We start from the raw sequence: 1,049,439 nt of genomic DNA on the forward strand, positions 1-1,049,439 counted from the left end.
TGGCGAGACCCCAGAGGGCTGAGGAAGCTCTGCGGCGGGATGGACGGGGTCGGGAAGAGCGATCCCCACCGGGGAGGATGAGGGAGAGCGGCGGGACTTCACACCCCGCGCAGCTCCCACCCGGAGCTGAGCCCGGGGCAGGGCTGGGGATGCTCAGCGGTGCCGAGCGGGCAGGGCTGAGCGGGGCAGGGCTGGGGATGCCGAGCGGGACAGGGTCGGGGCTGCCGAGCGGGACAGGGTCGGGGATGCCGAGCGGGACAGGGTCGGGGATGCCGAGCGGGACAGGGTCGGGGATGCCGAGCGGGACAGGGTCGGGGATGCCGAGCGGGACAGGGTCGGGGATGCCGAGCGGGCAGGGCTGAGCGCGGGGCAGGGCCGGGCGCTGACGCGCGGTGCCGAGCGGGCGCGCTAATTGCCGGGCGCGCTAATTGCCGGTCCCGCGGGGGCGGGCGCTGGGGCGGGGCGGGGGGTCCGGTCCCGCCGCCGGGGCCGCTCTGTATAACCCGTCTCCCGGCAACGGGCGCGTCATTTCCTGGGGAGCCGCCGGAGAGCGCACGGACAGGTGGAGGAGCGGCGGGGCCGGGCGGCATCGCTCCTGCCCGGGGGGGTCCGCTCCGCTCCCGCGCTGCCCCGCCGCTCCCGGCCCCGCCGCTCCCGGCCCCGCCGGCGGCGCCGCCGCGATGAGCGCGGAGCTGGACGGCGTGTCCGTGCACTCCTCGTCCTCCTCGTCGGGCTCGCTGGGCTCGGCTCCCGGTCCGGCCCCGCGGCCGCTCTCGGCGAACGTGCGGCGGCTGCACCAGGCGCTCACGGCGCTGCTGAGCGAGGCGGAGCGGGAGCGCTTCATCCTCTGCCTCAACGCCTACCACGGCCGCCGCAACGTCTGCGACCTGGTGCGCTCCCTGCGCGCCCTCCTCGACGGGCCCCGCCGCCGCCAGCTCCTGCCGCTGCTGCGCCTCGTCCTGCCGCGCTCCGACCAGCTCCTCTTCGACCAGTACACGGCCGAGGGGCCCTACCTGCCGCCGCCCGGCCGCCCCCCGCCGCCCCCGGCCCCGCCGCCGGTGGTCCCCGGCGAGCTGCGGCAGGTGACGCTGCGCCGGAGCAAAGCCCACGAGGGTCTGGGCTTCAGCATCCGCGGAGGCGCCGAGCACGGCGTCGGGATCTACGTGTCGCTGGTGGAGCCGGGCTCGCTGGCCGAGCGGGAGGGGCTGCGAGTCGGAGACCAGATCCTGGGGGTCAACGGCAAGTCCCTGGACAGGGTGACCCACGCCGAGGCGGTCAAGGTAAGGCGGGTCCCTACCGGGCTCCCAGGGTTGTTCTCCCCCGTCCCGCCTTGCCCCGGTCCCTCTCTGCCTCCCCGGTGTCCATGTCGCTCCCTCCCTCCCTGCTCGGGTCTCTCCCTCCCTCCTCGGGTGTTGTCGCCGTGCGCCCCGTCCATCCTCATCCCCCCGGCTCCATCCGCTGCTCCATCCCGCGTACGCCGGTGGGACCGGAGCCCCCCGCTCCCCCTTATCCGGAGGGAACCCGCAGCCCTTCGCGGAGCCGCTCCGGGTTTGCATCGTGTCGGAGACGGAGAGATCGGGCTCGTCCCGCCCAGCCGTGCGCTCAGCCCGGCTGGAAAGTTTGCGCTGGGAATAGCGGTGCCCGCTGATGGCCAGGGCGGTACCGAGCTGCCGGCGCGGCTCTGGGCTCGGCAGGCTCGTCCTGCGCTTTTATCACGTCTCTGAAACGCAGCGATGCTGTCCCTGGCTCCCTGTCAGCCTGGGAGGCTCGTGGAAGCTGGAGATCTGCGTAAGCCGGGCTTTAAGCCGTGTACTCCAGCGGCTGTAGCGTGTTTGTCCTCCCAGAGATGGGGAAACTGAGGCACGGAGAGGCAGAACAGCCCCCTCGGGACTGCATCGTGCCCAGAGCAGGAGCAGATCCCCGATCCCCCTCTGACTGTGGCGGGGGGAGAAGGAGAACGGTTACACAACGGGAGGGCTCCCGCTCTCCCAGCACGGCTCCACATGCCCTGGAGACCTGTTGTAGTACAGAACAGGAGGGCGGCTATCGATAAAAGCTTTTATGGGGGTGGGGAAGTCCATAAACTGTGAGATTTTCACCCGAAACTCGGTGTCCTGTGGCAAATCCGCATTTGAGTGACCCGAACCGTTCACGGAGATGATCTTGTGGCGGGTGGGCTCAGCTCGGAGCGTTCCCGAGGCACAAACCTATCGAGCTGGAGAATCGACTTTTTAGAGTAGCAATTTGTAGGCAGCGTATGGAGAGCTGTTTTCCAGCTGTTTGTGCTTAAATTTTTCCATAATAAGCTCAAGTGGTTCTGCTGGGAGCCTGTTTCGTGTGGAGTGTTCTCCGACAGCACATTAATCACCCACAGCTTTGAACAGAGTCTTCCCAGCCAACCTACATGGTCCCTGCCCCAGCTTTAAATCAGTGCCTCGGGCAAGGGCACGTCTTCCAGGCTGGAAATGAGTCCCTGGTAATCTTGAGACCGGGGGAAATATTTGTAGGAATTTTTTTTTTCTCTGGTTCCTGATGATAGGACAACACCAGTGTAAGTAAGTGAACCTGCAATTTTGTGCCCTGGAGATTGCAACCCCCCCCATATTTTGATTATGCCGTTGGGATGGGTAGGAACCAGGTGTTAGAAATGGTCTCTTTCGTGACTTCATCTCCAATTCATCCCCCTCTGCTGGGTAATTCACATCACTTTCTGTTTGTTCTCTGATATAATGTACATGATGTCTCTCAGACATTATTAATTTTGAGTGAAACTAAGTGCTTCCTGCACAGAAATAATTCCTGTAGGATGTGGTTTGCCAAGAGCTATATTTTGTTAATATGATCCTGATAGGAAAGAGCAGCTCAGAATCTGTCTGCTCACAAGCTGAACTTTCAACAACAGATTCATCACTTGCCCAGTCCTGGCACCTTCTTGAGGTCCTGGGCTCTTTTTACACCTGGGAAGGGTTTTTATGACCCATGTGATGGTGGTGATAGAAACACTTTGCTAGAGAAGAGTCATGGAGTGATTTATTGCAGCTCTAATGGTTCCTTTGCAGGTTCTAAAATGAAGCAGGTGCTAATTTGCCCTCACATCCTGCATTTGGGAGCGGGGCTGAAGAGTAGATTGAGTTCAGTGATGCTCAAGGGCAGCTTTTGGAGGATTTCCCTGGAGTTAAGATGCAAACACCTCAGCCTGATGTTTTGGGTGTCACACAGGCTGCCAGAGCTGCAGGGACAAGAGGTGGTGATGTACAGGGTGGCTTGATCCCATATTCTCTGCTTCCCCTTGAAACCCGGGAGCTGGGGCTCAGAGTGGGTGCATTAACAGCTCTGCAAAGGCCTCTCTGGCTGTGGTCTGGTCTCCCTGAACAGAGCAAACCTCTGTGACCTGCCCTCCTCCCTGCTGGCTGTTGGTCGGCTCCGTGTGGATCAATGGAGAGAGAAATGTTGGATAAACAGGCTGGGCTTGGTCCTGGAATTCACGTGTGCGCTGTACTTGGGATTAAATGGAGAGAGGGAAAGGTGAGAAGAGAGAGCCTTTCTTTATATACCCCCCTGGCTGTGTAGCTGATCTCCCAGACGCTGCCTGCCTGCTTTTAGAGAGGGGGCTGTGCTGAGCTCTCTTAGTCAGAGTCTGTCTGATCAGAGCTCAGCTCCCGATCCCGCCCGTGGAGCGATGCTCCGGCTCCGTGTCCGTCTGGGAGCGGGCACAGCCCTGCTGCACTTCCATCCCTCCTGTCCTGCAGCAAGGAGCTGTCTGTCTGGGCCAGCGTTGTTATTCATCATGTGCCGAGTGTGTTGCTGTGAGAGGAGCTGTCAGAGCTCATCGTTTGGGGCGGGAGGCGATGGCAGGGCTCGGCGAGGCTCCTCGCCTGCTCCCGGGCTCGTCCTGCTCCGGGCGGGAGTGTGACAAACTTACTGAACCAGAAACCAACTCTGTGCCTGCTGGGGTGCTCAGAGGTGCTGGGCAGCGAGTGTGGCAGCTGTTCAGGCAGAGCAGTGAGTGAATACATTGCCTTGATTTGTTTGTGCAGCCTCGTGTGAGCGCTCGGCAGCCGCTGCGTTGGTTTTACAAGTCGTGGTGGCTCAGTTGCCTTTTCGTGCCTATCTGGCCATCCAGGAGTAGCCCAGCCACTTCCAGCCCTCCTCTCTAGGAGGAGAGAGGCACTGACTGTTGTGTAGCAGCAATTTCTGTCTACTCCTCGTATTTTCAGGCATCGTTCAGAACTGTATGTGCCAAAAATGAAATCATGGCACCAGGTGAAAACTGCCACAACCCTGGGCAGAGAGGAAACATTGACCTGCACGTTGTCCCAACTCAAAACTGCCTGGTGACCTGTGACAGGCACAGTGGTGATTGCAGATGTTGTAGTGTAAATTACATCAAAAGTGCAATTCTGCCTTAAACTGCAAGGTTACCTCAGCACTCCAAATCAATTCACTTAAGGACCAGCTTCTTAACCTTTATGGAAGCGGTGGAGAGTTTTTTATGCCTTGTCTGCTTTGTGCTCGCTGTTTCATCCAAATCCAAATTAAATGACTCCATTACAATTACAGCTCTATCATTGCAGCATTCAAGAGTGCACTTTAGCAAAAGATCACTGTCGTGTGAGTTATGGTGTCAGGGAAGAAGTTTGTGTTGTCTGCCGGATTTTTAGAGCTTGCTTGGCTTTCCTCAGCCTTGCTCTGTAGGACATAACACTGTGCCTATAAACTACGTGTATTTTATATATATAGTGTATATACTGCTGTATTTCAGCAGTTGTGCTGAAAGTTTATATTGATAACCTGTCATATTTCGTGCAGAGCAGTTAAAATTGAGGTGTTTGTGGGTTTAGACCATCAAAATGTTACCCAGGGAGTTATTTCTCCAATAATCTGGAGTCGGCATTAAATTTGCAACCCCTTTCTCCCCCACCCCTTACTTTTGTTGCTCTGCAGTAGGTTTTTATGCCCTTTGAATCACTCGGGGAGGAAGGGGATGGGAGAAAGTTTGCACGACTCAGGTGGATCATTCCTGGTTTAGGATTTGGCTTAAGGAGCTGCACCAGCCTCAAAAGAGCTGCACTGATTCCATCACTGACCCTGCTGTTCGTGCTGACAGTTGGGCAAACCCGGATAAGCTTGATGAAAATCCCCAAAACTGCACTAATTTGTGTCCATCAGGCTCGAGGGGTGTGATTCCGTCCTCTTGCTGTAAATCCAGGGTGGCTTTGCCAAAGTCACTGGATTTGCATCGAGTTTATTCTGAAGGAACTGGGGGGGTTCAAGCCCCTTGTCTTGGGTTGACATCTGAGAGGGATCACATCTCCTCCCTGGCCTGGGGTGGAGGGGGATCAAATCACATCCCCAGCCTGGGACAGGGGGGGATCACATCACATCTCCTCCCTTTCCTGGGACAGAGGGGGATCACATCACCTGCCAGCACCGTCTCTCTGTTCAAGCACAGGTTTTCACTCCTTCCAAACCAGCCTTTCCATCCCCTGCTCTGATAGTGCCAAGTGGGCATTTAAAAAATAATTAAAAGGAGATTAAAACTCCTTTTATGTTCTATTAATTTGGGTTTTCCTGGTGGCAAACAAGGAGAGAGTCTTCAGAGACTGCAATATTTCACAGGAGGTAGAAAGGGCCCCAGGTGCTTGTGGTATTGCTAAAAGACCTCTGAGAAATGAAACGTGCAGCCCTGAGCCTTGGGAACATATTTAGAGCAATTTTCCTTTGCAGGCAGCTTACAAAAGAGCAAATCTCATTTCACTGTTTCTTGTGATGCCGAATTAATTGATTATTGTGAGCTGATGCTGCTGCTTTGCTGTGGGCAGCACTCACCCCTGCACTGGGGCCGGGGAGGGATGAATGCAGCTTGATTTGGTTGGGGTTTGACCCTTCCAAGTGCTTGGAGCTGTGGGTTGTCACCCCCAGCCAGGGCTGGGATGACTGAGGAGGGAAGGGAATGCATTGATCCCCGATTGTGTAAAGATATCAGCAGTGTTCCTTTAACTGCCTGTGTGCTTATCACTGGGTGTCTGTATTTTTAGAAGGCACTAAAGAAAGAGGCTGGAAAGTTCTCCCCTTCCCAGGGGATCTCGGGGAGCTGGAGCATGGCACAGGAGGATGTGACTAGCATCTACCCCAATAGTCAGACCAGTAATCTGTGCCTTGGTCTCTGAATCTGCTTAGAAACAACAAAAAAAAACAACTAAGAACTGCACTAAAAAAAGAGCTTAAAACACAGGTTCTGTGCAGTGCCACGGGTTTCTGCTCTGCCCTTCTGTCCTGCAAACAGCTTCTTTTTCAATTTCTGTAGCCAGGTGAGTTTGGAGGGAGAGGGTGGAAAGTGGAAAGTCAGCAGGATCTCCCTCTAGGTAAAAGGGGGGGCTTGAACTTGAAGCCACCTGCATTAAAAATGAGTTTTAACGCTCCTAAAAGGGAAGAGCTCGTGGCAGTGGATCTGTCAAGGGCTGCTCCTGGTTTCACAGGCAGATGTGAGGATGTGGTGGAGCAGATTTAACGCCGGACCTCGCTTGGAGCTGACCAGGGTGCTGAGATGATGCTCTGCTGTCACTGTGAGCTCACTGAGCTCCTAAATTAACACCTCATCTGACTCGGAGCGGGATAAACTTGCCCACACAGACGGCATCTGCGGGAATGCGGGTTTAGCTGTGGCACCAGAGGTAGGAGCAGGTTATATTTGCTGCTGTACCACTGATTTCCCTCAGTGGGCAAGTTACTTAGTCATCTGTTTCCCTTCATTACACCAGCAAATCACAGTCAGCCCTAATGAAATCAAATGACATTATACTGATGCAAAAGATTAGAATGAGGTCCTTAATCTCTCCTCTCCTCATAATGCAGGGATGATAGCACTTGGCACCAGTATTGGCTTGTTCATCAGGTTAGTATTGTTAGGGCATCCTTGACTTCTTGGAGCATTAATGTCATTTAGTGGGCTCCTTGTAAATAAATAGTAGAGAAGTTGATAAGATAACCTGAAGGAGAAAAGCTTCTTTCCTTCCAGTGCCTGTTGGAAGAAAAAACAAAAGCATCAGTGTGCAGCAGAACTGGGGAATTAAAATATCCTTTACTCAGTCCCTGTGTCCTCGGGGGAAGACGATGGATTTTCCTGACACTTTTTCCTCAGTGTCTGCTCAGAGAATTATTCAGCTCTAAATCCCCTCAGTTAAACTGCCAAAGCATCTGCTGACACGACTTGCCTTAGTTTCTTTTGGCTGGGTGCTCTGTGAATTCTCCCTGTCAGGACTGCTGAGTGCTTGGTAAATCCAGGGGGAGCAGGGAGCTGGGCAGGCTGGGGGAACCCTGCTCCTGCCAGCTTCTTCTTGGGGGGCTCAGAAGCTGCCCCTGAGCCTCTCGGGGTGGGATGTGCTGGCGGGGGAGGCTGGAGGGGCCTCTGCTCTGTGCAGGCTCTGACTGGATGTCCTTGGTGCTTAGTCCAGTGTCCTGCTCGCTTCCCCACGTTGATTCTTTAAAAGTTAGTTTCCCCCCCAAGTAACTTGTGTTACCTAAACAATATGGGCTTGCTGGTGGTTTGTGTGACCTCTTTCAGCATTGCTTGGTGTGGAGTGGAAAGAGAAGACAAGAGGAAGCAGGAGGGAGTGCTCTGATCTGGATTGCCCTTATTCCCTTATCCCCCTTGCCCCCCATCCCTTGGCTTGCACCAATAAAGTTATGTGGAGTTTTCTGCTCTATTTATAATTGTCCTGGGCTTCCTGAGGGATGCACTGGCCAGTGACCAGCTTGGAGGGGTGGGAGGTTACAGAGCAGGGCTGGGGAGTGTCAGCCCTTGGAGGGGTTGGGAAGAAGGACCTGGGGCTAAGATTTCATTTGACCTTTCCAGGTGAGAGGGACGTGGGCTCCCTGCTGCCCTGGGGCTAAATGTGTGCAATCACCATAATTATGCATCTATTTGCATTTGTTTGCATAAATGCTGCTACTTGAAAGCCCAACTGCTGTCACCTTTGCCTTGGGAGAGGGGGAGAGGTTGGACTGTGCCTCCTGCAATTCCCATTTGTCTTCCTGATGGGAGGCCGTGTCACACCCTCCACCCCCTGTGCTGTGGAACCCGCTGCTCTCGCTCCATCTGGAGTGCCTGTGCTTCCCTCTTCCCTCCTTCTGTCTCCTGCTCTCCCCACCTGCCTCTGTGTCACCTTTTCTTTGTTCCAGTTCTCTTTGTTCCCGTGCAGGGATGAGCTGTTTGGACACCTCAGTGCAGCCCAGACTCCCAGTTCCTCTGCCCAGAATGAGTTCCCTGCTCTTTGTCAGGCAAGATGGGGATGGGATACACTCAGAATCACAGAACCCTGGAATGGTTTGGGTTGGAAGGGACCTTAAAGCTCATCTTGTTCCACCCCCTGCCATGGGCAGGGGCACCTTCCACTAGCCCAGGTTGCTCCAAGCCCTGTCCAATTTGGCCTTAAACATTCCAGGGATGGGGCAACCACAGCTTCTCTGGGCAACACTTGATCCAAAACATCTTATTTACAATTCCAGGCTGCAGCCTGGGACAGGGGACAGTCTCTCCCTGTGTGTTTGTACTGTACCTCTGAACTCGGCCTTACCCAAGGTGTGCAGTGTAATGGCCTTATATCCATCCTGCCTGCAGAGGATCCCCGGAGCCAGCCTTTGAGGGCAGGGAATGCCTCTGCCTGCCGTGCTCTGCTCTGGGCAGAGGAACCATTCAGCTGATCTGGCTCAAAAGCTCCTTTGGTCCTGCCCCTGCAGCCCCTTCCCCTCCACAGCACACACAGGGAGCTGCTTCATTCCCGCTGGCACCGAGATGGTTTTTCTCAGTCTGGCTAAGCCCACAAGCTTAAAACTACCTGGTCCAGCAGGGACACCCCGGAGAGAGCAGGAAACAATGGTTAAACAAACTCCTGCAAACCGTTCCCTCCTTGGGGCCGGAATGTGCTGTAAAAGCTCCCTCTGCCTCCCTCCTGTGGTACCTCACTTCTTTCTCCTTCCCAGTTTTCTTTTCCCAAGCCCGTGCCTTACTTACTTTTTTGGGGGGGACTTGGTGCCAGATTGGGTGGTGCTCCACTGATTGATAACCTCCAGGGTGCCCACGATCCCGTGCCCACTATCCCGTGCCCACTATCCCGTGCCCTGATCCCGTGCCCATGATCCCGCAGCCAAACGGCTCCGGCCAGGCTGTTGCTGCCGGAAGGAAACAGCTTGAGCCTGTGGAGAGGGGGAGGATGGCTCATAGTTAATGCTCCTTGTATCCAACTGTGCTCTTCCCCGCGAAGGGATGGAGTGGGATAGATTGCTCCTTTCATTAGCAGAGAAGGTAAGTGAGGGGGCTGTATCCAAATGCAGATCCAGTCAGGCTGCCAGAAGGATCCTGGTGATTAATTGCCATCGATTTCTGACATCTGTGTTCCTACTGGGGGAATTTTTGGAGGCCTGGAAGATGCTTTTAAGCAGCCTTCAGCCTTTTCAGGGCCGTGGAGAAGTGGAAAATGATGAAGATGGGAGAGGAGAGCCTTCAGTGGAGTGAGATGTGCTGGGCAGGACTGGCACAGCTGGGTTTCAGTCTGGGTTGTAGGAGAGAACATCATGTACTCTGTCTTGTTTTGGGGTTTGTGTTGGTTTGTTGTGGTTTTTTTTTTTTTAATATATTTGCGGGCACATGAGATGTGTGTTTGCTTTTTTTTTGACTGTTTTAAACCATCTACTTCACTCTCAGAGGACTCGATAGATAATTAACTAGTGTGTTGTCAGGGGCTCAGCAGCCTTATGGAATCACTCTGCCCCCCCCTCTCTGGCACTTACTGCTTCTAATAATGTTTCCAGGCAATTGGTGACTGTTTCTCTGCTAAAGGTTCTGGCACTAATTCCCAGATCCAAATAACTGATTTCTTTCAGCTTGGCTCCTGGCAGAGGTGTGCTTGCACGCTGTGGTGCCAGAGTTAAACCTTCCACCCCACGGCCTTCAAACACCTCAGGGGTGGGGCAAAGCCAAATCTTATCTGAGGCTGGAGCAAAACACAGCAGCCCTGAACAACATGTGGCAAATCCCTGGAATGGCTTGAGGAAGGAGATAGAGATGCAGCCTTGCACTGTCTGATTCTGCAGAGGGGATTAAGGAGGTGGAATTTGTTATTTCATGGTAAAATGGGTTGGGTTCAGGGTGCCCATCAGATAACAGGCTTTCCCAAAAACACTCAGGGGGAGTTCTGCTGTCTCTTTGTGGTGGTATCTCTGCAGCTGCTGCACACAAGACTTGTGTGTTTGGAAGGGAGAAGTTTTTCCTTGTAGAAATCCCATCCAGAGCCTGCCTTTGTGAAAGTTCCCCTGTGCTGGCACTGCTGAGGCCACACCTCGAGTCCTGTGTCCAGGTCTGGGCCTCTCATGGCAAAAAGACATTGAGGGGCTGGAATATCCAGGGAAGGGAAGGGAGCTGGGAAGGGGCTGGAGCAGCAGGAGCAGCTGAGGGAGCTGGGGGGGCTCAGCCTGGAGAAAAGGAGGCTCAGGGGGGACCTTCTGGCTCTGCAACCCCCTGACAGGAGGGGGGAGCTGGGGGGGGTCGGGCTCTGCTCCCAGGGAACAAGGGACAGGAGGAGAGGGAACAGCCTCAGGCTGTGCCAGGGGAGGGTCAGGTTGGACATCAGGAGGAATTTCCTCATGGAAAGCGTGGTCAGGCCTTGGAAGTGCTGCCCAGGGAGGTTTGGAGTCCCCATCCCTGGAGGTGTCCCAGGAAGGCCTGGCTGTGGCACTCAGTGCTCTGGGCTGGGGGACAAGGTGGGCATCGGGCACAGGGGGGACTCGATGATCTTGGAGGTCTTTTCCAGCCCTGATGATTCTGTGGCAAGAACTCTGTCCTGAAAAGCTTCTCCTTTAGTCCCAGGGAGCTGGGCTGACCCTTGTGGGAAGTGCATCATTCATGTGGTGCTGCCCCTCTCTTTGCTGTGGGGGCCTCACAAGCAGGGCTGGCAGCAAAGTCGAGGCCAGAGGGCTTGTGCCAGCCTGGTGGCACCTCTCTGGGAGCAGCAAGGGCAAAGTGCTCCATGCTTGAGCAGTTGCTGGGCATGGGGACCAGCAGCCTGGAGGCTTCCAAGGGAGTGGTAATCTGTTATAAACCAAAACCTGCCAAAATCCCGTGCTCAGGTGAGTGTGGAGACACTCTGCAAACATCTCCCAGGAGGCCAGGGTGGATGCACAGTGTGGGAGAAGCCAGTGTGACAGGGCTGGAAAAGAATTCCTGCTGACTGCTTGATGTTCAGGGAGACCAGCTGGAAAATGGGGCCTGTCCTGTGCTGTGGTTATGGTCCCTGCTGGCCAAAACGGCAGGGAAGGATATGTTGAAGAAGCTGTGGGGTCCCTGATCTGTCAGGAATTGGCATCTCTAAACCCCAGATGGTCAGTTGGCCCCTTCTCACCAGCCCTGAGTGGGGTGGGCTGACCCTGGTGCCCACCAAAGCCGTTCCATCACCCCTCAGCTGGACAGGAGTGAGAAAATTTAACTAAAGGTGGGTCAAGATAAGGACGGGAGGGGAAAAAAAGAACAGAGGGGTTCTTCCTGGGCAGGGAGATGGGTGGTGGCTCTCTTGGAGCTCACCGTGGCAGCTGATGGTGGCTTCTGGCTCTGTTTGGATGCAGGTGGAAGCTTCTCCCACTTGGCTCACCTGATGCCTCATCCCTTTGCAGCTCCTCATGCCAAGCAGTTTGTTAAGGTCTGGTTCAGGGTGTGGATGCACAAAGGTTCTGCAGGTCTGGGCCAGATTGTGTTCCACGCCTGCTGTGCTTCAGTGTGGATTTATCCAAGGGAAAACACTGCTTCCCTTCTCCTCCCCTCTCCCAGCCATGGCAGCTGCAGTTCAAAGAGCTGGTGGCTGCCTGGAGAACAGAAATCTCCCTGGAAGCTCCAATGCTTGAACAGAACTGACTTTAGTGGTTATTGGGTGGGGAGGAGGTTTGTGCTGAGCACCCTGTGGTTTTTGGGAAGGCTGTGGTGACCAGAGGGAGGACACCTGGGAGTGTCCAAGGCCCGTTCTTCCGTGTAGAGCGGAAAAGGATGGGAATGCAAGCACCAGTCAGGATGATGAGGCATTTCTGTGGCAGAGGGAGGACTGGAATCTTGTGTTACTGCCTGCCCTCATCGTTTCCCTGTGCTGGATGAGGAGCTGCAGCCCCACTCAGAGGTGAGACCTTGCTCAGGGGTCTGTCAGTGCTGTTGCTGCCTCGGTACCTGGGTAAGGCAGTGGTGTTGTGGAGACTGAAAAGGGGTTTTCACAGAGCTGTCTGCAGTTTGAATGGATGGAGAAGGGTTTGGGGAGGGCCTGTACCCCATAGAATCACAAACTTATAGAATCAGGACCTGCTGAGCTGGAAGGGACCCATCAGGGTTATCGAGTCCAACTCCTGGCCCTGCACAGAATGCCACCATCTCACAGGGGTCACTGGCAGCTCTGAGGGAGGTGAGAAGGCTCCCTGCCACCCCCAGTCCTGGAGTTCAGCCCATCCTCAGCCTGGTTGTGTGGCTCAGGAAGCTGTGCTGTGCCCTGGAGCATGGCTGGGCTGCAGTGCCCCTTGGAGAGCGGGCAGTGGGCTCAGAGCTGGCTCCCAGTGAGGGCTGGGCTGATGCCAGCAGGGCTGGAGTGTGGGGAGCACCTCTGCCTGCAGGAGATGCCCACAGGGGGTGTGTTTGGGGGATCAGGGCTTGGGGCAGGGGAGCAGCCCGGGGGGATGAAGTGCTTTGCAGGCGTTGGGATGGAGCTGTTGGTTTCCAGTCCTTGTTTTAAGCTCTCCAGGCACATGGTGACCTTGGGAGCATGTGACAAGTTTGCAGCCAAATTGCTCTGTGTGATGGAGATGCTGAACTGGATTCTCTTTAGCTTTGGCAGGGAGGGACAGGAGTGTTGCCAGGTCAGGGCTGGGATCCAGCCAGCCCAGTATTCCTGACAATATTACCCTTTTCAAGGAGCTGCTGCTCTTAGTTCTTCCTGGTCACAAGCTTTGCTCAGCAGCTTCTCTGCTCAGCGGGGACAGGAGACCTTGTGGGAGCAGCTCATCAAAATGATGTATATATGGGAAAAAAAACCCCAAAGCACCTCCCTTCTGAGAGCAGGTCTGGAGTGTTGATGTTCCTGAGGCCTCAGAAGGGATCAGCACTTCCAGCTGTCCCCAGGGACAACTCCTATATGTTTATTTAAGTTTACTGTAAAGCTTCTGTCAGCTCCTCACAGTGGAAGCTGGGAGAGCAGAGGAGCGATTGCAAATCACCTTCTCTGGGCCTCAAGGTCACCTCTGTGCCTGTTGGCTCAAATATATGGGTATATTTAGTAATTATTGTACTCATTAATTGACTGCTTGTGCTGGGGGAGGCAGCTGGTCACTAAATGGCTGAATTTCAATATTCCCTGAAGGCATCAGGAGCTTTTCCAGTGGCAGAGTTTGGGGCTGAGGTGTGGGATGAGAGGAGTTTGGGGCTGAGGTGTGGGATGAGAGGAGTTTGGGGCTGAGGTGTGGGATGAGAGGAGTTTGGGGCTGAGGTGTGGGATGAGAGGAGTTTGGGGCTGAGCTGTGGGATGAGAGGAGTTTGGGGCTGAGCTGTGGGATGAGAGGAGTTTGGGGCTGAGCTGTGGGATGAGAGGAGTTTGGGGCTGAGCTGTGGGGACAGAGTTAGGGCTGAGCTCAGGCTTTTCCCAAACAGGTTGTTGTTTGACTGGAGCCTGCTGCCAGCATGGTCATGAACAGGATGACATCCATGTCCAGCCTGCAGAGGAGAAGGTTGTGGAGAGACCTTGGAGCACCTTCCAGTGCCTAAAGGGGCTCCAAGAGAGCTGGAGAGGGACTCTGGACAAGGATCTGTGCTGCTCTCCTCCAGCACTGATCCCTGTCCTGCTCCAGCTCCTCTCCAGAGCTGCAGAAGCTGCTCAGTCTTGGGTTCAGCTCATCCTGAGGCTCCTCCTGGGCATGGCACTGCCCAGCTCACCTCCCATACTCTGCCTCACTCTGCTCTTTCCGTGGCTGATGGGGGAAAAAAAATCCCACTGCATTTTCTCTGTCAGCAGCTTTACCTTAACACTGTTTCAGAGAGGAGAGAGTAGAAAAATGCAAAATCCCAGCTTTTTATGTCTCTCCATCACTCAGCTGGTGGTCATAGAGCAGCTTGAGATCTTCCAGCCTCGTGGAAGAGCAAAGCTGTGTCTCCCCCCCTAAGACAGGTGGTCCTGGCATTGACTCCCCCTTCTCCTTGGCTTGTCTTGCAGGTGCTGAAGGGCTGCAAGAAGCTGAACCTGTCGGTGCACTCGGTGGGGCGCATCCCGGGCGGGTACGTCACCAACCACATCTACACCTGGGTGGACCCCCAGGGCCGCAGCGTGTCCCCCCCCACGGGGCTGCCCCACCACCAGAACAGCTCCCTGCGCAGGGACAGCGAGAAGAGGAGCCACCTCCAGCTCCTGCAGGAGGGGGATGAGAAGAAGGTGAGCAAACGGGGACCGGCCCCAGCCCCGGGGGCCTCTCTGCGGTCACATCCCACCATGGAGGTGCCAACCTCCTTCCTTCATAGAATCACAGAATCAGCTGGGTTGGAAGGGACCTCTGAGATCATCAAGTGCAACCCTTGATCCAACCCCTCTGTGGTTTCCACTGATGCCACATCCAGTCTCTTCTTAAAAACCTCCAGGGACGGAGAATCCACCACTTCCCTGGGCAGCCCATTCCAATGGCTGAGCACCCTCTCTGGAAAGAAATTCTTTCTAATATCCAACCTAAACCTCCCCTGGCACAGCTGAAGACCCAGCCCTCTTGTCTTGCTGAGAGTTGCCTGGGAAAAGAGACCAACCCCCCCCTGGCTCCCCCCTCCTGTCAGGGAGTTGTAGAGAGTGAGGAGGTCTCCCCTGAGCCTCCTCTTCTCCAGGCTGAACAGCCCCAGCTCCTGTGCTTGGCAGCTCTGTGATCCTGGCTCTCCTTTAGGATCCTGGGTTTCCTCCCTTGGGCTGTAGATTTCCCTCTGTGTCCCTCCTGTAGGGTGGGATGGATTGGCTTTGTTCCCACTGGACACAGGTAGAACCTGAGCTGGAGAGCAGGAATTGTCCAGGTGCAGCCTGGTCTGGCAGGGAGGGTCCTGCCAGGAACAGCCATCAAACCAGAAGCTGATTTTAAGGCCTTTCCCAAAAAGGTGGGTGGTTGGATGGAGCCCTCTGACAACATGGACATCAAGGGACTGACACCCATGTCCAGCCTGGAGGCTCTGGGGAGACCTTAGAGCTCCTTCCAGTGCCTAAAGGGGCTCCAGGAGAGCTGGAGAGAGACTTGGGACAAGGACATGGAGTGATTGGACAAGAGGGAATGGCTTTAAGCTGAAGGAGGGTAGAATTAGATGGGATATTGGGAAGAAATTGGCTGTGAGGGTGGGGAGGCCCTGGCACAGGTTGCCCAGAGAAGCTGTGGCTGCCCCTGGATCCCTGGAAGTGTCCAAGGCCAGGTTGGATGGGGCTTGGAGCAACCTGGGTTGGTGGAAGGTGTCCCTGCCCATGGCACGGGGAAGAACTGGGAGATCTTTAATGTTCCTTCCCATCCAAACCATTCTGTGGTTCTCTGTTATGTTCAGGAGGGCTTGTGGATTTGTAGGGCTGGACCTCAGAGTGCATTCCTGCCCCTCTTCCTGCATTTCAGATCTTTCCTCAGGTGTTTCTGTGAGGCCTTTTTGGGTCTCTTGGCAGTTTTCTTGAAGTAAAAAAAAAAAAAAAAAAAAAAAAATTCCCAATTTTTTCTCTTCTGTAAATGCAGTAAAATAAACCAGATGATTTTCCTTTTCCGTTTGTGGAGAGTCAGGCTGAGCCAGGAGGGGCCTGTGTGGAAACCCTGGTGAGAGAAAAAGGCACAGGGAAGGGAATGGTTTCCATAATGGTACCAGGGGAGTGTGGTCAGTGCTGGTCTGGACCTCAGGCCTCTGACAGAAAGGGAAGTGCATCAGCACCTCTAATTCCCAGCCCTGTTCTTTGCTGGGAGCCTGCCCTCCTTTAAACAGCTCCTGCTGTAAGGGAAGCCAGCAGAGGATACGTTCAGGCTGCAGTATCTGATCTCAGGGATTTAATGTCTCTTCTCCCTCTCACTTCCCATCCCAAGCAGACCCTGAGAGGTGTCAGTGCAGAGGCACAGAGCTCAGATGCCCTTGCAGTGAGGCTCAGGCTGGAGGGGCAGCCCCTGCTCCCTTCTCAGTGGTGATGGATGTGGAACACGTTCATCCTGTACCAGCAGGACGTGGTGTTGCCTCAGTGCCATCCATGGAATATCAAAATACTGGCCCAAGACTAAGCAGGGCACTGGCTTCCCAAACACACAGAGTTGCTTGGGACCTTGATATATTCCCATCCTCTTATCCTGGTGTCAGTCTGACTGACTGCACACCCAAAATGTCCTCAGTTCTGCCTGGAAACGCTGTGGAAGGGTCTGTGAGCTGGAGCTTCCCATCTCAGCCAGAGAGGGGAAAAAAACCTAATACAGGATGAGGCAGTTTGCTGATGAAATATTCATGTGGGCCACAAGGGAGAAGGGCCTATTATTTTTACTTTAAGCAGAAGAAAGAAGCAGGCACTGCTGGCTGGTGTCCCCCACCCGCTGCCACCAGTGTCACCTTGACAGAGCAGCAGCAGCTCTGGGAGGCTGTGGGGAGGAGGTTTTGCCTCTGTTCCTTCAGTCCTTGCTGTGTGTGGACATAAAATGCTCAGAAACCTGCAGATGTGCATCCCCTGAGCCTCACGTGGCCCCAGGCAGCCCCTTCCCCTCAGTCCCCCAGGGAGATGTGATTCCAGGTGATTCCAGGTGCCAGGCTGGCTCAGGGGCTGCAGGGACCACTGCCCAGCCCCAAGCACCCTCCTCTGTGCTGCTCCTGGGCCTGAACTCCTCAGGAGCCTTGAGCTGCCCCAGGGCAGGTTTAGGTTGGCCATTGGGCAGAAGTTGTTTGCAGAGAGAGGGCTCAGCCCTTGGAATGGGCTGCCCAGGGAGGGGGTGGAGTCCCCGTCCCTGGAGGGGTTTGAGCAGAGCCTGGATGTGGCATCAGTGCCATGGGCTGGGGGACAAGGTGGGGTTGGGTCAAGGGTTGGTCTCCATGGTCTCAGAGGTCTTTTCCAACCCGTTTGATTCTGTGATTCTGTGAAAATGAACCCACCTGAACTTGGCAAGTGTTAATTACTGTTGCCTTATCTGCTCTGGGAGGGAATGAAGCCGAGTTGAACGAAGGCCACGTTGAACTTCAAAGAGCACCCACGCTGGGCTTGGCTGCTCCTGGGCACCCTCTGGGTACCCTCACTGCAACAGTGGGAGGGGTCCCAGCTCCAGGTCCCCCCAGTGGCACCTTGCCAGGTGAGCCAGGCTGCAGGACCTTGGCTCACAGCTTGTTCTGAGCTGTGCTGCCCTGGTGCCATTGCTGTGATGCCCCTGCACTCACAGAGCCCTGGGCAGGTCTGCCAGCCTTGGCTGTGCTACCCACTTGCTGTGGTGCACCCAGCTCGTGGCCTGCTGGCTTCAGCATCCTTTGCCCAGGTGTGAGGAAAGGCTCTTCCAAAATCCCAGCTTGTCTTTCTATTCCTTAGTGCTGCTTCACACAGTCAGAAGGGCTTTGGCTTTCTCCACAGAATCCCAGAATGGTTTGGGTTGGAAAGGACCTTAAAGCTCATCTCATCCCACCCTCTGCCATGGGCAGGGACACCTCCCACTAGCCCAGGTTGCTCCAAGCCCTGTCCAACCTGGCCTTGGACACTTCCAGGGATGGGGCAGCCACAGCTTCTCTGGGCAACCTGTGCCAGGGCCTCCCCACCCTCACAGGGAAGAATTTCTGCTCAATATCTAATCTAATCCTACTCTCTTGGAATTTGAAGCCATTTCCTCTTGTCCTGTCACTCCAGGCCCTTGCAAACAGTCTCTCTCCATCTTTCTTGTTGGCTTCTTCATGTCCTGGAAGGCCACAATTAGGTCCCCCCAGAGCCTTCTCTCCTCCAGGCTGAACAATCCCAGTTCCCTCAGCTGCTCTGTCCCTCTGATCAGCTCCTTCCCTTCTGGCTGTTCAGGGGATCTGGGGAGCTGCTGGTGGGCTGTCAGCTGTTGGATGGCTTGGCTTTCACCACCCTCTTCCAGGCAGTGGATCTGGGCCAGAATCCAGCTGGAACCAGGCTGGGCTCTGAGCTGTTCTCTGGGGGTGAGCACGAGGGGTGTGCTGAGACCTGGGCCAGGTATTCACTGTAGCCCTGACCTAACGTGGATGATGCCATGAGAAGGCACAAGAAGGGATGTGAGAGGGGACTGGAGAGCTGAGGGAGGTGCTGGCAGGGACAACCTGCAGCCCTGCAAGTGGTTATGGATCTTTCTGCTGCCATGTCTGTGCTGTGTGTGGCACATGACCACATTTCCCAAGCTGTTCCTGCACTACAGCAACAGAAGAGCAACAAGGCTGGGGAAGGGACTGGAGCACAAGTGCTGTGAGGAGAGGCTGAGGGAGCTGGGGGGGCTCAGCCTGGAGAAGAGGAGGCTCAGGGGAGACCTCCTCACTCTCTGCAACTCCCTGACAGGAGGGGGGAGCCAGGGGGGGTTGGTCTCTTTTCCCAGGCAACCATCAGCAAGACAAGAGGGCTGGGTCTGCAGCTGGGCCAGGGGAGGGGGAGGTTGGAGATTAGGAAGAATTTCTTTGCAGAGAGAGTGCTCAGCCATTGGAATGGGCTGCCCAGGGCAGTGGTGGATTCTCCATCCCTGGAGGTGTTTAAGGACAGACTGGATGTGGCATCAGTGCCATGGGCTGGGAACCACAGCGGGGTTGGATCAAGGGTTGCACTTGATGATCTCGGAGGTCCCTTCCAACCCAGCTGATTCTGTGATTCTATGATACAGAGCAGCCTTCCCTGTAGTCCTAACTGGTGGATCCAGTGTTTTACCAGAGCCCTGTGCCCATCCTCCCCACAGGTGAAGTAACCAGTGGTGGTGGTCAGTGGTAAGTGTGAAGTGGAGGGCTGGGAGCAGGACAGAGCTCTGGAGCCACGTGTCTCCAGGCCAGGCACGGCAGCAGGGCAGTCTCCAGCACCATCCCAACACAGGATGGCACCTGCCTGCTGGAAAACTGGGACCTGCTTCCCGTGGTCACCTTCTGCCTCACAGCACTTGGATCTTTGTCGTCTGTCCAGGCTTGAAGCTGTTTGGATTTGTCACAGCAGCAAAGGGCCGTTTGTGCTGTGAATTGTCATTGATGGACTTCTGGAATCAACAGCTTATTTCGTTAAAAGCACTTTGGAAACCCTCAGACAGCAAAAAAACCCTCGTAGGTGCTGCTGAGCTGGGAGGAAGATGAAGTGTGCAAAATGCTCTGCCAGTGTTGGACTGTGAATTCTCTGAGAAGCACCATTCCATCAGCTGAATTGCTGCTCTAATGTGCTTATTGCCAGGGGAGCTGCTTGTTCCTTCAAGCTTTTGGTGCAGCAGAAGAAAGAAAATATATATAAAGAAGAGAGTGTGAACATCTCCTTGCCTTCAGGCACTTCTGTACCCAGAAGTAGCTGTAATTATTATTTAAAAAAAAAAAAAATCTGTGATAATACTGTGTGCTTTGAATGTTTGAGGCACTAATGGTGACTACTTGAGCATGAAGGATAAGAGAGGCAGGAGAGAGGAGGAAGGATTTCTGTCTATTAGTTTGTAATGGCATTTTCAGTGTGAAGTGTGAAGCTCCCCACGTCTCTCACTGTTTGCTTGCTCTGACCTTGCTGGGGTTTGATTTTGTTTACAGCTTTGAGTGCATCCAGTGTGTGGGGGGGTGGATAGTTCCCTGTGTTATTGGAATATGTGATGTGAGCCACTGGTCCCCCCAGTGCCCAGGCCTGGAATCCCAGAATGATTTGGGTTGGAGGGACCTTTAAAGCCCCTCTAAACCCCCTGCAGCGAGCAGGGGCACCTTCAGCTCCACCAGGTTGCTCAGAGCCCCATCCAACCTGAGCTTGGATGTTTCCAGGGATGGGATATCCTGCCTTGAGGGGTCTGTAGCACTGTCCCAGCAGACTTACCCCAAAATACCCCTTGGGTCAGAGCTCAGCCCACCTCACCCCGTGCTGATGGGCAGCAGTGCCATCTCCTTGTTCCTTTGGGTGAAAAAGCACCCAAAAGTGGTAACTGTTGCATGAGCCAAGCCCTGCCTGGCAGGGAGGCAGCATTGGGCTCGACATCAGCCTGGCCAGGAGCTGGGCTGAGGCTTGGGGTGGGGAAAGGACTTGGTTTGGGGACTGTCCCTGTGCTCTGAGTGTCCCCTCTCTGCCCTGGGAGGTGCTCACTGTCCCCACTTGTGCTGTGGCTGTGCTGATCTTACACGTATTAAACCCCTTGGAGGTGGTGCCCAAGCCCTGGCATGGCTTTACCAAGCCTGCCCTGGGCAGGGGGGTGATGCTGGGCCAGCTCTGATGGATTTGGCACCCCCAGAGCTGCGGCTGCTGCTCCCAGCACTCAGTTAATGGCTCGGGAGCTGGCTCTGCCTTCCCTCACTCCTGTGTTTGCAGCATGTCTAGACACAAACCTGTGGGGTTTCCTTGGGAAGCAGGAGGAGGATGAGCCCTGGGAGCCTGCTGAAATGTTGTTTTTGTTTGTGTGGTGGCAGTAATGGCATGGAAATAGCTGCCAGCATGGGTGAAACCTTCTCAGCCACACTCGTGGGCCGAGTCCTGCTGGTGCTGAGTAATTCGTGTCTGAAAGAGCTTTTTTTCTAATGATAAAATCGAGTCTGTCAACAGGTAATTTCATAAACCCAGAGAGAAGGAATCCTGGGCAAGAATCAGCTCGGAGCAAATGCTTTATTAATGGTGGTGGTTTTTTCCCTTCATTTCCTGCTCCGGGAGGCAGCAGATGTTTCAGCATTGAAATTGAAATTAAAATTGTGACCTTGATCTTCCAAATGCTTCTGTGTGGCACGTGCAGGAGTAGCCTGGGGCTGGGCACAGCCTTGGAATGGCACAGGGGAGGAGGTGGGCACTGCACAGTGTCAGTGCTGCCTGGGAATACCCAGCAAGGGGTGGGGGGTGACCTTGCCTGGATGGTAATTTGCCTCCAGTGCCTAAAGGGCCTCCAAGAGAGCAGGAGAGAGACTTTTTACAAGGACATGGAGTGTTTGGACAAGAGGGAATGGCTTTAAGCTGAAGGAGGGTAGAATTAGATGGGATATTGGGAAGGAATTGTTCCCTGTGAGGGTGGGGAGGCCCTGGCACAGGTTGCCCAGAGAAGCTGTGGCTGCCCCATCCCTGGAAGTGTCCAAGGCCAGGTTGGACAGGGCTTGGAGCAACCTGGGCTGGTAGAAGCTGTCCCTGCCCATGGCAGGGGGTGGAATGAGATGATCTTTAAGATCCCTTCCAACCCAAACCAGTTTTGGATTATGATGTCCTCAGTTTCCCCCATGGAATAGCTGCCCTTGCTTGCTGCCTGGTTTAGGATGGGGTCAGGACAGCTGTGGATTTGCAGCTCAGATTGATCCCAGCTTTCCCTGATTTTAGCCCTCGAGGGATGTCACAGCTCCTCACCCTGAGTGAGCTGCAGCCTGGCTGTGGAACAGGGAGGAGGGAGGAAGCATGAAGTGGAAATGGAACCTCAGTGCTTTCTTCTGGGGCAGGACTTGGCACAGAAGTGTTAATCATACACCTACAAACCTGAGTGGAAAAGCCCAAGCAGCAGGGCTTGATCCAGGGAATGCCATGCCGAGGGTCTGTTCCCGGTGGGGCCCTGGGTCAGCACCTTCCACCAGGGCAGGATCGATGGTGGGAACCACTGGGAACATCAGTCTGGTCCCAGGGCACAGGTTTAACTCTGTGCTTGGACAGCTCAACTGGGCTTGTGCTTCACCCAGCCGGGTGTGGGGTGGGCTCATGGCACAGGGAGGTGCCCTCGGTGGTGGGTGAGGATGATGCTGTGCTTGGGGCACTCTCCTGGCACCACCTCTGTGTGTGCTGGACCCATCCCTGGAGACAGAGTCCCTTGGGAAGAAGCAGTGTGCAAAACAGTCCCCGCTGATCCCTAAGCCCTTAACATGGGCTGGCTCAGCCTTCCCTTCATCCCTTCATCCCGGCAATCAGCTTATCCCTCCTCCTCCTCCTCCTGACCCAGCCGAGCCCCCTGCCTGCCAGCACTCCCTGTATTTCCCAGCCATTCCCGAATCCCGGCGTTTATCCCCGAGCTGGACGCTCCAAGCGCCGATTCCCTGTCCCCTGCTGCTGCCTCGCTTTTCCCGGCAGTTCCCACCGCGCTGCCCCGGGGCTTGCCCGGGGAGCCACGGCCATTAAGCTGATTAAGAAAGGCAATTAAGCCCTGAACAGCCCAACTCGCTGGGGCTGCCAGCAGCGAGGTGTTTTTCAGCAGTGCTTTAGGTTTCTCCACACGGCTCCGAAGAGGCTTTCAGCCCTTCATGGCTTGGGGTTGTATCCCTTGCTTTCCGCTCCTGGAAGCCCAAGTTTTCCCTGGAAGTTCAGGTTTTCCCTGGAATAGGGGTAAACAAACCAGCTCACGTGGCAGCACCTCGGGTGGAGAGGGAGAGGGAGTATCTCTTACTCCATCTGATGATACCCATGTGGGAGAGCAGCTTCTCAGCTTACCAGCTCGTTGGGATAGTGTTAAAGGGAGATGGAAATGTCTGGATACCCCTCCTGTTGCCAATTCTGGTTGTATGTGCTGTTCAGGGACCTGCAGAGAGGGTTTTGGCACTCCCAGTCTATTTTGACCTGATCTGTGACTCCATGCACTCTGCTACTTCCATTTTTTCCCCAGTATTTGGGATTTTTGAGAAGTTTGGCCCACGGTGAGATGAAGAAGTTAGAGAAGGGAAACCCTAAATGTCATTAGACAGACTGGGAGAAAACAGGACTTCAGAAAAGTTGAATGTTTTTCTGGCTTTAAAGAAACACTGAGTGGAGTGTTCTGTGGTGCAGAGCAATGTTTCCACGTGAAGAGAGAGCTGAACTGCCCTTGGTTTCAACAGATCTGTTGGGTGGGTTCAGTACCCAGCAGCCTCTCCAGCCTGGCATGAAGGGTCTCTGTATAATTCCTTTAGAATTCTTCAAGCCTCAAATAGTTTCCAGCGCTTTCTGCACTTTAAATGAGGGGAAGGACTAACCCAGGGGGTTTGTGCAGCCCTAGAGAAGGGTGCTGGTGTGAGGAGTTAATGTCTTTACAGTTCTCATCTCCAGCTGTTCCTGGAGTGTGGATCTACACGAGGAGCTGCTTTGCATCCATCTCATTAAGTAGAAAATTTGGAGCCTCAGGTACATTTGTGTCCTGCTGCTGATTTCTGATTTTCACCAAGGTGGAAAATGGGTTTTCAATACCAGCCACTCCAAGGCTGGGCTGAATTCCCCGTGTGATGCCGTGTCCTCTGGAAAGGTGGATTAATTAGTGACTCAGAGCTGGAAATTACTTTTCCATCCAGGTAAATGTGCAAGATTTCGGTTTGACTGCAGCGAAGGGTTTTAAATATAAAAGCCCTTCACAAGCAGCCTGTTTCTGGTTGTTTCTATCAGTGTGAAACACATTTTGGCCTTTCTCATTTGTTTTTATTCCCGCTGTCTGCTTTTCTCCAGGAGTGACTTAAAACTTGGGGACCAAAGCAAAAGAAAAAACCCCTGGAGTTATTAATTTAGGAGGTGTCATGCAGTGAGTGAACAAAGACCATTTTAAATTGGGAGTCCTCCAGGGAGCTGAACACAGATTTGCTCATGCACTCGAAATTCTCACCTGAACATCCCTATATTTTCAGAGCAGGAGAAGGTGGAGGGAGGCAGATGGAAGCTGGCTGATGGCTCGGGTGTGCTGTGCAGATCAGCATCTGGTGGGGAGAACATCTGTCCAGGTGCTGTGGGGTTGTGGAAAATCAGCCTGTCAGGTTGTGGGAAACGTTAAATATCTTCTGCAAAATGTGCTGGCTGGTTGGAAAACTTGTCCTTGTGTTATTAATTAGAGATAATCAGGCACAGGAGCCCCTGGGCCTCTTTGGGGCTTGTTCTCCATATCCTTTCCCAAGGGGAGAGTGCCTGGAGTGGCCCCTCACAGCCAAAGAAGTGCCAAGGGCTGATTCCCAGTGTGGATGGAGTGGGCTCATTGCTCTGTAATCACATGTTTGCACAGGGCATGGGATTCCAGAGAGGGATTCACAGCCAGTGCTGGCTGGCACCTCTCCTTTGGTGCCCGTGGGGCTCTGGGGGCTGCTCTCAGCTCAGTCTCTACCCTGGAGATGCCCCTGTGAAAGGAGAGAGTGGAAAAGTGCCATGGATCAGCTCTGCCCCTGGTTCATGGCTGAAATCCAGCCAGGCCACATGTGCTGAACCCTCCCAGTGCTCCAGAGCTGGATTTTCCTCTGGTGTTCCCCAGTGCCTCCTCAATCCCTCACGAGCTGCCCTGTCCCACCCAGGGACACGCTGGGGGTGCAGCTCCCTGTTCCACCTGTGTGTCCCACCTGTCAGACACAGACACCACACCAATGACTGTTCCCATTCCTCTGCAGGTGAACCTGGTCCTGAACGAAGGGAAGTCCCTGGGCCTCATGATCCGAGGAGGGGCTGAGTATTCCCTGGGCATCTACATCACCGGGGTGGATAAAGGCTCCGAGGCAGAGAGCACTGGCCTGAAGGTGAGAGTGACCCCAGAGTGGGCTGGGGGGAGGTGGAGCTGCACATTTGGTGGCTGCAGGGCCAGGTCAGCACGTCCCTGCTGCTCTTCCTGCCTCTTTCCCCCAGCCAAGCTTGGCTCTTAATGGGCAGGTGAGTGTTGCATTTCTGAGGTGGCTTTTCAGGGCAGGTTCTTGGGGTGTTTTGGACCTGAGCCTGGAGGTGGTGCAGGGGGAAATGCAGCCTTACCACTCCTGGGGTGGGTTGTACTTGCCTTCTGCCTTACATCTGATTTCTCCCCTTTGACACAGCCCAGGGATGTTTTTGGTGTGCAGCAAAAACCTGGCAGGTGAATCACAGACTAGCTGGGGTTGGAAGGGACCTCTGGAGATCATCCAGGCAGGGTCACCCAGAGCAGGTGACACAGGAACACATCCAGGTGGGTTTGGGATGTCTCCAGAGAGGGAGACTCCAGAGGGAGACTGGGCAGCTGTTCCAGTGCTCTGACACCTCCATGGAAAGAAGTCCTTCCTCATGTTGAGGTGGAACTTGTATTTTAGTTTATGGCCATTGCTCCTTGTCCTGTCACTGGGCACTACTGAAAAGGGACTGGCACCTCTTGGAGATATTTATATGCTTTGATGAGATCCCTTCTCAGTCTTCTCCAGACTAACCAGGCCCAGCTACCACAGTCTCTGCTCACAGGAAAGTCACTCTCACCTCCCTCAGGTGGCAGGGCAGAGTTTTCTATTAAAGATCCTGATCCTGTGCCCTTTTCTTGCATCTTCCATCCAAAGCCATTATGTTTGGAGCCAGTGCTGGGCACAAGGTGCTCTTAACCTGCCTGAGGGCACGTGTTTGGGGGCCAGTTCACTGTGGTGGGAGCAGGTGTGTGCAGGTTTCCTCCTGGCATCCACAGGGATCATGTCTTAACAAGCAGAACCAGCGGGATCACCCTCGGGATGGAGCTGATCCAGCAGCAGCCTAACTTGGTGTGACCTCCAGCTGCATCAGGCTCCTTCCACTGTCAAACAGGTTCCTAAGGGATGCTCTGGGGTTTGGCTGGGCCCTGGTCCAGGGTTGGCTGCAGGTTTGCTGCAGATCTCTGGTAAAAGGAGGTCCTGCACTTCATTCATCCCACCACGAACACACCCAGCACCTCTGAGCTCCTCCAGCCTTCCCGCTGTGCCAGAACAGGATGGGACATCCTGGGATCACAGCTGTTCCTGGAAGGGACATTTGGGGTTAAAGTTGCATATTTCCTAGGGCATGCACCAGTTAAATGAGTTGAAAGGGAGCCACTGGTGTATCTCTGTGCTGCTCGGGAATGGGGCACGTTTGAAACTCAAGCTCCTCAGGCTGTAAAATTTTACTTCACTCAGGCTTTCTTTTCCAGTGTGTTTTTTTCTCTCTAAATGACCCAGTTCCCTGCAATCACATCATGCCCTTTTGGCTTCCTCCAGTGCAATCCCGTGGGCCCTGAGAGTCAGTTCTTTCCCTGCTCCTTGTGTCAGTCAAAACCTGCTGGATGTTAAACTCTGAAATGTTCTCTCAATCCCCTGAAATGGTGCTGGTCTGCTGAGGATCGAGGGGTAATCCACGCTGATCCCCTCCCTGCATTGTGAAGGGACACATTTTTGGACTCAGTGACCTTAAAGGTCTTTTCCAACCTAAATGATTCCACAATTCTGTGATGCCTCCATTGATCAGCCCTGGGCAGTTTAGGGGTAAACCTTCAGTGGCCCCATAAAGTCACTTAAATTTGTCAAAGCACCAGCTGGAGACAGTCTGGTGGAGAGGGCTGTGATTTGGGCTGGGACAGACATGATCCTGTCCCTCATATTGCTGTGGCACGAGAAGTTGCATCTAACTGGGCACTGAGGTCACCAGAATTGCCTTTGCAGCCAAGGAGATGTTTTTGGGGGTAATGCAGCCACTGCTGAACTTAACTGTGCTCTGCAGGCTCCTGTTTCTCTTTTTGACACAGAATGAAAATGCTGCACTTGGAGGTTTGGATCAATCCAAGTTTTAATCTCTCTCCCAGGTCCTTAGCAGGGAAATGAGGTTTTGACCCCTGTGACCTGAGGGGTCACTAGGATGGGGAGCTGTGGGAGCATCCTGGCGAGAGAATGGAGTGTTTCTTAGGCAGCAAGAAGCGAGAGCTGCTGCTGGAAACTCCTTGCAGAGCCTTGGTCTCTCCCAAAGTGTAGGACACTCCTCTGGGTGGCACCTCCCAGCAGCTGTGCCCACACAGCCAACTGGGGTACCCGGCTGGATCCCAGGGGTGTCAGTGCAAGGTCATGGCCAGAGGCAGCAGGGCCAGTGCTCTGGGACACCAGGATTTCAAGACAGATGATAAGAGGCACAGGATAACTTGTTTCTGCTTGGTAGAGCTGGAAAGAGAGGGACTGGCTGGAGCTGCCTCGGGCGTTGTGTGGTGACCTTGGTGACACCAGTGTGTGTCCCCAGTGCCTGCTGCCCCTGTGCCAGAGTCAAGCTCCATGTCCTAAAAGAAGCCTGAAAGGCAGGAAAAGAGAAGTTGTGTTGTCTTCCTCGGGTTCTTTCAGTTTGATTCGTGTTTAACACTTCGGTACTGCTCCAAATCCCTCTTTTTGCTGCGCGGGGAAAATTTGCTGCTTTGCTTCCCTTTCCGTCCACCCACGGTGAGCTCAGCAGGGCTGATGTCACTGCACACTCACAGGGACACCTGGCTCTATCCCCCCAGCTCAGCCCATGCCTGCTCAGAAGGCTGGGGATGACCCACACTCCCACTCCGTGGAGGCACCCGGAGCTGTCCCTGCTGTCCCCTGTCCCTGCTGTCCCCTGTCCCTGCCGTCCCCTGTCCCTGCTGTCCCCTGTCCCTGCCACCCCCGCTCCCGCCACCGGGGCTGTTGTTTGCACCCCAAAGCCTCTGCTTGTTGATTCTGCACATCTCCCTCCTCGCTGCTCTGTTCCCTGGCAGCTGATTTGTGCGTTCCTGCTCTGAATGTCAGGCTTTATGTGATTTCAGATCAGCACAGGCGCTCCCCGCCCTGATTTGTGTTTGCTGCAGGCTGTAAATTCAGAGCTGCTCGGGGCTTTGGAGATAAAGAAAGGCCTTTTCTGTCCTGCTGTTAGACATGGTTGGGTGTAGGTCGTGTCCCCCCGCGCTCCCTGCGCTGCTCCAGGTGCTGGTGGAAGGGATGTGATACCACAAGGAAGGAAGAACTGGGGGGTAAATGTGATTTCCAGGGAATTTGTTGCTCTGTGAAGTAGAAAAACGGTGGGTTTGTTCAATGTGGGTTCGACCCAACCTTCCTGGGTCAATGGGAAGGTTCCTGCTGACTTCCCAGGAGTGGATCCCTCTCTGGGGTTTGCTGCTGTCAATGAATTTGTTACCAGAGTTGTTTGAGTTGGTTCTGATGTGATGTTCAGGTTGGATATAAGGGAGAAATTCTTCCTTGTGAGGGGGGTGAGACCCTGGCACAGGTTGCCCAGAGAAGCTGTGGCTGTACCATCCCTGAGAGTGTCCAAGGCCAGGTTGGAGCAACCTGGGCTAGTGGAAGGTGTCCCTGCCTATGGCAGGGGTGGAACTGGATGGGCTTTAAGGTCCCTTCCAACCCAAACCAATCTGTGATTCTGCCAGACATTTAATTTATACCTTCTTGTATCTATGGCACCAACTCAGAGAATTTTGAAATGTTCTAATAATAAATAAACCCAACAATTAATGTTTTACATTTCCCTTAAATTTTGATCAAAGAGCAAACAACGTGGTACTGAAAACCAGGACAAAACAAGGAGGTTTTTCCAAGTCCCTGGAGCTAAACTGGCTTTTTTTCTACTCCAGAAGTGGTGCCTTGGCCCTGAGCTGTGGGTCCCAGAGGAGCTGATGCTGGTTCAGGTGCTGCTGCTCTGTGCTCCGTGGCCATGAAAGGCAGAGCAGCAAACAGGCTGGATCGCTGCAGTCAGTCAATAATTAAATATTCATACTCCTGGCCTTGGCCTTCTTTATGTTTATTCATTCATGGAACTCCTGACAATGTGTTCTTTGGGCATGTTTTAAAATATGCTGCCTGGGAGTCGGTTCTCAGACTGAAGAAGTGAGTGTTAGCAGAGGCTGCAGAGCAGGGATGTGAGTCAGCCGTGTTTTGCTTTCAGCTTCTGTCCTTCCTGCCTCCTTGGTGACATTCCCAGCGATGCCACGGCCTTGTTCTGGTGGCATCCGTGGCTCTTCTCATCCTGATTTCTTCCCTGCTCGTTTTTTTTCCTGGTGGTGTATTTTGTCAGGATTTTTTTCTTTTTTAAGCCATTTTTGTTTTCTCTCCGTGACCTCTCCATCAGAAAGAGCAGATTTCAGGCGCTCGCTTCGAACACACAACTCAATATTGAGTTCCCAGCCCAGGGGCTGGGGTGGAGAGAGGCTACAATGATCCATATCTACCCATACATGAGAGGAGAGGGAAAAAGAGGCTGTAAACAGGAAGAGGTGAATGATTTTACATCCTCAGTGGCTGTCACAGAACAGAGTCATTTAGGGTGGAGAAGATCTCCAAGATCATCAGGTCCAACTGTTCCCTGAGCACTGCTGAGGCCACCTCTGCCCCATGTCCCCAAGTGCCACATCCACATGACTTTTAAATCCCTCCGGGGATGGGGATTCCATCACTCCCTGGGCAACTGTGCCAGGGCTGGACAGCCTTTTCCATGAAGAAATGTTCCCAATATCCAACCTGAACCTCCCCTGGCACAGCCTGAGGCCGTTCCCTCTCCTCCTGTCCCTTGTTCCCTGGCAGCAGAGCCCGACCCCCCCCGGCTTCCCCCTCCTGTCAGGGGGTTGCAGAGCCAGAAGGTCCCCCCTGAGCCTCCTTTTCTCCAGGCTGAGCCCCCCCAGCTCCCTCAGCTGCTCCTGCTGCTCCAGCCCCTTCCCCAGCTCCGTTCCCTTCCCTGGACACAACTTGGTGTCACCTGAGAACTGACTGAGGGTGCACTCGGTCCTCTCGTCCCAGAGCTGCCCTTGGAAAGCTGGTTTGTGTTTTGAGGTCTGCACGTGGACAGAGATACTGAAAAAAAGAAGAGAAGATAAAATAAAAGCCTTGTGGCTCCCTCTGAGCCTGGGGAAGGAGCTGCAGAGTGAGGGATCAGTGAGGAGGTGTGTGGTTGTGGTACCCGAGATGCAATGTTTCTCCTGGAGTGATCCTTCCAATGGTGCCACCTTGCTGGGAACAGATGTTGTTTAAATGACTCCTGTCCTGGAAGGCCACCAGAACCCTCCCCACAGCAGTGCCACAACCTCTGCCAGCCCCCAGAGAGCATTTCCTCTCCTTGTGCTTTCATTCCCGTCTGTGTCTGCTTTGTTCCTCCTATTTGTGTGGTGAAGTGGTCAGGAAAAGAACACGTTTTCAGGCAGCACTTGGCTCCAATCATTCCCTACCCTGCTCCCAGATCTCTGTGATCCTTCCAACGGGCTGTGTTGGCCTCACTGGCCATGGATCACCTGCCCTGCTCTGTTTCCCTCCTGGAGAAGCTGAGCACCTCCCTAGTTTTCTTATTTAACTTGGTCGATTCCCAATCGATTCATACGTATTTTTAATTTCTTAAGGTCTGCTTTTGGTAATTATTTGTGCTGGAGGGAGGCTCCTTCTACTTTAGTGGTATCTCCAGTGTAATTTAGCCCCTCTCCAGGCACATTAGTGGCATTAAACAGGACTGGTGCTAATGCCAACCCATTTGGCACCCTATTAGCCCTGCTACTCCCAGCTCAATTTGGTGTCATTTAACGTGAACTCATGTTTAAAATCTCTCACCTATTTCTCTGTCTGTGTGACTGAATTTCTCCCAGAGCCTGTTTTGATTATTTTTAAGAGCCTTTAGCTCCTCAGAACCCTTGTCTGAAGGCCATTAAGTTTCTCTTGGCTGCACCTCCCTTTCCCCCGTCATTCCCTCTGTCTCCACAAGGAGCAGGAGCCAAGCCTGTCACCGAGGTGTGTTATTTCCGAGCTCTGCTTCTCGTCATGCTCTGTCACCTTTTGCATGTCATGTTCAGCCCCTGCATTTCAGGGTACATTTATCCCTAGGAAATGGGAATAATTCCATTTTCAGAAGTGCTCAAGCACTCAGCACGTCCTGTGTGTCCACCCACCATTAGCTCAGCACAACTGAAAACTTGTTCCTGAAATATCCAGGGCAGTAATTTTCCTGTATTTTATTTTTGTGTGTGTGTGTGTGTCTTATTATTATTACTTCTTTTATTCTGTGCCAGTTTGGAGCTGTGCATACAGCAAATCACTTTTGCCAGGGTCAGCTTTTGTTTTACTGGATGGTTCCTTTTGCATCTCTGCAGTTTTTTGTCACCTTCCCAGTTGTCCTTGACTTTGGGGAGAAAATATCATTATTATCCATGTTAATTAGGAACAAATCCTTTCCAGCTCTAATAGGAGTCTGTGATCAAGATAGGCTGATTTGCAGACATTTGGGCTGTCCAGTGATTCCTTTTATCTGCCCTTCACCAGCAATCATTTTTGCAAGGTCTTTTTATTTTTTTGTCCCTGCACGTGCTCAAACTTATCCAAGTATTTTGTGGGTGGTTTTTCCCACCTGGTGTTAATGTTCTGGGAGCACCTGGGAGAGGTGGTCATGTGCTGGGCACAGGAGACCAGAGGGATGTGAAAGACATGGAATAAATGTGGAGGAAGTGATGAAGGACAGACACAGAGGGATGAAGTAGCTGGTCCAGGGCCCTTCTGGTCTCCCTGGTGCAACAAGGACTTGCCAGGCTCCTGTTGGGTTCTCTCTTAAAAGGAGAAATTAAGGAAAGCTTATTAAATCTGTGTAACTTTCTTGAAACAAAATAATCATGAAAGTTTAATGCCTGATACAGAAAACTATTAAAGATTCATAATTGCAACAGAACTGTCTAATCAAATTTGGGGGTTTATTGGTCCTTCTTTTAGCAGGAAAATCCACCCCAGTGGGTTGGCTGATAAATCAGAGAGATTTATCATAAATCACCTGAGAGATGATATTCATTCCACTTGAACGTGTGTTTCTCCTCACAGTTCAGGCACTTGTATAATTTCCCTCCCCTGTTTTGTTGTTCATCAGCAGTTTTCTGATGGTGGGTTTAAAGCTGGCAGAGCTTGAAGGGAGTCTGAGATATTTTGTCAAGTCTGTTTGTTGGGAATGGGGGTTTGTGTTATTCACCCTCCCCTGGGCTCCCTCCCTTCCCATTTCCCAGTGCCCTTGTGATCCACCATCCACAGAGGAAGGAGCTGTCCCCAGAAATTTGGGATGTTCCATATTACTGAGCTCCCAGCAGAGGAAGGACGTGGAGCTGCTGGAGAGAGTCGAGAGGAGGCACTAAGATGATCAGAGGGCTGGAGCAGCTCTGCTGGGAGGAAAGGCTGGGAGAGCTGGGATTGTTCAGCCTGGAGAAGAGAAGCTTTGGGGTGACCTGATTGTGGCCTTCCAGGACCTGAAGGGAGCCCATGGATGGAGAGAGACTGTTTACAAGGGCCTGGAGTGACAGGACAAGGGGCAATGGCTTCACACTGTGAAGAGAGTATGTTTAGATTAGATTTTAGGAAGAAATCCTTCCCTGTGAGGGTGGGGAGGCCCTGGCACAGGTTGCCCAGAGAAGCTGTGGCTGCCCCTGGATCTCTGGAAGTGTCCCAGTCCAGGTTGGAGGGGTCTTGGAGCAACCTGGGCTAGTGGAAGGTGTCCCTGCCCATGGCAGGGGGTGGAACAAGATGATCCTTAAAGTCCCTTTCAACACAAGCTGTTCTGTGATTCTATGAAGAATGAGGCAAATCTGCTCAGGTCCCTGGATGGAGCTGAACATGGAGCTGAGCTCTGCTGTGTCTGGACTTGGTGATCTTAAAGGTCTTTTCCAACCTAAATGACTCCATAGTTCTGTGGTGCTCTTGCTCCAGGTCCTTTTTTCCTATCAGAGCCTCCTTCCAGCCTCCTCTGAACGCTCCTTCTGAGCTCCCTCTGTCCTTTCAGCAGAGGGAAGGGTAAACAGGAGCCCTTCTCTGGCTTCTCATTATTGCCAGCATTATTTTGTACAGCTCCATCGAGCTCCCCACACATTATCTCCTCTCTAAATTTAACAGGCCTAATCTGTTCAATCTGTCCTTTCACAGGCACCTTCATCTGCCACTAATCATTTTTGTTTCGCTTCCTTATAACTTTTCTCTCCCTTGCTGGGCAGGCAGAGATGTGGCCAGGGAATGAACTTGCAGCATTCATCTGGATATAGACATTACACTCATTTTAGAGCTATTCTCCATTTGTTTCTTACCACAGTTTCCCGTCACGAGTTTTTGTTGCAGATGTACCTGAGCATTCTCACAGCTGCACCCCGAGCAAAGTGGTCCATGAGTTGTTGGTTATGTGTCCTCTCTGCCGTTCCCAGGATCATGGAATGGTTTGGGAATCTTAAAGCCCATTCAGTGCCACTCCCTGCCATGGGCAGGGACACTTCCCACTAGCCCAGGTTGCTCCAAGCCCCGTCCAACCTGGCCTTGGCCACTTGCAGGGATGGGGCTGCCACAGCTTCTCTGGGCAACCTGTGCCAGGGCCTCCCCACCCTCACAGGGAAAATTGGAATTTCTTCCCAGTATTCAGTCTAAACCTTTCCTTCAGTTTGAAGCCATTCCTCCTCATCCTGTCCCTCCATCCCTTGTCCAAAGTCCCTCTCCAGCTCTCCTGGAGCCCCTTTAGGCCCTGGAAGGGGCTCTCAGCTCTCCCTGGTGCCTTCCTTTCTCCAGGTGAACCCCCCCAGCTCTCCCAGCCTGGCTCCAGAGCAGAGATACTCCATCACTCTGAGCATCTTTGTGGCCCATTTTTCTCTGACTTTTCCCTATTCTTGTGCCTTCTCTGCTGGGAATGTCCCCCTGGGGATGCCTGGAGACACCACAGTCAGGCTGTATCAGCACCGTGTCTGGCACTGTGGTGTGGTCACTGTGCTCTTCACTGGATTCATTAGTGGAAGGGGAAACATCCCAGGAAGACAGGGAGAGGAATGGATGCTTTGACAGGTTTGTGGTGCTCCTGGTGTCCACTTTCACCCCAGCAAAGTTCTGGGCAGGACTGGAGTAAACTCTGGTGACGGCAGTCACAGCCCACCACAGGGACTTGGCAGTGCTTAATCCAGTGCTTCCCACTGGAGGAAGAGTCTGGAGAATGAATCCCAGACTGCACTGTGCCATAAAGAAAGTCAGACTGCATTTTGGCAGAGCTGTGGTTAAGGAAAGATGGGAAAGAACAGTTTCAAAGAGGTTTTTTTGTCAGAAACAGGGTGAATTGGAATTGTGCCCTGGAAGCACAGAGGAAGAGGGCCTGGGATGAAGGGGGAAATACCACATGGCTCCTGTGTCTTGAGCATGGCCAGGCTGTCAGGGAAATTCCTGGTTCCTGCAACAGCCCTGCCCACAAAATAAAAGCTCTTAGGAGCTGCTGGGGAGGAAATGGGAGGAGAGGAGGGATGGAATCCAGCTGTCTCAGATCCTACAGTTTACAGGGGGTTGGAGGCTGTGGTGAGACACTCCAGTTGAACCTCCCTGCTGCACACAGAGATCTGAGGTTTGAGGCTTCCACAGATGGTTCTTGGCCCCCCCAGATCAGCAGGAGGGGTTGGGGCTGGAGGCCTTGATGTTCTTTGGAGGTCTGCAGTTGGTCTGCAGGTCTGGTTGATGGAGGAGACTGGGCACATTGATCTGACCTGGAATCCTAAACAGGCTCCTCCAGGCTTTGCAGACTGATCCTTCAGTGGCTCCCAGCCTGAGTGCTTGGTTCTTCAGCCAGCAGCATTTTTCCCAGTCCCTCCAATTGCTGTATCCCGATTTTGATGGTGGGAGAGGAGGGCGTGTTCCTAACAGGAAAGCTCCCAGGACTCTCCAGGAGCTCACCCCATCCCAACTCCGCAGGTGGGGGACCAGATCCTGGAGGTGAACGGCAGGAGCTTCCTGAGCATCCCCCACGACGAGGCCGTGAAGCTGCTCAAGTCCTCGCGACACCTCATCATGACGGTGAAGGACATCGGGCGCCTGCCCCACGCCCGCACCACCGTGGACGAGACCCGCTGGATCACCAGCTCCCAGCTCGGGGAGACCCTCGTCAGCTCGGCGGGGTACGTGCCTGGGACAGCCCCTGGGGGCTTCCTGAGGGAGGGGGGGTGAGCTCAGAGCTCCTGGGGGGGGCACAGAGTCACCCCGGGCTGGGGGAACACCCAGCGTGCGACCTGCTCTGTCCAGGGGAGCACCCAGTGCTGGGGTGTGTGGTCCTCGTGCCAAGTGAAGCATCTCTGACCTGGTCTGGACAACGTGCTGCTGCCCCTTCCCCTTCTCTCAGGCCAGAAGCTTTTAGCTTGCAGGCACAGGGAGGGGAGAAGGAGCCAGGTCCTGTGCCACATCCTGTGCCAGGTCCTGTGCCACATCCTGTGCCAGGTCCTGTGCCAGGTCCTGTGCCACATCCTGTGCCAGGTCCTGTGCCAGGCCCCAGGTGACGAGGGATCAGCACTAACTGATCTTCTCCCTCCTCGCAGGGCAGTGGGCAACCACGCTGTGGAGATGGCAGCCAGGGTAAGACAACTCTTATGCCTGATGCCTTAGGAAAGACAAAAAAAAAATCACTGTTATTATCTTCTGTTTTCCACGGGAGGGAGGGCTCTGTGCTCCTGATTATGGAAGGGATGCTGGTTTGGTGAGGGTTTTAATGGGCCTTTCTCCTCCCCACCTCGTGTTGGCAGCTGACAAGTGAACTGTGCCACTGGTGAGTCACTTCTGCAGCACATCTGGTGCCTCCCAGCCTGGCAATGAGCACCTTAATGGGCAAGGGGCAGTGATTAGGCAAGGACACCCTTCACCCTGCAGATGGGACTGTGGTGCTTTCCACATGGTGGCTGTCTCTGGGCCCTGCCAGCTCCTGGGATCTTTCCCAGCTGGAAGCAGAGCAGAGCCAGGCCTCTCCAGCACAGCAGGCAGTGGCAGGGACTCACCCATGCTGTGCCTGCAGCTCTGTGCCAGTGTCTGCTCCCCACACCTCTCTGCAAAGCACTTTTCTTTTAAATGGAAATAAGGCAGGGAGGTTTCACAGGTGGCTCTCACTGATAACAGCTTTGTACTCTTTGCTGGCAAAACATGTTCCTCAGCCCCAACTCCTCTCTTGCTCTGGGATAGTCAGGGTCTTGTCTGGCTCCATATCCCCGTGCCAGTGCTGCCTGGGAGGGAACAGCAAGGACCTCCTCTTAGAAATCCCTCTCAAAGGAAAAAAAGCCTTTCATCTGCAGCCAGACTTGTCTCTCCCTGGGGCTCCTTTGGTTGCCAGTGGCTCTTTCTTCACCAGGGTCTGCTTCAAGCTGGCACTGGGGGCAAATGTGCCTTTTACAGAGGGTGGGAAGCTGGCCTGTCTCTCGTGGCCCCAGTTCCCCCAGCTCTGCCAGGGAGGAATACAGCCTGTGATTAAATCACTGGTCCAGGGGCAGTGTCCCTGCTTGCTGAACAGGGCTGGGAGGCTGTTTTGGTTTTCAACTTGTGCTGCATAAACTCATAGAATCCATAGTTTCATAAGATATCCTGAGCTGGGACCCACAAGGACCATCCAGTCCAACCCCTGACCCTGCACAGACACCCCAGCAATCCCACCCTGTCCCTCAGAGCATTGTCCAAACCCTCCTGGAGCTCTGGCAGCTTTGGGGCTGTGCCCACTGCCCTGGGGAGCCTGGTCAGTGCCAACTACCCTCTGGGGGAAGAACCTTTTCCTGAGATACAACCTGACCCTGCCCTGACACAGCTCCAGCCATTCCCTGGGTGCTGTCCCTGGTCCCCCCAGAGCAGAGCTCAGGGCCTCTGATCACAGCTCTGGAGTCACCCAGCCAGGTGGTGACACTGGACAGCCCTGCTGTTGAACCCTTGGGGGGTCACCTGCCTCAAGTCACCTCAACATCCCCCTTCCACTCCCATTTCCAGCTCCCTCTCAGGCAGCTGGGTGAGATCAGTGCTCTGGGACGCAGGCAGGGGGTATCCTCAGTGCAGCCTGTGCTGCTTGGCTGTCTCAGGAGAGGGAGAACAGCCAGTTCCTTGTCATCCCAGCCCAAATCCCGTCTCCTGTCCCCCCCAGCCCGTGTTTTACCGGGGGCTGGCGGGCTCCCAGGTGACCCTGAGCAGCATGGTGAACCAGACCCGAGTGATGCTGGAGGAGCAGGCCCGGCACCTGCTCAACGAGCAGGAGAGGGCCACCATGGGCTACTACCTGGACGAGTATAAGGAGGGCAACATCTCCGTGGATGCCCTGGTCATGGCCCTCTTCGAGCTGCTCAACACACACGCCAAGGTGAGGCTGGGAAGTGGGAGAACACACAGGTACCCCCCTGCCAGGTTTGTAGGAACCTGCCAGGGTTGTAGGAAAAGTTATTTCCAAAGTTGAGAACGCTGGACTTAAAAGAACATTAATCCTAATGGTGCTTCAAACACCGGGCCAGAGAACGACACAACCCCTGCTCTCCTCAGGGCTTTTATAATTTCTGCTTCCCACCCCCTGTGGGGCCTTGGACAAGCCTGCAGGATTTATCTTTTTCTCATAGCAGGGAGTGTTTCTCTGGGTTGCAGGAGGAGAAAACATTTAAAACTATCTCTGGGGAAAGATGCCTCTTGTAGGCAGGAGAGCTTCCCTAAGTGAAACAAGCTCTGATCTCCTCACCATAATTCTTTGGGAAGGTCTTCTACCCTGACAGCAGCCCATGGCAGGGTTAGGGCAGCTTCTGGTACCCAGTGGGCTGGGCAGAGCTGTTGTCACGGTGTAGACATTGTCACACTGTGGGCACTGTCACGGCCTGGACATTGTCACAGTGTGGGCACTGTCACAGCCTGGACATTGTCACAGTGTGGGCACTGTCACAGCCTGGACATTGTCACACTGTGGGCACTGTCACAGTCTGGACATTGTCACACTGTGGGCACTGTCACAGCCTGGACATTGTCACACTGTGGGCACTGTCACAGCCTGGACATTGTCACACTGTGGGCACTGTCACAGTCTGGACATTGTCACACTGTGGGCACTGTCACAGCCTGGACATTGTCACAGTGTGGGCACTGTCACAGTGTGGACGTTGTCACAGTGTGGACGTTGTCACAGTATGGCCCAGTGCCTCCCAGGTGATCTGCTCAGGGCAAGGGTGAGGGTATGGAAGCCAAATCCAGGTGTAGCTGATTATCACAGAGTCATCCCAGCATCACAGAATGGTTTGGGTGGGAAGGGACCTTAAAGCCCATCTCCTTCCAACCCCTGCCATGGGGAGAGACACCTTCCACTAGCCCAGGTTGCTCTGAGCCCTGTCCAACCTGGCCTTGGACACTTGCAGGGATGGGGCAGCACAGCCTCACACTCTGGGGGATACAGGCTGGTGTTGAGTGGCAGAGGAGCTTCTGGTGATGTTTAGGACCAAAGCTCCTGCTGTGTCACCTGCTGGTACATCCCATGGCCGGTGCTGAGCAGGGAGGGAGGGCGGGTCTGTGGTGCTGCCCCAACCTGTCTCTGGCTGTGTCTGCCTGGCCCAGTTCTCCCTGCTGTCCGAGGTGCGGGGGGTCATCTCCCCTCAAGACCTCGACCGCTTCGACAACCTGGTGCTGAAGAGGGAGATCGAGTCCATGAAGGCCCGTCAGCCCTCGGGGCCCGGCACCGCCACCGACTCCTACTCCATGATGTCCTACAGCGACACCGTGTCCTCCTCCAGCAGCCACTTCACTGCCACCACCGTCAGCTCGGCCCGGGTGAGTCCCCCGGGGTGATCCCTTCCCTCAGCACCTGCTCCTGAACCTGAGCCTCACCACAAACTCCCCTCCTGGAGCGCTGTGAAGGCCTTTTACCCCACCTTTCACCCCACCCCGTTCAATCCCCCCTGGATTCCCCCAAAGCTTTTATTTTTGGGGGGATTTTTGGGTGGAATAAAGTGATGCCACGATGTGTGCTGGGTGTCTCTGTGCTCCTGTGCCCCCCGTGAGGGCTGTGGTGCTGCATGTCACTTTGTCCCCAGTGAGGACCAAGCCAGTCTCCCTTCCAGGACCTCTGGCAGAGCCGTGCATTTGAAGGACAAACATGGGTTTAAGTGTATGGACAAATGGCTCATTTAAATGAAAAAAAAAAAAAAAACCACCCTGAAAAAAAGCTCTTCTAGACTCCTCTAGGCAGTTAAAGCAAGTCTCTTAGCCACACTTGTAACTCAGCTTTGGAATTCAGTGTTTACTGCCTTTTAGTTATTTATATTTTTAAAAAGCACGGCACTAAATGTATTTTCAATAAAAACTATCACAGCACACGCACAAATATGTAGGATAAAATATTATGTGGAGCAGCAGAATGCAGGTTTCACAATGCATAAAAATCACAGATAAGTTGAACTTCCCGACCCTCATCTAAGTAATTCCAAAATTTCATCCCCAGACAAAGCAGAAAGGCCATTTTGGGTTTTAAGCCCAACGAACTAAAAAAAAAAAGATGCTTTGTCTTTAAAACGTTATTTTGTAGACAGAGAGCTGCATCCACACAGAAATCCCAGCAATGTGCTGCTGCCACACTGTGCCTGCTGCTGTTCACCAGCTTTTAAATCAGCTCCTTAAAGACCCTGGCTGCCTGTTCCCACTGCCAGTGGCTGCCTCCCATGCCAGCCCCTGCCCGCTCTCCAGCGCTCCCTCCCACGGCTCTCCCAGGCTGTCGTGGCACGCACCGTCTAATTAAGTTGGTGTAATCACCTCAGAGTGTGCAGGCACACAGCCCCCAAATTAATTTCCTTAGCCATAAAATGCCTTTCATCAGAAATGCATTAGTAACCTTGGAAATTAAGCCCTTCCTGAGCAGAGCAGGGGACAATGGGATGTGTGCTGGCCCCGCAGCAAGGGAAGTGTCACAGCTGGAGTGCTGGGACCGGGATGTGGAGGGTCCAGGCACCACAGCTGGGGGGGAGAGAGAGGAGGGGGCTTTCCTGGGGCTCTGCCTGCCTACATGGGGTGGTGCAGCATCCCAGGAGAGCGTCAGAGCAGCAGAGCTGTGCTTTTGCCCCGTTAACTCCACAAATGCCCGTAGGGAAGCCACCTGCTCTGGTCAGGGTGGATCCCACTGAGATCCTTTCTGGATCGGGAGAAACAAAGCCAGTTTTGCTCTGCTTTCCCGAGGACCTGCTGGGAAAATTCTTCTGAAGTCTCTGGGGGCTGGCACGGGTCTGCCAGGGCCGTGTGCTGGGTGTGACACCCTGCTCTCGTGCTGTCCCCGTGCCTGGGGCTGTACCGTGGGCTTCAGGTGTGCCATGCTCTGCCTCCACAGCATGTGCCCAGCGTGGCTGCTCGGGCTGCTGTGTGAGCAGTGGCACATGAGCCCAGAGCTCAGGGAGGGAGACCAGGGTGCTGTTCTGGCATAGAAGGAGTGGGCTGTGCCTTAAAAGCACTGTTTGAAGAGCTTCCTCCAAGAACACACGTCCCTCGATGACATTACAGGTCTTCCCTGGCCCTGTGGCACCCCTTTCCATGGGTGTGAGAACACACCTGCCTCCGAGCTCTGCCTGGGTGTTGGGAGTGCTGGCGCTGGAGATGGTTGTCCCCACTGTTTGCTAAAGCAGCTGCCAAGCTAAAAGCACCAGCTCGTGGTGGATTGGGGCTTGTCTCAGCTAACAGGAGAGAGAGAAGAGGGGCAGAGCTCCTAAACTGTTCCCTCTGCCCTGTTCTGCCCTCAATCCCGATGCCGTTCCCCTCCCCAGCCCCTCTCGCAGGAGGGACTCACCTCAGCCGTCACATCCAGCCCTGGATGCAGCTGGATGTGGATTTGGGGTGTGTTTGGGGGAGGAGGGAGGCGCTGTGCCGGGGTTTGCTCGTCTCGCTCCTTTGCTCCGCATTCTCCCTGATGTCACGTTCTCGCTTTTGTGCTTGTTTTCCTCTGCTCTCCCCCCGGCACGTCCCCAGGAGCGGCTCCTGTGGCTCATAGACCTGATGGAGGTAGGGGAGGAGGGCGAGTGCTGCTGTTGCCATAGTGGATGGGCTGGGGGGGGTGAGTTGTGCCGGGGGAAGGCGGGGACGGGCTGTCCAGGGACTGACATGCGGCTCCTCCACGTGCTCAGCCGCCTCCTTTCACCCATCCCTGCCTGTCCTCTCTGCTGAGGAGAGCCCCTTTCCCCAGCCTGCAGTGCACACGAGGCTCAGCCTTGAGCCAGACCCAGCTGGTGCCAGTTCCTGCCTGCACTGAGTGCCACAGACCCCTCGGGGGTGGGGTTTTGGAAGGACCAGCAGCGTTGGTGGACCCCAAAGTGCTCTTCCTGCTCTCTGTGCTGCTGTGCTGACTTGCTGGGTGGGCATGATGGCTAAATACTTGTAGACTCATAGAATCACAGAATGGTTTGTGCTGAAGGGACTTTTAAAGCCCATCTAGTCCAACCCCCCTGCCATGGGCAGGGACACCTCCCACCAGCCCAGGTTGCTCCAAGCCCTGTCCAACCTGGCCTTGAACGTTTCCAGGGCTGGGGCAGTCACAGCTTCTCTGGGCAACCTGTGCCAGGGCCTCCCCCACTGTTGTTATAAAAAACTTCTTCCTTCTGTCTAATCTAAATTGACCCTGTTTTAGTTTATAACCATCACCCCATGTCCTGTCACAGTGAGCCCCATTAAACAAGCCTGTCCCCATCTTTCTTCAAGTAGTGAAATGCCACAACAAGGTCTCCTCAGATCCTTCTTTTCTCCAGGCTGAGCAAGCTCAGCTCTCTCAGCCTCTGAGCAGGCTGGGCACCCCCTATCATACATCCTTAGGATGGGGGAAAATTTTCCCTACAGGCCTTGGATCTGCAAAAATCCACACTGCAGTGCAGGAGGGTCAGTGTGCATGTGTTGTGTGTGTCCAGCCTTGGAGAAATCCTCACTGAGGATTTCAAGAGGATGGACATGGATGTGGGAAGAGCCTGAGGAGCCCCTCTGTCATGTCAGAGCTCTTGGCTGGGATGAGGCTGAGGAAAGCTGCAGGTTCCATGGTGTGGAGCACATTCCCTGCTCCTCGGCTGGGAGGAAATCACAGGGTCAGCGGGTCGGGCAAGTGGTGGAGCAGGGACTGCTCAGGAGACAGGACCTCTGGCAGCTGTGAACCTGACCCAAAAACCATATCCCTCTGGGAATGGCTGTTATCCAGCAGAGAACAGCTGTACCATTCCCAGATGGAGTTTGTCACAGGCACCTTGAACCGTGGGACCCAGATTTCTTTGGCCCCTGTCCCACCAGGGGCTTGACCAAAAATAACCAGGCTGAGCAGGCCCTGCCTTGGGAAAATGATTCCATTACAGGATGTTTCCTTCAGGATACCTGGAATGAGACAAGGCCACGTTGTGCAGTGCCACCCCTGGGTGCTCTGTGTCTGCTGCCTGACTGTCACCAGCACCTCCTGTAAGTCCTGGGTCTCAGGATGTCCTGCAGGGCAGAGCTTGGTTGGAGACTGCAATAATCAGGTCTGACCAGAGCAGTGGGAATTCCTGATCGCTTCCAAGCACAACAGTCTGGCATTCCCTTTGTCCCTGCTCAGCCCCCAGTGGTGGGATGAAGGAATTGAAATCTCTGTTGGTTTTGGTTTGGTTCTCCATCACCTCCTGGCAAAGCTGCTGCCATCCAAAGGTGCCTTCTCCTCCCAGGGCCTGGCTTCCTCCCACCTCCCTGGGATATCCCACAAGGAGGGTTCCCATGGGAGCAATCCTCTCAGAGGATGAGGATGGAGACAGTGAAGCCACTACATGTGGGTCATTGTCACCCTTAGAGCCCCTGAAGTCTGGACCAGGGACTTGGGGCTCCTCCAGCCCTGCAGCTGCATTCCAGAGTGGGACAGGGAGGAGAAGAGAGAGGGGAAGAGAGAAGGAAAACTGGGCTTGTTCTCAGGCTGGTGCAGTTGTTGAAAATCGAGACCCTGTGGGACTCAGGCTGAGTGGCTCTGCACAGCTCTCGTTAGCAGTAACTGGAAATTAAGGGACTGATTTGGAGCTGGGAGGTTAATTAAAGGTTGAGTTGTGTTCCCCGGGGAGATAGCAGTTTCTCCACCCTTTAATCTGCAAATGAAAGCTGTCTGCCTGCCTGACAGATGCTCTCCAGCTCCATCACTCCTGCCATTCTCTCTGAGCAGGATAGAAGGACAGACATTTCCCAGCTCCTCTGTGAAGGAAGGACCTCACCTGGCCCCCAGTTTCTACAGGGAACTGGAAAACAGATGGGGTAAAGGAGCAGGGAGTGGGCAGGAGGGAGCAGCCTCCTCAATAAAGACTCATTTCTCAGGGCAGTGGCAGGTGGTGAGTCTTTCAAGGGAAATCCAGGGAAGCACAGCCCTAAAAACAGCCAGTTCCTGAAAGTAAATGTGCTGGGCTTAAAAGCCATCGAGTTTTACAGCCCAGAGCAATCCCTGTTTAATTGCTTTTGCTCCCAAAGAACTAAGCTGGGGAGAAATAAATCTCCTGCTCACACACCCCACCAGGAAAAGGTGCCCTGAGGAGGATGAGCAGCATCAGTGTCCCTGGCTGGGGGGGAGCAGAGCTGGCAGTGGGATCAGGGGGTGGAGGGCAACGTCTGTGCCCACCCAGTGTGTGCCACAGGAGTCACATCTCAGTGCACAGACTGTCCTTTCTACAAGGCCAGGGCTGGGACATGGCATGGGATGGGCTTGATGGGCACAGGGTTCAGTGGCAGGACTGGGAGAGGTGGCCCTGGCAGGTTTTGGGGGGGCATCAGACAGACTCTTCTTGTTTTAGTGGCGACATAACTGTGACTGTTTGACAACAGGCTGCTCCCAGTCACACTGCCCAGAGAAGCTGGGGCTGCCCCAGCCCTGGGAGTGTCCAAGGCCATGTTGGAGCAACCTGGGCTAGTGGAAGGTGTCCCTGCCCATGGCCAGGGGGTGGAATGAGATGATCTTTAAGGTCCTTTATAACTCAAACCAGTCTGGGATTCTCTGCTTCTCTCTCAAAAGCCACATGCCCTTATGCTGGATTAATTGATGATGAAACCAACCTTTGCCAGAGGCAGGAGTAATTTCCCAAGTGAAGATTTACCTGTCACTCCCTGAATGAGCCGTTTCTCTTTGTTCCCATTCTCCAGGGCTCTTTCAGAAGCCACGGAGATAAAAGCACTTTGCATCAATGTTTTTGCCTCTTCTCTAATGCTCTTAATTGTCTCCCGTGTCTATTTTGGGACTCCAGCATCTTACAGGCACAGCAGCAGCCTCCAGCAGCTGGGGGAAATGCAGATGCACCAGCATTTCAACTAATCAGCTGTTTACCCTGCAATAAATAACAGGCACTTAAACACAAACTGTGCCCTGCCCAATCCAACAGGAGAGAACAAACATCCCTGTGAACGTGACAGGAGCCAAGTTCTCCCTTCCTGAGCAGCAGCAGCTCCTCTCCAGAGCAGGAGTTGCTGTGGGAGGGGGGATGAGTCTGGGTTTGCCCTTCCAGGGCCTTGCAGGAGCAGCAGGATGTTCCCCCCTGGCAGAGCATCCCCGGAGCCTGGGCAGAGCTCACCAGGGAAAAGCTGCACCCCCTCTGTGCCCCCTGTTCTGCCAGCCCTGGGACTTGGCCAGGTGCCTGTCTGTTCTGCTTGGCTGTATCCATGTCCTTGAGTCCCTCCTGACCCACAGCTGCCCCTGCACAGACAGACTGACAGATTCCCAGTGTCCTTCCGGATATCTGGAGCTGGGATGTGTTCAAAACTGGGGTGTGACATTTCCTGATGACATTTTGACTCGTAGAGGGAAAGCAGCTTTGGTTTGCATGAGACCCACTGTTCTGGCTTGCAAAGGGAAGGGAGTTTTGAACTTTTCTATTGCCCTTCTCCTGGGAAGGATCCAGATATTGAGCCTGAGCTCCTTCCAAATGAAGGAGGAGGAGCTGATTTGGGTCCAGAGGAGCTTATTCCTCCTCTGCAGGAGGTCAGGTCCACAGCAGGCTTTGAGAACACCTTAGCTTGGGAGAGCCTGTGTCCCACAAAACTACTTTGATAGGACATGTGAGTCTCCAGGGAACCTCCAAGGAGACAAAAACCTTTGGGTGACAGACTGGCCTTGCAGGGGGAGGGGGTTTGGGGGATCACTCCATGTCCTCTGTCACACTGGCACTGTGGTGGTTGCTCTTGCTGCTCTGACATGGTTTTCTCTGCCTTCTTTGCCCTCTCAGAACACGTCAGAACTGGAGGGAGCTGGGGACTGCCACCAAAGCAGCATCAACACCCTGCCAGATGTGTCCCTGGTAAGGCCCTGCAGGAGCTGCTGCACCTCGGATGGGAGCTGGAGGAAAACTGGGGGTACTGAGTTTTGCCTCAGCTTCAGTAGCTCTGCTACATCAACACCCCAGGGATGTCAGAGAAGCCAGTTAATCCAGTTGGTTAGGAGAAGGATCCTGGCTGGCTGAGCAGGAGCAGCATTGTGGGAGCCAAAGCAGAGACTGAGTGATTTGTCCTCTAATCATCCTCATTTGTGAATCATATTCTTATTGTCAGAAGATCAGAAAGGTGCTTCTGTGACAACCAGCCAGGGTCACTGGGAAAAGATAAAGACACGGGTGACACTGAGCCTGAGGAAGCCCTGGAGAAGTTCTCACAGCTGAGCACGGTGTCCTAAAACCTCCTGTTCTTGGTTTGGCAGGATGACATCTCCTCCTTCCCAGACGAACCACCCAACTTCAAGCCTCCTCCTCCTCCTGCAGCCCCTCAGCTGCTGGACCCCTCAGCTGCCCAGCACAGGAACCCAGGGAAGGACAAGCCCAAGCGTCCCTCCTCTGAGTCCTCCCAGTCAGGCCTTTTCTTCGTGGCCCCCCGGAACCCCACCCCCCCTCCCAGTGCCCCCGAGAAGGACACGCTCAGCGTCAGCTCCACTGCCACCACCTCCACCGAGGATTCCTCCCCCAGCGCCATCTACGCCACCATCTCCCCGTCCCTGCACGGCTCCCGCAGGCAGATGGATGCCCAGCTCTCCCTGGTCACCCAGCACCCCATCGGGCCCTTCCCCAGGGTCCAGTCCCCCACCAGGTTGAAGAGCCCGTCCCCGGAGGCTGGAGGGGTCCAGAGCCCCCCGTCCCCGTCCCCTCCTCCTCCTCCCGCCCACCCAGCGCCCCCTCCCCCGGACAAGGGCAGCCCCCAGGCCGTGGCCAACCAGCACTTCATCATGGTGGAGGTGCACCAGCCCAACAGCGAGCCCGACGTCAACGAAGTGAGGCCCCTGCCCCAGGCCAGAGGTGGGTGGCACCTGCCCCTCGAGAGAGAGAGAAACGGGAGAGGAGGCAGATCTGCCCCCGAGCTGGAGCCCCTCTGCTCTGGAGCCAGGCTGGGAGAGCTGGGGGGGTTCACCTGGAGAAGAGAAGGCTCCGGGGAGAGCTGAGAGCCCCTTCCAGTGCCGTGGGGTCCCTTGGGGATGGAGAGGGAAGGGGGGTCCCGGGGCGTCCCTCGCAGATGGAGAGGAAGCGGGGTCCTGGGAGCCCCTCGGAGATGGAGAAGGAAGGGGGTACAGGAGGATCCCTCGGAAATGGAGAGGGAAGGGGGTGCAGGGGGATCCCTCGGAGATGGATAGGGAAGGGGGTACAGGGGGATCCCTCGGCAATGGAGAGGAAAGGGGGTACAGGGGGACCCCTCGGCAATGGAGAGGGAAGGGGGTACAGAGGGATCCCAGGGGATCCCTTGGAGGTGGAGAGAGAAAGGGGTACGGGACGGATGTCCCTCGCAGATGGAGAGGGAAGGGGGGTCCGGGGGAATCCCTCGAAGGTGGAGAGGAGGGAGTGTGGTCTCGGAAAGTCCCCCGGAGATGGAAAGGGGTCCCGTGGGGTCTCTCGGAGGTGGAGAGGGAAGGGTGTCCCGGGGGATCACTCGCAGATGAAGAAGGAAGGGGGGTCCCGGGGGTGCCCGGAGGGTCCTGGGGGTATCCCCGGCCCCCCTTACCCTGTGGGACCGACACGAGTGGCAATGTCGCCCTCCTGTGGCCCCGTCCCGTCCCTGCAATGGGTTCATTAACCGCGGTTAATGAGGGTTCGTTAATGAGGGCGAGGGGCTGCCGGGGTCAGGTCCTGCCCGAGGGGTGTCCGCAGTGGGACCTCGACTCCCCCGAGTGCCAGAGCCGCTGTCCCGGACACCCCGCGCTCCCCGCGGGTGCGGCTGTGCCGCTGTTCCCGGCATTCCCGGAGTCTCCATCTGCGCTTGGAGTCTTTATTCTCCAAGATGAGAAAGCTCCTTTATGGCAGCACCTCTTTGTTCGGGTCCGTCCCAGTCTCCTCCCACGTGGAGCATGGTCTGGATAAACGGGCAGGAACCCAGGACTCATCATTCTCTCCCTCCATCCCTGTTTGGGATCAGGGTTGGATCCTGGACCTGAGTATGAGGCCACTTGTCCCCTGACAAGTGCACAGCTCTGTCCTTCTGCCAGGAGGGTGCAGCCAGGTGGGGGTCAGGCTCTTCTCCCAGGTAACAAGGTACAGGACAAGACAAAATCGCCTCAAGTTGTGGAGGTTCAGGTTGGATATTAGTGAAAATTTCGCCAGTGAAAGGGTGGTCAGGCATTGGGACAGGCTGGGGAGGAGTCTCCATCCCTGGAGGGGTTTGAAAGCCTTGTAGATGTGGCACTTGGGGACATGGGCTAGTGGTGGGCTCGGCAGTGCTCAGGGAACAGCTGAACTCGATCATAGAATCATAGAATCGATTGGGTTGGAAAAGACCTCCGAGATCATCGAGTCCAACCCTTGGTCCAAATCCAGTCCATTTACTAGATCATGGCACTCAGTGCCACGTCCAATCTGCGTTTAAAAATCTCCAGGGATGGTGAATCCACCACCTCTCTGGGCAGCCCAATCCAATGCCTGATTACTCTCTCTGTAAAGAATTTTCTCCTGATATCCAACTTAAATTTCCCCTGGCAGAGCTTAAGCCCGTGCCCCCTTGTCCTATTGCTGAGTGCCTGAGAGAAGAGACCTTCTCCAACTCAAATGACTCTCTGTTCTATGTCACCCACTGATGTCAAATCATTCACCTCCCCCTATTTACAGTCCCGTGGGCTAGTGGTGGGCTCGGCAGTGCTGGGGAATGGTTGAGCTTGCTTAGAAGTCTTTTCCAACCTAAGCAGTTCCGTGATTCGGAAGCTTGGGAGCCTGGCTCCGAAGGCCGGGTGTCATTCCCGGGGGATCTGCCCGGCCCTGGGATCTGCCCTCGCCCCGTGCGTGCCCGGCCGGCCCCGGGGCCGCGCTGCCCGCCCTCTAACCCGCGTGTCTCCCCAGCCTCCACGCTCTCCCAGCTGTCGGACAGCGGGCAGACCCTCAGCGAGGACAGCGGGGTGGACATCGGGGAGCTGGAGACCAGCGGCAAGGACAAGAGCCGGCAGCCGGGCCCTGGGAAAAGCCGGAGCCTCAAGGAGGCCGCGAGGAGCGAGGGGGCGGCTGAAGGGGCCTCCAAGCCGGTGAGGGCCCGGGGGGGGCTGCTGGCTGTGGGAAGGGGCACCTGGGGCTGTCCCCCACTGCCTCATCCAGCCAGTTCTGCTTCCCCTTCCCCACCAGGCAACTGCTCTGCTGTGCTTTAGTGGGTTATTTATCCTCTGTAGTGAGCTGAGTGAGCTCTCTGGGGGGCTGAGCTGTGGGAAAGGGATCAGGAGTGGCTGAAAGGGGCTCTGTAGAGCTGATTCACTCCATGCTGGGTAAATCCAGTCCCTCCCAGCTACAGGAGGCATGGCAGAATCCCTGGCTCTGAGGGAACATCCCCAGGGCGCAGTGAAGTCACCTGTAGCCTGGAAGGGAAGGTGGCAGCAGGTATCAGGGGGGTTCTGATGGTGGTATAGGTAGGCAGGCAGACAGCTGCTCTGCTCTTTCTGAAGTTCTTCCAGCCCTGCCCGTGGTTGGGATCTTGGATGTCAAGAGTTAGGGAGCAAATGTGTCTGTCCCTCTGCGGTGACAGCCAACCATGGGCGTCCCTGCCTGCCCTGGGACACCCCAGGGAGTGTGGCAGGCACATGATGTCCAGCCTCCCTTAGCTGTGCCCTCTCTCCCCACAGCCAGGGCTCCTGGAGCCCACGTCGTGTCTGATCCGGGTGTCCAAGAGCGCTCCCACCTTGGGCATCGCCATCGAGGGCGGAGCGAACACGCGGCAGCCGCTGCCCCGCATCGTCACCATCCAGGTAGGGCGGGCTGGGAACGGGAATAACTCCATGGACATCCCATCCCTCTGCTCTCTGAGCAGGCTGGGAAAGCCTTTGAGCCATAGCCAGAGCAGAGGGGGGATTTTAGAGGTGCCTCCCCCTGCTACAGCCCTGCACGTCCCCAGCCATCATCCTGCTGTGGGGGTTTGCATCCGTGTCCCGTGGATGATCCCGCACCTTAACAGACATCCTGGGAGCCAAGGATTTGCTGCAGACATTTCAGAGGGAGTCAGGGCAGCCCTGAAAGCTTGGCTGGTGTCTCCAGATGTCTGGAAACTCCCAGACAGAGGACTGGGGAGGGGGAGTGGTGGATGAGAGCCAGACAACTGAGCCCTCCAGAGCTGTCTCCCTGTTTGCTGTTTACTTGGGGCAAAATTCAAGCTATTTACAGCAAAAGAAAAGCAGAGCTGACTGTGCCTTGGTTATTCTTGGCCACCCCAGCTGGCGCCACGCTCCAGGAGCAATCAGGAGGGGAGCCAAATTCACCCCCTCTCTCCAAAAAGCGAAATATCTCATATCCATCACGTTCCTTCGCCGGTTCAGGGTGAACATGAGGGATATGAAATATGTCCCATTTGTTTTCCCCCCAAAAACCAGCTGGGTTGAGCCAAGGGAGGGATGGTGGGAAGGTGAGCTGACCACCTCTCTCCTGCAGCGTGGGGGGTCGGCACACAACTGTGGGAAGCTGAAGGTGGGCCACGTCATTTTGGAGGTGAACGGCACGGGCCTGCGAGGCAAAGAGCACCGGGAGGCCGCCCGCATCATCGCCGAGGCCTTCAAGCTGAAGGACAAGGACTACATTGACTTCTTGGTCACAGAATTCAACGTGGCCCTTTAGGGATGGCTTTTGGGAGCGCGGAGTGGGACGGGGATGAAGGGCAGCGCCGAGGTGTGAACGAGGTCCCGCCACGCAGAGCCCGCGCACGCAGACACCCCCAGCTTGTCCCCAGATGTCCCCTCGCCCGCTGTGGACTCGCTGCCTGGGTAGGGCAGGCTGAGAATGGGCAGAAATCACTGCACGTCCCTCAAAAGTCTCCACCCTGTCCTATCTGGGGTAGGGAAAACGCCCTCTCCCCCTCGGCCGGGCGGGAGGACAGCAGAGGTCTGGGTGTCCCCCTTGTCATTTGAGTGCCACACACACAGCAAGGCGGGCCCGTGGCTCAGGCTGCAGGGGTTTTGGGTGGTGGCCACTCCCTTGGGTGCTCACCCCCCCCCCGTGCCCAGGGGAGTGGCACAGGCCACGGGTGGGGAGGCAGAGAGAGCAACTGGAGGCCTTGTAAATCGCTGGCAACGTCGTCATATTTATATATACAGAGCTTGTGCTTTTAATTTTTCAATAAATCTATCAGGGTAGAAAAGGACTGTGGTTAGGGGGGTTCTTGGGGGCTGGGATGGGGGGGAGGAAGGGGCAGGGGTGACTGTGGGGCTCCCCATGGCCAGCAGGGCAGGAGGGAGTGTGGTGGTGGTGGGCTGGGAGGGAATGCTCCATGTTAGCCCCATCCCATCCCATCCCATCCCATCCCATCCCATCCCATCCCATCCCATCCCATCCCATCCCATCCCATCCCAGTCCTATCCCTGTCTCATTCCCATCCCATCTCATCCTCTCCCCATCTCCATCCCCTCCCTGTCCTCATCCCAATCCCTGCCAGGGATCCCTGGAGGATAGGAAGGGGCAGTGGTGCCTCTGGGGCTCCCCAGCACGGGCAGAGCATGTGGGAGTGCGGTGCTGGTGGGCTGGGAGGGGATGCCCATCCCCAAACTCATCCCCATTCCCATTCCCCTGCCATCGCAATCTCCATCCCATCCCCACCCCAATTTAGACCTTCCTCATCCCCATCCTGTGCCCATTCCATGCCCATCCCATCGCTGTCCCGGCCCCATTCCCATCCCATCCCATCCCATCCCATCCCATCCCATCCCATCCCATCCCATCAATCCCATCCCATCCCATCCCATCCCATCCCATCCCATCCCATTCCCAGCGATCCCGGAGGATGCACAGGCGCAGCGCTCCGCCAGGGGGCGCCCGCGCTTCTTAAATTATTCAAATGAGGCCCGTCTTCCGTGGCTCTGATTGGCCGCGCGCCGCGAGCTATGCAAATACAGGGGGAGGCGGGGTTTATGCTAACGACGTCCCGCTCCCTGCCCGGCGGCGGGCGCGGATTGGTCGGGAGCGGCGGGTATGCTAATGAGCGGAGGACACGCCCCCCGCCGCGGGCCGCGCTATTGTCCGGCGGGACCGGGATTGGGATCGGGATCGGGACCGGATCGGGATCAGAATCGGGATCGGGACAGGGACCCCCAGCGCCGCCCGGGCTCTCCCTGCAGGTGGGCTGCGCGGGGCGCTCGCGGTTGGAGTGGGAGGGGGGGAAGGTTGCCCCTCCAGCGGTGCCCCAGGGCCAGATGTGCCCCAGCTGTGCCCGGGGGGGCCGGGAATGGCTCGGCTGCTCCCTGCTGCGGGGAAGAGGAGGAGGGGGCCCCCGCGGCGCCGCTGGAGGCACAGCTGGAGGCACAGCCCGGGGACCCGCGGGGCTGGCTCCATCCCCGGGGCCGCATCCAGCGCTCCCCGGGCGCATCCAGCGCTCTAAGCCCGGCTTAGGCAGCTGGGAGCCGGCTGGGGTCTCGAGGCGGAGCGGGGGCAACTCGTAGGCCCGCGGGGGTCCCTGCGGCCGAGGAGACGGGGCGCGCCGGGAGGATGCGGGAGGCAGCAGGAGGATGCGGGACACGCCGCCGCTCGCCGAGGCGTGTCCTCCCCACGCCATCCGAGCCTTCGTGGCCCCGGGGAAACTTGTCATAACTTTCCTCCTCGCGGTGCCTCCTCCCCGCCGGGCCCGGAAGGTTCCGGGCGGGTCCGTCGGGGGCTGCGGGGGCGGTTCGGAGCCGCTGCCGGGGCTCGGCGGGGGCTGCGGGACACGGGGCCGAGCCGCTGCCGGAGGCTCCTCCGAGGAAGTCGCAAGGGCAGCTTTCAGCTTCAGTTCCGTGTTTTATTTAAAGGGCAGCCGTGTTTCTGGTAGGCGGTGGGTGCCGGTTCTGCGGCACCCTTTCAGTGCCTCCCGGGCGGGGATGTTTTAAGGACTCGCGGAGAGGGAGGGACTCCAGCACTGTGGCTGGGAGAGCTGGGGGTGTTCAGCGTGGAGAAGAGAAGGCTCCGGGGAGACCTTAAAGCCCTTTCCAGTGCCTAAAGGGGCTCCAAGAGAGCTGGAGAGGAACTTTGGGCAAGGGATGGAGTGACAGGACAAGAGGGAATGGCTAAACTGAGAGGTTAAGACTGGATTTTGGGAAGAAATTCTTCCCCAAGAGGGTAGGGAGGCCCTGGCACAAGTTGCCCAGAGAAGCTGTGGCTGCCCCATCCCTGGAAGTGTTCAAGGCCGAGTTGGACAGAGCTTGGAGCGAGCCGGGATAGTGGAAGGTGTCCCTGCCGTGTCCCCGCCACCTTTCCCTGCCCTGTGCTAATTAGGGCTCCCAGTGCCACCGGCTGTGCCGCGGTGACAGCGGCAGCTCTCTCCAGACAGGGATTAAGTCTGTCCTTCACCGGCATTAGGGCACATCCACCCCCGGCTGCTGCAGGTATGTTTGGGTTCAGCCCCGGGGGGGACACCTGGGCTGTCCCCAGGAGGAACAGGAGGATCCCCGTGCCTGGGAGGAGGCAGGAAAACGGCCACAGGACCTCCCTGTCCTGCCGTGGGGCTTCACTTTGGGACAAGTGATGGAGAGATGCCGTTTCCCGAGGTTTTGGTACCTCTCCATGGGGATGTGCCAGCGTGGGGGAGCTGGGGGAAGGTTTGGCCCCTCCAGGCAGTGGAATTTAGGTGACACGTGGGCTTTAGAGCCCTGGTGTGGTGACAGACGTGTGTTCTTTGAGAGGACAAGGGGGTTTGTGAGGCTCTTCCTCACTGTGACGGTCCCTCCCTTGTTCTGGTAGGAAATAATGGAAACCAAGAACGCGGCGTTTCCGCTCCTCTGCCCTCTTTCATGCTCAGAAAAACGGGACTCTGTGGGCTTTAAAAAAGGGTTTATACACCAGGAATTCCTCCCTCCTGGAGTGCAGACACCCCTTGCCAAGTTCCAGCCTGAGGCCATTCTGGCCTCTTCCAAACCTCCCCAGATGAGATGCAAAATATCCATCCCTTGCCCAGGATGGGGGTTAAAGGGGGTCTGGGGACCCCCTGTGTCCCAAACAGGCACAGATGTGCAAGGAGGGCTTTAATCCCCTTCCCAGGCAAGTGATTTTTGGGGCACAGGGAGGGAGGGCTGTCCCCCATCGCTCAGGGGCCATGGGGATGGAGGTGTGGGGTTTAGAGCCCCCCCAACCCACCTGCTCTGCCCAGGGTTGACAGGGCAGTGAAGGCAGAGTGACAGCAGCCCTGTCCCCCCCTCCCTGTCACCCAGCCAGCCCTGGGGCGGAGGATGCTCTGTCTCCTCTGCTGTCACCACTGATAAACCCAGGAGCGAGGATGGATCTGTGCTGGCCTTGATTGTGCCGCTGTTTCTCAGCCTCACACGTGTAATGAGTTGGGCGGTCTCAGCCTCACACCTCCGTCTATCCCCCAGGGAGCAGGACAGGGATGGGATCACTGCCTGCAGGCAGGATCAGGGATCAGGAGCTGAGGGCAGGGACAGGCAGACACAACCCCTCCTGCCTGCAGGCCAAGCAGAGACCTGGCAGCACTCATCACTGCTGTGAGCATCCCCACCCTGAGCCACAATTTGGGACAGCCCTGACTGAGATCTGGAGGGCAGGAGGGGGGCTGAGGGCAGAGCAGAGTTCAGGGGTGCAAGACTGTTTCTTGTTGAGGCTTTTCGATTTCGTTTTTAGCTCCTTTTCCAATTACGTTGTTGCAAAATCCCAGCTTTCAAAGAGCAAAACTTTTAAAAAATAATAAATATTGGGGTTGTTTGTATTTGCTTTGTGGCTCCTGTTTATGGAACCACATTATTTTTCAAGCTTTTCTGTGTTCCCATAACAGTGAGAAACTCACTTAAAGGGGGAAGAAAAAAAAAACAAAACAAAAGCCAAGATTTTTCTCTCTCACCACCATGACCATCAGTGGAGGGACTTTCTGGGAAAGCAGCAAATGTGGCTGGATTTGGAAGTGGCTCCTGCAGACTGTGGCTGCTGTGGGCAGTGCAGCCTCGGCACCACTGCTCAGAAATGGGGTGACAGCCAATGGTGTGTGGGTTGGGCATGGCCTCCTTCAACCCCCCCCAAAAAAGACCCAAAATATCCAGTATGGGGTTAAAAAACCACCAGAACCAGGTGGGAAATGTTTTAATCCTCTTTGGTGCAAGAAAACGGGACCCACAATCTCTTTTTTCCCCCCACCAGCCCTCTGGGACCCCCAGGGGTGGTGTTTGGGCTCCTCATCACTCTGGGATGCTGAGGGGCTTGAGGTGGGATGGGAGGCACTTCGGTGGGGATCTCCAGGCCCCATCTCCAGATTGGGATGTGATTCAGGGTTTAGGACTAGAAACATCCCAGCTCAGAGAGGGGCTAAAGCCAAAATCACTTTTTAGCTGTGTTAGTGCAGGGCCTGAGGCCTCCCATGGGCAGCCCTGGTGGCAGGAGAAGCTGTGGAGCATCTCCAGGTGTGGAGAATGGAGTTATCCAGTCGGTATGTGGGGAAAAACCTCATGCAAACAGCCCAGGAGGTTTGCAAAACCCTAAGGGATGATTTGGGGTTTGCTCCCCGCCTGGAACACCCCAAAGATGCAGGAGCTTGGAGCTCCTTGGAGCTTGGGCTTGGAGTGAGTTGCAAGGATGATGCCCAAGGACCTTGAACCAGGTGGCACTGGAAAATAACCCCCAAAGCCCCACTAATACCCCAAAAAATTGCAGATCTGAGGCTTGGGAGTGGATTAGGGGACTTATCCCGCAGCATGCAGGTGGCATGGGTAGGTTTGCTGCTCATCATCAGCACCCCTGAGCCAGCAGCACCCCAAAATCACCCTCTGGCTAAAGGCAGCCACCCCAGGGACTGTGCTGTGGTTTCATTAGCTCGTCAAGCTCTCCCCCGCGTGCCACTAATTACACAGTAACGAGCTGATTAATTGGCTGCCTGCAAATGTGCCAGGACGTGCCACGGTGCCTGGGTATGGCTGCAGCGTGTGAGCAGCACCTCGGGGTGGGGGGGCCAGGTGGACACCCCCCCCCTTGGAAATCCGGAGAGGGTTGGAAATTCCAAGGGGAGGGTCCAGCTGGCTGAATTTTGGGGCTTTAAGGCTTAATTTTGTGTCTCCTGGCAGACCCTCATCCTGATGTCCTCTGGAGGCTGATGGCCCCAGGGGTCCCCCTCCCCTATTTTCCTGCAGCGTTTTGCTCTGAATTGGATTAAAAACTGAAGGGTTTGGATGGAAAATGGCTGTGGGAGGAGGGTTCAGCCCCCACTGCGCAGGGCCGGATGGGGTTCAAAAGTTGGTGGCCGCCTGCAAACGTGCAGGAAGAACCATTTCCTACTTCTGCAAAAGCTCAGCTGCCCCACAGGCACAGGAAGGTTTGGGGTGCTCTGAGTGATGCCGCTTTGGGGACTCCAGGTGGGCTCACGGTGATGGGGTGTCCTGGGGGGCTAGCACAGGGTGAGTGTCCCCTGCATGGGGCTGGTGTTGCACCTGGTTTTTGGCCAAAATTGGGGGGGTGGGGTTCTGATCTACCCGAGGGGATGCTGATGGGAGAAGCCCGTGGCCTCTCTTGCTACACACCCCACGCTGGGGTTTGGACATCAGGCATTTCTCGAGCTGCTGCTGTGGCTCTGGGAACCCCAGGAGGGGGAGAGGGGGAGCTCGTGCTCTTGGGTTATCTGTGGAATGAGTGTGCCAGGTCTCTGCTGCGATCCCTCTCACTGTCAGCCCCCCAGATCCAGAGGGGTTTTGGGATGCTCCTGCCTCCCCCAGCACCATCCTGCACGGTGATGGCACCACTGATGGTCCCCAGGCTGTGGCCACCCGGCTGGGGTGACATCCACAGGGTGCCAGCACGGGCTGGGTGTTTCCTGGGAGGGGACAAGCTTTTTGGGGTGGCCCTGGGGGGGCTCCTTCCCCGCGGGGACCTCAGGGCACCATGAGCTGCGAGTTATGTGGCAGCTCCCGCTTCATGGTGGGATGCAGAGCTGGGGGGCTGATCTGAGGGTGTCCCCCCATCACGGGAGGCTGCTCTTCCCCTGGGTTCGGGGGGCAGGGGAAGCCCTGGCAGTGGGGGAACACACCTCAAACAGAGCCCACCATGTCCTGCTGACATCCCTCCCTCTCCCTCGCCCCCTTCCCTCCCCCTCCCAGGACGCGGTGGCGATGTTGTGACCTACATTCGCGACGAGGAGGTCCCCAGCCCGCCGCCACCATCGGGCCATGAAGCGGCACAAGTGACAGGCCCGCCGTGCCCGCGGCCATGGCCAGCCCGGCACCATGGCTGCACTGCACACAAACAGAGCTGACGCCCTGGGAGGGAGAGGACGAGGAGGAGGAGGAGGAAGAAGACGACTTTGAGAGGCGGATGGACGAGGACGGGGTCATCGGCCTGGGGGAGGGTGCCAGGAGCCCACCGTGGGGTGAGTCGTCCCCTCCCTCCTGCCCAAAGCCCCTCGTGGGGGTGGTCGCAGATGCGCTGGAGCCAAGGGGGGCTGCGGGAGGGGTGGGGGCACCGTCTGGGTCCGGCTGGCAGCAGCCCCGCGCCGCTGGTGTTTTGCAGGTGCGGGGGAGGACCCGGAGGAGGGGTCCCCGCTGGAGGAGGGTCGCTGGCACCCGCAGCAGGACCTGGCGGAGGAGGACGAGGAGCGGGGCAGCTCCGGGGGGGACGAGGGGCCCTGGGGGGCAGAGAGTGACGGGGAGCCCTACCCCGAGCTCTCCTGCGAGGGCCGGTGGGGCTCGGGGTCCAGCGGCAGCCCCGAGGCTCTGCGGGAGCACCGGGCTCTCTGCCAGCCCCGCGGCTGCAGCACGGATGGTGGGGACACCTCGGCGCTGTCGGACACCAGCCCTGGCCCTGCCACCCCATCCCGCCGGCCCCGGGGCTGGGGCACAGCCGGGGACACCTCTGGAGGGCACGGGCAGGGGTGGACCCCGAGGCGGAGCCTTCCACTGCCTCTCTCCACCGACGACCCCCGCGATGCCACCAGCCCCGAGCCTGTCCCCAAGCCCCAAACAGCCCCTGGCACCACTGGCTTGGCACCCCCGGAGGAGCCCCAGGGCGCTGGGAACCCCCCAGCACCCCAACTGCACGACAGGTCCCGGGTGCCCAAAAAAAACGGCGCCCACGGTGGTGCCCCCCAAGCCCTCCCGGCAGTCGCGGTCCCTGAGCCCCCGGCGGGGAACAGGAGGCAAGGGGCACAGGGATCCCTCGGGAACGGGCACGGATGGCACCCAGTACGGCCGCGGGCGCCTCAACCACCCCCTGCCCGACCTGTCCAAGGTGGAGGCGCGGGTGAAGTTCGACCAGAGCTACCGCCCCCCCCGGGGCCGGGTCCTGCCCGCCCGCCCCAGGGTGCCCGGGGGTCCCGTTGGCTTCAAGTCCCCGGCCGAAATCGTGCGGGAGGTGCTGCTGAGCAGCGGGGAGGGGGTCCCCCCGCAGCCCCCCAGCACCGCCGGGCTGCCACAGGAGTTCAGGTCCCCCAAACAAGCCACTGCGCTGGTGCAGCAGCTCCAGGTAACGCCCAGCTCCTCCCAGTTCGGCCAGAGAGGTCGTACTGGGAGGGTCACCACGGTGGGGGGGGGAGCCAAGGGGTGGTGGTGAAATGGGGATGTCACCGGCTTCGTGAGCTGGTGCTGTGTCACCCACGGGATTTGGTGCTGTGTCACCCACGGGATTTGGTGCTGTGTCACCCATGGGAGGTCGGTGCTGGGCACCCCTTCCCAGTCCTACACGGGGAGGAGGGAAGGAGCAGGGATGTGGGCAATGCTCAGGCTAGAGGCAGGGATGCTTGTGTTCCCCCAGGATGTCCCCTGGGGTGCTCTCCTGTCCCCTGGGGTGCCCTCCTGTCCCCTGGGAGTAGAGGGGGCTCTCCCCACACAGCCAAACAAGGGCCACATCTGCCCCAGATGGGCCGGCTGCTTTGGGGGGTGGGTTTCTGCACTCCAGAGTGTCACCCACCCATAGGAGCCCCCCCAGGCCTGTTGTCTTCACACAGGGCTGCCTCCCCCTTTGCCACCCCCTCTGTACCGGGTGCTGACCCCCACTGGTGTCCCCTCCCTGCAGGACGACTACCACAAGCTGCTGACCAAGTACGCCGAGGCTGAGAACACCATCGACCAGCTGCGCCTGGGGGCCAGGGTGGGTGTGGGGTCGGGGTGGCTGTGAGGTCGGGGTGGCTGGGGGGGGTCCCCCACTCTTCTCCTCCCTCCCTGAGGTTATTCAGCGTGTCTTCCTCCCCCGGCCCCCTCCTCTTCCTCCTCTCGGGGAGCTGCGGTTGAGCAAGCCCGGCCCAGGGAGGGAGGGGTGAGGTCACCGCAGAGCCCACAGCAAACCGGGGGCCACCGTGCCCCCCTCGTGGTGGGGTCCCCTCCGTGCCAGGGGGGCGGCTGAGCCAGAGTGTCCCTAAAATGGCGAGGCACGTCGCTGAGATGGCAGGGCCACCGGCGGAAGCGTGTCCCCGTGTCACCTCTGCCACCTCCTGCCCTGCGTGGGTGGGGAAGCTGAGGCAGGGCCGTGCCCCCCCTACACCCGAGGTGCTTCAGGGTGCCCCGGGGGCACGGTGGGTGGGCGGTGCCGGGGTCGAGGTGCAGGGTGGGTGCCTGAACCCGCCGTCCCTGCCCAGGTGAGCCTGTTCTCGGACCCGCCCCAGCCCAGCCGCAGCCTGGCCGTGGGCACCGTGGGCACCGGCTGCCGTGTGATGACCCTCAGCATCCCACAAGCCCGGACGGCAGCTCTTGGCACGGCCACGGCCACAGCCTCCACCTCGCCAGCTGGAGGTGGGTTGATCCACCTTTCCCGTCCATCTCATCCCCCTCCTGCTCCGTTTTTTTGCGGGATGCTCACCCAACACCCCCGGGCTCCTCACAGTGCGAGGGGTCCCCGGAGTCACTTGTCCTTGTGTTTCCTCGCAGCTCCAGCGCCGGGACCATCAGATCGGGGGGGTTCACCCCACCCCCGATCCCCCCCTCCGCCCGGGGGGGGCTGCCCCAGCTGCCCCGGGCCGTGCTGCTGCCCCGGCCCCCGGCTCACCCGGGCACTGGCGGGGCAGAGCCGCAGGCTGCAGGCACAGGCAAGAACCGGGGGGGCTGCAGGGTGGGCTGGGGGGGCCTTGGGGGTTCTACGTGGGGCTGCATGGAGGGGGGCAGTGGGGAAAGTGCTGGGGGGCTGCTGGGAGGGGGGGCTGTGGAGGTGGCTGTAGAGGGCTGAGTGGGTGGGGGCTGCTGGGGGGCTGTAGAGGGGCGACTGAGGGCAGTTTTGAGCAGGCTGCGGGGAGGGGGGTTACTGGGGGGCTACTGGAGCCCCCCGGCTGTGGGGAGAAGGGCAGCTGGGGAGAGAGCTGGTGGGGGCTAGGGGGAGGAGGGCTGTGGAGGTGTGGGCTAGGGGGAGGCTATTGGGGGGGACTGAGGGGGAGCTGTAGGGAGAGGGTGTGTTGGGGGGTGTCACAGGGAGGGGTTTTGGGGGAGTGCAGGGGAGTCTGCAGGGGTGGGGGCTGCTGTGAGTTGGGGGGGTGAATTGGGGACGGCTATGGTGCTGTGGGAAGGGGGACTGTTAAGAGGGTGCTGGGGGGGCTGTGGGGAGGAGGACTATGGGGGCAAACGGGGGTACTGCAGGGGTGGGGGCTATTGGGGGGATGTGGGGAGGGGGTGTGTTGGGGGGCGACTGGAGGGGGATATGGGGGGTGCTGCGAGGAGGGGTTTTGGGGGGAGTGCTGGGGGTCCTGGGGGAGGAGGGTCGAGGGGTCTGCAGGGGTGGGGGCTGCTGGAGGGATATGGGGCATGAGTGTGTTGAGGGGCGACTTGGGGTGGCTGTGAAAGGTGCTTCGGCAGGGTGGGCTGTTGAGGGGACTGCTGGGGGGCTGTGGGGAGGAGGGCTATGGGGGACTGCAGGAGTGGAGGCTTTTGGGGGGATGTGGGGAGGGGGTGTGTTCATGGGGTTACGGGAGGGGTCTGGGGGGTCGCAGGGGGGCTGTGGGGAGAAGGGCTACGGGGGACTGCAGGGGTGGGGGCTGCTGGAGGGCTGTGGGGAGGGGGGGTGTGTTGGGGGGATACTGGAGGGGGATATGGAAGGGGCTGCAGGAAAGGAGGCTGTTGGGGGGGCTGGGGACGGGGGTGTTGCCGGGGGTGCAGCTGGGGGGAGGCTTTGGATGGGGGGCAATGGGGAGGGGGTGCAGAGGGGTGCTGAGGGGACCTGCAGAAGGGGGGCTGCTGCAGGGCCGGGCTCAGCCCGTGCTCTCCCGCCAGGTGGAGTCCTTCGAAAGGTGGATCCGTGCGGGGAGCCCCTCACCCTCGGAGCAGCTCCAGGTGTGTCAGCCCCTTCCCGGACCCCCAGCCCGGGGCGGGTGGCGGGACCAGGGTGGGTTTTGGGGCCCGGTGCCGAGCGGGCAGGGTCGGACCCCGCATTCCTTGTACTGCAGAGGATGAGGCTGCTGAAGGACGCGCAGGATGCGCTGGAGCGGGAATACCTGCGGGGCCGGCAGCAGCTCCCGGGGGCTGCGGGGGGGTTTGATCCTGACCGGTACGTGCTCGACCCCCACAGTCTCCTCTTCCAGAACCCGCGGAGTCTCGAGGCTTATTGTACCCCCCCACCCGACACTGATGGCCGATGTCTTTCAGGGCGGTAGAAGAGGAGATTTACCGCCTGGGGCTGCGCCTGGAGGGGCTGAAGGAGCGGCTGGAGCCGGGGGACAGGCGGCAGCCCCCACTACAGTCCCCTCTGCAGCCCCTCCCGCAGCCCCGCTGCCCCCCAGCCCCGTCCCCACCGCCGGCCCCCCACTCCCCATGCCCCGAGGTGAGCTGGGGGTGCAAAGGTGCTGGGATGGGGGCACCCTGCTGCGGCTGGGGGGGGTCATGCCTCTCGACCCCCCCCTTTTGCTGTGCCCTGCAGAGCCCCGCGCTGGTGGACGGTGCCCTGGGGACAGCGGGGGACAACGAGGGAGTGAGGGGGGGGCTGCCCTGGCCCCTCTGGCACAAGCAGCTCCGAGTGGAGGAGGATTTCGCGGACCTGCTGGAGCAGTGAGTGCCCTCGGGGCAGCGTGGGAGGGGCTCGGGTGGGGAGCATCTCCCCCAAACCACCCTGTGATCCCCCCCAGGTACAAGCACTTCAAGTCCCTGCCGCAATCACTGAGTCTGGAGCAGCTGAGCCTGGCGGGGAGCGGGTCCCAGGAGGAGGTGGATGGACCTGCAGCAGGGGATGGTGGCCCCGGCAAGATCCCCTGCAGGACACGGCCACTGGAGGAGGGGGCCGACCTGGAGACCTTCCCCTTGTAAGTGCTGAGGGAGGACGAATCCCCAGGCAGGGTGAGCAGGAATTTGCCATCCGGGCTCCTGTTTTGCCTCGCTGGCTTCAGAGTTCGTGACCTCCGCGGGAGAGCTGCTGCCCCAGGGATTTCCCCACATTTGGGGTTGCTCTGCCTCATCCTCATTCTCCATCCATTCCCCCACAGGCATCCCTCGGAGAGAAAAGCTGCACTGCTGCCCTCCAAGGGACCCCCAAAAGCAGAGGGGCCGCGGGGCCACCCATCCCCTGCCACCTCTGAGGAGCCACCAGCCACTGCCAAGCCCCACCTGGTGGCCCCGGGACCACCACGGGCGCCGCTGTCCCGCCGCAGCAGCGGGACGGGCAGCGCTGCCCTCCAGCACGGGCCCCGCAAGGTGAATCCCCTGGGTGCCCCCCTGCCAGCACCCTCAGACCCCGCCGGGGGTCCTGGGGTGCTCAGCACCGATCCTGCTGTCCCCGCGTCCCTGCGGGAGCAGCGCATCGTGTCACCGGAGACGGACAGCGGCTTCGTGGGCTCGGAGGCCAGCAGGGTGTCACCCCCCGTGCACACCCCCGAGCACCGCCCCCCTGGCACCGGGTACGGCCCCCGCACCTGCCTTCGGGAATCCAGGGGCACGGGCTGTCGGCTCTGTCTGCGGGGGATCGAAGAGGAGCAGCGATGGGGGGAGAGGCTTCACGGCCGTGGGGCACAGGGAGGGGGTACAGGGGGGGTTGGAGATGTGTAGGGTGAGCCATGAGGGCTCCCTGCATGACCTCTCTGATCCCCAGGACCCCCGGCTCGCTGGGACCCTCCATCCCCATCCCCACAACCCTCCGTGCCCCAAGGAAGAGAGAGACGACCCCGCTTCCCTCCGAGACAGCACTGATGGGCATCTACCCCGCGGGCGGGCAGGGGGGCACGGGGGGGCCCTACCTGCCCCCCAGCACCCCCTCGCAGAGCAGTTCCCCTCCTCGCTGGGCCGAGAGCGCGGGCAGCGAGGCGGGGCCCGACCCCGGCGGCGACGGAGGTGAGTAGGCAACGTTTGGGGAGAGACGTATCCACAGGAGAGAGATTTGGGGGGGCCCTGGCCCTGGGGAGGGGGAGAAGCTCTGGTTTATGGTGTTCCCAAATCCCTTTGGGTGCAGGACTGGGGGTGTCTCCTGAGATTCTCTCTCCTGGGGCAGGGGAAACACCCCCATTTCTCACGCTGCCAACCTTGACTCACTGTGCTCCCTTTCCTCCGCAGCTCACACGGACTCGGAGGTGGGAGACAGGAGCTGTGCCAGCACCAGTGGACACCCCCCAGCCAGGGCCAGGAGGGTCCCTCCATCCCCAGCCCCAACCAGCCCCCCACCATCCCCTGAAATGCCGTCCCCCACCCTCCTGTCCCCCGACCTGCCATCCCTCACCCCGGCTCACTGTGACCTGCTGGGCTCCCGCCTGGAGCGCGAGTGAGTGTCCATGGAACCCCAAACCGGGCCAAACCCCCCCGGGTGGCACAGGGACCCCCCCATAAAGGCACCCCCACGTTCTGCTGGGCAGCAGCAGGTTCCCCTTCTTGGAAAGCCGGGACCTCGCTGGGGCTGAGCCCTCCAAACTCATGACACGTGTGGTGGCTTAGACTGGACTCCCAGCCCAGACAGTCCAGGCTTGGTTTTGGGGGAGCCTCACAGCTACTGGGTGCTGGTGGTGGGGATGGGGCTGATCCTCCCCCAGGGCCCCCAGCCCTGTTGGGGTCGTTGCTGGCTGCAGACGCCCCTCAGCGTGGCCTCTGTCCCGCACAGCCAGGCCATCCGGGAGCTGCGGGAGGAGGTGTGGCGGCTGCGGCGGCGGCTGGAGGAGACCCTGCACCGCTCCCGCAGCTATCCCGAGGGAAAAGCCACTCCCCGCGTCGCCCCGGCCAGGAGGCAGCCCGTGGGCAGCGCACCATCGTCCCCCCAGGACGCAGCACCCTCGGGGTAGGTGGCAGGAGGGACCTGGGGGGCGGCACTGTGTCCCTGTCCCGTGGGCGCGGGGACACCCCCAGCCTGTCCCGCCTCTGCTGTGACAGGCAGAGGTTGGGCTTGGGGGGACCGGCAGCTGGGTGGGTGGGGACACCGAGGGGTCTGGGTGGTGACAGCATCTCTGTCCCCTCCGCAGGGAGCTGAGCCCCCCGGCGCGGGGCAGGGTGGCCCCCGGGGTCGCACCCACGCGGAGGGGCAGGTCGGCATCGCTGCCACGGGACAGGCCGGAGCTGGACCTCAGTAAGTGGGACCCCAGCGGGGTGGGGACAGAGGGGACAAACCCCTCCCTGCACGGAACAGGGTGTTGGTGGGGCTGTGGGACTGCGGACACCAGGCAGGTCCTGGTGGTCCCGTAAGACCCCACAGTGGGTCCTGCAGATCTGGGGCTCAGACCCACCGGATCCCACCCCACTTCTCTCTCCTCTGCCACAGCCTCCGAGTCGGACCCCTCTCCCGCCGGGCCCCGGGCACGCCCCTCCCTGCGGAAGCACCCTGGGAGCCCCCCGGGAGCGGTGACATTCCGGGGACAGTACACAGGTGGGTGCTGGTGGCGGTCAGTGCTGGGGGAGGGGGTGGCCACCCCCACTTTGGGGTCCCCGGCCGTGCTGACGCTGGGTTTTGGCAGGGACACGGTACCAGGGGGGGACACCACGTGCTGCCCCAGCACCCCGAGAGGAGCCGGGCACCCCGGGGTGCCCTCGATGTCACAGGAGCGGGACATCATCGGGTGAGTGGGGAGCAGCCCCCAGCCCCTTCTTGGCCTTCTCTGCCACCTGCTAACGGAGCTGCTAATGACTTACTCGTTAATTAGAGAGGCTCGGGGAGGGGGGAGCCCATTCCTCATGACCTGAGGCTCTAACTCGCCCCTCGGCCAGACCCCTCTGCCCCGGGGCTGCAGCCCAGTGTCACTGGGAGCAGTGGGAACCTGTCCTGGATACCTGCCTTTGCAGGCCCCCTTTGCAGCAGCCTCCACCCCACCTCCCAGCCCATCCCAGCCACCCCCCAAAAACACTTTGCTCTTCCCAAACATCCCTCGCTTGTTCTGCACGGGACATTCCCGATTTCCTCTCTGCTCCCTCCATAGGTGGATTCTGGGCGGGTGATGCCACCCAGCAGCCCCAGCACAGCACCCCAAGGAGGACACGCTGCCCCACTTGCCGGGCGCCCCTGGGCCCCCCCGTGCCAGGCAGCAGGGACAGAGCCACGCACGGTGGGTGACGAGGGTGACACGTGCTTGGTACAGCCCATCCCTGTGTGAGAGGTGGGCAGGGAACAGCCCTCAGCTCCCTGACACTGCCTGGGGACAGAAGTGACAGCCAGCAGTGCCACCTGCGGGTATGGGTGTTCCCACTCAGCAGTGCCTGCCCAGGGGGTGATGTCACCTGGGGCTGTCACTCCATGCACAGCCCTGGGGACATCCAGCACCCCTGGGGACATCCTGCATCCCTTGGGGACATCCTGCACCCCTGGGGACATCTCACCCCCCAACCACCTTCCTCTCTCCCCACAGCAGAGCATGGCCCCGGTGCCACATCCTCCCCGGGCTCCCACGTTGGTCCCCAAGCTGAGAAGCCGGATGAGCCTGGATTTTGGTACCTGGCAGCCGGTCCTGCTGCCACCGCTGCCACCATCTGCCTCGCCCCCGTCCCCCTCGTGCCTTACGTGCCCTCCGTGCTGTAAGGATGCTCTGTGGGCAGGTGGGGAGGGGGCCCGGGTGGGTCAGCATCCCCCGGGGGTGCAGGGTGAACCCAGGCAGGGCTGTGCCCGCTCCAAGGACCTACTGGTTTACCCACAGATCCCATCCAGGTGGGAATGGGGTGACACAGCCACAGCTCCTTTGGGGAGAGGTCTGGGTGGAGCGGGAAGGTGCTGGAGGGTGGGGGGGTGGATGAGGTGGGGGAGAGGGATGAAAACAAGGCGGGGGGGGGGCACAGAGCCTGGAGGGGGGGCTCAGAAGCAACACTGAGCCCATATCCCCTTCTTTTTCCTCCCAGCTACTGCTCCCCAGCCGTACCTACCTCAGCCCCTGCCACGGCCGCGGCCACCCCACAACTCACCGGGGGAAACCGGCGGGCACAGAGACCCCCCCGGGCACAACCCCGCCACCGCTGCCTCAGCCTGGACCTGGAGGAGCTGGACGAGCTCAACTGGTCCCTGAGCCGGGCCGTGGAGGCTGCCCAGAGCGTCAGGGTGACCACCACCCGCATGAGCCGGGCACTGGCCGCTGAGCTGGGCCGGGCACGGGATCTGCGAAGCTCCTGCCTCTTCTGAGCGTCCCACGGGACCTGCGGGGCTCCTGCCTCTTCTGAGGGACCTGCGGGGCTCCTGCCTCTTCTGAGGGTCCCACTGGCACCTTCCAAACCATCCCTGCCCTCGCAGCAGGCAGGGATGAGGAGGAGGAGGAGGATGGTCCCCCCACCATCAACATCCCAGCACTGGGTGCTCCCAGTGCCAGATCCGGGGGCACCGGGGCTGGAGGCATCTCCAGGGGGTCCTGCCCTGACTCCCACCCCCCCTTCCTGCTTGCCTTAGAGTTCCTGCATCGCTTGTCTGTCTGTCTGTCTGTTTTCAGGACCACTCAAGCTGCAGGAGGGGGGAGGTGTGGGCAGGGGTCCCCTGGGACCTGCAGCACCCTGGGGAATGAGCACCATCCCCTGGGACCAAGGGGGTGGCCCCGTGTCCCCCCCTAAGGCAGTGGCCACCCCAACCTAAGCACTTCTGGGGCTGCTGTGACCTGCTGTAGGTCCTGCACAGGTCGAGCCCCCCTTGGCAGCTGTGTTTACCTCTGTGCCTGCATGGGCAGAAATACCTGTGGTTCCCTATTCCACCCCTTTCCCAGATTTTAGGCCTCCTCAGGGGGCTTAACCCATGTGTCCCCCTCCTGCTCTGCCCTTGGACTTGAACCCAGTGGGATCCTTTCTGGGGAAACCCTTCTTTGTGTGGGATTTTTGTGATTTATTTTTTCCCCAAGACAGCCAGTAAGCAGCTAAACCACTCTTTGAGGGTTGATTGATGATATATAATGTGTGTCTATATATATGTATCTATATATGGATATATCTAGACAGAGATAAATCCATGTCTATCTATATTTAGATATATATCTCTAGAAAGACAGAGATATCTCTCTATATAAATCTGTATATACACAGATCTGTATCTATAGATACATCTTTACATAGATACATATGTATATATATATATATATTTTGGTTTTCATTTCCAGCACAACCTTTAGGGCATTTGTGGGGCTTTTTTTGCCCACATCCCTGGATGTGGCCACCCACAGCATCATCCAGGACGAAAATGAAATGAAGGATTTGGGGTTTTCCCCTGGGATTCCCAGGGAATGCAGTCTGGTAGAGGGAAAAAATCACCCTGCAAGACTGAGTTGGTGCTGAGGGGTCTGCAGAGCCCCTGTCCCTCCCAGCGGGGTTTGTAATGAGTTAATGCCTATTTTTTTTTAAGGAATTTCATGTGGACAGAGCAGCTTTTCCTGGGATGGGTCCAGTCAAACCCCTCCAGCACCTCCTGTGGCACCCCAGCTCCGTTTATCTGTAGGACCTACCTGAAGTGCCAGTGTCAAACGTATTTATTTTTGCTTTTATTTGTGGTACAAAGCCCCCCATTTGGGGGGGTTGGGATCAGTGCCAACCCCAGAGAGTTCCTCAATCCCTGAGCCTGATCCTGCACCCCCCAGGGAGGGGCTGGGAATGGGACTGTTGTGTCCCCCCCCTTTTTGGGGGGACAGGGGTGGGTTGGGGGGATTTTAAAGAGGATTTCTGTGTCTCTGGTTGCCTCTGCTCGTGCCTGTGTCCCAAACTGGAAGCTGTGACCCCCCCCAGCCCAGCCAGGGTACGATGGGAAGCACGTTTAACTCTCCCAAATGCAGCAGCCAGGAGAAAAATAATGGGTTTTTCCTCATCCCCTATTTTTTAACGCCCAGCAGAGCCACTGGGCTGGTATTTTGTACTAAGAAATCACCTATTTTTGAAGGAAATAAATGTGGTTGGATGACCTTGTGTGCTTATTTTCCTTCCCAAAGCCGTTTCTCGGGGGAGTTTTGGCATCACCACGCCAGGATCCCTCTCTTGGAGGCGTGTGGGGCTGGGGGGGGTATTTCCCTACATCTTTTCCCTGTTTTCCTGGCCCCCAACGAGTGGCACAGCACAGCCCCAGTTGCACTAGGGATGGAGATCGCTTTTATTTAGTCACTCGAGTGCTTTAGTACAGAAGAACAGATATACAGAGATGATACATGTTTGTGCTTCAACACTTTCAAACATTTAGATTCCAGTAATTTCAAGGTAAACAAGTTCCAAGACAGACTAGATTATTTTTTTTTTAAAGTTTTCCTTTTTGATAAATTATTTTTTATATAAATAACTGTAACAGAAAAAAAAATAATAATAATAATTATAATAATGTCCAACATACAAGATCCTGAAGCATTTGCATTGCTAAACCAAGAAGGAACAAAAACGGGCTGGGAGGACCGAGGGGGGAACCAACAAATATCAGTGCAATGATACAGCCTTTGCCCTAAAAATATATATTTAACTTTATGGGCAAGGAGCAGACAGGGAGGGAAGGGGGGGCTAACCACCAACGAGGCAAGAAAGAGCAATTTGGGGGAAGGAAAAGGGGGGGTCACAGCCTTCGGGGGGAGAGAGAACAAAACCATAGACCCCAAAATATTGCAGTGCATCTAATGGCAGGGGAAGGGGGGGCAATCCAGGGGGTGGAAAATAAAAAAAGCCCAACTAAAATCAAGAGGTTTGGGGAAATCACTATACACCAAGCTTGTAAGAACGTCACGAGACACAGTCATTAATATACACAGAGTCCAGAGGGTTTTGGGGTGGGCCCAGAGGGTTTGGGGTGGGCCCAGAGGGTTTGGGGTGGGCCCAGAGGGTTCGGGGTGGGCTCAGAGGGTTGGAGAGGCCTGGAGGGTTTAGGGGAGTCCAGAGGGTTCGGGGTGGGCTCAGAGGGGTGGGGAGGCCCCAAAGGGTTTGGGAAGGGGGCCCAGGAGGTTTTTGGGGGGGCTCAGAAACGCTTCACCACGGGACGACACGAGTGGGGCCGGGCACGGGGCACTGAGCTTCCTTTGGGATGGATGGAGAGGTATCCAGGGGGAGATATTCTATATATATATATATATAAAAATAATTTTTATATATATATATATTTGAAGGAGTCCCAGAGAGGAGGAGGTCAGGCTGAGCAGGGCAGAGCAGTGGCCGTGCAAGCGAACGAGCCCCATCTCCAAGTTTTGACCGTTTTGGTCCCTTTTCACATGGGAATTGCCACAGTGTGAAGTGTCCCGGCTGCACCTCCCTCACACCCCCACCCACCCCTGGGCACAGCTGGCAGGGGCTCCCACCACCCCAAAAAGCCATGGGACAGCAGGTGGTGGTGGGGACCCCCCATCCTGCGCCAGCTGGAGTGATGTGGGGTGTCCGTCCATCCGTCCTTCCACCCCCACAGGACCCCAGTGAGGAGCAACTTCCCCAAAAAAACGGTGTTTTCCCACTATTTTCCCACCATATTCACTAGCAATGGGCAGATGGTTACTCAGCAACGAGCTCCTGGGCGCTTCCCACGGCTGCAGCTACAAATATATAGATTTTTTTTTTTTTCCTTTTTCTCTTAAACACAATGCATCCATTTTCTTAATATATATATATATATATTATTTTTTTTTTTTTGGCTGTTGTCCCCTCCCTGTGGATAAAATGAGATGGGGGGTGGGGAGGAGGCAGAGGGAGGGGAGGGGAGGGGTCAACACAAGAACAAGAGAGAGAAGCTGTGCCCGCTGGGTGCAGGGTGGCACCCGGGGCCGGGCGCCCGGCGGGGACGTGGGTGGGCATCGAGTGGTGACGGCGTTTCCTTTTAACTGCTGCTCTCTTCCTCTGTTTTATTGAGTTTCTTCAGCGTGTCCAGCAGTTTCTGTGGGGTGAGGATGTGCGTGGACCCTGTGGGAGCAGAGGAAAAGGGGTGGGGGGTGAGGAATCAGTGCTGGGTTTGGGACACCTCCCCGTTCCCGCTGTCCCGGGCCCCCCTTACCTGGCGGCGCCGGCCCCGCGCCGCTGGAAATGCTTGCGGGGAAATGCACGTGGGGAAGGGAAAGGGGCGTGTGGGGGCGTGGATAACGGGAAAGGGGGGCAGAGGGAGGGATGAAGGCGATGGATGGAGCTGGCGGGACGAGGAAGGGGCCGGGAGGTGCCTGTGCAGGGGGGTCACTACTGGAACCTTCGGGGATGCAGGAGGGCGAGGTGGGGGATGTGGGCGGGCAGCGGGGAGCAGCTGGCATGGAGCGACATTCCATAGGTCTCCAGGGAGCAGCAGGCATGGAGGGGCATTCCACAGGTCCCCCAGGGGAGCAGGGAGCATCCTGGGATCAGAGGGGTGGCTGGGAAGGGGACGGGTGAGAGGGGAGGAGGAAAAGGGCTCTCCCCTTCTGCTGCACCCACCACACTGCCCACGCCAGCCCAGCACACAGGGGATGCCATGGGGAGTCTCACCAGGAAAACCACCAGCAGCTAAACCCCAGCAGAAGGTCTGGGGGTCTACAACCTCAGGGGGCTCCTGCCCATCCAAGGGGTTCAACTGCCACAAGAGTAAACCTGAGCTGCCTGGGGATTCCAGCCCTGCAGCCTGTGCTGGGGTCTCCACCCTGTGCCCACTGCTGCCTGCTCTTCCCCGGGCACTGAACCCCAGCCCTGCTCCAGCAGCAGCATCCCGGGGTGTTCCATCCCCCTGCCCGGCCCTGGGACACCTCCCTGGGCAGGCAGGACCCCAACCTGCCGCCCCCAGCCCTGGCAAGGGGGGCACTCATGGCATGAAGGAGCCAGCCAGGCCCGGCCAAGAGACATAGCAGAGGGGGCATGGAGAGACACTGGATGCTTTTCCACCTGGGAGGAGGAACCGCAAGCATTTTCTTATCGGAGAACCCCCCAGGGCCCAACACGACAACCAGAGAGAGGAGGACCGGAAGAATCAAAGAAAACCCTTCAGGGAGGAAGAGTTTCTTTTTTCATTAATAAGCTGCCTTTACTTGGTTTTCTTTGGCTCACTCCATTGCTGGAGCCTGATCCTCAAATGATACCCTAGTGGAGTCCCTGAAGTCGGGGTGCCTCAGGTCCATGAGAAATTTGGTGGGAGTGAGAATGTGAGTAGAACCTGCAGGAGAACAGAGCGGGGCTGACGGCCGTGCCCAGGCTCTCCCCCACCACCACCACCTGCCTTTGGGGTGAGGAAGGACCCGGGTGGACCCAGAGCATCGGAGGCACATGCAGGGGACGGTCCCCGGAGAGAGGCGGGATGGGATGGGATGGGATGGAGCTGGGATGGGTGTCCAGTGACAGGGGGACACATCCATGGGCAGCAGGAGGTCATGGAGATGGGATGCTGCTCCCAAGGAGCAGATGAGATGCCAACAACAGGCTCCACCAGCCATCCTGGGCAAGAATCCAGGGAACAGGAATCTGGATGAGACGCTGAGGGGAACCTGCCCCTGCCCTACAAGGTGTGTACCCAAGCTGTGCTTCCCTGAGGAATTTTAGGGCACCTAAAAGCTCCTTACTAACACCTGGTAGAGCTTCCACTGTGTCCTCTCTGCCCGACCCACGGCTCCTCTGGGATGCTGAGACTGAGCACACAAATGTCCTGTTGCCCAGAGCCCCTCAGGAAGGCTGTGCCCAGGATTCCCCTCCTGGGAAGCTCAGGGGCATGAGCTGAGCTGGAGGTTTCACCCCTCTGATCCCTGCCTGGGGTGAGGGACCCGCTGCTGGGGTAAATGCCACCCGTGAGACCTTGTCCTGCCCAACAGGAAAACACATCTCCCCTTTGCACAACTCGTGGTTTGCTTTTTCCTTCCTCTAATGACCCCAAGAACGAACAACACAGGTGCAACAGGAGCTGCCAAAACCTCCTTCCCTCTCACCCAGCCCTGCTCAGGCCAAACCAACCAGGGAGACAAAAAAACCAGGGAGCCCAGATGAGGATGGGTGGAGTGGCGCAACCCGGATGGGAGCGACGAGGAGAAAACCCTTCCGGCGAGTCCCCGCTCCCGCAGACGCCTGGAGCCGGGAACCGGCGGGATGGAGCGTGGGATGAGCACAGGCAGCACCCAGGGCTGGGCCCGGGGGGTCCCCACTCACCTATTAGCACCTCCCACTTGCCGCTGGCTTGTGTCACCTCGTAGGCGCAGCGCATCTCGTTCATGCTCACCCCGCCCAGGATGAAGATGATGAGGCGGGGCCCGCTGCGGTACTCGCCTGGAGCCTTGTTCTTGTGCCAGTGGCCGTAGCGGGCACTGAGGGAGGAAGAGGAGGGTGAAGGAGGGCACGAGGCAGCACCTCTCGGCTAAAGAACGCGCCGGTTTGCTCCCAGGTGGGGCAGGAGGAGTGTGGTTTTCCAGCGGGGTTACAGGATGGGAAATTGAGGAATGGGATGGCTGGAGGGAAAACAAGGAATGGGATGGCTGGAGGGAAATTGAGGAATGGGATGTCTGGAGGGAAACAGAGAGACAGGATGACTGAAGGGAAAATCAGACATGGGATGTCTGGAGGGAAAACAAGGAATGGGATGGCTGCAAGGAAATTGAGGAATGGGATGGCTGCAAGGAAATTGAGGAATGGGATGTCTGCAGGGAAACTGAGGAACAGGATGGCTGGAGGGAAATGGAGGAATGGGATGGCTGGAGGGAAATGGAGGAATGGGATGGCTGGAGGGAAATGGAGGAATGGGATGGCTGGAGGGAAAACAAGGAATGGGATGGCTGCAGGGAAACTGAGGAATGGGATGGCTGCAGCGAAATTGAGGAATGGGATGTCTGGAGGGAAAGGGAGGAATGGGATGGCTGCAGGGAAATTGAGGAATAGGATGTCTGGAGGGAAACAGAGATACAGGATGACTGAAGGGAAAATCAGACATGGGATGTCTGGAGGGAAAACAAGCAATGGGATGTCTGGAGGGAAGCTGAGGAATGGGATGGCTGGAGAGAAGCTGAGGAATGGGATGGCTGGAGAGAAGCTGAGGAATGGGATGTCTAGAGGGAAAGTGAGATACAGGATGCCTGAAGGGAAAATCAGGCATGGGGTGGCTGGAGGGAAAACAAGGAATGGGATGTCTGAAGGGAAGTTGAGAAATGGGATGTCTGAAGGGAAGTTGAGGAAGGGAAGTTGAGTTTCTGGGGGGAAACTGAGGAATGGGATGCCTGGGGGAAATGGAAGTATGGGATTCCTGTAGGGAAATGGAAACACGGGATGTCTGGAGGGAAGCTGAGGAATGGGATGTCTGGAGGGAAATAGAGATACAGGATGACTGAAGGGAAAATCAGACATGGGATGTCTGGAGGGAAAACAAGGAATGGGATGTCTGGAGGGAAACTGAGGAATAGGATGACTGAGGGCAAACTGAGCTACTGGATGCCCGAATGAGCAGAGCAGCTCACAGACCTGCTGCTGGATCCAGCCCCTGGGGCCAGGAGGGATGGATGCTGATGGTGATCCTGGTGAGGATGCACTGGGGGAGGACAGGGGGACCCTGATCCAGGTGAGGATGCCAAGGGGAGGATGGGGAGAGCCTGATCCAGGTGAGGATGCCCAGGGGAGGATGGGGAGAGCCTGATCCAGGTGAGGATGCCCAGGGGAGGATGGGGAGAGCCTGATCCAGGTGAGGATGCCCAGGGGAGGATGGGGAGAGCCTGATCCAGGTGAGGATGCCCAGGGGAGGATGGGGGGACCCACCTGACGGCAGTGGTGCTGAAGGAGGCGGAGGAGCGGGTGGAGATGTACGGGTAGTGCTTGGTGTCCAGCTTGTCATCGATGGCATCCTGTGGGCAGACAGCCATGGACTCAGGGTCAGTGAGGAGCCAGGCACAGCCTCTGGCCCCAGAGCCCCTCAGGAGGGCTGTGCCCTGGATTCCCCTCCTGGGAAGCTCAGGGGCATGAGCTGAGCTGGAGGTTTCTCCCCTGTGATCCCCTCCCTGCTGCTTCACCAGTGCTGGGGGGTTAATGCCACCCATGAGACCTTGGTGAGGTGCTGCTGCCCTGGGCAGGCCCCTCTGGCCCTGGGGATGAGGTTTAGGGGTGTCCTGGGTATGAAGCCACCCCCAGGGAGTTTGAGACAAAGGAAAGCATGAGCTCTGTGGTTTTGGGAATCAAAGGAGCTGAGGCTCTGCTTGTCTCAGTGCCTGGGAGCAGAGGCAGCACTGATATCCCCCTCCCCAAAATGTGGCTCCAGGGTCTGTCTGTCTGTCTGAGTGGGTGAAATGTCTGTGTTGGGGACTGGTTTTGGTGCCTGAGATCCCCCAGCTCTGCACAGAACCAAAGAGGACACCCTGATCTGAGGGGTGGGAGGGAGGGAGCAGGTCAGGAAAAAGGCAATGTCTGGAAAAACTCACTTTTTGGCTTTGCTCAGGGCTACCCGAGCACAGAGCTCCTGGGATAGCTCCTGTGGGTACAGGCCCAGCTGTGCAGAGCCATCCCTGTCCCCTGGGTCAGCTGGGACATGGGCAAGGCTGTGATGAGGCCACCCAGCCATGCCCACGGTGGCACACACAGGTGGCACACACACACAGCCAACCAGTCTGTTACTGCATTTTGTGCTGCAGGGATGCCATACAAGCCATACATCCTACCTGGGGCCAGCATGCTCATGGAGGCCAGGAAAGCCCCCCAAAATATTCCAATCCCAGCCTGGAGGGCCCGTATCGGGGAGAAGTGTCAGGGTTTGGCTAAGAGCAGCCAGCTCTCTGCAGGTCCCTTCCTGGGTGGATCTGGGGTCCCTGCCCTGCCCCCTCAGCCCTGCCCCTGCTGGCTCACCTCCATGATGTCCTTGATCACCGGGGTCCATCGGGAGAGCTGGTAGGTCTGCTCGCTGATCCGCTCCTTCCGCTCGGGCTTGCTCCGGCGGCGCAGGGTGGACTGGGCACAGGGAGCACAGGGACACCCTGAGACACGGGGGCTGCGGCAGGGGCACCACCCAGAGGGGTGCCAGGGGCATCCCGGGGGGGGTTGTGGCTCCCAGAACAGAGCCAGGGTCCTCCCTCCCTCCCAGAGGGCAGCGGGAGCACCCAGAGGGCACACTCACGTCTGTGATGATGGGCACCCCGAGGTGGGCCATGTTGGTGATGATCTCGCTGTCCTCTGCTGGGATCTGGGCGTGCTGGATCAGCTTGTTCAGGTTCTCCTCGGTGATACCTGCAAGTGCAACGGGGACATGGTGTCCTGAGGAATGCCTTCCACAGGGATACAGCCCCTCCATGGGGTACAGCCCCTCCATGGGGTACAGCCCTTCCATGGGGATACAGCCCCTCCATGGGGTACAGCCCCTCCATGAGGATACAGCCCCTCCATGGGGATACAGCCCCTCCACGGGGTACAGCCCTTCCATGGGGTACAGCCCTTCCATGGGGATACAGCCTCTCCATGGGGTACAGCCCTTCCATGGGGATACAGCCCTTCCATGGGGTACAGCCCTTCCATGGGGATACAGCCTCTCCATGGGGTACAGCCCTTCCATGGGATACAGCCCTTCCATGGGGTACAGCCCCTCCATGGGGTACAGCCCCTCCCTGAGGATACAGCCCCTCCATGGGGATACAGCCCCTCCACAGGGATACAGCCCCTCCACAGGGATACAGCCCCTCCATGGGGGTACAGCCCTTCCATGGGAATACAGCCCCTCCATGGGGATACAGCCCTTCCACAGAGATACAGCCCTTCCACGGGGATAAAGCCCCTCCACGGGGATACAGCCCTTCCATGGGGATACAGCCCCTCCACGGGGATACAGCCCTTCCATGGGGTACAGCCCTTCCATGGGGATACAGCCCCTCCATGGGATACAGCCCCTCCACAGGGATACAGCCCTTCCATGGGGTACAGCCCTTCCATGGGATACAGCCCCTCCACAGGGATACAGCCCCTCCACAGGGATACAGCCCCTCCATGGGGATACAGCCCCTCTATGGGGTACAGCCCCTCCATGGGGATACAGCCCTTCCAGGGGGTACAGCCCTTCCATGGGGATACAGCCCCTCCACTGCTGCCTTAGGACACCCAGCCTGGTGCTGCTCAGGGAGGCAGGGCTGGGCTTTTCCACCTGGCTTATCCTGGCCAAACCTGGGAGCTGCCAGCACCCAGCCCTGCCCAGGTGTCCTCACCGTTCTTCAGGAAGATGTAGAGCAGGATGATGCGGATCTTGTCATAGGTGCTGACATTCCCATCCAGCAGGATGGGCACGATGGCCCTCATGGGGTCCTTGATCTTCTCACCCTCGGCATCAGTGCCCATGGCCAGGTCCTGCAGAGAACACACGTGCTCATCCCCCCTCCACCCTGCCAGGACGGTGCTGCCAGGGGGGATGTGGGGCTGGTTTGGTACCTGCTCGACTCTGCAGAGCTTGTCCACAGTGCCCTGGTAGTGCTTCATGCAGTCCTCAGCCAGGTGCAGGTGGGTGGAGTACTGGGGAGACACGAGGGGCCACCCTTGCAGTGCTGGCAGCAGCCAAAGGTCCCTGTGCCACCACCCACGGCCAGGGACACTCCAGGGAGTGCTGCCACCTCCTGCTCCCCGGGTGGGCCCAGTCACCAAACACAATCCCCCCTCCTCATACCTTGCTGAGCTCCTTCTGGTACTGTGGCATCTTCTTCAGCATCTGGGACAGGTCTCTCATGGTGGTCTGTGAGGGAAGGGGACGTGGTCACTCTCCCTCGGGGACTCGGGGGCCGTGGGCAGAGAGGGGATGACCCCACCCAGGACTTCTGTGCCCATGTGACCCCCTCACGGGGGTTTGGTGACACCTGATGTGTCACTGCCAGGTGTCCTCAGCTGCAGCTGAGGGGCAGGGGGGTCCTGCAGCTCTGTGAACTGGAGTGTCAGGGGGACAAATCCCCCAAGGACCTTCCCCTGGGCCCACCCTGTGCCTGGCTGGGGCTGAGATGGTCCTTTCAGCTCCTGGTCACTTCTACATCCTATTTCCACCAGGGTCCCCTCACTGCCACCAGCTCAGGGGCTCTGCAAGGGAACAGGCTGGGGACACAGGCAGCTGCTGTGGGGGTACATGGACCTTGTCCTGGGGCAAACTGATCCCTGTGGTGTAGTGCCCTCCCAAGGAACCCCACTTCCCCAGCCCTGGGTGTAGGGCTGAGACCCCACAGCCATCTCCCCCCATCAGGGACCTGAGCACCCTTGTCCCTTTGCAGAGATGCCCACTGGGTGCCCCCAGGAGACTCCACCACATGCCAGCCCATGGCTGAGGCCCCTGGATGCCCATCCCTGGCTTGGCAGATGCAGCCAGGTCACCTTATCACCCGTGTTCATCCTCTTGCTTGAAGAAAACTCCTTCAGGGACCGGGTCACCTCCCTGGGGAGAGAAGGAGGGCAGAGCTGTGAGCAGGGAGGGGACCCTAACAGAGGGGTGGGTGGCAATGCCAAGCCAATGTCCCACCCAGATGGCAAACAGCCCAAGGGGACACTCACTGGGACACCTCAGCGATGTGTTTGTGGCGCAGGGTGACCCACAGGTCGTCATCCTCATCCAGGAGAACCTCCTTAATCCGGGCCTCTCCAATGCCACTTGTCTCATACCTGGGAAAAGGGAGGGAGTGTCATGGTGGGAATGGGGCTGAGGGGGCACACAGCCCCCTCACTGCCTGGGCTTAGGGAAAGGGGGGGACATGGGGGGACCTGGGGCTCTTCCTGGCTCTGCCAGCAGCAAGGTGAAGTTATTTCAACTCTCACCTTCTTGTACCCCTTCACCTACTAAATATTGGGAAGGGGTCAAGGGCTGACGGCTGGAAAAGCCCCTTTTGCCCCAGTCCTGCCCATCCCCTGTGCCAGACTGCAGGCAGGACCGGTGGCTCCCAACGGATGACTCGTGATGGACGGAGGGATGCCGAGCTTCCAACCCCTGCTGGAGGGCTGGACTGGAGGGGGCCCACGGGGGTGGAGGGGATGGCAGTGCTGCACTCACTTGTAGACATCGTTCTCGATGGGCAGCAGGTCGTAGCTCATGGCCTGGAAGGTCAGCTCGTGCAGCACCGGGGAAGCGGGGTCGAAGCCACGGTCCAGGATGAGGAGCTGGGAGCGAGCCTTGTCTGGACCCTGTGGAGCCAGGGGAGCCGTCAACACTGAGCCTGAGGGATCCTCCAGCCCCACAGGTCTTCAGGAGAAGCTGTTCTGGGGTCCCTGCTCGGGGTCTGTGAGTGCCCTGGGGCAGAGCTCGAGCGGGACTTCAGGAGCGAAGCATCACCCCCACACCCTCTCCCGGGGCACCATCCCCACTCACCTCGCCCATGGTGGGGTCATCAGCCTTGTAGGCATCCAGCTTGTCCTGGATGAGCTGTGCCAGCATGGCATTGTCCTTGTAATCCCTGGGGAAGGCAGGGGCACAGGTCAGCTCCCCAGGGCATGGCATGGGGAGGCGACGTCGCCTTCCCTTGGCTCGTGGGAGAGGGACCTGAGCGGGTTTGGTTGCCCATTCCCACCTCTCCCTGCTGAGCTCCACTTTACCGTGGCACCACTTAAGTCCCAACACCCCCAGCTCTGCAGAGCATCAACCCTGAGCCTGTTCACCCCGAGCACAGATGTCTGTCTGTCCGTCCCACCACCCCCACGCCCGGAGCAGCACCGGGCACAGCACGGCCTCACCCCTGCCCCGTGCTGGGCACACCCCCGGCTCCCTGGTGCTGCTGGGGCAGTGGGGCAGGTCCCAGGGGTGCCCCCACGCCGCCCTTACCCCCGGTACCGCACGGCTGGGTACTCCTTGAGCGTGGCACAGAGCGTGGCGATCTGCTCCGCCAGCCGCTCCAGGATCGGGTTCTTCATCTGCGCCTTGTGGGGGCTGTAAAAGCTCTGGAAGGAGTCAGCTGAATCCAGGGAGTAAACCTGGGGGGGTGGGAGGGAGGTCAGAGGGGGTGTCTGGAGGAGAGCAGCCCTGGGTGGGTTTGGGAACCAGATTCATGCCCAGATAAAGGTCCCAGCTGAGCCTGAGACAGGGCAGCCAGAGCTCAGTGTTGCTCAGGGCATCCCTCAGGCTTTCAGCTGCCAGATCTGGGCCCTGATGCCTTCCCCAGCTCCAGCTCCATGGCACAGTCCCTACCCTGATGGGCTCCCTGGACCCCAGCTCCAGCTCCATGGCACAGTCCCTACCCTGATGGGCTCCCTGGACCCCAGCTCCAGCTCCATGTAAGCAGAGCAGGGCAGGAGACCCCCTACCCACAGCAGTCACCTGCTCCCAGGCAGGGAATCAGAGACCCAGGGGTGGCAGGGACACACTGCTCCCCAGCTGTGCCCCCAGTAAGGACCAGAAGCCAATTTGGCCGCACATGGAGATGCCACTGCCCAGAAATGCTGAGGATTGAAGGGCTGATGGCACCGAGTGGGTCTGGCACCACTGTCCCCCTGAACCCCCGTGTGCCCAGCTGGGGCACATGGCACGGGGCCAGCTCCCTGGTGCCCTTGGCTGGTGGGGAGGCAGAGCTGGCCAACAGCAGCTGCTGGCACAGTGCCAAGGCAGGGCACCAGCCAAATCCCCCCGGGGGGGATCAGCCCAGGAAGTAATCCCAGGAGACAGGGAGGAAGGGTCGAGCGGGGCCGGGGAGCCAGCCCGGGATGCAGAGCTGTTACACAAACCCCCACGGGCTGGGGAAGGACCCAGAGCATCCCCTGGCAGTGCCATCCCCTGCAGCACCCCAGTGGGGACAGTGGCCAGCCCGGCCTCACCTGGGACTCGGAGGGGAGGAAGGCAATGTTGATCTCTGTCAGGGTTTTGATGACCTTGGCGGCGCGGGACTTCACCAGCTCGTTGAACAGGGCGTCGGGACAGGCTGGGAGGGGAGGAGGAGGGTAGAGCTCAGCATCCCTCCATCCTCCCTCCTCCCTCCTCCATTCCTCTATCCCTCTGTCCTCCTTCCCTCCATCCTCCCTCCTCCATCCTCCCTTCCTCCCTCCATCTTCCTTCCCTTCATCCTCTATCCCTCCATCCTCCCTCCCTCCATTCTCCCTCCCTTCATCCTCCATCCCTCCATCCTCCCTCCCTCCCTCCCTCCATCCTCCTCTCCTCCAACCTCCCTCCCTCCCTCCCTCCATCCTTTCTCCTCCCTCCCTCCATTCTCCCTCCCTTCATCCCCCTATCCTCCCTTCCTCTATCCTCCTTCCCTCCCTCCATCCTCTATCCCTCCCTCCTCCCTCCCTCCCTCCCTCCCTGCTTGCTTGCACCCCATTAATGACTTTCCCCCTGCTCTGGGTACTCACAGTCAGTGAAGAAGACGTGGGCAGCTCTGTACTTGGAGGTGGGGGGATCCTTGAAGTCGTTGATGAGGGAGTGAATGGACTGGAAGAGAGAGGGATCAGCTGGGCTGGGCAGGGTGGCACTCTGGGCATCTCAGCAGCATCACCCAGCGTCCTCCTTCCTGGCACAGGGGGAGCTCTGCACCTCCATCCCACTGTCCCAGAGGCACCACCGGCCTCACTGGAGCCAGGATGCTTCCTGTGGGCACAGCTGCCCATCCCAGTATGGACATCCACCACCTCATCCTTGCCAAAATCCCTGCACCCCCCCCGTGTCCTCACCTTCTCCGAGGGGGTGATGAGATAAACGGCCTCCAGGCTGGGCAGCGGCTCCCGGCGCTTGTTGATGTCTTCCACAACTGGGGGAAAAACAGGGATGGTGGCAGGGATCAGTGTGGGCAGGGGCACTTGGATACCCCATGGTTGCTGGATATCCCATGGCAGCCCAGGGGATGTGGGAGTTGTTGGATAGCCCCCAGCAGCACAGGGGATATTGGGGTTGTTGGATATCCCATGGCAGCACAGGGGATATTGGGGTTGTTGGATATCCCATGGCAGCACAGGGGATATCGGGGTTGTTGGATATCCCATGGCAGCACAGGGGATGTGGGGGTTGTTGGATATCCTATGGCAGCACAGGGGATATCAGGGTTGTTGGATATCCCATGGCAGCACAGGGGATGTGGGGGTTGTTGGATATCCTATGGCAGCACAGGGGATGTGGGAGTTGTTGGATATCCTATGGCAGCACAGGGGATATCGGGGTTGTTGGATATCCCATGGCAGCACAGGGGATATCAAGGTTGTTGGATATCCCATGGCAGCACAGGGGATGTGGGAGTTGTTGGATATCCCATGGCAGCACAGGGGATGTGGAGGTTGTTGGATATCCCATAGCAGCACAGGGGATATTGGGGTTGTTGGATATCCCATGGCATCACAGGGGATATTGGGGTTGTTGGATATCCCATGGCAGCACAGGGGATGTGGGGTTGTTGGATATCCCATGGCAGCACAGGGCCAGCCCTGCCAACCCCTCCATGTCCAAAACACGCCCTGGCACTCACCCCTGCCCACTCAGGAGATGCACCCACCCCATCCCAGCTCCATGGTCCCTGCTGTGTGTGTGGGCACCTGGCCAGGTCCCAGGGGCCACTGATCTGTCTGTGCTCCCATGCTGCTGTTCCCTTGGTTTATCCTCACATTCCCTGCCAGGGGAAACCACCTGGAGGTGATGCTGTGGCTCTACCCAAGCTGGGCCCCCAACACCTCTCAGTGCCCAGCCTGGGGTTTCCTTCTCCTTTCTGAGCATTGCAGGGAGCTATTTATTTACAGGGCTGACATAAAACACCACCTGGTCTCCTCCTTGGATTGAGGCCCTGCCAGGAGACAGGGTGTTCTGGCTGCTCCAGCCCCAGCAGGCAAGGAGGGACCTGTGGAACACCAGCCTGGCACCAAGAGCTGCCCACGAGCCATGGGAGGTGTGGTGGCTCCATCCCAAGCGGGGTAGGGCTGGGTGGGGGCTGTGCCCTCTTGCCTTGTGCCAGCCTGGAAATGCCTCTGGTGCAGAAGGAGGTTCTGCCCTTGCCACAGGGAGGTTGGTGGGCTGCAGGGAGCTGGTACTCACTGGTTATGCCCTCTGTCATGATGTCTGTCATCTTGCAGCAGGAGGAGAGCATCCGCATGCTGAGCTGGTCCACCACCAGCACCTGGGGAGAGGGGCTGTGAGTGGGGGGCATGGCAAGGGCTGCCCTTCCCCACCCCTTCCCCACCCTGGGGAACTCCCTGCCTGCACCTGCTCCCTCCCTCCCACCCTCCTCCTCCTCTCCTGCCCCCCCCCCAAGGTTTGGTGCTCACCTTCCATTCCCCCTTCTTCTTCACCTTCCGGATCACATCGTGCATAATCTCTGGAAGAAAAGGGAATATGGGGAAGGGTGAGCACCCCAGCTTCCACCCTGGGGCACCCCAGGGGCCGTCAGCAGCAGGGGGGGCTGTGCCAGAGGCACCAAAACCCCCCACCCATGAGCCCCAGTGCCTTAACTGGGGATGTGGAGAGTGAGCCTTAGTCGCCCAGTGCCTTAACTGGGAACATGGGGAGAGAGCCCCAGTCCCCCAGTGCCTTAACTGGGGATGTAGGGAGTGAGCCCCAGTGCCCCAGTGCCTTAACTGGGGATGTAGGGAGTGAGCCCCAGTGCCCCAGTGCCTTAACTGGGGATGTGGGGAGTGAGCCTTAGTCCCCCAGTGCCTTAACTGGGGCTGTGGGGAGGGGATGGGGGTAGTTTTGAGGTACCCAGGGAGGGGCATTCTCCCCCCAGCCCTGTTTTCCTCTCGTGCTTGGCACGAACAGATGGAGCCCAGGCTGGTGGGTCTGGGGGTCCCTCTGGGGAGCCTGGGGGCCACCCCACATGTCTCAGCCCTAATCCAAAGTGCCAGGAAAACAACAGCAGCTTAAGAGCTCCTTTTAGAAACAAGAATCAAGCAGCCTGAGCCTGTTCCTTGTAATCCCTCACAATCCCATTTCACCTCCCGTGGCTGCCGGGCTTATGCAACCAGCTGGGACAGCAGGGACCCCTCAGGGACCCCTCGGGGCTGCTCCCCATGGGGTGGGGGTTCAGGCAACACAAGGGGGCCCTGGCAGAGGGATGGGGATGCCACCTTTGGGGCTGAGTTGCAGGAAGGGGGTTTTAAGCTTTGCCCTCCTGCCAAGACACACGTGCTGCCTAAACATCTGTTTTGGGGGATGTGAGGTGCCCCCCAAACCCTGAATGCCCCCTTTGACCCTGGTGTGGGAACCATCACCCCTCACAGAGCAGGGATGTGCCAGGGAATGCCCAGCTGAGCCTGAGGAACAGAGTCTGTGCCATGTCCCTGTGCAAAGCTTCTCCTGGATTCCATCCCCGGAGGGTTTTGCTCTGACCCCACCCCTGGTCCTGGAGACAGGGATGGAAATGCCCAATTAAAACCCAATTAAAAATGTTTCTAAATTGGAAAACAGAGGCATGGGCATCCCACTGCTGAAGGTGCCACCCTGCCAGCCTTGGGACCCTTCCTGTGGGAGTCACCCCCAGGGTAAAGCCCAGCACTGGTGCCAGCAGGGATAAAACAGGAGCCTGTGAGCATCTCTGTCTGTCTGTCCTGCTGGAAAACCTGGGAGCAGCCATTCCTCCCACTGCACATCCACCTCCTTCCCAGCACCATCTGCCTCAGGGGAGCCCTAGAAGGGCCTTGAATTTGGGGTCCTGCCTGCCCTTGGTCACTCTCCAGGGGCAAAGGGGGAGCAGGGCAGCTCCAGGCTGGGAAAGGGGGGATGGAGAGTAACTGGGTACCTGAGCTGGGCAAAGCCCACCTAGATTCAGTCACCCACACAGCAAACAAGTGAACCAGGAATTGTCCTTGCCACGGGCAGGAGCTGGCAGTGAGGGCTGCCTGTGCATCCCAGTCCTGCTCCCTGGTGCCTGGCTGGCACAGCAGCGTGGCTGGGAAGGAGGGATGTGCTGGCATCCCTCCCCTCCCTCCATTACTCACGTTTGGCTCCTTCCCCAGAGCAAGGATCCAGCAATAACAGTGCTGTTTACAAGGCCCCATCCCACCCCACAGCCCCAATCCCAGCAAAGCACGGGGAGGGGGGGGGGCCAGGGTGGGGCACCACGTGCCAGGCAGAGATCCCAGCTGGGAAAGGGGTGGGAAGAAGCAGCAGGCAGGAAGAAAATCCCTTTTCAGGAAGAGATCCTGCCCCTGTGATGAGAGTGCTGCCCTGATCCAGGGCTGGGAGGAAGGAAGGGAGGAAGGAAGGAGGTAACGAGTGTCCTGGGGCCCAGGGGAAGGTGCTGGTGGAGCAAAGGCTCCCAAGGGTTAGTCCTGTGGTGCTCTCAGCATCCTCCACTTGCTGTGGAGAGGGAGGGATGGGGGGCCCAGGGTAGGGAAGCCCAAAAAGGGCTCCCAAATTGCTGCCTCAGCCACTCCTGAGCTTGTCCTCACTGCAGGGGACATTTTGTCCCCAGTGCCCGGCTTTGTGGGAATGCTGTGTCCCCTCTGCCCGTGGATGGGCTGAGCTGGATGGAGGATGCTCGGGGGGAGCACCTGCCTGGCTGCAAAAAGTGCTGTCCTGTCCCCCAGCCCCACCCTGGCACCAAGATGGGCCTCCCAGAGCAGGAACTGGGTGCCTCAGAGGGTGACTGCTCTGAGCTTTGTGGTTTCAGGGTGTTCACACCCTGGTCAGAGATGGGCCCTCAGGCACAGCTGTTCCCTACACTGATGTCCTCTCCTGCCTCCACCTTGGGTCAGATTTGGCTGCCAGAGGCAGCTCAGAGCCCAGGCAGAGCTGGGAAAGGGGAAGATCCACAGAGCATCCTCCAAAGAGGCTCCAGGGTCCTGCCCAAGGGCACAGACTGGAGATGAGTGTCACACCTGGAGGACACAGAGCCACGAGCTTCCCCTCCTGGGTGTCCGTGCAGCAGCCATCAAACCCCCAGCTTAGGGAAGAGTGGTCTGGATTCCCAGGGGACTTGGCAGCTCCTCCATTCCCTGAGGTCCCCAAGTCACTCCAGGCCACCTCCCAGCAAGTGGTGCCCTCACATTCCTCACCAGTGGGTCAGATGCTGCCACCCATGTCCCCAGATGGTCCCCAAAGAGTTGTTGGGCTCCAGCATCAGTTGGTGATGTTCACAGTCAAGCTTTTCACAGTCAAGTTTTTCATCTTGGAGATGAAACCATGTTTTAGGAATAAAAAATACTACGAGCAACTCAGGCAGCGCCTCCAACACTTGGCTTGTCTGGACCTACCATGTCACATCTATTCCTTCAGGCTGGAAGAACTTTAATTCCAATTTCTACCAAGAACAGACCACACAGACAGCTCTGCACCCCTCCTCCAACAGCAGAGCCTACGGATAGGGCAGGACAATTCCCCTGTGGGATGGAGAACCCCTGGAGCAACACGGCCCTAAAAGTTTCGCTCTGACCATGCAGGTGACACGTTTGAGCCCCATCACATCTTCATGGGACCCACCCCCTGCAGGGAGACCTGTCCTTGGGGTGACACGTGCCATGGAAATGACCCACTGCATCGTGTCCAAGCAGGGCCACAAGCTGGTGACACGGTGGCCTAGTAGGACCTGAGCCCATCCCTCCCTCCGAGAGGCTTAGCCCAGGTTATTTACACTGAGCTGCCTGGGCAGCCTTTCTCCAGCCCCACCTCGTCCTGCTCGGGCATGGAAACAGCAACTGGACCTGGGGGAAGAGGGAGCATCCCCTCCATGGCTGGTGCCCACACCAACTAAGCTGTGCCCAAGCACGGCCTGTGCTGAGATGGACCCATTTTGGGATGCCCCGAGTCCATTATCCCGCTTCAGAACGAGCCTGGAAGCTGATGAGCAGCCCTGGGGGAAGCAGTAAAGCCTTGTCCTGGCCTCCACCCCACCCTGGGACACCAGGCCAGTGGGGGATGCTGCAGCCAGGGACATTCCAGCTTTAGTGCTGGCCCCAGCCTGTCCCACACCAGCAGTGATGGCCAAGCCCTTCCCTCCTGGAGCAGCGAGACCAAACTCCTGCTGCTCAGAAATGCTCCTTTGCTGCCACACCCTCAGACCTCACCAGGGCCTGATGTGGGACAGGGAGATGGAGCTGCTCTGTGGGCATGGATTGCCCAAGGTCCTACAGGAGATGAGTGCTCCCAGTCATGGGCCTTTCCCTCTCCACACGTTTTGGGATCCCAAATCCCTGAGCAGCTCCGGAGAGCCGGATCACAGAAATCCACAGTGAGGTTTGCTCAAGACCCACTTCTCCTAAAAAGCTGTCAGGCTGCATCTCCCAGACGAACACGTTTGGCTTTGGGTTGGCCTGGCAACTGCTTTTGTGCTGGTTCATTAACTCATTGCTCAAGACAGTGTGAATGTTACACTGATACAACCATGCCTGGATGTAGTGGAGCACGTCCCTACCTCTGAACATCCTCAGCCAGGGCTCTCCAAGCACCAACCCCAAGCTGTCCCAAATAAAACAGGCATCACGGACCACAGGATGACAGGAATGGCCCTCAGTGACCATTCTGACAGGAGATAACTTCACTGGTAGGAGGCCAAGCCCACCTGATGTCCTTCAGCACAGCTAAGAACCACCCAGGGATGGTTTGAGCCTGGAGATTGCTGTGCCCATAACCCAAGCAAGTCTCAAACATCTCCCCTCCAGCAGCCCACGATCACCCACTTATCTCACTGCACTGTGCCCACCTGGACCCCTCAGCCTTCCTGGGGGACACATCCCTCACGTGGGAACCTGCTGCTCCAGCTGCAGGGAGTCCTGCATGGGCAGGACTGCCCAGGCTGAGCTTCATCCTCCTCTCCCCAGCCCTGGACGAGGTGAACTTCAGTATTCCCACCCCCAGAGCAGCACCACGCTCTCCCTCCCGCCTGCTGGTGCGAGTGCCACGTGCTGAAGCCATGCTGAGCAGTGTTTGTGCTGCTCTGGGGACCTGTGTGGCTCTGCTGGGGCTCCAGAGTCACGGATTAGTCACGCTAATCGTAGTAACCTGTGATTAGTTCCTCCTTTCCCTATTTGAACTGCTCTCCTGGAGGATCTGTGTATTTATACCTGCTGGCCACAGCCTCAGGAAACCTGCACAGCCTGGAGAGGAGGAGAACAGAGACCTGGAGGTCTTGAACTCTAGAGGTTGAGTAACACACCCAGGAGTAAAAGAAGGGAAATGAAATGCCTGATGATACCCATGAATCACTGTGACTGCCCTGGAGAAACAGGGTAAAAATCACAAGGGTTTTCACTGCAGGATTGGGCACGTGGTGGCATTGTTGGGGTGTCCTGGGCAGGGCCAGGAGCTGGACTTTGATGGTCCTTGTGGGTCCTTTCCAGCTCAGGATATTCTGTGACCACTCCTGGCAGTTTCCTTGGGTCTGCACAAGGACCTGGGAGTTCAGCAGGGTCTCTCTGTTCAGGTAGAACCAGTGACCCACAGACCTTCAGGTCCCTGCTGAAGGCATCACCTTGTGCTTGTCCTCTCCCTGCAGGTGTTTCCATCCCCAGCAGACACTGTCTGTCCCTGGCTGTCAGTGGCTGTAAGTGCTGGTGGTGTGGCCAGTGTTGGTGGTGTTTCAGTGCCAAGAGGAGCCCAGAGCAGCAGGAGAGCACACATGGGGTGTCACAGCGACCTGGAGGGGAGGTCACCTTCTCCCAGGGGTGGGTCACTCTCTCCTACAAGTGTGGCTGTGACTTTTTGAGCCGGTTCTGCTCCGTCTTGAACCACAGCACAGAAAAACCCCAACACACTGGGGCTCTTCAGGCTGGGCTGTGCCCACAGACACCAGGCACGGGCTGATGGGCAGCTGAGCTGCTCCAGCTCTGAGTGGTCTTCACTGTTCCTTTAATGGCCCAGGGTCAAACCACCTGGTGGGCTCCAGAAAAGACCCTCCAGCACACGTGTCTGTGCACATCCATATGTCTGTGTGTGCACAGGGTGATGTGGGAGCCCACAAATCACTGCACCTTCAGCCTGATCTATTTTTGGACTCTCCAGAGCCAAGTTCCTTCCCTGAGCTGTGAGTTGGTGGACACAGCATCTGCTCCTCAGCATGCAACCAAGAGCCATGTGACGATGATTCTCCTTTTAAATGTGTTGATTTGGTGGCAGGAAGGAGGGAATCTCTCCTGGGACGTCCTCCCTGAGAGGTGCAGGGGATTTAGACCCAGACTACACTTTTCAAGAGGGAAATAAGTCCTCTGTGGCAGAGGCTTTTTCAACCTTGCAGACACTGGTGGGTGGATGCAGAGCTGCCAAACTGAGGGTTGTCACTCTTGGTCCCCTTCCATGGTCACATATGGGCAAGAGTTTCTCAGCTCCTGGTACAGAGCGTGGTGTGGAGACTGAAAATCCTCTGCAATGCCTGTGAAGGTGAGTCCTGAATTTTGTATGTTTTTTCAAGCTTTCCCAACGTAGAGCTGGCACTGGAGGTGAGACAGATCCTGGTGACAGATCTACAGGCCCCAGCAGAGGCTTTGCCAAGCTTCCTGTACCGTTCCTGTCAGGTTGGTGGGCTCCCAGGAGCTGGGCACTGGGAGGGTGGGCTGCCCAGGAAGCGACTGGTTTCAGGGTCTGCTCCCATCCATGGTGAACACAGAGCACAGAGACCTCTCCTCCTCACCCATCCACCTATCCATCAGGCTGGGATCATGCCCATGCAGGCAGGAGGATCCATGTGCATCCCTGCAATGGTCCCAGTGGCGCAGCAGCCCTGAGCCCTTCGCTGCCTCCTCTTCCTCTGCTTGGCAGAGGCCTTGCCAGACCTGGGGCAGCACCCAAACTGTATCCTGGGCACTGAGCTGGGCCCAGAGCACCCTCCACGAGTGGCATCTGGGCTGGAAGCTCCCTGTGCCCACAGCACGGGGTGCTGGGAGCTGTGAGGTGCCCAAGCAGCCGGGGTGAGTCACATAGCAGCCGCCCTGCAGCGGGTCCCCAGGGCTGTGCCCCGAGGCTGGCAGTGCCCCAGCCCTGCCTGTGCCTCCTCCCTGTCCCTGGAAGTGCAGCACAGCATGAACCTGGCACCCTGAGTCATCACGTCCCAGCACACCCAGGCAGGGGTGGGCCCTGGAGAGGCACAGAGGGGGCCACGGGTGACATGATGGGGACAAGAGCGACAGGGCAGGCAGTGGGTGCTGTCCCTGGGTGCTGGGGCCTCGTCCAGGTGGGATTTAGCCGTGGGGCTCCTTGGCATGGCCCTGGCAGGAGGCCCCTGGCACAGGTCGGCTCCGTGGGAGGCTGCCCAGGTGAGGATGCTCCGTGGGAGGATCAGCTGGTGTCCTGGGGGAAAGGTGTTTTCTTGCTGTCTCTGCAAGGCAGTGGGGCACTTCCTTATCCCAGGGCTCCTCTGCTTCTCCCAGCTGTCCCTGACAGCAACAGGAGCAGGAGAAGCCTTTGGGGAGGTTGAAGGGGTCCAGGGTTTTGGGATCCAGAGCCTCCATACACTCCAGCCACGTGTCCTGCAGCAGCCCCCTGTGGGTGCAGGCACTGCCTGGGTGTCACCCCTGCAGCACAGCCCGTCTCACCTCACTGCTGATGGGTCAGGGAAGTAAAACCAGCCGCCTCCTCCTCCTCCTCCTCCTGCTCTCCACTGCAGGCTGCTGCAGGAGAGCCAGGACCAGGCTGGGCAGGGGAAGCTCGGGGCTGATTGCCCTGAGAAGATCCAAGGAGCTCTGGGGCACAAGAGGATAGGAGGGATATCCACCTGGGGGGGGTCAGATGAAGATTTGGAGATGGGTGCCCTCACTCACGCTTGGAGGAGATCTTTCCAGCCAGCACCAGGACACAGTGTTTGGTTGTCCAGTGGGGCTCGCTGGGAGGTGGCACAGAGGGAATACAAGGCACAGCAGAAGGAACCTGGTCCTCAGGCATCACCTCTGGGGGCAAGTGCACTCAGCTCCAGCCCCAGCCAGTCCTGGAGGGATGCAGCCACCACTGCTGGACACTGCAGGAAGGTGCAGGGACAACCCCCCCAGCAGACACCCCACAGCTCTGGGGGGGTCACAGCCCAGCTCTGCCCTTCTCCAGCAACACTCACCCACCTCACCCCCCTGCCCACTGCCTGCCACCTCCTCAGAGGCCTCCAAAACCCGTCTTGTCATGGCACCAGCTGGTCAGAGGAATAATCCGGGTCTGGAGGGGAGCCAGGGCAGAATGCAGCTCCGGAGGGGGGGCTGGCGGAGCGAGCCATGGCAACGCGGCAGCATCCTTCCCATCCTTCCCATCCTTCCCATCCTCCCCATCCTTCCCATCCTTCCCTTCCTTAAGAGGAGGGAACCCAGCAGAGATGCCCTGCCTCAGGGTCAGCCCCAGGCTCGGACCTCCTGCTCCTTAGGAGCAAACATCTCCTGCAGGAAAACCTCCAGGGAGTCCCAGCCCGAGGGCAGGCTGGCGCAGCGGGAGCCAGGGAATCTCGTGCCAGCCGCACCGGTGCCCAGGGATGGGGGCAGTCTGGAGAGCAGGCTCACCCTAACTCAGGGGGAGCAGCTCCCCCTGAAAACAGCCCCCCCAGGCGGGCACTGACCCACCAAGCCCAGGAGCTTCCCGTGGCAGCACCCTGACCCCCGTGGGAGGGCAGGGCTGGCCCCCAGGGTGCCCCTCCAGGGTCCCATCCCTCGCTCCTCTGCAGCATTTTCCCTGCACAAACCCCGCTCCCTCCTTCCACCCACCCACGCTCCCCTGCCAGCCCCGCTACGGCAACTGATGCCCGGCTCTGAATTATCATTTTTTCAGTCTGGAATGATTTTTTCTTTTTTTTTTTGTTTTTGTTTTTCCCAGGGAAAGAAGGGAGCAGTTTGTCACCAAAGCCTGGAGGGAAGGATTGAGCCAGATTTCCGTGATGCCGCCTCGAACCTCTGCGTGTCTGTGTGTGTGTCTGTGCTCCCCCCCAGCCTGCTCCAGCGCAGAGACAATGAATGAAAATCAGGGACACGCAGTGGCGCTGGGCTCTGTCCCCTCTCCGCCGAGGGCACCGGAGGTGGCCCTGCCAGAGGGTGCGTGGGCGGCGGGTCCATCCCCCCCTCGCCGCATCCAACCGGGCTGGGGGCAGCCCCTCTCCCCACTTCAGATGCGAGGGGACCACCCCCCTCCCCAAAATAAATCACCCGATCCAACCTCCCCCCTCCCCAAAGCCCATCCTGCAGCACAGACACACCGGGACACTTCCCTGCCTTTCCCCTTCCATTTTGGGCTCTTATCCCCATTGCAGCACCGGGGGGGGGGATGTCGCAGCCCCCCATCCCCGGGGGGGGGGGAGGTGATGGTGGGGGGAGCGCGGCAGGGCCATCAACCCACGGGAATCCCCGCGTTGTCCCCCCCCCCGTAATCGTAATCTCCCCCCTCCCTCCCAAAAAACCACCACCCACCCGATCACACCACCAGCCCCGGCCGCGCCATCTGCAGCGGGCGCGGGAGGGCGGGGGGGGAATCACCCACGGGCACGGACTGCACGCCAAAAATAAAAAACAAACCACCCCAAACCAATAAAATAATAATAAAATAATAATAATAAAAAAAAAACCCGGCCGCGTCTGGCCACGCTGCCACGGAAATAAACCCTGCGAGAGGCGGGGAGGAGGAGGAGGAGGAGGAAGGCTCATGGCTGCGGGGGGAAGTTCCCACCGGTTCCTGCCCTTTCGGCTTTTCCATTTTCTCATTTGTTTTTGGTTTTTTTTTTGGCGATGCGGAGTTTTTCCGCCGTAATTTTGCCCCGGGGGAAAGGGTCGCCCCCCTTCCCTCCTCCGGCCTCGGGTGTTTCGGAGAACAAACCCCCCCTCCCGCCGCGCTTCCCCCCGGGAGAATATCGCCTTGCAACAGCCGGGAAGGAGGAAGCGCAGCCGGGCAACGATCGTGCCGTGCCCCCGCCCGCGGCTCCCGGGAATATTCCCGGCCGGGAATAGACCCCCGCGGGATGCCCGAGGCCGGAGGGGCGGGTTTGGCCTTGGGGAGGGATAAGAAGGAGGGAGGAAGGGCCACGGCGGCCCCCCGGATGGGGGGAGCAAAGTCACGTCCGGGCAAATAATGATAATAATAATAATAATCATGGAAATAATACCAAAAATAATAAAAAATCGCCGTTTCAGCGGGATTCGCTGCAGAACAAAGCGGGAGGGCCCGGCCTGGCACTGCGCTGGAGGGTGGGGGGGATTTAGGGGGGTGGTCTGCACAGCCCTGTGCCCCCCCTCCCGGGGCTCAGCCCCCCCTCCCCGTGGGGCTGTTGTTTCGGGGGCACGGGGGGATAGGGGGGCACAGCGGGGGGGCTCCAGCGCCTCTCGCTTCCCTCTCCCCCACCCCTTCTTTCTCCCCCCCCCACCCCAGCACTGCAGAAAAAAACCCCCAAGAGCCGCAAAAATCCCACAAATAAACCCCGGAAGGTGACAGCACCCACGACCCCAACCCCCCCAAACCCATCGGCGCGTCCCCCGTGGGGGTGTCCCACGTCCCCCCCCACGCCCCGAGGGTCCGTATTGCGCATCCGCAGCATCCCCCCCACCCCGGCAAGGGCAGCCCCCCCAGTCCGACCCCCCCCTCCTCCCGCCACCCCCGCGCAGTTTAACCGCGTTTCCCACCCCCCCAACACCCCACGGGGGACGCGGATCTTACTCTCTCCCACCACAGCCTTGAGTCCGATGGGGGCCATGTCTCGGTGCCGGGGCGGGGGGGGCGCAGCGCCCTGGGGAGGGTGGGTTTTGGGGAGGGGGGGGTCACCCACAGGCACACACGGCCGGGCGAGGCTGCGGGTGGCGGCGCAGGGATGCGGAGGGAGGAGGGAAGAGGGAGGAGGACCTGGGGGGATCGGCAGGGGGGGCTGCGGGGGGGGCGGATCGAGGTTGGGAGGGGGTTGCGGGGGGGGCGGTGCGGAGGGCTCAGCTGACCGGGGCGGGGCTTGATGTGACGTCACAGGCCACGCCCAGGCCACGCCCCGTTGGATGCCACGCCTCCCGCGCCGCAGCGCCCGCGGCGGAGCGCCCTCTGTGACCGGGAGCCGGTACTGCAACGGGGAGAGACCACAGACACACCCCCGGCATCGCCCCGCACACGGAATCACACACAGACACACCCCCGGCATCGCCCCGCACACGGAATCACACACAGACACACCCCCGGCATCGCCCCGCACACGGAATCACACACAGACACACCCCCGGCATCGCCCCGCACACGGAATCACACACAGACACACCCCCGGCATCGCCCCGCACACGGAATCACACACAGACCCACACACGGCATCGCCCCGCACACGGAATCACACACAGACACACCCCCGGCATCGCCCCGCACATGGAATCACACACAGACACACCCCAACCACCCCACGGTGCAGGGAATCACGCACAGACACACAGACACACAGACACACACACAAACACACACACACACACACACACACACAGCATCACTCCGCACACGGCGTCACCCACAGACACGCACCCGGCATGGCCCCGCACGGAGCATCACACCCCGACACACAGCCGGCACCTCCCCGCACACGGCGGCACCCACAGACGCACACCCGGAACCCTTCTGCACTCGCAATCCCCCCGCACACGGCATCGCCCCGCGCCCGGCATCCTCCCCGCTCTCAGCATCCACACGCACACAGAAAACATCCCCCCTTGCCCGCACCCGGCATCCCCCTCCCCTGCACTCAGCACCCACACACACACCCGGCGTCCCCCCCGCTCCCGCATCCAGCATCACACACAGACACACAGAGCACTCCCCTGCACCCGGTATCCCCCCGAACACACCCGGCATCTCCCCGAACACACCCGGCATCCCCCCGAACACACCCGGCATCCCCCCGAACACACCCGCCATCCCCCCAAACACACCCGGCATCCCCCCAAACACACCCGGCATCCCCCCGAACACACCCGGCATCCCCCCCAAACACACCCGGCTTTCCCCCACACCCAGCATCACCCCCGGACCCAACATCACCCTTCCTCCAACCAGCAGCCCCCCCCTCACCCAGGACTTCCCCAGCCCCGCACCCCCCAGGACTCAGCTCTGCCCCCCCCTCGGGTTTATTTTGGCAGTGCCAAAGCAAAGCACTGCCCCTCCTCACCCCCAGGGCTGCAGCCAGGGCAGGGGGGAGAGGTCTTTAGGGTGAATCAGGCTTATTTCCCACTAAAATATCTTCCCACAAACAGGGGCTCGGTCGCCTTGTGCCCTCCCACCCACAACGGGCACGGCTGGCGCTGTAAATCTGGGGGCAAAAGGGACGTGTTCCCCCTGTGCCCAGCACGGCACCCACCGAGCTTCCCCTCCAGGCTGGGTGTGGGTACATGCCAGGGCCACCAGCCACCGTGGCTGGCCCTGAGCTGGCTCCCAGGGCCGTGCCCAGGGGATTTGGATGCTCCTGTGCTCCCCCTTCCAGACTTGGGCAGCGTGTGATGGGGTGAGGCGGGAGGGCATGGGAAAGGAGGGGGGGAAATGGGAAAGGAGAGGGGAAAATGGGAAAGGAGGGGGAAAAACGGGAAAGGAGGTGGGAAACAGCACAGTGCCAGTACAGAGCCAGAGCAAATGGCAGCGATCCAGAGGCAGGCTGTGCCTGCAGGTATGTGCATATATAGACATATATATGTATGGCTGGATAGGTGTTCACCCCATTGCTTAGGGCAGGACATGGGGTGCCTGAGGACACAGGACAGCAAAGGAGTGCCCAGAGGGCCAGCAGGGTGACGACAGCTCCATCCCATCAGCGTGGGCTCCGCCAGCCCCGGGTCAGGCAGCCGTGCATCCCAATCCTGTGCTCTAAAACCTGCTCCCTCTGCTGCTTCCTTAAAAATAATCCGGAGCTGGGTTTGTCAGAGCCGCTGGACTCCGTGCCAGGCACAGGCTATAAATACCAGCAGACTATTTAAGAGGGAGGTATTTATATTGCTCCTCCAGCTCCCTGTCAATCTTCCCGGGGAGGCCGAGCGTCGCTTGTCTGTGGCAAACCCACAGCGGGTTTGGAGCTGCAGGAAAGCCAGACCCGGCTGCTGGGGGTCCCCGAGCTGTCCCCCCCTGCCCCTGGGGACACTCAGCTCCCTGGCAGCCGTGTGGTTCCCCTGCATCCGTCATACCTGGCAGAGAATATAAATAAGGAAAGAGTGACACTCATTTCGTTGGAAAAATCAGGAAGCAAGCTGTCCCGCTCCACAGACTGTGTGGGCAGTGCCAGGGTGCCAGGCTGGGGATGGAGGCTTTGGAGGGGAGTGCTGGGAGGGCAGGGATTGGAACATCCTCCCAGTGGTGGGATGGAGAGAGGGCTGCTTGTGGGAATGATGCTTTGGGTTGCCTTCCTGACAGCACAGCTCGGCACAACAAATATGGGCAGCCCACATCCCGATATCCAGGAGCCTCCTGACCTTGGGGCTGGATGGGACATGGAGGCTGCTTCCCAACTGGAGGCATTTGCTGGAGTGCAAAATGCCTCAGGGTGGTGGGTCCTCCAAGCAGGAACTGTGGAGGACAGTTCCTCCTTTTGCCACAGGCTTTAGATCCTTGGAGACCCCCAGGAGCCTTTCCCTGCTCAACAAAGGGCTCTGGGATCCACAGCCTGGATGCCCCAGAATGGACCACGTGGAACACCAGGAACAGGGAAGGGAACAGCCTTTCCCCACCCCCCAGGGCTGGGAGGGAACATCAGGGTGGATGGGGAGAGGTGGTGGCTGCTCCCCTCACTCCATCCTGTCCTGTTCTGGTCCAAGTCATGGAAGTTGGGATGGCCAAGTCTGGCAGCTGGGACCTCACTAAATAATGGAGGGAGACGAGAGGCTGGATGAGGGACTGGTCTGGGGGTCAAGGAATCAGATGGATCTGGCTGAAACTGGTTTTCCTGAAAGACAAATTTAAGGATGTCTGTGGCACTGAGGGGAAGCTGGTGTAGGAGATGCTTTCCTGAGCAGTCCTGAAGCCACATCCTTCTCCCTCCTTGCTGGTCCTCTGGAGTCTGGGCTGGAAGGCCTCGATCTGAGCTTTTTTAACCCCAAAAATTGAGTTAATAATTGTTGAGCTGTTGGAAATGTGTTTAACTGGGGGAAATGGGGGTGTCCCACAAACTCCTGAGTCCTGGAGCTGGGGTGAAACGCCAACAGCTCCTGCTGACCTGCTGCCCACCTTCCCTGGGGACTCTCCAGGAGCATTTTGGATACTAGGCCACCTATGGGGCAGCCATGGGAGGGGGTGAGAATATCCAGGGAATGCATCCATTGTCGGGGGATGTGGAATGGGGAGGCCACTTCCATGTCACCCTGAGAGCAGGCAGAGGCAAACTGCTGGCTACTAAATGACTCAACCCAGGAATGTGTCCCAAGGGAAGGTGGCTCAGGGACAGGGAGGGCACAGTGTCACCCGCTGCATTTGTCCCCACAAGCTGCCTGGGGCAAAGCTGCTCGGGGTTAATCATCTCCCAGTGCCTGGTTTTCACTGGAGCCACCAAGGGGTGGTGGTTGAGCAGACACTTGCTCTGGGTGACTGGGGTTTTCCCACCGTTTCCAGCTGTTCCTCATTGCTCACACATGAGGTTTTTCCTTTCCCTGGTGCAAATGCCAGAGCTGTGCCTGCAGTGACCCAGCACCAGCCCTTGCACGATGTGTGCCCCGTTCCTGCCCAGGGTTTGGAAGCAGGGAAGAACCCACAGCCCTGAAAACCACTCTTCCCAGCATCCCACAGCAAGGAGCAGAGCCAGGGCCACATCCTAGACTGATCCGTGCTGGGAGTAGCCACCAGAGCCAAAGGGGCTGAGACCATCATTCCCAGTGTCCAGTGCCCATCAGCGTGGGCTCCAGGGGAGAGCTGGGTAGCTGGCAGAGCCCCCAGCCCCTCCTGGGTCCCCACAGCAGCTGGAGGGGCTTGGGAGGCACTGCCCATGCCCCATGCCTATCCCATGCCCCATGCCCATCCCTGTGCCCTGTGTCCCATGCTGTGCTCATGCCTTGTATCTACAAACATTCCACGTGCCCGTGCCTGTTCCCATGTTCCGTGCCATGCCGGTGCCCCTGCCCATACCCTGTTCTCATCCCGGTGCCCATGGTGGTGCCTGCACCCCACGCCCCGTGCCGTGCCCGTGCCTGTTCCCATATCCCCTGTCTCATACCCCATATCCCCTATCTCATATCCCATGCCACGCCGGTGCCGGTGTCGCCAGTCTGTCGCACCCTCCGCAGGCTGCACCGAGCCGATCCCGGCTCCCTGCCAAGGCCTGGCTGGCGGCCACCAGTTATCCCAGTGCCGACCAGCAGAGGGGAATGACGGTCCGCACGAGCCTCCCTCCTCCTCCTCCCGTGCCCTCCGCACCGGCGGCTGCGCTCCCCCGGCCCCGCCGTCCCCTCCCTGCCCCGGGGCGCTGGCGGGCGGGTGGGTGCTCACCCCCGGGGGGGTGAGGGTGGAGTGACACCCCTCGACCTCTGCTCTGCCTGCCACAGCCCCATGGCACCGGCTGGTGGCGTTCTGCGGGTCCCCAGCGGCCCCCAGCCAAGGTCCCCCATCCCTCGGGGCGGAGCTCCATGTCCGGGCTGAAGCAGGGGACGGAGCTGATGGATCCTGTGTGGAGGTTCTGTACCCAGTCTGGAGCTGATGTATCCTGCACAGAGCTCCATGTCCGGGCCGGAGCTGGGGCTGATGGATCCTGTATGGAGGCTCCATGCCCGGGATGGAGCTGGTGGATCCTGCACAGAGCTCCATGTCCGGGCTGGAGGTGGGGCTGGAGCCGATGGATTCTGAGCTGATGGATCCTGCACAGAGCTCCATGCCCAGGCTGGAGCTGGGGCTGGAGCCGATGGATTCTGAGCTGATGGATCCTGCACAGAGCTCCATGCCCGGGCTGGAGCTGGGGTTGGAGCAGATGGACCCCATGCACAAAACTCTGTGCCTGAGCTGGAGCTGGGGCTGGAGCTGATGGATCCTGTGTGGAGGCTCCATATCCAGGATGGAGCTGATGGATCCTGCCCAGAGCTCCTGCCTGAGCTGGAGCTGGAGTTGGAACTGATGGATCCTGCACAGAGCTCCGTGCCCGGGCTGGAGCTGGAGCTGGAGCCGGTGGATCCTGCCCCTGATTCAGCAGAAGCCGGTCGAGGCAGGCCTGATTCAGCACCGCTTAATCACGCTGTTATCTGGGAGCGAGCGCTGCAGTCAGCGGGACGGAGGGTGCAGCAGCCCGCGGGCACGGCACCGCCGCTCGCGGGGCTGGGCAGAGCTGCCCTCGCCTTTATCAGCGGCAGGGAGTTTTATTGCTGCAATTATGCAGCTGTTAATTGCACCAAGACCAATTCTAGTGACGGCGAGCAGCCCCCGGCGCAGGAGGACACCTTCACCCCCTTGTTTGCCGGGAGCTTCTCCCTTCTTCCCAACCCCGGCTGCCTCGGACCCCACCCCAGCAGGTCCCTTAACACATCTCAGACACCTCCGAGGCCTCAGAGGTGAGCCCGGGTGGGTTTGTACTTGGCTGTCCCGCTGTGGGTGGGACTTGAGCCCCGCTGCAAGGGACATCCCGAGCCGGCCCCTCCCGAGCACCCACAGCGATCGGCTTTCCCGGTGAGCCGGCTGAGATGGAAACAGATCCTTGCCCAGGGTCATTGGCAGTGAAAGGAAAACTCCACTGACTGCTCCTCGTGTCGGTGAGAGAGAAATAAACACTTCCCGGGCTGGAAGCTTTATCCTGCAATGTGCTCCCGTGTTCAGGGGTTGCAGGAATTCGGCAGGTCCTGGAGGCGGTGAGGGATTGGGAACAGCCTGTCCTGGGTGCTCTGCAGGTGCAGCAACCGCCTCTGCTGCTGAGAGGTCAGATTTTACACTGTGGAAAAGCCAAGGGGATCCTCCCCACAGGCACCAAATCCAGGGGGATCAGTCGAGGGGGCAGGAGGGCAGAGAGCTGAGCACAAAGAGCCTGGCAGGCTTGGTTGGACTGCAGTGAGCATAAAAAATATCCCAAATAATCAACTTTTTTTATTAAAAATACTTCCTCATGGCCATGGATTGGGGCATCAGGATCATTCAGGAGATGTTCTGGGTCCCTGGGAAGGTGAAGGACAGATGTGGAGCACTTTGCTCACCGTGATGGGTTAGTGTACCATCCCCAGGCATTGAGGGCTTTACCAATTTGGGAACTGTCTCAGCTCACTGCTGCCATCACCGCCGTCCCAGGAGCTGCCTGAAACCACGAGAGTCTTTATTCTCCTTGGCTCTATTCAGAGGGAAATCCTGCATTTGGAAGCTGGGATAACTCGGGCAGCTCCAGGCAGATAAGCATGATTTCCATATGTTCAGTGAGATGTAATGAGATGGGATGATTAGACTTTATCACGCTGCAGTTCTGTACAGCTCTGATGCTGCACAGCCTCTGACAGGAGGGATGACTGTGCTGGTCCCTCACAGCCCTGGCACGTGGGGCAGGGGATGATAAACCCATTTGAGCACCACTTGTGGTGCAGGAGCTGCTGGTTTGTCTTCCCTCTGCTCAGGGCTCCTGAACCGGGTGGCACTGCCTGGAACCTTTGCAGAGGGATGCAGGGAAGGGGAGCAGGGATCTGCCTGAGTCGGTGGGCAAGTGCTGCTGCCTGTCCCTGAGCCAAAAGATTGAGCCTGCTAAGGGGGGTGGATTTAAAAGCATCCTCAGGGAGGATGGAGCCAGGAGAGCAGCAGGGGGATGTGTCTGCACCCCTTGTCCCGCCACAGCAGAGGGGCTCAGTGCTTGAGCAGGGCCAGGCTGGGCTTTGCTCCCAAAAACTGGCAGCAGGAGAGGAAGGACGAAGCATTCCCATCCACATCACCTCCACTGGGACAGCAGGGATGAGGGAAACACACACCAGGACCGTGTCAGGGACAATCCCCTCTGCATGTGACCACATGGGAATACACGAAAATGTGCTCAGCCTCTGAGCTTTGAGCCTCCAAATCATGACAAAACCCTTCAGACAACTGCTTTATTCCCCCTTCCCAAGCTTTATGACACCAAGCTGGGGAGAGTGTTGATCTACTGGAAGGCAGGAGGGCTCTTCAGAGGGACCTGGACAAGCTGGAGAGTTGGGCTGATTCCAGTGGGATGAGGTTCAACCAGGCCAGGTCCTGCACTGTGGCCACAACAACCCCCTGCAGCCCCACAGGCTGGGACAGAGGGGCTGGAGAGCAGCAGGCAGGAAGGGACCTGGGGGTTTGGATGGACAGGAAGCTGAACATGAGCCAGAGTGTGCCCAGGTGGCCAAGAGGGCCAATGGATCCTGGCCTGGCTCAGAATCAGGGTGGCAGCAGGAGCAGGGAGGGGATTCTGCCCCTGTGAGGCCACCCCTGGAGTGCTGTGCCCAGCTCTGGCCCCTCAGCTCAGGAAGGACATGGAGGGGCTGGAGCAGGTCCAGAGAAGGGCAACGAGGCTGGGGAAGGGTGTGGAGCACAAGTGCTGTGAGGAGAGGCTGAGGGAGCTGGGGGGGCTCAGCCTGGACAGGAGGAGGCTCAGGGGAGACCTTCTCACTCTCTGCAACTCCCTGCCAGGAGGGGGGAGCCGGGGGGGGTCGGGCTCTGCTGCCAGGAACCAGCAGCAGGACAAGAGGGCACAGCCTGGAGCTGCCCCAGGGCAGGTTTAGGTTGGCCATTGGGCAGAAGTTGTTTGCAGAGAGAGGGATCAGCCCTTGGAATGGGCTGCCCAGGGAGGGGGTGGAGTCCCCATCCCTGGAGGGGTTTGAGCAGAGCCTGGATGTGGCATCAGTGCCATGGGCTGGGTGACAAGGTGGGGTTGGGTCAAGGGTTGGACTCCATGATCTCGGAGGTCTTTTCCAACCCAGTTAATTCTAGGATTCTATGATTTAGCAGCTGAGCCTGTCTCTGCCACCAGCCAGTGTGTGCCAAAAATTCAGCTCTGTGTCACCACTTGGCACCGACTGACAGTGCCAGGACATCGAGCTCATCTTCAGGTGGTTTTGGGAGCCCCCAAAACAGCCTCTGTGTCTGTGGCACAGCCTCCAGTCTCTGTTGACACGCTATTTCTGCCCGCCACAAACAAACCCTTCCTGTTTGCAAATCAACAATATCAATGCTGGCTATTTTTTACCTTTTAATTAAGGTTTTATTTTGTTATTTATTTAACAAACACATCAGTGGGTAAAAGAGGCAGGTAATGACTCAGTGTGTAGTGCTCCAGTGCTTACGTGGATTGATTTTTCAAAAATAAGGCTTTTATACCACTTACTTGGTCTATTTAGCAGGACTGTGTGTGCACTGCCTAAATAATACTCCATATATTGCTTTTTTTAAAGGGATGGAGCTTGCTTTCTAATAATGAAGTCATTTGCACGGGTAGATGTTCACATTTATTTTCAATTTGAAGGGGGTGGATGCATTTTCACCACCTTTCAAATACCATCACCCCACTAAGGCAGACTTTCAAATGAATTCAGAGCCAGACTCCTCGGGGACCAGTGTGGGGGAAAGTGTTTAAAAGCCTCCAGTGGAACAATTTTCTATTGGAAATGAGATTTCACTGTAGATAAATTTCCCAGGAGAATCCCTTGATTTCAACACCATTTTGGCCAGAGAAACAAACTGCAAACGAGCCCTCTGCCAAGGGGAAAACCTTCTTATGGGGCATCACGGAGAGGAAAAGGGAAATATTTCAGCTTTGGAGTTATTTTCCCTTTGAAATGACTTGCAGGGGTGCTAAGATGGGAAAGGCTGATGCACTGAGGGCATTCCTGGAGGGAGAGCCCAGCCCAGGGGGGATCCCAGCCCCATCCACCCTGGCTGCTGTGGGTGCTGGGACAGAGGCAGGTGTGGCACCTGGATGCCAGTTGATGTTCTTCGGCCTCGTGTGGAGTGTTTGTCTTCAGCAGAGCTTGGTTTGGCACGGCAGCACCCACGCCCCTGCCCCATCAGGAGGATGCTGGGCCCCTAAGCCAGGGGGGCAGGACCCCCCGGTGTCCCCCCCGGGTGTGCCAGGCTGGGGGTGGCCCCGTTTCAGGGTGGCAGCAGGCAGGGAGAGGCATTTCCAGCCTCCTGCCCCCTCCCCATCGCCAGCCGGCCAAGCAGAGCTATTTCAGGAGGATAAACAGGATGCCTCGCTCCGGGCTGGCCACCTCCATTCCTCCCTCCCACAGCCCTCCAGTAAACAGGCCAGCCCAGGAAAAGCCTCCCGGCACAACCCCAGAGCCCAGAGCGAGCCAAGCAACCTGGCCACAGCTCAGCCGAGCTTTGCCCAGCCCAGCCCGAGCTTCCAGTGGTCTGGAAGCATCCAGGGAAAGCAGAGCGATCCCAAAGCACGGATCCACCTCGGCAGCGACTCCCTGGAGCCGCCCCGCAGCTGGGAACCGCTTGAACTTTCTGGTCACACCACCACGTCCTCCTCCTTCCTCCTCCTCCTCTTCCTCCCTCGGTCACACCCCGGCTGCTCGCTGTGCCCGGGGTCTGGGAATGACACCGGCCAGGCCTTTCCTTCAGCGGGATCGTGCCCAGGCAGCGCCGGAGAATCCTGCGAGGGCTGTTTCCGCCTGTTGCTCTTGGGAAAGGAGCTGCAGCAACAGCGGGAGGAAGGTGGAGCTTTTCCACCGCTTCCTCCAGCTCCACAGCTCCGGCTGCTTCCTGCCTCGGCTCGGTGTGTCCAAGGAGACTTTGCCGGATCGGTGATCCTGGGGAGATGCCAGCCCCCATCCCGGCCCAGCGGAGCCAAACAGCTCTCGGTCCTAAATCTGTGGCCGGGGAGGGTTTTAAGTCAACTTGAGTTCTTCCATCCCATTTTCCCACAGGCTGGGGAGGGAGAGGGGCCCCGCGCCGGCTCCCACGGCTGCTTTTCCACCTTGGCACTGCAGGAGCAAGGTCAGGGCAGGAGGCCCGGGGTGTGGGCACAGGTAGGACAGAGCCCGGGTGTTGCAATGCCGGGAGTGGAGGATCCCGGTGCCAACACGGAGCCGGTTTTCCCGGCGGCAGCGCCCGCCGTGGGACCCGCCGTGGGACCCGCGGGTGTGCGGGGGGACACGCAGGGCTGTGCGGGTCCGGGGGAGAGGACACGACACATCTCCCCGCTCCAGCCTCCCCATCCCCCAGCGAGCAATTAGAGCGGCTAATTACCCGGCGGGGGGACCCCCGCGCCCCCCCAGCGCCGGTGCCGGGGGCGGCGGGCGGGACGCGGGGCGGTGCGGGGGGAGTGGCCGGGGGGGCCGTGGGGCGCCGCGCTGCCGGGCCGCCCCGGGCGCTGCCTTCCTCCTCCTCCTCCTCCTCCTCCTCCTCCCCCCTCTTCCCTCTTCCCTCCTCCTCCTGCCGCTCCTCCCGCCGCCCGGCCCGGCCCGGCTCCGCTCGCCATGGGAGATGTGGTCTCCACGCACCTGGACGAGGGTCGCCGCCAGCACATCGCGGGTGAGCCCCGGCCGCGCCCCCGCTCCCCTTTTATCCCCGCCGCGCTCTCCCCATCCCTCCTTCAATCCCTTTGGGAACCCCCCCAACAATATTCCCGGGACCCCCCTTACTGCTCGTCCCCTCTCTCTCTCTTCAAACTTCTTTATTTTCCCCGTTTCCGCGTGGTTTTGCCCGGGCACAGCCCGGGGGGCTCAGCGACGGTGCCCGAGGTACCCGCCGGGCTCCCAAGTGAAGGGCTGGGCTGTGCCGGGGGTGTTTGTGTTCGCTCTGGGGGCCGTGTCTGTGCGCGAAGCCCCCTCGGGATGCGGGGAGGGAAGAGGGGAGCTCTTCGGGGGATGCTGGAAGCCGAATCCGGTCGGGAACATTGCTGTCAGCACGGCGACTGCTGGGGCTGGCTGGCAACTGAGTCTTCTCCGCCTTTACAGTGCTGGGAGCTCCTTAGGGAAGCCCCCCCGCCAAAGGTTCTGGGGTGGAGGGAAGGACTGGTTGCCCTCAGCCTTCCCGGCACAGGCAGGACACAGCAGTGCCCCCGCCACGGCCGTGGGACGGGGCAGGGTGACAATGTGGTTATTGAGAGCCCGTCTGTCCCGGGGCGGCAGCGCCTCGCCCCTGGCACGGGATGTCTGGCCAGAGCCGCCTGGGAACCGCGGGACGTGGGATTGTGGCTCTGCACAGGCAGGGGTTGTTCGAAGCAACGGCTGGGGAGGGGGGTCAGAGATGCTAATTGGGGCCTGCGGGGACTCGCTTGACCCCTGTAAGTGGGGTCACCCCTCTGTCGCGGTGCTGGGCTCCCCCGAGCCATCTCGCGTCACTGGCGGTGCGGGCGCTCGGCTCCCCGGAGCTCCCGAGCGGGCAGGACGTGACCTCCGAGCCCTTTCATGCTCCGGCTTTGCTTTCAGCTCCCCGGGCTAGAAACCCCCCTCATGTGCAGCGGGTGAAGCCACCCGCCCACCCCGCGGAGCCACACCTGAGGCGGGTGCCAGCACCGAGTGCGGCTCCGTGCTGGACCTTGTGCGTCTCGCCGGGAGCTCAAAGCCTCGGGAGCGCCGGTGTTTTGGAGGTGGCTCCACCGTATCATTGCTCTGTCTCGGCCATAAAGCCGCGGGAGTGGCTCTGGAGTCCTTTTGTCCCCAAGGGCTGTGGGGGAAAAGCTGCTGCTGCTGCTGGATCAGAGTGGCGGAGCTGCCGCGGGACTGGCACAGTGTCTCTCGGAGGAGCCCCTCGGCCCTGCCAGCCCCCGCCGTTCCTGGCAGGAATGCTTACGTGGTATGCGGCTCAGCAGGACGCCAGCAGGTTTTTGAGCTTTGAAGGAGAGCTTGGAACTCGCTCTGGGGTTTTCTCCTTGCATTAGTTAAAGCTCAAAACACGGCTTGTCCGTGAGGCTGCACCGGGCCAGGGCTGCCCACGGCAGCAACGTGTTTGGATCCAAAGCACATCCTGAATTTCCCTTTAACTTGCCGGTTCTCTGTGCAGAGATAGCTCCCTGTGCGAGCCCTGCGATCCTAATCCTGAAGAATAACAAGGAAAAGCCCCGTCTGGGTTTTCTGTGCAGGAATCTGACTCTGCTGGGTCAGGAATTGGGTGTTTGCAAGGCCAGGCTGGATGGTTGAACCCTGGCGGGGACTGAGCTGTTACCTCAGGGGGGAGTTTCAGCCCATGGGCAGGGGGGCTGAACAGTGGAAAAAGTGGGAAAAAGGTTTAATGGGAAAAAGATTTAATGGGAGAAAGATTGCTGTGGAATAGGATGATGGAGATTGGGCTGGGACGTGTCCTGGGCCACGCTGCAGCCCTGAAGGTTTGGAGTGAGCAAGGGGGACACGCACCTGCACTGGGACACCTCCCTGGGAGAGACTGGAGCAAACTGGGTTCCTGGAGCACCTCTCAGCTCTCTGGGTGAGGAGCCCCTGGAGCTGGGAGGGGCCGTAACCCAACAGGCAAGGCACGACTTGCTGTCAGGCATGCAAAGCAACGTGGCGGGGAAAACTCCGGGTTTTCCTGCCTAGATCAGCCTGTTCTCCACTGCTGCAGCTCCAGCTGGCGCCCAGGGAGCGATCCAACCCCTCTCCAAGCAACTTTTCCCAGTTGCCCTCCCAACTTTGGGGAGTTTGGATGTGCTGCCTGGGCTGCTGTGGCCCCTGATTGCTGGAGGGAGCTCTCTGGGGTTGGTGGTGCTTCCCGAGGTTGGAGCCCCCGGAATTTCTGGGGAGAACCTGGGCCAGACCTTTCTCCCTCCTGGGAATGGAGCTCTGAGCACTGCAGCTGGATTAAAGGCAGGAGGGAGATGAGAAAAGCCCTCCCATCAGATCCAAGCTGGGAAGGTGCCATGCCCTGTCCCAGCCCCTGTGCTGGTGGCTGATGCCAATGTCACCCAGAAGCCGTGGGCCACACGTGTCACTGGTGTGTTGGTGGCTCAGGACCAGGGTCTTTCCTCCCACTGCTGGGACTGGATCTCTCCAAGCAGGCGTGGAGGCAGCAGGGATGCTGCTCTGTGCCGGGGCTGTTGGGGCAGCTGGGTGTGATCTCCACCTGGATGGTTCTGGCAGAGCTGCCTGCAGCTCCTGCTTCCCGTTCTCCAAGGTCTCTCTGTGACCAGTGTTTCCTTCTGCCTCCCTGCTTTGGATATCTTCCCAGCCTGAGTCGTCCAGTCTGTTTGTCAACACCCTTCAGCTGCCCTCCTCCTCCTCCTCCTCTTCCTCCCAAATGGGGGCTGGGAGTCGCTTCCAACCTGCTTTGTGGGCTGGAGCAGGGAATGGCTCTGCATCTGGGGACATCACCTGGCATGCACAGGGTGTCCTGCCAGGGTTCCTGGGAAAGCTGAGATGTCACGAGGTGACCTGGATTCTTGCACAGTGTCCCCTCCTGTCCAGGGAAGAGACAGTGCTCCCTCCTCCCAGTACTCTCAGTGTGGAACTGGATGAAGCTGGAATAACTCCATCCCTAGGGTATCCCAGCCCCACGGACCCCTTCTCCGGGGGGATGAGGTGAAGCAGGACCCGGGTGGCTCCGTCCTGGGCACCTGGTGGGTGTGAGAGCCCAGGGATGCAGCAGGAGCTGCCGGATGTCTCCGTGGCCAGAGGGATGTGGGGGTGGGTGGCAGCACAGGGAGGGTCCCTGGGAGCTCACACCTTGTTCTGGCATCTCCGGGGAGTCGCCAGCCCGTTAATTACAGAGTAAAGCAGCTGTTAATTTTGGGGTGGGACTTCCAGAGCCAGCAGCCCACGCGGTGGTGGCAGAGGTGACACTGAGCCTCATCCCCGGGGCCGGACCTGCGGCATTTCCGCTCCAACGAGCCTTGTCAGGCATCGGTGGCTGCACATCCCTGATCCCACCCAGGAGCACCCTCCTGCTGCCTGGGTGCTGCTGGGATGGGCCGCGGGATCAGATCCGGAGGTGCCCGGCAAATGCCAGGAGGTGCCGAGCTGTGGTGTGCCACAGGGATGGAGGCTGCTGGCAGCGGGGAGAGGTTTGCTGTGGCTTCCCCTGAGCGTGCCACTCATTTCCCGGCCTTGGCCACAGCTCCAGCCGGCGTGGGAGGCGGAGGCTGCCGGCGCTGGGCTCTGGGGTGGGTCTGGAGGCTGAAACCTCACCCTGCCCCCGGGGAGGCGGTGCAGGGAGGCTCCGAGGGATCGCGCCGGAGACCTGGAGTGGTTTCTCTTAACGAAATGTGTGTCTTCTTTCATGGTGAAATAAAGAACTCCCCTGGCATGTCAGGGCTCCCTGCCAGCGGGAGGGGCTGGTTCTGGCAAGCCGAGGCTTTACCTGCAGCCGTCGTGTCGGGGCACGGGGCTCTCTCAGAGCCAGCGTGTTGGGGCAAGGGGACATTGTTCTGGTGGCCTCCCCACGTGTGCAGGCAATAGGAGCCCTCCCTGCCCTGCCCGTGCTCAGCCCCGGGGGCAGAGCCTGCCTTCCCTCTGGGAGGGCTTTCCCTGCCTCCCCCAGCGAGGGTTTATCCAGAGGCCTTGCCTCGGGCAAGCTGGGGCAGGCACGGAGGGTATCCCTGCTCTGCCTGGGACAGGAGGAGCAGAGCTGGCACTGCAGCTGAGAGCTCTTTTTGGGCTCCTGGCTCAGCCCAGGGAGGGAGAAGCACCCATAGAGCAGAAGAGCCCCACGGCAGTGTCAGACACTCCTAAACCCACTGCAGGGACCCAGCGAGGGAAGCACAGCCAGGAGCTGGGATTTCCCAAGCCTTTGCCTTCCTGCTTCCCTCAAATCACTGCAGAGGCTGGCTCAGCTCAGAGGGGCTCGGTGCCTCTTGGCACAGCCCTTGCCAGCTCTGTCCCACCCTCCTTGGATGGACAGGCTCCTGTGTCTCCAAGCTTTCCAGCAGGAAGAACAACTGGAGGGATCCAAGGATGCTGATCCACAGGCAGTTGCTGTGATGTGAAGAGGTGAGGACCAGCTCTCCACGACAAGGCTGAGCACCCTCTCTGCCCCTGCAGCACCCAGGTCTGTCCCCACCACCCAGTTTGTAGGAGGTGTCACCTCACCCTGGGGCTGCAGCTCCTGGAACCCAGCTGGTGCCTGGCAGTGAGGTCCCCAAGCAGGAGCTGTGTCCCCTCCCCAGCCCCTGGCTGGCTCTGGAGCCTTGTCCAGTGCCTGGATGTGCTGCACTGGCTCCATGGAGAGCCCAGTGCTGGGGGCCAGGAGGGGAGGAAGGGGCAGAGCAGAGCTTCCTCCCAGTCTCTTGGACTGGAGAGGGAGGAAGGAGCAAAACTCCACCTTTTCCCCTTTTTCAAAGGGAAAGGGCAGCGACATTTGACACAGGTCCCAGCTCTGGCTAGTAGAGCACAGTGCCTTTCTCTGTGCCCTCCTACCCTTCTCTGTGCCCTCCTGCCCTTCCCTGGCAGGGATCTGTCCCTGCCTGCAGCCTGGCTCCCAGCTCTGCTCTGGGGAACTCAGACCCTTCACTACAGGAGTCCTGGAATGGGACATTCCCACACAGTAGGATGGATGGGATGCTCTGCCCTGGAGCTGGCAGGGGACCTATGGCAGGATTTTCCCCCTCTCCTGCTATGCTGGTGTCTCCTGGGGCACAGGAGGCTTGTCCTGTCTTCCCCTCTTCCTCTCCCAGCTCTGCTCAGCCCCGTGGGGGGTTTCCCTGGATGAAGGGATGTGCCCAAAGCTGGGGTGACCTCGATGCCACTATGTGGGGCAGGAGAGCGAGGCTGCCAGCAACAGGTACCCAGAGTGGTGGTGGCTGAGCCATGGGAAGCATCCTGAGCCCCTTCCTCTCATCCCAGCACATGCAAGGCATCACCTGAGACCGGGACAGAGCCTTGCCTTGGACACATCCCTGCCTTGGGATCATCCCTGCCTTGCCTGGGAGCCTCTTTGCCAGCTGCTGCCCACCCTCCTGCAGCAAGGACAGGCTCTGTGCTGCCGGGCTCTGGCTGCCAGCCCCACAGCACAGGTGCCCACCATGCCAGAATGTCCATGGTTTACCAGGCTCTGCAGTGCCTCTGGAGCATCCTTGGCCCTGGGAGACACTGATCCCTTGGCCACCCTCAGCTGGAGCATCACCCTCCATGGGGAGGAGGGAGCAGGGATTGGGGGGTGTGGGGCAGAGGAACCAGGCACAGGACCCTCTCCAGGGTCAAGGGCTGCAGCAGAGCCCAGGACAGGCTGTTTTGTTCAAATGCCTCTTGATGGCCTTTTTTTTTTGGATTGTACATAAAAGTCTTTGTTTGGGTCCCCTCCCGTGGGGCTGGATTGGGTTTCCCGCTGGCACTGTCCAGCTGGGCAGAGGGAGAGCGTGCCAGGTTCAGCTCCTCTCCCTGGGGCTGGGCCCGGGGGGACATGAGGGGACTGGCTTTTGCCCTCTGCCGAGCCAGAACCATTTGCTGGGACATCTTGGAGCAAGAATCACCCACCCCCAGCTGCCCCCAGCACGCGAGAGACCTGGAGATGTCCGAGTTTGCTCTGGCCCCTTTGCCGTGGGGACTCCCCCGCTGCCACAGCTCCCGGGGGCCGGGGGTGCCCGGAGGCTGCCGGGGCTGGTGCACACCCTGCCCGGTGTGGAGGGATTGCGCCATTGCAATGCTGCCCGGCCGGTGCCGGTGGATGAGCCGGACCTTATCTGGGGAGGGGTGATGCTGGTCCCACCCTGCTGCGGGGAGAACCCGCTCCGGGGTGAGCACCCAACGCTTGGAAGCTCTTCCCCAGCCTGGTGGGACCTCAGGGGACAAGGGATATGTGGGGTGAGGTGGCTGCAGCCAGGATGAGGGTTTGGGGGGTGGTGTCCAGCTTGAGCCGAGCTGCTCCACGGGGATGCTTCATCTCCCCACAGATTCCCCCAGCCCGTGGGACATATCCTGACAGTCCTGTGAGTGCAGTCACCTCTGGGACATATCCTGACAGTCCTGTGAGTGCAGTCACCTCTGCTGGTGCTCTGGAACCCAATCCCTGTGCCCACCGGGCAGGTGGCACTCTGGGCTGGGCTGGGTTTTCCCTGTCACCTGCTCCCCAGAGCTTTGGAGCATTGCCCCCAAAGGCAAGGCTGCTCCAAGAGGAAGGGACAGGAGAGGGGGTCCTGTCTGGAGCAGGCAGGTGGGATGGGCAGCAGGGGATCTCCTCCTGCCCCCATCCCTCGGCGGCTGTTTGGGCAGGGAGGTTCAGGGCAGGCATCTGGCGCTGGGCTCAGTCCAGCCCTGACCAGCTTCTCGAGGCGTTCAAAGGCCCCGAACGCTGTTTGTTATTCACATGCACATTCCTCGCACGCAGCTCCGCAGCAGCCTTGTTCCCAGGAAGCAGCGGGACACCGGCATCCACGCCACGGGAAAACACCCGCCGGCACGTAGCCGGCCACTAATCCCGCTCCTGCCGGGCTGGATGTGACCCTGAGCCGCGGGAGGGGCTGGAGCAGGGGGCTGAGTGCGGCTCGTGGGGGACGGGGGAGCAGGAGCTGTGGGTGAAGGTGTCTGGCGAGAGCACCGTCAGGGTTTTTTGGCTGTTCTGAGGCTGCGGAGCTGCTGCTGAATGCGCTGCTCCGTTCTCAGCCCCGTGGATGCCGCGGTTGGCCCCAGACCCTCGCAGGTCCGTTTCGGCAGGATGGATTGTCCCGGCTGGGAGAGGAGTGTGGTTGTGCGACCACCGCTCCTGGGCGAGGTGCTGGGAGGTGGGGTGGGCGCTCCACGGTGGGCACAGACCCCTGGGAGCATCCCTGGGATACTCCCGGGGACACACGGGATGGGGGAATGCCACAGGGCGCCGGCGAAGGGTGCACCTTGCAGGGAGCCGTGTCCCCGACGGGTGCCCCAGCCCTGAGCTGGCACTGAGGGCACTTCTGACTCATCCGGGGGCAGAGCCGTGTGTGGCAAAGGCAGGGCGAGAGAGGATGAACCGGTTCAGGCCTGGCCCCATCTGGTTTCTCCTCCGAGGCTCCGCTGCCTCATCCCTTCCTGCCGCTGAGCCCCGTCCTGCCCACCCTTCCCCACCGCGGCTGAGTCAGAGGGCGGGTGAGGGGCCGCTCCAGCCCGGGGGAGGCAGGATGTGCTCCCTTTCCACCCAGGCCGTGCTTCTGAGCTGATTTCTGGCTGAAAATCTTCCCGCTGGATTTTGGAGTGCCTCTGGATCCCTGGTGCTGAGCTGTGCCCGGGTGCAGGCATCAGAGCAGCCTCCACTCCCGGCTTGTCCCAGACAAGCTCAGTCTAAATCCTGACAGCAGCCTGGAGCAGGAACACCCCGGGGTGGTTTTGGGGGGGTTTGTGTGAAAGGTGCGTTTTGGTGCAGAGGGGAAACTGTCCCCACCTTTTGCTCTCCCTCTCCAGTTTGTTTTTTCCCTGTTCCAGCCTCTCCTGGTCTGTGTGAGAGGGGGAAATACAAAGCACTGCTGGGTCAGCCCCTGGGTTTTGCTGCCACCAGGTACAAACCCTCCTGCAGCCCCTTTTTTGCCCCGTGTCCCCCGGGTGTGGAGCTCGTGCTTGACTCCCCACAGCCTTGGCATCTCCTCTGGAGCCAATGCTGGAAACCCCCTCCCCGGGGGATGCTCAGCTGGGCTGAGTCAGGACCACGAAGGAGTTTGTGTTTCTGGGTGGAAATGAGCTCACACTCAAATTCCCGAAACCCTGAACTGCCAGCTGGGGTTTAACCCTTTGTGTGCCCCCCTTGGCTCTGCACGGTGCTTGTGCCCCGCCCACAGTGGCATCTCTGTCACTGTCCCCTGTGCTGGCTGTCACTGCACCGCTGGTGCTCTGCCTGCCCAGAGCCATCTCCTGTCACTGCCATTCCCAAACTCCTGCTGGCATGAGCCTGTGCTGCAGTGGGGTGAGGTGGGACCTGTGTGCACGGGGCCTCATGTCCAGGTGCTGCTGAGGGCTCGTGGGGTGCTGCTGGTTTGAGGTCTGGCTCAGCACCCCATCCCTGGTGTGCTGGGCACCCCATCCACAGCATCCTGTGCACCCCATCCATGGCATCCTGTGCACCCCATCCATGGCATCCTGTGCACCCCATCCATGGCATCCTGTGCACCCCATCCATGCTGTGTGCCTGCAGGAGAATGCCCAGACACACTGTCTGCATAATGCCAGGATTTGGGGCACAGGAGGGTGGCCAAGGGACAATGGGCACACCCCTGAGTGTGCTTGGAGCAGGCAGCAGGGAGGGCTGGCTGGAGCAGCCCTGCTCAGAGGGATGACCTGGGACAACTGGTGGCATCAGCCTCCCTTGCAGTGGCCTTGTCCTTGGTGTACCTTGATGGCAGAGCCACCTGGGCCACCACTGTCCCCCGTCAGTGTCACTGTGTGCCAGCCCATGGGTGTCCCTGTCAGTGCCAGCCCCGTGGTGGGTGTCCCTCTCAATGCCACCGTGGTGGTTGTCCCTGTCAGTGTCCCAGGTTCTGGGAGCCTGCAGTGCCCTCAGTAACCCACCCCTGCTCACTAATCATTTACTGGCCAAATCAGTGATTAACTCCTTCCCCTTGGCAAGCCTGGCCAGGCCAGCACATGCTGCCCACGGGTCCCCTGCCACAGGGATGTCCCACCATGCCCGGGGGTTGTGCTTCAATGAGCTGTTTTGTCCTTCTTTGTTTTTCTTATTTTTTTCTGGACCAGAAGGAAAATTCCCTGCCTGGGGTGAGGCATCCCTGTGGCATCCACGGGGGCTTGGGCACCCTTCTCCCAGCTCCTGCTCCCACTTCACTCTGCTGGTGGAAGGTGTCCCTGCCCATGGCAGGGGGGTGGAAGGAGGTGAGCTTTAAGCTCCCTTCCAACCCAAACCATCTTGTGATTCCATGATTTCATGATTCTACATCATCCCAGGGGGTTCTGGGGAGGGCTGGGATTCCAAAGGCACCTCACCCCCTGGGCAGATGTAAAGGGCAGTGGCCACGAGAGGGCTGTGGGTGCCAAAGGGGATGTGGGCTGGAGGGAGGATGGGATGAGTGTTCCTGCTGGGATTTGTCAGCTGCTTGCCTCCAGCCTGCCCTGGGTGTGAGCACACGTGTGTGGGTGTGCAGGGGGATGTGTGTGTTTGTTCATGTGTGTTCATGGGGGGGGTGCATGTTGGAGAAGAGAAGGTTGTGTGGAGACCTCACAGCCTCTGAAGGGGCTACAAGGAAGCCAGAGAGGGACTGTTCATCAGGAGCTGGAGTGACAGGACAAGGGGGAGTGGCTTCAAAATGACAGAGGGAAAATTTAGGTTAGATATACGGAAGAAATTCTTGGCTGTGAGGGTGGGGAGGCCCTGGCACAGGTTGCCCAGAGAAGCTGTGGCTGCCCCATCCCTGGAGGTGTCCAAGACCAGCTTGGACAGGGCTTGGAGCAACCTGGGCTAGTGGAAGGTGTCCCTGCCCATGGCAGGGGGGTGGAAGAAGATGAGCTTTAAGGTCCCTTCCAACCCAAACCATCCTGTGGTTCTATGTGTGGGGCTGCTGATGGTGCTGGGGATGCTCCCAAGGGCAGGACACAGCCAGTCCAGGCTGCTGGACCAGTTTCCTGTGGCCTCTGGAATCCTGAGGGCGAGATCCACCTCCTGCCCTGGCTCAGAGGGACAAACATTGGGCCAGGGCTGCTCTGGCTGGGCCGTGACCTCTCAGCACCCAGGGCTGCCCATGCCCTTGGGCTTCCAGCTGCCCCAGGGCTGTGTCATGGCCATGGCACTGCCCTGGGCTCGGTGACAGCGGTGGTGGCACAACCGGTTGGGGGGGGTGGCAGGAGCAGAGCCTCCTCTCCAGGCTGGTTTCACCCAGACAAGCCTCAGGGACTCACCTGGGACAAGGACAAACCTGTGCTGCTGCCCTGTCCCTGTGTGGGGTGTCCTACAGGGCTGCCTGCCCTGCTGTGCCCCCTGGATGATGCCAGGAGGGTGTGGGGGTCCCTGGGGATCCGGCAGGGAGCTGGTGTGGCATGGCTCTACTCTATCCTTGGTGTCAGCCTCCTGCCCAGCCCTGCACCCAGCCTGCCTCGGGGTTTGCCTCTCTCTGCCCTCCCCAGCTCTGGAGCCCCTTTATCTCCGCCTGCAGCCACCACGTGCAGCTTAGTCATGGGGATGCTGTGGAGGCAGGAGGGGCTGGGGACAGAGGAACTCTGTGACCAGAGGTGCTGGCACAGGGGATCCTGCTGAGCCAGGCCTCAGTGCTGTTGGCACCCCACAAAGCCCTGTTTTCTCCCTGCCTTTGCCAGGAGCCAGAGGGATGTGCTGGAGCCTGTGCCAGCCCAGCCTGTGCCAGCCCAGCCTGTGCCAGCCCAACCACCCCGGCTGCTCGGGGACCGGTGCCTCTGCACGGCTGGGTGTGACAGGGACGGAGGGGTGGCACTGGGAGGGGGGGTGTGGTGGAGCACAGCAGTCCCAGAGCAAACACCAGGATTGGGAAAGCACCAGCAGTGGGTGGCTGGGGACACCCGTCCCTGGAGGTCCCTGTGTGTGCTCCCACTTGCCAAAGGGCTTTGCTGTGGGTGTCTGAGCCTGCACCCAGGATGGGGGGTGGCTGGGTGGGAGGCAGCCAAGCCAAGCCAAGCCCCTTCTCTCCATAGCCATGGTGGTGAGGGGACAGGGGACATGGTTGCCTGGACTGTCACCTGTCCCCAAACCCCTCCAGCTCTTGGTGCAAAGGGACAGCGCTCATGGGTGGCTGTGGCTGTGGATCCTGGGGGGAAATGCTCTCTATAGCCCCCAGTGCTCACTGTATGGCCAGAGGATGCTCCCCAGAGACCCCAGTACTGCTGGGAGGAAGGAGCCAGTGGGTGACTGAGCTGGTTCCCACATGGAACACGTCAGCCCCACACAGGGTGCTGTGGATTTTGGGGGTCAGGGCACCCACTGGCATCATCAGTGTGGGCTCCCCATCCCCTGCTCAAGCAAAGCCTGGCTGTACCACCACTAGCAGCCCACACCTTGCCAAGTCTGGTGTCACCTTGTCACATGGGTGTCTGTCCCTCTTGCTTCCCCTGGGGTGGCCACCAGGGCTACTGGTCAGAGGCCATCAGTGGCCCAAATCACCCTCTCCACACCCTGCAGGGGTTTGCTGAGCCTGGGGGGCGGTTTAGTCACCTCAAGTATTTCACTGCAAGTCTTGTTTCAACCTCTGCAAATAATTGACTTTTGCTTTTCCGTTGACTCCGAACCTCCTAATTGGCCCCGCCGTTAATCAGGGAGGAATGAGTGACTAAGCCCGTCTCGCCTGCCCGGGGACCGGGGGCTTACTTTTTCCCATGAACTGAAAGGAAACGAAACCTCAAAATGTCCTTTTCAATCTCAGCTGCCTGCATGGCTGCCCCGCTCCCCGGCCAAAATCACACAGCTCGGGAGCCGGGAATTCCAGCAGAGGTGCTGCAGGGACGCCAGCGCGGCCCGGCTGCGCCTTCCCGGGGGGAAAGGCCAAAAATCCGGGCTGAGGAATTCCTCTGGCGGGATGAGCCACCCTCTCATCCTTTGCTGTGAAGAACTGTGTTAAATTGAAAGCGATTTAAAGTGATTTTCAGCCCTGGCACAACGATGCCGCGCCGTAGTCGCTCCCATTGCCGGCAGCGCCGGCGTCTCCTCGGGGATGGGTTTACCTCCCCCCCGCCGCTGTCCTCGGGCAGCGTTTTCCTCTGGAGCTGCTCATCCCAGAGGGATTTGCAGCACCCTGCAGCAAGCTGCTCCTTGTGCTGCCTTGGCTGCCAGCACGGCTCGGGGGCGGCTGCTGGCTGGAGATTTTGGCTGCTGCCAAGCTGTGCCGAGCCGGCTCGGGGGGCTGTTTTGTCTGGGTTCATGCCCCCAGCATCGTGCTGGCTCCGGCACTGGGATGCAGAGCCAGCATCCTTCCTCCCGTTGCCAGTGCTCTGGCAGGGCCTGAGCTGTCAGAAATACTTGGAGGAGACTCAAATTCTTCCTTTTTCGCAGGCTCTGGGGCAAAGTTGAGAGGGAAATTCAAAGTCGAGGCGCCCCGTGCCAAAGGCGGCTCTGGGGGAGGTTTTCCCGCAGCTCTGGGGGAGGTTTTCCCACAGCTCTGGGTTGCCTCGTTCCAGGATTTTGGTGTGGGAGCCCCATGTGGGGTCTGGAGCTGGGGTGGGGAGGGTGCTGGGTGGGTCAGGGTGCCCGTGGGACAGGGGTGCTGGTAAAGGTTGGGGGGACAGCCCCACTCCTCTGCTGTGGCTGATGGCCCAGGAGGAACAAGGGGTTCCTGTGACTGCCCCCCTGGGGCTGGGAAGGCCCTGTCCCTGCTGCTGGGGGTGGGTTTGCAGCATCTCCTACTCTGTGCATTGAGGGGTAGGAGGCTGCTGGGGAAGGGATGGAGGGGATCTCCTCCAGTGTGGGGTGCAGGGGAGCACCTGGCAGCTCAGGCTCTCCCAGCACCTTGGTCTCATCCCAGTTTGGGGTCCTGGTGGGGTGCCTGTCTCACCTGGGGGTGCCATGGAGAGTGTGGGGGGTGCCAGGCTGTCCTTTCCCCTCTGAGTCTTTGCAGTGCATCACCAGCTGCAGGGCCTGGATCCCAGCCTGGGATGGCCCTTCTGGGGGCACAGCAGGGTCGGGGGGGTGTGAGGGACGTTTGGGGATGGGGAATGGAGGGTTGCCCCAATCTCAGCAGGCTGAGCTGGTGGGAGCAGGGCCAGGAGCTGCACAAGGCACGGGAAGCCAGAATCAGCTTAATGTCAGGAATTTCCTGCCGGGGAGAGGAATCCATGAAATAATGTGAAAGGCCAAAAAAAGAGATCATCCTGACCCCAAATCAGTGCCTGGGCTGGAAGGGGAGGGCAGAAAGCAGCAGGTTCCTCTGTGCTCCCTGCACCAGAGTGTGCCCTGGCAGCAGGAGGGCGATGGGAGGTGGGTGGGGAGGGCACCTGAGGTGACCCAGGCGGGTTTGCAGCAAGGAGCCCCCCAAACCCAGCCCTTTGCCTGACATGTCTCTGCTCTCCCTTTGCAGAGAAGACAGGGAAGGTGCTGGGGGAGTTCTGCAGGTGCTACAAGGAGCAGTACGGGGTAGCTCTGTTCAACAGCGTCCGCTATGAGATCGAGGGCAACGGGGGCCCGCAGGCACAACTGCTGCACCGCAAGGTAAGACGGGCTTTGATGTCCCCCCAAAGCCCAGGCATGGCCCTGCTCCACCCTGCCAGGTGGAATGTAGCCCGTGCCACTGGTCCAGCCCATCCCTGGGGAGCTGTGCAGCACGTGGGGTGGTTTCCTTTCCCGCTCCGCGGAAGGAGCACAGGCAGCAAGCGAGGACAAGGCTGGCTCTGGGATGCAGCCCCGTCGATGTCTGTGTGCCTGGCAGGAGCTCAGGGACCCCCTGGTGCCCCGTGAGGCCCTCAGGAGATGTGCCAGGCTGTTTGTCTCCTGCTCCTGAGTGCGAGTGATGCTCCAGCCCAGGCAAATTCCCAGGGAGGAGTAGGAAACACCTGGCAGGTGTCCCTGACCCTGTGGGGGAAGCGGAGCTGGCTCCAAGTCTCATCTCCAGCAGCCACGTGTCTCCTGCCTGGGCTAAAGGTCTCCCTTGGAGATGGAGCTTGTGGCTCTGGCACCCAGGGGGGGATCCTGCCCTTTCCTCCCACCTCCAAAGGCAGATGCAAACGGGCAGGGGGTGCTCATCAGACAGGGCTTGGGATCCTCCGTGGAGCCACTGTCCCGTGGGTGCTCCTTGAAAGCAGGAGGAGATGTGATTGCACATGGAGAGAGGCTTCTGCTCTTGTCTGGGGCTTAAAGGGGGTGCTTTTGTTAGAAATCTCGAAAATACCTCGGTGAGATCACACTCAAGCCCTGGGTGCTCACAGAAATTGTGTCCCTGACCCACCTCCTCTGGGAGCTGCCCTGGGTGCTGGGTTTGTTAGGAAAAATAAAGGAGGGGAGGTTCCTGTGGAGGAGCCAGGCACCCAGTGTCCTCAGCACCGTGTCCCTTGGCTTCCTTGGAATTCAGCAGATGCCTTTGGCTCCTACTCCCCTGGAGGTACCTCCATCCCCAGGTTTGTTGTTTCAAGCAGCCCAGGAATGTCTGAGCAACAGCAGCAAGGTCGGGAGGTCAGGGACACCGTGCAAGGCTTGGAAAACACCCGTGTATAAATAGGACATTCCTCTTGCTCAGTGTCCTGTCTGCTGCCCCTCCCAGGATCCCAGCAGTGCCACTGGAATATGTCCCACCTGCTGCCCATCCCCTCCCAGGATCCCAGCAGTGCCACTGGGATGTCCCAGTGCTCCAGACACTGTAGGGACCAGTCTGTGGGGTGGCTCTGCGAGGAGCTGGGTGATCATCTCCTCCAGATGGACTCTGCTCCCCAGATGTGCCCAGAAACTTGTGGATGTCTAGAGATGGAGGGTGGCATCCTGCCTGTCCTCAGGCAGGTCCAGCTGGGATGTGGCACTTGGGATTTTTAAATGTTAGTTATTTATTGGCCTTTTTTCGTGGTCTCTGTGGGGATGCAGTGCAGTGAGACCAGAGGCTGGTGGCCCTGCTGGGCAGAGGGGGACAGCAGGGCTGGGGTCATCTGAAACACCAGCAAGACTCAAGAGCAATGAGAATATGGAATAAATATCTCTGCCTCTGGTCTCTCCAACAACCCATGTGTCCCCATCCAGAGCCTCTGGAAAACCATCCCTGACACCCTCTGCTCCCATGGCAGCCTCAAAGCTGCCATTCCCCAGCCCCATGACAGGGATGTGGGCAGCCCAGGGGCTCCCTCCTTGCCCATCCCCACAATTTGGCACATACCTGCCTGTCCCAAATACCTGCTGGAGCTGGGAGGTGCCACCTCGGTGCCTCCCTGGGGCGAGGAGGGTGTGTCAGGAGGGGATGGCTGTGCTGGGGCTCCCAGGGTGCTGCTGGCCCTGAGCTGAGGGTCCCCTGGAGCCATGGCAGGGCTCAGCCTGGGTTTTAGTCCACCAGCAGCTGCTCTGCCTGGCTCAGTGTGCCCTGGGCAGTGGTTTCAGAGCCAGTTTGGGGGAGCTCATTCTCCTTGGATGTGCCACCCTGGGGAGACACTGATGGGGGCTCCCAGAGCTGGCAGCTCCTTTCTGTCCCCATCCTGCTGGTGGCCTTGGGGCTCAGATTCTCCTGCCTCCTGCAGTCCCTCAGCCCTGCAGGGCTTAGTTTGGGCTTCTTCTCCCTCTTCCAAGGGCTTTGGAAAGCCCTAAGGAGCAGTGAGGTGCTGTCAGCCAAGCTGCTGTCAGACCTCCCCCAACCCAAGGTGGGTGTGTGGTCGGGGGGGAGTGCAGGGCTTGGGGAAGGCAGTGAGTGAGGTTCCTGGGAACCAGGAGATGGGAAGCAGAGAGAAGAGTGGGAAAAGTTCCTCCAGGAGGGTCCAGGTTCTGTGTCATGGTCCCTCCTGCTGGCCACCGTGGTGGATGGTGGGTGGCCACGGCAGAGGCGGCCGCCAGACACTCGAGCCCTCACGAGAGCTCTCGGCTCTTGTTTATGTTCCTGGGATCATAAAAATTCCTGGGACAGATTCTTGGCTCCCCCAGGCAGGCTGTGTTTGGGATGGTGTCAACGCTGCAGGGTGGGGGCCAAGAGGGGCTGGAGACACAGGGAGGGGCTGCTCTGGGGGGGGGAGAGGGGAGGGGGGATGTCCTTGGCCTGTTCCTGTCATAGAATCGTACTGTGGAATGATGGAATGGTTTGGGTTGGAAGGGACCTCGAAGCTCATCCGGTTCCACCCCCTGCCATGGGCAGGGACACCTCCCATGAGACTTTCCACCATCCAACCTGGCCTTGGACACTTCCACGGATCCAGGGGCAGCCACAGCTTCTCTGGGCAACCTGTGCCAGGGCCTCCCCACCCTCCCAAGGAGGAATTCCTTCCCAATATCCCATCTAAATCTCTCCTCATTTAGAGCTGTTGCTGGTCCTCCATGAAGTCCAGAACATCTAAACACCAGCTGATGCTGAGCCCTATGGGGTGGCTTCTTGCTTTTCCTCTTTTCTGTCCCATCTGGAGACCCAGCAGAGCAGGGCTGGGTTCCTGCCATCTGCAGATGCCTCTGGCAGCACCTTCCTGCTGATGCCCACTCGCCAGCAGTGCCACAGACGGTCCCCACTGCCCCAAGCCATGGAAACTGCAGGAGCTGGGGCTGGGAATTGCTGCTGGAGGGCCCTTCTCCAACCTGCCACTCAGGCAGGGGAGCTCAGGTGGCTCAGCTGAGCTCGGTGTGTCCCCCAGGATGGAGATGGAGGGGCAGGGCTGTGACCAGAGCGTGGTGAACACCACCACGTGTGACTCCAGTGGTGACATGAGCAGCCTCTCTGGGGTTTTCTGGTGACTCAAAGGTGTCACCCAGGCACACCTATTCAGGCACTCAGATTTTCAGTGCTGCAGGACATGATCCAGTGGTGAACTTGGAGACCCTCAGCACAGCCCTAGTGCAGCAACACCCACCCAACCACCACAAACGGACCTGGCTGAGCTCCCCGAGCCAGAGCTGCCCCTCACTGACCCCCCCGTGCCTCCCACCTCTCTGTCTGCTCCCCCAGGTCCCTCTGGAGGACCATGTCATCTACTCAGGCAACATCTTCCAGTACATCGAGGAGAACAAGAAGTGGCGGAACCGGTTCTGCGTCGTCCCGCACAACTACGGCCTGGTCCTCTACGAGAACAAACTGGTGAGGAGAACCCCCCCTTCTGCCCATCTCCAGTGGGGACAGCTCCCAAGGGGACCCCCAGACGTGGTGGGGTGGCCGTGGATGCTCCCCCTCATCCGTGACCACCTCCTCCTCCCGCCCAGGCCTACGAGCGGGAGCTGCCGCCCCGCGTGCTGGTCAACAGCGCCGGCTACAAGGTGCTCACCTCCGTGGAGCAGTACCTGGAGCTGGTGAACAACAGCCTGCCTGGTGAGCCCCCTGCACCCCCTGACGCTGCCGGGCACCCCCCGGGCACCTGTGGGAAGGGGGGGGTTTGGGGTGTGTGATGCCTTCTGGAAAGGGTGGTGTTGGGATGTGGGCATCCCTGAGGACCTTCAGGAAAGGGTGGTTGTGGGGTGTAGGATCCTGGAAGACCTTCAGGAAGGGGTGGTTTTGGGGTGTAGCATCCCTGAGGACCTTCAGGAAGGGGTTGTTTTAGGGTGTAGCATCCCTGAGGACCTTTTGGAAGGGGTGGTTTTGGGGTGTAGAATCCCTGAGGACTTTTTGGAAAGGGTAGTTTTGGGGTGTAGCATCCCTGGAAGATCTTCAGGGAGGGGTTGTTTTAGGGTTTAGAATCCCCGAGGACCCTTTGGAAGGGGTGGTTTTGGGGTGTAGCATCCCTGAGGACCATCAGGAAAGGGTGTTTTTGGGGTGTATCATCTCTGGGGACCTTCAGGAAAGGGTGGTTTTGGTGTGTAGGATCCTGGAAGACCTGCAGGAAGGTGTAGTTTTGGGGTGTAGCATCCCTGGGAACCTTCTGGAAGGGGTCATTTTAGGGTGTAGAATCCCTGAGGGCCTCCTGGAAAAGGTGAGTTTGGGGTGTAACATCCCTTGGGACCTTTGAAAAGGGAGGTTTTGGGGTGTAGCATCCCTGAGGATGTTTGGGGAGGGGTGAGGTAGTTTTTTGGGGTGTAGCATCCCTGTAAACCTTCTAGAAGGGGTTGGTTTAGGGTGTAGAATCCCTTGGGACCTTTTGGAAAGGGTGGTTTTGGTGTGTAGGATCCTGGAAGACCTTCAGGAAGGTGCAGTTTTGGGACGTAGAACCCCTGAGGACTTTCAGGAAGGGGTCATTTTAGGATGTAGAATCCCTGAGGGTCTTCTGGAAAAGGTGGGTTTGGGATGTAGCATCCTTGAGGACTTTCAGAAAAGGGTGATTGGGTGATTTTGGGGTGTAGCATCCGTGGGGACCTTTTGGAAAGGTTTGTTTTGGGGTGTAGCATCCCTGGAAGACCTTCAGGAAGGGGTTGTTTTAGGGTGTAGAATCCCTGAGGACCCTTTGGAAGGGGTGGTTTTGAGGTGTAGCATCCCTTAGGACTTTTTGGAAAGAGTAGTTTTGGGGTGTAGCATCCCTGAATACCTTCAGGGAGGGGTTGTTTTAGGGTGTAGAATCCCTGAGGACCCTTTGGAAGGGGTGGTTTTGGGGTGTAGCATCCTTGAAGACCTTCAGGGAGAGGTTGTTTTAAGGTGTAGAATCCCTGAGGACCCTTTGGAAGGGGTGGTTTTGGGGTGTAGCATCCTTGATGGCCTTCAGGAAGGAGTAATTTTGGGGTGTAGCATCCATGGGGATCTTTGGAAAGGGTGGTTTTGGGGTGTAGCATCCTTGAAGACCCTCAGGAAGGTGTAGTTTTGGGGTGTGGAATCCCAGAGGACCTTCAGAAAGGGGTGGTTTTGGGGTGCAGTATCCTTGAAGACCTTCAGGAAGGGGTCATTTTAGGGTGTAGAATCCCCGAGGGTCTTCTGGAAAAGGTGGTTTTGAGGTGTAGCATCCATAAGGACCTTCTGTAAAGGGCGGTTTTAGGGTGGAGCATCCTTGGGGACCTTTGGGAAGGAGTAATTTTGGGATGTGGGGGTGCAGGGAAGGAGAACAGCCCCATTCCCCCTGGTGGGATGTGAACACTGCCCCTCAGCTCCTGCCACAGCCACCAGGGAAAGAAGGAAAACACGTCCGTGGCTCCATGAAAACCACGGAGATCTTAATGACTTTTAATTCCATTTCTCACTTTTCACTCCTCATTTCCTTTTTGGAAGAGCAAGGCTCTTTTTTCCACTTTTTTTTTCTTTCTGTCACAACTCCCAGCAACGACACTGTGGGAAGGAGATGGGCATCCCCACCCCTATCCCGCCCTGCCTCCTCCTCAGAGCATCGTCCCCTCTCTGCAGGTGTGACACCCAAATCAGGGCACTCCCCCATCCTGAAGTGCCCCACGGATTTCCCCCTCATCCTCTGGCACCCCTATGCCAGGCACTACTATTTCTGTGTGATGACGGGCAAGGAGCAGGACAAGTGGCGGGCGGTGTTCCAGGACTGCGTCCGGCACTGCAACAACGGTGAGCGGGGCTGGGGGGGGCACAGGCTGGGCACAGCATTGGCCCCCTGCTCTGGGCAGGGTGGTTGGCTGGTTGGGGTTGGGTTTTGGGGCCAAAGATGATGATTTAGAGGTCAAAAGGAGGAGTCAGGTGGGAGCTGCTGGATAAGGAAATGCTCCGGGGGGGTCTTAGAGCATCTCACAGTGACTGAAGGGGCTCCGGGAGAGATGGAAAGGGCTGGGGGGAAAGGACAAGGGGATTGGCTTCCCACTGCCAGAGGGCAGGATTGGAAGGGATATTGGGAAGGAATTCTTCCCTGTGAGGGTGGGCAGGCCCTGGCACAGGTTGCCCAGAGAAGCTGTGGCTGCCCCTGGATCCCTGGAAGTGTCCAAGGCCAGGTTGGACGGGGCTTGGAGCAACCTGGGCTGGTGGAAGGTGTCCCTGCCCATGGCAGAGGGGTTGGAACAAGATGATCTTTAATGTTCTTTCCAACCCAAACCATTCCATGATTCTGTGGCTGAGCCCTTTATCTGGCCCTTGGAGCGTGGGCAGAGCAGGAACATCCAGCTGCTGGAGCATCCCTGTGCCCAGCTCCGTCCCCCTGCCCGCAGGGATACAGGGCAGCAAGCATTTGCAGAGCCAGCACAGAGGCTGACTCAAGAGCTGCCCTCATGCCTATTTTCCACCCTGAGGTAGAAAATACTTGGTAAGACAGTCATCAAACCCCAAATCCCAAACCCCACCGAGGGCAGCCAGGGCTGTGGGCAGAGGGGCGGGGGCTGCGTGGCCGGGGAGGAGGCAGGACCTGCCTCCCACGTCAGCAATACTCTGGCAGGAAAACACGATTTTCCTGCTTGGCTGTGGCCTGGGAGCTCCTGGGCTGAGCCCCAGGTCCTGGCCCTGCCTGGGATGGGGAGAAGTTTCCTGGGGAGGGCGGTGCCAGAGCTGAAACCTGCTCAAAATCGGGTCTTTTAGTGGGCAAAGAGCAAAGCTGCCTATTTTGTAAGTGCTTCTTGCAGTCCTGGGAGCTCTGTATAGCCTGAATTTTGCCTTGATTTTGCCAGAGCTACTGTTTAGGGAGCAGAGTAAAGGGGTGGGATCCGGTGCCTGGGTTTCAGTGGGAGTTTCCATCCTCCCATGATAGATTAAATCTCCTGAAATCTGCTATTTTGCTTTTTTATTTTCTTGTGCTGGGGGTGTCCAGTCTCGTTGGGCTGAGTGTGCCCCCTCAGCCCACCCAGGGCCTGGCTCCTTTGGGGGGGTGGGTGCAGTGACCCCTCCATCCCTCTTGGGATTGTGCCTGAGCATCATTTCTGGATGCAACTCAGCACCCCAGGACCCACAACACCAGGGCACTGTGAGCCAAACCAGCTCTGGGTAAAAGAGGAATTAATCTCCTGCTAACAAAACCCCAATTTATGATCTTTAACTCCCTCCCAGCACCCCAGGTGCTGCTGTGAGAGACAGGAGAGGTGTGAACTCCTCCACCACCCCTGCTCCTTGCCAGAGCTGTGCCAATAAATCCTCTCCTCCCTCTCCTTCTCCTCACTATGTGATGGAAAAACCTTCCCGGGGTGGGCAGTGGGCAGGGAGGGCTCAGTGCTGGGGAACTTCTGCATTCCTACAGCCCAGATTTCTCTGTGAGATTGTTCTTCCTGCCCCTCACTGCTCCTGAGCTCTGGGATACTGTTTCATATTCCATGAAAGCTCTTTTGTTGTTGTTGTTGAGCACTTTTCATTTTTTTCATCCCTAAATTAGAGGCTCTGTTTCTGCCTCTGGTTGTGAGCCTTGTGGGAATTTTCACCTCCCCTTCTCAGGCTGTATTTCTGTAACACCAGCTCTGCTGGAAGGACTGGGGATGTGCAACACTGTTCCTCACACACACAGTGCCCAGCCTCGTGTCCCTGGAGCCCTTGGCTGCTCCAAAAGTGTCCCTTGCCCTGTTTGGTGTCACATGGGGTTGGGGCAGTGCCTACCCTGAGGGTCTTGCCCCTTGTTAAGGATGGTTTGAGTGGGAAGGGACCTTAAAGACCATCTTGTTTCCACCCCCTGCCATGGGCAGGGACACCTTCCACTAGCCCAGGTTACTCCAACCTGTCCTTGGACACTTCCAGGGATGGGGCAGCCACAGCTTCTCTGGGCAACCTGTGCCAGGGCCTCCCCACCCTCACAGGGAACAATTTCATCCCAATATCCCACCTAACCTGTCCTCTGGCAGTGGGAAGCCAATCCCCCTTGTCCTGTCACTCCATGCCCTAAACCACATGTTAATGAAGCAAACTCATTAAATTTGCCCCATGAAGTGGCACAGGGGCTTCTCTCAGCCCTGCTTGTCCCTGGACAGGGCACAGGGCTCGGGACAGACTCAGGGACGTCCCCAGGCTTGGCCTGGGGTGAGCAGCTCTGAGGGGGGGCAGATCCAGGAGGCTTTTTGTGGGGTGAATCCTGCCCCACTCTCTGCAGGATTTGGAGGATGATCTGTAGCAGCTCTGGCTGGGGACTGAAGCTCGTGCCAAGCTGTGCCAGCTGGGAGGGGATGCTGAGCTGCTGGGATCCATGGATGGAGGAGCTCAGCCTGGCTCTGGCTCCCCCTGAGCCCTGAGAAGGGACAGATTTGACTTTCTCAGTGTTTTTCCCCCCTGTATATTAAGCTGCCCCTTAGGAAAAGCTGCTTAGGCTTGGAGTTAATTGTAATCATCTTACAAAAGTCTGTGTGCAGTGGGAAAGATCCGCTCCCTGCCCCGGGCTGGCCCTCCTGGGAAGGGAAAGCCCACCCCTGGGTGTCCTGGGTGGTGCAGGGACGTGCTGTGACCCTCTGCTCTCATCACTGCAGGGATGCTCTCCCAGAGCCTCTGCTGGGGGACAGGTCACCCTGACAGGGCTCACATCCATCCTGCTTCCCTCCTGCCAGGGGTCTGGGCATGGGGCAGTTGGGTGCTGGGGGTTCATCCCAGGGGTGTTTCTCTGGCTGTGAGGCACCTCCACAGCCTGGGTAGGCTGGGACAAGGCAGGGACGTGTGTGGGACATGTGGGACAGCTCTTGGGCTGTCCTGCCTGCACACTGTCCCCATCTCCTCCTCCTCCTCCACTTGGGATGTGGCCACGGGCTCCCAGCACCCTGCCCCTCCTCCTGATGGGTGCTGGGGGAGGGTGGGGGTGACGTCTGAGCCCCCTCGTGCTGGTGACCCCGTGAGCTGTGCTGCAGTGACTCACCTCGGGGTCAGCCCAGCTGCCTGGGGACGGGGCCCTGACTCATTCCTGATGCCTCTTGGCCACTTTCCTCTTCCTCCTGAGCTGTTCTGCTCCCTTCAGGGCCCCCCCTTTACTCCAGTCCCCCCAGCTGCCCTGTCCCGTGGTGCTGGGGGACTCACTGGTCCCCAAGCAGTGTGAGGGGTCACTCAGCCCCCCATCCTGCTGAGCCCCTGCTCCTGCTGTGCCTTTAGAGCTCACTGAGCCCCCAGGTCTCCATGTACTGTTGGGGGTCACTGAGCCCTCCAATCCTGCCGAGCCCCTGCTCCTGCTGTGCCTTCAGGGCTCGCCAAGCCCTCGGGTCCTCATATCATTGGGGGTCCCTGTACCCCAAGGTCCCCGGGCACCATTGGGGGTCACTGAGCCCCCATCCTGCCAAGCCCCTGCTCCTGGGTGCCTCCCTGCCCTCAATCTGGCTCTGGAGAGGTTAATCTGGACAGAATAGGAGACCCCCAACCACTGCTGCCCCCCCCAGTCAGAGACAGTGTCCTGGGACCCCCCAGTCCTGGTGACATCCCCGAGCTCCTCGCACAGCGCCGAGGGTGTGGGGGACTGCAGGGACCCCCTGCCAAGGGGGGCTGGGGTGCTGCAAACTCCCTAGCGGTGCCAGGCTGCCCACTCATGCCCCCCCCTGCCCTCTGCAGGGATCTCTGAGGACTCCAGGGTGGAGGCTCCAGCCTTCACGGACGCTGTGCGCATGTACCGCCAGGCCAAGGAGCAGTTCGGCACCTGGGACATGCTGTGTGGGAATGAGACCCAGGTGAGCTCCTCTGTCCCACCCCGGGCTCTGGGGGCACGTGGGGGCCGAGCAGGGCCCCCAAAACCTCCTGCCTTGCAGGTCCTGAGCAACCTGGTGATGGAGGAGCTGCTGCCCGAGCTCAGGAGCACCATCGGCCCCCGGCTGAAGGGGAAGGCTCCGGAGCGCCAGCGGACCTGGATCCAGGTGTGGGGCTGGGATTGCTGGGGGAGGGTGTCACCACTGCTGTCCCTGCCCCTGCCTGCAGTCCCAGCTTTGGGGGCTGCAGTGCTTCCTTCCTCCCCTCCCTGCTGGGCTCGCTGCCCACCAGCTTTCCTGCCCCTTCTCCCGGCCCCCTCCAAAGAATCCGTCCTTTCTCCACAGTGGCTTTTTAAAGCTGTGCCCCTGCCCAGCCCTGCCCAGCCCTGCCTGCTCTGCCTCGTCCCCGGGGCCAGGGAAGCAAACAGGAGGAAGCCCAGCCCCGGAGCAAAGCCTGTCCTGGCTATTTTTAGTGAGCCATTTTTAGAGCAGCGCAGGCTAAATCCAGCCCAGACCCTTGCGAAACACTGAGGGCTCTTCAAAACTGCCTGGTAAAACCTTAAAACCCGGCACATAATTACCACCAGGCTGGTAATGGGCCACTGGAGCAGCCTGAAAACACATAAACACTGCCTTCTCAGTAGCTGTGGTCTTAGCTGCAAAGCTGGGAAGCCCGAGGGAGGGAGAAGGGGATGGCTCTGCTTCCTGCCAGCCCCAAAATCCTGGCATTTGGCTGCAAAGTGAGTGTGAGACTTCAGCGAGTGGCTCCATCCTGCACGTGGGGTTGGCTCCTGAGAGCCCAGGCAGGCTGAGCAAGCAGTGCACAGCTTTCCAATGGGGTCAGGGGCTCTCCTGCCTGGACCTCCAGTATCCCTGGACCAGCAGCATCTCCAGCCCTGCAGCATCCCTGGACCACCATCATCCCCATCCCTGCAGCCCCCCAGACATGCAGCATCCCCAAATCTGCAGCATCCCTGGACATGCAGCCTCCCCAGACCTGCCTGGGGCAGGTTTTCTGCTCGAGGCTCAACTCTGTGCCCCTCCAGCACCACTTTGAAGCAGCTTCTGCACCACAGGAGCTTCATCTCACCCATCCTGGGGGGGTCCATGCATGGCAACCTACTGCCAGGCTGCGAGGCAGAGTCCTGTCAGGGCAGGGGGAGAGGCTGGGCTGGTCCTGCAGGGGATGGCTAGGGGGGCAGCTGGAGGTGGAGGGGGCAGGCAGGTGACCAGCCCAGCTGTCCCTGTCCCCCCAGATCTCAGATGCCGTGTACAGGATGGTCTATGAGCAGACCCAGGCCCAGTACGACGCTGCCAGGGCGCGGTGTGAGCAGGAGCGGCCCCGGCTGGAGAGCACCATCCGCACCGACATGGACCAGATCATCACCTCCAAGGAGCACCTGGCCAGCAAGATCCGAGGTGCAGCCCCACAGGGATGTGTCCACAGCCAGCCCCTGGGGTGGCATTCTCCCTGTTCCACCAGGGTGTGGCTGTTCCCGGGTGCAGCTCTTGGAACCCTTGGGGAGGTGCCACCAGGTGCAGTTTTGGGGTGCATGTCCTTCACTGGCGTTGTCCCAGGAGGTGGGGACAAGGTGGGAAGTCACCCCTTCAAGCATGGTAGGAATGGGTTCAGTACAGACCAGGGGCCCTCTCCAAGAAGGGTTGTCCTGCAAATGGGAGCCTTTTGGGTCCTTCTCCATGGGGTGGGTTTAGGAGCTGATGTGAGGAGCTGGCAGGGCAGAGAGGAGCCTCACCATGCTTCTCCCTGCTCTCTCCAGCCTTCGTGCTGCCCAAAGCAGAGGTCTGTGTGAGAAACCACGTCCAGCCCTACATCTCCTCCATCCTGGAGGCCCTGATGACCCCCACGAGCCAGGGCTTTGCCGAGGTGAGGGAGGTGTTCTTCAAGGAGGTGACGGACATGAACATGAATGTCGTCAACGAGGGTGGCCTGGAGAAGCTGGTGGAGGTGAGACCCGGCAGTGCTCCTTGCTGGCTGGTGGGCTCAGGGGTGACAGGGCCACTCCTGCTGCCCTCCCCAGTGTGGGTAGCGCTGGGGGACCCCAGGCTGGGAAAATACGGGGGAATTTTTTCCCATGAGCACGTGGAGGCTGTCCCACCCTGCTGAGCCTGGCTTTGTCCCCAGTACATGGAGAAGCTGTCCCACCTGGCCTTCCACCCCGTGAAGATGCAGTCCTGCTATGAGAAGATGGACCAGCTGAAGCTGGAGGGTCTCCAGCAGCGATTCGATGTCTCCAGCACGTCTGTCTTCAAGCAGAGGGCCCAGATCCACATGAGACAGGTGGGATGGGGACTGGGCTCCTCCTGTGCCCCCCTGGGCTGGGCACAGAGGGCCAGGGAGCCCAGGCAGGGTTTGGCTGGGATGTCTGTCCTGTCTCAGGCACACAGCTAAGGGTGGATCAATCCTGAGGGTGGGCAGCTCCCAGGCTTGGGCATCACACCACAGCTGCCCCTCTGCCACTGAGCCCACCGGCACCAACGAGGCCAGGAGCCCAGTTCTGGGATCTGATCCAGCCAAACCTGGAGTGGGGTGTAGGAGGATGAGCTTTGAGCACCCTCTTCCTCCAACACCCTTGGTCCTTGTGATGGAGGCTGTGGATGCCACGCTGGGCTGTCAGGGACCCTCCCAGAGTGAAGGATATTTGCCTGTGGGATATTAAAAATAAATTCTTCCCTGTGAGGGTGGTGAGGCCCTGGCACAGGTTGCCCAGAGAATCTGTGGCTGCCCCATCCCTGGAAGCATCCAAGGCCAGGTTGGACAGGGCTTGGAGCAACCTGGGATAGTAGAGGGTGGTACAAGATAATCTTTAAGGTCCTTCCAACCCAAACCAGTCTGGGATTCTGTGATAAGGCTCATTTTGGGGTGTCACTGCCCCCAGAGCCCCCTGCCCACCCCTGTGGCTGGTCCCTGTGGTTCCCCCTCCACATTGACCCCATTCCTCTGCTCCCAGCAAATGGATGATGCCGTGCACACCTTCGAGACGCTGCTGCACCAGGAGCTGGGGAAGCTGCAGGGCAAGGACGACCTGTGCAAGTCCATCCAGCGCATCCTCGAGAGGGTGCTCAAGGTGAGGCCTTTGGTGGCCTGCAGTGGCCTTGTCCCAGGGCCAGGGAAGATGCCAGGAGTGATGGTGTCCACTTCAACAAAAGTCTTCTGGGGAAATACTTCTCTATATTGAGGTTTTCATGGAGAGGGGGAAATCCCCTGGAGGAGCCAGGTCCCTGTCACTGTAAAAGCCACCCAGGGTTCGGATTGGCCCCCAAACCTTCCTTCAGGCAGCCATGGAGGAGTTGGCTTCTCCCCAGGCTCAGGCATCCCGGGAAGCAGCTGGAAAGAGGGATGTGAGGGCAGAGGAATCTGTTCACTCCTCTACAAATGGGGGGCGGGGAGGAGGCAAAACTTGGGGGTTTGTCCCCGAGGTCAGGTGGCTGCCAGTCCTCAGTCCTCTGTGCCCTGGGGCACCCTCTCACTCACCCTGCAGAAATTCGACTACGACAGCAGCACGGTGAGGAAGAAGTTCTTCAGAGAGGCCCTGCTGCAGATCACCATCCCCTTCCTGCTGAAGAAGCTGGCACCCACCTGCAAGGGGGTAAGAGGGCAAAGTCTGGGGTGTGGGGAGGGACCACCTCTCCCTGCAGAGGGGCTGGAGTGTCCCTCCTACCCGGGCTGAGCCGCCCGTTCTCCCGGCAGGAACTGGCCAAGTTTCAGGAGCTGATCTTTGAGGACTTTGCCAGCTTCATCCTGGTGGAGAACACCTACGAGGAGGTGGTGCTGCAGTCAGTCATGAAGGACATCATGCAAGGTAGGGTCCCTGGCACCTGTGTGAGGAGGGGTGACCCCGTGCTGGGGGCTGTGTGAGGAGGGTTGACCCCCTCTGCAGGGTGCTGTACAAGAAGGGGGAGACCCCAAACAGGGTGCTGGAGGTTGGATGAAGAGGGGGTGACCCCTGTGCAGGGTGCTGGGTTCTGTACAAGGGGAGGTGACCTAGTGAAGGGTGCTGGGGGCTCTGTGAGGAGGGGGTGACCCTGTGCAGGGTGCTGGGAGCTGCACAAGGAGGGGTGACTCTGTACAGGGTCCTGGGGGCTGCACAAGGAGGGGTGACCCTGTGCAGGGTGCTGGGGGCTGCACAAGGAGGGGTGACCCTGTTCAGGGTCCCGGGGGCTGCACAAGGAGGGGTGACCCTGTTCAGGGTGCTGGGGGCTGCACAAGAAGGGGTGACCCTGTACAGGGTGCTGGGGCTGCCCCAGCATCAGCTTTCCCACAGGTTGAGCAGTGGGTGGGACGCTGAACCCCCTTGCCCAGCTCCAGACCCCACTCCCTGTCCCCACGGGGAGGACTGGCAGAGGTGCCCCAGGCTGGCGGGTGCCCGCAGCCCCCCTGACCCCGCTCTGCTCCCCCCCCAGCCGTGAAGGAGGCGGCGGTGCAGCGCAAGCACAACCTGTACCGGGACAGCATGGTCCTGCACAACAGCGACCCCAACCTGCACCTGCTGGGCGAGGGCATCCCCATCGACTGGGGCGAGGAGTACCCGGGGCAGCCCGAGCCCGAGCCGGCCGGGCAGGGCGACCGGCGCCGCAGGGCCAGGCAGGTGGTGTCGGTGATCCAGGACGACGAGGGGACCCTGCCCTACGAGATGGGCACCGAGCCGCGGGAGCTGCAGGATCCCGGAGTGCCACCCAGCTCCCCGGGTGGGGTGAAGGAGATCCGGGAGGCGCTGGCACAGGAGAGCCCCGGGGACGGCGCCGGGGAAGAGGAGGAGGAGCAGCAGCTGACGAACGGCACCGATGCCACGCGGGAGGGCGGCGCCGGCGAGGAGGGGGTGGCAGGGTCTGTGCCGGGGGGTGTCACCCCCCGAGGTCCTGCCAGTGAAGGGGATGGGCTGCACCGCCCCACACCGGCATCGCCTGGAGCCGAGGCCCCGTCCGGGGCTGGGATGAGACGTGTTGCACCAGCGCCGCCTGTGCCCAGAGCTGAGGGCCCAGCAGGGGCTGGGGGGCAACGTGCCACACCAGCATCTCCTGTCCCTGGAGCTGAGATCCCATCAGGGCCTGGGGAACAATGTCCTGCATCAGCATCTCCTGTGCCCGGAGCAAAACGTCCTGCACCAGCATCCCCTGTCTCTGGAGCTGAGATCCCATCAGGGGCTGGGGAACAACGTCCTGCACCAGCATCCCCTGTCTCTGGAGCTGAGATCCCATCAGGGGCTGGGGAACAACGTCCTGCACCAGCATCCCCTGTCTCTGGAGCTGAGATCCCATCAGGGGCTGGGGAACAACGTCCTGCACCAGCATCTCCTGTGCCCGGAGCTGAGATCCTGTCAGGGGCTGGGGAAAAACGTCCTGCACCAGCATCTCCTGTCCCTGGAGCTGATGTCCCATCAGGGGCTGTTGTGCCACAGGCCACGCCAAGATCATCCTTGCTGGCATCACCTGTGCCCAGAGCCGATGTCCCCTCAGGGGCTGAGGTGCCACACGCCACACCAAGATCATCCGCGCTGGCATCACCTGGAGCCAACGTCCCAGCAGAGCCCAGCCTGCCCCACGCTGCACCAGCATCCCCCAAAGCCGATGTGCCAGCAGAGGTGCCCCACGTCACACCAGCATCGTCCCCTGCCCCCGGAGCCCAGAGCGCCGGGACAGAGCGTCACCGGCCCAGCGACCAGGAGACGGGCGAGGATGTGACCCCTCCGGGCCCCCCGCAGCCCACGGGCACCACAGAGAGCGGGGAGGGGGTGCAGACTGAGTTCTAGCCCAGCCCCCCCTGCTGTGGACTGGCCCCGGGGACGCTGGGGGTTGGGGAGGGGGAATAGGACCCCTGCCGGGGATGGAGAGCAGCGCCGCGGGAGAGGGAGGGGATGGGAACACCGAGACCTTACTGCCTTGCCGGGGGTCCCCGCTGCCGTGAGGGGCTGGCCACAGCCACCGGGTCGGACTAGGGGTGGCCCTAGCCCGGCACAGGGCACCCCCTGCACTCTGCTCTGTCCTTCTTCTGCCTTATTTCCTTTTCTACTGAAGAGATGCTTTACTGAAGAGATGCTTTATCTGCCCCCCAGCACAAGTGCCTGGGGCTGCTGGGGGGGGCTGGCACTCGCCCCACTTGGGCTGGGGGTGTGGGATGCTCTTGGCTGCCCCGGGGTCATCCCCTGCCCCAATCCCAGGGGTTTCCCGGGAGCTTGCTCACCACCACCCCACCCGGCCGGCTCCGGGAGTGCCAGTGGGAGTGGGGGCTGCAGGGGATCGTGGAAAACGCGAGGACAAGCAGGGGCACGGCAGGGATACAGCCATGCTGGGGAGTGCTGCTGAGGGGGTGAGAGCTGGGGCAAGCACGGGCTCGTGGTACCCAAGCTGGGCTCACAGCCTCCAGGCCAGGCTTATGGCACCCAGGCTGGGCTTGTGCTAGCCAGGCTGGGCTTCTGGTACCCGGGCTGGGTTCATGTTGTCCAGGCTGGGCTCACAGCACCCAAGCTGGGCTCACACACCCAGAGTGGGCTTGTGGTACCCAGGCTAGGCTCATGCACACAGGCTTGGCTCATGGCACCCAGGCTGGGCTCACAGGTCACCCTCACCCCGGGGTCTTCTAGCAGCTATTTAAGTTCAGAGTGACACCTCTGGGGGAAGGGACACTCACGCCGTGTCCCCAGCCGTGCCTGGCAGGACTGGGCTGTCTCCAGGCTCAGCTTGCTGTGCAGTGGAGGGATCCCAGCCCTTGCCCTCTGGAGCTGCCCATTTCCATGCTCGGGTAGTTTCTCCAGCTCTCAGGCTTGGCGGGTTTTGGCACCTGCAGTGAGGGTCGAGCAAGGAGCTGTGGTTTGCTGACACCCCCCCAGCAGCCCTGCCCGCTGTGGGGAGAGGGATGGGACGGCTGCAGCCCCCCCACAGGGATGCCACAAACCCTGGGGCTGGGGGGGATCTGCAGGACTCGGGGAGGGGGGTGAGACACGTGCACGTGTGTGCACCCAGCAGGGCCCAGCACCCGACACTCACCTGTGCTTCAGGTGCCAGTTCCTGCCCCACAGGGGGGGTGCCCAGCCTAACCCACTCGGGGAGGCCCCCCCACAAAGTGCCTTGCTTTGGGAAACTTAAAATCTGTCTCTTCCAGGATATTTTATTAAGAAAGATATACAAATGTTTAAAGATATGCTTATAATAATTAATAAAACGGGAAAGCTTTATTTAAAGCCAGAGGAGGCTGTCCTTATTCCTGAACCTCCCTCCTGGGGAGTAGGGCTGGGGACCCCCATTCCTACTGTGACCAGGGGGTGTCACGTCCTGAGAGCACCCAGCAGTGACATGAAGCAGGAGCAGAGTGACTGAGATGATTTTATTAAAAGGGGTGTCCTGAGGAAGCAGCAAGAGGCACCTGGAGCAGCACTGCCCCCCTGGCTCGGGGGCTGCTCCGACCCCATCCCTGAAGCACTGGCAGGAGGGGGGGGGGTGAGGGGCAGCAGGACCCCCCAGCATCCCCTGAAGGCACTGTGTGAAGAGGGGCTTGGTGCAGGGCAGCCCTGGGGCAGGAGGGCAGGGGGCCCTGTCCCCAGCGTGTCCCCTTCCTCAGCAAGTCACCGGGCCATTCCCGTTCCAGCCAGGATGAACCTCCTCGAAAAGTGGGGAGGGGAAGGAAATGCCCAGCACCCCCTCGCTGTCACCTCCCAGCCAGAGGTCCCTGAGAGCCAGGGGACAGCCACCAGCGTGGCAGTGCTGGCCATGGGGCTCCCCGTCCCCAGCACTGCCCCCTCACAGCGGGGCCAGCACCGAGAGCCCCACAGCAAGTCCCTGGGGCTCTGCGTCCCACCCGGCACAGGGGACAGGGACAGAGCCAGCAGAAGTGACAGCAGCTATTCCAGACAGAGCAGCAGGAGGTGGGGGCCCGTGTCCCACCGCCCCAGGGGGGTCTAACCCCGGCCGAGCAGGGGGTACACCACAAAATAGCCCAGCGTGGAGCCCGTGATGGCCCCCAGGAAGATCCAGGCGTTGTAGGACATCACAGCCAGCATCACCAGGTAGCCCAGCACCACCTGCAGCACGTGGAACAGCGTCTGTCCGACGTGGTACCGGAACCACCTGTGGGACAAGATGGGAAACCCCATCACTGAGGGGCCGGGACAGCCCACGGCCCCCTCCTGGCCAGGATCCCAGAGCAGCCAGGGACGGGCCTGGGGAGCAGGGAGAGGGATGGGGGCTGCAAACAGCACCACAGGGGGAAATCCTGCCCCAAAGGGGATTTTATTAAGAAAAATAGGATGTTATAGGGGAGGACATTATTAAGAGGTTGGCAGTTAAGAGCAGCCTCAGGGATTAAACATGAGAGGAAAAACCCAGGGCTCCAAAGGAAGGAATCGCTGGGAATCTGCTGCTTGTGCCCATCCCTGAACCATGAAGACCCTCCTGCACCCACAATGGCTCTTGGGGGAAAAATGAGCTTTTAGACATCTCCCAGAACGCCAGAAGGGACTGGGATGCCCCTGGAGCCACTTCCCCAAGCTGTACAAACAGCCCTTTCCTGGGGGAAAGCAGTTCCCTGGAACACCTCAGCTGCCTCCTTAGAGCCCTTCTCCCCTCCTGCACTGGCCAAGGGGACACAGACCCCTCCCTGAGCCCCCCACTGCCCACCAGAGGGTGCAAAGGGGGGTCTCTGAGGTACCTGCCCTGCGCAGGGTCGGTGTCCCCCTCCTGGGGCTCCGTCAGGGCCTCCTGGCTGAGGCTGCGGGGCAGTGCCAGCAGCGCCCGCCGCAGCAGCACGGCCTTGCCCATCTTCAGGGCCTCGTAGAGCACAGACAGCAGCAGGATCACCAGCACAGACAGCACCATCCCTGCAGCACACGGCTCGTGTTGGCCAGGCTGGGCTCACACATCCAGGCTGGGCTCACACACCCAGGCTGGGCTCACACATCCAGGCTGGGCTCACACACCCAGGCTGGGCTCACAATATCCAGGCTGGGCTCACAATATCCAGGCTGGGCTCACAATATCCAGGCTGTGCTCACACACCCAGGCTGGGCTCACAATATCCAGGCTGGGCTCACAATATCCAGGCTGGGCTCACAACATCCAGGCTGGGCTCACAATATCCAGGCTGGGCTCACACATCCAGGCTGGGCTCACACATCCAGGTTGGGCTCAAGGAACCCAGGCTGGGCTCACACACCCAGGCTGGGTTCACAACACTCAGGCTGGGCTCACACATCCAGGCTGGGTTCACAACACTCAGGCTGGGCTCACACACCCAGGCTGGGCTCACACACTCAGCCTGGGCTCAAGGAACCCAGGCTGGGCTCACACATCCAGGCTGGGCTCACACATCCAGGCTGGACTCACACCCAGGCTGGGCTCACACACCCAGGATGGGCTCACACATCCAGACTGGGCTCACACACCCAGGATGGGCTCGTGGTACCCAGGCTGGGTTTGTGGTACTGCAGGAGAGACACCCCAACACTGCCCATCACCAGGGAGGGGCTGTTGGGGCCGGGGGGGTGTCCCAACATGCTTGGGATCCGTGGGATCCTTCCTTATCCACAGGATAAGGGGGAGGGTTCCTGAGCTGGGCAGCAGGTTTGAGAAGTGGTAGAGGATTTATTTAGCCCAATCCCCCCCCTGAAATTCCTAGGGAGGATTTTTTGGAGGGGGTTGCTCTGAAAAAAATATACAACTTTGCCTCGACTCCACAAAAACGTGGGAGTTACAACACGATGCTGGGAGAATAATTTAATGAGGGAAAAAAACAGTGTAAAAGGAACTGGGAAGCTGAGACATCACTGAGTGACCTGGGAGGGTTGGCAGGCTGAGATGGGGTGCTTCCCACACTTCCCTGTTTCCTGCTCTTGGCATGGGAAGGTGCCCTCCAAGCCCTGGGAGGGAGGGATGGAAGGATGGATGGATGGATGGGTGTCCCAGGGCCTACCTGTGGGGCTGTGGACATTCCAGAAGTCAAAGAGCAGCACTGCTGTGTCCGAGAAATAGAAGGTCATCTGGAAAAGAGACCAAGGAAAGGGCAGCACGAGGAACCCCTCGGGATCCACTCACCCACCAGCCCAGAGGGTTGAGCTGATGCTCATCTGGGGTTTTACCACATGGTGCAATCTTTTTTCCCCAGTTCCTGAAACAGGAAGAGGAACTTGCACTGACAATCCCAGTCACGCTGACTGGATTAAACTCTTCCCTTGACCTCCAGCAGGACAGGTCTCACCTCCAGCAGCAGCTCCTGTGCATGTCTGGGCTGTGAGAAAAAGCCAGTTTAGCCCTGTGGCAAAGAGAGACCAGTTCAGGACTCTCACTTCCCAGAGCTGAGAAGGGAAGGTCTGTGGGGACAGGTGGAGGCTGGTGGACACCACCCACAGCCTGATGAGAAACCTCCCAGGACAGAGAAACCTCTTGCATTGCTGGAACATCCAAAATCTCAATCCCCAGGGCACCCAGAGCCATTGTGACCAGCCAATAATGTGTCTCCCTGGCAGAGGAGCATTGTCTGTCTGTCCAAACTGGGGCTGCCAGGACCTACGAAGGCACCACCCCCCTCCTTCATCAGGCTGAAACAGGAGGAACAAGAACTGCTCTTGTGCAACAAACCCAGCTGCAGAGCTCACACCCAGCTGCCAAGTCATTGAATCACAGAATCAACAGGGTTGGAAAAGACCTCCGAGATCATCGAGTTCAACCCTTGACCCAACCCCACCTTGTCACCCAGCCCATGGCACTGATGCCACATCCAGGCTCTGCTCAAACCCCTCCAGGGACGGGGACTCCACCCCCTCCCTGGGCAGCCCATTCCAAGGGCTGATCCCTCTCTCTGCAAACAACTTCTGCCCAATGGCCAACCTAAACCTGCCCTGGGGCAGCTCCAGGCTGTGCCCTCTTGTCCTGCTGCTGGTTCCTGGCAGCAGAGCCCGACCCCCCCCGGCTCCCCCCTCCTGGCAGGGAGTTGCAGAGAGTGAGAAGGTCTCCCCTGAGCCTCCTCCTGTCCAGGCTGAGCCCCCCCAGCTCCCTCAGCCTCTCCTCACAGCTCTTGTGCTCCAGACCCTTCCCCAGCCTCGTTGCCCTTCTCTGGACCTGCTCCAGCCCCTCCATGTCCTTCCTGAGCTGAGGGGCCACAACTGGACACAGCACTCCAGGGGTGGCCTCACCAGTGCCCAGCACAGGGGCAGAATCCCCTCCCTGCTCCTGCTACACTGTTCCTGAGCCAGGCCAGGATCCATTGGCCTTCTGGGCCACCTGGGCACACACTGGCTCACGTTCAGCTTCCTGTCAATAGGTAAAAGCCTTGCTCGTTTCACCACAAAAAGTGGAATTTTGTTGGGATTTTTATCCTGCCGTTGGTGAATCTCTCTAGGAAGTGTTCCTGGAGCTCCTCTGCCACACTGATACGGCTCTGGCAGAGTATCCCCACCGTTACTGACACCAGCAGATGTGACTGACTGGCCTGGCCTGAGCCAGAAATACCCTCCAATAACCGAGAGTCATTAGAGACTGGCTCTAATTACACCCTTCGGCCTCTCTCTACCCAGAGCACATTAGCACATGTAATTGGCTCACCCTTTTAAGCTTCCTTTTGGCCATGGATTAATGGTAATTAGCCTTTAAATGAAGCTATTTCTCCTTTACAGGTTTCACCCACAGGTCTGCAGAGTGGTGAAAGGAGGAGGTGACTGTTTTAGGGGCAAGGGAACAGAATCATAGAGTCATTAAGGTTGGAAAAGCCCTCCAAAATCATCGAGTCCAAACACCCCTAAACCACGTCCTCAAGTGCCATGTCCATGTATTTTGAACACTTCCAGGGATGGTGAATCCACCACTTCCCTGGGCAGCCTGTACCAAAGACCCAGGAGATCCCCTTGGCTGTGCCAGGTCTCCCAGCCTGGGCTGAAGCCATGTGCCTTTGGGTGCCCAGCATGGGCCAACAGCCCCTCAGCCCAGTGGGATTTCTCCAGAGATGGCACCTGGCTGGGGGAGGTGTGGTGGGCAAAGGTCCAGGGGGCAAGTCCTAAAAATGCCTGCCCTGTTTCCAACAGGGAAGAGTCCTCACTGCCAGGGCGATGGGACAGGCCCAGGGATGGTGGATGGAGGGATGAGCTCCTGCCCTCACCCCCTGCCCACGCAGCAGGCATTGAGCAGTGCCCGGGTGAGGCTGCGCCCGGTCCCTCCTCCGCGCCTCGCAGGAATTTCACAAGGAAACACAGCTGCTGGAAAACACCCTGTGCTGCCTCTGCTCCTGTGCTGCCTCTGCTCCTGTGCATTCAGTGGCTGAATCCACTGCCGTTTTGGGGTTATCCTGAGGAAAACCAGCGGTGCCTGCACGGAGCAGGGTCAGGCATCCCGACCTGCTGCTCCGGTCCGACCGGGACACCTGGTCCTGCCCATCGGGACAAACCTGCCTCCCTGCAGCACCCGACCCCTGCTGAGCAGCACACCATCCCAGGAATGCTGCAGCACCCTGCTGGGGTCTGGGGAGGGGTCCCCAAACTGGGATTCCCCTGGGGGATGGTGTCAGCCACCCTCTGGGCCTCGCAGGGATGCTGCTGCCAGGAAATCGGGGGGATCTGGGAGCCTTAAACACCAAATAGAATCACTAAATAGTTTGGGTTGGAAGGGACTTTAAAGCTCATCCTCATCCAGGATTTCAAGGCCACGGGCAGGGACACCTTCCACTAGCCCAGGTTGCTCCAAGCCCCGTCCAGCCTGGCCTTGGACACTTCCAGGGATGGGGCACCTAAAATCCACATCCAAGCTGGGAGCACAAAGCAAACCTGCTGCAGGGGGAGGCAGTTCAGGGCCTGAGCTGTGCCTGGAGCTCCTGCTGCAAGAGCCTGGTGGTGCTCCCAGCACAGCCCTTCCCTGGGCAGCGGGAGAGCAGGACACGGGGGAGAGGGACACGAGGAGAGGGACACGGGGGAGAGGGACACGGGAGAGAGGGACGGGGGGAGAGGGACGGGGGGAGAGGGACATGGGAGAGAGGGACACGGGGGAGAGGGACACGGGAGAGAGGGACACGGGGGAGAGGGACACGGGAGAGAGGGACACGGAGGAGAGGGACACGGGAGAGAGGGACACGGGGGAGAGGGACACGGGGGAGAGGGATGGGGGGAGCGGGACACGGGGGAGAGGGACGGGGGGAGCAGGACAAGGGAGAGAGGGACACGGGGGAGCCTTCGGGTGAGGATGTGCTGGCACAGGGGTGCGAGGAGCAGACAGACAGACGGACTGACAGACTGACAGACTGAACGACATCCCCCCCGTGCGCAGGCTGGTGCAGGGGCCGAGAGGGGACCGGGGCGAGGGGGGGACCGAGGCAGGCGGCGGTACCCGGGGGGGGGACGACACACCGGCGATGCCTCAGCCCGCAGGAAGGTTCCAGCGGGATTTCAGGCGCCCGCAGGGGGATTCGCGAGGTCCCAGGGGGGATTTACAGGGGGATTCGCGAGGTCTCCGGGGGGGATTTACAGGGGGTTCACGGCACCATCCGCGCCCGGGGCGCGCACCCGCGGGCTCCCCGGTCCCCCTCCCCGGGCTCACCTGCATGGTGGCGGTCGGGCCCCGGCCCGTGCCGTGCCAGCCGGGGCTGTCTCGGGGCTGTCGCCGTCCCGGGGCTGTGTCGGGGTTGTCGCTGTCGCTGTCGCTGTCGCGGTGGGTGACGCGCGCGCGGGGTTCCCCGGGAGCTGTAGTGCCGCGGGAGCGCGCCTGGGGCGGGGCGGGGCCGGTCCCTCCCGCATCCCGGCGGGGCTCGGCATCCCCCGGGAAAGCCGGTCCTCGCCCCTCCGCCATCCCCTCTCGCTTCCCCTTTCCTGCTGGCTCCGTTCCCAGCTCCCGATCCCAGCGCCCACGGGTTTTTCTGCTGGTTTCCCTTCCCCTCCTCCTTCTCCCCCCGTCCTGCTGCCGCCCCGGGTTTGGACAGAAAGGATTTTAGGGCGGTTCACTCTCCCGGAGAGGAGAATTTTCCAGGGAAACCTCAAAGTTTTTAGTGCCTAAAGAGGCTCCAGGAGAGCTGGAGAGGGACTTGGGACAAGGGCGTGGAGGGACAGGACAAGGGGGAATGGCTTCCCACTGCCAGAGGGATGTTGGGATGTTGGGATGTTGGGATGTTGGGAAGGAATTCTGCCCTGAGAGGGTGGGGAGGCCCTGGCACAGGTTGCCCAGAGAAGCTGTGGCTGCCCATCCTCGGGAGTGTCCAAGGCCAGGTTGGACAGGGCTTGGAGCAACCTGGGCTGGTGGGAGGTGTCCCTGCCCATGGCAGGGGGTGGGATGAGAGGGTCTTTAAAGTCCTTTCCAGCCCAAACCACTCTGGGTTTCTATGGCAGGAAAGACCAAAGGGAAGACCAAACTTTCCCTCCAGCTGTGGCTTTCTGGAGGGAACAGGGAGTGCTGAACTACCCCTGCCTCAGTTTCCCCAAGTGCCAGCAGGTGCTGATGCCCACAAAGGTACCCAGTGCCTGCCAGGGGATTTGTGTATCTATCCCAGTCTGGGAAGGAAATAGGAGGTTACAGGCAAAACACTGCTTTGGGTAGTGAGTGAATTTTTCCTTACAGGTGGAACCAGAGTTATTCAAGGTGTGTTTGCTGCTCGAAGTGAGAAAAAACACTGGATAAACCTACAAACATGCTACTTCTCTTTAAAATATTTCAAAAGTTTCCATGGAAAATAAACACATTCTTTGGCAGCCACAGCTCCTGTGGGTTGTGGTCTGCATGGCTGGTGAGATGGGGAGTGTGCATGTGCAAAAACACAGGGGAAAATGCTGCAAAAATGAGCAATTTATGCAAAAAATATAATAATTTTAAAAAAAGTTGTGTTTTTTGGCGTGTTCTGCTGGTTGCCATTCTCTGCCCAGGATCTAATGTGTCCCTGGAGTTGGAATTGAATTTTCCTTTTGCAAAACCAGAGAAGTGCCAGCCCCTTGGCACTGCCTGACCTCTGCCCACACCACAGGCAGTGCCCACCCCCCGGGCACAACCAGCTTCTCTTCCCCTTCCAGCTCCCTGTGGAAAGGGAGTCTCTCCATGGCAGGGAGAGGGGTTTTGGCTGCACCTCTGACTCTGTGTGCCCATGGCTGGCTGCAGGTGAAGGGGCAGTGCCAGGGGGTTCTTTCAGGGGTGGGAGCAGCTCCAGGGGGGAGAAAAGCCCCACGGGCAGGGTTAGAGGGGCTTTACAGGGCAGTGCCCCACACGACACCCAGCATGTTAGAAATGCACCCAGGGAGCAGAAATTCAATGCCAGAGTGGAAAATCACTTTTCAAGGTGCTCAGACCCCTGGAAGTAGCCAGCAAGGTGGTGACACAGCAGGGAGTGCTCCTGCACCCCAAAAAAGATGCTACACCAGGGATGGAGGTAGTAAAGAGCAGCACAGCCACACACACGAGTGGGCATTGCTTAAGTCACTCCCGAGGGACTGTGCCCCCCTAAAAGCTCCCTTTGCTGCTCTCCTTGAGCCCCAGTGCAGAGTCTGGCCTGGCTGCCACCCTGCTCTGCTGGCACTGGCAGCAATGCCCAAGCTCACCTGGGCACAGGTGAGTCAGGGCATCGGAGCCTGGGCACCGATGGGTGCTGAGAAAACCAGGGGTGCAGCACAAAGCCAGCTGAGGGCTGGGGGATCTGGGGGCTGTGTCCACAGAAATAGGGGTGCTGGGAATCCAACCACGGCTCAGGTGCCACTTGCAGAACCCTCTGCCCTCAGGGCTTGGCCTGGGCCACACAGCCCAGTGAGAGTGGGGTTGTTAGAGGGAAAAGGTGCTGGGAATAACAAAAACGAGGTGGTAAGGAGAAATGCTGCAGCACTGGGGGCAAAGGGCTGCAATTCCTGCTCCAGAGACAATGCTGGGCAGCTCAGTGTTGCTCAACACCACTAAAACCCCTCTCTGGCCCTCCTTGGGAGTTCCAGACCCAAAACAGAGGCAAGATTTGGGGGGATGTGCATTTTTCACCCCTTTGCAGCCCCTGCTGTCTGGCTGGGCTGGAGCTGCTGGAGCAGCCACTGGCAGCACCACATGGACCTGGCTGGGCTCTCCCAGGCTGACTGGGCTTCTCAGGCAGGTCCTGGGGAAATGAGGCTCCAACTGTTTGTGCACTTGACCCTGGCAAAGAAAATTCCCTTTCCTGCCCCTCCTCCCAAGCTGGCTGTAGGTCTGCTCCTTGTCTTTCTTTTTTCTTTAGCAGACAGTTCCCAGTGCTTATAATTATATAAACCTCCCCCAAGCAGTCATTAAATCAGCACCTTCTCATATATAATATATACATATATAATACATATATATATAATTTATAGAGAAACGACTTCTGTAAACAGTATTCTTCTACTCCAGAAGGAAGTGTAGTCCGTGGCATAATGCAGCTACAAACACGGATCTCGGAGAGAACCTGCAGCTCCGGGGAGGGGGCGGGAGCCCCGTGCCACCCCCAGCCCCCACAGGATGGCTCTTGGGCGGGGAGGGAACCGGCTGGCTCGGTTTGGGTGGCACCAGTTTCAGCTGAAGCAAACTGGTCCGACTGTGAAACCAAACTGGTGCGAGGCGTCGCCGTTGTGAAACACCGCCAGGTCCCGCAGGGGCAGCAGCGACAGCTCCTCCGTGCTGAACTGGAAGATGGTGTCGGTGACGGAGGACTCGTTGTCCAGCTGAAAGGAGCACAAAGGGGCACCTGAGCGGCACGAAAATCCGCAAGGATCCCCTCAGAGCGCCTGCTGTCCCCTTGCTGGCTCCCGGTGGATGCAAAGTCTCCATCCCCAGCCCTTCCTGGCTTTTCCAGGGAGTGACCTTCCCCGTGTCCTTCTCACCCCCTGCTCGCTCCCAAAAGCCACGGCAGCTCCTTGGCCGCAGGGATGCTCTCCATGCCCATCCCACCGGGTGAAGCCTCACCCACCAGCTCCATCCCAAACTTCGGGGGTGCAAACACACGCCGAGGGGCTCTTGCGGGCAGAGCCAAGGTGTGCCAGGGCCGGGCTTACCAGGCAGCCCTGCAGGCTGGCCGCGTAGCTCTGCTCCCGGGAGTCGGCCAGGAAGCGGATTTCCTTGGCGGGCTGGGGGTGGCCCCGCTCGGGGGCCGGTCTGCAGGAGTAGGACACCTTCTGGGTGGCCAGGCTGCTGTGCAGCCGCAGGAAACGGAGCTGCACCGGGCTGGCCCCCCTGTATTCCAGCTGCAGGGACAACGGGAGAGAAAACCGGGAAGCGGGGGAAGCTTGGAGCGGGCTGTGCTCCTCCCCGGCCCAAACCGGGCTGGATTCAGCTGCCGAGGCACTGCTTTGGAGGTCCTTGCAGGAGGAGCTGTCACATCCCGCCGTGCACAGCCAGGGTGACCTGGGTGCTGCCCAGCACAGCGGGATGGGCATCAGGAGACCCCTGACCCCATGAGAGGGGCTCCGTGTCCCCCGGGCTGTTCCAGCTGGGCACTCACCAGGAAGCCCCCGGGCAGGGTGCTGAACCACTCAAAGGTGTCCTCGGAGGTGTAGGTGCTCAGCCAAGCCTTGATGGGGACCTGTGGGAGGCAGGGACAGTGCCATGCTGTCCCAGCAGGTGCCAGTGGCACTGCCAGGACAAGGAGCCAGCATACAACCCTGTCCCTGCAGCCTGGGCACACGCCGTGACCAGGATCCTCCCTCCAAACTTTTCCACCATGGCAGGGGTCACCATGGCAAGGGACTGGGCACACAGTCTCTCTCCAGCCCCACCAATCCTCACCTTCACCCACCCCAAGGGGTCACAGGGGGCTGAAGCTGCCCCCCCAAAGCCCCCCCATACCTGGTTGTGGATGGGGGCTATGCAGGTCTCCCCCCCTGCTGTGAAGTTGCAGAAGGCCACCAGCGCGTCCTGGGGGCTGCCCTGGTTGGGGTCAATGTAGTACTGCCCTGCAGGGAGGCAGAGGGGAGCTCCTGGCACCTGGGTTTTGGCACAGGGAGGGTGCCACACAATGCCACCCACCCCAGCTGGTGGCACATCCCTGGCTGCCACCTCCATCCAGCCTGGCCACCAGCCCCTTTCTCCAGGGATGCCCATGAAACTCAACTGGCCTCATCCCCCAGATCCTTGTTCCCTCTTAATTGCAAAGAGCTGCCTGTCCCTGCACAGGCTCTGGAGAGCTGGACAGACCCAGAGCCCATGGTGGGCACCCCACATGCCCCCTGGTACCATCGGGCAGGCTGGGGTGTGCCAGCAGCAGCTCCTTGCAGGTGGTTGCTGGGTTGGTTTTGGTGCCATTGGGATGCTCAACGAGGGCTTGGAGCTCCTGGTTCAGGGTGTCCAGCAGAGCCCAGACTGCAGTGTAGTTCAGGTGGTTGGAGGAATAAATGAGGTGCTAAGAGAAAAGGGGGGGGATATATCCAAGGTGATCTTAGCCCCCCTCTCTTATTTTGGCCAGGAGCATCCTCAGGGGCTGAGGGAAGGGATGGGACGTGCAGGGGACAAGGACAAGCATGGTGGGAGAGGGATTAACAACATCTGCTTGGTCCTTGTGCACAGGGGACCTCAGAAGCAGAAGGACATGGGACAGCATCCCTGTCAGCCCCTTCCCTCCCTGGGTGGCACCAACCCAAAGGGGATGGGGAGCCCCTCACCTGCAGCTCCTCCTGGGACAGCACCAGTGAGGGTCCACCGGGACCAGGGGGGCCGGCCAGACCCTGGGGGACAGTGACAGTGCTGTGACATTGGCTGCTCCTCTGACACTCTGACACTGCCAGCAGGATGGCCTGGCATGGCAGGACCTCACTGCCAAATCTGGGGGAGCGAGGGCCCCAAATTTTGGTGCCAGTGGCTCCACTTACCGGCATTCCCGGTGTGCCCTTGGGGCCTGGCAGGCCCGGGAAGCCCCTCAGCCCCTGCCAAAGGACGAGGTGGAAGAGGGAAGGAAAGCAAGGGGTGGAGATGCTGCTGTGCTGAGCTGCACCCCGGGGTCCCCGCGGGCCCCCTGCACCCCAGGAGCAGGAAGGAGGGCAGGGTTCCCTGTGCCAGGGCTGATCCCGGCTCCAGCCACTCCCCACTACTTACTTTGGGTCCACACAAGCCCTGGAAGGAAAGGACAAGGCCCAGCTAAGTGGGAGGGAGGTGGGATCAAAGGTCCATCCCAGTGTAAACCCTGTGGGGCCAGGAGTGAACCCAAAACTGCCCGGAGGGTGAAGGACTCACCGGTGTCCCGGGAATTCCAGGATGTCCCTGTGGGCCAGGGGGGCCAGTGTCACCCTGCAAAGACACCAGAGGTGGTCAGGGCACTGCAAGGGGTATCCTTCTAAAACCTAATCCCTTCCCCACAGATTTTGCATGGAAAAACAAGGAATTCACCCCAAACACTCATGTTAATCCCTGACATCCCTCTCCATCCTTCTCTCACCTGTTTTCCCTTGGGTCCCGGCCTCCCAGGGATGCCATGGGGTCCTGGCTTGCCCTAGGAGACGTGGCAGGATGTCACACAGGGTGACAAGAGACCAAAGGGAGGAAGGAAAAGAGGGAAAACCATCTCCCACCTTGAAGCCATCGTCCCCTTGCTGGCCCAGGTCACCCACACTGCCCTTCTCGCCCTAAAAGAGAGTCAGGGAGAGCTCTGGGGACAAAGAGAAGGGCAAAACCCCCCCCAGGACAGCAGCCTGGGTGGGGGGCTCTGCCCTGCAAGGTGGGTTTTGGGCCCCCTGCTCTGGTTACCCATCAGTGGTGAGCAGTGGAGGATTTGCTGCCTGAACCTTGGCAGGAGGTACCAGCCTGGGGATATTTCCCTAAGCCAAACACCTCCTGGCCTCCAGCAAGTGGCTGGAAATGGGAAGCTCTCAGTTATGGGAATGCAAAATTTCCCAATGCTGGCTGCAAAATTTCTGCCAAAAGAACCCCCCAAACAAACCCCCAAACCCTCATCCTTTGGGTTCAGGATTGGCTGCACCCCCATTGCTGGGGAGGGAAGCAGGGGGACGGATGATGCTCAGCTGCCAAAATGAAAGCATGTTATCCCAGATTAAAATACCTTTCAGAAAAACCTCAGAATTTCCCAGGAAACACCTTCAGGAGATAAAGAAATGTGCTGAAATGTGGTGGAGCAGGGGACAAACCCCAGCCCAGGCTGCCACAGCCTCCCCTCTGCCTGTGCCTCAGGCACTGCCCTTCAGCTCCTGCTGCTGCCACTGAGCTCCCAGGGAATTCCAGCTCTATTGATTCCCAGGGTTTCATTTTCCTGAAGGATGTGAGCAGCTCCCCAGCACCAGGGACTGCTTGTCACTCTTATTTATGGCTGTGGGGCTGAGGGATGGGATGGTGAGGACGTGCTTGGCTTCCCGAGCCAAGGGTGGATCCATCAGTTCCTCGGGAATGGCACAGAGGAGGTTTGTGCTGCATCAGCATCACTGCTGAGAGCAGGGGATTAAAAGACTGATTTAAAAGGCTGTTGCTGCTCTTGCAACTTCAGAAGGATGGAGAGGCTGGAAAAAGGCCTGATTTGGGAGCAAATCTAAAGGTTCCATCTCCCATCACCAGGGGACATGACGGTCAACCCCCAGAGAAGGATGTTGGAGCCGTCAGGATTCCACAAGAGGGGAATAAATAAATGATGCCATCCAGCAAATGAAACACTACCCAGGGTTCCCACTGTGCCCAGGACACGTCACCCACCTTGTGGCCTTTGGGTCCAGGGTCTCCTTTCATGCCCTTCAGCCCTGGGATGCCCTGAGAGAGAAATGTGGGATGAGCTGTGGGACCACATCACCCTGTGGCTGAGCTGCTCCCTGGCAAGGAGGGACCTCACCACATCTTAAGAATTTCAGGCATTTTTAGGAAATTTGAGGCATTTTTCTCATTTTTTAGAAACTTTGAGGCGTTTTTCTCATCCTGTCTTTGATTTTTGCTTGCGGGAGGATCCCCCAGCAAACCCTGTTAAAAATGCAGTTCAGGTGCCTTGGCTTGCTGGGAACACCCCGGATTTCTTTGGTGGAGTTGCCAAAGTTTGGATTTTTTATTTTTAAACGGAGAAAAAAAGGATTTCTAGGAATTAAAAGAAATATTTGAGGGTTTTTTTGTTGTTGTTGTTGGCCAGTGCTGGTCACAGCTGGTCCCTCCAGGCACGGGAAGGTGAGCACAAGTGCTCAGCACTGCTTGGCATCAGAAACTGCCCTGCAAGGGAAGGATTTGGCCTCCAGAGCCACATATTGGGACTGATGGGATTTGCCTGACTGCACACACCCTGCTGGGAGGTTCATTTGGGAGGAGAAGACAAGAGGAGATGGATGAACCACCCAAAAACTCCCCCTGTTTTAAATGGGTCTGTAATTTGGGTGCCCACAGAGGTGGGTCACACAGTGGTGCCCATGGGGGTCAAAGAGGGAGCAGCAGCCCCCCAAAACCCCTGTGCTGATACTCACATAGGGGCCCTGGGGGCCCTGGGGTCCTGGAAGCCCTTTGGCACCTGGAGAGCCCTGAAATGCAAAAGTGAAAGGCCCTGGCTGGTGTGCCCAGAGGTGTGGGGGGATGCTCCAGTGCCCCACGAGGGCTGGGGGTGTGGGAGACCCCCTCCCAGGGCTGGGAGGGATGAGGGACACAGAGCCCTCCAGCTGCATTGGTTTGTCCTCTTCTAATCCAGGGGCTCAGGTGGGAGCACCCCCGGCTTGGCAGCACCCCCAAAGTGCCAGGTTGCCAGGGCAGCTCTCACCCTGGGGGGGCAAAGCCAACCTACCTTGTGCCCCCGGGGACCCCGTGGGGGCTGGTGGCCCATCTTGCCTCGCTTGCCCTGGGAACAACAGATCAAAGACTCGGGAACAATTCCAAAATAATCCGGCCACCCCTGGGCCCCTGGGATCTGAACCCCCAGCAAACCAGGGCCCCTCTGGAAAACCTCCCCAAAAAGATCCCTGACTCCTGCCACCCTCCCCGGGGACAGCAGTGCCACTCACCCTCCTGCCAGCTTCTCCAGGGACCCCTTCCTGCCCTTCCTGCCCCACGTCGCCCTGGGGGAAGAAAAGATGGGAGATGTGAGTCTCCAGGAGCTCGGCCACTTCCCAGCCCAGGGGTGGGGAAGAGGAGCTGTGCCTGCATGGAAGTGGGGATAGAGCTCACCAGGCACTGGGGGAAGGACACCAAGGTCCCCTGTGCCCCCTCAGGGGCACCTGAGCCAGGGGGGAGGCAGCTCCAGGGGCTGAGCTGGGGAGATCTGCCAGCCCCTCACCCAAAAACCAGCCAAGGCAGCCCCAGGGCATCCTGTGTTTGCCAGGCAGGGAGAAACAGGTCCCTGCAGGTTCCCTCTGGGTTCTCTCCATGATCCACAACGGGATTGACCAGCTCAGGCTCAGCCACCCCCTGCCAGCCCCCCCGGAGGATTTTGGGGGTACCTTTTCTCCTTTGCGACCTTTCCATCCTTTAGGACCAGCTTGTCCTGGAGAGCCCTAAAATCCCAAAGGAGAAGGAAAGCCCTCTGTGAGGACGCTGTGCCAGGGATGCCCCTCAGCCTCCCTGCCCACCAGCCAGCCCAGGAGGATGCTCCAAGCTGGAATCTTCCATCTGGCAGTTTTGCAGGAGGAAGGTGGGCAGAATGGGGCTGTGGGGGGAGAGGCCACCCATGTGGGACCTCAGCACAGCCAGGAGATCCCAGCATCCCACTGTGCCAGGGAGCACCAGCACAGCTCCATCCCACTCCTCACCATTTGTCCTGGTTTCCCTGGCTTGCCTGGCTCCCCTTTTGCACCCACCAGGCCCTAAGAAAGAAAAGAAAATCCAACCCGAATCCAAAGAATAAGTTTTAAGATTACTCATGCGAACCCAGGGCAGGTTTGGGCACAGAGCTGGAGGGGTGAGAAAAGCTGGAGCAGGGAATGGGGCAGCAGAGGAGCCCACTCACCTCAGTGCCACTCAGTCCTGTGGCTCCAGCTTCGCCCGGGGGCCCAAGAGAACCCTGAGACCATTTGGGGACAAAACACAAGGCTGGCACCAGGGGAGGGCAGGGGGGACAGGGCACAGCACCTGCCTCGCCCTGGGAGCTGGGCTGGGGTTGTTCTCCCCTCTCTGGTGCTGGAGCTGTGCCAGGGAATGTCCCCCCATGGGAATGTCCCTGTGGCACAGGGAGGAGTTACCTGCCGGCCTGGCTTTCCCTTGGTGCCCGTCACTCCTCTGGTTCCTTCGTGCCCGGTGTATCCCTGGAGCCCGGGGGCACCTGCCAGCCCCTGAGCCCCTGCTGAGCCCTGGGGGGGCACAGAAATGGGGGCACTGCTCACCCAAACCCTCCCGAGCAGGGTCTGAGCAGCTGCTTCTTGAGGAGCTTCAGCTACACCCGGCTTTGCAAACCCCCCTGGAGCTCATTCCACATCCCAGCCTCTCCCAGCACAGGGAGTTCACTTCATTAATGTGTGGTTTAGGGCATGGAGGGACAGGACAAGGGGGAATGGCTTCCCACTGCCAGAGGGCAGGGTTAGATGGGATATTGGGAGGGAATTCCTCCCTGTTAGGGTGGGGAGGCCCTGGCACAGGTTGCCCAGAGAAGCTGTGGCTGCCCCATCCCTGGAAGTGTCCAAGGCCAGGTTGGGGTTTGGAGCAACCTGGGCTAGTGGGAGGTGTCCCTGCCCATGGCAGGGGGTGGGATGAGATGAGCTTTGAGGTCCCTTCCAACCCAAGCCAGTCTGGGATTCAGGGATTCCACAATAAGGGCACGTCTTGCCTGGGCAGAGCAGCGCTGCAAGATGGGGAAAACTGGGATGCAAATGGGATTTATCCTTCAGCTGAGCTCAGGGCACTGATAACACACCTCTGTGTGTGTCACCACCATGACCAGAACACCCATCCTGGGGCAGCACAAGTGTTCCTGGGCACTGGGAGGCTCCTGGAGCCCCCCAACCATATGGACACTGGGAGATCTGCTCCAGGGAAGGGGAAGAAAAGAGCCCTGGACCTGCCCCAGGCAGACTGACAGCCAGGTGTCACCTGCACAATGGCCACAGCACTTTGGCACGGTTTTAACTGCTGTGTTAAAACTCCTTTAGGGAGATTTGGCTCCAGGGAACCCAAGGAAACATTGGCTCAGTTACAAAACCACTGCAGGGCTGGAGTCAGAAACCATGGCTGGCACTTGGGCTGGCAGAGACACGGTCCCAGCCCCAGGCTCTGCTGCTCCATCCCAAAATGCCACCAAACCTCTGTCCCAGGGAAGTTTGGCTGGTTCTCACCGCTGGACCGGGTTTGCCACCATCTCCCTTCACTCCATCATCTCCAGCGAGTCCCTGTGGGAGTGTTGGGGGTTTAGGACAAGCCCATCACCACCATGTCCTTCACCTCTCAGGGCACTTGGAGCATCCTCCCCCCTCACACCACGCTCAGCTGGCCAAGGAAGCAGCAGGCACACGTGCGAGGGAACAGATTCCATAGCAGGAATGGGTCTTCCATGAGGCACCCCTGGGTGACAGACTGAAAGGGTCTTGTGTCTCCACCCCAAACATCAAAGCACCTCCTGGGAGCCCATGCCAAGGCTTAAAAACCCCTCCTGGCCCAGGCAGGGAAGGGGCAATAAATCCTTTGGCTTTGGTTTGTATTGGAAATGGTGGAGCACTGGGAAAGCCTTTGGCAGCTCCCCAACTCTACAGCACCCCAAACATCAGTACCTCTAATCCTGCAGCACCAGCAGGTCCATCCGTGCCTCGTGGTCCTGGATCTCCCTGGGGAAGAAAGGGAAACAGCTCTATCCTTGGAAAACTCCTTCCCTGCCTTGCTGACTTTGGATCTCAGGCAACAAGGCAGGAGTGTCCCCTGGCAGGTCCCCCCAGCCCAGTCACCAGCCTGCCCAGGCCTGACCCAGCTCCTCCAGCCAGTCCCACCACACCCAGCACCAGCAGAGCTTGGGAAAAGGCCAGGAAAGGGCATTTCACCCTGAGATGGAGGTTGGAACCATCAATCCCACTGTACCTTCTCTCCCTCGGGACCGTCGAGTCCAGGAGGACCTCGGAGTCCTGTCCCACCCTGTTCAGGGCACAAAGAAGCCCCATTGATTGAGCCCTGCCCAGTGCTCCCAGTCACACACATCCCCCTCCAGGTCCATGATGGAGGTGGGGGTATTCCCAGTGCCCCCAGTCACATACAGGCCCCTCCAGGTCCATGATGGAGGTGGGGGTATTCCCAGTGCCCCCAGTCACACACATCCCCCAACAGGTCCCTGATGGATTTGGAGCCCTTCCCAGTGCTCCCAGTGACACCCACGTCCCCACACCAGGTCGGTGATGGGTTGAAGGGGAGGAGGGCCATGATCTGACTTACAAACCATCCTCTGGCTCCAGCAGGTCCTGCAGCTCCAGTGACCCCGAGCTGGCCCTGGGACACAGAGAGATGTGCTCAGCAGGGTCCCAGCCCAGCAGGGGCTGGAATTTGGCTGGAGGCAGCACTATCCTGGAATCCTGGGCAGCCCCACAAGCCCAAACCATCCTTTTGTGCCAACATGACTCCATTTTGGGGTCATGCCCATGAGACAAAACTCCCCAATTACGGAGATTTGCCAGTTCCTAGGATTTTCTGTGGCTCCTGGAGCCCAAGGTTTCCCACTGGGGATGAGCCCCCTCCAGGGCACCCAGCACCCCTCCTGTGGGGACACTGGGTGAGGCAGCCCAGCCCAGCCCCCCTCTGTACTTGCCATCAAACCTTCTCGGCCCTTCTCTCCTTTCTGGCCTTTTCCTCCGATTTCCCCCGTGGCAGCTCCTGGACCAGCCACTCCAGGGAGGCCCCTGGGACCAGCATCACCCTGCTCAGGGATGGACACAGAGGAGTCACCACAAAGATGGAAAAGGAACAGCAATGAAATGAGTCATCTCTGCATGGAGATGATGTGTGTCACCCCCTTGGTGGGTGCCACGGGCAGCAGGTCACCCTGGGGTGCTCAGGAAAGGCATTTCCAGGGATCCTCAGCCACAGGGACACCCCTGTCCTGCTCTGTCCCCACTCTGGCACATGGATCAGCAGAGGGTGAGCAGGTTGTGGGTGTTCCCAGGTGCTGGAAGGAGGGACAGAGTTGGGGACACTGCTCACCTTCCGTCCCCGTGGTCCTGGCTCTCCTGGGTCTCCAACGTCACCGGTGTCACCCTGCCCACAGGGAAACACCCACATCAGATGCAGTGGCTGATGTGGTCATGCACATGAGATATGAAACCCTAATTAAGGAGATTTGACAATTCCTAGGGTTTTCTGCAGCTCCCAGAGCCCAAGGTTTCCCACTGGGGGTGAGCCCCTTCCTCAGCACCCAACCTGTGGGGACACTGGGTGCCTGGTGGGTGAGGCAGCAAACCTTCTTGGCCCTTCTCTCCTTTATGGCCCCATCCCAGGGCAGGCTAAAATCTGAGCTCTGACTTCCATGGCCTTCTCCACCCTCCCTGGCCAGGATTTTGGTGCTGGGCAAGGCGTGGCCTCACAGCTTTGCCTGGAGGTCACTCCAGCTGTGACCCACAGGAGCCCAAAAAGTGAGGGCGAAGTGCTGAGCACAACCAGCAGCACTTTGCCAGCACAGGGACCCCAAAGCATCATCCCCCTCCTCCCATGGGAGCTTCCCAGCCTGCCTGTGGTAAAGCCATCCCATGGGGAGTTGTCCAGAGCCAGTGCACTGGGTGGCACCTTTCCTGTCCCCATCAGCCTGGAGAAGAGGACACTGAGAGGAGATCTCATCACAGTTACAACTTCCTCATGAGGAGAAGAGGGGCAGCCACTGATCTCTGCTCTGGTGAGCAGGAACAGCACCCAGGGAATGGCTGGAGCTGTGCCAGGGCAGGATCAGGTTGGATCTCAGGCAAAGGTTCTTCCCCCAGAGGGTGGTTGGCACTGACCAGGCTCCCCAGGGCAGTGGGCACAGCCCCAAGGCTGCCAGAGCTCCAGGAGGGTTTGGATAATGCTCTGAGGGACAGGGTGGGATTGTTGGGGTGTCTGTGCAGGGCCAGGGGTTGGACTGGATGATCCTTGTGGGTCCCTTCCAGCTCAGGATAGCCTGTGGTTCTGTGATTCCCTGGCAGGGGACCCCAGCAGGGATCAGTGACCCCTGTGGGGATGGTCCCACACTTACCTCCTTCCCCTGCTTCCCAGGCCGCCCTGGAGGCCCCTCTGGTCCATCATCCCCTGGCTCCCCAGGGCTCCCTCTGACACCTGGAGCTCCTCGGGTTCCTGCCTCTCCCTGCACAGGATGAAGACAACCAGGATTATTCTTGGCTGCCTTTTCCAGCCAAGCCTGGCCCTGCCCTCCATCATTTTGCACCACACTGGGAAAGCCCCCAGTTTTCCTTGTTCCAGGTACCAAGCTTTGGAGGGGACCCCCCTCCCAGCCATTCCTAGCAACATCAATCCCCAGGCATGAGGAATCTGGGGGGGATTTCAAACAGCCCCCCATGGATTCAGGTGCATCAGCAGGGCCAGGGGAGCTCAGCACCACCCCAGCATCACCCCCAGCACCTTGGGAACCCACCTGCTCGCCCTTGGGCCCAGGCTGACCCTCCATTCCCAGCAGTCCCGGTGGTCCCTGGGGAGGAAAGACACAGCCCAGCCCTGGCACAGCTCATTTACCCCTCACCAACACAGACCCAGCTTTAAACTTTGGGCTTAGCTGAGGATCAGCAGCCTCCTCCCATCACTTCCCACCCTTGGAGTGGGAAGGCAGGGGCTGGAGCAGCCCAGTGAGGGGAGGACACGGTTCTCCAGCTGATGTACCTGCTCACCATCCAGCCCACGGACACCAGCTTCCCCAGGGTCTCCCACATCGCCCTGGAGAGGACACAGACACCAGGAGAGCTGGGGAGGTCTCCACAAGGCTCTTCTCCCACCTTGCACCAGGGATGTAAAGCCCCATCCCACTGGGCAAAGCCAGGGGCCAAACTGGGAGGGGTGCCCTGGGGAGGTCAGCAGGACAAGCCCAAGGCTCTCCTGGGGCCAGCAAAGGGAACCAACCCCCTCCTCTGTCCTCACCTTCTCTCCTCTCATCCCTGAAGGCCCTTCACGTCCATTTGGACCTTCCCGGCCCTGCAAACGAACAACCCACATCAGCAGCAATTTGCCCCAACTCAGGAGGCCTTTCCAGCTCCCGAGCTGGCTCTGGGATGCCCTGGCACACAGCACGTGCCCACGGGAAGAGAAGCCACACACCAGCTCCTCAAGCCCCTTTCACCACCTTCCCTTTTCCTTCCCTTCCTGCGGGTGCTTTAGGGAGCTCCCCAAAAGTGCTGCCCCAGCACAGTCCCTGAACCCCGCTGTGAGCCAGGGGATGTGTTGGGTGTGGATGGGGAGCCCTGGTTGCACTCACCGGGTACCCAGGCAGACCAGCAGCACCAGCTGCTCCAGGAGCCCCGGGTTCTCCAGCCAAGCCAGGCTTCCCGGGAATGCCATCCAGCCCCCGCACGCCAGGAACACCCTGCAAGGCCAAAGGGCCACTCAGGCAGCCTGAAAAGCAGCTCTGGCTGCAGCTCCAGGGAGGACAAAGCCAGCAGGAGCCCCGTGGCTGATGCAGTTGGGCCATCACGGGGTCTGCAAGGTACCACCTGCTCCAGGGGGGTCCTGGTGCCTCTCAGCTTCATGGTCTGGGGTCCAACCAGGCCAAGGGCCAGGTCCTGCACTGTGGCCACAACAACCCCCTGCAGCCCCACGGGCTGGGACAGAGTGGCTGGAGAGCAGCAAGGCAGGAAGGACCTGGGGGCTCTGACTGACAGCAGCTGAACATGAGCCAGGGGGGCCCAGGTGGCCAAGAGGGCCAATGGATCCTGGCCTGGCTCAGGAACAGTGTGGCAGCAGGAGCAGGGAGGGGATTCTGCCCCTGTGCTGGGCACTGGGGAGGCCACCCCTGGAGTGCTGTGCCCAGTTGTGGCCCCTCAGCTCAGGAAGGACATGGAGGGGCTGGAGCAGGTCCAGAGAAGGGCAACGAGGCTGGGGAAGGGTCTGGAGCACAAGTGCTGTGAGGAGAGGCTGAGGGAGCTGGGGGGGCTCAGCCTGGACAGGAGGAGGCTCAGGGGAGACCTTCTCACTCTCTGCAACTCCCTGCCAGGAGGGGGGAGCCGGGGGGGGTCGGGCTCTGCTGCCAGGAACCAGCAGCAGGACAAGAGGGCACAGCCTGGAGCTGCCCCAGGGCAGGTTTAGGTTGGCCATGGGGCAGAAGTTGTTTGCAGAGAGAGGGCTCAGCCCTTGGAATGGGCTGCCCAGGGAGGGGGTGGAGTCCCTGTCCCTGGAGGGGTTTGAGCAGAGCCTGGATGTGGCATCAGTGCCATGGGCTGGGTGACAAGGTGGGGTTGGGTCACAGGTTGGACTCCATGATCTCAGAGGTCTTTTCCAACCCAGTTGATTCTGTGGTTCTGTGATTACTGTAGTTGTAGGAGGGCACTGCTGTCTCTGTGCCCAACTTGTCACCAGCCAGCCACCCACACTGGGTTTGAGTTGTTCTCTGCCCCACAACCAGCCCAGAGATGAAAATTTCCCACAGTGGGCACCCATCTTTCATCCCGTTGGACACCACCCCCTCCCAGGACAGCTCTCCACTTACAGGCAGCCCTGGGAGCCCTCGAGGACCTGGGTCACCAGTTCTGCCCTGAAACAAGAAGGATGCTCAGCAAGGGGGACTCAGATGTGACTCACATGGGACTCCCATGTGCTGGGACCACCCCAATGATTTCCATGCAGCACCAGGACAGGACCCAGCCAGCAAGGAATGGCAGCAGGTCCTGCCTGCTCCCAGAGAGGGGGCTGACACTCCCTCCAGGCAGCACATGGGATATGCTGCAGGGTCACAGGGACCACACAGATGGAGTGGAGCAGCCCCACGGGGAGCATGGGGAGCCCTACCTGGGAGCCAGGAGCACCACGTGGACCAGGGGGACCTGGCAGGGCCTGGGGGACAAGAACATCATCAAAGAACATCTGAGCCCCTCTCCCCAGTTCAGCCCCCTGGTGCTGCGAGACTGGCAAAAATTTCCCACAGCAAAGAGTTCCCATTTTCCCCATTCCCAGCCTGGCACAGGTGACTTGCTGGGTGCTTCTCCAGGGGGCTGGAGTTGCCCAAAAGAGCAGCAAACTCACCTTGGCACCAGCTTTTCCTGGAAATCCTGGGGCACCTCGGGCTCCCCTTTCTCCCTGTTAGGAGGCAAGAAAGATTTCCTTTCCTCTGTGTGTTTTAATGCAATAACCTCTTAAAAAATCCCAACAAAACAAAACAAAACCCCAGCTCTTAGAACAATTCACAGCAGTTTGGGCAGATGGAGAACCCACCCAATGTGGGAGCCACCTCCAGCTGTTCTCCTGCCACAGATGGAGACTGGGGACACCACCCAGGCCCAGCCATTGGGTTCAACAGCCCAAAAATGCTTCCAAAGCCTGGATTCCCACCCCACTGCATCCCCCCAGTGCTGTGCTGGGTGTCCCAGCCCTACCTTGTCTCCCCTGTGCCCTGGCCTTCCACGGTCACCAGCAGGTCCTGGATAGCCCTGGGGAGAGCAGGGTGTTAGGAGGCATCCAGGGCCACCAGGCACCTCCATGGGTTTGGGAGAAGGTGGCTGGATGGTGAATGTCCAGCTGGAGGCTGCTCCAGCCTCCCCCCAGTGCAGCCACCCCCTCCCCAGGCAGGTCTATCCCTTACGTAGGTGCCCACAGGTCCTTGTGGCCCCTCCAAGCCAGGCTTCCCAGGCAGCCCCTGCCAGGCAAAACGAGGGAATTAGTGAACCCCCACTGCCAGGATGCAGTCAGGCATCCTCCCCTCCCTGGTGAGCCCATGGGACCCGGGCAGCCCTTGGTGTGAGCCCGTGGGTTCACCCCAGGTGTCCCCCTGGCAGCCAAGAGCCTCTCAGGGCTGTTCACCCCCATGGCTGCTCCAACCAGCCCCCAACACACTCAGGGTCCCCCCAGAGCCCCAGATCTCACCTTTGGGCCCAGGGAACCCGGGTCTCCATCAGGTCCAGGCTTTCCTGGAGAGCCCTTTGGAATGATTCAGGGAGGAGATGTCAGTCAAAACGCTGAGAGGAGACAAACCCCCCCAGTGCTGCCCCCGTGCTCATGGTCAGGTGTCACCTGGTGCCAACAGGGACACTGGGGACAAACTCAGCCCCTGTGGCCCACCCTGGTGGCTCCTGCACAGCAGCCCCCCCATGGCTGGCAGGGTTGTCACCAGGGAAGGTGCCAATACTCCTCTCAAGGTCACTCCCAAGCCCAGCTGAGCACAAGCTCTCAGGGAGAAGCTCTTCCAGCTGCAGGAGCTGCTCTGGGTCTCCGTCCCAGATCATCAAATCATCATCACAGAATATCCCGAGTTGGAAGGGATCCACAAGCACCATCCAAGTCCAGCTCCTGGCCCTGCACAGACACCCCAACAATCCCACCCTGGCCCTCAGAGCGTTGTCCAAACCCTCCTGGAGCTCTGGCAGCCTTGGGGCTGTGCCCACTGCCCTGGGGAGCCTGGGCAGTGCCAACCACCCTCTCCCTGAACCTGCACCACCCAACTCCACTGGGATCTCCTCCCAGGACCCAGGACCAGATGCTGTTCAGCCACCCAGGGCTGGAGGGTTTCCACGAGCTGCCATCCCCCATGAACACCCTGCCAGCCTTGGGGGAGCTGCACAATCCCTGGAGGAGCCCAATTCCTTGGGGGGGAATGATTCTCCCTTTCCCTGGTCCCAGCTTTCCTGCAACTGAGGCTTTTAAATGTCTTTGAACAGGAAGGTAAGATCAGGTCCTACAGATGCCCTGAGCTGCTGCTGATTCCCAAGGGAAGTCCCATATCTCCTACCAGCAGAAAACACAGAATTCATGCAAGAGGAACACTTTTTTCCCTTACTATGGATCCAGGAGGTCCAAGGTGCCCACGGCCTCCTGGCAAACCAGCAAATCCCTGGAGGAAAGGGTTGCAGGTGAGCAGTGGAGGGAAGGCAGGAGCAGGAGGATGGAGAGACCCTGCCCTGGGTCTGAGCCCAACCCAAAGCACAGAAGGGCTTGGCCTGGTGAAGGCAGCACTGGGGCTTTCCCCTAAAATACAGCTCCTGGATTCCCCCTGGAAGCCCCCCAGCTGTGTGTGGACACACACAACACCCCCACATGCACCTAGACGTGCTGTGTGGTGCTCAGGGGGCCTCTCTGACCCAGGGCAGGCCAGTTTTCATCTTCTGCTTTGAGGCCAGTGCCAGATGTTTAATTTTTTTTTATTATTTTTGAATTTCAGAGCAAAGATAAACAGGTGAAATCCCGCAGGAGGGAAAATTTGCCACCAGCCCAGGTCTTGCTGCTGGATCTGCTCAGGGCAGCAGTGCCAGGGATGGGAAATCACAGTGCCCTGTTCCCAATCCTCCTCCCTTCAGCAGGATTCTCCAAGGAGCACCCCCTGGCTGGTATCACTCCAGTCAGCACCTGCCCCCCATTCCATGGACACGATTTTGAGGGACATTCCCAAGGGGAGAGAGCTGAGCAGGAGGGAGGAAGGACAGAAAGCAGCTCTACTCACCAGGGATCCCCTCCTGCCTGGGCTGCCCACACTCCCAGGGTGACCCTGCAGGACAGGGCAGGTGAGGATGAGGATGGGGAGGCAGGAACAGCCTCTCCCAGTCCCACACCATGGCAAGGTCCAACACGGGGCCGAGGCCACGACCCACGTGGCCATGGGGATTGGGGGGTTGGGAAGCTCCACTTTGTTGGGCTCAGCTCCCCCTCTGGATCCAAGCCACCACCCCAACCCTCTCCCAGAGCCAAGTACAGAGTGTAGGATGGGAACCTGTGTACCAGGCTTTCCTTCTGCTCCTTCTGCTCCCGGGACACCCCGCGAGCCCTGCAAGGAGAGTCTCGTCTCAGGGGAGCAGAGCCTGGTGCCAGGGTGAGCCCACCAAGGGCTCCTCCAGCCCCAGAGCCTCCCTCCAGAGTTAAGAGGTGGAAAACCAGCAGTGCCACAGTCTGGTGTGTGTATTGAGCTCATCCCAAGCAGCTCCTGCAGCTCCTCCCTGCTCCATCCCCACCTTTGGAAATAACGCCAGTGTGGGAGGAAACCTGTTCCCAGCGGGAACACCTCGGCTGTGTTATTTTCCCCCTCCTGCCCCAGCTATTTTTTCCTGGCTCCTTCCCCAAACACGACTCTGACTAACACAGCTTTCTCAAAAAGTTGTTATTTCCTGGAATTTTCTGTGCTCAGCGTTGAGGGAGGTGGCACTGGGGGGCAGGTGGTTTGTTAAAACACTTTGTGCAACGTGCAAAAGCCTGAGCTGCTCATCCCCAACTTATCCTGTGCAAATTCCCAAGCAGAGCCAGACCCTCCAATCTGGTCCCATCCCAGGAAGCTGCTCTCCCTGCCAGCTCAGGAATGTGGGAGATCTCCTACTCACAGGCAGTCCAGGGACTCCGACCAGCCCACGCTGACCCACACGGCCCTGGAAAACATCAGGCATGACAAAAACATCCCTCTGGCAGAAGTAAAGCTGCATTTTCAGAGGCAAATCTGGTGCCTGGTGGTGGCTCAGCCCCAGCACATCTCAAGACAAGCAAAGGGTCTCCAGGGTTGTTCCAACCTCCCACAGCCAAAGGTGCTCCAAGATCCAGCCCCAAGTACCAACACCCCGTTAGTTACCCGGGCTCCCCGTGGTCCTGGGCTTCCCTTGGGGCCATCAGGTCCTTGGCTTCCCTAAAATCCACACAAATGGAAGCACAGGCATTTTAGGCACCTCTGCAGGTCTCCCCCCCCAGCCCCTCCACCCCGAGGGGGCTCATCCAGCCTCTGCCTCGGTGGCAGGTCAGTGGGATGGGGGTCAGGAGGCTGGGGACCCTCCCAGGGGGGCACTGGGACGGTGCTCCAGGTGCTGGATCCCTTGCAGGGCATCCCTGTTCTCCAGGCAAGGCTGGGGGCAGCCTGTGGAAAAGCAGGAGCAAACCCTGGGGCTCACCTTGGGTCCCTCGCTGCTGTTCAGCCCTGCTGGGCCTATCTGGCCTTCCTGCCCCTGCCAGGAGAGACAGGAGAGGAGTCAGCCAGGGCAAAGACAGCCTCTGGCCCTGCTGGCTCCCCCAGCCACCATCCTGCTGCTGGGGCAGGGGGAAAACACGGGCAGTGGGCTCAGAGGTGGCATCAAGGAGTGGCAATGGGAGCTGGGGCACCAGGCAAGCTCCAGGGTGGGAATGGGGACCTCCTCCATTCTCCAGGTTGTAACACTGGGCAGAAGGAAAAAGCCCAATAGTTTGACAGCACAGTGGAATAATTTTGTTTCCTGCTGATCCAATTTAAGGGGATTCAAGGGACTGATTGCCAAGTTCCTGCTCCATCCAAACCCAGCTCCAGACCGACACCATGTGCTGGCAGCGCTGCCTGGGTGGGTGGACAAGGCAGGGGATGAGTCCTGCTGAGTCTGCAGCTCTTGGAGAGGTGGGAGGATTCACTTCTCATCCTGGAGAGCAAATGTGAGAGCAGATCCAGGCAGGCATCATCCCAAAATCCCCCCCTCCCCGAGGGGGAGGGCATCACCTACAGGGGGATGCTGCAGACTGGAAAGGTGGGTGGGAATATATAATCCCCCTTCTCCTCCTCCTGAGAAGCTGGAAACCACTAGAGACAACCTGCCAGCCTGGCCTCACTTCCCAGGTAGGAATACTGATCTGGAGATGGGTTCATCCACCCTGACAGCTCCCTCAGAGCACAGACTGCAGGAAAAAGCATTCCAAAGGCTTTTTGGAGCTGCCAGCACAGGCTCCAGGAGGCAGAGCCTGGCAGGAGTCAAAGAGGAGCATCAAGTGAGCAACCTGTGAGCCTTCTGCTCCCAGAATAGCTGGGAAGGTGCTGACCTGGAGCGGGGACTCGGAGGGATCCCTGCAGAGCTGCTCGGGCAGAGGCAGCCCCAGAGGGTTGGGAACCCCCTGCCTAAAGCTGTCCTCACATCGCTGAACCCACCAGTGAATTTTGGGATGGGGGCCCAGCCAGAGGGGTCTGGAGCAGCCCTGTTTGGGTGCTGGGGGCACTTGCAGCCCCAAGGGCTCTGGGCAAAGCTGCCCGTGGCCGAGCAGGGGCCGGCGGTGCCCGAGCAGTGCCAGGGGGGTGATGCCATTGGAGGGGTCCCTCTGGAGGGACCCTGTAAACCTCCTGTGCCAGCAGCACTGCCACACGTGGCACTGCCTCAGGGCTGCCCCCTGTGTGGCACTGGGCACACACATCTCCCACCCCACAACCCCCCAGCAGCCCTGGCACTCACGTCTGGGCCCCGCGGCCCCGCCGCCCCTCGGGGGCCGGGGAAGCCCTGCAAGCCCCCCTGGCCCCGGGTCCCCGGGGGGCCTTTTGCTCCTTGTGCTCCACGTGGACCCTCGGAAGAACAAAACACAGTGTCACAGCAGCAGGGACAGCCCGTGGCCCAGGGCTCCCAGCAGGAATTCCCCTGGAGAGCCCATCCCTCCCCTGGCTCTCCACACCCCAGCCCTGGGCACGGGGCTGCTCCGGGTGAGCACCCCACGACCCTCCCTCCACGAGCGTTCCCAGGGCACCAACAGCGGGGAAATGCAACGTTTTTAAAGAGCCCAAGTGAGGCAGAGCAGGGCAGGATGGAGCAGAGGCAGCAGCGGGGTGGGATCAAGCACAGGATGAGCTGCCCAGCTCTCATGGCCCCTGTTGGGTCCCCTGGGTCCTCAGACATCCCACCAGCTGGGATACAGCACATCTGAAGAACCAAAGAGGAAGCAACTGGAGGTACCAGAAGCTTGGGAATGTGGTACCTTGTCTCCTTTGGCCCCCAGGTCTCCCTTGGCTCCACCTGGACCTCGGCAGCCCTGCAAGAGCAGCAGCAGTGGAGGGTGCACTGAGAAAACCCTGCTGTGCCCCTCCTTGCAACCAAAGCAAGCTGTGATCTGATTTTGGCAGCAAATAAAGGGAGTTTTGCCCCTTTTTCAACCAGGATTTTCCTCCTGATGGGCTTTTCAGAGCTGGGAGCAGGTACCTGCTCCTTGTGGCAGGGATGCTCCAGGGCTTTTGGGTTCGATCCCCCCCGAAGCAGCCCTTAGTGCACCCAGCAGTCCCCTGGCAGGCAGGACACCTGCAGCAGCTGGTGGTGCCATCCCTGATGCCAGCACAGTGCCTTGTCCTCATTGCTGTGCATTCCCTCTTCCCTTGTGCCTCCCCAGGGCAGGTGATATCTTAGGTGGTGCCTGAAAGCTCCTCTTGTCACAGCAAGGGAGACCCGAGGGCAGCTCTGCCTTCCCAAACAACTGCAGCTGCCACCTGTTTGAGCCCCAAGCTGGTGCTCTGGGCTGCTCTGAGCCAGCTCTGCTGCCTCCCAAGCAGGGATTTCATGGATGCCATCACTCACCCGCTCTCCTTGGGCACCTCTTGGACCTGGCAGGCCAATAAACCCCTTCAGAGCAAGACACAAAATGCAAGTGAAAAAAAAAAACCCAAAACACAAAGGGAGGTATCACTTTACTCATGGAGGAGACCCTCCCACAGCACAGGGATGATGATAAATGGGAGGCACCAGTTTAGCTGCTGATGCTGTGGTGGGATTTGCTCCCCACAGGTTCCAGAGGGTGCACAAACCCTCCTAGTAGGAGGATGAAGCCCTTGTTGGCCTCTAAAACACACCACCCACATCCCATATCCTTTTCACAAGCCCCAGTTTCCAGCTCTGTGAGTTGGGGTCTCAGGACATGAGGAACAGGGACACTGTGGGCCAGGCAGGGGGAGGTCAGGCCACCCCAAAATCCTCATCCTTTGGAAAGGGCAGCTCAGCACCCAAACCCTTGGCAAAGGAGTGCACAAGGGAAGGGCTGGGCAGGGCTGGGCTGTCTCTGCTGATCAATCCATAGGGGAAAAAAATTAAAAATTGAGGTCCCTGCGAGCAGCAGAGGCAGAGGAATGCTGGCAGTGGCAGAGGGATGTGGCTGTCAGCTCCACCAGCCCTGGTGCCACAAACACTGGGGGAAGCTGGGGGAAACAGGGCATTCCCTGCAGAGCTTTGGGGGGCTGTGAGGGGGAGGGTGAGAGCACCCCACATCCATGGACTTACCCCAGGGCCCTCCAGGCCTGGCTGTCCCCTCCCCCCAGGGGCACCATCTGCTCCCTGCAAGAAGAATCCTGGAATCACAGAATATCCTGAGCTGGAGGGACCCCCAAGGACCATCCAGTCCAACCCCTGGCCCTGCACAGACACCCCAACAATCCCACCCTGTCCCTCAGAGAGTTGTCCAAACCCTCCTGGAGCTCTGGCAGCCTTGGTGCTGTGCCCACTGCCCTGGGGAGCCTGGTCAGTGCCAACCACCCTCTGGGGGAAGAACCTTTTCCTGAGATCCAACCTGAGCCTGCCCTGACACAGCTCCAGCCATTCCCTGGCTGCTGTCCCTGCTCACCAGAGAGAAGAAGGCTGACATCACCCTGTGCCTCTGGGCAGGGAGCATCCAGTCCCACCACATCCCCTCCCCAGGGGGAGCAGGGACCTCCAGATGGCACTTGGAAGCTCTGCTGGAAGTGTTGCCCCTCTCCCCTCCAGAAGCAGGGGCAGGGACCCCTCCCTGCATCCCCCAGGTCCCTCTGGGGAAAGCCCTCAAACCTGGGCTTCCCCCCCCCCAAGGTCAAAGGGGGCAGCCAGAAGCTCTTACGGTGTCTCCTTTGGGACCACTGGATCCCTCCATCCCAGCTGGACCCTGGGGAAGAGCAAAGGCAGCGGGATGTTTGGGAGAAGAGGGATGCTGCTCCCTGCCCTGCTCTGGGGACGAGACCCCAGCCCACAGGACCCCTGCCCAGCTCCCCCCAGGAGACCCTTCAGCCCCTCTGCCCACCCACCCTGCCCGTGGCACACAGCCCTTCCCACCCTCCCACCCCCGGGGGGCCGTGAGGACCCCCAGGATCAAGGGTTTCACCTCCATTTGCAAAGGACACGGGGGACAAACCCCAGCAGCTCCTTCATCCCTCAGCAGGAGCACGGGGAGGGGGATCCCCCACGCCAGGATCACCCACTCACTCACCTGGGAGCCCCTGGGGCCAGGGGGGCCACGTCTGCCCTGCAGTCCCTGTGGTCCCTGAAAGGCAGTGAAGGATGGGGTAGAACCACAGCCCTGCAGGCACCAGGGTGGGAAACCTCTCCTGGGAATTCCCAGCTGCTGAGGAGCTCCAGTGCCAGCCAGCACAGCCGTGGCAAGGGGGACAGAAAGGATTCCCACCGCTGCCCCAGCCTCTCTGTGGGGTTTTGGGGGGTTTGGGGTCACAGCCCAGCTGGAGGAGACCGCCCTCAGAGCACCCTCCCACCCTGGGACACCCCATCCCCCCGAGGTGCCCTCACCCCTGGGTGCACCCACCTTGGGGCCCCGCGGGCCGGGCGGGCCAGGAGGGCCCGTGTCCCCCTGTGGAGAGAGCAGGGAAGGGATGGGGTGAGCACAGGGAGCGGGAAATCCCAAATGGCAAAGGGTGGGAGCTGGGGCAGACCCACCTGAGAGCCATTGATGCCTCTGCACCCCACGGATCCCGGCTGGCCCTGCTCCCCCTGCGAGGACAGACCCTGCTCAGCCCCTCACCACGCAGGAGGGGATGGCACAGGGAAACCTGGGCATCTCCCCTGGCAGCAGGGGCAGCCCTGGGCTCATGGGGATACTGGGGGGCTTTACTGGGGTCCTTTTGTAATTCCTCCCCATGCTACCAGGGGGATTTTAATGAAGTTCATCGTTTTGAGATTAAAACTCAGCACAAGGGATGAGCTGGGCAGGACACGGTGGTCCCACCTGCCCATGGTGGTCCTGCCCAGTTCCACCACCTGTGCTTTGGCCACGGTTTGTACCCAAAATCTGTGACTTACCACAGGGCCAGCAGGGCCTGGGGGACCCACTGAGCCACCTTCTCCCTGGAACAGCAGAGAGGAGATGCCATTTTTGCTCTGATTCTCTCCTTCATCCCAAATTCCCCCTTTCCTTCACATCAAGTATCAGCTACCTGATGCCCCCACAACCAGGCCCACTCCCTTCCTGTTGGAAGGTGCTTCCATTCACCACCAAACCACTTCAATTTGCCTTTGAAATCCTCTGCAAGCCCAGTCCTGGCTGGGATGCTCCCAAAGACACGGCTGGGAGCAGCATGGAAAACCCAGGCACTGCCAGCCTGGGATTCACCTCAGCTGAAGGTGGTCACCTCCAGTAAACCACTAAAATAAACCTACAATAAACCACTAAATGAAACCTACAACAAACCACTAAAAGAAACTCTGCAAAGGCTCATTTCACTTCACCTCCAGCCAGGGGAGAGCAGGAGAACAGGCTGGGATTCAAACATCCCGGTGGGAGAGGTCAGTCGGGAGGGGAGGCAAATCTCAAGGTCCTCCCTCCTCAGAGCCATCTTTCCAGTGGTATCACCAGGCTCCTGCACCTCTTTGGGGACAGAGGAAGTAAAACCACTCACCTCTGGCCCTGCAGGGCCCTGGAAGCCCATCACACCCTTCAGACCCGACAGCCCCTGGGAGAGAAGCCGGGAGGGGGTGTCAGGGAAGTGCCCACCCTGAGGTGGCAGCTGCCTCTGTCCCATCCCTTGCAGGAGGGTCAGGAAAACACAGGGAACATGAGGGCTTTGCTTAAAGCCATGGGCTGGAGCCAGGGATGGAGCTTGGGGACATCACAGAGAGGCAAAGGGGGCAAAGCAGGAAAGGGGATGGAGGGCAGGAGGAATCCTGGCACAGCAGGGAGTGAGACACCCTCTGTTCACTCACCTGGAGCCCAGCAGGACCTGGCAGGCCATTTTCTCCCTTCACCCCCTGGAAAAGGCAAGAGCAGCCCGAGCAATGGAGGAGAGCATGACCTGGGGCTGCAGGGAAGGAGGAACCCCCTCCCTGCCCAACCCCAGGGCACAGACAGACCCCCTCACCTTCACTCCCTTCTCTCCTTTCTCCCCAGCAGGCCCAGGGTCACCCAAGAAACCCTGAAAAGGGAAGAACAAGGATGTGTGAGCTCCAGCTGGACCATCAGGAGCTTAAGGCCACAGTTGGTGGGGTTCAGGGGGATGGGGACCCCCCACATGCTATAAAAAGAGTCCCCACAGGAGCAAACCCTGGGTGCTGGTCCCTCATCCTGTGTCCCAAGCTACATCCCCCACAGCAGTGACACAGAGGTGTCCCAGCACCCACAGGGCTCTCCATGGGCAGGAGGGTATAAAGGATGGGCCAGAAAAGATATAGGATAACATATGATAATATATCAAATTATAGAGGTATGATCTCATACATATGATATCACATATGATAAACCACGTGGGGTTGCTGTTTCAAAAAGAAGAAATCAGGTTTCCAAAGCCCTGGCACGACCAGACCTCAGAGGAGCCCAAAAATCTCCCTGGGGCAGCTCTAAAAATTTTAGCTTTAAAAAGACTAAGTGGGAGGGAAAAGGGATTAAAAAAAAAAAAAAGGGTGACAAACCATTAGCATTCCCCTTTTTATGGACATTTTACATCCTGGCTGACAAATCCCCTGGAGAGGAGCTGCAGCAACGTGCACTGGCAGCTCCTGCTGCTGGTGTGGTACCAGTGAAACCAGTGATGAAAGCTCTGAGTGCTTGGCACGTGCTGGGGCTGGGGTTGGCACTGCACCGTGCCCACAGCACCACAAGAGCCCACTTACCTCCTCTCCCTTCTCTCCAGCCACCCCACGGTCACCCTGGAAGCCCTGCAGCCCCTGGGGAGAGGGAGGAAGGAGCAGAGCAGGCACTGAGGGGCTGCCCAGCACCTCCCACCCGTGTCCAACCCCCTCCTCAGTGCCCCAAACCCCTCAGCACGGTCCTCCAAACCCCCCTGAGGAAGCTCCCAGGCCCTGGTGTGCTGTATTCCCCAGGGATTGGTGCTCAGGGTCTGGAAAAGGGCAGGGACCATCCCAGCCCCAAGAAACCAGCTCCCTGAACTGAATGTCATCCAGGCAGCCCACAGCTGCTCTCATTTCTATCTCCACCTCCAAGTTTTGAGCCCTCGAGGCCTCAGACCCACTTGGGACAGTGGAAGGTGTCCCTGCCCATGGCAGGGGGGTGGAGGGAGATGATTTTTAAGGTCCCTTCCAACCCAAACCATTCCATGATTCCAAGTTCCAGCCCTTGTGCCTGCACCCACCCCAATCCAGGAGCTGCAGCACTGCAATTATCCCAGCACCTGAATGCACAGCTGGGATGTTCCACAGCCCTTTTTCCTGGGAAACATGAGCCTCAACCCTGATCCAGGACTGCCTGGATTGTGGGCTTAGGAGGAATATTCTAAAGGAGGTAAGAGAACACAAGGAGCAGCATCAGGAGTTTCTGGGCTCTCTGGCCCTGCCCTGCCCATCCTCACCTGCTCCCCTGGCAGCCCCCACGGCCCAGGTTTGCCATCCAGGCCAGGGGTGCCATCTGAGCCAGGGTAACCCACCCGTCCTGGCAAGCCCTGGAGCCCGGGTTCACCCTGGGGAGAAAAAAAGCCATGCACAGAAAATCAAAATATCCACATTATTGTGATACCAACGAGCGAAACCCTGAGCTCTGCCCGCCTCTGGATTTGGCAGCAATTCCTGGCCAGGACATGGGCAGGGCTGGCAGGGAAAAGCTTCAGGAATCCAGGTGCTGCAAGTGTCTGGCACATGGATCTGCCCAGGTTCTCCACCAAAACAGTGGGATAGTCCCCAGCAGTGACTGTACAACAGGGAAGTAAGAGAAGGTCAAGTGAAAACCTTCTGCATCAGCTTCTTGGCTCCAAGCCATGGCCATTCCTGATGCTTTCCCACGTGCAGGATCCTCTGGACTGGGCATCAGCAGCTAAAGCTTAGGGGGAGCTTTTACTTTAGCCCTTAGCTCCCTGAAAATCCTGAATTCAGGCAAGTTAAAGAGCAGTCTGGACCAAAGAGAGGACATTTCCCTTCAACTTGCTGTGACTGTTTGGTTTTCTCAAAAATTCTGGGACATTTTTGTCAAGTCCAAAATCTGGGCTTGGTTTTAGTGTAAAAAGTCAGAGTTTGAAGGAAGGGCAGAACGATGCAGCTGCCTCAGCTCCTGCTCAAGTGAAGAATCTGGTTGCAAAAACATCCAAGCTGTTTTGGGGAGATTTGCTTTTCCACCTCCCACCCTGAAGGGCCCCATCACCCCCTGTGCTCACGCCTGGCCACACAGCCCAAAACCCAGCACTGTCACCCCATCCCACTTCTAATCCAAACTTTAAGGAGTATTTATTGCTCTTTGAAGTTTTGCAAGAAGCCCAAGCACCTCTGGCTCTGCTGGGCTCCAGATGGGCCAAATGTAAACCAGAGCAGGGACAAACCCAACCCAACCATTCCCAAACTGGCCCCAAACCCGTTATGTTCTCCCTCACCCAGGGCTGATCCACGAGGGGCAGGGTCCCTGAAGATCCCGGGACATTCCCAAGCACACACTGAACCCCTCCAAGCTGGGCTCTCCCCCCAGGAAGCCCCCCCAGCCCTCACCGTGTACCCCCGCTGGCCTTTCTCCCCCGGCTCTCCTGGGGCTCCACAGGGACCCTGTGGACAAACAGGGATGGAATCAAGCACCGTGTCCCTGTGTTCCCACCCTTCCTGCCCCGTGCCAAGGGCTGCCCGAGCCCTCAGAGGCGGGGCAAAGCACAGATTTGGCCTTGGGAAGGGCAGAGAGGGAGGACTCACATCCCCCTGCCCCCCCCGCCCTGCCCACATTCGCTGGGGCTGTGCCCAGGGCAGGGCTGGGGTTGGCACCAGATCCTGCTCCCTGGCTCCTGATGCCTCCCTGGTGCCCGATGGGGGACGAGGACAGAGGGTTTTGCCCTCATTTCCTTTGCCCCGTGGCACTGCCCTGCTCACAGAGGGCCAGGATGTTGGGCATGGATGGGCCTGCAGACCCCCCAGCACAGGGCTGGCCCCACACCAACCCTGCCCCAGCCCTCCTCTGCCTCTGGGAGGGATCCACATGGTCCCTATCCAAAATCAGCAGCAGGAACCTGATGCCCTGGGGCAAGGAAGCCAGCACTGCTCAGCTGGCACAGACAGAGGGGCTGGGGCTGCCAGCAAAACCCAGGGAGCTGGATATCAAATATCCCAGGGAGCTGGATATCAAACATCCCAGGGAGCTGGATATCAAACACCCCAGGGAGCTGGATATCAAACATCCCAGGGAGCTGGATATCAAACATCCCAGGGAGCTGGATATCAAACATCCCAGGGAGCTGGATATCAAACATCCCAGGGAGCTGGATATCAAACATCCCAGGGAGCTGGATATCAAACATCCCAGGGAGCTGGATATCAAACATCCCAGGGAGCTGGATATCAAACATCCCAGGGAGCTGGATATCAAACATTCCAGGGAGCTGGATTTCAAACATTCCAGGGAGCTGGATTTCAAACATCCCAGGGAGCTGGATATCAAACATTCCAGGGAGCTGGATATCAAAAATTCCAGGGAGCTGGATTTCAAACACCCCAGGGAGCTGGATATCAAAAATTCCAGGGAGCTGGATATCAAAAATTCCAGGGAGCTGGATATCAAATATCCCAGGGAGCTGGATTTCAAACACCCCAGGGAGCTGGATATCAAACATCCCAGGGAGTTGGATATCAAACATCCCAGGGAGCTGGATATCAAATATCCCAGGGAGCTGGATATCAAACATCCCAGGGAGCTGGATATCAAATATCCCAGGGAGCTGGATATCAAACACCCCAGGGAGCTGGATATCAAAAATTCCAGGGAGCTGGATATCAAAAATTCCAGGGAGCTGGATATCAAAAATTCCAGGGAGCTGGATATCAAACATCCCAGGGAGCTGGATATCAAATATCCCCAGCATCCAGCAGGAAGCAGACAAGGAAACCATTAGGCTGCTTTGAAACCCAATCCCAAAGCCCTTAATTACAGCCCAGGGCTGTGCAAGTGCTTGGGGACATCGACCCTACAAGTGTCCCCAGCCCAGCCGGGGTGGCAGCGGGGCCAAGCAGCTCCCAGCCACTGAGATTTCCCACTTACAGGTGCTCCTGTTTTCCCTGGATGCCCTGGGGGCCCAGGGGCTCCGGGTTTTCTCTGGATTGAAAAGAAAACAAAAAAACATTGGTAAGACAGATCAAGGAAAACTCAGCAGCCAAGCCAAGGAAAAACCTCACCACAAAAAGTCACCAGTGATACTCACGGGCCAGCCTGCATGCAGAAGTTGGTAAAATGATGATTGCTGAAAGGAAAATGGAGGGAAAAAGGGAATATGGGGGGGAAAAAAGCAAAATGTTAACAAAAAAAAATCCCAAATCCCTTTTTTTTGTTGCCTTTGAAGTCTTTTCCCTTGCCTTGGGAAGACACAGCAATGAACCACTCCTCTAATTCTCTTATTTGTTTCATCCCATGTGCAGCCAAGTCACGGGAGAAGGTTTAATCTGAGGGTACCGTGTAGGAAATAAGGAATTACTGCCTTCATTAGGAAATTCAGACAGAGAGCCCACTTCTTCTGGGGTTTGAGGACATTCAGCTGCCCCGTGGATGCCCTGCATTTGGGGCACCACAAATGTTTGGTAAGTGGGAAGGTCAGAAAGATGTGGGTGAGCACAGGTCATGTTTAGCCCAGGTTGGACTAAACCAGCTGTTCTGACACTGCAGTTTGCCCCAGGTGAGGAATCTCTTCCATCCTCGTGGAAAACCTAGAGGAGGTTTTCCCAGGCAGTTCTGTTGGGCAGGTTTGCCCCTCACTGCTCCCAGCAGCCAAATCTTTCCTGCACCTCCAGTTCCTTAGGAGACCAGATGACCACAAAGAAGAAAAAAAGCCACCCAAGAGCCCCAGGGTGGATTAATCCCATCCCAACCACAGCTGATCCCATCCTGTCTCAAAGGCCCTAAAGCCTCACAGTGCAGCCTCCTCCTCTCTGGACACTTCTGAGCTGGTTTTCCCAAGTTTTGGGGCATGGCCAGGGAATTAAATGTCTCTCTCCAGTTACCAGCCATCCTCCTCCCTCCCAGCAGCACTCAGGAGGCAAAATCCCACCTTTCCTCTTCCTCCTCCTTCCCATGGTGAGCCCAGACCCGTGGTCCAGGCAGCTCCTCCAAATCCTGACTGGCACCAAAGGTTGGGAAAAGCCTCTCCTCGTCCATCACCCCAATCCCAGGCAGCAGGAGGGGCAGGGGCCCTACGTGCTTCCCAGCACCTGGAAACCCCCTCCTGTCCCCTGCTCCAAAGATCTTTCCTCCAACACCAGAGGAGAGAGAAGGGGAAAAGCCAAGAAACTCATTAAGCAAAATAAACACAGACCTTTCAACATATGGAAATATTTCCAAGCAATGAGCAGGGCTCTCAGGGACAGATGATGGATGGATACATTTATCCAGCTCTAACACCACACCAGGCATCCCTGCTCCTTTTAAGTTGATCCCAAATTGATTAGAGTGCAGTCCCTGCCAGGTCTCCATGCTCCTCCTGTCCAGCCACTTCTCATTTCCCTCAAAAGCTGCTCACACAAAAACTTTCTGGAGGAGGAGGAGGAGGAGGTTGGAGCCCAGCCAACGCTTTTGCCTTGTCTCAGGAATCAGTGAACTCAGTTTCACTCAGGACAGGATATTATTTCATTAGGCTTCCAAAAAAAAAAAATAATCCAACCTTTAGAAAGGGAGGGGGAAAAAAAAATCCCACGTGAGACGTGAACTCGGATTTCAGGAACACCAGATGCCAAAGAGAGGGGAGAGAAATTAATTGGCTTCTGGAATGTCAGCAGGAAACAGTGAGTGCTTTGCTTGCTGCAGGATGGGGTAGGGGGAGCGCTGGGAAGGGAGGGGATGGAGGATGGGGATCCACAGATCCATGTGGGATCTGTGCTCCTGGAAAACTCCAGCCTGGGAGCAGGGCCTGCAGCCTTGTAGGGAGCAGCTTTGGATACCCACCTTGTGTCACCCTCCCCAGTCCACCACCCCATGGCCACCCCATCCTGGGACACCCTCTACAGTCACCCCATGACCACCCTGTGATACACCTCACCCCATGTCACCCTCCCCAGCCCACCCCATGACCCCCCACCCTTTGTCACCCACCCCAGCCCCTCCCTGACCCCCCCACCCCATGTCACCCTCCCCAGCCCACCCCATGACCCCCCACCCTGTGTCACCCTCCCCAGCCCACCCCATGACCCCCCACCTTGTGTCACCCTCCCCAGCCCCTCCCTGACCCCCCCACCTTGTGTCACCCTCCCCAGCCCCTCCCTGACCCCCCCACCCTGTGTCACCCTCCCCAGCCCCTCCCTGACCACCCCACCTTGTGTCACCCTCCCCAGCCCACCCCCACCCACCCTGTGTCACCCTCCCCAGCCCCTCCCTGAACCCCCCCCTGTGTCACCCTCCCCACCCCACCCTATGACCCCCCACCCTGTGTCACCCTCCTTAACCTCTCCATGGCCACCCTACCCTATGTCACCCTTCCCACCCCACCCCATGACCCCCCCACCCTGTGTCACCCTCCCCATGGCAGCTGCTGGCCCCACAGAAGCAGCACATCCCTAAAATTCCCCTCCTTTTCACATGGAGCAATATTTTCCTTCACTCTGAGTTCCCCAGCCCCCATTTCCCAGCCTGTCCTCCTGCTGTTAAAGGGATTGGGATGGATAAAAAGAAAGGATTCTGGCACTGCAGATTAGGCTCCCCAGTAACTCTGGAAGCTCCAGTTCTCCTTCCTCCTTCCCTGGGGGCCTTGGGAGCTCCACTCCTACCAAAGTCAATGCTGACAGAACAAAGCAGGAGCAGTTCCTGCCCCTCCAGTTACACCAGGAATTCTTGGCAAACCCGAACTCCATCAGTGCATTGTGAACAAAAACACAGGGCAGGGGTTTGGGCTGGAATCACAGCGGCCTTGAGCCGGTTTTCCTTAATTCCCATGAACAGCAAAGGGGTTTTTTCTACTGAAAAAGAGAAGGAGGGGCTGTTGAGCACCACCACAACCACGAATGCTCTGGGACAGTCCCCATGTCCCTCTCTTTTCCTGCACTATATCCCTGACTCGGAGAGGCAGCTCCTCCGACCTGCATTCCCGGAGCCTGATCCAACAACAGATCCCAGGACATCCCCTCTGGCCCCCAAACCACGACAGCAGCGCTACCCCAAGCCCCCGCATTGTGCAGGGCTGCAGACAGACAGACAGACAGACAGACGGCTCCCCCGCCCCGGCCTTTCCCCCCCGCGCTGTCTGAGCGGGGATTAGCAGAGCCCAGCCCGCGGCTTTGCGCTCCCGTTTCCTGCCGCCGGGCAAAGCGCCGCGGGGTCACTCGGCCACCGACACGATGGCCCTGCGGGGCTTTGCGGTGGCCCGGGTCACCCCCGCCAGACACTGCCTTCCCCTCCAGGTCGGCACCGGGCCAGCAGAGCCGGGAAAACGCCGGGAGAGCCCCCGGGCCGGGACCCGCAGCGCTCCAGCTCCCGCTTCCCGAGCTCCCTCCGGCATCCCCGCGGCCGCAGGAGCTGGGACAGCACCGAAATCACGGCAACAGCCACAGGCACGGAGGGTTCGCCAGCAGAAGAATAAAGCCTGAGGTGTCTTTCCAAATGCAGGCAGGGAAGAAAACAATAACAACAACAACAACAAAGGAATTCTGACTGAGCGGCAGCAGCTCCGCGGAGCGCTGTGAGCGTGCCCTGCCAGCAGGGATGGATGCTGCAGGCGTCCAGCCTGGGAGGGAGGGATCACCCCGGCGGGGAGATGCTCTCCGGCACGGCAGGATTCCTCCAGCCGGCACCTCCGGCCCTCTCCCCCCATCCCTGTTCGTCCCTGCATGTTCTGTGAGCCCGCAGTGGGGTTTGGGAGCGTTGGCACCAGCGCAGCACCTGCTCCGGAGCGGCAGGAGGGCAGGACAACGTGCAGGTTGTCCGGTGTCTCCCAATGATCAGCTCTGCTGTGCTTCCCAGGAGGAATCTCATCTCCTGATCTGATCTCCTCTGCTTTGATCCAACCCAACACAAAACCACAAAAGGGCTTCTGGTGGGTAAATCCCAGCTCAGAGCCAGACCAGCACAGAGCCATCCTCCTCCTGCCTCGGGATGTGCTGGTGGAGCAGAGATCCCCCCCACTGCATCCTCTCCCTGGAATTCCAGGCATTTGCCCTGGAGCAGAGGATGCAATGATAGCTCTTCAGCAATGAATGAGCTGTAGAGAAGGCAAAAGTCCTGCCCAAGGTCACAGAAGAGTTCAGAGAGCTGGAGATGGAGCCTGAGCTCTCACCAGCCCATTGCTCTGCCCCTTGCACTGACCTGCCACTGATACTGTTCTGCCAGGCTGCAGTTCCAGAAGGCCATTACAGGTACACAACACACAGAGCATTCCCACCCCAGGGAGCTCCAGCCCAGGCTGGAAAAGTGCCTGAATCAGTTAGAAACCCAATGCCTTCAGCTCTTGCCCTGCCTGGATCAGGCCAGGCTCCACAGGGAGTTTGAAATGAAGCCTAATCCCAGTGTGCTGTCAGGAGCTGGGGATCCTAAGTGACGCTGCCTGGGTTGTTGCAGTGAGTTTTGGAGTCATCCCATGGAGTTCTGCATCCAGCCATGCAGTGGCTGAGGCACTGCTGCCTCCCCACAGATCCCATCCTGTTCCTGTGCTCCCCACAGGTCCCATCCTGCTCCTGTGCTCTCCACAGATCCCATCCTGTTCCTGTGCTCCCCACAGGTCCCATCCTGCTCCTGTGCTCCCCACAGCAGCAGGGATCAGGTGAGGAAATGTCTCAGCAAGAAGCTTGATGGGCACAAACCCTGGGGAGCAGCAGGACTGGGAGATGGTGGGAAACAGGAGAGGTTGTGATTTGTAACACAGAGCAGGAGAAGGGCTGTTTTCTGCATGGCTTGGGTCTGCCTTGGGCCCTGTCCTGCAGAGAGAGGTAGGGCATGAACCATCCCAGGGAGGGGAGGGATGAGTGTGGACCATGGGGAGCCAAGATTGCCTGGTCAGTCCCAGGGGACAGAGGGACAGCACTGCTGGGAACAGAGGACATGCTGATCCCATGGACAGCTGTCCATGGGGCTGCACCTCCCTCCTTGGCACCTTCCCTCTGCCCTCACCTCCCACCCAACACACAAGGAATCTCAAGCCTTGGGATCCCTTGCTCCCAGCAGAGCAGAGGAAGCTGCTGGGGAGGTGTGAGTGGAGCTCCCTGAGCCCACCACGGCTGTAACTCACCGTGAAGGTCTGCCAGTCCTCCCTGGAGTTCCTCCAGAGGACAATGGTGGGCACACCAGGGATGCCCACAGGGCCTGGGTCACCTGGGGGGCCTGTCCTGCCCACGGCTCCAGGGTATCCCTGGGGAGACAAGGGATACCTTAGAAATACCTTGAAACCAGCCAGAGGTTTAACAGTCAGCACAGGTTCTGACCCGGGTCAGAGTGGGGCACATTCTGGGCTTCAAACCAGCTCTTGGGATCTAAATAACCCTGGAAAGGGGGAAAGCAAAATGACCTTCCCCCACATGTTCCTGTGCCCAGGCCCATCTAAACCCCACCAGTACAGAAGCTGCTGTTGACAGACGTTGTGTGGGGCAACGAGTTTGCCCCTCCACAGCTTGGGGAAGATGGGAAGTGCTGTGCAGAGGTGGGCAGGAGCAGCTGCTGGTGGGGACACTGGGGCACCACCCTCAATGCAGACCATCCCCAAGCATCCCCCAGTGCAGCAGGAGAGCAGGCTGGGCCATGTGGCTGCTGCACAGAGGGTTTCTGGAGGAGGAAGGGCAGTCCTGGGTCTCACCAAGGCAGGGCTGGAGGACAGATGTCCCTCTGAGATGACTCCATGGATATAACAGGGGGCTTTTCATCCTTTCTCCGGGGGATCTGAGCTAAAGCTGCTCCATCTCCTGGCTCTGCTGCCTCTGCAGAGCCATTAAGTGGCTCAGAGGAGAGACAGCAGCTTGTCCTGAGCTCAGTCCTGAGCCTGGGCTTAAAGCACCCACTAAAACCAGTTCCTTCCTCTTCCAAATGCACAGGAAGGGCCACCACCCTGCAGCTTCAGAAGCTGCCACTGCTGTCTTGATGAAAAACACCCAAACCAACCCAAACCATGCATGATATTTGTCCTGGACCCTAAACCCCACACTCCACATTCCCCTAATTTTCTGGATACTCACTTTGTCTCCTTTGGGCCCCACCAGTCCCCGTCTGCCAGGACAGCCCTGAAAGGCAAAGGGGAAGAGCTGTGTCACCCCAAAGGGGGATCCCACAGGGACTGGGTGAGCAGTGCCACAGCTCCAGGGAAGCAGGAACTGAAATGGCTGGTTCAGAGCAAACCAGCAGCACCAAGTCACCAGGAAACACCCCAAAAACCAGGAGGGTTGAAAGTGTCCCCTGGTTTATGCCGCTCCTGCCCTGGCATCAGCAGCCAGCTCTGCTTGGGAGGCTGAGCAGCCCAATCCTGAGGCACCCACTCCAGAAATGCTCTGCACCACATGGCCAGGGAGCTGGAGCACATCTCCTGACCCCTGGTGAGGAAAGGCAGCGTGCTAGGAAAAAAAAAATCCCATAAAGTTGGATCAGGGCCATCACCCAAACAGTAGTTTGGACGAGGACACTGCTGCTGTAACTGGAGCTCTGAGCTGGCCCAGCTTGAGGCAAAAATGCACATTTTGGCCAAGAGGGGACCCCACTTCAGGGCTTATCAAAGCATGTCTGGGTAGAACAGCCAGGTGGGAGATCCTGGCTGTTTTGGAGAACAGGAATCCCCTTGGAAGACTTCGGCAGGGACTGCCAACCCACCGGGCTGTGGCACTGCACCCACCCCTGTGTGCTGCAGAGCTGAGCCTTTGACAGCTTCAGTTACAGAGCCCAGACTTGGTCTGAGCTTGCAGACAGCCTGGGCTGAGCCTGGAGCAAGGCTGGGAATCCACAGGGAATGAGCAACCCCCAGCACAGCCCTGGCTGCAGCCCTTGTGCCCACAGGATGGGCAGGAGCAGCTTTGGCACGAAGAGATGCTTCACCAAAGGGACTCTCATCACCTGAAGTGCCCAAATGTAAAGCCCAGTTCCCCTTCTATGGGCCCCCAGAGCCCACCTGCCCTCAGCCTGGGGAGCAGCAACCCAACATCAGGGAAGGTTGCCAGGCTTGGCTCATATTTTAGCCAAAATTATGGCTCATGCCTGGCATGTGCCACCACAGAGCTTCAGTCCTACACAGAGCCCCACACTGGGGTGGCTGGGAAGGGACATTAAAGATCATTTAGTTCTACTCCTGCCATTGGCAGGGACACCTTCCACTAGCCCAGGTTGCTCCAAGCTCCATCCAACCCGGCCTTGGGCACTTCCAGGGATGGGGCAACCTGTTCCAAAATGGAAGAAATGAAAGAAGCAGGACAGAGGGACACAACAGGACAGAAAGATATGTCAGGACAGAGGGACACAACAGGCCAGAAGGACGTGTCAGGATGGAAGGACACATCAGCCCCTCCCCCTGTGGCCACAAGTGTCTTTGTCTCCTCAGCTTGGCCACGGTGACTGAGCAGAGGCTGCAGTGGCTCCAGGGGAAGGAGAGCCAGGCTTGGCTGGGCTGGGTTGGATTTCTTCTCCCTGATTTCCTCTCCCCTCTTCTCCCTGCCCCTGCTGCCTGGAGGGGGCAGGGACACCTGAGGTGCCAGGATGGCTCTCTGGGTGGCTGCAGGGTGTTGGAACCCGGGGTGCTCAGCAGCCTGACCCCCAGCAAACCAAATCCCAGGACCATGGGATGACCCAGGTTGGGAGGAACCTCAGGAGATCATCTGGTCCAAGCTCTGTGGGGGAGGGAGCCCAGAGGAGATGGTGCAGCACCCTGTCCACTGTGTCCTGAACACCTCCAGCCACGGGGAGGTTCTGAGACTGATTGTTCTCCCCAAAAGAATTCCTTCTTGCATCACTGGCCCAGGTTGCTCCAAGCCCCATCCAGCCTGGCCTTGGACACTTCCAGGGATGGGGCAGCCACAGCTTCTCTGGGCAACCTGTGCCAGGGCCTCACCGCCCTCATAGGGAAGAATTTCTTCCTAATATCCCATCCAAACCCACTCTCTGTCAGTCTGAAGCCATTCCCCCTTGTCCTTTCACTCCATGCCCTTGTAAAAACTCTCTCTCCATCTTCCTCCCTTACTCCTAATGCTGGGATAGAGCTGCTGGTACCTGTGTTTCCACCCAGGATACTCGGGATTGAGGGAAAAAAACCCCTCAACCAGCTTTCTACAGGAGAGAAAAGCAATTCCCCTCCTGGCTGGGTGTCCCCTGCCTGCTGACAGCAGGGCTGTCAAATGTTGTGACGTTCCCTCCGCTCCTGGGATTTTTTTCATCCTTCAGCATCTGTTCCTTTTGCCACTTCCCTCTATTTTTGCAGGCAGTAGCTGCAGCAGCGAGGAGATGGCTTGGGGGGGAAGCTAACAATCCTAAATGGAACTGTTATCCCACGAAGCCTGGCTCATGGATGATGGATTTAGTGCTGGGTCCCTCCAAACACCCATAAACCCAGCCTTGGGTGGAGACCTGCCCTGCAGGACCCCCCTGAACCCCAGGGCAGCCACGAGACTTCCACGGGGGTGTCAGCCCCGGGGGGAGGAGAACATGCCCATGGTCACCCCTGGCAGTGGCACTGGGGAAAGGAAATACAATTTTCTAGAGGAATTATTAAGCAAATGGAACCAAATCACAGAATGATTTTGGCAGAAGGAACAAACATGGGAAAACACGTTAAACACTTCTCAGCTACTTCTCAGTGAAGACCCAGGACTTCTCTAAAGAATTATCTATTCTAAGTTTCTCTTCTTCTTTTTAATTTCCCTTTTTTCATCCTCTACAGTGGATGAATGAAGTGAAAAATAATTGAAACTCGTTTCAACACAAATTCAACGCTCTGCTTTGCACCAGCACCAATTTTGGGGTGTTGCAGTGGTAGAGAAGCAAAGGACAGTGATGCCAGTGGGAACTGGGGCTGGAAGAGATGGTCTGACCCCCCCTGAGACCCTCACCTTGACTTTGGGCAGGACCAGGGTGAAATGAAAACTGACAACGTGGTTAATTTTAATGACTTGAGATCATCTCTAGGGAGAGGGAATAAGGGAATCATCTCCTCTACAGTTCCTTCAGGGCCATCAAAAAACCTTTGCCAGGGCCACAGCCCCACACTGCCTGCACAGAGGGGGTTTCCCATCGTGGAGAAGATTCCTTTGCCCACAGAAGGTGGGCAAAGCTCCTCCCCATGAGCTGATGGCACCGCTGGCACCGCGGCTCAGCAGGCTGTGCCCACCACCCACCGTGCAGGGGGAAATGCTCCCCCACCCCCCCCTCCCCTCCCTCAGCCATCACCACTGCCACTCACCGGCAGCCCTGGGGGTCCTGGCAGCCCTGGGGGTCCTGGTCTCACATGCCCCTGCTGCCCAGGTGCCACCACGGGGACGGAGTGTCCTGCGCGGGCAGCGCCGTCCCCGAGCCCCGGCACAGCGGGTCTGGCTGCTGCCAGAGGAAGCTCTGCTGTCCTCACAGGACCTCTGGGCACGTGTCCTTTGGGAGCAGCTGCCTGACGTGCTGCCAGGACCTTGGGGAAGGTGTGGGGCAGCAGGTTGGGGATGGCATGGCCGGGTTTGCCAGGTGGGAGCTGCTGCCGAGTGCCCGCCAGCTTCTCTGTGGTGATGTTTTCCTCCTGAAGGTCCTTCTTGGCTGCTCTGTGTGTCTTCATGGAGCCTCCTGGGTGGATAAAAGCCACACCATAACATGTAATAATAATAATAATAATAATAATAACAGGTATCCCTAATAAAGGATAAAAGAACCACCAGGTTCCCAGGAATCTCCACGGGGAAAGGGAGCAAACCTTGACCATGGACCCACGTGCTGCTCCTGCCCAGCCCTGGCCTGCCAGGGCCTGTGATTTTATTATAGGTGGAGTTGAGCAGCTCAAAGCCTTCATCCTCAATAGAAAGGCTGCCCTCCTCCTCCTCCTCCTCCTCCTCCTCAGCTGATGGCATCTCGTGAGCAGAGAGTGAAGCCAGGGCGCTCCCATCAGGCTGGAGGTTGAGGGTCTCCTGGGGGTCCTCCCACGTCCAAGGTGGCCCCAGGGTCAAATCTGAACTGGTGAGTCTGGAATCCTGGAAAGGAAGACAGAAAAAAAAAAAAAAGTTTGAAGATTTCACTTGTTTTTCTCCCTTTCCTGCCCAACACATGGAGTCACCATCCCTGGGAGTGTTCAAGAAATCCCTGGAAATGGAATTTAGTGCTATGGTTTAGTTGACATGGTGGTGGTTGGTCAAAGGTTGGACTCAGTGATCCTGGAGGTGCTTTCCAACCTTAATGACTCTGTGATCCTTAATTTCCCATGTGCACAAACACCACTGAGAGGGATAAGACAGGGCATGGCTTGTGAGCCCCAGGCAGGAGCTCTCGAGCTCTGGGGCAGCTCATCCTCCCCAGGCAGGACAGTTCAGCCCCTACAAACCCAAACTCCACAAGGGACATGAGCCAAGTGTCAGCCTGGGCCACCCCAACATGGAGCTCCTTCTGCCAGCCCCCTGCAGGGATCCCCCACCCTGAGTGTCTCTGCAGGAGGGGCACTGAGAGAAGAATCCCAGAACAGTTTGGGTAAAAGGCACCTTGAAGATCACATTGTTCCAACCACCCTGGCCATGGCAGGGGCACCTTCCACTAGCCCAGGTTGCTCCAAGCCCCATCCAACCTGGCCTTGGACACTTCCAGGGATGGGGCAGCCACAGCTTCTCTGGGCAACCTGGGCCAGGGCCTCCCCACCCTCACAGGGGGAATTCCTTCCCAACATCCCATCTAAAACTACTCTTTCAGTTTGATCCCATTCCCCTTGTCCTGTTACTCCATTCCCATATCCAGAGTTCCTCCCCAGCTCTCTTGGAGCCCCTTTAGGCACCACAAGAGGCTCTGAGATCTCCTAATGACAGAAATCCAAGCTCAAGAGCAACTACTAAAACAACTGCAGCAAATCCACAGAGTGACACGAGGGATCGATCTGTCCCTTCAGCCTTTCACTTTGCTGCTTCTGCATTTTCCAAGGCTCCTGGTGGTCTCAGGGGAATGGTGCAGGCAGATGGGAGGGGAGCTCAGAGCTCCCACCACACATCTTCCCAATCCATCAGCTCCCAGGGTCAGGAAGGGGTGACAGACACAAGCCCAAGTGGAGCCTCCCGGAGGCTGGCAGCTAATTAATTTAAGGCAGTGGCTTGCAAGGGGCTCATTCTGTCTTCAGCTGCCACATTAGATGCTCCCTGCAGGTCTCAAGGGGCTCCTTCAGCCCTAAAACCACCAGCAGAGCCCAGGGATGGAGAACTGCAGTGTTGGTAGAAATATCCACACTCAAGACTAAAGAACTGACTGTGAAAAGGGAGATTTGAAAATCCCACCGGTTTTACCCCCAGCCCCGGTGTCTCGGCCGGGGTTTGCACACTCACTGACCATGGCTTGAGGGGTGGGTGGCTGTGAAGGTCCCTCAGCTCTGCTGGAGCAGCTGGCAGCGTTTCCATCAGCCCCACATGCCCACCACCCCCTCCTGGAGCTCGTTCCACGCTCCAGCTGAGCTCCAGAGGGCACTGACATCCCGGGAGGAGCGGGTGGGACCCAGCCCTGGCCGGGGGCTCCTCGGGGCCGGGGCCACGGAGCCGAGGAGGAACAGGCTGAGAGGAGTCACTAGAGGGAGATGCAGGCCCACACTTGCCTTGCAGGGCCGAGAAGGGGAGCAGAGCGGTACAAGGAGATCGTTCCCGTCGTCCTTCCCATCTCCCGTCGGTTGAAGCCATTCCCCGGCTCCGGTCCTGCTCCGCGCCACGGGCACAAGAGCTCGGGAGCACCAGGGTGGGTTTGCACGAAGAGCAAGTAGAAAACCCACCAATTTCACTGCCAGAACTGGTCGTTCTTCAGGTGAGCACCCAGTGGTACTGCTGGGTCAGGGGAGCTGGCTCTGGCCAAGCCCCACTCGGGAGGACCAAAGGCAGCAGGAGCTGCTGGAGCTCTTCCTCTGCTGCCAGGTGCCAAACCATCAGCTTGGAGGTTTCCAAACTCTTCCCCATCCCAAACAGAGAGGAAAAGCGAAAATTTTAATTTTTCCAAGTTCAAAAGTCAAGTTTGAAGAGTTTCCTTCACAAAGAGCTGAAGTGCTTTGCTCTGTTATGAAAGATTCTGGGGGGAGGGTCCTGCCTTTGTTACATTTAATTTGTTGGTGATTTAGAAAAAGAAAAGAACAACCCTAAAGCATCAAAAGCAGTGTGGGCAGCAGGACAGGGGAGATTCTGCCCCTCTGCCCCTCAGGTGAGACCCCCCTGCAGAGCTGCTCCAGCCCTGGGAACAGCACAGGGAGGACATGGAGCTGCTGGAGAGAGTCCAGAGGAGGCACCAAGAGGATCAGAGGGCTGGAGCAGCTCTGCTGGAAGGAAAGGCTGGGAGAGCTGGGATTGTTCAGCCTGGAGAAGAGAAGATTTTGGGGTCACCTAATTGTGGCCTTGCAGTGCCTGAAGAAGCTACAAGAAAGATGGAGAGAGATTGTTTACAAGGGCCTGGAGTGACAGGACAAGGGGGAATGGCTTCCCACTGCCAGAGGGCAGGGTTAGATGGGATATTGGGAAGAAATTCTTCCCTGTGAGGGTGGGGAGGCCCTGGCACAGGTTGCCCAGAGAAGCTGTGGCTGCCCCTGGATCCCTGGAAGTGTCCAAGGCCAGGTTGGACGGGGCTTGGAGCAACCTGGGCTGGTGGAAGGTGTCCCTGCCCATGGCAGGGGGTGGAACTGGGTGATCTTTCAGGTCCCTTCCAACCCAGGCCATTCCATGGTTCTATGATCTCCAGCCAGCTCCCTTCACCCATCAGATGCTCTCAGATACTCCCTTGGACACCCACAGTTCACTCTCCAGGTGGGCTCGTGACCCTCACAGCCCTCAGGAGCAAAGGAAGGTAAAGGTTGTGTTTCCTGGCAGTGTCCAGGTAAAATCCAAGGAGACTGAGGAAAGCAAATGGCAAAAGCTCTGCACAAAGCCATGGGAGCAAAGAGCCTGGAGAGGACACAGGCTGCCATGGAGCTGTTTTCGTCCAGAGAAATGCTGGTGCAGAATGAACAAGCCTGCAGAGCTCAGAACAAATTAGAACATGTTGCCAATTAAATCACAGCGGTTTTGCTGCCTTCGAGGAGGAGGGAAATCAGGCTTCAAGTGGTGAGAGCAGGGAAGAGCCAGGACTGCTCCTCCTGCAGGGGCAGCTGGACATGGAGCATGGAATCCAAGGATCACAGAATTATTAGGTTGGAGAAGACTTCCAAAATCATTGAGTTCAGTCGTTAATCCAGCACTGCCAAGGCCACCAGTGAACCACGTCCCCAAGTGCCACATCTGCACAGCTTTTAAATCCCTCCAGGGGTGGGGACTCCACCCCTGCCCTGGGCAGCTGTGCCAGTGCCTGACCATCCTTTCCAGGAAGAAATTATCCCTGATGTCCAACCTGACCCTCCCCTGGCACAGCTGGAGGCCGTTCCCTCTCCTCCTGTCCCTTGTTCCCTGGGAGCAGAGCCCGACCCCCCCCAGCTCCCCCCTCCTGTCAGGGGGTTGCAAAGCCAGAAGGTCCCCCCTGAGCCTCCTTTTCTCCAGGCTGAGCCCCCCCAGCTCCCTCAGCTGCTCCTGCTGCTCCAGCCCCTTCCCAGCTCCCTTCCCTTCCCTGCACACGCTCCAGCCCCTCAATGTCCTTCTTGTAGAGAAGGGCCCAAAACTGACCCCAGGATTTGTGGTGTGGCCTCAGCAGTGCCCAGCACAGGAGGAATTTGCTGGAACAGGGGTTGATTGAAGCCATGTAGCCTCTTTATGGTTGGGCTCAATGATCTTAGAGGTCTTTTCCAACCTAAATGATTCCACTGTCCACCCAGGTGAGCCCCTGCATGGCCACACATGGCCCAGCCAGGCAGAGAGCAGCAGCACCCCGAATTAAATCACTTCCCAAATACACCAGAATCAGTGGATATTCTATATGTTATATTCTATAACATATCAGCCAGATCTCAAACCCAGTCAGGAGCCACCTTGTCATTAACTTCAGCTGACTTGGTTTGTGCTCCTGGTTCTGTTTAAGCAGGATGGCTGGAGCTGGTGGTGGGCAGTGAAGAGCTGTAACACACAGCCTCTAAAATAACACCTTTAAATTTATATTTTTTTAAACTAATAGAGTTAAAAAACCCTCCCGTAGCTTATTTTATAAAGTCCTTTTGGGCAAGAAATCAAATGGCTGCAGGAAAAGCACTCTGGCTAAAACTCAGCTCCATCATTTGGACCTCTTAAAATGGGTTCAGCTGGTAATGATGAGAACCACATTCTCCACAAGGTCACCTTCCCAAGAGAAGCCAAAGGAGGGACCTGCAGGCAGCTGGGGCTCCCCCTCAGCCCAGCCCAGCACTGGGCTCTGGCCCAAAACCCCTCAACAACTCAACAAAGCTCATGCTCGGCCAGATCCCACAGCTGCTCACCTCCCCAGCACCTGTGCCAGGTCCAGAAGACATTTTTGGGAAGATTGAACCCCCAAATGGGACACACAACCCCAGCTGAGCCAGGTGGGTGCTCACCAACCCCTGGGGTTGAGGGAGACCCACTGGGCTCCCACCTGGAGCTGCCTTCCAACCAAGACCCTGCTAATAATCAACAGCAACACCCACCAGAGCCACAAAAGAGAGGATGTGGGCACTGGATCAGTGCTCTGGGGAAGGGGCAGAGGGCAGGAGCTGCTCAAGGCTATGCTGCTGCAGGGATTCACCAGCTTCATGAAGGACAAGGACAGACAAGTCCAGGGCACAGCTACAGCACGAGGAAAACCTCGCTGGGTGACCCCACACTCCCTCTCACACACACACCCATCCATCTCCAACAGGAGCACCAGGGCACCGTGGCCAGGTGTTCCCTGCCCCAGGGGGGCACAGTGCCCTGCCCTGGACCCCGTGTCCCACCATCCAGGAGGTGCTGGAGGGTTTTCAGGACCTGTTCTCCTCCTCCATGGAGACTGGTGTCCATGGGCTGCCATGGGAATGCCTGGAGCAAGCAAGCTCTTCAAACCAATGGGCTGTTACATGTTTGACTCTTATTTATTATTTTTTTTAATTATTATTTTGCTGTTAAAATGCTAAAAAAGGGATCATTTGTCTCAGGCAAAGGCACCCATTAAATCCATTAAAATACATTGGTGGGGGCATCACTCCACACAGAAAACCAGAGGGGAGGTTTCCAAACACCTTCCCTCCACCCCACCACCCCCCAGCTTCACTCTGTCCCCCCAGAAATGTCAGAACCTGCCTGAAGAGATGATAAACTGGGTCCCTGATGCCACGAAGCCCAGCAGGACATCCCCTGCCATCCCACCCAGCCAGGCCTCCCCCCCAGCCCAGCCCCCCTGAGCTGGAAGGAGGGTTTGGTCCAGGTTTGGAACACGGTCCATGCTTTCTCCACGGTCCTCCCTGGTGTGACCTGCTGCCAAGATCTTCCACAGTGCCCAAGGAGCCCCTCAGGAGAGAACCTGGAAAGCCCCATTCCTCATTTATACCCCCCAGACGAGCTCCTAAGAAGGGCACAAATGCCAGCAGAGATGCAAAGCCACCCAGGTGACTGTCACCACAGGGCAGCAGCTCCCCTGAGGGGAACACAGGGAATATTTGTTCTCTTAGCAGCAGGCCCTGGGGGGGATAAAACCCACAGCCATTTATTTCTGAGTCGAAATAAAGAATTCAGTTTTTCCTTTCAAAAACTGAATTGTGAAGTCGCACGGTTTCGATGACATATATTTGTTGCTTTGGGAGGTTTTCTGAGTAAAAACAGTCTTGAAATACAGCCCTAATGGTGAAAAAAAATAATCAAAGTACTCCAGCTTTCCACCTTGATCTGTATTTCTCCCTCCAACCTATTTTGCCAGTTTTGATCCAAAGTGCTCATTTCCTTCGAAGGGAAGGGAAGGTTTGGGAAGGGAAAGTTTGGGAAGGGAAGGTTTGGGAAGGTTTGGGAAGGGAAGGTTTGGGAAGGTTTGGGAAGGTTTGGGAAGGTTTGGGAAGGTTTGGGAAGGTTTGGGAAGGGAAGGTTTGGGAAGGGAAGGTTTGGGAAGGGAAGGTTTGGGAAGGGAAGGTTTGGGAAGGGAAGGGAAGGGAAGGGAAGGGAAGGGAAGGGAAGGGAAGGGAAGGGAAGGGAAGGGAAGGGAAGGGAAGGGAAGGGAAGGGAAGGGAAGGGAAGGGAAGGGAAGGGAAGGGAAGGGAAGGGAAGGGAAGGGAAGGGAAGGGAAGGGAAGGGAAGGGAAGGGAAGGGAAGGGAAGGGAAGGTTTGGGAAGGGAAGGTTTGGGAAGGGAAGGGAAGGTTTGGGAAGGGAAGGTTTGGGAAGGGAAGGTTTGGGAAGGGAAGGTTTGGGAAGGGAAGGGAAGGGAAGGTTTGGGAAGGGAAGGGAAGGTTTGGGAAGGGAAGGTTTGGGAAGGGAAGGTTTGGGAAGGGAAGGTTTGGGAAGGGAAGGTTTGGGAAGGGAAGGTTTGGGAAGGGAAGGGAAGGGAAGGTTTGGGAAGGGAAGGTTTGGGAAGGGAAGGGAAGGTTTGGGAAGGGAAGGGAAGGGAAGGGAAGGGAAGGTTTGGGAAGGGAAGGGAAGGGAAGGTTTGGGAAGGGAAGGGAAGGGAAGGGAAGGGAAGGGAAGGGAAGGGAAGGGAAGGGAAGGGAAGGGAAGGGAAGGGAAGGGAAGGGAAGGGAAGGGAAGGGAAGGGAAGGGAAGGGAAGGGAAGGGAAGGGAAGGGAAGGTTTGGGAAGGGAAGGTTTGGGAAGGGAAGGTTTGGGAAGGGAAGGGAAGGGAAGGTTTGGGAAGGGAAGGTTTGGGAAGGTTTGGGAAGGTTTGGGAAGGTTTGGGAAGGTTTGGGAAGGGAAGGGAAGGTTTGGGAAGGGAAGGGAAGGTTTGGGAAGGGAAGGGAAGGTTTGGGAAGGGAAGGTTTGGGAAGGGAAGGGAAGGGAAGGGAAGGGAAGGGAAGGGAAGGGAAGGGAAGGGAAGGGAAGGGAAGGGAAGGGAAGGGAAGGGAAGGGAAGGGAAGGGAAGGGAAGGGAAGGGAAGGGAAGGGAAGGGAAGGGAAAGGGAAAGGGAAGGGAAGGGAAGGGAAAGGGAAGGGAAGGGAAAGGGAAGGCTTTGGGGTGACCTAACTGTGGCCTTCCAGTGCCTGAAGGAGCTACAAGAAACATGGAGACTGTTTGCAGTGGCCTGGAGGGACAGGACAAGGGGGAATGGCTTCCCACTGCCAGAGGACAGGTTAGATTGGATATTGGGAAGAAATTCCTCCCTGTGAGGGTGGGGAGGCCCTGGCACAGGTTGCCCAGAGAAGTTGTGGCTGCCTCTGGATCCCTGGAAGTGTCCAAGGCCAGGTTGGATGGGGCTTGGAGCAACCTGGGCTAGTGGAAGGTGTCCCTGCCCATGGCAGGGGGTGGAACTGGGTGACCTTTCAGGTCCCTTCCAACCCAAACCATTCCATGTTTCATGAAGCTGGAGCAGAACATTCCCCCAGGATGTGCCAGCCAGGAGATGCCAGTGGGAAGCTGGATCAAGCCCTGGCAGCTGCCACTAGCACAGCCTGGAATTCCTGCCCACTGCAGCCACGAGTTTTTTAATTCAGCTTCAGTGCCTGACATGGGAAAGGTCTCCCCTGGAAACTCCCATCTGGGGGAGCTCAGGGGAGACGAGTCCCTGAGCTAAAAGTTACTGGTCTCTGAGGCACAAGCTGAATTATATTGGTTCTGTGTAAACAGCACTAACAGCCAAAATCAATACCAGCCAGGCTTGCTCCTTCAAACAGGCCAAATTTAGAGAGGAACCAGCTGAGAGGGACAAATTGGGAACAGCTCTGAAGCTGCCCAAAAGCGTGAGAGTTGAGGCTGAAGGCATGTGGGTTTGAACTCCCAGAAAATTCCAGCTGGGGAGCGGGGAATGAGCCCAAATTGAAAGCAGCCATTAGGGAACGATAAAACAGAATGAAAAAGGGACTGGCACGTGATAAGCAATGCCATGATTTGCAGAAAATCAAGTTAAACAAGGCAAATGAAGGCAGGAGGAGGCTCTGCCCCAGCCAGGCCTTGGTGCATCCCCTCTGGGACCCTCTGCCACGTGGCAGGGACTGAACCAGCGGCAGCAACAGAGCTGGAGAATCCCCCCTTCTGTTCAGAAAGGCCAGATGACACAACCAAATGACAACAAACCACTTTCCATTCCAGAAGTGACAAGGGGGGGGGGGGGTTTCTCAGTCCTGTCCCCACGATCCAATCCAAAAAGCATTCAAATCACAGGCTCTCCCCACCACGAGCTCTGAGTTTTCAGTTTGGCTCAGGAAGCTGGGGAAGCTCCAGGGGACTGGGAAAAGGCTTCATGTTGTGCCAATACGAAAGAGGAAAATAAAAAAAAAGAGGGGGGAAAAAAAAGGCAAATGGGAAGCCTTGAATAGTTACAGAGCTCTTCCCTCAAGCTGAGCCCAAGCAAAATAACAGAACAACCAACATGGGGCTCATTAATGAAGAAACCAGAGATAATGTAATTAATGCCATGGGTTTGCAAAGAGTTGCTGTGTAACTAACTTGGCTTCTTGCCTGAGGAGACCAAGAGTGTTTTATTGGCCAAGAGAACAGTGTTGGGGCAGTGATGCTGGACTTCTGCAGGGCTTTTCAGTTGATGCCACAACCCAAAAACTCAACTAAATAGCAAATGGGTTAAAACCCAGCCTGGAGCATCCCTGTCTCCAGGAGCCCAGACAGCCAGAGTCACATTCTGCCCTGGTTTTCAGGGTAAAACCCAGTTCAGAGCTCAGTGTCTTCTCTGAGGAAGCACATTTTTGTGAGTAGGAGCCTCTTCCATCCACAGCCAAAGGTACAATATGATCCACAAGCTCAGGATCAGAGAAAGACAATTATAAATTATTCCTTCCAGCACGTTGTAGCATCGAGCTCCTGGAAGAGGCTCCACCGCAGGAGGACTGAAAATCAAGGCTGGATTGATTGAAAAAAGGAAAAATTGCCAGGAAATCCTGTGTCCAGCAGCAGATCAGGGCAGGCAGTTATACCTGTGGGTCTGCAGCAGGAGTGTGGGGAGGAGAAACCCCTCCTGGTGCTCAGCAGAGCCTCCCCCTGCTCTGCCCTTGCAGCCCTGAGGTGTCACTTGGCCCTTCTCCTGTTGCTTCAGGCCACAAGGGCAGGAGCCACTTCCTCAGTGCCAGAAATGTTCCCTCACAGGTTCCATATGTGGCGCCCGGGTGCTGGATTGGGGAAGTGAATCCATTGTGAGACTGAAAAAATAGACCAAAGAAATGACTCCCAGTGCCTAAATGGGCTACAAGGAAGATGGAGAGGGGCTTTGGACAAAGGCACGAAGCGAAAGGACAAGGAAGAATGGTTTTTAAAACCAAAAGAAGAGAGATTTAGATTGGATATTAGGAAGGAATTTTTCCCTGGGAGGGTGGGGAGGCCCTGCCACAGGTTGCCCAGAGAAGCTGTGGCTGCCCCTGGATCCCTGGAAGTGTCCAAGGCCAGGTTGGACAGGGCTTGGAGCAACCTGGGCTAGTGGAAGGTAGCAGCATCACAGGGAAGAATTTCTTCCCAACATCCAATCTAAATCTCTGCTCTTTTAGTTTAAAACCCTTATTCCTTGTCCTGTCACTTCATGCCTTTGTCCAAAGTCCCTCTCCAGCTCTCTTGGAGCCCCCTTAGCTACTGGAAAGGTACCTAAAGATCCTGGAAGGTGCCCCTGCCCATGGCAGGGGGTTGGAATGAGATGGTCTTTATTTGGAGGTCCCTATATTTTGCCCTGTGTTTTGGAGGTCCCTGTGAGATGCCTCAGGAATGCCCTATTTCCCCAGGGGGATATTCAGGGTTCCCTGGTGTCCTACCCAGGCACCCAAAATCCTAAACACCCCTGCAAGCTCCACATCCAGGGGCCACATTCAGGCTGCAAAGCCTCCCAAGGGCTCCCTGTGCTCCTGCCCAGCACAAAGGCAGCACAAAGGCCTCACCTCTGCAGAGCAAAAGCAGAGCAAACCCCATTTCTAAGTGGCCCTGAGCAGAGAAGAGCCCTGCTGGGCTTGCACACAGGGGATGGGGGTGCCCTGAGCAGACACAGACCTGCAGCAGGACACGAGGGGCCGGTGGGACCACAATGGCCTGGGAAGATGCTCGAGTAGGAGCAGAGATGATGCTGGCCAAGCCAAGCCAAGCCCTTCCTGCAACACTTCTGGCTTAGGACAACCAACAAAAGCCAACAGGGGCACAAAAGCTGAGCCCAGGCAGAAGTTCAGATGGTCAAAGGTTGAAGAGCAGCTGGAATTGGCACCGGAGGGTGTCCCGTGGTGAGGCTGGAGGGGACAGCACTTCATTCCTTCCACGTGGTTTGGGGATTAAAAACCACTGTGGTGCACAGGAACACACTCCTTCCATTGCATTGATCTCACAGTGGGTTTGAGGGGCAACAAATGATCCACAGATCTTATCCTGCCTGAGAAACTGGTTTCAGAGCTCTGCAGGTGGCTGAGATATCTGAGCTCTCAGGAACAGGAACAACCACCTCAAGATAAGAGAGTGGGGGAGATAGTGCTGGGCTCCAGCTGTCAGTCACTTCCCCACACCCCAACAGGGATATTTGGTGTTAGATCAGCTTATCCAAGGAACCAGCAGCCCCAGAGTTCCAGGGAAACAGAGGGGTGGAGGACTGACAGTTCCCACTTGAGGGCTGGTCTTTATTAGTTGGGATGACCAAGCACGAGCCTTTTGGGTATTTGAAAGATGAGCATCAGCTTCAGGCTGCTCTGATTTTAAAGGAAGGCTGGACCTGTTACTATCCAGCAGTTTTAGGGCTGAATGAGACTGAACAAGTGATTCCAACACTAATTCTGCTCAATAACAAACCTGAAGATGAAAGAACAGGCACACCGTGACCAAACCGAGCGTTTCCACGGAGCCCTCACAGCAGCTTTAAATGGAGAAGAAATTTCCAAAGGAGTTTGAGCTGCCCAGATAATTAAACCTGTGAAGTTTTTTTCCCTCTGGAAATCAGTGGAATTTAAGCTTTATTTGGCTGTTTGCTGAATGGCTTTAGGATCCCAGATTAAACTGCTTTGGAAAAAGCCATTCAGTGTAGCTCAGCCCTCCTGCTCACCCTGAGCACAGACAGTCAAAGAGAAGACAAAAGGCAGGAAAAGTCTCTCAACACCATCCATGTCCCAGAGACTGCTCAGAAATGGCAATTTACCCCTCAGAAAAAAATTCCCAACAGGAATAGGCTGCAATCCAGGCTGTGTCATGGTTTGTGTCATGTCACTATTGCCTTCACCCACGTATATCTTCCTCCACCATCACCCTGAGTCTGCATAATTATTTAGCTCTAATTAGCAATTAAGGAATTCACTAATCTACCAATTTACTTCTAAAAGAACAAAGGCAGGGAGAGCACAACTACAAAGCAGAGCTGTGGCCCAGCCCTGCTCTGCTCTCCATTATTCCAAACTGTAATGCATTAGTAGCACTTTTTTTTTTCCATTTAATAAATCCAAACGCCAAAGATTCCGAGGCATCTCTGGTCCTCATTAAAAGCACAAAAAATAAACTTGTCCCAAATCCAGAATATCATTAGTTTCCCCCTGCAGACCCACGAATTTCACCACTTTTCTCATAATTGGTGACATCTCACCAGGCGCAGGGAGAGCCCGCTGGCAAAGGAGCATTGGATGAAGGGGATCAAATCCCAGTCAGGAGCCACTAGGACTGATTGCTGGGAGGCAGAGCCCACCTTTCTGAGTGGTTTTGCCACCTCAGCTCATGCCAAACCCAAGCATCATCACCCCAAATCTGCAGCACAGTCACCTGTGAGGTGTCAAGATCAAAGCCTGGGGCAGAGGGGATGAACCTGCTCTAAAAGTCACTTTTGCACCACACAAGAGGTTTGCACAAAGGAGTTATCGAGGTGTAACCAGACAGTTAAAGCCAGGAGTGAGAAGAGAAACCCTCCCCAAAGAGTTAATAGCGAGGGTGAGGGGAGTGAAGGACTCTGGGAGGGTGAGGGGAGTGAAGGAACCGAACTGCTCAGTCACACACACACACACACACACACAAATCTCAATTTCCATTTGCTGGCAGGTTTCCCCCTCAGGATGTCTGTTTGCATGAACTTGAACAACAAATCTTGGCTGGAAATCCCAAAGAAAGCAGGAGCATCAGGGACTTGCAGCCAGCCTCTCTCTGCTCACTCCCTCATCCCCCCGGCACACGCGGAGAGCTGGAACACACTCCAAGCTCCAGCTGGGGGAGAGCAGATGGGACAATCAACCCCCAACCCCAGTGCCATGACCACCAGAGCAGCCAAGGAGCCCTGCCCTGGCAGGGGGATGCTTTCTAAACCCCCAGAACCACAGCTGCCTCCTCCCACTGCAGAGCTCCAGCCCTTCCCACCTCCGGCATCGCATCCCACACGTGGGCAGCAGCAGTGGATGTCCAACCTCTGCCTTCTCCTGCCACCCTGCTGACCTTCACTGCCTTCCCTCCAAGCTAATCCCGCTGCACAAGGACTCCCAAACACCTCTGTGCAGGTGGTGACCTGATCCATCTCATCTCCACCTCCATCCCCATCCCTCTGGGGCTCACTGGAGCTCAGGAAGGTCACCTGAACACTCACCTTGGCCTCCACCAGCTCCCAGACACGCCAAGTTACATCCAAATCATTAAAGAGAAATATTGCAGTAAAGAAAATAACAACCAGTAGCCAAGAAAATAATAATTAGTAGCCTTGTTCTGGGAATTTTGGGGTTTACCTTGTTGCTCTTAAGAGAAGCTCATGTCCCCAGGAGATGCTCTGGGGGTGGGACAGCAGAGGGACATGGAGAGGGGAGATGCAGGAGAGTCTTACCTGAGCAGAGGAATCCTGGATTTCATTGGTTTCCTTTGGTACCTGGAGAGATGGAGGGAGAAAGAGGGAAAATATCACTGCTCAAGGACCAGCACTGACTTAACCATGTGCTTATTGTTGGCCCCAGGATGGAACTGCCTCTGAGGGCACAGCAAGAATCCAGGGAATGCACACTGGGAGCCAATCCTTCAGAGGAACAGGAGGGAATAGCTTTGGATTAAACCCCTCAAGTGTTTGGGTGGGTTTTGCAGTTTCTCTTCATTTGGAAGCTCATCAGTCCTTGGGAAGGGCCAGCAGGGGGTGGGAACTGGTGGGATGTGGGGCAGAATTGTCCCACCTGCACTCAACGTACTGATGCTTCAAGTGAAACTTTCCCCTTGCTGGGTGAGACACCAGAGCCATCCAAAGCTCCAGGCCTCCAGAACTCGGGATAACACACATGTTAAAATGAGCCCATCACCTCCCAGGCTCAGAGGACACATCTTGGAGCTTTTAAATGAGAGATCTGTCCTTATCTCTTGGCTCTAGGGAGCGAGTTCAACTTATCCCAGAGCCACAGCCACGCCCACCAAGGGCTGTCAGTGTGAGAAATGCATTTTGGGATGGCCAGGGGTTACCCCACTGTCCCTCAGAGCAGCAGAGAGCCAGTGTGACCTGCCCTGTGTCACACACTCAGCCTCCTCCACATTCACTCCCTGGCAAAGCTGCTCCTACTTAATCCCTCCTGCTCAGGGCTTTCCCTGAAATCCTCCTCTTAAAATAATAAACACACAAACTGCTGCAGCCCATGGTGGGAGTGGAGCAGCCACCAAAGGGCTGTCCTGGGTGGGTGTCACCTGGGTGGGTGTCACCTGGGTGGGTGTCACTTGGGTGGGTGTCACCTGGGTGGGTGTCACCTGGGTGGGTGTCACCTGGGTGGGTGTCACCGCTCCCTCTTTGCTGCCAGGACGTGCTGGCACCAGCACCCCAAAGGAAACCTTGGGCAGGCCCCAGAGAGGGCAGATGCCCCATCCCACACCCAGTTCCCTCCCCTGACACTGCCCTTTCCTGGCAGCTGTCCCAGCTCCTCACCAGACCACCAGCAGTGGGAGGTTTGTGCCAAACCCTGGCCTTCAACACTTGCCTCTCCCCAGCCTTTCCAGGCTCCTTTCTAATACCCCTGGCCTAAGAGATGGGGCATCTCCCTAGCCAACTGCAGCTCCCGAGGAAAGCCTGGGTGTTTCATGTCTTTTTGGGGATTTATTGAGTGATTTGGGCTTTTTGGCACAGAAAAATGTCTTGATGATTTACTTAACACTGTAATAAAAGCAAAATCCCCCGAACTTCCACTTTCCAGTGATGCTGGCAAGAACAGAGGGACAACCTTTGGCAGGATGATGCACCAAAGGGTGTACAATCCTGCTGGGAGTGAGCAAGAATTCCAAAGTGGTGTACAATTCCCCAGGACAGCTGTCACCCCCTCCCAAAAGCCCAGCTCCAGCTGCAGCATTACTCAACAGCTCCTCAAAGCTTCCCTGTGTTCCACACCGAGCACACACAGTCCCACACACCCACCCAGGCTTTCCTTGGCTCAGAAACCCTCCCCTTAACTCATCCTCCTTCACACCAAACCCATCTGTGACTCGCAGGGGGGGTTTGGGTGGTGAAGGAACCACCCACCATCACCTCCTGGCATGGAGAGCTGAGCCAGGCTGCACTAACACCTGGAGTGGGGTTAAACCAAAGAGGAGCCTGGCCCAGCGCTCCCAAAATTTGTCATCTGCCCTCAGCCACACCTCTGGCCAGGCTGTGGAGGGCTCCCAGGAGGAGGGGAGGTGGCTGAGGCTGAAGGAGCCCGTGCAGGTGGAGTTGTAGCTGTGACAGTGCTCGGCGGCGGCTGAGGGGTCTCCCATCACGAAGGTCAGCTGCTGGAGAGCTCCCTGGGGAGGAAGGGACACACAAACCATCGTTTATCCTCGTGCTTCTCCCTCCAGAGGACAGAGAAAGGTCTGGAAGGGGCTGTGGGAGCAGGTTGTCTCCAGCTCCTATAGCCAGGGGATGGTTTGGGCAATCAACATTCCCTTTCCATCTTCAAGGGCTGGATGCAAAGATGCCCTGGGCAGGGACATCTTCTACCAGACCAGGTTGCTCCAAGCCCCATCCAACCTGGCCTAGAACACTTCCAGGGATGGGCAACCTGTGCCAGGGCCTCCCCACCCTCCCAGGGAAGGATTTATTCCCAATATCCCATCTACCCCTGCCCTGTGTGAAGTCACGGGACACGCTCCCAAACCAGATGTTCTGCACACACAGCAACACCTGTACGTGGTACAAGCCATGGCCAACAGGAGAGGATGGAAGTCAAACCCAGGGGTCCCCACTGCTGACCTGACTGCTGGCACTTGTGCTGCCCCGAGCCAAAAACAAGCCCCTGGCACAATTCCAAGCTCCCCCTGCCCAGGTGTGAACACACAGGGTGTGTTTTAGGAAGAGAAGGCAAAGGACCCCTTCGGAGGGAGATGGAGGCCTCCCTTCCTGCAGCTGGAGCAGACCATGCCCTCCCAGCCCTGCCAGACAGCCCTGCCCTCACTCACCTTAAAGGGGATCTCAAAGGACTCGATGAGGCCTCCAATGATGATGAGCCCCTCAGTGTTCACTCCCATCCCGAAATAGTTGGCCCAGCTCACTCTGTCCACCAGCCGACAGTCCACGTGCAGTTCCAGCCTCTCCAGGGAGATGCTGAGGGCAACCTGGTGCCAGTGCCCATCACCAAGAAAGGAAACTGGGAACCTGTGTGTTCCAGGGGGGAAAGGAAGGGACACAGCACAAAACTTTGGTCCCACAGCTTTTGCAGGATGAGGCTTCACCCTCATCAGCTCCGAGGGTCCCTCAGTGCAGACACAAAGGGCAGCACTAGAATTGTCACAAGTAGCACCATCACTTGTCTTCCAGCACAGGAATGCTGTTTCCCAATGGAGCTGGGGATTCCACAACCACATGAGGTCTCTGAGAAATTCTTGGCATCTCTGTCTTTCCCCATTTGATTCATGCCCAGGTATTTCAACCTTTTTGTTCTTTGCTCTGCTTTCCAGATCTGCATCGTTTGGACAGAGTGGAGTTTGGCAGTGACAACCTGCACAGCCACAGCAACTGAGGGACCTTCAGGGGTCATGGGACATGATGGGCACTGCTCAAAGCCCACCAGAGCAGGGAACCTCAACTGTGGCCTTGGGAGGGGAAAAGGAAGCAGGAAAAGGCAGAAAAACAACCCCCGAGCTGGAACTCACTCGTAGTGTCTCCTCCTCGTGGTGGCAAAGACCAGGGCGTAGGGGCTGATCCTGATCTGGAAGAGCACGTGGCTCCTGTGGCTGAGGATGGTCACCAGGCTGGTGTCCTCCTTCAGGGAGTACCTGAGCTTCATCAGCACGCTCAGCTCATCTGCAAACCTGGCAGGGACAGGGGACATGGGGCATCTGCTGTGCCACCAGGGGCTGACCCCTCAGGGCACAACAAACACAGCACAAACCAACCCCAGGGAGAATGAAAGATAAAAACAAGCAAGAGCAAAAAAACCCCATCATTGCAGTTGTAAGGTCAGGCAGTCAAAAAGAAGCAGCCAGGCCAAAATTAGCATTGCCCCTATAACCTCATAACCTTATATAACCATATCACCCATATATATTATATATATAAAACACCCATTCAACCACAGAACCTCAGCACAGCCCTCTCAGGAGCAGTCTCAGCACACACTTATGTGGCTGGGCACGGTTTTCCATGGGAATCCTGCCTTTCCCACTGTGGGGATGGATGGGAACCCTGCTACAAGCAGCTTTTCATGCCTTCTCTCTTCATGTCCCACATCCTCGTCCTCAGCAGCCCTGTACCAAGCATGGCAAAGGTCCCCCCTGGTCTGTGCCCCCCCAGACCTTGGCATCATCAATGCTGAAGGATATGGCTGTGCTGCCTTTCTTGTCCTTTCCACTCAAGTGCTGGAGCAGAGAGGCCTCCCAGATGGGAACACCAAGGAAACACATCCCTGGAAGTGCTCAGCCAAGAGCTGTGCACCCCACCCAGAAAGATCAAAAAATCATGGAATGGTTTGGGTGGGAAGGGACCTTAAGGACCATCTCATTCCACACCTTCCATTAGACCAGGCTGCTCAGAGCTCCATCCAACATGGCCTTGGACACTTCCAGGGATGGGGCAGCCTGTTCCAAAATGTTCATGAGATCACAGAGTGGATGTGTTATCTCCTTGTCATTATGGAATGGGGCCTGAAAGTAACTCCTCGAGCCAACAAGCACACACTGGACGATTTTTGGGCACCACCAGCTCAGCCCCACCCCCTGAAGGCACCTACCTGTCCCCAAAGGCCTCCCTGGTGGGGATGTTGAGGGTGGCATACTGCCCCACCTCCAGGATCCTGCAGTTGGCTTCATCATAGGCAAAGGAAATATTGCTGAGGTCCTGTGCATAGAGAGTGATTTTGTCCAGCAAGTTCACTTCATCTGCTTTGGGGGAGAAGAAAGAGATGCTCAGTGGCTGAGAAACCTCCACCACAGGGCTCTGCTCTGCTCATTCTTCAACAAAAGAATAGATAACTCAAACAGACAAACCCCCCAGGAAGAAGAGTATACATTTGGAAAGATTAAATTAATTCACAAATTCAGTAAACCCAGACCAAAAAGAGAACTTCAGAAGCAGCCAGGAGAGAATTTTGAAGCAGGACATGTTTCGAGGCCAGTGTCCCAAAGACATGAAGGGCCGTTCCTTCCCCAGCAGTGGTGGGACCTTTGCAACCACACAGTTGGGATGCTCAGGGCTGGAAAGCAGAGCCTGGGACACAAATATCCTAAATCACAAGTCCTGGCTCAGCTGGGCACAGAAAATCCTGCTCAGTCCTTTCCCAAGCTCCCTCGTGGGTGTTTGCCCAGTTTCAATAAAGAATTGGACCAAGGAAAGGGATGAAGTTACTGTCCCTCCCCTGTCCTGACCAGAGCACAGGGACACTCCTCTCTGCCCAAATGGGGTTCATCACTGTCAGAAGGTCAGGAGCTCCAGCAGGATCCATCCCTTTCCCAGAAGGGGAAGGGCCCACCTTCAGAACTGTGCTGGGAGCAGCAGGATGGTTTGAACAGGGTGGGAGCTCCAGTCTGGGCTGTTTGGCAGCACCGTCCCTTCAGCCTCAGGAGGAGCTTTTAACTCCCACAGTGAACACAGACTTTCCCTTTCCAAGTTCATCCTTGAACTACAGAATCTTTCAACTACACAAACACCTGAGGAAAACTTTGTTTAAAGCCCTGAGGTTTCTCGTTCCTCTCCATTTGCAGACAGACTCACAGACCTCTGGCTCTACCCAGACATGGTGTTTTACCTCCCAGACATCCACAACCAGGTCGCTCCAGTGTGGCAACAACCCTGTCACCTGCAAGGGGTGGGGACAAGGGACAGACCCAGGGCAGCACTCCCTGGCCCAGCCTTGTAGGATCACTCCAGACCCACAGCCCCTTCACTGGGAGAGTCTGGACAATCCCACCTGATGATTTGTCAGTGGGAATTCTGCCAGAACCATCTGCACCAGCATCTGCTGCAGCTTGGGAGGTGTCCAGCCCCTGCATTCACTCTAATTCCTGCTGTGCTTGAGGTGAGAGATTTATCTGAGGGCAGACAAACAGCCTGGGGCGTGCTGCACCCAGACAGGAGCCATCCACACCCGGAGAGGGAAAATAACCAGTCAATGGAGCAGAAACTGCTTTGATCCACTTCAGACACAAATGTATCAGCCCTGACATCACCTCCGTGGAAGACTCTGCCAGGGAAAGAGCCCTTGTGCTGGGAAGGAGGGGAGGGAACAGGGTCCTGCAGGAGATGCTGCTGTTTGTGAGGACTGGGAAATCACAGAATCATAGAATCAGACAGGTTGGAAAGGACTTCTGAGATCATCGAGTCCAGCCTGTGACCCAACCCCACCTTGTCCCCCAGCCCATGGCACTGATGCCACATCCAGGCTCTGCTCAAACCCCTCCAGGGACGGGGACTCCACCCCCTCCCTGGGCAGCCCATTCCAAGGGCTGATCCCTCTCTCTGCAAACAACTTCTGCCCAATGGCCAACCTAAACCTGCCCTGGGGCAGCTCCAGGCTGTGCCCTCTTGTCCTGCTGCTGGTTCCTGGCAGCAGAGCCCGACCCCCCCCGGCTCCCCCCTCCTGGCAGGGAGTTGCAGAGAGTGAGAAGGTCTCCCCTGAGCCTCCTCCTGTCCAGGCTGAGCCCCCCCAGCTCCCTCAGCCTCTCCTCACAGCACTTGTGCTCCACACCCTTCCCCAGCCTCGTTGCCCTTCTCTGGACCTGCTCCAGCCCCTCCATGTCCTTCCTGAGCTGAGGGGCCAGAGCTGGGCACAGCACTCCAGGGGTGGCCTCCCAGGGGCAGAATCCCCTCCCTGCTCCTGCTGCCACACTGTGCCTGAGCCAGGCCAGGATCCACTGACCTTCTTGCCCATCTGAGCATCCCTGGCTCCTGTTCAGCTTCCTGTCAATCCCTGGTGAAATCCCAGCTCCCCACATGGACACAGCATGGATGTTTCCAGGCCACCCTCAGCTCAGCAACACGAATGTGCAACATGTTTAGGCAGCAAAACCACAGCTAAACTGGTGCCAGGGCAGAGGCTGCAGGGCTGAGCCCCCCCAGGGCCCCCCAGTCTGTCAGCACTGCAAGGGATGTGCAGCACAGTGTGGGGAACGGATGAGACCAAGCCCAGATGACAGAGGGGACAAAATATCAGGAGTGGTTGTCCCTTCTCCATCCCAAGCGTTTCTGGGAGGTGGTTTCCCTTTCCAGGACCTGCATGCTCCTTCTCCAGGGGCTGCAGCCACAACTAGGGATCAGCTTTGCTGGTGCTCAAAGGCAGGAAAATAAGTGTGGGGTCAGTGGCTCCTGTCAGGGAAGAGCAGCTGGGACTCAGCACCAGGAACAACACACTTAGGTGGGAGTTTTCCCAGGCAAGGCCAAACCTTCCCGTGCCCTGTTGAAGCTCTGGTGGCAGGGAACAAGGACAAGGGGGGTGGTTTGAAACTAAAAGGAGATTCAGAGATAAGGAAGAAGTTTTTTGCAGTGAGGCTGCTAAAACATTGGCACAGGTTGCCCAGAGAAGCTGGGGCTGCCCCATCCCTGCAAGTGTCCAAGGCCAGGCTGGAGCAATCTGGGCTAGTGGGAGGTGTCCCTGCCCGTGGCAGGGGGTGGGATGAGATGTTCCCTCTGGAATGGCCCAGCAACTTGAGGCTGCTTCAAAAACTGAATAATCCCTTCCTATTTATGCATACTGTAACACCACAGGTTATAAATCACTAATGTCAGGCACTCTCAGGAGGGCTTTGGAGATATGGTGGTGTGATATGAGAGGCCTTCTTAGCTCCAAATAGGAAGATAAATTCATATTTTTCTGTAAGCTTACAGTGCTGCCTTCATTGTTTTCCTACTCCTTTTCCCTTCAAAGTTTTCCAATACACTGATAGTTCAGGTTGGCAGTGTGGCCACTAAACTGGTGTGTGGGGTTTTAGTGGAGCAGGGACTCAGTTATTTCCAAAAGAACCCACAGAAAACAAGCATTTTGTTAAAGGTTTGGGCTTTTTATATGCTCAATAGTATAAAGGGTGAACAAATATATCTGTTTAGGTAAGAATTTAGTCTCAGTGCAGGCTTATATGGACTTATACATTTGTATTTCAGATGCTATTTAAATAATTTTATATTAAAGATAATCTTTACTTATAAATTTATGGTAGAAGCACAGAATATGCTGAGCTGGAAGGGACCCATCAGGATCCAGTCCTACTCCTGGCTCTACACAGGACACCCCAACCCAACCTATAATAGGATTCCACTTGCTGCAGCTCATTGCCCCAAACTCTCATTTTGGGGCAGAAGCTGCTGCACAATGAGGTTGTTTGACACTGGATTTAGTGTTTAAACAGCCTCAACACCAAAGCTTTTCCTTGCAGCTTCTCCCCAGCACTAACCCAGGGCCAGCCCTCCACCCTGGCACAGCTGAATTTCTGGTTACTACAAGAAGAACTCACGGCTTTGCTTTGAGTTTCAAAGCAGGTTTATTTTATCTCCTTGCCTGGGAGCAGACATGCTGCTCCTCAAGGACAGGGATTACCTGGGGAGTGATTCTCAGGGCAGGGTCTGAGTCCCCAGCAGTGAGAGAGCGGGGTCACAGCCTTCCTGGGAGCAGGTTAATCCCAGGCAGGGGGAAGCTGAGGGTGCTGGGAGGGCAGACCCTGCAGCAGCCAGTCAGGGGAAGGACAGACTGTCCATCTGGTACCATAATTCTGTGTTTCCTTTATAAAAATCACACTTTCTGCTGAGTTTTCAGCTTTCCCAGGGCTCAGGTGCCTTGTTCCACAGCCAGGCTTCCCCATCTCCTTCCAGTGGCCACCGGTGAGCAGCTCTGCTCCCAAACACTCCCTCTGCCACTGCTGAGCCACCAGCACACTTCTGCCTCCCCCCTGGAGGTGCCACTGTCCCAGACCCCCAGGGCAGGGGGTCACACCCCAGCTGGCTTTGCCTTGGGCTCCCCCTTGTCCATCCAACCACCCACAGAGCACTCAGCACACCCAGCTGACACCTTTGCTACCCCAGCTCAGCCCAAAAGCCTGCAGAATGGCTGTTTCCAGCCTGGAAAGGAGATTTCTGGAGTTCAACAGCGCTGCCAAATCCAACTGGCTCCTAAAAGCAGCACAGGAATCTTCCCAAGGCAGTCCAGTGCCAGGGAAACTTGTGCCAGGGCCAACGTCAGCGAGGACAAGCAGTGGCCAGCGGAGCCAGAGCACAGGACATGGCATTCCAAGGTGAAGCTCATCCCAAAGCAAAGCTCCCCCACCCCCATCAGGGTGCCAAGTGTGTCCTGGGAGAAGTGTGTTCCCAAGGCTGGGGAGCAGAGCAGTCAGTGCCAGGGGGGACACCTGGGAGAGACACACATGGAGCTGCAGAACGACCCCTCAGACACCTCCTGAGGTGCTTGGGGTTGGGTCAGGAAGTCTCTGCTCAGAGAGCCCAGAAACCACACCCAGAGAAGAGCCAGGCTGACCTTGGGCTTTAGTGCAGATGCCCCAGCAATCCTAAACTCGGACCAGAGCAGCAAACCAGAGCTCAGCAAGAGAAGATGCACTGTCCCATTATCTCCATCCAAGAGACAGAGATGGGACAAGGCACAAAGGGGCCAGGAGATAAAGGGCTGGGTGGGGGTCCTGGGTGAGGCTGAGCAGGGTCATTAAGGCCCATCAATGCTCTCAGGGATCAGCAGTGGTCCTCCACCATCCCATTCCACCCCGTTCCTGGGGCTGCATTCCAGAGGAAGGTGTTCCTTGGGGGGCACCCCCAGTTGCAGCCCCATAAAAGTGACTATCCCTGCTTTCCTCTGGCTTGTTCACACATGTGAAGCTCATGCTCAGCTTTCCATCCTCCCCAGAGGAGGGAAATGAGGGAAAAGGGAATGACATAAACAACAGAAAACCCAGTTGGAGCCCTGGGAGAGGGTCTGTCAGGCTGAGTCATTTCCCCTGGATGCAGCACCACTGGTTGAGACCTCAAATAACAGGGCTGGACAACCCCAGGGGACAGCCCTGGTGTTTGCTGCCTGGGGCATGGAGCAGATGACCTAATGGGTCTTTCCTCCCTCTAATTCCTGAGTGCCTTGTGCCAGTGTCCTGCCAGGAGTCTGCTCAGGATCACAGCCCGTGCTCTTCAAACTCTGAACTGGAGAGGCTGCTCCGTCCCAGCTGGAATCTCATCACGAAGGCTCTCTGCATTAAGGGATGGAAAAGCAGGGCTTTACCCTGGGGCAGGGCTTTGCTGGCACCTCACACCACTGACACCACCACAGGCATCCAAAACCAGACTGATGCTCCTCCACTCCCCCCCTGGCATCTCCCATTCCACCACCCTTTGCCCCTTAAAGGACATTTTCAGCCCTGGAGGTTGTGCCTGTCCCTCTCTGCACCCAGGGCACCCACGGTGGCAACTCCATCTTTGTTTGGACTCTGCACATTGGCTGGGCAAGGTCGAGGACACCCTCACACAGCACCTTGTGTTTGCAGGACATCAACCCCCCAGCAGCTCTTCCTTCTCCTTCTATCCCACAATATCCAGAATCCCAGGGCAGCCACCCGTGTCCCCTCCTGTGCCACGTTTGCTCCCTGCTGTTCCCATTTCCCTCCTCTCCCCAGTAATTCCTTTTTAAGGGCACCTCCAGAAGCCACACGAGGTGAGGTTTGAGCCAGAGCAGAGCTCCCAGTGCCGATTATGCAACAGGATTTCCACCCTGGCCTCCCTGCTCCGGAGAGCAGAGACAATTTGGGTTGGACCCAGCGAGTGCAAGGGGACAGAGCCAAAGCAGGAAGAAAAAGGCACATTTCTCACACAGAGGACCTTGTACCTATTAGAGGGAGAGAGTGAATGCAACCACCCACCCACAGAGGGGACAGAAAATTCCAGGGAAGCGAGACCTTTTCAGAAGAAAGGGCTTAAGCTGGACACGTCGTTTCCGCAGGAAAAACGGGAGCGCAGGTTTCTCCTGGAGCTCATTAGGCAGAGCTGCAGTTGTGCTGCCACTCCTTTGTGCCTGCCCAGCAGGGTGGGTGAGGCTTTTGGGGACAAAGCCTGGGGAGGAGGAAGGGCTGCTGGAAGGCAAGGATGACCCCGGGTAAGGATACAGGGAAAATAGGGCAAGTGGCAGGAAAAGAGTGTTTGGGAGGGGAGAAATGGGAGCAGGAAAGCAAAGAGTTTAAGGGCTGCTAAACCACAGTGGGGGTGATGAAACCAGAGTGGCCACGGGAGTGGGGAAGGGGCACCTCAGCCTTCAGCTCCACCATCCTCATCTCTGCAAATCCCAACTGCCTGAGCCAGGAGACAGCATAAAAACCTCACCCCATTAACTGGGAGAGAACGTTCACTGAGAGGCTCTTTCCTGCCCTTGTGAGGACACAGGAGGGGGCTGCAAATGTGGAGCAAATCAATATCCTGAAAGCTGAGAAAGGGGAGTCCAAAGACCCTTGTGAAGGAGCACTGGGAAGGGCTGGGAGGGGAGCTCACAAGGGTGGACTGCTCTGTAGGGTTTGGTGGCCTGGCTTGGCTTGGTTTGGGGTTGGGATCTTTCAATAAGAAATCAGAAAAGAAGCCATTTCTAAACTTCCCAAGACGTGTACTGAGAGATCACAGAACCATGAAATAGTTTGGGGTTGGAAGGGACCTTTGAAGGTCACCCAGTCCAACCTCACAGATCCCTCAGAGCTTCTCAACCACCTCCTTCCTGAGCAACCAGGAGAGTTAACCCACACCTCGAGCTCTTGGGCCTTAGGAAATGCTCTGGGGAGCTACAAGTCACTCCAGCCTTGCCCATCCCTCACCCCCAGGCCACACACACACGTGGGTGCATCTCCTATCCCCTCTTCTCCACACATCCCCCCCAGATCCTCCTTCCTCTGCTCTGGGCATTCACCTCCTGTCCCCTCCTGGACCACCTACAGCAAATGCTTTTGGGTTGAGCTCAAACCTTCACTCACTCAAGCCAAACATCGTGGCAGTGATGTTTTCTCTACATTCAGGATTAATGGGTTTAGCTGGAGGGGTATTTTTAACTGGTTTTCATTGAAACCTGTGCAAGTCCCCACAGAGCCACTCCTCAACCTGTTCAAGTCAGTCTTGCAGCAATTAATTACTGAGTTACAGTGAATCAGCACAAACCAGATTTGGATTGCTCTGCAGTGTCTTTCCAGTGGATTCATTTAAAAACAACTCAAAAGCATACCAGTAAAACTTGTGTGAGTCTGAGTGGAGACAAGGCCCATAAACATTGGCCCTCAGTGTCAGTAACAAATAAGCTCCTCTTTGTTGCTCCATTGTCAAAGTAAATTAATAGCAAATTCTGCAAATTATCACACTCCAGGGGCTTGTTTCCAGCACCAGCTTTCCAAGAGCCTCCCCCTCTGTGGTTTTGTTTTATAGAGTTGGAAGACACAAAAATAAACACACACAAAAGCCATGAAGGGCTGATCCTGGAAACCTCCTCTGGGTGGGAGGGACAGCCCACAGCACAGCTGGGCTTTGTGTCCCTGATTTTCCACATCCTCTTGTGCTGATCCCGGGATCATTTGGGTTGGAAAAGATCTCCAAGATCACCGAGTCCAAGCTGTGCCCAATGCCCACCTTGTCCCCCAGCCCAGAGCACTGAGTGCCAGGTCCAGTCCTTCCCTGGACACCTCCAGGGGTGGGGACTCCACCACCTCCCTGGGCAGCCCCTTCCAATGTTTAACAACCCTTTCCATGAGGAAATTCCTCCTGATGTCCAACCTGAACCTCTCCTGGCACAGCTTGAGGTTGTTTCCTCTCCTCCTGGAGAGCACACTCACGTTGGTGTGCACAACCCCCTTCCCCAAAACTTCCAAGAATTGTCTGGATTTGACAGACTCGAAGGTCAGGACCACAGGGAGGTCCCTCCAGCCCCCATCCCTGGCTCCAACAGGGGAGGAGAGGGCAGGAACAGAGGTGCTGTGTCCTCCCAGCTCCCTGCAGCTCAAGGATTTGCTGATCCAAAGGCAGTTCCACACTCACAGGGACTTGACCTCAAGTCTCTCCTGCCTTGGGGAGCACTGGAGGATATTCCTGCCCAGCTGCCCAAGAGATCCCTGGGCACACTGAGCTTTCATTTCTATCCTTTTGAGCTTTCAGGATGTTTTGTGGAGTCTTAAACCCCTCCCAAGGCAGGATGGGATGTGTTGGTAAAGCCTCAGGAACACGGTGAGGAGTAGGACAATGAGCTGTAGCCCCTCTGCAAGGCTCACCCATCACGGGAAGGGCAGGAGTTGGAAGGGTTTGATTTACCTCCAAACTCCCCTTTCTTCACCCAAAGGCAGGAGGATCAGCAAAACAAACACCAGGAGCAGCAAAACTGAAAAAGCAGAGGTGAGAGAGGCAGAAAGATCTCTGACAAGAGGAAATGCAGTCTCAGGGTTCTGGAACAAAGCCAGAGTTTGATGGGAAATAAGTATTTTTTAAGAATACCTTGGTCCCCTTCTTCTCCATTCCAAGTTGATCTTCACAAATGTTTCTCCAGCTTAACCTCCCATTGTCTCAGAGAAGTTATTTTAAAGTCTGGCAGAGGCTCAGTCTGAGCTATTATTTCAGCAATGTTGAAAGTGTCTTGAGTGAGAAGGGAAGCAGTGGGGTCAGTGTTATCTGCTGCTGCAGACACACACATCTGGGACAGATTACAGCCCCAGAAAATCCAAATAAATACATCCAGGGCGCCCGTCCTGGGAATTCCTCTCATTTCAGCAAATGCAGACTCCATGCACCCCAAAACCAAACCATCCCTCCAAACTCCCCCCGCTCCTGCTCCTTCCACCAGTGATGAATTCATTTGGTTTAGTCTGACAGGGATTTTAAACTGCACATGGAACGAGGCTGGAAAACTGAGCCTTAAACCTGATCTCACTGGCAACGTGCAAGGCGAGGCAGCTCGGAGCTGATCCACCCAGATGTTAGTCAGGGCTGAAAGGCAACCAGAGAGGGTCTGATCGTGTGCCAGCAGCCATCTGTCACCCCCAGAACAAGCTCAGGCTGGCTCAGGATCTCTGAGCCTCCTGTTTGCCAAGTTATCATCAAAGTCTCCCAAAACCTGCAGGAAAGAGGCAGCAGGGGAGCAGTGAAAGGTCCTTTGTGCCTTCAGTCCCAGGGGGGCTCGTGCTCAAACACTGGAGCTGCCCCTGAGGGTCAGATATTGCACCTGCAAGGGCAGCCCCACTCTGGGCACAGCTGGAGGGAACCAGAGCAAACCTGGTGTAGAAAGGAGGCTCAGGTGAAGTGCAACCTGTGCTCATGAACATCCCACACATCCCAGTGGGAGCAGGGCCTGTGCTGGCCCAGCTGCACTCACAGATCACAGACTGTGCTGACCTGGAAGGGACCCACAAGGATCATCAGTCCAACCCTCAGCCCTGCACAGGCCCATCCCCAAGGGTCACACCCTGTGCCCCAGGGGATCATCCAAACCCTCCTGGAGCTCTGGCAGCCTTGGGGCTGTGCCCACTGCCCTGGGGAGCCTGGGCAGTGCCCAACCACCCTCTTTTCCTGAGATCCAACCTGACCCTGCCCTGACACAGCTCCAGCCATTCCCTGGGTGCTGTCCCTGGTGCCCCCAGAGCAGAGCTCAGTCCCTGCCCCTCCTCTGCCCCTCCCCAGGAAGCTGGAACTGCCATGAGCTCTCCCCTCAGTCTCCTCTGCTCCAGCTGAACACCCCAAGTGCCCTCAGTGTCCTCCCCCAGCTTCAAATCAAGGCCCTTCCCCACCCTCGTTGCCTCCTTTGGGCACTCTCTAATGGCTCTTATATTGCAGTGCCCCAAACTGCCCCAACATTCCAGGTGAGGCCACCCCAGGGCAGAGCAGAGCAGGACAACCCCCTCCCTCACCCAGTGATGATGGGCTTGATGCCCCCAAGGACAGGGTTGTCCCTCCTGCCAACTGTCCCCAGGGGAAATGACAACTGAACACACTTTATTTCCCTAAGATCCAAACAGATGCTGCCTCCCAGCCTGCTGTGCTCAGTCAGCTCTGCCATGGAGTGGCTCACCTGGGAATTCAGGGGGTTGCCCAGGTTTCCATCTCCATTTCTGCAGGATCTCCACATCTGCAGGGTAAACTAATTGTGCCAAACAGGGATTTATCACACCCAGCTGATGAATCAGTGCTGCAGCTTGTAACTCCAGCAACCCCACGAGCCAGGCTTTGCACTGCCCAAATTTGGGCAATTTGGGCCCCTCACTTCAAGAAAGACATTGAGGGGCTGGAGTGTGTCCATCTGGGGAAGGGGCTGGAGCAGCAGGAGAGGCTGAGGGAGCTGGGGGGGCTCAGCCTGGAGAAAAGGAGGCTCAGGGGGGACCTTCTGGCTCTGCAACCCCCTGACAGGAGGGGGGAGCTGGGGGGGGTCGGGCTCTGCTCCCAGGGAACAAGGGACAGGAGGAGAGGACACAGCCACAAGCTGCACCAAGGGAGGGTCAGGTTGGACATCAGGGAGAATTTCCTCATGGAAAGGGTGGTCAGGCCTTGGCAGGGGCTGCCCAGGGAGGTGGTGGAGTCCCCACCCCTGGAGGTGTCCATGGAATGCCAGGATGTGGCACTCAGTGCTCTGGGCTGGGGGACAAGGTGGGCACCAGGCACAGGTTGAACTCGATGGTCTTGGAGGTCTTTTCCAACCAAACCTCTGTGATTCTAAACTGGTTGCTATTTTGTTCTTTGCAACCACAAAACCAGAGTGTGTTTTCCCTAACCTGGCTGATTTTCCCTCTCAGACTCTGCTGCCAGAGGACCTGACAGGCAGGAACCCTCAGCAGGGCCAGGGAGGCTCAGGGCAACCTCCAGAGGAGCCAGACATCCCAAAAGCATCTTCCCAAAGCTTCCTGTGCTCAGAGCTCTGCCTGCTCTGCTCCTGCCATCCAGCCCTGGCAACCACAACCCTCTCTCCCTCTGCTGGGTCTCAGTGTGTTCATGACAAACATGTTTTATCAACCTCCCTGCAGTGGCCCAGAAGACAAATAGCCTGGGGGAAGGCGAGGGAGTCAGACAGCTTCATTTTCCAAGCTTGATAAGAACCAATGACTTCACCCAGGCAGAAATCACACAGCACACTGGAAAGGTCTGGCTCAGGTCACCCCCACCTCGCTGCCTGAGGAAACACCGTGTTATCACATCCAGGAGAAGCTGGAACATGGAAAAAAATCCTGCCCAGAATTTACTGTGCCCTTGGCCTCGTGCCCTCCAGCCCCAGCACACGCAGAGCTGCCAAATTCCCCCTTTTGACTCGTACAGATCCACATTCAGGGGTGACAAGAGGCTGGAGAAGCAAACTGAAGGGATTTAACAAGGGATTTAACTTCGTGGGAGCTTGTGGCAGACTGCAGGTCCCAACTTTGCAGCGAGCAGGACTCCTGTGTCTGGAATGGTAGATCCTGCTGCAGCCAAAAATCCCTCAGGGGGGTGGGGTGGGAGCTGCTTTCACATTTAAAGTTGTGTTTCTGCAGAGAAAACCTGAAAAACATCACCCTGGAATAACCAGTGGTCCCAAAAGCAGAGGGCAAACATGAGAGCTGCATCCCCAAAGCTGGGTGAACACCAGTGCCCAGCCCTGAGCTGGCACTGAGCCTGAGGGCAAGAGGCAGGGGACACTCAAGGGACACAGGGCTGGATGTGCTCCTGTGCTCTGTGCCAAGCACAGAGGGCACAGAGCCAGTGCCCAGCCACGTCTGGGCTCCCAGGCACGGTCTGCTGCCTGCCAGGCTCCTCCAGCCTCCTGCCTGGCAGGGATGGCACTGGGAATGCTTCATGGGAGCTTGTGGGAGGCTCGAGGTTCTGGCTGCTGGCAGGGAAAGGACACTCCTGCCTGCTTTTCTCAAGAGCAGGGGGTCTGCTGCAGGAGAGTCCCTATGGCACAGCTGTCCCACCTCTGTCCAAACCCATCCTGACCCAGGGAAACCCTTCACTGGGCCATCATCCAGGGAAGCGAATTTTCCCTCTAAAGAATGGTTACATGGTTGACTTTTGCTAACATACAGCCCCTTCTGCTGCAATGAACCACCTTGGAGATCCTGGAATTCCCTGCAGAGCAACAGGGTCCTGTCCTGAGGGAGAGGAGACAGAGCTGCTCCCATGAACCTACATCTGCCCTGGGCTGGGGGAGCTGGACCTGCCCCAGCTGAGCTCTGCCAGCACCTACAAGTGCCCTGAGCAGCCCCTGTATGATTAAAGCCCAACCCAAAATCAGTAGCAGTGAACTCCATCAGAGGGGCAAGTTTTGCCCTGCAGGGGAGCAAAGTGCCCGGTGCCTTGGAGGGATCCCGCTCTGCTTCCTCCTCTTCCAGAGCTGCTGTTCCCAGCTCAGCGCTCGGGCTCTGCCCCGGTGTTAAAATTCTTGTGAGCAGGGTCAATGCCCCGGAGGTTCGATCTGGCTTCCAGGCACCACCTGCCCTGGGGGATGGGCAGGAAAGGAGCAGGAATGAGAGGGAGGGAGAAGCACCAGAGCCTCTTGTGCCGACAGCAGCACAGCCCCGGGGCAGGAGCGGCAGCCCCGACCTTCCCCTCGCGCTCCCTTCAACGCAGCTCCCGAGAATAAAGCAAGAATTAAAAATGAGCGTTTCCCAGACTAACAAGCTGACATTTCACAGCCAAAAAGCGCTGGGATTTTCACCTCAGGCCAAACATGTGCACATTTGTGATTCATTCCGCCCTCGTGGCTGCCAATTCTCTGCACAAACTATTGAGTTGTTGCAGTTTCAACCCTCACCAGACTCCCAAGTGCTCCTCCAAGTTCGTTCTGCAGAGCTCCTCGCCTCCCACCTCTCCCCCTCCGCTGGTGTTTTTACACCCAAATTCTCTCTGGGTGCCTGGGAGCCTTGGAGTTCCACAAAAAGCTGCTCCGTGCCGGGAGCTGCTCCTTTTCCAGGTGTGGGGGCCACCAGCAGGACCATGAGACCCCTCCAGCCAAAAGATCTCTCTTTCTAAAGCCTCATTTCACCATAATGCTGCAACCACAGCTCAGAAGGCTCCAGGTGAATAAACACAAACCAGGGATTTTTTTTTCACGTGGAGAGAAGTTGCCAAACCCCAAACTGTGCTGGAGGCACCACGTTCCCACTCCTCAGGAGGGGCCGATCCTCTCGGAGCTCCCTCAGCACATGTTCATCCCCCACGGCTCCCCCATGGCCCAGGGATGAGCTCTGGCTCGCTGGGACCAGATCCTGGGCTGAGGAGGCTCCACAGGTGGAAATCTTGGATGAGGATGGGCATGGATGCTCCACTGGGGCTGAAGGAGCCACCAGCAACTTCATTTATGGATGAGGATCCGAGGAGGACACGCTCAGCACGTGGGCTTGGGTCAACCTCTGCAACGTTCAGCCTTTATGCAGAAGCTGGATGGGAACATCTCCATCCCTGTCTTCTCCACAGGGTTCAAAATCCTCTTCCTCCTGCTGAAAATCCTCCTGCCCACTCCTGTATCTTCTCCTTCTAAGGCTGCACTGGAGCATCCAACCCTCCCAAAATCGTTTCCCAGCTCAAATCAAGTTTTCCTTTCTCTCCATACCTTTACTAACCCAGAGAATTTCCCGGAGTCTCTTATGCAGAAGAAGCCCAGAGGGAAAATCTCTCTTCTCCCACCAAACCCCAGTTTTTAAGCCTTTATTATTCCTCACAAGTAAAGCTGAGAAGGGCCGAGGTCAGACACGCTCACGGTGCCTCTGCACAGAGAACTGTTGGGTTGGGGAGAGCCCCAGAAACAGAGATGACAAGTCTTGGTTTAACAGCAGGGATGGCTCTTGCAAAAAAAAAAAATAAAAATATGTGTTCTTCCTTCCTCCTTCTGCCTTTGAGTGGGGGAAAACACATTTCAGTACTGCAGCACTTCTCTGAACAGACACGACTGAGAAAACACTGCATTTGGGATGGGGGGAGCTCTCAGGGTTAAAGGGAATTGCTGGGAAGGAATCAGTGCCAAACAGAAAACTTTCCCAATACCTGAATAAAATAGAAAAAAGAAAAAAAAAAAAAAGGAAAATGAGTCATCAACCCAGAAAGGAAGGGTTTCACCTCTGTCTGTGGATGAGTTCCCTCTTTCTTGTTTTCTTGTATTCGGTGCAAGTTAACTTTAATTAACTGAAACACAGACAGCTGTTCAAAAACTCAATTTTATTTTTAACCCCCTCAGACTACAGGACATTTCCTCTCCCTGCAATAAAAGACCTTTTTATGCAAACCCCAGGAAGCCCAACTGTTTTAACTGCTTGGAATCTCACTCCCACTTCCTGATTTGAAATGATTCACCTGAGCAGACCCCGACTCACAAGCTCTGCTCCATCCACCCCCCACACCAAGTCACCAAGGGGAACCTCTCTACTGATAGCTCAGCTTCAGGCTCCACCAAGTCCATCAGAGCAGATTCCTGAGCTCACCCTCCCTCAGCTTCACTGTTCCCACCTTCCCTCAACTTCACTTTTCCTCTGCTGGAAGCAGCCAACCTGAAGAACAGCCCCAGGTCTTCCTCTGTGCAGCCACAGCTGTTTGGGTGCCTCAGCACCACTCTGAGAACCTCTGCAGCAAAGATTTGGCTGTTCCACCTCACTTGCAAACCACATCCAGCACAAGGTGAAGAGGACCACTGGAATTCCCACTTTATGGACACCCCTGCAGTGCCACGGGCTGGGGGCAGAGTGGGGGGACAGGGCCAGGCAGGAAGGGACCTGGGGGCTCTGACTGACAGCAGCTGAACAGGAGCCAGGGATGCTCAGATGGGCAAGAAGGTCAGTGGATCCTGGCCTGGATCAGGAACAGGGTGGCAGCAGGAGCAGGGAGGGGATTCTGCCCCTGTGCTGGGCACTGGGGAGGCCACCCCTGGAGTGCTGTGCCCAGCTCTGGCCCCTCAGCTCAGGAAGGACATGGAGGGGCTGGAGCAGGTCCAGAGAAGGGCAACGAGGCTGGGGAAGGGTGTGGAGCACAAGTGCTGTGAGGAGAGGCTGAGGGAGCTGGGGGGGCTCAGCCTGGACAGGAGGAGGCTCAGGGGAGACCTCCTCACTCTCTGCAACTCCCTGCCAGGAGGGGGGAGCCGGGGGGGGTCGGGCTCTGCTGCCAGGAACCAGCAGCAGGACAAGAGGGCACAGCCTGGAGCTGCCCCAGGGCAGGTTTAGGTTGGCCATTGGGCAGAAGTTGTTTGCAGAGAGAGGGATCAGCCCTTGGAATGGGCTGCCCAGGGAGGGGGTGGAGTCCCCGTCCCTGGAGGTGTTTAAGGTGAGACTGGATGTGGCATCAGTGCCATGGGCTGGGGGACAAGGTGGGGTTGGGTCAAGGGTTGGACTCGATGATCTCAGAGGTCTTTTCCAACCCAGTTGATTCTGTGATCACTTTTAACCCACCTTGGTTCCCTGAAGTCAGCAGGGCATTCCACCACTGCCCCACCACTGGATAATGATTAAAAAGAGGAAGAAAAGCTAAATCCATGAACTAATTATCCAGACTGAGAGAGAAGGATTTCCTAAGCTAAAACAATGTATCACATTGTCCTCCAAAAGCGCCAGGAATGATTTTTTAAGCCGTATCCTGGATCCAGTATCACGGTGGGAGAAATCCTTCTGGGGGAAGGTTTCAAGGTTTCTCTTTCCGAGACATTAAAACATTCCCAGCTTGTGTAAAACAATCCCTGCCACCTGGCTTTGCCTCTCAGTGCCAGTAAGAAGGAGAGTCACAACAAATGGCAGCTTAGGGGGGATTTTAGAGGGATCCTTCAAAGGGTCTGGGATTTTCAAGCTGTTGAGATGCCCATCCCTGGCAGCTGTGGAGGTCAAAGTCTTGGCCAATATGGACCAGCCTCTGAGGGAAAACTGGGAGCAGAGTGAGGAAGGTACTGTAGAAACAGCATATCCTGAGCTGGAAGGATCACAAGGACCATCCACTCCAACTCCTGGCCCTGCACAGACACCCCAACAATCCCACCCTGGCCCTCAGAGCGTTGTCCAAACCCTCCTGAAGCTCTGGTAGCCTTGGGGCTGTGCCCACTGCCCTGGGGAGCCTGGGCAGTGCCAACCACCCTCTGGGGGAAGAACCTTTCCCTGAGATCCAACCTGAGCCTGCCCTGACACAGCTCCAGCCATTCCCTGGGCCCTGTCCCTGCTCACAGAGGTAGGGAGGGAATGGGGATGGTCAGGGCACTCTGCTGCCCCCCTGGACACTGGCACATCCCTCCAGCACTGGGTGGAGGAGCTGGGGTGGAGGACACCTCCAGGCACCCCTGAGGGACCAGCAAACCCCTGTGCCAGGGAGGGTCAGTGTCAACATCCAGCATCCACAGCTGACTTGGGAAAGGACCCCCCTGCTTCCCAACCCTGCTCTCCACCCTTTTCCTTCCCAGGCACGTGCCAGGGAAGCCCAGCTCTGCCCAGCACAGATGTGCAGCACGAGCAGCCAAGGCATCCAAAACGGGGCCTTTGCAGCGAGCACGGCCCCAGGGGAGCAGAGGATTGAAGAATCTGGGAACCCACCAGACCTAAATCCCCAAAAACCCTCTGCACATCCCATGTGGGAGTTCCACAGACACGGACAACCCCCTGCTATGGCACAGCTCTCCCAGAAATACCCCAAATAAGGAGCAACCCTACAGAGCTCCCCCACTCTCCGTGTGCTGCAGACTCTGAGGGATGGCTGCTCCCCACACCTGCATCTCCTGAGGGCACAGAACATTGTTTTCCTGTCTAATTCCAGCAATTCCAGCTAGATTTATTCCTCAGCAGCCTGCAGCCTGCAGAGCTCTCACAGGGCTCCTCCAAACCCACCGGGGTGAGTTTGTTTTCCACTCATCAGATTAAATGTCCCCGCGATTGCTGCACAGCCTCTCCCGCTGGGCTGGAGCAGTGTTTCCAGCCTTTGCAGCACACTCCAGTGCTCCAGGAGCAGCAGGAATACATGAAGAAGTGATTTTCTTTCTTTTTTTTTTTTTTTTCTCCTCTAGTTTGGAAGTGAAGCAAACAAAAAACCAATCAGGTAAAAAGCGGTTTTGGCTGGAAGTGCTGCACCATTCCCATCGAACCTCCAGCAAAATAAATACTCCAAGGAATCAGCTCAACCCTAAACACTTCATTATATTAGTTCACTATAAAATGTTATATTATTTCACTATAAAATCTGAAAAACTAATGGTCAAATCACAGACTTACAAAGCCATGGAGGTGTTCCCTCCCCGCCACAGCCCAGGGACCAGGACTCTGACCTAAGGTCAAACAGCTTTCTCCTTAAAATATTTGATTCCTATAGTTCCAGAGCTTGCCCAAACGTCATGTCATCACTGCCTTGAGGGACTGTGAGACAGAATATTCACCTGCAGCTCCATGGGGGGATGGATTTTGTGCCTACAAGGGCTGGGATGTTACTGGAGAAGGGATTGCCCAGTGCTGGGCAGCTCTGTGGATGCCAATCCCTCCTGGAGAATCATGGAAACATTTAGGTTGGAAAAGACTTCTAAGATGATCAAGTTCAACCATTCCCCAGCACTGCCAAGGCCAGCACTGACCCATGTCCCCAAGTGCCACATCTACATGGCTTTTAAATCCCCCTGGGGATGGTGAGTCCACCACTGCCCTGGGCAGCTGTGCCAGTGCCTAACCACCCCTTCAGTGAGGAAATCTTTCCTAATATCCAACCTGAACCTCCCCTGCTGCAACCTGAGGCCGTTCCCTCTTGTCCTGCTAAGAGGGAGCCACAAGCAGTTCCTTTTCTGCAGGAAATGAGGGGAAGGAGACGGGATTTCCAGTCCTGATGGAGGTCTAGAGAGCCCCATGAGATGGTGTTTGACAGCAAACCCTCAATCATGCTAAAGAGAAACTCCAGCTGGGTCTGAGGAGCTACAGAGGAGCCTTTGCTCTGCTTGGCTGCAGAAGGAGCTACAAAGACAAGAAATTCAGGGCATCCCTTTAAACACAACATCAACCACGAGCCAGAGGTGTCAGTGATCCCCTGATCACTGTGCTTTGAGCCTGCAGCTCTGGGGCTGCCTTTGATATGGCAACTGTTGATGTTCCAGGCCTCAGAAACAAGGCAACTTCTCTCCTACAAGCTTAACCCACTTTTAGGTTTGAGCTAAGCAGGAAAATCTCATTTATGCAGTCAGAGCAACGTGCATCCCTTTATGCTGCTGGAAACATTGATCCCTGTCCCTTCTTCGTGGCAGGCAGCTCTCCTATAGGGGCAGGCCTGGAAACCTGCAGTAAACAGGGAATCATGGAATTATTCAGGTTGGAAAAGCCCTCTGAAGTCACAGGGTCCAACCATTCCCTCAGCACTGCCAAGGCCACCACTAACCCACGTCCCCAAGTCCACTTCCACAGGGCTTTTAAAGCCTTCCAGGGATGGGGGATCCACCACTGCCCTGGGCTGGACAACCCTTTCCATGCAGAAATTTTCCCGAATATCCCATTTACACCTCTCCTGATGTAACTTGAGGCCGTTTCCTCTCCTCCTGTCCCTTGTTCCCTGGGAGCAGAGTCCGAACCACCCCCCCCCGGCTCCTCCCTCCTGTCAGGCAGAGCTCTGAGCACAGGAAGCTTTGGGAAGATGCTTTTGGGATGTCTCTGGCTCCTCTGGAGGTTGCCCTGAGCCTCCCTGGCCCTGCTGAGGGTTCCTGCCTGTCAGGTCCTCTGGCAGCAGAGAGGGAAAATCAGCCAGGTTAGGGAAAACACACTCTGGTTTTGTGGCTGCAAGGAATAAAATAGCAGCCAGTTTAGAATCCCAGAGGTTTGGTTGGAAAAGACCTCCAAGACCATCGAGTCCAACCTGTGCCTGGTGCCCACCTTGTCCCCCAGCCCAGAGCACTGAGTGCCACATCCTGGCATTCCATGGACACCTCCAGGGGTGGGGACTCCACCACCTCCCTGGGCAGCCCCTGCCAAGGCCTGACCACCCTTTCAGGAAGAAATTCCTCCTGATGTCCAACCTGACCCTCCCTTGGTGCAGCTTGTGGCTGTGTCCTCTCCTCCTGTCCCTTGTTCCCTGGGAGCAGAGCCCGACCCCCCCCAGCTCCCCCCTCCTGTCAGAGAGTTGCAGAGCCAGAAGGTCCCCCCTGAGCCTCCTTTTCTCCAGCCTTGGGCTCCCAGCACAGGAAGGACATAGAGCTGCTGGAGAGAGTCCAGAGGAGGCCACGGAGATGCTCCAAGGGCTGGAGCCCCTCTGGAGCCAGGCTGGGAGAGCTGGGGATGTTCAGCCTGGAGAAGAGAAGGCTCCAGGGAGAGCTGAGAGCCCCTGGCAGGGCCTAAAGGGGCTCCAGGAGAGCTGGAGAGGGACTGGGGACAAGGGATGGAGGGACTGGACAAGGGGGAATGGCTTCCCACTGCCAGAGGGCAGGGTTAGATGGGATACTGGGAAGGAATTGTTGGCTGTGAGGGTGGGGAGGCCCTGGCACAGGTTGCCCAGAGAAGCTGTGGCTGCCCCTGGATCCCTGGGAGTGTCCAAGGCCAGGTTGGAGCAACCTGTTCTAGTGGAAGGTGTCTCTGCCCGTGACAGGAGGTGACACTGGATGGGCTTTAAGGTCCCTTCCAACCCAAACCATGAAAAAGTGGCTCCCTTGGGACAACTTAGTCCAGACCCTCCCAAGCTGCAGCAGAGACACAATCACAACACACTCCTGCAAACTCTTTCTGAAGGGGGAAAATAAACACAGCAAATAAAAAACAAACAAACAAACAAACCAAACCCAACACACAAGTGATTTTCTTTAGGCTCAGGAAGTCATTCCAGGGGGAACATCCCAACCATCCCACTCACTGTGCAGTTCTTACTCTGCAGAGCAGTCCTGGGCTGCACAAAAGGGCACCTCTGTTTTGGGGACAAACATTTGATGTCCTCCAACACGGACAGTGTCCTGTGCACTGAACATCCAGGACCAGTCCAAGGGAAAAACCACAGAGCCCATGGAGAGTCTTGGACCTGCTGCTTTCAAGATCTGCTTTTGCAGACAAAGACTTAATGCTCCAGCTGCTGGACTCATTAACAGCCTGAACCTCCCCTTAATTAAACTTCCTGAGCCTCACAGCTACAGAGAAAAGCTTGGGAAACCTGATTGCTCATGGTCCAAGCACAAAAAGCTGAATGCAAAGGCTCAGAGGTGATTTTTAGTCAGCCTTTCAAAACTTCATTATTTTTTTCCCCTTTTTTTTCAAGCCAGGAGTTTATTATCCCATCCTGAAAACCATCCAGCCCATCTCCAGGCTCAGGATTGTCCATCCACCACATCCCAGCCCTGATGGAAGCTTCCATTTAACCAGAACTTTAGGACCAGGTTGGTCTGGACAACCCCCAGCAATGCCTGTCCTGGTTTCCACTCCTGCCCAGCCCTAAACCTGCTCTCTGATGGCAGCACCAACTCATGGTTGGCCCTGGAGATGCAAGATCAGGGCAACCACATCTGCAGTGAACCACCCTAGAGAGAAACACATCTCCTTCCCCCACAGGGACACCTCCAGAGAGAGGTTCTGGTGAGGAACAGCCCCGGGGAGACCCCCCCAGCTGGCAGGAATTGCTGAGGTCCTGATCCAACCTTCCCAAAGCTCCCACCTGCCCCTTGTCCTTGGCCACGGGAAACATCTCAGGGACCTCCCGGCTCTCTGGATGGCTGAAACAACACCAAAACAACCCACAGAAGAGGGGGAACCTCTTTTCCCCTTCCCCCTGAACTGGGAGGAGAGGAGCACACCCTGGCCAGGGAATGAGACATCTGGGTGCCTTCGTGTTGGTCTGAAGCTCATCCCACGTGACATCACGGCTGCTGGAGGCCTCAGGAAGGGATTAACCAGAACGAGATGGTTTCCTCTTCAAATTGGCCCCTAAAAAGTGCTCCTGTTGAGCTCCTGGGCTGGAAGCCAGGAGTGCCCAGGAACCAGGAGGAGATCCTGCCCACTATTCCCAGGTTGGAGTCATCCCCGATCACTCCTTGCCCTGTGACGGCCGAACTTCCAACCCCCAAACCCTTTCCCTGGAGGAAACGTTCCCTGAGCAGTGGGGAAGGAGGAGGGATGCTGGGGTCACCCCTCTGGTTGGGGATCACTGTTAGAGGCAGGGTCTGCCCACCTGCAGCCACCACACGGGGGGCAAACACATCCCACAGGGGCGAGTGTGGGACACTGGAGTCACCCCTGCAGCTCCAGCAGCACGTGCCTGCCAGATGCTCCAGGTTTTGGGAGGAGGGGAGGAGAAGTTCAGAGGTCAAGGTCACCAGTGATGCCTGGCTCTGTGCTTGGAGCAGGGGCCGTGCAGGGGGAGGGGGGGGAGGAAATACCAGCCCGTGAGTGTGAAACCATCCCGGGTGGATTCCCGGTCACGCCCGCACGTGTTTGGCTCAGGAGAGGCAGGAAGCTGCAAGGCACGGGGGTCTTTGGGCTGGAAGGAAGGGCTGGGGGAAAGCAGAGCAGCCCCCCATGCTGGGACAGCCTGGGATTCTCCTTCCTGCATCACTTTAAAGCCTCAGAGAGCTGCAGCTGCCCAGCTCAGGATCAGCGTTCCCCCTTTCCTCCTTCCCTCCTCTGTGAGAACGAAATGCTGGGTGGGGAGTTGCAGTTCCCACACTGACAAGGCTTGGAGCTCCCTCCCTGCCCTGGGACCTCCTGGAGTGTGTCAGCCTTGTCTCCTTTGCCAGTCTGAGTATCAGTTGGCTCCTCTGTCCTTGACAGGGGAAAGCTGCAGCCTCTGACGTAAGCCCAGACACTCCTGCCCAAGGCTCGAGACCAAGTTAAACAAAACCAGACTGCACAAACCAGAAACAAGAGCCCAGACACAAAGGAACAGCTTTGGAAGTGCCCCTCCTGCTTCCACAAACAGTCACCCTGAGCTGCCATCTCCAGGTGGCCCTTTCATAGGCCTGGATCAGGATGGACCTTCTCCAGCGTCTCCAGAAGTCTCTTGCGAGGTGAATTATCCTGTGACAATCTCTCTGACACACCTCCTGCACCTCCTGACACACCTCCTGACACACCTCCTGCACCTCCTGCCAGTGCAGGTGATGTTGAACAGACCTGCAGTATCTCAACAGTCAGAAAATCTGATTTCTCAGCAGCCCAGCTCTTCCAGAGAGCAGTGAGGAACCACACCAGTAACACCAGTTAGTGCTCCTGGAGCACAGCCACGCCCTGCCTGCCAAGAACCACCGACCACCTTGGGTATTTTAGAGAGAAAAAATACAAAATCTAAATCATTAAACCACAAGAACCAAAAATATGGCATCCAAGCCCTGCCTCCTATAAGCAAGTGTGCCTGGGATAAAGAGCGAGGCACAGCATTGCTGCTGCTTTCAGTTAATTTTGGGTCACTTTTGCTCAATCATTATTCAAAAAAAGGTAATAACGGTCACTGGGTGTGGGATCTGCTCCTTTTTATGCATTTTCAAGGCAGAAAAAACCCTCTCTGTGATCTTTCACAGGTTGCCCAGAGAAGCTGTGGCTGCCCCTGGATCCCTGGAAGTGTCCAAGGCCAGGTTGGACAGGGCTTGGAACAACCTGGGCTGGTGGAAGGTGTCCCTGCCTGTGGCAGGGGGTGGAACTGGATGAGTTTTAAGGTCCCTTCCAACCAAACCAGTCTGGATTCTACGATTCTGTGGTCTGGTGTCCTACAGGGAATATGACCAAGGAGATCTCCAGCTTAATCCCTACTTTAAGACCAACAGTTGTGGCTGAATTTGGAAAAACATCTTTCCCTTTAGGGAAAACACCTCATCTGGATTTCGAGTCTTCCCAGCCACTGAAACTCAAAAAATATCCATACAACCAACACCTGGGGGGGGTAGAGCTCATGGGGGAGGCTCCAGGGAAAACCAGCAGAGCTGGGGAAGAAAATGAACAACACTTCCACTGCAGAAGGTGTGGGCTTCCCAAAAGTCCACTCGTTTGGAGGGGAAAAGCAGGAGCCAGGCATTCTAAAATGAGCTGATTATTATGGATTCAGAGAAGTGCCTCCCCTGAGCTCTGCTTCACAAGGAGCCACTAAAGAGGATTGTGCTCAAAGTGAGTTTAGAAGCTTAAAGGGCTTAACCTGTGAGAGGGGGGAGCAGCACAGGGCCTGCATGGGGAGGGGAGGGGAGGGGAGGAGAGGGGAGGGGAGGGAAGGGAAGGTTTGGGAAGGGAAGGTTTGGGAAGGAAAGGCAAAGGCAAGGCAAGGCAAGGCAAGGGAGCAAGCCCAGGAGTTGTTTAACAATCTGCTCACACAAAACTCGCTGCCAGAAAGCGAGCGCTGCCTTCCAAACCCCCGCGCATCGCTAATGACCTTTTAATGGCTCTCATTACAGAACATCTCACTCAGCCCCGCGACATCCCCCCCCTGCCAAAACAAAGCCCAGCATTTCCACAGGCAAAGCCCAGCTGCTTAATTGATCCATTCAAGGACTTCAAAAAACCATTAATAACGCAGCTCTGTCAAAGGAAAGGTTTCACTCCCGGGCACAGATGCCTTTGTTGGATGGCAACTCGTTTAACCTGCCTCTTTAATCAAGCATTTCCCACTCCCAGAGGAAGCTGCCATGGAAAATGTGGGTTAGGAACAAAGGCTCAGCAGCAGGAAAGCAGGAAAAATAATAATAAAATGTATGTCTTTCACTCTGAACAGCCACAACCTGTCACATGTACTCCTAATGCTCAGTATAAACACACTTTATTGATAATAGAGGGATAGAAATCATGGAATGACAGACTGGTTTGGGTTGGAAGGGGCCTTAAAGATCATCCAGCTCCACCCCCTGCCGTGGGCAGGGACACCTTCCACCAGCCCAGGTTGCTCCAAGCCCTGTCCAACCTGGCCTTGGACACTTCCAGGGATCCAGGGGCAGCCACAGCTTCTCTGGGCAACCTGTGCCACTGTTTTATCACCCTCCTAATAAAAAGCTTCTTCCCAGTATCCCATCTAACCCTGCCCTCTGGCAGTGGGAAGCCATTCCACTCGTCCTGTCCTTCCATTCCTTGTCCAAAGTCCCTCTCCAGCTCTCCTGGAGCCCCTTTGGGCACTGGAAGGGGCTCCAAGGTCTCCCCAAAGCCTTCCCTTCTCCAGGTGAACCCCCCCAGCTCTCCCATGCCCCCGGACACATCAGCTCTGAGTCCCACAGAGAGAATATCCCAATAAATTCTCCTTACTCCTCTCCGATTTTCACACCTGAGATTTCTCCCATCTCTTCTGATTTACACCTTCCAGGGACAAGTCCTGTCCCCCTCAGCTCCTGACCTGCAGCCCAGCAGTTTTCCCCAGCTGGTGGGATCTGCTCCAAGCCCTCCACCTCCTGCAGTTCTCCCCTGGAATCCAGAGCTCTCTGCTCAAACTGCAGTGGCACAAACCTGGCAGTGCCAGGGCTGGGAGAGAGGGAATGCTGAAGTGTCAGACAGAGCAAGCTGGCAAAATATCAGCCCTTCTTTCAAACATCATGTCTAGCAGGCTAAAAAATGTAAAAAACCCCCAAAAAAACCAGAAAGAGAGGAGCTGGTGGAACAGAACTGACTGCCTGGCTGTGTTTTGTCTTGCAGAGCTCCCAGCTCAGATCCCAGCTCGGATCCCTGCAGGAGGAGGGAAGGTGTCTGCCTGGCATCCATCCCTGGAAACCACGGGCAGAGAAACAACAAAAAAACCCAGGGCCAAAAATCAGGGAGTCACAGCCCTGCTCTGTGCCACAGCCACCCCATCCCACTGCTGCCCAGCTTGGTCCCAGCTTCAGAGGGACACTTGGAAGGGATGTTCCATGTCCCAGGAATCGCCCACACGAGGTTGGCTGTTGCACTGACATTTATGGAGCCCCTCAAAGGGAAGAGCTCTGCTGGTCCTTGGCTCATCCCCAGCCATGGGATCACAGAATCCCAGGATGGTTTGGGTTGGAAGGAACCCTAAACATGGTTTGGGTTGGAAGGAACCCTAAAGATGGTTTTGATTGGAAGGAACCTTAAAGATCATCCCATTCCAACCCTGTTCCATCCCCTCTCCAAGCCAGGTCTTTGGGTATCCAGCAACCAGACCTTTCCCCATCCCCAAAAAATGAAATAACCAGGGATGCTGGGCTTATCCCATCCAAACTATCCAGTGTGGAAGATCCCAGACCCTTCCCTGCTTTCCCCCCACCCTCTCCAGGTTTTCCCTGCCAGCTCTGGGGAGGAGCATCAGCTGCATCCTCCTCCCTGCAGAGCAGCAGGAGGGATTATCCCTGCACGTGTCATGGATGAGTTTGGGACTGAAGTGCTTTAAGATGCCTCTGCCATATATTACCTCCCTCCTTCTCCTATTTCTCCAAGTGCCCATGGAAATATTTTATGCCTTATCTCAGTGTCTCAACTTTAGGATACATCTGGGAGTGGGGAGGTAGTGCAGTCAGGAGGGCAGGCAGCTTCCAACACATAAAAGTTAATCACCTTCCTACACTTTTTTTTTTTCCCCCCCTTTAAGAAAATAGAAACTGCTATTTGGGTGATTTAAAAAGACCAAAAATAATTTTTAAAAAATGACTTCATTCAGACTGGTGAAAGCAACAAAAATCAAGTGTTTTTCCCTGGGCTAAATCTGTTTGAGCTGTGCCCAGTTTCCCTGCAGCAGGTTCAGAAGGGCATGAAGTGAGGTCCCATCCCTAGTGCTGGGTTCCCACTGCCAAACAGAGCTCTCAAGAGAACATAAATGCAGATTATGGGGCTCCTTAGAGAAGGAAACAAGGCTACACGGACACAGAGATTCCCTGGGAATGGGCTGATCCTCCATGGGAATGGGATTCAGCCTCACCCCATGACTCTGCTCTTGGCAGCAGCAGCTCCTGCCAACCCTTTTTATGGTGGCAGGAATGTTCCTGTGCCATTGAGGGGAAAATGTCCAGGCTCTGGGAAAAGCACCACAGGAACTCCCCAAAGTGGGGCCAGGGAGCTGTGAGAGCTACACGAGCTACAGGAGGTTTGGCCCTTCCCTACAGGGGATGTGTTGCCCACCCTCAGCAAGGGGATGAGTTTAGATGGGATGTAGGGAAGGAATTCCTCCCTGGGAGGGTGGGGAGGCCCTGGCACAGGTTTCCCAGAGAAGCTGTGGCTGCCCCATCCCTGGAAGTGTCCAAGGCCAGGCTGGATGGGGCTTGGAGCAACCTGGGCCAGTGATGCAAGAAGGAATTCTTTTGGGGAGAACAATCAGTCTCAGAACCTCCCCAGGGTGGACCCCCGGTGGCTGGAGGTGTTCAGGACACAGTGGACAGGGTGCTGCACCATCTCCTCTGGGCTCCCTCCCCCACAGAGCTTGGACCAGATGATCTCCTGAGGTTCCTCCCAACCTGGGTCATCCCACGGCCCTGGGATTTGGTTTGCTGGGGGTCAGGCTGCTGAGCACCCCGGGTTCCAACACCCTGCAGCCACCCAGAGAGCCATCCTGGCACCTCAGGTGTCCCTGCCCCCTCCAGGCACCAGGGGCAGGGAGAAGAGGGGAGAGGAAATCAGGGAGAAGAAATCCAACCCAGCCCAGCCAAGCCTGGCTCTCCTTCCCCTGGAGCCACTGCAGCTTCTGCACAGTCACCGTGGCCAAGCTGAGGAGACAAAGACACTTGTGGCCACAGGGGGAGGGGCTGATGTGTCCTTCCATCCTGACACGTCCTTCTGGCCTGTTGTGTCCCTCTGTCCTGACATATCTTTCTGTCCTGTTGTGTCCCTCTGTCCTGACATATCTTTCTGTCCTGTTGTGTCCCTCTGTCCTGACATATCTTTCTGTCCTGTTGTGTCTCTCTGTCCCACTGCATCCCTTTGTCCCACTGCGTCCCTCCATCCTGGCATGTCCTTCCAGCCTCTTGTGTCCTTCCATCCTGACAAGTCCTTCTGGTCTGTTGTGTCCCTCTGTCCTGTTGTGTCCCTCTGTCCTGCTGTGTCCTTCCATCTTGACATGTCCTTCTGTCCTGTTGTGTCCCTCTGCCCTCTTGTGACCCTCTGTCCTGCTGTGTCCTTCCATCTTGACATGTCCCTCTGTCCTGCTGCATCCCTCCATCCCACCCTGTCCCTCCCCCTGCCACCCACTCCCATCACCCCCCCAGCACCCACAGTGGGTCCCAGGGCACCCTGGTCCCCAGCAGCAGCAGGATGAGCTGGCTGTGACCCGAGGTGCCCCTTAACCCCTGCAGGAATTCCCCTGCCGGGAGGGACCCGGGCAGAGGCAAAGCTCCACGTGGGCAATTAGTGCTGCACTAATTACCGTCATCGTGGGCAGAGACCCGCCGTCAAGGTTGACGTGCCCTAAACAGAAGCTGATTTTTGTCACTTTGTTGCTCTCCCGAGTTCTTGGAGCGGGGAAAGGCAGGGGAGGAGGGCGCTTAAGTCTTCAAGAGGTTTTTTTTTCTTAATTGACGACCAGAAGAGAGCAAAGCTTTTCAGCTCACAGGTTGAATGAAGCCCTTGCACAATGAAGGAACAGTGGGACAAGGAATCCCTCTGCCACCAGCTGGCAATCAGGAAGCACTTCCCTCTGCCAGAATCCCTGACTTATCCCAAAGGAAAGCAGAGCCCAGGGTAACACCGGGTCCCACCGTGCTGCTCCACCCCATGGAGCAGCCCCAGGGCCAGGGATGCTCAGCCTCCCCCTGAGCTCTCCCACACTCAGAGTGATGGCAAGGAAGGGGACAGAGCCAGCCTGGCCAGCCTGGTTTGGCTAAAAATAGGGAGAAAAGCACCAAAAAAAAAAAAAAAAAATCTTTCTGTGGGAGGTAGGTTGGGTGAACATCCATCTGCTCTCTTTTCAGGGGAAGGAAATGAATTTTTAGGGGGAGGAATTTCTGTGCTTGCATCTGTCCCCCAACACACTGCCAGGGCCGACAGGCAGGAGCAGGGAGAGCCCCTTTGCCCCTTTGCCCACCTGCCTGGGCAAGAGCTGCAACAGCAGCAAACCCTCCCCGGTGCCAGAGCATCCCTGTGGAGGAGGGATCCTCCCTCCCTCCCTGTGGAGCCGAGCCCTGAGCCTGCACCCAGCCAGGGCCACCAGGGCTGAGCCCAGCACCCAAAATCCATTGATATCCACCAAGGGCTCCCAACCCTTCCTTCCCAGACAAGCCCCAAACCAACCCCCTGAGGAGCAAACGACCCCATACACCACAGTGTCCAGGAATGGGCTCCTCTCCTCGGAGCTGAGCCATTCCCAGCTCCTGCCAGTGCTCCCACAGCCAGCACCCCTTGCCCACACAGGCAGTGCCAGCCTGTGATGGGAAGGAAGGGGACAGAGCCAGCCTGGCCAGCCTGGTTTGGTCAAAAATAGGGAGAAAAGCACCAAAAAAGTATAACAATCTTTGCTCTGGGTGGTAGGTTGGGTGAACATCCGCCTGCTCTCTTTTTAGGGGAAGGAAATGAGGTTTTTCCACTCACATCTGTCCCCCAACACGCTGCCAGGGCCAACAGGCAGGAGCAGGGAGAGCCCCTTTGACCCTCTGCCCACCTGCCTGGGCAAGAGCTGCAACAGCAGCAAACCCTCCCCGGTGCCAGAGCATCCCTGTGGAGGAGGGATCCTCCCTCCCTCCCTGTGGAGCCGAGCCCTGAGCCTGCACCCAGCCAGGGCCACCAGGGCTGAGCCCAGCACCCAAAATCCATTGATATCCACCAAGGGCTCCCAACCCTTCCTTCCCAAACAAGCCCCAAACCAACTCCCTGAGGTGCAAACGACCCCACACACCACAGTGTCCAGGAATGGGCTCCTCTCCTCGGAACTGAGCCATTCCCAGCTCCTGCCAGTGCTCCCACAGCCAGCACCCCTTGCCCACACCTGCAATGCCACCCCCCTGGCCCTGCAGGGCTTGGAGAGCCAAGATTCCTGGCATATATATATATATATATATTTATATATATCTCTCACACTCTGAACATACACAACAAGCTCCAGCTTCCTCAGCCGAGGGTGGAACGACGTTACGTCAGCCCCCACGGCCAGGACCTCAACCAGGAGCAGATGGTGGCTCCTCCTGCAAGAAATTAGGAGCTTTTTGGGAGCCTGCCCAAGGAAGGGGGTGTGGGCAGCCACTCCGAGCTGCTTCTCCCACCAAACCCTCTGTCTGCCCCTGGAATCTTCCCCCTCGCTGGAGGCAAACCTAAAACAAGCCTGGCTTAGCTTGGGCTTGAGTGCTGGGAGCTGGAGGGTCCTGTCAGTGCTCCAGCAAGGGCAGGCTCTGCTTTAGGTCTAACAGCACATGCTCAGGGGGTTCATTTTTCCATGGGAATGATGCTTGTATCCGCTGGCTCAGCTCCTGGTAAGCTGATCTGATCACAAACCTGCAGCATGTGGCTTATCCATTATGCTTCTCCTCGAGAAAATCTCCCCCTAAGGAACAGCACTTACTCACCCTTGAAAACCTTTCCCAGAATTTAAATGGGATGATTCCCACCTACTAACACAGAAAAAAATAGAGTGGAAGCAGCACTAGCATCCTTTTTGTGCTCAGTGGTGGCACAAAAGGGGATACGGGCTGGGAATGCTGGAGCTGCCTCAGGGCAGGATCCACACCTGGATCCAGAGGGAGAGGGAGGTTTTAGGAAATGAGGCCTGTGGAAAAGTTTAGAATTTTATAACTTGCAGGAAAAAAGGCATAAGACTTTATAACTTGGTCTAATCTGGAAGGGTCTTGCTGAAAAAAGTGTAAGATTTTACAACTCGGTCTAATCTGGAAGGGTCTCGTGGGGATGCTGCCAAAGTTCAGCTTCCAGAAATACCAATCCGTGCTGAAGACAAGGATCCTGGCAATGGCTGGGGATCCTGGGAATGGCTGGGGATCCTGGGAATGGCTGGGGATCCTGGCAATGGCTGGGGATCCTGGCAATGGCTGGGGATCCTGGCAATGGCTGGGGATCCTGGCAATGGCTGGCCAGTTTGGGCTGGAAGTTTTCAAATAATTCAGCGTGGGACAGACGTGTAACAGAGAGACTGTTCAAGCCAAACAGCTCGAGTTTGGCAAAGTTAAGCAGCACAGCAGAAGGTAGCTGGACATGGCACCCTGGAGTGGTGCCAGCTCTGGGTATGATCCAGCCCCCCCAGTGTCCCTGTTCCCCAGTGTCCCTGTTCCCCAGTGTCCCCATGTCCCCATCCCTTATGGCTTTCCCATAAGTGTCAGGTGTCTCCCATCACCTTGGGAAGCAAATGCAAATGTCCCCCTCATGCCACTCCTGAAGGCAGTGCCACCTCAGGGGCAGGGCCTTCTCCTCCAGAGGAAATTGGAGCCACTTCCAGGTTGGGTTCCCAAAGCACCCAAGCCAGAGGCACCCCCTGCCCCCAGTTCAGTGCAAGGGGGGAACAACCAAACAACCCCAAATTATCAAGTGTTTTCGTGCCTTTGTCTGAGGGAAAGCAGCAACGATTCCTGGACAAAAGGACTGGAGGATTCTAGGGTGGAAAAGGGCTCTTTTTCATCCAGCAGGTAACCCTGGAAATGGATTCTCAGGAAATTCAGATTTCAGATAAAGGGGTTCTTCAAATGGAGCCCAGGTGGGCTCTTCCCTCCACCCTCTGGTGCACAAATCCTGGGAGAGGAGCCCACAGAGGACCCTGGGGATAAAAGCTGCACTGTCAAAATACCCTTGTGGGGTCTGCCTGGGGTTCTCACAGCTCCTGAGAGCCCCAAAAGTTCAGTCCCTCCTGCTCTGCCCTCCCAGGGCAGGCTCACAGATGCTCTGGGTGATGGGGGGAGAGGCAGCGACCCCTGCATTTGTACCTCTTTAAATGCACAATTTAGGGTCTTGTCAGGGGGAAAAAATTAATAATCCCATATAACTGCCTACTTGAGGACTCCACGACCCTCCAGAGGGGAAGGTCACATGGAGGTGACATGAGGAATCCATTCCTGGTATTTGTGGAGTTTTAAGAACCATGACTTGAAACTGGTTAAGGTTATCATCCTTTTGTGAAGCTTTACACAGGCACAGACACAAACATGATATATAAAAATATATATTTCTCTCTCTATAAAAATACATATTTTTATATTATATATACTGTATACAACATACATATATATATAACATATAATAACCTAATACTATAATAGAATAGAGTATATACAATTCTATAAAATATGTATATATTATGTATATAAAATATTTATATATTATATATTATTTTATATTATATATATACTGCATATTCTATATATAAATAGAATAATAATATATACTATAATATATACTATAATATAAAATAATATATAATATATAAATATATATTTATCTATATATAGTATATAAATATATATTTATATATATTTATATATATATATTTAAGTATATAGTATATGTATATATTTATATTAAGTATATAATTTATATATATAAGTATATATCAAACACATGCAACCAGACACCCACACACAGCACAAACACATCACAATTTACATCTGATTTTCCATGTTTGCAGGAGATTCAGTGTAATTTTACCAGGTCCATGTAAACATCCTCGACACAAGCACATGGATCCCAAACATCCCAGATCTGAGGGGCTTGGTTGCACAGCTCTGGGTCCCACATTTCAGAGCAGCAGGCCTCCAGCAGGATCATTTCCTGAAAGACTATTTTCACCCACCCCCAAGCAAGAAATGCCCATCTGCAGGAGCCCCTTAATTAAGCAGATCCTAATTGGACAGCTCTGAGCTTTAATTAACGGCAAATTGTTCGTGTGCTTTCATTTCTGGGTCCTGTTCCCAGGCAGGATTTTCCTGGGGTGGTTTGGGGAAGTTTTGTGTTTCGCAGGGCAGGGCTGCAATTTTTATTTATGGCACTTCAGGAGGGAAAAGCAGCCCCAGAGCCACCGGGCTGAGGAGTTTTCCCACTTTCTCCTCCTCCCCAAACGCAGCATCTCTGAGTGGGGGGTGAGCTCAGCAAAGCCCTGCACACCCTCACGTTGTGCCCGCTGGTGTTGGCACGTCTGGGCACTGAGGGCTTGGAGGGGGATGCTCAGGGGCAGCCCCAGAACATCCCAAATCCAGCAAAGATCTGCCAGTGCCACCTTTCCCTCCCCATCACGGACCCACAGCACTGCAGGGGCCTCACTCGGGAACTGTTGCAGCTCCCAGAATAAAAAGAACAAGGGGAGACCACAGAGATGCTCCCAGGGCTGGAGCCAGGCTGGGAGAGCTGGGAGTGCTCACCTGGAGAAGGGAAGGATCCAGGGAGAGCTGGGAGCCCCTTCCAGTGCCCAAAGGGGCTCCAGGAGAGCTGGAGAGGGACTGGGGACAAGGGATGGAGGGACAGGACAAGGGGGAATGGCTTCCCACTGCCAGAGGGCAGGGATAGATGGGATATTGGGAAGGAATTGTTGGCTGTGAGGGTGGGGAGGCCCTGGCACAGTTGGGCAGAGAAGCTGTGGCTGCCCCTGGATCCCTGGGAGTGTCCAAGGTCAGGTTGGAGCAACCTGGGCTGGTGGAAGGTGTCCCTGCCCATGGCAGGGGTTGGCACTGGATGGGCTTTATGGTCCCTTCCAACCCAAACCATTCTGGGATTCTAGGAAATCACACAAAAGAGGTGCAAGTTCAAGAATTGCTCCCTTGAAAATCAACCTCTCCACCATCTCCAGGTCCACCTGCTGCTCCAGGTAACGTGGGTTAGAGCTCAAGGGATGGATTTGATCCAGTGCAAGCACTGTTTCCTCAGAGAGCATAGCTGTGCTCCAGGGGAACAGTGCTCCCAGGGGACAGGACACCAGGCATCCCCATTCCCAGCACACTGGAGTCTCTTCCCACCCATTTCTGGCACCCTGAGCCCTCCTGAGCCCCTCAGGGAGTGTCCTTTTGGTGATGGCTACAAACACAACAAATGGCCTCAGCCCAGTTTCTCTCCCAGATGGATTAAACTCCTTCTTTTACAGCCCAAAGCCCCAGCTGGGCTCAGGTACTCAGACACTGACCTCTCCCAAGGACCATCCATGCAAACCACCCTTCCACCTGGACTCCAGGGAGGGGATGGTGCCACCTCCATGGCAGGGATGCTGCAGGGATACCAAGTGCTGGCTGCCCCAACCCAAGCAGAGAACCAAGAGGCATCAAGAAATATCCGTATCCTGCCTGAGCTGGAGTGAGGAAAGACAGGGATCCTTATTTCCTAATGAATCCACCTAAGAAATGGATCCTAATTTTCTCCCAACCCAAAAGTGTCACAGCTGCCACATGCTGTGTCCCCTTTGCGTGGAGCAAAGGGAATGTGGAACCTCAGCAAGGTCTCACCAGCTTTGAACACCAAGTCCCAGCTCCAGTGAGGAGCTGCTCTGCTCTGGCACTCCCTCCACACCTCAGGATTCCCCACTGGACTCGGGATCAGTGCACAAAGCCCCCAGCCAGCCCCGGGAGGGCCACAGGTCCCTGCTCTGGCTCAGGAAGCCAATCCCAGCTCCGAGGTCAGGAAGGCCAGCCAAGCTCTGCAGTGGCTGCCCCTCGCTCCCCATCCTGCTCCTCGAGGATATTTCTGGGATCTGTGCTACACAAGCTTTCCTTGGAGCAGAACTGCTCCATTAGTAGGGATTGGCTGGAGAGCAGGAGCCTCAGCACCAAAGAAGTGTCTTGTTTTAGGCCAAAGCCTGAGAAACCCGAACTTTTGGAGGCCTCTGCCCCATGCACCAGTTGGACCTATGATAAAACCTGAAAACATTCCTGAGCTCAGGATCTTCCCCAGCCTGGGCAGCAGTGACCAAAGGGTAAATCCACACCCCTGGATGATGTTCAGTCAAATGTGAGGGTGGGGAGGCCCTGGCACAGGTTGCCCAGAGAAGCTGTGGCTGCCCCTGGATCCCTGGAAGTGTCCAAGGCCAGGTTGGACAGGGCTTGGAGCAACCTGGGCTGGTGGAAGGTGTCCCTGCCCATGGCAGGGGGTGAGACTGGATGATCTTTAAGATCCCTTCCAATTCAAACCATTCCATGATTCCATGATTTTAGGCATCCAAGAAGCCACACACAAATCCCAGCAATCCCGGCACCCGCAGGGAGAGGGACCCAGCCCTGCTCCAGGGATGGCTGTGCCAGCGGGACCCTCGTGCCACAGTGACACCCCCAAAGACAGTCCTACCCTTCCTGCCCCCCCAGCAGCCCCTCGCACTGGGGGAAGCCTTTCTGCCCCCAGGGCAGATGTGGGGTGGAGACCGGGGAAACTCCCTTTTGGGGTGCCCGTCTGCAAACACCTCCCACCGCGACGGTGGCGAGGCTTGGGGAGGGCGCTGCCACGGTGTGAGGGCTGGGCAGGACCTGGGCTGGGTCACGTTTACCCCCTGGAATCTCAGGAAAGCCGGGAATCCCCGAGCACGGCCGGGATGCACCCCCAGCACCCCCATCCCCGGGAACCGCATCCCTGCAGAGCCGCGGCCACCGCCGAGGGGTCCCGGCCGCTCACCCCCCTCTCCCCGCTCCCGGTGCCCGGGCTCTCGGTGCATCCCAGCGGGGATGGGATGCCCCCCCGGCCCGGGATGCCCCCGCAGCTCCCCGGACCCCCCCCATCCCGTCCCGCCGCCGCTCGTACCTGTGTCCAGCCCGGAGCCCGTCTCGGGGGGCTCCAGCCCCGCCGGGCACAGGGGCAGGGCACAGAGCAGCGCCAGCGCCAGCGCCCCGCCGAGCATCGTGCCCGGCCCCGGCCCCGCCGCATCCCCGCCCGGCTCCGCCGCCGGGGCAGGACGGCCCCGGCCCCCGCCCCCGCCCCCGCCCCGGCCCGCCCGCACCCCCCTCCTGCGGGGGGGACACGGGGGAACCCGGCCCACGACCCCCGGCACTCCGCCCCTGCCCCGCACGCAGCGCGGCACGGGGGGGACAGCCGGTCCTGCGCCCCCGGGAGCTCAGGGGTTAATGCCCCCCATCACCCACCCCCCGGAGTCAGATGGGCTTCCAAGGCCCCCCGGCGCTGCAGGGGTTAATGGCCCCCATCACCAAGCCCTAAAATCAGACGCGGTTCCACCTCCCCTCCCCCGGCGCTGCGGCACTTAATGCCCCCCATCATCTTCCCCCCCAAAATTAGACGCGCTTCCAGGGCCCCCCGGCACTGCAGGGGTTAATGCCCCCCATCATCTTCCCCCCCAAAATCAGACGCGCTTCCAGGGCCCCCCGGTGCTCAGGGGTTAATGTCCAATATCATTCTCCTCACACCCCAAAAACAGACCCGCTTCCAACACCCCCCGGCGCTCAGGGGTTAATGCCCCCCACCATCCCCCCATCATCTCCCCCACCCCAAAATCAGACGTGCTTCCAGCGCCCCCCGGGCGTTCAGAGCCTGGGGATGAGGCTACACGGCGTAGCACACAGACAGACAGACAGACTGACAGACAGACAGACACACCCCCCCCACACACACACCGGACTGTGCGTCCCGCGGGTGCTGCAGGGGTTGGTGACACCCCCCAGTCTGCCCTCTCTAGCTAAAGGGGACATCCTGCACCCCCCCCAGGTACAACTTGCTGTGAATGTTTCTCAGGGGGTCTCACCCCCCCCAAACTGTGCCCCAGCCCTGCTCCTGCAGGGGGACAGGACACAGCAGCTTCCCACTGGGGCATTTTGGGGTGAGTGAGATGACCCCAGTTCTCCAGTGTACTGGGTATAACCCCCCCTTTCTGCAGAGTCTGGGCCAGTTTACCCCCTTCCTGGGATTACTGGGGTACGCCTGACCCAGCCCAGGTCCTGCCCAACCCTCACACCATTGCAGTGTCCCCCCCAGCTGTGCCACCATGGCAGACTGGCACCCCTGAAGTGAGTTTCCCTGCTCTCCACCCCACACCTGCACTGTGCCCTGCAGTGCCCCCGCTCTGTGCCCCACACTCAGCTCTCCAGTGCCACCAGTATCACTCCTGAGGCCACACTGCCTCCCACGTGTGACAAACCCCAGTGTCACAAAGCCACAGATGCCCTGTGGGGGTTTTGGCTCAGGCCCAAAGAAGAGCCAGGCTCACTCCCAACCCTCTCTGCACCGTCACCCAGAGATCCCCAAAATATGGGAACCTTCAGCAGGGGGCAGCTGGACACCCCTGCCTTCGGGTGGGCATCCCTGGCAGAGAGCAGGAGATGCTCAGGTGCCCAGTGTGTCACCTGGGTGTCACTTTGATGACAGGCACTGGGAAATGAGGATTCTGTGAGATCCTCCCCTTAAATCCCGATTGCTGCTTGAGGCAGGAGCCAATTCAGGAGCAAAATGTGCCGCACTCACCCCTCTCTTCCCATTTCCAGGCCCTTCCCCTGTCACACACTGACTCAGCTTGTCAAGGAAATGAAGGTCAGAGACACTCCTGGAGTCTTTTGCTTTGCCATGGACTTTATTTGTCAAGAACATGTGACACGGGTTTGCCTTTCCTTTCTGAATCCCATTGATTCCCAAGCTGTGACCATCTGTCCCAGCAGCACATCCTCCATCCCATCCCTTGGCATCTCTGCTGTGGCACCTGGGGGCTCTGCCCTCAGCTCCGGGCACATCCCACCACCCCACTGCAGGAGGAGGTTGGTTGGGTGGATCACCTGCAGAACCAGGTCTTTTTTAGGATCACGGGTAAAATGCAGTCATTTAAATGCTCTCCAATCCACGAGGAGGAAAAAAACCTTGCAAAATTCACAGAATTATTCTGCCACAGTCCTGTTGCTCAGCTCAGCATCCTTTTTTTGTACACACCATCATTTGCTGTATCCAGAAACACAACCACATCCACTCCCCTCCTCAGCCTTCTGTGAGAAAATTTGGGGTTACATCCCTGTGGGTATGTCAGACTTTTGTGCAGGAGTAGCTGGACAAGGACCTGCCTCCTCCTCCTCCTCCTCCTCCTCCTCTGTTTGTGCCATGCTGGGCAGAGAAAAGGCTGCCACAGAGAGAGAAATAATAAAAACAGACACAGACAAAGCCAGTGCTGGGATATTCTGTTTCAGAGCAATGACAGAAAGTGGAGATGAGGATAAAATGAATAAACTACGGTTATTGATACTGTTTGCTTTGAATTAACACAGCTCTGCTCCATCAGCATGTCCCAGGTGGGTGGAAGGGCTCTGTTCTGGTATTTCCATCCCCTCACTGGGGGTTGGTTTGCTCAGACCTTCCTTTTCAAACACCCTCTGCAGTTCCCTCACCCACCTCAGGACTTCAGCCCCACAAATACTTGAGACCCCTCAGGGTCACCACAGAGCTCCTCACCCCTGTCACCATCACCAGCACTTCTCTCACTGCTCCCTTGAATTGCCCTTCCCTTTGAATTCCACCCAGTCAACCAGCACATCTCCCAGGGAGATGCCCAGTTCCCAGTGACAGCTCACTGGGATCCCACCACAAACCTGTGGATGCAAAAAAATCACGGCCACGCCGGTGATCTGAAACACGGAGGCACAAAGGAGGCAGAGCAACCCCAACCTTGTCCTTGCTGAGCGACCCTGGGCAATCCAGTCCCCTCCAAGTATCTCAGTTTACCCTTTTTTATCACATAAAAATGCAAAACTCGCCTCTTCTGCAAAAATATTTTGGAATGTGCCGAGGGACAGCGTTGAGTTGAGGCTCCTTATTGTGATCAGGCACTTTCTGCAAACGGTGTTTTCACAGCCCGGAAAATATCAGGTGATCTACTCAGAATTGATAAAGAGGGATGAGATACTCTGGGAGAAATAATTCATCACCTTGGAGGGCAGGCAGGAATCTGCAGGCACCGTCTGCAGACGTGGCTGGAATGGGAAATCAGCTCCAGGGAATACAAAAGGCCAAATTACCTGAGCACCTTGGACTCGGTGCCTCACCCTGAGTTTTCTGCATCCTAAGACAAATATTTCAGGGAACGACCCTCAAAGAGTGGCAAGATGAATCAGGCTTTTTCCCTTCATGTTCCTGTTTCCCTAGAAAGTAGGAAAAGCCTGAAAATGCTACCCCCTAATGGCACAACCGGGTGTGGGGTGCTGGCCTGGGAAACGCTGATCCAGGTTTTATCCACAGGGCTGGGAGTGGAGATACAGGGAATGGAAACCCAGGGAATGGAAACACAGCATTCTCTGCTGGCAAGATGTGCCCCTGGGGGGAAGAGAACTTGTGCAAACCCCCTGACAGCAGCTGTGCATGGAGTTATAGCAGGAATGGTGTAAAAACAGAGCCGTTTTGTGGAATTCGGCTGAAATCAAACTGCAGCAAAACAAACCCGAGGGTCTCACATCCAGTGTCTGGGATGTGGGAGATGCTTTGAGTGTGGCAGGGGGGATCCTGCCTGCTCCAGCTCCTTCAGGACTCAGGCAGTCCCTGGAGAAGTTGATGGTGCGTCGATGCCTCAGACCAAAAGGATACAACTGAAATCAGGAGGGGGAAAGAAAAAAAAAAAGAAATAAAAAATACTCTAAAAGCGCAGAAACTCACCAAAAGGCTTTGAGGATTTTAAAACATATATAGGGTTGTAAACTGGTTGTGGAGGTTCTCTGTGACACACATCTGGAGGAGAAAGGGGGTTCATCCAGTCCTCCAGGCAGGTTCCAGCTCCCCAGGTGGGTGTGGTGGAGCAAATGCCGTGGGGGTCCCCTCTGAGGTGGGGGTGCACATTGATCCTGCTCCTCAAATCTTGTGCAAACCTTTGCAAACCTTCCCTTGTACACTGCTCAGAAACCTCCACTTCATCTTTCTTTGGGATATCTCAAAAGTAATGCTCTTAAAAGTAATAAAAATCCTACTCTTCTCCTCTTCTGCTCCACTGTTGTCCTGCCCAGGAGCCCCAAGCCCTGCACAGACCAGATCACAAGTCGAGATCTTCTGCTCCAAACTCCACTAATCACGTCCTGTGTGACCCCTTTTCTTCCAAAGCTACAGCCTGACCTGGTCAGCAGGGATTTCAGGGCCTTTTCCTTTAATTCCTCACCGAATCTCAGGTGGCACCTTGGGTGGTCTCATCACAGAAACGATGCAACAAGAGAGAAGAAGAGTCAAACATTAAAACAGACCTTGTGCTCTGAAAAGTGCAAAAATGCAACGCTCCTGCTGCTATTCATTGCCCTGGAGAATTTTTGGAGAGTCCTTGGCATTGTCAGCAGTGTGACACCAGCAGAGCCTGAGGAAGGAGAAACACAGTGGATTCCTCCCCCGGTAGGGAATGAGGGTGGTTCTCCAGTTATCCAAAGGAATGAGAAGTTCCTTCCCTGTGTACCAAGAGCCCTCGGGTTTTTCTTCTGCTCAGGGCAAGTCTTGGGAGAAGGAACTTCAAGGTGAACTCCACAAGTATTATTATTGTTATTAGTAGTATTATTATTATTAATTCTTTTTTGTACAAGTGCTACAGCACGGCCTGGACACGTGACAGGCTCCTGACACCAATCCATGATTTTATGGCTACCTGAGGTAGCACCAAGAACATCTGCTGGGAGTGGGCTTAGGGTTCAATCAGGGTTAAAGCCAAAGGGAGCCACGTTTTTGCACACAGAACAGTTTGGGGTGGAAGGGATCTTTAAAGGGCATCCAGTCCAACCCTTTTGGGGTGAGCAGGGACATCTTCCCCTAGATCAGGCTGCTCAGAGCCCCGTCCAACCTGACCTGGAATGTCTCCAGGGATGGGCAACCTGTGAGAGTGTTCTACAAGATAAAATCCCTCTGCTGAAACCCTGGGAGGAATCAATCCCTGCTGGGGTGATTAAGCTTAAATCCTACACTTTTGCTGCCTGTTGGACTCCAGGAACCTCCAACTGGATCCACACTGGGAAGGCAAATTTGCAAAGAGCTCCCTACTCAAACCGAGCCTCTGTGAAGCCTCCACGGAAACAAACCCCAAAAGTGGCCAATTCCTTGACAACATCCCAATTTGGGCAGAACTGAGCCCAGTTTCCCACTGGCTGTCCCAGGCTGTCCCTCCACGGCTCTCCCCGCTCACCAGGCACACTGCACACACCAGCTGGGAATTTGTCAGGTTTTTGGTTTTTGGTTTTTTTTTTTTTGCTAAGTTTTTATTTTTAATTCAAGGACTTTGCTTCATACAAAATGTTAATTGTAGAAACAACTGCAGAATTCAAAGTTTGGCTGATAAATATTACTCAGGCAGCAAACTAGGCAATCACAACCTTTTTTTTTTTTTTTTTTTCTCCTTGCATTTGTGGTTTTTGGTTTTTTTTGGTTCCCTCCTTTTTATTTTTTTGGGTAAAGCTCCGCTTGTGTTGCATGGTCGGAACTTCGCTCATTTTTAACACCGTTTTTTTGAAATATAAAGTTTTTGCAACAAACCCCCAATTTATATCAAATATAATTAAAAATTAACAACTGATGAATACATTGTATCAAAAAAGTACGAAGATAAACATTTTTTTTTTCCATGCACATACTTTTTTTTTTTTTTTCTCGTTTCGTTTTATATATATGTATATATGTATATATTTTACATGCAAACATTACTTAATTCAAAGTACAGCCACTACGAGACTGGTTCTGGATGCAGAAAACTGATCGGTGCAATTCAAGTTTGGCAACTCACTATGAGGAATCTCGGAAATATTATGGATGCGTTGGAGAGACAGCAGAGAGGCTGCAAAAAAAGGTCAGGGGAGGGTTATGAACAGCTGTGGTCAGGCTTGGCTGTCACTGCCACCGACCCCTGCGAGGTGGGGGGAGGATTTAGACAACTTAAAATGCTTCTTCATGTTCTGCCTAAGAACTGGGGGTGACCCAAGGCTGTGTTTTAGTGCAGGGATGGAGGTTTTATGGGGTCTAAAACGGGAGAGGAAGGGGGAAAAGGCAGAATTATTCCGTACAGAAAGACATCTCTTTTGCTTCCCATTTTTTTTTCACAACGTTTGCATGCACGGGCAGAGAGATTGTGTTTCCCCTCCCCTTCGACCTCCTGGAGTAAGAGAGGAACGTTTTCTTGAAAACTTTTCGAACAAAGTGTTTGTGCCTTCGTTTAAGGGAGGAAAAAAAAATAAATAAACGTATCAAACATTTGGTCACAATCACGCTGAAGCCTGAAACAGGAAAATCCAGCAGATAAAGCTACGGGATGGATGAAGGTCTCTCTGACTGTGGGTGGTTTGGATGTGTGTCCGAACGTGTCATCTTGTTGCATAGCCCTCCTTTTGGGAATCCCAGCCCGGCCCACGGGGAGCCCCGGCTGCCACGCTGCCGCGATTGGAAGTGCACAGAAAAAATACAGAGACAGGGATACAGACAGGAGTTCTCCTTCAGCAGAATCCAGGGATGAGATCGGCCAGAGGTTGTTCTTAACGGAACGAAAGGAAAAAAAAACACCAACACGGAAGGAAACGGAAAAAAACCCCAACAAACCAAAAATGGGTTGAATTTCCTCAACGGAAGAGCTACAGGAGATGTGAAGAACCACCCCACAGCAAACTGCTCCCTGCCTGAGGCTGAAAGGCTTTTGCTGAGAGCACGAGAGACCTCCTGAGCGTTTTGGTAGCATCCAATACCTTCCAACCTCCCCAGTGCCAAACGGGATCACCGGGATCCAGCGGGATCTCTCCCCGTCCTAAGCAACCACTTCATCTGGAGAAGCTTCACAGTTCTGGGGCTTGGGAGATCCTCTGAAAAAATTCCTCCGTGCAACCCTCTCCTCCTTCCTAACAGGGTTTTTAGGGATGTGCTTGTCTGACACCTCCCACCCTTCGTCCTTCCACCTTTATTCCTGGTGTCCTCTGGCCACCCTGTGCCCCAAAGCAGCCCTACAACAGCTCAGCAGAGCCAGGGATGGGAGGTCCTGCCCAAGCTTTGCTTCCAGCCTCCCTCCCCACCAGCACAGCGCGTTTGCCCCTTTGCCAGGCTCACAGTGCAGAAATCCACAGGGGCACAGAAGAAAGAAATCATCCAACGCAAGAGTCGCTGCAAGAACACAGAAATCTCATCCCTGAGAATCAGAGTTAGAGGTTTTGATTATTATTATTATTATTATTCTTTTGACCTTCTCTTGACAGGCAATAAAACCAAGGCTCACTCCAACTGCCCTCCACAAGGATGATGCCCCCCGGAGCTCTCACAGTCCGGGTGAGATGCTGCTCCTCCTGCAAGAGCATCCCTGCAGATGCTGGACTCTTCCACCTGCATCCCTCCCTCAGAGCTAGTCAATGAGAAAAGGCCGGGTTTGTTTGCTGCAATCACTCCCCTCCCACCCATAAAACCAAACCAAATCAAATCAAATCAAATAACAATAATAAAAAAAAAGGCCAACAAAACCCAAACCAACCCCAAAGCGTGTTTGCCTTCCCCGCTGGAAGCTTCCAACCTGGCACTCGAGGGCACTGTGGGGGCGGTGGGAGCCCCCTGGACCCTCCAGGGCGAGGGGCTCTCCGGGCTCTGCCCTCCCTCCTGCCCCTCCTGCCCTCCCCACGCTCGCCCAAGGTCTGATGCATCGAAGCAAAGAGGTTGCATCGTCACTGTGAAAGATTTCAAAGGTTAGGCACTTAGTAGTGAACAACTGGAGCATTCGGTAGAAACGGTGGGACCTGGAATGACAATTGGACTAATTCTCTACATAAAGAGGAAATTTTTTTTTTTCTCTTTTTTTTTTTCTTTTTTTTTTTTTACTGTACAATTTACAAAAATGCACACAATGAAAAGTTAAAGTTCTATCTAATAGCTTGATATAAAACCAATAACATTTCTTCTTCTCACCCCTACGCTTTTTTTCCTCTTTTTTTTGTTTTTTTTTCCCCTTTTTTTTCCTTCAGGATAATTTTTTTTTTTTTTTAAGTTGTGGGGGTTTTTTGTGGTTTTTTTTTTTTGCTAAATCAAGCTTATATTGTAAACAAGACAAAACAGTGAGGGGCGTGTTGCAGAGAGGGGCGGAATGGAAAGTCTCAGCAGCAAGGAAAACAGTCCTTACAAAGTAGCTCTCCTGTGGCTTTGTGGTGTGTCAGTGTGGAGGACCCGATGTGGTGGGTGGGGTAAGAGGGACCCCCACGGCAGCGCTGTCACAGCAGGGTCCCGGCTGCCGGGGTCACCTCTGGGGTGGGGGTGGCACCAGCTCTGCCAAAAAGGAATTCCTGTGGCTGAACATCAAGTCCCAATGGACTGTCCTTTGTTCCGGGCTGTGTTCCTCCTCTCCCAGTTGCTCGGGTACATCTCTCCCTTCGGAGCGGCCGACGAGGCCGAGCGCGGGCGTGATCCTCGTCCCCGTGTGTCCTTTGCGACCCCCGACTCCCACCCTGACCGGGGAGGGGAAAAAATGATGCTGATAAATTAACTGAGAAATAGCCCAACAAAAACTGCGCCGATCTCGGGAAGGACGGACAGTCTGCTCTTCCACCACCAAAGGTGAGGATCCCTCTTCTCTTGGCTTCTCGCCTCTGTTGCCAATTTGGCAACTGGTGCGTGTCTGTGACTAGACAGGGCAGTGGGGAGCTGGGCCAGGGGGGACAGAGAGATGTGCTGCCTTCCCCCAAAGGAGGGAGCCTTCTTCCTCCGTTTGTCTAGTGCAAAAAAAAAAAAAAAATAAAAAGAAAAAAAAGAAAAAAAAATAAAAATAAATAAAGAACAAAGAGAGGAGAGAGGCTGCAGGAGCGTCTCCGGCCCCGGGGGCACAGAGCAGTTCTCCTGGCAGGGGCTGCCCCGCCGGCCTTCCAGATGATAAAACTCATCATAATTAAACCCGCCCGCCGCGGAGGGCTCTGCCGGGCCGCTAGCACCAGTCGTCCTCGTCGGCTTCGTGGTAGTAGCTACGTCCTCTGGTGCCGGCGCCGGGGCCCGTGTTGAGCCCCAGCGTGTAGTGGTAGCCGTTGGGCACGCGGCGGATTTGGTGCGACTGGGAGGTCAGGGAGGAGACGTAGGAAGTCCTTGAGGAGCGCCCCGAGTTGGTGGCCACGGCCTCCTCGAAGGTGAGCGTGTCCTCGGGCGCGGCGCGTGAGGGGCTGTCGGCGTCGTCGCGGGGCCCCAGGTAGGGGTCGGAGCCGGTGCGGGCCACGGGCGGCGGGGGCGGCTGGTGCTCCCCGCGGAGCAGCGCGTTGTGCTCCGACAGACCGCGGCTCAGGCGTCCCGGGGAGAAGGTGGGGAGGCCGGGCTGGATACTGGTGAAGTGCACGGGCGAGGAGTTAGCGGTCTTGTAAGTGATGCTGGGGCGTGGGGTCAGTGGAGTCTGTGGGAGCTGCCTCCGACCCCGGCATGGGGTACTAGCACCAGATGTCGACAGCAAGGGGCTCCCATTAACTGAACCACTGCCCTACATAAAAATTGGAACAAAGCAAATCAAAAAATAAAAAAGGGGGAAACACCGGACAAACACAAAGGCAGGCAGGTGTAAAACAGAAGGAGAAGCAACAGAAGGGAGAGACAAGTCACAAGAGGGAAGAGAAGCAAAAAAGAGAGAGTTTAGACAAGCACGGTCAGGGGGAGGAGGTTCTCCAGAAATAATTCAACACGAGATGTAAAAGAGCTGGAGAGTTCAAAGTTCTGCGAGCGGTGAGTAAGGACAGGGAGGGGCAGAGCATCGGTGGGACGCAAACCGGGACACGGCTCCGACAGGAGGGGACACTGCCCGGGGGGAAGGACCCACAGCAGACACAGGCTCCACATGCGCCTTACCTGGACCGGGCAGGAGCAGCTCAAAAACCCGCTTCGTTCGGGGCATTTTAGACAAAACCAAATCTGCTCTGGGGTGGATTTGTGCAGAACTGCACCCAAGGGTCGGGCTGCTCTAGCGGGAGGGGTCCCTGCTCGTGGTAGGGGGATGGAACGAGATGAGCTTTAAGCTCCAACCCAAACCGCTTTGGGATTCTGGGATTCTGTTTCTGAGGTCAGAACTGGATGGTGTGGGAGGAGGATCTGGGGGACTGGGTTTTTTTGTACATTGGAAATGACATGTATTTTGATTAAATAGCCATTTTCTGCAAAAATAACAACAAAAAGCTTTTTGGGCAGGCTTGAACTAACAATTTCCTTTAACAGAAATGTGTCACCTTCTCCTCTTTTATATTACACATTTGATTTTTGAGTGGTAGAACAGCCTGGCAGCTTTCCTGGGTTACTAATAACGACACACGAGAGTGACCTAAGCTGCAGTAATTTAAAAAAATGCCACGAGTGAGAGGAACAAGCCCTTGTTTTGGCATTTGAGTTTACATTCTCCCAGGGCAGTACATGACCAGCCCTGTGAGAGTGTTTTAAAAATCCCTCAGCCTTTTGTGACCTAACATTTTGAGAGCAGACCTTTAATTTTTAAAGAGCAGTTTTCCTTCCTATCAAACAATCGGGTTGTTGCTTGTCGGGTTGTCAATCAGGGCTTGTTCTGCTCTGCCTGGGTTTTTTCCCGTGTGGTTTTCCTGGCAAATCCAGCAGTGCTGGAGGCTGCCTGGAGGAAAGGAGGCTCAGGGGGGACCTTCTGGCTCTCTGCAACTCCCTGACAGGAGGGGGGAGTTGGGGGGGGGTTTGGGCTCTGCTCGCAGGGAACAAGGGACAGCAGAAGGAATGCCCTCAAGTCGTGCCAGGGGAGGTTCAGTTTGAACATCAGGGGGAATTTCCTCATGGAAAGGGTTGTTAAGCGCTGGAAGGGGCTGCCCAGGGAGGTGGTGGAGTCCCCACCCCTGGAGGTGTCCAAGGAAGGACTGGATGTGGCATCAGTGCCCTGGGCTGGGGGACAAGGTGGGCATCGGGCACAGCTTGGACTTGATGGTCTGGGAGGGCTTTTCCAACCTTAATGTGATTCCACATTGTTTTGATAAGTACTGAGCTGCCTAAATTTTTTTTAAGGCGTTTTCAAACTTTTTTTAATCCAGGAAATGGTCTCGATAGTAAAAAAATGGCGAGGTCTTTGTTCAAAACGTCCAACAAACCACTTCCTGCTGAAACATTCTGAACTTCCAAGACAAGAGCTGCCAATTGTGGGGTCCCCCAGGCTGCTGTGTTGTGTTAGCAAGGATGCCCTTGGCAGTGGGGCCTTGGGCACACGGTGTGACTCTTGGGGATGGTCCAGTGCAGGGCCAGGAGTAGGACTCGATGATATTTTGGGTCCCTTCCACCTCGGCACATTCTGTGATTCTGTCTCTGAGAAGCCTCGAGTCCCTCACTGTGTGGGTGGCCGCTCAAGTGACACTTCCATGCCTGTTTTAGGTGTGAAGCACCAAGCAGGACCCCAATGGAGACCCCAGTCCACCCCTGCCTGGCCTCCCCTGCACCAAGCAGGACCCCGATGGAGACCCCAGTCCACCCCTGCCTGGCCTTCCCTCCCCGTTCCATCTCCATTGATTTGAGCAAAACACAGAAAAGGTGCACAAACAAACCCCTGGGAGACCTCAGGGCTGCTGTCCCCCCCTGCCTCCCCTCACCTGTCTGTGTGGACCTTGCTCTGGGCCCCCGTTGGGGGAGGTGGGCCTGCTCTGCTCAGCAGACTTGGTCTGGGAGCGCTCCCGGCTGCCGTAGCGGTCGCAGGAGTAGAAGCGCTGCTTCTCGGAGGAGGAGGAGGAGTGCTGCTTCCTCTCCTGGGACCGCCCACGCTCCTTCTTGTCCTTGCCAGAAGACTCACCGGCCTGGGCTGCTGAAAGAAGAACGTTGGTCAGGGGTCACCAGCATGAGGGGCTCCTGGGTGTGTGCAGGGAGGTCCTGGAGTTCAGGCAGGACCCCCAATCCCACTCGCCGGCCGGTGCAGGGAGGAGGATAAGTGGCCCCTCACTGTGTTGGCAGTAAATTACACCGAGGAGCTTCGTGTTAGTAGGGGAGCTGGAAAGTTTGTCAGAGGCACAACGGTGGGGTGGGGGAGCCCAGCACAGCCTTCAGTTTGGAACAGTAAGATCCTGAGCTGGAAGAGATCCATAAAGATCATCCCATCCAACCCTTGGCCCTGCACAGTTCACCCCAACAATCCCCCCCGTCCCTGGGGAGCCTGGGCAGTGCCCAACCACCCTCTGGGGGAAGAACCTTTTCCTGAGATCCAACCTGACCCTGCCCTGACACAGCTGTTCCCTGGGTGCTGTCCCTGCTCAGAGGGAGAAGAGATCAGAGCCGCCCCTCCTGAGGAAGCTGCAGACCCCGGTGAGGTCTGACCTCAGGCACTGGTGCCTCCCTGGGGGCTGCACCAGCTCCATCAACAGGACCCTGTTGTGCTGCTTTTGTCACCTCCTGTGGCCTTCACTGTGTGGGCATTAAACTGAGGAGCTCCATGTGTGTCCTGCTGAGCCCGAAGCTGGAGGAAGGCAGGGAGTTCTGCAGACTGGATGGGCAAAAAAAGTGTCAAGTCCTTCTCACTAAATACACTTCTCCAGACTTCTAAAATCCATATAGGAGCTGCCAGGAGGAAGGTAACAGAAAATGCCCAACAACAAGGCAGCCGAACTGGTGACAAATGAACATTTCTCTTTGGGTTAATTGATGAAAAATGAACATTTCTCTTTATATTAATTGATGAAAAATGAACACTTCTCTTTGGGTTTGATCATCTTTCTGCCTTATTCCAGGGACGGAAGTCCCCACTGACACCACGGGAAGTGGCAAAGCAACCAATCCCCTTTCCATAAATCCTGGCAATGCCCTCCTTAGGGTAACAGGGCACGCACAGGCTCCCAAAAAACCTCGGCAGACTACACTGAGAGTCACTAAGTGCTTCTTCATTACCAAACCCATTGGTTTCACTCCCTAAATTCCCATGGGATCACTCACAAAGCCAGGAGACACTCACCAGCCTGTCCATCGGCCAAGTGATGGGCGGCCCTGTCCAGGGACTTCTGCTTCTTCTCTTTCCTGCGGTGGCAGCGGTGGTGGTGGTGGTGGTGCCCCTGCTCCGGGGGCATCCTCTCCAGGGAGTACTCGTAGAGGTGCATGGCGTGAGGGCGCTGCGGGGTCAGCGTGGACACGGAGCGTTTCATGGGACTCGTGTCCGGGATGGGCTGCAAGGCACAGGGAGGCACACGGAGCAGGGTGAGGGCAGGGCTGCCCCTGCCCCACTGCCTGGCACCCACCGTAGGCAGGGTCAGCGAGAGAAAGGGGCGAGGAGAAAAATGGTTAATTGGATACGACAGGACCAGCAGGCAGGAGGACTCGTTGGGTGGGGGATCGAGCGCTGAATCGAGGGGCAGGTGTGAGCTCAGATGGCTGAGATGGGCTTTACTTCAGCAGAGTGCCAACCCACGGGTACCATGAGCCACAGGCAGCACTTCACAGCACACACAGCGGCACAGGGTCACCAGGAGGGCAGCGGGGACACGGGAGGGCAGCAGGGACACGGGGACAGCGCAGGAGCCAAGCGCCTCACAGAGAGAATCCTCCAAGACCAGTTTCACCCAAAGCTGCTTCAGGGCCTTTGTGGCCACCCCAAACATGAAAGCACTGCTGAGCATCACGTGGAGAGGGAGAAAGATCAGGGATAAGTGGGCAAGGGACAGGCCAAGGCACCGAGAAATTAATTCTGCCTCCCTGCAGGTAAGACAATCCCATCCAACATTTCAAACTCTCTTGTCCCACCGTCACTCCTTGTGGCTGGGACAAGCAGGTTAGCATGCATGTCCTGCAATTCTACCAGGACAACTCCAGAAATGAATACTGGGGTTTGGCATTCCCGTTTTCCAATCATTTGTGGCCAAACATCTGGACACCGAGTGCAGTAACCTGCCTTCCATGGCACTGCTGCACCCCCTCCCTGTGCCAGGGCAGCTCCAGACTCTGCTCCCTTCCCTGGGGGTTCAAAACCTTACGAAGATGCTCTGCAGAACCCAAGACAAGGTGGCAGGACAGGTATTCCCACAGCCTCCCCCACTGCTCAGCCACCAGGTAGAAAGCTCAGAAAAAGAGGAGCATTCCCACGCCTCCTTCTCTGCTGGCTCTGTGTGGAGACAGTGCTTCATCCACCCTCTGGAGGCTTCCCTGGCTCTGAGGAGAGACCCCAGAGCACGGTGGTCCAGTCTGAGAGGGAAGGAGTTCAGGATGTTCTCTGCTCCCTCAGCCTCACACTTGTTTGAATTCACAGTCCAATAAGTGCCTCCAACAACACTCCTCACAGAACATTTACTTTGCTCACTGTAACCTTTTCCAAAGAGCCCTGTATTATTGTTACTGTCTGTTCTGGTTTGTTTGCTTATCCTGAAACTCAGCTCTCTGAATATCCTGTGATATTTACCCAGTGCCAAGCCAGTTGTTTCACAGCTCTGCTCCTTATTTTGAGTGGAAAGAGCCACCCTCCCTCCCATCACAGGCAGATTATCCTGGCTCTGAAGGTGCAATATGGGCAGTCACCCAAATTTTGGTGCTTCCCACTGAAGGGCAGTTGATTTTGTCACCTCTTGTGGCCTTCAGTGTGTGGGCATTAAATTATACTGAGGAGCTTCAGGTTTCCCTGCTGAACCTGAAGCTGGAGGAAGGCAGGGAGTTCTGTAAACTGGATGGTCTGATGGGCAAAAAAAGGGACAAGTGGAAGTCCTTCCCACTAAATACACTTCTCCAGATTTTCAAAATTCAAAATCCAGGCAGGAGCTGCCAAGAGGAAGGTACCAGAAAATTCCCAACAACAAGGCAGCCAAACTGATGACAAATGAACATTTCTCTGTGGGTTTGGTCCTGCTTCTGTGCTTCTGCCAGGGAATCTGGAATTCTGTGCTTATTCCACAGAAGTCCCCACTGACACCAAGAGAAGGGGCAAAGCAATGAATCCCCTTTCCATAAATCCTGGCAATGCCCTCCTTAGGGTAACAGGGCACTCACAGGCTCCCAAAAAACCTCAGGAGGCTACACTGAGAGTCACTAATTGCTTCTTCATTACCAAACCCATTGGTTTCACTCCTTAAATTCCCGTGCAACGAGGCATATGGAATCAAACAAGAAGCAGAACAAACAAATAAAATAAACAAAACAAATAAAATAAATAAAACAACCAAATAAACACCCCCACCCCCCTCAGCTCCCAGAGCGTGCGACGTGCAACCGTGGATCGAGGGAACAGCAAAGTGGGAAGAGGGAGCGGCTGCATTGGGCTCCAGATGAGAAGGGGAGGGGGGAAAAGTAGAGGGTTCAAAGGCAGGTTAATAATTTCTTAGCATGAATTTAAGAGGATATACAACTGAGTGCAAACTACATACTGCCAGGTAACTCCCAGGCGACCGTGCTTTGCTCCTCTGCAAACAATTCGGACAAGATGAGAGACATTATTGGAAGCAGCCCCACAGTACAGCCAGTGTCAGACATCACGGCAGATGGGCAGCAGACACCATGACGACCAGGGAGGGAGGGGATGGGGGTAGGACAGCGGACGGGGAGGTTGAAAACACGGGGAAGGTATATTTTTTAAAAAAAATTGGAACGTAAAAAAGACAGAGGGACGGCGGGCGAACAGAAAGGGAGACAGCCAGAAACAGAAAGCGTCGCAAAGGAGAGTTAGAAAGAACTCAAAAGTTTGGGGAGGGGCAGAGCAGCACGTGAGAGGGAGGGGGGAGGGAGGAGACACACACAGAAAGTCCGTCAGTTCTTCACCCAAAGCCACGACCAGTATTATTTACACGTGTACTGTTAAATGAGGTTAGATCTGCTCGGGGATTCCCGGCCTGATTCACAACCAGATGAGGCACTTCCACGAGGGGCAGCGACGCCCTGGGGGACACAAACCACACACTTCTGCCAGGGACACTCCCTTCTGCAACACCTGAGTGCCACGGAGAGGAGTTTGCCAAGGAAAGGCTCCCGCTGCTGGCCTTGCTGCTGCCAACCGCATCCCCCCGCACGGGAAGATGCTACCGGTGCTGCAGGATAAAGGATAACTTTGCTCTGGGAAGGGGGAAGGCAGGGAGGATGGGTTTGCTTTGGGGTCTGGTGCTTTTATTAAGCATGTTGAGGAGTGCTCCTGATAACGCAGCGAATCCCAGCTCACACAAAGGCTGCACCTTCTGGAGCCAGCTGGGAAATTCGCTGCTGAGGGGCAGCCTGTGCCAGCCCTGGCACGTTGGCACAAAGATTCCACGTGCTGGAGCTGCTGCCGTGTGGGCAGAGCACAAGCTTTGAGTTTTAGGGTGCAGCAGCTCTTTCATGCTGCATTCTTCCATTTCTCTCCACAGAGAGCAATGGAAACAGCCCCCAAACCCAGGCTGCTCCCTCCTGATCATGAATCAGGCCCCTGGAATGAGACAGGAGATGTTCTGACACACAGGAGGCAGGACAGTGGCTGGAGAGTGTTTGGGACAGTCAGCAATGAACATGTGGAATGGCCAGAAATGGTGTCTGACATCCTACACACACAGGCTGCTGTAAAAGCCAACTTCTGATGAGATTTCTTTAGGAAAAGCTACCCAAGGGAAATCCTCAACACCATTTCACTGGCCAAACTCACAGCTTGAGTTGAGTATGAGCTGAGTATGGTGGGAAAAGGGAAAACCAGGAGGATGCTCAGTGTCCCAAAGCAGCATTCCAGGCACAGGCTCCCTGCTGGGAGCACAAAGATTCCATGGGCTGGAGCTGCTGCTGTGTGTGCAGAAGAGCACAGGCTTTGAGTTTTAGGGTGCAGCAGCTCTTTCATGTTCTGCTTCCCATGGAGAGCAATGGGAACAGCCCCCCAAACCCAGGCTGCTCCCTCCTGATCAGGAATCAGGCCCTTGGAATGAGACATGACATGAGTGGGGAGATGTTCTGACACACAGGAAGCAGGACAGTGGCTGGAGAGTGTTTGGGACAAACAGTCAGCAATGAACATGTGGAATGGCCAGAAATGGTCTCTGACATCCTACACACTAAGCAGTGTCCACGAATTGCTGGAGAAGTAACTCTACGATGGGATTTCTTTAGGAAAAGCTCCCCAAGGGATCTCCTGGACTCCATTTCACTGGACAAGAACAGTACAGCACGTGCTGAGTGTGGTGGGAAGAGGAAAAACCAGGAGGATGCTCAGTGTCCCAAAGCAGCATTCCAGGCACAGGCTCCCTACTGTTCTCTCCTACATTCATCTAAGACAGTCCCAGCACATCTCCTGATGTTTTCAAGGCCAAGGCACGTGAGCATGTCCTGCTGGGCTGTCTGATGATGACCCACAGCTGGCAATGGGAAATACATGTCTTTCTCTGGCAAGTGGCATTGCCCCCAGTCAGTGAGGACACCCTTGGGTGGGCAGCCCTCAGCCCCAGCCACAGGGATCCCTCTGGGCTGCTTTTTGCTGCAACCAGGGATGAGTAAAACCGGGGACAGCGCTGTGACTACACACCAATACCTGCTGGAATAAAGGTCTCCTGTCTCCAGATCAGCAAACACCTCCTAAAACAAACATCCACAAGCAACACAAGAAGCAGAGAGAGCAGCCCCTGAGTTCCTGGCCCCCTCCAGCAGTGAGGACTCCCCCGCTCACCTTGGTTTCGGCAGCCAGGCGTGGCATGGAGGCCGCCCGGCCCTGGCTCTCCAGGCCTGGCTGGGGCTCTCCATTGGCAACTGTGGGGCTGATTTCCCTCATTTCTACCACCTGATGGAAACATGACATGTTTTCAGTAGCAAGAACATGAACATCAGCTTTGAAGCCATCACCTGAGCTTTGAAGCCGTCACCTGAGCATGCTTTGCTAGGCTGGATGTCGTCGTGAGGAGATGGTGGGATGGGACAGAGAGTAAATGAAGAGCTGTGGAGAAGGTTACTCTCTGTCTGCTGGGCTTTCTGCAGCAAGGACAGCACTGGGCTGGGCTCTTCCAGCAGCCACGAGCCCCAGGTGTGACCTGTGAAACCCCTCACCTGAGCTGGGACACTGATGGCACTGGGGCTGAGATAATGGGAAGAGATAACCTTAGGTAGCCTATTGCAGCAAGACAGAATTCCATGGAAAGGGTGTCCCCATCACTGCTATCAGGCTGTGGAAGCTGTTGGGATTTGGTCTTCCCTCATAAGCAAATTTGGGGTTGTAAGAGCAACACTTGCCTCACGGGGCAGCTCGACCATTTCCTGCGTGTCACCCTCTCTCCACCTGGTTTCCTGAACGTTTTCTACGATTTCTAAAGTCCTACCACAGCTGTGGAATCTCCTGCCCCTCACCATGCCCTGCCCTCCCCCTGCCCCCCGCGTGCTCACCCGTTCGATGGGGATCTCCTCGGAGTGGCCCCGCTCGAAAGCCGGGGTCCTGGTTTCATAAAACACGTCCTGGGTGCGCTGGGTCCCCCAGGAGCTGGACTCTTTGATCCCCCCCTCTGGGGCTGGGCTGCCAGGAGGAAGAGAGGGAAGGAAAAACAGTCACTCCTTCACAAAGGTGATTTTGCTGAACTCGCAGTGTGGCAAACTTGGGAAACCAGAGCTGCTGGTGAAACTATGAGGTCCCCTGGGTTTTTCCAGGATCACATCCTACAGAGCCTGAAGATCCCACGAGAACGAGGAAATCACAACAGCCATATTTTTATTTTTTTTTTTTTCAGTAACTGAGAAAAGCAATTTCTGTGACTTAATTCCTGATGAAGAAGAGCGAAGAATTTTGGAGCTCAGGCCAATTCTGTGAGCAGGACAAGCTGGACAGTGGTCAAACACCAAAACTAAAGGACATTCACTCAAAGTCCAGTGGCACCCACAGGTTTCACTGCTGAGCCACTGGTGGCTTCCAAAATGCCCCCATCAGGGTTGTTTAGGATGTTTAAACCTCGGATGTCTATCCCTAAAAATCCACAGCAGTTGTGTGACCCACACAAGTCACCTGGAGAGCAGAAAATGGAGAATTCCTTAGGGAATTCTGTTCCTAGAACTGTTTGGAAAGCTCTCTGGGGAGGGATTATTTTGCCCAAAGAGACACATTCTGTCGTGGCAAGTCTAAAGAAGCTCTTGCTGTTCCCAAGTGCCCTGAGCTCCAGGGATGACCTTGTTCCCAAGGACCCCCTGGACTGCCAGGAACTCCTTGGTGGATTGGGCTTTGTTTGGCTGATTTGCAACGATCCCAAATTCCCACGAGGAAACTCCCACTCACAACCACCCACAATGGAAAGCTCTGCCACGAAGATTCAAGGGAGACCACTGAGGAAACACAAAGCTCTGGAGACCCCAGTGTCCCACCCCAGGCAGCAGCGGGAAGCAGAGACAGACGGAGGCATTTTGGAAGCCACCAACGGGAATCGACCCAGCCACGGTTTGACAGGACTGCTGGTCTTGGTGTTCCCACTTCCAGAGCCACTGAACCCAGTGCACACACCCAGTGAGGGTTTGGGGGGGGTCAGGGGATACTCACAGAGCACCCCCGTTGTTGAGGGAGGCCGAGCTCTTCTGGCGCAGGAAGGCCTTGGCGTTGTTGAACGCTGTGGGCTGGGTCTGCTCCAGGGTGGCCTTCAAGGGGTGGAACAGGGACACTGGGCCAGGCTGCCAAGCACAAGGGAAGGGTGTCAGAGACGCAGCTGGCAAGGGCTGAAGGGCTTTCAACAAAAGTCCACTTTGCCACGCTGGGAGATGAGCCCAGCACAAAGCCCAGCCCAGCCCAAAGCCCGGCCCAAAGCCCGGCCCAACCCCGGCTGGGAGAGGCTCTGAAGGACCTGCTGCCCTCAGCTTTGTACAAGTCAAGTCGTTGCACTGCAATCCCCCATCCCTCTAAGTGTTCTCCCAGCCTGGGATTTCCCTCAGGGATGGGATTTCCCTCAGGTTGTGACACAGGCTCTGCTGCAGCCGCCCACGAGCAGGACAGATCTCCGTGCCCTGCTGGAGCTCAGCTGGATGAGCACCCTAAAAACAACAGCTGTTTGTCCTACTGGAAACCACTGGGGTTTCAATCCCAAGCCATTTGTGTGGAAATATCACAGAATATTCAGAGTTGGAAGGGACCCCCAAGGATGATCGAGTCCAACTCTTAAATAAATGGTCCATGATCTTGGCATGATCAGCATCAAGTTTTAACCAACTCAGCTAAACTCAGGGTGGAAATACTTCCAAGAAATACTTCCAAGAAATGGCAAAAAAACTTAAAATCTATTAGAGCCAAAATGTTTTTGAATAATTCCCATTAGAGCCCAAACAATTTTCAATAATTCCCATTTTCAAAAGTAACTCACAACATTTTACAGCCACAAACTACCCTCAGCTTTCACTAATTCTTTGATGCCCCCAAAGAAACCTTCTGGTGTTCCCCAGTCCCTGAGCCACTTCTGAAAATAGGATTTAGACTGTCAAACATCAGCTGCCATTTTTTGGAAAAAGTCTTTCTGGATCTCCCGGAAAAGGTGACTGGAACAATTTTTTTTAAATAGTTTTTCAGAGAGACTTTCAGGAGGGGTTTTGATTTTTGAGACAGCATTTCCCAACCCTGCCTGGAGAAGAATGCAGAGTTTCTGGATGAAACTTGCTGGTGAGAGCTGCTCAATGCTGGAAAAGGGGCTGCCCAAGAGGGAGGATGGAGTAAAACACCTTTTTGGTGGGTACCTGGCAGAGGCCTCCGGGGGGTTGGACTTGTTCCCTGCTGTTCTTATTCTGCTTGTAGAAGTCAAATATCATCAGTGCTGCGTAGACCTTCCCCACAGTCATTTCATCAGCTGCCAGAGGAGGGTGAGACATTGAAACATGAAAACATTCCAAGGATGAGAAGCGCAGGGTGAGTCAAAAAGCACAAAAAATAACAGCAAACGGGTACAAAAAGCAAGGAGAGGGGAGAAGAAACATCAGAATAAGGAGGCAAAACAGACACAGAAAAGTAGGGGAAAGAAAAAAATGATGAGGAAAAGGTTACAACAGACTTCTTCAGCTCTTTGCCTGTTGCTGCCTCTCCCATCTGAGATCAAACACAGAGATCACGCAGCAAAAACCAGGCAGGAAACCTCTGTGGCATTGTAAGCACTGCTGAGAGAACTGCTAAATTCATGCCAGATCCACAGCCAGCTTGTTATCAAGAAAAAAAAGCCTTATTCCTCTTTGTTTGAATTACAGTCAACCTGGGCATAAGGGGCTAAATAAACATTTAAAGAGCATTTCATTTTTCCAGATGTCTTTTTCCACCCTCAGAGAGCCAGAACCAGCCCTTCCCAACACAGCACTGGAGCACTCCCCATGGAGCAGGGAGTTGGGGCAGTGGATACAGAGGGCAGGGAAAGACTAAAGCAGTCACTGCCCACTGATTGGCACCTCCTCAGCAACCTCATTTCTCTTCATTAACAGTGCCCTTATTGCTCTGCACTGCTCCTCATTAATCAGGAACCCAGAAGCCTTGGCTGGGCAAACTTTCCATTTTCTCAGCACGTTCTCCCAGGGCATCAGCAACCCAAGGGCCTTTAGTCCCCAAAAGACCTCACTTCTGATTCTCTGAGTTCTCAGCAAACTGCAGTTTTCTCCTCCTGGTTTTCAGGAGCTCAGATGGGAGAAACTGCTCTCCCATCCTGCAAGGCACAGGCTGGAGGCTGACAAAGCCATGGAAAAGCCCTGGAAAAGGCCACACTCTTGGCCTTCTTGCCACTGTTTTGGGGTTCTTTTCCCCTGTGTACAGAAAATCTCCTGTAGCATCGTGAAGTCCACACCTAGATGTGACCTCAGCTTCCCTGATCCCTGTGTGCCCATGGCATGGCAGCACAGAGGATGCCAAGAAGCTCATTCCACATGACTGTGTGCCCAGATGGGGCTTGGGACAGCTCAGGCAAGGAGGGGGAAACCTTTCCTGGGCTTCTTGAGTGGCTGGGCTGGATCCAGTGCTTGCTGCTGAACCACTTACGTTTGTGAGGAGGCACCAGCAAATCCAGAGTCTTCTGGGACAGGTTGGGCCAAACCAGGGAGATCTCCTTTCTCAGCTCAGCATCACACTGGTGCTGTTTAACTCCACCTGCAGAGAGGGAGGGGAGAGGGAGAGGCACAGGAAGGAGAGTGAAAACCCTTGTCCTGGCAGCACATCCCAGCACTTGCATCCTCATCCTCCCACTCCTTGAGAAGGGGGAGCCAGCAGAGCTGCAGCAGATGTGGAGAAGGGAGCTGGTGGCTCCCTCCATGAAAACAGTGTGTGAATCCAGCAGGACCATCATCACCTCAACCTGCTGACCCTCTGCTCTTACCTGGGGCTTAAACTTAAGCTCAGACTTGCTCCACCTGACTGCAGGTACCTCCTGCTTTAGGGCACTGGGAAGCACCCCCAGGAAGCAGCAGCACCTCCCAGGTGGGATGCAAAGGAGGTGTTGGACATGAATCATGGAATGATTTGGGGCAGAAAGCACCTTAAAGATCCTCCAGTTCCTTGGGCAGGGATCCCTTCCACTGAGCAATGCCATGAGGGGTGATAAACCCCCTCTGCCACCAACTCCACCCAAAATCTTTGGCAGTGAGACACTGCAGGTTGTTCTGTACCAGCAGCTCCATCTCAAGGTAAAACAGAGCTGAGCTGTTCAAAGGGGCACAGCGAGGCCTTAATGCAGCAGTGGGAAGTGATTAAAGGCTGTGAGAGCCAACAGGGCAGCTCCCAGCTGAATGCTCTGCACAGGAGCCAATTAACTAGTTCATCTGAATGACAGAGATTATTTTTCTAAGAGAAAAGTACTGGGAGGAGGCTCTGGGTACTCTGTTACACGGTGGTTTGAACTCCCACACAGCAGCTCATTAGGGAGGCTTTATTAAGGGCCTGTTAGTCCTACTAAAGACTCAATTAAATGTAGCACATGAAACCCATTCAAACGAGCTCATAACAACACAACAGGTCAAAACCTCACACCCCACAGCAGAGAGAAGCAGAGAAAGAATCCAGTGCTATCAGCTGAGCTCTCTTCTCTGGTTCCTTCCAGGGTAGAGCCAGAAAAAAAGGGGGGGGGGAGCCTTTTCCGGTTAAAAAGGCTGTTTGAGTTACCACTGAGTTACCAGGTAACTAGAAGCTGAAAATAACACAAACTCTCAGCATCCTCATCTAGACATTATCCCTGAAATAAAGTGCTGGCCTTTAAAGTCCCAGGAAATCCTAAAGGCATCCTTAGAAACATGTCTGATGCTCAGCATCACTCCCCGAGTTTCACTCCCTTGGGGAGCCCCAGTGACCTCCAGAGTTTGTCTCCTTCCAGCAGTGACAACCCAAAGCATCCGAGTTTCAGCAACACGTGAGGGGGGTGATTAACACAGGGAGGTTGCAGTGCTGGCCTAAAACTGCTTAGGAAAGCACAAAACCCACCCCTGCCTTGCCCTGTGCTCATAGGAGCGTTGTTACCTCCTGTTAACTTTTAAATTAGGCATAAAAGTGCTGGGGCCAGGCATGCCTTGATTGTGACCCCAGCCAGGCTGATTAAATGCTGTAGTGACCCAGAGAAAAGGCCAGTGTGTTTTATTACATTACAAAGTTTAATTGGGAAGTCAAGTAAACGCCTGATTAAACACTTAAATAATTTTATCTCAAGGCAGAATGTGGTTCAGGGCACTTGGAGTCAGTGCCTGGCTGCCAGCAGAGAGCAATTGGGAAGGAAGGGCTGGTTTTCCCCCATGCTGGAATAGTTAAGGGGTGTGGAAATTCTCATTCCTGTTGAACAGCAATAAGCACACACCAGGATTCTTCTCCTTTGAGAGCTCTCCACTGGGATGGCCAAAGATCTCCAGGGATGCAGCCACCCTAAAGGCAGAGGGATGCTCAGGATCCCTCTGTCCCTGCCCCAAAGCTCCCTTGCCCTCGGGTGCTGGCAACAGGAAAAGAGGATTTCCACCTGGAGCAGAATTCCTGTGGTTTTGAGAGGACACCAAGCCAGCAGATGAGCTGGGGGTTGAGCCACGTGTGCTCTCAGCAAACTGGAATTGTCTTCTGGTTTTCCAGAGCTCAGATGATAAAAATTGCTCTCATCCTGAAAGCACAGGCTGGAGGCTGACAAAGCCATGGAAAAGCTCTGGAAGAGGCTACACAGGGCACTGGGTTTGCTTGGTTTTTTCTATGTACAAGAAATCTGCTGTACCATAATGAAGTCCAAGCCCAGATGTGGCTCCAGCTTCCCTGATCCCTGTGTGACCATGGCATGGCACAGAGGGTGCCCTTGTTTCCTTTGCTGTGCCCTCCAGGTGACTGTGCCATCCCCCCCCTCTCACCTGAGGCCAGTTTGATCTCCAGGGCAGTTCTGATCAGGGCCATCAGCGTGGATGTGAAGTGCACGGTCAGGTCCTCGGGGGAGATGGGCATGTTCATCCTCACCAGGCGCTGGGGAGGGAAACACTCGCCGTCAGGGGGGCTCAGGATTCCTCCCCCCACCCCGCCCTCCCCTCTGCCAGCCCTTCAAGCACCCAGACTGAGGCATGGGGGAACTTTTTGTGTGCTGAAATGCAGCTCCTGGATCTCAGCTCCTGTCCAGGAGCAGGGCTGAGACACCACAGTGGCTCTGGTGGTTAAACGAGGGGGTTGCCAGCACTGCACCAAAATCCTACAAGGAGTTCTGCCAAAAGCAGCCAGTTGGGATGCTCCTCTGAACCCATTTCCCAGCCTGCTGCCCTGCTTCTGACAGTCTTCAGTGATGCTGCAGCTCCAGATGTGTGGCTGGTACCCAAAGCAGCGATAAACCACAACTCCACCTCCTCCACCCTCTCCTACACCTAAATGTTGGGTTTACAACAGGAGAAACAGCAACAAATGGGAGCTGGCAGCGCTGAAGGAGGGAAGCTGAAGGAGAGTTTGCATCTGCAGCTCCATCCTGTGCCCCTTCCAGCTGTGCAGGAGGCCTGGCTGGGGAGTGGGACGTGAGGGAGGCACTTCCAGTGACAAGGAGGGCTTTGTCCAGGAGATGTGCAGTCCCTGAGTGGTGGGACCACCTCAGAAACAAGGCTGCTGAGCCCTGTGATGTGGCTCAAGCACCTGGGGCAGCTTGGGACTGGCTGCTGGAAGGTGAAGGTGTCCACATCCTTCCCACTGGAGACCCCTGAGTTCTGGCTCTTCCCTCCTTGCCCTGTGGGCATCCTTGTCTCCTCCTTCCCTCCCAGTCAATGAGCTACACAGCCCCATCCAGACCTTCCCCATGGATTAACACGAGCAGAACTGTGATTGCCACCACGTTCTTTCAATCCAAACATGGAACAGTCCCTCAGGATCAGCATCTTCCAAGATTTTCAGACCTGGAAGCTACTCCTTCCCCATCATCAGTGAGGGCCACCTCTGACAGGGCAAATTCATCATTCTGGTAAGCAAGGAATTGCTTTGGAAAGCTGGGGCTCCCCTGAACCCCTCTGGCAGCAGAACATGGATGTGCTGACAGGGGAAAAGACTCTCCAAGCCTTGCTGATAACCTGAGCCACACATTTAAAGGATAGGTTTCTTCCCCTTCAGCAACCTGATGATTTATCAGCTCCTCAGCTCTCACCAGCTCTTTGGAAACATCCTTGTCCAGAGCCACATCAGCCAAACCTGGAGCCACATCAGCCAAACCTGGAGCCATATCAGCCAAACCTCAGTGTTTCCACTCACCAAAGGAATGTGGAGCCTGAGGAGGTCACTGGGGGTTGAGCTGCCTGAGCTGGAACCCCCAGGGGCAGCTTGGCCAGGGCCCCTTGCTGGGAGGGAACTTCATCCCCATCTGAGAGCTCCTTAAGCTGATTTTTTTTTTGATCTCTGTCTCTGCACAGAACCCCTGTCTGTGTTTCCCAGCTGCCCCAAGTGCTGTCAGAGAGCTGTCAGTGGGCTGCAGCCCCTCCCTTGGCTCTGGGCACAGGGCTGGCAGTGTTTTCCAGAGCTGCAGCTGCTGGTGCAGCCCCACTCACCCTCCTCACTGGCACAGGGAGAACGTGTGGCAGGAGCACCTCTGCTCATGGGCACATTTTGGGTGAAGGGAAACAGGTTGTGGGTGAGAGCAGGGACCTGCTGGAGCCTCAGGTGAGGTGAGAGGCAGAGTGGTCCCTGTGAGCCCTGATTCTTGCTCCTGTGCTTCACTCAACCCAAACCAAGCCTTGCTCACCCTTTCCATCCCTGGTTTAGCCTCCCTGCTTGGAGCAATCTCTGACACAAACCTCCCAGAGGTCTGGCCTGAGCTGCCTCAGAATCACAGCCTGCTCTGGCTTGGAAGGGACCTTTAAGGTCATTTTATTCTCATGTCTGAGATGAGCCTTAAAGCTCATCTTCTTCCACCCCCCTGCCACAGGCAGGGACACCTTCCACTGGCCCAGGTTGCTCCAAGCCCTGTCCAACCTGGCCTCGGACACTTCCATTATTTATCTTTTCACACATCTTGGGCTCTCATTCCATGCTGGAGAGACAAGAGACCGGTGTAACAACCTCTCCCATCTCCTGAACTCTGAGACAAACCACTGGAATCTCCAAGATCTTCCTTCCAGCGTGCCCAAGGTCATTTTCCATGTCTGTCCAGCCTCAGAGACAGGGAAATCAAAGCCCAGACTTCCCTCCCTTTATAATTCATGGACAGTATCAAATGCTGGCAACACCACAGGTTTGGGTTTCTGTTCACTCGTGTCAATGAAACAGGATTTCAATTGAGATTTTTGCCCTCAGCACACAAAAAGTTGCAAAAAATCCATCAGTGAGAGTCCACAGTTACCACTTGGAGAGTCTCACTGAGTCCCACTTCAGTGGGAGAGAATTAAGGGATGGAGAGAGAGAGAGAGAGAGAAGATGCATGGAAGTGAAGAACAAGCAGATGAGAAATAATTCCCCACAGGAGAGCTCTATCCTCACAAAAACCAGCCCCCAAAACTGGCACTGACACATCCCAGGTCCCCTCAGCTGATTTTCCAGCCTGAATTCCCAAAGGACACGGAGGCAGAACACAGGGCACATCACCCCCCTGCTGTACAAAGGTTTTCCTCCTAAATTTTCACCAGGAGCATTTAGGGAAAGGTTTTCCAGGGGGATTTTGTTTTACACCCTGAGCCAAACCCACGGAGAAATTCCAGGCAGAGGTGCCACAAACAGGCACCTGGGAGAGGCTCTTCCCAAAAAGCACCTCCTTTCCCTCCTCTCCCTGCCATTCCCTCCACACACTTCCTGGTCTCCAGCAGCATTTTTTCCATCCCAACTGTGCAAACTGGTCCAACTGGTCCACTCAGAGACCTTCTGGTCGCTGTGATTTCCAACCTGACAACCAGAACTGAGCAGAAAAAGTGGCTTTGTGCTGCTCCCCAGGCATCTCCCAGGCAGGGATGGGATGTCTCCCTCTCTCCATCAGGGTGGAAAACTGGGATCCATATCCCCATCCTTCCCTGACAACCAGTCAAGGAGAACTTGCTCGAGGCCAGCTGCAAGTTGCACCTCCCAGGGCAGAGCATCCACCCATTTTTTACCCAAAAAAAAGCCCATAAAATGAGCTAAAAGCGCCTAAAACCTGCTGCAGCCAAGCCCTCCAGGCCTCAGCCACAAAACCCTTCCCAAAATCAGGGAACTCCGCTTCCTTGGAAGCCTCTGAGTCGAGAAAATAACGTTGCTTAAATAAATATATGGCATTTCTGGGAGAGGAAGCAGTTGGGGGAAAGGAGTTGATTCATCTTGGATTCAAAATAGCTTTGCCACCAGGATGGGTGGGAGGGGAAGGAGGAGGTTGGTGAGACCTGAGCCCAAACCCAAACCCCCCCTGGGCACCCAGGGGTGCCAGGGAATCAGCCAGACACTGGCACAGCCCCCCCTGAGGAGGGACTGGATCCCTGACCATCCCTGACCATTCCCTGGGGTGTTTTCCTAATTCCAGAAACGCAGCTGAAAGGCTGAAACAAGATGATATCTTCATTTTTTTCCTCTATTATTACGAAACAACCCCATACATAAAAATATCTCCTTGTGCAGAGCAGGAAATTCCAATCCTTTCCAAACCACTTGCTAATTTTACCTGTATTTTAATTCCCTACAGAACTGGAATCCAACTGAAAAGAGGGGAAATTTCTCAAATATTTTGCTTGACCCAAAATTTTCTCTTTGGAAAATTCATCAAGAACTTTTGATTTTCATCCTTAACCAGCAGAGAAAAAAATCCCAGTGTTGCTCATCCAGTAGGGACAACAAAAGGGTTAAAAAAACCCTGAACCAGATGTTTAGACTGTACTCAGTTTTTTTTTTTAAAAATTAACTTCTCCCTCAGTTTTTGCTGTTTTTTCTGTTTGAAGTTGTGCTTCCAGGCTGTGTCTCATGTTTTGGAATGGGATATAAAAATGTAATTTAAAAAGAAAAATTAAGAAAAAATTAAAAACAATACTAAAAAAAAACCAAAATAAAACAAAAAAAATCCAAGATGAAACAACAACCAACCAAAAAATCCCAACAACAAAAACAACCAAAGGAAAACAAACCATAAAAAAACCCCAAAAACAAAACTAAAGAAATCCCACCCAAAAAAACCCCAAAACCAAAAAAAAAAAAAAATATGGGGGATCCTAAAGGGGTGGTTTTTGGGGAGCAAAAAGGGGGCACCTTTTGGGGAAGCTGGGTCCTCTGGGGGGGTCCCAGGCTGATTTTGGGGGTCCTGCAGGGCCTGGGGGGGTCCAGCTGATTTTAGGGGTTCTGGCAGAGCAAGGAGGATTTTGGGGGTCCTGCAGAGCAAGGAGGGGTTCGGGGCTGATTTTGGGGGGGTTGGGGGTGTCTCAGGCTGATTAGGGGGTCTGGCAGAGCAAGGAGGATTTTGGGGGTCCCAGCTGATTTTGGGGGGTCAGGGCTGATTTTGGGGGTCCTGCAGAGCAAGGGGTGGTGCCAGGGGGGTCCCAGCCGATTTTGGGGGGTCAGGGCTGGTTTTTGGTGTCTCAGCTGATTTTGGGAGTCCCACAGAGCAATGAGGGGGTTTTGGAGGGGGTCCCACCGATTCTGGGGGTCCTGAAGAGCAACAGGGCTGTTGAAGAGTTCAGGGCTGATTTTGGGGGTCCTGAAGAGCAAGGGGGGGGTGTTCAGGGCTGATTTTGGGGGTCCTGAAGAGCAAGGGGGGGGGTTCAGGGCTGATTTTGGGGGTCCTGCAGGGTCGAAAGGGGTCCAAGAGGGGGGTCCCGGGCTGATTTTTGGGAGTCTGACAGAGCAAGGGGGATTTTGGGGGGTAGGGGGAGTTAGGTCTGATTTTGGGGGTCCCAGCCGATTCTGGGGGTCTTGCAGGTCCCAGCTGATTCTGGGGGTGATGCCGGGGGTGTGTCCCAGCCGATTTGGGGGGTCAGGGCTGATCTGGGGGGGTCCCGGCCGATTCCCTGCCCGGGCCGGGCAGGAGGAGCCGCGGGCAGCAGGTGGAGTCCCCGCTCCGGTTTGGCGGCCGCGCGTGGGGAACCCTCCTCCAGCCCTGGGCTTTAATTAGCAGCATTTGGAATCCTGCCCCTGCCGAGCTCGTTAATTCTGCGGGAGAGGGCCCCAGAGGCGGGAGCGGGGATCTTGTCTCCGGAGCCTCCTAATTAGCTGTGAGCAGATAACGAGGGAAGCGAGGAGCGGAGGCTCCGCTCGGGTTCCCGGCGCGGTCAGGAGGCTCCAGACATCTCCCCCCCGGCCCCGGGAGCGATTTAATTGCCAATAAACAAACACGTCGCTAACGAGGCACCAAAACCTTTGTGTCAACCGATACGATAAATGCCCCCTTTTTTTTTTTTTTTTTGTTTTCTTTTTTGGTTTTTTTTTTTGCGGATCTTCTGCTCAGAAACTTCTCGGGCAACGTCCGAGTAGGAAATGCAGGGGAAATTCATCCCGGTGGCAAAAGCTGGGATAAAAAAATCTCCTGCTGACACAGAAAGCAGCACTGAAGAGAAGTATCTGCACCCTAAATTCTATTCACTGACATATTTCTCCAACACCAGCAGGAAGAAGAGAACACTGAGCTAGGAATGCCTGGAGAAGTGGCTGGCACCCCGACGGATTTGAATTATTAAGAGCACCCCCATCAGCAGCTCCTGAGCAGCCTCTGGGACAAGAACTGCCCTGGGAACGATCCCCAGACGTGAATAAATTCGGGACAGTGAGAGAGCTGCTGTGGGAAATGAGGCTGAGTTTGGTGAATAAATTATTGGCTATGAATAATTCACCCCGACCTAGTTGTAATTATTCTGCTCTCATTTAACTCTTCCCTTGGCTTCAGAGAGGCTGCTCACGGGCTTCTTCCCTCCTGCTGCTTCCTGGGGTGAGGAGCCAGTCCAGCCCTGAGATCTCCCCACAGAATCCCAGAATGGTTTGGGTTGGAAGGGACCTGAAAGGTCATCCAATTCTACTTCCTGCCAGGGACAGGGACACCTTCCACCAGCCCAGGTTGCTCCAAGCCCTGTCCAACCTGGCCTTGGACACTCCCAGGGATCCAGAGGCAGCCACAGCTTCTCTGGGCAACCTGTGCCAGGGCCTCCCCACCCTCACAACCAAAAATTCCTTTCCAATATCCCATCTAACCCTGCCCTCTGGCAGTGGGAAGCCATTCCCCCTTGTCCTGTCCCTCCAACCCTTGTCCCCAGTCCCTCTCCAGCTCTCCTGGAGCCTTCTCTTCTCCAGGCTGAACAATCCCAGCTCTCCCAGCCTTTCCTCCCAGCAGAGCTGCTCCATCCCTCTGATCCTCTTGGTGCCTCCTCTGGACTCCCTCCAGCAGCTCCATGTCCTCCCTGTGCTGTTCCCCAGGGCTGGAGCAGCTCTGCAGGGGGGTCTCAGCTGAGGGGCAGAGGGGCAGAATCCCCCCTGTCCTGCTGCCCACGCTGGGGGATCAGCCCTGGAGCCTTGGCCGTGTCAGGAGGTGCTGAAGGGAAAAGCAGAGCCCTCCTAATCCCTGCAATGAGACACTCCTGAAACAGGGTGTGCAAAGCCACATTTGAGAACACCAAGAGAACCCAAAAACAAAGCCAAGAGCCCTGTTGGGCTGTGCCAGCACTGCCCTGCAGCCCCACCAGGGCTTCACCTGGAGCTGCACTGGGACAGAGGGGGAGATGTGTCTGCTGGCAGTGTCGTCCTCTCCTGGGAAGAAGAGGACCCTGAAGAGCAGAGGGGCAAGGGTGGGTCATTCCCTCTCCTAGCACCACACCATTCCAAAGGCTCTCACCCCAGGCTCTCAAAACACCCATCCTCCAACCCCCCTCCTGGAAATACCTGTGTCTTGGTGGCACTGCAGTGCCAGAGAGATTCTGTGGCCTCGTGGGCTTTTCAGTCTCCCAAAAGAGAAGGAAGAGGCTCTGTGGTGCCAAGGCTGGAGTCATTCCAGGTGACAGCAGAGCTGGCTGCCATCTGCCCTCCCTGCTACTCCTGAGGGCACACAAACCCCTGGAGCCTTCTCTCTGACAAGCTGAGTCTGTCTGAGAGGCCTCAAAGTCTCAGACATGAGTGTAAAAGGGGGGAAAAAAACACCCTCATCTGAAAATGGGCAAACGAGCAAATCCCAAGGCACCAGAGTGAAGTCAGAGTAGGTTTCTTCCCTCTTTCCATCTGACTGGGTAGAAGAGACTTTTAAATTCATAGAATCACAGAATCCTTTAGGATGGAGAGCTCTAAGATCACTGAGTCCAACCCCTGACCCAGCACTGCCAAGCCACCCCTAAGCCATGTCCCCAAGTGCCACATCTACACCTGTAAGGTTTTAAATCCCTCCAGGGGTGGGGACTGACTGGGGCTGCTGTGCCAGTGCTTGACAAGCCTTTTGGTTAAGAAATTTTTCCTGATGTCCAACCTGAACCTCCCCTGGAACAACTTGAGGCTGTTTCCCCTCATCCCAGCCCTTGTTAACTGGAAAAAAGACACCCTCTGTGGCTCCCCCCTCCTGTCAGGGGGTTGCAGAGCCAGAAGGTCCCCCCTGAGCCTCCTCTTCTCCAGGCTGAGCCCCCCCAGCTCCCTCAGCTGCTCCAGCCCCTTCCCTGGACACGCTCCAGCCCCTCAGTGTCCTTCTTGCAGTGAGTGGCCAGGAACAGAACACAGCAAACTGAGTCCCTTCCCCCTTTTTCCCCCACCCCAGTGCAGGATAGAGCTCTCCTGCTGCCCGAGAAGCACATCCAGAGCATCCCAGCCATGCACCTCCAGCAAGCAGCAAGCCAAGCCCACGGAACTGCAGCAGCTGGTCAGGCTGACCAAGGAGAACAGTTGAGAAAGGGGAGCCAGAAAACAGCAGAAAGGAAGGCCAGCAGCCAAGGAGGCTGCCAAGAGGGAAAATCCAACCAAAACCACGGTGTGCACGGACTGAGAAGGCAACACGGACGAAGACAGGGAGGGAAAACACACAAAACCTTCAAAGAGCACTGGGAAAAGTAGATATGGAAGGAAAAAGGGTGGGTACGTGGGGCAGAAGAGCTTTTGCTGGACAGGACAGTGAGGTTTTTATAAAAACCTTTTGGTTCAGAGGGAGAGAGGGAAACCAGGGCAGAGCCAAAGCCCTGGCTGCTGGTGACACTGCTGTCCCTGGGCTGGCTCTGGGTGGAGGGTCTGACCTGCACTGCCCTCCCCAAGCCTCCCTTGAGCTGTGGGAGGACGACAGGGGTGACACTGGGGGGGGCACCTGGCAGGAGCAGGGCAGGGGATGCCACAAGCCATGGTTGTCCCAGGGCTTGATGCTCCAGTGTGGCTCCAGGGATGTGCTGCACGTGGAAGGGGAGCAGGGAAGGAGCAAAAACCAGCTCTGTGTCCCCAGGAGGGTTTGGTTTTATCATCTGCCCAAAGTGCAGCCTTACACCACGGGGAAAACTCTGGTCTGGCCTGAAGTTTGTATTTCTGGAGTTCAGGGCTCTTTGGTAACGTGTAAAAGGAATGTGATCCTCTCCAAGCTCAGAGAAATGTGGTGTTCAGTCTGGGTTTGAGCTGTTTGAGCTGTGGAACCCACAGGCAGAAATTAAGGATGTCTTTAAAAAAGCCTTTTAAGAAGAATCCGTTCCCATGTAGCCAAAGTTCTGTGGATTTGTTCTGTAAATCAGACAAATTAAATGAGATACAGGAAACTCAGAGGCTGGGGAAGGGTCTGTCTGCTCTGGTGCTTTAGAACAGGGACACCACACTGAAAACCAGCCCCAAACCTTATTTAAAATGCCTACTTTAACACATGATCTTTTTAGCCTCTTTTGTTTTTTTAATTGTACAAGATTTGAGGGGGGGGGATAAGGAGAACTTTATGTTTCTGGTACCACTGAGCAGAGCTGGGTGCCCACCTGCAAACACCTCCTGCTGCTTTCAGCTCCATTCTAAGTCAGTGGAAACTCCCAGGGGCTGAATAATTGGATTTCTGTGGATAATTGGTGTCTCCAGACAGATGTTCATGTATCTACTCATCGATCTGAAGTAGCTGGAACCTGATCTAGTTGGGTTCCTTCAGCTGAGTTCAGTGGCCAGAAACAAATCAAAGGAAATACAGAAAAGCCACAGCTGCCTCATTTTAAGGGTATGTTTAATTTTCCTTTCATTTTAAATCCCAGCACGCTGAGGGAGGATCTTTTAGGAAGCTGTGTCTGAATTCTTGCTGCTACATAAAGGCAGAGCCAGATTTGGGTTTAGCTTGAGCCTCTTTAAAAAAAATCCCACTTTTATGTGGTCACAGTTCAAAAACACAGCACAAGAGGAGCTGTTGGGATTTGGATCCATTGAACCAACTACAGTGGGATGCAGGGATTGGATTTGGTGGTGGTGGAATGATGGAAACAGTGAAAAAAACCCCGTTGAGTTGGATGGATTCTCAGTTCCACCGATGTGAGATGGTTATAATCAACCTCCCCCTCTGAAACTGGGAGGGTCAATGCTAAAAGCTTCTAAAGAATCACCCTAAAAATGCAAATTTCCAGCCACCCTGTGAGTTTTTGGGGAGGGCTGCACGGCCTGAACTGGGTCTGCTCCATAACTTTGGCTCCAGGTGTCTCCCCCTTTCCACTGTGTTCCCGCCCAGGCAGTGTCTGACAGGCAGCACTCCGGGGAGAGAAAAGCATTTTTGAGGTCCAATTAAAAAAGTTTCTCCCAAACAGACAATAAGTTGGAGTGATTTCTTCATCTGACTGTCTGAAATGTTTGCTGTTACAGTAATTTCTTCCACGAGGGTGTTTAAGGAGCCCTTCTGGCGTTGTCTCTGTTTAATGGCTTGTTCACTCCTACAGCACTGCCTACTCTAATTACTCCAATCTAATTAAGAGGAGGAACAAACAACATACTACTGAAGGGCCAGAGAGACAAAAGAGCTGCAGGAAGATAAATGGGGATCTATTGGTGGGGTAATTTGCTCGTTAGCACCCTCCTTTCCCAAAATTAACCTAAATGGAAGCAGAATGAGAGAGAAGAAACACTGAGAGAGAGAGAGCAGAGACGTACTTAGAAAGACAAACTGATGTGCCAGAGTTTCGAAGACCAGAAAAAGGTTACAAAAATGATATATATATATATAAAATAATAATAATAAAAAGCAGAAGATCCAAAATCCAGTCTGCTTGGAAAAGCACCAGAAAAGTCCAGAAGAACAACACCAATGGCACAGAAAACCAGCAGCCACTTCAGCCACGGCACGAAAAGCTGGTGGTTTGGCAGGAGTTGGTGGGGAGGTTGGTCTACCTTATAGGCAACACGAGCAGGGCATTTCTTTCCAAGGCCTAGAGGTGGGGACATGTGTCTCAGCATCTCATACATGTCTGTGTAACTGATGCGACCGCTGGGAGCCACGGGGAGGGAGGCGACAGCAGGACACGGGAATCAAAGCAGACCGGGGGGAGGAGGAGGAAAAGGGGAGGAAAAAAAAGGGGGAAGGGGATGGGGGAAAAGGCGACACAGTGGAGCAAATGAAAAGGAGGAGAGAGAGAAGGGAAAGCAGACAAGAGAACAGAGATCTGGTTAATCAGATTTCTCGGGAGAACAGAAGCAAAACGAAGAGGAGGGTGAATAGGAAGGTTTTCTTCCGTTGCTGTTGTTTGAGCGCCCAACATGTGCTCCTGGCGGCAGGGACAGCCCCCGGCAGGGCACGGGGGTCCCTCGGGGGAATGATTGATGGCTCTGCTCTGGGACAGGCGGTGGGGAGGGCTGGGGCTTGGCTGGAGGGCTGGGGGAGGCTCCCCCTTGTCGCCCCCCGCCCCAGGCAATCCAGAGGCTGGAGTTCACCATGCCGGGGAGGCCTGGCAGGCAGAGTTATGGGACAGGGAGAGAGACAGGGCTCCCAACACGCTCAGCTCTGGGATAAAAGGGGCAGCTTGCCTTCTGGGAACGAGGACTTGGGGTTTTTAGGGGAGCCAGTGAGTTAGGAGGGAAGCAAAAAGCCAATCCTGGTGTGTTTGCTCAGGGACAGGCTGGGACAGCCATGCCCAGGGGGTGACTCTGCCAACCCTGAGCCAGCCGGGATTTCTGCTCCAGCCTGAGCTCAGCTTTGGCAAACCCAGAGCCCAGCACTCAATTTTCAGGAGGGGGACCTATTTTTCTCCCTTACATTCGGTGGGGCCCCTCTCTCATCAAGCCAACCTCTCTCATCAAAATCCCTGCTGGCTCCTTCCACCCTCCTCCATCCTCTGCTCTCCATCACTGCAGGAAACTCCCTGTGCTTCTCCTGGGCTCATTTCTTGGCCAGACAACTGGTTGTCTCCACCCCCAAGGGCAGCTGTCCTGTTCCCAGTCCCAGGAGCTGGGAATGGCAGAGATTTGGGAAAAGGCCCTTAGACCCCCTCATTACTGAGGTCATCTACCTTCAGCACACGGTGGTGGTGGAATAGAGCCCTGCCCTGAAAACCAAGGGGTGCAGAAGCAGCAAGGAATTCTCCTCCTTCCCCTTTTTCTAAGTGTTAAAATTGGGAACATGACTCTGACAGTCTCATTTGGTTTTCCCAGCGAGCTGCCTGCTTATCATAATGTGCAAATCTGTGCTGCCTGTCAGCTGAGGAGACCCAAGGATACTGCAGCATGTTATTAATTAAAGTTTAACCCCTGGAAAAGCAGGACTATCATCTCCTCTATCTCAGGAGGGCAACCAAGACCTAAGCACCCCTATAAATCCCCTTTTCCAAGCAGGACAGCTACAGAGGCAGAACCTGCAGACCAGCCCAGTGTCCTGACATGGGTCTCAATTCCTGTATGAGGAGGAGGGGGTGGAAGAGAGAACCTACCCAGCCAAAAACATCTATTCCTGTCCTTGGTAACTGCTGCAGTTAAAATACCACCCAGCTTTTATAGCCCAGAGCTCATTTAAAGGCTGCTGAGAGGCACAAATTGTAATTGGAGCCAATGTCTTCCTCCTGGCTCCTCTCCTGCTCCTGGGCTGGGGCTGGGGGGTCTCCTGCCTCCTCTGCAAAGCTTGGGAGCTCTTCATCCCCAGGCAGGTGTGGAAAACACCTGGGCTGATGTGGAAGAGAAAATCCCTGCTGCCTGCTTCCACCCTCCTTCATCCTCTGCTCTCCATCACTGCAGGAAATCCCCTGTCCTTCTCCTGGGCTCATTTCTTGGCCAGACCTGTCCTTAATTCCCCCTCCTCAGCTCCCAGGCGTGGTACAGCTTCCCTGTGCCAGGAACAGGAGGTTTCCCTGCGTGTCCATCAGAGTCTGGGGACACAATTTAGCCCCCAGGGCAACCCGTGAGAAGCTCATCCCTCACCTCTCCCCAGCCCAGGTAACCACCCTGCTGTGCTGCCCAGGCAACCACTGTCCAGATCCAATGTCTTTTGGGCTCAGGAGAGGGAAGGTTGGTCACTCAGCTGGAGTGACAATGCTACAAAACCCAGACAAAGTGGAATTGCCACTCCTTGGGGTGCCATTTCTCTCCGGGGTGTGAATATATATAAATATATATATATATATATAAAGTGCTGGGATGCTTTTCCCCAACACTTCCCCCCAGAGCCTTCAGGATGGGAGCTGGAGGGTTCACTGTCTCATAAAGCTGCCTGTCTCCAGCCAGCTGGGGTGTGGGAGTAGACAGGGAGGAGATGCACTGAGGACAAAGGAGGCAGTCAATCATTCCTTTTTTCAGGCAAGGGGTTAGTTATGGGACAGTTTCTTTTCTCTACTGCATTTGCACTCGGGGGGGGGATAACAGGAAACAAAACCAGGACTAGAGATGCCTCAGGGAGTCTCTGAAGTTCCAAACCTTGTATGCCACCCTATGAGGGCACTTCTTTCCTAAGCCCAGGGGTGGAGCAATTACACGTAACAAATTGTACATATCCTTATAATGAATCCGGCAACTGGAAGGGAAACGTCACAGGTTAGGACAGCAAAAACCAGCAGCAATCAGCTTCTCCCCGGGAAAACAGGAGGAGCTGGAAGGGCAGAACGTGCTGTAAAGGAAGGTTAGTCCAGCAAAAATTGGGCTTGTGAGGAAGGAGCAACTTTAACACAGAGAGAGAGAGAGAGAGAACTTCCAGCTGCTCATCAAACTTTATATCCTTGGATTTTCTTCTGTGCAAGGCTTTCCAACCACTTGGTGCCCTTTGTCACTAATGTTTTGGTTCCCTTTGTCACTAATGTTTTGGTTCCCTTTGTCACTAATGTTTTGGTTCCCTTTATCACTAATGTTTTGGTTCCCTTTATCACTAGTGTTTTGGTTCCCTTTATTTAAAGTTTTAGTCCCCTGTGCCTGAGCATCTCCCTCCAGCCTCTCCTCACCACCCCCCAGCCAACCCAGAGCCTGCAGCACCCAAAGAACCTCCTTCATGGGTTATTCCCGGGATTCAGAAGAGCTTGGGAAGCTTTCCCTTCCACTGTTCCCTCCCACACAACCCCAGCAGGGCTGTTCTCTGATTCAGGGGCACTGAAGAACTCACTGCAAGCCCAGAAATTCTCCTCTCAAAGGTCGACTTGGCCACTGGCACTGGGAAAATCCCAATATTGTTCCCAGCAGGTGGAATCAGACACCTCACAGTAGCTTTCTGGTCACTCTCATTAACTCCCAACAATATTTCCAGCTAATTTAATGGCAGGATTCGATTTCTTCACCTTTTGCAAGTAACCAAACCACAGGCAAAAAGAGCTGAGCCTCCCAGTTACCTCTGAAGGAAAACTGAGATGATTTGGCTTGGCTGTGTTTATTTTGGCACTTCATATAAAGAAGGCTGGAATATTTTGGAATATCTCCTTCAATATTACAGCTTTTCTGGACGGGGAAAAATTAAGGTCTATTCAAAGCCTTCCCAAGCCACTCAAAACTATTAATTCAGGAACAGAGCAAATGGAACTGTGCAAGTCTTGGCTGGAGGCCTAAATGTGGTTATAAAAAGCATGTTGGCTTAACCGAGGCAAGAAGTTGAGTTGACTTTACCTCCAGTTTTGGAAGGATTTTGTGAAGTCAGGGTGTAGAAATGACGTCTGCCCCGTTCCCTGAGCTCTCTGAGAGCTCCTGCAAGGCTTGAGAACCAGCAGCTGGTTTGCATTGGAAGGCACAAAATGAGGACAATCAGGGATTCTTTCCCAGGTCTGTGGAATCATGGAATGGTTTGGGGTGGAAGGGACCTTAAAGCCCATCTCATTCCACCCCCCCAACCTGCCACTATCCCAGCTTGCTCCAGCCTGGCCTTGGACACTTCCAGGGCTGGGGCAGCCACAGCCTCTTGTTTAAATCTGATTTTGGTTGTTTTCCTCAGCTTCCTTTTATCCCAGGAAGCCAAGAGAAAACTCCTTTGGCAGCTCCTGCACCTCCTCCTCCCCACTGAAGGTGCTTCCAGCAGCATCTCCCTCTTTGGGACAACTCCTGGCAATGGGATGGCCAGACCAGTATTCCCAGTATCTCTAAGGGGTGGGCACTGGGAAAGTATAAGAGAGATAAAGTGCTCACTTTATATACACTGAACAAATTAAAGCTCTTAGAAATCCAATTTTCTTTTGTTTTGTCCAGTTCATCCTTAAATCCTGTGTTTTCACTCCTTTCCTGATTAACTTCCAGCCCCCCCAAACCACCTTGGCTTCCCTTATTTCTCTCTCTCTCTGTTTTTCTTTGAGCCCAAGGCTTTTACCACCCCTAAATCCAACAGTTTCCTCATACTTACCCCTCCAGAGTGTGACACATCTGGAAAAACAGCTGCTAAATGCCTTTTTAAATTCCTTTTGAATGCTTTTCCCCGGAAAAGTTTACAGGAAGTTGGATTTTGTAACAAAACCAAGGGTGATATGAAAAATAGAGCTGTAAATATGCATTAAGTCTATGTTTAAAATATTATCTGTATAACAAAAATATAACAACACTTGTGCTTTTTAACCATGCAGCATCTTTTGTGGAAGGATCTTAATCCGTGGGAAGTGGACAAATACTGTAATTCCCTTTTTTTTTGGGACAATCAAAGAGGAAACATCGAGAGAGGTGATCAGTGAGTGACCAATTCAGCCCAAATCACAGAATCATCAAACCACAGAATGATATAAGTTGGAAAAACACCCCTCTGAGATCAGAAAGATTGGGAAGATCTTAGATCAGAATGATGAAAAGATTAATTCTGGCCTTAAACTGCGAAGGGCTTTTAAATTGTGGGAATTTTAGTCCCACTTCTGCAAATGTCAGTGATTTCAGTGGAACTGTTCACACTCTGCCAGCATCAATAACGTCCCAGCAGAGCATTAAAGGAGGCAAGGTTAGAGAAAAGCAGAAAATTGGATGTTAATAAATGACATATTCTGCATTAACAGCTCGGCAAGTGAAAAGGTTTGGCCTCTGAGTGACTCACAGAATGTGAAGTCTCTGCTCGGAGTTAATAGAGCGAGAAATCTCTCTGTAAACTTCATATTTGTGCCTCTGATGGGTGGAAAGTTCCTGAACGCAGAAACATTAAAAAAAACCCCACATTGATCCTCATTTTTTCCCCCTTGCAGGTGTGTTACTCCTCCCACAGCCCTTCAGCAGAGCCAAGGCTATTTTTTAAGGAGCAAACAGGCACTCCCAAGTTTTCAGTCTCATTAAGAGACAGGATTGGATTTTAAAAAGGAGGGAAAAAAAAAACAACCCTATTTAGTGCCTGCCAAATACCCACAAAGGATTGTCTGTGCTCCAGAGCACGTGCTGGTGAAAACCTGCTTGGAGATGACAAGCTGTGAGTAAATGTGGAGGGTATTCAGGCTGGGAGTAGGGATGGCTTTGAGGTGGTTAAAATCACCCACAGCTCAGAGAAAAGCAGGCATTTTGGGGCAGGTTTACATTTAAAGTTGCCCTAAATCATTTAAACTGAGGTTTTGAAGCAGTTTAATTGCATGCTAGCAGGGAGTTTGAGCTGCTGATTATACAAACACTTCTCTGCATCTGTCTCAGCTGAAGGGGGAAAAAAAAAGAAGAGGGGAAAGATTGGAGGAGCTGGAGGAATTCAAAACACAGAGGAGATTCATTGCAAAGCAGCTCATGGGGAGGCAAATGGAGAAAAATTAGTAGAGGTTTAAATTTAAAAAAAAAAGTCTCCAAACAGGCAAATTCTCCGGGGGCAGAATATCAAGGAAATTCCTGTGACAGAACATCTAGAAATGAGAATACCACAGTCCCCAGGGCTGATGGGCAGCAGCTCCTTGTGGGCAGGGCAGAAAAGCAATATATTAACCCAGTCTCGCTCTAGAAGTGGTCATAGGTCAGGGCCATTCCCTCAAATTTAAAAATTCCTTAAAACCCTTTCTTTGTTAACTCTGGGATCCATCCCAAACCTGTGCCACGGGTGTGAAACTTTCCCTTTGAGTAAGGAAAGCAAAGAGAGAAAACCCCCAAACTAAACCCTCCCCTGTGTGCAGGAACCATCCCCTCCTTGAACACACCCAGACATCAGGAACATTTCCTCAGAGGCTCGTTGGGAACCCAAAATGCTTCCAACCTTTGGCTCGTTTCCTTCTGATTGTTTCACATCTCGCGTTTCAACTGCGAGTCTAAAAGCTGAAATATCATTTAGAAGATCAAAGTTGCCTCGTAAAGTTCGATGTCATTAGAAGGGGGCTTCCAAGAACAAAAACACTGGGATTAATGAGAAAGGGCTGCTTTAAAAAATGCCATGTTTTCAGCAGGAACACCCTGCTGGGGAGTGGGTGGGCAGAGGCAGGTGATGGAGTTGGAGCCTGCAGGACTTGACTCAGATGTGACACATCCTCTGCCGTGGCCTGAGGGATCTGCACAGGGTTTGGGAAACCATTAAGGTGGTTCTCAGCTGGAGAACCCCTGCACAAATGAGGGGTGACAGGGCAGAGCCTCCCCCACCACCTCAGAGCACAGAGATCTGCGTGGTTTTATCTCCAAACTGGGGGGCACAAACCAAAGGCAAGGAATGAACAGCTTTTCTACTTGGTAATTTGGATTTCCCCTGGTCATTTTTGGCTGTGTGGGGAGGGGGGTGGGTTTTGCTCTCGGGCTTGGTTGGGTTGTGTCTGTTTGAAGGAAACTCCCTTTTAACGACATCGGGTTTCTTCATCTCCGCTGCAGTTGGAGCTTTTACCACCAGTGTCACCTCAGAGTTGTTTTCCTTCTGGAGCTGTACTCCTTAAAAGAGGCTCTGTGTGTGCACAGGTACAATATTTCCCCCCCAGTGTGTCCGTCTGTCCCCAGCAGGGTCGGTGTGTACGTACCAGGCAGCGGGGTCGTACTCGGCCCACACCCGGACAAACTCATCCAAGTGGTGAGGGCCCAGGATGGAGGAGTCCCTGGTCAGGTATTCAAAGTTGTCCATGATCACAGCCACAAACAGGTTCAACATCTGCAGAGAGGGAGCAGGGATGCAGTCAGGGAAGGGAGAAGGGAAGGGGGAAGGAAAGGGAAGAAAAAGGAAAGGGAAAGGGTAAGGAGAGAAGAGAAAAGAGAAAAGAGAAAAGAGAAAAGGGAAAGGGGAGAAGGGAGAAAAGAAAAGAGAAGGAGAGAAGGGAAGAAGGAAAAGGGAGAAGGGAAGAAGAAGGGAAGGGGGAAGGAAAGAAGAAGGGAAGGGAGAAGGGAAAAAGAAGGGAAGGGGGAGGGGAAGAAGAAGGGAAGGGAGAAAGGAAGAAGAAGGGAAAGGGGAAGGGAAGGGGAAGGGAAGGGGAAGGGAAGAAGAAGGGAAGAAGAAGGGAAAGGGGAAAGGGAAGAAAATGGAAAGGGGAAAGGGAAGAAAATGGAAAGGGGAAAGGGAAGGAAATGGAAAGGGGAAGAGAAAAGGAAAAGGAAAAGGGGGTAAGGGGAAAAAGGAGAAAAAAGGAAAGGGAAAAGGGAAGAAAAAGGAAAGAGAAGAAAAAGGAAAGGGTAGAAAAAATGAAAGGGGAAAGGGGAGAAAAAAGGAAAGGGGAGAAAAAAGCAAAATGAAAGGGGAAAGGAGAGAAAAAAGGAAAGGGAAGAAAAAAGGAAAAGGAAAAGGAAAAGCTGGAAGGGGAGCAGGTATGATTCCCTTAACTGGATGTGTACTTCCTTCAAGAAGCAGCCTGAGCCCAGAGAATAAACTCTCCAAACAGAGCCCTGGGTCCTTGGGGTGCTGCTGCTGCTGCTCCTCCCCTGCACACACTGCAGGGCCCTGTGCCAAGGACTCTGGCTGTGGGTGCTTTTCCAGGTCCCAGTCCTGGTGCTGCCCTCCAGTGTGACCCACCCCAGAGCCTTGAGGGGTCGGCCCCTCTCCCTGCCCCTCTCCCTGCCCCTCTCCCTGCCCCTCCCTCACCCCACCCCAGCCCAGAGCAGCACAGGGGCTGCAGCAGCTGCTTCTCCAACCAGACATGGGAACTCTTCCAGCACTTCCACATCAGGACCAGAACGGCCTGAAGAAAAGCCATTCTTCAGCCTAAATGTGCTATTTTAGACTCATAACAATTGAAACCTTCCAAGATCCCCAGAAAGCTGAGGAGCAGGACACACAGAGCACTCCTGTCCCTGATGGCCACTAACCCAGAGCCTGGCAAACACCTCTGGCCTAGAAAGGTTGTGCTTTTATTAAAGCCAAGGGAAGAATCACGAGGATTTTTAACGGGAAAAGATCAAGCTGCAGCCAGCAGAGTGGGAGAGCAGGAGGGAAGAGATGCTCCTGGGCCAGATAAAAAGACTTGATGGGCACAAGGCTCCTTTCTGCCTCTCTCCTGTCTTCTGCAGGGAGGTTGAGCTGCTGCTGTCAGTGCCGTGCTGGGCAGGGAGGGCTGTGGCCAAGCAGCCTGTCAGCGCAATTAAACTCAATGTGGGGCACAATTAAACTGAATATGGATGTCATTAAAAGAAAATCAGGCAGTGGAATTTGGGCTCTGTGCAGTTTAAAAGAATTCATATCCCTGTGTGATCTGGAGGGAGGAGGGGTCTTGGCCCTTGCTGGGATGCACCAGCACAAACGAGCTCAGTCTGTAATGAATCAGCACATCAGCACCACAGCTGATCAGACACTCAACAGAGCTTTAGTCCATGGATTTTCACAGTCACAGAATGTGCTCAGTTGGAAGGGACCCACAAGGATCATCCAGTCCAACCCTCAGCCCTGCACAGGCCCATCCCCAAGGTCACACCCTGTGCCCCAGAGGAGCATCCAAACCCTCCTGGAGCTCTGGCAGCCTTGGGGCTGTGCCCACTGCCCTGGGGAGCCTGGGCAGTGCCAACCACCCTCTGGGGAAGAACCTTTTGCTGAGATCCAACCTGAGCCTGCCCTGACACAGCTCCAGCCATTCCCTGGGTGCTGTCCCTGGTCCCCCCAGAGCAGAGCTCAGTCCCTGCCCCTCCTCTGCCCCTCCCCAGGAAGCTGGAACTGCCATGAGCTCTGCCCTCAGTCTCCTCTTCTCCAGCTGAACACCCCAAGTGCCCTCAGTGTCCTCCCACGGCTTCAAATCAAGGCCCTTCCCCATCTCTGTTGCCTCCTTTGGACACTCTCTAATGGCTCAATATCTTCCTTATTTTGTATATTCACCCCAAACTGCCCCAATATTGAGGTGAGGCTGCCCCAGGGCAGAGCAGAGAGGGACAATCCCCTCCCTGGTGCCCCCCAGGACACGTTTGGCCCTCCTGGCTGCCAGGGCACTGCTGACTCAGGGCCAACTGGCCACTGACCATGACCCCCAGGGCCCTTTCCCAGCACTGCTTTCCAGCCTCTCATTCCCAGTCTGTCAGTACATCCAGGGCTGCCCCATCCCAGGGGCAAAATCCAGCACTTGTTGAACTTCCTCTGGTGTTTTGAGACCCCCAGCAAGGCTCCTGCCCCTGCAGTGTGTGAATTCACTCCTGTGTGAGGCCCAGCAGCTCCAACACCATCAAACAGCTCTGGTGGCTTTGGGCAACCACGATGGTCCTTTGTGTCCCCCCTCCCTGGGTGTTTGTGCCCCTGTGCCACGGCCCAGACGAGCCCCAGCATCTTGGAGTCCCCATGCAGGGATGGGGATGCCCAAACCAGCTCTGAATAAGCTGCTCAAAGGCTGCAAGGACTCCAGCTGGATCAGCAGGGCTCACTCCTGTCCTGCAGGTACCTCCCACATGGCCCAGTGTCCCCAGAGCATCCCGAGGCAGCAGAACTTCTCAGAGTTTGCCCCTTGATCCCAAATCCCTTCCCACTGCTCCCAGCTCCAGCCATGGCTCGGTACAGTTCCCCCTTCCCTGCCTGGAGCTGTTTCTAAAGTTCCTGGACATTCTTTACTTCCAATTCATATTTTCACTATAAATTTCAATTGATGTTTTCCTCTGTCCCTTATATTCTTAGCTTTCAATTTATATTTTTCGTAATAGATTTCAATTGATATTTTTCAACGTGGATTTCAATTGATCTTTTTTTCCTCTCCCTCAAATTACAGGGGGGAAATTATGTCAAGCTGCACGTCCACACAGAGCCAGAAACACCATTGGGAACCAAATACATTATCCAATTTCCCCTCAATCTATGGCATAACATTGAGCAAACCATAGAAAAAAGTGCTCCCCTGGCAAGGCTGGGGCTCTGCAAAGCTTGTGGGGAACCACATGGTCAAGTGCTGAATGCATTTTAAGGGATGAGTTACAGCCCAATCCAGCTGCTTGGCTTCCCACTGCCTATTTTTGGAACTTCTGCTGCTCACAAGGGCTCTCCCCTCACCTGGTCCAGTTTCCAGGGGGTTTTCCAGGAGCTCTGACCCAGGGACAGAGCTGCTTTTGCACAGCTCCAGTTCTGCTGCTACATTTTGGCTGAGATGGCTGATCCAGCCAGGGAGGGCTCTGGGGGGATGTGATGTTTGTTGTTGGGGTTTTTTTTTTAAATAAAAAGCTTGAAAATAACACTGAGAACGTCTGATGTCGGGTTAGGGATTTGCACAAGGGAAAAAACCCTGGTTTTAAAACTCAAGAGTGCTGAAGGAATCACTGAGTGGAGCATTAACTTCGTGTAAGCTTTCAGGGCTCCAGGTTTTTTTAAACTCTTCAGAAGAAATAATCCCTGGGGTGTCAAAGGAGCAGCAGCAGTGGGACAGAGGATGCCAGTAGGGGCCACTGAAGTTGGTGTGTCTACACCCAGCACCAAACTGCCCCGTGGAGCTCCTTTTCCTGGTGGAAGGGTTCTGAGGAGAGCAGGATTAGCTGCACAGAGCAGCCAATCTGCTGCTTGAGAGCAAACCTGTGGCAGCTCCAGACGCTGCTTTTGGGTTCATTTCAGAGCCTTCGTCTCTTCCTGCTTGGAGCTTAATTGGGTCCCTGCCCCTGGTTTTCCATTCCCCTGTCCCCAGTGGTGCTGGGGAGGGAACAAACCCCCAGGGGCAGAGGGATGTTTGTGGCTGTGCCAGTGCTCAGGGAGGGCACTGGCACCTCTTAAAGCACCTCTTAAAGCACGGGCACGACCCAAGCGCTGAACGCTTCCATGTCTAAAAGCCTTTCTGGCAGCAGCAAATGATTATTGCATTTCTTTGACCAACAAAACAGAACACAGAGCATCAAATGAGTGTGATGCTCCCAGCAAGAGCTTCTGAACTGGTGTTGTCTCAGCCATTCTCACCCTGCCCTCCCCAGTCCCCTTCTTCAAAGGCCCATGTTACAAATCAAGACAAAACCGATTAGTGCTTAATTCCAGATATTAGACCCCCCCTGTGAGAAGAAAGATAAATCCCTTCCCTTTAAACTAATGACTAAATGATCTCTTTGGGGATTAAAGGGATTTTATCACCAGGATGGTAAATGGGGTTTAGCAAAGCTGTCTGGTGGTGTTGGATAAATTATAATTAGGGAGGAGGAGGAGGTAAAGGGGTGGGGAGTGTTTGGGGGGATCCACCCCAGCACCCCCACTTTGGGAGGGATCAGGACCGACTTACCAGGAAGGAGCAGAGGAAGATGAAGGACACAAAGTAGAAATAGGCAAAATCACTGCCACATTCCTTCTTGGTGAGGCCAGAGAGGGGGTCACAGGCTCTGTTGCTCAAGCAGGACAACATGATCTCGTGCCAGGCTTCCCCCGTGGCACTCCTGGGGATGGGAGGGCAGAAGTGAGTTTATCCACCCCCTTCCCATTACAGACCCCAGGGGCAGCCACCTCACAGTGTTACTGTGCCTAATTAACAAAGTTAATTAGGTGAAGGTTGTGTCCAGGTGGAGAGACTGTATTTACACTGGGAATTTGAATTACCAGCCTGCTGATGTGGAAAGAAAGGAGAATAACATTTCCTTCCATCACAGGGGGGTAAAAGAAGCCAGACAGGCTGAGGTAGGCTAAAAGCTTTATTGCTTTTATGGAGAATAAAACCAGATTGATTTCAACATGTCCAGTGCAAATCTAAGTAAACAGAGTTTAGATTGTTCCCTTTTGAAGCAGCCAAACACTTCTGTCCTAGTGCTGGCTCTAAACCCAGTGGAGATGATGGGAAATGAAATCAGGCTTCTCCACTTGAGTCTCTTATTTTCTTTATCAGGCAGATAAATTCCAGCACAGTCTGGTTGGTCATAGTGCCATGAATCTCTTTTTCATGCCAGTCTCCTGAGTGTTTTCATCATTTCCCTCCTCCCCCTCTAACTTCTGCTGCTGAGAAGAACAGCCAAAAGGAAAAGTTTTGGAGTCCCAAAGGGTTTGTCCTCAAAATAAACCACCCCCTGCAATGGCTTGGATGTCAGGGGATCTCCACATCTCAGAGTAATCTGGTTCCTTCCTCATCCCAGTCCTGCTGCCCCTCAGTCCCACTGTGGCCTGTGAAGGGACCACGAGGTCTGGCCACGAGACTGAGTAATTATCCAATTTTATTAAAATGCAGGGCTTTGAGCTGAGTGATTATTCTGAGCTGGAGAGGGCTAATTTCATTTCCATCTGGCCTCACAGAAACTATGGAAACCAAATCCCAGGCAAGAGATCCAGTTACAAGCTCCACATCATCTGCAGAGCTGGGGTTAACTGGGGGGGGGTCTCCACAGGCCCCCCCAAACTGAGCTGGAGCAGGACCCAAACTTCAGTTTTGATAGGTTCTGAAAATGAAAATCTTTGGTGAATTAAATTAATTGCTTGGGTTTTAATTCGAAAAAGCTTCGTTTCCTTGCAGAATGAACCCAGAGGGAAACACTTGCACTCCGAAGCAGAGGCGGGGGGTTGGTGGATGAAGTGTTAAAATGACCAATTTAAGGGATTCTCACTTAAAAAAAAAGAAAAAGAAAAAAAAACAAGCTTCATGACAGGAAACCCATCAATCAGTTATACAGGGGGAGCTGTCCTATATTCAGCTTCTGCCAGGGGGTGTCACAGCCCTGGGTGACACGCTGTGGAGATGATGATGTGTCGGCTCAGATCCCCCGAGGAGGAGGAAGCAGGAATGGCTGCTTTACTCAAACACCTTTCCCAGAGGATGCCCAAGGCTCAGCAGCCAAACAGAGACTTTTTTCCCTGCTCACATGCAAGTCAGATGGTGTTTTATACCCTCCTCTTACCTGAACAGAAGCATCAGGGCTTGGAGGAAGGTCCGGAAGTTGTTGTGCCGATTAATGGAGGTTTCATCATCTAATGCAATGTTCCCAAATACCTGCCACGGCAAACAGAAGGGATTCAGGCCAAGCACATCCTCCCATGGATGTTGTCAGGAAAGGTGGATCAAGTGGAGTTGAGTAAAAAGGCAGGGAAATAATTATTTCCTTGTGTGAGGGATCTCAAAAGCTAAAATAATTTCTGTGCTGAAGAGGGAGATAAAAAAGTGTTGTGGAGGTCAAATGGGGGAAAACACCAGGTTACTGTGCTTTGTGTTCACACAGGATCTTTCCAACAGTGCAGCTCCATCCCAGGCCAACAAAACTTCAGGATTTCTTCTCAGAAAAGTGCAGTGTCTTGATGTGTCCATAGCCAGGGGAAGGGATGTCTCTTCCCATGGGAGACAGGGATACCCACCCTGCTGCTGGAAAGGCAGTGGTACAGGTTCATCCCCACAGCTGATGTGTCTGCCCATTCTCTTTGTACACCCAGGGCCATGTTCAACTTAAAACATGACAATAAGTGGCCCTTTTTTCCACTTCTAATTTCCCTGACACCAGACAAGAAGAGCCTTTTGCCTCCTCCTAAGCCAGCTGAGGAGGCAATAACCCAGCTGCTCCCTGAACAAACCCAGGCTGAGTGTGGGCAGAAGGAGAGCCAAATGTTTTACCTGCATGCCAATAATGGCATAGATGAAGAAGAGCATTGCAATGAGGAGACACACATAAGGCAAGGCCTGTGGGAAAGGAGAAGGTGGTGTTAATGACAGCAAAGGCACAGCACCCAGGAGTGTTTAATCCCTGTGTTTTGTGGCATTTGTCCTTCAAGTGAAGGAGCTGGGAGGAGAATGTGAACAGCTCTGTCAATGACCCCCCTGGAGCCACGAATTCATCAATCCCAGAACAGCCAGGGCTTTCCAAAGGCTCTCTGTGTATCCTTGCAAGCAGGGAAAACACAACCCAAAGCTTCCCAGCGAGCACTGGAACTACCAGCAGGCCCTGGCACTTTCTATGCATAATTGTATGAATGTTAATTTTTAATGACCTTGCTGTAAATGTAGTCTGAGAAAAAAAACATATCCATCCCAGAAATGAGTTGCTGCTCTGAAACAGGCACAGATTGCAGGCCCAGGAGGACAAAAAGCTTCTGAGTTTTAGCAAGAAATCAGTGGAGGCTGCGATGTAATTATGTCACCCAAGCTGAGAGTGATAGCTGCTTTCCACTTGGGCTAAACAAATGGGTAATTAATGCTTCTTAATTGGTAATGGCTGAAAAAAGGAGAAGTCTTGCCATAGGATTAGCCCATGTGGTGCTGGGGGCAGGAGAGGGGTTATACAGCCATGGGGGGCCCAGTGGGAATCACAGAATTATAAAATATCCTGAGTCGGAAAGGACCCACCAGGACCATCCAGTCCAACTCCTGGCCCTGCACAGACACCCCAACAATCCCACCCTGGCCCTCAGAGCATTGTCCAAACCCTCCTGGAGCTCTGGCAGCCTTGGGGCTGTGCCCACTGCCCTGGGGAGCCTGGGCAGTGCCCAACCACCCTCTGGGGGAAGAACCTTTCCCTGAGATCCAACCTGACCCTGCCCTGGCACAGCTCCAGCCATTCCCTGGGTGCTGTCCCTGGTCCCCCCAGAGCAGAGCTCAGTCCCTGCCCCTCCTCTGCCCCTGCCCAGGAAGGTGGAACTGCCCTGAGCTCTGCCCTCAGTCTCCTCTTCTCCAGCTGAACACCCCAAGTGCCCTCAGCCACTCCTCCTATGGCCCCTCCAGACCCTTCACCATCCTTGTGTCCCTCCTTTGGATGCTTTCCAACAGCTTTAGATCTTTTTTTTACATTGTGTCCTCCCAAAACTGCCCCCAGCACTCGAGGTGAGGCTGCCCCAGCCCAGAGCAGGGCAGGACAATCCCCTCCCTTGCCTGGCCAGTGCTGATGCCCCCCCCCCCCCCGATGCCTTTGATGTCCCCCAGGGGCAAAACCCGAAGGAACTCTGGGGCAAAGGGCTGATGTGGTTTCTGCTGGACACCTTTGCACAAGGATCAAAGACTGAGAACTCAGCTTTGGGGGGACAGACAGACAGACAGAGAGCTCCCCAGGCAGTGCAGGAGTGTCCCGTCTCCGTTTCAGGGCAGCTCTCTGCACACACCCTTGGAAAGGGTCGGGGCTGTGCTGGAAAAGGCCAGGGCTGAGCCCCTCTGCCAAGATCCAGCCAAGGCCACACAGTCCAAGGACACCCTCCTGAGTGGGAACATCTGCCTGGCAGGGACTGGAGCTCTGCCCTTGTGTTGGAGCTTGGGATCAGTCTTGATTTCACGTTATATGTTCTCCTCTCTGCACTCCAGCACCTGAGCAAGCCCCATAACCAGAGTTAAAGCCCCAAACAATGCACAAATGGGCTGCAAAACAAAAATAAGCAGCTTTGGGGCGTGTGGGCTCTTATTTAGGTGTGGAAAAGAGCTGGCTCACAGCTAAGCACGGGCTGAGCAGTGCTCTGCTGTAAGGCAGTTGGTTTAGGGTCACTTGGAGCAGAAGTCACCCCTGGGCCACAACGTGCTGAGTCTTGCTGGAAGGGAAACCAGGCCAAGCAACTGCCTGCACTTCAGAACAACACCTCATCTTTTTAAAATCCTCCACGTCATCAAAGCCCAGCCCTGTGTTCTGCAGCTCCCCAGTTTGTGTCACCAAACCCCAGCGGTTTGGGGTTTGCCTCTGCCACCTTCTACAACACCCAAATCCTGGTGAAAGCAATTTGACCTCCCACTCGCTGCAGGCAAATAACAGTCACCAGGGCACCACTTCCTTATGCCAATGCTTGAGCATCAAGGCTTTGCCACGGGGATTTTGGGGTGGTTTCAAGGGCAGCCTGAGCTCTGTGCACCCGCTGGAATCTGCACCAGCAGCCTTTTGGACTCATCTTCCAAAATGCAGCGTTCAGGGGCTGGTCAGTGCTACCCAGTTCGCTTCCCTGCAGAATTAATATCCCTGTGATGCAATGGTGGTGCAGAGGGAATTCCCTTGGCAAGGGGAGCTGTTTGATCCCCAGCGGAGGACGCTGTGGATGCACCAAGTCCCCACGTCTCTCAAACTCACCTTAAAGGACTGCACGAATGTCCAGAGCAGGATTCGGATGGTGTAGCCCTGGCGGAGGAGTTTGATGAGCCTGGCTGCCCTGAAGAGCCTCAGGAAGCTGAGGTTGATGAAGTTGTCCTGCGGAAAGTAAAGGTTTTGTGTCCTTCAGAAATTAACGCGCTCGGAAACCACAGCCCGCGAAAAAAGAAATTAAAATTACCAGCTTCACGATCTAAGCAGCAAATCGGCCACCAGAAAACCTTCCAAAAGAAACATTCGTCAGTGCAGATCACTCCACATGCAGCAAGAATGAGAAAATCCCTCTCCACAAGAGCCCTCCCCTCTGCTACTGGGTCAGTGACAGAAAAGGCCCTTTCACGCTGTCCATGGAGGTCTGATTTGCTTTGAGAAAGGCAGATTTTTCTCCCCCATAAAGACTCAGGGAGAGGGAATGGTGCCATATTTTCATTTTGTAAGGAATGAGGTTGTTTGGACGTCTTGGTCAGCTCTGAACTGAACTTAAGCCAAGACAGGCGTGTACAGCCTGTAATGTAACAAAGAAAGGCACTGTCCAGTGAAGATTCAAACATCCTTGAAGGAATGAGGATGTTTGCCAACCTGCAGGTTTTAGATCTGTTTATACAGAGAGTAACTGGACAGGTTCATCAAAGAGAAAGGGCACCAGAAAGACTTGTTTGGGAGATGGATCAATGGCAGCGAGTCAGCTGGGGAGGTTGAGCTTTCAACAGCAGGAGGATGCCTTAGGAACCTGCTGGTTTTTCCAATTGCCATTAAATGTGCCTTTGCAGGTGGATCAAAGAACTGCTGGAGACAGATTCAGATTTCCATTTGTTTTGGATGATTCTCCCCACCCCTCACCCCATCTTTTTTTTTTTTTTTCTTTCCTTCAGGGGAAAGAGGTTTCTTGCCCCAATGAGCTAATCTAGAGAGGGTTCTTTCCAAAAGAAAACATGCAAAAGCCAGATCCCTCTTGCCCTCCTATTTGAAGGAGATAAAAAAATATTGCCCCTTTCCATACTGATCCCAATTCACTTATTTGTGAATCTCTGTTCACAGCCACTTATTTTGACTGAGCGAGCTAAAGAGAGAAAGCATCCTACTTTAAACTAGCAAGCAGTGGAGCAGAAAATATAATCATAAGGAGCTCTTGTTGGTAAAGATGAGCAAAAATAGTATTTCCCTTGTATTATTGTTTTACCAGGTGACACCCAGTCACATTGAACTGACCCACAGTTTGGCTACAGAGCTCATGCTGAAATTGGGGGGCTTGTTGGATCTATTCATTTCTTTAAATGCCAGCTCAGTTTTTGGGCCATTAGCATTGCATTCCACCAATCCCATCAAAGAGTCCAAGAAATCAGTCTCAGGCATGCACTCGGTTTCTCTCAGGTTAAAAACACAAGCAGCTCAGAGTTAGGCACAGACCGTCAATCAGACTCAGTCCTCAAATAAAGAGAAAAGAGAAAAGCACAGGTATGTTCCATGAAAGAGCAGGACAACACGGAGCTCATTCCAGTCAGCGACAGAGCCAGCTCTGGCAGGCAAAGCACAGGCAGGATTCCCCTGGGTTGTTGGAGGGCGGGAGAACAGGCACTCGGGATGGAACGCTTGTCTCGGAGCATCAGCTCAGCTTGGTTTCACTCATGGCTTACCTTCCCTTCACCACATTGCAGCTGGACTCACCTTGGCACGTAAGGGCCCGTGGGGCAGAGCTGGCACTCAGCTGGATAAGGAGGTGCCATCACTAAGCTGGTCCCTGTCCCCCCGTTCCCCCTGCGGGGCTGATGAGCTCCACGGGGCAAGGCAGAGCTTTAACCCAGAACCTGTTTGAACCAGGTCTTCCCAACAGTGGGAACTAGACCAGACCTCATGTGGCATTCACAGCACTTTCAGGCCTGGAAGGCTGACAGAGTTTAAACTTCAGAGCAATGCTCAAGCCAGACCTTTCCTGTGCTCCAGCCTTATGCTCTTCCAAGGAGCACTCGGACAGTGTCTGCAGGATCCATCTCTCCCCTGACCCTGCTGTCCCTCCCTCTTCCCACGGTCCTGCAGCTTAACAGCAAGAACATTGTCTTGCTCAGACTTTGCTGTGGCCTCATAATCAGAGCTGACAGGATGCTCAACATCTGCTTTGGGCTGGGCTGCCTGAGAGGTCGTGCTGAGCACAGGCTGGGCTTTGTACATGGAAAACGGGGATAAATGGGAAAGGGGTTCAAAACAGTGTAGTTATGCCTGTAATGCCCCATTCCCTGGGATTTGGAGGGACAAACAGTCTGTACAATTTTTATTCCCCAGCCTCTAAGCCTCCCTCTTTGACTCCTGCAGTCCCTAAGGCGCAGTGGGATCCCTCACAACCCAGGCAAATCCCCCGTCCCCGACGCCGGGACGGTTCGAAGGACAGTTCTCTGCTGTGGGGAGGCCAAATTGCACACGCTGGGGATGGGTGGGAGGGCTCTGCCTGTGCCACCCCCAGCACACCACGGAGAAAACCCGTCCTTCGACACCTCAGCCCTCCAGGCAGGAGTTAAGAGTCACATGCAGCTGAAGGGGAAACTCCACAGTGCGATATTTCTCGGGTACAACAGTGCTTTGCATCAATTCTCCCCCCACTCAGCCACCCCTGGGATGTGTCACATGATTATCCAGGTCATTCTTCCCGGGTTTTTTTGGTTGCTTTCCTGTTGCACAGATGCTCATGGCTGTTTGGTCCTCACAACAGGCACCAGAGCTTTGGGATGGTATGATCCACCTGGCAGCTCCAAAATTATGTTTGGGAAAAGCATTTCCCCCTGCCCTGGCCCTGTTTTCCTGAAAGAGGAAGGTCTGGTACTGAAGGTACCCAGTCACCAGCCAGGGCCTGGGCACTGCCACCACTTCCCACCACAGGAGCTCAGATGAGTGATAAATCCCTGAACAAACTGCAAAGCAGGAGGAAACAGGGAGAACAGATATCATGGATAACAAACTGGCCTTGATTGCTGTCCCACCATGGGCAGCCTTATCTTTTACCCTTGTTTTCATAGAATCACAAATTGGGTTGGGTTGGAAGGGACCTTAAAGCTCCTCTCCTTCCACCCCCTGCCATGGGCAGGGACACCTTCCACTAGAACAGGTTGCTCCAAGACCCTTCCAACCTGGCCTTGGACACTTCCAGGGATCCAGGGTCAGCCACAGCTTCTCTGGGCAACCTGTGCCAGGGCCTCCCCACCCTCACTGTAAAAAACTTCTTCCCAGTATCCCATCTAACCCCACCCTCTGGCAGTGGGAAGCCATTCCCCCTTGTCCAGTCCCTCCATCCCTTGTCCCCAGTCCCTCTCCAGCTCTCCTGGAGCCCCTTTAGGCCCTGGAAGGGGCTCTCAGGTCTCCCTGGAGCCTTCTCTTCTCGAGGTGAACCCCCCCAGCTCTCCCAGCCTGGCTCCAGAGCAGAGGGGCTCCAGCCCTCAGAGCATCTTCTTGGCCTCCTCTGGGCTCCAGCAGCTCCACATCCTTCTTCTGTTGGGAGCCCCAGAGTTTTCCACATGGAAAAGGACAGAAGCCATGAAGAGCAGGGTGTGCAGCCATCGCCTGGGGCTGTTCCTGCAGCACCCTCAGCAGCAGGATGATCTCCTGCCCAGCACAGGAGCTGTGCCCACTGTCCCCAGGGATGCAGAAAGAGCTGCTGGAAGAGGCATCTGACCAAGGCAAAAATGGGATCGCTCAGGAAGCTTTAGCATTTCTCTTCATCTGGCATCGACAAGAATTAACTTATTCTGTTGAGAAACTACTGTTGAGGAAGTGGCCTTGTTCCCATTTAAATGTCCGTGGCGTTGCCAGAACTGTTCCTGAACCTTGCACAGGGTCCTGGCTTCCTCTGAAGCTCAGGGAATCCATTGCTGATTTTAAGAGGATTTTTGAAGATTTTTGCCACACTCATCTATGCCTTAAGGACTCTGTCATTGCAGTTACATCATATCAGTCCTTCCATCTTGAGCCTGGAATGCTGGAAGAATGATTTTCTGTGGGTGATGCCGAGATCTCTCCTTTTTCCCTGCTTCACAGAATATCCTGAGTTGGAAGAACCCACAAGGATCTTCTCCTGGCCAGCTCCTGGCCCTGCACAGACACCCCAACAATCCCACCCTGGTCCTCAGAGCATTGTCCAAACCCTCCTGGAGCTCTGGCAGCCTTGGTGCTGTGCCCACTGCCCTGGGGAGCCTGGGCAGTGCCAACCACCCTCTGGGGGAAGAACCTTTTCCTGGGATCCAACCTGACCCTGCCCTGACACAGCTCCAGCCGTTCCCTGGGTGCTGTCACTGCTCATGGAGAGCAGGGATTGGAGCTGCCCCTCTTGAAGAAGCTGCAGCCCCTGGTGAGCTCTGATTTCAGACTCCTCCAGGCTTCCCTTGAACTTTGGAGCTCCTGCTGCACTCACTGCAGTGTCCCAGCAGCAGCAGTGGAAGGAAGAAAACATCTCAGGAGGACAATGTGGTTCTCCAGAGACCTCACTGGGATGCCAGGTGATGGAAGGAGCCTGGACTCGTCTCTGTGAAATAGCAACTGCGATCCTAACAAACAGCAGGGTGACCTTTGAAATCCTTCACCTGAACGTGGACCAAAATTTGGCCAAATGGAGATAAACTGGTTTTTTTCCAGTATATTTTCACAGCTGATGCCAGGGCACTTTTCTGTGCTGCCTGGGCCAGGGGTGCAGCAGACAACATCTCACTGCTGCCACACATCTGTAGCACTTCCAGCCACCACAGAAATTCCCTTCTTGGCTCGCACAGGGCAAATTTTCTCTCACACATTGTCATTTTCTCCTTTGCTGCTTCCTGGGAAATCCCCCCTGTGACCCTCCATGAACGGTCATGGAGCTTCTGTGCAGCCTGGCATGAAGATTCCCCCTGATTTGTGTCTTAACAGCAACTGTGCAGCAGGAAATGCAGATGTTACAGATCCAAGAGCTGTTGTCAGGTGGCCAAGCAAAGATTTTTGATAAGCTTATGGTCTCCTTTGTGTTATTAACCATAGCCAAGATAATTAAATATCGGGGAAAAAATATATTTAGATTGCATTTTTCTTTATTCATTCTCTTTTGCTTAATTTTCAAAGAAAAAGGCCAGGATTTCCAAAGGCATCTTTGGAATCAGGCACTAAATTCCCAGTGGGATGTGGCTCCTGGTACTTTTCAGCTTTGTTCATACCACAATTTATGCTTTAACTTGAGATGTTTGGTTTTGCATCCCAGGGACTCTGTGTCCAAAATAATTCTACGGGCTGGTATCACAGGGAATTTTCCAAGTGGAGTAAAGATAATTTTTTCTATCATTTTAATAATTTCTCTTTTGATTTGAGGGCAGCAAGTCTGTCATCACTTCAGAATGTTTCTGCCTTATAATACTGGGGGTTTTTTGGCAGAAAACATCTTGTTCAAAAGAAACCAAACCCACTTTCCAAGAGCTGAATTTGGTGCCACCGGTTTTAAAGTGAAGCATTTCCCAGCCAGCCAATCTTCTCCTCTCCAGCCCATCCAGGAGCATCATTCCCTCCTAATCATCCCATCCCGTTTTCCATGGAAATAAGGCAAGTGGGAGTCTCCCCTTTAGCAAAGTGGGGGGGAACAGAGAGCAGAGCTATTGGTAACTGGGTTTGCCTCATGTCACCAATTAGCCCAGGGAAGGAGGTGCAGAAAGAAGCCAGTTTGGGGCAGTGCTGCAGTGAGGCTTTTTCACCAGTGCAATCGGAAATCTCATCAAAAAAAAACTCAGAAAAACCAAACCAAACAACTTATCAAATCAAAAGAAAAACGAGAGAAAATAAAAGCAGAGGCTTGAAAGAATTGTTTAAATTCAATGAAACCAACCGTGTCCTATATGTGATGTTTTCATGGATGGATATTGGCAAGAGTTATTTACAAATTTAGGGTTTTTTTTTTTGTTTTGAGCAGCAGGTGCACAACATACAGACGGAGACATGGTTTTCGCATTGTATGTTGATTGGATGGCGTGATTTCAGCAGGTAGATTAAGGAAAATAAAGAACAAAACAGGGAAACAAAAAGAGAAAATGAGTAATCAGGACAAGCAAAAAAGGAAACTCTGAAAAATTTCATTGAGGGAAAAGAAACTATCAGGTATCGGGGGAGGGGGGTGTTATTTTATGGGAATTATATAAAGAAAAAATGCTTCAAACCAAAAACAGGTTCTGAGATCCTAAAGGTAACACACACAGTGCAGTAGTGATTTGCATTTCAGTTTGTAATGCAAATTGGGAGACAATTCACAAACACTTCTCAGGAGGTGTTTTTTTTTTATATTTCCAGGCATAGAAATAGATGTCAGTTTGCCAAACTCCCACTCTGGATGTGTCCACAAGGACACCTTCTCCTTAAAGCCACCTATTTTCCCTTGATTACTGAGAGGGTCAAAAAACTGACATTCACTTTTTTTTTTTGCCTAAGGAAATAAAAAAAAAAAAAATATATATTCCACTACAATCACAAAGTAAATTACATATGGCATGATTACAAAATTGAAACAAAGCAATTCATCAACACATTTCTTTTCCTTTTGTCTTTACTTTTCCGTGGGTTAAAGGTACCGATGCAGCAAGGCTGGTGGAAGCCAAGTCTCTCAAGAGGAGACAACCCCCCCGCCCCAGGTGAGCGGGTTTATTTACCTTGGAGAACATTTACGGCTGGAAAATACAGTCATGGGAAAAAATAATGGTGCTTTGTGAGCCTGATCTCGGGGTGACACCCAGAAAACCTAGAAAACCCCTGGATCTCCAAGGGAGCTGGAGGGCTCCTGGTGCAGGACAGATGGAGGCTGACAGGGTCACGCTGTGGCTGCCACAGGGACCTCCCAGCTGGAGAACTCCCAGGGGATGGGTGACAAGAGGGCTGGATGCACAAGGAGGGACTGACAGGGGCTGCCACCCAACTCTGCCCGTAGTGCCCATCAGCTGAGGGGGGGCTGGAGCTGAGGAGGTGGGATAGTTTTAGTCTAGGCCTTCCTGGAGACCAGCTTGTAACCAGGCAATTACCCTATATTCCCAGTATTCCATGCTATTCTTTACATAAGCAGAGGCATAAATAAGAAGGATGGATCTGAAGGCACAGGTTCTCTGCTGTCAGTCCTGCTGGTGTGAGGGAGTGAGGCCTAGTGCGGCCTAGTGAGGCCTAGTGAGGCCTAGTGCGGCCTAGTGCGGCCTAGTGAGGCCTAGTGCGGCCTAGTGAGGCCTTGTAGGCCTTGGGAGGCGGAGGGTGCCAGTGGTCGTTTGGCGCAATTCTGCTATCTCAAGGAGAGTAGTAAGATTTTCTTTTACTAGTTTTTATTGATTGTGCATACCTGCTTCGGGTTTCTTCTGTGGTTTTGTCCCTCTTTTGTGGCTTTGTCCCTTTTCCCTTCCCCTTTTAGGGGGATTGTTTGGGGTTCTTTTTTGTGTGTACATAGTATGTGAATGCCTAAATGTGATATATGTAAATATATATATATTTCAATATAGTTCTGCTATTCTGGGTTTTTTCATAGTTTTTTCTCTCTCCTTCTTTGTCGGAGGCTTTTCACTGGATCTCAGGAACTTGGCGGGGAGCCAGTTCCAAACTCTAACAGGAGGGCAGATGGAGAAGAGGGAACACTCTGCTGGGGACACAGCTTCGGGGTGGTGAGGAGTCAAGACCTGTTCTCCTCTCTGGTTATTCTCCACTCCACGATGGAGCTGCTGCACCCCTGGGCACACCCTGAGGAAGGTGAAGAAAGCATCAGCTGTGGCACTTTGTGCAGAGCAGATGCTCATCCCCAGCCTAAGTTACTGCTCTGCCTTACCTGGGAATATAAAGAGGTTGGGAATACAAAGAGAGGGTGGGCAGAGGCCGTGGGATGAAAGGTTGGAGGCCACACACCAGGGCTGTGCTCTGGGAATGAGGCACCCACCGGCCCTCCCTTCAGTCCCTGCTGTCTGCAAAGACCATGTTCTCATCACTGCTTCAGGCTTTTCAGCCCTTTTATACATTTTTAATGTATTGTATTAAACTGTGTTTAGGTACAAACAAATTTAACTAATCGTTTAACAGATATTACAGAGATGGTTTAAAATGTAGCTCTGCCAGAATATACCTTACATATATTTTTGCTGTCACTTTGCAGGCAGCAGAAAAGGGTCCTGGCGTTGCCAGGCAGGTGTGGGACCCCTTGGGTTACCCCTGCTGTGTTTTGGGTCAGAATACCCCTAACTGCAGCCTGTCATGGAGCCAACAACATGGCACAGCAGCAGAGTGCTGGATCCTTCTGCCTGTTTTTCCATCCTCAGGACTGGAAAGGGGAGAAACATAAAATCACAGAAGGGTTTATGTTAAAAGGGACCTTAAAGCTCATCTCGTTCCGCTCCTGCCATGGGAAGGGACAACTCCCACATGGCCCATCCAACCTGGCCTGGAGGCCAGGAAGGCTCGTGGTGGCAGTGGAGACCCTGGTACAGGAGCACCTCCACCCCGTGGCACTGGCTGAAGCAGCACAAACTGCTCCACCAGAGGCCTCCTGACAGCTGCCATTATTTGCTGCCACTGTTAATTCTGTCAGAAATGTGAGTTTTGGGGCCCCACTGGGGTAGCTAAGCAGTGGTGCAGAGACCTGTGCATCAGGGTCACCTTGAAGCAAACTAAGCCTCCTGAGCACGAGGCCTTTGACCCCTCAGCCCGTTGTCCCTGTCTGAGGCTGGGATGGATGTGGAAGGGGGTGCTGGTGGGGATGGCAGTGCTGCTGCACAGACATCAGGGGCTGCAGAAACCTCAGAGAGGAGCTGTGTGAAAGGAGTGTTGAAAAGCAAGTCTAGCAAGAAGGTGGGAGGGGGGAATGACCCCTGGGCACTCTCTGTCTGCAGGGAAAAGCCTGTGGGAAGGAGACAGGATGGCTACACAGAATCAGAGAAGCTTTTAAGTTGGAAAAGATCTCTGAGATCATCAAGTCCCCAGCACTGCCAAGGCCACCTCTAAAACATGTCCCCAAGTGCCACACAGCTTTTAAATCCCTCCAGGGATAAGGACTCCACCACTGCCCTGGGCAGCCTGTGCCAGTGCCTGGCCACTCTTCTCATGAAGAAATCGTTCCTAATATCCAACCTAAACCTCCCCTGGTGCAACTGGAGGCTGTTTCCTCTTGTCCTGCCAGGTAGTACTTGGGAGAAGAGACTGATCCCACCTGGCTGCTGCAGAAGGGGAATATTTAGAGAGAGCAGAGCTCCAACAGGTCTGCAGACACAGACAGAGGACCAAGAGATCAGGGGCTGGAGTGGTACTGGGCTTTTCTAATTAAGAGATGTTTGTGATCAGCCTCACAGTGCCAGGGGAAGGTGTCAACCTGCATAAGAAAGTCCTCTCTAATGTTTGACTTAAAGGATCTGGCTACTCATAAACCAAAAACCTCTTCTTTTCCACATGGGAGGAGAATGGAAAGGCATATAGGTGTTTGGGAGCTTGACCCTATTGGAGTTAGACTGGTTTTAGGGCTAATTCACACTCCAAATTGCTGCTGCCTTCGATGCTGGAAACCAGGGAAAGCCCTGTGGAGGGGAGGGGTGATGCCATCAAATCCAGTGATGCCTCACAGCCCAACCTGATCAGTCCACAGCCAACTTTCCAGATGCCAGACACCCTCCCTGAGGCCATCCCTTGGGAGCTGGAGGGAGAGGCAGTGGCCTGTTAGCTGAGCAGGGAATGGGCAACACCACTGGCTGCAAAACAGCTCCACAATGAGGGTTTTAAGAAGCAGCACATGGGCTTGGTGTTGTGAAGGAGACACCTTGCTGAGGGAGAAGACACCAATCTCAGAGAGAGCAGAGGCTCCTCACCCTGTGTGAGCTGCCTGTGCTGCTTCCTCCCAGGAAAGTGGCCAAAGGAGGGTGGAGGAGAAGTGGCAGTGTCTGTTTTTGGCTCACTCATGAATCTTTGCACAAGTTTTCAAACCACAGCAAAAGTTTGGCAAGAAAACATCCCATGGCAGAGGGAGTGGAAGCATCCAGCACTCAGAGAGGTGGCACCCAGACCTTGGGTTTGTTTTGATTAGTCTAAACCTGGCTGCACTGAAAACAAAAGGTAATTCAAAGCGTAGGAGAGGATTCACCAGCTGGTAAATGAACACTTGTATGGGGAGTAAAACTTGGGGGGTTGTGTGGGTTTTGGTACAAAGGGTAGGTAAAAATGTGTTTTGTTAGGAGCAGTGATACAGTCTCCACCACCATCTGTAAAGAAGCCTGGGGAGCACAGTTCTTAGCACACACAAAACAGGTCTATCAGCAAATCCCAGGAGACTGAGAGAAAAAAAGTTATGGTAAAGTTCAAATTCATCACATACAGATACAACATGCACTGGGAGAGGAGCAGTTTATAAATTGGATAATGTCAAGGTGTCATGGCTGGAGTCAGATATTTGCTGCCCTTCTGGAAAAATCCTTTAGAATTTAATAATTTAATGGCAAGTTGTGTGATCTACTGGGCTCATTAGCAGGGAGACAGCTGTCCCTGTAGGGCTGGCCAGAAATCCTATGGGAAAGTTGTTTGGTTATTAATTTTAATCTGTTTATTTAATTAATTGTTTCTTAATGACCCCCCAGAGATCTGTGCACGTGACAGAAACACTCCCCCAACCCAGCCTGTGTGGGCTCTCCATTCCCATCACTTCTCACCCTCACCCTGCCCACGGCCGGGCAGGAGCCCCAGGGGACACGAGGGGGTGTGTGTGCCCTGCAGAGCACCTCACACCATCACACAGCAGAGCCCTTTTGGGCTTTCCCCTCTATTAAATTCAACAGGATTTTTCCATTAATAGGCAAAAAATGGCCCGGGGACAGATTTGCTGAACGAGAAAGAGCTGCTTCCTGGCAGAGGCAGCGGCACTGTCGTTCTCATCAGAGCCTTTCACAAGAGCCTTTGGGGCAGGCAGCTGTGCTCAGCTCCCTGGAAAGAGCAGAGCTGATGGAAAAACAGGCTGCCAGGTCACCCAAGGACATCCCAAATCCCAGAGGCAGCTCCAGGGAATCAGGCTGGTAGGGAGAAGGTGCAATGTCTTTGACAGGGCCCAGCTTTGTTTACGAACGGAGCGAACGGGACTTACCGCGATCTCGGTTACTAAAATATCAGTAATACTTCCCAACACTGTGACAAAATCAAAGACATTCCAGGCATCTCGGAAATAATTCTGCCAAATGAAAACACAAGGGGAGGGATAGAGGGATCCAGGGGTTATTTTCTTCCCTTTTTTTGTTTTTTTCTTTTTCTTGCTTGTTTTTAAATGCGCGTCACGAAATACGAGCGGAGCGTTCCGTGGAGAGGGGAAGCAGGGGAAGGTGAAGGAGGAAGGCACATACCAGCACACCAAAGGCAATGATCTTCAGCACACATTCCATTGAAAACATGGATGTAAACACAATATTCAGGCATTTCAGCATTTCTTCATATGCTTCTGGAGCATCATAGAACTAAAGCAGGACGGGAGAAAAGCTGTTACCAGAAGATCATGTACAGAATAAATCCTTTCCCAGCTGACTTGCCCGACTGCAAAACTCTTGCTTGTTTTAGTGTTGGATTTTGAGCTCACTTTAAGCAAGATTTGGGGTTACAAAACGTTATTTATGTCCCTCCAGAAGGACACTCCTCCCTACACACTGTCCCAGCTGGAGATATCCCCAACACTGGAGCTGCTGGTGGACATCCCCCTGTAAGCACAACATGGGCCAGGAGGGAGGAAGAGCATTCTCAAAACCAGAGGACAAGTGCAGCACTGTGGGTCATTCCAGAGGACCCTAAGAATAAGGTGAGCCCATGACTGTGAAGATACTCTGAGATAGGCAAGGGAGAGGAGGGACATCATCCACAATGTTTCTCCACCCACACCTCCCTCCTGAGCACTGGGGATCACATCCCAGAGTTCTGGGGATCACATCCCAGAGTTCTGAGGCTGTTGCAAAATTGAGCCATTTCATAGAATAACAATGGTTTGGGTTGGAAGGGACCTTAAAGTCCATCTCAATCCACCCCCTGCCATGGGGGTGGACCAACTAGACCAGGTTGCTCCAAGCCCTGTCCAACCTGGCCTTGGACACTTGCAGGGATGGGGCAGCCACAGCTTCTTGGGGAATTCCATCTCAACCCCTCATCACCTTCAAAGGGAAGAGTTTCTTCTCAATATCCCATCTAAATCTCTTCTCCTTCAGTTTGAATTTCCTTGGCATGACTGGATTTTGAGCAAGACGTGGCCCTGCTCTGCAGCAGGAAGCCCAGGCTGAGCTGGAGCTCAGGACCTGCAGAGCCCAGTTCCCACCCCACTGGAGGGGCTACGAGCCACACCAACACCGTGCAGGGGAACATTCCCAGGATCCCATCCCAGCTGAACCACCTCCCTTGGGAGACCAAAGGAATCCCACCAGGAATCTGAGGAGCGGTGGTTGCTCCTGATGATCCCCCCCAGCTCCCAGGTCAAGAGTCCAAATCCTCTCCCTCCAACACCACAGTCAGCCCCCAAACCCTGCCCAGGCTTCAGTAAGATCCCACTGACCTTCATCATGAGGACGATGGTGTTGAGGGCGATCATGACCATGATAAAATACTCGAAGGGAGGGGACACCACGAATTTCCACATCTTGTACTGGAAGGATTGCTTGTTCTGGGGCATGTACCGGGTCAGGGGCTTGGCACTTATGGCAAAGTCTATGCAGGCCCTCTACAAAACAGAAGTGGGGTGAAAAATGATGGAAAAAGGGCTGGGAGTCTCCATCCCTCGGGATATGGTTGGGAGAGCGAGCAGAGAATTCAGAGGGGGTATTTCTAAGTGACTGTTCCTGTAAAATCCAGCACAGAATCCCCAAATTATGATAAATGTTGCTGGAATATTAAACCCCCAACGCCCCTGCAGGCCTAGGAGACCACCTTCCACCAGAGCCCAGCTCCTGGTAGGTCCCAGTCCCTTCCCTAAGTGGTTTTAAATCCATGGGTTCACTTCAGAAAACACTGAATTCCTCCTGATGGATAATTGTAGAAACAAGGGGATGTTATCTAAAATAAAGATGTTATCTGTGGGTTTAAAAAGTTATTGTGAAACTCAGGTATGTTCTGGCACCTGCACAGCTCAGAACATTTCATGAAATATAGACTGAGCCCAACCAATGAATTAACCACCAAATAGCTCTGGGCGAACTCTCACAAACCCCCTTTGTTGTTTTTTTCTGTTGACATTATTAGGAATATAAAACTGCATTAAAAATTGATTTCTACTGACAACAAGCTTTGATTCTGGAGGATTTTCTCTTAACTTTCCCATTTTCAAAGCTTTATATCACTGCAAAAATACTTTCTGGTCAGTTGAAAAATAACATGGGTGAAGCATCCCTAAATATTCTGCTTTATTTTGGACTTTTTGGTCACGTGGACAAACGAGGAACTAACTAATAATTGAATAAAAAAATCATCTCTTTTCATCAAAAATCAGGGTCCAGTTTCAAAATCCATGAAAAGAGATGGTTCTTTGCACAACAGGTCGTTGAGGCTGTGGGACCCCAGACAAAGGATGTTGCAGATGCTGAAAATCTGCTCGGGTTCAGAAGGAAACCGGATACATCCAAGGAAGATACACAGATGACACTAACTAAATTAAAAACATGTCCAACTCAGGACATTCCTGAGCTGAAAATGATGGGATTTGCTGGAGATTTCAAGAAAAGCCTCACAGGGTCTTGCCTTGGTCTTACACTCTTCTCGAGGCACCTACTTTTGGGGGAAATCATCTCAGCCAGGCCCAAAGCCAGCCTGGGGAGAGGAGCTTTCTCTGGGGAACCAAAACAGTTGTAGTTTGGTTTCTAAAAGGCCACAGATTCGTCTCCTTTCACACCCACATTCTTGAGCAAACATGGAAGGCAGGACTGGGTTGGGTTGGAAGGGACCTTAAAGCTCACCCAGTCCCACCCCCTGCCATGGGCAGGGACACCTCCCACTAGCCCAGGTTGCTCCAAGCCCCATCCAGCCTGGCCTTGGCCACTTCCAAGGATCCAGGGGCAGCCACAGCTTCTCTGGGCAACCTGTGCCAGTGCAGGTCCACGTTCTCTTTGCAGCAGAGGTGTGGCCCAAGGGGACACCTGACAGTGGTCACTCGGGGGCTTTCCCTGGCTTTGTTTCTGTGCAGAAGCTGACAGGCAGTCGTGTGTTTGGTCTCCACAGCACAAACCCTCAGATAACCACTGCTCTCCACCCCCCATGGCACAAGAAGGAGGAAGGAGGGGCTTCCACTGCTGCTCTGAGCCCCCCGGGTGCCAACTGTGCATTCCGAAGACGGGGGTACCTCGTTTTTCTCGAGGCTGCACTCTGACATCACTTTATCTCCTTGCTCTTGGAAGGTGATGATGATTAAAGCCACAAAGATGTTCACAAAGAAAAAAGGGAAGACAACAAAATACACCACGTAAAAGATGGACATTTCCATCCTGTAGCCAGGGCTGGGACCCTGCTCCTCGTAGGTGGCGTCCACCGAGTGCTTCAACACGCTGCAATCAAGGGCAGAGAGAGGAGAAAAGTCACCAAAAATCACTGTGAAGCACCTCAAAGTCACTCACTGGCCTTCACTCAACGTGGAGGGTTGTCCACATATGCTCAGGTCAAACCTCTTCCCAACTATATGGCTGGGAAGGAGTTCTCCTTGAGGATATTTTGATAGGAAACCCTTCCTGGTTTCACCCCGTGAAAACCAAAGCAATCACTGTGAAGCACCTCATGGTCACTCACTGGCCTTCACTCAACGTGGAGGGTTGTCCACATATGCTCAGGTCAAACCCCTTCCCATCTTTATGGCTGGGAAGGTGTTTTCCTTGAGGATATTTTTGTAGGAAACCCTTCCTGGTGTCACCATTCTGCAGAATGATGATTTGCTAAGTACAGATCCACTGATCCCCCCTGGCCAAGGGCAGAGGATCCAGGGGGATCTGCCTTCCCTTCTCTGGTCAACAGGGGGGAAGGAAGAGTGGGCAAAGAGAGGTATTGATGATGTCTGAGGAAGGGAACACAGTGAGGGGACTGGAAAAGGGAGACTGGTGCTGGTTTATTCTTTATTTCCACAGAATATGCTGAGTTAGAAGGGACCCACAGGGATATTTTATGAAATAGTTGAACGTGGAGGACAGGGAACCCCTGATCCCCCCACGTGTCCCAGCAGCAAAGTGTGCCAAAATAAAGTCACGTGCTGAGCAGTAAATATCATTTGAGGACTGTCATACTCTCAGCACAGGTCACAATACTTTTCCCCCCTCATTTTCTTACATTTGCATGAGCAGCTTTACACCTGAGAAAGGTGGGCAAGTCCAAAAGCCTGAAGCAAGCACTGAAAACTGCCTGAGAGTCAGGAGAACAGCGAGAAAAACACGGATTCACCCAATGCTGACTCACCCAGTGACCACACAAAGGAAGGAAAAGCTTAGCTGAGAAAAGCCTCTTCTCATTTCCCATTTCCAAGCCCCTCAGAGCTGTGGGAAGGTGCCTTCACCTCCCCAGTCAGTGCCCCTGCCAGCCCCGGGTACTCACGTGGGCCACCCTTCCCCCGTGGACACAGTGAAGAGCGTGAGCAGAGCCCAGAGCACGTTGTCATAGTGGAACTCGTATTTTTTCCATTCCCTGGGCTGTGCCTCCACCTCATTCTTTTCATAATCGAGGTACTGACCCCTAAGAAAAAGAGAGATTCAGAGCAAATGAGGGAATTAAACCAAACCAGCCGTTTCTTGGGAGTCACTGAGGAGCATCGAGAAGCCCCGGTGGGTGGCACAGGGATTAAAGACAAAGAGGCAGCTCCCCTAGGCTTGGGACAGAAGTCAAGGCCAATTTCTGAGCCATTTTCAGCCACAGGAACTGGATCTGAGGTCACAAAATAAAAGAAATTGTAATCAGGGCGTTCATCCATTCATTAGGCAAAGCCAGTAATTAACAGCTGGTCCCCAAATCGTGTGACCCCACAGAAAACTGGGCTGCTTGATGGGGAAAGGGCTCTGGTTCCTATTTCAGGGTTGGAACTAAACCCTAAAGGGGTCTTCTTTTAGGGGCCAAGGGACGTGGCATCTGGAGAGCTCCCCTCCAACCTACGCTTCTGTGTAATTTCACTTTCTTTCTATAATATATTTACATCATTCCAAATATATTTACATCATTCCGAGGAAGTGACAGCCCCCGTGACTGCCAGCATCCCACCAGGGACATGCCCTGCATGCACAAGGCAGCAGGAGAGGGATGGGCAGAGCTGGATGGTGCTGAGGATGTGCTTTGGGTGCCAAGAAAAAAGGCAAATGAGGAAGATGCACGCTGAGGTAACACACCTTGAGCCTGCTGGAAGGGCAAGACATGACAGGGCTTTTAAGATGTTCAATCCCTTTTCTCACTAATTAGGAGCTCTTTGACTTCCTAAGCTTCTGATTATTTAGTCATTATGTTTTCCCAGTTCCTAGGAGTTCTTAGGATCAAGGCAACAGGCGGAAAGAGGAGTCACACTGTCAAAAACCCTCCAACCCCTCAAACCCCCTTGATTTAAAAACCACCCCTAGACCTCCCTGGGAAGGAAGGTGACTCCCCTGCCTCCTTAAGCATTTGGGGAAGCATTTGCTGGATCAGAGCCAGGAATGACACAGCTATTAAAGAAGGAAAAGGAGAATTCACCTCTAGGGTAACTGTGCTGGTGTTGCCCTCACTTAGAGGAGACTCTTCGTGCTCAGCAGCTGATTCAGCTCCGGGACAACCTGGGGACCTGCTGCTGGAGGAGGAAGGTTGCTGCCCACCCTGGCCCTGCCCCCAGCTGTACCTGCAGTCCTTCTCCAGCTCCTTGGACTCGTCAGTGCAGTAGAAGAATCTGCCCTTGAAGAGCTGCACGGCAATGACGGCAAAAATGAACATGAAGAGCATGTAAACGATGAGGATGTTGAGGACGTTCTTCAGGGAGTTCACCACACAGTCAAAGACAGCCTGGGAGGGAGGAGAACCAGGTCAAGGGCTTGGGAGAGAGGAAAAGTGCATCCAACAGCTTGGCTTCCATCTGAGCACACTTCATACACTCGTGGAATCACTGGCTTGGGTTGGAAGGGACCTTAAAGATCCCCCAGTGCCACCCCCTGCCATGGGCAGGGACACCTTCCACTAGCCCAGGTGACTCCAACCTGGCCTTGAACCCTTCCAGGGATGGGGCAGCCACAGCTTCTCTGGGAATTCTATCACAGGGAAGAATTCCTTCCCAATATCCAACCTAAATCTCATCACCCAACCCACAACCCAGGGGTGGGTTCATGGAACTTGCCCACCAAGGGTTTGCCCAAACAATAACTCCAGCTTCCTTCAGCTCCTGCTTTCTTGGCAAGTTTGGCTGTGCCACTGAATTTTCTGGGCTTGCCCATAAAATTTATAAAGACAATCACAGCTTGTTGAGATCAGTATTTGTCCTAAACAAACATTCCCATGGCCAATTATGAAATGAAAATTGTACTTGTGTTTATTTTACTCATGTACTGGATAAATAAAAACTACCTGAATAACAAGGAAAATATACCAGATACAAACCAAATGCTTTAAATAATATTTTTCTAAAGGACTGCCTCTCGAAATTAAGTGTGACTAACCCAGTCAGCACATGTCACTTCTGAACTCCCTGCAAAGAACTCCTCAAACACATTTATTACTTGGTTATTAGTCCCTGCTGCACTGTTACAAGTAACCTGCAGTTTGATTTTAGTAGGAGAAGTTGGTCCTAATCATAGAAATGGAATGGTCTTAGTGCCCAAGCTCAGGGTTTGTACAATACTGCTCCTGCTTCTAGGAATGGAAGGGAATAATTCCCAAAGTTACACTCCTGAAGCAACTCAGAAACCCTGAATTAAAACACTGGGAATATCTCTGATCAGCCCATTGATCCTGCTGATTGTTTCTCACAAGACCACATCCAGTAAAAAAAAAAAAAAAAAAAGAATTGAAATAATTTGGAAGACTTTTAATCCTAGAATTGTTTAGGTTGGAGAAGGTCTCTTAAGATCATCGAGCTTCAGCCCCTTGATGTCTTCACAGTGAGAGGCCCAAAATGGACCCAAGTTCACTTAAAAAACCAGATAAACACAACTTCTGCTTCACATAAAGATTTATGAGTATTTCTTTTGAAATTAGAAAACCACCCTGTTTGAAAATCAGACAGAAATCAACAAAAATCAAGTGTTCAGTGTCCTGCTGGAGGACTGAGCTACTGCTGACTATTTTGTTTTTCACCTCAGAGCTTTACATTTTAAATTTCTAACCAAATGAAGACCTTTTTCTGCGTTGTCCAACATGAATGTTCCTTATCTTTTCAGAGACATTTAGTATGCATAAAATCAGAGTTATTTCAGCCTGAATAGTGGGCAAGGATAAAAGCAAACCTATAGAACAGCTGACCCTCATTTTGATGTGAAATCAGGAACTGTCAGACAAAAGCACCCACTGCTCTTCCCCCACCTCTCACAGAATATTCAGCAGGTATTCAAGAGTTCCCAAACCTCAGAAATTATTGAATTTTGTTAACTCCTTCCTTTCTCTGCTTCCAGGGAGTGGCTGTACCTCGAAGGGTTGGTGAAATGGCGTTGAATGAGTAACCACGGGTCACTACATTTATTTTAATTTGTAGCTTAGTGTTGTAGAGGTGAAAAGGTACAGCTCTAAAACCCTGCACTATGGATTATTTACCAGAAAGATGAACAGATTAAAACTCCTCACACAGCAATGACATTTCTCTTTTGACAGCCCGTGGAAAATCTTGCAATATTCACGTTAAACTCTCCAGGGAAAGCCAAACATTCCAACCCCCATTTTCTCCTGTATCATTTCTAAGAGCATCCCACTTGTGAGCTGTAAATTAAATTACTTGAGGGTGGGGGTTTTTTTATTTCTTTTCTTTTTTTTAGGAGTTTTATTTTCACGTGGGTCCACAACAATTCCTAACATGGCCCACGATGTTTGCAACAGAAACAAAGTGTTTGACATTTGCTAAACATCTGCACAGCTATTTTTACCCATCTGGCAAAGGGATTGATTGCAACAAAATCAAAGGAGCAGAAATAACTTGGGTTGGGTCCATAGGCTTCTACTCAGATCACTCACAAAGCTCCAGAGAAGGAAAAATTGGGGGTTGTTTTCTAACCTTTAGCTTTGGCAGCCTCTTGATGGTTTTCAGAGGTCTGAGGACCCGCAGGACTCGCAGGGACTTGATGGTGTTGATGTCCTTGCCTTTGGTTCCTCTGCAAGGGAGAAAAGGCACAAGAACAACAATAATTTGGTCCTCAGGTCGCCAACCCGGATGTTTGTAGGTTCCCAGTGTGGTTTTGGTGGTGGAACTGCTTTGCTTTGGGGGGTTTGTTCCAGGTTTGGGGTCCGTCCTCACCGTGGCCGCAGATGAGCCCCACCTGAGCCGTGTCCTGGGCAGGACGTGGGCCTGGCACTGCTCCCCACAGGAGCCTCCTCTCCCTTCCCAGCTACTCACTGAGCATCCCCCAGGATCTGGGGCCCTTCCTGCCCCGACTCCACACCCAGGCAACAGTTCCTGCTCCAGCCCCAGGAGAAGGGACAAAGTCACGCTCGGCTCTCCTTCCTCCCAAGGGAGTGGGGCAGGAGGAGGTTTCTCCGTGCACTTCTCCGGCAGGAACACTGTGCCTGGACAAGCAGTGACCAGAGGGAACAGGAGCCTCCCAGGTGAGGGACAGAGCCTCGTCCTTGAGTGTCTCTTGGAAGACATGCTACCAAACCCATGCAGGAACATGTAATATTGCAGCATATTACATGCCTGGAGCAGCGCCGGGGCAGCTTCCCACTTAGGCATGCAAGGGGCTGTAAGTCACAGCCTGGGTCTGGGTTTGGTTCAAACTGAGTGCAAGGCTTGAGAAGGTTCCCCTTGTTAACATCAAGAGGGTTTTTAAGGGGAAGGACAGAGTTCCTTGCCTCGTGCACTTGCAAAAATAAATAAATAAGAAAAGACACAGTGACACCTTCTTCCAACCCAACAGCAAAACAATGACATTCCCCTTCGGTTCATATGAAGTGAAAAATGGGATGAAAGTCTGTCACAGGGTTTTATTCATGAGTGTGGGTTTGGGTCTGAGACTGTACTGAGGTAACACAGGTGTGAATGAGGAACACGTGGAGCAGATGCTGGAACACCTATTCTATGCTCTCCCAGTTGGCTCCTTCTCCAAGAGGAAGGAAATAAAGGTACAAGTGACCCCAGAGACCCACAGGAGGTTTGTGAGGGCCTGCAGAGCTTCCCCCACCCTCTGGCCCCCAGCCCTCCACACTGTGCTCAGGGAGAAGCACCCAGAGTGCAGGAAACCACCCCATTTCATGGCTGACTGACCTTGCTCAGCCCTGCAAAGTGTCTTTTTGCAATCAATCCACTGCCAGAAGGCTTAGAACTCACTGCTGTCACTGGAACTCAATCCTAAACTGGACTGGAATCTACAACCCATCTCATCTCTCTCTTCTCTTCAATAACCAGGCCCTGCAGTTGTCCTGGAACACAATAACATACAGGAATGTTTGGAGGGCTCTGGGTTGGATCCCAGTGATATCTACACTGAACACAAATTGCCTTTCCAAAGGATTTAATATAGGGGAGAGGGTGAACAGGATGGAGAGGTGCCATCTCTCCCTCTCTCATCTTTCAGGGCTGCTTTAGGGCCATTCTGATCCATCCCAGGTGGATCCTGACTGCTGGCACGGCTGTAAATCCAGGTGATGGAGCTGATACTCAGGACTGATTTAGTGCCACAAAATACCCATTAGATATTTAAAAGAAATAATATTTGATTCTCATTAGAAACCCTTTAATCTGTTCTCTGCCAACAGAGCTTTTCCTGGCTTTCTTGTCAGGTTTTGGCACAGCTGAAGGTCTGGCCCATGCTTGGCTTGGCATATTTGCTTTCAGCTCCCCCAGCTCCCAGCCAGTACCATCCCTGCTGTGCTCACTGTGTCACCACAGCTCACCTGGAGCTCACCTGCTCCAAGGGGGCTTTGTCTGAGCCCTGGCTGCAAAATCATTTGTTCATCCTCTCAAGGAGGGCATTCAGTGGCAGGAGGGAAGTAGAAAGGGAAATGGGTTGTAGGGAAGGAGATCCCAAAGGAGATCCCACCTGGCCTGGCCAGCCTGGTCCCAGGGCTGATGGTCCCCCCATCCCCTTGGCTGCCCCTGCTGCTCCCTCCACCCTCTCCCCTCTGGAAGGCCAAGCAAATCCCTTACACTGCTCCACTTTTCCCAGGATTGCCCTCCCTGAGGGAGGTGGGAGCTGAGGAAAGCAGAGAAGAGTGAGAGTGAGAGAGTTAAAGGCCATGTTGGGGCAGGAGGAGGGAAAAAGAAGAGGTGGGGTGCTCAGCCCAGAACTCTACTCATTCTCCATCATTGGTGGCCACGTTTCTGGTTGACAGATTAACACACAGCCCAAAAAAACAAACCTCAGCACTGCTCTCCTGGGCTCACCCAGAACTCCAGAAGCTCCATGTGCTGTCTGCCAGTGCTCCCAGTTCCAGGAGACCTGGACACCTGCCCCACACTAATTAACAACTGCACTAATTAGGCCTCGTGGAAGGCGAAGTTCCAGACCAGAACAGGCTCTGGTCTCACAGGGTTGGCCCCACTCCTGAAGGAACAACTCCCGTGGACTCAACACTTGGAGGGAGGTCAAAATGTTTGTAGGGAGGTCAGACAGACCTTCTGGGGGCTCGTGGCTCCCTGGGGCAGAGCAAATCCTTGCTCCTGCTTTTCCCTGGCCCAGGGGGGTGTGGATGAGCACCCTGAGAGCTGGGAGGTGAAGGGCAGCCAGCTCCAGTCACACCCAATTCCTTCTGCCTCAGAGGAGGACACTCAGAAGGGCTGATTTCTCTTTCTCCATTCAGGCACTTAAGCAAATAAAGAGCGTGAGCCAATTAAATGTTAATGGGATTTCTGCTCTGAGCCATACAGAGAATCCTGAAAAACATCCTGATTTCTTGTCGCAGGAAGGTTCCTGCTCCAGGACAAAGCTTTTCCAGTGCCCTGGTGCTCTGAACTGGAGGGGTGCAAATTGCTTTTTAAATTAAAGGACACCCTGCAACTCTTTCAGCCTCTCAAATAAAAACCCTCGGGGTTGTTTTTGGTGTTTTTAAGAAGCCCCTCTACCAATATTGGGGGGTTTTTTTCACTGCTTTAATACAAAGCCAGATGTCCAACAAAACAAAAGGTCCAGATGGAAGCAGGATTCAGTCAAAAGGTGTATCCAAGCACACATTTGACCTGAATATTCCTCACAACAAAAATAAATTGCTGTGGAAGGGCAAGATCTCAGCTGACTGCAGAAGAACAACTACAAAATTCAGAAGAGCTGAGTTTGGAAGAGCTGTAGAGGGTCACAGGATAAAGGCAGACAGCAAACAGCAGCCTAGAGACTTAAAAATAATAACAATAAAAGAATTCCATGAATAAAAAAATTACATTAGATCAATTTTAGTTGCATTAGGTCAGTTCTGGGTGTTGTTTTTTGTCCTGTGGCAGTTTGCTGCTCGTTTATTTAAAACATTAAAACCATTTTAAAAGAGCTTCGTGAAGCCTTTTTTTTTTTTCCCCTTCAATAAATCCAAAGAGCCTTTAAAAAATTGACGAGTCCTTTCAAATGGAAGCTCCCTGTTTCTGTTGCTGCTGCCAGCAGCTCTGATTTCACACCACATGGGCTTCTCAGAGTCGTGGCATCAAAAATTCAGGGCAGGGCGGAGCCGCCGCCGCCTGTGAGTGCCCCAAAGCCCCAAGGCAGAGGGTGAATTCCTCCACTGAGGAGGAAAGGAGGTCACACCACTCTGCCACAAACATAAAGCCTCCCTTTTCCTGCCTCTAAACTCTCTGCTTTCCTAGAGGGAAGAAAGAATGGAGCACCTGGTTCCCTGGATCACATCAAGACCTTCCTTTGCATCCTCCGCTGGGGAGGAGCCCACCCAGCTCCTGCCCTGCTGGGATGGGGGTGGGAGATGACACAGCTGTGGCCCCAAAAGCAGACAGCAAAACTGCCACCTCCTTGCAGGGCATTAAATAGGACTTTCTGACCCCCTTCCTTTGGAAGTTGCCCCTTCCAGCCTCTCATAAAACTCTCCACGCTCTGTTCTTTTATCAAAGGCTCTTCGGAGCCGGGTGGTATCACCCAGGCTGCACTGAGTTGGTCCTGCAGCTTCCAGCGCTGCTGTTTGCAGGTGAAACCCTCCAAAAGAGAATAAACCTGCTCCTTTACACCTAATTATTAAGATTTCCAGGAATTGCAGCTCGCCCATCAACGCTGCACCCACCGAGTCACCCCCTCAAACCCTTCTGGCACAGATTTATCTGCCTGTGCTTTGGGCAAGACTCCCTGATCTGCTTGGCTTTCTGCCTCTGCCTAAAGAAAACCGGGATGAATGAGGGTTGTTAAGGGACATTTCACCGGATAATGGGGAAGAAGGGGACGGAGGAGTCGATGCAATGGGTGGAACATGAGTTGTTTCCACAGTGGTGACTGTTGGACAGGCAAAAACAGTGCAGCAAGAGACAGGAATAACATATTACCCCATGAAACTCCTAGAGAGAGATTCCAGCCAGGAGAAGACAAAGAAAGAGCAGAGTCAATGACAAACAGCAACATCAGAGCCCCCCCTGCACACAGAGATCCCCCAGGCCCTGGCCCACACCCCCAAATAAAGGAGCCCCAGCCCTTCCCCTCGGGAGCAAAGAAACCTCCAAAGGTCCTGTCCAAATGGGTGGTTGGGGCATGTTCATGTCCACAAAAAGAAAGCAATTTCTCCTTGAAATGCATTGCTAAATGGCTACATTTAATCAATTTATTACCATCAGCATCAGTGGTGTTGTTTCTAGCATCTCTCTTTCTAAAATTTATTTTAATTATTTTTTTAAAATTTATTTCCTTTAAAATATTTTAATTATTTTTTTAATTTATTTCCTTTAAAATATTTTAATAATTTTTTAAAAAAATTATTTCCTTTAAAATATTTCAGCTTTTTTTAAAAAAATTTATTTCTTTTAAAATATTTGAATTAATCACCCCTTCCACTCACACGAAAATAAACCTCCAGATGTCCCTTCCCCCTCCTCCCCTGCTCCTCAGCAGCTGGTTTTTTTAACCAACCAGGTACATTTTACACCTGGAGCTGAGGGGTTTGGATGACAAATTTTGCTTGTAAATTTGCTTTAAGCTCCTTTACTTCTATTTCCCTCAAGACTCAATCATGTCTGTGTGTTTGTGGCATGTTCATGTCCACAAAAATAAAGGAATGTCTCCTTGAAATGCATTGCTAAATGGCTACATTTAATCAATTTATTATCAGCAGCATCAGTGGTGTTGTTTCTAGCATCTCTCCGGGCACTCTTTCTAAAATTTATTTTAATTTTTGTTTTAAATTTATTTCCTTTAAAATATTTTAATTTTTTTAAATTTATTTCCTTTAAAATATTTTAATTATAAAATATTTTAATTATTTTTTAAAAATTTATTTCCTTTAAAATATTTCAATTTTTTTAAAAAAAAATTTATTTCTTTTAAAATGTTTGAATTAATCAGCCCTTCCACTCACATGAAAATAAACCTCCAAATGTCCCTTCCTCCCCTGGACACTCTGGGAGGTGCAGCCTCCACTCTTTGGCAAATGCTGGTTGATTTTCCAAAGAGCATTAGGACATTCTGTGCATCTCCACCACCTTTGTGCTGCTCCTCAGCAGCTGTTCCTACCCATCAGATACATTTTACACCTGGAGCTGATGGGTTTGGATGACAAATTTTGCTTGTAAATTTGCTTTAAGCTCCTTTACTTCTATTTCCCTGAAGGCTCAAACAAATCTGTGTGTTTGTGACATGTTTCTCTGTAGGAAAAGAAGGGAATTTCTCTTGGAAATGCATTGCTAAATGGATAATTTTAATTAATTTATTATCAGCAACATCAGTGTTGTTGTTTTAAGCATCTCTCTGGGGCCTTTTTTAAAAATTTAATTTTTTTTCTCAATTTTATTTCTTTATTCCGAACTGCTTCTATGAATGTCTTTATTTTTTAACTCCAGTTAAGCACAGGACAGCTTCTAAAGAGGCAGAAAGCAGACCAGCAGCTGGTTGGAGAGGCTGAGCAGGGTCTGTTGAACCTTCCAGCAAGGGCTGATAACCAACCCATGTGCCTAAATAAACACAGGCTGTTGCAATATTCCAGCTGGGAGCTTTCAGGGAGCTCTGTTATTCCCAGGTTTTTGGTGATGTGTCTGTTCAGCAGCTGGTTCAGACACCAGGGAGGTCAAGGACATGAATTAAATCCCACCTTGCACGAGGTGATTGTGTGTTCTGGCCACAATAAAGAGATTTATTACACTGCTGGTGAGTGGCAGGGTTTGCTGGAAAAATCCAACCCAACAACAGAGTTGATTCTCCAAGAGCTCATTTTCAGGATTATCAAAATTCAGGGTGTCCAGTTTAACCAAGCAAAGAGTTGGGGCAAGGACAGGACTCTCAAGTTTGCACCTGATTATTCTGTTATTATTTATAACTGGAACAGAGAGCAAATAATCCCCTGGGAGTGACTGACTTAAACCAGAAATACTTCAAATATTCTCTGAACTGGACATCAACACTCCCCTCCTACTGAAATGTGGATGTGGGGCAGAGGGTACAGAAATCATCAAAAGCACAGAAAAAATTCCAATTTTTCCAGGTCTCCCAATAGCTTTGTCTCCCTTTAATCTGGGAGACAGTAACTAGGCAGGTTTTATGCATTCCCTGCCAAATTCTCACTCAGAAGGTAAAATAGAAGCAGCTTGGGGCACTATTATAAAGCACAGGCAGGGGATGTAAAAGTAATTTATTTAGAGGCTGATGAGGTGCTGTTAGATATTCATGGCCCAACATAGAAAACCTGAGCAGGAAAAGACTCCAAAAGATTAAAAATTATTCATTTTAATCCTTAACTTGACCAAAAGAAAAAAAAAAACCCTTGTTCAAAGGAAAGTCTTGCTCAAAGAGAAGAGATTTTCAAGGCAAACCCTGGTGTTTGTTCTCACAAAATGCTCCTTCTCCCGGTCTGTTTGAATTCCTGATGGGAAAGGGAAATTCTCATTGAACTGCAGACCTGGGGAATATTGTTTTGCAGATTAATACTTGTGACTGTGGTTATTTGCCTTTTCTATGTCTCTTCCATTCCAAGGAGCTCTGTGTTAACTTGCTAAATGCTTTTTTAGGAGGGTTTTGCTTAGTCTGGCCACGTCCAGCTCTAAAAGCTGTTCTATAATATATCCCACATGCAGGGAAAAGAAGCCCCACATGTCTAGTCAAGCTTAAAAAGCAGCTTGGGTTTGGATGTTAAATTTTAGGTAAGACATTCACCAGCCCAGCAATTCCATCTCGAGTTTTGCTTAGGACAGAGCACTCAGCTCCTCGATAAAACTGAATTTTAACGAATGGGGACAAAGTTTTTGAAGAGGGGAGGGCACCATCCCTTTGAAAAACTTCTGCTGGACGTGACTTTCTCAAAAACTTAAATAATTCCTTAATAATATAATTTAAATAATTAACAATTCTGGAGGATCAGGCACAGAAAGCCCAGATCCCAATATCCCCAAGTGTCACCCCTCAAAAATCACACCAACAATGTCAAGCCCATCTCCTTCAGTCCATCCACTTCTTGGAGGTTTGTTTGTTTGTTTGTTTGTTTGTTTGTTTGTTTTTAATCCAGCACTTATGGAAAATAGAAGATCTAACCCACAAATCTGAACGTGAAAGGAATTTTGACGCCTCGGAAAACGCAAAATTCCTGAGAAATATTCCAGGATACCCTTCCCAGAAAGGACCCGGGAAGTTTTTGTCCTGCAAAGGGGACACGTTTCCCACCAGCAGAGCTGACAGGAGGAGCTTGGGGACGAAGCTTAAAAATGACTGGCAGTTTAAAGTGGACAAGACACACTCCCGTGGTTCCCTGACAAAGGGGAACGCTTTTCTCTTCAGCAATTAAACCCTGCTCATTCTCATTAGCAACTTAAACAATTGCTAAATTGTTTAACGTGTTGACAAACAGGTGAGCGGAGCTGTGAAACGCTCCTATAATTGCTCAAGGCTGATTTAGCAGAAGATTAAACTGCCCGAGTCCTGCGGGCTCTTTCCAGGTCATCTCCTGTTGTTTCTCCGGGAAACATTTGCAAACAACTCTTTCCACGGCCCAGAAATACAGGTGGAAAATTTTCCTTTCATTGTCCAGCTCTGAACTCCCTGAGTTCTGAGGAACCTGCCTTTAAAAAGCGCTCAAAGGGAAAGCCAATCTTCATTTTGAAACGGCAATTCCTCTGTGCCCGGGGCTGAAAATCCTCCCTGATAGTAAAGAAGCCCAGGGAATGTTATTTAATGTCATAAATCCCGAGCTGTGTTCGAGGGAGGGAGCAACGAGCCTTAAAAGTGAAACTGTGGAAATGCAAGTTCCCTGAATGAGAGAGGAGAAAAGAGCAGAGAAATGCCGAGGTCTGTGACCCAGAAACACCCACAGCTCCAGAAATAATGTTTTGCAGGGAGTTCACTGACTTATCAGCTGATTTCATTAACTCCTTTCTCACAGGAAGAGCAGTTCCTACAACAATTGCCCCGAGACACTGGACTGCCACAAACTGTTACAATAGATTCTTGAAAAGAACTTGGCCAAACAGTCACAACAGTGTTTGAAGGAGCAGTGAATGGACTCACCCTAAAGCTGGAGGATTTTCAAGAGGTTCAACAGCACCAGTTTAGTTGGGTTTATTTTTTTCTCCCTCCCAGCTACGAGATGAAAAAGGGCAGAAACTGAGCATTTCACTGAGAAATGGGGCCACACGTGTTATGGATCAACTCTCTCTCTCTGCCAGGCCCTGCCTCCTCTGTGGTTATTCCCTAGAAATTGGGGTGTTAAGGGAATGTACTTACGAGAAGGCAAAGGCCACCAAGGCCCCACTGACCACAATGAAGTCCAGGATGTTCCACAGGTCACGGAAGTAGGAGCCAGGGTGGAGTAACAGCCCCAGGTCGATCATCTGGAGAGGAGACACAGGAAAAGGAAGAGTTTTAATAAAACTCTGTACCAAATCCACACTGCCAAGGTGCAGGAGAGTGTTCTTGAGCAAATGACCCTTCCCAAGGTGGAGATACTCGGCCAAGCTGCTCCTCTCCGAGAGGCACGAAGAGCTCTGCCAAAAATGGAGCTCAAGAGGCAAGAAACCAGAACCAAAAGCTCAAGAAAAGAGTCTCCACTGCAACCCAGGGTTCTCTGCACAGACAGCCATTAATCTGGGGGTTATTCTGCATCTCTTTTGCAGCTTGCTCTGACAGTAAAACCTACCCCAGGAATAAATCCGGACTTTATTAGGATTGGGCTTCCTGGGAAGTTGCTGCCCCACAGGCTCAGCAAAACCTGTCGCCCTACTGAGGAAAGTCAAAAGAGAAATCCTCAATTTTCTGAGACGTGACAGAGCAGGAATCAGTGGCTGTTAACATTCCAAAAGGAGAAGGGAAGATTCAGCCACGTCTCAGTGAGGTCTGTCAGCTCCCGTGTCTTTAACCACACACCCCAGGCATTTCTGATCCTCTTACACAGCCACAGCTACCAAAGAGATCTTTACTTTCCTCCATAAATTGTGAGATTAAAGAAACCAGGAGAGCCACTGCAGAAGGACATCTGGCTACTTCTGAGAGCTGTTCTCAAGTTAAAGCTTTCCAGCACTGCCACCTCTCCAGGGAGTTCTGTCCTCCTCCACCCCTTCTCCAGCATCCCAGAAGTAGATGAATGTCAATTGAAAACAGGAGGTGAATCTTTCTGCTTGGAGAAATTCTTACCTTGATCACCATCTCAAAGGTAAAGACACCTGTAAATATATAATCCAAGTATTTCAGAGCCTAAATGGGAGAGAGAAATGTGTGTTAGGAGGGGCCACACACTGAAATAACACATAAAAAGTAAAACATTATTATAGCAATGGTTTATTTGGGTAAATATGATCTGACAGGAGGTTTTCAAATAGTTTAAGCATAAAATTTAAATCTGATTTTAAACAGTTACCTTAAACAGCAGGATTTCTCCCAGTCCTTGCCAGACTCCACCCAAGGGTGGCTTCAGTGCACCTGCATTTATGGCAGGTTTATTAAGGGAAAAAGAGTATTTCAAATGGAAATATTGAAATATCCTTTCCTAGGGAGCTCGTTTACCAGCCCCTTTGTGGTAGCTCGGGTTTCTGTTCTCTAGCTGAGGACAGTATTATCAAAGTGAAATACCACATGAGCAAGTAGCAAAACATTATTCTAGCAATGGTTTATTTGCTTTGATAGGTAAAAATCATCTGACAAGAGGTTTTCAAATCATTTAGGCATAAAATTTAAATCTGATTTTAAACAGCTGACTTAAACAGCAGCATTTCTCCCAGTCCTTGCCAGACTCCACCCAAGGGTGGCTTCAGTGCACCTGCATTTATGGCAGGTTTTTCAAGGGAAAAAGGGTATTTCACATGGAAATATTGGAATATCCTTTCCTAGAGAGCTTGTTCACCAGCCCCTGGGCAGCAGCCTGGGTTTATCTTCTCTGGCTGACGACAATGTTATTAAAGACCTCAGGAGAGTAAGAAAGTGATAAAATCCTTCCTGAAAACCTGATTCTACACTTATTAAGGATGAGGAAGAGAGATTGCTCCTTCAGCTCGTTATTGATGTGGGGATTATGGATCTGTCTCTGGAAGAAGCTGATCCTGACCAGGTTCAGGAGCAGGAGGCCAGGCCAGGCACCTCCTGCCCTGCTGAGCTCTGCTCTGGAGCAGTTCAGCTGCTCAGTCTGTTCAAGGGCTGGGTGAACACAGATTCCTGGGAAAGCAACACCAGTGCCTGTAGGTCTCCTAGATTTGAGCACAATTCCGTGGATGGGATGCACCTCTTTGGAGTATCACAGAACTGAACAGAGTGGATGGGCAGTAAATCAATACAGATACGAAATCATAGAATCATCGAGGTTGGAAAAGAACTCCAAGATCATCAAGTGCAACCTTTGACCAAACCCCCCCATGCCAATAACCCACATTGCAAAGTGCCACATTTCCTTGCTTTTTGACCCTTTCCAGGGCTGGTGACCCCACTGTTTCCCTGGACAGCCTGTCCCAGTGCTTGACCACTCTTTCAGTGATGAATTCTTTTTCCTAATATCCGACCCAAACCTCCCCTGGCACAACTGGAAGCCATAAATATCCCGTGATGTCCACACCCTACAACCATCTACACTGATGAGTCCAAAATTAGGCTTCACCTTGCAGTGTCTATACTTAATTTCAGAGCTCTCAACTCCCACTTGTCCATGTAACCACAGCCAGCTCTGTGCCAATGTCCTCATGGGAATGTGCTTGAAATATGGCACCCAGCTGCACCATGAACTCTCCTGGGCTGCATGTCCTCGTGTCAAAGGTGGCACACTCACATTTGTGACAGCACCATCTCCAGAAATCCAAACAAGTGTGGTTTGACACCCACAGACAAGTAGATTTGCTACGAATTCTTGGAGATTTCTACCAAGATAAAGAAACACCTCTGGTTTGCCTTCCTCAGGCTCTGCTCTAGCAGGAGACCTTAGGACAATGCCCCATCCCTGGAAGTGTCCAAGGCCAGGTTGGATGGGCCTTGGAGCAATCTGGGATAGTGGAAGGTGGCCCTGCCCATGGCAGGGGTGGGAGGGGATGAGTTTTAAGCTTTTCCCAGCCCAAACCACGCTGTGATTCTGTGATTCTGTGTCAGCCCTGGCTGGTGACCAGGGAAGCCTTTCCCACTGCTGAATTGTGTCCCAGCTTTTCAGGCTTCTCCACACAAGTCACATCAGTGATTTCCAAGTGCTGAAACTCAAATATGGTTGAAGCAGCAGAAAGGGACAGGAATTATGAGTATTTTGTCCCAGAATGTGCTGAGCTGGGAGGGACTCACAAGGACCATCAAGTCCAACTCCTGGCCCTGCACAAAACCATCCCCAAGGGTCACACCCTGTGCCCCAGAGGATCATCCAAACCCTCCTGGAGCTCTGGCAGCCTTGGGGCTGTGCCCACTGCCCTGGGGAGCCTGGGCAGTGCCCAACCACCCTCTGGGGGAAGAACCTTTTGCTGAGATCCAACCTGACCCTGCCCTGGCACAGCTCCAGCCATTCCCTGGGTGCTGTCCCTGCTCCCCACAGTGCCCAACCACCCTCTGGGAGAAGAACCTTTTCTTGACCTCCAACCTCTCTGCAGAGTGGCCCAAGCACATCTGAGGATGCCATCAAAGCCAGCTCTAGTTCTGCACCGTGTCACCCTTCGGAGATGGGGACGGTGCTGGGAACGGCCAATCCACGTGCTGGGAGAAGCAGGGCAAGGTTACTCTGGCCACATTGGCTGGGACTCACATCATTCCTGGGTGACTCAGCTTGGACAGGGTCTTCTGCAGCCAGGGCAATGCTGCTGAGGGCGATGACTATCAGGATGACCATCTCGAAGTAGCGCAGGTTGACGATGTAGTGGAAGAGCCGCCGAATCCTGCGGGCAAAACAAGCACAGGGGAGGTTTGGCACGGCGGGATGAGAGGCTGGCACGAGGACAGGGTCCCTCAGGAGCATGATCTTTAGGATTTCTACTACAGTAAGGGTAATAAAATAAAAAACCATGAGCAATGGGTTTAAATTCTACTTTGCAACAGATCTGCGGGGTGAGATTTAAAGTAAGATTTAAACATCCCTGCAGCGCTCTCTGCAAGGCAATGACCATTTATCTCTGTATTTATCTATTTATCTCTCTCCCCATCTGTCAAAAGGGAGCTTCCAAGCCTTCAGACTCGATTCTCCAAATTCCTCAGGAACAGCACCTTTAGGATTCCTGTTACAGCAATGGTAATACAATAAAAAACACGAGCAACGGGTTTAAATTCCAGTTTACAACAGAGCTGTGGTGAGATTTCAAGTCAGATGTAAACATCCCTGCACTGCTCTCTGCAAAGCAATGACATCTATTTATCTCTCTGTTTATCTCCCTATTTATCTCCCTATCTATTTATCTCTGTATTTATCTCTCTATCTATTTATCTATTTATCTCCCTATTTCTCTCTCTCCCCATCTGTCAAAAGGCCATTGAGAGCTTTCAAGCCTTCAGACTTGATTCTACAAATTATGTTTCTCTCCTCCCCCACCCTTCTCCCTCTGAACCCCCAGGTTAACGTCCTGCCAGTTCAAAACAAGGTTTGAAATCCTTTTAATATCAGCTAATCCCTTTAAAATTGAGACACAGGCACTTGGAGACTCAGCTGAAACTGCCTTTGTAGCTGAGTATTATTCCTTCCAATCTCTCCCTTGCCAAGTATCTCTGCCTTCACTTTAAGATACCCTTTCTAATCTGCACAAATACTTTACAGTAATATATTTGATTACTTTACCCTAATCTTTTTATTCACAAATGGTGCCCAAGAAAAGTGACAAATGCTTCAATCTCTGAGCAATCCGAAACTATTCACAAATTGCAGCTAATGGCTCTATCTGACCACAGTTCACAAATCCTTAACTGCACACAGAGCTCTACATTTGCACCATATTTGTCAGCTGAATAAAGGACTTGGGTTCTGCCTGGGAATCAAATCCTATATTTAACTCCCCAACAACTTTATCTGAGAACGTCTTTCAGTTGCTCCATCCCATTTTCTCTAAGCAAATATCTGAAGAGTCAGAATTAAAGTCTTTTTTCTTCACATCTACTTACACATTCCTTCTCTTTGGACTGCTAATGGATTCAGAATGAAAAAAGAGCTACAAATACCGGGGAAACAGATTTGATAGAAAATAACGTGAAGAAAAGTGCTTTTGTGGGTCCCTGAACTCTGGTTATCAACCCAACAGAGGAAGATTATCATCTACATGTAGATTATCATCTACACGAATCCACAGGAGGGAAAGGCACCGTTTTCAATAACATTTGTAGCCGTAATTCTTGCATCAAACCCAATCCATCAAAGAAATAACAAGGCCCTATTCTTAGATCCTCATCATTCACGACCAGCAGCGGGGCGTGGGAGCGTTTGTAAACTGCCAGCGGTGCTCGAGAAATCACTTTGCATCCACGGCTGCTCGGAGAGGCTGGGGCCTCTTGGAAAGTCAGGCAGTTTATTTCTGCTTCCCTGAACTGTTCTGCCCCCTGGCAGCACCCAGGCCATGCAGCCCCAGCAGGGCTTGGATGGGAGATGTCAGAGTGAAGCGTCAGCCCCCGGAAAGCAGAAGGACCTCTCTGGAGAACTTAACACCAGCCAAAACGCCTCAGGGCATCCAGCTGGGGCTGCATCTTGCCCAGGGCAGGAATAACAAGTTGCTGACATTCCTAGAGTTTGGTCTTTGTCTTGTGATTCCCCCTTGGCCCTGTGTTATAACGCGTTTTCTCTCCCGGTGAACTTGGGTTCTTTCAGTGGTCTTTTAGTGCAGCTTTTGGGGGAGAAAACTGCAGGGCAGCTGAAACAACACAGCACACCCTGGACTGGGGGGCTCAGGAGGTCAAAACTGTAGGGTGAGGTGAGAGGAGATCAGCAGATATATGGTACAAAAAATTCTTGCTGCTTCTCTGTCTGCCCAGCCCACACCTCAGACCCTTCTGGGCTCGGGACCATCTCACTTCCCACTCAGCAGCGCTGCCTGAGCAGACATTTTGCAGCTGAAGCTCATTTTTGGTGGTCACTCCACAACAAAAAGGCTTGAGCTACCAAATATTAGGGAAATACTATGTCCTTATCCAGCCAGACAAGCTTCATAATCCTAATTTGGCTCCCCAGGGCAGTGGGCACAGCCCCAAGGCTGCCAGAGCTCCAGGAGGGTTTGGACAACGCTCTGAGGGACAGGGTGGGATTGTTGGGGTGTCTGTGCAGGGCCAGGGGTTGGATTGATGATCCTGGTGGGTCCCTCCAGCTCAGGATATTGTGTGATTCTATGATTTTATTCAGCCTGCCCAGTGTCCAGGGGGCCAGACCATGGCTTCCACCACAGATGCTTCTCTGACGTCACATCTGAGCTCGTTTTGTCCCACTGACGGCACAGACAGCCAGGGTGCCACCATCCTGAGGAGCAGCAGGTGCAGGAGAACTCATTCTTCTCTCAAATCAAGCTGCCAAAAAAAGGCCTGAGTTCTCCTTTGGTATCTGAGCATAAACCTCAGGGAGAAACTCCAGGCTCTACACCGAGTCTACCTGAGCCGGAGGGCAACAACCACCTCTGCTCCCCGGAGATCTCCGGCTTGGCAGGAGCTTCAAACGCCCTAAAAATGACTCACAGCCCTTCATGCTATGATTATTACAACCCCTGCTGCTCCCCCCTGGCCCTGCAGCCCCCCAGAGTGACACAGGCAGTGTTTCCAGGCCCTGAGCACAAAGCTCCCCACGAGGCAGAGCCACCCGGAGCGGAAGGAATGCCAAAATCCCAACAGATCCCACCAGCTGCACCCTCAGCCTGGGCAGAGGAAAAACAGGCATGTTCTCCCACAGGTTCAGAGTTTGCACTGATGTGAAGGTACCAGGATGGAAAGAACAGGAATTCCAGCTGAGGAACCTGCAAGAATTTGCTGTCAAAACCAACCTCCCCAACATGCTACTCCTGATACCTTTTCCCAGTGATAGCCCAAAACTCACCCTTTAGTGATTTAGGTGAACAAAATGCCCACCTGAGGGTCAGCAGGGTGGTTTGGATCTGCCTAAAGCATCCTCTTTTCTCAGTTTATTAATATTTATTTTTTATATTTCTTTTTTATATTTATTTTTATTTCTGTTTCTTTTCCCCTGGCAGTTTATACCCCGGGAAAGCCCAGCTGAGCGGCAGCATCCAGCCCACTTATTTGATATTATTTAATATCCAAATGTGTTTGACCGGCAGAGATGGAGATAAAAGTGATGTGATTGCTCTGAATAACCAGTTCCTGTCAGCCAAAAGCAGAGTTAGAAGGACTTACGGGTTTGTGGGGCTCAGGATGAACATGGAGCTGTAAGGCAGGATTGGTTTAGGCCCATTTTTCGTCAGGTCATCGACGTCTTTCTTCTCCTCTGTTTTGCTTTCAAACTCCACGTTGTTCACTGAGATGGGAATTTGAGGGGAGAGAAAGGAGAGAGTTAAAATTGCATCCCCAGTGTCCCCACAGGAGGCTCTTGCAACAGCTGGATATGCAAACAGCGCAGCTGGGAGAGCAAACAGCCTTTGGATATGTTGATTAAACGTGATGAACAATCATTTGATTATTATCCCCACTGCTTACACACAGTTCTGCCCCACAACTGCTGTGCTGATGAGCAGTGGATCACAAGCAGGCAGGAAATGAAGCTGCTCAGTGCAGACACACAAAGAAACCAGGCACTTATTTATCCAAGAGCTGCCAAAGTGGGGATGGAAAACCCTTTTCAAACAGCACAGATTATTAGGGAGAGAGGATCAGCGAGGGATCCTTGGGAAGAGAACAAAAGGCAGGATGGCTGAGCAGCCTCCTAATCCTGTGTCTTCTGCCCTAGATCAGGAGCAAGGTTGGCTTTGGAGGGGGCAGAAGTGCAAATTCATAGATGAGATCTAATAATTTTGGGGCTAAAATTGCTGAACTTCCCAGCATTAGGAAAAGAGACCTGGAAGGGGCTTCCTGCAGCCCCTGATCTGTGCCTGCCTCGTGCAGCTCAGTTTTGTCAGAGCTGTGTAAAGGTGTCGAGCTCCACCTCCCATCAGACTTTTAACTTCTCCAAGATTGTTCCAAACCTCACTCCCAGAGGTTGGAAACTTTTCAATTTTCATCCTAAGTTGACTTGCAGTGGGTTTGTAGGATAATTTACTGAAGATCATTTCCAATATATGAACTGAAACATGTTTTATTCTGCAAATACTCTTCTTAGGCAGATATTGAGACTCATCCATTAACTGCCAGAACCTGGAGTCCACAACCTCAGCTCCCTTAGAATGTGCCAGGTGCAGGGCTTTTATCACTTTTTATTTTATTCTGCAAGGAAATGACAGTTCCTTGTGTGTGAGTGACATGTTCAATAAACTCCTTATTGTATCTCCAGCCAGATAGTGAGGAAATGGGCAGGACAGATAAACTGTGATTGGCAGGAAGTCAGCATTGCAATATAGTAAAATTATCATTTAAGAGGAAAAAAAAAGGAGAAAGAAGAAGGAAAAAAAAAAGACAAGTCTTGTGGTTGACAACACAGGGAAAAAGCTCACAGAGACCCTGCTTTTGGCTGTGCCTCTTGGAAAGCGGAGTCCTGACAGCCTGAAGGAGTTCAGGACCTCTTGGAGTTCACACTGCAATTTTCCTTGGCATCCCTACCCTCAAGAGTTCTCCAGGTTGTTCCTGCTCTGCCAGGGATCAGCCCCAAGCTGGTGGCTGGGGGGCTTCAGGGCACATCATGGGCACAACAGTCTTGGGACCATCTGGAAAACTAAATCTGCACTGACAGACCCAAGGCAAAGAGCTGTGGAGCAGGACAGGCTCAGTCAGAGGGGAGCTGCTCAGACTGAGGTGCAGAGGGTTGCAGAAAGCTCAGGACTGGCCCAGCCTGCAGGAACCCGGAGCAGTGGGACCACCAAGGGTGCTGTGGTGGCTGTGAGGCCACGAGGACCTGCTGCTCCACAGTGAGCAAGCCAAGAGGTGGGAATCCATCCTGAGGGCCTGAATGCAATGCCACCACCTCCCCTGGCCTTTGCTGAGGGGCCTGTTGCTGCTCAGCCCCCAGGATGCCAAAGGAACCACAGCCCATCCCTGCTGGAGTAGGAGGAAGGGGATAAAGCAGAAGAGCTGCTCCTGTGCTCACCTCAGGCTGGGGCTGCTTTGCTGCACCAGCTGCTGATTTTCCTGCCCAGCCCTCAGTTACTACATTTTTCTGGTTTTCCTGCTCCTTCATCTTTCTCTTTTGCAGAACCAGGATGTGCTCTGGGGGAGCCATCTCCAGGGAACCTCGCGGGGTGTTTTCCAGGAACCCATTTTTGGGTACCCGCAGGCTGCATGAAATGTGGATCCTGTATCAACAGGTTCTCCTGTCTGCCTCTGTGAGGATGCTGGTGGCCAGGAGAGCCACCAGATGATCAGGAACCTATTTTTGGGTACCTGCAGGCTGCATGAATTGTAGAATTGCTAGGGGCCAGGACAGCCACCAGGTGACCCAGGAACCCTTCTTGAGTTCTGCAGGCTGCCTGAATCGTAGATCCTCTATCAACAGGTTCTCCTGTCTGCCTCTGTGAGGATGCTGGTGGCCAGGAGAGCCACCAGGTGATCCAGGAACCCATTTTTGGGTACCTGCAGGCTGCCTGAATCGCAGATCCTGTATCAACAGGTTCTCCTGTCTGCCTTTTGTGAGGATGCTGCTGACCAGGAGAGCCACCAGGTGACCCAGGAACCCTCCTTGAGTTCTGCAGGCTGCCTGATTTGTAGTTCCTGTATCAACAGGTTCTCCTGTCTACATCTGTGAGGATGCTGGTGGCCAGGACAGCCAGCAGCTGACCCAGGAACCCTCCTTGAGTTCTGCAGGCTGCCTGAATCACAGATCCTGTATCAACAGGTTCTCCTGTCTGCCTTTTGTGAGGATGCTGGTGGCCAGGAGAGCCCCCACCTGACCCAGTGTGTGCTGCCCCCTCCCCGACAAGTTGGCTCTTCCCTGGCAATTCCCTGGCAGAAGAAGCCTGGAGAGCAAGGCACTCACTTGGTATGACAGTGGTCTCCCCCGGGGGGGCCGTGATGGTGACGGGGATGTTCACAGTGGTGGTTTTGTCCAGGGGGGGTTGGATCATCCTCGTCACGTTCTTCTGGTTGTCGGCGTCCTCGGGCTGCTCGGGCACCTTCTGCAGGTACGTGCTGGGCAGGGTGTGCACGGGGACACTCACACTGCCACTGGCCTCCAGCTCAACCTGGTTCTCCCTGAGGCAGAGGAGCAGGGTTTGGTAAATGTGGTACAGAAGGATTCAGAGAACACGTGAATGTGACCCTGCACCTCTGTGACACCTCTGGGTTGGGGTTAGGGTTGGGGTTAGGGTTGGGGTTAGGGTTTAACCTCTGAAACCTCTGGGTTGGATTTAGGGTTGGGGTTAGGGTTTCATCTTTCTGAAAACTGTGGGTTGAGGTTAGGGTTGGGGTTAGGATTGGGATTACATTGGGGTTAGGGTTGGGTTTAGGGTTGGGGTTAGGGTTTCACCTCTGAAACCTCTGGGTTAGGGTTAGGGTTGAGGTTAGGGTTTCACCTCTGTGAAACCTCTGGCTTGGGGTTAGGGATGGGTTTAGGGTTTCTCCTCTGTGAAACCTCTGGGTTAGAGTTAGAGTTGGGGTTTCACCTCTGGGTTTCACAGACTCTTCTCTTCATGGAAACCCTTTGCAGGAAAGCCACAGCCTGCAGGACACAACTCACTGATAGCACAGGATGGGCCCTTTCCCTCTGAGACCTCCTGGGCCAACATCCAAGCACAACATTAAACTGGACTGTGCCCTGAGTGTCCCTTTATTCTGTTTAATGAGCCCCATAACTGAGGTTCACAAGGCCCAAGTGGCCCTGGCGTGGAGCAGTGACATTAACTCCCCACATCAGCTGGCTGCTGAATGAGGGCTGACATTCTGCTTCCTAATGCTCTCCTGAGGCCTTATTTAAACGTGGTGATTGTCCCTGGCACTCCTGAACTGCTCTGTAACGTTTCTGTCAGCAGCTAAAGAGCTCCTGCTTTCCTCTGCAGCAGCAGCTCCACTCCAGTGAGCTGGAAGGGGAGCCTGTGCACACGAGCAAACTAAACAGCATGCAAAGTGTTTTGAAATTCATCTGAAAGCAAGATAATATAGACAGGAAAATTATTATCTCAGTGCCACTCACAGCTCTCCACGGTGACATGAACTCTATTCTAAAGAATCCCAGTGCAATTTCTTTTCCATTGGACTAATAGAGCTGAAAAGGCAATCTATCCTTCTTTATTAACTACTCCAAATGCTCCACCAGTGCTATTTTTCTCACTTGACTTACATAAGAATTAAAGCAAATGGGAGACATCGTTGTTCTCGATGGAAGGAGCCACGTGCTGGAACAACTGGTGGTGCAGCTGACAGGGCTCAGCATTAAAAAAGGGGAATTTTAAAAAACGTCCCTCAGAAAGTTCTTTCAGAGGCTGTAAAATTCTCTGCTCTGTGTTATGTCCTAGAGGGTCTGTGGGTATTTGCATCAAGGATGTTTCCTTCCTTAAAACCTGGTTCCTATGGACAGAGATCAGCTTTGGGAGTAAAATAGGACTGCGGGTTATGGTGGAGGGTGGGGTGAGCACAAGGACCACAGGGAATGCCGTGGGAAGGGGAATAAGGAATTTTCTGAAACACATTTGAGGTTTTGTGGCCCCTGAGCCATCCAAGGGGTGAGTCTGTCCTGTCCAACCTGGCCTTGGACACTTCCAGGGATGGAGCAGCCACAGTTTCTCTGGGTAACCTGTGCCAGGGCCTCTCCACCCTCACCGTGAAAAAATACCTTCCCAAAATCCCATCTAGCCCTGCCCTCTGGCAGTGGGAAGCCATTCCCCCTTGTCCTGTCACTCCAGGCCCTTGTCCCAAGTCCCTCTCCAGTTCTCTTGGAGTCCCTTTAGGTCCTGCAAGGGGTTCTCAGGTCTCCCTGGATCCTTCTCTTCTCCAGGTGAACCCCCCCAGCTCTCCCAGCCTGGCTCCAGAGCAGAGGGGCTCCAGCCCTCGGAGCATCTTTGTGGCCTCCTCTGGACTCGCTCCAGCAGGTCCATGCCCTTCCTATGTTGGAGGCCCCAGAGCCGGACACAGGGCTCCAGGTGGGATCAGAGCAGTTCCCAAGGCGTGTATCCAAACGAAATCCACTTACTTGGGCTGGTGGTTCCGGTGCTCCTTCTCTCCAGCCTCCGCCTCCTTCTCCCCGTTCTCCTTCTCCACCGACTCGTACGTGGACAGGGCCCTGTTCCTGAGCCTGTGCCGCCTGTGGGGCTCCTCTCCGTTCTCCCCCTTGGGCTCCCCATCCCTGTTGCCGGAGCGGGACCCTCCACGGTGCCGGGAGCGCCGCTCTCCGCGGGCGCCGTTGGCGGTGCCGTTGCCGTCCTTGCCCTGGCGCTCGGTGGAGTGCCGGTGCGTGCGGTGCCTGCGGTGCTCCTTCTCCCCCGACTCCTCCACCGAGCCCCGCCGGTGGTGCCTCTTCCCCCCTTCCTGCCCCCTGTTCCGCTCGCTCTTCCCTTCCTTGCTCCCGCCTTCCACCTCCTTGCTGCGGCTCCGGTGCTGCCGGTGCCGCTCCTCCTTGTTGGCGGCCGCGGTCTCCGCGCTCTCCTCCTTGGGCGCGTCGCCCTTCTCCTGCTCCACCTGCTTCTCCTTATCCCGGTGCCGGTGGTGCTTCCGCGGAGCTTCTGCCCCGTCGGCAGAGCCGCCCTTGGGGTGCTCCTGCACCTCCTGCACGTCGCCGGGGCTCAGCTTGTTGATGTTGTTCCTGCCTTCGCTCCGGGGCTCCACCACCAGCGGCCGGTCCAGGTGGGTCTTCATGTCCGGCCTGATGTGCAGGGTGGTGGCGTAACGGACCCGCTCCTCGGGGTCCAGCTCGTTGTACAGGGCCTCGCAGCTGGCTCGGAAGTTGTGCATCCGGATCTGGCTGGTCCTCTGCTCCCAGACCGACTTGGATTTGGAGGAGTTCTGCTGCTTGCTGAGGGGAAGGGAGGAAGGGGAAAAGTGAGTGTCCGAATTTACACCGGTTCCCTGAACAACAACCCAAAAAAATTTAAAAAAAAAAAAAGAGAATTTTCAGCTGAGATGGGGAATTAGAGGGTCGAACCAAAGGAATTGTAGGAATGGAGAGAGAATGGCTGGCGGAGAACACGAGCAGGGAAAGCCAGCGGGATCACCGGGGTTAGTTTGCCCACACACACGTAAGGCACCCTGGGACCAGCCCTCTGGAAAGGAGTTCTCCTCATTTCTAAAACGTGGAAGCATCAGGTAGAGTCTGAAGGATTAAAGTGTCAGCACACAAACCACACACCCCAGCCAGAGCTTTGAAACAGCCCACAAAGCTTCCCACAAGTAACAGCACCTTTTCCCCACCTGGAAACATCGGGATGAGCAAATTAGTGATGAGCAAGAGCGGTTAGATTGGCAGCAGGAGTGAGGGGAAGTCATTGAAGTCCAACCCTTGGCCCTGCACAGACACCCCAACAATCCCACCCTGGCCCTCAGAGCCTTGTCCAAACCCTCCTGGAGCTCTGGCAGCCTTGGGGCTGTGCCCACTGCCCTGGGGAGCCTGGGCAGTGCCAACCACCCTCTGGGGGAAGAACCTTTTCCTGAGATCCAACCTGACCCTGCCCTGACACAGCTCCAGCCATTCCCTGGGTGCTGTCCCTGCTCACACAGAGCAGAGATTGGAGCTGCCCCTCGGGAGGAGCTGCAGACCCCGGTGAGGTCTGACCTCAGTCTCCTCTTCTCCAGCTGAACCTCCAAGTCACCTCTTCTGCTCCTCTTATGGCCCCTCCAGACCCTTCACCATCTCTGTAGGCCAAGACTGAGATGAGATGGGAACACCTTTATCCCTGGAGACACCTGTCCTCTCTGTCTCTGTTATGGTGATACCTCCACTGGCATTGGAAAGTGCCCTTCTGCTGAGTGGAGCCTTCAGTTTATCTGCAACCACCCAGTCCTCATGTTCCATCCTCTGCTCCATTTCCATGGGACCACACAGGGGTGGGACACAGAGCCCTCAGTCTCCCTGCAGTGACTCCCCAAAGTAAAACCCACAGGAAATCCTCAGGCAGGTCCCAAGGACACAGCCTGTCCATCAGTGCCCATCCAAGACAAGCCATAAAGAAAATCTCCTAAATCAGACTGGGTGGAAGGAGGAAGGTTGAAGATGCCAGGCAGAGGAGACACTCAGACCCTGCCAGCTCTGACACAAGATGTGTCACTCCAGGGGGGTTTTTTAGTTGTGTTTCAGCTACACCCAGAACATAAATCAGCCTCGAAATTACCTCTGAGGTGCTAAAGCTTCCACTGTACATCACTCCTGGCTGACAGAACCTGCAGAAAGCACATATTAACAAAGCCTATTTGGCTAAAATCCCTTCCTGAAAGCAGCCACTGTCATTACAGGCTGGAATTTCCCAGCATCCAGAAATGAGCTGCATCCTTAACGTTGACACGAGGAGCGGAGGCGATTGCCAAAAAGGCTCCTGCACCCCACCACCCGCTGGCTTTGGCTGCTAACAAGTCAAGAGCAGGAGGTTCAGAAGCAATGGCTGCATCCTTTCCTTATTCTACAGGGAAAGACACTTAAAAAAAAAAACAAACCAAACACAAAATAAACAAGTAGGAAATATATGAAGCACAGCAAAAAATCCAATCAGGACAAAGCGGAGCTGCCAGCGAGCTCGTTATCGTGTCCAACCGCGGAGGAACATCGGTGCCAGGGCACATCAGACCTGCTGGAGGGAAGGGGAGCGAAGCATCCGAGCAGGCAGGTCCCTCTGGGGACAGCCTTTGGGGCTCTCGGAGCCAGAACAGCAGGAGCTGGAGGGAAAGTGTCCATCTGCCCGTCCGGCTGTGTCTCGGTTCTCTCCGAGCTCCCACAGCAGCGATTCCCGGGGGCAGCTCCCCCTCTCCCGGTGCTCTGCTCCGCTCGGCCACACGGAGCTCCGGGGCTCATTTATGGCACAGCAGGAATGACACCTTTAAAACTAAGCACGGGCGTCTCGTTCCGTGTTCCTCATGAGGATGCGGGGCAGATACACCCAAATAAGGGATGGAAAAGCAGCAAACAGGGCAATAATTATTTCCTCTGCTCCCCCCATCACTTAATTCTGCGTGAGCAGGGACAGACACAACCCATCTACAGCACAAACGAGGCATGACTTGTCCAAACTGGTAAAATAATGAGCCTTTGTGATAACAAATATTTATTCCACAAGGAAAAAAAAAACTATTTATGGAGCCAACTCCTTATGTGAAACCTTGTTTTCTTCTTAAAGCCTTCTGATCCATTAAAAGAATTGCCCTGTAAATCACTTCTGACTTGCAGACATGGTACAAACATTGCTGTTAATTCTTTTGCTTTACAATTCCTTCCCATCCATATTTTCTGTCTATAGAATATTCCTAATTCTTTTAAGGGTACTGGCATTCTATTCAGTTTTCAGATCCTCTAGGCTTGAACTGCTGTAGTAGATAATGCTGCTAATTCCAGGTTTTGCTGAGATTAAGAAGCCAACAAACAACTCCTGCCCGTGGCTGGAAAGAAAACCACACAATTCATGTAGAATCAAATAAAATTCATATTAATGAATCAGTGACTCATGTTGGTATAAGGAAAAAAAGGCAGCCAGTCACTGTGTGGATGGTTCAGGAAAGGAAAGCCTATTTTTAGTCATATTCTAATCTTAGGGTGCTCCTGAATGATTAAAGATTTTGTTACCATAACCTTTCCAACCATTGCTTCAGTTCATGGCAATCTTTAAAATTTTGCTTTAGTAAATAATGAATGAAAGCTGACTAGGAGGAACATAATAATTTGATGTTAAAAATACCTCCACATTAGACTGTGGGTACGAGAGAGTGTGTTCTGATTGCACATGAAAGGGAATTTCTTGTTAAAATACAGCTCCAACCAAAAAACCATGCGACAAAACCTTCCCACTAAAATCTCATTTTCTGTTCATAAACTTGGAGTTCATAAACTCTCCACATTTCCATTTTCCACTTGGAAAACACAAGGAAACCTTTCAGTCTGGGGCAGGCAGCACAAAGCAGAGTGTTCTGTCTCTCTTGGATTTGATAAACCGATTTTCTTTCAGGTGAACTCACCCCCAGTGGTTAAATTTGCTTTGCCAGTGACCCCAGGAGTTGCTGCTTGGATGCTCCAGCACCTTTTCTTCCCCCTGAGCTCCCCCAGGAGATGCTCTGAGCTCTCCCACTGAGCTGCTGCCTCACACACACACCTCAGTCCTGCAGAAAACGCTGCCCAGGCCCTTCCAATTTTTATTCTCAGATTTAATTTTGGGTTTATATGAGAGAATTTTTGATATGGCAGTTTCTTGGAAAGAAAACATTTTCTTCCTTAATATTTCTCCCCATATTAGCTAAAAACTCTAAATTATTAATGTGGTCAAAGCCTAGACTGCCTGTAAATCACACCCTTACCTTCAGAAACTCGCTGCTGGAATTTGAGATGCCTTTCAGGCTGTCACAGATGCCAATTTTTTGATCAACAAAGTTCACTAAATGCCACGTTTTGATTTTTTTCCCCCCAACGTTATCATTAGTCTGTTATTTCCACTCACTTTTCCCGTTCTTTCAGACAATTTGGAGAGCTGCAGACACAGGGGGTGCTGAGCCACAGGGAATTGGTCTCAGCAGGAGGAGGAAGCTGAGCTGTCCGAGGGGGATAATGCTGAGCATCTCTGGGGGGCTTTGGGGAGCAGCTGAGCTCCTGTGGCCAATGTGGAGCCTGAAAGTTCCTAAAATCACAGACTGGGTTGGGTTGGAAAGGACCTTAAAATCATCCAGTGCCACCCCCTGCCATGGGCAGGGACACCTCCCACCAGCCCAGGTTGCTCCAAGCCCCATCCAACCTGGCCTTGGACACTTCCAGGGATCCAGGGGCAGCCACAGCTTCTCTGGGCAACCTGTGCCAGGGCCTCACTGCCCTCACAGCCAAGAATTCCTTCCCAGTATCCCATCTAACCCTGCCCTCTGGCAGTGGGAAGCCATTCCCTGTGTCCTGTCCCTCCATCCCTTGTCCCCAGTCCCTCTCCAGCTCTCCTGGAGCCCCTTTAGGTCCTGCAAGGGGCTCTCAGCTCTCCCTGGATCCTTCTCTTCTCCAGGTGACCCCCCCCAGCTCTCCCAGCCTGGCTCCAGAGGGGCTCCAGCCCTCTGACCATCTTGGTGCCTCCTCTGGACTCTCTCCAACAGCTCCACATCCTTCTTACATTGGAGGCCCCAGAGCTGGACCCAGAACTCCAGGTGGGATCTGCCCCAAGCAGTTTCCAACGTATCAACCCAAAATCCAGGAGAGATCCAGCACTTTGCTGCCACTCCCCTGAGGTGTCTGTGGCCCCAGTTCCCCACAAGCATTAAAATAATGACACGATGCTGCTGCTGCTGCTTTGGGGTTTGGCCACAGCCGAGCCCCTGGGTTTTGTGCAGCTCTGAAGGGATGCAAAGCTCAGCCAAGGCGAAGCTTCCCAGTGTTAAAGGAGCCAAAATTTCACTGCTTCCTGCTGGAGTTTTTCACAGCAGAATGATTTCACTCAGCCACAACTCACCACCCTCCACGCTGCTCCCCGTTGCTCTAATAATAAGAATTTCCTAATTGTTTTCAGTAAAAGTACATCCCATAAAAATCTGACTCGGATCCCAAGAAAATGCCAGAAAATATTTCTTCTGTCTCGAGTTATGCTGGTGTCCTCAGACACCAGATCCTTCTTCAGCCCTCGAGGTTTGTCTGGTATTTCAGTTATGATTTGTGATCACATAATTTCAGGCTCGATAATAAATAACGGGGTGAGAGAGTTAAAAGCAAAATCAAAAAAAAAAAAAAAAGCAGAGTTAAAAGCCACATTGCTATGGCTTGATTTAACAAAAAAACACACTGAGGTTAAATATGTGGAGCCATTAAGTTCTCCTAAACCCCAGGAAAATTATATTCACTTTAAATTATTGCTTTCCTCTTAAGTGATGAAGCCCCACTCTCCATTCCGGCCGTGACACTTCAATATCCCAGAGCAAAGTCCCCCCATAAACTCCAGGCTTTTGATAAAAACCAAGACAAAACACACCAGGGAACAGAGTCACAGCCCCTTTTTTTGGCACTAAGAGGATGTGGAAATAAAGCCCAGACAGTGAATATAAAAAAGCAAGAGATAAAGATCAAGAATAATTTGGGTTCTTGGCTGGCAAATGACAAATTTGTCCTGGGAGAGGATATTTAAGGGTTTTCATTTCCCTCTGTGTGAGATCAGCCTGTCCACACTCGGGGTGGTGCAGCAGGGACGTGAGGTGGTGGTTGGGGGGGGAAAGAAGGAACTGGGGTGGGAAAGGAAACTAAGTTTTATTCTGGAAAAAAAAATCGGCACTTTTGGAAAAAAAAATCATCCCCACCTTGTGAAACACTGGCTTTCCCTTTATTTACCATCCTAGAAATTACCTTGAGAACATGGAATTTGTCCTGGCTGACACCTCAGGATCTTGTTAGAAATGAACAATCAACAACAGCAACACAAAGAAAACCTCAGGTGAGTGAATGCACCAGCTGGGATTTCCTCACCCCTTGCAATGTAAGGATTCACAGGAAAATTCAACACCCCACAACTCCTAAATTCCCCACTACTGGAAGAACCCAACCCAGTTATTCCCTTGGCTGTGTGTCATTGCCTATGTACATTTAAATTAGCTGCCAGTATGTATTTTAGATAAATGCTGATCTACTTAAAGAAATAGAGCATATCTCTATTTAATGACCTTCTCTCAGTGAATGAAAAATGCATTTTGTACTTCTTGCCTTGCCTGTATCACGAATTTGTTGCAGCACGAAAGGCTGGAATTAGCACAAGAAAATGACTCACCTTGGTTTTAATTTATTGGTTTTTTAAAACACTAGCTCAGGGATTTTATCTCTAATTTCTCACCAATTTGGAATTATTATTTTTTTTTAAATAATCAAAGAAAGAACATGGAGAAAACCCAGCTCAAAAGGTTTTGGAATAAGCTTTGTTCTCTCAGAGCAGATGAGCGTGGCTTTGTAAATCCTGGTTCTTAGTGATGTTAAAGGCACAGGGTATTTTATACTGTTCAAGCAAAGGAACAGGGAATTTTTTGCAAAGTTTTAAAAGCTCTTTTTGATTAGTAGATTACTGTCCCAGAAATGAGAGCACTTATATCTGTTCAGTGTAATTACAGCAAAGCTCTCACAGTGGGTAGAACCAGAGGGATATAAAAGAACACTGAACCTGTCCCAGCATTCACTCAGGGAATGGGAATCCACAGCACCTGCCTGGCTCTGGGAGGGGTTTCTCCAGTTTATCTATTTGCATTTAAAATCAACCCCCCCCATTTCTAACCAGGTGAGTAAATAAACCTTCAGCTGAGTAAATAAACCTTCAGATGCCTTCACACCTCAGGGGGGCTCTGCTGATGCCCTGTGATCTCTGGGACTTCATACATTGCACACTCTGGTGAGGTGCAGAGATTTATTTCATCCAAACAAGGGGGTTTGCTGGGGAAATGCTCTTTATTTCTCATTTAGAAAAAAAAAAGCGCCCGCTCAGCTCCTCCATCAAAAGCAGCCCTGGTTTGCATCGGAAATTACAAATTATGGCCCAGACGGTGCAGAGATGGGAGAGAGGATGAGAAACCTCAGTGACAGCTCTTTGCAGTACAAATTGATTCTGTTCAGAGAACAGATGTGAGTCATATCAGCAAAAGCAGCCTCTATTATCCTGTCTCTGTGGCTGGTGGGGAGTTGGGAACAGACCCAAACCTCCTTCCAAGGGGGGTTTTAGTACCTGCAGTTCGATTTTGTCACTTTATAAAAGGCAGCTCTGCCTCTGGAAGTTTGGAAAAGGGGCCAAATTCTTTTTTCTTTATTCTTAATTGGGAAAATATTGACTCAGACTGGTTTGGTGCAACTTCTACTGGAGCAAATCCAAGTGTTGGGGAGAGGGCAAGTCGGCAGCACCTCCCCTCCATCACCACCTTCAAACATTCCCCCTCCTCCTGCTGGGGTGGGAGACAAGGGGAAATTTCCTTCCCCTTTCCAAAGGGAAGGACACCTCTCTCTGCACCTTCCTGCCTGTCCAGACTCCCAGCAGCCAGGAAATGCATTGGAAGAAATGAGTCCAAACCTGCCTTGGTCTGGTTTAATCCCCTCATTTTTCACTGTCCCAGCCCTGTGAGACATCAAACCTCAGCACAGACGTATCCAACCTACTTTTGTTAGTCACAAAAGCTCAGTCTTGGTCACACAGAAGCCAAACTCACAAGTATTTTTAATACAAACACCCCCAAGACACCCAGGAAAAAAGGAAGATGTCAGGAAGCTGGTGGAAAAGCTCCTTTGCTTCACCGTACCTTGGTCCCCACTGGGGTACAAACCCCACACGGGTTGGAATTGCACTTACTTGTCTCTCCAAAAGCATTAAAGAAGAAAGACAACATCAGAGGGTAAGAGATAACCCAAAGCAGAGACACTCCCACGGGTCGATGAGGAGCTCACGAGGAGTTTTGTTGGATTAGTCAGATGAGAATAATGATATTTTCTACAAACCTGCAGCGGCGTCAAAGCGCCCCCTGATTGACAGCACAGCCAGCAAGATTGGGTTGTTAGGAAGCACAGGGAGTGAATGGAAGGTTTCCACTGTGTTTGCTCGACCTCAGGTCCATGAGAGTTGCCAAGTGCCTCATTTTTATAAAACAAGCTTTAATTTCCAGCTCGAGAAGGTCAGAGTTCACAACCAGCTTCCCAAGGATGTCTCTACAGAGTTTACCAATTTAGTTTCACTTGGACCCCATTTCCAGGAGTTTCTTTGGAAGTCCTCCTCCAGCTTGCACTCAAAGAGTGCACTTTGGTTCTCCTACTGAGCCTGAGGTGCAAACACTGGTGGAACATCAAAGCCATCAGCCCAGTGCACAGTAAACACAGAGAACAGAAGTACAAGTGAGAACGAGACAAACCATCAAACGAGGGCAGATGGGAAAGGAGGGGGAAAGAGTTAAGGAAGGAATGATGGAAATAATTAAGGAGATGGGAGAAAAATGAAGGAAAGAAGGGGAGGAAGAGTCACAGTCAATGGATGGAACACTACAGAGTTGCTCACGATCAAATCACAAGCATCATATGACAATGTTCCAGTCCTTCCACTGGATGTTGGTCTGGAGGTTTTCCACAATGATGGGAATGATTCTTGGAAAAAAACAAGGAGGGACCGAAGGCACCAGGAGAAAGGGAAAGAGGGTGGTTTATAAATACAGAGGTAGAAATGATAAATAATCCATTTACTGAATATTGTAACAGAGAGCAACTCACGGTGAATTTACGCTGGAGACTGACGAGCTGCGAGATACAGTACCTCGAGTTTGCTTTACAAAACTGCACATGCAAAAACAAAACAAACAAAGAAAACAAAAAGTGAGAAAAGAAAAAAGGGGGGAGGAAAAAAAAACCAAAACCAACCAACGACAGAAAAGAAGAAGAAGAAGAAGAAGAAGAAGAGCAGAGAAACCGTAACAGACATGGGGGAGGAGGCTCGTACAGGCCGTGTCCGACGGGATGCAGACGTGCACCTCGGGAGGAGACCAGGCAAAGCTTCACAAAGTGGGGAAGTCACAGACACACCACCCTCTGGGCGAGGGGAGACAACCAAAGAACCAAAAAACGGAACCAAAGGGGGGGGGGGTAAAGAAATTAAAAGGTGAACCGAAAGCCACAGGATGATGTGGGGCCATGGTGCCTCCGTGTGCCATACTCACGGCGCGGAGTCCTCCGGGGGGTCATCGCCGGGGCCTCGGGGAGAGGCCTTTGTAGGACTTTTACAGCTGTGCTGCAAAGAGTTCTTTCCAAGTGGGAGCAAGATGCTAATTCCTGCCCCAGCCCTGGGGCACCAGGAGGAAGCTTAACACGGAGAACATGGGCTGGGGAGAGGACCCGGGGCCACATCCCAGCTCCAAAATCCACCTGAGCTCCAGCAGGAAGCTTCTCCTCAGTCCCTGCCTCAGATGTGCTCTTCAGAGGCACCTACCTCTGTCCTGTGATGGGGACAGGGATGTGCCTGAGCTCAGACTGGCCAAATTTGGGTCACTGGGTCTAAAAACCTCAGCTCTGCTGCGGCTTCATCAGGGCAGGCCCAGAATGGAAAGGAGCTTCTTTCAGTTCACAAGTTATTTTGTGGATTCTCCTCCATCCAGTGTTTATCTAAACATCATAAATGTGGGGGGTTCTAAACATGGAAATCACTGAATTACACAGAAAAAGAGTTTATTCTGACTGACAGGGAATTTACAGGATAGATCTTGAATGAGGCATTAATTTTTTCCTAGTTATAAAAGACAATTTTTATCAATCTACATCATTCAGAGAACTGTCCCCAAGACTGAAAATGAAATCCCTTCACCTCCTGGGTTTGCCTTTCCAGCTGCAGCATTTTTTCTCCTGCTTCCATGAGAGTTTTAATCTGTTAACAATCAATACCAGCAAACCAGAAGGCCAATTAAAGTCTAATGTCCTTTGGATATCATATAAGCAGAGTTTTTAATATACATTTATTACAATTAATGGATTATTCTAAACAGAAATGTTGGCCTGGGTAATATATATATATAACACAAAATCCAGAAGTTCAGAAACCTGGCATGAATATAAGAGAAATTATGAAAGGCATCATAAAAGTTTGGCTTGAAGCAAAGAATCTGCTGAAACAGGTAAAATATGCTACCTAAGCTTCAGTATTTCTACATTTTTATTGTGCCAAATGAAATAGGAGTCAAAGTGGGGTTGGCATGCCCTGCTTGCTTGCCAAGAAAATGATTGTTTCCAGGTTGCTCAAGCTGGGGATCTTTTTACTCCTTGGCTGGAGGCTGAACCCCCAGGATGTCAGGGAAACCCTGCAGAGAACAAGCACTAATGGCCTTGAGCACAACTAAGACATTTCTCTGGCAAAACAGGTGGAAAAACTCAGGATGGAGGAGAATGGGCTGGGCTGCCCTCATTTGCCTGAAGTCAGCACCAAGTCTGGTGCAACACCTGTGGCAATTTTGGGTTGAACTGCTGAGAGTGGATCTCCACATCCCTCAGCAGGAGGCTGGGATGATCCAGGGGGTTTGTCCCAGCCTTGGTTGGGGCAGTGCAGGGTGGAGGCCACACTCTCCTCCTGCCAAGTCTCCTTGTCACCCAGCCAGCCCCTGTTACACTGCAGCTCTCCAGGTTCACTCCTCTGCTGCCACTGCTGCTTTTTTGTAACCAGAAATTTGAGTGAATTTGTGCTGGGTGAAAAACCACAAAGCAAAGCCACCTCCTTCTCCAAAGCACAGCACTTGAGTTCCACTGGATGCTACTTACCATCCCCGAGGGACAGGGCACAGAGAGGGTCTCTGGGTGGAGCTCAGTCACTGGCACACCACCAGCAAGGACAAAAAGGGTAAATCTAACAGGAGGAATCACAGGACCCCACACACCAACACACTCCAAGGGGGAAAAGAAAAGGGAAGAAATCACGAGCCAGCAAGAGATAAAGAACAACTCTTCTAGTCTACACATCCCCCAGCACAGCAGGGACATGGGCTGGGTGTTCACACACGCTCCTTGCTGGGTCCTTGTTGGGCACCCACAGCCCAACAGAGGTGTGGGAACAGACCACAGTGTTCCTAAGACAGGGGGGAAAATATGGAGCCTCTGAGATGGAAAATGTCCTGGAGGAACAGAGCAATTCCCCCTCCCTCCCCTCCGCCCCCAGACCGGTACAAAAGGGACAGGCAGCTCTGAGAAGTCACAGGGAAGGGTTGGGCCACCTCTCTTTGCTCTTGGAGCTTCTCTCCTGGCTTTTCTAACTTGCTGTGGGGCTGCAATTAAAGTGTCAACTGCTCTGAACAGCTCTGTGAGGGACCAGCAGAAACCAGTCAGAGCCTGGAGATGAAGAGCTCGTTGGAGGCTGGAAGGTTGTCCTGGGAAGCAGAGATAACTCGGGAAAATGGCACCGGGTAATTCCACAGCATTTGGGTTTGGTGCCCACATCCAGGAGGTCTCTCTCACTGTCCACCACATTTCCTCCACCACATCTGGGAAGTTCTCCTCCCATCCAAAACTCACCCCCTCCATACCTGTGATTGAATAATTTCCCTGGGTCTGGCTACAACTGTAACCAGGTTTTTAATTCCATGTGGAATTAAAAAAAAAACAAACCCGAACCAAAGTCACAGAATGCAAAAGGTTTCACTCGGTGTGACTTCACACAACTACCTACAGGCTCCTACAAATTTAGGATTGCTAAAAAAAAAATTGCTATTTTAAGACTTTTCCCAAGAAAAGGTGAAGAGAGGCCACTGGAAAATCCAGTGGCTCTGGGTGCCAGGGAAGCCACAGCTCGTGTCCCTCTGGCTGGTCTGGCTGGGCCAGGGGTGCTCATCTCATCTCAGCCCCTTTTGTACGTGCCATTGGTGCATCTCTGGCTGGCACAGAAAAGGTGGAGGAGGAACCCAAACACAGGGAATTCAGGCATCAGGTTGAGCAAAAACAGGGAATAAAAGATATGTTTGCAGTGGGGGCTCTGCGAGCCTGATGGCTCTTCCTTCCACTTTCCAGTGGCACCACAAAGTTCTTTGCCTTCTAATCATCCCCTTTTCCCCCCTGCTCCATTCTGGCCACCCAGGAGCTGCACCAATGGTTTGCTCTAAAGACCCCTTGGTCTGTACAGTGGCTCAGTTGCAGAGGCTGAGGGGTCTCAATGTTGCAGGACACAGAGGGGCTTCAACACAACGCTGGGCAAACTGAACGACCCCAAAAACTCACCTCCAGAAACAACAAAGCAAGGAAAACGCTAAACAGAAAACAAACACAGACAAAAAAAATCACAAAAATAAGAATGGAACAATGGGCTCAAATTAAACACATATTTTCAAGCAAACATTGCAACAATGACAAAAGCAACGTGTACCACCTAAAGGTTTTAAACCTGGAAAGCCACAAAATTAAAGGGGCCCTTCGGGGTAGAGTTCACCGGGTGAAGAGACAAGCTGTGGTCAGGCAAATCCATCACCCTGTGGTGGAGCAGGAGGCAAACCACAGGAATCCTGGAATGAAGGAGCTACAAACAAGTGCAGGATGTTGTAAGGGAGCCCTGTGAGGCAGATGTGAGACTGATGATGCCTCGACACCACTGCAGTGATGAGCATGTTATTAAAAGAGATCCCCAGGACATCCAGCAGTCACAAAGCAATCCGTGGCTCACACAGCAGTGGGAAGGTGAAGGTGCCTCTTCAGACCCTCCAAGCTGACACACTAAACGAGCAACCAGGTTTTCATACTTAGGAAAGGATGTTTTGCAGCCAACGCAAGAGAGTGAAGATTTTTTGGAGGTCAGTTGTGACAGGAGGCTGGAATGGCAGAGGAGAGAAGAGGGCACAGCCTTGAGCTGCCCCAGGGCAGGTTTAGGTTGGCCATTGGGCAGAAGTTGTTTGCAGAGAGAGGGATCAGCCCTTGGAATGGGCTGCCCAGGGAGGGGGTGGAGTCCCCGTCCCTGGAGGGGTTTGAGCAGAGCCTGGATGTGGCATCAGTGCCATGGGCTGGGGGACAAGGTGGGGTTGGGTCAAGGGTTGGACTCAATGATCTCAGAGGTCTTTCCCAACCTGGTTGATTCTGTGATTCTGTGTAATTGGTGCAGGGAAACTGCAGGCAAGGGAAAACCAGAAGTGGAAGAGCAGACAGAGAATCACAGGATATTGGGAGTCTGAAGGACCCACAGGGATCAGCAGGTCCAGCTCTTCAACCAAACCCACGAGCTCAGTGTAATGATAGCACTGAGCTGATCTCAGGGTCACCACGGAGGGTGGAAAGGCCTGGAAGGAGCTTCTGGGGAGATCCACACCCTCAGTCCTTGCTGCAGGACTGACAAGGGAAAGGAATCAAACAGCCAGCACAGCACCTCAGCAGTGAACCAGCACAACAACCAGGAAGACTCTTCCCCAGGCTCAGCCCAGAGCTTTGTCACCTCTGTGGGAGGTGGACAAGCACACCAGGGACATGAACATCGTGACTGAGGGAATGCAAGTCATGGTGCCCTCTGCTAACAGACACCACTTTGACTCATGCAGGTGGAGAAAATGCTGATTTTTTTTTTCAGAACATCCATCCATGCTACAGATGCCTGCCATGGATGAATTCGTTTTCATCTGAAAAGAAAATGAAATTGTAGAACTAAGAAATGATTCCTCAGGAGAAAATAAAAATACAAACTGATTGGGTGGAGCCACCTTGGCAGGAGGCCTTTGGGAGCTTAATCCCAGTTTTCCCAGTCCTTGCTCACCACTCAGTTCTACAGGTCTTTGTTTCTCACTTCTTTGTGCCCAAGCTCTGCTTTTGTGGTGCTATTTCCATACACCAAAAATCCCATTTTCAAGCAGTTTCTCACTCCTGGCATGTCCAGCTCTGGATCTGATCCCACAAGGCTTGCCATGGACACGAGATCTGCTCCATCTTCAGTTTAAGAGCATAAAAAGTGAAGTGATGGCGTAATTTGTGTCACCACTGGACACAGATATCCAAGGGAAAGGTGCTTCAAACCTGAAAGCTCCCTTTGGAGTCCACAGTGGATGAATTTATGTGTAAAACCAATTGCTTTGACATGGATTCATTAGATGTCCTATGGATCAAGAGCCAGCAGTCCATCCAGGCACTTCTTTCTGTCCCACAAAACTTCTCCCTTGCCTTTTCCTCTACGTCATCGTCCATTTGAGCGTCACCTTATTGACCTTAATGCCATTTTTTTGTCCAAATTAAAGCCCTGTGAGATTTGAGAGAGGCCCTGGGAGCATCTCACTGCTCCTACAGCAGAGCCAAGAGGAAATGCCAGGATGGGGGTCAGGAGGTGTGGGAATGATTGACTTTCAGCTGTGCTCACTGAATGCTCCCACAAATGTGGGGACTGGGCAGATCCAACTTGAGGCAAAATAAGCAGAAATCCATATTTTTGTCTTCACTTTGAATTGCTGTCACAAAACTGGCCCTGTGCTACTGAAAACCAGGTGAAAAAATCATGGAATAAAGTGATTCTAAGCAATTTAAAAGTGTGGTGTAAGACCTTCACTCCATTAAAGTGGGTTGGTTTTTTCTGCTGATTTCTAAGAAATCTTCACATTGATTAAAGAAGAAGAAAATATTCATCATCACCTCGCATTTTAAAATAAGAGGACCAAGAAATTAATCAAAGAACAAGAGCAACTGTCCTCATTTGGCTTCTCTTCAAGACTGGACAGGAAAGCATTGTAAGGAACAGATTATATTTAAAACCAACAAACAGACACAGCATAAAGAGGAGCTGATTAAAGCAGAAATGGCAAATTAAAATGACAAGAAGAATAAAATAGCCAAATTAATAATAATCTTTCCCTTCACATATAACAGACTGGCTCCATTTGGCCCATTGTCTTTGATGAAGTGGATTAAACTCCCAATAACGAGGGTCTCAAGAGCTTTGCACTGAAAGAACAAGGAGAGATCTGGGTGCATTCCAGAGATTTGGCAACAAAATCCAACAGGAAATTTCTATTTTAACTCCTGAGCTTCCCCAGCCCTTGGAGGTCTCCCCTATAAAAAGGGTCTGGAAAACATCAGCAGCTCTCAGTAAAAATGTAAAAGTCAAATATCTTGGTGCTGGTTGCCCTGATGTTAAAATTCCAGAAGAGTTCAGTGAACTTTTCAGAAGAACTTTTATTTTTCAGTAAATCCTTGCGAGGTATCACAGAATGGAATCCCAGGATGGTTTGGGTTGGGAGGGAACTTAAAGCTCATCCAGTTCCACCCCCTGCCCTGGGCAGGGACATCTTCCACTATCCCAAGTTGCTCCAAGCCCTGCCCAACCTGGCCTTGGACACTTCCAGGTGGGCACGTCCCAAGCACAGGCAGAACTGACCTCAGCAACACCTGGACAAGTATTCCCACCTACAGATCATCATATCTTCACTTCAGTTAGATCAGGATCCATGGAAAGGTGGTGCCCAAAGCAATGTTTTCCAGGGATTCTGGAGTCACAGAACTCGTGCAGATGTTCTCATCCATAAAATGCAAATTGTTGTTTCCGTGTACAAACCAGTGGCTGTTCACATACGTGGTTTTATTCACCTCAGAAATCTTTCAAATGGCAAAGAAAAAAGAGCTTTCAAGCATATTTTTCAGGCTGATATTGAAGAGGAGGCTTTTACATTTAAATTCTCAGAGATTGTGAAAGAATAGTTAATACATTCCGTGCTCACATTCCTCTGGTCATTAAAAACCCAAAGTGCCACATTAACACTTCACCTGGTGAAATCTATCCTAGGACAGCTTAAAAAAAAAAAAAAAAAGAGATCCTTCTAAAATACAGTTATGTAGAGCAAGGCAAAAGATGAGGCATTACAAAAGAAACCCCACCAAATGAAAGAAACCCTTAATTAAATTCATGGTTAAGTGATCAGCACTGAATATTCAGCCAACCTAAAGCCCTGCCAGGAACAGAGATGGTCTAGAAGGGCTCACAGAGTACCATGGGATGCTCCAGTGGGACAGACACACAGTGACACTGAAAAACAGCCCCCAGGTGGTCCCAGTTCCCAAAGAAGCAAGGAGTGCTTACGCTGCTATGGAAATGTTGGCTGCAGACATGGGGCTCACTTCGGCCACTTCCTTGGCCTTCTGCAGGGCCAGCTTCTGGTTGGTGGCTTCCTCCATCTCCTCCTCGTCCTGGGGGGGGAAATCAAGAGAAATCAGAGCACACAACAGGCCCCAGAGCTCCCCAGGGCATGGCTGGTGTGGGACTGTCACTGCTCTGCTGGGATGGGGGGGGAACTCACTGACACGGGGCAGGTTTTTGTATCTCCCTGCAAGGACCCCCGGGCAGGGTCTTGGTGGGAGCTGAGAGGAGAAATACGAGGTTTGGTCGAGTTCTCTGTGCGTTTTCACCAGGAGCACGTGTCCCTCACAGAGCTTTGGTGCCTCTCTGGGGTCTCCTCTCACCCCTGAGCACTGGGCAGAGAGAGCAGGGAGAGCCCTGAGCTGACTGGGAGAGAGGGGGATGAGGAGCACGGCCTGAGACACAGGAACGTTTCTCAGACTCCTGAGAGCACAGTCTGGGCTGGATATTGGATGTCAGGAAACACTCTCCAGGCAGAGCTGGGAGCTGGAGCCACTCCTGCAGCTCCACAGAGGGAAAGACAAGCTGGGACAGACAAACTCAGCCACACCAGGGATGTGGATTCTGACCACGAGTGGGACATTTCTGAGGTGCTCTGAGCCCTCTTCACCCCAGCCCTGTGTGTGTAAAACCACCCTGAAGCCACCTCCTGCTGAAAGGCAGGAGAGAGGCTCCTAAATCCTCCCTGACTTCTTGCCAGTGGGTGACTTTTCTGAAAGAATAAAGCCAATAAAACCCAATGGGTTTGACCGGTCCCAGCAGTTTTCCCCCAGTTATTTCCACTCAGATGAATCACTGAGGACTCAGAGGGTGAAAACAAAAAGGCACAGTATTAAATATGGTCTGTAGACTCAGGCATAGAGCAAAAGAGGGTTCTGTCCATGATTTCTGCACACCATGAGGATTTTAAAGCTCTGCTGGCACAGCAGAGTGTAATTGGGATTTATTTCCTCCTGCCCAACACGAGAAGCACCACTCAGATTCAAACCACAGGACCTCAAACAACGAGATGAGGGCAAAAAACAAAGTGCCTGGTTCATCATCAGTGGTCCTGCAGGGAGAACAGCCCTGAGACTTTCCAGCCAGCCAAATTAATATTAAAATCATGTCAGGGTGAGCACAGGAGCTCTGATGGCAACGTCAGCATCACACACAGCCAGGGAATAACCACAAGTCACAGGCTCTTCTGTCAAACTTTATGAAAGGCCACAGGTCTCTCCCTCTCTGCCCTTCAACAGCAATGCTGTGAGGGAGTTAATCTTCAAATAACAAGGGCAGGCAGCAAGACATCCAGCTTTGGAATGGGAAATCAGAGATTTATCCACCCCCAATTCCGTCTGCATCAACAGCCCCCCGCTCTGACTTTGGTGTTGTTTCAACTGAGCTCATTTTGAAACTGTTTTCTCCTTCAGAAGTAAAACAGAAAAGGTGGAAAATTAAGGGGAAAAAAATTGTTAGCATATAGGATTTTTCTTTTTTTTTTTCCTTCTTCAAATGTTAGCAAATACAACAAGGCAATTCTTAGTGCAGTGAGTGAAGGACTTGAGCCAGGCCATGAAAAAAGGACTTGCTGAGCAATTACACAAAGTCAATATTTCTCAGGTGCCAAGTTGCAGTACATTTATCACTGGTTTGGAGCCTGGTTGGAGATCCAGGGGGTTCATGGTTTAACCCTGGCCAGCAGCTGCTCACTCACACCCACCCTGGTGGGATGGGGGAGAAAGTCAGAGGAGTATAAGTCATGAAATTCATGGATTGAGAGAAAGACAATTTAATAGGGAGAGTAAAAGCCATGAAGACAAGCAAAGAAAGGAATTAAATCCCATTTCCCATCACAGGCAGCCCTGTGATCACATCCCTGAGCCCTGCCCAGGACACCAGGGCTCCATCACATGCAACAGTGACTGGGAAGGACAAACTCCAGCCCTCCAAAGATCCCTCCTTTCCTCCTTCTCCCCCAGCTTTATGTGCTGAGCATAAATCCATATATTCTGGAACATCCCATGGGTCAGCTGGATCAGTTTTGTCCTCCCAAATCCTTGTGCACCCCCAACCTCCCCCCCTGGGCTCAGCACTAACAAAACATCCCTGGGTCAGACACCATTTCCAGCCCAAATCCAAATCCCAGCCATCAGCTACTGTGATAAAAAATTAACTCTACCCCATCCTAGCCCATCACAAACCTGCAGAATGTAAGATTTTTTAATGAGGAAAACCCCAATTAAAAGGCTTTTAAGGATTTCCTTTCGCCCCCCAGGTATGTTCCAGTTGTTTCCTCTCTTGAGGAATCTCCGACAGCCTTAAAATCAAAGGCTCTTTTTTTCTTTCTTTCCACCAAGAGCACCAGGTGCAGTTTTTAAGATGGCTTTAAAATGTGTAGCTTCTGCTCTATCCCCCTGGTGCCTCAGGAATTCTGCTGGATTCCACACTGTGAGGAACCAGCAAAAAATACCCATTGTGTTGTTGTAAATTCAGCCATCCCCAACTCAGAATGAGCCCACTCTTCAGCAGATATTTAATGATATTATTTAATAATAATACTATTTAGAGTATTTAAAAGATTAATATTTATTTAGCAGACTATTTAATAATATTTCTGTAGCTCCTCCCATAGAGAAATTGCAGATCACTCCAAAAATTAATTAATTTTTTGCCTGATATTTGACCTGAGAGGTCTCACTGGAGCTCTGATGGCAACGTCCATCCATCCATCCATCCATCCATCCATCCATCCATCCATCCATCCATCCATCCATCCCACCTCCAGCACCAGCCCAGCCTGTCACCCTCATCCCACATAAAGTGCACATAAAGGTCTTCCCTGTAAGGACATCCCTCTTTTATGATTCCTTTCTGTTTTCTAGAGCCCTAAATCTTAATTTAAACCAGTTTACCACATGGCAAACCCCATTTTTGGAGCTAATCACGATGATAGAGATCATTAATAAGTTCACCAATTAAAGCCCTCACTGTTGGGGGGGAGGAGGATCCATGGATGTTCAGCTCTTGGTTTGGCTGCTCCAGGATATTATTTCTGGGAATTTCTCAACACTTTCATACATTTTTATGTCAAATTCACACATCCCTCCTACTCCCCCATTCCATGGTTTTATTCTGGTTTCTCAGGGATCACTGAGATCAAAAATAACCACTTTGTGCTTTGAAGATGTTTAGGAAAATAAAGGGTCAGTTTTGGTGGCTTTACACTCAAGTTTGATGAGGATGAAGGAACTGCTTTACCTCAATCCATGAATTTATCTCAGTCCATAAGTGACAAAATTCATGGACTGAGATAAAGACACTTCAATTGGGAAAGTACAAGCCATGAAGACAAGCAAAGAAAGGAATTAAAGGTGGGATGGTCAGGGGAGAGGGGATTTTAAAAGCAAATTCGGGGGGCAATTGTAGATTCCATCTCAATAAGTGAACAGGGAGAAAAAACTGCCAATATTTGGGAAAAAATAGAGGGTAGAGAACCCAGAGGCATTTAGAAGAGTTCCCAGAAATCACTAGAAATTGGGTTGGCAGAGTTTGAGTCAGTGGGAAGGCAAGAAAAGGGCAGCACAGAAGAGGAGGGGAGAGAGCAGGTTCTTTATAGATTGAAAACAAAGGTGATTCTTTTTTATCCCCTCCTTTTTATGAGTCATTCCTAAGCTCTGGTGAGTTTTGTAACACGCACTGGATGACCAAGCTTAAGTTAAATATAGTTCCAATTCCAAGAATTCCTTTACAGGTCACAAGGCCCAGGTAAGAAATGGTCACAGTGCCACACTAAATAAATCCCCATTATCATCCCAAAGTGGAAATCTCCTGAAATGTTCAGTCCTGAGGCTGGAGAGCTTTGTGGCTTCCCAAAACAGAGGCAGTTGCCAACTGCTCCTGGTTTGCCCACATTCTGTGCAGCACTGATCTCCATTTACAGCATAAATGTCAAAAAAGTCTCCCGAGATCAACAGACTCCTGAGTAACTTAATTGTATCTCTGGGCCATTTTTTGCTTTTGCATGATCATATTTACTTAGCAGGAAATCCCTCATTCTCCAGGTATGTGTATAATTGAATTACTCTTCTCTTTTTCCTCTTCTTTTGCAAGCCCTGGTGATTTTTTTTTTTTTTAGGATCGTAAATAAAATTAAGCAAAAAAAAAAAAAAAAAAAAAAAAAAAAAAGAGAGTTTCTTAAGAAGCTTTCTGCTTTGGCCATGCTGCTGAATCCATCAATATTTAATTATACTTTATAAACATCAACAAAGTCAGGTTTTTAAGTGGCCCTGTCAGCTGCTGAAATATTCACAAGAAAGCACTTAAAGGATTAAGAAAGAAGCAGGATGAGCTTCATTATCCAAGAATTGTGCCAGGCCTGCTCCTCTCTCTTAGCACATGCAAGGGATTCCCATAAATCTGGGAGGATCTGTGCCTCCAGGCTGGAGATTTCTGGGAGTGTTAGAAAGAATAGAAACAGCTGAGCTGCTGAAAAAGGGAAAAAATTCCCAGGAAAAATAAACCAAAGAGCCATTAAATGCAGCCCTGAGCTGATTGGGAGAGAGGGGATGAGGAGCATGGAACGTTTCTCAGAGTCCTGAGAGCACAATCTGGGCTGGATATTGGATGTCAGGAAACACTCTCCAGGCAGAGCTGGGAGCTGGAGCCACTCCTGCAGCTCCACAGAGGGAAAGACAAGCTGGGACAGACAAACTCAGCCACACCAGGGATGTGGATTCTGACTGGGGGGTGGGAAACACTGAGAAATCTGTGTGTGCCTGAGGTGTATCCATAGAACCATGGAGGCTGGAAAATACTCCAGGATCATCAAGTCAACCCAGCAGTGCCAGGTCCACCACTATCCATGTCCAGGGAAGGGCAACGAGGCTGGGGAAGGGACTGGAGCACAAGAGCTGTGAGGAGAGGCTGAGGGAGCTGGGGGGGCTCAGCCTGGACAGGAGGAGGCTCAGGGGAGACCTTCTCACTCTCTGCAACTCCCTGCCAGGAGGGGGGAGCCGGGGGGGGTCGGGCTCTGCTGCCAGGAACCAGCAGCAGGACAAGAGGGCACAGCCTGGAGCTGCCCCAGGGCAGGTTTAGGTTGGCCATTGGGCAGAAGTTGTTTGCAGAGAGAGGGCTCAGCCCTTGGAATGGGCTGCCCAGGGAGGGGGGGGAGTCCCCGTCCCTGGAGGGGTTTGAGCAGAGCCTGGATGTGGCATCAGTGCCATGGGCTGGGTGACAAGGTGGGGTTGGGTCAAGGGTTGGACTCCATGATCTCAGAGGTCTTTTCCAACCTGGTCGATTCTGTGATTGATCCAGCACCACATCCACACCTTTTTGAACACTTCCATTGAATCATAGAATGGTTGGGGTTGGAAAGGACCTTAAAGACCATCTCATTCCACCCCCTGCCCTGGGCAGGGACACCTTCCACTATCCCAGGTTGCTCCAACCTGGCCTTGGACACTTCCAGGGATGGGGAATGAACTCCTGCACCTTCCTACAACTCCAACAAGAGAAAACATCCTTGCCCACTGCAGCAGCACATGGTTAATGACCTTCTTCTACTGCAAAGAACAGAGAAATCCTGTAAAACACAACCCCTGAGGTGCCTGTGGTGCTGCTTTTGCCCCTGGGACTGATGCCAAGGGCAGTGTTACCAAACAAGTTATGATTCTTTAAGAAAGAGTCTCTGCAGCAGTGGGAGATGTTGGGAAATTCCTTTACCAACAGTGTGTGGTCCCTCTCTCTGTGGTTGATGCTTGGGTTTGTGCCACACAGAGCTCAGGACAAATGCCAGAGATCAGGGTGGCCTTGGGGTAGCTCCCTAAATCCATGACTGGTAAGTCTTGTGCCAGCTACTATTTTCATTATTTACTTATATTAGTGATCAATATGTCCTGGGAGGTGTCTTAGTTTTGAGAACATTGCTGGAGTGTTGGAGCAAAGAATGATTAAAGAAGTGCAGCATGACCTGAGCACATATTCGAGATACTCCCATGGAAAGGAGATCCATCAGAAGATCCAGGAGCATAAAAGGGAATTTTGGGGAATGGGATGTACCCAAATGACCACCAAAGCCCCTGGAAAGACTCCTATTGATATCCAAAAAAGTTCACTGAAATAATTAGCATATATTCAGGTATTAATGAAATATAATTAACATGCAATATAAATGGGATGAGTATGTATTACTGCCATGGCTATAACCTGGGCTGGGGGTTGCTGCTTGTGAAAGCTTTGAGGAATAATCCCCATGCATCCAGCACTGCAATAGAGTATTTTTGGCTTTCTAACCCAAAAAAAAGCTGGTTGCAGGGTTTATTTCCCAGGTTTCAGTAGCAGCAGAAGCACAGCAATGGGGGTTCATGGTTTTGTCAGTGAGAACAAACTGGAAATGTGCAAAATGTGCAAAAAAACCCCCTCATGCTGCTCATAAACACGTCTGAGTGTGGTACAATGGCAAACCCAAAGTATGCAATAATACAAATATCAGGGGCAGTGCACTTGAAATGCTTCTTGTGCAATCCTGAGGCTGCCAGTTTTTCTCCACAGGGAATGCTCCAATAGAAACCTTCTCCCCAGGGGATACTCCAATATAAATCTGTATATATATAGATATATATCTATACCCAAAATTCTGCATACACTGAAGTTCCATCAGTGTCATTTCCATCCCTTGCCAGGACCTGGCTCTTTGCCTGTGCTCAGGTTGGTGCCTCAGGTTTCTCTTACCCTGGTGAGGGGCAGGAAGGTTTAACACCTTCACTGGGTGTTCCAAACACCTTCTGCAAGTTCCGGGGGGTTGACTGGAAAATTTTAATTCTTTAATCCACCCCAAAGCTCAGCAAGGGAAGAAACACGAGTGCGAGACCGCAAAGGCAGCGACACAACCCCTGCCTTTGTTGCTCATCCTGAGCTTCAGCTCAGCCCAAACCTGGGAATTGCTTCTCCTCTGCTCTTGGAAACAGCAGAAGTGCCTGAGCACCTCCCCACAGCAGTGAGATGAGCAATGGCCACTGCCCACTCTGTGATAAAACAAAGGAAAAAGCACGAAATATTCACTGCAATGAGCCTGGAATGAAACAAAACCCCGAGAAGAATAAACCTCCTGGTCCTGCTCTGCTGGGAAAGCTGGTGAACAGAGATATGGCACGAGCAGGCTCATTATCAGGTGTAATTTGGGGTCATCAGCTGCTCTCTGAGTTGGAAGAAAGAGGAATCTCATCCCTACCTTGGTCAGCTCCTGGGCGTTCGCCAGGTTGTCCACAGCGATGGCCAGGAAGACGTTCAGGAGGGTGTCTTTTGGGAGGCAGATAAGGAAAAACTCCTCACCCAGCAGGCACAGCCAACCCTCCCCCTTCTGCTGCCACCACCCTTCTTTTCCCACTTATGGATTATGGATTATGGACTGACCCCCTGCACCAGTGCTGTGCCATCATTCCCAATCCACTCCCTCTGCCTGGAGCTCTGCAGCCCAGGAGGTGCTGGACATCCACTTATCTCCTCCCTGGTGGGGACACACACAGGGGCTGAGCAGGGGGGCTTTACAACCCCTACAGACACCACAGCCCCTGGTTTTCCACTCTGGAAACCCCCCCCTCCACTCCTGCCCCCACACCCCTTCATTTCCCCCCATTGTTTAAAAGGACAATCAGTGGAGCTGCAGGAAATCAGTCACTTTAAAGCCAATATTTGCAGAATAAATACCCAGAGCTACACAAAGGCATTGGATAACAGGGAAGATGAAGCTCAGCCACTGCTGGATTACAGTGTTGGAAAAAAAAAAACATCCTGGTTTGTCCTGCTGAAGTCCATCTGACCAGGAGAGCATCCTGGCCATCCTCCACCCTGCCCAGGAGAGCATCCTGGCCATCCTCCCCCCTGATCAGGAGAGCATCCTGGCCATCCTCCCCCCTGACCAGGAGAGCATCCTGGCCATCCTCCCCCCTGACCAGGAGAGCATCCTGGCCATCCTCCCCCCTGACCAGGAGAGCATCCTGGCCATCCTCCCCCCTGACCAGGAGAGCATCCTGGCCATCCTCCACCCTGACCTGGCCACCCTCCACCCTCAGTGCTCCCCCCCAGCTCCAGGAGAGCCTGGGAGCAGCACCCCCAGCCCCAGCTAATGAGCTCTGCAGGGAAACAGCCTGTTAGTCCAGCCCAAATTGCACCCAGCCCAGCTAACCAAGGGCAGTGCCCACGCCTGGCTGGTCCCTCTGCACAGCCCTGCATTAGATCACCGGGACAGAATGTTGGCCTCTGATTATTTATTCATGTTGTATTTTCATTTTTCCACTTTAATGATTTCAGCCAGGGGTTGTTTTATTGTATTCATTCCGGCTCCGTGTCTGCAACACGGCCCCGAAACAACTGTAAATCAGGAAACTCTACCTGGGAAAGGAGGGCAGGCAAAGCAAAACCAAGTTGAAATGACTCTCCCAAGGAGAAAATATATTTTTCTCTTGCACATTACCTGGTGACAGGAGAGTCACTCACTCCAGAGCTGTGGAAAGTTGTGTTTGCTCCTCCTAATGGGAATGGACATGAGGATGGAGTTGATCTCAGGAGGATGGACCCTCTGGAGATCCAAAATGCTTTAGCAGCCAAGTGCTGCCTCTGTGTTTGCACTGCAGGGTCCCCACCAGAGCCCAACGTGGGGCTGGGACCAGCTGCAGGTCCCCCAGGAAAGGACTTCAGGAAACTAATCCAGGTATTTGTAGGGGGCTCCAGGAGAGCTGGAGAAGGACTTTGGACAAGGGATGGAGTGACAGGACAAGGGGGAATGGCTTCTAATTGACAGAGGGCAGGGTTAGATGGGATATTGGGAATAATTTGTTCCCTGTGAGGGGGGGGAGGCCCTGGCACAGGTTGCCCAGAGAAGCTGTGGCTGCCCCTGGATCCCTGGAAGTGTCCAAGGCCAGGTTGGAGGGGGCTTGGAGCAACCTGGGCTGGTGGAAGGTGTCCCTGCCCATGGCAGGGGGTGGGATAAGATGAGCTTTAATCCCAACCCTAAGCAGGGTGGGATTTTCTGTCAGGTTGAAGTGTCCCCTGCTCTGTCCCAGCTCAGGGCAATGCTGAGTGAGGGCAGGACAGGGGGTGAGGATGGTGAGCTGGGGGAGCCACAAATCCCTCCTGTGAGGGGAGGAGAGGCGAGGGATGAGCTCCCAGAGTGCCGTCAACCTGCAAGGAGATTTTGGGAAACCTTGGCCTCAGTGCCCCTCCGTTGCTTCCCACTCCTCAGGAGACCTCCTGGAGGAGGCAGCTGAGGTTTCTCTGCAGGCAGAGGAGCCAGGAGCAGGGAAAGGCTGAGGCACCACCTGCAGTGGTCTCTCCCAAACAAAGCTGTGCCCAGAACCCCTCATGCCCAGAACCCCTCGTGCCCCAGCAGGCTCCACCCTGGCTCGGGCACTGTTGGCTGCAGAGCTCTGGTCCCACATGGCCATGGCACCAGAGGACTTCCCAAGGCAGCCAGGGACCAAAGCTGGCCCAATGATCTCAAAGCCTTTTTGCTTTCCCTCTCAAGAGCTTTTACCGAACCTAATTCAGCCAAGACTCCAGCCCCAGGCATTCCCATCTCTAATTCCCGTTGGGATGAGCGTCTCCAGAGCCTGATGTCCATCAAACCTGGAGCCTGTGCCTGTGACAGTGGGAAGCAGGAGTTGCATTAATCCCTTAGGATGCATCTGCATCCTCCCTGACTGCCAAACCCCCCAGGGGACGGGATGCAGAGCCCTGGGGTTTCTCCAGCCAGGAACCACATCATCCCTCAGTTTTCCTCCATCTCATGGAACATGGGATGGAAGTTTTTACCATTTGGAGATGAATCCTCTGGGACAGAGAGAGGTTTGAAATGTGATGCCCATCAACTGCTCCTTCCCTCATTCCAGGAGGGCAGGGAGTGCTGTGGGTGGGAGCACCTCGATCCCAGAGAGCCCAGGAAAAGATGATCAATATTTCATTAAAAAATATATTACTTTCCCCATTTCCTTTGAACTCAGGGCTGGTTTGCAGGACAGAGGCTGCAGACAGAGGGGTTGAGGCACCCCTGGGGTGCTGGTCTGTGCTGGGTGTTTGGGTTTCTTCCTCTGGGGTGCTTCCAACCTGCTGGAAACACTTCCAACCCTCCTACTCTGGGAATAAATGTCTCAGCAATAAAACTGTCTTCCTACCCCTGCCTCCCACACACACATGCTCAGAGTGTCTCGTGTAACAGAAGCAACCACTGGAAATATAATTAATTTTTTTTTATCAGATCAGGCTGTTTTGATCCGTTTCCAAGCAGACACAGTCTGGCAGACTTGGGTGTTTCTGCCCCCAGGAAAAGGTCCTCCAGTCCTTTCTGCAGAGCTCTGGGATTCCCAAATATCACCCAAACTCCAGGCTGGTGGCTGAGCCTGTGCCAGGATGGATCTCCTGCCCAGCAGTTGAGGGCCAGGGGAAGGGCAGCACCTCCAGGCAGTTCCTGCTTTGCTTCTCAGGCTCCTCTGCAGGTTGGTTTTTTTCTCCCCCTCAACAGATGCCTCCATTTATCAATTAACTGGACAACAGTGAGTACAGGCATGGTGTCATTTCCTAGCAAATGGGCCAAATCCTGCTGTTCCTCCAATCACACCACTTCCATTAAGCTGGTTCCACACAGACTCTCTGGAACTGGAAACATAAAGTGAGACGCTTCGGACTTAGAAAAACAAACTTTCAGGATCTTTTCCTTGCCATGGTCCCTCAAAAAAGTAAATGGAGCCAAAGGAAGAATCCCAAGGTGCAGTGAGAAGCAGCAGAAATCAGCACCAACCCACTTTTCTTCTTCATGGAAAAGAACAATCCTGATGCCCTGAACAGCTCAGGGAGGAGAAAAGAGTCCCTCGTGGTTAAAAAGAGCCCCTCGTGGTTAAAAAGGTTTTGCAAAATGACCCAAAATCACCAGTTCCAGTTCTCTAAGGAGATTTGATCCATTCTGCCCAAACTCTTAAAAATGACAAAGTTCACAAAGTGAAAATAAACCCTCTCCCAGCAGAGGAACCAAAGTGCCTTTTGCTGGTCAGCCCCCAGAAGGGTCTGGGCTGATTTCAGTAGTGATATAAGAAAATAAAACCATAAAGCCCTGCTTAAGAAATTCAGTTGTATGGGGAGGGATGGAAAAGCCACACTTGACATATTGCACTAAAAAAAGGTACATTTTTAAAGCTTTTTGGAGGGAGTTCTGCAAGGCAGAGTGGACAGATCTTTATGAAGCCCTAAGTTAGAGCAATGAAGTCACACTAATCTAATCTAATAATTAATTTAGGGTGAATTAATCATCTCTGATGATCCTTCCAGCTCAGGATATCATATAATTCTGTGTTTCTACCCTAGAATTAAGCTGATCAAGAACTCAGACTGCTCTTTGTAGTGTGTTCTCATGGTGTTCCCTGGGCTGTGGGGTCTCCTTGGGGAGTGACCCCAAGGCTGAGACACTTCCACCCTCTGCACTCCCCTGTCCTTAACTCTGCAGCATCCCTGCCATTAATGACTGTTTTACCTCCTGCAGCCATGCAGGGCTCTCCTTTCCTGGCAAACTGAACTTTATTTTCAGACGTTCCTGGTTGTGTTTGGACAGTTAATGCTGACTTGAGTCCCTGGTAAGTCCCTCAGGGATAAATGAGTGCCTGTTGCTCACTCCCAGCACCACAGACGAAGCTGCTGAACAGCAGGGTTTGACCTGACCTTCCCCAAGTGCTGATGAAACATCAGCACAGGCTTTAATGGAATCATTGCTGCAATCCCCATGGAAAACACCCACGGGAGAGCTTTAACCCCTCAGCCTTCCCCACACACCCCAAGCCCAGTTCTCCCCTCCTGCCCACAGTGCTCAAAGGTCTGTGTGGGGCAGAAAGGCTCTTACAAACTCTCTGGGAAAGCTGCTGATATTCCCAGACTAAGTTTGGGTCTCTAATTCTCCAACAGGGATGTAAATCCCCATGAGAATTAATGAGTTTGTCTGAGGTTTATAGCTCTGATCACCTGAAGTATCACAGAATCCCAGAATGGTTTGGGTTGGAAGGGACCCTAAAGATCATCTCATTCCACCCCCTGCCATGGGCAGAGACACCTTCCACCAGACCAGGTTGCTCCAAGCTGAACTTGGACACTTGCAGGGATGGGGCAGCCACAGCTTCTCTTTAGGGAAGTTGGAAAACTTCAGAAGTTGGTGGAAGAAGCCTTCCAGGAAATTACAGAAGGTTTTCTGGGCATTGTTACTGTTTATCAGCCGGGTTTTCCCTCTTTCTGTGCTCGGAGGAACTCACCTGCAGCAAACTCCTCCCTCCCTGCAGAACTCACGGAGAACTAAAGAATCCAAACTCGATCCACCCTTCTTGCTAAACACCCCAGCAATGCCCCAGGGAGCTGTGCCACCATCCTGGGCCTGTGGGCAAAGGGGGGAGCAGAGGCACTGGAGATATCTCAGGGGAAAAGCCAGGAAAGCCACTGCCTGGATCACCTCAGAAGGGAAAGCCAGGAGGAGATCTGAGGGGAATGTGGACAAGGTTTCACCTCCCCGCTGTCGCAGCAAGCAAAGGCAAATACTGAGCTCGTGGCAGTGGCAGCAGGTGAGCCAGGTCCTTATGGCCTGCCCTTGAACACCCCCTGCTCTCTCCCTTTTAATGAAAACTAAAGGACAAGGGAGAAGCCTGTCTGAATTAAAGGTGAGGAAGGGAATTAATACCCCGTCCCTCCAAAATGCTGGCTCGGAGCTGCTCGCAGGGTAAAGTCTCTCTCTCAGCTGTGCTGTCAAGCCTGATTACGGCTTAATCTCATTTTCAAATGCCAAGCCCGGAGGATTTAGAGCTCTCCCTCCCTGCCAGCTCTCCACTGACCCAGTTTTCCAAGGGCTGTGTTTCTGGAAGGGGCTGGGAGGTGGATGTCTGAGCGTGGCTGCCCAGCCAGGCGGGCACCGCGGCCGCTGCGGCTCCGGCAGCGCCGGATAATGGGATAAATCCCCCAGGGACACTCTGGTGTGACAAGCACAGCTCTGCCTGTCTGCTCTGCTCTTCCCCATCGCTGCTCCTCGTGCTAATGGGGGATCTCAGACAGAGGAAAGGGCTGGAGACACCCTATCTCTTGTCATCTCGCCCTCAGCTGAAGCAGCCCCGGTGACAGCTCCCTGTCTGTATCCCAAGTGTTGCCCCCACGACCCCTCCCTCTCTCCCAGGTACCCAGCCAGCCCAAACAACACCAGGGAAAGATGAGCTCTGGGATTGTAACCAGCAAGAAGGTTCTCCCTGCTGGGCAGGCCCCCAAGCAGAGCAGCAAGGCTCAGTTATCACCCCTGTTTCACAGAACAAACAAACCAGCTGGGTGCTTTGTCTCTGTGACAGTTTCTAAAGTCCCATTTTTGAGGCTGCTCTGTCTGACTCCAGCTTGAGGCTGCAGGCAGCAAACATCACACCAAGGATCCTGAACCTGCTTAATGGCAGCAATTCCACAGAGCAATTCCATCAGCAGGGGCAGAGCCACCACGGCCCCTCTGCTCCGGCTTCTCCTCATCACACCCAGATGTGACATCAGGGAATCGCCTCAGTGCTGTATAAAATAGGTCCTCCCTTCCCAAATCCCATCTCCATGTCACTGTGTTCTTGCCTGCTTAGTCCTGTCAGGACATATCAGACATCACAGTGCTGCTGGTTCCCCACAGACACACTGGGACACTTTGGGGGAGGCACAAGCCCCCAGTTCCTTCTTGCCCTCAAGAGATTTTCATCTTGAAGCAGAAGAAAACAGGCACTTCATGTGCCAAGTCCTGGACCACGACTGAATGCTCCCAGAGCCTGAAACCCAAGATGTAGAATTAAATTTTAAGCACTAAGTGGAGACAGGATAATTTCCAGCCTTTGGAACAGCACAGCTGGTTAAGCTGCCCTGGAGACAAAGGCACCAAGAGAATGGAGCCTCATCTACCCACCAACCCAATTTCAGCTCTTCCTTTCCCTGACCAACCACAAACCATCTGTGAAGATGTCTGAGGTACAGAGGTCCTGCTCTGACCTGACTTCAGTTATTTTTCCCACCTCATAACAGGACATCCTCAAGGAAAACACAAACTAACTCGTAATAGGACATCCTCAAGGTAAAATATAAAGTAACTCACATAGGACATTCTCAAGGAAAACATAAACTGACTCACAGTAGGACACTCTCAAGGTAAAACGTAACAATTAAAATGAAATTTCATGAAATTAAATCAAATCAAAATTTCTTACATTGCCATAAGAAGAGCGACACCAACCTGGATAACTCACCTACACGCCTTAGCCCGGGGGCTGGAAGGAGAAAAAGCAATAATTCCATTTTAAAAAGTGCAAAAGGGTGAGAACTGAAACAAAACCAGGTCTCTCTGGCAGCCCAGGAAGGGCCCCCGTGGAAGGATACAGTTCCCAAAGAGCGTCAGGACGATGAAGTAGATGGAGGAGAACATCCCCGAGCGGACCCCGCCCTGCGACTCGATCCCGTGGTACATCACAGCATTCCAGTCCTCCCCCGTCAGGATCTGCAGGGGTGGGAGACAGGAGAACAGGGGGTGACTTACAGGTCAGGGGGAGCCAGGCAGAGTGATGCCATCTGGGAATGCTCCCCAGGGGAAAGGAGTGAGCACATGGGGGGCATCAGGCCCGGCGAGGGAGGGGATTGCCCTGCTCTGCTCCGGGCTGGGGGCAGTTGGGGCACCACGGCACAAAAAAACATCTAAAGCTGTTCAGAGTGTCCAAAAGAGGGATGCAAAGATGGTGAAGGTGCAACCCTTCTGGGGTCTGCAACTTCCTCCAATCTCTGCTCCCTGCTGCAAAAACCAACCCAGTAGAATAAGGCAAACCTCTCTCTCCCTGGAGAAGAGATGAAGAAAAGAATCAAACCTCAAAGGGTGGAGATCAGTCACCTCTCTCAGTGCAGCACAGGAGGCTCCTGGATGTTGGAGCAGCAAAGTCTCCTGGAATTTCAGTTTTACCATTCCAGGAATGATAAAGACAAGATGGAGCCAAACTTTTCTCCAAGGTGCACATGGACAGGCAAGGGGGGATGGATACAAATAGCAACAAGGGAATTTTCAGCTGGATAATCCTGAATTCCAGGGCTTTGTAAAGTGGGGAAGCAGAGGGGCAGCTCCAATCCCTGTGAGCAGGGACAGGACCCAGGGAACGGCTGGAGCTGTGCCAGGGGAGGTTTAAGCTGGATTTTGGGAAAAGGTTCTTCCCCCAGAGGGTGGTTGGCACTGCCCAGGCTCCCCAGGGCAGTGGGCACAGCCCCAAGGCTGCCAGAGCTCCAGGAGGGTTTGGACAACGCTCTGAGGGCCAGGGTGGGATTGCTGGGGTGTCTGTGCAGGGCCAGGAGCTGGACTGGATGATCCTGCCCTTCTGGGTTCCCTGCCTGCTGCCCAGCTCTGCCCAAGGGCTCTCCCCCAGGCAGAAGCAGCAAAAGCCACATTCCAACACGTCACTCCCGGCACAATTCCTCCCCCCTCTCCATTTTCAAGTCATGCAGAGACACCGGGTTTCAACAGCACCGTTCCTGGCACTTCCCACAATCCTAAGAAAACTCTTGAGCTCCAATGCCCTGAGTGGGAGCTCTGCCAGCTCCAGTTCCACTCATCCCCTTCCTACAGAAGGGTTTGGGTTGCTCAGCTCCCCCCACCCCACACACACTGTACCCAAGGAGCAGGTTTGTCACCTCTCCCACCCCTGCCCTGCTCCTCAGGGGTGTGGAGAGCCCTGCTCAGCTGGGACAGGGATGGGCACCACTCCCACTGCCAGGCACTGGGCACCACCACCACTGCAGGGCTGGCACAATACAGGTTCTTCTCCAGTTTTCCCAAGTTTGACCCAGATGGCCACAAAGCACAAAAAACAACCCCAACCCCTAAGGAGAAGCAACAACCACTGTGTGAGAGAGGAGAGATGAGGGAAGTTGGAGAGACTCTGCTCCTCCTGTGTCCTTGTGCAGGGACAGGAGGAGCCACAGCCCAGCCCTGCAGAGCTGAACATTGACCTGGGACTGACTAACAAATACATGAATAATAGGAAAATTAATCAGAACACATGAAAACACCTCAGTCTCAAGCAAGCCTTGATGCTAATTTTGTACCAGTCTCACTTGCTCATCACTGAGTGTGACATCCCTGCCAGTCCTGCTCAGCACTGACTGAGGCACAGAACATTTTGGGCAGAGCAGCCCTTCCCTTGCCTGCCGGGGCACAGCCAAACAACAGCTACTTTTGGCACATTCAAACAATCCCGTGGGATGTGAAGCTCAGATTCCTAAATAGGAAGTTGTCTTTGTGTTTGGTAGGGGAAAAAAAAGGGAAATGAAAAGGCCAGAGCACGGTGTGTGCTGTGATCCAGTCCCGTGTGCACGTGGAAGGGGAGGTTTCAGAAAGGAATCCAAAGCCCAAACATTGACCCAAAATTTGTAGTTCAGAGGAGGAGGAGCAGGGATTATCAAAATGCCTCTGGGATATTATTATTATTATTATTATTATTATTATTATTATTATTATTATTATTATATTTTAACAAATATATAATAATATTATATTTATTATATGATTACTAATGCTATTGTTATAATAATATATAATTAACATAATAAATATTATTATTATAATATATATAATATGGAATTGTATATTATATAAAAACTATTAATATAGTAATATAATTCTATGTAACCTAATATAATTATCATTATAATAATCAATATAAAAATAACATTATTGTTTTGTTATCATATCATATAACAATATATAATTAATGCAATGGTTATTAATAATATATATTGCACCTGATATATATTATATAATAATTATTAATATATTATGTGTGGTATATAATTATAATAATCAAGTAATGTAAAATTATATTATTGTTACTGCTATTATTATTATTATTATTATTATTATTATTATTATTATTATTATTATTATTATTATTATTATTATTATTATTATTATTATTATTATTATTATTATCATCCAAATGCCTGTGGGAGGCTGCACTCAGTTAATCCAGTGCTGATGGGTTTTACTGGTTTTAATTCACAGCTCTGACATTCTGGACAAATGTCCTAAACCCAACAGCATTTTCCTTCACCCCCCAGGGTATTTATCTCAAGGAAATATTTCAGCTAAATATTCTCATGGACAACCATATTCCCAAAGCAAAATCCCATCGACATTCCCGAGCCTGCCTGGGGCTCAGTTCCTGCTCGCTGGCAATACCTTTTTGGATCTTTAAGCCCTTTCTGGGGTGAGCACTCAAATCCTGGGCAAATATTAATTTGCAGGATCCTGGAGGTCAGGGCAGAACCTGCTCCCAGCTGGGGGAGAAGCAACACCCACAGGAAGAGCTCACAGGGCACGTTTGCTTTTGGATTCTTTGTGTTAATCCCAAAACTGTCATCAATCCCCCCCTTTTTTTGCCCTTTTTGGGCCATGCCACTGAAATACAAAATACCTGAGTTAAACCTCACTGAGCTGTGTGAAAGTTGGGCTCAGGGGTGAAGCCTCAGCTCGAGTCCAGGAATTTGGGTGGGATGAGGGTTCCACAGACCTGGGAGGGTCACCTGCCCACGGAGCAGCAGCCCCGGCTTTTACTGAAACACCCCAAGTGATTGCTTTTAAAAAACAATTGTTGGGGTTTTTTTAAATTGTTTTTTTTTTAAATACAAAAATTGTATTTAAAAAATGTAAAATTAAATACAAAAATTGTATTTAAAAAAGATAGGAAGGAAACAGCTGCAAAATGAAGCTTTTCAATCCCAGCATCTCCCAGAGCTGTGAGTCCCTCCTGCCTTCTCCCAAACCCGCCTGAGGCCGGGGCCTCTCTCGTGGAAGGCAATTCTCACCCAGCATTAACTTCTCTGGAGTTATTACTGGGCCAAATGCTGCATTATTTCCCTGCTGCCTGCAGCTCCCTCAGGCCTCTCTGCTCATTAAATTATGGCAAAAGTGCAGCAGGTCAAGCACTGGCTCATTCCAGGATCCAGAGCTGCCATCCCAGGGCTGGGAGGCAACAGCCTGGGCACACACAGACTTTAAGAACAGCACAGAAATACCTATTTTATCAATTTTTTTTTTCTTCCTAGCAAAAAATCTTTTGTTCTACTTTTCTTTAATTCCACAGCGTCGATTTTTAATTTGATTTTTTTAACGATGTGTCGATCGAGCAGCGAAGCAAAACACGCGAAAAGGAAGGACTTCTTTCCTAAATCCCACAGATTTTTGAGCACCTCTTTGCCTGCCATAAGCAAGAGGAGATGCCCAGGAATTCCTCTTCTAGCCCTGCCCCAGGCCAAGGTGTGGCTTTACCTGGAACACGGTGAGGATGGCGGCGGGGAAGGTGTCGAAATTCGTGGTCGGAGTTTCGTCTTGGAAATTGAACCTGGAGAGAAAGGAGAAATCAAAAGTGGAGCAGTGAGGGCCAAGCAGCTCCCAGGCATCTCCTAATCCCCTGGAATGCTCCAGAAACCCAGTCAGGGAGCAGCATTTGTTCCACCTGGCAATAACAGCCCAGGCAAGCACAGCAGGGAACACGGTGTCTCTGAGAAGGTGCTCAACAGGACCATTAGCAGGAACTCAATCTCATTCCCAGAGAAAATTCGGATGCTTTGAAATTCATTTGCAGCCACAATTAAAATGAACAACCAAATCTCAAATGGTTTTTGCCGAGCAACCCATTCCAAGAAGTTTTCGTCCTCCGGTGCGAAAGCCCAAATTGAAATTACCCTCTTAGTAGATAATTTCTTTTTAATATTTTAAAGATATAATAGCAATTGACTGAGGGGAAAAAAAAAAAAAAGACCAAATAAAACCGTGTTATTTCGTTTCAGAACCGATGCTGGGGTTTAAATGATAATACTGTGATATTTTGTGCTGCAAAATTCCCCACAAGTGGCATTTCTAATGAGAATAATCAGATTCAACAGCACCATGTTTTCCAGCAGAAAAATATTCCAAGTGAATAAATACATTGTCACCCTGGATTTGCCTTTCCCTTAATAAAAAGTGATGCCTTCCCCAGGCCTGTTTCTTTATGGAGGTATGTGGGGACTGTGGGATGACAAAAGGGGCTTTGAATTAGGGTTGTTCTTTCTTAGGGAAGAGTTCAGCTCCAGGTAAAACATTGGAACAGGAACTGTTTTCCTATAAACTTCTCAGCAGCCCAGGAAGACTGAGAGTGCAGCAGGATGTGACCCTTCCAGCCCTGCAGCCCCAGGATGAATAATTGGACTTACTGTCCTCCAAAGAGCTGCATCCCCAGCAGAGCAAAGACCACGATGAACAGGAACAGCAGGAAAAGCAAACTGATGATGGACTTCATGGAGTTCAGCAAGGAGACCACCAGATTCCTCAGGGAATTCCAGTACCTGTGGTGGAGATCAGAGCAGCCAAGAGAGAACGTGAGTGGGGGAAGAGCCTTTGGTGAGAAACTAATATGAATTATCTCCTGAGCGATGGGACGAGAGGAAAAGGCCTCAAGTGGCCCAGGGGAGGTTTAGGTTGTATATTAAGGCAATATTTCTTCCTGGAAAGGGTGGTCAGGCATTGGCACAGCTGCCCAGGGCAGTGGTGGAGTGCCCATCCCTGCAGGGATTTAAAAGCCCTGTGGATGTGGCTCTTGGGGACGTGGGCCAGTGGTGGCCTTGGCAGTGCTGGCCAACAGCTGGGCTTGATGATCTTGAAGGTCTTTTCCAACCTGACTCTATGATTTTCTTATTATAAAACAGGAGAAGAATGACAAGGAATATCAGCCTCTTTAAGCTCCCTTCTGCTGTTGGAAAACACGGCTCATGGAGTGGAAAATCTCTTGGAGCATCCTGAGGGCAGAGGCGGTCACTTGGTGTGTGTGCACCCACACTGAGTTGTGTGCAGTGGATTAGTTCCTCCTCTACCCCCTTTCCTGGGATAGATTTTGACCTCTTGGCATCTTCTCATCCAGCACAGCAGCCAGATGAGAACTAAAATGCCCCGAATCAGCAGGGGTGTCAAAAGTCTATCGACATCATGAAGGTGACACTGAAGGTGGGAACAGTGAATCCAGCTCTCCATAACACACAAATCAGGAATAAACACCTCTTTCCCACCAGGACATCTCTGTGGTGTGTCCTTCCAACCCATCCAACGCCAGTATCAACCAGTGGATTTAAATTCCCACGTGTTTAAACGTTCCTGTAGGAGTTTCACTCCCCCATCAGTGCCCAGCCATGCCTTTGGTGGGGGGAAATTCAGGTGTCCAGGACAGAGCCTTGGAGAGAACAAAGCCAGGATGATAATTCCAACGTGGCAAGAGGGAATTCAGGCTCAGCCTGAATCCTGACTGACACATCCAAGTCACATCTGGCCAGATCCAGAAGATGGGTTGGTTTTGCCTCCCCTGTGCCCGGAGGCAGCTGCTGGCACAGCCACAGGCAGGGATGTGCAGTGATGGCAGTGCTGGGAAGGGTCTCGGAAACAGCTCTTTCCTGGCTTTATTGCCCTGCTGAGAACAGGCAGGGAGGGTTATATTAGGAAAACTAATGAGTCAGGAAATGCAGAAAGAGCTGGGCAGCTCTTTGATGAGCTCCTTTTGGACCCAGATTCTTGTGGAACAACAGGGTCGGAACAGGCAGCGGGAAAGGAGTGATTTGGAGCCATTTCACGTGTCCTCTGCTCAAAGTTGGGAGTCTGAGGCCATGGGGGAGGAATTTTTCCCTCTTTTTCTCCATTGGCTTCTCTCATTTCCACTGCCTGGCACTGGGAGCTGCCCTGCAGAGCTGAATGCCCGCCCTGAGTGTCCTCCTGCTGCAGTTTGGGGATGGCTCCACACCCTGAGCTCATTCCTGCAGTGTGGCTGTGGCTCCCCAGCAGAAGGAAGCCCCTGGATTTGTCAGATCTGCTGATGGGGAGAGAAGCTAAGAGCTGGAGTCACCATCCCCTTTCCTTTGTCTTTGCTTTCCCCCTCTCCCTTCCCCCAGGTGTAGCTGGGAGGAGTGAACCACCCCCTGTTCCTCTGTGCTGGGGGTGATGCAACCACTTCCATCCCAGGAGAAGTAGGATCTTACACTCCCATTCCAAGAAAATCGACTTCCATAATACAGTGACAGAGGTTTCAGGATAAACTCTGGTCTCTCAGGAGAATATCTCCAGTGGAAATGTTGCAACCAAACCTGCCCAGGGTCAGTCCCAAAGCAAAAGGGGTTGGGCTGCTCTCCTTGGAGAGGGAGGGTTTGCTGCTCCCACAGCTCTCCCCTGCTGGACACAACAGTTTCAGACCAAACCTGCCTCATCCAAGGGCTTCACACCTCACAGGGAGCACAACTGGACCCAAAATCCATGGGAGCTGGAGGCTCTGCCTTGTCCTGGAATAGCTTAGCAGCAAACCCTGACCCAGAGCACCAGGATATTCTGAGGAGCTGCATTTCTGCAATGCCAGTCCCTGTTCAGCTCTGCCAGGGCAAAGACAAGCACATGAAGCTGGTTTGCCCTTGTCCTCCCTGCTGAATTTTAGCCCCTCTCAATCTGTATCCCCTCCTGGTGGATCCTGCTGGCACCTTTCAGGCCAGCTAGAATTTCATTTTTTAACTCTTGCTGTCCATGGTCACTGTGATTTAAGACTGGGATTGAAAAGGTCTCATCCCATTGATAATTCAAAGCAGGATCTGCTGTCCATGGTCACACTGATTTGGGATGTGGGAATCAAAAGGTCTCATCCCACTGATTATCCAAAGCAGGATGTGCTGTCCATGGTCACACTGATTTGGGATGTAGGAATCAAAAGGTCTCATCCCACTGATTATCCAAAGCAGGAGGATTGAGTTTAGCTCAGTTGGTTCAAACTTGGTTCTAAGAACACCAAGGTCAGGTTCAATCCCCTGTTTGGGCCATTCACTGAAGAGCTGGACTCAATGATCCTTGGGGGTCCCTTCCAAATGAGAATATTCTGGGATTCTGGGACTGCAATTGGCTTCTGCTGAACACAGAGGGAAAATAAACCAGGGCAGGGAGTTGCAGAGAGAAATTCCTATGGAAGAGATGCAAAAAGGAGACAGGAAACTCCTGAGGGTCAGGGTGTTCTCACAGCAAAGGCTGCAATGAGAGAGTGTGGGCAGAATCTGTGCCTGGTGGCAGCACTTTGGTGGCTCTCATGAGTCATGAGAGGACTGAGCTGTGCAGCTCCAGCCCCGGGATAATGCGGGATCATCCCGTGGGAGCCGCAGGGACGTGGCTGCTGCTCACACAACGAGCACAGTCCTGTCGTGTCAGGTGAAAATTCCACATGATCAGGTCAAGGGAACATCAGGATCAGGGGGGTGACAATGTCACTGGTGTCCTGAGAAAGGGGGAGCCCCGGGCTTGGTTTGTTAACTTAAATCTCTTCTCCCAAGGAACGAGCAGTAGGATAAGAGGGAACAGCCTCAGACTGTGCCAGGGGAGGGTTAGGGTGGATATCAGGGAAAATTTCTTTACTGAAAGGCTTGTCCAGGCCTGGCACAGCTGCCCAGGGCAGTGGGGGAGTCACCATCCCTGCAGGGATTTAAAAGCTGTGTGGCTGTGGCCCTTGGGGACAGGGGTTAGTGGTGGCCTTGGCAGTGCTGGGGGAATGGTTGAATTCGATGCTCTTGAAGGTCTTAAAGGTCTTTTTCAACCTAAACACTTCTTGTGATTCATCCCTTGATCCTGCTGGCTAAAAGGAATAGTCAAAACTCACCAAAAAAAATAAGATTTTACCTTCCAACAATGGCCCGAATTTTGAAAAAGCACAACACACAATCAGACACAGCAAATCTCAGTAGCTGGGGATAAAATTATCTGCTGATGATTCATGGCTCTGAATTTCCTACAAAACCAGGAGCTTCCCATGCATAAGATTAGTGCAAAGGTAAACTACAGTGACACTTTTGGTGCAGGTACCCACCTATTTCACCAGATAATCACAGAACTTGATGTTTCCACCCCCTTTTTCCCGGAGTACAACAGCTGACACTGCATCACACACAAATCTGGGATCTGCACAACCCTTAACAGGTACAAACCAGCAAACCCCCCAGAGCCAACAAAACCTGGGCCCTCAAACAGCTGCCAAAGCACCTGGTGACTTTCAGTGGTTGGTTTGTTCCAATGGGCCTTATTTATTTCAGGCAGTTGTGCAGGAGGGGTGTTTTTGGCAGGAGTTCTTACTCCTCCTCCTGTTACTTCAAGCCAAGGAGAGTTAAGGGAGTGATGGAAAGAAGGGAGAGCCGAGGAGGCAACGGTGGAAAAAAAATCAGGTGGAAAACAACAGCAGGGGCACCTAAATGTGTCATCAGTTTGCACACCAGGGCTTGGAAAGCCTGCAGAAATGGCTCTAGATGGGTTTCTAAATGGCACAGGAGCTGTTTGCTGATGCCAGAGCACATTAATGTGAGGCAGGAGCACAAAAACAAGGGAAAAGCTGTGGCAACACCACTCCAGGGAAAATTCAACCTCCCAGACGTGCCCAGAGCAGACACAGCACAGGCAGCAGCAAAACTCTGCCTGTTTGTGTCAACACAGGGGCTCAGGCACCAGGATTTAGCAGCCAGCAATACCCAGGGTATTTGGTTTTCCAGTTCCCAAATCCTTCAGGAGCAGCAGATAAGGACAGTGAGCAGCTGATGGGACTTAGAGAGTCAATAAGGAATTTGTTTCTTTTACCACAAGAGCATAATGAGGGGTAACATAACGAGGGGTTTGTTTTAAACAAGCTTAGAAACAAAGCAAAAAAAGGATATTTTCCTGCAGCCCATCATTACACTGTGGAACCCTCTGCCCAAGGGCAGAAAAGCCTGTACACGAGGCTGGGGGGGAAAAAAGGGCTGTTAAAAATCTTTCTGGATGCAAATATAGGCTCAGGAACTCCCAAAATTTCCAGCTGCCAGAAACTCCCATTGCCCAGCTGAGGAAAAAGGCAATTCTGCATCTGCAGTTCCCTTCTGCTCCTATCAGGACCATCCTAATGGCATGTCAGGACAGACAGGGCTTTTGTGCCAGCAAAAACAGGGGTTTGGGGCATTTTTGGGGTTTTTTTTCTCTTCAACTTCTGGTTATTTATTTATTTATTTTTATAAATATAAATATATCACAATAAATATATATAACAATAAATAAAAATATCAACCAAACCACTCCTCCTTGCTGTGGGGTTGGTAATCCAGATTTCATGAGGTGCTAGAAGGCTGCTGTGAGAGTGAAAAGGGAGCTGGACTTACTTTGTTACTTTGAAAATCCTCAGCAGTCGAAGTGCCCTCAATACACTGATGCCAAAGGAGGTTCCTGGTTTCACTGCAGCCCAAATAACTTCAAATATACTCCCCACGATGACCTGCAAGAAGAAGGTTGTTTTTTTAACATACATAAGGCAAAACTTCTCCTTATTTCTCCGTTGTGAGGCTGAGGAAAGCCCAGGAATCAGAGCTCAGGCTGTGATGGTTTTCTTAGGAAAACTTCAGGAAAATCATAAATTGGCCAAGGGCACTGGAAATCCCTAATTTTACCACTGGAAATCCTTATCCCAACTTTCTGCAGCCCAGACTGAAAAAGGGCAATACCCAGCAGCAGAACACATTGGGATCTCCTATACAGAGTCAGGAACTTGTTGCTTTTTCTCCAGCAATCAAACTGCCTTAAAATAACCTTTTTGGAATGACACTGTGCTTTATTATTGTATTTTTTTAACACTGGCTCAACTGCAAATGCCAACACTTCGTTTTCCCACCCCACACAGTGGGTCCGTGCAGAGATGCAGGGGGGCACTGCCCTGGATCCTTCCCTGCCCATCGGAAGGACCAAAAACCTCCACCTGCAGCAGAGCAGCGAAGCTCCGGGTGACATCCACCAGAAACTTCTGGCAGCTGAGAGTGTTTAGGAGGGCAATTAAAGCAATTGCTGTTGTGAGACCCGGCAAAGCCTCCAGCACACACATCCAACCAGCTGCCTCGGGGGATTGACAAAGTCGTCCCAAATCGAGGTGGATTTTTTTAAGTCCCGGTTTGTTTTGGCTGGGGGGGTTTAAGGACGCAGGGAATTAACCCGGAGCGATGGAAACAAAACCTTCTGAGATATCCTTCATTACCAAAAGGACAAAGCAGCAACGGGTTAAGCACAGCTGGGAAGGGCAATTATCTCCACGCAGGTTGCTGCACAGTTAATAAGATAAAACAGGCATTTCGCTGCCAATTGCTGTTATTGCTCCCATTAACCGGCCTTTCAGAGCTCCCACTGTCCCCGGGTGGGCAAAACACGCCATAAACACGCTCAGCAGAACCCAGCGAGCAGCTGGTTTGTGCTGGGGGAGGGAATGTTAGCAGGGAGCCAGGGCTGGGGCTGACACCTGCAAGAAACGCTGTGCCCCGAGCTTCAAAAAAATTCAGGTACGCGGCAGTTGCTCGTCCCTTTTGTCCCATCCGAAAAAGAAGGAGCTAAAACTTCTCTCCCACAGTCTCTCACTCTTGGGAATCCCTCGTGAATCAGCAAAACCCTTCCCTTGGACCTTCCACGAGTTACACTGATAATTAATTATCTCGGCATCTCAGCGGGGCTCCTGGGAGCCTGTTTCACAGGAGACCCCTCTGGACTGATGCTCCCAAGGCTGATGTTGCTCTGATTTGTTGTTTCGCTTTTTGCATTTGAATGGTTTCGTCTCGATGGTTTGTCAGACTAAACTGGCTACAGAGCTGGGTGATGTTCGGGGAGGGGGGGGTGAAGCCGCCGAATTAATTCTGGGGGCTGGAAGGTGGGTGAGGAGGAAGAAACAGAGCCAGAAGTAGGATCCCTGTGGGTTCTCCGAAGGAGGAAGAATTAAAAACAGATCAACAGCTTGAACCTCCTGGGAAACACTCACAGAGCTCGTTGCCAGCGCTGCACAAACACAGAGAGACACTGGGGGGGTTATCTTTGGCTGAGTGCAAGCTCCTAAATCACCTGTCCCTGACTGGCAGGTGCAAGGGCTGGATGTGGAGGGAGCATCCCGGACACAGGGATCCAAGGAAACTCGCAGCCAGCTTGGAGCTCACCTAAGCCATTGGTGAAAGACATCAGCCTGTTATCAGGGAATTTAAACAAGGCAGTGATATGAGAAATAAAAATATGGGGTTTATATTATGAGAAATAAAAATACAGTTTTTATATTATGAGAAATAAAAATACTTTTTTATATATATATATAAATATATGTATATTTATATATATATATAAAGTGAGATAAAGTTGTGAGATATCCAAGTTCCACAGACTGAATCTGGGTATCAGGGTCCTTTTCAGCCTGATAAGGGCAATGCAAAAGTTCTTAAAAATTAAAATCTTTTGGGGCCATGTTGTACCCGAGGTTCCTTTTCTCTTTGAGCTAAGAACAAGGGAAGATCCATCATCTTCGACAGGGGATGGCTCGCAGCCAACTGGAATAAAGGGAAAGTCCCTTTTCAGAGAAAAGAAACCTTTTTAGGCAAAAATGAATATATTATCTGAAAAAGGGTGGGATATTGTGAAACTATAAAATGTATGGAATTTAAACCCAAAGGGTCTTTTTCCCTGGAAATTCAATGAGAGGAAGACCCGGCACACTGAATAAATTCTTCCTTGTTTCTTTGTTCCCTGAGTTTGTGCCGTCTTTCTACATTTAAAAGAGGGATTTTTCCCACACAGGTGATCCCTGGGGTGGGGGCTTTCATCTCAAAGTCAGTTCTCTCTGAGCTTTCTAGCCAAGAAGAGAGTGAGTTGGCTCTACTTGTAGCCTTGGACTGAGGAGAGGTCACTAACTGAAGGTGAGAATTCCTCCTCCCTCGTGGGAATTTTGCTCCGTGGGGCAGGAGAGTCACTCCCAGCACTCTGGCAGACAAAGAGTAGAACCAGCAGACTGAATCTTAGAGAGCAGGGCTGGATGACGTGCACAGCGACCTGAACTGTTGTCCCCTTGCCCCTGGCTGTGTCGAGAGCTTCATATCTGCTTTGGTACAGAAACCTCCCAGCCCCAATCCTGCTCTGCCCACGCCAAAGATAAGAGGAGCCAAGTTATCCTCTGTGAGGACAGATTACAGCCTAATAGCTTTTAATGAATAAATTACCATCCACACGCCGTGGTCTTTGTTAGATGGAGCCAAAAGCAGCCCCACTATTCACACTTCAGAGCTGTAGTTTGAGCCTGGACTGTGCCCAGTTGTGGCCCCTCCGTTCAGGAAGGACATGGAGGGGCTGGAGCAGGTCCAGAGAAGGGCAACGAGGCTGGGGAAGGGTCTGGAGCACAAGTGCTGTGAGGAGAGGCTGAGGGAGCTGGGGGGGCTCAGCCTGGAGAAGAGGAGGCTCAGGGGAGACCTTCTCACTCTCTGCAACTCCCTGCCAGGAGGGGGGAGCCGGGGGGGGGTTGGTCTCTTTTCCCAGGCAACCATCAGCAAGACAAGAGGGCAGGGTCTTAAGTTGTGCCAGGGAAGGCTGGATATTAGGAAGAATTTCTTTGCAGAGAGGGTGCTCAGCCATTGGAATGGGCTGCCCAGGGAAGTGGTGGATTCTCCATCCCTGGAGGTGTTTAAGGACAGACTGGATGTGGCACCAGTGCCATGGGCTGGGAACCACAGCGGGGTTGGATCAAGGGTTGGACTGGATGATCTCGGAGGTTCCTTCCAACCCAGCTGATTCTGTGATTCTGTGATTCTGGATGTGAGTTATTGCCTTCCTGTCACAAATCCCAGGTTTACTCTTCTCCTTCTGGGCACTGCAAAGAGCTGCCTGTGCATCTTGAGGGTTCAAGGGCTGACAGAGGAGATGAGCAGGAAGATGTGTGGATTTTTTGCCTTTTTTTTGTCTTTCAATCACCTCATTTAAATGGGAGGGAGAATCTCCCAGCAGTCAGAGCATTGGTACACCCTGGAGTCTGCTGAGGAAATGGAACCCCCAGCTGTCACTTTGCCTCATAAAGGGATGATAAGGAGAGGAAGCTTAATGTGTTTAACTGCAGTTAATTTATGCAACCATTGCTCCCTGCAGAAGAAACACTCCCAGAACCATTTCCCATGGATTGCCACACCCACCCTGGAATGCCCATCCTGCTGGATGACAGGAGAGCCACACAGGGACTTTTTTCAAGGACATGGAGTGCCAGGACAAGAGGGAATGGTTTCATGCTTAGACTAGATGAGGGAAGGAATTCTTCCCTGTGAGGGTGGGGAGGCCCTGGCACAGGTTGCCCAGAGAAGCTGTGGCTGCCCCATCCCTGCAAGTGTCCAAGGCCAGGTTGGATGGGGCTTGGAGCAACCTGGGACAGTGGAAGGGATGATTTTAAGTTCCCTTCCAACCCAAAGTCTTCTGTGATTCATCTTACTCACCCCAAAGTCAAAGCAGTTGAATGAAGAGTGGAAGTAGTTCCTTGGCCCCAGTCCATACATCTTCAAAGACATCTCAGTAAGGAACAGCCCCAGGAAAACAAACTCTGCGAAATCTGGAAACAGGGAACAAGAGATTAAATTAGTCCATGAGACCTCGGTGGGCAGATCCCTTCAGGTGGGGAACAATGGTATTTTTGCACAACCCAGAGTGACTCCTGGCAGAAGAAAATCCCTCTGCAATGGCAAACAAGACCCAGAGGAGAGTTTCCCATCATTATTTCTGTGTGTCCATGAGCTGTGGGCAGCCTTCAGGAGCTGTGCTGTGGGATGGTGGCATGAGCATTAAATAATATGCTCACTGTTTTTATAAAGGAATTTCAAAGGAAACCTCTGGATCTACTCTTTCCAAAGGTCTAATTTAATTGCACAGATAATGTTTTGCAGTGATGTGTTTGGGCCTTCTGTACTCACAAGAGATGGACACTTTTGGGTGTGGGGTGTTGAGTTTCTGTGACATCCTCTGCTGATAAAAATACCTTCCTACCCAACAGAACTGCTGACTCTGAGGGCTCATATTCAGAGGTGTTGTGTCTACTGTTACCACATTTATTTTTATTATGCCTTTATAGCCCTGTAACTGTGGAAGAACAAGTTCTGTTTCCTTTGGCTTCACATATCGCAGGCAAATAAGCTGTGAAGCTTTTGATGGGAAAATTTATCACCCGTGATGAAACAAAGGGCTGGAGACTTCAATTTCTAAAGTTTTCAGGACTTGAAGCTACAGAAAATACCACCTTTGGCATTTTAAGTTTGGATCTGGAGGCCAATTAGCAGCAGCAAGAGTAAAACGTTAAAAACAAACAAAAAAAAAGGCACAAAAAACACCTCCAGTACCAAAACCAACCCAGTAGAATAAGGCAAACCTCTCTCTCTCTGGAAAAGAGATGAAGAAAAGAATCAAACCTCAAAGGGTGGAGATCAGTCACCTCTCTCAGTGCAGCACAGGAGGCTCCTGGATGTTGGAGCAGCAAAGTCTCCTGGAATTTCAGTTTTACGAGTCCAGGAATGATAAAGACAAGATGGAGCCAAACTTTTCTCCAAGGTGCACATGGACAGGCAAGGGGGGATGGATAGAAATAGCAACAAGGGAATTTTCAGCTGGATAATCCTGAATTCCAGGGCTTTGTAAAGTGGGGAAGCAGAGGGGCAGCTCCAATCCCTGTGAGCAGGGACAGCACCCAGGGAATGGCTGGAGCTGTGCCAGGGGAGGTTTAAGCTGGATTTTGGGAAAAGGTTCTTCCCCCAGAGGGTGGTTGGGCACTGCCCAGGCTCCCCAGGGCAGTGGGCACAGCCCCAAGGCTGCCAGAGCTCCAGGAGGGTTTGGACAACGCTCTGAGGGACAGGGTGGGATTGTTGGGGTGTCTGTGCAGGGCCAGGGGCTGGACTGGATGGTCCTTGTGGATCCCACCAAAGGTATTCCATGATTTTGTTATTCCATGATTTTATCATTCCATGACTTCCTGCAACATGTGGCTTCAGCTGATGAGTGTGAGGAGGGAATGAGGGTCCTTCCAAAGTGCCTGGATTTCCCTCCACCCTCACCCTCCACGTTGAAGTGGAGTGAGCACAGTTGGCCCAGGGCCCGTTTTGCACTGCTGGGTGTCTTTGGACATTGCTTGGAAAATACAGCTTCAATTAGCAACCAATAAAAAGGGGGGTTAAGTCTTAAATGACAGACAGTCCTGGAATATCATGGGCATAAAGTGAACTGAAATGCAGGAAGCTTTAGTGACATGAGAAAGGTTTTATTAACACCTCAGTGAGGAGCCTGCAAGGACACTTCTCCCAACCTTTGCACAAGGGGAGGAAATACCAGGAGAGGATTAATTGTACTGTGTCACCTCCTGTCCTTGAAAGCAGGAGCAATGTCATTAAAGGAGAATATAAGGGCAGAGTGTTCACATTGGAGGAATAAGATGACAAAGTAGGAGATCTGCAAAGTTCTCAGCCTTTTTCCTGCCTAGAGGCAGCTCCATCCTCTGGATCTCAGGGTCACATGGAGGAGCAGCACAGCTCCATCTCACTTGGAGCTTGGAACCTGCCAGGGGAAGCCTGGTCACCCCTGCACCAACTTGTCTCTCCTTTCTGGCATCAGCTGCAACAACTCAGTGAGAAAACAGTTGTTTCTAATACAAGGGATCCCAGAGTAGGGAATTATCCATAATTATGCTGGCAATCCATCCAAATGTCCATCTCTCTGCTCAGTGAGACCCCTCCAGCCCTGGGGAACAACATCAGGAGGAGCTGTTGGAGCAAATCCAGAGGGGGCCATGGAGATGCTCCAAGGACTGAAGCCCCTCTGGAGCCAGGCTGGGAGAGCTGGGGGGGTTCACCTGGAGAAGAGAAAGCTCCAGGGAGAGCTGAGAGCCCCTTCCAGGGCCTAAAGGGGCTCCAGGAGAGCTGGAGAGGGACTTTGGTTTCACACTCAGCAGAGCTCAGCAAGCCCAATGGTGTCATTGGAATGACTTCCATGGGAAGTCTCCCAATCCCGAGGATTGGTGTCAAACCAATGCTTTGAAGTCGGTGTTTGATTAGCTGATAAAAAATCACAGGGAGAGGTTGTAGATCCTACAGAAAGCACAGTACAGCCTCCACCTGTGTCATGGCTCAGTCTGGCAGGACATTTTCACCCTCTTTGTCCACCAAACTCACCTTTCAGAGTTACATGTCAGGGCCACCCCATTTTCTTCCACAGAGTAACAAAAATCCTTGTGTTTTTTAAGTGTAATTCTCACCAGCAGGTCCCAGTGCACTTTGCCAATTATCACCATTTCAAAAGGATAAAAGAAACAAGGATTAATGGTCAGTCACCCATCCAGCAGAAGGCTGAATAAAACCAGGTATCAGCAAGTGCAATGTTCCATCATCAGACTGACACACCCTGCAAACACACGTGCAAAACCAGAATATCAGAGGAGAAAAGAGCTGGGAAATGGCCTTTCTAAGCAAAACAGAGCCAAGAAATCTTTGGTTATGTTAAAAAGAAATAAAATAAAGACGAGGGGAAATGTTTAAAACTCAGAGCATCTCAAAAGGCAATTTCCTTCTGCTGCTCTTGAAAGAGCCCCACTCGTCCTTTCACAGCTGATGGATCCCATCAGGATCAGAGCTCAGAACTGGCAGCAGGAGCTGCATCTCAGCAGGTACCAGATGCTACAAATCACAGCCCAGTGAGGACAAGGGATGAAGGCAAGGAAAACACAGAGCCAGAGAACTCCTCGGGCAGAAGGGACTGACTCAGTGAATCAGCTGCTGCAGCAGAAGGATCAGACACACAGTTCCTTCTGAGATGGCCCTGCCTATGTAATTGGAAAAGCAATTTTGTTGTTTGGACCTCCTGGTATTCAGACCCCACATGTAATCCAATCTGCCTTAAGCAGAAGCATTTTGTGATGTGATTTAAGGAGGAAAAGTTTGCTACAAACAGTCTAATTTCATTTCAGATTTGTGCTATTGGCAAAGGCCAACACACATTACATCCCATCACCCCACGTGTTTGAGTTTGACAGTTCCCAGCTCCTTTTTGTCAGTCACCCAGGGATTAATTCCATTTCTGCCCCATCTCCAAGTCCAATGTCTTTAGAAGCAAGTGCTGAGCCTGACACTTTGGTTTCCTCTCCTCATCCTCCTCACACATTAAACCAACCAGGAGAACCTCAAAGCACAGCTTCCTCCTCTTTGACCAAGCAGATGTGAAATGCTCAGCAGACATAAATAAATATGCTCCAGAAAGCCTTTTCCTTGCAAATTCTCTGTTTGGATATCCAGAGGGAGCTGGTCACCTACTTCAAAGGCAACCACAGCACCAAAAAAGGCCCAATTGCCCCAAACACAGAGTTTTGGCAAGGGAAGGTGTTCTCAGGCCATCATGGTTAAAAAGGTGTTTGCAAATACTGTGTTCATCAGAAAAGACACATTCTGGGTTTTGGTTTTAGACAGACATAAATTAAGGAGCCAGTTAAGGATCCCTGCAGTTTTGTTTGGAGAAAAAAGCAGAGTTGCTTCATGAAGGGCATCAAAAAAGGCCTAACTGGCCACAAAGACATGGTTTAGTCTTGCATAGCAAGGGAAGACATTCCCAGGCCATAATGGCTAAAAAACTGGTTTCAAATAGTCTGTTTATCAGAAAAGAGACACTCGTGGTTTTTTTATACAGACATAAATTAGGGAGCCAAGCAGGAATACCTGGAGTTTTAGTTGGAGAAAAAAAGCAGAGTTGCTTCATGAAGAGCATCAAAAAAGACCTAATTGGCCCCAAAAACATGGTTCAGTCTTGTGTAGCAAGGGAAGGCATTCCCAGGCCATAATGGTTAAAAAAATGTTTTCAAATATTGTGTTCATCAGAAAAGACACATTCTGGGTTTTGCTTTTAGACTGACATAAATTAAGGAGCCACTTAAGGATCCCTGCAGCATTATCTGGAGAAGAAAGGAGTTGCTTCATGAAGGGAATCAAAAAAGACCTAATAGGACCTAAACACGTGGTTCAGCCTTACATGGCAAGGGAAGGTGTTCTCAGGCCATAGTGGCTAAAAAAGTGTTTTCAAATATTGTGTTTATCAGAAAAGACACACTCTGGGGTTTTTTTTAGACAGTCACAAATTAGGGAGCCAATCAGGAATATTTGCAGTTTTATTTGGAGAAAAAAGCAGAGTTGCTTCATGAAGAGCATCAAAAAAGGCCTAATTGGCCCAAAAACATGGTTCAGTCTTGTGTAGCAAGGGAAGGCATTCCCAGGCCATAATGGTTAAAAAAGTGTTTGCAAATATTTTGTTTATCAGAAAAGACACATTCTGGGTTTTGCTTTTAGACTGACATAAATTAAGGAGCCAGTTAAGGATCTCTGCAGTTTTATTTGGGGAAAAAAAGCAGAGTTGCTTCATGAAGGGAATCAAAAAAGACCTAATTGGCCCAAAAAACATGGTTCAGTCTTGTGTAGCAAGGGAAGACATTCCCAGGCCATAATGGTTAGAAAAATGTTTTCAAATATTGTGTTCATCACAAAAGACACATTCTGGATTTTACTTTTAGACAGATATAAATTAAGGAGCCACTTAAGGATCCCTGCAGTTTTATTTGGAGAAAAAAGCAGAGTTGCTTCATGAAGGGAATCAAAAAAGACCTAATAGGACCTAAACACGTGGTTCAGCCTTACATGGCAAGGGAAGGTGTTCTCAGGCCATAATGGCTAAAAAAGTGTTTTCAAATATTGTGTTTATCAGAAAAGACACACTCTGGGGTTTTTTTTAGACAGTCACAAATTAGGGAGCCAATCAGGAATATTTGCAGTTTTATTTGGAGAAAAAAGCAGAGTTGCTTCATGAAGGGAATCAAAAAAGGCCTAATTGGCCCAAAAAACATGGTTCAGTCTTGTGTAGCAAGGGAAGACATTCCCAGGCCATAATGGCTAAAAAACTGTTTTCAAATATTGTGTTCATCAGAAAAGAGACACTCTGGATGATAATCATGGGTGGCTGCATGAAAAATATACTTTTATAGGGAGCTGCAGGTTATTCAACCCAAGGCCCCTGTTTCAGTGAGCAGTGTCCATGTGCAGCATGGCAGAATTCCTATTTGGCACTGCAGTCCTTTCCATCCAGAGAAGGAAAATCTCTGATGGAATTTGGGGATAATTACAGGGCATAAAGCCTGTCCTGTTATCCATCACAGCACAAGAATTCAAAGAATTTCTCATCAGCTCTTTCAGGCAGACCAAAGAAATCCCAATCCTCTCTCTGAAGCTCCTACAGCTCTTTTTCCAAAGCAGTTGTAGTGATGTGGAATATCAAGCAGGGAAAGCTAATCAGAACAATTCAAAACAGAAAAGTTAAAAGAAAAGACCAAGGGAAAAATAAATCACTGCAAGACCCGGAGGCTTTTACCAACCGTTCTTTAAGTAAAATTAATTTGTAATGTAATTAAACTTGTCCCCAGAGGGACAGGTATAATTGAATTAGAGGTGCCTGGGTAGAGTTTCAGGATTTAGAGGATCCTCCCAGACTTTACCACGCTCCTCTCCCGCTGCTGCCCTTCACAAAAACCCTCCTCAGTTCATTTCTAAGCACCTTCCACGAAAAACACAATTAGAATTTATTTCTCTCTTGCTCTCCACCAGACCAGCCAAGTCCTGCTCCTCTGCAGTGAAGTTTTCTCCTCATGGATTAACTTTAAAGCCATTTTTAAACTCTGTCACTCTTACAGTTGAAGGATTTTGCCCAGTATTTCCGGGAGCTGTTTAAAATCCCCTGGTTTTGTGCTCCCTTGTTCTGCTGATATCTAATGGTCTGAGCATGAATCTTGGGCACAACAGGGTTTTCAAGAACTCCTCGAGGGCTAAACCCCAGCTGGGCTCCCTCAAAATGTGTGTGTGATGCAGAGTTATCCCAGCAGGAGGGAGAGGAGCCAGCTCCAGCATTGCAGTAACAAAACAACCAGCCCAGTCCCACACATCTGAAGGCCTAAAACATTCCCTGAATTCAATATTGAAGGTGAGATGGACAGGAAAGGTGATGCTGTGAAAACTTTCCCTCAGGAAATGAGATAGAAAGCTGTAGGTCATCACTGACACAAAGACAGGCTTGAATGCAGAACCACAGCTCGTCATCCTGAAATTTGGGAGGGTTTGGAGGCACAGGACACTTGTAATTTAAGAGGTTTGACTTAGAGGCCATTTCAGCAGACAATTCTCAGAAGTTCTTAGGTCTAAAATTACATTACAACAGGTTTCTTCCCCCAGTTTCCATTACATTATGGATAAGACAGACCAGGGACAATCTCCCCCAGAATGAGCCCACAGTGTCTCTGCTTCATCTTGGAGAAAACTTATCTTAAAAAACAAAACAAAACAAAACCCAAACCAAACAAGCAAAAACCAACCAAACAAACAAACAAAAAACCCCACAGCGAACAAAAATGATCTGATGTGTGTTAGAATTTCCAGGAGGGCCATTCATGGGGAGATTTAAATAAGATGTTAAGGAAAGATTGTTTAATCAGAGGGTGGGGAGGCCCTGGCACAGGGTGCCCAGAGAAGCTGGGGCTGCCCCATCCCTGGAAGTGTCCAAGGCCAGGTTGGGGCACCCTGGGCTAGAGGAAGGTGGGAAGGTGTCCCTGCCCATGGCAGGGAGTGGAACTGGATGATCTTTAAGTTCCTTTCCAACCCAAACCATTCTTTGATCTCTGGCCTTTATTCTCTCTGTCACAGACACTAATCCTGTACCACCCTACTTAAAGACCTGTTTAATACTTAAACCTGTACAAGAACATCCACAAACCCTCTGATTCCTTGGATATTGTGGTTTTGTCTGTGACCCCCCTCTGTGCTGCCCCTCCCCAATTCCAGTGCTGGTCCCATCACTGTTTATCTGCAGCCACTGATATTTCTATTGGTGAATTTAAGGGATTGATTTGGGAAACACCTCTCCAGACCTTCCCAGGTCTTACAAGGAAATCATCTCACAGTGGTGCAAAGACAAGCCCCAGGAAGCACCTCTGGCTGGGGGGATGCTGAGAATTGAACTCCCGAGAAATCCCAAGTTTCTTTGGGGATTTTCTGACTCTTCCATTCAATTAAAGGCCATGGGATCCCTCAGCTCAGTGATACTCCAACACCAAGAAATTAAAGTTTGCTGCCCAAGTGTTTCTGCAACTAATTGCCATTGCAGAGCTCCCAAAAAAGGCACACCCCCCAATCCCTGATTCCAGGCACGACATTATTTCAATGTTCCCTATTTTTGTAGCTTGGAAGCCTCATTTGTGGCCTCTGTCCCAGATAAGTTTCCCACCTGGAGGTGCCTTTTTAATTCTAATGGACAGAAAGCTGCTTTCCAGCTCTCCCAGGAACATGGAGTGGAATTTGCTGGCTCATGGATCTCTTTGTGTTCTCTGAGAAAAGTCACTGCATGAGGTGCTCCCAAAACTGAGTCCTGGAAATCTGAAGCCTTCTTTTTTGGAGTTGAAAGACTTCAAGTGTGTGGGGGGTTTTTTCTAGACATTTAGGCCTAATTCAAGAGGAAATCCTAATCCTCAAACTTCTAATTACTCTGCCAATCTGGCTTATTAATTCCTCTGTTAAATTTAGGTAATGAATAAGCAAGACTGACTTCTCTGTATAGTCTGTCTCTCTTTTCAGTCTAAATCTTGCCAAAAAAACCAAAAAGCCAAACCCAGACTTGAAAGAAGTTCCTGTCCTTCTCATGCATCTCTCATTATATCTCCATTTACCTGATGATATTAAATATTTCAACAAATATTAATAAGGACATGTTTGATGTCAGAGCAGTTGGTATTCTTGACCTTTTAGGTCTATTAAAAAAAAACTTCAAAAGTTTGCTTCTTTGTAATAAGGTAAGACCCAAGGATCTGAGGCAGGAAATATTTAAGTCTCTAATTTAGATAGAAATCAAGGAAAATTAGGCAGATAAGTATCTTTAAAGATCTAAGCTGAAATGATTAGACTTTTTGAAATATTTGGGGTTTTTTTCCTGGTCTTCTGTTCTCTCGTTTCAGAAGTTTTACTTCACAAATTCTGCTCTGGTCTTGTCTCAATATCAAGTGTTGAACAAAAGGATTTGTTCCTGGCCATTTTACAGAGGCAGAAGTGGCCAAACAAATGGCTCTGACTTCCAGAAACAAACTCCCATCCCTTCCCTTCAGGAGGGAGAATTCTCAGTGTCCCACTTTCAGGGTCACCACCTTCTCTCCTGAGGAATTTCTACAAGTTTGACAGGAATTTTTAGGTTGTAATTTTAGTGTGTTTAAGTTTTCCAGGAATCCTACCCTACAACTTTCATCAAAATACACAAAAAGGTCCATCCTCCACCTTCCACATTTCTTTAACTCAGGTTTGGTGAGCCAGGCTGTGACCCCAGGGAAGCACTGGGAGGTGTGAAGGCTGGGAAGGCAGAAAGCCTCCATTTATTATTCACCACGAGACAAAGCCAGATGCCATTTTCAACACACAAAAAAATCACCTTTCAGAAGCACTTCTAAACTCTCTGAGCTGAACTGGCAGGTGACCACAGGTGAAAATAAAAGCTGTAGCACAAATACAGTATCATTTTCTCTCTGGTGTCGTTTCCATCAGGCATTTTCACAGAGGGCACCGTGACATCCCTCCCCCTGATCACACCCCATGGGTGAGGAGGCCACACAACAAAAAAGGATCTTCTGTAAAGTTGTAACCTGTTAAAGACCATGCCAGTCATCACTGAACTGTGGGGAGTTAGTGTGGGGTTCTATGAGCACGGACAGAGGTTTTTGTCTCACATGTGGTGCTGTCCCAGGGACACCAGAGCTGGCAGAGCTTTGTGTCCCCAGCAGGAACCACCCCTGGAACAGATAAAAGTGGCAGCAATTTGCAGTTCTCTGGGCAGACACAGGTTGGGCAGAGCAACCTGCCTTTCCCCAGGGGAAAAGAAACCTCCCCCTCCTTTCTGTCTGACACAGAACAAATCCTTCTTCCTGCAAGATTTACATCTGGTTGAATCTGAAGTTTGAAATAACCTTTGGGATATTTTTCCCATCTCAAAGCAACACCCTGCCCTGGGGCATCTCTTCTGAATTGTGTGATTGAATGACTGGAAATATGATTTGAGAGAGAATTGGGATTGTTCAGCCTGGAGAAGAGAAGCTTTGGGGAGACCTATTTGTGGCTTTCCAGGACCTGAAGGGATCCTAAAGAAAGATGGAGAGAGACAATTTGCAAGGGCCTGGAGTGACAGGACAAGGGGGAATGGCTTCCTACTGCCAGAGGGCAGGGTCAGATGGGATATTGGGAAGGAATTCTTCCCAGGGAGGGTGGGGAGGCCCTGGCACAGGTTGCCCAGAGAAGCTGTGGCTGCCCCTGGATTCCTGGAAGTGTCCAAGGCCAGGCTGGACGGGGCTTGGAGCAACCTGGGCTAGTGGAAGGTGTCCCTGCCCATGAGTTGAATGAGATGATCTTTAAGATCCCTTCCAACCCAAATAATTCCATGATTCTGTGACTTATGAATTACTAGAACCACTGACTAAAGCATTTCTGAGCCTGTGCTGAGGTGACCCTCGGGAAGCTGAACCCCAGAGCTCCTGAGTGACCAAAAATGTGGATCTCCTCAGGGGAAAGGTGGAGCTTCCAGTACTCACAGAGGGCAGTGGTGAGCTTCTCCGGCTGGTCATAGTGCACCATGGCCACACAGAGGGTGTTGAGGGCCACCACACACAGGACAATCCAGTAGAAGCTCTGAGCCTTCACCATGCGCCGGATGAAGAACCGGAACATCTTCTCTTTCCTCCTGAAGTAGGACGAGCTCTCGTTCTTCCCGCTCTTCAAACTGGCGCGGGCAAAGGGAGACCCTGGGACAGAGAGAAGAGTCACCACACCCCACCCTGGCAGGCAAAAGGCTGGGGGGCATCTCCTGGGCACACAGAGCCTCTGCCAAGCACCGGGAACGCGGCTGAGCAGAAAGCTGGGCACGCCGGCCACGGGCTGAGCGAGGGCATCTGGCTTGGGATGGCGCCATGAGGGATGAAGGCTGGGGTTTTAAAACCTCATGAGTCAATGAATCAGTGCCCAGCTCCGCCACCTAAAGAAACTGGGCTTCCAAACCTTTGGAACAATCCCGATTGCTCCAGTTAAACTCATCACTCGGGCTGGAAGGACAGGAAGCACCAGGCACAGTGATGGTTCTGCCCGTGGTGTGGAGCACGTCCCCGTGGAGCTGGGACCAGGCAGCAGGAAAGCTGGTCCCTATTTCTCCTACTCCAAGGACCAGCCCTTACTGCTGAATGGAATGAAGTCTCCTTATTTCATTCTCCAGCTGCTTGTATTTCCTGAGCAGAGGCTTCAACCTGCCTCCCTGCATCAGATTTTGGGTGCAGCTACTCATTCGTACCAATTCTGCCTAAACCAGATGTATTTCCACTCCGGTTTGAAACCCTGGAAAGAGCCAAATGTTTGAACAATAGGAAGCTGCTGGAAGAAATTCTTTCTGCTGTTCAAATGAAGGATGAAAGGGCAACCTCTGGCCAGTGCTGAGCAGGAGAAATCAGCACAGGTTAGGAGTAAACACATGGAGCCATTGGGGTTCCTCTGCAACTGCCACAGGTGCTGTTGCAAGCAGGGAAAATCATGATTGTTGCTGTCCACGAGTTGTGTCACGCTCTGCTGGCCCTCAGGACCTTTTTTCAAGCTGATTTGTGGCAGGATAACACACTATTGCCCTTCCCCATCGTGGGATGGAGCATCCCTGCAGGAAGGGCTGAGCAGGACACATGGGCCTGCCTTGGACCAAGCAGATGATTTACATGGAGATGGCTGAGTTACAGGAACAAAGTGTTCTGGCTGCAGCAGCCAAATCTTGGGGTGTGAGCACCTACATTTCAGCACTTGGAAGGGGCGGGAATCTCGCCCTGTTTCGTGCTGCAATAACATCAAACACAACACCCAGAGAAAGGATGAAGCATCCAGATGTGACAGCAGCAGGTTCTCCAAGCCTCACAGCTCCACAGGAGCGTGATGTCTCCCCAGTGGAACGTGAGCTCTCCACTCCATGGCCCATTTCTGGCCACCCACCAACACACAGAGCTGGTCCTTGGCTGGGCTCTGAACAAAGGCCTTGCAGAAAAGCTTGGTGTGCTGTTCTGTTAGTTTGCTAATCCTGCCTTTGGCAGTTTAAAAAATAAATCACAGTGCTCCTCCATTGCTCTAAGACAACAAAAAGAGCTCCAGTTTAGGATTTTGGCTGCACTGTTTAGCAGGTAAAGAGCTCTCAGATATTCATGCCACTCTGTACTCCCAGATTTGCAAGGGAATAGTCTCATCTCCTCCACTGATCTTTCAGAGGAGAAAACCAGTTTGTATTTAAGCTGATCTAACATAGAAAATATCCACTTCTCTGGGCTTTGCTGTCTGGGAATCCAGACAAGTGTCCTGTGTCTGGGACAGCGTGGAGGGTGGGAAGGCAGAGAGAGCAGCTGCACAGTTGTTAGTGTGGAATGAGAGGCTGAGAGTTGGGAGGAGAGAAAAGAACAAATGCTAAGAACAGCTCCAGAGAACACATTGGGAAGTGTTCAGCACTACAGAGCTTTATAATGCAATTATGAGGCTCCTTGAGGTGCTTGTGTTGGAATTCAAGTGCCAACGGGCAGCGAGAGCCCTGTCAAAGCCTCTCCCCCTGGTCTGCACCTTCCCCTGGCACTCAAGAATGATGCTGCTGGTTCTTCCACCCTCCTTCTGCTCCCACCAGAAGACATCACAGAAAACCAGCCAAAAACCCCCTTTGCTCAAAAAACATATTCTTTATGCATAATTGCCCACGTGCTGTGATTGTTTGTGTTCTGCAGAGCCTCAGCCTCTTCGGGAGCCTGCGAAGGAGCTGCTTCATCCATCTCTCCTTCTCTGTCTCCTTCCATGAATCAAAATCAAAAACACTTTTCCCAAGTGGGTGAAGCACTGCTGTTATTTTCCCTGCCATATGCTCCTGAGACAGTTCCCAGCTCTGCAGCAGATTATTCACGAGCCCAGATGCTCCGTCATCCGTTGCCACCTGAAATGCCTGAATTCCAAGATCTGTTGCGTGGCATGGGTGCCCAGAGCCTGGAGGGACTTGGATGGGAATGCAAAGAGCTCGTAATTATTGCAACCACGGACAACTGTTCCAAAAATGACCCTTCCTTGTTATCCATGCAGGGATCCTGGGGGAAAAAAAAAATAACCGAACCAACCCAAAAATGCAAAGGGTGCTGCATTTTTGCCCTCTTTCAGCAACGAGCCTCTCGCAGGAGTGTCAGCAGTTTAGGCACAAAACCTGCAGCCTGGGGGACCGTGGGTGATGGTGACAGGAACATGCCAAGCAACATTCAATTCCTGCAACCAGGTCTTGGTTTAAAGGGGGAAAAAAAAATCCCAGCAGCAGCTCTAATCCCTTAAAACCTTAAGGCCAACTTTCCAAAGGGCAGTTGAGGCACTTGTGCTTTCAGAACTCTGCAGACACAGACTCTGAAATGAACTCTTTGTGCTGCTGCTCTTGTGCTCCCAGGATTTGCTGCTTGGTGGGAACTGGGCTGCCAGGATATTTCTTTGGAAGATAATGAGAACATCTGCTGCTCCAGCAGCAAAACCATGTCCAGACTCAAACAACAGGGCCAGGGAGAAGCAAAATACCCAAGTGCAGAGCAGGCAGGAGATGTGCCCCCGGCTGGGGAGGAGCAGCCCCGGGTTGAGAGGCGTCTCTGCTGCTGTCCAAACAGCTCCCTGAGCTGGGAGCTGTGGGCTCAGAGCCTACCAAGCCCTGCCAGTCCCAGACCTGCCTCCTGCCTCTCCACCTGGCTGTGTCTCAGGAGGGAATCAGCTCTGAGAACTGCAGGACAGGCAGCAGTCTGGTAGTCCTGGTCTGCAGAGCTGAAGCCCCCAAATGCCCCACAGGGCAGGATGCACTGGAGGTGTGGGGGTGATTGGGTGCACACTGGTGTGTATCTCCACATCTGGCTTGAAAAATGTAGAGAATTGCTTCAAGATCTTCTCCTAAGGCAAAAATGAGGGAACTGGGGCCACTGCCCAGCGTTTCCCAGTAATAACTCACACAGCAAGGGCTGCAAACCCACCCCTGTGCGTCGGTGGCAGATGGGACTGTGTCCAGTTCCTCCAACAAAGAGCCTGAGCAGTGTCCTTGGACAGATTTGGGGTTCATTAGCATGAACAAGCGTGCTCCAAGCAGAATCCCGGGATGGGTGGCACAGCAGGGATTCTCCCAGTGCCGGGCAGGGCTCTTGGAAAGGTGCAGCATGCAAGAGCTGAGCCAGGCAGCGCAGGGCAGAGGGTGAAGCCACGGAGCCCTTTGCTTTGGGAAGTCGAGGGGACTTCTCCTTCTTGAAACCGCAGCTTCTGGAGCAAAGGAGCCTCTCAGAGGACAGATGGCATGGACAGGTTTGGGTGGAGATCTGAACCTGGGGCAGAGCGAAGCCGGTACTCACCAACGGAGCAAATGTCTGTGAAATGGTCCTCACCTTCTTCTGCATGAATCAGGTCGTTTTTGCTCTTCTTTATTGCGGCTCTTTTCAACACTGTGTGCAAATTAAAGAGAAAACGCCCCGTGAGGATGCAGAGTGGATTCTCTCTCCCCCTCCCTTCGCTCTCCAGGGCCAGCATTTCCTTCCCAATGCCAGCTTAGAGCTCTCACACAAGGGCAAGCCGGAGCAAACCGGACAAGCTACAACCTTGCAGGGCCCAGTGCTTCGGTGTCGGGGTCCTTTAGCTGTTTGACCTTCCAGATCTTGAAGGTCTGCCAGGAACGGGGCTGGGTGCTCCCGCTGCCCCCAGCAGATGCAGGAGGGTGGGGGAGTCACTGCAGCTGCTGGAGCTTTTAGCACAGCAGAAAGGCTGGCCAGGGTCACTGGATCTTTGTGAGCCCCAGTGGGTGAGGAGATGAGTGCTTCCATCCATTAAAGCCATTAATGCTGTTTACAGTGGGCACCATTAAGGAGTCAGCATTCACGGGCTCCGTTTAAGCACCGAGCAGCGCCTGGAGGAGCAGAAACGCTCCGAGAGAAGCAACTGCCACAAATCAGGGAGCAGCCTCTTAATAGCACCCAGTGTACAATCCCTGCCCTCTGGGGCTGCTGTAATTCTTTGAAGACACTCTTCTCCCAGCAGCATCTTTTGTGGGGAGGGCAGACATCCCTACAGTGTTTTATTCCGACAGGGAAAGAGACCGGCAGCCTAAAAGGCTCGGAGAGCTCTGCACTGTCCAGCCAGTGCACGAGGGGTGAGGCAGGAACAGCGAGGACGCCGGTCCCATGACCACCTACCTGCAGAACCTCGAGAACTGGCAGAAAAAGATACGTTGATACAGTTTGGTAACAGGTTCAAGACATACAGTAACTAAGCACCATTTTCTAGCAGCAGTAAGACACCCCACGGTGTGGTGATACAGACTGGTCAGAAGGCACACACAGCAAACCCACACACTCTGAGCCACTGGAGTCTCCTAGAGAAGATCCCCTCGCTCTTCACACGGATTTCCCTGACACAGAAATGGATGTGCTGCTTCCTGCACGGCCAAGGCAAGGGTTGGTTCTTTGGTTGCTCAAACACCCAGAGCATCACCTGGGTTTGGAGAGGTTCCAGGAGAAGAGGATGCTCTGAGCCTGTGATCTGGATCCAGGGGGTTTTTTTGGCAAATAACCACTTTTGCACCTTTCTTCCCCACCCAGCTCTAGGCTGAATCCTCAGTCCCAGCAATACCAGCTTTTGGGTCCTCCAGGCTCCATCTGTCCCAGTACACTCCAGCATATCCAGGCCATTCCCAGCACTGGAACGTGACCTGCACTGGGAGTAAAATTTTACAACACTCCCTGGCATGAATTGAGTAGCTTCTTTATCTTCTCCCCCAGATAACTCCTACTTGTGTTTAGCAGTGTGCCATCTCTACAGGCACCCTGGATGCAACAGCCCTCTGGTTTGGAGACTGAGAGGATCTACCAGCATAGACATGGGCTGCTCCACACCAGTTGCTTCAAGGCTGGGAATGTTGCCGGGCTCCTTAGTTTAGCAGGATAGAAGGAGCCTTAATATCCCTGGGTCTTGACTTGTCCCCACCTCTAGTTTGCTCACACCACTCAGCTTTCCGGGCTACTCTTCCAGACGCTCAGGGCCAAGAGCTGCACCCACGTGCTGGACGAACTCCCCCAGCGCACACGACCCACACACACACACGAAGACTGGCCAGGCACACCTCGAACCCTGACCTCCTGCAGCCCCAGCTCTTCCATCCATCCCCGAGTCCTCCCCAGGTGCAGGTCACCAGGCTGGCCAAGGCGGACCAGCAGCCGGGCGCCCGCCGCCCCGAAGGAGCCGGAGCACAGGGTGCAAAACCACCCGGGAGACACCCCCGGTGACCTGGGCACGGGGGGCTGTGGGGTGAGGCTGCCCCGCTGTGCCGCCTGAGCCCCTGGTGATTTGCAATCCACTCACTGTTGTAGCTGCTGCCGCTGCTAGTCTCTGCCGGTGCCGTGCCTTGGTGGATCGGCCCTTCCGAGGCGGCCCTCCCTGACAGTGAATGGGAGGAGAAAAAAAAAGAGGAGGGAAGAGGGAGGGGAAGGGAAAGGAGGAGGAGACATGGGAGGACGAAAGATGGTCAGAAAAGGGAGAGGGAAGAATCTTTAACTGAACTTTGACTGGCTGGCGCGTTCCTACGAGCTCATCGCTCTCGGAGGCACAGGGAGGGCAGGTCCTGTGGCCTCGCTCGGCTCGGTCCCTCCAGCCTGGGTCGCACGTTGGAAGGTAGGATCACCACACCCTGTTATGTCTTACTGCTTACAGCTAACAGGGGTCTTAGTCTCTTTGTCAAATCCGTTTGGAAAACCTCAGTTTGGAGCCCTGCCTTCTCCTGGTCAGCGCGTTCCTCCTCTGGCATCCGCTCTGCAGCCTAATCCCCGCCACGGCCTGGGGGTGGGACACGGCCAGCCCCGCTTGGACAGGCTGACGGGTGTCCCTGTGGTCCCACAGGCAGCGTAGGGACCGACCCCAAGGGCAGATCCCCACCCCAGGGCGGTGTCACATGACTGCTCATCATCCACCTGCAACCTCGAAAGCACCCGATACGGGCGAAGGGACTCTGCAGCCCCATCTCTGCCAAGGGCATGCAAGAGTGTGTTCCTCACACCCTCCTGGGCACAGTGGAAGGCCGTGGCACTGTCCAGCAGCTGAACCTCTCATGTATCACAGGAGGAAAATGGCACAGCAAAGGGACCTACCGTCCAGAGGAGATTTCTCTTCTGCGTTCTTGTCTTCCTCCGCCAGCATGACCTCCTCTGGAAAAGATAAAACAGCAAGGTTCAACCTCAGGTTTATCACATCCCTGCTCTAGAACCAGCTGCCACCTGCCTTACCCCCTTGTATCACCCAGTTACACCCAGCCTGGGGAGGAGAGGATGGCTCAGAACACTGTGCCCCTCTTGCTCAGGGGAAGGATGTCAGACAAACCACTGGGAGATGTAGCTCTTCCTGCATGATATTCCTCTTCACAACCACCCACCCAGTCCTGTTTCTCCACCCAACTATCATCCACAAGGGACTTCTGGATGTCAAGAACCTTCCTTCAGACCCAAGAAAGCCACAGGGTGGTCCCTCATGTCCTGTCACATGGGAGACACCGTTTGAGAAGTGAGAGATGCTCCACACCCGTTGCTGCTCTTCTGTCTCCATCAGCAGGACCAGGACTCAGCCCAAGGGTAACAGATCTCTTGTGGCACAGGGTGAGACAAGCAGGGCCAGCTGCTGCACGTCAGCAGTGCCACATCTCAGGAGACACAGTGTCACCAGAAAGCCACCACGTCAAATCTTTGCCCAGTTAAAACCCACGAGGTCCCAGGGGGGAGCTCTGCTCGGCACAGTTCAGGCTGTGCAGTGCAGGAACACCATCCCTGCTTTCCACTCATGTGTGATCTCCAAAACACAACTTTATACTTCCCTAAAGTAAAAAAAAAATCATGAAACACTGTAAAAACCAACCTCCCAAAACTGAATGATTTTTATCTGAGTGAAAGACAGCCGAGTTTCCTGAGGTTTCCCAGTGCAAAGGTCATCACCCAAGGCAGTTTGCGGAACACACCGCGCTGTGCCAGCACTGGAGAAACGCTCAGAACCAACAGATTTTAACTTGCTGCTGGGAAAATTACGTGAGGATTTTCTAAAGGACAACCCAAAGCAAACAAAACATCGAGTTGGAAGCTGGGGAACTGTACACTTCCTTCTATTATTATAAATGACAAAATCCTCCACGTGCTTGGCACGGATATGATTTGACTGAAACATCTGATGCCGTGCTCCCACAAAATTTTGCTTTAAAGTCCATTTAAGTCAGTCTAGATTGAAGGGTAACTAAAAAAAATATAGAGAATAAACACAAACAAACCACAGGCCAAACATCAAAGTGTGTAGCTGAGAGCTGTCTAGAAGAATACTAGAGGGATCAGCCTTATATAAGCCTATATAAGCCACACAAGCCTTATATAATCTCTTTATTAATCATCTGGGAGAGAGAGTGAATGATACATTAATAAGACAGTAAATTGAGAAGCCTGAAAAATAATATCCAAGGACTGAGGGAGGCTGGAAAGGCAAGAAGAAATAAGAAAGTGCAAACTAGAGCATGAGAGACATGGAGGAAAGAAGAGCTGAGAGAGGGTTAAAAATGTCAGGTGAGCCAAAAACTGCACTTTAAAAGGTATAAAATCCTTCCAAAAACCCACAAGACAAATCAGGTGCTTTTTGAGGCTTCTTAGGATGGGTCAGAAAAGTAAAATGGGCTTTTGTAGACAGTTCAAGAGACTTCTGTGTCAAACCAGCACCTCTTCAAAAGTCTGGCCCAGGGAAAAGCTGTACCCATGTTTGGGGCTAAAAATGTTGGAAGGAAATAAAAAACAATTAGCAGTGAGTATGAGTGTCCTAAACCACGAGGAAGGGATGGCTTGGACATGGACACCCCTTCCCAAGGGCTGCTGGTGTCAATGGATCCTCACCCACAAAGGACAGGTTCCTAAGAGATAACTGCAAACCAGCTGGGCCTCTGCCCCAAACTCAGGGCCCCGAGTTGGTGCCCAAACGCATCTCCATCCATGGACACATCTCTATTCATAAACACATCTCCATCCATGGACACATCTCCATCCATGGACACATCATCCACAGATGCATCTCCATCCATGGACACATCTCCATCCATGGACACATCTCCATCCATAAACACATCTCCATCCATGGACACATCTCCATCCATGGACACATCTCCATCCATGGACACATCTCTATTCATAAACACATCTCCATCCATGGACACATCTCTATCCATGGACACATCATCCACAGATGCATCTCCATCCATGGACACATCTCCATCCATGGACACATCTCCATCCATAAACACATCTCCATCCATGGACACATCTCCATCCATGGACACATCTCCATCCATAAACACATCTCCATCCATGGACACATCTCCATCCATGGACACATCTCCATCCATGGACACATCTCCATCCATGGACACATCATCCATGGATGCATCTCCATCCATGGACACATCTCCATCCCAAACTCATCTCCCTACACAGACACATCTCCATCCATGGACACATCTCTATTCATAAACACATCTTCATCCATGGACACATCATCCATGAACACATCTCCATCCATGGACACATCATCCATGGAAACATCATTCATAAACACACCTCCATTCATGGACACATCTCCCATGAACACATCATCCATAGACACATCTCCATCCATGGACACATCTCCATCCATGGACACATCATCCATGGACACATCTCCATCTATAAACACATCTCCATCCATGGACACATCTCCATCCATGGACACATCATCCATGGACACATCATCTATGGGCACATCATCCACGGGCACATCATCCACGAACACATCTCCATCCATGGACACATCTCCATCCATGGACACATCTCCATCCATGGACACATCATCCATGGGCACATCATCCATGGGCACATCATCCATGGACACATCTCCATCCATGGACACAGCTGGGCTCAGTTTTACTGTTTCCTTTACAGCCCCAGGTTCCACCAATGGAATTCCCTCAATCCCAGCTCTCCACCCCCATTGCTCCCCAGTTCTCTCCTTTCACAATCACTCCTGTGTGCCTTGAATCCTCTGGGAATCCCAAGGAACACATCCACCCTGGAAGGGCTTCTCATGGGTTTTGGGGCCTGCTAAAAAGCCAGCTCAGCAGGACACTCAACACTTCCAGGAGGGGGTTTAACCACACAAAGGATCAGAAGCTGATTTGCCTTTAGTCATCACCAAGCCTGGAAGAGGATAATAGGAATGCCCAAAAAACCTCCCAGACCACTGACTCTACATTAGAAGAAATATTCCACAAAGAGATGGTGTCAGATCAGCCACTTGGAGCCTCCAGACAAAGGTTTCACCAGGATATCAGAGCAAGAGGCATCTCAGCAGTGACAGGAATTGCTGGTCATTAAGTACTGGAAGGACTGGAAATAAAGACAAACCTGGCACTGAGGAACTGGAAGGTGAATAATACAGGCAGAGCAGCAGAGAAATGTGGTGCCCCTTTGGCATGGGGAGAGAGGACATTGTGGGCTCAGATAACTCAGTTCAACAGGCAACAGAAGTTGGGGGGAAAAAAGGAAGAAAAACTGACTTTAACTGTCAGACTTGGTAAAGAGAAAAAAAAATGAATAAATATACAGCCCTTAGAAGAAGCTGCCACACTCTCATGGGGAAATCTAATTTGTCTTTCTGACAATTATCCTTCTTTGCCATCTCACACACGTGTCTTGTTGGTGTAGGTGGCTTTTCCCACCTGGATCAAAGGACTTGTTGCTCTGTTTCTTCTCAAGAAACCTGAAAATTCATAAAGCTTTGTCATGTCAAGGGGCAGCACTGAAGTTACAGTGGGCTGGGAGAGAGAGGTGAAACCATTCCCACAGCCTGTTACTCCAGGAGAAGGGAAACCCTCTGAATCAGTGCTGGGGGAAAGAGCTGGAAAGAATTAAAATGCAAAAGACACACGACTTGATTAGCCCTGAACTGAAAGACTTCTGAGCAGAGCGTTTTCAAACTGATGCATGTCCTTGCAAGATAAGAGAAACATCTTCAAAAGAATATTTGGGGGCTTATAAGCTCTTTAGTCTGTGCACAGAACTTGTGGTTGGAAATGCAGCATGACAGCCTAATGGATGTTACAGGTTTGAGGAGTTTATTGGAGAAAGTGGTGGCAAAATCATTTGCATGGATTACATGGCTTGGCTTCACCTCTGTTTAATTCCTCTGAAAGGCACAATTGCCTTTAAACTGAAGGAAGGTAGATTTAGATGAGATATTGGGATGAATTTTCCCTTGTGAGGGTGGGGAGGCCCCAGCACAGGTTGCCCAGAGAAGCTGTGGCTGCCCCTGGATCCCTGGAAGTGTCCAAGGTTGGATGGAGCTTCTGACCCAAACCAGCCTGTGATTCTGTGATAATATAATTCAAATTACAGAGAAGGTTGTGAGAAACATTAAAGACACTTCAGAGTGGTCAATAAATGATAAACATGATGTTAAATTAAAATCCTTGTTGGCCAGCAGGAGGTAGTGTAGAGATGGAGTGATTTTACTCACTCACATACTTGGTCTTAAACCAGTTACCCTTGGGATAAAAACTTGAGCACTACCAAGGCCAAGGAAAATGCCTTTCCAGCTCCAGCAACTGCTCAGAATATGTCAAATATTACAGAGCAGAAACAATCTAAGTATTGAGATGCCATTTGATAAACCACTGGAATGCAGCTTTTCACTCTTCCTACCTTGCATCGAAAATAAATGAGAAAAAACAAGCAACCAAAATGCTCAGGAAGGTTCTTATAAGTATTAGAAGCCTGGTGAACCTTCCATGGGAAGAGAAGGGATGGAGCTGATTGGTTCTGTGTGCTCTGGAGCAGAGAAAATAAGAGGACACAAGGTAGAGGGAAACGAAAGAAAGAAAAGCAATTAAAAGAAGCACAAAGTGCACTCCTGAGCTCCTCCTCTCACTGCAGAAAGGATTTAAACTGAGGGCAGGACACAGTTTGGTGGCTTGGTTTATTTTTTCAAATCAAACCAGCTGTTAACATGTGGAACTCTTTGCTACAGGAGTCAAGGATGGGAAGGATTTAAAACCCATTAGATATTAACACAAATAATAAGAAAACCCTCCAGAGTTCCCTCAGAGCAGAACACCAAGACTTTTGCTCTTTCCTTTATTGCATCTCCCTGCCTGGGGCTGGGCCAGGAGATTTCTGTCCTCCTTCCTCCACCACAGTCCTGGACAAGGAAGAACAACGATCCAGTTTGAAAATTCCCGATCATTTCCCAGCTGAAATCCCGGCCTTCAGAACAGAGCTGGGAAATCCCTGTCAACGGCACAGTCCCAAATTTCAGAGCCTGAATTCTAAACACTCCACTCCCTGTTCTGCTTTGCCTTCACACTGCATTTGGTATTCAAAGATTCTATTAACACTGCTAAGCTGATTTTAATTACTGTTATTATTCAGCTGTACTAGGAAGCTTTTTTATATTCCTATTGTATTTTCAACAATGCCTTTACACAGTATTTTTATTATTCCCTGATTCAGCTCTTTTGCACACACTCCCCTGTTCTACAAAACCTTCTGGATCTTGTGTTATTAAACTAAATCAAAAGATGTGCATTTTACAGCAGTTTTACTCCGTGTTGGTGTGGCATTTATTCAGCCCTGGCAACACAGAAATAGAAGAGCCAGCCATTCCCACGGGGATGCAAAGCTGGAGCAGGGATTGATTGCACATTTTATAACTTTTCCAGCTCAACTTTAACTCAAGTTCAGCTGATGATATCTGCATGATGATCCCTGCATGGCTCTTCTTGGCAAAACAGGCACCTAAATGAAAGCTTTGTCCCTGTAAGGGAGTTGTCCTCTTTATTTTAAAGATGGGAAACCAGAATTCAGAGACCAAAAATCACAGGAGCCTTGAAGTAAGATGGCATTAAACCAAGAACCACAGTGCACTCTGCTCCAGCCACTGCACAGACCACTCATTAATTTGAATTTGAGGTCGCTGAAAACAATGAGAAGACAAATGATAAATGGAAAGTGGATGATTCTTTTTCTGATTCCTGCAGAATCCCAGAATGAGGAGTGGCTGCCTGGCTGGGGGCAGTTGCTGCTGAACAGTCCCAGGGAACAGAAGCCTGACAATAAAACTGGCACTCAATTGTCACTTTGTGCAGGAAATAATGGGCTTGAGCCACCACACAAACAGCGGCTACTTCGTCCTCTTTTACATTTGAAAGCCTCAGTTTTCCCCTCTGGCCGGGTTGTCAGAGCTCATGCCCAGATCTGCAGAGAGACCTCGGCAAACCAGAGGGCTGGGAATCACCAACCCTGGGAAGTTCAACAAGGGAAGTGCTGGATTCTGCCCCTGGGATGGGGCAGCCCTGGATATATGGACAGAGAGGGAATGAGAGGCTGGAAAGCAGTGCTGGGAAAGGGCCCTGGGGGTTGTGGTCAGTGGCCAGTTGGCCCTGAGTCAGCAGTGCCCTGGCAGCCAGGAGGGCCAAACATGTCCTGGGGGCACCAGGGAGGGGATTGTCCCCTCTGCTCTGCCCTGGGGCGGCCTCACCTCAATATTGGGGCAGTTTGGGGTGAATATACAAAATAAGGAAGATATTGAGCCATTGGAGAGTGTCCAAAGGAGGGAACGAGGGTGGGAAGGGCCTTGATTTGAAGCTGTGGGAGGACACTGAGGGCACTCGGGGTGTTCAGCTGGAGGAGACTGAGGGCAGAGCTCATGGCAGTTCCAGCTTCCTGGGGAGGGGCAGAGGAGGGGCAGGGACTGAGCTCTGCTCTGGGGGGACCAGGGACAGCACCCAGGGAATGGCTGGAGCTGTGCCAGGGCAGGCTCAGGTTGGATCTCAGCAAAAGGTTCTTCCCCAGAGGGTGGTTGGCACTGCCCAGGCTCCCCAGGGCAGTGGGCACAGCCCCAAGGCTGCCAGAGCTCCAGGAGGGTTTGGATGATCCTCTGGGGCACAGGGTGTGATCCTTGGGGCTGGGCCTGTGCAGGGACAGGAGTTGGACTGGGTGATCCTTGTGGGTCCCTCCCAGCTCAGCAGATTCTGTGATTCTGTGATCACTGCCCTCAGGAAGGTACCAGGACCCACAGCAGGGCAGAGCCCCATTCCATGGGCACAACGAGCCCCTCAGAGGAGGAAGAAGAAGCAAAGCAGCAGGAGCCAGGTGAAAATGCTCTTCACCCAGGCTGTGCACATAAAACAGAGGCTGTAACTGCAAACAAGGGCCATCTAGAACAGCCCCAGGATGCTCTGGTTTGTCCCTGGCTCATGCAGCTGATGCTGCAGTGAGTTGCTGTGGCCACACAAGCACATTTTAGCCCAGCAGGCCCCTGGCATCAGCAGGATGAGTGATGGCATGGCCAGGAGTGATGGCATGGTTTGAACACGGTGCCAGCCCATGTTTTCTGAGCTCTGCCAGGTCTATCAGCTGATGTCAGGTGAGTCACTGTGCAACTCTGGCCCTCAGCCTCCCAATTTGTAAAGGGCAAGGAAGGAGCTGCTCTGTCCACAAAGGCACCTCACAGACTGTTTGAGAAACCACCACTTCTTTTTCTCTCCATCATTGTTTCAAAAGGGGTTTTTAACTTTACTCAGGTGTTTCAGCTTCTCAGCAAAGCAAGCAAGGAGGAAATTACCCCCCAATTTCCTTGATGCTGCATGAAAGAATTGCACAGTGGTCATATGAGGACTTATATGAGTAGCTTATATGATCAATATAAGCTACTGTATAATGCAGAAAGATTATTGGCAATCAAAGGAAAAGCAAAGCAGCTATTTTTTGTTAAATGGGTGTGTCTGGGTCCTTGTTAAAGTTGCTCAGGGCTTGCAATAAAGTGCAATGTTCAGATATAATGGTTATAAAGCAGTGTTAATATGTGCTGGGGGGAGTTTCATGCAAGTGAGCTCTGTAGCTCATAAAAATGACACTGGGGTGTATTTTACCATCCCAGCAAGAAAGGCTTGTAAAGCAGCTGTGCTGGAAAGTAAATAAAATAGAAATGACTCAGAGAGAGAAACAGTTTCCCCACCGTGGAGACTTTGGGCACTGTATCACTTTTTATATTATGCTGTATTAAGACAATTGCTTTGATCTCAGCAATAAAGGAAGTTGGCTCAGCTCCTTTAGTCTTGCTTAACCAAACCGAGATCTTCTGCAACAACTTCAGTGGGAGTGCTCAGAAATAACTGAAATGATCTTCTGCAATAACTGCAGTGGGAGCGCTCAGAAAGAATCCCCCCAAAAAATCCAGCCTTGTGTTCCCTCCATGGCCAACCACACCCAGCACTGCTTCTGGGGCTTTGTCCTCTCTCACCACCAGACTCTGCTGGCCACAAGAGCGAGGTGAGGAGGTCTCTGGCCTTACCTGCTTTGAAGATCCACTCCAGGTACCCGTTGAGCTCCCGCTCGATCTGCTGCTGCCGGCGGAGCTTCAGGAAAGCTCGGCGGTTCTCCACCCGCTCCCGTTCTTTGGCAAACTCACTGCAGACAGGCAAGAGAGAGGAAAGCACCTGTCACCAGCAGTCATGGAAAACACACAGCCCTCCTTCAGCCTCTCAGGTTGTGTTCATGAAGCTCGTGAAGTCGACAGCAGTGAGTGGAAACCACAGCGAGCGACACCCGACAAAGTACGACTTGACTGGAGCTAAACCGAGTTTGTTTCTCTGCCTCTCTCACCCTGAAAGAACCTGAAAGATTGTTTCTCTGCCTCTCACATCATGAAAGAACCTGAAAGATTGTTTCTCTGCCTCTCACATCATGAAAGAACCTGCAAACTGCCCTGTGCACACGTTTCTTGTGCCCCGTGGCCACACCACAGCCATTGCAAGGAGATCCTGGTGCACAGCCAGTCATACAACACCAATTATTTTCCTCAGCGCTAAAATCCGTCTCTCTCAGCAGCAGAATTTCCCCTGGAAGCACAAGATTAAGTCACAGAGATATCAGCACTCCTGTGAAGAGATCTGCTCTTCCATGACAGCCTTTCATTTTTCCCAGGCTTAAGATGTCTGTGAGAAACAGGAGCTGCAAGTGAGGCTGGGTGCTCTGGGGCTGAGGTGAAGCAGCTCAGATTCTCTATGTTGAGGGTAAAAATGATCCTGCTATTTGCTAAAATCACATGGAAAGCAAGTATCTGGTATCAGATTATTAGCACAGGGCTGTTCAGGGAATTCAGAAAGGAAGGTTCATCCAACCATTGCAATAATCACGTCCAAATACATCCTGCTGCCCAGCTTGAAATGATGCTGAGACAAAAGCACAGCCACCAGCCAAGACAACTCACTCTGGGGCTTTCCCCAAGCTAATTCCTGTCACCTCTGGGAAGTTTCTGATGCCTCAAGTGAAGATGTACCATTTATAGAGCTCTGAGCCAGCCTCTGCAGCCCCTCCCTTGGGGCACACACTGGAGTGACTCTCACAGAGGCTTCACCTCTCTGGGTAAAATGGGATCAGGATTCTGTCCCTCAGGTACTCCAGAACCTCACTCATTCGATGATGATGTCATCAGTTAACTGTTAATTGTTGCAAACTTGTAGTTAGCCACAGATTTTGACTAAAATCTCATGTAATCAACACACAAATGTTCTCAGAAGCCAGCAAGGAGCAGGAGATGGGAGGAAGGACTGGGGGAAAAAGGAGCTCCAAATGCCAGACACAGCTTTACATTCCCAGTCTACACTTTGTCCTCCAGAGGTGACACTTTTGCTTCGTTTGGCAGCACTGTCTGACCTGGGAGAAGGGACTGGGAGGAGAACTTGGCTCACACGGCAGAGCCACCGATGGGAGAGCTGCCATCAGCTGAGCCCTTGTCTCGATGTTGGCAGCACATCCCAGTCTCCTGACTCCCCTTTCCTGTCCCCCACCTGACAGGACAGCCCATGACCCCATCCTTGGAACAGAGGAAGTGAAAACACGGCTCTGAACCGGCAGCTCCTCCTTGGCATTCAGCACATCCCTGCCGGGCCGTTCGGGACCCTGCACGTGTCAGTCTGGGCACTCTTCTCCACCTCCCTTTCTGATGTTCTCATTTCTGCTTCAGTGCCTGCTGGTTGGGGCCATGGACCTTCTCTGAGTGTTGATTTCCCCCTGGAGCAGCAGGAAGGAGATCAGACAGCACGAGGTGACAACATGCATTTGAATTTCCAGGCGTGGAGGGGCCACGTTTAATGTGTTACAGGCTCACGTCACCACAAACTTCCCAGAGGAGGAGGCAACACGTGGTAAGAAGTTTCCTGGAGGACCCCCATGGGCAGGAAGGACAGCAGATGAGCCATGGCACTGCTCCCTCACCCCTCAGGAGCAGGGAAAGAAGAGCTTCCCTTGCAAAGCTTTTCATCCTCTGCCAGCTCCGATCCTGCCTAAGGAAAGTAAAACTCCCCTGGACTCGTCCCTTTAATCACAACTTTATGTTTCAGAATCACAGAATAGCCTGAGTTGGAAGGGACCCACAAGGATCATTGAGTCCAACCCTCAAGTGAATGGCCTGTACCTTAAATGTGTGGGAAGGTGAGGGAGGAACTGGGAGAAGCTGAAAACCTTCAGCAGTTTCTGTACAGACACACACGTCTCACAAGCCACCAGTGGGGAACTGCCCCTCCTGCTCCCTGGAACTGGCAGGTTTGGCAGAATCACAGAACTATTTTGGTTGGAAGGGACCTTAAGGATCATCTTGTTCCACCCCCTGCCATGGACAGGGAGACTTTCCACGATCCCAGGTTTTTTTGAGTCCCGTTCAACCTGGCCTTGGACATTTCCAGGGACACAGGGGCAGCCACAGCTTCTCTGGGCAACCTGTGCCAGGGCCTCACTAACCTCACAGGGAACAATTCCTTCCCAATATCCCATCTAACCTGCCCTCTGGCAGTGGGAAGGCATTCCCTCTTGTTCTGTCACTCCAGCATTTGTAAATAGTCTCTCTCCATCTTTCTTTTAGGCTTCCTTCAGGTCCTGGAAGGCCAGAATTGGGTCACCCCAAATCTTCCCTTCTCCAGGCTGAACAATCCCAGCTCTCCCAGCCTTTCCTCCCAGCAGAGCTGCTCCAGCCCTCTGATCATCTTGGTGCCTCCTCTGGACTCTCTCCAGCAGCTCCATGTCCTCTCTGTGCTGTTTCCAGGGCTGGAGCAGCTCTGCAGGGGGGTCTCACCTGAGGGGCAGAGGGGCAGAATCCCCCCCTGTCCTGCTGCCCACACTGGGGGATCAGCCCAGGGCACGGGGGGTTTCTGGGCTGGGCCATGTCCAGCCTGTCCCCCACCAGCCTCTCCAAGTCCTTCTCCCAGGGCTGCTCCACCTGCTCATCCCCAGCCTGGATTGATCCAGGGGCTGCCCCAACCTGGTGCAGCACCTTGGGCTTGGTCTTGTTAAACCCCATGAGATTCCATGGGCCACTGCTTGAGCTTGTCCAGGTCTTTGTCCTGGCATTGCAGCTTCTCCAGGCATTGCTGTGGAAGCTGGGAAGGTAATTTCCAGGAGAAGACAACACCCTGAGTCCCTGCTCACTGAATTCCTTCTGAGGGTACAGAGCTGTAGCAAAATCATCCAGGTTGAAGACTGGAGGGTCTTGATGTAGGGTCTTCCTGGCAAAAGGATGCACCACTTCTTCCTTCTCCTGTCTCCAGGAGATGGGAGAGGAGTTTGATGAAGCTGGAACTTGTTAAAAAACAGTTTTCTATATGAAATGTATTAATAAAAATGTGTGTCTCTTCCCCTACATTCATCACCATTCAGGAGCTGAAATAGTCTCTCTTTGCTCCCAGATTTTCCATTTGAGAGCTCTTCAACAAAATTCCAGAGCACATTCAAAGGAAGGGGAGAGGAGGGGGAGGGGAATTATATCAAAATGCCATATTTAATCTGAAAATATTTCAACTGAAGTTTTCCTGCCAGCTGAAAATGAAAACACAGAAAGTCCCCTGGGAATGTTTGGGAGCAGTAAATAAGTTCCCTCTTCTACTCAGTATAATTCCTATTTATGTCACTGACTTGCAAAAATCTCCCAAATCACCAGAAAGGAAACCTGAGCGGAAATATGCAGGAATTTCTTTATAGCTGGTCTTCCATCCTCTGGCCAACCCTGGAATGTGTTTATTGTGAGGCTGGGGAGGCCCTGGCACAGGTTGCCCAGAGAAGCTGTGGCTGCCCCATCCCTGCAAGTGTCCAAGGCCAGGTTGGAGCAACCTGGGCTAGTGGAAGGTGTCCCTGCCCATGAACAAGATGAGCTTTAAAGTCCCTTCCAACCCAAACCATTCCATGATTTTATGGTTCACTCACTCTCATCCCTGGCTCTCATCACCCAAAAAGCCCCAAAAGCCCTCGAATTGTTCATCTTCCAGCGTGTCCAGCTGGGCACAAAGAGCTGAAAGGTCAGTGCTCCTGCCCAGCACAGCAGCACGAGGTGCTGGGGGGTGACTGTGCTGCCTTCCAGCTCCTCTGTGACAGTATCTGTCACGGAACAAACAGGATCCAGAGGCAGGACATCCATCCTGGAAACCACAGGGCAGCCAGCGGAGCTCAGTGTGTCACATTTGTCTTCTCGAGGGGGGTCGGTGCTTAATGTCACCGGGAAATGGATGGTTGTTGCCTATCACCGTGGTGGGTGGAGGAGGAAAATAAATCTCAGTGTAAATATGCACTGAAAGAGCCACTTCAGGGCAATTCAAGAGCCCCCCAAGCCACAGAAGAGGCACAGTCAGCTCTCAAGTAACCACCGGGCTCAGTGAACATTGTGAACTAATGAAATTCTTACAAGTCCTTTATCCACGCTGGTCTCAAAACAAAAATATTGTCACAGCAACCAAAGAGGGATTAAAAAAATAAACAAACGCCAATCTTCATCCCCCGAGTCTCTGATAAACCTCCCTCCACGACAGCAGAGAGCTGGGATGGAGCATCTCCTGGTCTTGGCTTTGGTGGCACAGGCGTCAGCAGCTTCCTGCCAGTCTAATCACATCATTAAACCTCTGCCAGTCGGGTTTTCCGCTCCGAAAGCAGACAAACTGCTTCCCGCTGCCGGGGAAGAGGCCGGGAGAGATGATACAGCATCGCTGTCACCGCTCCCGCTAATCGTGCCGGTGATTAGCGACTCGGAATAACGACACAGGTAATTAGCTCCTCGTTCCCAATAATCACACGGTCTTGCGAGCTCATGAAATCTCAGGTCTTAAAAGGGGAGAAGAGTCTCCACCCGCTGAATCTGAAGCGTTCATTGTGAATAGAAAGCTGCACGGATCTTGGAAGGGCTCTGCCAGTGACTCCTGGAAAGCAGCTGTCGAGAAGTTTTAGAATTTTAAGTCTTAAAAATAAATTGAGGGGGGGAAAAAAATCGGGTTTAGATCTCAGGTCTTCGCCAGCAGCTCCTGGAAAGCAGCTGTGCAGAACTTTCCGAATTTTAAGTCTTCAAAATATAAATAAGGCAATCAGTTTTAGGGTTGGCTTCGTCTCCAGTCCAAGCACATCAAAGGAAGGCACGAAGCTGAGCCCGGGCGACATGTGACATCCTGGGACACGGTCCTGCCTGGAGAAATCCAGCCCCGGGGAGTGGAGAGGAGCCGGGACGGGAGCCAGATCCTGCGAGTGGGTGAGCTGCTGGCACGGGGACCAGCCAGCACTGCAGATGTTCCACTGAATCACTCAGGGGCCAAACCCAACTCTCCAGGTGGAGATACAAAATTTGGCCCGGCCGGGAGGCCTGGGGTGGGAGCTTGGCTGTGGGACGTGGAGCGGCGCCCGAGGATGGATCCGAGAGCTGTCAGCAGCCTGCTGAGCAACCCCCCCAGCCTCAGGAACAGGGAGGGACGGGCTGGAGGCAGAGGATGGAAAACAGAGGGTGGAAAACAGCAGCTTCTCCAGCATCGCACACGTGCTGCAAGAGGAGCAGCGGCACAAAATCCTGGCTTGTGCTGCCGGGGCTGGCTGGGTGGGGAGAGGGGAAGGCTTAAGAATTCCTCTCTGCTTCAGTCCACCCCTTTTACAGCAAAGAAAGAACCTCCCGACACACTTAGTGCCCATTATCCCCTATTTTCCGCTAAGCTTTCAGCAGGAGCAACACCGAGGTAGGAATTTCCCTGCGAGGCTGCAGAGGGACTGCGGAGATAAGAAGAGGCACTTGTAGCACCCCAGACACGAACACGCTGGGTGATAAGGGAGGGGAGATGAATGCGGTGCTGTCTGCATCTGCCGCTGAAAGCACATCTCTTGTGCTCCTGGCAGATACAACCACCTGCTCAGGGGCTTAGGATCGCTCAGAAGATCCTGCAGAGCCCCTCAGGGGAAGTGCTCAGCGCGGGGATCACACACTTCCCGATATCCTGAGAGCATCCACAGGCAAGCAGAGACATTTTAAGGGTGGAAGCTCATTTCCTACCATTTATTTTGGTTAATCAGCTGTGAGAAAGAAATAGAGAAAGAGCCTTCAGTTCGTTTTTCCTCTCCCTCCCGGGTTTGTTTTTGATGCTGGAATTTGCCACCTTGTCCTAATCCAGCCGAATTCCAGGTGTTTGGGTGAAGCCAGTTACACTAATGTGGTAGGAAGATTCCTGCTCAGCAAACCCTCCCCGTGCTCCTGCTGTCCTGTAGGTCCTGCAATACCTGTGGGATTGAGTTTTCTACCTCACACAGTCCTGAAAAGCCCCTTGGGGGGCTCGTTCCACCGGGATCTCATCCAGTGAATATTCCTAACATTTCCCTCACTAACACATCAGCATCCAGCAGATTCTTCCTCCAGGAGATGAATTTGCTCTGCAGGTTCAGATCTCTGTGTTTGGTGTTCCTGGAGAACATTAAACCCTTTATAAGGGGAAGCCTCTGCAGGATGCAACAAAAAAACCCAACACCTTTCTGACTGTGACTGTTTCTGCAACCGAGGACACAAAGCCTTGGCTGTGCTAAACGTTTATTTTACCTTCTGCAAAGCTGTTCTTTGAAAGGCAGGGCCAGTGAGGAACTCCAGCAGAAAGAGAGGGAGAGAGCCCATGGAGAGGGTGCAGGAGGGAGATGGGAGTGGGAAGAGAGAAAAGCAGGAGCTCAGTGTCCTGGATGAGGATGCAGGAAGAGCCCGAGGACCTGCTGAGCATCTGCTCCCCTCCTGGGGGTGATGAGGGGGCAAAGCTTGGGGGGCTGAGCAGGGACAGGGAACACCAACTTCCCTCAATTCCTGAAGCATTTTCCTTCAACAAGCTGCACTCCATCATCACCAGGGACTCTCTGGACTCTTTCAGAGGTGAAAGGGCAAAACTCAGCCCACAACACAGCTCTGAGAGCCTGGAGGGCTGGCAGGGGGGCAGCAGCAGGGGAATAAAAACCCTGCAGGGATGATGTCCTGCAGGCCAGCCACCTCAGAGGTACCAACCTTCAGAGTTTCTCACTAAAACTCCTGAAGGAGAGGAGGAAAAACAGCCCCAGCAGGGGCTGGAATATTCACAGCAGCACACAGGAGGTGAGGGACAGGGGGAAGGGGTGGGGAGAGGAGGGAGAGCATCATTCCCTGCACAAACCTGGGAGGATGCTGGGCAGTTAGAAATACACTGTAGAGCTTAGAAACATGGCTTAGGAAAGAAAAATATGAACACATCCAGGAGTAAATAGACAAACAGGGCATTTTCCAGCTGCCTGGACATGAAGCATCATGGCCCAAAGCTGGGATGATGCAAATCCATGAGGACACGACTCAGCTGTGTCCAGAACTGGCACCTGGCACCCAGAAGGGCTGGAAAATAAATGAGAGGAGATCAGCCAGGCCACTGATTTCTTCCCCACAGCATCAAGTGTCTTCACCACAGTAAAGGAGCAGGAGGAGCTCAGGAGGAGCTGAGGTGTGGCTGTTCTCACCCCCAGCCCAAACCCTCAAATGCAGAGAAACCTGCAGACAGAACTCAAAATCATTTGCTGCCTCTGACTTAGTGATCTGAAAACATGAATAGAAATGAAAAAAGGGTATTTTTAAATCACTGGTTTTAAATACCTCTCAAAATCAGGGCCAGGGCACCACTGAACACAGACAAAACACATTGATTTGTGATGGGGTTTCACCCACGTGGGACACAAAGAAAAAGCAGGAAAATGCACCTCATTTGGGCAAGAAAAAATTCTGAGGGAGGTGAAAGGAAGCACATCTCAGGGGCACAGGGAGATCGCCCAAAACTGCTGGAATGAGGTGAAACCAAACAGCTGATTCACCTGGAAGCTGTAATTTCTTCGGGATTTCTTTGTGCTGGTGACATTTGGTGCCTGTAAGATGTTGTTTTCCTGCCCATAAAGGCAGTTTCCTGAGAAGTCAGAGTTTTGAACCTTGCTATTAAACAAGGAAAGCCCAGAGAAAGACTGAGATTTCTTAGTGCTGAGATGACAGAGCTCTGTGGCTCATCATCCACCCCAGGCTGTCTCATCTGCTGCACAAAATCCCAAAGAAATATGTTCTATGTTTCTATCCCACCTGGAATTACAGCCAGCCAAGATCCCACTGGGCATGATCATGTCCAGACTGAGCCCAAACACACAGAGCCAGCTGGCTGAGCTGCTGAACCCATCCTAATATCCTGCTCAGGAGTAAGGACTGGCTCAATCAATCCTGCACAGACAGAGCAGCTTCTGCTTCCTCCTCGTTGCTCTAAAGAGGTGGAACACACAGCTCTCCTCAGCCAGCTGAGGGAGGATGAAAGCATCACCCAGACATTGATCTCAGCACCAAGCCAGGCTTCACAGCCACTTTTATCACTCAGCACAGCAAGAAGATGCTTCAAATGCAAGCCAGATATGGGATATGTCTTGTATTTCTAGAAAGAGAAGAGGAACAGCACAGAGGTGAAGCCTGCAATTCATCTTCCTCCCTTCTTTTGTCTTTAAGTCCTTGTTTGTGCCCATTTTACTTTGATTGCCCCTAATCTGATTTGAAAAGCTGCCAGTGCCACAGCAGCAAGGAGGCAGCAGCAAAGTGAGAAAAAGGAGCTCAAAAGCACCATTTATCTCCCAGCGTCGTCCTGTTACAATTGCTGGCTCTGTTCAGAAAGTTTCCACCCCCGAGTCAAAGCAGAAGCCCCAGGAAATTCAAATTTAGGTCTCCTGTGTACCATTCCTATATTGCAGGCTTTAATTTCCATTGTGGTTTAGCAGAAGGGCAAAAAAAAAAAAAAAAAAAAAAAGTCCAGCACTCCTGTACCAACCAAACCCACAAAAGGAGCACAGGACCCACATTTAACAGGACATTTAACTTGGTGAGACAGAGCTCACGTGGAAAGTCACTGCTCCTGCAGGACAAACACCTCCTTCTCCCACATTTCACGTTTGCAACAATGGCTTTGTTAGGAAGGGTGATGAGCAAGAAAAAAGGAAAAAAATGGAGAGGTTTTTTCTTCTGTCTTTCCCCTTCTTTTAAAGCGTGGCCTTGGAAAAGGCTAAAAGCAAGGAGAAAACAAGCAGGATCTCCTATCTTTCCATGATGCAGCTCTTCTGCTGCAAATAATTAACACCAGGCAAAGTCAGATCGCAGCAGGTAACTGGAACTGGGAACAAATTTGCAGGGAAATGAATGATTGTCCCTGTAATGAGGGGAAGGAGGACAGAAGAACACTTTGCCGTTATGACAAATTAATCAGGCTCGTGCTTCCCCGGCCTCTGCACGGCCTGCAGGCTGGAGCTTTATGATCTCAATCTGGCAAAAATCCTCAGGGTGGGAAAACCTGTCATGGAACTGAGCAAGTCACCGAGGCAGTGAGGGCAGGATGGGGCTGTGCTCCCCCCACAAAAGCCTCAGGGACTCAAGGGACAGCACTGAGAGCCAGGGATCTGGGAGAGGGTTTAATGGGACTGTGCCCAGAGAGCATCCACGCTGCAGATTGCTCCAAACAGGCTGCAGCAGGGGTTAAATTAATTAAAGAATGAAAATCCTTTTTCCCTGCCCCTTGTTCCCCTGCAGGGTGCCAGCACAGCCTGTGGCTCTGGCCCTTGCCAGGCTCCTGCTGTCACAAAGCTGCTGCATCCATTCAACCTCTCTGCCTGCAGTTCTTACCCCAGGTGGGCTCAGAAGACACGAGGCAGGTGTTGCACATCCCAGGACAGAGCAATACCTGAGCAGGGAACCCCCCCCAGGCCCTGTGGTGCCTCTCCACACCGGGTTCTTGCAGCTGAGTAAACCTCAGGAACAATCATTACTCTTCACTGGCTGGGCTGGGAATACCTCAGGCTTCACCATAAATATTTGAGGACATGACAAGCAGCATTTTTCACAGTGCAGAGACACAGACTCTCCGTATCCAAATGCATCATTCCCAGGCTGTGCATTCCCTGTGTCTCCAGCCTGGGTGCTCCCCACTGCTGTGGGAAGCAGTGCCAGGAAGCACTTAGCCTTGAAAGAACTTCAATCATCTTCCTCACAGCATCCCATGATAACGTTTATCCTCTTTGTGTGGTGGAATCCAAAGCATCAAACCAAACAAATGTGAGGTACAGGATCCTCCTATTAATGCCCCGCTCGACACCCAAGCAGCAGAAAAGTCCATAATCCCAGAAGTTTTTGGGAGAAAGGTGCTGGTTGGGCTGAGAGGAGGCTGAGGGCTGGGAGGGGAACAGCAGCAGGATGAGGAAAACAGCACTGGAAGCTGCTGCTGAGGGAGGGAGCAGCAGGAAGGTGTGTGTGGGGTGGGTGCCCATCCCGGGGTGGCAGGAGCTGCCTGAGCAGGAAACCAGGACAGAGCCAGGGAACGACGAGTGTTGGGCAGCACTTCTCAAACACCAGAGGTGTTTTTCCCTCCTCACAGCAAACTGTGCAGAGCTCCATAAAAAATTCATCAGGGTCATCACGGGGCATTTTCTGGTCAGAATCAAAGCCACATCCCCCGACATCCCAAAGGCCAACGAGCCTGGGTTCCAGGAACACAGGGAGGCATCTGGGGTCAGTGGCTCCTGGCATGACTTGCACTCAGAGCATGCCCCTGGTGCCACCTGAGGCAGCCAATCTTTTCCCAGGGAAAGGCTGCATTCCCTGTGATTGCTCTGTTCCCTTTATTGCTACCTGGGTCACAAATAATCTGACAAGAATAAACACGAAAAGATGTTTCGGGGAAAATGTGTTATGGATACAAACCCCTCAAGATTTTCACTGCTGCTGAACTGGGCACCTGACAAAATGTAACCTCAGTTTCTGGGAGTGCCCCAGCTTTCTGGAACAGGGATAGCATGGATTGTCATGGTTAAAACATAGAAATAAAGTTAAGGGCAGCTTTTTAGTGTGACCAAGACCTGGTTCATCCTTTTGGGAGGGTGGGTTGATGGTTAGGCAGAGCTTCAACCAAGTGTCTAATCTCCTAATTTCACCTAGTTTGTAATTATTAATTTTTTATCATTTCTCTTTTCCTTTTTTCCTTTGTGTATCTTGGGTGGGGGAGGTGTCAAGCTCAGGCAGTCACCCCAAGATGCTTCCCAGCACATGGATGGTTCACAAGGAGAAGCAAACAAGCCTTCTGAGTGTTAATAATGTCAAAAGGGAAAAATCTCTGCTCCTGCCTCTGCTCTCCTGGCCCTGCACGGTCCTGAGCTCTCACATCAGCTCTGGCACGCACTGAAAGCTCCCCCAGAAGAAAATAATCTGTATTTTTCTGCTCTATTGGTTCCTGCAGGACTGTTGGGTTTTATCAGCTCACGGAGGAATGAAGCACCAGAGAAGGAAAACAGAAAGTGGGGGGAATATAAAGGAGGAACTGAGAGGAAAATCCCTCTCCAGGGACATAAAGCCACTGCTCCACAGCACATGGGATGCTGTGTCCTGCTGGGAAGCCCCAAATCTCCCCCAAACAATCAACCAAAGGCAGCTGCTGGATTTTAGGAGCTCGATTGCACCTCACTTGTGCCCCTCTGAGCACTGCAGGCCTCCAGGAAAACCCTCAGTTCCTCCAGGAAAGCAGCCCAGCCTGTATTTGCTTGTGATGGGCGACCTGGCAAAGGGGAGCTGCTCCCAGTTTGCCCAGTCAGAGCCCACCTCTGGCACTGGGCTGAGCAGGCACAGCCCAGCAGCCACTGCAGCTTCTGAAAGGACATGGACAGCCCAACCCCCCCCTTGTGCCACCAGAAATGAGGTGTTTGCAACAACCCCCCGTTTCCTTGGATCACGGGGAAGTCTGGATATTCAGGCTGGATATTCCCTCACCCAGGGAGGGGAGAGGAGCAGAAAGCAGAGCCCTTCTGGGAGGGTGTTAATTATTAACCAAGAACAAGAGCACTGGCAGGGTTTGATGAGCTCACACGAGGAGGACACGCTGTACAGCACCAGGGGCCCGTGGAAGCTGAATTATGGACTCAACATGCTTTTAATTACAGCTTTAGCCAGGTACTCAGGGTTCTGGCACAGCAACTGCGGCCTGAGAGTGGGGGTTATTTTTATGATATGTTTTCACCAACACTTCCCCATCTCCCTGTCACTTCCCTGCCTTTGCTTGGATTACAGGACCACAGAATCACGGAATCATTGAGGCTGGAAAAGAGCTTTAAGATCACTGAGTTCAACTGTCAACCAGCACCACCCCCATGGTCACCACTGAACCACGGCCTCAAGTGTCACATCCACAGATTTTTTTTCACCCTCCCAGGGGTGCTGACTCCACCACTTCCATGGGCAGCCTGTTCCAAGACTTTCCAACCTTTTCCATGAAAACATTTTTCCTAATATCTGATCTAAACCTCCCAGGTACAACTTGAGGCCATTTGCTCTCGCCCTGCCCTATAATTCCAGAAGAATCAGCAGAGGAGAGAGGTTGTTTGCTCTTTATTTCAAAACGAGTATCATCTCTTCTTTGACATTTTGTGAGCAGATGACACCGGGGATCTCAAGAGGGTCCATCTCCCTCCACTGCTCAAACAAAGAAAACCAGGAGCTCAGCCCAGTTATTTGAGGTTTCTGTTGGGTGTTGACATGGGCTCACAAACAACCACAGAAAGGCAGAAAATTTCTTTCAGATTTATGGCAAAGCTCTCTACAGCCCAGTGTTAGTAGGAAGCTCGATAACTTCTCATTTAAGATTTAGGCCAGGTTGGACAGGGCTTGGGGCACCCTGGGCTAGTGGAAGGTGTCCTGCCCATGGCAGAGGGTGGAAGGAAATGAGCTTTAAGGTCCCTTCCAAGCCAAACAGTTCTGTGATTCTGGGATTAATTAAATTGCCATAATCTGTGATGGCAACTGCACATCTGCTTCAGAAAGCTGTAGCTTCCTCTTTGCCCACTGAGGAACAAATATACAGGGGAAAACAGCTCAGAAATAACAACAGTGGAAAACAGGAGCTGGACTCAATGGTCCCTGTGAGTCCCTTCCAGCTCAGGGTGTTTTATGATTCCAACAGGGTTTCAGTGCAAGGGGACAGTAATGAAGATCACACAGGATCTTAGGGAAGTGGGGAGCTGACCTCAACTTTGCAGTTGTTTCCTGGGGGTGTCACATCCCCTGGTTCTCCCTGCTGTTCCCTCTCTGGAATGTGTGGAGGAGGAGAGCAGAGTATTCCCCAGGATCCAGCACAGTGACATTAAAGGCTGAGGTGCACAGATCATGAAAATAAGAAGCAGCTGAGTTCACCCTGTTCATGGGCTATTTGTAGAATCCCTAACCCCAAATCAACTTGGGTTTATTGCAACAGGAATGTGGGGCATTGCCAAGAGCCTCTGCTGCTGACACTTCCACTGGGATGTGGATGGTTCCATGGCCTGGAGTGAAACTGGACCCCGTGGAAGTCAACAGGCCAATGACCCTTTCTCTGTGCAGAAATCTCTGTAAAGAAAAACCTCCAGCAGAAATTCATCTTTTATGGTGCTGTCTGGGGCTTTTGGCTACAGAATATGGAGCCACAGGACACACATTAACAGGGGATAATTGGTTAGAGTGGGAAAATATACAAGAAAAAATAGATTAAAAATGAGGATCACTGAAAGATAAAAAGGAAAAGGTGTTGTTTGTCATGCACTAGAACTGTCTCTGCAGTATCAAAGTGGCTGATCTTCTCAGGCACAGGTGTGGCTCTTGGGGATGGTCCCATGCAGGAGGGAGGAGTTGGACTGGATGATCCTTGGGGGTCCCTTCCAGCTGAGCACATTCTGGGATTCTGTCACACAGTGACAACAGTCTCTGTCTTCAGAGGGTCCTTCCATCTTCCTGGTGCCTTTTCATCACTATTTCATTCAGATATAGAATCACAGCACGGTTTGGGTTGGAAGGGACATTAAAGCTCATCTCATTCCACCCCCTGCCAGGGGCAGGGACACCTTCCACTAGCCCAGGTTGCTCCAAGCCCCATCCAACCTGGCCTTGGACACTCCCAGGGATGGGGCAGCCACAGCTTCTCTGGGCAACCTGTGCCAGGGCCTCCCCACCCTCCCAGGGAAGGGTTTTTGGTACCCAGTTTCCTTCCCTGCCCAGTAGCTCCAGGCCTGCTGAGCCCTGTGCTCACACCTGAGCTGGGCTCTTTATTCCCTTCAGCCTCTCCCCAGGAATTATTCCAGGCAAGGCCATCAAACCCTCTGCCAAAAACAGAAATTAAAAGCTTCCTTCCATGAAGAATAAATTCCCCTCATCACCACTAACAAAGGCAGAGCTGGTGCCCAGAGCTGCATTTTTAAGAGAAGATTCCTATTTATCTAATATTCATATTTTGCCCTGAGCAACAAGAGGCTTTCAGGAGAGTCAGACACCAAACCCATTTGAATCCAGCAGGAAGGAACAGGACCCTGCAGGCTCCTGCTTTTGTTTTAAATCCCATGGATCATCCCAGTCACCGTGGGCTGACCCCAGTGTGACAGAGGGAAGAGGAGGTACCTAAAGAACTGCTGTGGGTGCTCCCTTTCAATCATAAATCTCCTTCTCAAAACAAAAGGATGTTCCATGAATGGCTTTGATCAGGACAATTATTCCTGGATGTAGCAACAGCAAAGAGCAGGACACACCCACAGACCTTCAACACAGTTGCAGTGCTGCCTCCCTGCTCCTGCCACAGCTTTGAGGATGAAAATAATTACAAAATAACACAATTTTGCATTAATATGTTCTTTGGAAAAGACTTTTTCTTCTCTGGTAGCTTTAAAAAGGAAGAGCAAAGGTGGAGCACTGAAAGGCTTTTACCACACAGCAGCAACAAGTCTTTTTTCTTCTCCTGCTGCCAAGAGCCAGAAAAAAAATCTACATCTTTATACATCTGTAGAGTTTCAATCACCTGCTTGATCTGAGAAGAAATGCTGTGCAAAATGAGAGCCTGCAAACCACTGAGATGAGCTGGGTTGTTAATTCCAGATCAAATTTCCCCACATGCTGGGGACGTTCCAGCTCAGCTGCAGACTTGGCAGCTCCATTCCTGCAATGGTCCAAACCCAAAACTCAGATGCAACAACATCAAAAGCTTGGCTGACCCCTGGGGTTCGAACATCAGGACACCAGTGGGTCCCCAAAATCCAGACATTGGTTTAAACAGGGAGAGATTTAACAAACAAAACCAAAAAAACCACAAAACATCAACACCAAAAAACCAAATGACCAAAAAACACCCAGCTCTCCCAGTGACATCTTCCCACTAAAGCCAACACATCTTCCCTTTTCACACCCAGGTGGGGACAAACAAGTCATCGGTGTCCTTCTTACCCCGATAAGACGCCCAGCACCAAGTTGAGCATGAAGAAAGAGCCAATGATGATGAGAGGGATGAAGTAAAGCCAATTCCAGGTATTTCCTGCAGCGTCGTTTGTCTGGAAACAAAGAGAGAGACAAAAGCAAATATTAATTCACCTCAGAAACAAAACACCACACAGAACCTGCAGGGCAGAGGGCAGGAAATGGTCCCCTTGGATTTCCTGGGCTCATCCACCGCTGCTGGTTGGTTCTGGTGTGTTCACCAGCTCAAATGCCAGCGAAAGAACTGAGGAACCAAGTGATTGTCCCACCACCCACAACAGGGTTTGTCATCAGCTCCTGGGAGAAGATTCATCTGATGCCTCTGGACGTGACCTGGATGAGGGGATCGAGTTCCCCCTCAGTCAGCTGGCAGATGACACCAGGGTGGGTGGGATGTGGGTGTGCTGGAGGGCAGGAGGGCTCTGCAGGGGGATCTGGACAGGCTGGATCCATGGCTGAGGCCAGGGGGTGAGGGTCAACAGGGCCAAGTGCTGGGTCCTGCCCTGGGGTCACAACAACATGGGATGCTCCAGGCTGGGGCAGAGCGGTTGGAAAGTTGGAAAAGGCCCTGGGGGTGCTGGTGACAGCCACTGAACAGTGTGGGCACAGGGCCAGGGCAGTGCCCATCCCACTGGTGAGGGCACTGCTGGGGCACCTCCAATCCTGGGGTCAGTTTTGAGTCCCTCAGAACAAGAAAGACATTGAGGGGCTCCTTCCAGGGAAGGGAACGGAGCTGGGGAAGGGGCTGGAGCAGCAGGAGCAGCTGAGGGAGCTGGGGGGGCTCAGCCTGGAGAAAAGGAGGCTCAGGGGGGACCTTCTGGCTCTGCAACCCCCTGACAGGAGGGGGGAGCTGGGGGGGGTCGGGCTCTGCTCCCCAGTAACAGACAAAAAACCAAGAGCAAATGGCCTCAAGCTGCCCCAGGGGAGGTTTAGGTTGGACATCAGGAGGAATTTCTTCCTGGACATGCTTGTCCAGCCCTGGCCCAGCTGCCCAGGGCAGCGGTGGAGTCATCATCCCTGAAGGGATTTCAAACATGCCCCAGGTAGCTGTGGCCCTTGGGGACAGGGTTTAGTGGTGGCCTGGGCAGTGCTGGGGGATGGTGGGACCCCAGGACCTTAAAGGCCTTTTCCACCCTAAGTGATTCCATGGTTCTGTGAGTCCCACAGCTCCGGGCTGACCCCACAGCGGGGCCAAGAGGCATTTTTAGGTGACCTGACTCTGGGCAGGCTTCTCCAGCAGCCTCTTCTCTCCCCACCTCAACCCTTCCCATCAGCATCCCGTTCCCAGGTGAACTGAGGAGGCACCGGGAGGGAACCACGGCCCTCCCTTCCTCGGGGCTGCAATTAAGGCCAGGGTGGCACCGTGCCCAGAACGGGCACACACAGACAAGGAGTCTGCAAGAAAACCAGGCGTGTTCCCAGGGACTGCAGCTCCACAGCTGCTCACTCAGCACTTTCCTGTCGCCAAACTCCATCCTCACTCCTGAGTAAGCACCGGGAGGAGGGAGGGGAGGGGAGGGGATTTAGGGTGTGACAAAGTTCCCGCATTCATCGACCACCAGGGAGCTCTTCAGGGAACTGCTGAGAAGGAAAATGCCACGTGGGCATTTAGGGAGCGCTCAGGAAAATGCAAATTCCTCTCTTGTGAGTGAAGAATGCGGAGATTGGAGGATCTGGTGTAAAGGAAGGGAATAAAGGACAAGCAAAAAGGAAAGGAAAGGCCCAAAAAAAGGGAAAAGGGAAGTAAAAACCCAAAAGGGAAAGGAAAAAGGGAAGTAAAGGGGGAAAGGGAAAAAAGGGGGAAAGGGAAAAAAGGGGGAAAGGAGATAAAAAGAAAAAAGGGGGAAAGGACCCAAAGAAAGGAAAAGGAAAAGGAAAAGGAAAAGGAAAAGGAAAAGGAAAAGGAAAAGGAAAAGGAAAAGGAAAAGGAAAAGGAAAAGGAAAAGGAAAAGGAAAAGGAAAAGGAAAAGGAAAAGGAAAAGGAAGAGGAAAAGGAAAAACCCAAAGGAAAAAGTAAAAAGGAAAGTAAAAACCCAAAGGAAAAAGTAAAAAGGAAAGTAAAAACCCAAAAGGAAAAAGAAAAAGGTAAGTAAAGGGGGAAAGGGAAAAAAGGGGAAAAGGGGATAAAAAGAAAAAAGGGAAAAGGAAATAAAGAGGGGGGGAAGGGATAAAAAGGAAAGACCCAAAGAAAGGAAAAGGAAAACCCAAAGGAAAAAGTAAAAGGGAAAGTAAAAACCCAAAAGGAAAAAGAAAAAGGTAAGTAAAGGGGGAAAGGGAAAAAAAGGGGGGGGAAAGGGATAAAAAGGAAAGACCCAAAGAAAGGAAAAGGAAAAGGAAAAAGGAAAATAAAAAGTCAAAGCAAAAGTAAAAAGGAAAGTAAAAACTCAAAAGGAAAAAAGAAAAAGAAAAGGGAAAAAGGGGGGGGAAGGAAAAAGAAGGGAAAAAAAAGAAAGACTGAAAGAAAGTAAAAGGAAAACGAAAGTAAAAACCCAAAAGGAAAAGGAAAAAGAAAAGTAAAGGGGGAAAAGGGGGAAAGAAATTTAAAAAAGGGGGAAAAAAAGAAAAAAAAGGATAAAAAGAGGGAAAAAAAGAAAAACAAGGGGAAAAAAGAGGAAAAAAAGGAAAGAACCAAAGAAAGTAAAAGTAAAAAGGAAAGTAAAAACCCAAAAGGAAGAGGAAAAAGGAAAGGAAAAGGGAAAAAAGGAAAAAGGAAAAAGGAAAAAAGGGGGGGAAAGGAAAGGAAAAGGAAAAAGAAATACGAAAAAAGGGGGGGGAAAGGAAAGACACAAAGAAAGTAAAAGGAGAAGCAAAAATGAAAGTAAAACCCCAAAAGGAAAAGGAAAAAGGAAAGGAAAGGGGGAAAGGGAAAAAAAGGAAAAAAAGGGGAAAAGGAAAAAAAAAGGGAAAAACGGGGGGGGAGGAAAGACACAAAGAAAGGAAAAGGAAAAGGAAAAGGAAAAGGAAAAGGAAAAGGAAAAGGAAAAGGAAAAGGAAAGGAAAAACCAAAAAGGAAAAAGGAAAAAGGAAAGAAAAGGGGGAAAGGGGAAAAAAGGGGAAAAAAGAAAGAAAAAACAAAAAAAGGTGAAGAAAAGAGAAAAAAGGTGAGGAAAAGAAAAAAAGGGGAAAAAAAGGAAAGATACAAAGAAAGTAAAAGTAAAAAGGAAAGTAAAACCCCAAAAGGAAAAAGGAAATAAATGGAGGAAAGGAAAAAAAAGAAAAACAGGGGAAATGGAGAAAATAAAAAAAGGGGGAAAAGCGGGGGGGGAGGAAGAAAAGGAGGAAAAAGGAAAGTAAAGACACAAAGAATGCAGGGGAAATAGGAGTAGAAACACGGGGAAAATGGGAGTAGAAATGCAGGAAAAATGGGAGTAGGAACACGGGGAAAATGGGAGTAGGAACATGGGGAAAATGGGAGTAGGAATACAGGGAAAATGGGAGTAGGAACACAGGGAAAAGGGAGTAGGAACCCAGGGAAAGCTCTGAGCAGCTCGATCTCCCATTATGGTTGTGGAAGCCTTTTCCAATCCCTGTCTTCCTCTGTCTTTTGAGGTGAGTCCCAGAATACCCTGAGTTGGAAGGGACCCCCAAGGATCATCGAGTCCTGCTCTATCCCACCCCAGCAGTGCCAATTCCTCATTCCCTGTTTTGTTTTTCCATTCCTCTCTCTCTGTTTCCAGCTCTTTCCTTTCCCTCTTCTCCTGCCCTGCATCTCCACAGGTGGGTTTGGAGGAAACAAGGACACTCATCCTCACCCTGCTTCCCACAGGAGGGAAGAAAGAGCCAACAATGAGGAGAGGGATAAAGTAAATTCCAGGGATTTCCTGCACAGAGAAAAAGGGGAAGTGGGGAAATGCCTGGGTCTGCTGTCCTGGGATTACCAGAGCAAAGCCAGGTTTTATATTTGGAGGCTGTTCTTCAGTTCCCATCCTGTCAATGGTTGGAGCAAGTGGAACCCACTCAGTGAGGACTCAATGATCCTGGTGGGTCCCTTCCAGGATATTCCATGGTTCTCTGAGGCCTGGAATTGCTGTCAGCCACACAAGGGGGGTGCAGAGCCAGCCCGTGAGGAGGAGCTGGAGGAAGGAACAGATGGGAGAAGGGAAACCACATAAACATGCACAGGGAGTGCAGCAGGTCCATGGCTGCCAAAGGATCCTTTATCATTTATTTATTTATTCATTTGAAGCCCAAACTTGGCGACAGATCCACAATTCCATGCTGCCATCAAAGCCCCTAAAAATGAAATGTGCTGAAATACAGCTAATTAACCAGCCTTCCCTGAGCCTCTGCTGGGTTCCCTCGTGCTCAGGGCAGGGCAGGGACTTGCTGTGCTTGCCCTGCCTCGCTCACAAGGATCCAGGACGAGCCAGACTTTGGAGACCGTGACAAACACCAGGCAAAAGTGTCGCCAAAAACCTCTCCTGAGACAGCAGAGCCTTCATGGATGTGAAACGTCTTTCCCAGTGCTCCCAAACGTGCTTGATCCCAATCACAGTGTAGAGCACATAGTATATGCTACTGTGAGATGCTTTCATGACTCAAACCTGCTTCCTGCCAGGAAAAGCAAACTCTTCTCCCCAGGGAAAGCCCTCAGAGGCCACAGAGCCTGCCCTGAGCCCTCCACCCACAGAGCCAGCAGGGTTTGGGCTGTGGCCCAGCTCCAGGCTGGCTCATTAAGCAGGACAAGCCAAGAGACCAAATCAATTTTTGTGTTCCAGCTCCAACATTTCGCTGGTGGAAGGCCTGGTTGGCTCTCAGGGTCACCTGAGCCTGACCACAGGTCTGAGCAGAGAGGGAGGCAGGAGAAATGAAACACTGGACACGATGTGCCAGAGTTACATCCATGAGGGCTCTTTCACTACTCCTGAGCCATTTGGGTAGAAAGAGCAGCAGGGCCTTCCCCAGCACCCCCTGAGCAGTGCCCACACCAAGCCTGGCTCCAGGAGCACCCCAGGCATGGGGATTGAGAGATCAGTGTCTCTTAAACCTGATAGCACAATTCTCCCAAAGCAAGGTGCTGCAGAGGGAACCTGAGGCATCTGAGGGACACTTTTGGGGTCACAGTGGAGACCCAGAGGTCTGTACTGAGGCATTTAAAGCCCATACAAGCTCTTGGGCCCCTGGTGTGCTCTTCCCAGCAAGCCCAGCTGCCATGGCTCCCTCTGCCCAACCTCTGCTCAGCTCCCAGCTGCTTCCACTCCCTTCCCTGGTGCTTGGATCAAGGTGCACCCACCATGCTAAGCCTGACCTAAATCCCTAAAAACACCCTGCCAGCCTCTTCCATGGCACTCTGCTCCATTACCCACCCTGAAGCCTGCTGCCTGTGCTCAGCAGGAGTGCCCAGGTCACAGCTGGATGCCAAAGGACAACCTGTACCTGTTGGCTTCAAGTACCTGAGGGCTCTGTCCTGCCTCTGCTGCAGCCCCCAGAAGATTGCTGGCACCCCCAGCAGTGCCAGCACAGCCACCCCTCGAGGTGCAGACCCCAGTGGGTGAACAGGGTCATTTATCCCGAGTGGAGAAGCTGAAAGGCTTCTGTCCTGCAGGGAGATGAGTGCCCTGAGCTCCTGACACAGCCAAGGGAACAGGGGGTGCTCCAGCAAAGCACAAGTGCCACCACCAAGCTTTTTGTGACTTCTCCAACACCAGGATTGCTCCTTACTTTCGTCTCTCACCCCCAGAGCTGTGGGGCCACTGCTCCCTGTGCTGATGAGATGGCAGCTGTGTCTAATTATTAATTCATTTCAAGATATGTTTGGAAACAATCCACTTGAAAGCAGCCGAGTGCTGCTTGCACTGTGCTGCAGAGACCAGGGGTGCTCTGCTGGCACTTTCACCTTCCTCTCTGCAGCCCTGCCCCTTGCCCACGTGCCTGGATGCCCCAGGATGAGCATCCCCATCCCTGGAAGTGTCCAAGGCTGGGTTGGACAGGGCTTGGAGCAACCCTGGGCTAGTGGAAGGTGTCCCTGCCCATGGCAAGGGTGGGTTGGGATGAGATTTAAGGCCCCTTCCAACCCAAACCATCCCATGATTCTTGTGTTGCTGGAGCTTCTTGCTGCTGCAGGACCAGAGCTCCTCTGCCAGCACCAAAATGCCTTTGTGGGAGCTTTTCCTTTGACTTTGGAGCTTCCAGTGAGAACTTAAGGGCAGCATTTACAAAAAAGTGAAGTCACAGACCATCCCACCATGAGGCAGCACCAACCTGAGTGACAAATCCCACAGGCAGATCCCCAGCTGGGCTTCCCTGGCTGTGCAAAGATGCTGCTTTGGGCTCTCAGGAACCCTTTGAGACCCAGAGTTACTCCATTTTATTACCAACAGAGCAGCAAAACAACTCCCTGTGCCTCTGAACAGAGAGCCATTCTGCTGCTTTCACCTGCTTTTTCTTTCAGCCACTTTTAACAGGAGTAGATATTTCCCCAGGTCTCCCAATAAGAAATTCTGCCACCACTTTACATTGTCCTTTAATGTGCAAGACTAACAATTAAGGGGCTAAACATAAATGTTTGCAGAGTGGGGATCAATAAAGCAGAGATATAATTTGACAGATACAGCCAAAGCTGAAACACCACAGACCATTATCTCCTTACTCTGTTTTTAATCAAAATGTATGGTACACCTAGAGTTTACTCACTTGAATCTAATCAAAGGCAGAGCCTGACTTATTTGGGGCAATTAAAGGGTAATATTCCTTTAGATAAGTGCTTTTGCATCGAGGAAACTCTCAGCTGCCTTCAAGAGATGAACTCTCTTTACCCTCCCTCTGATTTTTCACAACTCACTCCTCGCTATTTCTGTTAATTAGAGACACTATTTATGGTTGATTTATTTCTATTCTTATGTTGAGGTGAGCACAGAAATTACCAAGAATAAAATCCAAACTATCCAAAGCCTGTACAAGGAGCACAGGGCAAGCCCTGCCTCACCCAGCATATTTTCACTGGGCACTAAATAACCCTTGCTGGGCTCTTCATCAGAGACACACAGACCTTGCACAAGGAGGGTTAAGGGCAGAACACCCAAATGTGCTGAGAAAAGCCACTCCAAGTTCAATCTGTGGAGTCAGGGATGACCTGCTCTGGTCACAAAGTATTCCCACCCTCCAATGACATTGAAAGTAGTCGATTCTCCAGGATGCTGCACAGTCCCCATCACTGTAACATCCCAAAGTGTCACTTCTGGAAAGGGCAAAGTGCTTTCACAGATGGAGAATGAGGCTCCCAGGCTTCATATGAACTTCAGACAGCAGGGTTAGATGGGATTTAGGAAGGAATCCTTCCCTGGCAGGGTGGGAAGGCCCTGGCACAGGTTGTCCAGAGAAGCTGTGGCTGCCCCATCCCTGGAGGTGTCCAAGGCCAGGCTGGATTTGGGGTTGGAGCAACCCCAAAGGTGTCCCTGCCCGTGGCAGGGGGTGGAATTGCATGAACTTTAAGGTCCCTCCCAATTCAAATCAGTCTGGGATTCATGAAATCAACTGAAAACAGGAGAGGAAACCAATTTTTTTAAAAAAATTTTTACATCTTTTAAGTCTTATGTAGCCTTTTTCACCCAGAAGCACCACCAAGGTGGTGAGGTGAGGAGGTTTCTGTTGTTGTCCCCAGCTTTACAGAAGGGGAAATGGGGTCACAGCCTCCATCAGAGCAGCAAGAGAATTCCCATCTCTCAAGTCCTGGCTTGATGTGCTGGTTCACACAAAATATCAGAATCTGCAAAAAAAAAAAGGCCTTTTCTTTTTCTTTCCAGTTCCAGTTTAAACAGAGCCTTGGCCCAGAGTCAGCCCAGTGACTTTGGTCCCTGACTGTGAGAGGTCCCAGTCCGTTTGCAGAGAGCCCCTGGTGCTCAGCTCTGAGGTGACACAGCAGCCACTGACCTTTGGGAGCCAAATGCAGCTGGCAGAGGCCCATTTCCCAGGGATTCCCAGGGGTTGGACCATCCCAGGAGGGAGGTGACAGAGCCCCAGCCTCGTGTGCTCGTGTGTGGGAGGGATAGAACCAAAATGGGCTCGTGACATTGGTGGTCACTCCAAACTGGGTCCAGTGAGATGGGGCTGGATTGAGGTTCAGGTGCCCCCCTGGAGCATCCTTCCCTCTGGGATCAGTGGGATCAGGGGGTTCAGAGCAGGTGCCACTGTGTGGAAAGGGGCTGAGTTACAATGCAAGAGCCCCAACCCAACAATCTGCCTCCACCTCCTGCCCTGGTGCTTGGATCAGGATGCCCCCACCATGCTAAGCCTGACCTAAATCCCTAAAAACACCCTGCCAGCCTCTTCCATGGCACTCTGCTCCATTACCCACCCTGCAGCCTCATGCCTGTGCTCAGCAGGAGTGCCCAGGTCACAGCTGGATGCCAAAGGACAACCTGTACCTGTTGGCTTCAAGCACCTGAGGCCTCTGTCCTGCCTCTGCTGCAGCCCCCAGGAGATTGCTGGCACCCCCAGCAGTGCCAGCACAGCCACAGGGGAATTTAGAGCCAGGTTAAAACACCCTTTCTTGTGGATTTATCTGCTTATGAATCCTCTGAGGAAAACTCCCTAGCTGGAACTTTCCATGTCTGGTCATGGGATGGACAAACCCCCAGGGAGCCTTGAGGTCCATGCAAGGTCCAGGTGACAGTTTGAGATTGGAGATGTCCTGCTCTGCCCCTGGAGCAGGTTCTAACTGTGCCTCCCGTGCCTTTTGGCTGGTCCCAGGTGGGTTTTGGACACCAGCAAAGATCTCATGGCAGAGGAGGGGTTTGCTGGGGGCCCTTTGGGATGGGGTACCGGTTGTCTTGAGGGCCAGCAGTTGTAGGAAGAGCCTGCAGAGAGCCCAGTGGCCTCTGCACATCAAACCCTGGCCTAAGTCCTGGCTTTGCACCTGCTCAGGCTGAACTCTCTGGGAAGAAGGACTCCAAACTCCCAGCACATTTCCACTCCAACCATTATTCCTGAGAAGCTCCTCTCCCCTCCCAGAAGGGCTTTGAGCTGTTCCACTCTTCCCTTCAGCCCACACACACCTGAGATATCCCAGCCCTTTAGGACTCAAATTTCCCCCCTTTTATTTCCAGTGACAGGAGTCAGAAAGTCCCAGAGAGGAGCAGAAAGGAGCTAAAATTCTCTGGAGCACACAAATCCAAAGCTGGGCTTTCAGAGGAAAACATCCAAATGCATAAAAAACCATCCCAAATACCAGAAGACTCGTGGTAAAATCCTTGAAACTGGCAGCATTTGAATTTTGCTACAATGCCACTGGCTGTGTATGAGCAGCTTTAACTACCACCACGACATGCAGTAATAATGTTAATTCAGCCAAGTTTCAATAGAAGCAAATCCTTCCCTTTGTTTCTCCCCTTACAGAGCTGGGGAGAATGAAAAAAGCAAAAGTGCTGATGTTTTATGCCTCCATCCAATAAATCAATAGTAAATATGCTAACAGGGCTTCTTGATAAAAAATTCATTCTCTCCCCAGCCCATGTGGATTCACTCAGCTGCTTTATTCATGAGTGTGCCTGCCTGGCACTGGCAAAGCTCTTTCCCTGGCAAAAATAACAGGCTGGCCAAGGGACTCTACCTGGTTTTTAATGGTTTGGGGCTTTCTTTTGTAGTTTCTCCTCCCCTATCTTTTATTTTTAAACAGCTGTGGACTTGAATAATGAATGTAAACTCGGTGTTGGGAACAGTGTAATGCACGTTCACAGTAAGGAAGGTCAGAACTGGGGTGGAGGTGCCCAAGGGGAAGAATTACCCCAGAAAACACCTGAGCAGCCCCTCTCTGAACCCCACAGTTATGGCACTGGAGCTGCCTGGAAGATAAGGAAGGTTTCAGTCCAAGCTGGAGTTGTCTGGAAGATAAGGAAGGTTTTAAGTCCAGACTGGATGGAGCTCTGAGCAACTTGGTCTAGTGGAAGGTGTCCCTGCCCATCTCAGGGAGCTGGAGTGAGATGATCTTTCAGGTCCCTTTGAACCCAAACCATTCCCTGATTCCATGAAGATGCATTTTACACATTTGAGCCCCTTCTGCAAGGTCACACAGTGTGCTAATGGCACAGTGACCAAGCAAAGCTGCAACTTTGCACCCAACCCGTCCCATGGGTTACCTGCAGCCCCAAAGCCTTTTGTTGGGCTTAAATTCCTTATCTGGGACAACAGACCAAGGCACTGCCTTGCTGATGGGCACAGGTGACCCAGCAGTGCCAGGGGGGCACCCACACCAAGCCAGACTCACTCACCCCAATGTCCTCAAATGTCTAACAAAGGTTAAACCTTCCCTGCCTTTCTTCAACACTCACCACAAACCTAAAAGCCACAGAGGTAGGACCAAGAGATTTCACCTCGGTGTGACTCAAGTCAAGATGCTCCAGGGGCAGCCAATTCATCCCAAAACCCAAGATATTCCCTGATTCACTGGTGCCTCGCAGTCTTCAAGTTTATCTTCTCTGAGCACACAGAGTTTCTCAGTTTCTTTTCTCTGAGACTTGTGTTTTCTGAGAGCAGGGACAAAGCACTGCCAGCTGCCCACACAAGGTGAGCTCAGAGGCTCCTGGGGGTGGGTTGTGCTGTTGGAGGAAGGGTTGCACCTTGAAAAACAGGGTCTGCTGCTAAATTTCCTGTTCTTGGCCAGCAGGAGTGTTTCCCATGTCGTTCCTTGCCTGGGAAAACTCATGTGGAAGTCAAGCTGCACTGAGAATAAATTCAGTGCTCTCCTGATGTGCTTTTCTTATAGCACAAAGCCAACCAACAGGGCTCCAGGGACCTGATGTCCTTCACTGAATCCCAGAATCAACCAGGTTGGAAAAGACCTCTGAGATCATCAAGTCCAACCTGTGACCCAACCCCACCTTGTCCCCCAGCCCATGGCACTGATGCCACATCCAGGCTCTGCTCAAACCCCTCCAGGGACGGGGACTCCACCCCCTCCCTGGGCAGCCCATTCCAAGGGCTGAGCCCTCTCTCTGCAAACAACTTCTGCCCTGGGGCAGCTCCAGGCTGTGCCCTCTTGTCCTGCTGCTGGTTCCTGGCAGCACAGCCCGACCCCCCCCGGCTCCCCCCTCCTGGCAGGGAGTTGCAGAGAGTGAGAAGGTCTCCCCTGAGCCTCCTCCTGTCCAGGCTGAGCCCCCCCAGCTCCCTCAGCCTCTCCTCACAGCACTTGTGCTCCACACCCTTCCCCAGCCTCGTTGCCCTTCTCTGGACCTGCTCCAGCCCCTCCATGTCCTTCCTGAGCTGAGGGGCCAGAGCTGGGCACAGCACTCCAGGGGTGGCCTCACAGGGGCAGAATCCCCTCCCTGCTCCTGCTGCCACACTGTTCCTGAGCCAGGCCAGGATCCATTGGCCCTCTTGGCCACCTGGGCCCCCCTGGCTCATGTTCAGCTGCTGTCAGTCAGAGCCCCCAGGTCCCTTTCTGTCCCCCCACTCTGTCCCAGCCCGTGGGGCTGCAGGGGGTTGTTGTGGCCACAGTGCAGGGCCTGGCACTTGGCCTGGTTGAACCTCATCCCATTGGATTCAGCCCATGGATCCAGCCTGTCCAGGTCCCTCTGCAGAGCCCTCCTCCCTTCCAGCAGATCAACACACCCCCCCAATTCGGTGTCACCTACAAATTTGCTGATGGGACTCAATCCCCTCATCCAGATCCTCCATAAAGACATTAAACAGGCCTGGGCCCAACACTGAGCCCCGGGGACACCACGAGTGACCAGCTGGTGAAGAGCCAAAGGTGTCCCCAAATATTCCCCCTTCTGTACATTTATAACACAGACACACCCATTTAGAGCTCTGCTCACTCTGGTTGCTCGTGGATCATGTGCTTTTCAGACCAAAGCAGAGTTTTGCTGGTCTAGTGAGTAGGTGCAGGATAAACTTTTCCTCCCACTCAGCAGTCGCTGGGGCTGCAGCCCCTCGGTCAGCAGCACAGGGCCAGTCACATGGAGCCATTCCCAGAACACTCCAACAACCCAGGACTCCACTGTTTTCTGACTCTGAACAGAGGGAATTGTGGGCCCATGCCCAAAATCATTACATTTAGTGACAGTCCTAAGAATAATGCACAGGCTTCCTCATCATCTGAAATGCAGATCTGGATCCTGCCTGATTCTTCTTTCTTCTTTTCCCTCAAAACTTCACCAGCAAAAGCTTGCCAAGGAGTATTCAAAGCAGAAAACTGGTTTAATTAATTAAAATCTCAATTCCATCATATAAAATCCTAACAACAGGCTCTTACCCACCTGCATTCTGCAGCAGAGGGTGGGGACTGAGCAGAGTATTGATCTATTTAGGTTTGGCCACCTTCTCATTCTGTCTTCTATTGAAACTATTCCTCCAGCAGTACAGCTTCTCCTCTTAATTGTAAGTTTAATTATAAGCAGAAGTTTTTATAAGTTAATTGTAAGCAGCAAATATCCTTGTAGGTACATCTCCAGCTCACAGAATGAGCTCAGAGCTCAGTCCCACAGGCTCTGGAGCACAGCAAAGCCCCTCTGGTCCAACAGCCCTTTGTCAAAGCAAACCCCACTCAGAACAAGAGTCCAAAGCTGTTTTATCTCCAACCATTTTCCTGCTTCAGACAAAACAGAACAAAAACCAGTTGGTCACGAACCTCTTGGCTCCATCTAAAGAGGTTTCACAAGGTTTTCTGAAGACATTTTAAATGGAAAAGGACTGTCTGTGACAGGAAAGAAAAAAAAGATCAGGAAAAAGACTTTTCCTAATCACAAGCCTTGCCAGGTTGTTCCAAATTTAAATGAAAACTGCTGTGAAATTCCAAATTTAAGTGTGAAAATATTTACTACAGCATAAATTCATCAAGTCTGTAGAAAATAAAGAGACCAGCTCAGAGCTGCTCTGCTCTGTATTCCAAGAGGCTTCGCTGGGAGGGAATAACCTGGGAACTGGTTTGTTGGGATGAATTGCTTTCCACAGTTATGGGGCAATTTTCCTCCTGCAAGGGATTTGCAGAGCATTTGCTGGATTTTAGAATCACAGAATAGTTTAGGTTGAAAGAATTTGAAGGATCATCTCCTTCCCACCCTCCCTGCCATGGGCAGGGACACTTTCCACTAGCCCAGGTTGCTCCAAGCCCTGTCCAACCTGGCCTTGGACACTTCCAGGGGCACACAGGACACGAGAAAGAATAAAAATGTTGCAGGAAAAAAAAACATGGATTAAAAATTTCCTATTTGAAAGTCTCTGTAGTGCCAGGAATTTTATCAGCTGGAGGGAAAACAACTTGAAGGTTGTCTGAGAGGTGGTGGCTGCCCCATCCCTGGAACATTCCAGGTCAGGTTGGACAGAGCTTGGAGCAACCCGGGAGAGTGGAAGGTGTCCCAGGGTGGAATGAGATGATTTTTAAGATTCCTCCCAACCCAAACCAGTGTGTGGTTCCATAAAAAGAAGCAGGAGGGCTGGAATGTCCCCAGTGCTGACCCTGGGGGCTGACAAAGGAGGATGGTGGCACCTTCAACTCACACCTCGTTGTGGCACACACCAGGCTGCCCACGGGTGACCTGCCCCCCAGAGACTGTTCTCTCTCTCCTCTGCTGCTGCCACAGCACAAACCCAGCCCTGACAACGCCCATCTGTAGAGTTCCCTCAGCCCAGCACCCCCAGAGCTGCCCTGAACCCCCCACCCACCCCAGCCCACCCACATCATCCCCCTCCCAGCCTTTGTCCCTCCCCTGTGCCCAGGGCATGTGGGCTGTAGATAAAGAGCAAAAACCTTCTCCCAGAGCCCCCCCAGCACCAGCCCCTTCTGTCAGAGCAGCAAACCACAGGGATTTGGGGCTGCTGCAGGAACTGCAAAGCAAACAAGGCCTCCCTTTTTGGTTTTCTTAGGAAGCCCCTGTCACTGCCTCCCCTCCAGCCCCACGTGCAGCAGCCAGGGAAGGAGCAGGATGGCTTGTTCCTGAAAGCACAGCTGCCTTTTCCATCCTGGGTGGGAAAGCAATTGTGGGGCTTGTGGAGGGCTGCTTGTACCCTCAGTGCTAGGAGGGAATTCCTTCAGCTGGAGTTCTCACTCCCTGACAAGCCCTGGTGATTGTGCTGCTGTTTGGAGAGATTCCAGCCCTTTTCAGGGAGCAATTGCTCTGCTGAAGGGGCTCTTGAAGTTTGTATGATAGATGTCACTCTCCTGCTGTATATCTTAAATGTCTCCTGTTAAACCTGGAGGTGGCCACCCCATGGTCAGTTTGAATATATCTTCCCTGGGACATCAAATAAACCCCAGAAGGTTCAGGGAGGCACTTCAACTCTTTCCACATTTGCTCGAGTGCTTTTCTGAGCAGGGTAATTTGCTCAGCCAGGGCTGAACAGGCTCAGTCCTGTTTGCCTCAGAGAGAATGTCCACGTGGGCACAGGGTCAGACAGTCTGTGTTTGCAGACAGATGGAGGCCCAGGCATGGTCAGAGACCTCCATCACACCCCTCTTGGCATCTAAATATTTCAAAGCCATTTTAGCCTGAGGCACGTTCCACATTTCCTGTTACAATGCCTGTGCACTTCTGCAAAACCTTCCAGCTGAGGAGTTATGCAAAGCCTGCCATGCAGCAGCACTGCATCCCTGAAAGACCTGGGAATTCAGCCCTTTGGCAAACAGGCCCTCCAGCCCTCCAAAATCCAGGAGGAGAGCATGAATAATGGATATCAGCCAAGGCAGAGTTTCCACTGGGGTAGGATTGTTGTCCTGATCAGCTCACACAGGATCCATCAGTTGGACAGATCCCTCCAGTCTCCACGTGCTTTTCCCTCACAGGGGCCAACAGAGCAGCTCAGCTGGGCAGGAGGAGCTTGTGCTGCTTGTTCAGTGTCTACGAGGGATTTTCCAGCTGAACTACAAATCTGTCGATGAAAACACCGATTTTACTGCTGGATTATAAATGTCTGAGTAGCTCTCATTAGCAGCAGGTCTGACACTCCAGAGCCTGGTGTGAGGCTTCTCCCTGGGGAAATGGGAGCTGAGAAATCCAGTCCAGCAGGACAGACTGGACACGGAGCTCCAGGGAGGGTTCTGAGACGTGGAAAGTTTGGATATTTTCACAGCACTGGGTTTCTGCCTGACAGCTCCCCGTGGGTGGTAGGTGAGGCTGTTTATTCAAGAACTTCTGGAACTTGAGAAGGGCTGAGAATTTGATGCCTGTCACACACAAGTGATAACCCAAAGGAATGGACTTTGACCTAAATAGACTCATTTTTCTACGTAATAACAACCCTCCCTTCCACTTCAGGAAAGTTCATGTCCTAACAACATAATGGGAAGGAGGAAACTTCAAACCAGCAGGAAACACGGGTGGAATCCACACCTCTATGACCACCTGGAAAAATGTCTACACACCAACAATTCAGGCCCTAGTGAGTTACATCAAATCTCTACCTAATAATTATTTCTTTTTGCCAGCTTTAATGTAATTGTTTCAATAATTGCTTCAACATAGTGCACTGCCCTATCTTATACTACACTACTAGTAGTTTTAGCTTTTATATTTTGTAGTAAGTAATTCTGATTAAGATCTTTTGTCTGATCATTTGTAAGAATAAATGATTCATTTTGTATAAATATTTTCATTTTGCCAGTCATTACAACATGCAGGACAGTAGTTCAATCACATCTCTGTAATGCCTTAAATTTAAACCATTGACACAATCCAAGGCTAAGGTTGGATTCAGCCACACCTAAGCTCCTGGCTGAGAAGGAGTTTAGGAAGTAAGGGAGTCCTTTTTGCACCTCGTGGCTCAATGGCTTTTAAAATAAATTTTATCTAAACCTTCCACTCTCACCCACAACACCAATCCTGCACTCAAAGCTGCTCCAGGCTCTCAGTGCCTGCTCCTAAGCCTTTCCTGGAGGTGATTGGTGATACTGAAATGCAAGAAATCAACCTTTAACCCCTCAGCAGAAGCAAGAGACTGGGAATTATCCTTCCAGTGCACAGAGAAGATGCCTGGTTCTTATTAACAAATTAAAATCCCCCTGACTCAACAGGGAGTGCCATGAACACCGAACACACCAGGGGATTTTCTCTGCTTTGAGAGGCTGCAGAGAGAGAGAGAAAGCACAGTTCCAGCCCAGGAGCTCAGCTCCCCTCTCCATCCCAGCAGCAGCGGGTGACACGTGCTGGGCTGGCCCTGTCACCCAGCACCTGCTGCCAGGCAGCTCCCGGGGCACCCAGAGCATCTCCAGGAGCAAAGGCACAGTGACAAGAGGAGCTCAGCACTGCTGAGCATCAGGTCCCCAAGGGTAACCTCTCCCTAAATCAGGGCGTGGGGGATGTTCCACTGGCAGCCTGGCCCAGCTGGGCACAGGTGTTGGGGGCTCTTGGCTCTGAGAAGCTGAGAAATCACAACAGGTCCTTTGCTGTGGGCAAGCCCACGGGGGCACGTTTCTCCCCAGCCCTGTGGGCACTGCTGGCTGCAGCTGAACTCCCCCAGAGGGGACAGAGCTCCCAGCTCCATCTTCATAGGAAAGATCTGAAGCTGTTGGAGAGTGTCCAAAGGAGGGACACAGAGATGGGGAAGGGCCTGGAGTGGCTGAAGGCACTTGTGTTGTTCAGCTGGAGAGGAGGAGACTGAGGGGAGACTCATTGGGAGCTGCAAGTTCCTCACAGGGACAGAGGAGGGGCAGCTCTGAGCTCTGCTCCCTGTGAGCAGGGACAGCACCCAGGGAATGGCTGGAGCTGTGTCAGGGCAGGGTCAGGTTGGATCTCAGCAAAAGGTTCTTCCCCCAGAGGGTGGTTGGCACTGCCCAGGCTCCCCAGGGCAGTGGGCACAGCCCCAAGGCTGCCAGAGCTGCAGGAGGGTTTGGACAATGCTCTGAGGGCCAGGGTGGGATTGTTGGGGTGTCTGTGCAGGGCCAGGGGTTGGACTGGGTGACCCTTGGAGGTCCTCCTTTCCTACTCAGGGTATCCTGTGATTCTTTACTACACAACATTTATTAAAAGGAGCAACATTATCAAGGCCTCTCATGGAAAGGACATTTTTAAAGCAATCACAGAAGCAAAACAGCACAGAAAATGTAATTCCTCTCCCATATTTGTGGAGAGTTATAAGTTTCACAGTGACTAGAAGGGAGTATTTTTCTTTCCTTGCTCTTTCTGGGGTTTACTCCATATCTGGGCAGGAGTTGGACTCAATATCCTTGTGGGTCCCTTCCAGCTCAGGGAATTCTGTGATTCTGTGATCTCCAACGGGGAGAAGCAACAGGATCTCCAACAGGAAGAACCTCTTTGAAGACCCAGCTCAACCTTGAGGCCACCAGCTGTGTCCCAGAGAGCATCTCAGCTCAGACAGCACTACCAGAAAGCCCAAGGGAAAGCAGAGCACCCTCGTTCCTGTGCTGCCCTTGCCAAGTGTGGCATCAGCCCCTGGTCTGCTTTGCCAGCACTGATCAGTGCCCTGGCTCCTGACACCCCAAATTCACCTTGGGCACCACAGAGAAGGCAGTGACAAGGAACCACAGCAGGAATGTGTCTCTGTGATTCAGAGTGGCAAAACAAAAGCTTTCCTTGTGCTCATTTTCCCTGTTAAATCAGAACAAGGAGAGCTGATACACACACAGAGACTGAACCCACCCTAAACCCCCTCAGCCACCAAGACTGCTGTGCCAGCCCCAGGGCACACAAAGAAACTGCAAACAAAACATTTATCCCCATCCATCTCACTCTCTAGCAATTATGGGCTTGTGCTTTAGTGGGCTGGCTTCGGGTGGTTTCTAACAGGGGGCAGGAAGCAGCACTTGAGGTGTTTTAGGAGAGAAGAGCCATTTCAATGCCACCCTCAGAGTCCCACAGGCTCTGCTGCTCCGTTTACTGCTGCCCCCAAGCAGGTGTGACAGTCACACGTCAGGAAAGCCAAGTGCACAACCCCTCAGGAAACCACCATCAGGAGCAAAAAGACATTTAAGGCACCTTGAAGCTTTCACTGGCAGGTTTCAGAGGTGCTTGAAAGTGTGGAGGCTCCTAAGCCCAGGAGGAATCCCACAAGCAGTCAAGGAGCAGAGAGGAACCTTAACCCAAGTCTCTGAGGTGAGAGGATGCTGCTTTATGTTATTTATTTCCCTTCTGCTTTCTGTTGCACATCCAACCTGCACCTTTGCACAACCTCCCTGGAGGGTTTGGCTCAAGAAACCACCTCACAGTCCAGGTAACCAGTGCCAGTCACATCCCAACTTCTCCTGAGGAGCAGCACCTTGGATTCCTCAACTCTCAGCTGTGGCTGATGAAAATTGAGTGTCAGTGGTTTGATCTTCATAAATAAATCTTTCACTGGCACAGGTTGCCCAGAGAAGCTGTGGCTGCCCCTGGATCCCTGGAAGTGTCCAAGGCCAGGTTGGATGGGGCTTGGAGCACCCTGGGATAGTTGAAGTTGTCCCTGCCCACGGCAGGGGGTGGCACTGGATGATCTTTAAGGTCCCTTTCCAACCCAAAAAAGTCTGTGATTCTATGGAATGCCCCCAGAAAGACATGTGTGAGCCCTGGCACAAACAGGTCCTCTCCTGCCCCTACAAACCCCAACACAGCCACCACCTCACCCACAAAACCATCTGTGTCTTGGGCTGGAAATGGAACAATCATATCCCAGCCTTTCCTTCCTTTATCTTTATAGGAATAAAGAAATTCAAAGACACAAAGGGGAATGAAAAATACCAAGTGAATCATAAACTGTTATAATTCAGTGAGGGTAAAGTTCTAGCTGGCGTCCAATTTAAGGTAGACTTATATTTTGTTTGAACTGTTCATTCCTACTTACAGACATATTAGGTTAGGTCCAGTCCATGGTCTTGAAATACCCACTGGACACTAATATTTGTCAGTAGAAAACAGAAGAAACATGAAAAATCTCTTGCCATTAATATCAAAAGCCAGTGAGTGCACACACTGACATTTCTCCTTTCCTGCAAGGAGCCCCTACTTTGCAAAGCAAATTCCACCCCGTAGCTTTGAACTGCTGTGGAGAAAAGATAAAAGGTGAAACCCCTGCTCTTTGAGAGTCAGCACCAACATTTCTGCCAAGCTGAGACGAATCAGGTTTGCCCCATGATTTTCTGAGGGAGGACTGGGAGCACAAACACCCTCCTCAGCTCCCTGGGAGCTCATCGAGCACCTCCACGTCAAAGGCACGGCTGCACCTCATGGAGATCAAAAGTAAGGATCAAACTTGTGCAGGGACCACAGCAAGGAGCTCCAACATCTTCCCAAACCACTGAGGAGACCGTGGAAAGCACTCCAAGCTCACCACAGCCACAGGTCTACACCAGGGTCTACCTACTCAGGGCATCCTGTGATTCTTTGCTACACAACATTTATTAAAAGGAGCAAAGTTATCAAGGCATCTCATGGAAAGGACATTTTTAAAGCAACCACAGAAGCAAAACAGCACAGAAAATGTGATTCCTCTCCCATATATGTGGAGAGTTATAAGTTTCACAGTGACTAGGAGGGAGTACCTCAGCAGGGCCACCAGCTGTCCCCTCTCCACTGACAGGCTTTATAATTAATGCATCCACTTAGCATAGTAAAATAATTATCTTAATTGGAGAATCTGTGGTCAGGCACAAAGCTTGTCGGGCTTTTCTCACTTTGCAAAGAGGAGAGTGTTTCACCATGGACAATAGTGGTCTTGCATGGTCCAAACTGAGAGTTACTGCACAGGAAAGGGAGCAAGGAGTTGTACTATTGCCTCTTGAAAAGGTTTCACAGCCCCAGATAGACCATATTAGCAATAGATGAATCACTGTCATTCACAAACACTGGGAGGTAAACAAGATGACCTGAAATCCCACTGTTTCACTTGAAAACCAGATCTGGAGGAAGATGTGGACACAGAGCACAGGGCGTCACGGCTTCTCTTGCCCAGCAGCTACATCATCTCCTCCCACCTCTGTCTTTGTCCCCAGTACTCAGCCTCTGCTTTTTTATACCCAGATTCTACCCCTTAGTTTGCCAAGAGCTTGGAATCCATCACTGGGAACGTCCTCCCTCAGCATCCTGCAGCTCCAGCAGCCACAGGTTACAGAGTGCAGAGAGCTGTGCTCAAAGCATGCTGAGAAACACTTGGCATATTAAAACACTTTGTGGGAAATGAGGAATAAATTTAATAGTCCCAGGAGACAGTCTGATCACCAGGTACCTCTTATTTCACCCTCAAAGTGTCCCCCAGCACCCACACCACACCAGGGTGGGGATGGGGCACCAACCAGGGCAGGGGCTTCTGAGAAATCAAAATACAATTTTTTTATATAGGCACATCGTGAGGTTGTGAGATATCCAAGTTCCAAAAATTGGACTTGAGTATCGAGGTCTTTTTCGGACAGATAAGGGAGATACAAAAGTTCCTAAAAATTAAAATCTTTTGGGGCCTATTTTATACACAGGGGCTCTTTTCTGTTTCTGGGCTAAGAACAAAGGAAGATCCATCATCTTTGACAGGGGACACCTTGCAGGCAATCGGAAGGAAGGGAAAGCCCCTTTTCAGAGAAAAGAAACCTTTTTAGGCAAAAAATGAATATATTAAACTAATCTGGAAAAGGGTGGGATTTTGTGAAACTATAAAATGTATAAGATTTAAACCCAAAAGGTCGTTTTCCCCGGGAAAAAACCCGGTGAGAGAAAGACCCAGAGCGCTGAATAAATTCTTCCTTGTTTCTTTGTTCCTTGAGTTTCTGCCATCTTTCTACATTTAAAAGAGGGATTTTTTTCCCACAGGCTGGTCCACACTGTGGGGAGACACAACTCCTGTCCCTGTACCCGCCTGGGACCAGCCTAATCCCTGCTGCAGAGATCAGGTTTGCCACTCTAGGACGTGTGGTACTCAGGTAGCATTGCAGCCCACAGGTGGCCCCTAAATTTTTCCCTAATTTCATGATCCAGAAGGTGCTCAGCCTGTACTTGAGGGATCTCTGCTCTGTGTGCACTGGATTAGACTGAAGTGCTGCTCAGAACACTGAGCTGTGACACTGAGTCCTCCCACACTGAGGAAAACAGTTTAGTTTCTCTATTTCAGATCACACTGAAGCCCTGAATTGCAGGAGGTAAATGCACTCCACTTGCTGGAGAAAAGGTTCTTCCCCATCACCACTTTTCCTAAATCACCTGTTGCTCCTTGACTGTGAGCACAAACAGGCCACAGCTCCCAGAAATGTCTTGTTTGGAGGAATTGTTCCAGTGCTTTTGTGCTGCTGATGCAGGAAGGCCTTTTCTGAGCTTATTATTAAAGCATTTCCCCCAACTGCTGATTCAGCCTTTTTTGCTTCGAGCATAAATCACCCTCCAGACAAAGTCTTGCTGGAAAGCTTTCATTGGCCCCAATTAAAAGGAAACTCTCTGTAAGAACAAAGAGTGGATCAGCAAGGAGAAAATGGGCTGAGATTTGTCAACTTGCTTTCTGCTTGCCCTCCTAATTCCTCAATTTATCACAGGAGAAGAACATGGATATTTGCAAGGTAGATTGTTCAGTGCAAAGCCTGTGCTAAAGTCTCTCTAGAACTGTAGGAAGGCTGTCTCTGGACCACACAGAAAGTCACCTCAATCCTTTAGAAATTACTAAATAACCCTTCCCAATAAAGTGCTTGCTCTGGACAGACCTGAGCCCAGACCATCCAACCCAAGGCCAAGCTCCCATTTTCCTGAGCATCACTTGACACCAAACTCCTCAGTCTGCCTGATGCCACCACAAACCAGCTTTTTCAGTCCCAAATCTGCTTTCAGGACAGAGCAGGTGAAATAGTTCAATTAATGCTGAATTTAAAAGGCACATTTCACCCTGTGACTGATCCCTGCCATCACCACTAAAAATCCTGACTCTTCTGAACATCCCCCCAATCGATGGAGCAGCAGGAAGAAGGGAGCAATAACAAAGCCCTGGTGATGCAAAGCAATCAATTAAATGGAGTTTTTCAGAAGGAAATGAACGGCCCATTAAGGAGGAAGTTGTAACCTCACCATTCCTGGGCTGGGTCTGAGCCCCAGACTGCCTGGCATCACAGGGGTTCCAGCCCTGAGGAACGGCCCCCAGGCAGGGCTGGCTGCTCTGACAGCAGGAAGGGAGGGGGTTGGCACAAGGAGGGTGACAAATCTGCCCCAACAGAACCCCTGTGGCCGTGGGCACAGCAGGGAAGGGGGGAAGGAAGGGCCCTGCTGAGCCTGAGGAACAGCAGCTCTCACACAGTCATGGAATGGTTTGGGTTGGAAGGAACTTTAAAGCTCACCTTGTTCCACTAGGGACACCTTCCACTAGCCCAGGTTGCTCCGAGCCTCATCCAGCCTGGCCTTGGACACTTCCAGGGATGGGGCAGCCACAGCTTCTCTGGGCAACCTGGGCCAGGGCCTCACCACCCTCTATATCTAACCTATCCCTATATCTAACCTGAACATCCCCTCTTTCAGTCTGTACCCGCTCCCCCTTGTCCTTTCACTCCAGTTCCTGATGAAGATCCTTCTCTGGTTTTCCTGAAGGCCCCTTCACATCCTGGAAGGTGCTGTGAGGTCTCCACACAACCTTCTCCTCTCCAGGCTGAACAGCCCCAACTTTCCCAGCCTGTCTCCATAGGGGAGGTTCTCTCTCCCCTTATCAACATTGTGGCCTCCTCTGGACTTGCTCCAACAGTTCCATGTCCTTCTTATGTTGGGGGCACCAGACCTGCACAATTTTCCCTGCTTTCTACTTAGTTACTGGAAGAAAAAGCACCAGCCTTTTTAACTCCTAAAGCATCATCACAGTTCACACGGACCACATCCTGCCTCTCGTGGTCCCACAGCCTTTTGCAAATCTTAATTAAGCAAAACATGAAAAGTAGGTCCACAGCTCAGCTCTGATGAGTCTCCTGCACCAGGGGAACACTGCCCTCCCCGAGGACCCCAAGGGCTGGGGCTGGCAGGGAAAGGAGCTCCACCACCACTGCAAAACCTTCCTGAGGAAAAAACATTCTCCTCAGCAGTGGAGAACCCAGATGGGGAATCAAAGCTCCCTGAACAAGGGACACTCACCCACTGTCTGCCCCTGAACATGCTGGTTGCTCCCTGTCCTCCCAAACCAAGGAGAAGGACCCTGACACACATTCCCTAACTCCACCATTCGAGCTCTGGATGCAAGAGGCAACACCTTCCAGCTTCTTCCTGTATCAACCAGGATGGGACCAGTAAGGACCAGGCTGATTCAGGCAGCACCAGTGTGCAGGTGCTGAACTGTCTGGTGTTGGATGGATGGATTGAATCCAAAGAGGAGTGGCCAGGTCAGGAGAAGGCCCTTGTAAGCCCCCCCTGCAGAGCTGCCTCCAGCTCTGGGGTCCCCAACACAAGAAAGATGTGGATCTGCTATGGGGGGTCCAGAGGAAGCCACAGAGATGCTCCAAGGGCTTCAGCCAGGCTGGGAGAGCTGGAGGTGCTCACCTGGAGAAGAGAAGGCTCCAGGGAGACCTGAGAGCCCCTTCCAGGGCTTAAAGGGGCTCCAGGAGAGCTGGAGAGGGACTGGGGACAAGGAATAGAGGGACAGGACACAGGGAATGGCTTCCCACTGCCAGAGGGCAGGGATAGATGGGATGTTGGGAGGGAGTTGTTGGCTGTGAGGGCAGTGAGGCCCTGGCCCAGGTTGCCCAGAGAAGCTGTGGCTGCCCCATCCCTGGAAGTGTCCAAGGCCAGGTTGGACAGGGCTTGGAGCAACCTGGGCTAGTGGGAGGTGTCCCTGCCCATGGCAGGGGTGGACCTGGACCCTGCCAGGCATAAAGCTTCAAACTCAAGGCAGTGTGTGATCCTGTGATTCTGTGACCAGCTGCATTTCTGTTACTCCTGCAGTCTGAGAGCTGCACCCACCACGAGCCCCCACAGAGGGTTTTCAGCCACTGCAGCCCATGGTTTGGGCTTTTGTCTCCTTTTTAAATCTGGTGAACTCAGAGCAGGCACAGAAGACACCAAAACAAAAGCCAAGTGGCCAGAAAACTGCCCGTGACTGAGGCTGTGAAGAGGTTGAGGGCTCGGCAGGGTGATCTTCTCCAGCCACAGATTCCCTCAGCAGAAGCACAGGCAGGTCCTCAGCAAGCAGGGCAGCCCAGGGAGGGGGTGACCCAGCACTCAGGGCCAAGGGACAGGGGGCAGAGGTGGCTCCTGGCATCATTTACATGAGCTGAGGGGCCTTGTGGCACAACAACCCTCCACCCAACAAGCAGAACGTCCAGAGACCCTCAGACCTGACAGAGAAGTGAACCCACCACGCATCAAAACCTAACCTGGGGTCTCAGACGTGATGTACAACAAACACTCAACAGCAGCTCCTCCAGGAACCTGTTCCCAGAGAGATTAATGGGTGTCTGGGATGATACTGTAAGAGTTCCAAAGCAAGCCCCAAAATCAATACCCCAATAGTAGGCTCTGGGTTTTGCACATGGTACAAGAGGCAGTTTGGGAGAAGATGATCTAATACACCACATATTGATTAATCAATTCAGGCAGGATGCTAATGGGCTTTTCTTACAACACTTGGCACTGGAAGGAAGGAGCAGGAATGCTGAATGAGAGTGGGGGAAACTGGTGGTGTGATGAAGTTTCAGGGAGAGGGGGGGCATGGAGTGGGGAAATGGGCCCTTCTAGAGATCACTCTAAGTGGTCTGAGACTGGGAATAAATGGAGCAGCTGAGCAAGGAGTGGAGAAGGTAATAAATCAGGTGTATTGGCTTCAAACCCAGCAGAATTGTACCTTGCAATTTACTGTGGTTGATGAAAATCCTTTCCTTTTGCTACAAAAACCCTCCCAGGAAGGGCTGTGAAAGAGCCCAGCGTGGGTCTGGAGGCTGGAATGAAGCAGAGTGAACACACTGCCATCCTCCTGCCACTGGAATGGGTGGAGGGCAATAGCAGTGCCCACTTTAGTTATTTTCCTACATAAAATACCAGCTCAAACAAGAGCATTGCACTGCCTGAAAGCCAGCAAAGTCAGTCAGTCGTTGCTAACTGGGTGAGATTGTCCTGCTCTGGGAAACTGGAAAGAGGAAAACTTGAGCAACCAAAAGGTTTTGACAAAAGCTGTCCAAGGAGGCACAGCCAGCAAAGACCCCTGTGAGGAAATTCAGCCTGGTCTTCACAGCCAACAGGGTCATGCCAGGTGAGAAGGTGGGTGGTAGGGTTTCATGAAATTGTGTTGGAGTTGCCCAAACTAGTCCTGGCCCTCAGTGCTGAGGTCCAGCTGATGCTGCTCACTGATGGAAATTAAAAGTTTGATCACAAAAACTACACCCAAGAGAGGAAGAGATTTTCTCAAGAGAGCAAAGCCCCAGGTACAAAATATTAAGGAGTGACTGGTTTTGCCACCCAATGTTGTGCAATTTGGTAACTGATTTACTACAGGACATTGTGAGAACTTGCTCCTGCTCACCCACCCCTCCCACAGCAGCACCTTGGAGTGCTACAGCAATTCCTGCACTTGGCAACACCCCACTGACACAAGACACGTTGCAGGAAAGCAAATCACAGAATCACAGAATAAACCAGGTTGGAAAAGACCTCTGAGATCATGGAGTCCAACCTGTGACCCAACCCCACCTTGTCCCCCAGCCCATGGCACTGATGCCACATCCAGGCTCTGCTCAAACCCCTCCAGGGACGGGGACTCCACCCCCTCCCTGGGCAGCCCATTCCAAGGGCTGAGCCCTCTCTCTGCAAACAACTTCTGCCCAATGGCCAACCTAAACCTGCCCGGGGGCAGCTCCAGGCTGTGCCCTCTTGTCCTGCTGCTGGTTCCTGGCAGCAGAGCCCGACCTCCCCCGGCTCCCCCCTCCTGGCAGGGAGTTGCAGAGAGTGAGAAGGTCTCCCCTGAGCCTCCTCCTGTCCAGGCTGAGCCCCCCCAGCTCCCTCAGCCTCTCCTCACAGCACTTGTGCTCCACACCCTTCCCCAGCCTCACTGCCCTTCTTTGGACATGACCTCAAAGCCCCACAGGCCGTGGTGGTGGTTCAAAGGCTCTCACAGCACCTGCAGAGCAACCCCCAGGAAAACAGGAACAATCCTCTTAAAACGCAGGGTGAGGTGCTACGAGAAAATACACAAATTAAATCCCTTTTTCCTTCCAGAACAACCTTTCCCAGACTGCCCCAAGGCAGAGCAGCATCCCAGGAGCCCTCCAGCCCCCGCAGCAGACTCACATTGTAGAGGATGTCTGTCCATCCCTCCATGGTGATGCACTGGAAGACGGTGAGCACAGCGAAGAGGATGTTGTCGAAGTTGGTGATGCCGTAGTTGGGCCCCTGCCAGTACTCCCTGCAGGTGGTCCCACTCTCACACTGCCTGGCAGGGGGCTCCTCTCCACAGGGGAAATCTCCCACCTCATCACCTGCAGAGAGGGGAGAAAAGTTACCACCTGAAGCCACGGAAGCAGCTGGACCCTCCCTGCGGCACTGCAGGGACATCAGGCACATCTCGGGTTTCCACTATAAAGTCATCATGCCCATGTAATCATTTCTCTGCTGCTGTGGTATAAGAGAGGGTTTAGGGTGCAGCAGAGTGCCCATAATTTATAGTTTGCCCCACCTCATGTCATGGAATCATGGAAATGACCTCTGTGATCCTCATGTCCAACTGTCACCACAGCACCAGCACCATGTTCACCACAAACCACGTCCCCAGGTGCCACATCCACAGGATTTTGAACATTTCCAGGGATAATCACTCCAACACTTCCCTGTTCCAATGCCTGACCATCCTTCCAGTGAAGAAATTTTCCCTAATCTCCACATGGTGCAACTTGAGGCCGTTTCCTCTCATCCTGGCACTTGTCACCTGGCAGAAAAGGCTCCCAAACTGCTAAGAATTCCCAGCTTATGACAGCTGACCACATTTAAGAGGCCTGCAAACAGTGTAAGAGCAGCTGTATATGAGAAACACCACAAAAAACCCCGAAAGTGTGGTAAAAAAACAAGGGCTTGGGGAGAGCACATAATTCAAATGCCCTCCTACAGCACAGCCAGGGGTTAATATTGACACTACAACATTAAAGCTAAAGGGGAGGTTCTGCATCAAGAAAGATCTGGTTGTGGAGAGCCCCAGAACTGTCCAGGTACAGATGTTAGACCACAGCTGCATGAGGAGCCCTTTTTCTCAGAAGAGAGTTCCACCACAGCAGCCTGAAGGGTGGACTGAGGGCTCCAGCCCCTCTGTAAGCTCCCCATTTTTGCTCCATGTGGCAGGGAAAGCATCCAGCTGATGGTGCTTCTCTGCTGGGTTTCATTTCACACCCAGAGAAGGCAAAGGTGGGTGAATCTGTCAGTGAAGGACCACCAGGGATGGCCAGGAGGGTGCTCAGCACCTCCCAGGGTGAGGCCTGAAGGGTTCCAGCCCTCCAGAGCAGGCTGGAAAATTAAAGTGCTGAGTTTTCAGAGTAACCAAACATGCTAAGTAATATTCCTATTTACAGAGATGCAATTTGGGGAAGCATTAAAGGGTTTTTAAAGCGACACATTATGGTAATGGAGCAGCAAACTGCACAAAATCCAATTCACCAGGGGGGAAACAAGAGCAGCACTAACGAGAATTAGGAATAATCATTCCACAGAGCAGAGGCTGCAGGAGGAAAACAAGGTTGTCACTGTGGACCAGGATAAGAGTGCATGTATATATATATAAATATATGTATTTATATGTGACACACTTTCCTGTTGACTCAACACCTTGATGCAGGGCAAAGCTCCAGCTCCCATATGGGTCACCACAGGCTTTCATGAGGGCTTAGTGAGAGAAGGTTGCAAAAAGAAAATGCCAAATCTGGCTTGTGCAGATCGTTTGTGAGGGTGCATTAAAAGGGGATCCAGTTTCATCTCGGTTTGGCTTCTTGCTGCCAGGTAATGCTGTGAAAATTCAGTTCACAGAGGGTTGGGTGGGGGTTTTTCTTTTTTAAAAAAGGGAAGAGGACTGGCCCCGTGGCTGGAGAAGGCAGAGAAAAGGGGAATCTCAAGGAAAAATGGGAAATAAACGTGATGCCCTTCTCTTTTGGAGCAGCTTCAGGGCACTTGGGCTGGGTCAGCTGCTTAAAAACGATCCTGTGTCAGCAAAACAGGACAGAATGGAGGAGAAATAAGTCAGGTATCCACTGGAACATGCTCTGCCATCACAGAATCTTTCAGTTGGAAGGGGCTCACAAGGATCATCGAGTCCAGCTCTGAAGGGATCCCAACCAGGGATCAAACCCACAACCTGGGTGTTGTCAGCACCGTGCTCTGACCCGCTGAGCTAACACTGATTTTTACCCATTTGCATTCCAATAAAGCTGTATTTCCACACCGCAGAGCTCAAATTGCCCCATTTTGGTCCCCACCATCCCTCCTCGCTGCAGTTCATCCCTGACCCGCCCGGGGCTGCGGGCTCAGCAGGGTTAGAGCAGCGCTCCTTGCTGACACCTCCACTCGGTTCCCCTCGTGATGCGCTGAGGTGACACTTGGTACCTCTCATGCGGCTCCCGATTCCAGGAAAAATCCCGGGAGCTCGCTCACTTTGGGGATTTGGAACAGACACAAGCACCAGCGACTCCTCCTCCTCCTCCTCGCATTTCCTCCCCTCTGGCAGAGGCGTCTCTTTAATGAGCTTCCCATTTCCACTCTCCGGCCCGCTCGGAGCCCGCGGCTCGTTAATGCACCTCTTCGGAGATGCTGAGGAGGTTTTAAAAGGCTCCGCTGATGGGTTGTGGCCGCTCTGCCGCTCCAGGGACGGCAGCGCCAGGAAACCTCCCCGCATCTCCCTCCCAGCAACACCATTTCCCGCCCGGCAGCTGGGATGGATCCCCGTCATTCACCCGACGACATCAAGCAGCCCTTCGGGACAGAGGTGCTCGATGCCCTTCAGGACAGGGGGGTGCACAGACACCTTCCCCACCCCCGGGGAGGGGGTTCAGGGAAGCTGATCCGTGTCCTCCCACCGAGGTGCCAGGTGATGGGATGCAGGGATGGAATGGAATATGCTGAGATGGAAGGGACCCACAGGGATCATTCAGTCCAACTTACAGGGCAACCCAGCAACCCCTGAGAGCGTTGTCCAAACCCTCCTGGAGCTCTGGCAGCCTTGGGGCTGTGCCCACTGCCCTGGGGAGCCTGGGCAGTGCCCAACCACCCTCTGGGGGAAGAACCTTTTCCTGAGATCCAACCTGACCCTGCCCTGGCACAGCTCCAGCCATTCCCTGGGTGCTGTCCCTGGTCCCCTCAGAGCAGAGCTCAGTCCCTGCCCCTCCTCTGCCCCTCCCCAGGAAGCTGGAACTGCCATGAGCTCTGCCCTCAGTCTCCTCTTCTCCAGCTGAACACCCCAAGTGCCCTCAGTGTCCTCCCACAGCTTCAAATCAAGGCCCTGCCCCATCCTCGTTGCCTTCCAGTTTGCAGAGAGCTTTGCACGAGCAGGGAAAATTCTTCCTTATGTTCCTATGGAAGGTTTTACTGACATTCCACAGGAGTAGAAGCTCATCCAAAGCTCTGTGTGAACCACGTGTGTTCAACTGTTTCCATGTTGCTGTTAGAAAGCTCTGTGAGGGTGCCCAGAGACTTGGCAGGGATGTTGTTTATTATCATCTGAATGCCTGTAAATAAATTAATATTAAGACCTACTAGTGAAAATCACCGAAAATACAGGATTGTGTTTTAAAGACAGTCGATTTTACCTTAAAATGCAATGGTTTGACGACAAGAACAATATTTTCTTCTGGGCACAGCCCAGTTGCCCAGAGAAGCTGTAGCTGCCCCATCCCTGGAAGTGTCCAAGGCCAGGTTGGACGGGGCTTGGAGCAACCTGGGCTGGTGGAAGGTGTCCCTGCCCATGGCAGGGGTGGAACTGGATGGGCTTTAATGTCCCTTCCAACCCAAACCATTCCAGGATTTGAGCTGGCAGCTGGTCCCAGCCAAGGCACTCTGGGAATCATTCTTCTCCTCCTCCATCTCCTGGGGTTTCTCACTCCATCACAGGCAGACACATCATTTGCTCTTCAGTGCCCAATGTCCCTTGTCCTTCTCTGAAAGTTATTTTTATCCTTTCTCCATCAAAGGACTTCTTACCTTCCACCTATTGTCCTTCCTTTTTTCGTTTGCTCCCAGTCTTTCCAATCTTTTACTATTTCCCACCAAAGTTTTCTCATACTCATGTAAATCCCCCAGAAACCTTCCAAGGAAATTTAACATTCACTAAGTTAAACCCAATGAGAATGTGAACAGACAGGACTAAATAAGAAAAAATAATTTAAAAAATAATTTAAAAATAATAAAAATATTGTTAAATAATAAAATTTAAAAAATAAACTTATAAAACAATAAAAATAATAAAATTTAAATTAAATTTTATAATAAAATAATAAAATTTAAAAATAAAAATAATAAAATAATAACATAAATAAAATAAAATAAAATTTATAATAAAATGATAAAATTAAAAAGAAAAGTAATAAAATAATAAAATAATAAAATTAATAAAATGAAAATAAAATTTATAATAAAATTATAAAATTTAAAATAAAAATAATAAAATAATAAAATTAAAATAAAATTTATAATAAAATAAATAATTTTTAAAACCCCGCTTTTATAATAAAATAAATAATAAAAAACCCTCCACTTTTCAACAAGCTGAAACAACAGGAATTTGGTTCTGTATCTCTACTGTGAAAAAACTCTTCCATGAGAGGAGGCCCTAAGCACCTTTTTCTGATTTTTGTGTAGACTGAGAGCAGCCCAGGGGTGCTGTGGGGGTGTACCAGAGAGGAGAATCTGTCCTAATGAATGTAGGATGAGCACAAAATCCTGTCAACTCTTGGAGTTGGTGTTAAAGAGGGAGAAAATGCAGAGAAAACGCAGCGAACGTGGAAAAGGGGGAAGGAAAAGCAACATAAGAGCGGGATAGGAAGATCCTGAGGAGATGAAGGAAACCAGGAGCACCCTGATGCCACGCTGAGAGGGGAGGGAAGCTGCAGGCTCACCTGTCTCGTTGGAGAAGCAGGTTTTGTGGAACTTGCCCATGTAGAACTCCAGCCCGATGATGGCAAACATCACGATGGCGAAGAAGAGGAGCAGCCCGATCTGCAGCAGGGGCACCATGGCCTTCATGATGGACTTGAGCACAACCTGCAGGCCTGGGGGGACAAGGAGAACACGTCAGGGAGGGAAGGGAAAAAAACAAGGGCTTGGGGGGGGGGAAGGCAGGAGAGAGGGGCTGTCTGAGGGAAAATTTAGGATTGGCAGTGCCACCAATGCTGCTCTTCCCAGGGGGTCCTAAAAATGATGCCACTGCCACGACGAGCTCAAGAGCAGGAGAGACAACCAGGAGTTATCTTTTTGTGGTGTCTTTTCTTCAGGTGACAGATTCAAAGGGTTCTTAAGCATCAGAGACCCAAAAAGGGTTTTTCCTGAGCCGGACACTGAGCCTGGAGCTGAGCCAGGTCCTCGGGGCAGGTCCTGCAGCAGCAGAGCTGGGCATGGCTCTGGTTCCCCTGTCCCAGGGGGTGCTGGGCTGACCAGGAGCTGCCTCTCCCTCCACAGCACACAGAACAGCCACCATGCTGCTCCTTGGAGGAGCAATCCCTGTCTCCAGGGCTGTCCACCCAAAGCTTTTGCACCAGCACTGAAACTCATTTTCAGTTAAACCCGGGGGAGATAAGGGAGAGGCTGGAGAGATAATGGCAAAAAGATGCCCACAACAAAAAAGCTGCAGTGATAAGCAGCAGCTGCCTTGGTGGCCTGTCCTAAGAGGAGGAGAAAGAAGGATCATCCTTGTCTTGGCACCTTGGACAGCACTGGTGAGGTCAATATGGGGACACGCAGGAAAAAAAGGGATGAAGGTCTGTTGGGTGGGAAAAATACTGCAGGGGTAGAAGGAAAGTGTAAACGTGGCTGACTGTGATTGCACCTCAGGGTTGTACATCTGCTACAGGAGGGGGAAAGCCACAGTTTTCACAGCACCCCTAAAAACCTGAGAGCAAATATTGTGGGAAAATATTGTGCTGGGTCAGGACACGTCACCACGGGGGAGGACAAGTCCTGCTGGGGGGACAGCTCTGAGGGGCCACCTCGCTCCTCTGTCACCCTTAGACTGTCATTACCACAGCTTGCACAGGCAAGAAGTCCATGAAAGACCAGTCAGCAGCATCTTCTTAGAGATCCTGTTAACAAATGTCACCCTGCCCAAGCCTAGCCAAGGACCCCTCCCAGGTGGGAATTCATCCTCAAGCCCTGCCCATGAAAAATGCCAATGCAGGAGATTTTGGTGCAATGATTACAAAGCATCACCTCTTGCTGGGTGTCCACAGCACCAAAGTGTCAGCCCTGAACAGCCAGGGAGGTGGCAGAGCTGGTGACCCAGGAGGAGGTGGGACTGACTGGCTGCCAAGGGGTTAATGCAGACAAGATCAGAGCATCCCCCAGAGCTGCAGTTCCCTTTCACCAGCTCTTGCTGGAGGGTCAAACCTCTCTGTTCCTCCTTCAGAAATGAAACCCACTCCTGACTGCAGCAGGCAGAGGGGACAGGGACAAATAAAAAGGCAGGAAGGCACGGTGTGAGGACTGGGATGGATTCAGGGCATCAGCAAGGCAGGATGCAGCTCCTCACTGGAGCATTCACCCTTCAGTTAACACAGAAAATATAGAAAGCTGCCTATTGAGTAGAAAAAGCCAAGTCTCACCTGCTCTTTCCCTTCATTTTTCCCTCCCCTTATTTAAAGGAAAATATCCCCAGCACAGGATCTGATCAAAACTATCAGAACACCCAAGCTCGGGGCTGGGGGCCTGAAAGCTGCAGAATTTGGATCTCAGGTCTTCACATCCCACAGAATTAATTCACCCCCAAAGGCAAAGGGGTCCCAGGAGCGATCCCTGCCCCTCACCTGCAAATTTGGGAGGGCAGAGCTGAAACGAGCTGGCTGAGCACAGAGTGGGGTGAGAGGAAATCCGCCCCTGGCAAGGGCAGGAGCCACAGCCAGCCAAGACAGAGGGGGAGAAAATATTGCTCAGAAAAGCATGTAACAGCCCAAAAACCCCAGAGCCTCTCAGGCTGTGAGGTGACATTGTCCTGACACTCACTCGGGATTCCTGACACCAGTTTCAGGGGTCGCAGCACTCGCACAGCTCGCAGCGTCCTCAGGTCAAAGTCAGTGCCAGCAGTCGCCAGAATCCTGAAAAAAACAGGGAGAGAGGGCAAAAATTGAGATTCAAATGGAAATTCCTCCTTCCAAAGCACAGATTAGTGTCATGTAAAACCAGCTAATAGTCGAGATGCTTTAAACTTTATACCTGTGGTCACATTGCAAATGGTGTGCACCGAACCCCATTAACTCACACCCTCCTCCAGGGCTGCCGAGCCTTGCTCAGACCATGAAAAAATCCTCAATCTCTGCCTGCTTATGTGGCCATTGACACATCATCTGGTCTCTAAAGAGCTGTGATGCAGGAAAACACTGCACCTTTCCCAGAAGGAGACGGAGAGAGGGAAATGAACCCCTCGGTTACACCAGAAATCAGCTGCCAGAGCTTCTCCCAGTAAGAAATTCAGAAATCTCTCAAGTACTGATGCCTGGTGTTTCCCCAATACCTGAAGCAGTTTCTGGTCGTACAGTTTACTCTCTGTGTGCAAAATTAATCTTTGTTCAGAGCATCTTCTTTGAGGAGAATATTCAGAGAGGAGGGTGCGAGTCTGATACACTGATATGAAATACAGTGTGTGAACTCTGAGATGAAAGCCTGACATGAACTCTGATATGATATCCTGATATGAACTCTGATAGGAAATCCAGCCCCCAAACCAGAATGACTCTTCAAAAGGAAATGTCTTCACCATTTGAGGATGTAGCAAAGGAAGAAATATTGTCCACAAGCCACAATGATGGAAGCTCCTTAAGCAAAGACTCTAAAAGAGACACTGCCCCACCAGCAAAGCCACATTCACTGCATACTGCAGCACTTCCTGTGGTGCTTCAGCAAAAATATTCTTAAATTAAGGCAGCACTCCCCTAAAGCTTGGACTTGATGATCTTACAGGTCTTTTCCAATTTAAACAATTCTCTAAGACAAGCAAACAATGCAGGTAATAAAGAGCAAACCCTCCCCCCAGCTCCCCACCCTCTGCACCATTTACAGCCCTCAGGAGCAATTGCCTTTATTTTGCTGTCTCTGCCCCCAGGTTGTTTTGCCAAGGTGGAAGTGGGGGAGCACCCAGTCCACCAGTGGGGTCTGCAAGCCCCCAACCACCTGGGATCAAATGCCACCCCTGTGTGCCCACCTCTGCTGAAGGTGCTGCCCGTGGGCACCCATCCCTGACCATCACCAGGTGCTTGGTCAACCCTTCCCTGAGAGTCCCAACAGCAACAGGGACTCACAAACCCGGCTGAAAAGTGGGATTGCAGCACTGCCAGATGCCGTGGGAAGGGCTGGAAGGAGGTGCCAGGCTCAGGCAGTGAATCCCAAGGATATTAACCCCCCGTGCTGGGGCACAGAGATGCTCAGAGCACACACAGGGTGCACCCAGGATTCATCTGCTCCTGCCCAGGAGCCCTTTTTCCTGGTTCCTTGATAACAGGCTGCTGAACATTCAGCAGTGATCAGCTACCATAAAAAAAAATCACAAGAAAAAGCAGAATTTTTTCAAAATAAGATGGGTAATTCTGCTCTGTGCTCTACAGGATGCCTGCAAACTCAGAGGAGGGGGATGTGGCTGTGTAGGGAGATGAAATCCCTGTCCTTGACTTACTGACTGACTTAGCCCTGCTGCCAAACCAGGGCCAGGGAAGAGCAGGATCAGCATTGCTGGGCGGAAAGGGCCAGACTCCCTCAGCAGGAGGTGCTGGAGATCAGGAAAAAAACACGCTGAGATGTTGGATGGCAAGAGGCAAAAGCCAGCCAGGACCTGAGGAGTCGAGTATCTATTCCATAGGACACCTGTTCCCACATTTTCACGACCTCAAAATTCCCATTACATCAGCTCCATGGATGCAGTTTGAGCACAAGCAACAGGAGATAATTTAAACTAAGAACCATCCCATGCAGAGACTTCTAATTCCATCTTCTGCACCCATGCCAGTGATTTCATTCCTCCTCTCCCTCCCCTCCATCCTCACACTTTAATTGCTCACTTACAAACCTGTGCAGTGTGGGAAAACCACTGCAAGTCAAGAGACAATCTTCAACATCCACCTTGGATGTTGCTCCAAACGGCACAACCAGTCCCCAGAGAGCCAAGATGGATTTGTGCTGCCACCAGGCAGAGCCCTGCTTTGTGGTACAAGCTGAGAGAAGGGGGGCTTGATACAATTATTGGTTTGTTTTAAATTCAAAGAGAAACTGGGAGGGAATGGGAGACACCAGCAATTACCCCCTTGTGCCAGTAAATCTTCCAATGGTTTGAATCTTCATTGCAGAGTTTTCTTCCTAACAGGTTTGATGTTAAAACACCCTGCCCAAACTATGGGAATACTCACACACACCCTTCCCTAGTCAATAAACCCTAAAGAGTCATTAATTCCCACATCAGTGGCACTGGCAGCCCCCAGCCAACCTACACAGGGCACCCCAGAGCCCAGCATGCCCCAGGGCTGCAGAGCTGGCCCAGGGACTGTGGCACAGCTCAGGCACATCACCCAAACCAGCCACGAGCACAGAGCTGGGCTGGCACTGCTCCCCCTGCCCAGGGCTCAGTCACTCTGGGAAAGCAAAACAGCCCTGGTCAGATTTTGCCTGGAGAAGGAAAAGAAAAATAGAGCTGGGGGCTAAACAAGGTCACTTCTGGTGCATAATCACAGAATCACAGACTGGTTTGGGTTGGAAGGGACCTTAAAGTCCATCTTGTTCCAGCTGCCAGTGAATGAACAGGGCAGGGACACCTTCCACTAGCCCTGGTTGCTCCAAGCCCCGTCCAACCTGGCCTTGGACACTTGCAGGGATCCAGGGGCAGCCACAGCTTCTCTGGGCAACCTGGGCCAGGGCCTCTCCACCCTCACAGGGAACAATTCCTTCCCAGTATCCCACCTATCCCTGCCCTCTGGCAGTGGGAAGCCATTCCCCCTTGTCCTGTCCCTCCATCCCTTGTCCCCAGTCCCTCTCCAGCTCTCCTGGAGCCCCTTTAAGCCCTGGAAGGGGCTCTCAGCTCTCCCTGGATCCTTCTCTTCTCCAGGTGAACCCCCCCAGCTCTCCCAGCCTGGCTCCAGAGCAGAGGGGCTCCAGCCCTTGGAGCATCTCCGTGGCCTCCTCTGGATTCCCTCCAGCAGAAACAGGGGATGGAGGGGCTGAGGAGGCAGCTCTGGCTCTGAACATCCACATCTGAGTCCTGCAGGTGACTGAGGGAGGTGCTGGGGGAGCCCAGGGGGGCACCCAGCGTGTTCCTGCCCGAGCTGCCAGGGCAGGGCTGGGTGCTGCAGCCTTGTCCCCCCCTGGGCTCACCCCCCAGCTCTGGGGCTCCACACAGGCCACCCCAGCACTGGAACTGGGGCAGAGAAGGCCCTGAGGCCTCTAAAAGTGTCTCAGCATCAGCACCCACCCCAGGAGCCCCTGGGCTCTTACAAAGGACCCCCCAGCAGCAGCTGGGGCACAACAAAGCGGCTCAGAAGCTGTGCCAGGACAGAGATGGTGCCTTTTCTCCCTACAAAATCAAAGCTAATTTACTGCTGCTCACCAGTCCAGTCCCTTAAACCGCTCCCAGACATGCCTGGAAAAGTGTCCCAGTGAGGGAAAGACCTTAATTAACTCCATGGCATTTGCCAAAGTGCCACCTTTCTGTTTTGTTTTTTCCCCCCTGCTCCAGCTGAAAGCTGCCAGCAGCCACTGAGAGTTAGGTCAGAACAAGAGGGAAATTATCATTAAAAATAAGAGAAATAGGGAGATCAAAGGAGCCAGCTGACAAGGCACATCCCAACAATCCTGCTCAAGCTTCCCTGGCTGAGCAGCCAAGAGCTGAGAACAAAGCAGAGGTGATGGGTGAGACAGTGCTGGGAGAGGAAATCAGCTGGAGAAGGTTAAAAAAAAATGCTAAACCAGAAGATTTTAGGTGATAACCTCACAAAGAATAAATGGCTTGATCTGCAGCCCTCTCTGTCTCTTAATGGGTTGTACAAAAACACTGAGATTTGATATGATGCCTTTGATACTTCAAGTCTAAGTGCAACAAAACCTCATTAAATAAACTCCTCCGTGTAATTTGCCTTTTTGCTGAGCAGAGTGGCTCAGCACCAAACCTTTCCTGCTCATGTGCTGCTGGGGAGGACCTGGGCACAACCCTGCCAGCCCTGAGTGCTCAGCACCTCGTTCCTCTGTCACCATAACTTGGGTAAATGTTGCTTTTAAAATTCATCACTTGGTTTAAATGCTGTTTGCTCTGCCTCTCCTCCACTAACGAGCTCTGACTGACACCCCTTCCCAGGGACAGATGTGTGATAAATGCCTGATAACTTCGATTCCAGCAAAGCCTGGCATAAATTATAAAAGCAGCTGATTCCTTTGGGTGTCAAAGAAAGCAAAGAACGAAGGGAAAGTTCCTTCCCTGAATGTTCTGGTAACATAAATAATTAGCACTCCATTCCTTTCAGTACCTGGGAGCTCAGGGTTGCTGTGCACTGGTTCAGCTGTTGGATAAATACCAGGAAAGGAATCTTCTTATTGAAGCCCTGACTGAAGAAAATGCCTTGGAACTCCTTCAGGTTTAGCCCCAGAGCTCTAAATCCAGAGGACTGGAGCAGGGAAAGGCCAACCCTGCTCCCTCAGGATCACCCCCACCTTGCCCTCCTCCTGCCTTAGTGGCCTTTCAGTGGATTCATTTCAGATGAGCAGGTGCCAGAGGTGCTTGGCATGCCCCCCCAGGGAGGGAAGGGGCAGAGGAACAGACACCCAGGAGGTGCCCTGAGAGCCAGCCAAAACCAGAGGATCAAAAATACAGGGTTTGGGTGCCTTTCACCGCTTAGAGGAGCAACCCAGCAACCAGACAGGCCATGCCCAGCACACTGATCTGCAGGGGATGGAGCACATTGTCCTCTCAGTCTCCTGCCATCCCTGGCTGTAAATCACCCCCGAGGGATGGGATGGGATGTGCAGGGGAGAACAGGAGCTGCTCCCAAGCCCAGCAGCTTCAGTGTGTGTGCTCCTGCACAGATAACACCCGGAGACAGCAGAGAGATGAATCACTCAGAGCCATTAACACTTCCCAGGGGATCTCACCACTGGAGCCAGGGCAGCTTCTGCTACAGGAGGAATCACTGGCAAATAAATTGTAGGCATTTTTAATGTAACTTTGCCATTTTTTATTAACTCTAGTCCTAGAAAGTCAGTAGAAACGGTGATTTTATCAGACACCTTACCTCAAACACCAGTTCTTAAGAACCAAGTCAATCCCTTCAGCAGGATTAGGAGAAAGACTAAATACTCTGCAGACAGCTTCCCTCAAAAAAGGATAAAACCAGCAGCTGGCTCATGAAAAGAAATAGCAACTGTCACTTCCTACCCACAGATTCAACCCCACCTAACTCAGGCACTTTGGCAGCATCAACCCCAAAATATCTGACAGAGAGAAAACTCCAGTAAATCCCCCCTCATTCCCAGAGCCTGGCTTTGAGCACAGGTTGGATAACAAGCCCCAGAGACCCCCAGGAAAGGGAATCCAATGGGGAAAACAAGCAAAATAAATATCTTAATGAGTATTGGATGAGTAGTTTAAAGATATTTCCCCCATCTAATGGTGTGCTGACTGACACCTCTGTGACTGTTGCCCACCTTCTCCTTCCCAGTGTCTCCTCCACTGCCCAGGGGCTGGAGAAGGCACTGAAAAAAGAAATATTAGGTCCTCCTGGCACTGACCTCTACCAGGGCATCAACAGCAAACAGGCAGCACCGTGGAGAAGGAGATGCCCCATCCTGACTTGGAGCACAGGCTGCTCATTTATAACAAGCCCCAGAGACCCCCAGGAAACAGAACCCAGTGGGGAAAACAAATAAAATAAATCTCTTCATGAAGATTTGCTGACTAGTTTAAAGATATTTTCCCCACCTCTAGGCAGTCCTTGGGCTGACTGACACTTCTACCCATGACTGCTGCCCACCTTCTCCTTCCCAGTGTCTCCTCCACTGCCCAGGGGCTGGAGAAGGCACTGAAAAAAGAAATATTAGTTCCTCCTGGCGCTGACCTCTACCAGGGCATCAACAGCAAACAGGCAGCACCGTGGAGAAGATGCCACAGTCTCTGGCAACTTGTGTCACCAGGGCATCACTGCCCTCATTCCCTCACACTGCCAACAGATAATGAGGGTTTGGCAGCAGATGAAGCCAAGGACAGGACTCACAGGGAGAAGCCACAGCAGCTGCACAGCCTGGAAGCTGCAGGAGGCTGCAGGGAGGGTTGGCAGTGGGGGGGTGTGTGTGCTGAGAGCCACCTCAGCTGCAGTGACACCAAAGTGACCCCAGTGTGGGCACTCAGGGCAGGCAGGCTCAGTCCCACACTGGAGATGTGCCCTGGCTGGGTTCCTCACCCAGAGCCTGGGGGCAGGACAGAGGAGGCATCCAGCCCAGGGGGGGGTGAAGCAGCTGCTCTGCTCAGCTGGCTCCCACTGGCACTGTGGGGACAGGACTGGCAGTGCCACGGCCCCGCATCCGCCGGCAAACAGCCACTGGAGCAGCTGGAAAGGTGCCCCTTTCCACTCACTTTGATTTCATGGTGTCTGAGCTTTATCTTGGCTACCAAAGGCAGAGAGTGGACACCAGGCCCGAGCTGATAAGTGGATCTGACGTGCTAATTGCACCGTTTAATTGATGGCATGAGCAGGTTCAGCTGCTGGCTCTGTCACTGCACCAGCTGCCCGTGGTCCCTCCCCCAGCCAGGGATTTGTGAGGGGATCTACTTTCCCCAGGAATCTCATTTAACTTCAATCACATCCATGATTTTCTTCCTTACTTCTAATGATTCCTCTTAAAATTCATCCTTGATTATGAACTTACACAATGATTTCCATTTTATTTTGTTACATTTCCCCCCCCTCTTTGAAAGCTTTGAAAATCACTTCAGTACTTTCATCACTCTCTGTGTCTCCTTTGGGTGACTAATACCAAGCCTAAGCATTCAGGAGAGCCCTGCATGCTGCATCTAAACCTGCTCCTAACCTTCAAAGCTCATCAACAGCTCAATGTACCAGATCCCACCCCTTTCCTTAACACCTGCTCAGAGCAACTCAGGCTGATCCCTGTGCTCAGACAAACGTGTTGGTTCCAAAACTGACTTGTTTCCATCAAAACAGCCTCATTGTGGGGAAGGAAAACCCTCTCTTTAGCTGTCACATGAAGGCAAAATAAAATACACCAAGGAAATGACAATATTCAACATTACAGGGATCCAGAGGCACAAAGAGAGAGAAGAGAAAAGAGAGGGAAGGGAAGGGAAGGGAAGGGAAGGGAAGGGAAGGGAAGGGAAGGGAAGGGAAGGGAAGGGAAGGGAAGGGAAGGAAGGGAAGGGAAGGGAAGGGAAGGGAAGGGAAGGGAAGGGAAGGGAAGGGAAGGGAAGGGAAGGGAAGGGAAGGGAAGGGAAGGGAAGGGAAGGGAAGGGAAGGGAAGGGAAGGGAAGGGAAGGGAAGGGAAGGGAAGGGAAGGGAAGGGAAGGGAAGGGAAGGGAAGGGAAGGGAAGGGAAGGGAAGGGAGAAAACTTAGAGGGAATCTCATCAATCCATATAAATATGCACTGGAAAATAATAAACAGGCCCTGGCACAGGTTGCCCAGAGAAGCTGTGGCTGCCCCATCCCTGGAAGTGTCCAAGGCCAGGTTGGACGGGGCTTGGAGCAACCTGGGCTAGTGGAAGGTGTCCCTGCCCATGGCAGGGGGTGGAACAAGATGAATTTTGAGGTACCTTCTAGTCCAAACCCTTCTGGGATTCTATGAACTATCTCCAAGAGGTGCCAAGAGGATGGTGCCAGGCTCTTTTCAGTGGTGCTCAGTGACAGGATAAGAGGAATGGCCATAAACTAACAAGTTGCACCTCAACATGAGGAAGAACTTCCTTCCATGGAGGTGGCAGAGCACTGGAACAGCTGCCCAGGGAGGGCCTGGAGTGTTGCCCTCTGGAGACATCCCAAACCCACCTGGATGTGTTCCTGTGTCACCTGCTCTGGGTGACCCTGCCTGGGCAGGGGGTTGGACTGGATGACCTCCAGAGGTTCCTTCCAACCCTAAGAATTCTGTGATTCCTTGGTCTCACACCAAATGGGAGCATTTCTGAGCCTTTTTTCCCCAGCATTAAATTTGCCCCCAGCCCCCAGCACGCAGAGCTGCCCAGACACGAACACAAACTGCCTCCTCCTCTTTGCATGGCACAGTCCTGGGAGGAGACACAGCAAAAGGAGAGCAGAGTCCCCTCCCCAAACCACCTGCAACCTACTTTTCTGCCTGTAATTCCTGAGCCAGGCTCCAGGGAGAAGACAGGGAGAGGAGCATCTGGAGACAAACCCTCCTCTGCAGCAGCCAAACAGTTTGTGACACTCCAACACACCAAGGGAGGTTCTGCAGAGTGCAGGGAGCTGAGCCCTGGCTCCTGCCCAGAGTGAAGGAAGATATTCTGATTAGGAGGCAATTGCTCAAATAAGCCCTTGTTGCTGCTAAGCAGGAGAGACGTGGACACACCACACTGCAGAGCAGGAAAGGAGGCTCATCTGCAATCAGCACTGACAGCTGGCAGGAAAATGCACACTCCCAAAAACCATTCCAGGGAGCTCACGCTGGGAAAACTGAGCACAGAGGAGTTAAACCCATCCTGCACTTCGTTGTGGCTGCAAAGTAGGTCATACCTGGAACCTCACTCCATCAGCATCACAGGGGAGAGATGCTGCTTCTGCCCCTGCAAATGGGCATCCTGGAATGTGGCTCCAGAGGATGCTGAGGGCAGGAGTTGGGAGCACAAAGCACTTCCCAGGTGATATCTGGTGTCACCCACCCCACCCCATGGTCAAGCTGTGGAAGGGTTTAGCTCAGTAACCAAGATTTTTAAAGAGGAGGGAAGAATTTCAGGGTCAGCAAAACACTTTGGGTATTTTGGTTTTAGGGGAGAGCGACGAACCATCACTTGGGATTGTTTCATTTGTCAAGGTCTAAAACTAATTAGTCCCAACTTTAAATACGTTTTCCTTTTTACTGAAAGCAATTCATGTCGAGCCTGCAAAGAGTTTGGACTTGATTTAAAGCCACCGTTTTCCTGAAAACTCCAAACTCCCAAACCCCCTGTGCATGAAAAGCATCACCCAGAGTAACCACGACACTGCACTGAGGTGCCAGGAACCCTGGAGGGGCAGGGCTCTGCTCTCTACCAGCTGGCACCACAAAACTGGGCAAAGGGCACGGGACAGCTGGTAGGGAGATGGGGGATGTGTCTTCCTGCCAGGTGGGCTAGCAGGGCAGCAGGAGACAAGAGGTCTGAGTCACTGGAAGCACATCCCAAGCCTCCTTCCCTGCAGTAGCCACCAAGGAGAGCCTCCTTGCCAGGCTGCCCCGGGAGCCGTGACGAAGGCTGTGTTATTTGGAAGCAGAACATCACCCTCTGCATTTGGCCTGGCCCCAGAAGTGGCTGTTCATGAGCTGAGCAGAAAATGCCCTCACTATCACCTTGTGTCAGGGTTTAAAAAGCAGAACAAACCGGTTCAGGGTAAGAGCTCAGCCCTCCCCACTGGGGGCCTGAGCTGGGGCTGCTGGAGCTGCTGGGGAGGGGTGGGGGGAAGGAGGACAAATGGCTGGGAAGGAGGGAAAGGAGACCTCTTCTTGGGTTACAGGGCAGGGTCAGGTTGGATCTCAGCAAAAGGTTCTTCCCCCAGAGGGTGGTTGGCACTGCCCAGGCTCCCCAGGGCAGTGGGCACAGCCCCAAGGCTGCCAGAGCTCCAGGAGGGTTTGGACAACGCTCTGAGGGACAGGGTGGGATTGTTGGGGTGTCTGTGCAGGGTCAGGGGTTGGACTCATGATCATTGTGGGTCCCTTCCAGCTCAAAGTGTTCTGTGACACTCTTCTCTGAGCCTCTACACTGCAGACTGTTCTTTCCCACCAAGCCACCACCTGAACACTCACTGGCTTCTGGAATCATGGAATCACAGACTGTGCTGAGTTGGAAGGGACCCACAAGGATCATCCAGTCCAGCCCTCAGCCCTGCACAGGCCCATCCCCAAAAGTCACACCCTGTGCCCCAGAGGATCATCCAAACTCTCCTGGAGCTCTGGCAGCCTTGGGGCTGTGCCCACTGCCCTGGGGAGCCTGGGCAGTGCCAACCACCCTCTGGGGGAAGAACCTTTTCCTGAGATCCAACCTGACCCTGCCCTGACACAGCTCCAGCCATTCCCTGGGTTTCTGTCACTGATCCTGGAGTTCTGAGAGGGATGCCCTCCCAGTCCATCCTTTCCACCCTGCCCCTGCATCACCAAACCCTGTAAGAGCCAGAGTTGGGCAGATAACGAGCAAAGATAAACATGCAAAAAATGACAGCCAAGAACATTCATAAAATAAATGGGAAAGGCAGAAAGTGGAGGGTGAGATAGTTCATTCTGCCACATTTGGTGTTCACTCCCCAGCACCCAGCCAGTGAAGCCTCACTGGCACAGCCAGAGGGATGAGAGCTGGCAAAAATGGACCATCAGCACCACCCACACCTGGCTGTGCTTGTGCACTCGACCACTTAGAGACCCAAACCCACCCAGGAACTCAACCAAGCCACCCCAGGCAGAGCTCTGCCACAGTGACGAGGGTTCCTGGGCTTTTCTTCCCACAATACCACAAAATATTAACAACCAAGGGTTCCTGCTGCCATCACCACACCACTGCACCCCTCCTGCCTGCACCCAGGGTGTTCATCCTGTGACACCCAAGGGGTGACACTCAGGTCATGCTGCCTTGATGCTGTGGAGGAACAGCATCCAGACTGTACAATCCCAAACACCAGTGCAACATCAGGTGGGGTTTGTGGGTGTCCAAGAACCTGCCACTCCTTTGGCACCTCCCTGCAGTGACCAGAGGGAGCAGCCACAGTCCTTCCACGCAGGACAAGACCCTCCCTCCTCTGCCTGCTCCCTCAGCTGGGATGGTGTGCCAGGGAAAGGCAGGCTCCTGCCATCCACATGCCTGGCACTCCCTGATTTCATGGTCTGGGCACTGTGCTCGTGCCTTCCAGTGCAAGTTCCTCACCAGCAGAGCACTGAACTCACACAACTCCTTAAGCTGTGGATGAAAATCCACCCCGAGCTCCAGAGGGGCTGGGGCACAAACAGGAGGTTTGTTATTCCCCAGGTGTTTGTTGAGTGGCTCCAGCTGCTTCTCAGGGCCAGGGGCTCCAAGCAACTCCTTCCTTACTCCCTGAGGAGCTCCCTCACCCACACCCCCCCCCTCCATGTCTTCCCAGAGAGCAGCTGGAATCAGGGGAGACGACGTCGGAGTTGGGTCCCACAGGGCAGGAAAATTGCACCCCCTCCATTTGTGGCCACATCCCTGCAGGAAATTCCTCTGCAGCCCAATTTCTGGAGAAAGGCAAAGCCTGGGGTGCCACCAGGTGCCTCTGCAAGCGGGCACAGAGCTGGGTGTGCTCCCTTGGAGCCTGGGAGTTGGTTCCTGGATGTGCCTCAGACCCTCACACAGAGCTCAGGGGGCTCTGGGGGAGCTTTTGCCTGGGAATGCTCTGAGCAAGCAGAGGTCTGTGTGCCCCTCACACCCCTCCTGCCCAAACCTGCTGCCCCAAAGGACCCAAACCCCAACATTTTCCCACCTGCAGCAGGTGCCCCTTGCTCAGAGGTGCATTATTGCCACTGTCCACACAAATAGGCAGCCCCAGAATCAACAAGGCTGGACTAAAAACCATGAGATCATTGAAAAAATAATATCAGGACTACTTGCATTATGATCTCTAAACTTTTTTAGACAGCTGGGATTGGATTTTCAAACTTCATTCTACAAGCCACAAAAAATACACTTTTAAAAGAAGCTGAAACTCTCCTCTGCTCACAAGGATTAATGTAAAGCATCAGATGTCATAACAGGACTTGCAATATAATATTTCTTTTTTAATACACACCTCATTGTCCCTAAAAAGATATAATTATTTATAATTATTCCTCCTGCTTGGTTGTTTTGGGGTTTTTTTGGCCAGAACTATCACACCAAACGTGCAATGTTGTTCTAAGGAAAACACAGTTTGCCAAGACATCTAAAATATTGTGTATTCCCTCCATCTGCTTCTGCTAAATAAACCCAGGGCCTTATCTAATATAATGAGGAGATGTTGGCAATAATTGCACAGCCATCTGTACTGTGCTTTAAACCTGTTGCAAGCTGGGCTGTGGACATGAAAAAGTCAGAATTTATTCCTTCAGTGTTGAAAACAGAAATTGTAACTTCCCCCCTCCTGTTTTTTTAGGATGATTTAGCCATAACAGCCCCTGTGCTTGGTGCTTTGGGAACAGTATTTCGTGGATGTGACAAATAAATCCCCCTTTTTCCCTGTTTTGTACAGATAAAGGCCAAGTTGTGCAGCTGAAAAGGTTCAGGGCAGTCCCAGGGGCGTTGTGCCTCCAGGAGCTGTGTCCACACAGACCTTCCAGCCCTGACTGCTGCCCACCACAAGCCCTGCTGAGGATGAACATCCCGAGGGAGACTTCCCAGAGCAGTTAATGTGCAATGAAAAAGTCTCTTCTGGAGAGATTGGAAAGCCTCTGGAACCACGACCCGGGAGCTGCCAGCACCCAGACAAGCTGGGCAGTTCCCAGAACCACGGAACACCCCGAGCTGGGAGGGACCCACGAGGGTCAAGGCCAACTTCTATCCCTGCACAATCCCACCCTGTGCCTGAGAACATTGCCCAGACCTCCCCTGAGCTCCTCCCCTTGTCATCCCCCCTCAAACTGAGCCCATTCCAACTCAGCAGTTCAAATGTTTATTTTTTAATTTTTTTAACCCTCGTTCCTGCCCTGTGTGAGGGGAGCTGTCCCAGTCAAACAGAGTTTGGTGATCCTTGTGGCTCCTTCCCAACTCAGATAATCTGTGACCCTGTGATTCCTTGGAAAGCTGGGGAAAGAGGGATCCAGCTGCAGCTTGCAGGAGCACAGGCTGCCAGATGTGCAGCAAGAGGAGGAGGTTGGACCTGATTTCCCCCCTGCAGGATGTGCCAAAGTGCCTGTGAGACAGGAGCAGCTCTCTGCTGCTTCTCAGGGAGCCCCAAACCACCCAAGTCTTGGATAAACAGAACTGGAGGAACAGCAGCTGGTTGCCAATGGAATCTGAGGAACTTTGCTCACCCAAGAGCACGTGGGGCCAGGACCAAGACACTCAGGGAACACAGCCCAGCTCCCCTGTGCTCCAAGGAGTGACTGCAAGGATCACACCACCACAGCACCACGTGCCCATGATCACACTCCCTGGGCATTGCTGTGCTTTTTTCCTCCTCCACTCCACTCCTTCCCCACATCACCCACCCCTCATCACCCCCCACAGCAGGATATTCCCCTTCCCAAGGCCAACAGGAGCACACAGATCCTTCCTCCTCAGCAACCACAGAATGGTTCAGGCTGGGAGGGACCACTGCAGGTCATCAAACAACACCTGAAGGAGGGGAAATTGAGGATGGACATCAGGAAGGAATCCTTCCCTGGGAGGGTGGGGAGGCCCTGGCACAGGTTGCCCAGAGAAGATGCAGCTGCCCCATCCCTGGAAGTGTCCAAGGCCAGGTTGGAGCAACCTGGGCTAGTGGGAGGTGTCCCTGCCCATGGCAGGGGGTGGGACAAGATGAGCTTTAAGGTCCCTTCCAACCTGTAACATTCTGTGATCCAGTGTGACCTCCCTGCTCTAGCAGTCACTCAGGATGGGTCCAGATGGGTTTGGGACATCTCAAGGGAAGGAGACTCCAAACCTCTCTGGACAGGCTATTCCAGGGAAGGAAATGGGCAATGCCAGGGGCAGCACAGGCAGGTGGGCACTCAGAGATCAGAGCAATGTCACTGGCACAGGGAAGTGACATCTTTACAACAGGGCAGGGGAATGTGATCCAATTAATTGGCAGCTCTCATAATGGAGCTCTCTCTCTCCACTGGGTCTTTGAGAACCCTGGAATTGCTGCAGACAAAGGTCTGGCAGCATTTTCATCCTAAACTCCACGTTTCTGGGCTCTATAACCCAGCCTTTGAAAACCCCATAAGGTGTGGGCAGGGAGCTGCCACCCCAGGGCCCAGCACAGCAGCAAATGTTGGTGCTCCCCAAATTTCCAGAGCAGTCCCTTCGGGCCCAGAGGGCAGTTACAGAGCAGAGATGGAAGGTGCAGTTTTCCAGGCTCCACTTGCATCAGGGATGGATTTCAGAGCTTCATTTCCCCCCCCTGCCCAGGCAGAGAGGTTTGTCCATGTGCTGCAGGCACCTGGAGCACCCCCAGGCAGCAGCACCCAGCAGAAACCACTCTGGCTCTTGGTGCTGCTGATTTGCTGCAGAGAGTTTTCCTCATAACACAAAGACCTGAATTAGGGAGCAGGAGAGGGAGATCTGGGGGGGAATTTCTTAGACAGCTGCAGGAGAGGAGCATCCCATGGTCCACAGCAGCTTCCTGACAAGGCAGCACAGGAGAATATCATGCTGAAGGCTTTGGGATGTGGGCCAAGAGCATCAGCTGCTCCTCGTTGATGCAGCCTATTGCTGTGAAATGGTCCAGAAAACCCCCCCCAGCTCTTCAGCAGCAGAGTTAAGTGTTTTGTTAGGAGCTAAATCATCCCAGACTTGCTTCTACAGCCAGGGGAGGAGAGCACAAGCAGAGAAAAATAAACCCAAAGCAGTGCTGCCGATCTCTGGTGTCCTAAATATGTGTCTGGTTCAGCAAGGTGGGTTTAAGACCCAATGGGTTTAATCAGATAAATCACTGTTTCACTCCAGGCTGCTGCTTTCTCTTTATAATACACCTCTCTTGCTTAAGCTGTGATTTATAGAAAGGAGATGCTTCACATTTGACTGGGTTTAAAACTTAAGGGGCTCTTAGTACCAGCTCTAGTCTCTGCCCACTCAGTTCCTCTCCTGGCCATGACATTCCCCTCCATCAAACCCCCCAACTTCACTGAATCCCAGAATCAACCAGGTTGGGAAAGACCTCTGAGATCATGGAGTCCAACCCTTGACCCAACCCCACCTTGTCACCCAGCCCATGGCACTGATGCCACATCCAGGCTCTGCTCAAACCCCTCCAGGGATGGGGACTCCACCCCCTCCCTGGGCAGCCCATTCCAAGGGCTGAGCCCTCTCTCTGCAAACAACTTCTGCCCAATGGCCAACCTAAACCTGCCCTGGGGCAGCTCCAGGCTGTGCCCTCTTGTCCTGCTGCTGGTTCCTGGCAGCAGAGCCCGACCCCCCCCGGCTCCCCCCTCCTGGCAGGGAGTTGCAGAGAGTGAGAAGGTCTCCCCTGAGCCTCCTCCTGTCCAGGCTGAGCCCCCCAGCTCCCTCAGCCTCTCCTCACAGCACTTGTGCTCCAGACCCTTCCCCAGCCTCGTTGCCCTTCTCTGGACCTGCTCCAGCCCCTCCATGTCCTTCCTGAGCTGAGGGCCCAGAGCTGGGCACAGCACTCCAGGGGTGGCCTCACAGGGGCAGAATCCCCTCCCTGCTCCTGCTGCCACCTGTTCCTGTGTTCCTGGTACCCGACCCTCGCTGCTCTCCGAGCAGAACAAAAGCCCCAGAGAAGCAGCTCGGGAGCCGCAGCCGCCCGTGCCGGGCAGGGCAGGAGCTCGGGGCGCTTTTCCAGCCTCTCGCCCCGGCGTTACTCGGGAGTTCCCCCGGAGCATTCCCGCGTCTGGCCGGCGTTAAACTCGGAGCAGGGAAGGAGGGGAGGCCCCGGGTGCTTCCCGGGGTAAGCGGTTGTGACATTTGCTTAGTCACCGCCTTCCCCCAGCCCGCGATCCTGAGCTGCTCCTTCCTCCCGTAGCCCTGGAAACAGCGGGATGAGGCAGCTCCAGGTGTGGATGTGGCAGCTCCAGGTGTGGATGAGGCAGCTCCAGGTGTGGATGAGGCAGCTCCAGGTGTGGATGAGGCAGCTCCAGGTGTGGATGTGGCAGCTCCAGGCGGCACTGCCGGCGCTGGGCTTTGTTGGTGCCCCTCGGTCCATCCTCCCACAGCACAGAGGGGATGGTTTCATGTGGTAATTCCTGCCTCCAGCCTCAGGCAGGGCCTGGGATGCTGAGAGAGGGCTGGGGATGAGCTGCTGTCAAAAAAACAGTGACACTTTCCGGGTAGGAATAAATTTTTCAACAATTAAACTTTGCTACGTTATGAATGATTTGAAATTTGGATTCTTGAGCTTGATACTGGACAGGGAAAAGGACAAGGGACTTCTTCCTTGAATTATACAGCAGTATCATTAGGACAGTATTTCAAACCTAGTATTAGAGGAATTAATAATTTGTGAATGGGACTTTAAGAATATTGTAACTAAATAGTACTTTATAGTAGTTTCAGTTCAGAAAACCAAAATTTGGTTCAGAACTGTCTTTCTTTTGTGTTTGAAATCGTTCCATTAAAGCCCTAAATGGGGAGACACCAGCAATGAGAAGCACCTAAAAAAATTCAAGCCCTCCTTTCATCAGTGCCCCAGCTCGTTTTGGGGCCTTCAGCAGCTCGTTCTGCTTCGTTCCTGCTCCCACTGTGCTTTCCCCAGCGTCCTCAGGGCAGTCCATAGCCCAGGTCAGACACTTCTACAGCTCTCCAGTGCCCACCAGGAGGGCACTGCCATCAGTCCTGAGAGTTCTGAGCACCACCCAGTCAGAGAAAGAGCAGAATAAAGCACAAAACAAAAATCATGCCCTGGGTAACTCTGACATTAAGAGCTGCCCTGGCAAAATGCAGGGTTTGGGTTGGGAGGGACCTCAAAGGTCATCTGGTTCCACCCCCTGCCATGGGCAGGGACACCTCCCACCAGCCCAGGTTGCTCCAAGCCCCATCCAACCTGGCCTTGGACACTCCCAGGGATGGGGCAGCCACAGCTTCTCTGGGCAACCTGTGCCAGGGCCTCCCCACCCTCACAGGGAACAATTTCTTCCCTACATCTGACCTAAGTTTCCTCTCTTTCATAGAATGGTTAGAGTTGGAAAGGACCTTAAGGCTTATCTCAGCCTCCTGCCACAGGCAGGGACAACTTCCACTAGACCACGTTGCTCAGATTAAGTGGCATCTCCGTGGAAAAAACTCCAGCAAACCAAGAAGTGTTGCTAGTTCTTAGAAAAAGCACTCAGCACAGAAGGGTTTTGTGCTGGACAAAGCCTTTTTTCCCCCACCAAAAAATATTTGTTTTCAGGGAAACATCCATTTCAGTTTTCCAGTGGGAAATAACAAAACATTTTGGTTTCGTTTTGCCTTCAAATACGACTTGAGATTTTATTTTTATTTGGTTGCTTTTAACTGCCAGTGCTGTTGGAAAGTTGGCTGAAAGCAGGCATTTTTACTTAAAATCAGGTTGAAACCTCCCAGAGGGAAACTCTGCCTTTTGAATCAAAACCTTTTGGAAGCAGGATTTTTAATCTTATTTGGGGAAATGCGGATTTCTGGGTGGCCACCCTTCACACCTGGAGGGAGGAAACCCTCCCCCTGAGTCAGCTCATCCCCCTTTCCCATTGGGATACGAGGTGGGATCCAAGCATTTGAGATGGAAACAGTTTGGCTGCATTTCCACCTTCAGAGCTATGAGGACCCAGAAGAGCTGGGGACATCAGGTCCTCCTGTGTCCACAGCCACCATTCCCAGCTCCACTCTCCTGGCACAGGGAATCCCACTCACCCCTTCAGCTGCCACAGCTCAGATGACTGATGGTACTTTGAGATTTATGCCACTGTGCTGCTTGTCACAGCAACCTCCAACAGATCACATTTTTGGCAGGCAGGGAAACTCCCTCAGTTCTTTGCAGCTCATGGAGAAGCACTGGATTTATGTTGGCTCTTCCCTTTTGTTGTCACATTCCCTGGGAGCCTGGCAAGGGAAGCTCAGCCAGACACAACCCCAGGCTGCTGAGAGGTTCGAGGTGGGGGTTGTACCTCCTGGAGCAGAGGAGACTGAGGGGAGAGCTCAGGGCAGTTCCAGCTTCCTGGGGAGGGGCAAAGGAGGGGTAGCTCTGAGCTCTGCTCTGGGAGGACCAGGGACAGCACCCAGGGAATGGCTGGAGCTGTGTCAGGGCAGGGTCAGGTTGGATCTCAGGCAAAGGTTCTTCCCCCAGAGGGTGGTTGGGCACTGACCAGGCTCCCCAGGGCAGTGGGCACAGCCCCAAGGCTGCCAGAGCTCCAGGAAGGTTTGGCTGATCCTCTGGGGCACAGGGGGTGACCCTTGGGGATGGGCCTGTGCAGGGCTGAGGGTTGGACTCAATTATCCTTTTGGATCCCTTCCAGCTCAGCACATTCTGTGATTCTGGGACTTCAGATTCACTCCAAATACATTTATGAAACCAGGGACGAGGTGGGCAGCGAATCAGTGTTGGGGCCAAGCAGGATCCACCTCAGAAGGAGCAAACCTGGCAAGACACGTCCTTGTCCTGGAGGTTCTGGGGCTGTGCAGGACACAGACCTGCAGCAAAGTTCCCAGCAAATGAGGAAAGCCAGGCTGTGGGAGGAGAAAAGGAGGGGAGCAGAGAGGAGGCTGGAGGGTGCCAAGCAACATCAGTTATGTGGTTTTGCCAAGAGCACAGGATGGAGCTGGAGTGATAAAGTTTACATTTCACAGATGACAAAATTTACAGGCTGGGGGAGAGTCAGGATTTGCCATTTATCTCAGACCCCACTTTTCTTCACCAACAAAATGAGCATTTTAGCCTGGAAGTTCCCCAAATGCACTATGGAGTTGCTGGGGTGGAACCATCAGGATTTCAGGGACATGGCTACACCCCTTCCCTTCTGCACCCTGCTTTAGAAAGGACAGCAGGGCTCTGTTTGGGTAGGTCTGCTCACTGCTGGGGGTGCTTTCTCCCTGTGCTTTGAGGGTGGATGTTCAGACACCCCAGTCTGATCTCATCCCCTGCAGCTCTTGCAAAGCCCAGCTCAGCCCTGGTTCAGCCCCTGCTCCCACTGCAGGTGTCTCATGTCAGTGCTGTCCCAGCATGTCCCACAGGCCCCATCACCCTTCCAGTGCAGATGGAACCTGGACATTGCTGTCACCTTTACCTGAACCCCCCAACTCATCCTCACATCCTGCTTTTCCAGCTTAAACCACATCAAATGGACCTGCCAGGATTAATGTCTCCCCATCATCTCTGGGATTCTGAGAGCAAGTTCTGGCAGAGACCAAACTGATGAACCCAAAATGATGGCAAAGCTCATTTTGGGAGAGCAGCAAATTCATCACACCAATGACTGACCCAGAGCAAGACTTTTAACTCCCACAGAGGTGAGAGTCTGGAGCTGCACACACACCGGCATCAACCTCTGGAGTCACAGACAATTGAGTTAAACTTAGTTTAAACAAGAGTTAAACTTACAACATTTCCCTTTCCCTGACCCAGTTGCAGGAGGGAAGACTTTATTCCCCTTTCCATTTTCCTCTCACCACTGTTTTCTCCCCTTGTTACACAGATGAGGCAGCAGAATTTTAATGCCTTTCGTGTTCTGTGAGGGATCTCAGCAAATGGTACCACTCTGACCTTTTCAGCTCTGTAATTCCAGCAGCTCTCCAGACCCTCTTCCTTGCCCAGGGAGAGAAGGATCAGGGGGGAGCTGGGAAGAGCACTTTGTTCAGGGCTTTTCTGGTGGCAGAGGACCAAGAAGCTGCTTCCCAGAGCATCAACCCCCTGTAGGGATGAGCCAAGGGGCAGAGGGTGGGATGCAGGAGGATGACACCAGTCCCTGCCACACATCCCTTACCAGGTGAGGAAGAGGAAGGCACAGTGCCCCAGGAGGGTCCCAGGGATAGAGTTTTGTGTTTTAAAAGCCTGAGGAAGAAAGCAATGGAAAACCCCTCTGTCCCCACGAGGGGAGAGGGCTGTCAGCTCTTCCCACTGCACAGAGAACAGATTCCCTTGGTCTCCCCAGCTGGGAAATGGAGATGCAGTGAAGTCTTGAGCCTTAAAAAGCACCACTGAGACCAGCCAAGACCCAAAGCCCACCCTGAGCTGTTTTCTGAAGTCTGAATCAGGTGCTGTCCCCTGGCTGGGGTGGGGACAGGGACCTTTTCCTTCTTTGCTCCTCTAACCCAGGGCTTTGCCTCCTGCCTGTGCTCCCTCCCCACCCGAGCAGGGACCTGCCACCCCATCCCTGTCCCTCAGCAGGGACAGAGGGGACAGCCCACAGAGTTCTGGCAGCAGGGACACCCAGGAGCCTGGCTGGGGGATCCCTCCCAGCCCAAATCAGAGCAGCCCCTCCCGTGCTCCCGCTCCACCGCCCAATTCCCGTCGGACGGGATCACCTCACACCACCACCTCACTCACAGGCTGCTGCTTCTCCCTTTGAGCTGCTTCAACAGCACAAAGGGGTTCTCCCCCTGCTCCTTCCTCTTCCACAATCATCCTCTTCCCCCCAGGTTTAACCTGAAATCCCCCCCAACAAACCCTCCCTGCTGAGGGGAGGGAACGGGAACGGCTCCGGCTGCCGCGGGCGAGCCAGAACCTGGTAAATTTTAATCCTTGCTGTTGTTGTACAGAAGAACAAGGACTGAGATAAAAGGCTCACCAGCCCAGCCATAATTATATTAGAAAGGTAATTATCTCTTCTTCCACCTGACTTTGTGCTTTCTTAACATAATGAAGTTTCCAGCTCGTGTTTGCGGCGGCAGGACCCGCCACCACCGACTGGCTGGGAAACATGAAAGTTAATTGTCTGCTCAGAGGGGAGGCTGTGGAGGAGAACAAAGGAACAGGGAAGCCCTGGGAGGAGAGGAAAACAGAGCTCTTGGCTGCTGCTGCTGCCCGTGTCCCAGCACAGAGCTGGTCCTGAGGCACCCCCGGGCTCTCAGCACCCCAAACCACGGCAGCACCCTCTCAAATGCACTTTTGTTTCAGGGCAGCTGCCCCGTGGATCCTGGTCTTCCAGGCTGTTTCCCAAACGCCAGAAAGGCTGAAGGGATGGTAAAATAAAAAGGCAGTTTTACTTTCTGATCTTGCTGAATAATGCAGGAAGGAGAGGGCCATCCCAGCAGAGAAACCTGGAGTGGTTTGGTGGAAAGGACCTTAAAGGTCATCTAATTCCAACCACCCTGCCATGGGCAGGGACACCTTCCACTAGCCCAGGTTGCTCCAAGCTCCATCCAACCCGGCCTTGGACAATTCCAGGGATGGGGCAGCCACAGCTTCTCTGGGCAACCTGTGCCAGGGCCTCCTCACCCTCACAGGGAAGAATTCCTTCCCAATATCCCATCTAACCCTGCCCTCTGGCAGTGGGAAGCCATTCCCCCTTGTCCTGTCTCTCCATCCCTCGTCCCCAGTCCCTCTCCAGCTCTCCTGGAGCCCCTTTAAGCACTGGGAGGGGCTCTCAGGCCTCCCAAAGCCCTTGTTCCCACCTCAATGAAGAATTGTCTTCCATCACAACATTCAACCTGTCAGTGGGGTGCAAGGGCAGCAGATCCTCCTCCTCAGCTCAGCCTGTGTTCCCCTGCAGCCCAGACAACCAACTCACCCACAGGCTTTCATCTCCTCCCTGGGCTGGGGAGATCAGTTCCAACTACACCTCCAAAATTCAAGCCACCTCGTGCCACCCTTGCCAGTCAACAACCCCCTCCCACCCTCACCCCGTGGGTTTTAGGACTCTGAGGAGATCAGGAGGCTCTGAGAAGATCAGGCCCAAGCACTTGTGGCACTGACCCCTCTCGTGTGTCGCCCAGCTCACTCTGAAACACGAGCAACCTTTAACTTGCTTTTACTTATTTATTTCAACAGGAAAGAAGAGAGAGAAAAACATCCCTGGCCAGCCTGTGCCAGTGATTAGGGGCAGGAAATATTTGGCAGGAGCAGCTTTTTAAATCAGCTTTTTACTCCAGCCTTCTCTTCTCCCCCTGCCTAAAAGAAAGGACTGCAGGTTGTGCTGCTGTGGGAGCCTCAGGGGTTGGATGGGCTGAGGCTCCACTGGTCCCACATTCCCACCAGGCAGGAGAACACAGGGAGAGCAAGGCAGCACCTTGACCAAGAGGAATTCTGTCCCAGGGGATCTTTTTTGACAAATACTAGTTCAGTTAAAGCCTTTCACACTGCCAAGAATTATATCCCGTTCTTCAGCATCAAATCTTGCCCACGTGTCTGCAGCTTATGAAAACAAGAAGCCACAGGATTATAAGAAAGGCTCATTTAATAGGTTTTCTAGAGATTTGGTTATCAAGAACATTAGTAACAAGAAGATCCCCAGATCATGAGCATCAGTAATTTCTCCAGGTTCCATCTTTGCTTCCTGATGCACCTCCCATGGATCACCCAGGGAAGCCAGAGCCCCATTTGTATCACTAGCAAAACTCTCATCATATTCTTGCAGGTCCAGCCCTTTAATGGCTTTTTTCATCTTCTTCCCTAGAGCTTTTGGCTGACCTGGAGCCTTTCACCCCTCCACCACGGGCCAGCCTGCTGCTTAAATCCTCCAGCTCCTCCTCGTGCCCCAGGTCACCAGTGCCAGCTCTTGAGCTCCTCACACCTTCCCCACAGGCTCTGCACACCCCCAGCCTGGCACTGGGTGTGCCATGACCCCCAAAAAACACTCCTGAGCACAAAAACAGCCATCCCAAAGCACACACACCTGCCCACACCCCACATCTCCATGGAATATAAGCCCTTCATTCCACACACCAAGGTATTCCCAGCTTGCTCCACATCAGGTATCTCCTTTTCATCTTTTAATCCTGAAATCATAACCTGCCATTCCTACAGTGCTCTGACATCTGGGATAGATAAACATCTATTTCTTACTGAGATCAGCCCCTGATAACCACCTGTGATAACCCCTGATAACCTGTGGTGATCACCACTGACAAAAAAATATCAGTAACTAAAGACAGTATAAACCTGCAAATATAGAATTATAACCCTCCAAATGTAGAATTATAGAATCACAGAATCATTCAGGTTGGAAAAGACCTCTAAGATTGAGTCAAGTTGCTGGCAGAAGGTGAGAGCTGTGCCATCCCTGGGCACCATGTGTTGATATCTCCCAGGTCCAGTGTCCCAATTCCATGGGGCTGGAGTCACCTCCTCTCTCACTCCAGTGAGAATTGGAGAGACCAGCCCTCCACTGACTCCTCCTGGCCTCAAGGGATCTCATTTTCCCCCTAGAATGGATCCAGAAATAAACAATAATTGTGCTACCAAAAGTTTGAGGAGCCTCAGGCACAAGAACCAAGAACCATCACTCTGCACCAGGGCTGCTCAGGGTTACAGGGACTGTCACTCCCTGTCCACAGGATTCATTTCAACCAGCCCTAAAGATCCTCAAAACTGACCAAATTCAAGTTAATCCTTTAGGGTCCCTCTACAAACACCCCCTGAAGGCCACACAGTGAGAAGAGGAGCACCCAGAAAAGGGGATGGTGTGAAGGATCATGGAAAGGGTCCGACTGAGGTGACATCCATGCCTGGCATTCCCACCAGGAGCCATCTGCTGGCCTCCCCCCTCCAGGCTGGGAGTGCCAATATCCCTCATAAATTTTATTTCCCCAGTTGGAGCAGTTCCCTTCGCTCCAAAGCTTCCAGCTCCACACACAAATGGTGTTTAACAAGGAGCTGCTGATGCCTGTTGATATTTCACCTCCAAGCAGCACGTGGCAAAAAGGGCTCTGGGTTTGGAGCCCTGAAGGAGTCAAGTTCCCCTCCCCACAGAGGCTCTTTCCTGGCCACCACGAGGAGGTTGTGAGCATGGAAAGGTGACCCCATGTGCCAGTGTGGGGGTCAGGAGGAGACATGAAGCCAGCTGGGAAGAGGCAGATGGGTGTTCCAGCTCTCCTAGTCAACCACAGGCATTTCTAGGATTGCCCCAGAGATGCCATTTCTTTGCTTCATCTGGGAGAACCCCTTAAGAAATTGCATTTTTCTCCCCTCCAATCTCCAGGCCATGTTGTTCTTCCTGCTGCACCATCCCCAAACACAGCCCAGCCTCACATCCCACCACCCTGAGCCCCTCCAAACCCACCTGCCAAAGCCAGGAGACCACTTGCAGACCCGGGGGGTGAAAGGCTTTCAAGACATGCCCTCCAACCCTGCACATCAAGGCATCACCATCACACAGCTCCCCAACAGCAGGGTGGCAAAGAGCTGCCCCGATCTCAGGGAGCTTTTCATCTTTAAAAGGCGTGAAGGAGAACAAAAGGCAGCGATCAGCACCCGGCACACGCGGCTGGAACGGGGCTGGGGGAACTGCAGCTCCTGGGCTTGCAGGCCAGCACAGCACCCCTGACATCCCTCTGGAACCCGTTATCCCTGAAAGTCAGAGAATCCCAGAATCAACCGGGTTGGGAAAGACCTCTGAGATCATGGAGTCCAACCCTTGACCCAACCCCACCTTGTCACCCAGCCCATGGCACTGATGCCACATCCAGGCTCTGCTCAAACCCCTCCAGGGACGGGGACTCCACCCCCTCCCTGGGCAGCCCATTCCAAGGGCTGAGCCCTCTCTCTGCAAACAACTTCTGCCCAATGGCCAACCTAAACCTGCCCTGGGGCAGCTCCAGGCTGTGCCCTCTTGTCCTGCTGCTGGTTCCTGGCAGCAGAGCCCGACCCCCCCCGGCTCCCCCCTCCTGGCAGGGAGTTGCAGAGAGTGAGAAGGTCTCCCCTGAGCCTCCTCCTGTCCAGGCTGAGCCCCCCCAGCTCCCTCAGCCTCTCCTCACAGCTCTTGTGCTCCAGACCCTTCCCCAGCCTCGTTGCCCTTCTCTGGACCTGCTCCAGCCCCTCCATGTCCTTTCTGAGCTGAGGGGCCAGAGCTGGGCACAGTAAGTTGGAAGGTTTTGGGAGCAGCTGGATTCATGGGCAGCATCTGGGGCTGATCTGTAAAGACACTCCCCGGGCTGAGGGACACAGAGGGGTTACAGAGCATGAAGGGATGGTCTGGAAAACATTCCACAGGCTGGTGGGATGTGCTCTGAGTAGGGGGGCCCCAGCCACCCTTGGGGGTGCAAGTGCACAACCACCTTCCCCAGCACCTCTCCCCGGTGGCAGAAACCACTGCAGGGAGGGCTGGTGACAGCACAGGGCCCTGTGACAGGCTGCTCACCCACCCCAAGGTGCAGGGGATGAGGTTGTGCTGCCCTGAGAGGAGCAGAGAAGATGCTAAAATTGTCTGCACCCACCTCAGCCATTTGTGAGCACTGACAAGTCACAGATCGATTCTTTAGCAGGGTTAAAGAAGAAGAATATTTCTGCTGAATATTCAGGCAGCAGGGTGGGCCTGGCTGCCAAGAGATCCTGCCAAGAGCAAAACCCCTGCCCAGCTCTGCCCATCCAGAGACAGGTGATGGCTCAGCACAGAGCCTTCTTGCACCTAAAAAATACAGATATCTGTGTGTCCAGCTCGAGGGGCCCAGCACAGGAAAGACTCGGAGCTGCTGGTTTAAGGTTGTATTTAGATCATTCAGCTCTGGAAAACTGATGGCAGGAAAAGAGCCTTTGTGTGACTTCCACACTTCGAGACAGGAACAAGGAGGGCTCCAGGGCCAGAAGCAGCTTTGGGCCAAAGTCCCCCAGAGAGACCCTTTGGGTGGAACTGAGTTGGGGACAACTCCCTCTGAGGTCCCTCTCCTGCTCTGGGCCTCAGTTTCCCTTTTCTTTTGGTCCTGCCAGCACCAACCATCAGCATGGGCAGATGGGTTGGTGACGGTGGGAAGGACATGGAGCTGTTGGAGCAAATCCAGAGGAAGCCACAAAGATGCTCCAAGGGCTGGAGCCCCTCTGGAGCCAGGCTGGGAGAGCTGGGGGGGTTCACCTGGAGAAGAAAAGGATCCAGGGAGACCTGAGAGCCCCTTCCAGGGCCTGAGGGGGCTCCAGGAGAGCTGGAGAGGGACTGGGGACAAGGGATGGAGGGACAGGACACAGGGAATGGCTTCCCACTGCCAGAGGGCAGGGTTAGATGGGATATTGGGAAGAAATCCTTCTCTGTGAGGGTGGAGAGGCCCTGGCACAGGTTGCCCAGAGAAGCTGTGGCTGCCCCTGGATCCCTGGAAGTGTCCAAGGCCAGGTTGGATGGGCTTGGAGCAACCTGGGCTAGTGGGAGGTGCCCCTGCCCGGGGTGAGGGGTTGTAACAAGATGACCTTTAAGGTCCTTTCCAACCCAAACCATTTCATGCCATATATCCAATCTGCACAGTCCCTGGCAGCATCTCTGGGGGTCTGCAGCATTTCTGAGGTGAGTGGATTTCAATAAAAACCATCATAAAGAGACAGGGCCTCTCTTTCCCTCTCCATCCCAACAGCACATCAGAAGGAGCAGAACATTTATTTTTAAACCCTAGAGCTCAGCTGGTGAAGAGCACCATCCTCTTCCACTGAGGGGCAAAACAAATTAATTGATACAGGTCAAACCAGAGCAAGACTCTCAATTATTCTCCAGTAATTACCCTCATGAAAATTTAAACACACAGAAGCCAGCTTGGTAAGGTTTAGCCTCAACATTTGCAACACTAACTCGTCTTCTACAGCTGCCCAAGAGAAATTTAAGAGGCAATTACCAACATCCAGACCCTCAGACAGGGCTCCTTCATACAAAAGGTCATTTGGGGCACATAAAAATATGTTTCCAGCACATCCACGTGCACATTCCCAGCCTGTGTGTGACTACAACCATCATTTGAGGAAAATAAAACCTCTCTATGATATGTTACAGCAGCTTCCATCCACACACAGAATATCCCTTACAAAAGCACTGGTGTGCATCCTAAATAACACAAGATTCCCATTCAACACCCTCTGAGGAGGAGAAATGCGATTTTCATTCTCATTCTAAACACTGGAAATGGAAGAAAGCTGAGCAAACTCCTTCTGGAAAACACTTTCTCAAAGGAAAGTGCACGTGGAGTGAAACCAGAAGTGCTGGTTCATTTGGGCTGAATACAGTAAATAGGCTCAGCCAGGAAAAATGAGGAGCTGAAGGAGTAATCAAACATTTCCTTTCTGTGTTTGCTAAATTAGGTGGCTCAAAATGGTCTTTTAACTTTGGTAATTCTCCACAAGTCAGCAGAAACCAGCTTTAAAATTTATATATCAAAACAGTGGAAAGGAGAAACGTCTGATTTTCACACCTTGTGAGAAAAAATAATGAGCAACTACCTGGGTTCACCAAGCACCTTGCAGCTGATTTTCCTCAGTTTGTGCAACAGAAATGGAAAATATTAGACCAAGGATTAGAGTTCAGGATCAGAGGGATGCCTGGAAGGCCCTGGAGTGCTCAGGCCAGGCCTGTGCCAGCCCAGCAGGGTGAGCTGAACCACAGGGACAGGGCTCCAGGCAGGGATACCCTGGATCAGGAGCTGGTCTGACCTCAGGGGGCAGAGCTTCCCCATGGTCACAGCAACAGGGCCAGCCTGCAAAGTCTCTCCTGCCTCACCAGGTGCTTTGTGACCAACACTTCTCTTCACCTCTCCCAGTCCCAGCCCTCCCACCCCACAGGCAGAGAGTCTGTCCTGGTGGTTCTGCTCTTCCCAAGGATGAACAGAGCTGGGAAGGCTCAGAGAAAAGGAAAGGGAGTCTCAAGAGTTACCAGCCACACCCCATCCATCCCTTTTCACTTGTTCTTCATGGACCAGGTTCCTCCCACCTGTTGTGTGGCTGCAGCTCCTCAGGAGCTGATGCTTTAACAGGAGAAATGTGTGTTCAGAGCAAGCCTTCAGCTGGCTTGGGTGGTGTTTTGGAGCACTATTCCCTACAGAAATACACACCTAATAACCTCCCAAGGAGGTTCAGCTGTGTTTGCTGGCCCTCAGGTCAGATATTTTGGTGCCAGAGGAAAAAATGTGATTGTAAAGAGGAAGGTTAAATTCAGAACCACACCAGAGAAGGGCAAAGCACTAATTTCACTCCTCCTCTCCCAGGATCTCCAGGTTTGCACAGAGGGCCCCACTGCCCATCCCAGCGAGCAGATCTGGGCTCACTTCTGCCAAAACAGGGTCTTTGTTGTAGGACATGAGAGCAGAGAAGTGGTTCTCCATCTGCCCTCTTGAAACTGCTTCTCTCTGTGCAGATGAACCTGGGCTGGGTGGGCAGATGGCCAAGGTCAGGTGGGATGTCACCAAGGGACCCCCCCCAGTAGCCTCAACAGCTGCTCAGGTCACTGCTGGGGAGCAGAAGAGCTGCTCCACCAGGAGGGCCTCAAAACCCCGGCAGCCTGAGGATTAGAGCACTCCTTAAACCTGCAACACGTCCCAAAACCAAGCAGAGCTTCCCTCTGAAGTTTGCTCTCCTGAACCCAAAAGCTCGGAGGTGATGCTGCCAGAAGCTCCTGGGTAAGTTGTGCCTGTCCCTGGAGCTGTTCCCTGTGTCACCAACCCCCCTAAACCCTCAGGCGGGTTATCAAAGGGAGCAGTTCCAGTCCCACCCCTCCAGCAGGACACCTCTGCTCCTGTCTGCTTAAAATTAGGTCAGGAAGTGCCTTAAAACAGGACAAGATGTTCTTATTTTGTTCCACCAAGACACAAACCCCTCAGCTGCCCATGCTCGTTGCCCAAAGCAGAACTTACACCTCAAATTCAACCTGGTCCCAAAATGGGGAGAGGTTGTTCTGCTCCAGTGTTCATCCCACCCTGGAGACAGTCAGAAGGTGCATCCTGCAGGTACATCCTGCAGAACCCAAAATGCTGCCCAATTCCTCCTGGCCTTGGTCAGACTCGATGATCTTGGGGAGCTTTTCCAACCTTAATGATTCCATGAAACAAGTCCCAAATGCTCTCTGCCTCTGTGGGGTGCTGGGGGAGCACCTCTTTGGGGTGCAAAGTTACCAGGAAAGAGGATGAGCTTCGAGCAATTCTTATTTGATGTCTCCATCTTTGTCTAAAATACAAAGCCTGAGCTTGGTTCACCTCCTGAGCTGAAAGCAGGAATGTCCAGGGCTGGAGCTGAGCAGTGGGGGAGGTGTTTTGGGAGGAGTAGTCTGCTGGTAGAACAAATGAGAAAGCTGCAAGAAAACACACCTGGATTTATTTTTGTTTTCCCTAAAGCAACCCTGAATGAATTCCTGAAAGCTGCTCTGTGTTCCCAGAGGGCCTTGTAGGAAATATCACCTCTCCCAGCAGCCCTGCTGCTCCTGTTTCTGTCAGGAATTCAGGAGTTCTTCTCTAACATGACAAATACACGAGTTTGATGTTTTAATTGTGACCTTAATAGACTCCTGACCTCCAGTACAGGCACTTAGGGGAGTATAAAACACACCCTGGGGAATTATGGATGTGCCAGAGGGAACTGGGCTGTCCAAGGGCAGCAGTGTCCTTATCCAGGACAGCAAAGCCAGGTCACCTCCTGGGTGACAGCACCGACTGCCCCTCACACAGGCAGAGCTTCCAACAGGCAGGAAACCTCCAGGATGTGGCTTTCCAAACCCTGGGATGTGCCTTTCCAACCCCTGGGATGTGTCTTTCCAATCCCTGGGATGTGCCTGTCATGGGACATGCCTTTCAAACCTCTGGGATGAGCCTTTCATGGGATGTGCCTTTGAAACCCCTGGCATGGGCCTTTGAAACCCCTGGCATGGGCCTTTGAAACCCCTGGGATGGGCCTTTCCAACCCTTAGGATGTGTCTTTCCAACCTCTGGGATGTGTCTTTCCAGTCTCTGGGCTGTCCTTTTCCAACTCCTGGGATGTGCCTTTGAAACCCCTGGGATGTGTCTTTCCAATCCCTGGGATATGCCTTTCCAACCCCTGGGATGGGCCTTTCCAACCCCTGGGATGTGCCTTTCAAATTTCTGGGCTGTGCCTTTCATGGGATGTGCTTTTCAAACTTCTGGGATGTGTCTTTCCAACCCTTAGGATGTTGCCTTCCAAATCCCTGGGATGTGCCTTTCCAAGCCCTGGGATGTGCCTTTCCCAGGACACCCAGTCCAGAACCAGCACTCCCAGTCTGGACATGCCCCCTGCCATGAGGTGGGAAGGTGCATCGGTGCTGTGCTGATGCTCATCTCATTTCCCTGTGATCCCAGTGCTCCCAGTGATCCCAGTGCAGCTGTCTGGGCACTGGTGTGCAGCTGGACACTTGGGATGTGCTGAAGAGCTGCAGCTGTTGTCCAGGGCAGAGATTCCAAGCGGCATCCAGGATTGTCTTTGCGTGTGGGAGCAGTCACAGGGGTCAGTGGGAATTTCAGTGCTGGCTAAATTCCCTTCCTGTCTTTGAGCCTTCATTCCTGGGAGGGTTTCTGATGCTGGACTGGCACATGAACACCTTGGCCCAGTTACAGGCATCTGGAACCCTGCTCTGAATGGGAGCTGAGCTGGGAATTCCCAGGAGGAGCTGCACAGCCCGAGGGTGACCCCAGTGCCTTCCTGCCCCGTCCCCACTGCCAGAGCTGGGGCAGCCTGGCTGAGCCTGGCACAGGGGCAGGGCCAGCCAGGCTGTCACCTACCCCTGGGAGCAGCTCAAACCACCTCAGTCCCAGCTCCTTGTGCAGGGAACAAAGTCCCCTGTGCATGTCAACGAGACAGAGAATGTGAAGGACTTGGGATGGACCTTAAAAATCATCCAGTGCCACCCCTGCCATGGGCAGGGACACCTTCCACTAGCCCAGGTTGCTCCAACCTGGCCTTGGACACTTCCAGGGATGGGGCAACCACAGCTTCTCTGGGCAACCAGTGCCAGGGCCTTCCCACCCTCCCAGGGAAGGATTCCTTCCTGATCTCCAGGTTAAATTTCCCCTTTCAGAGTTTATTTGGTGACCTCCAGTGGCCCCTCTGCAGCTCTCCAGAGCCCAACACGAGGGCACTGCCTCAGGTCCCAGGGCTCTGAGCACCACCCAGGTCAGAGAAAAAGCAGAATAAAACACAAAAGAAATGCTGCCCTGTGTAACTCTGACATCGAGAGCTGCCCTGGCACGATGCAAATGGAATCCCAGACTGGTCTGGGTTGGAAGAGACCTGAAAGCTCATCCAGTGCCACCCCTGCCATGGGGGGACACCTTCCACTAGCCCAGGTTGCTCCAATCCCTGTCTAACCTGGACACTCCCAGGGATGTGTGGCCTGGAATGGGCATTTCTGCCCTGAGCTGCTCCAGGGGTTTGGCACAGGAGGGATGTGTTGAACAACTGGAGCCCTCTGGCAGCTTCAGGAAGAGAGGCAGGCTGTGCTGAGCTCAGCAGGCTGAGGAGGGGGGGGCTGGGAGGTTTGCTGGGGGTATAAACACTCCTCTGGCTCCAATTTAGTTGAATTATGTCACAAAGAGTAGGAAAAACCTTACAACGAACTGCACCAGGACATTCATTTCCAAGGTTGCCCAGAGCACCAGAAAGGAAAATATTGATTGGAACTGGCTGCACATTTTCTGGAAGAACAGTTTTCTGACAGAAAACGACAATCTGATCATATCAAAACTTTCTGCTGGGAGAGTTCAGGCTTGTAAAAACTTCATTTAGGAAAACAGGCACAATCTGTCTTATTGGGTTCAACATGTTTGGTTTTATTTTGAAAACATGTTTACTTTCATTTTATTGAGATTGACACCACAAATACGTCCTAAAATCACAATTAAAATCTTTTTTTCCCCACCTAAACAAGCCATTTTCCTTGGAAAATTCATATTTAAGGTTTCCAAAGGTGAATTTTGACAGTGCCAAATAGTTTTGGCACGGTGGAAACTCCAGGTTCTGCCTTGACTTCGAACTGGTGAGTAGTTTTTCCCAAGGGAGGTGAATAGGATGAACTAATCCTGTAGAATATATTTGTAATACTTGTTTTAATTCTTAAACTGACACCAACTGTAATCACACCTCTCGATGAGGTGAGCGTAGCTTGGATGGGCTTTTCTTGGAACCTTATCTCACTGGGGAGTCTTGTGGGCTTTTAGTTTGTTGGGAGAGGTTTTTTAAGTTATTTGCTATAAATCAAGGCAAGATCCTGGTCCAGAAGACTGGAAAAATCCTTCCATCTCCAGCAGAGCCAGCTGGGATGCAGAGTGGGACCTGTCCCTGAGGGTGGGTGGCACATGTCCCCTGTTTTTTCTGAGCTGCAACACCATGGGAGCACTGGGGGCTCAATCTTCCAGATCTTGCCAAAACTAGAGCAAAAAACTGCAGTGTTAAACCCACCAAAATGAGGGAAAAAACTGAGGAGCAGAGTCACAACAGCATTTATATATCCAACAAACTAATTCCAGAGCAAACCAGGAGCCAAACCTTTCATGGATCCACCTGGGGATATTATTTCCCTGCTCCTCTCCATTCTTTTCCCTGTTTTTCATTCTCCTTTTCCTCTCTCCTGTCATCACACAGTTTATTTCATTCACCAGCACCTCATTCCCTCTGGTACTCTGCAGGCATTCACCTCATTTCCATTTTTCAGACATTAAAAGCACCTCTTTGGAATTGTGGTGCCTTCAGCACGTGAAATCGGCCTCAGCTGCACTTAAAAACCACCAGGCTGATCTCGTTACATGCCTGTTCCTCAGCCAGCACTGAGGGAGAGGGGGAACCAGCTGCCTTTCCAACCCCCCCTGCCTTTCCAACCCCCCCTGCCTTTCCAACCCCCCTGCATTAACCACGCTCCACATCCAAACGCTGACTGCAGAGGACCCAGCACTGGGTCCTGCTGGTTTATGTTGGAAAGGACCTTAAAAACCACCTCATTCCACTCCCCTGCCATGGGCAGGGACACCCCCCACTAGCCCAGGTGGCTTCAAGCCTTGCTGCTCCTGCTGTGTCCCTGCTGCTCTCCACATTCCAGAGGTGGACAGGAGGATGGACCCGGCACTGAATTTTTCTAGGAGTGCATTTTAAAAGTGGCCATTGTGTAATAGATAAAAAATTATAGATAAAAAATTATATAATCACAGAACATGCTGAGCTGGAAGGGACCCACAAGGACCATCCAGTCCAACCCCTGGCCCTGCACAGACACCCCAACAATCCCACCCTGTCCCTCAGAGCATTGTCCAAACCCTCCTGGAGCTCTGGCAGCCTTGGGGCTGTGCCCACTGCCCTGGGGAGCCTGGTCAGTGCCAACCACCCTCTGGGGGAAGAACCTTTTCCTGAGATCCAACCTGACCCTTCCTGGCACAGCTCCAGCCATTCCCTGGGTCCTGTCACTGCTCACAGGGAGCAGAGATTGGAGCTGCCCCTCGGGAGGAGCTGCAGACCCTGATGGGGTCTGACCTCAGTGTCCTCCAGCTGAACAGGCCAAGTGACCTCAACCACCCTTCACATGGGCCCTCCAGACCTTTGACCATTCCTGTGTCCCTCCTGTGGACACTCTCCAACAGCTTTGGATCTTCCTTACAAAGATGGAGCCGGGGGCACCCAGAGCAGAGGGGGTGGGGGTGCCCCCCTACCTTGACCAGGGGAAGCAGAGCCACAGCCTTGTTTCCTTGGAAGAGACGTGGCCTTCCCTCCATCCCTGTGAGGGTGGGGAGGCCCTGGCACAGGTTGCCCAGAGAAGCTGTGGCTGCCCCATCCCTGGAAGTGTCCAAGGCCAGGTTGGACGGGGCTTGGAGCAACCTGGGCTGGTGGAAGGTGTCCCAGCCCATGGCAGGGGGTTGGAATGAGATGATTTTTGAGGTCCTTTCCAACACAAACAGATCTGTGATTTCCATTTAAAGAGGGGGAGCTTTTTACCAAGATTTTCTCTAACGATTTCCTCCTAAGAGGGAATAGGATCCTGCAGCTGAGGGCAGTGACTTCTCATGCCAACCTGCCCCATGAGCAAAGCCACGTCTGCAGCACTTTGCACAACTCAGGCAGCCCACCTGGCACAACAAACACACCCACCACCACCTTGATAAGCTCATGCCATAGATCCACCTAAATCCCACAGAGGTGTGCCAGGGCTGGCTCTCCCCCCACCACACACAAAGCACCATCAGCACTTTGTAACCTGGGCAGTGTGAGCAGCCCCACCTCAAACCCCCAGGGCCCTCCTGGCTTTGTTCCCCAGTGCTGAGTGTGAATTCCACACCCAGGGTGAGTAAGACCCGACTTAGCAGGGCTGCAGGGAGGCATCCAGCACCTGTGTCATCCATACAGCCACTGGGATTGCTCAGCACTGGGTGAGCACTCACACTCACAAGCTGCACAGCCCCTTTGGGCCTCACTTATCCCAGCAGTTTTCCAGGTCGATTAGGATTCAGGGCCTTTTTTTAGCCTTTTTTCCTAAAGCAGAAAAGCACCCAACCAAAAAAAAAACCAAAAAACAACCAACCCTCAGAATCATGAGAGTGAGAACCATCAGTGGTGATTAGCAAAGAGCAGAACAACAAATGAAGTCCCAAAACACACGAGCTGGGAACAATATAGGGGAGCTCTTTGAAAAGAAAGCTTTTCATCAGGCTCAGCATGGCACTGAGCCATCCCTCTGATCCATCCTCTGATCCATCCTTCCCCTTGTCTGACACTCAAAACACCCCGTGGAAGGTTTATTTCCACCAACAACCAACAAACTTTTATCATTAAAATAAAGCAGGGTAATCTGAGGTTGATATGGGCTGGGTGGAGAGCAGAAGGTGGTGCCAGGGCCTCAGAGGCAGCTCCACCTGCCCCCTGTGCCCACCCAAGCACGTGGTTGTGGTTTCACCAACAGCTCCCTCAGGTCTTCCCATCAGTGCTGGTGGACCAGGGTCAGCTCCTCTCTCCCAGCCAGGCAGGCAACCTGGAGAGGCACTCACTGCCTTGTCCAGGGGCACTTAAAGCCACCGGCAACTTGGGAGAAAGAGCCCAGGGACACTTGGTGCCTTTCCATGTGTTTTTCCCACTGGATCAGAGTGTCCCAGTCACTCCCAGCCCACGCTGCATCACTTGTGTCCCCCTGGGCTCCCTCTGCCCCCCCAGGAGGGACCTGGGAGAGGAGCTCAGCTCTGCAAAGCACTTAAACACGTGCCCAGAGCTGAGCTTGTGCTCAAGGGCTTAACAAGGAGGGACTGAAGGGCTCGTTCCAGTGCAAGAGCTTCCCAGAAGGAGGAGATGGAGGTCAATGCCGTGTGTAACCACTGCAGAGCCCGTGAGCTCTCACACACCCTAAAAACCATCAGGGCCCGCTCAGCTCCCGTGTCCCTTCCCTTCCTGGGCACGTGGGTGAAGTTCTGGGCAGGGCAGAGCTCCCGGGCTGCAGCCAGAGCCTCCAAACCAGGCGAAGACCAAAATCCCCCGGGGCTGGATCCCGCACCCATCTCCAAGCTCCCTCTGCTGTTCCCAAGCGCGTGTTACATTCCCTGGATCCTCTGGTCCTCACCCGCGGTGAGACCACAGCAGAAAAGAGGTCCTGCTCCCACCAGAAGGTGCTTCCACCTCGGTGGGTCCATCAGCAGGACCAGAGGCAGCTGCAGCAGGAGCAGGAGCAGGGACAGAGCAGCAAGTGCCTTTGGAGGCTTCATCTGGGATGGAGGTGATGGAAGGGGAGGAAGCAGAAAGTCTTGGGGTGAAGCAAAGGGAGGAGGAGGAGGAAATCCCCCTGCTGCAAAGGGGCAGGATGTTCTGCTGGAAAGCAGGGAAAGCAGCCCCGTTAAATAAATGTCCCAGTCAGGGTTCCTCTGTCTCTGTTTCCCCCGAGGTGCTGTTGATGCCCCTCTCACTTCAGCAGGAATGCTGCCATGCCCTCTCACTTCAGCAGGAATGCTGCCATGCCCTCTCACTTCAGCAGCAATGCTGCCATGCCCCTCTCACTTCAGCAGGAATGCTGCCATGCCCAGGGCATCTCTCAGGGTTGCCATGAGCTCTGGTTCCTCTCCTGCAGAGCCTTGATCTCAAACCTGTCTCAAAGCCCAGCAGAGGAGGGTGACCCCACTGCTGTGGGTGCCCCCCAGAACGGGCAGTGCTCCCAGCCTGCCCCTGCCCTGCACACCACAGGGCACAGCCCCACTCAGCTTCCTCCTGGCCACGGGGGAAGACCCCCACAGACCCCAGCAGGGCAGCAGAGTCCAGCCTGACCAATACCAGGAGCAGCACTAACCCTCCAAGGTGTGTTGAAGCCAAAACTCGGCAGAAAACGAGTTGTAGCAGAATAGCCTCAATTCCTCAACTCCTGTGCTTTTCCAGACTGTTTGGAGATGATTTTTGGTGATCCTTGTGGGTCCCTTCCAACCATGATTCTGTGATTTCATGCAAACCAGGGTGGAGCAGCTCTGCCATGAGGAAAAGCTGAGGGAATTGAGATTGTTCAGCCTGGAGAAGATTTGGGGTGACCTGATTGTGGCCTTCCAGTGCCTCAAAAGAGCTGACAAAAAAGATGGAGAGAGACTATTTCCAAGGGCCTGGAGTGACAGGACAAGGGGGAATGGCTTCCCACTGCCAGAGGGCAGGGTTAGATGGGATATTGGGAAGGAATTTTTGGCTGTGAGGGTGGGGAGGCCCTGGCACAGGTTGTCCAGAGAAGCTGTGGCTGCTCCTGGATCCCTGGAAGTGTCCAAGGCCAGGTTGGAAGGGGCTTGGAGCAACCTGGGCTAGTGGGAGGTGTCCCTGCCCATGGCAGGGGATAGAACTGGATGATTTCATGTTCCCTTCCAACCTAAACCATTCCCTGATCCCATGAACCTCCACCCAAGTGCCCCTGACTGTCCCTGAGCAGTTCCCAGCCCCACAAATTCCCATCTGTTTTTTAGAGGAAACAAAAGGGCCGCAGCTCGTGGAGCTCCAAGACAAACAGATCTTTCCTTGGATCATTTGTGTCCTGAGTGGGTTGCAACTGCCTCTCCTGTGTGAAGTGGCACAAATGCACAGGTTCCTATTCTTGAGGAGCCTGAAGCCAGCCTGGCTTCCCCCAGCTCCCCAGGCTGCACCAGCACCGCCCCAGCTGGGAAATGATTCATCTCCATCTCCATCTCCATCTCTGGAGGATTTTTCTGGGAGCTGCTGCAGATCCACCTTGGGATGACAGAGCAAAACCAGCAGAAAACCAATCTTGTCACTTCTATTTTTTTACGCTCCCCCCCCCAAAAAGCCACGATTTGAGGACTGAGGTGTCACAGTCACAGCTCAGGACGAGCTGGCTCCTTACGCAGAGAGGGTTTTTTTTTAAACCTGTTCTCAGCTGACAACGCCCGTGGATTTATTGGAGGAATTTATGAGCCAGGGAGGAAAGCCACCAAAAAAGGAGGAAGCAGAATCAGTTCCAAATCTTGGGACAAGAAACATGTTTCAGTGGGATTGAAAGGCGTTAAAGTCAGTAAGCCAGAGAGAAATAAATACATATACCCTCTAATCCCTAAATACTCTGTCTGGAAGACACTGAGCACTGTGCTGGAAACTAAAAGCAATAACTCCTAAAGGGCAACCAGACCCTGTTCCCAGACAGATAAGAAATAGGGATGACAAAAAGAAAGCAGCATGACAAGTTAAACAAATACAAAACCATGTGTCACGGCTTTTAGGAGGGGAAAAAATTGGAAAACCATTTTTTCTTGACTGGAGCTTTATTGAAAATGGACCCAAAGGGGGGAGGCTGCTCTGCCAGTCCCCCAGTGATGCTGATTCCACCTCCACTGCTCAGCAACATGCCCACTACTTTCTAATTCCAAGAGGCATAATTCCAGTTCATCATTTTTTATATGTGTATGTATATATATAAATGTATATTTATATATATATCTCACAGACACACCATTTTTTACATCAGCCCCTCATATTCATCTCCTGAGGAAAAAAACCAGGAGGTTTCTTATTTCCCTTTCTCTCTTCAGCACAAGAGGAAGCTCAGCTAGACCTGAGCTTTGCCAGAGATGCCGAGCTCCTCACAGGCAGCTCTTCGTCTGCAGGAGCCTCCTCCTCCCTAAAACCCATTTAGAAAGTCCTAAAAAAGAATCATTTGCTAAAGAAAAAGGAAATTTGAGGTCACAGCAAGAGAGCCACGATCATCAGAAAGGCAGAGAAGGGCCAGGGCAGCTGGTGGGGAAATCCATGGACTGAGCAAATGTGACCAAACACATTTTATCAAGGAAACCACAGCAGATTGGCTTTGATAATCCAAACCATTTTCTCCATCCATGAGAACAGAGCACTGATGGGAGAAGCTGGCAGGAGGCAGAGTGGGGGCCAAGGCAAAAATAAGAACCAGAACACCTGGCTGCAGGAATGGCCTAAAACGTCCCAAAATAATCAGCTCCTCCACATAGTTCGTTTACCCCTTTCAGCAGGAATGAAGGAAAATGAATTGGTGTTTAACCAGCAGCTTGGAGGCTTTAATGCAGAAATATTTCCAAGCTGGGAAGAGGAATGGGGGGGGTGTAGCTCTAAATTTCAGCCAAGTTCTCAGGGGCTGGATGAACAGAGCAGTAAAAATAAAATAAATTCAAAAAAAAAAAAGGTTGAACTTGGAACACCAAATCCAGAGAATTTATGGGAACTCATTTAAGGTGCAGCTCAGTTTTGGTTCCAGCAGTGGGAAGTGCAGGGAGGTTATTTTTGCTTCTGGCTTAACCTTCATGATGAAAAATACCCCGTGGGGTCAGAGCACGGCTGGAGGTGAGGAGGGAGGTCAGGGCTGAGCAGAGGCTCTGCTGGACTCACTCAGCCCTGCTCAGGGGGTCAGATGCTCCAAACCTCACAGACAAAGGGATCAGGACTGTGAGGGACAGACAGACAGACAAGCAGAGCAACAGTTCATCCCTCAGTGTCCTGCTGCTCCCATGGGATTCACACCCAGCATCGTGCAAAGCTCAAATTCATTTTGGAAACACTTCCAGCAGTTCCCCAAAGCCATCAGTCCTTCAACCACTTTATCTGCCTTCAGCAGAAGGAAACTGCCCACAGCTACCTCTGCAAAAGTGTTCTTTAAGTGAGCCCTCAGCTTCTCCTCTCTCCCAGGAAACAACCTGTGGAAGAGTCCTCCAGTCTCCAGCACCAAGTCCTGCAGGATCCATCACCCTCATCCTCACCTGGAACACACTGAAACCACAGCTGAGGCTGCAAACCCAGACAGAGGGAGAGGAAAGACCAGGGGGCAATTCATAGGCAGGAATTCACTTCTTGAGCAGATCCAGCTCCATCAGGCATGAAAGTTTAGGATGCTCTCGGGGGAGGGAAGATTCTTGTCTCAAGGCAAACTGGCCTACTCACTCTATTTATAGAGGAGAGGCAGCTCAGCAGAGCCCACTTGGATGCTCTGCATGTTATGCAAGTGCTCCAGAGCCAGGCTGGTCCAGCAGCTCCACGGGAGGGGGTGGCTCCAGGGGGCAGGAGCTGCCCCATGCAGGGCAGGAGTCCCCATCCAGCACGGGGGTGGCACATCCAACCCCCCAGTGCAGCCACCACGCTCGGAAAGACTCGAGCACAACATCCCTCTTCTCTCCACTGGCATAAACTGGGCCTGGAAAGGCAACACAGTGCAGAAAACTGGGAGCTCCAGCTTTCCCTAAACCCCTCAGCTGGGAAGTGTGTGCAACTGCAAGCAAAAAAAGGCAGAAAAATGGGATTATTTGAAAACTGTGTTGAAGGCACCCAGAGACTGAGCAGGATGAAATGGAACCAGCAATTAGCTCATCTCTTCACTGTTCCTCATAAAATCAACCTTCCAATGGTTACTAGAGACAGGGAGACCAGGTTTTAGTCCTTGCTGAAGGCCAAGGCTGAAGAGGCCCTGGTTGGGATCTGGGGCTGCTCCAAAGGGAAAAGGTGGTCTGGGTTTTGAGGAGCTGCCTCAGACCAACATTCCATGTCCTCAGAGTAAACCCACAGGCAGGCTGGGGAATGCAATGGGGTGTAGAGGACACTTGGGAATTGTCCATGTACAAATCCCTGGAGGTGTTTAAGGAGAGCCTGGATGTGGCATCAGTGCCATGGTCTGGGTGACAAGGTGGGGTTGGGTCACAGGTTGGACTCGAGGATCTCAGAGGGCTTTTCCAACCTCACTGATTCTGTGAAAAGTGTGAGGCTGCTGCAGGGGCCCAGCTGGAACACAGATGCCTTTGCCCCAGCTTTGGGAGTGGAGATTCCAAAGAAACAAAAGCACAAGCCCTGGGTGTGGGAAGGGGCACAGATGGCTGAGACTGACACTGCAGGGAGGAATGAGGATCTCAGCAGGTTCCTGAGGTATCATCTTTGTCTAACAAAGCTGGGTGAGAGCAGAGCCTGTGTTAAGGCAAAAGTCAGGGAAAGCTCTAATGCATCAGGGAAAGGCTGGAAAGAAAATGAGGAGCCTTGTCTGCAAACACAGAGGTCACAGGTCAAATTTGGGTATTTGGCAGTCCATCACCTCCCTCACAGCAACACAGTGAGTGGGGCACCAGTCCTCACAGGGGGTGGCACCAAGGGACACCCAGCCAATATTTAAGGTTCCCCCAAGTTCTGAAGGCTTTTCATTCCTGTTAGATGTAAAAGAGAGGGACCCACCAAGCCCAGCTTTACCAGGCCAGACAAGTGGTTTCTGCACACCAGCTCTGTCCTGGCACATCCCTGGCAGCCCACAGCCACGGCTTTGGGGGTGAGCATCTGCCAGGAAGCCTGTGCCAATAATTAGGCTGTTCCTCAGCCTCCCCTGCGTGGGATCCACCACACGAACCGGCTTCTGGCCAAGACAACTCAGTTTGTGACTCTTCCCTCCTTGTTTCAGGCACCTTGAACTCCCTCAGATCACTTCCTGCCTGCTCTCAGGGGCTTTATTCACCATCATTTGCTATGTGGGGCATGAGCTCACCATCACAAAAACCCTCCTGATTTCCTTCTACCTGTGACAACCCCCATGAACCTCAGGGCTCCACCAGCCAGGAGCTCAGGAAAGCTTCAGCTCCAAAAGCAGAGCATTCCTTGCTCTCCATGTCCCATCTAATGCCACCCAGGAGAGAAAAACATCCTTCAGTGCCTTTTCTGTGACTGTACATGCACAGAGGGTACCGTGGTTATCCAGGAGCACTCTGTGTGCCCCAAAGGCTCCAGGACCAACGTCTGAGGTTACTGAGCAGCATCTCTTGGGAACACAGGTCATATTCAGGTCCTGTTCCCTTCCAGAAAACTCAATTATTCACCTAATGGGCAATTTGCTGCCATCTGGACACTCAGAGCTTGACCCTGCCCGATGCCAGACGTCCCCATGAAGTCAGTGCTTGGCACCAACAGGGTGCTGCCACTGCCTGGCACTGCTGGAGAAGGGGCTGCTGAGGAGCAGGACAGTGCAAACCAAACAGGCAGCAGAGCTTTGGGGTGGGTGTTCCCAGTCTGCTCCTCCTCCTCTCTCCAAGAGGAATATGGACTGGGATACAGGGCTGGGGCAGAGCAGAGTGTGGGAGGGCAGCCTGTGCTCTGCTCCCTTCTCTCCAGGGTTAGTACCACTCCTAACGTTCATGGGCAGCCAGGTTGTGCTGCTAAAGGTCATTTTTCAATCCCTCAGGCTGAGCAGAGCCCAAAGATTCGGCCCTGAGTGGTTCTCTGGGAGAGTCAGTCCTTGGCACTCCCACAGGGTTCTCACCAGCACTAGAACACCTCAAGGTTGTTCCAGCAAATCTGCTTCCACATCAAGTGTTTGTCACTGAGGATATCAAGGGAAGGAGATGGCTGTGGAGGCACCACTGGCAACAAACCCTGCCCTCCTTTGCCTGCTTGAGTGAAACAACACACAGGTCCCCCCCGAATGCCAGGCAGTGGAAGGACTGTAGGGAAATTAATTTCCAAATTTGAGAACACTGGACTTAAAAAAACATTAATCCTAATGGTGCTTCATTGGGCCTGAGAACGACACAACCCCTGCTTTCCTCAGGTCTTCTGTAATTTCTGCCCCCACTCTTTGGGGGCCTTTGACAAGCCTGCAGGATTTATCTTTTTCTCATACCAGGGAGTGTTTCTCTGGAATGCAGGAGGAGAAAACACCAAAAACTGTCTCTGGGTAAAGATGCCTCTTTTAGGCAGGAGAGCTTCCCTGAGTGAAACAAGCTCTGATCTCCTCACCACAATTCTACTTAAAGGTCTTCTTTAAGTAGAATATCTGGAATATCAGGTGATCAATCAGCATTCCCTGCAAAGAATGAGGATTCTGAATCCAAGCTCCCTGCCCAGGCCCAGCACCCAAAGACAGCAGCTCTGCTTTACTAAAGGAGCACAAACCATGATTTTATTAGAGAAGCAAAGTCCCACTGAGCTCGTTCCCTTCCAGGAGCTGAGCAGCGACAACACCCAGACAGGGGTGAGCTGCCACAGAGAGGCACGAAAGTTATGGAGGATGAAACACCCTGCTTTTTGACTCCAGGGGGGAGCTGAGGACTTGGCAAAGGACAGGGATGAGTGTGTGTTCATGCAGGCTGGGCTGACTGAGCCTGGAGCCCGCGAGCGCGTGGAGGAGCGAGGATGTCTGAGCGAACAAGTGGGCTGGAGACGTTCGTGCTGCGACAGCAGAGCTCAGCATCCCCAGCAGCTCCCTGCTCAGCCCTCAGCCCAAATTCAAGGCTCATCGTCAAGCTGAGAATTGCAAAAAGGACCCACAATCACACTCAATCAGAAAAAAAAAAAAAAAGGAGGAAAAAAAAAAGGAAAAAAGAAAAAGAAGCAATCAGACATGGGAAGGGAGGACCAGGGAACAGGAAGCCAAACACAGAACTATTTCCAGGAGGAATAACAGCCATATGGAAAAAGTTACCAAGATGATGAATTCTGCCTTCAATATGTTCAAGAAAGAAACTGCATCAGACCCAGTCTGGGGGTGGCCAGATCTTTCAAGAGGGGAGAGAAAAAAAAAAAAAAAAAGCTGCCACCCCAGCTTGAACTTGAACATTTGGTGTTTCATTTGCATCTTGGAATGAGGCAACTGTTATCATTCAAACTTTGCATTCTCCTCTTGGATCTCTGCCTTCCCGGGTCACATTTGTGGCTCTCACATAACCAGGAATCCCCCCGCTACAATATGCTGCTTCTGGCTCGGCCCTCCAACCAAATTCCAGAGCAGCTGACATGGAAATTTCCCATCAAACAACTATTAAAGTTTTACCTCAGGCTGTAAAAACTGGTTTATGTGCTCTGCATAAGCAATGCAAATCTGCCCTGGTCTCACGTGCTCCGTGGCTCTGTGCCATGGAGCTGCTCACTGCTGTCTCCTCAGATTCCAGAAGCCAGGATGGAGAAGTGGAGAGGTGGTAACAAAGCCCCAACCCTACAAGTCTGCAGCTCTCTGCATATGGTGGAGCTTTGCTGGCTGCACCATTAACTGCAAAAATCCACCTGAACAAGCTAAAGCCATTTCCAGTGATTAATTAACATAGCTTTGTGATCTCCATCTCAGCCAGAATTCTCCCTCTACAGCCACATCCAGTTTTACTGCCCCTCTGGAAGGGCTGGGGGAAAGCAAAGCATGAAGCAAACCCCATAGAGGGTTTGCACAGACACAGCAGGGCAGAAAAACCCAAACCCACATCACCAGTAAGTCCTGGTCTCACATGCTCTGTACCATGGAGCTGCTCACTGCCTCAGGTTCCAGAATCCAGGCTGGAGAACTGTAGGGGTGGTAGCAAAGCCCCAACCCTACAAGTCTGCAGCTCTCTGCACATGGTGGAGGTTTGCTGGTTGCACCATTAACTGCAAAAATGCACCTGAACAAGCCCATGTCCAATGGTTAATCAATGTGATCTCCATCTCACCCAAATCTCTCTGCCACATCCAGTTTTATTGCCCCAGTTGAAGGGAAAGCAAAGCATGAAGAGCCATGGAGGGTTTGCACAGAGTCACATCAGGGCAGAGAAAGCCAAACCCACCCCACCAATATGCCCTGGGCTCACGTGCTCTGTGCCATGAGCTGCTCACTGCTGTCTCCTCAGATTCCAGAAGCCAGGCTGGAGAAGTGAAGGGGTGGTAACAAAGCCCCAGCCCTACAAGTCTCAAACTGCAAAAATCCACCTGAACAAGCCTTTTTCCAATGGTTAATCAACGTGGCTTTGTGATCTCCACCTCACCCAGGTGTCTCCCTCTACAGCCACATCCAGTTTTCTTACCCCACTTGAAGGGCTGGGGGAAAGCAAAGCATGAAGAGCCATGGAGGGTTTGCACAGAGACACAGCAGGGCAGAGAAACCCAAAATCACACCAGCTGCCCACACACTCTAATTTCTCTCTCCTCAACGCTCAGAGGTGCCCCCTGAGGCAGTTCCACTATGTGGAACTGCCCTGTGGAGACTGCTCTCTGATCCCTAATCTTCTAGTGCAGGTACATCACTCAAGTGCTTAAAGTTTCCTGGGATGAATCCAGCCTTTTCTCCAATTAATGGCAATTTCTTTTTCTACTTTGCATCCCAACTTCATCTTGTTTCTCTCTTTCCATGCAAATCACCACCCACTTGCCTCCAAGGGTGGACAGCCTTTGCCAATACAAGTACCCAGCAGAGAATTAAAGCTAGAAAGTATTAACCATCAGTGGTTTTTTTCCATCACCATCATGCTCAAAATGCTCTCCTATTCAAGCTACAAGTGGGCTGATGTAGATCTTCTGCAGATGTCTGTGTTCAAGGGGAAAAAAAAACAGCAGCAGCGAAATCCTCTTTTGGCTAATAAACAGCAAGTAATTGCAGTTTGTGTCTCTGCTGCCAAAGGAACTGTGGTATTGATGGCATTGCCTGAGAGGGGCTGATTTGTGGCAGCACTTGTATCATTAGCTTTTTAATCCCCTGCTAAACCTGACCTGCAGCTTAACCAAACCTCCCCTGCTCTGTTTTGTCCACCTGACGCCCAGACAATGGTTGTTGTTCTCTCCCATTCCTCTATCACACAACACAGTGAGCTCAAGCTTATTTTTCCTAATGCCTATCACCACACAACACAAAAATTAGGGACAATTAGACATTTTCCAGCCCAGCAATATTCCCAGCAGCGTTCCAAACAGTGTATGAAATGTGAGGGAAATTATTTTGCCCGAGATGCAGAAGTGACTCTGCAGTAATAAGGAACCCAAAGAGATTTTGCCACCAGCAAGGTTAAACAATTGCTTCTTCCTTTCTCCTCTGGAAAGCAAGTGGCTGATTAACTTGGAAGCAAGGTAAACAATAAACAGTGATTTGTGCATGGGGGTGATGATTCAGCCAAAGCAGCAGATCAGCATTTGAGTAACAGGTTCCAAACATGGGCTTTATTTTCCCAGTGGTGATTCTCCAGTGAGCAATGGGATAAGCAGGCAACAGCATGGGCCCAGTGTGGAGAGCTCACCATGCCACCAACCCAAAGGACAGATGTGAAAGCTTTAAAAAAGAAAAAAAAAAAATCAGCCCCCCAGGGGATCACACATTTTAGGCCCCATTTTTCCCATCCAGGCAGCAGCAAACACAGAGCAGCTGGGACGTTTCAACCAGCTTGGCCTAGGAGAACACACCGTGTCAAAAAAGATCTTCTGGGAAAGTGCAAATGGATCAGGACACCTGCAAAACAGCTGCTTTTTGCCTGCACAGCCGAGCTCTGAAAAATGTAAGTGGGTAAGGCGAGAAAAACACGCCGGGGAAAGTTTTCCTCTGAAGCCATAAAACCCCGAGCCACCGGGGAGAAGGAGGAAATGAGGAAGGGAAGAGTTTGCGCTTCTGTTTTGTGCCTCGTATTTTTGTTTTGCCTCATCACGGCCCTGATTGGATCATGTCTGTTACTTGGATAAAGAGAAGATGGAAATGCTTTCTGTTGCATCAACAAAAAGCGGCACGAAAGAGAACTGCAAAGGCAGCACGCCAGCTCGGGGTAGCTCTGGGTCACCGGCGCTCTGCAGCGCTCGACAAAACTGCAGGGACTTGCAAAGAGACAGATTTTGACCTCCCCGGGTCCGTGGTGGGGGTGATCTGTACTTGAAGCACTTGCAAGCCCATCAGATTCCTCTCCAACCCAATTATCCGCACGGGGACGGGGAAAGGCACAACAGACACGAGCAATGTGCCTCCGGCCCCGGGAGGTTGTTGCTGAGCAGCCGCGGGTTGGAGCAGGATGTCACTGAGCCCATGGGAGGGTGAGTCTGGGAAATGCATCTCCACCTCTGGCTGTTCCATACCTGGTTCTGAGGCACAGTGTGGCAGCAGGAGCAGGGAGGGGATTCTGCCCCTGTGCTGGGCACTGGGGAGGCCACTCCTGGAGTGCTGTGCCCAGCTCTGGCCCCTCAGCTCAGGAAGGACATGGAGGGGCTGGAGCAGGTCCAGAGAAGGGCAACCAGGCTGGGGAAGGGTCTGGAGCACAAGTGCTGTGAGGAGAGGCTGAGGGAGCTGGGGGGGCTCAGCCTGGACAGGAGGAGGCTCAGGGGAGACCTTCTCACTCTCTGCAACTCCCTGCCAGGAGGGGGGAGCCGGGGGGGGGTCGGGCTCTGCTGCCAGGAAGCAGCAGCAGGACAAGAGGGCACAGCCTGGAGCTGCCCCAGGGCAGGTTTAGGTTGGCCATTGGGCAGAAGTTGTTTGCAGAGAGAGGGCTCAGCCCTTGGAATGGGCTGCCCAGGGAGGGGGTGGAGTCCCCGTCCCTGGAGGGGTTTGAGCAGAGCCTGGATGTGGCATCAGTGCCATGGGCTGGGGGACAAGGTGGGGTTGGGTCACGGGTTGGACTCGATGATCTCGGAGGTCTTTCCCAACCTGGTTGATTCTGGGATTCAGCAGCACAGCCTGGCACACCCACCTGCCCTCTTTAAACTCACCTGGCAGGTGTGTCCCAAAAATACCTGCCAAGTTCACTGTGGGAGCAGCACCCAAGTGGTTAACTCAGCTAAGAAATACATCCACCCTACTTAAGCAAAGCAGAGCAGCAAGGGGGCCCCGTGGTGTTGACAACTCTAACAGCAAATTAAGAAGCTAAAATAAAATGCACCATCAAGCAAGCAGCTGGAGTGAGGCCAGAAATCTGAAATAGATGTAAAGAAAACTGGATTGAGAAATCAGCTCCAAGCAGGCTCATTGAGCTCAATTACTAGAAATTAGAAAAGGAAATGGAAAAATTTATATTGTAAGGACAGAATGCATTATGTGGCATCAATGATGGCTGCTCTGTTTATTGTCTCTCCCCTAATCATGTTTTTATAGCGTGGGATTTGCAATCCCAGATCGGGATGCTATCGATCCAGGAGGACAGCCTGCCACTTCCAGGCAGGAATTCACAGCTTACATTTGCAACATCCAACTAGAAGTGCAATTCAGTGGCTGGGGTCTGTGCTGTGACCCCGCTGACACTGCCATGTGCTCACACCTCACAGCTCACTCACAAGGCTGAGGGAGCCAGGCGGTTTTTCAGGAGTTCCAGTCAGGTTTCTTCCTGCACATTTGGAGTTTGGAAACTCTGCTCTGCAGCAAAGAACACTACGAGAGAGGAGTCATTTATTTAAAAAGCAGAGAATAGCAAACAACTCACGTGCAGCCATGCAAGTCACAGATCACAGAATATTCTGAGTTGGGAGGGACCCACAAGGATCATCAAGTCCAACTCTTCAGCAAATGGCCCAAAGAAAACAACAGCAAAAAAACAGGAAGTTTAAGCCACTGTGGTCATAAGAGCAGAGAGAAGCTGAGTATCAATGTCCACACTGAGGAGGTTTGGGGTCACATTTTCCAGAGGCATTCAGACCTGCCAGCACAGCTCACAGCAGCAGCATCTCCCTGCCCATGGGGCCAGCTCAGGGCTTTCCATTCTCAGGACCTCTCTGCCCATCTCCTCTCTCCTCCTCTGAACCTCTGGACAGAGCAAAATCTCTTACTCTTTCAGCAGGAGTGACCTGCAGTGATGATTTCCCCTCTCGAGCTTCAGAGGAGGGGGAGGGGGGAGGCACAGGCTTGGTTTTCCATCCCTACCTTCCTTTTGTAAGCAGACCAAGTTACAGCACCCAGCAAGTAAAAAATACAGAAAATTACTTTAAAGTCACAGGAATAGGCCCAAAATATAAGCTCAGGGTGTTTGGCATCACCTGAGAGTATTTTAGAGAAGGAACCCTCTTTGGCTGCAGTCAGTGAACCCAGAATGGTCACAGAGTCACAGACTGCTTGGGGTTGGAAGGCACCTTGAAGATCATCTCATCCCACCCCCTGCCATGGGCAGGGACACCTCCCACTAGCCCAGGTTGCTCCAAGCCCCATCCAACCTGGCCTTGGACACTCCCAGGGATGGGGCAGCCACAGCTTCTCTGGGAATTCCATCCCAGCCCCTCCCCACCTTCACAGAGAAGAATTTCTTCCTAATATCTAATCTAAACCCACTCTCAGTTTGAAGCCATTCCCCTGTCATGCCACTAATCAGAGAAAAAAAACCATGTTCTCTCGTAGCAAGTTGCTGGCAGCACTTTGGGTTTGGTTGATGAGATGCAGAAACATGGATGAAGGAAAGAAAAGCCCCCTCTGCCCACACACCATCAAACTCACTCGTGCAGCTGAGCAGAGACTGGAGCAGCCAAACCTTGTTCAATCTTCTTTTGTGATACAGGGACCTGTCTTTCCAGATGTGTCAGAGAGGTTGGGAATATCCCTGAAGTCTCTGTGTTTCCAGCCCAAGGCAGCACTGCCAGGTGTCCCCCCCATCCCACACACTGTGCCCTCTCCTGCCATGGATCTTCCAGGCTTTATTCCCAAAGTTCATCCCACTGGATGTTCCAAAGCTGCATCTCCTGTCTGGGGAGCCAGGAACTGAAAAAGGTTGGAAGCAGCTGCCTTGACCTGGTAAGGGCCATGGGTCCAGGTAAAACCACTTGGTATGGTTCAAATTCTTGTAAATTTGGGAGAATTTGTCCTCAATTCCTCAAATCTGCCTAAAAAACCCCTTGGCAGGGCCTTGGCTTTGTAACTGTTCAGTCTCAGTTTCCCTTCATCCCTCCTGCTGCAGCTCCACCTCCACCCCTTGCATCCTTATTCTTATTATCCTTATTCTCCCATCTTTATTCCTTGTGCTCAGAGGTGGTTGGGAAATAAATTCATCCAAACAAGAGAAAGTGTTCCCCCTGAAATGGAGCAGGACCAGGGAGGGTCTCCAGAAGGAGGGAAGCTCAGACTTGCAATCCCCCTCCCATGTCACAGGGCATGACAGAGCTCAAAACCAGGTAACCCAGGGACCACCTGCTGCCCCCTGAGCAGGACACCAGCCCTGCCCTCACTTTGTCTCGCTAGAACTTCCACTCAGCTTTCCCCTGGTGGGAATGGAGATGGATTGGGAGCTGGAGGAACCGTTCTCTCTCCAGCTCACTGTTTAAGTGCACTTAATTCCTTCAAAATGTTTTCAGTTATTAGATTTCAGGAAAGGGAAAAAAAAACCCCACGTGCAGCTACACAAGCAAAAGTAAAGAGATGATCCCTGGGTTTGCTTTAAAGGGCTTATGGGTATGTGCATCTAGTTTAATTCTTCAAAACAAGGGGTCATGTTCTTCCACCAAAAATCCTCTCTTTCTCCAAACTGCACTTGCAGGCCCCCAGTGTGCTCAGCAGCTCTCTAAAAAGCCAACAAAATAACTCAGTCCTCTGAGGATGCTCCACCTCACATTTGGCATTTAAAGTGAGTTCTCTGGTATTGACATTCCCTGCATTCCCTATCCCTAAGGAAGGGCAAGGCCAAAAATACCACCTGGATGGTTCCGTGCTGTGCAGGCCCACACACACACAGCCCTGCCAGCACGTCCCACAGCTCAGGGGCTGCCACAGCGTGTGCCCAGCCCAGAGCTGCTGGTGCCAGTCCAGCCCAGCCCGGCAGGGACCACAGCCACCATCTGACACTGCTTGGGGCCCGGCAGGGAGCAGTGGGACGGATCCAGGTCGTGGTGGGCAGGTGTCCATGTGTCTCAGACCCACTGCCTGCCAGGAGGAGGCTGGGTGGGAGCCAGGCACGAGCAGGATGGGGTCCTCTGAGGTCTCTGCTGGCAGGGAGGCTCACGGGCACCTGCCCCGTGCTCCAAGTCTGGCACCTTGTGCTGAGCAAGGCGCAGCTTTGGGGGACACGGTGCCATCCACCCCTGGAGTGCTGTGCCCAGCTCTGGGCCCTCAGCTCAGGAAGGACATGGAGGGGCTGGAGCAGGTCCAGAGAAGGGCAACCAGGCTGGGGAAGGGTGTGGAGCACAAGTGCTGTGAGGAGAGGCTGAGGGAGCTGGGGGGGCTCAGCCTGGACAGGAGGAGGCTCAGGGGAGACCTTCTCACTCTCTGCAACTCCCTGCCAGGAGGGGGGAGCCGGGGGGGGTCGGGCTCTGCTGCCAGGAACCAGCAGCAGGACAAGAGGGCACAGCCTGGAGCTGCCCCAGGGCAGGTTTAGGTTGGCCATTGGGCAGAAGTTGTTTGCAGAGAGAGGGCTCAGCCCTTGGAATGGGCTGCCCAGGGAGGGGGTGGAGTCCCCGTCCCTGGAGGGGTTTGAGCAGAGCCTGGATGTGGCATCAGTGCCATGGGCTGGGTGACAAGGTGGGGTTGGGTCACAGGTTGGACTCCATGATCTCAGAGTCTCTCAGTCTTTTCCAACCCAGTTGATCTGTGATCCCTTTTCCCTGCTCACCAGGCCCATAAGACACCCAAAGTGCACAGCACAGAGCTCCAAACCATCCCAGCTCCCTTCCCACAGGTGGCTCAGGGAGGTGGTGAAGGGCTCTCAAGCAGTTGGGGCTTGCACAGCTCTTTTTCTTTAGCAAAGGGAAGTGGATTTGTTTTTTTTTTTTTTCCTGGGAAGACCATGGAAAAGAAAGCAAGAAGGTGGCACAGGCCTGAGGCACCAGGGAAGGCATCAGGGTTCATGAGGAACAGGAGAGGAGCTGTCAGGGAGAAGGGGGCGATGAAGACACCAGCGAGGCAGACCCTGCAGGCAAGCAGGGGTGGGTGTGGAGATGCTGGGGAAGCTGCTGAAGGGGTGGAGTGATGTAAAAAAATGAAGCAAGAAGGGATTCTGGGTGTAAAAGTAGAGACTTGGTAAAGCAGCCCTGGTTTTCAGAAGGGAAAGGGGGGTAAATGCCTTTAGACAATCAAGTTGTGGCACAAAATCACAGAATATTCTGAGTTGGAAGGGCCCCACAAGGATCATCAAGTCCAGCTCTTAAGCAAATAGTCCATGTTGGGATGGAACCTGCAGCCTTGGCATGGTCAGCACCATGCTCTGACCAACTGAGCTGATCTCAGGGTCATAAAACAACCTCAGTCTGCCCAGGCCAGATTGATTTGAGAACAGAGGAGGAGGAGGAGAACTTCAGATGGAGAGAGCAACAAGCCCGGAGGAGGCACAGCCAGGTCTGTCTGGCAAACCCGGAGCAGTTCTGCACGAGGATCACAGTCCCCCGAGGCACCCAGACAGTGTGGAGCACTGAGATTTTGTCCATCCCCAGGCAGAAATCCTGCCCAGTTTGACCAGCTCCTCAGGGAGGAACTGGAGCTGTGCTGCTGCAGGATCCAGGATCCAGCATCGCTCCGAGTGGGCGGCGCAGCCTCAGCCTTCATGAATGAAAATTTAAAAAAAAAATAGGAAAAGAAAGAGGCAATACAAGAAAGAATCACACCACCCACCAGCAGGTGGGCTATAAATACCCTGGCAGGGGGTGTCTGCTGTGGAACTGGAGGTATTGACTTCATGGAGCCGCCTTCATTACCATGCAGAGCACTTTGCTGGGGCTCTGCTGAGTGAACAGCACCAGCCTGCTCTGCCATGGCCATGCAGCCCCACCAGGAGCTGCAAAACTATGAACAAGCCCAATTCCTTTCCCTGGAGAACAGGCAAACTGTTGCATTTATACTGCAGTGGCACCTGCAGGCATCCCAGAATCCACTAAGCTGGAAAAGACCTCTGAGATCATCGAGTCCAACCCTTGACCCAACCCCACCTTGTCCCCCAGCCCATGGCACTGATGCCACATCCAGGCTCTGCTCAAACCCCTCCAGGGACGGGGACTCCACCCCCTCCCTGGGCAGCCCATTCCAAGGGCTGAGCCCTCTCTCTGCAAACAACTTCTGCCCAATGGCCAACCTAAACCTGCCCTGGGGCAGCTCCAGGCTGTGCCCTCTTGTCCTGCTGCTGGTTCCTGGCAGCAGAGCCCGACCCCCCCCCGGCTCCCCCCTCCTGACAGGGAGTTGCAGAGAGTGAGAAGGTCTCCCCTGAGCCTCCTCCTGTCCAGGCTAAAGTCCCTGGAGAAACTTTGCAGCTCTATAAGGAATCTTAGAAGCTCTTCTGCTTGTTAAGATCCCAGACAAAAACACACCACCCAAAATCCTTCCCCAGGAATTCAGGATCTAAGCTGGTCTGAAGAAGGTTGGTGCAGGTAATGCTGACCTTCACTTCAGAACGTGCTGAGCTTTGCAACAGCTAGAGCAGGGCAAGATTAAAATATTTGGCAGGCTCCAGCTGAGATCACCTACCTGATGTGCTCACCAGGCAAAGAGAAAAGAGGAATCCCAGCAGAACCCTTCACAGAATCAATTTAGGGTAGAAAGTCATTGCTCTGTGGCTGAATCAGGGCTGGTCAGGGCCCAAACCTAGTCTGAGCTGCACATAAATCACAAGACCAGCTCATTTCTGGGCCACCACACTGTATAACAGACCCCAAGGCTTTATTTCCTGTAAGTCCCCCCAAAAATCTCCTCTAATGAGGATTGCTGCGACGTTCATTTAGGAAAACAAAAAGATATGAAATCACATGATAGCACAAAGAGACCTGTCTGCTTAGAAACACATTTGGGTTTACTGTTGCAGAGAAAGAACATTGTTACCTGGAGAACCAGCCAGAGGAAGAGCTGGAATGATGGGAGCTGCTGGCAGTGGGAGGGGAGGGACAGGCTGGATGGCTCACAGGAGGCAAAACAGTCTGAGGCACAGGCAGAACCTGCTTGTGAGGGCCCCTGGAGTCACTTTTTCCAATATTCTTAGACAATAAAAGAACCTTGTGGGCTCTGCCATGTGCAGCAAGTCTCGGCTTTGCCCTGCAGCAGCCAAGCAAAGAGAGCAGGGAAACAAGGGGCAGCTCCCAGGAGGGTGTGGGGATGCTCAGCAGCCTCACCTCCAGCCTGCAGGTGCCCCAGAAGGAATTCTCTGGCACAGAAGGTAAAACAACCTCGAGTCATGAAGCAGAACAAGGTGGGTCACAGAGAGAGACTGGGCACAACCAGAAGCGAAGTGGACCACAGAGAGCAGGACTAGCCAGGCCCAGACTAATACCTGGAGCCACCAGGGAGCTTTTCTCACCATCTGGCTCCATGAGAAGAGCTGGGCAGGGAGCCCCACGGATGTTCCTCAGTGCTCTGCAGTTATTTCATGGTGTTACACAACTCACAAGAACCTTACAGGTTTATGTGCTCAGCACAGCCAAATTTTAGCAAGTCCCCGGGCTGCTTTAAGGAGAAACAATTAAACAGCTCTAAAGCTACCTGTAGGAACATCCCTTTTGCATTATCCTCAAGTTTTAACTCACAGTGTTGAGATGCTCACAGACATTGGCTGGCTGTTGAGAGGCAGGTTGGGATTTAGCCCCGAGCAAAACACACCTTTCCATCCCGGCTGCTGAATCCCCCAACCTCCCACAAAGGCAGGCTCACACTCCCCTTTTCCCAGTGCATGTGCTGGGGAAGAGAAAGGAAGCACTTCAGCCCAGTAACAGTGGTGCCAAGTGCCAAAGCCCAGGTTGCTGCTGCTCCCCCCCAGCCCGTGGAAGTGCCCATCAAACACGCTGCTCCTCCAAACCTGCCCTTCTCCAAGAGAGAGTTTAACAGGGAAAACTTACTAAAAAGAGATGGACACAACATTTCCCAGCATTAACCTGATGGGCTTATCCTCTCACTGGAGTTGTATGGCTGGAAATCTTTATTCCTGTTAGTTTGTTTATCTGTTTATTCCATCTTTTTTACCAAGAATGTTACACCAGCCAGAGCCTCTGCACACAGATATAATAATAATAATAATAATAATAATAATAATAATAATAATAATAATAATAATAATAATAAGCTTTTGGTGCTTGTGGTGGTGGGTTTTGTGCAGTTATACCCTGGATTAATTCCCACACTAGCTCTCCATGTGTCTCATGCCAGGGAAAGGTCACAGTTTATGGTTTAACCCAGCCCTGGCTGATTCAGGCAGTGACAAAGGGCTGATTTGCCAGTGCCCAAGACCCCGGGGTCTGAACCAGAGAGCAGAACACAAGAGCTCTGTGTTGCTCTGGGATTCACATCCCCACGGACCAGGCACAGAAAGGGACAAACACAGCTGACCAGTTATCAAGAGCAACTTTTTGATGATGCCAAATTCCCAGAAGAGCACCTCAGCCTCACTTTTCCAGCATAAAGGATGAAGAGCAACAAGGTGGAGAATGAGTTTCCTCTTAGAGACCAAAACAAACCAACCTTCCCCTATACTCACAGCCTGGCCCAGCTTGAACTGCCTTTCTAGATCCTCTTTCTCTCACCAAAAAAAGAAAAGAAGGGGGGAAAAAAATTGCTTACCAAGATGATTAAATAAAATGTTAGCTATTCCAGCTACCCACTGGCTCTGGCTTTGACGTCAGTGCTGAATGCATTAACTATATTTGTCTCTCATGATCTAAAAATATCTAAGGCATTAAAAAAAAAAAAAATAGGGCAGTTCTGGGAGAACTGTAGGTCCTTAAGAGGCACAAAGGCCCTCCAAGCCTTGGTGGGGTTCACTGTGCCCCAGCAAGGCCCAGGCTGCTGCACAGCCCTTAGGACTGGGATGGCACAGAGGAGCTGCTGCTGCTGGACAGGCAAAGGGGAGGAAATGGGAACCTGCTGCATGTCTGCTCTCCAGACTGTTGAATTCCCAAGGATGCCCAAGGTGTTTGGAGCATTTTCCCTCCTACTCAGCTTCCCCAACTGATGAACAAGGTAGCTGGTGTGTTGGAATGAATAATCCATGTTTTTAGGGGTAACTAGAGGAAAGAAAATCCTCTTTAACCGATGTAACAGAACTTTGTGTTGAGTTTGGGAGCCAACCTTGCTCTTTTCCAGTCCCATCCAATGTTTTTTGCCTCCCAGCAAGCTCACAAAGGGTGCTGTGGACACCATAGGTGCCACTTCCAAAGGAGAGCAGCCAGAGCAGAACAAACACTGGAGTAAAGCCTAAAGAAGCTTTAACTCCTGTTCTTTGTCAGAGGGAGCACCTGGGGAGTTAAACAACCTTCACCTCCTCTCCACAGCCTGCTCAGAGCCAGGCTGCTACTGAAATAAAGAATTCCTACAGGGTGGTAAATGTCTGAGCAGGGAAATGAGCTGCACAGACTCTGGGCTGGTGGGAGTTGCTCCAGGGTGGACACAGGAGAACAAAGAAAAAGGGGCCAGAAAACTTTGGTTACAAGACAAAACCAAGAGGGAATAAACGTGGGTTTGGTTTAAAATTATGGAAAGCAAACTACGTGGACAACTCTCACTGCTCATGTTTGTGCAGGCCCTGATCCAACCAAGCCTGTAAGCAGGGATTTAACCACAGGAATAAATCCTGCTGGCTTAAGTGTGTTACTGATGTTTCACTGATTAGGGATGGAGTCAAGCTTTGAACTTGTGACAGACCTGATGTGGAGCACAGTGAATTATGATAAAGAGGCACTTGGGTTACCTCAAGTCCCCTCCTGTTGCTGCTTCTGTGGCACCTGCAGAGGAAGCTTTGCCCTGCTAATGTTTTACAACAGGTTTACTTCTTCCTCTGCCAGAATTTGCACGGGAAAAACAATGGCAGGAAACCAAAATCAGAGGCTTTGATGCCTGCACTTACAGGGACCATTACAATTGTGTTGCTGGATGCTAAAAGAACACACAGACACGATGATGCTGCAAACTCTCACAGGCAAGGTCCTGGTATCATCTCTCAAGCTCGGAGTGGGGCTCAGGATGTGCTTGAAAACTGTCAGCTATAAATCCACACCCCTGCAGTCCTCCCACAGGTACAACTTGCCAGCAGAAATGGCTTGGGAAGGTGTCTGGATCTGGTCTCCCAGACAGTTGCATCCCGTTCTTTCCTCCTTGTGACACTGTCATTATACCACTGCAAAGTGATTGTAAAATTATATCTGTCTGATTTGATGGCAGATTGAGTTTCATTTCCATGGAAAGATTAGACCCTATGCATGCAATTTAGGTCAATAATTCCAGATAACATGAATGCCAGCCTGCAGTCTGGGGTCTTTTTTCAATAGGGTTAATTGACTCCCAATAATTCACAGCCAGGCTTGGTGAGGAGCAGCTGATCTGATCCTGTGGGGAAAACTTCTTCCCCAGTGGGGCTGGAAAAGATACAGGGATTTGGGGAGTTTTCCCCTCCTTGGAGCCACTGATGACTCCCCAGGTTGAGTCCCAGGGGTTTGTGCACCAACAGCCAGAGGGTCTGGGCACGGGGAGGAGGAGATCACGTGTTATTAACCACACACCTGATAAGGACACGAAGCAGAGCCAAGTCAGAATCAATTTGCTGGCTCTGTGGGCTCACACACAGTCTGTGCAGTGAGAACCACAGCACCCACCCCAGGCCTGGTGTGGGTCTGTCCCCAGGGGAGCCCCCGCTGCTTCCAACGAGGTGCAAACACAGGCAAAACCCAACCGGGGTGTCCTGGTGGGACAAGGGGCCCTCCCACAGGACAGCTTCTCCAACACATCAGAGACAAAGGAGCAGAAACATAATCACAGGTCTGAAGTGCCACATTAATGGCTGTGAGAGTGGGGAGGCCCTGGCACAGGTTGCCCAGAGAAGCTGTGGCTGCCCCATCCCTGGAAGTGTCCAAGGCCAGGTTGGATGGGGCTTGGAGCAACCTGGGCTAGTGGAAGGTGTCCCTGCCCATGGCAGGGGGTGGCACTGGATGATCTTCAAGGTCCCTTCCCATCCAAACCAGTCTGGGATTCCATAACTCCACAGTAACAGAGACCAGACACAACTGGGTTAAAATCCCAGCAGCCATGGCACGGACATCAAAATTATTTCCACAAAAACATGGGGGGTCCGAGGTAGCAAACCACCTAAAGCTTTAATGGAAGGGTAGAGGGATGACAGATATTTAATCTTACCAGCTGGAATCTTTAACTTTGTACCAGCAGCTGCCACCTACGAACTGCTGAACCCCCCAACCTGAGCCCTGCTAGAGCCGTGCTCACCTCCCCCCCCAAAACTGCAGCTCCTTCCCCTCCCTCTGACACTTCTCCTTCTCCATTGGGTGAGGTGAACATCTGTCCAGTCTGGTGAGGGTTAGGGAAGGAATTCCTCACTAGGAAAGGTTAATAAACAAAGCAGTGCTGCGGTAACAATACAGCCATTGTGTGAAAACTTAATTGGATCAGCAATACATCAAATATGCCAACACAGGGACAGACCTGCAAAAAGGCTGTTTAATCTCAGCCCTAGGTCAGGGTTTAAATGACTGCCTTGCAACAGAGGCTGCTTCTAATTGCACTGAGAAGTTAAAATATGCTGGAAATAAAAGTTGTTGGGAACTGTCTCTTGTTCTTAAAGCAAAAAGTAATTTTTTTAGGGATTTAAACAATCCAGGCAAATATCAACTGTAACCTTCTTTAAAATAATGTGTTTTAGTGAAGAAAGGGGTTTTTTGAAAACAAAAACAATATTTACTTAATGCCAGCCTCTTTGCAATCAGATTAAACTGGTGAGTACAGGAATAAATCCACCAAACCAGATCACTCATCTGAACCTCCCAGCACAGTAGTGGGGGACACTGAACCAAAGCACAACATTAAAAGTTTTATATTTTCAAAACAGCTGTGAGCTGGTCGATTTTTCTTGGAAATGTCTGTGAGCCAACATATCCAGGAAAGCCTCAGAGGCTGCACTGGTGCTTAACTGGAGAGTAAAACTTCTCTCCTCAGTTCCCCCTTGACATGAGCAGCCCCTGTGGAACTCAATTTACAGCTTTACAGCAACCCAACCTCACTTTGAAGCATAATAGAGTCTCCTCATCAAAGCAACTAATTTTAGGGAAGGGGAGCAAACTGCTAAAAAAAAAATGTTTCTGGGTGCCTTGATTGTAATTAGGAAAAATTAAAACTAAAGAGGAGCTGACACTGACAAGGTGATAATGTACTGTAGCTTGAGTTCTACACCTACTATATATAATATACTCTATATTTACTATATGATAGATATTAGAATATTGGTATCTAGGTAGTAGATACTACAATAGTACCTACTATTGGCAACCCCAAGGCTGCCAGAGCTCAAGGAGTGTTTGGACAACGCTCCCAGGGATTTGTTGGGGTGTCCTGTGCAGGGCCAGGAGTTGGACTGGATGATCCCTGTGGGTCCCTTCCCACTCAGGGTATCCTTTAACTCTACACTACACAGTATTTATTAAAAGGAGCAAAAGTTATCCAGGCACCTCACGCAAAGGATATTTTTTAAGTGACCCCAGGGGCAAAGCAGCACAGAAAATGTGATTCCTCTCCCGTATGTGTGGAGGATTAGAAGCTTCACAGTGACTAGAAGGGAGTATTTTCCTTTCTTTGCTCTTGCTGTGGTTTGCTCCATATCTGGGCAGGAAATCCATTTTGATGCAGTCCCAGCAAAATGGCAGCTTCCCCTGGGAGGAACCACTCACAGCTACAAATACCAGAGCAGTGACATTTCCCATCAAACTGCTCCTCCAAGGGCTGGCAACGGGAATAATGAGGAACCTCCTGCATGGCTCGTGCTCAGGGCAGACACTGCTCCCAGGCCCATCCATGCAGAACGGGCACAGCTCCCTGAAGGCTTGGGCAAATCTGGAATCATCAGGATGGATGCTCAAGGGGCAGAGATAAGGTGTAAGCGTGACCTCTGCACGGGGAAATACATCTTTATAGCGAGGATTAAATGTTTCCTTTGTCCCAGAGCATCATAAAGTGCCACCAGGAGCTCAGTCCACGGGCTCACACACCACAGAGCCACCCCACAGCCACCAAAGCTTTTGTCAGTCCATGTTTCATGTCCTGTACCAACATCAGTTTGTGCCTCTCTCCTCCCCATTCAGAAACACCAGATTATTCTCCATATGCTGGAGGGGTGTCAGCAAGACTCCAGGGCACAGATTCCTGATCCAGGTTTGTTAAACCTTCCAGAGGTCAGGCATTTGGAAGCCTGAAGGTACACTTATTTTGGGGCAGGGTTGGGCACTGCTGAGCCTGCAGTGCTCCAAGTGCCTGATGCTGCTGTGAGCAGACAGACAGACCCCTCCATCCCTGCTGCTCTCTGCCCCCACACACACCCTGTCCCAGAGGGGATGGTATCATCACTCCACAGTTTCCCTCTGTTGTGGCTCTTTGTTATTTAACCCTCTTAAAAGCCTTGTCCAGGCTCATTCCTGAGCTCTGGCTCAGAGCAAACCCCACCTGGGCATGGCAAGGTCCCACTGGGAACCCCCCTGCAGAGCCCACAGTCCATCAGGGCTGGATCATCCCCCCCAAGGACCCCATTCCTGCCCAAACACTGCCCTGTGCTCGCCCACCCCCTCCTGCCCAGGGAGCCTTTGCCCAGCACGTTCCTCTAAAGATGTTCAGGACACAAAATTCTGAAGTCCAGCAACATGGTCCAGACACAACCAACACTGGAAAAAGAAGAACAGGAGCACAGGCTGGGTGCAGAGGGGAAAGTAAGTGAGGTGGGAAATGCTGGGATTTTAGGCCAAGGTAGGGAGAGCTGGAGTCACTGAGGATTCTGTCCCACGTGGGGTGTTGTGTGTGTTGTGTGATGCTTGCATCACCAGCCCCTCTCTGCACCCTTCTATAGTGTGTCCCTGCATCCTCAGGGTGAGAAGAGTGGTCCAGTTCCTCCAGGAACAGCACTTCCCTCTCTGGATAAGCCCCCCGACACACCCCCCACACCTGACCCCCTCCTTCCCCCAGTCCATGGCTGTTACAGGATCGTTCCCGCTCCCCTCTTCCCAGCACCTCCCTCCTCCCAGCCAGGAGAGCGCTCATCCTCCCTCTTCCATCTCCCTCAATTATTCATGGATGTCAGCAGTGGTGCAGAGGCACAGCCAGGGAAGGACCCTGGAGCAGAGACCCTTTGGGGAGCTGTCGCCCCTTTCCCGGCTGCGCTGCCGCCGCCGCTCCCCGGGGCCGGGCTCCATCCTCTGTAATGAGCTGCGGCTCCAGCACAGCCCTCGATCCCCAGCCCCAGGCACAGCCCCCGGGGAGAGGAGACAGCACGAGAGCTGCTCTAATGGTGCAGCAGCACAGGCAGGGATCAAAAACCCCCGCCGAACACGGCGAGAGGAGAGATGTGCTGGCACATAAAACAGAAATGCTATCACACATCAATATTGATGTTTGCCTGCTCCCACGGACCCAGACCAGGGATAATTACATGCAATTTTTATGCTGCCTCTGACATACTTCAGTCTCTGAACATCAAAGCGCTGGTAGGTAACGCTACAAGTTGCCAGGAGTGTCGTGGATCAAAATGGAGCTCATGGAGAAGCCGTGGGGGGTGAGGTGGGTAATTGCAGCAGCTTTTCAAGGCTGAGGATTCTGCCTGTGGTGACAAGGGGAATAAAGCAGGGGATCACAGGCTGGGCCCAATTATTTGCCATGTACAACCCCAAAGCTCTTGTTGGAGCCTGGAAGGGCTGGGGGACCTGGCTGGGAGCCTGGTGGGGTGTCAGAAAATCCATGCACAGCTCCAGAGCCAGGCAGAGAATCCCAGAATCAACCAGGTTGGAAAAGACCTCTGAGATCATCAAGTCCAACTTTTGACTCAACCCCACCTTGTCACCCAGACCATGCCCCTGATGCCACATCCAGTCTGTTCTTAAACACCACCAGGGACGGGGACTCCACCACCTCGAGAACCACCTCCTCAGTGCCAGGGGGTGGGAGCAGACACCTGAGCTGGCACGGAGGGGTTAACAGCGGGATGAGCTGGAGGCAGAGCCCTTCTCAGCCTCCCGGCTCAGAGCCAGCCCTGCTGCGGCTCCTCTGGGGAGCCCCGCTGAGAGCTTTTATGGGGCTGCCACCTTTCCACCCTGGAGAGAGCCACACCCTCACCTCCAGCCGTAAATGCCTCTTAGATCAGAGCCTGGGAAGCATTTTCCACAGCCTTGGGAGGCCAAAGTAGACTTTCCTTGTCAATGCAGCCAACGAACAAGCCCTTGCTTCCTTCAGGCTGTGAGAGCATCTTCACCTGTGGCTGCCTAAAAACAGGGATCACACGGGACCTGCTCGTGCAGCTGATTCTGCCACACGGCAGCTTTCCAGGGAGAACCGAGGGATGGAATCAGACACAGCTTTGACTGAGTGCCTCCTCCAGCTGCTTTTGCTGGCCTCTCTCTTCAGGACGAGGCAAATTCACAACCAGCAGCATCCAAACGTCTCCATCCCGGAGCCGCATCCGTAGTTGCAGCACGTGGCGAAAGCGAACGCACCATTTAACGCTGTGCCGTGACTGACAGCTTTAATGAAAGGCAGTTCGGTGCTTAGGAAATCAGCATAAACGATCGGTTGCTAATCTCGTTCTCCCAGTAACTCTGGGAAGGCAAAAATAGAGCAGGCAGAACAAACTGGGGGCTGCAGACGGAGGTGGGGCCGGGAGCGGGGGTATGTTTTGCTCCTCTTCCCGAGAGCTCACACAGCAATTGCCACTGATTAAAAACTCACTTCTTCTTTTTTTTTTTTACAAAAGGCACGGTTTGCTGTGCCACCGGTGTTGTACAATAGTGGGGGCTGTCTCCAGCTGGATCAGCCACTTTTTGTGCCTCTCCACAGTCTCTAAGCTCCCACACCCCCAGCACATCCCTGCCCACACAGGGAAGGTAACACAACCTTTATCCCACCCTAAGAGACAGCAGTACTCAGGAGCCACAGCTCTGGAAATACTTGGACCAGAAACTTTGCAGGATGGGAACAGTTGGGTGAGATGAGGGGATGACACAGATTTTCTGCCTCTAAATAAGCACAAAGCCACGAGATCCTCAGCTCAACACAAACACCAAGAGGACACCTTTGCATTCACTGGGCAGAGCTGGACAAACGTGGATGGTTTGGGTTGGAAAGCACCTTAAAGCCCTTCTCATTCCACCCCTTGCCATGGGCAGGGACACATTCCACTAGACCAGGCTCTGGTCATTAATTATCCAAGCTAAAGAGTAGTTATTGTCCTAATTTAGCCCCAAAGAGCACAGGGAGGATGGCAGGGACCCAACCAAGAGCTGCCCAGAGCCCCAGTTCCCTCCCTGTTCCCAGGGCCTGCTCTGATCCAGGCTGACATTCCCCACTTTACAACGTCCACAAGGCCTTTTTTTTTTGACTTTGACTTTTCCATCTCTTCTGTTCTCCTCCAAGTCTAACCCTGGTCCTGTCACCATGGTATCTGAGCTCCCAGTGGCAAACTATTAATCTTTACAGCATGAGGAGGGACAATTTTGACATCAATATATGACTTGTAATAGCTGCTGTCTTCATGATGGCACCTTTTTAGTACTTCTTTTCATTTCTGTACTTTTTTATGAGGCTATTTTCTTTATTAGGGCATTTTTATAGCTTGTGCAACACCTTAAGTGCCTCCAAGAAGGTACTTTATAAATAAAATTTTAATAAGATTAAGGATTTAACTCCAAGAAAAAGCACACTTTGCCAAGTTGTGAATTGCATGGTCCCTGTTACATGTCCTTCTGGTTTGTGCAGGTCCTCATAAAGCCCACAGGTTATTAATTTTTGTGTCTGTACTTCTGGCAAAGCAGTTGGAGCCTCGGCAGATCTCCATATTTCAGGTAGATAACTAACAGGACTTCTGGAGATGTAATATTTCTTATTTTCTGTGTGATTCAGAGATCAGTTCCAAGACTATAACACTTTATATCAATCTGTTAAAGGCTTTTTAAAGTTTTAATGGTACCTGAGCCGCCAATTATCTGCAGCCAACAGGACAGAGAAGAAATACAGCCCATCAGGCCAGAGGGATATATAAAAATGCTGCCTCTGTGGCAACTTTATTTTCATTTGCACCAGACAAACAGGAAAATTAGGGCTGGACGACCCCAGATCACTGAGTTACCACTGAAAATGCAGCTCTGGTGGACAGCAAGAAGTACAAGACACAGATGTGAGTTTGGTTTTGGGTTCTCTGACGTGCACTAGAAATTACAGAGGATTACCCTCCAGGTAATCCAGGCAATATTTTGCCCTACAGCCTGAGATTTTATTATGTTTAGTCCCATTTTATTTAGAGCCTGAAGAGAGACCATGGAGTCTCAGATAGGAGCGATAAAAGGAGATGATGCTCCAGCCCAGCCTTTTGCAAGTCAGCATCTGACCTGAGTTAAAATCATTCAGGCACAATAGGGAGAAAAAAAAGTCCTTCAGATTTTTATCTATTTGAAAAGAGCAGCCTGGCTGAAGTAAAACTAGTTCTGTGAGGAAATACTGCTCTGGTTTGGTTTAACCCAGCAGAGAAAGTCTTTAGGAAGGTCTCAAATGCAGCCACCCTGCTCTGAAGGCAGGACTGGCACTTCTGCTGCCCTGCCTGGATCCCAGAGCATGGGACATTCATGGCCCCCCTTAAGGAAAAGAGCAGAGCCCTTGTTCTCTTCCCAAAGGTTTATCTATCAAACAGTCACCTGAGAGGAAGAGGAGGGGCAGGGACTGAGCTCTGCTCTGGGGGGACCAGGGACAGCACCCAGGGAAGGGCTGGAGCTGTGTCAGGGCAGGGTCAGGTTGGATCTCAGCAAAAGGTTCTGCCCCCAGAGGGTGGTTGGGCACTGCCCAGGCTCCCCAGGGCAGTGGGCACAGCCCCAAGGCTGCCAGAGCTCCAGGAGGGTTTGGATGATCCTCTGGGGCACAGGGTGTGACCCTTAGGGATGAGCCTGTGCAGGGCTGAGGGTTGGACTGAATGATCCTTGTGGGTCCCTCCCAACTGAGCACAGTCTGTGATCTGTGTCACTATGAGAAAACAACAGGCACCTTCCAAGTGATGCAACAGCACTGGAGCAGCAGCTTGAAGTTCCAACCTGGCCAACAGCACACCAGGAGACACCACAGCAGCCCCAGCAACCCCAACCTGGCCCACACCCACCACACCTCATCCAGGCAGTTTTCCATACAAACAACACACACCTTGCCCCAAGAAACCTCCATTCTCAAGAGTCACAACAGTCAAAGACCTCGACCAAGCACATGCTGTTGCCTGTTTTTCACAGAGAGGAGGAATCCAAACATCTTCAGCCCCAAAGGTGATGCCAGGCCCCAAATTTCAGCCTTTTGTGCCTGAGCCTCAGCCAGCACCAACCTCTCTCTCTGGCACCAGGGAAGAGGCTGCTCATCTTCTGCCTTTTTCAGCCTTCCCCTCACCTGCTCCCAGGATTAAATGAGGGTTTGAGCCACCTGGCAAAGATCAGCCCCAGGTTATCACTCACCTGTTGCTGGGCCAAAGGTGCCTTCAAACAAAACATCTCCTGCTAAACTCAGTGATTTTTCTCCCCATCAGTGCTCCCCACACTCTCAAGAAGTTACCTAATGGATGGGATCTTCCACCAGGATCCCTGGGGAGATGGGCAGGTGCTACATTGACCAAATAAATTCTTCCTGGAAACCATTTTTGCATTTGGAGTCTGCTTGTTGAGCTGAAAGGAGCACCACAGGGGCCAGGATTTCAGGACAGATACACCCCTTGGGTTTCCCAGGAGGTCCCACACCAGGGCAGCAGCATCCCATGGGTGGTGGCTCCCTGGGAACAGCTCAGTGCCTGAACAGAGGCAGCACATTCTTTCTCCAAAAATACTTTTAGCTCCTTCACACTGGTCTGCCGTGAAGTCCTCCTTCAACCCTGAATCCAAAAGTCTTCCAGAACCTAGAGATAAAGTTTCTTTGCTTTTCAGAACCCCCTTTCCAAGCCCCATGAAACCAGACATCAGCACATCACAAGCCAGGACCTTTGGCACATGGAGCCTGTTTGAAGTGTCAGCCCAGAACTGCTCATCAGCAATTCCATCGTCGACCCACAGGGCACTAATCAGGGCTATTCACCAAAGAAAAACAATTTCTTCCTGATCCCTCCAGGTAATTATATTTTGCCCTGCAGCCTGAGATTTTATTATGTTTAGTCCCATTTTATTTAGAGCCTGAAGAGAGACCATGGAGTCTCAGACAGGAGCGATAAAAGGAGATGATGCTCCAGCCCAGCCTTTTGCAAGTCAGCATCTGACCTGAGTTAAAATCATTCAGGCACAATAGGGAGGAGAAAAAAAGTCCTTCAGATTTTTATCTATTTGAAGAGAGCAGCAGTGCTGGCTGAATCATGAACTCTGGGGAATACGAATGCCTCCCGAAGGAAGGAGGCCTTTCTTGTCAATGCTCTTTAAAAAGAAAAGAATGTTTCATGTGGGTGTGTGCTGTTGTTTTTTTCCACTGTAGAGCAAGTGTCCCATCTTATTTCTCAAATGGTCTTTTCTTTGTTGATGCCTCATCTATTAATAATCCTTGACTGGAAGGGGAAAAGCAAAAGCAAGCTTCTGTCAGACATACAAGCTGTTAGTCTGAGATGGACGAAAATAAACCGAAGCAGCACAATTAGCTGCACCACAGGTCACTTGTCTGTAGTTGCTTCCTGGCTGTAACTGAGACCTTTACTGAACTTTCCTTGTGAAACATGGAGTTGGACACTGCTCTGGATCCATAAGTGTCCTGGAGACTTGCAGTTAATTTAGGAGGTTTCCTGAACTGTCCAACACCACCTGCTACATCAATATCTTCTACTTGGGTACAGGAAAACATTTTTATTCTTGAAAATAGAGTTCATGGAATCCTTGAATGGTTTGGGTTGGAAGGGACCTTAAGGATTATCTAATTCCACCCCCTGAAATGGGCAGGGACACCTTCCACTAGCCCAGGTTGCTCCAAGCCCCCTGCAGCCTGGCCTTGGACACTTCCAGGGATGGGGCAGCCACAGCTCCTCTGGGTCCCACCACCCTCCTCATGCCTGTGCTCCTCATAGAACATCCAGGACATCCAGGGAGCTGCTCTGGGTTCTAGTGCTTCCTAGAGGTGTGCTGTGGTTTCTCCATAAAATCCATGGGCTCTGAGCCCTTCAGAAACAGTGGGGAGTTTATCCCAATCCCTTCTGCAATCCCAGGCAGGATTACCTCCCCCCTTCCACAGAAGCCAAAGCTGGCCAAGGAGCTGAGTGTTGATCACACGTGGTTGGACCCGAGCCCATGGTTTGATGATGCTCCACCCTCAGTCACCCCAGCTGTGGGAGGTGGGGGCAACACCCTCAGAGGGGGCCTGGCATGAGCTTAAATTTCCAGCTCACTGAGCAAAAGCCTTCCTTGTTCTCCCAGGTCTTCTCTGAGCTGCGGCCCTTTGGGAAGGGCTGGAATTTGCTGGAAGGCTCAGCCCAGAGCTTGGGTGGTGGGTCTGTTGAAATGCCACGGGTGAGCTCAGCGGTGCCTGGGAGGGGTGTGAAGTGGAGCAGGGAAGGAGCCAAGTCCCTGCGTCACATCGCGGGAGACTCGACGGTGCCACCGCATTTCCTGCGAAGGCACAGATGCCGTGCGAGCCCACAGCAGAGCTGCTCCCCTGCTCCCCTGCTCCCCTGCTCCCCTGCTCCCCTGCTCCCCTGCCTGTCACACTGCAACCACACTCCCAGGCACTCTCAGCACGGCAGCCCTTAAGCCAGGCTTTAGCCCTGGGACAATGAGAAAGCCCTGAGCTGAGGGTCCAACAATCCCCAGGGCAAAGGGAGGTGGCTCTCGAGATGTTCTCACTTCACAAGGTCTCAGCTGCACTGCCAGCTCCATGAGGCACTGCAGGGCCCCTGGTCCCCAGGGATTTGGGATTGCCCATCCTCTTTTTCCTGCTCAGAGCACAACCATGCTGATAATATGACTCTTTGCCATGAGCTCTGCTGCAATATTCCCAATCTTCCTTCCCCCCCCCCCCCACCTGCAGGGAAGTTATTAAATCATTAAAATAACTGCACTTTTCGGGTCCTTTCAGAGGTCACAGTCTGGTGTGCTGGGCTGGGGGGTTCCATTTTCTCCCCAGGTCTATTTGCCTTCCTTCTGCACCAAACGCACCGACCTGGGTTGGAGAGCCTCAGGAAAGACTTTGAGTTGTCTGGCAGGATCAAACTCTGCACACAGAGAGAGGGAGAGGCCACGCCTGTCACAGCAACTGTGCAGGGGTGAAGGCAAGTTTGGAACCCTGTTTTCTTTGGAGAAAGCTAAAGAAAACATCTCCATTCCCAAATAGCACCCAGTCAAAGCTAAACTGCTTCACTTCACAACCCTCTGCAGCCCTTGGAGCAGCAAACAGTGGGACTGAGCCTTCTTCTCTGAGGTGAGAGAGATGGACAGGTTCCTTGGGGATCTCCATGACTGACAGTTTCTGTGGAGATGGATGAGCTGTAGCCCTGAGAGCCAAAATAAGGGAAGATGTTCAGCCCCAAGAGCAGCAGGAAAGTGATCCCCATCATCCCCCATGCACACGGGGAGACATTCATCACCTTCCCTCTCCAGCATCCAAAAATTTTGGGCCACATTGGAGAAGAACACAGGTGGATCTACTCCCAAAGGCCTCCTGGGTGGAGTGGGGATGGGAACTGCAACATCTCCTTCATGGAGGGAAAAGGGTGTGAATTACTCACCTGGAGTCAGCATAGACCCAGCCAGCCTGAACATCCCCACACAGCCCCTTTTCCCACTGCTTCCAACACCCTTCTCTCACACATTTTCCTCCCACTGGATTTCAGCCTTCCTTCCCCGAGCCCGAGCTGGCGGTCCCTGAGCTTTCTGCACCAGGGAACGGGGAGGAAGAACACCAGAAAGCACATTTCCATGTGGCTCCCAGCTCAGGGCATCGAACAGCAGCCATAAACAATCACAATATCACTTCAGGAGATAATGGCAGTGATTGCCAAAGCCAGCGTGAAACACGTCCTACCCAGGGCCATCTCACTCGAGTGGCTCAAACCCTCGGCCCCTTGCCAAGATGTAGAGCTCAGGCTGCAGAATATCAGCAGAGGCTGCCTTATCTGCAGGGAAATAAAGCCAGACCTGCTGAAAACAGTTGAGTGGAATATCACCATAGAAACTAGGCAAGGAAACGGGTGAGGTGTCTCTGCCCAGCTCTTTAAACGAGACAGCAACCGGAGAGACCGACCACTCTGGGCCGGGGTGGGGTGGGAGAGGAGGATTCCTGGAGCAGTGCCAGCCCTGGGAGCAGATGTGTGAGGTGGGGAGATCCCCCACCTGCCCCCTGGGTTTAATTTTTAGCCACAGTCAGGTTCCTCCCCAGCCACCCACCCCCTCTGCTGTGGGGCTTCCCCACCCTGCACATCCCAGGGTCACCCACCAGGGTCCCAGAGCATGGAACAGGGACAAAACCAGCCCATGGCCTTTCCACCTGCATGTGAGACTGAGGGGAGACTCATTGGGGTCTTCAGCTCATGAGGGGTAGCAAAGGGGCAAGAACTGAGCTCTGCTCTGTGGGACCAGGGACAGCACCCAGGGAATGGCTGGAGCTGTGTCAGGGCAGGGTCAGGTTGGATCTCAGGAAAAGGTTCTTCCCCCAGAGGGTGGTTGGGCACTGCCCAGGCTCCCCAGGGCAGTGGGCACAGCCCCAAGGCTGCCAGAGCTCCAGATTTGAACAGTAGAGGTGAACAGTCTGGGAGCAGAGCACAGAGCCCTGAACATTCTACCTACAGCACAACTGAAATCCATCCCCCATCTGGAGACAATCCTGTGCCCAACAAGGCCTTTTCTGGAGAGAGAGGTGACTGAGAGAATCCATCTTCAACTGCAGCCTGGACCAAATGCCTTGGAGAACAGGCAGGAAATCCCAGAGTGTCTCACATTCCCGTCCTCCCCTCCCTCTTCCAGGCTTGCAGGTGCCATGAACACAACCATGGCTTGAGTGCAGCCCCAGCAATGCCAAACTGTCTTGGGACATCACACTGCAGGTCCTCAGGCTTGATAAATCTGGAGACTGAGACCCCAGGTTGTGTCACAGTGTCACAGAATCCTGGAATCATGGAACAGCCTGGGTTGGAAAGTGCCATAAAGATCATCTTATTCCAGCCCCAGGCCATGGGCAGGGACACCTTCCACTGAACCAGGTTGCTCCAAGCCCCGTCCAACCTGGCCTTGGACACTTCCAGGGATGGGGCAGCCACAGCTTCTCTGGGCAACCTGTGCCAGGGCCTCTCCACCCTCACAGCCAAGAATTCCTTCCCAATATCCCATCCAACCCTGCCCTCTGGCAGTTTGAAGCCATTCCCTGTGTCCTGTCACTCCAGGCCCTTGTAAGTTGTCTCTCTCTATTTTTCTCGGTGGCTCCTTCAGGCACTGGAAGGCCACAATTAGGTCACCCCAAAGCCTTCTTTTTTCAAATCTAAAATAAATAAACCCAATTTTCTCAGCCTTTCCTCTTAGGAGAGGTGCTCCATCCCTTTAATCAGCTTTGTGGCCTCCTCTGGGCTCATGAGAAGTCCTGTGGTCCTCCAAGCACAAACATGATGCTTCCCCTCATGTGGGGTTTCTTTATTGTTGCTATTTTCAGTAGTTACCTGCCATTTCTGCTCGTGTTTCATAAGTAAGAAAAGGCACCACTGATTCACTGCCCTGTTGTTTCTTATTTTTTACGTGTCTCATGTCCCCATTTAGTCATCTCTTTATATTAAGTGACCCTGGATTTTCCATTAATATGGTTTCAGTGCTGCTGTTTTTCATCTTGACAAGTTTAATTCCTATTCCATATACTCCATTAGATACACGGATCAGAGAGCAGCTCAGGAAAGGGTCTTTTGCTCATATATTGACACACTTGTTTTTTATCCCCCTGCAATTCTAACAGGTTTATTACTATTTTCACTACTGCCAGGCTCTGAGGAGATTTTCCACTCCCTTTCCACAGTGTCACCCGGATCTACCTCTCCCCCTTTCCCAACAGTTCCCACCCTCAGGGTTCAGTTTTAACACCAGAAGCTCAAATTATCCCTCCCATGCCCTGAGCTGCCTTTCCATGGCTGTCAGCCCTGATTTCCACCTGCCACCACCCTGCCCATCCCATGGCTCGGTCCCTGCCTCCCAAAATCCTTCAGTCTTGACTAATGCCCCTAATTACAGGAGACTTTGACCTTTGCATCTTCACAACCCACTTTTCTGGCCCATTAACAAAGACATTATCCAGCAGTGCTGGAACAGATGCTGCCAGTGTTTCCTGCTGGAGGAGATGCAACAATTGCAGCCTTACACACAGGGCTTAATTCCATCTGAATCCCATTCCCAAAATACAGATGTGTGGCTGCTGTACTGGAGAAAGGAGCTCTATTGTCTGGCAAACCAGAGATTAATGACTGACCCACATGTGGAAATTGAGCCTTTAATTGGTTTCACATCCAATTCATGTTTGTGTGGGACCTACTGTAATGCAGTCCTGGATCATTTGTTGGGCTCTTTGCAAAGGGAGATAAATAGGTTAATAAAATGAAATAGTATGTAATAATTTCTTAAATTAAAGTGTTTGGGATGTGATGATTGGAAGGTGAGACCACCTGTGATCAAATCCTGCTGCTGCTGAAGAACTGTGACAAGAAATTCACTTAAATTAAAAGCACTTCTCAGATGCTTTGAGTTTAGGAACACTGGAAGAAATCACTTCATGTCGATGATGTTGGTGTGTGCAGGGAGAGGGGGATGGCACAGGTTGCCCAGAGAAGCTGTGGTTGCCCCTGAATCCCTGGAAGTGTCCAAGGCCAGGTTGGAAGGGGCTTGGAGCAACCTGGGCTAGTGGAAGGTGTCCCTGCCCATGGCAGGGGGTGGAATAAGATGGTCTTTAAGGTCCCTTCCAACCCAAACCATCTATAATTCTATATACTAAAAATCTTAAACCCATACTTTTTCACATTAAAAGCTCTAGAAATGGGTCCTCTTGGGAAGATCCAGCTTGAAGGGAAAGAAACACTTGGTCATGAAGGGGGTACACAACTGATGAACCTTACACTGAATAAACAATTCTAACAAGATTTTGGTTTCTTCCTCCGAAGTTAGATAAAACCTGTTGTGGTCTGTGCTGAGATGAGGAGTGAAACTGGCTGGACAAGCACCAGGAGATAAAAGACCCTGAGAAATAAGGGTCTGAACACATCAAACCTCCCAGCTCAAAGCAACAACAACAATGTAATGTATGCAGGAACACACCTGAGGGCAGGAGAAATCCCAGGCAGAGAAAGAAGTGTTTGGAGAAGCAGGGACAGCCCAGCTGCTCCCCTCCTGCCTCAGGGCTTCCAGGACTGGCCCACAGCTGGACCAGGGTCCTCTCAGGCAAAGTGTTTTATGGAGAAGTGTCCAGACAGGCTGGGAGACAATCCTGTCTCTGCACAGCTCGGAGCCCAGAAAAGCCCAGACCAAAGGAGAGGAGCCCACGGCGCTCGGGGCCGTGACTGGCAGGTGAATTCCATCCAGGAATTTGCTTGGAAAACTCTGTGATCATTCTTCACTCAGCTCCAGCTCCTTTTCTCTCTCCAAGAGAGGCAGAGAGGACACTTGGTTTGAGAGAGAAAGTGGTTATTGAGTGGTTTTTTGCCCCAAGGATTGTTCCTCCCCTTGCCCACCCAAACCCCACTTTACGAGCCCAAGGCTGGTCAAAGGGCACTGAACCTCCAAAGCATTTTGTGAAGAATGAAATGAAGGCACCTCCTTAGGACTTCCTCGAAATCCAAAAAAACCTGGGGAAAACTTCCATGCCCCAACCCCCATCACCCACAGAGAGGCTGAAGATGAGGAGGGAAAACCAAAACAGAAGGAAATCCTCAAGGAACTGTTCAGCAATTCATGTTTCCTTGGAGGAACAGGAGGCTCTGATGGCATAACCTTTTTCTAAACCTCTTAGACTTGAGATAATCGGGGCAGGGTTGAGGGTTTTTTAAATGTTTTCCCAATTAAAACAGAGGAAATAAAAGGCTTTGGTCCCTGCAGGGCAAGAGCCACCTGTGCTTCCACCTCCAGGGAATTTCACTTGGAATTTTGCATCTTTCTGACTCTTGTCTGCCTTGGGTTTGTCCCTTCCTTGGCTGCTGCCCTTCCTGCTGGCCCGTGTTTGAAGGCTGCTCGACCTTCTCTTTGTTGCACAAAAGCTCCTGTAACGCTCCACGTTTTCCAGGAAAACGCTGCTGGGAGATTTATAACCTCTCAGCATTTCTTTTTTCTGTTTCCTTCCGAGGTCTGAACCGTTCCAGGGGACCCTTCAGATGTTTTAAACTCAATTTAACAGCCAAGACCTGCCACCAGCCGTGCCCAAATGCTGTACTGTTTTTTTTTCCATTTATTTCTTCTGGCATTACAGACCCCAGAAGTTGCAAAACAGTCCAGATAAACAGATAAATTATTCTTTTTCACATACTAGACGTTTTTTCCCCCCAGAAATCCCTTTGAGGCCTTGGTGCAAGGGACCCATCAGACACATTATCTTCATTTCTTTATTCTCCTCTGTTTCCTTTGTTCTGTTTCCCTGTCAGGTTTAAGTATTTCCCAAACCAGCAGCAGGTCCCTTCTAAATTAAGAGGAAAGCATTCCACAGGAGACTGGCAATGGAAAATCCTGATTGCTGACACTTCAGGGTGGGAAAAATCATATCTCTGAGTGCAGAAACAACAGGAAAAATAATTATTGCCACAAGGGAACATCTATATTTGATGATCCAAATGAGCTGGAGAAAAGAATTTTATAGAATCACAGATTGGTCTGGGTTGGAAGGGAACATAGAGATCATCTCATTCCAACCCCCTGCTATGGGCAGAGACACCTTCCACCAGACCAGTGAAGGATCATTTGCAAGACAAGGCACTTTCCTTGGGAAAAGGCATCTGAGAGAAGCCGTGTTAGGTCAACCAAACATTTCATTTGACCAGAATGTAGAAGATTTATGATGTCTGAGTCATTTAATTAATTTTTATTTACAGTTTAAATCAGTCCTGTTTCAAAGCATAAAGTCAAAAGAATCCCTTCAAGTACATAAAAGCAATATATTTCAGGGTGTCCAAAATGAAACACTTCACATTTTCTTCCTTCCCCATTTTTGGCTTGAAACATCCATCCTTCAGCAAATGTATTAACAGATTAAAAAAGAAATCTCATGTTTCCTTCATGGAATTACTTTTTTCCCCTGGGTGTGCTCGTAACAGTATCTTTGGCCTTTGTTCAGTACAAGGGGTGAACATTGATTGCGCTGGAACAAACTGGGAACAGCTCCTACAAACACGTCAGAAACGGTTTGGAAAATGAGGATGGAGAAGATCTGGTGTGTCCCAGCCCTTGAATCGTGGTCCAACCACATCTAAGAGACTTTTTGCCTCTCTTTTGTAAGAGCCCAGGAGACCAACACCCTCATGGCAACCTCTTGTCAACCTCAGCGAGCACCCAACCCTATAAACTTGCAAAACCAGCTCATTTCCTACTAAATATTCCTGAAATTGGCAAAGACAATATTTTCTTTCTCCAGGCAGGCCCTGCCTTTACGAGACATTGAGCTGAGAAGCTCAGCAGACAGCCCTGCCCACCCACTGTTATCCAGCCCTTCCCATCAGCAGAGGTCCTGCTGTCTTCACTCGTGTCATCTCCAGCCACCAGGACCACGTGAACCATCCATCTGACCAAGGCAATTTTAAAAGATCCAGTTTCCATCCCTTCCCTTCCAGCCTGTCTGGATGAACCTCCTCCAGAGCTCCAGGACAGAGGGAATCACCTTGGGCCCAACCATCCTGAGCCCTTCAGAGCACGTCCTGCCCATCTCTGCATCCCTCCCTGCCCCACACGCCAAGATACCTTCTGTCAACATTTCACTCACCAGGATTTTTCTGAGGGTTTGTTTTACAGCCTTGTGTGCACAAAGAGGCAGAAAGTACCACTCAGGCTGCAAGAAGAACTGCTCCCAGCCTAAAACCAGGATGAAGAAGCTTGTGGAGCTCATTTAGAACAATCTCGGGGAGATCTCTGACTTTCTTTGAGGAGAAGAGTCATCCAGAGTAAACTGGAATGCAGAAAAACCAAGCTCTTGGGGTTCTACCCTCAGCCAGGTGGGTGAGAAGTTTCTCTTGATGCCCATGACTGCCACCATGGAACAAGACCAGAATGACAGCTGATATTCCTGCCTGACCAGGACAGCATTTAAGACTCAAGAAAATACCGTCATTCAGGAAGAGAACATGAATCAACCGACTGTGCAAGAAACAGTCACTTCCAGGAAGGCAAATGTAAAACCTCCACAAGAACACCACTGGTATTTGTCATTGTCATCGATCCATTTTAAAAATGCTTCTTTGTGTCCCCCTTTTTTCTTTTTTTTTTTTTGCCTTTTGACAAACTCATTCATGGAACAGCAGCGATGCTTCCTGCTGGGTTTGAGACCCCCAGAGAACATCAAGGTTCAAATACACCCTGACAGCAAAGAAATAAAGTTGTTTTCCATGAGAAACTGCTTTCTTGACTTAACCTGTCAGATTTCCAGATTTCCAAAAGAAGGAGCTCCCAGTGACAGTGCCAAGTTTTTCCAAGAGCCAGGAATTCTTCATCCAGCCTGCAACGGGTCATTTTTGTCATCATTCATTCAGATACTCACTGATTTGATGTAAAACCAAACTGTGCAGGTGAGACATCCTGGATTTAACAGTAATGATCCCAAATTTGTACAGGAAATGATCCCAGGATGTTTTACAGGCTGTGACAGTCACTTCATGGAGCACACGAATGCAACCCCCGGGATGGATGGCAGGGAGCTATTCCACAACGTGCAGTGGGGCTTTGAGGATCCAGCCAGGAAAACCAGGAGGAAAACACATGAAATGCAAAACACATGAAATTAAGGGTGCAAGGAAGGCTTAGGGAGGCAGATGCCAAGATGTGTCACTGCCAGGATGGCAGGACTATAAAAAACCACCTCAGCTCCAAGTGCTGTGTGGGCTCAGTGACCCTGCTGGGCTGGGGCCTCACTTTTGGATCTGCACTGGGAAGATCTGCAGTGAACTTCACACCAAGCACCAGAGGAGGAGGAATTCAGCATTCTCTGTACCCCCTCCCCTCCCTGGTCCTACAAAAGCAGGCAGCTGCCTGAATCAAACATCAAGATGACTGCATTTATGTTGTTAGTGGCTTTATTACTATTCTACTTCCTCCCTCCTCCATCTCCTCTCCTGGAGATGGGGAACAGTTATGTTCCTCCCTCATCTTTCAGGAGATATTCAGTAATCATCTGTCTTCCAGCAGCTGCAAACTTTTTTAGTATGAAAGGGAGCTGGAAGAAGACCGTCTCCATCAGACCTCACAAAGGCTTGCTGAGGGACACCCTTATGGAGCCATTTGGACTTGGTACAAAGGATTTCAGCCTAGGGATAAACCTGCATCTCTTAGCCCATGATAGGAAAGTTTCTACTAAATATCATTAGCAGTGCAGCACTATGGGCCCCCAAGATGATCAGAGGGATGGAGCATCTCTCCTGTGGGGAAAGGTTGGGAGAGTTGGGGTTGTTCAGCCTGGAAAAGGCTTTGGGGTGAACTAATTGCAGCCTCCCAGTACCTGACAGGAGCTTAAAGATACAAGAAGGGAAACTGTTTAGAGGGGTCTGGAGGGACAAGACAAGGGGGAATGGCTTCAAACTGCCAGAGGGCAGGGTTAGATGGGATATTGGGATGAAATTGTTCCCTGTGAGGGTGGGGAGGCCCTGGCACAGGTTGCCCAGAGAAGCTGTGGTTGTCCCATCCCTGGAAGTGTCCAAGGCCAGGTTGGAGCAACCTGGGCTAGTGGGAGGTGTCCCTGCCTGTGGCAGGGGGTAGAAGGAGATGACCTTTAAGGCCCCTCCCAGCCCAGGTCATTCTGTGATTATTTGGGCTGGTGCTGTGAACAGAAAAGTGATCTCTGCCCTCCAGAGCAAGAGGGTTTATAAGACACCAACTCCAACCTTAACTCGTGACGTAATGACCTTCCATTTTTACAGCTGGGGAAAGGGAGGCAGTTTGGCCCCAGGTCAGCTGGGATAATGGAGGAGTTCTTGCCCTGCAGCACCTCATTCATCCCATTCCGGCAGGCACTTAATCATCATTTAATCCAAGGATTCTCATTCATCCTGGGCTCTCAAGCCCTGCAGGGAGCCTTTCTCCGTGTCATCCCAGATATTTAAAGCTGGCAAGGACAGCTCAGGGCATGGCAGCGATTGCCTGCACCAAGTTCCCTGACCCTTCACTTTGAAGAGCTCCCTTCCACCAGTGGGCAAAAATAGAAGAGTCTTAAATGGCCCTTATGAGGATGAAATGGCCCAACAGCAGCACATCCATCGACTTGGATCATCATCTTGCTTGTGATCCTAAGCCTGAGAGAGAGGAGTTCAAGCCTTTCCGAAAAGTTCTCTCAGAAGAACTAAGACAGGCTCACAGCCTCCAGATATTCATGCAGAGACAGACACAGAGAGATTATATTTAAATTTTTAAACAGCTCTGGTTGATTGGGTCAGGCCCTGTTTAATGACACAGACTGATGGTCATTCAGGTCGGGGTTGATTTGTCTTGCAGCTTCTGGCACCAACTAGTCATTATAAAATGAGGTAATTATGGGGCAGATCCATTAGAACACAAAGAGATTCAGGTCTCTCCAAATACCTTCTCCATCCCTCCACTTCCTTAGAGGCCCTAAGGATGGGATGGGATAAAGAGAACTTGTCTGCATGACCTTCTGCTCACAAGCTTTCTGTTTCAAATGATAGGAAGGTGTAAAAAGCCCCGTGATGGAGTTCAGATTTATACAGAATAGATTGAATAGTACCATAAAAATTAATGAATTGAAAATATAACAGTGCAAGCCACAAAAGAAGAAAAGGGGAATAATCTAATTGTTAGCTATAAGACAGAGGGATCATCCTAAAAATTGTGGAGATATATTCGTGTTGCTAAGGCTCCTTTCAGACACTGGAGTCAGCCCCTCATCTATAACCAAGAGAGCAATTTTAGAATTCAGCAAGATCAATCACAAAACACTGGTGGAGAGGGAGAAGAAAAGCCTTTCCTGGAAGAGAGTTGATCGAAAATTCCAGTTGCACAGGAAATAACTGGGGTTGGATTTTCCATCGTTGTGCCCCAGGCACTGAGAAACAGAAGCAAACCCGGCACACAAGAGGTACATCAGCCTATACCCAGGGTTTGGAGTGTTTCCTCTCCTTTCTTCAGCTCAAATCCTCCCATGAGATGTTCCTGGAAGCACCTTTTCACAGCCAGAAGAACGGGGTGGAACATATTTGCAACAAAAGACGACCACAACAATCTGTTATTTGCTCCAGGAGAAGGAGCTGCACAAGTGGGAGCCTGTTCAGAGACCTAAAAAGCAACTGTGGCTTTTCCAAACCACACTGATGGCCAGGACAAAGTCACCCAGAGATGTGCTCCAGCCATGCTCTCGGGCTCCAACAGTTCTCCAAAACCAATTAAAAGCCTAAAAACTCATCAGGGCCTTCAGTCTTGGTATATTTTTGGTTCAGACCAGCTTGAAAGGGACAATTTGAAGGACTTTGGGGCATGAGGGACTAGAAAGCCTTATCCAGAGGTACAAAGGATTAGGTTATGGGACAGTAATTACTTGGCATTAAAGGGCATTAATTTGAAGTTACCAGGGTTCAAGATATTTCATTACCCATCCTGCCCCCCATTTGCAAGGATACCATTTCAAAGGGGTGGATTCAAATTTTCCCGAGCGGTGCTGGAATGGGACAGAGAATATACTTGCTGTGTTTGATGAGCATAAAGAGATGCATAAATTTGGAGGGGAATCAAAGTCATTGCAGAGAGAGCAAACATTTCAGCTGTCAATCCGGGAGTCTTTATGGCTGAGGGAATAATTCTGCAGGGTACAAGAGCCCTGCAGACCCACCCAATAACCAGCAATGTTGTCTTCCCAACTCCAATCCTTGGAATGTATGAAGGGAACAGCCTTGCCCTGACTGGTATCAGTCTGTGACAATGGGGAAGGACAATGGGGAAGGCCAAGGTGAGCACAATGAGCCATGGGACAGGAGGGACCATCTCTTTGCTCTGTAGAAACCCAATGTTCATTCTGTTTTCTCCACTTGAACCAACTGTGGGACCCCTGAGCAGCCATTGGGACCTCTGCCAACAACTGCACCAGCCAAACCAGTCCCAAGCTGGGAATTCTGCACTGCAAAAGATTTTGGGGCTGATGTGAAACCCACTGAGGTCAGCAATGGGAGTGTTTGGGGTCTGCCACCTCCAGCAAGCTGCTAAACACTGAAGCTCTGCCCTTCCCACTGGCCAAAGGAGAAGCTCTTTCCCAAGATTTGTGTGACACCTGAAAAAGCAGCTACACAGGGGGTTGGAAGGGGGATCACCAGTGGATCATCACAGAAACTGCAGGGAGGGTGGATGTGCTGGAAAACACCTCCTTTTGGGAGATGGGAAAGAGGAGGATCCCTGGGAGCTCCCTCACCTTCCCGTGTCTCTCATCTTCGTGCAGAACTGGACACCCCAAAGTCCTGGGAGCTGTGGGTGCAGCACAGAGCCCGAACCATCACAGCCTCAGAAGGGCTGAGTGAGGGAAAGGGAGAATAAAATATCTGTGTAGATTTGCACCAGAACTAAATTCATCTCCCAGTCACACAGGTCCACCCAGGTCATCCAGGGTTTGCATCTCCCCTTTGGAGAAAGAAGCATCCAAGTATTAACAGAGAACAACCCCAGTTTGCAGCATCACATGGCTGAGAATGTGTTGCCTCTCCAAAAAAAAAAAAAAAAAAAGTCTCAAAAACAGCATTAGACTTGCTATTAAAACAATGTAGAGAACATGATCCCACCTCGGCAAGAATAGAAAAAGAGGAGCTATTTATTCCTAACGATTTCATTCCAAGAAAACGAGTTTGAATACACACTTAACATTTCAGGCAGCTTTGCCTGTGCCTGCTAAGCACTTCAGCCTGAAACAAATATAAACCTAATTTCATTTTATATATACCAACAAAATGCAAATTACGAGAGCAATAGTCTGGAGTCTTCATCCTTTATCTCATCTGTATCCCAGTCTCCCCACTTGAATGTCTGCTCATGGATTTGCTTTTTTTTTTTTTCCAGCCAAATAAATTATGCCACGTTGTGTTGCCTCCCTGCAATATAAATAATGTTCACTTAACAGTGAATGCATTAGAGAACCACGTTTCTATTGAGTTGTCATTTCCAGAAATATTCTTCTTTTTGGGTAGAAATTTTCCATTCTCAGTCTGGGCTGAAAAACGCTTTTTCTCCCCACTTATTTCTATCTTTTTCTGTGTATGTCGCCCTTATTTTTAATTTTAAAGTAACAGTAATATCTCCCAGAAAGAAATGCAGTGAAAGCACAGGCTTCTTCCCCACCTATAACTGGGGCTTAATTTGGAGACTGTTTCTAACCCACCTGGCAAACAGCTGAAATTTTGTGAGTGGGGCAGAAGCTTTAAGGTGCATCTTTCACTGTGACCAGTGCAAAGTGCCAGGAGTGGCACAGGGAGGAGGAGGGGAAGAGGAACAGCCCACAAAACTTCCAACTTCCAGCTTTCCATGCTGGGAAAGCAAAGCACTGCTGAAGAGCAGCATCTCAGGCAGGATTGCAGAGAGCAGGGAGGGGGCAATGCCAGCCCAGCCCATCTCCTCTCGCAGGTGCCACTTTGGTCCTGTTGAGACAAAAAAGGCCACACTGGCCTTTGAGTCCAGTTCTGACCCAAATGGACCCTGGGAGGCCTTTTTTTAGGCAGTTCAGAGCTCCTGGCCAGGGGTGTAACCCCAGAGTTGAAAGAGGGAGATGGAAAGAGGGAGAAGGTCTTCCCTTACCCTACTGCCTTTTGTCCTTGTTGAGTATTTGGACAATTCTCACTTTGGACAACTGAAATAAAACCAGTTTCACAAAGAGGGAAGAGGTTTTATTCCAAGTTTTCATACCAGTCCTTCCTTTTTCCCTCCACAACTCAAACTCAACATGAACACCAACTGGCTTTTGTCAGCTTAAACAGACACGAGAAATCCTCCCCATCACACAAAGACATGCTCTGCTTGTGATTGTTCCCTCCCTTGCTCCTCCTGGAAGGAGTGCAGGATCTAGGCCAGCAGCTTCATCCACTTTCCAAGCCCTAAAAATAAACAGCCTTCGTTCCTTGCCCCTTTCACTTCGCAAGATCTCAGATGTTAAATATTCAAAAAAGCCACATATAGAAATGTGATTCATCTTAATTATTCCTGGAGGTTTTCCTCCTAAAGCACATATATACCAAGGAAAGACATAATACCACCAAGTTTCTTTCCTCCACAGGAGCAACTTTAACCAGCCCTTTTCACTGACAGATGGCAAACAGGGCTAAATGATGGGATGGGTGGTGGAAGGTTTAGATGAGCATTCAGTGCAAGTTGCATAAACTGTCACCTTCAAGCTAAAATGTCCACTAAGATGTTCTTCCCCACCATCACCTACGTGGTTTCTCCTTCCTGTGTGTGTCTGTGCATCGTGAGATGAGAAGTACATGAAGTTACCAACAGACTTAAAGGCAAGCACTCCCACCTCTTTTTGTTGTTTATAGTTTTCTACTTTTAGGTGAGGTTTTTCTAGGTTTTCAGTTTCTAGGTGTCTGAGTGGTGAATTGGCAGAGCCCCCTCCTAAACCAAGAAGGAATGTAAGAAGTGTAAGAATGTTAAGAAAACTCCAATGACTTCATGAGAAGCCCTAGAAATCTTTAATTTTGGATTGGTGCCCTGAAACCCAACCAGGAATGAGCCCATCCAGGAGAAACGAGCCTCTCATCGTTCCCAAGCCCAGGCTTTGAAAGTACTAAGTGAAAATTCACGATTACTTTTGTCTTGCATATTCCTACACCTCCTTTTGCCCTGGAAAATAAGAACCATCGAAGTGTCTCTCACAGGGGTGCTGTGAAGCTGAGTTAATGTTTGTGTGGAGCTCTCGGACTGTGGCAATGAGGTCCATAAAAAAGAGAAGCCTGGAAGGAAATGAAGATTCCACCGTCAGCCCACGGCTCGAACAGGACTGTAAATAAGACTCGGGGCTGTGCACTGAACAATAACAGTGGCAAATGAGATTAACACCATCCCTTCTGCCACCTCAGACAGAGCTGGTGCCCAGTGGAGAAGCGTGGGGGTGATCAAAGAGCAGCTCAGTGCAGACCTGTTGCCAGGCAGGGGGATGCCAATGTTACCACATCTCCAGCCGAGCAGAAAACGGTTTTGGGGCACCAAGTCTGCTTTGCAACAGGACAAGGATGTCCCAGATGCCTGGTGGGATGGCCCTGCTCCAAGGATTGTCCCCACTGAGCATTTCTGTGCTCCCAGGAATGTCATCTCCTCCCCATCATGCACAGGATGAGGCAGAACACAAACCTTCCTCCCTGCCCTGCTGCACCTCACAGGAGCAAAGCCCTGGGAGCAAAGGGAGCTGTGACACGACCCATCATGGATCCACCATGGAAAGGCTGTAAAAGGCTCCAGGGACAGCTGTGCTAGAGAGGTGAAGTCAATATTTGACAGAAGGAGGAGACCACCTGTGCCCTGGGAGCACAGCAGGTCCCATCCCATGGGGCACCTGAGCTGATGTTCTGTCTCTCCATCGTGGGCCTCTCCACTGGTGAGCACAAGCAGGGGCTTTCCATCAGGGGTGGGCAGGGCAGGGTGACTCCAAGCAGCCCAGCTCCTCAGGAGATGGAGACCTAGAGAACTCCCCCTGTGCTTGGCACTCCAAGGGCTGTGTCTGGTTCTGGGCCCCTCAAGGCGTGAAAGACGTGGAGGGGCTGGAGCGTGTGCAGGGAAGGGAACGGAGCTGGGGAAGGATCTGCAAGGTAAGTCCTATGAGGAGCAGCTGAGGGAGCTGGGGGGGCTCAGCCTGGAGAAAAGGAGGCTCAGGGGGGACCTTCTGGCTCTGCAACTCCCTGACAGGAGGGGGGAGCCGGGGGGGGGTCGGGCTCTGCTCCCAGGGAACAAGGGACAGGAGGAGAGGGAATGGCCTCAAGCTGTGCCAGGGGAGGGTCAGGTTGGTCATCAGGAGGAATTTCCTCATGGAAAGGGTTGTTAAGCACTGGAAGGGGCTGCCCAGGGAGGTGGTGGAGTCCCCACCCCCGGAGATGTCCAAGGAAGGACTGGCCGTGGCAGTCAGTGCTCTGGGCTGGGGACAAGGTGGGGATCAGTCAAAGGTTGGGGGACAAGGTCAGGATCAGTCAAAGGTTGGACTCAATCTTGGAAGGCTTTTCCAATCTAAATGATCCTCTGATGTATCAAAACAACTCCAGTGATCACAACTTTTGGGTGCAACCCTAAAATTAGCCTGAGCAGGTACAAGTCCAGCTTCTGCAGGCTGGGCCATCACTCCACACCAGCAAGCACAGAGCAACCAGGGGGACTCATCAACAGAAGACATTTCACCCAAAGACTGTGTTTCTAAGGATGCTCTGACTCTCAGCTGGTCCCCATCTGCCCAGGAACTGAGGAGCTCAGCAGCATAAGAGATATTTCTTGCTGGATAGTTTTTACTGAATCCACACACACACATTCCCCCCAGATTTCAGTCAACCACAACACTTCAGTAACTCAAGCCAACTTTGCCTAAACCTTTCCTTGAAGAAAGGGAACATGGGGAACATTTCGGATGCCAACATTATTAAATTGAAACCTTTAGAGTCTGGGGTTTTTTCTACTTGGAAGGATGACAGAGCTTAATTTCCCAAATAAAATTGAAGTTAAAAAATTGAAGTTGAGAACATTAAAAGCTCAGAACCATCTTAATTCAGATTAGACAAAAATGTTACTCCTCATTTTACCCAATTGTCTTGCCTTTTTAATCTACTTTTCATCTGAAACTCAATTCTTTTCAGTGCTTCTACACGGCATGAAACAATTTCCTTGATTTTTAAACACTGGGAGCAAGCTGAAAGAAGAGTTATTTGCACAAGCAAGGCAGTTGTGCCACATACATTTCCATACCTATCAAGACAGCTAAATTTAACTAGCTAATGATGTGGGGAGAAGGGGGGAAACTGTAAGAAGGGCTGCACCTGGCAACAACCAACCATCCCTCCTTGCTTTGGGAGCAGCACTGGTCGCTCTGAACAGTCCCTTCATCCTTTCATTCACCTGCTGGAACAGGATGTCAGATCTCAGCTGGTACATTTTGTCCCCATCTTAAATCTACGTTTAAAAGACTACAATAAGTCAAAAAAAAAAGAAAAAAAAAAAGAAAAGGAAAAAAAAAAAAGAAATAAAAAAAAAAAGAGAGAAAGCTGAGAGGTTTAATTACTTTTATCCCTATCTGAGAGGCGCTTTCAAGTATAGCCAGGGTTCCTGGAATTGCAGTCCCAGTGCCAGGGAGAAAATGAACAGCAAGAGACAGGCTAAAAAAATCCCCGGCTCCCGGATATTTGCCTGAAACACAGCTCGGTTCCAAGAATGCTGCACTGGGAAGTCTGGCTGGGGCTGGGCTCCAGCAACGCCCTTCCCATTGCTCTGCCCCAAGGTTACCCCTCACACTGAGCTCGGGGATTTGGGGATCCTCCTCACACACACAGACACTCACACAGGCCTGGCTCGGGGCCGGCTGAGGTGGGAAGTGGCCAGAGGTGGGTTTTGTGCTGCTGGACGTGCGTTAATCCAAGCACAGGGAAGAGGATCCGTGTCCGGCACGGGCTCAGCTCATCCCCCTAACGCCCGGAGACACCTCGGGACAGGCACAGCCCTCCAGCCTCCAGGTGCAACAGGCAAAGGCTGAGCGTTCCCGTGGTGATTTCCATGGAGTCACCTTCCCAGGGGCTGCAGTGGCCAAGGTGTGCCAGGCCCCGGGCTGCACGAGGAGAGGGGTGCTGGTGCCAAGGGAGAGGAGGGAGCCCAGGAGCTCATATGGCACCCGATACTTCAGCCCTGGGTTGTTAAGGATAACCCGCTGGTGAAGCCCTGGCCCAGGAGGCAGCTCCGCTGGAGGTTTTGTGCCTGTTGCCCTCCCCCAGGGCCATGGCTTGGGCAGGGATGGTTCCTTTCAGCTGCATCTTATAAGTCCTTCAGTCAAGGCACACAGAGCAAAAACTGTCCTTCTGTGCTCTGACCTGGGGTGGCCTCACCTGGAATGTTGGGGCAGTTTGGGGCACCACAAGGTAAGGAAGATATTGAGCCATTAGGGAGTGTCCAAAGGAAGCAACGAGGATGGGGAAGGGCCTTGATTTGAAGCCGTGGGAGGACACTGAGGGCACTTGGGGTGTTCAGCTGGAGAAGAGGAGACTGAGGGGAGAGCTCATGGCAGTTCCAGCTTCCTGGGGAGGGGCAGAGGAGGGGCAGGGACTGAGCTCTGCTTTGGGGGGATGAGGGACAGCACCCAGGGAATGGCTGGAGCTGTGTCAGGGCAGGCTCAGGTTGGATCTCAGCAAAAGGTTCTTCCCTTAGAGGGTGGTTGGCACTGCCCAGGCTCCCCAGGGCAGTGGGCACAGCCCCAAGGCTGCCAGAGCTCCAGGAGAGTTTGGATGATCCTCTGGGGCACAGGGTGTGACCCTTGGGGATGGGCCTTTGTTGGGCTAAGGGTTGGACTCGCTGATCCTTGTGGGTCCCTTCAGCATATTCTGTGATTTCTGCCAGTATTTTAAAGATTTGTGGTTTTGGTTTTGCTCAAGCCCCTCTTTCTTAAAGAGAAAGCAGACCCAGGTATGACCCATGGTTCCTAGTGGTGATGAGCACTCAGAACAGTCACAAATTTCTTATGGACAAGGGGCAGAACTCAGCACTTGCAGGCTTTCCCTGCACCTCCCAGACCCCCCTACACTGCCTGGCACTTGGATGCATCACCACAGGGTTCTGCCTCATGACTGAGTCCCTCAGGCCACTTGCCTGCAGCTGAGCTGCCCACACAGCATTTGGAAACACCAGCACGAGGCAGCTGCATTTCACACAGCTCTTCCCTCTCTACAAACATTCCTGCAAAAAGAGAGCCAGGAGTCTCAAAGTACAGTGGGAAGTACCCAGCAGAGACACACCAAGGCCTTGTCACTGCCCTGGGGGAGTTGTTCTGTCCCTCTCCTGTGCTTTCCTCACCCCAAGGCACTGTGGGCACTGCAGGCTGCTTCCCAACCCCACCTCAATCCATCCATCCTTTCTGATGCCATGAGGCTTCTGGTAGAGCTTTCCCAGCACATTCACTGCTATCCCTGTTCCAGTCATGCTTCCTACACCAGCAGAAGGGCCAAAGCAATGCCACCACTGCCAGATCTGAGCTACAAGGGGAGGCAAGTGGCTCTGTGCCCCCCAGCACAGCCCAGAGCAGTGAGGGCACCCATCAGATCACGCCCCATGGAAGGGGTTGTGGGCAATATCCCCTCAGCCCCACCATCAAACAAGGTCCTGAGCAGCCTCCCAACAAGGTGGGTCATCTTTCCATGCCATTCCCACTGCTGAACCACTCCTGCAAGGACATCAAGCCTCTCTGTCGCTGTCTTCTTCCCATGGATAAGGGAAGTTTTAACAGTTTAACAGTTTAACAAAAGTTTTAACAGTTTAACAAAAGTTTTAACAGTTTAACAGTCATGGACAGAAAGTTCTTCCTCTTGATCCTCTGGTATCCCTAGCCCTGGAGCTGGGATTGCAGTGAACATACTGGGAAAGCTCTACCTAAAGCCTCATGGCATTAGGATGGATGGATGGACTGAGGGGGGATTGGGAAGTGCCCACAGTGCCCTGGGGTGAGGAAAGCACAGGAGAGGCACAGAGCAGCTCCTCCAGGGCAGAGACAAGGCCTTGGTATGTCTCTACTGGGCATTTTCCATCATAATTTGAGACTTTTGGCTCTCTTTTTGCAGGAATGTTTGTAGAGAGGGAAGAGCTGTGTGAAGTGCATTTGCCCCACGATAAGCTCGTGGACACACTGCAATGCCAGCGGCCAGAAGTGCCAACCAGCTGAGGTGGCAGAGCCTGCTGTGCAGCCAGAGCTGGGTGAGGGAGGCCTGAAAGAGCTCCCAGAGCTGCCAGTGGTGCTGGGGGAATTTTAGGCAAGGAGCACAACATCATCCATACCCAGGCAAGGGAATTACTCCCTCCTAAAGCCCTTGGAAGTGGGTTTACACCATGGTGTGTCACACCACTCATCCCTGAACAGTGAGCTCAGTGTCTGCAGCGCTGAGAACATCAAAGCTCAGGCTTGGTCCCTACAAATGACTGGGAGGATCAAGTGGAGGAAATGGCTGCAGCTCCAAGGCCCCTGTTTTGCAAAGTCACTTTGCTTGATCCCATCCATATTTCAGCACGTCCCCAACTGAGCCCCATTAATGTAATTGATTTTTAATGGCATTCTCAAAGAAACCATGTGAAGATTTTAGCAGGCTATTAGATGGAAATTAAGCCTCACCCAAAGCTTCCCCCCCAAGGAAAAGAGTTGTCAAAAGATCCAGGGGAGCAATTCCCTTCCTGCATGGAAGGGCAAGGAGGTAATACAGTGACCTGGGGAAAAGGGGCACTAATTCCCCATTTTCCACCCCACACACTGCTCCCACTCTTCTGGAGACCAGAGGTTACACAGGAAGGTCTTTCTACACAAGGAAGACCAGAGGGCAGCCCAGGAGGGATCAGAAGCAGAAGAACTTTTTGATGAGCTGGGGGATCTTCCAAGTTTCAATAAGAAAGATAAAATGCAAGTCCTGATTGATTTTCTTTTTTCCTGTGGGCACTGGAGGCATCAGGTGGAACCCAAAGAGCTGAGCCTGGCCCGTGGTTACCATCAGTGGCTTCAGCAGAGCTGCTCTCCTGGAGAGGCTTGTGCTGCCTCAAACCATCACAGGGGAAAGAGGCATCAGGAAAACACTTCCAGCTTCTCCCTGCCATTCATTCCCTGCACGCACCAGCTTTTCAAAATCTACCCGTGTTCCCAGCAGTTCAAAGCCTCATCCTGAGGCCCGACCTCACCATGGAGCTCATCCCTCTTCCTCCTTTCAGCTCATTCTGCCCCAGCAAAGGTGGAGCCCCTGGTTTTTATACCCCGGCAAGGCCGGGGCGATACTTGTGGACATTTTGACTCGTGGACATTTTGACTTGTGGACATTTTGACTCAGAGCCTGTCACCTCCCCCAAAGGTCCCCTCCCTGGGTTCAGCTCTGACAGACACCCCCAGTGGCAGCTTCCCCGTGTGTGGCACGGAGCAGCTTTGGCACCTTCCCCGTGGAACACGAACACGGGCTCCGTGCAAGAGTCTCCCACTCACTGTGAGTGAGCAGCTGCATTTCTAGAAGGATTATTCCTCTACCATCTATTTCATCTGACTCAGATTCTCCTCCTGCTTCATTTCAATATTTTTAAAGACTTATTTTTGCTTCTTTTGAGACATTTTAAACTCGTTTTTTTCAATGCTGTCAGCCAGCCTTCACTAGTACGTTACAGTCGGGTACCAGCATCACCTTCTTCTTTGAAGAGGTAGAAATGTGGACACAAAGGAGAAAAGCAATGGCCTAAAATCCTTTATTATCCAATGATATGGGCAGAAATTAAAAACAGGACCCCCAAAATCCCACTCCATTGCTCAGTGTGCTGGACAAGAGAACCAGAACTGTATTATCCTGGTTCTGTCCTGGAGCAATAACTTCCATCATAGTCTCGTGTTCTTCCCTACCTTCCAATTAAAGCAAGAAAATTGGATCATGCTGAGCTCCCCTTGTCCTCTTCACCTCTTGTCAAAGTCAGAGGTTACCATGATTTTGTACCTGTCATAATTAGCTTTAATGTTGTAACCTGGGAGTGAAAAAAACACAGTGTTCTTTTAAAGTAGATTTAGGGAAGCACGGAGTGATCTTGCCTTTTCCACAACTGGTAGCCAAGTTGAGCATTTCCAACTCCTCTCATATTGTACCCAACTAATTTAAGTATTTTATTGATTATTAAAGGAAAATAAATTTAAACAAGCTCAGGATTCCCCCAGCCAGTCCAGGCCAGGAGATAAGTTTGACCACAGAACTTCAGGAATCTGTAGTGTTTCTGCCCAGGCTGAAATTTGGCATCAGAAGACAAGAAAGGTAAAATTCTTCATTTCAGCACATTTTTGAGGGTAGGGATAATCTGAACAGATCTGTGATGAGGTTATAGATGCTGTCAGCTAAATATACAGCATCACTCACTTGGATATGAGCTTCTGAAAAGAATGGGATTAAAAAGACACTTGAGGAGTTTGCTGGACTCCAATCTCTGTCCTGCAGCCACGGCAGCCAGGGTGCAATGGTCCATGTCTTAATCAAGCCAAGACTTCCTCTCCTCTTTTCTCTTTTCTACTTCTGATGACCATCAAGAGAGGTGTTACCCCTTCTCCCCCCAGCCATCACTGCCTGTTCCTTCACAGTGCACAAATAACTTGCTGCAACTTCCCAGAGCTTTTGGCTCCCATCCCTCCCCCAGCGCTGGAGGCCAGGAAAGCAGCAGAGATTTGTCTTTGGCGTTGGGAGGGAGGTTTGTTAATCCTCCTGCCCGGCAGGAGAGCTTTCATGCCTGACTTCTGGCAGCTGGACGTGCTTTCAGGTCTGACTGAAGCCTCACTGAGGACAGGGCCACCCTCTGATAAGATAATTTCACCTGCCAGAGCCTTCTTCCTTGTTCCAAATCCTGCAAAGGGTGGAGACCACGGCTGAGGAGGGCCCTGCCCTCCCAAAGCAAGGCCAAGGTGATGTTCCACCTGCTCTGACGGTGCCAGACCTCACTTCTCCACAAAACTAGGACTCCTTTATCCATGATATCAGAAACTACCTTGTGTTCACTTTAAATGAGCGACAATTTTCAAACCCAAACCTTTTCCTGAAGCTTAGGCTTGCAGGTTTTCAGGGCACACTTAGCACTGGAGTACTGAAGTTTCTCTCCAGGCTGCAGCAGAGCTTGCAGGAAGATGTTTGATCTTTAAATCAGACATTAAGCAATGAAATACCACCACTCCTATCGATATTGTCTCATGTACAAACCCACAAAGCTGAGCTCTGACACCTCCTGCTGCGTTCCACGGGTCAGGCTGTGACAGGCTGGATTCCTGCTCCGGAGTCGTGGCTCCAGCATGATCCAGGACAAATTACAAGATAAAGAAAAGGACAATTATGAAACAGCCTGTTCACATTTCCACCCAACTTATTGCAGGGAGCACCAGGAAAAGGGCCTAATCATCCTCCTTCAAAAACCCATTTCCTCTCTGGTGCATCTGTAGATGATCTCAAGGCTCCTTTGGACTCAAGACCCAAACCAGACCATTTCAGCTGAAGCAAATCCTTGTGGTGATTTCCATGAGTTAATTACATTTCCATTAGTAAAGAAGTTCTAAAACTTCAATTTCTTCACTGATGCTTTTTGAATCCTGCCAAAATAGATAGGGAAACACGATTTCCTCTCTGCTTTTCTCTATCTGTCTCGCCCTTATGAGACCTTGCTCTTAATTTTAACTCTCTCAGCCTTTTCACTTCTCCTTAAATGGACATTTCTTCAACCCTTTAATCATTTTCACAGCCTTTGTCCTAAGCTCCCAAACTTTATTTAAGGAGGCTGCTTCAGGACATTTGAGATGGGGAACTAAGCCAAAAGACAGTTCCATTTTTCCCTCTTCTTTTTAATTGGAAAATAAGCTGAGAGCTCCAATTTCAGTTCTTTTAAGTCTTCTTTGAACCAGAAGCAAGCTAATCCAACTGAGTATTTCTGATTATCAGTTTACTTTGAGAGTTCTTCAGCACAGGGACATTTTGTAGCTGAAAAAGTCTCAGTATCCTCCAAACATTTCTGTCCTTCCCTTCTGTACTTTTACATCATCCCATGGACAATCAACAGTCCTCCTAAAGCCTTAGTCTGACTCTGGGAGCTTCTTCTTTTGCAGACCCTTAAGGGGAATTTTTACACATGTGATGAGGCAAAGGAGGGTGAGCCAACTTTAACCTCTCTCTAGAAAAATCCACAAGGAAAAAACCTTCAGCAAAGAGATTTATGGCCCAAGTGTGACACACTGAGAGCCCTCTCCTCCTTCCAGAGCCCCAAGTGCAATTTCTACCCCCAGTTGCTGCTCCTGATCCTTTCCGTGCTTAAATCTCCCACAGTCCCACATGAACTGACTTGAACTGAGCCAACACTAAACCCATTATTGTCTAAAACCTTGGGTTTAACTCAGCAGTGACCTGAACTTCTCGCTCCAGAGGGATGCTTTTAAAATCCACGGCTGATCACGAGAACCACCCCCCCACACACACCCATCCCTGAGCCAGCTCCTGAAACCAAGGCAGCTCCAGCTCTGACACAACAGGAATATCCACCCCAAAAGCCTGACCTGTTTCCTGAATGCTCCACCCTGAGAAAAGGAGTTTGTTTCCTTTATTAATCAAAAAAAACATTTCAGGTGATTATTTCCCTGGCCATCAACATCCAGGAAAACGGAGGAGGGAGGAGACACTTTTTGTGTCGACCACCAACTTAACTCATGGTGATCATGCCAGGGAGGAAAGGTCTCTGGTGAGTTTTTGAAGAGCACTGTTTGGGTGGCCAAGCTCCTTTGTGGGGATCAGGGAACTTTCCAGACCTTCTAAGCTCAAATAGGTTTGCTGTGTGCCACATGTAGGAAGCAGGACTTCCTCAGCCTGAGCTTCCAGGCTTCCCCAGGGAGGAAAAGTGGCCTTTCCATGCAGTCAGAGGTCCATCCAATGGAGTCATCCTGCAGCACTGACCTCACTGACAATGGATCCCTTCCCTCCACCCCAATCCAGTCAGATCCCTCAGCCCAGAGAAGATCTAAGACAGCTGAAGTTAAGCAAAGAATCTGACTTCGGTGTGGAAAGCATCTCCAGGTACCCTCAAATGCCAGGTGCTGATCCCAGAGCTTGGCTTATCTATAGAGAGACCTGGAGTCCCAAATCCCCCTGTTCCAGCTCCCAGCACTGAAGCCTTGCCCTGGCCACAACATCCCACACACCTTGGTAGTGGTTCAGCAAGAACAAAATGGAAAATCAGTTTCCCAAATCCACCAAGTTTTCCTGATCTTTACAGAGAGCCCTGAGAAGGTCAATGGTCCCAGAGCACCCAAACTTTTGGGGTGAGATGTAGATCCAAGGATGTGTGTGCAAACATGACACTGATGGCACTCAGGATTAGATAACAACTAAAACCAGGCTGGTTTTCTAAATCCTCATCCTTTTCAACAGTCACAGGCAGGTTCTTCTCATCCCAGATGAGCAGGCACTTTGCCATGAAAAGCTGGGCCCTTGGGAACTGGGACACAGCAGCAGCAACAACATTTGAGAAACAGGAGTCTGAGATAACCTGCACACTCCTCCTCATCTAATTATGGGACAGCACTCAACAGCACACACAGGATTTGGGTATTTTGGGCTTGGGGATGTTGGTTTTTTTTTTGCTTGTTTTTAAACTAGGAAGCATTAAAAAAAAAATAAAATTAGAGCACTTCATGGCTGCAATTTTATTTGCTGTTTTGGTTTTGAGCTGCCAGTATTCACACCCAGCTCCAATAGCAGCTTTCCACCTCTAGAGAAGAGTGAGCAGCCAAGCAGATGCCCACTCGACATGATTCCCAGGGCAGGATCACACGTTAGGAGCAGATCACAAGGTCCAGAGCCCTCTTCCCACCTGCAGTCCCCACGGCTGCCTTTGCAATCAGTACAGCTGGTTCCCTACAAGAGCCAATATTTCCCTGCCACCAACCTCCCTTTGAGAGCCATAAAAAGCTAAAAATACTGCCTGGACTCTGGACTAATGATCCTGCCTGGCTTTGATGAAGCCCTGGCTGCGATGAGATGAGAAAGCACCTCTCCTTTTCACTTGGAATGGTCACTTCTGCTTTACAGGGAGATCTGAGCACCCACAAATATTGTCTGACGGTCCCCTCTTTGTGAGCAAAAAGCTTCAGAGAAGCACAAACAGGCACAAAATATGGAAAGCACCAAAAGATAAAAATCCAAATAATTTTGTTTCCTCTCGCTTTGGGAAAGGCTCTTTGTTCCTGCCTCAACTTTCTGGCTTCCCATTGTGCAGCTCCATCATTTCTCAGCTCACATACCAGGTATTCAATACCTTGCAGTCACTTCTAATAAAGCAAGGGAGAAGCACATCAATCTCATTATCTGTCTGCCCTTGAGAAGTACTGTGACCTGAAACGTTCACCAGAGCAGAGCCACATTCCAAGGATAACTCCTGCCAGGGAAGGGCTGTCCCCACCCTTGTGAGGGGACTGTGACCATCTGCAGCATCCTCCAAGCACAGCCCTGAGTCCTCCTCTGCCCAGGAAAGTCTCCTTCTAATTTAGCAGCAGCCACACAATTACACCCCCACCTGCTTGACTCCACCTGCCTCCACCCACCCGAATCTGTGCAGAAAAGCCACTCTCAAGTGACAAAAAAGAAAAGACAGGAGCCCTAATTAATACCCCAACAGGCCCAGCATGGGCTGGGTACCCCTTGGCTAAGAGAAACAAGCCCAGAGGGAAAACATGTTCCAGTCCCAAAGCATCTGCAGCCCCACTGGGCAAACCTGTCTGTGACAGTGAAAAAGGAAACAGGGACATTGGCCAGATGGGTTTGGAGGCCCCAGTTCCTTCCTCTTTGTCCAGAGTCTGAAGGAAACTGCTTCTCCAGCTCCTCAAGAGCCCAAACAGCCAAGGGACAGAAGACAGAAGAACTTGCTGTTCAAACTGAGACCTCACACACCCTCTTCCCTTCCAGATATAAACTTTTTCTGCTTCAAGAAAAGAAAACTTGGTTACTTGCCCTCCTGCCTCCCTGCCCTCCCACACCAGCCAGATCACCAGCTGACATTCAGGAAGACAGGTGAATTCCCTTTGTCTTGTCCAGTTTTATCTGATTTAATTTTAGAAGGGACCCTTGGCTTTTCTGAGCCAGAAAGTCTCCATCCATCACTGGAGCATAAAAGAAATTGAAAACAAGGATCAGCTCCATTAAAATCCATAAATGCTTTGCTCTTAGCGTGACTCATGCACAGCACCAGCAGCAATCACCTCAGTCCATCACCACCCATACTGCACAACCATGCAGAGATTTACTCCTTCTCCTGGTGATAATTAATCAAGAGGAAGCTTATCCCTTCTTAAAGTATCCCTTTTCCCAACTCCTGTTGCTGCTCAGCTTTGCTTTCTAGCACAGAGGTGCCAAAAGTTGCACACCAGGAAAGCAGAGAGAAACCTGCACTTCCCAACCCCTTTATTCCCCATGTCTGTAGCTCTAGAGCTTATAAACAAAGCAAGGAATACAGCCTAAAGTGATGCTGCAGGGCATCCAAGGGGGTTGTTTCATTGGAATTTCATTTTTTAATTAGCATGTTCTATGGTTTTTTGCAGGTGAAATAAGGAATCACAGAATCCTGGAATGGTTTGGGTTGGAAGGACCTTAGAGCTCATCTTGTTCCAACCTCCCTGCCATGGGCAGGGACACCTCCCACTAGCCCAGGTTGCTCCAACCTGGCCTTGGACACTTCCAGGGATGGGGCAGCCACAGCTTCTCTGGGCAACCTGTACCAGGGCCTCCCCACCCTCACAGGGAACAATTCCTTCCCAATATCCCATCTAAACCTACTCTCTTTCAGTTTGAGGTTATTCCCTCTTGTCCTGTCACTACATACTAGATATTTTAGTTTAAGGGCTTCTTAATGCACAGGAACACACACATGGAAATAAAAAAACCCTGCAGCCTAAGCGTCTGTGTACATTTGGCAGCTTGAAAAATCCCAGCCCTTAATCAGTCATTTATTTCTCCAATAATTCCACAGTCACACCTCCCCCCACACCTCGTCTGGGAGGTCCATCCACCTCAGATGGGAATATCAGAGGTCCACAACCCGCTGCACAGAGCAGGCTGGGTGGTTCCTCTGCCTCCCACTTTGACAGCCATCACTGCAACCCAGGCTGCTGCTCCTCATCCACTGCACCAGGAATAGCAGCTCCCACTGCCCACATAGCAGGATGATCCTGGTAACCAGCAGAGCGAACATCAAGGCTGAACAGGTCTCTGTTATCATAGAATCAGAGAATCACAGAATCAGCTGGGTTGGAAGGGACCTCCGAGATCATCAAGTCCAACTCTTGATCCAACCCCGCTGTGGTTCCCAGCCCATGGCACTGATGCCACATCCAGTCTGTCCTTAAACACCTCCAGGGATGGAGAATCCACCCCTTCCCTGGGCAGCCCATTCCAATGGCTGAGCACCCTTTCTAGAAAGAAATTCTTTCTAATATCCAACCTAAACCTCCCCTGGCACAACTTTAGACCCTGCCCTCTGGTCTTACTGATGGTTGCCTGGGAAAAGAGACCGACCCCCACATGGCTTCCCCCTCCTGTCAGGGAGTTGTAGAGAGTGAGGAGGTCTCCCCTGAGCCTCCTCTTCTCCAGGCTCAACAGCCCCAGCTCCCTCAGCCTCTCCTCACAGCACTTGTGCTCCAGTCCCTTCACCAGCCTTGTTGCCCTCCTCTGGACCTGCTCCAGCACCTCAACATCCTTCCTGAACTGAGGGGCCCAGAACTGGACACAGCACTGGGTTACCAAACGAGTTACCTTCCAAATCATCAGCGTCACCAGGAGCTGGGAGCACATTGCTCAGACAATCAGGATAATTCCAGCTTTTTTGCAATTTGTTCCAGACAGGCTGAGACACCCGTAAGAGCACCGACACTCTGGGCACATCGTTTGGCAGCTCCGGGCCTGGCACACGCTGTCTCTGCCAGTCCCACCCAGAGATCCAGGCAGCTGATCCAACTGGCTCAAGGAGCCACCAGGACTCTTCGAGAGTGTTTAATCCAGGCTGATTGGGAGCCAAAAGGAATTAATTCTGCTCAGAAAGGACGGGCAGGATCCTTTCAAGCGCTGCAGTTTTAGCAGCTCCCGGCGTTGGACAAACACCAGACACGGTTGTGGGCACTCCAAGGGGATGTGATGGAACTGGGAAAGGACCAGGGCAAAGGAGCACGGAAAACTCAGGTCAAGGGAGGTTGGGCAGCATAAACTTCTGACTGGAGAAATGCTGGAGTTTATTAAAACCATAAACATGCAGGAAGTTGAATGATTATTATTCCAACTCTACTGTACAAAATCTAGAAGGCACCAAAGGAAACCTCAGGTAGCTGGTGCTGGGAAAAAAAAAAAAGGGATAAGCAGCACCTTTGTTGTGATATGTAATTAAACCATAGGACCCATTACCCACCATACAATGAAAGCAAAAGTATAAACAAGCTCCAAAATACAACCAAGGAGGACAGACCCCTTGGACCACACAGGTTAAAAGCCCTTTTAAAAGATCCTTTTTTTTCCACCTCAAAAATCCCTAGACATCTGAATTTTGGGAACCAGAAAGCTCAGGATCATTTTAGCCATGCCTTGTCCTCAGCAGTCAGCCTGTGACACCAGCTCCAGCTGGAGAGGATGTTTGTAGGTAAACCCTGCACAGCAGTTCTTTGGGTTGTTGTATCCCAAGCCCAGGAGAAAACTTGCCATGAACTCCAAGAGGAACAGGCCTGGGCCCTCCAGGCCCCCTGTCCAGGTTCACATCTCCCTCCAGTGCCACCTGAGGAGTTTGGGGATAGGACAACTTTGTTCCAAAGACAACTGTGGATTTCTGAGGATTCCAACCCAAAACACGTTCCAGTGACAGAGTTAAAAAATCCCTTTGCCTCTACCTTGGAAAAAGTGCATTAAGATCATACAGTCCCAGGCCAGCTGAGAAACTGCAATTTGGGGTGATTTAGAGCTGCTAATGGGTGATGTCATCACTGGAGTGAACCCAATCCCCTAAAAATGTGCAAATGAAGTGAGCAGGAGCTATAAAATACATGTATTTCTCTCCACAGCAGCAACAGGCACACCCCAGCAGGACAGCTTTCCTGGGTGCTCCTCTACAGCCCGAGGAGTCCACCAGAAATCACTAAAAAAAGGACAAAGGGACTGAAATCTTTTCAAGAAGTAGCAATCTATTCTTCTCCCAGGCCTTTACTAACAGCAAGTCAGCAGGATTCCTTGGAAGCAAAGGAGAAATAGGCCCCACTGTGGAAAGAAACCGAGGGAGGGTTTTCTGGAATGACAACCAAGGCATTTTGGGCCACTGTCTGTTAGACTCGGGTTTAGCTCAGTGGGATATTGATCCTGGCTGCATAAAACACAGCCCTGCTGCATTTTCTGATTAACAGCTTCTGCTGCCTGGTTTTTGACAAACAAAATCTCCATCGTTGCAGGGAGATGAAAAAATACATTTATCGATAATTCCAGGGTGCAGGCAAAAAAAAAAGGGGGGGGGTTGGAAAAAACAGGTGGGAAGGATTTCTGCATGATCACTGTAGTATTTACATAAGGGTGAGTTCAATCAATGCAGAGCCTTCCCCCACAGCCTCCTCCAAAACACACCCAGACTCTGCCCTTTTTCCTATGGAAACAGATAACGAGAGCAAAGCTGCTCTTTGCTTTTGTGGGGTTTAGCTAAAAGCTGAAAATGAGATCAGATTTTCTGACATTCAGCATTTACCTCAATAAAAACGGGCACTCAACAGGATTAGCGGGTACACAGCTCTGTGTGTGGTGTCATGAAACACATTTTCATGATCTTTCATGCTTACACAGAAATAAAATTTAAAAAAATAAGGGAGAGAGAGAGAGAAATCAAAATCCCTCTGTGATATTGAAGATTAATGTGAAACTGAGCTTGGGAACTGAACACTGATCACTGCCTGGGAAACATGAAGTAACATTTCCAAGTAGAAACCTTGTACATATGGCAAAGGAAAGCTTTTGATAGAGTAGTAAAATGGTATTTCAAAAACTGATGTCCTACCTATCTATATTTATAAGAACACATTAAGTACTGGCTTAGCATTGTCCTCTTTTATTATTCCCTAATAAATTACAGCCCGATCATTTTTTGAAACGCACAGATCTGAGTCTCCTTTCCACAGAAGTGAAAATTAAGTTCCCACTCATGTCACCACCTCTCAGTCCCTCCCTGGAGAACCAGCTGGGTTTGGCAGCAGCAAATGTTCTTCCTCAACAACCTGCCTTCAGTCTCGAGGCAGAACTGAGGAGGTTTGTCTCAAATGAGACAAAAGGGGATGTTTCTCTCGAATAAACAACCTTGCTCCGGCTTCTCCAAGCCCCTAAATCAAAGCCCCAAGCCCAGGCAGGCAGTGGGGGGATGAAAAGGTTTCTGGGCAGTGAAGAAAGCCCAAGGAAGAGGAGCTCCTGCTTTCCAGCACAGCCCCATGGCAACACAGCAGCGAGCTAAGAACACAATAAGGATCTAGGAAAAACACCACAGGCTACAGAGAAAACACTAATTCAGTCCCCTGTGTGAGGCTGCAGGTCTTGCAGTGCTGTTTCTCTACTGTAGGTCCCTCCAGCTCGTTCCTGGGCTGGAAATGCAGCCCCACGCTCAGGAAGGAATCCAACCCAGCACACGAGGAACGCCGGGGTTTTCGGGAGCCTTCCCCCAAGCACCACAAATGTTACATCCAGCCCTTGAACGAGAGGATTAGAGGTCTGGGGAGACGATTCTTGGGCTTAATGCTGCTGAGCTGAGCCTTTGCCACCCCTGCACTGCCCACCTGGTGGGAAGCCCCCGTACGAGGCGGCTTCCCCGGAGCCCGGTCGGTGTCACCATTGGAAACCAGCAGCTCTGACGTGGCCGGGACTGTGCTGGAGAGGAACACGCCTGTTTGCAGAGGGAACAGGGCTCCTCGGTCCAGCTGCCTCATCGAGCTGATAGTCCTCAATTATGCTCCCAGATCAAACAGAGCTGCAAACAGCTCCCCCAACAAACCCCGCTCCGCTCAGACACCGGCGCTCGGCGTCTCACGGCCCGCGGCGATTCCACGAGCGACGCTCCGGCTGCTCTTGTAAAACTTTGAGCGTCTCACTTGTAAAGAAACCAAACATCTCTTGATTCCTGGCATGTGTTTATGAGAAAATAAAAAAGCCCTGTCTAAACAATATGGCTGGAGTTCAGAAAAGCTTTTCTGTAGAGCCTTAGCTTTGAGCGCAGAAGCGCTGGAGTCAGCTGAATCCAAAGGTGTACTTGAATGCTTTGTTGAAGGATAAATTAAAACACATTCCAAAGTGCCTTCCAGAATCAGGGCCTTGATTTTAATTTTTTATTTTATTTTTTTAACTCACAAAAGGGCGTAGAACTGACTAGGAATCAGCACATGCCATGGGTGTGAATAGTTGTAGCATCTGTGCTAATTCTCCTCTCATCCTGGTACCCCCCGTGCTCCTGAGTACGTAAATCTGATTCTCCTCGTGACTCCACTGAAGTTCCCATTGATTAAATCCCCAACCCAGCAGCAGGAGAATCAAACCCCACATATTTATTCTCTTCCTCTCAATGCATAAAGGATTCCCTTTGGCCTCTCAGTTGCTGGATCACATGGTGCCCTGAATGCAAAGAGAATTCCAGTGATAATGTGGCAAATGAATACATTTGTATATGTGTGCAGGCATTTCCCTGCTCTCCACCACTAACCAGAAAACACAGACACATTCACACACAGGAGCAGAGAAGGGGTGGGAAAGGAAGGATTTGGGAAGCATGTTAATACCAGGCTGGGGGAAAACTGCCTGAAATCCTTCCAAGCTGAAGGCTGCAAGCTCAGGACTTCAGGGAACATTTCCTTTGGAGCTTTAAAGCCCAATTTGTAGACTACAAGTGATACTTAATATTCGTGTTTCCATTTTACCCTCCATTCATATAAATAAATATACATTACAACAGTTTCTAATGTAAAATATTGTGAGCATTTCCAAGAAAGAAACCAGCGACATCATTTCAAACCACTGCACAAAATACACGGGTGACATTTGCCTTAATAAGATGTTCTGAATTATTTTCAAGCATCTTTGAATTCTGTTCAGAAAAGTTATTCGATAGCAGAACAAATGCACTCCTGCAAAAACTTTGCTGATTTCAGAGTTGTAATAGCTTAAAAATGGGATGCTTTTAATTTGTTAGCACACTCCATGTTGACTTTTAAAGTCATCCTGTAATGCTAAATAGATTGGTTTAAATCAGGCTCAAGTACCAGTGGCAAACAGAACCTGCAAAGCCAGGGAAATGTCAGGAAGACTCTGGATAAGATACACACCAGAACACCAACAAATAAATATCCTTGAGGAAAACCACTTTTTAGTTGGTTCCAACACTCTAAAAGTGACTCGTTCAGCACAACAAATCCTACAGTCAGAAATGTAGGGATACAATATTTCCCTCAAATCAATCCCACCCCAACCCAGAGGTAAAAACCAACACAGATCAGAGTGAGAGGCCCCCTTAAAGCCGGGGTGAGAAGTCACCTACCCTGTGAGGACCACGACGAAATCCATCACGTTCCAGCCGTTCCGCAGGTAAGAGCCTTTGTGAAAAACAAACCCCAGAGCGATGATTTTTATCCCAGCCTCGAAACAAAATATTCCAATAAAGTAGGGCTCAGTGTCGTCCTGAAAGAGAACAAAAAGCAGGGGGATCAAGTCACATGAACAGCTCCAGGCACCAACTTCACACCCTTTTCCACTCCCCGAGCTGAAACTTTGCTGGAGCACAAAGAGGAATTTCATTATTATTTCTCTGGAAGTAATTTTTCTTTTTTTTTTTAAATTGGGAATTCTATTTGCCTTCCTTCTGATTTTTTTCGCCCCATTCTTTCCACGCAATCGTCCAGCAGGAATTTCGAAGCTGAAATTTTGCACTAAGGGTGTATTTAAACTTGCTATCACATATTCCAGTGGTTATTGACATGGAAAAGGAAGTGCTTCACCATTCATCCAGGAACTCGAAACAAGAGGATATCTTGGGGATTAACAGTCAGCACAGAAAGCTTGTGAACACTGACAGGAAATTATTTATTTATCATTTATTCCATTGGTTCCTCCTTCGCTCCTTCTCCTCCATTTTCTCAATTTCCACAGCCACAGTCTCATTTGTTTTCCTTTCACTGTGTGTCTGATTCAGGGAGAAAACCCCATTCCCTCTCAGCAGGAACAATAAGATTTGTGCCTCAGATCTATGGGGCAGATTTTGGGATCTCAACTTCATGTCTTACCTCCTACAGAGAAATTAAACTTAGTCTCCCCAGTTTTACTAAACTATTTATTTCATCTATTTTATATATTTATTTCATAGTCATTATTTATTTTACATTTAATAATTATATATTTACATTAAAATATGTTCCTACAGTTTATATATTATATATTTGCAGTTATTACTTATGTTATATATTTATTTCATCTAAACCATTTATTTCAGCAACTCCACCTCCCATTCCCCTGTGGCCTGGCAAGGTGACAGTCACCTGCAGATCACAAACACTGAATGGTCACAGATGTATCAATATTATTATATTATATTATATTGTACATTATTGTATTATACATTATTATATTATATTATACATTATTATATTGTATTTATAATATATATTATATATTATAAATACAATATATATGATTTATACAATTTATAATATATATATTTATATATATTATATATTATATATTATAAATATATTATATTATATATAATATATTTATAATATATATCTTATATATTATATATATATTATATATATTTGTTTATTATAGATTATTTAGTATTAAATTATTGACAGGAGTTTCAATTCAAATTCAGTGCCAAATGAAAACATGTACATTTGGAAGTCCAAGACGGAGACAAAAAATGGGAACAAAGAGGTAAAAGCAAAGGAGATTGATTTCAAGCCCATGTTAATTGGCTTTGGCACCTGTAACCAATTTCCAAATGTGCCTCAGATCCCTGTTTTCAGCCGAAGTCAATGGAAGTAAAGCAGCCCTTCCCAAAGAGAAGCGAACTTCCAAATTAAGAGATTAGAAATCTTTTTTTTTTCCAGTGGCATTTCTGGCCATCAGAGCCATGGGGCTGAGCTGCTCTTTGATGGACAGTTGCTTCCATTTTGCAATTCTGCTAATGACAAAAGGGGATTGTTTGTTCTCTTCTACGGAAGGAGCAGGAATGTCACGGCTCGTGGGCCCAGGAGGAAGGAGCAGGTTTGACACAGGGATGTGTTTGACCAGCTCCTGCTCAGCTCTGACCCAAACCCACACTTGGGCACAGCACTTGTTACAGAAAACCGGGGTTTTCACTCCTAAATTTGGGCCTGTTCAGCCTCAAGAAGAGAAGACTGAGAGGAGACCTCCCAGATATCCATCAGGGGCTGCAGGAGGGGGCAGAGCATGGACCAGGCTCTGCTCAGGGGGCCCAGCGATGGCACAGGAGGAACGGGCAGGAACTGATGCCCAGGAAGCTCCACCTGGACAGGAGGAAGAACCTCTTTGCTGGGCAGTGACTGAACAGAGACCAGAGAGGGGGTGGAGTCTCCTCACTGAGGATGTTCCAGAACCTGGATGCAATCCTGTGCCGTGGGATGGCCCTGCTGGAGCAGGGAGGTGGCACCAGTTGGGACACTGTGGGCCCCTCCGCCTGAGCTGGTCTGTGACTGTGTAACACAACAGCACATCCCCCCCACAGGGGCTTGGCTGCAGGTACATCCCAACTCAGCAAGCCCACCAGAGAGCACTAATCACTGCAGATCCCTCCAAGCTGCTGGAAAATACTCCCTATGGACAGGCTTTTCCATCAGGGGCCGAATTAAGGTTTTATTCCTACAAATCAACACCCTACACCCCTACACACCTCAGAGGGCCCAGCTCTTCCACACACTTCATCCTTCACCCTGTATTATCTCCATTCCCTCCACCTTTCCTGCCTCAGCAACCCCCTCTCCCACTCTCCTGTGGCCTGGCAAGGTGACAGTCACCTGCAGGTCACACACACAGGCACTGACTGGCCAGACAGAAAGACACAGCAGGGTAAAGTTGAGCTCTCATTGTAGGCCTTTGGCTGAAATGGAGAGGAGAAAATAAAAACCCACACCCAAAACTAACTTCTCCTCCACTCAAGGAGATGTTTCCACAAGCAGCAGCACCTCCAAGCCCTCTGTGCCTCCACAGAGCCTCCCCAGTGCTGCTCAGAGGACACAAACCAGCACTGACAGACCTCCAGCTGCCCATCCCAGTGCTGTTTACCCACAGAGAAACAGCGACAAAGGCCATCAGACCTTTTATAACCTTCAACAGAAATCCTACAACAAGCATCTTCTTCCAGCAGTTGCTCCACAGCAAGAGCTGGAAGGATCCCAGGGATCAACCCAGACAGAAAAGAGGGAATAAGGAAGAGGGGGTCACAAATCATCCTATGTGGTTTCAGAAGTTGCTTTACTGCTCCTCTACTTTCCCTCATGCACAGAGGGACTGCTCTTCAACCCCACAACACCTCCTAGTTCAACAGCTATGGATAATCTGTGGAAACAAAGGCCTCCCAGCCCATCCCATATTTCCATCCCACAACTACGAGCGTGCCTCTAAAAATAACTCTTCTAACACACCCAAAAAAAGCTACCTTTACCCACATCCACTCCTCCACATTACTCCCTCACTTCCTTGAAGCCTCATATCTACTCTGCTCCCAGTCTTTGCTCAATCTAGGTCAGGTGCCTTGTGATTACAGCTCCCAGCTTTAAAGAGCCAGCCTTCAGGTACTCCAGGGTTTGATAGGATATGCTCTTCCCAAAGTCAGGACTGCGCAAAGCACTCAGGAAGCGAGTCAAAGAAGTTCTGAGCTTCCAGGGAAGCAGGAGGGCTCACAGATGGATTTGGGTATCTATTATGAAGCAAACCAGTCAGGTTGGCAGTGAGCAGCTGGGGAAATAAGAAGGGATGGAAAGAGGGTCTTTTCTAAGGCCTGCCTAAATTCACACTGACTCAGCCTAAGAATCAGGGCAGTCACAACGAGATGTGCCCCTTTGGGTAGAGGTCCAGAAAAGGATTCACAGGACTGTGTGTGACGGAAGGAGGGCAAGGACACGGGTGAGATGCCCTGGGCAGCACTGGAATGGCACTGCCGTGGGCTCAGCATCCCTGCTGCCAGCACGGCCTGCAGCCCCCTCCAGACAGGAGGCTGTGCCCTGCTTGGGTTCAAGAGCAGGAGAGCAGGTGATAATGAGTGTCAGTGTGTGAGCGGGGAAGGAGGGCGGAGAATCTGGGCAGCAGCCAGAGCTGTGCCAGCAAGTTGTTTGCTGTGGACACAGCAAAGCTTGAGACTGGGCCAAACACACATTTAATCAATATGTTTCAGATCAGAAACAACTTCTGAGTCTGGAAAGTCATTACTATTCCTAGTCCACGTCCTAGTGTCTTTCCTTGGCCTTCGGATGTGACAGCCTTGATGGGTTTGGGTGTGAAGGGTTTTGTTCATGCAAGGTTAATATGAACAGCTCACATATGGCTGCAGGAAGTGCCTGTGGATGGGATAAAGCATTAAATCCATTAGGAAATTGCAAGAGCTGTCACGGTGAATATCTGAGAAAAGTCATATCTGTCCTCACATCAAAACCAGCCCGAGCCCTGCAGGGAACGTCCTACAGCCCCCCTGGTGTCTTCAAACAGGGGCTGCCCCAGAGCAGGGCAGAAAAGAGATTTCCTGTCCTGCAGGTTCTGAAATCACCTCTGTCAGACTGGGCCAAATCTAAAATCACCTGAAGCTTTTCATGGAAAACTGAGCCATTGGGAAGGAAGCAGGGAGGGAAGGAGTGTCTCAGCCTGCACAGCCAAGAGCATCGTGAGCATCCACCAGCGAGGCCATTCAGGGCTGGGAGGGGAAGTTCACAGTCTCACATTTGGAGCTCTCAGCACCAGGCTCTGGGCCACTCAGTACAACTCCCTCAGCATCTTTTAGCTTGGCAGCATTCCAGTGTGTACAAACAATGCAATATTTATTGGGGCACAGGGAGCCTGACTCTACAACCACTGGCTGAGGCACTCACTGAGATGGGCAGGAGCAAATCTGCAGCATCTCTGTCCACTGGACAATTGCTGATGTGAATTAAACCCTTCCAGCAACCAAAGCACGTGAGAGCTCCAGCTCAGAGCAGGCGAGAACCTCGGGGGTAGGTCAGTCTGCTGCTGCTGGGAGAACAAGCTGATTTCTCTTGTCTGAAGATGAAACCAATACTCCAGTTCACCACTAAATTCTCTGACCACCAAACTGGTGTTTCTCGGAGCTTTTGTCCAAAATTTCTACCCCAGAGCCAAGTGATGCTTTTCTGTGCTACAAACCACATACGGGAAGTGGAGAGGGAAAAATCCCTCCTAACTCAGCCATTCCAAATCCTGAAATATTGGAGGTACTGAGGCATCACTTGTGCTTCATTAGCCCTGTTTGTCAAAGTAAGAGGAGCACAGAAAACAGCCAAGTGAGATTGCACTGCAGGTTCATCTCTTGGGTCTCAGGGGAGATAAATAGAAGAAAATGTTGATTAGAAGACAAAAATCATTAAAATGTTTGTATGGGCTCCTCCCTCTTCTCCTCAGCTTTAACAAACAGACAGTCTTAAGATTTTTGTCTTTGTATCTGTGGAATAAAGTACCAGGCAGCTCTGGTTTTACTTCAACAGCTCTGCCTACATCTCCAGTCATCAAAGGCTCGTGATGTGCATCTCACGTCCTCAACATCTGATTAACTCTTCAGTGATGAGCCCTCACTCCAATTTGAATATTTCAATGAACCCAGGAGATGGAAACATATATCCATCAATCATTAACCAAGAAAAGGCCAGTTCCATTCCTGCCAAAGACAGCCCCAAAGCACCTGCTGTTCTGCAGAGGCATAGAATTTGGCTCAACAAACCTGTAAATGTATGGGAATGTTCACCCACTCTGGTTTAACATGGATTTGTAACATTTTCAATGAAGCAACTTCCAGTTTGTGGAAGCAGCAGGAACGCTCTAAAGCAGCTTCACTTTGAAACCAGAAGACACTTTTTCTTACTCACAATGCTTAATCTTTCCAGCATATGTTGAAAATAAAAGATATTTCATGACTTGTAAAGACTCTCAGTGTTATTCCATGCTAAATCCCTTTATACTTCAGAGTTATGAATGTGCTGTAGCTAAAATGCTTTAAGAATACCTGGATCAAAGGCAATGGTGCACAACAGGGATGAAAATCAGGAGTTAATTCTTCCTTCCTCACCAAGGCAGAGTCAACAAGGCAGAGACTGCATTTAATACACACAGTTATCTCACAATATCTGGTGGTAATACCAGTGCCCCCTTTGGAATGATTTGAGCAGGAACTGAAGGTGTTTGTGCCGTAAAATGGAATCAATACAGTGGGGAAAAGGACAATAAAATGCCTGTGGAATCCCCTTATAAATCTGGGGACATAGAGAAACATAAAACCAACTTGTTAACCACACCTGCTGCTGCTTAAAACATCACCAAAGGGTAACCAGACCAAAACAGCCACAAAACTGCTTTTCCCTTCACTAGTCCATATGTTCATAACCATGGAAAGCGTTTTCCAGCTCGGTCACTACCCTGGGCCTAAACTTGTGCTCTGCTCACAGCCCCAGGCTGGCCTTGCTGACCCCTCCTGAAGCACACAGAGAATGTTAAATGGCAGAGAGATCAACAGAAATGCATGTATTCATCTTATCCTCCTCACTTGTTAAGCAGAAATAATTCAGGGACAGTAAGCAAACCCCGTGGAGGTGAACAGGCAGCAGGAGCAGCTCCATTTCCAATTTAGGACCAAGTAGGGTGACCCTGATGCTCCTTTTGGATCCATCACTAACACACTTTTCCTGCTTCTGAAGGAAGAGATTGTGAGAGTTGCCCACCCTTGGAAACTGCAGCAACCAGTGTACAGGGCCTCCAGTTTTTGGCAGCAAGCCTAATATTATTTTTGTTTGCATAACATAATATCTACATGGCAAACACATATGGATCCATATTTATTCAGCCATATTTATTCAGCCTTTGAACATGCACCAGGATTAATGCATTTGGCCATGCAAGACTTTCCAGATCATTAACAGTAGGAGAAAAATCAACCCAAGTGTTACACATTTTTCCTACATGATAAATGGAAGAACTGTTTTGAAGCTATTCTTCTATTTTCTTTTGAAATAAGGTAATTGGGCTCATTACCATAAAGCCTGCAGGGAAATTATTTTCCTCTGTAAGTTGGTTTCATTTGTTTTGGAAGGGAAGTGCAATCATCTAAACCCAAAGTTTGCTCTGTAGGATCCTTCATATGCACAGTGGCAGGAAGAGACTCTTGAACCTAAAAGGTTACTCTGTTCTACCACTCCCTGGGAAAATATCACAGAAGTTTATTTGATTCCAGAGATAATTCTAAGCATTTATCAGTCCTTTCTTGTCTTGGTTTAGAGACAACCTGAGTTTGTAGCTCTTCTGATGAGAACAGAAGCTCCATCTCCTCTCCTGCAGCTGGGCAGGGCTGGCTGGAGTGATGAAGCATTTGTGCAGATGGGATCGGGGGGGAGAGTTCTTGTTGGCACTGAGCAATTTTTTTTGTGATTGGCAGATCAATGCCTGTTTGTTTACGTGTGGATCTTTAAAATAGATGCCAGCACTCCCAGCACTGGGGGGCTGAGTGTTTTCTGCATCAGAGCAGAACAAAAACTGCACATAAATAAATGCAACTCACCAATCTCTCCGACATCGGCGTCTTGTCTCCATCCGGCAAGTGTTGTTCCAGAGCCAGCACGATACAATTGGCTATGATTGTAGCTAAAATCATGTATTCAAATGGAGTGAGGACCAAAAAGTTAAAGAAGACACTGGACAACAGAAGGAGAAACTCGTCCAAATCCCATTTCTACCCCCAAAGTCACATTAATTGAGCATTCTAAGATTTCTCGTATTTTTGAAGGCATTCCGTCTCCCTGACTTCCTCAGTTCTTTCTGGGCTGTGTTTGGAAGAAAAGTAGGCAATTGGCTCTCTTCTTTGAGAGTCAGAGTTTTACAGAGCTGCTCAAGGAATTTGGGAGCAAGAAAGCAAAAGGTCCAAAGGAAACAAAAACCTATTAATAATCATTGGTTTAAAATGAGATTGATAAGCTGAACTGCCTCAGAACAGATTATACAGCTGAGCACCATCTGCTGAATTGTCCTTCAGAAACATTTCCCTTCAACACATGGTGCAAATAAAGTGATGGGCTGGAAAAGTTTGATTTAGAGTGTCTACACAGGTCCAAAACGTGAATTACTGCTGGATTGCAATTCTCCCAGTGAGAATAAAATCACCAGCGCCCTGTCGGGACGTAGGAGAGAAGCAATTCCAGGGGAAGGATCCCAGCCTGGCACCGGGTCCCTCCTTTTGCTGTTGTCTCCAGCCCTGAGCTGTGCCGAGCCCCGGCTCTCCCAGGGCGGAGCCGTACCGGGGAGGGCAGAGGGGCCTGGGGGTGGGAGATGGATCCGCTCAGCACCACAGGGAGAGGCTCAGCACCATGAGGAGAAACTCAGCACCACGGGGACAGACTCAGAACCATGAGGAGAAACTCAGCACCACGGGGAGAGACTCAGCACCACGGGGAGAGACTCAGAACCATGAGGAGAGAGACTCAACACCACGGGGAGAGAGGATCAGCACCAGGGAGAGATCAGTCCAACACGGCGGGGAGCTCTGCTCAGCACCAAGGACTATTTGTTCGGCACCACGGAGAGCTCAGCTCAGCACCGTGGAGAGCTCAGCTCAGGACGGCGGGGAGCTCGGCTCAGCACCAGGTTCAGCACTGTGGAGAGCTCGGCGTGGTACCAAGGACAGCACCAGTTGGCACCCTGGAGAGCTCGGCTCAGCACCGCGGAGAGCTCAGCTCAGCACTGTGGAGAGCTCTGTTCAACATCGCGGGGAGCTCAGCTCAGCACCGCGGGGAACTCGGTTCTAAACCGCAGAGAGCTCGGCTCGACACTTCGGAGAGCTCGGCTCAGCACCGCGGAGAGCTCAGCTCAGCACCACACAGAGCTGGGTTCAGCGTCACAGAGAGCTCGGTTCAACACCTTGGAGAGCTCAGCTCAGCACCCTGTAAATCTCGGCTCAGCACCGCGGAGAGCTCGGCTCAGCACCCCGCAAAGCTCGGCTCAGCACCCCGCAAAGCTCGGCTCTACACCCCTCAAGCTCGGCTCAGCACCCCGCAAAGCTCGGCTCCACACCCCTCAAGCTCGGCTCAGCACCCCGCAAAGCTCGGCTCAGCACCGCGGAGAGCTCGGCTCAGCACCCCGCAAAGCTCGGCTCAGCACCGCGGACAGCGCCCGGCCCCGCCCGCCCAGCGGCCCCGCGGGGAAGGGCCGGTGGCTCTGCCGGTCCCGGTGGCTCTGCCGGTCCCGGTGGCTCTGCCGGTCCCGGTGGCTCCTCCGGTCCCACCGGCTCCGCAGAGCCGTGGATCCCGTCCCCACACCCCCGGGAAAGACGCAGCCGAGTGGCCCAAGAGGCAGGGCAGGGACAGACTGCGCCCGGCCTCGCGGGCAGGGCGATGCTCTGCCTGCCACCGGGGCTTTGGGGCTTGTTTATCCACGCTGGAATGCAGGGAAGGAGAAATGGATCGGGAAGCACAGCAATCCCTGGGATTGTATAACATGGACAGAAAGATCAATACGTGTGTGTGTTCAGAGAGAAGGGAAGTGCGTTCGCTCCATGGGTGTATTTTTCCTGTGAGCCCCTCAGGAAGTGAAAACTGGGGAAGCCTAAAGAGGAGCTGGCCTCTGTGGCAACTGAAAGTGTTGCTAGGAGGCTGGGAGGAGGCCTGGCTGCCGTTAGCTGGGGATTAACAGGGGTGTGATATCAGATGAAAAGAAAGCAGCCGGCTCCCTTGAGACCCCCAGTGCGATGCACTCCTGTACACACACACACATCAGCTACTCCCTGGTGGCCTCAAACACTCTGCTGCCCTTTGCTCATGGCTTACAACCAGCATTCCCAGCAAAGACCCCTCCTGAGGATCATCACTCGGCCTGGGAGCTGGGGCTCGGACAGGAAGCATCTGCCCCTTTCACCACACAGCAGACGATCCCTCTCCCCACTCACTGCCTCCCTCTGCCTCAAGGCTTTGCTAATATTTTTTTTTTAGTACAGCCTAAGCTTAGACTACGCACCTCATCAGAGTGCCATGATTCACGTTGATTCTAATGGATTCAGGTTTAGGGGATGTGCTAAACCTGAGCTGCAATGATTGTATTCCTGAGATTCGCCAGGTACCTGAGCTATCAATGTCCCTACTATCAATGCAGCTTTAATGCTAAGGTGTCACCATTTTTATCCCTCCTGCTGTTCAGAGTGAGACAGAAGAGTTGGAAGGCTCCAAGATGGAAATAAGAATCAGGATTCATCGGCATGAACCTCACAGAACCCTTTGCAGCCTTTGTAGGGAACGTAAATCTACATGTCCACCTCACACCTAAAGACACACTGGCATGCACATATGTCTGACACAGAGCCCTGGCACAAGGCACCCCCAAAACACCCTCTGCTGTGCCCACAGGAGGAGCTCCCTGTGATCCCCATGGACACGGCCGTGCGTTATGTCGGGCACAGGGATCCGTGGCACACACACCCACCACACAGCCTGGCTCACACATGCACGTCTGCATTAGCCCCAGACACTCATCCTGCGCTGCCCAGAGGGCTCTCTTCCCCTCAGCCTCCCTCTCCCCCTCCCCACCTTCCCCCCCGTGCCCACACAGCCTCCCTGAAAGGATATGGCCATTCTGTTATTCGCTTGGCGTATTTCCGTATAACATTATCTTCACTGAAGATGAAGAGGGATCTGTTGACTGTGAAGCAGTTCTGTTTGACAGGGATGGGGTTGTAGAGAGCCATAGTCCTGGCCCTCTGAGCCATCGACTGCTTATACATCCTTTGGCCGGCTTGGGGGCCACCTTGCCGGCTGCTCCCTCTTCCAGCCCCGGCCGGCCCTCCACCTCCATAGCGGGTCGGCAGATCATCCCCAAACCGAGCCATCCTCGCGGTGCACGGAGCCGGGCGCTACAATCCAAACTGGCAGCCGAGGCGAGAGGAAGACGCATCACAGCGCGCAGCACTTCTCCCTCCGGGGGCTTCAGTCGCGGGATCGGGATTGATCGCAGCAAAAATATATTGATGTATTATAAAAAAAAATAAAAAATAAAATAAAATAAAATAAAAATAAAAATCCCTTTCCCTTCCTCCACCCCCTGCGCTTCCCCCGCCGCGGTGGCTGCCCGGGGGTAGGAGGAAGGCGCCGGGGCTCCGCTCACCTCCCCGCACAGGTGCCGTCTCTCCGGCCCGACCTCATGGCCGGGGCGGCGGGGGGGGCGGCCGCGGTGGTCGCGGTGCCTCGGCTGGGCTGGGAAGGGGCTCTGCGCTGCTGCCGTGCCCGCCGCGGGAGCGCTCGCCGTGCCCAGCCCAGCCCAGCCCGGCACGGCTCCGGCACGGCCCGGCCCCGCCGCATGTGATGCCCGGAGCCAATGGGGCCGCCGCGGCTCCGCCCGCCCCAGTCACCGGCACCGGGGGGCGGGAGGAGGGAGGATGGAGCCCGGCCCGGCCCGGCAGCCACCGCCCACCCCGGTAAAAACGGCGGAGCCGCGGCTCCTCCCCGGGGGAAGGAGGGGTGGACCCCTCCCGTGCCCCTGCGCAGCGCTCCGCGGGCGCGCAGAGCCCCGGCCGGGGGTGCTGCCGGCCGGGAAGGGGGTGCTGCCGGCTGGAAAAGGGCGGGGGGCACAGGCGAGGCGGCCCCCGCGCCTGCGCGCCCTGCCCAGATGTGCCCTGCCCAGATGTGCCCTGCCCAGATGTGCCCTGCCCAGATGTGCCCTGCCCTGCCCAGCTGCCGCGCCCAGGGGCAGCCCCCCCAGCACCCCCGTCCGTGCGATCAGAAGCCCCCGGGAAGGCTCAGCCGGGGGGGACAGTGACTGGGGGTGCGGGGCCAGCGGGGGGCTCGGTCCGCAGCCCCCGGGGCAGGGAGGGATGCGGGGGGCCGGGGGTGCAGCCCCCGCAGCAGCGCCCGGGGACAAAGCGGTGCGGGGATGCGCCGGATTGAAACAGAGCTGCGCCCTTCTGGACAACTTACTTTGTTTCTCCTTGGTTTGAATGACTCCTGCAGAGCACTGGATACCTTTAATCCTGTATTTATGGACGAAATCCTTTAATCCTGTTTATTCCAACACCCTCTGTTGCTTCCCTCCACCACGAGTCAGAGAGAGAACTCCTCCTCGTTCCTGGAGCGCCGCACGGCAACAGCCACTGCAGTGGCTGGGGAGGAAATGCTTTAGCATTTCGGCTAAATTTGGGATACAAACTATTAACTTTTTAGAAGGGACCCTCCGGAGAAGTCAGGGCTGTCAACAGGGGGGCATTTTCGCTTCCCCCACAGCAAGGAAACCCTGGACTCTGCTGCTAATGTGTTTTTTGCCTTAGTCATCCAAGCTGTCTCAGTTCAAAACCAACCCACCGACCAGGCGAGCCTGTAGCAATAACATCTGCCGGCTTCGGGAGACAGGGACAGGGCTGGCAGCATCCACAAGTGACACAAATAAGGTCTGGCAAGAGGCAAAGGGTGACTCTCTGGAAGAAACTGGCTTGTTACCCGAGGGGGTTTTGGTGTCTGGAGGGCTCTCTCTCGCCGCAGCAGAGCCACAGACACACTCAGAGGCAGCAGCGGCTGCCGAGGGGAGCCGGGAGCGGCTCTAACTCACCGAGACACGGCAGAAAAGAGAGAGGGGAGAAGGTGCAGCCTCGAAACATCCTCTGCCTCGAGGGTCAGACACAGCCCCCCTCCGACAGGGACACGGGCACCCGGGTTGTGCCAGCCCAGGGGAGCAGGGCAGCGAGAAGCAGCTCCAATCCGTGGTTTGCCTTCCCGTGTGCTTGCTGGGAAGGCAATAAAATAAGACTTTTTCTCCACCCCCGTTTTTATTAATTTGGTGGTTAAACTGAGTGCTGGAGGCTTTGGGGAAAACTTTGCACAGAGACAGTCGCTGAAGTGTTTCAGCATCCCCGTTACACTCAAACAGACCCCGGGCACGCGTTAAAATGTTTCCTCCTGTAGCTCTTCACCCCCGAGCTCTGCTGAGCTCATCCGCACAAATGGGTCTTCAGGGAAAGTTTCCTTATTTTGTAGAGGTGCAGGGAGCTCACAGGATGAACAGGGCAGGAGAAAGTTTTCCCTAAAAACATTTTCATTTTCATCCTCACTGTATTTCTTTCTGTGATGCGTTTATCTCTCACATGAAAATCAAGTTTCCCTCAGCTGATTTATTCAGTTGTCTACATTTTTCACTTCTCTGCTTCTGGCCACTAAATCTAATATATTCTGTGGCCTTTTTCACTGGGAAAATCTGACTCTTTTTCTCAGTAAACATTAGAAGAGGAAATGCCATTTTCAGTAATCCCCCACCCTCTTCTGCGGGAAATCAGCATCTGGAAAAAAAAAAGAAATACGTTATTTTCCATCAAGATCAAGATACAAGATCAGTGGGGTGGGTGAATGACACAACAGCTCTGAAAAGTGAAAAAAAAAAAGTGTTGTATTTTGCATCAGGTCTTATTGAGAATCGGGGAAAATTCTGACCTCCACATCCCCTTCTCTCCTCCTACAGCCACCAAACCATCTCATTTCTCCCAGGAACAGTCTCCCCACCACAGCACTGCAGTGAAGTCAGAGCCAGGGTGGTGGGGGTGTTTGTGACGAGGAGAAGATGATCCCAGCCTGCCGTGGGGATGTTCTATGAAACCACAGTTTGCCCTTCCCTCAATCTGCGTGCTCAGAGCTTTTTTTTTTTTTGGGGGGGGGGGGGAAGGGGTGTTTTTCTGTTGTTTTTTTTTTCCCCCACACCATAAGGAAGATCACACAGATCTTAAGCACTGAAAGCCTTAAAGAAGAAAAAGAGATTGCAATTGCAAGGATTATTCAGCTTTGAGAGGGGAAGCATCAGGATTTAGTTGGGCTTTTTAAGATTATGAGAAAAGCAGGGGAGTTAAGAGAAAGCAAAAAATTTAGAGAGCTGAAACAGGTCAGACATCCATAATCTCCCATTACAGGAGGGCAAAGAGCATCCCCTGGCAAATTCTAAAAATGGATTCAGTCATGAGTAACTCCTCCTCATAAACCCCAAAGACAGAGGTGAGCAAATCACTCTGCTCTCCAGCACTGGCTGATTCTGCTTCAACAAGGAGCCTTCCTCTGCCCTGAGCAGCTTTGCCAGGCAACCAAGCATTTCCCTGGACTTTCACCTCCATCCCAAGCCTGGGACAGGTGACTGGGCTTAATGGAGCAGCACTTCCATCTGGCAAGGCAGAGACAGGGCAGAGAAAACGGTCCAATATTGCAGGTCTGATCCTGTCAGATGGTTGGGACACTTGGAGCATGGCAAGCACCCATGGGACTGTTTATTTGCCCTGGCACAGCAGATCCCAGAGACTCCTAGGACAGCCCAGATCCATCTCTGAGGGTGTTTCTGGTTAAATCACAAAGAGGACTTTCAGCTTGCTGTGTTCCAGAGGCAGGAGCACAGGTCTCCTGTGTGAGGGACAGTGGCTAAAATTTAGGAACACAACCCCAACATCCCCTCAGTTGTCATCCCCCTCTGAGCAGGTCAGAAACGGCAGCAGAAAAGCAGATTTTTTTCCTTTAAGAGAGAAACCCCATCATGCCCTGACTCACCTGGGTCCTGCCCTACACTTGGAGCAGCTCAGAGGGAAGGCCAAGGTTTCCTTGTGTCCAGGTGAGCTCAGGGGTCAGAGAACCGTAGACAGAGTATTATTTGGTCCCAGAATTTGCAAAAGTGAGGAACAGAGCAGCCACTTCAATCCCATTTTGGAAGCTCTGGACCCAGGTTATTGCCAAGCAGAGCAGCTCCCAAGAGCACATTTCCCTTAAAAAATAAACAAACAACACAGACTGCACATCTCCTTCCAGCCCTCAGGAAGGTCCAGAGCTTCAGGCCAAGAAAAGCAGCTTACTGAGGCGTTCCTGGCCACTGATTCCTGCTCTCCTCACTCCCATGCACTCATTTTGCACCAGCTGTGCTGGAGGAAAATCCTGCTGAGATGCAGGTAGAGAAAATTGTTAAAAGATTGTGCTCGAGTCTGCCAGAGGATGCAGAAAGGCATCATGCAAAAGCCAGAGAGGGGAGGGCAGGGAGAAAGATGCTCTGATAAATTTAGTAAGGATAAAAAGATAAAAGAGTGAACAAAGGGAAAAGAGGCCCCTTGAAGATACAGCTCCTCTTTTGTAGGTGTCATGGTCGTGGTGTTGTCTGTAATATCTGTAACACAGTGGCCCAAACCCCCGAAGTCAGAGACCCTCAGCTGGTCCACAAATGTGGAAAAGGAAAGAGCCTTCCCTGGGAGCTCATCAGCTCTGGGAGCACTGATGGCAAAGCCTGGCTGGCACAGCAATTGGTGGCACAGCAATTCCATCCCTGCATGGACCTCCAAACTAAACCCACCCCAACCCCAGAGCAGCACCAGCTCTGCCAGCCCAGGACACAGCAGGTCGAGTGCAAGGCTTGGTCTGAATGGTCAGAATTGAGGAGAGGGAACCTGAGGCACCTGCAGCCTCTGACACTGAGGTGCTTCCAGCCATGCAGGGCAGGGAGGGAGAGCAGGGACTCAGTCCCAGCTCGGCACCTTCTCCAGGTCATCTCTCCACCCCGAGTGAACCCCTGGAGACCAGGAGTGGTTGTATTAGTTCTGCTTCTCTTGAACTCAGTTCCTTTGTGGATGGACCACGAATGAAGCCCAGCAGCCACTCCTTGGTGTGGAAGGAGTCACATGAACTCAGTCTGGCATCTTTGCTTCGTGTCCCAGGTCGCTCAATAACCAGCTCAGACAGTTCTCCAGCGAGCAGGACCTGAACACCACCACAGTTAGAAAATTCACAGCAGTGGGGAACCAGGGAATCACAGGACACAGTGAAGGCTGGCCAGTGTTGAGGACAGAGAAGAACCTTCTCTGTGGTGCCCAGTGTCCCCAGTGCTACTGCAGGACATCCCAGCTCCAGCACCATCAGAGCAGTGTTAGTTCTGTGGGAGAACAACCTACTTGCACACAGCCAGTGCTTGAGGCAGTGAACTCGTGACCACTGTGCTGTGATCACAGAATCACTGAATGGTCTGTGATTCCTAAGGATCATCCAGTTCCAAACCCCTGCCATGGGCAGGGACACCTTCCACTAGCCCAGGTTGCTCCAAGCCCCGTCCAACCCGGTCTTGAACTCTTCCAGGGTTGGGGCAGCCACAGCTTCTCTGGGCAACCTGTGGCAGTGCAGATTTTATCCATCCAGATTATGGATAAAAAGGACTTAAAAGAATATCAGGCTTCACAATTTTATTATCCCTGGCATTTCTAAGATCACTTCTACACCACTGGTCTTCAAGGCTGACCAGCCAGCAGGGAAAGACAAGTTCACATCTTCTCTTCCATTCCTTTGAATCTCAGTTCAGCTGAGGACTTGATCACCAGGGATGGGGATTTGGGGAGCCTTAGCCTGTCTTTCACATATCTCTGAATGATTAGACATCTAATCCTCCTTAAGATTCAGGTCTGTCCTCACCTTAGTCTCTTCTGAACATCTGCCTAAGATGCTTCTCAACATCAAGATGTCAAAACACGTTTTCAAATCCAACTTTATCCAAACCTGAGCCATGTACGGGCTCAGCTCCACTTGAGCATCTCTCTGGAAATCCAAGAGGGAGAAGCTTCATAAAAACTGACAGAGCACCAGAACTCTACTGGTCCAGATTGGGAGCTAGAGGGGTTGGCAAAGCACAGTCAGAGAAGTTTGGGAATGTCATCAGTCACTTGCCCAAAGGTTAAGGCAGGTTGAAAACAGTTCCCTTTCCACATAACCCCAGCCCTGTCTGTGCTTTTCCCCACAGACCTCTGCTGTACATTATGCAAAGCTCCCAGTGCATCAGGGGCATGTCAAATCCCCCTGCAAAAGGAGTCACACTCTGCCTGGATTATTTTCAGCATGACTATTGAATACAGATTGACTGAAAACCAAGAGCTTGTTGTCTTCCCAGTGATGGGCAAGAGAAACTCTTCAGGCACAAAGAGAAAACAGAGAAATGAACACCCAGGGAAATGGCTCCATGTTCACACCTGACATGTTTTGGGCTGAGATTCCCAAAGTCCTCAAGCTGGTTTGGAAGACTTTAAAATCCTCCAGGTTTTGAAGAACTTGGGGACTGAAGAACAATATGACACAAGGAGAGCAACCCACTGCCAAGCCTTCTGCTTCCTCAGTTGTAGGATGGCTGTTGCTGTGAAACTAAGGAAGAAAATGGACACCTGCAGCTCTCGTGGGTGTTTCTGTACCCAACATCTGCCAAAATGTGGCAGAGAACAACATGGAGCAATGACAATATCAAACCTGCTGTGGCTGCAGTAAGGGAGAGTTCACCTTCCTCCTTGAGCACAGAATGGTGAATGATGAAGGAAATGCTCTGGAAATGCTGGTGCAGCTCGAGGCAGGTGAGAGGCCCCACCTTCCACATCACCACCTCTGCAGGAAAACATCCCAGGGAGATGTTCCTTGGGGTATCTTTGGATCCATTCACCAGCACATCCCAAGTCTTCCCAGTTTCAGGATGGTTTGAGTCCTTTTAATGCAGGAAAAGGAATAGGGTTTAGTGCCACTTGGTCAGATGACAGAAAACAAGGAGGAGTTTCCCATTATGGCACAAAATGATGCGTGCAAAAAATGGGGGCTGATTTGCCTTAAAAATTGGGCATTTAACTCATTTTTACTGAAGATATATTTTCACTCGTTTTTACTCATTTTTATTGCAGATACATTCACTGGGATGTCACGTACAGGCACAACACAAAGCCAGTGCAGTGGTAACTTCTCCCCCTTCCCCAAACGTTGCAGATGCAGGAGTTACTGTGGCCAACAGGGTGTTGTTTGTGCCACTCTGAGCACTATTGTTTGCTGGAAAAATGATGAATCAAAACCAGGAGATTTGGGAGCCCCCAGGGCTTCATTACCAAAGGGTACATAGACACACCCCAGGCCTTTAAATCACCATATTTCCCCCATCTTGAAAGAGGAATCAAGATGTCCTTTGCTTGTCTTTTCCCTCTTTCAGTCATCATCTCCTCGATCCTGCGTTTCTCTCTCCTCCTCTGCAAAGTGTTCAGATCAGCAGAGCTCCAAACCCCCTCGGGACCTCCAATCCACCTCAGAGACAAATCTCCGAGGCAGACTGAAGGTCTGAGGAAGTGCTCAGTGAGCTACAGTTAATGGGTCCCGTGTCTAGGACCGGATCGGGAGCCACGCAGAGAGCAGGAATAATAGGAATTAAAAAAAGCAATGCCCACCCCACAGCCTCCCAAGATCTGAAAGGTTAATGCACACGGAAAGGGAGAAACACAATACAAAAGCTCCGGAGCTACAGATTAACTTTCACTCCTCAGAACCCATTATTGTTATTATTAAGGAAGGTATTGAAAGGCAGGAATAGGAGCTGGATGCCCTACTTCCACTGCCTTGCGCTGGGACTTGGGGTTTGCTTTTGTTTTACGCCTTTCAGTGTCTTCCCCGCTCGTTTTGTTTTTTTCCAAACCTGCAGTGAAATGCAAATGCCAACGACTTCGATGAGCAGCCTGAAAGCTGAACACTATTGACAGGCGGGGAATCCCCCAGGCTGGAGGGACGGTGGTGCGTTATAAAGCAGCTCCCCCTTCCCAAAAATGCTGTGGCCGGGCAGAGGGAGGTGGAGGGCACCCAAAACCTGAGCCAGGAGAGTTATAACCCTTCATCCATCAGGCAGCCAACCCGTTTAGCTTGGGTGCTCCTTGTTTATTCAGCTAATGGCGAAAGTTACGTCCACATTCTAGGCTAAATTAAGTATTCAGCTATTTTACAGGCACAGTAAGTCGGTCAGCCTTAGCCTCAGTAATTAGGGCTTACTGTTTAATTAATCTCTTGTGGTCACAGCAATCTCTATCACACTCTCTCTGTTGGCTTACATGGCAAAGGGAAGAGAGGCTGAGGAACAGGAGGAGTTAATCCTTTAAGCATCTCACTTATCCCCAGTGCACAGCCGCTAAACGGAAGGGGGAAGGGGGAGCTGCTCTCTCTCAGCGGTGGGAGAAGGTCGGGATTACAAGTCAGCAAAACCTCTGGGGCTGTGATGAGCTCATTGCCCAGGAGACCCCTCACACCTACAGGCGGGGGACAAAGCACAGCTCGGGGACTCGCTGTCTGCACGTGGGAAGGAGGGACCTGCCCCACCTTTGGCTGGAGAAGTGATGAGCTCTCAGGGATGTGATTCCCCTTGTCACGGCCCTACAGCCTCCCAGACTGTCTTCTGCAGCCCCGGGGTCGATGCCCAGGGACCACGACCTGTGAGCCTGGCAGTGCCATGAGCCAGGGGCAGCAGCAGCAGCAGCCCAGGCAGGGGCCACGTTTCCACCCGCTGCAGAGGGGAGAGTCTAAAGGACTCAGAGCTCCCCTGAAAATAGAATCACAGGGTCGCTGAGTCTGGAAAATACCTCTGGGATCGTCGAGTCCAACCATTTACACAACGCTGCCAAACCCCCTTGTCCCCAAAGTGCCACATCCACAGGTGTTTTAAATCCTGCCGGGGATGGTGACTCCACCACTGTCCTGGGCAGCCTGTTCCAGCGCTTGACAACCCTTTGGGAGAAGCAATTTTCCCTAATATTCAATCTAAACCTCCCCCGGAGCAACATGAGGCCATTTCCTCTTGTCTTACCAAGGTATCAGAGGGGAGCAGAGTGCAGCCAAAGAGAAATGTGGGAAAGCCTGAAAATCAACCCCCAGGGTCCCGGGGCAGGGGTAAAACAGTCAGTGGAGCAAGATTACTGCATTAAAGTGGTAAATAAGCAATCTGAGGACCTTCTGTGGTGTTGGGTCATCGGTTGGACTCGATGATCTCAGAGGTTTGTTTTTTTTACAACATAGATGATTCTGTGATTCTTCAGGTTACAGAGCACAGAGGGGCTAAGAGGGTGCTAATTAGTGACAATCCCAAATACAAAAGCAGGGGATCAACGGCATTTTAAGGTGCTTTTTCCTTCGGCGAGAAGTTGCAGCTGCTCAGAGCTGGCTCAGGATGTCAAGGAAAAGAGGCTGGAAACCCAAGGGGTCCAGTGGAGGGCCAGGAGCACAGTCTGCCCTGAGCTGGTGGCCGAGGGACAGAAACACGAAGAAGGTTTGGGCTCCTCGGACTGCCCGGAGCTGCTGGGAGAGGGTGGGAAGGAAAACCATCCCCTCCCTCCTCCGCCTCTCCCCGGCGGGTCCCACCCGCGAGCCCCTTGCGAGGGGTAAAAACCCATCGCCGCCAAACCCCAGCGAGCAGCTGAATCCCTGTGCAGCCCCTCTGCAGCCCCCCCCAGAAGTGCCAGCGGCCGTGGGAGCGGCGGGAGCGGGGGGAGCCCAGGGCGGAGCGGGCGGAGGGGGCGGCAGGAGCCGGGCGGGTCTGGAGCCTCTCGCCGCATCCTCGGGAGTTTTCTGGGGCTCCAGCGCCCTCTGCTCCGGCACGGACAGAAGTGAAGCTCCGCTCACCCCAGGCGGGGCAGTGGGGCAGGGGCTGGGGGTGCCACCGGGAGCGGGAGCTGCTTCCCAGGCTCTGAGCGCGAGTGTCACCCCGGTTGTCACCTCCCGGCGCTCAGCAGGGCGGCCCCATCAGTTCAGTAGGATTCTCTCTTAGACTCTGAAAGCCGCACGATTTGCAAGGGCGATTGCCGGGGGAGGTGTGTCCCCCCCCCAGCACGGGGACATCGGCTCTCCTGGGCACCAGGAGCATCTCTGCAGTCAGATGGTTCCATCAGGACGCAGCCTCAGGAGCTGGGTGCCTCTTGCTGAGGTGCTTATGAGAATCCCACAGGGCTATAAACACTTCTTGAAACTTTGCCTTAAAGTAATTTTTGAAGATGGAAATGCTTCGGAGACGTTTCCAGTGTGCTTGTTTTCCAGAAGCTGGCAATGGGTTCAGTGCTTGCAAAAAGCTGCCAGATACCTTCAAGGCCCCTCTTTTGACCACTAGACTCCACTTGCTGCCAAAGCTCAGACAAGAAAATGGGCCTCTTGCTTTACTTTATTTATTGTTTTAACCCCCGTTCTTGCCAGTTCTTGGGACGTGAAATTGTGAGCTGCAGCTTCTTCCTCTAATTTCCCATTTTCTGGCATTGCTGGGCCTCTTCTGCAGCACAGCCCACCAAAAAGCTTGCTCAGCTTTGCTGCATTTGGGCAGTTTCCCTCATTTGTGGGTCGGGCTGTGCAGTTCAGGCACGGGCAGCTGTTTGAAACACCAGCTCCTGAGCCCCCTGACTTCCCTTGCAGTGGCTGTTCGGTCGTGGCGTGGGCTCTGTTTGCTGATTAAAATGATTTTTCTGCGTAACAGAAGCTCTCAGCGCCTCTGATGTGAGGAGGAATAATTAAGTCCTCTCAGTAATGCAGATAAATAATGTCTTTGGAGAGCCCTGAGTGCATCATAAATCAGCAGAGCCGTGTTCCTGAGGTGCCACCTCCCCGTGTCCTGGCACTGAGTGATTGCAGAGGGGTTTTAGCACGTGCTGGGCAGGGATCACCTGCTGGCCCCCGATGCCACCTGGAATGGCACTGCCTGAGGGCTCTGCTGATGCCCAGTGCCTGCCTGGGACCTGCCAGATAGTTTTATACAAGCTGTTTCTAAATAAGTTGGGATTTTGGAATGTCCCTCCTGCAAAGAGCCCCACCGTGGACGGAAACGCTCCGTCCCTGCATCAGAACTGAGGTGGAACCACACAAGTCCTGGCCTGACACAATCCAGTGCTGCACCACAAACATGTCAGTATAAACTGATATTTTGGTAATCTACAGTTTTAAGTGTACCTCTATGTCCATGTGCATGAGGACATCTGATTTTTTTGTTGGTTTATTTAGTTTTCTGAGGTGGAACCACACAAGTCCTGGCCTGGCAGAATCCAGTGCTGCACCACAAACACATCAATATCCATTTATATTTAGGTATCTACAGTTTTAATACATCTATATATCCATGTATATAGTGAAATTTGGTGTCCCTGCCCCTTTGGGTACCACACCACCATCAGCAGCTGTTCCCCACCACACCTTCAGCTGCTCCTGGAGATGAAAAACGTGTTGTACTGAGTGCTGAGTTCCTCAGGAGGAAACCACACCAAAACCACCAAAAAATCCCAAACAAAAAAAAAAGAAAAAAAAACCAAACCCCACAAAAATAACAATAATAAAAAAACAAACCACAAAAAAAAACCAAACCAAAAAACCACCAAAACAACCCACCAAAAAGCCAAAAAAACCCTACTCCAAAAATACTCAACCCCCCAAAAAAAGCCAAGACCCCAAAAAACCCCAAGAAATCCTCCCCCCCACAAAAAAAAAACCAACTGAAAAATCAGTATTTTAATTAGAAATTGGTTGCTTTAGTCCTAAAACCTCTGATAGGACAGAGTTTCTGAGCAGCCCAGCTCAGTATTTAGAATATTTCTCTTCAGTGGGTCTTTGCTGTTCCTATTTCAGACAGTTTATTAAGGGATTAGTTCTTGGGAACAGCTGCATTTTCCACTTCACCGGGAACTAAACACGTCAGGCCCGCTGTGCAAGTGGCCTGAGAGCAAAGGAGCTCAGTGTTTTCTAAGTGAAGTGTTGTTCCCTGCCTTGGGACCCTACAAACCTTCTCCCTGCTCAGGAGGGGATCACCTCCCTGCATGGAGCTGCAAACAAACACACACAGGAGTTCGGGGGCTGGGACTGACCCTAAATATTATGGGATCAAAAAATCCCACACTGGTTTGGATTGGAAGGGGCTTTAAAGCTCATCCAGTGCCACCCCCTGCCATGGGCAGGGACACCTTCCACTAGCCCAGGTTGCTCCAAGCCCTGTCCAACCTGGCCTTGGACACTTCCAGGGATGGGGCAGCCACAGCTTCTCTGGGAATTCCATCCCAGCCCCTCCCCACCCTCACAGGGAAGAGCTTTTTTTCTGATATCCAACCCAAACCTCCTCTCTTTCAGTTTGGAGGATCATTTGGCTGCATCCTCATTTATTCTCTCATTATTTGCCGAGGGAACAGCCCCAAACAGCCTTTCCTGGTGCTGTCAGTGACCTGCAGGACACAGCCCGCGGGAGGCTGCAAATCCAGCAAGTGTTTGGCATCTCTGATCTTGGGGGGCCCTTTTTCATGGGATGGGAACAACAAGAGCTCCTCAGTTAAGTCCTGGGTACTGATTTCATTTTCATCCTATTAACTGCTCTGCCCTACATGTGTTTGCTGTGCTCTGTAGGATTCCCTTTCCCCCCACCCTGTGTACATACAAATGGCAAAGATAAAACAGCTTCATTAGTCCTCACCACTCTTCAAGCACCGGTTTCTTTATATTTTTTACCTTTCAAGTGCTCATAAAAGAGCCTCCTTGACAGCTCCCAGACCTGCACCTCTCCAGCAGAGCAAAGATGCACGAACTGACATCAAGAGCTCTGCTACTTTTGAAGCAGGAGGTGGAAAAAAGCCTCTGCACAGCCCAGAAAGAAACCCAACCTGGGGGTACCCTCAGCTGGGGAGGTGGGGGGAGCTGGAGGGCTCAGAACAGCAAAACCCCCCAAGAAAATGGCACTTATAGGTCATTTTGGTTTTTTTAAACAGTAGGAGCAGGTTGGCCTTAAACGCTGAGCCCCAGCAGGGCCTGAGCAGCACCAGGTCGGGTCACCCTGGGTGGGAGCTGCTTTTCCTGCTAAGAGGAAAATCAAAGCTTTTTGTGTCTCCCTCTACAAAAACTAGAAGGGGAGAAAAGGGGGAGAAAGGGGAGAAAACCTCAACAGGGAGAGGAGCGAGACAAATATCAAATTAGAGAATGCAAATACGTAAAAAAATTGGAAAAGAGTAGAAAAGACAACAGATTGAGCAGAAAAACAGGGTTTTCCACGATGCTGAAAACCAAAGGCACCAAAAGATTGGAGAGTTTACAGTGCATTGCAGAGGTTGTTTGCATCAGTGACCACCCACTTCATGAACTGACACAAACACGGGGGCTTTGACCCAAAGAATTCATAATCAAAATGAAAACTTCCAACCAGAAAGGAAAACAATCAGAGGGAAAATGTATTTAGACAAGTGGCCAAGGGAGGCTTGTAAACGTTTGGGGAAAAATAAAATGAAACCAGCAAACAAAACCACAACTGTTTTCAGCTCTTCACTGTAGTTTTTTAGGACATCAAGAAGGGGACTGAAAGAACTAGAGGTGGCTACAAAGCTCAGGGAAGGTGTTCCCTGAAGAAACACAGTGGGATTTTTGGGGTGTATGGAGTTGGATTGTCCTAGTGGGTCCCTTCCAGCTCAGGATATTCTGTGATCCCATAAAACTGCAGAGAGATGGGGAGGATAAAACCCAGCACAAGCCCAGACAGGCTGGTCAGGGTTTTACAGCACCTCCCAAACCTCTACATGCTTGAGCTTCCTTCGATTTTGAGCTGAAATCCCAGGAATTTTCAACAGTTCAGCCATGGGTAAATATTTCATCCAAATCCAGGAACTGGCCTGAAATGCAGCTGGGGAAGGGAAAGAGACACTTGTTGGTCTCAGTACCAAGGGCAACTATTTAGAAAAATAATGAATAATGTGAAGAGTGAATTTAACTTTACCTAGCAGGAACATCTGCTGGCTCCCAAACACGTGGCTGATCTCCAGACTCCTGCTAAAGCTTCACATTTGGGTTGTTTTTCCAAAGCAGAGCTGAGTTAGATCATTTACCTCGTTCCAGGCACTACTTTGATGTTTACACTGATTTAAGAATTAGCTGGAAGATGGTTGCATGTGCCAAGGGAAGGGGCAGCAAGGACTGACAGCACGAGGGGTGCCCGAGCTCTGTTTCACTGTCCAGATTTTCCTTTCTCTGTTTTGCTTCAGGAAATAAGGCTCAGTAACATCAAAACAGCATCTCCTCGGGTCCAGCCCTGGGCTGGCAAAGCCATCCTGGCTGCCACACTCCCTGGTGCTGCGTGAGGATCTGAGCTCTGCAGGCCTGCACACCAGGCAACACTTGTTTCAACTGAATTAGCCAGAAAGGTCTGGAATGGTTAATTGGAATTATTTAGCCATAATGTTTTGCCCTTCTCCTCCTCTCCATGGCATAATGTTTCCTAAATTGAATTCCTTTAACAGAATCCAATATGCAGCAAAACTGTTGTGCTGGGGAAACGGAACATTTGGGGTCTGGCTGATGAACCCCCCCCCGTGGGGCTCCCAGGGCCCCCTTTTCTGTCCCCATCCCCTGCCCAGCCCCAGCAGGAACCAGGCACTGCAGAGTGAGATTCCTCCTGCCCAGGGCCATGGGATGTGACAATCCTGGGATCACACAGGGCTGCAGGGAGGGCTCAGCACCAGGAGCTCCCTTGGGCAGCTGCACCTCCCTTCCCGTGCCAGGCCAGGGAAATCTGTGCTGACAGAATCCCACAACATCCTGAGCTGGAAAGGACCCTCAAGGATCAACCCCTGGCCCTGCACAGACACCCCAACAATCCCACCCTGTCCCTCAGAGCATTGTCCAAACCCTCCTGGAGCTCTGGCAGCCTTGGGGCTGTGCCCACTGCCCTGGGGAGCCTGGTCAGTGCCCAACCACCCTCTGGGGGAGGAACCTTTTCCTAATATCCAACCTAAACCTCCCCTGAGGCTTAACCAAGCCACACAGCCCCTGTCAGGCTTTTCTGTGCAAGCAGCTTGTGAAGAATTATCGCAAATAACTGGAAAAAAATTATTTTGCTGAGGTCAGCAGAGCTGGAGATTGAGGCACCACCCAAACCAAGGTGGATTTTTACCCTCAGGAGAGGTTTCCACACGTAGTCAGGGCAAACACAGAGGCAGCAAACAGCACCTTCCTGCAGAAGCAGAGGGTCAGGAAAGAGCTTTTCCAGGCCACAGAGCTGCAGTGCCAGGGAGGAGCAGGGACTGTCACCTCCCAGGTGTGTGGGCACCACCCTCACCCGAAGTGAGGTGCATCTGTCTGCATAAAGTTAAACCTTTGCACAGAGAAACCCTTCAAAGCATCTCTTCCTGAGCCAGGAATCACTGTATTTGGGGACATGACTTGTCTGTCCCAGCAGACACTGCACTGCTGGTGGGAGTCCTGCTCTGAGGGAGCTGAGCTGGAGGGTCTGTGTGTCCTGGAGATCACTGAGCATCACAGATACACCTTCACCTCAGTTCAGAGCACAGCCAGCCTGTGGGTGTAACACCACCTTCACCAGCAGATCCACTGCACAGAGAGACAAGGATGGAAGGTTCCCAGGTCACTTGGTGTTATTTTCCCTCCCCTTCACAATAATACTTTCATAGCCAAAAAAAAAATAATTAAAAATATCTGTCTGTTGAAAGAATTGAGGATGTTTTCCAGGGTAGTTTTACAGAAGCAACTTGGTCCTCTTACAAATCAATATTATACCAGGCTCTGTCTTTATCTCCCCAGGTTTGCCCCCAAATCCCTGGTTTTCTAGTCCATTTGTGGAATGGAAAAGGCAAGCAGGGGGTCCCCTCCCACAGCCACAACCAGGATCCAACAAAGCAGCCCCTCACTAGTTCTTGCTGCCTTGGGGTGAGGTTTTCAAAGCCAGGAGCCCAAAGGGACCCACTGGGAAGTTTTATTCCCATTTTACGGATGGGAAACAGAATCAAAGAGGTCTTTCAGCTTCTGAGATGATGTGCTGGGTAGAGGGGTGGGTAGGAGGATCCATCAGGCTACTTGGAACTACCTAAGGACACTCAGAACATCCAAAGCCTTCCTGGGGGGGACTGAGGGGCAAGGGGGGGGAATTGCTTGTCCACCACCCACCCCAACCAACCCTGGGGCAGAGCAGGGCAGGTGCAGGTCTCACAGCTGAGCAGCTCAACCACATTTGAGCCCAAGAGGAGGATTTACAGCCCAGTGGAAGGCAGGGAATGTGCAGCAGCACAAAAGTTGCCTGGATTCTGGTTTGCCTCCCCTTTAAATCCAGCACTTTGGCCCTTTCCTGCTCCAGTCCCTGCTGGTGCTGAGCACCTCCTCTCTGCCCACTGAGTCATCAGCTCCTGCTCTTTCTCCACCCCAAGGCATCCTGGGGGTTCCTGACTCGACCCAGAAGAGCTCCAGGGATTTGCCCCGTGGCAGAAGAGCAGCTCCTGCAGCAGGGGGGAGAGCACAGACAACACCAGGAAAACAAAACACTTCTGTGCCACCAAAGTTCCTGAACTTCTTCCAGCTCGAGCCTGTGTCAAAGGGATATTCACAATATAAATGAGAATCTTCTCCCCAGCCCCTTTTTGCTCATTTGTACAGTCACTTTGCTAATGGTGAGGGCCATGTTTGCTGCTCACAAACTCCCTGGCAATTTATTCCAGCTATTTTCCCCCAACAGCTGCACAACTAGAGAGAAATTCTCTTCCCAGCAGAGGCAGAAGAAAGGGATATTTGTCATATTATGTCTGGGTAAAGCTTATCTGCTTATTTGCTGCTTGGAATTATATTTACAGAGCACAACAAAGGCAAAGCCAAATGCACTAATTGCTGCTGCTCAGGTGGAATATTTTCTGCTCACCCTGAGCTCTGCATCAGTGGGGCTTTATCCTTTATCCAGCATGAGTGAGCCACACAGAAGGTTTTTATTATTCACCCATCACTGCTATTTCATTGCCACTACACTTTCTGAAAGAAGGAAGAAAACCCTCAATGATTCCTTGCATGTCGTTCTGCTTTTCAAACAAGGATTGCTGATTTTTTTTTTGAGCTTATTACACATCACAGACAAATAAATCACCATTTAAATCAACCCCATTCTGAAAACACAGATGGAGGCTCCTTCAGAAGGGGAGCTCTCCATCACCAGGTGTTTTAGATCCTCAGCACAGTGGGCTCCAGATACCCACATTCCCAGGATCCCAAGGGATTAGCACAGTGCAGAAGCAACCCTCCAGCAGAGAAGAATTCTAGCCCAAAAATCTTAATATTTTCTACCTTATCAACACCACAGAAACCTCATCTTACCTCTGCTCCAGCTTATTTGGTTACAGAGCACCCCCTCACCCCTGTGTTCATACAGCAGAGGCCAAAACAGGCACCAGCACCCAACTCCCAGCACTGGGGTTTAAAGGAGTGCCTGGAAAGGCAGCTGGAAAAGGGGTAAATTGGTCTGTAAAGAGGCTCAGCTGGTGACACTCAACCTGTTCCCCCTTTCCTTGGGGAAGGGAAAAGCATCCCAACTGCAAAATGCAGCTGGAGTGCTGTGCCCAGCTCTGGCCCCTCAGCTCAGGAAGGACATGGAGGGGCTGGAGCAGGTCCAGAGAAGGGCAACCAGGCTGGGGAAGGGTGTGGAGCACAAGTGCTGTGAGGAGAGGCTGAGGGAGCTGGGGGGGCTCAGCCTGGACAGGAGGAGGCTCAGGGGAGACCTTCTCACTCTCTGCAACTCCCTGCCAGGAGGGGGGAGCCGGGGGGGGTCGGGCTCTGCTGCCAGGAACCAGCAGCAGGACAAGAGGGCACAGCCTGGAGCTGCCCCAGGGCAGGTTTAGGTTGGCCATTGGGCAGAAGTTGTTTGCAGAGAGAGGGATCAGCCCTTGGAATGGGCTGCCCAGGGAGGGGGTGGAGTCCCCGTCCCTGGAGGGGTTTGAGCAGAGCCTGGATGTGGCATCAGTGCCATGGGCTGGGTGACAAGGTGGGGTTGGGTCAAGGGTTGGACTCGATGATCTCAGAGGTCTTTTCCAACCTGGCTGATTTTGTGATTCTGTGATTCTGTGATCTCTGATCCCCCCAGAGCTCCCTGCCCTTCTCCCCAGCCACCTCCTTAAAATGAGCTCAGCCCAAAGGCACTTGGCTCTGCCCGGGCTTGGAGGTGTTTTATGGCCTTTGAAACCCCCCTCAGTGGGGAATGGGGCTCGTGGGATCCCTGTGTCCAACACTGCCTATTCCTGCCAAGGATTAAAGGCCTCTGCAGCCAGGAAAGTTGGCAAATGGATCCCTCTTAAACAGCCAGGCCTTTCCCTAATGTAATCTCTTGTCATTCCTGTTAGATAGCAGAGCTCCAAGGATTTAAACAAAGCCTTGGCTCCCTGTGCCCATGCCCTGCTCCCACCAGGTCAGCTGGGGAACTTCATGGAATGAGGAATTTAATCCTCCCCTGTGTCTTCTGTCCAGTGTCACCAGCAAGGTGGGACCCCCAGCAGGTGCTTAGGGCAGCCATGAGGGGCTGAGTCCTCTTTGATGACTCTCACGTTGGTTAAACAGAATTTCAAAGGCAGAGTCGAGCAGGAAAACTCTGGAGCTGAGCTTGTCCAACCTCCCCCTCCCAATGGAGACACACCTCTGCTCACAGGCTCACAGGCAGCAATATTTGCTTTTTCTAGTATTAGAAATAATACCTGGAGAGGGGGAACAGGGCTGACCCCGACCTCCCCTGGCATCAGCGCCTCTCCCCTCTCCTGCCTCATCACTCCCATCCCATCTGCAGCCTTCAAACTTACACCTCAGCCTGGTGTGATCTCACAGCCAGGACATGGAGGCCTTTCCCAGTGATAGCAGTGGCTTTTCATCCTGCCCATAGCACTGAAAAGGAAATTAAAAGGGTGATAAGGAAGCTCCTTCGGCAGCGAGGGAATATTCTGTGCTAGAGGAGAGATAAACTAATATTTCTTCCAGCTCTGGCGAAGGCTCAGGAATGAGACATGGGCTGAAATTCCACATTTATAGAGATTTGATAACTCTTACCTGGGCTGCAGGATAACCATCACCCTCACTTCCATTTCCCTGGGGAGGGAGGTCAGTGTTGAGGGACAAAAGGAGAGATGGAGTCTATAAAGAGAAGCCAGATAAGCTCCAGTATTTCAGGATAATTGAGTGGCTTTGCTGGCCCAGGTCAGCTCAGGGCGATGGATGCTGCCTTTTGAGTGCCTTTCTAAGCTGCCTTTGGGTGCTTTTCTATCGCCCCCATGTCCAGCAGCCCCCAGAGAGGTGAGCCAGCTCAGCTCCTCAGCTCCATGGCCTGCTCAGTGTGCAGGGGGGTTGCAGGGGGAAGTGCCCTGTGATCCCAGCTGGATCTGACCCATCCACATCCCATCCACTGGCCCTGGAGCAGGTGACCCTCTTGGGGCAGGTCCTGGGTGATGCTCTAGTGGGGCCGATGCCCACCAGGAGTGGGGTGTGTGGGAGCTGGGCCTGAAGGAGCCCCTGAGCCCCTACAATGCCCCCCAAATTACTGGTTGCTCCCCCGGAGTGAATTACCCCATCCCCCCCTGCACCCCAAGTTGGGGGAGGGGGCAGCCCCCCAAAAGAGGCCATCACCCCATCCCACAGCTCAGTGCAGACACACTGTGCCACCCCACCTTGGCCTGACTTTCACTGGGGGCATCTGGTGGGAAAAAAGAAGGGGAGCAGGGATGTTCCATGTCTGGCAGGAGAGTGGCATCTCCTCTAGCCCTGTGGAACCAGGGGGTTTGCCCTGGTGCCCCCCTCCCAGCCCAGTGGGTGAGGGTGGAATGCTGTGGGATGCACCTCCAGCCCCACACCCCACCTGAGCTCAGCACCCACCGCCAGCATCCAGCTGCAGTCCCACTCTCCAGGATGTCTGGCTGACCATGGGGACATCCCAAAGCATGCCAAAATCCCTGGGAAAAGGCCAATGAACGACTGAAAGTCTCTCTGCATCTTCAGCAGTGCCGAGGGGAGAAAAGGAGAAGCAATCCCCCCCGTGCTGGTCACTGCCACGAGCAAACGAGTCCTGGCTGCTCCAGAACAAAGCCTGGAGCTGTAATGCTGTCACTGCACTAAAGGGAGAGAAACATCTCTCTCAAACAAAAACAAAGTCGGGGCTGCAGCCACCTGGGGCAGCCGGGCTGTGCCCTCCTTGGTAAGGAGCCCTCAGGCAGGGAAGGAGCAGCTCAACCTCGGGGTAAAATACTCCCATTAAAATTGGAGCAGCTTTAGGATGAAGTGGCTCAACAACCCATGGCCACCAGTCAAAAGGGGTCAGCAGAGTGGCTGGAGTGGTTTTGCCCACCTCCCCTGGACCCCAGAGCCCTCAGATCCACATCAGGGGGGAGCAGGAGGCAGCAGTGGCCCTTTAGCCCCCCCACCCCCTGAGCAGCCGCTGAGCTGGAGCCCCCCAGCACTGCAGAAATGCCTGTTAAAGGAGACCCCCCTTTCCCCTTTCCCTGGGGAAATGTGCTGGGGCATTAACTGGATGTTCAACTTGCAGTTATCTGCACAGAAAAGCAAAGGCATCACCCAAAGGTGCTGGGGGTTACCTGGGACTGTGTTTGACACCCAGGGCCCCCATCAGGCGTCCCCACATGCCACCCAAAACACCCAGGGGAACAACTGATTTCAGGGAAGTTAAACTCAGAGAGCAGATTTCTCTGGGGGGTTTTCCACTTCTCCCCTTCAATTAAAGCCCTTTATTCTCCTTGGAGTGTTTAATGACATGACACTGAACTGTGTTATCACAATTAGCCCGCAGTCCAACAGTCCCGACGTGTGAGGGCACGTGGGTGCCCCCGAGGGTCCCGGTGTCCCCGGCAGCTCTGGGTGTTCTGAACGGAAACCTTCGCCATTCCAGAGGCAAAAATCCATCATTTCTCATCAAACAAACCCAACCCACGGACCCCACAATTTATTGACCACCTCGAGCTGCCTGACTTGTGAGTGAGGAGGATGAGGGCACCCCCGGGGCTCTGCCAGGCGGGGGAGAGGTGGGGGAGTGGGTGAGGCAGAGCCCTCCCTGCTCTCCCCCATCCCTGCTGGCATCAGGCCGGGCTTTTCCTCCCCTTTATGAATATTTTTATGAGCTATTGACTGGCAGTGACTCAGAGTGGCTGGTTTTCCTGGGGCTGGGTGATGGGGAGGGCACACGCTGGCTCTGCTTAGTCACGGCAGCCCCACCCACAGCTGGCACCCCTGGGGGGACACCCCTGGTGACACCAAACAGAAATTAAACCCTCCAAGGCCACCTTTGAAGTGTTGGTGAGCCAGGCATTGCTTTATTCTGGCCAGTGACAGGCAGAGAACCGTTCCAGCCACGTGTCCCTCTCAGGACTTCTCATGCATTTACACATTTACGCAAACAAAGAAATTCAAATGTTCATTGGCTCCAAGTTACACGGTTCTCTTAATTAATTAGTGTTGTATCATTTACTGGCTAATTTGGTCCTCATTCTTTGGTTCTCTTATCATTCTCCCTTAGAGAGTCTCCATCTCATGTCTTTATTAATCCTCTCTGTATCTTCTGGTGAGTCCAACACGTCGCTGAAAGACCATAAATTTGAGATGTCCAATCTTCATCTCCCTCAGGCTTTGTTTGTTGAAGCTCATCAGAGCCAGGCCAGAGAAACTCGAAGCTTTGGTGGTTTAAAGATCAAACTGACAAGTCTGTGAAAAAAAATCCAGCCACTGGCTGCCGTTAATTAAAAATTTAGAGAAGTTATATCACTTCCAGTACATGGAATTTACAGCCTTTCCAACCAGGACCTGCACCCACAGCACCCCCAAACCCAGCAGAGCCCTGTGCTCCATCTCCATCACTCTTTCTATGACGGGAAACATCCCCAGGCTTTGTTCACAGGTAAATTCTCCCCCTCACCCCTTCACTTGGTATTTTTGATTAAATTTTATTTCATTTCCCCCTGGCAGGGGGATGAAGAGGCATCTTGGGTCCCCCAAAACCTGTGCCAAGCTCAGCCCAGCACTACCCACCCAGCAACTGGAATCCAGGCTCCCAAACTTTAAGACTAAAGGATTATAAATCTTAAAAAAATTTATTTTTTTTTTTAATTTTATAAATTTAAAAAACTACCTCAAAATCCCCCAGAATAAGAAGCAAACACAGTCAGGCTGCTTTTCTTTGCAGGAAGGGTGGTTTTTTGTGTTCTTTCTTCATTTTCAAGCTCATGAAAGTGCCACCCCCACCCTGGTTCATCCCCCCCGGAGACAAAAAAAAAAACAACAGCCAAACTCTTTTTAAAGCACTTTTTTTTTCTTTTTTTTATTGATTTCATTGAAAACAGAACAAGAAAATGATCAGAGCCAAAAGGCTGCTCCTTTAAAACTGTCAAAAACATGAACAGAAAAAAAAATAATAATAATAAACATGATGGCATTATGAATGTTCTAGAAGAGATGAACAAAAAAAAAAAAACAAACTTGTTACTGCACTAATTACAGTATTTAAAGATATATGCAAAAAAAAAAAAAAAATTAAGATAATGACCTGCCCAGCCACCACACAAAAGGTGATGGCAAATTTATTCACACTACAATACTAACAATTTAAAAAAAGTTTTGTTTTTTTTTTCCTGCATTTTTATACTAAAATCACTTTGTTCTTTTTATACAATTGATAAGTTTATATTCACGTGGTGAGCAAAAATCACACCAGAATCAGCACCGTTTTGTTTTGTGGTTTCTTTTTGTTGTCATTTTGGTTTTTTTGGTGTTTTTTTTTTCTTTTTTTTTTTTTTTGTGTGGCTTTTTTTTTTTTTAAATTATTATTATTATTATTTTTTAATTCGCTTTAGTCTTTTAATGCTTGTCCCCAATGTTTCAATAATGGTAAAAAATAAAACAGTCCATTGAAACTTCAGAGCATGTGACTTAAAAATCAATTGAAGGTGCCCAGGGTTGGGCAAAGTGATGGGAACAGACGAGCTGGTGGCATCTGGGATCTTCTCACCGTGACATGTCCCGTCTGCTCTTCACCCCAGCCAGTCAAGGTTCTCTATAATATATATATCATCCATATTTATCTTTTAAAAAAGGAAAAAAAACGGCGTTTCCTTAAGGAATTAGTGTCTTGTAAAATCCTCTTCGACCTTCTCTCTCTCTCTCTCTAAAAACCATTAGTGGGACAGGGTGGAAATCCTTCGTGGAGGAGCCCAACACTGAGGCAGGAACACAGCCAAGGGTCGTGGGCAGAGCTGGTTTGTAACGGAGGAGGCCCAGGAGGGAGCGGGGTGGGCTCTGCAGAGAGCCAGGGGTTGGAAGGAGCGTGGCTTCCTTCTCATCAGATGAGAGAAAAGCCGTGGGATTTGGGAAGGAAGGAGGGAATTTGTTAGAAAGGCCCCGTCGCTCCTCGGCAAAGGCCCCACCACGACGTCCTGCGAGATGGGGGGGGGGGGGGGATTGTTAATTAGAACAAAAAAAAAAAAAACCAACCAAAAAACCAACCAAACCAACAAAAACCAACCAGCAGAACCTGCCCCGGGGCTGTGCCCAGCAAACCCAGAGCCAGCACCTCCCGCTCCCAGAAGCAGAGTCCCAGCAAGTGTTCCCAGTCCGTGACACGTGAGCCGGAGGGGACTGGGGGAGGATCCACCAGGGAGTCGGAGCACGGGCAGCTCTCCTTGGCTCTGAAACACTCGGCACGGTCACACAGGGGGCAGCTCCTGAGGAATGAACTGCTCCAGCCACCCCTCCACACACCACTGGGAAAACCAGCAGCTTTCCAGGACCAGGGAGGGGAGAACAACATCACGGAGGTGGGATTTGCTTTTCCTTATCCCTCGAGTAACAGTCGGTGGCACAGCCCTAAAAGCGTCTCGAACCCTTGGCTTTCCTTGAGCAGGTTTGGTTTCTTTTTTTTTTTTCTTTTTTTTTTTCCTTTTTTCGTTTGTTTGTTTCGTTTTCTTTTTTTTTTTCTCCTTTTTTTGTTTCTTTTTTTTTCCCCCTCTCTTTTAAATGGAAATTCGGACAGTATGTGAATCTAACAGGGTTAAAAGCAGTCAGTCTCTGGGGAAGCAGAGCCTCAAAAGGGGCCGGCTGCCGTGGCAGAGCTGGTGTCGGGGAGCCCGTTCTCCTGCGTGTCCTGGGCCGAGGTGCTCGCCTGCCGCTGGGCCAGCGCTGAGCTCGAGTGTTTGCACTTGGGTGAACCGCACTGACAGCTGAAGAATTTGCCTTTGATGTCCCAGAACCTGTCCCCGTAGTCAAAGCTGCAAGAGAGACACGGAGAGGGGGTCAGTGCACAGCAGCAGGAGGAGCAAAGAGGGGCCGAGATCAGCACGGCACAATCTGAGGATCACAGACCGGTCTGGGCTGGAAGGGACCTTAAAGATCATCTCATTCCACCCCCTTCTATCTCATTCCACCCCACCTTCCACCAGCCCAGGTTGCTCCAAGCCCCGTCCAGCCTGGCCTTGGACACTTCCAGGGATGGGGCAGCCACAGCTTCTCTGGGCCTCCCCACCCTCTCAGGGAAGGATTTCTCCCTCTGTCTAACCTACATTTCCTCTCTTTTGTAGAATGGTTTGAGTGGGAAGGGACCTTAAAGCTCATCCTGTTCTAACTCCCTTGCAAAGGGCACAGACACCTTTCCCTAGAGCAGGTTGCATCTCCGTGGCAATAACTCCAGCAGACCAAGAAGTGTTGCTAGTTCTGGGCAACCTATGCCAGGGCCTCACCACCCTCATCTACTATCTACTCTAATCTATCCCTGCCCTCTGGCACTGGGAAGCCATTCCCCCTTGTCCTGTCCCTCCATCCCTTGTCCCCAGTCCCTCTCCAGCTCTCCTGGACCCCCTTTAGGCACCAGAAGGGGCTCTCAGGTCTCCCTGAATCCTTCTCTCCTCCAGGTGAACCCCCCCAGCTCTCCCAGCCTGGCTCCAGAGCAAAGGGGCTCCAGCCCTTGGAGCATGTCCATGGCCTCCTCTGGACTTGCGCCAGCAGCTCCACATCCTCCTGATGTTGTTCCCCAGAGCTGGAGGCAGCTCTCCAGTTGGGATCACTGGAATCCCCCCCTCCCCTGCTGCCCACGCTGTGGGATCAGCCCAGCACATGGGGAGGTCTCAGGGCTACAAGTGGACACGTCCAAGTCACGTCGAGCCTGGGGCTGTGCAAACCTCCAGGGGATGGATCCACCTGTAGGATCCCTGAGGGTGCTGGAGGAAAGGGATGGGGTGAACCAGCTCAGGGGCAGCAGAGCCCTCACCCCTCCACCCAGTGCCCTTCCCCAGGGTGGCAGGCAGGCCCTGGCAGCACCTACCCAATCTCCTCTCCAGCCTCTATGTGCCTGGTGCTGAAGAAGGCGATCCTGGGGAAGCGAAGGTCCTGGTGGGACATGAACACCCGCACCGGGATGAGGTTGGGCTCGCAGAGGTGGTTGATGAAGCGGCTGATGTTGCCATAGAAACGGGCATCTATGCAGTACACCTCTCCATCCTGCAGGAGAAACGTGGCACCTTGCATTAGAGGAGGTGAAATTTGGGATCGTCGCCGCTCTTTGATAAATGAAAACAAACGATCTTCCCCTGGAGAACTTCAAGAGGAACAACCACAGCAGGACACCCAGTGTGGGTTTAAAGGGACTGAAAACACACACACACACACATACACACTTTTATATGCACCAGTACCCTGACAACACAGTTTTCTGCACAGCACTCTACCCCCACAAGCTCAAAGACCCGTCACAATGCCCGTGACACTGCCTGGCACACCAGTTCTCCCAGCCCTGCCCTGCCCAAGCACCAGTTTGGCACAGTGGGATTGATGCTCAATGCAGACACTCTGTCACCAGCCACTGGATGGAGGAACAGGCATCTGTTCTGTCCTCTAAGTGAACATGACAGCCAGGAAACACAAAGCCAGAGCCTCAAGAAAACACAGGGTTTTGCAGATAAGAGTGAAAGTGAGAACACAGAAATTCCCTTTCCAGCGAGCCCGGAGAGCAGTAATACTTTGTTTTCCTTAAAAATAAAAGAACCCCCCTCAGGGCTTTTTTTTTTATTCCAGCAGAGAATGACTGTGCAAAGCAGAGACTTTAATTACAGAAGGTAATTTCAGTTGCAAAGAGGCCAAAAGCAAAAGGATCCATTAGTGGTGCTCCAAGTCCCTTTTGGGAAGGCACCTCGGGCTCGTTGATGGCTGAGCTGTGCCAGGTCACACCATCACAGCAACAGGGGAGACATCACCCCCCATGGGCCTGTATCACACACAGTGTCACCAGCTCCAATTGCATAAATAAATAATTCCCAGCACTCCCTCAGTTTCATCCATGGAAATGCCATGAGGGGTTAGGACATCACCCACTGCCACATCCAGGGATGGGACTGCAGCACCTGGAACAGGGAATGATCACCTTGCACGTGGCTGTGAGTGACAGCTCAAGGAACAGGGACAACAGAAGTGGCCACCCAACCAGCCTTTCATGACAGCACAAGTCCACTCAGGCCATTCCTTCAAACCTCAGGACCCCAAGGCCCTTCCAGGGTTGGGATTCACACCCTTAGTAATCCCCCATCACTCCAGAGGCCACAGGACCTGCTGGCTCTGCCCTGACCTCCTCTGCCTGGCCCAGTGGGTGGTTTTTAACCATCCCTCAATGACTTGGTGCCTGGTTTTCTACAGATGCTCCACCTTGGTCTCCCCCCTGGCTTCCCTGAAGGCTTCCCAAGAGCCAACACCAGTTCTCCCTCAAGGCAGAGAGCCAGGGCTATCCCAAAGGCAAGGCAAGGCCCAGGTGGGCTCATAAATGCACAAACCAGGCTGAAGTCCCTGCTGCTTTTCAACTTCTTAATTACAGTCTGACCGCACTGTTTGCAGACCAACCACCAGACTCTTTATTTATCTCTTTTCAGCTGTTGAATGTGTGTCACTTTTAAAAAAAAAGGGCAAAAAAATAAAGCAAAGCTCTCTGCCACAAGCTGGTGACAGAAACAAGACACAGAGTGTTTTACAGCCTTCCTTGGAAGCCACCCTGCTCCTCTGAGACCCCAGCTCACCCTTCTCCTCTTCTTCTTTCCCAAGGGAAGTCTGAAGTTTTAGATTGTACTTTTGAAAGCAATACTTCTGTTCCAAGAGCAGAGCAGAGAGGGAGAAAGAGCAGGAGGACGAGCTTCAAGCCCTTGCCAAGGTATCTGATGGATCCCTTTATGAGTGAACAGGGTTTATTGGGGTTTTTTTCAGTCTTTCAGCACATCATTTAATGAAGAGCTCACAGAGCTGGTAACCAACACAGGTGCCAGTCTGCACATACACACGAGGGTACCAAAAACTCAACAACCAACCTCAGGCTGCCCAGAGGGGCTTGTCAGAAGATCATCTTGCATCAGAAGTGGTGTGGGCAGCAGGTGCCACTGTGGCCAGTGCTGCTGGGCTCTGCTGCCACCTTAACCAGCCCTAAGTCTGACCTCAACTACTGTTCCAAGTCTTACCTCAACTATATTTTGCCTGTTTACTGTTTTGAGCGGTTCACTGCTCTCTGCAGACTTTCAGAACATGCTGTACAAGAAGATGGAGGGAAGTATTCTCTTTGCTCCTTTGGAGAGGCAAGACCTTGGGATTGTCTCACTGGACACCTTCAGACACAGTACCTTGTTGTCAAGGTCGAAGAGGTAGGAGTCCTCCTCACGGACGTCTGCCTCGGAGTCGGAGATCAGCTCCCCCACGTACCTGCAGACAGAGCAGGGGCACAAATGAGATCACAGAATCACAGAATCACAAAATCAGCCAGGTTGGAAAAGACCTCTGAGATCATGGAGTCCAACCCTTGACCCAACCCCACCTTGTCCCCCAGCCCATGGCACTGATGCCACATCCAGGCTCTGCTCAAACCCCTCCAGGGAAGGGGACTCCACCCCCTCCCTGGGCAGCCCATTCCAAGGGCTGAGCCCTCTCTCTGCAAACAACTTCTGCCCAATGGCCAACCTAAACCTGCCCTGGGGCAGCTCAAGGCTGTGCCCTCTTGTCCTGCTGCTGGTTCCTGGCAGCAGAGCCCGACCCCCCCCGGCTCCCCCCTCCTGGCAGGGAGTTGCAGAGAGTGAGAAGGTCTCCCCTGAGCCTCCTCCTGTCCAGGCTGAGCCCCCCCAGCTCCCTCAGCCTCTCCTCACAGCACTTGTGCTCCAGACCCTTCCCCAGCCTCGTTGCCCTTCTCTGGACCTGCTCCAGCCCCTCCATGTCCTTCCTGAGCTGAGGGGTCAGAGCTGGACACAGCACTCCAGGGGTGGCCTCACAGGGGCAGAATCCCCTCCCTGCTCCTGCTGCCACACTGTTCCTGATCCAGGCCAGGATCCATTGGCCCTCTTGGCCACTTGGGCACCCCTGGCTCATGTTCAGCTGCTGTCAATCAGCACTCCCAGGTCCCTTCCTGCCTGGCCCTGTCCCCTCACTCTGTCCCCAGCCTCTAGATGCTCAAGCTTGGGTTTAAACACCTCTTTCTGGGAAGAGGGAAAGAAAGGGGTCCAGCCCAGCCACAGATGGCAACCACAGCCTCAGCAGTGCTGGTCAGCCCTGAGCTACCCGGGCAAACAGAGCTCTGCCAGCTTAAACCTGGCTCCAGACTCCAGCTTTTCAGGGCAACACTTTCAATATCAAAAATGGAGTCTTACTTCCAACAGAATTTATATTTTTCCTGAGAACTATGTTTCCATTTGCAAATCTCTTTGTTGGCCAAGATCAACACATTAACCCAATTCTCCTCATGTTCCTGGTCAGACTCAAGGCTCTCCCATAACCCCTGCAGTGCTTGTGCTGTTCACATCCCAAAGCAAAAGGTTTGGGTCTGCCCTTCCTGTTATTTCCAGACTATCTTGACCAATTACAAAGGCTTCATACCTTAAAAAGGTTTGTTTTAAAAAAGTCTTAGGTCTAACCTAACCTGACAGGATCCCTGGAAGGATTTTGGCTTCTTTCTCAGTCCCTCTTGAACCAGAATAAATCCAAGCTGTGATCCCAGCTACAATCACCTTGCTGTAAAACCAGGTACGAGGCAGTAACCAGCAGGTCCTCCAAGGAGCTTGAAGCAGAAGCTGCTTAGGCTGGGCTTGCTGAGAAGGATTAAATACTCCCCTCACCTTTCACACCCAGAGAGGTGCTGGGTTTGGTGCAAATCCCCTTCTTGCAGGGGTCCCCACTGCACTGGTGTTCCCACATCTGTCTCCCTGTCTCCATTTTAAACAGTTTTGGCCTGTCAAGGTTCAACCCTTCCTGTCCTGACCTGCTTGTGATCAGAGACACAGAGGAGATGACAAAGAAGCAACAGCACAGCAGGTTTTCAAGTGTCCAAAGCCAGGTTGGACAGGGTTTGGAGCAACCTAGTCTAGAGGAAGGTGTCCTGCAGGGGGTAGAACCAGATGATCTCTAAGGTCCCTTCCAACCCAAATCAGTCTGGGATTCTATGATTTTGGCATGTAAGTCTTCCCAGCCTGCAATAAAACACTAATTAATTATAAGCAAAGGATTCACACTAGGAATAAATATTATCTAATATAAAGATAAATATAAACATTCTTTGCAGCATCAACAGAATTCCACGCCCAGCAGCCACTCTCACACTCCTCTGCAGCTCTGAGGCACATTCCAAGTGTTAACCAAGCATCTCCAATCCCCCTGTGGCTCAAGGCAGCATTTAACTCTGAGCTGGGGAGGAGCAGAGCCACGAAACACGAACCTGAAGAGGACCCACAGGCTCTGTGATGAGGGATCATTTGGCTGCAGTTCCCAAGCCTGAGTGATGTGGCCAAGCTGCTCTGCCAGAGCAGAGGCTGCAGCCACACATGAGCCTCCTGTTTGCCCTCCCTGCATCCTGTTATTTATAAAGCACTCCTGTAAGGCTGCAGCATTACTGGAAATCACAAGCTCCTTGGTGACCTGAAGCAGAGGAAGGTGATGGCCAGAGAGGGAGGAAAATGGCTGTGGCCTGGCCCAGCAGCAGCTGAGAAGAGCTGAATAATGCTGGCCAGAGAGGCTCCCTGCCCAGGGACAGCCACGGCAGGTTTAGAATTCCATGAAATAAAATACCACAATCTAATTAAAAATTGTTGGTTTGATGCTCCATTAAAGACTATTCCTGTGACTCATTTCCTTTCCAAGACTGTTTACAGATACAAATGGTTCCCTGATTTTCCAGGTCCAAAGTCAGGGAAGGATGTGCAAGAGGTACCCAAAAAAGAGCAGGAGCAGCAGCCCCTTTATTTAAGAACTCCTGTGGTCAAGCCAGAGTCTTTCTTCCCAGCAAGATGTTCAGCACAGTGATGGCAAATAAATCCATCCCAGAGCTTTACACAGGCACTCATCACCACTCAATCAGGTTGATTGAGGACTCGACTTAGGCTGGAATTGATGATCTTGGAGGTCTTTTCCAACCTTAACATTCTGTGATCAGAGCACACTCCAGGGAAGAATCAAGAGCAATAAGAATTCAGTCCACAGGCTCCAGTGTTTTCCATGGGATGTGGGAGACAGGACACCTGGGGCTTCTCTGGCTGAAGGTGTGGCTAAAATACCTGGTTTGATGCAGATCTTCCTAAGCATCACTGTAAAAGAAATTAAATATCCAAAACCCACTCAATGGATGTGAAAGGAACAGACCAGATCCTCACAAACCTCTGGTTTCTGCATCCCACTAATTCCCAGGCTCTCCAACAAAAGCCAGCTCCAGCTGGGCCATTTCCAGAACGAGCAGTTCCACCACCTACCAACTAAGGATGAACAGAACAGATCCAACACAACCCACAGCAACATCAGCAACAGGGTGAGCAACAGCAGCTTCTGAGCAGCAACAGATCTGGAGGCCAGGGAGAAACCTGCACACAAACACCCCCCTGAGCATCTGCAGAGCCTCCCATCTCCACGGGAGCCCAGCAGGGCTGGGAGGTGACACTGCCACACGTCCCTCACTGAGCTGCTGCTTCCAGGATGCACTGAAGGGTCCCCAGGCTGGTACAGAATCACAGAATCACCCAGGTTAGGAGAGAACTTCGAGATCATTCAGTCCAACTATCAGTCCAACTATCAGTCCAGCACTACCACTAAACCATGTCCCCAGGTGCCCCATCCAGACACCTTTGGAACACTTCCAGAGATGGTGACTCCACCACCTCCCTGGGCAACTTCTTCTAAAACCTGACCACTCTTTCCACAAAAAATCTTTACTAATATCTGATCTGAACCTCCCCTGGTGCAAGTTGAGCCTATTTCCCCATGTCCTTTCACTTGAGACATGGCAGAAGAGCCCAACCCCCCCCGGTTTCCCCCTCCTGTCAGGGGGTTGCAGAGCCAGAAGGTCCCCCCTGAGCCTCCTTTTCTCCAGGCTGAGCCCCCCCCAGCTCCCTCAGCTGCTCCTGCTCCTCCAGCCCCTTCCCAGCTCCGTTCCCTTCAGCGGTGCCAGCACAGGGACAGGCACTGCCCTGGGCCCGCTGGGCACATTATTCTTGATATGGGTGAAGATGCCACTGGCCTTCTTGGCCACCTGAGCACACCTGGGCTCATGTCACCAGTTGACCAGCACCCCCAGGGCCTTTTTCAGCTTTCCAGCTTGAAGCATTCCATGGGGTTGTTGTGACCCAAGGGCAGGACCCGGCACTTGGCCTTGTTGATCCTCAGCCCACTGGCCTCAGCCCATGGATCCAGCCTGTCCAGATCCCTCTGCAGAGCCTTCCTGCCATCCCACCCTGCTGGATGCCATCTGTGGACCTGCTGAGGGTGCACTCGATCCACTTGTCCAGATCTCATCAATGAAGATGATAAACAGGGCCAGCCCCATTCCTGAGCCCTGGGGAACCCCACTAGTGACTGGTCCCAGCTGGATTTAGCTCCGTTCCCCTCTCTGGGCCCAGCCACCAGCCAGCTTTTCACCCAGTGCCCAGTCCCCTTGTCCAGGCCATGAGCAGCCAGTTTCTCCAGGAGATGCTGTGGGAGACAGTGCCAAAGACTTTAAGTCTAGACAGACACACCCACAGCCTTTCCCTCATCTACTGAGCTGTCACTGTCACAGAAGGAGATCAGACTGGCCAAGCAGGACCTGCCTTTCACAATCCCATGTTGGTTGGGATCTGGAGCTGCTGGGGGGTCTGGGGAGCCCTGGAGATGATGATGGGAGGACCAGGCCACCGTGCTGGCAGTGCCTGGCTCCCAGCTGCCAAACTGCTCTGAGCTCTGCTCAGTGCTCCCAGAGGGACAGTGTGCAAGCAGGAAAGGGAAAGCATTTTGGGAATGATTATAGAGAAAAGTTGAAAGGTATCTGAAGTACAGAGCAGGCTGAAAAACAGCATGTGTATAAGGAAGGCACTTACACACAGAAACAGTCAGGGCCAACCCTAAAAGTGTGGTGAGAACTATCCAGACCTGCCCCCCATCCATGAAAAGTAACAGAGTAAAGGTCACCCTTACACCAACACAATTATCCTCCCAAAGCAGAGTAACAACCACTGCACAAAGCAACTCAGGGCTCTAATCCAGATGTTTAACACAAAACACTCTTCCAGAAGAGCCAATCCACGTGCAGGCACAGCCCCCAAGCACTGCTGGCACCGGGGCTGCTTTGCCAGAGAGGAGGGAAAGAAGAAATCACATTTACAGGTTTTTGTTCATAAAGAATCACAGGAAGGACGTCAGTTCAGCTGGACTGAGGAGAAGAGGACTTTGACTTGGTGAATGAGCAAATAGAGTTGGTGAGTGACAAACTAACGTGTGAGAGTGATGGAGTCAAGGAGGAATGCACCTGGGCAAGACATAAATTAGCTCAGCTATTAGTATGCAGCTCATTTAGATAATGAAGACAGTGCCTACCACTGACAGAGTGTCAGCAGCTCCTGGCAAGGGTAGGGGGCAGAGCCAGGCTGTGGTATCTGCACCCCCTCAGCTCCATGTGCTCCACAGTGCACTGCCTGTGCTCACCACACCCCTGGGCTGCCTGTTCACTGCCTCTTCCTCCTGGGTGCTGCCATTCCAGCAGGATTTGCTAAAGTCAGGGCCTTTTTTCTTTGGGAGCAGTTCACTCACAGGCACTGGCTTGTCTCAGGGCACTGGGACCTTTGGTGCTTGTGGAAAGCCCTGTGTGACGTCAGACCTGAGACGCTCCCCACAAACAGCAGGTTTTGGCCTTATCTCTAAAAAAACATTTTAGCATCTGGCAGCTCCTAACATGGAAGAAATACTTGGCCCATTCACTGCAGATTTATCTTTTCCTTTATTTTTTCTTCTAAATACTGCAATAATCTTCCTCAATACCCCACCCCAATACCAAAAAGCATCAATAACTAGTTCTTAAAACCCCCAGCACCTACTTCCATGATGGGCACAAGCCCAGCCTTACTGAGAAGGTCTTAACTCACTGTGGTATTGCAATGAAGAAAACACTTCCCAAAATATTTAATAAAGTACATTTACCACTTTAAAGCCTAAAACTGTAGGGTCTGATGGCAGGTTTTTCAGTTGACGTAAATCTGAACATTTTTGGGTTTAATTACTTTATTGAATCAGGGTTGAAACATGTGCTTCAGTGTTTTGCTGAATCAGACTAAAGCCAGAGCTGTGACACTGGAAAACCTCTGGAGAAGGCAGGATTGAAACATAAAAAGATCCCACATAAAAAAATAGTTCCAAACTGCCCTGGACATCCACAGTGACACCTGAGTTGAGCATATTTGCAGCACAATCCAAGTGTGGTTTTCTCCCATCACTTGTGTTTCTGAGGGGTCAGAGCTGAGCACAGATTTTAAAGATGGAGAGGGATGGGAAAAGCTCCACCCTATGAGGAAAAGGACAAAGGGAGCAGGAAGTGGAGTCAGAACCCTCTGAGTGAGGGCAGGCAGCTTGGCTTGATACCAGTTTGATTTGTGTGAAAACCTCTCCTTACAGAGGAGAGAACCGTCCTGGCCCTCAGGAAGGGATGGGTTTGGGAAGGGATGGGTTTGGGAAGGGATAGGATTGGGAAGGGATGGCTTTGGGAAGGGATGGCTTTGCTGAGCCAGTGGAAGCTGAACAACTCACTCGCACACGAAGGTTCCCAGCGGAATGTCCTGCATCGTTCGCACTCCCCAGCCCATCTTCTGTGTCCGATAAAGCTGCAATCGAGTCCTGGAAGAGAGGAAACGAAGCCACACTGAGGCAGCACCACAAAGACAGACTGAATTTTCATCCAGATGAGCAAAAAACCAGCACCCTTCACCACCACACACTCACAGAGGGTTTTAATATTCACCCTCCGCTGGCATCGTGTGGATGCTCCACTCCCATCGCTGCTCTGAGCCGTGGGAAGATGCTGGGATGGGACCAGCCAGTCCCTTGTCCCTTCCCAGGTGCACAGTGGGGAAGAGGGGACAGGGCTGGATGCTCTGTGTGGTTACACCTTGATGATTTACACGTAGGAAATCAGAATCCCACCAACAGCATTTCTTTCCACCTCCCACAGGGAAGGGGGAAGGGGACTTCAGGCAGCGGAGCTGTGCAGGGAGAGGTGCCAAGGGGGAAGGCAGGGAGAGCTTACAGGGACTTCAGAACACCTTGTGCTCTGACCCCTCTGCCCTCTGCTGAGGCCAGTGCATTTAGCCATTCCATCATATCCAGCTGCCCTGGCTGAAAGACAAGGAAGAAACGCTGCAACTTGAAACTTCTTGGTGTAATAGCTGCTCTGTGGAATTTTACTGATGGAGTTTATAGGCAGAGAAACAATCCTGTAAGTCATTCTGCCTCGTGCTCAGCCAGAACTTGAGTTAAGTGCAGGATGAACGGTCTCCAGGGCTGGGGAAGGTTTGCTCTGTCCCTGAGGGAACAGAACCCGCTCTCAGCAACGCTGTTATCGGAATAAAGTGAAATCTGATGCTCACCTTAAGTTCACTCTGTTGCTTTTTCCAGCACTTCTCTTTCCCTCACCCATTCCCTCCTGCACTGTCAGCTGAACCCAAGGGCTGAATTTTCTCCTATTCACCCAGAGCTCCTGGAGCCTTCACCAGGGCAAACCATCACAGAATATCACAGATATGGTAAGTTGGAAGGGACTCACAAGGATTATTGAGTCCAACCCTCAGTCCTGCACAGGCTCCTCCCCAGCAGTCACACCCTGTGCCCCAGAGGATCATCCAAACCCTCCTGGAGCTCTGGCAGCCTTGGGGCTGTGCCCACTGCCCTGGGGAGCCTGGGCAGTGCCAACCACCCTCTGGGGGAAGAACCTTTTCCTGAGATCCAACCTGACCCTGCCCTGACACAGCTCCAGCCATTCCCTGGGTGCTGTCCCTGGTCCCCCCCAGAGCAGAGCTCAGTCCCTGCCCCTCCTCTGCCCCTCCCCAGGAAGCTGGAACTGCCCTGAGCTCTGCCCTCAGTATCCTCTTCTCCAGCTGAACACCCCAAGTGCCCTCAGTGTCCTCCCCCGGCTTCAAATCAAGGCCCTTCCCCATCCTCGTTGCCTCCTTTGGACACTCTCTAATGGCTTCAGATCTTTGTGGTCCCCCAAACTGCCCCAACATTCCAGGTGAGGCCACCCCAGGTCAGAGCAGAGCAGGACAATCCCCTCCCTCACCCGGCCAGTGATGCTCCTCAGGGGAGTGACTGCTCCCAGAGGAACTCAGTATAACACTGGGTTTGGGGAAGCTGCCCCATGTTTTGCCTCGTCCCTCAGAGCAGAGCAGAGCCCAGCTCAGGTTGAGGCTCTGCTGTGGGGCAGCAGCAGGACCATGGCTCTGATCCTGGCCTGCCAGCTGAGCTGGGCCGGGCTGCCAGCTGGATACGTGTGCGCTGCCGAGCGGAGATGATTTGGAGCACATCTGATCAAGGCAGCACTGAAAGTGGAGCAGCAGCACCCCTGTGGCAGCTGCAGCCCCACGGCAGGAGCCTTCCCTGCTGCCTCCCCAGGGACTGTGAGCAGGCTCTGCCCAGCTCCTGACCCAGCCTCCCGGCAGAGCTGCTCTCCCCGACTCACGGTTGGGTTTCCAACCCTTCCCAACTTTCAGAAAAACCCCTCAGCAAGGCAAAAAAAAAATGCAAAAGCAACAGCTCTAGCTGTGCAGCTCCTAAATAAACACCCACAGAGGCACTGGAGCTCAGGAGCTTGGCAGGGAAAACCAGAGAGAGGCAAAGTTCTGTGGAAACACGTCGAGCTTTTCCCTCACTTATTTTTAACGTCGCAAAATGTCATTGAAACTACAAAGCTTGCAAAAAGAGTGCTGTCAGCACTACAAGAAAATTGCAAGTCTTTTTTTTTTCTTTCAGTGGGATTCCTTTGAACTTAGTGCAGTGGCAAACTCCTCCAAAGCAGAGGTTCAAACCAAAACGGGCACTAAGATCCCAGTGGTCTAACCTGCAGCACCAAGGCCAACAGGTATTCAGGTATCCAAGTCAGGGGCAGTCATGCCAATAACTTGGGAATTTTAAGCAGCCAAGTTTAGGCACACTGGCCTGTATTTCTAATCTAGAATGCTGACTTACAAGATCCTCTAAATTAACGGTTCTGCAGTTCTGTTGCTCTCATGTTCCTCTCAGCTCTCCACCTGAGCCATCACACCTGGGCTGTTCATGCAAACCCACAAGCCAATTCCATGTTTTATGGTCAGGTTGATGAAAGAATGCCACAGTTCCCACCTGATGGTGACACTGGCATGGTGCAAACATTAATTGAGATATTAATTGAGCTCATCAAGCCACTGCTGCTTCATTCTCACTGTCAGCACACGGGAACACCACTGTGTGGTGGCTCCTGCCCCAACTTTGGCCTCACCTCAGCAAGTGCTGGCTTTTGGGGGTTTATGGGTGAGCTGAGACTAGAGAGCCAGAAAGCTCATGAGTTTGGTGTTGGCCCTGCTGAGATAAGCTGGGTTTGGATCCTCCTTCTCACCTGAGCCCGTTCTGCACCACCCTGTTCCTGCAGGTTCTCCAGCAGGAGCACGCGTGGTTACACTCGAAGATCAGGGGGGGCTCAGCCATGTTGAACTCGGGCAGGAGTCGGCCATCCTGAGGGAGAGAGGCAGCCAAGACTGGGTTAGTTAATCCTGGGACCCCTCCAAACCAGAAAAACAAGAACAGAAATACCCTGAGTATAAAAACAGGCCAGAGAACCCCCAGGTAGGGTCACGTCCCCAAAACCACCACCAGACCTGAGCTTCCGCAGTGGTTTTGCTCTTCTCTGTCACCCACAGGGTGACAAACAGCAAGAGACCATCTAGATTTTTGATGCCTGGTATCACCCTGTGCACCACCCAAAAAATATCTCACAGTGCTGTGCAGAAAACTGGTGTGCACATCATCATTATTATCACTTTGCAGCGCTGGAGGGGAGAAGTGGATGCTTAGTCTGTCTCTGGAATAAAGCCTAAAATTCCAGAGTCCAAGGCCAGTACACCCAAGTTCTGTGAACCACATTATCTTCCCAAACAACACCCCCCAAAAAAGTTACAATTCAATTCTTTACCAACATACAGGATTAAGGAAGCGACAGATGCGATTTATCATTTTTAACAAATTTGGCTTTTAAGCCTTGAAAGATGTAATCACCTCTTAACATGTAGATAAAATGGCTACAAAGCAAAGAACCAACATCCCTTCCCCCTGGGGAAACCTGCAGAGATTCACAGAACTTCTGATCTGAGCAGCACCTGCCCAAATATGAACCTCAAAACCTCCCGGGAGGGTTGAACACATTTACCCAAACCAAACCTGGCTTCTGGCAATGTGGCAGTGAAAACATCTTTACTTTGCCTTTATCCAGAAGGATCACAAGAAATAAAAGCAGGCCAAAAAAAAAAAGCATTTCTCTCTACTCCCCTCCCCTTGTTTAGATATTCCAGCACTCCCCATGTTGCTCTGAAATGGAAGCTGATTTCACGCCTGGATTATTAAATGCTCCCCATCACATGGGTGTAATTAATGGCTCAGTTGGCATGAGAGTAACACAAATAAATAACACAGCAAAAGCTGCCCTGAGCACACATTTTGTGTTATCACATAGGTCTCAGAGCTGAGACTACACTTTAAGCATTTTAAGTCAAGAAGAAACAGAATCCCAGAATCCCAGAATGGTCTGGTTGGGAAAGGACCTTAAAGCTCATCTCATTCCAACCCCTGGCCGTGGGCAGGGACACCTTCCACTGGTCCCATCCAACCTGGCCTTGAGTCGTGCAAGGAGGTGTTCTAAAGGCACCATTATAAACCCAGAATTGGGCCAAGCTCAGCTCTCAGCCCCAAGTTTGAGCCAGAAGGAGGGGCTGTGCTCACCTTGTCATACCAGCAGCGCATGCTGAGCTGGCCACACATGCAGTTACTGGAGGAGCAGTCGTCTATGCAGACACAATACTGCAAGAGAAGCAAAGGGTTAACTCCACACCACTCCCACAGCTGAAACAGCAGCTTCTGTCACTGGGTCAGGGAGGAAACCACAAGTCATGGCCTTCTCAGACAGAAAGACAGGCAGCTTCATCATCCAGAGGCATTTTGACTCCATTATTTATTCTGTGAGCAGTGAGCACCAAAGGACTCCGGGTACAGGGAAGGATCTCATCCTGAGCCAGTTCCATGGCTCAGGAGAGGATGTCCCCCTGTCACCAACCCTCCTCCATGCCCTATGAGCTGTTCTCCACACTTGAGGACAAGGAGAGCTCCAAGGAGGGACCAGAGCTGGGAGATGATGCACCACAACATGCTGTCTCAGTCCTCCCCTGCTGCTTCCCGCTTCCCACACGGGCTCTCCAGCTGGCTGCTTCCCCAGCACTCCCCAAGCCAACACAGTCCCACCACCAGCTGCTGCACAACAGGGATTGGGCTTGGGAAGTTCACTTCAGCCACCTCAGGGCTGTGCCCAGAGAGGGATCACCCTCATCCCACCTCTGCTTCCACCACCCAGCCCTTCCAGGACTTCAGTGTCACAGCAAAGGCCTTGGCCTGGATGCTGCAGGCAGTGGGCAGGCAGCATGAGGGACTCTCCCAACAAATCCCTGACTCTCCAGACTCAGAACAGAGGACAAGGATAAACAGGAGCCACATCAGCCAACAGCAGATGGCCAGTGCCACAGCACACAGTTGAACACAGAGCTTGGCTTAAGCCTCCAAACTGAAGAAAATCAGAATCCCATCTCCTAAATCAAGAGCTGGAGGTGAGGAATACAGGCTTAGCTGGAATTTGATGGCAGTATCTGGACTAGACACTCCCATTTGAAGTTCCAAACCCACTCGGAGGAGCTGTACCTCTGAATGCACACACCAGAGCAGGGGGACACACAATCCCTCACCTGTAAATGAGTGATGTTCCTGTCAATGTCCATCGGGGAGGTGACACAGTTCTGGGAAACGTATTTGTAGTTGCTGGGACAGGGCTCGCTGTCCACGGAATTGACACAGGGAATCGGGATGCGCTCGTAACCCCGGGCAATGTCCCTGCCAGGGGGAGAGAGAACTGTCACCCAAGGAAAGCCCTCCCGAACAAGGGGCCATTCAAATGCCATCCTGGGGCAGAATTACTGATTTTGATCACTGAGCACTCCAAGCCTAAAAGCAACCCAGACCAGAAGGGGGTTCACGTTTTCCCACAGCCTTACAGACTGTTCTTTGTGCTTGTGAAAATTTCCACTCAGAGGATGAATTTACAAACTATGGTCTGAATCAGCACGTGCTTAGTTCTTGCTAAGCTCAAACTGACCTTCACACCAGTTCAAAAAGCTAATCCTGCACTTGCAGTCCTTTCTTAAACCAGAGCCCCGGCCTGTCCCCGTGCAAGGGCTCAATTTCATGACCCAAAATCAAAGCCAGCCCTATTCTCACCTGCTCACCACCTTCTCTATCTGGGCAGGCTTCTCAGTGGATGATTCTTTGAGAGTCTTGTTCATCTGTAGGGCCACCCAGACCTGAGAGTTAAGGCTGGAGCACTGGAGCGGAGTCTCACCCTCCTTGTTCTTTAAAGTGACATCCGAGCCACGGGAGAGAAAGAGACTGCAAAACAGCAAGGAAGGATCAGGATTCCCCAAGGGAAACCATGCAAGGGGAAAACAAGCTGAATCACATCCTCCAGCCAGCCCTTAGGGGACAAGGAAGAGTCTGTAGTAGTGAATAATCACCTGAGTGTTCTGTATTAAGCATGGTTCAGGGGATCCTTCTACGTGAAGGCGCTGGCAGAAGCCACAGACTGGAGCTCTGGGCACTCATGAGAGCTCTGGGCCAACCTCGCCCTGCTTCAGGCATGACAGGTACCCTGCTGGTACCAGCCTAACTTCAGCCAGGCTTGAAACTCTCTCTGGCAGGGAAAGATATGGGGTGGGAAGAGCAGGCTGGAAATGGAAGAGTCCCACAGGAAACTGGTGTTGGACTCGGCCCTCGTTTATACTCACCAGCCTCTGGGGAGTACACATGATGGCTTTATTCAGAGCAGGGATGAAGCAAAGGAAAAACCCTGTTACCATATCATGCCAGGCTAGTTGTGGGGGAAAAAAAAGCTTTAATCAAGGAAGTCTGACACCTTCCTGCTGGGAAGCCCAGGCTGAGCACAGCCCCTCTGCCCAACACTCCAGGAACACTCCACGTTTTCCAACCAGCTCTGGCAGCCGCCGTACCTGGACCCATCTCCCCTGGGAGCAGGGGAGAAACAAGCCACCCATCCCAATCCTGGTCTGTGCTTAAACGCCAAGGGCACTTCAGAGGCTCTCCTGAGCTGGCCAGAAGGCCCCCAGGCAGGCAGGAGCAGGCAGGAGCAGGCAGGGGCAGGGAGGGCTGTACTTACACCACGCACTCGTAGCGGTTCTCTCGGGCTGCGATGTGCAGGGGCGAGTCCCCGTGGATGTTCACGGCGTGTAGGTCACACTTAGCTGCCAGCAGGATCTCTGCTATGTCCACACAGCCAGAAAAAGCAGCCCAGTGCAAACAAATGTTTTCCTCCTGGAGGGGAAAGAGCACAGAGCAGAGGTTGTTTAGTGTTTTAGAACCCCATGGCTTTGGGACGTCACCTTCCTTAGCTCTGCACCTGCAGCCTTCAACATGGGCTTGCAGCCTCCATCCCCACACTGCTCCTCCTGGCTGGGAATGCCAGGGTGGACAGGGAAACCTCCATGTAGCCAAGGAGGGAGTTCTCACTCCATCTGCCTCCACACACCGAGGACGGGGAGGCTGCACACGCAGCGATCCGTCACCTTCCTCACACACACAGGCAACTCGTCTGTCTCTGAGCCACAAACCAATCTGGATCAATCCATGAGAGGTGCCAGACACGAACAAACATGCTAGAAAAGGCTGGAAGCTGAGCTTCCCCAGCCCAGACAGACAGGAAAGCCAGCGTGTCTCCCAGGGCTACAAAATTAAAGAGAAAAAGAGCACGCAGGGTACGTGGAGGTGCTGGAAAGAGAAGCACAAGCCACAGGGAAAGCAATCAATCTGACTCCAGGCATCTCCTAAATACTGTATGTACTCATCTCTCACTAGCAGCACTAGAAATAGCTGAACACTCATCTTTGGGAGGGAGATATTTTAAGCAATGATACTCTGTTTTCTGTTACAGTGCAATTTGCAGCACACGTCGATCCCATCCCCATGACAAGCTCTAAAGACATCGATTACAACACTGCAATCATAGTAATGATCCCCTCACTTTTCTCCTTTTTTTTTTTTTCTTTTTAGAGCAAAAACAAAGCATATGTTTTAGTCATTACCACTTTACTTAAGATCTTGCCTTAAATGGGGAGGTATTGGCTGTACAAGGGAGTGGGGAGAGTGTTTTCTACACGGCTCCTGCCTCCCCTTATGGTACCATCTAGAAAAAATCCCTGATCACATCACATACCAAACTACAGAAAAGAATTCATCCTGTGGGTTGCACCCACAGGCTGCTGCTCAGACAGGTTACAGACCTCTGGACTCGCTGCTCTGCCCCTGCCTAACAGCAGCAGCATCCCAGTCAAAAGCATTTCTCCCAGAGAATGATGCTTTCCAGCAGAAGTGACATTGCTCCTTACTGACTGTCCATCAGGAGACACCAACTGCAGGGACAGGATGGATATGTGATACAAACAGCTGCTAAGAGCTTTATTTTCTTTCAAATAACTTGTTGACTGGGTCAATTTGATTTTCCTCATGAATGTGTGATCTTGGAGCTGGTAGCAAAAGGCTCCTGTGACAGATCAAATGAGTCAGTTTTGCTCAGAGTCAGCAGTGATACAACAGCCCAAAAAGCCACCTCTCGCCTTGACTTCTGCTTTTAGGAGCAGGATTGGATGTGGACCTGCCTGGGAACTCTCTCAGTGTGCTGCTTTTGGCTGGGGTAGGGTTAATTTTCTTCCCAGTGGCTGGAATGGGGCTGTGTTTGGGCTCTGTGCTGAGCACAGGGGTGATGATGTGGTGATGGTTTTGTTCTTGCTGAGCAGCACCTGCACAGAGCCTGTTCTGCCCCTAGTATGGCCATGCTGGGGAGGGGGCTGGGGGTCTGGGGGAGGCTGGGAGGAGACACAGCCAGGACAGGTGACCCAAACTGACCAAAGGGACATTCCAGACCACATGCCATCATGCTCAGTGTATAAAATGAGGGAAGAAGAAGGAAGTGGGACATTTTTAGTGATGGTTTATCTTCTGACAGTCACCTTTACACATGACAGGGCCCTGCTCTTGTGGAGATGGATGAACACCTACCTACTGTCCATGGGAAACAGGGAATGAATTCCCTGTTTTGCTTTGCTTGTGTGTGGGGGGGTTTTGCTCTTCCCTTTCCCTATTAAACTGTCTTTATCTCAACTCATGAGTTTTCTACTTTTTCCCCTTCCAGTTCTCTCCCCAGTCCTGCTGGTGGGGGAGTGAATGAGTGGCTGTGAGGGGCTTGGTGACTGGCTGGGATTAAAATCTTAGAATCATAGAAACACAGAATGGTCTGGGTTGGAAGTGACCTCAAAGGTCACCTTATTCCACCTCCCTGCCATGGGCAGGGACACCTTCCACTAGCCCAGGTTGCTCCAAGCCCTGTCCAACCTGGCCTTGAACACTTGCAGGGATGGGGCAAGACATGACATTAAAGCTACCAAGGAAATTGAGCCCTTCAGACTGGGACAGCAACTCCTCAGGAACAGCTGGAGCCTTTCTGAGCCCCCTGAGACAAACGTGCCAACAGCTTCCCCTGCCAGCACCCAAGACACAAAATGAGGCATTTAGGGAGAGAAATACAAACTTATCTACTCATATCCCTTGGATTAAAAAAGCACTGGGAGCACTGGACAAGGAAATACAGTGCCTGGAAACATGTTAGAGCATGAGCTGATGGCAGGGCAGGCACTTCACTGGAACAGCTCTGTGCAGAAAGCAGGGAGGCCAGTTACCCTGCCTTAATCAAACTATCTCTCATCTACAGGCCAGAGCCTGGAGCAGCTCCTCACACCCCAGTTCACACCCAAGTGTGCCTTGAAGGCACCTCTGGGGTTTCAATACCCTTAGAGACCGAAAAAAAAAAAAGACAAAACAGAGCATTAAGAAAAAAAAAAAAAGAGGAGCTGTGCTGATACAATGAGTCTCCTGAGGAAACCTGGGGAGAAGGGAGACAGTATCTCCTTTGTATCTTCTCTGTTTACTTGGAAATCCCTGGGAAACCAGTTGGCACAGCCTCACACTGGGCCCAGGAGCTCCCAGGGACTCAAGCACGGAGTACACCCCACTGGAGCAGGATTTATGGAGGTGAAGAGCAGGCCAAGAGCCAGCTCCAGCACACTGAGAACACTGCACATGCTCTGCAATGTTCCAGCACACCAGAACACTGACACATGCTCTGTCCACATCAGTGCCTTCGTGCCTGTGATGCCTTGGAAAAGCCAGGCTGGTGATATTTGCTGGCAGAGTGTCTGCCCAGTCCACCCAGAAAACACAAGTATGAGCTTATGCCCCTCAAAAACACACAGGCTGCCCCTAAACCATGCCCAGTGCTCACTGGCCTGTGACCAACGTGGAGCTGGCACGTCTGGACTCCAGGGAATCTGCCCTGGTGCAGCAGCCAAGTGGCAGCAAGGTGGACCCAGGTGGGTGAGAAGCAGCAAGGCTCAGAGCTGACTACAGCCTGAGAGTTCCACACAGCATCCTCACAGGCTGTGACAGAAGAGCTGGAGCTAAAGGACATCTTGCCAGCTTGCAAACTTCTTCCCAGAATATGGTGGGAAATTCTCCCCCCAGACACTGTTCTCTCACTGCCTGTGTCAGGGCACCACTGCACCTCCCTGCACCGAGCCCAGGATCTGCCCCCTCGGGTGTGTTTGGTGTGCAAGCAGAGCTCGTGGGTAATTTCTGGAGCAGGTTCCAGCAGACCCTTACGTTGTCACGGATGTTGATGTCCGAGCCCTTCGCCAGCAGCAGCTTCACCAGCTCGATGTGCTTGTACTCCGTGGCCCAGATCATGGGTGTCCAGCCTCCATCATCCTGGGGAGGGAGGACAGGGTGAGGCACACAACAGGCACCACAGGCTCCTGCTGCCTTCCCAAGGAGCCACAGACCCCTTCCCTGTCTCATGACACTCCTTTTGTCCACACTGTTGCAGGTCCCTCAGGGTCCCTCCCGTGAGTGGAACCAACACAGCTCAGCCAGTGGAGTTTGTTCCAGCTCAGCTTGCTGGCAATGGATCTCCAGGTGGTTCACAACCACAGAACAAGCACTCAGGGACATCCCTTCCCAGCTTTTTCCAGCTCTGCATGACACCAGTGGTGCTCAGGACCACCAGGGAAGTTCAAACACAGAGCAGAGGAGTCCAAAAGCCCCCAGGAGGGGAGAGAGCAGGAGCCAGTGCCAGCACTGAGCAGAGCTCAGGAGCTTCACACAAAGCTGATTGTCCAAAAGGTACAACAAACACCCAGCTTGTGTCAATGGTCTTATAAAAACTCCCTGAGAAGCCTGAGGGACCTGCCTTTCCCCCAGAATGGGGAACCCCAGTGCAGCACTGCCTGACCCCATGGAAATGCATAAACTCCATGATGGCAAGTGCCAGCCCTGACCCATCCCACAGCATGTCCATGATCCCACCACCTCCCCTCCACTAGGAAAAGCACAGTGACACCCTTGAGCAACAGGCTCCACAGCAAATTCAGGGTCAAGAGAAACTGCAAACCAAAGCAGTTGGAAGTAAAGTTTCCATGAGGTCAGTGGAGGGGAAGAGGCTCACGGAATTGTCACCCTATAATGATTTTGAGGTGTCCCCCATCACTTGGGTGACCATTGCCCAGACAGCACAGTGCTGAGCTGAGTCCCTGGCCTGGGAAAAGCAGCTCTTGCCCCCCAGCAAGGCCTCACCTGGCAGTTGACATCCATCTTCCCGTTGGAGAGCAGGTACTGAACGACGTCGTAGTGCCCCTTCTTGGCTGCCAAGTGCAGACACGTGGAGCCCTCTGCATCCTGGACACACAACCACAGAACAAACACTCAGGGACATCCCTTCCCAGCTTTTTCCAGCTCTGCATGACACCAGTGATGCTCAGGAAAACTGGGAGAACTTCACAGATGGAGCAGAGGACTCCAAAAGCCCCCTGCCAGGAGGGAAGAGAGCAGGAGCCAGAGCCAGCACTCAGCAGAGCTCAGGAGCTTCACACAAACCTCAGAGGTGCAGAGGAAGAGGCTGAGAGTGCAAAGAGATGCTTTTGCAAAGTCTAGGGAATGTACCAGCCCCAAACCCTGGCAGTGATGCTCCCCTTCCCTGACAGACCCTTTCCCACTCCTTTCCACGTGCTGGAGAGCCAAAGTGAGGCAGAAATCCCTTACAATTTTTTGCACTTTACATCAGAAAAGTAGCCTTGTCTCAACTGGAAATGCTCCACTTATTGCTGTGTTTTATCAGCTCAAGGCCTTACCCCAGCACCTGGCAGCAGGGCACAGGGGTGTCCTGCAAAGGGCTGGGAGGCTCTGGAGAGACCAAGTGCCCAGAGCCATCTGCCCAGACAGGAGACAAAAAACAACCCTGAAAGTTGAAAGGAAAAATGCCTTTGGGAGCTGGGAATGCAGGGTCTGGCGGAGATGGACAGGCTGTGAGTCATGACAGAGATGCTCCCACACTCACACCAAAGATCTCACTGCTTGGAGCCTGATTTTTATCAGGCCTTTATGTCCCAAGAGCTTAGCACATAACAAGGCCCAGAGAGCAGGAAATAAGGAGGAGGAAATGAAAGACTGAAAACCAAATGACTCCTTCTAGTTTACTGCCTGGAAGCAACACTGGAGGTGAGAGTTTTGGGAAGGAGCTGAGTGGACTCTGTGGTGCAGGGTGGGACATCTCAGGTCAGGGATTGCACCATGTGGGCTTCTTGGGATGCAGAAGGAGCTTCTACACCCCCAGAAGTGCCTGTATAATAATGCCACAGCTTTCCCTTGGATTGGCAAGAGCCAAGTGCAGCTCCTCAGCCCCGTGGAGAGCAGACAGATTTTAACAGTTTCTTCAGGTTTTGAGTGGGGCTTTTACATCCTGTTTACTGGATCAACAGTTAACTGGATCACTCTGGGGTCTGAGAAGCCCCCACCCAGCCCTGCCCTGCCCTCAGCACCCTCTCCAGTGCAGTGCCAGGGCTGGGTGGGCTCTGCAAACACCAGGAGAGAGCTGGATTTCTCATGGAAATGGCTGGAGCCGACTCCAAACTGCAATGTTGCTGCTCTCAAACAGATGAGTAATTTGGTGCAAGAAACTAATTAACATAATAAACTAGTCTAGACTTCAGACGTGATCTCAGGCTTCTAATTTGCTTCTGCAAGCTGAGGATTCTTTTCCTCCCCTCTACCTTTCGAATCACAAACTGCCCTCTTTTCCACAGGAGTAAATCAGGTGAGAGATGCTGGGACTGCTCTGAGACACTTGGGACAGTGGCCAGCATAAACCCACATGTGCCTGAGCTGCCCTTTTCCCTTTCCCAGCTCAGGACCAGGCTCTCAAGGATCCATTTGGGGTGGGCAGCACTTGATGCCTTGTGCAATCCTGCCAGTTCCTTCACAAAACCAGGTTGTGTCAAGAAGTTCACATGGGGAAGGTTCCCGTGCTCCAAATAGATTCTGATTTATGGGACTAAAAAAAAAAAATCTGTATATTTTCCAAGATTGCAAAGCAACCAGAGCATGCTAAAGGCAAACAGACAGCTGCATTTTATTGTATTGGTTTAAATTAAAGGGTAGAGTTTGAAGATGGGGTTCAATTTTGCCACAGCAGCGTGACTGCAAGAAACCACACATCAGTCCTTTGGAAAGGAAAGCTTCCTCTGTCTTTTTTGCTGGCTTGGCAAGCACCTGATTACCAGCCCCCTTTAAAATATCACCCCCAAATCCTCATTGTTAGACTCTATAGAGAAGGAAACTCTGAAATCAAACTCCAAATTCACTGCAATGGATTTGGGACACTAAGATTTAGTGGCCTCATATGAAATCAAATACCCCTGACATTTGGTGCCACAAACCAACAGAGCAAGTGGCAGCACTTGCCCCAGCCAGCTCATGGCCAGGACTCTGCAGCAGTAAAATGAGAGTGTGACACCCCCAGCCCTTGCCCCAAGACAAACCAGTCCATTCCCCTGTGGCCTGTTCACCTCCACCCAAAACTTCAAACCTACCCAGAAGGACATGTTGGACAGAGGGTTCTTCAGAAGAAAAAGGTAAGGAATAAACTACCTTAGGATCCACTAGTGCTCCAGCCTTGATCAGGTATTTCACAGTTTCCAGGTGGTTGTTTTCTGCTGCTTCCATCAGAGGGGTCCTCTGGTCCTCGGAGCAGGTGTCTATGTTGGCACCAGCCTGTTGGGAGGCCAAGGCAAAGGATAATTAGAGTCATTGCTGGTTAGAAGAGGAAGGATGTGGGAGTAGAGATTCAGCAGCAAGATTGTTCCTGAAATCTAGCCATATTAAGCATGGGAAAAAAAATTAAAAAAAGAAGCAACAAAAGCAGGAAAGAAGGCAGTGCAACTACACGTGCTTTGGAGAGCAGCACACACTGCCTGCCCTCTCTCCTGCTTTCCACAGCCACAGGAGATGTAAGGAAACCAACAGCTGGTATTAAATAACTCCTGTATTAATGGATTTTGTACTCCTACTCTCTAGATATTGCTTGTGCACAATTTGGAAAAATCAGCTTCCTCCTTTTCCCAGCAGCTTTGTTTTCCCTGGTGCATCACTTAGAGTGAAACAACCTGCTCTTCCCAATGTCACAAGCAGTAAGGAACAAGTTGCTGATTGCAACAGAAGCAGAAGCTGTAAAAAATATCCTGGTGATTGGATAACTCTTCCTGTAGAAGGCAACAGTACCATTTCCACAGAGGTCTCTGAGCATATGTTCAGCTCAACATGGGGTGCTTTCAACCAAAACCTCACTCTTTCCCAAAACACTGTGTCCTGTATCTTGCCTGCTTTAACTCTTGGGCTGAGCTCAGGAACCACCAAATACTTAAACCCAAAGGATCTCAGACACACCCAGCTCTTGGCAGGCCATGCATGTGTGTGTGTGTGTGTCTGTGTGTGTGTGTGTGCCTGTGTGTGTGTGTGTCTGTGTGTGTCTGTGTGACTGTGTGTCTGTGTCTGTGTCTGTGTGTGTGTGTGTCTGTGTGTGTGTGTCTGTGTGTCTGTGTCTGTGTGTCTGTGTGTGTCTGTGTGACTGTGTGTCTGTGTGTCTGTCTGTGTGTGTGTGTGTCTGTGTGTCTGTGTCTGTGTGTCTGTGTCTGTGTGTCTGTGTGTGTGTGTGACTGTGTGTCTGTGTGTGTGTCTGTGTGTGTGTCTGTGTCTGTGTCTGTGTGTGTGACTGTGTGTCTGTGTGTCTGTCTGTGTGTGTGTGTGTCTGTGTGTGTGTGTCTGTGTGTCTGTGTCTGTGTGTCTGTGTGTGTGTGTGTGACTGTGTGTCTGTGTGTGTGTCTGTGTGTGTGTCTGTGTCTGTGTCTGTGTGTGTGACTGTGTGACTGTGTGTCTGTGTCTGTGTCTGTGAACCTCAGACCTGTTCACAGCAGCAACACCCTGACTCAGCTTCACCTGGCACAAGGAGCTGGCCCCGTTGCTTCCAGGTGCCTCCCACTGAATTCCTTTGTTTTGCCTCCTCTTACACAGCTACAGCCATTCAAACCAGAGCAGAGAAGAGGCATTTCAAGTTTAATGAGCTGGGGCCATTCCCAGCCAAATCCTGCACTGCTGCAGAGAAGAGACAAGAAGATGAAGCCCTCTGGAAAGAACCCAACCCTACTGATAATTAAACTGTTTCTAATATCTCACAAATTTTGCTCCTTTTACTCATTCTGTTGTCTTCCTGTGCAGTAGTTTCAGTGAGTGAGAGCAGCCAGGCAGGCCCACAGCTGCCTTCAAAGAGAACTCAAGAGCTCTGACTCCAGGTGCTGAAATGCACCATCCTAGCAGCCCATTTCCAAAGACTGTCAAGGTTTCCCAATCCCACAGGATAAACAAAACATACTTCCAGTCACTCCAGACCATTTATGCCAGCACAAAAAAGAAATGCTATAACTTTTTGAATCCTTCTTTTTCTTCTTTACATCATTTTGGAGCAGGTTCAACAACAGCACCCCTATGGCTTTGACCATCTTCCCTTAATTAGAATCCAAATCTCAGCCCATAAACCAAACTTCCATCTTTCCTTCTCTCCTTTCCACTCGTGGGATATTTATACTGTGGAGGAAAACCCTGCTGGAGTTATTCAAGTTTTGATGGAAGGGAAGAGAAGGATCTATTTGCTTCCAGGCTCCAGAGCCTCACTGCCCTCACCACAAAGAGCAACCTGGCAGCAGCCTGGAGATCTGCAGTCTGACAGCAGCCAGGCTGGGCTGGCACATCTGGCAGTGCAGGCAGGCTGAACTGGCACATCTGGCAGTGCAAGCAGGCTGAACTGGCACATCTGGCAGTGCACTGCTCTGGCTGTGCCCAGGCACAGATTCCCACCTGCTTCCCAGTGCCCTGCACCAAAGCTTCAATGCTCCTTGCCTGGAGAACAGCCTGGAAGAACAGCTCCAGTGGTGACCTCCACACCTCCACCTCAGCAAACCCTGGGACTGAGGAGGTTTTTTACAGGAGGGATGTTTCAGTCCAAGTGTGTTCCAGCCACGTGGGGCAGGAGACCAAAAACCACAGCAAATTGTTTGTAGAGAAGAATGTAAGTGGAGACAGACCTGAATCAGCATATGGCAGATGTCCACATGGCCAGACTCAGCAGCAGCATGGAGAGGGGTTCTCTTACTCTGATGCTCCATTTTAAAATTAGGGTCAATTCCGTCCACTGAAAAACACAGCAGAGACATTTTCAACCACAATTCAGAGATTAAAGTGTAACAGGAGAATCACATCTCAGCTAAAAAGGCTTTTAAAGGCTGGGTTCCCAGCCCATCCTCAGCCCTCCTCACATCTCACTGCACATTTAAGTCAGGAAGCTCTCAGGGCAGTCCCAGGGACATTTGATGTGCAACAACCTTGTGAGAGGAAGAGGAGGGGCAGGGACTGAGCTCTGCTCTGGGGGGACCAGGGACAGCACCCAGGGAATGGCTGGAGCTGTGTCAGGGCAGGGTCAGGTTGGATCTCAGGAAAAGGTTCTTCCCCCAGAGGGTGGTTGGCACTGCCCAGGCTCCCCAGGGCAGTGGGCACAGCACCAAGGCTGCCAGAGCTCAAGAAGCATTTGGACAACACTCTGGGGCACAGGGGGTGACTCTTGGGGATGGGCCTGTGCAGGGCCAGGAGTTGGACTCAATGATCCTTGTGGGTCCCTTCCAACTCAGCACATTCTGTGACTCTGTGAACCCTCATACCAAGAGCTTCAGAAACACCCTGGAACTCAAGAACTTTAAGGTATTACAATATCTACAGAAGCCATGTCCCTCAGACTCTCAATTCATCTCAAAACCAACACTAATCAGGGATAAAAAGGAAAGAAAAAAACAGAAGTTGCAAAGAAAGAGTTTGTGCTACCTGGACTTTTTGCCTCACCGCTATTAACTGCAATTAATATTAGTGACTGTTGTTGCATCCCTGCAAACACAGGGCTACAACATGGATGGAACTTCTCCAACTAACACAAGCTTGGGATCTGGCCAGAGATCCTCACAGCTGTGCAAAGACTGAGAGATGATGCTGACAGGCAGACAAAGATGTCTGGGCATGATAACATGTTGCATATGATGAGGCCATAGTTAAATATCAATGAATAACATTTTTGTCCTGTTGAAGAAAGGAACAATGGAGCAAACACTTGCTAGACAAAAAAAAAAAAGGAAAAGAAGAAACTGATAAATGACAAGAACAGGAAGTGTCCAAAAATGTACAGCAAAGTAAGGGAGTGGAAAGGAAATGATCCTGAGGAAACATTGTGTCCTTCAAAGGGGGAGACTCCTCAGGGATATTTGTCGGTAAAAACAAAGTTAGCAGCTCAAAGTCATCTGGTGACAGACAACTATGAACCCCCAAAACAACCCCATGTACTGCAGGCTCTTCTTTTTTGCTCTCCTGCTGATGGGTCTCAGCTTAAGCTGACTACCCTCTTTTTTCCTCTCCACTGGATGCAAATATCCATCTAATATCCCACTGCATGGAGAGGAGAAGTTGTGATGGACTGGAAAAATCACATGTAGGTGATTCTGGGGGCACAACCAGCTTCTCTGGATAAAACAGTGCTCAAATACAGACCCAAGCTGGGAACAGTGCACATTCCAGAGAGAGACGAAGCCGTTTCCAATGACACGTCACTTGCAGAAGTGGATTTCTCCTCCAGCTCCACTCCCAGGGGGCAGAGGGGAAGGTGACGTGGGAACTGGACATTGGCAGCTGCCTGGCAGGAGCTGGGAGTGCTGCCAGCCAGGCCCTGTCCTGGGAAGGAGGCACCTACCCAACATCAGCAGGACCTTTTGCAGCTCCCCTTGCCTGGCAGAGAAGTACAACTGCTTCGGGTGGAACCGTAACTTCTTGGGTCTGTGGGAGGGGGAAAAGAGGAGGAGTTAACACTCAGTGAGGAGCACAGCAGGCATGTCACCCCCCCACTGCCACCCCATGTGCACGACAAAGTCTGTCCTATGGTGTCCTGGGCTGATCCCCAGCGGGGGCAGCAGGACGGGGGGATTCTGCCCCTCTGCCCCCTCAGGTGAGACTCCCCTGCAGAGCTGCCTCCAGCCCTGGGGAACAACATCAGGAGGACATGGAGCTGCTGGAGCAACTCCAGAGGAGGCCACGGAGATGCTCCAAGGGCTGGAGCCCCTCTGCTCTGGAGCCAGGCTGGGAGAGCTGGGGGGGTTCACCTGGAGGAGAGAAGGCTCCAGGGAGACCTGAGAGCCCCTTCTGGTGCCTAAAGGGGCTCCAGGAGAGCTGGAGAGGGACTGGGGACAAGGGATGGAGGGACTGGACACAGAGAATGGCTTCCCACTGCCAGAGGGCAGGGCTAGATGGGATATTGGGAAGGAATTGTTCCCTGTGAGGGTGGGGAGGCCCTGGCACAGGTTGCCCAGAGAAGCTGTGGCTGCCCCTGGATCCCTGGAAGTGTCCAAGGCCAGGTTGGACAGGGTTTGGAGCAACCTGGGCTAGTGGGAGGTGTCCCTGCCCATGGTTGGAGGTGGGACTGGATGGTCTTTATGGTCCTTCCAACCCAAACAAGCCTGTGATTCCATGATACAGCTCCAGAGCACCAGCAAAACAGAAGAACAAGTCTCCAGAATGAAGTCTCAAAACTTCCAGCTCTGACCCCAGCAGCCTTGTTCCAGTGAGGGCCAGATCTGCTCAGTGCCACTCAACAACAAATTCTGGGTCTCACTGCTGTGAACAGGAACTTCCAGCAGTTACAGATGCCAGGGAAAAACTAAATCCTCCACAGAAATCAGTAAGACCTTTGGAGCTGTAACAGTTCTCCCAAATCTGTTGGGGGTGACAAATGAGTGAACAAAAGAAGCTCTGAGTGGGACCAAAGTCCAGAGAAGCTAAATCCCATTTTCTCTAGTTAAGCAACTTTCTTGGGAACTGGAGAGACCCAGTGGGGTTTTTTCTTACTTTTCAGAGTCCAGGGCAATCAGGGCACTTTCCAGAGTTTCTTTAACTGGTCCCTGGGTCAGGCTAGTAGTAGGCTTAGCAAAAACCGAAGACCCAGCCATGTCAAACCCCTCAGCAGCTGAACTTTCTGGCTTGTCTTCCTCTGACAACCGTGTCCCAGTGCCACTGGAGAGGTAAAATGAGAGACAGCCAAAGCACAACCATTAAAAATACACTACAGTGTGGATCTCATGCCAAAGAAGGAAAGCAAATGCATTTTAAATACTTTAAATACTACACTTTAGCTAAGTGTAACTGGAATCCAAACACAAACCAATATGTTTTACAGCCTTTTCAGTAAGAACTTGTCCAAAAAGGAACTGCACTGCCCAGTGATTGCATTTTGATGGGACTCTGTTCTACAGGAAAACCAGGAACATGGGGCAAGTAAAAAAGCCACCTGAACAAGACCAGATGGAATGGGAAGTCAGAGCACTGTTCAACACAAGGTTGGCTTGATTTGTGTTTTCCACTTTGTTTTCCCCCACTCTTTACACTTGTGTGAGTCAGGAGCTACAGAGCTACAGCCAGGTGCTGCAGGAACATCCCTGTCACTGAGCACACCTGGCAACATCAACTAGTTCCACCACTATTTCACTCCTTAAGAATGAAATTATCCCATAAGAGGAAGGAAAGCTTAAATCCTGAACACCCCCATCGCCGGTGCCTCTGCCCCAGCTCACCATGTGGTTGGTGTGATCTTCTCCAACACAGTGAGCAGCACAAAACACACTCTAACCCAAACCCTATCCCTAACCCTAACCCTGATCCTATCCCTAACCCAAACCCTAACCCTAACCTTGACCCTAACCCTAACCCTGACCCTGACCCTAACCCTAACCCAAACCCTATCCCTAACCCAAACCCTATCCCTAACCCTATCCCAAACCCTATCCCTAACCCAAACCCTATCCCTAACCCTGACCCTATCCCTAACCCAAACCCTATCCCTAACCCTGACCCTATCCCTAACTCTAATCCTATCCCTGACCCTATCCCTGACCCTATCCCCAACCCTATCCCCAACCCTATCCCTATCCCTGACCCTGCAGCTGAGCTTGGCTTGTGTCCTAGTTAGAACAGCTGGGTCCAGTTCACCACTGGATGGGTGTAACCCAAAACTGTGTATTCTACAGCCTTCCATGCCATTGCCCAGAAACTGGTATCAATAGGCTATTTACACCTTCTGCCCAGAGCAGCCCTGACTCCTCAGGCTATAAACTGGGTGTTAAGAGGCCTGCGAGATAGGAGGGTGCCTCCCTCTTTTGTGGAACTCCCTGCCCTGGGGGAAGTGCTGAGCATTCCTGCCTGAACTGGAGAATGTATAATCTTGGAGTCTTGGAACTTTTGGAACCACTCGTGGGATCCAGAGGAAGACTGCAGCTCACCACTCAACCAGACTGCAGACCATGGCTCTCGACTGGACTGCAACCACCACTCTTCAACCAGACTGCACCAGCACTCTCACCAACAGGTTTTCCCCTCTCCTTTTCCTTTGGACTCAGGGGGCCCAACAAACACCACTCTGTTCATGCCCCAGGGCGCTGGGTTATACATTTGGGTTTTGTGGGTTAAGACCAATTGTTTGTCTGTATAATCATACTTATTGTATTATTTCATTAAATTGTTATTCTGACTTTTGAGTTGAGTTCATTTCCCCTGCTGGTTTACCTTTAAACCAGCACATTTTGTGAGAGCAGGACCAGGAAGCCCTCTGCTCATCAGGGGGAGCACAAGAACTCAAATGGAAAGCCTGGTCTGGCCCGAGGTTTGAGATGCCCCAGCTCACCTCCCCGTCGTGGTGTCGGCCCTTCCCTCCACAGCCGCCGGTTTCTGCTGCTCGTAGGTCAGGGACACCGTGGAGGTCGTGTCAGCCTTTGCTATTGTCACCTCCTTGGCCTTGGAGGCCTCTTCCCCACAGTGTGGGCAGTAGCTCGTGTCGTTGACCTGGGAGGCACAGCTCTTGTGGAAGCGGTGGGAGATGCTGCTCTCCGGCTGACACTCCATGAAAGTGCCCTGCAAGAACCACAGAGAAGGGGTTCACACCTCGCCCAGCGCAGCCCTCAGCCCTGCCACATGCTCCACTCACCACCACTCCTGCCCCTGAAAACGTCCAGTACAGTAAGCAAGCACTGCCACTTCTTGAGAAGAGAACAAAACCAAGGTGAAGAGGGAAAAAACTCACTCGGTTGGGGACTGCAAAGCAAGGTTTTGGAATCGGGAAAGAGAACCGAGAAGTCCCAATTTCCAGCTCTTTCCTCAAACGCTTGAAGTTGTCGCTTCTGTTTCTAGAAGTGCCAGTGCACTGTAAGGACGCCCCCAAAAACTGCAAAAGGAAACTTCAGACCTGTGTGCTGAGCCAGCATTAAAACCACCCAACAAAGCTGCACACAAAAGGATCTACAGGAATCTCATTAAATCGGTCCTTGACCCCAGTGTAACCTAAATTATGCAGCTTCTCTGCCTGGACCAGCCCCATCTGCTGTTTAACCCCAGTAAGGTGACTGACTGCTCATGCAACAAACTGGGCAACTTCTCTTCAAATTATTTTCCCTTTCCAACAATGTCCTTCCAACTGACCTGCAGGGACCCCAGAATTCCCTGCCCTGAGGTATCAGTGCTACCTGAAGCCCTGCTGGGCTCTGGGTTAGTGATGGATGGCACAGACACTCCCGGGTTCACCTCTGGGGGCCAGAACACGGCACTGAGAGATGTACAAGTGTGCAAGGAAAGGCCAGTTAAACCCACTCTTCTCCTGAACTCACAGTCCTCCCAAGCAACCTAATTAACTCTATTTCAGCTTTGCAAAATGCCTTTAAGGGTTTTAAGGATTTCATCTTTTCAATGATCTTTGACTCAGCAGGAAAACCCAGGATGGCTCCATTTGCTACAATAATGCTTGACACTACTGCAGCATCTTCCCTTGAGTCATCCTGAAAAACACCAGCATCAGACAATTAAGGCTCATCATCACCCTGTGAGGCCTCAATTGGTGCTTTTCAGCTTTACCAACAGGGAAACAAGGACACTGACCACTGAAGGACCAGACCAAGGCCATTAGAAGCCTCGGTGTCAGAGGTGGAAGAAGCAGCAGGAGATCATAGAAACACAGACTGGTCTGGGTTGGAAGGGACCTTAAAGATCATCCCATTCCAACCCCCCTGCCATGGGCAGGGACACCTTCCACTAGCCCAGGTTGCTCCAAGCCCCGTCCAACCTGGCCTTGGACACTTCCAGGGATCCAGGGGCAGCCACAGCTTCTCTGGGCAACCTGTGCCAGGGCCTCCTCACCCTCACAGGGAAGGTTGTTCCCTAATATTTAATCTATCTTCCTAATATCTAATCTAACCTAATTGAGATCTCAAACACTGCCTTGGTCCAGTGCCATCACTCAGGTTCCTCACCTAAACCAGGGAAGGGGACACAGAGGGCTCACAGATTCTTTTCCAAACCAAGCTAATACATTTTTTTGGTGTGACTGATCTGTACAGAGAACAAAAAAAACCAACCAAACCCTTGTTCCAAAGAAATTCCTAAGGCAAGACTTCCACCATGTGAAAACCCTTTTTGTGACACCCCTTGGGGTCTCCGGGACGATAAAGGCGACGATTTCAGCTACCCTCACACACATTCCTACTGCAAACACCTCCTGATGTGCTGTGGAACGAGGTGGAGCTGATGCCAGGGAGTCAGTAAAGCCCTTTAGGTACCATCTCCACCTTCAGCTTCCAGGCTACTGCGACAGGCACCCCCTTCCCTAGATTGAGAGCACGGACTTACTGCAGTGCAAAAGTATCCACAGCCAGGGCAACACTGGTGTTTCACCATCCTCCCTCTATGGTCCTCACACAGCACCAAAAGCTGGACTTTGTTAGACGGGCGCATCAGTTCATACTTAACCACACTGTTTGTGCATCGGCCCAGCTGGAACGGGAGAAATCAAAGGAAATGAAATTACTGGAGACCAAAACACTCGCTGTGCTTGTGCTGAGGAAGATCTTGCACGCTGCCCTGAGGAGCCCTGGCTTTTCCACAGTGATTCAGCCGTGTGCCAGGCAGCATTAGCAGTGCAGCAGGAAGCTGGGAGAGCTGCTCTCACAGGAAGGGATGCATCATTCACTAACTAACATGCAAGTGGACCCCGAGTCGCTCGTGGCTTGCAAGGAAAATAAAAAAAAAAATCATCACTGGAAATAGGCAAGAGCCAAGCAGCAGCAGAAGGGGCAGTCCCAGGGGCCTGACTCACACAACACACACTCCCCTCTTGCCAGGAAGAGCGTGTGTGAGTGACCAAGAGAACGAGACCATTCGCACTAAATCTTGTTACTGTTCAAGAGTATAAGTCACAGGAAGATAAAGGGAAAAATAATTGCTCCTCGTTGCCAGCGAAGTTTATCGTCTGTACTGGTTCCAGCACTGGCCCCTGCCCAGACCACAGGGATGAAGAGCCAGGCTTGCATGAGAGCTCAGCTAAAGTCACATTTGCAGCACGTTTTCCAAAGGGTTTCACCGATGTAGAGCTCTGGGCTCAAAAATCAGAGAATCACAGAAAGGTGTGGATTGGAAGGGACCTTAAAGATCATCTCATCCCACCCCTTGCCATGGGCAGGGACACCTCCCACTAGCCCAGGTTGCTCCAACCTGGCCTTGGACACTTCCAGGGATGGGGCAGCCACAGATTCTCTGGGCAACCTGTGCCAGGGCCTCCCCACCCTCACTGGGAAGGAGTTCTTCCCAATATCTGATCTATACCTGCCCTCCTTCAGCTTAAAGCCATTCCCCTTGTCCTGTCACTCCAACCTTCTCATGCCCCACCTGTTCTGTTAATGGCAGGAGGTTCCACAACTGGGCTTCCCTCTTCCCAACCAGCATTCCCTGCTCTGCTGCATCACAGGGATCAGCACTTCCTTCTGCTGCCCCACTCCTACAGACACCACTGTCACATCCCAGGTGCCACCTGCCAGCACGACCTGATGCTGTTTGGGTTCTGTTTCAAGTCCCTCTGGATAATGATCTTGCTCTCCCCACGTGCCTGGTAAAGGACACTTATAAACTAGGAATATAAAGGCGAAAGGCTGCTCCAAGGAAAGGTCCAAGGAGGAAAGGGGCACAGTTACTGTGTGTTGTCACCACAGGCAGAGTCAGGCAGGGACTCAGTGCCTGCTCATCTCCCACAGACTGTCCCTCTGCTCCAGCTCAGCTTTGATTTGCTCCTTTTTCTCAACAAAACTAGACTTTCTCTATGATTTTTTTAAGCTCCACTTTTCCTGTAGAAGTAACACCCCTATGGGAAAAAAGAATGGATTTTAAGCCAGGCTCATCATTCACCCCTGGCGTGTCCAAATCAACTTTGCCAAACTCCAGCTGCAAAGTCTCCCTGTGGCTGTGGCACCTTGGCTGGACTGATCCCTGTCACCACCCCAGTCCAGGGGCTGCAGGGGTGGCACGAGGGGACCATTGATCCCTTACTGAGGAGGAATTTTACTGAGCTGAGGGAATTTGATTAACATGTGAAAAGCTGCACTATCCGTGTGAGGAAGACCCTGCACTGTTATGTCACACTAGATGATTTGTTAGGAACCCTAAAAGAAGTTTGACGTGATTAATTGCTGTTTTCCAACCATTAGAGAGTGCAGCAGGGTGCTCATAACTATTTATAACACTCTCCAAGGACATGACAGTCTGGAGAAGCCACTATTCACACAGATAATATTCTTATAACATCTATGAGTCATTTATCCCATTATGAAAAAGAATCCAACATAAAGCATGGCCTTTGCTATTCCTCCCTCTGATTTATCCAGGGACAGAACTGTCAACCCACCGTAGACACGAGCAGGAACTCTTCCATATCCCTTGTGTTTATTTAGGAACCCTGGGGTCCCTCCTCTCTCTGACAAGTCTCCCAGGGCATTCTCTCTGGAATGAGTCAATTTTGCCACTCTTTGGGAATTCCTCTCTCTAGAGGTACCAGCACGAACTAAGACAAGAAGAGCTGGGCTGCAAATCTGATTATCCATTTCTCCCTCCATCCACCCTTCTCCAAGGATCCTGGAGGAGAACTAGGGATATTCTCACTCCTTGCCCTATTACCAGTGAGTATCAGGGTGCTGCAGTGAGACTGCAGCTTGGCTGAAGCCAAAAAGAAACCCAAGTGTCTCCCAGTAAAAGGAGGATCCACTGAGTGCATTCCTGTCCTGCTGTCTCACTTCCCAGACTCTGGAATGGAGTCATTTGGCCACTTAATTCCACACTTCTGGAACCAGCAGAGCCCAACAAGCTCAGCTGTGACCAATGAAAAGGCATCGAGTGCAGTTGTTGTCTGTCAGTCAGACCTGGTGCTGCACAGAGCTGCCAGAACATCGAATCAAAGAATGATTTGGGTTGGAAGGGACATTAAAGCTCATCCAGTTCCACCCCCTGCCACAGGCAGGGACACCTTCCACTGAACCAGGTTGCTCCAACCCGGCCTTGGACACTTCCAGGGATCCAGGGGCAGCCACAGCTTCTCTGGACAACCTGTGCCAGGGCCTCCCCACCCTCACAGGGAAGGATTTCTTCCCAATATCCCATCTAACCCTGCCCTCTGGCAGTGGGAAGCCATTCCCACTTGTCCTGTTGCTCCATGCTCTTGTAAAAAGTCCCTCTCCATCTTTCCTGTGGGATCCCTTCAGGTACTGGAAGGCCACAATTAGGACATGGGAAGCTTTGGAACAGAAGCCTCTTAGGGGAGGAGGAGAGAGGAAGGCTGGGGCAGCAGAGCACATGCCAAGTTCCCGAAACTCAAGACCTGCCCATGGAAAGGTTTGCATCAGCTCCTTTGTAGTCAAGGAAAACCAGCTCCAAGCTTCCCCTGATTGGATTTTCTCCCTTGGATGCATGTGAATGTATTTTAGCCTACTTGGCCTCTCAGTCAACAAGATCCAGCCACACAGGCTGGGACAAGCAGAGAGACCCACCCAGAGCCTCTCCCACTGCAGACACAGCACCTCCTCCCTTCCCTGTGGCTTCATCCCAGCAGTGGGACACACACAGCGTGCTGGAGCCCTCACTGAGCAAGTGAGATGTTCACCCTGCCATTCCCACACCAGTGGGTCCCAGTCCAGCAGGCACAGAGCCCCTGCACGACCCAACACGTGTTCCTGGCACAGCTTTTCATCCTTTATGTCTTTGTCCTCAGCAGAAAAGGCTGTGAGAAGCTAAAAGACAGGCTCCTACCTCGTTGTTCACGCTCTCCGTGGCCATGCACTGGTTGTTGGCTAACGTGGTGATCTCTCTGCTTTTGGGGGTTTCCATTCGACAGCTACAGAGGGGAACTTCCTGGAGACCATCTACTTCCATTGCCTCAGGACCATTGGAAAGACCTGGAGTACAGGAGACCAGTAAATCAACTCAGATTCTCTCCCAGGAGAAAGGATGCAGTCCATCAACACCACCCGCGTGCCCTGTGACATCTTCCCATTCCATGTCCTGAAATGCTCTCAGGGCATTACCCAAATCCTGTGAAAAAAAGACTCTGTGCTTTTCCAAGTCCAGCCACTCTGCAGCTGACTGTGCTGAAATCAAGACTAGTAAGTTAAGAACAGTTTACTCTGAGCAAACCTCAAGCAGGCAAAGTGAGGACGAGGCACAGTTTTTTATCAGCCTGTGTCTCCTCCCCACCTGCCCCACAAAACTGTGCCCTGGCACCAGAAGATTTGCAGGAAACCTCCCAGAGCTGGAAACTTGAATAATCACTGGAGTGATAGTGAAGATCAGGAAAGCACAAACTTCTATTTGCAGAAGTCTATTACACAGATGGGAAAACAAAATTCCTGGGACTATTTGGCCTCAGTCAACTAAGAATTATTTATTTTGGAAAGCGAACAAACCAGGGAAAAGAAAGCAGCAAGATGCTCCAATGTTCTTGCCTTTTCCTCATATCTTTCTTTTAGATGTTGAACACTTACAAACCTATGAAAAGGTGGATAATGGCTTTTGAGGGGGGACTCTGCCAGGTAGGGGGACACAGTGGGAATGTTCTTGTGGCTCCTCTGGATCCAAATCAATCACTGGGTTAGCCATGACTGCTAAACACTGGGCTGGAGTGTTTAGAACTCCAGTGACAGGAGGCTGATTCTAGTCCTACAGTCCTGGTCCAATCCTACACTGAAACACCTCTTTGCAATGTTTGCAGTACAGAAGCAAACCCTTTGGGTTGGTTCAGCCTGGAGCATCCCAAGCTTTCCCTACGCACTGCTGCGGGATCGACTCACAGCAAGAAGGAATTGTGCTGCTGCTTTTCAAGCTTTTGAAAGGAGAGTTATTTTGCTGCAAAGTTTTAAAGATTAACTTCATTCCTGGTGGAGATTCCTCTTTAATTCCCCTGGCAATGACAATGTTCTCCCCCACACAGCCCCCTGCCCATGGCTCTGACCCCATCAGCAGAACACAAGACCCTTTCATGTCATCAGGAATTTCCTTCAGCCAACAGGTTGCAAGCCCGAGCCCAGCAAAAGGATATTTCAAGACATACAAGCACAGGGAAAGTCCTCTCAGTTTTCATGTAAAATCCTGTCAAGATCTGAAAGGTTTAAGAGCCTTTTCTAGGAGCACAAATCACAAAGCTCATTCCTTGCCTTCCGAGCTGTCACTTCCCTAATCTGTTTGACATCCAGAGGCTCTGGTGAAAGCATCCCTCATCCATCCTGACCCTCTCTTGGTGGGGAACTCTTTGATGTGCCTCTATCAAAGGAGCCAGACAACCTTTGGGAGAGTGACGGGCACAGACGGGCGGATCCAGCCCAGGCGGGAGGTGCCGGAGCCGAGGGAAGTTCAGCACTGGGAACAGCAGCTGGGGCTGAGCACCCAGGGCCCAGCACCATCCCTCCTCTTCCCAGGGCTGAACAAGTGATTCCTGGGGGCACAGCGACCCTGATTTGGGGGGATGCTGGATCAGCACACGCAGGGAATGGAGGGGAGCTGCCCAGTGGGACAGGGGGGCTGGGCCAGCACCTCGCAGCCCTTGATGGGTGTATTCCTGAGCCAGCGTGCCCCACTGGAACTGGGACCTCACCCACATCCTCAGCCTCATGCCTATCCTCAGACACCTTCCCTATCCTGACCCTCAGCCCCACTCCAGCTCCATGCCTATCCTCATCCTCATCCCAACAAAATCCCCATCCTAGCCCCATTCCTCTCCCAGCCCCATCCCTATTATCATCCCCATTCCTATCCCACTCCCAGCCCTATCATTCTAAGCCCCACCCCAGCCCCAGCCCTATTCCAGACCTATCCCTTGTCTCATCCTCATCCCAGCCCCATTCCCACCACTATCATCATCCTCATCCCCATCCCAGCCACATCCCTATCATCATTCCCATCCCAGGCCCATCCCCATCCTCATCCCTAGTCCCATCACTATCCTCATCTTCCTCCTCAGCCTAGCCCCAGCCCCATACCTATGGTCATCCCTTCCCCTATCCTCATCCCCAGACCAGTCCTACCCCCATCCCTATCCTCATCCTCATCCCAGCCTCAGCTCAATCCCCATTCCTATCCCAGCCCCATCTCTATCATTATCCTCATCCTCATCCCAGCCTCAGCTCAATCCCCATTCCTATCCCAGCCCCATCTCTATCATTATCCTCATCCCATCCCAATCCCACCCCATTCCCATCGCACTCCGTGGCCACCAGGGGGCAGCCGGGGCCCCGCACGGAACAAAGGCCCGGCCCCAAAGCCAGACCCAGACCCAGACTCGGCCCCAAACCCAGACCCGGCCCCAAACCCAGACCTGACTCCAGACCTGGCCCCAGACCCAGACTTGGCCCCAAACCCAGCCCCAGCCCCAAACCCAGACCCAGCCCCAAACCCAAACCCAGACCCAGAGCAAAACTCAGACCTGGCTCCAAGCCCAGACTTGGCCCCAAATCAAGACCCAGCGCCAAACCCAGATCCAGCCCCAAACCCAGCCCCAGCCCCAAACTCAGACCAGGGCCTGGCCCCAAACCCAGCCCCAGCCCTAAACCCATCCACAAACCCAGCCCCAGCCCTAAACCCATCCACAAACCCAGATCCAGTCCCAAACCCAGCCTTGGCCCCAGCACTCACCCCCCGCCGGCGAGGACAGGATGCCCTTCACCCGCAGGTCCAGGGAATCCAGGGACACCTCCATGTACTCCATGCTGTTCTCCTGGCCCGGGCCCTCCCTGCCCAGCGATGGTTTATAGGCTTCGGCACCTGGATGGGAACAGGGGCATTCACACAAACCCCACCAGCACCACCCACCCCACAGGGTGCCAGGCCATGGCTAGGACCAGGCTCTGTGCAGGCTCCTCAGGAATGATGGAAACACAACATCTGGGCACACCTGGCACGGCTGGTTCCCTTCCCCAGCTGGTCAGACAGAGCTCCCACCTCCACTCAGGCAGGAAACAACCAGAGAAAACATGACACAGGTTCTGCCTCCACAAGGCACCTCTGCCTGCTGCTACCACGGCACAAGGAAGGGATGAACAGGGCTCAGAGCATCCTCCTGCCTCCAACCTGCTGCACAGGGCTCAGGGACAACATTCCAGCCAGGCAGAGCCAACCATTCCCTTGTGCACCTCAGGAAGAGGATGAGACAGGTGACATTCAGCTTAATGGGAGGGGAAACACATAAAAAGCCAAGTTCTGGCTCTAAGTGAACAAAACTGTTGCTGGGAAGAGATTGTGTGGGGATCACTCACTGGGAAGAGATTGAGTGGGGATCCCTCACTGGGAAGAGATTGAGTGGGGATCCCTCACTGGGAAGAGATTGAGTGGGGATCCCTCGCTGGGAAGAGATTGTGTGGGGATCACTCACTGGGAAGAGATTGAGTGGGGATCCCTCACTGGGAAGAGATTGTGTGGGGATCCCTCACTGGGAAGAGATTGTGTGGGGATCCCTCACTGGGAAGAGATTGTGTGGGGATCCCTCACTGGGAAGAGATTGAGTGGGGATCCCTCACTGGGAAGAGATTGAGTGGGGATCCCTCGCTGGGAAGAGATTGTGTGGAAATCCCTCTCTGGGATTGTGTGGAAACCCCACAGAGCCTGAATGGGGATTGTCAATCACTTCACACCCCCTTGGCTCGACTTTCTCCCTCAATTTGCTTCTCCCACTGCAGCTTGGCCAAGAGAGTTTGGTTACCCTGGAAGAGCAGCTGCCACTTGTACTAAAGGGGCAGAAAACCAGTCTGCATCTGAAATGCAGGATTAGGTGTTTGCTGTGAAAGGGTGCAATGGCCTCTCCTTCATCCTGGGAGGAAGAGGAGCAAGCCAGATGACTGACAGACCCCAGGCACAGACCAGAGGCTGAAATATGGTCAAGTAACTCAGAATTAGCCACAAACTTGCTGATGCAAAAATGGCCTGGTTGCACTGAATTAGCAAGAGTGGAGGAATAAACCCTTGGGTGGCAATGGATGTGTGACACCTTAGTAATGAGGCACAGCTGCACTTCACAGACTCTCCACTGTATTTCACCCACGTTGTTACCTTTCCTGAAGGACATCACAACCAGCCTGCACTCCTGGCTCTCCCCAGCCCACAGAGGCTACTGAAACCTTCTTCTGAGTGCTGGGTAACTCAGGACAAACAAGAGAGACCACCTGAGCACTTGAGATGGGCCAGAGGCAGCTCAGATGCAGCTCATTACAAACACTGTGGTGCTTTCAGAAGGAGCAAAGCCAACCTGCACATTTCATTCAGCTGCACAAACATTCATACAAAAGCAATGGAACACAACTGGTGGTTCTTTCTTTTCCTTCTGCATCTAAACACGCTCCCCAAGCTCATGGGACAGGACTCCACACGGACATGAGGCACAGAATCATAGAATCACAGACTGGTTTGGGTTGGAAAGGATCTTAAAGATCGCCCAGTTCCACCCCCTGCCATGGGTTCCACCAACCCAGGTTATTCCAAGCCCCATCCAAGCTGGCCTTGAACACTTCCAGGGATGGGGCAGTCACAGCTTCTCTGGGCAACCTGTGCCAGGGCCTAAGATTCCTCCTAAGGTCCCATCAAACCCTGCCCTCTGTCAGTTTAAAGTCATTCCACCTTTCCCTGTCACTATCTATATAAAAGGTCCATCTTCCTCCTTTTTATAAGCCTTTTCTGGATACTTTAAAACAAAGGGAGTTGAAGAACAAACCAATATTCCTCCAGCATGCCAAGGACAAAGCCACCTCACGTGTTAAAGTGGCACCAGCAGTGACTGCCACTTCACACCCTGGGTTATCACACAGCCCAACCTGGGGAAGGAAGAGACTCACGGGCCTCAGGTCCTTCCTCCTCCACCTGGAAGGTAGATTTGGGTGCAGCTGAAGGAACAAAACACGATTAGTTACCTAAAACACTGGCTTGTTTCTTTTTATTCCTCCGTCTCCTCTTGCGGGTGGGTTTCAGCCATGGACTGTCCGTCTTCCCTTTCCTCTTCAGCAGCTTCTTCTTGACACTGGACTCCGAGCTCTGAAGAACCAGAGAGGCCACGTGCACGTCAGGCATGTCGGCACCAGCGGCCCTGCAGCTCCTCGGGCCCGTGAGGAAGAGCCTTTGTGCAGCTTGAGCGGCGCAGAAAGGCCTCTGAGGACCAGGGCTTTGAAACCAAGGGGTGCTGAGATGCCTTTATAGCACCGAAAAGGAAACCCAGGCACACGTGGGGGTGTATTTCCTGTCATTTCTGTACTGCAGGCGGCACTTTCTCTTCCATGGAGGCCCTCAGGCCAGCTGAGCACCTCTGTGCAGCACCGCGAGGGTGCAGGCACACACACGCTCCCAGCTTCCCAAAAAATGGTGGAATCATAGAATCACACCATATCTTGAGTTGGAAGGGACCCACAAGGACCATCCAGTCCAACTCCTGGCCCTGCACAGACACCCCAACAATCCCACCCTGGCCCTCAGAGTGTTGTCCAAACTCTCCTGGAGCTCTGGCAGCCTTGGGGCTGTGCCCACTGCCCTGGGGAGCCTGGTCAGTGCCAACCACCCTCTGGGGGAAGAACCTTTCCCTGAGGTCCAACCTGACCCTGCCCTGACACAGCTCCAGCCATTCCCTGGGTCCTGTCACTGCTCACAGAGAGTAGAGATTGGAGCTGCCCCTCGGGAGGAGCTGCAGACCCTGGTGAGGTCTGACCTCAGTGTCCTCCAGGTGAACAAACCCAGTGCCCTCAGCCACTCTTTGTATGGCCCCTCCACCTGGGAGTGTTGCCCAAACGCTCCTTGAGCTCTGGCAGTGGGGTTTTCAAACGAAAATGTTCACATTTCTCCCCAGCTGTGTTAGAAAATGGCAACAAGGAACCCGCCTTGCACCTGAAGAGCCTGGCAGGGCTGGGAGGGACCCAGGGGAACTGAGCTCTACAGACCATCCCCCTCCCTGAGCCAGGCACAGGGTGGCACAGACTAATCATGCAGCAAATACTCAGCCACATGCACGAATCTAAACGGAGTTTGGGTTTTGCCTTAAAAAAATACAGTTGTCTGGGGTGGGGTTTCAAAGTCAACATCAGAATGGGGAATGAGGCACCATGACCCTGTCAGGCAGCCTTCAAGGCATCCATCACACAATTCATGTTCAAACTGAAATTCTCTGCTCCTGATGCTCATCCAACTCCCATCAAAGCCTAGGAAAAACCTCCTGCTAGCACTGACAGCAGCTGGATCAGGCCCTACCTCCATAGGCAGCTGCACACGGGCTGTTCCCACAGTGAGGGAAGAGAAACACTGCCCCATAACCTGCCCCATAACTGTCCCAAGTGAGGGCTCACCACGTGGCTTTACCCCAGTTGCATCACACAGCTTGTGGGGGAGAGGTTTGTGCTTGAGCCTGGGGAACTGACTGACTCACCAGAGCACAAACCACCACCCAGGATGGGAGACATGACCTGGGAGGTTGGACTGAGCACAAACTCAACCCTTGGTTTGGGCTAAAGCTACAGACTGGCCTCAGCTACCCAGAGAAAGGGGCAGCTGCACAGGCCCTGCTCCTCGCTCCTCTCTGGCTCCTGGAGTGTCAGAGCACAAGGAACAAGACCCTAAAGAGCTTCCACAATTCATTTGGTGTATTTTGTAATTATGGTTCTACCTTCAGCTCAAAACATCAAGAAAAAGAAGCCAAGAATTTTCTCAAGGTGAGTGAAGAGTTGGGGTGCCTTAAATGCTGGCTCCTCAACTTGAGAGGCTGTGGAGAGGGAGCAAAGTTCTTAAGTAAAGGAGGGGGGTGGGGGACAGAGACAAACAATGAACAGCAATTTAAATAGAAAAATCATCAGGTTCTCTTCACCAGCTATCTAAAAAAAAACCCCAGAAATCCCCAGCAGCAGCTGAAGGTCTTGACCTCGTGCTACACAAGCAACCTCCCAGGGAGAGCATCTGTCTGTCTGTCTGTCTGTGTGCTATTTGTAAGTCTCCCTAGTAAGAGCTGCTCATCTGGAATGAGGTGGATGTCAGAACAGGGTGAATTTAGGCTGTGGGCTGGGCCAATGGCTTTGGGAACAACTCCACCTGAGCTCCAAAAAGCCCCGAAGAGCTTCAGGTTAGTAAGGAAGCATTGCTGGCTCCTACCACTCGCCAACTGTGCATCTGAAGAATTCAAGCACCCTTAAATGCCTTAAATGCTTCCACCAACATTCAAATGATTAAAAGCAGTCAACACTTTGCTGAAAACAACAAAAGCTCATTAGTTAGCATCAGAAGGCAATTAAATGTACCACAGATCAGGGTTAAGCACCTTGTGGAAAACAATACTGTGTGTGTGGGTGGTTTCAGAGAGTGAGTTTTGTCAAGGAGCCGTGAAACTGCACTCACCGCGTTGCTCTCTCTCTTTCTGGCAGCAGCGCAAAGGGGAAATTATTATCAACAGGCCACAGGCTGAAAGACACATTAAGCAGCCCAGCTTACCAAGTCAGACTCGTCTCCATCCTCCTCCTCCTCCCCAGACTCTACAGACTCTTGTTCCTCCTCAGACTCGCCATCATCGATCTGCAACCACCATTTGCCCAAGAGCAGAACAGGTCAGTCAGGTCAGGTCTCTCAAAGTAGGGCATCCCCCACCATCCTGCTGTGCCCAGGATCCATCAGGGCATCCCCCACCATCCTGCTGTGCCCCCCACCCATCAGAGCATCCCCCACCATCCTGCTGTGCCCAGGATCCATCAGAGCATCCCCTCACCATCCTGCTGTGCCCCCCAGCCAGCAGGGCATCCCCCACCATCCTGCTGTGCCCAGGATCCATCAGAGCATCCCCTCACCATCCTCCTGTGCCCCCCACCCAGCCCCAGCCTGCACATGCACCAACAAAGACAGGAGCTCCGAGGCTGGAGCTCAGCATGTTCCAGTCACATCATGGAATATCCATGGGGATGGTACAGGGAGGAAAAAGAAAATCGACTCCAGAATAAAGTTTTCCAACCAAGTTGTAACTTCCTTTCTAATCCAAACCAGCCTCGTGTCTATACTGTGTATAGATTTGGGGAAATCACTACAAAGATTCTGGGGAAAAAAATCAACTAAATCAATTTTAATGCTTTGCCAGCCTGTTACCAGCAAGGTTAAGGAGATATCTCTTCTCAGTGAATCCCAGAGGTAAATATGGTGGGGGTTCTGCAGCGTGGATCACACATCTGTGCAGGGCTGAAACTGGGGGAGACCCTCACAGTGCAGTGGGAAGCAGGAAATGGTCACCCAAGAGCCTCAGTGCCACTGCTGAGCTTTCTGTCATAGTGCAGGTGAAGAAAGCCCTAGAAATGGCCTCAATTGAAGCCCCTCCTACCCCAGGTGTCCCAGCAGTGTCCCATTCTGCTCCTCAGGTGCTCAGGGCATGGGAATTACCTTTCTGGCGTTGTCTGCATCAGATGCACTGTCTTTACAGGTCCTGTTCTCATCCACAGGGAACACGGCTGCCTGCTCTGCTCCATGATCATCCTCCTCCTCCAACTCATCAGAGTCCTCCTCTTCAGAGTCCACCTCTATGCTTTCCCCGTTCACATGAGGGCTGGCATCACCCAGGTCCTTGTCACTCTGAAAGTTGTGACATGTGAGCCACAAGGACAACGTCAATTCCTGGGAGAGAGCAGCTGGATCCAGCCCAGACCTGCTCTGTGCTGGGAGCTCCAGAGCTGCCAGGGGAAAGCTGGCTCTGTGTCCCTCCAAAGCCCAGCCTGGGAGCCTGCCATGTGTCACCTAAGCCTGCTGGATCTGGGGACTGAGGGGCCATGAGGAGTCATTCCAGACTCACGTGGCTGGAATGGCCCCCCCATCAGGGGGAGGAGGGCCTGATTCAAACACTGGGGGCAGCTCCACCAAGGGGCAGAAAGGTTTCCAGGGAAAGGAAAGGGAAATTACATCACATCAGGATTTTCATACTGCTCCATGAAGGCCCAGCACTGTTCTTCCTGAATTCGAAGACCAAAATTTCAGGGCATGGGTTGCAGCAAAAGCAGATTTTGATCAGGAGTGAGTCGGTGTCTAAACCTTTTGTAAGTAACCAAGTGTTTTGCTGTGCAGCCTCAGGCAGCAACAGGAGACCTTGAGGACACTGAAACACAAAGGTTACCACCTGGGGCACACTTGGAATCTCTCCAGTTCCCCAGGATTCATGGGACATTCACCGGAAAAAGTTTGTTTAAGGCCTGGTACCTCAACAGCCACTCTCAAAATGCCATTTCCAAAGCAGGCAGGAAGCTGCTGCCAGAGGGAAGATGTAGACTCGGAAGGGAAGATGATCCCAACAAGCCACCACATCCCTGCACCTCTGCATGGGGTCGGTGTGCCAAGACAAGGGACGTGTGTGTGACAACAAACATGTCCAGGGGGCCCAGCGCTGCCCTTACCTTGGCACCTGCAGAGGAATGAGTTATGCTCTTAAACATCTCAATCATTGTTCTCTGTTTTAACACTTTGGTCTTTTTCTTGGGAACCAGGCTATAGGTTCCCATTCTCCGCTTTTTCTTCCGAGATACTGCAGCAGCTGGAAAAGAGGAGCAAAAGAGACCCAAAGTTTGCTCAGGAATAAAAAGAAGAAGGGATAGAGAGTAGGGATTGTACTGGAGAGGGATCTGGATTGACAAGACAAGGGGGAATGGCTTCAAACTGCCAGAGGGCAGGGTTAGATGGGATATTGGGAAGGAATTGTTCCCTGTGAGGGTGGGGAGGCCCTGGCACAGGTTGCCCAGAGAAGCTGTGGCTGCCCCATCTCTGCAAGTGTCCAAGGCCAGGTTGGACAGGGCTTGGAGCAACCTGGGCTGGTGGAAGGTGTCCCTGCCCATGGCAGGGGGTGGAACAGGATGAGCTTTAATGTCCCTTCCAACCCAGACCAGTCTGGGTTTCTGTGAAATCCCACTTGAGGGCACGATCTGAGGAAAAGCCTTCCCACTCCAACTGCTTTATTTACAAGTCAACCAAAAGATGACACACACATATGTGCAAACACACAAACAGCTTCCTGCCAGTGCTGCAAACCCACCCAAACTCTGAGTATCCTCTCCACACTCCTTCTGGCCCCTCCACCACCACACACAGCATCAAATCCCTAAATTAGCCTGTGTTTGGCAGTGCTGCTGATGTCGTAGGAGGCTGAATCGAATCCAACTTGCTCAAATAGATACTGCAAGGCCAATAATACCAACTGACAATGAAAGCAATGGGACAAGAACTGAAGAACACACAGGGAAAAGGTACCTTAAATAAAGAGCTGTTTGCCATTTAACCTCATTTCACACCTACTATGGAAATTTGTTTGATTCCTTTCACTACTTTGGCTCTTAATTTCTTAGGTCTCCCTCTCTGGCCTTCTAATCAAATCAGACAAAGCATCTCCCTGCCTGATGATGTCTTTGGTGAATACACAGCAGAAGGATGTTTGGTGCAGGCTCTTTCAAGAACAGCCAGATTCAGCACCAGCATTAGTGTTTGAAGTTGCACGGCCTGTTCCTTGAAAGCATTTCTGCATCTGCCACCATGATGAAATTTCACCAAAAAATCCACAAAGAGACCTCTCAAAAACATCCTGTTAGCCCAATTAATTTTATTTATAAGGCTGCAGTTCTTGGGAAGCAGTTGTGGTGATATTCAAAGTCCTTCAGAATTGATAGAAACTTCTTCAGAATATCACCCAGGAAATAGGGATCAAAGTGACTTCTCTAACAAAAGCTTTTTTAACAGAGGTGCCTGACAGAGCTCAGCTGTCCAGGAGGGACCTGTGCCCCAGGAGGACACAGGGTGGTGCAGCAAGGACTGCAGGGGAAGTGCTCCCTTCACTTGAGCTTCACCTGGGAGGGGATTTCAACAGGGCACTAAAAGAATATCCCCTGTCCAACACCCAAGGGGAGCAGCAGGGATTCTGGGGACACAAGTGTCACCTTTGCAGGGCACTTGCAGAGAGTGAGTAGATGAGACAACTCTGACTGACAAGGTCAGTGGCAGCGACAGGAAAGGGAACCCTGAGTGGGAAAAGGTGCTAACAGAGGTTTTGGTCCTTGTTAACCTCATCTCCCTCCCCACACACATAAGGCTGGGGAGGTGGGAGCTGCTGAGGATTCCAACTCTCTCATTTTACCTGTCTGCGACTTCGTGGTGGCCACATAGCTCTGGTTCTGAGGTAGTGACTGGTGAAGGCCCGGGAGAGAGGGCAACGACAGCGGCTTCACAAAGTCCAGCATGTTCTCAAACTCCTTCTCCTTGGGTTCTTTTTGATCTCTGCTGTCTCTCCCATCTTTGGGGTCTTTACTTGCATGCTGGAAAACCAAATGCAGTTTAATTGAGCCTCTGCGTTAAATAAGCAATTAAAAAAAATTAGAATATTGATTTAATTCCTTTCTCTCAACCGCCATTTGAAGGAGGGAGCACACACTCACAGCAGAAGCACACAGCCCCTCCTCCAGCACTTCAGGGTACTCTGCCTAAACACTCCCAGCCTGCTTGAAGTGACTCCCTCACTGGCTGAAGGCTGTGCAGGTGACAAGGCTCAGACACTGCTCACACAGGCCCTTGGTTGGCTCTGGAGGAGACAAACCAATGCAACACATGCACCTATTCCCTGGAACGTGCCCTGTCACCCCAGGCATGCACAGGAACAGCCCTGCAGAGCTGTTTTGGAAGAGCAGGCAGGACCAGGAAGGAGCCTTCCTTTAGGACAGCATTTGGCACCATCAGGCCTCAGCACCTCCAGCCCAGCACACAACAAAACACGGGCAAAGAAGCCCTTTGCTTGTCATTGCAGGTCCTTCTCCAGAGACCTGTCCAAGCTCCCTTTAAACCAGGCACTCCCACTCCAGCTGCTGCCATCCCAAATCCTAGGCAGGGTACAAGCTCCTACTGTACACTGCGGGAATTCTGTAGTTGTTCCTGAAGCCCCTTCCAGACACTGAGGCAGCTCCAGTTCGAGCTTGTGCTCAGTGCAAAGTCTCATCCTGCATGAAAGGATTGCTCCCACAGCTCCACAGAGAATCATCTAGGTTGGAAAAGACCTTTAAGACCACCAAGTGCAACCATTAACCCAGCACTGTGAAGTCCACCACTAAACCACGTCCCCAAGTGTCATTTCTCAGCTTTTGATGGTCCTTCAATGCTTTTTCCTCTAATTTAGGAAAAAAATCCGCTTCCTGAAAGACCGTGTAACTCCATTTTATGTACCCTAAAAGCCTCAGACAGAGATGCCCAGACTGTATTTGTTTTTCCCTTCTCCACCTTGTATTTATTCTTTAAACAGCCATGGCTTGGTTATAATGGTGTTTTTATTCCTGTGCCTTTTGCACCGAGCGTGGCAAAGGCAAGTCAAGGTCAGTGCAAGGCCTCCTGGTCCAGTTCAGTGAAACACTTTCCTATCACAGCCAAACCATCAGGTACCTGCTGAGAAAGGACAAGAAATGGAGGCACAGGAAACAAAGTGACTTTGTGCCTCCCTCTCACGGCACTGCAGCCACGGGGTGAACAGTGAGCGGGGTAAAAGCTGCCCCTGCTGGGACATTTTACACTGGGTTTGCCCTCAGATTTACTCCACAGGTGATCCAGCTGCATCCATGCAGGAGGCAGGTTTGGAAGAGCTGCTCCAGCAAACCAAGAGCACGGGAAAGGCTGAGAGAATTGGGATTGTTCAGCCTGGAGAAGAGAAGGTTGGGGGTGACCTGATTGTGGCCTTCCAGTGCCTGAAGGGAGCCAAGAAGGATGGAGAGGGACTGTTTATAAGGGCCTGGAGCACCAGGACAAGGGGGAATGGCTTCACACTGACACACAGGAGGTTTACATTAGGTATTAGGAAGAAATCCTTCCCTGTGAGGGTGGGGAGCCCCTGGCACAGGTTGCCCAGAGAAGCTGTGGCTGCCCCATCCCTGCAAGTGTCCAAGGCCAGGTTGGAGCAACCTGGGCTAGTGGAAGGTGTCCCTGCCCATGGCAGGGGGGTGGAACAAGAGGAGCTTTAAGGTCCCTTCCAACCCACACCACCCTGTGTTTCTATGATTCTAGGATTTTAATGCTGTTCCACTTGCAGGAAAAAACTTCTTATGAGACTCGTGAAGCACCAGCTGAGACACGAGAACAGAAAGAGGAATCCAGGCGAGGGCAAGGACGGAATAAAAAGCAGGAAGCAACAAAAACCCTCTGTCAAGCCCAGGTTCAGACAGACACCCTCAGACACTGCTTTCAAGTAATGTGACCTTGTGCACAAACGAGGAAGAGGCTGATTCTCCTAATTATGGCTCTGCCACGTGCCCAGTGCTGGCAGAGCAGGGCTGGGCCAGGGACAGCAAAGCTGTAATGATGATCAGAAATGACCCACATAAAAAGGCCATCAAAGGGCCAATGATTCCTGCATCAAGCCCATAACTTATGGCTGAATTACCACAGCTTTACTAAAAGGGCATCTAGCCTTGGATTAACGGGTTTCAAAGAAGGCAAATCTACCACATCCTTTGATATGTTGTTCCAATGCTTAATTGCTCTCCCTGCCAAATAATTAAATGCATTCTGCTTTTTCAACTAAATTAAAAAGCCCTGTCTCATCAGAAACTGTCACTCCCAGAAGATGCTTATGGACTATGACCAACTTTTTTTTTTTTAAACTTTCTCTTCAATAAGTTTAATAGAATGAGCAAATTAAGTGCCCACAGGATCATTTTCTGGACATTGGATCACTCCTGAGACTGCTCCCAGTTCTTCTACCCCTTAAAAAATGGATGTCAGGAGTGCTGGGCACAGCATGCCAAGAATAGTCTCAACAATACTATTTATACCTCTTGAAAGTCCTTAGTTTATAGATTTAAAGGTTAACAGTAATTTTTGGCTACAGGATTATTCTGAGAATTCCCAAGTCCCCTGGAACATCCAATGCTTTCCATTTTTATCTTAAAAAATGAGCCTGGGAGAGGCACTTCTGACACAGAGCTGCCTGCAACAAGTGTACACAAGGCCTGCATTTTGTGTCCTTTATGTGCAGGTTCTTGCAATTGGTCTCTGATAAAAGGTGTTGTTATTCCCAAACATGAGGAATTCACATTCAAAACATGCCAGACCGTTTGGAAGAATATAATCCAATTTCTAAATTAAAAAGTAGTGTGTTATTAGCTTGTGGTTTTTCTCTGCCCCTGTAATTACAGCACAGAAATAAATTTAAAATCCTCAATACATGGCAACTGCTAAATGTGACTTTTTCATGGCAATTCTGGTAAAACAGGTGGTTTGTTTTTTTTAAATCAAATTAGGTCTTGTGAGATCTGGTTTATCACTTGGAGGCATATGCAGCCATGGTAAAGAACAAGAATTCCCACAAGGAGGTGAGCAGATCTCTCAGGGGATCTGATGGCATGGGAGATGAGCAGGCATATCTCTCTCACAGATAGATAGATGATAGATAGATAGACAGATAAATAGATGATAGATAGATAGATAGATAGATAGATAGATAGATAGATAGATAGATAGATAGAGGTAAAAATAAAATATTACATCTAAGGACTGCAATAAAAAGGATCAGCCCAGATTTGTAAGCACTTACAGCCAGTTTTCTCACCATCTTTCCTCATTCTCAGCCACATAAAACAGTTACATCTTTGCTGTTCTTATTAAATTTTACACCTCCAAAAGTGGATTTAGTGGATGAAAGTTCATTCTTTTCCCATTTCTGATGTCCCTGAATTCTGCCCTTCACTCGAGGCTGCAGCTACAGCCCGTCCTGGTCTCCTGCACTGAGCTCTTCTGCTCTGCTCTATCCACTCCAAATTTAAATGTTCCCAGAAGAGAGGCTTTGCTAGGGCAGCACTCTGCTCTTCCTGGGAATTTCTGCTTCCTTATAATCCCAGTCAAGCACTCCTGGGCCCTTCCTTGCACAGACAGCTCTGCTTCCTTCCCTGCCCAGGTACACCCAGCTCCTCTCGGGGAGGTGAGGGAGCAGCTTCCAAGAAAAGCAGCAAAGGAAAAGCCAGACTGTGCCTTTGGGAGGGGGTCAGTGGGTGCCAGGCTATGTGGGCACAACACCCTCCCACCTAAGCAAAGCAGAAACAAGGAATGACAGTGATCCATTTAAACCCAAAGCTCAGCCCCACCTGTGACCCCCAGACCATCAGAGGACTCCTTCAAAATGCTGCTCAGCCCCTTGAGCTCCAGCAACTTTCCTGCCAGGGAAACTGTCCAAGGAAAGCCTCAGGTGTGGGTTTTTCCTGCCTCCAAGCCCTGCCACCCTGTGCCCCAGCCCAGGGCTGGCAGGACCCAGCTCTGAGCCACCTCTGTGGGGTGCAGAGCCACTGGCACAGCCCGGCCACCCACGCCTGAGGAAACGGCCTCAAGGTCCAACAGGGGAGGTTCAGACTTGGACATTGGGAAAAACTTTTTCTCAGAAAGGGTTGGAAAGCATTGGAATGGGCTGCCCAGGGAAGTGATGGAGTCATCATTCCTGGAAGAGTTCAAACAACATGTGGGTGTGGCACTTAAGGACATGGTGGTGGACTTGATGATCTTAAAGGTCTTTTCCAACTATAACAATTCCATGCTCCTGCCACATGCCACCTTCTTCCAGTTTCATGATGGACAGGCTCCTCCTGCCCTCCCTGTTCCCAGCACAAGGCACAGGTATCCACAAAACTTCTCAGTGTCCAGCCAAGCAAACTCCCTTTTCCCAGCACAGGACACTCGTGCTGGCAAAGCACAAAAAGGGGGTTGCAAGCAGCAGGTGCTGCAACAATTGCTACTCAGCATCCACTCATCCAGTGTGCTGTGACAAATCCTAACACATTCCTGCTTCCTTTCCTGGAGATCCAGAGTCCTAAAGGTGGAAAATGTCAGACCAGCAAAGCTGGGCCTGCACCAAGAGAACCATGTTGGGCAAGTGAACCACAGCTTTGGAGGAGCTCTTGGGCATGGATTGATCTGCTAAGGCCACTAGTGAGGGAACACAACCTTTGAGTTTTATAACTGATTTTTAACTGAGCAATTGGATGAAGTTCATCCTCCTTCACTTCCACCAGCAAACATTCAAGAGACCAGCGGTGCTTTCATCCAACACCTCCATGGACCCACTGAAAATAATCAAATCACAGGTGAACAGCACCATTCCTGACCCTAAACAAGCTCCACTGGTGTTCAAAACAGCCGTGGTTGCCTTCTTTCTTCTCCAATTATATTTACCAGTCAAGCACAGAGGAGGACAGAGAGGACAATTCCACATAAAGAAAACTCCAGGACACGGTTTGAGCTCCCTGTGCTCACATGTTGTACTAACCCTCACATATGTGGGCCACTGGAGGCCAAGAAAGGAGCAAAAAATGAGATAGAAAAAGAAATTGCATCACAACATCTTCATTTCTTGCAGCTTCTCATGTGGTATCAGCTCATCCTAAGCAAAAGGCTGCAATGTCTCATTTCATCTTGGGCATTGCAAGGAAAAGTGAAGAAGCTGGACAGCTACTTCAACATTTCTAACAATGCTTGTGTCAGCAAACAGCAAAAATGGACCAGCACCATTGGGAGAAATAGTCAAGAAAACTGCTTAGATTAGGGCAAGAACACAATATTTTATCTGTTTACAGGAATTAAACTCAAGTGCTTTCTACACTTCAGTGGGATCGACCACATGTCTGTTACTGGCACAGAAGTCCCTTAGAGCAGCAGGGGGAAGTTACTAAAAATGGCAAAAGATAGAATATCCTCAGATTTTGGGGTTTTTTTCCCCTGAAAGCAAAAATGCAGAACAAACACTCCTAATTAACCCCCGTGTCCGTTTGACAGACCACACACTGCATTCTCCCCCCAGCCCAGCAATTAAGGAAGGGGTTTTTCCATGAGCAAATCCAGCAAGCTGGAAGGGGAAAACCAGAGCAGAATCCATCCTAGTGCTGGTGGAAGGACACAGGCACAGGTCCTGCTGGTCCTGCCTGGAGCAGGGCAGCTCTGGAGAGCTCTGCAGAAGGACTGACCCCCTCGATGCCTCAAACCACCCCAGGCTTGGATGGACTTGCTTTCTTATTTTCTTTTCTTTTAAGGACTTTCATCTCTGGCATAAAACAAGCTGGAAACCAAAGCCAAGTGGCCAGGAGGACTAAACTAAGCAGCACTGCCACGGGGCAGCACAGCAGCTGTCAGGGAGCTGCTCTGTTCCCTCCATCCACCGGGCAAGGGGGGGACAGGATTTGTACCAAGGCGCTGCCTTTGAAGAGCACGAAGCAGCAGCTCCCAGGGGGATCTGCCTCTAACAGCTGGTGAATGGTATTTAAGCAAGAAATATCAGTCTGCTATAAAAAATTGATCACAGGCAGATGACAGTGCCCGTAGGAGCTGCAGTGGTGCTGCTCCCCCTTTGCTGTGCTGCTGAAGGATTATGTTTTTATTGCTGAATTTCAGAATCCCGAGCAAGCCTTACCTTGGAGCAACAGACAGAAACCTGCAAGGCTTTGGTCTTAATCTAGATCAGACAAGGCTGATCCACCCTTTATCTGCTGATCAACATGTGCCCATCAGAGGAGGGATTCTGTTTTGACTTCATTACAGTTACATTGATTTGAGTGCAGTCACTTCTCTGCATAAAATCACGGTGGTTTAGGCTGCCAGGCAGGCTGAGCTTAAGTGTGGATGTTCTTACAAACCTGCATTTAATGGGTTTCTGAAGTGTAGATGTTCCTACAAACCTGCATTTAATGGATTTCTGAACCACAGTATTCAGAGGTGTGGGCTCTCATGCCTGTGCCCTCCTGGATGGAGCAGCTCCAGGGGAAGGGACTGTCACAAACCAGTCAACATGAAACAGGGGAGCTCAGACCAGATGTGACAACAAGGCTCCTGACAGAAATAGATCTGCTGGGGGTTAGGACAGTTATTTCTGTGGGCTGTGGTCGGCACTGGGGCAGCACCAGCACAATCAGTTAAATGCAAAATTTAATGTACTGCACAGCACACCTTCACCTCCCAACCCCCTCTGCAGGAACCCCTCTGTGTGAGCAGTAAAATGGCATCCTGTGGCCTTGTCACTCCTGAACATTTCCCATCAGGGAAGAGGTTGAAGGGTCTGGAGGAGCCCTACAAGTTGTGGCTGAGGGCACTGGGTTTGTTCACCTGGAGGACACTGAGGTCAGACCTCACCAGGGTCTGCAGCTCCTCCCGAGGGGCAGCTCCAATCTCTGCTCTGTGAGCAGTGACAGCACCCAGGGAATGGCTGGAGCTGTGCCAGGGCAGGGTCAGGTTGGATCTCAGCAAAAGGTTCTTCCCCCAGAGGGTGGTTGGCACTGCCCAGGCTCCCCAGGGCAGTGGGCACAGCCCCAAGGCTGCCAGAGCTCCAGGAGGGTTTGGACAAAGCTCTGAGGGACAGGGTGGGATTGTTGGGGTGTCTGTGCAGGGCCAGGAGTTGGACTGGATGGTCCTTGTGGGCCCTTCCAGCTCAGGATATTCTGTGATATTTAACTGTGGCCAAGCTCTCACACATGAACTTCACACTTTCAGTCTGCCCATGAACACCCAGATACCCTCTGGAGAGATTCCTTGCTGGACCTTCTGGGTTCACCCAGGCTGGCAGAGCCCCTGCCATCAGCCAAGAGCTCTGTTTCACTGCACCCTCTGCTTTTTATTTACTCCCCCTCCAAGGAAACAACATTCCCATCCTCATCCCCATTAGGCCCTGCACTTTTATTTTAAATTCTCTGCATATTGGAGGCTCTGAGCTTGCTGAGCAACCCCAGACACCTGCAGTCCTCCAGTTGCCACCTGCCTGGCCCCAGGAGATGGAACACAAGGTGTTCTTAGGTTAGAGCTCCCACAGAGCTGGGCACTGACATGGAATATCCAGCCCTGTGTGCACACAGAGAGCAGGCATTACCAGCTCTGGGATCAGATACTCAGTGGCAATGCTGCTTGAAGGTATAGTTTGATGAATATTGGTAGAAACACCAGCATAAGCAAAGCATCTCCTACATTAAGTTCCTCCTCCCTGCCCAGGGTTTGTCTTCCCCAGGTTAAACTGGGCTCACAGTGTGAATCAGGCCAAAATGCTCATTTAACAAATTTTTGCACTATTCCTTCTGACAGTTCAGTTCCCCCATCCCAGTCCCCTGCACAGCATAAAAAATACCACCACAAACACACACCTCAAACTCCTGCCTCGTGGTCACCGAGCCATGGAAACAGAGCTCGGGGTTCCCCATTGAGCCACCTGCTCCTCCTGTCACCAAAGAGAACTCTGGGATGCTTTCAGTACCTTTATCAGCCTTTATGCCTCATGTTTTAATGATGTTAAGCTCAGAAATTGGAGTTTCCAAGCAGGAGATGCCTTCTCCAAGCACAGGACACACACACACACACACATACACAGAGAGAGTTGCCTTTCAGTCTGGTCTGGAAACTTTTGGGTTCTTAAGGGGATTGTAAATGGATTAGCAACAAAAGAGAGATTCTTCTGAAAGGTACAACACTTGTGTTACTGCTCTACTCAAAAGTGGAGCAGAAATGATGCTGCCAACAACTCTTCTGAGGTCTCTGTTCAAAAACCACCTTAACATGCGACAACATCAATTAAAAGTGTCACCTGTTTCAGATTCAGCTTCGATCCCAATTCAGGAAGCAACTCCTAAACAGAGAAAAAGCTGGTTAAACTGGTGAGAAAATTCTTTTCTTCCTTTCAGAGACCAATTCACACGTGCAGGAAAAGGCTACCAAGGTCCCCTGGCAGCTACTGGATTACAGAAAACAATTTTTTGGCCCCAGTGGGTTTCTGCAGGAGCCAGGGGGAACAAATGCTTACACTTTGCAGGCAACAAAATACCTTCCTCCCTTCCTTCTCCCAGGCAACACAGCTCTGCAAGAACAGTCCTACCAAGAAAACAACAATGCTCTAAGAAATATTAGCAAAGAAGACCACTGTGTCCTGTAACATCAGCTTCTGGGTGATTTCCACAATTTATTTCCTGGGATACAGCACCTGGTTTCATGGTGTTTTTTGAAGGGGAAAAGGTGTGAACGTGGAAAAAGCTCCTGCACTGCTGGGCCGAGGAGCCTCTTCTGAGCAGCTCAACAAAGAAATAATCAGGGCAGAAAAATGACAACGAGCAAGGACTCTGCTCCTTCAAAGAAAATAGCATGTAAATTCTAAAGACAATGGGGAAAAATTAGGTAGCAATTATCAGGAAGGCTGAACACAACAGATGTTTTATTGTCTTGCAGTACTGAGATCAAATCTTGGGTTCATGTTCAACTGCAGAGGCTTGAGCAGAGAACATGGGAACAGCCTCTTCTCACCACCCTTCCTGGGAATGTTGCTTCTCTCCCTATTTTAAGCCCCAGGCAAATGGCCAGAGGAGCTGAGGACTGGCTGTGTACTTTCCAGAGCAGCCCAACAAGTACAGACTTTGGTTTTTGAAGCCACTTTTATGGTGTGAGCAAATAAGGATCACCAGCACCGTCCCTGAGAGTGCTGTCCCAGCTCTCCAAGTGCTCCCAAACTCCACACACCATTTCCTAGAGACAGACCTTAAAGCCCAAGGGTTGAATATAAATATTCTTCTGATGTATCATAAAATATGAATGAGGAAAACACTCCCTCCTAACGCAGCAGAGACTAGACTTTTAAAAGGGAATTGCCCCTTTCAACCGCTCGGCCCCACGGGATCACTCCCTGTGGAATTCCACCAGGGTCTGAGGGTTTTCCCGGCCTACTTTCAGTGTACAACAGGCTGCTGGAGGAAAGCTGAGAGGGAATTTGGGCTGCAAAGCCTTCTTTGGGTAAGAGACAGCCTGATGGGAGGCGTTCATCCGGCTGCACTGGGGCACCTGGGCTCCCCCTGCCCAAAACACAGCGGGCTCACAGAGCAGAGAACTCCAAAGCAACCAGGGCAAGACAGAGGGGAAATGAGTGCTTTGGGAGACTGGTTGGGAAATCATGGCAGGCAGGTAGGAGCAGTTCCTGCCCTGCTATAAAGGCTGGGTGCCCACAGGTTTGTTATCTTGCTGTGCTCTTTGGACTCCCACCTGCTCCCAAGGCACAGGTGCCACCGGCACCTTTCCCCATCTGAGGCTGGCAAGGTGCCACCCCTCCCTTTTCCTTTTCCCTCTCTCTTGCCCTGCTCCAGATCACAGCAACCCACAGCTCTGAGCCCTTCACATCTCAGTGCTGCTGTGCTGCCACACGTGGGGGACACGTGAGGATCACTCTGGGTTTGCTGGATGGTGTCAGTGACCCGTCACACCCACCCCTGAGAAGCTGCAGCAGCTTCCACGCCTTCCTGGGAGTCACTCCCATTGCCAAGCAGGGTTGGCAATCCCTTCCTTGACCTAAAAGGCTGGTCTCCCTCCACCATCAGCACAGCAAGAGGATCCAGTTCTCTGTAGTTAAATATAAAGCAGCACAGGGATGAAGACCAACAGCTTGTAGTGGAGACTTGCCTGCTCCAGGATCTATTCCCTATCCCTTGCAAAGAACCAAAAAACTAACTAAAAGACCCAAACTTGTCTCATGGCAAAGAAAGGCCCATTTCTTCTCCCCACTGTAACATGAACACACCAAATGACATCTCCTTTTGCCTCCTAACAAAAAAGGCAGAGCTCTGTTTTGTGAAGTGGTGGTAAATCCAACCTGAGGATTCTGGAGTGAACATTTCCTCACAAGCTGCATTTCTGCAGGCAACAGAGAGGGAAAACATCATCTGGTTTAGCCCATAATGATTCCTACAGCAATGCAATCAAGCTGCCTAACAGATCAGCCTCTTGACAGCCTCCAAGCTTAGGAGAAGCCTCAAGTTTACATGCTATGCTTAATTTCCTTTGGGTCGACCTTAGAAGAAATCTAATTTGTTTCACAGGCTGCTCTGGATGTCAGCAGACAACAAGCAACAGAGCCATGAGGGAGAGGCCATTTAGTGTCCCACATAGATCTGCTGGAGAAGGCAATCGATCAATTATATATTTAGAAACACATTGGGGACGGGAGCTGATGGTGGCAATGTGACTATATTTTGGTCTCTCTGTCTGTCTGTGGGAAGAGAACAATAAAAATAAATATATTAATAATATATATATTTTTAAAAAAATTGAAAAAATAAATCCATCCAGTGGGCCACCTCTGAATTACACATTCCCATGCAGGCAGGATTCCCTCACACACCCAGGGAAAGCCAAGAGCAACCCGAGGCAGTGCTGGGCAGATACATTACCAGGCTGGGGGTGGGTTTAGGCATTGTCTTCCGTGCTCTGTGGACCTTGACTTCAGCATTAGCAGCAGGGCCTTTTTTAGCATCCATGTCCTTACTGCCCTCCCCGAGCTTGCTTGGCATCGTGGCTTGGAGCTGGGAAAAGGGGCCCACAGTCCTGCCCTTGCCTGCTCCTCCAGGCAGGGTTTTTGCAGCATGGCCGGTGAGGGAAGCAAAGGTGCTGGTAGTCCTTAGGGGCTGCTCCTGTGCCATCTGCTTGGTCAGGATATACCCATTGCTCCCTGTGACAGAAGTCTGTGTGAAGTCATTTGCTTTCAGGTGGTTTTGCTTCCCAGTCTCTCCGTCCCGCTCCGAAATGCCGTTCTCTGCTATCCTATTTAATTTAGTCCCAGAGTCCTGCTGGCTCACTTTCGTGTTGTCCTGAGTGTTTTTGGCTGGGTTTGGGTGCCCTCCAGCCTCGCTGTGCTCACAGGAACCGTTGGTTTCACCGTCTACTGCCATTTTTGGTTCCCCCACTTGCTTCTCCGTAGCGCTTTCATCTGCAGCCATGGCATTAAACCCTGGAGGAAGAGGGAGGAGAGGGAGGGAGAGAGGAGAAAAGGGTCACAAGTGGTATCAAAGCTCCAAAGGGAAGCTACAGCTACTTACAGTGGCTAACGAGGAGCAACCCTCTCCTCCAGAAACTGCTCGACACGTATCACAGAACCACAGAATGGGTAAGGCTGGAAAAGACCTCCAGGATCATCCAACCTCACACCAAACATCACCACGTCAACTAAACCACAGTCCTCTTATGCTGCTCACTCACCCACCCACCCAGCTCACCTGGATGCCCACGGGGTGACATTTGGGGTGGGTGGCTCAGGTGACAGCAGTGCACTCATCCTCACTGGCCTCAGCTGCAGATGTGGCCATTTATTCCCAACCATGGCAAACATTCCCTTTGCCTTTCCCAGTAACTCCATTTACTGGACTGTATGCCAGCACCTCTCCTGGCAAACAAAATGCTGCCCAGTCTTGCACCTGGATCTCTGGCAAAGCCCTTCCCAAGGCCAGGCTGACCCAGGAGAGCTGTGCTGGGAGGGCTGTGTTGGTGGCACAGACATGGTAGAGCTGTATGGCTGAGTTTTGGTGGCACTGACACAGCTCAGCAGCCAAACCTACATCAGGGCTCTGCTGCTACAGGAGACATCACAAGGAACAGCTCCCTGGCAATCCCAGCTCTCCTGGGGATGTTGTCTACTGGAGTCTGGCTCTTTACCTGGGACAAAGCAGGACAGAATTCATGGTGTCATTTCAGAGGTAACAGCCAGAGCAAACACATGGGTGAAGCATGTTAAATGCAATTCTAGGCTAAAATAATTATATGATTCAAATGCAGCAAGATTTTTGCAGCCTGACTTAGAGTTAACACACAGCTAAAACATCAATACCCATGTGAAACCTTTCCAAACATTTCCCTGCTCCCCCATCAGTGAATTTTTCCCATCAGAGATTTCAGACCCAAGCTGAAAAAAATCTGAGTATGAATTCCATGTACTTGCAGGGGAGTTTGTGACATGACCAACCAGCAGCTCCCCAGGAAACCAGGAGTGGTAACAATTCACTGGCATGATCAGTAAAACGATTCCATCAACCTGCTGTTAGGGATTCCTTGGCTTGCTTTCCTTCCAGAGGCCAGAATTATGAGGAGCAACACAAGAACCAGGGAGAGCTGTGTCTGAGTGGGCTGTCAGGGCAGGGGGGATTGAGTCACAACCAGCTCCCATCAAAGCAGTTCTCACCTACAGTATCAGAAGAGCCTGGAGTCACACTGGAGGACAACTCTGCAAGCCAGACCAGCTCCCTGGGTATCAGCATCTCATTTCCCACTGCTCTTGAAGCCCAAACACTCAAGGAAAACAACATTATGAATCACAGAATCATTAAGGTTGGAAAAGACTTCCAAGATAATCGAGTCCAACCTTTGACCAACCCCCACCCAGAGCACTGAGTGCCACGTCCTTGGACACCTCCAGGGCTGGGGACTCCACCACCTCCCTGGGCAGCCCCTTCCAGTGCCTGACCACTCTTTCAGCAAAGAAATTCCTCCTGATGTCCAACCTGACCCTCCCCTGGCACAGCTGGAGGCCGTTTCCTCTCCTCCTGTCCCTTGTTCCCTGGGAGCAGAGCCCGACCCCCCCCGGCTCCCCCCTCCTGTCAGGGAGTTGCAGAGCCAGAAGGTCCCCCCTGAGCCTCCTTTTCTCCAGGCTGAGCCCCCCCAGCACCCCCAGCTGCTCCTCATATGACTTACAAATGCCTCTTCCGACGTGGCACAAACCCCATGCCAGCAGTGACTGAGGGCTCTCCCAGCAGGAGACACCAAAACACCCGGTTTGGTAATGGGAAAACAGGAGTTGCTGCCCCAGCCCTCACCTCCACCTGCTGCCTCTCACACCACCCAGACCCTTCAGAGGACAGAAGAGGCACAAGGGGTTGGTTTTGGCAGGAACAACTCTGGGAGAAGATAAAGTGCTACTTCATTCACCATTTTATTTAACTCTTTGAAAAGCTTTGGGCAGAGGGAGCCACAACTGTGCCCTTATTCTTTCAACCCTTGCTTCTCTTTCTGCATTTGGTGCCTTTAAAAGACCATGTTGTGGCCATTTAAGCAACTATTGCAGCAAAGTCAGTGCCAGGGGAAAAAAAAAACAACAAAACAACAAAAAATGAGCTCCCTAACCACAGCTGGAAGTCAAATTTAGGCACCTGGCTGAATGAAGCCTTCAATATTTGTTGATTTAAACACTGTGCTCTCCCACCAGAGCAGTCAAATAACTTCAGTGGCTGACTATTAGATAAACTGAATAAGCAGAGGGCAAGAATTGCTCTGCCTGCCACAAAGGCAACCAAAACAAGGTAAATTGGAGCACTGCCCTGGGGAAAGAAAGCATCACAGAATTTACCAAAAATCCATGGAGCTAAAATTAAAATCCCACATACAGTTTCCTACACACACACACTCTTATTAAGTGTGTAAAATGTGGTCTGATTTGACTGTGGAAGTGGCATCAATCCCCTACAAACAGGCACCAGCCTTCCAAATCCCTATGACCAGAGATATGACAGAGCAAAGATATGGAATTTCACATTCCCTGAAGTTGCACAGAACTGGAGAACTTGAGGGCAGCTGCCATGGGTGTGGTTTGGATTTAACAGGGTTTGGCACCCGCTCTCCCTGGGCAAGGCCAGATCCTACAGCCCAGCTCCAGCCCTGGACACCAGCACTGCCACCACTGCCTGGAGGGGATTGTCCTGCTCTGCTCTGCCCTGGGGCAGCCTCACCTGGAATGCTGGGGCAGTTTGGGGGGACACAATGGAAGGAAGATATTGAGCCATTAGAGAGTGTCCAAAGGAGGCAACGAGGATGGGGAAGGGCCTTGATTTGAAGCCATGTGAGGACACTGAGGGCACTTGGGGTGTTCAGCTGGAGAAGAGGAGACTGAGGGGAGAGCTCATGGCAGTTCCAGCTTCCTGGGGAGGGGCAGAGGAGGGGCAGGGACTGAGCTCTGCTCTGGGGGGACCAGGGACAGCACCCAGGGAATGGCTGGAGCTGTGTCAGGGCAGGGTCAGGTTGGATCTCAGCAAAAGGTTCTTCCCCCAGAGGGTGGTTGGCACTGACCAGGCTCCCCAGGGCAGTGGGCACAGCCCCAAGGCTGCCAGAGCTCCAGGAGGGTTTGGATGATCCTCTGGGGCACAGGGTGTGACCCTTGGGGATGGGCCTGTGCAGGGCCAGGAGTTGAACTCGATGGTCCTTGTGGGTCCTTCCAACTCAGCACATTCTGTGATTCTGTGACCAAGTGGGATGCAGCAAGAGGTGCCAGGATTTGGTGCCTAAAGGACACACATCCACAAGAGAAAAGCTGTTATGGGAACTGCCATCAACACTCCTTGGCTGGAAGAGTCAGCAGAGGCCAAGGACTGAATGGGAACAGAGAGCACATCCCCCTCCAGCCTCCACCAAGTCTGAGACACCACTGGCAGAACCCTCCCTTTGTCTGGGGAAAGAGCACCTCCATTCTCCCACAGCACTAAAACAAACCCATGGCTAGGTTGGAATAGCATTGTTTCCCAGAAACCAGGCTCCTGCAAGAAGCAGCACAGCCTCCTCATCCCAGGGCCTGACCTGAGCACTGAATTAAAGAGCTCCCCGTGAAGAACCAGGTCACGCCAGGAGCTGCATCGCTTAATACGATGGGATAACTCTGGTTTTCCCAGCCAAAGCACCTGGTCTGGTACCAGGAAAACAGGAGTTGCCATCCCAGGCTAAGGTACTGCCCCAGTGCCTCTCACTGGGAGCTCCATGTGCTGCATCCTTGGGTGACAGGACACGTCTGTGGGTGTGAGCACGTCCAGCAAGGCTCGGGTACAGCAAGTGCCCAGGTACAAGCACTGCTGAATAGGCACAATTCCACACATATTTACACCCTTGCTGAACTCTGCCTCACAGACAGCAATGGGAACAGGAACCAGAGCCAGCAGGAACCTCACAAGAAGAATACTGAATACAACAGCCCTAAGAAGCTCTTCAGCAGCACCAGACACCTAAAGAAACACTTCTTCCTGATGTGACCTTTTAATCTCCCCTTTTTCATTCCCAAAGAAAAAGTTTCAACTGAAAACCTGCTAAAATCTTCATTTCAAACACACCTCGTGGCTGTGAGTTCTCTTGAAAATGCTGTTCAGCAGCTTCTTTGTCCTTGTGCAAGTGAATTATAAAACTAAAGCTGGTATTTCTCTAAAACTTTACAGCTTGACAGCATTCATCCCTTCTAAGTAGGCCAAAACAAGGTTTTCTCCACATTCAGTTTTCTCTCCAACTCGCTCACTGCTCATTAATCTACAACCATCCTTCCCTTAATCAAAAAGAAATGAAAGTAGAAGGTTCTAGCCCATGTCCCTGAAGTGTAAACTCCTTTACTAGAACCACTCCAGTTTTTTCAGAGCTCTTTATGCATCCCCTACACCATTTGCTGCAGGAGAAGCTTCTCCCATGGACCTCAACCCTGCCTGGATCCCCATCCAAGCATTTGGGATTAGTTAAAATCCAGGAACATGTAGAAAGGGTAACATGCCCAGAGGTTTATTTTCCGTTCTGGTGCCCATTCTCTGGTGTCTGAAGTTGCCACCAAGTTGACACAAACTTCTGTAAAATCATATCCTTTAGTAACACATCTTAGTAACAGAGGGGATTTCAGACTCAGGAAGTTGGGCAGATCCATTATCCCTGTGAGTCCACGTGGCAAGGAATAATCAGTAATACATTTTAATCCCTTCTCTGAATTCACAACTCCCTGAGAGCACTGCAGAGAGCTCCCAGCCCTCCCCAGGCTCAAGCAGAAGGGTCAGGCTTAAGTTTTCTTCTCCATGTCACAGTCATTCAAAATTGAATTAAAATTCCCATGCAGAGAACAGAATCTGATTAAAATAGGGGAGAAGATAAGACAGGGTGAGACCACCCCACCTAATTTTAGTGGCTAAAAGGCATCTCAGCCTCCAGGGTGTCCCTAAAGCCACCACTGCAGCCAAAGGAGAGAAGCCAACAGCTCAAAAGCAGCACAGGCTGACTTTAGACATCTTTGGATAAACTAATCCCTGCCTGGGCCATGCCTAACCTGCCTGCTACCATGTCTAAGCAGAAATGAGCTGGACTACTTCCGAATTAGAATGATAACCTCAAAAATCCCCCCTAAATTAGGCAAGATTAATCCCAGCTCTGCTCTCCCAGCCCAGACACCGGTTCCCCTCTGCTGTCTTTGCTTGGATTTCCAGGCCTCCCAGCAGAGCCAGACCTGGCTCCAGCCCTGCCCTGGAGCTTGCCAGAGCTTGGTCCAGCCTGCCAAAGCCTGTCCTTGGGCAGAGCCTGTCTAACAGATGTGTTACTGTCCCCACAGCCGTCCCAGCCACAGCCAAAGGGGCCGAATCGCCTCTGCGGGGACCCGAGGGAACAAACACCCACCAGAGCTTCCCATCTGCAGGAGGCCAGGTATCAACTCAAAACTCTCTATTACTTCGACAATGCTCTGAAAAAAAAAATGAAGACTTAAAAAGATTTTTAAAATTCAGATTTCGCTGCTCAGCGAGACAAAATAGGAAAAACACACAAGCTTTAGGAGCCCTCACACTCCAGGCCAAACTGCAATTCCCACTTGGTCTGAGGGGAAAAAAGGATGAAAAAGAAAAAGAAAGAAAGGGAAAAAATCATCTTACAAGTGAATGATCTGGAAGTTTTACTAAACATCTTGCTGCTGAGAGTGGTAGAGGCAAGACACCCCATTGCCCATGGATTTTCCATGCATTTCCAGAGCCCCCAGCACAGGGCCCAAGGCAGAGCCACGAGGCTTCAGCTGCTGCAAGAGAAACATCTAAGCAGAGATAAAGCTCAAATGAACTCAGCTTAAAAGAACTAAGCAAAGACAGAGCTTAAAGGGAAAGGCCAGGCTTTGGAAGTGCAGCACAAGAACTGCATACTATTATATTTATATACACACATTTCACAGATGTTTTACCTTAAGCACTTTATCACAGATCATCTTTAAAACACCACAGATACCACAGTCTTTTATTCAATACCCAACTGTCCTGCTGGATAAACTTCTAAAAGTGAGAAATGCACCTGTTTGTAACCCCTGTGTTACAGCAGTTCCCTCCCCTCTTCCTGCCCAAAGTCATAAAAAAGAAAACTGCAAAGCAGAGAGAACCTGCCTCCAGAGGGATGAGGAGGTGGGGGCTGAAACCACACAGACAAGGGAGAAGTGGTGGCTGAGGCTCTGTGTCCACTGGAAAGGAAAGCACCCCCTCCATCACTGGAGGTTGGAGGGGCCCTGAGCAACCTGACCCAGTGAGGTCCCTGGGAGGGTGGGGAGGCCCTGGCACAGGTTGCCCAGAGAAGCTGTGGCTGCCCCTGGATCCCTGCAAGTGTCCAAGGCCAGGTTGGACGGGGCTTGGAGCAACCCTGGGATAGTGGAAGGTGTCCCTGCCCATGGCAGGGGTGGAACTGAATGAGCTTTAATATCCCTTTCAACCCAAACCAGTCTGGGATTCTGTGATGCTACGACTGAAGCCAAGAAGTGAAATATTTTGAAGCCAAGAAATGCAGAGGAATACATTTTCAGGCAAAGTTCCTCCCAGGGATGAGGTACTGATGGCTTCTTCTTCCCCCAATCCTTTTAAATTCCTGAAGATGGGTGATGTCCATCCAAGAGCCTGCCCTGTATTTCCAAACCACAGGTGTCACTTCTCCCAGGGCCCTGGAGCACTGTCACCCTGCAGTGGGGTCACACCAAGAGTCAAAACAGGAAGAGAAAAGTAAAAAAAAAAGAAAAAGGAAGAACCAGCTGCTTCTGTGAGTGCTCAATATTGGGATTACACAGGCTGGGTTAATGGGATTTGGCACCTGGCTGCTGGGGACTCACAGAATCACAGACTAGCTGGGGTTGGAAGGGACCTCTGGAGAGTATCCAGTCCAACCCCCTGCCCAGGCAGGGTCACCTGGAGCAGGTGACACAGGAACACATCCAGGTGGGTTTGGGATGTCTCCAGAGAGGGAGACTCCATGACCTCCTTGGGCAGCTCTTCCAGGGCTCTGCCACCCTCCATGGAAAGTAGTTCTTCCTCATGTCGAGGTAAAACTTCTTGTGTTTTAGTTTGTGGCCATCGCTCCTTGTCCTGTCACTGGGCACTGCTGAAGGGTCTGGCACCGTCCTCTGGGCACCTCTTGGAGATACTTGATAGACTCACAGACTGGTTTGGGTTGGAAGGGACCTTAAAGACCATCTCATTCCACCCTCCTGCCATGGGCAGGGACACCTTCCACTAGCCCAGGTTGCTCCAAGCCCCGTCCAACCTGGCCTTGGACACTCCCAGGAATGGGGCAGCCACAGCTTCTCTGGGCAACCTGTGCCAGGGCCTATTTATTATTTTCCAGTGCATATTTATATAGATTGATGAGATCTCCTCTCAATCTTCTCTTCTCCACACTAACCAGGCCCAGCTCCCTCAGTTTATCCTCCTCAGAGAGATGCTCCAGACCCCTGATCATCTTTGTGGCCTCTGCTGGGCCCTCTCCAATAGCTCCTTGTCTTTCTTGAACTGTGGAGACCAGAAGTGGACACAACGCTCCAGATGTGGCTTCACTAGGGCCAAGCAGAGGGGCAGGATCACCTCCCTCAACCTGCAGGCCCCACACTTCCCAGTGTCCCCAGGACTGCCCCTCCTGGTCCCAAGGACACACTTTTAATGTTAACAGTTCAACAGTTAAACTGGTTCAACAATTTAATGACCTAGAACATGTTAACAAGCTCCATGAAATTCATCCCTCCCTTTGCCACGGGATCAGGGCTGTGGTGTCACAGCTGTGCCACAGGGATGCTCCTGCTCTGTCAGGCTCCAATTGCATTTCCTCTCTCTGCCACGGGCACATCCCTCCTGGAGCCAGGGTCCCAAACTCAGGGAGTGCCTGGGAGCACAGCTGGATGAACATCTGAAATACCTGAAGCATCCCTTTGCTCTGCCTGCTCTCCTGTTGTCAGTCCCAGCAGGGGATCCCTGTGCCAAGCACATGGAGGGGAGGAGATCACTCCTGCCCTCCTTTAAAGCTGCCATCCCAGCACTGGGAATGCAGAGGCTGCAGCTGCTTAGTGGAAGCAGCACTTCCAGCACTCACAGGCAGCTTCCTACCTGCAATAAGAGGGAGAAAAACTAAAAAAAAGGGGGGGGGGAAGGCTTCTCTGGGAATTTAAACCCCTGACACTCTCTCAAAGCAGTCTGGAGTTTATCTGAGAGCAGTGACTGTGCAGGTCTCACCCAGCACTGTTGCAGAGCAGCTGCCTCAAGTGAAGGCTCAGAAATGCTGGGGCTAATTGAGAACTTCATTCCCAACTCCCATTCCTGCTTTTGGGCCACTGCTTTAGTGGAACTTTCCATCCCTGGGGTTGGGGAATCAGGAAAGGAGGGATTTGCCTTGAAAGGTCAAGGGAGACACAGCACAGAGTTCAGAGTGATGTACATGAGGAGAACTGAAATCACTTGAAACTCTTGCAAAGAAACCACTTTTTAATAGTTTCACTCTGAGTCAGGCTAAAGACAATATGGCCTAATAAAAGCTTTTTTCCACTCATCTTCCATCTCCCTGCCCCCTTCCTTGCCCTGTCAAAGGGAAAGATGGACCTAAACTCACATCCACATGTAAAACTGAACTGGAACATTTCCCATGGACAACAAAACAGCCTCATGCACAGCTTTTTTCTATCTGTGTTGAGCAATTTTACACGCAAAGGGACTCTGAGCCCGGTGAGTGACTTCCACTGAGCTTTGCACAGGCTGGGACTCACCCCCAGGCCCAGAAATGGAAGTGCTGGAAGACCCAAAGAGTTGTTCCTACAGATAGATTTACATTTAGAGTTCATTTCTCTTTATCAGGACAAAGGCAGAAGAGGACAGCCCAGTTGGGAAGCACAGAGCATTTCTGCAACACCTCCTGCTCGAGGAACAGGGAATAAAACACCACCACTGCCCACCCAAGGGCCCCCACCCCAGGCTGCTCCCTGAGAGCACCCACCCAGCCCTGTCCCAAGCACCAACAACTCCTCAACTCCTCCCCAGCTCCTGAGCTGTCCCAAGTGACAGGCTGGCAGGCTGAGGACCACCAAGAAAGGGGAGCACTGCCTCAAACCAGCAGATTAATCAGGGCCAGGTTGGACAGGGCTTGGAGCAACCTGGGATAGTGGAAGGTGTCCCTCCCCGTGGCAGGGAGGTGGAAGAACTGGATGGTCTTTAAGATCCTTTCCAACACAAGCTGATCAGAGGGATGGAGCACCTCTCCTGTGAGGAAAGGCTGAGGGAATTGGGTTTGCTCAGCCTGGAGAAAAGGTGGTTTTGGGGTGACCTAATTGTGGCCTTCCAGTACCTGAAGGGAACCCACAAGATGGAGAGAGACTTTGGACAAGGCTTGGAGTGACAGGACAAGAGGGAATGGCTTCACACTGCCAGAGGGCAGGGTTAGATGGGATACTGGGAAGAAATCCTTCCCTGTGAGGGTGGGGAGGCCCTGGCACAGGTTGCCCAGAGAAGCTGTGGCTGCCCCATCCCTGGAAGTGTCCAAGGCCACGTTGGACAGGGCTTGGAGCAACCTGGGCTAGTGGAAGGTGTCCTTGCCCATGGCAGGGATGGAACAGGATGAACTTTAAGGTCCCTCATAACCCAAACCAGTCTATGATTCTGGGATTACAAACTGGGGCAGCTCAGCCCTGCAACAGGATCCTCATGGAGATCTCCAGCATGATGATGTTCCTCAGTGCTGGAGCCAGACAGTGGTCACAGGCACTGCTGCAGGGGTGCTGATGGGCCTGGCCTGGGGGACAGACCCCCAGATCTCAGCCAAGGCTTCAAGTCACCTGAATTTCCTGGCTCATCTTGGACACAGGGGAAGCACAAGTTTGTAGTAGAGGTGTAACTGGTAAAAGGCCATTCAGGGAGGCAGCAATGGAGCTACCACAGTTCCAATGGGGAGCTGGCCCTGCCCTCAGCATCAGCACCCTTCTGAGCCCAGGGAGAGTGAAAAGAGAGAAAAACACAGCAATTCACACTAAGCCTTTAGCCCAAACAGCACCTTTAGTCAGCCTTTGGATCTGCAAGTTCAAGCCTCTGGAAGTTTTAGATCCCGGGTTCAATATTGACAAGTTACCTGCCAAGGGGATTTTCCCAAAGGGAACACAATCACAGCAGGTTCAGCTGTGTGCTGAAGGTCTTGGCTCCCAGCAAACACACCATCAGTTTGCTGCAGCAACTCAGCCTAAACCAGGCCATGGCAATGATGAAGGTATTAAACAGCACTGGTCACATCCTCCTTGCTAAAGGAAAATGACTTTTAAGTTTGTTAAAACAAATTTAAAGAGAGAAAGTTGAGACTTTAGGGTGCTTTTCCAGTCGACACACCCCAGTTCCACACATTGCTGCCTGTCCTTGAGCCAGGAAATTGGGCTCAAAGAAACAATTTCATGGCATCTCACGAGTGTGTTGGAATGATTTCATGTTCACGCCACAGTCAGAAATGCAAACTCTCTGCCAACACTAAACACTGTTATTAAGAGGCTTTGGGGACGTTAATTAATGTTGTGTTGATGACGATCCTCCGACGATCCCAGCTGGGGAAGGAAGGGCAGTGAGGGACAGTGGGCACAGCGCAGCGACCACACACCCCATTGTCTGTGTGCTCGGGGAGGGGAGGATACAGCTGAACATTCCAGAAGAATGGACACTATGCAGATCACATTTTAGGACTCTTCTTCTTACAGAACCAGACAATGAGCTGGAGTGGTTGGAATTTGAGCACCTTGTGAAGCCTGGAGACTGTTCCTGCACAGGGAGGGTTCTCAGCTCCCTCCTGACACGCAGCATTTGCTCTAAGTCACAACCAGTCAAGACATCCAAGGCACAGAAATGTCTCTTCCCACCCTCTTTCTGGATTTTTTACCTCCACCTTGACACTTACCTTAAGATCAACCAAGAGCTGAACAAACAAGATTTATAGTCCTGAGCCAAGCAAGGCAAGGGATCAAATTGAGAGGCTCCCTCAGAGCAACACGACCTCCCACTGACACCTCAGATTTCAGCCCTGCTCTGCCCAGACCTGAGGTCCCTACACCACCAGCTCTGGCAGCAGGACTCACGTGCCCCCAGTTAATATCCAAGCACCTGACACAGCATTCAGTATTTTGCCTGTTCTGAGCTTTACTCTCTAACTAGAGCAGCTTGACAAAACATTATGCTGGACAGAGGAGAAAGAAAAAGCAACGCTGTACTCACACACAACTGAATTAAGTCCAAAATTTTGTTTCTAGATAAGAGTAGGGATTTTGATGGGGCCAGTTCAGTGCTTTCCTAATGCTCTGTTATGGAAAGGAGAACAAAAACACACCAAATCCCTGCAGAGCTAGGAGAAGTAACTAGTCAAGGAATAATAAAGACAGGAGGGAGTTGGAGGAAAGATAAAGAGTGGTGGGGTTTTTTCCCCTAATCCTACTGACACATTTATTAAGCCCTTAGATTTGCTTGCATGTAACTCACAGATTTTGTAACTTTTATGTTACTTTTATGTAACTTTCCCGCAGGAAACACTTTGTCAAGTGAACGCGTGCTGCATCCTGCACAGTAAAAGCAGCAGAGCCCACACAGGAGCCTGGAAGTGTGTGGGGTGTCCAACCCCACCAGCCATCCTGCAGAACATCAGGGCCTGCTCTGCAGCAAGAGAGGAACCCCCAGGAAAACAGAAAGTGAACTTTCCTAGAGGGAGGAAAAGGCCATCATGGGGAGGGATCAGAGTTCAGCTAAAACCAGTCAGGCAGAGGAAGCTCAAAGTGACTCCTTCGGCCTCACAGCCACACCAGAGCAGAAGTGAAAATGAGATCCCATTCTGCAGGGGACTGGTGGGGGATGGACTGAAAAGCAAATCTGCCTCTTCTGGGGAAGAGCCCTGCTGAGAACAGTCCCAGGAGAAGGGAGCCACTGTTTGTGGGAGCACAGCTGAGGCGCTGGGGGGACAGAGCACATCTCCAAGCCCCTGGTTTTGTTCCCATCACCTCACAAGCAAGGTCTGGCCCTCACCCAAGGCAGGTGCTCACCTTCCTCTTTGTTGTTGGTGATGTCTTTCAGCAGCTCAGTCTTCATGCAGGCGTCTTTCCTTGGCTCTCCCTTACTCAGCAATGCTCGCTAAGGAGGGGGAGACAAAACAGAAACATCAGGGTTTAGCTCCATGGTCATCCACACACATTGCATTGCATTGCAAAGAAGAGACAATCATGGACACATCCTGTTTACATCACGGGCAAACCTCCCTCTGCAAAACAAGGCCTCCAGGAAGCTGCCACCAAGGCACAGGTCACAGATAAAACACGGCAGGGCTGGCCCCGGCTGACAGCCCGAGGAGCTGAGACACTGAGCTGTGCCCGGGGCTCAGACCTCCCAGCTCTGGGCTTGGATGAGCCAGACAGATTCTGTGAGTGAAACGTGCCCGGGAATCCAGCTGAGTCAGTGCTCAGGAAAGGCATCTCCAGGAGGTGACTTTTACTCCCCCAAAACTTCTTAGGCTTTGGGTGGGGGAGGCAGATCTATCAGCCTTCTCTTTACACCTCATTTATCAACATTTCCAGCCCCTGAGCTTTTGGTTGTTTTTTTTTGTAGTTCATTCAAATGTACACACAAAATGCAAACCATCAGCCAGCTCCAGCTAACTCCTCATTCACAACACCCATGTTTATTAAAGTTAATCAGCTCTATTTTTAATTCCATAGAAAGTAATTTTTCTTTTTTCCTCCCCCTTTTTTTTTTATTTTTACTTAAAAAAGGGAACACCTGCTCATCTCCTCTGCCTTTCACACGCCCAGAGTCACGTTGTTAGATCAGGTTTGCAGCCTTAATACCTTCGTTTTTTATGTCGAAGTGGCGAGACTGAAAAAAAAAAGCCACCAGAACAAAACAGCAGGAAAAAAGGTATTTGCAAAAAAAAAAAAAAAATAAAATGAAATAGAAGGGGTCTTTGCCACAGCCCTGTGTTTAAGGAGACAAGCTGGTCTGGAGGCAAAGATGGTGCCTGCCCTGCAGAGCTGCCGCGTGACGAGGTCGGGTGAAGGGTTCAGCACACGCTGCCGGCGCGGCGGCACAAGAATAAACCCAGGTCAAGCCAACTGTTGTAGGGCCGGCACAGAGAGCAGATGGTGCCTCAGCCATGCAAATCACAAGGTTTAAAGCACACTGAGTGATAAAGGAAGAAAAACAACCTGCCCATCTCCCACAAAGGGAGCGAGAGAGATAAGGTGCACGCGATGTACCAGCTCCCAAATCCGGTGTACCAGCTTCCAAAAGCTGGTGTACCAGCTCCCAAACTATTCCCAGCACCAGCTCTCCTGTCACCATGTGGGATTCTGTCCAGAGAGGACAGAGATGGGCTTTGGTGCTGCTTTGCTGTCACCAGCCACCCTGACAGGTTTGTTTCCATGTGAACTCAGCAGCAATGTCAGCAGCCCCCCAGCCCCACAAGGGGCTCATCCAGCCCCACATCCCTGCAGGATGCTCCCAAATGCCTCCATCTGCAAAGTAACACACACTAAAGGAAAGGAGGGAGTGCCAGGCTGGGCACGAATTCCTGGGAAAGCCTCCATCACCTGCCAGGCCTGGAGCTGAGGGCACTCCCAGGATTGCTCCCATAACACGGAGGATGGAGGCTGTGGGGGGCTGCCTGTCCCCAGCCTGCCCTGAGCACAAGCAAACAGCAAACCCGGCCACATCTCAATGCTCTCAGCACCAGGGAACATGTGCTCCCAGCACAGCACCTTCAGATTTTCAGCCACAGCCCAAAAAACAAGCTGTGAGCATCTGGAACCTCAGCTGAGCCCACCAACAGCCTGTAGCAGAACCTACCTCCAGCACACACTGGCCAACAGCTGCCATCAAGAAATGATCATAAAACACAGCCCAAAGCCTGAACATAGAGCACCTTCTTTATTTATTTGTTTGCTAAGCCAATAATACGCATCCTTGCTGCAAACATGAGCTTGTAAACCCTACCTCTCCTCTAGCCAGACCTCTTGTAAACTGGGAATAACTTCATTTTGCTCATGGAACACCCTGCAGCAAGACTAGGGCAAAGAGAGCTCAGAGTGCCCAAGGGCACCCCGGGCAGGGGCACCCAGGCCCTCGCCACAGGCACCAACAGCAAATAAAGAGCCTCAGTCTGTCTAACAGGAAGCAGCTTGTTTTCCCAACCTTTGTTGCAATAAGGAAAGGTCTTGATATTCCTGCTGTTACACTGACTCATACGAGAAGCCCCAGGACTTCCAGTGGGTCATTCTGAGCCATCTGATTCTAAGTTTTTCTTTATTTTCTAAGCACTATCCTCAGCCCACAAATCACCCACACTCTCCCTTCCACAGAGGCGTTGCTGCTGCTTGCCCACGACGCCTGAAGAAAAGCCACTGCAGGAAACCCTGGAGTCAATCAGACCTCCATCATCCTCCCTCCTCGCTGCAGTCACCAGGAATTCAGGGCTGCCCGGGTCCTGCCCAGCTCTCAAAGCAGAACTTCCATCCCCAAGAGAGAAACCACCATTTTTTTGCCATGAGAGCACAAAAGCTGGGTGCCAAGGCAAGGCTGACTGAGGTGGCACCTCACGGGCTCTCCTGTCTCACAGACACATCCCTCGCCACCAACGGCAGCGTCGCAACTTCCCAACAAAAACTCAGCGTCGAGGCAGAAAATAAAGTAATAATTAATAAATAAATAAATAAAGAGTCAACTGTGAATTTTGAAGCATTTTGATCAAAGGGAAGCTACAGGAAACCCCTGCAAAGCCCTCGAAGCCTCTTCCCCCCAGGTCAGAGCTCTCCCCTCCATCAGCACCCAACCCCGAGGGGCACCCACGGGGCACCCACCCATTCATTCCCAGCAGCCCCACGGCTCCACCCAGCCAACTTAGCACCAACTCCACCGCAAAGTGTCAATACCTCCATTTTTTGGGGGGGTGTGGGTGTGTGTGGGTGTGTTGGGTTTTTTTGCCCTCCCCTCCCTTAAATCCAGAGCAAACTTCCCTTTCTGCTCACCCTCCCCATGCCCCATCCGTCCGCTCCCGATTGGCAGGGAAATCCTATACCCACCCTCCCCGCCGAGAAATGTCTGCTCTTGCAGCAGTCCCAACAAAGCCAACTGCCAAGCACACGCTGCTTCACAATAAAAGTCTCACTCGCTCCATTTATTTTTTTCCTCCTTTCCCCCTTTCCCGCAGCCGGCTGCCTCCATTCCCCAGTGATTATTAACCATCCGTGGCTGGAGAACCTCCACAAAGGGTACACAGCACCAGCCATGAAGCATAATTGCCCCCCCTCTCCCCTCAACCCTTTTAATTTTAGGTTTCAAGGGGCAGCAAAAATTAGTGCATCTGAAGAAAGACTGATTGGGTCTTTGAGAGGGCTTTAAAAGCCATGAGGAGCCAAGCAGAGGAGCTACTGCTGGTTTAGTTTTTCGCTCTCTGCCTCTGTTTACAAGAAAACAGGCTTCCTCTCCTCCATGAGGTCTTGGGAGGGGATGGAAGACAGGTCAGACCGGCCAAGGGAAGGCTCTGCAGCATTTCCAAACAGATGATGACTAGAAGCTACAGTGGTGCCTTTAAAACAAAAAAAAAAAAAAAAAGAGCCCACCAAAAAAAAAAAAAAAATGAAAAAATAAAAAAGGAAAAGAAAGAAGAGCAAAAGAACAAAGCTGGGAAACACAGAAAGAGCTTTCTCAGCCTCCTCCTTGGCATTTTCATCAGCCATCCGGGTGCCCTTCACAAAGGTCCAAACAGGTTTTATAGGCAAAGACAACACATGCACAGCAAAACTCCAACATATTGCAGCTTACCCAGCCCAGGGGACCAGAGTTACATCATGAGCCCGAGCTGTGTCCTCTCCCAGCAGCCCGGCCAGGAGCTCAGGCTGAGGTGCCAAGATGTCTACCTTCACCAGGGTCTTTTTTTTTTTTTTTTAATGTCTTAAAAGTCAACGGTCTGGGAACCCGAGGCTTCGCAGAGCGTTACGTGAGCGGAGCTGAGCAGCTACAGCAGGTCGAGCTGGAAGAGGGCTGGGAGCAGGACACCCCTCAAACTGCCCCTTCCCATCCAGGGCAGTGGGGTGCACCAACACCTCTGCCCCCAGAGCCGGTGGGATGGACAGCACTGATCCTGCCCATCCTCCAGCAGGGAGGTGACACCAACCCCTCCGAGGTGACACCACCGGGCCCTGCTCCCCACACACAGTCAGGACACGGCCCCAGGGAAAGCTCCCACCAGCCCAGACTGCAGCACAGCAGAAGCAAAGCTCTCAACAAATGATGCAACCCCAGCAGCAGATTCTTATTCACTCATTTTTTCCCTCCTTCTCCTGGAAAACAAAAAAATAAAAATAACGCAACCCGAACCCGCCTGCTCACAATAACCTTTGCCTTAAAGAGAAGACAAACATTTTGTAGTTAATTATACAGGAAATAATGATGAAGAGAAGGCTTGTAGAAAGAGAGTGTTTCCTTTGTAGGCACAGGGAGGCTGCTCATTTTGGGTCTGGGCGCTGCTCAGGTCCTGCTGTGCATGGGCAAGGCCTGGGATGAGGGCTCGTGGGGACGCTGACCACGGGCCTGTCATTAGAACCAACAGCAGCATTTGATCTGGAGAAGGAAGGAAGCACAACCACCAGCACACCCGGCCTACAAAGCAGTCACCAGCCTCAAAGCTCCTTTTTTTTTTCCAGGTAAAGGCCACACTTCCTTATAAGCCCCATGCAATCATGTGAACATGGAATTTTATCTGCAGCTCACAACAAGCACTGCCCTCAGCCTGAAGTTTGTCCCCAAATCAAATTCTTTGCAGTTCTTTTGTCTCCTGGATTCCTTTCACCCGGACTCTTTCCCATAGAAAAGAAACATTTCCTTCTCAACCCCCATGTCCTCTCTCCCATTCCAGCCACACGCACGTCAACTCCCAAAAAGGGGGGACTTGTAGAAAGAGGCACAAGTCCCTGCATGCAACAGCTGGGAACACGGAGACACGTGCATGAAACACAACAGGACTTAAAGTGATTTCTCTTAGGACAAGGCATTCCACGAGGGCGTGCAGGCTTCAGGCAAGGGGGGTCTGCAGAGCCCGTGCCCTCCTGGAAAGGGGAGATCAATTTACACTTCCTCACTGCTTCCAGGCTGGGAAGCGCCGTTCCCATCCAGCTGCATCCCAGTAGAGTTAAAGCCAGTGCAACTTGTATGTGCAGGCAAGTGTAAATCCAGAGCAGACAAAGGCATCCCCTCCTTCCACGGGCTGAGGGGAGCAAGGAGTCCAGCTGCTCCTGCCTTCTCCTGGCACCCGGGAGGGGAGGGGAGGGAAGAAAACCCTAAAATGGAGACCAAGATTCATCACTATCTCCAGCAAAAGCAAACCAGCCACTTCAGAAACAGCCAGTCCCCAGGAAGGCCGAGCCAGGACAAAACCATAGCACCAAGAGGAGCCTGGAGCAAGCAGATTCCAGCAGATTCCAGTGATGGGGAGCTGGAAAGCAGCTCACCCCCATGGAAGGGGCTCAGCTACCTCTTCAGCCTCCACGCTCCTCTTCCTCCCACCCTCAAATCACCACAGCCAGCGGCGCAGCTCCTTCTCCCCCTGCCCATCCCGATGGCGCCCCAAGGAAGGGCACATGGGGCAGCAGAGGAGGGAAAGCCCCCCATGGGCTTCCCATGGGACCACGAGGACCTGGCTCAGCTGCCCACACCACCTCCACCTGGGTCACCTCCAGCCATGGAGCGGCCCCGGCGCCTGCGAGCCGGGAAAGCGGGCAGGGAGAAAGGGGGGGAAAAAAGAGACAAAATAATAATAAAAATAATCATCATCATAAAACTTGCACCCTCGGGCCTGTCCCTCTAATAACTACAGCAAAACCTCACCAAGGCCTTACTCTCCTGGAGGGCGAGAAAGCGACACAGCGCTGCCCAGCACCCGAAGTCCTGGAGGTGGGAGATCCTCACACCCTCTCCTCCATGGCCTACGGGCTTCGTCCCCGGCGTGGGGCCTGGTTTTTCTGCTCTGTCATTAAGAGTGGAGCCTGGTCTTTTCCTTCAATCCCAAGAATTGCACGGAATTAGATCATCTTTCTGGCTCGCCTCCCCCTACAGGCAGCTCCCGAGCATGCTCAGCGCGGCCGCGCTGCCATTTCATAACCGCATTGTTTACGGACACACGGACCTGCCATCTTTTGACAGGGACACAGGGCCCCTGTCCCTCCCCAGCGCCCCCAGCCCCTGCCACAAACACCCCCCTGGGGGAAGGCACGCTGCGAAAGCATGGAGAGCAGCAGCCTGGAGGGGTTATGGTGGTGGTTTTGCTGTTTTCTGGTTGGCTTTTGTTTCTTTTTTTCCTTCCCCCCCCTTGATTTAGGTCAAAATCCACCTGCTTTGGAGCCCCCCGTGGGGGGCTGGGGGGCTGTGGGGAGGAGAGGTCTCACAGAGCTCGATGCAAAAAGCCAGCCATGATTTTTTAGCTTCTTCGAATCACAACTGTGCTTCGATGTCACCTAAAAATATAATACCCAGCCCAGTCTGCCATCCTCTGCCGAGCCTTCCTCTGTGAGAAAAAGGGTTGGAAATGTGGTATTTCCCTTAAATAAACAAGTTGGCTTAGTCCCAGCACATAGAGTTTTCTCCTTTAAATGCAAACCAGAGTATTTTTGCAGGCACACAGGAAAATGAGGAGAGGAGGAGGGGAAATGTTCCTCATTTAACACCAAGAACTCCATGAAAAGCCTTGCAAGGTTGCTCGGAGCCCCGCTCTGTTCCAGCCCTCTCCCCGTCTGTGTTGATCATACTTTACAGGTGAAAGCAGCTCTGACTTATGACAGAGAGAAAATGCCAGAAGAGCTGGAGGTTTCCTCATCCTTGGAACAAGGACAAGTTGTGAAAAGCTTCCTTTGCAAGAGGCACTGTGCTGCTCCAGCACAGTATGGCAGCGTTGCAGGGAGGACACTTGCACGTCAGATCTTCTTAACCCCCACTGCCTCGACCCTTGTCCGTGTCCTTCCCCCTCCTGATGGGGACTGAAGGAAAAGGATAAATAAATTACCTGGTTTGGGGGAAGCAAGCTGTTGAGTTGGGAGTCCAGAATATTTTTGAAAAGCTTGCTCTACATTTTTTCCCCTCTATTTTTAATTTGCTTTCAGGACATTTTCCAATTAGCTTGAACAGTTTGAGAGCTTCGCTCCTGCTGCTTTCCTGACTACTGTAAATCCTGGCAGGCAGTGCTGCCCACTGCCCATCCTCCTCCTCTGCCTCCCTCTAGCACCAAGATCATCCTACAGCAAAGCCAGACAGGCATCCCCCAACCCAAGAGACCAAAGAGCTCCCACAGACACAGGGAGGGATGGATCCCTCCAGAAACAAAGCAACGTGAGGGTCTGCAAAGAGAAGTTGGTGTCAAAACTCTAAATTCAGAGGAGTATAAAAATAACTGGCTGAAAACACTGGTTAAGGATTATAAATTCAGGATTCATTTCCAAGCCTCTGACATTCCATGTCACTGCAGGAACATATGGTCCTCCAAGGCTCCCAAGCAGGGAGCACACGCCATCAGTGCCCCGAGCCTTCCGAGTGACCCAAACACACGGTCACTCTCCCGCTGCGGCCATTCCTCGACCGCTCCCGGCCCCAGGAGCGGGAAGGTGAGAAGGAAAAACTTCAGGGAAAAGCAGCAAAAAGGAAAACAAAAGAGGAGCAGCAAGAGTCAAAGCCAGCCCTCCCCCAGACCAGCTGGCCAGGAAAGCGAAGCTCCTTAAAACTCCTTGTTTACCTGAATAAAGCAACTCCCTGACAGTGCAGGAGATGAACGCTCTTTCCTTAGGAGATGGCACCGCATGGGAGAGGCCAGGGAGCCTGGCAGAAGGAGCCTTGGGATGACCACTGCCACCCAAGCCCCCAGGTCATGGAGCTGCACCTGCTCCCCTGCCCAGGGCTGGTTTCACAGGGGCTGAGCAGTAGCAATATGCCCCCTGTGAGCCACAGAGCCCAGCTCTGCCCCAACACGCTCTTGGATGAGGGGAAGAGCTCATGGAAAACACTGAAAAGTGCGTTAAACACATGGAACAGCCCGAACCCAAGACCTGAAGGCCCCACGTCAGGCTCTTAACCCTCGCCGAGAAGCAGCGCCCAGCCCAGACCTCGGCTGCTCTCCTCCCTCCAAAGTAGGTCAGGCTTTTCTGCAGCTCTGCAGACGCTCTCAAAGGGCCCCGGCCGGCAGGGATGGAGCGCTGGGCGCTGTCAGCTGCTGTCACACCGGTGTCACCGTGTCACCACCTCACAGGAGCACACCTCGCACACCTCAGCGCATTTTTGGTTGTCTCCTCAGCCTTCATGGAGCCCAAAGCCCATTTTCTCTCTCAGGCAGCAGGTCAAGGCCTCTGCTCTTCACTGTTAAAAAGAAATCCCATTTCTCTCCTCGTGGCTTCTGAGGCCCTCTCCTTTCGGTCACATCTTCTAGATGATGAACAATGAGTGCCTTTATAGTCCAGTGGAGACACGATAGATATTTAGATTAGGTGTCACAGATTGTCCTGTAAGCTCCCTGATCTTTTAGATGCCATCTTCACATCTTGCTCCTCGACTGAAAATTCAATATTGTGTCTGCAGGGCAGCTTCAGGGGTCTCCCTGGAGCACAGCAAGCTCAGGACAGTGTTTTGTAGGGGTGCCCAGGCTCCCCACGGCTCTGGGACCTTCGGTGTCCATCCCAAATCCCACTGAGGCCTGTGGCAGCCAACTGAGCTGTCTGCACATAACACAAACCACAGCAAAAAAAAAAAAAAAAAAAAAAATCCCATGGCAGGGCCAGGGCCCTGAATTTTAGGCAACTTTTAAAATATGTTGCAGACTTGGGCCTCCTGCCATGAAATCAACCACGGATGTTTCATTTTAACCAGCTGGTCCCTTGGATTTCATTGCTACAATGAAAAAAGAAAAGAAGAGAGGGGAGGAAGTCACCCCAAAATCAAAAGGCTTGTTTCTTCCTGGTGAAATATTGTTGCCTCTTGCCTCCAGCTGAGAAAATGAGCCCTAAGCAGAAGCTGTCAAAGGAGACCTAGTGAGGAGGTGCCATGTGGCCACAGGCCCTCTCCTCCCCTCTGGAAGTTCTGTCTTCAGTCAGCTCAGACACCCCAGGCTTTGTTCCTTTTGCTTACAAGAGCTACAAGAGCAGGGAGGGCTCCTGGGAGAATTTTCCAGAAACTTCACCCTTAAAAAACTTCTAAAAGCACAAACCAACCCTAAAAATACATGAAAAACCCCAACCCCGAACGGGCCTCCCCACCCTAGAACACAAATCAAAGACCACCCCCGGACGCGAGGAAACAAAGCCCGAGGTTTCCCGGAGCACTGTCGGATGCTGAAGGCCCCAGGAGCCCATGGCACAGCACCTGGAATATCCATCCCAGCGGGAAGGAGCCCGGCCGGTCCCCGCGCGCCCGCCTGCCCTCCCGCGCACGGGGCAGCGAAAGAGAGGAGCATCGAAGCAAATAAATAAATAACTAAGCCCAGCCATGATCCCCCAAACTCTGTTCCTCCTCTCCAAGGCCTCTCCTTCCCCAGCAGGACACAAGCCTGTCTGCCAGGGCCGGCGGGGCCGCGCCGGGCGCGGGAGGCTGTCGGACCCTGCGGTACCTGCGGGCAGCTGTTGTCTTCTTCTGGTGAAGACTCCAAGAGTTGCATATTCCAGATCCTCATGAGCAGTGATTCAGTTTCTGCTCATGTGATAAAGCTCCCTCTACAGAGTGAGCATGCCCAGAAGAGCCCATTTCACTGCTCCCTCCAAGCTGCAGCCATTTCACACAGAACCTGCCGGCTCCAGGGCGTCCATTGGAGCGCGATTATCCCGGGCATCCCGGGGACGCACCGGCAACGCAGATCATCTGTCAACTTTCTGACAGGGTGCCAGGCCTCAAAACTGATCACTTGCCTGAAAAAAAGAGAAAGCTCTTTAAACCATAGGGTGAGGTGTGCCTGTCTCGTGGCCTTCAAGAGTAGCACTTGTGCGTGGGAAAAGGAGAGGAAGGAGGGATGGAGAGGGATTCTCCGTGGCTTGGGGGTGCTCCCGTGCTGATTTTGTTGTGCTTAACAAAGCCCTCAACCTCAGAGCACTGGGATGAAGGCACATGGGTTAAACTGATGCAGTGAGCAGTGTCCAACTGCAAGTGCATTCAAGATCAGAACTCCTGAGCCAAAGGGGAGCTAATTTTCACTTTGGGGATTAATGAGACAACTTGACCTGGTACAACTGACCTTAAAAGGGTATCATAAACAGAGCTGTTGAAAAGTGCTGTGGGAGAACAAGGGGACACCCTCATGGATCCATCCTCATCCTCACCCTAAAGAAGGGATAGTGCACTACGAGGTGCAGGAGCTCTGAGCTCAGCCTATGCCAAACCCTACGATACAGCTGGCCCAGCCAGCAAGATAAAAGAAGAAATTCTAGCTTCAAAATAAAAGTAGTTTGTCTCTGTTCCACTTAACAATTAAGCATAAACTCTTGGCAATCTTCATATCTGCTCAAGCTCCCAGCAAAACTGCCAGAGGAGCTCACAGGAACATCTGCGAGCAGAGATCGGCTGGAAGGGATTCAAGCAAGGCTGGCATTTATCGGAGGCAGGAGCAGGAGGCTGCTGGAGCTGGAGAACCTCCCCCCGAGGAGGGGGAGGGCGGCCACAACTCCAGAGAAGAGGCCAGGAGGAAGAGGAAACTCAGAAATGGCCTGTGGCACCACCCGTGTGCTCTTGGCCAAAGGGAAAACAGTTTTCCCCAAGAGCACAGAGGATCGTCCTCTTTAAGAGCCAGAGTTCTCTGTAAGAGTAGAAATCCAAATGAAGACGAGCAGCGTGTGATGTGTCACGGTGAGCTGGGGAGGGCAGGGAGCAGCCTGCACTGTAGAGAGGGAAAAGGCCATCCAAATCCACAGGGAGGTTTTGAGGAGCCCGAGGAGGATGTTTGCCCTGCCCCAGCACCCAAGGCAGGCAGGCGAGTCCAGGCCCTCAGCCATGGCCTGCTCTGCCATCCCCTCCTCCCTGCAGAGCACGCAGTACCAAGTCCTGCCAGGCTGGAAACATCCACAAGCCAGGTTTTCTCCAGCCCAAGTAGCTATTTCACCACCCTGGCCAGGCACATTTGCAAAGCTGCAATAATTAAGGCAGCAAAGAGCTGCTACGGATCTGCCTCAGCTACAGGGATGTTGTTTTTCTCTCCACACTCTGGAGAAGCTTCACTGCTAAACAGTTAAAACACACAAGGCTAAATCGAGATGACTGAGTTTCATAGGGAAGGAGTATCTGAGGTGACAGTACAATGCAAGGATTGCTCTCTCACCCACTGGGTTTTTGTTTGATGTGAATCTTAAGTTTTAATATACACAAAATGAGATTCTCCTGGCCTTTCTCTCAGTCGCTGAGAGGTGGAGAGGTAACTCATTTAAGATAAATTCAAAAATCCCCAAACAAAAGCAACAACCCCTGACTACGCAGGAGTTGTGTTATCCACCACATCAAAAGATTACTGGAGTTCAAACCAAAGATGGCTTTAAAACAGTCGACGTGCTGCCCTTCCTTGCAGCACGAAATTACCAAGCTTTCATTAAAACCCCAGAAATAGAAACAAAGATATTAACAAAGGCAGTGTCAACGATCCACCACAGCCAACATTCCCTTCCAGAGATAAAATAACGATGGAGAACGGCCGCAGCCTCCCTGCACAGGCAGAGGGGTGACAGTCCCCACTGCACCTCCACAGCAGACACGTTTTCACTGCTGAGGTTAAAGACACACCGAGAGCAGACGCTACAAAAGATGCTTTGCACATCTCATGGCCGTCCTCGAAAGCACTAAACACTGTTTAGAAACAACAAGTACAAGGCAAAGCAGGGTATTGCAGATGCTTCAACGACCAACTGGAGCAAAGCGATCGAACGGTGTCGTAGCAGCAGCTCTGCTCAGTGCCCAGCCACGGGAGATGGCCGGGTGTTCATCAGTAAGACCTTAAATTTACATCATCCCAAAGGAGAAAGAAGCTTCCAGAGCACAGGCACTCCTGTGGCTGAGCTGTCAAAGCAGTGCCTCCTGCCCAGGACTCCAGGGCCCCCATCTCCCCTCCTTTGCAGGGGCCAGGCGGTCACAGACCCATCTCCAGACTGGTTTTTCTAATGATTTAGGATGAGAACAAGCCCATGCCCCACGAAGCTGTGCCCTTTATTTAACCACAGTGCTCTCCAGCAGTTTTCCCACCACACCGGTAGGAGCCAGCCCGACACCCCCTTTCCAAACATTCCTACCAGCGACCACAGATCACAAGGTATTTTCACTCCGGTATTTTCACTCCGTGGCTCTCAGGCCTCCATGCTCTGATTGAAGGCTCAAACCTCCCTTTCAGAAATCCCACATTTTCAGGAAGAAAAGCAGCAGCACAACAATCTCCCTTCACAAAGGACACCGGGTTCCTCAGGGCTTTTGCTTAATGACACCATTACGTCCGGCATTTTCACAGCTCCCTTGCAGAGGAAGCACAAGTGGGAGGCAAGGGGAAGATTTTTGTTTCTACAGGAAGAACAATATTTAGTTCTGCAAAATATAGAGGGTTTTCCTTATTTCCACCAGGTTCCTCTTCTTCCAGACCCTCCAGTTGATCAAGTCTGATGCTCCCCTTCAAGACTCTTCAGAAGCGATCCCAAAAGCACAACAAGCTGAAGGGACTCTCGATATAAGATGAGCATTTCTGTTGCAATCTTGACTTGTTTCTGTACCATTATAAGCCACTTCCCAGCTCTACCACAAGCTGTTCAAATGCTCCCTTCCCTCCTTAGCCATTATATGCATTTCTTAACCAGAATGTCCCAGGACACACTGGGTGTCTTCAGCATCCTCCAAGAGAGTCCCAGTGTCCACCTCCAAGCTCAGATAACAGCCTTGAAAGAGCAGGCAGTCATTAATGCACAATTCTGGAATCACAGCTTTCCCTACCTTTCAAAACCTGCTTTTTCCCCCCAAAGTTCTCGAGCTCTTTCTCCCCCCTTTTCCTCAGCACAGTTGAAAACTGTTTTCACTTAATAGGAAATGTGAAATTTTCCCTGGGATGCTGCATTGAGTACATCACACACACCAAGAAGGAAAAAAAAAAAGGAAGGAAAAAAGAAAAGGAAAGGAAAAAATGATCCTATTGGACAGCAATGGAGATGTGAGCTCTCTGGGAGATGTTGCTATGTTTTGATAAGAATATGCATTGAGTATTTCATTTACAGGGCAATCCTAGAACTTTATTTAGCAGCATATTGGCCAGACAGCTGTAATTTAGAACATACTGTATTCCTAACAGTTCCCAATTATAAATTCCTTCAGCTTTAACTTATAGTAACCACAGCTCCTTCTATTTTGGAAACCTAAAACCACCATTTCTCCCCTTCATTCAGCCATCACATATCAAGAGCTTCTACCGCACAGACACAGCCTCGCTGGAGAAGAGTCCTAAATCCAGCATCCCAGGTGGGATCCTCACTCCCACCACACTCACTGCTCCACAGGCAGATGTGTTACTGTTCAATCTGGGGGCTCAGCCCCGAGTCAGTGCAGAGCCAACCCTGCTCAGTGCCCTGCCAGCAGCGCCGGCTGGGAAAATGGCTGCGCGCATTCCAGCTCCCTCCTGCCGCCACGGGAGCTGGAGCGCGGCTGTGGAGCCTGCCAAGGAGCCTCACGTGCTCAATCTGCCCCCGTTCTTTGACCTCACACCTATTTTTTTTTTAAGGATTAAGGCACTGACGTGAAAATAAGCAAGTTCTTCACGAGCATCGGTGCTTCCCGATGCCTTTGTATCTCTCCCCGGATCAGGAGCTCCTACGGAATATCGCCGTTGAGGGCTCCACAAGAAATCCTGCTGACTTTATCAAATTTCTGCAAGGAACAGAAGGAGCTGGTGAACACTTTAAAAGCAAAGCTCCTGCCTCCATGCAAGTCTCATGGTTAAGAGGAGCGGAGAAATGGAGCATGATGTGTGTACGGAATTGGCTCCACAGAAGCTGCTTCTCAGCAACTGCCATAAGGTGGCAGTGGGTCTTTAAGGCTCCCTTACACCTTCACACAGCACAATAGGAAATTAGCACACCAGTGGGTTTCCAGCATCTGAAACTGTTTAAGTCCCATTTCCTCATCAAGGGAGCCAGACCATGCTTGAAAACTTGGGGCTGAGATCACCTCAACCACCAGAGTCACGCCAGGAGAAAAAGCCACCGGGACAAACTCTGAAAAGCCATAAACACAGCCCCCACCTCAGCCAAAGAAAATCCAACCCTTTCCCCCCTCGGTGTACAGTCACAATGCTGTTTGTTTTACATAAATGCTTTCCTTTGTGCCTTCATCCAGCCATAAACAACCCAGCGACCATTAAAGAGCAGGAGAAGTTCTGTCTGCCCAGCAAGCTGGGCACCAGCAGGATTTTATGCAGGCACCGTAAAAGCAAGCCCAGTAAGCAAACTGGTGACCAGCTCAGCACAGGGCTGATGTAGCAAACAGGCTCAGAAAGCACCAAGGAAGCGTTGGGTGCACAAGAAAGATGGAACCAGGCAATAAATAGGCAAGTTACTTTAGGTAATGAAGTGACTCTTCATGCAGAATGACCATCACCTGGGACACAGCAACAAAATCAAATCTTTGCCAGTCGCCCTCTGAATTACACTGTGAAAAGTGGCCAGAGTTGCCCTGAAGGAAGAGTTGATCTACCTTAAAAGGCAGACCACGATCACAGAGATTTCTGTTCAGTAAGTCAAACACTACAACGCTGTAACACCCAAGTATTCCCAGTGCCCTGAGCAGAGCAAACCCCTCGCCTTACCTTCACCTCCAGCCAGGCCGAAACACGGGTGGGCCCCCCATAACACGCCTCCCATGCGTGAGGAGACAGGTCTGAGCCTCGTGGCCGACGTCCCCCCTGCTCCACACCAAGCCAGAGCTTCCCTACACCTCGCTAACACAAACACCCAGAGCCAATGTAAATGTTTTATTGGCACTTCCCCACGCAGCGAGCTTGTACAACAACTGGAGTCAATCGGCTCATGCAGCACATACCTGCTGGTGCTTACACATTCCTTGTAAAAACCTGGCAACTACGGATGAAATCCAAGAGCCCAACCGAGCACGACTCACAGAGTCCCCTGCCTGCCCCCAAGCCCACTCGCCAACACGTTAAACCCCCTGCAAGAAGCGCAGAAAACCTCGCAGCCAAAGGAACAAACAAACATATTCCCTCCTCTCCCTTGCCAGTGTGGAGGACCTGATGTGGCAAGGTTTGTTTGCCACCACTGGAATGCAAAATAAGGCTGGAAAAGGGAGTTGGAGTTTGACATTCTTTCGCCCTCCCACCATCCCAGCCGGATCCTGGTTTGAACTGCGGGGCAGGTCCGAGCCCTGCGAGGCTCCCCATCAATAACAATTAGCGCCCGAGACGACGGAGCCGGGATCACATGGCTCCACCATGGAGGCACAGCCCTGGCTGCAGCCCCTGCCTGCTGTCACCTCATGTCACCAGCCTGACATTGCACAGGTCCCTTCTCCGCACGGGCCTGCCAGCCAGCAAAGGTCAGTATTCCAAACCCCTCCCCGCGGATCCGCAGGAAGCGTTTGAAGCCATCTCGTGTCAGTGGTTTAACTGCGCTGCTTTTGAATCGATTCCAACAGTTGTTGCTCCATCCGGTCTCCTCTCGCTCCCCCAGCCTGGGGGCACGGCAAGGAACCGACTGGATTTGCCCTACCTCCATCCCGGCTGCGGGGAGCTGCGGGTCCCTCCAGGTCCTGACTCCAGGCCTATCCCTGCTCCAGCCACAAATCCATCTCACTCCATGGGTGCAGCCTCCACCCCGGAGCATGCTCAGTGCGGGCTGATCTTCAGCCATTTCAGAGCTTTAATGAAATGTAAGCATAAGGAAGTGTCATTAGCAAAAAAAAAAAAAAAAAAGAAATGGTGCAGGATTCATCCCAATCCGGCCAACCTTCCTCTTCCCATCCTCTGTCAAGGAGGTGAAGCTCTCGCTGCGGGGATCGCAGGCGTTTTTAGGCTGCAAGCATCTCGTTTTAGAACAAAAGCAAGGAAAATCCTGTCTCAGGCAAGCCTAGTGCAAAAGGAGCATTTCCCAGTGACACCCAAACCAGGTGATTTGTCACTCTGGGCCTTCCACAAATTGCAATATTTTCATAAAATGTCATTAATGTTAGGGGTTTTTTCCCCCCAACGGGCTTCAACTGATGCTTTTAGCTGGCAATGCAAATAGTGCTTCCCAGCCATCTTAAAGCTAAACCTACCCCAGTCTACCCTGATCTCCTTGAAGGTTATTTTAACTCTATTTGCAAGGAAGTTAAACAGTAGGATAAAAGAGGGGGAGAGACTGCAGTGCAACACACTTCATGCTATGTTTTCCTAAGGACCTGAATTTTAAGAGAGGTTTGTTTTCCACTTGTCACCTCTGAAATTCCACCATCATTACCTTGTCTCCTCAATGCAGTAGGACTGTTTCATGGAAGAATTAAGAGAGGTTGTTTCTTTTTTTAAATCCTTTCCAGTTTTCCAAACAAAAGATGCAAAGACACACAACAGCCCTGTAAACTGTGAGTGATCTGCACACAGAGCTTGACTTAAAAACTTGTGTTTCCCAAAATATCCTTTGCATGTTCCCTACTGATCCCTCCCAGCTCTCTGAACTGCTCCAGAAAACAAAGGTAGTTGGTGCAGAAGTTCAGCTTTGCCAGGGCAAAAATTGGTTATTTAATCCCAACAAAGTTGGAATGTATATAGTATGTATCCTGTTCCTCATGCTGGGCCCAGGCCAAAAGCAGCTCTGGATGTTGAAATCCATGAAGTGTGTGTGCTCTGCCGAGCGACGTTTGCTTCCCATGCCCCCCTCTGCCCCCCACGTGCAGTGTCTGCCCCAGTGCTGGAGTTTGAAAAATAACTAAAAAATAAAACAAGTTACTTTATCAACACAACATTTCGGAAAAGGGAGGAAAAAAAAAAAAATCAGGGTGGCAGATGAACCCCAACCCAGCTTCTTTCCTGACCCAAACTCCCAAGGGAGCCACAGCAACGCCACGAGCCTTCCTGTGCGGCGCCACGAGCCAAGTCAAAGTCAAGATTTTCCTCAGGCCCCAGCACATCTGTGCCAGATGCACCACGCAAACAACTCATGACGCTGCTCTCCCATCCCTTCCCTGATAAATCCAGCCCAGTCCTCAACACCAAGCCACAGCTTTTTAGCAAATTATTTGGGAGCGTGTTCGCAGCTGCCTCCGGAGCTCCAGGCAGCCAAGCGCTGGCGAGCTGCGTTCTACTCAAATATTTTTAGAGCACAAAACATTTGGTAAAGTGACCCAGGATAAACCATATTAATTCAGCACAGGGCTCCCCTCAGACCTCTCTTGCTGCTGAAGGTTGTCACTGAAGGGGCCGTTTGGCCCCGGGCTGCCCCTTCCTGGGGACCTTCATCAGGAGCGATTCCCTCCACGCCACGCTGGGCAATCCCAGACACCGCCCGGTGCTTTCATTAAGCACAGATTGATAAACCCCGCCAACAATTTTCTATTCCCATCCTCTCCCTCGCCTTTAAATTGGAGGTAGTTTAAAAATAATATCCAGACCATAAAATCCCGAGGCATGTCTGCTGAGTCGAGCGGTGTTTGCATCTCGCACAGCCCGAGCATGTCAAATTTGTTTCCTTGGAAACAAAGACCAATTTGCAAGCATTGCTTTCTTCCTTTTCTTTATTTTATGTAAGGAAGACATCCATACCTGCAGCTCTTGCTGATACAAAGGAATTAAAGCAGATTCACTTACCAACAGGGTTCATAGGAGAATTATTAATGTATTTCACTAATGAACCATTGGTTTGCTGCACTGAGGGAAAACCACGGTTCATCACTGTTTAAAGATCCTGTTTGCCCTCAACGGATACACACTCGAGGCATGGCATTTATATTGTTTCCTTGGGGACAGGTAGAAAAAAAAAACAGCAAAGCCAGAGTGATTTGCTTACCCTGGGCTACACACAGTGGCTCCAGTGGAGGAGTAGTTTAAGAGGGAAATCCTGTCCTGCTCCCACCACATCCCTCCAAAGGACACAGCAGCACAGCTCAAACACACCTGCTTCCAACACAGGTTGAAGTGTCAACACAAGCCTAATAAAATAGGAAGTGATAACCTCTTGTAGATCTGTTTTGCCAGTTTTAAGCCCAACTTTTCCCCATCGAGGCATGCAGTAGGGAGGTGGGAAGGCAGCCTTTCTGTGCTGCCATAACTCTTCTCCCAGACCCGCTCCCATCACATCCTCCCTCTGAAGGCAGTAAATCCTGTGGTGATGACACACGACCTCTCTGTGTGGGCAAGAAAGAGGAGGGAGGGCAGCAGTGTCAGAGCTGAGTTATCCATAGGCTCATTTGCAAAGGGAATCAGGTGCCTCCACCCTCCAGAGCCTCTGCCAGGAATTATGAGAGCTCAGCACTTCTCACAAATCCGTCAGATACGGCATAAAATGGACACGCAGGAGAACCTCAAATAAAATTATGGCTCCTCAAACATTCCTTCCCCAGGGCTGACTCAGCACAGGGGTCATTCCCAGCATTTTCCCAGGCTGAGGCCAGGTTGCAATCCCCCCCAGAGAAGGGTCTCCAAGGGAGACCTGTTCCTGTTTGGATCACTGGATTAGGAAAACCCGAGGGAGCTGCACAAAGAGAAGGCAACAGGAGCAAGAAAAACCTCCCTCCTGCACATGAAGGACAAAGCCTCACGATTCCCTGCCCCTGGAGAATCCCAGAGCCATTGCTGGAGCCAGTGGCCAACACTAAACCCTGGATGCTTCACACCTCAAAGTCAGGCCTTGGACTCCAACACCCCAGGTATTCCAAAGGGGTTCTGAGCCTGCCAATGCCACTCTCCTGACAGAGCAGCCTTGCTCTCCTCTTCAACGTGCTCACAGCAGGATCAAGGTAATCTGTAAACAAAAAGCACAAAAAAACCCCAAACCCTGCAAAAGTCCAGCAGAACTGCCACAGGGTCTCACCTTTGAGCTTAAAAAATTCATCTCTTTTCAGCACACTGACTTTTCCAACAGTGGCTGAAGAGCACTCAACACCTCTAGCCCAGAGATCCATTCCTGCTGCTCTTAAGGAATCCTGGAAGCAAATCCCCCAGGCTACCAACAACAGGCACCCTTTACCAGGTATTGTAATTACTTAATTTTATTCTAACCAATGCCACAGCCTTAAGGAGTTTTGGAGGCTGCTGAACGAATTCTGTGGAAAGACCAAGGAAAATCATCTAATTCTTCCTGATCAAAAGCAGAGCATATACTGAAAAAAGCATCTAAACATCACCAGGTAAAAAAGAACAAGGTAGATGCATAGAGATTTGCTTAAAGGTACTGCAACAATAATTAGGATTTATAAAGAAATTTATAATAAGAGGTGGGAATAGTAGGCAATATTAATGTATCTACTTTTGGGAAAATCAAGGCTTGGATAATTAACTGCCAAAAATTTCTGGAGTGTTCCTTCACAAATGTAGAGCATCATGATGCAGGAGACATGGATGTGAAGTCATGCATTGCTGCTGATTTACTGAGTCACCTCAGGCCAGCAAGGAATGTCTTGGGACAGCCCATCCGGGATGAGCTGAATTTGAATTTCAGTGAATTTTGAGCACTTCAAGCTCCCCTGAAAAACCCCATCCTCTATTATTTAAAACCAACCAGATAACCCCAAAACAGCTCAATGTACATAACAATCATATCAGGTTTTTCTCCCTCTAATATTCCCTGTAACAAACATGTTTTTGGAAATATTCATCCAGAACAGTGACCCTGCAATCACTGAGGAGCCCTTCATGGCCCTTGCCAAGTTCAAAAGAGGGTAGATGCCACGTGGGTGAATCTGTGACACCAGGACACAGGCTAGACTAAAACAAGGGAGTCAGACACGTTGGAATCAACCAAGAGGAGCAATAAATTCAGAGAAGTTACTCAGAAATATTTTGTCAGATAACTGGGCTGTGAGTCAAAGCCCCTGGGGCGAGGGCATGAGCTCCATTATGGGGGTTTAATCCAGATGCTTTAAACACCTGGCAAGGGTTTGGGGGAAAAGACTGGATCAAACACAGGGAAATGTGGAAATGGAGATGACACCACTTCCTAACAAATTTAACCACTGCAGGTGTGGCAGGAACAGTGAGCCAATAGGTGCTTTGAGCCCCATGTGTGTCTGGAGACTTCTGAACACGGGTTTGTACCTGGGGTGACAGACGTGGCATTTATTGTAATGCTCAAGTCACCAAACCATCCCATTTGCTTGGGTTCCCAGACCTACAATACCAAAGCCTTGCTGTATTCCAGAGGACTGAGGTGAGGACAGCACACAGAGCTCAAGGCTGACGAGCTCACTGTGATGCCTTCCCACATGAACGAAAAATTAAATTTTAAATCAAGAGTCACACACTGATTTGGGGTGGCCAATTCAGATAGAGTCTCTCAAATCTATTTTTAGAACACCCTGAGTTGGAAGGGACCCACATGGATCATCCAGTTAACTCCTGGCCCTGCACGGACACCCTGTCCCTCAGAGCATTGTCCAAGCCCTCCTGGAGCTCTGGCAGCCTTGGGGCTGTGCCCACTGCCCTGGGGAGCCTGGTCAGCACCTAACCAGCCTCTGGTCCTTTTCCCAATATCCAGTCTAAACCTCCCCTGCCATGGCTTCATGCCATTTTTCAAGGGGATGAACAGATGCACAGATGTGAATGGTCAGTGCACTTGAAAATAAAGCGCCGGTTTCACATCAAAAATCAAACCACTGCTCCAAAAATAACTTCCCTCCAATTCTCCCCCCCTTCCCACCCCTCTGGATAATACCCATTCACTTGCCTCAAAGGAGGCACAGAGCTTCATTTTGTCAACATTGATACTGAAAGACCCAAAATACAGTGAAACCCCAGGAAGAAGAAAACCAAACAAACCACAAAATGCTGCAATTACCACCAGCTCTCAGAGCCATGAACCAGAGAAGGGGGAGAGCAGCAGCCCAGCAGCCCCTCTCCTCCTCTGCCCACTGTTGGCCACAGCAACTACGACCTGTTTGGGAAGCAAAGCAAAGGATTCTCCAGGACTCTCCCAGGGAGAAGTTCTGCACACTGAAAAAAAGACCATGTGCACTATTTTTATTATGCAAGGAACAGAAAAGGGCTTCACCCTTCCAGTGCTCTGCACAGAGCACAGACTCTCCCTCCTGGTGCTGATCTCCTGAATCCAAATGCACACATCAAAAGCATCGTGGAGCTTTGGAAGCTTCTCCTCCACTCTCATGCAGCCTCACCCCAGACAAAAAACAAGCAGAAGTGGTTGGTCCTGGTTCAGTGATAACACCAAAAATAAAATAAAATAAAATAAAAGTAGACAGGCAACATGGATAAAAAAAATCCTGAGCATTTTTCTTCTGCAACAGGAAGCCAAATTCCAGCCTTGATCACTCTGGAGCTTCAATTAAACAAACTCAAAGACTGCTGGAGGAAGCAAAGCTGAGTTTTGTAAGACATTTGCTTGGTAGCTGAAAGATCTGGAGTTTCACGTGAAGTTTATGAGCAGCTGGATCGTCCCTGGCACTGTCCTCAAACCCAACCCCAGCCCCACAGCAGCACACTGAGCTTTGATTAATGACTCCTGCTGCACTTGGGGAACGGAACTGCAGCATTGTCTTCATGCACAAGCCAAGAAAAAGCAGCCAGAGGGGCAGAATGTGGCCCTGCAAAAAAGCTTTCCAGGATTCCCTGCCAGGCAGCAGCTGAGGAAGCACAGCCAGGCCCTGCCAGGGGAGGGAAGGTGCTGCAGAGCGTCACCACAGCACGTTCCTTGCAGTGCACAGGCTGAGGGCTGAGCCCTCCCCAGATGGTTGAGAGGAGCCCAGAGCTGCTGCAGCACCTGGCAAACATCACTCAGCTCTTTCATCAGCTCTTGCACTGCCTCCTCAGCACACTCAGCTCTCACAGAGTGTGGGGGATGCAGCTCTGGGAGAGCCTCTGGAGCCGCAGGTATGGACAGGGCTGGGTCCTGAGCATCCTCCAGAACAGCCCTCCCCAAACACTGCTTCAAAACAACGTGCCCTTCCTCAAATCCCCTGGAATCTTCTCCCTGGATACACCCCCTGTCCCATTCTTCTGCCACAAAGGGGACAGACCCCAAGCAAGGTCCCGAGGCTGCAAGAGAGGGACCTTCCCAGCCAGCCTTGGGACAGTTGTCCTGTGTTCTCCTTCCCTGAGCAGGTGTAAGGTATCAGCAGACACCTGACAAAAACACAAATGGCTCTAAGCCTTGAGCACAAATAGGCAACATTCCCGTCCTAGCAGGAGAATTGCTCCGTGGCTTTTTTCCCTCCTTTAAGAAAGGGAGAGGGAAAGCCCCACTCAGACCACAACAATGACATTATCCCAGGTGGATACAAAGGGAAAATCCCTCAGGTACTGCCACCACCACTGTAGTGTTTGTGATATTCCCCTTTCCTGACATGGTGTGAAAACCCCCAAGGGTGGATATTTACAGGTCAATATGCTGGGATGTACCACATGCACCAATATTTTAATTTTCCTGAGTCCTTTTTTAGAAGGAACAGAATCAAGGATCAACTCTAAAGCAACCCAAAGTGCCTGTCATTTCAAACTGCATCCAACACTCTTCTTCCTCTCCCTCCTGAGAAAAGCATTGCAGAAGGTCCTGTAAAGCCCTGAATATCCCATTGTAATCCAAGCCCAGCCCTTTCCCATGGGGATTGAATGGATGTCATAAATCAAAGTTTGACTTTAAACTATAAAAACCCAAGACAAGGCTGCGTCCCCTGCAAGGCACAAGCAAAAAACCCACAAGTACATACAAACCCTCCTGCAATGGTGCAGTTTGTACACACCAGCTCAAATAAATGCCAGCCTTAGGTGCTCATAGAGCAGGACTAACTCTGCTGGGAGGGATGCTCATGAATGGGACCTTCTGCTCAGATCTGAGGGAGGGAGGAAGGACATTGAAGTGCACATGAAGTAACCAAGCCCAGCAATTCCAGGGATTCTTATCCATTTGTTTTTACCAGGCTCTTATCCCTCATGTCATCCCTGTAACACTTGCACTCAGCAGCTGGCTTCACCTTCAGACAGCCTTCTGCCTGGGAAGAAGGAAGTTTGCTGCCATCCTTTTGTTTTAAAGAGCTGCTTCCCAGTGGATCCAGCTGTGCTGATTTGCACAGCTGCATTACCACCAGCTCCTGGCAGAACCCAGGGCAGCTCGGCCTGTATCTCATCACAAAACCCACCCAAGGTTTTCTCATGTATTTTTTCTAGAGGTGAAAGCCAAACTTCTCAGTGAGACCCAAACTCCACCGAGCTCAGGCCTTTCCTTGCCATGCCTGGGAGGGACAGGAGGTCTATCAGAGCACAGCTGATTTCTTTCTCACCAGCTAATTGAGAATTAAATGGAGGCTCTGCCTTCACTGCAAAAGCGGTGTTTGTGCTAAAACCAGGAGATAAGGTTACATGAAGGTTACAGTTATACTGCCTTCATTTGCTAGGGAGGATACACAGGACAAATTAACTCAAATTAGCTACACAGGTCAAAATATGCTTTGTTTTGCCTTCACTGGGCTGGAGTGCTGGAAGAGCTGGTTCAAGCCCAGCACTTTGGGCACTGGGGCCAGTGCAGGGCTGTGACACAAGCACGAGGCAGGTGTAGGGAACACCACTGAGGTGGTTTGTTCTTCCATCAGCCAGGTACAGTCGTGCTCCATTTCCTCTCCCTCCAACCACCCACAGGGTTTGTGGGAGACCTTCAAAATCAGGTTTCTCAGCCTGGCAGGGCACTGCCCTCCCCATCACAACCACAGACCACCTGAGATATTCCCCATGGAGAATGGAAGGGTCAGTCCTTCCCATCATCACCCCTTCCATACTCAGGGCTCAGGAGACTTTTTTGTATCACTTTTTAGTCTGGAATAAAGGACAATTAAAGCAAATCTTCTCCAGCTGCTGCAGAGACCACCAGCCCTTGCCTCCCAACCCCTCTGCCATCTTCACCTGTTTCCCACTTCCCTGCCTACACACCCAAGTGCCTCCCTGGAAATTTTTCTGGGATCACTTTTCCCCGTTTGCAGTTGTTCACATGCCCAAACACCCAGTCCCTCATGTTTCAATGCTTCATCATCCAGGCCATTTTTCCTCTTGTGTTTCAAACTCTCTTCCCATGTTTTTAATCCCTGTATTTTCTTTTGCCTCTGTTTCTAATTTATTCTCTCCATCCCACTTCTTTCTCTCTAATCCTTTCATGCTCCCCTCTTGGGACAGGTTTAAAAACAAAGACCTTGGTGCTGCTCACCTCGAGGTACAGGCAGCAGTGAGGCTTAACTGACTTAAGATTTTCCTACAAGCTTGGCCTACCTTGTCCTGCCCGACTAACTAAATTATTAAGTTATTAGTTATCTATTGAATGCATATCAGATCTCATCAGCAAATTCAGGTTTTACACAGTTGCCCCTATCCCACGTGTAGGGTGAACTGTTAAACAAGTACTAGTGCAGCATAAACATGAACCCAACCCAAAAATGAAGAGGAGCATCTCTTTGCAGTAAATAATAAGAATAAAATTGGTAGGTGGAACATGTGGTGGCACTGAAGCTTCCCCCCCCAGCTCCCTCCTCACCAAATTTCCCTCCCAACTCTGGACCTTTCCCTTCCCTCCCCAGTGTGCCCTTTGGTTTTGCAGAAGGTATTTTCAGCAATGACCTCCATTCCACTGTGCCTTCTGCTTTCACTTGCTTTCTTCCATCGTGGATCACTAACAGTCCCCATTTATCATCACAGAGTTATTCTCTAAATTAAAATAATAAAGAAAATTGCACTGAAGCTTCAGGGTTTGGCTTGTTGCTTTTTTAAAAAAAAGCTGCAAAGCTCTCCCACAGAAAAGCATGCACTTTATGCTGAATAGGAAAAGAAAAAAGTCAAACTTGGTTGAATTTTGAGCTTCTGCGCTGCCCTTTTGATGTCTGACAACAAAGAGGTGTGAATGCTATAAAGTCACACACAGGTGCTGCCAAAACCATCCTGCTCTGGGCATGTTTTGATACAACACAAGCTGCCACACAATTCACAGAGCCCCAAAACCAAAGACTTCAGAAAACCTGCTCATATCCCCTCATTTTTAACCTTAAACGAGGAACAAGGCACCACCACAGACGTGCCTTTGTAATGTGTCCAAATTTAAAGCCAGCCCCACCAGAAACCTGCCCACAGGGATATTTTCTACATCCTGTATGTTATGAAGGCGTCCCAAGGCATAAGTAGAGTTCCATGACTCCCTGTGCCACCCATCCAACGTTCCCAACAGCCACTCCCTCCCTTGGAATGGCTGCACTAAAGCAGAAAGAAGAGGATCTGCCTTGATCAACGAACAAGTTGGGGAAAAAACAGAATAATAAATAAATATTCAGCCAGCCCAAGAGGGAATGCAATCCATGGCCTCACCTGCTGGGAAGGGAGCCCTCCCACCACAGCCACCAGCACAGGGATAAACCAGCCAGGAGACAACCCAGGAGCTGCCGAGCCTGGGAAGTTCAGAGGCATTCTGGGGAAGTTCAGAGGTGTTTTGTCCCAGGAAATCCTTAGGAAACCCCAAGCATCAGCAGGAAAAACCCCTTTTAGGCAAGTCCAGTGTGACACATGCCTCTGGCCACGCTGGCTTTTTGGATTCCAAGCAGGGATTTTGGAGGCCTACGCTGGTGTGTCCATGAGCTCCATGCCACAGATCAAAACTGCTCCCAGGGAGCAGCATCCTCCTGGCACTCCATCCCTCCATCCCCATCCCATCCCAGGGATGCTGCACCTGGCATGGGGAAGGAGGCAGATCAAGGAGAGCAGGGATAGTTTTTGGAATAAAATATTTAAAAACTGCTCATGGAGCGATTAAAATGTGCAAACGTTTTGCTTGGTGTTCCGACTGCCACATTTGATATCTCAAACAACATCCAGGCCAATACTGTTGCTTAATTTAACATAACTGGATCCTGACTGCATCTCTAACAGATTAAACCACAGAAATATCCACATGTTTTAATGAGGAATTGGCACTGCTCGGAGCCAAACACATTTTAGCAATATTTTTGGACTCGGAATTCTTTCATAAGAAAAGAAAGCTCACTGGTATCGGAGCTGCATTCCCTGCATTTCAAGCCTTTTTGGATTTATGTGCAAATTGGGGGAAAAAAATGAAATATTTAGCGCCATTATAATTCAAGCAACATCTGGAGAGTTTTCTTTGCCTCAGAAAGATTTCAGTCAGCTTTGCTGAGGCTCAGGCCATGTTGCTCAGCAGAATGGCTCCTTTTACATTTGCATGCTTCACTCCCATCCTGCAGTTTCTATGCCAACAAGCATTTGCAACTCTTTTAAAAAGCACATTTGGAACTGGGGGGGTAGATGGAAGATTGGAAATGTGATAAAGATTTGTTTGGTTGGGGGGGGTGGAGGGTTTGGTGGTGGTGTCCCCCCAAATCTAAATCATATTATCTTTTTATTTGAGCCCTGGAAACCTCAAAAAGGCCCAAAAACCATCATTGCAGCCATGGCAACTCTTCCACCTGCTTCAAAATGCAGCAGTGACTTGGTAAGGGGAAAGATTGTTCAGTTAATTTGATGTATAAAATATATAAACACACAGACTTGCATAAATAAATATATATATAAAATATATGTATGTATATATATTAGTCCAGTTCTCTCTCTAGACAAAGAATCAACAAAAAACATCACAAATTTACAGGTCCATCTACTACTGCACCATCCAGGCCCTGTGTGGGTTTCCAAATCCCAAGGAAAAGCAAACAGAGACAAGCAGCTACAGCTGACCTGCCACTCAAAATCCAGCAGTTTGATTTTTAACCGGATCTTTGGAAGCAACTCCTCCCCTTCCTCCCCACCCCCAGCCCCAGAGCTCACAGATGGCTCAGATTTTCTATTTACCACGTGTGCTGAGAGCTGTGACATTCCAGGTGCACTGGGATAAAGGAAACCACAACCACGGAGCGGCACAACACCACACGACACTCAGAGCAAACAATGGTATTGATCTGACAAAACCCAGAGAAAAAGCTGTGGGTTTTTTTTTACACAGATGCAGCTTTCTAGACCAGGCATTGTGAACTCCTCTCCCACCTGAGGTTCACCACCATCTCAAGATGCCTTTTGCTCCCACCCCAGGACACCGGCGAAGGTGCCCAATGGAAGAACCAGCCAGACCAGGCCTCTGCACGGACAGAGGGAAAAAGGTGTTCCCACCAAAAGGCAGCACTGGGAGGGGGTTTCCTGAGGGAGCTGCTCACCAGGAGGAGCTGCATGAGCAGAGGACCTGCCAGCACCTCCTTCTCAGCATTTGTACAAGGGCAGGGAGTGACAGGACATGGAATGAATTCAACCTGACAGAGGGCAGGGTTAGATGGGATATGAGGAAGAAATCCTTCCTGGTAAGGGTGGGGAGGCCCTGGCACAGGTTGCCCAGAGAAGCTGTGGCTGCCCCATCCCTGGAAGTGTCCAAGGCCAGGTTGGACAGGGCTTGGAGCAACCTGGGCTGGTGGAAGGTGTCCCTGCCCATGGCAGGGGTGGAACTGGATGAGCTTTAATGTCCCTTCCAACCCAAACCAGTCTGGGATTTTTCTGTGAGCTCCAGAGGATGGAAGACCAGAACACACAGTGATCCTGCCAGAGTTAAACATTCATTTACAGGCTCCTCATTAATGATGGAGATCTATCAGCCCCTTTAACCCACCTCATGTGTGTGTACAATATCCAACCTGCTGTGCTGGGAGGGGAGAGGAAGGAAGGGCTGCTGGTGCCCTGCAATAATCACTCCTCACCACAGGACCAAGAGAAAATCATAGAATCATTAAGGTTGGAAGAGACCTCTAAGATCATCAAGTCCAACCACCCCGTGTTCACCATTAAACCATGCCCCCATGTGCCACATCCATGTGTTTTTCGAACACTTCCAGGGATGGAGACTCCACCACTGCCCTGGGCAGCCTGTGCCAGTGTTTCACAACACCCAAATACAATAAACTTCCCTTCCTTCAGCTAGAAAGGGGACACAGAGAAAGGAAGGCTGGGTACCCTTAGCCAAAGCAAAACATTTGAACTTTTAATGCTCTGCTGTTCCTTCCCTCCTTGCACCACCATAGATGATCCAGCCCATCAAACAACTGGTTCCAGCAGCAGTCTGGGATTTGTTTTCCCAGGCAGAGATCAGGATGAGATCCAGGAAGGGCAAAAACTCCCTCAGGGAACAGAAGAGAAAAGGACAAGATTCTCAGCACGGTGGTGGTGACTAGAAGACAGTTATTAATTTTCAGAAGCCGTGTTGTCTCCTGGGAGCAGCACCAGCCCCCAGGTACCAAACACAGCTCCTGCTGCACAGAGCCAGCAAAGAGCAGGAGCAAAGGCTCTGTCCACAGAACTCCTGTCATTTGAGGGTGGCCTACAGGTCAGTGCTTGGCACGTGGAATGCCTGAAGCATGAGGAAGGTGCCTTGTAAAAACACAGCCATGAATGTCCATTTTTCCAGTCCTGGCTGTGCTGTAGGAAGGAGCAGCTCCTCCTCTTGCCCAGCTCTGGCCTCCAATATTCCCTGCCACGATTTCACAACCTTTGCCATTTCAAAAGTCCTTCTGGCAGCCACGACAGCAAGCACAGAGCTACTTTACACGGGAGCTCGTGACTGAGAAATTCAGGCTCCTCTCCCCACGTCGTGCACACAGAGCTGGAGCTGCCTACAGAGCAGGGCCAGAACTGCTGCAAACTAGAGCATTTTCACCTCCTTCAATGAACTGTATGGGTGTGTGCTAGCTGGGAACACAGCTCCATCTGTGAGTCAGGAGACTGAGCCTAAAATACTGAAATCAGCAGCAGCTTTCGACAGACAGGAGTTGGCCACACGGATGTTCTCCGTCTGGGATAACTTCTCCCATGCTACACACGAGCCAAGAGCACCGACAGCAAGAAATACCAACCCAGACCAGCAAGAGAATGAACAAAACCGGGCAGGTCTGTGCTGCAGCCTACACCTACACCCTCCCAGGATGTCTGAATGGGAAGGAGGGAGAGATCTCTCCCATTAAGAGGAGGGAGAGTGATTTGAAGTCGATGTTTGGCAAAATCGACGTCAGTGGGGACTCGTGTTAATGAATTCCCCCGCCGGGTTTATGATGTTTAAAGGAAAACAAAAGGTTGCTGTGTGCACAGCAGAGCAGGGGAGACCTGAGGAGGATGTTCACACACCTGGTTTTATATTCCCTGAGCTCAGTCTAACCAGGAGAGTCTCCCTCCCTGCCCTGTGCTGAGGGATGTTTGGGCTGTCTCACCTGGGCACGGAGGTCTCCTGGAGCTGGGTGGGGTTGAGATACCCTCGTTGTTCTCCTGCTTGAGATGGCAGCTCAAAACCCTGGCTGGAAATGCAAGAGATGATCTCATGTGCTCCTCAGCTAATGGAAACACCCAGGGGCCACGGGTCCTTTGTGCCCAGCCTTCTCCCAGTGGGTCCCTGACGGGATTACTGCAGCGGCCAAGTACCACAAATTGCTGTGAGCTGGACTAAGAGCTAAGAAAGATCAGGAAAATGAATTAACTCCTGCCCTTCTCTCTCCCAGGATGGATTACACTCTGCTCCTTTGGAGCAAATTCACACAAAGGAAGAGGGAAACATAGGACAGATATGAGGAATTCATTGCCGTGTGGTTTCTTGTGTGGAAACACAGCACAGACATTGTCCCTGTGCCATGAGATGAGGAATTCAGCTCTCTCCTGGCCACATCCAGGTCTGGTGCCAGCAGCTTTTCCCTGACTACAGCAGGGATGAGCTTCATCCCTGCTGTCCCCATGCCTGGGAGCCCACACTCGGATGTGCAACACTCCTGGGGACACGAATGATGGGGCAACAAACCCCGTTCCTGACACAAGACTCCTGCTTGTCACCCGCCCTCGGGGTAAACCCCCTGGGAGCACAGCCAGACCCAGCTCTCCAAGCCTGTTGGGATAAACCTGGAAATGCAGGAGGCAGATTCACTGCTGGCCTAGACCTGGAGCTGTGCCAGTGCTCCCACACCAGCCCCACCAGAGCAGCCCTGGCATGGAAAATGAGTGTGTTGGCTGATCAAACACCCAACTCCCTCCCTCAGCCAACGCACCCACCAAAGCCCTCATTTAGCTCTGAGATTCATCACTGGATATTGCATCACTTCAGAGCCTTTTAAGGAAACATTCCAGCGTTTTCCCAAATTAATCAGGTACCTTTTTTTTTAGCCAGACAGAGTTAAAAATAGCCAAGAGGCAGGTCGGTGACAGCAAAAGGATCTTGCAGGGAAAATCTTGTCCCATCACACCTGCAAGGAGGGAAGTCCTTGTCCAGGCACTGTCCCTGCAAACAAACACCACGAAGCCCAAGGACAACACTCCCTGTTAATGCTGGATAATTTTAGGGTTTCAACTGCAGGCAGTTCCATCTTGCTAACAAAATCCACCTAAGACTTGCACTATCTACCACAGCAGGCTTGACCCTGTTTTCATAGGCAGAAGCCAAAAAGCCTCCTCCTAATCCTACAGAACCCGGAGCAAATAACACTCTGGGACTGTGTGATACCACCCTATTAAATACAAACATGTTCCTACAGTAGCTCAATGATTTTAAACACTCCCCATCTTTTCATTTCGGGTTTTAAGCACTTTGCCTGGCAAATGTCTGAAGGGCAAACCATTATGGAAATAGGAAGACAATTAATTTTCCTTTTATTCTGGAAGAGAGGATTATTGGAATAACTAAAATAATCAGCTTAAACAGGAGCACAATTCACAACTTATGAAAAACAGAGGACAGGGTTGGTTTTTTTTTCATTTTCCTTCCCAAAGAAAAGATTTTCTTGGATGGAGTTTGCCAGGGAAGTGCAGAAGTTTTGGAGTTAACCTTGGGCTGGTAACTCACAAATCACTGCCTCCATGGCATCAGCAGGAGGAGGGCTGTCAGTGCAGACACTCTGAGAGCCACTTTATGTAATAATTTAATATAGCAACTTAAAACAGCCCTCCAAAAAGATGCAAAGGCCACTTCCCAATCTCATTTTGACCAAGGAAAAGTTGCAGCAGCTCAACACAGCCCTGGTGCCACTGGGAAAGATGTCCTGGAGCACTGACAACAACAGGTCTCTGCTTTTTAGGATCCCCTCCTCATCCAAGGCTCTGCCACCAGTAAATCCACATTGATTCTGTGGAGATTAATGAAATCATCTGTATTTCAACAGTGTAGAAGACATCAGAACCAGCTTCAATCGAGCAAAGGAAGGGTATATGCCAATGCTGATGGAGGCAAAGGAGAGCAACTGTCTGATCAATGCCACTGTTGGACACCAGCCTTTGGCAGTTCAGCACCACAGTTAAAGCAGGATCTGACACCCTGGGACACACGTGTCCACCTCCATACATGAATTAAGTTAAAGGTAAAGCATTTCACTCCCAAATCTCAGAGGGAGAAGAGAACAAAAGGGAGAGGAGAGCCCTCAAGTTCGTATTAGCAAGAGATGAAGTTATTGTTTACTGAGAAAAATCTGGGGTATCTTGGTAAGAACTGTGCAGTTATTTCTGGAGGACTCCTCTAATAAGCAGAGTTATAAAAATAGGATGGAAACTGTGGTTCAAGGTTGCTACAGGCTCAACAAGAGATAATTGATGGAAGCACAGATTCCTGGGAACAGTAAGGACTGTAAAAGTACTGAGAAATCAAACTGATGATCTGGAAAATAACACAAGATTAAGAATGATCAGGTCAGTGGGGGCTCCTGAAGGAGCAGAAGCAGGAGAATGGAGACTCCTAGTTTGTGGTGGTTTATGAGGAGATTGGGGATGAATAATTTTGCCTCTCTGGATGGTGTCTGGGTGAGCCACGTCCCCACACAGGGCAGGTGCCCAGTGCCCCACATCCCTTTGGGGAAGGAGCTCCTGCATCCAGGAGCCCACAGGTTTATGCCAGCTCATAAATCCCAGCCTGGTTCCAGGATCCAGCACTGTCCCCTCCGTGGCTGTGGCACCAGAGGGGAATCCATGGCTCAAACTGTTCCCTGGGCTTCCTCCACCAGCTCCAGGTGTCCGGGCACAGCCACAGCACAGGGGCTGGAGGAAGCACCACTGGAAAGAGCCCCTGCATGTCCCAGCACCCTGTGCTTCCCACAGGGAACAGCCATTCCTCTGTTTGCTGCTCCAGCTGCACAGCACTGCGGCAGCAAGTAGGTCATGGAGTAGATGGTGCTTCAAGAATCACCTGCAGTTTGTTTCCTCTTCTCTTATTTTCCTTTTTTGTCTTTTTTAGGAGCCAAGTCACTACAGCAGCACCTTCAAACCCAGCCTCCTTCAACAGAGCCCCATCCATCCATCCATCCCATCCCTCCCTCCCTATCCTCTCCTTACAGCCCTGTCTCCTGCATTTCTGCTCTCTCCCCAGTCTAATTCCACCTCTCTCCTGCAGGTGGATGCAGGTCTTTACAACAGGATTTTTCTCCCATCTTCCCTTTCCCCATGACCTTATGTTTCCAAGCACAACATACCCCACTGCTTCTTTCACATGCAGAACCCACAGCAGGCCCTCTGTGCTGATCAGTGCATGAAGTCTCCTCCACCCTGTGAATGGAGTTATTCCACTGATTCCACAGTCAGGTCAAGAAATGCAGCTCCTTCCCCTGTGCTCATAACTTCCCTCACTAATCCTCAGGGATTAGGGGGGTAGGGTGTTAAGGAAGGCAAAATGCAGCCATGAGTTGGATTTGAAAATGGTCAGGAAGGCAGGAGATAAAACTGCTCTGAAGGTGGAGAAATGCTGCTCATTCCATCAAACCCTTCCCCACGGCATCTCTGCAGAGAGAGGGTTCATCACACAAATAATTACAAGGCTCATATGATAATGTCTGGTCTTAAGGGCACTGCCAATTCAGTACAGGTTGGCTGAAGCAGTTAGAAGGGAGAGAAGCAAAGGCACCAGGCTTTGAAGTGCTCACCATTTGGTTATTAAACACTGGGACTTCGATACAATCACCCAGCACTTCCTTTCTCCTCCCTGGGATTGCCAGGGTTGCATGAGGGTATTTTAGATACACCTAAAAGATTCAGCTCCATTTTGTTCTTTCTGTTTTGAATACAATCCTGGGCTGCAATGGTACCAAAGAGGTGAGCAAGTCCCAAATTCAGGTTTCAGTTCCTCCACTGGACAACGTTATGCTGGTGGAGAGAGAGACAAAACTGGCCACAGAGGCAGAATTTTGCACAAAAATCTGAAGACAGGAACATGCAAATTCAACAGTGAATCCTCCTGAAAAGCCTGAGTCACCCATCTCAATGACAGCATCCAGGAGTCCCTGTGCTGCACCCCCTGAGCTGCATCCCCTGCATGTCCCACAGCCCACACAGCCCCAGCCATGCTGACCCACAGCACATGGGACTGAACACCAGGGTCAGGTTTTTGGGTGGGTGACACCTCTGCTCTCCCCAGGTGACTCCAGACTGAGCACTGGCTGTTCCCTCCTCCCCAACACCCCCATTCCCTGTGGGCTGCTGCTCCCACAGCCGGCACAGCAGGAGCAGACGTGGCCCATCTTTCCCAATTCCAGGGACACAATTCCACGGGCTGGAGAACCTTCACTCAGCTCAGCCACACCAGAGCACTGGGGCTTCCCAAGGGGAGTGAGGTACCCACTCCCTGGGATCTGCAGAGCTCCTCCAGCAGAGCCCAAGAACCCACTCACAAACTAAACCCAACAGAAATTAAATTTGGTTGTAGTTATTTTTTTCCTTCCAGACTTTTCAGTCTCGGGGCTTGCTGGGGAGGAGCTGAATGTCTCCTTGGAGGAGAAGAGCCCTGTGCAGGAGGGAAGCAGCTCTGGGATGAGGCTCTCACAAAAGCTGCTCCCACCCACAGGCACAAAGACCCCAGGCCACCAAAGGCTTGGTAAGGCTGAAGCCCAGTGCTCCATGCTGGGGGCTCTCTTCAGCCACTGAAAATAGCTCCTTTTCCCCATTTTACTCTGAAACAAGAAGAGGAGGAGGGTTTTGCCCTCTGGCTTTGAGCCAAAAGCCATGGCATTAAGGAAACAGAGTCACCTTTGTCCCTTTGCTGAGCCTTTCCCCCGTCCTCTGGCGTGGAGATTCCCACCCTGGTACTGGAGACAGAAAAGTTTAAAGCTGGTCCAAACCATTCCAGGGATGAACTTCGAGTACTTTTCACAGTGAGGCTGCAATAATGAATGAGATGATGGATCCAGGCTCCCTAAAATCAACCACTGCAAAAGGAAAAGACAGCGATGGCCCAGAGGGAGGCTCAGGGACAATCATCTCAGTGAGGCCCAGTCCTGGTACCACGGCACCTCTGGGCCCTGTCCTGGCAAAGCAGCCCCCACCTACACACATCAGCTTAAAGATGCATTTTTCTTATACCCTGATCATAGATTTTTAAGGATTCTTTTTAAATTTCTTGCTTTAAACTTTGCTTCTCAAAAAAAAAACTATTTCCCAGCCCTTCCACCAAACGCGCTTTAACCAGAATTTGATCATTTTTTTTCTGAATTGAAAACCCCCTTGCCATGGTGACAGACACGTCACTGGCATCAGATAAAAATCTGAAAGAGAAAACACTCCTCCACCACTGAGAAACTGATGCAGCACCACTGAATCCCAGCACAACCATGGTCCTCCACGACACGAGTCTTTGTTCTCACAATCATCTCCCAAACAATATTCTGACAACAACATCCCTCCCTATATAGATTTATACTGCTATATCTCTATCATTTCCCTTACACCCATCAAAATAAAGATATAATTAACCCATCCTCAATAGAAATTATGATGATTTCGAAACAGCAAGAAACAATCTATTTGCATTTGGTAGCTAATTATTCCCCCTACGCACACAGCCACCAATGTTCCCTAAATCCATCCACGGAACAGACAGTCTGTGCCAGCCAGAGCTTCTGGAAAAGAGGGGAAAAGGAGGGACTAAGCAAAAAAAAACTCAACATTGGGGTGGCAAGATTTTCCTCAAATCTGCAGCATCTCGAGCTCAGCCAAGTCTGTGACAGAACTGCCCTCCTGAACTCATCCAGCAGCATTAGCATCCACCTGGAAGCTGACAGGTACCTCAGGACAAACCTGGTGGGAGCCACTGACATTTGTTAAATTATTGAATTATTATTCCCTTCTTCACAGCACTCCAAGGAAACATGAAGCCACTTCCCGACAAACGCCATTGGACACAAATTTCACACCAGGAACCGCTCTCAGAGCCAGGCAACACAGGGATTTGCAGCGGCACAGAGGTGCATCCGTGATTATTCCCTCCTGGAAGGAGGAAGGGTGTGCCCTCCTTCCACCCACAGAGTCCTGGGGGATTGCTGAGGGCTGATCCCCAACCCTGAGCCCCAAGAACAGCGACTCATCCCACTCAGGTACAGAACAACCCAACGCCCTGCCCCGCTCCCCCCCAGGCCAGGCAAGCCCAGCTGACAGATCACCTCCACTTCCTCACCGTCCCCAAGGATTAACTAGGTGTTTTTAGCAGGTAGAGACACAAACCCTGGTCAGGGAGCCTCTCCCAGCTCAAGCAGCCTGACAAAAATCAAGTCACCCGGACATTTCTGCTTGACATGCCGGGAGCCCCCAGGCTGGCCCTCCATGGCTTGTGCTGGGTTTGGAGGGAGCTGATATAAAGCATCAAGGGTGGCAAATCCTCGTGGAGCAAGTAGATAAAACACTCTTCAATCATCAGGAACTATCAGAGGTTTCCCTTCCTCCAGGATGCCCCCACAGAGCAGGGGTTGGGAAGGAAGGAGCTTGGTTTCACCTGGGCACAATCCCTGTGCCTGCAACACTTACCTGGCTGGCAGGGCATCCCTCCTCAACACAGGACAAGTGATCAGCCTTCAAAGCAAAGCCAAAATAGCCCAACGCTTGTTTTTCTTCCCCCATCTGACACAGGATTGCAGCTCCTCAGGCATGGGGAGGAGGGGGAGCAAAATGATACTTTAAAAAAAACAAACACTATTATTCTGTAGGCAAAGCTAATCCCATCACACGTTTCCCTTCCAACAGAAGCATGACAGACCGAGTCCCACTGGGTTCTGATCACAACTAAACAGGACGAGGGGTTTCCAGCTGCCTTCTGCCAACACAGCTCAACGAGCAGCAAGGCCTCACCTCCTACAATCATTTAACTCAACACCAAACCACCCTGGTGCTCTACCCCAGCTCCTCAAAGCCAGCCCGAGCCTCACCATGGCCTTGCACGGAAATAGGATTTACTTTGGCCTGGAGGAAAAAAAAGAAACCACAACATGAAGGTCACCCATAAAATCATTACACAGATCCCTCTTCCCCGGCTCTTCGAGTTAAAAAAAAAACAACCAAAAACCAAAAACAACCTTTCTCAAAGCCCTCGACCTGAAAGTAGAAACACAAAAAGATATGTACATTAATGCCATGTACCTCCGTCAATTTTTTTCCTCGTGTCTTTAGAGCAGTTGTTTACTGCAGCCAACTGCAGAGAAATTACAGTAGCTTAACTCTCCAACTCCCTCTAAAGGATTAATCTTCCAGTGAGCATGCTCATGAGGGAGCTTTTTCAGCAGTTGCATCCATTTCATGAGTGAGGGCTGCTGCAGACATGAGGAAATGCCATTTCAGGGCTACGGGCAAAGCTGAGAGCCCCCCAAACCAAGGGCAAAGCCCCTTCCCAGCGTTCCACAAAGGGTCTCTGCCCAACCCTCCACCTCCAACGGATTCCACGTTCATGTGCCCTTTTCAGGAAGGAGGGGGGGTGGTTTCCCTGCGACACACACGTTTGAAATGTCTGACCTTGGCTTTTCTCTACGAGCTGGTGGACAGTTCACCCACCGAGTCTGAAGTCAAAAATAGCTTCTTCTCACGGGCAGACTTTCCTTCTGCATCACTTGTTGGCTCGTCTTTGCTTTTCAAGAGAAAATCAGGAGGATAATTTGGGGTGTGGGGAGAGGGGGAGGGGAAGGGGGAACATTTGAATAAAAAGGAACAGCTTTAAAAATCTAGTTCTCAACTCAGCATCACAGTTGATAACAGATCCTGAGACACATTTAACTCCACAGATTAAGGACCCATGCAAATGAGGATTTGCTGGTAGACAACAAATCCAGTATCTAAACAAGGCTGTTCAAGTAATCTTGTCCATTCTCTAGACCACTGTAGATTAAACTGCTCTATTTGAGGTATTTCTCCCTCATCCCAAATGATGCACCTCAGCCTTCCTGATAAAAATAAAGCTCCAGAATCAAGGACAAATACACTGTAGAAACAGTTTCTTCCATTTTCATCTTCTCATATTCCAGGGTTCTGCCCTTCCCCTTCCCATTTATCTATTTTATGTCCTGTTGCTTAATTGCTCTTTGGAGCTGAAAGAGATCCAAGCCTCCCCCTCCCCCCAAAGGCTCTTATTTCAAGTTTTAAACCCAGCTTGAGTCTAGGACATGTAAGACCAGACTGCAACCCCTGATCCTGGGAAAAATCCGGAGGGGGCTGCAGCCCAAGGTGTGAGATTGCTTCCCAGATCCAGCGCCGAGCTTCACCCCAGCCACCACAACCACCCAAACTTTTGTTTATTTTTTGAAAAGTCTTGAGTGTCTTGGATGCCATGAGGGCCCTTTTATGTTTTAAGCCCTACACATGAATCCACCAAGAGGCAGGATGTCAGGATAGTGTTAAAGAAGGGCTATGGCTGCGTTTGACAATGAACGCTCACCATGGCGACAGGCTCCGTAAGGAACGATTAAACCTATGGTGACACTGGATATTTTGCTCTGTTGTCACCTAAACAGAAGCACCCACAGAAAGGAAAACTCTGTTACCATGCATTAAAATAGATGCTTTGTTTTATTTAGAAAGCATCCAAACTGGTTGGTTTGGATGTGTCAGAGCAGGGGCTGCTCAGCCACCCCTCCCTGCTCCATCCTTCGGGGACCTGATGACTGATGACTGCACTCATCCTGCCCTCCCTCCCATGGATCTCAGGTGCTGCTCAGGCTGCTCCAGCTTCTCCAGCGTGGCATCTGACTCTGAAAATCCTTCCAAAGAAAAACCCCAGCCTTCCAAGCAGGCAGACGTGAAACAGCCTCAATGCAGGAAGATCATGTCCTGCACTTCCTCCTCCATCGCAGCACTGAGCCCACGCGGGAAGGTGGGATATCAGATACAGAGTTACCCTGACCTGTCATTCCCCATCTGGAAACCACTCATACTCCCTGAGAGTTTAGACTTTGAAGATTGACTGCTATTGATTCTCCTGCAAGCAAACAGCCCGAGCTGGCAATCAGTCAATAATAAGCAATTACTCGACAGCCTCTTATCTGCAGATGCCAGCCCAGACAGCTCGACTCAGAGAGGCACCAGGTCAATAAATCAAAGCTGTTCTCAAATTTTAAAATATCATCATTTAAGAAACCCACCCAGCCTTCAAACTGGCTGGAAGAGCAGCCAGGTCAGAGGGATTCCTGCAGAACAGTGTGGTGGCTGTCACTAATTTACAGGGCAGCAGATATTCTGTGATGTGCTGAAATCCACCCCCAAGCTCCTCACCTGACAGGAGCAGCGTTGAGTTGTAGCTGGATGGAGATGGTGAGAGAGAGAGGAGGAAGAAAAACCCTTCTCCCTCGAAGAATGACTTGTAGGGAAGAAGCAGAGCAGGGCAGACTTCCCAAAACACTCACCATTCCCAGCTGGCTCCCTGGACCCACCTCACTGCTCACCAGGAGCCTCAAACAAACACCAACAAAAGTGGGTTTAACACCACCATAACAATGAATCCATGGCACCTTCCTAATGCCCCTGCTGTGCCCTCTGTACCCTGGGTGTACAGTTAATCATTCCATCTTAGCAATTGCATTTCTTTGCTTTTTCATGGCCTAAACATGATACAAAAACTCCTGTGCATTTCAGTGCGACCCAGAGGGGATGCCTCAAACCCTGTGGTGCCAACAGTGCAACAGAGGAGAAAATCAGCCTTGCCAAAACTCATGGAGGCATTTTATGCTCCCAGTGCAGACTCCCTTTACAGACTCATTTATATGAAAAGAGCTAAAACTGGCCTATATAATTTGCAGGAGATCACTGGAATGCAAGCCCAGTGCAATGGCAACCTTCTCTCTCTCTCTCTCTCTCTCTCTCTCTCTCTCTTTATCTATCTTCTATCTATCTATCTATCTATCTATCTATCTATCTATCTATCTATCTATCATTGCAATGCCAATGGCAACCTTCTATCTAGCACTGCAGACACTGGAGCTCTGGGACCTTCACTGTTTATCCATAGGTTCTTGCACAAGTCATGAAAATAGCCTAAAAGAACAGCAGTGCTTAAATAACTCTGCTTAGACTGAGCATCTCCAACCACAATGACTTGAAAAAATAAGATTTGTAGCCTAATATCTAAATAACAAAGGGTGACCCACTGGAAGCAGGATCAATCCCACAGCTGGTACTCCCTCTTCATGCTCCATTTGCCACAAAACTCAGAACACATTCTAAGTGTCCTCAGCCTTCAACACCTTTCAGAGGTCTTGGGAGGTTGGAAGGGAAGGTTGGGTGAAATGCAGCAGATAATGGATTACTTTAATTTTACTTGCCAGCTGGGTCAGATTTCTTGAGGAGGAGCCTCCTGAGGTTTTCACCTCCAGCTACACATGGTGCATTCAGGTCTTTGACAGCAGGAAACTGTGGGAAGTTGTGCCCAAAATCTGAACAGGATTTCTTCTCTTCTTACCCACAGAGCACATACAGGTGGCTTTTACCCTGTCAGTCTGATCTGCACCACCGTGGCAAAGCATGGAAGAGCACTCAGGAGAAAGAACAGAAGTGTAAATGCATCTTCCTGTATCTCTCTCACCATTTATAGAAAAGCCACAAAATGCCAGAGCAGCTGACAGGATCCCACAAACCACACTGCAGAGCAGCACTGGGCTCCTCAGTTTTGCAGCCTACCAGAATTTTTCTCAGACAATACCTGCAATTTTCTGCTATAAAATACAGACCCTTCTCCTTCCCCTTCCAAGGAGCAGATGGAGAGCAGGTCAGTGCACGTGTAAGGGCAGTGCAGTGGTAGCACTGCTCTAAGGAGGAGCCTGCAAAGCTGCTGCAGTTGCTGAGCACAGAAAATGTTATTTATTTCCTCCCATGCTGCCTGCCATGGCCTTGCTTTCCCTGGATGCACAGCCCCACTGCAACCTGTGCTGTCACACTCCACGAAGGGAAAACAACCCGGCAACCCTACAAACCACAAATGTGGCAGCAACACACGACTGTTTCTCACCTTTTAGGATAAAAACAATGCCAGCTGCAAGACAACAAGATATCACAACCTGCCATTCATGATCCCATCTCGAGGCACAGCCATCTCATACAAAAGCTGGAGATCACCTGTCGTGCTCTGCTTCCTTCTTTCAAATGCAGCATTGTGTTAGCACCAGGATCCCGCTGCTTTGGGGCTGAAAGTGTTGCTAGAGCAACAAAAATGCTGGAAACTAGAGCAGAGAACAAAAGGACTCCAAGGCCCCACCGAGGATGTGATCAAGGAGACAGCAAGAATGCAAAATAGGACCAAGAGACCTCCCTGAGAGCGGGGAAGCTGCCATCTCCAATCCTTCTGGTGGGCAGAATGATAATTCAGCAAGTGGATCATCTCAGTAAGAAATTACAGCAGCTCCAGGTCTGCTTCTTATCAGGAGCCCCATGACTGAGCAGGGCACTGCTCTTCTCCATGATCCATTATTTCATGCCCAGCACACAGCTGACACTGAGTGCAGGGAGGCAGGAATTAGGGACAGACCTTTCTGTAAGGGCACAGTAAATCCCTGCTTGCATGTCCAGCAGGTTGCCTTTGCAGCAGGAGACGTGGCCAGAGTTCCTCTCACTGGACAAATCCAATTTAGGTAAAATTCCAGAACTTTCACTGGGCTGGGTAGACACAGTCTCTCAATGGGATCCCTCTGTACCTTGCAGGGTTATCAAAGTGGCTCCTGTGGTTGCAAGGAACATGGACTTAGAAAATAATCCTCAAAGCAGATTGATTCAGGGACTTGCCTTTGTCCCTTCTGGCACCTTCACCATGGAGACCCAGCACCAAAGATGTGTGGGCAGTGCCCTCAGTGGAACTGTCACCCACTGGAGCTGGGGAGGGGGCAGACAGCAAACATCAGTGATCATAACCCACTGCCAAAACCAACCCATGGAGGTCTGTGGTTGCTGCAGCACAGTCCCCATCCTGGAGAGCTTTGGAAGAGCTCAGAAGATCTCATACCCACACACACATGGGTTTGTTTTGCCCTGCACTGGTCACAAGGATCTGATAACTCTGATTTGTCTCTCAAGATAAAGGAACATTGTTTAAGGGATCCTTTTTCATGTAACAAAAACTGTCCCACTGCACCTGGTCTTTCTGTCACCTCCACCAGTGGCTTTAACCTTGGGTTAACTCTGCCAACAACTCCCAGAAGGCTCTGAGAGAAAAGTGAGCCCCTTGCAGGAGTCACATTTGCTACACAGACATTTACACCTTCCTGGCACAGGATTACAAACCACTCAGACAAATTAAGCAGCAGCATTGGAGGGGAAGACCTGGGGGTGTCTGATTTGAAGTATGAAAGCAAAAAAAAAATAGGTTGGGTTTTTTTTTTCAAAGCTTAAGCAAATGATTTAGTGAAGCTGATGAAGACAAAAATTCTCAGGGTGGCTTATGAAAATGAGCAGCTGGCTAACAAGGAGAGGTAAGGTAAGGCTCAAAGCCCGGCTCAGAGTTGGCCTCACCTCCTTGGAACCACCTGCACAGGTTACAGACCAAGCAGTGAAGGGGATGAGCAGTATTTATCCACCCTCTGGATTAAAATTCAAAGGTGGAGAAGTCACATGAGCTGCTGAGGATTCCAGCACCGAGAGGCTCTGGGAACAGATGGCCAAGCCCTGTGTGCTCAGCCCTGCCGGAATGCACGGGGAGACTCCAGACCTCAGGAAAACTGAAGGCTTCTGCTGCAACTCGATCCTGACAGCACGTGACTGTGACTGTGACCTTCCAAACCAGCCCAGTATCAATGCTCAGATGTCTCCTCTGTGCCTGCTCATAGCTCTGGGACAATCATTACCCCCACCATGCCCTGAGCCTTCCTCTGCTTTGCCCAACAATGTCCTGTTCCCAGTGGGAAATGGTCTAGCCTCACCTCAGCTGGCATCTACAGTCCAGCTATTTCATTCCAAAATAGCTTGTTCCCCATTTGATCCACCAAATCAAAAAAACACAGAGAAATCTAAAAACTAAAATCACATGGAATGACAAACACTGAAATTGTATAATGTGAAAAAGTAAACTAACCCAAGGGCATGAAGACTGGTCTATCCACAATTTTTGCATCTTTATAGCCATCCTTGATAAAGACACCTTTATACATGATAGTTTTGCTGAGACTGTTCAAAGTTAGGCCAACAGAAATGCTCTCCAACCAAAGGGACTTTGGTCACCACACTTGTGTGATGAGCAGCAGCCTGAATGTGCTGATACCAACACGGCTGTGCCCGGTGTCCTCACACAGAGAGGTTCAGTCTGGAAACCATCATTACACAAACACAATCTTAATTAATAGCCATTGCTTTCAACATGCAAAGCAACTGCCACGATCACCCTGTCAATGGTTATTTCTACAGCCCCAAGGGCTCATGGATGAAAAGCTGATGGTAAAACATCCTCCATCTCTTGCTCCCTGGCTTCCCTGCTCTGCTGAGGAGGGCTGGGAAGAGCCCAGTTCTACAGCAGCCCATCCAAAGGGGTCTTTATGCCATGGAAGCAGCTCTTTTCACTCAGGAGGGTTTATTTTGCCAGCAGAACTGCACCCACACTCAACCCATACCAGACACCCACAAGGCACATTCCTGGATGGAGGCATGGCTCACACCCACCCACACACCCAGGCTGGGATGTGCAGCCCTGTTCCCAACATCTGAGCCCTGTGTCACTGGCAAACAGCTCTCCCTGGAATGCTGAATGCTCTGGAATATCAGTAATTATTACTGGGATGTGTTAATGTTTGCAAGAGCAAAACCCACCTGTCTGGCTGTATTAGGTAATTCCAGAGCAGAGCACTCAGCACCACAGCTGTGCTTCTGTTCCACCCCATCTGGGTCTGCTCATTCCCCCATCCAGTTGTGTTCCTACAAATAACCCCAAGCCACAGGCAGATCCCTCAGCACACTCCTGGGGGGGTGCCAGGGCAGGAGAGCTCAGAAGATCTCATTTTTAATCTGATTTTTGGGCACAACATCCCTGGAAAAGCTGCTGTCTGTCACATCAGCAACTCAGAGGATCTAGCAGAAAAGATAGAGGTGTTAACTGCTCCTCCCAGCTGCTGCCCAGCCCAGAAGGCAGGGATGTGATACAGCCTCCTCCTGTGGGGAGAGACAGATGTGCTCAGAGCCACAGCACAGCTGGGGAGCTCAGGGCAGCTGACCCAGCCCCCAGACAGGGGCAGTGGCTGTGGGGAGATTAGCTCTGCAATTACACTTGGGAAAGCAGCCCCTGAATTCACGTGGAGATCAACAAAAATTCTGATTCAAGGATTCCTGGAGAAAGAAATGGACCAGATGATCCACTGTGGTCCCTTCCAACCTGACCAATTCTGGGATTCTGAGATTACTCATATCCTTGGGAATTCACTTGCAGAGGTGGCCTGTGTGTATCAGTCCCCAGACAACAATGGAAACACAATCTGTTGAGACACACTAGCTGAAAATCCAAGGAACAGGTCTGACAGAGGCAGGAAACCCTTTCTTTCCTCCTGCCTTTCCTCCCTGGGTGACGACACACAGGGATATTTCCAGCTAACACAACTCTTGGCCTACATTGGCCAAACCCTCACACAGCTCTGATAATGCAGTGAAAAAGCAACCCTGGTTGATTTTTCTTTCATGCAATTTAAATTCTAGTGCTTAATATAACACACTCCTTCCCACTCTTGTGCCCAGAGCCAAACAAGTGGATCTGCTGGAGAGGGAGGGTTAAGTTGGATTTAAGATCTGCCTTGAGTTTCTGATTGCAGCCCACACTGGAGTGGATCCCACCCAGGTTGAGCAAGAGGCTGCAACCACATGGGTTTGTCACGCATGGAATAAAAGAAAGCATTGAGAATTCATGCCTAAACATTAAGATCTTTTTCTCATTCAAAAAAAAAATTAAAATAATAAAACAGCTGAATCAACCAAAAGAGCAGAGTTTTTCCAGGGTTTCTGCAAGGTCAGATGCAGCCACAGCAGGCTGTGGCCAGGAGGATCCTGCACTGGGACACAGCCCATGGCAGGGGATGCTGGTGGGGTGATGCAGCCCTTTTAATCCTCTCCCTGCTTTCCTCCACTCCCCTGCCCTGTGAAACCAGGCCTGAACCTCCAGCTGCAACTGCTGTGCTCTTGCAAAACCACGTTGAAGAGAACAAAACAAAACAAAACAGAAAGGACACTTAGGTGACACTTTCAATCTTGCTTTAGAAAAGTCCTTGACAGGTTGTCAAAGTGGATTTGTTTATTAAAAGTGGGTTTTTCCTAGCAAGGAGCACAGGATGTCTGTACAGTGGATGCCATAATTGCACAGGTTTGTTAGTAATTGCCTCGGCTGGAACAGGATGCATTAGCCTAATTTAAGAGAGGAATAAGAATGTATGAAAGATCACAGATCCCATTTTCAAGGTGAAGTCTGATGCTGCTATCACAAGCCCAAAGGAGAGGTGCTGGACATTCAGAGTCACACTGGCTTTGATCACAAATAGTTCATATGTCACAAAGTGCTTCTAGAAGAAGTTTTCTATTCTCTTCATCAGGCCTAGCCATGGTCTCAAAGAATGAAGGCAGAAACCAGAGCACATAAAGCAGTGAACATTATGTAACTCACCATGTCTTCCTCAGGGAGGATAATCTGTACACTTAAAAACTGACATTTGGCACTTCTTCAACACTTCCAGTTAAAGGCTTCTAATATCAAGTCAGGCCTTAGAACTTTGTAAAAATATTACCTCTCTTTTACAGAGGGTAAAAGCATCACAGGCAGCAAAACATCAACCAGCCTTGCCTGGACACTGCTTTAAGTTCTTTTGTTTAAGCTGCTGACTGCCCAACGGCCTGGGTACACTGCAGGGAGCCTGCTCTCACTGCAGCTCCTTGATTTCTGTGGGGTTGATCAGGTCCCAAAACTCTTTTTAATATAATACTCCACGCTGTGTAATCTTCTGTCTTATGGAGGGTCAACGCTGCAAACTCTCCTCGCACTTAAGTCTCATTATCTGTCTGCACTAATTCTGCACAGAGGACATTTCCTCAGCCCTCTGCTCACACCAGATGTAAAACCAGGCAGCTGCTCAGCAAGAGGGAAAAAAGAAAAGAAAACCCAGAGATTTACCTTTCTTCAACACTCCTGGTCACTTTTTCCAAGACTCATTTTGCACGTGGCTCAACACACACTCCAGAAACCCCGGGACACAAGCAGGTTATGTTCTGTGCTTGCAAAGCACCATCCACACTTACAGGGCAATAAAAATTAGTTTAATTAATAATACACATCAGCAAGAGAAATGTTAATGAGCACCCAGCGGGGGAGAAAAGGCCTGTTGTCTGATCTCCTTGTGTGGACTGCTTGCTTTGGCAGAGATCAGCAACTGCATCAGCATCACCATCCCGGGCAGGGAGGGCTCTGACTCATCAGGGACACACGCAGCAACCATTTACATCTCTCTTTTAAAGCAGACACTGTTGCAATCAGGAGTTACTCTTGGCAGCTCCACACCAACTTCCACTTGTGGAGTTTTGGTCATTTATTTAAAGAGGAATTTCGAGTATCCCTGGGCATCCAGTGCATAAATACAGACAGACACGGGGCCTCCTCCAGCAGCTCTTTGGCCACGTCTGCAAATTCTACTTGAGCCACAGCAGCTTCGAGGTCACAAACACAATGAGGGGGACAGTATCAAAACCCCCTGCTCCTGGGAGATCCCTGGGAATATCCAATCCCTTTCCTCAGGGTTTACTGAGCAGAGGCACGGGCGCTCACACCGCTGTGCTGAGGCTCAAGCAGACAATGGAAATCCTCCTTCCCAGTGTTTCTCCTGCTGCCTCCCCATTGCAGGAGGTTTTGGCACCCCAGGAGTGCCAGCCCAGTGCTCCCAGCTCCAAGGCAGCCCGAAAACTGGAGCTCATCCACAGGGCTGTGGGAGGTGGTTTCCCGCAGCCAATGGAGGAGCTGCCGTTCCTGTTCCTGCCTTTCATCGGGAGCATGGCTGGAAACAAAGGCCCGGTGGAGAAAGGCAAGTTGGCTGGTAAAACTTCCCAGCACTAGTCAGGCCTCAAACCTGGCAAATCATGCTCATTCCTCATCATCCCCCGCCCTCCTCCACAGCCGGGATCACACTGGGGCGGTATTTCAACCCACACCTTGGGTGGGGACGGGGATGGGGAGGATCTGTGTGTCCTGTGGGATGGGGAGGATCTGTGTGTCCTTTGGGATGGGGAGGATCTGTGTGTCCTGTGGGATGGGGAGGATCTGTGTGTCCTTTGGGATGGGGAAGATCTGTGTGTCCTTTGGGATAGGGAGGATCTGTGTGTCCTGTGGGATGGGGAGGACTTGTGTGTCCTTTGGGATGGGGAGAACCTCTGTGTCCTGTGGGATGGGGAGGATCTGTGTGTCCTGTGGGATGGGGAGGATCTGTGTCCTGTGTCACTGCTGGCACAGCCTTAAGCCACAACTCCAGGCCATTCATCTACACAACGTGCACCCTCTCACTGCAAAAAGCACCAGCACCTGCAGCAGGAGGTAAAATTTGGGCCTGCTGTCACACAGGGGCAGGAGATAAATGATGTCTGTAAAGCAGCTGCTGTGAGGGCAGTCTGGAGGTTTGAGGAGACATCAAAGCAATGAGGTTTTAATAAAAGCCATAAATGATTAAGACCAGTGTGCTGTTATCAAGCTCGAGCTGCGTGAGAAAAGGTGCTAAACTCCCCAAAACACAAGAATATAAACAGATCAGCAGCATGAAGGGGATGTTCTGTTGGGAAGGAGACTATAAAACTCACAAAGAAAAGCCAGGAAAAGTGAGGGTTAGGCACGGAGTACACTGTGACAGAAACCTGGTCTGAATCTTAAAAAAAAAAAAACATGAGAAATACAACTTGCAGAGGCTGGAAAACAGCGTGGAAATAAAAGACAGAATATGATCCCCCCTCGCTGGCCTTTCCCAACGCTGCACACACGAGGCTGCACTCGCTTCTCACCCCGTATATTCCCAAACTCAAGGCAGAGGAACCTTCACAAACGTGCTCAGAGCAGTTTGTTTGCTCACTGGCGGCATCTCCCCGGTGCAGGGTTGATGTTGATTAAAAGACAGCAAGGCTCTTCACCTCACCTCTCCACACACACAAAAGCTACAGGATCTGCCACTACAGCAAGAGTAAATATTCCATCTCATCCCATCTTTAAAGGAACAGTCACTGTTTCTCCTCAAAGTGTGGCAAAAAACGTCAAACATTCCAGACTTCGCCTCCAGGCCCTACAGGACACCTCATAAACAATCACCTTTGTGTAGTAAGAAGGCGTTAAAGCACCAATTTGAAACCATCCTAGTAAGAGTAAAAAGCACCCTTCCTAATCCAAGGAACAAAAGGATTTCTAATGTGTGGGATTCGAGGATCCTTAACATTTAAAACACAGAGCTGATAAAAGCTATTACAAACAACTTTGCAATTAAAAGCACCCAACGTGTAGGTTACCAGTTCAGCAGTGGCACTTTCTGCAGAGCCTCCTGGCTGTTGATTTAATCTATCAAATATTAATAATGCTCTTCAATTAATAAAATATTTAGAACTCCTGCTTTACACCCTCATAATCTGGAGGTTTATGTGCAAACCGGCAGGCCAACAGGGTCCTGCATGGAATCACACAAACCAGCTCACAGCCCATTGTTAATGCTTTCACCTCCCAAATACAAATATTCTCTTCCTTGCACTGACAAACCCACACTTGACAGGGTGTAAATTTGCTGCCAACCCCCCTGGACGTTAGAAATGCACCAAAAAAAGAAGTTGTTTTTTCAGATCCCATAAAATTCAAGTGACTTAAAGACCCATTTCCTGCTTAGTGCAGGTCCCAGTGACTTCGAGGCTGGAGGTGCTGCCCCTCCAGCCACCCCAAATCTTTGATTCACAGGGCAAATGGAGCCACTGGAGCCTCCAGCACCTTCCATGAGTCCTTTCCATGTGCCTAAAGCAAAACTCACACACAGGGAATGAACTCGAGTCAAGAGCAGCCCAAAAACATGCCTTGGGTGACACCCAGGAACCAAGATCATCAAGAGAGGCAAAATTAAACTACAGGGGAAAAAAAAAAATCCACTAAAAAATATACAGCTGCTCCCACCTGGGCTGAGCTAATCCAGCATCAAACCTGGAGTCAGTCTGGAGGTTGGGCTTGGCTTTGGAATCACAGATTTGGGACATTTGCATTCACTAGACACCAAGGAACGTTTCAATAACTCCCTCCCAATCCTGCAACAGGCATACTTTCAATTCCCAAATCAACAGCTGGATGAAGCATGTAATTTTGAAACCCATTAATCCTTTCTAAGTCTTCCACCATGTGCATGTTTAATTTCCCACTTCTTGAAACAATATTATGGTTTTTGAGTGAAGCAGAGCTTCTGAATGCTCTGGGTCAGCAATATGAAACATCCCCAATTCCCACTGAAGTTGGATAAAACATTGGGGTAATTTGCCTTCTGGCTTTGAGCCTGTGGGAGAAATTACCTATTAAAACTTCCTCTGAAACTGCAAGGACTAGAAATGTGTGGCTGGAAAGGAAGAAGGCAGTTCAGATTCTCAAGAAGCCAGGAGCTCCTGCTTAAAAAATAAAAAGAAGGAGGGAAAAGATGTATTTCACTGCACTCAGGGCTGTACTCAAACACACCAGATCATGGCCAAGAGTCCTGGGGGGACCAGGGCCCCCTTTTGCAAGTCAACAGACTCAAATCCTTCTGTGCACATCTGCACTTGAGCTCCAAAATGAACTAAAAATCTGAAGGAGTACTCGGAACGAGTTCTAACATAACCAAGGCCCAAGCACAGGCTGTTGCAGTTTGGACACCTGGGCTGTAATTCCCTCTCCATGGAGGTGCCCGTGCCCTCATTCCACGCTCCCTTCAGCTCCAGGGATGGCTCAGGCCATTGGATTCATCCTGGCTGCCCTCCTTTCTCAGCAGCAAGAAGCACCACGTTCCTGTCCTTTTTAGCCAGGAGAGCAGCAGGAGCAGGCACGTTTTGCTGCAGCATCCCAAGGCTCCTGGATTGGATCTCACCCTTTGCCTCACACCACAGGGAGTGAGCCTGTTGTGTCGCCTTTGAGCACCACTGAACTCCACTCCCCTCAGCCCCCTGCTCTCTGCTGGGGCTGTGAAGGCTGTACAAGCCCACAAGCCCCTCCTGGGGCAGGTACTGGCCCAGCTGACCCAGGGGCACGTAATCACCATCATTATTTTCATCCCCGTTCGCACAATTTTACATTTCCCTGTAACAAACGGGCTCAGTCACTCACCTGGCTCTACTCTGAGTCTATCCATGGCAGCCTGGTTATCCTGCTCCGTGTTTACTTCCTCCCCAGCTGCACCACCTGCACGTTTCCTGCCTGTCCGTGTGCTGGCTCTGCAGGATGATTATCCGTAGGCAAACACAAGTGGACCTGAATTTTCTGCTCTACCACTCCCCCGCCTCCCTGTCCTGAACTGACACGGCCTCCGAGAGCTCTCCCTCGAGAAGGAGACGCTGCAAAGGATGCATTTAATATTTAACAACCCACCTCCACCCCAAAGCCAGCCCCTGCTGCACACACATGGCTCAGCTCCACACCAGGTGGGCTCACCTGGCTCAGGATGTGCCCTCAGGGTGTGTCAGGTTTGAACAGTGGAGCTGAATCATCCTAAATGCAAACTCGGGCACAAGGAGCTGGGACCTGGGATGGAAGCAGAGACAGCCAGACAATGGTGGGGATCAGGCTGGGCAAGAAGGAAACAGGAATCCTCTTGGAAGAACACTTCCTGCTTCCAAAGAGGATATGCTGGATGTCCTTGATACTTTGCCTATGCTAGAAAGTTTGAATTAAAAGCAGGAAAGCCTTTCTTTTTTAGAGGCAGCGATACCACACCGAGCACTTTCACAACACAGTTCAGTCTGGGTTTCTGCACTTCCCAGAGCCTGGCAGCCACACTGAGACAGCAAATGCTCCCATTTCCTGTTGGATTTACTTTACCACTTCAACCAGCCACCAGCCATCACCGATGAGATGTTCCTGCCCACACACCAAGGGAGGACAGGACCCATCCCTGATCCACCTGATCCACACACAGCTGGGTGAGCCTTTCAGTGGTGACCTTTGGCTTCCAGGACAGTCAGGAAGAGGGAAATCTTCAGCAAAACGTGTCTTGAAGCACCCAAACAGAGCCCTTGAACCTCTCACAGTCCTGGACAAAATATAACCCCCTCTCACCTCCTCCTTTTCCGGGACACAAAGCACAGGTACCAGCACTTTGCCAGGGAAAAGCAAGAGGAATACAACCTCCTGCCACCCACTTCTGGGGCAGAGAGGGGAAGAGACAGATAACAAAGTGCCTGGCAAGATGATAAAGGGCAAGGCCATGGGCTGGCATTTCAGATCAGTCCCTCATCATTCCAATATTGGAAGTGGGATACCCTAGGGTGCTGGTACCTCACTGTCTCTCAGGGATGCTCGTGCCTCCAGCCCCTGGCCCAGCTGCTCCCAGGTGAGGGATCCAGCTCCACCTCCCAGAACAGCTCCAGTGGGTTCCCTCCACGGAAGAGCTGTTTGTTTTGCTTCTTGTTGTTGGGGTTTTTGCTGGTAATTGCATCTCTACCAGGGTTTGTGCTGACACAGCGCTGGTGGAGGGGAGAGCAACTGCTTTGCATTCATGGGCAGAGAACTAAGTCGGCAAAACTTCACAAACATGGACCAAGGCTCTGCTTTGGGAAGCAAAAAATAAGCTGCCTTGATCTAAAATCACCTCTAAACTAATAAAGCTATATCCACAGCAAGGGCTTCTATTACTATTTCAGCAAAGAAAAAAGAAAAATCATCATCTTCAGCCAGCATAATTATATTGGAAGGGGGGTTTTTTAAGTATAAAGCAGGCCTTTGATTTTGCCTTGACTGACAAAACGTTCTTCAGATGTTCTCTTTAGTCACATTGGCTCAGTCACATCAGCTTAACACAACTGAAGGGCACTTCTAAGGCTTCCTTAAAGCTTCACAACATTCTGTTATTATTTAAAGTTTCTCTACATGGAAGAACAGGATGAGTTCCAGAAGGGCCTTTACTAGCCCATAGCATGCGAGAATCCATGAAAAAAGTAAAATTTAGCAGCCATTTGACACAAGGTAAAACTTCATCCGGGCCAGGGCAGTGTAGAGTAGAACCATGTTAACAAAGTAACCCCCATGGGGAAAGATATAAAGTCTCCTTATGAGATGTTAAGTATCAGAAAGGGGAAAGAAACCTTCTTTCTTTGTACAGAGTTAAAATGTATTAATCTGTTACCCCAGGAGAAATTTAACACAAGTGAGCAGGTGTGTTGTGTGTCCAGTGAGATGGACACACCTCGCTGTGCTCCCAATCCCGAGGGAAGGAGCTGTTCTGCAGGACACTGACCAAGACAGGATCCGAATTAAAAAGCCACAGGAAAGCAAAGCCCTCTCCTCACCCACAAGAGTGACTGAGGGGGGACAGGCTGCTGAAAGCAGCGCTGGGTTGTGAGACACCTGCCAAGCACAAGGTGGGAATTGCAGCAGTGCCCTCTGTGCTGCTGCTCCAAGGCACTGCCCAGCAGCTCCTGGCTTCTCCTGTAATCCCTCCTGCACTCACCAGCCTGTGACAGCAACCTCCCTCCAGGCAGGGACAGGGCAATGCTTGGATGTGGCTGAATGTTGCCCCTTAATGGAGTGGGGAGTTCACTGAGCAGGCAAAGAGCCCCGGCCGAGCCCCAGCACCGGCTGGTGGAGGGATGAGAGCTGGGACCAAAGCCAGGGCAAAGAACTGCTCAGCCCCAGAGTCCTCACCCCAGCCTGGGGGGCTGCTGGGAGCCCAGTCCATCCCAGATCCAGCCTCAGCCAGGGTGCTGAGCAGCTGGGAAATGTGTCCTGTCTGTGGCTCACACGCCGGCTCGTCGCTGCAAAGATCAAAGCTGCACCTCCAGGAAAAAAGATGCTACAGATTCGAACAGAGAGGAGGGGGGAAGCGATGAAAAATGCAGCCTGGCTTCTGAAGAGAACCACTTCATTCAAAGCCACACAGGTAACTCTTCCTGCACCAGCCTCCCTGGGGTTACCTCGAGCCCCAGGAAAAACAGCGTGGCTTGAACCCTCCTTTTTCAAACTCACACCAAACAAGTATTTTGGGAAGCACACAAACACAAGGGCAGCTGATTTTCTTCACCAAATTGATGCAAACTGGAGGAGCAGCATCAAATCCATTGAACATGCATGATCATAAAACTGGCTGAGTGAGGCTCAGCTCCTTAAAACTCAATTCCTTAAAGTTTAAACTTTAGCACAGCAGGCCTAAAAGAGGCAAAAGTCCCAAACTGGACTGGATATAAGACCCCTGCTAAAGAAAACCAATAGCAAAACCAGACTTTTTGGCAGCATCATGGTTACTGCACCTCAGGAGTGCAGCACAACCCTTCCCCAAACACAGAGATCACCTGGGGCAGGTAACCAGAAGAGAACAACCACTGAACTTCACAGTTCAGGACTTAGGAAGAACTTGGTGCTCAGAGAGATTCTCCCTCACCCATCAACACCCAGATCTGGCAAGAAGCTGTTCTAGACTGGGAGTTTTTGTCTGGAGTTCAGTGACTGCCAACAGGGTTGTCTGCAGGTGGGGTGGGCACTCCCTGCAGACACGCAGGCAGCACTTTTCCAGCCTGCCCACTCCCTCCCAGCTCTTTGCTGGGAGCAAGTATCTCCTCCCAAAAACACACCTCTGCACCTCCCCTGGCCAAGTGAAATAATTCCCTCTTGCACATGGCAGGACACCATGGATGTGGGATGTTGGTCCTTGCTCTCCCACACCAGCTCAGGGGAAGCAAAGAGCTTCTCCTCCAGTCCTCACATTCCAGGCTGTTTGATACCAACTTCCTCCCCTCTGGCCTCACAGGGGTAGAAGTAAAGGCAGATCTGGCCTCAGATATATGAGTTCATGGGGGAGGGGAGGAATTAAACTCCAAATGAGTCACTGTTCCCTCCCCATAATCCACAGCAACATCTGTGGATATTATGTCTGATCCTAAGAGCAGTGGTTCTTAATGCTCTGCACCCAGGGCAGAGCCAGCCAGGACTCCTGGGAGATGCTTCCCAAAATAAAAGGTGTGTGTCAGGAGTGATAAGACTGACCTGTGCATGAGGAGTTGATGAGTTATGAGCCAGCTCCTGCCCCAGCTCCAGCCATGAAAGCAAACCTGGACCGTGGAGTCACAGAAGCACCCGAGGGCTGATTCCCCTATCACAAAATCAACACCTGATCCCCTTCAAAAGCACAAAGGAAAGGCAGCAGGATCAGGCCAATTCTGACAGAACAGAAAGCACAAGGGAAGCCTTGGATGAACCTCCCACCAAGGATGAGGGGAATGCTGCCTGAGAAATAAATTCAAGCTGCCTTGCAGCATTTGCAGAGAACTGCTGGTGCCACCAACTTCACCCCACAAAGAGCAGACGTTCCCTGCCACACCACAACCCTCTGAACACGGCACTGCAGAGAGAGAGCTGGGAAAGGCAGCAGCCAACCTGTCACCCCCGAGCAGGTGGAGGTGACACACCTTGTCACTGCACCTGGCCATGGTCACAGGGCATCCAGCCTTTGTACACGAGTGCACACCTGCACTATGGTCTGTGTGTGCACACCTGCACTATGGTCTGTGTGTGCACACCTGTACTATGGTCTGTGTGTGTGCACACCTGTACTATGGTCTGTGTGTGTGCACACCTGTACTATGGTCTGTGTGCACACCTGCACTATGGTCTGTGTGCACACCTGTACTATGGTCTGTGTGTGCACACCTGCACTATGGTCTGTGTGCACACCTGCACTATGGTCTGTGTGTGCACACCTGCACTATGGTCTGTGTGTGCACACCTGCACTATGGTCTGTGTGCACACCTGTACTATGGTCTGTGTGTGCACACCTGCACTATGGTCTGTGTGCACACCTGCACTATGGTCTGTGTGTGCACACCTGTACTATGGTCTGTGTGCACACCTGCACTATGGTCTGTGTGCACACCTGCACTATGGTCTGTGTGTGCACACCTGCACTATGGTCTGTGTGCACACCTGTACTATGGTCTGTGTGTGCACACCTGCACTATGGTCTGTGTGCACACCTGCACTATGGTCTGTGTGTGCACACCTGTACTATGGTCTGTGTGCACACCTGCACTATGGTCTGTGTGCACACCTGCACTATGGTCTGTGTGTGCACACCTGCACTATGGTCTGTGTGCACACCTGCACTATGGTCTGTGTGTGCACACCTGTACTATGGTCTCTGTGTGTGCACCTGTATTATGGTCTCTGTGTGCACACCTGCACTATGGTCTGTGTGTGCACACCTGTATTATGGTCTCTGTATGATGTACACCTGTATTATAGCCTGTGCATGATGCACACCTTTGTTATAGTCTGTGTACAACTGCACATCTATATCACTGTACATCTGTACTACAGTCTGGGTATGATGTACCAGGTACATCTGTATTATAGTCTGTGTGTGATGCACACCTGTATCACAGTCTGTGTATGAAGCACACCTGAATTATAGTCTTTGTATGATGTACACTTGTATTATAGTATATGATGCACACCTGTATCACAGTCTGTCTATGATACACACCTGTATTATAATCTGTACATGAGTGCAGACCAGTATTCATCTGTATATGAGTGCACACCTACATTACAGTCTGTCTATGATGCACACCTGTATTATATCTGTGTATGATGCAGACCTGTATTATAATCTATAATGCACACCTGTATCACAGTCTGTGTATGAAGCACACATGAATTATAGTCTTTGTATGATGTACATTTGTATTACAGTATATGATGCACACCTGTATCACAGTCTGTGTATGACGTTCACCTGTATTATAGTCTATGTATGATGCACACCTCTGTCACAGTCTCTGTGTGATGTACACCTGAATCATGGTCTCTGTATGATGCACACCTGTATTATATCTGTGTATGATGCACACCTGTATTATAATCTATAATGCACACCTGTACCACAGTCTGTGTATGATGCACACCTGTATCACAGTCTGTGTGTGATGTACACCTGAATCATGGTCTCTGTATGATGCACACCTGTATTATATCTATAATTTACACCTGTATCACGGTCTGTGTATGAAGCACACCTGAATTATAGCCTTTGTATGATGTATACGTGCATTACAGTATATGATACACACCTCTATAATGGTCCATGTATGATGCACACCTGTATCACAGGCTGTACATGAAGCACACCTGTATGACAGGCTGTGTATGATGCACTCCTGTATGACAGGCTGTGTATGATGCACTCCTGTATTACAGTCTCTGTATGATGCACACCTGTATCACAGTCTGTACATGAAGCACACCTGTATCACAGGCTGTGTATGATGCACACCTGTATCACAGGCTGTACATGAAGCACACCTGTATCACAGGCTGTACATGAAGCACACCTGTATCACAGGCTGTGTAAGATGCACACCTGTATCACAGCCTGTACATGAAGCACACCTGTATCACAGGCTGTGTAAGATGCACACCTGTATCACAGGCTGTACGTGAAGCACACCTGTATCACAGGCTGTACATGAAGCACACCTGTATCACAGGCTGTGTAAGATGCACACCTGTATCACAGCCTGTACATGAAGCACACCTGTATCACAGGCTGTGTACAATGCACACCTGTATCACAGGTTGTACATGAAGCACACCTGTATCACAGGCTGTACATGAAGCACACCTGTATCACAGGCTGTACATGAAGCACACCTGTATCACAGGCTGTGTAAGATGCACACCTGTATCACAGGCTGTGTAAGATGCACACCTGTATCACCACCTCGTCGCTCTCTCTGTGCCCGAGGGCTCACAGCCAGCAGCTGCAAATCCAGTGTTCACCTGAGGGCACAGACTCACAAGAAGTTTATATTCCCTAGCAAACGCAGGCAGGAGTCTGAGCCTGGCACGAGGCAGCCGGTGCTGCAGCCCCAGGTGTCCTCACATCCCTCCGGGGGACTGGGATCCGTGTCCAGGGGGAACAGCCTGCCCAGAGCAGCTGTGGCTGCCCCATCCCTGCAAGCGTCCAAGGACAGGTTGGACAGGGCTTGGAGCAACCTGGCCCAGTGGAAGGTGTCCCTGGCAGGGGGTGGAACTGGATGATCCCCTTCCAACCCCTTCCATAACTCTGTGATTCTGGGAGCGCGGTGCGGCGGGACAGCCCCGGCCCGGCTGGGAGCGCCCAGGCGCGTCCTCCCGGCTGGAAACCCCAAATGACCACTGAGCTGGGAGGCAAAGGGTGCCGGGAGCAGCAACTCCCGATCCCGGCTCTCCCGGGATGACCAGCTCCCGATCCCGGCTCTCCCGGGATGAGCAGTCCCGATCCCGGCTCTCCCGGGATGAGCAGTCCCGATCCCGGCTCTCCCGGGATGAGCAGTCCTGGTCCCGGCTCTCCCGGGATGAGCAGCTCCCAATCACGGTTCTCCCGGGATGAGCAGTCCCGGTCCCGGCTCTCCCGGGATGAGGTGCTCCCGATCCCGGTTCTCCCGGGATGACCAGTTCCCGATCCCGGCTCTCCCGGGATGAGCAGCTCCCGATCCCGGCTCTCCCGGGATGAGCAGCTCCCGATCCCGGCTCTCCCGGGATGAGCAGTCCCGGTCCCGGCTCTCCCGGGATGAGGTGCTCCCGATCCCGGCTCTCCCGGGATGAGGTGCTCCCGATCCCGGCTCTCCCGGGATGAGCAGCTCCCGGTCCCTGCTCGGAGCTCCCCCGCCCCGCGGGCCCGGGACCCTGCATGCCTCCCGCCCGCCGCCGCCCCGGACCCTGCATGGCTCATAGCGCCGGCCCGCCCGCCGCCGCCGCCGCCGCGCCCGGCGGGGCCCCGGACCCTGCATGGAGCCGCGCCAGCACCGCCCCGCCGCATGGGGCGGCCCCGGAACATGGATGGCGGCGCCGCCGCTCCCCCCTCCCGCCTCCGCCACACGCACCCGCTCCCATTGGGGCGAGCCCCGGAATCTGTATGGCACATACCACTGACTCGCCGTGGAGGGGTGTAACTTATACAGAGTCCCGGGCCCCCTACACACAATGGCAGCAGCTCCCACATTCTTCCCCTCAGAGGAGTTGGACTGAACCATGGGGCGGCGGGGGCACGGCCTCCCTCCCGGCCCCCGACAGAACCCGCCTGGCCCTGGGCGATACCACTCCACGCTCCCCCATCTTCCTTCCCCCCGCCCGGGCAGATGGACGGCGCCGCTCTCACTCACCTCGGCATCCACTGTGGCCATGGCCGGAGCCCCGGAGCGCAGCCCCGCCCCCCCCGCGGCTCCTCACGCCTTGGCTCCGCCCCTCGCCCCTCATTCTTCTCAATGGAGACGCTCGGCCCGGCACGGCGCATGCGCGCGCCAGCATGGCGGCCCCCAGGGGCGCGCGGTCCGTACGGTGTCATGGCGGCGCCCATGGGGAGGCGCCGTACGGGCGGTGGGGTGACACGGGGACAGGGGTGGGATGGGGACAGACCCCTCCAAACCGGCACCCCTGCACCGCGGCGCGGCACCGGGAGCTCTCGAGACCCCACGGCAGGGGGGGAGAGCAGCCGCCGTTCCCAGCTGAGCAGAGAATGAGCTCCCCGAGCTTCCAGCAGCACTTGGCCAAAAATCCTACACAAAACCCCTGCAAGGCCTCAGGGAGAGCCAAAAAAGCCCCTCCGTCCTCCTGCCAAAAAGTTAAACCATTGAAAATCATCTTCTTTTGTCTCTTCTCCCATTTTGGGGGTTATTTTCCCACTTTAGGTTATTTTCAGCCCAGCTCTTGGAAGATCTTTGGTGTCTGCCTCACCTTAAGACAGGGATGGGGCAGAAGGAGCAACTCGCCCTGGTCCTGCCCCATGGGGGGGTCATTTCCAGCCCTTTCCCTCCCTTTCCCACACCCTAAGCACCCACAAGAGCTTCACCTCTCCCAGACCCCACAGGGCCCCTCCCAATGCCCAGGCCCTAAACCCGTGACTGTAAAACAATTATCCCTTTTACAGCTCTCCAGCAAAGCAGAAAATAGCAGGGAGATAAACACTTCCAAGGGCTCCTCAGCCCCACAGCTGCATCCGAAACCACCCAGGGAAATCACACCCGCCCCAGGGAAATCACACCAGCCCCAGGGAGACACGGGGACAGGCAGGTGCCTCTGCACCAACCTCCTGGGCAGGGGAATCCTTGTTTCTTAGAGGGAAACAGGAGCCTTTAAGTGCCCTGACATCAATTTACACATTCATTATCACCTCTCTGGAGGAACAAACTCCCTCCCTTGTCCTCAGGCTGGTTTCCTGCAGCCCCACCTCACTCCTCTCAGTGGGCAGAGAGACAGTTCTGTCACAGCCTCCTCCCAAGGGGCAGCTCTGATCTCTGCTCGGTGTGAGCAGGGGCAGCACCCAAGGAACGGCTGGAGCTGTGTCAGGGCAGGGTCAGGTTGGATCTCAGGAAAAGGTTCTTCCCCCAGAGGGTGGTTGGCACTGACCAGGCTCCCCAGGGCAGTGGGCACAGCCCCAAGGCTGCCAGAGCTCCAGGAGGGTTTGGACAACACTCTGAGGGACAGGGTGGGATTGTTGGGGTGTCTGTGCAGGGCCAGGAGTTGGACTGGACAGTCCTTGTGGGTCCCTTCCAGCTCAGAATACTCTTATTTTGCTTTATAGTGAGACGCTCACCCTGCAAAGTTCTGAGTCAGGGCGGCAGCAGAGGGGAGACGTTCTCCAGAACTTCTGTCAGGTGCCAGGGTCACATCTGGGGTTATCCTGCTCCCATCCAACACCTTCCCCCCACTCCTGTCCTGGCTGTTCCAGCCCCGGAGCCGTCGCTGTATCAGAGGATGCTCTGACTGACACCAGGGGGGTTATGCTGGCGGAGCTCAGGGAGGAGTAGAGATGCCCCCGGTGCCCGCACAGAGCGCGGTGACCCGGGCTTTGGGACAATTTGTGACAGCAAAGCGCCGCCGCGCTGCCAGAGCATCCCCAGCGGGGACCAGCACGGGCCGTGTGTCCCCATCGCTCACCCCAGACCCGGACTCCCGGAGCCCGCAGACCCCCCGGGGGTGTCGATGGAGGTATTTGTGTGTCTGTCTGAGAGCCCCCCATGTGCTCCAGAAGCCCGTCAGCGCCTCGGGGGAGCCCCCAGGACCCAGCGAGCGGCCCCGGGGCCGGTCCGGGCGGGGAAGGAGCAGCGGCCGCTCCCGCCCGGCAGCGCCGCGGTCAAAATAAGAGTCCCCGGGCCTGGGGACCCGCCCCATCCCCTCAGAGCAGCCTCTCCCCCAGTTTGGCGGCGGCAGCTAATTCATTCATTAGTTAACTAACTAACTAACCACCCCAGAGAACCCCGCGCAGCCCCGGCAGGGCCGTGGCAGCGTCCCCGCGGAGCCCCCGCCGCGGTGCCTCGCGGTGTGTGGGGACACGGAGCGGCCCCGGGGGTCTCCCCGCTCTCGGATGAGCCGAGCCGCGGAGGGAGGGGGTGGTGGGGTGCGTGTCCTTCCCCTGGGATCCTCCCGGGATGCGGTGACTGGTCCCTGCACAAAGAACCACCAGAATGGGGAGACTGGAGACCCTCCGGACCAGCGAGGGCCGGTGTCACCCTGAATATCACCAACACCCCCAATTAGGGATGCTCGGCATCACCAACATCCCGCCCTGGGGATGCTCCACGCGGGGTGTAGGGAATTGCCTGCCTTCATCCCTGCTCCTACAAACCACCAACACTCAGGTCCCGGCACCCCGGGGGTCCCGTGCTGACCCCCGGACAGGGGTGAGGGCGGTGGGTGAGGCCGGACGCCCACCGGGACGGGCTCTGGGGGCTCCTCTCCCCTGGCGTTTGCTGCGGCTTCGTCTTTCCCAGATGGAGCTGGGGACGCTGCAGCCACCGGGACAAACTTCCCTGGGCCATCAGGGACGGGAGAGGCTCCCGCAAGAAGCAGGAATAACCAGGAACACACGGAGCCCTCACATCCCATCGCCACCGGCCACGGCCCTTGTTCCTCTCAAACCCACCGGCTTCGCCAACACCAGCGGGATGTGCTGTGCCACGAGCTCCCTGTTTTCCTGGAGCAGCTGCTGCGATCCCAGAGGGGACCGGCAGAGCCAGGACAGGGCTCAGGGCTCGGCCCGGGACAGGGCTCAAGGCTCAGGGCTCGCCCAGGCAGCCGGGGCCGTCTCGCAGCCTCTCCGCGGCCGCTCCGAGCTCCAGCCGGGCGGACATCGCCCTCTCCCGCCCGAGCCGGGCGAGCGGAGCCGGAGCTGCACATCCTGGGATTCCTGCCAGCAGGAAGAGCACAACCCAACCGCCCCAGCGCTTCCTCCGGCCGCCTCCCTCCAGAGGGACCTTCCTGCGAAGAGGAGCTTCCCGTGAAGCTGTGCCAGGGGAGGGTTGGGTTGGATCTCAGGAAAAGGTTCTTCCCCCAGAGGGTGGTTGGCACTGACCAGGCTCCCCAGGGCAGTGGGCACAGCCCCAAGGCTGCCAGAGCTCCAGGAGGGTTTGGACAACGCTCTGAGGGACAGGGTGGGATTGTTGGGGTGTCTGTGCAGGGCCAGGGGTTGGACTGGATGATCCTTGGGGGTCCCTCCCAGCTGAGGTTATTCCATGGTTCTGTGATTGACCACAGGAACAAGCAATAGTTACTTCAACCCACCAGGGTCTTCCCACCCCAGCAGTTCCCCCCCAAATTAGACTTTGCTTTAGCTTTGGCTATCACCAACTTCCAAGCTCCAGCTCCAGTGAGGATTCCTCCACTGACATCCACGAGCCACTTCTCACCCTCTGTGCCCTCCACCAGGCCCCAGCACACAGACAGCTCTCATCACACCCCCCGAGCAAAACACCCACGGGTTTAAAAAAAAAGATCATCTTTATTTACATTTTTTCAGTTCTTTACATTTGGGGGTTTAAAACCCAGGACAAAAAATATTCCCCAGAAGCCGTGGTAAACGTGGAAAACTGCGAGTTTACATTGGAAAACCCAGTAATAAATTGCACAGAAGTCTTAGGTTGTACAGAGCCGTCACAAACTGTTGTATAAAACCCCAAAATCTGCAAAGAGAACCACAGGAATAAAGAATTATAGCCACGAGTAGTGGTGCAAGAAAGGGCAAAAGTTTGAAGGGTTTTACCCCACCAGTCTCTCCTGGGGAGGAGGGATGGGACATTCCTGTCGCAGATAGTTGGAAACATTTTAAAATACAGAATAAAACCCAAAAGGAGCCCAGAACACCCTGTATCTCCTCTCTTGTGCTGGCTCAACAGGAAAACTTCCTAGCAGAAAATATTTACTTTTATAAAACTCCTGAAAGTTCAGCAGGAAGCTAAAAAGGAATCATTGCCCAAGTGAAAGAAGAACCTTCATGTCCCCTGTCTCCCCTTCCCCATCTCCTGCAGGCAGTGGGACAGCAGGTGCCAAAGCACAGGTTGGTAGGACACAAAACACGCTGGAAAAGCCAAATATATGGAGGTGGAATGTGTGGAGAGCAGGAGAAGAACGAAAACATGAAGGACAAAAAGGAAGCAGCAAGGAGAAAAAAAGAAGAGGGCTGGTGATATTTTTGGTATTTTCCATGAATGCTGAGTTTGGAAATAATTAACTCACAGGCTTCTCCCGTGCCCCACTGCTCCCCCTCCCCATTTCAAACAAACCCAGAAACAATTGCTTGAATAATCTGAGCCAGGAATTTGAATTAATTCCTCTCAAGTGCTGAAGTTTTTTACCCAGAGCTGGTTTCCGAAAAATGGGCTTTTTTTCCTCTTTATGCCAGAGTTCATGAAGAGGAGACAGGGATGACCAAGGGCCTAAGGATGCTCCCCAGGATTTCAGGAGGTGGAAGCCAGAGAGGCTGCAGAGAAGGGACATGGCAGCAAGGTAGAGGAGAGAGAGATTGATCCTCCCTGGATTGGGTGAGTGGCCAAACCCAAACCCAAACCTTGGGGTTTGCTCCCTTGGGCTCAGCCAAAGCCCTCTTATGTCCAAGGACTTGTTGCCACAGTGCCCTGGGGAAACAGGTGGGCTCAAGGAGAGCTGGACTAACTTCTCCATCCTGCAGCTCTGGCCCATCCCAAAGGGCTCCCTGAACCATGGACAAGGCTGGCTGTGCCAGGTCTCCCTCCCTTGGGCAGTGCAGGGATGGGCAAGGCTGGGCAGGGGTGCTGGAAACCACAACTTCTCGCCTGTTGTGTCCCTTCACTTGCACAACACCGAGGCTGCTCCAGGGCAAACTCGGGGTGATAAACCTGCTGCACCCTGGCCAGAGCCACCTCCCAGGGCTGGCAGAGGCCCCTCTCTGCAGGGTCTGTGCTGTGCAGCAGCCCTGGCATCCAAAAGGGTGAGGTGTAGCTCCAACTCCTTCCTGCTCCCTCCACAGCCACCAGTGGCGACGGACACTCCTCACTGGTGAAGAAGAGGGTTCCCACTTGCTCCTTGCTTTGCAAAGAGGGCTCTGTGGAGTCTCCTTGCTTTGCCATGAGGACAGCAAGAGGTGCCCAAGGGCCATTTGTAGCAAATACAACTTGGGAAAGCAAGCTGAGTGCATGGGAGCAGTGCAGAGATGGGAGTGGGTGAGGCACAGCCCAGTTCTCCCCTCCACAGCCTCCACCATGGACGGTGCATTCCCAATGGAAAGGTGAAACAAGGAGCACAGACACCGACTGGGGGTCTGGCCACAGTAATCAAACACCATTCCCATTTTCCAGCCAAGGAACATGGGCTGGACACAACGTCAGCAGCTCAGCTTCAGCCATGCAGAACAAGGAGCAGCCTGGCCCTGGCTGCCTTTCCCAGAGCCTGGCTGGGTCAGGAGCCTGCAGCCCAACCCAGCAGCTCCAGAGGCATGGACAGCTCACAGGAATTTTTCCAGAGGTGTGGAAGGGATTTGGGTTGAGGCCTGAAAGGAGGGATAGGTACAGCCAACAGCAAGGAAAGCCAAGGAGCTACAGGCTGAGCCAGGCAAGACAGTTCAACTGAGTGAGAGGAAGAGCCCCAGGGAAGAGCTGTACCTGCCTTTGACCCCCTGTACATCCAGAATGCTGGTCATGGCAGGCTGGACCACCAGGCAAAGGCGAGTCTTAAACCATGGAAAGTAGGCAGAAGCATAAGCTGAGCAGAGAGTGAAGAAGGATCCATGTCCAAGACACACATCACACCCCAGGCTACCTGTGATGACAACATTTAGGCAACACCTACATGCTTCAGACATGGGATCACCAAAGGGTGGGTGTGGGAAGGAGCCTTCTTCTATTTTTAGTAAATTTATTCCAAATGGCTCTTTAGGCTGATGGTCTCCAGCCCTTCCAGGCAGACCTTGGCTGTGCCACCTCCATCCTCCTGAAGGGAGAGTCCACTCTCCCCTTCCTCTCTGCCAGCCCAGCCCTGGCTTTGGGACACAGGGATGGGAAAGCAGCAGTGCAGTGGCTGCTCTCTCCAGAGCCAAGTCCACATGGTGCCAAACTCCCTGCAGCCATCTGGAACTACAAGCCTGGCACTGCAGTCAGGACACATCACATTTATTTTCCCCAGGCTGCCTTGGCAAAGGTCACTGTCCTTCCTGGTGAGAGCAAAAAAACCTCATTTTATTTTGTAAGAAATCAGCAAGGTGCATTTCCTGGATTTGGCATGAACAGGCACATGGAAAAGCATCAGAAATGGATGAAAAAAGCACAGCACTTCTCTTAGAATAATTTATTAAATACAGCGTTAAAATTTGTATTTACGAATTCAATCATTAAAAACAAAACTTCATCTCATATATATATATATATGTATATATATATACTCAGGGACAATGACAATCACTCTCTCAGCATCGGTGCATGTTGTGCCAGCACTGCTCAGAACGGCACCTTCGCTACACTATCCTTAAAGCAGTTCAACGCTTAAAAAAGCCCCCAAAACAAAATAAAAAGCATTTGCAAAGAAAGAGTGCAAAGCAGGGCCCGCCCCAGCTGCCTGCAGGGTGTGCAGAAGTGGGCTGAACCGAGGAGGCAGCGGCTGTAAATGCTCCTAAAGGGCTGTCAGACATTGCCTGCCCAGCCTGGGCCGTGTGGGGACCAGCTCTGAGGTGCCAGAGGTCTGGAGGCCACAGTTCCAGCCGTGGCTGGGCGACCGTGGCTCTCAATGATGTGGTTTCCTCAGCTTGGGCAGGCAATACTAGGCAAGCTGAACAAGGGGGGGGAATAAAAGCACAAAAATGCAAAGAAAAACCAGCTCCCCCCGAGCTGCTGCGTCCGGCGGAGGCTGCGAGCGAGGCACAGCCGTTTGTGTCCCCACACGCTCCTGTTCCTCACTCTCACGCTCTGCTGGGGCTCAGGGGACAGGCAGGAAACCAGTACCAGAGCAGGCCCTGGCCCAGCACCCTTGTGTGCTGCCTGGGCAGTGCCAACCACTCCTGGAGAGATCCCAGGCTGAGCCCCCACGGAGGGTGGTCCCAGAGGGAAGAGTTTTGCAGGCAGGGCCCTTGGGCAGGCTCAGAGGTAGCTCAGACAGACTCTTGTAACTTGATCATCGTGTCATTCTGGCCTGGGAGGAGAGGGCACCTTGCAGGGCACATGGGATGTGGTTCCCCTACATGCAGAGTGACCAGCACTGTTATCCCAGGAGTGAGCCAGGAGCAAGGATGGGCTGTGTCTGACAGGAACTTTTCCATGCTGGAAAAGGGCAGAAGGTGGGTGGCGGGCACCCCATGGAACACCAGGCTCTCCCCCCACAGCCCACCGGGGCCTCTTGGGTTATGAGCAAGTGCCCCCATGAGCTCCCCACTGCCACAGGGCCAAAGGCTGCCAGTCACTCACCCCACAACACGGGTACAGCGAGGGCTTGTGCTTTTGGCTTTCTGAAAGTCCCTGACCTCCCAAACCTGCTTACTCCAAGAAACCTCCTGCTACCCTTAAGGACCTATGAGGACAAGGAGGAAGGGCTGTCAAAACCATTTCTGGAGAGCATATGGCCCCTAAAAGAGAAGAGAAAGTCCACCCAGCCCAGCCTCCCCCTGCAATGGAGACGTGCCAAGTCAGGAGCGTTTCAGATAAGGCATCGCGGGTGCTTTGATAGTAAAGCAGTTAGTGTTGACTACAGTACTGGAACAGGCTGCTGCCCAGGGCACCCCGGGGGCACAGCCAGCTCTCCAGCACCTAGTGCAGCAGCAGGACACAGGTCAGTCTCCCAGACCTCTCCTACACCCATGCAGGCTGCTCTGGCTGCCCTTTTTTTGGTTTTTTTACCCCCTCCCTTAAAAAGCCCAGGCTGGGATGTGCCAGTTCCCCCCCCAAGCAGCCAGAGAGACAAGAAGACGCCTTGTGCTGTACCAGACTTTGCCACAGGCAGGTGCCCCGTGGCACCAGGGTGGGAAGCGCCAGCAGGGCTCGGAGCAGGGGAGGGCTAGTTGCCATTGCTGATGCTGGAGTTGGCACTGCTGCAGCTCTGCTCATAGGATGGAGGTGCCTCTGTGGGGAAAGGAAGAATGAGAGCAGTTATGGTGAGTGTTTGGGAGGTTCCCTTTGCCCCAGTCTGTGTAACCCAGTGCAGAGTGAAGCAAACCACTGCCACACACGTGTCACACACAGGCACTGCCTGCCAGGACCCCACAGCCTGAGATATGTGGGGTCTGTGGGTGCACAAACAGGATTTGAGCCAGCCAGTCCCATCCCTGCCCTGATACCTACAGGGGTTGAAGTCACCACCTCCCAGTCCTGTTCCATCCCTCCCCTTCTTTCACAAGCTTCCCCCTCGCTCCAGGTGACCCGTGCTCCATGTGCCCCAACCCAGGGCTGAAGTGACACACGGAGTGTCCCGTTACCCCAGTGCCAGCAGATGGGCTGATCTGGGTGCTGACAGACAGTGCTGGCCCCTGCCACCCCAGCATGGCTCCAGGACTCCAGCACACCGGGATTTCCCCAAGCTTTTCCACCCTGGATGGTCTGTCAGCTCCCGCCCCCACAGCCCGTGTGCTCAGAGCAGCTGCAGGCCCACTCCAAGGCAGGCAGAAGATCTCAGTGACATCACTTTCCTGGCTCTGCTCCCACCAGCCTCACCACAAGCCAGGGAGTTTTTCCATCAGTGGGAGGCTGAAAGCTCATTCAGGAACAGGGAGATCCTCTCAGGGCGAGCCCGGGGCAGGCAGAGGTGCAGACGTGGGAAGGACAGCCAGCTTTTACAGCTGGAAAAGGGGAATCCTCCAGAGGCTAAAGCAGGCAGAGGGATCTCATGACCCCCTCTGACACCAGCCTCTGGCAGACTGGCATTCCCAGATTCCCACCCAGGTCACATCGAGCAAAGGGATGAGTGGTAGGAGCCCTGTACCCCCCACTGCCAGCCCTGTCAGAGCCCAGGAGTGCTGCTCACCGTAGGGGTATCCCCACGTGCTGTACTCGGGAGGCAGGATGAGGGAGCTGGCCGTGGGCACGGGCACCACGTTCCCCTCAGCGTAGTAGGGGACAGTGGCTCCCGTGGACAGGCAGAGCGTGGGGTGGTTGGGGGAGCCCGTCTGCTCCGAGTCCGCCCTGATCTCCTGGAAGCTCAGTCCTGGGGCATAGCTGAAGGGCTGCTGCTGGGAATGGCTTTTGGTGGGGATGGAGATATTGTCCATGGGGTGATATCCACTGGCAGCCTCCTCTTCCTCCGGGGGGGCACTGGGAACCACTGCAGACGGGATGTGCTGGATGGAGCGGGAGGGACTCAGCGGGACCCTGTTCACAGCAATGTTACCAATGTAAATGGGGAGAGTGACAGAAACCTCTGGGGACTTGAGGGAAACCTGGAAGAGAAGGAAAAAACAGTGGCATCCTCATTATACTTCGCAGTGGGAAGGTTCACCTGGTGTCAGGACCACCCACACCACACAGCTACAGAGCTCAGAGACTGAGCTGAGCCCAGGAGGGAGCACAGAGCCACAGCCCAGGGACGCTCCCCAGGAGCACTGCTGAACTCACTTGGATGTAGTAGTCGATGTGTATGAGGCTGCAGCCCTGGAGGATGGACTGGGGCAGTGCTGGAACCAGGATCTGCTCCTTCCATTCCGCGTGTTTCCAGGCTTTCACTCCCGAGCCTTCCACCTCCGCGATGGTCCTCAGGTCGTAAATCCAGCGCCTGGATTTGTAGGCCACTTTCTGTACAGACAGGGGAACATACAGGTAGCAGAGAGGCTGCAGATGTTCTTCTGTTTCCCACAAATGTAAGTCAGAACACAAAACCACCCAGCTCCTTGGTCAAATAAGCACAGGACACAAAACCACCTAACTGCTTTGTCAAATAAGCACAAGCACAGCTCTAAAAGGCATGTTACAGAGCAGTAATACCCATAGTTACATGATAGACTGAGGAGGTGTAAGCAAGACAAGTTCTACCTCCTCTTTCCCCAGGGAGGTAGAGAGAAACTGAGTTAGTCAGATTTGGCCTCCTCACTGCCACCTCCCAGCCACAGGCAGCAGAGATGCACACAGGGGAGAGCTGCCCCAGCTTTACAGAGGAGTGGAACACCAGCACAAGCCACAGAATCACCTGGAGCAGACTGGCAACCACAGCGCCGGTGTCCCGGCCGGATTTGTTCTCGATGTCCGTGCGGAGCTGGATCGCCTGTCCCACGATGTACCCCCTCAGGTCTGATGTGGCCGTCAGGATGATGTTGCCACTTTTCACAAGCTTGTAGTTGAACTTCTTGGTGATGGACATGGTGTTGGGCTGCTGCAGGACAGCAGAGACAGATATGTTGGCTCAAGAGAGTCACAAACACTCGGAGATTTGAAACAAGCAAGTGGAAATATCTGGTCTGAGAGGACGCAAAGAACCAGCAACCTGGCACTGCCACACACAGCAGGTCCCACTGCTCCAGCCCCCCACTTCCCTGCTCCTATTAGTTGCTCTTCCGTCCAAAGCAAGTCCTCCAGACCCAGATCTCTCCAAGCACCTGAAGCTATTGGCCAACATGTCTCTCTGCATGCTGAAAATTCACCTAAGTCTTTCAAAGCAACACAGAGAAGAGTCAAAAATCATTTGGAGCAGGGGCTGGTGGCAAAGCAGGTCAGATCAGGAGACCTTGTCCTGCTCTTGCATAGTCAGAGAGTTGTCCAACCACTCAGTGACTCCTCAGACAGCAGGACAAGGACAAGTGCTGAAGTGGTGGCACTTCCCAGTCATGCCCCTCCTCATTCCTACCTCGATGTCAGGGATGTCGTTCAAGTTGAGAGGGCACAGAACGTAGAAGATTTTGTTGCATTTGTAGTCCTTGGAGAAGCGAGGTGTGTCTATCACAGCTTTCACCTGATGCAGGACCTTGCCAAAAGGGCCTTCAAATGATGTAGGAGCAGAGGCTGGAGTGGAGAGAGAAAGATAAGGATCAGAAGGTTGTGACAACCCACCCTTAAGGGGAAGGAAGCACCCAAGGCTGAGTGAGGCCAGTTTCTGAACTGGAAGTATAGTGCCTTTTAAATAGCTTTCCACTTTTTAACAGCTTTCCTCTTTTTAACAGCTTTCCTCTTTGCCTGAGGAGTTCTGCAAGGTTCCCCAAAACAAGACCTGGGGTTGAACACTTAGGTCACTCAGAGACCTTGCTGCAACCTCCTTTACAGAAGGGATCCTCTGCAACCCCAGGTGCAGGAGCAGGGATCCTCTCTCTGAGCACACTGTGTGCAGGACCCCTGTTCACACCCAGAGCTCTCAGGGTCACACTCAGAGAGGCACCAGCCACAGCTCTCACCAGGCTTTGCCCCACTGGAGAGGCTCCCACCTGTCTGAGCTCTCTGAGCCTGACCTTACCCTCCTCTCGTGTCCCCAGGCCCAGCTGTCACCCTGCCTCTGTCACCCAAGTCCTTCTCAGCACACCTTGAGAGGCTGCAAAAGCCAAGGCTTAAAGGGAAGGGCCTTCAGCCACTTTTGTGCATCTTACCTGGCAGCAGGAACTGGAAGGGAAAGTTGTGCTCTCCAGGTGTCAGGACCCCTGTGGAAAAAATAGTGAAAGGTAAGTGGGACAGGCTGACAGGCCTTGTAATGTGTGACCTTCTGGAGAGCACAGTCTTCTGGAGAGAGAGGCCACCACCCAGGGAATCACACACACAACCTGGGCAGCTGCCTGCAACCACTGGACAACTCCAGATCCAATGGGTAGCACTTGAGGAAACAGCAGAATCTGCTGCCACCCCCCTCTCCTTGGGACAGATGTTTATGGTGAGATACCCTGTAAATAATGTCTTTTGGGGCAGGGTTTAAAGGATCCCAGTGCCATGGCAAGTGGTTATCCCCAGACTACCAACACAGGGCACAGAGCAGCGCTGCTGTGTGTTTATTTTTCCCCAAGCCTTCCCTCTCACAGGCAGTCAGGGGAAAGGTGAGAAAGCACAGGCACTGTCTGAGGCTGGTACAGGGGTCTGGTGGGCATCAAGCCACTACAGCCTCAACCACACACCAAGCCCCTCACAGACTGCACAGGATTCAGGAGCAGAAACCAGAGGTCCATCCACCCCTGGTCCCATGAAGGGACCTGCAATCCCTCAGCCTGGCTGTTTAGACCACAGGAGCTGAGGAAGATATTTCCACAACATTAAAACCTCAGCACTTGTTTTCTTCAACAACTGCTCTGCAACAGAGGCCTCCAGGGCACAGAGCAGAGCCAAGAGCCAGTGCACAGCTAAAACAACAGCTACAGATTCCAACCCCCCAGCCCCATCCACCCTCCAGCACTGCCATTCAGATCCCAGATCCCCTCCCAGGCCAGGGTGAAGGCTGAACTGGACCCACAGTGCAATCCAGTAACATCAATCAGCTCCCAAAGTTGCCTCCAGTAAGAAAAGCACTAAGGTTTATCCACATTTGTTAAATCTGTGTACAAACAAGAGGTTTTGTTTTTAAAGCAGCAGTGCTGAGAGGAGACCTGGATGTCTGCTTAATGGAGACATTTGTTCTGCTTTGTAGGATCGTTGCTGGAGGTTCCAAACCCCCAGATTTGGCTGGTTCCTTTGTTGATGCAAGACGAGGAGACAGCTTGCCTGTTAGCAACGCTGGCTCCCGGAGCTGACAGCAAGAGAGTCCTGTTGTCAGGGGATTAACTGGATTACAGGGAAGGGGGAGGTGGGGAAGAGAAGGGTAAATCCTCCCCACTGACACTGCATTCCAGGCAGGAGGCTTGACCTGTGCATCGTTCCCGTTATGGAAAGCTGGACCTCTGCTTCCCTGCTCACTCAGCCACCCCACGGGGACCTGAGGGCACCCTGGTGAGTGCCTGTCCCACCCACAGCGCTGAGATAAATAACCCTGCACGCACCTCGTCACTCCAAAGGCAGGTCGGGAGAGAATCAGAGATTTATACACTTTGTCATCACAGAGAGGAGCAAGGTTCGCTCATTCCCATCACCTCCCTGCCGATTCCCCTCCCGTCCCCCAGACAAACCAGAGCTATGTAGGCTAAAGTGCAGCACTCGCTGCCGTCACCAGGTGGAAGCACAAAGTCGGGCTCTGCCAGGCCTGAGGATCGAGAGCTGGGCAGGCACGGAGGGAGGCAGGTGTGGGACAGCCTCTCCTTTCCCTCCTGGCAAGCCCGGCTCAGGTAAAGGTGCCAGGTGAGATGCAGCAGGTGCCTTTGCTTGTTGGTTCCAGGATAAAGTCTGGCTGATATAAATAACTCCACTAACCCAGGGCTTGTTTGCTGCTCAGAGGGTTTCTGCTTTTTAATGGGCATCATTCAACATTGATCTTACACCCATTATCCTTATTTTTGGAAAGTGAGTCGATAATTGGAATGCACTGACTCTCCTGTGCAGCTCTGCAGTAAGGGGACTCTCCATCTGAAAGGGAGAGGGAGCGAGTCCTGCTCCTGCACTGCAGGAGGGAGGGAGGTGGGAGTTCCAGAGTTTCCACCAAGACCTGAAGAATTCCCAGCTGTCTGACCTGCAGAGCCCCACATGAAGGTGCAGGCAGTGATTTCAAGTCTCCTGCTGAGAGCATGAAACCTTACAGCCTTTGCAGGACCCTTAGGATGAGCTCACAGACTCTGCCAAGCGAAAGTTCCTCTTTGACATTACAGGCAGCACCATCCAACAAGTCATTTTGATCAAACTCCTGCCCAGCTCAGGTTCACCATCAGAAAGCTGGGCTGGAAGTGAACATTTGAGCACTTCACAGTTTCTAACTCCCTGCAGAGGCCAGGGGTGCTGCAGGTTGCTCACACAGCATCCCTGAGCAGCTCTCCTGGGAACACACAGGGCCAGCATCACTCACAGAGGAGGAGGTTTGGCTGTCGGAGCCACCGTGTGACTTGGAGACACTGACGCAGTTTCCACACAGGGAGACCAACCTCTGAGTAAGTCACCAGATAAGAACTGCCCACAGCTCAGCCTAAACAACCCTGATAGTCCAGACCAAGCCCAAGCGCCCAGAGACCTGTTGGTATCTCTGGGGAATGGCTGTGACCCCACGGAGCAGCTCCAAAGCTCTCCTGCAGCTCCTGCCTGCAACGAGCTGCCCACGCGGGCTGGAAAAGGCCCTTCCTGCTCTTTGCAGCCAGTGAGGAGCTCCCAGAGCAGCCACCCCGGACTGAAGTCATGCCCTGCTGCAGCTCACGTGGAGCTGGGGCATCACAGCAACATTCAGCTCGTGGACACAGAGCCCCAAGTCCAGCCCTGCCCCGAGCTGGGGGCCAGGGAAGCACAGCCAGCTCCATTCTCCACTCCACTGAGCACAGAGATGCTGCAGGCAATTAGCAGCAGCTCTTGTTTTCAGACCTGCTATTTCCAGTCCACTCTCTCCTTCCCCCAAAGAGGGAGAAGCATCTTTAGGCACCCTCAACATCCTGGAGTGGCCATTCCAAGAAGCGTGGAAAGCAGAAGGGCTGTTGGAGTTCAGTGCCAGAGCTATTTCAGAGACAAAGGTCAATAAAAGTAAGGTGAAGAACAACAGATAATCCCAAACAAGATGGGAGACTCCCATGAAGGCATGGGCATGATCCAGAGTGTCTGGCAGGGCCACAGGGCAGTGAAGACTGCAGGTGAGCTTGGGGCCTGCCTGCCTCCCCCTGCAGCAGGAGGAGAGGCAGATATTCAGCAGTAATGTGACACCAATCTGCTCCTCCCCTCGGGATCCCTAAATTGGGGTGAAAAGGGTCCCCAAATACTCCTGGGATCCCCAAATTAGGGGTGAAAAGGGTCCCCCAAATCCCACCGAGATCCAGCATTGGGGTTGAAAAGAATCCCTGAAGAGCCAGGACAGCCAAACTGGGGGTGAAATGGGTTCCAAAAAACTGGGATTCCCAAACTGGGGATGAGAAGAGTTCCCAAACACCCCTGGAATCTGCAAATTTGAGATGAAAAGGGTGCCCAGAAACTCCTGGTACCACCAAATTGGGGGTGAAAACGTTCCCCAAAAACACCCCTAGGGCCTCCAAACTGGGAGTGAAAAGAGTCCCCAGACCCCCTGGGATCCCAAACTTTGGTCCCCAAAAACACCTGGGACCCCAAAATAGCAAGTTAAAACTGGGCTTCTGCTTGCCTCTCCTGGCAGAAGATCCTCCAGCACAAACACAGTGGAGGTTCATTTACAAGTTGCCTGGAATTACAAAGCCAACTTCAGTCTTCTGCCCTGTGTCTGGTGGAATGTTGGCAAATCCCAAGCCAAGCCCTATTACAGCGGGAAGGGAGGTGGCAACTCCTTTTAAACTGGTTGGCAACTTTGCTCCTAAAGGCTGAACTTCCACTTCCAAATGCTGACTAATCTTGAGATAACAGGGAAAATCCACCATTCCCCTTGTCCCAGCCACCCCTGTGGGCATGGGCAGGGCACAGACCGACCATGAGCCAACACCCAGGTACTTCTCACATGGAGAACAGCAGCAAAAGCCACCTCAGCTCCCTGTGAGGGACACCTGCAGCATCAGTCCCACACAGGGCCTTGAGCAGATCCCCAGGTCACAGCAGGGGAGGTGCAGCACCATGCAGAGCACCCAGAGCTGTCCCACTGCTGTGCAACTCCAGCATCCAAGCAGCAAGTGGAACACAAAGCCCAGGGGAAGCCACTCATTGCCCCTGACCCTCCAGCCCTGAGAGCTTCAAGGAACCACCCAGGACATTTAATGTGCTGATTTCACTTGCAGGTTGACTTTGCAACAAAGACAGTTGTTGGCAGCAGGCAGAGGGGAGCTGGTTTCCCACCATGGGGGGAGCCACTGCCACTCCAACACCCGGGAAGAGCAGCCCTTTTCCAAGCTGCTCCAGAACCAGAGGCTTTGCCAAACCACCCACAGCCCGGGCATGGGCACAGCAGGAGCCCAGCACTGCTCAGGGGGTCTCTGGTGGGCTGCAATGCCCCTGGGCAGCTCACACACTCCCTGTGAGGGGACAGGGCTGTGCCAGCCACGCTGAGTCGGTCCCTCCCCATTCCCAGGAGCTGGAACAAAGGCCACACTGTGCTCGGCTGCAAAACAGCTTTTCCTGAAGTTTACGTGCAGCTAAAAATACCTTGAGAAAGTTGTGATGCAGCTGGCTTAGCTGGGCTCTGCTGTGGGGCCATACCTTTACTCCTGATAGGAGCCAGGCCAGCAGAGACCAGCCACCCCCACACGGCCTTGGGAAACGTCCTCTCTAAAAATTCCTGGAGGGAAAGAAGCTGCTGCCCCAGACAGGCTAGAAAAAACCCAAACCCAGATAGCAGGAGCAGCAACAACACACTGATAGTGCAGAAGAGCCATCTTACAGTGCAAAGCAGAGATCTCCCTGAAGCCAGAGGAGATTTGTCTGGTCTCTCCCATTCATGGCTCAGCTGCTTCCCTCCAATCCACACCGGGACAGGGGTTGTTTTCTTGTACCAGTGGATGGGGAGGAGTCCTGGAACGACTCATCCTTTGCAGAAAGGAAATGCTCTGATCCAGAGGGCTGACACCTAGACTTCTGCTGAGTCCCCTGGTGACACTGCATTGCCACCCAGACACATCTTGCCACGCTGGAGAGGTTGGGCCTGTGAGAGCTTTGTGACGTTTGACAAGGCCAAGTGCAAGGTCCTGCACTGGGGTCAGGGCAATGCCAAGCACAAATACAGGCCGGGCAGGGAGGGGATTGAGAGAAGCCCTGGGGACAACACCTTGGGGGTGCTGGTGGAGGAGGAGCTCAGTATGCCCCAGCCATATGTCCTGGGCTGATCCCACAGTGTGGGCAGTAGGGGAGGGGGGTGGGATTCTGCCCCTCTGCCCCCTCAGGTGAGACCCCCCTGCAGAGCTGCTCCAGCCCTGGGAGCCCAGCACGGACAAGGAGCTGCTGGATTGAGTCCAGAGGAGGCCACAGAGATGCTCCAAGTGCTGGAGCCCCTCTAGAGCCAGGCTGGGAGAGCTGGAGGTGTTCACCTGGAGAAGAAAAGGTGCTGGGGAGACCAGAGAGCCCCTTCCAGGGCCTAAAGGGGCTCCAAGAGAGCTGGAGAGGGACTTGGGACAAGGGATGCAGGGACAGGACAAGGGGGAATGGCTTCCCACTGCCAGAGGGCAGATTTCAGTTAGATATAAGGAAAAAATTCTTCACTGTGAGAGTGTTGAGGCCCTGGCACAAGTTGCCCAGACAAGCTGTGGCTGCCCCATCCCTGGAAGTGTCCAAGGCCAGCTTGGACAGGATTTGGAGAAACCCATTCTAGTGGAAGGTGTCCCTGTCCCTGGCAGGGGGTGGAATGAGATGAGCTTTAAGGTCCTTTCCAACCCAAACAAAGGTTTTCCCTGCACTCACTGCAGACCAGCACAGGAAAAACAACATCGTCATAGCTGTGGGGGGGTGCAATGACCACTCGTCTGTATTTACACTGTTAAACAAATGATCCAAGTCGAGCTTCCTCCACCACAGCTGCTGAAAGGGCTTGGGCTCTTGTCCCAGCAGTGCTGCCAGGGCAGAGCTGGCAGCCAGAGGAAATCACCAGCCCTTCAAATCCATCCTCCCTCCGGAGCGAGGGGAAGCTCCCTGCCCACGCCCTGCCCTGCCAGCAGCCAGCCAAGGGCTGGGAAAGGTCCTCTGGCAGCCTCTGCCCAGCACAAGAGCAGGGCAGGGCTGGGGTTCAGGAGGAACCAACCACACAGGGACGAGGACACTGAGCTGCTGCATCCTGCCTGGGTTCCCAGAGCTGTTCTGCAGCTCCTGGGTTAGTGGCCCGTGCAGACAGGCCAGTCTGACAGCACTGGTGGGACCAGATCTGCCTGGGCTGCCTGTTCCAATCAGGACCATCTGCCAAACCCTCCTGCCAGGCTGGCTCCCCCAGCCCCAGCCTCTCCCTCCCTGGGGAGCTGGAGGTCACAGCTGGTCACAGCCCTGTCTCCACAAGGCTGATGGCCACCACCACCAAGCCAGGACCTCCAGGATGGTGCCAGCGGGGGAAGGCACTGTGGGGAAGCCAGAAGGGGGTTGGGAGGTGCCTTGGTCACTCAGGCACAAACACAACACACTCAGACAAGCTTTTATTACTCACTCCTATGAAACCTCACACTGTGGGGTGCTGGGACAGCCAGCCCAGAGGTCTGAGCACACAGCAGGCTGCAGGCCAGGAGACATGGAGTGGCACAACACACCCCTCTGCCTCGCCAGGCTGCACCCACGGCTAGACTGGGACAAGAGATGAACATCACCAGCCAGGACAGGGAGGGGCTTGTCCTGCTCTGCTTTGACCTGGGGGGGCCTCCCCTGCAATATTGGGGCAGTCTGGGGGGACACAATGGAAGGAAGAGCTGAAGCCATTAGAGAGTGTCCAAAGGAGGCAACGAGGATGGGGAAGGGCCTTGATTTGAAGCCGGGGGAGGACACTGAGGGCACTTGGGGTGTTCAGCTGGAGAAGAGGAGACTGAGGGCAGAGCTCATGGCAGTTCCAGCTTCCTGGGGAGGGGCAGAGGAGGGGCAGGGACTGAGCTCTGCTCTGGGGGGACCAGGGACAGCACCCAGGGAATGGCTGGAGCTGTGCCAGGGCAGGGTCAGGTTGGATCTCAGGAAAAGGTTCTTCCCCCAGAGGGTGGTTGGGCACTGACCAGGCTCCCCAGGGCAGTGGGCACAGCCCCAAGGCTGCCAGAGCTCCAGGAGAGTTTGGATGCTCCTCTGGGGCACAGGGGGTGACTGTTGGGGATGGGCCTGTGCAGGGCTGAGGGTTGGACATGATGATCCTTGTGGGTCCCCTCCAACTCCACATATTCTGTGGTTCTGTGAATATTCTATGTTATACTCCCTCCATCCCCAGAAGAGGAGGATGATATTTGCTCTACAACCACAACTGGGAGCTGGAAGGTGCCTCTGCACCCTGGGAGTGGCTGAAACGGGGCTCCCACCCCAATCCCCATCTCTCCCCACTGGTACCAGCCAAGCAGACGGCTGTGGCTCTGCTCCCTCCTGCTGCACACACAGGTGGAGGAGCAGGAACAGGCTGCTCCTTTGGAGTACACATATTTTTTGGTTCTTCTAGCAGAGGAACAGCAGGCCAGGCCATATGGCAATTCCTCTCTGGCTACTCAGCGAGTGATGCATTAATTGTGTTGGCCAAATCAAGTAGCACAGAAAGGTACCCAGTGCCTGCTGGTGCCCACGCCATGGCTCAGAGCAATACAGCCTTCCTGCTGCTTAAAATCAGCCCTCCCTCTTCCCTGGGGAAGGTGAGCTCCTCCAAAGGTGCTGAGATGGAGTGGTATCAGTGTTGCAGATGCACAGCTCGGGCACTGTCCTCTGGAGGCCCTCCAGGCAGGGAGCAGGAAAGCAGCAGGTTTGTGTTTTCCACTCTGGGCTGGAGGAATGGGCAGCTCTACCTCTGCACTGTGCTGTGGGACACTGACCCCCCAGTCATGACTCTGCCAGCACCCTGCTCACCCCTGCCCTCCTCTCCCTCTCCCGTCATCCACCTTTGCAGCCCAGAAAAATGAATATTAGATACATAATACATCTCAACACTGATGTATCAAGCAAGGGGTCAGAGCTCTTTAGCTCACAGGAGGCTGCAGCAGAGCTGTCAGGTGAGGAGAGTTAATTTTGCCCGTGCCAGGGCACTTGAGGTGACGCTGAGCCATCACAGCTTTAGCAGGAGGGCTCAACTCAGGCTCTGGTGAACGAAGCTCATACACGGGATTACAAGCTGTAACAAATGAGGGAAGTGCACACACAGACACAGTGCCACCCAGGGAGCAGCCAACAGCCAGAGGAGCGAGCACAGCCAAAGCTGCCAGGAAAGCCTCAGCGCTCAGCTCGAACAAGAGCTCCCCTGCTCTGTAAGGCAGGGAGGGAGCACGGCCCCAGCAGGCTCCACCTTCCCATTCATGGCACCAACTCGCTCACAGCAGCTTTGCTCACACACAGACACGGCAGGAACAACCCCAGCACTCCAACATGGGTAATGATAAACCTTTCTGTAACACAGGCAGTGCACCACAGAGCCCAGCATGGAGGAGAGGGCTCCACTGCCCATAAACCTCTGTCTCAGCACTTTCCAGGGACATTCTCCATGAATTAGCAGGATCTGGCAGTATGGCAATGCTGCAAAAAAACCTAGAGGATTAACTGATCTACTGAGGCAAGAAATTGGGAAGTGCTGAGGAAGCAGTGACCCAAGGCAAGTGCAGATCCTTCCACATGGTTTTCCTGGGCTGAACCTGCTCCTGAGCCCGGCAGCTGAGTGTGGGCAGGAGCTGGAACCAGTACATCCTTAATGGCTCACCACTGCCCATGGGCACCCTCCTGCTCCCTCCTGGGCAGGGGCTCTCCAGGAGCATCAGCTGCTCACACAGCAACTCCTGAGCACAGAACGAGAGACACGGGTCTCACAGTCCTGCTCAGTCAGGTCACCAAGCTTTTTAAATTCAGCTGGAAGCCAGGAGAGTCACCCTGTGCCAACTGCTGGCCATGAAGGTGTTGTGCCAGGCCGGCAGAGAACCACCCCAGGGAAGAGGTGATGCACAGCTGCCCCTTTTTAGCTCTTTGTGCAAGAAATCTGCCAGCAGAGGAAGCGTGTGGAGCTGCCAGGAAATCCCTGCAGTGCTCCGAGCTAACTAACAAGCTGCCAGAAGAAAGGTCAGCTGGAAATTACAGCCAGCTCCCTGCACGGGTTCAACTCAGGTACAAGGAGGATTTAAAGGGAATAAAAAAACCCCAGAAGTCTACCTTTGCATGCACAGGGCGAGGGCTGTGTGTGCAGCTGGAGACACAGGGCAGAAACAGCCTCATGAGGGTGCAGGGACACAATGAACCTGCTCCTCTAAGGACAGAGCTGCAGCAGGGAGGGGGAGAGGAGCAGGAGGCTCCACAGAGCTGAATCACTCCATTATATTGGATCAAGAGAAGCATCTCTGTGTTTGAGAGTGGTGGGTACAAGCAGTGCTATTCTGTACTCGCTGCCACTTGATCTCCTGTGCTGCTGACACCTACAGAAACCCAACAGGCCCCACTCCACTTGCATTTCTTTGCAAAGAGATCCCCCCCTAAAAAAACCAGCACCAGGGAGCAGTCAAAGCCCAAGTGGGAAAAGCAAATCCCCACCTCAGCCTCCCCTCAAAGCAGGCAAACAAGGAGCCTCCCTGAGAAGCCCCTGTGGGCTGAGTGACCTCTGTTGCACTGCACTGTGCTCTCAGCAAACAGAGCAGCGAGAGGCTCTGGAGCAGCTGGCACGCTCTGCACTTCCCAGCAGCTTTTATGTAAAGAGCCCGAGTTCATTAAACCCTTGGCCTGTGTGTGACTGCCAAGGCTGCAGCACAATCCACAGCTCCTCACGGGTGCCTGCTGCCTCCAGCTCCTGCTCAACTCCAGAGGCTTTCCCGGAGCAGGGAGGATGTGCTGCTCCAGTGGGGCCAAGCACTGGGTCGGCACCAAGGGGAGCAGGGCCCTCTGCAGCAAAACACTGGTCACCAACCTGCCGATGCTCCAGTGGCACAGCCCAGTCCTCCACACCCTGGGTGCTGCTCCAAGACAGGGGAGAGGTGGGAAAGTGCCTTAAATAAGTGTCTTACATTGCAAAGTGGGCATCTGGGTTATTTCAGGGCCTGCCTCCCTTCTCATGCAATGGTACAGCCCTAAAAAACCCCAAACCGCTGTGTAATAAAGCAACGGCTGATGCTACTTAGGACAAGCTGCCCCCTCACTTACTTCAATGCAACGGTGTGTGGGAGAAGTGTGGAGTCTCTCTTAGAGACTTAAAGAGCAATCGAAAAGCCTCCATAGTTTTGCAAACCTGCTCTCCCCTTCCCCCCACGTGTCCTCAAAGAGCACGGATCGCTGTTTTTCGAACCTCCAGCTCAGGATGTGGGAAGGCAGAGCGCGGGGCAGGTTGTTTTTCAGGCTGAGCCTGTCCCTGCACCACCTCCCCAGCACTGCGGGGGAACCACTGGAGCACCAGCCACTCACCAGGGACCTGTAAGACAGAGCCCCGTCGGCTGTGTGGCCTTGGGGACACCTGGGATCCTTCCTCAAGCCGAGCCAACACCACCAGGCTGGATGAACCCTCTGCAACAGAGCTGGGGATGGTGCCAGTGGACAGCCCGGCATCACCCTCTGCCCCAGGGCACAGCCTGGCTGCCAGCTCCCCCCAGCACAGACACACTGCTTCCCCTGCCTTTTTGGGGTTTTTAGTACACTTGTTCAAAAAGAAGAGGTAGTGGGGGAAAGGCAGGAACAGAAGAGTCCTCTGAGGCAGAAGCAAATTCCTCCCCTTCCTCCATTCATTTCCACTCGTGCTGCTGGGCGGGGACGTCCCCTGTGCGGATCAGCTGCTCCGGCAGCAGGGCAGGAAGGGCCTCCCGCGGTCCTGCCCTCCCTCGTGCTGCTTGCTTCCCATGGCAGGGGAAAGAGTGGTGGGCACAGCCAGCCCTCACCTGGAGGAACAGGTATGGATTCACCCTGGGGGGTTCTGTGTGGTTTTTACACACATGGCAGGGCCATACCAGATGCCACTGCAGTGAGCTTTGCTCGTGGTGCTCTGTCACCAGTGGCTGTAGATCCTGACCAGGGAAAAAGTCGTGTGCTGGCAGTGTGGGCCAGCTCCTTTGGGAGTCTCCTTGGAAACGCTTCCAACTCCCTTAACTCACCCACACCCTGGCACCTGCCATCACCCACCAGCAAGCTCACCATGCCAAGTGCCAGGAGTCCAGCCTGCCTCAGTTTCCCCTCCCAGCCAGGGGTCAGCCCTGCAAGGAGCCCCCCAGGGAACACCCATGAGGGACATTCTATCTGCCTGAAGCTCCTTCGTGCTCTCTTCAGGAAAGGCCAGGACAGCTGGGAGCTATTCCTGGAAAGCCTAAAAACACCATGGCTGAGTCAGCACCGAGGATCCCCCAGCAAACCCCTGCCACTGCCCCACTGCCAGGAGGACACGGACAGACAGACAGGCACACGCAGAGGCAGGGACACGGAGCAGCAGCCCAGCTTCCCTCTGCTGTGCCAGCCCAGACACGCATCAATGTCACGGTGAGGGCTGTGACAGCAGGGTTATCTCTGTCCCTGTGCCGCAGGCTGGAGCTGTGCCAGCCCCCAGGGCTTTTGTTCCCACATCCACAGGAGCCAGCGCAGCAACTGCCAGGGGCGGCTTCAAAGTCATCACTGCTGGTGGACTCGGGGCCAAAGGCAGTGCCAACACCACCCCCTCCCATCCTCATCCCATTCAGTCCTCACAGAGGCCCGGCCATCCTGCCTGGAGACAGACATGGCACAAACACTGCCTGTCCAGTTCCTGAGCATGAAGGGCAAATCCCTGTGAGCACTGCCCTTGGCTGCATTCCCACACGGAGGGACAGCCTGCCCTCTCCCTGCCTGCTTTCCTGGAGCTGGGAATCCGCAGCTGAGAGCTCCAGCAGTTGTGTCCAGTGGGACACAAAAAGCTGAAGGGCAGAGGTCGGTGACCGCGAGTACCCAGCAGGCTGTTCCAGACCAACTGCTGGTACTGGGGCCAGGCTTTGCCCATGATCACACTGCAGCTCTGCAAGGCAGGACAGCAATGACACCACAACACACCTCAGCTTCTGAGCAGGGTCAGATTTCCCCTTCAGTTCATTGCACCTCAGACAAGTCAGGCAGTGCCAGCAGCCCAGCCCTGCCACCCACTCCAAGCTGGCAGAGTCTGTGACACCAGCAGGTGACAGACAGCAGCACTGCACTGGGCAGCACACAAGGGTCTGGGTCCCAGACAAAGCAAGAGCCAAAAGACTAGGGTTTTCCATGAACAGTTTAAGAACTGGGAACACCAAATTTTGGCTGCCTTTGGAATTCAGGCCTTCCAAGTTGACACTTCAGAGCCATGAAAATGCATAGTCATCAATGCACCTGCCTTCCATCCTTCCCAGCCCACACTGGTCCTAGTTGTCAAGGGGACGGCTCCCAAGGGCAGCCTCACAAGAACTGGCTGCCAAAGCAACCATCCAAGTCTCCCAGAGGTTGCAAACCCAACAAACAGCACATCTGCCTCTTCCCACTCTAGCCTGGCTTGTGCCACTGCTCAGCTTTACCAGGGCAGAACCGACCACAAGATCACAGCTCTCCCTTGAATCACTAAATACTAGAAGCAAAAGGTGCATTTTTCAGCTGTAGGTTTAAACCTTTCCACGAGTCCAGACTCATTTGCAGGCTCCAGCCCCCACCTCATCTAAACTCAGTGGTCTGCAGCACCTCATAAAAGGGATTTTGTCACCCTGACATTCATAGCCAGGCTCTGTGCTCAGCCCTGCATCCACAATCAGGCAGGAATGTCTCCCACTGCCCTCCCAGACAGTTTACCTCCCCCTGCAGCCCCCAGGCCATGAGCCAAGAGGTGAGCCAGCCAGCTGTCTCCCTTCCCAGGGACCTGGAGCACGCAGCACTCTCTCCAGTTGCTGTGGGGATGAGGTCAGTCTCCCCTCCATGCTAAAAGCTCTGCTTGCAAAATTGCTGAGCTAGCAGAAACTGCCACTTCAGTTTTAACCCATTTCCTGTTATTAGATAAAACAGTATCAGAGGGTTGAGCTCCTGCTATCCCAGGCTTTTGCCATGTTACTGTTACAGCCACTGTCTTCAGCAGGTGAATACTGGCACTGCTTGATTTCAACAGGAGCCAGGGCACAGCATGAATTATTTGTGGTAAGGCTGACCCATTTAACAGCAGAAAGACAGCATTCATTCGGGCCCAGATCCCCCCAGAGGCTGCTGGTGTCACTTTACCCCACAGATAATACAACCCTGTCACCATCTCTGGGCATCTCACTTGTGGGTGGTGCAGAGGTAACTGTCCCAGGCTGGTCCTGCCACACTCCCAGTGCTTCTCTTGGAGCACAAGTGACACCTCCAAATCCCCTTCAAACTACTCCTGGCTTCCTCTGGCCAGCTTTGAGAAGAGTTTTGTGACCACCATAGTCAACACAAGCAGGAAGTGGGGCAGAGTGAACCCACAGGGCCTTGAGACAGCGGAGCAGTCGCTGCTGACAGCTCTGCTTCAGGCAGACCAGGGCCAGAGGATGCCAGCAGGGTGTGCAGGGTGCCTGCCAAGTTCTGCAGCTACTCAGGATGCTCCTACTAAGCTCTTGTAGTCTCTAATATTGGCTCCCATCCCCTGTGCACAGGCCAAGGCAGCCTGTGAGGGGGTATCTCACGTGGAGAGGGTGCTGAGGTCTGGGTGATCCATCTCTGCAAACCATCCCAGAAGCGCAGATCTCCCCCAGGTCTCTGTGGACCATACCTTTGTCTGCCAGGGACAGGGTGCTGTTGAAGTACTGCTCCTCCACGGTCCAGGCTGTGTCGTTGATCTTGTTGGACACCCCACAGGACCCAATGCAGCTCACCTTGATGGCTGTGGAGAGACAGCACACACGTAAGCGCTGGGAGAAAGCAAAACCTCAGGTTCAGACCTGCTTCAGGTACTGCACAGGAGCAGTGCCTCATGAAAACACACACAGGGTGCGGAAATGGAGCAGCAGAATCAGGTCAGCTTTCATTTCAAAATCATGTTTTCCCCCTACTCCCAGCACTGCTGAGCACTCCCTGCTAACCCGGTGCTATTCCCAGACATTATCACCTTTGAAGTCCTCATGCTGGCTTCCTTGCACTGTGGAAGCCCTTACCAGCAGTGATTCCAGCTCTCTGAGAGTTGAACCTCTCTCTAGTTTTTCCCCAAAAGCAGCAGTATCCCCTCCTGATTCACGGAACAGCCTTGGCACTCTGGCTGACAGAGAGACCTTGGTGGCAGAGGCTGTTTCTTAACCTTGGTGCTCTCCTATACACTTGGGTGTCCCTGTCCAGACAGGGATGAGCAGCAGACAGCTCTGCTGCCTCCCAGCCCACAAGGAGCCTGATGTCCCACTGTCCCTGGGAGCAGAGACATGTTCTGCACAAGCCCATTAGCCAGCTAAACAAGGTGTACAGCCCTGTCTGAAGCAGCAGCAGAAAGCTGAACCCCCTAGTGCAGTGTGAACAAGTTCTTTGCTGCTTGAGTTCACAGCCCTGCCAACCTCAGAGGACATCTCCACCCCTGGGAGCCTGCTCCCATGTCCCAGAGTCAGCCTCAGCTTCAAAGGATTGCAGTGAAAGCACTTTGCCCATTAACACTTGTCCTGCATCAGGACCTCCAAAATGTTGATATGCAGGGTGCTTCCCAGCAGCCAGACACCACTCCCAGGTGAGTGGCTTCCTCCTCTGCTGGAGACACAGGGCTCAGCAAAGCCACACAGCACAGTCTGGAGGCACCAGAGATGCCATCTGACCCTCCAAAAGCAAGGACAGTAATTTGAGCTCTGTTCGTGCCTCGCCTGGAGAAAGTCACCCCTGAGCTCAGCCCGCAGCCTGGCTCAGAGGAGCCATGTGGCTCTCGGAGCAGCTCCCCACAGACATTTTCAGTTAGTCTTGGCCAATACTCAGCAAGTTGAAATTAAACTCTGATGTTGACACTGGACCACAGAGACAGACAAACGTGACAGACTGGCCGTGCTGCACAGCAGGAGAAGATCTGCAGTGCAGCCTCCACGCAGGGAGGACACAGGCAGACCTACAGTGGCACAAACAGTCCCCAGGGCTGTCTCCCATCCCAAATCCCACCAGGTTTTGCAAGAGATTTAATGGACCTACAGAACTGCCTCACCCCATTTGCCAGGTGCATAGTTCTGCTGGCAGGAAGGTGGCAGGAACCACCCGACAGACCCCGTGCCCATTTCACCCATCTGCTCCCCATAATCAAGCCACGGCCACAGGAAGTATCTCCCTGGGAAGCAGGTGGCCAGTTTGCCTTGGGTTAAGAGCTCTCCCCATCCCCTTCACAAGCATTCTCAGCCCTGCCAATACCACCACCTCCACCCACCTACCCAAACACCAAGTGATGCTGCTTGCGACCACCTCAAACAGCTCTCCAGAGCACCTGCCTGGCCAGTGTGACCTTGTCTTCCATGCAGGACAGTGTGGAAGGAACCCCAAATCCAGCCCTCTCTGCAGGGGGAATGCAGAGTTCTTACCCCAGCCCTGGTAAAGGAGGATGCTTTGCTGTGTGCAGTCAGGTGGAATGAGCTCCTCAGGGCTTAAAGTCTCTAACCCCACAAGGAAGAACAGCCTCCCCCCCACACACCTCCTGCCAGACCCTCACAGCTGATCACGAGTGAGAGGAAGAGCCCGCTGTGGTCCAAGTGTTGTTCTGTACTCAAGGACAAAGGATAAGCAGCTCCAGATGCCAACTCTCATTAACCAAACACAAACAGAGCACCAAGGCTGACATCTCTTACTGGTTCGTGTCCGTGATGTGCGTTGGCATTTGCAAGGCAGGGCAAGAACAGGAGCTGCCCCCCCCCACAGCACACCTGGGCTGAGCCCTCGCAAGGTGAACCATCACAGCAAACCCCTGGCACACCTCCAGGTGACATCCAACTCTCTCTTTTGCAAGATGGCAAAGCCAAAACCACGGAGGGGTCTCAGCATCAGCAGTCAGAGAATCTGCTCAGTTGGAGGGGACCCACAAGGAACATCAAGTCCAACCCTCAGCCCTGCACAGGATCATCCCCAAGGGTCACACCCTGTGCCCCAGAGGATCATCCAAACCCTCCTGGAGCTCTGGCAGCCTTGGGGCTGTGCCCACTGCCCTGGGGAGCCTGGGCAGTGCCCAAACAGCCTCTGGGGGAAGAACCTTTTCCTGAGATCCAACCTGACCCTGCCCTGACACAGCTCCAGCCATTCCCTGGGTGCTGTCCCTGGTCCCCCCAGAGCAGAGCTCAGTCCCTGCCCCTCCTCTGCCCCTCCCCAGGAAGCTGGAACTGCCATGAGCTCTGCCCTCAGTCTCCTCTTCTCCAGCTGAACACCCCAAGTGCCCTCAGTGTCCTCCCCCGGCTTCAAATCAAGGCCCTTCCCACCCTCGTTGCCTCCTTTGGACACTCTCTAATGGCTTCAGCTCTTCCTTCCATTGTGTCCCCCCAGACTGCCCCAATATTGCAGGGGAGGCCCCCCCAGGGCAGAGCAGAGCGGGACAAGCCCCTCCCTGGCCTGGCTGATGATGCTGAGTGGCAATTCTATGTACCCACACCCTCTTGCTCCTACCTGGACATACCACCATATCTCCAGGCTCACAACAAGCCTGTCCTGCTCTGAGTTAGCCCAGATAACACAGATGGATCCAGTCAAATCAAGTCCAGACTCAACCGCTTCGCTCCCACATTTTTCACACAGAAGATGTGAGTGAGAAAAGCCCAGCCAAGAACTGGGGAACATTCCCACCCTTTGGGAGCAGCAGCCCCTGAGCAGGCTCTCCCTCAGCCACAGGAGTTTATAGATCCCCACCATCTGTTGCAAGGCGAGGCCAGGCTCCAATTCCAGCCTTGCTGCACTGCGGTGTGGAGGTGCTCCTGTTCCTGGGAGGCAGGTGGGTGGGAATGCTCAGCCACACACACATTAGGGTCCAGCTCCCTTCCCACACAGACAGACTCAGCAACCAAAGGCAGCGGGTTTGCAGCCTGACACTCAGAGCCAGCCCTTGGCTGGTGGGCCCTGCTGCCGTGGTTAAACACCAGGGCTAAAGTCAGACCGTGTCCAAAAGTCTCCCTGCAGCCAGCAGGGAGAACCCAGGGGTTCTCCAGCACAAGCACAGGAGCTGTCAGCTCCAAGGCTTCTCAATTCACCACTGACATCCCAAACTGGCTGGTTGCAGCCAGCCTTTCCTACAGAGGAGGGACTGAGAGCTCTGGGGTTCTCAGGAGTCTCAGTCCTGCACCCCCACGAGGGCAGCCCTCTCCAGCCACATTCCTGACCATCACACACCCTGGGGCTGCCATTCCAGGTGCATGAGGGCAACCAAAAGGGCAGAAAGCAACATTCCCAGCTAAAAGGCTTGAAGGGAGTTTCACAGCAATGAAATTGCAACATTCTTCTACACTCCCCTAAAGCTCTCAGCCTACCGTCACCAGGCACACGATGCAGGATGTCAGCAGATGCAGGACAAGCCTTGGAGCAGTTCAGGGGGCAGAGATTTGTTATGGAGCATCTTCTCCAACCTGCTCCAGAAACATGAGCTCCCCCCATCTCAGTGAGTGGCAAATGGGGTGGCCAACATCTCTGAGCACAGGCACTGCCCCGTGGCTGACAGCAGGGCTCCAGCTAGACACAGGGATCACATGTCCCAGCTCATCCCCCAGGCTGCTGGAGGAGCCAGCAGATCCCCAGGTCCACCCACAGTGCTGGGGGCAGCAGGTCCAGGACAGCCAGACAGCCCCCCAGTTTCATTCCCAGAGCCCTAGAAAGCCTGGCAGCCACAGGGGTCTCGTTCCCCCCAGGTTATCTGTGAGGTTTCAGAGGTGCCCAGTTCAACAGGTCAAACCATTTATCTCATTCCTAACCAGGTTTTGGAGCAACTAACCATGAAATCAGCCTGTCCATGAGCATCCCACGGGCAGGGGAGATAGTGGGGACTGGCTTGGCTATCGTGCATAGGCTCCTGTCCACAAGCAGAAGGAGGGACAGGGGCGTGTGACAGGTACAACTCGGGTGGCTCTGGGTGCAGCTGCCACCCAAAAATGGCACTGGCAGGACAGGCCTGGCAAACTGGCACCACCAGAGCTGCTGCAGCAGCAGCCACCTGAGACACAGAGATTTTCAGCCTGACTGTCAGGAAGGAAAATGTACAATCTGAGCCTTTCCAAGGAAATCTCTGTGCAAAGCTGCAAACAGAACAAATAAGAGAAGTTTCTGCATCAGAACAGGTCAGTTCCAGTTATTAGGAAGCCACTAAAAATGCCTCTGGAATCCAGTGGCTACCAGTGGCTCCAGTCACCACGTTCCTGCTCCCTGTTTACCCAGGGTGATTTGAATAAATACAGGAAAAAAACAAAGTCCAAAAACCATGAGGGAAGTGGAGGGGGGAGGCAAAGGGCAGCAAGTAGGGAAGAAATGAATGATGAAGCCATCCAGAAGACAAGAGCCCTTCTCCCCCACAGTCCCTCGGGGATCCAGGGAAGCGGGCAGCTCCACATCCAGCCACACACATCTTTAGCAACACGCTGCAGCACGCGCCAAATGCTGGAAATAAAAGGAGACAGCTCAGCCATATCCATCTCTGCACTAAGTAAAAATAGAGATGCCGGGAGCTGGGCAGGACTGCCTTCTTCCAAGGTGATTTAAGGAGAGCAGCAGGAGACTTCGAATTACTTTTTCTCATGACCCAGTGAGATGCCCTTCCTGGGGGAGCTGGTGTTTCATCTCAGGCAAGAGGAAAGCACAGGACACGCGTCCCCTCCCCTGCCAGGGGCAGGTTGTATGTGCACATCCCTATTTCCAAAATCCAGTCATGTCCTGAGCAAGCAGAGACTCACTGGCCACCCTGCACTCAGCTCCAGTCCCAAGTGAACTCCTCTGGCTTCAAGTCCCATCTGTGTCACACACCTGCCACAACAGTAATGGGCAGAGGTGGAGGGGAAGGTGATGCCGATATCTTGGTTGGTTTGGGGTTTTGGGGGTGAGCAGGGGAGGCAGCAAAACCAGTTCATAGAATCACAGAATACTATGAGCTGGAAGAATACCATGATCCACCAGGATCATCAAGTCCAGCTCCTGGCCCTGCACAGACCCCCCAACAATCCCACCCTGTCCCTCAGAGAGTTGTCCAAACCCTCCTGGAGCTCTGGCAGCCTTGGGGCCGTTCCCACTGCCCTGGGGAGCCTGGTCAGTGCCCAACCACCCTCTGGGGGAGGAACCTTTCCCTGAGATCCAACCTAACCCTGCCCTGGTACAACCTGGCACAGCTGGGGGTGGTGGCTGTTGCATTTGGCAGCAGTTTACACAGGACAAACAGACCGAATGTCCCATCATTCCCTTTCCTCTGCAAGGACAGATGAAGAACTGGTGACCAAGCTCTGTAACAGCACTTAGGAAAAGCCCTGGGGTTCTGCCAGCTGAAGCCTCCCCGAGTCACCACGTGGCCTCAGCCCTGCCTGCTGGACCCAGAGGCTCCAGCCATCCCTGGTGCAGGGAAGGAGGGGCCCAGCCCTGTATCCATGGGATGAGATGGATGGCAGAGCCACCCTGTGCATCCGCAGTGACCTCACGCAGGACAAGGGACCAGGGCACACATTTGTAACCAGAGGGGATCTGGGGACTGAGACACCCTTTGGAAAACTTGTGTGCACCTGAGTGCAGATAACAGGGGAGCAGAGGAGGAGAGTGCTGTGGGAGTCAAACAAGTCTGCATCAGAGAAGTCTTCATTTCATGGCAACCAGCCATGGGGAGCCAGAGCCCCCCTTCCTCATCCCTCTCCATCAGAGCCACGGCAGACAGTGATCGCTTTTTAATTAGATTCCTTCAACCTGCCGTCTGAGCGCCAAGAGCTGCGGGGACTGAGAGCATCTCATGAGCTGGGAATGAGCCATTTTCCATCCCAAGGGTCAGAAACAGCCCTGGGAGAAGGGGGTGATGGATCCTCCTGAGCCCCAAGCCCTTCCCAAACCCACAGCAGCATGGACCTGTCCTTGACAGAAGGATGGGCTGTGGCAGTGGCAGCAGGAAGTCACCTCAACACAGCACCACAGTTCCACCTCAGAGTGACACCTCTGGGTTCAGCAAAGATCACAAGTTTGGGTGATCTTTTAGATCTTTCAGCCCTGTAGAGGCCCTGCCCTGGATCTGTATGAAGATGAGGGGTTTGGGGTTACCCAAACTGCCAGCAAAGCAGGATCAGATGGTGCTGGGAAAATGGAAAGCCTGGGAGAGAGCAAGACCCACACACAGAGCAAGTTACTCACAGTTTGTAGAGAGTGGGTAATTCCTAGAAAAGTTCCATGAAGAGTGGACACCAAGGAAACTGAAACCTCAAAAAGGGGCAGGATGAGGCTTTTTTGTACTGCTGATGGCCTTTACACTGAAACACACCCATACAACATCAGACAGAAAGGGCTCACGTCTGCTGAGCAGGAAGGCTGGGAGCTCACAAGACACACAACTCCCTCGTGCATGAATATAGTAAGACACTACTAATTAAAACAACAGCTCCTAATTAATTCTCAGATGTCCCCATCCTTCTGGGTCCATCCTGTCAGTTCTTGAGACACAAATAGTCTTTCACAAGTCAGTGAGGCAAGAGCAGAGCTTACACCAAATGCTGGAGGCAGTGGTCGGTTTGGCACAACCTTAAGGATTGTCTGGGGAGGTTTTTATTTTCTTCCTTCCCAAGAGCCCAGCACAGGGGCAGGAAAGAGACTTGGCCCCTAATGTGGAAGAAGAGGAGTTGTCTAGAAGAGTAGTCTATGCTTTCCATCTTAGCTCAAATCCAAGCCTGTACCCAGGCCCCAGGAGGTGACTTGTCTGGAGCTGACACTCGTGGAGCAGCATCTCCCACACCACCAGCAGCCCCAGTACATGGAGGACTTGGATGCTGCTCCCTGTGACCAGAGGGGACATCCCACCTCCCACAGCCTTCCAGCCCATCACACAGCTCACACCCAACACAGCTCCCTGCTCCAAGGCTGCAGACAGGCTCCCAGGGAAATACTGAGTCCTTGCTACAGTTTGACCTGTCTCTGCCCCCGTGCTGCTGCCCATGGCAATGCTTCTGCCACACACGAGCCCAGCTGGGGCTCAGGACACCCCTGCACCCCCTCTGCACTGGCTTTAGCATCATTTAGCCCTGAGGAGCGAGCTCTGCCACTCAGTCATTCCTTCCCCAGGCTGGCACATGCCCTCTGCACCCTGCAAGAGGCTGGACCAGTGAAACCCCTCACGGCAGTGAAAGGGACAGTCCCTCCCTTCCTGGCTCTGACCTTTCAGTGAGATGATTTCTAGGTCAGCAGAGCCCTGCAAGCCCAAGCTGAGCAGTGCCAGTTCTCCCTGGCTGTGGCAACTGAGCTGTACGTGCCCACTGCCAGGCTAAGGCAGGAGGATCCCCCTGGATGTCCCACACAACCTGCAGGAAGCACAGCCCCACCCAGCACAGCCCCACGCTGCAGGAAGGCTGGACCAGCTCCTCAACACAGCCTGGAAAAACTCCACCTGTAGCAACCCCAGCTCTGCCACACGGGCAAAGCGACCCACAGCCATAATCTTGGCCATGCAGGAGTTATTTTAGCCCAAGTCCATCCGAGCACGAGGGAGGGGCAGGAATGGACACACAGAGGATGTCCTCATTCTAGGAATGCAGAAGCCTCCAAAGGGAAGCTGGGCAGGTGTGTGCCTGTAGAAAATCAGGAGAACAAATCTTGTCTGAGCCCTTTCCCAGGCAGGTCTGTCCTCCCCACCTCTTCCAGCACTTTCTTCCACCACACTGAGAGCAACAAGCAAACCTACATTTTCCAGCTCCTCCCCAAAATCAGGGGTCAACGTACACCCTGAGAGAAGAAAGCAAACTCTTGGGCTCCTGTTTAGAACAAACTCCTGTTCAAACCAAAGGCTTTTCTCCCTTGTGGAGCCAACAGGTTTATTTATAGCATCCCAGTGTTTTATCAGCACGCTGTCTGCCCTGGAAGGAAGGGGGTCATCTCGAACATCTGGAATTAAATCCTCAGCTGAGCACATTTAACGAGCCTGTCTCTGCACATGTCGGGCTGGGGGTGGAACAAGGCCACCAGTGAACAAGGCCACAGGGGAGGGGGACTACCACGTGCCACAAAGTCTGTGCCTTGGATCTGCTCATTAGCAACAGGCATGAAAACACTGCAACACCTGCACACAGGGCCTGATGGGCTGCACCCTTCACCCCTATCCCTGCTGTGCTGCTGCTGCCACCAGCACCTCACTGCTCCAAAAACATCCTCCAGAAAGGGGGTGCTGGGGGAGTCACTCCTCCAAAACCGCCTCTTGCAAAAACAAGGCAAGTCTGGGGTTTTTTTTAAGCTTCAGGCTGAGGTAGTTCCCAGTGCTGTGCCATGCAGAAGCCTGGGAAGAGGGGGGAGGAATGGGCTTGCTCTGCCTTGAGAGCCCACAAAGGCAGAGGAGGCTGTACCATAACAGGCAGGCAGAGCAGAGTCAGTGGACATGGCCTAGCACTGGCTACAGAGGAAGCAGGGAAGGAGAAAATTGTACATCAGACCAGTTTTGGGAGCCCAAACGCTTGCCCCATCCTAAACAGACGGCCTGTTTGACCTGAACAGTCCAGCGGAGCTGGACACAGGGCAACCATCAGGTCCTCCTGCAAGGAGAGCAACTGTGCACCACCCCAGCACCCTGAGGGACTGTCCTCTTCCTCCCAAGCCATGGATGGCAGATGCAGGTATCCCTGTGTGCTGGGAACAGCCAGATCAGAGCAGCAGAGGAGGCACTGCAAGATTCTATCTGGCAGAGAGAGAGGCAGATCTCACAGCTCCCTACGAATATCTCCATGCCAGCCACCCACCTCAGCCATGCTGGCAGCACTCGGAGCCTCCTCTCCCAACATCCATCCCTCTGAGAGTTGGAGGGGAAGTGCAGAGAGGCTGCAGAGCAGCAGAAGGCTGGAGGAGATAGTGGCAGCGTTTCATGTGGATCTTCAACCGCTCTGGGGTGTGCAGCCAAATTTCAGTCTCAAGGAACTTCTTTGCTTTCTGTTTCTCTGGACAGAAATTCAGAGGGGGAAGTTGTGACCTGTTTGGAGAGTGGAGTGCGTGTCTGCCTTCTAGATCTTCACTTTTCTTCATCCCATCCATGAGAGATGAGTCTATGGTGCTCTTGGGTGGGATGGACTGGGATGGGACCAAACTGCAGGCAGGGCCTGCAGCTGCCAGCCTGGTACAGGAACATCTCATATTTAGGATCTCAGCAAAGTCCAGAAGAGCTTTACTCATCATCCCCTCCACAAGACAGGTTCTAATTTACTCCATCCTTCTCAGGGGGCCTGGGCAACTTAAACTGACTTTTGTGAGCCCTGAATTTAAGCAAGTTATGCTCTTCAAAGCAAAACAAGGCTGTACACACAGAAGCGGTCAGGGCATCCTAATCTTCAGCATTTGGCCCCTAGAACAGCCCTGTGGGAAGGGAATGCAAGTCCCAGATGCCCAGTGTGCAGCCAGACAAGTGGAGTGGAGCAGAGTCAGCAGCTCGCCCCGGCTGACAGGAATGCTGATGGATGCCAGGACCTGCCAGCACTCAACACTTCAGCCAGCCAGGGACCACAGCCACCCTTCCTTGGGCTGAGCAGCACTGAAACAGGAGTGAGGAACCTCTTTTTTTATAGCTTGCCCAAAGTGGAATAGGTTTCCACCCAGCACTTAGCACTGCTTTAAGCCAGTGCATTTAAGATATTCTGGTACACTCGACTTGGCCGTCTAAAAAAGGAAGAACCGGGCAAGGAGCCCCACCACAACCTACCACAGAGCACTGCAGGTCCCAGGAGGGGTGTGCTGGGTGCTTTGAGACCAGTCAGGTCCAGGGTGTAACCAAACTACCCCTTCAAACTCATTAACTCCACCGTTCTTTCCCAGCAAATGCAAAGCCTGGCACCCTTTCCCACCTCGCTGGCAGAACAAGCCGCGATTCCCAAGGAGCAGCCAGGGAGGCTGAGCCCTCTGATGTCCTGGGAACACACCTCTGTGAGCGACCACCGCCAGCTCCACTCTGCTCTTCCCACACCCCAGAGCAGGTTTGACCTGCTCCTTCACCCAGACAGCCCCTCTGCCCTCGCCACAGGAGCATCACCCCTCCATCCTGGGTGGAAAAGCCACTGCAGCAGATAAACAGCCGACTGATCAGGTTTCCCTACTCACCACAAAGAGTTTGATTCACCAGAGCCTACTCCCTTTTCAGACTCTTTCTAAATAAAGGCTTCAAAGAGTTCTGGAAATTCATGCTTAACAGGCTTACAGTAATACCAGAGTACAAGGGCTCCTGTGGGCCAGACTCTGCTGCAGGACTGGGTCACGCTCATTTTCTCCTGACACTTTCAGATACCCTTTTCTAGGAGTTAAGGCTAAAACAGGTCCTGCTCATTTTGGCAGACCCTCGCTGCCACCCACGACAAGCTGGACACTGCTCTCCTGGCCTCAGCAACACACAGCCCTGCAGATGCAATGCAGAAGCTCAGGAGAGGAGATCAGGCTCCTTCACCCCCTCCTGAGGCTCAAGGGATGCTCCTGGGCATGAGCTCCCCAAAACCCACTCCCTATCTCAGAGATGAGCACTTGCAAAGTCAGTTCAGCACCTGGTGGGACAGGAAAGGCCTGTCACGTGCTGGGCACCCCCTAGCTGTGCCTGGGGCTGGAAGGACTCAGCACAGACAATATTGCCATGACCCAGTGTCCTGAGAGAGCCTCTGCCTCCACGGCACTGAGAAGGACAAAAGCAGCACGTTCAGGACTGCTCAGCCATCCTGGGAACAGAGTTTCAGTGTGAGGGGCTGGAGCCCACAGACAGGGAGAGGAGACAAGAAGCATGGAGAGAAGGAACCACGTGGAATCGCACCGAGGTCCATCCGCCCTGCTCCAGGCGCTGAACTCACAACTCAGCAGATAGAACTGCTGAGACACCTCGGAATGATTTAGTGCTGCTGCAGCTCCCAGGCACGAGCCCGGAGCCAGCTCCCCTCCTCCCAGCAGGGGAGGTTTCAAGTGCTTTTTCCTGAAGAGCCTTATTTACGAGCAGTAAAGCAACCCTGCATTTAGTGCCTCCTCACTCCGCCCAGGTACCGGCGCGGGCAGGTTCTGCCATGGGGAGGCAGGAAGGCACAGCGTGGGATGGGAGATCCCAGCCCCACCTGTGCCCCACTGGAGATTTCACACACCATACTGAGATCTGGAGAACTGCTTTTGCACATCTCTGTTGTCAAGAAATCCCCCAACCCCGGCATCTTTAGAGAAAACAGCCAGAATCCACTTCACTCTGCATAAGAGCTGCTCCTATGATTTTCTTTGATGCCATTCAAAGCAAGCAGCTGGATTCTCTATTTATAGCAAGATCATCAGTTTGGAAAGATGACTTATGCTTTTGTTATTACCAGAGCACCAGATACATAACAAATCCTCACTGTGCTGGGAGTGCTACAAGGGGGTAAGACAGTGCTCCCAGTCAGGCTGGGCACCTCAGAGGTCCAAACAGACAGAAAAGAAATATCCAGGACCTAAGCTGAACCCTGCCAGTTTTATCCTGTTCTGACTGCATTTGGGAGCATTTGGGATTCAGGTGGGTGTGTTTGGGAGGGATGAACAGTGAGCTGCTGCAGCGGTGTCACCTCTGGCCTGAGCTGCTGGAGCCAGAACGACCGAGAACACGGTGCCGTCAGCAAGAACAAAGGAGTGGAAGTCATAAGCATTAGTGCTCCAGAAATGATTCATGCTTCTTGGAAACAGCTTTTGCTAAGGATATCTGATAAGCTCCAGTTTTTAATGAAGATTAAGGTGCTCAGAGATCAGGGTGTTTTCAAACTAGGTCTCCAAATAATTATAGGTTGGCACATCTTGTCGAGGGGGTCGGAAGCAGCATCCATCCTTACCTCGGGACACCCCATATCCTCTGCACTGCCATCAGCCAGCACCTCAAGCTCCCAATACACCTGTGGGAGTTTGCTCAAGCCATGCAATTCAACCACATGGCCCTGAACCGGTACTTGATGCTGGGCAAAACAATACTCAGCCACAGGTACCCATTTTCTGGTGAAAGGCCTCTGCCCACAAACCTACACAGCAGAACATCTCACTCACATCTAACACTGGCACTCCATCACCTAGTTTTATTTTGCCATCAGAGAGAGTTGGGCATGTGAGTTGCTGTTTAAAGGCCATCACTAGCAGACAGAAGCCTGAACATCTCTATGGTTTGAAGCCATTTCACCTCTGTTTCAGATCCTGGACACGACCCAGGGACTCAGAGCACACACACAGGGCAAAAATCAGCTGACTGGCAGCACTCTGGTCCTTTGCTCGTTTTCTCCTCTCCTAAGCAGTTTCCATTTCTAGACAAGAGATTTGAAGAGTGACAGATTTTCAGAGCAGCACAAAGACACAATTAACTTCCATAGCAATTCCTGTTGCCAGATTCCAGAGGTCACACCAGTAGCCTAAAGACTGTAGGTTGGGTATCTCAGCAATCAGCCCTCAAGGAAAGAGGTACCAAATCAAAGCCCAGCCCCTGGCATGCTTGCCAGGCTTTCAGGAGTGGCTGCCAGGAGCAGGAGGAGGAAAAGACTTGCCCCAGTGCCTGGCAGAGCACCTTTCTCTGCGCTGGCACCAGTCAGGTCTGCGGCAGCTTCACAGCACAACCCAACCACCTCGCTTGCTTCTCCTCTTGGAAGAGCCTGAGCATCCCCTCTCCAGACAGCAGAGGATGGTCCACATGTCACAGAATCATGAAATATTCTGAGTTGGAAGGGATCCACAAGGATCATCAAGTCCAACTCCTCAGCCCATGTGGGGATCAAACCCACAATGATATTAGCACTATGCTCTAACCAACTGAGCTTATCTCAGGCTCCATCCTACTCTTACTGGCCATAAGAGCCTCTAGCAAGTCAAGTTACAGTTCCATATCTTCTACAGACCTACTTCTTCCCTGGGGATGACCTTCAGCACAAGATATTCCACTACACACACCAAGCAGAGCACACCCATCCCTGCACCCGCACCTCCCTTGGCAGAGGGCTGGCCAGAGCCAGCACCCTCCCTGGCTGCTGCTCCTCCTCACCCAGCCCTGCCAGGGAAGGGGAACTGCTTCAGGAGGAAAGGGATGGAAACCCACAGGCTCCTTTGTCCCAGCCAGGGAGCCTCCTCTGCCACCGACCCGACTCCAGCCGTGAAAGACAAGCTCCATCTCTGACAGCTCTGCGCTGCTCCGGGGAAGGAATAAGCACTCACGCCCCGTTTGTCACACTTGGAAGCAAATCAGATAGACACAACTCCACTCCACTTGTCCTCCCATTTTGTTAAACAAGGGATGGGAGGCCGTGGCACGTCTCCTCGCCAAGGAAAGCAGCAAACAGGTTTTCAGCTGAGCACAAGTGCTGCACGGGCGGGGGGAGCGGCAGAGAGGCAGCGACAAGAGACACAAACCCACCTCGTGATCAGTTATTGACTCCAGAGGAGCTGGAGCTCTCTCAGCAAGCCAGCCAGGAGAGCAAAAATCCCTCTTTTGTTCCCCAGCCTCAGACAGACTTGGCCACACAGCTCCCTGCTGTCTCGCTCCACACAATGAGAGAGAAAGTTAATCCACCTCTGCTATAGCAGGAGCCATCCCGGCTGCCGGAGCAACCCAGGAGCATTCCCGCACAGCAGTGCCAGCCTCGCCTCATCCTGGCACCCACCACTGCCCCTGGATACCAGACGGCTCAAGGACCTCACTGGGCACTGCCAGGATTGCCAGGGATAGCGGCAGCTTTGGAGCTGCTCCTGCTTTCCAAACCCCACAGGCCCTTGCTCAGCTCTTTGGGTGCTGTGCTCCCTCCCCACAGCACATCCCAAAGCAGGGACCAGCCGTGGGATCCCTCCTGCCCTGACGGTGGGCAGGTGACCTGTGCTGCCAGCACAGAGATTTCAAACCCACCTTTAAAGACAAACTTCTGACTCAGGATAGAGCCAAGTTCAGACTGCTAAGCAGGGACTGAACCCATCCCGTCCCAGGCAGCCTAAGCCACAGCCTTTCTGCAGGAACAATATTTTCCACTGTATCAGAGGTCAAGTGGTAGGAGGAAAGTGGCCAACAGAGTCCTTTGGTGTTACCCCTTCCCCTCAGGAAGGGCACAGGTTACACACACGTCAGAACTACCTTGCACGTTAGCCAAACCCAAACTTCTTCCTACTGCCCTCCTAGGGAACAGAAGTCATCTTTTAGTTGGGCACATGACTCAGGATTTGAGTGACCTGCTCCCCATCCCCCTTCACCACCAGCTTTCTCTGTTCTCCTTATGAGAAGTGAGAATATTTACTACATTTAAGATCAGAGAAGGAAATTACGATTCATGGGCTCTCTGCTCTGCAGAAATGGGAATTATGTATCTGTATTTCGAGAGCGTGAACAGACACAGGTACTTGTGTCTGGAGCTTTGTAGTTCAAGGGAGTGATTTTAAAGTCAAGTCATCCCTGCATAAACCTGGACAGCTAAATAACAGAGCAGGGAATAGCAAAGTGCTGAAATCTGTTCCGGAAAGCACTTGCTGTTTTTTTACTCTCAGTGACCTGGCAGAGAGGGCTGTTATTTTAACATTACACTTGTTGTGGTGAGAAGCCTCACTGAACAGCAGACAGAGGGACCGAAATAATCCACACTGTCCCCTGAAAGGCACAGAGTTGAGAGGAAAGTGCTCCATCATCCTCGAGCAGCACAAGCCTTTGTTCCTGCACGCTCCTGCCAGCAACAGGGACTGCCTGCCCTGCTCCAAACAAACTTCCCTCCTCCCTCCCCCCAAATTAACTCCATCTCCAGCTGTCCCCACGCAAGCTTCCTGTAAGATTAATGATTCTTTGTACACCCATGTTTGATGATTTACCCAGCAAGCCAGGCACAATGATTAGGAATTCCACGTTTCCATCAGCGCTCTCCCCTGAGGCTCAGAAGTTTTCTGGGAAGGTCCTTCACCCTGGCACGGCCAGAGGGAGAAGTGTGCCTCCCCAGAAGGTCCATGTGGGTCACCAAGGACCAGTGACACTGTCACAAGGTCAGCTGAAGATGATGTGCTCCTGAACAGCCTTCATTACCAGTCAGCAGGGCTGGCACGGACGCCAGCGTTAGTGGGAGCATTTATGATCCCCAAAGGTGTGTCTCCGGCTACGCTGTCCTGTGACCCAAGATTTCTGGTGTGTTTAGCAAGGCAGAACTGAGCTCTGTTTGTTTGCATTGTCACCTTTCAGAAGGTGCAATTTTCAAGAGCCATAAGTTACTGTGTGAAGAGTCATCTACAGGCTTGTTCTGCCTGTGATCTCACACACCACAACCCTGACACCTCACCGGGCTTGCCTGGCTCAGGAAATGGAAAGTACCAAACCTTGGTGCTGTGGGCCAGAACCACCAGGGGTGAGGATTCCTGGGAGCTGTTTGTCAGTCTGAAAAGTCACAGCTGGTCACAGATGTGGGGGTATATAGTATGTAAGACAGCTGATGCCACCCACCTCTCCCCACACCCCAGCAGAAAGCCAGAGCATGTCAGAGGTTGTGTGATCCCTGTGGAGCTTAAGGAGTTTGATTACTCCCTTTAAGATCTCTTCCCAGCATGTTAACTGCTGTTAAAGGGTGTTTCAGCAGCTACATGAGCCTCTTCCTCTGATAGTGAGACATTTCCTTCATCCAGAAGGAAGGAGAGGAATCCAAGAGATCCCCAGCCCCAGTGTGGAGCATTTAAACACCAGAGACCACAAGCTACAGAGCAGGAGGGAGAACACACAGCAAAGAGCCACCTTGCACTTGGCAGACATTGGTTTCATATCCCAACATGACTTAACTTGGTGAGTTCAGACACCACTTATGGAAAGTTTCCGCCCCAGCTTGTGAAGCCAATGTACAGGAAATTCAGCCTAAAAGAGCTGCTCAGGTCACCTCTGCACAGCAGAAGCAACAGCCACATGGAACCCACCTCAGATTTTGGCTCTGTGCTTCTGTCAGCTTTCCTAGAGTCCTGCTCAGCTGCCTCAGCTCTAACCAAAACCCCTGCACTAGCACCAAACACCAGATCCCACAGCCAAACCCCTCCTGGGTTCAGGGACTAGACCAGACTCTGATGTTTCACAGAATCAAAGCAATAAGGAAGCAGAAAGAAGGTCTAAAACAGAGACACCTTCCCCTCTCCCTACAACAACTGGGAAGCACACCAGGAAGCAAAGGAGAGCTGGTGTAGAGCAGAACCTGGCAGGTCCTCTCCAAGATGGGAGCTGTAGAGGCAGCAGCAAGGTGTAACTGTGGCCAGGGGCCAGCATAACCAAACTCTCCAAGGCTCTAATCTCTCCCAGGAAGCTTCTTCAGGAACAGGGGTGGATATCAATGGGATGGGCCATTAAGAACATCTTTGTTAAGAACATCTTTGCTGGAGGAAGTACCTCTGGGAGTACTCTCCAAGGAGATAAACGCTGGATCCACAACTGTTTTGCTCTGACAGGAATTAAACAGGCTACAAGTTTGCACTTGTCCTAGATACTTTTTTCCACCACAAGCTTTCAAAAAGCAGACAACTGGGAGAGGTGCTCACAAAAGCAAGACACAGGCAAGCGTAGGCACCATCATCCAGGCTGACATCTCTGTTCAAGACACATTGCATTTTACATTATTTGGTCCTTTTTTTCCCCCCTAATAATCTGTTACAAAGGAAGAATCGCGCACACAAGAGAAGCAAGCAAGACCTCAGGGAAAACAGCAAATCGGTTCACATTTCCACAGCACTGAGCGCAAAGCTGACTTGCAAATGCAAACGACTTCTCTAAGGCGGGGGAGGAAGCTTCCAGTTTGGAAGATCCGAGCCCAGCAGCTCGTTTCCCTGCAGTCCATCCCCACCCCTCTGTCCTGATGGACTGCACCAGCCACGAGCAAGGCCTCGGTCTCACTTGGAGCAGCAGCCACCCCACCCCACAATACGGGGAACACAGCCTCGGGAACACAGCCCAGACCACTGTGCCCGGCGGGCACTCTCTCCCCTGGCACACACAGGACCCTGTACACAGCCTGGGCATCTCCCAGACTAGTTCAGCCACAGCTCAAACGGCCAAGTTCATCCGAGATGTTACAACACGGCTGACGGTGCCTGCGAGCGGGTGGGTAGGGGGGTGGGCAGCCCTCCTGCCGGGACACAGCATCGCCCACCTCCTCCCTCCTGCCGGGACACAGCATCGCCCACCTCCTCCCTCCTGCCGGGACACAGCATCGCCCACCTCCTCCCTCCTGCCGGGACACAGCATCGCCCACCTCCTCCCTCCTGCCGGGACACAGCATCGCCCACCTCCTCCCTCCTGCCGGAGCAGGGCTGTGCCCACCGGGACACGGCATCGTCCACCTCCTCCCACTGCCCTGCCCTGACACATTCGCCTGCCGGGCTCCGTCCAGCCCAGCGACACCAGGACTCGGGGCCGATGCCGGAGCGATGCCGGCAGCGCAGGGAAGCCGCCGGGCTCCGGGAAGGCTGGACAGGGAAGGCAAGGACCGGGCTCCTCCACCACCTCCCGCTGCCACCTCGGGCACCCCCCAGCTCCGCCGGCTGCTGTGGTTGTTTCGGGAGGGGTGCGGGGACGGTGTTTGCTTATTTACGGGACAGGAGCAAAAAAAGTAAGAGGAAGCAGAGGAGGAAATAATTCAGCAGGTTGCTCCCATCAGCCCCTCCCGGGCCGCCGCATGGCAGGAGGGGCGGCAGCGGCTGTGCCAGCCCCGGAGCCCCCGGTACCCACGGCGGGGAGGGGGAAACCCGGCTCCGCTCGGGCTCCCGCCCCACGGCAGCCCGTGACCCTCCCTGGGGCACCCGCACGGCCCCGCGGGCTGCGGGCACGGCAGGCCCGGCTCACCTCGGTACTGCAGCGAGCCCGAGAGCCGCACGGTGACGGTGCCGGCCAGCGGCTCCCCGGGGCTGTACACGACGCGGCTCTCGCCCAGGCGGATCTCGAAGAGCTGCACCTTCCCCATGGCCGCGCCGGCCCGGCCGCTGCGCTCGCTCCGCTCCGCCCGCAGCCTCGGCACCTGCGGCCCCGGCTGGCCCTGCCCCGCCGGGCGGGGCCCGCTCCGCACCGCCCCCGCCGCCCGCACCGCCCCGGCCCGGCCGCGCTGAGGGACGGGCGGGACTGAGGGACCGGGAGGGTCTGAGGGCGGGGAGGGTCTGAGGGACGGGCGGGACTGAGGGAACCGTGCGGGTCTGAGGGACGGGCGGGACTGAGGGACCGGGAGGGTCTGAGGGTGGAGAGGGTCTGAGGGACGGGCGGGACTGAGGGACGGGCGGGTCTGAGGGACGGGCGGGACTGAGGGACCGGGAGGGTCTGAGGAGAGGGGCGGGTCGGGGGGACGAGGAGGGTCTGAGGGACCAGGAGGGTCTGAGGGACGGGGCAGCGCCGCGGCCGGGCTGCGCTGAAAGGGAAGGGCAGCTGAGGGATCCCTGACTTGTGTGAGGGGAGAGGCCGGTTGTGGGACTCGGCAGCTGATGGATCCCTGACTTCTCTGAGGCAAGGAGCTGGTTATGGAGCCAGGCTGTGAGGGAAGGAGCTGACTGTGGGACTGGGCTGTGAGGGAAGGAACAGCTGATGGATCCCTGAATTATATGAGGGTAAAGGAGCCAGCTGAGGGATCAGGCTTTGAGAAAAGGGGCAGCTCATGGATCCTTGACTGCTATGAGGGAAGGAGCTGGTTGTGGGGTTAGACTGTGAGGGAAGAAACAGTTGATGGGTGCCTGACATCTGTGAGGGAAGGAGCCGGGCTGTGAAAGAAGGAGCCAGTTGTGGGACTGGGCTGTGAGGGAAAGGGCAGCTCCGGCAGCCAGGCTGTGCTGGGAGTGAAGGGGCTGGTTGTGGGATTGAGCTGTGAGGGATGGGGCAGCTGATGGATCCCTGACTGCCAGGAGAGAAGGAGCTGGTTGAGGGGTCAGGCTGTGACAGAAGGAGCTGGCTGCGCAGCATGGGGCCATCTTGCCTCTTGATGATCCCTGCTCCCTCTAATCTCATTTCCTCCCTGTAATTCTCACAGCCCAGCTGTCACCTTTCCCCCCCTCCTGTTTTTATAACCCCAATCACTTTAAGTGAGGCAAGAGGCAAATACAAGGGACCTGATGGACAACTGGGACTGATGCTGAGGAGTCAGTGATGGCCCCAACGCTCCCTGTGGATCAGCAGGTGAAGGTGAAGTGGATCAGCAGGTGAAGGCCCAGTTGGGCTGTCCCAGGAAGCTGAGAGTGAGCAGCACCCTCCATCACACTTGCTGTGTCCCCCCCTAAATGCTGCCTGATTGAATAAAAACCGTCTGTAAAAGCCCCACCAAAGGCAGCGCTGAGGAAAGGCACCTCCCGGCCGCCGGTAAGTGGGCTGTGTACACAGGCAGAATGAATAAGTGTAAAAGGAGCTGTTTATCTGCAGAGCACACCCAGCCTGGACCTGGCCGGACAGACAGACATCCTCCCACAGACCTGCAGTGACTCCAGCCTGGGCACACAGGGACCCTCCTTGCTGCCTTAGAGTGGGTGACACAACATAAAACCCCTTGTAAATCACCAAAGGAATTTGTGTGCTCCGGGCACACAGGACTCCTGCTGGGAAGCCCTTCCAGGCCCTTCCAGGCCCTTCCTCTGGTGTTTAAGAGCCTTGTTTCCAGCCTGCCCATAGTCACAGGCTACAGACACCCGACAGGCTTGTGCCAAGGCTTCCTGCAGCTCATCTCCTCCTGCAGGGCGTACCCTGGGATCCATCCGCACTCCGCTCTCCTTGTGCTGCCCTTAGCTTTTGTTTTCCCAGGCTGTGCACGCCAATTTGCTCCAGTCTCTTTTCTTTTTTGTAAGACGAGCCTGCAGCCTCCTTTCATCAGTCTCTGCAGCCCCTGTTTAGCTCTGCCAGCAAAACCAAACAAATTACAAGAAGGGCTGAAAGCACTGTGAGCTACAGCAGATTTCAGTAAATCCACTTCCCCCAGGGAAAGTGGGAAAAGACTCAGGGTTTGGTGGACAGTTGGGGCCACCCCATCCCTGGGATATCACCAGCACCCTCTCCCCAGAGGAACACAGCACCTGTGACAACTCAGGGTGAAAAAAACCCCTCCACCAAAACCAAGCCCCTCGTGCTGTGCCACAGCTTCTCCTGACAACGAGATTTATGCGCCTTGTTTGCAGAGAAGTTAATTTTAAGCCCTGCAAAGTTGCTCAGCCAAGGTCACAACGAGAATAAAAAGGATTCCTGCACCAGGAGCTGAACAAAAGCACCCCGGGCCTGGCTGTGCACGCTGTGGCACAGCTACAGTACTGCAAGAGAGGAGATGTGTGCTTAGACAAACCAGGCCCTTGTGCTGGCAGGGCCAGCAGTGCTGCCACAGCACTGATCTGTCCCCCAGACCATGGCTATGCTGTGTGTAGCAGGTGTAGGGTGTAACTCCACGGATAAAACTGGAGCATGGAGAAGAGAAGGCTCAGGGAGAATCTATTGTGGCCTTCCAGTACCTTAAGGAGGCTTATCAAAAGGAGAGAGAGGGACTTCTTATACGAGCAGATAGTGACAGGACAAGGGGGAAGGGTTTTATACTGCCAGAGAGCAGGGTTAGATGGGATATTGGGAAGAAATTCCTTTCTTAGAGGGTGGAGAGGCCCTGGCACAGGTTGCCCAGAGAAGCTGTGGCTGCCCCATCCCTGGAAGTGTCCAAGGCCAGGTTGGACAGGGCTTGGAGCAACCTGGGCTGGTGGAAGGTGTCCCTGTCCATGGCAGGGGGTTGGATCAAGATGACCTTTAATGTCCCTTCCAACCTAAACCAGTGTGGGATTCTGTGACTCTACAGTTCAGTGTATTTGATGCCTGCAGTGCCAGAGCATACACTATTCCTTGTACAGCCCTGGTGATGTCGAGTTCTGGAGGATTTTACTCACTGGAGTCAAGATGTGTGTTTGCATTCCTCCCTCCCTGCTCACCTGCCCGTGCCCCAGAGTCATTCCTCTTATCTGCTGTGTGTGGAGTCACTGGAGCTGAAATTCAGAGAGGGAAAAAAAAGCTGAGGATGCAGTGATTTGCTTTCTGATATTTTGGGCTACTGTTTTGCTTTAAAAAAATTGTTTTGAAGAATTTTGTTGATATGGTAGAAAATTTCACTTCCTCTGCATTCTGTTTGCTCTCCCTTCCTCCCTTTTTCCTTATTAAAAGGGAAATTTAAAAAGAGAGAAGAAAAACAAATGTCAAGCCAACCTTTAGAATAAAATTTTCCTTTCAGATGTCACCACACTCCCTTAACTTCAAGGAACATGAAATTTCTTGACAAAGAACACAGTAGTTATTAAAAAAAAAAAAAAAAAAAAAAAGAATTATCAATAAAACTCCCCCAGCAGCACCTGAGCTGAGCTCTGCCTGCAGCACAGAGGAGCTTCAACCATGGGCACTGGGAGAGCTGTGAGTGCTCTCCCACAGGGGCAAAACGTGCCTAAGAAGGGCTCAGCTGAGGGGGCAAGTGCTGGACTACCAATATATGAATTGTTAGATACAGGCAAGATTTCAGCTTTAAGTCATAGGCATTGTGTTGTGACTCCAATTTGTTCCTTTCTGGGCTTTCCAGGTGTTTCCAGCCGTGCCTGGTGACACAGGAGGCACAGCCCCACCTGACCGTGCCTCAGTTTCCCCCGTGCCGGGGCTGAGCTGAGCTGCGGAGGGAGAGGCGCCGCGGAAATGCCGGAGCATTCCTGGGCCGTGACTGATCCCGGCGTTAATGATGTGAGCGCTTCTGGGTGAGGCAGCAGCACGTTCCCCCCGGGGCAGTTGGTATCCGGCGAGGTCATTTCCACCTGCCTTGGGGTCTGTGGCTGCAGGGGAGAGGGGTGAGCCTGGCAGGGACACCCATGGCCCCTCCCGCTCTCTTGCCCCGCTGTTACAGTGTGAGGAGTCTTTCTCTCAGCCCTCAAATTTTCTTGCTTTTGCTTTTCAAACCTCTCCCCCATCCTACCGGGGGGAGTGAGGGAGTGGCTTGGATGACCCCACCACACCCTGTGAGGGCAGGCACAAGAGAGCCTGTGATGGAGGAGGAAATTAAGCAACTGGCGGTTAGGTTTAAGGCTCCCTTGGACTAAAATACACAGATGTGAACAGCAAGCCCACAGAGGGCTCCTTACTGATGTCCCTGTGCTATATGCACCACTGATGAGAGCTGTTCTGCAGTCCTGTGTCTGTATGTAAAATCCATAGCACTGATATGTTTAGATTACACTTAGGTTTATTACCTGCCCAAATCATTTCCCTGTTTCAGCCAATGCCTCACAGCTTCTCAGCTGACCTGCTGACCAGTCAGCTACGTCATCTGATACCAACAGCAACAACAATTACTGAGTCAGGCTGACACCTTCCAGCAGTTCAAGCAGACTTGGTACCCTTCAGCCACACCTTCCCTCACGCCAGCCCTCTCCTCACAGGAGGACACAGCCAAGGGCCTCCATTTCCCTCCTCTGGGATCATGGGCTCAGCTCTGTGCCAGCAAGGCAGATCAGGGCAGCTTCCCCAGGGGCACAGGGTGGCATTGGAGCTGGATGTGCCACCATGGCGTATGAAGCTCTGGGATCTCCATGTGACAGAATTCTAAACTTAAAGAACATCTTGTTCCAACCCCCTGCCATGAGCAGGGACACCTTCCACTAGCCCAGGTTGCTCCAAGCCCCGTCCAACTTGGCCTTGGACACTTCCAGGGATGGGGTGGCCACAGCTTCTCTGTGGGCAACTCTGGCACAATGTCCCAGGTCTCTGCAGCACCTCCTCACTGTTCCTGGAACTCCATCTGCCTGAATCACCTCATAGTCTCACCAAGCTCACCAGACATGAGAGCCACCAGCCCCACCACAGCCCCTCTCCTGGGAGGATGAGAGGGGAGCAACAAGGGATCAGAAACAACCCACAGAGCAGAACTGGGAGGCACCAGTGTTCAGGGGCTCTGTGAGGGGGGCAGGCAGCACCTTTGGGCTTCATCTTACAGATTCTTCGTTACACTGTCCCAGACCTCATTCAAGGAGTAAGAAAAATCTGACATCTAAGAGGGTCTAACAGCATAACAAATATCATTGGATGAAGTTCATACTCTGTGCCTGATTGTGGAATAATCCGGCTGAGACATCACCAGAGGGATGAGACTGCCCTTCACTGTGTGAGAGGAACCCTGTCATGTCCCCTGGCAGTTTGTTTCTGCTGCTCATTCCCCCTGTGCCAACGTGCACGTCTGCTTTTCACTTGGACTTTGGCAGCCTCAGCCTCTGCTTCTTGTTCTGCCTCTCTCTGACATTGAAAGGTCCTCTGGTGCCAAACCATTCCTCCCAGTGATGGTGCTTACACACCAGAATCAAGACATCCCACAATTTCTGTGATGAACCGAGCCAGTTGAGCTCTCTAAGCCTCTCCCTGTAAAGCATTTTCTCCAACCTCCTGTTATTTGTGCTGGCTGGTGTCTGTGCAAGCCCACAGACTGGCATTTGTGTGTGGATGGAAATCTGTGTGCAGGAGCAGCCTCCCACCCACAGACACGTGCACAGACAGGAGCTGATGCATTACAGCTTATTTATCCCTCTGCACACAGAGGGACACACAAGCCCTTTTGCTCACATCACTGGGGACCAGATGAGCACCCATGGTAACACAGAGTACTCCTGACCTGCTCCTCTCCCCCTACATTATCCCTTATCCCTGGGACTACTAAGGCAGCTGCTCACTTTTAATCTTTGCCCCTCAAACCATGGAGAAAGATGAGGGCAGGGAGAGTGAGCCCCCAGCTGAGCCACTGTGGTCCCATGGCCCAGCTGGCACCCAAGCCCTCCACGTGGGTGCTGTGGTTTGATTAGTTAATGCCCAGCCAGCACCTGGCGAGCCTCACTAGAAAATCCTTAGAGAGAGGCAAGGCATTAATTACTATTATTATAAATCTAATTGCGCTGCCTGGATTTCTGATCTCCTCCTCTGGAAGAGTTCCCGTTGCTCAGCGTGAGCCTGGGGAGGAGGATTGGATGGTGAGACTCCTGTCCTCCCTTCCCCATGGGGATCAGCATCTGTGGGGACAGTGGTTTGTTTGCACTCCCCACAGGCTCTGGGAACAGGAGGATTCACTCAGTGATTCCAGTGGGACTTCTCCTGAGGGAAGGATCAAACTGAAACCACAGGCTGGCCTCTCACACCCCCTCACCACGCAGGATTTGCGTTCCTCCCTCACTGCAAAACAACGTTTCACAGGATCAGGGAATATCCTAAATTGTAAGGGAACAAGGATCATTGAAGTCCAACTCCCAGCCCTGCACAGGACCACACCAAGGATCACATGGTGTTTATTGGGCTCAGGTTCCACAGCGCCAGGGAAGGGCGGCAGTCGCTGTTCAACACGTACGAGCAGGCTGAGGGCAAGGCTCCCGGGATATCCTCAGGGAAACACTGTGCTCTGGGAGCAGGGCAGCCCCATACCCAGGCTCTGCCATCCCAAGAGGTGTCCTGGGCAGGCAGTGAGGTCACTAACCCTGCCTGACAACACCTGAGGTGCAAGACATTTATATCCTGGCTCTCATGCCTTTCTTCCCTTCACTGCCCAGTTCTTCTGCTTCCCTTTTCCCATGTAGCAGGTTCCTCTAACAATATCACAGCACAGCTGGCCAGGACAGTGACCCACTATGGCCAGCAGCTCTTCCCTCACACATCCTGCAGCACTTTCACCTAAATCCACTGAATTTTCCCCAGAAATGGCTGAGGAACACACCCACACTGTTGGTTGTGGGTGAGACAACAGTGATATCCGAGACCACCACAGCTGCCAGCCAGAGCAGTGGATCTCTGTGTGGCTCAGCAGTCCTCTGCTAGGACTAATTTGCTCAAACAGCCCTGATGTCCCAATTCTAGCTGCTAAAAACCTGTGGGATGGACCCTGCCCTACGCGCCAGAGACAAAAGTCACCAAGAAATCCCCCTAGAAATCCCCCAACCATCCACACAGCCCCAGAGGAGGAGATGGTGCACCAAGGGTCACATCAGCAGCCCAGCTTGAGAGCCTTGGGTGGGGGCTCCCCACAACACCCCTCCTCCTCTCCAGCACCTGGCTGCCCATGACAGCTCATGGAGAATCCCACTCCCTCTCCCAGCACACATCTCCCCACCCTGCTGCTGAGAAAAACACTTCATTTTCCTGCTCGTCATCAGTCACTCCACATGTCCAGAGCAAAATACATCAATCCCCAGCATGGAGAAACATGTCCCAGCAGCTGCTCCTGCAGGAATGCAAAGAGCAACCCTCTTGGCACATCATGGAAGGGATGTCTGAGCCAAACCACGGCTCAGTGCAGGAGCAGATGCACCCAGCAGACCAAGACTCAGGGTGTCACTGACCCCCCCTCTCCATCTGCTGCTGCAAGCAGCTCCAGTGAGTGAACAGCCCAACACCTGGTGACACAGCTCAGGGTGCCCTTCTGAACAAACCCACCCCACCAGAACGGAAGGTTAACGTGTCACAGAGCCCTTCCCCGTCACTCGGCGCCAGGGGAAGGCACAGGATGGCACCCCAGCACTGCTGACCTGGGGACACCCCCTGGGATGGACCAGAGAGCCACCTCAAGCCAGGCATGCAGGGGAAGGAGTTAATCTCTCAGCCCAAGCTGCCGCTGAAGCAGAGCTCTGCCCGAGGGCACCATCAGCCCTGCACATTTTTCTTTGTGAAGTAATGCTTTCCACAGCAGTTTGCTGGCTGGCTGCATGGGGTGGGTGCTGGGTGGAAAAGCTGGGGGGCAGGGGTGTCTCCCACCACCACACCTTTGCTGTTCCTACCCCTGCTCATCCCACTCCTCAGTGGGGCTGTCCCGGGATTGTCCTTCACCAGATATTCCCCTTTCCCCACGTCATTATTTGGGTTTCCATGAGCTAATACACAAAACTCAAAGGTCGAGGGTCACCTGTCGTCATGAGGCAGGTGAGTCACTTCTGCCAAGGCTGCCTTGGCCAGAGCAGGAGGCAGCACTAAAACGTCCTCCACTGCCAGGACACGATGCCAGTCCCAGCCACACACGGGCACAGTGCTGGACACCACCCCCAGCCCGTGCCACAGCCAGCTGAGCTGGTGGCAGGTAGAGAGGTTGAGGGTGGGTCTACAATCCGTTCTCACCAAGTGACCAGGCAGCAACGATGCTTTGTGCAGTGCTTTGTGGCCCTTCTGTCGAGCCAGTTGGCAAAATCAAACCCATTGTCCCCAGGGAGGACACAAGAAAAGGACAGAGCAGCTTGTGACAGGTTCTGGGACACTGCTCCTGCCTGCAATCCCAGGTCTCTGCACAGAGAATAACTGCTCAGCCCACCTGCACAGGTCCACTGTGGGTGCAGGGTGGGGACAGAAAAAGAATAGACCTGATTTTGGTGTGGCCCAGGAGTGGACCTGGGTACAAAAGTGCGCTGGGGAGGCATCCAGCATCACCATGGGGGCAGTGATGGAAAAAGCCATCAGTGCATCCTCACAGCCCTGCCTCCACACCTCCCACACTGCTGGGAGCTGAGCGTGATGAGCTTCTGCACATCTGTGCTGGTTTAAAGGTAAACCAGCAGGGGAAATGAACCCAACCCAAAAGAGATTGTAAGTCAGAATAACAATTTAATAAAAACAATACAATAAATACAATTATACAGATGAACAATTGGTTTTAGCCCTCAAAAACCCAGATGTATAACCCGGCACTCTGGGGCACGAACAGAATGTTGTTCGTTGGCTCCTGTGCTGAGCCCTACGTGGTCCCCTGAGTCCAAAAAACTCAGTCCAAAAAAGGAGAGCAGAAAAACCTGTTGGTGCGAGTGGTGGTCGCAGTCTGGTCAAGTGGTGGTCTCAGTCCAGTTGAGAGTGGTGTCGCAGTCCAGTCGAGGTTCTGGTCCTTCTCTGGATCCCACGAGTGGTACCAGAAGTCCCAAGACCCCGAGATTATACCCTCAGGTTCAGGCAGGAATACCCAGTACCTCCCTCAGGGCAAGGAGTTCCACAATGGGTATGAGGACAGGAGCATCCTCCTATCTCACAGGTCTCTTAACACCCCGTTTATAGCCTGTGGGGTCAGGTGTGCTCTGGGCAGCTGCTGCAGATGGTCTGTTGTTAACAGTTCCTGGGAAATGGCATGGAGGGTGTAGAATACACAGTTTTGGGTTACACCCACACAGTGATGAGCTGGTCCCAGCTTTAACTAAGACAACATCCCTGTCCACTTCTCCCACACTGTCTCTGGGGGGAAACCTGCCAAGGCACTGTCACCCAGTTTTCCCACTGGGACAGTGTGAGCTGAAGTCACTGTGCCACCCCAGGGGCCCGTCCCAGCACAAGGTCCCAAAGGGGCTGAGGCAAGCAGCACATCAGAGAGCCTCCAGCACCCAGGGGAGGTATGAGGGTGCAGCCTGGCAGAAGGAGGCAGAGAAACACCCAGTGGGCGCAGCCAGGAAGGCCTTGAAGAGCCACATACAGAGATGCAAGAGTTTCAGGCGTTAAACTGAAAGCCAAGAGCAGATCAGTGTGTTCCAACAGCACAGCGAGTCAGAAAGCACCGGGAGGCAGCTGAGGGCAGGGCAGCAGTGAGAGATGGACAAGACCCACCAGCCTTTCCCTTCCCCTAAAGGTTAGGGCAGTGGGAGAACACATGCTGAGCACTGCAGAGCTGGTTAACAAGCCATGAGACCCTTGTCTGAGGACAAGGAGAGAAAAGACATGGAATGGCTGATTTAATACAGCCAGGATAACTGCTAACAGCATGTTTCACTGCCCTGAGAACATGTGGGTGAGGTGGAAACATCCCAGGCACAGTGTGGATCCCCTCCATGGAGCTCACTCCAGACAAGACAGTCACCCCAGCTAAATCTCCCCAGACCAATTTTACTCCTCAGGGCTGGAGTTTGTCTTATGGATCAGCTGCTGCCAAATCTGTCAAAACTTTTACTTTCCTTGAACTACAACATCACAGTCGTATTTCCCCACCCTCCCTGAATCCTGTGAGCTGGAGACAGTTTAGGATAAAACCAGTTCTTTAATTAGCAGCTCTGTTTCCCAACAGCACCCATCCCTTTGTACACTCCCATATTCCAAGCCCAGCAAATATTCCAAGCCCAGCCCTACCTACAGCTATTTTTACAAAGTCCTTCTAAACCCTGTCTTGTGTTGACAGTTCAGCCACTGAAAACACTCGATGGGAATCAAGGCCAACAAATGCACTTGATTTGTGTTACCACAGTTATCAGGCTGGAGCAGCAACAGGAGAAATGGCTTTGTTTGGGTTTGGATCATCTCTCCAGGAACCTGCCTGACTGCAGCTACTGCTCCCTCCTTCTGGGCAGCTCTGCTGACATAATTTCACCACTGGCCTGCCCTGCTGCAACCCAAGCACCCACAGGAGCTGCAGAAAAGCTTCAATGAAATGGGCTTGAAAAAGTGAGAGGAATTATGGTGATTGCATCTCACCACCCTCTGCAGATACACCCCTGTTTGTGGCCTCCCAGCACTGCCATTGCTTCTCAGCAGCTGCAGGAAGTGAGGATTGAGGAAGAAATTAAATTCCCCACACCCAACACTTTATTTTCTCATGTAGCCCTTTTTGTAACCCCTCCCATCCCACCCATCAGGCTAAGGCAAGGGCCAGAGGCTCCCAAAAGCCAGAAAGCCAGAAGAGACACCTCAGCTACAGGGCAGAGTCTCACCAGCAAAGGCCTGTCCCTCTCTTCCCAAGGAGGGCACATCCAGGGATGGGAGGAACATTCATATGGGAGTCCAGATCATCAGGAAACTTCCCTGCAATAAGGCAGGACTGAGATCGAGCCAGAAAATTCAACCTGCAGTTCAGGATGAGGCTTGGTGAGGGCAATCAGGGCGAGACACAGCCTGGTGATCTGGCAGGTCTGCAGTCCTGGGTTAAGGTCTGGATGACCAACACTGGATGAGCAACACTCCTCAGTACAACTCAGGAAAGGATTGGTGGTCCTGGCAGAGCTTAAATGAACCCCTCAAGGCCCATGGGCTGGGGCTTCATGTGAGGTTGGTCAGGGCCCTGACACCCCGTGTAGCTCCTGCCCCCCACCCAGCTTCCCCGTAACCCCCAGCCTGGTGGGTGCTTGTGTGGTGGCCCCCCTGGCCCTGTTCATCCACCACTAGGGCTGGGGGCTCAAGAGGGTGAACAGAGGGGCTGCTGCAGCTCATTAAGGACTCATTTTGAGGAGGCTGCTCTAGGAGCACCTGGGGGAGCCGGATTCTTTGCAGACCTTTCTCAAGCCAACCCGCTGTGCCCCTGGCAGGGACTCTGCCCATCCCAGCGTGACTGAGGCGAGCAGGGGCTGTGGTGGGGATGTGGGGCTGATCTGCTCTGCACTGCCACAGCCTGTTGCCGGACACAGAGATTTCTGTGAACATTTTTTCCTGCACTCTGTAGGCCTTGCTTGCCATGGAAGTGGCAAGCGTGTATTGTTTATACTTATAGACTGTGTGAAAATATGTGATGCTTATACTTGTTAGCTGTGTGTCTAATTATAAGGTTTGAGAACATAATATGTTTATAGAAAGAAAACCTTGAGAAACTGAAGATAATGAAACACCTGCAAATTTAGTAAAACCCTAAAAGCAGATTAATTAGAAAGAGGTTTCTATGCCAAGGATGATTTCAGATCGCGTGGACAGAACATCAGGTCCAATGAACTGGGGACATGAGACGCGTGCACAGACTGAGCTATCCAATCATCTTATTATAAGCATGTGCCCTAAACAAACTAAACTGTATAAAAGTTAACTGATTTAAATAATAAATTGACATATTGCCGACCATAATGGCCTGTGAGCATTATGTTCATGCCTCCCCATCGGTAACAGCCTCTGCTGCCTTCTCTCCCAGGAGCAGGAGGGCAGACCCAGTGGCTCCTCTTAAACCCAGGTGCAAGCCCCAGCTTACCCCAAAGCCAAAACTTGCCCCTACAAACACCCCCCAGGCTCAGGGTTGCTCAGCTTTGCACCATCTAGATGCTTTTTTTTTTGCTTTTTTTTTTCCCCTCCCCAGCTGCCGGGCCCTGCCATGGTAACAGGCTTTCCTGGAAAGTCTAATAGCTGTACATTCCCAGCAGTGAGGGAAGTGAGGGAGGGCAGGTCTCAGACCCCTTCCCCGCAGTGCCTGTGCCCGAGCCCCACACTCAGATGTGGAGAGGGGTCGTAGCAGCAGCAATACCATGTGGGTTGGTCATATAGAAGAGAAAAGGGCGCTTTGCCAAGTCTCTGGACACATCACCCTCTCATCAAGACACTGCTGTCACCCAGGGTGTCCCCGAGGACTCCCCGAACAGCCCACATGGGGCTCAGGTTGAGCTGATGGAGCTCTTTCATCCCACTTTTTTGGGGACCAAACCCAGCTGGAAGCAGCTGGCTGCAAACCCAGCACCAGCCTGGGAGCCAGGCTCTGTCCAGGAGAGCCACACAGGGCTAGTGGGTGACCAAGGCCAAGCACTCTCTGGCCAAACCTCTCCCTGACTCCTGTCCTGGCACATCGGGTCCCACTCCATGGTGCCAATGCCCCCCCAGCTGCATTTCAGCAGCAGCTCATTGCTGGTAATGAGCCACAGCTCCCTGTGAGCCGAGAGCCTTTGAGATCAAAGATGCTCTTACACAAACCCAAAGTACGATCGGTGGCCTTTAAAGGCCAGACTGAGCTTCTGAGGGGAAAAAAAATTCAATTTTCTGTAGATCTAATTTGAAACCGTTTTAATGCTCATTAAGATAGAGAGACCCAAGGAGATTGTGAGGGCTGGAAGAGAGGGAGGGGGAAAAAGGAGTTATTATTGACATTTTAGTTTAGGTCTTTATTCTGCCCAGACCTCCCCACTTCTGGGCAGCAGCTTTGAGTGATGCTATTGTTAGCACTGGAATTGTGATTCCAATGTCATTTTTATAACTGGCTTGGAAAAAAAAAATGAATCCTGAAGGCCTTGACTGAATTCAAAGTAGTGGAATTTACAGTGGTAAAAAGAGATCTGAAGGTGGAGGAAAGGGCAACCCCCCGTGCTGTCCTTCCCTATCATGGGGTGGCCACGGGGCTTGCCCACCCTGGGTGGCCCCCCTGCAGCACCTCCCTGGGGTGCTCAGTGGGGGGGGGCAAAGGAAAAGATTCCCAGTGGACACCTGGATGAGGCTGTGTCCCAGCTTGGCCACCCTCTGGAGCTGTATCCCAAAGCCACTCGTCCATCTGCTGGGTCACAGCCCTGGGGACAACTGTCCTGAGGGGAAATGTGTCCCTTGGCAGCACCCAGCTCTGTGCCTTCAGCCAAGGGCTGGGATGGGGACTGGAAGAGCTGCAAAGGGGATTTGTTTGTTTGTTTGTTTATTGTATTGCTTTTTATTTTTATTCTATTTTATTTTATATATTAATTATATCACTCTCTGTGAGTGCTTGTGCAGAAATACAAGATTTAGTGAAGGTGGCTGCCTCTGCCCTGTGGGTGCAGGGTGGTCTTGTGGGCAGGTGGGCCTAAACCAGAGCCTAAACCAAAAGAGCCTGATGCCTTGGCTTGCTGCGGTGCTCTGCTCCCTAACACTATTGCTGACAGTTTTGCTTGATGCAGGCAAAGGTTCTGGTTTTGTTTCCCAACTAACTTCCTTGAATTTTGCTTTACAGCAGCGTGAAACAAAGTGTGTTAAGCAGACTTGTTTTCCTTTGCCCCCTGGTATTGAATTATGCTTTTGTGAGGGTGCAAGAAAGCGAGTTCATATCTGGGATCAGGCTGTCTGCTGGTTATAGTCACTTCTCTTGCACCCAGCAGCTGCTGGATTTCTGGATCTCAAATATCTTAATTAGAGAGTAAAAAATGTGTGAGGCAGGAATCGATACCTTCCACAATGCCTTTTACAACAGTCTGACAGGAGGTTGGAGCCAGGTGGGGAGCGGTCCCTTCTCCCAGGTAACAAGAGACAGGATTAGAGGAAACAACCTCAAATTGCACCAGGGGGGCGTTTCGGTTGGATACTAGGGAAGATTTCCTCACTGGAAGGGTTGTGGAGTCACCATCCCTGGAGGGATTTAACGGACGTGTAGATGTGGCACTTGGGGACACGGGTTGGTGGTGAGCACGGCGGTGCTGAATCAGCGGTCGGGCTCGATGATCCCAGAGGATTTTCCCTGCTCCCTGCGATTCGTGCCGATGCCTGCAGAGGGCAGCAAACCCCCAAAATGTCCCTCCCGCCCCCCGGATACCTCGGGATGCTCCTTTGGGAAAGCCCTGGGTAACACTGATCCACCCCCCAGCAGGATGGGAACGGGGTCCTCAGACCCCCCCCACGGCCTCAACCTCAGCCCGAGGTCTGGCTCCATCCCCCGCTCCTGCCCCACTCGCTGAACCCAAACCCCCACCTCCCACCGCAGCAAATACAGCAAAAAGTCTGGTGGGAATGTGCTGTTGTCCTTGTTTCCCCTGTGCTGCCGGGGAATCACTTCTGCTTTAGGAAAAAAACAAACCTTGACATGTGGTTTCTGGCCCGTTTTGGCCTCAAAAAGCACAAGCAAGAAGATCTGTGTGTTGGCAAAGGACAGAGTGGAAGTGTCCAAGCATGCAGTGGCTCCAGCCATGTGGGGACAGGACTGATCCCAGCTCAGGGAAAAGCCCCCGGCAGTGGTTCTGGGAGAGTCCCTGGATCTCCCCTGGAGTCCCACTGGCCTCCCCTGGCGATGACAGGCCTCTGTTGCAGGGGAATCGCAGGGTGAGACCCAGGAACAGGAACAAAGTGTTTGGAAGCACCACAGTGCTGTGTCCACCAGAGGGGTTTGCATGTTGGCAATGGGAACTCATAATTCTCCAAATTTCACAGGAGCTGTACAGCATGTGATGATGAAAGCTGAAGCCCCTCAGCCACTGGTACAGCCAGGGAAACAAACAGGAGTCTTCCCACTCCAGATTTAGCTCTTTATTGATTTTCCAGCTGCATCCATCAGTCACTGTCCCAGGGCTCAAATTACTCATTAAAGGCATCACAGAAAGAGAGGAAAACAAGACAGGGTTGTGGTTTTGATGAAAAACGTTAAACATCCCAAACAGGAACTTCTGGAAGGAAAATTTGTCCTTTTTAGTGTTGGGACTGGGTTACATTTATTCTTGAACAGCTCAGAGGCACCAAGGGCTGCTGGTGGTCTGGGGCTCAGCCACCTCCAGCTCCTGGGGCCCTCCTTCCCTGTGCCACTGGCAGTGCTGTCACCTGCACGAGGGACTTGGGAGCCTCCAGTCCAGCTTGTCACCTGCGTCACACTCGAGGATAAACATAAAACCTGTTCCAAACTCCACCTGACTGCCCTGCAGTGGACATGCTGTCCCCTGTCTGTTCGTGCTGCTGCTTCCCCTCACCTACAGGAAACGTCCCTGTTGGTGACTGAAGATGGGTCACATCCTGCAGGTGTGTCCCAGGGAGCCCCTCTGCTCTGGAGCCAGGCTGGGAGAGCTGGGGGGGCTCAGCCTGGAGAAGAGAAGGCTCCAGGGAGACCTGAGAGCCCCTTCCAGGGCCTAAAGAGGCTCCAAGCTGGAGAGGGACTTTGGACAAAGGCCTGCAGGGACAGGACAAGGGGGAATGGCTTCCCATTGCCAGAGGACAAATTTCAGCTGGATATAAGGAAAAAATTCTTCACTTTGAGAGTGTTGAGGCCCTGGCACAGGTTGCCCAGAGAAGCTGTGGCTGCCCCTGGATCCCTGCAAGTGTCCAAGGCCAGGCTGGATGGGGCTTGGAGTAACCTGTTCTAATGAAAGGTGTCCCTTCCCATGGCAGAGGGTGAGACAGGATGAGCTTTAAGGTCCCTTCCACCCAAATTGTTCTGTGATTCTATGAATAGAATCTGTGTCCTCCCCCTTGTAGAGCAATCCCACCCCAAGGAGCTGCACCCTGTCCCTGTGGTTCAGCAGGACGTGGCCCAGGGGTGCAGTGGATGTGCCTCCAGGCTCCCCTCCCACCCCCAAGGCATCCCCAGAGGGGAGGGCTCTGCTCCCCGTGCCCAGTGCCAGGCTGGCTTTGCTGACTCAGCAGCACACACCCTGTGTAAACACCCGCCAGCTGCTGCCCCAGCCACTGTTTGCTCAGCCCACATCGCTCTGTTTGCCTTTCGGGATCACGATGGAAGGAGATGGCCTTTGGGCCACCAGAAAACGAAGCAAGGCAGCTCCAGACACCTGTCCCACGGATCCTGCAGCATCTCCAGCCCCTGCCCAGGGCCAGTGCAGGCTGCTCTGTGACTGTGATCCACCGGCATCACCCAAATTAAAACCTCCATGGAGCTCCAGGGGCTACAGAAAAACGCACCCACCGCAGCATAACCCCGCTGCCACCCAGCCAGGAAAATTATTTATTATCATTTCCTTGCAACAGAGATATGGGAAAAAAAAGCAGCCACCCTCCCCAGGCTCAAACAGCAGCAGCTGCAGCGTCCACGTAGGGATCTATGTACATCACAGTGTAAAGTCCATCGGGCAAAAAAAGTCATCCAAGTTTAAAAAAAAAAAAAAAAATCAAAACAAACCTCACGACCTAAAACCAGGAACCAGAAAAAAAAAAAAAAAAGTGGTTGAGAAAATAGGTTGGGCCCCCTCCCTGTTACTATAAAATATATATGTATCTCTAAGGCGACGTTTCACAGGACCAGAAGCGAGGTTCCTAAAGAGTCTGAGCTTGCAGCCGAGGACACCACACAGGCACAAATCCCACGTGAGAAGCTACTGTAGACACCGACACCTCCACCCACCCCGCGGCCTCAGTGGTCAGCGTAGTCCTTGGTCTCCACCCCGGTCTCGTTGAGCACCGTCGTCCTCATGATGGCCTCGGTGACCGCGTAGGGGTCGCAGTTGGCCGCCGGCCGCCGGTCCTCGAAGTACCCGCAGCCATCCTGCCCCACCTGGCGCGGGATGCGGATGCTGGCGCCGCGGTTGGCCACGCCGGCGGAGAACTCGAAGATGTTGGAGGTCTCGTGGTGGCCCGTGAGCCGCCGGGAGTTGTCCCTGCCGCCCCGCGGGTCGTACACGCAGATGTGGTAGTCGTGCCGCTTGCTCAGCTTCTCGATGGCGGCTTCGATGTGTCTGTGGGGCAGGAGGGGGGGGGTTGTCAGTTGGGCCATTTCACAGAATCAACCCGGTTGGAAAAGACCTCTGAGATCATGGAGTCCAACCCTTGACCCAACCCCACCTTGTCACCCAACCCATGGCACTGATGCCACATCCAGGCTCTGCTCAAACCCCTCCAGGGACGGGGACTCCACCCTCTCCCTGGGCAGCCCATTCCAAGGGCTGATCCCTCTCTCTGCAAACAACTTCTGCCCAATGGCCAACCTAAACCTGCCCTGGGGCAGCTCAAGGCTGTGCCCTCTTGTCCTGCTGCTGGTTCCTGGGAGAAGAGACTGATACCTGCCCTTTGGGGGGTGTTCCTATGGTCAGGAAGGCTGTCACCCCCTCCTCTTGTTCAGGGACAAGAACAGCCCAGGGGCCACTCTCATACCACCAGCTGCTTTTAAAATAATGAGCTGGGACAGCTCCAACCCAGGTGCAGCCACCCAGGTAGGGAGACGCACATTTCCACATGGCCAAGGACACCCCAACCTCCCAGGTACATCCCAGGGGACCCCTCAGGACTCACTTGAGACCCCCTTCTCTCCGCATCTCCTCGGTGCTGTAGTTGGTGTGACACCCGGCACCGTTCCAGTTGCCGGTCATCGGTTTGGGGTCCAGCGTAGCCACAACCCCAAAGTCCTCACAGACACGGTGGAGGATGAACCGAGCCATCCACAGGTGATCCCCCATCTCAATGCCTTCACACGGGCCCACCTGGAATTCCCACTGGAAGGGGAGAGCAGATGCACGGGTAAGGATGGGCAGGTTGGTGTCCCTGCCACCACTCCCAGTGAGGGCTGCCAGCCTGGGCTATGGCTGATTGTTACCCCTTGAGAATCAGCAACAAGGATGGGGAACACTGAACTAAGCAACAGAACAGCTTTGGCAAGCAAAAAAAAGAAAAGGGAATAATAAACTACTCGTGACTATACAGAGCAAATCAGAGGGGTTTTTAATCAAATCAGAGGTAAATAAGCACCACGCCTGACTGAGGCTGGTGCTGGAGCTGCTGGTGTGCAGGACCCCCAGCCCAGACTGCAAACAGGGCAGAGGACTAACGAGGAGCCTGTTAGTCCTTCCCAGGGCTGCTCCCTGCCCGGCTGGAGCCGGGGTTGCACCACCCGCGGTGATTAAGCAGAGGGTGATAGATTTACAGCTGCTGGCACGGCCAGAGCCCAAGCCCAGGATGCAGAAAGCAGCCAAGAAGGACCCTGAAGAAGTCAGGGCAAACAGCAGGGTGGTTAAAAGTCCTGCCTCAGCTCCACTACAGACAAGCCCCCCTTATCTCCGCCACATCAGCAGCAGGAGCCAAGGACTCACAGTCGGTCAGTCTGGCCACCTGCCCAAGGCAATCAGGGACTCCCTTCTCTACACCAGCTCTGCAAGGAGCTCAGGGTGAGTTAGGAAAAATCAAACGTACATTTTCATCCTGGCAGTGCTACTGCTCCCATCTAGGCAAAACCGACCAGGGAGTCACTGGACTCAGTGTTCCAGAGGAGCTGGGAGTTGCTGGGTTGTTCCAGCCTCATGATAACTTGTATCCATCGTGGGAAATGGGCTGCATGGGGCCACCCACACGTACCTGGGAGGGCATCACCTCTGCATTGGTGCCACAGATCTTCACCCCCGCATACAGACATGCCTTGTAGTGGGACTCCACGATATCGCGCCCGTACACCTTATCTGCTCCAACCCCACAGTAGTAGGGGCCTGGAAAGGAGCAAGGAATCACCACCCAAGCAAGGCTCTTGGGAGCAACAACACCACTGCAGCATAATCCCACACTCCCGGGTACTTGCTGCCATGGGCAGAGGATTTATGGGAATTAAAATGCTGTTGCACTCCATGGGACATCGACCCCAACCCCAGGAGCAGCAGCTGAGCAGTTCATCAGAGCAACCTCAGCCTTATCTGGGCAGTTAAACAGGACTTGTAATGCATCAACCTAGAGGTGGCCAGGAGATAAGGGATGTGGGCCAGGAGATAAGGAAAGCTGGGCTTGGTCTGCCCCGAGGCACCTCACTGACCCTCTGAGCACATCAGGCGTCTGAGATTGTTCTGACAACAGCCAGCATTGTTCATGGCTAGAAAATTCAGCTTGCCAGGGTTTGATATATGGCTCTTTCTCATTCAAGCAGGTCAGAAGATCTCGCCCCTGGGGGAAGGGGGATGTTGGTAGCAACCGGTCCAAACAAAAGCCAGGTTGAGAAAACCCCCTTCCCTCTGCCAGGAGGCATCTGAGGAGCTGGCTTGCTGCTGTGCCAGGCCAAGCCCTTTCCCCAACAGCCACGGGGAGGAGGCTTTTCCAGCCCAGTTCTCCAGCCCTTGCCAAACAAGTCGTGCAGCTGAGCTGTTTGTGCAACCCGGGTCTGGCCGGTGAGCTCACGTGAGCCACGGGGCACCAGGTGCTCTCCCAGCTCCCAACCCCATCCCAGATCCTGCCCCGTGTCAGCTGCAATGGGAAAGCAGCACACAAGGTCCAGGGTCTGATGCCTACCAGTGGCAGCCCCCCCGAGCAGCAGGGTGGAAGCTGGGGGAGCATTTGGGCTGGGCAGGGAGGGGGCACTCACCCTGCGGGCCGGGGAAGCCGTTGTCAGGCCAGCCATAGGGGTGGCCATTGATTCCCAGCAGCGTGTACTCCTGCTCCATCCCAAACCAGGGGTGGCTGTCCTTCACCAAGTCCATGACTTTCTTGCACGTGTGTCTCAGGTTGGTCTCTGGGAGCAGAGAGGTCCAGGTTAGACCCAGCTGTGAGCAGGTGTCCCCCACGCTCTGCTCCACCCCACTCAGAGATGGAGGGTCCACCACTGCCAAGTGCTTCCCACAGAAGCCTCAAGGAAACCTCCTTCCTGCTCACTGGTTTCCTCCTCACAGTTAGTCCATCACCAGAGCATCAGGCCACAGGCCAAGAGGGTTTAATTAGCCTATTCCCCAAACCACTGTCAATGCTCCATGAACATCCTCCTCCTCCTCTTATGCTCTCCTCTTATTCTCTCTCTCTCAGACCAGGAGCCATATCCCAGCCCTGTGTTACAGGCATCCAGCAGACTTGGGAACAGGGACTGTATATCTTCCATCACTAACTCACCCCCATCCTCCTCCTACCAACTTCATCTTAATTACCCTTATCTTTTCCAGCTCCATGGCTTTGGTTGGCATCCAAGCTGGCTGGCCCTGCCTCATCCCTTCGAGATGCTCAGGGCAACTGGGGCTTTGCCAGGAAAACACAGATATCAAGGAACCATCCTGACATGAGACAACGTGCCAGGACAGTGGAATGAGAGCTTGGACAGAAGACAGAGGAGGAAAAGAAGGCTGAAAAACTTCTGTCACGTGGGCAGGCAGCCTCCAGGGTGCACATTCTGCCTTAACTTGCAAGAAAAGCCCCAGAGCAGCTACAACACATGTCCGGAGTGTAGGGCTGGAGGGAAGCAGGGGCATCTCCCTTCCACTCACGGGAGGAGGGGGAAAGGTCCCGGGTCCACACAGCCCTTAATATCCACAGAAACCCATCCTGGGAAAGCCCGGAGGGTGCGCCCCTCTCGTCTGTGGGGCTCTGGGCTGAGCTCTCTGCCCCAGCTTCAACTCCAGGGCTTTACAAATTGCTCCTGCAGAGGAGCTGCCGGGCAGGAATCTCGACCGAGACGCTTCCCCCGTGGCCGACAGGCTGTCTGAGGAGGAACCAGCCCCGTCTTTCGCCATCGCCGCCCACACGATCCCCCCCCCCTCCCGGCAGATGTGTGCATCACCCTCCCCCTCACGCTGAGCGGGGCCGCAGCCCTGCTGGACTGGCAAAAAACCGGTTATTTGCTGGCAAACAACCCCCCTGGGAGCCCCTCAGCGTGTCCTGCAAACCGGCTCCCCTTCCCGTGTCTGGGGCTTTATCAGAGGCACGGGACGGACTCGGCACTGCGGGCTCCTGCTCGCCGTGATAAGCCCAGAGCCGGCGCTCGGGGGCTGCTTGCAAAAGGTCACCCCGAGCCAGCCCGGCACATTCTTCCTCCTTTTCCGCAGCCTCCCACCAACGAGGAGAGCAACCGCGAACCCGGCATGTAAAAACCCAGCTCCTGCTCCCCCGCGGTAAATAACCCCCACCCCGGGCTGGGTGTGCTCAGCTCAAAACCCGGGCGACGCCTTTGGCCTTGAGCTCCACGTCTCGCTGCTCTCCTCCTCACCCCACGCCACTGAAACACGTTCCTGCAAACAACCGCTGCCACCAGCCCTTGGATTTCAGAGCCCGGGGCCAAGTGCTCGGTGCCCCAGGGCCAGTGGTCCATGGCAAGTGGCCCCTTGGGGATATGGCACCCTAAATAATAAATGAGTGACCCTCGGGAGCCGGGGGGGGTGCACGTTGGAGGTGCTCACCTGCGGGTTTCCTGTTGTACTTGAGCACTTCACAGAGCACCAGCTTGTTGGGGTCCAGGCAAAAAGGGTCCCTGAACATGCAGACGGGCACGAGGAACATGTCGCTGTTGGAGCCCTCTGCCTGTGCCGTGCTGGAGCCGTCGAAATTCCACTCGGGGACGTCTGAGAGGCAGAAGGGGGATAGAGGGAGGAGCAGGGTTGGGAAGAGGTACATCACATGTGGATTGAGCCGAGTGCTGGTGGCTCAGACCCAGGATGGAGCACCCAAAGGGCACCGAGTGCCACGGGGTGACGGCCACAAAGGTTTCCTTGCACATCCCTGGAGCTCCCTGAGCACTAGTGTGTTCTTTTCCCCCAGCACCATCAGCACAGGCAGAATCAGTCCCAGCCCCTTCACCTCCCTCTGCCAAACCCCATCCAGATGCCAACAGGTCCCCGTGCCTGTTTGCCTGGTGGGAAGGGGCGAGGAACTCCTCCTCCCCGTCATTAACAGATTAAGGAAACCGCAGCGACGCAGGTTGGGTGTTTACCCTGCCACCTGTAACCCCACGAGACAACTGCGACAGGTATCACCCGTGCCACGCAACCAGGGAGAGCAAGTGCCAACTCCCCCTGCCCAAAGCACCACAGAACTCTTCCCAGGCGATGCTCAGGGCCCACTAGGATGCCACCCATCACCCAGAGGGATAAGCAGCGGCGGTACCTTCGATGCTTTTGGGCTCCTTGTCGAGGGTCCTGCTCTTGCAGCGCACGCCCTCGCCGCTGCCGTCGATCCAGACGTAGGTGACCTGCACCTTCCCATCCTGGGGCAGCCTCATGTACTGCTCCCGCACCAGCTTGTTCAGCCTGGAGCTGTGTGACACCGACATGGCGACGGCCCTGCGAGGGTGACAGCCACATCACTCCCGGCCCACTTCCTTCGCAAACCAACCTCCTACCCCAAAATAAGCCACCCCAGCCCCTCTGCCCCCCAACTCCAAGCCGAGTGTCGTCCCCCCGCGGGACTCGAACCCGCGGCCCCGGCGCTCACCGGCCCCAGCGCTGCCCGCGCCCCCTCAGCCCGCGCTTTATACGCGCCCGCGGTCGGGGCGGGGGCGGAGGCGGCTCCTCCCCCGGGGCGGCAGCGCCGGGCCCCGGCCCCCACCCCCCGGGACACCCTCTAAACGCGTTTAGCATTGTTTTCTTTCTCAAACTGAAATGTGACTTATTGAAAGCAACGGTTATCATACGGCTAAAACATCGCTTTATTTTAAAAAACTGCGAGTTATTGGCTAAATAACAATATTTATTTTAAAATAAGGAGTATTAATCACTGGAAATCCTGTTTTCCACGTCCTGCCCTCTCGCTGCCTGTGTCCCCTGGTGCTTTGTTTATATAGGGTCGCCTCCTTACACGCGGGCAGGTATTTTCCCCCCAGCCCTGCTACACTGCTGTGGGGTGAGAGTTGGGGAAGCTGCTCCCCCCAGCACCCCAAAAGCCTCTCTGGGACCATGCCCTGTGCAGGTGGGATGCCTGGGAATGGATCCGGGTGCCTGGGTGGTCCTGGAGATACCAAGACCAGCCAGATCCCCAAGGACAAGGGCAGCCAAATCCCTGGGGATAGGAGTAGCCAAATCCCTGGGGACAGGGGCAGAGAGATGCCTGGCAGCCCTACCACTGCCTCTCCCCCCATCCTGCCCTGGACACCCCAGGGACAACTCCTGCCCACCCGGTTTCAGCCCCCCGTGGCTGCAGGGCTGTGTTTGCCCCCCAAGCTTTCCTTCAAAGGAAGGAAAGGCTGAGGGCTCCAGGGAGAACTCTGGGAAAACACTAAAATCTCCCACTTTAGCCCTTCTCAACTATAAACCGTTGAGCTTAAGTACAATTTTTAAGCACCAGAGCGTAGTAAAGTACCTTTAAACCCCCAAACCATCCCCGCGCCGCAGTGGCCCTGATGTGATTTACAGTCAGCTAAAAATCCCCAGCCAACAGGTGTGTGAATTCGAGTCGATTATTTCAATATAGCAGCAATTTCCAGCTACTGAGCCGAACGCAGATCCAATTAGAATGAATTAAGCGCGCCGCTGCCTTCCCAGTTTTCCATAGATCCTGCGTTAGAGGCTCCCACGTGTCAGGGCAATCAGACCCCAAAGGTGCCAGCGCGCAACCGGCACAGACACAAACAGCCCGTGCCGGCGCCTCCGGGCGTTATCTCAAATACTCCGCTATTTTTTTTTCTAGGAGGAGAGCAGGATTTCCAACAACCCCCCAGCAAACCCAGAGGGGTGAGGGCACCGCGACTCTCCAGCTTCGGTTTTTAAGTAGTTTTTCGTGGCTCCCCACCCTTGTTTTTTAAGCAGTTTTTCGATGTTACAAAAGGAGAAAAGGCTTTAAAGGATGACTGGGCTCCAAAGCAGTTGGGTTTTTGCTAATTCCCCTGGTCCTTAAGGCAGACTCATGCTTGAGTCTGAATCACCCTCAGGAATGTTTTTCTGCAAGACAATGAAACATCTGCACCAGAGCAGCTAAAAAAAAACCCTTTACGGTTGATTGCCCCCCCCAGGACGTCTCCTCCCCGGGCACTGACCCAAAACCCCAGCTCTGTTTTTCTTCTGAAGGTGTTTTGGTCCCGCAGGCAGATAAAGAACCGGGAAGAAACCTGAAAGCATTTGGGATTGCACAAGAACCAGGAAATGAGATTGGCAGCCAGAGAAGCAGAACTTAATTAGCAATTTTGGTGCCCGGGCAGTGACATCAGTGACAGAGGGCTGCGGGCAGGCCGGACGTCACCCACCCCACTGCCCACGGGCACGGCCCCAAGCAGAGCTCCTGGGAAGGAGGTTGGCACCCAGGGATGTGCCCGAGGTCCCCCAGAGCAGCAGAGCCACACGGGTCTCCCCTGTGTCACCCATGCCCTCGGTGCTGCCCAGGTGACATGCAGGGCCTCCTGCAGCTGAAACTGGGGTGCAGCTCGAAAGCAGCCGCCTCCCTCCACGGGGTATTTTAGGGACACATCCACGAGTGTGCTTGCAAAGCTCAGCATTTCCTCATTCCTGTTTGGAAATCGTCCCAGGGCAGGAGGAAATGTACCCCTGGGTGTGCAGCAGCGTTTCCCGGAGCCGCTGCAACACGTGCCTGAGCCGGCGCGGGGGTGGAGGGACCAGCAGCTCTCCCGGGTCCTGGGCTCCCTGTTCCCATTTCTGTCCTGACTGGGGACCTGCAGCCCACGGGACTGGCCTCAGCAGGGTCTGATGCTGAGCTTTCATGCAATCAGGAAGCACAGAGATGGATCTGCATCCTTTGGGAAGCACCTCAAACCCATCCCGGGGAGAGGTGAGACACCTCGCAGAGCCTGATGTGCTGCATCCTTCACAGCAGACAGCAGGACCAGCAACGGTGTGTCCATGTGCCAAATCCCCACACCTCCCTGAGTAAAGGTATGGGACAGCCTCATTTTATTCCCAGAGAAAGCCCTGGATGTGCCCTCCTGTGCAATAACACCCCACAGCTTGAGTGGGCTCAGAACAATGGAAAAATGAAATGAAATCCAGGCAGTGGTAATGCTCACCAGTAACCTGGATTAGGGAGCAGAGCTCCTCTGTGGATGGCTGCAATCACAGAGCACCAAAGCACCCAAACAGGGAAGGCAGAACAAACACCAATAATCCCTCACCTGGTCAAAGCCCACCGGCCCGGGAGGACAAACACTGTGTGTTTGTGGCTGTTTGGGGGCAGCAGGGCTGACAGCGGCCTGTGGATGCACAGCTGTGGAATCACTGAACCATTTAGGCTGGAAAAGACCTCTGGGATCATGAAGTCCAACCATTCCCTGGCACTGCCAAGGCCACCACTAACCCATGTTTCCAAGCGCCTTGGTCCCACCCCTGCCCAAACACCACACCCGAGGCAGCTTGCCAAACGTACAAAATTATTTCCTACCAAAAAGGGTTTTAGTAAGCAGGAAAAAGTGTTTCTGCCATACAGTGGTGGGCACCTGCTTAGTCAGTTTTTCTTGGGATCAAGTCTTACCTCACCGCAGTTTAATTCCAGCCGTTTCTGTAGCATCAACTCTGTTACACTGGCAATGCCAAACACAATTCACACCTGAATCCTAGAGCCTCTTGGACAACATTTTACTCCCAAACAAGCCCACGCTCCTCACAATCAGAAGGTTCCCTCTGCCCCAGGTACAGCAAATATTAACCACCACGAGGCTCCCGGCTCAGGGAATCAGTGACTGGCCCAAGGTCGGAGCTGAGGGCAGGAAGGGAGCAGGGGTGTCCTTGTGGAAGGAAAAGCTCACAGATTAAATCTCCAGAGGACTTTGCTGAAGCCCTTTCAGAGCTGTGGCACAGCACAGAGGGGTTTCTGGAGATAAAGGACAGAAGGAAGAGAAGCTCATTCTGCTTTGCTGCTACAGCCCAGGCCAACCATCACTTCCACTGTGGCAGCTGGGACACCATCCCAGTATCCACAGGGATCACCCAGCAGCTGCAGGCCATGCAGGAGGCAGCAACTTTCCCAGCACTTATTTTTTTGGGGTGGTGGCCATCAATCTGCAGGCAGCAATGCCTGGAGAACCCTCTTGGGGAGACCTGGCCAAGGCCTAAATACTTTTAATATAATGCATTACTTATAATAGATCAATAACAGAGCTTTTATCTCTCTGACTTTGAGGCTTTATCAGCCCAAGAGTTTTCCAGCCTTGCCAAGATACACCAAAGATTATTTGCTCTAACAGCAAATTTTCCAGATTGAAAATCTTCAGTCACACAACAAGTTTTACCACGGAGGGGTATAACATGGACTAATTTACCTCCTGGGGTGACTTTTAACACCTTCACCCCAGCTACAAACTGGTGCTACAGCAGGGCAGAGGGCTGTCAGATCCCTCCCCACCCTTGTCCAAGAGGGATCATCCCTGGGCACATTGGAAAGCAGGGATATTGGCTGGAGACTTTGGTTTTCACTCTGAATTATCCTCCAGGATTCAGGATGCTGCCAGAACCGAGGGAGGTTGTCCCTGGTTGTTAAACCCCCAAAGCACCTCCCAGAGCCCTGGGCCAGGGACCCCATGTGGGAACATTCCCTCTCCCTGGGTTTGATCCTAACAGCCCACGGTGTTTTGTGTCCTGCCAAAGAGCTGGGTGGGGAGATTAGAGGGAAGGCAAAGAGCAGGATCGGCACAAACACCATAAAGGGATTAGAGGGGCTGGGGGCAGAGCAGGTGGGGATTTTCCTGCGTGCTCTGCGCTGGAAGAAACAGCTTTTTTTAGCCGAGGAAATGAGGGGGATGCTGTGGGAAAGGCTGGGGGGGGGGTGGCCCAGCCCAGGCCTGCAGGAACTGCCTGGGATGTGCAGGGTGCTGGGATGTGGCAGGAGGTGGCCAAGGTGGGCCAGATCCACACTGAAGGGTTTAGCAGAGACCACCCAGCACCGTGTTCAGGGGGCTGTGCTGGCACTCCCCTGTCCCAACACACACTCACTTTTACACTTTTCCCCACAAAACAGCTGAACTGACAGTTTCCCTTTACAGCTGCAACACATTTAAGCAATGGCAAATCTCCTGATGTGTGGATGTTTGCACCCAAACCACCTTCCCTTCACTCAGGCAGTGCTGCCATACCTTTTGCTGTCCATACACACATATATACATACACATAATTCTTTATGTCCTAGCTGAACGTGCCACAGTCCCAGCTCAAACAGCACTTTGGTGCCCACCAAAGCACCTGGCACCAACCTGTGCCCCTCCTGTACAGGTGGGATCCTCCCACTCAGACACATCCCACCCATTTCCCCCATGGTGGGAGAGCCCATCCAGTGCACTCACTGCTCCATGAGGGAAGCCCACAAGACCCCAAACTATGATTTTCCTCCTCTATCCCCCTGGGAAGGCTTCAACCCACTTGTGGCTCCAGATCCAGCAGTGTCAGCCCAGTGCAGGCAGAGAAAGCACAGGGCTGGTGGAGGCTTCAAACCCTGCTCTGAACAAAGTGAGGAGGGATTCAAGCAGCTCCCTGCTGTCCCTCAGCCTTCACACACACACAAGGGGGTATTTGACCTGGGGTGAGTGTAGCTGCCTCTCCCCCCTCACAGCCAGGGATAAAGCCCTCATCCTGGAGCAGCTCAGTGCCAAGGTGCTGGAGCTTTGCCCCTTCCTCCACGTGCCACCCAGGCTGGGTTTGGCAGCTCCTGGCTCAGCTGGTCTGGGAGGATACGCCCCCTCCCATGCTCACACCTCTGCTGGGTGACCACTGTGGGATGCTGGGTGTCCCCTCAGCGATGGGGAGACAACACCCTGCAACACCCACCGACCTGGAGGCACGGGGAACTTGCTCGAGGTCACAGAGAAACCCTGTGGAGGGGCCAGTGACTCCCCTCCAGCCCCATGGGGCTGGTGTGAGCTGCCAGTACAAGCCCAAGCTTGCTCACAGCACAGACAGTGCATTAGGGTCTGTTTGCAGAACACTCTTACAAATTATTTTCCCAGAATCACTGAGATTAGAAAAGACCTCCAAGGTCATCGAGTCCACCCTGTGCCAAATCCCCACCTTGTCCCCCAGCCCAGAGCACTGTGTGCCACGTCCAGTCCTTCCTTGGACACCCCCACCTCCCTGGGCAGCCCCTTCCAATGCCTGACCACCCTTTCTGTGCAGAAATTCTTCCTGATGCCCAACCTGACCCTCCCCTGGCACAGCTGGAGGCCGATTCCTCTTGTCCTGTGACTTGTTCCCTGGGAGCAGAGCTCGACCCCCCCTCGCCACAACCTCCTGTCTGGCAGCTGCAGAGTGCAATAAGGTCTCCCTTGAGCCTCCTTTTCCTCAGGCTAAGCAACATTTTGGAGGTTATTCCCAGCTTCAGGGACGTGTGTGCATTTGTCTCTGCTCCCCACAGGCAGCAGAAAGGGCTCAGGGCAGGGGCACAGGGCACGGGCTGCCCTGAGCACCCTCATGCAGCCCCTGAGCAACCTCCCAGACAGAATAAACCCCAGGTAAAAACCCCAAGCAGTTTTCCCCTGCCAGGCTTTCATTTGAATTTACTTTTTAAACCTCTAGAAGTCACTTCAGGCTGTAGGAAAAGAAACTGGGGGAAAAGAGGGAGCACAGGGCAGTGGCACAAGCCCAGGAAGCCAAAGTGAAAGGGGCTTGTTCTCTGGCCAAGCAGCTACAATTTGCAGACTGCTAGGGCAGGAAAAGCAGCACAGGCACAAGTAGGAACACAAAACCTGTTAGATGGAGGAACAGCTGGGCTGGATCTCACCTGAGCCTTCCCTGGGTCACCCACAGCCCAGAGCTGGGAAGGAAAGGCTGCCTGGGGAGCCACAAACCAGGGTTTCCCCAGCTCATGAAGGGGCAGGTGGTGGGGCCAGGGCACCCCAGGGTTTCTTGGCCAACAAGGATAAATTCCCCTGTGATCTCTGCCAAAACCAATCCTCCAGGGGGAAACTTCCTTCTCATCTCTTTAGGGAGAGAGTTGGAGCTCCCCAGCTGGGAGCCCATCAGGGCTCAGCCACCTCCCAGCTCTTTGCTTCAGGGAAAGGACAAGTGACAGGAGGAGAGGAAATGGCCTCAAATCGCACCAGGTGATGTTTAGATTGGATATTAGGAAAAATTTTTCCATGGAAGGGGTTGTAAAGCATTAGAACAGACCGCCCAGGGAAGTGGTGGAGTCACCATCCCTGGGACTGTTCAGAAACCATGTGGATGTAGCACTGTGGTTTAATGGTGAACACAGTGGTGATACTGGGTTGACAGCTGGACTTGATGGACTTAAAGGTCTTTTCCAATCTTAATGATTGTTCCTTCCATGATTGCTACCCTGTGACATCCCTCCCCCAAGCCTCCAGGGATGCAAACCCAGGGATTCTTGACCAACAGCATTTATGTCAGCAAAACTAAACATAAAAAAATGTCAAGGTGCATCAAAACTCCCATAGCAACAAAGTACTAAACAAGCAGCAAACCACCAAAAAGATTAGCTACCTTTTATCATAAATAGAATTATCACAACAGAACTATCATCACCCGGGCAAGGGGGATGGTCACCACAACCTCCTCACCCAGCTGGTGTCCCAGCCTGGATCCCGTTTGGCAACCCCTCTTTTGCAGCCTTTACACAAATGCAAAGCCTTTTTCACTTCCCTCCCTGCTGCCAGTGGGGTGTTCAAACCGGTGTCACGTTGTGTGTCCCAGTCATGAGGGGGTTTCTCCAAGGAGAAGAGTAGGAGGCTCTTTGTTGGTGGTTTTGTTATGTCAGTGCTTACCCAAAACCAGTGCTTTTCTCTGCCACCTCCTTGCCATCACATGCTTTCAGGAGCTGGGACTTTAAAGGGGCGAGGGGGAATTAATTAAGCACTTTAAAGGCAATTCTTGCAGCAGGGTTTGGCCTTGGATACACAGAGCAAGGCTGTCTGATAGGTGCTGTGTTGTGTCTGAGGCCACTAGTGCAGATACGGTAGTGGGTAGATATTTGGGGGGGGAAAGCTTTGTTCTTTGAACAAAACCACCTTGCTGCCAGCTCACTGCAGCCTTTAGCACCAAGGAAAGGTAAAATCTGGCAGGTTAACACAGAGCAAAGCAGCTGGGTGCACCTGAGTGCTCTGGGTAGTGGGGCTTGAACTTCAGTCTGTAACTCAATGCAGATCCCACACAGGTAAAACCAGAAACCTCCCCTAATGGGGTTTTAGTGTGAATTTAACCCAAACCCAGAGTCTGAGAAACTCTCATGTCTGGGGGGAAAACACTCACTAAGCACTTCATTTTGGCCTTGTTTAACCCCTTTTGCCAGTAGATTGGTTCAAAAGGAATTCATTTTGCTCCCCAGCAGAACATTCCCGTCCACACTGGCTCTCACCCCCCTCCCAGAGATTAGGCTGATGCAGGTTTGCTCTTCTGCAACAGCAACAACCACCCCAGAGTTATTTATCACCCCATCTGGGCTCATCCCAAGCCTCCAACATGATCCCCCTCTGGAATCTACCAAGACCCAGACACAGCTTTTGTCATTGCCCAAATCTTGGGGATCTCTCTCCCAGCACCAATCTGGGGTGAGCTGGTGATTCAGCCCCCCATTGTCACCTGTCCCCAGCATGACCAGGGACATTATAGTGCCTCTGGATTTACCCTTCCTTATCCAAGCAGCAGCCAAACCCAAAATGCCAAACTGGCAGCACGAGGCAGGAGAGCCCCGAGGCCAGAGTGGGCACAGCTATGCACAGCACCCCCAAATATGAGTCTCCAGCCCGGCCAGCAAGGCTCCAACACCCCAAAATGGCTGGAGATACCCCAGCACATTCAGAGCTGGTCCCTGGGAGCCTCCCTGTGCCAGCTGGAGCAGGTGGCACAGCCGTCCTTAGCCCACCCATTGCCCTGTGCCACCCCCATCCCTCTGTGCAGCCCCGACCCCTTCCCTGTTTCACTCCCCAGGATGGGGTAAAACTTCACTCCACCACCTTTCTCTTCAGCTTCCCAAAGCCTGCCAGCAAAATTCCCCTTGCAAGGAACAGGTCTGTCTCTGCTGCCCCTCTCACCTGGCATCTCCCGGGCTGTTGTGCTGCTTCCCACAGCCAGGGCAAGGCTCTCCTCACACCTTAAATCAACCCCCTCTTCCACCCTCTGGCCTCACAAGGCTGCAAAGTCACTAATTACCCCTTGGTAATGAGCACAAAGAGGTCTGAGACCAGCAGTGCTCAGTCTAATTACAGGTGTCCCTTCCCTGTGCCCGAGGTGCCACTGAAGGCAGGGGCTCTGCTGCCCTCTGGGCTCAAGGCTCAGGTGCCACAGGGCAAGTCAGAGCAGCAACAGTCACCAAGGAAAGTCAAATTTAGTGTCCTGTGGGACAGAGAGCCTGTTTCAGCTCTGGGCAAACCCCTGGGGATGTTCTCTGCCCCTTTTAGCCAGACCTGACCCCCCCTTCCTGCACTCACAGTCCCTTTGATGAGCCTCCTCCAGCTGCTCCATCTCCTGCTTTGGCTGATGGCACATGGGGGGCTTCAGGGGACAACAGTCCCCTGGGAGAACAACAGTGATGCTGCCCCAGGAGCAGCTCTAGATGAGCAGGGAAGGGCCCCATCTCCTCCCCACAGCACCCAGGGCAGCCTCCCCCAGAGCCAGGGACATCCTGACTCATCCTCAAAGACTTCAGCCTCCTTCTGCCTGAGGATCCATCCACCCCGTTGCACCTTCAGGGGAATCATTCCTGGTTTCCCATGCTGCAAAGGCAAGGAGAATTCCTGGTGATATTAAAGCAGCCCCTGACACGGGGGGTCACTGCCCACGGGTGACACCCACTGCCATGGGAGCAGGGACACGGCAGAGGCAGGAGGGACAGGCACTCCCTGGCTCCAGCAGAACCTTTGCTCTGCACCAGTTTTCTTTCCAGCACTTGCCAGGTGAGCAACAGAAAGTCCTGCCCATGGCCAAGTGCTGGCCCTGGAACAGCAGCAGGGACCAGAGGGAAAGGAGAGAAGCAGCACAGCCAAAGCTTCACCTTCAACAGCGAGGCCAGTGGGGAAGGGGAGGCCTGGATGGGGACCCTGCCCTTGGTCCCTCACCCAGGTGACATCCACTTTCTGTCCCTGGTGGCCTCACCAGCCCCCACCTGAGAGTGGACCTGGAAAATTAATGGAGGCTGGAAGCCAGGGACCAGCACCCAGCTGCAGGTTGTGCTGGGTGGCCCTGGGGAGCTCATTCACCCCCTGGAGCCACTGCTGGGACACCCAGCTGGAGCTGGTGGGGTAGTGCCGGTGCCCTGGGCACTGCTGGCCAAGTCCTGCTGCCCCACAGGCCCCCCTGTGGCCCTCCCCCATCACCCACCACTGCAGAAAGCTAAAGGAACACCACGTTTGGCCCTTACCAGGCAGGTCCTGGTGCTCCCAGCAAGGCTCCCACAGCCCTAGTCAGCCCAAGGATGCTGCCTGGAGCTGGCCAGGGCTGCTCCCTCCCCTGGGGCACCTCCCACCTCCAGCTGCAGGTGATGATCACCCTCCATCCCTCACCCACACCTCCCCCAGCAGCAGGATGGAGGTTTGATACAGCCCTTGGATGTGGGGAATGGTCTGGGATGGGTTAAGCACCCCCAAATATTCCCTAAGCAGAGGAAGAAATCCCTCACCCAGCTCTCCATCCTCAGTGACAACCTTCAGCAGACGAGGGCAGGGAGGGAATCTGAGGCCCAGCACGGTGGGGCCTTGCCAGGCAGGTGCAGGGGGCCCTGGGGCCGTGGTGGTGTTTCTCTGGTGGTCTCTGAGCTGCATTTCCCCTGGCTGGGACCATCTCTCCTGAGCAGGTGGCACTAAACAGGGCCTGGGAGCTGCACAGCACCAGCCTGGCCTTCACCCCCCTCCACCTCCCTGCAGTGGTTGCAAAACCCCATTTTTTTGTTATTTTCTCCTTAGGCAGACAAATTGCTCCCTCCAGGTACAGGCACAGCTGCAGCTGATCCCCTGATTTCCCTTTCCACAGGCACCACTTGTGGTTCTCTCCAGCTGTGCAGGGATCACAGGGCTGGGCTCGGGATGCCCTGAGCTGCTCCCTGGGGCAGGCAAGGAGCAGCAGGACCCTGCCCAGCAGTGGTGCTCCAGTTCCCCCAGGAGGGACATCCCTCAGGGCCCTGTGTCCCTGAGCCACCAATCCTGGTGGCTGGAACTGGTTTTTTTTGACTAGGCTTTTTTTAGCTGGGCTGGGCTTGGAAAGGCTGGTACTTGCCTTAGGCCAGTGATGTGGTGGGGACTAAGGAAACATCATCATCTTCTAGGTAGGAACTGAGGTGCAAAAGCAAGCAGTGACCACTCCTTCCCCGGCAGAGGTGGATTTGGGTTGGTTTTTGTGAGTTTTGGGGGACTGACCCCAGCAGGTGCCCTGGGCCAGCTCAGTGTGTGGCTGAACACGGGCCAGTGGGGCAGCTTTCAATGAATGTGGTGTTTTCTAACCAAAAATGGTGCCTGGGACGTTCAAAGGCACCTTTTCACACAAATCCCTCTTGTAAATATTTATCCTGCGGGAGCCTCCACCAGCAAGCAGCTCTGGAGGTGCTGGCAGGCTCAAGCAACCTCTTGTGCCAGGACTAGGGAGCTTTAAAAACTGCTTTTGTTCCTGTTTGGAGCAGGAAAATCCACCAAGGTCCTGCTTGGCAGGTCTCAGGGGACACGGGGCCTTTCAGAGCCTCTGCTCCCTGAAAGTCACCCCTGATGAGTGACCAACCTGCAGGTTTCCCCATGTCCGTTTTCCAGCTGTTTTGGGTGCAAAAGCAAACTTGAAAATGCAGCTTGTCCCCTCCACCATTGCAAAATGGGAAAACCCCAACAACCAACACACACAGGAAAGCAGCTGGGTCCTGGTGGACACCAACCCGAGCACGAGCCACCAACAAACTTCCACCTCCATCTAAAAATCACCAACGAAGAATCAAACAAAACAGCAGTTTAAGTGCTTTTCCTTTCACAAGGGGAATAACTCCTATTACTCTCATTATTCTTAATATACTCACTAAGTATTTTTGGGTGAACATCTGCACTTGTCTAAACAACTGGAACAAATATTCTGGGTGGGGTGGCCATCCCACTGGATTCCCTGGAGATATTTGTCCAGAGGGGCTGAGACTGGAGGTGCCTCTGAAGACCATGCAGTCAAATCACGTGATTTTGAACCCCCCCCAAAACCCCAACATTTTTTCCCAAAAACTCCATTTTTTTCCTTAAAAACCATCACTTGGTTCCTCAAAAATCGGGATTTTCCCCCTCCCCCCAGCAAAGCCAGTTTTGTTCCTCAGAAATGCAGATTTCTCAAAAAAAAAAAACATTTCCCCCCCAAACCTCACCATTTTCTCCCCCGAAAAAAATTTCTGAAAAAACCCCACCATTTTTCCAAACCCCTGTAGTTTTTTGCCAACCCCCTCATATTTTTTCTAAAAACCCCCATATTAAAAAAAAAAATCAATTTTTGCCCCTCACCTATATTTTTTTTAAAAAAATGGTTTTACCCCACTTGTTTCTCAAGAAACCACAATTCCCCCTCCAAAATAAAAAAATTTCCCAAAACCTCACAAGTTTTCCAAAGATATTCTCAAATTTTTCCCCCAAAACCACCATTTTTTTCCAAAACCCCCCATTCTTTCCCAAACCCACTGATTTCTTTCCCATAATACCCACCATTTTTTCCAACCCCCTCCCCATTTTTTCCCAAACCCACTGATTTCTTTCCCATAATACCCACCATTTTTCCCCAAACCCCCCCATTCTTTCCCAAACCCACTGATTTCTTTTCCATAATACCCACCTTTTTTTTCCTAATAAAACCATTTTCCTTCCTAAAAAACTCCATTTTTTCCCCCCAAACACCCCATTTTTTTCCCCAAAAACACTTTTTACCCCCAGAACACCAGTGACATCCTAAACATGCACATGGAGCCAACTGGGGGGCCCTGTGAAGAGGCACCTTGGGCTGCCCTAGACCAAGTGTTGCCGGTGGGTTGAGGTGATGCTCCATCCTTGAAGATGCTCAAAAGCCACGTGGGCGTGGGGAGGACATCTGACCCTGCTCGAGCAGGGGTCTGACACCCCCTGAGGTGCCTTCCCAGCTCCACAGCTCCTCCGTGCCCTGCTGAGGCTCTGGCAGCTCACAGGCAGGAGGCACCTTTGCAGTCACCACCCGAAAATGCGGGCGAGTGGCCGCGGTTCCTGCCGGGCAGGAGGCTCTGCCAGCACCCACACGCCAGGCTGGCACTGCTGGGATCCCAAAGAAACGCTGGAACAAACCCTCAGCCCTGCCAAGGGCTTTCCCAACCCTGCAGCAGCAGCAGCAGCACCGGGAGTCGTGGAATCACAGAATCACAGAGTCACAGAATCAGAGAATCAGCCGGGTTTGAAAGGACCTCTGAGATCATCAAGTCCAACCCTTGATCCAACATCGCTGTGGTTCCCAGCCCATGGCACTGGTGCCACATCCAGTCTCATCTTAAAAACCTCCAGGGACGGAGAATCCACCACTTCCCTGCTCCTCCCCACCGCGGGTGACCGCTGGAAATAGCAGGGCTCTGACATCACCAGGAACCTCCCAGTTCAGCGTCCAGCTTGAGTCATATGCAAATGGGGTGATGTTTCCCGGGGGAGGAAGGGGTTCTTCCCGTGGGGGGAACCAGGGAATCTGCAGAATGAAGTGTTTGCACCCAAAGTGTGACTGCTGAAACACTGAGCTGTGGCTCTCCAGCCTCTGGGTAGGAGCTGTTCGTGAAGCCTTAACAGCAGTGATAATCTGGATTAACCCAGGACTAGTTACTGGTTATTAACCAAGGAGTGGTATGGTCATGCCCCTTACAAGCTCAGAAATTCACCTCACAAAGGCCTAAGAAAATCACCTTAAAATATTACAAGCTTAAAACCTCATAGATTTTTTTTTTCCTCATAGGAAGTGAATAGGAACCATATTCCCAAAAGTTCCTTTCAAACATGGAATTGAATGACTTTGCTGGAGTTACTAAATACTGAGTAACTGCTCAAACTGAGGAGAGACAATAAGATTTGTGTGGGGTGCTCAGGGCAGGTTTTGGGTTTCAAATGTAGCTACAGCCATTTGCAGGGCTGCAGATGCATTTAAATTCCTGGTTATTTGCCATCCCTGTACTTGCCCAAACAACTCTGGGTTTGTTTCACAGCTGGTTGTCCAGAGGGAATCACTAATGGACAGTTACTTAAGAATAAAAAGGTGAATGTTGACCTGCAGAAGCGTTTTGCATCAAAATCACTAGAGTTATGCTCCCTGGTGGAATAAAAAGGGATTATCCTGGTTCAGCCCTTCCCCATCCCTTGCTCAGCTGCAGGTTGAAATATGAAGCTTTATCTGTTTGCTGGGCACTGTGGCAAATGCTGTGAGGGGACAGGGACAGTCACCTTTTCCACAGGCATGTACAAACACCCCTTTATTTGTGCATCAAATCACAAACACAAAAGTATTTCCTCCTCTAGGAAAGAGCCCGAAGCCAAGGTGCTGTTTTCTGTCACCCACGTGCCTTAGGCAGGGTTCTGGAGCCTGCCTGGCTTTGGCAACAGGATTTATCCAACAGGAGTGTTCTAACACCTTTCCTCTGAGCCTGCCAGGTGTGTGACAGACACAAATTCAGTGAAGCCTCAGAGCAGACCCGGTGAGGCAGGTGGGGATTAATCGAGGAATTCATCACTAGAGAGAAACCAAGTCAGAAAATGAGTCTCTCAGTCACTTCTACCCTGCCCTTGATGCTGGTTTCCAAGACAAACAGGTTATTTGTTGGGTTACATTAGAGCAGCCCCCTGCAAGACACCTTTCTGCACCTCCAAGCCCCTGCTTTGGTGCTGGGGGAGGTCACTGCACCCTCCTCACAGGTGGGCACCCACCTCACCCCCCCGAGGGCACTGCCAGCAAAGGCTGTGTCTGCAGAGGTGGCCAGAGGTGGCCGCGGGGGCAGAGCCAACAGCCACGATACCCAAACCCAAACCTCAGTGGAGCACTGGGAACAAAAACCCTGTTGAAAATCCCGACTTACTGCCCAGCTCCTCCTGGGAGATGAGGACTCTCCTCCTCTCATTCTCTCACAGCAGCACTTCTTGCAGTGTTTTCCAGAACCCCTGGCTTTGCTGGAACCAAAAGCAGGTCACAGTGACTTTGTTAACTGTAGGTTTTCCATTGGAAGAGACAAGACAGAAAGGGGAAGGACAACTCAGACCGATTTGAGGGATGGGGAAGTGAAACGTGGATCCTGTGTCATGTTCAGAGAATAAGTTTACAGTGAGGCCTAAAAATAAACCCTGAACTTCCAAATTGTTGCCTTACCTAGAGGAGCATCTCCTCTCTCTGACTCCTGCCCTAGTACTCATTTCATTCTCATCTTTCCCACAGTTTGGATCACTACAACATGAGCTGCTGACTTCTGGGTGGCTGAGGGACAACCAGGTGCCTGCACATGGATTATTGACCCCTGTGTTTTGGGGTGCTGGACTCAGACCTGCACAGACCCTGCTCCTGACGGAAAAGAAAAAGCACAAAATACTCCTGGGCACGAGATTCATGGCAATTTTCACTGAACTTTCTCATGGTTTAGGACTGTGGTTGTAAATTCTTCTTCCCCCTTGCACCCAACAAGGTCTGGCCACTGTAAAAAAACTCACATTTGGGAGATCCAGCCACCAGTAGTGGCAGGACTGGTGCCCAGCTGGAGCTTCCTTACAGCCCAGGGAGTCCCTGCCCAAGGGAACAGCCCTTGATAGCACTGGAGGAACAAAAAGAAATCCTGGAACTCCTGCAGTGCTGCTACTTTAGTTCTGGGAACCTGGGACAGAACAGGAGGAGGAAGTTCAGGGTCTGGATCTCCAGCAGCCACCCCATGGGATCTCCCAGGAGTGTCCTGGGTGGTTCCTGGACCTTTCACACTCACTTGGTGCCCAGCATTTGCAAAATGAGTCAGAAAGGTTCCCTTGGCTTTGGCAAACATTGGCAAACACATAAATCAGGGGATCCAGGCAGGTGTTTGCCATGAGCTGATGTTGGAGGCAACTGCTCCTCTGTGCAAGAGGTGCCAAGACATGCCACAGGACTTCACAAGGATGCCAGTGGTCCTGCAGATGTGCAGGGAGCCAAAGCAGGTGGCAAAACCCACCAGAGACACTGCAATCACCTGCAGAAACCTGCAATCATCTGCAGAGACCTGCTCTTCCTCTGCTGCCTCTGGAGCTTCCCCTGCTGCTGCAGCAGTGGCAGCTCCCAACAGAGCTCCACAAATCAGGGAAATGGCAAAGGACAGGAGGAAAGAGAGCAAAACAAGAACTATGGTGTGGAAGAAGAAAATACATGAATACCCAGGCATTTTGTTGAGCCTGGGACTGAAGTCTTGAGGAGGAAGAAGAAAGGCAACCCTGGGACAAAGAGGATGAGCCAGATGAACAAGCACAGGTTTTCCAGATTTCTTGCAGAGGGACTTGCTCTTGTACCATACAACACCAAAGTACTGGTGGATGCAGATGAACATCAGGAAATAGATGCTGCAGTGCAGGAAAGCTTAAACTGGCAGAGGAACTTCCCAAATGGCCACTGGTTGCCAAGGCTGAGGTAGGAAAGCCTGAGTGGAGCAATGGGGATGATCAGGACACCTCCCAGGACCAGGCTGAACTGCAGGACTGTGCCTGAATCCCACTGTTTGATCCAGAAGCCGCTCAGCAGGAGAAGGGTGCCCAGGGCAGGGACAGTGGGTGCAGCCCCTGGACACTCAGTCCACACTGGGGTTCATGAAGGTGAGAGAGGACTCAGGAGAACCCTCTGTGCTGACCTGCAAGGGGTGGGGTGGAAGAGAGAAGCCCCTGAGCTCATCACCTTTAGGCTGAGCTGGGTCGGGGGCAACAGGGGCTGAAGCAGCAGAGGGAGGTTTTCCAACGATCCCTGATCCTGAAGATCTGTGGCCAAAAGTCAATCACGACTCATCCTGGCCTCCACATATTATCCTGGCAGCTTCAAAGGCCCCAAGTCTTGCTTTGGTTTTCCAACGATCACTGATCCTGGCCTCCACAGGTTCAAGGAGCCAAAGCCTTGCTTCTCACACACAAATATACAACCTCGTGAGAATCAGACTCCAACCTGTCACACTCAGCTTGACATCCTCCAACTGTGCCACAAAGGGAGGAGAAAGGGCTACACAGGAACAGTGGGAGCAGCTTAAATGTTCCCCCCCACTAACTGCTGATGGAGGAAGATGACACAGATGGTGCTGTTGCTGCTTGGCTCCAAAAGCCTCTGCATTTCAAATGCCTGGTGAGACCCCAGCATTCCCCACACTCCATGATTCCAGCTTATGGTTACAGCACACTCAGCCAGTGCCTGACTGACCTGCTCCCTTCTCCTGCTGCCAGACTTGCCAGCAGTAAAACATCTCCCTGGCCTTTTGGCAGCCTCACATCCACCTGGGGATGATCCTGAAATCAGATCCCAGGCACTTGGATTTACACTCTGGCCCCTGTGCCAGTCACTGCTCACTCTGCCTTTGGGGTATGACCACGTCCCACCCCAGCACCTCCCCAAAATGCTCAGGGCACTTTGGGGTACCAGCTCCATGGAACGATGCTCTCAGCCTGTCCTGCTGCAGCCACAGCTCTGCACCACATCCCAAGGGATGAGGGACAGATCCCAGGGAGGAAACAGGCCTGAAGGCATTGTCACAGCTGATGTGTTTTTAGACAGAGGCATCTTCAGCCAGCACTGAAACTGCCCCTTCCTGTGTGCTCCAGGGGGGCTGAGGAAGGAACGGGGCTTGAACAGCTCAGGAGGTGCTGAGAACCAGTTTGTCCTCACCAGGGCTTCCCCAAGCCTGGCTGAAACAGGGTGTCAATTCCTTAATCCAGCCTTTAACCCCCATTTTGGTAAATCTGGGAGTCAAAGCCAGGGAGTCAGGGAAGGCTGATTATTATTTGCTAAAACATCAGCAAAGGACAGTGGCTTCTAACACAGAGGGGGCTAAGGCAGACATTACGTTTGCTTTCCTCTGTCTTTCACTATTTTTCCTAAAAAGTGAACCTTTCTGAATTAAAGCTTTTTTGATAATGTTTTGTTGCTGCCTTATGGCACCATCACCCCCAGAGCTACAGAAATCCCACCCCATTCCAGAGAGCAGCCACGCTGGCAACAAGGGAATCCTTTCTTTTCTGCCCAAAACAGACCCACTGTGGTGGCAACAACCAGCTCAGGGTGACAAGAATATACAAGGTCATGGGTTTCATTGAAATCCAGCAGTTTTGGGTGCTGTTTACTCTTTAGGCTCAGTAAAAGCTGCAGACTGGTGGGATCAGAAGCTGTGGATGGGGAGGTGTGTCCCCAAGGCACAGCAAACAGTCCAAACAAGCATCATTCTGCAGGTCAGAAAATGGGAATTTCTGAAACTGCCTTCCTGCTTCTTTCCCAGGCAAAAGGACCTTCCTTCCTTCCCAGTAGCCATAGTCTGGATTAAATGCCCACTCTGTAGGAAACGAGTTTTAATAAATGTAATAATTTCATAATGAAAGAGACAGAGGATCTGTACTGTGAGTGAGAGGAGGAATTTTGAGAGGTAAGAAGAAAACACCTAAGAATTATTCCAAAATTTGAAATGTGCTTTAACTTAACAAGGCAAAACAAGGGAGGGAAAGAAAGTTAATTTTCATGTAACTTGAAGGCCAATCACACAAACCATTAGCCACAAACTTGCCTGGAGAACAGCAGGAGAAATGCCTCATCCCTGGAAGTGTCCCAGGCCAGGTTGGACGGGGCTTGGAGCAACCTGGGCTGGTGGAAGGTGTCCCTGCCCATGGCAGGGACTTGGAACAAGACGGGGTTTAAGGTCCCTTCCAACCCAGCCCAGCCTGTGATGCTGTGATTCCATAATTAGAGCTACTCTGGATGTGAAAGGGAGGAATCAGGACCCACATCCAGCCCTGCAGCTCTGAGCCCTTCGTGTATAAACCCCCCTCACCTGTCTCAGCCCTTACAAACCCCAACAGCATTTCATGGGGTCACGCCCATGGAGAGCTTCACCTTGAGAAGCTGGTTCCTGTTACAATATAACTCGAATAAAGCCTCACACGCAGCCCCGGGGCAGACTTACCCCGTCCTCCCAGAGGGCCAGGCCGGTGGCAGGGCAGCAGAAGCACTGGAGCTCCTTCAGACTCCCCAGGGAAGAGCTGAGGGGCAGGAGGAGCCTCCGGTGACCCCCTGGCTGGATGTGGAAAGGAGAGCTCGGCAGGGAAACTCCAGCAGCTCAGAGAACTGCAGGCAGCAAAAGCAGAAGCTGATTCATGAGAACAGCTGGATTTTGCTCAAAATCCTCCAAAAGCAGGAGATTCCGGGGTTGCTCTCCCCAGGGGAAGGTCAGGAGGTGCTGGGGAGCGGAGCACAGACCCTGCAGGGGTGCAGGGGAAGTGGTTTGTGACCCCACCCAGCACAGTGAGCAGGGTCCAGCCCCAGCAGGAAGCATCGAGGGGTGCAGAGCTCAGCAGGGCTGGGGTGACATCACTTCCCAAACCACTGGAACACCAGCAGGGGGGTGACCACAGTGGCAGAGCCAGGTGGGGTAAGCTGGGCGGTCAGGGGGGGTTTCCAGGTACTGCAGACACTAATCTTGTGTAGCTGTAACATCACAGGCAGAGTTTGACACCAACCCCACCGTTGTAGCTCCCCCCAGCCTGAGATCTCAGCTGCAGCATTTCAATCCAGCAGGTTTGGGTGCTGTTTACTCTTTAGGCTCAGTAAAAGCTGCAGATTGGTGGGATCATAAGCTGTGGATGGGGAGGTGTGTCCCCAAGGCACAGCAAACAGTCCAAACAAGCATCATTCTGCAGGTCAGAAAACGGGAATTTCTGAAACTGCCTTCCTGCTTCTTTCCCAGGCAAAAGGAAACCCCCAAAGGGCTTCACTGAGATGTTCAGATGATCTCTGGTGTGTGGGTGCAGAAGTGTTCTGGTCCAAGCCCAACCTCAAAACTGCCACCACCTTTGCTTTGTAAGGCAGGACACATCCATAGCTGAGATTAAAAGCCCAGAGGGTGAAATCCCAATGCTGCATCCCAATGAACTCCTTGGGACCTGATGGAAACAGTCCCTGAAGGAAAGTTAATCCATGGATGGTCAAAACTTGATGCTTCCAAGCCCCCCTGGGTGCTCCTGTGGGCAGCCAGCTCGGGGGTGACAGGGGCTTTCCCTGGCTCTCTGGGGAAGGGCTGCAAACTGAATTTCGAGCTAAAAAGGAAGTTTCTAAGCAAAGTGTGGTTTAGTCTGTGTGCAGCCCACAGAGACTATTTCGAGCAGAGCCAACAGCCCCCACAGCCTCCTGCCCTGGGATGGCAGCACCTGAAGCCACACGAGGTGACTCCCTGCCATGGGGGGCCTTAGGGGAAGCTGCACTGGGGCAAGGGGCTGGACAGGGCGCCCAGAAAGTGCTGCTTCATGTCCTTTTTTAGGCCTTTGGGGGTGTTTGTCTTCTTCTGTAATAAATAGCCCAGCTCAGTGCAGCGGCTGTGCTGGTTCTGTGTGGTTACAGCACACGTGGGGTGTCTTCTTGGGAATTCCTGTCTGGAGCCATCCTTGTGTATGGTGATGTCACAGCACAGCCCTTCCCGGGGAGGAAGTCACCCACCTCCCCTGCAAGGGAAATAAATGTGTGACAAAGAGTGCTGAGGGGTGAAAGTGCACGGAATGAGACCCAAACCCCCAGGGGCTGGAGTTACCTCAGCACATGGGCCACCCTTGGTTGTGCCCTCCTCACCCTGGGCCCTCAGTCAGCCCAGACCATTGTGCACATACCACAGTGAGGGTGAGCCTCTGCAGGGTCTGGACTCTGGGGGTCCACACCACTGAAGCCTGGTGGATCCCAAGCCCTCTGCCACCACCAGCTCCCGTTCAGAGGTGTTTTCCTTGGGCAGGACCTTCTCCGACAGAGCTCAGAGCACCCTGAACATTTGCAAAAAAACCAGAGCAAACCCACAGCCACCTGAAAATAAGACTCTGGTTTGCCATCAAGGGTTCCTCTGCATAAGGGGTGAGAGGACAAACATTTGTGCCATAAATTCAGCGTGGAAGATGCTTCCAGCCGTGCTGGATCAGCCCTCACAGCAGCAGCTCCCAGCCGGTGCCTTCGCTGGCTCCAGAACGGGAAAAGCAAAACCAGCAGAGATGCAAGGGCTGAATGAGGACAGAGACAACCTGAACACCACGTGTGGAAAAGAGTTTATTGGAAGGAAACACGATGATATTTACAGGGATAAACCCAGCATGTGATCAGCAGAGCACAGCAGTCCTGGCCCTTCACCCTTCCTGCCCAGTCAGGTCCATCTGTCCCTGCTCAGGTCTGTCTGTCCCACTGAGGACAGAGGAGCCCAGCGTGTCAGTGAGGCCAGTCCCCTCCTGTCCCACTGGAGTAATTAATTTAAACCCTTTTTCCACAGGAAGTGCTCCCAGCAAACTCACACAGGCTCTGGCAGAAGAGCAGGGAGAATATCCAGCTACGCGTCTGCCCTCACACTCAACTCCAGGGCAGCAAAGTCCCCCAGCCCCCAGAAACACTTTCTGAATGTTCTTCCTCCTGCCACCTTCTCCCTCTGTTGCTGTCACCTGTGGCTGTACCTGCAGGGATCAGGACAGGCCGTGGAGGCCTCAGGGACAGCCACAGTGTCACAGTGTGTCACAGGGCTGAGGCACAACTTTGCAGGGAGTTTATGCTTTGAAACGTGCAGAAAACATTAACTGCCACTTCTTGCTCCTTTTTCAAACACATCTGAACACGAGGCATCAACTTCAAGGCAGAAACTTCATCTCCCCCATGTGAAAGTAGAGGTTTACATCTGAGTTACTTATCCTACTTGGGACAGAGGATTGGGAACTTCAAGAGCAGAGTTCAGGCAGCTTCCTTGTGAGGAGTCACTTCACACCCCCTCTCATTCCCCTCTTTGCAGCACCTGGGTCTGGGTGCTGAGCTCAGGTGACTCCAGCCCTGGGTGACTGAACAAACACAGTGTCAACCAACAGGAACAATTTGCAAACAACTGAGCAGCAGACAAATGTGCAAATGTATCTGGTGGCTACTTCTGGATAATGAATGCATGATCTATCCCGACTCCCTTCCCTATCTGCTCCTGGATAATGTGTCTGTGAGCCTGAGTCAGGTTTATAAATGGTTGGCAACGAGAAAAACAGGCTGTGTTTGAGCCAAACATTATGTTCAGCAAATAAGGAGCAGTTTTGCCATGGACAGCTGCTGTGAGAGCCCAGAGTCAGAATCCCTCCAGTGCTCCAAGATTCCCATCCTGCCTATGTGAGGTGCAGGATGCAACAGCAGAATTTTGCCTCTAAAATTGAACTTTATGCCCAAACTGCAGGCTCAAAAAGAGCAATACTGTATTCCTTCCCCATCTATCTGCTCATTAGAAAGTGGCTCTTACATTTATTTGGCTCAACTGCTGGGAATGCTCCAAGGAAAGCTAATTACAAGGTCATTGCAGTAAATTGCATTTGGTGGCATAACTCTGAGTCACTGGTTCAGGGCGTTTTCCCCCTTCCAGCCCAGAGTAACTCATTTAACAAGCGTGAAGGAAAGCAGAAAAAAATTTAGGGATTCTCAGTGCATGAGACTTAATGGGGAGCCAGCATTCCCAAAGTGCCATGAGCTCTGTGTGTCCCAGTAGAGGTGAGTTCTCCTGGGAGTGGTGACAGACTGGACACCAGAGATTTTCCAGTCAGTTTGGGAGCTGAGGCTTACTGGCCACGCAGTCCTGGAGCAGGAGAAGAGGAGCCTGAAACCATTTGGAGGCTTCCCAGGGCTGCCCCTGCAGGAGCAAATTTCACTCTTCCCCCCAGGAAATCTGCTCTCCATCCACTCAACCCTTTGGGAAGCAGAGAAGTCACTTCACTGTGTTGGGTGGCAAAGGTGCCACTTGGAGTGATCCTGCTGCTGGCTGAGGTGTCTCCAGTGCAGCTCCTCACCCTGCAGAGACGAATTCCCAGGAGGAAGGGGCTCATTCCTCCTCAGTGGTGTGTTCTCAGTGAGGAAAGCTGCAGGGTGCAGTGCCTGGGGGATGCTCCTGTGTGGGCTGGGGAGGTGGTGCAGACCCTGAGGGGTGGCTCCTCCGGCTCAGCCATCTCTCCCCACGCTCCCAACAGATCCCTCCTCACGCCTTCCGGATGATCCTTCCCGGTTTCCTCCAGTCCCTGTACCTCTCCCTGCGCACAGAGTGGACCAGGGGCCTGGAGAAGCTGGAGGGGCTGGATCTGGTGGCATTGCTGTGGGGGAACAAAGTGAGACATCGTTACTGGGGTGGGACAGAGCTGGGGCAGAGCTGCTGCGTCCAGGGGAGGCTCCTGAAAGGACAGGGAATTTTGGTTCACCACCACTGGAGCTAAGAGAAGGGCCAGTGCTGGATCCTGCTGCAGATCCTGGTGCTCAAGGTGCCTGAGCTGCAGCCCCAGGGCTGAGCCTCCCCTGTGCACCTGAAGTGGTGGCAGGAACCTTCCCTGTCCCAGCTACTGGAGGTCTTGGGAAGAGCTGCTGAACTTCAGGTGCACAGATGTGAGCTCAGAACCCCCCAGACAGCCCATGAGAGCCCCAAGGTCTGTCCCCTCTCTCCAGGTGGGTCACTGAAAACAAACCCCTCCAAAACTTCAGATACCTTTGAGAAGTTTTCCTTAAACCCCCTAAAGCAAACAACATGCAGTCCTGGCTTTTCTTTGGGATTTTACCACCCTTGTTTCAGTCCATATTCTCTCAGGGGGGTTATCCTGGATGTGAACCAACCACTCCCTGAACCAACCACGCCATGAACCAACCACAGCCATGCAGAGATGCCCAGGACAGCCTCCTGGAGCTGGCTGGGCTGCAGGACCAGCAGGGCTGTGTTCACCCAGGGCTCTTCTGGGGGGACTGAACACTCCAGCCCACTTGTCCTGGGCATTTCTCCTCTCTCCAGGCACTGTGTCCCAAGCTCTTCTTTCCTTCAGCCCTCCTGGCTGACACCTTCACTCCCCATTTTCATATCTAGATTTGCAAAGACTGGCACAGCAAACGTGCAGGTTGTGCTGCCAATGCTGGGGGTGAGGTGGGGCACAACAGTTCTGGAGGAACTCGGAGTGACATTTGTGTGGAGTCCTGTCCCCACCCCTGCAGAAAGGGCTGTGCCTTGGTGATCTCTGGGTTTGGTGATTGGAGATCTCTCCTCTTTCCAGATCCTGCTCAGAGACCTTCCTCCTGTGATTCCCAGTGACTTTGTCAATAAACATTGTCCAGAGGAGGCCAGAGGGTACTCTGAGGGCTGGAGCCCCTCTGCTCTAGGAGAGCTGGAGGTGTTCAGCCTGGAGAGGAGAAAGCTCCAGGGAGACCTGAGAGCCCCTTGGGATAAGGCAGTGGAGTGACAGGACAAGAGGGAATGGCTTCCCACTGCCAGAGGCAGGGTTAGATGGGATATTGGGTAGAAATCCTTCCCTGTGAGGGTGGGGAGGCCCTGGCACAGGTTGCCCAGAGCAGCTGTGGCTGCCCCATCCCTGGAAGTGTCCAAGGCCAGGTTGGATGGGGCTTGGAGCAACCTGGGCTAGTGGAAGGTGTCCCTGCCCCTGGCAGGGGGTGGAATGAGATGAGCTTTAAGGTCCCTTCCAACCCAAACCAGTCTGGGATTCTGTGATCTAAGCACTGGAAGAAGGGAGAGCAGGGAGCAGCAGTGCCTTGGGGTGCCAGAGGAGGCTGATGAATGGAGGCAGGGGCGGGGGAGCCGCCAGCCACTCCAGGAGTGGGGGAAGAGGGAGCTGTGGAAAAGCTGTGAATGTGAGAAAAAGCTGCCTCACAACAGAGCCTGTTACTATCCAACAGCCCCAAAAGGATCTGCCTGGGCTGAGGCTGCAGCCAAGAGAGAGCACTCTCATGTCCTAATTAGCCTGCTGCTTTATAACTTAATTTCCTAATTGGTTTTCACGTTAATTACTTCTAACAGGCCGGAGAGGTGGCAGCTCAGGCCCTGTGGCAGGAGATGGAGCTTCACCTCTACAGCACTGGCCCAGCTCCAGGCTGTGCTGGGAAGCTGTGCCCTCACTTCCATCTCATCCAAGGAGCTCTGCCTTGCTGCTGCCTCAGGGTTAAGCTCCTACAGGAAGGTTTTGAGTGGCTGCCTTGGCAATGCCTGTAAATCCTTCCTAAAATACCCCTCAGGTCCCAGATCACACCAGTGCCCTCCTGGCTGGAGGTGGCACCCACAGCCACTGCCAGCAGGGCTGAGCTGAGCCACGATGGGTGTCCCAGGTCCCTGCTCTCACCCTGGTGCAGGTGCTGGGTTTGTGCTGTGCTGCTCCTGACCTGATGTGAGGTATCAGGAACCTTTATCCCACTGCTGAGCCAAGGCTTGGACTCTATGGACAGCCAGGCTACAGATGTGGCAACCATTTCTGAGCACTTTCCAAGCCCAAGACTATACTGAAGGGTGAACATCTGGCTCCAGCTGTGCTCTCCAAGCACTGGAAACCTGGCCTTGTGGGCTCATCAATCAAGAAACCTCAGCATTATTAACTCAGTGGGGGGGTGTGAGCCCAGGCTACACCAGAACCAGGGTGTCCACACAGGACAATCTTAATTCCACTGAAAGGATCCCAGTTCATCCTGTAATTTTCAGTTCTCTGGGTCACAGAGCTTCACCTGTTTATGAAGCAACATGTGAAGGATTCATGTGACACGGACAGACCTGGTGGCTTTGCTTTCCCAGGCTGGCTGAGGTCAGCCAGAGGAGCAGCAGGAACAGGGACACCTCAGATGGAGAGGGCTGGGATGCCTCCAGGGTCTGGGGCTCTGCACAACTCATCTGGCTTGGTCCCACCTTCCCAAATGAGGCTGGGTGAGGTGGCAGCCCCTAGAGATTTTTGGGTTTGGTGGGATATCTAATTCCCTTAGGTTCCTTATAAACACCCCCCCCCCCCAGTCCTATCACATTTTCCTGACTGCTTGATGCAAGTTTTTTTGGTGGCTTCTAGTAAATCAAATGAGTCCATTAGGTTTTCTCTTTTGCATCAGGGTGCCCGAGGCTCAGTGCAAGTTGTGTCCAAAGTCCTCCCTGCACTCTGCCTTGAAGACAGTGACGAAATCTGCCTCTGACCTCAATCAGAAGCCAGCCAGCCCCTTCTCTTTCAAGCTATTTCTGCACTGTCTCCACCCATGGCAGTGTTCCCAGTGCTAATCATTTCACTTGTACAAGGTGCAGCTCAGCTTTGCTGGTCTGGAAACCCAGCCAGGGAATGTATCCCTGAACTGCAGATGAAGAGGCTGGGAGCTGCTGGCTACTGATTTCCATCAGCCCCGGGAGCTTCCTCACTCCACTGCTTTCCCTGGGGGGTCTTGTCTATGGAGACACCTTTGGGGGGTGTTTGTGCAGCACCGGGCACAGGAATTGCTGCTGGGAATGAAGTCTGCCAGAGGATTAGGATGAGGAGGGAGCTGTGAGCTCACTCGAGCTGCAGCCATCAGACCTGGAGCAAACTGGGTCACTGGCATCTTTTCAGGTCCAAGGCTACGAGGTGTCGGTGTGCCATGGCCTGAAATCTGGCAGGAGGTGAATTTTGGGTCCTGGGGTGCAAGTCTGTAATCACACAGCTGATGGAAGCTGTCAGGATATCTTTCATTACAGGACCCCAACACTGCTGAGCCAACCCCTGCCCCGTTAAATGTGAGCGGGATGTGAACAGAAGCAGAGCTGAATTTTAAGGACATGCAGCATTTTTTGTTTATGTCCTTATTTCTCCAGCTCATTTTTGTTGTTGGGCAGAAAACAAGGGATTGGTGTAGTGGGCACAGCCCAGAGAGTGGGAGGAGACGGAGAGATAGTGACATGCACAGTAGTGATTTAACATGAAATACTCTGATTGCAGGAGTCTCTGGAGGTTTGTGCCTCATTGATGAATATCATGCATGAAGTGTAAGCTCCTCTGCTGCCCACATTTTTCTCTTCCAGGTGAGGTGTTTGGGAACCTGAGTCACAGCAAATACGCTGAGTTACAGCCCATTTCCACAGGAAAAAAAACAGTTACAGGCATGTTTATCTGCAAGTGTGTCAAATGCACGAGATGCTCAGACAATACAGGCTCAAAGGATTAACAGACCTTAATCCTCACCGAGCAGAGGAGACAGACACACACACATCTATAAGGACTGACACACACACACAAAAGACAACGTTTCCCCCCAAAACACCCCTGGGCTGTGCACCTTTGGGACCAGAACAGGCATCAGCTCACCTCGAGGACCAAACTGGACCCGCCTGCTTCTTTGGCTTGGCCATCTGCTTCTGGTACTCCATCCAGCCACTCACCAGCTCGTGGAGGATCATCACGTAGAGAAGGAAAATAAGAATCCTGGGATCCATGCGTGGCACCTCGGGGTCTGCTTCATTGGGTACAGGTGACATTGGCTCGGGAGCAGCCGGGGGGAGCAGCTCCTGCGGCTCGGGGGGAGCTGGAGGGATGCAAAGGTTGCTGCTGGAGAGCAGCCCGGCAGGCTGGGCTTTGTGCGGAGGGAATTAGCGCCGGAGAAATCCCCGGGGGGCTCCGAGCCCGCTGTCTGTCCGTGAGGCAGCACGAACGCGGCTCGGAGGCTGCGGACGGGTCCTCCCGCGGGGTGGGTCACATCTCCGGGGGCTCCGGCCCTCTGGGTCCCTCTCCCTCGTGCTTTGTCTGCATTACTCCGCAGCCATGAGCTTCCCACACTTTTATTGCAGGAGCAGCCCCCCTTCCCCCCCGCTTTGGTTGGTGGAGGGGGAGAGGTGGCTGCTGTGCCCGCACACCGGAGAGGGAGGGGAGGGAGTGAGACAGGGAGACAGGGAGAGAGGGAGAGAGGGAGAGAGCACTGTCTGGCTGCAAAGAATAAATCAAAACCCCAGTCAGTGATTCGGGATTCTCCAAGCTCTCACTTCCCAGTGTCTCAGGATTTTGGGATGCACCGAGCCGATGCTGACTGGGAGTGTTACTGAGTATTTTGCAGCTGAGAAATTTTTTTTTTTCTTCTCCTCGGTTTTCTCACACTCTTGTTTTGTTTTCTTCGTTGTTGTTATTCCTCACCTAAATCTTCAGCTGCTGTTTCCCCCGTGGTGAGGCTCTGACTGGCACCTGATGTGCAGGAAACCTGATGCCACATCATCCAGTCTTTCCACACCAGGGCTCCTCTCCCGGCCCTTCCAGCTCTTTCTGTTTAGAGGTGCAGGATTTGGATAACTGAGATCTGGTTGTGCCATCAGATCACGGAATCATGGAATGGTGTGGGTTGGAAAAGGCCTTAAAGCTCATCCAGACCCACCCCCTGCCATGGGCAGGGACACCTTCCACTAGCCCAGGTTGCTCCAAGCCCCGTCCAGCCTGGCCTTGGACACTTCCAGGGATCCAGGGGCAGCCACAGCTTCTCTGCCCAACCTGTGCCAGGGCCTCACCACCCTGAGATCCCCTCAGCCTCTCCCTTCCTTCCCCCATGGACCTGTGCCTAGAATTTCTAGCTGCATAAAAGCAAAACCCAGCCTTGTTTAGACATTTGTATAAACCAAGCAAAGAAAATACCCCCAGGAACGTGTTTCTAAGACCATCTTGCTCAAAATTCATGTTATTCCAGTGCAATCTTCCCATAAGTGAAACAATAAGCTCTCAATAAATAACTGTCAGGAGAAAATCTACTTGTGCTTAACAGAGCTGTGCCAATTGGGTGCAAAAAAAGTGCCCAGGGGAGGGGCAAACCCAGCGACCCTCATGATCCTCCACAGCTCCTGCACAAACACCAGGACCACTGGGCTTGCTCTCCAACAGGGAATGGGGTTGCACATGCTGGGGAGGGGGATCCAAGGGCAGGTGTGACACCCCATCACACACCATCCCACAGCAAACTCACCACCAGGAAGCTGCTTCTCCCCCAACCCAGGTTACATCACTTGGGGGTTCAACACTTGAGGTCGGAGGTTTCTCAGACACTTCTGCCCTTTGTAAGTGCAGAAAAGTGTGCAGAAGTCAGACAGTTTATAGTTCTCTGTGAAGTACAAATCTATTCAATGCTAATTACATGATACATCTGCACAGGAAATAAACCCAAGGGCAGCACCAGCATCCCAGATAAAGCTGTGCCTCACAGTGCTGTGTGACTTCCCTTCAGCCAACTCCTCAGGAGTCCCAGAAGTGCTGAGTAACTCTCTAAACTGGGAGGGGAAGATCTCATGGATGGGAGGGAGTGAGTGAATGAAAGAAGCCAGGACTGGAGGTGTTCTAAAAGCTCCGAAAACGGGAATTCTTGAGGTTCTCCATGGAAGGATAGTGGAGCTGTTCCCATGGCAACGGAGGCGGTTGCCAGGCTGCAGGCAATGGGTTCCAGTGTGGTACAAGTCCTACGTGGGGAGGGATTTCAGGCTCAGGACAACACTGAGATTTTATACATATGCAATTTTTGATGAGTAAAGCCAACGTGACTCCTTTGTTCCAGGGGGAGCAGCTTTTCACACAGAGTCAAAGGAGAGAAATTACCGGGGTAAGAACAGCAGAATAACTCAAAACAACTTACTCAGGATTGTGAGAGATGCTCCATCTTTGGAATAAAAATAATACTCAATAATAATACTTCTACACAGGGCAGAAAAGCCAAAACTCGTGAGTTACTGTCAGAGCCCAAAACACAGCAGCTGTTTCCAAACCGTGACTAGTCATGAGCAATAAGTTCTTTGACAAATGAGTCACAAAAATTTAGAATTTGGAGTGATTGCAGCCCGTTTTGGGAGGGCAGAGCAGGGAGGGCAGAGCAGGGTGGGACTGGCCATGCTGCTGAGGGACCCCTGTGATGGCTGTACAGGGGGTACAGGACCCCTGTCACAGCTGGGGGTGCCCTGAGGTCTCCCACAAAGCTGTTGGTGTTTCCCCTCTGCCCTCCCAGCCTGGAGGTAGATTTAGAAATCATTCCCTGTGAGGTTGGTGAGGCCCTGGCACAGGTTGCCCAGAGCAGCTGTGGCTGCCCCATCCCTGGAAGTGTCCAAGGCCAGGTTGGACAGGGCTTGGAGCAACCTGGGCTGGTGGAAGGTGTCCCTGCCCGTGGCAGGAGGTGGGACTGGATGAGCTTTAAGGTGCCTTCCAACCCAAACCAGTCTGGGATTCTGTGATTCCATAACTTCAGCCCAAGGGCACAGCCTTGGTGTTGTGCTGGAGAAGTCTGGTGGGAGCAGAAGCACCTCTGCAGATCCTCCATTTGCTCAGATCCTCTCAGTGGAGCCCAGGAGCATTTTTGCAAACTCACCGTGGCTTCCTGAGCTGGGAGCAATCAAGAGCTGGGCTGTTGCCCTGTTTGATAACCATCAGTACACCACAGATAAGCCAATAAAATGTGTATACAAGGTTATCACATAACAGGCACCTGTGAAACAGAGCTCACCTGCAGAGCAGGGCCTTGATCTGCTTCTCCAGTTGTCCATTGCTGTAATGGAGAGCCAGGACTCCTCAAGGCCATCCCCTCCCTCTCCTGCTGCTTTCAGACAACTCCACAGAAACAACAAGTAGGTCAAGTCTGGCTGAAGGCCAAGTGAAAGGAGTGGCATGGAATAAAGTTCCCCAAGCCTGAAAGGAGAGGGAAGCAGGACCTGAGGTGGTGTCAGAGAGCCTGGAATTCAGGCAGGTTCTGAAGAACAGGGAATGAAAAGCAGGCTCTGGGATACAAAACATTCCACCCCAGTTTTGGTGGGGCAGAAACCCACGGAGAGGACAACTGTGGCAACTCCCAGTGGGAGCTGACACAAAGGGAATGGGGCAGAGCAGAGCACTGACAAAATCTCTTTCCTAAGCAGCAGCATGTCAGGTTTGCAAATCCTTTGTGAAACCAGGGTGGAAATGAGGCCGAGCTGCTTTGTCCAGGGCTCAGTCCAGCTGGTTGGGCTGGAAGAGAAACCCAGAATAATTGTGTAGTCACCGAGCCCTTCATTCCTTGCAAACCTGGCTGCTGCAGCACTCCCATTCCTTTGGGCTGCACTGTTGGAGCAAGGACACTGAGGAACAGGACTGTGTCACTCTGCTCCTCAGGGCCTGTTTCCCTCGGTGTTGGGTGACAATCTAAGCCTCTTTACTGCTAAAGAGCTTTTCAGAAACAGAGGTGGTAGGAGCCAGTCAGTATTTATATCCATTGCAGCCCCAAGGACACACTCCAGCACCAAAAATCACCTTCCTCCAGGCTCCTGGGAAGCACCCATTGCCTCATTCTTCCACTTGGAATGTGGTGTAACTGACTGAAAAACGGGAAACTCCTCCTCCCTAAGGCTCACAGTCGACCCAGAGCTCTCCCAATCTCCAGGGTGCATCACAAAAAGGCAGCAATAATTGTTTTGTTGCAGTAAGGCAGGGTTGACCTAAACTGTGTGTTTGACTTATTGCAATTATTGGCTTTTCAGAAGGAACTCCTGATCTTCACTGGAAAGACAGAGATCTGGGGTCCTCTTGTTTGGGGCCCTCCAGACAGCAGGATAGCTCTGGGAACATCAGACCTCCCACACACATGTTCAACTGAAAGATCAGGAGAAGCAGCTCCTGCAACAGGCCATGGGGTCATGGTCCAAAATTCCTGTGGCATCCAGAAGGTGCAGTGACCCCCCCCAGGCAGAGGCAGGCCACAAACACCTGCAAGTGCAAGTCCCTCTGCTTAGATACAGCACTGATCGAGGTGGATTGGAGGTCTGGGGTCTTCAAACCCCCCAGGCAGGACCCTGTTAGTTGCAGGGGTGCTTCCTGCATCCCCCCACACTCTGGTCCTCAGCCAAAGCCCTTGAGTGTTGTCCTGTTGGGATGGGTGAGATGGAAAACAAACTCCCTTTGGCCGCTCTTCAAGGAACTCGCCTGCAAAAATCCCTCTGCAATTATGGGATTGTTCAGCAGAGATTAAACAGCCCACAGTGCTCACTGGGAGGGGAACAAACTGAGAACTGGCTGTGACCTACTGGACCAGATGCTTTGCTGTTGCTACCCAGGCTTTGTTGCACAAGCAACCAACCAGTGACATTTCCAAAGAGGCCTCGTGTGCAGCTCAGGGGAACAAACATCACCTGCACACACAGCCCTGCCTTTCCTCTCCCAGCACACCAGTGCTCCCTTCCCCAGCTCAGAAGTCAAACAGATCTGGAAGGAGGGAGGAAAGTGGACACAGAACTGCCAACAAATCCAGGAGAGAGCAGCTCTCAGCCTTCCCAGCAGGCAGGAAAATGGAGTTTCAGAGTTAAAAGGCAAAAGAGGCATTGCAGAGTCTGTCAGCACCTTCCATTAGCTGACAGGAGTCAACAGTTAAAAGACAAAGAACAGATGCCATGAGACACGTTTCTTCCGAGGATTTTCACTTGTTTCTACTTACAAATGTGGTTGAAAAAATGGCAATATGAAACTTGTACTCTTAATCATCCGATTGCTTTGTATCAGTGTTAGTGACTCACCCCCAGGATTTTATACACATTTCACCACTTTTGTGTTGTTAACCCTCATCAGGCAACACAGCTTGGGCACAGCAAATTGATGCTGGTCTGAGGGCAAGAAATAACATTAAAACTAAAAGTAGTAATAATTGTCTTCTGAGTTCTGGATTGGGTTTTATGATAACAGAACAAGAAGTAGCACGGGTTTAGTCTGACTCAAACTGGATGGCTGGTTACAGGACTTACCACAGAAATATCTGTGAGGGTGGGGAGGCCCTGGCACAGGTTGCCCAGAGAAGCTGTGGCTGCCCCATCCCTGGAAGTGTCCAAGGCCAGGTTGGACAGGGCTTGGAGCAACCTGGGCTGGTGGAAGGTGTCCCTGCCCATGGCAGGGGGTTGGAACTGGATGAGCTTTAAGGTCCTTTCCAACCCAAACCAGTCTGGGAGTTGATCTCTCTCACTTTCTTGCCACATAGAACTTTCATTCACAGGACCTGCAGAAGAAGGAGAGACACCAACCCTCCCTGCTGGGCTGCCTCTCACCCCGGCAGAGGTGGAGCTGTGCTCTAACACTGGTGCTTTCCCCCTTTCCTGAGCACAGGCCCTGCTGAGGAGGAGAAGCAGCACAAGGACTCACCTCAGCCCAGGTGAGACACCTTTGCCCCTTGTGCAAGTGTTTTGCAAGAAAAGGAAGCTGGTTTCACTGCATCAGTCGTTCAGCTTTGTCCTTCTCCTCAAACTCCCCTGGCAGGTCCAGCAGGCCAAAATCCACCCACACAGATGGTTTGGCTGCTTTCTGAGAGGTTATCCTTCCAGCTGGACTGACCTCCTTATCTTCAGTGTGCTAAATGGATTCTCCTCAATCTGCTGATGGTCCTTCCTGCACTACAGAGGGCAAGAACAGAGAAGAGACCTGGGAAGGAGCAGGGGATGCAGAGAATATCCAGGAATGGCGAAGCCTGGAGCAACCACAGGGCCCCAGCCCTGTCTGGTGTGTCCTCAGCACTGAGTGACCTTGAGTGGAGCTGCTCTCAATCCATGTTTTACACCCACCTGAACCTCCAAGGAGCTGATCTGCCCTTGTTTTTAAGGCTGAGCCTGGCTCTGGTGCTGGGAAGGATAACCAGAGCATGCCTGAGACATGAGGATGGAGCTTGGACTGGCACACAAGCCCTGCAGAGCTCAGTCCTTACTCACACAACAGCCTGGACAGGAAATAAAGGTCAGAAAGAAGGTGGAGAGAGCAGAGAGCTCTGAGGTCACAGCAGGATCTATCAGAGCTGCAAAGACAGTTGCAGAAACACTTCCTGCTCCTGAAAAGCTGCTCCACCAGGACATCTCCCCAGGGATACAGCTGTATTCACAGGGGCATTTGTATGCCAGGACCACTGTACAAAAGGAAACATGGAACAGTATCTGTGTGCCATCCATCAGAACTGGGTTGCAGAGGCCAGGAACTCTGAATTGCCCCACATGCTCAGTCCCCTCTGCTTCTGGAGAGACTCAGAGCACCAGGGCACAGCTCCTGCCCCACACAGCCCTGCTGCTGGGCACCTCCAAACACCACCTCCCTTCAACTGAGACAACCCCAGCAGGAGCAGAGCTAAAACAGCATTTGCAGCAGCTGCAAATACCCTTGTACCCACCCACAGGCAAAATCGGGGCTGTTCTCCACCCTCCAATGGCTGAACTAGTCTGCAAAAGGAGTTAAGAAGAAAATAAAGATATAGAAAAACAATTAACTCTATCCCAGCTGAAACCAGGACAAGAAGTAACAAGATTTTTCGTGTCACTTCATTTTCTGGGCTAAGTGCAACTCTTCCAAAGTGAAAGACAGACATTCATTCCGAGCAGCTGGGGACAAGGGGATCCTCATTTACAGGGAACGTCCCAAACCCAACCCCCCACCACGCACAACTCACCAGAATTAACCCAAAGCCTGCAGCTTGCAGCAGCTCTGCCAGAAAAGTCTCTTGGAGAGGGATAACTCAGTTTTCTGCTGTGCAGCATCTGCTCCAGCCTTTGTCAGACACTCCTTTCCATGTCCATCTTCCCTCCAGCCATCTGCACCACAACCCATCCATTGTTCCCAGCCGCTTTCCCAAGGGATCCAGCACCCACAGCACTAAGAACAGGGTGTTCTGCCAAGGAGCAGATGCTTTTGAGCATTCACAAGTGTGAGGATGCCTGACAGTGCCTTCAGCTGTCCCATTCCCACCTCTTGTCATCCTGTAAGTGCCAGTCTCACGGAGCCTGAAGCACCTCGCTGGGCTCTGGGTTGCTCTGCTCTCCCAGCAAAGCCCTCAGTGAGGACCAGGTTGCTCAAACTGATTAGAATTCATTGTAAAAATTCACTCCCCGGTCAGGCATGGCAGGTTTGGAGAGAATCCACAGTTTGTTCACATCACAGGTATCACACCCCTCTTGTAAAGACAAACTGCGACCTGAGTGTAAGCAGGGAGCGATCCCAGCTCCCTGCCAGGGATCCCAGGGCAGGCAGGGCTGCACCACCCTCTAGTGCACACCCAGAGCAGTGCCTGCCCGCACAGCAGCCCTGCCAGCCCCAGGAGCACGGCCAGGACAGGGCAGGAGGGAAAAGATTAGGCCAAAGGAATTCCCTTGCCCAGCCCGGCTGTGCCTCACCCACAGCTGTGCCACAGGACGGAGCCATCCCACACCACGGCAGCTGTGGGGGCAGAAGGGAGGGGGATCCTCCGAGGGGGAGCCCCAGAGCAGAACACAGAGGGGTCCTGGCCCTGGCACAGGTGACAGACACTGTCCTGCACACCCAGCACCCCGCACACCCATCACCCTACACACCCAGCACCTTGCACACTCAGCACCCCACACATCCAGCACCCTGCACACCCATCACCCTACACACCCAGCACCCCGCATACCCATCACCCTACACACCCATCACACTGCACACCCAGCACCCCACACACCCAGACCCTGCACACCCAGCACCCTGCACACCCAGACCCTGCACACCCAGCACCCTGCACACCCAGACCCTGCACACCCAGCACCCTGCACACCCAGACCCTGCACACCCAGCACCTTGCACACCCAGCACCCCGCACACCCAGCACCCTGACCCTCGGCACCCTGCACTCCACATTCCTGACACCCTGGACACCCCTAGCACTCCACAGTCCACATCCCCTGCACCCATGGCCCCCAGCAACCTGCACCCCTGGCACTCCAGAGCCTGCACCCCAGCACCCCACACCCCAAGCCCCCTGACACCCCACACCCTCGGCATCCCACACCCCTGGCACCTCAGACCTGGAACCCCCAGACCCCAAGCACCCTACAGCCCACACCCCTGGCACCCCACACCCCTGGTACCCTGCACACCTGGCACCACAGTTTGAAACCAAAATTTTGCAAGAAAGACCCAACTGTTATCCCCAGGTCCTGCTTCCAAACGAGCCCAGTATCAGAACTGCCCAGAGCCTCCCAAAGGAGGGTCCTCCTGACCCCGGGAGCTGGAGCAGAGGCAAGGGACACAAAGGCACCCTGGGCTACAGGACAGTGCACCTGTGCCACCCACAAACCCACCCCACCTTCCCTGTAATCCCACAGGGGATCACAAGTTCCTGCATCAAAGGAGAAATAAAGCACCCAGGTGATGGACAGAGGGGACAGTCACATTCCTCACACAGCATTTCTGAGCTCAGGAAACCACACAAAGAGGGAGAGAGCACCTCTGGGGAGGGAGTTCCACCTCTGCTTAACTACCATGTTTGTTTGGGTTTTTTGGACACAGCTTCAGGAAACAGAAGTCTCTTGAGCATGACTTGGCACTGGGAGTGCTTAAGTACCAGGAATTGGGGGGGAAAAAAAAGGGAGGAGGTTTAGGCTGGGTATCAGGCTGAACTGAGTTACTCCGAGATTTGGAGTAATTCCTGCAGACAGATTCCTGCTTACAGGGACAGACAGGTTCTCTTCAGGCATGTTGTACCTGCTGGAATCAGTGTGAATTCCATTGTAAACTCCCACAGGTCATTCTCCCATGCCCACTTTCCTGCACACTCCACCTGAGGCAGCAACAAAAGCAGAACTGGAATTGGCTGGAACAGCACAGACAGTGACCCAAGTGAGCCATGAAGGACAGGGTTCTTAGCTGCAGGGGAGAAGCTTCAGGGTGACCCAACTGCAGCCTGCCTGTGCCTGAAGGGAGCTACAGGAAACATGGAGACTATTTACAAGAGACTGCAGGGACAAGGCAAGGGGAATGGCTTCAAACTGACAGACAGTAAATTTAGATTGGATATTGGGAAGAAATCCTTCCCTGGGAGGGTGGGGAGGCCCTGGCACAGGTGCCCAGAGAAGCTGTGGCTGCCCCTGGATCCCTGGAAGTGTCCAAGGCCAGGTTGGACGGGGCTTGGAGCAACCTGGGCTGGTGGAAGGTGTCCCTGCCCATGGCAGGGGGTGGGACTGGATGAGCTTTAAGGTCCCTTCCAACCCAGACTATTCTATGATTCTCTTTCTTCAAAACCAGAATTTCACTGCCCCTACACTCAAACCTCACTGTCACTGAGGAATGTGCCAGTCTTGCTCTTTTTCACCTGCTCCAGGACTCATTCCAAGATACTCCTTTGGAGAAAAGTGGGGAGAAAAGGGGAGGGAATGATTTGATTTCTGGCCTTCTTTGTAAAAGCCTGTCTGAGAAGAGGCTGTTACTGCTGCTTGGGCTGTGACAGCAGTGGACATGTCTGACTAGTGCAGCATGTCCTACCATCTACCAGAAGAGTTAAAACCTCAAACAGGAAATGGTATCAGTGGAGCTTATCTCCTCTGACACCTCCTCTTGTTGAGCATCTTCTCAAAGACCCCCAAGAGCAGACCAAGGCCAAGGGAAGCCATGATAAGCCTCAGGAGCCCACACCACCTGCTCAACCACACTGGGGTTCCACACTCACTGAGCAGTTCTTACAGCAGTTTAAAAACACAAGATGCCAAGCTTAAAAATACGCATTTTCTTTTGGAAAAAACAATGTACAGTCAGATTTTAAGGGGCTCTACAAGAAGACACTCAGCTATCCTTAAGAAAAGTAAACCTTGCAATGCACTGCATACAGTTTTCTAGCCAGCATGAGTTGGGCAAACTGCAGTGTTTCCTGAAGGAGCTTCAGTGGCTTTTTTTTTGTTTCCACCGTGTGGGCAGAGACACTCAGAAGGCAGCAGAGAGCTTCACACTGGGTCAGTTGTTCTCCTGCAGACCCAGCTCAGCGTGAGGCTGGTGTGGGCACAGTGGGCAGGGGCAGCTCCATGGAGGGGGTCTCAGTCACCTCAGCTGGACTCGGCTTGCGGAGCTCCAGCTTCTCGGTGAGTTGGTTGTAAAGCTCCTTCACAGCTTCCCCACTCTGTAAAATGAGAATTGAGGGGGGAAAAACAAGAGTCACACTCCATTGTAGCCCCTACTACCCAGCACAGCAAGTGTGCCATCACCCTGTAAAACCAGCCCAGAAAGAGGAAGGAAGCTACAAGGTCATTAATTGAAGCTACAACTCAGTACACTCTGAGAGCAGAGCTCGTGGTGCATTGAACCACGTCTGGAAAGGCAGCTGCTTTCATCTGCAACCAGTTTTCCCCTTCTCATGCTCCCCTTCCTACCTGCTTGGTGGGTTCCAAAGCCTTTTGGAGAGACTCTAGTTTGGCTGGTGCCACTTTGTGATGCAGATGCAGCAGCAGCCTGAGCACGTGCCTGTGGACGTTCTCCTTTCTGCAGAACAAACACCACCTTGAGAGCCAGGAAGCTACAGCAACAGCACCAGAGTAATTCACACCCACACACACTGGGAGCTTCGTTAGAATTTTCCAAAAGGATTCGTGGAATTGCTCAACAGGAGTGGACCTGCAGCAACCACGAGGAGTGAGGGGGAGATTTTAAGCACAGACACGGCAGCAGCTCATCTCTGTAGGACAGGCCACGTGCACGTGGATGTTTATCCCTCCATGTGTGGAGGATGCAGCAGCAGCAGCCCCAACAGCAGCTCCAGCCACTTTTTGAGAAGCTTTGTGGAGGTCAGATCTGGTCTGCAGGCCACCAGCTAAACCACAGGGACTTACCAGCAGTAACAACAGATTTCTGTGTGCAGCTGGTACTGCAAAGGGCTGAAGTTAACTCTGCATATTCAGAGCTACTGCAAAGCCTGAAGGATATTCCCCTTTGCAACTCCAATTTATGAATAATGAACTACAGTTCAGGTAATAATTTATAATCAGCACATTACAATTTTGCTGATAAAAAGTCACAAAATATAAGCCTTTCCCTAAAGAAAAACATGGAACTACTATACTGAACTATACTAATACTGCTCAAAGCACTGAAACCTCTCTCAGGCATTCTGTAAACTGACTCCCTTCACTCCCCCCTGAGGAAAATCCTATTTACCTGGAGCAGGCAGTGAGGAAGAAGCCATCAAAGAGACTGGTGCAGAACTCCTCCAGTGCAAACTCATCCCCCAGCAGTGTGAGGTTCCCAGTGAGCAGGTGCAGGAAAATATCACTGAAGGCCAAGTCACTGAATGTCTCAACTAAACAACATGGAAAGCAAAGAGACAGAGGCTGATGAGGATGTGCCAAAACCTCACCACAGAGCTGAGGCTCCTGTTGAAAATCTGGCAGTGAGATTTCACCATGGAATGGTTTAGGTCAGAAGGAACTTTAAAGATTATTTGGTTCCAACCCCCCTGCCATGGGCAGGGACACCTTCCACCAGCCCAGGTTGCTTCAAGCCCCCTCCAACCTGGCCTTGGACACTTCCAGGGATGGGGCAGCCACAGCTTCTCTGGGCAACCTGTGCCAGGGCCTCCCCACCCTCACAGGGAAGAATTTCTTCCTAATACCTAATCCAAGCCTACTCGCTCTCAGTCATTTTTAATCATTTCCTTAGAAAACAGGTAGCCCAGGCAGGTGGCTTTGATCTTTTAGACATTAAAGATTAGGAGCAGGCTGCTTCAGAGCTCTCCTCAACTTATCCCAGAGGAGTCAGTGAACAAGGTAATCCTAGTAAAAAATTTAAGAGTGTTCAATCCTATTTTGTTACAGGTTTCTCAGCACACAAAGCCAGGTCCCAGGAAATTCTGGTTACCTGCAATTATTCTGGGCAGCAGTAGAATTAAGCCATCTGCTCTTTTATCTTGCAGATTCATTCCAAACAGTTCTCACCTAATTGTTAATAGAGCCTTTGATCTAAGGAACTGACCCTCAGCCACTATCCCTAAACTCTCAGATCAGCAGAAAAGTGCCCTAGTTGGAGACAAACCCAAACACTTCTGCAGGGACTCACAACTAAGTCAACAGAAGAGCCAAAGGGAGGATATGACATGACATTTCTTTGGCTCTGAAATCCCTTTCACTCCAGGTTTACTTGCCTCCTATACAGCTACAGGATAGAAGATGGGACAAAAACTTGCCTAGTGCTGGCAGGAGCCTGAGGAAAGCATTCTTGTTCCTCTGTTTAGTGATGTGAAGGATGTAATACAGCCCAATCTCACAGGCTATTCTGTTCTCCTGCAGGAATCTGTTATGGCAGAAGCAAAGTTTCTTCACCAATAAAGCTTAAAAAGATTTTTAATTTTTTTTTTTTAAGAGGTTTAAAATACTGATAGAAATCAAGCAGGTACAGCAGTGGCTAACCCCAAACCCACTGAAGAGCAGCTATTCACTGACTGAGCAGATGGATCCATCCCTATGTTCACTATCATGCTCCAAAAAAATCTACCATTCAGCAAATATTGTGCTGTCTCACAGCCAAACAGCTGGATTTGATTGTGGACATTTATAATGTATTCATGATAGAAGTGCCAATCAAACTGGGGTTCAGAAGAAGCCCAAATACTCAAAAATGAAACAAAGTCCAATACTGCTGTGTTTTAGTTTCCCAAAAGTCAAAGATCATAGAGAAGAGTACAACTCTTGGGATACAGGACTCCAGATTCTGGCAAACAGACAAGAATTGTGCTGGAAATTAGTGCAAGGTATGAATACAACAGAGCACACAGGGGGTATAATTATCTTTCTGACATCCCTGGAGTGACAGGTTATCAACAGAGAATAAGTGTGGGTGCCAAAAATGCCAACTTTATGATTTCCAGTAGTGCTTCTCCAGAACCCAGCATGGGCACTCATCCAGCTGCACCCAAACATCACCCAAACATCACCCAAACACTGAGCATTCACTGCCTGGGAAGCTGCACAAGCAGCAATTTGAACAGAAATACCAAATACCTTCATATTCAGTCTGTCAAAAGAATGGTCATTACGAGAAATATTATTTTATGTCAATAAATTCCATCTGAGGAACCGTGGTGGAAACTTGGTCCGTTAAAGGGAAAGTTCAGCCTTGATTAATTAGGGCTAAATCTTATCCCCAGAAGTCTTGGCTTCAGCACATGGAGTACTTTTCCCTGTCAGGGCTGGCTGGTTCCCTGGTGCTTGGCTGTGGTAAGCAGAGCATGCACAGCTGGGAGGCAGGGTGACATACTTGGTGAAAGCTTCAGGAATGGTGCTGGGGTAGGGAATCGGCCCCTTCTCCTCCGAGGGCAGCTTCTGGTCCACAGTGAAGGTGTGGTCATCCACCACAAAGGACATCAGCAGGGGCAGGAACCTGGTGATCAGCTCAGCTTCCTTGGAGGGGTGGAAGAACAGAGGGAGAAGAACCATCATCAGTCACTTCATGCCACCTAATGGTCCTGGAGTGCCTTAGCAAACAGTGAGGCAGAGTGAGGAGCCTCATCCTACACTGAGGAAAACAAGCTCTCAGACATCCAGTTCCTGTCAAAACTCTTGAATAATTCACTTCCATGTGTTCCATTGTAATCAGAAAAATTTTACTTCACCTCACCTACAGGAATATTCCTGCTCAAATGGTTTCTCTGGACAATTACACAGCACTTCCTCTGAGAGATCCTTCCCAAAACTGCTGCAGGTGCTGCGTGTTAAGGATGAAACCAAACTGCTTTTATCAACAATTATATACCCCCAGCATAGTCCAGGCTGATTTGTGGTAAGACAAACACAAACAGATTTGCAATACAGAGATTCCCTTTGGAAAGAAACTGTGAACATTTTTCCCTGGAGGTTCATGAGAGAACACAAATCACAGTGTTACCCTTGGAATATTGGTCACTCTCACTGCCACAGTCCCAGTGTTGAAGCACACCCTCCCTCTGGTAAATTTAAACATGCAAGCAGCCAGGAATAGGTACATTTTGGAGAGTTCAACTATCCCCCTCAGTAGACATTTGCTGCTTTATAGCTCAGAACAGAAACAGCAAATTTCTCTTGAGAAACAGCCCCGCTGTGCAACACCATGGTTGAGCCTTCCTGCCCTCAGCTGAACTGCACCAGGGCTTCCTGTAATACTGGGAGAGTATTTCCAAAGCATGGGAAGTGCTAAATGTGGCACTGCACAAAGCTGCTGCAACAGAGAGCTGGAAGGGAGAAACATTTCTCATGGTCATGTTTCAGAGCAGCCTTGGAAATCCTGCTTTCCTCATGCAAGATGTGTCCTACAAAGCTGTCAGCTGTGTGGAAGATCCCAGGAACAGTGGGAGAGCAGTGAGCAACCAGTGCAGTATTTAACAGGGGTACAGTCTGATTTTAGAACAGTAAGGGCCAGGCACTCATGGAAATCAAAAAGCAGGAAAAGGAAGCTCACAGCAAGTCCACTGGAGCTGCTGCTCTGTGACCACTGACGTGTCTTTCCCCAAGAAAGCTCTGACAGGAAGTTTGCACAGTGAACATTAAATCAGGGACACAATAAACAGCAAACAAATCTAAACTTGTTCAATTAAATGTGTTAAATCCTAAATGGCTCACCATTTTTGGTTCCTTGAAGACTTGACTGTCAATCATGTCCCAGGCCCCCTGTCCCAAAGACAGCATCCTCAGGAGCAGCAGCAGGTCTGGGCTTTCCTCCAATTTTAAGGGGAGAAGAAAAACAGCTATTTTGATCTTCCACATCAGATACTTATTTCAAAGCAGTGGTTTATATTCAAAGCTCTTCTGGATTAGCAGCTTTATCAAAGACTGCTAGAGGTGTTCAGTTCTCCAATTTAATTGAAACCTGATTCCCCAGACAGGAATCACATCACAGACACACCTGAGGGCTTGTGGGGTTTTGTAACTTTTATAAAGCACCAGGAAGTTTGCAGCTACCTGATCACAACATGGTTTTTAAACGTGTCCAGCCCAATTAGTGCACTGAAATGTAATATGTGACAGGACAAATCAAGCAGAAGAAAGGAGAAAGGGTGTGTAAGAATGACAGTGGGTTTTTTTGTTTATATTGTGCCCTGAAACCAAAACAAATTTCAGTCTTCAACTGTCATGGGGAAGTTATTCCATCCAACAATAACACCTAAGAACTCAGAGATAAAACCAGCAAGTGCCTCAGACTGTTCAGACACCTGTAAGGGTGCCCTCCTTTAACATTCCAGCACCTCCTGCAGACAGTATTCCAGGAACTGTGTTATATCTCAGCAAACAGAGCAGGACAGAGCTAACTAACTCCTGGCATTTACTGTGGCAGGGGAAAGGCTGCTGCTCTCAGACAAAGCAGGCAGGCACATTTTCTGGATATGGTTCTGTATTTGCCCAGCTGCCAGCATAGAGTGAGCCATGCAAAAGATTCATTGTCAGTTTGGAGAGTCCCAAAATCATAGAAACATAGAATGTGCTGAGCTGGAAGAGACCCACAAGGATCATCCAGTCCAACTCTTGGCCCTGCACAGACACCCCAACAATCCCACCCTGGCCCTCAGAGCATTGTCCAAACCCTCCTGGAGCTCTGGCAGCCTTGGGGCTGTGCCCACTGCCCTGGGGAGCCTGGTCAGTGCCAACCACCCTCTGGGGGAAGAACCTTTTCCTGAGATCCAACCTGACCCTGCCCTGACACAGCTCCAGCCATTCCCTGGGTGCTGTCCCTGCTCACAGGGAGCAGAGGTTGGAGCTGCCCCTCAGGAGGAGCTGCAGTGAGATCTGACCTCAGTCTTTTCTTCTCCAGCTGAACAAGTAAAGTGCCTTCAGCCACTCCTCACACCCTTCTCCTCTAGGCCCTTCACCATCTCCATGTCCCTCCTTTGGACACTCTCCAACAGCTTTAGATCTTTCTTATATTGTGGTAGCCAAAATTTCCCCCAGGACTCAAGGTGAGGCTGCCCCAGAGCAGAGCAGGACAATCCCCTCCCCTGCCCATCTTCAAACAGGGCTCCTGCAGAGCTCTACAGCAGGGCTACAAAGGGACAGGAACCACCTTTCCCTTGTTCCTATTCACACATGCACCTGAGACCTTAGTCACACTTCTCCTGCAGTGCCAGCCCTTCCCTGAGGGATGCCAATCAAGCAAGACCATAGCTCAGATCAGGTACACAAGCTGCAACACTTACCCTGGGTAAGGTGTCCTGCCCAACCAGGTCTTGCAGGTGCCTTATGGTGCTCAAGGCCAAGGTGTTGATGGCAAAGGGATCACACAAGATCATTGATAAGTCCCTGAGGAGAAGTAAAAACCAAACACTTGTCATACATAACAAACAACTGCACAGGTCCTTATGCACCTGTGCCCACCTGGTGAACCTTCTCCTGCCTCGTAAAAACACCACAAATGGTATTTCTTTGACCTGCAAGAGCACATTAACCAAAAACAATGACTAAAAAGTCCTCTGCACTGAGATCCAGCAGGAGTTCTCCCACAGCCAGTTACCAGGCCACAGGGGAGACAACTGAAGCTGTGCAAGCTCTGTGCTTGGCTCTGCCATGAGCAGGAATGCTCATGGATGTCTGGGATGTGACTGGAGCTGCTGGAGGTTTGCTGGCTCTAGGGAAGAACTAACACCTACAACCCCTGCCAGATGTTGTGACTGCCAGGAACCCATTTCAGTTCCTCAATAAACGGCCCAAGAGCCTCACCCCAACACTTGTTCTTGTCCTTTCTTCACTCCATCCAGAAAGCCTTGCAATTCCCGGGCTCTCTTGTTGTCCACAAACTTCTCCCGGATACAGGCGTCCAGGCACCAGGTGAACTGCCACAAAATGCAGAGAGCTCCATGAACCTCAGCCACTCCTCAAACCAGCAATAACACACGTGATGTCAGAGAAAACAGGCTCAGAGTGACCTCCAAACACCGGGAATTAAGTCACTTTAACAGTGGGACCAAGCTGGTCCCAAACACAGAGGAAGTCAGAGATGCCAAGGTGAGTTGACCTGGTGTCACTTTCTCCCCTCCCAGGAAAGGCATTCCCTGGGAATTAAGGAGCAGGCACTTATAAAACACACCACTGCCCAGGACATCTGTGGGTTTACACAAACAGGAGACTGAGAAATGTGAAATCCAATATTAAGGGCTTTTTTTCCCTTTGAGAAACCAACCTGTATTTCCCCTCAACATTTCAACTGCCAAAAAATCACAGGTTGCTGAATTTTCTGAAATGCTTTCACCAATTGTCCTTGCAGCATCACTGCATTTAGCAGTGGCAAAATGAAGTGGCTGAAGAATGAACTTGAACAAGAATTGCCCTTGTCTCTCCAGTCACTGTCTGTGCACTGACTTGGGGACTCTTGATCAGAACACATTAGTAAGCACGCAGGAATATTTATCCTCACTCTAGGACAGCATCTCTGAGCATAACACACATCAAATTTAGCAACTACTCCAGAGAAAAACCCTTGTTCCAGGTCAGAGTGACACTAACTAAGGACAACGGGCCAGTAACACAACCCTGGTGTGACATTAACAAGCCTGTCACCTCCCAGTATTTGAATAGTTGCATGTTTTCTTATAATTCAAGATCTAAAGTATGCAGTATTTCACACACAGATTACTGGCAGATGGAGTATATCACACCAGCCACAACTGGGAGGGAAGCAAGCTTGGATTAAGAACCTGTGGCTAGCTGATGGTTTTTGTTATTTTTGCAGCACCTACATAGATTAGGTGTCAGATTAGACATTGCTTTTAACACTGCATAAGTGCCCTAAATTTGAATGATGCATGGGTTATGAAATGAAAGCAAACTGCTGGTTCACCAAGATGAAATTTTCACCTGAAGTTCCAAGGGATATAAGACAACATTTGGGTTCAAGACTTGAACTCCTTTCACAGGGGAAGTTCAGGACTCATGTTCTCTGGGCTGAAGTCCTGCAGGGCAGCAGGAGTGGGGAAAACAGAAAACCCTCCAGCAACCCTCCCCTGTGTCCCATATGATGAGTACCTTATGACAGGGGTCAACGGTGCAGATCTCACTGATCTCCAGGTCGTGCAGGGACATGAGGAGCTCTGCCCTCAGAGTGCAGTAATGGACGTTCCTCGTGCGCAGGAACAGCGTCCTCAGGAACTGCAGCACCATGTCATAGAGCTTCACGTTCTTCCCAATCATCTGGGTCAGCTTCTGAACCACCTGCAGTGGGAGAAACGTGCACTCAGTACCAGGAGGTGCTATAACTTCACACACAAAATGTGAATTAATGTTATTACCTGATTTATTGAAACATCCACAGTGACATCAGTTCCTGCAAAGGAACTATTTAAGGCAGCATCTCCAAGAGCATTTGTTCAAGGTACGTTCACCAAATCTTTCAGAGCCATAATGTGTTTTTACCTAAATCCACAAGCTTCTTTCTTTTATCCTCCTGGTTCTCCCTGCAGGGGGAGTGTACAAGTGGATGTGTGGTGCTGAGTTACACCACAACTCTGCAGTGTAAACCTGGAGTAAATTGCACCAGACCATTTACACTACATGGTTTTGAAAGCAAAACAGGCCCAAACCAACCTCCATGTAACAACATACTGCCCTCTCTGAAATTATAGCTTTACACTGCCCTATAATTAATTCCATTCAAAGAGCAACTTTTCTGGATGCCAGATTAGCTACAGCTTTCCATTAAAAAAAAAAAAGTAAAGCAAATTTTATTGGGCTATAAAAGAGGTCTCAAGATAAGAAATTTAACATATTAACATATTCCAACTGATGTGATAGAGATGCTCAGCCTTCCAAACACCTGAGGTGTATTAAAGCCAGACTGGACAATACAGAAAAAAACTTTAGCCCTCCTATGTTTTTTTAAAAGTGCATAAACAGCTTAGAACATTCATCAATCATTACACAGCACTGAGTGACTATTAAAATAATTCCAGCTGCTTTCACCAAGATATGTAGGAGAAAATGGCCTGGTATTTCTAGCAAAGACTTGGTCAAGCTACAAGACTTGAGGAGCAAAGCTGGGTGGGGGAACAGACCCTGTTCTGTGATGAAGGTGACTGAACACTGATGGATTCCACTCAAGCATCTTGTGAGGGTGCCTTTGGCCTCACCTCTCCTTGACGCCTTGTTTTGGGAGAAGGACTGAAGAAGTTCTGCAGGAAGGAGATGTCGTTGCTGAAGAGGATGTTCTCTTTCTCCAGGATGTATTGCTTGAGCAGGGGGGACACCTCGTCCCCAAACAGGGCCTGGTTGTCCTGCCAGATCTGCCGCTTCACCTCCACGGCACAGGCCTTGTACAGGTCCTTGTCAGCCATCACCAGCTTCAGCTTCTTCTCAGGGACCTGCAGTGGACACAGCAGTTACACAGGGCAGCCCCTCACCTGCCCAACTGACCACAGGAGACACCTAAATCATGGAATCACAGAACATCCTGAGCTGGAGGATCACCAGGACCATCCAGTCCAGCTCCTGGCCCTGCACAGACACCCCAACAATCCCACCCTGGTCCTCAGAGCATTGTCCAAACCCTCCTGGAGCTCTGGCAGCCTTGGGGCTGTGCCCACTGCCCTGGGGAGCCTGGTCAGTGCCCAACCAGCCTCTGGGGGAAGAACCTTTTCCTGAGATCCAACCTGAGCCTGCCCTGGCACAGCTCCAGCCATTCCCTGGGTCCTGTCACTGCTCACAGGGAGCAGAGATGGAGCTGCCCCTCATGAGGAGCTGCAGACCCTCATGAGCTCTGACCTCTGTCTCCTCTTCCCCAGCTGAACAAGCCAAGTGCCCTCAGCTTCTCCTCAGACTCTTCTCCTCCAGGCCCTTCACCATCTCCATGTCCCTCCTTTGGACACTCTCCAACAGCTTTAGATCTTTCTTGTATTGTGGTGCCCAAATTGCCCCCAGGACTTGAGGTGAGGCTGCCCCAGAGCAGAGCAGAGCAGGACAATCCCCTCCCTCGACTGATCATCCCCTCAGGCAGTTTGGGCATTCACACCCAGCAGTACCACAGGTTCAGCTCTTGCCTCCTCCTGAAGACACTTCTTCAACAGCCAAACCACACACCAAGCTTTTCCTTATTTCTTTCAAAGAAGAAAAAAGATTTCCTTTAAATCCACAGTGCTGAGAATTGGGGATGGTGTTTCCAAACTCAGTGACTTACTGAAATTCCAGTAGCAGTTCTGAATCCGTTACCTTAAGTGCAATATGATGCTTTTAATAAGGACACTCCTAGAGACTTCTGTCTCACAGATCTGAATCTCACTCCTGTCTACTTCTAGCTTCATTCTTCAAGACTTATCTTCCCCTTGTCAAAGATTTTTAAATCAGCTGTGGAAAATTCACTTATCAGTGAACTTGACTATTTTTAGGAAGCTGCATGGATTGAGGAAAACAGGGAAATAGCCTCATCTGATTATAAAAACATAAAATGCTTTTGGAATTAGCCCACTAAGTTGGCAGCAGATACAAGAATGAATTAAATCTTCAGTCAGTGCCTAACACTGAACAACACACCTGCAAAGGTGTGCAGAGGGAGCACAGCTGGAGGAGCCACACCAGAGACGTCACAGCACAGTGCAGGTCCTACCTTGGGCAGGTGCTTCATGACACACATGACCACGGGCTGGATGGAGGGCATCTTGACCAGGGAAAAGCTCTTCTCCAGGAGATCTTCCAGCTTCTTGTATCTGAAAACACAGGACAGCACGAGACTAAGGACCATGGAGCAGTAAAGGGACAGAGTGGCTCATCTCAGAGCCACTGGAACTTGATTACCGAGGTATCAAGCTTTCCCCTGCAGAAGTCACCACAGTATTTTCTCACAGAATTCCCAGGTCGCTCCAAGTAACCAAGACTGCCGACCAACCTCTCCTCGACCTTCCCCTCCAAGGCGATGGCAGAGACCCTCTCCAGCAGCTTCTCCCGCAGCTCATCGAACACGGACTGGTGGAACTCGAGGCGGGGGGTGCCGTGCAGGTCCAGGAAGGGCAGCGCGTACTGCAGCGAGGGCAGCAGCACCCCGTTCTCTGTCTGAGAGAGCGACCGAGCGGGGCTCAGAGCGGCACGCGGGACAACAAAGCAAAAGAGCGAAAAGCCCGGACGGCACTGGGGGTTCCCCCCTCCCCCCCACACAGCCCGGCCCCTCACGGCACCTGGAACTGCTCGATGGCCTTGAGCGGCTCCGTGCAGTTCGTGAGGGTCTCCTTGAGGTCCTCGCCGTTGGCCACCCCCAGCTCCTGCAGCCCCGCGTACATCTCGGCCTGGCCGGGCCCGCGGGGCCGCTCCCGCTCCTAATTCCGATCCCGGTCCCAAATCCCGGTCCCAAATCCCGGTCCCAAATCCCGGTCCCAAATCCCGGCCCCGGTGCCGCCTCAGTTCCGCGCGGTCCGTCCCCGCTCGCTCCCCCCCACCCCGCGGGCCCCGCCGCCGCCGCAGCGCGAAGGTTCCGCCGCGCGAAGGTTCCGCCGCCCCTCCCGCGGGGCCTCCGCGCCCCGGGCACCGCCGGGCAGGGCGGGCAGGGCTCAGGGAGCGTTCGGACAGCGCCCTCAGGCACACGGAAACACAGAATCACAGCCTGGGTCATGCTGAAGGGACCACAGCGGGTCATCTGGTGGCCCCTCCCTGCTCCAGCAGGGCCGTCCCAGAGTTAGATGGGATGAGCATCCCATGGCACAGCATTGTGTCCAGAGGGTTCTGGAATAACCCCAGTGAGGAGACTCCACACCCCCTCTGGTCTCTGTGCAGTGCTGGATCACTGCACAGCAAAGAAGTTCTTCCTCATGTTCGGGTGGAACTTTCTGGGCATCAGTTTGTGCTGTTGTCTCTTGTCCCATTGCTGCCCCCCCCCCAAGCAGAGCCTGGTCCATGCTCTGCCCCCTCCCTGCAGGCACTGATGGACATGGATGAGGTTCCCTCTCAGTCTTCTCTTCCTGAGGCTGAACAGCCCCAGCTCCCTCAGCCTTTCCTGCTCCCAGAGATGCTCCATCCTTTCAGTGTCTCCTCAGCCTCCGCTGGACCCGCTCCAGGAGTTTTCATATGATGGGATTGTTGGGGTATCCTGTGCAGGGCCAGGATGGACTCGATGGTCCTTCCAACTCAGGAGATTCCGTGATTCCATGGTTCTGTGCTCTGGCCAACAGCATTAAGAGGGCAGCAAGGCTGGGATTCCTGCGGGTGTCTGAGGCTTCCCTCTTGTCTGATCCTGGGCAGACAGTGATGGAAAGAGGAAACACCACTAAAAACAGAGAAGTGGCCTTCCCCCATTCATGATTTGGCCTTCACAGGCCTGTACTTTCGGGATAGCTGCTAAAGAGTGGGGGGGGGGGAGGGGGGAAATCTCCCTATTTGTCCTTTGTGCAATCTGCTGCTGCATCAGCCTAAGCCACCTAGAAACCCCTCTAGAGTCTGCCCAGCAGCCAGTATAACTGTCCAGGAACAAACCAAAGTGATTTAGAGCCCCTCAGACCATTTGAAGGTTGGGCTGCTGCTCACAGACCCCCATGACCCCTGATATCCAGGTGAGAGAAGGGATCCACTCCACTGTTCCCAGCCAGGAGCTGCTGCAGTGCCCTGAGGTCCCTCACATCCCTCTCCGTGTCCCCACACGGCTGGAGGGGCTGCTCTGCTGGTGGGGGGGTTCCTGCAGGAGCAAAGCAGGATTGGTCTGACCACAGCAGGACCTGGAATCTCCTCAGTAGCTGCTGGATATCCTGAAGTGCTGATGATATATCATGATATTGGTATAAATGCCATGACCACGTGGACACGAGCGCTCAGCCACAGTGTGAGCAGCTGCAGTTTTCTGCAGAAATTCTGTTTTCGAGGATGTTTCTTTGTGGCATCAGACAGGAGAAAGCAGGCATGTGTTTTATAAAGTCTGGGTGCTGGTTATCTTCCGCAGGGAGCTGTCAGGGAGGGGGGTACAGGCACCTCAGAAGGCTCACACTGACCTTCTGGGGGCAAAAGAGCTGAGCAGCCCCCGTTGTCTCCTGCACACAGCAAGGACCAAAACAGCCAGAGTTTCCTGGGGGTGGAAACCCAAAAGTGCAGATGTTTTTATGCCACCTGAAAGTGAACAAGGGGGCAGGCACAGTCTGAAGGGTCTGAGCAGTGTGTCCTCTGCCCCAGCCCCATGCACACGTGCCTGAGGGGAAGCACCCCAGCTCCGCCCTGGAGCCCTCAGATATAAATTAAACCCAGTGACAAGGAGTTTCCCCACTTCTAATTTGGGCAGCCAGCACCGTCAGGCGTGGAATACCAAACAGATGAGTTTTGCCTGCTTTCTGCTTGTTACCCAGCCGAGTTAACCCCACATTTGTGTTTACCTCAGCCCCGCCGCCTGGGGCAGTTTCGAGGTTGCAGCGATGCCTTTGCAAAGCTGGGGCGGGCACGGAGCTCTCCTGTTATTTATGGAGAGGAGGGATGGAAGGGAGAACTGGGGCGGGCACGGAACCCTCCTGTTATTTATGGAGAGGAGGGATGGAAGGGAGAACTGGGGCGGGCACGGAGCCCTCCTGTTATTTATGGAGAGAAGGGGTGGAAGGGAGAGCTGCCTGACACATCGCAGCCTGGCCCACGCGTCCCTGTGGTCCCTGTGGCTTTGGGGCTGGGCTGAAGTCAGAGCCTGGCCCCGGCCCCGCCTTTTTTCTCTTTAAAGGTTGTTAAAGCAGTTTGCTGCTCCACTGCTTCCCCTTTGGGCTCCTTGAGGAAGGAGAAGGCGCTTCATGTCTTGGCGTGAGCTCCTTCCCCCCTGGCTGGTGATCGTGGCGGGACTGACGGGCATCGTGCTGCTCTGTGTCTCCACCAAAGATGTGCCCGTGGCCCCTCTCAGGACCAAGGTAAGGGCAGTTAAACTGGGCTGTTGTGTTGCTTTGGACATTCATTTTATTACTGAGCCGTTTACAAACTGAGCGGGGGACTAGATCAAGACTGCCAGGGCAGGTTGGCATCCTTCAACTTGCTGTAGCTTTTTGAACCAAAACCAAGCCAACTCCTTTGGTTGGTCCTGGATTACAGCAGGATATGTTCCATGGATTTGCAGAGATGCTCACAGCAGGCTGAGGGGAGGCAGCTTATGTCTGGAGCTCCCCCAGAGCAGCAAGGGACCAGTGGGGTCAGTGGAAGGAAAGAGATCAGTCCCTCTTGAAAGTTAGTAGGAATTTGGCTCTGAGCTGCTGCTTCTGTCTCTAAAAACAAATTGTCTTGTATGCCTTCTCCTCTTTGGTCCTGTCATTTTAACTGAAGAGCCAACCTGCTCTACACAGCAGGGCCAGGTCTGAAGGGGGGTTAATGCCCACCCACTCTGCCCCTTGAACACCCATTGCTGAGGTCCAGTGGCACACCATGGTTTAACCCAAGAGAAGTAGGTTATCCTGCGTGTTTAGAGATAGTACCCCTCCTCCATGCTCCTGTCAGGAACAAAATTAGATTAAAAACACCCTCATTGCTCCGCTTTCTGTCCTTCCCTGGTGCTGAGCTGGGCAGGGGTGTGGTGATCCCTCCCCTCCTCCCTGGCGCTCCCACAGCAACCTCTCATTATGTGAAGGAGGAAAAAATAGTCCAAGTTTCTCCACCAATACCATTTGTTCCTTCCTCCTGTGCGGCAGCAGCCGACACGTCCCTGCCAGGAATCGGAGCTGTCACTGGTGTGGGAGGTGCCAGCAGGCTCGGGCAGGGAGCTCCAGCCTGCTCCTGCATTTCTGCTCCAGCCCAGCCCCACCAGCCCCTGCCCTGGGTGTCTGGTGAAGCTGGAGCTCCCAGGAGAGCAGCAGGCAGCAGCTCTGCCCCCCTCTGAAACCCTTCTGGTGCTGTTAACATCAACCTCTGAGGAGGTTTCTCCTCCCACTCAGTCACAGCTCCAACTATTTGTGTGCAAGATGCAGCTCAGACCAGCACCACCACATATCTCATGAGTTTCCTTCCAGGCTGTGTGGGAGATGTCCCAGATTGGGGTCATGTAATAGGGGGAGAGCACGAGACCCTGGACCAGCACTGGGGCTGTTTGAACTGTGGGGACATCCAGGACAGCTGTGCAGGGACTCCAGTGGCCTCCACTTCCTCACCCTCATGTCCTGGGAGCAGCTCAGTGAGGCTCAATCAGCAGCAAACAGCAGACACTGGGTGCAGAGAGGCAGAGATGCCTCAGCCCCACAGCTGGGCAGTAGCAGAGCTGTCGGGGGACAAGGGGTTGAGAAAGCTCATGGTCACTGCTCTGCTCATTCTGCCAAGACATTGTCTCTGTCTCTGTGGGGCTGCCACCTCACACAGTGCCTGTTGGTCCCAGCGTGCTGCAGCTCCCACAGCTCTGCACACACCGGGGCAATCCCAGCCCATGTCACACCAACACTGCACTGAGGCATCAAACAGACATGGGAGTGTCGGGTTCCTCAGGAGAAACAAGCCACAGCCCTCCCATTCCTGCACAAAAGCCTTAGCAAACCAATCAGCAGCAGTTTGAGCCCTGGATTGAGTGGAGAACCTGTACAGTGCCATCTCCCACTGCTTTAGGACCTGTTTTTCCTGAGCTCCAGGTGGCTGAGCTCTCAGTGGAAGCCCTCTGCCTGGTTTCAGGAACAGCTCCAGAGGATGCCACTGGAGGCCTGGTGTGTTTCTGGGCGTTTCTCCATTCCTGCTGTTCCTCATGTATATTCAGGAATGCAGATGGTTCCCTGCAAATCCTCATCATCTCCTGGCTTCATTCTCTCCTTGAATGTAAAAAGTGAACTCAAATTCTGCAGTGCAGGCCCAGAGATCACCCTGAGTACCCACATAACGCTGAGTAACCCTACAATAACACAGCAGCATGCATTCAGTGGTGTTTACCTGGAATGTTTTGCGGGTTTTCCAGTATGGCATCGTTCTGGATGCTGGCCCGTCCCGCACCATCCTCTTCATCTACCAGTGGACAGCCACCAAGGCAAACAAGACCGGGGTGATCAGGGGATGCAGTTCCTGCCCTGTGCAAGGTGAGGTGCCCAGTTCCTGCTCGGTGGTCTGTGGGACTGGCAGGGGATGGATGGATGGGAACTCAAAGACCTGTGTTGGACCAGGGCCACAAATTCCTTGGCTCCTTCATCACCCAGCTGTGCACGGAAATAGTGAAGCACAAGCTTATTTTCAGCATGGCTCTTCTCCACTGGGCAGGTTTAGCCACACACAGCTGGGTATCAGGCACTTGGCAGGAGCAGGTGACAGGATTTTGGGGCTGCTGCAGGCAGGGAAGCACACAGAGAAGTTGGGGCTCATCCTGATGTCCACATGGATCAGTGGCAGAGCCAAGGCAAGGCAGTGAACAGCAATGGACACAGATCTGGCTGCAGGGTGACTCCTGGGACCTTCTGCCTCCTCCTGACTGTGCCCTGGGCAGTAAGTGGTGTAGCCCCAGGACAACAGAGGTGCAAAGGCTCCAACCCCCTGTGTGGGGTTTGACAGCACAAGCAGGAGTTCAGCTTGCCTTTAGGTGTCACATTTCAGAGAATATTGGGGTTTTCCTCACCCGTTTGAATCAGTTTGACCCTGCCAATGCCAGCTGAAAGGGTTCCATGCATTAATGCTTGTGGTTTTCCTTCCCTATCTCTCAATCTTGCTTTGATGTCAAAGGCTGATTATAGCGGGATGCTGGGAAGGACTGAACCCTCAGTGTGCTGTGGGAGGGCAGCAAGCAACACAAACCACCCACAGAAGGTGCAATAAGGGCTCCCTGAAACCCTGTGTGTATCCCTTGACTGCTGCCATGTTCATGGCTCGGCTAAAAGCAGCAGCTGTAGCTCTGGGAGGCAGTTTGTCCTCAGCAGCAGCAACCAGAGGCCCAGACAGGGCTCTTGCCCAGGTATGAGGAGTCCTGTGTGCATAGCAGCAGTCACAGCCTTGCAGGAGCTGTAGGAAAGCTGCAGCTCGGCCCTACAAGGGGCCTAAGGGAGCAAAGCACGTGGTGAGGAGTCACAGCCAGGAGGATGAGAATAGGGAAGTGAGGATCTTCCTGAGTAGCAGTTCAAAACCAGTATTTAAGACCCCATTGACTTGCTGGAAAAATGAATCAAGGCTGGCACACAACACCTCTGCACAGCACCAGCTTCCTCTGGAGCAGGGGTGCCTTGCAGGCAGGGGCTCAGGAACCTCTGCCAACACAAGGGGAAGTGGCTGGAGGGGAAAGGTGACACATCAGCCTCAGCTCTGTCTCCGTGGCAATGTGTCCTTTTGCTTATTTTTATAGCAGCTAAAGCCACATTTCTTCCTCTGTGGGTTGAGAAAGCCTCAGCTGTTGCAGCAGCCATGTGGATATCTCAGCAGCAGAGCCAAGGTTCTGTTAGTGCAGTTTGGGATTTATATGCACATGTTTTGCTCCCAGTACCATATCTTAGCAGGGTGGATACCTGGAGGAGCTCCTTCATTCCACCTGTGACAGGTCCTGCCTTTAACCATGCCCTAGGACAGTGATCTCTGGGGTAACAGTTCTCACAGTTCTCCCATAACTTTCCCTAAAATTTCATTTCTGTCCCCTGGTTCTCAGGTCTGGGAGTCTCCAACTACTCAGATTCTCCTCAGAAAGCAGGGAAGAGCTTGGAGCCATGTTTGAACTGGGCCCAGAAGGAGATCCCAGCAGAGCAGCACAGCCAAACCCCGCTGTACGTGGGAGCCACCACCAGCACGAGGCACCTGAAGTGAGTGAATGTTGCAAACCCACACCCAGAGATCAGCACACGGATCATTCTGTGCATGCACCTCACCCTGCCTGCTCTGCAGTGTGTTCCACCCTGATCTGCTGGTCAGCTAAACCTCCTTCAGGCTCAGATGTCCTCGAGAGGAATATCATGGCTGTGGTTCCATCCTGTCCCCCCTGCAGCCATGAGATCACAGTGCTGCCACTGCTGCCAGTCTGTGCTGTGTTTCCTTCCCAATTACAGTTTCACAATTACTGCTTGGGAAAACATGTCAGTCTGGAAGCTCAAGTGTTTTCAGCTTATGTGACAACCCACATGGACTTGCAGGGGTGCTTCTTGTCAAAAAATTGGGAATGGCAGCAGGAAGGTCCATCTTATCATACACACACTTTTGTGGAAACTCTTCTGAGTCCCCTCATTACCAGGACTTTTTCTCCTTTTAGGCACTGGGGAAAAGTGAGATCTGGAGGGGACCAGGTCAGTGGGGTGAGGCCAGAGGATTTCCTTGGTGGCAGAGGGTACTGAAGTCCTAAATTCTTGAACGGTGCCACGACTGCTCCAATCATCCCTGTGCTGCTCTTGCCCCCAGTGCCACGTGAGGGGAGGGGGAAGCAGCAGCAGGAGTGGGATTGTTGTTGTGTCTTTGTGCCACTGCCCAAAGTGGGGTGCACAGCAGGAGCCCTGCAGGGTCCTGTAACAACAAATACGTCCTTTTTTTGTCTTCTTTTTAGCCTCACCCATCCCACCCTCTCTGATGATCTCCTTGCATCCCTGACTGTGGCCCTGAAGTCATCCCCCTTCAGCTTTCGGGGGGCACAGATCCTGTCCAGCCCAGATGAGGAAGCATTCAACTGGGTTGCTGTGAACTATGTCCTGGAGAACTTCTTCAAGGTAAAGGACAATTCTCCCTGGGGCTGAGCAAACCCTGCTAACAGACAGCTACAGAGACGTGGAGGGATTGGTAAAACCCTGTAGTTTAAGCAGTGGTTAAGCACAAGTTCCACTGCCTTTCAGAGGAGGCAGGTTGGATCAAAGGCCAGCCTCATGTGAGTTGGTGGGGAGGCCCTGGCACAGGTTGCCCAGAGAAGCTGTGGCTGCCCCATCCCTGGAAGTGTCCAAGGGCAGGTTGGATGGAGCTTGGAGCAACCTGGGCTAGTGGAAGGTGACCCTGCCCATGGCAGGGGGTGGAAGGGGATGAGCTCTAAGATCCCTTCCAACCTGAACCATTCTGTGATTCTATGGTTATAACTAGTTTGAAGGACTAAACCTCTCCTATAGCCTTTCATGAACACACCCATGCAGTTGCCCTGACAGACATGAGGCTTTCTGGACAATGTTCAGGATGCTCACGTCAGTGACTGCAGGAGATGAAACCACAGGGTTCTTCTCACAGAAGGATCACTTTAGCATCAAGGCAGCACTTGAAGCCCATATCTGCCCACTTGGAAACATCCCTGCCATTCCCTCTCCCCTCTCTCCTGCCTGCTGAGACCACTGCCTTGAGCAGTCCCCCCAGGCTGGTGAGCCCTGTTTGCCCCCATGGGCTGTGGGAAGGTCTCTGTGCAGGTGGCAGTGCCTGTACAGTGACTCTTCTATTCCCTCCAAAGCCATCCATGTGTCTTGTGGGCAAAGAAAGAGTTGGGCTGTGCTGCACCACCAAGGTGTTTTGTCCCTCTGTGCACTGTTAGCACCTGACTGTGACCCAGATGGAGAATTCTCAAGGATTGACCTCTCTGGTTCTTTCTGGTCAGTACGACTGGCGAGGGCAGCTGGTGCCCTCCGGGAAGGGGATGGCAGGAGTCCTGTCCGTGGGAGGAACCTCAACACGGCTCACTTCCCAGCTGGAAGAGGAGAACCAGGTCCCAAAGGAAGGAGTGAGGCTGCAGCTGTACGGGCAGATGCACAGGGTGTACACTCATCAGTGCCCCTGCCATGGCACCGACCAGCTCCACAGGAGGCTGCTCTCCCTGCTCATCCAGGTGAGTTCTGCCACAGGACACGAGCAAAGTCCCTGGATACCACATCACTAAATCACAGCTGCACAAGGTGTAGCTTCTAATGGGCAAAATGCCCCTAATGGAGGCCATTTGCACATATCTAAAGAGAGCCCAGTGCATTCGTAAAATGTACCCTCTCTGCCCAAATCAATGCCCTCCAAACAGACCCACAGGCACCCATTCTAGAGTTTCCCACTTGCAGGCTCTACTTGGCCTCCTACTTAATACACACAAGCACAAAATTGCTCTCCAGAGGTGCCAACATCCTTTTCAGGGTGACAGGAAGCCAAGGCTTCCCTTGCCTTCTATGAACTGCTCCTCCATCCTAGAATGGGAACCAACCAACCCAGGAACCAACTGGGACCTTTCATTTGGGATAATCCCTTTGCTGGCTTTAACCCTGAAGTATCTTTAGCAGGGCAATGCTTCATTTTGAAAACATGCAGGTGTTTTGGTTCTTCCAAATGTTATTTCATTTGGGGAATGGTGGGAGGGGGATAGGATCTCATACAAACTCAGGAATCACTTTAGTCTGCATAAAAAACTAATTTTTCAGAAATTAACTCCTCCCTGCCCATGCACTTGCCTGTCTTCAAACTCTGCCTGCCCTTGTTTGAGACCTGAATGTCCCTCATGGAGGCCAACTTCACCACGGTTACACTGGGGAATTACTAGAGATAAGAAACACTGATTCTTGAGGGGTTAAGCCTTTGGAAGGCTGACCTGAACAGCCTCTTTCTTGCAACTAGAAAGAGTACAGGATGCATGAAACTGTATTTCTGGTCTAGGGGAGGGCAGGCAGGGCTGGGACTCCTCAGCCCCCCCGAGCAGGTCCAGTCCCTGTGGCTGCCCCGGCCCCAGCAGGAGCTGTGAGAGGGCTGCAGCAGCCTGGGCCTTGTGGTTCACTCAGTGACATAAATAAGTGACATAAGATTTGGCCACCCTTTCACAGCCTCCTGCTCCACTCCAACACTGTGGTGGCCAGAGGAAATCTGTCCTGCACTGTGGTAACATTCTGGCTCCCTCTGTGAAGCCCTGGGATGCCATGTCATCTCTTGCTGTCCTTGTTTTATTCTGCCTCCAGGAGCAGAGAAGTGCTAAAACTGTGTCTAATCCCTGCTGGCCCCTCTCCTACTCGCGGGAAGTGCAGTGGCAGTCAGTGCATGCTGGGCCTTGTGCTGTCAGTGGTGACACATGGGACACCCCTGGCCCCAAGGAGGTCTTCAACATCACGGGCTCCAGCAGCCCCACCGCCTGCATGAGACTTGTGCAAAGGCTGCTCAACTCCTCCTCTTCCTGCAGCTTCTCCAAGCACTCCCTCAGCAGTGTTCTCCAGCCCCTCCGGACCAGGTTTCTGGTGAGTTCTCATTTACACTGGGGCAGACAGCTGGCACAGAGAATCCATGAAATGGGACCAGTTTGACCATTAATAAATACAGTGGGAACAGCCACACCAGGGCACTCCTGCCTTCTCCCCCTCACTGTCACACAGCTGTTCTTCATGGACCACTGGCTTCCCACCAGTGACTGTGGTGGAGCTCCTGAGACCAACTTTGGGGCTCCACAGAGCCAGCAGGGATAGGAGAGCCAGGAGCTGTGTGCTAAGCAGGTCTTTCCACACCAAGTCCATGGTAAAGCTGAAGATCCTCTGCCACTCCCTCAGCAAACATCAGGGCACGCTGCACCACCAGCATGTTTCTGAGAACCTGGATCTAGTGTCCAAAGGCATTGGATTGTTGAGCCAAGAGCAGCTAAAGATCCCAGGAAAAACTAAGTGCATTTCAGAGAAGGTAATTCTGGGAATTTCCCCAGCTCCCTGTTCCTGAGTCTCCCATGGACTTGGTGCTGAGGAGCACAAGGATCTGGTGAGGCCACACCTGGAATACTGGGTTCAGTTTTGGGCCTCTCACTACAAGAGAGACAACAGACATTGAGGGGCTGGAGCGTGTGCAGGGAAGGGAACGGAGCTGGGGAAGGGGCTGGAGCAGCAGGAGCAGCTGAGGGAGCTGGGGGGGCTCAGCCTGGAGAAAAGGAGGCTCAGGGGGGACCTTCTGGCTCTGCAACCCCCTGACAGGAGGGGGGAGCCGGGGGGGACGGTCAGGCTCAGGGAACAAGAGACAGGATGAGAGGAAACAGCCTCAGGCTGTGCCAGGGAAAGATTTAGGTTGGATATTAGGAAACATTTCTTCACCAAAAGGGTGGTCAGGCACTGAAACAGGCTGCCCAGGGCAGTGGTGGAGTCACCATCCCTGGAGGGATTTAAAAGAGATGTAGATGTGGCACTTGGGGACATGGGTTAGTGGTGGCCTTGGCAGTGCTGGGGGAATGGTTGGACTTGATTTCCCACACCTTCTCAAATCTAAATGATTTTATGATTCTGTGACTAGTCTACTTATCCATACAGGGCCAGGAAGGCTCCTGCATGTGGAACAGACCTGTTTCCATCTCCAGACAGTAACAGATCTTATCTGCCTTGCACCCATCCGAGGCCCTGACACCACCACCACAGCACACACAGGGCACCCTGGCACTGCACTGCCCCTCCCTTTCCTGTGGGCACAGAGTGCCATGCAGGGACACAGAGCACAGTCCCACCTGATGGTTATTTCTGCTGCTGTTGTAGGTGATTTCTGAGGCCATGGACTTCATGAGAGAAACTGTTCCCTCTCCTGACTTGGGCCAGGCTGTCAAGAGGCTGTGTGGGATGTCCCTCAAAGAGGTAACTGTGGAATAACTTCGTGTGCAGGGAGAGTGGGAAGTAAGAAAGAGCCTGGTGTAAAAGCCAACAGAGCTCAGACTTATAGAGCTGTAACTTATAGGCTCCCTTAGGGAAAAACTTGGATTTGCCTGATTTTTGTGAGGTTTGGGTTTTCTGGGGGGTTTTTTTAGTTTTTTGGGTTTTCAGTTTGTTTGGTTTTTTTACTTTGAGGAAACAGGCTCCACTTATTTTCCTTCCTCCCAAATCCCAGCTGCTGGTAGCACCTGCACTTAATTAAATGAAAAGCCATAAATACCTTTTATGTATTTTAAGGAGTATTCAGGAAGGCTGTCGACTCTCTCCTGTACATCACTTGGTCTTCCTGTTATCCTCCTCTCCTTAAGTCTCCACTCACACTCCAAGGATGTTCCCATTTCACCTGGGCCCAAGGAGAACAAGCCAGGGGGAATTTGCCAGTCCTTTCCCTCAGCTGGTGGTTTTGAGGTCACCCCCATTTGCACTGACACTGACTGAGCATCCACAGTAACATCCGAATGAGACAATTCCTACAGGGTTTGCTAATAAGGCAGCAAAGCCCATAAGCAGTTCCCAAAATCATTCTCTTGTGGATGGAGGAAGGGCTGTTCCTGCTGAGAGAAAGGCTGCAGCATTAGCTCAGTCTAATTAAAGAGCAGGGAATCACACCAAGCAAGCCACCAGCAAGGCCAGTGGGAGACCTGGCTGCCAGTGCTGCTGCTCTTGGATCTGCCTGGCTTAATAAGATGGGAACAAAGGCACTGAGAGCTGACACTGCTTCCCAGATCACGGCCCAGTGGGTGCTGGAAATGGCTTTCAGTCTGCACAGGACACAAACCCCCTCCTCCAGTCCCAGAGCAGGAAAGGAGAGGTTATAGCTGGCCTGAAATTCACCCATTGAATACTTCTTTAATTTTTTTCCCCATTTTTTTTTTTTTTTTGGAAATGGCACCAGCTGGTTAGGGAGTCCCAAGCAAGCCAGGATACACTTGCTGAGTACTGTGCTGTGTCTGCCTTCATCTTCCATCTCAGTACAAAGGGGTACACGCTCGACGTTGACCGGCCTGCTTGGACTGCGTTCCAGAAGAAGGTCAGTCACCAGTTACCAGGGAGGGCTGGTTCCACACTCACAAGCCCTGACCAGCTGGGCTTCTCCAGCAGGATGGTTTTGCAAAGTGGATTCACAGTTGTGATAAAGAAGAAAACCAGTGTCACAGAGCTAGAGGTGACTTGTCCCTGCTGAAAAACAGACCTTATCTGGAGCAACGCCATCTTTAGGAGTCTGTGACAGGGAAGGAAGTGCAGCTTGATCTCCACTTAATGCTGAAGGCAAACTGCTGATAAAATTTCTTGAGCCAAAAGATGCTGCCCTACCTCTTTGTAACCCTTTCACCCTTTTTACTAGTGAGGGTTTATAAATGCCTTATAATCACAGAATCCCAGACTGGTTTGGGTTGGAAGGAACCTTAAAGCTCATCTGGTTCCACCCCCCTGCCAGGGGCAGGGACACCTTCCACCAGCCCAGGTTGCTCCAAGCCTGTCCAACCTGGCCTTGGACACTTCCAGGGATGGGGCAGCCACAGCTTCTCTGGGCAACCTGTGCCAGGGCCTCCCCACCCTCACAGGGAAGAATTCCTTACCAATATCTAATAATTTAATCTAATATCTAATAAGGTCTGAAATTGTTTCAGGATCTGGAGCCCCTATGGAAAGGGGGATTTGATTCAGGTCCTTCCCCTACGTAAAGGAAAAGAAATTCTTTTCCCAGACCTTTTCCCAACTCCCCACAAAGCCATGGTACCACTGAGCAGGGCTGCAGTTCAGTCAGCCACGTGGTGACCATCAGAGAAAGGGAAGGTAAAGAGGCAGGACCAGGGCCCCCCAGGGAGCCCAGCCTGAAAAGCCAGAGACAAGCAACCTACAACAAAGGTCTGAGAGAGAACTGCTCACAGTGCAGACCTGAGATCCACCTGGGAAAACCAGTCAGGGAGCAGGAACAGCACACACCTACAGTACAGCTCAGGAAAGAGGTGGCTGCCCAGGCCAGAGCTTAAATGGAGCTCCCGTGCCCATGGGCAGAGGTGTGGGTGGAAGTGCCAGGTGAGGCTGGTTGGGGCCAGTAAGGCCCATGGGTGCACTCAGGGCACTGCGAGTGGGAGAGCTCTTCATTCCAAGCCCAGTCCTTGGACCAGTCTCAGATAAGGCATACGAGGCCTTTGGGCTGTGCACAACAACACAGCTGGGGTCAAGACTGTCTCCTTCTCTTCTGAACTCTCCTCCTTTTTATTTCAATAGATGGGTGACAGATCATCTGGCTGGACTCTTGGGTACCTGCTGAGCCTGACCAACACCATCCCCCAGGACAGCCCAAGCATCCTCAAGGGGATTGAACCAGGGGTGTGGTCGCTGCTCCTGATCCTCTTCGTGGTGCTGCTCACTGGCTCGTTCATGCGCATCTCGTACCGGGTGATGGCCAAGGAGAACAGCCTCAGCAACAGGAACAGCAGCGTTTTTGATGACAACTGACACTTCTGTGGGTCTCAAGACTCTTGCCAGAGCACAGTCAACAGGGTCCAGACAGAAACCACAGAGGTGTAAGGCACTGGAGGATGGAAGTGATTTCCCTGCAGGACTCCCAGAACCTTGATGCCTTATTTCAATTAGCTGGCACTTGCACTTCTGTACTTTGAGACAATGGATCCTGCTCCACAGGAAACCTGGGATTCCCAGTGGATGGCAAGCTATTCATCCTCTAAACAAGAACAGCCTGCACAGCTCTTCCTTGGGCTACAGCTGGGATTGCTCATGTCAAGCACGAGGCGATGCCTCTGAGCAGGCAGGCCCTGAGCTATTGTGGAGTTAGTATTGAATAATCCTGTCAAATCAGGAGAGCTGGTGTCTGACAAAGAGTGCTCTGTCTTCTCCTCAAGAGATGATACCTGTAGTACTGCCACTAGTGAAGACTGGAAGAGCACTAAAATATGGTCAGAATGTAACAGCCAACTTGCTTCCATGTTCTAGGGAAAATGCAGGTATTTCCTGCCTGCCACTGCTGACCTGCCTGTGCTTCCATTTCAGTGACAGTATCCAGTGAATGCTCATTCAAAACCAATGCTCTTTAATCTTGGTCTCTACAGAGCATCAAAGGAGAAACAAAGGGCACAGACACACAGCTGAGTTTTTGTCTCTCAGCTGAATCATGGCAACTCAGGGTTAAAATTGCCAATTTAAACTCTTTAACCAGGACTTCAATGAACACATTTAATTTCACCTCTGCTAAAACTGGGCTCAATCTGGGCTGAGGTTCACCTGTTTGTTTATTTGCACTGACCTGCTTGTCTCGCTGACTGTGCAAGTGACTCATCTGACGTTGTCCTTTAGACCAGAGCAGACCCAGGAACAGAAGCTTTCCTGATTGTCAGAACACTGACTTTTGTATTAGACCACGACCAGAGTTACTGCCTAATCCAATAGTCAGGATTCCTCAGGGACTTGGCAGTCATTCCGGCTCCTCTGGCCTGCTCTGCTTGTCTAAAAGATGAGGTGCTGGACAAACTCCCTGTGTTACTGTGAAGAAAAGGGATTGATTCAGTCAAACACTGTCCTTTGACTGAGGCATTTAGTTCACTTCTCAGTTGCTTCAGAGACTTAAAACACACAGGCTGATAAAAGCCTCAGGGACAAGTGTCTCCAATGCATTTCAGGCCACTTTAAACAGAAATGTAAATGCTCACACATGCAGTGATGTGCCTTGCAGGATTTTTAAAGCTACCATGGCACCTAAATCCTTTCAAATCTGATTATTTGCCACTTCTGCTCCCAGCTGATACACAGGACACACACACACAGAAATACTGGGGTATCCAATTAACGAAGGTTTGGAACCCGTCAGTCAAGTTTGGAGGGGTGTGGAAAGAGACTTAAACAAGCTTCATATTCATTTCTTCGAGTTGCACGTTAGATATTTTTAATTATATCATGTTATTAAAGATGTTTTAATAGACTGTCTGTGTTATTCTTGGCAAGGGATCAAAGCAGGGGGGTTATTGTGAACACAGAGTGTTTCAGTGAGCGGGATGGGGGTGCTGATTTGGCCTGTTTACTCCAGAGCTGTTTTGCTGTGTTTTGCTGTATTTTGGGGGTACAATGGGAACACCTGAAGGCACAGTGAAAGAAAATGACTTCAGATAACCTGGCTGCTGGTATTTAGTTGGTGGGAGACGTGCCTACACCTTTTGATGTGTTCTTTGCTCAAACCTTCTGAAGAATGTCGGAAGGATCTAGGCAAGCCTGGGTAGAGAGAAGTGGGGAAATTCCTGAGACTTCATTCATCCCACACCGGGAAATGCAATCACTAAACAGAGCTCTGGCTCTGTGACCTGTCAGCACAGAGGTGAGCTCTGGGATTCCTGTCTGACATTTGGAACCTGCCCAAGAAGAATCCTACCACTGTCAGACATGGAAACAAGCCAGTGAGATGCCAGGAGCCCCCGGTGCTCTGGCCTGTCAGTCATTGCACCTTCTTCATTTTTAATAGATCAGAGGGTCCAAGAGAAACACAGCAATGGCTGGAACTTCCCTGAGCTCTTGTTTAGAAGCTCTGGGACTTCCATGCAGGTAATAAGTGAGCAATCAGGCAAGGAGCTCAGCACGGCCTCCTGACTCTTCACTTTTGCCTTGCACGTGCCACTGAGCTGTGCCTGTGAAACCCCTGGCACTGCCATGAGAAAACAACCCACAACCACTTGATTCTTTTCCTGCCAGATAAAAACATTTATAGATGTATTTACTAGGTGATAAAATAGATTAGGATTTTAAAACTGCAGTGTGGTTTTAGTTATAAAAAAAAAGCAAAAAAAAATGACAAAACAGGGAGTCTATGAGAAAAATGGAAAATATTCAAAGTAACATATTCCTTTCTCCCAGCTCTCTGTAGAGCAGCTCCTTCCTGTCAGCACTATGTAAGTTTGCAGAATTAATCCCTAGATTACACAGAACAGCAGAAATCTACTTAAAAGGAGATTCTAGATGAACTAACTCACTTTGAAACAAAGATGCTTGCAGGCCTTTGGTTAGAATTCAATTGTGGAAATGATAAATAATGAGGATTTTCTATCTGTCCATAAGTTCTTTATGTTTATACACAGGTCCCTTGCTTCTCACTCAGGCTGAACCTTGGGAGAGACCTTCTGGCAGATAATTTCTGCTCATGTACAACTGCAGTTCTGCTGCTCTCAGCAACTGTCAGTAAGAAGGAAATCAAAGGTATTAGATACAAAAATTGACACCAGAAAGCACTTTCTCTCTTTTAGCTCCAGACACACAACAGGTTGGCTGGCCTGGCTATTGGGGCCTAAATGTCATTTAGGCATGTTTGTAGGAATACATTTGCTCCTGTTGTTCTATACCATTCCCAAAGCACCATGGATTCTCAACCAGCACATCCCATCTGGGTTGTACCAATGAATTCCCATGAAAACTGAGAGAAATAACAGCTGGTTGCCTGCAGTCCCACTCTGCTGTACCAAGTTCATCCCCACAGGATCTGAATTGTTTCTTTCTTCCAGGATAGACCCAGCCCTTGAAATCCCCAACCACTTAGAGGGGTAAATCCAGCAGCAGATGAGAGGAATGCCTTTTAGGATGGCTGGAATTAGTATATTTTCATGTTGTTCTTATACCATGCTTATGATCACATATCTGAGTATCTCTCCAGAGAAATAGGAAGCCATATGATGTTTATATCCTACCTCATGGACTGTCACTCCTACTTGAGGAGCTAATTCTGAACACACTGAAGAGGAACAAGCCCGAAGGAACACTGGGATCAGCAAACCTGCAATTTTTGCCACAGCTTTCTTCACATAAAAGTCCTCTCACACAGCCATCAAACCCAGGCAAGTCACAGTGCTTTGATGTTCTGTAGGTGCAGAAATCAGTGTGTTTGTACAGCAGTGACCAGGTTTCCACCATGCCCTCCATGTGAGGTGCTCACAGCCTTCCTGCAGTCAGAGGCTGTCAGATGAACACAGAACACAAACTGCTGCTCCCGGAGTTGTGTGCAATGCCAGGGATCAGTCAGGAGAGGGAGGCTGCCAGGGCAGCCTTAGGAAATCTCCAACAGAGCCAGGAGCTGCTCCCACCACAAATCACATCATTTAGCAAGCAGGCATTTCTGGGAACGTGTCAAGGAGACTCCTGATGTGGATGCAGGGGAAAGACACTGCAGTAGGAAGCTCTCTCTATGTGTGGGATGTGAAAGCAGCTCTAACCAGTGATTTAAGGAGCTGTGGCATTGGAAGAATTCCCCTATGCAGGGAGACAGGCACTTGCATGGAGTAGGGATGAAGGCTCTTTTGGAAACAAGGGGGAGAAATAACAATTCCTCCAGGAAGAAGACTGGCCTGGGAATGAAGAGGAGGCTTGAGAGAGACAGAGCAATGATAAAATCAACTTTTGTGTGAAGGAAAGCTTATTTTTGTTCACAGCAGGGGTGTCACCATATGTGCACCTCATGATCGAGTTAGTCACCACTTCTTGGTGGAAATTCTCAGGAGAAACAGATTTTCCAAGTGAAAGAAGGCAACAGTTTTTGGGCTTATCAGTGGACAATGAACAGCAGCAGAGCTGTGGAACCTTCACGGGAACAGCGTTCAAAGTTCACTGGTTTTGAACAAGGATGTGCAAATGCAAAATCAATGCTGAACTTTAAACCACTCAAAATCTGGTTTAACTTTACCTTCTGTCTCACAGTATCACTGACAATATTAAACACTCCTGGAGTGCAAGCTTTGAAGGGACAGGCTCAGAGCCTTCTGAGCAGAGGAGCTCAGTGGAAACCATCAAACCAAATGGAAGGAGCTCTTCTTCCACAGAGCTTGTGGTTAAACCTCATCAGGACAGGAGGTTGTTTATGCCAAAAGTTTACACGGCTGCAAAAGGTGATTAGATAAATTCATAATAACCCATTAGGGCTATTAACCAAAAAGTTACTTGCTTGTGGCTAAAGAATTGCCTGAACCACCTGCCACATCCAGATCTGTTTGCTCTGTTCTTTGGTAACTGCTGCAGATCATGAGAGACAAGATACTGGCCTGGGTGGGCCTGTGGATTGATCCCATCCAGCCCTTCTGATTTCTCTCAAGCAGGAATCCCACAACTGCACTCCTCACTCACCAGTCTCTGGAAGCAGCCCCTCACTTCAAGGAACTTTGGTCTCTCAGCAGCATAATTTCTAAAAAAGAAGATTGTTTATCCTTAGAAGTAACAATCAGAAACACTAGAATGAGAAAACATCTGCACATACCCATGTCCCACTTCAGCATTACCATAAACCTGGAATGACCCCAACCCCAGCAGCTCCCACACATCCTCGTCCTGCAGTGTCCCTCCCTGGAACTCAGGGCCTCATGATTTTACCTACAGAACCAGAATTAGTTCTGTGATTTCTGTTTGGGCTCCTGCAAGCCCAGGTACAGGCTCAGCTCAGACTAGGTGCTGTTTCAGACACAGGCTTCTATCTTGCTGGTTAAGCACCAAGAGCAGACTGAGAGCTGCTGCCTGCCTGCCTGCTGAGAGGAGGGATCAGCTCAATACTCATTCAGAGAACACTGGTTCAGCAAAAGGGGAAGGTAATATTCAAAAGTTAAAAGAAAGTCCCTCCCCACTCCCCTCAAACCAGTTGTATTTACAGTAAAATCTGTTTCCAAGAAAAAAAATAGTAAAAATAGTTACAAAACCAAACCAAACAATTACAATAAAAAGTAAAAAAAAACCCTCAGTGAAACAGAAAGGCAAGTTCCAAGTCAGCTTTAACTTCATTATCATGTTTTTCTACAGGTAATACCCAGAGTCTTTGGCCTCATAACAGTGGCCCCTGATGTTTTCTAGTACCCTGTTACAGCATGAATTGATGCAGCAAACTTGCAGCTGGGAAGTGTAGAAGCCCCCAAATGAGGTGAAACCTCCTTGCTCGTTGCTCGCAGTGGTTTGAGGAGAGCTTTCAAAGAAATCAAATACCAGCTAAGACAGATGTCTTCAGTGAAAACACGATGTGGGAACCACCTTGGTCGAGCTATTCCCTTCTCTGCCCTCCCTTTTGCTTTCCAACGTTCCCCACTCCACCCAGCTGCAGCCTCTCCACCAAACCAGCGACCATCACAAACACACTCCAGCATTTGGCTCAGGCAGGACCAGGGAATGTGCAACTTTTTCTCCTTGAATATGCCCAGTGCTCAGAGGTTCATGCAGAGGTTTGCCTTGGGAGGAATGCTTCATGTGAGCCAAGGTTCTGGCACAGACCTGCTGTGGCACTTGCCAGCTCACCTTCTGGCACGCACTAATTAGTGGTGCCCCAGCGTTAGAAGTCCCAGGGCTGAGATGGTCGGCAGCTCCAGCAGCTCTCTGTGGAGATTCCTGGCTCAGACTCCTGTGTTCCTTCTCACAGAGAGCTTAAAAGTACTGGCATTTTTTTAAAAATGCAAAAATATTTAAGACAGAATTGTCATTTCCTGTGGATGTGCACGTAGCTAAGAACAGAAGTACTCACTGGCTGGGCTAGAATTAGCAAAAATAAATGTTGCACAAATAATTGGAAATGTCTCCTATCCCACAGATATTCAGGTGGCTGAATCTCCCAGGGAAACCTCTGGAAGCTCAAAATGTAACCACCCACAGGGTCCTACCCCTCTCTGCAGGAGAGATCCTGCTGGTGTTCTGGAGACAGGTATTGGAGCTTAACTGAGCAGAGCGTTCCCACTCTCACACTGCCTCTGGGAATGCTTGGGGTGACAAACATTGCTCACTCCACACATTACAGAGCAGCTTCCCAAACATGAAAGGCAGCACTGGCTGAGGCACAGGCTGTGGGAAGCACAAAGGCTCAGGATTGCTAAGGAAGTGAGGAAATAGATGGCACTGACGTGCAGGCCTTTGCTTTCTGGCCCTGGCAGAAAAAAAACCCAACTGTATCTGCATTAAATCCAGCAGCACCTGCACCAGGAAACATCATCCGAGCCCTGCAGTGGCTCCCCTGCTCCATTTTAGGGAGGGTTTTCCAGGGCTTCCTGAATGCACACATTTATGAACGCTGTGCTGAGCACACCTGATGAGAATTGATGCTGAATGTACTTTCCTGGAGAGCATGACACGGGCAAGGCATTCTACATTCCCTGCCTTTAACCAGAAAGAAGACTGTATTCCTTTTGTGCATTGCTCTGAAGAGATGGCATCACATCCTGGAGGAAAAGCTGTCTTTACTGATTAGTACAGCCTTGTATGAAATCTTGAGCAAGTCCTGCCCAGATTTATCCTGGCTGCCTCTGATACTTAAATGATGCTGCAGTTTTTGGAATTGGTCACATCAAACACCATTACAGAGAACAGAAATGTGTTGTCAGTGGTGCTGAGCTGGGGTGGGCCAAACCAACCCTTTTCACTGATTCCAGTGTGAACACAGCCCAGAGTTTGCTATTCAATCAGTGCCTGTAATTAGTGGATAAATCTGGACCCTAATGGCTCTGCATTACTCAGCTATCTCAAAGGAAACTGCATAAACCTCCTGCATTCCTGTTTCAGATGTGAAGGATGAGCTGTGTGTGTCTCCCTGGGCACCTCTGAGGCTGACACAGGTCTGTCCCAGGGTCCTCTCAGGTTCCTGATGCTCCGGGGCTCCTCTCAGGGTCTCCGGGGCTGCTCCAGGAGTTCCTGGACTCCTTCCAGCACCTCTGTGGGAATATGATGTTTGTATGCCAGAAATATTGATCACCATAACCTTTATATTAAGCCAACTACCAGAGGCTATTCAACCTCCACAGGGCTGTTCTTCTCCAGCCACCTCCTCGCCTGATGCAGGCACAGGACTGGATTATTGTTATCCAGGCACAGATCCCAGGATATGTGTACAAGGCACAACATCTCTGTGTGTCACATGAACGCCCGAGTGACACAGAGCTGGCCTGGTGTGCTCTGTGTGTCGGCAGGATTGAGGTCACTGCTGCCTTTGCCTCAGCCCAACGAGGCAGGAGGGTGAGACTCCCTGGCTTTAGGAGCCTCTTTCAAGTTTTTGCTACAGTGTGAAACAAGAAGAGATGCTAGGATTTGTAGACCCAGCTGGCATCCCGATGAATACATATAACCATAGAAAGGCTCTGCTGAAACAATAATCAAAGTGTGCTTAATAGAAACTGTGACCAATGGACTCACTGGCTGGGCAGGAATGTGCTCACAAAGCTGGGCCATGGAATAAGGGTCAGAGGAAAGGCAAGGGTGGTTTCTCCAGCCCGGAGTGTTCAGCTGCCTCATGACAGGGCTGCAGCACCCACACGCAGCTCGGGACAGAGGGGCCACCAAGGGGAAGCCTCAGTGAGCAGCACCCACCTCACACAGACCCCCTCACAGGGGCACTCCCCTCACAGCACAGGGGAGCTGGCACTGAACGGCTCAGCCTGGCCCAAGAGCCATCATGGCCCCACAACCTTTCACAGCCCCCCCGAGCCCTCACAGCCCCATGGACCTTCATGGCTCCCTCAAAATGCTGGACCCCCTGAGCCCTCACAGCACCAGACCCCTCGAGCCCTCACACCCCTCCCCCAAAAGCCCTCAAAGCCCCAAACCCTCAAGGCCCCCTGAGCCCTCACAGCCCCCAGATCCCCCAAAACCCTCACCGTTCCGTCACAGACCCCTGAGTCCTTACAGCCCTCCAAGCCCCCATATCGGCCGGACCCCCTGAGCCCTCACGTTCCCGTCACAGCTCCCCAAGCCCTCACAGCGCCCTGAACTCTCATAGCCCCTCAAAGACCGCCTTGCCCTCACACTTCCCCTCCCCCTCCATGTCCCGCCCCAGCCCCTTTTCTCGCCTCCCCCTTCCCAGGGCGCGAGCGCGCGAGGTCGCCATGACAACGCCCGCGCGCGCGCGGCCCCGCCGCCCCTCGGGCGGGGCCGCGCGCCAGAAAGTGCTGGAACGCCGCCGCAGCCCGCGCGTGCGCACACGGGGTAGCGCTGTCGCCCCCGCCTCACACACACAACGCCGCTGCGGCGCCCCCGGGGTCGGCGGGAAGCGGGACGGGGAGGGAGAGGAGAACCAATGTGGGCCCGCAGGGAACCCGCCCCTGTCCCGCAGTGAGGAGGAGCCGCCGCCTCCGCTGCGCAAAGCGCGCACACGGCGCCCGCGAAGGAGCGGCTGCGGCGGCCACCGCCCAGCGCCCGCTGCGGAGTCACTGCGACGGTTACCAGGGCACGGCCCCCGCGGCCAATCAGGCGGCGTGAGCTCATCCCCCGGGGCTGCCGGCCAATCGCCTGCGACATCAATCATTCAATTCGGCCAATGGGGAGCGCTTTCAGCGGGCGGGGCGGGCACTCGCAGGCCGCCGTTCCCTCACAGCACAGCCAACAGACAGCGGGGCGGGGCCAACGGGAGCCAACGGCTTGAGTGACAGCCACGCGGCCAACTGGATCGTCTCGCTTGTGGAGCCTCGTTATAAGCAGCCAATCGTTGCTGCGCGTGGACTCCTGGGCGGGAAAAAGGCGGCTGCGCGCGCATTCCGCTGCTATATAAGGGCTGGCGGTTGCCTCACGCAGCCAGAGTCGGTTGGGGGAAGGTTGGGGTCTGTGTGAGCGCTCGTAGCAGCCGCCATCATGAGGGAGATCGTGCACCTGCAGGCCGGGCAGTGCGGCAACCAGATCGGTGCCAAGGTCCGGGCGGGGAGAAGGGGCTTCGGGGGGGAGGGAAGGAGGGGGGCGAGAGGGGCGCGGCTGGCCCGGCGCGGCCACCCCTGACGCGCTTCTCTCCGGCAGTTCTGGGAGGTGATCAGCGACGAGCACGGCATCGACCCCACCGGCACCTACCACGGGGACAGCGACCTGCAGCTGGAGCGCATCAATGTCTACTACAACGAGGCCACAGGTAGGGCCGGGCCCCTCCCGAGCCGCCCCCCCCCCGGGCTCCCCGCGCCCCCCGGCGCCGCAGTGACGGCTCTCGCTGTGTTCGCAGGCGGCAAGTACGTGCCCCGCGCCGTGCTGGTGGACCTGGAGCCCGGCACCATGGACTCGGTGCGTTCCGGGCCCTTCGGGCAGATATTCAGGCCAGATAACTTCGTGTTCGGTGAGTGCGCGGGGGCGGGAGGAGCCGCGGGGTGGGGCAGGGCCGGGCACTGCGGGGCTGCCCCGCCGCACATGCTCCGAGGGACCGGCCCCGCGGGGCTTATCCTGGCGTGGAGCACCGGGATTGCGGCTGGGAGCAGCTCCCAGGCGGCACCAGAGGTCGTTGCTCTTTCTCATTCTTGCTACCGCCTCCCTTGCCACACCGGGAGAAATGGAGTGGCTGCTGTATCATTGATAATTAATGTTTTGCCTGTGTCTGCCGAGCCACTGCAGAGGTGCCTGTGTGAAACCACAGCCCTTGCGCTCGATAAGATGAAAGCTTTTTCGTGGAGCCTGATGCTCTTAAGCTTTGCTTGCAAGCAATAAGCAGGAAGCAGTGACCGTAATCTAATACGAAAATGGCTCTTTTCCAGGTCAGAGCGGAGCAGGAAACAACTGGGCAAAGGGCCATTATACGGAAGGTGCTGAATTAGTCGATTCTGTGTTAGATGTTGTAAGGAAGGAGGCAGAAAGCTGCGATTGTCTGCAGGGCTTTCAGCTTACTCACTCCCTGGGTGGTGGCACAGGCTCTGGCATGGGTACCCTTCTCATCAGCAAAATCCGTGAGGAGTACCCAGACCGAATTATGAATACTTTCAGTGTGGTGCCCTCCCCTAAAGTGTCAGATACGGTGGTAGAGCCCTACAACGCCACGCTCTCGGTGCACCAGCTGGTGGAGAACACGGACGAGACGTACTGTATCGATAACGAGGCGCTGTACGACATCTGCTTCAGAACGCTGAAGTTAACGACCCCCACCTACGGGGACCTGAACCACCTCGTGTCGGCCACCATGAGCGGTGTCACCACCTGCCTGCGGTTCCCGGGCCAGCTCAACGCTGACCTGCGGAAGCTGGCGGTGAACATGGTCCCCTTCCCTCGCCTGCACTTTTTCATGCCCGGTTTTGCCCCGCTCACGAGCCGTGGGAGCCAGCAGTACCGGGCTCTCACCGTGCCAGAGCTCACCCAGCAGATGTTCGATGCCAAGAACATGATGGCAGCGTGTGACCCGCGTCACGGCCGCTATCTGACGGTGGCTGCCGTCTTTAGGGGCCGCATGTCCATGAAAGAGGTGGACGAGCAGATGCTCAACGTTCAGAACAAAAATAGCAGCTATTTTGTTGAGTGGATCCCCAATAACGTTAAGACAGCGGTCTGTGACATTCCACCTCGCGGCCTCAAAATGTCTGCCACCTTCATTGGCAACAGCACGGCCATCCAGGAGCTGTTCAAACGCATTTCTGAGCAGTTCACTGCGATGTTCCGCAGAAAGGCCTTCCTGCACTGGTACACGGGCGAGGGCATGGACGAGATGGAGTTCACAGAGGCTGAGAGCAACATGAACGACCTGGTGTCCGAGTACCAGCAGTACCAGGATGCCACGGCCGAGGAGGAGGGGGAGTTTGAGGAGGAGGCTGAGGAGGAGGCAGAGTAAAGCTATGCAGTTGAACACCTGTAAATTTTGTTTAAAGTTGTATGAACTCTCTCTCATTCAAAGGTTCTGTTCGTGTTGTGTTATTATTGCTGTTTCCGAGTCACTCCCAATGCTGTACAGGCACCATTAAAGCAGTTTTCACAGTGCAAAGCCCCGTCTCCTCTGTTCTTTCCGGTAAGCTTCCCGCGTGCCGTTCCCGTAGGTGAGCGAGTACAAGTCCCGGAGGTCTGGAAAAGGAACACGGCGGACTTGGCATGAGCACTCCACGGCAACGCCCCTGCTCTGCTGCCCTCAGCCAGGTGCTGTGTCACTGGCATGGTGACAGCCCTGCTGTGGGAACTGGAGAAATTCCCTGGTATTCCTTGTGATCAGGTACTGCTGGAGGGGGGACATGCTGACACAGAGGGTGGAATTGGCTCCAAGCTGTATCTAAATTTAGGTCCCTGCCCATGGCCTGTGCAGCCTGGCAGGGCAGGGGCTGAGCAGCTGCTGGGCTGGGCACGAAGGGGCCACTGCAGGTTTGAGCTGCCTGGGCATGAAATGGTGCCAGCGAGTGCCACAGCACTGAGGGTGTCCCTGGCACCGGCTGAGCTGATCCAGCTGATCCACAGCAGCTCCTCAGCTCTACAAACCCAGCAGGGAGCTGTGGCCTGGCCCAGGAGTGCTGGGGACAGCTGTGACAGGCTGGGTGGCACCTACTGCTGGGGACAGGTGACACCAGAGCTGTCCTGTGCACTCAGTGCACGCAGCACTGCTGCAGTTGCCCTTAAATCACTGTAGGGATTTTGAAATTAAATCAGGTGTTGGTGCAGCCTCTGCTTTTGGGGTGAGCTGAACACCTGACAGTGACATTGGTTTGTCTCATGGAAACCCTGTATTAACACAGCACATTTTTACTGTGGAAAAAACGTGCTCAGTGTCACCTGAAGTGACAAAGCTGGACAGGAGGGAACAGGCTGCTTCCCTGATGGAGAAATTCTGGTCAGGGTTCTAAATCATAACTGCTTTGGTTTAAAGGTTTTCTGCTTTAATTAATTTTCTCCACCCAGAGCCAGACTGGTTGGAGCAGTTAAAACTGTGCTGACTCCGGTGGCTCCTGGGGCAGGGAAGTGGGAATGTCAGACCTGCACAGAACAGGCTGTAGGGGGAAAGATGGCAACAGATCCCTAAAGCCTGAATTAACACTGAGGAGTTATTTTTGCCCTTGATTTTAGGGTGGGTTTTTCTTGCTCCCTGGCTGGCAGGGTGTCCAGCTGGGATTTTCCTGCCTGGCTTTCCCAGGTCCTGTTGCAAGTCTCACTAAAGCCACACTCACTGCCTCAGCCTCTCCATCAGCCACAGCCCAGCCCTGCCAGGATGATTTTCCTACTCTGCTTTCAATTCTTCCACATTTTATCTATTTTATTATTTTCCCTCTGCACTGCAGTAAGGACAAGCCATGGGTTTGGTTCTCCCTGATTTCCCACCCACATTAGTGAGCTGTGACCAAACGCAGCAATGTATTAGCTGCTGATTTGTTGAGATTTTAGCCTGGTACTTTCCCTTTACACACAAAATTCCTCCAGACCTCTCCTTTTAGGCAGCACCAAGACCTGACAAGGCTCAGGCAGGCACATGTCCTGATGGCCGGTCCCATTTCCCACACTTTTTATGCCATCTCAACCCCTTTGTATCATCTACCTTTTGCTTTTTATCAGACTTAAAGCTTTTCAGAACAGAATCCTTTCCCTGACATGTGACCAGTGGGGCGTCACTGAGTCTCTCCTGCCTCAATAAGGGGGTGGTGGCTGGAACTGTGCCCTGGTGAGCCTGGCAGTGGGAATTCTGGGCTCTACCACAGCAAGCACAGCTCCAGAAAAAAAACCAAAACTACTACCTGTGTGGAACATTTCAGCAACTGTTCACTTCCATTCCACCCCAGCTAATAACAGCATTACTTAGCACAGTAATTAATATTGGTGACTTTCACTTCTCACTCAGCTGATGAACTTACGTGGCACAAAGCCCGTGTAGGCAGGTTTCAGTCCACCACTGTTGTAGATTTTGGTGTCTGGCCAGTGTGTCAGGGGAAATCTCATGCCCAAGGTGAAAGGTGGATTTTTCTTCAAAAGCTGGAAAAGAAAAGGAAAAAAAAAAACCCACAACAACATGAAACGGTTTATTTTAAAAAGTACTATTTTTACCGAAGTCATGTGCTTTGACTCTACATTACATAAAATATTTAAGCCAACATAAAGCAATTCTCTTTCCAACCCTGCTTTTTTTATAATTAAAAGCCAGATTGAAATCTCCCCTTTTCCACTCCATAAGTTTTTCTCCTGGCAGGTGTTGGCAGCAGCCTCTGGCAGTGCCCAGAGCGAGTCCTGGCCCAGCAAGTCCAAGTCCTAAGGATCTCTGCTGACCTTGGGCATCATCCCCAAGTCCTAAATGCCTGGTGCTTTGCTGTGAGCCAGCAGTTCCTGCTGGAGCTGGGCACACCTGTGCTGGGTTTGACCCACGAGTCCCACAAACAGCAATTAGCCTGTAATTCCCAGGCCGGGAGGAACAGGAAGGCTTAGGGAGCATAAGAAGGGAGAGTGTAAATCATCTCCTGGGAGAGTCCCTGCCCTCCGAGGGGCTGGGCAGGGGGGTGGGTGTCACAGCCCCCCAAAGGTGTCCCTGGAGCTGTGCCACCCCCTCGGAGGGGGGGTCACACCGTGGGGCCAGGCAGCCCTTTGTGGCTATTATTGCCGGGTGCAGGCAGGGAGCGGTGATCGATCCAGCCCCGCACGTAACCTAGGGCAACAGAGATTTAGGGCAGAAGATTAGTGGCTTGAAGTCAGAAGCCATCTTAGATGGAATTGCGGTGTGATTCTCTCTCCTTTGCGTGCCTGTTCCCTCGGTGCTGCTGAGCCAGCCTGGATTGCGCCGGATCCTGACACCTCCCTCCCTGATTTACTGCACGGCAGCAAAGGGGCAGAAAGGCTCTGCAAGCAGCACGTTTAGTTTGGGTGATGCCGGGGTTGGTTCTGTGCGCTCCATTCCAGTCCCTGTTCACGGCAGCAGGGAAGGAGAAGGAAGCCAGAGCGGGGAAACACATCTCGGCCAAAGCACGACGTGCTCAGCTCCCTGACTCATTTCTTCCCAGCTGATTTCTCTGAGCTGGGGATGCTCAATCTTGGATGTTTTTCCTACATCAGAGGCATGACAGCGGCTCCCGGGGAGCAGGAAGGGCTGGAATGTCGTAGCCTGCTCTCAGTGAGCTCATAGGCGCTCACCGGGGCTGGACCAGCGAGGCTGCTGCATCCCAGGGATCTCCCTGCATCCCAGCGATCTCCCTGCATCCCAGGGTTGTCCCTGCATCCCGAGGGATCTCCCTGCATCCCAGGGATCTCCCTGCATCCCAGCGATCTCCCTGCATCCCGGGGATCTCCCTGCATCCCGGGGGATCTCTGCATCCCAGGGATCTCCCTGCATCCCAGCGATCTCCCTGCATCCCAGCGATCTCCCTGCATCCCAGGGATCTCTCTGCATCCCGGGGATCTCCCTGCATCCCGGGGATCTCCCTGCATCCCAGGGATCTCTCTGCATCCCAGGGATCTCCCTGCATCCCGAGGGATCTCCCTGCATCCCAGGGATCTCCCTGCATCCCGAGGGATCTCCCTGCATTCCGGGGGCAGGAAGGGATGTGCTTTGAAATACAAGCTATTAACTGCTGTGGGAGGGATCTCATTTTCCCGTGCGGGAGGATTATGTGGCATCGTAAGGGAGCTCTTACAACACACTTTTCCAGTAGGGATATTTCTCCCCAAAAAAGGAGGAGAAAGAAGATCTAGATCCCTTTAAGACAAATGATGTTAGTAAAGGAAAAAGCCTTACAACCAATTAAAAGGGAGACACATTCACCCAAGCAGCACAGGAAGCCATTCCAGCACTGCCATCCAGATGGAGAAGATATATTCCATAAGGGAAGTGCAGAGAGTTGCATCCTGTATTTCTGCACTCAGAGCAACATTTTTAACAGCCACCTTTGACCCAGCCCTCAGTAGATTTGCTTAATCCTTTCATGAACTCGTTTATCCTCCCTTAATGTCCCAAGGAAACAAGTTACAGAATTTAATCACTCGTGTTTTTTTCAGCATTACCCAACAGTTTGATTTGTACTTATAACCCACTTCTGATCCTACCACTGAAAATTCAGGTGGATCAGCACCAACACTGTGCACATTCTTATTTCAGCAATATGTGATTTACCTGGTAGTTGTCAAATTCCTTCATTGCCTTCCTCACACCTGGGATGTAGGTCAGACCAAGATTGTTGGTGAAGCAGGGGATGAATCCGGTGTAGCCTTGGGATGAAGGCAAGAGAGAACATTTTCTGCTTGAGAACACACATATCATTTAAAGATCACCCAGTCTGGAAGTGGAGGAGCCTGGGATGAATATAAAACCTCAGAGAATATGAAGGAAAATTTAATCTATTTAAATTTAAAATTAACTCTTACTCCTGAAGCATCTTCTCTGAAAGAGTTTTTTTCTTATGATTCCCAAGGAAAGCACAATGGGCTGAACTGATTTTTGTTGGTCTCCATGAGTATGGAAGAACCATTTTCTTACAGTCTTTCTTTACATCAACAGCTCTTTCACGTTCTTTCCCAGTTTAATACACATTCAGGCATTAACAACCAGGTGTCCAACCTTTCCTCCTCATCTGCTCTGCCCATCCAACACATTTCCAGGACAGAAACTTAATAAAGTCTAAAATTACATAAAACACAGAGAGGTAGAACCTTAAAGCATCCAAAGCTCCCTCTTTCCAAAGGAATGCTTTGGAGAGGGGAAATTTGTCTTCTGCATCTTAAGGCATGGATGTTCCCTCATTTTAACTGAAATATTGTGATCCCTGTATTCCTGTGGAGTGAAATATCCCACCCACTGGTGTTGGGCCCTCGAGGGGGAGCTCAGTCCAACACCCATAACAGTTCTTCTGCTGCACAGGAACCTTCTTCCAGAGCAAGTATAAACCTTGTAGGACAGGGTTCATACCTTTATGGTGGAGCCACACACCACTGTGGGTGGATTTGGGGATCAGAAAAACACCTTATTTCAGGGAGAGGAATAACTGCCTCAGTGGGAAGAGATGCTCAGAGCCACTGGGGTGGGACAGGGTCCACAGCCCATCTCTCCTCACTTTCTGGAGCCTGCAGGGAGCTGAGGTGGCTCCTGAATCCCTTCCACCTGTCCACTGGCTCTCAGCATCACACCCACAGGGGTGACAGCATCCCAAAGAAACGCCCCTGCATGGAGAGGAGCGGGGGCATCTCCATCCCAAAGTGTTCAAAGGAGCTGGAGCAACTGGCCAGTGCCTCTGAGGTTTCCCCATGGGGGAGAAAGGGTGACCTGATTTCTTCTGAGGTGGCCTTGTGCTGCACATGACCCCCCTCTCTTTTACCTAAAATGACTTTCTGTCGGATGGCATTTGGAACAGGCAGTACTGGCAATGGATCTTCTTGCTCCTCATACGGGATTTCAGCCCCTCCTGGCAGCGTGAAGCCTCCAGTTTCAAGCTGTTTAATATAGGAAAAATAAAATAAACACCAGTAAAACTCGCTTCTTCCCTTGGCTCCATTGCTTAAATCTCTGCCAGAGCCTGGGAATGGCAACTGCCATTTCCAGTTCTTCCCAGCTTCATATTCAGAGCTATTCCAAGGATTTCTGGTAAAGTCAAATTACTGGATGAGCAAGCAGTAGATCTTGAAGAGACCTTTGCAAAATCCCCATGGAGATCAAGGGGAGCTTTGGGCGTCAACTCATCTGCAAATCTGTTTCTGAGGGCAAGGAGCAGGAATACCCCTTCTTGGGATTTATATCCAAGCCAGCTTTTGACTCCATACGTCAAACCTCTAATCTCTGCCTTCAGAGGATTTGCAGAGCCACGGCTGCTGGAACGTGACAGATGCTGTCAGTGGCTTGGGAGGGAACGCAAGGCACAAGCACGTTGGTCCAGAGTGACACCAGCTGTGGGAGGCTCAACAGCCCCAGCTCCACAGGCAGATCCCAGAACCTGTGTTTAAATGAGGGGTAACGATGGTCGGGGCAGTTACGGGGTCAGAAACCCGGCACGGAACCAAAGGTGCTGGGAGTGCTCTCTTTTCAGGGGCAGGAGGAGGGTGGAATCAGAGCTCCAAGGGCACCCAAAGCCTGGCTGCTCAGCCCAGCAGGATCTAGTGACTGGGACTGAAGCTAAGCCCAACCAAATGAGAAGCCTTTTTGGTCAGGAATCACAACTAACTATTAAAACAGCTTCCAGAAGATGCAGTAGATTTGCCACTGCTGGAAACACTGGTGTGTCTGACCTTCCTCTGCACAGCATTCCAGACCTTCCGCCCTCGCCCTTGCCATCCACATCCACATGAGATTCCACCCTCACGCCCCTGCACCGAGGAGATCCCCCCGTGCCCACCAGCCCCCGACCCCCCGTCCCTCCCCACTCACCGCCCTGCTCTCCGCGCAGGGCCCGCAGAGCTCCCCGGCTCCGGGCCCTTTTCCCTGGCAGCAGGACAAGGGGACCTCGGACAGCTGCTTCTCCCTCTCCTCGGCCGCGGGGTGCAGGGAGAGCCCCCCCGGGCCCCACTGGTTGGGCCAGGTCTGGTGTGTGCCGGGCGCGCCCGTGTCCGCGGGGCGCTCCCAGTGCGCGGGGTTCATGTGCAGCATCATGGGCTCGTCCTGCGCCCGCCCCGGCCCCGGCAGCGTGGGCCTGGGCCCGAGGAGCAGCTCGGGAGAGGTTGCTGCAGCATCATAGGGAGAGTAGCCTGTGGGACAGACAGAGTCAGGAGGAAGGAGTGGCCCAGGGTGGGATTCCCATCGTTTGGACCCCCCCACGCCCCTCTGCAGGAAAGGAAAGGAAGCTGAGATTGAACAGCGTGGAATCATAGAGTAGCTCGAGTTGGAAGGGATTAAAAGGATCAGAGAGTCCACTCCCTGCACGTCCCACAGGCTGTGAGTGCCATCAGCTCCACCAGGGAAACCTGCAGAGAAAACCTGCACAAATACAAGTCAAATGACTTAACTTTGTTCCTAAGTGTCACCTAAACTGTAAAATACCAGCCAAGGCAGGAGGAAGGGGAGAAGAGCTCAGCTGGTCAGAGCATGGTGCTAATAACACCAAGGCTGTGGGTTCAATCCCTGTACAGGACATTCATTAAGACCAGTCACAGCACTCCAGGAATGGCTGGAGCTGTGTCAGGAGAGGTTGAGGCTGGATATTAGGAAAAGGTTCTTCCCCCAGAGGGTGGTTGGCACTGCCCAGGCTCCCCAGGGCAGTGGGCACAGCCCCAAGGCTGCCAGAGCTCCAGGAGGGTTTAGACAACGCTCTGAGGGCCAGGGTGGGATTGCTGGGGTGTCTGGGCAGGACTGGATGATCCTTGTGGGTCCCTTCCAGCTCAGGATACTCTATGATTCTGTGAAAAAAAAATATCCTGTATCCTTAACTCCCTGTGGCTGCATCAGCTCACCCCAAACACTGAGGAACTCTGGCACTGGCATCATTGCTGCTCATCAAGGAAAGGCTCTGCTGTAACACTGGCATAAAAGACTTATCCTACATCCAGCATATGCTAAATATCCACTCTGAACCAGGGACAGAGCCCTGTGGATCCATCCACACTGTGCAGGGACAGCTGGGCTTGGCAACTTTTGTCTGATTTTCCCTCAAAATCCCCTGTGATGTGGCTCCCCAGGTGCCCCAGACTGTGTGAGCCCCCAGCCCAGGCACTTTCCTGTGCTCTGTGCCAGCAGGGAAGCCCATTCCTCAGTGGTTCCAGAGGAGGATCACTCTTGTACCCCACAACCACCATTTCCTTGCTGGAAAACTGCTACTAGCTCTGCCTTGTCTTTTTAAAACAAACCAAATTCCTCCCATTTTTGTGCTCATGGGTCATTATTTTTCCACCCTCTGGTCATTACAGCCTTCCTGTGACCTCCTCTTGGGAGGACATCTGCATCCCAGTGCAAAGCCCCAGGGATGAGGCTCCATCTTTCAGCAAAGGCTCCATCTGGAGACACTCAGTTTGTCTGCAGTTCTGGGTCAATGGTTGAACTCGATCTTAGAGGCCTTTTCCAACCTGAATGATTCCATGATTTCTGGGGAAATACAGTGCAGAGCAAAATTTGCCCCTTTCCACAAGTGTATAAACTTCTGATGGGCATTTAGGTTTACAATCTGCCCATAATTGTGTGATAAATTGTATATACTGTATATAACTTTGTGAAGTAGGTATAATATGCTCCATGTAACTGAATTATCAAGTGTCCAGGCTGGCAACAAAATAAAGAAAACTCCTTGATGAAAGCGATTTTTCAATCCAGTGTGCAAATTTTAAAGCACAACTTGTCTTATTTCTTACTTAATTCTTAATGAGAATGTTGCATCTGCTCTCCTTCCTCCCACAAACCAAAGCAAAAGGAAGCTTAAATTGTTTTGTACTTGAGAAATCCACATGAGCTCCTTCTTATGACCCTGGGTTTTGCAAACTGATTGATTCAGAAAGGCTGCACAGTGAGGCACTAAATGAAAAGCCAGGAGAGCTCTGAGCATATGATTTGAGTAAATATCCACATTTTCAGGTCAGGTTCCTGCCTGTGCCACAACCTCCTCAGTGCCAGCACAGATGATGGATAACTCAGCACAACCAGGGCTGATGTCATGGAATCACAGAATGCCCTGAGTTGGAAGGGACCCACAAGGACCATCCAGTCCAACCCCTGGCCCTGCACAGACACCCCAACAATCCCACCCTGTCCCTCAGAGCCTTGTCCAAACCCTCCTGGAGCTCTGGCAGCCTTGGGGCCGTGCCCACTGCCCTGGGGAGCCTGGTCAGTGCCAACCACCCTCTGGGGGAAGAACCTTTTCCTGAGATCCAACCTGACCCTGCCCTGGCACAGCTCCAGCCATTCCCTGGGTCCTGTCACTGTCACCAGAGGCAAAATATCCCCAAGGAGCAGAGCCTGACCTCCCTTCCAGCCAGAAAACAACATGGGATTCAACTGACAGAAGCCAGCAAAGTACTTGGTGCCCATCAACGAGGCTTTACCAAAACCAGACCTTGAGAAAAAGTCCTGAGACCAACTTAGCCAAAGGCCACCACAGGCCCAGCAGTGCCATGAGCCCTTTGATCTCCATCACAGAAAACACCCAGGGCAGCACCAGAGAAGGGTTTAAGGGGTGGCACAGTGACAGCAGGAGCTGTTGGTGGGGAGTTCCCAGCACAGCAAGGTGTGGCTCCCCATGGCCACGTTCTCCAGCATCTCACTAAGGAGCAGCAAACGTGAGCTCTGAGCTGCAGCTGAGGAGAGAACCAGGAGAAGGGTGGGATAATGAGAGAGGGCAACTGGGTCAGCTGGTTGGTTGGGTCCATCCAAACCCTCTTTTGGTCCAAGGAAATGCAAATTTAAATGTCCAGGAATGAAGGCTGTGAACACCACCTGTGTAGTAGAGACCTGGATCCTGGAAATCAGGGAGGCCAAAAGTTTGGAAGAAGGTACATGGCTTGAATTCCCAGTGGGAAATGGGAAAGCATCACTTTGTGTGGTTGTCCCTGAGGAAATAAAGACCCAGATCCCACATGGGCACGTTATCCTTGTGTTCAGGCTGGAGAAGGCTCTGTCCCACTGTCCAGGGCTCCACAACAGCTACAGCTCAGCCACAGGGGGTGGGACATGGCAAATGTGCTCCCAAGGGGCTGACCAGGATGGCAGGGCTGTGCCCTGCTTTGGATCTGCTCAGCAGGGACCAGACACTGCCCCAAAGGGCTGGGACTTGGTAGGAGATTCCTGCAAATTCCCAGCACTGGGAATCTACATGAGCATGTCTCAGTGTCTGATGGAGGAGATGGGGCCCATTAGAGAAGAAGGGAAGGGAAAGAGAGGGAGAGGAGGGAAATGAAGGCACAGGAGCCCTTCTGCTGAGCTGAGGAGCAGCAAGAAGCCAAATCAACCCCAGTCAGGAAAGGATTGGAGGTAGGAGAGTCAACCTCCCCAGAAAGATGGATTTTAGCCTGTGGAATTGTGCTGGGTTTGGCTGGGATAGAGGTCATTTTCCCTGTAGTAGCTACTCTGGGCCCTGGTTTTGGTTTGTGAGCAAGAGGCTGTGTGGGGTTTAACCCAACCCGACAGGAATCTGGGAGAATCGGGGAGTGAGTTCATAAAACAGGCATAAAATCACTTGTCTTCATCTAACTAAAGATAACCTGGGAACTAAAACTCTCCTCTCCACTGGGCACCAACGTGACAATCCCCACCCTCAGGAGCTGAGGCCGAGAGCTCCAGCCCCTCACCGTGCTGCCCTCCAGGCACCTGCACTCCTACCCCACCACTGCTCCCAGGAAAAGGTCCCATTTCACCCAGGAGCCAACCAAGGGTGGGCACAGACCCCCCTGCAGGTGACTGACCCTGTGCCCACCAGCAGGGCCCATCCTGGTGCAGGGAGGAGACCCGAGCTCTGCCCACCTGGATGCCCAAGGAGGGAACTGAACTCACTGACAGTTTTCAGCTTGTGCAGCGGGGCCAGCACGGAGCGGGGGCTCATGGCCACGGCAGGGTCTGTCAGCACATCGTGGGTGGTTCTGCCGTAGGTTTTCCCAAACCTGTAGGTGTACTGAGGGACATAGCCCGTGTAGCTGGGGAGGAAACCAGAACAGAACCGTCACCGGGATGGAAGGTGCCCTCCGGGAGATAAACTTGGAATCACAGTTTGAGTTGGAAGGGACCTTAAACACCATCCAATTCCACCCCCCCTGCCATGGGCAGGGACACCTTCCAGGTTGCTCCAAGCCCCGTCCAACCTGGCCTTGGACACTTCCAGGGATGGGGCAGCCACAGCTTCTCTGGGCAACCTGTGCCAGGGCCTCCCCACCCTCTGAGTAAAGAATTTCTTCCCAATATCCCACCTAACCCTGCCCTCTGGCAGTGCAAACCTGCAGAGCTTTTGTGTGCTGGAAACACCACGTCCAGGATCACCTGGGAGCACCTGAGCCCAGGGAAGGTGGTTGTACAGGATGTGCCCCTGAGTGGGAATGAGTTGCTGCCGCCGGAGCAGCAGCACGAGGGGAGAGCTGAGGAGACACGTGTGGTTCCACATGAAGCCAGGAGGGTGGGTCTGGGTTTCACACACATGTTTTCATGTGGCAGCATGAAAACTGGCTCATTGATTCCCAGGCATGTGCAGGCACAGGCTCTGGTTTGTGGAGGAGCACGGGATGAGCTCAGGGGGCAGCATCTGTGGATGGGAAAACTCCCAGCGGGAGCACGGCCTGGGCTGGTCACTTTGGCAGTGCTGACATCCACAGACTCCCAGCTAAGATACCATTCCCAGTTCAACATGCCCCAGTTTAAGCTTTGCAATGCCTCTCTGCTCTGACACAGTGAGCAACTGGGAAATTCCCAATGTCCCTTGTTCAATATTGAAACTCAAAAGCAAAAGAATTCCTCGCTTGGACCCTCCACCCCTCTCCACTCGGTCCCAGGCTTATGGGCCCACCCAGGCACTGCCTGGCATGGGGGAGGCAGGGGTGGGCAGGCAGCTGCTCAACCCCAGGAACAAATCTGGCTCTGTTTTTTTTGGGATCTCTGTGCTACCTCTCTGCTCTCATCCCTGGGACAGGCAGTGTGACTTTGGGTGGCTGAGGGTAGGGCAGGTGCTGGAGCTTTGGCTCTGCTCCGAGTCACCACGAGAAACTTCAGCTACTCCAGTCTCAGATTTCCTAATGGTGATGTTATTCCACCACTGAAGGAAGGCAGAGCTGCCAGTTGCAATGGACAGACAGAAATATTCAGTCAATGAGCCCGGCGTGGAGCCGGGGACAAAGCCAGATGATGCATGAGGATCATAAGATGATGAGTAAGTACTTTCCCTTCCAAATAGTTTAAGCAGCAGCGAGCAGAGCTGTGCATTCACACTTGGCAGGTTTTCCCACTTTGCATGCGGGATCCCTCCCCAGCAGCCGCCGGAGCAGCTCGGTGGCTCATCCCCAGGGACTTCCAGTAAGTTCTTGCAGCATGGGGAAGCAGCACCAGGATGATAAAGCTGAGCAAGAGCACAAATGACACAGCCTGGGTAATTACAGGATGGCTGGAGGGATTCTGATCATGAACAAAGTAATTGTTGGGCTGAGAGAAGATTCCATTGCCCAGCAATTAAACACGAGTAACCCGAGGAGCCCAGCGAGTCAGTCTGGGTGCCCGGAGAAGGGACCTGCCAGGGAGGGAATTACAGTGCTGCTGATAAAAGTTTGGGGAAGAGACCAACCTCAGCAGGGCTGTTTGTGCCCCTGTGCTGGGGACTGTGATGCAGGACCCCGAGGGATCCCCATTTTGCCAGTTCAAGCTGCAGTGGCTGCTCTCAGGCCTCACTGGAGAGCAGCAATCACCCCCTGGCCCAAGGCTGAGCCCATTTCCCTTTTCTCTTGCTCAGCCCTATCTCTCCCATCACCACTCCCCAGACTGTGACACCCAAACCTGCTCTGCCTCCCTGGTCTCCAGCCTTGGCCCTGGGCCCATCCTCACTCAGCTCCAAACCCTTCCCAGCTCTGCAGAGCGAGGGCAGGGTGGGCAGGGTGGGCAGGGCTGTGCTCAGGATTCATGGACTGACCCCTTCTCTGTGCACCAAGATTCATGGACTGACCCCTTCTCTGTGCACCAAGATTCATGGACTGACCCCTTCTCTGTGCACCAACATCCCAAATCATCCCATTCGTTGGGCAGAGGCTTCCCAAAGCTCTCGAGCACAGCATTGGCATTTTCAAACTCCTGCTGTGACCATTCATAGAATCATTGAATCAACAGGGTTGGGAAGGACCTCTGAGATCATCGAGTCCAACCCTTGACCCAACCCCACCTTGTCACCCAGCCCATGGCACTGATGCCACATCCAGGCTCTGCTCAAACTCCTCCAGGGACGGGGACTCCACCCCCTCCCTGGGCAGCCCATTCCAAGGGCTGATCCCTCTCTCTGCAAACAACTTCTGCCCAATGGCCAACCTAAACCTGCCCTGGGGCAGCTCCAGGCTGTGCCCTCTTGTCCTGCTGCTGGTTCCTGGCAGCAGAGCCCGACCCCCCCCGGCTCCCCCCTCCTGGCAGGGAGTTGCAGAGAGTGAGAAGGTCTCCCCTGAGCCTCCTCCTGTCCAGGCTGAGCCCCCCCAGCTCCCTCAGCCTCTCCTCACAGCACTTGTGCTCCACACCCTTCCCCAGCCTCGTTGCCCTTCTCTGGACCTGCTCCAGCCCCTCCATGTCCTTCCTGAGCTGAGGGGCCAGAGCTGGGCACAGCACTCCAGGGGTGGCCTCCCCAGTGCCCAGCACGGGCAGAATCCCCTCCCTGCTCCTGCTGCCACACTGTGCCTGAGCCAGGCCAGGATCCATTGGCCCTCTTGGCCACCTGGGCCCCCCTGGCTCCTGTTCAGCTTCCTGTCCATCCACACTCCCAGCTCCCTTCCTGCCTGGCTGCTCTCCAGCCATTCTGTCCCAGCCCGTGGGGCTGCCAGGAGTTGTTGTGGCCACAGTGCAGAACCTGGCCCTTGACCCAAGAGACAACAACCTGCTCTGATTCCCTCATTGTGTTCGTGGGTTCACCACACATGGCACAACTGGTGACACCTGTGACACAGCATCTTCCCCCCCTCCTGCTGGCACCTCAGTTCAGGGAGCACTGTCTGCTGGGCTCTGGCAGTGCCCTCCAGGCAGCTCCTCCTTGCCCTCAGCCACCCAAAGCAGATGCAAAGCAGCACCCTCAGCACCCACAGGGGCTCGGGGGGACGCCATGAGCCTGCACAGCACCAAGAAATGCAGCAGCAGAGTTTGGCTGCTCCTCCTGCCTGCAGAGGCTGGGTCAGCCCTGGAGAGGAGCAGCCCCAGCTGCTGTGTCTGTGCTGGGCTTGGAGCTGCTCCCAGGGCAGCTGCTGCAGGCAAGGGAAGGGCTTGAGGCTTTTGGGGGTGCGAGCCCAGCCACAGCCCCCTCCTTGCTGCTCCTCCTCTTTCCCTGCCAGCACAGGGCTTTGACAGCACACACAGAAAATCACATCAGATGGCCACAGCAATGCAAAAATATGCCAAAAAACCCCAACCCCAGAGCTTATGTAAGCGTGGAAGGTACAGAGATCAGTAATGGAAAAATCCTGCATGTCACTGTGATGGGAAGGACTGATTGGATCAGCACTGCAGGAGCAGAGTTTAGGGAATGTGCTCCACCCTCTATCAGTGGCTCAGGATCTGCCTCCTGCCCATACCTGCCCTGCACCCAGGGGACAGGGCTGGCATTCCCTGTGCCAGGGCTCGCAGCCTGGTCAGGCACCAGCTCACCTCAGGCTGGGCTAATCTGAGTGATTTTGTGTCAACAGCAGCTGGTTTTCCTCAGGGGCCATCCAGCCCTTTCCAACCCATTCACAAGTCTCACAGACCACAGGACCCCAAACACAACTTCTCTGTTCCCAGTGAAGCCAATCCCTTATTCCTGCCACTCCTGTCCTACCTCCTCCCCTGTAACTCATTCCCTCTTACCCTTGGCAGCTTGGTTTCTTCTCTCCAAGCCTTTAGAGGAGAATGTCACAAACACCTTTGGAAAGAAATCCTACTACCTCTGGACCAGACCACCAGCATCCACAGTCCCTGACTCATTCCAGACCTGCCAGCAGGACTGTGGCCCAGCCCATTGACCAGAGAGTGTCATGTCTGTGTAACTATTTACTCAAAGGAGACTTTCAAAAATCCTTGGTGCAAAAATTATGACAGTTCAGAAGCCAAACCCTGCACAGTAGCTCTGGTAACATCTGGCAGCTTAAAAGAAACAGAAAAAAAAAAAAGGAGGGGAAAAGAAAAATTTTGGCTTTGCCCTCAGTGTGCTTTGCCATGGTCTGCAGTTCTACCCTGCTGGAAGGTGCTGCTTCTCCTGGAGCTCTGTCTCCTTCAGAGCACTGTTACATGGAATATTTAATAGTGTCTTTAAAAAAAACCCCAAAACATCATGAGTCATAAATACTACATGATCCCAACCAGAGCTATTTGCATCAGAAATGGACCTTTTGGATGAACTTCAGCACTTACCCAGGGAGGTAATAGGGGTTTCTGGGGAAGATGTTGTTCCCCCTGGAGGCTGCCATGGTGATGTTACGTCTGGTGGTGGTGGAGGGGGGAAGGAGACACAGCCTGACGTGGTCTCCAGGGGAATCTCTGTGATGTCAGCACCTGACAGAGCTCCATCTGCAGCACAGAACTCCTCAGGTTCTCCTGGACACAGCTCCTTGTTCCCCCACCTGGAAGCTCTGGATGAGCGCAGCGGTTTCATGGTGCTTCTCAGGTGTCCTGAGGGCTCAGAGCCCTGGGGCCAGTGGGGCCAGATGTTCCCTGTAAGCAGCCCCAGCACAGATCCGTGTCCATGGTGTGGTTCATGGCCAGCACGGACCCAGGAGAGCCTGGCTGTGCCTGCCTGGCCAGGCCAGCACTGCCCACAGCTCCTGCTGCAGGTGCTCCCACCACAGAAACCTCCAGGCACCAGTTCAGGGATTCAGGGGGAGGCTCAACCCTCCTCTCCCTGCTCTTCAGTGCCCTCCCAGGTCTGGCTGTTGGAGGATGTGATCCTTCCCTGCCAGTTCCATGCAGGATAAAGGCTGTTCCAGTCCCAGTGTTGTATGGTCACGTTGTCTGGTGTGTGCTGGGTTTCTCCCCCTTCACCTGAAGAACACGGGGCTCCTGTTCACTGAACAGCCCAGAACCCTACAATGGCTTGGAAGGGAGCATAAAAAACATCTTGTTTTAACTACCCAGCCACAGGCAGGGACACCTTCCACCAGCCCAGGTTGCTCCAAGCCCCATCCAACTTGGCCTTGGACACTTCCAGGGATGGGGCAGCCACAGCTTCTCTGGGCAACCTGTGCCAGGGCCTCCCCACCCTCACAGGGAACAATTTATTCCCAATATCTGATCTAAACCTGCCCCCACCACCACCACCTGCCCCTGCAAAAAAGCCCCCCCCTCCCCAGCTTTCCTGGCTTTCCACAGTAACTGGGCCCCAAATGTTCTCATGTCAAAGATCCCCCCATACCTGTTGGCACCAGCATTGTTTCCACCAACGCCAATACCAGTCACCAGCCTCACTCACTGCCAAAGTTCCCCATGGCCTTGGAGAGCTTGGCCATGTGGCTGCAGAATCCCTTTAAGGTTTCAAAGCTACCAGAAACCACAGAATCATTAAATCATAGAATCAATGAATAGTTTGGGTCGGAAGGGACCTTTAAAGCCCATCTAGTCCAACCCCCCCTGCAGTGAGCACAGACACCTTCCACTGGATCAGGCTGCTCAGAGTCTTGTCCAACTTGACCTTGAACACTTCCAGGGACAGGATATCTGCCACCTCTCTGGGCAACCTGTTGAATATTGGAGGGTTGTTCTCACCTGTTAAGTGCCTCAATTCCCCCCAAAATTGTAGCTGAAGGTATCAAAATGCTGTTTGACTCTTGTCTTTGGGTGCCTAAACTGAGAGATCTGGTATTTCCAGCCTTTATAAGATGTATTTGAGTTTGGCCAAGTACCTGAGCTCTGATCAGGGGCAAAACTGCCCAGCAGTGTGAGGTCCACAGGGTGGATGGGTGTGCCAGGGGTAGGATGGCTCTTCTCAGAGATGCACAGGGGAAGACCAAGAGGGAACAGGCACAAAACACGTGGGGAAGGCCCAGCAGACACAAGGAAAAATTCTCCTCTGTGGGCACAGAACAGCCCTGGGACAGGGTCAGGGGAGGGGGTGGCATCTCCAGCCTTGGAGATGTTCAAAGCCCAGATGGGTCAGGCCCAGAGCACCCCAAAGGAGCTTCAAAATTGGCTCAGCTTTTAGTGGACAGGTTGATAAGGGACCTACAAAGCCTAAAGCACCTGATCTTAACACTAAGATGACAAGTTGCCTGCTGAAATGCAGCACTAACCAACAACCCCAGACCATTCCAGGTTCAACCAGCCCGAGGGGCCTTGGGTTGGCACCTTTCCAGCATTTCCAGAAACCCCCTCAAAGCTCATTTCTTTAGATGGTCAAGGGCTGCTCCCTCCAAATCTGGGGGTCACACACTTACCAAAGAGCTACTGAACAATCACACCAAAATATCAGTGCTCAGGGCATACTTGGGTAAAAAAGAAGTAGAAATTCGCTTTTGTCAAGGTTATCATTAGAATTTATTGATATGAGAGAAACTTGGTATGTCAACATGTCACTGGAGGAACAGCACATCCCGATGGAACAGGAGCACAGAGCCTGTCTGGTGACTTTACAGCACAGGGCTGTGTGTTACTGGGGTACATATTCTGGGACAGGACAGAAATACTCCAGAAATACCATGGCTGAGTGGTTTGCCAGGTGCCCAACAGGCTGCAGCAACTCCAGCTCCCACCACCCAGCTCCGGAGAGATGGCACACACAGGGAATGGCAGCTCCCCCCCAGCCACAGGGGAAAGAACTGGGGGTGAGGGTCACCTGAGCCTGGGCAGGGAAGGTGAGATGACCTGGGCCCTCCAGCTGCTCAGCCACAAAGGGGCTCAGAGGAGCAGCTCACATGGGGACACCCCACACAGCCAGGACAGGACACCCCGGGCACGGCCCTTCCCGGGCTGGGGAACTTCACCAGGGAGTCTGATGTGCCCAGGGAGCAGACACAGCCATGCCACACTCCATCCTGGCATCTGCCAGTTCAGAGGCAGGGTTTTTCCTTGCACACAATCATGCCTGTGTTGTAACTGTTCAGACATTGCCTCTCTCAGCAGTGCCCTCTCGCAGAGCTCGCAGCACAGACAGCCAGGCATCTGTGCTTGTGGCTAAGATAAAAATTATCTTTTTCATCTTTACTGGAAATATATGCTATGCTGGATGCTGCTTATTAAAAAAAAAAAAAAAAAAAAAAAGAAGCCAAGTGCTGAGCTTTCATCTTCTCCCAGCTTATGAAATGTTTGGTTTGGTCCTAAGTATCTTGCTAAACGATTAAAGAGGGAATAGCAGAGTATTCCCCAGGCACCTGGTAAATCCACAATGGATTTATTGTAGAAACACACTGAACTCTCTAACTCACTCCAAATGGACTTCAGAGCCCTCTAAAACCCTCCAGAGAATGAGCTGTTTGTGACACGACACACAAACCAACCCCAAGTTCAATGAGTAACCGGCCCCGCGCTGCACGGGGAGCACCCGAAATACAGGACAGACCCCCTGAGGGGATGTGCCAGCCCAGCTCCCAGGGCCAGGGGACAGTGACAGAGCCTGGCCGAGCTGCCCCTGCCCAGCTGATGGCACAAACCTGCTGCAGACCTGGGGAGGAACCTCTGACACCAGGCACACACGTGTGGGTGCCCCCAGACACACGTGTGCCGGGGTGACCCGGGAGCTGCTCCCGTCCCCCCCGTGAGCTGTGACAAGTGACAAAGAGGGTTCTGCTCTCAGCCACCCGGTTTCACCAAATCTGAGTTCCCTCTCACACGTAACAGCATTGACTTAAGAGATCTCATATTGATGGGTAATTATACAGGATTAATTGCACATCAGTCCATTGTGGCTACAAGTTCATTAGGTTAATAAATCTACATAGTGACAGTAGTACAGTATCAGCTACTTCTCAATACAAACTCCCTACCTAGCCTTAATTTGTAGGTCAGGGGAAGATCTTCTACCGCAGTGACCTTCCCATGACCCTTTAAACATTCATTTTCAAAATTATTTTTTTTTCTAGAAAAAAAAAAATCCAGTGTGGGGAAAACGCACATATATAACCAAAGCAGTGCTTAACAACCACAGGAAAACAGAACATCATCTTGGACTCTTGTTTCAGCATCCTCTGTAGACCCTGGCAGTGTCACTCCCACAGGGTTGCTAAAAATGCTCCGTCAGTTCCCGAGTCCATCAAACCATTTCCCAGCTCCAGACGTTTCTGGCCTCTCGCTACTGTGTGTAGCAAGAGCACACAGAAACACTTGCTAATGTGCACAAGACTTCCATCTGATTTAATGGAATAGCTCTAGAAGGCTCAAGTCTTTCCTTCCAGAAACCTGTTCTCGAGTGGCTCTCGCCGACCGGCGCCTTCTCTTCCAGCCAGGAGAGAGCTCCAAGTCCCTCCGAGTTCTACTCATTCCTTTCGCCTGAAGTATCCAATAAAACCCCCTCTCACAGTATTCCCAGGAAATGATTCAGAAGAGGAGATGATTTTTCAACCAAATGAGATCCTCTGGTCCTGTGTGTCAGACCATGGCCAATAGAACGAGCAGCTGCCATGGACGTCTCAACTTAAATAGGGCCCAGTCGGGGAGGGGAGCGAGGTGGCCTGACCATCTTCTGTGAGGAACAGGCAAGGAGACCCCAGAGTCACTCTGTTCTCGACAGTTTGTCTCTCTGTCTGGAGTCAAATGTTTGATTCCAATTGTTCTAGCAGGAAGTGGTGGATCATGTCAAAAGTGGGACGGTCTTTGATATCCCTGCTCCAGCACTTCAGCATCAGGTCGAACACAGGGTTAGGGCACAGAGGAGTCTGGGAGAGATAGATCTGAAAGGGAGAGAGTGACAGCTAATTCAGTGGGACCTGCACAAAACAACTGAACCTTTGCTAAAGTAACACCAACAGACAGTTCCATTCCAGGATTACAAGACACAGCCACCATGCAGCGCTGGAAATCCAGTCACTGAGCCTGGCAGTGGAGCCTGGACGGGGCCCTGACACCACCTCAAACAGCACCATGGACACTCTGCCAACTTGTCTGATGAGCTGGTCACAAAACAGGCCTTTGTCTCCCAGAAAACATGAATGCTTCAGAGGGATTTTTCTTCCAAGAGACAGCAAAACACAAACCAAAACCAAATTTACCACAATAAAATCCAAATACTTTCAACTCACCGTAGACAACCCATGAGGCTTTCTAAGCATCATGACAGCTTGTTAGCAGAGACAGAAAAAACACCTTTTAGAGCTTTTCTACAGCACAGCTTGGCAGAATGATTTTATTTCCCCCTCTCATTTTTTAGGCTCATATTTTTTAGGCTCTTGATTAATTGAGAGACAGTGATTAACCCCCCCGATCATTTTATTTCCCTTAATTCTCTGGTGCTAAAGGTGATTTTTGGGAGAACAGTGAACTGTTCTGAACTGATATTCCAGTTTTGGGTACTGAGGAGCTGGAGTGTCCTGCATCATCACTGGTATCTAGTGAGGGCAGCAACAGTGGGGTGCACAATCCTGGGAGTGAGTGAGAGGGGACAGAATGACACAGGGAAGCCCTTCGGCAACTGGAGATGGCCAAAGGCCTCCTGGCATATGTGGAGATACTACAGGGAGTACCTAAGCCCTGGGAAGTTACAAATCCTCCTTCCCCACCTCCCTAAGTGCTTCCTCATCTTTCAGAGGCATTGCTGGGGGGAGAGAGTTGACAAAGGAATTGTGCAGGAGAGCCTGGAAAAGCCAAGGACAGGGCAGAGTGAAGTATAATAATAAGAAAGAAGCACTGGACAGGGCCAAGGGATTCTTCCAGTGGGACTCCAAGAGAGGAAAGTTGGTGCAATAAGCCCAGATAAAGGGGAGGAGAGGCAGGACACACGTGAGAAGTTGAGCAGTGGCAGCAGAGACTCCTGCAGATGAGGTAAGGCCAGCAGAGAGCCCCTGGGAACATCCACCTGGATGGGACCAGCTCCAGGGAAGGAAGGAGCTGTGTTTGCTTCCTCACCTGCCTGCCCTGGCTCCTGAAGAACTCCCCCGTGTTCTCAATGACCTGCTCATCCGAGAGGAGGCTGTAGGGCTGCTCCTTGCACAGCACAAACATCTCCCAGAGGGTCACCCCAAAGGCCCACACGTCGCTGGCCGTGGTGAACTTGCCCTGTGGACAGAAAGCATCTTGTAAGTCCAGGTTGTTTCACAGCCCCCTTTCAGCAAAACCCCTTTCAGTCTGCACCCTCTGCAGCTGAACACAAGGATGCAGGATCAACACCTGGGAAAATGCTCCCAGCAGAGCAGGGGAGCTGCTCTCAGCCACACACAGAGGGATCAAGGCATGGCATGGCTGTTTGTGGGGCAGGAACAGTCGTGGGACCCCCGGGACAGCTCTAAGAAGGTGCAGTTTTCACTGGGGCAAACCTGTTGCAACAGGGAGCAGATCCCAGAGAAAGCCAGAGACTTCTGGCCCTCCTGAGACAGTGTGTTTGCAGCAGAAAATGAGCTGGAGGGTGGACAGCCACTGTCTACCTGCACCTGAAACGGTTCTGAACAGAGAAAAGCCTTTGAAGGGGAAAGCAAATCCCTGGGGGTGAAAGCAGAGCTGGAGCAGACTCCAGACTCTTAGAGAAAACCCTGAGATCATTTTGATTTTTGCACATCAAGAAGCCAGTGACAGTGTGCTTGCTGTCCCTGCTTTGTGTCTTCCAAAAATGTGCCCGAACTGGCTGCGTTTGGAACAATGTGTTCGTGGAGAGAAAAAAGGATTGCTCAGAAAATAACACAGAACACTTGGGGGCTGGAGGGCCTGTTGGGGCTGAAAACATCCAAGCCCTGCAGTGCCCAGGCTTTATCTGGCAACCCCTGCAGTCTGTCAAGGTTTGGAAGATGTTCACACAAGGAAGATGGGATTGACTTCTGGTAGCCTCTACAGCAGAGGGAACTACAACTTTCTCTGGGTACCTGGAGAGCATGTTGTAAAAAAAAAAAATGCAACCAAGTGATCTCACACCAACTGCTCTGAGAAAGAAATACAGGGCTGAATATTAAGGAAGTGCCTCCAGGCTGGGTGTGTTTGGGCTGTGGAACAGTCTCCTGAGGGGAGACAGCAGGACCCCTAAACACGAAACAAAACCCCAGCTCAAAACCAGACTTGGCTCTTGAAACTCAGCAAGTTTTGCCCCTGCCCCTCAGAGCTTCCCAGCTGGGAAAATTAACACAGAAAGGCAACTTCCTTACAATTCCAGCAGGAATCCTGAATGGCAGGCACAGAGCAGAAGTCAGGCCCCAGATGAGGGCTGAGGGCAGGGATGCCATCCAGAGGGACATGGACAAGACCAAGTGGGCCCATGGGGACAATGGTTCAACAAGGCCAAGTGCTGGTGCTGCCCCTGGATCAATCCAGGCTGGGGATGGACAGATGGAGCAGCCCTGGGAGAAGGCCCTGGGGGTGCTGGTGGGGGACAGGCTGGACATGGCCCAGCTCAGAAACCCCCCCATGCCCTGGGCTGATCCCCCAGCGTGGGCGGCAGGACAGGGGAGATTCTGCCCCTCTGCCCCTCAGGTGAGACCCCCCTGCAGAGCTGCTCCAGCCCTGGGGAACAGCACAGGGAGGACATGGAGCTGCTGGAGAGAGTCCAGAGGAGGCCATGGAGATGCTCCAAGGCCAGAGCCACTCTGGAGCCAGGCTGGGAGAGCTGGGGGTGTTCAGCCTGGAGAAGAGAAGGCTCCAGGGAGACCTGAGAGCCTCTTCCAGAGCCTAAAAGGGGCCTAAAGGGGCTCCAAGAGAGCTGGAGAGGGACTTGGGACAAGGGATGGAGAGACAGGACAAGGGGGAATGGCTTCCCACTGCCAGAGGGCAGGGTCAGATGGGATATTGGGAAGGAATTCTTCCCTGTGAGGGTGGGAAGGCCCTGGCACAGGTTGCCCAGAGAAGCTGTGGCTGGAAGTGTCCAAGGCCAGGCTGGATGGGAGCAACCTGTTCTAGTGGAAGTTGTCCCTGCTTGTGACAGAGAGTGGGACTGGATGACCTTCAAAGGTTCCTTCCAACCCAAACCATTCCATGACCTGTGTTGTATTTGCAAGGACACACTCCCTTCCCAGGATATGAGTTGTGTCCAACACAACCCGATGGACTCCTCACCTGGGGCCACCTCCAGCACACATTTTGGTGCTGTCAGGACTGCACAGCAGTGTCACTGCCTCGGGGGCACAGTGGAAATCAGAGGAAGGAATAAAGGGAGGCTTTGTGCAGCCCCTACCAGGAGGATGCTTTCCCAGGCCATCCAACGAATGGGCAGCACAGCTCTTCCCTGGATCCTGTAGTAATCCCCACTGTAGAGGTTCCTGCTCATGCCAAAGTCTGCAATCTTGATGGTGTAGTTGTTCCCCACCAGGCAGTTGCGAGTTGCCAGGTCCCTGTGCACGAAGTTCAGAGATGCCAAGTACTTCATCCCAGAGGCAATTTGGGTGGCCATGTACAGCAGGTTGGAGTGGCTGCATGGAAGGAAAACAAAACAGAAGGAAAAAAAAAATCAACAGAGTTCCCCACAGTCAACTCTTCCTTGCATTTCATGTGTTACAGTGACCTGTCACTATTTTCTGCCATAACAGTGGAACTAAACTGTCTCATTTCAGGGCACAAACAGCCTCCCCTGCCAGACTAAGTCTCCTGAGCTGACTAAGCAGGAACAGGCAAGCTGTCCCTGAAATTCAGGCCCTTGGAATCTGACATCCTTTAGATTTTATTTTTTTTTCAATATCAAACGTTAATCTTGAGATTTTCAAAGAGTTTGTGCATCAAAGCACCAGCTTTTCGCAGAGAGACATGAAAAATTAGGCTGTACAATCTCAGAATCTCATATCTTATGAGCCACTTAGTCTGGTATTTCAAACACCACCACTACTGTGTGCTTATATTAACATAAGTACGTCACTCCACATGAAAAAGAGAGCTTACTATTTTTAAAAAATATGTTAAGCTTTACTGAAAATAAAAACAGATGCATTTTCCATCTAATTTAATTTTAATTCTCCCATTAGCAAAACGAAGATAGCATCAATAAAGTTACATGATACACAGACAGAGTTTGGACCATCAGACTCTCAGCATTCTCCACACACCACTGCTCTGTTTCCCACTGTGCATCTCAAATGCTTCACAAGACCAAGAGCTCATCAGAACACATTTAGTAAACTGTTCACAGTATTTTTCTGATAAGGGTCAGAATAAGAAAGACTTACTCTTCCTTCTCTTTGTGTTCTGGTGACAATCACAGAATGGTAGAATGGTTTGGATTGGAGAGGACCTTAAAGGTCATCTTGTTCCACCCCCCTGACATGGGCAGGGACACCTCCCACTAGCCCAGGTTGCTCCAAGCCCCGTCCAACCTGGCCTTGGACACTTCCAGGGATGGGGCAGCCACAGCTTCTCTGGGCAACCTGTGCCAGGGCCTCCCCACCTTCACAGGGAAGAATTTCTTCCTCACACCTCATTTAAAACTACCCTCTTTCATTTTAAAACCATTGTCCCTTGTCCCTATAACAAGTCTTCCTCCCCTTTAAAAGCCCCCTTAAGGTACAATGAGGAAAGCACTATCATGTTATCTGAATGACAGCACTGTAATGCCTCTCACAATAATAGGTGCACTCAATCTACCCTAACCAGCAGCTGAGCTATCACCAGGGTGATCCAGAGGCAGCCCCTCAGCCCAGCAGAGCCCTGGCTGGAGGGTCAAGGCACCACCTCCCTCCCAGCCCTTCAGTGTGGTGACACCACAACCCAACTGGGTGACCCCTGGGCCAGTCCCACAGTCAGCTCCATGTTGCTCCTGATCAGGGTGGGCCTCTTGAGGCCCCAGAGAAGGAACTTGGCCGCCCTCCTGTCCCCTGTTAAGCTGGTTGTTGGCTTGTGGCACAGCCTCCAGGATCCCACGTTCAGCTGTGCCTCTCCCTGCCTGGGGCTGCTGCTCTTCCCACCCCAGCAGCCCTGTCTTTCCTGTCCCACCTGCAGCCTGGCCAGGATCCCATCAGCAGCTTCCTCTTGGCTCCTGCCCCCTGCTCAGCCAGCTCTGCAGGGTCCACACGAGTGGCTCCACACACAGAGGGACAGGATGGGACACACAGAGTCCTCGTCGTGCCTCGGGGCCAACACCCCAAAGGCAGAAAGGCAGACCTGCCTTTGGAAGAGAACAAAGCTGGTGAAGAAGCAGCTGGGGGGGCTCAGCCTGGAGAAAAGAAGGTTCAGAGAGGACCTTCTCACTCCCATCAACTCCCTGGAGGTTGGAGCAGGTGGGGGTCAGGCTCTTCTCCCGGTGACAGGACAGGAAATGGCCTCAAATTGCATTGGGGAGGTTTAGGTTGGATATCAGGGAAAATTTTTCACTGAAAGGGTTGTCCAGGCCTAGCACAGGTTGCCCAGGGCAACGGTGGGAGCCACCATCCCTGGAGGGATTTACAAACCACGTGGATGTGGGATTTGGGGACACAGTTTAGTGGTGGCCTTGGCAGTGCTGGGGGTACAGTTGGACTCAATGATCCTGGAGGGCTTTTCCAGCCTAAATGACTCTGAGCAGACAGCCAGAGGGACAGCAGGGGGATGCATTTCAAACACCAAAGAGCCAGAAGGAGAGAATGTGTGACCCCTCTGCAGGAAAGGGCTGGTCACCACATTTGATGCACCAAATACTGGGTTTGAGAGACGAGTGGGGTGGCTGGACCTTGTCACATCTATGAGACACCCTGAGCACCAGCAGAGCCAAGGAGTTCTCTTTGGCAGGGGGATTCATGTCACTCAGTAAACAACCCCAGCTATCTGAGCCAGTCTGCTGCCTTTAATGTGACATTGTGTCTGGCTGGAGGGACAAAAGAGGCTGAAGGATCAGCAGGAGAGAATGAAAAACTAGAGGTAGAGCCAAGTAATGGAAACCAAGGAAGAACAATGTGAGTGACAATGCTGAAGTCAGATGAGAAGTGAAGAGGAGATAAAGAAGAAAGAACATTTTGAGGCTTTGGCCAGGGAAAAAGAAGCCACAAGCCTAAAGGTGAATGATGTTTCTGATGTGCAGGAAGGGCAGAAGACTGGAGAGAGCTGGAACATGTCTCTAGTCAGATGCAAATCCTCTCATCCTGCAGCTCCCGGTGTGTCCTGACTGCAGGATGTCAGGTTAGCACTCCCAAGAGGACCACTGACAGGTTCTGGCAGCAACTGTGGTGTTGCCTGGACATGGTAAAACCCAACCCAGTCATGTTCTGTCCAGCACCTCAAAACTGGCTCTGCACAAAACTGCCTCGTGCTTGAACTACAAATCCACCTAATCCTTTGGGGAGAACATGCCAAAGGCTCAGCAGTGCCACAGCTCCTGAGCAGTGCAGGGTTCTTTATCAGGCAGAACATGCTAGTCCTGCACACAACTCTCCTCTGAGGAAAGGATTTCTGCAATAGCAGGGATGCTTTTATGTCAGATTTAATCCTTCCACTGAGGAGGGAGACAAGTGCCACCACTGACAGAAAATGGTTGTCTTTGCCAAATATTCTCCTCCTGTAGGCTGATGAAATCTTTTCCTCAGTGAAGCTCTACACTCAGCAATATTTATCAGCCATCCAGAGAACATATGAACATTCTTAAAATCTTAAGAGACATTCTTGATTTTCATCCCAAAATTCCTGCTGTAATGCAACTGGCTTCTCATATTAATGAAATACTAACATAAACAGATGGCCACATCAATAAACAACACATCACGATGGTCACTGTGACCAGAACAGCCCACAGTCAGGGACACTTCAGGGGAACACAGACTTCCAGGGGCCTCAAGAACAACCTCCCACACAAAGCAGGACTAGTTGTCCATGTGCCATGGCAGTGGCTGGGCTGGAGGAAGGTCACTGCCTGGAGGGCACAGCAGATGGAACTGGCAGCTCTCTATTGTTATTTATCCCAAAACTGGCAGCTCCCCTTACCTGACACAGGGAATATTGTTTGAAATGGCAAACTTGCTGTAGATCTCCCTCTGTGACAGGAACTGGTTGAGGTCCCCGTTCTCCATGTACTCCGTTATCATGCACAGGGGGTCGTCGCGCACACACACCCCCAGCAGCCGGATGATGTTGGGGTTCTTCAGCCGGGACATGATCTTGATCTCCTTCAGGAAATCGTTTCTTGTAAAACAGAAAACGTGGCTGAACATCCTAAACTATTCCTCTGCCTCGGGAAAGCACAAGAGGCATGTGAGCACATCCCAGTCAGAGCCATTTACACTCCTGCACACGGCAAAGTGCGAAAGCTGGTTGTGCTTCTGTACACTGCCCCTTTCCCAGGGAACAGGATTAATACAACATTTCAGGTTGATATTACAGCTATCCCTATCCCCCACTCCCTGCTGTGTCCTGTTCCTTCCATGAACACACAGAATATGCACCAGAGACACATGACACTTTTACAGAAGTCCTCTGTGTGAAGCTGCTGCTTGGAAAGTACTTGCTGTCCTCCCCAGCTGGTTGGTATTGCAGGTGCACTTACCTGGCTGTTTTGTTGACATCTGACCTCAGCATTTTCACTGCTACAAGAACTGGCTGGTGAGTGAATTCTGAGGACGAGACTCCCAGGAATTCCAGCAGGCCATCAGCTTCACAAAGGTGCACCTGCAGGGAAGAGGGCAGAGCAGATGTAAGAGCACGAACAGGCGGAAAACCAGAGGAAAACAACACCACTGGTTTGGTCACTGCTGGCAGAATGAGCAAGTGAATGACCTAATGAAGGTGACAGTTCTGATCAGAAACAACCCCTGGGTTGGTCCTAGATCCTGGACAAAGATGTTCATACACTATAGGGCCCAAGGCATAGGAATGCACGGGGCTTGCAGCCAGATGTGTCTCCAGCATACTGAGTTCCTGTGTTTCTTCACAAGAATTCTTCACAGAATCTGTGATGTTGTGCACAATCTCAGACTGGTGCAGCAGCCTCCTGGGGCAATCCAGTTCACCCAGTACAGACTAGAGGTGTTCAGAAAGGCCCCTGAGCCTGGAGGGGTCTGCTCTGCATGTGCAGGCAAAGAGCACAATTGCAGCAGGGCTGGCAGGGACAGCACCTCACACCAGGCACAGGAGCCCAGAACTGTCCTGCAGCCTGGCCTGAGTCACTGCTCAGACTTAACTCAAGAGCATCCAGGAACTACAGCCAGTTATCCAAAGTCCTCTAATTCCAGAGTGAAAAAAAAAAGGAGAAAAATGTGTGTGTCTGTGATGTGAACACCTCACCGGTGCATTCACCCAGTGATGAATACTCTGATGACAGAATTCCAAATTACTTCTGATATATTAACAAATAAAGACATAAAATTACTGCCAGGGTTGTACAAGAAGGGGTGACTGCTTAGGCAGTTACCAGAATGTGTATCCAAATGGAGACCTGGGTGGGGAAAGCAGCCAGACCTGACTGTGTGGATAGAACAAGGACTGGAGGAGGGGAGCAGACTGGATGTGTCAGTCAGACTTGCAGCACTGAGGGGAATGTAATGGGAGCACGATGAATTTTGTATGAAAAAAGCAGCAAGAATTTCAGTGACAAAACATGGTGAGGAGAAAAATGAGACAGCACAGAAAATGGGACAAACATGCAGAACAGGAAGAGAAGCACAAAAATGCTGCTGCAATTCCACCAATCTGCTGTGGTGAAAATACAGCCACGAGACCTGGAACAAGGAACAGAGCCACAGGATCAAGCACAGGTATTCCAAGTGCAGGTAATGTGTCACTGAGTCCAGAGAGGGGATGGTTAGGAACAAGGAAGAAAAAAAAAGATTGAGTGTAAAGAAGCTTCGAGTGGAGAGGTGAAAGCAGGTGAGCCATGCTTCCAGAAACAAGGCTGCACACTGAGCCAGAGCAGTGCAGCAGAGCACAGGGGGAAAAGTTTGGTAAAGACTAGGGAGGTGAGAAGGAGAGATGAGAGAATGTGGGGCAGCACGTTTGCAAAGGTGAGGGCAAGAGCCTGTGATGTGAGGAGAGGAACAGGCTCTGAATCCACCCCCAAGGAAAATGGAGATGGGAGAGCCATCTCCCATCAACAGAGAGGAGGAGTTCTTACAGTTAACAGAAGGACAGGGATGAGAGGAAAGGAGAAACCAGAAGCAAAACAATGAGAAAATAACCCTCTGTTGTCTCACTTTTGGAGCACAGCCCAAGACAGGGCAGGATCCAGGTAACAGCAGAAGGGGCACACTGACACCAGGTGAAGAGGCTGAGGATGTCAGAACCTTCCCAGCACACAGAGTGAGCCAGGAAGAAGTGAGGGGACAGGGAAGGGGCTGGGATAGGGGAGGTGTGGTGTCAGAAGGGAGGAACTGCAAAGATGGGCACATCCAGAGGAGGAAGCAGCCAGTAAAGGGCTGTGCTTGCCAAAATGTGGCTGACAGGTAGAATTAAGGTGGAGTGAACAAACACTGGGAAGAAAAAAATGACACTGGAAGAGTGAGAGAAGGAGAGGGGAAGACCTGCTCAGGATGGAACTAGGAATGGTGTGGAAATGAAGAAGGGAGAGAAGAAAAGGCAGGGTGACAACATTCACAGCTTGAAAGGAGCTCAAGGAGCAAAGGGCAAGCTTGGTGGGTGACAGATGTGTGCATCACACTGCCTGAGCAGCAGCAATGGTGGAGAATGAGGGCACCACAGTGCTTGGGAATGTCTGTCTTGGCTTGGGTGAGTGTGCAGAGCATCCCCAGAATCTTCATCTGGGAATGGGAAAGCTGTTTTTACACAGCTAGGATCCATCTTAGCTGGACTCCAGAGAGTTTTCAAACTCACATGCCTAAAGGTGGGTGACAGCCATCACATTTGAGATGCCCATGGAAGATGTGAAGCTGAATTCCCACCCCCAGCCCTTTTCCATAAGGTCATTAATAGGTATATAAACAGCAAAACAGAAAAGTCTGCAAAGTTCATCTGCTGAGAAAGGCTCCTGTGGTACCAAGCAGAGCCTCACACCTGCAGAACAGGGCTCTGTGGCCCGGCCTAGGGAACATCAGCTTTCCCCAAGGGCAAACATATTAACTAAAATCATAGATTCATAGAATGTTAAGGGGTTGGGATGGACCTTAAAGCTCATCTAGTCCCAACCACCACAGAATGGGCAAGGCCACCTCCCACTAGACCACTGCTCAGACTTAACTGAGGAGCATCCAGGAACTACAACCAGTTATCCAAAGTCCTCTAAGTCCAGAGAAAAAAAAAAGGGAGAAAAAATGTGTGTGTGTGTCTGTGATGTGAACACCTCCCCAGTGATGAATACTCTGATGAGTACACACAATTCCACATTACTTCTGATAAATTAACAAACAAAGACATAAAATTACCACCAGGGTTGTACAAGAAGGGGTGACAAGACACTCGCTTAAGAAGTTCCCAGAATGTGTATCCCAATGGAGAGCATCCAGGAAAGCACCCAGGAACTACAACCAGCCATCCAGCTGCTCAAGCCCTTATCCAGCCTGGCTTTGAACACTGCCAGAGCTGGGGCACCCACAGCCCTCCCAGGGCAAACTGTTCCAACCACTCCCACAGCAAAGAATGGAATGCAGAACCCTCAGCCCCACCAAGAGGCGGCTCAGGAGACTCAGCTCCACCAGGCACCTCCCTTCTCTGGGTGGAGCAGAGGAAGAGAAGGGCTGTACCTCTCCAAACTGCCCCTCTCCCAGCTTCTCCTTGAGGCGCAGCTGCTGCCGAGGGAACTCCCCCACGGAGATGTCCTTCTTGGTGAGGGAGTCCACGGTGAGGGCGGGCACCGCGTACATGTTGTTGCCGGTGACGCCCTGCAGGTGCACGATGTCGGTCTCGGCGTAGTGAGGGACGTTGTTCTGGAAGCCTTGGTGAGGGGTGGACTTGGTCAGGTCGGGCTCAGCATAGTCCCCACTGCACACTGAGGGCAAACCAGAGAGGGGTGATGTCAGACTGCCTTAGGACCAGCTTGCACTGCTCTCAATCCCATATTCAGTCCTCGCAGTTCCTCTGGGATTTCAGCCCAGCTGCACGCTGTCAGAGACTGAAATGGTTAATGATTGATGCATTCTAGGATTCCCAGGGGACTTCTGCAGGCTGGGAAGAGCCAGCTGGACCCATCCCCCCTGCCAGTGCTGCTGGAGGTGCCCTGAAAAGGCGAGAAGAGCCCTGTTTACCAGGCCCAGCAGACCTTGGAGGCTCGAGGCATGGCCTGGGACACCATTCATGGATATAACAACTCATAACTTCTCTGACTGTGGGGGCTTCCCTCCTTCACCCCCAACGGGTCAAGGCCACCACTTCAACTAACAGACATGGAAGCTGCAACTCCCAAGTTCCATCTCTGGACCCTGTGGGTGGTGACTATAGACATCTTTCCACTCTCAGTTTTTCTTTCCCTTACTCTCCCTTACCTTTATCCTGTCTTTCCTTTCTCTCCCTTATGCATTTTCCCTAAAGGTTTTCTTTATGCCATATTGCTATAGATGAGATATAGATGATAACACCCAAAATGGCAACATACCTGTTTACCTTTGAAACAAAATTGTTCTAAAATAAACCCTACATATATAAGTTTTCCAACACCGATTATTCAGTGTCGTTTCACTCTAATCCACCCCAAGGGATTTATTAATAAGAACCTGGGTTACCCCCCCCCCTTTCTGGGGCAGGTTGTAATACACACCTACTACTGTACTAAGGGACACCCACATGGGAGACACTGCCTGGTTTTAACCAGGGCTTCAACCAGAACAAGCCACATTTCTGCAGACACCAAAATACCTGTGAGCCACCACCAAATTCCTGTTCAACACAGCCTGCTCTAGTCAGTCATGAGAGTTACAGGTCTTGTCCAGACATGGAGAGGTGAGCCTGATTTTCTGTTTCTGATTCATCCTAAATACAATCTGTTCCCATTACCTGACGCAGGGATGTTGTTTGTGACACCAAACTTGCTCTGGATTCTCTTCTGGAACAAGAACTGATCAAGGCTTCCATTTCCCACATCCTCTTTAGCACACCCCACTCACTCTGACAGCTTCTTCACATAAACATCATGGGATAGCACTTTAGAATTAACTCCCTGCATGGTCAGTATTACACAGAACCTTTGTTCTGCTTCCAATTCACACCCTCACTCAATCCAATCAGTCTCTCTGTGCAGTATAATGCTGGATCTTAGCAACTTGTCAGGGTGAGGAATGCAGGAATGGGACTGCCCTTCCATCCACTGCTCAGCACTGCCATTGCTGAGTACAAAACACTGTTGGAAACATTCCTTTCTGCGTGGGTCCAAAAGCTTCCCCAGGGCTGGAAGCAAGGACACCACTGACAACTCCCTGCTGCATTTTCCTCTGCTTTTTCTAAGAAAAAGGTGCTAAAGGTCTTCTCCCAAGAGTGCTGCAGGCAGCCACTCCACTGCCATGAGACAAACCAAGTGTGATTGCTGTGACTGTCCAAACCAGCTGCTAAAAGATGACCTGGGCAATGTATAAACAGTCTTCACATAAAACAATAAAAGGCCACCACCCTCTAGTGGGGCTGCTGCTCCAGCTGTCACAGTTATATGCCAAAAAGTTCCAGAGCTCCAGAATACTGCCTGAGGTCCCTGGGTTAAGTATTGTATTGCACAGGAGTCAAAGATGAGAACTTAAGACACTGAGAAGTGGCACATTTTACAGTCTGATGGAAATACTGGAAGAATAAACACGTAACTTCTAGAGACTGATGATATTACCTGAATCCTCTGCACTTTGGGAGAGCTCTGGGAGCTTTTGGAGTAGCGTAGCTGGCTGGTGATACTCCAAATCCAGTGGGAAAGCACGTTCATAGGTGGGATTTGACTGGTGGATCTGGGTCTGGTTGTTGGCGATGGTGTAGCTGTAGAAGGAGAGGCGAACAGTTGCATCCTCCTCCAGGATCCGACGTGGGGCCTGCAGGAGAGAGGGGAAAAACACTGAGGCCCTGCTCAGCTCTTAAGTAATGTGTTGGCTGCAACCACAGCAACTTCCAGTAACATCTTGGATAGGGCTGGCATCCTCCCCTGCTGTGAGAACAGCTTTAGCTGCTCTGTGGAGCTGGGGAAACCTCGTGCTTTGCACAATTCTGAGCTCATCAGGGTTAATGATTAGTACTGAACTTGTGTCTGCAAAACAGCCCCACTGTATTACCTTTTCCAGCCTTTTCTGAACATATTGCTTCCAAAGAATGATGATTATAATCATCAGGAGCAGCAGAATAATAGCCACAAGGCAGCCCACGAGGATGGAGGTATTGGAGTCATCTGCCTTCTCTCCTATCCAGGTGCTGGTCACAGAAGAGGTGGTTTCTGCAATCACAGAGGTACAGAGAAGAATCTGGAGTTAAAGCACTGGTTATTATCTGTGCTGGCCAACCTCTTGCAGTCTGGTACAGAAAAGGTCTCGGGCAGCTCCCTGAACACAACCATTAGCTGTGTTCACATCTTGCTCTTATCAGAAATTCTGGTTTTGGAGGCTCACAGATAAGAACTGTGCAGAGACCTTCTGCAATCAAACACTGTCCTTAGCAGAACAGGCCCTGCAATGGATCCATATTAGAGAAGACAGTGTTCAGAGCTTCACTGGTTGCACATATGCCTTCAGCCCACGCTCCAAGGCAGCCCCAGCCAGCTGAGGGAAGAAAACCTGAGCCTGTCGGATGGTGCCCTGTGCAATAACCAGGCCATCCCCAGCTGTCCAGAAGTGGAGGGAGAGACCACATTCACTAGCATGGCACTGTGAAATCCCCCAGCACTTGAGCCCCTGGCATGGCTAAGGGACAGAAACCCTTACCCCAGGTCCCCTCAGTGACGTTGTACTCTGTCTCCAGCAGATCCGTCGTGCTTGTTGCTGCCGTCACAAAACTGGGATTCACACTCTCCATGTCTGGGGAAGGGAAGGGAACGTGTCAGTGCAACAAAACCTCCCTGCTCCTGCCAATCCCAACTGGGCTAAGGCCCAGGCAGGTCAGGAACAGCCTGAGCAGAGATTCCCGGGCCCTTCCCAGCACACCTGCAGGATGAGCCTCTGCACGGAGCAGCACGTACAGCCCGGCCACAGCAGAGTGTGTGCAGGGCCTTCCCTCAGCTCAGCCACACACAGGGCACTGAACAAGAGCCTTTTTTCCATTTTAGCATGATCTAAGACTGGACCAACAGCCTGCTTGGCCCCACACGTGACAGAGTAGCCAGGAGGGGCTGCTGTCAGCAAGCTCAGCAACAAGCAGCATCCAGAGCATTCCTTCCTCAGGAATGTCTTCCTGCTACAGCTGATTAGCTACAGTCAGCTCATTTCACCATCAGTGCTGGTGGTTTTCTCCAAGACTCTTGTCCTTTCCCTTCCAGAGCCTTTTAAAGCACCTCATGGCACCAACCTCTGCACCACAGTTAAGACTTGAGAAAAAAAAAAATAGTCAGCCTCTCATTTTTAATAATCTGCTAACTCAATCATCATTTGTAGATCTACTAAAATTAGTCATAACAAAATACCTGGTAAAGAGAACTAAAAATCAACCTCATAACCAGCAGGCAACTGGGGAAGCAGAGGGGCAAGTACTGATCTCTTCACTGTTGTGACCAGTGACAGGACTCAAGGGAACAACTGGAGCTGGGCCAGGGCAGGCTCAGGTTGGATCTCAGGAAAAGGTTCTTCCCCCAGAGGCTGGTTGGGCACTGACCAGGCTCCCCAGGGCAGTGGGCACAGCCCCAAGGCTGCCAGAGCTCCAGGAGGGTTTGGACAATGCTCTGAGGGACAGGGTGGGATTGTTGGGGTGTCCTGGGCAGGGCCAGGGGTTGGAATTGATGATCCTGATGGGTTCCTCCAACTCAGGATATTTTATGATTCTATGAACTGTCTCAAAAAGAAGAAATGCTCTTATGGTCCAATTTTTGGTTGCCTTGGTCATGCTCCTGTACATGTGCATCAGCCTGAAAAGCATCCACTGGAGACTTGTCCCACCTCCTCCTTTCCACTGTGTGGCCCCACAGTGCCTTCACTCTGTTAACCCCACACATCCTGTACTTCCACACTTCTTTTGCTCTCTGTGCTTTCCTAGACCTGCCTGGGCAGAGGAACACTCACCTGACTGGAAGGAGATCTCGCTCATCATCATCCAGGTGTCAGCGAAGTAGAAGCGGCACAGGATGGCTTTGCCCACGCGCTGGTTCAGGGGGACGGTCACGAACCTGGCGCTGGGGTTCTTGTCATCCAGGACTGTGGCCACCCCCACAGGTTCAGGCTCCCAGTCTGCAATCAGGCGTGGTTTGAACAGGCACTCCACCCTCTGGAAAATCTTCACCCCCTTGGAGAACATGTTGTTACAATGCACCTTGGAAGAAGAGAACAGATCCATCAACCCGAGGTTTACTGACACCTACATCAAGCCTCAAGGATTTTTCCATTCATGAAAATTTTCCATTCCCAATATCTCCCTGTATGAACACACTGGAGCTCACAGTGTGCAATGAGAACATCTGTGCAAAAAGTTCTGAAGCAGCTCTAAAACTTTACCTGCAAAAACCACACTAATGGTCACCTTTTGGCAGGCTCTTCAAAAGGCCCATATAAAAAAATCAATCCAACAAACCCTGTACTGATCTAAAGCCTCACAGATCAATTCTCCTTGAACATATACCTAAGAGGGGAAAGAAAAAACACACCTAGGCTTTAGACTCTATTAGTGTTGAAAATTTGATGTTATTTGAATAGCTAAGTGCTTGCCTGACATAAGCAGCTGGAACTGTTAGGTCACAAGCTGAACTTTATCTGAACTACATGGTTCTGTTGAATAAATCAAAGATGGATTACAGTGAACCCTGGAGCTGATAATCTAATCATTAATAATAGTAAAGATGGATTGTAGCAAAACTTGAAGAATTTGATCATTAATAATAGTTAGAACAGGCCAGAGCTGCAGCTTAAATATTACTTAATTAATAACAGCCCATAGTTGGTGGTCTATGAACTGTAACAACCATGTTACAACAGACTACAGAACTGATTGAAACCCACCTCAGAGGTCAGGGTGAAGGTGACCATGGGGCAGCCTCCTGGTAATGAAACAGTGAAGCAATGAAGAGTGAGAAGACCCAGACCCTAATATTGCTCTTGGTCTGGACTGTTGCATGAAGGATCCCCGGGATTTCTTTGTCTGTGGTCCCTCTTTTGAGGCACCAGCTGGAGCTACCAGACATCACAAGTGATCTGTGCCAATAAACCAATCTAACTTAGTGTTCAAAATTTCTTTAGCACTTAGGAAGCTTTCAACACGTGCAGTCTAAGCTGATTTCTTCCAAAAAACCATTAAAAAGTACAAGCTCAAGGAGAAATTCCCCTGACATACAGCAGTTGTCCTGCTGTGGTTGCACCTGGAAGACAGCTAAGGTTGTGAGTTTTTGGGAAATCATGATGTAAGGCTGGATCCATCAGCCTGTCCTGGTGGCTCCTCATCAGGCTGTCCCTGCTGCAGTGGCATCTGTGCTTTAGCTAAAGACACTGGAATGTGAGTGCAGTCACTGTGCTGCCACACCAACACCTCACCGCAACAGAGGCATCTCCTCTCAGCTCCCAGTTACAGCTCCACACCAAGGGTTTCACAAACACCTCCCAGACTGACTTCACACCTCTCTGAGAGCTCTGTTTTACCCTCCAAGAACTGGGAGCAACTTTCTCCCTCCCTGCTCCTGAGCTGCAGCCAAACCAAAAGGTGACATCTCCATCTTCCTGGGCTGTGGCACTGCAGACACACGAGCACCAAACTCCTGGTGCTCTCCCAGGCCTCCAGCACCTCCAAGGAAGGAGGCTTTGGGAAGAGGGACAATGCCTGGAAGCATCATCTATGCTGTACCACTGTGTCTGCAGTGCAAATCTTACCCTGCTCCCTTTTTAACACACACACCAGTGAGTTCTGCCACGCAGACCTGAAGATCTGGACCCCAGTGACCAGGAACCAAAAGGAATAAGGTGGCTCAAAGTCTTCAGCCTGCTCCATTCTCATAGCCACAGAGGTCCAACCCTTCCCAGAACTCTAGGAATTATTTCCTAATGACTGGAGTGTACTGCCACTGTGACAACAACAGTTTCCAAACTATGCACAGCTTTGAACCCCATTAATTGCTTGGCCCCTGCCAGGTCCTGCAGTGAATAGCAGTGAAGCAGTAATGAGGAGAACAGGCCTGATGAGCAGTAAAAGGACAAAAGAAGAGTATTTGCATATAATTAGGAACAGATGAAGCTCAGACAACATTATTCAATAAGGAGAAACAGTCATCCATAACAAGGCAGGAAAGCTTGATGCCTGGAATATACAATTTGGGCCATATTTGGACAGGAGCTGGATATGTTCACAACTTGGACTGATACAGAGACACTTTCTATTCCAAACACCTCCTACTGAAGTCCAATTTTACAGTATTCAAGCCTAAGTATTTTGCAATGCAGCTGCACTACTTGCTAACATTTATTTTTAATACTTTCTTGGATACTGGAAAAGTTCAGAGGACTGGGATAAAGCTACCAGGTAAGAGGATACAAAAATTATTCATAGACCACCTGGCCTGTACAAAATAAATGCAAAGCTGAAACAGACAACATTCAATCAATAATGAAGACTAATTTATGCTAATAAAAACAGCTTTATAATGAAATACCAGATGAAGTAGCTGTTTTTATAAGATGATGTGTTTGGTTGATCAGGATGGCTGTGTTTACATGACAGACTCTTGGAAGGCTTTGATTTACTCACAGCATCTGTCTCCAATTAGCACAGTATGGACTCATTTATTATAGTAATTTGATTAAACATTGTCAACTAGTAAGTTTGACAAAGTTTTAAGGTATAAATTGTTCTCTAGGTGTTTATAAAACAGGAATGGATTCCTAAATAAAAATTATTTGCTATGTTTTTCAATGATCTGGAAGAGACAGCAGAATCACTACCAATAAAATAAATTAAATGGGGGGGGGGGAGGGAAGGAGTTTCCAAAAATAATCTGGAGCTTTCAGGACTGACTCATGTCAGGGCACCGAACTCAGGGACAAAAATGTAAGTGATGCTTTCCACACTGGACTTTTATTCTGGACACCAGTAACTTGGAACTGGCTTTTAGCATGATACTAAAATCCAAATGACCACTGGCTCCCTCTCGGTTGGTTTGGAGGACTAAAATCATCACAAGATTCATAAACAAAAAGAATCATCCAGAAGCAGGAAATTGGTCCCATTCTTTTATGCAATTTGATGGAAGGCCTGGATTTGGATCCAGATTCTGTACCTCTAAAAGAATACCAGCAAAGAAAGCAAGCACTGGATGATAGCTCCAAAAATGACCCTGGGTCTCAGCAGGAAGGCACTGAGAAGTCCAGCCAACTGAGTTTAGTAAAGCAAAGCTTAAGAGAGTTGTTTAATCACAGTGTACAAGCAGATTTCAGAGGAGGCAGGACTCTTATTTCTGCCAGTGAAAGCAGGCAAAGAGCCAACGGTTGCGAGTTAAAAATAGACAAAATAAAACCAGAGTAAGTAACCACCAAAACAATTTACTTAAGGATGTGGTGGGTTCTCCTTCATTTGAAATCTCTACAAGAAAAGCCACCAATCATTTTTAAAAGATCCTGCTGTTTACTACAGACTCAAAGTTCAGCTCGTGCTTTTCCTGTGTGCTTAAATAATTTCCCACAGCACAAGCACAGAAGGAGGCATCCAGAGAAACACTTGGGCAAAATGGAAGCACAATCACATTCCTTTACCTCAAGGGTCAGGCAGTCCCTAGACAGTAGAGCCTAGACCCTAAATCCACCCTGGCTGCCTGAGCAGTGCTTCAGGTGTCTGCTTTTAATGCCTTTAAACCAAATGCTCAAAGGACACCATGTTAGCTCTGGAGAGGCAAGTGCTCCCCTACTTCACCTTTCTACACTGGCAACCTGGGACATCTCCAGCTCAAATTCTGCTGTCGGGCACCTTGTATCCTCCTGCTTTGGGAAGAGGACCCAAGGTCAGGTTGGATGGGGCTTGAAACACTGGTCTAGTGGGAGGTGTCCCTGTCCATGGCAGAGGGTGGAATGAGGTGACCTGCAAGGTCCCTTCCAAGCCAAACCATTCTATGATTCTATGACCCAAAGGGGCAGACTGGAAGCACCCAGCCCCCAAGCCTGCCCCCCAGGAGAGGGACCACCCTGACTTACCTTCATGGAGGTGAAGTTCCGTGGTCGGTCGAACTGGAACTCCATCTCCACGGAGCCCGTGCTGAAGCTCTCGTTCTTCCAGCCCACGTAGTCATAGCCTGGCCACACACGGTACTGGTGGCTCTGGGTGAAGTCATCCAGGCCCAGCACACCATCTGTGAGCTGGCCCAGCCCCCCATACAGGTGCCTGGCAAGGGAGAACCCACAGTCAGCCAGAGCAGCAGCAGGGGAGCTCCAGTGTGAGACCACACAGGGCTTTCAACAGGTACCAGGAAAATATTAGTTTACTCTGAAACCACCCTGGACAAGAACTCATTCACTGCTCTTATGCAACATCACCTTCATTTTGTTTGGGCTGGGCTTTTAAAATTTTAAAAGGCAGAAGTTTTTGCACTGACAGCAAAGCCAAGCTACGAGCACAGAGCCTCTTGGGAGCAAAAACTGACACTACAGAAAACTGTTCTCCAAACACAGCCTGAATTGCAGTATTTCACCCTGCAGCTGCACAGGAGGACCACTGCTCCAGCCTGCCCTGGGGCAACCTGTGGGGGAAGATCTGCAGGCAGGCACAGAAAAGCAGGAAAAGGAGTAGTGAGATCACGGGCAGCTCACTCAGTCACAGACAGTTCTAACTGGGATCACTTCTGGCTCTTCCTGTGCAAGAGAAGAGTGTTATTGGCTGTTTCTAAGGCTCATCAGACTCTGTCAGGATCCTGCCTCATTCCACTTCCTATCTGAGGGTGCAGAGCCCATTATACAGTTTTCCAGCACTGTCCCAGAGCAGGAGAGGACAGTGTGGTCCACTCCTGACCCTTCTGGGAGCCAGCCCTGCCACGTCCCTTGTCCTGCAGCAGGGAAAGTGCAAAAGCTCAGCTGTGTCAGTGCCTGAACTCACTCCCTGCACCAGTTTCATTCCCCTGTCTCTGGGCAGCCTCTGTAAGCCAGGCTGGGCTGCAGCTCTGAGTCCACCCCAGCTGAGTCCCTGTCACTGGAGTACAGGCACACATCCCTTTGGACTCCAAACCAGGATTAACAGCTGGAAGAGGCAGAGTCCTGCTTCCAGGCCAGTTGGGCACATGAACTAGAGGTTAAGTAGTCTGAGAGAGTCCTTGCTCAGCAGGTTGGGTTTTGTGCCTAAAACTGCAGCTCCCCAACACTCCCCAGCAGACCCAACTTCCTAAGCAGTGCTGGACAGCTACACACAGCAGCTGCTCACTGCTGCACATGAAACCTTTCTTTGTGGATATCCAAGCTCTGCTACATCAGCACAGCTTGAAAGTATCAGATATCAACATATAAAGACATTGCTACCTGGTATCTTCCAGCATCCTACAAGCATGAAGAATGTACTTCCCAACCTGTTATTTTAACTTGCAGCATGACAGAATACAAATAAGCTTACCAAAAAAAAAAAAAAAAATCACCTTTAAGCATAAAAAAAAATTAGGCAACAGTAAAAATTTACAGAAAGTTAATGGCAGCTGAAACAGGACATATAAGGAAAACACCTCAAGTCAATGGATGACACCAGGTCACTGAAGAGACACTGTCAGATCAGTCATTAGGCAATTCCTGCCCTGGTAGGGATATGCCCTCTCAGGATACCCATGCCCAAGTCTGCCTGAGGTTTCAAGCCATTGAAACACACTCAAATCTGTATTTATAGCAAAGAAAGCAGTCATACTAAATGTTCTGAGTTCAGCCAGTTATTTAACATTTCAGATACAGACTCTTAATGCACCTTCCTTCCATGAGAGCCAACTGCTGGGTAAACCACAGAGACCTCAAAACATGCCACCCTACCTAACTCACCTCAGTGACGGGAAAAATTAACAGACCTTGTCAAAATCCAGTTACTTCAGGCTTTTTGACTCCAAATTGGAAAAGCATCATACCCAAGTAATCAGCCACCATCCTCTCATACCACATGGGCAGTGGTGCCTCTGCTGACCTGGAGCTTCTCACAGGGAGTGATGCAGTTTTCCAAGTTGTTTCGAGTCCATCAGAGCTCTGTTTTCAAAAACAGTATCTCAAATCTCTCCAGAGGCTCACAGGTACCAAGTGCAGGCCTAGAGTTCAGGTGTTGTGCACTTCCCTGGACGCTCAGTTTACCCTGGAGACCTCCTGCAACAGTTTGAGATGCAGTTTGCTAGAAAGTGCAGGTCAGGGGTCAAACTGCAGAAGCAACACAGGCAACGAACAGGGGAAGGACCTTCATCTGCTCCAGGGACACTGGGATTGCACAGGCAGAAGGTCCAGCCAGATCTGCCACTCCAGTCTGGGGCAACAGAAGAGTGGCAGCAATTTGAGATCTGCAGTATCAATGACAGCTAAAGGCTCTACCTGAACCAACAGAGAAATCAGGGCAAGGAGTATGATCACAATTAGAGACCAAGAGCCATGAGGGCTTCAAGGCAATCAGACATCAGGATGGTCACATCATGTAAAGACTGAAGCTATGAGTAAAGAGAACATTGAGATATTTAAGAACAGTCATCTCTTTAAAGAGAAGAAACACCTTCCAATAATAAAAACTTATTTCTTTCCAGCCAACAGCCTTTGTCAGCTGGGGGAAATGAATCTGATACATCCTGAGCCCTCCTTTAAAACACCAACTGACAACGTGCCAAAGGGCCTGGAATAACAAAGCCACAGTGCTTTGGAGAACTTGCAGCTCCCAGTGTTTGGGATACAAGATAGTAGTGACAGAGTGAGAAGAAAGAAGAGAATCTGCACAGTGACAGAGAGAGAACAGGACAACTTCTCCCACCTGCGCTCCTGGTATCCATCGTAGGTTGAGTCATTCAGATAAACGATGGGGAAGCCAGGAGCTGCTATTGTCCCTCCTTCAGGGATGCTATAGGATGCCAAACCATCTAAAAAAGAAGGCCATACACCTCAGAAACACAGCAGCAGCCTTCCATCATCTCTGCCCACAGGGTCCTTTTATTTGTGGCCTGGACCAACAGAAGCAGTTCCGTGGCCTGGGGTCCCCTCTGCACCCATGGGGACGGGGGTGAGTCCCAGCCAGTGTGGTGCAAGGACACTGACAGGCATGAAAATGGGTACTCACCATACCAGACACAGCCATAGAGCTCCACCCTCATGCAGACAGTCATTGGCATCTCGGTGACGGGGATCACCCGGACGAACCGCGCGATGATGGGGGGCCGCAGATCCTTCAGGACCACGTCGTAAGTGTCGATGTTTCCTTGGATCACCTGGGGGAGAAAGATCCTTTACCAGCAACTGCTCCCCACTGTGCTGTTCATTTGCACACTGGTGCACTTGTACCCCGTTGTTTGAGACTGGGAATCTGCAGAGGGTGAGCTGCTGCTGCTCCCCTCCTCCTCCTCCCTGGCACGTGGCTCAGGGGGTGAAAGGTGCTGCCATTCCATCTCCTGGCTGAGGGGTGAAAGGTGCTGCCATTCCATCTCCTGGCTGAGGGGTGAAAGGTGCTGCCATTCCATCTCCTGGCTGAGGGGTGAAAGGTGCTGCCATCTCACCTCCTGCCCGCTGCAGATCCCCGCCAGGCGGTGTTGAGGGAGAGGAGAGAGGCAGCTGGGAGGTGAAGGTGCAATTTGTGTTGCAGACAGTTACTACCATGGAACCTCTTTCCTCAAGGGAGTCTCCACATACATTCCAGCAACAGGTAACTGAGAGCTTGCCCTCATGACCTGGTGGAGGGTCCTGATGTCCTTTCTCTATAAGCCAACAAAATTCCAGAGGTGCTGCAGTGTTTGAGGGATGAAAGTGCAAACAGCTGCACAGGAGAGATCTTGGACTGAAGTGCTGAGCATCACCACAGTCACCCCATCCAGCTGCAATGCACTGGGACAGGGCAGGGACTGTCCCTGTCCCCTTCCCTCATGGCCACTATAGCTCTGGGAGCAGTCCACTCTATTTTGGCAGTGTGTGAAAACAGCTGAGGCTCTCAATCCACCCACAGTGGACACAAAGTGCCCAAGAGATTTTTTAGAAGGGATTTGAACTCATGGAAACAAAACTATGAACAGTTTTTATATCAGAAGTCCAAGTTACACTTGTGAGGGGTTCTGCTCAAAGCTGTTATTGGTGGGAAGGATGAATCAGGCTGAGGTCACTCAAAAGATCCCATAGATTGCAATTGTTGATGTACAGGCAATTAGAAGATGAGGGAGATCAACAAGAGAGCAGAAGGGTGGCTTCCTCTTCATGGCAGCAGGGAAGACCTCCAGAGAGGGACTGTGGCTGGAGAGACCATTGAGAAGTGAAAGACCTTATTGCATCACAAAAAGAAACCACTCAAGACTGACTGCATCTCCCTGAAGAGCAGCCAGGCACATCTGGAGGTCTACTGGACTGCATGGGATACTGTGACAGTCTCCTGCACATGGCTGGACAGCTCTACAGAGGAGCACAGTCCCAGGAACTGACCAAAGAAAACAGAAGGAAAGCCAAAAAGTAAAGCTCTCTTCCTCATCCTCATCAGCTCCTCAACAGGCTCTAATGTGCAGCCTCTCAGCATCTCTTCTAGGAGAAACCCCCATCAGTTCTCCCAGTGGAGCAGGGACACTTCAGTAATCCTTCTCCTCAGGAACCAAGGGACATTGATTAACCCTTTCTGGTGGCCTGTAACAGGAGACCTGCAAGTCACCTAGGCCGGCCCAACAAGGCCATGCTGACAGGAGATAAAACCCAAGAGGAGACAGCATATAGTAGAATATTCCATGCCTTCATCACATCAGATGGACATATCCTCCAAAGCTGGCCGTTTGTCAGGGAATCTCTAAGGTGGAAGGTACATCAAGTCAAAAAGTCCCTGATGGACAGAGGAAGAAAAGCTTCAGCCACCCCTCAGAGCTCCACAGCAGAAGCACTGGCAATCCTGCCTGTCTTCTCAGCTAAGCCAAGAAGCATCTTGTGTAACATCTCCACACGTGGGGTTGCTGCCCCTGAGCACAGTTACCCAGGGCCAAAAATCCCAAAGTGAATCAGCTGTGTGTGGAACAAACTCAGCATCATTTCCAGTCCTGGACACTGCTGATTTTAGTGCTCCCAGTGTCAGGAATATCAGGCTGATACCACAATCTGAGGAGGGCCCAGGACTTCACAGCACAGCACCACTCAACACCAGTGCCAACAGAAGGGACCATCCTCAACTGGTGTCAGAGACAAGGGGACACCAAACTGACTCTCAGCCTTTACTGGGCAAATAAAAGCTGGAAGTGACTGTCCTGGAGAGGAGCAGTGTGTGCTACAGCTGTGAAACTGGAGAGGGTTTGAGCTTTTTGCCTGAAACCATTTGTGTGATCCCTTGGGCAGAGAGAAGCCAAGGTGGGCTCCCAGAGTCACAGCTCTGAAATACCAGTGACTGGGCATCCAGCAGCTGCAGGACCGAAAGAGGCCTTCCCAGTGCACACAAATAAATAGATTGGGATCCTGCACCTCCATCTGCACCTCATTCTAAAGTCTGAATGACTTTACAGGACATTTTTACCCAGTTATGAGACCAGACAGCAACACTTCTGAAATATGGATTTACTAATGAAATACATCATTTACTGGTGACACATTTTGAAAAATATGTTTTTTTTATGAAAAGTCATTTTCAGAGGAGGTGAAATGGCAGGAATTACACCCCATTGTGTATGTTCAGGCCAGGAGGAGCAGAAGCACCTCCTCCAGGGATACTAGGAGAGAAAACTGTTTGTTCTCATGCACTTGGGAACAGGTACACACACACTGACAGAGTAAATGTGGATTTCCACATTTACTGACCAAATGCCTCACTTTACAGCATCACACAGCTCATTACCTTATTAGGGCTTAAGAGGGAGATCTTGTAAAAGCTGACCTGCCCTAAATCATCACACCTGACACTAACACAGCCCTGAGTGCCCCAGAACACTGCTCTGCACAGGCCTGGGGTGAGAGACAAGGGGCATTTAACTGCTTGGGGACAGCGCAACCAATTGAATTCTGGTATAACTCAAAATGAAGACAGACTTTACCTACCAAACACTGACAAAGAGTTAAGCCCATTGAGTTTAAACTTCCCCTCCCATCTGCAAACACAGTGTTTGCAGCACACGCCAAAATGTGAGGGATGGGCAAGACAATGGTAATGAACAAACAGCTGATCAAAGGTCTGAGTGAGCAAATAATTCATTAACAAGCTAAAGGTTCTTACCTAATACTGCTACAGACCCCGCTGTGACTTCCAAAGCACACCCAGTGCAAGAAAACATCACCACACCCAGTACCTTTCTGGTCTGGCTTAGGTCTTCAGACTCCCCAAGCCAGCCTGAGGCAGGGGAACCAGGTTACAGGAGCTGCAGCTGAGAGACAGGGATTCCTTCCCAGGGGAAGTTTAACAAACACTTATGAACATGACCAGAGCTCAGCCAGCAACAAACTGTGTGCTCAGGTCTGGAAATAGCATTAGACACAGTTCTGGTGAGTGGAGAGGCTTCCCTGTGTGTGCTCAGCACATTTTCTACTCTCTAAAATCCTTCCTGAACACTATCAGGCACCCAGAAACTCCTCTCCATTCCTTGCCACCCCCTCCCTTTTTCAAACCCAAAGCAGGCATCTGCTTTGCAGCTTCCAATTTAGAAGCAAGCAAATGGCTGGTAGAGGGACACTCACAGGATGTTTGGAATGGGCACAGAAAGGCAGTGAAGAGACCCAGTTTTCTATCACATCAACAGCTGTGATCTGGGGATCAGGTCAGGGGAACAACAGCCCAGCATCGCAGCATACACAGAACCGAGGCAGGACCCGCTGCCTGGCAGTGAGGAGACAGGAAAGAGCAGGATGTAGAGGATGTGCCTTCTACAGTCCAGTTCTGAGACTTGCCCTGTGTGCTCCACTGAGCCCGCTGCCCTCACCTTCCTGCCCTGGCGGTCCCTCCAGGAGATCCAGCGCTCCCCGTTCCGGCTGTAGTCCAGCCGGTAGGCGCGGGCGAACTCCTTGCCCGTGGCACGGGCGTGACGGCCCTGGGTGCCAATCAGGGTGATGAAAAACAGCTTGTGCAGGTCGATCTGAAGGAACTGGACATCTTCTGGTTGCAACAAGCCAGCTGGGCACCAGGCTCCATCCCCCTCTTCCCTCTGCAACCTGAGGGGAAAACCACACACGTCACAAAGAACGGCATTTCCAAGGGATCCAGCTTTCCCAGCAACTGAGGAAACACCAAGGCTTTGAGGGTCGGGAGGAATCAACCAAAACAGCAAGTGAGACCTGGCAGATGGCTACCAAATACCTCTGCCCTTTGGGATGATGGCCAGGTGAGACTTGGAGTCCCATGAGCAGTTCAGAACAGCTCCTCAGTTTCAGGCATCTTTCATTAACTGCTCGAAATAATTTCTTTCCCAGACATGTACTTACTTTCATGTTGATCAGAAACAACCATCCTGCTCACTGCTTTGTAACACCTTGCTAGTAAAGTGCATCTTCACTGCTCCTAAACCCCACAAGGTAAGGCCTGAACTCCTGCTCAACCACCTCCTGCAGCTCTACCAAGCACCAAGAGGAGACACCTTAAAAATACATTTTAGCAAGAAAAGCTCTGCCCATCTACAAATTATTCTGGGGCATCTCAATGCATATTTCACATTCCCTTCAGCCATCAGAGCTGCTGGTGCAGGACACTGCTGGGTGTGTGATGGGAAGGTCTCTGCCTCCAAGTTGAACATTGTGGCACCAGCTGCAAAGATTAAGGCAAAGATTATCCTTGGAAATAAGAGGTTGGGGTTTTTCAGCCTGGAAAAGAAGCTGTAGAGCCCCTTCCAATGTCTAAAGGGGCTCCAAGAGAGCTGTGTGGGAGTTCTGACAAGGGCCTGGAATGACAGGACAAGGGGGAACGGGTTCACACTGCAGAGGGCAGGGTTAGATGGGATATTGGGAAGGAATTGTTCCCTGGGAGGGTGGGGAGGCCCTGGCACAGGTTGCCCAGAGAAGCTGTGGCTGCCCCACCCCTGGAAGTGTCCAAGGCCAGGTTAGATGGGGCTTGGAGCAACCTGGGCTGGTGGAAGGTGTCCCTGCCCATGGCAGGGGGTGGACTGAGGTGGTCTAAGGTCCCTCCAACCCAACCCAGCCTGTGACTCCATGAATCCACAGGCCAGCACAGCACTGCATCCATCAGCCACAGCAGGAAGCACCTGGCCCAGGCTGCTGAGGGCTCAGCTGTCCAGGCTATGAGGTGGTGAGAGATGTAGTGGTGAAAAATTCATCTGGACATCAAAAAAAACGTCTGGGCCTTTTAGCTACAGGGATTTCCTGGCAAACAGCGAGGCCTTGAAGTGCCCTTGCCTTTCAGACAGCTATCCACCTCTAACTGATGGGATCAGAGTGTGCCAGCCCCTGTGCACCAAGGAAGGTGGGACCCAGGACATGCTGAAGGTCAAGGCTCAGGCTAGAGAAGAGAAGATTTTAGTCTCTTGTTGGTCAGCTGTTTGTGAAAGACTGAAGAAGCAAGTAAAAAGCTATAAAAAAATGCAGGAAAAGTGACTGTGAAATGACAGGAACAAACATCTGCATAGGACAACTGTGACCTCTAACCAAACAAAGTCAGCTAGAGGCTGCTTCACGTCTTCACCCTGTGGACATCCAGCTGCCCTGGCAAAGGGATGATGGTAACAAGTGGTAAATGATGCCCAAAGTGTTTGCAGGACTGGACATAAGGCATAACTCAGAGGACAAAATAGGTCTCTCAGCTTTCAGGCCCACAGGCTTGTCCCGACTCCCCTAAAACACAGCACACAGCATGGCTGTTCTACCACAGACAGAAAAAATTATAATCAAGCACTAGGAGAATTTTATGAATTCTGGACTGCCTAAATTCATCAAAAAAATACCATAGTAATCTGAAATTCTTATCTGACTTGCACCAAAACTGTAGGAGTGTTTGGCATCATCACTACAAACAAATCTAAGGAAATTCACATTTGTAACTATTTTGTGAATCATCAGTTTTGAGAGAAATAAAATGACCAAAAAAAAAAAAAGAAAAGTCAAGCTTATGGCAAACACTTTAGTCCTGCTTGACAGTGAAGGAAAATCCTTTAACTGCTTGTTAACAATTCCTTAACTCTGCAGTTCCCAGGTTTTTGAGTCAGAGTGAGCATAGCCCATTTCCTCAATAGGATGCTGTTGAAAAGTTCACCCTTATAAAGGATTTCCTATGATTTTGTTTCAAGCACTCTACAAGAACCCCAGGGGCACTGTCCTTGGCTGACCTGTAAGTCACAAACCCATCAGAGATTTATCCACAGAACTGCAGGCAGATGAGGGTCAGAAGCAACCTCTGAGCCTCCAGTCCAACCCTCCTGCTCCCAGCAGGACCAACTCCAAAGCCACACTGTGTTGTTCCAGGCCTTGTACAGCCAAATCCTGAACATCCCAGGACACTGGGACATCACCACCTCTCTGGGTACCTGTCCCACCACTTCATTCTCAGGGGGGAGGCATTTTTTTAAATTATTATTATTTAATCAGAATTTCCTGTATTACAGCTTGAGGCCATGACCACTGCCTCTGGCTCTTCCACTGTGCACCAACCAGATTTAACGTGGAAGCAAAGCAAACAGGTTTTAAGGTTGAGGGATCTTCTTCCCCAAATCACATATTGGGTGTTTAGAAGAAAAAAAAAAAAAAAAAAAAAGGATGAATTTTTTTGCCAGAGATGAACCCACCGTGCATACTGGGGTCCTGTGGAATCATACCACTGGCTGGAAGCAGTGATGTCTTCATCCCTTATGGTCCCCTCGTGCATTCCCAAGGGATAACGGCAGATAGCTGGAAATGGGAACACAAAGCAAGCAAACAACACAAAAAAAAAAAAAAATCAGTACTGATTTTTTTTTAAATCACCAGGTGAGTTTAACTAAATGGCTGTCATGCCTAGGGAATAAACATGGCAATGCTAAAATAAAGGATGCAAACAAAAAGCATTAAATACTTCATAATTACCATAAACTGAAATGATAAGTCATTTAATGAATGATACTTACAGTATCATTCAGTCAGAGCTGAAAAGCAGAACTTTACAAAGAAACATTTTAAGAACATGAAATCCCAAACCATGTTATTGTTACTGGTTGCACTGGCCCGTTTTACAATGAAAAATTATTTATCAATAACGATGTGATATAAAAAGGAAGCTTTTGTTAAACATTTTGCTTCTCCTGGAATAAACTGGATGCTCCACTTGTGTTCAAATAGGAACAATTATTGTCTTCACCAGCCCAGTAACGAGGGAGGAGTTAAAGAGCTTCTATCCCTATTCTATTCTATTTAACCCACAGTCAGGTAGGATTAAATAATGAAACAATTAAGAGAAAAGACAGGGGGATGAAACCCACTTCTTTTTTATGACCACAGAGAATAAACCATCACAGGCTGAATAACTACCCAAGACATTCAATGTAGAAGTGTTCACAAACAGAGGGTGCTTCAATAAGGTTTGCCTGCAGCTGCCAGGCACCTTATATATTGCTAAATAATCTTGCAGAGGAGGTGAGGTGACAATGTTTGTTGATGATATCAAATTATTTAATATTAAAAAAAGCAAATTATGGTAATACCTATAAAATAAACTAGAAAACAGCATTACACCACTGTCTGTATTTGTGGTCAGATGCCAGGCAGATAAGGAATAGAGCTCTTGGCTCCCTCCTCTCTCATCAAAAGGCAGAGAAGGCAACACAGATGATGAAAAAGAAAAGATCAGCAGCCTCATCTTTACACAAGGAATTACTGAAGTATGACAAAGATCATTTATATCCTGAACAATACATACCCTCACTGTCTCTCAAAATACCAGAGCCAGGAGCAATCAAAAGGTCAGGCAGGAGAGTTCAAAACCAGCATATACATCCTTAATCTATTAAACACTCCAATGCCACAGGTCCCCAGGGGTTTAAAAAAACCAGTCAGCTGGACAGACCCAGAGCTACCACAAGCAAATACCCAAGCAGCAGCTCTGAAAGCTGCAGAGATGTGAGAGCACCCCTGAGGTAAAGCACTGCTGTGTGCCTGCCCATCCCTGCACTCCTCCAGAACCAGAGGGATGGGACCCTGCTGGAGTCAGGCCACGAGCTGGATGGGCCTCTGGTCTCCCCAGAGCAGTCACTCCTATGCCTGAGGTCTCTCTGTAGAATTCCCTGGGATGTAACTGGTGTCTGTCTGGGATCAAGCATGATTGGGACTGCTGAGAGCCAGCCAGGAGCTCTACCTACTGCTCTGACACTGTGCAATAAGGTTATTTAGTAAACTGAATTACCTTTGACTGTCTTCACTCCTACCTGTCCCACCACAGACCAGCACACCCTGATCCACTGCTGGAGAGCTGCCCTGTCCCTGAGCTATGGGTAAATACATGGAGGTTTTCCAGAAGGGTGGGGTCATCATCTGAAAGTGGGTTTTGTGCTCCTGCAGTGGGAGTCCTGTATGGTCACACCTTATTTAAAGGTCAAACACACACCACCCAGCAGTGCCAGATGGAGAGGTAGCTGGGAAGGTCCCTGGGGGACTGGGACTTACTGCAATCCTTAACAAAACTCGTTTGTTCACAACCCCAGGGCTGGCAGACAGAAGCCAGAGTGTCCCTGGCATCAAGAGATGCACTCTTACAGGTGGCCATGGCTCTCACTAAAACAAGCAGCATGAGGCTTTCACCAAAATGCACATTATCAGGAGCAAAACCACCCTTGGGTTATGTTTAGGTGCCACCAGGACTCCTGCTCAGATATCCCTGACCCTTCACTATGCACTCAGGGACAGACTCACCTGCCATGCAGACAGGAGGCACTGGGGCTCAGAGAAATGGCACAGCTCACCTGTCAGGGAGGTCAGACAACTGATGCAAGGCAAGAGACTCCACAGGACCCTCCTACATGGCTCTGAAATCACCCACAAAGCAGCCCCTTGGTTTGGAAGCCAATGCAGGAGGTGCTTCCGACTGCTCCTGGATTGGATCAGGAGGTCGGGATAAGCCATGGAGCCTGTGGCCACCACAGCCAAGGAGCATCAGCTGGGCCAGGGTGCTGGAGTGTGGCTGGGAAGAACAGGGCACAGCAGCTGAGGGAGCCTGAGCATGTCACAGGCAGAGCTGAGAAATGTGAGTGGTTGTTTCTTGAAGGAAAAGACTCCTGCAGGAGGGTTGGCCCACAGCCTTGTGCTGAGAGCCCACCCCACCTCCCTGGAGCTGGAGGGGGGAAGCTATTCCTGCACCTTTGGGTGCAGGAATCTCTGTACTAATCACCACCCAAAGGAATCTGTGCGGGATTGACCCTCCAGGTGCCACTTTCCCTCTTCTTCCACGATGGTTTAGCCAGCAGAACCCAGCCTGGATGTGTGCTGGGGTGTCCAGTGCAGGGAATGGCTGTGAAACAGGGAGCACTGCAGAGCTGTTCAGCTCCCCCACAGGCCTCACTTCACTTCTGGCTGGTTGCAGCACAACCTCAAACCTCTGCAAATATCCGCAGGCCAGAGCAGGGTCAGAGCCAGCCACAAAGGGCTCCAAACAAACAGAGCCAGCCCCAGCAGAGCCAGCACTGCAGCCTCACCACACCTTCAGCCAAGCTGGGAAAGGATCAGACTCATTTATTTCTCGGTCTGTCTCCAGCTCAAAACACCTCATTATAGGAATTTTTGCAATATATCACAGACAATTATCTTACTCATCTTCATCATGATTGTATCTTGCCAAATGCTGGAGGATAAGAGGTTCTGCCCTCCACAGGGACTCACAGGCTTTCACCCCTGTCTCCACCCTAGCCTTGTGCCAGGTGGGGTTTTCTACCTTTCCTTCCACACTTCTCTCTCCAGAATGCCCCTTGCTGGCTGCAGAGCTGTGGCTGATGCTTTGCTAACTGGTAATTTGCTTTCCACAGTGAGCACAGAATCTCTGAGCCAGTCTAGAGCCAGGTTTGTTCTGCAGGACACATGGTCGAAGCAGTGAGGGGATATTCAGAGCCTGCTGAGAGCACAGACCCTCTGGGTGGGAAGACAAAGGAGTATGTCCATGTGCCTGAGCCCTCCTGGGACTGGCAGGAGGAGTGTCCCACCCCAACAGAGCTGTCAAGGAATACTGGCCAGCCCAGCCCAGAGCAGGGCATTCAGGAACTGTGTTAGTGATTGTATTTACATCAAATCTTTACACTCGCATGCAACCGCCACAAGAGGCAAAGAAAGGCTGAGAAGGAGCAGATGAAAGGGACACCAGAACCCTCTTCTCCCTACCAGGGTTGACTTCTGTGCCAGAGGGCTCAGGCAGTGAGGCCAGCAGCAGCATGCAGAAGATCATGGTAGCAGTCGGAGGCGCCGCAGGGTCAGACGGGTGCGAGTCCTTCAAGGGCAGCAGCTGCCACCTACATTTCTGAAAGACAAAGCAAAGAGTGGGTGAGAGTCCTCCAGAGACAGGGCTCCTCTGTGCTGCACACTGGCTGTGTTGTCATCGCCTCGTGATGGGCTGGGCAGCCTTCCATGCCTTCAAGAGTGGCTTTGCCCTGAGCCCTGCTCTGACCCATCACTGCATCAGTGAAGAACTAATAATCACCTGACTGTCTACACCACCTCTAAAGCTGTCACTGCATCTCGGCCTTTAGGCACTCAGCTGCCAGGACTCCTGGGTGGATGTACTCTCTTAACTGCTCTTAAACAAGTCCAATGCAAAGTTATCTCTCCTTCACCAATTCTTCACTTTCCTCATTGTATTAACAAGTACTGAAGCTGCAGCGACAATGAACTTGGCTCCCCAAGCAGGGTTTATCCACCTCTGCCTGCACCAGGTGCCTACTCCAAGCAGCCAAGTGGGCACTCTGGAACTTGCCACACACCCTTAAGATATATGTACAAAACAGGGTGAAAATCTCTCTCCCTACACGTCCACATTGCTGCCAAAAATGCATGTGCACTCACATGTGGAGCACACTCCATTTCCTGTTTGGAAACATGGAAAACAGCAAAGAGCCCAAACACTGGCAATTTCAGTGGAAAGCCATGATAACACCTAAAGGAGCACGAGGTCACATCAGCAGTTATGTGAATTCTTTGTGTCCACATTCACTACAAAGAGCCTCGGGAGGTTCCCATCCTGGAGGATAATTTTACAGGAGGCAAGGTTAGAGGCCCTGCCTCATAACGAAATGCCAGAAGAAAACAGAACAAATCAATAAATGTAAAGCTGCCAGGACCAGGGGGTGTTTCTCAAGAATCCTCAGAGCGGTAGTAAAAAGGTAACAGTGGATTTGTTAGTAAAGGAAGAAAGGAAGAAAGGATACAAAAGGGCCCATCACTATGCCAGTGCATGCATGAGTGCAGGAGCATCAGATGCCATTAGCTCAGAGATTTCTAACAAAAGGCTCTATTTTTCCACCCAACATAATTAAACTGTACAAGTGGCAGCCCTGAGTTGCCGTGGATACCAAAGGAACTGGATACATTCACAACAGACAGATACACCACAGCTTCTCACATCCAAAGGTAGAAACCACAGATTGCTGGACGCCCAGAAGCTAAATCAGGGTTAGAATCACTGAAGCTTGCCCTGTTTTTATTCTCTCTCCTAAGGATATGCTACTGGCCATTGTCCCTGCTGGATTCCAGCAGAAAAGATGGCTCCGAGCCTGAAAAACAACCACGGGCCTTTTGGGAAAGGAGCCAAACACGCCCGCGGGAGGGGGAGCTAATGCTGGGTGGTTGCTGTGCCCAGCCAGGGAACCAGGCCAGCAAACCAACACACACCTTCAGACTGGCAGCACCCCTCCTGTTCCAGCCATCCCCACCCCAACGCCCTGGCCAGGGCTGGGAGGGGGCTGCCAACGAGGGGCTGTGATTTCGAGGCATTTTGGGTGGCCAGTGAAAGTGAAGCGCCGGCGGGAAAAGCCCAAATCTCAGCAGGAGGGTCTGGGGACCACAAAAGAGGTTTTGACCAAGCACTCTCCAGCTGTGTGTGGACCCAAGGTCACCCTTCCCCACTGAAATGGGAGGGGGTGATGGTTGATGAAAACACACTGATTCCCACCATCCCAGGACAGATGGCAACTCCCAAAGAGCACAGACTTCTTGTAGTCAAGTGGACCCAGACTTTGTAAAGAGACAGTTTTGTGGCAGAGGTTGAAGACAAGTGGGTGTTAATTTATGCAGGTGATTTGCTAAGGTGTCCTGGAAGCTCAAAGCAGGACCTGCAGAGGGAACTGCAGAGAGTTCAGCTCTAGGGGAAACAGTCCTGTCACAGGACCTCAGAAAGGTGCTTGTCGTGAACATTAAGGCTTTAACTTGAACCACCTTCCTGGAGGAGGTGATGGGAACACAGCAGAGACCTGTTTGGTGGTACACGAGGTGCCCTGACCATGACCCAGGTGTCTGTCCAGATCAGCTCCACCATATGGGTGAAGCCTGGGATAGATCCTTCCCGTGGGTGCCCAAGCTGGGCCAGCCACTGAACAGAGCTGAGGAGGTCCTGGCAGGAGAACAGCAGCTTGGAAACATCTCCCAGGTGACAATGAGCTGGAGTTTTAAAAGCTGCCAGCTCTACTGGAGCCCTGAGATGGCAGAGGACAGCACACATGGACTGCACAACCTCATCACCCCCCCCAGAGCCTGGCAAACAGGGTGAAATCAGGCATCCATAAAGACTTAGGACAGCTCCCACCAAAACACCCTGGGATTTCTCTTTAACTTGTCCAGGAATAAGGGAAGAGAGAGCCAGAAGGCACTGCAATAGGAATCACACATGGCTAGGTGAGGGCCAGAGCCCACTGCTGAAACAACAAAGGAATGAGAGCAGCCCCAGACACTGCCAAGTGTTCAAATGCCTCAGCTTCCCATTTGATCCAAAGCCCAGCAAAAGAAGGATCAAGAGCAGGGGAGCACCCATCCTCTGCCTCCCAGCCCAGCTGGGATGGGCTGCAGCCCCCAGTGAGGGGTACTGAGGTGGGACTTAGCATAAGGACTTTCCTTTGACAAAGGAGAAGTTGTGCTAAGTGTGTCCCATCCTCTCAAAATCACCTGTGAACAAGCCATGAAAACGGCCACCAGTGTCCCAGCAACAGAATAAAGGCACCACAAACAGGACCATTATCTCACTTGACCAGGTACAGACCAAGCAGGATAATTTAAGTTTCTATTTGCTTTCTGCAAAGCTCAGACCATGTTCTAAATGACACCTATTGTGCTGCCACAGAGCTAGTCACATCATTTAACTGCCTGAACGTGGGGATAAGAGTGAAAATATCAGGAGGAAAGGAGGAATGAGGTGGAGGATGGACAAGGGAAGTCACACAGAAATGCCCAAGCACCATGGCAGCTCCTGCCACTGAGCCAGGAACCAGGCTGGAGGGGAGGTAGGGCTGTGGGGCACAGAGAGCTGTCTCCCACCCTGAGAGCCAGGGGCTTCTCAGGACATGGGTACATGGACCTCTGCAGCTCCACAAAAACAGCGTGGCCTGGGGCATCTCCAAGCCAAAACTGGAAGATGTGGCCATAGAGGCCAACCTGGCACCCAGGGGAGGAAAGGAAAACTCCAGAGCTGGCTCTAGAGCTCACCTGTCAGCAGCTCCATGCCTACAAAAGCTGGCTTTGAAATTGGGCTTTGCCTAAAGAATGTCCCAGGTGCAGGGTGAAAGCTCTCTGATGTGCCTCTGCTGCTGGCAGAGGAGAAGGCTGGCCTGGACCAGCCTCAGCACTCCCAGGGGGCCACAGCTGGGTGACATGAATTCTCACCTTTGCATGTGGCAGTGATGAATCGTTTCCAGCAGTTCAGCCCTACCCAGGGACCTCAGCAGCTGGTTCAGGCTGTGCAGGGTTTGTTCTTTCCACCACATTTAGTTCCCAGTCCTGGACCACCAAAGTGCCTGTCTGGGAGTCCCAGGAGAGACATTGCACAGAGGGAGCAAACAGTGCCACTGCTCATCTTCAAACGCTGCTGTTGCTTAAGCAAGGTCAGCAAGAGTGTTCTTCACCCCTTTGGAGGGTGAAACATTTAGAGGAGGTTCAGCTCCACTCCGGAGCTGGTACTGTCAGAAATCCCTGTTTGAAGAACTACTGATGTTGATTTCTGCTGAGTCTAAATCTCAGCCAGGAGCAGACTGGACTTCCAAGCTGCACAATTCCCAGTGCTAGGACATTGGAATATACTACCAAATACACCCCTCTGTACAAACTGCTTAGAAATTCTATTCCCCATGATTTTTTTCTGGGTAGATGACTTGATACTTTTCCTTGCTGCTCTTTCAGCTGCATTAGAGTCCCCTGCTGTACTCATGCCTTTCTTCCTGACCTGCCCACACATACACACCAGGTGCCAAAACTCCAGCACAAGCCCAAACCCAGCAAAAACAGGATTAGCAACATCCTCTCAGAGGCAAGAAAGTGTTAAACTCTGTTCTCAGGCCTGACTGGATCAAGTTGCTAATTGCTAACAGCTGGCTGCAGGAGAATAAAATCCTGTTACAATCATTGGGAGAGTGGGAAAAAAAAAATCTATCAGTTGAAAAACTCACCAAGAAATGCAAAAGAGGGCACTTTTCCCCAGTGAACCCAGCAGACACCATGCCTAAAAAGCCAATCCATGTCTCCACAGAGAACCAGCTCGCTGTGACCCAGCGCTGTCCCGGGCTCAGCGGGCACAGGAGGGAGCTGTTCTTTAGTGATGTGCACGAAGAAGGTGGGACTTGGAGCTCCTCCAGGCACTGTTCTCCCTCCAGAGATCCATTACGGAGGTCTGGCATGTTTGCAAGCCTCTCTAGATCCCAAGTGAAACAGGCATTTGTTTTAACTGGTTCCTTCGCAGATCATTACCTCGGAGTGGGACCTTAGGGTTTGCTGCAGGAATCCCACTACAGATGCCAAGAAACTCCACAGCCATGGAGTGTATCACACACAGACATCTATGTACAACATGGGGATCTAGCCTAAATCAAAGCATCCTCAGAAGAGGTTCAGGATCAAGAGGACTGGATGGCACTTCCTACCATTCCTAAAGGAACTCAATGAGGAAACAGCAAAGCTAATAATTGGGGCAGTATGATGCCTGAAGAAATAAGAGGCTGGAAAGTGTGATTTTCAATTTTCTGGCTCCAAAATGATGGCAGAACATTTCTCTTTGCCTCGGAGTTAATCTGAGAGACCCCAACCCCCAGCAGCCTTCCTCTGGAGCACACACAGCCCACACAGCTCCGGTTTGGACCAAACAATCTGCTGATGAAAACGTTCAGCAGAAAGAATTCTGATCACTTTTTAAAGCGTTCTGCTTAGTTTAAAATTCAAATACTGACACAAGACTGGAAAAAGGAGGCAACAACTTTTCCCTTAGGTGAACTCAAGAGTGTGGTCTCTCTCCCTACATTCAACCAACCACACAAGGGGAGAGGTCTCTCTGTGACACGTGGGTGGCATCTGGACAAACCAAGTGCCAGCAGTCACACCAAAAATCAGCACACCAGGGGCTGCAAGATCCTAGCACGAAGTGCAAGGCTGCAACAGGAGATTTTGGATATGGGCACCAGAGAGGAAAAACCCATTGGAATGTTAGGAACATGGTAGGGGATGGGACAGAAACAGTGACAACACAAAGTGATGTCCAGAGCAGCAAAAAGGCTGGACAGATAAAACCAACCAGATTATAGCTGAAAGGGTTGGGTTAATCAAGATGCATGTGAGAAGTCAGTCACAGGAACAGGAAAAGGGAGACAGGAACAGGCTCCCATGTCACTTTTGAGGTGGCATTAGGAGACCTGTCACCACAAGAGATGTGGGGCTAAAAGGACAACATTCAGGAGTGGCACTTGGGGTAAGGACAGAGACACCACAGACCTGGGTCTGAGGCACTGGCAGAAGAATGGGAGCATTGAGGTCTGGGTATACTTTGTGGTCACCCTCTTGAAGGGTGAGGGACAGACCTGCCCTGAGGCTGAGGAAGGTCTGAACCTCATTTTCCACATTGCAGCCAAACATCTTAACAGGGTCATTATGAAAAAAGTGACACCTCACTCTTGCTAGATTTTAGGAGAAGAACAGCATTCTGGTCACCTGTGACACACTGGGAGGAGGTTCAGCCCAGGAATTCAAACCTGAGGGAGTGCCTCACCTACAGCCCAGAGAGGGGGGCTGGTGTTTCTGCACAAGAAAGGAGACCAATAAATCCTCCAGCTTTTCCCACTGCCTGCTGGCCAGTCCCACAGGAGAGGGGTGTCCTTGGCTTGTGAAACTGCACAGAGCACTTCTGTCACAAAACCAGACTCGGGGATAAAAGAACATGCATTAAATGTAATTTAATCCATCAAAGTTAACAAGGCCAAAATTAGAAACTGTTAGAAAGGCAAAGCCAAAGATAAGGAAATGCAAATTCATTGTACCACAGTGGTGGTTCTTAGCTCAGTTAATCCAAAAACAAAGCTACCCTTCCCCACTGGCCCAGGGCATGGGAACCCTGTGCTGATCTCAGCTGAGGAGTCTGGAGGCACTTCCCACGACCCAGGCAGACCTGCCAGGTCCCCTGCAACTCTGCATAGGACACAAGCACATGGCATTCCCCAGGAACCCTAAACCCAGGAGCAGGGGGAGCCTCGTGCACCCCAGCACACCCTCCAAAACACAGGTCCCCTCAACTGCAGAGGCTCCAGTCCCACTGCTTCTGCAGGACTGAAGTGTCAGAAGAGAAGACTGTGCACAAACTAAAGGTTCCAAGAACCTCCCTTCTCCCTGCCCAAGCAGCAGTGTCCCTCATTGTCCCTTTTTGGAGCTTCCTTCCCACCCTGACAGGCCACAGAGAGCACCCAGCACACTGACATTTTCAGCCCGTTCCTTATACTGGCATCTCTGTCCAGCTTTTTCTCATTTTTTAAACTTTTCTTAAAAACATACCAACTAAAGTCAGCAACAGTCCTCTCAAGACCTACAATCTTCCACTGCAAGAGTCTCACATACCAACCATCTCTGTGACACATTAACCACAGAGATGACAGATGGGGTATTAAGAGCACTCAATCTAAACCACCTTCCTCCCTCCCCGTCCTCAAGGGGCTCCACCATAACATTTTACTTAACTGTACTCTAACTTGCACTCGGAAGGAGATCAGGTTACCAAGTTGCAGAATTATTTGGGCTGGAGGAGATCCTCAGGAGAGCATCTAATCCCACCTCCCACTCAAAGCAGGGTTAGCACCAACTTCAGAACAGCCTGCAAAGGACTTTGTCCAGCTGGGTCTTAAAAACCTCCAAGGACGGAGGTTCCCCCACTTCCCTGGACACTGCTCGACTGGCTGCAAAGGGAAAACTTTACCCCTCCTTATGCCAAGGCAGAACTCCTGTGATTTCAATCACTGTCAACCCTCCTGCTCAGTAAAGAGACTTCTTGATCATCTGCTCTTGGGTATCCCAACACCTTCTCTTGTCCTGACTAAACCACCCTGGCTCCACCAGCCTGCTCAGGGAAGTCAAATTTCAGTATTACATTTCTTAATACTTTCTGCCAAGTCACCACTTGGGAGCCACCACCACTGGTGAGACAGAGGCTCCATCCAGAGCCAGTGGGACTGCAGTGGGACAGCTCTGGTTGGATTTTGCCACGACTCCCACTGGCTTCTTCACGAGCCAACTAGGGAATAACTGAGAGTTTGTCCCATACTGACACTGGGCACTACTCCACAGCCCTCTGCTTTGGGAGTGCAGGGATCACATTCCCACTGGTAACTATTTTTGAGAGGTATCAGGTGGCACTTTCTAAATCAGCTTATTCATGGTGCTGGTCAGCGACATGGAGGCTGAGGCACTGCCACCCTGGCACAGGGCAGGGACTGGGGATGTGCAAAGATCAGAGACCACCAAAACTGCTCAGGAAGGTGTTTCATCTCAGAGCTCACCAGTAGTGGTGAGGCATCCTAGGAAAGCCTGAAGGATATGCTAGAGATCAGTCCCAGGGTGAGGGGGACCTGCCTGCACTGCTCTGCCAGGGGATCCAACACACTCCTGATCCCAAAGCAGAGCCTCTTCTGCCTCCTGGGAGCAGCAGCACTTGGTCAGCAGCAGGGACCTTAGTCAGGACACAGATATACGATGTCAATGCAGCTCCTTTTGGCAATTGGTGCAGGAATCTCATTAAAAACCACAATCTGAAGACTTTTCAGACATGATCTGCTTTCCATCAGAGCACACGGATCGCTGAGAATGCTCCTTCTTTAATGTGGCATTGATTTACAAATGCACCAGCTCCCCCAGATCTCTCTGTGGACAGAGGCTGGTCTCCACTGCCTGCTGGTTACCTGCTCCCTCTCTTATTTTAAAACACTGCTGCAGCATTTATGTTTGCCCAAACTTCTGGAACTCCTTTGGTCTTCCCAGATTTATTACAAATCGGCAGCCAGGATTCAGAAAGCTGCTTTGCCAATTTGTTTTAAACAAACAGGTTCCAGAGTTGCTCGAGTTTCAAAGGCTTTGAAATGTTATCTTGGGTTTAACACCCTCCCTGGTTACCAGTGGAGGTTTTCTGAGATCCTCATAAAAGCGAGGACATCATCCAGCTTCTTCCCAAACACGGGAAATGTTTTACTTCTCTCTATTATCAGCAATCAGTAGGGTTTTTCAACCTTTCCCAACAATATAAACACCATTGGTGAAATTTATTTTGTTATACAGATATTATTTCTCAGTGCCCCATGATATATTTGCTGTGCTTTTCCAGTTCTCTTTAGCTTTCCTTATCAACTGCCTAACTTTCAAAACACCGACTTTACAGCAACAGCCACTTATCTACAACCTTTGTTTTGCAAATTGCTCATAGTGGAATCTGTTTGAAAGCTAAAACATGATTACTGGTGATGGACTCTTTGCACAACCAGCAGCACATCGTACCCAGCACCAAGCTGAGAGCTGCTGCTGTTTGCAAGGGTGGAAGCCAAAACCTAAGAGAGTTCAGCAAAAACCGAACCAGAAACATGATTTTGGAGCATTACTAATTTAACTGGCCATCTAGTCTCCATCAAACCACTTCAGAAATGCTGACACTCCCAAGAGTTACATTTTATGAGTTTTGTAATGTCTCTTCATATTTGTAAAAATAAAACTCGGAGCACCTGTTTTTGGCACACAGCCCCTTGCCCTCACTTTGGGCTCTGTTGTAGTCTCACCAAATAATGTTTATAAATGTGAAGAGCCACGTCCTACAGCTGCAGGAAGATATGAAACTTGAAGCAGCTTTTTCCAGCGCTCCACAGACTGAAGTGACCCCAAATCCCAAACTGCAGTGAGTGGGGTGTGCTCCTGCCCTCCCACAGCCTCACAGGGGGCAGGGCAGGCAGGGACCTCTCTGGGTCCCATCTCTCCAGGGGCTGAGCAGAACCTCCACCCTGCACACCAAGCCAAGGCAGCCAAGCCTGGGTACAAACAGCTGCTTCATTCAGCTCCAGCAAACTCTGCTTATGATCCAAAGCAGTTTAAACTTTAATTTATGAAGTGCCTGGCAAAGATGGAGCAGTGAGTGGCAACACTTAAAGATCACCTGAAACCTCTGCATCAAGCCTGGAGACTCCAGGGAGGATTTCCAGGCAGGTCTCACTCACCATCTTCCACTGGGTTTACTATTCACTAGAACAACTCTGCAAGTAAAATTTAACTTCCCATGTACAGAGATGAAATTGCCTTTAACTTTAAAGGCTCCAGCAAAAATACCTTGCATGACTGTAGACAGCTCGGAGAAGATCTTTGCTTACCACAATGCATTTCAGGCAATCAAACCAAATGCTCTGCTTATAAACAAAGGAAAAGCCAAGGACACAGAGAAAGCTCCGAGCAGCATTTCACAGCTCGGGAAAGGCAGAATGGCCGGTTCTGACCACATTTTCTCAAGACAGACCAGAAAACAGAAGCCCACAGAGAAGTAATAAGATTTAGCAATTACACAGAAGGCAGGTAACTGTAGGGAAATCCCAGGATTGTTTGAGGCAAAAGCAAGAGAAACAGAAGAGATGGGGGGGAGGGGAAAGAAACATGTAAAACAATGATGCCTAGACCAAAAAAAAAGGACCCCCTTTACCTCTTTTCCATATTGAAAATGAACTGAAATTAAAAAACAACAAATTAAAACTAAGGAAATGAAATTCCACAGCATACCGTGCACATTAAGCCTCTGGGACATATTGCCACAGAGCAATGTGGGAGTAATTCAATAAAATATTGGAAGTGGATCTACATAATAAGAACATCTGCGATTCCATTAACGTGAAAAGAGAGTACACTGGATATAAATTTTCCTCTAGTTAGGCATAAGCAAACCAGGAATTAATGTGACCAGAAAGTTATCTCCTGCACGGGCAGGTTATTCCACATTTGTCTGCCCTCAGGCTCTGGGGCTTTCCTGTGCCCACGATAAGATGGTGCCTGAGTAGGTGGGCTGTGATCCCAGCCAGTTTGGCAAGCTCTGCCTCTCTGGATAGAGATCACATTTCAGTTTTCAGCAGCTTATTGTGCAGCTTCTCAAGAAAAGAAACAACACTACCCACCTTTTATTATTTTTTTTTAAACAAAGATTATCCTCTGTGACACAAGAAGGGCAGATGAAATTTCAGCCAAACCTATTAAAGAAATACCTGTGGAGCAGTGACCGACCCTGGAATGCTCTGGTGGAAACACAGCTATTTTGGAAAGTTCTCAGCACCTGAAAAATTGGGTTTACTGAGGAATTAAATCAGATTTTATCGGGAGGGACTGCTACTGGAGAGCCCCATGGTCAACCCTAACAACAAGGATTCTCAGGTGCAGCTTCCTGCATAGTCACACTCCCATGTTTTAGGCTAAATGGGAGTCTGAGAAAGTTTGGTAGTGCCCAAAATTGCAGTAGGTGCTTCAGGAGGGGACAGGGTCTGCCTCTCCTCGGGAGAAGAGGGAACACAGGCAACGTGCAGCCACAAAACTCATCTGGGGCAAGAGCTGCTGGGGCTCAGGGGCAGGAGCACATCTCTTCCAACTCCCCACTGTCCACAAGCAACTCGCTGCCAGCCCCAGTTCTTGCACATCTGTCTCGGCCTCAGCCCTGAAACATCTCAGGCACCTCAGAGATCAAACACCTGAAACATGTCAGGCACCTCTGAGAGATCAAACACTGTGCACTTTCCCAGGACAGCCCCAGAAACCACTTCTGGCCAGAACCCCACCAGCCCCCTTCACATTTCTGCCCACAGGAGACCCTGCAGGTCCCGGAGGTCCCCAGGCACACATCCCCGAGGGAAAACCCATGACTTGTGAGCCCTCCCACAGCTGCAGGAGGGAAAACAGGGAGCAAAGAGCCACCATCTCCCTGCCAACCCAGGGAGAAAAGCCTTCACCTCCCAGCACTGCCACCTCCACAAACCCCCCCCACTTCCAACAAGTCTCCACAGGCATTTGTGCTTTATCCCAGGACAGAAACTGAGGGAGGAGAGCTGATCACAAGCTGAGAGCCAGGTTAAGCTGGAAGGACCATACCTGCCTCTCCTGGGGCCTGCTGAGCACAGGGAACAGCTGCCATGTCTCTTTTGAGCTCCACAGGTTGAGCCAGGCTGTAGTTTCGACATTCCTTGCAACTTTCCACCAGCACACATGATATGTTCAAACTTGAGTAACTCCTCCCTCCTCCCTCCCTCCGCACACACAGACAGGCCCAGGAGATGGCCCTGCCTCTATCATCCCAGTTCCTATAGCAACTCCTGACCCAGCAGATGGAAACAGAGCTGTTTTCTAGGCAAATCTGCCTTCTTGGATTCCTCCGCTCTTCCCTGCTGTTGGCCCCTCCTTGCTCCAGTGCTCTCCCTGGGGGCTGCTCCGCTGGCACTTGGCCCAGACTTTGCCTGGAGGAAGGCCAAGCTTTGAATTCATTTAGTAAAACCACAACATAAAGCAGCTCTCCTGCTCAGGAAGCAGGGCCCGTGTAGTCCCAGGGGCAGGCCAGGCACCGCAGAGCCAGCCTGCACCTTCTTGCCCAACACAGCCGTGTGCTCCCAGGGAGGATCCCAGCAGGAACATCTCCATCCTCACCTTCACCCTCCACCAGCCTGGGCTGTCCACGGGGGGAAGGTGAAAAGCAAAGACAGAACTAGTCATTTATTAAGCAAGTCCAGCAGACAGAATTATTGTAACCCTGGGCACTTCTCAGATGTTTGGACTTCTGCCTCCAAAGCCTTACCCGGAAGAGGGAGAGTCCAGCAGTGACACCAGGGCTCACTGCCTGCTCAGCACAACAGATCAGCCCTATTGCTGCCCTCAGGTCGGGGTCCCACAGGAGTGAAGGTCACCAAGGCAGCTGTCAGACAGCTGTGTGACACCACATTCCCTTCCCTTCCTCCTAAAAATACAGAAAGAGAGGGAAAGTACAGAACTCAATACCAGGCTGTGGCACTTTGGGGGGAACCTCAGGGGCAGGTGGCACTGCTGGGGCTCCATGGTGGCAGGACAAGCAGGACCACAGCAGATGGAGGCACTGAGCTGGGCAGGGGGGGCCAGCAAGCTGTGGCACCCTGGGAGACCCCCCATGCCTGCCACAGGGGCTACAAAACTGCTGCAAAGCCATTCCACCCCCAGCACCAGCTGCTGCCCCTGCCCACACGGGCTCCACTGCAGAGCCACTGCCCCTGGAGAGCCCCAGAGCACACACAAGGCTGGAGCCACGCTCACCTGGGTGACAAGGTCACTGGGATTTGAGAGGAACACCCTCTGAGGGCACTGGTTTGCACCTCCAGCTGGGGCACCAGCAGCAGGGACCACGGCAGCAGAGGGAGACTGAAGGCAGATGGATTTTGCTGACTTGCCTATTGGGAAATGCAGGTGCCAGCCTGCCTCCTGCAAGGAAAGGGCAGTATGTCCCATTTGGACACCTGGCAGGGGTGAACACCCTCCTGGGGCCAGCAGTGCAGGGCTGTGACAGCAGTGCTCAGGTGGGAAGTGGATGCTGGTGTTGTGCAGGACTCACAGGGACTCCACAGCAGGAGGCTGAGGAGTGGGGACAGCAGCCATTCAGCCCTTCCCCACACTCCCACGTGCTACAGCAGCTTCAGGCAGGAATCACAGCAAAGCCTCAACACAAGCAGCAGGTATTCTGGGTAACCCAAAGCTAAAAAGGAAGCAGACATGCACCACACTGTGCCACACTAAGTCCCAACTGGAAAATACAGCTGCAAGCTGGAAGACATAGAATCACAGAATACGGCAAGTTGGAAGGGACCCACCAAGATCATCAAGTTCTAGCCCTTAGCCCCGCACAGGTCCATCCCCAAGGGTCACACTGTGTGCCCCAGAGGATCATCCAAACACTCCTGGAGCTCTGGCAGCCTTGGGGCTGTGCCCACTGCCCTGGGGAGCCTGGTCAGTGCCCAACCAGCCTCTGGGGGAAGAACCTTTTTCTAAGATCCACCCTAAACCTCTCCTGACACAACTTCAGGCCATTCCCTTAGGTCCTGTCACTGATCACCACAGAGAACCTTGCTCCCATCTTCCTCCCTGCCTCCACACCCCATCCCAGCCACACAATCCACCTCTGTAGAAGACTATTTCCCCCCCCCTCCCTCCTTGGGGTAATTTTCCCATGTGTGAGTGAGTCAATCAGCTCAGAGGGATGGGATAATCCCTAAGGTTTGGGACAGAAACACATGGCCAGCAGAAGGGTGGATGTGGGAAGGTATCAGGCTCCTTCCTGCCTGGCAAGCCCTGCACCAAGAGGGTGTCACTGACATGGATAAACACCCTTCCAAGGCCTCTCATCCCAAGACAAGGGTGGTCAACATGATGGTGCACACAAACCAAGCTGGATACAGGGGTAAGCTAGGCCAAAACAATTCCCTTTGGAGGACACGGGGTAGTTTGTAGCAGAAGGAAAGGCTGGACATCCAGGAACAGGGAGTCCAGGAGTGACATCAATACAGGCACCAAAGCAGCTGCAGATCACAGAAGCGCCATCGAGGGTCCAGAGAAAGCTCTCATTTCCCTGCAGCACTGGGAAGAGCAATGGCCCAACTCACAAACAGAGCTGAGGAACTCCTTTCCCGGGGGAAGGACAATGCTGTGGAGGCACAAAACACTGCTGGAAAACTGCTGACCTTGCAGTCAGCCTCACTTGAGCAGTTCAGCACAGAAACAGGCTCCCTGCTGGGTGCCCTCTGAGATGTAATTTGATCCCACGGTACACATCCACTAATCAATTGAGGGATAAAGCAAAGCAGAAAACAGCCTTTTTTTTTTCCCCACTGGAATGAGCCCAAATATGCACAATAACAGATCCCACTCGGAGCTATTGCAAACTGCAGTACTTTGGAGAGTTTTGCATCTCTCATCGCAGAGGGAGCATACTTCTGCAATAGCATCACTGCTTCTCAAATTGTGTATTTGAGAGACTTCCTAATGACCTCATAGCAGCACATGTGACCACTAAGTCATCTTCTCAAAGGACCAGGAATAACATCAACAGACCCTGTTTTGGTTTTGCACAGAACAGCTTTCCTCAGCACAGGCAAAAGAGCAAAACCAGCTCAGGCCAGGGCTGGCACCGTGATGGTTTCTCCAGCAGGCTGTGTTTGGCCTTGGAAAAGATCCATCCAATTAACAGATGAAGACCCATTAGCACATACTAAATTCCACATAAAATTTTAGACACAAAAGCTTTTTTATCCTGATGCAGGACTATTTGCTTTAAGGCATCTGTATGGCATCATGAATCTCAGAAGTGTTCCAAAAGTGTTCTAAGAAGAGAAGAGGTGGACTCACAAAATAGAAAATAATGCCTTGAAAGGGTTTCAGTGTTGGGCTTTTTTTCTCCCAGTGCTTAAAAATAACCTGCTATGCTGAGCAGCAAAGCAGGAATTTGAAATTTGTGGGTGATGAACTGGTGAGCTGATCACACTGGGATTGGGAAGTTGCCTTTTGCTGTCCCCAAGCCAGGTGGCACTTGGAGAAATAAATTAATGAACACCTATGATCATGTTGGCACTAAGGCAACTAGACAAACAGCTCCAGACAGACATGGAGCACCTGAGAGGTTCCCTCCTCTGTACCAAGCACAAGGCTCCTGCAGAGGAAAAGCTACATAATCCCACTGTAGCAGTGACAAGACCTGTGCCTCGTGGCCAGAGAACTACCCCAGTTACCACCAGTGAGATGGGAATAGGTGTCTGAGTGAGAATAAGGAACCTGCTCATTAAACAGCACCTAAAGGCTCCTTCTGCCAGGCCTCTCCTGCAGCAGGAGCAGCACAACAGGCTGTTTCCATAGCACCACCTGCCTCTCCACAGTGGCTCTGCTCCATGGTCCTTACACTCCCTGCATCCCACCCAGGCTGGCTATGGCAGGAATTCCACCTGCCCTCACCCAGGAAGGCCACAGCAGGAGCTGGTGATCCTGTGAGCACCAACATGTCATGTCCCACAGGACCAGGCCATCACCTGAGCAGCCTTGGGCCAAACAGGGACACAGGAGGTGAAGAGCACAGGACAGTCCCAGTGAGGAGGCTGGGCCTGCACAGTGTTCAAGCTTTTTATTCTTTCAGTGAGAGGTGGTGAAAGCCAGCTTCCTTCACCTTTCCAGGAACTTTTGATGGAACGCAGAAGGCTGCTGTAAAAGTGCTCTGTTTACACCCTCCAGCCCTGTCCTGTCCTTACCACAGTGTGAGAGAGTGTTCACTCCCACCACCCAGCTGAACATCTGCTCAGCCCAGCTCTGACACCACAGAGAAATCCACTTCCAGCCATCAACCTGGGAAAAGAGGGAAGCAGGGCAGGGCTTGGCATAGTGGGGAGGGCAAGTCTGAGACACATGTGTGACATCCTCCAGGATATTCTGACAAACCACCCTTACCAGGTGCTGACTAGAGCTGCTCTGCAGGGTAACAGGAGGAGGCTCAGAGATGACAGGACAGTGCATGTGGTGACACTATGGACACCTGATGTGGGACACACCCTTCCCAAGTGGTTTAAACCCATAAAACGATGGATGCCAGGGGAGCACTCACCCTCCACATGCCTCCCACCCTATGCCAAAGCAGCTTTTCCTGCTCCAAAGGGAGATGATGAGAGCCCACAGAGCAGCATGGTGTCTCCTGTGCCCCTCAGTCCCTTCCCAAATCACCAAAACAAGGACAGCCTCTGGTCCAGCCACGGGACAGATGCCCCCAACAGATGAAATTCTGCAGCTGAGCCAATTTGCTTATTTCTGGGCACCCAGGCAACTGCTCTGTCCTGCTGGGACACCAGAGCAGAGGCCTCAGCACTGCTCTGCCACCACAGCTCCCTCATCAGGGAATGGCTGAGGAGGTGGCAATGGAGGAACAAAAAAAATCCGCACAACTGCAGCCGCAAAAATCCCACTCAGAGCTTTCACGTTACCAGGAAAGATCCAAACAGCAGCAGCCTCCTATTTGCCCTGTCTTTTAAACAACACTGTCCCAGCTGCTACATCAGGGGCTGCCTCAAAGGTGGTGAGAGTGAAGGAAGGGGGTACTTGCAGCCCCAGGTCAGAACCAGGGGAGTGAGATAGTTCAGCTTTAGCTGCTGTAATGACAAAGGCCCAGGGAACACGTCAACCAGACAAGGAATGAACTCCTGGCACTGAGGCCCAGCAAGGACATGCCAGTAAACACTCTCCCTGCCCATCTTTTCTGACGCAACTGTGAGAAAAAGGGCAGAGAAAACCATTATCTGCAAACAGACATCCCTCCCTCTCCCTGGACACCAGGACCAGCCCAAGCAGGACGTCTCCAGCCTCTCTCTTGTCTGCATGGTGAGCCAAGAACCCTCTGGTGTCCTGCTGCAGATGAGGATCACTGCCATGTCAAGGAAGGGCTCAACTCCCACAAGCTGGAAAACCTGTGCTCTGGGCTTTTGACACCTAATCCCTGGAAGCAGGTGATATATTCAGCAGGCACAAGGCCTCTTTCAAAGCTGACTTTTCTCCTTGAAGCACTAGATAGTATCTAACATCCTGAGCATTGTCTTTCACATGCTCCTCCCCACCACTGCAGCAAGGCAGCTCTTTCTGCTCTCCATCCTTGTAATGACTTTGGAGTAAGGAGTTCTGACAAGCAGAGCTACACAGGTCCTGGGCCTGCTGAGGACCAAGTCCTGCTATCTCACCCCCAGTGATACTTCCCCATGTCTGCTCCTCCCTCCCAGAAGTTTCCCAGGTGAATCTATGTTGGCATATTACATCTCAAAGCTACAAGCTGTGGGGATCTGAAGACCAATGTCTGAGTACTAACTCCAAATTCAGCTCAGAGAAAAGCTAATCAGCTTCTTTCACTGGAGATTTTATTCCAGAGACATGGAAAGTAACAGCAGGAAACCAAGCAAACCATAAGCACTGGCTTTAAGGTTCATTGAGGAGGAACAGCACGTGGGAAGGGAGAGATTCAGCACCAGCCATGTGCTTTTCCCAGCAAGGGACACCAATCCAGCTGAACCATGGAACAGGCAGAGCTCAGCTTGTGGCAGCAATGCCATTACAGCTCCCCATAAAAACCAAAAATAAGTGGTGCAGGGAAGAACTGGTGGTAACAAAAGAGCTGTCAGCCTCTAGCTGACACCCCTGTAGCCCTGTACAGCTGCTGCTCCAGGACCCTCTGGCCACACAACCCCAAACCTGACCCCTGCACTTGGGGCCGGAGGAGCACACACAGAGAGCAGCTGACAACACTGATCACCACATTTCTGTGATTCCTCAGCAAGGACCAGCACCTTCAAATAACCAGAGCACACAGAAGCCCATGCTCCCAGACCTTTTGGCTGCCCTTTCTGGCATGGAAACAAAAGGCAGGAGCAGTTCAGATGCACAGGATACCAAAGGGCCCCTCTCCAAGTGAGATTTCATGATCCGCCCAAGGACACTGCTGCTCACCCCCCACACCAGACTCAGCTCACACCAGGGCTGGTTTGCACTCTAACAGGAACACAAAGTGAATCTCCAGAGTAGAAGGCAGTGCAGACAGATCAGGAATCACGAATCTCCAGGCAGAAGATGAGGACCAGCCACAGGAACTCTCCTTTTCAGTGCCCATGAAGCATACACACCATTTCTGAATGTCCCTGTTACATGAGGGGATGCAGCCAGATTGGAGTCTAGCAAAGAGGCCTTGGCTAGGGAAGCTTCCACCTCCTCAGCAGCTCCTTCCATCTCAGCCACTTCCCTTCCAAGCAAGGCCTCCTGGCTGACACAAGCACCAGGGTGTTGCAATCTGCAGTTCTGCCTGAAGAAATCCAGCCCAGGCACAGCAGCAGGCCTCTGGTCTGGCCTGACTACGTGCCATCCCTGGGCACCCACTGTGTCCAGAGGCTCGTGGCATGTGGGAAGGAAGTTCACTCCTCAGATGTAGAGCTGTTGTGCTCCTATTAATGCTCAGGACCGTGATGGGTAACTTAGATGTGAGCTCCAGCACATCTCATGGCCTCTCATGGGGGGGTTTCTGAAATGACTGCAGCAGAATCTGGGGAGAACCCTCTCCTCCCACAGTGAGGGGCTGAGGGAGGTGGATAAAAAGGCAGCTGTGTGCTTTGAGCATGTGTGGCCTCAGCCTGAGCACACTCTGAGCAGCACCAATCCCACACAGGCAAAGGAAGCTCACGGTGCTCATCCTGCACCTCCTGAAAAACACCAGGGATAACACCCAAGGGAAAACACCCATGAGCTCATTCCAGCAAATGTCCTACAAGCAACTGCTTCACCTGCAATCCCCCGTGCAAACATGGGAAAACCACCCAACGGGATCCCTGCCTTCCCCTGCACAAACAGCACGAGGGGCTGCTCATATTTCCCGTACTAGCACGGAAAAGACAGAAGGATTGGGATACATTACACATTACATTATTAGCCCTACTGGGACATTACCCAACAGTTCACTTAAATGTTTTTAAACCTGCAGGATGAGGTAATTCCAACCTACATGCATAACCCACACTATAGGGTGGTTCACTAGGTACAACTCTCAAGCAAAAGCAAACAAAAGCTGATCTGACATGGTCCAGTGCTCCATCCCCGGACGTGTTCAGGGCTTGGCCAGACAGAGCCATGGCTGAGGAGATCACATGCTGGAGACAGTCCCACTTCAAGCAGGAGGTCAGGCCAGAGACCTCCAGATATCTGTGTTTCCATCATTCTGTGACAGCAAAGGAGAAGAGGCAGAGTAATTACTGCCAAGACGACAGACTTGCATCGAGTTTCTCTGAAGAGATCTTTCCAGATTATATTTAAAAGCTTGGTGAGCAAAGATGCCTGCACTGACACAATGAGGGCTAACTCTGTACTGGCAGGAATTCTGGAATACCAGGATCTGAGCCCCGATGTGCTGCACGGGTCCCACGCAGGGTCAGGGCACCACATCACACTGTTCCTGCACAAATTAACACCCACCAGAAGAGATTTCTTCTTGGCATTTAACTCAGCTATGTGTTCAAACACAATAGCTTGCAATAATCCAAGAACACAGGTTAAAAGCAAGACAGCCAATAGTTCCCAAGACGTTAGAAGCGACCAGAAAATTCACTTCCCACTCGAAGTCTTTACTCTGGGGAGGCCTCAGCAGCACAGCTGCTCTCTGCTGTCCTTCCAGTGCTGGGAGGAGGCCAGAAAATGCCATAGCAGAGACTGAACCACACTCATCACTGGTGGGTTCAGGCCTTGGGAAGAAGGCAGCATGTCTCCATGAGGTGCTGTCTGGAGGGTGATGGGGAAGCAGCAGCAGGCACCAAGATAGAAGAGGGGTTTTTGTGACCAGGGAATCTGCCATTGATGCTATTCCTCCCTGATGTCCACCCATAGTGCTGCTAGGACTGACCATGGCATCTGCATATGACTCTGGCCAGCAAAGCTCATTTTCTCAGAGTAAAGCTCTGTCCAGTTTGCCCCAAAACATAAAAGAAAATATAAGATTGCTTCTAGCTAAATATGTAGGTGGAAGTCATCAAACTGATGGAAAATAGAAAGGACACTTTGGGAAGCTGAGTTATTAGAAAATCCATCACAATCCAGACTAATGCAAAGCACATGCACTCAAAACCAAAGTCCACAAGATGAATTCACAGCTTTGGGACCCTCATCCAAGGAAACAGTGCAGGAGCTTCACTGCAGGGCAGCTCTGCTGGTTTGCTCTCCTCAGCAGCTGAATCACAGTGCACATGGCCAGCACCTCATCCCAAAAACACCACCAAATAACACCCCAGCACCCCCAGCTCAGCTCCACTATAAATGCAGAAATAAAAGATAAAGATTCCTGGAAGACCAAACTACCCAGCATGAAGATGTGACACCTTGTCAGGAGGAACAGAAACAGCCTGAAAAGCACTGACATCTTCCTGTTGGAGAATACTGGTACTCCAGCTATTCCTGCTGCAGTATTTAATTTATTTTACCTTTTGACAGGCAGAAACAAACGAGCACAAGTGAAATAACATAACAGTAACAGAGATGGACAACAAAACCTGACACTTGGCTAGTTTAGCTCTCCATAAGAAGGCAACACAAATGAACTGACACCACAACCAAATGATAAATGCAACAAAAACATGCCCAGACTCTCATCCTTCAAGGAGGCAGAAGAGCTGCAAACTCTGCAGGCTCCATCTCTGTATTGGCTTGTTCTTGAGCAGCTCTTCCTTCCCGATGGGTGGGACGTTTTAACACCTTAAATGCTATTCCCAGAGAAACTGAACTAACTTCTCATTTTCACAGCATAAATTCATCTGGTTGGAAGAAAATACCCCGCCCTGCTCCTCTGGCCTCCAAACTGCAGCTGGCAGCCTCAGGACACAGGACAGTCCTGGGGAAGAAACTCAACTGTTTACTCTGTTTGTCTGCCCCTCCTCCATCCCCCACAGCACCACCATCCCTGTGCCATCTCCTGACAGGAGCTGACTTGTTTCAGGTTCATCAGGCACTGGAGCTCTGCACTGCAGAACTCTGCAGACAGATTTGGGCACAGCACCCTAAGCATCAAAAAAGAAAAGTCAGATCAGGTCAGGAGAGCATCATCCATGCTGGGAGCACTTCCAAGCAAACACCCAGAGCTGCTGCATTAGGAGCAGACAGGCCTCAAATCCAAATTTTGGAACAACTCCACCCAGTTTAATTCCTTGGTCATGCATTCTGCAAGCATTAGTTCTGAGTGGGCTGGTGTTCTAACAGCTCCACACTTGAAGCTTCATGGACAAAACAAGGTTTAAGCAGCACTTTTCAGAGCACAGACCATCACCTCCCATGTGCACCCAGGCAGGATGACCTTCAAACAGGCTCCAGGGGTACAGACAGCCCGTGAACAGACCCAGCAGGATCCCATCCAGGAGCCAAGGGAACAATGAAATGGTTGAGCTGCTACAAAAAATACACCCCCTCACTGCCATCCATCAGAGCAACAAGTGCTCTACCAGTGCTTTCCATGGGGAGGAGGCTCCTGGGATTACTGGTAAGGGCATGGAACCAAAGCAGCTTATGTTCACAACTATTTTACTTAGGGAATAAAGTAATACGACTTAGAAAGTAGATATTCAGTGTATGTCATACTTGCATGGTACTACACACTCACAAGGAAGCAAGATGAAGTTTGCTGAGCCTGCATACAGGAGATTCCCACTTTTGAGTGCTTGACTTTCCACCTCTGTAAAATACCTGTGGGAAGTTATAAATTGGAAAGAGCTTCTGCTAAACTCCCATAGAGCACACATGCTTAAATGACAGGAAAACAAAATAACACCAAGCCTGTGCTCACCTCTAAGATTTACTTTCAAGGATTTGTTCCAAAAAGCCAGCCCACAGGAGTGACCCACAGAAGGAGACTTCCCTACAGGCAGAAGAACGTGGCTGTGGAGTAGTAGGAGGTTTTAACACATCCTGCCTTACACATTCCTGTCTTCAAGTTGCATAAAATGTTGATAAATTTAAAGTTTGGGATTTGAAACTTTCCCCATCCAGTCAGACATCATTTTGCTTAGTTTTTTGTTGTTGTTTTTAAGAGATTGGGAAACAAGTGGCTCTTTGGCTCCTATTTTCATAACCAATGAAAACTCCTCCCTCCCCCAGTTCATTTCTGCATAATTAATACCTTCTTGATTTGGAAGAAGTGATTTTAGGCACAAAGAGGCTCTGGCATCAGAAAGGTGCCTTCTTACCTTGCCTGTGAGAACAGGTTGTATTTTAAAGCTGTTGGCAAGAAAAGCTCCCTAGGTTGGGAACACCACCCAACATCACCTCAGAACAGCTTTGCTTAATTTTCAACACTCCTAAATGATGGCTGTGATTATTTTGGAAGAGTAACCCAGTTGCCATCATGAGAAATGGAAACCAGCATCCCTTTTGAGAGGCACCAGAGACTGCAGCAGAACATTTACATCGAGTCCTCCCTGCTCAGAATGTTCTCATGCATTAACAGAAAAAAACACCATCAATTCTACACAAATTCCTTTGCTGAAGCCAGCAGAAAAACGTCTGAGGAATTAAGGCAGATGAGAGCCTTCCCTGGCTTGGGCTTATCCCAACACCACACACACTAAGGAGAGAAACAGAGCTAAGGAAAGATGAAATACTTCCTTGCCATCATCTCCTGTTGCTGTCCAAGCAACAAGCCCCAGCACTCGAGAGCATCCCTGGGTATTCTCTGCATTCAGGAAGCTGCTGTTGGAGCACAAAGCTGCCCTGAACTGGGCTGTTTCACAGCCTCTGGTGTTCTGTGTGTGCCATGAGGACACCGGGCATGTGACTTGCGTGTTAAAACATTCTGGCTCGCCCGTTGAAGTTCAGATTCTTTCCCTGCAAAACACACACTGCATGATCTCATCTGCAAGCAATCAGCCTGAGAAATCAGCTTGTTAAAGGAAGCTTCTAGGAAAGGAGAGATGTCTCTGGAGAATTTGGGGGCCTATATAATTTTAAGCAGTTTGTTAAACCCCAGCTGCTCTTCTCCCCATTGGGGTCACACAACCAAGAAACCATTTCTCCTCCCACACAACTCCAGACAGGACAGTTTGCCAACACCTAACTGGAGCATCCTATTTGCATTCTCCACAGCCTGAAATCACTCCCATTTCCAAGCAGAACTCATCCTAAGCAGGCACTGGAACAGTGCAAGGACAAACTCAGAGCTGCAAGTTGAGCAGCATCCAGCAAAGCAATCCATTACACATGGAACACCACACTGAATGTGTAAAACAGAATATCCTCTTAATTTCTGGAGGTGTATTTCAGCATTTCCCCACAATTATCACTTGGACCCTGGACACGAACCTGAAGACAGGAATAACCAGTACAGCAGGAGCTCTGCAGAGGAGGAAGGGAACAAGCAATAAGCTCCCAACTTTGCCCTGAGATTGCTTAAAGTGATGTAACAGAATTTTACACGAGTTTCTGGGGATGCTGCAGCGCTACAACATCCCCAGGAGGCAACACCTTTCACTTCCCAGTGAAAACCTTGGCACTGCAGAGTGTAGGACAAAGTGCAGCCTCTGATCCCAGAGCAGGCTCCCAGCTGGGCTGTGCAGGGCCAGCTGCACCTCATTCCTGCAGCAGGAGCACCGTGGAGAGCAGAACAGGCTCTTGTGCTCACACACTCAGGCACATTTGCATCCCCCGAGCTCCCAGAAGCAGGACCACCGCTCTTGCACTCAGCAGGGAGGCTGGGAAGATCAGAGCAGCATCCTGCCTTTCTTCACTTCCTTCCAGGCTGTCACACCCTGCCTGAGCTGCTCTCGGCAGCATCTCCCAGGCAACCCCTTCCCAGCTGCCCCTAGTTGGTCATTCAAGTGCTTTGAAAGACTTTTCTTAAAATTCTTGCATAGAAATCACTGTTTAATGTTCAACACAGAACAGGGGAGGGAGGGGGGAAAAAAGCTAGCCTGTCTCTAACAAAGGAGATCAGGAGGACTGAGCCCTTGGCTCTTCCCAGACATGGATTATATTCCAAGTGAAGTGATTATTCACCACTTCCAGCACCTATTTCAGTTTAACTTGAAAAAGTAACTGTTCTGAAACAAACAGAAGGAAGCAAAGATCAGGCAACACACATTTATTACTATGAGAGCAGAGGATCAAGTTAACCACACTGGGTTCTCCTTCAATTTACATCTTTCCAAAAGCCACTTACTGCTTTTTATAAAGATTACCTACACTTCAACCCATAGTTGTTGAAGCCACTCTGTGAATCAGGGTGATTTGCCCCTGGACAATGCAGGATGACAGTCATGCTGCAACTCTTTTGGTCAATGGTGGCACCTTCTAGCTCCAAATGACACTCTGAACCTCAGAGCAATTTGAAATAACTGCAATAATTAAAAGCTTTTTGCTTTCTGTGTCTTTAAGAAAAGGAAACACATAGCTCTGAATGCAAACCTTCAAAATGTTATGAGAAAAGTCTCCTTCAAGCTTTTTACTCCTTAGCCAAGTTCCTAATTTTACCAGATTAAGAGCAGACAACCCCCCCAACCATCTGTCCGCTACTAAAATCAAGGTACAGGACAACCACCTCCAAATCCCTGGAAAACCACAGCTCAGAAAACTTAAAGTATAAAAGGAGGGGGGCAATATTGAAGGGCTCAGCTGCTGCCTCCCCTGGTGCAGCTTCCCAACCAAATCATGAAGGGAAGAAGAAAAAGGAGACTTTCCAGCTCTAGTTCCAACTCCTTTTTAAAAATCAGTTTATAACCACTAAAATAAACACAGTAAGAACAACTGTGCAGTAACTGGGAACCTGCAAAAACAGCTGCAGTTTAAGAGCAGCTCAGGCCAATATCTGGCAAACACCAGCAGATACAACGGCCCAAGGGGATGGCAGGACATTTGGGGAAGGAAACAGTGAATTCCACCCACAGCCTCATCCAGAAACTGCCTGAAGTACATCCAGCCAGGGCACGTCGGGCAGAAGCAGTCTGTCTGTGGTGTTCACTGCTGAGGTGAGCATTTGCTCCCTATCTCCCAAATTCCAATCTCCTCCTGGATGCCCCTGCACTGCCTGAGCCCAGCCCAGAGCTTCCCAGTGCTCCTGACACTGGGTGGGCACACTGCTCTCTGCACTGCTCTCCTGCTCCCCCAAAACCTCCTCACAGGACACTGCTGGTCCCTCCAGGGCACTGCAGCCAAACCCCTCAGGAAACAGCCACTTCCAAGGGAAGGAAGGTCAAGAAACCTGGAACAAGCAGATTACTCCAAAACACCAGGACTTGAATATTTCAGCTGTTCTGAAACAGCAACCACAGCAGATGGTGCAGAACAGCAGCAGCATCTCTGAAGAAAAGCCATCCAAAGCCCTCCTGCCATCTCACCCTTGGGCTCCAGCCAACAAAACTCTTCAGGATTTGGACATTCTGACTTTCTTCAGAACTCCAAGATCCAATTCTCCGCTCAGTGTTATCCAAGGATCTACCCCAAGCCACATGCTTTGAACACCCTCCTTCGCTGCAAAGCTGACAGTTCTCAATTACACCCAGTTCCAGTTGTTCTTGGCTCTGTCCCTCACCACAGACCTGTGCTCTCCACGCCTGGGCTTGTCACTGTGCACAAAAACCAAACTCGGGGAAGAGGCGACAAATAAGAGCCTTCCTGGACAGTAAATGGAATGAGGAAGATGAAAGCTCCTGGGAAAGGCAAGGAGCCAGCTCCAGGGGAGGAGGAAGAGGTCACCTGGGCCATTCCCAGGGGAGGAAAAGGACAGGGAACCTGAAGGAAGCGTGGACCACTCTTAGAAGTTTTAAAGTTTTTAAGTTAAGTGGGACTTAACTTAAAACTAAAAGAGGGGGACTTAGATTAGATATAAGGAAGCAGTTTCTTGAAATGAAGGTGCTGAGGCACAGGTTGCCCAGAGAAGCTGTGGGTGCCCCATCCCTGGAAGTGTCCAAGGCCAGGCTGGACAGGGCTCTGAACAACCTGCTCTAGTTGAAGATGTCCCTGCTTGCTGCAGGGGTGTTGGACTAGAAGAGCTTTAAAGGTCCCTTCCAATCCATGCTATTCAGTGATTCTAAGCTGCTGCACATTTCAGACTGCAGGCTATGACCATCAGCAGGATAGAGATCATTTGCTCACAGAAATGCTCCCACCCCCAACACGTGCCCAGGGGACAAGCACACACCTGGGTAATAGATTTAAGGCTTCTTAAAGCACATTTACTTTCCTCAATTATACACCAGAGGCCACAACCCACAGGCTGAGCAAGCCACGAGCGGCACAGCAGCTAATTCAGAGAGAGCTCCTGATTTCCACAGCCCACATTACCCAGCCATCAGACTGAACGGACATCGGAGCCTTTCTAATTTTATAGTCCACAGAGACGAGGCAGGAACGGCTGATGGAAGAGCAGCAAGGCCTCTCTGCCCACACACACCACTGCTGCTGGCTCCACAACTGCAGAAACGCTGCTACTTTTTTTTTTTTAAAAAAAGAACTTTTTTTTTTTTTATAATGGAGTCAGCTGAAGAGAAAATGAGGAGCTCGGCATTTTAAACCAAAGCGTTTCAAAACGCTGGTTTATCTTTCAGCTTCAAAAGAAGAGAAATAAAGTGAAACAAAATCTCAGTCACTCCCTCATAACAGTTTTCCCTTTCTGTCTCCAACAAAGCAAAGCGCCCTGAGCTCCACTTGATCACTTTTTCTTTTCTTTCCTCTTTCGTTAACATGATGCCACTAGAGAAGCTGACACAAAATAGCCTCATGTTCTCGTATTTTATCTTTCCCCAATCCTACCTCTCCATTAAAGCACACTTGGAAGGCAGAGCAAGCCAAAGGAACAGCCAGCCAGCACATCCAGCACGGAGAGGACGGGAACCACACCACCGAACAAGCAACGGCATCAACCAGAAAAGGCTTCAGTAAAAGTTTAAAAGCAAAGTTTTCCCATAGAGGTCTGCTAAGTAAAAAAAACTCACAAAGGGAATTTCTTTCTTTCATAAAGGGAAAAAAAAAAAAAAAAAGACAAACAGGCAAATGAGCCAGCGCGGGTGTCCGGCTCGGAGGAAGAACCGGGTCTGGGGACCCGAGCAGAACAAACCACAGCAGGGGTTCACTCCCGGCTCGCACAGCCCCGGCAGCCGCTGCTGGGGCAGAGGGAAAGAAAAACACCCAAAACACCCAAAGCACAAGGGCGGGCGCGGGGCGGGGGGACCCGCCGGGCCGGGAGAGCCGAACCCCGGGCGGAGGGGCCGAACAAAGCCCCGGGCACCGCATGACGGGGCTGCCGGCTCGTCCCTGCCCCGCACAGCGCGGGGTCCCGCCGGGCACTGCGAACCGCGGGCAGCCCCGAACCGCCGGCACCCCCCGAACCGAGGGCACCCCCCGAACCGCCGGCACCCCTCGAACCGAGGGCACCCCCCGAACCGCCGGCACCCCCCGAACCGCCGGCACCCCCCGCACCGCCGGCACCCCCCGCACCGCCGGCACCCCCCGCACCGCCGGCACCCCCCGCCCGGAGCCTCCCTCACCCCGCGGGGACGCAGCCCCGGAGCCCGCCGGGCGCGGGTTCCCGACACCCGCGGGGCTCCAGCGAGCGCCCCCCCGGCGGCCACACCGCCCCGGCCACACCGCCCCCGTCCCGTCCCCGCGGGCCCGGGCAGCGCCCCCCGGGCGGGCGGGGCGGCCCCGCCGGTACCTGAGGAGGCCGGGCGAAGGCGGCGGCGGCGGCGGCGCGGGCTCGCGGCCCCTTCCGGCGGGCGGGCGGGCGGGGGCGGCCGCGGGCGCCGCGCTCTTAAAGCGGCCGCGCCGGGACGGGACGGGACGGGACGGGACGGGGCTGGGCTGGGCTGGGCTGGGCTGGGCTGGGCTGGGCTGGGCTGGGCTGGGCTGGGCTGGGCTGGGCTGGGCTGGGCTGGGCTGGGCTGGGCTGGGCTGGGCTGCAGGGAGGCGTCGCGATGGCAACGCGGCGTCACGGGCGGGAGCGCGGCGGGCCCGGGGCTGCCCCGTGCCCTGTGCCGGGTGCCCTCAGGGGTGATCGTCCCTGTGTGCCCCAGGGCCCCGCCGCGTCCCTGCCTGAGCCGCGTCCCTGTGTCCCCCTGGTGCCTCGGGGCACTGCATCCATGTTCTCCTGTGCCTCTGGACCCCTCCGTGTCCCCGTGTGCCTCAGGGCTGAGCATCCATGTCCCCTCCGTGCATCACGGCCCCTCCGTGTCCCCGTGTGCCTCAGGGCTGAGCATCCATGTCCCCTCCATGCATCACGGCCCCTCCGTGTCCCCGTGTGCCTCAGGGCTGAGCCGTGCCCCCCGTGTGTCCTCAAGGCTCTGCATCCATGTCCCCTCCGTGCATCGCGGCCCCTCTGTGCCCCCCGTGTACTTCAGGGCTGTGCATTCACGTCCCCCTGTGCCTCAGGGCCCCGCTGCGACCCTCTGTGCTCAGGGCTGAGCCACGTTCCTGTATCCTCCTGGTGCTTCAGGGCTGAGCCATGTTCCTGTATCCCCAGGTGCCTCAGGGCTGTGCACCCTTGTCCCCTCTGTGCATCACGACCTCTCCATGTCCCCACGTGCCCCAGGGCTGAAACATGTCCCCCATGTGCATGAGGGCTGTGTACCCGTGGGCCCCATGTGCTTCATGGTCCCTCCATGCCCCCCATGTGTCTCAGGGCCCTGCTGTGTCCCCATGTGTCTCAGGGTCCCTCCATGTCCCCGTGTGTCCCAGGGCTGAGCCACGTCCCCCGTGTGCCCCACGGCCCCTCCATGTGGGCCGGGTGATGTGGTTTAGTGCCCTAGGGTCATGGTGGTAGTGCTGGGTGGACGGTTGGACTGGATGATCTTTAAGGTCTCTTCCAGCCTTGATCATTTTATGTCCCAGTGTGCCTCAGAGCTGCTTAAGGAGCTGTGCCCCCCATGTGCCTCACAGCCCCTCCATGTTCCCAATGATCCCACCTGCCTCAGGGCCATGCTGTGTCCCCCATGTCCCCTCCATGGCCCTGCCCCATTCCCCAGTTATCTCCTGTACTTTACAGCCTTGCCATGTCACCCTGTTCCCCATGTACCTCAGGTCGCCACCATGTTCCTGGGCCACCATGGTGTCCCCCTTGGTCACTGCCACCCACCCCAGGACACAGCGTTCCCCTGAGGCTCCCACCACTGCCTCCCACCACCCCTGTACCTTCCCAAAGCCATGATGGCACTCGGCATTGTTGGCCACCATCTGGTACATGCCAGTGGTGGCCTCCAACGACACACAGAGGCTCTGTTAAAACAGCCTCTCCCACACACGCTTCTTCTCAACAAATGACATCGTTTCAGGTACTTTTTATGACAGTGTCAACAAAGTTGGGCCCTTCCCTGGATCTGTCCAGACATGTGGCCACAAACAAGCCAAAGAGAGCGAAGGCAAGCAGGAGACTCTTCCAAGCAGGACAAAGGAAAGGAAGGAAAACCAGTTACTGGGAAAAGGTGGCTCAGGGGAGGTGTTCAATACACCAGGTGAAAATGGAGCTACACACCCTCTGAGTGCAAAGTAGACGGGCTCTTTGTAGATACTGTTCAAGAGCAAATATCGCTGAAGGACATTGCTTTGCTCCAGGAAGCAGAAACTCTGGTTGTAAAATAGACTTTTTGAAGATACTGTTTAAGAGCAAATAACACTGAAGGACATTGCTTTGCTCCAGGAAGCAGAAATGCTGTTCAGGTAATCCCATGATCCTTATAATCAAACTTTCTCTCTTCCATAAAGAATTTTAACTCCTTTTTTGCTGTGTAAGTGAACACAAACCAGTTTTCAATATCATGGCTTTTAGGTCTGTTGAGTGGCTCCCTGTTGCTGCGAGGCAAGGAGAGGTACAGACCCTGCTATGTCTTCACTAGATTGCTCACTGATTTATTGACTTCTTACCATTTCCTTGTCTTTTGTCTACTTTCTAAGTCTTATTTACAGCAGCCTTTTCAAGCTCCCCTTTTTCAGACAACCAGTTGTGCAATGGAGTAGTGCAGCACGTAGGTGAGGCAACGAAACGAGAAAACATTTTAATATGTTCTCCATTATGCTCCCAAGACATCGTCAGTCCAACTGAGAGCGAGCCAGAGGGTGAATAACACGCCTCGTGGAAGCAGCTGTGTTTATAATTCCCATGGCACGCCTCCGCAGGGTGCAGCTCTGGTGCCCTTGTGTCGCAGTGAGGGGAAGCGGTGCCGGCTCCTACGTTTGGTGGAGAGTCAAAATGCTGCCACAGAGTTTTCTCTGCTAGTGAGGGTATGAACAGTCTTCTTACAGCTCCCTGGGAAAAAGTACAGAGCGGCTCCATAGGCGTTCTGGATGGGCATGGGGACAGCCAAGTGTTCATGTTGTAGGATCAGGGACATATGGTGAGAGGTACCCCTTTAGGAGCATCTTTGGAGTGCTGCATGGAATCACAGAATCAGTAAGGTTGGAAAAGTCCTCTAAGACCAACTGTTAACTCAGCACCACCATGGCCACCACTAAACCATGTCCCCAGCTGCCACCCCTACAAAAGACAAATTTAAGTCCCTCCAGGGATGATGATTCCACCACTGCCTTGGGCAGCTTGTGCCTGACCACCCTTTCAGAGAAGAAATTTTTCCTAATATCCAGTCTAAGCGGATATTCGGATCTCCCACTGTGCCACAGGACACATCTATAGTACTAAATTCAGCCACTCCTGGGGACACTGCTGGGTACAGGAATGTGATCATGTGTGATGACAAACTGCCAGAATGGTTCCTGGCCAGGGTTCGGGGTATTGCATCCCTCACGCTCCCCAGGGACAGTTCCAGGCAGAGAACATGGTGGGAACGTCCCAGGGCCTGCTCCCAGGACACAACTGGATGCTGTTTGCTGAGAGGCCAAGAGGTTTTACCAGCAGGGATGGGAGCTGGAGCAAAGGTCTCTGTGCCCAGTGGCAGGACTGGGGGACTCTGGGGCAGTAGGATGGGGGGGCTGAGATGGCCTGAGGAGACTTGGGTAAGGAAAGAGGTTGGAGGGAGGGGTGGTATGAGGAGAGAAGGGACTGGGGCTGTAGCATGGATCAGGAAGACTCTGGAATGCAGAACAGGGAAGTGGGAGCTCTGGGAGAGGAAGGAGTGAGACAGGCTCTGGTCCAAGGACTGCAGGTGGGAGTGAAGGTCTCTGGGGCAGTAGAGTTGGGGTGCAAAGAGCTCCTCCCCACAGAGAAGGCACTTACCAGGAGGAGCCACAAACCCTGCACCAGGCTGGAAGTACAAGCCCAGGGCTGGGTCCTGGCATGTCCCCACTGCAGAGCCTGTTTGGATACGCTGCTCTGCTGACTTTGAGGTGTAGCATTGTCCTTCCAGGGCATTCCAGGGCTCCCAAAGCCCTCCTCGGCCTCTGTGAGCCCAGCTGGAGCTGGTACACGAATCTCTGAATGGCCTTGGCAATGCACAGGCCTGGGAGTAGCTACGACAGGGCTGGGCCAGGGCAGGCTCATGCCAGCAATGTCCTTCCCCCCTGCCCTCACCTGAGCTGTCCTGCCTGTGCTGCACCGAGCCAAAAGCAAGAGCTGCAGCGAGCAGGGCCATGTCAGAGAGGAATGGGGAGGTGAACATGATGGGAACCACCAGACTTCATGCCACAAACTGACTGTAAAGGTCCGTTTTTTATCATCCAAAGTACGAGGTCTGAAATGGATTTTCGGAGGTTGCATTCAGCTGTCAGCTGGTGGTGGCAGCCTCTGCATTCCCTCAGCTCGCCATCCTGCACTGCACGAACAATAAAACCTCTCTCCTATAAACCTCAGTGATGGGGGGTTATATTTAAGGGATCTGTATCTATTTTGCTGGGTTATGCCCCAGCGTGCCCGTTTATTTTGACAGAGCCTGTTTTCCCACCCTGTCAGCTCCTGCAAGGCACTGGCAGCATCCTCAGCAGTTTCTTGTACCTGTGCCATGGCGGTTTCCTATTTGGGTGTCTGGAACACTGCAGGCCCCTGCCTGTGTGTCCTGCTCAGCTCCTGTCTCTGCTGCCCTCTCGTGATGCCTTTGGGTGTGCTGGGCTTGGGGGAAGACCTTGCTTCCCCAATCAACTCTGAAAGATGTCAACGCCAGCACCATCGTTAAAAGATCTATTTATTTTCAATAATACTGATAATTCCTGAATTTTACAAAACTCCACATCGAGTTATTCCTTGGTTCTGTGTGTCCTCCCCCACTTACACAAGGGAGCCCCTCTGAGGGGCTCATCCTGCATCACCACTCAAAGTGGTGTCCCAGCTGCTCCTTACTCCAAACAGTTCCTTGGCTGCACATGGACAGATTGCTCCTTTTTTTTTCTCCCTCAGTAGAAATTAAGTAGCTAAATTCTGTTAGTGATTCAGCTCCTTTTTTTTTTTTTGATGTAAACAGGTCTCTGTGTTCACTGTGGGCTGCAGCAGCTCCCTGTTCTCTGCCTTGGCTTGCAGTGCTGCACTTGTTTTTCCACACCTCTTCTGCAATCACTGCATGTGCCATCCAGCTTCCTTCCATCCCCTGGGTCACACGAGGCTGTTTGGGGTCATTACGAAACATCTGAGTTCTGCTCTTGTCAGGGCCTGAGGAAATAACTGCTGTTCCCATGAAAAGACCTGCTTTCTGGGACACTCAGTGAACAGCTATGTGAGGCTCCCCAGCTGTCTGGCCTCATGTGGCATGGAAAAGATCAGAATTAAATCCCAGGTAAGTGCCAGAGGTTGGCCAAGGAGGTGGGGAAATCTTCATGCTTGGAGATTTTGAAGGTTGGGCTGGACAAAGCCCTGAGCAACCCAGCAAAAGTTTGAAGTTGTTCTGCAGAATGGATGGTTGGACTGCAGACCTGGAGGGCAAAGCTGGGGCTGCACAGGCATAGTGTGGCTTTTTGGGACTGACTTTCGTGAGGAGGAGCCCTGACACATGAGATGAGTGAGTCCAGAGCATGGGCATGACTTGGAGAAGTTTTCAGGTGCCTTTCACCAGGCAGGCTCCCAGGGGACTGGGCTGGGAAAATCCCAGGAAGACCTACTCAGACTTTCCTCAGGATTCCTAAATTAGGGCAGCTGAATCCCAGCCTCAGGGGCTGGCTGATAAAACAGCCCAGGAAATTCAATAAGCTCAAAATGTCATCCACTGAAAATCCTGGACTCTGCATTTCCTGCAAGGAGCCATGAGTGGCTCTTTGCAATAAGCCCCAAGGAGCAGAAGCAGGTCCTGAGCCAGATTTCTTTATTCCTGACTCATGCAGCTCATGTCTGGGAGGCAGCTGCCCTGCTCTGAGCTGCCCCTTGCTGTGCAGCCCCCAGACAGCAAAAAACCTACACCCAAACTGCCCTGGAGCCAGGGCAATCCCATGTTTCATGCCCAGAACCACAAAGCACTGCTGGACTTCCAGTAACCCCCTGATCAACACAGAAATGGTGCCAGTGTTGGTGAGAAGGGACCACTGGTCATCTCTAGCTCAGCCACCCCTTGATCAACCCTCTTTCCCAGCATATCCTATGGTTTCTTGTAGGGGTCTCCCAGCATTTTCCCAGTGTCTTATCCCAGTGCTGGGTTCATACTGTGCCATGTCCCCAGCCAGAGCCATGGCATCTGTCCCAGGGCCACGAACCCTCCCAGTGCTCAGCACCAGCGTGTTCGGGTCATGCCGTGTCTCTCACCCCACTACCCATGCTTGTTGGACAGCTTTATTTCCCCAGGATGGTCAGCAAACCTTAATTTTACAATCTAAGTTTGACAACACGCTGTGGAAGTCTGATGTCAGCAGTTTATTCTTACAGGGTTACTGAGGGAGAACAGCACACAGGAGCTCTGCACTCTCAGCGCTTTGAGAGCTGAGCCACTTTCCTCTAATTTCTGAGAACTGACACTAAATTACAACATGCAAATGCAGGCAATGAAAACAGTCATGTAACAGTGATGGATACGTTAGCACAGCACAAGGAGGGTGATTCTAATTCCTGCAGCTTTTTGTTACAGCTCTTGGAAACCACAGTCTCTCTCGTCAGTCACAAATGAATCAACGGTAAAAACTGCCCAGCTCTTGCTGCAGCCCTGGGCTTTCATCAGTGCCTCTTCTGGCCTCTGCTGGCCTCGTGCCACCATCCAGAGTCCTGGTGTCCCCTTGGAGGGGTGCAGGAGTTCACAGGCCACCCCTGCTGCCAGTGGTGCTCCCACAGCTGATGTCCAAGCGCAGAGCAGGACAGATTCTCACTCCAGTTCAGTGCTCTGCATGGGAGAACCTGCTCCAGCACTGCCTGCAGAAGGTGTGTGGATGGCTCTGGGCTTGTTGTGGCACATCAGCTGTGCTGTGCCTGAGAGGCTGGTGCCCATAGGCTGATGAGAACACGGTTGCAGAAATAGCTCTGTGTTCTCTGGAGCGGTTCCCTGCAGCCCCGAGCCCTGCAGACACTGGGGATGCTGGAGCACAGAGCGGCTGCTCCCCGAGGCTCTTCCCCCCAGCCAGTCCCTCTTGCTCAGGATCCTCAGTCAAGACCTGCATGAGGATGATGCCAGCACAGAGGAGCAGCCACCGCTTGACTGGGTCTCTCTCTTGGCGTGGCAAATATTTTCTCCCGTGGGCTGGGTACAGCACCTTCCTGGCTCTCCTTCGCTTGGTTGGAAGGCCTGGAGGTCCCCCCACAGTTCGGGCAGCAAACACCGGCCTGGGCAGACCTTCTGAACTGGTTTTCAGCAGATCTGTGCTGGAGAAAATGTTTTCTCTGGTGTAAGACAGCATGTCCTCAGCAGCCTGCAGCTCTGAAAGCTGGGAGAACTCTGTGGAAATACCTCTTTGCTCAAAGATGATTGTAATTCAAAAAGCAGACCGGTGAAATAATATTAAGAAGTATTACTAATAACACCAGAGCTTTTATTCATTCTCATTAAAGCAAAAAATGCAGAGCCCCAGAGCTGAACTCTTGGAGTGATTTATGCGTCTTTCTGGGAAGCTCTTCTTTGATTTCTCTCCCTGCTCCTACCTGTGCTATAAATACTTATTTTGATGAGTGAAGTGATGATGGGAGGAGCTCAGCTGACTCAGAAATCACTCTGGAATGTCTCTGCCCCAGCACCACATATCTGCCCAGTATCTGCTCACGGGCACTGGCTGCTAACAGGAGTGTAAGATCATGCTCCAAGTTTTCTCCCCCCCCGTTCTCCTTTATTACCACTGTCTACCACAAGACTTTGCCTCGAGACATTCCAGTGCTTTTGAGAATGTATCCCTAGTTAGAATTCACCTATTTGCTATAAAGAACAGAGCAGAATCTGAGGATGGATATGCCCTCCCCCACCTTCCCACCCCATCCCAGTATCTGTGGCCTTGAGCTGGAGGGATGGAGGTGGAAGACCCCAGTTTCTGTTATGACCCTGTGCAATCTCAGCACTTTGCCCCAGAAAAATGAGCAGGCTCAGCACTTGCTCTGGCAAGCTCCCTCTCAGATATGCCCAGAAAAGGAAAAAAACAACACTCGTGTTCGAATTCTTTATGCCTTATGATGACTAAACAGAGCCTGAAAGGGCTGAGTGCCCACAAACCTGCTGGAGAGGATCTGTGGGATCTTTGTCATGAACTTCAATGATTTAGCTGCAAACTGCACGTATCTTGGTCATTGTGGGCCACCTCACACCTGCCCCTGGAGGTGGGAATGAAAGATGGTTTTCTGTAAAAAGGCCTTGGGCAGCCAGATATGGATGTCCAATGTAAAACCAAAAAAAATAGAATACTAGAATCATAGACTGGTTTGGGTTGGAAAGGACCTTAAAATCATCTGGTTCCAACCCTACTGCCATGGGTAGGGACATCTTCCACCCAATCAGGTAAATATAACTGGTTATAACTTAAGTCTTCTCAGGTAGTCTTTAACCACCACGAAGCAGCAAAGGGCAAATGCTCAAATTTTAAAGCTATCCTTTGACATCCCCTCTTGCTCTTTGGACCCCCTAACATTGCTTGCTTTCTGCTTTTTGGAAGAACAAAGTGATGTTGGCTTTATGTCACAAGGCATCAAACCTCTGTGCTTCCAGTAAATCACCACTGTGTCACCTGCTGTCACGATGGGAAAACTCTCAGCTGGGCTTATTCCACTGGAAACCAAGTCTCAGGCAAGAATAAAATGCAGCCACAAACACAGTGACTACAGCACATGAAGTCCCACTTCCAGGTATGTACCACCCAAGGTGATTGGTCACTAATTTCACATGGCAGCACTGCTGGTGGCTTCTGCAACCACCCCTAATCCCCATCCCGAGTGCTGGAGCCCATGGATCACCTCAGGACACCTGCTGCTGAAAATCCCCTTCATCAGGGCACTGTCTTGTGCTAAAACCTGAGACACAGCCAGGGCTTAAAGGCAGAACTTCAGTGGTCTTCAGCAACCTTTTTCCACTGCTGCAAGTCCAGAGGGCTGGGAGACAAATTTCTGCTTCCAAAATCACCCACTCACTGGCAGCTCATGGCAAGGCAGCTCTGCAGATGTAAAGAATTGGCCCAAGCAGCCTCCTGAGTCACCATCTCCTGGGGGAGCTGCCTGGAGTGGGGGGAGATGGCTCATTCTGTAACTCTGATGTGCTCAGTGCCCGTGTCAGTGCTGGGCACTCACTGCCCACCACTGCCTGGACTGGTGCAATGCTGACAGGCAGCACCTGGATCACACAAGTGGGTTAAAAGAGGCCCACAAAGGGCAATAATTCATGTGGATTGCTGCTGCCTTGCCCTGTGGTGTCTGAGCCCCCGGATCCACCCTGCTGCCAACACCTGAGTGAGTCAGGCTGGGGATTTGTGACATCCTCCCACTCCCAGGCCAGGGATTTCAGCCCTTCTTAGCTCAGTTCAGAGAAGAAAGTGCCACAGGCAGCTGCCCCAACCAGACACCCTTTATTTCAATCAGGATCATATCCAAGGAGAAAGACAGATCAATTTTTTCGAGCTGTCCCATCGTATGAGCTGTGCCACCTTGGTGCAGGTAACAGGCACACAGCCTGTCCAGGAGGTGACTCCAGCCCTGGCATCACCTGCTGTTAATCATGGAGAGGCTTTTCAGTGAAGTTCTACATCTCACACCTCTCACAGCCCTAATCCCTCTCACCATCATTGCCCAACACCCAGCTGTAGGGAGGAGAGTAATAACCCAGCCTCAGAAGGAGCCCCAAGAAGAGGGGGCTCTACCTGTAGGGACAAATCCTGTTCTCATTTCCAATCCCCATTAGCTTATTGTCATGTCAGGATTACACAAGGATGTATTTATAACTCCCAGGTGAGCTTGTCCAAGCAGGTCACTGGATCCTCCTCAAGTGAGAAGAACTGAGATGAATCAGCACTGCAAGAAGCAGATCTTCTGCCCACCAGGTGCAAGGAGAAGAAAAAAACATCTGTTGAGCTGGATCCAAGGAATTGATTTTCATCCACCCCCTCTAACCCAGAGACTTCAGTGATCACCAAAGGCAAAAACTGAGCTGTGGGTGCATCAGGAGCAGCATTCAGAGGTGGAGGTGCTGGATGTTTGGCATAAAGGGAGGTTGCATGGGTCATGGGAACAAAAGGAGCAGCATGAAGTGGCTTTTGCCACTGAAGATGACAGAGGGCACAGCACTGATGGAGCTGAGGACACCAGGTCACATCAGGCAAAGGTGCTCTGCAACACTGAGCATTGTGTTCTGACCTCGAGACACCCAGGAATCCAGGGCTGTTGGTGCTGTTTGTGCTGAAGAGATCTGCAGGGAGGGGCAGGAACATCATTACATCACCCGGAATGGCTGGAGCAAACCCAAGGCACACGAGCCCTTCTTCACCTCGGAGGGAGAAGCAACAACCTTGAAGCCAAGGACCAGCTTATCCTCGAAGAAAAAGCTCAGAAGTGACTTTCCAAGGCCCCCACGGCACCCAGAGGGATGGCAGGACCTTGTCAAAGGCAAAGCAAGCCCGGGACACAGAAACCTTGATCCCACAGGGAGAATGAGTGAAGTCATCTCAGGAGGAACTGGGCAGTTTGCTGTGATAGATCTGAAAAGGCACATGATAGAAATGCCAAGTTGTGCCAGCTAAGAGTTGTTACATCCCCCTTTGGCCACGGGCCTGGGAAATGTGGAAGCTGGGGAGGGCTGGCTGGGAATGTGACATCCTATTTGCTGATTTCAGACAGTTATACCTGCAACTCCTGCTGCACACATCTTGTATTGGGTGGCTTGGAAGGTTAAAAAGGAAATCATAAGTACTGGGAATATCTTTCTCCAGGATTTTGAATTTATTTTATCTCAGCTCAGAAGAACAGGTGAGATACCACACAGGTCTGGTGTGAGTTGAGAGCGTTTGGATAGTGCAGCACATTGTAGGAGCAAGAGGGGGCAAAGGTACAGGTGAAAACAGAGGGTTTGGCTGCAATTAATGCTCTGCTTTCTTTCACATATCACTTGCTGGCCACAAAAAATGTGCAGTCACCTCAGGGGGGGTCAGGTGACAAAATCTGGTGGAGGATGGATCCCTTGTGCCCCTCTGGGAAGCTGTAGCTGGTGCCAAAAGTTAACAGGAGCTGTGGGGATCTGGTGAGGTGTCCCAGGCTGGAGCAGCAAGGCTGGGAGCTGGGGAGAACATGGTGCTCCCTCCAGGCTCATCCCCAGGGAAAAGGCCCAGCAGGGAGATGCAGTATCACCACTAAAAGCCAAGTGCAGGGCAAAAGGCACCCACAAAGGTGCCCCACAGTCAGCATAGCAATGGCTTCCACGCTGCCACCCCAAACTAAGCTGGACTGTCCCACAGCTGCTGCCCAGCATGAGTGTGTCCTGCAGGAATTCCTGAGGAATCCCTCTGTCCTGGATGGAAGGTGTTGGGTGAGGATGGCTGGGTGTCCCTGCAGGGCAGTTGGGGTGGGATGCAGCAGGGGTGGATCCCCTCAGCACTGTGCTGGCACATCCAGGAGCACAGAACTGCAGGGGGCTGGGATAACCTGAGGGCTGCACGGGCACCAGGGGTCCAACCTGGGGTCCAACCCTGCCCAGGGAGCCCAGAGCACGAGCTGTGCCTCAGAGAAGGTTTTCCAGGCAGTGTTTTCCCAGGCCTGGGTTCCTGGGCAGGCTCTTTTCAGGAGGAAGGGTTGGGGAAATCCCAGGCAGAATTACTCAAGAGTTCCTCAAGATACCAAAATTAGGGCAGCTGAATCCCAGCCTGAGGGATCAGTTGATAAGACATCACAGGAAGCACAGTGTGAGCAAATTCAAATTAGCATCCACAGAGGATCCTGCACTGTGTATCCTGCACGGAGCAGTGAGTGGCTCTGTGCTGTGATCTCCACAGCTGGAGGAGCAGCAGGAGCTGATGCCAAGTGCCACAGTGCAGAGCTCTGCTCCTGCCCAGTGACACAGGGAGACACCAACCAGCTCCACATCTGTAACTGGTGAATACTGGCCCATACTGGGAAGGGCTGCCCTTTCTGCAGGTGCTTCTTGGGGGTGGCTACAAGTCCTTTGAGGTAGCTCTAAATATAGATCCTAAAATAATACCTAGTATATACTAATAAACTGAATTGATGAGGGAAAAGTGTCAAGAGGAAGTAAATGAGGTTCCAGATTAGCTTATTATCAGATTACCTCTTCTGCATCCTCTAGTTTCAAGGATGACTGAGTCCCTTGTCCTTCTAACCTGTCCCACCCTGGGAAATCAATCCACTGGGGCAGTGACTTGCTGATCTCACCACACTTTTCCAGGCTGACAGTTTTCAGATGCAGGTGCCTGAAACTTTGCACCTAAATCCAGGTATCTTAGGAACTGAGGCAAATCCCTTACAGAGGAGTGATGTTAAATTGGTGTAACCTCTGAAGACCAAGCACTGCAAGTGAGAGCAGCTGGGTGGGAGAAAGTTCCAGCTGAACCCTTGACAGGCACGAGGGGTGACAGGGGACAGGCAAAGTCCTGAGACCACTGAGGCAAAATCCTGTGTCTTTGGCTAAACCATCCTCTTCTACCCCCAGCCTCAGTGGCAGCAACTGTGCAGCCTCCCCAGTCAATCCATTTTGGTGCTTCACTCCTGCAGCTACAGCATTTTTCCAAAAGTTTTACATAAATCTCTTTCTCTGGAGCCAACTCCACACCCTGCCCGAGGAGGGCTGGGAGAACCAAGCACCGCTGTCTCCTTCCTGCCAGTGTTTTGCATATTTGAAACCTCTTATCATGTTCACCTGAGACGCTTCCCGGGGCTCCTCACTCCCCCTCTCGTCCTGCTCCCTCTTCCCAGCAGGATGCTGGTGCCGAGGTCTCCCTCCACCCCACGAGGTGCCCAAATATGGCCACGCTGGAGCAGCGTGGCCCCACATTACTTCATTCCTTGCATATGCAACACACCTATTTATACATTCTAATGGGATGTTTGCCATTCTCGAAACCCGGGGTATTATCCCTCCTGCAGAGCTCAGGTGCCTCGATCCCCCCAGGCTTGGTTTCCTTTCATCCCTTCACCCTCCCCATCCAGGAACGTGCATTTGCTCACTCCCACCCTCCTCTGCAGCACCTTCCTTCAGACCTTTCCTCCAGTTTATGCTTTTCATCCCAAGCCTGTCTCCTGCAATGCTTACATGCCTCTCATCTCCCCGTCCCCTCCAAATTCTAACTGTGTCTGTCTCCGTGTCTGACTCTGTCCTCTCCACCATTTATGGAATATTTTGTTTCCCCAGCTCTGGAAAACTCTTTCCAGTTCATCCTAGTAACTATTAACAGCTATTCTTTGAATATCCTGTCGGAGGAGGAAATTAGATTCTGTGGTTACAACTTCCCTTGAAAAATGTTGGATGTTATTTCTCCCCCCTCTCCCAGATGCTCACAGGTAATGCATTCACTCCTGTATTTGCCTGTGCCTCCTCCTCATTCCCAAGGAGAGGGGGTGCTTTTCCTCTCTCCACCTTTCAAAGGATCACCCCATCACTGTGTGGTCTCAAAAGCCATTCCCTCTGCACCCTCAGAGGAATTGCCCCATTCACAGCTGTTGGGAAAGCCCTGAGTTACCTGGGCTGTCCCAGCTCTTTCCTCCCCTGCTGCAGCCCCTGATCTTCCCCTGCTGTCACTGGGGTCAAAATCTGCTTTCCTGGTGTCACCTTGTCTTTTTAGTGATGACCACAGGAAAGAAAGCAGCAAAGCACAGACCCTTCCAGAGACTGGCAGCAGCTTTTCCTTGCCCTGTGCATAAGGGCACATCACTGGTGTACACAGAGATGAGCTCACCGTCCCCCTGCACCCTTTGCAAGTGGCACCTTCCTTTGCATCTCTCTGCAAACGCTGCTCAGAGCTGGGCCAACATCACAGATCCTCTGTGGTGCCCTGGGAGAGCCAGAGGCACCAGCAGTGAGGACAAGGCCCTGCTGGGTGGGCACAGTGCAGTGGGAGCAGCTCCAGGGAAGCAGTGCTTGGAAAGCTCAGGGAGCCCAGCGAGGCTGGTGTGATGCTGTGGGGTAACAGAGAGCTCTGGGCCAGAGCTGTGTCATCCCTGCAGCACCTTCCCTGGTGCAGGGAAACCCCAGGAGCACTCAGCCTCACAGCCAGGCTGGCCCCACCAGCCACTTCTGTAGGCAGCTTTAGACAGGCTGCTTTGATTAACAGAGGCAGCTGGGATTAGGTCCTTTTTAGGAATATTTAATATCAACCTCTCCTCCTGGAGGCAGCTGAAGTTATCCAGAGCTCATGCAGAACGTGTTCATGCACCCGCCTTCCTCTGGCTGGAGCTGGGCCATGTCCATGGAGAAACACAGGGCACATCCCATTCCTGCTCCCCCAGCCCTGCACTGCACAGAGGACACAGCCCCAGCCCTGCAGGATCCACAGGAGTGTCCTGGGAACCCCGACCACAGCAGCCCTGCCTGGAGGGCTCCAAGTTTGGTGAAAGCAGTTCATTGTCACCATATCACAGAATCCCAGGATATGCTGAATTGGAAGGGACCCACAAGGATCATGGAGTCCAACCCTCAGCCCTGCACAGGCCCATCCCCAAGAATCACACTCTCCAAGAGTCAGTCCCACATGCCTGAGAGCATCATCCCAGTGCTTCTTGAACATAAAATAAAAACCTCCCAGCCTCTGGAGCCAATTCCACACCCTGCCCTAGAAAGGCTGGGAGAACCAAGCACTGCTGTCTCCTTCCTGCCAGTGCTTTGCATATTTGAAACCTCATGTAGAATCAATTTGTGGGCCACCTGGTCTCCAGCTTTCAGCCCTTTCTCAGGAACCACTAAGGATCCTTCTGCCACTGAAAGATGGGAGAGCCTGGCTGGGGGGTGGAACCAAGGACAAGCCACTTTGTCCTTTGGTCCCCAAACTCCAGCCTTGGAATTTGAAGGATTACCTGTTTACTTCCTAACCCAGGCTCATCATCTGGGCCCTCAGTGGGTGTGCCAGGGTGTAATCTGGAGGAGGTAGGTAAGTGTAAGTGTGGGAGTTGATGTCAGCTCCTGCAGAGGTTCTCGTGGCTGACACAGCAGGACAGTGCTCCTGTGATGAGCAAAGGTGGAGAACCTCAGCAGGCCTGGCACAGCCAGTGTGGGAGATGAGGAGGTTTCATTGTCCTCAGTGCTCCCTTCCCTTGGACCAGCTCCCTCTGCCCAGCACTGAGGAAGGAGCCATCCTGGTGCCCAGCTCTGTGGGTCACCCACGTGCCAGTTCCACTGCCTGGAAAGCCTTGGAGGGGCTGGTGGCTTTGCAGGGGATTTCAGGGAAGCTTGGGGCCAGGGATAGTATGGACAGAGCTGGGATCCTGGGGGAGGCTGGGCTTGGGGACAACATGAAGAGCCATTTGAGCTGGGATGAGTCATGGGACATGCTGGGACTGGGGACAACCTGGCCAGACATCCTTGTCTTCTGGCAGGGAAAGTCCTCTCCGTGCCCTGGAGGTTCCTGTGCTGAGAAAGGCCTCCAGAGGTACAGGAATGCCACTGAAGGTTGAACTTGATGATCTTGGAAGTCTTCTCACCCTTAAAGATTCTGTGATTCTGTGTGAACTGGGGGCATGGGGAGGTTGACAGGAAGCTGAGCCCTCCTTCTTAGCACTGAGAGGAGCTTTGTGGGAGGCAAAGACCTTGGCAGGTCTTCAAGGTGCACGGGGCACCCAAAGCCTTGTGCAAAGGCATCAGGACAGCTTTGCTTTGAGAGGGTTTTGATGTGCAGAAGTGGGGTGAGATAGAGGGGGAGGCAAGAGAGTGCAGTATGTCCCTGGTCTGCCCAAGCAGAGCCATGAGGGGCCTTTGGCTGCTGCACCCAAGGGTGCTGAGCTGCTCATGGTGACCCAGCATGCAGCTCCTGGTGGGTACAAAGCCATGGGCTGTGGTGCCTCAGCAAAACTCAGGCAGCTCACTCAGGGAAGGGCTGGGCCCCCTGGTTTAGGGCAGGTGAGTCTTACAGGGTTGGAAACGAGCTCTGCAGATGCTCAGCTCCACTTGAAGTCACCCTCCCCTTTCTCAGGGCTTGATGGTTGGTGCAGAGGCACCCAGGGACTTCTGGCACGACTAAACACCCCATGGGTGGGTGTTTAGAAACAAGAGACCTTGGCTGAAAAACCAGAACTAAAATCTGTCCCTCTCCCAGCCAGAAGAGGAGAATCCTGGTTCCTGAGTTGTGTCTTATCCAGGATAAAAACATCTTAACTGTCCTGGTAGTAAAATCTCTCTAAGCTATGAAAACCAGCTCACACACATTGGTTTTTGAGGACACTTGAATTTAGGAGGTGGCTTAGATGGAGGAGCTGTGGAGTGCCCAGATTGTGGCACTGCTGCCCTGTGTGGGTTTGGGACTGGGCTCACCAGGAGCACCTCGAGGTGGCCTGCAAAAAACCTGCAGCAAAGCTGTAGTTCTTGCCCCCAGTCCAAGCCACCAGGAAGCACAGGCATGGCAGTGCCAGAGAAACTTGAGAGGAAAACCACATTTCAGTCCAATAAAGGAAATGCACTTTGAATTGTTTTATTCAGGATAGTTTGGGTTTATTCCTGACAACAGCTCTGGAAGCAGGGGTTTGTGATGGAGTCTTTGGAGACCAACAATTAGCAAGAGGTGAATCAAACACCCAGTGCAAACATCCACGGGGTTACCTATGTGGGAATTCACAGCAAATTGTAGAAACCTTGCACAAAACCAAAACCTGAAAAAAACAATGTCATAAATATCTGCTCAGTTTGCCTGCTCAAAACATGGACATGTGCTCTTCCCGAGGTGCTCCCAGGCTGAATTCTCACCTGGGTCTTGCTGGCAAAGAGCCTCCTCTTGGCCTCACAGGACTGGGAACAAGCCCAGCATTCCCACTGCACAGGCCCAGGCAGCCCAAACTGTCTTTTCCAGTGTGTGTTGCTTAATATACATCAGTTGCTATTCTGGGCTTTCCAGATAACGAGCACAGTGACGTGGGCCCGGAGCAAAAAGCAGAAGAGCTCTGGGGACGAGTTGTCACCACCAGACCTGAAACAATCTGGAGGTTACTCCTGCACCGGCTGGCACAGCCCAGCAGGCTCCAAGGCGAGCCCAAACACACCTGCAGGGCAGAAAACTCACTGCAGGTGCCAAAGGTGAGCTCAGGTATGAGCTCAGAAGAGCAACAGCCCAGGAGCAGATCCAAAAAGCACTCTCCCGAGGATGTGGTCACATAGGAGGTGTGGAGAGCAGAGCTCTGGCTGCCCATGATTTGGGGGAGCAGAAGCCACAAATTCTCTCAGTTCCCCCAGGTGTCCAGCCCTGCCTCTGCTCTGCACACACCAGCCAGGACCAAGAACAGCAAAGAGCTGGTGACTGTGAGCCTGGGAGGGAGTGAGACACGTGAGGCGACGTGTTCTGCAGGGGCAGCGACCCAGGAATTGTTTCATCCTCCTCTTTAGGTCCTGCAGCTTTTGGTGCCACCTCACAACTCCCTAATGACAAGTATCCCAACGAGAACGTGAGGAACAAAGCATCTCACAGTTATTGGGAGGTGGTTTGGGCTTTCTTGCCCTTCCTTATTCACGGAACATCAGGAACAAGTGAAGCCTGAACAGGGTTGTCTGGGCTGCCATCCCTCCACCTTGACCGCGACAGAGTCGGTGCAGGGCTGAGAAAGGACACCTTGACCACAGCCTGATGTAATGTACCCCTCCATAAACCCACAGTGTGGCCAATCCTGAGAGCAGGGCTTGGTCTCTCTGCAGTAAATCCCTACTGGAGGTTGACTTTGGCCACAACCTGCTTGCAGCCTGTCCTGGAGTACTGCTTGTCCCCTGTCGAGTAGTAACTGAGCTGATTCGCTAAATGTTCAAGGTGCTTCTGGTCGGGGTACAGCCCTTCCCTCCTCATCTGCTCTAGGAAGCAGTTTATGACGTGAGTCTTCTCCAGCAGAACAAATGGGACGATGTCTGCAGCCTTCCAGAGGGGGTGGACATCGCTCAGCACCGGCTGGATGATGCTCACCAGCTCTTCAGCTCCCCGGTGCTGACGCAGGAGCTCAGCGGAGTCGTTCTGGATAAGGAACTTGGTTATTTCACCACCTCCTATGTTGCTGATTAAAATGTAGATGGCATTGAGGAACTCGTTGGTTTGATTGGGTTCGAAGAATCGGCTGAGAGTATCCAGCAGGACCGGAGACATGAGTTCCACCTCGTCCAGAATAAACAGGGGCGTCTTCTCCTCTATTTCAGCTCTTGTAACGATGTCAGAAATCTTCTCTGACAGATCTATTTCACACGTCAGAGGATCCCCCCCGCTGGGGCAGTGGTGCATTACAAAGTACTGCAGCACAAAGTCACTGGCCATGACGGAACGAAAATGTTTGGCCAGCAGCCAGCCAACGTGACTCTTCCCAACTCCTGTCGGGCCATTTAAAGAGATGACTAGAGGCTTGTTGTGGATGTGGGTAGCCAGATAGTCTTTCAGTAATTCCACAATGCTTTCCACAGCAACCTTCTGCCCAAATACTTCCCGGTGCATTGTTTTCTCCAAACCATCCAGGTCGTATTTTTGGAGGTTATCATCCAGGTTCTCTATTGCATTGAGAATCTGGAAGAACATGATGGCCATGAGCAAGAAGAGGCAGCGTTTTGCCTTGCTCTTCTCCTCTGTTGGAAGGTACCTTTTTGTTTTGTCTGGATAGAGGACCATCCTAGATTTCCTTCGGCTCTTCTTCCGCCGGCACTTTTTCATCGCGTGCTGCTCCACCGACGTGTCGAAGGTGAAGTACTGGGAGCTTTCAAAGCCTGTCTGGTTAAAGAGGGACATGGAAGGGCCATACAGGCCAGTTCTGTTCAGGGAGAGCTGCCTTTGGAGCAGCCTCGTGTGGACAAATTCCGCAGGCTTTTCCCGAGGGAGCTCCAAGTGCAGGCGGCTTTTCTTCTGCAGGCGGTAGCGCTGCCGCAGGCGGACGATCGCCCGCAGGGGAGAGGACAGAGAAGCTATTTTCCTTGAAGCAGCAGGGATTCCAGGTTCTGGTACTTCTTCCCCATCGCTCTCAGAGCAAGATGCCTCTTCCTTTGCATCACTTTCAGCACAGGGCATCTCCCCTTCCCCATCACTATCAGTGCCTGGATTCTCTCCTTCCCCGTCGCTGTCAGTGCCAGGAATCTCTCCTTCCACACTGCCCTCAGCACAAGCTTCTTCTTCTTTTGTGCTGGTCATCTCTCCTGCACCTCTCTGGGCACTGGACACTTCTCCTTCAGTATAACTCTCCACACAGGGCATCTCCCCTCCCAGATCTGCTGCTGTGGCAGAGGACACTGCTCCATCCACCTCAGCACAGGGCAGCTCTCCATCCATCTCGTCAGGTTCTTGCAGCCCATTCACATCATCTCTCTAAAAAGAAGAAGAACAATATAAGATCAATCTTTGTCAGATCAGGAAGTGACCAATGACAGTGAAATTAGACAGATAACCCACTTTCTAATGGACAGAACAATTATCTGTAGCAATCAGCAGTGGTGAGGTGGCAGAGAGAGACTTTCAGACCTAAGCTAACTTTCTGGAAGGTAGTCTAGATGTGCAAAACCACAGATGAAATTCAGTATGAATAAATGCAAATGCATAATACAAAACCAACCCTGCCTTCAAGTGCAGAAGGAAAGGTCAGAGCTGGCTGAGGCCAAGGCCAGAGGCTCCACCGTGAGGAAGAGGCAGGACAGCAGGACAGACTGACCCATGCTCTGAACCAGAGCCGCCCAGTCCTCTTTCCCTACACCTGCTAAATTTAAGGGAGACACAAAGCCACACCCCTGTGCCAGCACACCCCCCACCCCTCTAAGGAACAGTCACTTGTACACCCACGGAGACCTCTCAGGGTGTGGGAGTAAGCCTGTGGAAAGACTCTTGCCATGCTGGCTGTGGTGGCACAGCATCTCCCAGGGGGAGGATTTTCCCCAGCTGTTCCAGTGGGTATGCCAAGCAGCACCAGCCCTGCCAGCAGGGAGAGCTGCCCCTGGATGGGAAGGGCTCAGAGAGGCTGCAGGGAACCAATATGGGGGTGACGAAGCCTGTCAGCAGCACATGGCTGTGGGGAGAGGAGCAGGGCTGCCCCACAGGGAGGGGGTGGAGTCCCCGTCCCTGGAGGGGTTTGAGCAGAGCCTGGATGTGGCATCAGTGCCATGGGCTGGGTGACAAGGTGGGGTTGGGTCACAGGTTGGACTCGAGGATCTCAGAGATCTTTTCCAACCTTAATGATTCTGTGACCCTGATACCCCCCCAGCCCAACCCTGCCCCATGTGCCCACACACTCCCACCCCTGGACACACAGCAGCCTCTGTGTCCCTCCCACAGGAGACCCCAGAGCTGCACAGGAGAGTGCAGGGACATGATCACCCTGGGAACACCCCTCTGCGTGAAGAACACATGGACAAACCTCAGCTGGCAAAGAAGGAGGAACAGGAGAGGCTCCAGCAGCGGGGTGTGATGACAAGAAGCACAGCCCCATTGGGGAAGCCTCCAGGAGAACACAGCCCTCCAGCCCCAGCTGCAGCCACGCAGGACCCCACACACAACCACCCCCACGTGCTGCAGCACCAGGGAGGGCTCCGTGCCTGCCTGGCACGAAGCTGGTGGTGGCAGAAGCTGTGTCACAGTGGGAGGGTGCTTTTCCTCCACCTCTGGACCGCAGCAGCACTGACGCAAGGGATGGTTTGCTGCGGTGACGCCGCCGGCCCCGAGAGCAGGAAACCGGCGCGGGCAGGGCGGGAAAAGCTGCTTTCATCACCCACCCCGAAAAATCGACCCTGCCAAAGCACCACGTCTCTGGGGAGGAGGAGGTCCCAGAGGGTTTCTTATTAACTCGTTTCAGCTCAGCAGGAAGTCACCAACCTGCACCAAGTCACGCTCCAGAGAAGGTTCTGCTTCCCCCCGCGAGGCTCAGGCTGACGCCGGCACGCTCCGAGCCCGAGGGCACCCAGGAGACACAGGCACCAGGAAACCCTCCCAGAGCCTCCTGGCTTCACCCTGCACCTTTCCTGGCTCCTCTGAAATGCTGGGACGTGCGAGGGAAGCCTTCACCCCCACTCCAGGGACAGGTGGGTCTCAGGACCGTGTGCCAGTGGCTGGGTGAACCGAGCCAGTGAGTCCAGCGCTCATCGCTGGACCTGCCACTGCTGTGTAGCAATTAACCCTGAGTGCTAATTGCTGACCTAATTCCTGACCCTGCGCAGGATCTGGTGTGCAAAGGCAAAACCAGCCAGACGGGATCCAGAGGAGGCCCTGAGGCAGCACCAGGAAGGAGAACAGGATGCAACCATCACCCAGGATACCACTGGGAGCCCTGGGCTGTCCTCGCACCACGCTGCCATCACACCCTTGCTCCTCTCCATCCTGCACACTTTGCCTTGCTCACGCAGGGCCTGAGGGTCCCCAAATGGATGACTGTCCCCACAGCAGCCGGGGAGCAGCCCCTGTGGCACAGACCAGCACTGGTCCCCAGGGAGCTGGGACACTGCAGAGCTCAGCCTGGGATTGAGACAACCCTCTGGGCCCTGCCACACATCCACACAAACACAGGGGGAAGCTTTCTCAGCCCCAAACACATGCAGGTGTAGAGGGAGCTGGTTAAATGCCAGGGGGAGGCTGTGGAAAAGTTTCAGGGAGCAGAAAGAACATAGAATCATGGAAAAGTTTGGGTTGGAAGGGACCTTAAAGCTCATCTCATTCCAATCCCCCTGCCATGGGCAGGGACACCTTCCACTAGCACAGCTTGCTCCAAGCCCCATCCAGCCTGGCCTTGGACACTTCCAGGGATGGGGCAGCCACAGCTTCTCTGGGCAACCTGTGCCAGGGCCTCACCACCCTCACTGTAAAAAACTTCCTTATATCTAATCTAAATCCACCTTCTTTTAGTTTAAAACCATCACCCCCTGTCCTATCACAACAGACCCTGCTGAAAATTTGGTCATAGGCTCCCTTTCAGTCCTGGAAGGCTTCTCCTGGTAGGGAAACATGGGACAGTCCAAGCACTCCCCATGGATGGTGCCCCAGCTGAAGCATGAAGTGATTTCACTCCTCACACCCAGAGCAGATGCTCCCACTGCCATGTCCATGCAGAGAGCCTGAAACCCCTGCAAGGCTGATGGGAAGCAGTGAGGACTGAGAGCTGATTTAGCCAGGAGATGCTCAAGACCCTCTTACCCAAAAGCCAAGAGCCCAAACAGCACATCCATCCCACCACCAGCACAGGATGCCCAACCCTCCAGACGAGCCAAGCAAGGCAGGGTAGAAAGACAAAATCCCATCCTCAGTACGGAATCTGTCCAGTCATGCATATAATAACCCTGTTAATGCCATGACTCAGTCCCCAATACCTGCTGATATTTGCATAGGACTGGAATTTTCTAAGAGCAGCCCCTGCACGCTCAGTGTCGGATCAGGGCCGGGACAGGAGGCCGTGCCAGCCTTCAGCAGTGCACTCTGGGCAGCTTAATTTACTGTTTGGTGAAAAGCATAGGAAAGAGAACCTGGGAATTCAGTCTGAAGCATCCCAGTGCTCATGTAAACACCATTAGTCACTGCTCCGTGCCAAGCCCGGACACTGCAGGAGAACTTGCACTTGGAAACACTTCTGAAGAGCCTCCAGCTTTCCTCCTTTAGCTCTTCCCCCAGTGTTTGCATCCGTGTGTCACCCTGCTCCTCCAAAACAAGGTTTCCACAACAGAGGAGCCTGTGTAGGCAGCCAGAGGCAGAGGGGGGGGTAGCGGGATGGGGCAGCCCCGGCACCGCCGGTGGGAAGTGCTCTGTTGGCAGGAGATGCCAGCTGGGGAAACATATCCCTGGTTAAAGTGCTGCTGAATCCCGAGGATGGCACTGGAGAAGGGGGAGCTGCACCCCTGTCTCAGGCTCCTTGGGTTAGCAAAGTTGCTGGGAAAAGGGAACAGCTGGAAAAGCCTAAAGATTGACACCCCCCTGCCCCCAGGTGGGATCCGAGCCCCTGCATCCAAAAACGAGCATTTCCAGGGGTAAGGTAGAACAAAAGAGCCCCTTGTAGAGGCAGCTGTGGATCACAGGGATCAGTGGCTGGGAGCAGAAATCCGGGATGCTGGCAAAGGCCAGCAGGGCCCCGGCACCCCGAGCTGCAGCTCCCCGGGGGCCCCGTCTGGGAACAAGCTGAGCAACGTGGTTCGGTTCAGGGCTGGAGCTGGGGGTGTGCAGGCGTCCACCCTCCCCAAAAACAGCACAGGGAGACAACCAAGGCGACATAAAACCTCCTCCCTGTGCTCCCCCAACAGCCCGTTCACCACCGAACCCCGCCGGCCCCGTTCCCAGCCCTAATTTTTGCCGAGACCGACGGGAAGGGCAGCAAAGCCAAGACCAACGGGAAGGACAGCAAGCGGAGGGAAAGCGCCCGAAGCATCCTAAAACAATGGGGAACAGGAGCATCCCCCCAAAACTGGGGCGGTTTTTGGTGGAAAGGAGTCACCGGGGGGGCGCAGAAGGCAGCGCCGGGGAGATGGGGCTCGAAGGGGCCGGGGGGTGCCCCGGTGAGCCCCCGAGGGGTGGGGGAGCAGGGCGGGGGAGCCGAACCCAGCGCAGTTACCCACAGGGGCTCCGTCGGGGCCGGTCACTGTCGCTCCCCTCCGTGCGCCCAGCGGAGCCTGCGGCCTCGCACGGGCCGGCGGCTGCTCTGGCCCTGCTCTCATCGGCAGAAAAGCGTCCCCAGAGAGGAAATGTGAGGAGGAGTGGCCCACAGCAGCACTTCCTTCTCCCCGTGCCATGGGATGGCCGCCGGCCCGTTCCCTCTCCCCGCCGTCGCTCAGACCCCGTCACACGGTGCGAACGAACGCGGGTCCGAACGGCGGGATGAGCTCATCGCCCTCACCGCCCCGAGAGCCCAGAGTGTGGGCAAAACATCCCCACCCTCCGGGGTGTCATTAGTCATGAGCCAGGAGCCCGTCACCGAAAAGGTCAGAGCGGTGACGCTGCCAAGGGAGGTCATCGGGGGGAGAGACCTCGGCAGCAGGAAAACGGGGAGAGCAGAACACAGAGGGAATATGGGGAAAGGGAGTGAGTCTATAAAAACAGCGAGTCTGGAAAAAAACAGCGAGTCCGGAGCGGTCGGTTGGTCTGTCCCTGGGCGGGTCCTGCTCCGCTGCCCCCCGGCGCTCCCGATCCCACGGGGGGTTTTGGCCCCTTGGCAGCCCTGGCCCTGCAGCACAGGGACGTGGGGACACGGGGACAGCCCTGGCCCTGCAGCACAGGGACGTGGGGACACGGGGACAGCCCTGGCCGGGCTGCACAGGGACGTGGGGACACGGGGACAGCCCGGGCCGGGCTGCACGGCTGCTGTGGGACCAAGGTCTGGTGTGGGCACAAAAACTCCCTGGGGAAAACCACTCCGTCCGTCGGCTGCACTCAGAGAGAAGGAAGCAGCGGGGGTGTTTCTGTACCCAGCGGTGCAAAGTCTCATCACGGCGGCTCCTCCTCACCCCCACCTGCACTCACCTTTCTTTTAGCCCTAACAAACACGCCCTGGAAACTCCCACCTCTCACCTGCGCTTGCACAACCCGGCCAAGGCTTTTTTCCCCCAAAACAAGCCCATTTATTTGGTCAAGACAGAGCAGCCCAAAGCAGTCTCTTGCTGGCATTTCAAGCTCCTATTTTTGAATAACCCTTCAGCTGGCACCTGCTCCCTCCAGCTGCACAAGACCAAAAATAAGGGGGGAAAAAAACGGATTTGGGATGTTTTGGAGCATCAGGGCACAGATCCCAACCTGGCTGGGTAAGGGGATGCTCCAAGCAGGGTCTCCCCAGCCTGGACTCACAAAGTCTCTCCAGCCCCATGCCAGGCAGCTGGATGTGCCTCTGCTGGGGGGGCCAGTGGGGATTTGCCTAACAAATCCTTGCAAATGTGGGGATACCTGTGTCATGAAGGTGCAGGAGCTCAGCTGGAGCAAAGCCACTGGCACAAAGTGTCTGGGAGCTGCCCTGGGGGTCAGGGAACATGGCAGGGCTGACCCCGAGCAGAGGTCCCTTCAGGAGGAAGTTTTGGGGGCAACCATGAAGAAAGATGCTTTTCTGGCTAGTTCAGGTTTTTGAGAAGGAAGAGCTTCCTCTGAGCAGCATGGTTGAAAACCATTTTTAAAAAAAAACCCAAAACACAATGCCTCCCAAAGAAACTCTAAAAGAAGCAAAATTAGAGAAGCAAGAAACTGCCACCCTCTCTTGAGGGCTGTCAGTGAACCTCAGCAGCCCAGAAAAAACTGTCTTGCTGTAACTGGGAAGGAGTTTGATCCCTTCCAGCACCCTGTTGAGGGGGCAGGAAGCCTCCAAAATGCAGCAGGAAACCCAGGGAGGGTGGAAGCAGGGCTGGAAGTGCCCGTGAGGGATGTGCACCCTGCCCAGGAAATGGGGGTGCTGAACCCCTCCTGAGCTGGGAACAGAGAGCACTGCTGGGGCCACGGCTGGAGCAGAGGGTGAGGAGCTCCTGGTGACAACAGGGACGTGGGACTGAGCACCCTGGGACCCCCACGGTGCTGGGGGAGCTCGATGGCACATGGGGACAAGGATCTGGAGGGGCAGCACAGCCACTGCCAGGCCGTGCCTGACCCAGGGCCCAGCAGAGCTGTGGGGTGATGGGGTGATGCAGGGCTGGGGACACCATCCTGGTGTCAATGCCAACCAGCCTCCAAAATCACCAGCTCAGTCTGGAGTGGCTGCCAAAACATCCAGGGAGCACCTGGGGAGGGCAGGGGCAGGGCTGGCACCAAGAGGTGTCCCATGGGGGGATGTCTCCCCAGCGTGCCCTGTCGGGGGGCAGGATGGTGGAAAACAGCCCCTGCTCACATTCCCAGCCAAAATATTGCCTTGTCCTTTGTCCCCCCCACAGGGCTTTGGGGACCTCCAGCACCCCAAAGTGTGTGGGAAGCTGCTGTGCCATGGGGGGGACATGCTGGGGGGCACACACAGGCACAGGGGCAGTGCAGCTGGGGGTGCTGTACGTGGGGTGGGGGCTGCTGGGGCAGTGTGTGAGGGGCAGCACACTGGGGAGTCCCCCCCTACAACAGAGAGGGCTGTGTGCCTGGGGGGAGCTGTGCAAAGGGGAGGGGCACATGTGGGCATTGGGGGCAGTGCAGTTGGGGGGCAGTGCTTTGGGGGGCCATGTGTGAGCAGAGCGGGGGGGGCAGAGGGGTCTCTGCAGGGGTGCAGCGGGATCAGCCCTCTCTCCCCCCAACCCCAGTCCCCCACTCACCGCGGGACCTGTTCCCCGTGTCCCCGATGGTGCCGAGGCTGGACCGACCCCCCCGTCGGGGCCCCACGAAGGGAGGAGACGGCGCCGGGCCGGGATGGGGACGAGCCGCGGGGCCACGGCCCTTCCTGCGGCCACGGATGCAAATCCTGTGCAAACACAGCCTCTGCCAGGGCTCTGCCCCGCCGGGGGCACCCGGGGGACACGGGGCAAGGAAGTCCTGGCGACAGAGAGATGGCAGCTCTGAGCTGGGATTTTGGTACCAGTCTCTGACTGGTACCCACTGGTTTGGGCACCCCCCAGGTGATGGACACCCCCTGGTTTGGTACCCACCAAGAGGCATCACCAGAGTTTGGGCAGCCATATGGCCTCGTGCTGCTGGGCACAGACCTATAGGACACTTTTAGGGTTTTTCTCCATTTTTTGGCATGTGACTTGTTCAGCCTGAACACTTCCAGGGCTGAGTAGCAACAGCTGCATTCCGGGGCAAACACCCTTCTGCACCCCAGGAAGCCAGAATTATATGGATGAACATCCCAGAGCCAGCAGGTCCCTTTGAGGGGACTGTGGGTGCCCAGAATGGGTCCAGGGTGAGTCCCAGCAGCTCCAGGACAAACAGTAGTTCCCACACCTGCAGCACTGGTCTTGTCGGGAAAAACCTCTGCAAAAAAGGGGAAATCTGTCAAAAAAGAAACTAAAAGCAGCTGCAAAGCTGTCAGGAAAATGGATGTAGAGATCAGAAGCACAGCCTATGGATGCAAAGCCTGGAGCAGGCAGGGAGTCCCAAAAGTGAAAGGGAGAGGCTGCAAATGGAGAAGGGGAAATGGGGCGAGGATACAGAAACCCCCGAGAGGCCCTGCAGCCCCCAAAAGGGAAGAACTAAAAGTATATGATAAAATAATCTGATCCATGGTGAGCAGCAGATCCCCTGGTGTGGGACTGCCCATGCAGACAGGGTCAGCAGCCCCTGGCAGAGGTGCAGGATCCAGCCTTGCAGGGTCATTCCCAGAGCCAAAGGTCCTTTTCCCAAGCATGGACCTGCCCTTCTGCAGTGTGACCCACCAGCTCCACGGACACATTAGCAATGGCTTGGGCTGGAGGGTGGGTTTTTCTCGTTTTACATCACCCACCTTGGGTTGATCTGCCCTGAACTGCTGCTGCTGCAGCCCCTCGCTCCCCCAGGGTCCCTCCCCGCCGTCAGCCCTTTGGAATTGCGGAAATCCAGCAATTCCCTGGGCAAGATGCAGTCCCAGGGCTGTTGCTGGACCCCTCACTCTTCCCAATCTCACCCTTAGCAATAATTTCCAGCCTCCACAAGCAGCCCCTGCTTTAACACATCTGAAATAACCCAAACAGTTTATCCGTGGGCCGGGGAATGTCCCCTGCAGGGACACCGCATCCTGCTTGGGTTATCGTGGCCCTTCTAAACAGTTTATAAATAGACCAAGGTAAATGAGGCCGAGTGCTCTTTGTGAGAGGATTTTTATCTTATTTCTTCTTTTCAAGCCGTTCAAGGGGCACTGAGTCAGATGGTGGCTCCTAAAACCCAAGTTAAAGCTGCTGCTTCTTTCTCCTCCGGCTGAGCTCCATCCCCACCTCACTAAAACAACGAAAAAAGAGGTAAAAACTAAGAAAATGGGATTGGCAGGTTCAGCCCCTCACGTGCCAGACACAGTGAGGCCAAAGGGAAGGTCATGGCCGTGCCATGAGGCACCATCCAGGCCCAGCATGAGGGTGGCAGTGAGAGAGGGCAGGGACCAGCACTGGAAAGTTGTGGGCTCACACTGCTTTTCACTTCGGAAAAAGGAAGTGGTACCTCAGGGAAAAAAACTGGGAAATTTGGGAAATAATTTCAAAAATATTGGAGAGCAGCAAGTGCCTGCAGCAGTGGGACAATAACAGCAGTGGGACAATCTCCCAGTGCCATCTATGTGGACTCGTTTCATGAGTGATCATCAGAGAAAACCACAGTAACACCTTCCCATGTGAAACAGGATGCACAGAAGGGTTTGCACTGGTCACCAAGGGCATCTGTAAAACACCCCCAAGGAAATGGAGCCATCTCCAAGCATCTGAGTAAAGAAGTGTTTAAGGGCAGCTTGGAGCAACCTGGGCTGGTGGAAGGTGTCCCTGCCCATGGCAGAGGGTGGCACTGGATGATCCTTAATGTCCCTTCCAACCCAAGCCATTCTGTGAGTCTGTGATTCTATGACTTTACGTGCATTTTTTAGCTATAAATGTTTTTTAGTTCTTTCTTCTAAAGGGGGAGAGATTTGTGAAGGCAAGGGACGTGGGACAGGGCTTTGCCTCAACCAGCAGACGCAGCTCCAGCCTGGAGCAACACAACTGCACAGCAAACAGCAGAAAGAAGAGCCCAAAGCCCTTTTCTTTTTTCCCCAGCTTCCTCTATCAGGCTGAAAAAAAATTACATTTGCAGCTTGTTTCAATTAATTTTAAGACTTTGACATTCCATAAAAGCCAAAGCAGTCATTAAAGCAGAGTTTTTCCTGTTGTAACACTTTGAAACGACCACACTGCAGCTCAGCTGGTGGCTCTGGCTCCGCCGTGCCGGGACCTCCCGTGGGGAGAGGAGAGACTCCAGGTCCCTTCAGCTGGGGCAATGCTCATCCCCTGGCTCAGGATGGACCAACTCGTCACACCCCATGGATCCATCCCATCAGGGCAGCTGGGAAAAGCCAGGGCAGGAATGAGGCTCATCCCGTGCCCTTCCACAGCATGGCCAGGGCTGGAACGCTGCTGGGATGGGGCACAGCGAGGACACACCACTCCACACCCCTGGGGGGTGAGGAAGCACTGCAGGAGCAACAAACCCACCTGCACCCACACGTAAATCAGTCAGTATTTTTGCATCCATAAGCAAAGCAGACACAGCCAAGGCCCTGAGTCACCCCCAGCCACCTCCCTCACAGCCGGCCCCAGCTCTGGGGACAGCCCTGCTGCAGCAGCCCTGCTCCAAACTGGAGTTTCTTTGATCTCCAAGGATCAAAAAGAGCTGTTTCCCCACCCTGTCGCAGCCACAGCCTGTCCAGACGCTCTCTGGGCAGTGACCAAGCAGGGAGTGAGACATGGGCTGGCACACCCCAGGCTGCCAGACACTGACCCTGCTGACCCGCGGTGCCGGCCCTGCCAGGTGCTGCCATGGGCTCAAACAGTGTTCTTTCATGACAGAGTGAAGTAAAACAACGTGTGAAATGCAGCCCTGGGGCTCTGCACCTGCAGCACATCAGAGAAGAGGTCAGGCCTGGGGCTCTCTGCCCGTTCTCCTTCCCTCCTGCCCTGCCAGGGCAGGTGAGTTCGGATGGAGCCCGGGCACTTGTGGCTGCTGGGGTTTATTCAGTGGTGGGTGAGGGTCTGAGCAAGAGCTGAGCGAGGGCATGAGGAGCCTGAGGGAATGTGAAGTCCCCATGAGGTGTTTTCTGCAAGGGAAAGCCCACCAGGACCTGCTGCAGGAGCTGCCTGGGGTTAAAGCAGCTGTGGTTCCACATGTGGTCCCCAAAATGTGTGTCCCAGGGATGACCCAGCCCCATCCCAGGCTGGGCACAGCGATGAGGGGGCCAGTGATGTGTCCTGGACACCCCACTCAACCTCAAATGACATCCAGTGTCCTACCAGGGGCCCGTGGGGCTCCTCAGGCATGGATGTCCATCCCTTCCCCCCTCTTTATCTTTCTTGGAGTTACATCCCCCCTGTTCACAGACTGGGGTTTATTCAGTTATTACCAGATCTCCTTCAGCACAAGGAACATTTTAACCTTCACGACAGAACATGGCAGAGTTCCCAGTGCCATCCCCCCACCAGCCTGGGCCAAAGTGCTACCAGGGAACAAAAACAGCTGATCCCCATGTAGGAAAAAACACCAACGTGCCCAAGGGGGAGAGAAGTGCTGTACCCCACTGCCTGTGGCTGCAGGAAGGGTGTCCACTGGGTGGGACCTGTGGGCCTTTAGGCACCGAAAAACAAGGCTGAAGGCTAAACACAGGCTGATTCTACATTCCACAAGTCCCTGGATGCAAGGCCAGGCTCACAGGCTGCTCCCTTGTTTTCACTGTGGTATCTCAGTTCCAGCTGCTGCAGCGCCCACAGGCTGGGACAGAAGATTCAGCACGGGACAGGACAGATTCCTTGGGCTCTGGAAACTCATTGCTGGCTTCACAGAAAGCAAATTTTTAGTAAAAGCCAGATTTCTCCAGCACATTCCTCCTGATGAGCAAAACCCAGGACTGAGGAAGCCCCAACACTACGGAGTGGGGTTGGAATACACTCCTGAAACCCACAGCTCCATACCCGGGTGGGGGGCAGGATGTTTAACCAGGAGCTCAGGGATTATCCCACCCAACTGCCTCGTGAGTCTCAGTGGTGCAACTCTGAAGCTCACCAGGAGGATGTGCCCCAGGGCAGCTCCACAGTGCTGGGAGACACACAGGTATCTGTGCCATGGCAGAGCAATCCTGCCAGTGCCTGGATAAGCCACTCACTTTTCTCCAGGACTAACCAGCTTGCCCTGAAGAACTGCTCCATCTCATCCCTCTGAAGCATTCTTCATCCCACAATAAAACTATTGCACACAATTTAAGAGTCCCAGACAAGGGGACCCTGGAGTTGTCCTCACTCCCTCAGCCAGAGGAGACAGCACCAACACTTGCTTTTGGGCAGGGTCTTGCTCATCACACCCGGCTGCAAGACACTGCTTTAGCCACACACAGAGCCCCAGACAGCAGCTGGAGCCAACAGCCCCCTCCCAAAACCTCCTGGGGCTGCAGATGGAGACCCAAGGAAAGGGAGCTGGTGCCCAGCAGACTGGGGAGTTTCCTGCCTGCCTTTGGCTGATGCCAAGAGGAAAGCAAAGAATTGGCACCGTTGGAAAAAGAAGACTACTGTTCTTTATTAACCAGTGAAGTGGGCCCAGGCACTGACATTCAGCAGGAAGGAATGTGGGGAGCAGGCCCAGAGGTTGTGGGGTGCACAGCCCAGGCTGCTGCTGTGGGGAAGGGGGCACAGCAAACCCCCAGAGCACAGAAACCCCCCAGCAGCACAACAAGAGCTGGTGACACTCTGGTGACCCTCCAGAGTGGAGCACAGGCACAGGGCAGGGGTGGTGAGGGGGCAGCAGGGACACTGCCAGTCTAGTTGCAGTTCTTGGGCAGGCGATAGACCCCTCCTGAGAAAATGAGCTGCTGGTCCCGGACCTTCTTCTGGAGGAAACCCTGCAGCTCCTGGATATCGATCTCGGCCACCACGGGGCCTGTCATCACAAACATCTTCAGCATGCTGTGAATCCTCTCCAGGGACAGGCTCTCCAAATTGGTCAGCATGGCCTGGATGTACGTCCAGAACAGCTGCAGAGGGACACAAGCAACAGTGAGTCACACAGACACCTCCACCATGAAGAAATATCCCATATCCCAAAGGCAGGGCAGGGCTGTAGCTGGCAGGAAGTTCTGCCTTCAGCCATGAGCATGTGGTCTTTAAACAGGGAATATCCAAGAACAGCAACTTGGATATCCAAGGACACACAGCTAGAAAGTTGGACTAGATGATCCTGAAGGTTTCTTCCAACCTCGATTGTGATCCTGCAAAGCAGGATCTGACGTGCAGCACAAGCATGACCCTCCGTGGATGAACACCAGTATGACACCCCAGTGTTGCACAACACACAAAACATGACTCACAGGCAGGAAAGGCACTGGAAGTGTCCAGGAACCACAACACAGAGAAGGCAGAGATCCAGCTGTTAGTGCTGGGTAAGCCTTTTGGGCAGCCAGAAGTGCTGGGGTGCATCCAAACAAGTTATGACCATTTGCAAATATGAAATTATGTCTCAGATTTTTTCTTTTTTTAAACTGAAAAAAAAGAAACCTAGAGATGTCCAAGTAGTTCCCTGACTCAGCAGCCAGACACTTGTCTGGAGGAAAGGCTGCAATCCAGCACCTGCACCACTGAGCCTTAGCCAAGGATGCCCACTTCAAAACCCAAACCCTCATGGCTGGACTCAGCCACTTGCAGTGGAAAATGCAAATCCAAAGTGCAAATTGAATCCATCCTCTTAAGTCAGACTCCCCAAACCCAAACCTACAGGATATTTCACAGAATCACAGAATCAACCGGGTTGGAAAAGACCTCTGAGATCATCAAGTCCAACTTTGACCCAACCCCACCTTGTCACCCAGCCCATGGCACTGATGCCACATCCAGGCTCTGCTCAAACCCCTCCAGGGACGGGGACTCCACCCCCTCCCTGGGCAGCCCATTCCAAGGGCTGATCCCTCTCTCTGCAAACAACTTCTGCCCCATGGCCAACCTAAACCTGCCCTGGGGCAGCTCCAGGCTGTGCCCTCTTGTCCTGCTGCTGGTTCCTGGCAGCAGAGCCTGACCCCCCCCGGCTCCCCCCTCCTGTCAGGGAGTTGCAGAGAGTGAGAAGGTCTCTCCTGAGCCTCCTCCTGTCCAGGCTGAGCCCCCTCAGCTCCCTCAGCCTCTCCTCACAGCACTTGTGCTCCAACTTGGTGTCATCTGCAAGATCGAGTCTATGGGTAGACTCGATCCCCTCATCCAGATCATCAATAAAGATATTAAACAGGACTGAATAAAGATATCAAACAGGACTTTGCATCATCCCATCAGTTCCACAAGCAGCCGAGACACAGGGCCAGGTACCTGCAGCTCCTCCTCCTTCTGGTCGGCCTGTGAGGCCATGGCAGAGTCCCCCTCCTCGTCACTGTCGATCAGAACGACCTTCTCCACCTGGTCCTTCTGCTCCTCCTCGATCACAGTGAAGGTGCCCTCAGGCTCTTCCCTCAGGACACCCTGCTGCAGCCACAGCGTCATCTTGCGCTTCAGCGACGTCACGGGCACCTTGAGCACCTCACTCAGCTCCGTCAGCGTCCAGGTGCCTGCAGAGACCACAGAGATCAGAGAGGAGAAGAGAACAGGACACCTGCCCACGTCCCAGCATGCCAGGACTGGGTCAGAGGCTGGGGAGGCACTGGCAGGAACAAGCAGCTGTGTGCAGCCACTGCCCAAAGCAGAAGGGTGAGGAGCTGCAGCCCTGATGGGTGACGGAGACCTGGATGAGCCCTGGGCTAGATCCAAGCCCATGGACCAAGTCTGGGTCCTGCTGCCAGGGCTCTCAGAGCCTTCAGCCACCCGAGGAACGTGGCCTTCCCACCCAAGGAAGCACACAGACAGGGTGGCACAGCACTCACTCCTGGTCTGGAAGTGCAGAATGATGGCGGCGTGAATGGGAGAGACGGAGAGGGACAGGGTGCGGTCGGCCAGCTCCACATCCAGGCTCACCAGCCCCAGGTGGTACTTCCAGTTCAGGGTCCTCATGGCCTGGAAAAGGGGGAAGCAGCCACTCACAGCAGATCTCCCAGGAGGAAGCACTAAGTGCTGGGTTACTGTGAATGTCACCGTAACGGCGTGGGCAAACCAACAGCTACAGTCTAGAGGATGACAAAGGGGACTTTGCAAAACCATGCTATGTAACAAAATCTGAGCAGCTTTTTAAAGGAGGGTTAAGGTGGCCTCACCTTTAACTTCTCATACTTCTTGGAATAGGCTTCCATGACTTCCTTGATCTGCTCTGGAAGTTCCAACTTCTCCTCTTTCAGCGGTGGCCAGAACTCGTTGGACAGGATAATGGCGATGAGGTTGAACGGGGGCCTCTCCTCCTCCGGGAGCTTCTCCTCCTCATCCCGAATGTTGGTGTTGATGCGCCGCGAGTCAGCCATGTCCTGGAACAGCCAGAGGAACCTGAGGTGCCTCCTTCTCTTCCAAGTCATTGCTAATCCTTAGTGAAGAAGCTTAAACAAGGGGAATAGCGTTGTGCCCAAGTGACAGGGGGGAAACTGGAAAGGGCATGATCACGTGTGTCTACCAGAAAGACTACGAGGCTACACACTCAGAAACGTTTGAGGGAGGGCTCACAACTCCTCACAAGCCTTCACTGGAGTCCCTCCTGACCCGTGTTCTTCCTACACCGCTCCAAGAGAATCAAACTCCAGAGTCCCAACCCCAGAGAAGCTGGAAGAGCCCAACTCTTCAATGCCAGGATACTCTACTGCAGGAAGGGCAGGAGAGACAACAGCACCAGAGCAACCATTGCCCAGAGTCGACAATCCAACCCACAGAGCTTAAAAACCAGACATGATTTCAAAGCACTTCTGCCTGTCACAAATGAGCCCCCTCACTGGCTTTATGGGGCCCCCACTTTCCTAAAAGACCCTTTTTGTGACACTCCTCAAGTCCCTCCTCTTCCCCAATGGGCTCAAACACCCTGGACTTGAATTTAAAAATAAAAAAGGAAGTTACTTTTAACATGACTTCACAAAAGTGCATCTGAGCTTCACCAAACCGCAGCTTCAGCAGCTCCACGTTGCGGATTTCCCTGGTAAGAGACACAGCAGGTCAGACACAGGTCCCTGGGATGGACAAGCCTGGCTTGGCCTCCACCCCTTGCCACACAGCCAAAAAAAGGGGGTCCCTGGCACAAGGGTGCTTGTTCCTAGGAAGCCTTGCAAGGCACATTATCAGACCAGGATGGCTTCCAGGACCCAAGTGAGGAAAGGCACCTCTTCTAGGCCAGCAGCTTTTTGAAGACCGAATCCCTGAATGGTTCAGGATGGAAGGTCACCCAGTCTGACCTTGCTGCTCAAGCAGAGTCACCTGGAGCAGTCACTTAGGACTGTGTCCAGATGGATTTGGAATATCTGCAGGGATGGAGACCCCACACTCTCTCTGCAGCCTATTCCAGTGCTCAGTCACCTCACAGTAAAGAAGTTCTTGCTCATGTTCGGGTGGAACTCCCCGTGTTTCAGAAACACAGACCTTCCCATCCCTTCCATTTGGGAGGGCCACCACAACACGTGGGATGGAGCTAAGAGGGTGTGTGTGCCTCCAATTTCCTACACACTGCTGCATTAGCACAAGCCAAGGGCAGGACTGGGCAGGAAGCAGCCCGAGAAGAGGTGAGCACATGGAATTTTAGACACAGAGCTGCAAAAGAAATGGCCAAAGACATTCCTGGCTCCACAAAGAGCCATTGACAGGACTGAGGTCTGAAGGTGTTATCCTTCGGCCAGCAGACAGAAGAAAACCCAGGTGACTTTCCCATGAGAAGCCCTGGGGGTGGGCAGTGAGGCCTCACCTCTCAGGACTGTAGCTGAACTGATGCAGCAGCCGGTCGGCCAGAAGCGTGCGGTACTCGTTGATGAACAGGTCCTTGCTGCCATAGATGCTCACCAGCAGGCTGATGATGTCTGAGGAACGACGCTTGGAGCTCGATTTTCCTATTGGAATCCAGCAGACAACAGTGGGGGATTAACAGAGACCTGCCCCAGCCCAGCTCAGCTGCAGAGGACCAGCAAACGAGCTGGGCCTCTGAATTCAGCCCCCCAGGCTGCCAGGACTCCTGGGCTTGGCATCACACCTGGATCTGCATCAACTGGGTCAGGAACCCAGTCCCCTGGCTCTGAGATGTCATCATCGCTCTCCTGGCCGTTCTCCAAGGTCACTGGGTCAGCTTTGGAGAGCTCATTTGCCAGGTCACCAGAGCCCTCGGCGTCCCCGGTGAGACCGGCCACGATCTGGCGCACCGTGTCATCCCGAGTCCTGCCAGGGGCAAGAGACACGGAGCAAGTGAAGGGAGGGGAGGGAACGGGGGTGTGTCAGACTGCCCAGCACGCCTCTTACCTCAGGTACTTCCTGATGGGCTCACAGGCAACCTCCAGGATAACCATGGAAGGATCCAGCTCCCGCAAGGCCTTGATGGCCGAGATATAGAGAGTGATGATGTCGGATGTGTTGACTCCTAGAGAGGAGAGCAGAGGGAGTCAGAGCCCTGAAGCACAGACTAAGGGCTTGGATGGTCCAAACCCTCTGTTTGACCTGTGGTGTCAGAGGAGAAAGCATTCCTGCCCTGCTGCCCCAGGCAACAGGAGAGATCCGAGAATGTCTGAGAAAACAGATCCAACCATGAATGGAGCTCAGAGCTGAGCCCTGACACGGTGTCAGGAACTCAGACCACACACAGCAAAGAAGCCTTTGCCCACCTGGACCAAAGTTAAACTTCTAGCTCAGCTCCTGACCATACTGTAAAACTTAGGCCAAAAGGGGCTGGGATACAATGAGCTGCTGCTGCCCATGCCCACTGGAACACGGAGAGCGTGCCATGGGCACAGCGACTGCCTCTCGCCACCAAACAGGAAACCAGACTGGCTCCCAGCGGATCCCTGCTCATGCCCAGGCTCCCCACAGTGTCAAGACACAGGCAGGGATGTCAAACCCACCAGGATGCAGAAGTCGCATTTCCAGAGCACTTTTCAGGGAGCTGAGCAGCTGCTGCCTCTGGTTAGTCCTTTCCAGGCAGAACTTGAGGTCCTCCACAGCCGGCTTCGACTCCGGGAAATCTGCAAAGCAAGCAGTGAGCAGGAGCAGGGCCACGCTCCGAGGAGAGGCATGAGGAGGCAGTGTGGCCCCTCAGGGGGTGCAGACAGGTCTGTCATCCACCCAGGCCCAGCCCAAGGGTGAATGAGCACTGGCTGAGCCACCCTACCTCGGATGATGCTGAAGAGCTCCTCGATGCGCATGCTGGCGTAGATGCGGTAGAAGAACCTCTGGACGTGGCACCTCCAGCGTTTCAGGGTGCTGCTGGCTTCTGGGGAGGAGCGTGCCAAGGGCCCATCCTGCAGGAACACCCTGCTGAGCCAGCCAATCACCTTCTCAATCCACTGCACGAGGAGAGGGAGACACACATGTGAACACATGTCCCACACTTAACCCACCCGAGGAGCCAACACAGCCAGCAGGAACAAGGACAGCATCACCCTCAGATGCTCTCCAAATCTACCCCAGCCTGGGTTAGAGCTGGAGAAAGCCCAGCTGAAATAACTGGGACTTCAACTAAAAATCCAGGATATGGACTGTGCAGGTGTGTGTGAGAAGACAAGGGGTAACTGAGGACTGTGCACAGGCTCTGGGCTCCAAAAAGGACGGGGTATATTCCAAAACTTGCAGACTATTCCATTCTTGCAGAATTCCATCCCATTCTATATTTGCAGAACTATCCCATTCATGAGAAATTTAACAAGTTGCCCATCACAGCACCCTTGGCCCAAAATTTCTATGGTTCCTGAAATCAATGAAAAGCAAACAAGCCATCCCAAGGGCTCACAGACACGCAGCCAAACTCAGGCACTTGAAACCTCAAACACCAACCTAGTCACTGAATAATAAAATAAAAACCTGAACAGAAAGCATCAGAAGGTTATCTTTTTATATTTGAGATTTAATTTTCTACAGAGAAATGTGTAATTGTCAGATTTCAAAGGTGTTCAACTACAATACCCAGAAATGTGTTTTTTTCCCATTATGGTGGCAAATATATGGTACTTCCTGGGATAGTATTTGAGTATTAACAGCTAATAGATATTAATATTTTTTTAATAAGCAGATTCCGACAGCCTGAAAGAAAAATGCTAAGTCAAGGTCTGTTTTGCTGGTGCTCATTTTTAATTATCTACTCAACTGAGAAAACACTGAAGACATGCACAAGTTCTGCCAGTGACAAGGCAGGATGAACCTGAGAACTGCCAACACCTGGGCATCGACCTGGGCACAACTGTGGAGAAGCTGATAAAGAATTCTCCTAAAGGACAAAAGGATGGGACTATAACTGAAAAAAACAACTCGATGTTAAGGAATTACTATCAAACCAACCCATTCTTCCCGTGGTTTATCTTCTCCAAGTGCTCCTGTTACAGCCTGATTGCAAACTGACACTCCAGGCAGCTGCTGCTGTGTCTGCAAAGGGGTTTTGCCCTCAGCACCTGTACTTTCAGAGCAACCTGTTTCTCAGACTTCTCCTATTTTACCTTTAGATTGCCAGGCTTGTGCTTTCATTTTTTCTTAAAATTGTCTCTTCCTAATTCTGACACGCTCCAGTATTCTGTGGCCAAACACACTGGCCCTTCTGAAGAGGTGGGAGCAAGGGGACCTTCTGCAATATCTGATGAGCAGAGTGCTGCATTTTGTCTGATGCCCTTAAAATATCCTTAAACAATCTCCAGCTCATCCAAAAGCATTTCATATGAGGTGCAGTAAAGAAAGTGTTGCAGAGCTACTAAAGGGAAGTAAACACAAAATGACTCCTCATGTTTGCAGGCAACAAAAACAGTGGGCCAGGCAAACAGTGAGGGAACCAGGGCAACCACCACGGTCTGGCCTGTATGGCAACCTGGCTGCACACCTTGTTCTCTGACACAGGCAAAGGCAAGGTCATGACTGAGGGACACAGAGCACAGGACTGTGTCCTGGAAGAGTCATAACCCAGAGAGTTTTATTTTAAGGTCACAGTGGTAAACAGCCTCACGTAAATTTGGTTTAAGTGGCAGCAAAGCAAGTGGGCAGTTGCAAAGAAATATTTTAATTGTCCTTGTGGCCACTGGTGAGATCAATATCAGAGTATCCTCTCTCATCCTCACTTCCTATTTTACAGGGGAACTGTGAAGGGGACAGAAAACAGCCACACAAATTCTAGTTGTGGGCTCACCTACACACAGGGAGGGTCCTCTGCAGGCCAGGTGGTACTTGTGGATTTTGTAAACTGGAACCACAGAAATTCCCTCATTACTGTGGACAAGGTAAAATACAACTGTCCACTGTGCACAGGTCAAAGCAAACCTTTCCCTCCAGCAGCAATCAGAATGGAGAGTTTAAACCACCTTTCCTGCCCGGGGTGGTGGAATTCACAGCCCTGGACCAGGTGTTTTCAGGTGGAATCTGCTTTAAGCCTGAGCTGCTGAACCAACAGCAGCTGCACATCTCCAAAGGAAGGGCCCTTGCTGCCCACAGCCCTGCCTTACCTCCTGGAACTCATTGAGGAAGGAGTGCTCGTACTCCCCCCGGCACCGCTGCTCCATCCTCTCCTCGATCATCCTGTGCAGGATGGTGGTGACAGCATCAGCACTCACCCTCTCCAGCAAATTCAGCCGGCGCCTACGGACACAGTGACCCATCAGGAGCGTGTGGGAGCAAAGGTACAAGCAAATGAAGAAAATCTAAAACCTGAGGGCACCTTCCCCCCTGTACACTCCACAGGTGAGGCCTCGGTTCACATGCTCTGATAGCCCACAGAGATGCACTAAATACGTAACACATGACACTACTGCTGTCCAGTCTTCCTTACAAACATTTTTCTCTCACCATCAAAAGCTTTTTAGAAGAGTTTCATAGCGGTTGGGGTAGAAAGGGACCTTAAGATCATCTAGTACAACCCCCTGTCATAGGCAGGGACACCTTCCACCAGTTTGTTTCTTTGTGGTCAGAGGGCCTCAGAGCAAGAGCAAAATATTCTCATAATCAGGGAGAGGAACTTTCTGTCTAAAGATCTGCTCTAGTTCAACCACCAGTTGGAAACCAGCTGTGTTAGGTTCTCTACCCAGTACCATGACACAGCCTGACCTCACACACAACTCCTTGGGTTCTCAGGGATCAGTAAACCTGCTGCTGCTCCCCATCCAGACCCTCCCTTGTTCCCAGTGACAGCCACCACCCCATGACATACGTACAGGATGTCATTGAGCTGCTGAAACTGCTCCATGGCTTCGGGGCACCAGCACTGCTCCCTCTTGCTGCTGCAGCCTGGGCACAGCGAGCCCTCTCCTCCACCCTCCTCCGTGTCGCTCTCCTGCTCGGTCTCACTCATGCTGCTCTCACACTCAGTCGTTCCATCCTCTCCCTTCTTCCACTGCCGCATGTAGATCCTGAAAGTGCGGCTGTAGAACTGCTGGATCATTTCCTGGAAGGATTTGGTCGTGGTGAAGAAGAGGATAGCCTTGAACATGGTGTAGACCTTCTCTCGCAGCGTCTGAGCGCCTGTGCCCAGGAGCAGGCCCGCCTTGGTCCACTCCTCCAGGAGCTCCAGGCTGTTCAGGTAGGGCTCCAGGCGACTCTTGAGCCGACTGAAGGCGTCCAGGAGGAGCGCGGCACACTGGGGCTCCTCGGCCGAGTTCTCATACTGGATGACACACTTCCAGAACTCGGGGCCGATATTTGCCTGCAGGTCTGTCTGCAGCACCTCGATGAACCACTCCTCCACCACCGAGTGCAGGTCATAGCACTGCAGCACCTCCAGGGCCGCCCGGAGCTCCGCATCCTGCAGCGGCCCCGCAGCCTCGGGCCTCGGGGCTGCCTGGAAAGGAAAGGGCAGGGGGACACTGAGTTCAGCATTTGATGGAACACACACACGGACTCTGTTGCCAAACAGCACCTGGTGGATGCCTGACAGGGTCTCAGCCCACTGCTGGAAGCCCAGCGCCCACCTCCCAGGGCTCACACCCGCACACATCCATCCATCATCCATCCATCCATCATCCATCCATCCATCCATCCATCCATCGCTGTCCCTGCTGGTGGCTGCTGCAGGACACACATCCTGGAGGGAATGCTGCGAGCCACCCTTGGGTGCCTGAAAACGCCACACTGTGGGGCAAAAACCTTCTCTACGGCCAGGTACTGAGGTAAAACCTTTCCTCACGGCCAAGCTCTGGAGCAAAACCCTTCCTTGGCCAACGCCAGCTCCCTCGGGGAGCGAGCGGAGCAGATCAGCAGCTCGGCCCGGGGAAGCTGCGCCCCTTCGGGCACATCCCTCTCCTGGCTGGGGTGATGGGGAGAGGGGCCGGCTGGACCCCGGGACCCCGACAGCCCCCGGGAGACACCACCCGCACACCCCAGGCGCCCCTTCCCCTCTCCCCCCGCACAACCCCGGCGGCTCGGGCCGTTCCTCCCTCAGCCCCGGGGGCGGAGGGGCCCGGCCGAGGAGGGGCCGAGGCCGGAGCCCCCCGGGTGGGTGCCGAGGGAGCTCAGGGCCCCCCGAGGGCCCTCCGGTCCCCCTCACCAGCCCCAGGGCGGCGGGCGGCACCAGCGCGGTGCTGAGCGTGTGCCAGGCGGCCGAGAGCTCCATGCGGGCCGGGCCGGGCCGCAGGAAGGGGCGGAGCGGCGATGAGCGGGGCCGGGGCCGCGCTGCGGGGGCAGCGCCGGGCGCTGCGGAAGGGTGAGCGGGGCCGGGCGGGGCAGGGCCGGGGGCCGGGCCGGGCCCGTGTGACGGTCGGTGCCGCCCCGCAGGGCTGGCGGAGCTCCGCGCCCGGCGGGACGAGCTGAGCGGGCGGATCCGGGCGGAGGAGGCGGAGCGGGCCCGGCTGCAGGCGCGGATGGCGGCGCTGGCCCGGCGCTTGGCCGACACCAGCGAGAGCCTGGCGGGGCTCCGGGCAGCCCGCGCCAACATCGACCGCACCATCGCCGAGACCGAGGCGGCCTCCGGGCAGGTACGGAGGGGCAGCACGGGGGGGTGCCGGGCCGGGCAGAGACCCCGCCGCGGGGTAACATCCTCGTGAGAAGCGGAGGGATGGCACCGATCTCTGCTCTCCGCAACCCGAGGGGATCGTGGAATCCAGAATCACAGAATATGCCCAGCTGGAAGGGACCCACAGGGATCATCCAGTCCATATCCTGGCCCTGCACAGACACCCCAACAATCCCACCCTGTCCCTCAGAGCGTTGTCCAAACCCTCCTGGAGCTCTGGCAGCCTTGGGGCTGTGCCCACTGCCCTGGGGAGCCTGGGCAGTGCCAACCACCCTCTGGGGGAAGAACCTTCTCCTAATATCCAACCTAATGTTGTGTCAGGGGAGGTTTAGGCCCCAAGGCTGCCAGAGCACAGTGAGCATTGGGACAGCGCTCTTGAGGGACAGGGGGGCATTGTTGGGGTGTCTGTGCAGGGCCAGGACTCGATGGTCCCTCTGAGTCCCTTCCAGCTCAGGGTGTTCTGTGATCCTGTGAACTCAGGAGCTGGTTTTGTCTGAAGGTCTGTCTGCAGCACCTCGATGAATCAACTGCCTCGGCTGCTGCCTGGGACATGCACACACACCCTGGTCACAAGGGGGTTGAGTTGGATTGGGATTAGTTTTGGTGGTGTTATTGTTGTAACACATCAAAGTGGTCCTTGAAACAGACCCCTAAAAGCAACCCTCTCACACCCATCGTTTGGGGAAAAGGAGGAAACCAGAGACAGGACACTGACCCAGAAGCCTATGAATTCATGCAGGTAACAACAGTGCTGATGGAGCTGTTGCCCTGACACTCTTTCTGCCCAACATTTAGTGTAGTTTCTTTCATCTTTAATATAATAATGTCATTAAGAGTCAAAATGTTGGGGCAGTAGAGGGTGGGAAGGAGCAAACAGTGTGGACTGGTGCTGTCATTTCAGCTCCTGGGACAGCTCTACCCTTTCACTGTTTGTGGACTTGTAAACTGCCAGGCAGGGATTGCCTGATCCCACATAAAGGATCACAGCTGAAGTCACTTCTGCATTACACACCCACCAGCTTTTTATTTTTAGAAAAGGATCTTTCCAGACTACTTGCAGATAAGTAGCAATTTTCCTTCTGTTGGTGACAGGGCAGTTTGGGCCAGAAGGAAAGCCCTATTAGCTGCTGTCTCCTCCTTCTCCCATTTGCTTTTTGAACGTTATCAACTACTCTGTGTCAGCTCCTCTTCCTCTCCCAAAGTCAGTACTTTTCCATGACAGTTATTTTTCAGGTGAGGCTGGAGCTGTTTCCTCAGCCTGCTTCAAGACCTGATGGTTTGAAGTGAAGGGGGAAACTCACATAAAAAATTAACAGCTTAAAAATTGCATTGTAAAGGTACACAAACAGCCCCTTTGAAAAGAAACCTTACCTGAGATCCCAGTCACACCCCCAGCCTACAGATGAATTCCTGTTTATTGAAAGGAACTCACAGGAGGTATAAAGAGGTGGTGAGGAGGAGATGCAGGTGTCCTACAAACAGAAACCAGTAACAGAGTTCTGTCCTGGGGATGTACAGCACTGGTTTGTGATCACTCCTTGCTTTTCTCAGTCCCCACAGGACTCCACCTTCCTCCAGGATGGCAAGACCCCATGAGCACCTCGTCCTGCTGGGCACTTCCCTTTGGCTCCTCTCTGACCACTTAGTGATTTCCACAAGCTCACAGAACATAAAATGATCTTTGGGACTCCCAGCTATCACATTTTGTTACAGTTGTCCACCATGTTAAAATTTTACACTGGTGAGATGGACAGGCAGCCAGGTCTCCTAAACCTCTTGTGGCCCAGAGCACAGTAAGCAGGGATGTTAGATTATGTGCACTGTAAGCTAAAAATAGGAGAAAATTAATAAAAGATTTAGTCTAACTTAAGGTCACTGTGAAGTTGAGTTCTGGCTTGAAGCCAGAAGCCCAAAATGTGCAGTTTTAACAGCAGAACAGAGCTGAAACTGGGTCACCTGAACACAATACTGATCTAAAAAGCCCAGGGATCAACATCTCCCTTAACAAGACCCAACCAACCAACCAAAAAAAAAAAACCAAACCAACCAAAAAAACCCCAAAGTTCAACCCAGTCTGCTTTGGGAAGTTCTATGCCTTGTGCTCCAAGACAGATAAATTGCTTAAGGTGTTTTGTATTCAGAATATGGGCACAAACCAGAGAAATTCCCCCACAGACATTCCTGCAGGAACATTACAGGATGATACATCACCAGGAATTAGGGACTGTAGGGGCTGGAGAACTCCTCTTGCTGCAAGGCAGGTCAGCTGAACTTGAAGGGAACTCATAAGAGAAACAGTTTATGTAAAAATAAGCTATTTTTATTTCTTTCCCAGGTACTGGACAATTCTCAGACATTGCTAGATATCCTGAAGGAAGAAAGTGGGAATGGTGTAAAGCCAGTGAGCCACAAAGCAGTTCATTAGGACAACAAGCACATCAACAAAAGCATTCCTAAACTTGATTTTCAGCCTGGGAAGTCCTGCTGGTCTGGGACAGCTGCTGTTCTGGTACAAGGACACCACATTTAATAAAAGCCTTTGTTTTGCAGAAGTAAATTTTCCTTTCAGATGTGCTTTGGTATTAGAGATCCACTAAAGCTGATCCTCAAGTGTTAGAGATGAGGGTAGGCATGTACAAAAAAAATACCCTTTATTTTGAGCACAGTGATCCTGAAGCTGCTTCTGCCCTCAGAACAGCACTCACCTTGCCCTGCCAGGAGTGAGCTCAGGGTACCTGGCACAGACAGGGATCAGAGCAGAGCTGGGGAGCACAAAGGCAGCGCTGGGTGAGGTGTGACTCAGGGGCAGGGTAAAGCAGAACTGGAGGAAGGAGCAGAGGAGCCAGCAGCACACAGGGCAGCACGTGCTGCATCCCCACCTCCTGAGCCTGTCCTGCCCACGGGGCTGCAGGCACTGAGTTAACTCAGAGGACAGCACACCGAGTGCCAGAGCAGTGTTTCAGCTGGCTGAGGTCAGGGGAACAAGCTGCAGGATATTGTTGGCTTTACCATTCCTCATTGATCCATAGCAGAACCAAGTCAGGACTAGTTCAGACACCTTGTCCCTAACTTGAGCTGAAAGCAGCTTTTGCCTTACCACCTGCAGTTTTGCTAAGCTGTGACTCTACAAACAGAGCTGCCTTAAACTGACCCGGGCTTTTCCACAGGGAAGGATGCTCACTGGGACCTTTCCTGCTAAAAAAGCTGCAAAAAAACTTTTCTTCAAACACAGTCCCTGGTCTTTGGCTATGGGCAGTGTTTAACTCCACACAGCTGAGAACTTACCCATTAAATTTTCCTTGCATTTTCCCTCATTCTACCCCAGTGTCAGCACCTTGTCCTGAAGTATTCCATATAACACATGGAATTCCACAGTACCCACAGTACCTGTGTCATGTCCCAGGCAGGTGCACTGCAGACACATCCTGCTCCTGGGAGGTCAAGCAGGGAGCAGGTCTTGAGTTGGCCTGGACAGGACAAGGAGGTGCCAAGTGTTCCTTTGTGGCCCCTCCAGCCAACATCTAACAAACTAGTGAGTATCTCATCTTTTTCTGTGTGTGTGTTCTCTTTCCAGAAGTATTTAGGCACAGAAGGGAACAGCTACAAGTAGGTATGTACTAACATTTAATCCTGACTGTGTTTTTCAGCAGAACAACCTTCCCCTGCTGCTACAATACACACCAAACCCAGTGCAAGGTATGCAGAGCATTTTCAGTTCACAGACCTCGAGTAGATATCCATCATCTCTGTATAACAGACAAACCAATAAACATATCAAATTTAATCAAAGATTCCAGCCTGTTCCTTTGGACAGAGCCCCACGCTGGGGTACCACTCATTCCATAAAGCCCAAAGAGGCCAGATCTTTTCCAACTGCATCTCTTTTAATCCCAAAGTACAAATCACATTAGCAGCAGTGTTCTATCTGTTCCAGAGTGCAATTTTGACCCTGAGTTTACAGTAGTAGAAAATGTAAATGGAAGATTCTAGCAGATTCCTTTGCATATTGGCTGCATTAAACAATTACAATAGAACTATAAAAATCCTAGAAAAAAAACCAAAAAAACCCACATTCCTTGTTCAAGTTCTGCAGAAGAAAGGAGTGAAAGTGCCCTCCTGTGCTTTGATTAGAGGAGCAGAGCGAGCGTGGTTCAAAGGAATCCTCCCCACAAACCAAGACAGATCAGTCAGATCTGGAACAGAGCAACAAGAGGAACTGGCAAACTGGAGCACAACCAGCAATTCCTAGAGACTGGATGCCAAAATTGGGTATGGACAGAGCAAAGCTATGGCCAATGTTTGGGAATTTTCAAGAGGCTCGAGCCAGTCTGGACACTTGGTTACAGATTGGTCCAAAAATGACACCTAAAGCTAAAGGCATTCATTCCTCTCCCCTCCCTCACAGGGTGTTCATGTAACTGGCACATTAATTCCATGATGGTTCAGTGAAACCAGTCCCAGAAACATGCCAAGAACAAACCATGACCCTTCAATGGTTTTCCAAACTTGCACCTTATCTGTCAAATCACAGCCACGCTGTGAATCCAGCTCAGATGCTCCCAGTGCTCCAACTCCAGAGCCATTCTCCACTGAGACCTCTGATGGGAAAAGTGTTACAAAAGCTGTCCAGACCCCACAGAGTGCCTGGACTCAGATAAGCACCGAGAGAACTGACATCCACCCCGGGATTACAGCTCTGCCCTTCACGCACTTGCCTAATCAGCAGCTGATCTTGAACAAGGAATGTGCAAGGCCACAGGCAGAATAAATCATACGCCTCAAAAGTAGCAATTAGGTCCCAAAATCCAGTGCAAATATTCTCCGAAGATGCCCGAGAGCATCTGGTCCCCCCTTGGCATCAGGATCCAGCGCCCGGCGGGGCGGGAGGGCGCCGGCCGGGGCAGGTGCACTGACACGTCCTGCCCAGCAGCTGCTGCTGCAGGACCGGGGATGAATCCGTCAGAAATAGAGCGCGGGCTCGCTGCTGAAATCCGAGAGCCCGCCCTTCTCTGCCGGGGTGAGCTGAGGAGAGAGAGGAGGGCTCATCAAATCAGAGCAAACCAGCACCCACACTTCTGCACTGGCACCTTGCCCAGGGCATCAATTCCCCCCTCCAAATGTGCCCTGGATTATCACAGAATCCCACAATACTTTGGATTGGAAGGACCCTTAAAGCCATGGGCAGGGTCACCTTCCACTAGCCCAGGTTGCTCCAAGCCCAGTCCAACCTGGCCTTGGACACCTCCAGGGATGGGGCAGCCACAGCTTCTCTGAGCAACCTGTGCCAGGGCCTCCCCGCCCTCACAGGGAAGAATTTCTTCCTAAAATCTAATCTAAATCTCTTCTCTTTCAGTTTAAAACCCTTTCCCCCTTGTTCTATCACCCACCCATGTAAAAAGTCCATCTCCCTGTTTTTTACAAGCCCCTTTGGGCACTGGAAGGGGCTCTCAGGTCTCCCTGGAGCCTTCTGATTTCCAGGTGAACACCCCCAGCTCTCCCTGCCTGGCTCCAGAGCAGAGGGGCTCCTGCCCTTGGAGTATCTCCGTGGCGTCCTCTGGACTTACTCCAACAAGTCCATGTTTTTCCTGTGCTGAGCACAGAGTGTGCAGCTGCCTTAAGTCTCGTTCACACAGAGAGACAGGTCTGTTAGTGGCAGTGGGACCGTGTGTTGGTCCCTCTGGGAGCAGTGACACACCTCCCTGGACAGTGAACACAAAGGCACATCCGTCCCATCCACTGCCCAGAACAACCCCAGCACCACAGAACAGCACAGCAAGACTTCCTTATTTAAAGCCTCACCATGTCTTGGTTCCCATGGGAATCAGCTTCCTTTGGGAGGGGTCCCTCTGCAGCAGGACCCTCATACTTCTGCTCCTGCCACTCACTGAACTTCACGGAGTGCTTTGGGGTGTAGCTGGATAAATCTGGAAGGAGAAAGCTGGTGTAAATATTCCTCACCACCCCAAAAAGAAGTGGGGCCAGGATCCCAGCAGGGACAGCATGGAAGCTGCCCAGCTGCAGTTCCCTGGTCACCTCCATTAGCATTTCCACCCACATGGAGCCCCATAAGGGTCTGTAGGAAACATGGACAGTGTCAGACAGCACCTGCCAACACAGGGCCTCACTCACCTGAGTTGGGTGTACTGGGATGCAAAGTGCCGTTTGGGCGTGGAACGTAGAAAGGGCAAGATTTTTCCTCCTCTGTTTCCGAAGCGTGGCCTTCCTCCTCCTCCTCCTCTTCTGCCAGGGAGCTCTCTGAGGGGTACTCAAACATAGTCTGCAAACTTGTCTCATTGAAGGAGATCTTCATCTAGACAACAGCAAAGGAGGATTGTCAGAGAGCAGCACGAGAACCCACTGATCCCAACGCTGGCTCTGGCACAGGCCACTGCCCCCCAGGGCTGCACCCTGGTTTATAGGAATGACTGAATATCTCCCCCATCCCTTCCCATGTGCCTCGGTGGGTCTCTTGCCATGCTGACAGAGAGCCAAATGGATGGGATGGAGGCAGGAGGCTGAGGGGTCCAGGACCACCTCTGGCTTTTTGCCCTTCACCATCATCTCACTGATGCCCAGCACCCAGGAGGAGCTGCCAGCGTGTCTCTCTCGAGATCAATGTTGCCAAGCAGGAAAGGAAAACATCCACATGTTGGAAAGGTGACACTGCTAATGCCTGACAACTCGTTTGTGTGCCCAGACTACAGAAATATGGGTGATCAGGACTCCAGTCTTAGGAGGACATCCCGCCAAAGAGTTATTTAAGCTACATAAAACAGGGCTTAATAGCAGAAGTGAGAAGGTGGAAACAGCTAAAGGAGAGATGGTAACAGGTGGTAGCAGAGAAAGGAAAATACTGGACAAGGTTCTGGTTTGAAAACAGTTTTATTCAGTATTCTCACTAATGACCTTTGCACAGTAACTGGGAGAATGAAGGTGAATGAATGAAGGAGGAATCGAGGAATGAAGGTAACTCAAACATCAAAGGAAAACCAGAATTTTATGGGTCATGAAGAAAACTAGAGAGCAAGAACACTAGAAATGGAATGGTGTTTAAGACCAACCCTTGCTCTAAGACAAGTTCATCACCTGTGAATAACAGGAAGAAAATTTTGGATTGGCTACAGGATTGTAATCACCATTAGGATACTGCTTAAAGCAGGAATGAAACAAAGCATTTCTGCTGGAAATAGGGACTGCCTGGCTCCATCCTGCCTGTAACACCCAGCAGGTGGTGAAAATAACTCCAGATATGCTCTTCCAAGTTGAAAAGAAAAGCTGAGGGAAGGGTTTGCTCCCCTGCAGCCTGTCCTGTCCTAATCATTATCTACCGTTGTGCTCAGAGGATCTGGTTACAGGTCACCTCAACAGGTGCAGAGGAGATTCACTGGCAAAAACTTCCCACCAGCACAAGTGCAGGTTGAGAAAAAGCATCACAGCTCTTTAAGAACACCAGAAAATAACCCCCAAGGAGCAGAGAGCTGCTGATGCCAGCACACAGCAGACAAACAAGGAGGAATTGCCAGGAATAGATTTACGCCAGAAGTAGGGAAGTATCCAGCCAACAGGGATCAAGGTTCAGGAGCAGCTGTCTAAGAGGGTGTTGTGATCCCTCTACTTCTAAATACAATTAAAACCCAGACAATAAGGTTATAAACAGAATTAAAAGGATGTGGGAGCTTGTGACAGGCGGCAGGAGCTGCATGGATCTCTGTAGGTGCTGTGTAACGACTGGCAAGGAGCAAGTGCAGCACATTTTTTACCTCCTGTGCCATATTTGCAGTTACTCTCACACCCAAACTCCCCTACGGGCTGGGAAGTGGCACCTGGCCCCAGGCAGCTCTCAAGCCCCACATGTGCTGCCCAGGTGCACCTATTCCCTGGAATAGCTGTCTCTGCGTGTCCAGTGGCCGGAGCATTGGTGGAGGCTGCTGAAGTCCTCGGGGGCCAGAGCTGCCAGTGGGCCACAGTGCCCCTGTGCTGCCCATGGAACCTGGGAAATATGGGGGACCAGGGTCTGCAGGGCCAGACAGGGAGCATTTCACTGCTGCTTTTCAGCAAAACAGCAAGAGGAGTTTAACTCGAATCTGGGTAACAGAGTGAGCACCTGCACCTCCTCCACACTGCAGATGCACACCTGGGGTGCCACTCCACCCCAGCACGGGATGTACCTTGGACACACTCCCAGGATGGAAACAGCACAGAGGGCAACCAGCTGCTCTTCCCCATTCCCTGCCCCAGAGCCACTCTGACCTTCTTCAGATGACACATGGGGAGAACAGTGATTATACTTCAGACAAGAGGGGTTGGAATAAAATGGTCCTGAAGATTAGAGCATCCCAGTTGCTGTTCCCTGAATTTCCCATCCCTGCTGCTGACCTAGATGCTCCCTGATCCGAGCCAGGCTGGGACTGCTCACAATGTGGTGTCTGTACTGGGGACGAGCCACACTGCCAGGCACGAAGGCCAGAGAGTGGAGGTGCCCAGGGCTCCTGGAAGCTCAGGAGCTATCCCAGAACCAGACACTGCACACAGGCTGCTTACCAGCGCTGGCAACTGCACTGAAGGGCAAGAACTACTTGGCTAAACATGGAAAACAAAGGAGACGGGAGAGATATGCCTTGGATTTAGAATTTAAGCTTGGGAGATGGAACTAAGTGTTCCTGGTTTTCTGTTATCTGGAGGAAATCTCTGAGAAAAATTACTTTGAGTCCAGTTTGGACCAAAGGTGCGTGTAGTGCTGGAGGAGGAAACAGCCTCACCAGGGAGCAAAACCAAAGAGCAGAACGCAGCAGAAGTGACCCAGAAATACAACCTTGCCCACACAGTGCCCAGAGGCAACACCCCAACAGCCCTAAACTCACACAGCTCCCACTTGCCACAGCCAGTTCATCTGAGGCCACGCTCACTCCCGGAGCAGGGCTGGGTGTCCTGCTGGAGTCTCCAGGCACCTGTGCAGGAGGCAGTGCTGGAGCCATTCACACAGAGCAATCATTAACCACAGCAGTGCAGCCCCACACGCCCAGGGACAGCTGGGGACGGCTCAGGACAAGACAACCTGCTGCCCCAGCAGCACACACCGAAGTTCACACCAGCCAGTCGTGCGTGGCACGGCTGCACCACGGCACAACCCCCAGAAACCACACCGGGGGGGTGTCCCACCCTCTGCACCCACAGCCTGCTCCCGAGCACCAGCAGAGCCCCACAGAGCTGCAATAAAGCTGTGGACACACCCAGACAGAGCAAACACAAGGAACAACCCGGAGCTGGCCCAGGGAAGGAGTGCAGGGAGCTCAGTCAGCCCTGCCCGTGCAGGGAGAGCACTAAAAGCAGAGCAGTGAACTGCCGAGCTGCCCTTCCCAAGCAGGACGTGCTTTCGGGGAAGCACAACCCAAGCTTGACCCAAAAGATGATGGAGGGTGACGTGCTCAGGCAAAACCAGGGGACACAGGGGCAGAGCTGCCTGAAGAAACAGAGCAGCTACAGAGCAGAACTGAGCACTGTGTGGGGAACACAGGCAGCTTCAGTCCCAGGAACCATCTAAATAGGAAAATCAAGAGCCCAGCAATGGCATAGACACCAGGTTTGCACAGCCAGCAGCCCCTTGCCAGACCACTGAGGCTTTTATGGGAACACAAAAGGCAAGAGGGGACGTTTCTTTAGAAGAAAAGCATCTCCCAGCAGAGCCAAGCATGCTGGAGCCTGGCCAGAGGGCTCTGCTCAACGTGTCTCAGCACTGGTTTCCCCATTTCTGCCCCAGCAGCAGCTGCCAGTTGTGGCAAGGAAGAATTTTGCACCCTTCAGCTGTGGATGTTTGCAGGGATTTGTCACTCTTCACTGAGCTGAAGGCTTCACCCACAACTGTGTCACAAACCAACCCATATATCTATATATTAATACTCTGCCCAGCAATCAGAGACATGCTGGGAAGAGCAAAGCAGGCTTTTCCGGGGATATTGTGCTGCTCAGCCAACAGACTCTTGTTGCCATAGCAAGAATCATTTATTTATTTGCTAGGATTTGAACAGTAATGAGTAATAAAAGAGAGGCAGGAAAAAGAAGGCAGGGTAAACATTGCCCAAGGTGCGTAAATCTGAGTAGTCATACAAGGCTCATTTAGAAAAGAAAACAAAAGTCAACCTTCTTTCAGGGCAAGCTGCTTCCAGACCAACCACCAGAGAGGCCTCACGGACAGAGACTTATCAGAAATAAAAATAACCAATTTACAGAACCCAACCTATGACATAAGCAATGACAGCCAGCAGATACCTCACCTCCAAAAGGGAGGTGGGAAAGTCTGCAAGGCAGTTTTAATGACAGAACCAACACCCCATGGCTTCTCACACCAGGGATCTCTCTGGAAGTCTCCTGGGGTTAATCTGCATCCTCAGCTCTGGAAGCAATCTCTTTAGTGTGGCTTTTCTCTTCTACACCCATTATCACATTTGCTTCTTGGCTGATGAGGCAAAGCCCAAATGATTATGTAGGGTGTTTGCACCTTTTAAATAGGAACTTCTTTGCAATTCAAATCCTCACCTTGTAAGAGTCAGAAAAAAAAAATGTTCTAGGCATTAAAAGAGACCAACAAAATCACCCTGTAACTCTATTCCAGCAGGGAGAGTCAGAGTCAGCATATTGCTGACATCCCACAGCACCCAACCCACCAAGTGCTTCACCAGACCCAAACAGCTGAGCAGCACCAGGGATCAAGATTCTTCTTTTCAGGTACTAATTTTCCTCTGATCATCCTCTCTCCTCCAGCAACATAATTCCCAAGTGACAAACCCCGGGACTGCTCTGACCCCCCAGGACATGTGTGGGCTGCCAAGTGCTGCTGGGTGGGATTTAAAGCAGCTTTTCACACCTGGTCAATCCAATGCCTCCTCCTCTCTCAGCATCTGCACAGAGGGAGGGAGGACCATTCAGCATGAGTGAATCTCAGAGATCAAGCATGTACACAGTGTGTGTTTGGGAGAACCTTGTGTTCCTGTGCAGTCTTACACTGAGCTCATTTGCTGCTGCACTGGTTGTTTAAAGACTGGGTGGACAGCATGAAAGCACAAGGACATCTCACCTGACACCTGGAACTGCAGCAGCCAGCTGGGGGAAGCCTGTACACACAGAGCATCCCTGGGAGGTCTGCAAACAGCCCCCTGGGCTGGGCAGGAAAACTGCTCAAAGAGCAAACCCATTGGGTTGGTTGATAGAGGCTCTGCCCCCAGGACTGCAGGGAGCTTCTAAACCCAGAACTCAGGACCCTTCTAAACACAGAACAACCTCCCAGCTGCCATGGGGTGAGAGGGAAGGTCTCTGCACAGACAAATAACTGCTCGTGACACTGGAAACAGAGGGCAGTATTTTATGGTGGAAAAGATCTCCAAAGGGTTTACCCTGGTCCTCCCACCTGACCATTCTCACAGAGCACCAGATTTACTAAAAGGAGGCAGAAGAGCAGGAACCTTCTTTTTTTTTTTTTTCATAGCAACCTGGAGTCAATGATCTAGACAATTCCCCTGGAAAGAAAGTTTTAGATAAAGGATTTTTGAGAAAATGAGCCACTTCCTTAGAGTTGGCAATGAGCTTGTCTACGTGCCTGTACTTGTCCTGAAAACACGGTCATGTGTCAGCCCAAACTGCTGAAACTATGTGCAGCAGCCTGGAATAGTACCCTGGGGACTGCAGTAGCATCAGCACATGACCAGGGCATTTGCTATCATTCAGAGAAGATAAGGAGCTTTTGCACCTCTCAAGCCTTTCCTTGACACAGGAATAAAGGGCTTTTCCCTGACAAGTATCCCTAGGAACTCAGGGGACTTGAGGCTCGGCTCCTATATCAGATTAACTCTGTACTGCTATGGCTGAAGCAGCCTAAATATGCCCAGGAAACTGCACATGGCACTTCAGAAATGTGCTTTTCTGTCATTCTGCACAAAAAGAATATTTTTGGGGAACTGGAGTTGGCTGCATCACCACAGGCTCACTCGATCACGTGTGATTATCTTTTCCAAGAAGTGTTTCCTAAGAGCAACACTGACTTCTGCTCAACTATTAACTGCACCACAGTTACTGAGCAGAGCTAAGGGCACTAAAGATTTACAGCAGGAGCATGTCAGGGAAGCCCTGTGTGGCTGGCAAAGGAGAGGTTTTCTCCAGGATCACTTCCCAGCTCCCAAGCCACAAGGCAAAACAAGAAAGTCTCCATTTACAAGGCAACCCACACAGCCAGCCCTGTGTAATCAATATGCTGGAGCACATGGCAGACAGGAGCAATGCATGGAGATTCGAAATATTAAACTCCTCGTGCAAGACAGGGGCAAGTTTCAAGTTCCTGCTGAGAAGTGACAGGGTGGGGACAGCCCCGGGAGCACCACAGGACAGGCAGCTTGGTTAACTCTTCCCTCCACTGCGTCGGACAAGGAGAGATTCCAGAGCCCAAACAACCACAGCTGGAGCCCCAAGTGTGCCAGGGCACAGAGCAGCCATTCACCAGAGAATCCTTTATTCCTCCTCACATCTGCAGGCAGAGGAGCCAGAGCCTCCCACAGCTTAACAAGCAATTCAAATATTACTTCCTTGGCCCTTCAGAATTGGACAAATCTCCCTACATCTATGGAACAAGCCTCCTCTGAATACACAAAGAGAGCAGGACAAACAAGGTACAATTAGTGTCAAGACTTGGTGTCTTCATAAACAACAGCCAGAACTCCCCACCAGCAGAGGACTCTGCTTTGCAGGCAGCTCTGAGCACACCACTTGTGGCTACAATGTGGGGCAGCACTGGGGGTTGCCACCCACAAGCATTTCTGTGCAACCCAGACTGCCCAGAGCAGCTCAACAAACGCCTTGGGCAGGTGCTGGAATGGGACCCACTGGAGCATCATTCCATGGGAAATACAGGGAGGTTGGGAACAGAATTACTTCCCACCCCGCCAAGGAGCTCATTCCAGACTTCAGGACCAAAAGGTTTCAGTGATGTGCACAGTCTCCCCTGCATGACAGAGGTCATGTCTCTCTTGCCCTTTTTCTCCACTCCTAACATGCAAAAGGTGCTTCCCCAAGGGGAGGTGCAGCAGGTTCCCCAGGAGCCCCAGGGATCTGCCTGACTCAGCCCTGCATTTTCACCAGCTGCAAGAGATATCATTTTCCTGAGCACACAAGTGTTTTGCTGTCATTGTGTCTGAGATATTTCCTCCAGCTTGCTTACATTCCTTCCAGTGCCCAAAGCCCAGCAGCTCCATCCTGCCAAGTTCCCAAGATCATCCAAAGGGCACTTCTCGGAAAACACCAGCACCGAGTTCCTCCAGTGCGGATTTTCCCAGGATGTTTGTGAAGCTGCTCTGTGTGATACAGATGCTTCACATGACTCTTCCTACACAAACTGTCCCCATCCTCCCAGCCTCATGCCATACCCACATCCCACTGCAGTCACAAGGAGTCTGGGTTCTAAACAGGTTTTAAACTCAGGTTTCACTTGGGAGGGGGGTGAGCACAACCCCCGAGGTGAAGGAGATGTTGCTGCTGCAGCTCTTACAGAGAGTTCCTTTGCTGCCACTGAACCAAGAAACTAAACATTTTAACTTTTCCTACCATTCCCCACATGTAAGACAGACCAGCAGGACCCCTGCCCCAACAGGCTGAGCGTGCCCTTCCTCTGCTCCTCTCAGGAACACCGTGACCATCTACTGGAAAAAAACAGAGTGGGCAGGAAAACCCAAACCCAAGACAAGCTGAATCCTTGAGAGAGAGGGGAAATTATAAACTGTCTCCAATCTGGTCCACAGATTAAGGAAACTGATTAAGATAAGGTTAACTGTAATCCTTGTGATTAGACTTCAGAGCACAAAGTACTTCAAATCTCCTCTCGAGCTCTGGGGCAGGCTGAGCCCTGGGCACATCCTAACCAGCCTCAAAGCCAGGCTTGCCTCTAATTTGCCTAAGAGTTTCTATTTTAGCTCTTCTGTCCCGTTCCCCTCACTGCTGACAGCAACAGGGGATGGGAGGAAGAAAACCAGGGGAATCTGGAGCAGCTCAGGCTGTTGCTACAGCACGAGGCGAAGCATGGGAGTGGTGAGGCCATGGAGAACCTCAGTCACAGAAAGTTTCCCACTACAGAGATGAGATAAATCTGACTCATCTGCTCTGCCAGGGTTTCATACAGCAAAGCACCAGCACTTCAAGCAGCTGGCAGGCAGGGGTGAAATAAAAAAAACCCCCTACTGCCCCACCACCAGCCTTGGGTGCAGCTTGTGAAGTGGTTTAAAAGATATAACCACAGCAAATTCTGATTTCTAGAGTCTTCAGCCATCAACATCACAGGGTAAAAACCAGCAGAATTAGAAAAGGGCAGGGAAATGGCCCTGTCTGGGTGAAAGAGCCTGCTGATATCTGACAGCTAACAGAGATCACCCCTGCAGGGGAGAGACTGTGCCTCCTCATCCAAGACCTTATTTCCTGAGCATGACTTATCACTGCTGACCTCATCTACCAAAAATGCAATACATTTATGTCAGATACTGCCACAGCCCCTCCTTAAAAGTGGCAGATGGATCTGCCCCAGCAGAGCACAGCCAGAGACAGAAAACAGAACAAGAATGCAGCTCTCTGAGACCTAAAGAACACAAATCTCTGCCCTGATCCCTCCAAAACAGACGTGACATAATTAATCTAAGGCATTTTTGCAGAGAGATTTTTGCTTCCACCACCACATTAATTTACTTGGGTTATGGTTAGTTTAATTGTGTTATATATTGCAAAAAAATACTTCAGGCAGCCACTGATGTTTAGACTCCCCACTGTGCAGACTTGCTTCAAACAGGCCTGGGCAATAGCTGGAAGTGTTCATCCCTGCCAGCATCCTGAGCCTACACCTGGTTCTCACAGGAGACCATCTCCAACAGAGCTGAGATGATGGAGAACTGCAGAGCAAGAAGTTCAGCTGGTTAGACCAACAAGGTGCTGCCCAATCCTGCCCATGATGAAAACTGAGGGATATTAAGAATGATTTTTTAACAGACATTTAAGTGGGAATTTGGAAGCCACATTCAGGCATTACACAGCTCAGAACATTAGGAAATGGACCTTGCTGAAGTCCACATAAGCTGGAACGTTTTGAAGTTCAGCTGAACATCTTTGAAGACAATTTAGCATTAGACTCCCAACTGTTTGGATCCCACCAGCCTTGTTCCCGTAATCCCTGCTCACACAGGGCCTGCCAGCACATGGCAAACCACCAGCTGTGACAGGAAAAACACATTAAAATCACCAACAACCTGCTGAGTGTTGGCTCTCAGGTCCTGTTACTCACAGGACTTTGGGTGGCCTGGCCAGAAGTGACTTTCTCTGGAGAGGACAAACATGCTGTGACTCAAGATGAACCACAGGAGTGACAAGACACGTGGAAGGAGCACAGTCAGGGCAAGTGTTGCAGACACAGGACCTCCTCAGCAGAGTCCAGCCTCCAAGGAGAGGAGAGCACGAAGCCTAAAGGCAGTGGCTGCTCCTCAGGAGCCCGGCTGGCTCTGCAGTTTGCCGTCCTCCCCAAGCTCTCGCTCCAACATGTCAGTCACGTGCTCTGCAGAAACCCAGATTTCTATCTCACTGACAGTGTTATTGTACGTTGTTCTGGCAGGTGACCAAACCACCATTGACTCTTTTCAGCTCAGCCGAGGTAGATTTTATCCTCTGAGATCCCAGAGATCCACATCCCGCAGCAAAGCCTTCCCTCCCTTCAGGGCTATGGAGCCGAAACGCTTTTAGTTCTCTGCCATAACAAAGAGGAGCCCTGAGCAGAGGTCACAGCAGTGCTCTGCATCCTCTGCCCCACTCCTGGTTTAGAATAAAGGTCAGTAGGTCTCCTTCCACCCCTGTGCTCGTATCCTGTCCTCCCCACCGGAGCTGACAGCTCAGCCAGGCTCCTCCAGCAGCTGCCCAGCACATCCGTTTGGAGCTGGAAACGGTCACGGAGTCCTCAAACTGAGTCACACTCTCACTGCTTTATCTGAACTAATGTTGGCACACCTTGGAGAGGCCTCAAAACAGCCACAAGAGCAGATGAAGAGTCCTCAAGGGCACCTGAACCCCACAGGAGGACAAAAAGCTCCCTGCCCACACAGGGAGCCTGATCCCCAGGATGGGCACAGCCATCCAGCTGCAGATCCTGCTGTGTCCCATCACACACAGCCCCACACTGACCTTCAGAGCCCTGGGTGGGCACTGCCTGTCCCACCACAGCAGCTCCAGTTGCACAAGAGAGCTGGGAAATGGTTATCCTGACACAGAACAGCATCTCTCTCCCCCTCACCAAGACCCAGCTCCAACTCCAAAACTAACAGCTGCTTCACATATTTGAAGGTCTGGAAGGAGCAATAAAGCTGTTTTTCCTGAAATTTCTTGCACACCAGCAGAATCCCTCAGGCCACAGCAAAGTCACAAGTCTTGCAGACTGCCAGCAGCCCAGGGCAGGGGCTGGAGCTCCCTCTGTGCAGCCCAGAGCAGTGCTGGAACCTGCTCCCAGCCTGTCCCAGCCACCCTCCCACTCCAGAAAGCCAGGCAGGATGTGGAGGATGTGGGCCAGAGGACATGGACCTCATCAGCTCCATTTTGCTGGGATCTTTACTACAGTCAGGCTTTCAGTGGCCAGACATGGGGATGAAAAGAGAGGCCGAATTCCCACATTTCAAGCAAAACACCACTTGCATCTCACAGAACAGAGGGTCCAACTGCCAGGGCTGCCTCCCTCCCTCCCCCTGTATGTACAGCCCTGGCTGTACATACAGACACCCACTGATCCACAGCATGTGGATCAGCATGTGCTAGACCTGGTTTTTATCTCTCCCAGATCCCTGCTGGGCACCAGCAAACCGCTGACATTTTCCAAGTCATCAAAGGTTCCCTAAACACTGCTTCCCTGAGCAAATCCAAGGCAAGGTTTGGAAAGGTGGGCTCATTCACCCCAAGAGACACAGGGAGGTGCTCACTAAAACCAGCGTCAGGTTTGATTTTGATACCCCAAAAGAGAAAGGGACTTTGGTATGAGCTCTCAGCTCACAGGATCCCTCTGCTTCTGCCCAATTCAGGCCAAAATCTAGTTTCTGAAAACCCCTACACAGCTACAAAACAGAACCCTTGTTTTTGGCCTGTTGCCTTGGCGACACACAGTGATCTCTTGGGAAGAAACCAAGGAATGCATCCTAATACGAGCTCCTTCCTTTTCAGGCATCAACTCTCAGCCTTATTACCCAGAGTAAAAGCCACAAACATCCTCTAGGTCAAGAGTAAACAGAAATCTTTCCATTTGCTCCAGCATCAGCATCTTCTAAACGCTTTCTGCAGAGTCAAACCCTGTACTTGCCACTCCAAGCAAGAAGGGAACTGAAAGAAAAACGGGTGTTTCTCCCACTACATCACCACATTTAATTTCACCCAGAAACTTCTGTCTCTACTACCTCTCCTTAAGCTGGATCTTAGTTTCCAAAGGGTCCCCATTTGTTTCAGTCTCCTGAGCTCTGCAATATTAAAAGGCAGAGCAGGAACTGCCTGTCACATCTCTCCTCTCCAAACCTAGATGTTTACACAAGTTCTCATGCAGGACATCCCCTCAAAGGCTGTTTAGAGCTGTGTGTGCACCTTGCAGTATTTAGCACCTCGTGCACAGAGGGACAGTTAATGCCATTAAGCTGATAAGAACATGGGCAGAGAAGCTCCATGACGTGCCCAATGTCACACAAATCCAACACTGACAGACAGAACAGCTCTTAACCAATATCATGATATTTTTGGTTAGGAAAGGTCCTCTGGAGGTCTCTCGTCCCAACTCCTGCCTTAACCAGGTCTGACCTGCCAGTTGCTCAAGGCTTTCCCCAGGCAAGTTTCAGACAGCTCCAAGGTTGGAGATGCCACGACTTCCCTGGGGTTCTTGTTCTGGTGTTTGACCAACTTAAAACCAACTCAGTCAGTGCACCGGTCTTGTCCTCATCTCCCTCCCTTCACTTTTGTAATGTTAAGGACAGCTTCCATTGTGCACCACTGAATTGCTTTGGCTCTGTTCTTTGTGCCCCTACAGCACTCCCTGCTCAGAGGAATCAGCTCCCCAGCTGCATCAGGAGCAGGGCTTACCCAAGTGTGGCTGTCCCACGAGGTTCCCTCTGTACCTTCTGCTCCATCCTAAGAGCACCCATAACTGTAACATGTTGTATTGATATTTTCACCTTTATAGCACACACCTGATTTGGTGTAAATCTGTTTAACGCCCCAAACTGAACTGAGCAGAGCCAAGAAAACAGCTGGAATGGGTTCAAGCCAGCAGGTGTTTAAACAGAACAACTCCAGTAGGACCAAGCATTCCCCTGTAGGAGAACAAGATAAAACTTCAGGAGCACTGAGCAAGAATCATTACTCCTCATTTGCTTATTCTGGATCTCAAAGTGCTCGTGGTCCAGACCTGCTCCCTGCATTAGTCACCATCAAATTAACACAGGCTGCGTGTGCTCAGGAAGGAATTTAACAGCGTTAAGCCAGGGAAGCAGCACTCCCTGTCTCCCTTCAAATGAGATGCATCCTGCTCAAAGGATTTCCTCAACTTATAATGCTCAGCGCCTCAGGCACCCGTGTGGATTCAGTCCATCAGCCATCTAGCTGGATTTAGGTAACGGGAATGTCAAACAGCTCTTCCTGCTATGGGAAAACATGTCATGTTGCAGCTTAGAAGTCAGGATCTGTCACCTCAGTGTGCTGCTTTCAGAGCCCAACAACACGCCCACTCCTCCTCTTATCTGCGTTTCACCAAGCCCTACAAAGATTAATTCTCAATGTAGGGCTCACAAGGATCCAAGTTAGATCCCAGGCAGTGAGAAAATCTGGCATTCAGTCTGAAGGCACTTGGAGCAATCGACATCTCGCGGATCTTCAGAGCTGTAGCTGCACATCCAGACCACGCAGGTGGTATAATCCTATCAAGGGGAGTTAAGTTCTTGCTGATCTCTTTCTGCCTAATCGAGACCTAATTCTCGAGCCTCTATCAATAGATCACTAATGCGGGGAGGACGCCAATGCCACGCTGCCCAAGTGACCACGGGGAGCTCAACACGTCCAGCACCCGCAGACACAGCGAGCAGAGCTGGAGGGAAAGCCCACAGCTGTTCAAACCTTGCAACTCACCCTGATTTCCTAAATATCTGAAATATTTCACTTTCTGTTATCATATCTCCAAGAGGGGACGGGGTGGGAGAGGCCCTGCAGTTATCACAGGGAACATCCCACCCTCAGCTGCTTTGTGGAACAGCACCCAGTGCCCCCTCCCCGAGAGCAGCCTCAGGCTCCCAAAAGGATCAAGCCTATCTTCCCAAACACACTTCTCATCTTCCCACCCGGTGCCTCACGGACAGACAGGCCAAAAGTAGCCACGTCCAGCCTGGCTGTTCAGCACAGAGGTGTCCCGGGCAGTTATTACCTTCTTGCGACGGGAGCCCGTCTTGCTCATGCAGGACCTCTCCAGGGACAGGTACCCCCCGATCACTTCGATCTCGTTCACTGAGGGGTAGCGCTTTTTATGGGCTATCCCCACCTGGGGCCCATCAGCATTCTCCATGGCTTTGCCTCTTCCTTTGCTCTCCTCCTCCTCATCCTCTTCCTCCCGCTGCGGCCTTCCGCTGGCATCAGTGAGAGTCTGCAGCCCCGAGGCAACGGGCTTCCTTTTGGGCACGACAGTGAAGGTGCTGCCTCCCCTCTGGTGAGGGGCAGAGTGGGGTCTGTAGAGGGGCACGGAGGAGAACTCCATCTCCAGGTCAGGGCCAGCTCCTCCGGGCTGATCCAAGCTCCCCGTCCTCGCAGTAGAGCCGGCCCTGGGAGAAACCTCCCCACTGTCTGGCTCCACAATGTCATCGATGTAAGTCACAGGTACCAGCGGGTCCAGAGGAGCCGGCGGGGAAGCGGCGGGCTCCTCCTGCGCCGGGGCGGGAGCCCTCGGGGGCTCCTTCGCTGCCTTCTCCTCCGAGGGCGGTGGCGGTGGCCGGGCGATGTGGGCCGGGGGCCGAGCCGGGCCGCCCTCCCGGCGGGGCACGAACAGGAAGGAATTGCGTGAATTCAGGCGCAGCTTGGCCAGAGCCTGAGCCTGCAGGTCGTGGGCTGGGATGGCCGCCAAGTCGGGCTTGGGGGCCGGGTGGATCTCGAAGGAGCCCCCGGCCCGGGGGGCTGAGGCGGAGAGCGGCTGAGTGGCGCCGGTGGCACTGGGGGCCAGACTGGCACTGGGCAGGGGCGACACGGCCGCCTCGGCCTCCTCTGGCTTTGGCCTCCTGGCGTTGGCTCTGGCATGGGAAGGGCTGGCGGATGGCACTGGCGGCCCCTTGGGCGGCGCGGGGCGGCCCGCGGGGACAGCTCCGGGGACAGCTCCGGGCTCGGGGACGCGGGCGCCGGGGGGCTGCCCCCGGGGGGTGACGGTGAACGAGTTGGAGCTGATCTTGTGGAGGAAGCAGTTGGCCTGGGGGGCCGCAGCCTTGGGGGCGGCGGGAACCGCCTGGGGGGCTGCGGCCCGGGGGGCAGCCGGGGCGGGCTGGGGGGCCGCGGGCTCGGGGGTGACAGCCCGGGGGGAAACCGCGGGCTGCGGGGCGACAGCCCGGGCGGGGGTCGTGGGCTGGGGGGTGACAGCCCGGGGGGGAGCCAGGGCTGCCTGCGGGGGCAGGGGCTGGGGGGTGACAGCCCGGGGAGGTGCCGCGGGCTCGGGGGTGACAGCCCGCGGGGGAGCCGGCAGCGGCTGGGGGGTGACAGCCCGGGACGGGGCCGTGGGCTGGGGGGTGGCAGCCCGGGGGGACACCGGCTGCAGGACAGCGGGCTGGGGGGCGGCCGGCACCGCCGGGGGGGTGGCAGCCCGGGGTGGCGCCGGCAGCGGCTGCGGGGCGGCGCGGACCGCGGGCGGGGATGCCGGTGCCGCCTTTGGCGCCGGGGCCCGGGGGGAGCCGGGGCCCTTGTGGAGGGGCGCGGGGGCGCGGGGGGAGCCGGGCCCCGCGGCCCGGGCAGCGCCCGGTCCCACCTGCGGAGGAGCCGCGGCCCCGCCGGCGCCGGTCCCGCTCAGCGCGTCCCCCCCCCCGGCGGCGGCGGCCCCGCGGGCGCTGCCCGAACTTCTCCAGGAGGCGGCTGACGGTGCCCGGCTCGGCCGCCTCGGGCGGCTCCGGCGGCTCGGCCGTCTCGTAGATGACGACCTGGTCTGCGCGGATCTCGGCGAGCGCGGCCCCGCGCCGGGCCAGCAGCTCCCGCAGCGGGTCGGGGCCGGCCGGGTCCCGGCGGCGGGCGGGCGGCGCGTCCCCCGCGGCGAAGCAGGCGGCGGGGTCGGTGCGGGACTCGATGATGAGGATGTTGTCGGCGCGGATGGTGCGGATCCCGGGCACGGCGCTGTACAGCTCCAGCAGCTGCTGCAGCGGCCGCGCCGCCGCGCCGGGCCCGGGCCGCCCCTGCCGCAGCCGGCGGCGCTCGCTCTCCAGCCGCATGAAGGGGTTCTCGCGGAGCGGGCCCAGGCTCTCGGCCACCACCAGCCGCTCCCCGGCGGGCGGCTCGGGCTCGCCGCCCGCCCCCGCCAGCTTGGCCCGCTTGCGCTCCAGGATCTCCCGCTGCCAGGCGGGCTGAGCCCGCGGCCCGGCGCCGAGCGGCGGCTCCGCGCTGCTCATGGCGGCGGCGCTGGGGCTCTGAGGGCCGGGCCCCGCCGCGCCGGGCCGGCCCCGCGGCACCGCCCCCGGGCCGGGTCTGCCCCGTCCCGGCCCTCTGAGCGCTCCGCCCCGCCCGGCCCCGGCTCGGGGTGGGACTCGCCCGGGGGAGCGTCCCCGGGGCTGGGGACCGGCCGGGCCCGCTGCCCGCACCCCCTCCCCTCGCACACGGGAGCCCCCGGCCCGCGGGGGCCACGGTGACCGACACAAGGAACCCTGAACACCCACATCTGCCCTTTCCCCAAATCCCGGACTGGCCCGCGGGGCACCAGCCCAGGACAAGAGAGAAAATCGCCCTCGGGGGTCACTCGTAGGATCTTGGCCATGGTCCGGGCAGGTGCCCGGGCAGGAGCGGCCGTGGTGGGCAGGGAACGAGCCCCGAGTGCCAGAGCAGTGTCCGTCCCACCCATCCCGTCGGAGGAGCGCTTTAGGGAGAGCTCTGATGGAGACAAGTGGGACTTCCCACGGCACGTGGCAGTAAAGCAGGGAAAACATTTTTCCCACCAGCTTCGCTCTTCAGGCTGCCCAGGGAGGTCGTGGAGTCTCCTTCTCTTGGAGACATTCCAAACCCACCTGGACGTATTCCTGTGTCACTTGCTCTGGGTGACCCTGCCTTGGCAGGGAGTTGGACTGGATGATGTCCAGAGGTCCCTTCCAACCCCGGCTATTCTGTGACTCATCAACAGCCACTTGTTGAGTACAAAAGTGCCGCCGTGGCGTTATTTCCAGTCAGTCCTGTTATCAGCCACCTGCAGCTGTCTTTGGGAATTCTGAGCGATCAGGAAACGATCGCAGGTCAGTGCAGGACTTCCCACACCTCCCACAGCGGCAGGGGATGAAATCCTCACCCCGGGAGGCACGGGGGATGTGGCGCACGGTGACATAGATAATCTTTGGGCAGGATTTGGGGAGGTTCTGGCCTGGCTGGGAGCTGTGGAGCCGCACCCCGGCATGCCCGGTGGGGGTGATGCACCCACTGCAGCCGGGCTGCCCAAAACACAGGTGTGTTTACGGGAAGCAGCTCCGTGTACTCCTGATAAGGCTCCTACCTTTGCACTCCCAAGCCACAACAGAGCAATTGCACCTTCTTCAAACGCTACGTGGGAATTATACTACGAAAAATAGATTTTTTTTTTATTGCCAAAGCTGCCCACGTGCCGCGGTGCCCAGCTGTGCTGTGTGCCCCGAGGAGCTGCTCTGCTGCGAAGCAGAGCCCAGGGGAAGGAGGCAGCTCTTCGCTTTTCACCTTAAATAACACCCGGGTGATGTGAGGTTCACACATGACCTGCTGTGCTCCCCGAAGCGACAGGTCCCTGATGCACCACCCGCCCCGAGCCCTTGCTGCCCGGGGCTGAGGATAAAGACCAGGCAAGCGGGCAGAGACATTTCCCCGCCTCTGGTGACTCATGGCTCAGGCACGGCCAGAGCCAACAATGTGCCTTTGTGCTCGGAGATCTCAATGGATTTCTCTTTCGTGGTCTTGTCTGGTTGGCTTTTGAGCCCGTGTAAAGCCCATAAATCCTGAAATAATGAATCCCACACAGTTTTGCTGCACCTGGCGCAAAGAAAACGCCTCCCTTTGTGGGCATTGAACCTGACATCTGCTGGTTTCGCTGCGTGCCCGTCTGCCTTTAGAACAAAACAATAAATCCAGCCATTATTCATCTCCTCTCCTGCCAGTCAGGATTTGAGAGCCTTCTATCATTTCTGTCAACTGCTCTGTTCCTCGGCCGAGAAACAGTGTCAAGGGCTGGGCAGTGAGACTTGGCTGGCAGGAGGGTGCTTTGGAGCTAATCCCTGCTCCGCTGTGTTCACACCCCCGGGGAACCCCCGGGCAGTGCCCGCCTGTGTTACTAAGAGGCTCCCGGGAATCCCGCGCAGCGCTCATGTTTTGGCACGGGAAGGAGCGCTCGATTACAAACCCCAGGTGTGACGGCGGCAGGGCCCAGGGCTGGGAGGGTGTGATGGCAGAGTGCCACCGCGGGGCACAGGCACGAGTTCCCGGAGCCCGGCGCGGCTGGAGCGGCTGCGGAGCCGCAACGGGACGTGGCAGGCACGGCACATCCAACCAGCCGCGGCACTGGGGGCTGGCAACACCGGGGGCTGCTGGGACAGCCCCAGGGACAGCCAGGTGATGAGGAAACAGGGACAGAGCAGGGCCCAGCAGGACTGGGGGAGGTGTGATTTCACCTCATACCCCAGGGCAGAGCAAGACTCCACCTGCACAGCTCCTGCTCTGGCTCTGTCCATCACACATCCCGTGTAAGGGAGAGGGAGGAAGGCAATAGGTAAAAGTAATCCATCCTAGCTGGGCTTCTCCAGGGAGTTGGGCTTTGTACCCTATGACACTGATTTACAGCCAGGACAGTGCCCACATGGTTCCAGGGGAAGGAATGCAGACTATCTTTCTGGCCACCGGGTACTCCGGGCACCAGGGATGCCAAAAGGCAGAGCAGTGGCCAGGCTGGGGGCTGTGCAGTGGGTGATACAGCACTAAAAGTGATTTCTGTCATCTGTCACACTGCTGAGATGTCACACACATGGCGTGTCCCACCCTGCCGTGGTGGTGGCACCGGGAGAACATCCCCACATGGGGAGCGAGGATTGAGGAGTGGAGGCTGAGAGATCCCAGGGCTGAAGGAAAATGCCTCAAATGACAGAGCTGTCCAGCCTGTTTCTCTCTGCCTCTGCTCTGAGGGGCTGCAGGTACCACATTTACCAGAACATGAACATGCAGGTGACTGCCAGCATTAGAGATAAGGGGAAAATGTCAGCTGGGAGTTCAAGCCAGAGCTGTTCCCTCTGGCAATTCAGTCAAACAGACCCGTGAGAGAGCAAGTGGCTTGTCAGAATCCATTGCCTTCTGCCCTCCTGGGATGTGCCGTGTTTTGGAGCCACTCTGTTTTCCTCAGAGGGATTACCAGGCCTTTACCCTCCCGTGAATTTCCCCAGGGCTCTGTGTCCAGGAGGGTGCTCAGGGATTAGCCTTCCTCCCAGGAAGAGGCACAATCCCTAATGCACTCTAAGTTCCTTAGCACCCCAGTCCATGCTCATTAAGCCTTAGATACTCTCAGAACCTGAATCTCTCTGTGCTATCCCTGTACTATCCCCGTCACTGGATTTGTGGTCCTCAGATGACATCAGGATTTTTTACTTTCCTCCTCTTTTAGCTGCATCTGGGCCTCTTGCCCCTTCTGGAGCTTTGTTCATCATTTCCCTGGCTGCTGCCATTCAGAGGTGCCTGGTGCCTGCATGTCCCTCACCTGCATCACAGGTTCATCACACACCATTTCCCTCACACAGCATCTGCCAAGTGCCATTTCCTGGGTTTATAAACTCAGCCAGAGAACAACAGCAACAACAACAACAAAATGAACAAGAGAAAAAAACCTGCTTTCCCAGAAACATCTGTTTTTATTCAATCACATCTTTAACCCCAGAAACATTCATGTGCTCGAGGCCTGGTTGTCACACATGAAGTAGCAGAGCCTCAGAGGGACCCGGTAACAGAGGCAGAGGAGGTGGCAGAGACTCCTCCCTGGGCAGCAGCAGCCAGAAACCACCTTGAAAGCTGGGGAGAGTGCTGGGGTAACTTCCTTCTCACTTTTCCAAGGAGCTGCTCCAGCACCCACCGAGACCTCAGAGCTTACAGTCTTTGCTTTCAAAACTCCCATGTTTTGGCCCCAAACTGGTCTGTCTCAGGATGAGCTCTCTAACCCTGGGGCTCTCTTGGGGCCAACATTTCCAGCTCCTTATGCACCTGCTGTGCCTTCAGCTTCCCACTGAGGTGGGATGGGCAAAGAGGGGCCCAAGTGCTCGGACACACGTGGGCAGTGCAGACTCAGCCTGGCTGGAGCAGCACAGACGGACTCAGCCACACTGCCCTGCCCTTGGGTTTGATCTCTGAAAGGAGTGGGATGCTGTCAGCTCCCTCTGAACACAGCTGAGAGCAGAGGCACAGTCAGCAGAGTGTTTTATCTTCACAAGGTTTGTCAGCTGATTGATCACACTTCAGTGATTTGGGATTCCCCCTCATTATTTTGATAATGTTGCTTCCTTTTTTTTTTTTCTCATTAACATCTCAGAATTTAGGGGCATTGCTGGACATAACCTGTCCTTCTCCACATTACCAGGCCCATGTCCAAAGCCTGCTACTCAGGCTTTTGTTTTCTTTTCAGAAAGCTGCTGATGCCCCTCACTCACAGCTCTGCAGAAGCAAAGGGAGGGGTTGCAGCTGAGTAAAGGAGCTGGAAATGAAAACATGCCTGAATTCTGCTGGGAAACAGCAAAGATCCCAAAGGGCACTGACTCCCAGCCCTGTGACAGCTCAGGTTGTTGTTGCTTGGTATCACAGCCCAGTTCCAGGAATAGTGTTATTAAAGAACAACAGGAAATACAGAGCAGAAAAAGCACAGCCCCTTCAGCTCATTTGGGTTCGACTCCAGCCTGGTTCCCTGGGGTGGGGAACACCAAACTCGCTCAGTTCCTTCAGCCATCCCCACCTGAGGACCCAGCACAGTCAGGTCTCAGCACAGGGGTACAGGGAGCAGGATCTGTGCTCAGGGGTCTTGCTTGGCTGTGCTTATCTGCCAGCTTTTTAGGGCATTTCAAATGTCAGGGCAAAGATCCCTGTCCTTGAATTCCCAGCTCTGCACCAGCTCCACCTTAAGAGCACCTTGTAGCTGGGACTATATCGCTGCAACAGAGATTTAGCACTAAAAATATAAATTAGAAAAAAATTCTCTCATAACTCCACACTTTCTGTTGAAGCTTTTTGAACCCCTTGATGTGCATCTGAGCTGATCCCGAGCCAGAGACCAGGGGGATGGTGGCAGTGCCCAGTCCCTGGCTGTCACAGCCCCCACAGCTCAGTGTCCCCAGGTGAGAAACGTTCCCCAGGCACAACTCAACACATCCCTGAGTGACCAGGGAGGAAAACTCCACCTGGCCACACACACTCCCCAGGACAGGGGGGAGCAGGGCAGGGGCTGTGCCCGAGGGTGTGGCTGTATGGACTGGGTGAAGCACAGCAGGGGCCACTCCAGGACACAGGGCCAATGCTTGGGGACACAGGACCAACATTTGGGGACACAGGACCAACACTCAGCTCCATCAGGTGCTTGGGGGTCTCTCTCTCTCTCTGCTCAGCAGTGCAGGTGGAGAGGCCCCTCCTGTAAAGGTTTATAGGCCATTGCTGCTGTGACTAATCACCAGTTCACTGGGATGCTGAGATAAAGAAGGAAGATTGGAATGCCCAGTTAACTGAGTTATTGTCCCCACTCTGGGAATATAGGGCAACTTGTGATGGGTCTTATCTGTCCTTACCTATGTCACTTCTAAGGATACTCCAAAAGCAATACAATACTGTGAAGAATGTTTAGGTTGTATTAGTTCTTTAATATTTACCAAACATCTATGGAAAGCAGCAATGTGGTTTCTCTTCAGATGGATTCTTTACATTTAATGTCCATAATGTTTATTCCTTCCAGTCTTTACATTTCTCACACTGACTGGCAGTGGGTTGGGCTGAAGTTATTTCTGAACCAAAGCTGCTGCTGGTTCCTGCTCTTTCACAGATCATGCACTGCCTCAGTAAGAGGTTATCTTACTGTTAACTCTGCCAACTACACAGCAGGATCACCTGGGAGTAACGATGACCCCAGTCAGGTTCATGGCCATTAAACCACCCATTTGCTCACTCAGCTCCCATATATGATACCATTAGCAGGCTGACTCGCCCACAGAAGTTTCCAGTTGCCTTTGGCTTGTGTTTCCACAATGAGAATTAAAAAACACTTCCATGGAAGATGCAGAAAGCCACAGATCCGCTGTGGCCAGTGGGACAAAACACAGGATCACAAACAGCTCTTTACAGATGACGTGGAAGATGATATTGCCACTCCACATCCCTCAGGAGGGTACTGGCATCCTCGGGAAGGACTGTCTGTATCACCAGCTCCAGGGACTGGCACAGCAAACCAGGGGCACAGAGAGGCTCAGCTTTACCTGCAGCTGCAGATCCCTGTCCTGGTGTTGGCAGTGGGGCCTGATCGCCCAGAGGATGACACAGCCCAGCTCATCCCCTGATGGAGGGTTCTGACAGCAGGTGCCAACTGCCAAGACCCCCAGAAGGATCTTTTTTCCTCATACAGTAACACATCTTATCCTGAACTAACACACAAATAATACACAGGAGTGACTCAAACTGGGTTGTGATGGGCTGGATGTTTACACTTACACCAAGCCTGCCATTCCACCTCCAGGGGGATTAAGGATGGGGCTGGGATTAAGGGCACACTCCCATCTCCAGATCCTGCCAGGCTGGCTGTTTAGAATCAGCCCTTTCCATCCTTTCAGCTGACCCCACTGGTGCTGTGTGCAGGTGCCAAGGCAGCCCTGCAGTCCCTGCCAGCAGAGCCTGGGAACAGGAACTCCCAGGGCCGGGTCACCAGCGCAGCCACAGCTCTCTGTGGGTGGGTGTGTGCCAGGCTCTGCAGCGGTGCCAGGGCAGCAGGGACACGTCACTGCCTCTCACTGCACAGGGCAATGGAGGGGAGCAGCTCCCCTGGCCAGGGACAGGGCCTGTGTGTGAGGAAGGAACACACACACACTCCAGAAGCCCCTGGAGCAGGAACCCTGTGCTGAGCTCCAGGCAACAAGTGCAGGCTGAGAAATGAAGAACAAATTCCTTCTGGGGGTCCCCCATGCAGAGGATCAGTAGAGCCCCTCCTCAGGCTGTGGGACATGGCTCAGGTGGCTCCAGAGGCACTCAGAGGCAGGACAGGGTGGGATCCCAGGGATGCAGAGTCCTCACACAGGCACGATGAGCTGCCTGGGGGCCTTTTGCAGTCAGATGTTTTGCTGGAGCTACAAGGACTTTTCTGTTTGGTTTTTTTTCAACACAGGAAGGGATTATTTGGGAGTTCATCTGTTTCCCACCCCAGGCCTGGAGGTCAGCTGCAAAGGGAAGCTGGTGGCTGCAGCACAAGGAAAGGCAAAAAAAGCTTTATCTCAGTTTTCTACCTGTTCCTATATCCCTCAGGTAACTTGAATTTTCTTCTTCCCTTTCCTTCCCAGCCAAACAAGAGGAAAACCCCTGTACAGGACAAGTGCCACATCCAAGAAGACAATGATCCCCCCAGGCCTTTACAGCTCAGTGAACATTTCCCTGCAGGCACCAGAGGACATGCTGGGGCCACTCCCAGCAGGTGAGCCAGGCTGAGCCCCTCCTGCCACCCTTCTCCCCTCCTGGAGGTGACACTGCCAGCCCAGGCCATAACACATTTATCCACACAAGGGGCTGGAGGTCACATCCAATTCTGCCTCACAGCAAGGGCAGCACAAACCTCCACTGTTGGCTGGTGAACAGCCAGGGCTGGAACCCAATTCAGCCATCCCAGGTCCATCTGCCAACCTCCAGGGGTAACCAGGGCTCTCCTGCCCCTGGGAAATGCAATTCCAGAGCACACAGGAGCTGCAGCAGCAGTTCCTTGGGGAGGGATTGAGTGTAACAGTGGGACAGGGCAGTGGATGCCCTGACAGAGCACAGGGGCAGGACCAAGCCACAGCTCACAGCATTTACTGACAGCACAACTGGTTTCAGACACACCCCGAGAGCAGGCTGAGCTGTTGAGGGCTGGGAGGAGCTGGTGGGAGTGGAATGATGACAAACTGTCCTGTGTGCCCAGCAGCCACAGCTGCCCCAGGCAGGCACTGCAGGGAGCTGTGCCCTGGCCTTGGCATCCCAGGGGAGATACTGCAGGAGTGCACATGGAGCTGTGCCCACGGGTGCTGCCCGGGCATTCCCAGGGGAGATAACGCAGGGATGCACAGGGAGCTGTGCCTGTGGGCACTGCCCTGGCCCTGGCATCCCCAGGGAGATGCTGCAGGAGCACACAAGGAAGCAGTGCTGGGCCTCAGAGATGTCCTGGCTGGGGCTGTGCCGGGCGCTGGCAGCGAGCACACACCCACAGCTCATCATTCTTTACAGGCTGGTCCCACTGAGGAAGTTCCAGGCTCTATTTTTACCTCTAAAGTTTAAATAATGACAATTTTTATTTTCCTCTGCTGACCCCTTCCTTTCCCAGCAGCCACTTGAAAAGCTCAACCGGTGAAAAAGGGCAAGAAATGTGTTTTCCTCTGTCACCAATGGTTAATTCCAACGATGCTGCTCCACACAGGATGTCAAACATCACAACTCTGTTCCAGTCACAGCTCTGAGAATATTTCCTCCCTTTAGGCAAATGAAGGCTACAAAGGAAATAATATGCTCATGTCATAAACATCACAAACTATGAGGAATATAGATCTTTGGAGGGAAATGCATTCATCAGCTCCCATTATCCTATAAACTGCACCAGGAAAACAGTCCACAGTGTCCATTCCAACACACATCTTCCCACAGGAGTCACTGTACAATCTACCTTCTACTTTGCACCCCAAGTTCTACAAGTGGTCAGTGAGGATATACAACAGTTCTACAGAGAAATCACTCCAGTGGATACAGAAACGGGCCCTTTTGGGGTTAAATAAGATTTTCAATAGTTCCACAATGCTACATTCATGCTACCAAGTTCACTGAATTGGGATTTCACTTCAGGAAAGAGAAAGGAAGAACAGTTTGTCTGTCTCCAGTTAGGAGGTGAAAGGGTCAGAAAGGGAGAGAGTTTTGTGTCAGCATTTTAATCCTCCCACAACCATTTCCTTCTCCAGATAACGTGACTTTGTGCTTCCATTGCACCTCTGGCTCCCACCTCTCACCTCAGAGCTGGTGGGAGCCACAACATTAAATAGTAATTGGCATAAATTTTGGGTTCTTTTTTTTTTTACAACTGGCATTTCCTTCCAAAAGCTACAGACTGGTGCCTGTTCTTCCCTTCACTCCAAGTCTGGCAAACCTGAGTCCAGGGATGAGATGTGGCTCCCAAAGCTCCCGAGGTCAGGGCAGCTCCCAAGAGCTCCCAACCAGGGGGAGGCAACAGCCCACACCTCTTTGGTTCAGTATGTGGCTTTCAACAACTTTAAACCATCCCTCTCCACTTATTCCTCTCCTTACGTGTATGTACATTATTTCTTCAAAATAGTTTTGCTATAAAACTGCCATAAATGTAAAGGGTTCAGCAGTTCTAGCCAGGGACCTGCTCCCCAAAATCACAACCACAGGGGGAGGAGGACTCTACAGATCAGAACAAGTAGTTCTTTTTGTAAGTAGCTAAAAGAAGATTTATACATATATTTTCCTTCACTTCACAATCAACTAATTTTAGGTAACAGGAAATCAGGAAAACAAGGTAATCCTTCCCTGTTACTTCTTTTGCTTGTAAAAGAAGTAATTTGTGTCACCTCCCAGAATTGCCAGTGACCTACAGACTCTAAGTACTATTTATCCTCTGAAAGGACAGTAAAATGTGAAAAAAAAGCCCTTCCCAAAACAAAAAGCACCCCTTGACCTGACCAAACAAAAAGTAAACAGATTCCAAAATGTATCATCAAATATCAAGACCTGGGTTCTCAGGTCTGACAGAGCTTGGGGTTTTCTCTGTCCTGCTCAGGAAGGGAAGGGAACAGCTCAGACCAAGAAACAGGTCTTTCAGCAAGGAAAAAGAGGTGTTTTATGCACAAACAACTGGCAATCAAGTGAACACAGGGAAGATTCAAACTCATGCTCCAAACCTGTTCCTCCAGAAGCATTTCTCCCAAATGCCTCAGTGCACAGTCCCCTCAGAGGGGTCCCAACAGCTGCTCCTCGTGGCAGGTCGGGAAGGGAGCTCATCTCCCAGCACACAGCAAAGCACTGGCAGAACAGGTAATTACCATGGCTATTAATTTCTAATTCATTTTTATACCACAGAGGGCCTGACAGAGGTTTCCCCAGTCAGGCCCCATATTCCTAACCTAAAGTATTTCAGCAAAACTAAAGTCCCATAGTTTTGCAAGCAGCAAAATAGAAAGTAATAAAGTTGTGGCTAATTGGAGGAGAACTATACATTCGTGAGAGCAGGTACAGTTAGTGCAACACAGCTACTCTGAAAGGAAGGAACCAAACCAATGCAGCAGACATGCAGGGTCTGCCAAGTTATGTTAAAACCATGTTTGCTGGTGATTAAATATGTCTACAGAAGATATATTACCAATCTGAATATATTTTCAAGCAGACCAGAAATACCTCATCTATTGGTTATGGTGTGTTATTTTTTAACTAATTAAATATTGAGAGGGATTTTTACCCCCACCCTTTGCTATAAAAATTGCACTTATTTTCTATTAAACAAAACAAAACAAAAAAAAGAAGATTTCAATTCTATATCCCAGTATATATTCACATGGAAACTGGGTTGTCTTGCTCTAAGCTTGCAGGAGTAGGTGTAGCAGTCCTTGCTCTCCGAGATCCTCAGCACAGAAGGTCCCAGCAGTACAACCCCCTCCTCCCTCTGTGCTCTGGTGACTTCTCCATCGTAGTGCATGGGTAACTGGGTTTATATTTTTTTTTGTAAGAAAACCTGAGCTTCAAAAGTCTTTAAAAGGACCTGGAATCAAATCTGGCCCATTCTGACCCAAAACAGCTCAGTTCTGCCAGGAACTCCATCCTGTCCTCGTTGCACACAGCTCCTCCTGAGACCCCAGGGCTCGGACTGGGGCCAGCCAGGGTCACCCCCTTTCCCTCCAGTCTCTCTTGACCCAGGAGACTTTCCTTGGACGCGCTTCCGAGGGCTCCTCCTCCCCTGCCTTTAGCACTGCTGCTCCCGTGGGGCTCTGAAGGGCTCCCTGTGCCAATAAAAAAGTCTCTCTGCAATAAGCATGACTTCTTGGACACTGGTGATGAGCTTCCTCTTGCAAAGTCTTCTCCAGCTCATAAAATGTCATCGTAATCCAATAGTTTCGAGTGCTGGCGGGTCTTCCAGAGGCGGTAAAGGCGGAAGTCAAAGTAAGTCTCGATCATTTGCTTACCTAGAAGTGAAAGGGAGCAGAGGGGTCACACCCTGCAGCACGAGGGACACAGGGGAGAGGCCACAGCACCACAAAAACCCCAGCAGGTTTTTTTGTGGGCAGGGCACAGGAACCCATGCAGACACTTCCCTGGGGGAACACTGGCATTGGGCACCTGCCCCGGGGCACGCGGAGGTGCCCGTGAGAACCAAACATCTTTGTAGATCTCCTCAACCATGAATGGCTCCTTGTAATCCCCTGGCAGGGTTTGTCCATGGGGGAAGGAACTGAGCACAAAGTCTGTCTCCAGACTTTGACCTCTCTGCTCTGAGTGCTGAGCTGGGGCCAGGGGCTGGGGAGGATCAGCCACAGGGACTTCAGAAACTACAAACCAAGAGTTAACTCATTGTACAGACTTGTGGGAAACACTAAAAATAATTAACATTGAAAATTCGAACAAAAATATGCCTTTTTTTTTTTTAAATTACCAGGCCATCTCTGTGCTGCAGGGCTGTCTCTGCTCCCAGCAATGAGCTCACAGGACACACCAGTGCCAGCTCTGAGCCCCTCTGATCAAAGGGGGCTCTCACAAGCACTCACAGAGCAAGGGCAGTGTCCAGGAGGCAGTGGGTGCATTGGAAAATGCAAGGGCAAACAACCCTGCACTCAGACAGGGCTTAAGGAGGGGATTTTCGCTTGTGAGGCCTGATTAGGATTAGTTTTAGATGACTTTGCAAAGGATTAGGAGGGTACAGTATTACTGCGTCCCAGACTGACCAAGGGGATGAATTCAGCCGTGTTCTTCAGCCCTCCTGGAAGATCAACTGCTCAGTGCCTGCACACAGAGCCCACTGCCTGCCTGCTGAGCTGCCCACAAACCTGGGAATCTCCCTGCAAGCTGCTCTTGGACACATGTCCAAGCATGTTCACCATGGGATCTCTGCAGGCAGCGGGTACAGCTGCTCCAGACCTTGGCAGGACACACACACAGAACTGAGAATCTGGTTTAGTAGAAAGTGTCCCTGCCCATGGAACTGGATGAGCTTTAAGGCCCCTTCCAACACAAACTAGTCTGGGACTCTGTGATTCCATGAACTCTGTGCAGCACCAAAGTGCTCAACTACTGCACATTCCTGAGGGAGAGGGGAGTTAAGAATAACCCAGCAGTGCTGAGGCCAGCTGGGAGCAGCTGAGGAGGCACCCACAGCCTGATGCTGTGTGGTTTTATTTGCCAAGAGAACAAAGTGCCAAGGAATACAGCAAACACAAAAAACAAGGGCAAATTCAGAATCTGCTGCTTGTAAAACCTCACCAATTACCAACACTGAGCAGAGAACAGGAAAAATCCTGTAGCCCCTTGAAACATCTTGAGCTACAGGCAGAAAAGGGAAAAAAAGCCAAGAGACTGAGCTGTAGAAAGGCTCTGATGGGTCATATCCCAGTTGCTTGTTGATGACACAACTCTTTCAGTGCCAGTGGTTTGAGCCCTGGAGAACCTGGCTACAGAAAAGGTTCTGCTCCATGTGCATTTCTCCCACAGATTCCTCATGTCCTAGTATTAATAGATCTCCTACACTCAGCTTGGAAAGCTGCCTACTTTGCACTGCCAGTGGCCTGGGACAGGGCTCTGCAGCCTCAGGCACAGGACAGATGAAGTGTGAACGTGGAGGAGCTGTGAGGGGAAACCCAGGAAAACACGGTGGTTACAGGCAAAACAAAGACCATGGCAGGACTTAAGGGAGCTCAAAACTGCTTTTTCAGGAAGATGCTCCCCTGGACGCAGGCTGGTTAGGAGGGTGTGTGTCTTTGTAAAGAAAATAAATTACCTTGAGCTGATAGTTCAAGTGGAGACTCAAAGGCAACCCTATAAGGATTCATTAAGTTTTTCAGATTCTGAAATAGCTGAAAGGAAAATATATCAAAGTTAGCAGCTGAAAACAGGGATGACTCCTGGGGACCCAGAACTGATCCAGAAGCTCCTACCTTCTCCCCATTGGGGTTTCCAAGAACATAGCAGCCCATGATGTGGATGATATTTGGTTCAGGATTGATTTTACTCATCAGCCGGCTCAACCTCTTCCAGAAGCTGGAAAAAAGAGGACAAAACAGAATACATAATTAAAATATAAAGTATCTCTCCTCATAGGCATGATTTATCCCAAGGATGTGTGCACACACCACTCAGAAGGGTGTTCAGGAAAAGCCATTGGATCTTAGACAAGGAAGAGCAGTGGCAGAGCAAGGGCCTGAGGAGCAGGTCCAAGTCATGTGCCTGAGAAGGAGGAGCAGCCCACTGAGCCAAGGAAGCTCCAAGGTGAAGAGAAGGGAGCAAAGTCCACCAGGAGTGCTCTTAGAGTGACAGTTTTACTAAGCATCCCCTCCAGTTTCCTCTCTCCCATTTCTATCAGCAACTGCCCTTTCTACTCACCAGTGTTCTCAGTGCACTGGTTCATTTCCAGGGCAGGAAATCAGCAGGGAGCAGCTGGAGAAGTTGTTGTTCTCCACAGCTACAGAGGCAACACAAGACCAGGCTGCTCCATGTCAGCCTGTGCTTGGTGCTGGTCACAGTCAGACCCAGTTTAGGTGTTGTGACTGTGACCAGGAACCTGGTGGGATGTGAAACACAACCCTGGGCAGAGGGTTGGAGCTGGGGGGGGCTCTAAAGCCCAGCAGTTCCTCCATGGGTTTCCCAACCAGCCTGCAGCCTCAGGTTTCCTCAGGACAGCCTCCCAAGGAACACACAAGCTGCATGGAGACATTCACTGCCAAGCTTCCAAATTTTCAGCTGTGTGTTCACAGCTTTCTGAAGATCCCTGATTTATCAGCTTGGGAGCAGTTATGATGCCTGGAATGTGTTCAGAATCGTGTATGTGCACAAGTGCTCAAAGATTTTGCAGCCAGTGTTTGTGCCAGAGCACGGGATTGCTGAGCAGATGTTGATTTTAATACTCAGTTCTCTTGCCAACAAAAAGTTGTGTAGGAACAGGTTGGTGTAACATCCTCTCCCCCACAGCCAAGCACCATTAGCCAAGGAAGTCTGAGCCAGGAAAAGTGAGTAGGCAGCAAAGCAGGCAAAGCTTAACTCTACAAGGAGAAGCAAAATTGCCTCAGCAATCCCAGCTGACAGGCTGGCATGTTAGTGAAAAGCCTCCTCAGTAACAGGCTGGACTTTGAGCAGGCTTTGCAGAGACAAATTCCACTTCCCCCTGACCAGAGACAGCTGTGGGGGAACACTCTGGATTTCTGCTACTGGTGTCTGCTCAGCAATGCTACTGCAGCCACTGCTGAGCACCAGAGGCTCGAGGGGCATGTTCTGGTTTCTGGTCAGCACAGCCTTTGTTAGGAGAGGAAATACCTTTTTTTTTAATCTTTTGATAGTCTCTAGTCCAGAGAGACACTAAATAGCAGATAGAAGCACAAATCTCCTGGTGACCAGGGCTGCAGCTCTGTCACCTTTGCATCTCCCCCTGAATGAGCTTCAACCTGCTGACAGCCCCTCCTCAGCCTCCTCATCCCCTGAATAACCCACCCCAGCTCCCTTCACCTCTCCTGCTTGGCCATGTGCTGCAAACATTGAGCAAACCCAGCAGGAAAACTCCATGCAAGTCCAGAACACAACAGAGCCACTCACAGGATCAGATCTTCCTCCTTCTCCACTTTGGCGAAAGTGGCGACTTTGTTCTTTAACAGGTATAAGTGCCCGGGACCTCCCTGCAAGAGAGACACAGACACGTGGAAATCCCTTTGCACAGGCCCCGGGGATAAAAATCCTGGATGCATTTCCTGCCCTGCCCAGCCATTCCCGGAACTGCCACAAGGGAGCAGGGCAGCCACGCTGGGAACCCTCTGCAGCAGGCACCGGCTCAGGACACATCCACATATGGGGAGGGGGGGGGGGGGGCTGGATTCTCCAGTTTTTACTGTTCTGCGCCCACCTTGCTCTAAAAAAGGCACAATAATAGACAAAAATCGTCGGTGTGAGTCACTGGAGAGTAATAGGGAAGACAAGAAAGTCTGTGTCATTTGGGGACAAGGGACATCCCCTGTCACTGGGGGACCTGCCGTGGTGGGCAGAGGAGAAGCTGAGCACAGCAGGGATAAACAGGAAAGGGATGATGGCACTGCAGAGGAACTGGCCTTGGGCAGCAAAAGGCATAAACAGACTGAGCACAACACCAGGAACATTAAAAGCCACAGTCTCTAGGTCAGTGTGCAGCAAACCTGCCATGCTGCAGCACAGGGGACACGGCAGGGAGTTCAAGTCAGGTTCTCTTCCTCATTTCTCACGTCAAGGTTCCCTGCACAGCTGCTGGGGAAGTCCAAAGCTGACCACCCCGAGGAACAGGAGACTTGGGAAGGAAATCCCCAGCAAGCCACAGATCCAGCAGGGCTTGAACCTGTCCAAGCCACAGCTCCAGCCTGTACCCTGACCCCTCTCCTGCCTCCACTGGCCTCCAGCTCCCAGCTGAGCCATCTGCCAGTCTGATCCACAGCTTGCACAACTTTCACTGTCACACTGGAACTGGATGGAAACCATAACCATGACACTGCAAATTCTTGTTCCTGTCTCTGGAATCCCCTTTCGAGGTCTGTGCTGATGCTGGTTTGCCTGGGGTTCCTTGAGAGCAGCTGAGAACCAGCCCAGCTCTTGACCTGGCCACACTAAATCAGGTTTGAGTTCCTGCTGTCACAGCAACTCCAGCCTGCTCAGTGTCTGGGAAATGGGAAGTGAAAGCTGGGCACTGGCAGTTACTTCAGTGGAACCTGAATTTGGAATATTGCTTCCTTCATGTCATTCTCCCTGTAGAAAAAGACAAATTTGTAAGAAATCACCCAAGCACTTAACAACTTTCACATACCTGGCAAAATATCAGCATCTTCCAGATTTTGCAGCCTTTGCGATAAATGTTAAGTTTCTTCTCTATTTCCTCTGCAAAAAAACCCCAAACATGTTGGAAAATATGAACCATGGAGGAGGTTAAAAATCAATCTTGTTTCTTTCCACTTCAGTCCTGCAGGCAGGAGGCTGAGCTGGGAGAGCTGCTCAGCACCTACATGCCGGGGATGCTGTGGGAAGCAGGAATCCCAGTGTGTCACAGGGCAGAGGAGGGATGGTGCAGCACCAGGCACTGCTCTGACCATGGCACTGGAGCAGAGCCAGCCCTCCTGACCCTGTTCATGCTCCCACCCACCACACAGGTGCAATGAACAGGTACCTGCTGCCCTGTGCCTCAGTTTCCCTTCCACAAATCAGGAGTTTGGCATAGAAAACGAGCCACAGAAGTGAAGGTTTATTACAACAGCACATCCAAGAGCAGCTGACTGTCATGTGTCACTGGGGTGGCAAAAACACCTTTATGAGTGGCAGCTGAGGCACAGGGCAGCTGAGTGACTGACACATTGATGGGTTACATTCACAGTGGGCAGGAAGCAAGAAAAGGAAATAACACTCACGTACCTAAGATGTCATCAAAGGTGGCATGTTCATGGTCCTGGAAACCAAGACAGAGGACACACAAAGGTTCACTGTCACTACATCAGCTCCCATGACAGCATTATGGTCTCTAATATTGCACACAATCCCATTCCCAGGCCAACAGATGCTCTAAGAGCAGTTACACCAACTGAAGGCACAGCAATCACCACCCTAAATCACATTTCAGCACAGAAGCTGAAGGCTCAACTGCCCATGAAGACCAAATCCACCCAAAGGCTTGGAGATGAAGGCTGCAGACACATCCAAAGCACAGACTGTCCATCAGATGCAGTCAGCACCAGCAATGCCTATTTGCCTCTTGGCCCACATTTTGCAGCCAGTTTTCCCCAAGTCCAAGCTGGCTGACAAACAGCCCAACACAGTGCCTCTGGCACAGCAGGATCATCAGGACAACTGCACAACCCCCCAAGGAAGGGAGGCAGCAAGGCTGAGCCCCCAGCAGCACTGCCTGCTGCACACAGGGCTCTCTGGGCTGTCAGTCCCACCTTCCCTTTCAAATTAAGTGAATAAGTCATTAGGAAAAAGAGACCCATGACTCCTTCCTGCTGTTTCAGACACCTGCTCAGGCCAGATTCCCAGAGAAAAATCAGAGTTAAATTAGTGACTGGCAGGGATGCACCACAGCTCGTGGGGTGATGGGGTTTGTGTTCACTGCTGAGCTCTGAAGTCCTGCTCATCCCAAGGATGAGCATAAGGAGGAGCCCTAAGCCTGACAATGCAGAGCTCTGTCTGTGATCCAACCTGCCCTGCCTTCCCTTGATAATCTCCCCATGCAGCTTGGCTGGGCCTGAAGAGCCCAGCAACTCCCATGTGCCATTTTCACTCCACCTTCCTGTTCTGCCCAGACCTGAGCCCCCACAAAGCCACCCCAGACCCCAAAGCTGGGTTCAGCACAGCCCCAGCCCCTCCCTGGCAGCTCTTCCAAATCACACCAGTGCTTTGGAGAGACCATAACAGGAACTATAAAATAAAAAATTCCCAATATGAAGCCTGTTCCCAGCCACAGCAGAAGGGATTTACTTACATAGAGGATGGGGATGATGGAGGGGTCGTCCCTGCGGATAATGGTTGGGACATACTCTGCTTTGGGCACCTTGGAAGAAATGAGCTGGAAGAGATAAAAAAAAGGTGCAATAGCATGAGGAGAAGGTAGTACAGTGTGGACAGAAGCACATAATCCATGCTAACAGTGCCCTGGCAGCTAATCCAGCCTCTCTGCATCCCTATGGAAGGTATTCCAGCCTTTGTTCCACCACAGAGCATCCCAGGCCTGCCAAGTACCCCCTGTGTCACCATCTCCTGGACCCTAGCATGGGAGCACACAGCTCTGCCTCACAGGCAGCAGAGAGAACAGTTTGGGAAGGGGAGGCTGGTGTGCACAGAGGATGTGTCACCAGGAATGGCTGTATCCCCAGGAATGGCTGTATCCCAGAAAGGATCCCTCCTGTACAGCCTCCCTTCTGGCTGTAGGGAGTGCAGGGAGTGTTCAAAAGGCAGGAGTGGCTGGTTGCTGGTGGGACACTGCATCAGGCTCAGGGTCACAGGCATCAGGAAGGTGTCTGGCAACTCTGGCTGAAGGTTCAGGTGGCTCCAGCAGCACCAGAGCCCCAACTGTGCTGTGATTCCAGGCACCTCCATTCATCCCCAGGAGAGCAGAGCAGGCAGTGCTGCTGGTGGACTGGGAAGTGCAGCCTGGCTTCCAGCTGGGGCTGGTGTCCAAGCCCCCCATCCCAGTAGGCAGCACATCTGTGCTCCAGCCACATGGAGTTAATGGGACACTTCTGAAGCAGCACAGGTTATATATATACATATATATATATACACACTCCATATATATACATCCAGGGATGGACAACCACCACACACACAGCCCAGGGTGACAGTGTGTCAAGGGTGGGCCAAGTCTGCACAGACAGCCTGGGAACACACACAGTCTCCATGTCCTTCACTCTTCCCAGATCTTAGCAGGACCCATTCAAACCCAGCACTGCTGTGCTGGACTGGCAGTGCTGCCCTGACAACAGGCTGGAAGCCTCAGACCCCATTTTGCCTCATGCATGTGGCCAAGGAAGGGATGTGTGAGAACCTGGCCCTGTCTGCCAAACCCCACAGAGCAGAGCAGGGGAGCACAGGGGGAAGGCTGGAATCAAGGAATAGAGAGAAACCATCCCAAGGAATGACACGCAGCTTCAAAGTAAATCAGGCAAGTAACAACAGGAGAGAGGGACTGCTGGGACTGGGGACTCAGGTCTCCATTTTCAGGGTTAAACAGACTCAGGCTGACTTGACTCTGTGTTGGTGTCAGTCCTGCTCTGATTTGGATTACAGGTCCTTCCTTCTAGTTTTCTGTCAACACATTAACCCCAGCAATAACAGCTCTGAACACCATGTCATGTCTTGGCTGATCTCTGGGTGACCCTCACACACACCTGAGGCATTGCCTACATAACAGACTTGCCTCTTCCCATGGAGACCCTAAACTTAGCTCTGAAAGGACAGACAGAGCCTGAGTAGATACAGGCAGCTGAGCTGGAAACCCTCACCATTATTTTTGGTGGAATAAAGTCTTCTCCGTCACATGCCATGGCTTCAAGTTCCTTTTCTGCTTCCCAGTTCAAGTCGAAGTCACCCTCCAGAGTGCCGCAGGAATCCTGAAGGTCATGGCCTGCCAGGACACAGGGAGCATTACCAGGGCAGAACAGCCTTCCCCAGCCATCCTGGCAGCTTCCTTGCAGGAGGCTCCACAAGCCACCAGACTTGTGCCCTCCTGCCTTCCCCAGAGTGACAGACAGCACACTTTGGGGCTGGTGTCTCCAAACAGACAGACACGGAACGGATGGAGAGTGCACGAAGAGCTCCACACCACATATCACAGAGCTTCATCACCCTCACAGTCACCAGGCTCAGCTTTCACAACAGTCACCCCGTCATTCCAGAAATGGAGAAGGAGACAGAACACAGACAGGCTCTCTACACTTCAGCATTGCCAAGCTGATAAGCAAAAGTTCAAAGACTTCAAAGCTGGTCTCCTTGTAGTAATTACTGCTCTGACTACATCTTTTGAGGGATTGTAAAGCAAATCTGCCTTGTTGGTCAGACTGATCCTGGCAGAGAATTCTTAGAGCGTGCGTGAGGACAGCTGCAGCAAACACAGTCATAGTGCAACAGTGGACTTGAATTTGCTCTCCAAATTGACCTTACCTGTTGGCCTTCAATGCCTCCTGGGGAAAAAAACATCTGGAAGGAATATAATTGACCATTAAAGGTTAAAAATAGAGATGGTTCCTGGACTGAGGAAAGAGAACCGAGATGCCTGTCTTTGTGCCTGTCGGGATGTCCGAGTCGCTGGGCAGTGCCTGAAGCCTGTCTGAACCATGGCTTTTCCACGTGCCTCTGGTTAGCTGAGGGAGCAGGGAGGGATCAGACTGCCAAGCAGCAAGCAGGTCACGTTTTGAGCTTGGCCTGCCTTTCACACACCTCCCCCTACAGCTAGCAGGGCCAGATGTCACGCTTACCTGGGTAGGTCAGGTCATTTCATTAGTGAAATCCATTTCAACGGGGAAAACTCATAACCACTGAGTTCCTGCCTACAGGCTTTCAATAAAATCTTTGTAAAACAGCCATTCCCTCTATAAGAATACAGTGGGAAGATGCTGGCATTTCCTCCTGTAAATTAGCACAACAGCATCTCAGTCCCCACAAGCAGAATGTGGCAGCACTACTGGGGATTCCCAGAGGAATTCCTGGCAGCCCAAATGAAGATCATCACCTATCGGGCCTGACCTGTGCAGGCAGCACAGCCAGGAAATCAAAGCTCCATCTCACAGAGCATTTCAGTTGTGTTCTGGAGCTATTCCAGCCTAGAGAAGAGCTCAGAAGGGGCTCCTGCATGAGAAGCCAAGTCAGCCCCACTCTGGTGAAGGTAGGCGTGGACTGGAGAGCTTCCAGGTGGGTTGTTTGGGTCCCAAGGAAATAAGGGATGATGGGAACAGAGGGCTGTAAGAGAGCTGTACCACTACTATCCTTTGGCAACTGCTTAATACCCTGAGGTTAGCTGGGTTGTGCTCTACAAACGAATAGAGGGACACACAGATGAACAGGTACATACACCTGGAGCGTTACGTGCTCCGATCTCAGGAAACTAAAAGGATCACAGACAGGACAGAAGGGCACAGAGGAGTTACTCCAGTGGGACTCCAGTCAACACCTCCACTGGAGGGTTTGCCCACAGGAGGAAGGACTCAGAACTCACTTTCTCGAGAGTCATGGAAGGAATCAGCTTTGATGGGAGTCGGGTCACTCCAGGACCTGCTGAAGCTCCTCTCACGCCGTTCGGCAAAGGCTAGGATAAAACCAGAGCAGGACATTAACAGATCCCAAAGCCACCTCTGCTGCTGCCACCAAACAAAACAGCCAGTAGATTTCCACCAAAGCCACACATCACAGACTCCCCTGGGCTTGTCCTTCCACTTGCCAAACGTGAGTCCTTTCCACACAGCAAACACAGGTCTCTCTTCTACACAGCCCAGACAAAGTGCCCTGCAGAGGACAGGGTGGGTAACACAGAAAGTGGATGACACTTGATGGTCTCTCCTTAAACGGCACACAGCTCAAACCTCAATTTAACAAAGCTATTCCAGTGTCCCAGTGTAAGTGCTTGGACTCAAAGGCCTCCCAGGAAGATGCACTGCACAGCTAATGACCTCTGTGACCAGAAGAAGGCAGTAGTTCTCCAGGCAGTTCTCCCTTCATGTTCTTCATCCCTTCATCCCAATCCGAGCTGGACCAAACAGCAGGACAGGAATGTCTCTGGAAATCTCATGCTTTCTAACTTTCATTGCAAAAGAGGAAATCCTTCAGCCTTTGCTTGCCTGCACTCTTGTGAGCACTACCTCTGGTTTGTTTTCTTTTCCCAAGGAGTATTGTATTGTTTGTGCTGGCATTTCCCAATCGGAATCCAGGGAGCTTGGCCCAGCTGGCTGCACCACAGGCAAATTCCTGGGAAGTGCCAACCACCATGTCTGACTTGGCAAGCCCATGTGAGAGCCATTATGCCGAGATTAACAGGCACTTACAGCCACTAATACCTATTTCTGGTGGCAGACAGGGAGTTTGCAGCAGGGTATCCAGTAACATCAGCACAGGAATCCACTGCAGGTCTGTATCACAAGAGCTGAGAAGCAACCTGTCCCCTCCAGCAGTGTGTCCAGGGTGGGTGTGACCTGTCCCCTCCAGCAGTGTGTCCAGGGTGGGTGTCCAGGGAGAGAAATCACATCTTCAGTTCTTCAGGTGATCTCCATCCTCAGTTTGCATTTAAACCAGGCACTGAGGTATTGTGCACACAAAGAAAGCTTTGAAAACATGACCCCAGAGTTCCAGAGGCAGAGACATGCCTGAGCATCCCCACAGTTCTGGGGGAGGTGAGCCCTGGCCACGTCAGGCAGTGCTAACTCAGATGCCAACAAAGACTCTGGAAAGGGCAAAGCTCTTTGCTGATCACTTCCCACAGCATATGAGAGAGGAAAGAATGCAAATTGAACTCAGCAGTGCTTTGCTGTGGGCAGTCTGTACACGATGCCTGGCCAGGGGGTGGGAAGAACAAGCTGTTTTCCATTCTGGAGCAATCCTCAGCTCTCAGGAGCAGGTTACACCACTCTCAGCCCACTTCACAGCGACAAGGGTGCTGGCCCAACCAAGTTATGAAGGACTGTTGCCTTCTGCAGAGAAAGGGAACTGCCATTTCCCAGGCCTAAGAGGGGATTTCTTCCCCAGTGAGGCACAACACTCCCTTATTTCCCCCTTGCTCCAGTCTCTTCCCTGTTCTTCTTTCTCCCTTCCATCGTCCTCTTAGCTCCCAGCAGGCAACTTTCCCCAGGTCCTGCTGTGGAGATGGCAGTGGGAGAAGGAGACAGCCAGCAGCCTGCATGGCACAGGGAGCACTGAGCACCCCAGGAGGCACAGCTGGTCCCAGCTGCAGGGGAGGCCAGGCAGGGCTTCCAGCTCTGCTCAACTCCCAGCTTGGGTTCTCCTCACAAGCCTCCACCAAAACCCACACGCAGGGCAAGGATGCTGCAGCTTTCCTTCCATTCCTTGCACCAAAGATCTCCCACAGCCAAGGCAGAGGGTCCTTGGAAGTAACTTTCGGGCTGCTTGGAGACATCCACGTGTCCCAGAGACTTGCAGCAACCCGGCCTTCATTTTTGCAGGATAAATGGCACCAGCAGGTCAAATCCTCTCTCCAGCCCAGTGCCAGGTCCTTTCCACCCAGAGCTGCACGTGACAGAGCTCCCCATGTCCCTCCAGCACAAACCCCAGCTCCTCACAGCCCCAGCCCACAGGTGCTCACTTACTTTGTGCTTTAACCCTTCGGCTCCCCACCATGCGGAGGTGCTTCCGAAAATTCCTGAAAGAAAGGCCAAACACAACCTTTGAGGAAGGTGACACAAAGCAACACCTGGGCCCAGCAGGACTGAAAAAATGGGAGGAACAAAACCAAAATGGGGATGATGGCGTATTTCCTTCTGGGCTTTCAAAAGCTGGAGATCAGGTCCCCAGCCTGCACCAACCCAGTACTGGGGACTATTCTGAGCTCCCTGGCACGGGGCAAGGGGGGTCCTACATGGCACCCCCTGCTCTCAGCCCACTCTCCCTTTCCTGTGACTGAGGCACAGCTGTGCTGTACCTTGCTGAGTGCACCCACTGCCCATGCTGGGAATGTTACCTCTTTTCCTAGTAAAGAGCAGTGCCTGCTCCCCTCTATCCTGCTTCAGCAGGAGTGTGAGGTGCCCAGGTTCTGCACACACCATGCTTGTGGCTGTGCTCATCTCCAAACACTGCAGCTGCTAAGATCTCACCCCTGCTGTTGGGAACCAGGCTGGGAAGGCTGGAGCAGGCTGTCCCTCCTTGGACAGCAGCACTGAGCAATGCTGGCTGTCCCCAGGGACCTACTCTCTGCTGCAGCTGCCACCCCCACTCACAGGCAGGGCCAGAGGGGCTGCAGAGCACACAGCTCCAGGGAAAACCCATGGAGGGTAATCCCTGGGGAGCAGCTACACCCCACAGTCAGGTCTGTGTAAAACAGTGTCCTGGCCACGCCTGAGAGGCCGTGGCAAATGGATTCTTTGTCCAGCCCCTCCGAGAGCAAGGGACCTGTTTCCTTTATTTTCTCATCACTCACCAAGGCAGGAACAGAACAGGAATCAAACAGGACAGCAGAAGAGACAGAGGGAGGAGCAGCATGTGGACTATCAAGAGAAGTGTCACCCCTCCATGAACCCTACTTAGTCAGGGTGACTTCACCCCACAGTGCAGCCCCAGGATGTCAGGGAACCTACATGGAGTGAGGGAGCCTTCCTGGATTCCTTCTGCCCCCCAACACACACCACAGACACCAAGCAACAGAGACTCCAGCTGGTGAAAGGGGTCAATGCCAAGTTGTCTAGCTCACACACAGGTTAGTGGGGTGAGTAGGGACATGTTACAACCATGCAGATGCTTTAGCACTGGACCAGGAGACACTTCCAGCACCAATGTGAAGTTGTTCAGAGAAATCTGGATACCTCTGCTCCTGTACAGGGAGATCCACACAAACACAGTCCTTGTGGGAGAGCACTTAACCCACATCACCCTCTGCACTTCCCCACTTAGGCCCTGGATCCCTTGTTGTCATCAGGATCCAAATTCAGCAGCTCAAGAAGGAAAACTAGCAGCTGGAAGCAACATGATTTCATGCCAAATTTCCATCTGCACTTGGGCTATTAATGTTTTCCAAAGATTTATTATATCTGTAATTGAGTACATGAAGAGTCACTGCTGTGGATCAGAAAACTACCCCTTTAGACACATCTACTGACACATCTGAGCTGGCTCAACACACAAAGCCTTCTGGGGTGCCCCATGACTGATAGTGGGGTCTGTCCTACTGTGCATTAGATTCAAATCCAAATAAATACAACATTTTAAGGGAACCAGGGCTGCGCTTTACACAAAGAAAAAGTCTTAGATATATGTTATAACTCATCAGAATGAAAATCTTTGTGGTCCACTGTGAGCCCAAGACCAAACCAGACACTGAGCACCAGTGTTAACTGCCAAGGCCACTGTTACATCCTTTGGGCTTTTGGTATTTTGGAGTAAAATCCCCTTTTTTGTTAAAGGCTCAGTTGTCCTCTCCACAGAGGAGATTCTTCAGACCCTGAGGGCAGAGGGGTAAAGCAGTGTTTGCCACAGAAGAACGCTGCTCCCAGCTGCCTAGACAGCTTGGGCTCTCCCATGAGAGACCTAAATACTGCTCAGAGCAGCTCCAGGGAGAGTCCAGCTGCTCAGGGTTAACCACCACACTAAACGCTCAGAGAATGGGATGAAGAACTTTTGCTCCTTCTCATCTCTTCTAGAAAAAACAGCACTTTGGAAAGGAGGTGCAAGCCTGGGACTGACTCCTAATGTGGGCATCCTGTGGGCATCCAGATCCTTCTGAGGGCTTTTTGCAGCTGTCTGGGTCCTCAGACCCCTCTGTACGTGCATGTCAGCACGGCAGGACTGGCTCTGGGGAAGGTGCAACCTGCTCTGTGAGCAGTGGGGCTCCATAAACCTGCCCAGCCTTCCTGCCTGGCTCCTGCAACTGCACCAAAACCCCTGTGTCACTTATCACTTGCAAGATCTCTTCACCCATCACAACACAACCAGCAATCCTCAAGTTTCAGTGACAAAATCTCCTTGTTACTCCCTTTTCTGACCAGTGCTCCTCCTGACAGGCTCCAGTTTGCCTGACAGGCACGACCCCATGGCACCTCCAGGGTCTCCATCCCAGCCAGAGGGCCTCCAAAACACCACAACCTCACTCCACACCCTGCAGCTCTGCCCACAGTGGGTCACCACACTGTGCAGAGAAGCCTTTTCTCTACCCACACTCCTGGCAGCAGCTCTCCCGTTCCCCTCCCTGGCTGCTCCTGCAGCAGGCACACGGTTCACTCTGGGCATCCCTGAGTCCCAAGGCAGCATACCTGGGTGCCATGCCATGCACTCCAGCCTCCCTGGGCACCAGAGCCTTCCCTGTGTGCCAGGCCACACAAACCAGCCTCCCAGGGTCAAGGACTGAAGGGGCTGGGCAACAACAACTGAACCCCAAAACCCCCGAGGCCATGACAGGCTGCACAACAAGCACCCAGAAGGGAGGTGGGGCTGGGGTCTGCCTCACTCCCTGGAGAAGGGAGCTGAACACTGCCAGCAGTCCTTGTAACTGGCCAGGGGCTGCTTCCACACGGCCCAGCCAACATCCCATCACTGCTGTCCTCCCTCCTCTTTGGGACATGATAAACACAGATGTGCTCCTGCTGTGCAGCCCTGCCTGGACCTTCAGTCCAGGAGGTGAAGGGACATCCTGGCCACCCAACACAAGGATGAGGTGACTCCATCCTCTCCCCTCACCACACAGCACCACCAAGGCACACAGCTCCTGCTCCTGTACTCACAGCCCACATGAACAAGCCACTTCCTCACCAAGACTTGCCTCTGTCTTCCAGATTCTGAGAAATCTCCCTCTTTTTAAAGATCCACTGTCTATTTGTTGAGAGCGTCTTTAGTACTGATTTTTATTTCTCTTCATTCTTGTTTTAAAAAAACACACCACCCTTCAGCTGCTAAAAAAAAAGTCTGCCTGGCAATTTCCCAGATAAAAAAACCTGATGTTTTTCTCCCACTTGGTTTTGAGCAGTGAAGTCATCATGGCAGTTTTTAAGCAATGACACAAACACTGTGTTACCCTTTTTAGTAGGCTGCCAAAATACACGAGCCTTGGCACATTTAAAAAAACAAATCAGTTCTGATTCCCACTGTGGGTAAGTGATGTGCCATAGGAGGCCTCTGTGTAATACATGGAAAAGGAATCAGTCCCCATCCCCCTTTTTTCCCTATTATTGGAAAAAAAAAAAGACTAAAAACCAGGCTTCTTGTCACTAGAGATGTTAATTTTGCCTAAGTCTCAGATTTTTGAGGTGCATTTAAAGATGCAGCAGCAGCACATAAAAGTATTCAGCTAACCTCAACCAAATCCTGCCCATGGCAGAGGAGTTGGAAGTAGATGATGTTTAAGGTCCCTTCCAACCCAAACCATTGTATAATGACATAAAATTCCAAGTATTTGGGAGAAGGCCGGGAAATGCATCTTTAATTTTTTAAATTTTTCTGCCTGAGACACGAATCACATATATTATATTTGGAATGTTATAAGAAACTTGACAGTGTTCTTTAAGAAGATGGAGATCAGCTCTTCACCTCCACAGTTCCTACACGGCCACTGCCAGTGTCCCTATGGACAGCACACAGACAGGGACACAGCCAATGCCATCAGGTTCACTGCTGACACCCAAAGGGCCCATGCAACACCAGGCAGGGTCACAGCTCCGGAGGGAAGGGGCCCTACCTCTGGATAACAGCTGCGGAATCATTCTCCCGTTTCCGTCTCTTCCTCTCTGCGTAGCCCCTGAACGCCCTGGGAAACCATTTCAAGCCATTAACCAACTCCACAGCTTTGAACTGCAGAGGACACGGAACACAGACAGGAAAGCTCTCAGCAGACAACAGAGACTGTGCTGCCCAGGGATGGACAGTCCTGAGTGCGGGGCAGGGCCAGGCAGAACTCACCAAACCACAGCTCCTCACTCCCCAGGGCAGGGGATAGACAAGCAAAGATCAGAGCATGGCCCAAAGACCAGGGCTGAGCAGCCCCATCCCTGCTACACAGAATGGACCTGGGAGCTGCAGACACAGCCCCTCTGCACACCAGGACTGAGAGGGATAAAAGTGTGCCAACAACTGGGGTCTGCACCTCAAAGATGGTGTGATCCATGTAGGCCTACAGGTGTAGCCACCTAACCTCCTGCCAGCTGAGACAGCCCCTGGCACAGGGAAAGCATGAGTGGATATGATGGACAGGAGAGGAGAGGAAAGGAGAGTTTATCCAGGACACCAACAGACAAGGAAATAAAAACTGAAGATTATACTTACGAGATGCTACAGATTCCAGGAGACGCAGGGAAAAAGAAAGAGAAGAGGAATTCGTTAGTGCTCAGCCCCAGCCAGTGTTCTGAGGGAATTCTCACTCCAGAAGGAATACTTCTTGTTAGGTGGAAGGAAACTGCTTTTGAAATTAAACATTTCTCAGTGGTGAGAACTCCAATTTGACAGAGCTTTATCCTCCCTGGGGCAGCGCTGACATGTGGCCTGGATGCCAAGTGAGCTCCACACAGACCCAGAGAAAATGCAGATGTACAAGAGCTGGATGTGGCCCATCAGGGTGCACCTCCACAGGCTTCTGGAGCAGGGACAGCACTGGAGCAGAGCCCAGGGATACCTGGGAAGCCACCCCAACACCTCAGGGAGGTGCCCTGAACTTCTGGAGATGTTTCTGTGTAGTCTCTGGAGGCAGCACAGAACCTCCAGAAATGGTAACCAAGGGGGTTGTGCTCCTCAAGGGTTTCCTTAGGACACCATTCCCCAAATCTTTGGCCTTCAAGCCCTGTAAGCCCTGCCATGGGCCATCATCCTGCAACAAATCTTCTGCCCAGAAAATTTGCATTCAGAGAGCAAAGGATGTGCCCAAAGGTAATGTGCTGGTTTTGTGCATGGTTTGTGGGTCAGATCAGAACAGTAAAACACCATTAACTGTTCCCAGCCAACATTTTTAAAGAGTTTTTTTCTGGGGAATGCAGCTACTCTGCCCCTCAATGTTGGATCCATCCCTCCCTGCAGCAATCCTTACAGGTCTGATCCAGTCTGAGTTATCCCAAGATCAACAATCAGCCCCTTTTCAGGATTTGAGAAGGGAAAAGTATGAGGGAAAGAAGAAATATGAGAGAAACAGATTACAGAAAGGACACCAGATTAGACAAGAAGAAAACAGGGGGAGCAGGAGAGCTGAGGGAGTCCCAGACATTGGAAGAAGCACACAGGGGAAAAAGTGACAAGGCTGGAGAAGGGCCTTGGAAGGCAGGACATTGTCTCATTTTCCTCACTGCTTGCCTTGGCTTTCCAGTCAGGTAGGAAATAACTGAAGCCAGGAAGACAAAACTTCCTGACAAGTTGGGTACAACCTGGAAATGAGGCTTTCCTTGCTCCCTTCAGCCCTTTGAGAACTGTCTCCTCCCAATGCAAAACAACCAGGGGCACCAAATCCTGCATGGAGTGTGGAGGGACAGGCTCTTCCAACTCACACCCCATCATACTTTGCAGGGATTTTAGTGATAACTTCTTCATATGACCAGACCAGTGCAGAACTACAGGGCTACATCTTATCCCATAGAAAGGGGATGTCTCTGGAATGAGCAAAGCAGGGAAAACCTGGAATAACCTTCCCTCGGGAAGTGGGTGCAGCAGAAGGAAGTGGTGGAGAGTCTCAGCTGGTGCTCCCAGAGGACCCTCCCTCTGCATGGCAGCCAGGGCCAGGGCAGTGTCACAGACAAAACAAGGCAAGCACAGAGAACTGAGCAGCCCAAGGAGTTAAAGAAGGTAAAACCAAATAAATGAGAACAATAGGAAAAAACTAATCAGTGGAACAAAAATTAATAAGAGACAAGTTTCTCTCTCTCTCACCCCTGGACTGTGATGCCAAACACACAACTGGAGGCTCTCAGACACAGCTCTGAGCAGGCTGTGGGCTCTGAGATCCACACAAAAGCCACGGCAGGGGTTTCACTTACGCTTGCATAGTTGTAGTGGCGGTGTGAAAACTGAAGAGGTTCTCCTTTGGGAACCAGGTTCGTATGGGGACATCATCTGGAAGAGACAGAGAGCAAAGCCTGAGCATCCAGAGGGCACAGATGTCCTTCAGACCCTCAGACTTCCCAAGCTCTTTCTCTTACGACTTTTTTTTTCAGCATCCTGCCCTGTACTGAGCAGGAGTCTCATCCTCCTCATATATATGCACACTGCCACCCAGTGCTCTGTAAATTGGTGCTAAGCCTGTCTATCAGGCTACTAAATGAAGAATAAAAGCTCTATCCTAAGCAGAGAAGATTAGAGTAATCCAGGAATTACAGAAGTGACATTTGAACCGGGAAAAAAAAACCCAATAGTGGAAAGAAACATTTTTCATTAAAAGCATTTTCCAGTCTCTGCTTTTTCCTTTATACCGTTGATTTGAAATGTCCCATTCCTCCAGTTCTTTCTGATATAGCCTCTGGTAGAAGCCTCTCCTGAGAACTGTGAGCCTGAGATCTCTTTTGGTGTCACTGAAGTTTCAATAAACCCTTCACACACCTGCTCCTGGTGACCTTGCCCTCAGCAGTTCATCTGGTTTGGAAGTCAAGCTGCCCATCAGCTATAAATCCGCAGGTAACTGGGCTGACTTGGTCACCTCTGTTTGTAAACTGCCCTGCCAAAACCAACTGTGGATTATTTCCTAATTCCAGGGCACCAGGACACTGCACCATCTTCACAGAATGATCACTAAGACCAAAAGCAGGCAGCAAAATAAGTCACTAATTACATGTGTGGGATGGTGGTGCCCAGGAGGAGGAACCTGTCCCTGAGAACTCTCAGCCTGGAGTCAGACAGGAGGAAAATCAGAGGGGGATTGAAATGCACTGACACAAGACTTGAGAGATCTCAGTGGACTGGATTCCTGGGATTTGGGGCTACCTGATTTTTCATCTTGCTTCACTCCCAATTTTGTGGCTTCCTTGCCCAATGCCTTGCCACATGTTGGTGTTGCTTCAGGCATTCAAGTTTTCAGATCATTTGCAACTGTGGCATCTTAGCCATTAATATTCTGGCATTGTCAAGGTGTTTTTTAGCTCACTTTCATCAGCTCAGACCCAGTCAAACCTCACATGTCCACTGCAGACATAATTCCTACAGACCAGCCATCTTACCAAATGTCTTGTACAGATCATCATATATTACAGACTGACCCTGCTACTCCCTGAAAGTACAAAAAGTGGCTGCAGTCACAGATGCAAAAACTGCTAACTGCAACTGGGGAGAGTTCCTTTGAAGTGAAGCTTCCCAGAAATCTATAGAAAGCTGTACCAAACACTCCTTCTCAGCTAAGAGTTTACATCAAGTCCTGTTTAAAGGCACCCTAAGGAAATACATATGTTAAATGAAAGCTGCATTCCAGTATGGTAAAGACTTGTGATGCAGTCCCTAAGTCTGCTCTCCTCCAAAACACAGAGAAGCAATGCAGAACAACTCAGACTGTAAAGGAATTACTTGTTTGAAGTCTCAAACCCACAGAAGTGGTGAAGGAGAAGTTGTACAAATTCCTTTTTAGCCAACAATTCTGTACAGACTTCTCAGGGGCTACACATCTCAAAGAACTGACATCTCTTGATGTATTTTACAGCTTTTAAGCCACTAGCTTTGGTTCAAAGCAAAGCTTATGAACAACAGCTAATTTCCTTAGGAGCCTTTGCCTGGACCATCCCTGGGAGACTCCCCTCCTTTTCTCCCAGACAGGAGTCAATATAAGAAGGATATCCCTGTCCTACACACAGCACTCAATGGAGAATTAAGGATTTGGGACCCTTCAGAGGTGTCTCTTTACCAGCCAGAGGTAGAACAGCAGCAGAGGAGCACACAGGTGGGGACTAGGCAGCACAGCTCAGCTCCAGAGCTCACCCACTGAATTAAAATTCAGACTATGGGTATGGCTGTTGCTGCCAGGAGTTTGCAGGCAGCAAACTCCTTTTTGGCCAGGCAGAGCAGCTTGTTCTCCTTTCATGTTGCATCAACTGTGATTACACAGTTGAGGGGCCATGGGCTTGGTGAGACTGGAGGAACACCAGCACCACAATCAGCATCTCCAGCCACTGCACCCAAATCCCAGCACCACTGTCCATGGTGGATGTGGATCCATGAGTGGATGTGTCTGTGAGAGATGCTGGGAGCAGCCCAGGAGATGACAGCTTGTGCTTCCCTGGAATGGTGTAAACTCGGCATCAAAATCCATACTAAATGATGCCAGTCAGGCCTGGCTGCCATGAGTGTTGGTTGGCAGCAGCATGTCACGTAAATCCAAACAGAGCAGCAGCACTGCAGGGTGAACCTCTGGGGAAATCAGCCTCTCCCCCATCTCCCCTCTTCTCTGCTTGCTCCCTTTTCCTGCTAGCCAGGCATGAAGGACATGCCAGGGAATTCTTCTTGCAGCCTGTGCCACTCGTGCTGCTCAGTTCTCTGGTTCTCTCTGAGGGACAACACTTGGGTGCAGAGCACAAATAAGACCAAGCTGAGGAAAATTTCCTTGCACGGTGCCAGTGCTGTGATGGGATTTGGGCTCGGAGACACAGCCCTGCCTGTGCAGCCTCACGTGCCACAACTCAGGGGCTTGAGAGAATCACCAAGGGGAGCTGCTGCCTGTTTGTATGAAACACAAACTACTCATGGAGGCATCCACTGGCCCACTTTGTTCCCATTTAAGTAACTGCTCTTGATATGTATTCAGAAAGACAGATCTCCATTTCACGTTGGTAACTGGCCCCAGCAAAAACTGCTGCCTAGTTAAAAACAGATACTAAACTCCAAGGCCCAGAAACAGAACATGGCATCTCCCTGCAGGATTTGCCAGGACACATTTTCCAGCAAACTGAGCAGTTCAGGTCCAGCTATGAGGAGTTAAACCCCTCCATTAGTGATGTGGAGCTTTCCTTTGGTTCTGCATCAAGTAACCTGCTTCAGTCCCACAGTGCACAGTGCAATTTTGATTTGTTCAATGTGCTAGTTTGGGATGGGATGAAGTTAATTTTCCTCACAGTAGGTGGTATGGGGCTGTGCTTTGGATTTGTGTTGAAATTTGTACTGAAATCCAGCCAGGCTGGACGGGGCTTGGAGCAACCTGGGCTGGTGGAAGGTGTCTCTGCCCATGGCAGGGTTGGAATGAGATGAGCTTTAAGGTCCCTTCCAACCCAAACCATTCCCTTGATTCTCTGAAAACAGTGCTGATAATACTGGGATGTTTTGTTATCACTGAGCATCCCTGCCCATGGGGAATGGGGAATTAATTCCTTACTTTGCTTCATTTGCTTTACCTAAACTGTCTTTATCTCAGCCCACAAGTTTTCTCACCTTCACCCTTCCCCACCCCACCGGGGCAGTGACTGAGCAGCTGCTGAGGCCAGAGTTAAACCACGACATCAGGAGAGCTTTCAACACAAACCCACCAGCACTAGGCCAGGAAATCTTCCTTTTCTTAATTCAGTACACATCATGAGGCTGCAACCAAGTCAACTCAGCACCCTGACCTCCAGGAGACCAAGTCCCTGGGGTTAGGATCTACTTTCCTGAAAATACTTTCTTTTCCTGACCTCAGACAAGCTTTCTGGCTCTGTCACCACATGCAGAGCCATCTTTTTAACAAGGAAAACACATATGATCATAAAACCCTAAAAGGTTTCCACACAGAAAAACTCTTATCATTCCTTTTCTTGCACTTTAGCACTAAAAATAATAAAGTCTAAACTTGCACATGCAGTGTCTGATGTGAAGCCCAAAATATCCCAGGGAACAGAGGGAATAATGCTTAAAAACCATGTACAGGATTCCATGGGACTGTAGTTGTTCTGCACATTTGATAATCACCTATTTTTTCACTACTATTCTTCAGTTTTAGGCCATATATTAATTTAGTTACATTATTTCAAGGATCTAAGCATGAAAGTATGGTCCAGAACCCAAACTTTGGTGATCTTACCTGTAGTAGACATCACTATGTTATTTACTAGGAAACTATGAACACAGGAAAGCTGGGCAGTTTGATCTCCACAGTCCTTATACTCAATTGCTTCTCCAGGAGAAAACCTGGACCTTTCCTGGCTTGACTCTCTGCTCTAAAAGCCTGGATGTGTGTTTACAGAAAAAATCAGACAAATTAGGTCAGACTCTTTGCCAGCCACATAGAGGCAAAGATGGACTGTGCACTAGTTTATAATTCAAAGCACACAGACTGTGACATATATTTGATTAATGGCTCAGTTTTTAAAGACAGCCAGGGATTTCTTTAATGTAATTGAATAATTACAAGCCCTATTCCCTGAGAACACTGAGCAAATGGATAGTGAGCAGGGAAGAAAGTTCAATACTGTGCTATTTGCTGAATTTATGGGAAGCCCATGAGGTGGCAGTACACGGGTTACCCTGTTAAAATGCTTCCAGCCACACAGATGAGCATTCTGAGGGACCCACCAAACTGCAGAACACTGTAACCTGAGCTGAGGGTCCTACAGAGCACTGTGGCACATTCACAAAGATTTCCCCTGCCCCACATGAGGCAGAGAGAGTCCTGCTCTGGGATGAGCAGGGATGAAGGTACTCAGACACAGCCCCTCCTCTCTTGCTCTTCCTTCCACAGAAAGAGAGCCCACAGAGCTCCCCCTCACTGAGCTGCACGAAGGTGTCATGGAAACCACCCAGGTCAGCTGCTGCTCACCAGCTGCAAGGAGAGACAACAGAGCTTGGACAGCTGGCCCCTAGCTGAGCTCAGCTTATTTCAGACTCCTTCTCTGAAAATCCCTTTCCAGGAACGCTGGTGCAGGGCCTTGATTTGAAGCCATGTGAGGACACTGAGGGCACTTGGGGTGTTCAGCTGGAGGAGTCTGAGGGGAGAGCTCATGGCAGTTCCAGCTTCCTGGGGAGGGGCAGAGGAGGGGCAGGGACTGAGCTCTGCTCTGGGGGGACCAGGGACAGCACCCAGGGAATGGCTGGAGCTGTGTCAGGGCAGGGTCAGGTTGGATCTCAGGGAAAGGTTCTTCCCCCAGAGGGTGGTTGGGCACTGACCAGGCTCCCCAGGGCAGCGGGCACAGCCCCAAGGCTGCCAGAGCTCCAGGAGGGTTTGGATGATCCTCTGGGGCACAGGGTGTGACTGTTGGGGATGGGCCTGTGCAGGGCTGAGGGTTGGACTCGCTGATCCTTGTGGGTCCCCTCCAACTCAGAATATTCTGGGATTCTGTGACGGTACCAGCAAGGTGCCAAAAGTGAAATGCTACAGGGTCCAACTCCAGGCACGTGGCAACAAACCCTCCGTGCTGGGATCAGATGGTGTCACCCTTTGTGTCCCTCCAGCACCCAACACTCACCCCTCACTTACCAGACACTCTGTCGACACTGTACATCCTCTCCAGCCTCTTCCTGTGCCACCCAGTCTCGCTGGGCGGGTGCTGCTCCAGGTCAAAGGATTGCTGGGAAGGGGCAGCCAGGCGGGTGCAGTTTGGGCACTCCTTGGAGCCCTGGCGGCTGCCTGGCCAGGCCTTGCAGTGCCTGCTGACGCCGTGGGAGCCGCCGGCGCCGTGCCCGTGGTGGCCGTGGTGACACTCGTCCTGGGCAGCCCCCTTCATCACCACCAGCTCCATGCTGCCGTTCTCGTGCTCCGACAGCATGGGCCTCTCGCCGGAGATCGTGTACACCCGGGGCTTGGCTGCCTCGCTCGGGATCTTCTCCGCCTGCTCCTCGAAGCTCCTCTCAAACTTGCCGTCCGAGATGACCGAGAGCCTGCGCTTGTTCTGCGCCGCCTGCTGCAGCTCGGGGGAGTCCTCCTGCCCGATGTAGGAGTCTGCTAACAGGTGATCTGAAACAAAAGGCACGTGCTCCTTAAAACCAAAGCACCCCACATTCAAATTCACGAGGCTCTTTGCTACTGCTGCAGAAAGGGGAGCGAGGAGAGAAATACAGCAGGTTCCCCCAGGAACCGTTTCAGATGAATGTGTGCCCACTGCTGCCTTCTAAACCTCCAGAGCTGGCACTGAAATGAGAGACATTTCTCACAAACAGGCCCAATATTTTAAGCATGTGTGGCCACCAATGCAGGTCTTATTGCACAGCTTGAAAATGCTCCCATGCAAGACAGCCCTGGTTCAGCTGCAACCTTTTCTGCTCCAGCGGGTTCTGAGCTGGTCACAGTCTGCAGGACAAGGATCAGCACAAACCTCTCCAAGTGCCAAACTCTGTTTTACGCATCAAGTTCTTTTAGAACACTGGGAAAGGGTTTGGGGTTTTTTCCTCCTGATTTTCTGCCAACAGGGCAGGTACTGATCCTGGCTGTGTGTACAGACTAGGGAACCAAAGGCTGGAGAGAAGTGCTGCAGAAAGGCACCTGGGGGTCCTGGTGGTGGCCACTTGGCCCTGAGTCAGCAGTGCCCTGGCAGCCAGGAGGGCCAAGCCTGTCCTGGGGGGCACCAGGCCCAGCATGGCCGGCCGGGCCAGGGAGGGGCTTGTCCCGCTCTGCTCTGCCCTGGAGGGGCCTCCCCTGCAATATTGGGGCAGTCTGGGGGGACACAATGGAAGGAAGAGCTGAAGCCATTAGAGAGTGTCCAAAGGAGGCCACGAGGATGGGGAAGGGCCTTGATTTGAAGCCGTGGGAGGACACTGAGGGCACTTGGGGTGTTCAGCTGGAGGAGACTACGGGGAGACCTCACTGGGGTCTTCAACATCCTCCTGAGGGGCAGCAGAGGGGTAGCTCCGATCTCTGCTCCCTGTAAGCAGTGACAGGACCCAAGGGAATGGCCTGGAGCTGCATCAGGGCAGGGTCAGGTTGGATCTCAGGTAAAGGATTTTCACCCAGAGGGTGGATGGGCACTGACCAGGCTCCCCAGGGCAGTGGGCACAGCATCAACCCTATCTGAGTTCAAGAAGCATTTGGACAACACTCTCAGGGACAGGGTGGGATTGTTGGGGTCTCCTGTGCAGGGCCAGGGAGTTGGACTCAATGACCCTTGTGGGTCTCTTCCAACTCAGATATTCAATGATTCTGTGAGACGAAAGAAATGCAGACAGACTTCAGCTGAGAGGTGCAGCACAGCACCCGCTCCCCGCAGCACCCCTGGCCAGCACCCACTGTGTGTGCAGACAGTGACAGCACAGCCTGTGGAAGTGGAAGCTGTCCTGGAGGAAAACACAGCCACTCCCTTTGTAGGGTAGGAAGATCGAAAGGAGAGAGACCCATGAGTGTAACTATCTTTGGAGCCCACACACTGGATGAAGTGCCAGGAAATCTCAGCATTTCCATGGCAATTCCATGCATGAACCCAACAGTAGCTCCCACCCACCTGCTAATCCTTTTTCAAGTGGCTGTTAATTACCTCTTACACTTCCCTTCAGATGGGAAGCAGCTATAGGGGACTGGTAAAAAGGCTCAGCAGGGAATGCATTATTCATGTGACTACTACCCCCAAAAAATGAAATCATTAGTGTCCAGCACAGACAGCAGCACTTAAAACAGAGACAGAAGGAAAACCCGAGCCTTCACTTCAGTAGATATTTAAGGAGCTACTGAGTCATGACCTGGAAGAACTCAGCCACAGTTTGAGGCTTGGCTGCCTTGATACTGGCCATGAAGAGATGAAGGAGGAAGAAATCTTATCCCAGTACAAGACTGGTGGTGTATGAGTGTGGCATGGGCCTTTCACTGCTGCCACATTCTGCTGCCTTTGAAGGGCTCCTGTGACTCTCTCAGAAGAGCCTTCCCAAGCTGCAGACTATCACATTTTGAATCTGAAATCCATCCTGGACTGGGCTCAGGTTGCCCAGGGCCTCTCCCTCTGCTGTGTTTGCAACCAAGACTGACCAGAACTGAGCTGGTCCAGGGTGTCACCCTTATCTCATTTTTCTGCTTGAGACACAACTTCCTCCAGCACCACCAGGAGATAAATATGTCTCTGGCCACTCTGCTCAAGGAGTGATTGTCAGGACTGCTCAAGCTGACACAACTCAGGTTTCATTCATTTGTCTCCTAGTGACACCTCACAGCCTCTGGATACTGGAGCTGACCAGGAGGAGACACTGCAGGAGTCCTACAGAAAGAGCTGTGCCTGTTGAACTTGTGGTTGATGCTGTCTTTCCAGGCTTCACATGAAGTCAAAAATGCATGTCTAGACATAGTGAGGAGTCATGCACCTCACTGATACTGCCCAAGTAAAATAGGAAAGGCAGGCAGTGGTCTGCCTTTACCAAATAAAGGTAAAATAGGAAAGGCAGGCAGTGGTCTGCCTTTACCAAATAAAGGTAAAATAGGAAAGGCAGGTGTGGACATCAGCACCTGTTTCAGGAGGAAAGCCTGATGGACAACAAGGGCCATTCCAGCAGAAAAACCAGCAGCTTGTCCACCCAGTCCTACCAGCTGCAGGATACAGTGTCACAGACCAACCAGTGCAGAAGGTGTCCACAGGCTCCAAAGCCTCTCCAACCACATTTCAAACCTCAAAGGGCAGCAGGTGTGGGGATCTGCTCTCCAGCACCTGAGATCCTCTCCAGTTCCAAGACTAACTGTGCTCTAGAGTGGGTGTGTCTTGGGAAAACACCACCAAAGGACTCTCCGAGATCTGCCAAGATCTGTGCTGGCTAATTGTGCCAAGCACACCATTTTTAAAATTAAAAACAAAGGCCAGTTCTCAGTACTCATCTCAACTTGTCAAACTTACTAATCTGCGTGGGCACAGTGACGCTACAGATTTCTCAACCACCACAGAATCGTGGCTGACAGCTGCCCCTGCTCCTCCTGAAATTAATACTAGGATGGAAGATGTACAGCCTCCTCAGAGCAAACACACAGAGTGTCACCTTCCCTCACACACTGACAGCAGCACAATTCAGAGATCCAGGAACTCCTGAGCTCTGGGATCTGTGGCTAAATGGAAAAATGAAGCCCCCAAAGCACAGTATGTCTGGAAACGGTGATGATCACAAGTGCAAAGAGACCAATTCCAGTCTCTGTTTTATAAGCACTGAGGTCTGTTCAGCCCCATAAAATTTACAGACATGCAAGTGGGACACGACTGGTTTCACATAAAAGTCAGATTTTTTACTGAAATCCTGGCAGCATTACAGTTCTTGACCAGATATATTTGACATCAACTACTTGTCTGATCTAGCATGCAAAATGCGAGGACAATTCTTTCTTCCTACCTTACTTGTCCCTTCCTCAAGGTGTTTTCACTTGTACTTGTGTAGGAGTTTTCATGATTTACACTACAAAAGGCTGCCAGCACACCAATGTGTTTTCTTTTTGTGAAACAATTGAATAATTCTACATTTTCATTCAATTTAGCACCCTCAGTAACTACACATTGAAGAAAGAACTTCATATGCAAAGGGAATGTGAAGCTTTGTTCCAGACTTGTCGTTAATAAGGAATTTATCTACAGAAAAAAGCCAGTATGGAAGGAAAAGAAACTCAAATAACCATCATAATGACTTACTGGCTGCTAAAACTGAACCTGCACCATTTCAGGAGCAAGTCTGTGAACCCATATACATGAAATCACACAAACAGGCAGCCCCAAGATATGACCAGTGACCCTTTCTGTGCTTGCAGCAAATTGGATGCAGGTGCCACCTGCCTCCACTGTGGCATTTTAGGTTAATAGTTTGCTTCTGATAAGAAAGAAGCCAGGCTGGTCCAGGAATCGATGCTGAATTAGATCTGAGCCACAGGGATGTTGAGTGGTGAGACAGAGGGACACCAAGGGGAGTTCAGCAGTGACTGGGAGTCAGCTGCAGCAGGCTGCTGTTAACACCCTGTGCCTGGTGACTGCTGCTCCCCTCATCTCATTGTCACATTGCTCTTGTCACTTCTCCCACTCCCAGCTGCTCCATCCAACTGCCACAGCAGCCCAGGCCAGCGTGACTCGGGACTCCTGGCACAGCTCCCTCCTCTCCAGCCACTCCTGAACCTGACCTGGGAATGCCCCTGCTCTCCCACCTGCCTTCAGCAGCAACACCTTTGTCTCACACAGCTGCAAAGCTACTTGGGACCAGACAAATCAGGTTCCTTTTCATCTAGATTTCTGCTCTACATGGATTTGTTGTGCCTGAGATACTTCACAGCAAAATGAAGGGAAGGAGATCAATGTCCTTGATCTGTAGATCATGAGCCCAAACATCCAAATGGTATTTTCATCACTTCCCTGCCACCTGAGCCGAGTCCAACAGCCTGTCCAGAGCCCAGGGGCTCGACAGTCCAGTCCTGAGGGCCAACCCACTTCTCACCCCCCTTGTCATTTACTTGAACACACATCTTTTTGGCCTCACTTGCTCCTGTCTGACATTTCTTTCTTCACCTTCCACACAGCACTGCCCACCACACTCCACAGGGCACATGTATCACCAAAGACACTGACAGCAGTGACAATCTGTGCTGGGTAACTGGCAGTGTCTTGGAAAAGAGAGAATCCATATTTTCAGTACATGTAGTTCCCGATAATTAGACCCTTATTAGATACTTCCAATACATCCTTTCTCAGTCAGTAACTCTAACCTGAGCACTCGCTCTGACCCAGGGAACTGTGAAAGGACTTGGGCTGTTTTTCTTTCGCTGTCACCACGTTTCTGCAGAGCAGGGAACAGGCTGGGATCAGCCCCAGCTGACTGATGCCCATCCACAACTCACAGAGCCAAACTCGCCTCTGCTGCAGACTGCCTTGCAACCCCGTGGGATGAGAAGTTTATAAATCAAGGCAGAACATAGCCAAAAGGCACAGACAGAAGCACCAAATTTATTCCTGCATTTAGCAGCTAAACTGATGATTAAAGCACCTTAGATTTAAAGCTTCCGCTCCAGCATCAGAAGCAAAGTGGCAAAGGGGAATCCAGATAAACCCTATTAAAAGAACCTCTGTCATCTCAGCAAAATAAATTTCAGAGAGAGAGTTCTCTCTTCCCTGTTCCACCTCAGCTGGATCTCTCTGGACCTGATGTTTACGGTACCAATTTTAAAAGAAAGAACTGACTTGGCCACTGAAGATGAATGGAGAGATTTTGGGTGTGCAGTTCATGGCCTTGCAGCATTGCTCACAGGAGTAGGAATGAAGTTAATGCTGGTTTTATCTTACACCAGGAGGAGTCCAGGTGATCAGTGAGGAGAGCAGAGAGGTGCTCTGGCACTGCAAAACCATAAAAACTATTCGAACTGCACAGCTGAGCAGTTTCTCTTGCAGTCTCAGTTCTGAGACCTCCCCCATGCCTGTCCCTGCCCCCTGGGTGTGCTCCTCCCCTCCCTCATCAGAGCCCTAATGCAGAGCTTCCCACCAAGTCCTTCCCAAAGCTGCTGTACCCCAGCAGGACCCCCCAGCAGCCCACCTCGCTGGGCTCAGGGCTGAGATGTAGCCAAGAAACAGGCATGGGAAAAAATGGGAAATTTGTTCAAAATATTGAAGCACGAGGCAGGAATCTAAAAATGGAGACACGACAATTAAGAAAAAAAGGTCACAGTGGCATTTCAGCCGTGCAGGAGCTTCAGAGTCAAGTGAGTAAACAGAATCACAGAATCCCAGAATAGCTGGGGTTGGAAAGGATCTCTGGAGATCATCCAGTCCAACCCCCTGCCCAGGCAGGGTCACCTGGAGCAGGTGACACAGGAACACATCCAGGTGGGTTTGGGATGTCTCCAGAGAGGGAGACTCCCTGCCCTCCCTGGGCAGCTGTTCCAGTGCTCTGCCACCACCATGGAAAGAAGTTCTTCCTCATAATGAGGTGTTTTAGTTGTGTTTTAGTTTATGGCCATTGCTCTTGTCCTGTCACTGGGCACCACTGAACAGAGTCTGGCACCATCCTCTTGGCACCTGCCTTAGAGATATTTGTGTGGATTGATGAGATCCCATTTGAGTCTCCTCTTCTCTAGACTAGCCAGGCCCAGCTCCTGCAGTCTCTCCTCGTATGAGAGGTGCTCCAAACCCCTCATATCTTTGTGGCCTCCGCTGGACCCTCTCCAGTAGCTCCTTGTCTTTCTTGAGCTGTGCACAACGATGTGCACAATGTTCACTGTGGGTTACCCAAATCCTGACCACAGCCCTGCTGTGACTTTACTGGGCACCACAACCCCACTGCTCCCAAGGAAGGAATGTCACACACTTCCCTGCAAAGCCACAGGGAAGAGGCAAGGGCTGCTTCTGTAAGGGAGCTGCTCTGAGAAACCACAAGGTCACTTAGCTATGACAAAATGGTTCCAATTAGCCTTCTGTGCTCAAATGGGCCTAGAAAACAAACAAACTCCAGATAGTATTGACACAGTGTCTCATAGGTGAGTAACCTTTTAGTCTGGCCTCTAACATTAATGTGAACAGATGAAATTGTTCCTGTGAGACACGACCCAAAGGAGCAAGTGGCAGCTCCATCACTGGCCTCAGCATCTCCATGGCAACACTGTGACCTATGCTTTCACTCCCTTTACAAGCCAACAACATATTCCATGGCAAATTTCAGGATACACCCACACCATAACTGCTCCGGCTTATGCTGGAAGTGGCCTGAAAGCCACAGAGCTGAGATTTCACATTCCTGCTCTGTCCTGAGCTCAGGCCACCTACAGCCCCCTCTGTTTCTAGACAGGCCACCTCCACTGCTCGAGGCCACCTCCACCTCATCAGCACAGGGACACACTGGGAGCAGGGCCAGCTGCACTGCTGGTCCACCCTGGGGACAGGGCAAACACCCTCTAGAGAAAAAGGCCTCCTTGGTGCTCACCCTGCACCAGGCTCCACTGGCAGCTCCACAGTCTGAACACTGCCAAACTGCAGGTCCCTCAGAGCACTGCACAGCTCCAGCTTGACTTCACAGAGGTACAAAAAGCACAGCTTGCAGGTTGCTTTACCCTGAAGCACCTGCAAGGCCTCACCCCGAGGTTTCTCCAGCCCCAGGCCAGTTCTGGCAGCACCAGGAAGCTCCTCTGTGTGTGGCTGCTCCTCCACACACCCTCCCAGCCTCTTCAGAGGCAGCCAAAGCCCAGGCTGCAAACACAGGGGGTTGATCCAGTGCAGGCTCTGCACCTGGGACAGGGGTAAACATGTTTTGTTCCTGCCACCCCTCCCCACTGCCATCTGGCTCACAAGTGCCCTCTTCTCCTTACACATTGCACTGATGACTGAAACACGATGCAAAACCAAAGGAAAGACATGAAGATGATCTTTTTTGAGCTTAAAAAGAAGTGTCTTCCAGTTTCAGGTAAACACTCCTTTGGTTTGCACTGATGCAAACCAGTAGTCAAGCTGTTGTTGCAAGAATCACATCAAATTTGGGTCAAAACCTGCAAGGTAGCAGTGGCAGCACAAACCACACCTTTTATCTGCTGGGATCTCTCCCTTTCTCTTGCTTCCAGAGCATTTCCTGCTCATCCTGCCCAGAGCAGTCAATCCCAGGGCAGCCCAGAGCTGCATCCCACAGCCCTGCAGCCCAGAGCTGCATCCCACAGCCCTGCACTCCAGCAGCAGCAGCTCCCTCCCAACAACCCCACTGAGCAAAACAGAAACTGCCTGATAAAAAAGTAACAGGAAAACAACCCACACAGCTCCCTCTCTTTCCTCAAAGGATCACTGTGTCTGACTCCCAGCTCACTGGCATGCATCACTGCTTCCCCAGGCAGGAGGCAGCTTCTCAAAGGCTCTGCTTGCTGTCCTTTTTAATGTCACTGCCCTGGCTACCTTTTCCTCTCACAGTGCCAGTACATGGAGATAACAAAATCTAAAACATTATCTCAGCGTGGGGCCTCTGACACCTAAGCTGGGAGAAAGGAACTGTCCAAAATTCCCTGAGCTCTGGTGACACTTTGAGAGGTTATTTCTTCTGTGCTTTGTTCTCTGCAGCCTTTTTACACTTGCACAATATTTCAGTCCTTTTCTCCTACACTAAGACCATGCCTCAGACAAGATGGAAAGTCTTTGGAAGGTACCAGAAAGATACAAAAGTCAGCAAGGACTCTTGGCAACAGCCCTGCAGTCAGAGTGAACACTGAACATGGGAGAGTGCTCCTCGTGGGAGCCCTCCCAGACCTCCAGCCTGCATGAATAAGCCAGCAATGAATAGAGGCAGGAAGAGAGAAGGAGATCCATCACCTCCTCAGCACCAGCTCCCTCACCAGATCCATGTCCTGTCACCTGCAGCAGAGTCCAACACTCCCTTTTTTTTCTAATTCCTCAAAATAGCTTAAGGATCAGGGGGGAAAGTCTCAGTGAGCCCAAAGGGAGAATTTTTTCATCCTCTGTCAGTACTTGTAACCCATCACCAGGCAACTGCCCTGTTCCAAAAGGGAAACAAAGGGAAGAAAACTGTGTTGCCATCATCCTTTCTGTAACCTCCGAGCAAGAGGAGAGGTAAATGTACCTCCCCAGTCACCTGGAAAAACCTACTCCAGAGTGAGACACTGAAGAGTTGCACAGGGATAGTGACACAACATTTGTGAGCCATGAAGTTCCCAGGCCTCCCATCAGGAAGAATCAGAAGTTACAACCAACAACAAACGTTCTCTCTCACCTTTTCCCACTCCATGTCACCCCACAGTACCTCTCTACCTCCTGCTGCTGTTCATCCCACACCCACTGCCCCAGCAAGCACAGAGGGCACACACTGACTGCAACTGTATTGAAAACAGAAGGTAAAAGAGCCTTGCAGGTAACTCAGCCCTGGTTACAATGCCTGGCTGTGGCAGCTGGCCCCTCCTGCTGACACACAGTCCCTCTGCAGTTCTTCATTACCACTCCCCGATTTCTCAGAGACATTCTGCCACACAAGCTCTCCAGAGGAGCCACCACAAACAGACTCTGGGGTGTAGAAGTTACCCCTGAAGAACAAGCTCCTTGATCAGTTGTAGAACATGATCTTATGAGGGATACAAAAGCCACTAGACCATTTCCTTTCTTTGGAGTCAAGGGACTCTGAAGATGAAAAAAGTTAGACCAAAATGGACAATCCTCAGAGAACAAAATGTAGCAGAACTAGAGCAAGTTGGGGCAGTGTCTGCACACCTGCCATCTCCCCCCAGGTGGGTCTCCTGGGGCTGAATTAACAGGTAAAGCAGCAAAAGAACTGACAGCCCAAAGAGACACACCCTCTCCATTTTCTCCATGAGGATTGCCCTCTGCAGGGAGAGAGGAGGGTTCAAGCTCCCAGATGCACAGAAGAGGAGGATCCTGCCCTTCCCTTCTCCATTTAAGCCTTCACTGTCCCACTGATGGCTCTGCCACCTTCCTGCTCCTCAAAAAGCCCAGCAGACAGCTGATCCTACAGCTCCACCACTCTGCCCAGCCAAAGGTGAAGCCTTCAGAAACTTGGGCCGTGATCCTGTGACAGAATTTCTGCAGGAAGCAAAGACATGACTTCCCTGGGATTGGACTAGTGGGATGAATAAAAGGGAGCCAAATTTCCTACTCTCAACATATTTTATAGGATAGCAACCTTCCTACCATGGTTATTTATACAGAAGTGTTACAGACTCTGTTAAATTATACACTGCAGAATTTCAGAAGATGACTTAAAAATGACGATTCTCCCTCCTCCCCTTCTTTAGAATTTATAGAGTAATTTCTAGGGAATTTTTTTATTTCCAAGTGAGTACTTGAGGATCCCATAAGTATTGTGGTATTTCCATGTGTACCTCTCACAGCTTGATTCTTGCCTGTGGCAACTAAATTCACTTGGATTCAAGACAATCTCAAGCTTGACACACCAAGGGGCAGTGGGTGAAAAGGCTTCCCTGGAGAGCTTAGGGATGTGTAACAAGCACAGAGAGGGCTGAAGTGCTGCTCTGGGGAGCCCAACACATTATCCAGGAGACACATCAGCTCCATTTCCATGTTCTCCTTACCCACAGTCCATGAGGAACAAGCAACCAGGAGCACCCCTAAGGCTGAGTAAACAACAGCTCTGTAAGTGCAGAGAGGCTCCTGCTCCTTGGACCTGAGCAGAGCTCCCCAGCCCTCAGGCACCTGAACAGATCTGCAATTCCCCCTTGTCTCCATCAGATTCCCTGCCTGGCCTTAACTGACCCCACAGGTGCTGTGAGGGCATTACAGAGGGAGCAGGAGCCAACACTTCTCCCTGTTGGAAACTGGGCTGGGGGGCTGCAAAAAAGGACCAGCAAAGACTCCAGCTGACAGGACCAGCTGCAAAAATGGCCACGATGGAAGGATGGTTTTGCCACCTTGGGAAGCTCCTGCCAGCCTGTCTCTGAACAGTCTGCCCAACCCTCCCTTCCTCCTCTGCCTCACAGACACTTCATCTCAGCTGCACCAAACCCCAGCCCTTCCCCACCCTTCCCTTCCTACCACCACGGGCTGTTCTTAGACCAAATATTGTAAGTAAAGTGTCACTGGAGCTCCTCATGCCTGAAAAACATCCAAGAAAATTGCAGTACATTGTTTTAGAGCCCTTCCATTCACAGTGTTAGCACAACTCAGCCAAGGACAACTTGAAGGTCATTAGAAGAGATCCAAGAAAAAAGGCAGGGGCTCATTCAGCTGGCTGCCAAAGACTAGTGTGACTGGGCTTGCTCTTTTAGCAAGAGGTTTAAACACACACAGAAATTACCTAAAATGATAACACCACATTCTATTTAATAACTTTATCCCCTGCAAAGCAGTTCAACATTACAGAACAATCTGCTACTTATTCACATAGGATTTTCTGTGGATTCCACAAGATTTTCTATAGATTTTTTAGTGAATGTATTGTCTGCAGAATATTTTCTTTCCTCACAGAGAAGACAGAGCCCTGCTAGAAGTGGAGTGAGTTTCTCTTGTGCTCTCTTGCCCATCAAGCAGAACTCATCATAAACTGATGGGGACAATACCTTGCATCCAAAATACTGACACATTAACTGGCACATGCTGATGCCCTCAACTAGGCAAATCTCAGTTTAACCCCTTGTGGAAGCAAACCCTGGGAATAAATCCAGCTGTTACCTTTGCCATCAAGGACAGATTGCTGCACATACACTAAGCACACCAGTGAACACACTAAAACTCACCTTATTTTAGTCCCCAGCGAAAGCAAGACCCAGGAGTGACAAAGCAGTGCAGAAGCCTCGTGCAGTGCTGTCACTTCCCTGCTGAAACTTCTCCCAGGGACATCAGCTCCAGGGGTGCATTTACCACACTGAAAGGGAACTTGTCCCTACAGCCCACCCAGCACTGAGTCACCAAACTGCCTCTTCTCCTACCGAGATCTCCCACTAACCCTTCATGACAAACAAATGCACTTTCAATTTAGGGCTATCAAGCAGTAGGTGCATGCACACACGTGGACACAAACAGGGCACATCAGTTCTCTTACCTGAGCCGTTCCTGCCTTCGGGATGGTTCTGTGAAAGATATTCTCCGAAAGCCCTCGCCGCTCTGTGCGTCACAGCAAAGGAGAGAAACAGAGAGGGGCAGTGGTCAAAGGCCAAGGAAAGAAGGCACAGTTCAATAGCAACAGACTGCTGTGTTCCTGCAGCTGTCATCCCTCAGCCCCAGGTGACACCAGTGCAAACATGCTGCCATAGCAGTGAGGGCTTCCTGGCTACACAGTGTTCCCCTGGCCAAAGAGGGAAAACAGAGCTGGACTGGAAGTCCAGGACTACATTAGTCTTTACCTTCTCTGTTAAAACTGAAAACTAAAATTGAAATGCACCTGCAATAAATTTGGCCTCGTTTCTCTGATGCACACAGGAACTAGCTCACTGTCTTCAACCCCCTCCTGGCAGCTCAGAGGAGGAGGTATCTCCACCCCAGTGCCAACCACCTCTCCAACCTCCTACTCAGGTCCTGAGTGCTCCCACCCGTGAGCTGTAACAGCTTAGACATGAATGCTAATGCTCCTTTTAACCACCTTCACCCCAAGTTCTCGAGCCCCAACTATGTCAGTGATTGGATTACTGGAGAAGCTTATTTGAGAGACACCCACAACTACCCCAAAAAGCAGTTCCTGGTTCTCTGATGGATTGAGGTCCCGTGGATGACCGAGATTTTACTGGAATATATTAAGAACCAACGAAGCAGGGGGAGCTCAACCCTTATAACACATCAAGGCCTACGTAAGAGAGCAAACCTATGAATATTCCAACCAGGGAAAAGCTCTCTGCTTGCAACCTACACAGGAAAGGAATCCCTGGTCAAGGCACGCATTCCCTGGAATACAGTAATCTCCAGGTTCCAATTGCCAGGGCTTTTATACAGTCCTGCTGCAGTGCTTGTTCTCCTGTACCCAACAGACCTGTGACTCAAGAGAGCCAATACTAATGCCAGCTTTCCCCCAGCCATCCATTTTCCCTAGGTTTGCAGAACAATCTCTCCAAGGTCTGCAGCCTCACAATCAGGCTGAGTTGCCCATGGGCCTCACAAAGAGGGAGGTGAAACAGCCACCCACCTCCTGGGCCAGCCAAGCCAAGCCAAGCCAGCAGACCCAGAGCCCACCAGCACACTAGCATCTCTTGGGAAGGAGTCAAGACTTGCTGCAACAGGGAAGATTGCCCCTATTAAGGCATCACATCCACTGTCCTCCCCCTTCAGACATGCTCAACCTCAACATCCCTCTACAATTCAAGCTGCTGCAAAAATCTCCTAAGGGACACTAAATATCTAAGTGGAAAATGGCCTTGACCTCCAAAACAACCTCCTGCTTTGCTACCCGATGCAGCAGCAAACCCCAGCTTGGGTAGCCACTGCTGTTATGCACCTCCTCCCAAAGGGGAAAAATTAACAAAGCTACAACGCACCTCCCAGCACGAGTCGGGCTGGAAGGAGTGGGAAGTCCATTTGTCATCCTCAGCCGGCAACACGGGATCGATACGAACGATGAAGAAAGAGTAATTTAATCTCCCTGGGACTAAATTTCAGCACAGCCAAATGCAAAATGCTTTGGAGCAGCACAGCTGGAGATGTGCAAGAAGCAAGGTTTAAGCTTCTGTGTCTTTACAGACTAACATCCAGTGCTGAGCTTTTCCTTGTTTCCGGATCCTCACCTGTCTAGTCCCAGGCTGTACCTTTAGACACTCACTTGGGGTGGCAGTTGCCCAAACTGTCTCCATCAGTGCCTAAGCACACCTAGAGATGGTCACACAGAGGCTCTGTCACATGGGGAGCTGTACAATCAGCCCACAATCCCCACTGCAAACAACAAAGGGACGACCATCATGGTTCACCCATCCAGGAGGAAAAGCACCTCATGGATGTTCCTTGCACCAACCTTTCTGTCTGAGCAAAAAGCAGGACTTGGGCCCAGGACAACACACAAATGCAGAGTTGGGAGCTGGAATGTGGCTGCTTTGGGGCAGTGGTTGAGCCACCATCCCAGAGGGATTTAAAAGACATGCAGATGTGGCACTTGGGGGCATGGTTCAGTGGTGGATGTGGCAGCGTTTGGTTCACGGTTGGACTCGTCGATCTTAGAGGTCGTTTCCAACCCAAATGATTCTGTGATTCTAACATCAGGACATGCAGCTGCAGGAGCATTCCTGAGCTACTCCTGCACTCCATGTGAGAGGTGGTTAAAGCTCAACCAAAGCCCCGGTTGATCTTGCACAGCATTGGCAACAGCCCAGCTTTGAGCAGATGCCTGAGCTAAAGACTCCCAAGATCCCTTCCACCAAGACTTCTGGGACTCCAAGGCTTCCCAAGGAAATGTCTGTCCTTGCAAGGCATCACCAACACCATTCATAAATGGAGCACTTACACCCTGGGGAAAGACTCTGAAGCTTCTCTTTTGCATCAGGAGTTATTCCGTGTAGATAAAACAACAACGAGCAAGTTCTCAGGTAATAATTTATCAGTGAGAGAACACGGTGATTCACACAAAAAATGGTGAAATATGATGATAAAATGTAGTCTGTAACTAGTTCAAAAGCTCCAAGAGCTCCAAGATCATCTATCATTCTCTCCATTCATCTCTCTGCCAATGCCTGAAGCTGATTTGTCACTCTGAAAACCCGAACCAATGCAGCCTTAAAAAACTAGTACCAAACACTTCCTAAGACCCAGACTGAAAACTGGCTAACACAGAGCCAGAGAGAAGTGATGCCACCCTCCATGGTGAAATGCTTTCCATTCTTGCCATGGTGAAAATAACATCACTCAGAGCAGGAGCCCAAGCAGAGAGGTGCTGCAGTGTCGCTAACCTCACTGTCCTGTTTCCCCAAGCACACAAGGTGGGAGGGTGCAATCCCAAGTGCCAGAGCTCCCAGGGAACAGGCAATACCCAGACCTCTCATGCAGGACAGAAGCACAGGGCTGCTCCAAAGCCCTGCTGCCCTGCCCAGGCTGAACCTGCAGTTCTGTCCCTGCCTTTCCACCCCCACAGCTCTCAGACCCCACAGGCCAAGCCAAGAGCAAACAAACTTGGTCACACGGTCACAGCTCTCTCGTGACAGCAAACACAGCAGTGACGCCTGCACAGCACAGTGTGCAACGGGGGGTTTCCAGCCAATTGCACTGCAAACTTCAGGCTAATTATTTTGCCTATTATCTCAGTGGTTCCCTTCTACATCCCTGCTTTCCAAGTGCCATCGGCTCCTCCTTGGCTGTGCCTCAGCTGATCTCCCACTGATGTATGCACGTGCCCTTTGCCAAGGGGACTCTGATGGCCATGCTGATGGCTCCTTATGCCTGTTTTCCCCTTGCCAAGCCTTTTGTGTTCCTTCTCTGCCCTCCCTGTGCTCACAGCCACCCCAGTTTACCAGCACCTGCCCATATTGTTACCGTGCCGTTTCCCCCTCTCCTTGGCTACCCACTGGCTTCATCAAAATAAAGCCAGAGCAAAATTCAAACAGATGGTAACTGCTCTAGTCATCCCATTCTTTTCTATCCCTTTAATCTACACTCTCTATTGCCACAAGTTACACAATCAAGACTTTTCTCTCAGCTCAGCTTTGCCTCCACTATCACCAGCCATGGAGTTCAAGCCTCATGACACCATCACACAAAACTCTTCAACTGGGCTCTGAGCAGAGACACTTTGGGATAATTTAACTGGCAAGGGATGAAAAAGAAAACTGTTTTCACATAAATGAGATGAGGTACAAGGTGCCTTAGAGCTGCAGGGGCTGGTGAGCTATAACCCTGAGTGTGTGACACTGCCAAAGCTGCATACAAATGAGCAGGTAGTACTGAGAGGTGATCAGCTGATGACATGACAAGTTTAGCCCTGACTCATCTGGAGAGAGGTTATCATTTTAGTGGCAGATCAGCCCTGCATGTTACACAGTCAGCACAGCTTGATTTAACAGAGGGACATGGACCAGGGACCTCAGCTCTAGCACGCTGTGCTGCCCAGTGTAAGCAGCACAGACCAGCCTGCCACGGCTCCAGAAACCAGGAGCCTCTCCTCCAGCATTCCAGCAGAACGGCTGCAGGAGTGAGGAGGGCGGGATGGGGCAGCACAACACAGGCAGCAAAGGCAGCTGCCCTTTGGGGGGCATTTTTCAGTACTCACTGTGCATCAGATGTCAGAGCTGGACTCAGGTCTGGACCAGAACTGCGGAGAAGCGCAGACAGTCTAGACAGAGATGTGCTAGAAGGAGCGAAGCCACCAAATAACAAAGATCTCAATTACAATGTGATAAGCATGGAATAGCCTTCATGTCTCTGAAATAATCACATCAGCAGGATAAAAGGGGCCTTGATGCACACTAGCAGCTATGAGAAACTGGTGCATGTAAATTTATGCAATCCACCAAACTGACACTGAACTGAGCGAAGAAATGTGGATTGAAACACTCAGAGAGACAGGAAAGACCTCAGATAACTCCACTGAGAGCACAGCAGCAAGCTAAGCAAAACCTGGACTGTTCAGAAGTATTACATGGAAAAAATAAAGAACACCCACCACCTTCTTGTGCTCCTTCAGAAATAATGCCCAGAGCAGTTGCAGCAGGAATCTGTTGTGACAGCACCTGACAGTGCTGCATCTCAGGCAAACAGGAGACAAGAGACCTCCTGCATCATCAGGACCTACGTCCTCCTACAGCAGCAATCCTGCTCTTGTCACCAGGCAGAGAAGGGAACACCTCCAGCATATCCACAGTTAACAGCTCAGTCATTAAAGACTGTTGACACCTACGTTATTTAAGCCTAATAGTAACAATACCCTGACAAAAATTAGTTATCTGAAATATCTTTGTAAGGAGATGGGAGCTGGAAAAATTTAATTTTAAAATTCTCACTCTCAAGAAAGGGAAATTGGACATCAGCAATGGATCGAAAAGTCAAAGACCCCACAGTCTTGGAGTAATTTAGTCACGAAGTTTGGACAGGAGGAGAGAGGAAAAGCAGGAAGAAGTTGAAAGAAAAAGGCAATCAAAGCATGAGAGAGTTCATACCACTCACCAGAACATTCACTGGCAGAAAAAAGAATCTAGACTCCAAGAAGAACCCCCTAATCTAAACCAAAAATCTCTCACACAGCAAGAAACCTGGGATAAGGAACATGTTCAAGTACCTCTGCATTTTGTCAGTGCAAAACTTACCCTTTTACAGCAACGAAAGCCGTGTCCAAAGCCGCTCTCCAGCTCTCTCTAATCAGTAGAGAGGGAGACCAAATCCTTATCTCTTTTTGGGGTATCTTGGACTAGATGGCAAAGTCCTGAAATTGGGCAAAGATGAACCACACTCTCAACTCAAATATTTCCTGTGCTAACTACAGCAAGGAGAGATGGTTCTGGAACACCCAGCAAGAGCCTCCCGTCTGTTTGCTCGCGCTGTCACGCTCTCCCAAAGAGCAGCACAATACAAAGCAGAGCTGTAGGGAAAGACTTCCTTTACTGCCCCATTTGGGGTGCCAGTGTTTTTCTGCAGGTGCCAGGGCAGCAAGGGCAAAGAGAGCCCATTTCTAAGGGTTCATGTGCACCCTTGGAAGTGTGCTGGGGAAGCCAAGGAGCATGGGTCAGACACCCCCTGGCCCTGAGGGGAACGTGCAGGAGCCCAAGGCGCAGCAGCCCCGGCACCGTCAGCGGAGGGGCAGCACCAAGGTCACGGCTCAAGGACAACTGCGTCATCCCTGCCTTCAGCACTCGGGCCCCAGGAGCTGCACACAGGGCAATAAATGCACTCACAGGGAGGAAACAGTCTGACAGGGAGATCTCACAGCCCAGCACTTCAGACGAGATCAGAGCAGCGGCTCCAAGCACAGCCACTGCCTGGGTGTGTGCATGGAATCAGCGCAGGTCACTGCGACTCCCTCGGGAGAGCACGACTACAGAGAGCCAAGCCAGCAGCACTGGGGATGTTCCCCACATCTGGCACAGAGCAACACTGTCGTTAGTTTGTAAGAAGCTGTTTAGAAGACCTAGTACACAACAAGCTGTGTGGAGCTTAATTAATTCTCCTGGGACAGGAGACTTCCCTGAGTTGCTCTGCAGAGGTTTTCATTTAAGAATCTAGGGAGCCTGCACCTTCTGCTCAGATCTCATTATTCATGCCAGCAAACAACCCATGCCCCTTGCTCAGTGAGAGTCAAGTGTGCACACAGACTCCATCCATTCATAATAAATATACATCAGTGGCCCTTGGACTTGCAGCGAAATTCAGGAGATGATTTTTCTCTCCAAAGAAAAAGTTGTGAGAAATATGAACGGGGCAGAGCGCAGGAGATACAGAGAAACAATCCCAGGGCATCTCTTTCTGCAGCACAGGAGCAGGATTCTACAGCTGCCTATACCCACAGGGCACCTAATCATTGCAGCAGTGCTACCATACAGGTGACCCAAGCCCCCAGCCCTCGTGGGATGGACAGAACAGTCTCTGTAGCCTTATCCAGTGTCCTGCAGAGTCTTTGCTGTAGATAGGGACACATGGGATACATGGAGGAGGATCCAGGGCAGAGCAGAGGGGCTGTGTGTGATGTGCTCTGGGAAGCCTAGAGGAAACCCTTCAGCAGGTGGGTCATCACCACAGTGAACGTTCTAAGGGTGGCAGAGCCCACAGGAGGCAGGGGCTGAGCTGTGCATGGAGGGGCAGGATGGAGGCACGTGGACAGCACCTTCTCCATGCAAAGAGGCACTGCAGGGAGCCCCTCAGCAAGTTCTCTGCCCTCCTCTAAGGCTTTTTGGATTAGGCATTTCTAGCACAGGGCACCAACAGGGAGACACATAAAAACATCTGTCCTGTGCCATGGTCTACGTGACCAGACACTCCTCAAGGACTTTCTGTTCCCCAGCCCAAGTCCACCTAACTTTCTTAGTCAAGCCACCTCAATTCACACCAGCAAGAGACTCCTCAGAACTCCCACATAACTGTACCTGCAGCTTGTCAGTAGTTATAGCAGGTATGTAGCAAACCAGAACCCCAGAGGCACTCCCAGTCTCCACACAATTGATACTACCCGAGTAGCATCTGCCCACCTTGGTGTAGGCTAACAAGTCATTATGTTCAAAACACATTAGTCGCTCCCAAACACCCACACAACCACTTGAAATCTTACCAATTACCGAATATGTTGTTTGTGTGACTGTCTAAATCCCAATCCCAGAACCCCATCACAGCAGTTATGGTGCTTCACATGTCATTTCTGCACATCCACCTGGCTGACATCACCAAAAAGAATCCCGCTTCCAAATCTCTGGATGCCACTGAAAGCACCCACGTTTCCATTACTGGTTTATGGGCAGAGTGCACCAAGACATGGGGAAAAGTTGCAGGCTCTGCCCGGGGAGCTTTCTCTAAGAGACACTCCAGACTTTGAAGGATGGATTTCTTTACAACTCAAACAGATGGCAATATACAGACAGCTCTGAATCTTCTTCCCTTCAAGCCATAAGACTTCTCTTTCCTCCCGGCACAGCAGAGATGCCATAATGCTGAGTTACACGGAGAGGTGACTGAGATCTCTCAGCAACACGGATCGCGTCCTACACATGACTCCAGGTTATTCTAATGCAATTTCTGTCTGACACAAAGAAGGTGTTACATAATGCAGCCGAAAAGTTTATTTCTCCCCATTTTTTTCCCAGCAGCAAGGAGCTGGTCTCGATGTAGCAGCGACAGCGACAGACCTACCCCTTGGCACAGCTGTGCAGTAGGAGCAGCTAAAAAGCTGCGCCAATGCCCCCAAATAGTTGCCGGATGATTTCCGTGACACTGGCACTGCAGCGTGGGAGAAGGGTCCTCTCCACCTACCTGGGCACTGTAGCAAACCTCATCTCTGACAGCTTTTTAAACCCCAATAAATTCAAGCAGCAAATATATTTTCTAGGATGTTTGATACTGAAAAGCAGTGGGACTGGTCGGCGAGCGAAACGCTACACTGTAGGACAAGCAATATAAAAGCAGAACAGGCACAATACAGAACCCAAATCCTTTAACTGGTCCATGCAGTGGCTTGGGACGCTGCCGGAGAGGGCAGACGAGGTGGGTGCAGATTTTCACACGACAGTTTTCCCATTCAAAGTGAAAAGGCAGCTGCTGACTTTGCCCTCGGACACGCAGACGGCATTTCAGCCGAGGAGAACCCACCGAGCGAAGTGACCACGCTCCCGATTCCCGGAGATCAGAAAGACACATCCCTAACAAATCCACGCTCCTTGCCACCCCAGCAAATAAAACCTGCGGGCGCCGTCGCCGGGCCGGCGGCGGGGACACCTCAGAGAAGTCACCTCTCCGCGGCTGAGGGAGCGCCGGGTGCGGCGGGAGCGGAGTCACCGCCGGAGCGCGGCGGGTTCTGGGGGCTCGGGGCAGCCAGCGAGGGGGACCCACCGGCAGGGCTGCCACTCCCCAACCCCGCGATGGCCCTGGGCGACAAAACCCCGATCGTGCCCGCAGCCGGTGCCTTGGCTCGCCCTGAGGCTCTCGAGTCCCCCCAGCCCCGCAGAGCCCCCGGGGGCGCGCGGGGTCCCGGCACCGCGGGGACCCCCCCGAGGGCACCCACCTCACTTTGGCCGCCACGGACGACATGGCCTCGTTCCTCAGCGTCTTCCTTTTGGACACGGCTGTGCCCATATTCGCGCGGGGGGGAGCGGGAGCGGCCGGGGGAGCGCTCATCGCCGGGCCCCGCGGCTGCCCATGCCGGGGCGCGCCCCTCGCCGCCGCCGCGCCGCCTCAGCGCCCCGCCATGCCGCCCCCCGCCCCGCCGGCCCCGCCGGCCCTGCGCTCCGCCGCGGCCGCTGCCGCCCCATTGACTGCGGCAGGAGGCAGGGGAGGAGGCACGGAGGGAGGGAAGGAGGAGAGAAGGGACGAGCCCGCCCCACCGCCCAGGAAGCGCCGCTATATTTGGCTGGCGGCGCCTCCTCCGTGCCCTGACATCATGGGGAGGGGGCGGCGGCCCCGCCTGAGGGAGAGACCCCCGGCCCGGAGGCCCCCGCGGTGCGCGGCTGTGCCCCGCGCTCCTGGTGCGAGCCCGGAGAGGGGGGACGGACGCTGAGGGGGGACATCAGGGGGCTGCGCCTTCCTCATGAGGGGCAGCTCCGATCTCTGCGCCCTGTGAGCAGGGACAGGACCCAGGGAATGGCTGGAGCTGTGCCAGGGCAGGGTCAGGTTGGATCTCAGCAAAAGGTTCTTCCCCCAGAGGGTGGTTGGCACTGACCAGGCTCCCCAGGGCAGTGGGCACAGCCCCAAGGCTGCCAGAGCTCCAGGAGGGTTTGGACAAGGCTCTGAGGGACAGAGTGGGATTGTTGGGGTGTCCTGTGAGTTGGACTGGATGATCCTTGTGGGTCCCTTCCAGCTCAGGATACTCTGTGATTCCACGATTCTACCTGAGGTGAACATCCAGCCATCAGCCGGCAGACACAGCTGCGAGGGGAGGCTCGGGAGATGCTCCCTCCAAGCTCCTGTCAGGAAACAGATGTGCAACCTGCAGAAAAAAATCAGTCGTTTTGACATAAAACTGCAGCCTGCCTTTGACAGATTGGGTGGAAGGTTTTACACATGGTTTACTTTCCACAGCTGGGCACTGTGTTGGTGGCAGGGCAGAGGTGGGTGCAGGGGTGTTGCATTGCTCACGAAGCTTGGGCCGTTGGGTTTTGGACAGGACAGCTCTGAAGGACTGACACAAACACCCATTCTCCACCACTGGCTTTGTCCCCTGAGCATGTCACCACTCATCACCACCATCCCAGAGCGGGCTCCTGGGCAGCACAGCAGTTCCCAGAGGTGACTGGAGGCAGCAGAGCCGTGAGGCAGAGCTGGGCATCAAGACACCTCCTTGTCCCCAGTGTCACCTGACAGAAGAAACACCTGCCTTGAGGTCACGGAATGTTTGAAGATAAACCCAACACAAGGAGCTGATCAACCACTCAGTCAGTCAAGCCTCAGAGGGTTTTCAATTCAGACCATCACAGAACTGCCTGGGTTAGAAGGAACTTTCAAAGATCACTTAGTCCACATTCCACCAAACCAGGTTCCTCCAAGCCCCATCCAACCTGGCCTTGAGCAATTCCAGGGATGGGGCAACCACAACTTCTCTGGGCAGTATGTGCCAGGGTCTCACCACCTTCATCTTACAAAAAAAGTTCTTACTGCTCAATCTAAATCTCTTTCTTTTCCCCTTGTCCTGTCACTGGTTAAAAGTCTCCCACCATCTTTCTTGTAAGCCCCTTCATATATTGAAAGGCTGCAGGAAGGTCTCCCCAGAGCCATCTCTTCTCTGCCTGAACAATCCCAACGCCTTCAGCCTTTCTTTACAGCAGAGGGGTTCCAGCCCTCAGATCAATTCCATGGGTGTAGGTTTTGATCCCTAGGAAGGTTCGGAAAAGTATTTTTCCTTGGGAAAGTATTTTATAAATCTGCTTTCAGGGCACCTGAGTGAGTAGGGGCAGCAAATTCTTAAATATTATTCATACAATATGTTCAGCAAAAGCACTTGGACAGTCCTCCTGACTCTGTAAGGTGCATGAATCCCAGGAATTCAGAGCCAGCTCATTCAAGAATATTTGACAGAGGAGTAGAAGTTTTATAGATAATTAAAGTTCCTACAGACTTTGTGAAAAGAGGCAGCTGAAGGAGGGAGTGACGGACACACCTCGTCTTATCGCTACCTGAGGAAAAGTTGTATCATAAGCTCATGTTTCACTGTCCTGGAGAGACCAAAAGGCTGGGAAAAGCTTCAATCCTCTTTCTCCATAGACTCCAAAGTCAAATTTGCAAGAAAACATAAGAAGATTTGAACAAATTAAGTCTAACTGTTTAGTCTATTAATCTACACATTGAAAAATAAAGTAAATTGTATAGAGAGCAGAAAAAGAATGGATCAGGTACCCAACTCCCCGCGCGCTTGTGGACACAAGGAGCAGGTTATAAACACATCATCAGGTGGAATTTTATCACAGACCAAGGAATTCACTCTGAAAAACAAAATTCTGGATCTGTGTCTTTGCTGAGACCCAAGCTGGGAGCAGAAAAAGTGCCCTATGTGCAAAATAAAGACATCTCCCTGGTTTTTAGCTTAGAGCAGCTGCCCAAAGGAGAGGATGAACACAGCTCTGTTGTTACCCAGCACTGAACTGAGTGGTGGGACTTCTTTAAACATTACCATCTCCATCCCATCGTGGTGAACAGACTTTTGGGCAGGTGCACCTCGTTTCTGTGTGTTGGAGTCAAGGGCGGTAGAGCTGATGCACGTTCATCTGATCTGATGCCCAGCCTTGCTTCATGTCATAGAAACACAGAGACAGAGATCTGGGGGTGAACACACGGTCAAAAGATGGGGGAAAAGATGTGTAACTAGAAGGTGGGAAATGTTCTTTATTTCTATGTTTAAATAATTTACCAGTTGAGGCAAATGCTATTCCTTAAAAATACATACACCCCCTCCAAACTAACAGAGAGATCTGCTCTATCCCTGACACAAGCCCCACCAGATCTACCTGGAAACACCCCAAAGTTGCTCACAGTGACATTTTCCAGGTACAAAACAAAACCCAGCATTGGATCCCTTCCCACAGAGAATGACTCCCATTAAACTTCTCCTCATGACTATCCCCCGCCCCAGTTTTTGTCGCACAGTCATGTCAACAAAGAGTTCCTACAACAGAAAACGAGAGAAAATCCATCTGTTTTGAGGGAACAACTTAAAGAAAAGCTGTGGAGAACTTGAGCCGTGCAAGCAGTTACAGTCTCCACGAAGCTGTGCCCAGCACTACCAGTTCCCAAAATTGAAAAGCAGGAATGCCTCCATCTTCATCCTGTTTTCAAACTGCTCTCTGCCACACTTGTGCCTCTTGGAGCCTCTCTCCAACCTTCCCTTGCCCATTCCCCACCAAAGTCTCCCTCTGAGGCTGGGGAGGGTCCAGCCCAGTGCAGGGCTCATTTCAAAGGCACATTGGCTGCTCAGGGCTCAACCTGATGGGTTTTGAAGACCTCCAAGGATGGAGATGCCACCAGTGCTCTGGTCTATGTCCCAAGGCTGCCCCACTCTCACAGGAAAAGATTCCCATACATCTGATGGGAATTTCCTGTGTTGGTCTGTGTGCCCCCTGCTCCATCACTCCACGAGCGTTGGCCCGTCTCCCTGCAGCTTCCACTCTTGCTCTCTGCTCCTTCCCTGCCTTCATTTAGAGTTTCCTCCCTGCCTTTTGTGGTGTTTGGGGGTCTTGTTTACCCCAGTGTGGCACAGAAGAGGAGGCAGCAGGCCCCCAGCTCATTACAGCTGGAGAGATGCCTTTGCTTCGTGCTAGGAAAAAAGTCAGGCGAGCCAGGCAGACAGTTCCCATCACTTCTCCATGGCAACAGGCCTTCCAGACATATGCACATAGGCAGGGAACATCACAGTCCCTCCACTTGTGGGGCTCTGCCTGCTGAGCTCATGTCATCCCAGGGGGGCTCACCCCAAAACAGCTCCCAGAATAATCACAGCTGCTCCGAGGAATGTTCCCTCCTTCTGCCGCTGAAGGTGCAATGCCCTGAGGGCCAAGCCAGGCAAAATCCATCCCAGCCAGTGCTTGGTGTTGTCCATATGAATGTATCACGCTTGAAAATCTGGTGTCAAACCAAATAGCACATCTCTGTCTAGTGGGAAACGCAGAGCTTTAGACCTGGTTAAGACTGGGTCTTAGATCAGGTTGTGATTCTCAGGCTTTAAGGAACCAGTCATTTTACGTTTAGAAAAGCCATTTTTGTCTAAACTGGCAAAAAATACATATCCTGACAATTTAAATGCAAAAAAAGGAGAAATAAGGCAAGCCAAAACCAGTCACAGCAGCAACCTGCAAAAGGGAGAGGCAAACAATAATAAATACTTAAATACTTCTTCGAACATGTCAAGCTGGAGAGGCTGGAGAGTCAGAAGCTGGCCACGGTGCAGGAGAAGCATTTGTAGGAGATAAGGTCAGAACAGAAAAACAATGAATATTTTGTATCTATAGTCAGTGAGGAAAAGCTTGGAGACATTCCTGTGCCAAAAGTTATCTTTATATGGATGTGGCATTGGACCTGGCACATGGTCAAGTGTCAGCAGAAGAAGTTGAGGAATAAATAGCCAAACTAGAGAGTGCAAATTCACCAGGCTGAGATGCTTCACCCAAGTGCTCAGTGAGAACTCAGAGGTGAAACAGTTTAATTACTTAATTGTAGCATGTAATCACTGTGTGTAACAGCCTCGGTGTCTGAGAGCTTCAAGGTGACAAATGGAAAGGGTTTGAGGTTAAGACAGGCCCTGAAATCTGAAGTCCCTCCTGGGCAAACTGAAATTGTAATAAAGAATCCCATCAGTGCAGAGTTGGATACATCTGAAATACTGGGAAGAAAAAAAGGTTGGATTTCCTGGAATAAAGGAATGCTTCATAAATCCATTACAGCCCTGAGAGGGGTTGATAAGTGTGCGATATTGTCTGCCTGGATTTCAAAAGGGTCTGTCACGCGAGTTTCTTGCAGGAATGCAGCTAAACCAGGGGATCAACAGAAAAGGCTGGAAATAGATAAATACCCAGTGAAAGGATTCTCAAAGAGCAGCTCTCAACAGGCAGCTCCTGAGTGGAGGGAGGACTGGAATGGAGCCCACAGGGACCTGAGGGGGGTCTGCTCACTTCAGCATATTCAGAAATAATCTTGAAAAAGAATTGAAAACGGGCTGACGAAGCTTGTGCTGATGTTAAGGCATTCAGGGTCACAAATACATGAGGTACCATGAAGAGTTATACAAGGACCTCATGAGAGTGAATTACTAAGTAATAAAATGGCTCAGGACATCCAGAGGAAATAATTGCAAAGATAGACACACAGGAGAAAAACAATCCCAACTCCACAAGCACTGGGCTCTGCACTGATCCTTTTCCTCAGAAATGGCCTCTTTTTCTTCCAGGTTCAGCTGAATATCATCCCCCCATCCCAGCTGCAGTCGTGCCTCATGGTGGTCCCTGGCTTTGGTGGGAATACAAACCTGGGAGAAGGGAAGGGACTCAGTGTGGTGAGCATAGAACCAGGATAAAGCCATAGAACCAGGTGTTTAATGGGCCAGGTGAGATGGCTGCAGTTCCTGTGGTCCAGATTGAGACTGGGATTGTTTGTGGTCCCTGCAGAGAACACAGTGAGTTACTCAGTTCCTGGGAAGGGCAGAATACCAGGGGTAGCAGTGCCGAGGGAGGGGTGAGACCCCCTCCTCAGGGGCATTTCCCAGGGCTGAGCATCACCACAGCTCAAGCCAAGGTGCCTCCCCAGGCACATGATGTGCTGAGGCAGCAGAAGTGGTAGGGAAGGGCCTGGCTCAGACAGGGATGTTTTTAGCCCCCTGCCCTCTGCTCCCGTTTCTCTGCACAAAACAAGTGGCCCAAGTGTTTAGAAGCACCAGACTGCAAAGAGAAGACAAACTGATGTGCCCATGGTCCATAAAGATGCTGTCCTAGTTGAGCACATCTGACAAGCCCCAGCAGCCCCAAGAGATGGTGATAAAACCATGGCACTGGGAGATCTGGAGCAGCTGTTGTTTGTCTGCACAACACTGTTTGGAAAGAGTTTGAGGACAATGGTTATGGCCAACTGCACTGGGGAGCTCAAGGTCTCCTGAGTACCAGAAGGTCACTCAAGTATCACCTTCCTGCTTGGCCAGTTTGGTCACTTCAAGATGTTGCTGTTCAATTTATCGATTAGAAACTTCACCCTAATGAAGCACTGTAAGAAAATAACTTTCCCAACACTGGCATAATTAAAATTAGGCTATACATCACTGAAGCAATATCAATAGCTAACAAGTTGGACTTTGCCAAGAATTATGGTTTTGCTTTGAGCAAATTCATTTGAACAGAGCTGTTCTTACACAGCCAAGCGTTTGACATCAGAAAAGAGGAGCTTGTTCAGTCGCAGTCCCAAAGGTAGTCCCAGTCACTGGGTGAACAGTTCTGAACCAGCTGGGATATGGAGCACTCAGACCCAATGCTGGCTAGCTCACCCCCAGCTATTTTTAGGGAAAGACCTAATCAGTGATTGCCAGGGCCGGGTTCAGCCTCTCAACCTTTGCCTTCTGCTACGTGACATGTCCCAGCCACGTGTGCTAATGAGGGCAGCACTGGTGGGAAGGGAACTGAGACCCCTGAGACCCTGATCACAGGGTTACCTGTGCTTGAAGATTAAACCCTCTCCTCCATCCTCCTAAGTCACTACATTTTCCCAAAGCTTCTGATTTTGCCAGCATTATGAGGAGGTTGAATACTAGTTTACATTATCTGCCTGCTCGTGCTCAAGACAGCAAGGTCCTGGCAGGGCAAGCCAGGGCAGCCCTGCTCCAAGTAGGGGATTTGGAAGGGAGGCTCTGTGCTTAGCTGTGGGTGGAGGACATGGAAAACCAGAGCATTGTATCCCAAATTTGGGAAAAAAACACTGAAAAAGGCTTTGGAGCCTTACTTCCCACACAGTCATAGTCTGGGGGGATCTGAGGGCTGGTGCACTCTCCTGGGATGGGAGCAGGAGCCCACACTGCCACTGCTCAGGGCAGAGCCCAGCACCAGCTGGCTCAGGGGGCACAACATGCTCCTGCTCCCTGCTCTGGGCTGAGCACAAGGGGCTTTCCTGGGCACAGACACCAGGCTGTGTGTCCCCCAAATCCCAGACACAGAGAGGTGTTTTCCTGGGCCCAGACACCAGGCTGTGTGTCCCCCAAATCCCAGACACAGAGAGGTGTTTTCCTGGGCACAGACACCAGGCTGTGTGTCCCCCAAATCCCAGACACAGAGAGGTGTTTTCTCAGCCCCCGCTGACCTCCCAGGCTGGCTCAGCAGTGACTCAGAGCAGGAGCTCTTCCAAGCTGGGTCAGTGGCAGCAGCCTGGCTTCCCACTGGCTTGGCCTGGGTCTATCTGGCTCTTCAAGCACAACCTGAGCAGACTTTGCTGTTCCTGCCACTCTGAGAGGTGGGAAGGTGGTGAGGCTCCAGGGTTTATTTTACCACCTTCTTGCTGAGAGCAGTGCAGGAGCCTCAGCAGCTTTTCCAGAGCAGACATTAGAGATGGGAAGGATGGGCTTCAGCTTCACCCCATCGTGCCACAGCCCCTTTCCTGCTCCCTGCACTGCAGCACCAGCACTGGCACGGCACGACCCCAGTGGGAGGCATCATACTACTTAAAGAAAATTATGTTGCTGGCCTTTTCATTATGTTGCCCAGCAAATGTTCCCATGAAATATAGGCCTAATTATCTACCCACATTCAGATTACTCTAAGATGCAATTTTCTTCTACTCTGTGGAGTTTGCTTTCCTTCTGTGCATCTCATGATTGAAATACACTCAATTAGCTATTACTCTGCTGGCTGAAATCTGGAGCTGCCTTCCCAACACGGCTGCTCCATCCAGGTCTCTCTGGCATTAGAACAGCCAGGTGACACACCTCACCACAGAGGTGTCTCACCTCTCAGCCATGCCTGTTATTTATTAGATCTGGATTGCAAATGGAAGCCTAGTCAGGACTGAGGGCTTGTATTGTGACATATCAGGATCACAGGATCAATTAGGTTGGAAAAGGCCTCTAAGGTCATCAAGTCCAACCATTCCCCCAGCACTGCCAAAGCTAACCCATGTCCCCAGGTGCCACACAGCTTTCAAATCCCTCCAGGGATGGTGATTCCACCCCTTTCTTGGGCAGACTATTGAACAAAGAAAGGAAACAGCCTCAGCACAGACAGTTGCTGTGGTCAGTGTCCATCCCTTGGGTGGGATCACTTCAAAAGCATTCTCCTAAATCCCTGTGAGGGAACTCACTCTGCCCAGGAGAGGAAGTCTCTGGGTGAAATACTGTGTTTCTGAGTCAGGAGAGCTGAACATTTCAAGAGCAGCATAATATTACATACCTCTTTTTTTTCTTAAAATGATACAGCAGGTGGAGAGAAACAAAAGGCAGTAGCAGGAAGGAGAATTTGAGCAGGGTGGTAACATCATTTCATTCCTATTGGCTACATCAGTGGCATCAAATTGACATGAGCCAGTCCCTCAGAATAAACTACAACAAATAAAACCAATTGATATAACAAAGGAAACAACAGTGTGGGTATGTTATGTAGGAAAAAGTCTCCTTAACTTCTCCACAAAATAGTGGGAGCTCTGGTGTGAAGGCTGTCTGGAGGTCTTTGCTGGAAGCAGGGCTGGTGCCTCCACAGAGCAGCTTCACTGGGCCACGCTGAGACACTTGCTGGATGGTGACCCCCTCCCAGGGCGATGTGTGGGAACTGCACCACCCTCCTGGGGAAGGGAAACTGCTCCTGTACCTACCAGAGACATGCTTTATTCCCGGGGATCCCAGCACCCTCAGGGTCCATTCAGCAGCTGGGGAGGTGCAGGATTTGGCCCTTCCAAGGGAGGTTCCTCAAGGTCAGGATTCCGGAAAGAGCTCCAGGAACAGATCAAATGGTAATTGATTGCTCAGTGATTCAGTGATTACTCAGTTTTTGCTCCATCCACACCTCAGTATTTCATTGTTTGGCAAAATATCAGCCTGACTTTGTCCTGACATTGGCACCACACAGCAGAAGAAGAGCTGAAGTTCGAAGTGAATGTGTCAGATGGAGGAAAAAATGTTGTGACTACAGGAAAGTTTGTGTGACTGTGTCCCTAGAAACACCTCACTCCCCAAACTCTGCTCCAACCCTACCCTGCTCCATGTCCAACCTTAAAGGTGCTGGGTGCAGAAATGAAAGAATTTCCAGCTTTCTTGTGCATTTGCTATAACTGTTGGAAAAAGGGCTCAGGCAGAGCTGGAAATGCAGCCACTCTCCTTGGAGCCCAGGGCACAGCAGGATCAGCTCCCTCCAAGGCTTCTGCCCATCAAGAGGCTGTGTGAGGACATGGGGACTGATCCTGCACAGAGAGAGGCCAAGGAGCAGCGAGAGAGCAGGGAGGAACATAAGGGAAGGATGACTCAGAAAGCTCAGCTGGAGGATGAGGAGGGATGCACACAATTCAGGGCCATCAGAGCTCCTGGCCATGGTGAGGGGGTAGCAAAATAGGTGCCATCTGCTTCAGCTGGAGCATCACACAGAGGCACAGGCAGCAAAGAGCCTCTTGCTTTGACCCTGTTGGCAAGGATAACAAACTCCACAATTGCAACTAAAATAGCCCAAGGCACAGGAGAGGAGTGGCCACGGTGTGCATGGAGGTTATCCATCCTGTCCCTGCCCCACTTCCAAGCTGTCCTGCAGTGAGGAAGGAGAGCAGCCCCCCAAGGTTCATGGTGAAATCAGACCAGTGCTGAGTGGGATTGGCATGGGCTTGGGATGGGCAGCAGCTGAATCTGTTGCTGTTCTGCAGGAAAGGACCTGGATTGTTGCTGAATCAAAGTCACAAGCGTTGTGCTGGTACAGAACAGGTGAATGTCACAGAGGTGGCACAGCACAGGGATGTGCAGCACAGGGCAGGGACCACACCAGCCAGAGGGCCTGGGCTGGCTCTGCCTGTGATGCTGCAGGGGAAATTTGGGCTGGAAAGGGCTCAGGTGGAGCACTGGGAGCGCTGGGATGGTGTGAAAGTGCAGCCTGTGGACAAAGACTGAAAATGGGACCAATTCAGCCCAGGGAATTAAGGATCTGGGGGAAGGCACAGAAACACACTCCAGGCATGTAAAAGGCTGAAGGGAGGACAGGGCAAGGAGCAATGGGGGAAATTCAGGTTAGACCTAAAGAAAAACTGTAAAGGAGAGTGAAGCAGTGGAACAGCCTGGAGGGAGAGCAGCAATGCTCTGGAGTGGGGACAGCAGTGCAGATGCTTCATCAGGTGTGAGAAGATGGAGCAGAACCTCCCCTGGGCAGCAGGTCAGAGGGGATGGGCTCAGCACAGCTGCTCCTGACTGAGTTGGGCTCTTCATCACTCGTGGAACCAGCAGCTTCACAAACCTCGTGGAGGTGGTGACAATTATGAGGATTGAAGGGAAAAAAGCCTCTGCAAAGTGGGAAATCAGCAATTCTTAGAGTCAAGCTTGCAACAGGGCAGAAAAGGTGATATTGCAGAGTCAAGAAACTTTGGCTGAAAGCACATCCTGTAAGTTGGTCATCCTTAAAACAGCCATTGGAAGCAAAATGACACTATATATGAAG

General features: G+C 52.6%; 20 protein-coding genes and 4 long non-coding RNA genes across 71 annotated transcripts; 7 read left to right on the plus strand and 17 right to left on the minus strand.

The window, feature by feature from the left end:
* Positions 1-545: 545 nt before the first annotated feature.
* Positions 546-50,077, plus strand: WHRN (whirlin). Of its 3 annotated transcripts, none has more exons than XM_064677116.1 (13): positions 546-1,280; positions 14,229-14,444; positions 24,473-24,598; positions 34,484-34,686; positions 35,101-35,137; positions 36,675-36,887; positions 38,114-38,326; positions 40,505-40,537; positions 44,731-44,802; positions 45,198-45,786; positions 47,809-47,987; positions 48,576-48,698; positions 49,375-50,077. In XM_064677116.1, the coding sequence occupies exons 1-13, from the start codon at positions 681-683 to the stop codon at positions 49,555-49,557; spliced, it is 2,787 nt and encodes a 928-aa protein (XP_064533186.1). In that variant the 5' UTR covers positions 546-680; the 3' UTR covers positions 49,558-50,077. The 3 variants fall into 3 exon arrangements, with proteins under 3 accessions (XP_064533186.1, XP_064533187.1, XP_064533188.1); XM_064677118.1 differs by lacking the exon at positions 546-1,280 and adding an exon at positions 9,208-9,304; XM_064677117.1 differs by lacking the exon at positions 40,505-40,537.
* Positions 50,078-50,897: 820 nt separating this feature from the next.
* On the plus strand, positions 50,898-67,113 carry AKNA (AT-hook transcription factor). 3 transcript variants are annotated; one of them, XM_064677136.1, is made up of 22 exons: positions 50,898-51,050; positions 55,992-56,260; positions 56,401-56,737; positions 56,943-57,351; positions 57,901-57,975; positions 58,460-58,613; positions 58,749-58,906; positions 60,078-60,137; positions 60,251-60,351; positions 60,450-60,624; positions 60,721-60,848; positions 60,926-61,099; positions 61,280-61,690; positions 61,882-62,120; positions 62,340-62,544; positions 62,878-63,051; positions 63,233-63,336; positions 63,529-63,633; positions 63,722-63,823; positions 64,181-64,306; positions 64,607-64,772; positions 65,091-67,113. In XM_064677136.1, exons 2-22 carry the CDS (start codon positions 56,101-56,103, stop codon positions 65,365-65,367), a joined length of 3,840 nt encoding a protein of 1,279 aa, XP_064533206.1. In that variant the 5' UTR covers positions 50,898-51,050; positions 55,992-56,100; the 3' UTR covers positions 65,368-67,113. The 3 variants fall into 3 exon arrangements, with proteins under 3 accessions (XP_064533206.1, XP_064533205.1, XP_064533204.1); XM_064677135.1 differs by lacking the exons at positions 50,898-51,050; positions 55,992-56,260; positions 56,401-56,737 and having other exon boundaries at positions 56,814-57,351; positions 61,280-61,487; positions 61,590-61,690; XM_064677134.1 differs by lacking the exons at positions 50,898-51,050; positions 55,992-56,260; positions 56,401-56,737 and having other exon boundaries at positions 56,814-57,351; positions 64,610-64,772.
* A 162-nt stretch (positions 67,114-67,275) lies between these two features.
* On the minus strand, positions 67,276-91,871 carry STXBP1 (syntaxin binding protein 1). Of its 2 annotated transcripts, XM_064677137.1 has the most exons (20): positions 91,525-91,727; positions 81,255-81,304; positions 81,025-81,106; positions 79,680-79,756; positions 79,362-79,440; positions 78,831-78,934; positions 77,845-77,993; positions 77,395-77,479; positions 77,080-77,210; positions 76,587-76,694; positions 76,410-76,470; positions 75,721-75,786; positions 75,489-75,569; positions 75,269-75,407; positions 74,194-74,303; positions 73,926-74,027; positions 72,849-72,934; positions 71,259-71,413; positions 70,154-70,278; positions 67,276-69,071 (listed from the first exon to the last, which is right to left on the minus strand). In XM_064677137.1, the coding sequence occupies exons 1-19, from the start codon at positions 91,559-91,561 to the stop codon at positions 70,169-70,171; spliced, it is 1,812 nt and encodes a 603-aa protein (XP_064533207.1). In that variant the 5' UTR covers positions 91,562-91,727; the 3' UTR covers positions 67,276-69,071; positions 70,154-70,168. The 2 variants fall into 2 exon arrangements, with proteins under 2 accessions (XP_064533207.1, XP_064533208.1); XM_064677138.1 differs by lacking the exon at positions 70,154-70,278 and having other exon boundaries at positions 91,525-91,871.
* A 10,246-nt stretch (positions 91,872-102,117) lies between these two features.
* Positions 102,118-132,797, plus strand: NIBAN2 (niban apoptosis regulator 2). Of its 2 annotated transcripts, XR_010435492.1 has the most exons (15): positions 102,118-102,249; positions 115,589-115,719; positions 119,123-119,251; positions 119,374-119,479; positions 121,430-121,597; positions 125,471-125,586; positions 125,665-125,769; positions 126,858-127,020; positions 127,380-127,567; positions 127,745-127,900; positions 128,571-128,687; positions 129,102-129,209; positions 129,311-129,422; positions 130,024-132,083; positions 132,162-132,797. XR_010435492.1 is itself a non-coding variant. In XM_064677132.1 (14 exons), the coding sequence occupies exons 1-14, from the start codon at positions 102,195-102,197 to the stop codon at positions 131,367-131,369; spliced, it is 3,000 nt and encodes a 999-aa protein (XP_064533202.1). In that variant the 5' UTR covers positions 102,118-102,194; the 3' UTR covers positions 131,370-132,797. The 2 variants fall into 2 exon arrangements, 1 of the variants encoding a protein (XP_064533202.1); XM_064677132.1 differs by having other exon boundaries at positions 130,024-132,797.
* Positions 132,798-132,921: 124 nt separating this feature from the next.
* Positions 132,922-139,389, minus strand: SLC31A2 (solute carrier family 31 member 2). Its single transcript, XM_064677140.1, has 4 exons — positions 139,126-139,389; positions 135,521-135,587; positions 134,261-134,429; positions 132,922-133,680 (listed from the first exon to the last, which is right to left on the minus strand). Exons 1-4 carry the CDS (start codon positions 139,372-139,374, stop codon positions 133,512-133,514), a joined length of 654 nt encoding a protein of 217 aa, XP_064533210.1. The 5' UTR covers positions 139,375-139,389; the 3' UTR covers positions 132,922-133,511.
* Positions 139,390-141,819: 2,430 nt separating this feature from the next.
* On the minus strand, positions 141,820-231,355 carry LOC135425157 (collagen alpha-1(I) chain-like). Its single transcript, XM_064677141.1, has 69 exons — positions 231,243-231,355; positions 196,589-196,739; positions 195,513-195,671; positions 194,820-195,015; positions 194,022-194,165; positions 192,247-192,288; positions 179,201-179,474; positions 178,709-179,073; positions 175,512-175,556; positions 174,575-174,694; positions 169,577-169,615; positions 169,417-169,470; positions 167,886-167,939; positions 166,766-166,873; positions 166,071-166,124; positions 165,323-165,376; positions 165,168-165,212; positions 164,864-164,917; positions 164,268-164,312; positions 163,905-163,958; positions 163,774-163,818; positions 163,444-163,497; positions 163,078-163,122; positions 162,489-162,542; positions 161,793-161,837; positions 161,203-161,256; positions 160,689-160,796; positions 159,396-159,449; positions 159,083-159,136; positions 158,841-158,885; positions 158,240-158,293; positions 157,973-158,017; positions 157,313-157,366; positions 156,403-156,456; positions 156,122-156,175; positions 155,916-155,969; positions 155,566-155,619; positions 155,332-155,376; positions 155,033-155,077; positions 153,806-153,913; positions 153,472-153,525; positions 153,217-153,270; positions 152,975-153,028; positions 152,579-152,686; positions 151,558-151,611; positions 151,166-151,273; positions 150,796-150,849; positions 150,448-150,501; positions 150,147-150,200; positions 149,715-149,768; positions 148,629-148,736; positions 148,397-148,450; positions 148,200-148,253; positions 147,891-147,944; positions 147,456-147,509; positions 147,239-147,292; positions 146,928-146,981; positions 146,182-146,235; positions 145,053-145,106; positions 144,920-144,973; positions 144,718-144,771; positions 144,580-144,597; positions 144,357-144,410; positions 144,150-144,212; positions 143,725-143,890; positions 143,338-143,444; positions 142,994-143,074; positions 142,548-142,736; positions 141,820-142,217 (listed from the first exon to the last, which is right to left on the minus strand). The coding sequence occupies exons 1-69, from the start codon at positions 231,337-231,339 to the stop codon at positions 142,068-142,070; spliced, it is 5,403 nt and encodes a 1,800-aa protein (XP_064533211.1). The 5' UTR covers positions 231,340-231,355; the 3' UTR covers positions 141,820-142,067.
* A 1,639-nt stretch (positions 231,356-232,994) lies between these two features.
* Positions 232,995-550,179, minus strand: CACNA1B (calcium voltage-gated channel subunit alpha1 B). 13 transcript variants are annotated; one of them, XM_064677120.1, is made up of 50 exons: positions 549,996-550,179; positions 549,461-549,815; positions 546,412-546,517; positions 539,164-539,303; positions 440,119-440,210; positions 438,024-438,176; positions 433,228-433,415; positions 407,117-407,220; positions 391,886-392,001; positions 383,635-383,691; positions 382,853-382,927; positions 380,854-380,943; positions 377,026-377,235; positions 366,845-366,957; positions 362,741-362,853; positions 357,770-357,901; positions 356,844-356,916; positions 352,919-353,036; positions 345,744-345,811; positions 338,477-338,583; positions 331,186-331,248; positions 322,009-322,827; positions 319,861-320,075; positions 317,136-317,256; positions 313,573-313,702; positions 311,007-311,066; positions 310,101-310,207; positions 301,322-301,418; positions 298,970-299,130; positions 297,709-297,846; positions 296,477-296,678; positions 294,701-294,865; positions 293,514-293,624; positions 293,261-293,344; positions 282,175-282,291; positions 279,753-279,818; positions 279,049-279,140; positions 277,455-277,605; positions 272,832-272,959; positions 265,894-265,990; positions 255,558-255,666; positions 253,231-253,338; positions 251,955-252,064; positions 250,777-250,904; positions 249,642-249,768; positions 248,935-249,045; positions 246,689-246,724; positions 244,300-244,507; positions 242,954-243,162; positions 232,995-240,852 (listed from the first exon to the last, which is right to left on the minus strand). In XM_064677120.1, exons 2-50 carry the CDS (start codon positions 549,718-549,720, stop codon positions 240,316-240,318), a joined length of 7,122 nt encoding a protein of 2,373 aa, XP_064533190.1. In that variant the 5' UTR covers positions 549,721-549,815; positions 549,996-550,179; the 3' UTR covers positions 232,995-240,315. The 13 variants fall into 13 exon arrangements, with proteins under 13 accessions (XP_064533190.1, XP_064533192.1, XP_064533191.1 ...); XM_064677122.1 differs by having other exon boundaries at positions 380,887-380,943; positions 549,461-550,179; XM_064677121.1 differs by having other exon boundaries at positions 242,954-243,159; positions 549,461-550,179.
* Positions 550,180-572,225: 22,046 nt separating this feature from the next.
* On the minus strand, positions 572,226-702,412 carry LOC135425159 (histone-lysine N-methyltransferase EHMT1-like). Of its 11 annotated transcripts, none has more exons than XM_064677149.1 (28): positions 702,324-702,412; positions 644,661-644,748; positions 632,005-632,561; positions 629,385-629,426; positions 620,946-621,123; positions 619,222-619,358; positions 618,221-618,409; positions 617,291-617,371; positions 614,743-614,863; positions 612,479-612,607; positions 609,605-609,750; positions 606,167-606,310; positions 604,176-604,402; positions 602,348-602,512; positions 601,200-601,282; positions 599,497-599,603; positions 597,011-597,133; positions 594,662-594,763; positions 593,693-593,797; positions 590,142-590,296; positions 589,190-589,357; positions 588,661-588,805; positions 587,651-587,728; positions 586,275-586,390; positions 583,439-583,525; positions 577,042-577,120; positions 574,713-574,888; positions 572,226-573,663 (listed from the first exon to the last, which is right to left on the minus strand). In XM_064677149.1, exons 1-28 carry the CDS (start codon positions 702,342-702,344, stop codon positions 573,480-573,482), a joined length of 3,933 nt encoding a protein of 1,310 aa, XP_064533219.1. In that variant the 5' UTR covers positions 702,345-702,412; the 3' UTR covers positions 572,226-573,479. The 11 variants fall into 11 exon arrangements, with proteins under 11 accessions (XP_064533219.1, XP_064533222.1, XP_064533221.1 ...); XM_064677152.1 differs by lacking the exon at positions 702,324-702,412 and adding an exon at positions 698,169-698,276; XM_064677151.1 differs by lacking the exon at positions 702,324-702,412 and adding an exon at positions 681,164-681,258.
* A 3,505-nt stretch (positions 702,413-705,917) lies between these two features.
* On the minus strand, positions 705,918-746,013 carry ARRDC1 (arrestin domain containing 1). The gene is made up of 8 exons (XM_064677154.1): positions 745,819-746,013; positions 727,675-727,785; positions 713,951-714,001; positions 713,221-713,375; positions 712,567-712,749; positions 711,999-712,175; positions 711,412-711,823; positions 705,918-710,513 (listed from the first exon to the last, which is right to left on the minus strand). The coding sequence occupies exons 1-8, from the start codon at positions 745,934-745,936 to the stop codon at positions 710,449-710,451; spliced, it is 1,272 nt and encodes a 423-aa protein (XP_064533224.1). The 5' UTR covers positions 745,937-746,013; the 3' UTR covers positions 705,918-710,448.
* Positions 746,014-746,343: 330 nt separating this feature from the next.
* On the plus strand, positions 746,344-754,590 carry LOC135425161 (uncharacterized). Its single transcript, XR_010435494.1, has 2 exons — positions 746,344-749,691; positions 750,221-754,590. It is a non-coding gene; the product is annotated as an uncharacterized LOC135425161 (long non-coding RNA).
* A 7,666-nt stretch (positions 754,591-762,256) lies between these two features.
* On the minus strand, positions 762,257-783,036 carry LOC135425162 (glutamine synthetase). 2 transcript variants are annotated; one of them, XM_064677157.1, is made up of 7 exons: positions 782,905-783,036; positions 768,112-768,287; positions 767,409-767,570; positions 765,614-765,760; positions 764,626-764,753; positions 763,570-763,769; positions 762,257-763,016 (listed from the first exon to the last, which is right to left on the minus strand). In XM_064677157.1, exons 2-7 carry the CDS (start codon positions 768,275-768,277, stop codon positions 762,695-762,697), a joined length of 1,125 nt encoding a protein of 374 aa, XP_064533227.1. In that variant the 5' UTR covers positions 768,278-768,287; positions 782,905-783,036; the 3' UTR covers positions 762,257-762,694. The 2 variants fall into 2 exon arrangements, with proteins under 2 accessions (XP_064533227.1, XP_064533226.1); XM_064677156.1 differs by lacking the exon at positions 782,905-783,036 and adding an exon at positions 768,420-768,437.
* Positions 783,037-783,479: 443 nt separating this feature from the next.
* LOC135425137 (P2Y purinoceptor 4-like) lies at positions 783,480-785,459 on the minus strand. The gene is given in 7 exon segments (XM_064677098.1): positions 783,480-783,894; positions 783,897-784,205; positions 784,208-784,317; positions 784,319-784,412; positions 784,415-784,630; positions 784,986-785,013; positions 785,451-785,459. Coding segments are annotated over 7 exon segments (948 nt in total). The 3' UTR covers positions 783,480-783,712.
* A 3,626-nt stretch (positions 785,460-789,085) lies between these two features.
* On the minus strand, positions 789,086-797,638 carry LOC135425194 (uncharacterized). Its single transcript, XR_010435503.1, has 3 exons — positions 796,936-797,638; positions 795,128-796,842; positions 789,086-791,146 (listed from the first exon to the last, which is right to left on the minus strand). It is a non-coding gene; the product is annotated as an uncharacterized LOC135425194 (long non-coding RNA).
* Positions 795,196-802,890, plus strand: LOC135425195 (uncharacterized). 4 transcript variants are annotated; one of them, XR_010435506.1, is made up of 3 exons: positions 795,196-795,284; positions 800,784-800,939; positions 801,013-802,890. It is a non-coding gene; the product is annotated as an uncharacterized LOC135425195 (long non-coding RNA). The 4 variants fall into 4 exon arrangements; XR_010435505.1 differs by having other exon boundaries at positions 795,199-795,284; positions 800,769-800,939; XR_010435504.1 differs by having other exon boundaries at positions 795,201-795,290; positions 800,769-800,939.
* A 2,375-nt stretch (positions 802,891-805,265) lies between these two features.
* Positions 805,266-816,890, minus strand: NELFB (negative elongation factor complex member B). Its single transcript, XM_064677211.1, has 13 exons — positions 816,654-816,890; positions 816,368-816,531; positions 816,089-816,188; positions 814,620-814,850; positions 813,520-813,705; positions 812,218-812,330; positions 811,698-811,800; positions 810,130-810,225; positions 808,793-808,935; positions 807,723-807,829; positions 806,699-806,840; positions 805,918-806,026; positions 805,266-805,667 (listed from the first exon to the last, which is right to left on the minus strand). The coding sequence occupies exons 1-13, from the start codon at positions 816,753-816,755 to the stop codon at positions 805,530-805,532; spliced, it is 1,734 nt and encodes a 577-aa protein (XP_064533281.1). The 5' UTR covers positions 816,756-816,890; the 3' UTR covers positions 805,266-805,529.
* Positions 816,891-817,380: 490 nt separating this feature from the next.
* LOC135425184 (ectonucleoside triphosphate diphosphohydrolase 2-like) lies at positions 817,381-831,895 on the plus strand. The gene is made up of 9 exons (XM_064677220.1): positions 817,381-819,338; positions 821,348-821,465; positions 823,010-823,160; positions 823,892-824,051; positions 824,912-825,139; positions 826,242-826,514; positions 827,781-827,876; positions 828,847-828,981; positions 830,187-831,895. The coding sequence occupies exons 1-9, from the start codon at positions 819,225-819,227 to the stop codon at positions 830,415-830,417; spliced, it is 1,506 nt and encodes a 501-aa protein (XP_064533290.1). The 5' UTR covers positions 817,381-819,224; the 3' UTR covers positions 830,418-831,895.
* LOC135425193 (uncharacterized) lies at positions 831,828-838,494 on the minus strand. Of its 5 annotated transcripts, XR_010435501.1 has the most exons (5): positions 835,819-838,493; positions 835,068-835,125; positions 834,885-834,956; positions 832,934-833,132; positions 831,828-832,181 (listed from the first exon to the last, which is right to left on the minus strand). It is a non-coding gene; the product is annotated as an uncharacterized LOC135425193 (long non-coding RNA). The 5 variants fall into 5 exon arrangements; XR_010435500.1 differs by having other exon boundaries at positions 832,934-834,956; positions 835,819-838,494; XR_010435499.1 differs by having other exon boundaries at positions 834,885-835,125.
* Positions 838,495-839,434: 940 nt separating this feature from the next.
* On the plus strand, positions 839,435-841,614 carry TUBB4B (tubulin beta 4B class IVb). Of its 2 annotated transcripts, XM_064677222.1 has the most exons (4): positions 839,435-839,582; positions 839,685-839,793; positions 839,881-839,991; positions 840,404-841,614. In XM_064677222.1, the coding sequence occupies exons 1-4, from the start codon at positions 839,526-839,528 to the stop codon at positions 841,462-841,464; spliced, it is 1,338 nt and encodes a 445-aa protein (XP_064533292.1). In that variant the 5' UTR covers positions 839,435-839,525; the 3' UTR covers positions 841,465-841,614. The 2 variants fall into 2 exon arrangements, with proteins under 2 accessions (XP_064533292.1, XP_064533291.1); XM_064677221.1 differs by having other exon boundaries at positions 839,685-839,991.
* Positions 841,529-856,670, minus strand: CIMIP2A (ciliary microtubule inner protein 2A). Of its 2 annotated transcripts, none has more exons than XM_064677234.1 (7): positions 856,534-856,670; positions 851,980-852,119; positions 847,939-848,255; positions 846,896-847,010; positions 845,698-845,792; positions 843,458-843,575; positions 841,529-841,691 (listed from the first exon to the last, which is right to left on the minus strand). In XM_064677234.1, exons 1-7 carry the CDS (start codon positions 856,587-856,589, stop codon positions 841,603-841,605), a joined length of 930 nt encoding a protein of 309 aa, XP_064533304.1. In that variant the 5' UTR covers positions 856,590-856,670; the 3' UTR covers positions 841,529-841,602. The 2 variants fall into 2 exon arrangements, with proteins under 2 accessions (XP_064533304.1, XP_064533303.1); XM_064677233.1 differs by having other exon boundaries at positions 851,950-852,119.
* Positions 856,671-858,624: 1,954 nt separating this feature from the next.
* Positions 858,625-920,981, minus strand: LOC135425175 (discoidin domain-containing receptor 2-like). Of its 6 annotated transcripts, XM_064677185.1 has the most exons (18): positions 919,986-920,060; positions 893,568-893,703; positions 890,018-890,120; positions 887,213-887,441; positions 883,414-883,561; positions 883,111-883,216; positions 880,341-880,527; positions 876,243-876,489; positions 874,956-875,048; positions 874,314-874,471; positions 873,881-874,076; positions 871,818-872,062; positions 868,673-868,794; positions 868,114-868,311; positions 864,413-864,647; positions 862,168-862,317; positions 861,345-861,382; positions 858,625-860,996 (listed from the first exon to the last, which is right to left on the minus strand). In XM_064677185.1, exons 1-17 carry the CDS (start codon positions 920,043-920,045, stop codon positions 861,374-861,376), a joined length of 2,622 nt encoding a protein of 873 aa, XP_064533255.1. In that variant the 5' UTR covers positions 920,046-920,060; the 3' UTR covers positions 858,625-860,996; positions 861,345-861,373. The 6 variants fall into 6 exon arrangements, with proteins under 6 accessions (XP_064533255.1, XP_064533258.1, XP_064533259.1 ...); XM_064677188.1 differs by lacking the exons at positions 861,345-861,382; positions 919,986-920,060 and adding an exon at positions 920,887-920,981; XM_064677189.1 differs by lacking the exons at positions 861,345-861,382; positions 919,986-920,060 and adding an exon at positions 920,720-920,793.
* A 16,097-nt stretch (positions 920,982-937,078) lies between these two features.
* On the minus strand, positions 937,079-946,895 carry TOR4A (torsin family 4 member A). Of its 2 annotated transcripts, none has more exons than XM_064677159.1 (2): positions 946,808-946,895; positions 937,079-939,947 (listed from the first exon to the last, which is right to left on the minus strand). In XM_064677159.1, exon 2 carries the CDS (start codon positions 939,909-939,911, stop codon positions 938,322-938,324), a length of 1,590 nt encoding a protein of 529 aa, XP_064533229.1. In that variant the 5' UTR covers positions 939,912-939,947; positions 946,808-946,895; the 3' UTR covers positions 937,079-938,321. The 2 variants fall into 2 exon arrangements, with proteins under 2 accessions (XP_064533229.1, XP_064533228.1); XM_064677158.1 differs by lacking the exon at positions 946,808-946,895 and adding an exon at positions 944,159-944,464.
* A 4,787-nt stretch (positions 946,896-951,682) lies between these two features.
* On the minus strand, positions 951,683-962,129 carry ANAPC2 (anaphase promoting complex subunit 2). The gene is made up of 13 exons (XM_064677210.1): positions 961,716-962,129; positions 960,388-961,010; positions 959,683-959,815; positions 957,375-957,549; positions 957,109-957,228; positions 956,513-956,630; positions 956,250-956,431; positions 955,968-956,109; positions 955,133-955,208; positions 954,352-954,555; positions 954,025-954,154; positions 953,477-953,712; positions 951,683-952,161 (listed from the first exon to the last, which is right to left on the minus strand). Exons 1-13 carry the CDS (start codon positions 962,112-962,114, stop codon positions 951,949-951,951), a joined length of 2,751 nt encoding a protein of 916 aa, XP_064533280.1. The 5' UTR covers positions 962,115-962,129; the 3' UTR covers positions 951,683-951,948.
* A 2,349-nt stretch (positions 962,130-964,478) lies between these two features.
* On the minus strand, positions 964,479-983,853 carry TPRN (taperin). The gene is given in 5 exon segments (XM_064677209.1): positions 964,479-967,202; positions 967,980-968,104; positions 968,310-968,490; positions 981,625-983,253; positions 983,255-983,853. Coding segments are annotated over 5 exon segments (2,574 nt in total). The 5' UTR covers positions 983,831-983,853; the 3' UTR covers positions 964,479-967,139.
* A 5,389-nt stretch (positions 983,854-989,242) lies between these two features.
* On the minus strand, positions 989,243-1,039,116 carry NSMF (NMDA receptor synaptonuclear signaling and neuronal migration factor). 4 transcript variants are annotated; one of them, XM_064677218.1, is made up of 16 exons: positions 1,038,870-1,039,116; positions 1,030,308-1,030,369; positions 1,018,366-1,018,842; positions 1,012,985-1,013,060; positions 1,011,294-1,011,299; positions 1,010,710-1,010,778; positions 1,006,640-1,006,692; positions 1,004,542-1,004,631; positions 1,002,833-1,002,954; positions 1,001,314-1,001,397; positions 1,000,251-1,000,284; positions 999,652-999,722; positions 998,424-998,503; positions 996,776-996,878; positions 996,619-996,694; positions 989,243-994,813 (listed from the first exon to the last, which is right to left on the minus strand). In XM_064677218.1, exons 1-16 carry the CDS (start codon positions 1,038,980-1,038,982, stop codon positions 994,716-994,718), a joined length of 1,614 nt encoding a protein of 537 aa, XP_064533288.1. In that variant the 5' UTR covers positions 1,038,983-1,039,116; the 3' UTR covers positions 989,243-994,715. The 4 variants fall into 4 exon arrangements, with proteins under 4 accessions (XP_064533288.1, XP_064533289.1, XP_064533286.1 ...); XM_064677219.1 differs by lacking the exon at positions 1,004,542-1,004,631; XM_064677216.1 differs by lacking the exons at positions 1,010,710-1,010,778; positions 1,011,294-1,011,299.
* Between the last annotated feature and the right edge of the window lie 10,323 nt (positions 1,039,117-1,049,439).

This window comes from Pseudopipra pipra, chromosome 20, assembly GCF_036250125.1.
Source record: "Pseudopipra pipra isolate bDixPip1 chromosome 20, bDixPip1.hap1, whole genome shotgun sequence".
In the NCBI taxonomy this organism is placed as follows: Eukaryota; Metazoa; Chordata; class Aves; order Passeriformes; family Pipridae; genus Pseudopipra; species Pseudopipra pipra.

What these genes read in the sequence shown, in the direction of transcription:
- WHRN (XM_064677116.1), top strand. Translation starts at nt 681, where the DNA reads ATGAGCGCGGAGCTGGACGGCGTGTCCGTGCACTCCTCGTCCTCCTCG. An exon ending in CCCACGCCGAGGCGGTCAAG is followed by an intron (nt 1,281 to 14,228) that starts GTAAGGCGGGTC and finishes CTTGTCTTGCAG; the next exon opens with GTGCTGAAGGGCTGCAAGAA. An exon ending in ACCCTCGTCAGCTCGGCGGG is followed by an intron (nt 34,687 to 35,100) that starts GTACGTGCCTGG and finishes CCCTCCTCGCAG; the next exon opens with GGCAGTGGGCAACCACGCTG.
- AKNA (XM_064677136.1), top strand. Translation starts at nt 56,101, where the DNA reads ATGGCCAGCCCGGCACCATGGCTGCACTGCACACAAACAGAGCTGACG. An exon ending in CAGGACGCAGCACCCTCGGG is followed by an intron (nt 63,052 to 63,232) that starts GTAGGTGGCAGG and finishes TCCCCTCCGCAG; the next exon opens with GGAGCTGAGCCCCCCGGCGC. An exon ending in CAGGGACAGAGCCACGCACG is followed by an intron (nt 64,307 to 64,606) that starts GTGGGTGACGAG and finishes CTCTCCCCACAG; the next exon opens with CAGAGCATGGCCCCGGTGCC.
- STXBP1 (XM_064677137.1), bottom strand. Translation starts at nt 91,561, where the DNA reads ATGGCCCCCATCGGACTCAAGGCTGTGGTGGGAGAGA. An exon ending in CAAGGCTGTGGTGGGAGAGA is followed by an intron (nt 81,305 to 91,524) that starts GTAAGATCCGCG and finishes CTTTTCTTCCAG; the next exon opens with AGATTATGCACGATGTGATC. An exon ending in ACCAGAAGGAGCTCAGCAAG is followed by an intron (nt 75,570 to 75,720) that starts GTATGAGGAGGG and finishes GTGTCTCCCCAG; the next exon opens with TACTCCACCCACCTGCACCT.
- NIBAN2 (XM_064677132.1), top strand. Translation starts at nt 102,195, where the DNA reads ATGGGAGATGTGGTCTCCACGCACCTGGACGAGGGTCGCCGCCAGCAC. An exon ending in GCCTGGAGAAGCTGGTGGAG is followed by an intron (nt 127,568 to 127,744) that starts GTGAGACCCGGC and finishes CTTTGTCCCCAG; the next exon opens with TACATGGAGAAGCTGTCCCA. An exon ending in CCCAGATCCACATGAGACAG is followed by an intron (nt 127,901 to 128,570) that starts GTGGGATGGGGA and finishes CTCTGCTCCCAG; the next exon opens with CAAATGGATGATGCCGTGCA.
- SLC31A2 (XM_064677140.1), bottom strand. Translation starts at nt 139,374, where the DNA reads ATGGCGGAGGGGCGAGGACCGGCTTTCCCGGGGGATGCCGAGCCCCGC. An exon ending in GCCCGACCGCCACCATGCAG is followed by an intron (nt 135,588 to 139,125) that starts GTGAGCCCGGGG and finishes TCTCTTTTCCAG; the next exon opens with ATGACCTTCTATTTCTCGGA. An exon ending in ACCGACCCTGCGCAGGGCAG is followed by an intron (nt 133,681 to 134,260) that starts GTACCTCAGAGA and finishes CTTGTCCCACAG; the next exon opens with GTGGTTCCGGTACCACGTCG.
- LOC135425157 (XM_064677141.1), bottom strand. Translation starts at nt 231,339, where the DNA reads ATGCTCGGCGGGGCGCTGGCGCTGGCGCTGCTCTGTGCCCTGCCCCTG. An exon ending in CGGGGCCGCGGGGCCCAGAC is followed by an intron (nt 159,450 to 160,688) that starts GTGAGTGCCAGG and finishes CTCTCCTGGCAG; the next exon opens with GGGCAGGAAGGCCAGATAGG. An exon ending in CTGGACCCAAAGGCCACAAG is followed by an intron (nt 145,107 to 146,181) that starts GTGGGTGACGTG and finishes ACTCTCTTTTAG; the next exon opens with GGCGAGAAGGGCAGTGTGGG.
- CACNA1B (XM_064677120.1), bottom strand. Translation starts at nt 549,720, where the DNA reads ATGGCTCGGTTTGGGGATGATCTGCCGACCCGCTATGGAGGTGGAGGG. An exon ending in ACTGGTGTCAGGAATCCCGA is followed by an intron (nt 438,177 to 440,118) that starts GTGAGTGTCAGG and finishes TTGTCCCCCCAG; the next exon opens with GCCTGCAGGTTGTGCTCAAG. An exon ending in TCATTGCCTTTGGTGTGCTG is followed by an intron (nt 293,345 to 293,513) that starts GTATGTGCCTTC and finishes TTCATTTGGCAG; the next exon opens with AATTATTTCCGAGATGCCTG.
- LOC135425159 (XM_064677148.1), bottom strand. Translation starts at nt 654,307, where the DNA reads ATGAGGATCTGGAATATGCAACTCTTGGAGTCTTCACCAGAAGAAGAC. An exon ending in CACCACGAAGTCGCAGACAG is followed by an intron (nt 619,359 to 620,945) that starts GTAAAATGAGAG and finishes CCTCTTTTCCAG; the next exon opens with CTGCTGCAGTATCTCGGAAG. An exon ending in AACCGCTACGAGTGCGTGGT is followed by an intron (nt 589,358 to 590,141) that starts GTAAGTACAGCC and finishes GCTGTTTTGCAG; the next exon opens with TCTCTTTCTCTCCCGTGGCT.
- ARRDC1 (XM_064677154.1), bottom strand. Translation starts at nt 745,936, where the DNA reads ATGGGGAAGGTGCAGCTCTTCGAGATCCGCCTGGGCGAGAGCCGCGTC. An exon ending in ACGACATCCCTGACATCGAG is followed by an intron (nt 712,750 to 713,220) that starts GTAGGAATGAGG and finishes GCTGTCCTGCAG; the next exon opens with CAGCCCAACACCATGTCCAT. An exon ending in ACATCGACTACTACATCCAA is followed by an intron (nt 711,824 to 711,998) that starts GTGAGTTCAGCA and finishes CTTCTCTTCCAG; the next exon opens with GTTTCCCTCAAGTCCCCAGA.
- LOC135425162 (XM_064677157.1), bottom strand. Translation starts at nt 768,277, where the DNA reads ATGTCGGTGTCACACAGCTCCAGGCTGAACAAGCTGGTGCGGGAGCAG. An exon ending in GGAGCCCAAAAGCATCGAAG is followed by an intron (nt 767,571 to 768,111) that starts GTACCGCCGCTG and finishes TCTGCCTCTCAG; the next exon opens with ACGTCCCCGAGTGGAATTTC. An exon ending in CGGCTTCCCCGGCCCGCAGG is followed by an intron (nt 764,754 to 765,613) that starts GTGAGTGCCCCC and finishes GCTCCTTTCCAG; the next exon opens with GCCCCTACTACTGTGGGGTT.
- NELFB (XM_064677211.1), bottom strand. Translation starts at nt 816,755, where the DNA reads ATGTACGCGGGGCTGCAGGAGCTGGGGGTGGCCAACGGCGAGGACCTC. An exon ending in AGGCCATCGAGCAGTTCCAG is followed by an intron (nt 816,532 to 816,653) that starts GTGCCGTGAGGG and finishes TCGCTCTCTCAG; the next exon opens with ACAGAGAACGGGGTGCTGCT. An exon ending in AAACAAGGCGTCAAGGAGAG is followed by an intron (nt 813,706 to 814,619) that starts GTGAGGCCAAAG and finishes CTCCCACTGCAG; the next exon opens with GTGGTTCAGAAGCTGACCCA.
- LOC135425184 (XM_064677220.1), top strand. Translation starts at nt 819,225, where the DNA reads ATGTCTTGGCGTGAGCTCCTTCCCCCCTGGCTGGTGATCGTGGCGGGA. An exon ending in TGGCCCCTCTCAGGACCAAG is followed by an intron (nt 819,339 to 821,347) that starts GTAAGGGCAGTT and finishes CGGGTTTTCCAG; the next exon opens with TATGGCATCGTTCTGGATGC. An exon ending in CCCTCCGGACCAGGTTTCTG is followed by an intron (nt 826,515 to 827,780) that starts GTGAGTTCTCAT and finishes CTGCTGTTGTAG; the next exon opens with GTGATTTCTGAGGCCATGGA.
- TUBB4B (XM_064677221.1), top strand. Translation starts at nt 839,526, where the DNA reads ATGAGGGAGATCGTGCACCTGCAGGCCGGGCAGTGCGGCAACCAGATC. An exon ending in GCAACCAGATCGGTGCCAAG is followed by an intron (nt 839,583 to 839,684) that starts GTCCGGGCGGGG and finishes TCTCTCCGGCAG; the next exon opens with TTCTGGGAGGTGATCAGCGA. An exon ending in GCCAGATAACTTCGTGTTCG is followed by an intron (nt 839,992 to 840,403) that starts GTGAGTGCGCGG and finishes GCTCTTTTCCAG; the next exon opens with GTCAGAGCGGAGCAGGAAAC.
- CIMIP2A (XM_064677233.1), bottom strand. Translation starts at nt 856,589, where the DNA reads ATGGCAGCCTCCAGGGGGAACAACATCTTCCCCAGAAACCCCTATTAC. An exon ending in AGGAATTTGACAACTACCAG is followed by an intron (nt 843,576 to 845,697) that starts GTAAATCACATA and finishes TTTCTTTTCCAG; the next exon opens with CTTTTGAAGAAAAATCCACC. An exon ending in CTACACGGGCTTTGTGCCAC is followed by an intron (nt 841,692 to 843,457) that starts GTAAGTTCATCA and finishes TTCCTTTTCCAG; the next exon opens with ACCTCCGGGACTTGTACTCG.
- LOC135425175 (XM_064677186.1), bottom strand. Translation starts at nt 898,057, where the DNA reads ATGCCAGACCTCCGTAATGGATCTCTGGAGGGAGAACAGTGCCTGGAG. An exon ending in TTCAGAAAAGGCTGGAAAAG is followed by an intron (nt 874,077 to 874,313) that starts GTAATACAGTGG and finishes TCTCTCCTGCAG; the next exon opens with GCCCCACGTCGGATCCTGGA. An exon ending in GAGAGGGGCAGTTTGGAGAG is followed by an intron (nt 868,795 to 871,817) that starts GTACAGCCCTTC and finishes TCTTCCCTGCAG; the next exon opens with GTGCACCTTTGTGAAGCTGA.
- TOR4A (XM_064677158.1), bottom strand. Translation starts at nt 944,332, where the DNA reads ATGGCACGGGGAGAAGGAAGTGCTGCTGTGGGCCACTCCTCCTCACAT. An exon ending in CCGGCCCCGACGGAGCCCCT is followed by an intron (nt 939,948 to 944,158) that starts GTGGGTAACTGC and finishes TCTTCTTTTTAG; the next exon opens with AGAGATGATGTGAATGGGCT.
- ANAPC2 (XM_064677210.1), bottom strand. Translation starts at nt 962,114, where the DNA reads ATGGTGCGGTCGATGTTGGCGCGGGCTGCCCGGAGCCCCGCCAGGCTC. An exon ending in TCCTCAATGAGTTCCAGGAG is followed by an intron (nt 957,550 to 959,682) that starts GTAAGGCAGGGC and finishes CTCCTCGTGCAG; the next exon opens with TGGATTGAGAAGGTGATTGG. An exon ending in GCTCTTCAGCATCATCCGAG is followed by an intron (nt 957,229 to 957,374) that starts GTAGGGTGGCTC and finishes CTTGCTTTGCAG; the next exon opens with ATTTCCCGGAGTCGAAGCCG.
- NSMF (XM_064677218.1), bottom strand. Translation starts at nt 1,038,982, where the DNA reads ATGAGCGCTCCCCCGGCCGCTCCCGCTCCCCCCCGCGCGAATATGGGC. An exon ending in CACCTTTGATGACATCTTAG is followed by an intron (nt 999,723 to 1,000,250) that starts GTACGTGAGTGT and finishes GTTTTTTTGCAG; the next exon opens with AGGAAATAGAGAAGAAACTT. An exon ending in AGATGCTGATATTTTGCCAG is followed by an intron (nt 998,504 to 999,651) that starts GTATGTGAAAGT and finishes TCTCTCTTGCAG; the next exon opens with GGAGGTCCCGGGCACTTATA.